The sequence below is a fragment of the Lepidochelys kempii genome, chromosome 3 (assembly GCF_965140265.1).
Source record: "Lepidochelys kempii isolate rLepKem1 chromosome 3, rLepKem1.hap2, whole genome shotgun sequence".
Taxonomy (NCBI): domain Eukaryota; kingdom Metazoa; phylum Chordata; order Testudines; family Cheloniidae; genus Lepidochelys; species Lepidochelys kempii.
In genome coordinates this window covers 149925591-151079023 of record NC_133258.1, presented here as the reverse complement: position 1 = coordinate 151079023, position 1153433 = coordinate 149925591, and the positions used below count along the sequence as shown (strand labels likewise).

The 1153433-nt window shown below is 42.8% G+C and overlaps 6 protein-coding genes across 11 annotated transcripts; 3 read left to right on the top strand and 3 right to left on the bottom strand.

Moving 5' to 3' along the window:
* Positions 1-113077: 113077 nt before the first annotated feature.
* SAYSD1 (SAYSVFN motif domain containing 1) lies at positions 113078-115416 on the top strand. The gene is made up of 2 exons (XM_073338558.1): positions 113078-113309; positions 113603-115416. The coding sequence occupies exons 1-2, from the start codon at positions 113166-113168 to the stop codon at positions 113936-113938; spliced, it is 480 nt and encodes a 159-aa protein (XP_073194659.1). The 5' UTR covers positions 113078-113165; the 3' UTR covers positions 113939-115416.
* Positions 115417-118448: 3032 nt separating this feature from the next.
* Positions 118449-225704, bottom strand: GLP1R (glucagon like peptide 1 receptor). Of its 3 annotated transcripts, XR_012158195.1 has the most exons (14): positions 225294-225704; positions 175400-175496; positions 173887-173997; positions 155097-155206; positions 149173-149279; positions 145648-145801; positions 143649-143808; positions 135134-135194; positions 131006-131075; positions 130148-130236; positions 126824-126962; positions 125898-125939; positions 121347-121717; positions 118449-120807 (listed from the first exon to the last, which is right to left on the bottom strand). XR_012158195.1 is itself a non-coding variant. In XM_073338557.1 (13 exons), exons 1-13 carry the CDS (start codon positions 225375-225377, stop codon positions 121550-121552), a joined length of 1392 nt encoding a protein of 463 aa, XP_073194658.1. In that variant the 5' UTR covers positions 225378-225704; the 3' UTR covers positions 118449-121549. The 3 variants fall into 3 exon arrangements, 1 of the variants encoding a protein (XP_073194658.1); XM_073338557.1 differs by having other exon boundaries at positions 118449-121717; XR_012158196.1 differs by lacking the exon at positions 118449-120807 and having other exon boundaries at positions 121662-121717; positions 125898-126052.
* A 27060-nt stretch (positions 225705-252764) lies between these two features.
* Positions 252765-830370, bottom strand: DNAH8 (dynein axonemal heavy chain 8). Its single transcript, XM_073338555.1, has 93 exons — positions 829999-830370; positions 807641-808026; positions 798789-798923; positions 792293-792377; positions 791615-791763; positions 777268-777457; positions 776733-776896; positions 759890-760066; positions 744491-744604; positions 736215-736322; positions 734101-734202; positions 722292-722438; positions 717764-717961; positions 706044-706120; positions 705580-705679; positions 700918-701037; positions 699065-699200; positions 693494-693681; positions 686615-686695; positions 671921-672037; positions 660897-661016; positions 652880-653021; positions 643842-643957; positions 633945-634051; positions 631308-631404; positions 626178-626373; positions 620806-621002; positions 599292-599418; positions 587403-587638; positions 583761-583865; positions 583059-583172; positions 580133-580195; positions 573951-574051; positions 564447-564584; positions 556504-556744; positions 542672-542871; positions 541900-542053; positions 541637-541800; positions 538886-538988; positions 538395-538499; positions 537909-538070; positions 526602-526826; positions 511848-512020; positions 491977-492155; positions 482223-482410; positions 465595-465681; positions 465315-465422; positions 456011-456145; positions 455236-455397; positions 440576-440822; positions 431372-431613; positions 431133-431273; positions 428189-428426; positions 426284-426426; positions 414631-414765; positions 405604-405726; positions 403702-403915; positions 391982-392091; positions 381041-381204; positions 368880-369072; positions 365934-366056; positions 363649-363779; positions 363084-363237; positions 362357-362521; positions 361630-361856; positions 361015-361133; positions 357412-357515; positions 351374-351550; positions 348609-348776; positions 343146-343358; positions 340497-340634; positions 339817-339944; positions 333804-333975; positions 330480-330635; positions 327263-327418; positions 323597-323779; positions 323001-323106; positions 312608-312860; positions 312312-312502; positions 308509-308630; positions 304839-304957; positions 300932-301134; positions 299571-299644; positions 298059-298211; positions 297536-297691; positions 279448-279564; positions 277867-277968; positions 277147-277307; positions 269662-269818; positions 264669-264821; positions 264379-264568; positions 253910-254031; positions 252765-253257 (listed from the first exon to the last, which is right to left on the bottom strand). Exons 2-93 carry the CDS (start codon positions 808016-808018, stop codon positions 252970-252972), a joined length of 14142 nt encoding a protein of 4713 aa, XP_073194656.1. The 5' UTR covers positions 808019-808026; positions 829999-830370; the 3' UTR covers positions 252765-252969.
* On the bottom strand, positions 824050-833988 carry LOC140908817 (platelet-activating factor acetylhydrolase-like). The gene is made up of 4 exons (XM_073336691.1): positions 833893-833988; positions 829999-830128; positions 824964-825192; positions 824050-824643 (listed from the first exon to the last, which is right to left on the bottom strand). Exons 1-4 carry the CDS (start codon positions 833986-833988, stop codon positions 824238-824240), a joined length of 861 nt encoding a protein of 286 aa, XP_073192792.1. The 3' UTR covers positions 824050-824237.
* Positions 833989-834186: 198 nt separating this feature from the next.
* On the top strand, positions 834187-850492 carry GLO1 (glyoxalase I). The gene is made up of 6 exons (XM_073338554.1): positions 834187-834473; positions 837661-837743; positions 840131-840271; positions 843016-843083; positions 844339-844428; positions 849020-850492. Exons 1-6 carry the CDS (start codon positions 834393-834395, stop codon positions 849106-849108), a joined length of 552 nt encoding a protein of 183 aa, XP_073194655.1. The 5' UTR covers positions 834187-834392; the 3' UTR covers positions 849109-850492.
* Positions 850493-855239: 4747 nt separating this feature from the next.
* Positions 855240-1151592, top strand: BTBD9 (BTB domain containing 9). 4 transcript variants are annotated; one of them, XM_073338551.1, is made up of 11 exons: positions 855240-855387; positions 875545-875755; positions 877746-878109; positions 883740-884004; positions 886755-886974; positions 888968-889087; positions 1029060-1029169; positions 1058890-1059079; positions 1072125-1072232; positions 1120868-1120946; positions 1145887-1151592. In XM_073338551.1, exons 2-11 carry the CDS (start codon positions 875571-875573, stop codon positions 1146079-1146081), a joined length of 1836 nt encoding a protein of 611 aa, XP_073194652.1. In that variant the 5' UTR covers positions 855240-855387; positions 875545-875570; the 3' UTR covers positions 1146082-1151592. The 4 variants fall into 4 exon arrangements, 3 of the variants coding, with proteins under 3 accessions (XP_073194652.1, XP_073194653.1, XP_073194654.1); XR_012158194.1 differs by lacking the exon at positions 1145887-1151592 and adding an exon at positions 1087686-1088257 and having other exon boundaries at positions 855241-855387; positions 1120868-1120948; XM_073338552.1 differs by lacking the exon at positions 1145887-1151592 and adding an exon at positions 1099805-1099900 and having other exon boundaries at positions 855241-855387; positions 1120868-1120936.
* The last annotated feature ends 1841 nt before the right edge of the window (positions 1151593-1153433 follow it).

Here is a 1153433-nt window from a genome sequence, read left to right as displayed (position 1 = left end):
GAAATTAACAATTCCAGATAAAAAGGGGTAAAAGATAATCCCAGAAGGAAGAGTGGGAGCAGAAAGAGTTCAGAGAGAAACCATCTCCCACAAACAGAACTTGAAAACAAGCTGAGCCACTTCAGGCTGGAAGCCCTTTCTCTGATGTTCACATTTCCAAATTGAGCTATTACTTATGGACAGAATCCTGTTGACATACTGGACTGTGGGTTTACACCTGTTTTATCTTCTGCTGGTGTTAGCTACTCAAATACAATGGTGTCAAGAATGGTATAAGACCCCAGATATGACAATCTTCAAAAACTATTTTATTTTAAAAATATTGATCAGACTAGTTGTCAGATATTATTAGAGATCATCAAAAAACAAAAAGTTGACTGAAAAACTTCCATGAGAAAATGTAGTTTTTGTTGACACTGGCATTTCTACAGGAAAATTTTGATGAAATATTTTAATTTTCTTACTGGAAAAGTCTATAGTTGTTTGGAATAACGGTGTAACTGTGTAAATTCAAAACATTTTTTTTTTAAATTTGAATTGATGTTTTGAAATTAAACACATTTTTGGATAATTTAGAAATGAAATTTCTTTCAGTTTTTGGAAACCAAAACAATATGATGGTTTCAGAGCAGCAGCCGTGTTAGTCTGTATTCGCAAAAAGAAAAGGAGTACTTGTGGCACCTTCGAGACTAACCAATTTATTTGAGCATAAGCTTTCGTGAGCTACAGCTCACTTCATAGGATGCATTCAGTGGAAAATACAGTGGGGAGATTTATATACATAGAGAATATGAAACAATGGGTGTTACCATACACACTGTAACCAGAGTGACCAGGTAAGGTGAGCTATTACCAGCAGGAAAGCGGGGTGGAAGGGGAGGAAGGGGGAAACCTTTTGTAGTGATAATCAAGGTGGGCCATTTCCAGCAGTTGACAAGAACCGCTGAGGAACAGTCGGGGGGAGGGGGGAATAAACATGGGGAAATCGTTTTACTTTGTGTAATGACACATCCACTCCCAGTCTTTATTCAAGCCTAAGTTAATTGTATCCAGTTTGCAAATTAATTCCAATTCAGCAGTCTCTCATTGGAGTCTGTTTCTGAAGTTTTTTTGTTGAAGAATTGCCAATTTTAGGTCTGTAATCGAGTAACCAAAGAGATTGAGGTGTTCTCCAGCCGGTTTTTGAATGTTATCATTCTTGACATCTGATTTGTGTCCATTTATTCTTTTACGTAGAGACTGTCCAGTTTGACCAAAGTACATGGCAGAGGGGCATTGCTGTCACATGATGGTATATATCACATTGGTAGATGTGCAGGTGAACGAGCCTCTGATAGTGTGGCTGATGTGATTAGGCCCTATGATGGTGTCCCCTGAATAGATATGTGGACACAGTTGGCAACGGGCTTTGTTGCAAGGATAGGTTCCTGAGTAAGTGTTTTTGTTGTGTGGTGTGTGGTTGCTTCAGGTTGAGGGGCTGTCTGTAGGCAAGGACTGGCTTGTCTCCCAAGATCTGTGAGAGTGATGGGTCATCCTTCAAGATAGGTTGTAGATCCTTGATGATGCGTTGGAGAGGTTTTAGTTCGGGGCTGAAGGTGATGGCTAGTGGCGTTCTGTTATTTTCTTTGTTGGGCCTTCTGGGTAGGTAACTTCTGGGTACTCTTCTGGCTCTGTCAATCTGTTTCTTCACTTCAGCAGGTGGGTACTGTAGTTGTAAGAATGCTTGATAGAGATCTTGTAGGTGTTTGTCTCTGTCTGAGGGGTTGGAGTAAATGCAGTTGTATCAAAGAGCTTGGCTGTAGTCAAACTGGACTGTTTCTATGTAAAAGAATAAATGGACACAAATCAGATGTCAAGAATTATAACATTAAAAAACCAGTTGGAGAACACTTCAATCTCTTTGGTCACTCGATTACAGACCTAAAGTGGCAATTCTTCAACAAAAAAACTTCAAAAAGAGACTCCAAGGAGAGACTGCTGAATTGGAATTAATTTGCAAACTGGATACAATTAACTTAGGCTTGAATAAAGACTGGAAGTGGATGTGTCATAACACAAAATAAAACTATTTCCCCATGTTTATTTCTCCCCCCCCCCCCCCCCCCGCTCCTCAGACGTTCCTGTTAACTGCTGGAAATGGCCCACCTTGATTATCACTACAAAAGGTTGCCCCCCCCACCCTGCTCTCCTGCTGGTAATAGCTAACCTTACCTGATCACTCTGGTTACAGTCTGTATGGTAACATCCATTGTTTCATGTTCTCTATGTATATAAATCTCCTCACTGTATTTTCCACTGAATGCATCCGATGAAGTGAGCTGTAGTTCACTAAAGCTTATGCTCAAATAAATTTGTTAGTCTCGAAGGTGCCACAAGTCCTCCTTTTCTTTTTGCGAAAAAAATAGGAGTTTTCCATTTTCAGGTTTTGGATTTTTTCGGGGGAGGCAATCTGAAAAGGTAAAACTGAAATCTTTTGATTTCCAAAAATTGAAAAACAAAATTCATTTTGATTTAACGTTCCATTTAAAAATGTTTTAAAATTTCTCACAGAAAACAACTTTTTTACTGAGAAAACTCAAATGGGCATTTTCCCCATAATTGTTCATGGGAGAAAAACATTGATTTTTTTTTCCAGCCAAGTCTACTATTTTTGAGAAATAACAAAGAATCCCCAAACCTATCTCTCATTCTGCCTAAGCCTGAGTGCACTGCAGTACAATGCACTCTGCCTTTAATTGTACTCAATGCATCACCTCTTCTTTCAAAGGAGCACAGGCCTACACTGAAAAAAAGGAGTGCCAATCTACCCTGATCAGAGTCCTTACATGGTCCTATAGGTTCTATGGCTTAAGGCACTTGTTGATTGCATCTCTGTTTACACCTTTCTAGTCAGTTTCTGGGTTTATAAGGAAATATTGTAATTATTTTCTAATGCTTTTCAGATCACAGCTTTTAAAAACTCTTGGGCCTATCTATGGGCCGAGCACTGCCTATACTTATGCTTAAAACTATGCTGGGGTCAGAGAAGCACTTATCCCAACCATACACCCTGTCTGTGGACGGGACAAAAAAATATGTATGGTCAAAAGTGTGGAGGGAATCAATTTGTTCCCCTGGATGCAGGTCTACAGAAAGTCTCATAAAAACTAGAAAGCAGCTACTAAAAAAAAAAAAGCAGAGACCACCTAATGAAAACTTCCTCTTTGCCTTCCTGCATGTGGCTGGCTATGTTTTTACCGCCAGAAATGAATGCTGTATTTCTCAGATTGGATTTAACCTCCACACCCTGTGAGGTAAGATGATAGGGTTTCATTTATAATGCCAAGGATGTTCTTCCCATGCAACCCCCAGACCTGTTGCTTATCTCCTGTATGTTTGCAGTCGGTGGAAAAATGGGGGCGCAGCTCGAGACTCCAGGCACAGACAGCCTCCTCCAATATTTTTCTACTCCTTTCAGGCTGGGACCACTGCCAGCTCCACCTCTGGCACAGCTGGAAAAGAAGGCAAATTTAGTAAGGAAATTGACATGATTTTTCATTTCTGACTAAAATGGGAAATGAATGAAAAACTAGCAATAAGCAATATGCCTTGAGCATTTGTGTGGGAACACTGCTTACTGTGACTAATTTTATGGCCATCTGCTGTTATAAAGTGATGCAGTGGTTGTGGCTTACCCCAAAGCAAATCAGAAGGGTTCACAAGGAGGGCTCTGATAAAACTAAGAAGCAGCGATTTATGAGAGACCTGCTATTCTCTTCCATGATTTCCCAACAGAAAGTGGAAGCCCCATCCTTTGAGTCATAGAACAAACAAACAAAAAAACCCACTTAGACTGGACTAATAAATATACCATGGAGAACAGTTCAGTATTGGCAGGTAGGTGGGATAGATCACAGGCTCTCAAAGCACATACCACACCATGCTTGCTGGTCATGTGATTATGACTCTTCTTTCCTATAGTTGCTTGCCTGCCTGTCTGTAGAAATAAGCAGCTAAGGGTCAAGCCTAGTAGGGAATGTTGTAACCACCAATGGGAAAAGAGACAGGAGGTACTTGAGGAAGCAGAAAGGAGTGAGGAACAGGAAAGTAATTCATGAGATCAAAGACCTGCTTTCCTTTCTTAGGCTGTACTCTGTGGAGCCTTTCCTGATGGGCCACATGAAAGCTTTTCTAGAACCAAGGGGGGGAGGGAGGGGAGGATTGAGAGGGGTCATGTGCATGGAAGGGGGGAGGGCGTGTCTCACATGAAGCTGTTCACAGAAGTAAGCTGTCAGAGAATCTGTGCTATAAGCCCAGCATACAACATCATAGGAGATTTAAAGGAAGCTGATTCCTGAGCTGAGGAAAGGTGGAAATACAGCTAAATAGAGTAACTAAAACAGAAGCAGAGCAGGCGAATCATCAATGGCACCCAGTCCACAGGTAGAACCGGAGCCAGTACGGGGACCTGCCTAGGGACTGACAATTCACACAGTGCTGGCCGAGCTGATGATGGAGGGGTGTGCGATTCAGGAACTGGGACCAGCGGATCCGGCAAATGATGCAACGACTTCTTGCTCTTGTGAGCCTTGGAACACACCCCTCCTGGGTGGCCGGAACTCATGGATGGTGCAGTGTCTTTCTTGGGTATGGAAGAAGACTTACTGCCATAATTGTGCGCATCCTTCCATGGTTCATGGCTAGGCCCCAACATGGGATCTATAGCGCTGGTATCAGCGGAACTGGACTGGGACTCGGTGGTAGGAGGTGCACTCCTGGACTGCTCACGCCGATGTCCAGAGGGGGTCCCTTGGCCAGGATCTGATTGAGGCCTCATGGCAACCTCCATGAGGTGCTTCTTAAGGTGTAGGGCAGGGAAGGAGAGGCAGATACTACACCTGGATGTGATGTGGGCTTCCCCCAAGCAGTACAGACAGCGTTGATGCTAGTCAATGAGTGAAAAAGAGCAAGGACATCAGGGCAGGAAGCGCAGACCTTGAATCTTGTCGTCATAATCCAGTACCCAGACAAGTTCTAGGGGAGGGATGATTGGGGGGGGGAACCACTGAAGTGACATCCCAAAATCCTTAATCCTACAAAGATTACTATGAACACTAAAGCTACCACAAAATCAGTAAAATCCTAATTATGTACAAGAACAAAAACAGTTTTTCTGGAAAGTTTGGAAAGTGTGTCACCAAGGATGAGAGAAAAGCAAAAGCTCTGACTCAGACTATGCAGCAGTGAGAAGGAACTGAAGATGTGGTCAGTCCACCCTACCCTTTATCACCTCTGGTGAAACCATGAAGCAATGCAAGGGCACATTCGTGGCCCTACAGACACTTCGACCTTGAAAAGGTCCAACTCCAGCCACATGGCACATGCACATAACCCTCAGTGGAATACAATAGGGACCATCACTTGAAGAGCTATCAAAATCAGATGGGCCATCAAGGAACATCACAGTATGAAGGATTGGTTAATGGCTATCGCACCTTGGAAATGCTATGTGCAAGGAAGCTCATCCTATGCATTTGGAGGCTTAACAAAGGAAATAAAATAAAGACATCAGGAAAATTTCCCATCCCTTTGCTGGGTGAACTCTCAGGGCCAGAGATTCTAACCTGACGCAAAGATCCCCAAAAGTTACCCCCTGGATCTGCCCTGAAAGACATCTTGAATTGATAGACTAACACATCTGTCATCTTTAGGAATCACAGATGTGTTTGCTTGCTATAACCTGTAAATAACATTTTATTTTTCCGAGTTAATAAACCTTTGTTAGTTTATTACAGGAGTGGCTACACAGGTGTTGTTTTCGTGTGAGATCTAAGATTCAGATTGGTCTGGGGTAAGGGAACGGTGAGACTATTATAGTGATTCAGGAGTTCACATTTGTTACTGGCTTGGGGAAATCTAATTATAGAACATACCATCAGTGTGGGGTGTCTGCCCTGTGGTAGGCACTCATCGTTGTGAGCCATTCCAGGCAGAGTGACACTGCCAATCCCTAAAAATGCCCAGGCATGAGAGACGTTGTTTTCTATCTCAAAATACTTGATCTGTTAGAGATTTTAAAAAGAGGAAAAAACGGATTAAAGCTAAAAATTTGCTTGCCTTTATAAATTGCTGCTTTCCGACACAATATGTGACCTTGTGCATTCATACAATGTATCGTCTTGGAAATGTTTGTGATAAACTTATCTTCCCTTGGCCAAGAGAAGGAGAAGGGGAAAGGGAGGAAAAGGCTCAGAGACTGTCAAAGTTTATTTACTTTAAATGTTCATTCTTTCAAAAACCACAAGACCTAGGACTAAGAGGTCAGTGACCACTTCCAAAAGCTATTACGTGTGGACTTCATGCAGTAATCACCCAGGCTCTTCTTTAAAGAGGGATATTACTGCTGTGAAAGGCCCCTGTCTTTCTCTTTCAGCTCCCATCAATATGTTCCCCTTGCCTGTGCATCCTAATTTCCCTTTCCTCTGCTGTGCTGCATTTATCCTATCCTATAACAATTCCTGTAACCACATAAGTATCAGAGTAGCAGCTGTGTTAGTCTGTATTCGCAAAAAGAAAAGGAGGACTTGTGGCACCTTAGAGACTAACCAATTTATTTGAGCATAAGCTTTCGTGAGCTACAGCTCACAAAATGCATCCAAAGTGATGTATTTCATGAGCTGTAGCTCACGAAAGCTTATGCTCAAATAAATTGGTTAGTCTCTAAGGTGCCACAAGTCCTCCTGTTCTTTTTCTGCATAAGTATGCCGTGCTTGTCCCTATGCAGGGTAGTTGTAGCCATGTTGGTCCCAAGATATAAGAGAAACAGCTTGGTGAGGTACTATCTTTTATTGGACCAACTTCTGTTGATGAGAGAGACGAGCTTTCAAGCCACCCAGAGCTTCTTCAGGTCTCGGAAAGTACTCTGAGCATCACAGCTAAATGCTGTGGACCAGATTGTTTAGCACAAGTAAATAACGCATATTGTGAGGGACCATTCAAGATGGAATGGCCCGTTAGCACCTCTGCAGTCAGAGGACAAAAATAGAGGGTTAGTGGGTTACAGATTTTTGTAACACACACCAATTTTTGTGACCCACTCACAGCCTCTTTTCAAATAAATTGGTTAGTCTCTAAGGTGCCACAAGTACTCCTTTTCTTTCAACAGAAGTTGATCTCCTAAAAGATGCTACCTCACCCATCTTGTCTCTAGTAACTGTCCCTATTATGCAGCCCACCATGGCCACTTGGCATTGCACACTGACAGCAGAGCCCATACTTGGATTCTCCTGTTCTAAAAGCACAGGATCTTACTGCTTGAATCAGAGGCTACTCTCTGTTAGCAATATGCAGCCCATGCCACACAGCTGAACAGTTTTGGGGTTCTCTCCATTAAGGACACCGATGCACGTACATCTTATTTTATCCATTGTGGGTTTGATTCTGGCAGTCTCATGATTAAGAAAAGATAGCATAGACATATTCTGACTTTTTGGACCCTATGTACACCGGGCCAGCAACTGAGTTAAGGGCACATCTAATCATTTGCCAGTGGGTCTGGTGTTACCTGAAATGGCTTTCACAGAAGGGCCTTGCCTATTTTGAGTGAATTTGCTTCTTTTTCAGCCCCACTTGCCCTTGCTCCATCCCCCTGCAGCCCCCGTCTGCCACCAAACCTGAACTCCTCACCACCTCTCTTTCACAGGGCTCCCTCCTCCCACCACCTCAGCCCCAACCTGGTTTAAAGCACAGTTCCCCTTCTGGAGTGTAGATGAGACCTACTTCTATTTTAAGAATCATGCTAAAGCTCAAGAAAGGGGTACATTGAACTACCTTGTATTCAGCTCTGCTGACATAATTGCAGTTGTAGTGTGGATGGGATCTAAATTGGTGTCTTTGTAGCACAAAATAGGCAGCTAAATTGTCACCTGCACAAACAAACCTTTGGCTCCAAATCAGCAATTCAACAAAGGAAAAGAAAATGAACGGAGCAAAATGTGCCTGCTTATTCATTGAAGACAGGATGACCTAGAGAATGAAAACAAAGAGAAGGGATGAGAGTCAGAAGCAGCCAGCGTAACCCAGTCAATTTGCATTGCGAGCTTTTATGCTATGAAATACTGGTGGTAAGATTCTGTACGATGCTTGAAAACCCCACCGATACTTCCCCTCCGTATTGCATTTATTTCTTATACATGCCAATGTAACAGGACCTTTAGGGATCCCTTGGATGGATGTCAGGAATTGTTTGTGGTCTGTGCTACGTAAGACACTAAATTTAATCCTCAGGGTGAAATGAAAACGATATCAAGCCCGCATTCCTGTGCTGAATGTCTCCACTAACCAGACTTCTAATGAAAGGCTGAGTTGTATGCTCTTCATAGAGGATGTACCTTCCTTTTGCAGGGAATCAGCACAGTTAGAGTCCGTTGGAAGGGGGTTCCAGTGGGTTAGCCAGTTATCTCTCATGCTTCATGGCAGAACAGAGTTCAGTATCCCTAAATAAGGAGTTTATAATTCAAATAGTGTCTTATTTATTTAACGAAAACACTTATAACTTCCACAGATTAGGTCAGGTTGCCTGTGACTGGGGAAGAGAGAGGGTGCAGGGTAGACTGGGAACAGGGCAGACTGACTGAGGAGAGGCTACCTGAAGGGAGGGGAGTTCTGGGACAGGAACAGAAAGCAGCAGTAGCATGAAGATAGTGGTTCCTGAGGAGCTTCATATCAGGTTCAGCATGAAGTGGCCAAATAGGAGTGAGCCAGAGGAAGCAGCAGCAGATGGGAAGGGTGGGGAGGAGCCTGGAGAACACCTGTAAAGGAGACGAGGAACAGGAGGAAGTAGCTGGGAAGGGCACAAAAGAAACCCTGAGTAGGGAGAAAGTAAGGCAACTGGGAGCCATTGAGGAAAGGACCCTTATTCCCACCACTACTTCCCAAAACAAAACATCAAATTATCTCCTTCCCTGCAGCCACTTCCTTCTCACCTGCCTTGCCTCTCACTGGTGTGGGGTGGAAACTTTCTTAGGCCAGGTCTAGAGTCTAGGTAGAGTCTGGAAACAAGCAGACTTGGGGTCCAGGAAGTGTAGCACAGGCTCCGCTTCCTCAGACTGAGGTGGTATGGGACTTGGAGGAGTGAGGAGCATGTCAGGCTGTCTCCCTGTGAGTGACCCCTCCCCAACTCACAACCCCTTGCAACCATGGGTTCTCTCTGAGATGGCCCTGACCATGAGGGTGCAACCTTAGCCTTGATTAACTCCAGTGATCTTGGCAGGTTTTTCCAACAGGTAAAATTGTTCTTAAGTATTTCCTAATAGGCAAACTCCATTTTTCTAACTGAAGTTTATTTTAATTACCATTTCCTGACCTTGTTAGAAAGGGGAAATAATTGGTTCCTGTCCTCATTCTTATAATTATATCTTTCAGTTTCTGGCTGCCCAGGGCCTGGAGTGGTCGGGACACCATAACAATAAGGAACTAAAAACAGAACTCATCAAAACAAAGCAGCATGGTTGAATACAGATCCCAGATCAGGAACAAGAAACCCTTCAAGCTCCAACCCTCTGTTCTCCAACATACAATGTGGATGACCCAGCTTCTTAAAAGAAAATAAGATGTCTTGTACCCAGTTCTGACAGATAGCTGTGAGGTCCTGTTGTGTAGCTTTAACGTTCATTAATGTATGTGTAGGCAAATATCAAGTTTGCCCTCAGTATATTTCAGTCTGTCTAAGGCTAGGTCCCCGCTGGTTAAGTGATTGAGGGTTAGTCAGTAAGCAGTTGCATAACTGACTTTAATATAACCATATGGTTGATATAAGCACTCTGCTGTTAGGTCTTTCATCCGCTCTGGTGCTGTATGTGGCTGGGATACGGAACACAACTATCTGGGTGCATTTCCTGAGATTGATAGTGCTACAACTCGCTGTGTTGCTCTCTGTTCTCATTCACAGGGTGTTGTGGGGCAACTTGTCTGCCCAGTCAGGAGATTGAGAGAGAAAATCAACTAGGTACAGGAAATTCATTTCCTGGCAGGACCCAACTGGTGTGGTGGTGTGCTGTTACGTGTCAAAGGTCTGGCTCCTCCTTGCCCCAGTAACCCAGACCAACGGCTGCAGCTTTCAATGGAGGCAATGGGTTTTTTTTGTGCCTTCACAGAGAGATGCCAAGAGATGGTGGAAGGTGTTTCAGAGGCTGCTTTTAGACCAGAGAAGATGGAGGCAGCAGGAGCACAACAATAAGAGATGGGGACCATGAACAGATGGACTGAGCAGAGGCAGGTTCCCATGGCAGATGCTCCCAATGCAGACCACCTCTTCTGAACCAGGAGCACAAGCACACAGTAGCGGGACTGCATTCTGATGGAAACATGGGATGCGCAGCAGTGGGGCCCGAACTTTTGCATATGAAAAGCCACTCTCTTTGGAGCTGTGTAAGGAGCTTGCCCCAGCCCTGGAGCAGCAGAACTTCCAGATGCAAGAGCGGCAGCCACTAACAATCCAGAATTGTGTTGCTACCTCCCTGTGGAAGTTGGCAACCCCAGACTGTTACAGATCTGCCAGTAATCAGTTCAGGGTAGATGAATCCATGGTGCTGGAGGTTTTCAAGGCAATTAATGCTGTGCTTTCCCCTGGGGTGGAAAAAATGGAAATAATCCTGAAATAATTTTGGGGTTTGAACAGATGTGATTCCCAAACTATGTAGCGTGATTGATGGGACTCATATATATCCATCCTATGCTCACCATGTCAAGGAATTAAGTACATTAACAGGAAAGGATACTATTCCTTCATTATGCAGATCCTTGTAGATTACTGCACCATATTCATGGACACCTACATTGGATGCATAAGGATCCATGATCTTCTGGAAGTCTGGACTGTTTCAACAAGGAGACCCTACCATGTGGATTCACCCCCATTGGTTCATGGGCCCAAATAGTCTCTCAAATATGTCCCATTTGAAACTCTATGTCTTGCTCTCTCATCTCACAATCATGGTGGAGATACTCCGCCAGCAACTTCTCCTCAGACACCTTATTCTCCTTCTTTGTTTTTCTACCAACTTCTTATTGCTTCTCCTTCAACTCCATTGGCTTTTCTGATCAGATGGAGCAGTCCTTTTGCACCTCCATTGTTACATCATCTCTGGTCCTCCATGATGTTGAACTCAATTTCTGAAGCCTGTCACTGACACTGAGTGGTCTCCTAGTTGGCCTCCCATCCCTCAGTGAGACTATTTCTGTCTTACTTGGTCCTGAGCGAGGAAAGAAAAGACTGGGCATGTCCTTGACTCCCTATTTCCACACTCCGTGTATACAGCCACAACTAAAAAGTAGCAACTGCTACCTCAGAAGAATGCCATTCTCTTTTCTGGTTCTTTCACGCAACAAACGCCTGCAAGCTGTGAATCTTTCTAAAGGAATTTTCTCAGAAAATTAAATGGGGAGTTGATTTTATTTTTCAAATCTCCCAAAAAACCTCTTTTTGGGAAAGGAGGGTGGGGGGTGGGCACAGGAGAGAGTACCATGTCCTGGCTGACAGAGTGGCAATGGGGATTATATTAAACCTCTTTCAGGCAGCTGCAACCTTACAAGACACCATGCTGCTTCAGATTCCAGAATGGAAAAGGGCCCAGTTATTCCTTAGGGAAAAGACTTTCTCTACATGCAAAGGAAATCTTCCTATTTCTTGTGACAGATAAACTGATAAGTGACTGGACAGGGATTGCAAGTTATAATGGTGGCAGAGGGAGGCTTGTTTTACCAAGGAATCTCAGAGACTGCCTGTAATATTTAGTGAGCCGGGGGGGGAGAGGGAGGAACCTCCAGGAATGGACCAAAAAGCAGATCAGCAATAAACTGACTTCTACGCTAGTGGGAATGTGCCTGAACATGCAGGTATATTTGGATGGTAGTGTGTTCTGGCAAGCTACATTTTGCCTGGACTTAGGTATAGTCAAGAAGCTTTTTACTTTCCTATGAATGTTTTTTCATTAAGAAAATATTATTGCATTCAGCTGCTATAAGATGCTGGTTTGCAGATGGGTTTTAATTCACTTGCACACCATTTTAAGCAGCATTGTCAGGATGGATGGATGGATGGATGGACAAGTGTAATGACAGCATTTGCCCCCAGCTGAAGCAGCAGCTAGGATTAGAGGTAAAACCCACCCAAATATTTTGTAATATCCTTCATAACAACAGAGGTGTCTGTGCCCGTTTTACTTGGCAGAGAGACTACGTCCTCTCCTAGTTCTTCTGTGTGATGCCTTTCCACTCCACTGCGCTCTTCCTGGTCTGGGTCAGGAAAGAGTTCCTGTGATTTGTGGTTGAGATCATCTCTCAACCTAGTGTCATTACCCACCAACCCTTTTAGGGCTGTCTGGTGGGGTGGAGCATGTCTTCTCAGACATCTAAGTTCTAAACATACACCCATCCTGGCTCCACAGCTAAGTCCATGCTGAAATCAGGCTCTATACACGGCATGCTTCTCAGAACACGGTCCAGTTCCTCATGAAATAAACATGTTGTCAGGTAGTCCTGGATTGGCCTTCTGGTACCTCACCTTGAGGTTCTTCTTTGAGGAGTTAAAAGTCAGCGGTTTTGGTTGCTTCAGCCCAGAGCTGTATCAACATTCTGGTCTGATTCTCCTGCCAGGTGACTACACACTGATACCTGGGCATCTGAGTAGGCACCGTTCTGCTGTATTAAACACTGGAGATAAATGAAGCTAAAGGATGGTGAGCAGAGGCCTATGAAGGCAGACCACTTCCAGTCAGGGATCAGACCACAGGTAAATGGCAAAGATAGTATGCAGGAGACGGTGCCCAGGAGGCTTATGGGAAGTAACTGAGGGATCATGAAGTATCTATTCTTGTGACTGGCCGCGGTTGTGTTTTCCCTGCAGATATCTCAGGGCTTAGCAACATCTGGAATAAGCTCACTCAAGGTCTGCCCTGTACCTCAGGGCATGGTGGGTGCCTTGTCATGTGGTACAAATAGAGGCTTGTTGATGTGGGAGAGCGGACCATGTTTAACAGTGGGTTTTCTCCTTAACTCTAGATAAGTCTGCGACAAAGACAAGGCCTAAACGCAACATGCCTAGATTTTTGCAACTTTTCCTGCAACTATGTTTTTCAAACCACTGATAGTTTTGCCTCTCATCTCTTCACAGCAAAACTTTTTTCTTTAATGTGGTGCCAAGAGTTGAATGCCAAGGTCCAGTCAGGGCCTACCTAGTGCAGCCTAATTACCTCATTGTTTTAATACCTCATTATTACTCCTAACTCATTAATAATTCACATTTAACGTTCATAGTCAATGAACAAAAGTTACTATCACAAGGAAAAAGAGAATCCAACCTCCCTTTGTCTAGTAACCTGCTGCAATTCAGTGCATTTATTATTTGTTTTTTGTAGTGCCCACAATTAGCTAGGAACTTCCCAAATAAAAGAGAGAACACAGCACTCCCCTGCCCCCCTTTCCCCTCACCCCAGGAGATTACAGTCTAAAAGACAATGAGACAAACATACAAAAGGTGTTTTCATCAGTATGGTTAGGATTAGAGGGCCAATTCTGCAAGCACACTGAAATCTGCAGGAGTTACATAGAGAGGCTTTGAAGATTTGCGTGAAATGAAGGATAACTGCATGAAAAAAACATTGACAGTTATTTTTTTAGAGGTGGCACCTCCCAGTGTTTTTATTCATAGTGCAAAATCTGATTGTTACATCACAGTGAATGAACCTTTGCAGGAGCGTTGTTTGAAAACATATTCTACTTTTCAGCAGATCAAATGGTTTTTAATAATTCCCTACAGGAATCTGAACAGAATGCATCAAACAACAGATGTCCCTTTAAATTAATGCTCACCCTCTGCTAAGTAGGATCAGGCCCTAGGTTAGTGTCCTACGATCTTATAAATTTTGTCAAAGTAGGTTTGTTCATTCTTATAATACTAGCTAGAGGTTGATGTTGGACTTTAGCTCCTGTAGAAGTTCCTACATGCATTATTCCCTTGAGACATTTGTACTTTAACATGAAACATAAACACACAGCAAAATATAACTACTGCTGGTAAGTGCCAGGATATTCCAACTGTTTTAGAGGCAGACCCAAGCCACTACCTTGAGTCTGAACACCCCAAAATTCTGAGCTGTTCAGAATCCAAATCTGCACCCTGCCGCTTGAGCTGATTTTTAAAGACGACTGAGCAGTAGGAGAGGGTGCCCTCTCCATCAAGTACTGGAGAAAACCTGCCTCAAGAAACTGCTCACTGCTCAGAATTGTCAGTTTCACCTGTCACAATAACTTACTGGAGCTGTGGAGAATTTTCCAACTGGGTGGCAATTTTTGCAGGGTAGGGGAAGGAGAGCTGGCTGGGCTTTCACACAGAATTCAGATCCATCTCCAGACTTCCCCAACATTTATGCTTCTTGACAGGTTTCAGAGGAACAGCCGTGTTAGTCTGTATTCACAAAAAGAAAAGGAGTACTTGTGGCACCTTAGAGACTAACCAATTTATTTGAGCATGAGCTTTCGTGAGCTACAGCTCACTTCATCAGATGTTTACCGTGGAAACATCTGATGAAGTGAGCTGTAGCTCACGAAAGCTCATGCTCAAATAAATTGGTTAGTCTCTAAGGTGCCACAAGTACTCCTTTTCTATTTATGCTTCTGTCATCTTCCTGGGAAGAAGTAATGCCTTCCCCAGAAAAAGTGACCCCTTCCATGTGATTCCATTACTCTGAGAAGCTAACTCACGAGTTTCAATTCTGCAAGTAAAAGTACTCATCTGATCATGAAGAAGAGCTCTGTGTGGCTTAAAAGCTTGTCTCTCTCACCAACAGATGGCCCAATAAAAGCTATTCCCTCACCCACCTTGTCTCGCAGTCTCATATCAAGCATAAACTCTTCACTTGGAACGGTCTGCCCTCCTCTGGAATCCTGTATAACTACAAGAAGCAATGAGGGCAACAGCGCCAATAATTTCGCTTTTCAAAATCATGTGTCAGAGAGACAGAGAGAGCAAGGAGATTTAGAGAGCTGTCCACTATGAGATCACTCTCTTGGGATCCGGAATGACAATCCTGAGAAGAAAGCCTGGTTCAACTGGTGTGATGTCCTCAGAATCCTGGCACTTGTTATAGCCTTCATTTCATTTCCCTGTCGTGGGATGGAACAAGGAAGTTTTTAACTGCTCCTCCCCCAACCCTGCTCAGGTTTCGACAAGAGAAAAATTGTGGGTCTTTTTTGAAATAGTGAGGTCTGATTACAAGCTAGTTAGGAACAGATTATTGCTGGCTGGTGAGACCTAACTGCCAGTCATATTTCATACTGTTTCGTTCCTTTGTCTGCATAATGCAGTCCTACTGGTTAATGTGATGGTAAAACAGAGAGATCTGGGTCAATGACCTGCATGACTCAAGATGTATGTGAGAACAGATCAATAATTGTAGATAGCACTTTCTGTCCTGAAGGATCCCAAAGTGCTTTAACAAACTGTACACTTGGATCACTGCACTCACAGCTGAAATGAAGTGCCTAGAGTGGAATGCAGCTGCTATTTAATAGCCTGCAGCAACAGTACACAGCGGTTTAGAACTGAAAGCAGATATTCTTATCCATGTGAAACCACACGGGTAATTTAAGTTGACAGTAGAATCGCGTGAGTATACATAACAGGGGTTAGGACACTGTTTTTTGTGAAAAGACAGATCCCAGTTCAGATTGAAAGCTCTGTCCATTCCCACCCTACAGCAAAGTTTGGAAGCATTTCTGGATCCTAGCTTTTGGTTTGGGGCCATGTCTACTAGATACAATTCCCAGATATAAGATATGCTGTAAAAAGAAACAGACTATGGCATGGGACAGTTTGTTAGTATAAAATGTTTGCAACAGTGAGAAGCTAATGCCAGTTAATTCCCTAGTTATTTACTGTAATCTCATAATTTAAAAAAGGAACTCATCTGCCTTGGGTGTAACTATGCAGCCTCATATGGTTTCTCTTAAGATGATATTGGAAAGGAAATAAATAAAGTAACAGTTTTTAGAAAACTTATGTAGTTTTCTTCATCCCCTATGTCAGCACAGATAGGTACCATAAAAATGATAGCTAGATAGTGAGTTTACCACCATAAACTGTACAGCTAGTTTAAATATGGTGTGTACCTGCCATTTATCTTCCAGAGGAAGTGTTCATGGGGTAACTGTGGATGAATTTTTTAGGTGGGGTCCTGTATCACTCCTTACCTGCAAGCACACCAGCATGGAGTGATTTAAATCAAAGTGATTAAAATAACCAATTTTAATCATGATTTAAATCATCAAGGAGGAAACCAGGATTTAAATAATGGATTTTAGTATTGTTTTACATTTGTACTTTTTAGTTATTTTCATAAAGAAAGGCTGATTCTCATTGATTGATATAAACTAGTATTTCTTTTTGGTAACCAGGAGGATACACCATAACGATACACATTTATTTAAGCAATTATATAGCCAAACATGCATTTATTCAGATTCTTAATATTTACCTGTTTTATTAGGTTAGAAAATGGGGAATGACGCATTTCTTGTTTGTTAGATGATTTATTTTTGACTTGTGATTTGTGTCAAGCTACATTTGCATGGAAATTGAATTCAATTAAGATGCACAAAAACAGCATTTCAAAATTGTTTTTCATTTGTTACATAAAAGCTACCTAACATGTTGGATACATAAAAAAAAGTTTAGCAAAGCATGTCTTGCATTTAAAATGAACTGCTTTATTAAACAAAAGAAATATTATCTGTAGATATTATAGACTTGAACTGATTGTTTCTGGTCACTATGTCCTTCATGATTTTAGAGCTAGAAGATCTCATCCTCTCACATTCATTTTTATTCATAGATGGGAAGAGGAAAACAAGCTATCCTGTTTGTTCATCTCCCAATTGATTTCTCAACTTTGAATGAACTAGTCATTGAACTGAACTAGTTGAACAAAATGAAATGAAGAAAATATTCTCTCTGCACCTGCAGAAGAGGCTAAGTCTGTCAAAAGCTGGTTTAGCTCTTCAACAAACTCTTCACAATAGATGGACATAAAACAATGCTGTGTTTTCAATGGAATTGAGCAAGGTCATTTTCCAAACTGATAAAGCTCCCTCCTACCATGGGAGTACATTCCCGATTACCTTCCGTCAAGAACAAAAAGCACCAGAGAGCTTTCTGTTCACTAACTGATTATTTGTTTTCTTATAGTTTGAGAACAGGCAAAAGGAGAGAGACTAATGATTTTGGGTCTGAACCAAAGTCTGGCAACTGAATGAACTAGAGAAAGCCATAAAAGGGACAGCTGCTGGGTGCAGCAACTCTGAGTTTGAATAGTCTCTCTCTGCAGAGGCTGTGAGAGATCCCCAGCCAGGAGAGATTAGAGAGAAGGCAGATTATAGCATTCCAGGAGCATGGCAGTGGTGGTTCACTGAGAACTAGTGAAGGGAATGGGATGTAAAAAGACTGTTTGGGGAGAGATTAAGGAAAAGAGGGATTAGGCCATGCTTGGGTCCTGCTAGGGACAGGTTTTCAGGAATAGCTATGGAATGTTGAAAGCCTTCCAGGTCTTGTCTACACTGAGAAATTACATCATGGTAGAACACAACTTTGAGGAGTCACGGTAACTAGCATGATGTTACATTCAGTGTAGACAGGGACCATTGTGTTTCACATCATCTCCCCTGGTCATGGTTAATCCCAGGTAGGGTGACCAGATGTCCCAATTTTATAGGGACAGTCCCAATATTTGGGGCTTTGTCTTATATAGGCGCCTATTACTCCTCACCCCCATCCCGATTTTTTACACTAGCTATCTGGTCACCCTAATCATACCAGCTGACATGATGTTAAACACAACAGTACATGTCATGCTGAGTGCCATGGTGTGTTTAACATCATTGTCGTTATAAGAACTCCTTAAGACTGTGTTCTAGCACAATGCAATTTCCCAGTGTAGACAGGCCCTTAGAGTGGGTGTGGCTCTGGGCATGGGGCAGCAGGACTCAAGCATGGTAATACCTTGTTGAGGGAGCCTAGGGGTTGTGGAAACAGGCAGTAACAGAGAATGGGGAAGGAGGAGGGATGCAGAGAAGGGTAGGAGGACTGTAGGTGTTCTTCACTGATATCTTTGTGTATTTTATAGATACTCCTGGAGAGAAGTGCCTACACAGAACTCACAGGAGCAGGACTAGAAACTAATGCTTTGAGTAAAGCTGGGAACCACAGAGTGAAGTGTGTGCTCATGCTGAGAATAGAAGAGAGCAGGAGATAATCACAGTAAAACTTTGCATAACTAAGCACTTTACAAAAGTGGATGCTGAAACAGAGGCACAGAGGTTAAATGTTTTGCCCAAGGTCAAGCAAGTCAGTGGCAGACCTTGCAATAGAACTTAGATAACATTACCTCTCAAGAAAAGGCAAATTTGTCATCAAACAAAAAAGTACAGGTAATTCAGGAAGACTTTTGCAATCATCTAAGTCAGGGTCCCATGTACTCCATGATTCAGTGGCCATTTGCTGCAGAATTTACCCTTTGCCACTGAACATGCTCCAGAAGTTGAGCTTTCATTTTTTAAAAAATTGTTTCCAGCCTTTATGGTTACAAAGAAAACTTTCCAAATGTCAACTGAGTATAAACTGTCTGCCAACCAGAAAAACAGCAAGCAGGGTGGTGAAAGCTGCCTAATTCATCTCAAAGGGATGTTGACTTTGGAACCTAATAATGACAAAGATTCCATTGTTATTTTTTTTGCAACTGATCACTTTAACAGCAAACTCCAACTAATCCGCTTATCCCACAATCCCAAATTGCCTCCCGTGCCTCCACAAGTGCCAGAAATGCCATTTGTTAACTAGACAGCTGCCAAAGCCTCTAGCTCCACTCTAATAACTTCTGCAATGTGGTTATGTATTTTCAATACAAAACTCTTTAGCAGTCTGTAAATTTTAAAATGTAGGGGCAGTATAAAACCAATTGAATATCAAATTAAATGGCCCAGGCAATATTATACTCATAAAATCAGTTTTAGATTTCAGTAAAGATCTCCAATTTTTTGAACTGATCTGCGGATGGAGTTTCTCATCTATTGCACTGGTATGCTATAGAAATCAGGTACCTTGCTGCAGAAATTAGATTCAGCTTGTGGCAGAGTACACAGGTCCTTGATCTAAATAAGTGCCTGCCGCTGGTTACAATGCAAATGTTTTAGGGCTTGTCTACATGGAGCCATGCAGGAAAGTTAAGATGAATTAACTAAAAGTGTGGAAGTTAAGGCACATAAATTAAATCACATGAAAGTCCTGTGTGGATGCTCTCATTCATAAGTAACATGCCCTTATTTGCTGAAATTTATTCTTCCTCCAGGAAGCACTCATATGCAAATCAGTGGTAAAATATTGAACGTCAATGGCAATTAAATGAAACACAATGTGCTCTTTTTAATCTGATGTTTCCTTCACCACACCCAAGACACATGCAGTGCTGTGTAATGAAAGCATTTTTTTTAAAAGGGGCGGGTGTGGGGGGAGAAAGACAAGCCTCCAAGTAACCACTGTGAATAACAGAGCCAGGTTAAAGATTTACTTGGTGATGAGATTATCCAACAACTTCCTCCCCCCATAAAAAGTAGAAACAATTACAAATATTTCTAAGGGAAGAGGGAAAAAAAACATAGTTGAATGATCCATTTTAGGGGCTCTGCCTCTGACCAAGTGGTTATATCCCTCTGCTTGATGTCACAGTCCCACCCTGCCTACAGTTTCTCCAGGCTTGGCCATCTCTAGTCATTGAAGCAGCAGAACAATGGCCCCTGATAAGACTGTTTATCACTGTGTATCCACCTGACTATAAGAACACCAGAAAGTTGGGGCAACTTTGAGCCAACGTGAGCACAATCCATGACTTTAACAATACAAAGAATTGTGGGAAGGTATATCTAAAAAGCTGCAGGAAGAACAAGGGATCAAGTGGACATGCACAGCATCTCAGGGAGAGGCTAAAGGGGCTGAAGGCGAGCTAGTAGAAGGCCAAGGATAAGAATAAGAGAACCAGGGGTGCCCCAACAACCTGTTTCTTATATGATTAATTGGACTGTGTTCCGAGAACCCATGAGCGCAGAGTCCCATTTCAGTATGGACTCATCTGTGGAGTGTGGGTTAACAACCTGGATGTCTGCAAAGATCCAACCCAGGCTGCCCTGGACAACGAGCAGGGAGAGGGAGAAGGAGAAGAAAGGTGGAAGAGACACTAGTCCCAGAGAAGAGCTTGTCCCCAATTCATAGGAACTGTTCCCCTTGATGACCCGGGCAGAGCACGGTGTGGTGGAGGTTTCCCAAACTGAATAAGCACTGGAAGACAGCAGCTCAGGCTGGTAAGATGGAGGCTGCCATTATTGTTGTTGTTATGAAGGATATTACAAAATATTTGGTTAGGCACTTACCGTACAGCCCTAGGTGCTGGTTCATCTCAGCACCATTACAGCCCTCCCTGCTATCCACCGCTCCCAAGTGATCAGTTCAAAATGGCAGACAAGGGGAGGGGGAAAAAAAAATCAAAGCGGCACTTTACAGCAGCTTTTATTAAAAATCATTAATGAGAAAGGTAACTATAACCCATATTCCAGCCAAAATATAAATTACCATGAAATTATTCTTGAAGGCACTCATTACCATTGCAAGCCAACAGCATGTTAAGACACCTTGCCACTAGCATAGTTTCAAGTGTAGACCTATCTTCACGTGCGTGAGCGATCCCAAGTTAAAATCACAGCGAAGACAAGGCACTTTTATCATGAGGTAAAGTCACCAAGGTCAACTCCAGCCTGACTGCTAACAGGCTAAGCTAGCTAATGTTATGCACAGAGATAGGCCTGAGCCAAAACACTGGTTCCTAACCCCCTTCCCTTTAAAGTTTGAGTTGGATGGGTTAAAATCTGGATATAAACTTTTCACTCGACACCTGTCTCTATGACAGGATTACGAACCCACTCCCCAACCCCCAGATCCAACCCCCCCTGAAACACTGGACTATTTGAAATCCAGATCTGAATTTTGCAATGTGGGTTCTCTTGTGGCATTTCTAAGGCAACTAATCATAGACCTATCTGACAGGCAGCTTGAGTGACTCTCCTCCTCCCCACAACCTCTGGAGTCAAAAACAATTGCCATCAGGAAAAATATAATTTTTACTGATTTTTTGCCCCTAAGCTTTACAAAAAACAAAAATAAAAACAGTTCAGTGTTTTAATGGAAAAAGTTTTTACTTTGGAAAATGAAGCAATGTAAGGACCAAGAAGATGCATGTGAGAGGTTTCCATTTGTTTTACTAGAGATGAGAGGAGCAATATGTGTTTTGCAGGGTAGACTGGTACCTCCCATTCTAATGCACTTTCCCCCTGCCCATTCTGCAACTGCTTTGGAAGAAGAAGTTAGAGCATAACTTCCACTGTAAGCTTAGTAATGCAATGACAATAGATAAATATCATCTATGCCTATACCTTCTTTCCTCTCCTTCCTCAATATAGAATTGCCTCCTTCAACTCACTAAGTACTGTAGAGAAACCTCACTCCCTTCCAAGGAATATATTATTTCCACCCAGATGGAAAGAGTGGTTGTTCTGTGGTGAGGGTGATTCACAGCATGGTGACAGCACAATGTGCCTTTTGATCACTAGTTTAAACAAAGAAAAGCCTGGAAGTGGGTATACGGATATCTCACACTGCAGCGGAGAATGTCTATGGTTAACACAGTGTTATCAGACAGACAAAGTTTTCAACTCACAGATGTAACCAGTTTATGCAGGGTGCAGGCATTTTTGCAGAAGACAGAAAGAATGCAAAGTTCTTGAATGCTTTGACTCTCTCTATCACCTTTCATCTAAGGATGGACAAGTGTTTTACAAATATTCATTAATGAAGCTTCAGAACACCCCTATAAGTAAGCATTATTAGTCCCATTTTAGAGTAAAAGAGACACAGGCAGGTTTCCCAAGGTTACACAGCGCTTCAGTGCCAGACCCAGGAGTAGACCACAGGAGTGACATCCCCCACCACCCGCGCAACCCCCTAATCTAACAACTGGCCAACTCAAAAAAATGAGGCAAATTCATCCCTAGTGTAACTCCAGCGACTTCAGTGGAGTTGTCCAAGGGACTAATTTTGTCAGCCAAAAATATCGCTATCAAGCTTTTAAAACAAAGACCAGATTTGTATCTATTCGGAAGGAAAGCCATTTAAACCTGAAATAAAACTAAAAGATGGAATTGCTGGATCTAGCTTGAAATTAGAGGTGGGTGAAAAACAGTTTTCCAATCCTATGTACATTTTTGTGATATCAAAAAAATGTCCTGTCCTAATTCGGGATGACAAGTCAATCTCAAAAATACTCACACTGAAAATCTGGGGGAAATTAGTAGAGGTCAAATGAAACATTTCATTTCAATAATTTCAAAATGTGTACTTGCAATTTCATTTTTTAAAATAAACTATTTTAGCTTAAATTCAAAACAAAGTTATTTTGAACCAGAAAAATTGATTTTTTTTTATTTTGAAAACTTAGAAACAAAACACTTTGAAACTTTTATGAGTTGAAATATTTGTTGAAACTGATCATTTCCCATGAAAAGTTTTGATTTTGACAAATTGTCTGATGGAAAAACACTTTGCCAAATTCCCAACTGGTTCTATCTGAAATGTGGTTTTACTGTGTAAACATCCACATGGAATGAAGAGCCCTTAGAAAATACTGCTGTAAAGTTCTGCCATAATTAGGGAATGAATGTAGTTTGCTGGACCTGTACCAAATAATTAGGCCAGCCTGAAAACAGAATAGGTAAGAAACTGAAATTGTCTCTTTTAATTGAGTATTCCTAATCTGTTACAAGAAAAGCTTTGAGTCATAAAAAGCTCAAAAAGAGTAAGTGCTCTGTCCTTAGATGACTCTTAAAACTTAAAAGAACAGTTGTATAACAGTGTGAAAAGGTTAAGGAATCCAAAGGCAGGATATGTCAATTCTTCCATGAGAGACAAGGTAGGTGAGATAATATCTGTTATTGCACCAACTGAAGAAGAGCCCTGTGTAAACTCAAAAGCTTGTCTCTCTCAAAAATTTGGTCCAATAAAACATATTATTTCACCCACGTTGTCTTTCTACCATCCTGGAGCCAGCACAGCTACAACAAGACTTCATACAACTCTTCCATGTGTCACCTTTAGCAGATGAGATCCCTCTCCACCATTAAGAACTTGAGAAAGAAACTTGTATTATCTTTTCAAAATATCTAGGAAATTGAAGTCTAATTCACCCAGACTACTATTCCTCTAAGAACTGCAAGTCTGAAAACTCATCTCACAGGAAGTTACACAGAGTTTTCATTCAAAGCGTCTATTTCTGAAGGAGGCTAAATGCTAAGAATGATGGTTGGGCACTGTGAAGAAGTTGGATTATACTTTGCACTGAAGCAATCCAAGCAAGCCCACTGTTGATGAAACACAATGGCTGAGGAAGACTTGGAAAAAAAATGACAAATGCTACTTAGCGGTGGGGATGATTCAACCTTTACAGTAAGAGTGAGTGGTCCAGGAATAGTCTATGCTACTTGTTCGTCACCTTTTGGGACACCAGTGCCAGTTCATGATACTAAGAAAGCCAGTGCCCACCATTCCCTATTTAACTGTCTATGCTTTGTCCTACATCCTCCAACCCTCAGTTTTGTGATCAAACATCACCGAATGGAGGTGGGCAGCAGCTGATTACCACTAAACATCATGAGGGGCCTGACTCATGAGGAGTAGTGCTCAGTCATGAAACTGTGAGTAAGGATGGTAGTGAGGGGTGCCCCAAACCCTGAAATATCCGTCCCCAAACCCTAAAATATTAGTGTAAACATGTATACACTGTACTTGTAGCTCATGGAGTTAATGAGACTATTCCTCTATTGTTCTTCGGTGCAAGTTTTTGTTTTTTATTGGGCAGTTATAGGTTTGGTCCAAAATATTGTGGGATCCCTTCCAGGATCCTGTCCTGTTAGGTGCTTAGTGCCCTCGAGCGCTACTGACTTTAGTGGGAGTTGAGTGCATTCAATAGCTCAGAGAACTGGGTCCCTAAGTGAGTGGTATCTGATTCTGGAATGACTGAAGCACTGGTTTTGTCTCAGATCTGTAAACACTGACTGTTTCTGAGTGATTTCATTGTTGTCTTTTACCAATGTTGCACCAAATGTATTAAAGAGACAGACCAAAACATAATGGAAAAAATGAGCTAATAACGATTCATCACTGCATCCCTAGCATTGAAATGGCAAGGATATTAGGTTAAAATTCAAGCATACAAGTTTCTGGCTGAACAATATGTTCCCAACAAATGCTGCTATGCTATGAGTTATATTTGCATCGCAGCAATATACAGCGGGGATCCAGCATAATACAGATATACATTTCTTTAAAATTAGAGAGATTTGGTACGGTGCCCTATAGGAGTTATAACCCAGGGAGTGGGGAACAAAGATGTTTTATGACCTCAGTCTGTCTTGGGCTACTGCACAGGATCTTCATAACACTCCGCACTATGAACGCTCTGTGGTTCTGTCTCTGCCATGCTCCCTACAGTGGGGTTGTGAGAGGACAGCAACTCAGAGATTAGTAATGTGGGAATGGGTTTGATCAATGTTCTTTAGAGTTTTGCATGCATGGAAAGTAAAATAATAAAATGAGATGTCCTTGGTATATTTTGAGAATAGTCTATGCACAATATGGTAGTATAAATGCTTCTTCCTCATCTGTTCCAATGTCCCTGCTCCCTTTCAGTAATAAACCTATCCTGATTAAACTTTCTTTTCTGAGGGGTTTTAGGTGAGTTCCATTTTTTGTAATCAATGCATTAGTACTGTTTGCAGTTTTGTTGTAGTCATGTAGTCAGAATAGTTGAGAAACAGGGTGGGTGAGGTAATATCTTTTACTGAACCAACTTCTGTTGGTGAAAGAGCAGGGGGGAAAGTAAAATGGAGCTCTTACCGATACGGGGAAGCTCTGGTCTCCCCGGAAGGGGTGGGGCTTTGGGCGGAAGGGGCGGGGCTGGGGGGGTCAGTGTCTCCCAGTCAGTTCATCTGCGCTCCCTGGCCCGCGCCACCTGGGGCTCCAGTGGTGATTTAAAGGGCCTGGCACTCTGCAGCAGCGCCAGCTGGAGCCCTGGGCTCTTTTAAATCATGGCCCTGGGGCAGCTACTTCTTTTGCCCCCCCTCCCCCCTCCAGCCACCGACGGGGGAGAGGCAAAAGGGGCAGCGACGTTAAATCATTGCTGCGGCAACGCTTTAAATTCAGCAGTACGGGCCGGTACCGGCGGCTACCTTTTACCAGTACACTGTACCGACCCATACCGCCTTACTTTCACCCCTGTGAAAGAGACACTTTCAGGCTACACAGAGCTTCTCTCTTTCATCAACTGAAGTTGGTCCAGTAAAAGATATTACCTCCCCCACCTTGTGTTTCTGCATTATCAGTGGCAGTGTACTACATAATTGGATCTTCAAACCAGAATCTGAACAGCTCTGTGAGGCTAAGATATGCAAGATCGCAACTCTCTGTCAGTGTCTCTTCCATTACTGAGTCAATAACTTCTCTATGTGCTCTTACCTTCCCTAGTCTGGGCCCAACTACACAATGTGGTATTCGATGGACCTTAATGACCGATAATCTCATCAACAACTGAGATATTTTCTTTTCAATAATCAGCAATTTTTAGGGTGGGAGATTAATCTTTATCCATTTCAAGCTGGCACTAGTGCCACTGTGGCCAATACGTAGGTCAGAGAGATGCAAATACTTCCCTGAGGTCTCAGTTTTCAGCTCTGGCTCCCCTCTAGCTTTGCATGGGGCTTGTCTACTGAAGTGGCACAAACCCAAGCTGTGCAGTTCAGAGAAAACAGGACAGCTTTGTTAGAGCCTCTTGCAAATAAGAGTGCTAGGAGCTAGAGCTGGTTGCAAAACAGGAGTTTTTTCCACTGAGAATGTCAACAAAAACTTTTTTTAAAAATGATTTTTATCAAAAATTTCCATGGAATATTTCAGCTTTTCATTTAAAAAAAAATAATGAAAACTTCAGTTCAAAATCTGAATGTTTTTTGCTTTGGAGCTGAAATATTTTTGAAAACTCAAAATTTTCCATGGAAACCAGACACTTCTCTTTCACACACTTTTTTTTTTTTTTTGGTTTAATCAAAAACCCAATTTTCCATAAAAATTTTTGACAAGCCCTACCACTATCCCCCTTTAATATAAACAGAGCCAATTCCTCTTCTTGTAGCCATTGTCTTAGGATCCCAATCCTACATAAGACGAATGAGCTCTCATTAGAGATTAATGCCACAATCCCCGTTGAGATCTTGGCCCTGCAAATCCTTGCATGGTACACAGCAGGGTTGTACTCTGGTATAGATGTGAATGGAGATGTGTGGAAACATAAAACTAGAATGCTACTCATAGTCCTCCAACTGCTTAACAGATCTGGCCCAGGTATGCCTGCTCCTTTACTTGCAAGTGCCTAAGGTAAAAATCTGAGGGAGAAGGAAAAAAAATCCCGAACCACTGAAACAGTCTCAGGATTTCTATGACTAAAAACTGCTCCTTGTGTTGATTTTGGCGACTCTTGTTGGTCCTTGCAGATAAAAAGAAAATTCCATCTACTTTGTGTTTACCTGCCCTTCTTGTCAACATTTCTGTGTAATTTTCAGGGCTTTGCAAAGTAGGTAAAGCAAACAAGCATCCCCACTCCAGGCAGTTTCCTGCTCTGTTCCCCTCTGATCCTAGATAGAAAGTGTTTGCAGCAATAGTTCCTCTTTATTGTGGGAAACAAGACAAGCTCCTGACTGAGAGAGAATTTGTCCGATTCCATTACACACCAGAACAAGTTCTCACATAATGCAAAGTGACTTCTTCATATGCAAACTTTATGTCACAGCAGAATTCTTCATAACAAGATGGCTTTACAATCTCCAGCATGCCCACCCTTGAGGATTTAATTGCCTGAATATTATTTCCTGACATTGTGCATGTCTCCATATTTTCACAGGGGCTTTTTCCTCTGTTGAAATAATAGGCTCATTTCGGAAGCAGATTGTAGCTTTTCTCTGCTTTGTAGGAGAACAGTGTGAAATACAGCACGTTTTGGAAACTGGGCAGTAACGTAATATAAATATTGTCTACCATGACTCATACTTCTGGGACCAAGATCCATTTTAGCCCGTCAGGCCCATTGAGGCAGAATCCATTCATGAAACACATTTAGCTTTCATGTGAGTTCATTTCAAACTCCATGAAGGTGGAGGGTCACAGAGCCCAGGCTCCACCCTGAGCCCAAATGCCTGCACCAAAATTTTACAGCCCTGCGAGCCCAAGTCACCTGACACAGGCCTGCCACAGGTGTTTAATTGCAGTGTAGACATACCCTTACAGACCGAAGGCAGCTGGTCATTCCCAGAAAAGACAGATCATGGGTATGCATTCTTTGGGTATCTCTTGGAGATAAAAATGAAAACTATGTAGAGCATTGGAGTGTTACTGACATCATTGTAGGCAATGTGAAGGTGGAAGGAATGCCAGAGGCTTTTCTCTTTGTCGATCCCTTTTAAGTTCTTGGCTGGAAGCGGTGTGTCCTGCCACGACCTTTACTGTCACTAGCTATGGTTTGTGAATATTTTTCTAAGCTTACCTTTAATTTTAACCCCATAGGTTCCCAAAAATCATGCTGGGTGTGTCTCCATCTCTACTGTGATGCGGCAGAATTCACCGTTCTGTGATGTCAAAGCCATCATTAGGCCCCACTGTAGAAAGGAGCCAGTCCATAAGGGTCAGGTAAGAGGCCCTTTTCTTTTTTTACTATATACCCTGGTTTTGAATCTTTTAAATTATTGTTTAATGCCCTTTGGTTGAGTGATGAAGTTCACAAGTTCTGGTCTGACCAGCCTTATTACAGACTTTCCCCATAGCAATGCTGCTACTCTGGAAATAAAAAATCCCCCATAAAAAACTTAAGCTCCATGATCCTTATGCAGGCAAAACTCCCACTGAAGGGGAGGGAAGGGACTGAGGAGGGAAGATTGCAATGAGAGTTTTGCCTCCATGAGGAAACACAGAATAAGGCCCAGAGCAGATCATTGCTCAAATAAACCACAAAGATATTTTTTGCTTGTGGGTTTTTTCATAATATGATGATATGCTAAGTCAGTCATTTCTGTAGAAATTACTCTAGTCCATTCTTCGGGACAGAAATCAGCACTAAGCAGTAAGAAAAGGTGACCCATAATGCTGTGAACAAACATTCTCACAGAAACGGAAGCAGCCAGTTTGAACATAACCCAGGTCAGTAGTGACTGAAAGCACTGACTCTTAACATACGTCTACACAGCCTAGAGCAGCGAGTCTCCCAGCCTAGGTTGACAGACTTGGGCTAGCGGGACTTGTGCTAGTATGATAAAAATAGCTGTGTGGACAGCGCTTTTAAGTTGCAGATCAGGTTCAAGCTTGGGCTCTGAAGCCAAGGGTGGCAGTTGGGTTTCAGAGGCCAACCTCCAGCCCAAGTCCCCACTTCAAAAGCGCTGTCCATGCAGCTATTTTTAGAGTGCTAGCATGAGCCCAAGTCTGTTAGCCCAAGCTGAGGCTCGCTGCCGCCGGCTGTGTACACGTACTCGTAGGCACCCTGTGTGACTGAGTTTGTGGTTTTAATCCAGTCTGCGGTGGACAAATGTCCAAATTACAAAACTGACACGAGTTTGTCCCCTTGCTGGGCATCTCAGCAGAGGATTAAAAAAGAGTCTAAACTCCACTCTCATCCTTTGAACTGATCCCTCTGTGATAAGGCACGTTGTGTCAGAGAGAGAGAGAAGCTTGCACTGCTTGCCCATGGTCTACCTAGTCTCTGGATGACCAGAAGCCTTCACTCTCGACAATGCTTTCAGTCCAGCAGCTTTCACCAGCAGTAAACCACTTAGAAAAGCTATTTTTGAAGTGTTTAAGAATTATTTGCAAATTCAAGGTCAGCTGCTTGAAACAAATTCACATGTGATGGGGTGGGTAGGAGGAGAGCATTAATAAAAAAAAATCAGTGGGTGTCAGATTGTTTCTGGATGCACATGTGTGGGATGCTGGGAAGGTTTGAGAGAGAACCACAAATTGTTTTGTAAATTCTGTGGGGGCAAAAGGAGGAAATGACTATTTTAGAAGTCAAACACATCACTAGCGGGGAAGAGAGAAATTAAATACCCACGCCATGGAGACATTTAGTGGCAAGAGGCAGAAATGGGAAGAGCTGCAAGAAGAAAAGACAACAAATAGTCCAAGAAGAATGGTAGCTGCAGTTGGTGCCCAAGAATATATTTTTGGTGCCCCGTTCATATCAAGAAGGCAGGCTCCCAACCATAGGTCATTTCCCTTCTCTTCCCTTCTCCCTCACAAGAGCAGGGTACATGCTTTCTAAACAGGTAGCCTCTACCTACATCCCATGCTCCCAGCATGTAGTCCGGGGCACAGAATCTTCTGGCCCCGCCTCTTCCAACTCTGGAGAGTAGCTCCAGGAATACATAAATCTTCTATGTTCAGATGGTCCTTATTCCACTGTTGGCAGGGATCTTCTAAGGAACCCCTGCTCTAGCTGGCTGACTTTCTCCTAAAATGCAACTCTTCTCAGTCATACCTCCCACACCCCAGATTAAGGTACATTAGGCATAGGCTGAATGGAGGCTGCCCAAAGTCATTTTGAAGGTGGCTTTTGTTAAAGAGAGCCTTCTGGAATGTCATAGTCGCAGGGCTTGTCTACACTGGCAAGGTTTGTTGCCAAAAACTGGCTTTTGGCGACAAAACAGCGATAGCATACACACTGCAATGTGACTTTTTTCAAAACAAATGCCCAGTTTTGATGACAAAAAACGTCCACCCCTGCAAGAGACTTTTGTCTTTTCCCCTCCCTTTATTGTCAACAAACAGCCCGTGTAGACACCAGAGGTTTTTTTTTATTTTATTGGGCCTCCAGAAAGTATCCCACAATTCTGGTCAGCGGTTCGCACTCCACTACCCTGCAGCGAACCCGCCCCACCCGCTTGCAAGCCCTGGGAATTTTCAATCTCATTTCCTGCTTGCAGGCTTTCCAGAGGAGCTTCCCAGGTGAGCATGGCTGGCTATCGCACCAAATGCGCTCCCGCTTGGACCACCACTGAGTTGTTGGATCTGATCAGTATATAGGGAGGGGGGGTCTGTTCAATTGCAGCTGTGAGTGACCCGTAGGAATCGGGACACATGGGCAAATTTCTCGAGGCTTGTGTGAAAAGGGCTATGCTCGAGACACACAGCAGTGCAGAGCGAAGATAAAGGAGCTGAGGAAGGCGTACGATAAGGCGCGGGAGGCGAACCATTGCTCCGGTGATGCCCCTAACACCTGCCGCTTCTATAAGGAGCTGAATGCTATCCTCGGTGGTGACCCCACCTCCATTGCCCTTTCACAATGCAGCTGAAAGAGGAGGTAACCCAGAGGCTGAAATTGTGGATGAAGAAATTGAGCTAAAAGAGGATGTGGAGCTCCCAGCGGGGTCAGCAGCCAGGAATTTTTCTCCACTCCAGAAGTGCTCAACAGAGAACAGGAAGCAGATGAGAATCCAAGTAAGGTGGTGTGGCTTGTGTAGGGAATCGAAAAGTGGGAGGCAGGTAGTGTTTTCTGTGAGCTGGACATTGCCCTATGTAGCTAATCTGCATGGCCAAGCAGGGTGTTGATGGACATCAAGACCTGCAGGGAATACTCCAGAGAGAGACTCTGGAAAGTTTCCAAGAGGTACTTGTTAGTCCTCTGCCGCAGATTCCAAGGGATTGCAGCCTTGTTAGTTCCCCCATTGTAAGAAACTGTACCATGCCATTTAGCAATCACTGGAGCTGGGACCAAAGCGGCACATAGCTGAGCTGCTTATAGACTGGGGTGAAAGCCACAAGCATTCAGCAGCTGAGCCCTGGTTTTTCTGGTCACCCTCAGCAGCGAGATGTCAGCCAGCAGGTTGGCTGTCTGTGAAAAATTGTGGGACAATTTTAGAATGAGTTCCCTGAAAAGCTGCCCTGCAAGCTGTGAGCTTTTTGTCCGTACGCACAACTGCCTTTCCCCGGCTCCCGAAACTCACCATGACTGGGGTGCTCGTGGAACTGTGTGCCTGCCTAGAGTCTCAGAGAGAAAGTGATTTCTATTAGCAAAATGCCCTTTTTACTAAAATGTTTCAGTCATTTGCTGAAATGTGACAATCCCTCTTCTGTTCAGCACAGACCTTGAGGAACACACCACACACACACCCTGGACCGGCTGCGGCAGATAAGAAAAAAACCTAGGCGCAGCAAAGAAGAGATGTTCCACGAGGTGCTACAGCGCGATGAGAGGCAGACCAGGGAACGGAAAGAGTGCTGGGAACCCGAAAGGCAGGACAGAAAAGAGACTGCTGCTTTTGCTAGGCAAGTGACAGAGCGGATGATAATAGTGATGGAGGATCAGACAGAGATGCTCAAGTCTCTGATACAGCTGCAGACTGAGCAGATCCAAGTTCGAGCACCACTGCAGCAAATGCACAGTTCTTTGCCAACGCCCCCCCTGCCCCCCCGCAAGCCTACACATTCCTTTTCACTCCACAGCACTCCTGAGTTTCCCCATCACTCCACCCCCTCTCACAGCTTGCACAATCATAGCTGGAGCGACACACAATAAATAAAGCCTAAAAGGTATTTAATGGTACAGCGTTTTTATTCTGTGTTCTATAACAGCATATAGCGATCAATTCACTCTCGGGAACAGGCTTCTAAAGCATTGTGTTGCATGGATCTTGGGCCCCGAAATTGTGCATGGATGCATCAGGGAAGCAATTCCAAAGCAGACATGTTACTGCCCCTCATTGTAAAAGTGGTTTCTCAAAGCCACTCTGATGTTAATAGCAGCCCTCTGGGCTCCTCTGACAGCCCTAGCATCTGGCTGTTCAAACTGTGCAACCAAGCGCTCTGCCTCAGTGCTCCACACCTGAGCAAACATTTCACCCAGATTATGCAAAGTGTAGCACTCAGCTATGACCACGGGAATATTTTCCTCGGTAAGATCTAGCCTGCCATTTAAACACCTCCAGCAAGCTTTCAAACGGCCAAAGGCACATTCAACTACCATGCAGCACCTGCTCAGCCTGTTGTTAAAACACTCCTTGCTGCTGTCCAGGTGCCCTGGGTAAGGTTTCATGAGCCAGGGCTGTAAGGGGTAAACCGGGTCTCCCAGGATTACTGTGGGCATTTCCACATCCCCCACTGTGAACTTGTGGCCTGGAAAGGAAGCCCCTGCCTGCAGCTTTCTGTACAGGCCACGGTTCCTGAAGATGCATGCGTCATGCACCTCTCCAGACCAGCCTGCATTGATGTCTGTGAAACAGCCCCGGTGATCCACAAGCACCTGCGACACCATGGAGAAGTATCCCTTCCTACTGATGTATTCAGAGACAAGGTGGTCTGGTGCTAAAATTGGAATGTGCGTGCCATCAATTGCCCCGCCACAGTTAGGGAAACCCATCTCTGCAAATCCATTCACTGTTTCATGCACATTTCCCAGAGTCACCGTCCTATGCAGCAGGATGTGATTTATTGTCCTGCACACTTGGAGTAATAGAGCCCCAACAGTGGACTTTCCTACTGCAAATTGATTTGCGACTGTGACAATCTAGCAGTCTGGATTCGCCAGCTTCCACACAGTGATTGCAACACGCTTCTCTACTGAAAGGGCAGCTCTCAATCTGGTGTCCTTGCACCGCCGGTCGGGGGACAGCTCAGCACATAGCTCCATAAAGGTTGCTTTACGCACCCTGAAGTTCTGGACCTACTGGTCGTCATCCCACACCTGCATGACAATGTGATCCCACCAGTCAGTGCTTGTTTCCCTAGCCCAAAAGCGACGCTCTACCATATGCAGCTGCTCTGTGAATGCACAAAGCACTGATAAGTTGCTGCCGTCCATATCCCACTCGGGTACCTGTGATTCATCCTCCGCTAACTTTGTGAGTAACTGTGCTGCCATGAGCGATGTCCTCACGACAGGGAGAGAAGTGCGGGATCCATCCTCTCTCACTGCAGATGCTGGCACGCACTACAAAAGAATGACAGCTGGAAAAATGGTGCGAAAGGAAGCCAGAGACCTTTGGAGGGGTGGGACACAAAGCAGTGCATGACGGTACATTTTGCACATCCCAGAATGCGCTGCGCTCCATTTCCTCATTCCCACAACACCCAGCGACTGATGGTGTCACCAGGCACTATGGGATACATACCCACAGTCCATTGCTCTCACTGTCGACAAAGGTGCCCCAAATGTGGACACGATCTGTCGACAGAGGGAGAAAATGTAGACATACTTTGGCGACTTTGCTTTTGTCAATTTTTCCTTGGCGACATTAGTTTCATCGAAAAAAGCTTGCCAGTGTAGACAAGCCCATAGAGTTAAAGGCCAGAAGGGACCACCAGATCATCTAGTTAGGTGGTTCTCAGCCAGGGGTACATGTACCCCTGAGGGTACGCAAAAGTCTTCCAGGGTGTACTTCAAATCATCTAGATATTTGCCTAGTTTTACATCCGGCTATATAAAAGGCAATAGCAAAGTCAGTAGAAACTAAAATGTCATACAGACAATGACTTGTTTATACTCAGGCCCGCCAACAGGAGGAGGTCAAAAGGGGCAATTACCCAGGGGCCCGGGCAATTTAAAAGGGCCTGGGGCCCCTGACCATTGCCACAGTAGCGGTGGCCGGGAGCCCTGGGCCCTTTTAAATTGCTCGGGTGGGCTGCAGGGCTCCTAGGCGTGCATGATTGCTCCAGGCCTTGTGCTTTGCAGGGCCCCAGGGGCCCGCACGATCAACCAGTGCTGTCAGTCCCAGAAGTGACGAATTTGTCACTTCTGCCCCCACCCCCTAGGGATGGCCCTGGGGCCTGGAACTGCTGTCCGCAGGCCTGTTTATACTGCTCTATATACGGTACACTGAAATTTAAGTACAATATTTATATTCCAGTTGATTTATTTTATAATTATAACATAAAAATGAGAAAGTAAGCAATTTTTCAATTATAGTGTGCTGTGACACTTTTGGATTTTTATGCCCGATTTTGTAAGCAAATAGTTTTTAAGTGAAGTGAAACTTGCAGGTACGCAAGACAAATCAGACTCCTGAAAGGGGTACAGTAGTCTAGAAAGTTGAGAGCCACTGATCTAGTCTGATATCCTGTATATCACAGGCCACTAACTCCACCTTCACACAAAACCCAACAACTGGAATTAGACCAAACTAGTAAATTTGGAATGGGGGGGTCTCAGCAGAGGCGACGGACGCTTTCTAAAAGTGTGGGGGGTCATGAGACCCTGCCCCCTTCATGGCCTTGCCCCTCCTCTTCCCCCGAAGCACCCACCCCTAGACGAAGCCAGAGCTGGGTTGGGGAGCCCAGGCCCCTTCACCTGCCCAGAGTGGGGGGCCCCCCCGAGAGAAGCCCCCAACCTGTGTCCCTGCCCCTGGGCCCCCTGCACTGGACAGGTGAAGGGTTGGTGGCTCCCCACACGGCTCTTACCCTGACCTGGCTCCAGCTTCTGGCTTGGCCTGGGGGACGAAAAGCCACAGCTGGGCCATGGTAACAGCTGCTCAGGCAGCTGTAAGGAGCCAGGGACCCTCCACCTGCCCTGGGCAGGGGACCCGGCAGGTGGGGACACAGATCAGGTGCTGCTCTCGCCCCCCCCCCAGGCATGTGGAGGGTCTACAGCTCCCCATAGCTGCCCAGGCTCCCTGCGCTGCTCTTACCCAGGTCAGGCTCCAGCTTCCAACCAGGCCAGGGCGCGGGGCTCAGGGGAAGAGGAGGGACAGGAGGCTGGGCCCATGGCAAAAAGTGGACAGGCCATTAGGCCAGGCCCATCTTCTCCAGCATGAGAGCACAGTCACTGTGCAACTATCCCTTGTTTTGGAAAGTGAGTGCAAGTTTGTGGTGGCAGAAACTAAGTTCCTGTTTGTGGTGAAACAGCTTTTAATAACTGTTCTCGAGTCAATGCCAAATTGCACATTATGTGGCTATTGGGTGGTTACAATCTGTCTCTTGCCATGTTACTTACAGTAAATAGAGTCAGGTGCCATGTTCTTATGATGCTCTATATCAATTACTGTTACTGAGGCTGCACATTAACTGTTTCCATGCTCAGGCCCTATTTGGGCACAGTACTTATCACACCAGGGCCAATTCACGTGTCTCTCAGGCCTGAGCCAGTGAGCTCGGCCCTGCGCCGGGCGCCCTCAACTCCAAGCCCTTACTGAGTGCACTTATCTGGAGAGAACCAGCCTGCCCTTGACATTCCAGGCAGTTGAATGGCCAGTCCACAGAGCTGTTTGTAAAACTGCTGTCAAAACCCATGCCCACACCAGTGGCAATGAAGGGGCAAAATACTAATCAAAGGGATCAATCTTGTGGGTTGTTGAGCACCTCCCTGAGAGATGCTGAGTGCCTTCAACTCCCTCTTAAATTAAGGGGAGCTAAAAATCCTCAGTGCCTCTCAGCATCAGGCCCAAAGAGTTTAAATTTATCCAAGAACAAACAATGACTGTCTTATGATATCAAACCCTTGTTTACTTTTGCTGCCTTTGCTGAGAACATTGAGTGGGAGTGATTCTGTTTGCTGGTGCATAGGTTTATTCTGCTTGTATTTGTGCTACAGTGTAACACCAAAAGCATCCACTGTCAGTTTTTAAAAAGGAAAGGAGGACTTGTGGCACCTTAGAGACTAACAAATGTATTTGAGCATAAGCTTTCGTGAGCTACAGCTCACTTCATCAGATGCATTCAGTGGAAAATACAGTGGGGAGATTTATATACATAGAGAACATGAAACAATGGGTGTTACCATACACACTGTAAGGAGAGTGATCACTTAAGGTGAGCTATTACCAGCAGGAGAGCTGGAGGACCTTTTGTAGTGATAATCAAGGTGGGCCATTTCCAGCAGTTGACAAGAACGTCTGAGGAACAGTAGGGGGGAAATAAACATGGGGAAATAGTTTTACTTTGTGTAATGACACATCCACTCCCAGTCTCTATTCAAGCCTAAGTTAATTGTATCCAGTTTGCAAATTAATTCCAATTCAGCAGTCTCTCGTTGGAGTCTTTTTTTGAAGTTTTTTTGTTGAAGTAATATTGTTAATCTATCCAACTATACTCTTAGCCCAGCAGAAGAATCTGTCCTCTCTCGGGGCCTCTCCTTCTGTCCCTCCACCCCCACAAACATGATACAGTTCTGTGGTGACTTAGAATGCTACTTTCAACGCCTTCGACTCAAGGAATATTTCCAACACACCTCTGAACAACATGCTAACCCACAGAGACCTTCCTACCAACACTACAAAAAGAAGGATTCTTGGTGGACTCCTCCTGAAGGTCGAAACAACAAACTGGACTTCTAAATAGAGTGCTTCCGCTGATGGGCACGGGCTGAAATTGTGGAAAAGCAGCATCACTTGCCCCATAACCTCAGCCGTGCAGAACACAATGCCATCCACAGCCTCAGAAACAACTCTGACATCACAATCAAAAAGGCTGACAAAAGAGGTGCTGTCGTCGTCATGAATAGGTCGGAATATGAACAAGAGGCTGCTAGGCAGCTCTCCAACACCACTTTCTACAAGCCATTACCCTCTGATCCCACTGAGGGTTACCGAAAGAAACTACACCATTTGCTCAAGAAACTCCCTGAAAAAGCACAAGAACAAATCCGCACAGACACACCCCTGGAACCCCGACCTGGGGTATTCTATCTACTACCCAAGATCCATAAACCTGGAAATCCTGGACGCCCCATCATCTCAGGCATTGGCACCCTGACAGCAGGATTGTCTGGCTATGTAGACTCCCTCCTCAGGCCCTATGCTACCAGCACTCCCAGCTATCTTCGAGACACCACTGACTTCCTGAGGAAACTACAATCCATCGGTGATCTTCCTGAAAACACCATCCTAGCCACTATGGATGTAGAAGCCCTCTACACCAACATTCCATACAAAGATGGACTACAAGCTGTCAGGAACAGTATCCCCGATAATGTCACAGCAAACCTGGTGGCTGAACTTTGTGACTTTGTCCTCACCCAAAACTATTTCACATTTGGGGACAATGTATACCTTCAAATCAGCGGCACTGCTGTGGGTACCCGCATGGCCCCACAGTATGCCAACATTTTTATGGCTGACTTAGAACAACGCTTCCTCAGCTCTTGTCCCCTAATGCCCCTACTCTACTTGCGCTACATTGATGACATCTTCATGATCTGGACCCATGGAAAAGAAGCCCTTGAGGAATTCCACCAAGATTTCAACAATTTCCATCCTACCATCAACCTCAGGCTGGACCAGTCCACACAAGAGATCCACTTTCTGGACACTACGGTGCTAATAAGCAATGGTCACATAAACACCACCCTATACCGGAAACCTACTGACCGCTATTCCTACCTACATGCTTTCAGCTTTCATCCAGACCACACCACACGATCCACTGTCTACAGCCAAGCTCTACGATCCAGCTGCATTTGCTCCAACCCCTCAGACAGAGACAAACACCGACAAGATCTCTATCAAGCATTCTTATAACTACAATACCCACCTGCTGAAGTGAAGAAACAGATTGTCAGAGCCAGAAGAGTACTCAGAAGTCACCTACTACAGGACAGGCCCAACAAAGAAAATAACAGAACGCCACTAGCCATCACCTTCAGTCCCCAACTAAAACCTCTCCAACGCATCATCAAGGATCTACAACCTATCCTGAAGGACGACCCATCACTCTCACAAATCTTGGGAGACAGGCCAGTCCTTGCTTACAAAGACAGCCCCCCAACCTGAAGCAAATGCTCACCAGCAACCACACACCACACAACAGAACCACTAACCCAGGAACCTATCCTTGCAACAAAGCCCGTTGCCAACTGTGTCCACATATCTATTGAGGGGACACCATCATAGGGCCTAATCACATTAGCCACACTATCAGAGGCTCGTTCACCTGCACATCTACCAATGTGATATATGCCATCATGTGCCAGCAATACCCCTCTGCCATGTACATTGGTCAAACTGAACAGTCTGTACATAAAAGACTAAATGGACACAAATCAGATGTCAAGAATTATAACATTCTAAAACCAGTTGGAGAACACTTCAATCTCACTGGTCACTCGATTACAGACCTAAAAGTGGCAATTCTTCAACAAAAAAACTTCAAAACCAGACTCCAAGGAGAGACTGCTGAATTGGAATTAATTTGCAAACTGGATACAATTAACTTCAGCTTGAATAGAGACTGGGAGTGGATGGGTCATTACACAAAGTAAAACTATTTCCCTATGTTTATCCCCCATCCCCCCCCCCCCCCACAACTGTTCCTCAGATGTTCTTGTCAACTGCTGGAAATGGCCCACCTTGATTATCACTACAAAAGGTCCCCCGCCCCCCCCGCCCTGCTCTCCTGCTGGTAATAGCTCACCTTGAGTGATCACTCTCCTTACAGTGTGTATGGTAACACCCATTGTTTCATGTTCTCTATGTATATAAATCTCCCCACTGTATTTTCCACTGAATGCATCCAATGAAGTGAGCTGTAGCTCACCAAAGCTTATGCTCAAATAAATTTGTAAGTCTCGAAGGTGCCACAAGTACTCCTTTTCTTTTTGCAAATACAGACTAACATGGCTGCTACTCTGAAACCTGTCAGATTGCTTTAAACAGCAGCTATTTTCTGTGTTTCAGGGGACTCATTGCAAAATCTTCCTAGGATGCCAGTCCCTGCACAGTCTTTCATCAATCCTATTTGTTTGGATGGCATTGATTCACTAGATCAGACTCCAAGAGTAAGTCTTGATGCCGATGTGCACAGCTTTCTTTTAGATGGGATCTTAAGGAACAAGCAGTGGTTTATGGTTTTGGGATATGTAAGATTATACCCCTGGACCTGCAGAGATTGATTGTAAAACTGCCCACTTGGCTATCAAGAGAGTATTTTGATTTACTGGTAACACATTATATTTTAAAGACACATATAATTCCTTGTAAAATGCGACTGCAGCATTCTAAAGTCCTGTCTCAAAACATAGCAGCTTACAGTAGTGACAGTAGTGTGATAACTGCAGAATACTGTAGTATTTCCTTTTATAAGGGATGTTTTATGCCTAAATTTAATCTATCCTCCACCTCATTTCCTCAAGTGTTTGCAGAACATAATCTCCTAGTCAGTAAGAGACCAGAAGAGACAAGAGTTTCAAGATCCTTATAGCCCTTCAGTTATTCTGCTAGCAAATTGCCATCATTCCTTTTCAGGTCTCCTCTTTCTGAGACACTCTTATCATCAGCTCTTGATCTAACAATGCCATGTCCATGCCTTGACTACTATACAGTCTGACATGCTTGTTGCCATTGGAAGTTTTGCTATAAATCAACACCTGAAAATACTTAAATTTTGTTTTATATCCTACTACAGTCCAAGCTGCCTTCATGGTCTAGTAAAAGTTACTAAGGTTTCATGGAGTCCATCAGGCTAACGTGATTATTAGTGCCTGTATGTCCATTAAAGCAAAAAACTATATTGGTTACACACACAATGTGATGGCAGTTTTTTGTTTTTTTTTCTTAGAGCCATTGCATGTCATTTGTTAAGCATGCAGGCACTAGTATCAATGACAGGCCAGTTCAGCTCTGCAGTTGTTAAAACAGTGAGAGGAAGTTCAAATTAATTAGCACAATATCCTTATGAATTTCCTCTTGATTTAATAATTAAGCTGTGGTTCTCAAGAAGGAAATGGAGAATGCACTGAATCTGATTTTATAAATGATGTAGTTTGGCTCCACAGTGGCAGTTCTTTCAACCACAGTGAATTCCCAGAGGAGATGAAAGTTTTAAAATAATAATAAAAACAACAAAGAGGAAGGATCCTGCATTTTGATTTTTTTGACCAGCCTCCAGAAGTTACCAGTAGATTTAAACCAGATGATGTTGGTAAAACCAATCAGGCAGTTGGCACTATGCATAGTAATTTGCACTGAACATTATATAAATGAGCTTGGACAAATTTGTAGCCTCTCCTAGAAATGTGTAGAAAAATGTACCACAAAGCACCCAGTGTGGAATCCTGTGAGTGTTCAGAGAAATATGCTTCCTTGTCTTCCCTTTCCTTTCCCCACAGGACCATTGCACTCTTAGATAGAAAGAGCCCACGCACCCGACCAAGGTTTAGTTTTGCACTATGGCTTAGTAAACGTGCCTGTGGAGGAAAGGGGAGAAATAAGCTAGAACTTCCAGTTGTTTTTTCCTCCTCCCTTCCCCACATCCTTTCATGTTTGAATCAGCTTGGGACATTGTACAGCTCCTCTCCCACAAAATGAAAACAACTTTGTGATGTATCCACCTGTCTGCTACTGTATGGGGAAGGCTAGTTAGATGAAATCTTATGAGTTGGACTTGCATTTCATTAATGTTTTCCTTCTAGGGATCTCAAAGCACTTTACCAGCAATGAGGAGTTAAGCCTCTCTATTGAGAAACAGAGGCACAGAGTGGGGAAATTACTTGCAAACGCACAATAGAATCCTAGAAATGTAGGACTAGATGTAATCTTAATAGGTCATCTAGTCCAGTCCCCTGCACTGAGGCAGGACTAAATGTTATCTAGACCAGTGCTTCTCAAGCTGTCTGATGTGGGGGACTGGCAATTTTTTTTTCCTCAATGTGCACACAGACTGGCAGCCGATGGCTCGCGGACCGGCACTAGTCCGTGGACCACCACTTTGAGTAGCGCTGATCTAGACCATCCCTGACAGGTGGTTGTCTAACATGTTCCTAAAAGCCTGGATTAATGGAGATTCCATAACCTCCCTAGGTAATTTGTTCCCGTGTTTAACTACTCTGCCAGGAAGCTTTCCTCATGTCTAACCTAAACCACTCATGCTGCAATTTTAGCCCACTACTTCTTGTCCTGTCGTCCGTGGATAAGGAGAACAGTTTATCCTCCTCTTTATAACAACCTTTTACATTCCTGAAGACTATTATGTCTCCACTCGGTCTTCTCTACTCCAGACTAAACAAACTCATGTTTTTCAATCTTTCCTCGTAGTTCATGTTTTCTAGACCTTTAATCATTTTTGTTGCTCGCCTCTGGAGTTGCTCCAGTTTGTCCATATCCTGCCCTAAGTGTGCTGTCCAGAACTGGACACAATACTCCAGGTGAGACCTTATCAATCCTGAGTAGAGTAAAAGAACTACTTTTCCTGTCTTGCTTACAGCATTTCTGCTAATACATCCCAGAATGATGTTTGCTTTTTTTTTGCAACAGCTATTACATTTTTGACTTGTATTTTTTTTAAGTTTGTGATCCACATTAAGCTCCTGACACCAGATCCTTTTCTAGGCAGTCATTTCCCATTTTGTATTTACTCAATGAATTATTCCTTCTTAAGAGTAATACTTTTTTCATTTGTCCATTTTGAATTTCATCCTACTTATTTCAGGCAATTTCTCCAGTTTGTCTCCAGTTTGTCAAGATAATTTTGAATTCTAATCCTGGCCTCCAAAGCACTTGCAACCCTTTCCAGCTTGGTATCATCTGCAAACTTTATAAGTGTCCTTTCTATGCCATTATCCAAATCATTTATGAAGATATTGAATAGAACTGGACCCAGGATAGATCTTTGCAGGACTGCACTTGATATGCTCTTCCCGGTTGACTGAGAACCATTGATAACTACTGTCAGTATGGTTTTCTAACCAGTTACGCACCCACCTTATACTAGGTTCATCTAAGCCAGGAGTCAGCAACCTATGGCACGCGTGCCAAAGACGGCATGCGAGCAGATTTTTAATGGCATGCTGCTACCTGCCGGCCCCCAGCCGCCGGCCCCGCTCAGCCTGCTGCCAAACCTAGGCCGGCTGTTGGCTGAGCTGGGCCGGCGGCTGGGACCCCGGTAGGCAGCAGCATGCCATTAAAAATCCTGCCCACCCCGCCCACTCTTCTCCACTCCCCGCCCCTCCCGTCGGGGCAGGGTGAAGAAGCTTGGTCCTGCCGGCTGCTGCTGCAGGGCAGACAAGCTCCCCCCTCCCCCGCCTCTTCCCTCAGCATGCTGGGTTCCTGCCCCCTCCTCCTCTCCCTCCCTGCCACTGATCAGCTGATGGCCCTTGCGAGGGAGGGGGAGAAGCAGAGCTTGAGCATGCTCGCTGCTCCGGGGAGAAGGTGGAGAAGAGGTGGGGACAGGGCCTTGGGGAAGGGGGGGTGTGGAATCAGGGCATATCCCCTCCAGCCCCACCCACTGAGCCGCTCTGGGCAGGGGGCTGGGAGCACCCCCAGGACCCTAGTCCACATCCCCAGCCCTCTGCCCTGATCCCTGCACCCCCCTCACACACACCCAGCCTCCTGCCCTGACCCCTGCACCCATCCCATGACCTCAGCCCTGACTCCAGCACCACCCACACATGCCCCCAGCCCTCTGCCCTGACTCCAGTACCCCCACACATACGCAGCCCCCCACACCCTATGCCCTGACTCTTGCACCCCCCACATTCCCACCTGCACCCCTTGCACCAAATGGGAGCTGCCCTTGTAAGCACTCCACACCCAAACCCCAACCCTGAGCCCCCTCCCTCATTCCAGTTTTGGGCCCCACACTACAAGAAGGATGTGGATAAATTGGAGAGAGTCCACCGAAGGGCAACAAAAATGATTAGGGGTCTAGAACACATGACTTATGAGGAGAGGCTGAGGGAGCTGGGATTGTTTAGCCTGCAGAAGAGAAGAATGAGGGGGGATTTGATAGCTGCTTTCAACTACCTGAAAGGGGGTTCCAAAGAGGATGGCTCTAGACTGTTCTCAATGGTAGCAGATGACAGAACGAGGAGTAATGGTCTCAAGTTGCAGTGGGGGAGGTTTAGATTGGATATTAGGAAAAACTTTTTCACTAAGAGGGTGGTGAAACACTGGAATGCGTTACCTAGGGAGGTGGTAGAATCTCCTTCCTTAGAGGTTTTTAAGGTCAGGCTTGACAAAGCCCTGGCTGGGATGATTTAACTGGGAATTGGTCCTGCTTCGAGCAGGGGGTTGGACTAGATGACCTTCTGGGGTCCCTTCCAACCCTGATATTCTATGATTCTATGATTCTAGCTCCTGACCAGACCCTACACCCCAACCCCCAGCCTGCTCCTTCACCCCCAGCCCTATGCTCAGTGCACTCCCACCCTCAGCTCAGTGCAGAGAAAGAGAGGAAGGGAATAGGCTAGAACCAGGGAGAAGGTAGGTACCCACTCTATGTAGGTAGGTACCCAGTCTACTCTAACCCGCTGCCGGTCTGGGGTTCTGGCTGCCAGCCCCTTGCCAGCCAGGGTCCTGGCCACAGGTCCCACTCAGCCTGCTGCCGGCCTAGGTGAACAGACCCCCAGGCTGGCAGCGGGCTCAGTGGGCTGGCGGCATAAGATCAGCATTTTATTTTAATTTGAAATGAAGCTGCTTAAACATTTTGAAAACCTTGTTTCCTTTACATACGACAATAGTTTAGTTATATAATATATAGACGTATAGAGAGAGACCTTCTAAAAAACGTTAAAATGTATTACTGGCACGCAAAACCTTAAAGTAGAGTGAATCAATGAAGACTCGGCACACCGCTTCTGAAAGGTTGCCGACCCCTGATCTAAGCTATATTTCCCTAGTTTATGAGCAGGTCATGTGAGATAGTATTAAAAGCCTGACCAAAATATCACATCTACTACTTCCCCCTATCCACAAGGAGTGTTAGCCTGTCAAACCAAACCTGGGTTGGTTTTTGACATGATTTGTTCTTGACTGTTACTTATCACTTTATTTTCTTCTTGATGCTTACAGATTGATTGTTTGATTCATTATCTTTCCAGGTACAGAAATTAAGCTGACTGGTCTATAATTCCCTGGATTGTCCATATTCCCCATTTTTATAGATAAGTACTATATTTGACCTTTTCCTGTCCTCTGGGATCTCTCCCATCCTCCACTAGTTCTCACAGATAATCACTAATGGCTCAGAGACCTCTTCAGCCAGTTCCTTAAGTAGTCTAGGATGTACTTCATTAGGCCCTGCTGAATCGTTCTATTCCTATTTTAGCCTCAAGGTATGTCTTCACTAGCAACCTTAAAGCACTGCTGTGGCAGGGCGTTAACATGGCTGTGTAGACGCGGCACCAGCGCTGGGGGAGAGCTCTCCCAGTGCTGTAAAAGAAACAAAACAAAACAAAAAAAACCACTTCTCCCCTCGGGGAGGTGCTACCAGCGCTGGTGCACGCTGTCAACTGCCACGTTACAGCGTTGAAACTTGCGGTGCTCAGGGGTGTGGTGTGTGGGTTTTTTTTTTTAAAACATATCCCTGAGCGAGAAAGTTGCAGCGCTGTAAAGTGGCAGTGAAACAAGATCTTAGATTGTACCCCATTGATGTTCACTATCTTAGTTGTCCGATCACTGCTAACCTTTTTGGTGAAAACTGAAGCAAAAGAGGCATTTAACACTTCTGCCACTGCTGCATTTTCTGTTTGTCTTTCCCTCCTCATTGAGTAAAGGGTCTACCCTGTCCTTGGTTTTCCTCTTGCTTCTAATGAATTTGTCAAGTTTTTTTATTTATTTTTTTTTAATTTTTTACATCCCAAACTAGTTCAATCTCATTTTGTGCCTTGGCTTTTCTAATTTTATCCCTACATGCTTATGTTGGTTTTTACATTCTTCATTAGTAATCTGACCTCATTTCCACATTTTGTGTTATTCTTTTTTGAGTTTCAGATCATTTGAGATCTCTTGAATAAGCCAGGGTGGCCTCTTACTATGATACATAGGAAAGATAAGAATTTGAATAGTTTGTGCATGTTTTCTTAGTACTGTATCTTTTAAAAAACTGCCAACTTTTCTGGACTCCTCCCCAACCCACCCCCCCTTAGACTTGTCTCCCATGGCATCTTACTTACCAGTTGTCTGAGTTTGCTGAAGTCTGCCTTCTTGAAGTCCATTGTCTTTATTCTGCTATTCTCCCTCCTACTGTTCCTTAGAATTGTGAATTCTTATTTCATGATCACTTTCACCCAAACTGCCTTCCACCTTCAAGTTCTCAACCAGTTCATCCCTATTTGTCAGAATTAAATCTAAAACAGCATCTCCCCTAGTTGCTTTATCCACCTTCTGTAATAAAAAGTTGATTTAAATGTATTCCATAAACTTGTTGGATAATCTATGCCTTGTTGTATTATTTAAATCCTTTCTAAAAACTCACTTCTTCCCTATGCCCCCCAAGCAGTGAGTTCATAACAACAAATAAAATAGTTGTGTCTCCTCTGTGTTTGTATGCTTGAATGGAAGATTTTGGGGGCAGGTATTGTTTTGGTCTTTGCGTTTTGAACACCGTTCCGCACACCGCTGGTGCTAAACAAAACATAAGGCCAACATCCTCCTTTCAGAACCACAGAGTGGATCTCAACTCCAGTGTTCTGTCTCCCACACGTGTACTTTTATCTGAGGCCATGGCTAAAGTAGGAAAATATGCTATGTTTTAAAATCTACTGGCTCACAACTCACACAATATTATAGCTGACTTTGCACCTAATGTCAATAGGATAAATTGTGTTTTAAAAGAGTCAGCTGGTCTTGATCAACCCCCCTGGGTGCATAATCTTGTGTAAATCATGCTGGTTACAATGTGTTTGCTAACACATCTTAAAGCACAATGTCTTTTCATAGTCTAGAGATTGCCTAAAAGGCATGTACGGAAACCAGAATTTACAGCTGGGATCTTCCATGTAGATCCTAACTTGGCGAGGAAAGAGGAAACTAATATTGTACAATACACTTTAAAAATCCTTAGTCAGGGCTTTGCCGAGTGTTTTTATTTTTAAACCAGGCTTCTAAAAGTCCTGTGTCTGCCGACATTGGTGGCACTCTATCTGCATACACTCTATCTGCCTTGAATTTGTCCATAAAAACAGAACAAATACTGATTTGTAGGCCCATGTGCAGGGGTTTACATGAATGGTCTGCTTTGCTTGTAATTTTTGTAGCACATTTTTAGAAGCAAGTGTGAGAATGTCTTCCTCACATTCCTGTTCATTCAAACCCATTTCTTCAGGGTTTGAAAATACTCCTTTTCTTTTTGCGAATACAGACTAACACGGCTGCTACTCTGAAACCTGTTAGAGCAATGTTCACAAGAAATGGCTGTCATAGTCTTTACTATAGCAATGGACTAAATCACACACCTACATAAATTGGAGCTGTTCCAGTAAAGTCAATGGAAATACTTCAGATTAACACTGGTGTGACATTTGTTCCTTTGCTTATATATAATGTAGTTTTTTCCTTTTAGATGCGTACATGGGGCAGTTATGGAAATCAATAGGTGTTTTGTCACAAGTGACATGGTGTGGCTTTTCCATCACCTGTGACAACACATCACAATTATTAAAAAAACAAAAATGATGAAATGCAAATAATTGATCTGTAAAGCCAGCTCCTCAGCTGCTACAATTTAGCTTCGCTTCATGGAGCTGATTTGCACCAACTGAAGATCTGGCTCAATGAGTCTATTAACTTTATGCAAAGGCATCCATAAATTTAGCATAACTGAACAACCAAGGATTGGAATAAAGGGGCATTGAGCTCTCTGGGGGAAGGTACAGGTCACCAACCTCATTATAACATGCTGCAATAAGCTTCCGAAACAGAAACTGCTCAGGAGGATATGTTTTCCAAGACTTTAATCATCAGACCAAAGGCAGGGATAATGGACAGTGATGCTGAATTCTTCCACTGAAGAATCATAGAATCATAGAATATCAGGGTTGGAAGGGACCCCAGAAGGTCATCTAGTCCAACCCCCTGCTCGAAGCAGGACCAATTCCCAGTTAAATCATCCCAGCCAGGGCTTTGTCAAGCCTGACCTTAAAAACCTCTAAGGAAGGAGATTCTACCACCTCCCTAGGTAACGCATTCCAGTGTTTCACCACCCTCTTAGTGAAAAAGTTTTTCCTAATATCCAATCTAAACCTCCCCCACTGCAACTTGAGACCATTACTCCTCGTTCTGTCATCTGCTACCATTGAGAACAGTCTAGAGCCATCCTCTTTGGAACCCCCTTTCAGGTAGTTGAAAGCAGCTATCAAATCCCCCCTCATTCTTCTCTTCTGCAGGCTAAACAATCCCAGCTCCCTCAGCCTCTCCTCATAACTCATGTGTTCCAGTCCCCTAATCATTTTTGTTGCCCTTCGCTGGACTCTCTCCAATTTATCCACATCCTTCTTGAAGTGTGGGGCCCAAAACTGGACACAGTACTCCAGATGAGGCCTCACCAATGTCGAATAGAGGGGAACGATCACGTCCCTCGATCTGCTCGCTATGCCCCTACTTATACATCCCAAAATGCCATTGGCCTTCTTGGCAACAAGGGCACACTGCTGACTCATATCCAGCTTCTCGTCCACTGTCACCCCTAGGTCCTTTTCCGCAGAACTGCTGCCTAGCCATTCGGTCCCTAGTCTGTAGCTGTACATTGGGTTCTTCCGTCCTAAGTGCAGGACCCTGCACTTATCCTTATTGAACCTCATCAGATTTCTTTTGGCCCAATCCTCCAATTTGTCTAGGTCTTTCTGTATCCTATCCCTCCCCTCCAGCGTATCTACCACTCCTCCCAGTTTAGTATCATCCGCAAATTTGCTGAGAGTGCAATCCACACCATCCTCCAGATCATTTATGAAGATATTGAACAAAACCGGCCCCAGGACCGACCCTTGGGGTACTCCACTTGATACCGGCTGCCAACTAGATATGGAGCCATTGATCACTACCCGTTGAGCCCGACAATCTAGCCAGCTTTCTACCCACCTTGTAGTGCATTCATCCAGCCCATACTTCCTTAACTTGCTGACAAGAATACTGTGGGAGACCATGTCAAAAGCTTTGCTAAAGTCAAGAAACAGTACATCCACTGCTTTCCCTTCATCCACAGAACCAGTAATCTCATCATAAAAGGCGATTAGATTAGTCAGGCATGACCTTCCCTTGGTGAATCCATGCTGGCTGTTCCTGATCACTTTCCTCTCATGCAAGTGCTTCAGGATTGATTCTTTGAGGACCTGCTCCATGATTTTTCCAGGGACTGAAGTGAGGCTGACTGGCCTGTAGTTCCCAGGATCCTCCTTCTTCCCTTTTTTAAAGATTGGCACTACATTAGCCTTTTTCCAGTCATCCGGGACTTCCCCGGTTCGCCACGAGTTTTCAAAGATAATGGCCAATGGCTCTGCAATCACAGCCGCCAATTCCTTCAGCACTCTCGGATGCAACTCGTCCGGCCCCATGGACTTGTGCACGTCCAGCTTTTCTAAATAGTCCCTAACCACCTCTATCTCCACAGAGGGCTGGCCATCTCTTCCCCATTTTGTGATGCCCAGCGCAGCAGTCTGGGAGCTGACCTTGTTAGTGAAAATAGAGGCAAAAAAAGCATTGAGTACATTAGCTTTTTCCACATCCTCTGTCACTAGGTTGCCTCCCTCATTCAGTAAGGGGCCCACACATTCCTTGGCTTTCTTCTTGTTGCCAACATACCTGAAGAAACCCTTCTTGTTACTCTTAACATCTCTGGCTAGCTGCAGCTCCAGGTGCGATTTGGCCCTCCTGATAACATTCCTACATGCCCGAGCAATATTTTTATACTCTTCCCTGGTCATATGTCCAACCTTCCACTTCTTGTAAGCTTCTTTTTTATGTTTAAGATCCGCTAGGATTTCACCATTAAGCCAAGCTGGTCGCCTGCCATATTTACTATTCTTTCGACTCATCGGGATGGTTTGTCCCTGTAACCTCAACAGGGATTCCTTGAAATACAGCCAGCTCTCCTGGACTCCTTTCCCCTTCAAGTTAGTCCCCCAGGGGATCCTGGCCATCCGTTCCCTGAGGGAGTCGAAGTCTGCTTTCCTGAAGTCCAGGAAATCATGAATCATGAAGTGGGTACTCAGGTTCATGATCACAAACAAATAAACCAAGGGCCAGTGTGGGATTGTTCCCTCTAGTGCTTTTCCAAGCAGTTTTTTAAAACTGTTTAATGAAAAATTACCTTACCACTCCATGAGTCTAATGCAAGAGATTGCCCTCTGGAGACTAGCCAGAGTGAAGGCACTTTGGTGAAGCCACAAGCTGACTTTTGCTCTCCTGGATTTAGACTCCAATATTACTCTGTGTTAGGAAGGCCAGGTTAGAAATGACCCACAAGGGAATGTTTCTACCATTTTTCTTAAAACCCTAATTGGACAAAATCAGTCATGATGCGCTTTGTAGATTCACTTCTGTTTTCACAGTGACCGTTCTTATCTCCAAATATTTGAAGGTTCTGTTTAGAATGATCTTCAAAAGCTGAAGTGCTACCCTTACTTCTGGAAATCAGGATAACACAACATAAGCCTTTTGGATTTTTAGTCAAACAATCTCCAAATGTTTTAGTATTTGCTCAGCAGTAATGGTTTGTGTATTTCCTTGTGACCGTGGAGTTTGAGGGCCGTTCCACATAGAAATTGTGTGTGTGTGTGTGTGTGTTTTGGTTTTGCCCTCCTTTTATAAAAGATGCTTTTGATACTGTGGTTAGAGAAAAGAAACACCTTTGAGGACTCCTGGGTTCTACTCGTGGCTCTGCTTCTGGTTTCCTGCAAATCACCTAAACTTTTGCTGCCTCAGCTTCCAGTCCTTTCAAATGGGGATCATGAATGACCTGACAGGGAGGAGGGATTGACTTGAAGTGTTTTCAGCTCTCTGAATGAAAGATGCTCCTGAAATGCCTAGTATTCATAGTCTGTTCATGGCTTGTTAGAAAACACAGTCTGCTCTTTTACCGAAATAAATACATAAAATTAAACATAAGCACCTTCACTACAGCAAGATAGACTACCCTGTACTAAGTGTGTGCTTCCAGCTTGCCATCATCTTTGACACTGTATGTAGCTTTAAGTCATAGACAGTTTTGCTCTTTAAGATATTGTTTCCTGTAGGTTTAGTGGAATAGCTTACCTACTAACTGGCATGCATTTGATGAAGTGGGCTTTAGCCCACGAAAGCTTATGCTCAAATAAATTTGTTAGTCTAAGGTGCCACAAGTACTCCTTGTTTTTTCTACTAACTGAAATTATCTGTGTGTGACATGGAGATGCTGAATGTGTGGGAATAAGTAACATCCCTATTTTTGAATAGCCAAAGGGCTCTTGGTGAGAAAATAATAATTTGAAGGCACATTTACAAAACATCGTTTGATACGACAGGAACAAAATGTCAGGAATACCACCCCCTTTCACCCAGCAGTAGTAAACATTCCACCAGCATATTTTCCATTGGGACTAACCACATCATAATTGGGTGAGATGCTTTGGGTTTGGTCCAGTGTGTGTGCTGCTTTGACGAAGTCTTAAGTATCAGATAATGTTTATGATGGGATAAAAGATGGCCCTTTCCTGGACATTTCAGTGAAGATGGGATGACAAAACCAAAAGAATGCATGGAAAGGTTTTAATGTGTCACCTGTGAATATTGCACCTGATTCTCAGTGACTCCATTGCTGTTATTGGAGCAGCGCAAGCCACTTGGAGAGGCGTTTCAGAGTAGCAGCCGTGTTAGTCTGTATTCGCAAAAAGAAAAGGAGGACTAGTGGCACCTTAGAGACTAACCAATTTATTTGAGCATAAGCTTTCATGAGCTACAGCTCACTTCATCGGATGCATTCAGTGGAAAATACAGTGAGGAGATTTATATACACACAGAACATGAAAAAATGGGTGTTATCATACACACTGTAAGGAGAGTGATCACTTAAGATGAGCTATTACCAGCAGGAGAGCGGGGGCGGAGGGGGAAGAAAACCTTTTGTAGTGATAATCAAGATGGGCCATTTCCAGCAGTTAACAGGAACGTCTGAGGAGCAGTGGTGGTGTTGGGGAAATAAACATGGGGAAATAGTTTTACTTTGTGTAATGACCCATCCACTCCCAGTCTCTATTCAAGCCTAAGTTAATTGTATCCAGTTTGCAAATTAATTCCAATTCAGCAGTCTCTCGTTGGAGTCTGTTTTTGAAGTCTTTTTGTTGTAATATTGTGACCTTTCAGTCTGTAATTGAGTGACCAGAGAGATTGAAGTGTTCTCCGACTGGTTTATGAATGTTATAATTCTTGACGTCTGTTTTGTGTCTATTTATTCTTTCATGTAGAGACTGTCCAGTTTGACTAATGTACATGGCAGAGGGGCATTGCTGGCACATGATGGCATATATCACATTGGTAGATGTGCAGGTGAACGAGCCTCTGGTAGTGTGGCTGATGTGATTAGGCCCTATGATGGTGTCCCCTGAATAGATATGTGGACACAGTTGCCAACGGGCTTTGTTGCAAGGATAGGTTCCTGGGTTAGTGGTTCTGTTGCATGGTGTGTGGTTGCTGGTAAGTATTTGCTTCAGGTTGGGGGGCTGTCTGTAGGCAAGGACTGGCCTGTCTCCCAAGATCTGTGAGAGTGATGGGTCATCCTCCAGGATAGGTTGTAGATCCTTGATGATGAGTTGGAGAGGTTTTAGTTGGGGGCTGAAGTTGATGGCTAGTGGTGTTCTGTTATCTTTGTTGGGCCTGTCCTGTAGTAGGTGACTTCTTTTTGGAGAGGAGTGTGGAGCTGGGCAAGCCCCATTTGCATTCCCTGTATTCTGGGGCCAGGCAGAGGCCTATCTGTGCCCCAGTAAAAGTTAAAACTGCTCTAACTTAGGCAGTGTCTACACTGCCACTTTCAGCGATAAAACTTTTGTCCATGGGTGTGAAAAATATACCACCCCACAAGTGACAAAAGTTTTAGCACTGAAAAGCACCAATACGGACCATGGTTTATCACCGGGAGCACCATCGCTACCTCAGAGTGGGTGGTTTTTTTTGTTTGTTTTTTTAAATTGCTGGGAGAGCTCTCCCCCAGTGACAAAGCATGTCTACACTACCCATGTCCCAGCGCAGCCATGCTGTAATTTGGGCAGTTTAGACATACCCTTACATTCTGTGTCCAACAGCCCTATAATCCTGAGAAGCAGAGAGTAACTATAGTGTAGAGCTCTATTGCCCCACCCTCGATCTGTCCTTTGAACTGAAGGCTGGGAGTGGGACCAACAGGGTCTAGGCCTTAGGCCAGTTCTACACCATCTGGGAGGCCTTTTGTGGAGAAGGTATTCTGAGGGGGTTTGTTCTTCCCACTTCAAGGCCCCTTATGGTGCCTGCATGGCATAAAGGGACATTAATATAACAGAGAATTAATCCCTTTATCTTCAGCACCAAATCTACCACACAGGAAGCAGCTAAGTCATGTAGGATTGTCTTAAAAGAAAATGAAATGGATTATTTCTGTTTTTCTATATAGAAACTCCAGAGGAAAAATCCATTGATAGCCACCCCCTCAGAAAACCAAGATTAGAGTCCACACAAAGTTTGCTTTATGGTCACAGTTATTCTCACTCTCTAAACAGGAAAGTTATCAGCCCCCACAAACTGCTCCACAGAGAGCTTCTAACCAGGTAATTAAGAACGAAAATGCTGCTTTCAAGGTTTTGTCATGTATCACTCCCTGTTTGTTTTTATTGTGCAAGCTCGGTTCGTGCAATGATAAATTGTTTGCTCTATGGCCTTGCTGTGGTACATGGAAAACTTTCCATGACTGAATTGCTCTAGAACAGAAATAGCCAGGCATTTTCCAAACAGCTTTGTGAAAACCCATTGTGGATACTGACGAAAAGGGGATTGTTCAGAGGCTCAATGTCCCGGCTCCCATATGTCTTAGCTATTTTGCACAACTTCAGATTTTTTTAAAATATGTAACAGATCAAGGGGTATATTTTCTAATACAGTGTAATACTGTTATACTAGGAGAATGGCCTTTTGAAACTAAATATTCTTTTGCTTCTTCTGAATAACCTGCTGTATTGAAGTAACCATGTCTTCCCCCACTTTCTTTTCAGAAAACAAACTTACCTGGGCTGAGGGCAGCTGGCTGATACACAGATCTGTGTATCAGAGCTTATCATAGGGTCTGAGGTCCAGAATTTTAGATATTTGGGCACTGCTGCTCTCAGCATTGCAAACCCTAACTGATTTAGGAACCTGAATCTTATTTTCAAATGTGATTTAGGCACTTAAGATCCTAAATACCATTGACAGTTGATGGGATTTAAGCTCTTAAATCCCTAACACCCTTTTGCAAGTGAGATTTAGGTCTTAAATCAGCTTGGCTTTCAATGCTGAGAGCAGCAATGCCTAAATATCTTTTAAAAGCTAGACTTTAGAGCTTATTAGTTTTAGAAAATGCAGTATTTAAATTGATAATCCTCCTTTAAAGTGTATCCACTAGGCAGAATTATCTCAAATATGCAAGGTGGGTCATGATGCCCACATTTTCCTCTTCCCCATGAACATTCCTGCCAGAGGAGAGGAAATGTGTTGAGAACAAGAATGGGCTTATGGTTAAGCCACTGGACTGGGACTTGAGAGGTTGGGGTTCCTTTCCTAGCTCTGACACAAACTTTGTCTATGACCTACCCTCTTTGTGCCTCATTTCCCTGGCTGTACAAGTGGGATAATGATGCTTCCTTCCTCTGACCCTTTTGTCTTGCCTATTTACACTGTAAGCTCTTGGAGAGGGGGGAAATTGCTCTTCCTGTGTCTATGTACAGTACCTGACATACCAAGGTCTTGATACGAGAGGAACACTTTGTACAGAGCATTTAAGTTTATAAGGAAAGAAAGTAAACTTCTGGATCCTGACTCTGTCTGCACTTCAAGGGTCTCATACAAACTGATTTGCTACTCTGACAGGATCCAGATAAGAACTACAAGACTTCAGGTGAAGGGAGAAAGAGTAGTTTGTTGGAAAAGGATCAGGAATAGGAGAGTGACAGGATGCTAAGGTCTGGCAGGTGAGTCAGCACTCTGATCACTGTAGCCTCAATTGGTTTCCCCACTAACAGCTGATTGAATAACTAGCTAATCAGGAGGAGAGGTTGGGGAGGTAAGCAACTAATTAGCCCTCAGCTGGCCCATCTGAGAAGAAGCCAGGAAGGAAATGTTAGAGGGAGGAGGACAGGGCTAACTGAGCCTGGAATAAAGGTGCTCCCTAGAGAGAGGGAGGCCTCCTCTCCTCCTAGGGCCCTAACAAGAAGGGCTGAAAGAAGCAGAAATTAAAACTGAGGTTGCACAGTACTGGTGTTGAAGGATGGGTTTAGAATAAAATACAGCCTGCCCACAAGACAAAAATGGGTCATAGCAGTTTCTGGAGCATCAGAGGACAGGAGCAGAACATGGCCCCATCAAAAGGAGTAAGGAGGACTTCTCAGCTGCCCAGCTTTGGGTACTTAAATCCCATCCAAACTGACAAACTTTCAGGGTCTCTTAGCACTAGCTTCACCATTATGATATCAAAATTTAGAAGAATTAAAAAGAGACTCAGCAGATGGAGGTCTGTGGGGAACACAAACTGGCTCTAATGCTGTGGAGTGATGAGCACCATTAACTCCAGTGAGATCACACAGTTAAGGTTTAAAAGGACAGTGAGTGGCAGCAATACCATCCTGCTTTCGAATGTTCCCCTCTGTTCTTCAGACAGCCGGGATTGCCCCTAAAGTTAAATGCTCCAGTGCCTTTTGTCTTCCACATAAACGGTTGGGTTTTTTTTGTTTTTTTTTTGAGTGAGGGTAATTACTGCACATTTCCTCCTTTGGGTCATGTTGAAATTTCTCCAGTAGTATTCCTGCCTGTTTAATAATTATCCATGATTTTGCAGATTGATTGAGCTGGAACATTAAATCCTACAGGAAATATGGTTTTGCGCGATCTTTGGAGGCTTTTCTAGGAGTCTGAGCTATTCAAGGTTGAATGTGACTTTTTTTTCTAATGTAGATATAGTGTCAATGATTTCCAGAAAATTTCTAATCTCAGAAGCTGAGCTTTAGTCAGAAACAGAATTTTAGGAGGACTAGATGGTTCAGACTTTGGTAATGAGATAAGAAGCTGTAGACCTATAAGGATCTGGTTTGAATCTGGTGGTGGAATTCAATATCTGCAGTAGGTAGATGACAGTATCACAAAACCATCCTCATAACTGGTCCCCTTGTTGGTAAGCTCAGCAGAGAGGACAAGACTTGGACAGATGATGCCTTGGAGGCTAAACTTTCCCTTTCAAGTAACTCCTCCAATGCCAGGTTGAGGTGCATTGGCAGGAGAAAGTGTCTGAGAAGCTCATGTTTGCCCATTCTGCAGTACATCTCCCCCATACCTGTTTTCTTGCATGCTGTTCACCCATCGCACCAAAAAAATCCAAAGACTTCTCCTCAGCCTCCTCCTGGCATTGGCCAGAGTGGCCATCTATAAGTCCAGGAGGAAGAAGCTAAATGTGTTTTTTTTTTGTTTTTTTTACAGTGATGGGGCCTGTGGCAGTGTATGCACACCCTGTCCCAAAAAGGGGGTGCAGGGAGTATGTGGACACCGCTATTAAGTCTGCTTGTCTATCACCAACCTCACTACCCCAAGGTCTAAGGACCAGAGCAAAGGTAATAGCAGCGGGGCCTAGCGGCCAGAGTCAACAGAGCAGCCCTTTGCAGAGCGGCAGTGGGGCCTAATGGCCAGAACCCAAGGGGTCACCAGCAAAGGGGTCAGGGCACTGGCAGTCCAGGCAGGGGGGCCCAGGCCCACCCAACTCCTCCAGTCCACGACCCAGAGCCCTAGCAGTGGCAGAGTGGTCCACTACTGGCTCAGTGGGGAATCCCACCAAAACACACTGAGCTTACCTGGGTAGGAGATACCACGCCATTACCCTCCCTGGGTTACTTCCTACCACTGTCTCGTGTGGCAGTCCATGCGGCTTTGGGGTCTCCAGGCTCCACCGCACAGGTCACTTCCTAAGGCTCCATTGGTCACAGGGGTCCAAGCGTGTCCTTGGGTCCTCTGGTCTCTGCAGACAGGGTCCTCAGTGGGAGCTCCCCATACAGGTCCTTCCCTCCAAAATCTAGCCCCAAATGAGCTGGGCTTCCTCCCTTTGAACTGCTGCATCATCTGGAGCATGCCCAGTCTGCCCTAGGGAGCAGGACTTCTACTGTCCATAATGTGGGTTTAACCCTGTCCTGGCTAGTGTGGGGTATGCACACCCCGTCACAGGACCTTTTTCCCATCACTTGTTTGTTTGTGCACACATGAGGGCAGTTCCTCTGTGCTGCATCCACTATCTCTTTCAACCCCTTCTCATAGTAGTGAGTGTTGTCTGAGGTTCTTTGCTCAGTGCTCCTTTCTGGTTCCCTCACTTTGGTCCTGTGACCTGCAGTTATCCCTGCTCTTCTCTTTTGTCCCCTGTACTCTGTTAATGTCTGGGTTCTGTGGCCCTTCCCTCACCAATCTCAGTCATGAAATAGACTGGCACCGTTCACCAGCACTTCACAGACATGCACAAAGAAAAACATCTGTACTCTGAAAAGTGTAAAGAACATATTCAATGCAGTAATAATATAGCTCTGCCTTTGATTGTTCCCAGCATTAGAGCTGGATGGAAGTGGGCTACAGTCTCTGATGCTGATCTTTCATGAAGTGATGCCATTAGTATGGTTGTTTTCACTGCTAATGAACATGCCAGTTTTGATTTCTAGAAATCCCATCTTGATATCAAATCCATGGAAAGACGGGCTTTCTCATCAGAAAAACCTTGAGCCAACTATCTTGGGCAGTTTCATTTCAGTGCAAACTTCTTTAGCAATGCAGAGCTTTTGAACTGGCAACTCAAAAATATTTTGTTATGATTGTTTCAAGATTTACCAGCTGTGACATTACGACCCCTTGTTTTATAGCAGTGATGTCACTTCATTGGATAAAAACAACTCTCACATCTTCCCACAAAAATGTAGTTGTATAAAAAAATCATGTAATAAAATTAATACATCATTAATAAAGTGCTAGAATTCTGGGACCATGGCTCTGAACTCAGAGCCAGCCCAAACCTTCCTGATGTCATGTAATTTATTATTTGGTTCAGGTTTTGTGCACCTCTCATCAGACTCTGCAAAGTCTGTCTCCCACCTCTGTCAGCAGTCACAATGTTAGAACTGCAGTATGTTGCCATTCATAAGTGTCCTTACGCTTCCGAATGGGCTGGCAGACTCTCCAAGGCAGAGGGGCTGGGGGAGGAGGTGGGAGCCTCTGATTAAGGAATGAGAGAGGGCCACACTAGATTGACTCCAGATCAGAGTCCTGTTCCCAGGAAACAATTTCTTAAGTGAGGAGAAAGCCCCACTCTCAGTTCATGAACAGCTGATGCAATTAAATAAGGGGGGACCGGGGGTGGAGTAGTTCCTAGTACTTAATTGATCTGGGAGTATTAATAAGCCTTCTAGAGCAGTGCTACTCAAAGTGGTGGTCCGTGGACCGGTGCTGGTCCGTGAGCCATCGGCTGCTGGTCTGTGCACACATTGGAAAAAAAAATTGCTGGTCCCCCACATCAGATAGCTTGAGAAGCAGTGCTCTAGACTGTTGTGCAGGCATGTGTCTATATTGCAGGCACCAGGCTTTTTGTTTGGGCTCCGCTTCTTTCTTAAAAATAAATAAATACTTTGTGCTCATGCAAGTGAGACTGAGAACTAGGAGATATGCTGAACACTTCCATGCCGCTGTGACAGAACATCCATATCCTTACCTACACACTGGTGTTCCCTTGCCCTCCATACACACCCTAGTCAATTATGGGCCTACATACAGCTTTGCTGATGCACCTCAATCATGATGTGCAGGAAGCCATATTGTACCAGGCCTGGACTGCCCTTATTTCTGACCTGGGGAGAATACCTGGTGTTTTGCAAAGGGCTTTGTGGAAAGGCCTACTGGACGGCAAAATTCCTTGCCACCTTTTCCAGATAAGGAAAGAAAATAAGCAGCTATCTTAGAAATTTGAATTCCATGGAGGGCTATTAAGAACAAATGTTTGTTAAAAGTAGATATAAACCCAAATCCTTCCAACGTGGATTCTTAGTGTCTCAAACTTCTGAATATTTATCTGGGTTTTAAGTACCATTTTGAGTGAAAAGGGAGGAAAAAATCATTGTAAATTTGTTCCTCTGCATTAGAACAAAGAAAGAGTGAAGTTCTGCTTTGTTACACTGGTACAAATCTGGACTTACTCCGTTGAAGTTGAAAGGAGTTACCCAAGATTTCCATTGTACTGTCACTGTGGTCTGAATCTGTTTTCACTGGCACGTGCTGCTTTTAGGCTGGATCCTTACAACCAGAAGAGAGGCACATGATAGACAAGCCCCTGAACTGTGAGTTTTCTCTAGCAGTGGGTACGCCTTAAGATGATGGTACAGAAAGACTAGAAGCAGTAGTTTAACCTTTCCTCGCAGTGTTGGGTAACTTGGGTTAAATGAAAGAATGGAGCCAGCCAGGAAAAAGGGTCTAGTGGCAAAATAAGTCAATGAAGCCAAAGGCACAGGGAGAGGAAATTATCTCTCTGTCAAGACGCAAGATGTTAACAGTAAATTGCAAAGGAAATATACAAATGAAGTTAAACTTAGATTTCTGTTCTGAATGCCCCCTCTAACCTGACTGCAAGGGGCATTCACAATAAAAATACCTTAAAGGTTTGTCATAAATATAAAGGGAAGGGTAACCACCTTTAAATCCCTCCTGGCCAGAGGCAAAACCCTTTCACCTGTAAAGATAACCTTGCTGGCACCTGACCAAAATGACCAATGAGGAGACAAGTTACTTTCAAAGCTGGGGGGAACAAAGGGTCTGTCTGGCTGTGTGATGCTTTTGCTGGGAACAGATCAGGAATGCAGCTCAGAACTCCTGTAAAAAGTTAGTAAGTAATCTAGCTAGAAATGCGTTAGATTTCTTTTGTTTAATGGCTGGTAAAATAGCTGTGCTGAATGGAATGTATATTCCTGTTTTTGTGTGTAACTAAACGTTTTGTCGAGAGGGATTCTCTATGTTTTGAATCTGATTACCCTGTAAGGTATTTACCATCCTGATTTTTACAGAGGTGATTCTTTTACCTTTTCTTTAATTAAAATTCTTCTTTTAAGAACCTAATTGCTTTTTCATTGTTCTTAAGATCCAAGGGTTTGAGTCTGTGTTCACCTGTACAAATTGATGAGGATTTTTATCAAGCCTTCCCCAGGAAAGGGGGTGTAGGGCTTGGGGGGATATTTTGGGGGAAGACATCTCCAAGTGGGCTCTTTCCCTGTTCTTTGTTTAACACGCTTGGTGTTGGCAGCATAGGGTTCAAGGACAAGGCAAAGTTTCTACCTTGAAGAAGTTTTTAACCTAAGCTGGTAAGAATAAGCTTAGGGGGTCTTTCATGCAGGTCCCCACATCTGTACCCTAGAGTTCAGTGGGGAAGGAACCTTGACAGGTTAGTTTAAAAAAATAATAAAAAATTCCCCCCTCTGACTATCTCTTGAAGCTTGCTGGTTCTGTCTTCTGACTTTATCTAATGCATACCATTAGGAGAAGTCCATTAAAATACATCATTCAATGACTTTAAATTCTGGGATTTCAAGAGAATCCCTTACTTTTTTCTACACCCAATTAATTGTTTTTCTGCACCTTGTGCGGTCAGCTATATCTGTGCAAAACAAACCATTCTGATCTGGTAGCTCCTTATACCAACTTTCCCCTGTGCCTGTATAGTCATTTACACTAATGCAGAGTGCATACAATAATGAACTAGACCCTCTATGTGCAACTGAGAGCCATGCTACCAGAACCTTGTGCTGACTGAGTCCACACTCTGTGCAAATGAAGAGGAGGAAAACAGTATCAGGAAAAATACAAGGAGGACCCTTGGTGGGGGTGAGTAGCAAAGCAGGGTAAACATTTTGGCTGAGACAGGAAGTTAGAGATGGAAGGGAAGAAGTGAAGGAGTTGGTGGTGGGGGAAGGGTGAAAAGTTTTGAGATACAGGACATTTTTTAAGTAATCAGGGTTTTTAGAGGATGCTAATGATTAAGTGTCTAATTTAATATTAAAGTTATTTTCTCTGTCCTTCTCCTCTATGGAGAGAATTGCCTCAAATTCACCAAGATGCTCATAACATTCCTCTCCCCATAGCATCTGGGAATTTGCAGCCCCCAAAACCACATATTATTTAAGAATTGTCCCTGAAAATATTTTCTTAATGGGACCCCTGTGTGTAATCGAAAGTGCAGGGTAGTCATTCTCTTATGACTTCACATGAACATGGCAGCATTTTTGATACCTACAGGAGAGGTTGAACGTTAATCTCTGTAAGAGGCTGTAGGGGTGAGGTGGGGTCAGTTACTTTAAAGGACTTCTTTTCCTTGGACAAGTTGAATAAATATGCATCCAGGATCTCATCCTGAGAGATGCTGAATACCTGCAGCTCCCACTCAAGTCAACCAGGATTAGGTACTGGGTACTACACAGCATGAGACCCTCCATTTGGAAAGTCATGAATTGTATATTTTGAAGAAAAAATGTAGCTTCTGAACTATTTTAAAGACAGTGGAAAACTACCAGCTTACACCAGAACAATACTGCAGCTCCAAGCAGGTGCCGGGTTGGGTGGGGGTGAGGGAAATGAAAGTTTAACCTTGAATGAAATTATAACTAAGGATGTTGTTGATATTCGGCAGCAAAACTGATGTTTTTAATGCAGTTAAAAACAGATGGTCAGGAAGCTTTCTCCTTTGGAAAAGTTTTGCTTGGAGCTATTATTTTCTTTTGCATACAAGGGGAGTAACCTTCCCCCCCCCCCAACCCAAAGATGAGAAAGTCACAAGAAATATTTTGAGACATTTTATAGTGGGCTTAATTGTTAGAGCTGCAGTCATGGGGTCACACGCTCCAGGGCTGTTACAATTAACCTCTTCTCTACTGCCAGAATACACATGAATCTTGACAGCGAGGTTTTACAATAATGGCCACAATTGGGTTGCATGCGCCCCTTTATGCTACTGCAGTGACTGGATACCAGCCAGATCATCACAACAGGGAATATCTCCAGAGTAAGGGGGTTGCCTGTAGAATAGCTGTATGCCATCTTGGTTGTGCCAAGACAAGCCCAGAGGAGGGAAGGGTGACATTGAAGGAGGGAGGTATAATAGTTAATGCTAACAAACATTGTGGAAGGGACATTAAACCTCATATTTCAGGGCTTAACCCAATCTCTATTCGAGATCAGGATGAGACTTAATGTGAGGAGCAGATTAACCCACAGCTGCCTACTGCAGATTTCTTACACCTTCCTCTGACCATGGAGCACTGGCTACTGTCCGAGACAGGATACTAGACTAGATGGACCTTAGATCTGATCCGATATGGCATTCAGTATGGCAGTTCCTGTGCTCTACTAAGTGGGGACTGTTCAGTTTGGAAGAGAGATGACTGGAGGGGGGGGGAGATGATAGAGGTCTATAAAATCATGAATAGTGTTGAAAAAATAACCCATTATTTACCCATTCACATAACAAAAGGACCAGGGTCACCAAATGAAGGTTTAAAAACAAACATAAGGAAGTACTTCTTCACACAATGCAGGGTCAACCTGTGGAACTCATTGCCAGGGGGTGATGTGAAGGCCAAAAATATAACTGGGTTCAAAAAAGAATTAGATAAGTTCATGCAGGAAAGGTCCATCAATGGCTATTAGCCAAGATGGTCAGGGATAGAACTCATGATCTGAGTGTCCCTAAGCCTCTGGTAGCCAAATGATGGGACAAGGGAAGGACCACTTGTTAATTGCCCTGTTCTGTACATTCTCTCTGAATCATCTGGCCCTGCCCGCTGGTGGAAGACAGAGCTAGATGGGCCATTGATCTGACCCAGTATGACCATTCTTATCTAAAAGCACCTGTTGGTCTAACTAGATCACCAAATTGCAAACTTGATTAACTGCATCATAAGAGACAAACTGGGCAAGGAAGGAGCGCAGAAGAGAAATTACTGCATTACAAATTTGTTGTTACTTGCTAATGTGCGCAATCAGACACAATACACTGCTAAATGCCAAGGACTATTTATGCTTTAAAAAAAAAAAGAAAAAAAAAGTCTCTTCCTTTAAGTCAGAGGGCCAAGCTCTGCTTTGGCTCATGCCAGTTTACTCCAAATTCAGACCAGTCTTTATGAGAGCAGAACTTGACCCATAAACGCTGCTGAATTTTGCTTGGTTGATTTTTCAGTGGGATATATCTTGTGGCAGTGGATGAGTATGCGTACATGTCTTGCAGCAAATGCACCTTTTTCACACTCAAACTCTTAGCAAAAAAAGATGCACCATTCTGATAACAGGACAACATCGAAATAACATCCCACTGGCGTTGTTGTGAAAGGGACAATTGACCTAAGCAAGAATTACCCCAACTTCTGTTTATTGATCATCCATTGATTCAATACGCTCAGCAGTCTTGCTAAGTGAAGAAACATTTCTGTGAAGAGGCTAATTTATTTATAGAGTTCTGTGACCTGATTTTTGCTTACTTAATTTAAAACTTTATTAAAGGGGACACACTAATGGAGATAAAACATTAAAGCTCTGAATTCATAATGGAAGTTACCCCCATCAAAACATTTGTTAGGAACATACATCTGAAATCCCTTTTACTGATGGACCAAGATCAGAGAAGACATTCAGGACTCCAGTTTCACTTCAGACTAGGAACTAAGTTTTCTGAAATTTAAAAAAATTGTTTTTCTTTAATATGGAAATAGGTCAAACACTAGAAACACTCTGAAAAGTGGAAAGATTTTTTTTTTACCCATTTTTACTTTAGTTGCCATTTCACACTGCATGCAAACAGAGGACTTCTTCCTACCCCCAAATCCTGCAGTGCCTAGTTGTGGCCATACAACCATCAGCAAGTAGTGTTTTGATGATGATGCACAAAGTACAATCCAGCTTGCTCTCCCACATCTCTTTGAAAAGCAAGGACAGTAAACCAAGTCAGTCGTGCTGCTCTGAAATTGTGCAGGTATATTCAGTTAGGCAAATGGAATTTGTGATTATATTAATGCCTCCCTTGAGTGAAGGTCAAGTTGACTGTTCAGTTCATTGTTTGTTAATCAAGTTTGCAATTTGGTAACCTAGTTAGACCAACAGGTTCTTTTAGATAAGAATGGTTATACTGGGTCAGATCAATGGCCCATCTAGCCCAGTATCCTGTCTTCCACCAGTGGGCAGGGCCAGATGATTCAAAGAGAATGTACAGAACAGGGCAATTAACAAGTGGTCCTTCCCTTGTCCCATCATTTGGCTACCAGAGGCTTAGGGACACTCAGATCATGAGTTCTACCCCTGACCATCTTGGCTAATAGCCATTGATGGACCTTTCCTGCATGAACTTATCTAATTCTTTTTTGAACCCAGTTATATTTTTGGCCTTCACATCACCCCCTGGCAATGAGTTCCACAGGTTGACCCTACATTGTGTGAAGAAGTACTTCCTTATGTTTGTTTTTAAACCTTCATTTGGTGACCCTGGTCCTTTTGTTATGTGAATGGGTAAATAATGGGTTATTTTTTCAACACTATTCATGATTTTATAGACCTCTATCATCTTCCCCCTCCTTCTCCAGTCATCTCTCTTCCAAGCTGAACAGTCCCAAATTTTAAAATCTTTCTTCAGATGGAAGTTATTCCATACCCTTAACCATTTCTGTTGCCCGCCTCTGTATCTTTTCCATTTCTAACATATCTTTTTGCCAGAAGCATCTGTAGTCACTCTTTCCCTCCACCCACCCCCATCTATGTGGAGCCAGCAGAGTATGACGTTTTCCCTCAGACCTTGCACCATCATGCATGCTTTGAGGTTAGACTATTGCAATGCACCCTACATAGGGTTACTCCTTAAATTGATTTGGAAGCTTAGATGGGGGTATCCCACTCTGATCTGCCTATCTATTGGCTTCCAGGTGGAGCTTGAGATGTTGGTTTTGGCACTGGCGTACCTTGGAGACTGTCTCTTTGCAATGCCTTTCTGCCACAGATGCAGTCAGTGAAGGTGCTTGAGCTGGAGCCTCCTGAGTTTAAAACACTAGGCACTTTCTGAAGAGCACTCTGCATGAGGACCCTTTGACTCTAGAGTTCACTTCCCACCTTGGTCTGAAATAGCCATCAACTGCTACCCTGGCATTTAGAGATGGTGAGGGTAGGGAGAGAATAGATTCTGCTACATGATGGAGGACTTCTGTGGTTTGTTGCTTTGATTGGATTGATTATTTTTGTTGGGGTTTGCTGAATGGGAATGTCTTTAATGCTTTAAAAATATATATTTTAATTGGCATTAGGGCCTCTAGGGCAGCAGGGAGAGGCACTTTGTTGTTTTGATTTCTAAATATAAATAACAAATTTTTAACTGCCAGAGCTTGACCTTAATGCTGTATGTCTATCAGTAACTCCATCCACAAAGAGAAATGCCTTTTCTTCCAACCCAAGAAGTCCTAGGGGAGTGAGTCTCCTGTGGAATACATGTCCAGCGCTTGGATCACAACAGACCACAGGGTATTGCAATGTAAAACATTAAGCTTGTAACTGAGTTAAATGTTACATTGACTGATTAATAAAATAATTTTTCCCAAGAATTATTTTTCCTTTGGTAATTACTGTTGGCTGGTAAGAAAAACAACAACAACAACAACACAACAGAGTATGGATACAAAAGACCAATTCTCAGAGGATTTAATGTAATTGTCACATTACAGATGGCTGTGTGTTCTTTCATAGTTAACTCCTTGCTTGGCTGCTTTCTTCAAAGCTGTGTACACTTAAGATGTATTCTTTGATATTTGAATGTAAGGAAATGGAAAAATAAAAATGTAGGAAATTCCCATCAGAGAACTCTGGCATGTGCTTGGAGCACCTTTAAATGTTTTATTGCATGTCACTACCTTAAGATATTGTGTCTACAGTTGGTTCCAAATGATAAGATTGGAGTTGGTATTTTTATTTATTTAATTTATTTATTTTATTTGGGCCCATCTTTACTTCCATCCATGTCAGTGTTTTGAGCCTGAAGGTTGACCCCTGTGCAAGAGCACAGTGGAAGGAGAAGAAGCAAGAAGCCTGCCCTGCACATGCATCCCAGCACAATGGCCAGTCATGGTCCCCGCTCCCTCCTGAGAACAGGGACTGATCCTTGCTAGTGCTCCTGGGGCATGAGCCATTCCAAGGGAGGAAGGAGGGACATAGCCCTAGCCCACTCTCCACTGGCCACACTAGACGGCTCTCCTGTTGAAGCCGTTCCAGTTTGTATACATAATTAAATAGCTGTTGGATCTGGGTCTCGAATGTGGGTCTCCCACAATGACTATTTAATGATTTACAAAGTGGAACAGCTTCAACAGGAGAGATGGAGAGAGCTCCTCCCTAGAATACTCTCTAACCCAGTGGTGAGGCCACTGTCCTGAAATATGGGAAACCCAAGTTCAAATGGCTTCTCCACATCAGGCAGAGAGGGGAAACTGAATTGAGGTCTCCCACATTCCAGGCAAGTGTTCTAACCATTGAGCTAAAAGTAATAAAGGGAAAGTCACTGCCACCCAGAAGAATCCATTCAGAGTCAATTCATGTGACCCAATATGGATTTGTTTCAATTTGCTAGATTATTATTATTTTTTTAAAAAAGAAAACTAGTACTTGTGGCACCTTAGAGACTAACGGATTTATTTGAGCATAAGCTTTCGTGAGCTATGGCTCTGAAACCTGTTATTATTTTTTGTAACTTTTTAGATTTGATTTGGGTCAAACTGATCTTTTTAAAATATTTTTTTTTGGTCAGACCTGCCAGCAAACCAAAAAATCAGTTATTTCTCCAGCTCTGGTCATAACTTCCCTTCATTCAGAATAAATGTAAAAAGGCAATTATCTTAGAATATTGGAAGGCACCTCAGGAGGTCATCTAGTCCAACCGCCTGCTCAAAGCAGGACTAATCCCCAATTTTTGTCCCAGATCCCTAAATGGCCCCCTCAAGGATTGAACTCACAGCCCTGGGTTTAGCAGGCCAATGCTCAAACCACTGAACTATCCCTCCCCCTTTATAGAACAGATAACTGAAACATTAGGAGCCACCACCCAAAACACAGGCCACATGCAAGGCCATTGAGGAATCTTAGCTATGTGGGTGGAGGTTTTGTCTGGGGGCTGAATACAAATGCTGGGGGGGGGGTGGATATTGTTTTATAGTGAGGCAGCACCACAGAAGCATACATAGAAGGAAGCTTAGGGACAGCCAGAGAAGCACTTATAGCATGCTGCTGAGAGACCATTCACAAAGAGAGCTTTTGAGTGGAGTGTTGGCTGGAAAGAGACTTGCAACTGTGAGCAAAGAACCTGTCTCCTGCTGTATGAATCCTACTGTGTTCAGAGAAACAGGACTTTGTGTATATTATTTGTAAATAAACAGGATTGCATCAAAGAAATGCCTGACTCCAACAACAATTTTTCTCTTCCTACTGGAAACAACTTGCAAAATCCTGATGATTGGCTACTTGGGTTGAAAGGGATAACCGGTGCAACACAGACACACTTCACTTGTGAACCAGTTTGCTCTAAGAGGCATTATGCTTCCCAGGGCTCCCTTTCAGGTGGATTGTTCTGCATCATCCCCAAAATAAGGCTGTGGTGAAAAGCCACAACAGAGCCTTTGAGACTGTTGGGTCACTACCTGTCTGTAGGCTGTGGACAATTAGGTATCTGCATTCATTTAAAAGCAATCCTTTGCATCCTATGACACATCACTTTTACTTTGCACTGTCAGGTTCCAGAAACAGGGAGTGTCTGAGGTTTAAGAGTGACACAAAGCTAAAAATTTATTTCCAGCCCTTCTCTGCATTTAGTTTAATGTCTCTGGTATGCTCCTGATTGTTAATCTTTTTGAGGGGTGGAAAAGCTACATGTTTCTCTGGAGAACCTTGTGAGTTGCAGCATATGTTTGAAGTTAAGTGGAGTTGTTTTACAGGAAATTTGCTTCCTGCATTTTATATATTTGCATACTTACCCAACAACGACAAAAAACAAAAATCCAAAAATGAACAGTTCAGTTAATCAAAAAAAGAAAAGGAGTACTTGTGGCACCTTAGAGACTAACAAATTTATCTGAGCATAAGCTTTCGTGAGCTACAGAGCTCACGAAAGCTTATGCTCAGATAAATTTGTTAGTCTCTAAGGTGCCACAAGTACTCCTGTTCTTTTTGCGGATACAGACTAACACGGCTGCTACTCTGAAATCAGTTAATCAAATTATTCATTCCTTACTGGGATACAATACTACAAGTGTGTGTATGAGCTTGGCAACTGGCAGTCGTTAGTCTGCATATTGATATCCTATAAAATGAGTTCTCTCAATCTTTGATCTTGTTGTGCTGGGGGCATTCAAACAATGTCACTGGGTTTTTACCTCTTGTGCTTTCAGGAATTCCTATGACCTTAACATTTTTCTTCCTCCTTGGCTGTTCAGATCTTCTTGTTTGTCACACATTTGTTTCATCTGTGACTTTACATCCCTGGGTATGTCTACACTGAAGAGAAGAAAAGAAAAAAGGAAAAAAAAAAAAAAACCCAAACCAAAAACCGGCAGCAGTCGGTCTTAGAGCCCAGGTCAACTGACTTGGGCTCACAGGGCTTAAACTATGGGGCTTACAAAAGCAGTGTAGACATTGCCACTCAGGTGGGAGCCTGGGCTCTGAAACCAGGTGAGTTGGGTAGGTTTCAGAGTTTAGCCTCTAGGCCAAGTGAGAACATCTACACTGCTATTTTTAGCCCCATAGCCCAATCCATGCAAGCCCAAGTCAGTTGACCTAGGCTCTGAGATGAGCTGCCCTGTTTTTTGTTTTTTTGACCTGTTTTTTGCAGTGTAGATGTACCCTTAGTCAGTCTCATTCAAGTTAGGATCTTTAAGGCAGACACACTCCATTCCACATCTCGCACAACTGTTAAAAATGGAGTGTATGTTGTTTGCCTTGATTCCCCCCCGCCAAGACTCTCTAATCTTTGTCCAGATCCTGAGCTGATATAAATTGGTGCATCTCTGGGCTCTGACTCATTGACTTAAATGGGGTTGTGCCAATTTACACACGGTCTGAATCTGGCCTCTTGTATTTTATTCCTGTACTGAGGTTCATGGCAATGTTCAAGATCACCATGGAGATGGTAGCTAGCTCCTTTGGAGTCTCTTGCTTTCCTTTAATACACTTTGAACAATGATGTTTCTCTTACCCACTGAATCACCCCCCACCTGTCCACCAAAGGTCAGGAAGAGGGAAAACAGCTATCAATCACTGAGCCAAAATGTCAATGCAAAAAGGTTTTTGGTTTAATTTTGGAGCTGGGGTATGTATGAGCCCGTATCTGCCATACTCTCCCGGTGGTTTTCACTGTCCTGTGCAAACAGATGCATGTTCATTTCCAGAAGCTGCTTTGGTGGTCTGATAAATTGGACCACCCCTAGTTTGCATAACTCTTTACTGTAATCAAGACAGCAGTGTTTTGTCATCGACCCTCTTAAGTGTATTGTAGTTAGATGGAATGAGCTCAGTTGCAAACTGACCCAGAAAGTCAGCTGTCCCGCATAATATTTTCCCTAACCGGGGAAAGAGGATCTAATACAAATCCTACTGGTGACACAAATCTCAGAGTTCTGCACTTTTACAGTTCTAGACTGTATCATTGCTGTGCCTGCTGATTGTTGCAATAATTGGAATTGTTCCAACAGTGCTTTTATCTAGGGGATAAAAAAGGTATATTTCCCTCTTCTGTAGTGGGAATAGCCACTTGTTTGCTTGCAGAAATGATTACCTCTTGGCAGTTTTAACTTGTTTGCCTTTTCCCCCTCCCAATTTACATGCAACCACAAGAATCTCTCCTATTGTGAGCCACTAAATGTTAATGTCCCATTACAGAGTGAGTCATGTACTTTTGTAATCCTTAAATCTTGTGAAACAATTTAATCAGGCTGTGTGCTAATCACACATTCAGTGTTGACTTTACAAAGTGGCACAGAATATTGCATACATCTCTGAAGGCCCATAATGGAGCAGAAAAAGCACAACAGGTGCTCAGAAGCACTATCCGATCCCAGATTAGCTGCATATGTGGTGGTTTAGTAGTTTCAGCTAGTTCTTGGATTCAGTGTCTCGCGCACTTCTCTTTGGAGCAAACTCTCCTCTGACTTAATGCTTGTGCAACTCCATCAAAGTCAGTGAGATAGCATTCATATAACTGAGTCTGTGTCTACACTACAGGCGCTACAGTGGTACAGCAGTAGTATGGACACTTAATGCAGCAGTAGAAGAGATTTTTCCTTTGCTGTAGTAAATCCACTCCCTCGAGAGGTGGTAGCTAGGTTGACAGAAGAATTCTTCTGCCAGCCTACCACTGTCTATACTGGGGCTAAGATTGGCTTAATTATGTCTCTCTCTCAGGGTGTGAATTGTTCACATCCATGAACAGTGTAGCTGGGTTAATATATATTTTAGGTGTAGACCAGGTCTGGGAGAATTTGGCCCCATTGTCTGATAGCTTCATGAGTGCAACATGGGTTTCCTCTAGTTCTTTTGTAAAATGTTACCACCCCAAAGCAAAATAAAATAATATTTTATTTCTAGACACCAACCTCACCATGCAAATGCCTGGGGCACTGAACAATATTACAGTAAAGACATTAAAAGGATAAAACATCCCCAAACACAAGACTACCAAAGTGGAAAGTCTCCATTTGGGAAGGCGGCAGCAGCACAAAATGACCACGACCTCCCTTCCACTGGGAAAGTCAGTGCATCTGTCTCTCTTTCTTTATAAGAAAAGTAATACCCAGGGTTTTTTTGCAGTCTCTGTTTAGTAGGAGAAGTCCGTTTGCCCATGGTGAGGAAAAGAAGGTGTGAGAGGATGGTCAGAGAGGGAAAAGCCCAGTATATTGGTAGCTACATTTCCAAAGCTGGCCTACTGTGTCTGGCTCTTGTTGATTAATTTTATTTAGAATGTTCCACAAACCCATTTCTCCATATGTAGAGATGGGAGTCAGGACAGCCATTCACCATCCTGAGTCTACAATGCACTTCCTAGGTTATGTTTGTATTTGGATCTCTGGAACAGCACAAGAAGCTGATTTCTTGATCATTTCTTTTTTCTTTTCTTCAGAAAATGGTTGGCAATTCAGTAGCATTTCCCATTCCCTGTTTACACAGATGATTTACTTCTTAAAAGACTATTTATTTTATTGTTTGGAACATTTAATGAGACACATAATTGTTTATTCAAGTAAAGGTCTGGGGCACTACTTACCAATTTCCATGCTGTACTAAATGAATACAAACAGCTTATTTTCTTTCAGTTATTCCTCTCTCCAACTTTCTGAAAGTCTCTCATCAAATGATACCATGGGAGAAGAACATTCTCTGGATTTCTTAAATATTCGTTGTATCCTAGCATTACACAACCATAATGGCAGAAATTCTTTGAGTAACTGTGATTGACCATCCTTCATAGAAAATAGAAGGAAGGGGCAGAAATAGTTAGTCTACACATTTCCTCTCTAGGTGCTTTTTTTATTCAGCTTTTCAGTTTTACCTAGCAAAACTCAATGATAGTTCATAGAGCTGTAATCATCCACTTATCTACCAATTTATATAATCTTAGTAAGTGATGACCAGTTCCTTTTTCCTATAGAGACAACTGGTTAAAGTACTTGCTTTGGCCTGCTAGTGTGTATGCTCTAGGCTCAGGTAGGAAAATTCATTGCTAACTACTGGGACTTTTTTTTTTTACTTTATTTTTCTCACTTTTGAGCCTATGTATTTTGAACTGTTGTTATGATTACACCCTTGCAAAATTCTATGCACCCATTTACTCCAGATAAAAATTTGTTTGTTTTTTCTTGACAGGCAAGTAAAATAGTCCCTGTCTCAAAGACCTGACACAGGTAATATCTTTTCATTTTGTATTTGTATTGTGCCTAGCACAATGGGGCCTTGATCTGTAGCTGGGGCTCCTCGGTGCTACCACAATACAAATAATAAATAATTTTGTTCACTATCCTTATCCACCTTAATGTGGTGATGTGGTCATGTCAATGTGTGAGTGAATAGATTTGATGCTGGAAAAAGTTGGGAACCATTGGAACAGAACAAGAACGCTCTTGCAGTATAGTAGCTATCTACATTTCAGATCCATGCATATAACGTTAACTCTGGAGCTGAGTTGCATTTCTCTGTCATCTGTGAATTTTACAGATAGGGAGACTAACTTGTTTATGGGAAGATTTTGTTTTTCATACATTTCATCTCAGGTGACAGAATAACCAAGTCCCGCAGTATATAGTTGCATACATTGATGCTACTAATTTGGTTTCTCATGCAAGCTTTAACTACATGGTTCGCATGAAACTAGGCTTTGAAACCCATCGTCCAAAGGGTTGCAAAGCCTTACTATAGGAGCCAAATATTTCCAGCTGTTGTTGTCTTCTATTTATTTCCCACAGCATCTTGGCTTAGGTCTGCTAGTGATCTTTCTTCCTCAATGGCATGAGATATTAGCAGAGTCATTGTTTATGCTGCACAGAAGGATATTCCTCAAGCCTTACATCATTACCAATTTTAAAAGCTTGTTAATCTGATTTATCTTTAAAGAATGGAAACTTTTTTCATGTGGAATAAGGGACAGGCTTTCTGTAGATTGTGATAATGAAGTGAATTGAATACCATGAGGCAATCTCTGTTACAAACTTGGAGATGTTATCCAGTCTTCAGTTGCTTTACAGTGTGAAGAAACAAGAGACATTATTCTATATATTACATATGTTTTAAAGCAACTTTACATCTGTTTCCTCCAGTGCGTCAAGTTGTTTAATGGTGAGAATCTTCAAAAGAAAACAACCCCAAAGAGATCTGATGATAGTGGATGATCAGAGTGGCCACTAAACTACTGAGAGCATTTTGGTGTAATATCTACCCAATCAGTGGTGTGAATAGCTTAAAACAACCCTGGATGTTTTGGGATCAGCTTTTGCTATCTTGAATCTTTGAAAATGGTGCCAATGAAATACATGTAAAAAGCAATCACATAAAGTTTAATTGTATGAGGTTCCTGTAGATCAACCTAAAGTACTTTCTTAAACAGATGCTGTCAGGTTAAAAGCACTCTTCAAAAACGAATTTCTTCTCTACTTCAAACAACTCTTCAAATTAGGTTATTAAAATGGAAGGATTTTTCTACCAGTTATGCTGTTTGTTTACTTTTTTCATATTTTTCCAGTTTGTGTCATGAAAATAGACAAGCCAGTCCAACTTTTGCTTATAATTAGCATTTATATAGCATTTTATAATTAGTTAAATTTTAACAGAGCCACACAAGGTGGATGATATTTTACAGATGGGGAAACTGAAACATGGAGAGGTGATGTGACCTGCTCAAGGCCACATGGTGACCCAGTAGCACAGACAGGATTTAAATATAGAACTTTCTGATTTCCATTCTGATGCTCACTCTAGTTTACAGTCAATTTCAGTTTATGGTTCTCATGCAGTAGCCCACGGTTACTAGGGTTGCCAACTTTGGTTGGATGAATTCCTGGAGATTTCATCACATGACATAACCTTTGATTCCTGGAGACTCCAGGACAATCCTGGAGGGTTGACAACCATAAGGGTTACAGTACTGGAAATATTGCAGGGGGTGTATATTTTTGTTTTTATTTTAAAATTTGTTTCCATTTCTATTTATTTTCTTTTGATCGTGAAAGCAGTTCTATTGGTTCTAGGTTTCATGAAAGCTTATTGTTATGCAACTAAAATGTTAGCCCCAATTTTGTCTGACAGTGAATTTTCTTTAAAGCAGGACTAAGATATTCACTATAAAGGATCAGTCACAGAAGTTAGACTCTTATGGGTGAAAATTTCCACCCCAGGAACTAGGTGTGGAGGGCGTATTCCACTCTTGGATGTCCATCTTCTTATGTGGAAGATCTCTCATGGCATCTCCTACCCCAGAACCTGTGTAGGGTCTCTCAGGGGATCAGTATGCGGAGAAGAGCCAGGGGCAGCAGAACCAGGGGGTTTTATGTCCTTTTCTCCAAGCCTCACAGGGAATCAACCAAAAAAATTAACGCAGCCTTAGGCCTCACTACATGCATCCTTTAATAAGGTCCTGTGTGACTGCCAGAGAGCTAACATGGGTGCTTGGAGCCAGTATGGAGACACGCGGCCTTTGTCCAGATGTCCTGTGCCTCAGAGTGACCACTGGGGATCCACATAGATTTGGGAAGGGTGGGGAAGTCAGACATCATGCATATTCCATGGAGTTGGATGGAGGAAGCTCTATAAAGGAGAAAGTAGTGGCATCTGCCTATAGCTATAGGCAGACTCTACAAGAGTCAGAACAGGATGAGAGTCTCTATTGTAGAACTTTGAAGGCCAAAGTGGAGAAGGACTCCCTGTGAACAACAGTTGAACATGGGTCAGTCGGTCCTAAGAGATAAGCGAGCACCATTCCGAAGAAAAGGTGTTAGTTGATATAAACAGCAGGATGGTGGCCATGGAAGTTGGAATCCACTAAGGAGTGTGTAACAACTCAGCTGCCGAATCAACTAGTCCTGAAAATGGATGGTGCTGGAGTGTCGGGCCCATACCCGGCCGTCGCCGGCAATGAGAGCCGCGGGGGCTGCGCCGCGACGAGTAGGAGGGCCGCTGCAGTGCACCTTGAAGCCTAGGGCGCGGGCCCGGGTGGAGCCGCTGCAGGTGCAGATCTTGGTGGTAGTAGCAAATATTCAAATATTGTATTCTCTGGCAGTGAGAGGTTGTGGCAGGAAAAAGTAGCTCTCCAGGGTAATGTACACGATGAACTGCTGAGAGTGAAAACAAAATACTGCTGCCATTTAAGCTCGCTGGCCTAGAGAGATCTCCAGAGCCTGGATTCCCAGCCTGGTCTTGACCTCTTCAGTGCCTTTGACTATACTACTCCTGACAAATTATACCTGGGACTGTTGTTTCCCTCTCTCCTTCAGCAAACACTGTTTGGCCTACCTGCTCGAGTTGATTAGTTGACTGAAACAGGTTGGTAGGGGAAGAGGATGATTTTAGTTGTGCTCACACACACATCCCTCAACCTAGATGTAGCTGAATGAAATCTAAGCCTCAAAAGTCTTTGAGGAAGTAGTTTGTTTATTTAATTTATTTATATTATTCCGCTATCTTCATTTAAAAGCTATGTATTTTGGTGAAGTAACAGTGCCAACTAGTGGTCAGATAATATATTCACCTTGTGACAAACCTGAGTATTTTGGGGAGAAAGCCAGGCCTTGTTGTTAATAAAAACGTGGGTTAATCATAATGTAAGTCCTATGAAAGCACAGTCAGCTTGATTTTATTTAATTTGTTTATTGATAGGGAAAAGACTTTTGACATTTCTGGGCATTTACAATAAAATATTTTTGATACATTGTTGTGACATGTACAATAAGCCAGTTATTATAAAATTAACAATATTCTTTATTGACTATATATTGTTATATCATTTCCCTTTCCCCTCTTTTCAAAGTATTTAAACAACCATAATTTGATTATATGTATATTTAAACAGTCACAATCACTTTTTAAAATCTTTATTGTGAAGATTACCATTTTCAGGGGAAGATAGAAAGTATGAAAACATAACTGAATTACATCCTCCTCCTTCTTTGATGTCCTCTGTGTATGCCCTTCTCAATTATTGTGCCCATATCAAAGCATTTCAATGACTTCAGGATTTCTATTGTGGTGTTTTCCTGGGCAGTGTACACTATTACTTTTATCCCTTTTGGAGCGTGGAGAGGGTAGGGTGAAGTTTGTCTGGCATTTTTCTCACAAAATATGTTGTCTTTCATTACTGAATAGTCCTCTAACAGTTTTTTCCAGGAGCAAGAGTAAAAAGTGTTGCCTGGGTCCACAGCTTTAGGAGTGCTGTTCGTTTTCCCTCCCTCCCCTCCCCACCCCTATAAAGAGCAAGAATAAAAGTAGCTTCCTTATTCCCAGCTCAGATCTTTTTAATAGACCAATGCCCAATACCCATGGTTTTAAGTCTTGTTCAAGTTCTATCTCTAGTGCTTTTTATTTCTTTTAGGAGGGATTTCCAAAATGTTTCTACCATCCAGCATGAAAGAGGATCTGGATGTGTTGCATTTTATACAAACATCTAGGCGATATGTATTTTCATGATACAGAAATGGAGAAACATACATTCTGTGAACCAGACAGAACAGCTCAGCAATCTTTTGTTGTTTTCATATTTACAGTCTCTACACTATAACTTAATAGCTTTATGCAGTTTGTCTTTTAAAAAGAGAGCCATGAAATTATACACTCTAGACACAATCTTTATTGCTGAAACTTCAAACCCTTGTATAATGTTTTTTAATGCAGGTGGTTTTGTTTCTTTTCTGGAAGCTTGTTTAAGTAAAATAAGCAATCTGTGCAATATAAGCTTATACTTTTCTTTTAATATATTGCTTACATCTGCTTTGTTTTAAGATTTTCCAACCTTCCTTCCACTTATTATAGTGGTATTTGCCCTTACATCTTAATAAGTACTTATTTAGCCCAGGTATGAAAGCACTATTATTTCTTATTTTTGAAATTATTGAGATTGTTTTTTTGGTTGAGTGCCCCGCATATGTCTAATTAATAATTGCAGTTGTAAGTAACATGTGATGTTTCAGAGAGTCCAGAATTGTGGAATATGGGTCTAACATACATTTAACTGCATAATTACATAATTGGGTTTGCCAGTTTCTATTCTCTCTGTATGCACAATGGCTTTTCTCTATTAGTGATCCATTCTAGTACTTGTATGATTTGTGCCATGCTATAGTATCTCTTGAAATCTGGTAGTGCCTATCTCCCATCTCAGCTGGATGTTACAGCCACTCTGTTTTGATTCTTGGTTTCCAATTTGACCATAGGAATCTTTGAATAATTGTTTTAAATTTTTTGAAAGTTGGCGCCTAGGGAGTCATAAGGAAAGGACAGAGAACCTGGGCAGGACATTCATTAAGTACTACTAATTGATGTCAATGGTAATAATGTATTCAGCGTTATTGTTGCTGTGGCAGTCCCAATACAAGATCAAACAGATATGCTAAATTATTTAGCTGAGACAATCTGAGTACCTTCCCCAGATCTGAAGAAGAGCTCTGTGTAGCCCGAAAGTTTGTCTCTCTCGCTAACAGAAGTTGGTCCAATAAAAGATATTACCTCACCCATGTCTTTCTAATGGCAATAATGTCCTCCTGTCTCAGTCATTGTAAATAGCTTTCATTAATGGCTCAATATTTAATTTAAACAGCTCACCCATTACAGGTGATACGTTAATGCCCAAGTACCTAATTTTATTATCCATTACTTTCAGTAGGCATTTATCATCTTATAAGGATCTTTTGGAGCTGAGCCATAGTATCTGATTTCAGAGTAGTTTAGTCTGTACATTGATTCCTGACCAAACTTCAATTATTTCTTGTAATAATGGCCATATTTTATGTATATCTTGTATAAAAAGTGGAAGGTTGTCAACATAAAAGGATACTTTGTTTTCTATTTCCAATACACCTATTCATTGAATGCTTTCAGTGTCTCTGATCTTTTGTGATAATGGTTCAATAATTCAAAACAAGTAACAAAGGTAATATGGGACATGCTTGTCTTGTTGCTCTGCAAAGTGGTATCAGCTCAGTTCTTTGCAACATTTTGCCAGCTACATGCATTAGGATTTCTATAGATTACTTGATCCACTTCTGAATGTGTTCCCCAAAATCTTATTTCTCCAACATTCTGAATAGAAATGGGTGTTCTCCTGAGTCAAGAGCCATTTCTGTATCCATGCTTAGAATGTAGGTCTTGTTATTAGTGCTCCTGGAGTGCTTACCACATTGTAGAAGTTTTCTTATACTACTTAAGGGGTTTCTTCCTTTTATAAAGCCAGTTTGATTTTGATTCATCAATTTAGGCATATTGTCACTAATCTGGATGCCAGTATTTTAGTCAGAACCTTACTATCTATATTTATTAAAGAGAGAGGCCTATAAGATGTTGGAACTGGTAAATCCTTATTTGGTTTAGGTGGCAAACCTACAGCTGCCTGATAAGCTGTCCCATAAGCACTCTGTTGCCTCAAACTGAAGTGCACTCACTAATGAGGGAGTTACCTATGTTTTAAATACTTCACAGAATTCAGAGATGTATCCATCTTGTCCAGGACTGCTCCCTGATTTCAATAATGAAATCGCTATCTCTATTTCTTCTTGTATTGATGGGCCACCTAGTAGCTCTCTGTCATTATGTGTGAGTCTGGACAGTTTAAGATCCTGCAGTACAGTATTCTGTGTTTACATATCAGCTAATTATATATCTTCTGAAAATTATTTAGATAATATCTTGTAAATTCTTTTGTTTGGTTGGTTTTTTTGTGTTTTTGTTGTGGTTTTTTGGGTTGGTTTTTTGGGTAGCCCATAGCTGTTCTGGGTCTTCTATTAGAAATCAGTCTGGTTAGTAATCTGCCCGACTTGTGCCCCCATTTGATTCATAGACTCGAAGGCCAGAAAAGGACCATTATGATCATCTAGCCTGACCTCCCATCTAACACAGGCCATAGAACTTCCCCAAAATAATTCCTAGAGCAGATCTTTTAGAAGAACATTTAATCTTGATTTAAAAATTAATGGAGAATCCATCACAACCCTTGGTACAACCTTCCTTTGGCAAATAGGAGAGCTGGCTGGGTTTTTCTGTTATCAGTGGCTCTAATGCTCTTTTCACATTCTTAATCTCTTGGAGCAGATCTATGTTATTAGTCATGTTGCATTGCTTCTGCAAACCATAAGTTAGTTTCTTTAAGTTTGCCTGTTTTTTGCCTTTGGTTCCTCCCTTGCCCCCCCCAAATAACCATTGTATGAGATAATGTTCCTTTGCTACTGCTTTAAAGGCCTCCCACCTAGTTCCCTGGGATATATCCTATAAGGGATTGTCCTTAATATAATCATCAATATGTTTTTCCATTTTATTCACAAAATATTTGTCTTCTAGCAATATATTACCAAATCTCCAGTTCTCGGTCTTCATCCTGAATTGGACTATATTTTCATGAATATAAGTGCATAGTCAGAGATATGTATTATTTAAATTCCTACATTAAGGATTTTGTGTAGAAGGCTCTTGATTTAAAAATCTGTTTTTGTTGTATTACTGTAGCAACTATTCTATGACATGTTTTGGCAGATTGGGTTAAAAAATGAAGTCCCTCCCAATAGAGTGTAGCAAACCTCCAAATAGCCATCATGTCCTGTTCTGTATTTGCTGATTCCAGTATTCTGAGCTTTTTTTTTTTTTTTTTTAAATAACCTGGAGCTTCTTGCCTCTCTGGTAGACCATCCTACAGCAGATTAAGTGACTTGCCACAGTTACCTATGAGTTCTGGACCTCTGCAATCATTCAAAAAATATTATTGAAGAAAAGGGTATCCTTCTCATTTGGGGCATATGTCATGTAGTATAACAGACTTGTACATCCCTGCAACAAACCAGTAAGCCCTCTAAATCTCTTTTGATCTTTCTACCTTATCCTGCACTTGTTTTCTTATTAGTATACATACACTCCTCTTATGGGAACTGAAAGACGTTCTGTACACATGGGATGCCCACTCCCTTTTAAGTTGGATTTTTGTTTTGTTTTAGGTTTCCTGAAGCATTGCCATTGATACCTTCTCCTTTTTTTTTTAAAGCAGTTTTATTGGGTGGTGTAGTCCCCTAGAGTATGTCTACACCGCTTTCTGGAGTGAACCTCCCAGACTCGTGCTAGCACTCTAAAAACAGCTATAAAGCTATATATACAGTCCTTTGAAGTTGCAGCTTGGGCTGGAACTTTGACTCTCAAGCCTAGAGAGGAGGATGGACTTCAGAGCCTGAGCTCCAGCCTGAGTCACGACTTCAAAGCACTGGCTATACAGCTGTATGCCCGGCTAGCCCACGTCTGTCGACCCAGGCTAGGAGACTTACTCCAAAATGCTATGTTGACACAACCCAGATGTTCCAGGAGCACGAGATTGTTCTTGGTTCTCTTTTTTTTCACCCATTTCTTAGAATATTTAGTATTGTCTTTACCATGTGATATGTTTCACAGCCCCCAGATATTTGAATCTATACAGTATTTGTCAGCTTCCCTACATTTATATTTAATATCTCTAATTATAACATAAAACTTTAAACCATTGTAAACATTCTAATTTTCACTTTCTCCTTATACTTTGTACTATATTTTCTGGTATCCTTTATTAATAGACAGACTTTAACATGTATCATCATGTACCATGATTTGTTGAAAACTATTGTTTAGCAATAGCTTCATAGACTTTAAAAAAATGATTGTTTAAACTTCTGCTGAGGCAGCATTTGTCTTACAACAAATAATCACTGTATTTTCATTCCCCTTCCCTGATAATTAGCTCTCAGCTCTGAGTCTCATCAGTCTAACTACTTCTTGGTTTACTTAGTTTTGGTTCAAGTACTGAAGTCAGGTACGTCTGGGTTTCCCCCAGCTTGTAGAAAAAGTGGCTTGAATTGTCTGATATATTTGTAGCAGTACTGGGAATATTTGTGCAAATCAAAGTATCTCTTTCCTGTGGAGCTGCTTGTGGACTTCTGCAGTTCAGCCCTTCTCCTCTGTACACCTATAAAGCAATCTAACATGAGACTACTTTGGTTGTTCTCCACTTTTATTTCTTTCAACTCTCTGGCTGTGTCAAAAGCATAGTCAATCTCCTGCTGCCACATTGACAGTGCATTCAGGAAGGCAGAGCAGGAAGGAAGTGTGTGTGTAAAACCACTGCCTTTCACTATATCAGTGCTAGCAGCTCTGCTGATTTCTTTGTGAGTCACAGGATTTCAGGAGGGGTTGGAGTCAAGCTCCCAATGATGCGAGAGGCTCCAGCCTTCTGGCAAATTTCAGACCTGCCTGGGAGAGAGACCCCTCTGATTGGCTGCTTTCCCTACTGTCTGGCCTCCTGGGGAAGAGCAGCCAACCAGAGTTACTGCAGCAATCAGGAGCTGACACTATTGTCACAGGAGGGAATGGGGGAAGAGGGAGCAGAAAAAGCCCAGTTACTCAGGGCAGCTGCACGTTTCCTCCCAAGACCAACAGGTATGGCTGTTCTGCTCCTCCCTCGTCCCTGCAACCAGTGTTCCCAACCTTTGGTGATTTTTGACAGTTAGAAAGGCTTCAGCAAGAAAATCTCTGGAATCAGCAACAGGTGACTTTTGGGGGTGAAAATTGTTGCCTCTGCCAAAATTAGGGCAATTTTTAAGGCTTGTCTACACAGCAGCGTGGCAACAAAGCAGCTGTGTGTCAGACCACTCTACGTGCCCCTCCCTAATGTTCAGCTGCTCTGTAACTGCCCCGTATAGACCCTGCTGGTGTGCTGTAAGGGGACCACGTTCACATGACTGTAACAGATTCTTTTACAGCACACCAGCAGGGTCTATAGCGGGCAGATACAGTGCAGCACCATCTTAGAGTGCAGCCAGGTCTGGGCCATGTCTGACAGGATGGAGCAGAGAGCAGAAGTGAGCAGTGTGCGTTGTCTCTGTGGTGATGACGAGAGGTGGGGCGGCAAAGCCGGAAACAGCGAATGAGCTCCAGGAGTACATGGTGGGTATCGCACCCCCCTCCTCTGTGAGATCCTGGACTGGCTTTTTAAGGGGTTTCATCATATGATCTAGGGGTAACCCTTCCTGTGGACCACACCCTGCTGATATGAGGGGGCTCAAACTCCATATGCCATCTGGTGCCTGGCAAGGGATAGTGGGGTGACAGTCGGGCACCCTGTTGAGGGCTGGCATCAGGGAGCAGCCAGAGCTCGCTGTTGGGAGGGGATGTGGGAGCTGCTGAAGTACAAGTGGGGACCCCTACTTGGGGGTGGTGTGGGGCAGGGGGGCCCTGCTGGGGAAGCGGGGAACAAGGGCGGGTATGCTGGGGGTTAAAGAGCATTTGTGGGGGTGCTGCTAGGGAGTGATTTTCGGAAGCGCAAGGACAAGGGACTCCCCTCACCCAGTGCCAGGAGTTGAAAAGAAGCACAGATCAGTTGGCCCCTTTCCCTTCCTCCCACTGCAGCCCCCGGCCGGGGCCTTCACCATGATGAGGCAGACCCTGAGTTTGTCAGTAGCTATGATTTAAATGGCTGCCCTGTCAGGTTACATTTGCCTCCAAACTTACATTTCATAAAAGAAAGATATTTATAAAACCTGAGGCAGATAGAAATATTCCTGTTGTTTTTTATTTTTAAATTTCTAATATCAGTATTTTACTTTACACAAATGAACACCCTCCTGCTGGATAGTGTCTGGAACGCAAAGATTGTGAATGGTTCAAAAAGCCCAAATTTTCACCATATCTGTCATTTGGCTACTTTAGCAGCTATTTTCCTCATGCAATTTGCCAAAACTCCAGCCTTGACATTGGCAACACTGCCTACAATCCCATCCCTGCAGGCTTTGAAAAGAGGGGTGAAGAGCCCCTGAAGCTGCAAGAGCGGAGGTGAGGCTGTGGGAGCAGAACTGATGTGGAGAGTGGGAGAATAGGCAGATATGAGGGTGAGATCTCCTGCAGTGGAGGCCAAAATCACTTTAACAAATTTGGGAGCATTGGCAACGCTAATGGCCACATGCATACACTGTGAGGGACAGGGGGGAGTTCAAACATCAAAAGATAAGATTATTTTTTGTGTTTGGTTCCTTTTTTCTTTTTTTTACTTTCATGAGTTTTCAGCCTTTGGGGTTGGCAATACTGCGATGTATACACCAGTGTTGAGGCAGATGGGCCTCTCAGCCAGCCTGCTTCTGACATTGTACTCATAGTGGGTCGGAGGCTCTTAACAGCTTCTCTGCTCCTGCCCCTCTGCCTTATTCTTACCAGCTTTCTGCTCTTCAGGGATACCGCAACAGAGTCTAGTTGGAGGAGTAGGGTCTAGCTGGGGGCTTCATTGTAAAGCTTGCAGGTGATGAAGGACGGGGAGAGTGGGAGCTCACCAAATCCACTTCCTCACTCTGCCATGACAGTCACGTTGCCAGTCTGCTTGATATATTAGTAAATGCATGGAAAGGCAGCATAGTCTAGTGGATAAGGCACTGGGCTGGAACTCAGAAAATAGGGGTTCTATTCCCAGCTGTGCCACCAATGTGCTATGTGGCCTTAGGCAAGTCCCTTCCTCTCAGTTTCCACTCCCAACTATTGTCTATTTAGACTGTAAATTCTTTGGGGTCGGAACTGACTCTTAATGTGTTATGTACAGGACCTCGCACATGGGGTTTCATCTGGGAACTCTACATGCTACTCTAATACAAATAATAATAAACCTACTGTGGTTCTAGCAATATATTAAAGCTTGAGCCAGCCTAGGCAGATACTTCTGCACAGATGGTTCAATAGCTGTTGGATTGCTCAGGCACCAAGAATTCAAAACATCTCTGGCGTTTTGCAAATATTTTCAGAGATTACATCAGTGATGAGTCCCTGAGGCTGGGAGTTCCAACTGTTGTCCAAGAAAAGCACTTGGATGCACAATGAGTGGAAGCAATCCTGGGGGTAAGGGCAGATTGAAGTAGGATCCTTGGGATCCAGGCCTCAAGGTTAGAGGGGCCCTGGAGTGAGCACTGAGTCAGAGACTGATTATCAGGCAGCAGAGATTGTAGCAGGCTGTTTGGCTGCCAGGGGCTGAATGAGTGGGCTGATTCACATGGAAGGAAGATTGAGGATTTAGGAATGGAAGGATAACAAGGGTAGGGTGACCAGATGTCCCGATTTTATAGGGACAGTCCTGATATTTGGGGCTTTTTCTTATATAGGCTCCTATTACCCCCCACCTCGCCACCGCCTGTCCCGATTTTTCACACTTGCTATCTGGTCATCCTAAACAAGGGTCCCCATAGGTCTGGGGTTACGAGGAGGGAAAATCTCTCCGGGAGTGAAATTTTGAGGAAGGGTCTGAAATTATGGTAGATCCCCAACTCGTTTAGCCTTCCTTTGTCTTCTTGCTTAGTTTCAGACTGTGGGACTTCATGTTGTCATGGGGAGATGCTCAGTCTCCTGCTAGGGGGAGCAATTTGTCTGGTGCTTTGGCTATTTTTCCTAAAAGCTTCAGAAGTAAATGATGAGCACAGAGGGTAATTGAGGTTGTAGTGAGGAAAACAGCTGCCTCCAGTGAAAGGCTAAGTGAAAAATGAGACCTTACTCAATTAGTCTAATCTCCTGAGTTCCTCCCTGGGGATGACAAGATTCTCTTTGGTTTTTGTCTTTATTTGGAACAATGTATGTTTAGAAGCCTACTTTCTTTGGCATATCAAGGAAACAAGGTTTTAAAATTACATTTAAAATCAGTATCTCATTAATGCTAGCAGCAGAGCTTATAAATCATATTTATACTGTAATGAACTAACAGTGAGTGGCTGCCCTCTTTGGGCTAGATTCAGAACTACATAAATGTTAGCCGCTATATTGCAAATAGCGAATGGAGAGTCTCTTTTTGCTTAAGTGTTATAAATTGGGTTTCGGTGTATACGGTTGGTTTGTTTTGAACAGGCGGATCTGAATTCTATTCACCCTGAAGTTCCAAGTGGACATGGTAGGCGCAGAGGGTGAGTTGTCAAGGCCTAGTAGCAACGTGCTATTCATATCTGAGATTATTGATGTTTAGAAAATGAATTTCATTGTCACCCTTTTGTGCTGTTTGTTGGCATTCTGCCTTTCACTTAGCTGGGCAGTATAACTAGTCAGTTCCACTTTCTGGGTCTTCAGGCGTAGCACCAGGTGGCAGTGTTTGTGTTGCATACGCTATGGGAAAACGGTTAAATTTTACAAAGTTGGGTTGCAGTGCTGATCTTCATTAAGAGATCTCTGGTGCCACTGTTTTTTGCTATTTTTTTTCCCAGTAAAAATGGGCCAGAGCTTGCAATGTTTGGATTTGGATCTGGGTCCAAAATTCACCAAAGGTCTGGGGATTTTAGGTCCATAGGTTTAAGTTAATCTCTGCCTCTTCAGGCAGAGATCTGTAAAGGCAAGCTGGAAATCAGCAACGAGATTCAGGAGAGGCTTGGGAGTGGGGAATAACAGGAAAGAACAAGCTTTTTGAAGCCCAGCATCATGGTAAATCCACAACTAGCTCCTCAAACTTCATCAACCCTCCAAGCAATGCATGAGCCCAACCTGCTCCAAGGGCTTGTCCACACTGGGGATTTTTTCACCAGCGTACTACACTAACAAGCTGCAGCAGCGCAACCCCCTAGCATTGATGCCCTGCACTTGTGTAAAAAGTGACTTGTATGGGTAAGTCATACCAGTGCAAGTGACTTATTACACCGCAGCAGTGCATTTACACTCAAGGTTGCACTAGTGTAGCCACAGTGATGCAGTACACTGGTGCAAAAATCCCCTGTGTAAGCAAGCCCTATGTAATGCAAAACAAACTGAGTTCCCTTAAAATATTACTGCTGCTTGTGAACTGAAGAAGTGGCAATTTGGGAGAAAACAAGCAAGACTCTTTGTCAACACAAACTTGACCTTTTACCCATTCCCATAAACAACCCGGGAAAACATCTGGAGTCTTTGGGGAAAAAATGTTCATATACAAAGAAGTTTTGTTCATTCAAAAGGATTCAGAAGTGGGATCCTGTCATTCAAATACCTCTTGCTGCCTTCAGGATAGTTAACAGAGCAGTCTGTAAAAATGTGGCTGACTGAACTGTTCCTCAGTATTGACTAATACACTTAGGACGTTTGGCTAATATCTCACTGGATCTCAGTCATTTTCAGTGATGGAAAGGTATCCCAGAATACATTAAAATATTGCATTATACTCGTGCTTTTCAATCTTTTTTCATTTGTGGACTCTTAAAAAATTTCAAATGCAGGTACAGGCCCCTTTGGAAATCTTAGATATAGTCTATGGACCTCCAGAGGTCTGCAGACTACAGGTTGAAAACCACTGTTCTATGGTAACAACAACCTTTCATGGACTCCTTAGAAATAGTCTACGGACTCCTGGGGGTCCATGGACTACAGGCTAAAAAGCACCTCATTATACCATTTTAGGACACTAGGCATGGAATGATTTCCCCTCACTATCATAATATCCTGCACATAGGGTTGTGCTGCTGAAAGTAGTTTTCCTGAAAACTGTGTCTCAACTGTTTGCAAGCTTTTTGAAACCCCAAATAGAAACCTCCTTACCATTACAGTTCATGTTTTTAGTAGCTTTTCTGTGCCCTGTTTTATAAAAAGCTGGGGCCTGAGTGTTTCCTGTGTTTCTGTGCATGGACAGAACCCAGACCTGGCACATCTGAGCTGTGTGGAAGAGAGGAATACTTACTCTGTAATCCTCTGGAAACTCCTCTAAGAATGCATTGCAGATTTCAAATTCCAAGGGTGCGGGGATGGCTGCTCTCTGAGACATTATTCCTCACCTTCACCCCTGGCCTTAGCTCTGTGGGGGTAATTTACATAAGATCATGTTGACCCATCCAACATTTAATTTTATTGTATCCTATTCTAAGTAAATCCACCTGAGGAGGAAACTGGGGGCAGTGGCTGTTAGGGACCACATGAGAGCATGCCTCCTGAAGCAATTATGAGGTACAGGCTCAGTGTCCCAAGATCCGTAGATAGAGGGCAAAGAAGTGTCTTCACCCTCTCCAATAAAAAGATAAGGTGGAAGCCTCTGAATTGAAGCTCATGGAGTTTCCTGTCCCCTATTCAGGTTTTTCCTGTGCAAGGGAGAATTTGACCCCGACCATTAGCACGTTTCTTTCAAGTAGGACTAAGGCTTTGTACATGTTCTCTGGGATGTTGTCACAATTCTGAAGCACTTTCTGTAATCTCAGTCATGATTTCTTGTTTCTAAATATAAATTCTGGTCACAGTACAGGGTAGATAAGAACATTTCACTCCAGGTTTGTGTACATTCCAATGTTGTTTGTCTTTACTGGATGGGCAAATAATACTTCACCTAAAAATAAGGTTGTTGTATTTTGTTGAGGTGTTTCTTAGTAACTTGACCTAGCATGTGTTTCAAGGAGTCCCAGAAAAGAATATTATAGAAATACAATAACTACTGAGCTCTACAAGAAACCAGAGCAGTCACAGATACTTCGTTATGTGACTCTGTCAGGTCACACTAGGTAGAAACATTTTGGTTTTGTAAAAACAAGATTTTACAAAACCTAAAACTAATAGGAATGTTTGGGTTTTTTTCATTCTAACAAACTTTTATTAAAAAAAAAAATCAATATCCCCTGCAGTATTTGGAACACAAGCATGGCAACATTGGGTTATCTGATGGGGTATATACTCCCATCCTGGCTTTAAAAGGGATTAATGTGGGCTGAGAGGCCAATTAACCCATCTGGTTAAACCTGGAATATGGATCAGCCCCAATTAAAGATGAGTCCCAGCTGGGAGAAGAGCTGTGTGGTTGCTATAAAGGCAGGGAGTCTGGGGCAGAAGGGGTGAGGGAAGAATTTTACAGTTATGCTCTGGGATTAGTATGTGGAGAGACTGGTGTCAAAGAAGAAGCCTAGGGAAAGTTAGCCCTGGAATCCTCTCCTGCGTAGCAAAGTCTGGTAAGAAGCCAGGAGCGTCAGAGAGAAGCCACCAGGGTGGAGAGAGCTCTGGGAGGCATTCAGCTGAGGAATAGAAAGGGATGAAATAGCAAGCCTGAGGGGGGCAGAAAGTGGTTTAAGGTTACCCTTTTGATTTGGGATTTATTAGGGGATTCCCAGAGTGAGCCCCATGTGTCCTAGCCCTGAAAGAAGGGTGAACTTGGAGGGGGCTGTTCACAGGCTTGTTAGAAAGGAGAACAGGAAAGTAGCAGCAAGGAGTCTGGTGGAGTGAACCTTGACTGCTTATCCTGCAGTTGCTAGTCTGGAATTCAATGCAGAGGGTGGGCCTGGGTTCCCCTAACACCCACTGGTAAGGTGGCATGAAGACCCTGAGAAGGGGATAAAGTCCATGAGGTCAGAATTGGGGTGAAAGATATTTTGTATGGACATCAAATTATTGGTTGGACTTTCTGTTACCCTCGAAGGGCCAAGTCATACCACCATGGGATTGGATGGACTGTCCGCAGGAGGTGCAAGAGAGAGGGGCTGCTAGGCTGTGCCCAGCTATGAGGTAGCATGCCAGTCATGAGTCCACCCTTCTATACATGAGAACTTGCAAGTGAAACTGAGTAAAGTCTGAACAGAAACACAATCAACTAGAGAATAGCAAAACAAGAAAATGCAAAAGTAAAGCTTGAGGAGAGAGCACGGTATATGTCTCTCCTGAGAGTCTAGTCTAAACTGAAAAGAAAATAGCAGCCTGTCACCGATACACAGGATTAACTTGCCTCTGACAGCCTTTCTGGGGGGCACCCCTTTTAGTCATAGGTCTGAGGCCTGCACTTTTTTGCAAGGGGGAGTCTATGCTCGCTACTCTGAGACTGGACTTCTGGCTTCAACACTCCTGTTTGTTTCTCACCATGGCTCCCTCAGTGAGTACAAAAGAGCTTGAATCCCTGTTGGAGACTTTACCTCTTTAGAAACAATGCAATCAGCCGATGTTTGCTGTGATAGAGAACAGTCTTTGTAAAGTCGACAGCATTTATGTTAGTCAACTGGAATACAGTATGTAGGTTTCTCTGCTTAGAATGGAAAAAGAAAGCTTACATGTCTGCACATACTGGCAAAACAACCTGCCTCTTTTGCCCCAAAATGTCTAGGATTGAAAAGTCTGCTCACGCTTCAGTTCTTTACTTCAAGTAGCGGTCACTCTGGTTTCACACATTCCGTCTCTCTTGGCTGGCAGTCATTAGTGACCAGTCCTTAGTCTTAGAATCATAGAATATCAGGGTTGGAAGGGACCTCAGGAGGTCATCTAGTCCAACCCCCTGCTCAAAGCAGGACCAATCCCCAATTAAATCATCCCAGCCAGGGCTTTGTCAAGCCTGACCTTAAAAACTTTTAAGGAAGGAGATTCTACCACCTCCCTAGGTAACACATTCCAGTGTTTCACCACCCTCCTAGTGAAAAAGTTTTTCCTAATATCCAACCTAAACCTCCCCCACTGCAACTTGAGACCATTACTCCTTGTCCTGTCCTCTTCTACCACTGAGAATAGTCTAGAACCATCCTCTCTGGAACCACTTCTCAGGTAGTTGAAAGCAGCTATCAAATCCCCCCTCATTCTTCTCTTCTGCAGACTAAACAATCCCAGTTCCCTCAGCCTCTCCTCATAAGTCATGTGTTGCAGACCCCTAATCATTTTTGTTGCCCTTCGCTGGACTCTCTCCAATTTATCCACATCCTTCTTGTAGTGTGGGGCCCAAAACTGGACACAGTACTCCAGATGAGGCCTCACCAATGTTGAATAGAGGGGGACGATCACGTCCCTCGATCTGCTCGCTATGCCCCTACTTATACATCCCAAAATGCCATTGGCCTTCTTGGCAACAAGGGCACACTGCTGACTCATATCCAGCTTCTTGTCCACTGTCACCCCTAGGTCCTTTTCTGCAGAACTGCTGCTTAGCCATTCGGTCCCTAGTCTGTAGCTGTGCATTGGGTTCTTCCGTCCTAAGTGCAGGACCCTGCACTTATCCTTATTGAACCTCATCAGATTTCTTTTGGCCCAATCCTCCAATTTGTCCAGGTCCCTCTGTATCCTATCCCTGCCCTCCAGCATATCTACCACTCCTCCCAATTTAGTATCATCCGCAAATTTGCTGAGAGTGCAATCCACACCATCCTCCAGATCATTTATGAAGATATTGAACAAAACTGGCCCCAGGACTAACCCCTGGGGCACTCCGCTTGATACCGGCTGCCAACTAGACATGGAGCCATTGATCACTACCCGTTGAGCCTGACAATCTAGCCAACTTTCTACCCACCTTACAGTGCATTCATCCAGCCCATATTTCTTTAACTTGCTGACAAGAATACTGTGGGAGACAGTGTCAAAAGCTTTGCTAAAGTAAAGAAACAATACATCCACTGCTTTCCCTTCATCCACAGAACCAGTAATCTCATCATAGAAGGCGATTAGATTAGTCAGGCATGACCTTCCCTTGGTGAATCCATGCTGGCTGTTCCTGATCACTTTCCTCTCATGTAAGTGCTTCAGGATTGATTCTTTGAGGACCTGCTCCATGATTTTTCCAGGGACTGAGGTGAGGCTGACTGGCCTGTAGTTCCCAGGATCCTCCTTCTTCCCTTTTTTAAAGATTGGCACTACATTAGCCTTTTTCCAGTCATCCGGGACTTCCCCGGTTCGCCACGAGTTTTCAAAGATAATGGCCAATGGCTCTGCAATCACAGCCGCCAATTTCTTTAGCACTCTCGGATGCAACTCGTCCGGCCCCATGGACTTGTGCACGTCCAGCTTTTCTAAATAGTCCCTAACCACCTCTTTCTCCACAGAGGGCTGGCCATCTATTCCCCATGTTGTGATGCCCAGCGCAGCAGTCTGGGAGCTGACCTTGTTCGTGAAGACAGAGGCAAAAAAAGCATTGAGTACATTAGCTTTTTCCACATCCTCTGTCACTAGGTTGCCTCCCTCATTCAGTAAGGGGCCCACACTTTCCTTGGCTTTCTTCTTGTTGCCAACATACCTCAAGAAACCCTTCTTGTTACTCTTGACATCTCTTGCTAGCTGCAGCTCCAGGTGTGATTTGGCCCTCCTGATATCATTCCTATATGCCCGAGCAATATTTTTATACTCTTCCCTGGTCATATGTCCAACCTTCCACTTCTTGTAAGCTTCTTTTTTATGTTTAAGATCCGCTAGGATTTCACCATTAAGCCAAGCTGGTTGCCTGCCATATTTACTATTCTTTCGACTCATCGGGATGGTTTGTCCCTGTAACCTCAACAGGGATTCTTTGAAATACAGCCAGCTCTCCTGGACTCCTTTCCCCTTCATGTTAGTCCCCCAGGGGATCCTGGCCATCCGTTCCCTGAGGAAGTCGAAGTCTGCTTTCCTGAAGTCCAGGGTCTGTATCCTGCTGCTTACCTTTCTTCCCTGCGTCAGGATCCTGAACTCAACCAACTCATGGTCACTGCCTCCCAGATTCCCATCCACTTTTGCTTCCCCTACTAATTCTTCCCGGTTTGTGAGCAGCAGTCAAGAAAAGCTCCCATTGTCTCTTCAGGCATAGTCTTCCATTGTCTCTTCAAGGTACCTCCATGTACATGTTCTTGATAGGCATGTCTGAGGTTGGTATGAACTATCTGACCAAAACCCCTCTTATTTCCCTGTCCCAGGAAATACATTAAACCCTTCAATTAGGAGCAATGGAAGCTCCCTGAAAGTGGGGGGCCAGTGGTGGCCGAACCATGTCCCTGTCCCCCCATGCCACCCCTTCTCCCTGAGGCCCTGCTCTCACACCACCTCTCCTCTCCTCCTCCGCTTGCCCTTACGGCCGGTAAAAAGTGATGGGGCCATACCCCTCTAGCCCCTGTTCCAGCACCCTTTCCTTCAATCCCAGTAGGTAACAATACAAAAGTTAGTGGGTGAAACTGAGTCATGCCTATTATTCATAAAAATAATACAGATTTTCCCCATGTTCTTCAGATGGAAGGTCTGATGCAGAGACAGGCTGAGGATCTCAAAGCACTTTACAAACTAATCTTTCACATTTCTAAAGTGTTCCGAGTGTCTCACATTGAGGTGTTGCCAGATTCAGGATCCAGAACCCCTGATTCCAGTCCTTGTCACTAGACAATTTGCTTTTTTAAAACAAAATGTTGTCATTCATGTAAAAATGCAGGTAAGATTTTAATTATGTGCTCTAAAGTAAAATATTGAATGTCTCAGTATATCTCTGAATATCTAGTGTTGCACTAAAGATCAGAATGTTGGTAAGGGAGACAAGATCAGATATTCAAGATAGCAGTGCGCAAAATTCTCAAACCACCACCCCCTAAATCTTCCTAGTAAAAATCTCATTGATTTCAATGCAAGCAGGATTTGATTTCACAAGAAAATAAGTATTTTGGAATTTTCAATAATCTGAATAAATAGAAAAGCCCATGTCACTAAAATAATAAGTGTCCTTAATCTAATTATAGTTAAAATTAGGTTCAGGCAAAGTCCTCACAATAGAAATACAAAGAGCTAATGCTTCCACAAAGTACTATGGAAAATGAATGTAAAGCTGCCAAATTCTGCCTTCAAATACACAAACATTACTCTGATTTTTGAGAATAGGTTTCAGGCCTTATTGTGTGCAACACATTGTGCAACTGGAATGAATGGAAAACATTGAAAAGGTAAATTACATGGAGCTCAAGATGTTTACTATCAAGATGGAAATGTTGGGCAAGCAAAAAAATGACCAATTACCTTGGGGGTGGGATGGGGGTTGAGCAGGGAGTTAACACAAAGATACAGTAAAATATATGAACAACAGGAACTGGATCAAAGCACAAAGTTAGAGAAGAGTGTGGGGTGGAGGGGGGGGGAAGGGGAGGCATTGAGGTAGGAGGGGGCAGAGAACAATCAGCAAAGCCATGAGCAAAAATGATGGAAAGGCAACAAAACACATGAAGACAAACGATTTTACAATTATGCTGGAACAAAAGGTCTGTGGGAGACTGCTAGAGCCAAGGGGAAAAGAGAGGAAGTTGGTCATGGAAGAAGCAGATAATGCTGGGAAACTGAAAAATTTCTTTGCCTCAAAACTCACTAGGAAGAGTAGGGGAAACTTGCCAGAATCAAAAAGACATTTTCCTAGGACAGAAAATGAATTACTAAAACTAAGGGTCCTACACACAGCAGGTGAAAAAGACATCAGAGCAACTAGTGAGAGAGAATTCCCATAGAACATGGCCTGCATCCCACAGGCCTAAAAGAGATGGCAAATGAAGAAACCAAGAGAAGTGATCTATAACTTCATACATGGGGGAGCAGAGGGCACCACCTGGCTCAACTGTTGTCCTCTCCTGTTTTGTGCTAAACCCTTAAAGGCCTTTTAATCAATGTTAGATCCTTCTGTTTCCTCTCCTCATTTGTTTAGAAAGCTTGCTTGGTTCTGCTCAGTTAATTGAGCAGGCTCTGCGGATCGCGAATTCTACACTCAGAGCCAGCCTCTATTCTTCCAAATCCTTTTTTAGCCAAAAGCTTCAGGTGTCAGCTGATCAAGGTTGCATTGCATTTATAAGGACAACCTTGCAATTACAAACCTGTACTCCTGCCCTGCGTAGTGGGAAAGGGCAGACAGCATTAATTAGTGACAAGAACAAGGGACAGCTGGAGGTACAGACCTGTCAGTTGCAGATTTATCATGAGGGAGAGGGATGCAGTCCTGGAGAATGCATGTGAATTTATTGCTGCTGAAGAAAAGGTACTGGATTTTGGTAGCCCTGGAGAATAAAATCCTCTATTTAACACAGAACAGGTACAGTACAGGCAATAACAAAGCAATCTCCCCTCCCTGCACCCTCCCCCAGCTACACCGCTCCACCTATATGCCTCAGCCCTGATTTGGAGAGATCACCTTTAGGAACACAGAACATAAGACTGGCAGGGGCTTCCTGGGGCGTCCTGTCATATGATCACTCAGTGCTCAGGGAGCATGCGAGAGATCTGGTTTATCCTGTGTCCTGTTCCAGCTTGCTGTGCATAATAACAAGAGCTTCACAGCGCCCTGCCCAGACTCTGTCTGGGCAGCTCAGCCTTTAAAGGCAAAGTCCCCAATACCACATCTTCCCTTCCAAGCCAAACGTTAATAACAAAAACACTTACAACCCCATATTCATATAGCACATAATTACAAACACTTTTATAACCAGCCCAATCACTAAATTCAATAACATTCTATGAGCCTTTGAGGTGCCCTGAGCTATCGTTTGGACCTGGAGGGCTCCCCTGGAACCTCAGCACTACTGCTGTCAGGACGCAGCGAGTCCACTTGTTTTTGTGGTTCCATGTCCCTCCATTACCTCAACCTGCTGTAGTGGTTGCTTGTCTGAGACCCTCTCAGGCAAAACAGCAGACTCAGTGCTCCTTATCTCCTTCCCTTCTGTGATTTGGAGAAGATGTCACCTATTCCTCCATAGTATGACTCTGTCTGGGGTGAGAGCCTCATATGGCCGCAGGGCAACCTCTTGTGACACCACTGCTGTTAACAACCATTTTTTCCCATCAGAGAGGTACACAGCATCATTTTCATGAAGTGGTGGCAGCTCCTGGGACCCCAAATTATGTTTTTTTTTATTTTGCTTTATCTGTCCCTTTATACACCTGTGAGTCCCCAATGACGTGTGTGGATTTCTTTGAGCTGTGTGACAGAGCTGTGATTATGATCTGAGGAGATTTGTGGTTTACGCCCTCTGATGTGTGTGAGCAAAGGGAAAAGCTGCATGTGTACCTTCAGGATCCAGTACGCATCATTTCAATGCGGAATTGTGTACGTTGTACAATTAGCAGGGCATAGGATTTATTACAAAGGATGTTGTCAATAGCAAGCAGTCTAGTCATTTATTGTCTGCATGCACTCCAGGTAAAGTGAGTGTGTTCTGTGTCAGGAACTGAGTAGTGGAGGCAGTGGTTAGCTCTGCTTGGTGGAGGTATGTTTGCAAGATCTGTGGATTACTCTGAGGTATGAGACAGGGCTGTGACTGTGATCTGAGGAGATCTATGTTTTGCACTTCACGTGTGACAGAACAGAAGAGATGCACATGTACTGTCAGGATGCAGTAAGCATAATTTCTAAATGCAGAATTGTGTAGGCTATGTTGGTAGCAGGGCACAGAGCTTTTATTACAAAGGTTGTTGTCAGCAGTGAGGTGGAATATGAGAGGATTCTAATCCTCTAATGATGGTTAAGTGAAAATGTAGGGCTGAGATGGTATCCTTTAAATAAGTGCAAAGGGGTTGTAAAGGCTGTGAAGTGGTTCTTAAATTGTACACGTGGTATTCTTTCTGGGGAGTTGGCTAAGTGGGTCAGGGAGTATACGTCAGGATCTGGAACCTCCTGAATCTTATAGTGCCAAGGGCCAATGTGATTATGTGCACACTGAGACAATGTTTGAAGAGGGCAGAGGGAAGGTGGCATGGGCAATCTTTCCCCGCCTTTTTCTCCTTTAATAATGTTAGATGGAATCCTATGGGCAAGAGGGAATGGGATGTAAAAGGAGGTGGAGAGCTTGTGCATTTCAGCAACTATGGGATTGGCAGAGTGAAGGTGTGTGTGTTTGAGACATATTGGGGCATTGCTGAAAGAGGGCAGAGGTACAGTTGCATGAGCCTTTACACAGAAGTTGTGATACAAACTTAACTACAGTGGTGCAGTCCCTGCCCCAAAGAGCACACAACCAAGTGAATTGGTGGATGGGAGCAGGGTTTGTGCATGAGCTGGGGTGCACTGGTAGAGCTGTGAGGTACAGGAAGGTGGGAGTTCAGGGGGCTTGGGGTGCACACTGGTAGAGCTGTGGTGTGCAGGAAGGTTGGCATGCACGGGCAGAACTGGGAGGTGCAGGGGATTGGTGTGCACAGGCAGAGCTGGATGTGCAAAGCCTCCCACCCCTTCCATTCATCCCCACAATCCCTCTCTCCTTGCTACATTCCCAAACCCCTCCTCTCAGGAAACATTCAGATGACTAAATTTTTTCTCCCCAAAACTTTGATTACATTTATAATCCCCCCCACCCCCATAAAATTGCCACCCATGACTCTCAAATTTTAACAACTTCCAACAATTTATGTCCAAAACTCCTTTTACTTTAGATGGGAGTTTGTGATAACTTGATGGTGGTGAACTCACCCGTCTATCTAATTCATCCAGTCTTTGGTACCTCTCAGGTTAATAGTTTGGGGTGGAGACCTGTAACTCAGGAACCCCCTTGGTCAAATGACCGAAAATGTAGATCACTAATGCTATCCCATAAGGCATGCTAAATTTCAAAGAAATCCAATTAACCATTTAGATTTAAAAGCATATAAAATGGTGAAATGGAAACTTTTTGGCCATTTTTCTGTATCAGCATATAAACACTGTAAAATTTACATTTTCTTAAATACCATTCTCAATGTGGGTCCCCCAAAGATTTATTTGGTGCCATGGACTATCTTGGGTAAAACTTGACAGACTGAGACCATTTTGACCCATGTCACATCAATAGTTCGACCTCTAGCTCTTTGCAGAAATAAAATAAAATGAAATCTAGAAACTCTTTGGAAAAAAAATTAATTTTTTCTGGGCTTATATCTTTCCAACCGCTGCATCAAGCCACCCCAAATTGGGTCACTAACCTTACCCTGCACCCTTCTGAGGCACATCGAATTTCAAAGGAAGCCAACTAAGCATGTCAATTTTAGAGGACTTAGAAAGGTCAGCCTTTAAACAGAAGCCATGTTGCAACCTTAACTATACCAGCCCTGCTGAGCTCCTATATTTTGCATCAGCCATCTCCCCAAAAATGTCTCCCTTATTGGTAGTGGAAAATGTTCTCTTTTTACATATTAATTTCTTTTGGGCCTATACATAAAGGAAGCATTCCACCCACACATACAATGTCCAATGAGTGTACTGTGCTGGTTCTTCCACTTCTATTCCCAGACCAATGAACCTATCCAGCACCTCTTTTAGCCATTGCCTTAACAGGAGGGAAACTTTCCTAGGGGCATGGTTCGGAGACAGTTGGGCTTTTCAGCTCTATTCTATACTCTGACAAGAGCTTCTCTATCCCCCAGAAGATGTCCTCAAAAGCTTCCTCAATTGTTTTAGTCCCCTGCCCCTTCAAAGAGTGCACCCTCTTGATGAGACCAAAGGGTGACATGCTTTTCACCCAATAATGGGTGCTTTTTTCCCCTGGCACTATCACAGATTGTCTTTTGGTTGGTTATGTCTTCATCTTCTGCAACACCTTCCAGACAATACAACCTGTTTCCTTCTATTCAACAACTGGCCCTCCAGAAAGACCATAACCTTGTTTTGAACACCCAAAGGAAACCCCCCTTCAAACTGACGGTGATCACCTCCCTCCTCCACCTCTCCCTCAAAATTTCTTTTCTAATTGCCATCACTTCAGCAAGGTAAATGTAGGAGCTGGGAGCACTTATGGTGGACCCACAACATACACTTTCTACAAAGACAAGGCTATAATATGTACCTATCCTCATTTTTTCTCAAAGGTCTCCTTGGAACATAACATTAACAACAAAATTCACCTACCAGTTTTTTACCCAAAACATCCATGCCTCCAGAGAAGAATCAAGCCTTCATCCTTTGGATGTCAGGAGGGCCCTTGCCTTCTACCTGGACAGGACTAAACCATTCCATGCCTCTCCTAGACTATTTGTATCAATCACACATAGGATGAAGGGCCAACTGATTTTCACACAAAGGCTGTCCCATGTGGGTTTTGGGTTGTAACAGGACTTGTTACAAGAATGCAGGGATACACCCCCGTCAAGGAGTGACAGCACATTCTACTAGAGCTCAGACCACAAGATGTTCCCATAGCAGAGATCTGTAGGTTTGCTACTTAGTTTTCAATCCCTACCTTTGCCAAATGCTATGCCATCTTACCTGCTTCCAGAGATTTTATTGCCTTTGGTAATGTAATCCTTCGAACTGTCCAGGTCTTACTTCCTCAGCACCCACCTCTTCATTGAGTTACTGCTCGGGGGGTCTCCTACAGTGGAGCATCCATCGGGATGTATACTCAAAGGAGATATTACTTACTACTTTGCTGTGCAGTTAGGCTTCATGGTCAAGAGGAAACTGAGTGGCGGCGGGCTTCCACCTTCCTATATGCCCTTGTTCAGAACATTGAGGTGCTGTTCTGTGCAGGCCCGCGAATGCTACTTTGCAATCTCTAGTCAAAAGCACATAGGTCCATGCACATCCTACAGTGGAGCAGCCTCGGGAAAAAAACATTCTGAAGAACTCACCTTACTGTAAGGTAAGTAACCTCTCCACCTGGTTAAGTTGGAGCACGTCTTTTAGAAAGACATCAAGTTTTGATTTAAAGACTTCAAGTGAGAGAGGACCCACTACCTCCATAGGTAAGTTGTTCCAAAAGTTATGCTTGCTGTTAAAAATTGTGTACCTTATTTCTAGTCTGAATTCATCTATCTTCAGTCTCCAGTTACTTGGTCTCTGTGTTGAGATTGCTAACAAGGGGACATGCTAGTTCCTGTTGGGCTGGTGGCTAGATGGTCAAACAGCCATCAGATTGTAGCAACTGAAGAAGGCTAGAGTCAAACCAGCATGTCAGAGGTTAAAAGCTCCATACCCTATTACCTGTCTTCCCAGGGAGAACGTGTATATAACAAATGACACTAGTTTTGAAGAGGTGACCAGAGAAGACTCACTTTTATTAGACATCAGGAAGCCTTTTGACATAGCACCATATAAATGTATTAGAGGTTAATTACATCATGCTTTTGATGGTGAAATCTTAAAATGGAGAAAGAGCTGGGTTAATAACCAAAGTGCGAGGGAGCAGTGATGAATGACTACAGATCCTATAGCAGGGAAGTGGGACTGCTACAGAGACTGGTGTTTGAGAGTGTCTTCTTTACATTATTTATCTGGGGAAAGGCACATGCAGCAAAATGTACCTATTTGCAGAAGGGGCATAAAGAACCAGAGATTTTTTTTTGCATAGGCCAGATAAAATGGGTTTGTTCAAAAAGTAAATATGTGAAGAAAGCCTGGAATGCCTGATGTTCAAGAGAGGCCTGTTTGTGGTTATACACTGGAGAATTGTTCAAGAATTACTTGAAAATACTACCCCTGATAAGGTCAGCGAAAGTGTGTGATTTCTGCCTTGCCTGTAAGGCAAACGTTCAAATGGCCTCTGGGAGGGAAGGTGTCATTTGGATTGCCGTATCTGGTGGCTTAGGACAGTTTCTGAATGTTTTGCTTTTGAACCAACCATATTTTGTTCTTAACAATTACCCCCCACGGCCACCCCTTTCACCCTCCGATAAACTATAAGGGCCAAATTCAGAGATGGGTTATATGGGGTGTAAGTTGCAAATTGGTAAGATGGTCTAAAAAAGTCCAACTTGATGATGTAATTTACACACTAAGGGGCTGAAGCATGGGTGTGAATTACACCAACCTATTTGTAACCTAGCAGCTTGGCATACTACCACTTCTATTGAGCTTTAATAGTAGCTGGGATTTTACTATGCCCCAGGTGGTATTGGAGGTGGCAGGGAGGGTTAGGTACGTGGATCAGGTTTGTGGATCCATGTAGCGGTGGATCAACTAGGAACTCCTTAGCACTGCCCTTGCCATGCCACCAAACCAGATATGCCAAACCCGTGAAAAAAAATGCAGAAATTGAGCTTGTTTTTGGCTTAATTGGCTTGTGAGTTGCTTGTTGTAGCTTGCTGTTGCTGCTTTTTTTTTTTTTTTTTTTTTTTTGATTGGCTCCCGGCAAGGAGGGGGGGCAAACGGGCAAGCAGGGCCAAGGCGGGAGAGAGTCAAGGGTGCACAGTGGGTCCACCACAGTCCCAGACTGCATGCTGGGGGGATCTAAGGGATTGGCTTGTTTTGGCCTCGTTTTGAAATGTGATTAGCTTGATTTTTAGCTTATTGTGAAAGTCGGGGTGCTTATTTACTGCGTGAAAGTTGACAACTGTGCACCAAACTCCTCGGAATCCCCCTGCACTGCCTGCCCATGCTGCACAGTTGAATCATGGCCATTTTGATGAGGCAAGAGCTCTTTAGAGGTTTTGTTCCTGTCTGCAGGTTCAGCCTAGTCACTTGTCCAATTCAGAGAAAGATCTTCATACTCACAAGGACTAGAAACTAACTATTTTAAAATGAAAGCTTAAATTCTGCAGAAACCGTGGGGCCTCTAGAGCAACATGAACTGGCTCAGTCCTGCTCTTTTTGTTAACCTTTTCCAAAATGCCTCATAGGACTGATTTTACCCTTTGTGAGGCCAGAGGCCCCCGAAAACACTGGGGCCTGTTACAGGAACAGCCCCTTTCAGTACATCTAACAATGTACCTAGGGAACTGGACTGATAGGGGAGAAAGGGGCTAAAAGAGCAGTATGAAAGGATCTCCTAGTGGATTTTAAGACGTCTCTAGTTACAAAAGACACTTTTCGTTGTCCCTGCCATGGTCTTTGAACTACTCCTTTCCCAAGGAAGAAGTCCCCTTCTTGGCAGAAATTTGGAAGTTCTTAAGATGCACAACTTCTGCTGTAACTTTCTCTTGTGTAAACTTTTCCCAGCAAAAGGAGCATTTGACCCTGGTAGACCTAAACAATCACTTTTACATTCCAAAAACACTTCATTGTTCCATCCTTTGAAAATTTGTAAAAGGACTTTGGCCTGGATGCTTCCTTGGCATTGGTGCGCAGTGCACCAGCTTCGATCCAGGAGGTGCCAAGGAAGGACTCTGAGGTAAGAGACCCTCAGCTCTGGCACCAAAGACCACAGCATGGGAGCAGTCACGGCACTGATCAGTCTCCTGTGCCAAGGAAGAAGCACAGGAAGACGGACGGGGGCGCTCCCTGTCCCAAACAGCGGAATGAGAGCTGCCCAAGGGAGGGTCACCTCTGCAGTACCACACCTCCCCTCCTGCTCAACAGCCAGCACTGTTGACTCCGGACTCACAGGAGGGGCCGTTGAGTCTGGTACCACCAGAGGAGATCCAGGTGGAGTATTTAGACCTTCCTTCACACCTGAGACTTACGAGGTGGCCCAGGACCTGATAACTCTGACAGGTCTGCACTCTCCCGATCACAGTGACAGTGCACTGGCCGAGGATCCAGGCAACACAGAGGCCATCTATGCAGTCCAGGGGAAAGCCAGCTATGACTCGGCACTGATCTCCATCTCCCCAGCACTGACTGGCACAGCGCTGCCATTGTCTCCACGCGCAGACTCCTCGGAGTCTGAATCCGAGATGGATTCCCATGTGTCTCAGAGAACTGGCACTGTAGCTGCTGACACTCAGACTGTGGGGATGATGCAGACCTTTCCCCCGGTGCCATGCCCAGCATAATGGCCGGTACCAGCCCAGATGCCGGCACAGTGGCCCTTCTGGACCCAGTGGGCTTACCATTAGTCCCAGGGGTCTGTCTCGGGATGCTCCTTCTTGGTCGCCTCCGAGAGAAGGACTGCGTCCAGGGCCAGGGATCTCTTTTGAGCATCAGCCACTGGTACCGCCGCTAGCGTCACCGTCGGTACCATGCCTGCCACTGACAGCAGGACCGGCATGGCATCTGGCACAGGTGCTATGATCAGTCCCACCTTCAACTCCTGAGGCAGGTCGCTCAGAACCTTGGGATACAGATGGAAGAGGTCACCGAGGTGTCAGACCCAATGGTGGACATTTTATCCCCGGCAGGACCCACCAGGTTGGCTCCAGACTCGTTGGTGGGTGTAGCTGTCAGAGGGAGAGGCAAGGGCAGCAAGGGCCTACCCCTCAAGCTAAGGATGTGAAGAAGCTGGACCTCTTCAGGAGGAAGATGTACTCCAACGGAGAGCTCCGGCTTCAAATTGGAAACCAGCAGGTAATCCTTAGCTGATATAACTTTAAATCATGGGGTGCAATATCCACATTTTCAGACCTTGTCCTGCCAGACTCTAAGCCGGAATTCTCAGCTCTCATGGATGAGGGCAAGACAGTCGCCAGGACATCACTGCAAATGGTGTTAGACTCTGTGGACTCTGCAATGCGAGCTATGTCTTCAGGCATCGCAATGTGCCGTTGCTCATGGCTGCAGGCCAGGTCGTCCCCGGGGAGGTTCAACAGACTATCCAGGATCTCCCGTTCGAGGGCACCACATTATTTTCTGAGAAAACTGACTTGAGACTCCACAGTTTGACAGACCCTTGAGCCACTCTGAGATCGCTGGAGCTGCACACTCCTGCCACCCAGCATAGACAATTTAGGCCTCAGCCCACATCCCGACCATATCAGGGGCAGTCTGGACAGGACCAGAACTGCAGACGACCCAGAAATCAAAACAGCCATCGCCAACCCCAACCCCCGAACAACCGGTGATTTGCGTCGTCCAGGCAACCACCAGGCCCTAGGCAAACCTTTTGAGGATGTGCCCAAGGGCATTATACCAACCTATCAACTGGATCCTTCTTTCCCCTTTTCAGCACATCTATCCCATTTCTACTGGGCGTGGTCTCAAATCACCTCAAAGCGTTGGGTCCTCCTCATGGTAGAAATGGGATATTCCCTTTCATTCTCTTTGCACCCCCTCCTTCCATCCCCTTTCTCGGTCCCTCTTCAGGGACCTTTTTCACATCTAATCCAGGAGGTACAAATCCTCCTATCAACAGGGGCTGGGGAGGAGGTTCCATTGGAGCTCAGGGGAAAGGGGTTTTACTCCCAGTATTTCCTAATACTGAAAGCAAAAGGGGGCCTCAGACCCATCTTGGACCTGTGCAATCTCAACATGTTCATGAAGAAACTAAAGTTTCATATGGTCTCTTTGGCCACTATTAACCCTTCTCTGGATCCAGGAGATTGGTATGCCACCCTCGACTTGAAGGACGCATATTTCCACATTTCCATATTCCTGCCCCACAGGCGCTTCCTAAGGTTTGTAGTTGGGGGCACCCACTACCAATTTACAGTGCTGCCGTTCGGCCTATCATCAGCACCTCAGGTGTTCACCAAATGTATGTCGCTCATGGCCGACATTCTGCAGAAAAGGCAGGTTCGGGTATTCCCATACCTAGACGACTAGCTAGTCAAGGGCCGCTTCAGGACACAAGTGGATTAACAGGTCACCCTCATAAGATCCACTGTAGATGCATTGGGCCTTCTCCTAAACATTCAAAAATCAACCCTCACCCCTACTACAGAGAATAGAGTTCATAGGGGTGGTGCTAGACTCGAGACAGGCCAGAGCGTTCCTACCTCAGTCCCGCTTCCCGGCCGTTCACGACATCATACAGGACTTCGGATGAACCTATAACCACGGTATGGAGTTGCTTGAAACCCCTAGGACACGTGGCATCTTGCATGTATGTAGTGCAACACGCAAGGCTCAGACTCAGACCTCTCCAGACTTGGTTAGCATCTGTGTATCGGCCAAGCAGGCACAGCCTAGACAAGGTAGTTACCCTTCTACTGGGGGTTCTCAAGTCTCTTCAGTGGTGGCTCAACCCGCACTTGATGTGTTCAGGGATCGCATTTTCCAAACCCCACCCCTCACTATGTCTGACCACCCATGCCTTGGCCATGGAGTGGGGGATGCACTTCAGAGAGCACAGAACTCAGGGCCTCTGGTCTCCAGAAGAACTGATGTCACATCAACATCAGGGAGCTCAGGGCAGTCCTGCTCACATGTCAGACTTTTTGGCCTTTTCTGGAGGGTATAAGTCCAGACAGACAATACAACAGCAATGTTTTATATCAACAGATGTCAGGGAGCCTTCAAGCTCTGGGAGTTCTGCATAGCACACTAGATACTCTTGGAAGCATCCTATTGTCCTGGGTCTCAGAACCAGCTAGCAGACTTTCTCATCAGGTCTTTTCACGATCATGAGTGGTCTATTCGCCCAGACATAAGCAATATCTTCCAATGCTGTGGCGTTCCCCAGATCAATCTGTTCGCCACAAGGGGCAACAGGAAATGCCTGCAATTCTGCTCCTTCCTGAACCACAGCCTGGGCTTATTTGCAGATGTGTTTCTTCTTCCATGAAAGGACAACCTCTTCTACACATTCCCTCCTATTCCGCTGGTTCACAAGGTCCTCCTCAAGATCCGGTGCAACAGAACCTCTGTGATCCTGGTGGCACCAGCCTGGCCACATCAGCACTGGTATACCATGCTACTGGAGATGTCAGCGGATACTCCAATCACTCTACAATTTAGTTCCAGACCTCATCACTCAACATCACAGCCATCTTCAACATCCCAATCTCTAATCTCTCCACCTCACGGCTTGGAAGCTGCGTGGTTAAACCCACTAGAGCTCTCATGCGCAGACCCCATTAGGGAGGTTCTTTTGGGTAGCAGAAAACCATCAACCACAGCTACTTACCTGGCCAAGTGAAAAAGATTTGTTATTTGGTGCTCGCAGAGCCGTATCCCTCCAACACAATCATCCATTCCCTTTATCTTGGGAGGGGGATCAGGGCTCCTAAACTTGGAACAGCAGGGCTTGTCTCACGCCTCGATAAAGGTTCACTTGGCTGCCATCTCAGCTTTTCACCCAGGAGAACATGGCCACTCCATCTTCACTAACGAAATGGTGCGACAGTTCCTCAAAGGGTTGGACAGACTGTATCCTCAGAGCCGGTGGCCCACCCTAGCTTGGGACCTTAACCTGGTAGTCTCGGCTGACGGGGACCCCCGTCCAAGCTCCTAGCGACATGCTCACTCTCTCCATCTCTCTCTCTCCCCTATAAGGTGGCTTTCTTGGTTGCAGTAATGTCAGGCAGGAGGGTGTCCAACCTCAAGGCCCTCACATCCGACCCTCCATATACCAGCTTTTACAAGAACAAGGTGCAACTGAAATCTCAACTGGCATTCCACCCAAAGGTGGTCTCACATTTCCATGCCAAGCAAGACCTATTCCCTTCAGTCTTTCCCAAAGCCTCATGTCAATAGCTGCGAGCAGAGACTCCACTCCCTGGCCGTGCGGCATGCACTGGCTTTTTATATTGAATGAACTAAACCATTCTGCAAGTTGAACCAGCTGTTTGTTTCGGTGGCAGACAGGATGAAAGGCGCCCCGGTGTCCACGCAAAGGATATCATCATGGATCACGTCCTGTACCCAGGCAAGTTACAACCTGGCAAAGGTCCCTGTCCCCGTTCTGACTACACACTCCACCAGAGCTCAGGCATCCTCAGCAGCCTTCCTGGCCCACATCCCGATCCAGGAGATATATAGAGCGGCAATATGGTCCTTGGTTCACACCTTCACTTCCTATTACGCCATCACTCAGCACGCCAGGGATGATGCAGTGTTTGGCAGGGCTGTGCTTCAGTCAGTGATTCTATGAACTCTGACCCTACCTCCTAGGTAAGGCTTGGGAGTCACCTAATTGGAATCTGTATGAGCAAGCCCTCGAAGAAGAAAAAACGGTTACCTACTTTCTCATAACTGTTGTTCTTAGAGATGTGTTGCTCATATCCATTCCAAACCCACCTTCTCCTCTGTCGGAGTATCCCACAAGGAGGAACTGGAGGGCCTTATGTGGCACCATGAAGATGCAACTCCAGGGGCCTCCCAGCCGACCCGACAGGTGCTGCTAGGGCAGGGGTAGGCAAACCTTTTGGTCTGAGGGCCACAGCGGGGAATAGAAATTGTATGGTGGGCCATGAATGCTCATAAAACTGCAGTTGGGGTGTGGGATGGGGTGAGGGCTCTGGTTGGGGGTGCAGGTCCTGGGGTGGGGCTGGGGATGAGGAGTTCCAGGCTGGGATTCAGGGGTTTGGAGAGCAGGAGGGAGATCAGGGCTGGGGCAGGGTGTTGGGGCAGGGGGAGAGGCTCAGGGGTGCAGGCTCCGACCAGCACTTACCTCAAGCAGCTCTCAGAAGCAGTGACATGTCCCTTCTACGGCTCCTACACAGAGGCACAGCCAGGAGGCTCTACATGCTGCCCCATCCACAGGCACCGCCCCTGTAGCTCCCATTGGAGTGCTGGAGGGGGCCATTGGAGCGTGTAGGAGCCGGAGCAGGGCCATGCTGCAGTTTCTGGGAGTCTTGTGGCGTGGCCCCAACCCAGCACCCCAGCCGGGTGCTGCCCTGGCAGGAGTGGGGCCGAGCTGCATGGTACAGCCCCTGACCCCGCTCCCCAGCAGGAGATCGCAGGCCGGCTTAAAATGGCTCCGGCCCACGTGCCATAATTTGCCCACCCCTGTACTAGGGAAAAACCTTCCGGCAACTGTGCACGCGGTGTGCACACACCTAATTGGAATGAATATGAGCAACACATCTTGAAGGTAAGCAACTTTTTTTTTTCTCGGTCTGGTGAACAGGCTCTGAAATTCTGTGAGATACTCTTAACCAGACTTTCCTTGCCAATAATACTCCACCACTGCCACTTTGTGGACATACATATTGTAGCATCTGAGAGATCTGTATTTTGTTGTACATAGGTGGGATGTTAGAACTAAATGGCAGGAAAACCATCTACAGAGGTTTACTTTAAAAGAGTTTCTTTTCTGTATAAGACTTTACACAGCTGCTGCTGACTTGGCTAGGAGGAGGCTCAGCTTGGCCCTGATCTTGTTCTTTTTACTATTGCCATACTCAGGGCTGGATTAACTTTTTGTGGGCCTGGTGCCAAACATATTTGTGGGCCCCCCTGGGGAATGAAGGGCCCAGGGCCAAGAGCACAGCAGGTAGGGTAGATGTGATTTGAATCTCTCGTCAGGAAGACTCTATTTAATCATGGTTTTCTACATAAAAGTGCAATCTTGTTGGTTATTATAACCTTAATACATATTCTTCAACTCAGAGATAGATGTAGGTTTCATTTTTAGAAGGTACACGCTATACATTTTTTAAAGGTGATTTATTTTGAAAACTTTTCAGATGAGTTTTACAGCTATATCAGAAAATGAATGATTGTTTGGTTATTTCATTTACCAAAGATAATTAAAGCAGATATTTATGAAGTCATTGGGAGGTGAACTATCTCCAGTTTAACAGGTTAATCATTAATATTTGGATGATTTTCTTGCCAGGCTGTATTAGGAGGAGAACATCACCAGACAGACATTTAAATTGTTTTATTTAACTAAAACAACAACGTTAAGTATTCTGGATTTTTTTCTTCAACAGCAAACATAATATTTTAACAAAAAAGCATATAGCCCTCGCTTCTCACATTTATCTCCAGACTTCTTCTCCTTGTCCAGATCTGTTCTGCCCCCAACAATCTTCTATTCATTGAACTTTCTGAAACTTTTCACTTTTAGAGAGAGAGATAGTCAATCCCCTATGTACACAAATTTGCATAGGGACAATAGAGTTGAGGTCTGTTATTTCTCTATATATTATTTATTTATTGAAATATTTTTGCTGTTAACAAGCATGTTACCTCTGGAGACACAAATCCACAGTTTGAGAACTGCAAAACTAAGCATCTCTGATAGTATCTTCTAGACTGAGCACTGAGTCCCATTGGGTAGATAGAAAGATTAACCTAAATCTATACAGAAGCCTGTGGAACCCCATACGATTGAGCCCCTAATCCATGAACTATTGGAACTCATTTACAAAACTTTTCTTAAACATTACATGAATATATTGCCTTCCCCCCCCACCTGCCTAAGGCTCTGGGAAGGAGTTTGGGTGGGGGAGGAGGTCTGGGGTAGGGGATTGGGGTTCAGGCTCTGGGAAGGAGTTTGGGTGCAGAAGGGGTGAGAGGTTAGGCTCTGGGAGGGAGTTTGGGTCAGGGAGGGAGTCAGGGGGTGCAGGCTGTGGGATGGAGTTTAGGTGCTGGGTGCAGGCTCTGGGCTGGGGGAGGCAGTGTGGGTGCAGGCTCTGGGAGGGAGAAAGGGAGAGGGGTGCAGGCTCTGGGAGGGAATTTGGGGCAGGAGGGGGTGTGTGGGGAGGGGGATGCAGGCTCTAAGAGAGATTGGGGGGAGGGGGTTGGGGTGCAGGCTCTGCGAGAGGGTCGGGGTGTGTGGCTCCTACCTGAGGCTCCAAGGTGGGGAGGGCCAAGCCGGGCTGCATCCACATGCTGCCGCCGCATGGACCACCCCCACAGCTGCCCATTGGCTGCAGGAACACTCAGGGCGGGGGCAGTGTATGGAGGCACTGCCCTGCCCCGCCCTGAGGCTGCAGGGAGGGGTCGGCAGACACGTGGCGTGAGCAGGCCATTGTAAATTGCCTGGGGGACGCGCGTGGTGGGGAGCGTCCAGGGGCGGCAGGCGGGGCCAAAGGAGAGACCCTGCCCAAAATTGCTGGAGCCCCGTGGGCCACATTGGGAAGGTTCTTGGGCCACAGATGGCCCACGGGCCAGGAGTTTGAGACCTCTGTTCTAATCTAATAAAAAGGAACCAATATTCACTCTGTGTCTTTAAAAGTTAATTCTCCAATGTTAGAATTTTAGGAGGAAAAATTAATCTAAATTACAAGTTTAACAAAACAAGTGTCTCTTCAGTCCATTTACTAATCAGCGCTAAATAACATATGCAAAAACCTCTGTAAGGAATTAGACAAGTCCAAGTCTACCCACTCCATTCCATTTAATACACATTCTCAAAAACTAAAGCTACTGCAGCCTTTTCTCCCTCAGCTCCATAGAACTAATGAAGTCAGATCATTACATTAATAATCCTTTGCCTGAATTAATGGCACTTAGCTAGTCCGTATGAGTGGATGTTAATGTCATGAAAGAGAAAGTTCCTATCAATTAATGAGAGGAATACATCTGTACTCAAGAGAATTAATGGAATTTGATCATCAATATTATTTCAGAATAGTATGGCATGCACAAAAATGGATAGAATGGACACTTTGTGAGGCTGAAAGGGCTTTGGAGCAGCATTTCCATTAAAATTTGACTTCTATTGGACAAAAGCTCTGATTAAGGCTTTATTATTGAAGAAATGGGTTGTGGTGTGGTGGTCCTGTTTGAGTGATGTGCCAATTTCAGAAAGATCACATCTAATATGTGCCCAGGGGGGTTGAATGTTTCTCCATCCCTTTAGGTCAGCTAAATTAGGATACAAATTTTTTAAGAAGAGGTTTTTCTGGTGAAATTTCTATTGCGTCCTGCTTCCAGTCATCTCAAAATACCTCAAGAATAGCCTTTCAACTCATTTTCTAGCCCTTCTGCTTCCAGAAGGAACTAAAAAATGCAGACTTGTGAAAATGAAAAAATAAATGACTCTTGTGCAATCACTTAAAGATTAATTTTACATTTTGGACACAAATTGGAGTAGATTTTTATTTTGTCAATCTTTACATCACAGAATTTATTCCTGCTGTTTTGCAGATTGTATATGATGTCCAAAGCCACGCATGGTGCTAGTTTTAGAAGTTCCTGAAGAGGGAAAATGAAGCAAAATGCAGCCAGTTTCCCACCTGTTCTAATGACCTATGTGACTCTGATTTTGTAAAGATTATTTTACATCATAGGTATGAAGATGTTCACACTTGGTTAGGGGCATAGGTATCCTGCAGAATTTCTGAGCGTTAAAAATGTCTGAAGAATAAGAGAGTCTCCTCTATTTCACTTGTTTTTTGCCTGGACAAAAATAAATCAGTAACTGTGCTGCTTTGCATTTATAGGACACAGCAGTCATGGTTTGGCACAAAGCTAAGTAAAATCCAAATTCTTACAATGATCTGCTGTTTCTGAATGCAGATGGACTGTCATATATTATTGTAGCTGTCACGCTGTCTGCAGTGTCTCACCAGGAAACAGGGCAGACACCCCCAACTGGTGGTATAATTTATAATTAGATTTCACCATGCCAGTAACAAATTTGCACTCCTGGATCACTATACTAGTTTTACCATAAAGTCCCCTTAGACTCTCTGCCCATCCTGCATTAGTCCATTAGTACTCTGGATCTCACACCAAAGACAATGCTGGCAGCCAATTCTCTAGTAAACTAAAGGTTTATTAACCAAGAAAAAGAAATTAGAGTTATTGGGAGGTTAAAGCAGGTACGTTAACAGATAAGTCAAGGTTTGTAAGTCCAAAATGGCAGCAGAGATTTAGTAATCTGCCAGTTTCCCCAAAGTCTTCTCCGGGCTACCCAGAATAACTTTGGGATCTCTGTTTTCTTGTTCAGTTATTCTGTCCTGTTAGAATCCAAACAGTCCAGAGCCAAAGGAGCTCTTTGAATCAGTACTTCTAGCTTCTTTTCACAGACAACAAGCTGACAAGTGTCTGTACTTACACAATGGTCAATTGCTTTGCATTTAGCACTCCTCTTCATTTCCATTTGATGAGTTATGTAATCACAGGGATATACATAATGACTACCATTACATTATAATAGGAATAGATAAGTGAAAACAACACAAGTAATGTTCCATTAGTTTTCATGAAGTTCTGACACCTGAATACACTCTTACATTAACACACGCTATTAATTACCAGGCATGCATAATGTAAATATAATGTAATAGTAAACAACAGGCTAGAGATAGTGAAAACAATACAATTAACGTCTCCTTTGAGCTGTTGTTAACACACAAGTGAATTGGCCTGAACATATACTAATACATTTAACTCCTTTGATAGTCACATATAAATGAATTGGCCTATAGCGATGGCCTGAGCTGATCTGTCCATGTGACAGTTGCTATTAAGAATGACATGCCAAAGATATAAGAAAGGAACAGGAGCCAAGAAACTAAGTTAAAAACAGATCCTTTGATTGCAGCAAGAATAAGAGATTCACATTGAACTAAATCAGACATAGCCTGATCATATCTTGCCATGCTTGCGTGTGTGTGTGTGTGTGTGTGTGTATAGCATAAGCATACTTTGAAAATGATATTAAGCAACTATTCTTAAGTCTCTTAAAGGAGTAGCCTTTTAAAAATGCTTAGTTTACTTTGAACAGCTAATCAGATTATGTTTATAAACATGTTGGACTTTAAATGGAAACTGACAAAGCTCCCAGCAACAATGCTCCAGCTTCTGGCAAGTCTACATATCAGCTTCTTGCTTTAAATGAACCTGCCTGAGGATCCAGTGTTAGGGCTTGTTGGGCTGCACAGGCCATATGGTCATTATAACTGTGGATAGACGTGGCCCAGGTTGTTTTGCCATGGGGACTATTTTTAAGCAGTTGTTGGACACATTGAAGAGCTACTTAGGGATGGTCACGTAGCGTGGGTGGACACTCGTACGGATTGAATTAAGTCTGTGTGTTTGTAATATACAGTTAAGAATGAAGTTACAATTGCACAAAAGTTAAGACATTCAAAGTTAAGGTTCTCATAGCACCCTTACCTCTGTCTTTAACAGTCAGAAAAGTGAGTTGCCTCATATCAACAGAACACAGCATAACAAATATACTATATAGACTTTGAGAAGAATTTGACAGGAAGGATTATAAATTCAATACCAAACTCGTAAGTCATATGTACAGATATAATTAATCTTTACTATGTGTCTTTCTCATACTAACCACTTACTGCTGATGTACGTGTGGACTCATCTCTTTAAGTGCTTGTGGTTTTGTCCGAACGTCAGTGCTTCAAGTGTGCTCTATTTGATATGTTCATCAGCACCAGAAGGGCATTTTATCCCGCATACTAGATACATCAGGCAGCAAACCAATGTCCTATGCATGCTTTTTTAAAACATTTGGAATGTTATTTCCAGACCACGTTTATTTAAACAAGGGAAACATTTTGATTCATCATGGCACAGGTGTGACGCTTAAAGTTTAAAATAAAATTGATCTGTAATTGAGTGTAAAATATGCAGCTGAGAACTGTCTTAGTTGAGAAATAAAAAATGTTCCCACCCTAAAATAACTCAAAAACAGCACCAGGGATTTGTATTTAATTTTCCAAACACTGAGCATGAGAAATTTCAGCCCTCCCCACCCCCGCCCCAGGTCATTTCTGAAAGAGCTATAAGGAACTGGAAATTACAGAATAGCATGGAAGTGATATCTCATTGGTAACCAGAGCATTACTGCCAAAGCGATAATAAACCCACAGCCACCTACTATAAGCTAGTTTGTATTTCAGAGGTGTAATGACAGCAGCAGAAAGTTGAAATAATGACTGACCCAGCTTTCCATGCTGTTAAGTTGTATTTAAAAAAAAAAAAAAGGCTAGCTCGATTTTACTAGGTCTAAAAAGTCAGTTTGTAGACAGTGCTAATTGGTCTTGTAATCCCATAGGCTTCCGTCAATTAAAATAGTTTTGCTGCCATTTATGCGTAACCTGTATGCATGGGCAGTGCGTGACTCTTGCATTTGAGGAGGCTGGGCCTGATGGCCTGAAGCTCCCTAGAAGTAGGGGCGGCCACCAGGGCCCAGACTGTGGTCCTGCCCCCTGCTCTGCCCTGAGGCCTGCCCCCGCTTTGCCTCCTCCCCATGAGGCCCTGCTCACACTCCATCTTAGGCCCCACTCCCGCTTGCCCCCCCACACACCTGCCGCCTCTCTGCTCCCTCCCCCGATTGGCCCCCCCCACCCACCATCCACACCTCTCTGTCTCTCAAGGGGCAAAGAGGTGGGAGCAGGGGGCCATGGAGTTAATTGGCGAAGAAGCACGGGTGGGTGGGGGGTATAAGGGAATAGGTGGAGTGAGTGCAGGGCCTCGGGGGGGGAAGAGGCAGACAGGGGTGGGAAGAGGAGCAGTGTGGGCAGGGCTACCGGGGAAGAGCGGGCTGCAGGAGCGGGGTTTTGGAGCGAAACTTGGGCAAGGCCACAGGCGCCTTTTCGGCAGTGGTGCTCCAAAGGTGGCAGGCTAGTGGTGTGCCTCCAAAGGGAGGTGCGCTGCATCCTGTTTGTGGAGGCTTAGCCTCCCCTGGCCTATACCTGCTGCCCATGCCTACACGCTGCTTTCTATCTTAAAAGCTGTGTTTCAAACTCTGTTTTTGAAGTATTTAAAGGGCCTCTCTTTAATACCTATTACTACAAGTGTTGTTTTCAGTTGTTCCAGTATCCACTGGATAGAGGAAGCTGCTATTAAATTAACATCTATATCTTACTGTCTTTCTCTCTCCCTTTGCTGTGATCACTTCCAGGCATTTAAGGGGCACTTCTCATTAGATTGGTGGTTTCCAAACTTTTTTTTGTTAAGCCCCTTTGGAAATTCATGTCCCCTGCATGCCCCCGCTCTTTCTAAGGAGGCCTGGGCTGGAAGGATGCAGTATCTGTGGGAGCACTGGGAGGAAGGTACGCACTATGAGGAAGTCGAAGAAGCCTTCCGTTCCCTACTGGAGCAGGAGAGGAGCAGAAGGCTGCATCCCATGAGCATCTGCCCTCTTCCAAGACGAAGTCCAGTTGAACTGGGCTTGGTTTTTTTGTTTGTTTAAAGCTGCTTTAATATTTTGAGGCGAAGGATTGTTTTATTTGGAGGTCGCTTACTTGGGTGGGTTTTTTTTTTGTTATAGGTGTCTTGAACACAAAGTTATAGTTTAAAAATGGCTGTAGGAGTATTTTTAGTGATTGACGGGAGGGTCAATGTACATGCGCATCTTTAGCATTTTAGAATCCTTCTATCCCTACTCTGTCAATTAAGAAAACACACCAAAATTTGTGAACTTTCTGGCCTGCCCACTGGACATAGCCTATGCTCCAATTTTTTGTCCCATACCAGGCTATGCTTCAACAGTTCAGCATTGGAATGTATCACAGTGAGGCAATAGAAACCACTGAGGATGGAGAGAGCGAGGATGATCTTTTTAACAATGTAAGTACACGCAATTATTTTAATATTTTTATGGGTAACAATGTATGCAGCAAAACTAGAACTACTAAAAGAAAATGGCATTTGTATAAACATCCCCACTCCCCTCCCCCTGAAATGAAGTTTGTAAGGTTAGTCCTTACAAAAAGAAAGGCTTTGGCTAACCTCCCCTATGCCTTGTCTCATACCATAAAGCCCGGGGTCTATCAGTGAAAGGCAACAACTGTAAAACCCATCAAAGGAATGAGCCTAATCCATGGCGCTCGCCCTCTGGCAAACAGCTTAGTTCAACTCAAACCCTGATCAGAGCTGCAGGTGCCCCGTCCCCCTTGCAAACGTGTGGGGCTGAGTGCCAGCCAGGCCCCTGCAGAAGAAGGGGATGGGCCCCACCTCTGCTCACATCCATCCGCCTCCCCTCGGGAGGGTCCTTCATCTGCGCCACCCCTGTGCATCAGGGCACTTGGGCCCTGCCAGTCTGTGGCTGGGCCTTAAATCGGCCTCGATTGAGGCAACAGCCCTTGGCCCTGGCCCCCAGTGAGTGAGCCTGGCTCCCCCTCGGGTGCTGGGTTCCGCCCCCTAGCGTGAATGAGCTGGAGAAGAGGAATCCTAGCTCCGCCCCTTACGGCTGGGGGCGGGGCGGCTCCTCCCCCGAGCGCTCAGTGACGTAGGGGCCCTGTGGGCGAAGGGGCCGGTTGCGTCAGGACGTGCAGCCGCGGCGCGGGCCGGGCCGGGGCCGTTGGTCTCCATGGAGCGGAGGCTGGCGCAGTTCCGAGCCGCGCGCCGCGCCCCCCAACCCACAGCGGCCCCGGCAAAGGCGGTGGCGGCTCCAGCTAGCGAGCAGCGAGCAGGGCCGGAGGCCGCCCTCGGCCCGCGGGACCGCCCCGCCCAGGTGAGTGGGGGGAGGGGGTTCGGGCCCAGCCTTGCCCGGCCCCGCGCCCAGCCTTGCCCGGCCCCGCGCCGCCCTTCGCGGGGTGGCGCCGGGACCCCAGCGCTGCTGCCGGTACCACGTGCCGTGGCTCGTGCTCCTGGGGACCTCCAGCGGGGTGACCCTTGACCCCCGTACCCGCCGCCGGTCCGAGGCGGGCGGTGTCTGGGAGGCCGGCGGGGGCGGGGTTCCGGAGGAGCGGGGCAGCCCGGCGCAGGGCCCCTCCCCCACACACCCCGCCTGCTCTTGCCCCTCAGGAAGCGGCGCGCAGGCCGGGACCCCCGCGGGACGTGGCTGCTGGAGCCGCCGCCCCGTGGGGCGCCCGGGCGCTCCTGGCCCACACGGCGCTGCTGAAGTTCCTGCTGTGGCTGGTGCTGCTGGGGCTGGCCGCGGAGCTGCAGTTCGGGCTGCCCTGCTTCGTCCTGTCGCTGTTCTACTGGCTCTACGCCGGCACGCGCGGCCCCGGCGAGAGGCGGCCGGGGGAGAGAAGCGCCTATTCCGTCTTCAACCCGGGCTGCCAGGCCATCCAGGGCACGCTCACCGCGGAGCAGCTGGAGCGAGAGTTACACTACGGACCCGCGGCCGGGAGGTAGCGGCTGGCGCCAGGGACCTGGGGGCGCAGCCTGCCTCGCAGTAGCTGTGGGCGCGCCTCCCGCTCCGGGAGCTGGCGCTGCCTCAGGCTGCTTTGCCTGCGCTTCCCCTGTCCTGCCCCTGCTCGCTGCCCTGCCTTAGGCGCACTCCTCAAGCCAGGTGTGAACTGTATCCTCCTGGCACTTCAAAACCAACAGTTCTTCATGGACTGAGCGCATTCGAGTCTATGGGACAGTGCAGGGAACATGGACTATAATCCAGTTACTTCTGTGTTGTGGGGAAAGCTGAAGATCAAGAGGAAGCTGCAGGCATGTCGTATGGGCACCTGGCTGCAACAGCAAAGCAAATTCCCCAGGAAAAATGCTGAGTGGTATATATATATTGGGGAAAAATTCCAGATTACAGGACTGCAGAGTCCCCAGGGCCCTGATTGTAATGAATAGGGCATTTTACACCTCTGAGCTACATTCAGTTTATGGTTTCAAGGTTCTTTCTGCCAAAACCAAATCTGTTTTTTAAATTAAATTTGAAATTTGGGAACGCAGTTTTGCAGCAAGGGGTAAGTTTAGCTGCTGGAGAATCTTATTTAGCTCTAGTGAGGCTTTTAATAGTATGATTAATAACTGTTTTTCCTCGCCCTTATCACTGTAATTGCATTTCGGCAGGCTGCTAGTCCTGCCATTTATAAAGAGATGATTGTGATAAATGAGGCAGAGAACTGGAGATGGTGAGGGAAAGTCAGCTGACTTGGAATCCATAATTTTCTCATAATATTCCTAATTATGCAGATTAAGGAATAAACTCTTCAACAGAAGAGGTATTGAGCCCAGCACCCCACTGGTCCAGTAAACTCCTTTATAATGCTGCATGGAGGATGGGTTATAGTCTGCACTCAGCCAAGTTAAGTTTACAGCCTGTAATGTAAGGTTTGATTTTCCATCTTCTTACTTAATCCTTATGGGAATGTGATTTATTGTAAAATAATTATCCTGCTTTAGAATCCTGTCCAAGAGTTATTCCAGTTTCAAGGTAAAATGTAGGCTTCAGGAGATGAAAAATAATCATTAGAGCTTCAAACTCTGCCAAGACTGCCTACTTAATGAGCAGTGATCTCTTTATAGTTATTGAGCTGTTCACAGCTGTAGATAGGTGAGCTCTAATACAGGAAAAAATACAGTGCTATTTTGTCCTGGTTATTGAATATGTATAATTAACTCCTATTCCAAGAAACCATTTTGGTTTCTGGCTGGACAGACAACTTTTATCATCATTGGGTATTCAACTTGAATTGTTGGAGGTTCTTGCCTCTGGCAGATGCTATACTTTAAACTGTGAGAGGTTTCTCTAGTACAAGTCTCCATGGAAGGGTTTACTCCGCTAACCTGTGCCATGGCTTTTCAATACTGACTAATGTTAGTAGGTTTTCCTCAAATGTATTGTATCATGATGGGATCATACCCATAAAAAAAAATCAAATGTTTTTAGTGTGATTGTAATTTATTCCCTTTGTGTAATGATGATATATAAATGACACTTTGCAGTCCAAGTTACCAGCATGAAGTGGGAAGGGAATAGATAGAGGAGAAGTGCTTCAGATAGTGAGATGCTCTTACTGACTTAATCAAAGTGAAAGGACAATATTAGTAAGGATATCAATCATACTTGATCTACTGAGGATCTTTATGCAGCTCTCCAGCTACTGCTTAGCCTTCTAGCTTCAGATGGTTTGCTTTGATAATTAAAGACTGAGGTACCACTAAAATTTCATGCAAATCTAATCAGTCTCTTAGAAAGAATTAAACACATACCCAGTAAAACATCTTTTCTGATTTGGACAGTCATCTGTTCAAAACACTAATTTAGATGCCCAGTCTGATTCTAGTGGGGGTCCTACTGTTCACCAGGTATTCTAAGGGAGTAGCTGTTGCTATGAGGGTGATCAAGAAAGTTGCTAACACTACAGAAGTAGAAGATGGTTTTTAGGCAGACTGCTTGAGGACAAACTCTCCGTTTCTTTGAGTGAATCATAACTTGTCACTTAAGTCTCCTTGAAAATATTCCACCAAGAACTGTAAAAAGTAGCCAGAAGAAACAAACCACACCAGTAACAACAGATTTATGTGTCAAGGGAATTACATTCCAAGGAGAAATAAGGAAACTACACATCCATTTAATGGGTACAGGGGGCATATATGGTCTACATATACATCTTCTATAGCTGCCTGTTTGTTTTTACATGCAAAGAAATCACATTCAAATACATATTAACATTTAAACATTCATGAAAGAGTACATACTCTTTGTAGCAGCAAAAATAGGCAAAGTTTTCACTCACTAAAATTACTATGTGTGCATTTAAAGTCTGGCTCCAAACACTTTGAAATAAATTATCACAGTGAGTGAGCATATTGCTACAAGGCACAAAAATACACATTCACAAATGCAGGTTAAAAAGATACTGCAAATTCTGAAGCATAGTTAGCAGTCAGACAGCAAAAGGATTTATTGAAGATGCTGATCAAATGTGTGAAAACTGTCTTCTAGGCCCTGTGTGAAAAATGTTTATTTTTTCCAAAGGCAGGATTGAATAAATTAGCCTAAATATTTTGACATAGTGGGTCACTGAGAACCAGGATTTTTTTTATCGTAATTTGTTTTACCAGCAGCTTCTCACAAAACTAACTTCATGTATCTGACCGCAGTGATTTTTTTTTTCTCTGAAAGATGATCTGCACAAGAGGTGAAGGATAGAGAACTTGTATTTTTCTTTACTACTTTATGGCAAATAAGAGGATGCTTGAAAGTTTCCTCCAAAATTAATTTTTCTTGTTTGTGTTTTACCATAAAAGTATTAGGCATGCTTTCTGGTATTCCTGGGGTTTTTGGAGTGCTCCCTTTAATGGCAACAGGAAGAGAAGTGTCTGTGATACTTTCAACCCTTAATTGATGAAGCACATTTCTTCCAACTGTCTGTCATCCTTTTGCGCTAAACACAAATCTCTGCATGCTTGTAATCACTTTCACCCATCTCTTGACCCTTTCCAGTTTTGCTATGTATTTTTCAAGGCAGCTGACCAGCTCTTGAATTAGATCATGGTATTATAACATTTTTTACTACAATTGTTCTACCTACTCTGTAAATGTCCCAACTTTTTTTTTTTAAATGGCTTCTGTACAATGTGCTCAAGTCTTCATTGAGCTGTCCATAATAATAGCCAAGTTTTATCATGAGACATAACAAGTTAAATTAGAACCCAGCCATGGCTGAGGGTAGGTAAATTATCCCTTTGACAAATGCAAGATACTGCACAGCTGATCATGAATTTTACCTATTGTGATGCTGCCCATTCACTGGTATCCTACAGCTTTGGCCTTCATGTCAATCTGTTCCTGTTTATCGAAGCACTTAAGCAAGCACTTTGTTGAACCAGAGCCTTTGTTAGGTCTCTAAGGTTCCTCACAGGGCTTTTAGAGTGGGTGATGAAAATAAGGCACGGTGGGCCTTCCATATGAGGAGAGATTCAAAACTAAACAATCCCCCACTTTTCAGAGAATTAAAATAAGAGGGGACATGACAGAGGTATACAGTAAGTAGAGTGGGTGCTTCCATTTACCCTTTCAATACAAGAGCAGTAACACAGAAAAGCAACAAATTTAAAACGGATAGTGAATAATTAATTTCTGACACTGATGCTCACAAGATACTATTGAGCTTTTATAGGAATAACCAATTACATTGGATAAGATTTTAAAAAAAGGTTTATATATCCTATTACCACATGATGTAAGCTAATAACTATACCTTTGTGAATCTAGCCCTTCCTAATTTCTTTCACATAGGTAAGTGCCTAAATGGGAGACTTAGGTGCCTAAGGCCCAGTTTTGGTTCCAGTGCAAGCCACCAAACACTGGCATACCTTCATTAGGTGCCTAAGGAACTTCTAACATGTACATACCAAAAGGTTCAGCCTCAGGGTGGGTATACTGCTGCTTCCTTCTAGGTGTCCAGATGCCTAACTCCCCAGCTAAGCACCAGAACAATTTACAAACCAAGGCAGGCAAATATCTGGCCAAATTAGTCACATGCAGGGCCTGATTCAGTACATGTGCCAGAAGCTGCCTACCAGATCAGGTCCCATTCAGAATCTGAACAGGAAGAGCAGCCAAACTTATAACTTTTAGCCCAGTGGTTAGCATACTAACCCACCACAGAAGAGACCTCCACTTCCTTGAACTACTCCCACCTCAGGAAAAAGTCCAAGCAAATATATGGGACTTCCAGCGTGTCCTGAGCTCAACAGACTCTGGTTTGCAGACAAGCAGAGGGAGAGAGAAAGCAGAGTCTAAGGGCTAGATTCACAAAGGACATAGGTGTCTAACTGCTACTTTAGGTCCCAATGGTATTCACAAACCAGCTGCTATCTAAACTTGTAAGTGCCTAAATTCCCATAGTACCTACATTTCTACCAGTGAGCATATGCAACCCCCCCCCCCCCCCCCCCAAAATCATGACACAGCTGAGCTGCTTGACACTCTGGCTCATGCCTAATTCTGGTGGGATTCTCAAATTAGGTGCATGCCTACCAGTTGTTCAGGCCTTGCATAAAAAAGAGTCAACAGTTCAAAGCATTGTTGTGGCTGCCAGGCATATTTGTGTGTCATTATACAAAACAGACCAATGGACAAGGAGGTGGGAGACCCAGCTCTGAATCCCTGTTCTGCCTGATTGATTTGAAGCAAGGACTTGAATGCAGGTCTGCAATATTGTAGGTACGTGTCCTAACCACAAGGCTGTTGGATATCCTGGGATAGGTCTCTCTCAATCTCTCCTGCTGAAGCTGTTCCATTTCATTTTATTAATTAAATATTTATTGGAACAGAGTCTTAAAGCAGACTCTCCTATATGCCAGGAACATGGCTTAACCAACCACCAACCTACAAATTCATTCTCTCACTTTTTCTTCCTCTCTGGCTCAATGAATATTTGAGTATTTATACACAGTGGAACCTCTTCAACCAGAGAGACAGAGGGTATGTCTACCCTAAAAACTTAAGTCAACCTATATTAGGTCGACTTACAACCACCTCAGTAATTACTGCAGTGGTGCACACTGCAAATCCTCACCAGGAGCATTTTCATCGGCCTAAGAGGGCCAGTGCAGGGAGCTGAAAGCCTGGTCTCTCAGCTCCGCTGGCAGCTTCTTGCTGGGAGCCCAGCTACCCCACATGCTCCCAGGCTACTAATGGGCTGTGGGAGACCTAGAGTTGATTTCCCCCACCTGATGTGGAGTAGAGATTTGAATTTGAGTCTCCCACCCTGAGTACCCGAACCACTGAACTTGTCTTGTTGAAGCTGTTCCACTTTTTAAATAAATAGTCATTGAACCAAAGAGAAAATGACTCTGTAGCCCAGTGGCTAAGGCACTCTCCTGGGAAGTTGGAGACTCAGTTCCACAATTAGGCAGAGTGGACTTGAACCTGGGTCTCTAGCATCCTAGGAGCTCTAACCACTGCAATAAAGACTATGGGGGGCTGGTTCTATTACTATTACTACTTTTCCCCTTGTGACTCTAGCTCAAAGATTGAGAAGGCCCTGCAGGACATTTACACCAGATAGGTATTAGGTTGAGTACCTTGGCTGAACTCCACTAGGAGTAAACAACATGAGAAGAGAGGCAGGCCTCTAAGGTAACTAGGAGTCAAAGTTTTGGTCTTAACCAATACAACCAAAGCTTATTTACACCCAAAGAGACAGAGAAATACCAATCAGAGTGGTATGTAGGGAGAGGAAGAGTATTTTGCGAGTAGTACAGTGTGAAATAAGTCATTAGACTATTTGAATCCTATAAACAGTAGGCCTGATCCTTTGGTCCTTACACAAAGTTCTCAGACTTCACTGGGCAGTTTGCCTGAATAAGGACCACAGGAGTAAGTCCTTTCACATTAAGGGCAGGTCTACACTACAAACTTGCATTGGTGGAGCTGCATCAGTGCTGTAGCACTTCTGCTGAAGATGCTCTAAGCCGATGGGAGAGACGTCTCCTGTCAGCTTAGTTACTCCACCTCTGTAAGAGGCAGTAGCTATGTCAGCAGGAGAAGATCTGCTGCTGACATAGTGGTCTACATAGGAGGGGTGGGGGGTTAAGGTTGTTATAATAAATACGTTGTTCAGAGGTTTGATATGCCTGAGCAAGGTAGTTATACTGAAGTGTGTAGTGTAGCTCTAGCCCAAGCAACTGGGGCAAGGGGTATATAGCTTCTCTTAATCTTCTTATGTAGGCTCTGCCCTTCACAGTGCTGAGCACACTCAGCTCCTGTAGATTTCAGCAGGAGTTGAGAGCAATTAGCACTTTGAGTGGTCCTCTGGACTGGATTCACTCATTTTTAGAAAAAACTTTTGAGTTTACATAAATATTTCCTTTCATCTTGCAACATTGTAAATGGTGACATTTTAAAGGCTCATTAAGAGTATACATTTAAATAGCTCCAGCACAGAAGAGAAAGTACAGCAGGGAGCTGTCCTCAGTGCTAAAAGTGTAGTTACCAAATAAACTCAAAGAACAATATTTTAGTTCCTGGCATCATGAGAAAAGAGCCTTGAAGATACATCATGCCAAAAGAAAACAAACAAGGCAAGAGACAAGGAAATTGAGAGAGTACACGAGCGAACTCCAAGAATTCTGTTATTTCAAAGTGAAGAAAATTTTGCAAGATGTGTAATGGCCACAGTATAACTTTTGCATGTTTGTACATCCAAGAAACGGAGCATACCATCCACAGAAAACATCCACGGTCAGCCACTTACTCTGAGGTGCAACTCATTACTTCCATCCATATTAATATTTGTGCAGCCAACTGACAGTGCAGAGTGCTGTGTAAAAGATTAATGTTCATGTGTTACACTATCAGCGTTAACCCAAAGAACCCATACTCATTAACGGGAGGATAGGCCCCTGATATACAAAGAACATACTTCTCCAAATGAAGCTTAAAAAAAAATAATCAGTAGTGTGCACATTACTGTTTCTAGTTATAGGCTTTATGAATGCCCCATATTTGCCCCTTCGCATCAAGCAGTGAAGCAGACCTCCAACCTTGATTTAGGGATGCTCTTTCCATTTAACTGTTGTGGCCCAGTGACTGTGCCACAAAGAAATATGTTCAAACTCCACTAATGTCTCTTTCTAAAAATAGTGAATATCAGCCTCACCTTTCCCAGTAAAAGTACAAACATGGTTTATTGTCAATAGTCATGTTCTGTATTCTTGTAATTTAATCAGTGGATCTCAGCTCGCCCACCTACAATAATAAGCCATTGACCCTGTGGTTTGTGACTGGATCAATGCACTGCTTAAGTTTTGGACACCTGGAGGCCTCGTGTATTAACAGGAACAAACTCTTAAAACTTACTTTAGACATGCTCAATTTATCTTCTGATGTGTTGATTACATTAGCAGACTGCTTTCCTTAGAAAGCCTTGTCCAGCTGCCTCCAGCAACGAGCAATAGAAGGTTAAGTCTCTGGGTCCAGCAAACATTTTTAAGCTGCGTGCCTGGGTATTTGAGGGTCTTCAGGTGCCTCCTACAGTTCAGTTTGGGCAATCTGTAGCAATCCTAGCTGAATGTGGCTTGGCAAGTGGCAGCATAGACACTGCTGCCCACTGTGCCGCCACTGCTGAGGCTGTTGGCTGGACATTTCAGTGGTTTCATACTGCTGTCTCTCTGGACATAAAAGTGTTCCAGTCTCCAGCGTTCCCAGCTTTTCCGAAACTCTGTCTGAACCTTACACAAGCAAAGGAGGAAACAAAGGCATTTAATAAGGAAATAATCAAGTCTTGAAATAATCCCATTTTGGGACAGGAAAAAATATAACGTATCACACTGAAGGACACTGGCAAGGTTTTAAGGCTCCCTTATTATTGCTTCAAATAGTCTCCCTAATTACCTTATTGGTCCATCACACCATTATTTCATAGGCAAAATAATGACAGCACTTACTCTTATCTCTATAAATAAACCTGTTTATGCTACGCAGCCAGCACCAGCAAGCCTAGTCTATATTACCTTGCTCCAAGCAGTGCTCATCTGCAGTTCTGAAACTGTTCTAAATATGGTCTGGCCCTGTCCTTACTTGCAGTTAGTTTTTAGCACCAATTCAGCAGCAACTGTTGCACATACCCATTGTCAGCAATGAATACACTTTCCTAATGCAAACACAGCCAAAGTGTCCACAGTCTTGTCTACCCTTACAGCGCCGCGGTAGCGCTTAATGAAGACTACCTATGCTGATGGGAGAGCGTCTTGCTTGGTGTAGGTACCGCACCTCCCTGAGAGGCAGTAGCTATGTCAAAGGGAGAAGTCCATTGTCGACACAGGGAGTTTGGTAGGTATAACAATGTGGATTTTCCACACCCCTGAGCAATGTAGTTATACTGACATAAGTTTGTATTGTAAACCAGGAGCTAACTTGGAGCTAACTCCATCCTTGTTTTATGACTGCAAACACTTAAAGATCTGAGGCTACATTCATCCCTGTGTAATTCCATTGATTTAAGTGGTATTACATCTTGGATGAATTTGGACCTTTGGATTTTCAACATGTTCATTCCACAAGGCAAAGAAATAGCAACTATTTACTTCAGCAAACAGCAGGCTCAAGAATTGCATCATAAAGGATAAATTCAATAGAAACCCTAATCTGAGTTTTGCGCTTCCAATAGGTTCTTGACAACAATAGTGAGTTAAAGAAAAATGCCAGTGATGAAAAATACCTTGACCGTGTCCTTCCAAACAGCATTACACCAGATATTGAAGGACATTATACAGTACCTTTGATTATGCACTGCAGTTAAGCATAAAAATCTATCTGCATAAAATAAACCATTGTGCCTAGTACCTTCATACATCAGTTAATTGTCATATCTTAAATAGAAGCATGGGACCAGAATATGGCACATCCAGATGTGGAAGCTTAGCATGCATGAAACCCGCCATCCCATGTCCACTGTAATGGACTAGTTTTGACTAGTGTGTCTGAATGAGTCATGTTGTCCTCTAGTGCCTGGGCCACAGAGAGGATAAGAAACCTACTAGAGGGGTTAGTTAAAAAAGAGTTGTTCTCTGAGGTACCAATTGCACGTTAACTGAGTTTTTGGAACAAAAAGGCAATGGTTCTGCTTCCAAATTCCTCAAAATAAAGCAGAGACACTGTTTAAGGAAAACTGATGGGGGTCTCAGAGACTTTAAGGTCAGAAGGGATCATTATGATCTTCTAGTCTGACCTCCTGCACAAGGCAGGCCACAGAATCTCACCCACCCACTCCTGTAAGAAACCTCTGACCTATGTCTGAGCTATTGAAGTCCTCAACTCGTGGTTTAAAGACTTCAAGGTGCAGAGAATCCTCCAGCAAGTGGCCCATGTCCCAAGCTGCAGAGGAAGGCAAAAAAACCCCAGGGCCTCTGCCAATCTGCCCTGAAGGAAAATTCCTTCCTGACCCCAAATATGGCGATTAGCTAAACTTTGAGCATGTGGGCAAGACTCACCAGCCAGACACCCAGGAAAGAATTCTCTGTTGTAACTCAGATCTCACCCTATCTAGTGTCCCATCACAGGCCATTGAGCATATTTACTGCTAATTGTCAAAGATCAATTAATTGCCAAAATTAGGCTATCCCATCATATCATCCCCTCCATAAATTTATCAAGCTTAGTTTTGAAGCCAGATGTGTCTTTTGCCTTCACTGCTCCCCTTGGAAGGCTATTTCAGAACTTTACTCCTCTGATGGTTAGAAACCTTCATCTAATTTCAAGTCTAAACTTCCTGATGGCCAGTTTATTTCCATTATATAACAAATGGAAGAAAGGGGAAGTTGATAGTAATGAATAATAAATCAGAAGCTAGGAATTGTAGAAAATCGCTAAGGAAAGCAAAGAAACACAAGGAGAAATCTACGGTCAGCATTGTTAAAAACATCCTTCTTATAGTCCTTAAATATATTAGGAACAAAAAGAATCCTAACAATGATATTGGTCCATTACTAGATGAAAATGATGCAGAAAAGTATCAACAATGATAGAAGTGTTCAATAAATATTTCTGTTCTGTATTTGAGGGGAAAAACACAATGTGATCATACCATATAACACTGTTTCAATTTCACTAGTAGCTCAGGAGGATGTTAAACAGCAGCTACTAAAGTTAGATATTTAAAAATCAGCAGGTGTAGATAACTACATCCAAGAGTTTTAAAAGAGCTGTCCGAGGAGCATGCTGGACCATTAATGCTGACTTTCAATAAGTTTTGGAACACTGGGTTCCAGAAGACTGGAAGAAAGCTCATGTACCAATATTTAAAAAGGGTAAACAGGACGCTCCAGATAATTATAGGCCTGTCGGACTGACATTGATCCTGGGCAAGATAACGGGACCGCTGATATGAGACTCAATTAATAAAAAATTAAAGGACAGTGATACAATTAATGCCAAGCAACATGGGGTTATGGAAAAGAGATCACATCAAACAGTACCTGTAATGTTATCAAAAAATATATGATTGATAAAAGTAACAGTGTCACTGTAATATATCAAGACTTCTGTAAAGTGTATGACTTGGTGCCACAAGACATTTTGATTAAAAAACTAGAATGATATAAAGTTAACAAGCCACATATTAAATGGATTAAAAATAGGCTAACTGATAAGTTTCAAAATGTCATTGTAAAAGGTGAATGACCATTGAATAGTTGTATTTCTAGGGGATCCTGCAGGAATTTGTTCTTGGCCCTACGCTATTTAACATTTTTCTCAATAATGTTGAGGAAAACAAAATCATCACTGCTAAAGTTTGCAGATGACACAAAAATTGGGAAAGCTGCAAATAATGAAGAGGACAGGTCACAGACGCAGAGCAATCTGGATTGCTTGGTGAGCTGGGTGCAAGCAAACAATGTGCATTTTAATATGTCTAAATGTAAAACTACACATCTAGGAACAAAGAATGTAGATCATACTTACAGGATGGGAGACACTATCCAGGGAAGCAGTGACTGAAAAAGATTTGGGGGTCATGGCAGATAATCAGCTGACCATGAGCTCCCCAGTGTGACATTGGTCAAACGGGCTAATGTGATCCTTGAATGCGTAAAAAGGAATCTCAAGTAGGTGTAGACAGATTATATTTGGCACTGGTGCAACCACTGCTGGAATCCTGCATTCAGTTCTGGTGTCCACAACTTCAAGAAAGATACTGATGAATTCCGAGAAGAGCCACAAGAATGATTAAAGTATTAGAAAATGTTATCCATAGTTATAGATTCAAAGAGCTCAATCTATGTAGCTTAACAAAGAGAAGGTTTAGGGGTGACTTGATTAGAGTCTTTAAGTAACTACATGGGAAACAAATATTTAACAATGGGCTCTTCAACTGAGCAGAGACAAGTACAACACAGTCGAATGGCTGGCAGTTGAAGCTAGACAAATTCAGATTGGAAATAAGGCATACATTTTTAACAGTGACAGAAATTAACCACTGGAACAATTTACCAATGGTCGTGGTGGATTCACCATCACTGACAATTTTTAAACCAAGACTGGATGTTTTTTTAAAAGATCTGCTCTGGGAATTGTTTTAGGGGAAGTTCTATGGCCTGTGTTATACAGGGGTTCAGACTAGATGATCACAGTGGTCCCTTTTGGCCTTGGAATCTATGAAAAGGTTGAATCAAAGAAACTCGCAGGACTCTGCCTGCCGCTAACCCTGAATTATGCAGCCTGAATCCTTTCCCATAGTCTGTGTGATGAGAAATCACCCTCTAATTTCCTCCAGTGGGTCATTACTGTATGCAGGAACCCTAGAACAAACCTGAACTGACTGATACAATTAATAGTTCGAGACCATTTTCGATTTCTTTTTCTGCAGTGGATGGTGATATGGCAAGCTGGAGCTGCTTTGGTGTCTCTTACCTCGTTGTTGATGAAGCAGTAGAGAATTGCCACCATGAGTCCCTGAAATCCACCAAGACAACAGAACAACAGTCAGAAAAACAGCCCACAGAAATGCTCCAAGTTTTGCTAGTCAAACCTGCAGGGGGAGGAGAATCTCATTCCAACATGGAATGCTCCATAGTTAGAGGAAGAAACAGAAAAGTGGATGAGAGTTTATTCCTCTCTGCTGAGAAAAATCTTGATGACATGACCCCAAACAGCTCCCACAGGACAAAAACGTTTTTAGGTTCCGCCAACCCTTGCGCCTTAAAACTCTCCCCTTTCCCTGACCTATAATTACTCCATACATCAGCAATTCATGGGGACATTGAAATGCAGGCTGAAAAGCCTGTTGGAAGTTTATAAGAATAATGGTCACCCACCACAAATGGGGAAATTCCTATAAAAGAGGTCATGTGAGACAACAGCTGAAAAAGAATCATTACAGAATCCCCCATATCCTTTCTATCCATACTCCTTAACTACCTCCCCACATGCACAGTTATAGTCCTACAGATGTGCCTTTCAAGGGTCAGATTTCCAAAAAAGCATCGTAGAAGCCATATAATTTGCCCTGGGTGACACCATTATAGTTTCCCAGGAGACCATGGACAACTTTTATTTTTAGGTTTTGCACATAAAACAGAAATTAACATGCAGATACAAGGGCCAGATCACTGCTGGAGATCTAGGAAGCACTAAAAAGGAGAGAGTGTGGCATGCCAGGACCAGGACTGGCCACCTGATTTTAGCACTCTGGCTACCCTACTTTTCCTAGGTTCATAATCCTCTAACATCAAGAGCTGAATTAGGAAAGAAATTTAGGGTACCTGCCATGAAAGAAACTGGTTTCCAGCAGCATTTAACATACAAACTGGGCTGAATGTGTGTTTCCTGGGTGTTACCTGGAAGGAGTTGAAGGACAGTTCACAAAAGAGCTTCACAAAGCGTAGCGTTCCTCTGGCATGCTCATCAGTAACAAAGGCAAAGATGACCTCATGGGTCCCCAGCAGCGGGATCAGAGTCAATGTAGACTTGGCCAATCTAAAGTAATAAAGAAAGGGAAGTCATAGCAGGCAGTATAGCGGCTACTGATTTAGCACAGAAATCTGGAAGTTAGGACTCCTTAGTCTGTTTCTGACTCACGGAGTCATCGGGTGACCTCAGGCAAGTTATTTTACCACAGTGTGTCTGGAGTTTCCCCCATGGACAGCAGGGGGATGATGTTTCCACACGACAATATGGGGTTGTGAGGATTAATTCAATAATGTTTGCAAAGCACATTCAGATTGCTGGCTCAAAGGCACTGTAGGCATGCAGAATACTATAAATTCTATATACTATAAATTACTGTATAAAGTAATATACTATAGTATAGTATATTTATAGAATAGTAAATATACTATAAATTACTGTATAAAGAGGAGTGCTGACTGTACAGCGCTTCGAGATCATTGGACTGAAAGCGCCAGCAAAGGCCAAAGGATTATTGAGTATTCCTTAGCACTTACATAGCACATTACATCTTCAAAGCACTATAACTGTAAGTCACTGAGCTTTGTCAAATGAGAGACGTGAACGTAAAGTAAAAGGGAATGATTGCTGATGTTTTCAAGGCAAGCTCCAAAGACCAGGGACCTGGGTAGTGAGGGCAAAACCCAGTGCAAGAGCAATGAGCAGAGATATGAATACACAGGAGGAGAAGAATGCTTCCCAAAACAAAGGTTCTTAACACTGATGAGAGGAGTAAGGCACTGAGCAACACAACCTGGTAATGAAAGATGCCAGATCCCTAAGATGGGAATTCCTAGGCTGCCTGGGGCCAGAGAACCTGCTAACATGTTATCAGCATCTCGTGAGGAGTTGTCATTTGCAGACAAGATACAAGTTGTTCCTCCAGTAAATGGGAAGCAGAGGCTCCAATGGAGTCTCAAGGCTCTCAAAGTCTACTGAATGCAGGCTCTTGATTAGCTTGGCACCCTAGATGCTGTGTTTCAAAGTGATATGCAAGCAGAGAGATGGAGAACCAAAGCAGCTATTTACATCAGTGTGCACTTACAGGCAAGTGGGAGATGCAGGATCACCAATGGACCTAGGCAGGGGATTCTATGGAGTGGCTGAGAGGGTGGTTTAAAAAGGAAATCTAGCAGCCACACTTGCCTTGCAATTAGTGCTCTCCACTGCCACCTGAGGAAGCCAGGGTCAGCCTCTTGCTTCCTCATATAGCAGAAGCTCAACTTGCTCTGGGGACACTCATGGGGGAAAGGGAGAGGCACCTCGTGTGGCTGTGCAGAGCCCCTCTGGTTGGCATATCAACAGTGCTAATGGGTTCAGAAAGGAGTCCCAACATGGCTCTACTCAGAAGGTCTTGCAAAAGTGGGAGAAATACCCTTGTGGGGAATAAAGGGCCAGTCTCCCAAGATAAAATTCTCTGAGGCAGGCAAGAAGTTTCCCAACAACCTCAACTCCTCCACACAGGAAAAGGGATTTGGTGCCATCAAGATCTCCATCAACAAGAGAGAAAGTACTGAGAGGGATAAGGAGAACCTATCCTGCCTGACACCAGCACAGATCGGCTCAATTGCTTTCCAAATACTCTTGAATCTAATCCAGTGCATTTCTAGGGCACCTAGCATTGGTGTATTTAACTACCAAACAACAGCTATAAAGAACACAGCAAAAGCTCGAGACCTTTCGAACTGCATCAATGCCTTTCACTCCCTCCCCACCTCCTCAGGAAACATCAGAAAGGAGAAGTTACCACTAACTTCTTGGAGAAGAGTGGAGAGGAATCCCTGGCCTCCAGTTTTGTTCTCATCACAGGAGCCAGCCTGATCTTTCTAGGCTCTTGGAGTGAAGATGGAACTTTTCAGGGCTCCCACCTAACAACTGTCAATGCCCTTCGAGCTGCAGGGATAGGCTACAGGACTTCAGTATTTCTGGGTGAAAAGGAGAGGATCTTTTGCCAGGCAAGTCTTCTCCTGTTAGAGTGAAACTCTGCTTATAGTGAAGCTTTTTGGGGTGTGTTGCCACAAAACCAACCACCACTCAGAGAGGGCTCCACTGTATCAAAGTTCAAGATTCATAAACCTCCCTATCATGAGGGTCACAGAGGTTGTGATAGCGAGAGATAAAGTGGACCCACGTCCATCTTATCTCTCTCAACCCTCCAAAAGGAGCCCCCTTCTCCCATGCTGAGCACCAAATACCCATTAGACAGCCATTATTTCATGTGCAAAGACAGGCAGAGATTAGCGATTGCTATGGTGAATTTGTTATAACAGACAGAACAAAATGTGATTAACAATGGCAAGGTTTTAATGTTCCCTTGGTCCTAGACTTAGCTACCCATCATATCAACATTTAGAGAGTCCTCTGTAAGTGGAGGTGAGGGTCTTACGTTAAGGTGTCTGTGACATACCAGAGCAAATCCAGACTAGTGGGTCCTTGTTTTGGGCCCTTGAATCAAGGCATCATACTGTTCCACCAAAACATGACGACAGTGGGTCACAGGGTATTGTGATGACCCAAGCTGTCATGCACCAATGCAGTGTCACAATATGCACAGCATTAGGTGGGACAACTTTGTGTGTCGACCAAGATTCATCTGGGGGAAGGATCTTAAAGCCCCAAAGACAGAGAAATCAAGGGATGAAGAATATGCCCATGAATGTTGGTGGTGTGAACAGCTGTCTAGGTGAGCCACGAACAGTCCACATGCAACGAAGTCTGCAAGGTAAAAATTAAATTCATGCAGTAAGCCTCACATACTGTACCAGACAAAGAGTCACACAAATATGCTCAGAAAACTTAGGACACATAGGTCATGATAAGAGAGCACAGTAACTAGTGGAGATGGGAAGTAAGAGCAGTGATGGAAACAAGGACAACAGTGTTTTTCTCCCTGTTTCTTAAAAATAATTGCCTAATGGATTTTTTGTTTCAGTGCTCATGGTAAATTCTGGATTGACAGCCCCAGAAGACCAAGACCTCCATTTAATCCATAGAACAGGTACAACAAAGGCATTGATAGGGCAGGTTTACCATAAGCTCTGTACCCACCAGCGGGCTTCATCTGTGGTCAGTTGTTCTGGACTATCATAGTTATGTGCAATGCCTCCTACATACCACCCAGTGCCTGAAATCTTTAATCTCCTATGGCACGCCACTCCTGCTTGTGTCTCCCTTTTCAAAGGACACAGCAAGTGCTAGCTCACCAAATAACTTACCTGCATTTTGTATCAGTTTTGCACATCAGATTTGCTTGCAGCTTGGAAATGATGATGCATATAACTCTGATAAAGATCAGGAAATTCACCTGGAGAAAAGAAAGAAGTAGCTGATATAATCATCAGGAAGTATATTTGCAAGACAAAACATATGGATGAACATATATTGTGTCAAGGTGTCTATAGACAGGGCCCTGTGTATTCCACGTTTCTGCAGCTGCAGAATTTGCTATGGAATTCAGCTCTTGCCACAGAATCATGCTCCAGAATCTGTTTCTAGCTTTTATGATTGGATAGTTCACCTTTAATAGGTAAATTGAGCATAAATCAAAGAGGTGATGCCTGCCTGAGTCTGCAGACAACTGGAATCAGGAGTTCTGAGTAGTATAAATGGTCCTATTCATCCCAATTGGTGCCCTGTGGTCTCCACAATTCTGTGACTCAGGAATCTAGCATTTTTTTAAAATACAATGGAATTTGTCATTTTGCTGTAGCCAGGTGTCTGGCATTGTTTTTTCTGCCAGAAACAGAATTGATTTCACATGATCATGTTTCTGAACTCAAGTGAGGACCAGGAACTCCCCAGTTTTCCTATAGGACAGTGGCCATCACCATTACATCTTTCATACGGACTCTCACATTCTGTCTCTACCATTAATTCATCCACCATGCAATCTCTTGGCTTTGGCTCCCAAACTCTCCTTGTAGTTTTCTCCCCATTATTACATGTGAAGAGCAGAGCTGCTGTATGATAGCTTTGTTAAGCAAAAGTATATTCTCCAGCATTGACTGCTCTGGTCTCTCCATCTGTCTCATTACATGTATGCTGAATCCCTGTATCTGCTCCTGGTCACTCACCCCAATGGCGATTAGAATGGGCAGTCTGATGATCAGCCAGTAATTCATGTTTTGGTTTCTGGTCCAGCAACTGGGGAGGCAGCAGAGAGGTGAAACACAAAACAAAAAGCTAAGACTATGCATGAAGTCTCTCCTCTCTCATCACGCGTCTCAGCAATGCAGATGATGAGAACTAGATACCAGAAAAGCACATCATGCTGACATGGAAACAGATGCTGCTACTTGTGGTTTTTAGAAACATTTGAATGCCTCATTCTAAATTACAGCACCCAACTGGATGCTGTTAGCCTGTCTCTCTTGCAATCTGATGACTAATCCCCCTACATAATTTTCTGTCATTGTGAAGATTTACAGAATTGAATCAACGGTCCAAATATGACATCTGGCTGAGCAAGAATTCGTTAAAAAAAAAAATCAAATATTTTGCCCACATGGTAGCTACCCTAATCTTTCTATTCAACTTTTTTTATTAAATCTTATAAGTGCCGAAGTCAAATCTTGTTACTTGGCTGTTTATGAATATCCTATAGAACAGCGTTTCTCAAACTGGGATCCACAGGCTCTGCTGATCAACTCCTCTCCCTCCCTCAACTCCTTCTCCTCCTCCTTCTATCTCCCAGAGGCTACTGAAGCCAAACAGAGATTTTAGGCACTAAAAGTCCAATGGCACAGCGGGGCTAAGGCAGGCTTCCTGCCTGCTCTGGCTCTGCGTGGCTCCCAGAAGAGACCGGCACATCCCTGCAGCCCTTTGGGGGGGGGGGTGTCTCTGTGCACTGCCTGCACCCCAAGTGCCAACTCCACAGCTCCCATTGGCCAGGAATAGCAGCCAATGGGAGCTGCAGGAGCGGTGCCTGTGGGCAGGGGCAGTGTGCGGAAACCCCTTGAACACCCCCGCATAGGAACCGCTGCCAGATAGATGTGCTGGTGGCTTTCGGAAGCTGCCCAAGGTAAGCGCCACCCAGCCAGAACCCACACCCCAACCCCCGGCCCAGAGCTCACACCCAAACTCCCTCCTAGAGCCCGTACCGCACATCCCATCCCTTACCCAAACTCCCTCCCAGAGCCCACATCCTGTCCCTAACCCAACCCCCTGCCCCAGGCTGGTGAAAGTGAGGGTGGGTGAGAGAAAGTGACGGAGGGAGGGGGGATGGAGTGAGGGTGGGGCCTTGGCGGAAGGGATGGAGTGGGGGCGGGGCCTGGGGCTGAGCATAGGTGGGGGGCTTGGGGGTTCCTGAAAAAATTTAAATAAAAATGTGGGCCTTCGGGTTGCTAAAGTTTGAGAATTGCTGCTATAGAAGGGAACTGCATTGCGTTGGTCAGATTCCCAGCCTCTCTCTCACTTCCCCCCCACTCAGTGTTAAGATTAAGCATCTATATTTTAAAAGCACCTGTTCACTCACTCCAACCTGGGCTATTTAACGGAGATCAGGAAAAAGGGCATATCCAGTTCTTTCAATATATATGTAGGTTTCAGTCCCAAAGAAATTTTAAAGAAAAAGTTATGAGCAAGTAGCATGCAGGATTCCTAACATTTGCATAAACTGGAATTAATAACTTTATTAATCTCCTATCAAACCATTCAACATTATTCAAAGGCACCAGTTCTTATCAAACCCAACAGATGAAAATACGGTGTTAACAGGAGAACCACTTCACTGGCATGAGTGACTGGGAACCAACTTCATGTAGCCTTTAAAATTAATTTTATGTGGATACTTCTGAGACATGACTAGAAGCAGTTTTAATTTCTCTGAGTAACTGCAGTAGAAACAGAGACATTTTTTAAAGTTCCTAGTGATGACAATGCAATTAGTGTACCAGCACAATTAAAGTGTCCAAAAAATAAAACTGACGTCGGTACGTGATTTCTTGTCTATTTGTACTTTCTGGAGTTGTTACAGTAATAGAAACATCACCATCTATTGTGACCTGGATCTATTCACTGGCAACTGAGTATGCTCACTGCCTCTCAGACCACGTTTAGCAATTCTCAGCATTCGGTCCCTAGTGGGGAAGTTATCCAACTAACCAAATACCGCTGTAAAAACTCTGCTTTTTCATCCCAAGTTTGTATTCCTTTAAAAAAAAATCATCTTCAGTGCACTTCTGTCTTGGTTTGGTGCAACTGAACAGTCTGATTTTAAAAAAAAAGCTGCAAACCAGTCCCTGCATTTTGCATCTGCAATTAACTGATAGTGCAGACGTGAGTGTGGGGGATGAATGTTAGTACCAGACTTGTGGGTGCATTCCTATAACTAAGAAACAATCTGTCTTCACTTCCACCCATATATAATTGGACCAACAAAAATGGAGAGATAGATTTTAAAAAACAGGGGAGCTGAAAAGGTCTTCTTGTAATACATCAATTCTTTTTAATGAATGGCAGTTTTTAGGGGAACTTCACAGTTGAAGCCACAATTGTGGCAATCCTGGTCAGGCAGGAAGGAGACAGTTTGCAAGTAGACAACCTGTCCTTGCAGGCTACAATCCTTGATTCTGAGTGGTTACATTCTCAGGATTGCCTAGAACATTGAGCCATTGTAGCCCTGACCTTATTTATTTCTAGTTATGCCTCATAACTGGGGAGATAGTTGAGTCACAAATGAAATTTACAGCCTTCTGCACATCCACAGCGGCAGCACTATGGCAAATGGCATGAAAGATATCCCTAGATGCACTAACAAATGCCATCCCGAGGCCCGAGGCATAGAAATCTTGCCCTTCAGAGAGGAAACTGCACAAGGTGATTTATTACAGTATTTTACAAATATTTATACAAGATTTAGAAAACCTAATAAGATGCAAAATTGCCCCTTTTAGGGTCTGCTGAAGGCAGCAAGAAACAGTTTTCTTTAATAGAAATCATAAGTCAGCTCTGAGCATTGCATAATGCAGAAGGCTGAGGGAGAGCATTTTGAATACATTTTCCACACCAACGGAAAGATAGGCCTGTGGAGCGCTGACTGTTCAAGTTCTTTAAAGCTATAGTGATCATCTGGACAAAACTTGCAACAGATAAGCCAAGGTCTTACTTATTACAGAATATAGTTGAGACAGACCTGGACAGAACAGTCAGAAAACCCTAGGATTATTTTAGCCTGGAAAGAAGAAGACTTGAGCAAACCATTTTGTATTATGAAAGACACAAATAAAAACTGATTCCCGATATCCCATCCTTTGATTACTCTGTCAAGGGGAGAGTTGATACAATGTTGGGCCCAACTACAGTGAATTTTCACACCATATTGGTACCTCGCTAGCTAAGGACTGTGTTTAAACAGGGTTTTCTAGGAAGGTGCCAGCAGGGTGTGTACGCTGAGTGGCAACAGGGCCCAATGGGTGGTAAACAGAATAAAAAATAAATAACGTAGAATTGTTTATCAGTGCAAAGGATGTTGGCCATGCATTACATTATTTCCATGCTCCCAGCCAGTCCCTATTAGAGGAAAGCTGCTACTAGCCTGTTGCTAGAAATAATCTTTGGTAAGATTAAATGATGCCACTGATTTTTCAAATCAGCCACTATGGTGAAAGTTAACAGAAAACAAGTATTTCAAGTTCTACAGCATTTCCTTATGCAATGCAGTCAACCTGTGCAATCCTCTGCAATGCAAGGACAGCCAGACAGAGAACATGGCTGTATTTTATAAAGGACTGAATAATGGAAGCTAAGAAAAGAATGGATAATCAGATCTCTGCTGCAAGGCATAAGACGATCACAACAAGGGTCAGGAAGGAATAACACAAACAGAGAACATTGTGGGAGGTTTTTGTCTTCCTCTGAAGAATCCTGGAGAGGCTACTGCCAGAGGCAGACTATCAAAGATAGTCTGATAAGGTATGACAACCTCTACAACGGATATGGTAGCTGCTGAAAAAGAGATACAAATGTACCTCTCTTTGACCTGCAGAGGAACAGATAAACTTAGACATATGGAAAATTCTGACCAGGAATGAGCTTGTGTGCCTTTCAGAAATGTTATGCAAGAGCATCATACACAACACAAGCAACTACATAGGATTTCAGCACATCAGCCATTGCCAAAGCAATCAAACCGAACAAAAGTGACCCCCCAACACACACGCACCACAAATGAAATATCAGCTAGATATTAGAACTGAACCAACCCCTCATCTTCATAAAGGTACTTGACAATTCCCCAGGGGATAACAAACAGCATTGGTACACCTGAGAAGAGAGGAGACAAGATAGATACTGACAATCAGAAACAAGGAAAAGCAAGAAGGACTAAAACATCATACGACTACGAGCAACATAGCCAGCCAGTGACAGGGTTGCAGCTCCCATCCAGTGTACCTACCAAACACGGTTCCAGGTCAACAATGCTGCTAAGTTACCATCCTTTAGTGGCCTATATAAAATGAGTTACGGGGATCAGTCTAGTTCCAAGTGGATAGGTGTTCATGTGACAAAAAACACCTCCAAAACTGGCACTAATTGAACCTCTTGTTGGCAGCTTTCATTGAATGGGCCATGGAGACCGAATTCGGGAGCTCCCGCTAGGTCACAGTGAGGGAGGAGTGGGAGGTGTTGTGTTGGGGAAGCTTGCAGTTCTGTTGTTATTCAGACTCAAGTCCATCAATCCAACATCCTTCACTTGCATTACGTTCGCCCACATTTAAATCTACACTTAAAAAGTGCATCTGTCAACTGATAGTGCTGGAAATGTCCAGAAACAATGCAAAGGGGGGAATGTTTCATTAGACAGAGCGAGATGAAACACTGTCCCAAGAACAAACAAGGTGTCACATTTCCATAATTTCTCTGTGAATCTGTCCCTCCCTGCACACCCTTTCAGGTTCTTTACCCACATTAGTGCCAAGTAAGATGGTGTACAATCCATGGAGTGTATTTAAAGGGATGTGTGTGGGGGGTGTGTGTGAAAGTAATAAAAGTGTTATGATCTGCAGTGGTCTGGAAATCTCAAAACAGTATCTGCAATGTGAATTATGCTGTAATAACTTTCAGTTGTGTTGTACTGTATTCTTTCACAGCCACCTAGGAGAGCAGGCTGTTACAAAGAGACAAAGGGTCAGTTATCCTCCCTCGTCAGTAAGGACAGAATGAGAAGTAACAGGCAGCAACAGCAAGGAAACTTTCTGAAGCGTTTTATAACTAATCATAAGGACAATGGAGTGAGCCGGTCAGGGGGAGGTTGCCAAATCACCATCACTGGAGGTATTCAATCCTCGGATCGCGCAGCCATCTATCAGAATGGGCTAGTGAGAACTGTCTATGTGGCCCCACAGTTTGGGCTACAGAGCACCTCCCAGACAACTGGGGGGTGAATTACAGTGTGCACTGAAGTGTTGTCCTGTAACTTCCCTTTATGGATGCTGCGGGCACAAACTCAAGATACCTGGTTTGCATTAACGTAGTCCTCTTCAAACAGGACTGCATTAATGTAAGCTAGGTACCTGTTCGTTTGCACGCACAGCATTCACATCGGGGAGTTACAGTGATGCACCCTAGTGTACGATGCAATTAACACTCACACCGTCCGAACTGCAGGGCCAGGTAGACAAGCTCCCAGTTGTGCTAGGACGCCTAGGAAGTGTCTTAGGCGACCCACTGCAGATCACTTTCAATCCCAAATGAGTCTTTGATTCATGGAAGCTATTAAATTAGACTGAATTTTTCCCTTCTTGACTTTGCAGGGAATTAAGGCTGGATTAAAAGTCACCCTAATATGAAATTTACAAGATGAAACATGAACACGATATATTTCAGGAAAGGAACAGATGTTTAGAGAGATAAGTGCTATGATTTGTGGAGATCTCCATAGCCTGGATACATCAGCAATCTCTCCATATTTAATTGCATTACTTGATTTTTTGATTCAGTGAGATTCAAATTATTAGTGATATATTTTAAAAGGGCCAAACTAGACAAAGCCTGTCATTACTGAACAACTTCAGTATTCTGATTAGAAAGTACTAAATGAATTAAGGGTAACATGGTGACTGGCATCTCCTCCTCCCAGTTGCTATCCAGTGCCTGCGCTGCTACATCAGTCACGTCTCATGTCACTGCACTTTAATCCAAGGCCCTGAGATTTGACAGCATTGTGGAAATTTATGAGTTTTAATTGATATAGTCTGTACTGCATGAATATACATGCAGCACCGACCAAACTTCAAAAGTTCTGTTCCAGGAGGTGCTAGGCTCAGTATATAATCTGGGACAGACTCTCAGGGTAGCAGGGCTATGAGGGATAGAGTCCCTTGTTCCAACGTCCTGGTCAGGAATCTAGTCAGGATATGTCCCCACGACATTACTTAATCCACATAAATCCTGTTTACAATGGACTGTATAATCTGAAGTAATGTCTCTCTTGTGATTTATAGCACAAAAAAACAGCAATGTCTCCAGCATCTCCTAAAGGATTTAGTTTTCAAAGATCACAAAGGCTTTATCTGGTCAAGAGTTTGTGATCCTGGTCTTGATTGCTAATTAACCTGAGTTAATTTACATGATTGTGAATGTTAGTCTAGACACACCCCAAGCATGCGTGGTTTGCTCTAAGACTCAGTCTAGGGTAACTTTTGTGTACTGTACCAAGAGAGCATGTTCATAGGAGGGAACCATAACTTCACATGATTTAGAAACCTCTACCCAATGGAGAGGTTTTCCTTGTCAAACAAACCCATAATGTATTTTGGTGTATGTACAGTGGTTTGGCTAGACTAAGAAAAGATGTCAAAGTGAGTTCAGGGTTTGGTAATGTATTAACACAGGGAACATATCTTTTTCTCCCTCTCCTCCCCCCCCCCATATCCATTGGGATCAGGGATCTAAAAATTGCAGATCTTTAATTCTATCCACACATTTCTAAGATTATATGCATCACAGTACGCCATGACAGCAAATCAACATTTACCAACCATCTATTCTCAATTCAGAGGAAAAACTATGGTATCTCTAATGTTATGACTTTTTAAGTGGCAGCCACAGGATAAGATGACAGCAAATTATATTAAAATGGAGACAACAAGGTCAATGGTATCTTTTATTAGATTCATGGTTACACTTTACATTGACATCTGCATTGCTACAGACAAAAGTTTTTCTCCCAAAATAGACCTCATAATTTAACCACATTTGACACAGTTAATTTTTCTTTCTGAACTGTTTCCATCAATTTGGTGCTCATGAAACAGGGGTTTATAGCATGGGGTTGAGTATTATTGTTATTTATTTATATTACCAGGTAGCCTAGGAACCCCAGTAATAGATCAGGTACCATTGTGCTAAGCGCTTTAAGCTATGAAAGTTTCTTACGCACACTTCCACCAATCCACTTTCAGCCTGACGTTCCCACCCACCCCAGCTATTCTATTCCTGGGCTCCACACACAGTTCTGCCATAGCACCTCATCCCTGGCCATCCCTGGTCAGTGTAGGCATGCCCTTAATCTAAAACAAAGGCCCTTCTGATACAAAAGTTTCCAATTACTCTGGGTAGAGAAAAAACAACCACCAGTGGCTGAGAGTTTCAAACTCAACCAGGGGATTTAGACACACACAACTTCAATGTGCCTCAATCCCCATATCTGTTTGGAAAGTCTGAAGCAACAAGAGGAATGGTCCAAAACGCAGCAGCTTGCAACAGCGGTATGTACCGCAGGGCTTGCGGCCACTAGTGTAGAATGCTGCAGTATTTTTAGTAAGGCTCTTGATATCCCTGGTTCTAACAAAGACTTTTACTTGAAGAAGCAAGTTAAAAATGAAATGGCTAATGGAACGAACACATCTAATTGCTACACCGAGTCTATACAAGACTTTGAAAGAAAGTGTTCTTCCTGGATCTTCCTTGCAATCTGGCTTTAGACACTGATAGCTTCATTCCATTCCTACAGCTCTTTCTTCCTTGGAGGAGGTTTGGGCTGTCAGTTTTTCTGGTTGGCAGCTTCCCGCTGTGAGCACAGCTGGGTGTAAAATTGCTGTAGGAGCTCAGAGAATCGGTCTGGCTTTTTATTAATATATTCCTGTTAGTCTTGAGTGCGGCTCATTGCCCAGTTGTGTCATTCTCCCTGCACACTGCAATTGTGGGATGTTGCTCAAACATCATTTTCCTCCTCTTCAGGATGTAAAAAGTTCCCTGTTCCCGTAGCTGCTGGTGGGCGTATGGATGGGTTGAAGTGTAATCTGCTGTTCTCAGAGACTAGACTATTTTATACAGTGCTGATGCAGTTAGCTGGGGTGAGTTGGGTTCAGTGCCTGCTCTCTCAGACTCGGACTAAAGCAACAATGCCTTGCTGCCTTAAATGCTGTAACTAGGAATAATCTATGTATTTTAAGAAACAAAAACCACCAATGTCTTATCACCATGACCACTTTACATGTGGTGTTCCTTTCCCCCTGCATTCCATGTCTGTTTTGTCTCTTGAGGAGCAAGAGTGCTTTGGGGCTCTAACATCTGTGGAGCATTCAGCTCATTGTGGGCAGTATAAGAAATAAATAGCGACAACATTCTCTTTTCCACTGCAAATGAGCCCACTCCTTCTGAGTCAATATTCTGCTTAGCTACTCTAGACTGAAGGGAGTAACTCATCTACCTGCCCTGCCATTTGCCCAATATGGCCTCTTTTGTTGTTGCCACTGTTTCTGTTCTGGATACAGTATAATTTTCCTAGCAGCTTTGCAAATGCTGGCAACAAGGGAAGATGTGGGCTTTGGTTTACATAGCATGCACAATACATTACATGCGTGCCTGTGTGAAATCACAAAACCTTTTGCACAACTCAGAATGTAAGTCCGTTGGGGTCAGGACTGTCTTTTGTTTTGTGTTTGTACAGCACCATGTTCTGGTCCATGACTGGGGCTCCTTGGTGCTAAGGTAACCCGGATAATAATAATTCTTCGAAACAAGCAAAAATATAACACTGCCCTCTCCACATATTCCACTTTCCCCAATATTTTCTACAAGGATGTAGCCAGAAAAAAATGGAGATTCCTGACCAAAAAATCCAGGGATGCTTGTGGAATCCTGTGAATATAAAACTGATGTTCACATAAATGACTCCTGATTTGTGAAACGGGGTGAAATTTTGCCCTACATTAATTTACTTACATCATTCAGGAAAGGTTTTTACATTTTTTCCAGTTTTGCTACATGGGTATTTCTTTTATAAAAATAAACTGAACAGAATTTTTAAAAATCAATTATTTATTTCTACTGCAAAAGAAAAATAAACTCAAATGTGCATTGATGTGAATGGAGTACATCCTAATAAATAGAAATAGTAACAATAATAATCCATCTACATAATAGTCAATTATTAATCTTTAGCTAAAATGTACCTGGAAAATTCTTTTAAAATATTTTGTAACTTAGCATTTTACTCCGTTATATGTTAATGTTGCCAAGAGACAACAGAGAAACACCCCAATGAGACCGCTTTCCAAATGGGGTGAAAAAAAAAAAGCAGTTTCACCCCCCCAGGTTTTGAACAGAAACTAAACGAACATGGTAGTTTTGATTTAACAACCACCTCTTTATATTATCACCCAGAAATTGCATGGGTTTCAAATCATCCTCGCTGACTCATGTCAGTACATCTCTGGGAACAACGTGTGTGTGTTAGCTGCTGCTGCCCACCTTACGACAAATTTTAACAAAGCTCAGCATTTAGGCCTAAAATCTGGGGCAGATTCACTACAACCATTTACACTAGCTGAGGATTGGCCCCTAAATTGCCAGTCAAATTTATCTTCATATGCGTGAGGATGAATTTGGCCTAGCCTATTTAGCTCTTACTTGTTCTGTGACTTCATGCACAGCACCTGCCAAGCACAACAACTACAGCAGGGCAAATGCTGCAAAAACGAGCATTTGCAAACATTCAGGGGAACGAAACCAGCAAGCTGGATACAGTGGTTGCTCATAAACACTCCAATGGTTCTGTTCCTGTGGATGTCTGGGAGAAGCTCAAACCCATATACATGTGATCACACATAGAAAAATTAGTGTTATCCAACCAGGAAGCAGAAACAATACCGTGAGGCTTCTGTGACCAATCAAATGGCTCAATTATAACAAAAGAAAAGGGAGAAGTAGTTAATAAACAAATATTCATAACAAACCGAAATTTGATGTAAAAACATTTATTGAACAATAGCAAGTGGTGAACAAATTAGTGGAAGTCAAATCAATTATTCAGCCAGCTCTGGTAAAAACCAGTTTTATCAGGTGTGATTCATCATATGCAATGGGCACTGTACTGCTAGATAATGGCAACCTTTGAGATCTTTGTCCTTGAGGCCTTTGCCTGTCCATGACCCATGTCCATAACTTCCCATTGTTAGATGAATGACATGAGGGACTAGCAACTGAACACGTCACTTCTGTGTTTTGTTTTTTTTTCAATCCACTAATTCCTTTCTGTCGCTAGGGTGGTGATCTTTTAACAACTGAAACTATTTCAAGCTACAGAACTCTTTCACCTAGAACAGGAGCATCTTGTTTCATTGGAGCAAACATGAACATTACATTGAGAAAAATTCAGAAGACCTTCTGAGCATTCATGGCATAAAGAGATCTGAACCAGGGTTACATATTCACGAAAAAAGAATAATGAGCAAGACAGAGAGACAGGAAGAAAAGCTATTCTTACTTCATTTTGCCAGTAGTTACATTCACAATCATTAAGTCTGATGTAGGAATGAGTTATGAACACTTTTGAGGGCACTTCCCAGGATAGGAGTCGTAGAGGCTGCTGTATTTGAGAATGAAGGTGCATTGGCAGTGTTTTGTGCAAGTACTCAGGGTTGGAATAGTAAGGGACTTCGCAGGTCAGGAGTCAACAGTACTGGCAGGAAGTGTGGATGATGCCTAGACATTGCATGCCAGACTCTGGCATTGCCAGTCATTTTCACAAACTCAAAAATTAAATAAATTGACAGTAGTAAAACTTGAAAGATGAGGGAGAACAAACAGGACTGTGTCATTTTTCTTCATCATTTTCATCTTTTGTTCTTACCAGAGGCTGAACTTTTTCGGACAAAATACCACCCCTCTCCACTATTTCTTATACAGGAATTTTGGCATTTTGCGGAATATAATTTTGTTTTTATTTCTGTTCTGTTTTGCTCCCTGGTGAGTTGGATGCCTTATAAGTTTTATGAGGGGCAGGACTGCTCATAGGATTTGAGCTATGTATGATTTTAATAATGATTACACAGCATGTAGCTGCTGTTGCTATGCACACTAAGATGATAGAGAAAGGGTTACAGCAGCACTTTTTTGGCTAGCACATTCCAGCAGAGATTTGTTATTCCTCATATTTATTTATTCCCATTAACACATCAGAACTTTTTCACCATTCATATCTCACTACGTATTCAATACAGGTGAGTTAGTAATTTGCAATGGATCATTTATATGAATTTTACCAGTAAACATATTTGCTAGCATATTCACAGAAGGCAAATGCAGAAAATGGGGAAGAACAGTGTCTTTCAACAGCAGTTGTGGGAGCAAGCAACCTAATTAGTTTTCAGATGGAGCTTGATAAATTTATGAACAGGAGTACATGATGGGGCTGCTTGTGATAGCAGAGGACTGGACTGGACTCAGTAACCCAGGAGATCCCTTCCAGTTCTTTGTTCCTATGTAATACAATCAAAGCTGTTGATAAATTGGAGACGATTCACAGAAGAGCCACAAGAATGGTTAAAGGATTAGAAAACATGCCTTACCAGTGCCAGACAAAAGGAGCTCAATCTATTTAGTTTAACAAAAAGAAGCTTAGTTGGAGAGAGAAAGATTCAGAGCTTTAGCATTTCTACTACAGACAGCTCGGACTCAAGGGACTGAAACTTATCCAACCCATCACAACCCCTAATCTCTCACGCACATGCACAATAGTCACTGAACATTCCATCGCTCTCCAGAAGATAACCAATTGTTCTGCCCATACGGTAGAGCTGACCTATCATTACCTTCATTTAGCAGCCCCAGTAATATTCCACATAGCTCATGCAATCAAAATCTATAACCCTGCGTTGTACGTACAAGGAAATACACTCATTTGCACCCAGGAGTGGCTAGCATTTCCTCCTGTAGGTGCTGCTGTTTTCAGATGACAAACAGCTGTTATGTAAAGTGAGATGCTTGATATGAGGGCTATTCTTGGATTGCCCTGTTCCATTTTATTACACTTATATAGCGCAAAGGTCTTTCACATCAAGCAACTAACATACAGTGGTAAAGCACTGTGTGCCCGTCATCCAGTTTACAGAAGTTTGTGGGTGTTAGTATATTTTGCAGGGTCTCGGTGAGTTTATGGAGTTATACAGATGTCCCATGGAGCCTAATGTATGCATTTACGAGATTTATACATAGTCATTGTTTTCAGCTAAAGGCTCTCATATAAGAAACTAAAATAGCATAATATCTATAAAGGATTTTAAAAGCATTGGGTCAGATATTAAGAACAGAAAAGGAACGGGAAGCAGGACTTGAATTCAACAGTTACAGAAGAGAATATGCTTAAACAGACAGCTTTTCCTATTTCACCTGTCCCAAAGTATGAGATAGGATAGTCACCACAGTGACTGTGCAGGCAAATGCACTCAGCAACCTGTAAATAATATGAGAAAAAACATGAGACTGACTTACCCCAGCCAATGCAGAGATAAAGCCGAAAAATTCTCTGTTCAGAAAAGACCGACAGGACCAGCAGTGTGTACAGGTACATGCCTTCCACCAACAGCCAGTAGTAGTTTGCAGCCACACAATACTGCATCATCACAAAAACCAGGCGGCAGCTGAGTGACTCCTGAGAGAGCAGAAAATACAGGTCAGTGAATGTAGCAGAGGTGGTGAAAAAGGGAGACAAAAAAAAAAACACCCCACAGAAGTTCTAGTAACACAAACAGAAGAACAGGATTAACTGTACGCCCCTCTTACCAGTCAAAAAATATCTCGACTAAACAGATCACACCTAACCATTGGGATAACAAAGGATCGGCTACTGTACTTCAAAAACACAGCAGAGAACTGTATAAAAGAACATTTTCCCTTGTTTCTTTACACATCTACTGCTCTGTATATTCCCCCGTGTACACCTTAAGTGGTAGTTTGCCTGTACAGTATAGGAGGAGAAGGTAAGAGAAGAGAAGAGTAGCTACAAGATCGTCTCCAGTTACTGAAATCAGCCAATGAAAAATTTCAGGTCCACAGATACTGTATTCTACAGATAAGAACTCCACTACTCCAGAACACACAGTTGATGCCACAATGCTGCCAATTCTTCGAAGGCAAGTGATGTGTGATACCAGAGCAGTATTGCCCTGATGCATCATATCTAACTGCAAAACCCTCCTGGCCATTTCTCTGAATTTTACAAGCAATCAGGAATCTAAACAAATACAATTAACTAATTCATTTGCCCATCAAATCATGAAACAAATCTGAATTACACAGCACCGTTTACACACTATGCAGAAGTACTCAGCCCTCCCTGCTTGACAGAAGGGACTGACTGACAATCCAGGAGGTCATTGCCAATCCTCACATTTATGATTTTATATCAGCTTGTTGATGCACCCTGAAGTCTGCATGTTACAAGAAACTGATCATCATGTGGGATGCACCCATCTGATCCCAACAGGTGATCCCCTTTCAGTGGAAGGTGAAAAATGCCTAAGGTTCCTATCACAGTGCTCAAAGACAGATTAAAAAGCCTTCCTGATTTTTACATTTTCCAGTGACTTTAACCCCCTGCATATCACATAGAATCACAGCAGATAAGTATCTACTCCCATTTAAAATTTCCAAATCACTGTCTCCCACAACTTGGTTACATTTTACATACCAGCACTCAAGGGGGGAGAGAAAGCAGTTCTCTGGTTTCACCATCGTCACAGAATATTTGCATACTTTCTATATTCAGACTAAAGACTAAGTGACATGTTACTGTAGAGCTCCTTTCAGATTTGGACTTGCATTCAAATCAAATCACCATAGTTAGCAGGACTATAAAGTACGCCAAGAATGACCAGCTCACTGGATCACCTGACTGGCTGGACAATGTCACCTGTTGCAGTGGAACATCTGTCAGAATATTTTGTTGTCATGACTGGAAATGGCGAGTGTGTAGTGAGGGGGAGAGGTATTAAGCATTTACCAACATGCAGGGGGAAAAAAAACCCTTCTCTTGATGTTTTCTTTGCCCCATGGGGACAAACCTCCAGTAGGACAAGAAACACAATGGGGTAGCAGGTTTCAGGGTAGCAGCCGTGTTAGTCTATATCCACAAAAAGAAAAGGAGTATTTGTGGCACCTGAGAGACTAACATTTATTTGAGCGTAAGCTTTCGTGAGCTACAGCTCACTTCATCGAATGTAGCTCACGAAAGCTTACGCTCAAATAAATTTGTTAGTCTCTCAGGTGCCACAAGTACTCCTTTTCTTTTAAATGGGGTAGCAGTTATTCATAGGTAACAAAACTGGGATTGCATGACTAGAACTGTATAAAGTGTGCCAAGGGATTCAAAGGAAAACCCTGTGGAAGTGAAGAAAATATTTTGGACAAACCCCAGTAGAAAGTGAAACTGCAGAGTTTCATGCAGCTGATGGACCACTGACCTCAGAAGCAGCATGACTCCTGCCCCTACCTGGTAGGAGATGAGTCCTTCCCACTGGTGCTCAGGCGTAGCTGTTTTGTACATCCACTTCACCACAGAGTCCTTAATGAAGACAGATACAGCACGTAGGATAAAAGAAGTGAAGAGATTCAGGTGAATGTAATTCCTAGTGCAGTGCAGATGCCTGTAAGAAAAAAGCAAAGCTTGAGTCAGTGAGTGCGTGTAGGCTGCAATGATACCACGAGTATCAATGAGAGTGAAATTGATAGATTCTTTTCAAAATCAGTGGATACCCATTCAGATGAGTCACTGGAAACTCATTACTTGCGAATGGCTGTGGGGATCTGAAACTCTCTGTAAGAAATATTCATCTTTAGGCAGAAACCTGACCTGGAAAATTTCCGCCCAAAAAGTTCATATTTCAGAAAAATAATTGGAGTGTGTGAAAAATAGGGAGTTATAATGAAACATGATTTACAACCTTAATTACAGTGATCACAGCTGAGGGATCTAAAGGACTGGACTTTTTACATAATGCTCCGTCTAAACTATTTAAGTGATCCTTCAGCAAAGAAAACAAGAGTGCAACAGGAATACTTTGGAAGGGTTCATGTGCTGGTGCGCAGCACAGCAGCAGACTATGTTAAAGTATCAGTCGCCGTGAAGGGAAATTACCATACATATTAATTATCACTTAAACAACAACAAGAGAGGACTACATTCATCAACAGCATCCTGAGACGATCGCAAACATCTTCCATGAGTCTAAAAGAAACATGATTTTCACCTTTGTGATGATGATAAAAAACAATGACGAAAGATCATCATCTTCGTGAATTTCAATAGCCAGCTGCACAGACAACAAAATTGCTACCTGTCAAAATGTGTTTTGGGCGGGCAAAGCAAACGGGAGTTGTGTGACTGAAACTCGGCAATGAAGTGCTGTCAATATTTTACCGAAGTTCTCCCACTAATATTTCCTCCCTCAGCTTGTGACAAACTCCACATGTAAGCAGAAGCACACGTGCTGCGGAGGGGAGAGATGGGGGAAAATCTATTAATTTGTTTTTCCATTTAAACAGACACATTCTCACAGCTAGGATCAAGAAAGTAGGCAGTGCCACTTGGAAAATTCATATTAAACTACGCTCTGCTGCAAGTGATTATTTTTTATTTCTGAAAAAAATATACTGAGCATATTACAGAGAAACAGTTGTACCTATATTTTAAAGTCCTAACTTTTCAGCCCTGCAACGTTGGCTTAGGAAATAGATTTGCCCTGAAATTTTCTAGATTTATTCAGAAGGCAAAGAAGAATATTTCTGCGAAGTCTGAAGAAGATTCATTAAGCCACTTTTGAGTTACAGGTCATTTCACAATTTAACCATGTTTAACTTTGGTCACCCTCTATCTCAAAACTAGCTTGTTGCTACCCCTGCAAACTTTCCATATTCTTAAATCTGCCTGAAAATTCATACACCAGAAAACAGTTTGTAAGTAAATACAGTTACTGATTATCTCCACCGTGGATAGTTTAGGTGCCCAATACCGCTCCCATTGATTTCAATGGGAGGTATGGGGACTATCCTGTTTCCACTGTTGAATACAGAAGGTTTCTACCACTGACTTCAGTGGGAGCAGGACTGGGCACTACTTGTTTATGAGCATGTTGCCCTCTGTTGGCTGGTTGCACCTTAGAATTAATATAAAGGATAATCTATAGCTAACAGAGATGTTCCTTTAGCTCAAGGTGGAAAATCTGTTTTGGAACTAGGTTTCTACTCCCAGCTCTGCAAGCATGCAAGGTTGCTATGGATAATTAGAAGCGGAGGCTGCAGTCAGAGTCCAACTACAATGCAGTTGTTAACTACAAGGAAAAAGAAAAATCATGCTTCCAAATGTTTAGGGTTAAGTCCTTCTGACAACTAGAATTTGTCCTGATAATTATGAACAAGTCAAACATTTTTTAAAATTAAAGGACTTTAAAATGGCTCCTTTTTGATGTTTTTGTGAAACCTCTAACATTGATGCTATTCAATTTTTCATTTTCTTATGTTACAGTGCTCAGGTTTTATAAATTAGGCAAAAGGCAAATACATTTGTCACTTAACACCTTAACTGTTTTTTTGATACTAAAGTTATTTGTTCTTGGATTGACAGCCGAACACGGTGCTCAGCTGCAGGGATTTGAACTGTGGTTGGGAGTTTTGGACATCTTCCTCCAGGAAGTTTTTGAAAACACCTGCCATTTTGTCTCAATCTGCGCCATTTCCACAGCAAAATAAATTGCTCCTCAGGAGTATTTTTATGAATTCTGGGGAGAAGTCATCTCTAGCAGGGGTGATTTAGTGGTAGCCAGAGAGCAGTGACTCTGAATCCCTAATCTGTACTAATGCCTAAACATGTGAATCATCATAATACTCCCATGGCATTGACTGAGGCAGATCTTGTCTTTCTGGGTTTCCCACAAATTTCAACTCAGCGGTAGTCATTGTAAGTCTTCTTTGGCATGCAAAGAGTAGTCACTGGTCCCATGTTTCTCAGCTGGAAAAAGATAGAATACAATAGACCAGGATCACATCTCTGCATTTCCTGCACTTTCTAGATGTCATTCTGAATGCCCCCCTATTTGCACCTGCTGTGCTCAGAATCCCCAAAATTCAGACAAACCAAGCTAGAATCAATTAAATTGTAGCAGGCATGTATGGTGCATTTATGCAGAGATGTATGATCTAGATCAGGCTGCCAGCATTTTTTGATCAAACCTAAGCAATCTAACGTATGTTCCAGGGTCCTTTCAATGGCTTCTCAGTCGCCAGACTCTGTTAATTTCTATGCCCTTCCACAGAATTTGATGGAGTCATACCTAGAAGGAACTAATAGAGAGAGCTGACTGGAGGATGGCAATTCTGTTCATGGCATTGTTAGCAGGTTTTTTTTGTTTGTTTGTTTGTTTTTTTTGGGGGGGGGGAGGGTTGTTCCACAGTAGAACAAAAATCTTTCAAATATTTTGGCAAAAATGGAATTGCTTTAAAGTATCTATCTTCAGATCAAAACCTTGAGGTGTTCATGTGGGGAGGCTGATCTGGCAGGTTCGAGTCCCTGATTCTGATCTCATTTTGATCTGGGATGAGAAACTCCTCTTCTCTGAATCAGGCAGAACAGGGACTTGAACATGGGTTTCCTACCTCCTATGCCAATGCCCTCACCACCCTAGCGTATGACAGAGTCAGTCTGTCCTCTCCCTGCCTTCCAATGAAAATTTTGTCAAACCAATACGCCTCCACAAAGCATTTCAGCTTCACTGAAACGGCATAATTTGACAAATTTTCATTTTGTCAAAAATATTTCAACTAGCGCTCCTAGTAGTTTAGAATCTAAATATGTTTGGGAGAGATAAGGTGTAAGAAGGGAGCAGGAAAGGGTGAGATGATAAAAGGAGTAGAACGGGGAGATGGTAGACGGGAGAAGCTGAATGTTTCAAAGTCTGATGCTATTTAGACTGGGAGAACAGCATGGCTGCTTCCACTCTGCTTTGAACTGCACCAGGATTACCTGAATCCAAGAAGGATGGCAGTCGCTATTACCAGGGCAGAGAATGAAAGAGCATATCCAATGGTGTAGATGACCGACACGTAGAGGAGTTGTTCCTCTGGTGCGTCCTGACAGCATAGAAGGAAAGAAAAGACAGCACTCATTGGACCTGTTTCTCTCCTCCCATCTCCCCATCACCTTCCCGCCAACCCTACTTTGATGAAACCTACTATTTTTCCACCCCTTTATTAGGTGCTCAGAGGCCCACATTACAAATCAGAATCTTCCACTTTTCACATTCCTCAAGACAAACAAAAATCCCACCCCAACTTCCCATTCAAATACAAGGGCTTTGAAGCAAGTCCAGAAAGTCAATAAAATGGGGCTATTGCAGAACAAGGCTGAAGGGAGTGGAGAAAGGAGTGAATTCCAAATGCAAGGAATACTGTCCTTCCTATCTAGATTGCCATACAGACAGACACATCAACACATTAGTTCTGCAACAGCAGATAAAATTTCTGAAGCCAGCATTTTCAACCGGGGATGCCTAAAGCTATATTCCTTAATGCCATATTTAGTGGCTCCTTTCATACCCAAGTTTGAAAATTTTGGTACATATCTTGGGGAGAAAAGATTTTTGTAGAACATACAATAGATAAGAGATAGGCCTGAATCATGATGTTTGGGTTGTGGGGCAGGATTTAGATCCTGCATTCTGATTCTGGCTCACCTCTAATCACAAACCTATTTCCAAGACTCATCCATTTTATTTTTCCACTTTGGATTGATGACACTACAATTACTGAGCAATGTGCACTGTGCGATACCAAAGACGACACTCTCCCAGCTTCAGAAATAGGTAAAACCATTCACAGGCACACAGCACAGCATGTGAGGATTCAGACTGAGCGCAGAGGCCATCGCTGACAGGTTTTGTGGAATAATAGTGTTTTAAAAGGAAGGATTTGAAGACTGCTTAGTCCAGGAGGAGAGACTGTCAGGGTCACAGCCTGGCACAACTTCTGAGACTCAACAGTTTGAAACATCAACGCAGCCCAAACTGGTGTTTAATGTTTAAAGGACATGATGCCTTCTCTCTCATCTTGGAGGATGTTACATTAAAACAAACCTTAGAGTGATGGCAAAACACTATTTCCTTGTGATCTTTGTGCAGAGCCTCCCTCAGACATTCCTAGCGGGTTTGTGTTTGGGGGATGCCCACAACACGACACAGTGATTTTTACTCAAACTAAACCCCCTGTAGTTGGATACATGTTGTGATAATTGGGCCTAAAAATTTAACCTAATTGTGAGCTCAACTGTAAAAAGTACATAAAAGTTCATAAGATGTCACAATAACCTATAACACCACGTACAGATGGGAAAAGGTATCAAAGGGAGACAGAAGGATTGAATTAGTCCAAACAAAAGAAGCATACCAATATAACTCAAGGATTGTGTTAAGATCATACCTGGTAAACAAGAAAAGCATGGAACCAAAAATCTGAACCAAAACTCATGTTTCAGAAACTATGCCTAACTCGTGGACAAAATAATGAGGGGATAGGCTATTCCACCCACCATTCCCTTGGTGGGGTCCTTAAGAAAGAGACTTTGGGAAGAAAAATGAGCTACTGGAGTGAGCTTCACCATCACCGTCACCACCTCCTGGGACCCCATGCCTTCATCCTCCTGATCCTGAGAGAGATCCTGACCAGACTGGGTTTCAGAGAAAGACTCAGATGACACTGCCACCCTTACCAGCTCCAGCAGAGTCCCAAACACCATCTGATATGAAATAGGATCGGACTTTAACATAAGACCATAAGAAAGGCCATATTGGGTCAGACCAAAGGTCTATCTAGCCCAGTATTGGCCAATGTCAGATGCTTCAGAGGGAATGAACAGAACAGGTAATCATCAAATAATCCATCCCTTGTCACCCATTCCCAGCTTCTGGCAAAACTGAGGCTAGGGACACCATCCCTGCCCATCCTGGCTAAAAGTCACTGGTTGACCTATCCTCCATGAACTTGTATCTAGTTCTTTTTTGAACCCTGTTACAGTCTTGGCCTTCACAACATTCTCTGCCAAGAAGTTCCACAGGTTGACCGTGCATTGTGTGAAGAAATACTTCTTTTTGTTTGTTTAAATCTGCTGCCTATTAATTACATTTGGTAACCACTAGTTTGTGTGTTATGAGAAGGAGTAAATAACACTTCCTTATCTACTTTCTCCACACCAGTCATGATTTTATAGCCCTCTATCATATCCCCCTTAGTTGCCTCCTTTCCAAGCTGAAAAGTCCCAGTCTGTTTAAGCTCTCCTCATATGGAAGCTGTTCCATACCCCTAATCATTTTTGTTGCCCTTTTCTGAACCTTTTCCAGTTCCATTATATCTTTTTTTGAGATGGGGTGACCACATCTGCACATAGTATTCAAGATGTGGGCGTACCATGGATTTATACAGAGACACTATGATATTTTCTGTCTTGTTATCTATCCCTTTCTTAAGGATTCCCAACAACAGCAGCAGCAGCAGCTCCAGCCCATCTCAACTAACTTCTTCTCTTTTCCCCAGAAGGACTGTTATTACAATCTCTGATACCCTCTAAGAGTGTCAAACAAGAGGGTTTTTCCTTCTAAACACTCTCCAGCTACAGAGAAAGGGAACAAGGGATGTTGTTAAAATAAAAGTCTTACTTAATACGTTACATTTCAAATGCCTTAATTGCTTTTCCTTCTTCTCTTTATCTCCAATAAGAGGTAAAAATGATTTTTAATTATGTGTTTGCCAGGGTATTAAGCAGACTGAGGTCTCTGCAAACCAAACCCACGCCTTCTTTAAACACAGTTTAATGTTGGACATTGACTGGGTTAACACCTTTAGCCCATATATTCCATCTACATTAATACAAATGCATAAACATATCTGAAAAGCAAGCAATTAGGAGTTCTGCATCTGCTAAAGTGGAAAATAGAAAGAAACATGGCAAGCAATTTCCATATCAGGAGGTGACACAGTGTATTTAGGGTTTAACATAATTGCCCCCCGAAGCACTGTATTTTATGGAAATGAGATATGTATCAAATGGCCAAGTGCTGCCAAAAGGCATTTGTCTGCTTAGCAGCTCTCAACATATAGTTAAGGAAGAAGCCTTAAACTGCAAGTGGAATAAAAAATGACCAGGCATGCAGTCTGTGTTAGGCTAAAGCTCTCTTGATGCCACAGAGCTTTGAAGGAGTGGGACAAGGGGTGGGGCTGCAAGTTAGGGGATTGCTTACATTTCCTAAACTTTCCTTCAGATATGTTGAATTTCTCTTCTTCCCTTTCACAGCCCTTTCCAATTTACAATCTTCCTGCTCCCTATGAAGGGTTGTGGCATCGCAGAACAGGGAATTCTAGGAGAACAGGAACCCCTGACAGTTTTGGGCATCTCCTATATCTGAATCGTTTGTCCGTGTCTATACTAGAGCACGGAGCTCCTTGAGACAGGGACTGTGCACTCAATAAATAGGTCAGAGGCAAAGGGCTAGTCCTATAGCATGTTGAGAGCTCTTAACTTCTCCCAAGGTCTAGTGCATTACAGCCAGGAAGTGAAATTGACCAGTCTAACTTTGCTGACCAAGTTCAGCTAAAGTAGACAAAGAGCATAAATCATAGAAATGTAGGACTGGAAGGGACCTCAATAGTTCATCGAGTCCAGTCCCCTGCATTGAGGCAGGAACAAGTATTATCAGACCATCCCAGACAGTTGTTTGTCTAATTTGTTCTTAAAAACCATGGAGATTCCACAACCTCCCTAGGCAATTTGTTAACTAACTTTACAGAAGAAGTTTTTCCTAATGTCAATCCTAAATCTCAATTTAAGCCCATTACTTCTTGTCCTGTCCTCAGTGGCTAAGGAGAAAAATTTATCACTTTCCTCTCTATAACAACCTTTTACATGCTTGAAGAGTGTTATGTCCCCCCTCAGTCTTCCCTTCTCCAGACTAAACAAACAAGGTTTTTTCAATCTTTCCTCGTAGGTCATGTTTTCTAGACCTTTACTCATTTTTGTTGCTCTCTTCTGGACTTTCTCCAATTTGTCCACATCTTTCCTGACATGTGGCACCCAGAACTGGACACAATACTCCAGTGGAGGCCTTATCAGTGCCGAATAAAGGTGGAAGAATTACTTCTCAGGTCTTGCTTACAATATTCCTGCTAATACATCCCAGAATGATGCATGGTTTTTTTGCAACAGTATTACATTGTTGACTCATATTTAGTTTGTGAGCCACTATAACTCCCAACTCCTTTTGTGCAGTACTCCTTTCTAGGCAGTCATTTCCCATTTTGTATTTGTAAAACTGATTATTCCTTCCTAAGTGTAATACTTTGCACTTGTCCTTATTGAATTTCATCCTGTTTAATTCAGACATTTTCTCCAGTTTGCCAGGGTCATTCTGAATTCTAATCCTGTCCTCCAAAGTGCTTGGAACCCCTTCCAGCTTGGTACCATCTGCCAACTTTATAAGAGCACTCTCTATCTATGCTGTTATCCAAATCATTTATGAAGATGTTGAATAGAAGGAGACCTAAGACAGATCCCTGCAAGAACCACTCAATATGCTCTTCTGCCTCGATTGTGGCTCACTGATAACTACTCTCTGAGTACAGTTTTCCAGCTAGTTGTTCACCAACCTTATAGTGGTTCATCTAAGCTAGGATTCTCTAGTTTGTTTACGAGATGGTCATGTGAGACAGTATCAAAGGCTTACTAAAGTTGAGATATATCACATCTACTGCTTCCCTCCTATTCACAAGGCTTGATACCCTGTCAGAGAAGGATATTAGGTTGATTTGACATGATTTGTTCTTGAGAAATCCATGTTGATTGTTATTTCTTTATTTTCTTCTAGGTGCTTAACAGATTGATTATTTGCTCCATTACCATTCTGGGTACCAAAGTTAAACTGACCAGTTTATAATTTCCTGGGTTGTCCTTATTCCCTTTTTTTAATAGACAGATACTAGATTTGCCCTTTTCTAGTCCCCTGGGATCTCTCCCATCCTCCACAAGTTCTCAAAGATAACAGCTAATGGCTCAGAGATCTCTTCAGCCAGTTCCTTAAGTAGTCTAGCATGTACTTCATCAGGCCCTACCAGCTTGAAGACATCTAACTTATCTAAGTAATTCTTCACTTGTTCACTTCCTATTTTAGCCTCAGATCCTACCCCATTTACACTGATCATAATCATAGAATCATAGAATATCAGGGTTGGAAGGGACCTCAGGAGGTCATCTAGTCCAACCCCCTGCTCAAAGCAGGACCAATCCCCAACTAAATCATCCCAGCCAGGGCTTTGTCAAGCCTGACCTTAAAAACTTATAAGGAAGGAGATTCCACCACCTCCCTGATGTTGCTATATTTGTCATCCAATCATTGCTAACTTTTTTAGTGAAAACAAAGGCATTTGGCCATTGCTATGTTTTCTGTTCTCTTTCTTTCCTTATTAAATAATGGGCCTACCCTGTCCTTGGTCTTCCTCTTGCTTCTCATATATTTGTAAAATGTTTTCTTCTTACTCTTTATATCCCTAGCTAGTTTAATCTATTTTTTTGCCTTGGTCTTTCTAATATTGTCCCTACATGCTTGTGTTGTTGTTTTTTATATTCATCCTTGGACCTAGTTTCCATTTTTTGAATGACTCTCTTTTTAGTTTCAGGTCACTGAAGGTCTCCTGGTTAAGCTAAGGTGGCCTCTTACCATACTTCTTAACTTTCCTATGCATTGGTATCATTTGCTTTTTGTGCCCTTAATAACGTCTCTTCAAAAAAATACGAATGCTCACTGGGGCCAGTTAGAGAGATCAGGTTGAAAAGGCTGATTTCAGTAGGAATAATATTTAAGTGTTGACTTATTACAGTTTTTTATAGGCAAAACCTCTTCCCCTTACCCCATCTGATGCCTCACATTCAGAAATGTTCTTCCATGGCAGGGTGGAATTCTCCTTCAGCAGCCAAGTGCCCTCAGGAGTGCAGAAACGGTAAACTTGTCCATGGAGCACTGCCAACGACAAGGAGGGAAAGAACACAGACTTACAGGGGAGAAGAACAGAACAACTGCGAAGCTTAGCATAACCTCTCCCCTCATCTGTCACCTTATTACAGCTGTTCTTCACCTTGCTCCTTTCCTGTAACAAACACTTCAGTTCATTCATTCTCACAGCCAACTGTGTATGGCTTCCAAGAACAACATTACAAAAAGTACTCCAAAGAGCACTCCAACTGTTCAGCAGCAGCAGCAGCAACCCACAGAGTTTGTGGCTGAAAACAAACCTCTGTTTGGTGAGAAAACTGCATGTATTTTGTTAGGAGAAGAAATGGATCTAAACTGAATGCCCAGATTCAAACACCCCAGAACTTTAGGAAAGTTTGATCCTGAACTTTGTGACTTAAGCTCATCTGTAGGAGGTATGCATATGTGCAGGTTCCTGCCAAAGTCTCCCTGTAAGCTGAGCCATTACAAAAGGCAAAGTTGCCTTACCAGGAATGTAAGCAAATACCCATATTTGCTCAGGAGATGGAGGAACACAAAGACCACATATACCCTCCTCTCTTTGCCTATACTAGTCCCAAAATTAGTAAGAGTGGTAACAGGGAACACTCAAGAAGGGTATACAAAGATGAGCACACAAAAATGTGTATGCTTAGACAAACCTCTGCTCTAAAAATTGAGCACAAATCTCTCTAAGCTTCCCACACATTTTTTACTCACAGAAAGAGAGTAAAACCAACAACAAATCAAGAGCCCTTTAGAGGCTGTTAGAAGTCTAGTGCTATGAAAAGGGAAAAGATTAAAAGGCATAAAATAAAACAGAACTATACTGAACCAGCAAAATAAAAGTAGGCAGAGTGGGGAGCTTTCAGATACATTGTAGTACAGGGAACTTTGTGCTGGTAAAAGTCTTATCCATGTATTTAGAATATACTTTCTCATTATGGTATGCAAACATGCTGGAGACTCAACACTTATCCACAAAACAGGTACAGCAGCAGTTCAAACTGCTTCCCAAACACTGTAGCTTGCTAACATGCCTCAGCCTCAATCTAAACCACCTCTTGGTTGAGAAGGTACCATAGTTAGATCACCATGGCCAATTCAGCTCCTGCCCTTTGCTGAGACAGCAGTGTGACATGGACACGTACCCACTAGAAACTGACCTGAGAGCATTAATTCATTTTACATAAGTCATCAAAAAGTCTTTTTATTACAGCTTTCACTATCAATTTGATCCGGATTGAACCTATATCCTGTTGCTAATATACCGAGCCAACCAGTTTCCTGCTTACTACAAATTTGAGCAGATCGAAACTCTAAATTTCTGTTCTGTGGGAAATTCTGACATTTAAAAAAAGAAAGTTAAGTTCCAAATTGGAAAATAAAGTCAACATTTTCTGTAAAACAAAATTAACAAAAACAAATAATTTGGGGTTAATCAAAGTGTTCTGATAAAACCAAAATGTTTCAGTTTTCAATTTGATTTTAAAATTAGGTTTTAAAAATTTAAACTTATAATACAAAATAATATAATTAGTGATTGCACTGTAACTACTAATTGCCTTGGTAACTGGTATTGTAATAAGTATTGTAATTGGAAATTGGTATTCTAATTGGCATTTGGTATTATAACTGGTGTTAGGATATAGATATTCAGGCCTGTCTGTAAAGGCCTAGCCTCCTAAGAACTTAGGTGTATTCTTATCACTTAGCAAGTTATAGAGGTATAAAAGAAAAAATCAAAATCACTGTCTGCCGGTGTAAGGTCCTTCTCTTACTGTGACAGTCTGAGGCCCTGTTCTTAGGCTAAGGCCTCTGGCTAAGCAGCAGAGACAGCCATAAGCTGGGAAGCAAACGGTCACATCTTTACATTCCAAACTAGTCACATTGAAATAAGGTGCTATTCGGCTGTTAGAAATACACTCCTGATAACGCCTATCACCTCCAGAGAAAGAGAAGTGCCTAGAAAATGTAAAAGGAAACTTAGTTTGATAGCATCCGGTCTGGCAAGAACTCATTTATCAATAGCTGGGATGTGAAATCCTCATTTCTGTATTGTTCTATCATTGTAGTCCCCATTTCCCATTGTTTGTCTGTATAATTTCTGTCTGGTTCTGTGATTGTTTCTGTCTGCTGTTGTCATAAATATAAAGGGAAGGGTAAACCCCTTTGAAATCCCTCCTGGCCAGGGGAAAGCTCCTCTCACCTGTAAAGGGTTAAGAAGCTAAAGGTAACCTCGCTGGCACCTGACCAAAATGACCAATGAGGAGACAAGATACTTTCAAAAGCTGGGAGGAGGGAGAGAAACAAAGGGTCTGTGTCTGTCTTGGCCAGGGACAGAACAGGAATGGAGTCTTAGAACTTTTAGTAAGTAATCTAGCTAGGTATGTGTTAGATTATGATTTCTTTAAATGGCTGAGAAAAGAATTGTGCTGAATAGAATAACTATTTCTGTCTGTGTATCTTTTTTGTAACTTAAGGTTTTGCCTAGAGGGGTTCTCTATGTTTTTGAATCTAATTACCCTGTAAGATATCTACCATCCTGATTACAGGGGGGATTTCTTTATTTCTATTTACTTCTATTTTTTATTAAAAGTCTTCTTGTAAAACACTGAATGCTTTTTCATTGTTCTCAGATCCAAGGGTTTGGGTCTGTGGTCACCTATGCAAATTGGTGAGGCTTTTTATCCAACATTTCCCAGGAAAGGGGGGGTGCAAGTGTTGGGAGGATTGTTCATTGTTCTTAAGATCCAAGGGTCTGGATCTGTAGTCACCTAAGCAAATTGGTGAGGCTTTTTACCAAACCTTGTCCAGGAAGTGGGGTGCAAGGTTTTGGGAAGTATTTTGGGGGGAAGGACGCGTCCAAACAGCTCTTCCCCAGTAACCAGTATTAGTTTGGTGGTGGTAGCGGCCAGTCCAAGGATAACGGGGGTAATATTTTGTACCTTGGGGAAGTTTTGACCTAAGCTGGTAAAGATAAGCTTAGGAGGTTTTTCATGCAGGTCCCCACATCTGTACCCTAGAGTTCAGAGTGGGGGAGGAACCTTGACAGCTGTATAATTAATTTTGCTGGGTGTAAACTAATTAAGGCGGTGGGATATAATTGGTTAAATAATCATGTTACAATATGTTAGGATTGGTTAGTTAAATTTCAGTAAAATGATTGGTTAAGGTATAGCTAAGCAGAACTCAAGTTTTACTATATAGTCTACAGTCAATCAGGAAGTGTGTGGGTGGGGAAATTGGAATCATGTTTTGCTAAGGGGGGGGAAATGGGAACAGGGACACAGTTAAGGCTCTGTAGTCTCATAGCTGGGAAGGGGGACACTAAGGAAGGAAACCGGAATCATGCTTGGTGGAAGTTCACCCCAATAAATATTGAATTGTTTGCACCTTTTGGACTTCGGGTATTGTGGCTCTCTGTTCATGCGAGAAGGACCAGGGAAGTGAGTGGGTGAAGGAATAAGCCCCCTAACAACTGGTAGTGAAATTGGTAACTGGTTTGCTTGTTGGTAATTGGTGTTCCATAATAGGTAATTGGTTTAGTACTTTGTTTTTAGTATTATAGTTATATTATTCTATAAAATTATAAGCTAGTAGAGAATTTTCTTCAGTTAGTGTGTCTCTCTCTCTCTGTGTCTACAAAAGAAAGAAAGAGAGGAGGCCTGTGCATATAATATATTTCATATTCATTAACCACTTTATTTGAATGCTTCATCATTCACTCCTTTTATTTATAACCTGTGAAAACTGTAGGGGATGTTGCTGCATTGCCAGAGATTGCTTGTTAGGTGAACAGTAGTGAACATAAAGGGTTAATTTTTCTCAAGATTTAGTGGATGACACATTAGGCAGCTGAATTGCTGCAGAGAACATTAATGTTAGAGCCACTAAATCTACTCCAGAAGTCAGAATAATGGCGGAAATAAAGGAAAGCTTTGAAATCTACCCAGAATGCGTTAGTAACCTTGGACTGAAATGAAAGGCCAGCTTAGCAGTTCACCTTTAAGATGCTACAAGTTCATCTTTAAAATATTACAAAACAAAATGCAGCAATAAGCCAATCTGGACCATACGACCCTTCATACTTCAGCTGCAGTGTGTCTACCTCACTGGCTTATTGTAAAACTCTCTACCCAAACCATTTACAAGATGAGGAGTTAAAATGTGGGGTGACCAAGATGCATCCACAGGCCAAAGGAGGCTAAGGAGTCCAACAAAGAAGCCCAGGTGCCTCTTGTTTTTAATACCACATGCTGGGGGATGCAGAGTCTATGAAACCAAGTCTGTAATGATCAGCCTTGACCCAAAGCAAAATATACTATCTTTTAAAAAAAGCTAGATCTAAATGACAGTCCCTTATTGCTTCTTCAGGATCCAGTTTTTTTGTACTATAATTAATTATATAGAATTTAAGATCAATAAGGGTATGTCTACATTGCAGCCGGGAACACACTAAAAAAATAGCAGTATGGACATTTGTGGCACTGGTGGTGGCATGGGCTAGTTGCCTGCATCCAAGCTCATGCACACCTCTGAACCCAACCTCAGGAGGCTACCTTGGTGGGCCACTCATACCACAACGTACACGCTCACGTTGGCATACTAGCTCAAGCAGAGCTCATGTGAATCTGCCTACCCAGGTTGAGGAATCACACTTCTGAACTGCAGAGTAGGCCTTTCATTATTTAAACCCCCATTAAGAATGTAACATTCTAGAATTACCCAGTTTCATTAATTCCCAATGTTCTGGAAAAGGTAACAGTTTTCTCTTGAAGGCAGCAGTGACTCTGTAGTGAATGAATACCAACAGAATGATTTGCTGCCACAGATTGATGTGTTCCCTGATCAAGTGACTTGACCTTCAATGGGGAAGGCAATGCATTTTAATGGAGGCATTTCTCCTCCTCCTCTGAAGAGCTCATCTCAGCTCATTCCTAGCTGAGTTTATCATTCAATGTAGCCTGAGCACATAGCTCGCTGGATTATGCGGTCAGTTCTTTGCTGGGGAAGTTAATGTTTAAATGTCTCACTCCCAGACTTGGTTTTCTTTACAACAAACATGTACTAAGTCCAGGAATCTTACGTTTGGCTTTGAAGTACAAACTGCAGCTGGCAGCATGAAACCCATGAGCAGTCTCAACTTGTTGGGGAAGGGGGGGTTCCAGCTTTTCCTGCAAACCTATTTACCCAGCTATATATTTACGGTAGGTTCATCACCACAGTATCCTAAATTATATTCTTAGCTCCTGCACCAGGGATATTTAAAACTGGGCTGAACAGATGCAGAGGAACAATCTTCCACTGGTCAACAGAGGTGCAACTGATCATATAACCAATCAGGAATTTCCCCATCACGTATTTCTGGCTTTAAATATCCAGTAAGCATTTGTTTTCCCCTGAATCTTGTATTCTATTTACAATACACAGACAGAATAAAGTTCTGCTCCGAAGGGGAGGGTGACAGGCAGAAAGGAATCGTGCTGCATAATCAAGAGGAGGTTGCTGTGGATAAAAGATAGCAGTGCCGCCTCCACAGTTCCGTGGAGCTCCATGCTGGAACATTCTCTGTTCTATGTAAGCTTCTAACTGTACTAACCCTGTTCCCCATAAATGGCACATCAAACTCCCTTTATGTCAGGATGCAGTTTTGGTTCCTCAGTGGATCTTGTATTTTATATGTGCAGACAATATTTATTATTATACTCAAACTACATTAAGAACATTAAAGGTAGAAAGTCAAGCACTTCAAAATTAGGAAATGCCAGCATTAAGATTGCCAATGCAAAGTTTTAATTCAGCCCCCTTGTCCATATATCATCATCATACAATTTTTAATTACACGATCATTCACTATTTTTCCACAAGGCCCTCCCTGCCTCATTCAGTGCCCAGGATGATTAGTGCTCACAAAATAGGTCGCTATTCCATATTTCTTTTATCCTTACAACTCAGTGTGTGGCTCTAGGCCTTATTTAACCACCCCATACAACCTCTGCACTGAACACAGAATTAGTAATTACCTCATGGACTTGTTTATGGTGCTCTCATTTAGTATCTTAGTTCTATACAAAGACCAATGCATTAACCTTCACAATACCCCAGTGAAGTGAGGTTGCATCATCTTCACCCCCATTCAGTTACCCAGAAAATGAACAGTCACCTGTGAACATTTTGGCTGAAGTGACTTGCCAGCATCACCTAGGAACTCTGTGGTAGAGACAGTTCTCCACTGCAGCATTCAACTGCCTAAACCATGAGATTGTCCTCTCTCTTACAGCACTCCCCTGCCTCATTCATTAGTCACCTTCCAACTTCTGCAGTAAGCAAAGTAGGGTCCTACAAACAGTCTCCTTCACTACACAACCCTGATTTAATTCCCAGAATACCATCCATCATGCGCGCTGAAGCAGGCAGAGGTCTCATGGTCTGTCACAGGATCAGCAAAAAGCACATCTGACGACAGGACAAATACCCCTTTCCAAATTTCAACTCCATCCTCTAAAGCAGGGAGATGCTAAAGCTTCTGACCAAAAAGTTTGTACAGATTTTTATTTATTTATTTTTTTAAAATAGGGGCAAAACACCATTTTCCTTAATCTCAATATGGGAAGAAGCAGAAGCTTTTTGGCTAAAACTTACAAAAAATAATTCAGTTTTATGCAGCTTCTCAGCATGGAAAATTTCAGCTCAAACAGTTAAAGTTTGGCAAAGTTAGAAACAATTGAATATCGGATCTTCGGAAGCATCAAGCAACTTTAACTGTAGGTATTGCTACCTTGGCTGACTACAGTTATGGACAGGTACTAACACATCCATTACAAACTTAATTTCCAACCCAACTTTACTACACTCAAACCTATCTCACTGAAGTTTTCCATCCTATATCCTAATCCTAAGATTCGATTCTCCTAAAAGATTCTATAGTCAGTGTATCCCACATTCTCTGCCTTTCCTCTCATGTGTTCTTCACTGTCTGTAGGTAACTAGTCTCTTTATGGGTTTGAGAGCTCCTCTTCTCCTGCTGAGGTTAAAATCCTCTCTTTAAACATCAAAATCCACAGCTAATTGACTGCTCATGTGTATAAACTTGGAAGGGCCCTTTGTCACCCATCCACAATGAGGGTGAGGACAATCTCACAGGAGTGTCTCCATTTGTATTCACTTGACAGCGATTGTTGCCCCACTTCACTAAGCTCTAGGGACAGTCATCAAGCAGGTTTTGTGTATGCAAGTCAGTTTTTCCTGTAGGATCAATTATGCTGATTGAGCACTTGCTCCTGTTCTTCCCTAACTCACCTCTTGTTATTTTGATGGTCAGAAAGCAGACTAAATTAGCTCCAGAAAGGGAAAATGAGGCTGGCAACAAGCCAACACCACGGTCATTATCTTCATGGAAGGAGCCATAAAACTGGGTTCTCATAAACATGCCACCCATAAGGACAAACAAACAAAATTTTTCTTTTTCAAACAAAATTTAAGGTGATGAATACAAATTCTATAAGTCAACATTTGGAGCGTGTTTGAGGATGAGTTTTTATTTGCCGTAATTCCAGAATAAGCGACAGGATCTCTTGGAGGGTGGGAGGTGGAGGATTTGGCTATCACAGAAAACTCTCAGGGGGAAGTGCACAGCAACAAATTAGAGGGAAAGGGTAACAATGCAGATAAACAAGAGAGTCTGTGTGTGAGATTAAAGGAAAACTGCAGCCATTTTGCACAGCCTAGCACTTTTAAAGTTAAAACTGTTTGTGAAACTGTTTTGAAATGAAAGGGGGATGGATTTTTAAAATATATATATTTTATAAAATAAAACTATTACTAGGATGTCCTAGACTGTCCATACATATAAGTCTGTGTACATCTTTCTATGAAAAGTGAAATTTGGTCTCAGAAAATCTTTGTATTTTTCAATAAATATTATATACTAATATGTAAGGGATCCAAAAATTAAGATGAACAACACAATAAATAAAAAAGGCAAAGAGTTCCAAACTCATTCAATCCTGGCAATCTATATTCACAGGGGGTCTGATTCTGCTCTTACATGTATGTAACTCTGCCTGATTTCAATGGCAGTACTTCTGATTTACACCAAAGAGATCAGAATTAGAATGTGTGTGTCTCTGTCTGTCTGACTCAGAGGAAGACAAACTCTTAGAATTCAATAGTGTAAACTGAAACACTGCTGATAAATACTAAATTTACCTAAATTAAAAAAAAATCCAGTCTTTGGGGCTTGGAATGTGAATCTTCCAACTAGCTGGTAACTTTCAGATAATAGCCTTAGTCCCTTTTCAGCAAAACACTTGCTATACAAGATTAATGCTTAATTCAGAACTTTAGTTACTAAGTAATGACTGGATTAACATTCTCTTTCATCAATACTTAGCAAGAGCATACTTTGTTTCTATTAAAAGATGTAAAGTCCCCTGTAATGAGATGCTATATATTTCTTCACCTGAGACTTCTAATGAAAAAACACCTCGGTGGGGAGCTGTACTTCTATATAATATAATAACTATAATATATTTCTATTTATTTTAACTGGAAAGGCCACTTTGACCAAAAATAAATTAAATAAATAAATAAATCCTGGATAACAACACAGTCCTACCAAGTATATAAGTATTGACATTTCAACATCTCCCCATGCCCTACACACACCAAGCTGGGACAGTTGCCCTGAGCTTGACACATATATACCTCCATTGTGTATCTCCTAATGAAATTTCTGACTGTTTATTCCAACAGTCCATATTTTTGTCCTTGAAACAAGAGTGGCATATGTTCTAGAGTTTACCATTTTATAAACAGATGTAGGCTGATAAAGTCAGAGGTAAACTTCCTGTCAGTGAGTGAGTTTTCATATTATTTGCAAAGTGAATTTGTTGATTAGATTGAGACAACTTTTAGTCCAGGGAAGGAAATTTAAAATTTGAATTGCTTTAATGGGGTTGGCAAATGCAAATTAACATCTCTTCTGGGGAGATAATCTGGCCCCGTTCAAGATCAAGTTAACATTTGAAAGCCTACTACAAACTTTTAATTTTGGTGTAAGAGGGAAAGAAAGTGTAGTGAACCCTCTTGCCAACTTTTACTTTATACCATATTTTAAATGAAACTCCTTTTAGAGGATGTTTATGTAATAAAGAAGGAGATCTTACTGCTGTGGAGGCCTAAACCAAAGAAACTTCTGGGGGAATTACCCTGCTCCTTTCAATCCCACAATTTGGAATCTGTTAGAACATTTTTATGCAGTAGAAACCTAACAGGGACTGTGTGAGAGTTCTGTTTTTATGGCATCATCTTGACTCAGAGGTCCCCAAGCTGTGGTGCGCCCCACCTGGGGGGGGGGGGAACAGAGGAACATTCAGGGGGGTGAGGCCAGCCCCCATGGCAGGTGGGAAGGGAGTACCACCCAGCCCTGCTATGCCCCCACCCTAGCCTGGGTGCCTGATTCCCAGCCCGGACCGCGGCTCAGCTCCATGCCCTAGGTCCTGAGCATGGCTGTGGCTGGGCTCCCAGCTCACGGGGGGAGGGGGAGGGCATGGATAGATTCTATTACTGGGGGCGGGGCGGGGGACCACTGTCTTGACTGGTTACAAGGCCACTGGGCAGCCCACTGAATTAAGTGAAAGTTATCCAGGATCATAGTGGATTAGGAGGCCAGCTGAATCAGACAGCAGGTACCTCAGCTAGGGATGGATCCTGAACCAAAACCCTGGACACAAAACATCCACAAACTTCAGATGAGTTTGGCGCCAGATCTGAATTTTGTGAGCTGGTGTCATCTCTATTTATAGCTACTAAATGTGGGTATCAGTAGCAACCAAAGATCTTGGATATGGTGTTTCATTATAATCTACTTAATGCTTATGTTTCAAATAATGTAATTTAAATCAACAGACGCACACCCCCCACAGCCACTAACTTCCGAGCTACCTGAAACAATAAGAAGAGAGGGAACATATTAGCTGTCATAGGGTACTGAGCTATGGCTATGCTCCACCAGGCTGCAGCTAACCTTTATATGCCCCAGTATACATAAAAACAACTGATGTGGTTACTGTGCACATACGTCGTGTTTGGAACCACTATCTCTGGAAGATTTTCTATTTAAGAGGATTTAGTGCCATTAAACAATAAAATATCAGAACCCCAAAGGACATAAGTGTAAAATGAATTGTAGTAGCTGCTCCAAGCTTTCCAGGTCCACACAGAATTATTGGCAACTGGCCTTAAATTTTAAAAAAGTAACAATACTGAGATGCATAGCCAGTGACAGTAACTGGATGCTTTCTCTCAAAGGGGCACTGCTATTTTCCTTTAATATTGCTAACTGATGGTACATTGAGGTACATGGGTGCAATTGAGGGCAACTATTTAAATACATTGACTTCAGTGCATACAAAAAGTCACAATATCTTCAGCCATATTTTATGGTTACCAGATTTCCACAGGGTTACTTGTACGTAACTGAGTGCAAAACGTCACTCTGTAGTTTTACTAGTGAGCAAATCTCAAAAGCTTTGGCTCAGGCAGAAAGGCAGAAGTTCCTCTGAAGCCTTTGTGTTCACAAAAGACCTGATCCAAAGCCTACTGGAGTCACTGAAAGCCTTTACTTTGGCTTCTCTGGGCTTTAGAGTTGGCCTAAAAGTAGGCTGGAAACTTCATGGGAACAGGTCCTCTAGAACATCTGTCAGGACTAAGGAAAACCACGACAGAACTGTTTCACATTTGTCCAACATTTCCAACACAGCCCTGTCTGAGACCAGGAGATACAGAGACTACTATGGAAATAAAAAACAGAAACATGTACCTCAGTGTCCTCAGACTTTGAAGATTAAGTTTTGAGCACCAGTTCAGGTTAGGCTTTATTTTATCTGAAGTGGCTCGCTAAGCACTGTGTTACTGGGCTCCTGAAAAGACGAACAGGTCATGTTCACGAGCACTGAAAATGAATGACAGGAGGGAGAAAGGATAGTCCAGCAGTTAGGATGTTAGGCTGGGACTTGAGATACCTAGATTCAATTTCCTGCTCTGCTATAGACTTTGTGTGACCTTGGCTTCTCTGTGCCTCAGTTCCTCATGTGTAAGATGGGGATAATAGTATTTCCCTGGGGCACAGCGGTATTGTGAGGATAACTCCCTTAGAGATCACGAGGTGCTCAGCTGCTGTGGTGATGAAGCACATATAAGTACTTAAGGCAGAGAGGCAATGGAAATGGTTCTGGGTTATCAAAGCAACTAAACAGTTAGGTAGAAGGACTTCAATATGGTGTCAGGTTCCCCAATCTGAACTTTATGCAGCAGGAATATAAAAGGCCTGCTTCATGTGAATCAGATGCACATTTGCTACACAGCCTCAACAGGAAAAAATAATTTTCACATCATCTTTAAAGTATTTTGACTGAAATGCTGCAATCAGCAAATGCTCCCCATAGCAGAATGCCCTGAGACTTGCCCACAAGAAGAACAGAAAACAGGTAAGTACCCTCCAAAGTACGTCTTGCGGTCATTGCCAGATGCAGTCCTGGAAACATTATCTAAACAACTGCAGTACACACACAGTGCCAGCTTGTGCTGAAGTACCAGGGGACGCAAATGTTTGGTACCTCATATAATGAAGACGGGAATAAGGTAGTACTTTAGTGACTGGTACGCTGGCCTGCTCATCCCTACTGTGATGCTGAGCCTCTCTGCTGGGATGTGGTGCACAGCAGCTGCTCACCTCCCACTCAACATGCAGTGAAGAATGAACTGCTCTAAACCACAGTGTCTAGCTAAGGTACTTGTGTCATACATATAAAGCGAAGGGTAAACCCCTTTAAAATCACACCTAGCCAAAGGAAAAACCCTTTCACCTGTAAAGGGTTAAGAAGCTAGGATAACCTCGCTGGCACCTGACCACAATGACCAATGAGGAGACAAGATACTTTCAAAGCTGGAGGGGGGGAAGAAACAAAAAGGGTCTGGGTCTGTCTGTGTGATGCTTTTGCCGGGGACAGAACAGGAATGGAGTCTTAGAACTTAGTAAGTAATCTAGCTAGATATGCATTAGATTCTGTTTGTTTAAATGGCTGAGAAAATAAGCTGTGCTGAATGGAATGGATATTCCTGTCTTTATGTCTTTTTGTAACTTAAGGTTTTGCCTAGAGGGATTCTCTATGTTTTGAATCTAATTACCCTGTAAGGTATTTACCATCCTGATTTTACAGAGGTGATTCTTTTTACTTTTTCTTCTATTAATATTCTTCTTTTAAGAAACCGATATTTTTTTCATTGTTCTTAAAATTCAAGGGTTTCAGCCTGTGTTCACCTATGCAAATTGGTGAGGATTTTTATCAAACCTTCACCAGGAAGGGGGGTGCAAGGTTTTGGTGAGGATTTTGGGGGGAAAGACGTTTCCAAACGGGCTCTTTCCTAATAAAAAAATACCGGTTAGATGTTTGGTGGTGGCAGCGAAAGTCCAAGAGCAAAAGGTAAAATAGTTTGTACCTTGGGGAAGTTTTAACCTAAGCTCGTAAAAGTAAACTTAGGAGGTTTTCATGCAAGTCCCCACATCTGTACCCCAGCATTCAGAGTGGGGAAGGAACCTTGACAACTTGTATGGCTTCCGTCACCACATCTGACCCCCTCACAATCTAATGCATTTAATCCTCACAAGCCTCCTGGGAGGTAGGGCAGCACTACCATCCCCATGTTACCAATAGGAAACAGGTATAGAAACACTACAGCCCAGATTCACAAAGGTACTTAGGCATCTAAGTTCCAGTTTTAGGCTCCACTGTGATCCAGTATGCCCCTGCTCACCTGCTAACTTTAGGCACCTACAGGCTTACTCACCTGGCACCTAAATTCCAGCTGTAAAAATTCCCTAGGTGCCTAAGTTTCTGCCTCTGAGTATGCACATGTGCATGGCTGCTTCACTCTAGGCATCCAGACACTTATCTCCCACCTAAGCTCAAGAGCTATGCGCAAACCAGGGGAAGATAGGCAGGCAAATGCCTACATTTCCTGGGGGAACTAGTCTGGTAAGTGAACCCTGAGCACCTACTGAGTCAGGGCCATTCAGAATGCAGCCTGAGACAGAGGAGGTGGTGGTAGTTCCCTCCTTGTTACTTGTAGCCCAGTGGTTAGATCACTCAGGTAGGATGTGGGAGATCTAAGTTCAGTTCCCCTTCTGCCTGAAAGGGAGAAAGGACTCAAAGAGGAGAAGCCCACACCTCTCAGGAGAGTGCCCTAATCAACTGAGCTATGGGATACTCTGACACAGGGTCCCTCAAACTGTCTCGTTTAAGTTGTTCCACTGTGTGTCAATAATTAAACAGTTCCTGGAGCAGAGGAATTGGACCCTGGGTCTCCCACCTCCTAGGTGGGTACCCTAACGACCAAGCTATAGAGTCATTTGCATGCTGTCTGGTCCAGTGACTAATTATTTATCCAAAGTAGAGCAGCTTCAACGAGAGAGACTGAGGGAGCACCACATAGAATCCGAACTGGAAGGCACCTCAAGAGGTCATCTAGTCCAGTCCCCTGCACCCGTGGCAGGACTAATTATCTAGACCATTCATGACAGGTGTTTGTCTAACCTGCTCTTAAAAATCTCCAATGATGGAGATTCCACAACCTCCCTAGGCAATTTATTCTAGTGCTTAACCACCCTGACAGTTAGGAAGTTTTTCCTAATACCTAACCTAAACCTCCCACCTCAGAGTATCCCATAGTTCAGTGATTGAAGTGCTCTCGTTACAGGTGTGGGAGACCCTTGTTCAAACCCTTTCTCCCACTTCTGCAGACAGTGGGGAATTGAACCTGGATTCACCACCGTCCCAGGTGAGTGTGCCAAGCACTGGGCTAACAGTCACAAGGCAAGCATCAATAACCCCCTCCCATTTAGTGTGGCATGACACAGGTGCCTCACTCCTTCTCCCAAGAAACTAGATACCTAAGCCACCTGACTCCAGGAGAGAGGTTTCTGGTTGGGGATTGAAAGCAAAGATAGATGCCAAACCCTGAGAGGTCCAGGGCTTGGGACATACCCCTCTTGTTGGCATCTTCTATTGGCTAGCTTAGGTGACTTCCTGCCTCGCATGCTGGCTACGGTGGATTGCATTTTCAGGTGCCAATTTCTCCCCATTCATTGTATGGGAACCTCAGGCTTTGCAGATTACAGTACTGTACCAGTGATCTTCTAGGCACTGCAACACTGGGTGTCACAACACTTAAGTCCCTTTGTGGATCCAAGCCTGCATGACTTGCTTAAAGTCACACAGGAAGTCTGTAGTTGAATACAGACTAGAGCCCAGATCTCCCAAGTCCCTGACTAGCACTAAACCCTAAGGGCTAGTGCTTCCTCTGGTCTCAGGACCATGAGTGACAAACCCCCTGCTATTGGTTACAGCAGATTCAACCAGGACCTTAGCTGATCAACAGACATGTCAGCCCAGACAGCTTGGGGCGGGGAACCGCTCGTCTAAGTCTGGCAGAGGACAAAAAGCTGATATGAAGTATGACTTAGCACTTCTCAGATTCATGTCATTGTTATTTAATTCACTGGAACTGGGTTTCTAGTTCTCTTCAGCTCCTTCAAAAGTTCCTGACTTGATGCCTAAATATGAATTTAAGTGCTTCATTTTAAGCACATGGATTTGAAAATGCAGGCGTTTGCCTCCCCTCAAAGATAGGGGGAGTAAGAGAAAATTCTCCTGTTTACTCTAGAATAGGAGAGTAGCCTGTTCGGACCCTCCCTGGTCAGGGCACTAAAGCATAGGCTACCAGTTTGATGCAGGCAGAGTTTCAGAAGCTACCACACACTGTGGGACACAGTTATACCTCCCTGAGAAAAGTTGGTGGCTGCAGACAGAGAGAAGGGGAGACTGCTGACAGCATCAGGGATTGGACTAATGGCTAAGTGGATGAAAAAACAATCATTTTCAGCTTCCTGTCCTGCTAGTCACCCTGCGGAGCTACATGTGTCAGCAAAGCCATGAGTCAGGCTGGTGCTAAGACTGATAGCCCATCAGAATAGAGTGAGGGAGAATGAGACCTGTGAATGAGAAAGACAAAGTAGCTGCTCAAATACAAAGCTGGCCAAGTCTGCCGTATGAACAAGAAGAGTTCCTGCATTACAAAATCTCTCACTGCAAGCACTCACAGTATGGGCTCTTTTTCCAGCCCTCTAATCCAACTGGCACCAGTTCAGGCTTGTTAATGTAACTGGCTAAATGGAATCTGATTACCTTTTAACACAAAATGATCATATTAAGCAATTACTTGGGGGAAGAAAAAAACCACCACACACACATCATCTATCCCAAGCCCTAATGTGATAACTATCCAGGCCAAACAGTACAACAGGTTTTTTCCATTTACTTTGCTTTCTATGTTCTACCCCCAGCAGGAGCGGCGGGTCACACTCTCCACAGCATCTGCAATGGCTACAGCCTCACTGCACAAATTGGGAACACAGGAATTGCTACACCAGATCAGTGGCCAATAGCAGATGTTGAGAGGAAGATGCAGAAAATCCTGCAGTTGACTGACCTGTTGACAAGAGAAGTTACTTCATAAGGGGCGGTCGACACTGAAAAGTTACATCGGCATTGCTATATCTCACAGGGTGTGAAAAAAATCACACGCTAAAGACTTAATTAAGCTGACTTAACCTACAGCGTAGACAGGGCTAGGTCAAAGGAAGAATTCTTCCATCCTAGCTACTACCTCTCAGGGAGGTGGATTAACTACAGCGACAGAAGAGCCCCTTCTGTCCTTGTAGTGAGTGCCTACACTGAAGTACCACAGCTGTGACACTGTAGCATTTTAAGTGTAGGCATATCCTAACCTCTATCAATGGGATGACCCCCAGGCAGGAAGTCAAGCATATTCTTAAGGCCGGGTCTACACTAAAAAATTAGGTCAACCCAGGTATGTTACTCAGGGGTGTGAAAATCCACACTCCGGAGCAATGTACTTAAGCTGGACTTTACCCCCAGTGCAGACAGTGCTAGGTTGATGGAAGAATTCTGTTGACCGAGCTACCACCTCTTGGGAAGGTGGATCAACTATAGCAATGGGAAAACGCCTCCCATCACTGTAGTGAGTGTCTACACTGAAGTACTTCAGGGGCACAGCTGCAACGCTACAGCTGTGCCACGGCAGCATTTCTAGTGAAGACATAGCTTAAGAGTCACACTTCTCAAGCTACGTTTAACTGTTGCACTTCCCACTCAGTAACATCAGACCTCACCAAAGAGGCTTTCGAGATACTTCCTGAACAAAGCCTCATTCGTAACTTTGTCTCCCTTTTCAGCATGTGTAGAATAGAAAATTAGGGGTCCACACCCAGCAGTGTCAGAGCCTATTTTGGATTTATGGGAATGCATTGCTATGTAAGAACACACAAACAAACAATGTGAGTGTGGTTATAGAAGGGAACTGGAGGCTCAATTCATTGCTGTGCTCCATCTTTTGAAAGATTTTTCCTCCAGGGAAAAGACAGTGTAAGGTCGCAACTCATCTAGTCTGGCAGCATTTTATACCCACTTGGCAGTGGTGTAAATGACTCCACAAGGTGCAGTGCAGTGATGAGTCAGGCCACGGAAATTCAGACTCCTGGGTTACATTTCCAGCTCTCACAGTAACTTTGTGTGTTATCTTCAGCAAATCACTTCATTTCTTTGTTCCCTTCCTTCCCCCAACTCCCTTATGTCAAATAGGGACAATATAGGGTCTAACCAGCAATGAAGAGGAAAGGAGATTGTGAGGCTTAATTTGTGTCTAAACTGCTTTTGCAATCCTCCTGGCAAATACTCTATAGAAGTCCAAAGCATTGCTATTATTTTCACTCAAATACTCTGCTTTCAGGGCAATTCATTTTACTTATTTGCAAAAGTATATGAAAGATATTGCACATTCTGATAACTTAGTACCCCACAGTATTGCGTTAAATTCTGACTCTCTCTTGCAGTGATGGTTTCAAGTGTTGTTAGCAGTCAAATGACTGCACGTAGAGTCTTAAAGACTGAAAATAAATGGGTTTGCTGGAGGGAAGGAGTTTAATCCTATAAGTAGGTTATTAGATATCCAAAAAGATTAGAGTTATTGGAAAGAGTTCTGGAGCATCTGATGGGCTTTTAGGTCAAGTAATTGGAAGGTAAAATACATTTGTGCATTAGTAAGAGAAAATCTTTAAATAGCTTGAAAGATTTAATATCTTTATTAATGATCTGGAGGGGATAAACAAAGAATATTAATTCACAGATGATATCAAGTTGACAATTGCTACCAACAGCAGAGAAATAATACAAAAGTGAAATATAGACTGAGTGTAACAAAAATGTTATTCACCTTGGACAAATGCAAAACATACATCTTGGAAAAAATTATCTCCAACATGGGTATTTAGTGTGAGCAAGGTACTGGTAAAGGAGTAATGTGAAAAGTGTAAGGGTCATTCCAGACAGCAAGGGAAAAAGGAGTGAGCAGCTGTGACAATATACCTCTACTGTAATAATCTTGGTATAAGGTATGCCTTTTAAGGTATCATCTGAAAACTCAATTTGCTGATCAGTATTGTCCTGTAAAATAGGTGTGGCAACATTGTATGTGAAGTTCTAAGATTCACCTTTATGGTGTTAACAACACATGTTTCAAACTCCACAGTCCGGCCCAAACAGAAGCTGGCAAACAGGTCTGTCCTAAACAAAGGAATGTGTGCTCTGCTTAATTTGCATTTAAGCAGTAAACACTGTCATCATCAAGCAGGAAGGGAACACAAACGAAGTTCAAACAGGTGGAAAAAAAAACAGCAGGGAATATCCTTCTACATAGACTGCGACTCCTTGTTCTCAGCTAGAAATGTTTTTCTACAAGGGGAACAGACACTATAAAAAGGAAGGGCGAACACTCCTAGGGATCCTCCCTCCCCCTTCCTATCACATTCATCGCACCTGAAGAGACAAAGGAAGGTGTTGGACTCTGGGAGAGGGGTCCTGACAAAGAATTTGGTCAATAACACTGCTGAAAGCATGTGGTGAGAAAACTTTGCTTTGACTCTAAATGTAGTGTGTTAAATTAGGCACCAGTAAGCGTTCTCTTTATTTTTCTTATAACCGTTTCTGACATTTATACCTCTTTACTTGTACTAATTAACTACAAAGAAATTTTAAAACTTGTTTTAATCAAATAGAGTACGTTCAAGCTGAAATATCTGGGTAACTCCCTTTGGGGTAACCACATATTATACCCTTATAGGAATAACGGATATAACATATTCATACTGTCCAGAAGAGGGGTGGGGAGATGTGATCAGATTCCATTCCATTTGCCTGAACAGCCCAGAGTTGCAAATTATTTTCGTTGCCATGTAGTGGGTTGCTGTGGCATACCGGGGTACAATCCAGAGTAATGAGTAGCTGTGTTACCCCTGCCCTGTAAGCTGGGGTGCCCTTTACAATGCCTTGCTCCTCACAAACAGCCTCCAGCATATAAGTCACTCTTATCTGTGTGTGTGCTGCAGGCGGCCAGTCATACCTTGGTTCTTAGCAGCCATAAAAGTTATCACAGGGTGATCACAACACAGTCCCAGTGCCATGCAATGGCTGCGTAAGTTTAAACAGGCTGCTGAGAGGCAAACATCTCACATTTGGGGTTGGATTTGCCCAGAAAGGATAGACTCTTACCTGTGCTGGCCCAAGGAAGATACCAAGGGCAGCTTACATTCACATAGGACCCAGGTAGCCCATCAGGCCAGCAGGCATAGTCATCCAATGTCCTGCTGCAGAACTTGCCTTCTGCAGAGAGATGGAGAATGGGATCAAGCATTGCCCTTGAACCATGATGACTGTGAAGAGCAACCATTGGAAAACAGGAGGAATGAAGGTGAAGCAACTGCACCACATAACTGTAAAAGGTTGTGTTTTATTTTAGGAAGGGGAAAAAATACCATTTATCCTCACCCCTTATAAGAATAAAGGAAAGGGACTGAACCTGCCAGGCTGCTCTCTCACTGACTGAATAAATGGGCAGGATGATTGCAGAGATGACATTGCAAAGATCTTACGCCATGATGCCACAATACCTGCAGCCAGAGGCTTCCATCCTGCCCTGGTGCCAGGTATCCTCATCTCTCTGCCTTTGTGTAGCCCAGTCGCTCATGTTGGTTCTCAGCAGCTCATTCTTGTTATGAATGCTGTAGATAATCTTTCCCTGAGAACTGGTTGCTGTCATGACATTGTAAATTCTAAATACATTGATACATTGCTAATATACCCACACAATGACCATAAACGTGCTAATGCTACAGCTTCACATTTATTAAACCGTCAGTCTTGGAGGGCGTCATTCTATGCATAATAGCACAAAAGGAGATTAATGTCTCCCTCCCACTACTGCTATCAATATACACTCCATTGTAGCAATACAACTAACAAGAGGCAGCTATGGGGAAACAAACAACATTTTTAAAAACAGTGTTTTATAAAAGTAATTTGAGACCTGCGTGGTCCGTTTCAGAGCTTTACTGTAGCACAGAGGCACTCTAGGAGGTCCCAGGCTGTGTTCAATTGTGGGCTGCATTGTCAGCAAGTCTCAGCAATTTGCCAAGCATAACTCTGAACAGATTGCAGCTGGCCTTATCCTCAACAGAAGATTTCAGACTATAGAGACCATGAACTGCATTCTCATTTACACTAAGGCCGCTTTACACCACTCTGACAGATAAAGGGCCCTTAAAATGGGTGTAAATTAAAAGGGACCGAATGTATATGGACTTATATGTTGAATACAGGACTCTCCTTGAAGATCCCTGTAGAACACTCCTTGCTAGGACCTATAGTCTCCCTCGGGCTGCTCCTCCACATTAAAGGCTACAGGGCACATTGCAGAACTCCATGGGTGGCATTCATCCTGCAGGCTGCACTGACGATACCACCTGCCTTAGAACCAAAGATGAACCATAGCACTGGAAGATACTTTGGGCCATAGAGATGAATGATTTTATAGCTGATCCATTCCATGTAATCTCCTCTCCCACTGCCTGCATGGAAAGCGGTTATCCCAGGAAGCAGCCCAACACAAGCAGTGAGCTGGAGAGAATGGAAATGGAGTTATGGAGAGGGAGGACTTTCAAGCCCATAAGAGTTCCTTGCCACAGTTAGCAGAAGTAGATATCCCATTCCTGCCGAGCAGGCTTACCTGCCACAAGAGGGGGCGTCTCATAGAGATACTTCAGGCACTGGAGCTGATATACTTTCCACCTCTGCATCACTTCAGCGAGGGACCCATATGCGCTCTGCAAGAGAAAGGTCTCAGGTACTTTAAGAGCCAAACCAGCTGCTTCACAGACACCCTCGATAAATAAAAACGCAGGGTAGATCTAACTGGGCTACAGCTGCAAGTACTAGAACAGCCCTGTCAAGACCGCCTATAAAGAGGAAGAAGGAAATACAGAGTTTCATGATCATAAAGAGCATATGTTGCATGCTTGTTTCCGGACAACCAAGGACGTGGCCAATGCAAAACACACCTGTCTGACATGGTATGGAGATTTTCCATGAAAAGGTCATGGTCACGAGTGATGCTCATTATCTGATTCATTACCTCCAAACAAACCTTTTCAATGAGCTGGGACATCAGTGAGCTTCCTTGGAAAAGGACTTCTAGCCAACAGCAACTTCTGTGATCCCAAAATTGAGGCCAAGAAAACCGAGCGCATTCAGCTGGCACGGTCCAAGTGTTCCTCCAAAGCAGGGATTAAACTTTCCCCTTGTTAACTGCCTCTTGTGGGTGGCAGCTGCTCCAACATCTAGCACACTTCTCTTGGGGGGAGGGGGGTGAGAAGGCAAGGATCTGCCTCTGCACATTGCACAGACACTTACTGCCAGCTACTCAGAGTTTCAGGAAGAGAAAAGTTTCTACATCTGGTCACTGATGATTAATGTGACCATAGTGAAGCCAAGTGAATTAAGTAGTAGGCATCCTAGGTGGCTCCGACAGGCCCATCTTGTTGCCTGCATTTTCCCTTGTGGTCTTTTAAAAACATCAAACTAGCAAAAGCTGAATTATGAACATAAGAATTACCATCCTATAAGTGATCAATGGTCCATCTAGCCGAGCATCCTGTCTCAGAATGGCCCAGCATGGATGCTTCAGAAGGCATAAAACCAGCAGCATGAACCTAATTGTGCAATACTCTAACATGCGGTGGGGGAAAAAGTCATCTAACCCCAGCTGTTGATGTTTATGCTTTGAAGCATGAAGATTAAATAACCCTTGTAATTTTATCCTAGCTGCTTTAGCTGCCCCTTTTGTTGTTTTTTATCCCTTCATATACCTAAATCCTTTTTGTGGGGGTGGGGAGAAGCCAAGGGCCTACAAAGTATCATTTTAAACTGGCAAAACAAATAAAATAAAAAATGAAGCCGTTTTTAATTATACAAGAGTTTAAAGAAAACTGGGCTGGATTCTTTCCATTACAACGTGACTCAACTGAAGCCCATTCAATTGCCGTGCATTTTACACGAATGTAAGCATGAACAGAATTAGACCCTATATTTCTTGAACACGGAGCTTTAAGGGTCCCCCTGCCAGCACTGTACTCTTTCCAATAATTTGAAACATTTAAAATGTTTGTGAAGAAAAATTTGCACATCAAGCCTCTGCCTTGAGCAACTAACCCACCCAAAATAGGGGTCACTAATGGGAGCACATCACAACCATGCTCAGATATACAAGCATGACAATATTGCTCTCACAAACATGAGCTATGTGAGGGCCTGCGGACCTTATTGGCCAACGCATGCTTCCAGGTGCTCCTCTGCTCTTGACTAACATATTAGTAAGGTTTGTGAAGATCAGAGCTCATGACAAAAACCAGCAAAATGCTGATCAGGCTGAGCTTCTGATGACGAGCAAATGAGTTACTCTCCTGTGACAAATGTCCCAGAAGCCCAAATGAGCAGCAAGTAACACTATCATCTTCATGTTCATTCATAAAGATGCTCTCAGGAGGCCTAATGAGGAGTGGGACTGACTTGCCTAAACACAACATGGACATTTATTAAGTGCCTGTATTTAAGTGTAGATTTTAATAGCAGTTACAGTCTTTGTCTAGTTGATACAAAGCACTCTGGTCTGCATCTTGCTAACTAGGGCTGCATTGCCAGTCAGATTTCACCCATAGTCCTGACTGAAGGACTAGAACTCAAACATATTTTATACAGGTGTCTATAAACACACAGAAGCCTGTAGGGAGCTTACATGCTCCTGATGTCTGGAAAAAAAATCAAACCACTTATTTGGGTGCCTAAAGTAAAAAAAAAATCTAGCCTTCTCCTTTATTAGGTTAGAAAGTCATTCACAAGCCAACGCTCATTTTCTTCAATTGGATTAATTGTTCCTGAATATTCACCATATAACCTGCTGAACGAGTCATTTTCAGACTATAGGTTGTTTACAGGTTGTTCATTGTAACCAGTCACTATTCTTCCTGTATGCTTGGCCACTTAAGTCACACGGTATTGTTTTATTTCTTTCCAACTGCATGGGAAACGTTTTAGAAACAGTAAAAAAAGTAGCACGTCCAGGATAAGCTTTTGGACAATAATCCTTTGCCCTAAATTTGGATTCACAAATATTTTCATGGAATATTTAGTAAACATGACCCCCCACAAATCACAGCAAACCAAATTCACCCCTTTATACTGTACTGAAAAACATGTGTAAGTCATTTTTTAATTAAAACCTAGCTGTAGTCAATTATATAAACCCAAGATTATTCACATTAAGGTCATTAGATTTTCCAGAATACACTAGTTTAAAAAAAAAAATTTTGGAAAAGAAAAAAAGGTGTCTTTTTTCCTGACCAGATTTAAATAGCCATATAGGAATAACTGCCTTTAATAATGACTGGGAAAACTGAAATCTCTGTCCACTTGTTTAATCAGAAGTAGATGTTCTATCTGCAATGATTTCTCATCCTGTGCTAAGGCAACTGTAATACAATTATTAGCAAACTATTATTAGGAAAATAATCAGACATGTTCTCTTTAGTGAAGAAGACTCATTTGAGGGATTACTTTTACCACCAATATCCTGCTGCAAAAAAAAAAAAAACCAAAAAAACCCCCATAATCGATTGTACAGTATCTTTATTGCTCTATGCACTCAGCAGTTTATAATCTGATTAATCTGAATACCATTTCTTGTTGCTCAGGTGAATACCAAATTAGTCATCGGATGTACACTTTATACATTCCACCTACCCTTTTACGAAGGGATTTAATACCAGGTGAACAATAATCAATGATTTATATAGCACGATAGATGGGCAATGTAATTAATTACTCAAACTACAGACACTAAGTTAGTGAATAGATTACTACTATTTGTATAGCGTCCGTGTGCTAGACACTTTATACACAGGTAAACATGACAAGGCCCCTGCTCCCAAGGGCTTACACCTAAATGGACGATCCATAGGCAGGAGGCGGCGTTGCGGAAGGCAACAAGTAACTCAAACAAATAGTGTAGTTAAGCACGTTTTGTAAGTATCATGATTTTCATCACTAGTTTGTTGCCATCTTGCAATGATTATTTTCAGTTCTTTGCTAAGTACTGAGCAGTGAGAGGAGACGCACTAAAAGGTAAATAGCCTCCCTGCAGGAGAGATGTGTACTAAGGAAAGACGGAGGCATGGCAGATTAGGTTGAGGTGGTGGGATTTCAAGGCATACGAGGGGCTGCATGAGGCACAAGTGGGAGAAGCACAAAAGGAGGCAAGCAGAGATGCAGCTTGGGTGGCCTGAAATGGATTCAGGAGAATTAAGAAGAGACAAGTGCAGTGAGCCATTCATTGTAGTAATATAATTAAGTGCAATTAATCTCTGGTGATAAATTATCCCATTCAGAAAGTCTCAGGAAAGACTTCTTTAGAAATCAGCGACACCTTCATATGAAATCTTTACCATGATCTCACACTATCTTAGCAGTTTTCACTGCACAAAAAAGCACTTATTTTCCTATATCCTGGAGGCTACTCCTGTAATACCAGGTAATTTAATCTATTTGACCCCAACGCAATCCTTGCTCCACAAGTGCTGTTCCATGGCACGAGAGCCTGAAACTGCAAGGTGCTCAACCACCTCATTTCTCATGGAGGTCAGTGGAAGCGGAGGCTGCTCAGAACTTCACAGAACTCACGTGGCAAGTTCTCTCCCAGTCTCTGATACAGCTTGGAAAAATGTGGCTGTTTCTCAGAACCCTATTGAGCTACCTCCCTTGTCCATGCATTCCCCTACCCCAGCCTTATGTGTGAAAACAAAAGGTCTCCTTCTACATTGGCCTCAGCTTGCCCAATCCATTCAGCTGTGTCCCATTCCAGAATATGTAATGTCCCCAGTTTATCACCAAAGACTCAATTGCTATAACATGATCCAATGGCTGGAAGCTGAAACTAGATACACTTGGACTGGAAATAAAGTGTACAATTTTAACAATGTAATTAGCCATAGGAACAACTTACCAAGGATCCTTGTGGATTCTCCATCACTGACAATTTTAAAATCAAGATTGGATGTTTTTCCAAAAGATCTGCTCTAGGAATTATTGTGAGTAGGTTCTATGGCCTGTTTTATGTAGGAAGTCAGACTAAATTATCACACTGGTCCCTTATGATCTGGAAATCTAATCAACTGTGATGACAAAGACTAGGATCTAGGAACTGCCAAATTCTAATCCCAACTCCCAAAGTGACTCCCCAGATGACTCTGGCAAGTAACTTCACTTTCCTGCCTCAGTTTCTCCGTGACACAGGTACAATATCGTACTTACGTCACCGTGGGGTTGTGTAGATCCATATAGGATTATGCTCCTACAGTTCTTTGTAGATGTGAAGTGCTAATAATAAATCAGTAGTAATATGACTACCCTTCCAGGAAAATTGGTTCCCAGCAATGCCTAATTTCCAGGCTATTTTGCTCTGGATCAGAATCCCAGGCTTGGGGAGACTGAGGATCTTATCTGAAAGCCTTTTAGAGATTGGCCTATTACTAGTTAGGTTTTGAAAAGAGGCAAAGAATGACGGGCCAGAATAAAGAGTCTAATGAAAGGGTCACTAAACTAAGTGTCTGCATTAGAGAAGCTTCCACTCCCCGGGATGGGCAATTTGATTCCATGAACAACAGATATAGGCTTGAATTTACAACACTGAGCTTTGTCCTCTGATCATAGCCCTAAAGGAGCAGAGTACAGCACTGAAACCTCAGAAAGTCCTCTGTAAACACCTTGTATCCACAAGGGGTGAGAATCTCCTCTCTCTGGGGAGGGCAGTTGCCAGGTTTCATTTTAGTTCTCAAGTTTAAGTGAATTTGGTGGTGACAGTCCCTCAAGCCACAGACCAGGCTCAGACACATCAGCATTAGCGCAAACTTCCCTCAAAGTGCTCCTCATCCAACAATATGCCTCAGCCCAGACGTAGACATTGCTTCTTTGAGCATGGAAGTGATTCATCCTCTGGTTCTTTTCTGTCTATGGCTTCTCAGATAACGGTCACAGTAAGTGTCCATCTTGTGGGGGAATTTTGTTGTGTCTGTCTGCCCAGGACATGGATTGACATCCCTCCTCACTCCAACTCATTTCACACAGAGCACCAAACAACCTCCAGCCAGTAACAGCTTTTAGTCACTACTGGGATATAATGGATTGAATCCAGTGGTTTGAAAGCAAGAGTGTCAGCATGCCATTATTAGTTCCCCGAGTCAGCCTCTGACTCAGTTCTCAGTTTCTCTCTAATGTGGTGTTGTCCCATATAGACCTGAAGATTATTATTTTTCTCTCAAGATTTTTAAAATTTATCTGAAAGAGAAATCAAGGTGGCAGTGGTGTTTTCTGAAGACACTGTAGTGACAGCATAGGTAAGGCTGACCTCCAATTTCAGTAATAAGGCAGATTTTGCCTCCACATCTTTACCTTTCATGAAAAGGTACCCAGAATCCCTGAGAATTGGTTAGGGTGCTCCTCTGCCAGGGTATAATAGGTCTTGAAAGTCTGAGAAAAACCAAAAGAGGCAATGACATGGAAGAAACATAAAATCTTCAGAGATGAAGTCTGCAGATACAAAAATTGGGGGAGTAGTAAATAATGAAGAGGACAGGTCACTGATTCAGAGAGATCTAGATCACTTGGTAAACTGCGTCACGCAAACAATATGCATTTTAATATAGCTAAATGTAAATGTATTCATCTAGAAACAATTTAACTTAACAAAGAGAAGGTTAAGTGGTGACTTGATTAGTGTCTATAAGTATCTACACGGGGAACAAATATTTAATAATGGGCTCTTCAATCTAGTAGAGAAAGGTACAACACAATCCAATTGCTGAAAGTTGAAGCTAGATAAATTCAGATTGGAAATCTGGTGTAAACTGTGAACAGTGACAGAAATAAACCATTGGACCAATCTACCAAGGGTCGCGGTGGATTCTCCATCACTGAATTTTTAAAATCAAGATCGGATGTTTTTCCAGGAATTATTTTTGGGGAAGTTCTATGGCTTGTGCCATACCAGAGGATCACAATGATCTCTTCTGGCCTGGGAATCTATGAATTTCTGGAAGTGGTATTGGGGAGGGCAATACTTTGACCACTTTGCTCTCATTCATGGGACTTGTTATATGCCAAATTTCACATTCCTTTTGCAGATGGAAGGTGGATCACAGGGTGCCCTATAGACACAGATAATAAATCCACTATGGGACACTCCATTGATAAAGTGCAGTCCTGTAGCTCTTATTTTGTGTGTTGAAGAGATGTTTTGTCGGAGGACTACGTTGTCTCTTCATTTCGGGTGATGATACAGGGCAGAGTCAAGGGCATTTGTGAGACTGTGGATTTCCATGTTTTCATATGCTTTTAAAGCATATTTTCATTTTAGAAAACAGTTTTCCACAGTTTATTATTTCCCCTTCTTCCCCAAGTTTGACTTTCCTTCAGTTTTTTTTTCCACTTGGAGTTATGATTGCCCAATTTCAATTTTCACTCCAATTTATCGTGGTCTTCTTGATTTAGGCAAGCCGCAGTGCCCCTCTGAGATGAAGTAATTATTACTACCCTGCCTTGGCAACTGCTTCACTGATCAAATGAGCTCGCCTTAATTATGCCTCCCAACTCATATTTTACAAGTTACTCGGTTGGCAGCTGGGTCATTCTGGACAAACCCCTCGGAAATGGCAAACACTGAATCAGAGCAGCCCTTCATTCAGAGAAAAAAGTCTTTACTGCCAGCTTTCAAGAATGTTTTACACAACGTTTCTGGTTCGTTAGTAACCAAGAAAAAATTACTCAACAGTCTGGAGAGCTAAATTTCCCCCCCCCCCCCCCAACGTTCTCCCTTTTTAAGTTTCCTCCCTTCTCTCGTTGGGAGCAGTAACTGATGAACACATGGAGGGAAAGCACTGCAGGAGTTACTGAGAGATTTCTGCAGCAGCTTCCTGCACACACCTGCCATTTGGCCTCTCTCTGAGCAGCAGCAGCTGCTCACCATTTCTCCAGTATTTAGTCTTTTATTCCCTCCCCTAGCACACTGGGCCTCCATGAGGTATCCTTTGCCATGGGATCTATCTCCTGGTCCCAGATTAGTTGGTGGATCAGGGACAACACATCTGGAACGCTAAGACTCTCAACAAAACAAAAACCAAACCAACCAACGTTCAGTTTCAGTTTTCAGCATCATTCTTATTTTTCCTGAACCAGTTTGCTGGGCCATAGCGGGAATGGCACATTAGTAAAGCATTATCTTATTAACTGCACTTTCAGTTTCAGCAGTGTCTAGAATTAGGAGAGATGCTCTAGCAATCGATGCATGGAATGCTTCTCCTCTGGTAGGTCAGATGCTGTAAAAAGGCTTTCCTCTCCTATGTGGCTTTGTACTGGGGAAGTGGCATTTTCTATTACACCTGTCCTCAGTGACAGATAGGGATGAGATGGAGAAGAATTACCAGCAGTCTTTACTCCTGCTCCTTGAAATGTCCTCCAGCATTTAGGTTGGGATGGAGCTCTGCCCACTGGTCATTGTGGGAACCAATAGTCAATATGCTTCCAGCTCAAGTGGACACAGATTTAGTTTGACAGCCATTTTATCAAATGTTCTTTTCATTACAGCTTCTTTCATCTGTTCTGACAAATGTTCCTGCGCAGGACTTACTGCCTGGGTCAGTTACAAATCCAGCATGAGAAAACTATGCTCCTAAGCAAAGGCACAAAGAAAAACCCCCTTCCTTGGGGGACTCTGGTGACAAAAAGGCTCAGTTTAAAAAAATAAAATAAATAAAAATGCAGCCACAGCTACAAAAGAACTCCAAATCAGGAAGTAGCCCCATGATTCTAGCAGAGTGCTGGACAATTCTGTGGCACTCTTCTCAAAAGGGGGAGAGACCAAGATGATACAGACTCTGTATAAAAATAAGTTAGATTATACTGCCATGTGCAGCTCAGTAATGCTATCCACAGACAAGGTTTATGGAGTACTTTACCAGCACTATGACAGGTTTCAGAGTAGCAGCCGTGTTAGTCGGTATTCGCAAAAAGAACAGGAGTACTTGTGGCACCTGAGAGACTAACAAACTAAGGTGTCACAAGTACACCTTTTCTTTTTACCAGCACTGTAATTCTTATTTTAAATGAGTTGCATAGTTTTGCTGGCCCAAGGCAGTACAGCTAGCAAAACTGTGGAAGAAGATGGGGAGAAATCAGACCTCTACTCCAATTCACTTGACAGGGCTGTCAGAGGTTAGGAGAGCTGTAATTTAAGTCTCTCTCACACAAACACACCAGAGGGAGGTGAACCCAGCCCTCTATCAGAAGAAGGGGTGTTATAACATGGAATCTTTCAAGGGGTGAGGAAGGGAAGAGGGAGAAAGGGAAAAGATTGATGAACCTCGTATAGTCAGAGGTGCTGTGAAGTGCAGAGATCTGTGACGTAGAGGTCAGCAGCTTCACGTGATACAGAGAAGGAAGGATTCACCTAATCAAGTAGGATTTTTGTTTCTTTTTGCTGTGGTTTAAAAATGCGGTGAGTCAAATTAACCCCGGATGACTTCCATGGACATACACCAGGGAAATATCTAACCCAATACCTACTGAACCAGGTATATTTAAAGCACCTCACTCATGGACATAGAAAAGCTCTATGCTGATTAGTTCATTTGTAAAGTGACACAGGCGAGTAGGCCGGCCACCAGGGAATAGGCAAAACAAGAACAGATAAGGAATATAAAATGATGTGCTGCAGACCAACCCCTGTAGTTATGAAACTGGGACATCGGGTGTGGGGCAGGGAAGATTCCTTGAAGATATTTAAGATTCAAGAATAAAAGAGCATCTCCTTTAGGAGACAACATGCATCTCAGTTCCAAGAACTGACACCTTGAGGCCACGCAGCAGATGCCTAAGGTGATTTAACAGAACAAGGGCCCTCAATTTATTAGGGGTCTCAAACAGTCTAACAAACCATTAGTTAGCTAAGTCTCACAAACACCATTGTAAGATAAGCAATATCCCCATTTAGACAGACAGAGGAAGTGATTTGCCCAAGACTGTAGCAGCAGAACCAGGAACAGAAACCAGGTCTCAGCCTTTTACTGGTATTTCTAGACAGTTATATCCCTAGTGATAAAAGATTAAAAAAAAGCCACAAAACAAAAACACACCCACATCAAAACCTTAACACCCCTCCACCATCCTAAATAGACACCACCACATTTGTCTTAAAAACAAGAGTGAATCTTCAGAGCTGAGTCACCAGTTTTGATAGGAACACTTTATTCAACCCTTTGTTGCTGTATGCTCAGATACACTGATATGAACTTAGTCTCCAATATAAACAAGTGATTTGAGACAGTAAAATAATAATCACAAAGCTATTCAAGAAATCGGATACATAATTTCATGGCTCCTGCATTTCCTAATCATAACTGAATTCAAGAGAAGAATGCGATTACCTCTATAGTTTTTAGAGTTCCAACTCAGGGAAACTAGTTACTTCTGTTTTAATTAACCAATAGCAGTGTAACTCGTTAGCAGCTCATTGTCACCATATTCAAGGTCCACTGTCCAGCTATCTGCTGTATTGACCTTTTCCTTGGGACAAGATGGCTGATGTTAATATGGTGGGTCCTGCGCTTTTCTTGGCAGGGGGGCTAAGACACCACCCCTTGCCCGTGGGCCACCGAGGTCCCCGCTAGTGGCCCCGGAAGGTGGTAGAGGAGGAAAGCGGGGGAGGGGTCTGGGTTTGCTCCTCACTCTGAGCCCCAGACCCTCTCAACCCCTGTGGGTTCTTACCTTCTTCCCCCTTGGGTGGGGTACCAGCTGGGGCAGGGTCTCCCTTACTTCAATTCTCTGATCTTTCAAGTCTCACAGCACGCCTCCAAGCTCCAGTCTTCTCTCCTTCCTCCTGACTGCCTGAAGCATGGGGTTTTATTAGATTCCTGACAGGGCCTTAATTGAAATACAGGTGCTCCAATTAACCAGTAGCCACCCTCCCTAGTCTACAGGGAACCAAGCCTTAAATAGCCCTGGGTTTATATATTTCCCCTCTAGCACTCTACCACTACTCCCTGGCCCTCCTGTATCACACCCTGTTAACCATCCCTCTCCCAAGACTGTCTATATGCAGTGGCTTTGTAAATTTTCAGCCAAGAACATAATTACAAGACAGACTTGTTTCAGAGTAGAATTGAGACTTGAGCCCACAGGACCAGAACTCTCCAAACTACACTCATCTCAAACTCTTGGTTCTATTAATGAGAAGTATCCCCTTGGATGTTTCCACTGTACTTCTCCTCAATGTAAAAACAGTGCAGGCTAGCCCTTACAGTATATAGTGACATGAGTTTACTGTACCTGCAAGCAAGGCAGAACAGCATCGCAGACTCTTGGCCAGGCTTTGCATATGCTGGAGCACGTACACTAGATTTCACATGTTTGGATGCATGCAGCGTTTACAATTTACAGGCAAGCACATTTGTGTTGGAAATGGCCCAGCCTGATGATCACTTTAGATAAGCTATTACCAGCAGGACAGTGGGGTGGGAGGAGGTATTGTTTCATATTCTCTGTGTATATATAAAGTCTGCTGCAGTTTCCACGGTATGCATCCGATGAAGTGAGCTGTAGCTCACGAAAGCTCATGCTCAAATAAATTGGTTAGTCTCTAAGGTGCCACAAGTACTCCTTTTCACATTACACTATGCAACACGCAACCCACACGGCTACATTTTCTACACCCCAAAGACTTGTTGTGTCAAAATTAGGACAGCAGCAAATTCAATCAGGATTAAAAACAAAAAGAGCCCTCTATGTCAGTTTGCTTCACAGCTTCTACACAGTCCCTCCAGCCTGCAACACCCTCTTAGCCTTGGTCTACACTCGAAGTGGAGGTCGAATTTAGCAGCATTAAATCGATTTAACCCTGCACCAGTCCACACGACGAAGCCCTTTTTTTCCAATTTAAAATTGATTTCCTTACTCCACCCCCGACAAGGGGAATTAGTGCTGAAATCGGCCTTGCCGGGTCGAATTTGGGGTACTGTGGACACAATTAGACTGTATTGGCCTCCAGGAGCTATGCCAGAGTGCTCCATTGTGTCTGCTCTGGACAGCGCTCTCAACTCAGATGCACTGGCCAGGTAGACAGGAAAAGGCCCGCAAACTTTTGAATAGCAATTTCCTGTTTGGCCAGCGTGGCAAGCTGCAGGTGAGTGCAGAGCTCATCAGCAGAGGTGACCATGATGGAGTCCCAGAATCGCAAAACAGCTCCAGCATGGACCAAACGGGAGGTACAGGATATGATGGCTGTATGGGGAGAGGAATCTGTGCTATCAGAACTCCGTTCCAGTTTCTGAAATGCCAAAATATTTGTCAAAATCTCCCAGGGCATGAAGGACAGAGGCCATAACGGGGACCCAAAGCAGTGCCGTGTGAAACTTAAGGAGCTGAGGCAAGCCTACCAGAAAGGCAAACAGCCGCTCCGGGTCAGAGCCCCAAACATGCTGCTTCTATGATGAGCTGCATGCCATTTTAGGGGGTTCAGCCACCACTACCCCAGCCGTGTTGTTTGACTCCTTCAATGGAGATGGAGGCAACACAGAAGCAGGTTTTGGGAATGAGGAAGATGATGAAGTTGTAGATAGCTCACAGCAAGCAAGTAGAAAAACCGCTTCTCCCGACAGCCAGGAACTGTTTCTCACCCTGGACCTGGAGCCAGTACCCCCCAAACCCACCCAAGGCTGCCTCCCGGACCCACCAGGTGGAGAAGGGTCCTCTGGTGAGTGTACCTTTTAAAATACTATACATGGTTTAAAAGCAAACATGTTTAATGATTAATTTGCCCTGGCATTTGCAGCTCTCCTGGATGTACTCCCAAAGCCTTTGCAAAAGGTTTCTGGGGAGGGCAGCCTTATTCCATCCACCATGGTAGGACACTTTACCACTCCAGGCCAGTAACACATACTCGGGAATCACTATAGAACAAAGCATTGCAGTGTATGTTTGCTGGCGTTCAATCATCATCCATTCTTCATCTCTCTGTGTTATCCTCAGAAGAGTAAGATATCATTCATGGTCACCTGGTTGAAATAGGGTGCTTTTCTTCAGGGGACATTCAGAGGTGCCCATTCCTGCTGGGCTGTTTGCCTGTGGCTGAACAGAAATGTTCCCCGCTGTTAGCCAAGGGGAGGGGGGAGGCAAAATGCGACCTTGTAAGGAAAGCACATGTGCTAGGTATGTAACGTTAACAGCAAGGTTTACTGTGAAAGAGTGTACCCATTGTTCTATAAAAATGTGTCTTTTTAAATACCACTGTCCCTTTTTTTTTTTCCCCCTCCACCAGCTGCATGTGTTTCAAGGATCACAGGATCTTCTCCTTCCCAGAGGCTAGTGAAGATTAGAAGGTGAAAAAACACACTCACGATGAAATGTTCTCCGAGCTCATGCTGTCCTCCCACACTGACAGAGCACAGACAAATGCGTGGAGGCAGACAATATCAGAGTGCAGGAAAGCACAAAATGACCGGGAGGAGAGGTGGCAGGCTGAAGAGAGGGCTGAAGCTGAAAGGTGGCGGCAGCGTGATGAGAGGAGGCAGGATTCAATGCTGAGGCTGCTGGAGGATCAAACTAATATGCTCCAGCGTATGGTTGAGCTGCAGGAAAGGCAGCTGGAGCACAGACCGCCGCTACAGCCCGTGTAACCAACCGCCCTCCTCCCCAAGTTCGATAGCCTCCTCACCAAGACGCCCAAGAACACAGTGGAGGGGCCTCCGGCCACCTAGCCACTCCACCCCAGAGGATTGCCCAAGCAACAGAAGGCTGGCATTCAATAAGTTTTGAAGTGCAGTGTGGCCTTGTCCTTCCCTCCTCCCCCACCCCTCCTGGCACTTCTCTCCTCCACCACCCCTCCCGGGCTACCTTGGCAGTTATCCCCCTATCTGTGTGACGAATGCATAAAAAATGTATGAATGTGAAGCAACAATGACTATTGCCTCTGCAAGCGGTGATCGAAGGGAGGAGGGGAGGGTGGTTGGCTTACAGGGAAGTAGAGTGAACCAAGGGGTGGGGGGTTTCCATCAAGGAGAAACAAAACAGAACTGTCACACCGTAGCCTGGCCAGTCATGAAACTGGTTTTCAAAGCTTCTCTGATGCGCACAGCGCCCTCCTGTGCTCTTCTAACCGCCCTGGTGTCTGGCTGCACGTAACCAGCGGCCATGCGATTTGCCTCAACCTCCCACCCCGCCATAAACGTCTCCCCCTTACTCTCACAGATATTGTGGAGCACACAGCAAGCAGTAATAACAGTGGGAATATTGGTTTCGCTGAGGTCTAACTGAGTCAGTAAACTGCGCCAGCGCGCCTTTAAACGTCCAAATGCACATTCTACCACCATCCTGCACTTGCTCAGCCTGTAGTTGAACAGCTCCTGACTACTGTCCAGGCTGCCTGCATATGGCTTCATGAGCCATGGCATTAAGGGGTAGGCTGGGTCCCCAAGGATAACGATAGGCATTTCAACATCCCCAACAATTATTTTCTGGTCTGGGAATAACGTCCCTTCCTGCAGCTTTTGAAACAGACCAGAGTTCCTGAAGATGCGAGTGTCATGTACCTTTCCCGGCCATCCCACGTTGATGTTGGTGAAATGTCCCTTGTGATCCACCAGTGTTTGCAGCACTACTGAAAAGTGCCCCTTGCGGTTTATGTACTCGCCGGCTTGGTGCTCCAGTGCCAAGATAGGGATATGGGTTCCATCTATGGCCCCACCACAGTTAGGGAATCCAATTGCAGCAAAGCCATCCACTATGACCTGCACATTTCCCAGGGTAACTACCCTTGATATCAGCAGATCTTTGATTGTGTTGGCTACTTGGATCACAGCAGCCCCCACAGTAGATTTGCCCACTCCAAATTGATTCCCAACTGACCGGTAGCTGTCTGGCATTGCAAGCTTCCACAGGGCTAATGCCACTCACTTCTCAACTGTGAGGGCTGCTCTCATCTTGGTATTCATGCGCTTCAGGGCAGGGGAAAAGAAGTTCCATGGAAGTGCCCTTACGCATGCGAAAGTTTTGCGGCCACTGGGAATCGTCCCAGACCTGCAACACTATGCGGTCCCACCAGTCTGTGCTTGTTTCCCAGGCCCAGAATCAGTGTTCCATTGCATGAACCTGCCCCATTAGCACCATGCTGCCCGCATTCCCAGGGCCCGTGCTTTGAGAGAAGTCTGTGTCCATGTCCTCATCACTCTTGTCACAGCGCAGATGTCGCCTACTCGCGCAGTTTCACTTTGCCAGGTTCTGGTGCTGCATATACTGCTGGATAATGTGTGTGGTTTTTAATGTGCTCTTAACTGCCAAAGTGATCTGAGCGGGCTCCATGCTTGCCGTGGTATGGCGCCCGCACGGAAAAAAGGCGTGGAACCATTGTCTGCCGTTGCTCTGACGGAGGGAGGGGCGACTGACAACATGGCTTACAGGGTTGGCTTACAGGGACTTAAAATCAACAAAGGGGGTGGCTTTACATCAAGGAGAAACAAAAACAGCTGTCACACAGAATGGCCCCCTCAAGGATTGAACTCAAAACCCTGGGTTTAGCAGGCCAATGCTCAACCCACTAAGCTATCCCTCCCTCTGGTATTTCAGGCAGGACTGAATCTCCATTAAAGTTTTCAAGGTGCCCGAGAGACCTCAACAAAACAATTGTCAGCCGTTGAGTTCACCGGGGGGGGGGGGGGGGGGGAGCAAATGAATACAAAATAAATCTAGTCTATTTCTTGTTTTGATCCACTCCATCTATCTTTTACATCTTTGGCTGGCAGCAGACGGTGCAGTAGGACTGCAAGCCATCCTCATCTCCTGCCTGCTCACCGTAAGATAGTACAATAGGACTGCCTGCAGGGTTAAAGAGAATGACCTGGTCGAGTCACTCCTAATTTAGTCCCTGCACCCATGTCTGCCCAGGTGCTCCTGACCGACCTTACCGTGGAAGCCAGGAGCACTTCGGACACAATGAGGATGGTTTTCAGGCCTATTGCACCGTCTGCTGCCACAAGGCAATGGATTGCTGCTGCTGTGTAGCAATGCAGTACCGCGCCTGCCAGCACCCAGGAGACATACAGTGACAGTGAACTGAGCAGGCTCCATGCTTGCCGTGGTATGGCATCTGCACAGGTAACTCAGGAAAAAAGGCGCAAAACGATTGTCTGCTGTTGTTTTCACAGCGGGAGGGAGGGAGGGCCTGACGACATGCACCCAGAACCACCTGGGACAATGTTTTTTACCCCATCCGGCATTGGGATCTCAACCCAGAATTCCAATGGGCAGTGGAGACTGTGGGATAGCTACCCACAGTGCAACACTCCAGAAGTCAACGTTCGCCTCAGTACTGTGGAAGCACTCCGCTGAGTTAATGCACTGAAAGCATTTTGTGTGGGGACACAATCGACTATATAAAACCGATTTCTAAAAAACCGACTTCTATAAATTTGACCAAATTTCATAGTGTAGACATACCCTTAGAGCACCTCTCGCTGCATGAAGTGGCTTAGAGGAAGGATAGACAAGTCAGAATGGACCCACAGGCTTTCCTCACCCTAGGACTTTACGTGCAGCAAGTGTTGGGCAGCAGCATCACAACGGGGACCACTTGGGCTTTTAGGACTTGTCAGAATTCCTATCTCAAGGCATTTTACAAACAGAAGCCTCACAATACCTTTTTGTCAGATAGGAATAATATTTATCTATTTCATAGAGGGCTAAATTAAGGCCCAGAAACATTAAGGGAATTGCCAAAGGTCACACAGTAAGTGGCAGAAAGGGGAATGGAATCTGGGAATTCTGACTCCCAAACCGCTATTTTGTGTGTGTTCCTTAAGAGATAAATGCAACATCAATTCCCTGAAGTCACATGTATATATAGAGCTTAAAGAATATTTAAAATACTCGGTTTCAAATGATAAGCCTTAAAATAAAACTTTTCTATCAAGATCGCTTCTCTTGGAATCTGTTTTTGATCTGTAGTCTAGTTCAAAAATAGGAATCTAGATATCGTTCTGTTTCAATATTCAGATAGTTTCCTAAGTTATAGAGTTGATTAGTTGGGATTTACAACCAAACAGCCAGCCACCTTTTTAGAATGCATCTAAGAATTTAAGGATGGATTATTTTTGTATTAGTTTGACAGTTTAATTAAATTTGACTATTTAATTGGATGATTTAACTCCAATCTAATATTGAGACTCACCTGTTTGTTTTGATCTTGATTAGATTCCCATTTGACAAGGCTTTATTTTTAGTTGAATATTAATTTAACTTTGGTAATATATTATTTTCTTAAAAATACCCCATAAAATCAAATTAAGAAGAGTTTTGTTGACGTTTAGTGAAGTAATGTTTTTTTCAAATAATCAATGTGGGTCTAGAGCCTCTGAGGGCCTGGGGTGGAGGATACCATCTGCTCAACCTAAAAGCCTGACTAGCTGCCCCTAATGGGTATGTCTACACAAAAAAACCAACCAACCAACCACCCCCGCAGCACCAAATAGCAGAGCCCAGGTCAACTGATTCAGGCTCACAGAGCTAAACATAGCAGTGTAGACATTCAGGCTCAGGCTAGAGCCAGGACTCCATAACCCTTCCTCCTCGCCAGGCTCAAAAGCCTAGACTCCACCCCAAGCCCAAAATGTCTACAAACACTATTTTTAACCCTGCAGCCTGAGCCACAAGCCAATTGACACTGCAGGTTTTTCTGTGCAGTGTGGTCATATGCAATAAGTCTATAGTTCTCATATCATCGATCCTAGCTACAAATGCCTGAGTTAACATGTTCTGCAACAAGTGCCTCTCAACTCTTTCATTTCGAGGTGTAAATCCAGCAAAAAGGTACACCCCAGTTGTCAGTATACTGTATGAAAGTTAGCTGGCTACCCCGCAAACCCAACTCCCAAAAATCTCTTGTGTGATGTTACCCCAGTGACCAATCACCACAATTGCACCATAGACATGCATATACAATAGACAGACATTACTGCCTATTTCTGTCCTGTCAGGTAATCCTGGCAATCAATGCACAAGTTGCATCATCACTCAATGATAATGTCTACTGAGACACTGCAGATTGATTCCTGCAAAGTAGAGTCCAGAACCCTTGCCATGCTCCTATGTCCTCCTGCCTCTCTTAGTAATCACACAACTGAGGAAACTGCAATACAAAGTCGGATCAAGGGGAAAAGTGTCCCTTTATTAAGGAACAGTGCAAGGTTAAATCTGATTAGGCAACTACTGAGTGAAGCATGTGGATATTGTGCAGGGATTGAGTGCAAGTTATCCAATTCTGACACTTTAAAAGGATATTAAACTTCTGTAGTTACTGATGGAATAGAATCTTGTCACAGTAAGATATGAATACATCATCCTGCTTCTTTCCAAATACAGAACAGAAATATTAAAATACTTTTTCCTTTTCTGTATCACCATTGATAATTTTGCCATCAATTGTCTTCATTTCTTAACTGCCAATTAGTACTCATTACTATCAACCTCCTGTAGCCAGACAGTCAGCCCCCCCCACCCCCCAGACCAGCATTGCTGGAAACACAGGAGGAAGCAGGAACAGGGCACTTAACATATATTCCAGCACAGCCTTTGAAGCTGTGAAAGCACAGGTGTGCTGCTACAATGTGCCTCTGGGAACAGATACAACGATTAAGCTCACAGCAGGCAGAGGCCCTGTGACAGACATGGCTGTTAGCCCCTCCTAAATAGCGTGATGCACACACACCAACATCCTAGTTGGGAAAATATTTACCCTGATAAAAGAAATGTCCAGTAGTCGACACTTATTGTTTCTCTCCTTTGCAAGTGTAAACTACTCTTGCGAAAGCTGGCGTCACCCCGACAGACCAGCCTCAATTTGGCATAAGAAAGGAGAAAGAGAATAAAGGAGTACAGAGGTATAAGTAGGGGACCTACAGCACCATGATTTTTGAGTGCTTTTCACTATCTATCTGCTGGTCAGATAAGTGACAGCCTCCCAAGGCTTCTGCAGCTAAGAGGGTCCCTATGCCTTGTCCCTTATTCGTCTTTCCGCGGAATTGAGTGACCGATCCTGGCTTGGCACCGCTGGAATCGAGAGATGCAAGGAGGGTAAGAAGCACCCACACCTGATCTCCTATCTTTAGTGTACACATATTTTGAAATAGAGCTCTATACTTTGTTTTCTTTCTTTGGGATTGTGGCTTCAGTTTTGTAACTTGTTTGTGTGTGTAACATCTCTACATTTAAATAAGTAGGCACTAGCAATTTTGTAACCACATGATTAGAATCTAGCTTAATAAATTTTGGTAACCATTTATGCATAAGCCTGACTTGTTTTCTCTGGTTTACTGTAAAGCAGCCAACACAATTAAAGAACCTCAGCCGTTTTGGCTCTAAAGCCTGGCCATTAGGTGAGAGTACTAAGAACCTAGCGTTGAGTTGTGCCGCCTCCACGGGGCAAACTCTTGGGGCACCTGTCAGTCAATCCTGGCTGCCCGCTGCGAAGGAGCTCTGAGCTCTAGCAGTTAAAGTCACGGGTGTGGAGAGGCTCTTAGTGCTGCCATTGGGGCACCTGTCAGTCAGTATTGACTGCCCGCTGCGAAGGAGCTCTGAGCTCTAGCAGTTAAAGTCACGGGTGGTTAGGACCTTGGGGCATCCGTCAGCCTAGCCCGGGCTGCCCGCCGCGAAGGGACAGTGCGTCCTAGCGGTTAAAGTCACGGATGGTATAAACGGGCATAGCTGGCACCTCACCAAACATCCTTGGCCGTCGGCTAACACCTCCCCATCTTTCCACTGTTGTATCAATGTTTCTCAGCCAGTGGTACACATACCCCTGGGGTATGCAGGGGTGTTAAATGGGTACATCATCAACTCATCTAGAAATTTGTCTGGTTTTACAACAGCTTACATAAAAAAGCACTAGCTAAAAAAGTACAGACTAAAATGTCATACAGACAGTGACTTGTTTATACCGCTCTATATACTACACACTAAAATGTAAGTACAAGATCTATATTCCAATTGATTTATTTTATAATTATACGGTAAAATGAGAAAGTAAGCAATTTTTCTACTAATAGTGTGCTGCAACACTTTTGTAATTTTATGTCTGATTTTGTAAGCAAATAGTTTTTAAAGTGAGGTGTAACTTGGGGGGTACGCAAGACAAATCAGACTCCTGAGAGCCAACATGTTATATATTGGGTTTGTAAAATTATTTTAGTTGCTACTTTCACTTCCCTACTTAATCTGAAAATCCTTTTTTAAAATTTAATATATGTATGTATGTATTGTGACAGAGTCAGGCCAGATGGCTACAGGAGAGTGATAGAAGGCAGATATATTAGCCCCAGGTTAAGTAGGTCCCTTTTCCCTGGGTAAGGTAACAGAGAAGGTTCCAGAACAATCAGGATCCTTCTGGAGACAATTAAGACTGACAGGCGGATTAGAACACCTGCAGCCAATCAAGAAGCTGCTAGAATCAATTAAGGCAGGCTAATCAGGGCACCTGGGTTTAAAAAGGAGCTCACTTCAGTTTGTGGTGTGCATGTGAGGAGCTGGGAGCAAGAGGCACTAGGAGCTGAGAGCGAGAATGCATACTGTTGGAGGACTGAGGAGTACAAGCATCATCAGACACCAGGAGGAAGGTCCTATGGTGAGGATAAAGAAGGTGTTGGGAGGAGGCCATGGGGAAGTAGCCCAGGGAGTTGTAGCTGTTGCACAGCTGTTCCAGGACGCACTCTAAACAGCTGCATTTCACAGGGCCCTGGGCTGGAACCCAGAGTAGAGGGTGGGCCCAGGTTCCCCGCAAACCTCCCAACTCCTTGTCAGACACAGGAGGAGTTGACCTGGAGTGTGGGTTCATGAAAACGGTCAAACTGAGGGCTGCTGTGAAGCTCCAAGACACGCAAATCCGCCAATAAGTGCAAGACCCACCAAGGCAGAGGAGGAACTTTGTCACAATATAAAAATAAAAAAAATGAAAGTGCATTTTCTGTTTTTAACCTAAGAAGCCTTCTTATGAGATTGCTTTATTAGATGCCCCAGAATTCTGCATTCTTATAACAGTGCCCAATTATTGACAGTTTTATATTAAATTTTTTCCTCCCATTCAATTTCACTAATTTTCTTCCTTCAGTTTTACATCATCAGCTCACGGCTTGTGTTTCCTTCAGTATATTCAGTACTTTCTATTATGTGAATAAAGGAAATTCTATAAAGGACACTGTTGTGATACTGGCCCTACATATGATCTCTGAGTCCAGACCTCTAAAAACTTTCATGGATTAGGTGATCTTCTCAGCAAGTTATATGACAAGTCCTCATAGTTAGGGGTGTCCTGTTCAGCGGTAGACAGTAGGCAATCTAGAACGTAAAGCACTTTTCCACCTTTGGGCACATTTTGGCTGTCCCGATGCGGGTGGAGAGGAGTCTCCGCTTGTAACAGCTGCAATATAGACTTGGAGAAATTCTTTGCACTTTCCTCTGCCTCAGCCCAGGTTTTCCCATCATTGATGTTCTAGTCCCTATCCCCCTCTTTTCACCTGGAGAATACATGACAATCAGCCCCTCTTGCCCACAGAAAAATGGCAGGTTCTGTTTCATACTTTTAGAGCTATTGCTGATTTAATCAGAAAGTTCTATTTGGTATTCCTGCTAGCCAGCACAGCAAGGCACTTCTGGGACTTAATTTGCCAAATTACCAAACATGTTTTATTCACCCTGACAACAGCAGAGGCCATTAGCTCTATTCACACAAAAGCATTAACACTGAGAAACTAGTTCCATCATCGGGCTGGAAGTCTGCCAGGACTTCTATCACTCATTCACTGTGTGACCCTTAGAAAGTTACATCCCTCTGCCTCATTTCCTCCATACATACCTGTGACACTGTGAATAATATTTAGCATGTGTTATGAGTATTTCATCATACTTTATGAGTGCTATAGACATACAACATATATTATTTTGAGAGAGAGAACTTTTTCCATAAGCATCATATACAGAAACACGGGCCACTTGTTCTAGTCCTAAACAGACACTCTCCAACTCTGGCCTCAAGACTGATCCCTACTGTGCTGTCCGGGAGATGTCCTTGCAATATGATTGCAAGAGATTTTGGTTGCTTTATTTTAATTTATTTACTTGGACAGCTTCTCTCTTCCTCTCATTATTCAGTCTCACTGAGCCCAAACTTTTGCTTTCAGCCTGAGAGGTAGCCAGGAATATTCCCAGACTTATTTGTAATGCTTGATCTCTTTAACACTTGAAGGAAAAATCCCAAGCATTTCATCCTAGGAAGGCTTTAATAATAGCTTATATGAATTAATATTTAGAGATGAAACCATTTGGTTATCTGGACCAACCCACACCAATTTGGGGCAATTCAGATACAGACGTCCTGAACTTAATGGACCAATCCTAATTCCACTAAGAATGAAACACACGTAGTAATAGAGAGAGAGAGAGAGAGAGAATGGGCGGGGCCGGGGGGGGGGGGGGAGAGACTGACCAAAACCACCCAACCTACTATTTGCAAAGGAGCCGATATTTCCAAGGAAACACACAAAGGCCCCTGCATGGAATCCTCCTTCACACCCTGAACGTTCCTTATAGCATTTGGATAACATTACAGGAGACCTCAAGCACAGGAGACAAACATGTGATCAAGAGCCTCAGAGTCTACAGCCCAGTTCACAATGTACAATGGAAGCAACAGGTGGGAGAAAAGGCAAGATGTGCTTCCAACCCCTGAACGGAAAAGCCCCTCTTCAGATCATCCTGGTAGAATATCAGCAGTAACAGAGCATAACGACGATCATTTATTAAATGAACAAAAAATGTCACCACAACAATAAGGTCGCATAGTTAAGACCTGGAAGTGAAAAGATGCTGAGTTAACGCCGCTGTTGGAATCTTCCACATCACGGATATGGTTCATTATTAACAAAAACTATTACAGTCGGGCCTAGAGGCCCTGAGATCAGGACCTCATTGTGCAAGCATGAGCCAGGGACCTCTTGGTGCCAACTGGCAAAGGGCACAGGGATCATTTGGGTTTGGTCTCTACATTGTGTTACCCATGGCTGGTGGAGTTGGGGAGCGGACTTGTGGCAGGCAGAGACAAAGCTTCCTTGTGTCAGGGCAGGCGGTAGCAAGATCTCTCAACCCTGATACCATCACAGTTAGGCACTGTACAAACTCGTAGTAAGCATCAGTCCCTACCCTAAAATCTTATATCTAAGTTACATATGTGTGGGAACAGGACTTTTTTTTATGCACGAAATGTAATGTTTCTGAAGTGTTTTTCATTCCAAATAGCAACAAAAAAAAATCAGAAATATGAAGTTTCCCACAGAATTGGAGTCTTTCAAAATATTCCAGGCAGGGAGCTGGCCTGCTGATGGGGAAGCTCAGGCAGCCTGCCTAGTGGCTGGCTGAAAGTTTCAATTTTTAACGGAATAAAAGACTTTCTATTCTGGTAACTAAGCATTTTCAAACAGAGAACTAACTCCCTTTAATAAAAGGGGGAAAAAGGAAGAGCCTGGGAGCTACAGACCAGTCAGCCTGACTTTGATAGCTGGGAAGTTACTAGAGCAATGTATAAAATATTCGATTTGCAAATACCTGGAGGATGAAGGGGTGATCTCTCCTGGACAGCATGGATTTACTAAGAACAAATCCTGCCAAACCAGCTTGATATCATTCTTTGACAAGGTAACTGGTCTGTGTCTTGGGGAAATGCGATGGACATAATATACCTGGACTTTAGCAAGGCTTTTGACAGTTCCACATAACATTTTAATAAGTAACCTGGAGAAATACAAGCTCAGTAGAACTACCATTAAGTGGATACATAATTAGTTAAACAACTGCAAAGAAAGAGTGACTATTAATGGAATGATGTCAGATTGGAACGAGGCCTCAAGAGGGGTTCCACAGCCATCTGTTCTGAGTCAATGTTATTTAACATCTTTATTAATTACCTAGATGTGGGAATAGAGAGCATACTGATCAAATCTGCAAGTGATACAAAGCTGGGCATGTGGGGGAAATTGCAAATACTTTGGGGGATAGAACTAAAATTCAAAGGGATCTTGATAAATTGGAAAACTAGGCTATAGACAACAAAACAAAATTCACCAAAGACAAATGTAAGGTGCTACACCTAGGGAAGAAAAAACCAAATGCACAAATACAGAAGGGGGGATAACTAGCTTGGCAGCAGCACTGCTGAGAAGGATTTGGGAACTGTGGTGGATCACAACCTCAACATAAGTTAACAAGATGCTGTTGCAAAAAGAGAAGCAAATGCAATTTGGTTTCATACGCCTTGGGGAATTCTGTGTCTCTGCACATGCGCAGAATTAATGTTCCCCCCAGAAAAATTACTTCTGATGGGGAAACAAAGGGAAGCCCACAAGAGCAGGGGTCACATGCCCCTCCCCGGCAACGCAGGCAGATTGCTTCGGGCACCTGGAGCAGCCAGTAGAGACATACATCACCACTGGGATAGGGTGGGAGGGGCTGAGCAGTCAAGAGACTCTCTTGCTCACTATTGCAGCATGACTGGTATGGAGAGGCAGGGTTTTGGGGTGTTTCTGAGGAGGTAGGCGGGTGGCATAGCAGAATGTAGCAGCCAGCCTGCCTTAGTGAATTGTTTCCATTCTCTTTGTGAATTCTCCCAGGACTATAAGACAGGTGTAAAAGTTAAGGTTCCTTTATGTTGCCAGAGTAGTGTAAAGCAGTGGTTTTCAAACTTTTTTTTTCTAGCGACCCAGTTGAAGAAAATTGTTGATGCCCGCAACCCAATGGAGCTGGGGATGAGGGGTTTGGGAGGGGCTCAGGGATGGGGCAGAGGGTTGGGGGGCAGGGGCAAGGGCTGCGGGGTTTGGGATGCATGGGGGGGGTCAGGGATCTGGGCTGAGAGTGCTGGCTCTGGGGTGGGGCCAGCGATGAGGGGTTTGGGGTGCAGGAAGGGGCTCTGGGTTTGCAGGGCCTCAGGGCTGGGGATTGGGGCACAGGCTTACCTTGGGTGGCTCTTGGTCAGCAGCATAGTGGGGGTGCTAAGGCAGGCTTCCCGTCTGTCCTAGCATGACAGACTGCGCTGTGCCCCAGAAGTGACAAGCAGCAGGTACAGCTCCTAGGTGGAGGCACGCGGAAGCGGCTCCACATGGTTCTCGCCCACAGGCACCAGCCCCCCAGCTCCATTGGCCAGGAACTGGCCAATGGGAATGCAGAGCTGGTGCTTGGGGTGGGGACAGCGCATGGAGCCCCGTGGCCCCCCCACCTAGAAGCCAGACCTGCTGCTGGCTGCTTCCGGAGCACCACATCATGTCAGAACAGGTAGGGACTAGCCCGCCTTAGCTGGGCAGCATCGCCGACGGGACTTTTAACAGCCTGGTCAGCTGTGCTGACCAGAGCTGCCGTGACCCAGTGCCTTACATTCCATGGCCCAGTACTGGTCACGACCCGCAGTTTGAAAATCACTGGTGTAAAGGACAGTATGACCATATAAATTCTTATGGTACTTTAGTGATTAGAACTGGCCTAAATTTTTGGACTGAAAAAAATTCCTATCAAAATGTGCTCCATAAACTGTTTGGTATTAACCTTTCTGGAGATGGTCAATAGCCAATATAAATTGTGAGTTTTATTCTTCAGTCCTCACTTGCTCTTCAGTTGCCTATGATGTAACACTGAGCATATGGCTGCATATATTTGTTGACTATTAACCAGAAATAAAAGGGTCAAACCTGCATCTTGGTGGGGGGGGTTAGACTACATGACCCTTGCGGCCCCTTCTAAGCCCAGGCTTCTGTGACTCTGTTCACAGATTCCAAGGCCAGAAGGAACTATTATGATCCTCACGTCTGACCTCCTGTATAGCACAGGCCACAGAACTTACCCAAAGTAATTCCCAGAGCTGAGCTTTTAGGAAAACATCCAATCTTGATTTAAAAATAGTCAGTGATGGAGACTCCATCACAACCCTTGGTAAATTGTGCCAATGGTTAGTTACCCACATTGTCAAAAATTTACACCTTATTTTCAGTCTGGAAGTTTTTGGAAAGTTTATGACCAGCTGTACCCTAAATAAATAAGGCAGAAAAAGGATGGGAGGAGAAAAAACAGGAATCACAGAAAGGTAAAGTGGCTTGCCCAAGATCACACAGTAATGCTTTCCAATCCTGGTTGAATGGATAGATTTCCAGTTTGCACCATAAAACATACAGTATGCACCATGCAGCTGATTTAATGCTATAGTTGGAACCCAAGCATTTCATTTCCTACCAATATGTACTTGACAGTGTTCAGACACTGAACAGGGTTTGTAGCAGCAACTTTCAGATCTTCTCAGAACCCAGTAGGCAGCAGTTTGTCCAATCAGGACTAAAACGTTTTCCTCTGTGGTGATCCCAGTTCACTGAGCAGGCACACAATCTCAACAGTGTAACAAAAACTACTGTTGTGTTCACTTTCCAACAGCTGCTTTTCCTCCAAAAATTTCAGCAAGGAGCAGGGGGAGAGAAGAGCTAAGTCAGGATGTAGTTGTAAAGCGTACACAAAGGCCACCTATTATTCCTCTCATTATTTATATTACCTAAAGCCCAGGGTCCCTACTCCAGGACCAAAATCCCACAGTGCAAGGCACCTAATAGCATCACTAAGGAAATGACCATCTTGCCTGGGTGCAGCTTGAGCAAGTACTAGATCACATTCTCTTCTTACAGGTCAGAATTCCCAAGTACTTTTCCCAGCTCGGCCAAGGACTAGTAGATATATCATTTAGCCATAAAGTTAGTATGATATCTATGTACCTACCTCAGAGGGCTGGAGGCTCATTCTCTATAAAGTGCTTTTAGATGCTCCAATTTTTCTTTTTTAAACCAAGTATTACACAAAGCAATCCAGACAGAATAGGAGATCCTAGAGTAAAGAGGACTGGAAGGAATGCTTCTGGGCTAGATCACAAGCTGTCGCATGCTTACATTGTTCCAGACAGATTGAAAATGATAGCTAGAAGGGTTCTCAACAAATTTTTTGGTGGCCCAGAGGTGGTACAGGGTGTCACACCCAGGAGCAACAAGGAGGGCGGGGCTGCTGCTTCCCCCCTCCCTCCCAATCACTGCCCAGAAGGCTGTTGTGTCCACACAAAAAGCCCCTGGTGGCCACATTTGAGAAACACTGAGCTAAACCAGGTTTCAGAGGAACAGCCGTGTTAGTCTGTATTCGCAAAAAGAAAAGGAGGACTTGTGGCACCTTAGAGACTAACCAATTTATTTGAGCATGAGCTTTCGTGAGCTACAGCTCACTTCATCAGATGTTCATCATCTGTACATCAGATGTTCATCAGCTAAACCAGTGGTTCTCAAACTGGGGGGTCGGGACCCCTCAGGGGGTCATGAGCTGTCAGTCTCCACCTCAAACCCTGCTATGCCTCCAGCATTTATAATGGTGTTTAACATATTTAAAAGTGTTTTTAATTTTGGGAGGGAGGGGGAAGAAGAGGACGCACTCAGAGGTTTGCTGGGTGAAAGTGATCACCAATACAAAAGTTTGAGAACCACTGAGCTAGACACTATAGTGCAGAGAAGAGAGCCACCACATGAGAGAAGATGCAGAACTCTTCAACAAAATCCACAGCCAAGGGATAAAACAGGAAAAGGACAGGTGAAGACAACAGTACAGGATTTACATTCTGAACTAAAAAGTGCCTAGCAATTAGTTGTTTCCTTGTTTAGAGGTTTGCACTAAAAAAGTGCCACTGAATGCTGTATGGGATAGTGAAATATGCAGAGCTGCTTCCCAAGGATGGATTTGGAGGTCTGTTGACTCACTAGTTGCTTGGCTTTACAGTGTCTGGTGTTGTGAGCAGGGTCAGAAAACAAGCCAGGGGCTCTTTCTGCTGTGACTCAGCAAGGGGGCCCAGTGCTCTCTGCTTTCCTCGCTCTAGCTATCAGGTGTTTCTAAGGCACCTGTCACCTTGGTAGCTGAGCACTGAACAGTTATATAATGTGCATAACACCACCATTGTAAAGGTGCTATCCTGTCTTCAGTGCACCATAATTTCCACATTTTCTCTCACACACACACACTCTATTTTGGTCCTCTGTCCCCACAATCCCTCCCCTTATTTTTCTCTCCAGCATTAAAAACAGAAAACAACATACTCCCTCACCCAACCAGGGAAGGAGCAGTGATAATGTCACCTTGAGTGTGTGCATATGTTTTAAGTGTCTAACACACACCCTCTAACATGAGGAAACAGCTATTGCTAAAACATTGTTAATTTTGGCCAGGTTAGGCAAAGGTCATGGAACAGCATATTACTCTCCGGATCCCATTGTACCGGGAAGTTCAGGCAGAGCAAGGATGGATCTTGAGCCTCTCCTTTCAAGTTTTTTGCCATTATAGGATTGCTGTTACAGTGGTGTTCTCATGAGACCCAGCCCCTTGCGAACTGGGGCATTAGATGGAGACTTGGCATGCGCACAAATCCTCCAGTCATGCTCTGCTTCCTTCCTCTCTCTTACCATCTCCTCCTCCTGAAAAGGCATTCCCATCTGCTCAGTTGAGGGCAGTGATGGAATAGGGATGAAACCAGTTAGATAGAAGCTGCTGGAAACAGGAGAGATTTTCAAATTGTCTTATAAGGAAACAGCCCTGATGGCCCCAGTGTTACTGAGGAGCCACTTAGATGGAACCCTAGGCAGTTGCTTCTTTGGTTATCCCACCTCTCTTACTAAACATCTGAACCATGTATAAAAGAGTTACAGGTCTTCATCCATCTTCCTACTCAGAAGGTCTGGGAAGAGCTTTAGCAGCCGTCTCTTAGAATGCTCTATTACATTCTTTCCCCTCCTCTCAGAGGGCAGAAGCTGGGCTCAGGACTCTTCTGTAATCAGGCCCAGCAGCCAGCCAGGAGCTCTCCCCCCCAGTCCCTGCCAGTGCTGAGCAGTCCATGGTGCTACAGTTTCCTTTGGCCAGCCAGGAGCACCACCTGCAGTCCTCTGACTCTGGTCTGCACTGCTGCTCCTTTTATACTAGCCTGCAACCCTCTGATTGGCTGGTTCCTTCACAGTCTCTTTAGGCAGCTTGGAGGTCTTAGGTCCACTACTCCTTTCCTGGGATAAGTGTGGCAGAACCCTGAGTCCTCCAGCAAAGGGCCTCTGGGCCTAGCTCAGCCAGTCATAGTGACTAAAAGGTCAGGATATACTTTAATGTCTAGAGTTACATATTTCCATCCCCTTCCTTATAAGTATATGCTACAATACTTCAGTAATTGTCCCAAACAACTTACCAGTGTCTGACACATGGCCAGAAAGGGTTAAGCATCCTGCATAAGTGACCTAAATTCAAACTTTAGAGACATATTGGTAGAGGTTTGTGTTTGTGTGTGTTGTTTATATATAACGTGTTAGAGATGGACAATGTAATCAAACAGTTCCTGTCTCTGCTGTATTCTGTTACTTCAGAGACCAAAAGGAGATTTTAACATTTAAATGAACTGTAAATTTAGTGATATCACTGTACTGATTTCTCTTTGAAGTATACAGCAGATCACCTGCAAATGGTGGAAAACAGGCAAAAGCCTCATGTTAATCTGTGTAGCTAATTACTGATGATGCTTAAGAAATAGGTCTACTTCAAAGTCTAGATGATTACCTATTGTTCACCTAAGGACTTTGTGCTGTCAAGACAAGGCCTGGAACTGTATAAAGGTTGCTTGGGTCCTGATCCTTTTTATCTCAGATCTGCTTGATGCAGGGGAAGCTTGAGTCATAAGACAGATCTCCAGTCCCATCTGGATCACCTTGGATATGAACATTGGACTATAACATATGAACTAATTCTGAAATAACTTTGCAACTACGAAACTCACCAGCTCTACTATGAAACTGATCTCAGAACTGTACACGTCTGTATGTATATTGATTTTTTAACCAATACACTTTTTTTTTTAAATAAATTTTAGTTTAGTTAATAAGAATTGGCTGTAAGCAGGTATTTGGTAAAATCTGGAATATTCATTAAATTGGGAGGTAATTTGTCCAATCCTTTGGGATTGGTAGAACTTTCATATTTGACTTGGCTGTCTGGGAGGGAGCCCAAAGACTGGGTTGCTTTTAAGGGAACTGTGTTTTGGCTTCTGTATAACCAATAAGGTATTATAGAAACTGTTTTGTGGCTAACTGGGTAGATCTAAGTATTGGAGTAACCACCAGCTTTGGGGATTGTCTGCTCCATTCTTTGCAGTTTGACCTAACTGAGTAACCCAACTGGGCCTCCCACTCCCAGACCCTGGTCACAGTGTCATTGCAGAGTCCAAGGTTATTTACGCTCAGAACATTGCAGCATTTGCTGTGAGTGTGATCAGCCAAGTTAGGGTTTGGGGGTTGTGTGCGTAAATGAAAATCTTGTTTTTCAGGACAGCAAACAGTACAATTCTCAGGCTACATTTACAATTTGATTAATTTAAACTAATCTGATTGAAATTAAATAAAGCAATATGTGGTATAGCAAGAGAGGCAGCTTCAGTTCCAGATTGGAACATAATGCAAGGAATGAGTATACCCCCTGACACTATGCTACCTGAGCAGAACAGCATGAAGCAATCAAAACCACACTGAAACATGCCAGAGCCAGGCACAACTGCCACCATAACGATCATGTAACAGAAAATTGCACTTCATTGTATAGGGCATCGTTGCCAGCAGGAGGCCAGATTCTCCAGAGAACTATCACCCTTTAGGGTATGTCAGTGTCTACAGTGCAGAGTTAGCCTGGGCTCATACTCAGGTGTTGCCCCTTACTCCCCCCATCCAAAAAAATCCCTCTCAACCCAGGCTAGCTGGCACAGTAGGGAAACAGGTTAGAGCCCAGGTTCCAGTTACTAGCCTGAATGACACTCACCCACTTTGCAGTGTGGACACAGGCTAAATCACTCAGCGTGGATAGCCCTCCATTCCCTTCCCACATTTCCTCCCTCCAGCCAACACATGCCCAGAAGACGGACAAGTTCTCCCACAATTCTGTGGGAAAGAATTAGAGCAGTTCATCTTACTGCAGCACTAAGAACTACGAGGTATGCCCCCAGAAGTCCCAGTGACATACACAGGCAAGTGCAGCACCAGCGAGACAGGAATTCTGGTACGGCTTTGCAGCGTGGTAGCTCGCACCCAGGCACCAAGCAGCCAGGCTCACTCTGCAGTGGAGTCCTTTATGAAGTGGACCAACTCCTTCCGGGACACATCCAGTACAATAACCACACCACAGGCCCCCCGGCTCAGCCAACAGCAGCTCCAGCAAGCGAGCTTCCTCCTGGCTTAGCTGCACTTCTCGGTCCTCAGCCATAAGCCACATTCTGTACGTCTCATGTAGCAGAGCAATGTAATTGCATTAACAGACCTCAACATTGCAATGCCTAAATCAGTTTGGGACGTGTTTGGAAGTGAAAGTCTTGTGACAGTACAGAGGCAGCAAAGAACAGGGAGGTCTAGACTCAAGTGGGAAAACTAAGAGGCAGATTGTGTATGAGTGTGGGATAAATAGTAGCAATGAAATGTAATCAATAGCAAGGAGATAGGAGTCAATTTATAGCAGAGAGAAGTGAACAGGCAAAAAAAAAAAATCAATCAATGGTCAATTGCAGTAAGACTGTAGTCAAATGGCAATAAGTAGCTAATGGATCTTTCCTTTCCCACATGTGCAACTTACAGTTTCTCTATCCGCCATTATTTAGCTCTGTACTCACTACACTGTTCTGAACTAAACTTGTGTTACACTGTGCAACCACTATCCCTAACCAAAAAGAAAAAGGAATATTTGTGGCACCTTAGAGACTAACCAATTTATTTGAGCCTTCATGTAAGTGACAGATTAAACTTTGGGGGAGTAGCTCACAAGGCCATCCTAGTAAGCTCTATTTGAATGAAAAGTCTGTATTAGGTGTTTGTTGCTGCTCTATACTTCAAAATGTAACATCTTTAAAAACTTCCATGGAGACAAAACACACACACTAATAAGGAGTTGCATCAGGACTTACCAAACTTCAGCTAGATGGAAAGAAAATAACCAGGCGAGTAACCCCAGAGAATGGAGAATTGATAAGCATCAGCTTGCCTTTACCACAGAGAATACCTGCAGCACAAGAATTGGTCTTTCAAAGCAATACCTTTATGGGTTGCTCCATTTTCATCAAGCTATTCAATACTGGACATTTTCCTCACAGAGTTGGGTGGAGGTTTCTTTTTTCTTTTGCTAGTGAGGCAAAAACCAGGGAGATTCAGACCAAGACACCCGGGGGCACATTTGAAAGTGGGGTCACCTAATTTCCTTGTTCAGGGTATGTGAAAGCAAAGCTTTCCAAACCGAGGTACGTGAAATACAGAGCAAGGCAACCCAACCAGTGTGCATTCAAAAAAAAAAAAAAAAAGTACCAAACCCATATTCTATAAGTTTATTTTCATCTGTTAAAAATTCATGATATTCTTTATATCCTGTCCTGTATATTTACATCAGGGATGGCTACAGTGCAGCTACGAACCAAATGTAGCTCAGAGTTTTATAGTGCAGTCTGCATTTGCCCTCACTTACACCTAGATGTACAACCTACGGTTTCTGACACATGTGCTGAGCAGAGGCTATTCCAATCAAGATGGAGTATCACATCAGGACCTATCCTCATCTCAGGCTGAAAATCCGTATTTAAAATGAGGGTAGCTGCAATCTACTCCATTGCATGCAAATTAAGTGTGACCTCTGGCTTGTGGCAAGAAGCACCCTCAGTACTTGACTGGGCAAAGTTTGTGTGTTCTTATACGGTCACTGAAGACATTAGAAGTGGGATATGCAGAGAGCATCTGGAATGCAAGTCTTGAGGTTAGACCTTTCCCTGGGCAGCAGAGTTAGGGTTCAGCTGCTGAATTTAACACTATTCAGCATCACTCACTAACAGGTAATGCAGGATGTCTCCGAGATGCAGTTTTTGTTAGCTTTTGACTGGGTTAGTTTTCCTAGCAATAATGAACTCACATAGGAAAATGATTTAAAAATAAAAATTAAAAAAAACACCACTATCACCTGTGGGTGAACACTTTTGACAAATTTCAGAGTAACAGCCGTGTTAGTCTGTATTCGCAAAAAGAAAAGGAGTACTTGTGGCACCTTAGAGACTAAGGAATTTATTTGACCATAAGCTTTCGTGAGCTATAGAAGTGAGCTATAGCTCACAAAAGCTTATGGTCAAATAAATTGGTTAGTCTCTAAGGTGCCACAAGTACTCCTTTTCTTTTGACAAAGTGATCGCTCTATATCTGACCTACTAGTCCACATCCTCAAAGAAAACCTGCACAAACACTTTCAAAAGATGAGCCTGGGAGCGTAAATTCACAACTTTGCTAGATACTAAAAGTCACAGTCTTAAGCCATAAATCCAGTGTCTCTATTACAGACATCTGTAACCCACTAACCCTCTTTTTGCCCTAAACTACTGGGGTGTTAACAGGCCACTTCACCTTGAATGGTCCCTTATACCAAGTAGTTAGCACATATTCTATCTGTTCAATCTTGTATGTCTACGCAGCAAAGAAAATCCTACAACTGGCCCATGCCAGTCGACTTGGGATCGCAGGGCTGTTTCATTGCAGTGTAGACTTCTGGTCTCAGGCTGGAGCCCAATCTCTCAGACCCTCCCACCACACACGGTCCTAGAGCTTGGAGCCCAGAAGCCCACACAGCAATGAAATAGCCCTGTAGCCCGAGCCCCACAAACCCGAGTCGGCTGGCATGGGCCAGCTATGTGTTTTTCCTTTGCTGCATAGACATACCCTTAGTACCTTTCCCAGGTAGGAAGAAGAGCTCTGTATAGCTTGAAAGCATGTTTCTCTCAACAGATTTTAGTCCAACAGATTTTGGTTCAATAAAAGATATTACCTCATCCACCTTTTCCCTCTAGCAACAAGGTATTTGCCACTGTGTAAAGTTACCTGCATTAAGCCTAAGACTAATGGAACTAATACCTTGCCTCAAGATACCACGCATGGAGACAACCTATTAATAAAGTTTCCATACCCCCATCTCTATTAAACCATTATATGTTTATAAACACTGAACACAAAGATGGAATACTTTAATTCATTGGGTTGGCAACCTAGGACATTGCAGAAGGAAACATTCCCTTTTCCAAGGACTGCCCTGAGCAATAAACAAATAAAGATGCCGTGATGTCAGAGATAACAGCTCCTACTGAATAGCCAGCTATTTGGAGGACATAACATCAACACAGCAAATTAAAGCTTCATTTAGCTAATCTGGCTCACAGGAACAGGACGTGATACAGGACCATTTAAAACTTAATCAGCCATCAGTAACCAACCCTTATACTTGTCCTGTAACTCAGACTCAGTTTGCTTAGCCAAACTATACAGCAGCTGAACCGATAGCTTCTTCCCAGAGCAGGAGGTTTCAATCCATCAAAACTTCATTTCCACCGTCATTCAGAAAGAACCCTTTCCCCAAAATACATACCTCCTATATAAAGGAGGGAAATATCCATGTAATCCATTGCAGAAGGTACATTTATCACCTGTACTTTGCCCACTAGTTCATCTCAAACAGGACTACTTCTAACATGTCCAACTTCTGAACAGCTTTAAGAACCTGCCAATTTACATACAAAGCATTTGCTACTTCTTTCACTCATTACACAGATCCAAGTAGCAGGATGGGAAATACAGGTCTGATCCTGTGACAGATTTAGAGTACAATAACTTGCTACTCATTAGGACTAGAAATGGGAGATAGATATCAACAGAACAGGGCAATTTCAAGATCTCGTACAGGAAACACTGCACTTGCTTCTAATGCTTGTAGGACCCAAGATATCAGGAGTTTCTTTTTAAAAAGTCACAATAGAAAAACTATTTCAGGCAATTTCAGAAATTTCTAAAACATTAAGTTATAATTGCTCTTTGAGGCCTACACAAATTGAATTTGTGGTTCTTAAGCACCTGGCCTCACGGCACAAATATGCTGTTGGTAATTTTTTGTAAATTCTCCAAAACATCACTAAAATATAGTTTCTGTAAAAAAGTGAGATAAAGAATACGTTAAGGTTCAGCATAAAGGTTTCAGTTAACTCTCTTTCAGGATGCCATGCATTAACTCATATGTGGATTTGTCATTTGTAAGTAACAGTACCATCAGATTTATACTGACTAAAAACGTTATATAAATACTTTAATGTGAAAGAATGTTTAACTCCCAAGAAAGTGCCTGGTTCCATGGAGGAACATCAACCAGGAACTGGCTCTTTAGATATAGATAAGTAAGAAACAGGACATGAGAGTATCAAAGACCTTGAAACACTGAATTAAATAACTGATTTTAATAGCATTTTGTATCTGTACTTGTAGTTATTTTCCTAAAGAAAGGCGGATTCTCTGTGGTTGGTAACCATTAAAAACTATTGGTTTGTAACTAAAATAGCCTTTACACTAAACTTTAGCTTCTTTTCGCTAGCTAGGAGGAAACACTATAATCATATTCAGTTATTTGGACAATTATATAGCTTTGCTTACATTTATTCAGATTCTTAATTTTTAAATTTTTGTACTGTGTTGGAAAATGATAATTGATGCATTTCTTATTTGCTAGATTAAATTGTGATTTGTCTCAAGCTGGATTTGTATATTCAAATTCAATTACATATTCACAAAACACATTTAAAATTACAATTAATAAAAATTAAAATACCTTAAATGTGCTGGACACAAGAAAAAAGTATGTTTATCAAAACATATTTTGCATTTAAAACTAACTGATTTATTAAACAAAACTAGTATTATCTGTAATTCGTTAATTGATTGGATGGTTTCTGGTCACCATGTCCTTCAAGATTGAGAATTAGTGTACCTCATCCTCTCACGCCTAGTTTTTACCATAGATTGGAAGAGGATAACAAGTTTTCCTGCTTTTTCAACTCTTAATTGGTTTCTTATTTTGAATGATCCAGCCATTGAACTGAACTACCTGAATAAACTGAAATGAAGAAAATATACCCTGTACCTGCATAATTCTCTACCGATACCAAAAGCTGATTAAGCACCTGGAACCAGCGTTTGTTGAAGTGATAAATCAGTGACTTCCATCAGTTCAGTGGTCTGACTTTCTTTATTACTTGGCAGCAAACATACACTGCTTAATGTTATTTTTGTATTTGAAGGGATTTTAATAGTAAATGTAGTCCTTTATATAAGGTTGATTTTTAAAAAATAAACTTGTATTTAAATTTTAACCAAAAAAGTCAAATTTAAAATTAAAAAATACATTTTTAAAATGATTAATTTTTATCCACCCTGCCTGGTTCACCCTAGCTTTTTTCTTCAAAACTGCCCCACTGCCAACATGTAGCTCTACTGATGGTAGTAACTAGGGGAGCACTGTTGTAGACCAGTCCACAATAATTAAGGCACTGGTTACCAGTGTACACTAGCACTAGTGAGGCTGCAGTGTGGGAGTTGAAGAAAATTGCTAGTGTAGAGTGATTCTGGCCAAGGGGGAGACAGGGTTGGTCAAGGCTCTTGCTGGGAGCAAGTCTTGCACTTTGTTCCTGCTCCTGAAAACCCTCCCCCATCTCCAGCCCATGCACTCCAACTCCCTTTTACTGGTTTTTGACCAGCTCATCCATCCATCCATCCAGGAACCAGCAGCAGGCAGGAGTGTGTCTTGCAATCAGAGAAGTTTACTTATCCACACAGAGAAGGGAAGACTCCTTATCCAGTTCTCGGGGAGGGAAGGTAAATGTGAATGTGACAGAACTCAGGAACTCATGCAAGTGTACAACTGGGATTTTTGCATCAAGTGTTGCCCAAATCAAATCCCAATGCAACTTTTAAATAGCTTCATTAAAAGCTGCATCTCTACCAGTGGAATGTCAAGATTTAGAGAGGGGATGTTCATAAAACCTACCTGCAACTAGAAACCTACACTGCAGTTAAAGCAGAGATGGATGGTGCTCACTGGGTTAGCAAGCTGTTGGATCATAGTTTAAATGGTGGTCTTGGGGGGGGGGGAGGGATGAGTGGCAAGCACTAACCACTTTTGCACCCACTATCAGTCTCTTCATGGAGCCATACTGGTGCTGAGCAAGTGCTGCTCAGTCCTCCAAACCAGACATCAGGCTTAGAAATCCCAGGAGCTGCAGAACAACAGGTATCATGTGCAGAGTTTTGACTTACTAAGGCAATGTGGAGCTTGATACTAACGCAGTATGCCTGTCTGTTTCAGCATAAGGAGCCTCAGGAATAAGAGCAGAGAAGAGAACAAGATCTGTAACCTTTCACTTGAACTATACTGTGTGTTTACATGCATCTCTCCAGGAGTTTACAAACACATTTAAATGTTACAAATACAGATGCCAGGATGGGTTGAAGCACAGAATCACTGACTGAAAAGGACGACGGAAAGGATTAATGTTAGTGCCACAGTTTCCCCTTCTGCTTCCTCAAGACATTTGCTTAATATTCTCACTTCATTTATTTGATCTATCCCTGCCCAGAACCGAGAGCATCTGTCAAATATATACAAATGGAAACTAGTGTCCAGGTCCGAGACCCACCCAGTCTACCACCCATCCCTAAAAAAGCCTGGTTTTGCAGTATAGCCCTCCTGCCCTGTTCCCAGCCCCACACCCCCGATCTGGGCTCTAGTGAATCTACAGGTAAGTGTGTGCCAGAATCAAAGACACTTCCCTGAAGATGCCCTGCCCCTAAAGGACCATTGGCTTCACCTGGTTTTACCTGGGGAGAGAAGGTGGTCTTTGAAGGACTCAGGACACAAACTATTTGTGACTTTATGAATCTGTAATCTGCTCAGACAGCAATGATCTGCAGGTGATGCAGGATTGTACGTGATAGCAAAGTGGCCACTCACAGCAGAAGCTCAGTACCAGCTCCTTACTGTTTCACTACATTCAATGCCACAGAAAAAAAGTAAACAGGTCTCAAGAATAAGATGGCGAGAAAGCGTTTAGGGTAGTGGACAGGCTTCCTCTCTGTTCTCCACTGTACTATCCCCCTTGTTCCCTCCTCTCTCATCTTGCCATTTAGCTGATCCCCCTCCTAACAAAACCCCAACCAAGAAGAGCTTAAAAAATAAACAAAGACACTGCCATGATGATTGCACCATCAAATTGCTCAGTCTCCCTATCCTGGGTCTATCTTGTCTATTTACATTGTAAGCTCTTTGGGACTGGCACTGCCTACTACTCTGTGTCTGTACAATGTCTAGCTCTCAGACACCCCTTTTCAGTCAGTCCTTAGGCACTACCAAAATAAAATAACTGAGTAATGGGATGGAGTTAAAGAGAACATTTCCACTGAATATCAATCAGGAAAGATTCATGGCAGATATCAATCAGGAAAGATTCATGGCAGCAAGATCTTAGGTAATGGAACTGTCTGCCAAGGAAAATTGTGAAAGCCACACAGTTGTGGACATTTAGAACTGGACACAACATGAGGAAGTTTACAACAGAAAATATCCTGCATTGCCCTTGGGTCAGAGCAGATGGAACCCAATAGGGCTTAAGTTTTTAACATGCATGTTTTGACAGACAATGTTACTAACCTTAAAATTGAAGGGCAACCAAGAGGAAACCAGTGATACCTGGTTTCCCACACCAACCCCATTTCTTTCCAGCCCAATGAGAATTTGTTCTGACTCATTCTGCAGGAACCACACATTTCACTTTGCCTCTCTACCATCTATGTCCTGCTCACAAGCTCAGTCTTGCCCTGTGGCATTACGAGTTCTCTCATTTCTCGGAGTATTGCAGTTATGCACTAAATTCCCTCATCCTGTACTACATGCTAGCAGCAGCCAAATACTGTATCAGGATGTAGGAGGACTAGAGAGGAAAACTGAAGTTCAGTTGCTACTACAGATTACAGAGAAAAGTTACACATGTACACATGTGTAATACACGTGTGTGTGTTTACATACAGCCTTTCATTAGGGGGAAAGCCTTAAATAATGGCCAGGACAATCCAATTGCTGGGGTGGCGAGAGAGTTGTTTGCACAGAGCCTTCAGTTTCTGCTTTGAAGAAAAGCCCCACACTTAGTTTGAGTAGCTGCAGTAAATGCATACATCTTCCATCCCAAAGCAGCTTCCTTACTTCTAGTCTTCTCCACTCTTCCCTACCATGAATGCTCACAATCTCATCTTCATTTCCTCTTCCGCCCATCCAACCTCTTACCAACTGTATCCCTTATGTTCCTACTGCTAACATGCCCTCGTTCTGTTGTTGGATCATATTAAAGAAGTTCTGTATTAAAATCACAAATGAGTTTGATTCCCCAGAGTTTAAATTCCAGGGTATTACTAATTAAGAGGTCTCTTGGTTTTTGGTACTGTTTCTCTCCCTCTATGTGTGAAACTTGCAAGCTGCTAATTGTGTTAGTACATTCTAAGACAGAGTCTGTTCTCAAAGCAATTCACAGAGAGAGAGACTCAAAGCAATACTCTAACAACAGAAACAGCACCCAGAGACTCCCTGCCCTTTTGTTGTATTAACCATTGTGATTAAAATAGAGATAGAGGATGTATGTGGATGGATGCTTGGTGTGGATAATAACTGAATGATCAGGGAGGTGCCAGCCTAAGAATCCAGTGTCCATCGGCTGAAGAAGGTGTCAAGTGGAAATAATCAGAGGATCCCCCCCGGTGGGCAGACTGGAATCCACCCAACAGCCTCAAGAATGGGAGAACCAAAGAACAAGATAACATCTTGGAGCCGTCAGGAATGTGCTATCTGCTGATTGATTCAGCAACAGCATGATGAAGCAATTCCCATAGACTGGCATAGGAAGAAATTCCTATAAAAATAGACTCTAAAAAGTGAGAACTTTGGGGTCTGATTCTGCAAACCAACTTCCAGGAGCATCAGATGAGCATCTGACAAGGCCCTGCTCCCTCCTCATGTCCAGGCCACCTGGCCAGTGACTTGGCATGAGCAACTCTAAGGCTGGTAACTATGATAACAACCTTGCAGAACCTGTGTGTGTGTTTGTATGAATGAATGTGAGAATAAATATGAGATTGAATGGAATGTTATAGCTATAACTAACTGCTTACTATGATTCTTTCTGTATTCACAATAAATGTGGTATTTTGCCTTTTTCCCTTTAATAAGATCCTGCTGGTTTTTATTTTATTGGTACAACATTTTGGTGGAGAATTGCGAAAGGGGGAATATTGGTAAAAAACCTCAGTTATTGTAAATATTGGTGTGCACACCGCCAGCTCTAGTGAGCTAGGCATTTCTATTAGGTTAACCAGACCTGCTGGCCTCCGAGAAGGTAGCAGGGGACCTGCTGGCCTCCGAGAAGGTAGCAGGGGACCTGCTGGCCTCCGAGAAGGTAGCAGGGGACCTGCTGGCCTCCGAGAAGGTAGCAGGGGACCTGCTGGCCTCCGAGAAGGTAGCAGGGGACCTGCTGGCCTCCGAGAAGGTAGCAGGGGACCTGCTGGCCTCCGAGAAGGTAGCAGGGGACCTGCTGGCCTCCGAGAAGGTAGCAGGGGACCTGCTGGCCTCCGAGAAGGTAGCAGGGGACCTGCTGGCCTCCGAGAAGGTAGCAGGGGACCTGCTGGCCTCCGAGAAGGTAGCAGGGGACCTGCTGGCCTCCGAGAAGGTAGCAGGGGACCTGCTGGCCTCCGAGAAGGTAGCAGGGGACCTGCTGGCCTCCGAGAAGGTAGCAGGGGACCTGCTGGCCTCCGAGAAGGTAGCAGGGGACCTGCTGGCCTCCGAGAAGGTAGCAGGGGACCTGCTGGCCTCCGAGAAGGTAGCAGGGGACCTGCTGGCCTCCGAGAAGGTAGCAGGGGACCTGCTGGCCTCCGAGAAGGTAGCAGGGGACCTGCTGGCCTCCGAGAAGGTAGCAGGGGACCTGCTGGCCTCCGAGAAGGTAGCAGGGGACCTGCTGGCCTCCGAGAAGGTAGCAGGGGACCTGCTGGCCTCCGAGAAGGTAGCAGGGGACCTGCTGGCCTCCGAGAAGGTAGCAGGGGACCTGCTGGCCTCCGAGAAGGTAGCAGGGGACCTGCTGGCCTCCGAGAAGGTAGCAGGGGACCTGCTGGCCTCCGAGAAGGTAGCAGGGGACCTGCTGGCCTCCGAGAAGGTAGCAGGGGACCTGCTGGCCTCCGAGAAGGTAGCAGGGGACCTGCTGGCCTCCGAGAAGGTAGCAGGGGACCTGCTGGCCTCCGAGAAGGTAGCAGGGGACCTGCTGGCCTCCGAGAAGGTAGCAGGGGACCTGCTGGCCTCCGAGAAGGTAGCAGGGGACCTGCTGGCCTCCGAGAAGGTAGCAGGGGACCTGCTGGCCTCCGAGAAGGTAGCAGGGGACCTGCTGGCCTCCGAGAAGGTAGCAGGGGACCTGCTGGCCTCCGAGAAGGTAGCAGGGGACCTGCTGGCCTCCGAGAAGGTAGCAGGGGACCTGCTGGCCTCCGAGAAGGTAGCAGGGGACCTGCTGGCCTCCGAGAAGGTAGCAGGGGACCTGCTGGCCTCCGAGAAGGTAGCAGGGGACCTGCTGGCCTCCGAGAAGGTAGCAGGGGACCTGCTGGCCTCCGAGAAGGTAGCAGGGGACCTGCTGGCCTCCGAGAAGGTAGCAGGGGACCTGCTGGCCTCCGAGAAGGTAGCAGGGGACCTGCTGGCCTCCGAGAAGGTAGCAGGGGACCTGCTGGCCTCCGAGAAGGTAGCAGGGGACCTGCTGGCCTCCGAGAAGGTAGCAGGGGACCTGCTGGCCTCCGAGAAGGTAGCAGGGGACCTGCTGGCCTCCGAGAAGGTAGCAGGGGACCTGCTGGCCTCCGAGAAGGTAGCAGGGGACCTGCTGGCCTCCGAGAAGGTAGCAGGGGACCTGCTGGCCTCCGAGAAGGTAGCAGGGGACCTGCTGGCCTCCGAGAAGGTAGCAGGGGACCTGCTGGCCTCCGAGAAGGTAGCAGGGGACCTGCTGGCCTCCGAGAAGGTAGCAGGGGACCTGCTGGCCTCCGAGAAGGTAGCAGGGGACCTGCTGGCCTCCGAGAAGGTAGCAGGGGACCTGCTGGCCTCCGAGAAGGTAGCAGGGGACCTGCTGGCCTCCGAGAAGGTAGCAGGGGACCTGCTGGCCTCCGAGAAGGTAGCAGGGGACCTGCTGGCCTCCGAGAAGGTAGCAGGGGACCTGCTGGCCTCCGAGAAGGTAGCAGGGGACCTGCTGGCCTCCGAGAAGGTAGCAGGGGACCTGCTGGCCTCCGAGAAGGTAGCAGGGGACCTGCTGGCCTCCGAGAAGGTAGCAGGGGACCTGCTGGCCTCCGAGAAGGTAGCAGGGGACCTGCTGGCCTCCGAGAAGGTAGCAGGGGACCTGCTGGCCTCCGAGAAGGTAGCAGGGGACCTGCTGGCCTCCGAGAAGGTAGCAGGGGACCTGCTGGCCTCCGAGAAGGTAGCAGGGGACCTGCTGGCCTCCGAGAAGGTAGCAGGGGACCTGCTGGCCTCCGAGAAGGTAGCAGGGGACCTGCTGGCCTCCGAGAAGGTAGCAGGGGACCTGCTGGCCTCCGAGAAGGTAGTAGGGAAAACAGATTAAACCAGACCTGCTGGCCTCCAAGAAGGTAGCAGGGGACCTGCTGGCCTCCGAGAAGGTAGCAGGGGACCTGCTGGCCTCCGAGAAGGTAGCAGGGGACCTGCTGGCCTCCGAGAAGGTAGCAGGAAAAACAGATTAAACCAGACCTGCTGGCCTCCGAGAAGGTAGCAGGGGACCTGCTGGCCTCCGAGAAGGTAGTAGGGAAAACAGATTAAACCAGACCTGCTGGCCTCCAAGAAGGTAGCAGGGGACCTGCTGGCCTCCGAGAAGGTAGTAGGGAAAACAGATTAAACCAGACCTGCTGGCCTCCGAGAAGGTAGCAGGGGACCTGCTGGCCTCCGAGAAGGTAGCAGGGAAGAACAGGCTAACCGGACCTGCTGGCCTCCGAGAAGGTAGCAGGGAAGAACAGGTTAACCGGACCTGCTGGCCTCCGAGAAGGTAGCAGGGAAGAACAGGTTAACCGGACCTGCTGGCCTCCGAGAAGGTAGCAGGGGAAAAACGCATAGATTAAGCTATGATTTCAGAATCTAGGCTGTGTCACTTGCTAAGTAATACCAGCAGTGACAAAGAGATTGAAATATCCATGTTAAGATGTTTAAAAGAAAACAGGGTAAGCCAGTACTAGAGGGAGGAATGGAGTCAGAAGGAACTCCAACCTCACCTTTTGTTAAAGAAATTACACCTTTTAAACAAATCCTTCAAAAATTTGGGCACAGTCCTTGGACTAAACAAGCCCTAGCTGATGTCTGCACTATTTCGGACCTAGAGGATAGATTGGCTCAGTATATCCTCATATACAAACCTTCTAGTGCTGCCAAAAGAGATGCAGCAGCAATTTGGTTGTTGTGGGAGGCATGTAAGGATTCTTCTCTCCGCTTGTCTTCATGTAAAGAGGAAAAGGCACAAATGGAAAAGGGAGCAGACAATTGGAAGGTGCTGGCTACAAATATCCAAAGCCAGCTGAAAATAGTGAAAGAGGCACTCCAGGAATACAAAAAGAGTGAAAAAGTTAACTCTGCAGAGGCTGGAGGGAGGCAGGTAAAGGGGGAGAAGGTCCTATGTACGGCACCCCCAGGCATAATTACAAAGAGAAAAGAGAGTAAAAAAAAAAAAAAAAAGTTAACTCTGCAGAGGCTGGAGGGAATTAAGCAGTTAAACTTTGTATTTCACCCAAACAACTTTTAACCGAAAATGTTAAAAAGGAAAAGTGTTAGAGCATTCTTGGTTTCTTTGCAGCCATTCTGAAAGAAAAATGGGCCCTTTTCCAAAGGAATGTCTGTAAATTAGCCAGGCAAAAATAAACTGATTAAAATCATTTGACTGGACAATTTAGTCAAATTTGCTAAAAGAACATAAGAGGGTTCTATTGGAACTTAACTGCGTCAAATGTATAAAGGGAATGTAAGATGTAAAAAACAGAGCAGTGTGGAAGGGATGTTGAAGGAAAAGAAAATGTGTATGTATCTGTCTGTGTGTGTGTAAATATGTAAAGTTCTAAGGACCAGTTAGTTTTGTTTTTGTTAATGCCACTAAAAATCCATTTGACTCTTTAATTCAAAGTTGCAAAACTGACAGACCTTTTTGCTAGACACAGGTAATTAGTGTTGTTTGGCTTTGGGATTTGGCATTTAACCCTTAAAAGGTAACTCAATGCTTTACAAAATTTAAAATGTTTTTAAGTTGTGGCTGCAGCAGGGCAGTCAAAATCAGGAGAATATATAAAAAAAAATTTGGATTCTTTTTGTTTGTTTTTTGTTTGTTTTTGTAACAAAATAGCAGATGAGAGTTGTAGTAAAAAAAAAATAAAAAAAGACAGTGCCTCTCTGAAGCAACAGCAGGGGTGAGGTGCACAAAACAAAAAGAAGCAATGTTAGAAACACTGAGTCTTAAAATGGCTCTGAGTAATCAGACTGTCACTTTGATAAAGGTACATGAAAACTCTGTAAGCAAAAAAAAGAAATAGTGACACCTTATGTAAAAATGGATCTGGATAATGTTATAGAAGTTAAACTATGGAAGAAATGTGCATTTGCCCCAGAACATGTGCAGGGTATATTGTAGAAGGGGCAAAAGAAATGCAAACATACCATGCTACTTAATTAAAATGCTATTAGGGCTCCAAAGGGAGCCACAATAGGTTGGGTTTTCTTTTTCAGATTGCTGTGTGTTTTGGAAGCAGAAGTTAAAAGTAATCAAAACTCTGGTGAAAGTTGATTGTGTCCCTTTTAAGATAGAGTCTCTGAGCTGCTGATGGCTTTAAATCCAAAAGCAGGAAGTTTCTGTGAAAATGCAAATTACCTAAATGATAAAGGAAGGAAAGAACTAGCAGCACAAAGGAGCTGCAGATAAAGGACATACCTGGTCAGCAAACAAATTGTCTAAGTAAAAGGCATGGGATAACAAGATAATTTTAATACATTTAATGATAATAAGTATCCCTGTAACAACGTATAGTGTGTATGATTTTTGGAAAAATCCTTTAAGGTCGTATGGTAATGATGCTTCTCAGTTATTACCTGTAAATACAACTTAAAGCTTAACACAGCAGGAAAAACATTATAAACTTGGTCTGCTGTATAAGAAGGAAAACTCAGGGATTTAATGACTAAACAGTGGGATAATTTCCCCATAACCCTTAAAAGATAAAAGCCTTTGAAACCTGGCCTGCCTATAGAACAAAAACAGGAAAATATGGGGGCAATTTCTCTGTTTTGCCTGCAATCAGCAAGGGTATTTGTAAAAGAAATATTTTAAGCAATAATCTGCCACCCCAAAAGGGGTAGAAACATGTTCTTTTTGTCTTTCAGAAAATCAGGAAAAGCTGCCAGCTGAAAAGCAACCCAATACCATGAATCTACTGTCACAATAGAAATTGTGTTCTGTGTTCTATGTTTTGTCTTGTGTTTTGTGTTGTTGCTCGCACTGTTGTGTGTTTAAAAAAAAAAATACTGAAGACCTGCAGGAACTTAAAAATAAATTAAGCTTTCTGTCCCAGCTACAGGACAGCCTGATACAAAAACAAGTACATGCCAATGCAGACTTGGTCCAAATTGGTCTGGGTAACCTAAAAGGCCAATGGAATCTTTAGTAATGGCTTAATACTACCACATGGCTTATCCATAAGAAAAAAAAATATTAGAAATAGGAAACTACACAGCCATAACTATGGGATGCACTGAAATGCAGATACTTGCACTAGCTACTTTGGAACACAAAATGTTCTGGGTCCTATTGGGAAATATTAAGGGTTTGATGCATTTGTTAAAAAAGAAAGAGATCATTGTTTGACACTTATCAATATGAATGGATGCAATATGTTTCCACTATTGTAAACCAGACTTGTTAATGGGAGAAATTGTTGTCAAAATTGCACACCAACAGTCCCTGGAGGCAAAGGTATTGAAGGTTAACCCACTCCCCATATTACACATGGGATCCTTTTGGCTACCCTGGACCTTGAGCCAGTGAGCTGGGGAGGGAGGGAAGCTATTGGACACTAGAGGTTGTACCGAATGGACTCCTCAAAAGTGGGTGTGCCTCACCTTGCCTGTTGCCCCAGAACCTTGTAGTAAAGATACATCACTAGGATCATGTATGTGGCATGAATTGGAATCACAAACTCAAATTGCCTCACAGTACTTTCTCTTGAATAGGCTACATAGAAAGTGACACTGATGATTATAAATCTTAGTGTCAAAAGGGGGATTATGTTGGATCATATTAAAGAAGTTCTGTATTAAAATCACAAATGAGTTTGATTCCCCAGAGTTTAAATTCCAGGGTATTACTAATTAAGAGCTCTCTTGGTTTTTGGTACTGTTTCTCTCCCTCTATGTGTGAAACTTGCAAGCTGCTAATTGTGTTAGTACATTCTAAGACAGAGTCTGTTCTCAAAGCAATTCACAAGAGAGACTCAAAGCAATACTCTAACAACAGAAACAGCACCCAGAGACTCCCTGCCCTTTTGTTGTATTAACAATTGTGATTAAAATAGAGATAGAGGATGTATGTGGATGGATGCTTGGTGTGGATAATAACTGAATGATCAGGGAGGTGCCAGCCTAAGAATCCAGTGTCCATCGGCTGAAGAAGGTGTCAAGTGGAAATAACCAGAGGACCCCCCTGGAGGGCAGACTGGAATCCACCCAACAGCCTCAAGAATGGGAGAACCAAAGAACAAGATAACATCTTGGAGCCGTCAGGAATGTGCTATCTGCTGATTGATTCAGCAACAGCATGATGAAGCAATTCCCATAGACTGGCATAGGAAGAAATTCCTATAAAAATAGACTCTAAAAAGTGAGAACTTTGGGGTCTGATTCTGCAAACCAACTTCCAGGAGCATCAGATGAGCATCTGACAAGGCCCTGCTCCCTCCTCATGTCCAGGCCACCTGGCCAGTGACTTGGCATGAGCAACTCTAAGGCTGGTAACTATGATAACAACCTTGCAGAACGTGTGTGTGTGTGTGTGTGTGTGTGTGTGTGTGTGTGTGTGTGTATGAATGAATGTGAGAATAAATATGAGATTGAATGGAATGTTATAGCTATAACTAACTGCTTACTATGATTCTTTCTGTATTCACAATAAATGTGGTATTTTGCCTTTTTCCCTTTAATAAGATCCTGCTAGTTTTTATTTTATTGGTACAACACTGTCACCTGAATTACTGAAGCCTTCTTCTCCCCAGCCTCTTCTCCCCGCTCTGTTGTCCCTTCAACATGCTGCAGTAATTTATTCGGTTCATCACTTCAATAATATCACCCCCTATTTCCTGCTCTCTTGTCCCACCACTTGCCTCATTTTATTCTGCATTTTATTAATTCCTCATCCATACTTTCAGAGTTCCGCATATCGCAGGTCCTGCCTACACCGGGTCTACCACAGTACCGAGCTCCAGAGCCCGCCCCAACTACTGTTCAGAGCTGTTCCACGGAACAGAGATTAACATGATCGTCATTTTCACAGCTGCACATAGGGTTCTAAACATCAGCAGCAAAACCAAACAGAACTTCACCCACTTCACTTTGCTGTTGCCAGAAGACGAGCTAGAGTAATTTGACTGGAGACTCAGGAAGACAGCATTGCATCAGGTCAATTGTCAGGTCTCTAACATAATGGCTACACTTTCTTTTCTAAAGAAAAATATTTGAGATATGTATCAATCACAGGCCCAGTGCCACAGCCACCCCTCACCATTAGGGAGAGAGCTTCCTACTTGCATTTTCCAAACCCTCCAGTATCTCAAGCAGTCTCATTCTCCACCACATCCCTCTGTAAAACTCACTTATTTCAGGACCTTCCACCACTAACAATCCAGCCCTGCTCTCATGCATCACCTGCTAATGGTTTAATTTAGCTCATATCACAACATAAACATATATTTAATCCAGGAGTAGGGTGGAATAAAGAGTTACCCTGGGACTAACAAGATTTTAACTTGGTCATTTTACTTCTCTGTTACATCTCTTTCACCCCATTTAGATTGCAAGCTTGTCAGGACCTGGATCTTCTTTTTCTTTATCTGTAAAATACAACATTGGGACTGTGCAAATAAGGTAATAATATAACTTGTTCCTATCCTGTGTTCCGATCCTGCCTTTTTACAATCTGAACAGGAGCTATTTTTCAATTATGTCACAATAGGAGTACTATATTATGGCTATAAAGATGGATTAAGGATTTATCTACACGCAACCTAGAACTGAAACAATTAAATCAGTTGCAATTCATACCTCTAGTTATTTTGGTGCGAATTTGTGTTTGGGCACTTGTATATCAGATTAAGAGTGACCTATTACAATATAATTAGACTTGACAGAATTTGATTTCTTTTATAATTTCAATGGATAATATCAATGCTTATGTTTAAGCATTTTTATCTATTTACATTTTCACGGTTAAAAATTTTTTGTGCAGCCAGACAATAGTGCGATGGATGATAACATTTAAAATAATGGATGATAACATTTAAAAAGTTAAAGTTTTATAACCGTTACAACACAAATTTATGTATTTTGGCATGTGACACTGGCAAAGTAAATAGCCTTAAAATCAAACTAATAACTTCTCAAGCTACATTTTTTAATTTCTTATCTGTACATTTTAATAATTAAATATACTTTCATCAGTCTGTGTGCGTGGCGAAGTTGATATTTACTGAAGCTTACTGGTAAAAATCTTAGAGATAAGGTGGGTGAGGTAATATCTTTTATTGGAAAAATTTGTGCTGGTGAGAGAGATAAGCTTCCTTCAGGTCTGGGAAACTAAGGGTTTGTCTACACTACACAGCTTTTAGCGACATGGCCGCGTCATTAAAAGTCAGGCAGTGTAAAAGTGGTTTGTCGGCACTTTTTCAGACAAAATACTTCCACCTCCTATGAGTGGGGTTTGCGTTGTCAATAGGAGAGCACTCCTGCCGACAACGAGCCATTTACACTGCCCCCTTGCCACAGCAAAACTTGTGTCTTTTTTTTGGGGGGGGGGCGCTTTTTTAAGCACCTGTGAACAACAAAAGTTGTGTTGTTCAATTGGCAGTGTAGATAAAGTCTAAGGGCTTGTCTACACTGGAAATTAACAGCGCTGCAACCTTCTCGCTCAAGGGTGTGAAAAAACACCCTCCTGAGCACAGCAAGTTGCAGCGCTGTAAAGCGCCAGGGTAAACAGTGCCCCAGCACTGGGAGCTACACCCCTCGTTGAGGTGGAGTTTTTTTATTTTTTTAGAAGAGCGCTGGGAGACCTCTCTCCCAGCGCTGCGCCCGGACCACACAAGGCACGCTAAACCGCTTCCACAGCGGCGCTTTAGCATTGCCAGCGTAGACTAGCCCTACTATCCTGGGACCAACATATCTAGAACACCACAGATAATAAAAATCTTATCCTTCCAAGCCTAAATATAATTTAAATCAATTTTGTTACCTACTTAAATTACATTGAAATACGGCTGGCATTCTTAATCTGAAATAAGAGTGTCCTCAGGGAGACTAGCACCAAAATAACTAGAGGTGTGAATTACAATTTATTTAATTGTTTCAACTCCAATTTGCAAGACAAGCCCCAAGAGACCGCTAAAAGTTTTCCTCCACTGGATAAAAAGGCAGAATACTCCACACTCACCTTCCCTTCCACCTCCCAGTCATTCCTTCGTAGCCAGGCTTAGGTCTGTGGACACTGAGCCCAGGCACATCGCAATGCACGCAGTCACAAGGAAGAATGTACAAAACTTGATGGAAAGCTAGCTCTGGAAAAACCAAGGGAGTGGTGAATAAGTCAGAACTGAGCTAAGAAGCAGAGGGGTCGGGTTTCCTTGCCATCCAATGGCTGAAGGAAACGATGTGGCTTCTTCTCTTGAATCAAGGGGCACCAAGCAGCTGGGACAGGGTTGGATTTAGGGGCAGGCGACCATCTGGGATACTAGGCTCAGGGTGCTGTTTTTGTTGCTAGCGACAAAAGGGAAATTTATCTTATATGACAGGGCTAAAACATGCATGTAAAGCATGCATCAAAGTCATGAATGCAATAAAAATAAGGTATTCAAAAGTTTAACAAATGGGGGGGGGGCGGCACCATTTGGTCTAGGGCCAGCCCTGGGCGGGGGATGCAGGGAAGGACCCTTGACTCCTTGTGTACACTCAGGCAGCTTAGCAAAGGGATGGGACTGAAAGCAGAGCCCCCCCGTTCCCGCTGACGCACCACATCCCCCCAGCAAGTGGCCGCTCTGAGGCGGGGGCCACAAAAGGAACAGGGAAGAAACTGTAACTACGCGACCCCCCCACGAGCTGGGTCCCCGAATACCCCGGGGGGCAGGGGGCGGCCGAGAGCCCCTGCAGCCCCCGCCCTGCAGCTAACCCCGCGCCCCCTGCCCCAGCCGGTGGGGGCGCCTGGCCCGGACGGACGCGGACGGACCCACCTGTCTCATGGGGACCGACTGCCCCGCGGCCAAGCACAGCACGAAAGCGAAGGCGAAAGGAGCCGGCGCCGAGGAGAGGCTCATGTCCCGCAGCACCCAGCCGGGCCGGGCTGAGGAGAGACTGGGGGTGGAGGGAGGACCGCGGCAGCACCCGCTCCCTTGCAGGGGGCCGCCGGGGAGCAGGCGACCGGGGCGCCGCGCCTGCAGAGGGAGCCCACCCGGCGAGGGGCGCAGGGGCCGGCCGGGCTCCGCAGGAGGCGCGGCAGAGTTGGACTGAACTTCAGCGGCTGCTGGAGCGAGAGCGCGGGGAGCCTTTGCTGGCGCGAGCCCAGGGGAGGGAGGGAGCTCGCGCCTCGGCGCAGGCTGCGGAGCGGGGCTTGCCCCAGCCCACACGCACCCAGCGGCGCGCTCCTCAGCGGGCGAGAGCGGCGCGCGGCTGCCGGGCGGCGACTCCGCTGAATGAAGGGGCGGGGCGCACTGGGCTGTGACCGCGAGTCCATCCAATAGTCTGCGGAGGCCGAAACGAGGCGCTTGGTTGTAGTCGCCTGGGCTCCGCAGCGCGAAGCCGGAGCGTGGAGTTCGTGGGTGGAGCGTAGTAAAGCCGGGCGGGTCGTTTCGTTAACCAGGGGGAATCGTTTGACTGTAAACCATCAGCATAAATTATTACTGTTTCCCCTTCACCTTGTAAGAGCAAAGCTCCTCCCTCTGTTCAGAAACTCCGCCCTCGCCTTGGCTGGGTTGGGCGCCTTCTTTTGTCGGTCATCACATTATAGCTGTGTTAGGTCTGAATTTTTTACAGTATATGTGATTACTGGTTTATTATCTGCACCACTGGAGTTATACTTCTATCCTGACCTAGGGTTCTGATCCTACAAAGTCTCAGGCACAGACTAAACTTTAAGTACATGAGTAGTCCCAGTGTATGTCTTTGCAGACTTGAGAGTTTCCTTACCTAGCAGAAGGGTGGTGTAACTTTCCTGCCCATTCTGTTTGAATGTTTGTCATTACCTCTTCAGTTTGCATTGACTGAGAAGACAGAAAAACCCTGTGCTGTAACTGTTGTTCTTTGAGATGTCCTACACACATCCATTCCCCTTCAGGTGGCTCCCAAGCAGTTTGACAAGGTGGAGGGTTTCAGAGTCTACCTGCACAAGGACTGCAAGACAGATCTCCCAAATCTGGCATAATCTCTTGAGGCTTGGGAGCAGGGTCAGCTCCAGGCACCAGCTTTCCAAGCAGGTGCTTGGGGCGGCACTGAGAATGGGGCGGCAGCCTGTGTCCCCCCCGTGGCAATTCGGCGGCAGCTCCGCCGCTCTTCTGGGCCAGCGACAATTCGGCGGCGACAGCTTGGGGCGACAAAATTGGTAGAGCCGCCCCTGCTTGGGAGATAGCACATTGTTAGTGAAAAGATGTACCAATGACCAGGTTACAGCCCTGAAAACATCACCTAACCCAGAATGCTTGTGCTCTTGTAAAATGTTCTGAAACTCTCAGTTTGAGGAAACCTTAGCAGTCTCATAGCATAAGAAGATACAGGATGTAATCCAGAAGGATATTCTCTGAAAAGACAGGGCCACACTTGGCCATGAGGAGGGGCATAAGGGTAGCTCACCCCATTTACAGTATGTCTTATAATCATCCTGAATTGAAAATGACAATTTGACCCTGTTGCAGAGAGGATGAAGAAGAGAAGGGGATAGGGGAAGCTGGGGCCCAGCATGCGGATCCCCTTGGCAGCAGCTACGGCTCCCCTGTTAAGCAGGTGAGTGCAATGAGGCTCAGTCAGCTGGGCCTGGATCCGGCCATAAGAGCTCTGGAATTCGATCGGCATCCCTCCTTTCCTCAGGGGTAACTTAGCCAAGCAAGGTACCAGGGAAACATGGGAAGCTGGTGACATGCCCCACATGGGTTCCAGAATGTCCACTGATAAGGTACTGGATCCTAGTTAAAAATATCCTATGGGCCCTTGTCTCTAGACTTGCTCCTGATAGAGCGTCAGTACCAAGATCTAGATCTCCACGAGGGGGACAGTGAATTATGAGACTTCCTATAACAGGACTGGGTTGTGTATGATCCCAACTCTGACTCCAAAGAAGAGTAGGAATAGTCAGAGGGCTATGGAGGTGCAGTGCCAGGCTATGTAGAACGGATTGGCAATTGAGATCTGCAATCAGATGTGGTGGGTACAGGGAGAAGCATCAGAGGCTTATCCAGGGAGAGTACCAAACAGTTAGGTTGCAGCTACACATAGGTCTTGCTCGTTGTTGGTACTGACATTTGCTGCACCAAAGCCAGAGTCGAGTGGTACAGCAGCAAAGATGTAGACAGTACTGGAGTTTTTGAAGAAGTAGCTGGAACTGATAACTCAACCTCCTGTAAAATCAGGGAGTCTGGGACTAAAAGGCAAAATAAGTCTTTAGCTGCTGCCAGGGCCGGATTAACTTTTTGTGGGCCCAGCGCCAAACATATTTGTGGGCCCCCATTGGGGAAATAGGGCATGTGATGGGGGGTGGTCCACAGAGCGAGGGGCTGGTTGGGGGCAATGAGGCGAGCACAGAAGGAGTGGCCCCACTCAGCCCAGCACAAGGGCACTGTTTACAAACTCACAACTGCTAGACACATACTGGCCCGCCCAGCCCTGCACGGCCAGCATGCCCCTTCCACACTGCCCCCCTGCCTAGTGCTCTGCCCGTATGCCCAGCACCCCCTCACCCAGAGACTTCCCCCACAGATCCCTATGCCCAATGCCCCAGGACCTGCTATGAATCATAGAATCATAGAATATCAGAGTTGGAAGGGACCTCAGGAGATCATCTAGTCCAACCCCCTGCTCAAAGCAGGACCAATCCCCAACTAAATCATCCCAGCCAGGGCTTTGTCAAGCCTGACCTTAAAAACTTCTAAGGAAGGTGTCATAAATATAAAGGGAAGGGTAAACCCTTTTAAAATCCCTCCTGGCCACAGGAAAAATCCTCTCACCTGTAAAGGGTTAAGAAGCTAAAGGTAACCTCGCTGGCACCTGACCAAAATGACCAATGAGGAGACAAGATACTTTCAAAAGCTGGGAGGAGGGAGAGAAACAAAGGGTCTGTGTCTGTCTGTATGCTGCTTTTGCTGGGGATAGACTAGGAATGGATCTTAGAACTTTAGTAAGTAATCTAGCTAGGTATGTGTTAAATTATGATTTCTTTAAATGGCTGAGAAAATAGCTGTGCTGAATAGAATGACTATTCCTGTCTGTGTGTCTTTTTTGTAACTTAAGGTTTTGCCTAGAGGGATTCTCTATGTTTTGAATCTAATTACCCTGTAAGGTATCTACCATCCTGATTTTACAGAGGTGATTTCTTTACTTCTATTAAAAGTCTTCTTCTAAGAAAACTGAATGCTTTTTCTTTGTTCTCAGATCCAAGGGTTTGGGTCTGTGCTCACCTATGCAAATTGGTGAGGATTTTTACCAAACCTTCCCCAGGAAGTGGGGTGCAAGGGTTGGGAGGATTTTTGGGGGGAAAGACGTGTTCAAACTACGTTTCCCAGTAAACCCAGTTAGAGTTTGGTGGTGGCAGTGGAGATCCAGGGACAAAGGATAAAATTAATTTGTACCTTGGGGAAGTTTTAACCTAAGCTGGGGAAAGTAAGCTTAGGAGGTTTTCATGCAGGTCCCCACATCTGTACCTAGAGCTCAGGGTGGGGGAGGAACCTTGACATGAAGGAGATTCCACCACCTCCGTAGGTAACACATTCCAGTGTTTCACCACCCTCCTAGTGAAAATTTTTTTCCTGATATCCAACCTAAACCTCCCCCACTGCAACTTGAGACCATTACTCCTTGTTCTGTCATCAGCTACCACCGAGAACAGTCAAGAGCCATCCTCTTTGGAACCCCCTGTCAGGTAGTTGAAAGCAGCTATCAAATCCCCCCTCATTCTTCTCTTCTGCAGACTAAACAATCTCAGTTCCCTCAGCCTCTCCTCATAAGTCATGTGTTCCAGACCCCTAATCATTTTTGTTGCCCTCCGCTGGACTCTTTCCAATTTTTCCACATCCTTCTTGTAGTGTGGGGCCCAAAACTGGACACAGTACTCCAGATGAGGCCTCACCAGTGTCAAATAGAGGGGAAGGATCACGTCCCTTGATCTGCTGGCAATGCCCTGACATATACATCCCAAAATGCCATTGGCCTTCTTGGCAACAAGGGCACGCTGTTGACTCGTATCCAGCTTCTCGTTCACTGTAACCCCTAGGTCCTTTTCTTCAGAACTGCTGCCTAGCCATTCGGTCCCTAGTCTGTAGCGGTGCATGGGATTCTTCCATCCTAAGTGCAGGACTCTGCACTTATCCTTGTTGAACCTCATCAGATTTCTTTTGGCCCAATCCTCTAATTTGTCTAGGGCCCTCTGTATCCTATCCCTACCCTCCAGCGTATCTACCTCTCCTCTCAGTTTAGTGTCATCTGCAAACTTGCTGAGGGTGCAATCCACACCATCCTCCAGATCATTTATGAAGATATTGAACAAAACCAGCCCAAGGACCGACCCTTGGGGCACTCCACTTGATACCGACTGCCAACTAGACCGGGAGCCATTGATCACTACCCGTTGAGCCCAACAATCTAGCCAACTTTCTACCCACCTTATAGTCCATTCATCCAGCCCATACTTCTTTAACTTGCTGGCAAGAATACTGTGGGAGACCGTGTCAAAAGCTTTGCTAAAGTCAAGGAACAACACGTCCACCGCTTTCCCCTCATCCACAGAGCCAGTTATCTCGTCATAGAAGGCAATTAGATTAGTCAGGCATGACTTGCCCTTGGTGAATCCATGCTGACTGTTCCTGATCACTTTCCTCTCCTCTGAGTGCTTCAGAATGGATTCCTTGAGGACCTGCTCCATGATTTTTCTAGGGACTGAGCTGAGGCTGACTGGCCTGTAAGTTCCCAGGATCCTCCTTCTCCCCTTTTTTAAAGATGGGCACTCCATTAGCCTTTTTCCAGTCATCCGGGACCTCCCCCGATCGTCATGAGTTTCCAAAGATAATGGCCGATGGCTCTGCAATCACAACTCCTTTAGCAATCTTGGATGCAGCGCATCCAGCCCCAGGGACTTGTGCTCGTCCAGCTTTTCTAAATAGTCCCGAACCACTTCTTTCTCCACAGAGGTCACCTCCCCGCCATGGTGTGCTGCCCAGTGCAGTAGTCTGGGCGCTGACCTTGTTCGTGAAGACAGAGGCAAAAAAGGCATTGAGTACATTAGCTTTTTCCACATTCTCTGTCACTAGGTTGCCCCCCTCATTCAGTAAGGGGCCCACACTTTCCTTGACTTTCTTCTTGTTGCTAACATACCTGAAGAAACCTTTCTTGTTACTCTTAACATCTCTTGCTAGCTGCAACTCCAGGTGTGATTTGGCCTTCCTGATTTCACTCCTGCATGCCCAAGCAATATTTTTATACTCATCCCTGGTCATTTGTCCAATCTTCCACTTCTTGAAAGCTTCTTTTTTGTGTTTAAGATCAGCAAGGATTTCACTGTTAAGCCAAACTGGTCGCCTGCCATATTTGCTATTCTTTCTACACATCGGGATGGTTTGTCCCTGTAACCTCAATAAGGATTCTTTAAAATACAGCCAGCTCTCCTGGACTCCTTTCCCCCTCATGTTATTCTCCCAGGGGATCCTGCCCATCAGTTCCCTGAGGGAGTCAAAGTCTGCTTTTCTGAAGTCCAGGGTCCGTATTCTGCTGCTCTCCTTTCTTCCCTGTGTCAGGATCCTGAACTCGACCATCTCATGGTCACTGCCTCCCAGGTACCCATCCACTTTAGCTTCCCCTACTAATTCTTCCCGAGTTGTGAGCAGCAGGTCAAGAAGAGCTCTGCCCCTAGTTGGTTCCTCCAGCACTTGCACCAGCAAATTGTCCCCTACACTTTCCAAAAACTTCCTGGATTGCCTGTGCACCGCTGTATTGCTCTCCCAGCAGATATCAGGATGATTGAAGTCTCCCATAAGAACCAGGGCCTGCGATCTAGTAACTTCCGTGAGTTGCCGGAAGAAAGCCTCGTCCACCTCATCCCCCTGGTCCAGTGGTCTATAGCAGACTCCCACCACGACATCACCCTTGTTGCTCACACTTCTAAACTTAATCCAGAGACACTCAGGTTTTTCTACAGTTTCATACATGAGCTCTGAGCAGTCATACTGCTCCCTTACATACAGTGCAACTCCCCCACCTTTTCTGCCCTGCCTGTCCTTCCTGAACAGTTTATATCCATCCATGACAGTACTCCAGTCATGTGAGTTATCCCACCAAGTCTCTGTTATTCCAGTCACATCATAATTCCTTGACTGTGCCAGGACTTCCAGTTCTCCCTGCTTGTTTCCCAGGCTTCTTGCATTTGTGTATAGGCACTTGAGATAACTCGCTGATCGTCCCTCTTTCTCAGTTTGAGGCAGGAGCCCTGCCCTCTCACGCACTCCTGCTCGTGCTTCCTCCTGGTATCCTACTTCCCCACTTACCTCAGGGCTTTGGTCTCCTTCCCCCGGTGAACCTAGTTTAAAGTCCTCCTCACTAGGTTGGCCAGCCTGCTTGCAAAGATGATCTTCCCTCTCTTCATTAGGTGGAGCCCATCTCTGCCTAGCACTCCTCCTCCTTGGAACACCATCCCATGGTCAAAGAATCCAAAGCCTTCTCTCTGACACCACCTGCGTAGCCATTAGTTGACTTCCACAATTCGACGGTCTCTACCCAGGCCTCTATGCCCAGCACCCTCTGCCCAAAGACCTTTCCCACTGACCCCCCCCACCACCACAACTGCACAGCACTCTGCACACCATACCCCCTGCCCAGCTCCCACACCCAAAGATCCCCTACTGTCCAGGACCCCCTTCACAGTCCCACCATCACAGCTGTACAGCGCCCCATATTCCTGAGGGAATTCTGCATCAAATTCTGTGCATAATATTTTAAAATTCTGCTTTTTTTTTTTTTTTACAATAAATAAATGTGGGTGGTGCACAGTGGGGAGCACAGGCCATTGCAGTGGGAGAATACCCTGAAGCCTCCCCTGCCCCCGGGACAGGGACTTGGCAGTGAGGCTGAACCTGACCCTGATACAGCACAAGGGCCATGCCTGCCACAGAAACACCCTGGGGCCCTGCTCCTTTTGTGTCAGGCACACCAGATGTGGGCAGGGTGGCTCAGCCTGGCAGCAGGATCCAAGTGCAGAGGGACTCAGTGTGGGGGGATCCAGATGGGGGTAAGATGGTTCGGTGTGGGGCAGTCTAGGTGCGGGCAGCTCAGTGGGGGATGTGGATGCACAGGGAGGTTCCAGGTGAAGGGGCAATGGGAGTCTACAGTGGTGCCAAGTGAAAGTGGTTGGAGCTCGGGGGTTGGGGGGAGGGTGTCTGGGTGCAGGAGAGGTGGGGTTCATTTGGGTGGGGGTCCAGGTGTAGGTGGTTGGGGCTCAGTGGGGAAGGTATCTGGGGGGGCTCATCAGGGTGGTATAGATGCAGAGGAATTGGGGCTTGTCAGGGTGAGGGTTTGATAGCCCTGCTTAAGAGGGGAGCCCCAGCTGCTGCCAAGGGAATCCGCATGCTGGGCCCCCACTTCTCCTATCCCCTTCTCTTCCCCATCCCATCGTAGGTGATGACTTTTGGTTTTGCCAGTGGGTGGTTAAGGCACAGGCCTGGGGGCCAGGTGTTCTGGGTTTGGTTCTCTGTCACAGACTCACTGCTTAGCTTTGGGAAAGTCACTTAACCTCTGGATCCCAGCCCTAGATCCCACCTGCCAAACGGGGCTAATGCTGACCCTGCCTCTTCGGCTAAATCCATTCATGGCTGTGTCATGATGGGAGAAATGAATATACCAAGGTTGGTAGATTTGGGCTGAATTTCTCCACAGCCTGAGAATGAGAGCCAGCTCCACACAGGGGGAAACAGGAGAGAGAGGGGCTTAGGCCAGTTCTGCACAGAGGGGGGTCAGGGCTTCAGCTCTGCAGCTTTTGCCACTAGGACAGCTGGGGGCTTCAGCGCCGCAGCTCCTGCTGGGGTCAGGGCTTCTCCTCCTCCCTTCCCCCCCGCCCCCCCCAGCACAGCTTCTGCTGGGGTTGGGGCTTCTCCTCCCCCTAAACCGCCGCTGTACCCACCAGCCCTAGGCTAGCTGGGCTCCCTTGGGACACCTGATGGCTGCTGTGGCCGGAGTGGAGCCTGAAACCCTACAGGTGGACACCATGGCCATCAGCCCAAGAGGTGCGGGGCAGTTCCAGTGAGCAGGGGCGGGGCTGGGGCGGAGCAGGGGCGGGGGCCAGGGATCAGGCTGGCCGGGGCCCCTCCTGACTCTGGGACTGGTGCCATGGTGCCACTGGCACCATGGTAAACCCAATATTGGCTGCTGCATATGCTTCCAGCATTGTTGGTATCAAGAGCGCCACATGCCACATGTTGGAGTGATGATGTCCTAGACAGCCCTGGCAAAGGAGTCAGTCTCAACTGTACTGAGGACAGTGCTGGAGAGAACTACTCTATCTGAGCAGCCAAGGCAGTACGTGCTACTGGGGAGCGCCTAGCTAGAGTTGGGCCCCTTACTCTTGCACATGACTTACTCATGGAAGGATCCCCTGGGGATCAAGGCTTGTTGACAAGGAAGATCTCTTTGACTTCAAAGCAAGTAGATGATTTGTTTTTTCTCTCTCTTGTGCAGTACTGTGGAGGAAGAATGATGCCTCCTTTCTGAATCCTTCATACATGGGGAAACAGCAATGTCCACAGACATGCTCCCTCATGGAGCAGAGCCCATGGGTCTGCACACTGAGCATCTAGGTCCGAGGGATGCCACAAGGTAGCTTCCAGCCGTATATGATGAAGATTCACCTCTCTAAATTTTTTGGTCCTAGTCTTGAACCCCCTGCAAACTGGACACTTCTCTCAAATGTGCCCTCACCCAAACACTTCAAACAATGGAAGTGAAGGTCATTGACTGGCATAGACTTATTACAACCAGAACAGTGTATAAAGCCCAGGGACTTAGGTATGCCCCGGTATCGAAGGTCGATGATGCTAAGTACAAGTCCAACAATCAAAACAAAAAATTATAAAAAGTGAGTACTGCTATCCAAACTAACACTAAAACAACTAATCTAACTATTTACTACATTTTATAAAGTTTATCTAAGAGAAGAAAAGACAGATTGAGCGAGTAGGCACACAGGTTCCAACTATTGTCCATGGGCGGTGAGAACAAACTGAGGGAGACGCAGGGCAGCTCCACCTCTTTAGACTATTGGCTAACAGGATGAGTGTGTGGAGGGTGCATGTGCCACCCCAACAGGTACCAATTTGGGAAAAAGATCTCTGGTTTTGTGCTCTGAGCGTACACATACCTGAAGTGGACATAGGTGCAACCTCTTGAAGAAGCAGAAACCATTATTGACTCAGCCAAGTTTGGTGTGATTAGATACAGTATTTAAAAGAAAAGGAATAGAGCATTCAAAAACGAATAGAATTCACAAGGAAACGCTAAATATTGTTTGCATAATGGAGCCCAGATTCTTCTCAGTGCTACAGCAATATAAACATAGATAAATTAATAAATTATAAATAACAAAACAATTGCTGTTGTATATACACATTTAAAATAAATCAAAATATCCATCAAAAGATCACTTTGGAATAATCCAGTTTTCCAGCTATACAATTTCTGATGTGGTAAATGTGGTACTGGTTGTTCTTGGAGATGTATGTGGCATGTACTTGGGAAAAAAAATCTTTTCATCAGCTAGGAAAAAAGGAATCTCTACAATTAAATTCATTTTCAAATAAAGTATGTGTTGCTGGAGAAACAGTAAATTTATTTCCATTTGTCAGCATTTAGACTATGTAAATTAGTTATTTGAAAGAGAAAGGAATTTTATGAGTATTTATTGTTGGATAATGGATATCCTTTAGGAAAATATGGAGAAAATAGGAAAGTGATGTGGAAGATGGTGTGAGGAAAGATGACATGTTTTGACTCACCATAGCTAAAAGGATTATTTATAACATTAAACACTAACAGCTACATTTTATTATGTTCGTCGAGTAACCCTTATCCAATTTCAGAATACTGCACAAATCCAGTTATCTTAAATCACCATGGTACAACAGAGGGTGTTTTCCTACAAATGGTAAGGAACCTGTCCAATAATAAACATCTTTTGGGAGGCAGTGATGAAAGACATCTCTAAAGGGGTGGGAGTAGATGTTTCTGTTAGAGCTTCACTGCATTTATTGTTGGATTTATTGATGTTAGAAATTTAACTTAATCTCTCACATCAGAATTATTGTAAGGGGAAGAAGAATAACTTTATTGAGGAGATCCAAATGAAGCATTAGAGATGATGCATTGTGCTGTGCTGGGAAAAATGATACAGAAGATTGATCAAAATATCCAAATGAATGATGAGGTGGCCCTTTCCTAGTTTTATTTGAGAAATATGATCTAATAATTGAAGTCTTTTGGGCAGATGCAATATTTTCCCTCTTGAGTGGAATATTGAGTTAGTTCAAAATTCTTAAGATTTATGATGGGAGGAGGGTATCGCTTCAGTTTTGCACTGACAATAGATATGTTAATGTCTTCTGTTAAGAAACAACTGGAAAGCAGTTGTAGGTGTTTGTATTGGAAAAGTGGCATGTAATGTAAAATCTCTAACATTTAAATTAGAACAGAGTAAAACTCAAGACAGCTATCCTTTGTAAGGAAAGCAGTTCTTAATCTGGTGGTTTGGTCTTGCCTATATATATGCCTGAGGGATATAAACTTTGCTGATCCTTCTGAGATCAGATCTTGGATCAGTATCTGGAATCCAGTTCAGACCTGTGTTAATTAGCAAATCCTCATTTGCATTCAGTAACAAAACTGAACACCCAGTTGGCTGTAAAACCGCTGCAGAAACGTGCTCAAATGTCTGGAGCCCTTTGACTCAGACTGCACCTCCACGACTGTGATGGTCAACAACAGTTCTTTCATCTTCACAGAATCCACCTTAAAGTTCCACAGGGCTCAGGCCTGTCTCCTATCTCAGATTTATAGTCCATTAAAAACTCAGGGATGTGCTGTGGAGAGATGGCTTGTCACATGGTGCTAGTTCCTATTACTTTTACATGCAGGCAATTGCTGTAATTGCTATGAGGATGTGGCATCATGAATAAGAGGGGAGATAGTACACGCAGTTATGAATGGGCAAGTTGATGGTCCATAACATGAAAAAGTTTGAGAATCCGTGCCCTCTCTTATTCAATGTTTACATGAAACCATTGAGGAAGTCGGTGACAAAACACAGGCTGAAATGTCATCTGTGCCTATTCTACATTGCCTCTATGTCAGACTGTAAGCTGGTGCACTGATTTCCTAGCCAATGAAATAAAAGAGTCAGGCAGCCTTCAATTAGTTGTGGTCCCTTCTTCCCAGGGTCATCTTTCTGAGAACTTATAAAGAATTCAAAGAGAACAAAAACCAGCAGAAACAAAACACAAATACCAATTGCAACCAGCCGTTTTCCCATACAGACCTGTGGCCAAGGCTTCAGCTCACCTAGCTGCCTCCCAGGCAGCCCTTTATATTTCCCTGCTCCCTCCAGTATGCCAGGTTTAATTGGTTGCTTCCTTCACTCTTTAGGGTCTGCACTATCAAGTGTCCTCATACCCTGTCACACAGACATAAATACCACTTGGCAAAATTAGCACTTGGATGAAGAGTAGTTGGCTAAATCTGAATCCGATCACCACGAGAGCAGTGTTGGTAGAAAGAGGGAAAAGCTTACATGAACTCACCTCCTCTACAACATCAACCTCTGCCCACAGACTCACATTTCACACTTCTGGGTCATGTTGGTCTCCTCATTGCTACTGGATGCTCAGATAGCCATAGCTATAAGAAAACCTCCCCGTTTCACATAGGCGCTGACTTCCCCTTTGCCCGGTGGGTGCTCGACCCCACCTCTGGTCCCGCCCCTTCCCACCCCTGCACTACCCTCACCCCCCCTCCATTCCACCCCTTCCCCAAAATCCCTGCCCCCATTCCACCCCCTTCCCCCAAGTCTCCACCCCTGCCCCACCTCTTCTCCACCTCCTCCCCGCTCCTCCCCCTTCCCGCCCGGAAAGTCCAAAGTGCTGCCAAACAGCTGTTTGGTGATGGCTGCACAGGAAGCACTGGGAGGTAGGTGGAGGAGCGGGGAGGAGGCATGCTCGGGGAAGGAGGAGGCGAGGAGGGGGCGGGGGGAGCTTGGCTGCTAGTGGGTGCGAAGCACCTGCTAATTTTTCCCCATGAGTGCTCCAGCCACGGAGCACCCATGGACTCGGCACTTTGTTTCATCTGTGACTAGCCGGAAGAGTGTGCCCCATCATTTCAAAGACAGATCTGGACATCAGGCTTGATTACTGTAACTCATTATAATTTTGAATAAAACTACACATCTTGAGAAAGCTGTATCTGGTACAAAGCACAGCTGCCCATCTGCTAAGTAACACCAGTTGCCATGAAAGTATCACCTCAATGCTCTACTCTGCAATGGCTTCTCATTGAATACAAAGTCCAATTCAAGGTCTTAGTCCTGATATTCAAAGATCTGCACAGGAACAGCTTTTGCTGTCTGAGAAATTGCCTCAGCATCCACAACAACTATGTGTCATGAGAATAATATAGCTGATGACTAGTAGAGGGAAGCTCTTGAATATGAGACAGTGCTTTCACAGGATCTAGAACTTCCACATGATCTAAAGCTCAACACCACTTGAAATAAGAGGCAGCACGAACCGCACATTCACAAACAAATGAAACATTAATTTTTCCAAGTTACCTTTTGCAGACGGTACAAAATTACTCAAGATAGTTAAGTCCAGAGCAGACTGTGAAGAGTTACAAAGGGATCCCACTAAACTGGGTGACTGGGAAGCAAAATGGCAGGTGAAATTCACTGTTGATAAATGCAAAGTAATGCACATTGGAAAACATAATCCCAATATTACATACAAAAATATGGGGTCTAAAATAGGTGTTACCACTCAAGAAAGAGCTCTTGGAGTCACTGTGGATAGTTCTCTGAAAACATCTGCTCAGTGTGCAGCAGCAGTCAAAAAAGCTAACAGACTGTTAGGAACCATTACAAAAGAGATAGAAAATAAGGCAGAAAATATCATAATACAACTATATAAAATCTATGATATGCCCACACCTTGAATACTGCGTGCAGTTCTGGTCACCCCATCTCAGAAAAAATATATTAGAATTGGAAAAGGTACAGAGTATGGCAACCATATGGAACAACTTCTGTATGAGGAGAGCTTAAAAAGATTGGGACTGTTCAGCTTGGAAAAGAGACAACTAGGAGGGGATGTGACAGCGGTCTATAAAATCAGGACTGGTGTGGAGGAAGTGAATAGGGAAGTGCTATTTACTCCTGCACATAACACAAGAACCAAGGGTCACCCAATGAAATTACTAGGCAACACGTTGAAAACAAAAGAAAGTACTTCTTCACACAATGCACAATCAGCCTGTGGAACTCATTGTTAGGGGATGATGTGAAGGCCAAAACTATAACGGGGTTCAGAAAAGAATTAGATAAGTTCATGAAGGATAGGTCCATCAATCACTATTAGCCAAGAGGGTCAGGGACATAACCTCATGCTCTGGGTGTCCCTAGCCTCTGATAGCCAGAAACTGGGAGTGGATGACATGGGATGGATCACTTGATAAATTGCCCTGTTCTGTTCCTTCCCTCTGAAGCACCTGGCATTGGCCACTGTTGGAAGACAGGATACTAAGCTAGATCTGACCCAATATGGCCATTCTTATGAAATTCTTGAATATAAGAGAGACTGTGCTTTCACAAAAAGAAAAGGAGTACTTGTGGCACCTTAGAGACTAACCAATTTATTTGAACATAAGCTTTCGTGAGCTACAGCTCACTTCATCGGATGCATTCCTTTTCTTTTTGCGAATACAGACTAACACGACTGCTACTCTGAAACCTGTGCTTTCACAGAATCTAGAGCTTTCGCAGGCTCTAAAGCTCAACACCAGTTGAAATAAGAGTGAGCACTAACCTCAGTGCATTCACAAACAAGCGGAAAATTTTTTATCCAACTTACTTTTTCCACAGGAAGTTCTCCACATTCACCCCAAAAAGCTCCTAAAAAAAGGAAAGTGCTGTTTGTTAGGGAACCTGCATTACTGTGGCATTACTATGACCTTAGCTGGATGGCAGACATTTCCCCAAATAACATACTAATTATCCTTCTTTGTTTCCATTAGGAATCAAGTATATTATGCTCCTGAGTGGCATGTAAAGTATCTACAACCAAAAAGGAGCAAGAATGACATTGTCTTTGCTATTGTAACTACCTTCTCATTTACTGTATGTTTGTATGGGGCCTCACACAAAGAGGTCCCAACCTAGTCAGTTCCTCTAGGTCAGTGGCTCTCAACCTTTCCAGACTACTGTACCCCTTTCAGGAGTCTGATTTGTCTTGTGTATCCCCAAGTTTTATTGCAGTTAAAAACAACTTGCTTACAAAACCAAACTTAAAAATACAAAAGTGTCCCAGCACACTATTCCTGAAAATTGTCTACTTTCTCATTTTTACCATGTCATTATAAAATCAATTGGAATATAAATATTATACTTACATTTCAGTGTATTGTATATAGAACAGTATACACAAGTCATTGTATGACATTATGTTGGATCATATTAAAGAAGTTCTGTATTAAAATCACAAATGAGTTTGATTCCCCAGAGTTTAAATTCCAGGGTATTACTAATTAAGAGGTCTCTTGGTTTTTGGTACTGTTTCTCTCCCTCTATGTGTGAAACTTGCAAGCTGCTAATTGTGTTAGTACATTCTAAGACAGAGTCTGTTCTCAAAGCAATTCACAAGAGAGAGAGACTCAAAGCAATACTCTGTAACAGAAACAGCACCCAGAGACTCCCCACCCTTTTGTTGTATTAACCATTGTGATTAAAATAGAGATAGAGGATGTATGTGGATGGATGCTTGGTGTGGATAATAACTGAATGATCAGGGAGGTGCCAGCCTAAGAATCCAGTGTCCATCGGCTGAAGAAGGCGTCAATTGGAAATAACCAGAGGACCCCCCCCTGGAGGGCAGACTGGAATCCACCCAACAGCCTCAAGGATGGGAGAACCAAAGAACAAGATAACATCTTGGAGCCGTCAGGAATGTGCTATCTGCTGATTGATTCAGCAACAGCATGATGAAACAATTCCCATAGACTGGCATAGGAAGAAATTCCTATAAAAATAGACTCTAAAAAGTGAGAACTTTGGGGTCTGATTCTGCAAACCAACTTCCAGGAGCATCAGATGAGCATCTGACAAGGCCCTGCTCCCTCCTCATGTCCAGGCCACCTGGCCAGTGGCTTGGCATGAGCAACTCTAAGGCTGGTAACTATGATAACAACCTTGCAGAACCTGTGTGTGTATGTTTGTATGAATGAATGTGTGAATAAATATGAGATTGAATGGAATGTTATAACTATAACTAACTGCTTACTATGATTCTTTCTGTATTCACAATAAATGTGGTATTTTGCCTTTTTCCCTTTAATAAGATCCTGCTGGTTTTTATTTTATTGGTACAACAATTTTCATTTGTACTGTCTGCGCTAGTGCTTTTTATGTAGCCTGTTGTAAAACTAGGCAAATATATAGATGAGCTGATGTACCCCCAGGAGGACCTCCGCATACTCCCAGTGGTACGCGTACCCCTGGTTGAGAACCACTGTGTTACCACAGTACAAATGGATAATCAAACTCTTAAACTACATCCCTTCCCGCACCCTCACCTCCACCCCCACCGCAACCCGACAATCCATACTTCTGAGGTTGCCGAGTGCAAAGCTGCAGGCCATCTAGATCCAAAGGATTTAATTTGGGGGTGAGGGAGTTGCTGTCCCAAGCAGTGGCTCTAAAAGTGTAGCCCAGGTGCTTTAAATAGTGTTAGCTGTTTGGAGCTTTCAGATGGAGCTGCTTTCATATTGATACTAAGAAAAATCTCATGCTCTGTAATTGGCATCTGTGGCAGCATCATATGATTGTGAATTTCAGCTCAATTCAGTCCTTGCAGAGACAACTAGAACTACATGCAGAGCATGGGCAGTGGGTATAATAGGCCATGGAAGGCCTTTCCCTCCCTGGCTCTGCCGCTGACCCACCACACGACACTTGGGGCGCGGTGGCCCCGGTCCTTCCCCAAGACCCCACTGTCTCCTCCACCCCCCCCCCGGCCCCTGCTGCTCACCGTGTCCTTCCTACTCGAGTCGGAGGAGAAGGAGGGACGTGGAGTGCCAGCAGCCAGTGGACTGAGCAGACTTGGCTGGGGGCTGGGGCTGGCGGCTCGGTGGACGGGGAGGGTGTCTTCAGGGGCAGGAGGAGCTGGCACTAGGGGGCTGGCGGCCCAGCCCAGCAGACACTCAGATGCCTGGGGGACTGGTGGCTTGGCCTGGCACTGGGGGAGGCCACCACTTGGGGAGGCTGGCGGCTTGGCCTTGTCCAGTGCTGGAGGAGAACGGCAGTTCGGCCCGGCGCTGGGGGAGGCTGGCAGCTCGGCCTGGCCTGGGGCTGGGGGAGGCCAGCAGTTTGACCTGACTCTGGCAGGGAGGCAGTGGTCGGAGAGGGGCTGGAGGGGCAGAGGCCAGCAGCAGCGGATCGGCCTGATATGGCTGCGGTGGGTGGGCTGGGGCTCCTCTGGTCATAGAATCATAGAATAACAGAGTTGGAAGGGCCATCTAGTCCAACCCCCTGCCCAGAGCAGGACCAATCCCAACTAAATCATCCCAGACAGGGCTTTGTCAAGCCTGACCTTAAAAACTTCTAAGGAAGGGGATTCCACCACCTCCCTAGGTAACGCATTCCAGTGTTTCACCACCCTCCTAGTGAAAATTTTTTTCCTAATATCCAACCTAAACCTCCCCCACTGCAACTTGAGACCATTACTCCTTGTCCTGTCATCTGCTATCACTGAGAATAGTCTAGATCCATCCTCTTTGGATCCACCTTTCAGGTAGTTAAAAGCAGCTATCAAATCCCCCCCTCATTCTTCTCTTCCTTAGACTAAACAATCCTAGTTCCCTCAGCCTCTCCTCATAAGTCATGTGTTCCAGACCCCTAATCATTTTTGTTGCCCTTCACTGGACTCTCTCCAACTTCTCCATATCCTTCTTGTAGTGTGGGGCCCAAAACTGGACACAGTACTCCAGATTAGGCCTCACCAATGTCGAATAGAGGGGAACGATCATGTCCCTCGATCTGCTGGCAATGCCCCTACTTATACACCCCAAAATGCCATTGGCCTTCTTGGCAACAAGGGCACACTGTTGACTCATATCCAGCTTCTCGTCCACTGTCACCTCTAGGTCCTTCTCTGCAGAACTGCTGCCTAGCCATTCGGTCCCTAGTCTGTAGCGGTGCATGGGATTCTTCCATCCTAAGTGCAGGACTCTGCACTTATCCTTGTTGAACCTCATCAAATTTCTTTTGGCCCAATCCTCCAATTTGTCTAGGTCCCTCTGTATCCTATCCCTACCCTCCAGCATATCTACCACTCCTCCCAGTTTAGTATCATCTGCAAACTTGCTGAGGGTGCAATCCACACCATCCTCCAGATCATTTATGAAGATATTGAACAAAACCAGCCCCAGGACCGACCCTTGGGGCACTCCACTAGATACTGGTTGCCAACTAGACATGGAGCCATTGATCACTACCCGTTGAGCTTTCTACCCACCTTGTAGTGCATCCATCCATTGCAGGGCCCCCTCAGAGTCAGGGCTTCTTCTTTTACAGGGTGGGGGGGCGGGGCCTTGGACAGAAGGGGTAGGGCCATCAGGCTAGCCTCCCCAAAGCAGGGGTTCACCCGCTGCCCATGATGCCCAGTTCTCTCAAAGATCCCTAAATGCCATTACACCTCATATGGGAGCCATGGCCTATGATTGGGGCACATTACTGAAGCTATTCAAATCATTTAGAGAACTGAAATATATATTTACGAACTGAAGCAGAAGGATTTTACTGTTGAATCATCATTACTGGGTTTGGGTTTTGGGGAGACTGTCTGGTTCTTACTGATATTTTGTTAAGTGAGACAAGTTCAGCAGAGCCAAATCTTTATGCACATCTGCATGAGAAATGTAGCTCATAGCAATACTATACAATAAGTGTCCCATAGAATGAGTAAACTTCAATTTTTATTATTACAAGTCCATTGGTCTTTAGGTTCTGGTGCGACTGTTTTCTTTGGGCCATGGAGTGCTCCAGGGGATGTTGTTACAGTTTTCCACAGTTGAAGAGGTTTCCACTTTGGAAACCAAATGGTCTGAATTTCAGCTTCAAACGTTGGATTTTTGGGGACTGTGACTTAGCTAGCAACTTATTATTTTGGGTATCTATTATTTATATAGCATTCATGACATTTGGAGACAAAAACATTGGAGATAAAAATGTTTATGTTTTTAAAATCCAGCTGCAATAAACACATAAGGATTATAATAAACCCTCTAAGCAATGATTCCTGTCTCCTATGTCACTCCTAAGTTCCTGACCCTGCCTCACACAATGGTAATATCTCAAATGGCAAAGGAAGGAGCAAACCCTTAAAGTAACTGGACAATTGTGAAATGCATTAGGGTGGGGGTGGGGGAAATTTCTTTCTGATCCTGGTCATGATAGCATTATACCCTGAAGCATGAAATCTCATTACTCCTTATCTTAATATTCCTAACTATCAATAGAATGAATAGTTATAAAGTTATCCAGCCACTTCGTGGAGATTATCATCCTTGGATGAAATGTTCTTATATCTGTTGCTACACACTGTAGCAGTGCAGGAGCTGAAATCGTCCTGTTTTTTTTTTTTTATAATCTGGAGCACACAAACCTTGTTGCAGACTTTAGAATGAATGAGCATGATTAGTTGATAATTTGCAGCTCAAGTTCTAGAAGACTGGCAATATGTTAAGTATTCTATATGTCAAAGGAATGAATGAATGGTACTCATGCAAGATGGATGGTTTAGAATTTCAAATGCCAACTGTCAGACAATATGGGTTGTACTCTTTTGGCCATGCATTTCTTGATGACAGAAAAGAAATGACTATAAAGGTTTTATATTACACTTTTGTAAATTATATAATGAATGTGAATGGCTGTGTCTGGTGTTGTAGCCTGTGGACATTGGGAAACTTATTCTGTGCAATGGCAATATAGAGGACAAGATTTAGCTCAAAGGAAATACTTAATTTCAACATGAAGCTCATATTTCCTTATCTTAGAAACAAGAAAATTGTTAAAAATCATTTTTAGTCATCTTACTTTGAAAAATGCATTCACTCCTATCCTGGAGGGTTTGGACGCTAAAGATAATCTGGATATCGAACGACAGCCACTGTTATGTTTAGACATATTTATGGAAACTTATTAAAAGTTGTGGACAAACATAGAAGAAAACAGGAAACAACGTGCTTTCACCACAGTTTGAAAAAATTCTTAACATAATTGTCCTTTTTGTTAATACCATCTCGTCTGTTTCAGCATAAATGAGCGTTCTCTTCCTTATGGAATTTGGAGGCAGTCTAGTGTTGGTGCTGTGAGGCTCCAGGACTTAAGCCCTGTCCCTCACTGCAGGCCAGCCACAATAGTGCATCCAAACCTATAAAACACTCCAATACCTGGTTATCTGCTGTGACCAGGGTCCTAGTGAGGAGCCGGCTATGGCGACTCAATTAGGGTGAACTGCAAAGAATGGGTCAGGCAATCCCCATAAAGCTGGTGGATATCCCAATACTTAGATTTACCAAGACAGCATAAAACAGCTTCTTTATTACCTTACTCGTTACTCAGAAGTCCAAACAACACAGTTCCCTTAAAGTGATCCAGTCTCAGGCTTCCATCCAGGTATCCACATCAAATATGATGAAAATTTCTGTAAATCTTATTTCATCATATAAAACAAAAGGTTCTGCCAATTCCAAAGGATCGGACACATTACTTCCCAGGTTACTGAATGTTTCAGATGTTACCCAAATACACACTACAGCCAATTCTTATTAATTAAACTAAAATTTATTAAAAAACAAGAGAGAGAGAGTATGGTTAAAAGATAAATATACATACAGACATGAGTTCAATTCATTGAGGTGCAGATTCATAGCATAGATGGTGAGCTTTGTAGTTGCAAAGAGTTATTTCAGAAATAGTTCATAGGTTATAGTCCAATATCCGAATATCATATTCAGGCCATATCAGCATAAATAGGACCTTAGTCTTGCGACTCAAACTTCCCCGGATGAAGCCTAAGCAGATCTGAGATGACAGAAGCAGGACCCAAGGGTCTTTTTATACAGTGTTCTAGCATCCACTTGACCACACGGTCCTGGTTAAACAATAGGCTTTTGATGTAACCTTTTGCTTTCTAAACACCATCAGTAATTAGTTACACAAATTAACATAGGGTAATTTATCCATTAGGCAGTCTATTACAAACTTCAAAGAGACATATAGAGAATGACATTATTTTATCCAAGATTCATCCAAATGTTAATATTCCCTTTTGATCTCTGAATCAATAGTTATAATGACAGACAAGAACTGTCTGTTTATGGGTAGCATCTAAGATACACACAATTAGTATTCGCAAAAAGAAAAGGAGTACTTGTGGCACCTTAGAGACTAACCAATTTATTTGAGCATGAGCTTTCGTGAGCTACAGCTCACTTCATCGGATGCATACTGTGGAAACTGCAGAAGACATGATATACACAGAGACCATGAAACAATACCTCCTCCCACCCCACTCTCCTGCTGGTAATAGCTTATCTAAAGTGATCATCAAGTTGGGCCATTTCCAGCACAAATCCAGGTTTTCTCACCCTCCGTGCCCCCCCCCCCGCCGCCCCACAAACTCACTCTCCTGCTGGTAATAGCCCATCCAAAGTGACCACTCTCTTTAAAATGTGTATGATAATCAAGGTGGGCCATTTCCAGCACAAATCCAGGTTTTCTCACCCTCCCACCCCCCTCCAAAAACCACACACACAAACTCACTCTCCTGCTGGTAATAGCCCATCCAAAGTGACCACTCTCCTCACAATGTGTATGAAAATCAAGGTGGGCCATTTCCAGAACAAATACAGGTTTTCTCACCCCCCCACCCCCTTTTTTTCAAAAAAACACACACACAAAAACTCACTCTCCTGCTGGTAATAGCTTATCCAAAGCGACCACTCTCCCTACAATGTGCATGATAATCAAGGTGGGCCATTTCCAGCACAAATCCAGGTTTTCTCACCCCCACCCCCACCCCAAACTCACTCTCCTGCTGGCAATAGCTCATCCAAACTGACCACTCTCATTACAATGTGCATGATAATCAAGGTGGGCCATTTCCAGCATAAATCCAAGTTTAACCAGAACGTCGGGGGGGGGGGGGGAGAAAAAAACAAGGGGAAATAGGCTACCTTGCATAATGACTTAGCCACTCCCAGTCTCTATTTAAGCCTAAATTAATAGTATCCAATTTTCAAATGAATTCCAATTCAGCAGTTTCTCGCTGGAGTCTGGATTTGAAGTCTTTTTGTTGTAAGATAGCAACCTTCATGTCTGTGATTGCGTGACCAGAGAGACTGAAGTGTTCTCTGACTGGTTTATGAATGTTATAATTCTTGACATCTGATTTGTGTCCATTTATTCTTTTACATAGAGACTGTCCAGTTTGACCAATGTACATGGCAGAGGGGCATTGCTGGCACATGATGGCATATATCACATTGGTGGATGTGCAGGTGAACAAGCCTCTGATAGTGGGGCTGATGTTATTAGGACCTTTGATGGTGTTCCCTGAATAGATATGTGGGCACAGTTGGCAACGGGCTTTGTTGCAAGGATAGGTTCCTGGGTTAGTGGTTCTGTTGTGTGGTATGTGGTTGTTGGTGAGTATTTGCTTCAGGTTGGGGGGCTGTCTGTAGGCAAGGACTGGCCTGTCTCCCAAGATTTGTGAGAGTGTTGGGTCATCCTTCAGGATAGGTTGTAGATCCTTAATAATGCGTTGGAGGGGTTTTAGTTGGGGGCTGAAGGTGACGGCTAGTGGTGTTCTGTTATTTTCTTTGTTAGGCCTGTCCTGTAGTAGGTGACTTCTGGGAACTCTTCTGGCTCTATCAATCTGTTTCTTCACTTCCGCAGGTGGGTATCGTAGTTGTAAGAATGCTTGATAGAGATCTTGTAGGTGTTTGTCTCTGTCTGAGGGGTTGGAGCAAATGCGGTTGTATCGCAGAGCTTGGCTGTAGATGATGGATTGTGTGTTGTGGTCAGGGTGAAAGCTGGAGGCATGTAGGTAGGAATAGCAGTCAGTAGATTTCCGGTATAGGGTGGTGTTTATGTGACCATCATTTATTAGCACTCTAGCGTCCAGGAAGTGGATCTCTTGTGTGGACTGGACCAGGCTGAGGTTGATGGTGGGATGGAAATTGTTGAAATCATGGTGGAATTCCTCAAGGGCTTCTTTTCCATGGGTCCAGATGATGAAGATGTCATCAATATAGTGCAAGTAGAGTAGGGGCGTTAGGGGACGAGAGCTGAGGAAGCGTTGTTCTAAGTCAGCCATAAAAATGTTGGCATACTGTGGGGCCATGCGGGTACCCATAGCAGTGCCGCTGATCTGAAGGTATACATTGTCCCCAAATGTAAAATAGTTATGGGTAAGGACAAAGTCACAAAGTTCAGCCACCAGGTTAGCCGTGACATTATCGGGGATAGTGTTCTTGATGGCTTATAGTCCATCTTTGTGTGGAATGTTGGTGTAGAGGGCTTCTACATCCATAGTGGCTAAGATGGTGTTATCAGGAAGATCACCGATGGATTGTAGTTTCCTCAGGAAGTCAGTGGTGTCTCGAAGGTAGCTGGGAGTGCTGGTAGCGTAGGGCCTGAGGAGGGAGTCTACATAGCCAGACAATCCTGCTGTCAGGTTGCCAATGCCTGAGATGATGGGGCGCCCAGGATTGATGGAAATGGCCCACCTTGATTATCATGCACATGGTAGGGAGAGTGGTCACCTTGGATGAGCTATTACCAGCAGGAGAGTGAGTTTGTGTGTGTATGGGGGTGGGGGGGTGAGAAAACCTGGATTTGTGCTGGAAATGGCCCATCTTGATTATCATGCACATTGTAGGGAGAGTGGTTGCTTTGGATAAGCTATTACCAGCAAGAGTGAGTTTTTGTGTGTGTGTTTTTTTGAAAAAAAGGGGGTGGGGGGTGAGAAAACCTGTATTTGTGCTGGAAATGGCCCACCTTGATTTTCATACACATTGTGAGGAGAGTGGTCACTTTGGATGGGCTATTACCAGCAGGAGAGTGAGTTTGTGTGTGTGGTTTTTGGAGGGGGGTGGGAGGGTGAGAAAACCTGGATTTGTGCTGGAAATGGCCCACCTTGATTATCATACACATTTTAAAGAGAGTGGTCACTTTGGATGGGCTATTACCAGCAGGAGAGTGAGTTTGTGGGGCGGGGGGGGGCACGGAGGGTGAGAAAACCTGGATTTGTGCTGGAAATGGCCCAACTTGATGATCACTTTAGATAAGCTATTACCAGCAGGAGAGTGGGGTGGGAGGAGGTATTGTTTCATGGTCTCTGTGTATATCATGTCTTCTGCAGTTTCCACAGTATGCATCCGATGAAGTGAGCTGTAGCTCACGAAAGCTCATGCTCAAATAAATTGGTTAGTCTCTAAGGTGCCACAAGTACTCCTTTTCTTTTTGCGAATACAGACTAACAGGGCTGTTACTCTGAAACCTGACAATTAGTATTACTTCTAACAATATAGGTTTGCATTTCAAAGTTCTAGCCTAGTTAGCATGAGTGGCCCTAATTATCATTCGCATACCTTTCTAACATGACTTTAAAGGTGGGCTTTGGGTCATTCAGCCTGCAAGTTGTTTAACCCTTTCTAGCCATGCATTACATCTATTTAAAAAAAAACACCTTAAAATTATATAAGTAAAATTTATGGGAACTATGGGTGAAAACTCCCATTGACCTCAATGGGGCCAGGATTTCATAGAATCATAGAAATGTTGGACTGGAAGGGACCTCAGTAGGTCATCTAGTCCAGTCCCTTGCACTGAGGCAGAACTAAGTATTATCTAGATCACCCCTGACAGTTGGTCGTCTAACCTATACTTAAAAATCTCCAATGATGGAGGTTCCACAACCTCCCTAGATAATTTGTTCCCGTGCTTAACTACCCTTGCAGTTAGGAAATTTTTCCTAATGTCTTACCTAAATCTCCCTTGCTGCGATTTCAGTCCATGACTTCTTGTCCTGTGCTCAGTGGTTAAGGAGAACAATTTATCATCCTATTCTTCATAACAACCTTCTACTTGCAGTCATGTTATCATGTCCCTCCTCAGTCATCTTTTCTTCAGACTAAACAAACCTGTTTTTTTCAATCTTTTCTCATAGGTCATGTTTTCTAGACCTTTAATAATTTCTGTTGCTCTCCTCTGGACTTTCTCCAATTTGTCCACACCTTTCCCTAAGTGTGGTGCCCAGAACGGGACACAATACTCCAATTGAGACCTTATAAGCGCTGAGTAGAGTGGAAGAATTACTTCTTGTGTCTTGCTTGCAACACTCCTACTAATACAGCCCAGAATGATGTTTGCTTTCTTTGCAACAGCATTACACACTTGACTCATATTTAGTTTGTGATCCACTATAACTCTCAGATCCTTTGCAGCAGTACTCCTTCATAGGCAGCCACTTCCCATTTTGTATTTGTGCAATTGATTATTCCTTCCTAAGTGTAGTATTTTGTATTTGTCCTTATTGAATTTCATCCTATTTATTTCAGACCATTTCTCCAGTTTGTCAAGATCATTGTGAATTCTGATCCTGTCTTCCAAAGCACTTGCAACCCCTCCCAGTTTAGTATTATCTGCAAACTTTATAAGTATACTTTCTATGCCATTATCCAAACCATTTATTAACATATTGAACAGAACTGGACCCAAGACAGATCCCTGTGGGAGCCCACTCAATATGCCCTTCCAGCTTGATTGTGAGCCATTGATAAGTACTTTCTGAACATGCTTTTCCAGCCAGTTGTACACCCACTTTACAGTAGGTTCACCTAGGCTACAGACATGGGTGGAGACAGAGTGCTTTGAATCAGCCTTGTCTTCACAGATAGCAACCATTAAATTGAAGTGCTTCTTTGATGCCCCTAAGTAAGACATGGACCTCAAGCAGGAGGTGATGATGCAAAAATGTCTTTGTGCTGAGACAAAGTTAAGGATCATTCAAACCTGTATTGCTATACGGATCAGAAACATGGATCCCTCTTACAGGGAGAGTTGGAGTGGCTAGAGGCATTCCACCGGTGCTGTCAGCAACAAATTCTAAGCAGAAAGTGGTTTCACTTTGTGCAAAATTTCAGTCTCGCAGAGATCTGACATTCCTTCAGTCGTTCATTATACTCAAAAGTGGTGTTACATGCTCTTTGGCCATGTTGCTAAAATAGAGAAGAACACCCTAACATACTGTGTTCTCAAACTCTACATTGATGTTCAAAGGGGTGCATGCCCTGAATTTACCTGGCACCACTCTCCCGGGAACCCCAGAGATTCATGGATTTGCAGGATTGAGCCAGATCTGGGAACTTCACTGCTTGATGCCTGGTGCAATTACATCAACTGTGGTCACTGTGGCTGGTACAACAGTCCTCAGTAGACTGTGTGTGTTTGATGACAGTTTGATGTCCAGACACGCTGCCAGTTGTGGAGAGGCAGAGAACCTGACAGTACCGAGAGAAAGTCCCTGTGCAAGAGAAAACACCTAGCAAACAGCCCTTCAGGGTGGGAAGGCAAAGAAGAAATTATTTAAAACCTGATTTTTATATTACTAGCTGAATAAAATCACATAACAGCCCCTTAAGAAGGGATTGCTTGCTTTTGCCTTTTTAGACCTAGAATTTATGGAGTTTTGCAAATTTTACCCCCCAACAGGCTGTGTAGGGTCGTCTCCTTGGGAATTCTGGTTCCTTTGGTTGAGCTTTCCCAGCAGACAAGGTCCCAACATGCCAGTTGAACTCAAAGCCTTGTGTTGTGACAAAGCAAAGGTGGCTGACTAGCAGCAGTCAGTGCATAGCTCATCCTCAGAAGCTTCTGAAAAGCTGCCTTAAAAATATAGCATGTCTTGGATTTGGTTCAATGTTTGTAGGACTACATTGCTACTGCAGGGGTGGGGCATAGGAAGCCTACAAAAGAGGGTCTATACTAGAGGGCAGAGAAGATTAGAGCCTCAGTTTTCTGGCGATTCCTCAGCTGACTGGAGGGAGAGAGGAGCCAGAAGCTGAAATGAGATTGCCATTGTCAACCCCCCCAAAAAATTAATACGATAAAACAAACTGGTCCAGAGAAACTGAACTGCCAGAATGTTCCACTACTGCAGGCAGAACTTTTGGTGGCTTGCTATGAGAAGTGGGACTTAGTCCTAGAGCCCCCAGCAATGGCACCTGATTGCCCCTGAATTCCATAGGGAAGAGATAATAGCACATTTGTGGAAGATGAATGAAGAAGCTGTGCAAGCCAAAATAAAGTCTTACGGGCAAGCACAAATCTGCTTGGGTTATTAAATGGGTTGGTTAGATTGGACATCTTGATGGTCTTTTTACTCTCAGTGTTAACTGCACTCATGTATGTACACCAGGCAGCGGAGGGAACACTGTGATCTGCACTCCAAGCATTCTGGTCTATGCACCAGCAAAGTGTTAAACTGGGATGGAGGAAGGGAGGTAACAGTAGTTGTACATAATTTGGCCCAGTATTTCAGTTACAGTAGCACTGACAGTAAACCAATCTGCACTCTACTCTGATTCTTCAGGTTTGTTTCTACACATATCAGGACTCCTTTTTTCTTAATACATATATCAGCTAAACTGAATACAGGACATATTGCTCACTGTCCAATGGCCCAAAGGGAAATGCATGAGGATCGCTTACAAACACTCAGAGTGCAGTTTTGCTACATCTACATTGTTTAGCACTGAGCAATGAACCATGAAACATCCCTGCAGAAAGTATGGGTCAAGTTCTCTCTACATTAGACAGAAGAGTTTTATGTTTAATATTCAAATTTATGATTTGCTGTCTAGTGTTGCTTTTAAAACTTGTATCTGGAGTAAAATAAAGCTTCATTTTGTAATGTTTTCTATTGCAGTCTGTTTTCTTCTAATCTCACTGAAACCTGATCTGAATAACAGGAAGCAGAAATAATGAGAAAACAACTGTATGTTTTTCTTTTTAATAACATCTTCCACTAATTTTATTATTTAAAACGATCTTTACTTTGCTTTTAAGTATTGTTATGCAAACTCTCAAATGTTACAGTTACTGAGATACTTGACTTTAAAAACATCACCAGTGAAATAATAATTTCCATCACCAGTTCAATTACTTCTTTAGACTTAGGGAGAAAAGAATCATTCTTAGAATTTGCATTTAAATTATTCATTTAAAAGATTTAATATAATGGGCAAATGGGCAAACTATTAAACCATTAGAAAAAAGGCAGCTTAGGATAGGTATAACGGTTACATGTGCCAAAGTCTATAAAGTTTCTGTCATAGTCTGAAGGACAGGGTTTACTTGATATCACACAGGAGTGCCACTCCTCTCAGTATCCAGTGATCTGGAGATACGGTTGTCCTCAAATAGATCACAGTGATGTAGGTCAGATCCGTCCTCCTGGGTTTCTTGTAAATAGGACAAACATAGAGTTTGGGATCCTTGGGACCAGTTGTGTTAACAGCAAATATGTGCACCACAGGGAGTATTGTGAAGAGAATCTTTGGTGTAGGTTCAGTGAGTTTACTATTACGTCTGTCCCAGCCTGCTCCATCCAAGTACAGTCCGTAAATATAAACCCCTTCCTGTGTGGAGAGTGAGCAGATATGTTATGCATATATGTTATCTGGTTTAACTTACAGAACGAATAATTAATTTAAACCTGTCAAAATAAGCCTGTGTATTATAGTTAGAAGGATCTGCAATAAGAAAAAAGGGAATTTATAATTTAACATTAAATAACTTGAAAAACCTTCAGAGAATAATGTGATTGAAATGAGTGGAGATTAGTTAGTTGAGTAAGTGAGTTCACCAAATAGAAGATACTACCTAACATTCATTCTGAAGTACTTTACATAAATGATAAAAATATATGCCATAATTATTCCATGGCTGAAGAATAGATACACTTTGATAGGTGCACCTTTGTCCCATTTTTTAGCAAATAGCACAGATGTTTTCAATTTCAGTTCAACACCGAATACAAGAGATAGTTAGTGTAGCTTAGTGTGAATATTTGAATATTTCTTTAATAAAACTTATATTTATAAGCTGCAAAAGAGAAAGTAAGAATCCTCACATTTTCTGTGATTTGTCTTTAACTTGTAAAATGGATAAATACTGTGAGGCGAGTACAGTGTCAACTTTTCTTCTAGCCATTTGAAATGCCTTAAGTATGAAAAAATATAGATTAAATACAGAATTGAATACAAAAATATCTTCATATGTCATACATACAGCAGGGGATGTTGTGATTTCTTCTTTAGATTGCTTTAAAACTTCATTATGTATTGTAACTGTATCTAATGCCCAGCCTTTATGTGCTCGAGTTGCTTCTTGTCTCATTGCTGTCAGGAATCCTGAAAAGTCAAGCCACAGGATTTAGTGTAACTCATCTGAGCAAAAGAACTGACAAAAAGGTGGATGGGGTCCACCTAGTGGACACTCCTCAGGCTACTGGATTGGACCCAAACGTGGCACATCTGCTCTTGGCTTGCTGGGGCTAGGCAGAATTTAGGCACTGGCTCTGGGCCTTTAGGGACACACATCAGGTACAGACCCTATGTTTGACACCCCTCTTGGCAGTGAGGCTCTGCCTAGGTCTTGAAACTAGTGCCAGTTCTCTCAAGCCTCCGCAGTAGCTGTTGCATGCTCACAAAGTTCCACCAAAGCTATGGACCCTTTGGTTCACTATTTCCCTCTTTGGGGATTATTGGACAGAATGAGCAAATAACATACAGATTCTAAAAAGGAATTTCTAAACACACACAATTTACTCTTAGACAGCACAAGAGCTATACAGATCTATGGAAAAACAACCTGGATTCCTGGAGGTGTTGACAGATGGCACACAGTTAAGGGCAATCATAGGTCTCATATTCAAATGACAGCATCTTTGGACAGCTTGGATACTTTAAATCCTTGGCACCTCAGGCTGAAAGGAAATGAAAAAGGAGCCTGATCTCCTTGTGGATTTTGTATGCTTGATGTAAGTCTTCAGTGCTTTTTTGATATTTAGGGTGCACCACTGCTTTTTGGCTGGGTGCTGTTTCTGTGGGCAGAATGAAGGAAGTCTTAGGGTCAAAAGGATGGGTGGTTACAACTTTCAACAGCAGTGGTAGGTCCCACTTAGGGAAGATCAGTCTGACCAATGGTCTGTCCAGTCTGATTGCTCTGAGAAATCTGGATACCTGAGGATTCTACCAAGAAGCCCAAGGATCCTGCAAAGAGTATAATACTTAGGGCTAATACCTGGTGTGCTACGGTGCTGGCTGAAGGCCTTTATCTGCACCTTCCTGAAGAAAGCCAGAGTGGCCAGAATTCCAGGATCCCTTGGATCAGTGTTGTTCTCTTGGCACCACAGACTGAACTTGGTCCATAGGTTTTTAGCATGGAAATTCTCCTCGATGAGAGCAGAGTCCTGATCACTTTGAAAGATAGGCCAAGTGCAACTAACACTTTCCTTTCAATAGCAGGACAATCTGGGACTGAATGCAGGACGGGCCTTGGAAAAAACATGTCTGATATTATCATCTAACTGTGGTTCCATCTTGAATTCTATCAGATAAGAGAACCAGGGTCTCCTTGGCCAGTATGAAGCTAGCACTATCACCCTTGCTTTTTCTCACCTTGTATTTTGGATCATCTTCCCTACGAGAGGGAAGGGCAGGAAGGCATATAGCAGGCCTTGCAGCCATCTGTGCAACAAAGCTTTTGTCCCCATGGACTAAGGGTTTGTTTCCCAGGTGAAGACTTCTGGCCATTTTGCATTCTTGCATTTGGCAAAGAAGGTTGATAGGGGAGACCGAAAGTCTGCGAGATGAAAGTAAAGACTTCCTGGTTCAGGCATTACTCCAAGTAGTTGATTTTGCATCTGCTGAGCCATCTGCCTTTTGTTTCTGCTCTCTCTTTGTGTGTCTCACCTTTAAGGAAGGGAGAGTCTCGTTTACCCATTCCATTGTCTCCACTATTTCTGCATGTAGAGCTATGCTCCTTGTTCCCCCTTGGTTGTTTAGGTATGCAACCATGGACATGTTGTCTGGTTGGACCAAGATGGGATTGCCCTGTAGGCAGCTTTGGAATCTTAGCAGAGCTAGTTTGACAGCTGTGACCTCCAAGAACTTGATGCTGTGGTTCCTTTCCTGGAGCTCCAGATACTCAATATTGTTCTGGGTCCCAGAAGTGCTCCCTATTCCTTCAGACTGGTGTGTGGTTGTGACAACCTGCAGACCTGGAAGGCATATGGGACATTCTGTGGAACTGTCCATCATCTTAGGGGATCCAGCATCAGGTTGGGAACCAGCACCTGGTGTTGCATTCACTCCGGGGAATGGTCCCTGTGATGAGCTATATAAACCCTACACTGGAATAGAAAGGGTAAAGGAGCAGTTTGGGCCCATGTGGCTCCACCCTGCCACACCTGCAGAGTTGGTCCAGTTGGAGGGGGAGCTTAAAAGACAGCCAGATAGCTCAGAAGGGGGCAGACAGGATAGGTCCTACCTTGGGAATTCCTGAGAAAGGGCCCAGCTGAAGCCCAGCTGCAGGAGTGAAGTCTACAGGCAACAGCTACCCCAGCCCCTAGGGGAGGACCAGCCATTCCCTAAGCCCTACGGAACCCTTCACTCCATTGTCTGGTGAATCATTTGTGAGGCTTTCTGACCCCAACCTGGACTCGGTGGGTAAGCTGCAGGAAGTGACCAAAGGAGGCAGTTCTGAAGCACTCCTGGGTGTTCGATATCACTGCCTTTCATAGGGCTCCTGGGTTGGAGCCTAGTTGGGAGGGATGGCCTGAACTCCCCTATCAATTCATTTCCTGCAAAGGGCCCCTGAGCTAAGGGGGATAGAGACATTGTAAGCTCTGAGACAGGGTGTGCAGCCCCCAGAACCCTGTATGTAGGCTGAAGGCTCTTTTGTTGGGGATGTTGGACTTACGTATTTTGTTGGACTGTTACCCCACCATCACCAGAAGGGGGCAGACTCAACTTGTGACCTGGCCAGAGGGCTGAGTTACTGTCTACTGGAAAGGAGACCACCACTGTGCCAGAGCCACCACCTGCAGAGGACTCTAGAGATGGAGGAGAATCATGATCCAGCCACCTAATCATGATTTGGTACCACAGGGTGTGCAGCTCCTCAGAGTCCCACACTCTCAGAAGAAAGGCCGGGACACACTCTGTTAGGATATAGATATTCAGACCTGTCTGTAAAGGCCTATACTCTAAGAATTTAGGTGTATTCTTATCACTTGCCTAGTTATAGAGGTATAAAAGAAAGAATCAAAATCACTGTCTGCCAGTGCAAGGTCCTTCTCTTATTGTGACAGTCTGAGGCCCTGTGCTTAGGCTAAGGCCTTTGGCTAAGCAACAGAGGCAACCATAAGCTGGGAAGCGACCGGTCACATCCTCACATTCCAAACTAGTCACACTGAAATAAAGTGCTATTGGGCTGTTAGGAATACAGTCCTGTCCTGATAATGCCTATCGCCTCCAGAGAAAGGGAAGTGCCTAGAAAATGTAAAAGGAAACTTAGTTTCCTGTCTGGCAAGAACTCACTTATCAATAGCTGGGATGTGAAATCCTCATTTCTTCGTTGTTCTATCACTGTAGCCCCCATTTCCCTATTGTTTGTCTGTATAATCTCTGGTTCTGTGATTGTTTCTGTCTGCTGTATAATTAATTTTGCTGGGTATAAACTAATTAGGGTGGTGGGATATAATTGGTTAAATAATCATGTTACAATATGTTAGGATTGGTTAGTTAAATTTCAGTAAAATGATTGGTTAAGGTATAGCTAAGCAGGACTCACATTTTACTATATAGTCTGCAGTCAATCAGGAAGTATGTGTGTGTGGGGGGGGAATGGAAACAGGGAATGGGAGTGGGGGGGAAATGGGAACAGGGAATGGGGGTGGGGAAATTGGAATCATGTTTAGCTAAGGGCAGGAATGGGAACAGGGACACAGGTAAGGCTCTGTGGTGTCAGAGCTGGGAAGGGGGACACCAAGGAAGGAAACTGGAATCATGCTTGCTGGAAGTTCACCCCAATAAACATCTAATTGTTTGCACCGTTGGACTTCGGGTATTGTTGCTCTCTGTTCATGCGAGAAGGACCAGGGAAGGAAGTGGGTGAAGGAATAAGCTCCCTAACACACTTGATATGTGATCTTACCCATGTGGAGACTCATATGTATGAGACCAGAAGGCCTAATGTCTAAAGATATTGAGCTATGTTTGGCTTCATTCACTTGTCCAGCATTGATATTAGATCCTGGATCTTCTGGAATCAGTCTAGTGATGGGTAGATCTTTGTCACCAAAATGTCTGTCTCCATTCCCAGGTGAATTACATTTCTCAGGTGAATCAGGGAGCTTTTCCTTGTGTTACTGCAAAGCCATGCACATGGAGGAGATTCAGAATCTGGGTTGTGGCAGTGTGTGCCTTACTGTGACTACTACCAGACACCTAAGACTCTGGGTGGAGAGGGGAGAATAGAAAATTTATCTTAGTTTCCTTGGAAGCTTCTGCTCCAGATTCCCCCCTCCTGTCCCACCAGGGTACTTAGTCCCTTCTTGGATACCCTGGGTGTTGGTAGCAACCAATGGACTGCTGTGATGGCTTTGACAATGAGAGAGTTGAAGCCTCTCTGTCGTCTCAGCTATTAATTTCTTGAATGTTTCCATCAATAACTCCTCAGCTGTAAGTCTGGATGCACTATCACGAGTGTATCATGACATCCTAATAGCTACCAAGTTAGCTGCCCTGAGTTCCTAAAAGGATGGCAGTGTTGTCAAAGGTTACTAAGAATGGAAGAACAGGGAAAAGTTTGGAAGGAAAGATGAAAACTTTTAGCCATGTTTGGTTTATACTACCAGTGAGACAGCTACATGGAGATGTCATAGAGGCAGGTTGAAATGCAGCCAGAATAAAGGAAGAAAAGGTCAACAGTCCAGAAAAATAGATTTGTGAATCACTGGCTTAGAGTTAGCAGTCAAACCTGTGAGAATGGATAAGATTACCCAGGCAGAAGAAAAGGTTACTCACCTTGCACAGTAACTGTGGTTCTTTGAGATATGTGTCCCTATGGGTGCTCCGCTCCAGGTGTATTTGCACCCCCTGTGCCTCAGATTGGAGATTTTAGGGAGCAGTATCCATTTGGCTTGCACATGTGCTCTCCCAGTCTCATGCCCTTCATCAGGGCTAGATAGCACTGTGCAGGCAATCCACCCTGAGTTCCTTCTCTATCACAGAGCTCATTGGTAATAACTCTGAAGCAGACGGGAGGAGGATGGGTAGTGGAGCACACACAGGGGACACACATTATCTGCAAAACCAGAGTTAATGCACAAGGTGAGTAACCTTTTCTTCTTCTTCGAGTAGTGTGTCTATGGGTGCTCCACTCTAGGTGACTGCAGCAGTGCCCCTAATAGAGGGTGGGGCTTCAGAGTCAAGTCTAGGATTGAGGATAAAACAGTGGAGCCAAATATGGCATCGGATGCTGAGTCGTGGGTGACTGCATAATGTTCAGCAAATGTATGAGCAGAAGTCCAAGTCACTGCTCTGCATATTTCTGCGACTGGAATGTCCTTGAGGAAGGCTAAGGAAGTGGAGAGAGATCTCGTGGAGAGAGTTCAAACTCTAGAGGGAGGTTGAAGGTTGTGAGTGAAACAGCAATGGGTAATGCAGTCCGATATCCATCTAGAGAGTCTTTGTTGAGCCCTGGTCTACACTGGGGGTGGGTGGAATCGATCTAAGTTACGCAACTTCAGCTACGTTAATAATGTAGCTGAAGTTGACGTACTTAGATCGACTTACCATGGTGTCTTCACCCCGGTGAGTCGACTGCAGCAGCTCCCCCATCGAGTCAGCCTGCGCCTCTCGTGGCGGTGGAGTACAGGAGTCGACAGGAGAGCGCTCGGGGATCGATTTATCGCATCAAGACTAGACACGATAAATCGACCCCCCGCTGGATCGATTGCTGCCCGCCAATCCAGCGGGTAGTGTAGACATACCCTTAGAGATGAGGATCCCTTTGATCTGTCTGCAATGGAGAGAAATAGTCTGGGAGATTTCCTGAAGGGTTTACTCCTAGCCAAATAGAAGGCTAATGCTCTCCTGCCATCAAGTGTATGTAAAGCCACCTCCCTTTTGTCCCGGTGCGGTTTCAGAGAAAAGTCTGAAAGGTGGATATGCTGATGTATATGGAAGTCTGAAGATATTTTTGGTAGGAACCTGGGGTGCAGTCGTAATGTAACCTTGTCTTTGCTATTAGAGCACCTATTTCTCCCACTCTCTGAGCAGACGTAATGGACACTAGGAATGCAGTTTTCGTCGAGAGGTGTAGAAGAGAGCAGGTGGCCAGGAGTTCAGAGGGAGGCCTCATAAGACACCTGAGGAAAAGGCTGAGGTCCCATGCCAGAGTAGGGCACCAGATTTGTGGGAAGAGGTTGCTCATATCCTTGAGAAACCTTCTTGTTATAGCATGGGCCAAAACAGAATAACCATCTATCTTATGATGGAAGGTTGTGATGGCTGTGAGAGGCACTTTTATGGAGATTAGCAATAATCCTGACCCTTTTAGTTCTAGGATTTACTCTAACACAAGCAGTAGTGGAGAGGATGTAGGAGTAATGTGTCTTGACTCACACCAGAGTTGGAATCTCTTCCACTTTTGAATATACGTGTGATGAGTAGTTTGTTTCCTGCTATGTAGCAGCACCATTTTTAAATCCTCAGAACAGGTCATTTCCTACCTTTGGAACTATCGAGGAGCCACACCTGGAGTCGGAGAAACTGTAGATGGGGTGCTGGATCCGACCAGCATCCTGAGAAAGGAGATGAGGAACAGGCTGGAGAGTGATTGGTAGGCAAGTCGCCAGTTGAGTAAGGTATGGAAACCATGTTTGTCTTGAACACATGTGAGCTATAAGTATAACCCTGACTCTTTCTTTTCTTGTCTTGAGAAGGACCTTGGATTTTAGAGGAATTGGTGGAAAGGCATAGAAGAGACCTGTGTTCCAGTGTAGGAGAAAGGCATCTCAAAGAGAGTGATAACTCAGGCCAGCCCTGAAGCAGAACTGGGAGCACTTCTTGTTTCTGGCTTCAGCGAGTAAGTCTATCTTTGGGACTCTCCAACGTAGAACTATGCTGTGAAGAATGATAGAGTATATTTCCCATTCATGATCCTGGGAAATTTCCTACTGAAAGCATCTGCTGTAGTGTTCTCTATGTCCAGGAGGTAAGCTGCTGAGATGTTGCTGTGGTAGCAGATATACCAATTCCAGAGTTTCACTGCCTCAGCCCAAAGGGAAGGTGATCTTACTCCTCCCTGGTGGTTTATGTAAAACATATGAGATGTTGTTTGCCATAATCTTTATATGTTGACCCTGATCAGTGGTAGGAAATGTCTACAGGCATTCCTGACTGCTCTGAGTTCCAGTAAATGATATGTAGTGTGGATTCAAGTGGGGACCACTTGCCTTAAATAGCATGGGTGTCCAGGTGGGCTCCCTATCCCAATAGGGATGTATCTTTTGTCAATATTAACATTGGGGTTGGCTGAGTGAAGGGAACACCTGCGCAGACATTGTGAGGGTCTTTCCACCAGTCGAGGGAGGTGTTGACTGACAAGGGCATCGATAAAAGTTTAAGCTGTGTGTGCTTGTACGTACACTGTTCTGAGCCATCCTTGAAGGCAGTGCATGTGGAGTCTTATGTGACTTATTAAAAAGGTGACCACTTCCACGTGTCCCAGCAGTTGAAGACAGTTTCTGGCTGAGGTCTGGTCTGATCTGTTGAGATTAAGTTGGCTAAGGTACTGAATCTGTGTGAGGTAAGGAAAGCTTTGGCCTCTACTACATCTAGGTAGGCCCCTATGGATAAATGGAGTTAATGTGGACTTTTGGATGTTTAATTGTAGTCCCAGTTGGAGAAATAGGTCCATAGTCTTTTGTGTGACCCTCAAATCATCATCAAAGGAGTGTGCTTTGAGCAGGCAATCAGCTAAATATAGGAATATCGTAATTACTTGTTTGCAAACGTGTACCAGTGCCACAGAAAAGACCTTTGAGAACACTCTGGGTGCAGATGATGGACAGAATGGGCGCACCTTGTTGTGAAAGTGGTCTTGTCCCAGAGTGACACTTAGAAACCTTCTGTGGGATGAGTGGATTGTGATATCAAAGTAAGCATCTTATAGGTCAAGGGCCAAGAACTAGACCCCCTGGCCTAGAGACGGGATTATTGCTGCCAAAGTAACCATCTTAAAGCATTGTATCTGAAGGGCTAACCCCGAATTAATATGTATGTAAGATCTTAACCACAGTCTCTGTTAAGAACTTTTCATATAGGCCCAAATACCACAGCTTGGTCAGAGGCCTGGGGCCTAGCTAACAATGAACAATATATGGCTAAAGAAAACCTGGGTGAACAGGAGGCAACCTTGCTTTGTTTCAACTAGATAAGCAGAGTCAGCATAACACCAGATGGTGAGCAGTAATTGCGTGTCCTTATCATGAGTTACAGGCACACAATGCACTGAGAGGAGCCTCAAAGTCTACTCCCCGGTGCAGGAAGGAGATACAGACAAACTCCCCAAATGCCAACCAGAGTTCAGGGAGAGGCCTAACATGTCAGTATGAAATATGACATCCTCCCTTCCACAGATGTATCCTCCCTTACAGATGCCACTTCTAGTTCTCAGAAACAAAATGGTGAACCCTAAGATAATATCTATTGCCTGTGCTTTTCACTGTCTTTTTGCTTTAAACCCCCAGGAATGTACCTGTTGGCCAACCAGAAGAACTACCTCATTCCGATAGACCCCAAAAATCAGGATTTAACCTACACATTGCAATAGGAAAAGTTTGAGGGAAAACACCTGTGTATTAGCAACATGTTAACCTGAGCTATGGGCAGAGTCATTATGTAATCTTTTAGACTATTGGTTTATTGTGCTAATCTTGTCTGGCTGCTAGAACCTATCCAGGGGCTCGGGAACTCCCACCCCATCTCTTCTCTCCGCCCATAAGCACCCTATATAATCTATTGTAATCAATTGTTTAGCAGTGTCTCGCTGAGCCTGATAAGCAAAGTGACACTCTGCCAGTGCTGTGCGTAATAAACCCTTGTGCTTGACTCTGTACAGTGTCCATTTCTGTTCCTTCAGATGACGATGAGGATGGGATGCAAGTTTGTGAACTGATTGGGAGCCAGAGACTGACATCCAAAGAGAGGTTAGTATGTTGAATTTACCACCTCATTAGGCTAGGGATAGAAGTCTCTCATCCCTTTTAGACACATTTTGCTCCTGCTTTTTAAAATTTAAGTGAAAAGGAACCTAGACACATGTAATCCAAGCATAGGGGTTAAAAAGGGGTACCAGTTGGGAAGGGAGACGAGTATCAGAGGGTTATATACTGTTTAACTAAGGGCTGTGTTATGGAGCACTTGGACAAACCACCAGCAAGCGAACAGCCATGAGTTAAGCCCAGAACTGGCTGGGTACGTGAGCGGTAGGCAGTGTGAACTGGTGGTCCCACTTCCTCGTTGCACATAACATTGCACGTCCTGACAGAGCACCCTCCATCAGGCATGTGACGTATGTACCCTCGAACAGTACGAGTCTCCAACAAGGCCAGCAATTGTGTGTAAATTGAGACCGCGGTGTTCAAGGGGGGAGAAGGGGAGAAGGGACGTACATCCCCTGGGAGGAGGCAATTGAGGCAGCTGGGATCTCTGTGCCATCTGGGATTTACTATAGCTCCTTTTTTTGTGCAAGTGTGTAAACTTCCAGCGAGTGCAAAGTGGCTCTGGAATTTTTTTAGTGTATGGAGGGATTCATCTGCCTCTTCTGCAGATAATCTGGATGCTTTGAAAGGAAGGTCCTCCACAGTGGACTGGACCTCCCTTGGAAAGCCAGAAAGGTAAAGCTGGGAAGCCCCTGCAGCACCGCTGCTGTTGAGATGGAGCAGGCAGCTGTGTCAGTGGCATCTAGTGAAGCTTGCAACAATGTCCTCGCGAGAAGTTGACCAATAGAGGACAGGATATCAAGATGTATGAAGTGGTTGAAGGTGCCAATAGTGGTTGAAGGTGCCTTGACTGAGAAGTCAAGAAAAGATTTGTCCCTGGTGGAATATTTACATAATAGGTTTTCATTACTACTGTTTATTTATGTAATATTGCAAATGTATGTGGCACTTTACAAATCAGAGAGTAAAATATATTATCTGACTCAAAGAGTTTACATTGTAAGAGTGGTAGCTTAGAATGAAAGAGAGAGGGTTCCACCTCCTACCTATAATGAACCAATCTGATCTAGATTAACAAAACAAGCCAACAAATAACATCTCTCTACGATGTACAAAACTGGTTCCCTTACAATGTACTCATATCTGTTTTTGCTACTGTGCAGTTGCTAAATTACCTGTTGCGGCAGAATGCAACTCTCCAGTACTTGTAACTTGCAATTTAAAATTAGATGAAACGTTACAAGTCATAAGGAAACCAGGAAATAAAAATATATTTTCTTTGGAAGCTATGTTATCAATTTTTGTTACATTAGGTCCATAACCCAGACTCCTGAATTGAAGAAAACAACTACTCATTATTTCATCTACCACATTCAATTACATATGTAGTGAAATGCATCAAACTGTGATTAAACATAATACACTGTACTATAAACATGAGCAAAATCCTGACAGTACGCACCTTGTGGATTAAAGAACCCAGTCATCCAAAACACATTTGGTCTCCCTTCAAATATCCAGGTATGGAACTGAGTATTTCTTTCCAGGAGTTCAGTAAACCAGAATCCAAGTGTTGAAGAATCCCAAGATACCCTTTTCCACAGTTGAGGAATTCGAGCATCATACATATTATCAAGTGCATCTCTCAAATTCTGAAAAAGTGAAAATAATAATAAATGAATTACCTGTAACAGCTGAAATGTGTTAGTTATAAAATGAGTACTTTTTTATGAGAAAGACGCATGTACTCACCTCACTCATAATAATGGTTCCTTCTATGGCTAACTTAAGATCATTCAGACTGTTTCGGAGTATTGTAATAACCTTTTGCATTCGGTCAATTTCTTGACGAAGAAAAATATTCATAGAATTAAGGTGTCCCATCTTTATTAAACGGGCTTTCACCTAAAATATAGGAAGTGTAGAGAAAACAAGTCAATTACATTTTGAAGTTTTGCAAGTATTGTTGTATATGGTAGTTTAATGCTTTTTTAGTACTGAGAAAAATAAATGAGAGGCCTGTGATTTGGGATTGTGGAAACACAACCCAGTGGGATTTTTAGAAGGAGGAAGGGGGACGCAAGGGAAGTCAGTAAATATTCTTATTGACTCCATCTTTTTCTAAGAGATTCAGATTCTGACAAGAAATAATCAAGGATCTTGTAACAGCTCCTTAGATGGCTGAGTTATCATCAAGATATGGTTTCTTAGATCTGCAAAGCAGGAAGTTAGGCAAAAAGGCCCTGGTGAAATTTGAGGAAGGGGAACATTTGTGACAGTGAAAGTAAGCAAAGACAGTGAAGCACATGGGTTCATACAGTCCAATAGCTGAAGCCATGACTGAAGAGAAGGTTACTCACCTTGTGCAGTAACTGAGGTTCTTCAAGATGGCTGTCCCTGTGGGTGCTCCACTTTAGCTGGCTTGACATCCTGTGCTTGTAATTGGAGATTTGTGGTAACAGTGCCATGCTGGATATAACCTTAGGTTTGGATTGACCCGTGACTAGACAGTCATCCAGGTAATGGTAGACCTGTACTCCTAGTCTCCTGAGGAATGCCGATACTACAGCCATACGTTTTGTGAACACTCGAGTGCTGCTGACAGGCTGAATGGAAGCATCAAGAACTGGTAATGCCAGTGTTTCACTATGAATATGAAGAACTTTCTTTGCCCATGGTATATTGATACTTGAAAGTATGCATCTCTTAAATCAAGGGTGGCATATCAGTCAACAGGATCCAGAGAGGAAATAAGGGATGCCAGGGTGACCATGCAAAACTTTATCTTTTTGAGATAGTTGTTGAGCCAAGACAGGTCTAAAATAGATCTGAGGGATCCCTTGGCTTTCAGGATTAGGAAATAATGGAAGTAGCAACCCTTCCCTCTTAAATTCTGTGGAAACTCCTCTATGTCTTCAACCTGAAGGAGAGTTTGAACCTTCTGGACCTGAAATTCTTTGTGTGAGGTGTCCCTGAAGAGGGACTGGGAAGGAGGGATAGAAATAAACTGGAAGATCTATCCCACTTCCACAGTGCTTAACCCCCAACATATGGGACCAAGCACTGAGGAAATGGGAAAGGTGGTTTACAGACAAAAGAAGAATGGGGTCTGGCATCCTGGGAACTGGTACAGCATCTCTGAGTGTTCCATCAAAATGCCTGCTTGGAACAAACTGGATGTCTAGGAGGGGCAGGCATTGATGCAGAAGTAGAAGGAGGAGGTAGTCTATGCCTATAACCTCTACTCTTCTTTTTCTGCAGATCCTGTTGGACAGCTGGAGCAGAATACTGAAGGGGTTGCTGAGACCTGAATTGCTTCCTGGAAGGGACTGGGATGTGCACCCAAGGGACTTTAATATTGCCCTCAAAGCCTTTATCCCATGGAGCTTAGCATCAGTCTGCTCCAAAAGGAGCAAGGATCCCTCCAAGTGATGGTCCTGCCCAGTCTGTTGGACCTCCGGCAGGAGCCCAGAGGACTGTAACCAGGAGCTCCTATGCATGGCCACTGAGAAAGCCATAAGCCTGGCTGCTGAGCCAACCACATCCACAGAAGCTTATAGTGAGGCCCTTTCCGCTGACTTTCCCTCATCCACTAGTGAGGAGAACTCCTGCCTAGCATCCTCTCGGGGCTTGTTTTTAAATTTTAGCATGGAGTTCCATATGTTAGAGTCATACCAGCCCAAAAGTGCATGATGGTTTGCAATCCTGAGCTGGAACCCCACAACAGAACAAACTTTCCTATCAAACATGCCTAACTTTTTTGAATCTTTTGATTTTAGGGTTGTGCCCAGATGCCCCAGGCTTTTTCTCTCTCATTGGTAGCAGATACTACCGGGGGAAAGAGGGAAAGGTGTACAGGGATGAGAGTAAAGGAACTCATAACTTTGAGCAGGTGCATAATACTTGTGCTCGGCCCTTTTTGAAGTTGGGGAAAGGGATGCAGGAGTCTGCCATAGACCTTAACTGAGTCCATAATGGTCTCATTGAAAGGCATGGCCACTCTTTAAGGACCTGCAGTGGCTAAAATATCAACCAGGAAATTAGAGGATTCTTTTACTTCTTCCGCCTGTATGTATATCCTTAAGGAAACCCTCTAACAATTCCTGGTGCACCTTATAGTCATGTGGGGGAGGCAACATGTTCCCCCCAACCCCACCCCGAGACTGCTTCTTTAAGGGAAGAGGAGGAGGAGGCCAGCACTGCCTGTGGATGCCCTTTCTCCCTTTCTTGATCTTCACGGTCCTGTTGAGCTGGCTCTTGCTGTCCAGTACTTGGCTCAGTACCAAAGTCAGGGACAGTTGCTACCTGGTGGGTAGGTGTGCACGCCATTCCAATGCCACTAAATAGGAGTTCTTGGAATAGGATCTGGAAATAGGCTCAAAGCCCCCTGAATTCCAAAAGGCCACTGGATAGGGCATAGGCACCCAATGACCTCCTGGCCAACCGCTTGATGGTACTCCTTTGACCAGATCCCTTGAAGGGTAGAAACTTCTGGAGGAGGGGTAGTGAGAGTGGCTCTGAGAACAGGAAATGTAGGACCTGACCTCTGACTTGGAAGACAATGATTCTCTTTCTGCTGGCCCTGGAGGCACCATTCCAGATGGTGCTGGTGACTGGTAGAGAGGCCTGCAGAGAAGGCGGGCGTTACAGATTTTCCCTTTGATGGTACCGAAGAATGAGCCATCAGGAGTACGTAAGGCTGGCATGGTTCTGAGTGCTGTAGTGATTCTGCTGGTTCTCCTGTGTGCACTGGCACTAATAGTGTCGACTCTTGTACTGCCAGCAATACAGGCACGAACAGAGCCAGGAGGTTCCTGGCAGCCTCAAACACTTCCAGCATGGTCAGTACCGAGACAGTGTCAGTATGGTGTGATGCCACAGAGGTGGAAGGAGCTCCTTCTGGTTCCAGACTCAATGGAACGTGCCTAGGCACTGGAGTCAATGGTGCCATCTTCGATGGTACCAAAGCAGAGGAGTGCTTTACCACCACAATCTACTCCTGTCCCCGTGCCTAGCTTCAGTGTCAGGGATCTCCCCCTTTTGTCAGTCTGCTTTTTATGCCTCTTATTAGGCACTGGGGATGGTGAGCAGTGCTGGGACTCAAACATGATAGGAGGCACTTGGTGCCGAATCTGACCAACCTGGCTCAAATGGGGGGCTCAAGGCAACCTCCATGAGTAGAAACTTTAACCTGGCTTCACAGTCTCTCTTTGTGTGCGGCTTAAAGTCCCTACAAGTTTGGCAACACTACCCCAGTAGGAGTTTCCTTGAGGCACTTCAAGCAACTTGAGTGCAGGTCACTCCTGGACATAGCCTTAATGCAGGGCTTAAAGCCTGGTAACTAAGGCATCCCTCGGCTCCAGGAACCAACCGAAATCCTCAGATGGGGTAAAAACTGAACTAACTAAACAAACACTAAACTATTTACAATAAAATACAGGAGAACACAGTCCACTGAGAGCACTTGCAAAAACAAGAAGAGCAGTTCCAGTGACTGTCACAGGTGATCTGAAGGAACTGAGAAGGTTCGGGATTGGTTGGGCCCTTTACATCAGCACCAGCAGCATGCAGCAGCAGAGGGCAGGGGTGGCAGGTTTGTAGAAATTCTGGTGGTGCTCAGAACCCGCCCCCCCAAAACTCCGCCCCCCACCTGCCTAAGGCTCTGGGAGGGAGTTTGGGTGGGGGAGGAGGTCTGGGGTGCAGGCCCTGGGCTGGGGCATGGGATTGGGGTGCAGGACGGGTGAGAGTTTGGGTGCTTGGTGAAGGCTCTGGGAATGCAGGAGGGAGTTTGGGTGCAGGCTATGGGAGGGAGTTTGGGTGCAGGCTCTGGGAGGGAGTGCGGAGGGCTGGGGTGCAGGATCTGGGAAGGAGTTGGGGGCAGGAGAGGGTGTGTGGTAAGGAGGTGAGGGTGCAGGCTCTGGGATGGAGTTTGAGTGGGGGAGGAGGTCTGGGATGCAGGCCCTGGGCTGAGGCAGGGGTTTGGGGTGAAGGACGGGTGAGAGGTTGGTCTCTGGGATGGAGTTTTGGTGGGGGAGGGGTCTGGGGTGCAGGCTCTGGGATGGAGTTTAGGTGCTGGGTGCAGGCTCTGGTGGTGTAGGAGGGGGTGGGGGGTCTAGACTCTGGGATGGAGTCTGGGTGTAGGCTCTGGGCTTGGGCAAGGGGTGGGGGTGTAGGAGAGGGTGAGGGGTGCAGGCTCTGGGACAGAGTTTGGGTGCAGAGGTGGGAGGGTGCGACACTTACCTGGGGCTCCTAGGCAGGGCGAGCTGGGAGTCTCCATGTGCTGCTACCCCCAGGCACCGCCTCCGCAGCTTCCTATTGGCTTCAGGGGTACTTGGGGGCGGGGCACAGACCCACCCCATCCAGGGGCTGCAGGGCGGGGCCAGTAGCCACGTGGTGCGAGCAGGCAGGACACCGCTCAGATCTGCTGCGCTGCTGGTGGTGAGTGAGGGCCCCGGGCTGTTTTAAATGGCCCAGGGGACACGTGGGGCAGAAGACGGGGCTGAGGGAGAGACCTGGCCTCAGACATTGCTGGAGCCGGGCCCCGGGTCAGGAATATTTCTGGTGCCCAGGCACCACGGGCCCATAAAACTCGCCGCCCATGGCAGAGGGCACTTGAACCACTCAGACAGGTACCACTAAGAGAAAAATTTCCAGTGACGATGTGCAGGGCATGTGCACACCCAAGAATGGAATGCACATGTGCAATCACTCGAAGAAGAAATAAAAAAAAAACAGACTAGTTTACCTCATGGGGTATATAATCAGGAGGCAGTTTGCCCAGCATATCTTCAGCTAATCGGAATACAATGGCTTCACGAGTTTCTCCAGCTCCACCTCCACTTTCCTTAGGTTGAATATTAGTGATGGTGTTAAGAACACTGGCTGCGGTGTTACTCTGATATCTGAGAGGAATATTAAATCATTAAGAATATTTCATAAATTACATAGCTTCTTTACAGCTAAACTTTATGCTTTGTAGAATCATAGAAGTAGAAAATGGAAAACACCTATTAGGTTATCAACTAGATTGTGAACTCCTCAGGGTAGAGATTGTTTTCCAGTGCTGAGCATACTGAGCATGCAGTAGGGTAGGGGACCTTTGTGTGACCTCAGATTTCTACGTAAGGAATAGGAGGAACAGCAGGTTCCACAGGGATATTATTCCACTCTGTTAACAAGAGGGTAAGGAGAGAGCAAAGCCTTGAATCTTTTCCCTCAATGTGCTGGCTTGAAGAAGGGAAGGATTTGTGGCCAAGAATTACTGTCCTTGAGCTGTGTTATAAATATAAAGGGAAGGGTAACCACCTTTTTGTATACAGTGCTATAAAATCCCTCCTGGCCAGAGGCAAATCCTTTTACCTGTAAAGGGTTAAGAAGCTAAGAAAACCTCGCTGGCACCTGACCCAAAATGACCAATAAGGGGACAAGATACTTTTAAATTTGGGGGGGAAGGCTTTTGTTTGTGTAATACCTTTGCCGGGAACAGATTAGGGATGCAAGCCCTTCAACTCCTGTAAAGTTAATAAGTAATCTAGCTAAAAAATGTATTAGGTTTTCTTTGTTTTGGCTTGTAAATTCGCTGTGCTGGGGGGAATGTGTATTCCTGTTTTTGTGTCTTTTTGTAACTTAAGGTTTTGCCTAGAGAAATGTTTTAAATCTGACTGCCTGTGAGATTATCTTCCATTCTAATTTTACAGAGTGTTTATTTTATCTTTGTTTTGTTCTTCTAATAAAGTTCTGTTTTTTAAAAAATCTGATTGGGTTCTTAGGGTCCTAAGAAGCGCAAGCTGGTCTGTGCTCAACTTGTTTATTCTCAAGCCTCCCCAGGAAAGGGAGTGTAAGGGCTTGGGGGGATAGCTGGGGGAAGAGGAACTCCAAGTGGTCCTTTTCCCTGCAGCATACCTTGTGCCTTGGAAAAGTTTTTAACCTAAGCTGGTAAAAATAAGTTTAGGGGGTCTTTCATGCAGGTCCCCACATCTGTACCCCAGAGTTCAGAGTGGGGAAGGAACCTTAACAGGCTGCTTCTTGGGGAGTGAGGTGGGGAAGAGCTATGCATACTGTTCCCATTACACAAGGCTAGATGTAAAGGCCCTTATTAAATAGTAAATCCATTCTTTTACAAGGCACTACAGGATTGATGGTAAAAATTTCTGGATTTACAACACTGGCGATTAAAATCCCTTATCTACAGAATAGATACAGCATGTGCAGTGCTAGTGTAAGGTTATGCTTTGAGACAATATAAAGAAGTGAATAAATATATGCTATATTTGATCCAAAAAGAAGGTAGTCAATGCCAGCCCTACAACACCAGTACAGTCACAGAAGTACTTTTGTTATACTGCTACGTAGTCATAAGGATGTACAAGAGAGAGTCTGAATAAAACCAGTTTATTACCAAGAGAAGTCTGTCCTGGTGTTGCAGGGCTGCCATTGCCTATCCTCCAAGTCAAATACACATGAACTTGTACACTGACTCGGAGCATAACTTTACATGTCAGTTTTGCCTATCCACTTTCAGATGACACCCATCTCCATCCACTAGTTTGTCTCATATATAGTTATATAAGAAATAAAACTAAAGATTGTGCTGAAAGATGGATGTATGTGAACTCTCAAAGCAGCTAAGCTTTTTTAGAAATTATAACATTGGAGAAAATAGCTATAGCAGTTCAGCATAAACAGTTTGTGAATAAAATTTAAAAAGTCTATAAATGAGAAAAACTAGGAGAATTACTTGTTATTCTGTTTTTCTGAAGATATCATTTAGACAGAAATACTTACTTTTGTGTCTTAGATTCTTAGTGCAAGTTTTTAAAGAATTCTGACTCCTAAGAGTAGTGGTACAAGGTTAGCGTATGAGTCAGGACGTCATATGTCATTCCTAACAGGTTATAAGTACCACTATCCCAACATTGCAGTCAGTTCCTTTACATGCATGGAAGATGAAGCTCTGATGATGTCAATTCAAAAAATATTTTAAAAATATAATACATTGCAAATATAAAAATTAAAAAAATATAAAAATATGTCCCGTCCCCAAATCAAAACAAAAGGAGAGGTTACTCACATTGTGCAGAAACTGGAATTATTAGAGACATGTCCCCCACAGGTGCTGCACTTCAGGTGTGTATGTGCTCCCATGCACCATTGATCGACAGCTCCATGCGTCTTTGATCGAAGATTTTTTGTAGTGGTGCCTGTTTGGCCTGCGCATGCGCCTTAAAACATCCTCATGCACTGTACTGAGGCTATATAGGGCTGCACTGGTGACCCAACCTCAGTTCCTTCTCTACTGCAAAATCCTGCAGAGGAAACTCTGAAGCAGAGGGGAAGGAAGGCCAGTAGTGCAGCATACACAGGGAAACACATCCCGTAGAACTCCAGTTACTGAACAATCTTTCCTTCTTCAAATAAGGTATGGCTGCTTCACTTTAGATGACTCCCAAGCAGTATCCACACAGGGAGGAGGAAGCTGAAAGGCAGAGTCTAACACTGATGACAGAACTGCATTGCCAACTGCCGCCTCTGATCTAGAGGCATGAATCAAAGCATAATGCTTGGAAAAAATATGCATTGGAGTCCAGGTTGCAGCTCTGAAAATTTCAGCAACTGGAGCATCTTGAATAATGCCATAAAAGTAGATTGAGACCAATGAGATAACACTCTAGAAGGAGGTTGAATGTTGACAGAGTCATAACATGAAATAATATACCCAGAGATCCACCACAAAGGTCTTTGGGTGGAGACAGTGGATGCTTTGGATCTGTTCACAACTGAAACAGTTTGAGACACTTTTGGAACGGGTTGGTTCTGTACAGATAAGAGGCTAATGCCTTTCTAATATCCAAGGTATGGAGGGCATTTCCCTGCTTAGTCTCATGTGGTTTCAGGAAAAAACTAGGAGATGACAGTTTAGTTAACATGAAATTCAGAAGACACTTTAAGTAGAAACTTAGGATGTGGTTGTAATGTGATCTTTTCTTTGAAGAATTTTGTAAAAAGGGGGATCTGTCATTAAAGCCCCCATTTCTCTGATCCACCAGGCAGAAGTGATGGCCACCAAGAAAGCTGTTTTCCTGGATAGGTGCAGCAACAAACATGTAGCTAATGGTTTGAAAGGATGTTTCTTCAGGCAATTAAGGACAAGTTTTAAGTCCAATATTGGAGTAAGCTTTCTAATCTGTGGAAAAAGATTCATCAGCCTCAGCCCGCATCCCAAGAAGGATGAATTTGATGTTATAATGATGGTAGGAGGAGCCTGAACAAAAGGGACTCCCATACAAACCTTGGAGAGGTCCTTCCACCAACTGCGTGACTCCAGAACCCAACAAGGACACCTGTTTGTCCAGACTGTGTTTGTTCTGTACACAACCTGTCCTGAGCCATCCCTGGAAGCACTGAAGGTATAAATTGTATGTTGGGTTATGAAGGTACAAGCTGCCATATGACCGAATAGTTGAAGACAAATTCTTGTCAAGGTTTGAGAACTTATCTGATTCTTTGAAATGAGATTTTTTTTTAAGGATATGAACCTGTCCGTAGCAAGGTAATGCCTGATTGTCACAGCATCCAGAGAAGCTCCTGTGAAATACTGCTGTCAAACTTAACTTTTTAACATTGAGTTGGAGGCCTAAACTGTGAAACAGAGACCAGGTCATTTGTACTGCCAATAGGACCTCTTGGTAAGACTGATCCCTGAGAAACCAATCATAGAGATAAAGGAAGACAATCATGAGTTGACGTAGGTAGGCAGCAACAACCACCATGATCTTTGAGAGTACCTTTGGTGCAGAGCAGAGACCAAAACAAAGCACATGACACTTGAAGTGATCATGGTTAACCGTAAAATGAAGATGCCTCTTGTGAGAGGTATGAATTTTGACATGAAAATACACCTCCTGAAGGTCAAGAGTCAAAAACCAATCCCTGGAAAGTAGGGAGGGAATTATAGCTGCAAGGGTCATCATCCTGAATTTCTGCTGTTTCATGCTGTTGTTTAGATGTCTGAGTTCTAATACTGGTCTCCATCTCCAGTCTTTTTGAGGACCAGAAAGTACTTGGAATAGAAACCCTGATCCCTCTGCTGAACTGAAACTGGTTCTATGACCAGTAAATGTGGAAAAAAGCAACCGATTGTGCGAAGGGTCCCTAAAAAGGGATGGGGTGGGGGAGAATGGCAGTGACAAGGACGGAATAACCAGATGTTATGACCTCCAAAACATGTTTGTCAGATTGTATTCTCTCCCATGGAGGTTGGAAATAGGAACGATAGTATCCAAAGGAAGGAAGGAGGGAGGATAGTGCAGCAGTAGATTCCTATGGAGTGGATGGTTCGGGCTCTCAATCAAGCCATCAAAACTAGTGGACCTAACAGGCTCTAGTAAAACCTAATTCACAGGGAGCACCACATGTGCAGAGCTAAAGTATGTAAAATGTCCAGGAGCTTATGATGAGAGTCCTGGATCTCTTCTAGAGGGACTTGAAGTGTATCTGTGATACATTTCATCAGCTCCTGGGATTGTCTAAAGTCATCTGCTATGGAAGGTGGTGATGGCACTACAGACTCACCTGGTAATGACAAGGAAATACTTGGGTGAGGTATTACTTCCCTGTCACCCCTTGCCTCCTGCTTCTCAAAGATCTCCTCCACTGGCTCTTGTTGGCGAACTGGGAATGAGGGCTCAGAGGAATGGGTCTGCCTATGCATCCTGTGAGAGTGACTTGGCACTCTTAGGAATTTTGGTGGTGCATAGGGCTCCCAATAAGACCACTAGGGTGGCCCATAAGGCAAGGGAGGAGGCATCCACTGTTGGTCACCCCAGGTAGATGGGAGACAATGTCATCTGTCCTCCATTCTCTCAGAATAGGTAGGAGAATGCTGTCTTGCCTAACAGACAGGAGAACCCTGAATTAAGATCTATAAATCAGAAGATTCATTGTCATCAAATTCCGGGTGTGGGTGGGTGGGTGATAACTGTTCACCCTGAATGGTCGACATCAGGGTAGAAGGAGGTTGACCCAGAAGATCTTGATGCGGAAAGGTAGAAGCAGTACATAATGGAAATTCTGGCTGATCTGACACAACAAAATCATTTGAATATCTAAACTCCTGCAGTACCAATTCATGTCCCATGGAAGTTGGTGAGGAATGGATCTTATACCTGGCCAGCACATGGGTGTCTCCCAAACACCAGCAACACCAAGATTGTCCATCACTAATCAGGACAGCCTCCTAGTAGGAAAGGACCATATTGCTGTTGTACAGTTGCTGCAATGGAGACATCCCTAGGACATGCAGTATTAGTGACAGCCTTGCCTCTGATTGCGTAAGCCTTAAACTGGCCATTCCCTATTTCATGCTGGCCAGGTTATAATAATTGGAGATGCATTTTGACATCTATTTTAACATCTCCCATTGTTTCTTATGACACCGATTTGCTGGGCAGTGCTGGGACTGCCCAACAAATCGGTGTCATAAGAAACAAAAAATTGGGTGGACTTTCTAAAGACTCTAATCTGCCCCAAAGAGAGCCCCAAGGACCTTTTTATTATGAAGAAGGGGATGCTGGCATAGAACGAATGCAGGCCAAGTAATAAACTCATTAAGATGCAACTCCAACTTCACCTTGAAGAAAAATATCAGATTGGTCCACAGCATCACCTTATCCATCTTTATATACCAAATTTTACAAGGTAAGTCACCAGAGGCTGATGCTCACTCACTCTGCTAGTTGGAGTCTCTAAGAAAAAGATGCACCAAGAGGAGGATAAAAACCAGTGCTGGGGAGAAGTGAAAGATTCCAGAACAGAGCTATACGCAGCTTAGGTCTCTCTAGGAATCCCTCTAGCAGCACCAGAGTCAATGCTCATTTTCTGAGTGAGTTCTCTTTAACTCCCCCCTTACAAATCCAAAGTAGTTCTCCCCAGGACTTATTTCAGCTCTGGATTGGAGTAAATCACAACTCATCTTGGTGGACCATTTATCCAGTTGTAGGGGGTCTGAATGCATTGGAGCAGGAATGAAAGAGGAAGATAGCTGCTTCTCTTCCAGCTCCTTTCCTTCTATAGATGTACCTGGATCAGTGGACTCTAAGGTGGTGTGCCATTCTCCTAGGATTCCTGTGATATTGGCACTGTGATATACTGTGGTGATGGGACCATATAAAAATCACAATAGTGCATATTTGTGCCTTCAGTGACTGCACAAAATGGCTAAGAATCTGCACCTTAAAACGGAGGATAAAGAAATGTGCAAAACCATGCCCTGAACAAAAATTCTAGACAATATTGGGTTCATAGAACTAGATCACATTTGAATACCAGGTGTTTAACACTTCTTAAAAAATGAAAATGAAACATTTGAGCAGTTTATAACAGCCCTAGAAACAATGAGTATGAATATCTTGCAAATGACATAATTCATGACAGAATTATAGGAACTGCAAGGAAAAATGATGATTCATTATATCTTGTTAGAGATCATATGATATTAGTTGAAGAAAATAAAAATCAAGATGTTGCATATATTGTTTGTGAATCAAAAAGGGAATAAGTGAAAGACAAAAATTAAAACGGAGTGGGTACTAAGTGATGCCAAAAAGCCACTTTTAAATAATGGAATTATGGAAATATACAAGAGAGATGGCAACAAAGGTTACTGTTACATCAAAAGGCATACTGTAAAGAAAGTGTCACCCAAAGAATTATTTGGCAAAAATGTGTATAGGAGCAAAAAAGGTGTATGAATTGGAAGCATGGAGCAGCAGAATGCAAACATTACCAACTTTTTATTATTGAATTGCATGGTATCTGTAAGTGAATGCACATATTAATATAAACATGAATAATTTTACAATACACAGGTTGGCTAATGTTAGCAGAATTCAAAAAAGACTTCTATGACTTTACTTTCATTGTTTTTGAAAGGAAGTGATTGCTTTAAAAGAATAGGTAAAATTGTTATTAGAGATAAGCCATAAAGCTGCTAGACTGCTCTCAGTCTATATGTACATTACCACAGGGGGTATTTTGAAAAAGATGTTTTTAAATTGAAAACTGTGGCTTTCAAAGAGTCCATAAAAGCTTCCTTAGGCAGTGGACTCCACGCAAGCCCAAGAGTTTCCCTGCAAAATGTATGCTTTTACTCAAATATATTTGATAGGGCTCTGACTGTTTTCAAAAATTAAAAGAAAAATCCTCAGCGTCATAATGTTTGAGACCCACTTACGTGATGTTAGCATTTGGGTGAAGACCAAAGACTTCTGGGCTATCCATGGCAGGGAGGGTCTGAATGTACTCCTGATACTGATCCAGAGTTTTGCATACTGGGATTTTATATCCAGTGTAGAAACAAAATGTGCTCTCAAACATCTTTTCACTGAACCACACCTGTGCAAAATAAAGAAAAGACACACTTAGAGAAATCAAAACTTTGGATAACTTTGCCATTTCATACAGGGATTTCACCTTGCATTTATTTTCTTCAGTCTTCTTGAGAAGTTAGAATTATAGTTGGGCTAAACCCAGTCATTTTACTCTAAAACAAAAATAAGGCTGTGTCATTACAAAGTGATTCCTTCAAAAGTTGAGTTCAAGTTGGGTAAATTATTTTTCTTTATTAAAAAGTGTGCATGCTCCTATTTTAAGAGGGCTATTCAAGGAGGAGGATCTCATGGGCTAGGAAGGATAATTTGTATACTTTACCCACAAGGCAAGGCTTTTACAAAGTAGAGTGTTGAAGAGATAAAAACCCACCAGAAACAAGAGTTCTGACACTCTAGATGATTCTCTTCATATAATGTAATTGCAATATTGACTTAAATATTCACTTCATGAAATCTAACTGCAAAAATCACAAATCACATTATATATTTTAGTAAAAATGAATATTGATACTGTTGCCAGATTTTCTTTATAATGACAAAACTGTATTTTCAAGCTCTCTTACTCTTGCAAAACAATTAAGAAGACGCTTATCATAATCATCAGTGACCCGACCTCCATATTGCACTTCTCCAATCATGTATCGTACTGTGCTCCATGATATACCCTAGATACAAATAAAATAAAATACTGTAGTTACAATCAATATCCATCTATGGCAGTGGTGTCCAACCAGTAGGTTTGGGGGACCCTGGTAGTCCTTGAGGCTCTAAATTGTGACCCTCAAGAATGACTGTGTTTAGAAGATAAAATTTAATCACAAATTTCAAATATATTCCCTGAACCATGTCCTATAATTTTTAAACTCAAGTATTAGAATTGGTCCTGTCATGACATGGAGGCTTTGCCTCCCCAAAAACCTCCCACCACCTCCTTTGTAGTCCTAAAAGCAGATATGGTGTGGTTTGGAAGCCCTTTGAACAGCTGTGGTCTCTTCCTCCTTTCTCAGCCACTCTCCCACTGGCCTCCTGATGCATTGCAGAAGATGGCTGTTCCACTACCTGCTTCTGTGCACTACACCTTGGGAGCCTAAGGAGAACAGGATAGAAGTTTGACTTGTCAGAACCTAAGGGAATGTTCAGCAAAGGATGGTTTCCCTCACTGACACAGCCATCCACAGCACCCCAGGAGAGGGCAAAATAGGAGAAGATGAGAAACAATAACCAATTATAGCTCCTGGATTCTCTGCCCCAATCCCATCACAGATTTGAGCAGTCTGAGGATTGCTCTTATTTGTACTGGCTCTCTGTAGTCCCCAAGAGACTATATACAAATTGGGGATAATCAGAGTTCAGTGTGCTCTAACTATTCCCCCTTTCTATCCAAGAGACTGTGGAGAGGGAGGTGTAGGAAACAAACATGCTCTATGCATGCGAGAGACTCCTCTGTGCTAGAGAAAATCCCTGCAGGGGATTTGTGGATGATTTCACTGCCTAAGCATCACAAAAGGAGCAGAGCATGGTAGAGATTCTACCCTGAACTGTTGCCCTTGCTCTCTTTGAAACAATAAGGTAGGCCTTACGGATGAAAAAGTTGGATACTATGAATCAAAGGAAATATTAGAAATACTCAGTTGATGAAGTCTTAAATGGCATTTTTAATTTTATTATGAACAAACTGAACCAATTTGACTGAAATGCAAGTAACTATAGACATGTAGTTTATCTGCATAGTTTCTTTATGTTCTGTAATATAATATACTTAAAAACAGAAATCAACATTAACCAGTAATTGTTCAAAGGCAGTCATATTTTAAATAGAATGCTGAAATTGCAAGATCAAATTCTGAAGTCTCTAACCAGAACTCATATTGTAGTCCATGGGAATATGGGCTGAGTAAGAACTGCAGAATTTGACCTATAGTGACTGATGAGAAAATACTTAATGCTTTTTCAATTAATTTTAATTTTTTTTTTTGCTACAGTTTTCATGTGGATAATAGTGTCCGTACTAGACTGACTGTGCTTCAGAATTGACATTTTGGTCACTATTCGTATGACTGAAAGAGTAAGTATTTTTCACAATATAAACAGAACTATATGAATTAGAAGCAATTATAGATACTGTTCACATAAATATGACTCACTTTCTTGATGTCACATTCATCTAAGTGATTCTGTATAAACTGAACACTGGCTGTAAAGTCAGCAGAGTTGAATTCATAGGGAATATTCCAACCCAAAGGGCCAAACTTGCGTCGTTCCTTAAGAATACCATTGAAAACAAATAGTCAGTCTGTTTTCTTTAAATTTACTCACTGTGTTGTTTCATTATTATTTCTGATTAAATTAAACTGGAATTAAAGATTATAGTCAATAAATGACCCAGTCCAAATACCCCATTATGCATTCCTTTGTGGCATTAATAATTAAAAATGGGTTTCAGGTGCAGCATATTGGAACAACATGTGAAGGAAAAACAACAAAAACATTTATCACTACCCATCCCAATCATCTTAATAGCCCTGGGTTTTAAAATCTCCTATGTCTCTATTGCTAGATCAGGATGATAGAGTTTGTTATGTTAAGTACTATACTTGGCCTAATTTTCAGACATGATGAGCACTTGCAGTTCCCACTGACTTCAATAGACTCAGCACATCTGCCAATCAGGATATAATCTTTCTTTTTTTCTATATATGGTCTATTTGCTAAAGGTAGTTTTAATTTTTCAGTTTCATATTATGAAGTTGCAGTGGGGGAGGTTTAGATTGGATATTAGGAAAAACTTTTTCACTAAGAGGGTGGTGAAACACTGGAATGCGTTACCTAGGGAGGTGGTAGAATCTCCTTCCTTAGAGGTTTTTAAGGTCAGGCTTGACAAAGCCCTGGCTGGGATGATTTAACTGGGAATTGGTCCTGCTTTGAGCAGGGGGTTGGACTAGATGACCTTCTGGGGTCCCTTCCAACCCTGATATTCTATGATTCTATGATTCTATGACACTGAGTTGCTCAAGTGCACTTAGCTTGTCCCTTTTGCCTTAATTCCTTCTCTGATGCCTTTCAAAGTTCTTACCACTTTTACACATGGTATGGCTACCCGTCTACCTCCCTTATGTTATCTCAGATCCTTCATTATTAATGTTTCAGGTTAACATTGTATGCTTCTTTGTAAATGTAAGTGTAAATCTACCCGTAAAAAGAAAAATAGTTATCTCTAAAATATGGAGAAGTAATCCTTAGAATGAAGGCATTATAAAACACTGAACAGCCTCACATCCCTCACAACCACATTTTAAACTCCTCATGTGGTGTAGGCCTGTGATTTGCTGACAATCTTCTTATATGGCTCCTAGGAATCTCAGATATGTATTAGTCTGTTATTTTTATTCCTTTGTGTGAACATGTACATTTGTGCCCTCCTTGTAAATGGCTGTTGCATGCTATTTTGCTCCTTCTAAAAACTGTCAAAAATGTAGAAGCAAAGAAATACAACAAGATAAAGACGGAGCTGTGGAATACTGTACTTACATTTTTTAAAATCAGAGATAGCACATTTATTAGGCATCTCAAACAACATAACTTCCCAGTTAGCAACAGTAAATGGGTAAAACCCTGGCCACACTGAAGTTAATGGACAAAACTCCTATTGACTTCAACATGCCAGTCACCTAATACGTTGAAGTGTGGTTATGGTCAGAAAAAAACTATGTAAAAATTGGTACCTTACTTATCAGATCTGCTGCCTATGTGTACTGAGAGTTATATATATTGACCTAACTGGAATTTTCTCTACCTTGAAATGGATTTCTGAGAGACCACTAATCCATGGCTTCTCTTCTCTCTACAGGTGACTGACAGACAAGCTGGACTACAAGTTGTCAAGAACAGTATCCCTGATGAGGCCATGGCACACTTGGTGGCTGAGCTTCATGACTTTGTCCTCACCCACAACTATTTTAGATTTGGGGACAACTTATCCTTCAAGTCAATGGCACCGCTATGGGTACCCGCATGGCCCCACAGTATGCCAACATCTTTATGGCGGACTTAGAGCAACGCTTCCTCAGCTCTTGCCCCCTAGCACCCCTCCTCTACTTACGCTACATTGATGACATCTTCATCATATGGACCCACGGGAAGGAGGCGCTTGAAGAATTCCACCTGGATTTCAACAATTTCCACCCCACCATCAACCTCAGCCTGGACCAGTCCACACAAGAGATCCACTTCCTGGACACTACAGTGCAAATAAGTGATGGTCACATAAACACCACCCTATACCGGAAACCTACTGACCACTATACTTACTTACATGCCTCCAGCTTCTATCCAGGAAACATCACATGATCCATTGTCTAGAGCCAAGCCGTAAGATACAACCGAATTTGCTCCAATCCCTCAGACAGAGACAAACACCTACAAGATCTTTATCAAGCATTCTTAAAACTACAATACCCACGTAGGGAAGTGAGGAAACAGACTGACAGAGCAAGACGGGTACCCAGAAATCACCTACTACAGGACAGGTCCCACAAGGAAAATAACAGAACACCACTGGCCATCATGTACAGCCCCCAGCTAAAATCTCTCAAGCACATCATCAACGATCTACAACCTATCCTGGAAAACGATCCCTCACTCTCACAGACCTTAGGAGACAGGCCAGTCCTCGCTTACAGACAGCCCCCACAACCTGAAGCAAATACTCACCAGCAACTACACACCATACCACAGAAACACTAACCCAGGAACCAATCCCTGTAGCAAACCTCATTGTCTACTCTGTCCCCATATCTACTCTAGTGATACCATCAGAGGACCCAACCACATCAGCCACATCATCAGAGGCTCATTCACCCGCATGTCCACTAATGTTATATATGCCATCGTGTGCCAGCAATGCCCCTCTGCCATGTACATTGGCCAAGCCGGACAGTCCCCACGTAAAAGAATAAATGGACACAAATCGGACATCAGGAATGGTAACACACAAAAGCCAGTGGGAGAACACTTCAATCTTCCTGGACATTCTATAACAGATTTGAAAGTAGCTGTACTTGAACAAAAAAACTTCAGAAACAGGACTTCAAAGAGAAACAGCAGAACTAAAATTCATTTGCAAATTTAACACCATTGCAAATGTAATACCATTAATTTGGGCTTGAATAGGGACTGGGAGTGGCTGGCTCATTACAGAAGCAGCTTTGTCTCTCCTAGAATTGACACTTCCTCATCTATTGTTGGGAGTGGACTACATCTACCCTGATCAAATTGATCCTGTCAACACTGGTTCTCCACTTGTGAGGTAACTCCCTTCTCTTCATGTGTCAGTATATTTATGTCTACATCTGTAACTTTCACTCCATGCATCTGAAGAAGTGAGGTTTTTATCCATGAAAGCTTATGCTCAAATATATCTGTTAGTCTTTAAGGTGCCACAGGACTCCTTGTTGTTTTTGACAGACAAATGACATCAGTAAAATGAATTAGATGAAAATGTTGTTAGTGCACACTGGAACCAAAAGCAATTTGCCTAGAATTAACACACTAGTGGAACTGGTTAAAATAATAGTAATCAGGTAAGTGTATGGATTACTAGTGGTAGTGAAAAAATCACTTTTTGGCAGCAAGTTGCTGTAGAGTTCATGGGCTTTGCTTAGGTCAATAGGGTCAAGAAGACCACAAGAAAGCTTCTCCACAACCATGCAGCTTTGCCTTTTCTCTTCATACTTTTCACAGCATTCTGAGAATGAGGGGGGAAAGAAGGGAAGGCACAGAGAACTCTGCAATTCCAAGGAACAGACTGTGTCTATTCCTAGTAGATCCCTGTTACTGTAGAAGAGAAGTAATTTGCAGCTGTGGCTTGTGTTAAATAAGCCTATTACTCCACATATCATGCAAATCAGATGAAATATTTCTGGGCTAATGCTACATTCCCTAGGATGCACACTGGAGTGGCTGAGCCAACCTACTATGATTTTGAATTTCCCAAAATTCAAATATGGATTGTGCTGGGAACTAAGCATTTCTTTTCCTGTTCATTTCAAGATGGGTACCATCTTTCTGAGTATGGCTATGTTCTCAGTCCCTCATTAATTATTGAGATAAGACCTCACCTCAGAACTGTCCGAACAGACAAAACTGGATTCTGAAAAATCTGTCTTGAAATGTAAACATGCCAAGTAAACAGCTTCCATTTCCAATATGCTAATATAAAGGTCTTTTTTATTCCCTGACTTTGTCTTGCACAGACCCGTGGCTTAACAATCCTCTGAAACCTTTTCTGATACAAATTCACATAACTCTCCTGTGTAATGAGGTAAGATCCCAAATAGACTAGAATCTTTGATGGTTCTAAAACACTCTTTTGAAGATTCATGATAAACCCCAATAATTCATTTGTAACCACAATCTGAACTTTTGGAAGAGATTTATCATTTATCAGCCAATCGTCTAAATATAGAAAAACATGAACATCCCAGGGCAGACACTATTGCAATCAGAATCTTTGAGGAAATTTTTGAGGCCATACCAAGGCTGAAAGGGAGGACAGTGTACTGAAAATTTTGGTTGTTGATCTTAAATGTTGGATACTTCTGACAAATGTAGCAGTACTTATATGGAGATATGAGTATCGCACAACTGTGGATACTAAAACTTTTCTTTGCTGCACAGCTTCTATTATACACTAAAGAAATTCCTTCTTGAATTTGCTATGCTCCAAAAGCCAGTTAAGCCATTTGAGAGTCAAGATTTCTGTGAAGTCTTCTGAATGCTTGGGCACTTAAAAACAACAGCAGAGAAAGTGCTTTCATTCAGCTCATCTGAAGGGAAAGGAAGAAAGGCATAGATATCTTGTAGATGATAAATATATTAGCATCACTCTTTATAACATTTCCTGAGAAGTGAGGCATATTCTATATAGTAACAGTTAGAATGACAGAATCCATTTGTCTAATGGTATGTTTTTCCACTCTGAAAAAAAAGGATAATTCTGTCCCCAAAAGAATGAATGGGTTCAGAGAGCAGCAGGAAATCAGTGTGGATTTACTAGGATGAGGACCTTCCAAAAGCCTTCTGACCTCTGTCCCGCTGATATTTATATATAGTTCCCTGAGCTGCAAATGTTAGATGTATAATGTTGGTATGATTGTCTGAAGAAACTCACTGGTTCTGAACAGAAGTGTTGAATTTGGGACTTTCTTTACTTTGCTGACAAAAAGACTCCAGTTAGAAAGAAAACCTCTTACTGCTTTATCTAAGTCATTATCAAAAAGTCCAACTCCCCAAAAACGCAAGGAAGAGAACCTTTTCTTTATTCTGAAACTTGACAATCCATTGGGAAAGCCAGAGAATTATGTGAGCCACCACTTCACTGGACACAAACGGTGGGTCTGATTCAACTCCATTAAAATAAATTAAAAGACTCCAGCTGATTGGAATGGGAGTTGTTGGATCAGGCCGCTTACAAATTTTGAAATATCCACAGTATTTGTAACATCAGCTACAAAGTCATTCGTTAAAATGGCATGAATTTATTTATTTATGTATTTATTTAAATTTTCTCCTGCATGGTCAGTGCCTTCTCAACCAAATGACAAAGAAGCTTTAGAGATGTTCTGGATTCTCTACCCCCTAAATGAAACACCTTGTTATTATTATAATACTATTATTATTTGTATTATCATAATAACTCGGGATTCTAATCAAGGATCAGGGCCTCACTGTACCAAGCACTATACAGACATGTAATAAAGAAGACAGTCCCTGCCCCAGAGAGCTCACAATCTAAATAACAGAGAAGATGCAACAGGAGGTCAAAACAAATAGATTGGGGAATGGTGGGAGGATGCAATAAGAAAATGAACAGAATTGAGCAGAAAACCAGAAGTTACAGCTCATCAACTGTCCAATCATGGCTCTTTCCATCCTTCTGTCACTAGTTTTCTTACAACATTTAGAGGGAGACTAGCCTCTGTGGCCTGAGGGCCTTGTTGAGGCAGCCTACCAATACCAGATCTAAGAAGGCAAAAAAAAAAAAAAAAAAAAAAAAGCAAGCAGGGACACTGTCAGATGGCTGAGAGTAGCATGCGGAAGCAATAGCTGAATCTAGAGCAGTGCTACTCAAAGTGGTGGTCCGCAGATCAATGCTGGTCCGTGAGCCATCGGCTGCCGGTCTTCTCTTACATTGGAAAAAAAAAATGCCGGTCCCCCACATCAGATAGCTTGAGAAGCACTGATCTAGAGGACACACACAGTGGCTGTGGAAGAGGAAGCAACTGACACAGTGGGTTTGTAGGGAGACAGCATATTTGTGATAAAAAGAAAGTTTATCTACCTTATTAGACCTTGCTGCTGGCTGGGTCTTTGGCTGGAAGTCTAACCCTGCACATTTCAGACACACATGGAAAAAATGGTCACTAATTGTTCTGTAACTGTTCAAGATGTGTTGCACATGCAGAAAAGGACCTGGGGATTACAGTGGACGAGAAGCTGGATATGAGTCAGCAGTGTGCCCTCGTTGCCAAGAAGGCCAATAGTATATTGGGCTGTATTAGTAGGAGCATTGCCAGCAGATAGAGGGAAGTGATTATTCCCCTCTATTTGGCACTGGTGAGGCCACACCTGGAGTACTGTGTCCAGTTTTGGTCCCCCCACTGCAGAATGGATGTGGACAAAAATTATTAGGGGCCTCGGGCACATGACTTACGAGGTGAGGCTGAGGGAACTGGGGTTATTTAGTCTGCAGAAGAGAAGAGTGAGTAGGGATTTGATAGCAGTCTTCAACTACCTGAAGGGGGTTCAAAGAGGATGGAGCTAGGCTTTTCTCAGTGGTGGCAGATGATAGAACAAGAAGCAATGGTCTCAAGTTGCAGTGGGGGAGGTCATTTGTGCATCCCTTGAACAGGCCTCTTTCATGTCCCTCAACCAATCTGGAACCTCTGCTGGACACCAAGGGTGAAAACTCCTCAAGAATGGAAAGCGATGCCTCCTATCTTGGGACTGAGACACATATCAGCAATCTCTGATTCTGAAAATGAGCCTGAGTCATCTAATGTGTGGGATGGGTGGTATGTGTGGTCATGTTTGGTGCTGAAGACTGCTGTTGAGACTCTAGAGATGACAGTATCAAGGGGAGCACAGTGGGTTTGCCTCTGGATGGCACTGGGCAAGGCGGTGCAGGGATATCCAAAGGTGGCTATGGTACCAGAAGCTGGCCTCTACCTGCATGTAGATATGATGCAGACTGAGTGTTTGTTGGTACCAGGTGAGATGTATCCTTTACTGCTGGAGATGCTGATACTCTGAGGCACCCATATGCCTCTGGGGTTATTGGTACTGAGAGGTCCCCTGTATGCTGCTGTTGCATTAAAGACGTTGATACTGCAGAATGGGTTGATCTGCTAGCAGCAGTCAGTCTCAATCGAAGAGGCACACATGCTAGAATTGATGATCCTGCCTGAGATCCAGTGGCACCCAGGAATGGCTCTTCTCTGAAGATACTCTACCCTGCTTCCCAGACTGTTTACTGGTTGACAGTACTAGGGACCTTGATATCTTAGAGGATGAGTCCTTCAAAGTACCCTGCTATTTCTTTTTGGTACCAGGGAAAGAGAGTGGCAATGCCTGGAGGGGTACTTCTGTATGAAGCAGAAGTGGACAGTGCCTGCCTCGAGCAGGAAAGCTATGATGGTGGACCCAGGGCAGCCTCCTGGAGAAGGTGACATAGCCTCAGCTCCCTAGCCTTTTTAGGCCAGGGCTTACAGATTTGGCATCAGTCTTGGACATGACCCTCGCCAAGGCACTTTAGACACTGAGAATGAGGTCACTCACCAGCATGGATTTCCTGCAGCCAGTGCAAGGCTAAAGCTAGGAAACCAAGGCATTCCCTGGTACAAGGCATTGGCACCCAGAACAAGTGGGAACTGAATTATGAAAAACAAACCACCAAAACTGAAACTTACACTAAGCTATGAACAAGTCCCAAACTATATACAAGAAGAACAATGTTACCAAAAGGGAGAACAGTAGCAAAAGCAAGCTACCATGTTCTGACCTCCGACCACGGCTGGTAAGAAGGAACTGAGTGGGTTGGGGCGGTTCTGGCCGTTTACACATTGCACAGCAACATGAGGCACCACCTTGACAGGTACTGCTAAGGGAAAAATTTCCAATTCTGGTACACTGGGCATGCAAACACCTGAAGTGGAATGTACATGTGCAATCACTCAGAAGAACTTCTGTTTCTTGTAGCTGATCAGGGAAGACAGAGCTGTCAGTAAATGTCTTCATATTTTTTCTCTGATTTTTCAGGGATGGTTTCCAGACATTTTGGGGGAACAGGGAGAGGTAGGCGCTCCTAAAAAGAACTATACATCAATATCTGCTTCTCACTGAAGCATTATGGAAACTAGTTCCAGGGTGCATTAAATAACACAGACCCCCTGTAGCAGGAGACTTTTCTTTCTTGTTCATGTGTCTGCCTGTAAATTCAAGTGTGGAGTGAAAAGGAGGCCTTAGTATTGATTGCTAGCTACACACGACAAATACATTTTTATCTCACTTTAATCCCATTTACACAGCAAAGTCAAAGTAGCTATGGGAGAGTCAGCTGAATTCTTTTATGGCTTGCACACACATTCATAACATTGTTGACTAACCATCAGAGGACCCAACCACATCAGCCATACTGTCAGGGACTCATTCACCTGCACATCTACTAATGTGATATATGCCATCATGTGCCAGCAATGCCCCTCTGCCATGTGCATTGGCCAAACCAGACAGTCTCTACGTAAAAGAATAAATGGACACAAATCGGACATCAGGAATGGTAACATACAAAAGCCAGAGGGGGAGAACACTTCAATTTCCCTGGACATTCTATAACAGATTTAAAAGAACAAAAAACCTTCAAAAACAGACTTCAAAAAGAAACTGAAGAACTAACGTTCATTTGCAAATTTAACACCATTAATTTGGGCTTGAATAGGGACTGGGAGTGGCTGGCTCACTACAGAAGCAACTTTCCCTCTCGTGGCATTGACACCTCTCATCAATTATTGGGAGTGGACTACATCCACCCTGATTGAATTGGCCCTGTAACTCCCTTCTCTTCATGTGTCAGTATAATAATGCCTGCATCTGTAATTTTCACTCCATGCATCTGAAGTGGGTTTTTTACCCATGAAAGCTTATGCCCAAATAAATCTATTAGTCTTTAAGGTGCCACCGGACTCCTCATTGTTATTGTTAACTAAGTTACAGCTATGGAATCTCTCTCACTGATGATGTTGTATAACCAAAAAGACAATGGCCTGACATTCAATCCTCGGGGTGAATCTGCTGTTCTGCAGGTTAGAAACACCATCTTTTTATATGTAATCTAAACAACTTTAATATGAAAACTGTTGAAAGACAATGAACATGTCAAAAAAGCTAATGTTGATAAACTTCATACCACCATTATTACAGAGTCACTTTCAAAGTACAACCTTATTTTAAAAGTTCATCATGAGAGTAAGTGTTAACTATACATAGGACTAAATTCTAAAATAGCTATATCTGTATAGAATATTAAAACAACATCTAAATGTTCATTCAATTGCAGTTGCACATGCTTTCAATTTTCAACTGACATCACATAATAGCTGTGAAAAAATAAATAATTATCAGTCATTGTATTTACTAGAGTCTATTTATGCTTTCAGTACTACAGTAAAATAGCATTCGAGCAGAGAGCAGTATGTCTTCAATGACCAGAAAATAATAAGGACAAAAGAGCTGCCCATCAGGACCAGCCTTAAGGGTGGGTGACAGGGGCGACTTTCCAGGGAACTGTGGTCGGGGTGTGTGTGTGCTGTGATCAACCCCCCAACTCCAAACACAGCCAGCCCAAGGCCCCTTTAACTCCCGAGTGCTGGGCTCAGAGCCAGGGAGGGATAGGGCTGGGGGAACCCCAGCCAGAGGCTCCTATTGTGCACTGGGCTATAGCTGCTAGTCCCAGCTGGGCTGGGGGGGGACAGGACTTCCTCTTCCCCTGCATGGGCTGCACCTCGGGGAACCTCCCCTGGCTGCAGGAAGCTCTGCACCCCCCGCCCTGCTTCCTGCCCCCATTGCAAATGCAGGGGGAGGAGTCACTGCCGGGGGAGCTTCCCCCAATCCACCCAACCTCCGTGCACCTGGACTCAAAGAAATGGCGCCAAAATACAAGTTCGCCCAGGGCACCCTTTTCCCTAAGGCCGGCCCTGCTTCCCATTGTAGTCAGTATAAAAGAACTAGTCCTAGGGGATTAGACTGAAAAGGCAATTTGTTAAGATACATCAGACTTTCACCTTCATGTCACTAATACGAATTTCTCCTTAGATCACTTGTGACCAAAAGAAGTTAGCCTAAGTAACAAACTGGTAGTCTCAGATTAGTTTATAGTGGACAGATATTCACCCAGCAAAAAATTATGGCCTACATTGTCAACAAGAATGCTGATTTTTGTCAATCTCAGATAGGAAATTATGGATTTTGTCACACTCCTAGAGATGGTCCCTCTGAGGTCAGGGCTGAGATACGCTGCAAAGTGATTTGCATTCTCTGAATGAAGGTATAAATTACACCAATTTAAACTAATTCTTGCTTCCCTTGGACTTAGATTCACCTCTAAATGTGACTACAGTGATGTTTAGAATAGAAAATTATGTCATAACCTCAGAGGCAAAGTTCCAGGTTCCAAAACCATTAACTCCCAAAAAGTGTAAATGAATGAGGATGGGGCAGAGAAGAAAATTTCAGCAATGATAGCAAAGAGAGAGGACAATTCCAGGGTTACAAATCACAAGATTTCAGATTAAGAAGAGTATTGGTTTTGAGTAGAGCCTAAACAGAGCCCAGTAAGCAGTTTCTCCTTCTAACAGTTTAGTTTAGAGCTTAAAGGGAAATAAGACATTTCTGTTCTGCTAGCAATTTCTCTCTGAATTCATTACTCATGAACTAATGCACCCCACCTGTGGAATTCAAAGGTGGCCCAATATTGTGCAGGAGGCCCAGGACTACGCTCTGCTCTTCTGCTCAGGCCACCAGAAGAGTTCTTCCATAGCTATAGAAACACTCCAGCAACCAATTATTAGCATTAAAACAACTTGATATAATGTATTAAATTACCCTTATGATAATTTCTCCCTTTAGAGAAAGATTTCAATTTATAGACATGTTATTTACAAGACTACCACAGTGGGCTGAATTTGAAGAGAGGCTGCTAACAGAAAGAAAATAATCAGCTAAGGAATTTCTAATTCTGTTGCACAGCTTCTCTCCTCATTCATTACTCAGGGGAGGTAGCGAGCAGTGAATCCCAGAAGTAGGGAGGGAAAGTATAAGCGGAATTTAATTATTATAGTAGAATAATATGCAGCAATGGAAGTTTCTCCCATATAAAACAAGAGCTTTATAAACTAAGAGACAATGTGGGAACCAACCCAGTAGCATTTTCCTACCAAAGGATACCATTGCAGAGGAATGGAAACTTACTTTGCAAGTCTTCCTCAGATGAGGCCTTTTTCCCCTAGTGCTTCTAAGGACTTCTGTGAATAGTTTCCCAGATGCCTGGCATGCCAACTGGTGCCAAGTTTTTACATCTTGCCTGCAGCAACCTTGAGGCCCTAAGACCTTGCCATTTTGGAATGAGATGAACAGCATACAATTATCATATGTACTCCATATGCTTGAGATATATCTTTAGAGCTCTAGGAATGCCCATTTATGCCACAACCTTCCAAGGGTTAGAAAGAAATGATGGGAGAACTATTTCCTAGGAATTGCAGAAAGAGGAACTTATCTTGAACTGAAAGATTTCTGGAGCTACAAGAATAACCTTTTCCACATGACAAAGGCAGTGTTGATGGTTGTACGGACATAGGAACTAATTCCAAAACTTGCCGTTCAGAAGTCATGGCAACCAGAAAGGCCAGCCATAGGGTTTTCTAATTGGTCAATGTGATTAAATTTAACACATGACACTCATATGGAGGATCCAATTTGCCTGACTACAAAATGTTGCTATGGTTGGTACCCACGTTTCTACAGTGCTTGGTTACAGGATTCCAGCCAAACCTCCTGCAGAAACTCTAGTGTAGCTGAGATTACCAGACCTTTGGGATTATTATAATATTTGTATCACAATAGTATCTAGAGGTCAGGTCCCCATTGTGCTGGGCACAGCACAAAGAGGCATTCTCTGTCCCAAAGACCTTTCTGTTTCCGCTCACACCAGAAATGTAAATTTGACCATATCCGTAAATGAATATCCTGGCTGAGTTCTGTCTGGATACCAAACTGTATCAGAGGTTAGTGGAGAATCCATGCTGTTAACTGTAGGTGTTCCCGGTCTGATGTATGAGTCCATGCTCCTAGAGGTCTGGTGTTTTCTGCAGATAATGTGGCGTCCTTGGCTATCTAGCAAGTACTAAAGGCCGTCTGGGCCAGTGAAGGACTAAGAGTAGAATCACAAACTCTCCCTTTTACTCTCTTCTGTGTCCTTTCGGTGAGTTGTCTTAAAAAGGCTGTAAATTCTTCTGTACCCAGGAAATTATTTCTACTGCCATGAGAAGCTTTGACCCCTGGTTACACCCTGGTTTCAGAAGGGTTATAAACACTCATGCCTCTGCAAGTACCATAATTGCTCACTATGTGGTTTCTTGTACTTTCCACTGATGCAGATAGTACTAGTTACCGTCATAGACAGGATACTGGACTCAGTGGACCATTGGTCCAAACCCAAATGGCCACATTTGCGGATTTTCCTTTCTCCCTCTGCTCCCTTAAGATACACTCTGACAGAGGTATTGAAATGAACTGAAAGGATGTGTACAATGAGATTCTGGAAATTTGTCTACCAGGGAAGCTTTCTTTCACAGTGAGTATGCAAGGTTCTAGATTTCAGAGGGGTAGACTCCTCGTTGTTTTTTCAAGGATCCAGAGTCAAAGTTGGATTTTTTTTAATTTACCTACCTAAAAAGAGGCATTGGATGTTATCCAAGAATGACGCACAATTTTGCATTGCATCAAGTTCATGGTTCTAGGTCCTCAAAAGTAATTTCAGCAGGTGCATTTTGAGAAATCCACTTGGAGCAGATGAAGCTGAAGCATGGCACCAGCAATCCTAGCCACTGGAAATAATTGGCTAGTGATGACCTCTCAGGAAATGATTGATGCAATGAAGGTTTTGATCTTTGCAAATCTTCATCATTATGGTAAAATTACAGCCAGATCCATGTTTGTTTTGGCATCTGGGTGAATAATCCTTCATATTGAACTCAAAAACTCTTGATTTTGAAGAACCAGTGGCTATGAATCCTTTTCAGCAGCTGTTCATTTATGAAGAAGTCTGTTTCTCTGGACAGTGTACTGATTGGCATGTTATCTATGCATGAGTGTAGATCTGTAGCATGAAACCAGTGCTTTGCTGTGATGATCACCAGCCACTTAAGTTTCTTGGTGCAAAGAGTGGATCAGAAGGCAGACTCTTACACAGCGATAGGGTGCTCTTCTACACAAATGTTCTTTGTCTTTATCATGCTGAGGATTTGTTTTGGTTTGGAGGAAAATATACCGGTGTTTCTTTGGAAGCATCTGCTCCAGATTTTTCCCTCTGCCAGGTTAACAGTCCCTTCTTGAATACCCTGGGTGTTGGTAGCAACCAATGGATTGCTGTGCTAGCTTTGACAGTGAGGGCTGAGGCCTCTCTGCAATCATAGCTAGTAATTCTCTAATGTTTCTCCCAATAGCTGCTCACCTGCAAGTGTGAGTAGGACAAAATATACGTTTAAGATGAGTGATGTCTATTCACAGGTGTAACATGGCTTACTTGTAGCCACCAAGTTGGAATCCATTGCTCATCACAAATCACATTAAGGGTTTGACCAGGACAGAACATGAGACATGTCACTACAAGCAAGGATCATACCTCTCTCGACAATGAGGCACTTGTTTGCCACAAAGTAAGTTTTCTTTACTAAATATATGAAACAAAACACTTTCATCTGAAAGGCTAAAGTTGAGGCTTTAAAACTGCTGTGCAGTTTGTCATCAGTCCTATGGTCTATGGCGTGTTTTGGAACGAAGTCCCTTTCTGAAAGTGTGACTATGTCTTTCATTGGTGGAGCTACTGCTGCATGAACCTTACACTCCCAACATTTATAACTTTTGTTTTAGTTTAACATTTGGATTAATCAGGTGCCCTCACTTGGAGTCTATGATGCCCTCAGAGGAAGCATCAACAGGAAATCATGTATCTGATAACGCTTGATGGGGAATTCTTTGCAAGCCATTGACATCCTGTACTGGAAAAGTCCTGTCGGTTTAATTTTTTTTATTCATATGTGTGTGGTATTTCTTCCCCTGGCTGTTTACAGGGGATGAAGTAATATACTATTCATCCTGGCACGAGGACTACACATTCAGAGGAGGGGTACTGGTACACATACCCTGATTGTGGAAGTATCTTCGTAGATATCCCCAGGAGCCTGAAAGGTTGCCTGCCTACTCCCACAGGCTGGTTAGCACACAAATAAGTACAGTAAGAGCAATCTAGTACCACTCAGGGCTTTACTCAGTAAATAAGGATTATTTTGAACATGGAAAGGGATTTCTCACTTACCTCCCTGTAATCCCACGATGATGCTCCTTCATGGGGAGTGAAATCATCATGTGCCTCTGTTTTGGTCACAGACTGCGTGAAGTGCTCCTAAGGCTTTAATGTGGAGCCAGCCTATGATATACAGGAGGAGTGGAGACAGAGACCCTTTCTCATCTTTCAGAGTTTGAGCCCCTTTCCCTGGCAGAGGGTTTATGGATGATGATCAGAAGGCACAACTCTCATTCTGCTGCTGCCTCAAATCTGAGTTCTCTCCCTAGCAGAGTGAGGGTCCTCAAATTGAAAGCCAGACAGGCCAAATTTCCAGTCACCTGCAGCTTGAAGCAGACTTGCACAGGAAGAACGGGCTTCTTTGCATGCCCAGACATATTGTGGGGGGCTGGGGGTGGGGCAGGAACTATGACACACAGCACTGAGAGAGAGATTCTGGAGAATAGACCCAGCTAATACTGCCTCAGGGAATGGAGGCAGTAAAGGAGAAGGGATCAAACCCCTGAATTTCACTGCCTTGCGATGGACACACTTGCTTTAGCCTTTTCGGGCATCTCTGGGATTTGCAGGCCTTTACCCTTCAGTATCATGAAAATCCCCTGATTCATACTGGGAGGAAGGGGAGAAGTGTAGGATCCTTGCTTCTTTCCCCAGGGACCTGAGGACCCACGCCAGTATCTGTGATGATGAGGATGGAGTCTCTGGATCCTTTTAGGATCTGCCTGTCCCTCCAACCCAAGTCTGTTGTGGGATTTAGCTTCCTCCTCATCCTTTAGACTCCATCCCAAAAGCTCAGAAGCTGCTGATAGGGCTTTTCTGTATTGGAGTGAGGGTTTTTCCTCAGGGCAGGGTGAGGACTTGACATGCTGGTCAGAATGTGAACCCCCATGCCCTGGCAGGGCAAAGGTCAGCTCACAGGCAACAGTCAGGATATAATTCACCCTCTGTAGAACCTGTAATTGCTGCCTCACTTACGGAACACTGCTTTAAATCAGGTGTTTGCAGGACAGTTCTGCCATGCCTGAGTGGGGGCAGGGGATTCTACCTGGGAGATGTTGCTGTGGCAGATCCAGGTGGTTGAAAGCACCAAGCTGCTAGTTACCTGATCCAGGGGAGGAAGAGGAGGAAGATTATAAACCACAACTGCACAAAAACGAATACAAGTAAAGATTTAAAAACAAAATGGTTGGGAAAAACTGAATCACCCACTTGTTCTACCACTGGAGGTAGAAAGTCTGGTGGCCTGATCTGAAAGGTGGAGCTTCATCTTGGTGCCTCTCGCAGCAGCACTGGACTGCTTTTGAATTCCACAGGTTAGGGGCATTAGCCTGAGAGTAATGAATGAGGAGAGAAGCTATGCAACAGAAAAAGCTATTACCAGCAGGACAGTGGGGTGGGAGTAGGTATTGTTTCATATTCTCTGTGTATATATAAAGCCTGCTGCAGTTTCCACGATATGCATCTGAGGAAGTGAGCTGTAGCTCACGAAAGCTTATGCTCTAATAAATTGGTTAGTCTCTAAGGTGCCACAAGTACTCCTTTTCTTTTTGCAAATACAGACTAACACGGCTGTTACTCTGAAACAGAAAAAGAGAGGCTTAAAACTGGAGGACTAAGATACTTGCTCTATGCTTCCATGTGAAAGAGCAAAATATTGAGGAGAAAGAACATTGAAAGGTTGATCCTTATTTGCAATGTCTGACAGTTCTTTTTGCCTACTTGCTTCCTAATAGGTGGAGATATAATGTCTGTCAGGATACCTTCTGTTTTAAGATGCAGAAGAGGAAACGTGCACCAGAAAAGTCAAAACACCAAACTGAACTTGTGGGGGTGGGGGTTTGACAATCTATTTAAAAATATAGCTGCATTTTTCAGCATAACTAGTTACATAATTAAGCAGTCAAGTTTAAGTTATGCTTTTGTTTACTGAGTTATGATTTATTTAAGATGACTAATGCTTTTTCTGAATGTCTTAGAAATCACATAATTTGGTGATAGACTTTCATTTGAAATAATCCTATTTATTGAAAAAACTGACAGGCAAGAAGAAGGCATTTTCTTTTATCCTGATATTGTATATATGTGACTTTCGAGGTTTCACTTTTGAAAACTTATTTTTAATATTAACAATTAAAGGAGTTTTGTGGAGAAAATGTTCACATTTTAATCTAATTAACATTTGTGTTGAAGCTCACAAAAAGGGTTTCCATAGTTGTTTACAATTCTACTTTCAGTAAATCTAGAATGAGTCCATTGACTAGAGTCACTCCAGATTTATGCAGAGTAACTTAGAGCAAAATTTGCCCTGTGTTTTAGGTTGCAAGGACAGGTATGTGAATTAAGGATTGAAAGAACAGTTAGATACCACTGAAACTGTGAAATATGCAAATAACCTCAATGAACAATTGGGGTTGCAAACAATTTTCCTTCTATTCTTCTTAAGTCAGATATTATTTACTATGAGGAAATAAGGCAGTATTAACCCATAATAGTTTAAGAATGAGTATACTGGTTCTTTGTAAATTTTCCTGAATTACTGAGTACAGTATACTTATCTATGGAACCGTTGTGGGATCAGCGGATAGTGAGTTTAAACACAGACCAGTGCCTATATAAATATGGTGACTGACACTCTTTAAATACCTCATCTGGATGGATGAATAGCTACAGTATTACCAAAAAGTTCCCGCTCCACTGGCTGAATAGGCCTGGGATACTCCAGCACTACAGGTACAGTATCTCCATGAGGCAGCATGCAGCATAGCTTGCTCACTCAGCGTTCCTATGAGCTGGAAGAGGAGTGAGGAGCAAATACGTGCATAAACCTGCCTCCCTGATTGGGACCTTTAAAAACTGCGTCCATGTGCCACAGCAAGAATATCAGCAGCTTAGCTGTGTTCTACACTACAAACTTATATTGGTATAACTATGTCGTTCAGGGGTGTGGAAAATCCACACCCCAAAGGATGCAGTTATACCAACAGAACTCCCAGTGTAGACAGCACTATGTCCACGGGAGGGCTTCTCCCTTCAACAAAGCTACCGCCTATCAGGGTGGTGGAGTACCTACACCAATGGGAGGAAGGCACAGTCTTCACTAAACGGTAGAGAGGTGCAGCTGCACCAGAGCAGCTCCACCGCTGCAGCACTGTAAGTGTAGATGAGCCTTCAAAAGAGACCTTAAGGTTTAATTCATGTTTATAAAGTTCTTTGAGATCTGTGGATAAAAGGATCTATACTCAGAAAGTGAAAAACGTTAGAATATAAATCTCACAACTACTATATCTTTAAATTACACAACATGGGCCGAGTCCTGCTCACACTGAAGTCAATGGAGGAAAATGTCTATTGACATTAATAAAAGCAAACAAGGTTTTAAATTCTCAGAATATAAAATATGCCTGCATCTTAAGAGACTAAATCAGTAAGGTACATCTGAAAAGGAGTCCCCAGTCCTGCAAAATGGATGCACATGGAACATGAAATAAGAGACTTTCATATTACAATAAAGATACAAATATCTACTTTTTATCAGGAACCCCAGTGAAAAAGACTCCACTTAACATGAAGTTGAATGCAAAACCTATATGAAATACCTGGACAGTGGAATGTAGGAAAGCTACAGTGTAAAGCAGAGGTTTCCACATAGGCATATTGCTGACATCTAGCAGGTCTTGATTAATTCCTGAAAACGTTCTTTTCAAACCTGCACGTACACCCTGGGGAGGTTCATTTGTGAACTTTATAGAAATCTGTCATGTAAAAATGGTGAAACAATTAGATTTACTTTCTTAAAATAAAACAAGGGTCTATCTAAAATGTTGCAACTTGTAAAGTTATGAGTCATAGAATCAAGACATGTGTAGCTGAGTTCAGCTGATCAGAAACTACACAAAATGAATGTATATTGGAACCAGTAATTTAAAGTCCTAGGATGTACAGTATTTTCAAAATGTTAACATGTGACTTTTGAGAATGCTTCAGATTTTGCAACATAACTTCCATTCCAGTGCCATATTTTTAGCTTCGAATTTTGTTTGACTAATTATTTCATTTTCATATACCTAATTTAGATAAATTCACTTAATGATATTAGGTCTAACTAAGTATTGAACAAACCTGTAGCAGTGTAATTGGGAACTTGTCATGTGGCTCAGTGGTTATCCAAACTCGAAAGGTCTCATCAGGAATCTCAGCAGTAATAACTGTTTCCAGTAGTTCATCCATGAAATCCAGGCCTAGGTGACAGTTCTGAAGTAACACCCAGCCCCCCTGTATAAAAATAATTTATGAAATAATTTTTAGTCAGTAAACCATCTTGTGATTTTTAAAAAAAGAAAAAACACCATGTTTACGTTAGAATCAGATTTGGTCACATACATCTAATTACTCTGAGTTTGTAGAGGTTTGGTATGTTTTTTGGCAACACAGTATCATTCCATTTGGATATTGACATAGATGTAACAGCTAGCAAAAATAAATTTGAAGTTATTTTCATATGCTATAGTTCAGACAGAAAACAAAATAACTGGACACAATGTAAAAGTAAAGTAGCAGTGCCATCAAGTGGCAAAAGTAAATAACAGAAAGCCAAACCCGGCATTCCTTAACCCAGAGAAACTTCTATTGACTCAACTGCATTATCAGTTCAAAAAGTCTCCAAAGAGTGAAAATATTCCAGTTGAAACCCAACACACACATCTTTTTTTCTTTTTAATTATCTGTAAGTTAAAGAGTCTAACGTTACTGTAGAGAGGATGAGGAAAGATTAAACATTTTCACTGATAACCTAAATTAATCTCCAGTAAGAACATTTGGATGAAATTCAGCCTTGTGCAGAAGGTTGCCCAAATCCTATGGATCCCTTAAGTACCACAAAAGCTGTATTTCAAGGGTTGGCAACCTACACAGGAATGAATTTCTTCTATTTGTGAATTAAAATAATCAGTCTTTTCAGCCTCAACTGTGTTATTTGTTAAGAAGAAAAAGAAGCCTAATACAAATATCTGAGATTATTAAATTAATTCCAGTGACCTACATGGGTTTTATTGTAATTTATAATGTTACAGTTGCTATTTTGTGTTAGTTCATTTACATACAAATGAACATTTGATGAATAAATTTAATTAAAATATTTATCACCATTTCATATATTTTGGCCAACTGAAATACAGTGAAAATAATTAAATATATTTCTTTTCTTTTAAGAAGTCTCTACTAGTTTGGGAGGAAGATGCTTAATTAAACTCTGTCACTCTTCTAAATTATTATTATTATTTGTATTACTGTAGCATCTAGTACCCCAAGTCATGGACCAGGACTTCACTGTGCTAGGCACTATACAAACACACACACAAAAGATGGTCCCTTCCCTAGATAAAACTGGTTTGATTTTCAGAAGTTTTCTATTGCTATTGCTGATTTTCTGTGTCTAGTGCTGCACTGCGTTTTCAGCATTGGATATAAATACACTAAACTGATGTGGGACTTTTAAATATTTCTGACCGTGAGATGAGCATGTAAAACCCAGAGTCAATTTTACACAGAAACTGTAGGATACAAGGGTACGGGTATAAAGGGCATGAAAAAGCAACACAGAACCTTAACTGGCATTTCAGTGTTCTTTCATACCTGCTGCATTGACATCTGAGTTAGCTTGCGTGCATGAACTTCTTGTCCCTGACCCATAGAGATAGTCCTACATTCTACAACAGATGGAACACCATGTTGTTAATTAATGTATAGATGTTAGCTTCTTCAGCTAAGAACAAGTGAAATTAAAATTACTAGTTCAAAATGATATTGGGAAAAACTCCTGAAAAATGGAATGGAGCACTATTTTAACATACAAATATATACATTTTATTCCTGTTTATTCAGTTTGTATGCCTTCAATATTTAATTATTTCTCAATATGAGCGTAATTTTTTATAAATATTAAAAGTCTAATGAAGCACTTGAAACTGTATATTTAACAGACATACTATGTATTTATAATGGAATAAATATGGCTCATATTACTGTTGTCAATGGGAATTTGAACACAATAGTTTCTCCTAATGACATGCAAAGCAAGATTTTCAAGAAGTTTAGATGTGCAACTAGCAACCAGATTTGCAGGCAAAATTACAACTGTCCACACAAATCAAGTAACTGCACATTCTAATGTGACTAATTAGCATAAATGTATTTAACCACTTGTCCATGCAACTACTCAATTTGTATGTACAATATCACACATATTGTAGACACAATATATACACAAAAGTCTAGAATTTTTTTAAAGTACCTTTTTGTTACAGAAATAATTTCATGAAAATAAAAAAAATGGCAGATTATCTTGCTATCTGCAGCAAGAAATATTTAGAATTGTACAATCAAGAGACAGCACTCTCAGCTGTGCAAAACTCAAGGGCTTGTCTACATGCAATGTTACTGCGCAGCAAGCCAAGGTGTGAATCTACAGAGCACTAGCTTGCCACACAGTAATGCCCTGTGTAGAAACTGCTATTGCACACTAAAAGTTCTGTATAGCGTGCTTGGATATATTGCTGTTTGAAATGATGGGACATCAAAGTGCACTACAGAACTTCTAGTGCACTACAGCCGTGTCCACACAGGATGTTACTGCATTGCAAGCTAATGCAATGTACATTCACACCCTGGTTTGCTGCGCAGTAACATCCTGCGTAGACAAGCCATAAGACAGAGTAGGTATCTATCATAAATACTTACAATTATAGAATGAATAATGTCATGGATTGGAAGGAAGATAACTAATAAGCAATGTAAACATTGAGAACATATTACTGAAGAATGATCTTCAGCACTGCAGTATTTATTTAAACTATTGATTACTTTCTTTCTCCATCTCTAGGAGAAAGTTCAGGGACAACTAATGGTAAGGCAGGTTTAACAAAGCAGTTTTCTAGAATAAAATCCCCGAAGTTATATTTCCTTTTTATGATGAGAATGAATAACTATGTTCATACCCAGTTTAAGTTTCCTTGCCAAGGCATCAATCTGAATAGTTGGGTCAGACCCCATAGACAAGAAACAGATAAGGGGTGTTCGTGTATCACTTTCTTCCCAAGTCTTCTCTAAATTTAAAATGACTGGTTCTGTATATTTCTCTTCCAGCGAATCAGCAATATACTTTCTGGCTTGGGAAAGGGTGCGATCTGGGCACCAAGACCTGGGAATACACATATGTAGTGAGCTACAAATTCAGTATCTCTTTCCTTTATTTTATTTCATTTCAAGGTTATGGAGGGAAATTTGAGACTGTGAGATTATATAGGAGACAAAACATGTTAAGGAAACATTGACAGTAAAATAACTTAAAATATTCTATTCCAAAATACTTTGAACTAGTTCTTTTTAATAGACCTTAAAAATGGTTAAGTTTTCAAACTCAGCGACAGAGGAGTCATTAGTAAAAAAAATTTTTTTAACACCCCCCCCCCATTAAACTTGCATTTACAAGTTCCTCAATGTCGAAGTGGAACAAGAAATGTGATATACTAGAGAGCACTGCTCCATTCATAGTAAACAGACTAGATATACTGAAGCCATGTTACTACACGCTGTATCAGTTGGATTGGTTCAGTTGTGAAACTAAAGCTGTGTCAAGAACTCGCTAATAATGAGAAACGCAACTTTAATTGTGTAGAGACTCATACTACATAATATATAATACTCCTGAATGTATACGTTTTTATACAGGGCACAGCTGGCAGTGCTGCTTACACTTACGGTTGTCCACTTTCCATTCTAAGACCCTGTTTTCAGTTGCTCATAACTTTGCATGCTTTAACTGTATGGACTGAAATTTTCCATTCTGGGTAACTGTCTCAGGCTGATTTTTTTTTTTTTTTTGAAAGTTTCAGCAAAAGCAGTTCAGCCATGTCCAAGAACACAATTAGGGGAAAATAAGTTGTTTTGCTCATATTAAAACAAATCTTAAAACTGTTTAACTGAGAAACTGAAGTGCCTGCATGCTTTGACATTTAGTAGAGCAGCTTCTATTTGTGTCAGAGGGGTGCTTTTTACTGTTCTCACAAAAAAAGCATCCTAATCTGGCCAAGTTACAGTAGATCTCAGAGTTATGAACACCAGAGTTACAAATTGACCGGTGAACCACACACCTCATTTGAAACCAGAAATATGGAGTCAGGCAGCAGCAGAGACGAAAAACAAAAAAAGCAAATACAGTGCAGTACTGTGTTAAACGTAAACTACTAAAAAAATAAAGGGAATGTTCAAAAAAAGATTTGACAAGGTAAGGATACATTCTGTGCTTTTTTCATTTAAATTAAGATGGTTAAAAGCAGCAATTTTCTTCTGCATAGTAAAGTTTCAAAGCTGTATTAAGTCAATGTTCAGTTGTAAACTTTTGAAAGAACAACCATAATGTTTTGTTCAGAGTTACGAACACTTCAGAGTTACGAACAACCTCCATTCCCGATGTGTTCATAACTCTGAGGTTCTACTGTATAAGCCTTTGAAAAAAGTTTGCATATGCTCAATAGGGATTTGTTAGAGTTTGTTGCCTAAGCAACTTTAATTTGGCCCCTTGTGCACATGCATTATGATACAATCTTCAATTAGATTGTCACATACTATTTTTCCATAGCACCCCTGCCTCCTTCACTGCACAGGATGGACCGTCTCTGGGGGTGAATAGAGGTTGTGTCATTAATGCTGTTGTTTATAAGATACCTGCCCCAGCTGCTGCAAAAGTTGGAAGGCATGTATTGAATGAGACAGTGGATTGTATGTAGAGAAAGGCTGGATTCATTGTTAAAGCACCTGAATACTGCCCCAGAGAAATGGATACTATCCCTCCCTTAGCCACAGAGCTCCGATGTACTACAAGACAAGTCACTTAATCCAAACTTTTCACAGGTGGTCAGTAAATGTTAGTTCATTTTCTGGGTGCCCAACTTGAGCACAAGTGCTGAACACTCCCAGCTATAACTGATGCCAATGGGAATATGGTGCTTTGAACAAATAAAATAGTACATAAAACTTAACAGAGTTGCTCACTTTCAGAGTAACAGCCGTGTTAGTCTGTAGTCGCAAAAAGAAAAGGAGTATGCATCCGATAAAGTGAGCTGTAGCTCATGAAAGCTTATGCTCAAGTAAATTGGTCAATCTCTAAGGTGCCACAAGTACTCCTTTTCTTTTTTCAGAGTTGCTCACTGAATCCTTCTTTTATTACCACTGTACCTTTCATTTTTTGAGTTGAGCTGCAATCTTTCTTTCTTAATAGGATAGATACAAATTAATTATTTTAGAAAAAACAGATTTAAAAAAATTAAATCTTTTTTTAATTTAAATTAAATATGGTTTTATTTTTAAAAACTAAACCTACTTAAAATTAAATATGAAACTGACAAACTATATTAAGGCCTAAGCTTATTCTAATATATTAAAATAATTTAAATTAAATTAAGAATAATATTAAGCAGTACATATTTGCTGCCCAGTTTTAAAGCACCTGGAACCAGTTTGCTGAAGTGCTAAACCCAGCTTTTGTCAATAATAGCCTCTTCTGCAGGTGCAGAGAGTATTTTTTTCATTCAGTTTATTCAGCTAATTCCGTTCAATAATTAGTTCATTCAAAGTTACAAAACCAATTTGGAGTTGAAAAAACTCAGGAAAGCTTATTTTCCTCTTTCAATCTATTAATCACACTAGATGTGAGAGGCTGAGATCTACTGTCCTTCTAAAATCTTGAAGGACATGATGATCAGAAACAATCAGTTCAATTAATTAACTACTGATAATTCTTCCTTTGTTTAATAAATCAATTAATTTTAAATGTAAAACATGTTTTGATAAATGTTTAGATAAAGTTTTTTCTTGTGTATCCAGTACTTTTAAGGTAGTTTTATAAACTAAAAACAATTAAAATGCTGTTTTGGTGCATTAATTGAATTTAAATTTCCATCCAAATAGCTCTTGACACAATACACATAAAATTATTTTGTAAATACAAACTACATCATTCACCATTAAACATTCACCATAAACATTAAGATCCTAATTGCTTAAATAGATGTCTATACATAAATTGTATCCCCTTGGTTACCAAAGGACTAAAATTTAATGTAAAGGCTGTGTTTATTTGAATATAATACGTTCTAATACTTACCAACTAATGAGATCAACCTTTCTTTAGAAAAATAACTAAAAAGTACAAATACAAAACACGATTAAAATCGATTATTTATATCAAGATTTCCTGCTTTCTGATTTAAATCATGATTAAAATTGGTGATTTTTATTTAAAGCAATCCACCCTATTTTTTAGGTTTATGTTTTGTATCGGCAGTTTTAATTAATCAGTGTAGTCAGATAATGGTATTTTTAATAACCCCATCTCTTTTTAAAATCAAAAAACCCTTCATTTTTGAAAATTAGTTATTTTGAAAACAAAAAATAAAAATAAAAATTATGATCATTTTCACAAAAATAAAAAAAAATCATTTTGAAAATATATACAATGAAAATTATTTTAACATTTTCAATAATTTTTTTGGGGGGGGGTTCCATAAGCTGTATTCTCCAGCTCTAGAGTTCTCTTCCTATTGCTGTTTAGCATGGTGATCCTTCCTTAATATTGAAGGTAAAGTTGAAGAAAGGTATTTTCTGGAAAACTATAAACTATATACTAGTAGATGATTCCAAACAAAGAGTTTCCTTTTTCAGTGAGTGGCTGTAAAGTCAGTGAATCTTAATAGTTAAATATTACTGCATACCATATATAGAAACATTATACAGTGCATATTCTATTAACTACAGCACAATGATACACTTCAATATTTTCTGCAATGGTTTTAAGAAACTTATCTCAGTAATGAACAGTGCTCCAAAATCTATGATGATTCTCACCTGATAAGCAAAAGTTTGCGACAGGTATCTAGTGAGTCATTGTATCCATCAGGAATAACTTCTTCTTCAGGAGCATCTTTATCAAACCAACTTTTCCACCCCTTCTCATTACGGGATATCTAAATTTATTACATGAGTAAACACATAAATAAACTTTGCCGATAAGAAAATGTACACAGTAATTTTAGAAAGTTATGTTTTAATAATATCCTTCATATTATTATGCTAAGTAGAATATATGTCACATATATGTCTGTAGTACTTCTGGAGATATATGTATTGTGATATTAAGATGTTGGTGACAGATCTGTTTGAGCTTACCCTGGCTGACCATCCACCAAACTGCTGTGAGGGGAATACAAGCCTCTGGGTCCCTGGATCACTAGATATTTTAAACCTACAAGGCATGAATGGAATCCAGCCACTACCCCTATCTTGGGGACCCTAGACACATTCTTGGGGGCACAGACCCTTTATCTATCACCCAAAGGTGAGAACTGGAATCTGCTGTTCAGCTGCCAAGCCCCTGGATGCAATGGTGACCCTTCGGACTCTCCCATATTTTAAAGACACCCTCTCACAGAACTCCATCTCAAGGTGTGAATTTTCTTGTTTACTGTTTAACTCTCTCACGAGACTTTTGTAGTAACTGTGAAGCGGATAACACATACATATTTTGCACAGGATTTTAACATAATTTCTCTTTTGAACACAAGAGAATACAGAACATTTAGAAAACAATGAACATCTTAACTGCAGTGCCCCTTGGGAGAGCATCTTGGCTTAGGAAGGAAGGCAAAGTCCCTGCCATATGTAGGCCCTTACATGCTGCAGTGCTTCTCTCTCCTCTTGAGTTAGAGACAAAAGGGCCAAAACCTCTAATGCTCCCTGTTCTTGTGTATTTCCCTAGTTTATGTGCCTCTTTCTAACACCTGGCTTCTTTTATTCTGTCTTTTGGTAACTTTCTACTGCTCTCCTCTTCCCCTCTCCCTTCAGACAAGGAGGAAGTATCTTTTCCATTTGGATGCAGTTACTCTTTCAAATAACTACTGTGGTCAAAGCACAATTATTTAAAGTTAAATACTTTCCTATCATTCTCAGTGTGAGGAAGACATGCTTTTCAGGCAGGTAAGGCATAGTGGATACACATACAGAGAGAGAGAGGCAGTCATGATCAGCAGTTTTGATAGTAACTCATGATAACTTCATAATGTCAACCAGAATTCATAAATTGTATAGACAGATTCCCAAATCGTATACTGTAATATTAATGCATTGCAGGGCTAGGAAGGATCACTGTGATAATCTAATATTAAGATATTAGAAATAAAATATTGTGATATTAAGATATAGTCTTCAAATAATTTGTTTTAGAATAGATTACTACCCAAACAGAGAATTATATTCTATGTAGGAAGCTAGGAAGTTCATCTGTTCAGCAGGCTGATTCTACGCTACAAGCATGAAGGAAGAAGAGTATTATAATTGATATGTCTCTCTTAATAATAAAATACTAAGAGATAATAGCTAAAACTGTCACATGTGCCACTATGGGCCAAATGGTCAAAGATGCCCAAGTCAAAAATAACAGCTGATGCTAACCTACAGCCAGCATATTATGCAGCTTTTGAAATGCCAACTGAGAATAAGTCTGACCAGTGAGTGATCAAACCTCTCCTAAAATATCTGTCAAGAGATATAAAGGCTAGAGTAAGACCACGATGATGGTCGCTATATAAAAACCTAAAAAACAGAGACAGAATTGGGATCTGAATGGAGTGACTAAATGTACGTCTATACTGCACGCTTCTTTTGGCAGTGTGTTGTGTACATTTGGACATAGCAGTGTAACCAGTGAGGCACAACTTAGGCAAGTAGAGTAAAGCATGCCTGAAGGGTGTGGGAATGTACACAAGTACATACCCTACAGGGCTCTCTACTCAGCTATGTACTTGCGTACATTCCCACAGCCTTCAGGCGTGTCTTTACTCTAATCATCTAAGCCATGCCTCCCTGTCTACACTGCTATTTTTAGCAGAGTAGTGTCCTGCTCCTTCCTTCCTGCTGGAGTCTTTACCGGTAAAAGGAAAAGTTTCTGGCAGCAAGGAAAGACTCTGGCAGGCGGGGAGACAGCAGGGAAAAGCGTGGGCAGCTCCCCACTGCTGGAGCCTTCCTCCACTGCAGGAAAAGACTCAAGCAGCAAGAGACAGCGGGGAAAAGCTCCACCAGCTGCCCACTGCGAGAGCCCTGTTCCACCACAGGGAAAGACAGCAGTAGAGGGGAATGGGTCTGGTGAGGGTGAGGGGAAATCCCCACTGCATCCCTGCTCCCAGAGACTTTTCTCAATGTAGTGAAAGGCTCCAGCAGCAGGGGTCTGATGAAGTCTTTCACAGACACGTGCATACAGCTTGCTTTTCACTGCATCATGTAACTACGTGTACACTACATACCACTGACACTGGTGTGTAGTGTAGACATAGCCTGAGAGGTGAAGTCTTCTACAGCAAAGCTTCTAAGATCAATGCAAGGAAAACAAGAGGCATGCTGAGACTTGTATATATACTGTATATGAAGAAAGGTCTGGCTGGCTCACTAGGCATTGGACAGTCTCAAACTTCAGAAGTACTGTATCTCCATGAGGCAGGGGGAGCACAGCTTGCTCACTCATAACTCATACAGACTAAAGGAGGAGTGAGGAGCAAATGTGCATAACTCTTGTCCATATGGGGGCCCCTCCCAATCTGGCATTGCCTGGAACCAGAAGTTTAACAACAGCTCAGAAATAGCTCTGTGTGTATGTAACTGCCATGTAAGCCAGAGAAATGCAGATCTTATAACCAAATAATTGAACTCTGAATTAATCTCTCTCTGTTTGTAATACTAAATATTACATGGTTGTTTCTCAGTCACATCTAGAAGTAGTAGTAGTGGGGAAAAGAATAGGGTCCCTGCTTCCCCAAATTTTGAACTATAGGGCTGGACATCCCCACTAATGGTACCAGACACCATCCTGCCTCAGCATGACATTCTGGGCATGAAGTAAGCCTTCCAGGCACAGCAGGTACTTTCCCAGAAACAGATGGGAGCAGTAGCAGCAGGACAGGGAAAGGTCCCCATCTCCACCTCAGATCTTCACAGCCCAAAGACATCAGCAAAGGTAGCAGACTATTTTCTAAAATTTGAATTCTCCACGTTTCCTGTTTGCCCCAACCACCTTCCACATCTCCCTTATAATCCCTTCACTGCTAGATTCATACTTCTTGCCTTCATGCGCCTCTGCCTTCCTCCTCCTCCTCTCCTTCTTCTTTCCTCCGACATTCATCCTTTATATCCCTCCTTCCATTACTTCCTTTACCCCCAATCCCTTCTCACTCCAACTTTACACCCCATATACAAAAATATTAAAAATAAGTAAAAATAAATGAATATTTTTGAAAAGGGAAAGACAGAATCAATGTGCCCATCACTATTCATATCACTTTGCTTCTATGTTGTGCCCCCTTTCCCCAGCCTTCTTCTATTTTTGTCTTTTTAGAAGATAAGTTCTTCAGGGTAGTGATCATGTCTTAGGGGTCTATACAGCATCTAGGATAATGGGACCCCAATCCTGACTGGGACCTTTGGGTATTAATACAATAAAGATAAATAATTGTAACAACACCACCACCACCTGATTCATAATTTCTGCAAATTGTGGAAGTTTGCTCAGTTCCACCAGATTCAGCCATGTCATGTCAAGAATCCACCGGAATGGTTTGGGAGGGCAAGCTTTCAGATCCAGCGCTGCACCTCCTGGAACAGAATATTGTTGTGATGAAATACACATGAATCATGCTTGATATTTCTGTTCTATTGTGCTGAAATATGCTTTGGAACTCAGAGAATTATTATTGCAGTGCAGGAGGAAAAAAGGGATGGAGAGTTTTTCTGCTCACATCTCTCCTGCTTCTTTTTAGATTGGAAGAGGAGGATATCATCTAAGATTTCTAAATGTTTTAAATGTGAGCAGCTATGTTCACTCCTCCAAGATGTTCACTTGCAGATTAAATTTCTATATCTCACTTTCTGAATGCAGGGATCCCTTTAATATATTCACCAGTTCAGTTTGAAAGTATATGTTGGTAACGTAGTATGAAATTATTTATTTTGGAAGCTCATGCCCTTAAATCTGAGAACTTCCTGCTAAGTCCTAAAGAAAGTATGTATTGTTACTGATGAGCAATCAAAAATGTTATCCCTGTTCAACCTCTTGAACAAGAATATATAGTGGTTGCACTTAAGAAGTTATCTCTGTTTTGAGATATCACCTATGTTAAGAAAGGGAACTGCTCTTTGAAACAAGTAGTATCTTTCAAATTAAAGAAATTTTTCAAGAGTGACTATTATATACTCACTACAATATAATGTAGCTATTACCACAACCAGAGCAGAACAGTAAGTGTACACAGCCAGAGCTGACACCAGCTGTAAAGACAATTGACTTAGTTTTAAATATTAATTTTGTATAATTAACTTGAAATATTTGTTCATATATAGGACATATTCTTAGATCCATGTCACAATCCTTCAGATCTAGAATTTACCATCAGTTTTCTTAATTTTTTACAAGGGGTACCCTGCACCTTGCTGTTTTGAATATTTATTTTATTACAAAATGATTTATTGCACTAACATTATTTTAGTGCACAGGAAATTCTTTGAATAATTAAAATTCCCTTTTATCTATGATGATGCAGTGTAGATTTTGCATTTACTTGTAAGAAGAGAAATATTCCTTTATGAAGAATTTCTCTCAAGACAGTCCTTTTTGTGACTACTATAGAAGTAAAGATAAAATGGAATCTTATAATGTCAAAAACAATCCTTCACCAGCAGTGGTTACATGTTCAAAGTACAAACATTAACCAACTAATCCATCAGAGTTTACAGGAAAGCCAGGGAAGGAGGAAGAAACTTGCAAAGGTAGAAGAAAGACTATCCTGAAGAGCCTAATCCTGCATGAAGATCAACATAAGGCCCAGATAAGGAGGGTTTATTATTTCCTGGCTATTTGACATGTAACTGAAGGAAAAGTGGTACAACCCAATTGTTACAGACTGGGAGAGGGATCAGGATACAGAATATAATTTCTTACCATGATTTCCTTTTTGTTAGCAGCTTCTTCCTTGATTTTCCATAAATGTGCAATGCTTTTTCTCTGTAGATTTTGAAGGTATTCCACTGTTGTTGCTCAGGGGCTCAAAAACTACCTCTATCCCCCACTTTAGGCCACGAGAATGGGAAAATTTATGATTACTTATCTGCAAATTTTCCTTTCCTTGAAGGGATACGTCTGTGGCTATAGGGGGCAGAATCAAAGCTGACTGAACAGCTGATGAGGGACTAGACCCCACCTTCTGGAGACCTCCACACCTTAGTTTTGAGATGCTTCCAAAGCTAGCCCCTCTGGACCGTGAAACACAAAATGAATCTCTTGTCCTGCATCAGCACCTTGCAAAAATAAGTTTAACAGATCTCCCTTTTTCAGGAAAGTGCTGGATCTGTGGACTGATCTCTTCGAAAAAGCAAAACTTCTCAGATAAGCAACCACAAATGCTCCCATTCTCTCACAGAGCTAGGTCCACCAAGCCTCAGTGTGAGATTTTGTCAGCAGAGAAATGACCAAATTGTCTGTCAGAGAAAGGATTCCTTTACTCTAAGGAATCACCACAGCGTGCAAGACTCACTTGCCAAAGGCTGCAGTGGCTGATGACTATCTATCTTGTAGAACTTGGTAAATGTATGCAGGGATGATCAAGTTGAAGCTTTACAGATTCATCTGTAAGGGGCCTGCCATTTCTCAGTCCATGATATAACCACTGTTCGTACTGAATGAGCTCTGGAGGATTGAGTTCTTTTACTCTATACACCTCAGCAATGCATCAATGTGTCCAGCGAGAGACTGATGATTTAGATGCATTATTACATCTTTGTTTTGGCTGAAATACAACCAGCAAAGCTGCTGTTTTTCTTATGTTCTCTTTTGTTTTCAGATAACACTTTAAGGCCCACCTTACATCCAGTAAATGCCATAGCTGCTTCTTTGGGTGTGAAGGATGCGGACAAAAAGAAGGCAATGAGAACTCTTGTGATTGATGAAAAATTAAATTTATGTTTGGAATAAAGATGGGATCCATTCTCAAAACTACTTTATCTTTGTGAAAATGCAGCAGGATGGAACAACTAACAAAGCGCTCAACTCTGACACTTTTCGTGGTGAAGCGATAGCGATCAAAAAGATAATTTTGATAGTCTAGCAATACAGTGAAACTGATTTTACAGGTTCAAAGGGCACCTGCATTAAGGCATCAAGCGCAATGCTCAAATCCCAAGATGGAACTATATGCAACTTAGGAGGATGCAATAGTTTGTCCTTCTGGTGGGAAATGGAAGATTTTCTGGATACACTCAAAATTGCAAACAGTGCAGAAACATGTACTTTTAAGATATTAGTCTGCAAACTGAGGTCAAAACCATCTTGTAAAAACATGAGGTACTTTGGCTATATGATGCTGAGTGTCTCTACAACAGGCTTTGAATTTAGACCAGATCCTTGAGTAAGCCCCATTTGTTGATTTTAATCCTACATGCTAACATAGTTTCAATGAGATCAACAGAGTAACCCTTTGGTTCTAGAAACTTTCTCCCAAATCCCAAACTGATAGATTTAACTTGCTTGGATCCTGGTGAAGAACTGGACCCTGGGATAACAAATCTGGCCTTGGATTCAGGAACAATGGTGGCTCCACTGACATATTCACAAAATCAAGAAATGAAGGTGTCCTGGGCCAGTGTGGGACCACCAAGATCACATCAGCTTCCTCCTTTCTGATTTTCTGTATTACCCTGGCAATGAGAGGCACTGGGGAAAAGCATAAAGGAAGCCCTTTGGCGACTAAGCCACAGGGCATCTATGCCTAGGACTCCTGGTCTCTTCAAAAATGGTCTTAAAATTATAGTACCTCTTAGACTTTGCTTGATGCTTGCATGATTACTATGCCACTGTAGAGGAAAGCCTCAATGCTTTGGCAATTTCCTATATGAGAAGAGGGGCAGAGGAGCCAGAGGTAAAATGAGATTGCTACTCCTTGAGAAACAAATAAAAACTATACAAGCTGGTTAGGAAGAGCTGAACTACCATCTTGTTCCAGAGACATAACTTCCGATAGCCTAAAACAGAAGATAGAGCTTAATCTTGGAGTTGCTCACAACAACCAGGGACCACCTCAAATATCACAGGGAACAGGCAAAGCCCAGTTGTGAAGAATCATGGTAGAAGCTGTGCACCTAAGAGCACACTTTGAAATAATGTAAATCAGAAGATAAAAACAAAGTTTACTTTCTACTATTTATAAGTTTAAAAAGCCCAATAACTCACCAAAGGAAATTCAAATTATTATTATTTTAAATACAACACCTTTTTTAATGTTTTACCTTTAATAAGTGCTTGGAACTCTTTGGCTTTGACCTGCCCTCTCTGAAGATCAATTTTTAGTGTCAGAAGAAGGGTAAAAAGAAATTTGTGGTCTTCATAAAGGCCTCTGACAGAATATGTAAATGTTTCAAATGTAAGATACTCAATAATATTTGAGATTCTTTTCTGCGGCAAAGGAGACTTTTCAGATCTAAAGCAGGAAAACAAAATACAAAGCAATAATGTAGTTAATATAAATGTTAACTGGAATGGAAAGAGAAAAATTTCAAAGATAGAGAAATTTATATATTCTTACCTGGCCATGGACTGATCAAATAACTTTAGGAACTGAGCCAGTGAAGTCTGGTACATGTTATTGACCATGCTCATTTCTGTGATAAGAAAATAAAGAATGCTTCCTCGAGTAGCAGCAGGTCGATATTCCTCTTGTGCAGTGTTAATCTTCACTTGAGTTTCTGCTGCCACATATAACTTTTCAGATACTTCAGCAGCTGTTTGCTTAGTTATTCGCAGTACACCAATCAAAGATTCATCATCTACTAAAGAACCTAAAAGGGCAAATATGAAATATATTTAGAATAGATTTTAGATTTTTCTATATGTAGAACTCAAAAATGAAAATTACAGAAGTTATTTACTTAAACTGAAATGATTTATTGAGTTTCACAACTTTTAAAAAATGCAGGTCGAGCAAAACAAATACAAACGTCAAAATACCTAGTTTTGTATTTAGTATGTTAGAGAACTGCACTGATGCTGATGCTGAAGATTTGACTGTACTCATGCAAGCTACAACTGTGCAGTGTGTCTGCTTTCACATGCATACAGTTTACTACATCTACACACAGCACTCGTTGAAAGAATTTCAGGTTCTCTGGATTGGTTGCACTGAAAAAAATCAATGAGACTTAGTCTCCTAAATTAGTTAGGCACTTTTAAAATGTTGCCCCTTATTCTGCAGTCCCTAGAGCAGATAAATTCAGAGTAATATTTAATTAAGGCCTTGTCTACACTGGAAAACTTTTTTGAAAGTTTTTCTCACTATAATTATACAGGTATTACTAAACCAAAAGAGTAGGTCCATGCTGGTTTGTATAAAGTGACTTAAGCTACATCCCTTGTGAGTTATAGCACAAAGTGCTCCTTTTTTCAGAAATATCCACACAGCACTCTGGGTAGATATTCCAGGATGCAGTATTACATAGCAACAGGGACTCCAAGCGTTGCTGTCACGGAGGCGGGGAACCCAGCGCACCAGAGCTCTGCCTGGGATGGAGTCCGAAGGGGCAACCAGCGAGCCATAATAAGCAGTACTCAAAAACAGCTCATGAATATATAATTAGGGACTTTCCAAAAAGGTCATGCAGGGCAGACAAAACTGGCCTGAAGCTGGTTATAGCCGGTTTTCCATGTCCTACAGTGACCTGGCGGCCCCGAGAAAGCAGAAGTTCCCTAACTAGGCTGTAACAAAGTCTTCCGCAGTCCCTTACACTCCTCCCCTCGCTTTCTCGAGCAACATCAGGGACCATGAGGACACGGTGCGGTGGGGAGACCGTGCACAGCAGTGGGAAACTAGACTACGGCCACAAATACAGCAAAAATACAAGCCAAGGAGGCATATAAGGCCAAGGAGGAGACCTTGGACAAGATGGGCGGCCCAACCCCGTAAAGTGGAGAGCCAGGACCAAAGCCAGGCGTCCCCTTGCTGCTGGCGGATGCCCTCCACCAGCTGCCAGAGGCGTTGTAAATCGGCTTCAGTGGAAGGCCCTGTGTCCGTTACATTAAAGCAGCACATGCCAGGAAACTCCTGGCATGGATGGCCGTGTTGGAGCAGTAAATAATCAACAGCTAGCCTGTTCTGCAGCATTCCCTGACGTACCTCTCCCAACTCGTGTGAAAGGAGTGCGAGGTCAGGTTGATGGCTTTCGCAACCGTACAAGCAAGGTGTTCCACCGCATGATAATTATGCGCCACCAACCCAGGAATGACAACCAATGAAAAAGCAAGAGCCGCAGCCTCGGCCTCGGAAAATAACCTTACATCAGCTTTACACGTGAAGTCAAGGGGGATGGCATCTCTCCTGTGGCGGGCAGGGAACTGTGAGGGGTGTGGAAAGATGAGGGGGGCCACTCGGCCAAGAGCACAGGGGCCCCCTGAACTATTGGCTGGGATGTAGGTATAAGCGATCTTGCCACATAAGAGAAACCATCCTGTTGGCAGTTTCATATGCTCATATGCAAATGAAACATTAGTACGTTCATTACAAATCAAATCCATATTCGTATGCTCTGCTGCAACATGCCTGGCATTCACAAAGGACATACAAGAGGAGGCAAAAGTGACATTGGCAAGGCGAAAAGAATACATGGACGTGTCTAAATCATATTGGGCTGGACCCAAGGCATACAAATCCGTATAAGTAATAGTCTTATTCATTGTCTTAAGTAAGGAGTAGTGCTGCACAAGGGCCGGTGCGGTACAGACGCCAATGAAACAGGTCTCCATCAAGGCTCCCATGGCATATATACGCAGTAGACAAAACGATGTCGCGTTCACAGCACTTTGGGCTAGTACCAACCAGGCGTTCATGGCTGAGGTGGCAGCTCCTCCAGCTGTGTTACTCATAACAAGCGCTGCGACAAGCGGGAGAGCTAGACCATGCAGAGATGGTCTTCTCCCTCTGGGAGTATGTACACCCATCCTTCCCCAGTGGTGAAGACGACGGCGGCTTGTGGTTCACGTTGCGGTAACGTCCACCACATGCTAGTTAGCATGTGCCACTCGGCCTCGCTCAGGACACTGGTTTCCAGACCGATGGGAGGTAAAGGAACAAGTTTACACAGGGCCTCCCCTCACTCCCAGTGCACTGGTTCTGTTACCACGTTGGCGCACGAGAGGGCGCCTAACCAGCAGTCCGAACTCAACCAATACGGGGGATAGAATCTCATGCCGGAAACCAACGGGTGTAAGGAAAACCAGACATGGTGGCTCACATTGTAACTGCGCTTGGGCGGGCCAAGGGCTCACCTCTTGTCCAGCCTGCAGGGTATAGGGGTGTGGTGCATATAGGGTTATGAGGCCCGGCGTTGGGTCAATCACACCCCGTGCCTGTATCAAATTTACCCGTAGGAGGGTAGGTATGGTAGGGGGAAAAACCAGCCGCTGGAAGGGTGTCTGGCTACCTAGTGAGCAATTGTTCAGTAGCCAGACAGCCTGTTCCAGCACCCCAGACCATCCGCAGAATGTATGGGTGGGGGCAAGGTGACGGATCTGGTCCTTCAAGAGCCCTTTCAGGCGTTCGATAAGGCCACTCGCTGTCGGCGTGTAGGGCAGATGGTAGTGCCAATCCACTGCTGCGTCTGCAGCCCAGGTTCGCACTGCCTGGGCCGTGAAGTGGGTTCCTTGGTCACTCTGCAGAGTGCGTGGAGACCTGTAGCGGGAGCACAATTGCTGCAGCGCAGCTAACGTGGTGGCTGCGGCAGCGGTTGCACTAGGATACACAAATAAAAGGCAAGTATATATATCGACAGCTGTGAAGGCATACTGCTGGCGTCACTCTTGAGGCAAGGGGCCGATATAGTCCACTTGCCAATCCTGACAGGGGCCAGTAACTAGATAAATTTTACCGGCTGGTCCCAAAAGGGCGATGGGCGCCAAGCGGGAGCAGACCGGACAACTGGCATGGACAGTTCGACACGCCGCCAGGGGTAGGGAGACGCCTTGGCGGAGGGCTGTAATTTGCGTTGCTCGGGCTCCTCGGTGGCCTCCCTCCACATGGTACCATTCCGCTAGCTGCAAGGCCTCTCCTCGGGCCATATCGTCAGCCACCGCATTCCAGTGGGCCTCGGAGGTTTTCGCCTTAGTGTGGGTGTCCACATGTCGCACAGCCAGAGGGGCCTGTCGGGTGTAGCGTAGCAGTTGCTGCCAAAGCGGAGCTCCCCATAGGAGCTGGCCTGCGACTTCCCAACCCTTCGCCTCCCATGCAGTTATCCAGGTCTGGAGACCCTTATACGGTACCCAGCTGTCTGTATATAGGTAAACCCATGGTGGGGCGCCCTCAATCGCAAGGGTGGCGGCCCGCAGTTTGGCCCACTGGCTGGAGCCGGCCATTCCCCAAGCCATCGCAACTATATCTGCATAGGGGGTATAGGCTATGGCCCACCACTGCCGGGTTCCCTGAGCTGTATAGGAGGCTGATCCGTCCGTAAACCATACATATTCCTGCTCTCGGTGGACACGTGGTCCACCGGGGGGGACCTCCCCTACTGGGGAGGAGGGCACGGGGTCTTCCACTGGGGGCAGCTCATCAGTGCGGGAGGGTACATGCTCAAAAGTGACAGCCCCCAATAACAGGGCATGTGGGGTGGAGAGGGAGGGCCAGCCCAGCAGCATGCACTGTTGCAAGTAATGCTTCTGCTTAAAGTGGGTTGTGAGCTGTGCAACCCCTGTCTGCATTTGGGCCGGCTCTGCCCATACCCAGTGCCCCAGAGGAATGGGCATGCGCATAATGACCAGTGTGGGGCCTGTTATGCGCTCGGTATCTTGCAACGCCCAGACCACTGCCAGGATCTGCTTTTCCAGGGAGGTGTATCTGGGTTCAGTCCCCCTCAATGTACAGGACCAGAACCCGATAGGTTCCTTTTGCTGGGCCCCTACCTGCTGCCATAACCCCCACGAAACCACGTCTGCCACCGTGGTGACCTCGAGCTCAAAGGGGACCCCAGGCTGCGGAGTGTGGAGCCGAGCATGAGCGTGCAGGGTCAAAAGGCACTTTGATGGCTCTGCTTCCATTGCCAGGGCGCCGCCTTTTGTACCACGGCCTGCTAGGGCTGCATAAGGAAGGCTAAATGGGAAATGAAGGCACGCCAGAACCCAAGTAGACCAAGGAAGGCTTGCAACTCTTTCTTTGTCTGGGGTGGGGGATAACGCTGCACCGTTTGTTGTACTTTCCGGGGAATTTGCCGCTCTGGCCCCGCCCACATGATACCCAGATAGACTACCGTCTGCGTGGGGCCCTGGATTTTATGCGGGTTCAGAGTCCATCCGCGCGCCTCCAGGCCCGTAACGACTGCGTGCAACGTATCCGCCCCCAGTTCACGGGAGGGGCCAGATACCATCACATCATCAATGTAATGATAACACCGGGTCACGTCTGGCAGCCCTAGGTGGGCAAGGTCTGCACTCACCAACTGATGGCAAATCGTTGGGGAGTGCTTCCAGCCCTGCGGCAAAACACAGAAGGTGTACTGACGAGCCTGCCACGAGAACACAAACTGTTCCTGACTGTCAGGAGCAATGAAGATGGAGAAAAAGGCATTAGCGAGGTCTATGATGGCATGCCAGGGCAGGGCAGCTGCCGTGATACGCTCTATTAAGGTCACCATGTCCGGCACGACAGCCATCAGCAGAGGGGTGACCTTATTCAACTCGCGATAGTCAACTGTCATACGCCAAGTCCCATCTGGTTTCCACACTGGCCACGGGGAACTATTGTATGGGCTTAAGATGGGCCGGATAATCTTGGCTTCTAACAGCGCACTAATCGTCTGGGTAATCTCCTCCTCCCCTCCAGGGAGGCGATACTGTCGTTTTGATACTACAGCTGTGGGGGGAGGCAACACCACGGGCTCCCAATGGGGGGCGCCCTGTAGGATCATCAACACCCGTACCTCCCGGACCCAAGTCGCGCTTACATACTGGGGATGTCCAAACGCGAAGAGGCCGTACTGGTTATCCACAGAACAACCCCACAGGACGTCGATGCCCAGTATGTGTTCTCCAATAGCAGCTGCCAGAACCATGGCCTGGATCGGAGGAGCCTTCCCCAGGGTAAGGGTGACAATAACCTCATATGCCGGGGTCTCCGCTCCTCCGAGGCCTTTTACGACAGTGGCTCGGCCCTGGGTCTGCGTGGAGTGCAAGATGGTGACTTCCGCACCCGTATATATCAATGCCAGAACGTGTTGGATTCCGTTCCAGGCAGAGCTCCAGTGCACTGGGTTCCCCGCCTCCATGACAGCAACACTTGGAGTCCCCGTTGCGGGTGTGTCACTTACCTTCATTAAAGCCAATAACTCACTGCTTTGCTGCATGTAGGCCTCGTTCTTTCAGAGCACTCCTGATAGGCCTGCGGCCTAGCACGGAACAGTCACTTTCATGAAAAGTTGCACAGAGCTTACCCCAGAGCTTCAGTGTTGGACCAACAACATGCAAGTTCCCCAAAATATGAAGAAGCATGTGGCCATCATCCTACCAGATCTTGCAGTTCATCAACAGAAAGGGGTATTCCTCCACATAAGCCCTAGAAATTTATCACCCTAGCAAGTTCACTAACATTAATGTGCGTAGTCTGGAAAGGTCAATAATGCTGGGATTTGGGGAAATTCACTTATGCATCTGAGGAAGTGAGCTGTAGCTCACGAAAGCTCATGCTCTAATAAATTGGTTAGTCTCTAAGGTGCCACAAGTCCTCCTTTTCTTTTTGCGAATACAGACTAACACGGCTGTTACTCTGAAACTTATGTTTTATGTAATGAAAAATGGAACTTTTGCTCCCAAACCACTATGGACATTACTGGGGTGGTTCCAGCTGTTGTTCTGGGAGGCCAAGCTTACCCTCTGCTTCTCTGACTTATGAAGCCTTTTATGGGACACTTGTATAAGAGAAAGGAGCTGTTCAACTATACCTGGAGTAGCAGCATAACGACTACAGAGCATGCATTTGGAAGAATAGAAGGAAGGTGGAATCTCATGACAAGGCTGAAGACCCCTGAGAGATACCTGTCTTGTGTTAAAGGTGCTTGTTGTAGTAATATCTACCAGACATGGTGATGTGCAGCCAGTGCCCAGAAGAAAGTTTCTAAATCCACCTCAGTAGATGCTAATGTGACAGATTATTTTAATGTAGCACTTAATACTTACTGGATGAGGTTCTCTCTGCAGTACTGTCAACCTGGCTCGCCAGCTAGGTCTCTAGTGGTGTCTGCAGTTGAGTCTCTGACTGGCTGTAAGGAGCGTTGAAGAGATTGTAGCTGTCCAGGGGAATATCCTCCTGGCTGGGATCCATGGTTGCCTGTGTGGTTTCCAAAGGTGACTGCTTCATTGTGGACCAAACTGTCCAACATTTACCAGCAGTTTGTTGTGGCCTCTTGGGTAAAAATCTGTTCTATTCTATTCTAGTTCTTATATTGCACTTATCATTGTAGTAGCTGAATGCCTTCCACTGGTGCAGTGAGCAATGTGGCATGCACACACACACACACACACAAAACTATCTATGTATACTAGAGAAGGCAGGGAAAAAGAAATGGCTCCTGAGAAAGTTCTCATCTCCTGAACAGACAAGGTTTAACCTTATCGTAGAAAGTTCCATTGTGTCAGAGAAATGAAGTTGTCAACCAGAATGTTCATCCCAGAGCTTAAGGCAATCTTTTATATAACCTGGGCTCAGGCCATGCAGCACCTTGAAGATAAGACCCAAGACCTTGAATTTGATTCAATATTCTGCGGAAGCATTTCACAGTATATAAGTGTACTAGGAGCATTACAGAGGTATGATTTTGTAATTCTGCCCTAGCTCCTTGTCTTTGATGCATCCTGGGAATACTCCGCCTATATTTGCTCTGCTAAACACCTGTAGCTCTTTGTATTCCAGTGACTATTGGAAAGACTGAACTCGGTCCTTATCTGTCTCCAGAGGTCACAGCAGGATCTCCTAATATAAGCACACACAAGCATGATGGCTATAATGGGCTTTGGGGTCTGTGAACTTGTCACAAGCTGGATTTGCAAAGAGATGCACTTAGGTGAGTGCTGGTATTTAAAGAGTGGGGACATCCAGTCAAGTGGACCCCAAGCAGTAGAGAGTGCACAGGTAACCTAATAGACCAATCAAAATGAGAAGCAATCACAGAAGCATAGAAATGTAAGGGTGGAATGGACTTCAAGAGCTCCTGTGCTGAGGCAGGATCAACCTGTTCTTAAAAACGTCCAATGAGAGGACTCCACAATCTCCTTTGGTAACCTATTCAGTACTTACCTATCTTTATAGCTACAATATTTTTCTGAGTATCTAATCTAAATCTCCATTGCTGCAGACTAAACCAACTACTTCTTGTCCTACCTTCATTGGACACGGAGCACAATTGATCATTGTCCTCTATAACAGCTCTTAACATATCTGAAGATTGTTATCAGGTCCCTCCTCAGTCTTCTTTTCTCAAAACTAAACATGCCTAGTTTATTTAAACCTTGCCTCATAAGTCAGCTTTTCTAAGCCCTTTATAATTTTGTTGCTCTCCTTTGCACACTCTCTCTCTCTCCAATTTGTCCACATCTTTCTTAAAGTGTGATGCCCAGGCTTGGACATAGTATTCCTGCTGAGGTTTTACCAGTAATGAGTACAGTAGATCAATTATCTCCCACATCTTACAAACATTCCTGTTAATACATTCTAGAATGATATCAGCCTTTTCCACAACTGCATCACATTGTTGGTTCATATTTAATTTGTGATTCAATATAACTCACAACTCCTGTTCAGTATTACTACTGCCCTGCCAGTTATTCCAGTTATATGTATTTATGCATTTGATTTTTTTCTTCCTAGGTGTAGTACTTTGTACTAGTCTTTACTGAATTTCATCTGATTGATTTCAGACCAATTCTCCAATTTATCAAGGTCCTTTTGAATTCTAATCCTGTCTTCTAAAGATCTTGCAACCCACCCACCTTGATGTCATCTGCCAATTTTATAAGTATAGTCTCCACTGTTATCCAAGCCACCAATGAAAGTATTGTAGGGACAGACCCTACATATGTCTTCCCAGTTTGATAGTGAATCACTGATAACTATTCTCAGAGTAGGTTCTTCAAGAAGTTGTGCACCCATCTTACAGTAATTTCATTTAGACCATATTTTCCTATTTTGTTTATGACAATGTAACGTGAGATTGTGTCAAAAGCCTTACCAAAAATCAAAATATATTATGTTTACTGCTCTCCTTCTATTCATTAGGCAGTAACTATCAAAGCAAGTTATGTTGGCTTGGCCTGATTTGTTCTTGGCAAACCCATTTTGGACATAAGTTACCACTCTATCCTCTTGATGCTTACGAACTGATTCTTCAATAATTTGTTCCAGGATCTTTCCAAGTATTGAAGTTAGGCTGACTGGTCTGTAATTCCCCAGGTCCTCAAAGCAGTGTGGAAGGGCAGTAGAAGGATTACCTGCAGTGCCACAGCTGTTAGGAAATGGTGATGTACCTATATGAAGTTTTCAGTACTATGTCTCATTTAGAACTAGAATCAACTTGCTTCCATGAAGATTAATTATAGTGGGATAAGACACAAGATAATGCAAAATATCATTTGTGTTTGGATGCAAGGCAGTTTATGCAAATAATAATCTGAAGATATACTTAAAAAATCCTTTCCCCTATAGACAAGGGCTCAATGTCCTTTTCTCTTTGTTCTCTTTTTCAGATATCAGGAGAGTGGGACATGCTGCTGGCAACTCCCAGGAGAGTCAATCCACTAAGATACATGTGCATAGTGAGTCTAAAAAATGATTTTGGCTTTTATATCCAACCAGGACAGGTATTTTAAAGAAATTTTAAAAAGCTGCTCCATAATCCTGTGTTTTTATTGCACAATGGACTGGTATAAATGTGCCTAGTTGCACTAACTCCAGAGCTACACCAGTTTCAGCAGCTGAGTACCTAGCTGAAGTAGTTTTGTCTCTCTTCCTGCTATAACTGCACTGTAGGTGTTAAACCCCCACTTCTCCAGCAATGTAAAGGGACCTTAAAAGGCATGCAAGTGATTATACCCCATTTAAGATGCCTTTAGATTACGAGAGCAATATAAAGTGACTTCTTCCTTCAATAGAGGCAGTGACATACTAGCTAAACAGTTTTTTCCTTTATGGAAGAGCTATCTTCCCTCAAAAGAGACACCTATAATAAGCACCACACACACTCCTGATGTTCCTACCAAGTCACCACTAAGACTTAATTGTATTCTTCATCTACATACAATACTGAAGCACAACAGATAAGGAGTCAGGGTTCTGATATGGTGATCCTCATTTAGCTGTAACACTCCTTCAGACTTAAAGAGAACAGGTCCTGCAATAGGACAAAAAGGGAAACTAGTCCCCATGTATGGTACACAGAGCCAAAAGAGTTTCCACAGCCTCATTAATTTATTTGGGTGAGGAGGATCTCCCTGGAGTGGAGATACAGATGTTCCAGGGCCTCTGGGGCAGGATTCAACACCGAAACTATTCCACAGCATCAACACCAGCTTCAATGGCAGATCTTTGGATTTCTCCTTCTCTGACCTCCCTCATATTCCCTTTCACCAAACCATACCTCTATGAAACTTTACTCTGTGCAAGATGGTAAAGATCCCCTGTGTGACTTCACCAGATCCGGCTTCTCCCCAGTGGAACTATACCAGTTCATGCCCATACATATATAGACAAGCATGTCTAGAGGGTTCATATCAAATGCTAGACTAGTCACCTTCTTCCACTTTCCTTAGATGAGCTTTTGATAAAAGGTAAGTGTGGTTTAATATACTCCTTCTTGCTTTGTTTATGGTTCACATAAAGGCCCTTCCATATTGACACTGATTAGTTTTACTTTCCCCACAAAAATCCCTGTTTTTATTCATTAATATATAACCTTTAGTTGCGCTTAGTTTATAGAGAAGATTGTCTTCCAATTCTTTCATCTTCCGCTTATTAAAAGTTACATCTTCCATGAGTTTAATTCGCTCTCCCTCCAACTCCTAGTGTCAGAAATCAAGAAAATGATACAACTGTTTATTGACTATACCACTGCATCATATTTAAAAAGCACTTGTCCATACTGCAGCATACTAGAGCTTATATTTTATTTCAGTTATTTTATATTTTCCCCATTTAAATAAATGTTATTTCTATAACGTTTTTTATTTCTTTGTTTGAGTAGCATGCTTTTCCTGTGTTTATCCAGATTCAATTATCTTAATAAATGCCAAATTGCAGTATACAATTTCTAATGCTGATACTAGCACATTGACAGGCCTCTTTTCCACAAGTTCTCACTCTTAAGAGAAAATTCACAACTGTGTATTTCTGTTTAGAAGTTTCCTTTCTGAAACTTACTAAAACATTAAAAAAGATTGACAGTTTGCCCTTCTCTACTTGCATTTTTCATCCCATATATTAAAGTTAGCTAAACAAGTACCACTATTGCACAATTAGTATTGCAGTTCTTTGTTCATCTTGCTAGCTTACCTGTTTCTCAGTAAGAATTACTCTTTTCAGTAATTGATTCTCAAGTCCCTTCATTGTAACAGTGAAATCAATAACTGATGTTTTAGCATTGATCTCAGGTGTGAAAGCAGGATTGGGTAGTTTTGTAGTAATATACAGTTTAAATGTAGTCATCACCTCTACCTCCTTATCACCAACTTTCACCTGAAGAAAAAGTTCACAAGTGTCAAGTGACAGCAGATGAGTTTGATTTTAACCAGTAAAGCTAATTGACTGACTGTGTACAAACCATGGAAACATTTACATCATTGAAATAACAAAGATTGCAATTAGTATATTTTAGAGTAGTAGCCATGTTAGTCTATATCAGCAAAAACAACAAGGACTACTTGTGGCACCTTAGAGACTAACAAATGTATTTAGGCATAAGCTTTCGTGGGGTAAAACCCACTTCATCAGATGCATGGAGCGGAACATGCAGTAGGAAGATATATATACACAGTACGTGAAAAGATGGGAGTTGCCTTACCAGTGGGTGGTCAGTTCTAATGAGACAATTCAATTAAAGTGGGCTATTATCAACAGGAGGAAAATCACTTTTGGAGTGCTAATCAGGATGGCCCATTTCAAACAGTTGACAAGAAGGTGTGAGTAACAGTAGGGGAAAATTAGTCTGGGGAAATTAGTTTTTAGTTTTTGTAGTGACCCTTGCACTCCCAGTCTTTATTCAGGCCTAATTTGATGGTGTCCAGTTTGCAAATTAATTCCAGTTCTGCAGTTTCTCATTGGAGTCTGTTTTTGAAGGGTTTTTTTTTTTTTTTGAAGAATTGCCACTTTAAGTCTGTTGTTGAGTGTCCAGGGAGGTTGAAGTGTTCTCCCCCTGGTTTTTGAATGTTATAATTCTTGATGACTGATTTGTGTCCATTTATTCTTTTGCATAGAGACTGTCAGGTTTGGCCAATGTACATGGCAGAGGGGCATTGCTGGCACATGATGGCATATATCACATTGGTAGATGTGCAGGTGAACGAGCCTCTAATAGTGTGGCTGACGTGGTTAGGTCCTATGATGGTGTCCCTTGAATAGATATGTGGACACAGTTGGCAGCAGGGCTTGTTGTAGGGATAGGTTCCTGGGTTAGTGTTTTTGTTGTGTGGTAGTTGCTGGTGAGTATTTGCTTCAGGTTGGGGGGCTGTCTGTAAGTGAGGACTGGCCTGTCACCCAAGGTCCGTGAGAGTGAGGGATCGTCCTTCAGGATAGGTCATAGATCCTTGATGATGCGCTAGAGAGGTTTTAGTTGGGGGCTGAAGGTGATGGCTAGTGGCGTTCTGTTATTTTCTTTGTTGGGCCTGTCCTGTAATAGGTGACTTCTGGGTACCCTTCTGGTTCTGTCAATCTGTTTCTTCACTTCACCAGGTGGGTACTGTAGTTTTAAGAACGCTTGATAGAGATCCTGTAGGTGTTTGTCTCTGTCTGAGGGATCGGAGCAAATGCGGTTGTATCTTAGAGCTTGGCTGTAGACAACGGATCATGTGATGTGTTCTGGATGAAAGCTGGAGGCATGTATAGAGGTCAGTAGGTTTCTGGTGTAGGATGGTGTTTATGTGACCACAGCTTATTTGCACTGTAATGTCCAGGAAGTGGATCTCTTGTGTGGACTGGTCCAGGCTGAGGTTGATGGTGGGGTAGAAACTGTTGAAATCCGGGTGGAATTCCTCAAGGGCTTCTTTCCCATGGGTCCAGATGATGAAGATGTCATCAATGTAGCGCAAGTAGAGTATGGGCATTAGGGGACGAGAGCTGAGGAAGCGTTGTTCTAAGTCATTTCCAAAATTCCCTAAAAACTGCATGTGTGTGTACAAGTGCAAGGAAGTTTAAGCAGTGGGTATGAGCTCCCTTGTCATGCACACATAGGCTTACCTGGGCTACTTCAAAAACACTAACCCTGGGGAGAGTGGGTTAGTGAGGAGGTATCTCCACCTCACCACTATTGCCTACCCTGCTCTGGCAACTCAATCAAAATAGCAGCAAAGAATGTTTAAACAGTTTTATAGGAGACAATTCTCATTACCACCAATAATTTGGACTACAGCCTCTGTCAAGTAGTCTTTAGCTTCCAACGTAATTATACATACTTACATTGAAAATTAATAAAGATAAAAATACCCCAAAGACAAATTGTTTTGGTCATTTAAGATTAAACAGGATACAATTATTTTAGTTGGGGATTCTTCCATTTTTTCTCCTTTTATAGTTTATAAAGGTAATTTTCTTGGTCTAGAGAAAGTCGCAGTGGTGGGGAGAACTGCAGAGGAAAAATGGTAGCTATAATGTATGCTAGAACAAAGTAGATGGACACTTCCCTCATTTCCATTAGGAAATCAAAATGGTCTCTCTGTGCTGTTATATAACTAAATTAAGGGGAAAAGAACTGCACGAGTCATTTGAGCACAAGAATAAAAAGACACAAGAGGAGGACAGATATTTCTTATTACTAGTAAAGCACACTCCAAAAAGTTAAAGGTCATGCATCGTTATGATCACCCCACTGATGAAGATAGTTAGATGTCATTTCTTCTGAAGCCTGTTGTCATAAATATAGAGGAAAGAATAGCATAAAATCCCTCCTTGGCAGCTGTACTGAAGGACCAATGAGGAAACAAGATACTTTCAAATCTGGGGGTGGGAGAAGGATTTGTTTGTTGTTCTCTTTGTTTGTTCCCTCTCTGGACAGGGAGAAGCCAGGCAGGTACAACATTTCCTGAAAATATACCTGCAATATTCCATCTAAAATTACAGAAATTGTAAGTAGGGCAAGGAAATGAGTTAGGTTATCTTTTGTTTTAGCTGTGAATTTTCCTATGCTACAGAGGTAGTTTTATTCCTGTTTTTGTAACTGTGAAGCTGAGCCAGAGGGGAATCCTCTGAGTTTTAAATCTTTTTATTTACTCCGTAAAGTTACCTTCCATCCTGATTTTGCAGGTGTGATCCTTTTATTTTTTTCCTTATAAATAAAGTTATTCTTTTAAGAGCCTGATTGGGTTCAGTGTCCTGAAGACAAAGGGTCTGGTCTGTGCCCCCGTTGCTAAGGCAATTGGTTGGTATATTGTTCTCAAGTCTCCCCAGGAAAGGGCGTGAAGAGGCTTGGGGGGATAGGGATTCCAAGTGACCCTTTCCTGAATTTTTGTGTAAATTATTTGGTGGTGGCAGCAATACCATCCAAGGACAAGGAAAGGAATTTGTGCCTTGGGGAAGTTTTAACCTAAGCTGGTAGAATATAAGTTTAGGGGGTCTTTCATGTGGGTCCCAGAGTTCAGAGTGGGGAGGAACCCTGACACCTGTTAATTCTATTCTTAGTGGAGGCTAGTTGGGCATCACTTAAAAATCAATAGAAAGCACACCCATTCAATAGGATTAATGCAACTCACTGCTGACTTGGAAGCCTCAGGAGTGACCTCTAATTAAACTCAGATTCCTCATACACCATCATGTTACTTTGCTACTAGATCAACATGTCATCTCAAACATCACATTTTATTATTTAAGTTTGCTGTTTTTAATGAATTTTTATTACCCCATAGAAAATAAAATATGTTCCATTTAGTAAAGCTTTAGAAAGCTAAATAAAGAACTATATTATTCAACACAAAATAAACACTATTATAATTCTTCTGTTAGGTAACTAACCTTGAAAGAGGTTCCTGATTTAATGAAATTCTTTTCTAATATATTATCCAGTGCTGGATCCAACTCTTCACTTATATCCTCAATCACTAGTGATCTTCCCAATGAAAGGCTGTCCTCTAAGTGCGTGCGGAAATACTTGTGGTTCAAAGTTGTCACCTTTGAAAGGAAACAGTTCATTATTATAAATACAGAATTATGTGTTCAAAGTTCTTTTCGAAAACCACAGGATTTACTAGCAAAATTGCTTTGCTTGCTTTTGCATTTAAAAGACAGCAACATGTTCATTTGGCTTAGTGTAGCAATCAGTCTTCTTGTGGTAAAAATATTTTGTCATGTATACAGTGAAATGTATTAATACAACTTTGAATTAATGAAGATGATTCAAGAGATTGGTTGTAATGGGATATGGAGCTTTTCACTACTAGGTTTCAGAGTAACAGCAGTGTTAGTCTGTATTCGCAAAAAGAAAAGGAGTACTTGTGGCACCTTAGAGACTAACCAATTTATTTGAGCATCAGCTTTCGTGAGCTACAGCTCACTTCATCAGATGCATGCTGTGGAAAGTACAGAAGATCTTTTTATACACACAAACCATGAAAAAATGGGTGTTAACCTTCTGTAGTGGTATTCTCTCCCCCCACCCCACTCTCCTACTGGTAATAGCTTATCTAAAGTGATCACTCTCCTTACAATGTGTATGATAATCAAGGTGGGCCATTTCCAGCACAAATCCAGGGTTTAACAAGAACGTCTGAGGGGGGAGGGTAGGAAAAAACAAGGGGAAATAGGTTACCTTGCATAAGGACTTAGCCACTCCCAGTCTCTATTAAAGCCTAAGTTAACAGAATCCAATTTGCAAATGAATTCCAATTCAACAGTCTCTCGCTGGAGTCTGGTTTTGAAGTTTTTCTGTTGTAATATCGCAACATAGCTATTCAGGGGACACCATCACAGGGCCTAATAACATCAGCCACACTATCAGAGGCTCGTTCACCTGCACATCCACCACTGTGATATATGCCATCATGTGCCAGCAATGCCCCTTTGCCATGTACATTGGTCAAACTGGACAGTCTCTACGTAAAAGAATAAATGGACACAAATCAGATGTCAAGAATTATAACATTCATAAACCAGTCAGAGAACACTTCAATTTCTCTGGTCACGCGATTACAGACATGAAAGTTGCGATATTACAACAGAAAAACTTCAAAACCAGACTCCACCGAGAGACTGTTGAATTGGAATTCATTTGCAAATTGGATACTATTAACTTAGGCTTGAATAGAGACTGGGAGTGGCTAAGTCATTATGCAAGGTAACCTATTTCCCCTTGTTTTTTCCTACCCCTCTCCGCCCCCCAACGTTCTTGTTAAACCCTGGATTTGTGCTGGAAATGGCTCACCTTGATCATCATACACATTGTAAGGAGAGTGATCACTTTAGATATGCTATTACCAGCAGGAGAGTGGGGTGGGGGGAGAGAAAACCTTTTGTAGTGGTAAACACCCATTTTTTCATGCTTTGTGTGTATAAAAAGATCTTCTGTACTTTCCATAGCATGCATCCGATGAAGTGAGCTGTAGCTCACGAAAGCTTAGCTCAAATAAATTTGTTAGTCTCTAAGGTGCCACAAGTACTCCTTTTCTTTTCACTACTAGGTCACCAATATAAGTCTGATGCAGATAATTGAAGAATTAAGTTGTTACCATGTTTCACCCAACCATTTGTTTGTTTTCAACTCTGCTACAGCGTCACTATTCTGTGCCCCCTTACTAGGTTCTCTGCTTTAGCCCTTAAGTGTGGCAACAATAAGGAAACTCAATAAACTGTAAGAGTTGGCAACACTAGCTTAAGCCTTTTAAAAACACTGGCTTCCCTACCCAAGCTACTTCAGCTTACTTTGCTTAGCTATTGTTTCATATTAAGCTTTGATATCATTGTGATCAACATTACTTTTCATGTTTTTTGATAAACTGACATCTTAGCTTGAGGACTTACATTTTAATAACTTTGGGCTACCTAGGTCCTTGGCCTGTGTGCCTGGTCCTCATCACCTTGACCTCAACTTACTCCAACCACATCAGCTCTAATTATGAGTTCCTTCTCTGGCTCCAAATCTCTTTCTGCATCAGTTTTAAACATTTTGTCTACACTTTCAAGGCTCTGCACAATTCTACCTCTGCCCATATCTCTTCAAAGGCTGCCTACCTTGCTTCTGTTCAGACTCTATCCTCTGCCAATACTGCTTCTCTCACACTCCTTTGTTACCCCTTTCACCATGCTGCCCCCTCAACATAGAATTACCTCTCTGATCTTGTATACCATACTAACTCCTTATTAAAAAAACCCAAAAGGGTTTATTTAAAAAAAGGAATCAACATGGTGTTGGTAGTGTGCTTTCCCAGTAATCCTGTAAATTAATCTGTGTATCCCTTTCTCTCTCCCCTTTTCTGTTATTAGTTTTTTCCCCCATTACTCTGTCTATATTTGTCTGCATAATGTCTAGCATAGTACTATTTAAATAAAATCAACAAACTAAAAATCATGCACTTCTTTCTCTTTTGATTGTTTTCCTTTCAGAGATATTCTGAAAAGAGTAAAGAGACCAAAAATATGTCCAGATAGGTATATTTGAAAGAAGGAAGCTTACCCATCATTGTTCTGTAAAGATGTGCATCCTTATAGACTACTACTCTCCCTCCCTCCTACCCAGACAGCTAAGACTTCTGTGATTTGCTCTTTTTACTTTCTCTTTAATTTCCGGATTCTTCTGCAATTATTTCCAACTCCTGTTTTAAAATGAACCAGCTTAACTAAATACTTACTGTAAGCAGCCTGGACACATCAGCAGGAGCAGCATGTACCAGAACTTTGAGCACAGGGAGCACCCACTGGGGCTTTGTGAAATAAAGGGTGGGAATCTACCAGAATAGATATTTTTGTGGGCAACTAATCTTTTACCTAGTAAACAGGGAGATATTCAGTCTGTATATTTAGAAGCTTAGTTATTTTATCCTGCATTGACTGTGTTAGTATTTATTCAATATTCTATATTGTAGTTCTCAGAAGCCCCATCAGAAATTGACTGTTCTATGTTATGTACATACGAACATATGTGGAGATACACATCCTGCCCCAAAGAGCTTACAGTTTAAGATGACAAGGGTAGAGGGAGAATGATACAATTATATTTATTTAAAACTTTATTACTTACTTGTAATTCGTTACCCTTTTCTTTCTGTTTAATCCAGGTTTTTCCTTGAGTTTGTGGGTCTATCAAAAGTGGGTATCTGGTTGCCTTAGTAACAATTATACCATTCTGAATTGAGAGTTCATCTCCTGGCAGCCCTTGCAGATTCCATTCACTAATCTGGGTAAAGGAAAATAATCAACATAACGTAATTAATTCTGAAACTTTGGGCCAAATGTACAAATATGGGGATAATGGGTTAGCCTAGAGATATCATATAGTGCTGACAAAAATATTTCAATGTGCAAACCAGCATCAGCTGGTTGGGAAACTTTGCACTTTAACTACCATTTTTCACATTTTATTATGCTCTTTAAATGTAAAAAAATTGGGTTTTCAAGGCACAATGGACATGACATTTTCACAGGGAATCCTTTGCATCCATTCTTTGAGGATCTCACGTGATATTGCTTTATCTGTGGCCAACAGTAATGGACATGGGTCACTTTGAAGCCCAACAGTAATGGATTCCCAACATGGGCAGAGACAATCACACTACTATAAACAATAATTTCTCCTCTACCCTAAGGACTGGGCTCTTACACAGTTTTTCTCCCCAAACACCTTTTTAGCTAATTTTTAAACTGTATTTTTCTGCAACAAGATTACAAACCGAATTAAGTGAAAATAATTTATAATTAGAAAAACATTATACAAATTTGACTTGCACAAACTGACTACAACTATGCAACCTCTTTCTTATGAAATTATGTTTGCACCTGTAATGAAAATTCTAGTATAATAGAACCTCAGAGTTACGAACACCAAAGTTACGAACTGACCAGTCAACTGCACACCTCATTTGGAACCAGAAATACACAATCAAGCAGCAGCAGAGACAAAACAAACAAACAAAAAACCAAATACAGTAAACTACGGTGTTAAATGTAAACTAATAAAAAATAAAGGGAAAACACAGGGCTGGATTTACACCTTACAAGCCCCTAGGCACAGCATCTTCAGTGTTCCCGCTGCCTACAGCTGACCTTCATGTTTTCTTTAAAAATTGAAACTTTTAATCCACTTTTTACTTTTAGGCACCCCTAGAACGCCAGCACCCTAGGCATGTGCCTACTGTGCCTAATTGGAAATCTGGCCCTGGGAAAGCAGAAATTTTCTTTGCATAGTAAAGTTTAAAAGCAGTATTAAGTCAATGTTTAGTTGCAAACTTTTGAAAGAATGACCATAACGTTTTGTTCATAGTTACGAACATTTCAGAGTTATGAACAACCTCCATTCTCGAGGTGTTTGTAACTCTGAGGTTCCACTGTAAATAAAAAATGACAGGGTGTTGACTTTCATTACTTGACATTTCAGCACAATATACTTATTTTTTGTACTATTTGGTCACAGACATGTTATCACCAGTATTAAATATAGATTTGGGATCAGAAATCCACAGCCAGACAATGTGGTCATGACCAAAAGTTACCAATAAAACAATACTGTAAGTACAATGATACTGTGAAACATTCACATCAGGATGATATGGGACTGTGGCAAAGTTGATACTCCAACATATCCACTGCTGGTTAGCTGTGGCATTGCAACAACTTTTGCTTCAGTTTTTCCTCACTGTCCTTAAGCCTATTCAAGCCACAGAAGTGTTGTAGCCCTCTGGTTAGAACACTTTATAGAGTCCTGCCTCTTTTAGGGCCTCAACGTCCTTTCCCAGAGTACTAAAAAATGTACAAAAAACAAGCCTTCAGCCAAGCGAGCACCATCTCATCAGGCATGAATCTGCTGAGGTAGACTGTCCTTCTGTGCTTTAACCCTGCCCAAAATCCAGGGGCTGGCTCACTCTTCTCCTTACTCATGGGTTCAGGAGACCCCAATTAGGCTTCTCTAGCTGTGAGCTGGAGGCCTCCCTGGTGTTCTCCCCTTTCTCCTTCTCAACCTTCCTTCAGGCTGCTTCTCAGAGAAAGAAGGAACTGCCCACCCTCTCTTTTCTGGGTTTACTCCTCCCAACTGGGCTCACCCAGCTCTTGATGGAAACAAGCTCTGATCTCCCCCAGCTGGGCTTTATTTCTAATTAGTCCTGGCCCACCTTCCAAATGTGAGAAGGCAGGCTAGTCTCTCAGGCTGTCATCATTCCAGGCTGCCCTGGCATGCCCATTTGCAGGCAGGCATATGTTGCAGATCAGCCCTTACTTGATTTTTCTTTCACCCACGGTACCAACAAGTCTAAATGGAATGTTAGACTCTAAAGAGCACATTCTTGTGGAGCATCTCATTTATTAACAGAAAAGCCAATGCAACCCACAAACAAAACTTTCACCCCAACATTTCACCTGGGTGACTGGGTCATTATTAATTCATCTGTTCCCCAAATGAGTCAAGTGTTTGTCTCTACACAGGCTCCTTCCCAGGGGTTTTCTCCATTCCAGTCTTTGCCCCTGGTGTTAGGCTTCTTGCCTCTTCTGGAATAAGAGCCTTCTCTGGATTCAGGGGATGTCCATCCACTTCTCCAGGAACAGCAGGTGATCCTTAGCAGGCTGGGTTTCTGGCCAGTGTCTGGAAGACCACTGGCTCAGACAAGGCCCTCTTGGATGGCCACTGACTCCAGCCCCCATCTAGTAAGCTCTCCTTCCTAGGACCACCTCTTTCAGGCTCTCCATTGTGATAGGTTCCCCAAAGAGCTCATCCTCTAGACTTCCTGTTCAGGCCTCTCCTAGGAGCTCCTCTCCACAGGATCTTCCGATCTCACCTTTGGGGTTCCCTCTAATTGAGCTTGGGTAACCTTTATTAGGTCCAGCCTAGATGCTAGTTTACTAATCAGACACCTGGGGCAGTCAATTACTCCCAGGTAAGGCAGTCACATGCAGGGCCTTCATAAGGCAGTCACATGCAGACTAGGCCCTAACTCCCCATAAAAGGCAGCTGCCCCCATGACCCAGACACACTTTCAAGGCATGGGTGGAGGAAACATCCCATCACAGCACCCATACCCAACTTGTCAGTAATGTCTATCACTTCTAGTTGTCTACTATATAGGTCTGTCTAATTTATCCGTCTATACCTTACTCAGTACTGTGATATATGGGAGGAACCAACCAGTAACAACTTTGTCAAGCTGTACCATATTGATGAGCAATAACAGAGAAACAAGCATCAGTGATTACACTTCTGTCCTAACTACACTTTCTCCAACATTAAGAATTATTTGTACCAATACTGGACATAAAAATTCCAAAGAAAAATGTTAAGCTGTGTGTCCATTTGCATGCAAGGTTTGAGAATAATCTTATTTTTATAGTAGTAAATAAATCAACAGTGTATAAAGCTTACTGTTGGTTGATCCACCAACATTGAAATGAGGTTCAAGTTTTCAGTAAAAGGGATTTTCCGGACTTTCAGCTCTACTTCCCATAAATCTTTAAGCAAAAGGTTCCTGAAGATCTGATTAAAAGGGCCACAGTATGAAAGGAAACCTGTGCAGAGTAAAACATCTCCCACAAGTCTAGAAAAGGGATAAAATCACAATTATGAGATAATGTACCATTTGTATACCATGCAGTTAAACCATGACATTTTGAAATGTGTATATCAAAAACAGTTACTTACCAGAAATTTGTTCTTTGAGAACTGCCTCTGTGCATTCACACTTTTGGGACATAGTTCCCTTGGCATTGAGCTGAGGAACTGCTTTGAAAATACATGTCCATTGGAGGGTGCATAAACAGTCTTGCATGAGAGTGGCATCATCATTCTACACTATATGTGAGTTCATTCCCTGATCATCTCAGTTCCTTCAAACTTGAGCACAGAATTCTGATGTATTAATAAACTCTGAGGCAGAAAAGAAGGCATGTGGGTAATGTGAATGCACAGAGGGGACTCTCAAAGATCAACAGTTACTAGTGGGTAAAGTCTTTTTCAGTCATATTTCTGGCTGAAGTTATAGCAATAATGAATACCATCGTAAAAGATAAATAATATAAAGAACTCTCAGCCAAAGATTCAAAAGGTGGCACCTAAACCAAACTAAGATCCCAAGGAGGGATGGGATTTCTCAAAGGGGGATACATATTAGATAGCCCTTTCATAGACTTCTTATCTGTATTATGCACAAACAGCATTTTGCATTAACTAAAAAGTGGCAAGCAGAGATAGCTTCCAAATTAACTTTCAAAGGTGAGTTACATAACTCCTCAATTTCTAGGTGTATCAAATATTCTAAAATACAGGGTATAGAACTGAAACAGGAGAATCAGATTTTCCCCTTTTGCAAGCCATAAATCTGGTCCATTTCAAATGGTACCACCTGGTAGTCAGCTTTCTAGAATTAAGCAGTACATTCTGCACCAACGAGGTAGCTTCTCAAACTGAAGGGCATAGTCATTTTCTATAATTTCTAGGACCCACTGTCCAAGGTAAAAACCTTAATTTGGCTGATAAATGAGCTAGCTTGTCTTGAAGCAGACAAAGGAAAGGGCCTTGCTGATTGGTTCTTGACTCTCAATTCTCACATCATATCTGAGGCCTGGTGTGCAATGAAGATGACAGGGAGGCATCAGATTGCTTAGATTTAGACCTCAATTTAAAAGATCTCTTTTTATGCAGGCTCTGGAATGACATAGCCTGCTGGGGCTGTTATTGACTCCTCTGAATTGACAATAAATAAGCCAAAGGAGATTGTGGATAATACTGTCTCTGATAACAGAAAGGGGTAGAAGATCTCCTCCCAGTAAAAGTAATCAAGCCCAAAAAGCAGGCCAACAATCTTGTCTTCTCCAGCTTGTCCAGCAGCAACTCATCTGTCTTTTCACTGAAAAGACCATCCCCTTTGAAGAGATTTTCCACTTTAATTCTAGAATCCAGAGCCAAAGAAGAGGAACGAAGCAGAGCATGTCTCCTCAGAGTAACTGCAGAAGCCAGTGTTCTAGCAAAGAATCTGAGGTGTCAAACAAACTACAGAGAGAGTTCTTTGCCACATTTTGATCCTCCACTGGAACTGCATTTGCCAAATTCTGTTTGTCATCTGGCAATCCTGTACGAATGGTGCCATCTTTTCCCACAGGTGGAACTGATAGCCAGCCATAATAACTTGGTAATTTGCCACCCTAATACCAAGAGAGGAAGAAGAGAACCACCTTTCTACCTATGTAATCAATCTTCCCCGCTCTGTCTGCAGGGGAAGAATGTGCCTGTCCAGATCTTGACCTGCTGCTCGCACCAATCCCTACCAGTGAATTGGTGCAGGGTGTCTATGAACATATGAAAACCCCTCAGAGAGTATCTGAAATAATTTGTCTGCCTTCTTGGCTGTAGGCTGATAAGACTGTTTCATCCACTCCTGCCTCTTAGCAGGCTGGATAAAACATTGGTAAGGACATCATATTTTTGGAAGTAGCCCCAAAGAATGTCAAACACCTAATGAGATGTCTCCTCCAGGCACTGAATGCAAATCCAAAGTGGATACCATATGGTCCACTAAATCATGAAACGGCAGAGTGTTCCCAGAACAGGAGGAAGCAGAAGCCACTCCCACATGCTCATCTGGTGACAAATCAGGATTATAGTCTCCATCAGCATACTCCTGTACGAAAAAAGAGGCGCTATCTTCTCATCCTCTTCTTCAGACAGAATACCAGGCACCACTATCTGAGATGCAGATGCAGCTGGTGGAATCGGATCTAGGAGTTCTCCATCACTGGATCCTTTACAGATGAAACATCACCTCTCCATCCGTACAGAAGACATATGAAAAATTCCAGTGGTGACCCCTAATAAGATCATGGATTCCAGGATTGCCAGTCTTCCCAGCAACTGGGATTTGGGAACAAACCTGCAGGTGCAGGATCAAAAGAAGTGCTGAACCAGGAGGAAACAGATCTTTTTATTCTATCTAGATACAGATCTGGCCTCAGATCCACAACGGAATGCACAAGAGACAACAGACCCAGGGGGAGGGCAGAAACAAACAGAGAAAACTCTTCTTGGAGAATGGATAGGAGTCTTAGGACGAGGTACAGGCAAACCAGGAGAAAGGCAAACTATCTCTTCTGATCTTCTTTTCTCAGGCAAAGGAGATGCCAAACTCAGAACTGGCAAAGCTTATCTCTTTATCAGGACTCTCGGATTCTCACTCAGATCCAAGGAACACCCAGAAGCTGAACAGTGCACCCAGAAGCTGAACAGTGCACTTTTACTAAAGTAAAAGTCTTCTTCAGAACTAGAAGATGGACCCAGAACCAGAGCAAGGATTATGGCCAGAGCCAAAGACTTTGGATGGCACAGGATCCAATTAAATATCCAAATCCATCTTATTGACTCCTGAAACTGAGACCAGAACCAACCTTGTTTTTGTGACTGTAGAGGTTCTGTCAGAATTGGATGTAACTGATAAATCTGACTTGTGGGATCTGGCACTGCTAACAGTGGTTGTCTTTTCCCTAGACAACTTCTCCTTTGGTACTGAGACAGCCAGAGATGACAATGTGGCCCTTGGTTCCAACAAAGGCGGCTTCAAAGGCCTGACTGCTGGAGCAGTGGGAACTGCAGCTGGACCCGACAAAGGTTCTGATTTCCTGGAACCCTTAAACTGCTTTGACTTACTGAAGAAGTCACAGGAGCTGAAACTGGTGTCCTAGACCTTGGATCCAATGACTGCCCAGATCCAAAGGGTTTAGCTTCAAGAACTTCCTTAAGGAGAAGCACCTGTAATCTCTTCTGCCTGTCCTAGGGAGCTTTGGGTATAAAAGTCCAGCAGATGGAACACCCAGAAAAGAGTGGTCCTCTCCCAAGCACTTGAGTCACCTAATGTGGACATCAGATGTCAGGAAGACAGCAGGGTATGAAGCATATCTCTGGAATCCCAGCTTCTTCTTCTCTGGTTCTTCCATAACCTGGAACTGATCTAACAACCTGAACTCATTACTGAAGTACAACCCTATGATTGAAGGAAAAAACACGGACCTGAATGGACCAGAGCGCTTCACTTCCATCTAGGCAAGCACTTGGAAGGAATTGAGGTGGTAAAGGGTGCTTCATCCCCTTATCTAGCCTTATGTTCAGAAGTGCTGAGGGGAGAGTGGGGTATGAGAACACTGTAATGGACAACACATGAAAAAGGTTCTACCATTAGGCACCATTAGACTGTGCAATACCCATAAGTGGGAATATGAAGATGTGACTACATCTTTCACGGTTGGAGCTACTGCTGCACCAATCTGAGACTCCCATAACTCATGAAATCTCTTTATATTTAACATTTGATTTTAATCAAAAGTCCTCATTTAATTTGTACGATGTCCTCAAAGGAGGTGTCTATGGGAAACCATGTATCTAATAAAGTTTGAAGGTGAAATCAGAATGGCATGAAACAAATAAAAATTAAAAATATAAAAACAAAATGGTTGGGAGAAAAAGAACTGTCAATGTGTTCTTCTGTGAGAGGCAGGAAATCTCGTGGTTTAATGTTGGGGCCACCAGCAACAATACTGGACCACCTCTGAATTCCACAGATGGGAGGCACTACACATTAGTGATGAACAAGGAAAGAAGCTGTACAGCAGCATACTTCAAAACTTTTAGCCGAGAGCCTCTTCCCAATGCATAATAGGCATTTTTCAAGCCCATCTACAGCAAGGAACACAGCTGCACAAAAGGAACACTTCTTATATCCTATTTTCAGAGATGAAACCACCACTTTAAGGTAAGGTCTAATGAGACCCCAAAACAGCAAAGATCAACAAACAGCTGAAAAACTCTAAAATTTACTCTAAGACTGAGTGTATACTGTACATAAATATCTGAACTAGTTGTGAACTATTTACAATTGTTTTATGTAAAATAACATGAGAGAGAAAGGAAGGATAATGTCATGAACAAGACTTAGATTTTCATTACTCAATCGAATGATCATATCAAATAAATGGGATAAGCCTATTGCTACTCATTAACAGTTTTAATCCTGTGTAGTTAGTTGATTACATTTTTTATTTCCATAAGAAATAATTTTCTCCATAGATTCATAACCTTTGGATACCTGTGCCTGCTGGTGTACTGACCAGAAAGACAGTGAGAATTTTAATTTCAATAAGGTTCTAGCGTGCACTCTATTAGCCTCTTCCAATTATAAGCAAGTCTCCACCACATTTATTTTAAATCTAAGCTTTCCGAATGTACCTATTGCCGTTATATCTTGGTATCCTATACATAAATTACATCCTGAAAAACTACTTTAACAGTACATTAAGGTTGCAAAATCAGAACTCAAAAGTTAGGACATGCCAGAATTAAGGTTGCCTAAGCAGACAACATTATGATACAATATTTAATTGCATGGTCACGCACTATTTCAGTCCACTAAACTTCCAGCCTCCCTGGGCTGTTTGGTTCACAGACTGCCAAGCTGCCTTGCTCCCAGGCTTCCCTACACTGAGGCTCTCTGGGCAGCCCCCTGTCTAAAGCAGTGGTTCTCAACCAGGGGTACGTAGACCTCTGGGGATACACAGAGGCTTTCCAGCGGGTACATCAATTCATCTAGATATTTGCCTAGTTTTACAACAGGGTAGATATAAAGCACTAGAACAGTCAGTGCAACCTACAATTTCATATGGATAATGACTTGTTTATACTGCTCTATGTACTATACACTGAAATGTAGTACAATATTTATATTCCAGATGACTTATTTTATAACTATATGGTAAAAATGAGAAAGTAAGCAATTTTTCAGTAATAGTGTGCTGTGACACTTTTGTATTTTTATGTCTGATTTTGTAAGCAAGTAGTTTTTAAGTGAGGTGTAATTTGGGGGTATGCTAGACAAATCAGATTTATGAAAGGGGTCCAGTAGTCTGGAAAGGTTGAGAGATACTGGTCTAGAGCCCAGGAGTTTCCCTTGTCACCACTCACAGGTTTCCCTCCTCCATTCCCCCCTACACACTCCTATCATCAACGTGGGGGGGTTTCCTTCCACCCCCATCCTCTTCCATCATTAACCTAGGAGTTTCCCTCCCACCCCCTTGTCAGCCCAAAGGTTTTTCTTCTTTCTTCCTCCCATCTTATGACATAGGAGGAAAGAGCAGCAATGTGGGACAGGGAGACTGAGATGGGCTGTGGCATTAGTACATTCCTGAATCAGAATATTCCCTTTCGTGGGACATTCCAAGGCCTGAGATTTTGCTCTAATTCAGAATGAAAACACTCAGACACCTGGAATTTCCATGCAATATACAGCGTATAACTAACAAAGTTTGTGCAGTGTAAATTACCTATGGAAGGGTATTTTATTGCCAAATAGTGTCTTTGTATTTTATAGACATCTTGCTCTTTTGTTGAACAGATACTATACCTGTTAATCTGCGTTTTAAACTCCTTACTTTGCTGAGTCCATCTAACTTTCTCTCCACTCAATCCATCTATAAGTGCAGAGGCTGCTTGCATCTTTCTCCTGCACACATCTGCATCATTCAACAGGTCCTAAAATTGGACAAGTTTTCCAGTCTCATTAAATATTCAAATTCTATTATTCAAAGACCTTTACTATATTTACAAAATTTATAAACTATTTTTTCTCAAGAATACTTACCCTATGCATGGAGAGATCAACCAAAAAAAAAAAGGAAAACTGAAGAAGTCGAGATCTGAGTCCCCTACTGGATCTTCAGAAGGCACTAGACCCTGAATGAACATGCAGCTTTTATTGGTTCCTGGTCCCAGTGTTTCACACAAGTGGCTTTTAAAATAAACAGGTTTCCTAGCTAAGTTTTAAAACCTTCAGAATTAAACTAAGATAAGCAAAATGCTGTTGCATTAAAAATCACCTTTCTATAAAGGGCAAGTAGTTCCTGAGCCATTGCATCATAAAGAAGAGGGGTTAAATGAAGCTCATTTGTAGTAATTACACATTATTCTCCAATTTATCTTTCATTGTATTCTGAAAAGATTGAACCAGTAAACACAAACTATATAACGCTTTAAAGTTTCAGTGTGCAAACCATTTTTTATATTCATACAATATTTTTATCTCACCATTTTCTCCTTCATTGCTGCATCAAATTTTGCCTGTACTTTATCCAGTTCAGCTTGTTTCTCATCTAATAATGCCTGAGCCGTGGCTAACTCTTCATTAGCTACTTTCAAACGTCCTTCTTGTTTTGCTAAATTAGACTAAGAATAAAGCATGGTTAGACAATAATGGCATACAACAGAAAATCTGTTATTTCAAATCTACTCCATTGTTAGTCAACCGGGACAGGAATACAAATCTGTGCACAATATCATTATTAAATAAACACCATGAAATATGTATTTTAAATTATTTCCTTTTCCAAACAATGTCACTTAAATCCATATTTTTAAATCTCTACTTATGATATTTGTATTAGCATAATAATGTAAGAAATTGGCTTCCTGCTCCAGGGTGCCAATTTTAAAATAATATTCTGGTCTGGGAAGATGTCAGATGCCTCACTGAGCAAGACAGAGGCATGTTGAAAAGAGCACTACAATCAGACTCCTGGAAAAGAGAACATCCCTGGGGCTTTGTTGTTCAGCTCTGTTTTACTTTATTTTTATAATTCATGTTTTCTGCAATGGCAGCTAATCATGAGTTTAGGAGATTTGTCAAGGATAACCTAACATTCTTGAGAATCATAGCCGTAGGCCAATAAGCCACTCAATTGTGGCCAAGTAGATATTTTTACTAATGACAGGGAAACTTTTTAGTCATTTTTCTTTAGATTATCAGCCTGCAATATACTGTTGCTCTTCCCGGATGTGATATTTCTATCAATGACTGCAAGATTACTGCTGAAGTTTTGAAATCACTGTGCAGTTATCCCTCCATATTAGATTCTAAAGAATTTTTAGAAAAGAAGACCTGTAAGCTGGTAAGCTATCTCACTGGCGCAGAAAGGAACCAGTCTCACACCCAAGTCCATTTCAGGTCCTTGCCTCAGGGGACAATTGATTTTTCAAACACAAAACTCAAGAGTAACATCAAAATAAAGTAACTCCTCTGATCAACGAGGGCTGCGGCACCAGAAGCTTTTCCCTTGCCTATCTCAACCCCTGGAAAAAAGAACACTCTTTCCTTAAATTCCCTGCTGATATATATGACATTCTTTCCCCCATTTTGCCTGATTACAATTATTGTCTTAAGAAGAAAAGGAGTACTTGTGGCACCTTAGAGACTAACAAATTTATCTGAGCATAAGCATAAGCTGTAGCTCACGAAAGGTTATGCTCAAATAAATTTGTTAGTCTCTAAGGTGCCATAAGTACTCCTTTTCTTTTTGCGAATACAGACTAACATGGCTGCTACTCTGAAACCTGTAGTTATTGTCTTGTGTCTCTAGCTTTAAAGTATTCCTCTTGTGGGTTTCTGGCTTTAGTATTATAGCTGGAGCACAGTAAAAACAGGCAACTTTAATTTAATTTACTGAGATGGTGCTTAATACTAAAGCTTTTGGAGCAGAAGCGCTTGATACTGTGTGCCACTGGTTACAGCAATGAAAGAAACTTCTAGGGAGCAGACTGACTGGAGGCCTGGATTGGATCAAGATTACTAATGATTTTGCTCTGTAAGCTAGACCAAACATTATGCCATGCGGGAAGTCAAACGAAAACCCTATTGTTCAAAAGAGATGGAACTGATTCAGCAAACTGATGCTAAATATCAAGGCCATTGATCAAGGAAAGGATCATGCTAAAGTAGCATATTAGTTCAGGATTGTCACTGACAAGGGCTCTGTAGTCTCTGCCAAAAATGTGATATGAATCAAATTACTTCTTTTCCTTTTTTCAGATGTTTTTGAAGATGATCTGGGATCCATGATTAAAACAAGAAAAAGCAAAATCGCTCACACAAATGTCATGCCTAAAGTCACTTTTATAAAGAAGATTTTGAAATTTCTTTCTCAATGCCCTCAAAGCCAAAAGAAAACCACCACTATGGGAGTGTCATGGCATCCCAAACATAAATTGTGTTCTTTGTCAGGGAAATTTTGCATGCATAAAATGCACCTTTCAAATCCTGATTTCTTATCACTTTTAATTATAATGGTCTAAAGACAAATAGGTCTGAAGAAATTAAGATTTCTAAAATAACAAAATTGGCTACTCACTACTAAATTCAGTTAAATTAAATTAAGAAATAAACAAGAAAAAGCCTTCCTCCTATTTTGAAGGAAACATGGAGAAAAGAAACAATTTCTTTTGAAAATCCAGCAGTCCCAAGATTCATAGGGTATGTCTACACAGCAAAGCAAAACCTGCAGCTGGCCTGTGCCAGCTGACTCAGGCTCATGGGGCTCAGGCTGCAGGGCTGTTTCATTGCTGTGTAGACATCCCGGGCTCATGCTGGAGCCTGCGCTCTAGGACCCTGTGGGATATTAGAGTTTTTAACATTTCAGAGACCTCCCTGGCATGTAGCAGATACAATTTCATGCGGGAGGTTAAGATTACTCTGGGTCTTTGATGGAGGGAGAGTGAAAATCCATTTATTCAACACATGACTATTTTCAGCCAATTTAGAAGGTTTTTTTCTTATTCATAACAACTCTTGATATGCCATTTTTAATGGACCAACCCTGATAGTATATTTCTGCTACAAAATAAAACAGTATATGTATTTAAATTCACTAATTGCAAGTATCAAAACCAAAGATTATATTTTACCTTAAGAGGTAACACTTCTCTGTTAATTCCATAAAATGTTGCCATGGCTAGTGTCCAAGACAGGAGTCCTGCCACATTACCACAGACCTTTTTACCATTCTCAAAAGTATAGTCCTCCATGTTAAAATAAGGCTGTAGTAATTCTACTGTTTCTTCATTGATACTATCCTTAGCAAATTGTTGGAGACTCTGCAGGAATGGACCACTCATAAGCTGCAAAAACAAAACAAAAATCAGCTTTAGTAACTATTTGATATTCTACATTGAAAAGTTCAATCTTTCATGATTGAGTAATGTTTGGAAAATGACCCTAAAGTACAGAAGGAGCAATCTGTTGCACTTAATATGAAGAGGAGAAACTTTATTGTACTAACTCCTCCTACATTTTTATTTAACTAGTCTTTCAACTGTTTTAAAATTAAGAGAGGTTACTTTCCAGTAACTGTTCCTCAAGAGTCACCTCTGTGCAATCCAGCTTGTGGGACAGTGGCCCCTGGTGATGAGCTCAAACTGCTCTCTTCAAAGACATGGCTTTTGGGGGGTACATGAGTGATCCCTCATGGTAGTGAGCGATTGGTACCCCCATCTATTTAAGTAAGTGCAGTGCCTCAATCATCTCAACTCCTTCTCTTGAGCCACTGAGATTTGTCTATATGAAGAACTCCAAGGTACAGGAGACAGTGGGTGCAAAGTGTGAATGCACAGAAGTAATTCTTGAAGAAATTAAGGTTATTCACCTATAACCAGAGTTCTTTAAGATGACCTCTGCACATTCACACTCTGGGAATGTACTGGCGGTGCAGCTTGGACAATAGAACCTTTTCATAGTAGTGCCTGTTGGACAGCTGGAGCACAAGAGCAGTCATCTACTCCTTGTTCCTGAACAAAATAAGTAGTTTTTAGATGGAGCTTGATAAGGTTATGAACATGATTATATGATATGATTGACTGTGAAAGCTTGGGGCTGGCTCAATGACTCAGAAGGTCCCTTCCAGTCCTACATTTCTATGGATGTTCTGAGAGAGAGGCTATAAAAGGAGAAGTGCCCTGGCCCTCTCCTTTCCTTCCATCACCTCCTCAGATCTACAGTTACAAACAGGACTCTAAGAAAGAAGGCAAGGAGGGCAGGGTGTGTCAATGTTCAGAATCCATTTTGAAGAACTCTGATTAATGGTGAGTAACAGTCATTTCTTCCTCAATGCCTCTGCACATTACCACTCTTGGAATAGTGTGATAAGCAGTACTCCGGTCTCCAGATAGTGGGACCCTGAGTCTAGTTAAGCAACTACTGTAACAGTGCCTTACTAAACTGAGAGCGAATCTGGATGTCAGACTTAGGGAGTAGTGTTTTGTAAAAGCAAGAACTGAGCTTTGTTTCTAACTTTCCTCTATACAAAACCTAACCCACTTAGACAGACACTGTGATGTAACTGATTGTCCTTTATTATTATCCCAATAAGAGATAAAGCATCTTGATGATTTCCTAAATTCCAGGCACCAATTTAAAAAGAAAGCTAAAGCTCTCTTGGCATCTAAGGGTGTAACTTTGTCTCACTCGAATGAGACTGAAGTCTGTGAAAAATGCTGACAAATTAATGGATTGGTTGAGATGGAATTCTGTTACCACCTTGGGAATAAATGTAGGGTGTGGGCATAGGACCACCTTATCTATGTGGAAGACTGTAGACGGTGGGTCATTCATAAGAGCTTGTTTGCTCTTACAAAAGATGTAATGGCCACAATTAAAGCTTTCTTCACTGAAAGGTGAAATAAGGAACATTCTCCCAATGTTTTGAAAGGAATTTCATGATCTTAGTAAGTACAAGGTTGAGATCCCATGTTGCTTGGTTCTTCAACTGGAGGGTAACATTCATTAGCACCTTCATGAATCTCTTAACTCTGTCATGGGTGAATATAGTCTTGTTATCAGTACATGGAGCACAGAAGTAGTTGCTAAGTGCACCTTTACAAGTGATAAGAAAATGGCCCACCTTGATTATCATACACATTTTAAAGAGAGTGGTCACTTTGGATGGGCTATTACCAGCAGGAGAGTGAGTTTGTGGGGGGTGGGGGGGGCGGAGGGTGAGAAAACCTGGATTTGTGCTGGAAATGGCCCAACTTGATGATCACTTTAGATAAGCTATTACCAGCAAGAGAGTGGGGTGGGAGGAGGTATTGTTTCATGGTCTGTGTGTATATATAATGTCTTCTGCAGTTTCCACAGTATGCATCCGATGAAGTGAGCTGTAGCTCACGAAAGCTCATGCTCAAATAAATTGGTTAGTCTCTAAGGTGCCACAAGTACTCCTTTGCTTTTTGCGAATACAGACTAACACGGCTGTTACTCTGAAACCTGTCATTTTACAAGTGATACAGACAGTCCTATGGATTTTAAATAAAGCAGATACTCCAACATAGAATGGATGGAAACTAATGCTGGGTCTATGTTACCTGGGACCAACATAGCTACAACAACACTGCATACATATTATTTGCTCAGACAGAAAAGTTTTTCCATTTAAGGTCATAGCATCTGTGGGTTGACTGTTTCTGGCATTTAGAAGGATATTTCCAGGTCTGTCAGATCCCTATGGCTCATATTGTCACCTGAAGATATTGTGGGTCTGGGTGGGAAATCTGACCATTCTTCTGGATCTGTGGTTATGGGGAGAGACAGGTTCCTTGTAATAGTTGTAGAAGGTCTGGAAACCACAGCCTTACCATTGTGGAGTCTCTGCTTTGGGTGGGAGCTAAGTCACTATACACCTGTCTAATTCAAAGCCCCATGCCCTGACAATGCGAGGATCAGCATCTTATGGTAACAGGACATAGGTCTTGGTATCAAATCTCACACCTTGGAAGAGCAAGGGTTGGTGGCTTCTGGCTGTACCAGAGAAACCAGATGGTTAGAGCCTCAATGCTCTGCAATTCCTCACCTTGGGAGAGGAACAGAAGAGCTAGTTGCCAAAATGAAGTCACTACTGCATGAAAACTAATACAATTTAAAGTATTAAACTGAATTATCAATTTAAAGTATTAAAATGATCATGAGAATCTGAATTTCGAATTTGGTCAACTGCCAGAGGCAGAAAATTCTGGTGGACTGAGATGAAGGATGGAGCTTAGTCCAGGAACCTCTATCAACAACACTGTACCACCTTTGAATTCCACAGGTGGGTGGCATTACTCATGAGTGAGAAATGAGGAGCGATGCTGTGCAGTAGAATGGGGACATTTAAACAAGGCTCAGGAGAAGTTGCCAGAAGTGGTACCTGCCTTGAGAGAACAGGGAGCAGAAACCTGGGCTCCTAATGATGACCAAATCACGAGCTGGGCAGAAGGGAATGAACTCAGTAGCTAAAGCCCAAGACAACGGGGAACTAGTGCTCCCAGTCTGGTGCCACTGTCATGGACTTTGCTATAAGAGACCACTATGCCTGCCTTAAAAGGGAAGGGAGCTTCTTGTCAGCCTTGAGAGAGAACAAGGATGAGTTGGACGCATCACAATTTTAGCATCATGAGTCTACCACTGAAAGAATCTGGGCACAGCTATTAGAATTCCAAATTATCTTGATAAATTAGGGAATTGGTCTGAAATAAATAGGATGAAATTCAATAAAAACAACTACAAAATATTACACTTAGGAAGGAAAAATCAAACAACTGGTTAGGCAGCAGTAGTGCAGAAAAGGATTTGGGAATTATAGTTGATCACAAAATGAATATGAGTCAACAGTGTGATGCAGTGTGAGCCAAATATCATTCTAGGATTTATAAGCAGGAGTGTCATATGTAAGACATGAGAGGTAACTGTTCTGCTCTACTCAGCACTGGTGAGGACTCATCTGGAATAGCGTGTCCAGTTTTGTGCATGAACAAATTGAAGAGAGTCCAAAGGAGATCAACAAAAGTGATAAGAAGTTTGGAAAACTTGAGGAAAAACATGTTTAGTCTAGAGAAGAAAAGGCTGAGCCAGGACATAATAACAGTCTTCAAATATGTAAAAGGTTGCTATAAGGAGATGGTGATCAATTGTTCTCCATGTACACTGAGGGTAAGTTTACAGCAAGGGAGGTTCAGGTTAGATATTAGGAAAAACGTTCTAACTATAAGGATAGTTAAGCACTGCAACAGGTTAAGAGGACGTGGAATTCCCATCTTTGGAAGTTTTTAAGAACAGGTTAGACAAACACCTTTCAGGGATGGTTTAAGTATACTTAATCCTGCCTCAGCATGGGGAGGATGGACTAGATGAACTTTTGAGGTCCCTTCCAGCCCTACAGTTCTATGATTCTATTATCTATGTTACTGTTTGCTCATAAAAATGGTTGACCTCTTCAGGAGGCACCAAGGCAGAAGATAAACCGAAGAAAGCATAGAAGTCAGTCTGAGAAGGAGTGCAGCTGGACAAGGAGACAGTATCTTTGAAGCTGATGACTAGTCATTTTGTCTAGCATGTTCAAACAGCTATGAAAAAACCTATTGGTCCAATGTATTCAATAAGTAGGAGCAGAGTTCAGATCTCTCAGCTCCCAGTTCCATGACTCAACCATAAGGTCAACTATACTATCCATTCCCTCCCCCATGCTTTGTGATGTTTAGTTCTTCCAGTAAACCTAATCTTCATCTGGTATGCATAGCTCCATGGAAGTCAATAGAGCTACACTGGTTTACACCAGTTTAAACTCCTCTCTGTTCTCTTTTCATTCCTATTTTATATTGTAAGCCTTCCAGGGCAAGGGTATTGGCCAACATTTTCAAATGTAGGTACCTTAGACCTGGTCTACACAAAGTTTTTTTACTGATCTGACTATGTCAGTTAGGTTTTTATTTATTTTTTTAACCAAAATAGTTATACCGATAAAACCCATAATGTGGACGCAGTTATACTAACATAAAGGTTTCTTATATTGGTATAGCTTCTTTCCATGTGGGAATAAACTTTACCAGTATACACATTTATACCAGTATAACTGCATTCACACTAGGGGGGCTGTATCTGTTTAACTATACCTGAACATCTAAAGCAGTTCAACTTTTGTCTGTAGACAAGCCCTAAATAAAAATACCCTGATTTTCAGAGGTGCGAAGCACCTAGAGTTCCCAATAAAATTAACTAACTGGTTCAATGTCAGACAAAATTAGAGCTACAGAAATACTACATTTCCTCACTTATTCTTTCTTGCAGTTTTACTCTGAAGGATTGAACAAAGCCCTTTATGTGTCTGTTCATCAAAACTTTAATCAACACACTTGCCACTAAGGACATAGCAAAATTTGTGTTATCAAGCAGAATTTGTTTGCATATTTATGCTGCTCTAAAAGCTTATATTTGTGTTCATGTTTTAAGGATGTATGTCCCTATTTTGAATAAAGATTTAGCACCATAAAACATTGATATTCATTTTTTTTATTGTTTTAGAAAATGTTCAAGACTTGCTGCCTGGACATTCTACTTACTTTTAGTGACTCTCCCCAGGATGGTTTGCAGCAAGCCTTTTCTGGATCCTGTGTCACTGCGTCTATTTTCTTTTGGAACAGTAACAAACAGCAATCCATAATTCTCATGATTAGATGAGGGGGTTTCGCAAGTTTCCGAACCGTAGCAATATCCACTGGTTTGATAGTCTATATCGGGGGGGGGGGGGAAAGTGGACTTATTGCTTAGTACCATTTCATAGATTTTTTCATTCAATATCATATTAATTATTATTATTATTCCAATTTTCATTTTTGTGCTTGAGGGAAGTTTGATTTATGAACATACAGTATATATGAGTTATTGGGATTACTTTACTAAACTTTATAGTTCTATGCCCCGAAGCTGATTTAAAGAAATATATACTAAACACCTATCTGTTTTCTCCATCCCCCTGTGAAAATCAAAATTAAATACAAATAATACAGGCATTATGGAATTAAGCTGTTATATTTAACAGTGATGAAAAATGAATTGTAAATTGGTGTAACTTAAAGTGTAATGTTCCCGGCAGAAGAATATAGAAAGGCAAGAAAATGGCTTGCGTGGGCATTTGGTAAATGGAGTCATTGAGAAGGCATTAAAGTCCTGTATTGCTGCTCTTTGGCTTTCTATTAGTGTCACTTTGAGACCACTGCTTAGATAGATTTCTCATTTGAATAAATATTTATCTGTAAATGAAGTGATGTGATTAGACAAATATTGTGTCAACATATCAAAACCAGCAGCCTAATTTGTGCCAACAAAATATATGCATGCTGCTATTTGCAAAGCAAAGAGGTAATTACATCTACAAAATGGAATTTTCAAGATGCATGCAAGAGTTTTGAAAGTCTGGCCCTTCCTATCACCAATGTGGACTTCAATGTTTCTGAGTGGATAATGCTTGATTTCTCTTGCTTGTGATTGACTGAACCCTTCTCTTGGTATAACTATTAGTAACTGGAGCAGGAGATGGATTGAATCAATAAGACATACTGATGCTTTTATCTCTCTACGCCACTTCCTCCTTTCTCCATGATTCTCTGCTTGACAACTGTTCAGAGTACAGCAGAACAAATCAATTAAGATCTGAAATGCAGTAATGCTTCGTCATTTGTTAACTTCTCTTCTTATGATCCCTCTGACCTACTTTGTTCCTTTCTCTTTAGTTCCAGAAAAATATACATAAAATCCATTAATGGGAGAGGGAGCATCCATCCTTCAGACTCCACTTTTGCTAAGGAAATATGGAAAGATGTCAGTGATCTAACAAGATAATGAAAAGCCATTATTCTCACACTAAGAGAATACTTTCCAAGTCAGACTGGAAGGCATTCTAGATTCTACTGACACCTTTAAAAAAATGGTTACTAACCTTCCATAACTGCTGTTCTTTGAGATGTGTTGCACATGTCTATTGCACTCTTGGTGTGTGTGTGTGTGCCCCCACAGAATTGTGGGCAATTTTTCCATCAGCAGTAGCCATCGGAGCAGCTTGAGTGCCCTCTGTTGCCATGCATTACAGCATGACAGTATAAAGGGCCCAGCCACTCCCGAGTTCCCTCAGTTCCTTCTTGCTGGACAACTTTGATGCAGAGGAGGGCAGGTCATGTAATGGACATGTGCAACATATCTTGAACAACAACAATGGAAGGTTACTAACCATTTTTCTTCACTGATTGATTGCACATGTGCATTTCACACTCAGTGACTCACATGTCATAAAGTAAGAGGAAGGATCGGAGATCATGTACACACAGACTGGAGTACAACTCATCCAAATTTAGCACTGTCTCTAGAGTAATGAGTGATGGCGTAATGTGATGAGAAGGTGTGAATAGAAGACCAGGTTGCTGCTATACAAATTTCGTGGACTGGGACATGAGCAAGAAACACCACAGAGGCTGTTTGCTATTTTGTGTAATGTGCTGTCACACTGCTGCCAGATCATAACATATACGAATGCAGAAAGTTATCCAAGACTAAATTCTTTGTGTTGAGACCTGGTGACCCTTCACCTTGTCCACAATGGCCATGAATAATTGGCTTGACAAACAGAACTGGTTAGTCCTGTCCATGTAGAATGCCAAAGGTCTCCTAATATCTTTGGTGTGCAGGCATTGTTCCTCCCTATTGGTGTGTGGTTTTGGGTAAAAAGTAGGTAAGTAAATTGACTAGTTAATATGAAAATTAGACACCACATTAGAGAAAAATCTTGGATGACTGGGAAAGTATACTTTATTCTTAAAGAAGGTTGTATAAGATGGTTTGGATGTCAGAATACACAGCTTGGCCACCCTTCTGGCTGAAGTGATAGCTACTAGGAAAGCCACCTTCAGAGTTAGTTGCAGGGAGGAACATGTTGCTAGAGGCTCAAAGGGTGAGCTGTCCCAATGGATACCACTGAGGGAAAAAATTCTGACTGCGTGGGGCATGCGCACATCAAGAGTGCAATGCACATGTGCAATCACTCAAAGAACTTTTGGGAAGATTTACATCTAAGCCTTTATACTTGTTAACTGACTAGATGGAAGCAGGACCTGAAGGGATATTTATTTCTCTCTCTTAAAGCAGAGATATGGATGCACTTGGAAGTAAAATATGGACTCCACAACTGTTAACAAAAGGCTTGCGTACTAAAACTGACAAGCTCAAATGATGGCTATGAACATGCGGTGAACCCTTGTCTGGCTGGTATTAGCTATTCTTTAATCATAGAAGACAACACCTGGTAGACTGATGAAAACCTACAAACTTTACTCACATTCAATGCAGCTTCTGCTTCTTCTAATGCTGGTCTAGCTGCCTCCAGTTTGGTCTCTGCTACCACTTTCTCTGAATCAATTTCATCTACAATCTTTTGTGCTTTGTCCTTCACACCTTGGACTTCATTTTTTACTTTAGCTGATGCCTCAGCACTTACTGTAACTTCTGCCAGCACCTAGCATTAACAATAAATATATAAACAAATAAAATGTAAAAATATGCAAATATGAGAACAAATGAATACATTTGCAAATATAATGAAATCAGAATACAAAAGGGCTGTTTCTTGGTTAATATTAGCTACACACGGTACATATATAATTTTACTATGGAATGTAAAGTAGCAAAATTTCATGGGTAGAGGTGACGAAATTGATATTCCCCTGTAATATCTGAGTGGGATCTTCCACCAATTTAATGATAAGAGGATTTCTCAAGGGACCTGCCCTCTCATGTCAATGTGCTGTTTGTTTGGAAGGTAGATGGATTTCAACCACCCTTGCATGTAGTGAAGGTGATGTCTGGTATGCTGTGTTACATATGTGCAAGAGGCCATGTAATGTTTTAGACACATTCTTACCAGAGTTTGAGGACAGTTTTATAATTCATAACAAGATCTGTCACAACTTTGAAACTATCTTGAGGTAGGTATGTTCTTGCTGTAGTAATGTAGTAGAATCTAGAACTGCCTGTATGAATTCTATCCTCTGGGTTGGCACTAATGATGATTTTTGTTGTTGATGATGGTGAAAAGCTGACAGAACTAATTAAATGAATCTTTCATCTGCTGAGGTGAACTCTCTCAAATGAGCCAATCACCAAGGTAAGGATAAACTTGTATTCCTTGTCTTAGATTAGCCACCATGACTGCATTTGGTAAAGGTTCTTGGTACTGTGGACAAATCAAACAATAGGACTCTCTATTGAAAAGGGGAGGTCCTCACTTGAAACCTCAAGTATTTCCTGTATGCCAGGTGGATAGTTATATGAAAATACACATTCTGCAGTTGAGAAATATGAACCAGTCCTGTGGACCTAGGTATGGGATTATAGGGACCAGGGTTACCATTCTGAATTTGAATCAACAAATAAAGGCACTGAGCCATCTCAAGTCCAGAATTGGGCACCATCATCCTTTTTTTCTTGGATATTAGAAAATAATGGGAATAATACTAACACTACACATATACTATACACTAATACTAACAAATATACAACTAGATAGATTAAATTGCAAAATACACAAGAGAACACTGCTAGAAGTTCTGTCTCATAACCATTGTTGGTAAAAAATGGAACTGAGCAACAGTTGGCCCTGCTCCGCCCTCTATGCATAGAGCCCTGAAAATATGTGGATATCCGTTTTATATCCGCAGACTATGTTTGCGGATTGATGCGGATCCTAATTTTGTATCTGTGCAGGGCTCTATCTATGCATTAGAAGTGGGGGGAGGAGGGAGCTGCACAAGGACACAGAAGGCACTACCCCAGCAGACATTGCTGACCAAAAGATTCTAATCTCAAACGCCTGGGGTGCATGCACACCCGAAGTGGAATTTTCTGCCAAACTGCTTTTAGAGGCAGGAGTATGCACATTTCTATGTCCAGGTATCAGCCACTGGTCCACAAAAGCCAGCTTGTCACTAAAACTTCCAGAGAAAGTTTCCAATGCTGGAAATATAATTAAGAAATTATGATAATAATAATAATAATAATAACATGAAATATAATTAAGAAAAACACACAAAGGAGGATTGTTCTGAATTGGCAGAGGGTCATTCCAATTAACAGGTAAGATAAACTTGATCTACTTTCATAGAATGGCCCTTCTTACAATCTGGAGAGAATTACTGGGAAATGGCAAGCAGGAAAATAACAGAGAGAGGGTACACAGTAAAAAACAGTCACACCAAGTGACAAGCCATATAACAGCCACCATCTGAGAATCATAGAAAAGTGAGGCTGGAATGGATCTCAAGAGATCATCTAGTCCAACTTCCTCTGCTGAGGCAGGACCAAGTAAACCAAGACGATCCCTGACAGATATTTGTCTAGCCTGTTCTTAACCCCCACCTCCCAATGATGAGGACTTCACAATCTCCCTTGGAAGCCTATTCCAGAGTTTAACTATCCTCATCTTCATACAGAGACTTTCAACTGATCTGCCTCGCACATCCTTCTGGACCTCAGAACAGGTGTATATATTTGTGACGTTGCAGTCCATGTGCTTTATGGAAATATGCTTATGAATATGACATAACTGGAATATGCTTTACACTAAATATCCCTTGTATGGTGTCATTAGAAAGCTTGTAATCTAATAAGTGTGTTCATCCTATTTGTTTGCATGTATTATTTCTAGATCTGGAGTTAGGAAAATAAGATATAAACTTGTATCACTGATGTAAACATATTAAGTGGAGGCCATTAAGGGTGCTCCAGAAACAATCAGCTCTAAATGGCCTTAGTTACTTGAAAGCCTTCCTGTGTATGTGTGGCCAGTACATGGGGAATGGAAACTAGGGGTCTTACAGTGACATGTGACCATGTCACTTTATAATGAAATCCATCTTAAATCTGGTACTTTTTCATTTAGAAGGAGGGGTGGGGACCCACAGAGACAAAAGATTCCTGCCTTGTGCCAAAGCTATAAAATGGGTTGGAGCAGGACAAAAGGGCCAGCCAATCATGAGAAAACCCCTGCTTACCACCTGAGATGTCTGCTGGAACTAACAAGGACTATACCGGGGAAAGGACTGGGCCCAGACTAGGGAGGAGTCTAGTCTGTGAAAGAAGCTTATTGGAACTTCTCTGAGGGTGAGATATTACCTGTAATCAGTTTCTTAATGTATTAGACCTAGATTTGCGTGTTTTTGCTTTATTTTGCTTGGCGACTTACTTTGTTCTGTCTGTTATTACTTTAAATCCTGCTTTTTATACTTAATAACATCACTTTTGTTTATTAGTAAACCCATAGTAAGTTATTAATACCTGGGGAAGCAAACACCTGTGCATATCTCTCTATCAGTGTTATCGAGGGCAGACAATTTATGAATTTACCCTGTATAAGCTTTATACAGGGTAAAATGGATTAATTTGGGATTTGGATATGTAGCAGATCGCTGACTCACCGGCATAGTGCCTCCTGCTGGTCATCTGGGAATTAGCTCAATTCCACCACCTGGAGCACCCCCTGCTGGCCAGTGACTTGCCTGCTGCAGGCCCCCTCTTTCCCTCCCAGACCCTGGTGCCCTTTACCTTGGGGTTCTGCTCAAAGCAGTACCCCCACACCATGGATCTCCCCTCCCAGGGGAACCCCCATCCCTCTATACCCACCTTGCCTCAGGGGTTACTGCCAGTCATCATCTAGACACTTTCCCTGGGGCAGACTTCAGTTTTTAATGGACACTCATCATTGGCAAGGGGGTTGGACCAGGTGCCTCTGCCTATCCCCGGGCTGCACTTCTGCACCTCTTTAGGCTTTTACAAAGGCCTCAGCCTGGGGAGTTGCCAGGCTGGAGCTGCTTTTGCCCTTCTCTAGCACTGCTCTGCTTCAGGTACCCTTGTACTCCCAGGCAGCTAGGCCCTTCCCACTCCAAAGCTGGAGTGAGACTGACCCAGCACCTCCCTTAGCCCTTATATCAGGGCCCACTGTGCCCTGATTGAGCTAGCTACACTTGAGGCCAGCTACTCAGTCAGCCTCTTTCAGCTGCTCTTAATCACTTGTCTAACTGGGTCCCAGCCACAGCCCTCTCCAAGGGCTGCTTTTAACCCCTGCTCTTCTGAGGTGGGGCAGCTGCACCTTCTATACCAATTGTAGAATACTTGGTCAGTCACTTTGCTGTGAGACTAAATATATATATATAAATAGTAAATGAAACAATGAATTCACACTACTGTGGCTCTTTTGTGAATGTTGTTGCTGATTTTGCTACTGAACCATTGAGGTCTGATGATCACTGCTGTAAATCTTATCCTCAGTCTTGAACAAATTTTTTTGGGGATAATGGAGTTGGATTTGGGGTTTTGTTTTTGTTTTTTGACATAATCCAGACAGAATATGTCTGCATCCAAAGGAGGCATTTGATTATGTCACATCAACTCTGGCATGTTTAGCGCTTGAGGAGAGGGACAGATATTGCAGCAGAGTGAGGTCTTGAGGAAGCTTCTCTCTTTTTCTCTCATGTTCCACTTCCCTCTCATGCCAAATAAAGTTCAGTCTGTCCCAAAAGTCGCTCCACTTTTGCAGATGTTTCACAAAACTGTCATAGGGACTCAGTAGTTCTTTGCTTGGCCTTAACCAGACTCTATCTACAAATCTCACAAGCTCTGGGTCTTCCCCAGGAAGAGAATCAGACTATACAATGAAATGCAATGTGTTGTAGTCATGCTGGTCCCAGGATATTAGAGAGAAAAGGTGTCAAGTAATATCTTTTATTCAGTTCAATAAAAGATTTTACCTCACCCATCATGTCTCTCTAAGGAAATGAAAGGCATACTGACCTTGTGTTTTTCTTCAGGCAGCTGTTCCAGGGATCTAATCCCAAGTGTAGAAATTGTACTTGGACATTATTGTGTGCTATTATCTTAATTACTTCTATAATACTTATATATGCAAATCACTTTATAGACAAATAAAAAATGAAGTCCTGGGCTCAAAGAGCTTTGTTTTGTTTTCTGTTTGGTGTTTTTTTTATTTATACACACATATGCCTCATCCCCACCCCCCAGACACATGCATGGTTAGTTCTGTGGCTAGGAGACAGTGAAGAAAATAAGGCAAGGAGTAAAGAAAGATGACTGCAGAGAGGTAAAAATGGGGCTAATTTGATAAACAGAAGACCATACTGCAGAAGAGTAGTTCTTGTATCCTAGATAGTCCAACCTTCTGGATTCTCTGTCTCCAGACACTGATCAGAAATAGTTCCTTTTTCTGACTTATCTAAGACTGCCAATTCCACAAGTATCCCTTGGTTTGTGGGAGAAATATTTTGCCATTACATTTAAACTCCAAAATGTCAAACAGTCTGTACAATTTTTTTCCTGAACTGCAAACTCCACAAATCTTATAATTATCTGGTGGTTAAATGGAAGCAATGGAAGCATACTGTTGTCTTGTGAGGTGGAGGAAGAGGGCCTAGGCTTTGGAAACAGCCTTAGAATCATCAACATATTCCTCTTCTCCTTCCTCTTTAACGTCAGTTTCCAAGAGACCATCACCAAGGCTGATAAGTAGTGTAGAGTGTCCTTGAGAAGAGAAGATGCTACATCTGCTATTACGCCAGAATAATTTGATTCCCTATAGAAACACTTTCATTAAAGTCAAATCAGGCTCCTCTGTGGTCTCTTTGCTGAGCATCATTTTTAAAATTATGCTTACATGCACAACCCACTGGACCAGCATTGTGCAAGATCACAGGGACTCTTTACTTTGTTGTTGCAAAACAAGAACCACTCAAACTTTTATTTTTCTTTCTGGACCTCCTATATTAAAGCTGAGACAAACCACACAATGAAACAGAATTGACTAACACTAAAAAGGTCCAGCTATTGAATATTAACAAATTATCTTAATTTAATACATATAACTTAACTAAAAATTAACTATGAATAACTCTCAAACCAAGCTCTATTACAACAAAGAGCACTGAAACAAGCAATGAGACCTGCTGCTTACAGAGGAAAGAAACTAGGGAAAGCCAGGCCCGGCATTTATATAGTTTTTCCACCATCTCCCTCCCCAGTGGGTTCCACCAGGGCAGCTTTAGTCTCCGTTGGGGCTCCTCAGGAGCCTCACTGGCAGGGCTACTGTGGAGCCTGTGCTGAAGCAGCATACACAGCTGCCCTTGCCACATCTCCTCCTTGCACAGGAGCAGGCTGTTTTGGGTTACATCCATTTCCTGCAAGTTCCTTGACAAAGAGGATGTTGTGGACCTTTTACACTACTACAGTTCTCCCACACTATTTTTTTTTTTGCCACCAGTGGACATTAAAGTGAATCTAGATCACAAATATGTTTAGCAAATAAGTACGTACTTTATCTGCCTTTACAGAAGCCAAAGCCAATTCCTTTTCTTTCACTGCCAATTCCAGAGAGAGTTTGGCAACAGATTCACTGGCTTCCATCAGCTTGGCGAGACCTATCAAATATAAGATAATCATGGCAGTTCAGAAAGGTGGAGAATAATGCTATATTTTTGATAATTTCTAACTCTTCTCCAATCTGCCCCCTCACAACCACCCTCCAATTACTCCCCTCTCTCATTCACCTGCCCACTAGCTCACAGTCTCCTACCCTGGGCTTCTCATCCAATCTTAGTCTCCTTCCCCTTCACTCTTCTCAGGGTCCTTGTCCTAATGCCCTCTCTTCTCCTCCCCCATCTCCTAGTCCATGTATTCTTGCCCAGCCAATTTCAACCCCAGGTCCCAGTTTCTTGCACCCTGCCAGACTCCACTTCAAGTCTCTTCTCCGCACTAGGGCCTTTTTCTCAATCTGCTCCTCCCACCTTTCCCCAGTCTGGCTCTTGTCCCCACTTCATTCAAGTTGGGCACCTTCCTCCTCTACGTTGTCTAGATGCCAATGGGGTGACATTGAGAGAACAGAAGAGACACTCTCCCTGCTGTCAGTTCCAATGCCCAGCCTCAGCAGCCATGAGCTGCAATTGCAGGGAAAGTCCTGCTCACCCCCAGTAGCCCAGGGATGGCAAATGCACACTTCAGTTACATGCAGGAGCTGAGATAGGTTGGAGCATGTTAGTGCAACTGGAATCTTCAGAGATTTTAGCAGCAAAGCTCTAATAAATTCCTATTAAACATACGCAAACTATGTTTTTTCAAAGTGTTATAATTTGACCCAATTTGGGACACTTTTCATGGGAACAGCAAAGGGCACATCCCTGATACAAATGTAACTCCACATGCTGAATTTCAAATCCCTACTCCAAAGCATGGGGGACTAGATCTTCTCAATGAAATAGTTGTAAGAATTTTTTTAATATGGCAAAATAATTTATTTTTTCTAATCTCATTCTTGCAAACAGTGGACCCATTTTGACTATAACTTTTCAAAAAGTTCAATCTGAGTGTCACAGGGCAAGTGCACTCTGTCCCTCCTTTGGGGTGGAGGAAGGGGCATTATAGCCTCGCGGCTGACTCTACCAGACCACCCTTTGCCTCAGGACGGTATGGCCTAGTGGCTAGAGTCGATATGACTGCCCTTCCTCACAGGGCTGCATGGCCTAATGGCCAGAATCAATACAGCTGCTGTTCCCTGCAGAGGTAGATGTTCTAATGGCCAGAGTCAATATGGCTGCCCTTCTACACAGTGCTGCAAGGCCTAGTGACCAGAGTCCTTACAGCTGCCCTCTCTTGCAGGCTGGATGGCCTAATGGCCAGAATCAATATGGCTGCCCTCTCCTGCAGGGCTGGATGGCCAAATGGCCATATTCAGTATGGCTGCCCTCTCTCACCGGGCTGGATGGCCTAATGGTCGGGGGTGGGGGAGGCGTGTGGCCGGGGTAGAGTCCCTGTCAGAGGTGAGTGTACTCAAAACTGGGTCTGCGGGGATCCAACCGAAACACGCTGACTTAGTTCCTGGTCATCATAGAATATCAGGGTTGGAAGGGACCTCAGGAGGTCATCTAGTCCAACCCCCTGCTCAAAGCAAGACCAATCCCCAACTAAATCATCCCAGCCAGGGCTTTGTCAAGCCTGACCTTAAAAACCTCTAAGGAAGAAGATTCCACCACCTCCCCAGGTAACGCATTCCAGTGCTTCACCACCCTCCTAGCGAAAAAGTTTTTCCTAATATCCAACCTAAACCTCCCCCACTGCAATTTGAGACATTACTCCTTGTTCTGTCATCTGCTACCACTGAAAACAGTCTAGATCCATCCTCTTTGGAACCCCCTTTCAGGTAGTTGAAAGCAGCTATCAAATCCCCCCTCATTCTTCTCTTCCACAGACTAAACAATCCCAATTCCCTCAGCCTCTCCTCATAAGTCATGTGTTCCAGTCCCCTAATAATTTTTGTTGCCCTCTGCTGGACTCTTTCCAATTTTTCCACATTCTTCTTGTAGTGTGGGGCCCAAAACTGGACATAGTACTCCAGATGAGGCCTCACCAATGTCAAATAGAGGGGAATGATCAAGTTCCTTGATCTGCTGGCAATGTCCCTACTTATAGAGCCCAAAATGCCATTAGCCTTCTTGGCAACAAGGGCACACTGTTGATTCATATCCAGCTTCTGGTCCACTGTAACCCCTAAGTCCCTTTCTGCAGAACTGCTGCCTAGCCATTCGGTCCCTAGTCTATAGCGGTGCATGGGATTCTTCTGTCCTATGTGCAGGACTCTGCACTTGTCCTTGTTGAACCTCATCAAATTTCTTTTGGCCCAATCCTCTAATTTGTCCAAGTCCTACAATTTGTCTAATTTGTCTAGGTCTTACAACTGGATCAATGACTACTCCCCCTAGTCTACTTCCTACCCTGTCTTCTAGTGGTATGGTCCATGTGTCTCCTGGGTCTCCAGCCTGTGGAGCTTCTGACCGTTCCAATGCCTCCTGGGTGTCCACGGGTAGCTGGGTATCTACCCAGGTCTCAGCAGGCTTAGGCCCCCTGGTCTGGGGCTCCAGCAGCTCCTGGGTGGGAGGTTGCAATGTGTCTCCTCTCTCCTCACCAATCCCTCCTGACTGAGCTGGGTTACCTCCTTTTATACTGGCTCTCAAAGTGGAGCATGTTCAGCAGGGGCGAGGGGAGTGGCTTTCTTTGCCCACAGTATGGGGTTAACCCCTCTTGTACAGTGCAGGGCATGTGCACCCCGTCACACTGAGGCAGACACCCAGCATGGAAAATTTCTGCCCAAACAGTTAAAGTATGGCAAAATTATAAGAAACTAAAAACACAGTCTTATAATGGGAAGTGTCTGGCGACCTTAATAATAGGCAGCACTGCCAATTCTGCCTACAGTAATCATAGAATCATAGGGTCGAAGGGACCTCAAGGGTCATCTAGTCTAACCTCCAATTGAATGAACTTATGGCTTTTCTTTTTTCTTTTTTAAAATACTACAAGCACTAGGTTCAGGCATAAAAAGCATGTAACCTCCCTCACACTTCTGCCTGTCTCAACCACTTCTCCAGCCACGTTCAACACTGTACTAGGGTAGGAGGCAAACTGACAGTTTATGCCGAATTCTCACTGCTAATGCAGAAACTTCAGAGAAAGGATTGGAGTGGTTTTGAGCTGCCTCTTCGACCCTCAAGCCAATCAGTCAGGTGTTCTTTCTAGACATTTTCAACTTCCCTTTTCTGTTATAAAAGCTAATTTGGGAATATTAAATATTTATGTTTAATAGAGGGAATGCTCATATAGATGATTAAACTAGTTTTAATGCTGTATTTGTACCACTCTTATCATACCAAGGGACTTGGCCAATTGACGTTACTACCACATACAGTACTCTGAAGTAACCATCATTTGAATTATAAGGTTTAACATACACATTTCAGGTTTGGGCTATTTGACTGTGATACAAAAAGGGAGTGATCCTAAATGATCTGTGAATGAGAAGCCCAACCATAAAACAGAGGTCATCTGGGACCATATCTAAGATTTATTTTTATTCCCTATACATCTTACCTATTTGCATGCGTTCAGCTTGTTCATTAATGTTTCCTAGCTTTTCAGAATAAACATCTTTGTAACCATTTATGAAAGAGAGATAAGATTTGGGTGTAACATGAGCTCTTCGTCGATATCTGAAAGGCAGAAATTTAAGAAAATTATAATTTAATATATAACTTTCACATAGTATTCATTGGAGATCTAAATAGCCGCACTAGTGTCCAGGTCTTCAGTTTCAACTGAATTATTTTTTAAAACACAGACAGCAAATATTATATGGAAAGAGAAGCATTTCATGCAGTCAAAATGCAGCATCCCTTCACAACGATAATACTTAATGTCACCTTTTATGTGCAATTACATCTGTCCTTATCCACACAAGCTATATTAAAATTTCTTGTACCATTTTTTATTCTTATCCTACAATGGGAATAGGGTAATGAAGTTGCCACATACTTGTGATTATTATGGATGGCTTTTGAATTTATCAAATACCAACTTCACTTCTGTATTAATAAACTGTAAAAGACAACTATTTCTTCATATATTACAATGCCATAAACATTATTCCATAAATAGTAATAATATTTTTTGTGGTTGCTCAATTTTTAAATTTGTACAAAATGTTACCTTTGGAAATAGTTCTCACAGTTCTCAGAAACTATATCATGAAAGAGGCCCATAGTTTCTACTACTTGTGCTTTAACTTCAGAAGAACAAACAATATTAAATTCTGAAAGGAAGTAACTGGCTACAGCAACAAGGGCTTCTTTAGGCCACCGATTGAACCAGTCCATAGTGCAGCCTGATATCAGACCAGGAAATTTCAAAGAACGTGCGCGGAACTTCTCACCAACCTAACAAAAGTAACAGTTTTAAAACAATGCTTAATATAGTGTGTGTGATACCATATCTGATTTTATCCAAAACATTAACATGTACATAAAATTTAAGCATTTTTTTCTCATTCTGTTTTACCATTATAACATCATGCATAGCTTTTACCCTGTATCTGCATCCTATTCTTTTTTATTATCTTGATATCCTCAATAAAATTAATAAAACATTAGAAAAAAACTCATATTAAAGATGAATGCTACTTAGTGTTTTAAAACTTCAGTTAGTTGTACATTAATTTCAATTAAAAGCTTGACATCCACTCACACCTGCTTTGAGGGCTCTTGTTTTTCCAGCAACAAACAAGGACTTCAGTAAAACCTAAAATACTGAAAAACTGCATTCACTGCTTGATATATGCCCTGACTCTTCAAATTATAAACCTTGAATGATCACATCATGTTTTATATGGGAATGTACCCACAGAAATAAACAAGATAGTTACAAAAAGAAAACTCACTGGAGAAAAGCAGAGAACAGCATGCAAATTCTTCTTTGACCGTGATATAAAATACTCATAAAGATTATCAAATGTAGGAGGAAATCGAGGCAGCTCTTTTTTCATCACAGATATTAATCCTTGTGTAATTTCATCCAGCTCATCCCGAGCAAATAAATTGGAAATCTTTGTACAAAACCAAAATGCATAAGAAAAGAAATTGCATTAATTTAACTGAATGATAATATATTTTATAATTGTAATCTATCTTTCCATCTATCTGTCTCTACACACACAGAAACAATTTAGATGAACTAAGGGCCAAATTCTTCCCTGATTTACACCCTGAGCAACTTCATTAAAGACAATGGATGTTAGGGAAAAATAAAGCCCTAAACTAGCAAGGACACCCTTCGGTAATGGTGGCCTTTTAAATACCCTCTTCACTTATTTTCTCCCTAATGCTTACATAATCTGTCCAAATCAATTTCACATTGGAGCATGGCTGCATGAGGAAATACTGTACTTTTATGAGCATCAAAAGGTATTCTTGCAAGAGTACTGACGTAAATCCAGAAATTTATATTGAGATTCGGTTGGGGCCCCAAATGTCCCAAATTTGAGATATTTGGGATTTAAATCCTTTCTAGCCCCATTAATTATTACAAAAATCAATGGCAATCAGGTGTTAAGAGCAAATATTGAAATTTTTTACTGCTAAAGTATACTGCCATTTTGAGGATCTAACCTCTCCTGAAGATAGCAGATTGTTAAGATATTCCAGAAATGCTTCATCTTTTATTTCATTATCAGTGAAAATGAAAGTGATGCCTTTTCCTTCTGCACCCGCTACTCTATATAGAAGTTTCAGATCATCTGTCAGATTGGAAACATTATAGGATCTATGAGGAAAAAGAGAAATTACAAATTTGCTTAATACACAATACAGAATCTTAGCAATTTTTCAAATTATATTTAATATATAATTTGTAGAACAAATCATGACTATAATATCCACACACTTCAGCGAGGGGAAGATCCATCTCCCCGTGAAATAAACTGAAAGACTCAGGATCAATTCAGGAAAGCATTTAAGCACGTGCTTCAGAGCTTTGATGGGTAGTTATGATTTGCTGAATTAGGGTCCTAGTGAGTAGCCACTGATGCATAAATGAATCAGAGTGTAACAATTTTTTTGTTTACTGTTTTTAAAGACAGTGTTTAAAATAAAGATTAAAATACTTACATTTCCTCAAAAACATCAGGTTCTAGTTTTGGAGAGACAAATAACACAATATTTTTTCATTTCTTACCTGGTTAAAGTTATCTGAAATATTCTGTATCCAGCTATAAAAGAGGCCAATCTTGAAAGACTCTGTTTTCCAGAACCACCAACTCCTACAAGTAAAGCATTTCCACATGCAGTCCGAATTATTCGTGAAATCTATACAGAAAAAATACAAGTAATCTGTGCTGTGTTTAGCTAGTTATAAAAGATTAGCAGAGTTATATATCTGTTTTACTCCAAATATTATCTGGGAGAGTACTTTTGAAGACCTTTCCCATAGAGAAAAATAAGGCCCCTTCTTCCAAATAAAGCAATAGTATCTGAAGAGATTCATGTGACTTAAGTGAAAGGGCTGCATTTTAAGAACATAGCTTCTAATTTATGAGTTGCATGTGGGATTTAAAATAAATATGTTTAGGATTTCTGTTTAATTGTAGATTTAAGATTGAAATTTTCCAAGCTTAATCTCCTAATGAGTGGGACTTTAAAAGACAACACCACAAAAGACACTTTTAATTAGCAGAAGAGTGAAAAAACCCACACATCTACACTTATAGAAATGTTTGCAATTTTTTTTCTAAAAACATCTCTTGATTAAAAGGTAGAGAAATGAAAATAGAGTATGGAAATATCTTTCACTGAAAAGAAGAGCCTTTCAGTGCTCTGGTGAAAACTCGCTTTCCTTTGACCAAGTTATGAGCTTTCAAGAATTACAGTCTGTCCATATAGGTGTGCGGTAATTCTCCAAAAAGGGCCATATTTTGGAGTTTAAAGTACCCACCCTACACACACCGACATTATATATAATTTAAAATCTTATATTATGTACATTTAGATGAGGTATAATGTGGAACTGCCAAAAGATATCATAAGCCAGTAGGTGAGGTGAAACAAGGATACCCAACATGAAAAGGTGTCATTTTTTTGCACAGTTCCAGAAACACTGCAGCATGACCATGACTATAGTTTGTACTGTTTAAGTTAATTTCAATACCTTAATGCGGTGTTTAACAAAAAGCTAACAAATGACAATGTATTAAAAGATGATTATTAGTTTTGCATGGGCAAATACTTTTTCCCCAGAAATAATGAAATTGTTTAGCATGTGGCAAAAATGGTAAATATCGAAATTTTGCAATATACTAACATAAAATATTTTCACATCACATATTCTTAATTGTCAAAGTATCTCACAAGTGATTATAATAGTTTTCTATATTTTCAATTGAAATTTGCCCAACAGATCAGGCTCACACTTAAGGTTGTGTACCAGTAGCAGTAGATTGCATCTACATAGGTTGTACTGCATAGTGGGTTGAAATAAATGTCCATGTATTCCTAATGTAATGCTTCTCCATTTGTAAGCTTTTGTACATAATATGTAGCATCTAGTCTGCATGATAAAAGGTTTTAATTTGTGACTCTATCCTAAGGGCTTATCTACATAGGGAAATAGCCCAGAATAGGTATTGTAGAATAATTATTTCACAATAACTATTCCATACTAGCTCCCCATGTGGACACTCTTATTCCACACTAAAGGTACATCTATGCTGCACTCTGCTTTTGGTGGTATGTAGAGTACATACACTATCCACACCCCTAGCATGGGAACAGTGTTGATGGTGAGGCACTGCTTAGGTCAGTAGAGTAAGGACATGCCTGAATCCTGTGGGTATATACCAGCGTATGTACCCTACTCATCAAAGCAGTGCCTCCCTCATCTGCACTGCTATTTTTAGCAATGTAGTGTCCCCCTGCCTCCCTGTTGCTGGAGTCTTTCCCTAAAGCAGAGAAGGGCTCCAACACCAGGAAAAGTTCTGGCAACTCCCTGCAGCATCAACCTTTCCCTTCCACAGGAAAAGACTCCTGCAGTGCAGAGCTGCCAGTAGCTTTCCAGGCAGTGGGAAGAGGTTTTGGAGGTGGGAGGCAGTGGGAAAGGCTCTGGCCAGTGGAGATATTGCCCAAGAGTGCCTTTTTGCAGTTTAGCTTTATCCAAAATGGCACTCTTAGTACTATAGTGTACACATGGGCAGTTAGTATGGAACAGCTATTGTGGTTTAAATTCACCCTCTAGCTTATTTCACAATAGCTTTCCCATATAGACAAGCCCTAAGACTGCCATTTTTGCTGTTTGCAAACAATGAAACCATAACTCACTGTTATTGTATAATACATCTGCCTTCAGTGCTTCCTTCCCCTACCTGACAATTCCAAATTCAAATGGTCAGTTTAGTTCTACTATTCATGTAACTCATGAGGTCCAGTCACCTAAATTAAATGTATTATTAAATGCTGTATAAACAAAACCTTAACAAGATGTGTCATTGCATCTTTAAAAAACACCAAATCAAGAAATGATCCCCTAACGGCTTCATTGTATTGCCTCTGGTACATTTGCAATTTTTCACACAGAAATTCAAAGCTTGGGATCTGAAAGAGAGAGAAAAAAGCAAGAAAAATAACAATATTTATAGATAGTCCTAGCATATTAGTGTAACTACAGAGGTAAAAACACTTATCTGAATAAAATTATGTAGACAAACTTTTTGGCAAACTCCTTCACTGAATTACTTCCCAGTTACCTGAGATCAATGCATCTGCTGCATCCATAGACTCTCTCTTTTAGAATTGTGTCTCATAATATAATCAGGAACTGTTAACAGCATTTAGAACTAAAATAGGCTTGCAGGCTCTGACATGGCACATAAACTGCATCTTTACAAGGAATCCTGCGGTCGGTTCCTGGTTTTTTCACTTGTTCTTATATCTAGAACACTGGTATTCTTATTAGTTCCTTCAGGATTTATTTGCTTGTGGCTTATTTATATTGGGACAGATTCTCAGCTGTGCTGAATTTACACTTTGCACTATTGAGGAAAGTAAGACGAAAAGGTGGCTCAAAGCCACGTTTTCAGCTCCCCTGATTCTTGGACAGTTGTGGATTGAAACAGTTCTGCAAGTAATTTAAAACATCTTAGGGGCTCAATTTGCTGAGTCACAGAGTTGAAGAAGACTAACCCGTCTTTGTGGAGGAGTCTCTGGAGTGGTCTCAGCTGGTGTAGAGGAATGCAGAGACCAACAACTCATCTAAACTCTCAACCCCCTGTTCTGGCAGACTGATGGCTAGAAAAAATGGCAAACATGAGCTTGAAACAATCATGGCAGTATTCCCCTTTCATGGCTTCTGAGAAGGTCTCATTACAGATGAAACAACTCTGAACCTTTGGCTTGTTCCATTTGACCTGCTCCACCATGATGGGGGAGGGAGAATACATGGAGAAAAATAACTTGTTGGGGGGATCTTCTTTGAAGAACAAAGCCCAAAAATGTTGTCCCCTAAAGGAGAACAGAGAGTAGGGGAAATAATTTTCTTGTTGCTGCCCCAATATTAGCATTAAAAGTTAGGATTGCAAAGGATACGGAGAATGCTGAAAGATCACTGGCACAGAAGTGGTCCACCAGTTTCAGGAAGATAGGTACAACCAAAATGTCTCACACTACAGAAGGGTTAGGAATCAGACATTTGCTAGAAATTCAATCTAAAATTTCTTTGCTTAATTTCACCTATAATTCCTAATTATATCTCCTTGTATGAGTCAAAAGAATCCACCTCCTTCTTTGGGGTTTACACACTTCAAATACTTATGCACAACTATATTGTCTCCGTCTGTTGGCCAAAGTAACCATATGCAAATGTATTTTTTTAAAATCTTTCCTCATAAATCAATCCCTACATTTATAGTGCTCTTTTCTGCATTGATTCAATTTTTTCAACAACTTAATGATAATTAGATTGCCAAAACAGAACACAGTATTTTAGGTGCAGTTCCAACAGCCATACATGGAAAGGGACAAATGCCTCCTCTGCTTTGAGATGTGAGGTTTCTTTATATACTGCAAAAAATTATGTTGGCATCTCACAAGTAAATTTGCAGTCTACTGTCAACCCAAGTCTCTTTCATCATTACTGTTTTTCAAGAATCTCCCCCCACGGATCTGTGTATTGGATTATTTTCCCCAGATGTAGTATGTTTGCATTTTTCCAGAATGGATCTTATTTTATTACTTCTTTAAATGGGCAAAACCATCACCTAAGTGTAATATCACAGTTTCAGCCCATAATTATGTTGAAAATTTATTTGTGCATACAATACATGGTCAACCCTCAGGCCTGCCTGTAATTTTCCTTTCACTTAGGTGTATGATTGGTTTTACACTCTTAAATGCCACTTAATCAAAAAGTTTTAGGGCCCAATTGGTATACAATTGCCTATTTTACATGTACATTCAGGCACATTATTTTGAAAACACAGCCTTGCGTGAAAATATTTCCCATAGAAGTTCAAACTGACTTACATTGTCTAATGGAAGCTACCACAAAAAGTTGCTAAGTCAATTTTTTCTAGCAGGGGAAAAAATGCCAGCTAGAAAATTTGCTGCCAAACACAGATAAACTATACTAATAATTAAAATGTACTTAAAACCAACAAAGAAAAGTTACATTTGAACTATAACACATTAAAAAAGCATCAGACACAAGTAGCTCCAAGTCATGGGCAGATGGGGAAAAAAAAGTAAAACTGAGGTGGAAAGGAGGCTGAGCATCCTTTTATTTAGAAGGTCTTGCAGTGACTGCTTCAAGGCTTGAGAAGGTACCTTTCACTTCGCGCTTCAACACCAACCTCCTGTTTGACCTTGACAATGACTTTCTTTACAAATGAAGTAAAACACGCGGCCACTGCTGCTCTTCCTGAATTAACATTATCTTGTATGTCATGAAAGAAGAATCTCAAATTGTTTGTACCAACCCCAAAAGAAAATAGTGATTTTAGATCCTCTATTTATCCTTCAGGATTTAAAATTTCACTGATATTCTTCAGTGCTATCTTAAAGGGCATGCTGCGGGCTGCACAGGAGCACACAATCCTGTTGGTTCTTAAAACTGTTTCACTAATTCTGTGTAGCCGAAATATGTCATTAAGACTGGAGAACAGTGGAGTGAAGTGGAAGAGAATGAACAGCCTATATTTATATCAGGTGGATTGTTTACCACATTTTAAATTGCTTTTTAAAGATGTAGATTTACATGATTAACTGTAAACTAATTTGACCAACCTAATAATGTATTCCCTAAACCAAAATTTGTGCATTTATTTGATAAAACTTTCAATATGATCCCAACAATATAGTACATTTAATAAGTAAAAAAAAAACCCCTTGAATGCCTAATTTTTAAGGTGTAAAATAAAATACCATTTCATAAACTTTTGGTGCTTCAAATACAAAATCTTCAGGTTCATCACCAGTTGGTTCAGGCATATCCTGTAAAAAATCTACAAAATATGGTTCAGCCTGGAGAATTGATGCTAATCCTGGATCCACATGTTCCTCAATTGCTTTAGTAGTGGCTTTATCAAACCAAGCTACATCTTCATCATTAACAAATCTACAAGACATAGATTAATACAATTTAAAAGAATGGAAAAACTTTTTAGCTAAAAAGGAATGAAAATAGTTAAACACTGAAATGACTCAAGTAAAACTTTAGCAAAACACAAATTAGATAATGATAGCCACTGAAATTTAAGTGCCACTATGTTTTACAAGTACAGTAGTCATATCTCTATAATACAGAATAATTTAGCTTTCTGACTTTCATCCAGTTAGGACAGAACATTTAATTTATCAGTTAAATAAGGGGAAATGATTCACTGATAGCTGTGCTTAATCAAAGCCCTACCTTTTCTACCCTCTTAGTTTGGGATTCAGTACATCTAAAGTCATGATGCCACCTCTCAGACAGCAAGGAAACAAAAAAATAGTGAAAAGAAGAGGGGATATACCTGTGTAGGCTGATTTCACAACTTGTTCCTTCAGACTGCTCTTACACCAAAATCCACAAATAGCAGAGGAAAGGCAAACAAAGAAGAAAGAATAGAGAGGAGAGGAAGGGAGGAATGCAGGATGGGAGAAAACAGAGAACACTGATACAGTTACTGATGAGGAATTTTACCTAGTTAAACCTTCTCCTTTGATTCTATCCTGCATATGGATTCAAACAAGCTAACAGAATTAGCAAGCAGTTACTTTAGTAGAGGGAGTGTGATTTCTTAAGAAACAGCTAGGAACACTCTGCTCAGTGGTGGTAGATAAGAGTGTGAGAGGTTCTAGAAAAGGGAAAAGTGGGCAGCTAAGAACAACTCTGAATCACAGATATTTAAATGTGCTGATATTCACAGCCTTCTTTTCTCCTCCTTCTCAGAGATGAAATATTGGGGGGTGGAAAGAACAGGGCAACCCCAAATCAGACAGCTGTGAGCAAAGCTCTGTGCTTTTGGACGAGGAGGCAAAAATATTGAAGAATTGAGGGGTGGAGTCAGCCTGTATATAACCCCTAAATCTCATTATTAGTCTACTAGCATTCTGACAGATGGCACCATAACACTAGCTGTGTTGAACCCAAAGCAGGGTAGGAGAAGACAATACATGAACATTATATAAATACATTCATCTTTCATGTCCCTTTATGTACTTTGGTATTGTCCAATCAATGCAGAATGTGAACATATTCAGTAAACTGATATCACATAAATTGCATGCCAAACGTAAAGTCTTTCGCTTTATAGCTGGCTCTCTCTAAAAGGGTTTTATTTTGAAGCTTCATGGCATTTATGAATGGATATGGTCCTGACTTCAAATTCAAATTGAGTGTCATCTTTCTTCTTCCATTAAACAAGGCACTAATGTCTGTACAAATATATACTTTTGTTTCTCATAATGTGCAGCGGTAAGCATAATTTAGGGCACAAAGAAATCTATGAACAGATAATGTACTCTACAATTGATTTATGTTGAGTAGTCTTTCTCATACTATGGGGGCAATGAGAGTGTCTGGCTGGAGCAGGAAACTCTTGTCTTACTTCCATTTATGTAAGCAGTGTCAGGATGAGCTCCACCCTGATATCTGGTGGTGAGGTATGGCAAGTTGTGGAAAACAACTTCAGGGGCCCATCTCATTTGCATAGGCACACCCACCCCACCTAGCATGAGGCCATAGCTGCCCAAATGGTCACTTTGGCTGCTGTGGGATCCCCAGTGTCTCTGTTATTGGGGCAGGAAGAATAAATTGTTCTTACCCTGATTATGGGAACTGTGCTTGGAACTGTACTCGACCTTTTGTTATGATGGAGGGACTCACTATCAACTAAGTAGCACTCGCTAGGCAAGGGTCATGGGTTCCAAAACTCTGTGAAGGGAGAGAGGCTTGAGACAGGTATTAGTACCTGGTGGTGTGGGCCCCTTTGTGAGGGCGTGAAACATCAATTGCACCTCTGTCTCTCTCCACTGTGGAATGTCAGAGCTAATTTTGGGTCTATTAAGAGTCTTGCTACAGGTACTGTGCTGTATTCACTTTGGCCTTATGGTGCACCAGCACTATGGCTCCCACTACTATGAGCTGAAATCACTGAGCACTGTGTCAAGTAGTGGGGAGCTGGAAGATCTAGAGTGCAGTGGTGCTGTTCATGGATAGGCTGGCGGAGAGTTTGTGAGATGGTGGAGCAGAGCTGTGCAGAGCGGAGCCGTTCGTGAGACGGTGGAGCGGTTCGTGAGACGGCGGGGCGGAGCGGAGCTGGGCAGGGTGGAGCGGAGCTGTGCAGAGCGGAGCCGTTCGTGAGACAGCGGAGTGGAGCTGTGTGGAGCGGAGCTGTGCGGAGCGGAGCTGTGCAGAGCGGAGCCGTTTGTGAGACGGCGGAGTGGAGCTGTGCGGAGCGGAGCTGTGCAGAGCGGAGCCGTTCGTGAGAGAGCAGAGCGGAACAGAGCCGTTCGTGGAGGAGCGGAGCCCTGTGGGGCAGTCAGCTTCAGGTTACGTAAGGTGCCCCTTACCTCTTCCCCCCCCCACACACAGGCACATTTTTAGCCAGACTGGAGAGTAACACTCTGCAGATGAACTTTTGAACTCTGAGGCTGGACTTTTTGGACTTTGGGTGATTTGTGGATTGCTGGACTCAAGAGACATTTGGGTTCTGGGACTCAAGAACCCGAGGGAAAGGATGTGGCCCAATTTGCTGGGGTGGGTCTTTGCTCATGGTTTAGTTAATGAACACTAGTTGTGGTGTTTCCCCAATTTAACGCTGATGTCGTTTACCTCATGTTATTAAAGATTCTCTGCTACACCGAGACTCTGTGCTTGCGAGAGGGGAAGTATTGCCTCTTTGAGGTGCCCAGGGGGTGTGTAAGATTTTCCCAGATCACTGGGTGGGGGCTCAAGCCAGTTTTGCATTTGCTTTGATGAGAGGGAACCCCTGCGTACTGAACTGAACCCGGCCCTTGCTGCTATCAACTTGGCCTGGCAGAAGGGTTACATTTATAATCCTGAGATTAAGAAAATTAAGAAAATGCAAATTGCTGCATAGAATTTTAGATTTCCTCTATGAACTCCCTCAACTCTGCTGGAATCTTGTGCATCCAGAGGGGCGATAGGAACTAAGCAGGTTTTTCCACTAAGTGATTCCTCCTACCCCCTAAGAGCTACTGTGGCACCAGCACTGAGCTCAGGGAAACTGTCTGCCTTCCTCCACCCAGAGTTCTCCCTTGCTGACATTCAGACAGTGTGGAGCTCCCTAGGGAGAAGGGAGAGGCAGCAGCCAATGGATTCAGGACATTTCTGGCAGAGACAGAGACTCATGGTGAAGCATGCTTGCTATATAAGGGGCTTTAGATAGAAACTATTAGAGGGATCAGTTCAAGTGAGAACAGGTTCAGAAAATGGGATGGGAGAAGAGATGGGTGTCAGAAGGACAGCCTGGTGCGTGGACTCAAGAGGGACCAGGGGAGAGAAAGGGGACAGGCTCTGTGAATAGGGACACAAGGAAAACAGGCTGAGGGAATGGGGGAAAGAGAGGCTCAATGTGTAACTTTTAACTTTTTGTGTGTGTTTTAGCTATCATTTGCTGCAGTCTACATGCCAATGTATATTTAGCCTGTTTTTGCTTCATCCATATTACCAGAATCCTGTCGTCAGTATTTTGGAAAGCTCCAGCTTTTATAACTTTATTGCCTTCCTTATACCAGAAGATTATTGGAATATAAAAATTAGAGCCTGCCTCCACTTGACTACCAGAGGCAAGCATTGTGAAGGAAAGGTTACTCACCTTGTGCAGTAACTGGCATTCTTCAAGATGTGCATTCCTGTGGGTGCTCCACATCAGATACCCTGCGCCTTTGATCAGAGATTTTTGGTAGCAATGCCCATTTGACCCACACTTGTACCCTACATATCCTCGTGTCCCATACTGAGGCTATATAGGGCTGTGCAGGCAAACCACCCTCAGTTCCTTCTCTACTGCAAAGTCCCACAGAGGAAACCCTGAAACAGAGAGGAAGAAAGGTGGATAGTAGAGCACTCACAGTGACACAAATCTTGAAGAACTCCAGTTACTGCACAAGATGAGTAATCTCCTTCTTTGAGTAGTGTCCCTGTGGGTGTTCTACTTCAGGCGACTCCATGGCAGTAACCCCTTACGGAGGTGGGAATTTTGGAACAGAGGTTATCACAAAAGTAAGAACTGTGTTGCATACTGAAGCATGTGATCTTGCAGGTGAACCAAAGCATAATGGGTGAAAAATGTATGCACTGAGGATCATGCTGCAGACCTGCAGATTTCAGCAACTGAATGTCCTTAAGTAGGGAAATGCTGTAGACTGTGCTCTAGTAGAATGCACAATCACTTGTAGAGGAGGTGCAACCTCAGCCAAACCATAATAGGCAATAAACGCATCCAGAAATCCAGTGAGAAAATGAAGTCAGAGGCTCCCTTAGACCTATCTGTAATACAAATAAAGAGTCTAGGAGACTTCCTGAATGCCCTAGTGCTGTCCAAGTAAAAGGATAATGACTTCTTAACATGTAATGCATGAAAGACAGATTCCTGTGTAGACTGATGCAGCTCAAGAAAGAAAACAGAAAGGTGAATAGTTTGGTTAATGGCCACTAAAATCCATCTTCAGAGACAGATGTAGCAACAGGCACATAGTTATAGGCCCTAAATTAACCTTGATGGCACTCATAGAAAGGCCTGATGTTTTCAGTTCCAGCAGCTAATCCAAGACAGTGTAAAAATGACGACAGGTGAAAGATGAAGCCGGTTATACCAGAGATGATATAGTCTCCATTTCTGAAGGTAAGTGTGTCTTGTAGATTCCTTTCTGCTACTTAAAAGTACATTTTGTACTCCTGATGAACAGGCTGCCATTAATCCCAAGAACCACTGAGGAACCATGCTTGTACTTGCAGAATGTTCAGACTGGGGTGAAGCATCTGACCTGCATCCTAAGACAACAGCCGAGGTTTGGTAGGGGAGCTGCCACAGAGGGTGAGGGGTGAGTATGATGAGGTAAGGAAACCAAACTCGTCTTGGTCAAGTTGGTGCAATCAAAATTACTTTGGGTTGGTCCAGTCGGATCTTGATGAAGATCTTTAAAAGCAAAGGAATTGGAGGATATGCATAAAAAAGACTTTTTGTAATGAGGAAAGCATCTGCTAGAAACTGGGGATTGAGTTCCCTCTGGAATAGAATTTCCTGCACTTTGTGTTGGCTGCTGGGGCAAAAAGGTCAACCTCTGGAAATCTCCACAAAAGAAATATTTTGTTGAGGACTTGAATCCAACTCCCATATGTAATTTAGGGACATATTTCTGCTGAGGTCATCTGCCATGATGTTTTGAATACCTGGGAGGTAAGATGCTGAGATGACTATCTGGTTGGTTATGAACCAGCTCCAAAGTTTTATCCCTTCAGAGCAGAGTGGGGCGGGGGGTGGGAACACGCTCCACCCTGACGATTAATATAATACACACAAGCTATGTTGTCTGTCATGATCTTGATGGATTTGTTTTTTACAAGGGAAAGAAAGTGGTCTCAAGCATTTCTGACTACTATTAACTCCTACAGATCGATGTGCAGCATTGTTCCTATTGTGACTACTTGCCTTGGACTGTGTGAGGATCCAAGTGAGCCCCCCCATCCCAAAAGGAAAGTGTCTGATATAACACGATGGTAGGGGGATTCTGGCTGAACAGGACTCCTACACAAATCTTGGAAGGATTCTTCCATCAGGTGAGTGACTGTAGGACCTGGCTGGGTATAGATACCTGCTTGTATAGACTGTGTTTGTTCATACACAAACTGTCCTGACCACCCCTGGAGACACTGAAGGTGCAACCTGGTGTTTTGTGTCACAAAAATGCAAGCTGCCATGTGTCTCAGCAGTTGCAGACATGCCCTTGCTGGAACTTGAGTATGGAGTTACACTTTTTGAATAAGATCCTTTAGAGCAAGGAACCTGTCAGGAGGGAGATATGCTCTGCCTGTTATTGAATCCTGAAATGCTCCTGTAAAGAGTATTTTCTGCATAGGGGGTCAAGATTGATTACTTGAGATTCATCTGCAGGCCTAGCCTTCGAAATAGTGAAGTTGTTGTTAGAACTGCCAACCACACCTCCTGATAAGACCAACCTCTGAGGAGCCACTTGCCCAGGTAGAGAAAGACAGTTATTCCTACATGAGAATATAGGCAGCTACAACAGCCATTATTTTTGAGAACACCCCTGGGGCAGAAGGCAGACCAAAGGGTCAGACCAAGTATTGGTAATGATTGTGATTGAATGTGAAACAAATAAATCTTTTCTGAGAGAGATTAATTTCTACGTGGAAGTAGGCATCTTTGAGGTTGAGGGTCACAGACCAGGCCCCAGATTTGGGGAGGTAATTATAGCTGCTAGGGACACCATTCTGAATTTCAGATATCTGACATGTTTGTTCAGTTGTCTGAGATATCATAGTGGCCTCTGCCACTCTTTTTCTTGGGTATCACTAAATATCTTGAGTGGTATCCTTGTCCTCCGTCTTGAAGTGGAACTGGTTCTATGGCCCCTAGACTTAGGAGCATTGAGATATCCTGTGACAGCAAATGATTCTGAGAGGGGTCCCTAAAGAGGGATGGGGGTGGGAGGGCAGGATGGATGTAAATTGGTTAGTATAAACTGATGCAATGGCTTCCAAAACCCATTTGTCTGATATTATAGCCTCCCATGCCCAAACTGAAAAAGGGGAGTTGTGTCATGCAGCCAAGAAACCTTAATTATTGGGAGGTTTGGACTCTTGACCAAACCATCCTAACTGGAGTTTGGACAATATTGATGGCTGAGATGATGCAGCCAAGGTAGTTGCAGGCTGCTTTTTAGAAAATCTTGACCTCTTAGCTGGTAGTTCTGGTGGCCTATGGAAGGCAGAAAATTGTGCCAATTTTCTCTTATTTGCAGGTGTTGCCCCAGAGTCCTTCATGGTATGAAGCAAATCGTCCAGGAAATCTGTGAAGAGCTTGTGACCCTCAACAGGTAAATCTTCCACCGTGGATTGCACTTCCAATGGAAAACCACACAACTGAAGCCAGGAAACTTGTCTCATTGCTCTTGTGGTGAAAATATATCTAGCTGCAGTGTCTGCCACATCAAGTGAAGCCTGCAAAGATGTTTTTGCCAAGAGCTGACCTTCCTTTATTATGGCACTAAACTGTTCTTGGTGTTTCTGTGGCAAATGGTCAATAAAAATATTAAACTCATAGTTCAGGTAGTCATATTTTGACATCAGTGCCTGATGATTAGCTATCCTGAACTGTAATGGCACTTATGCTCTTATGGGGTGACTTTTTGGGTATGTTGCCTGCCTAATTCACATGACCAGAGAATTTGGTGCTGGGTGAGAAAACAAAAACTCAGAATGCCTGGCCAGGATGTAGTATTTTTTTAATCAGCTTGCTTGCATGTAGTGGGGACTGTTGCTGCAGTTTGCCTGATGGTCTTGGCTCGGTCAAGATGGGCTTCATTAACTGGCAGTGCCACTCAAGCTGAAGCAGAAGCATGCAATATGTCAGGCAGCTTGTGATGGGAATCTTGGACTTCTTTGAAGGGAATTTGCAGGGTCTCAACAACCTGCTTCATCAAGTACTGGAACTGGCAAAAGTCATCAGCTATTGATGGCGGTAGTGGCATTACTGCCTCATCAGCTAATGAAGAAGGATATATTTGTAAGGGGGATAACCTCTGTATTCACTCCTGCCTCTTGCTCCTCAGAGGTCTCCTCTGCTGACTCACAGTGCAGGAGGGGATGGATGATACCGGGTAACGAGGCCTTCTTTATTCCTTATAGGAGTTAATTGGGGCCCTGAGAAATTACTGGCAGTACATTGCCCATGGATTCCAGTACAGCCAATGAGGAGACCATAAGGCATGGGGGGAGGTATCAAGAGTTGGTCATCTCAAGTGTTAATAGGCAGGGATCTGATATTCTGCCTTTCTTGCATCTGCATCAGGGAATAATGTCTCCCAGAGTAAACTGGAGAGCCTTGAACAGAAAGTTTTGAGTCTGAGCTGGACTACTCCTCCACATATTGTACAGGAGGTGAAAATCCCTCTTCCTGGATACTAGAAGCTGGAAAAGAGACAGGTCTCACAAAACAGGAGTGATTGGTGACCAAGCAAGCCTTAGGATCAAGAGGTGTCTGGAAGTTTCAAGGAGGAGATATTCAGGCTCATTAGGTACCCTAAGGTCGTTCAGATATGGGAACTCCTGTGGTACTAGCACAACTGAACTTGCTATGTACACCAATGATGTTCCCAATGCTGTTGTCTGGGGCATTGGTGTCGGTACCAAGGGGACTGTGGATTCCATTGAAGCTGCTCTCTTGGTGACAGTCGTCTTCAGTACTGAGCCCTTTACCGTTGAGGTATGGGACTTAGTTGAAGTCCTAAAGTGTTTCATAGTACCCAAAGTGCATAGAGCCTCACTAGCACCTCTCTCAGGGCCTGAGGTCTCCAGTGACTGAGTTTTCTTTGAGGAGGAACTCTCTGTTCTGCACCTCTTATCCCCCTTCTTAGACTTGGAGCAGGAAGCTCTCAGTACTGCTGGTGCAGTTATCGGCCTGACTCATGGAAAGTATCAGAGACCAGAACGTTGCTGCTCTCTTTACCTTGAAAAGTCTTGGTGACCATGACCTTGACTTCAACGGGGCACTGACAGAAGAGGAGGGTCCCTGTAGAGGGGGGTTCTCTGCACCTGAAGCTGGTCTTAGGGCTTGCTACGTTATTAAGAGCCTGTATGTTATTTCCCTGTTCTTATGGGATCTTCCCTTTAAAGAAGTGCATATCTTGAACTTGCTGAGTAGATGAGCGTCTCCAAAAAAACATATGCACTGGGAATGCTCATCACAGCTTCTGCACAAGAGAGCCACCTTTTAAATCCCAGGGAGCTTGGCATCCCAGACAGAAGAAAATTTGTTTGAACCCCTCAAAGGGGAAAAACAAAAAATGTATATAATTTTTTTGGGGAAATAAGAAAAAGCTAAATTAACCATTCCAATAACTATAAGGTACTAAACCTACTACTAATAAAGAACTACTACTAATATAAAGAGTAAACAGGCACACACTAAACTCTGTCTCTGGCCGAAGGCAGATGAGATGGAACTGAGGGCCATTCACCCTCACAGCCCTATATAGCCTAGCTACAGGCTAATAGGACATGTAGGGAGCATGCACAGGTCAAATAGGCATTGGTACCAAAAATCTCTGATCAAAGGCTCAGGGCTCATGTGCACCTGAAATGGAGAACCCACAGGTACACTACTTGAAGAAGAATCTTGTTTTTTGTACATCAGAAACTCTTACACTGACTCAGGCTAAGTGTGTGTGAGAGAGAAAGAAATAGATTTTTTATACTTTTGGCTTTGCCAGAGTGGAAGTAGATATGTAGCAGTGTGTGAAATCTATTGTGCTGAACAGTAATGTTTATATACCCAACACTTTAGCATAGATAAATTCATCTTATGAAGATATGATCTGAAAATATGGCTGATAAATGTACAAAAGAAGATACAGGGCATGTACCATTTCAAGACCTCTGAGTTTAGGACTAATTAGAAAGAAAGACAAGACAGAGTTTATTCTTTATTACACACTGTTTCCTGTTGTGTCTGTAGCAAAACATTACTACTTTCACTTTGTAATATATACATGAAGAAATACAACATATATACAACTGTTTATAAAAAGTTAACATTTATTCATAGTTACTAACCTACGGTATTTGAAATATGAAAGAATTTCCCTCGGGAATTAGAATAGGAAACAACTACATTATCTGAAAAGGAGTACTTACAGCACCACAGGTACTCCTTTTCTTTTTGCGGATACAGACTAACATGGCTGCTACTCTGAAACCTGCATTATCTGAGATCTCAGTAGTAATTGTGGGTAAATGTTGATTTTTAATTGTGATCACTATACTCTAGCTCAGGGGTGGGCAAACATTTTGGCCTGAGGGCCACATCAGGGTTGCAAAACTGTATGGAGGGCCAGGTAGGGAAGGCTGTGCCTCCCCAAACAGCCTGACCCCCACCCCCCTGCTTCTTGTCCCCTGACTGCCCCCTCCCAGGACCTCTCGCCCCTAACCACCTGCCCAGGACCCCACCCCCTATCCAACCCCCACTGCTCCCTGTCCCCTGACTGCACCAACCCCTATCCACGCCCCCACCCCCTGACAGGCCCCCCAGGACTCCCACACGTCCCCTGACTGCCTCCCCGAACCTCCACCCCATCCAACTGCTCCCTATCCTCTGACTGCCCCCTGGGACCCCCTGCCCCTAACTGCCCCCGGGACCTCCAGCCCCTTATCCAACCCCCCCACTCCCCGTCCCCTTACCATGCCGCTCAGAGAAGCAGGAGCTCTTAGCCCCACCGCTGCGTTCCCCAGCAGGAGCAGTGGGCCAGAGCACTGGCAGCGTAGCGACCTGAGGCTGCGGGGGAGGAGGGACAGCAGGGGAGGGGCTGGGGGCTAGCCTCCCCGTCCAGGAGCTCAAGGGCCAGGCAGGACGGTCCCACGGGCCGGATGTGGCACGTGGGCTGTAGTTTGCCCACCTCTGCTCTAGCTACAATTTTACTATGATTCCTGAGTGTAGGCACATAGGAGTGCATGGCTGTCCCTCACTGTCAATCTCTGAGGGAGGCCACGCTTCTTTGCTGTCACGCACCTGGAATGGCAGTCTGTACAAGGGGGAAATTAGCTGTCTCTAGGGCTCCAACCCACAGGCAGGGCAGAGCAGTGAACAGTCCAAGGCCCAGGCCCTTAGGCAGGGGTGAGCACCAAACACAGTCTAGGACTCAGGCAGTAAACTGACACGGGCCTCCAAGGGTGGGGTGGCAGAGGGTAGGGGGAGACAGGCCCACCCGACTCCACCATGTCCCAGCCCAGGGCCCTAACAGTGGAAGAGTGGGGATCAACCTGCAACACACTGAGCTTGTATCAGGCCAGCACTCTACCAGAGGGTTGTCTAGTTTCCCTGGGCTACTTCCTACTCTCCCCAGGTATGGTACTTCAGTGTGGTGAGTGTCTGGTGTCTCCTCAGGGTACACCGCCAGTGGCAACCCCAACAGTTCCTCAGTGTTGGCTGGGTCTGGCAGCTTTGGTAGCTTGTGCGAGTCCTCAGGGTAACTGAAGTCTTCTGCATCAGCAGTGGGAAGAATGCATCCGTCTCCTCTGGCTGCTGCTTCCCAGCTGAGCTATAGGGCCTGCCTTTTACTCTTCCTGTTCCTGTCCCACACCTCTGCTTCCGGCGTGATGAGTGTGGCCTTCCTGGTTCCACTCACCAGGGGGCATCTGGCCGTCCCTCACTGTCAATCGCTGAGGGTGGCCACACATCTTTGTTATACTGAGCTAATGCTCCTATTCTTGAAAATAGTGCCATGGGACCTTTAATAACTAGACCTCTGTTTTATGAATCATTTGAACATGCCCAGGGGGAAAGGGGCCATTGGTTTATTACAGGGCAGTCAAACTCATTCTGTGGAGAGGACTAAATTACATTTTAAATTATGATCTGTGGGCCAGTGTACAAATGTAGGTCATCATACTACCTTCTTTTCACACCAGCCCTCTCTTTGATGTCAAGGAGAGGTCTGCACTGAGATCCAAGTTAGAATATGCTCTTTGGTGTTATTCAATCCAATTACTGACCTAGCCCATTTAGACCTAAGTTGATATTTGTTGGGATAAAAGCACAAGGCAGGATGGTTGCAGAAAAATAAAACATCTTTAAACTTGGCCCTATATTGCTGATTTTCATCCCTGAAGAAAGAGCAAGAGTATATGACCATAAATATAATGGTCTCCCAATACTACTAAATATTGTAAAATATATAAAATTACAGAATTATTAAATCAACACCAAAGACATACTCTAACATGGATCTCTGTGCAGAGCTCTCCTTGACATCAGATGGAGAGCTTCTGCAAAAAGAATTAATGGTCTCCCAATAGTACGAAATATTATAATACATACAAAATTATAGAATTATTGTACCTGTCAGTAATGACTCTATTGCACTCATTTTTAAAAAGTGCCATAAGGGTAGTGACATCCTCACATTCTTCTGCTTTGATAGTTAACATTCCTTGCCAAATTCTGGAAAGGTCTCGAAGATTGAAGATATAATGAAACTTGGATGGTGTGGGCAGCATCTTTACCTAAAGCCAAAAATATAGTTATTGTTCAAACTCAAAGACATCTAAAAGGAAAGAAGAGTAATACACACTGAAAATAATAATGATACTTGCTTTCATATATCGCAATCTGGGCCTCCTCCTTCTCCCAGTGAAATCAGTGGCAAAAATCTCAGTGGGAGCAGGATTGAGCCCTGTATGTAAAATGTCAACACTTAGAACATGTAACCAAAAGTTCATATATTTTTTGGTTTTCATTAAATAAAACTGATAACTTACAAAAGACATCTCAATCCAACTTCTAAAATATATTGATTAATGTCTTGGTTGTGAATAGTCCTCGCAGATACAGAGCTATCAGGATGACTTGATGCCAAACACTCCAGTTCCAAAGGCAAACAGATTCCTGGCAGAGGGGACAACTGAGCTTCTCCTTGACTGTTCACATGGATCATCACTGTCATAGAGTCTGCCATACTGTCAGTCCTTGTATCATCAGAAGAAATGCTGGGCAGACCAAACAAATCATTCTGAGTTCTGACACCTTTATGCAAAGGCATTCTTCAAAGGTCCATAGTTCCTCATATTTGATGATGATCCAGGTAACCTCTCCACCCAAAGGTAGATATTCCCTTCATCAAGAGGCTAAGATTGCTGATGATGAAGGCACTTCAATTCTAGAATCAGGCACCATCTCCCTTTTTTCTTTGTGAAAACAGCGTGAGTAAAAACCCCACCCATTGAACTGCAAATGAACATGTTCCACTGCTCTGAGAGGTAGAAGTCTGTCCACCCTTTGGAGTAGGTCTCTTGTGAGAGAGGTCTCTCAAGAAGGACAGAGAAGTGGAGTGAAGGTAGGGAATCTGAAATGATAAAGAATACCCCAATCTGAAAATCTCTACGACCCAATCGTCTGAGATGATGGGGTCCCAGACTCCCTGAAAATAACAAAGGCAGTCTCCAAAAGGGGGCAAAAAAGAATATAGATCTTCCAGATGTTCTACAGAATGGCTCTTGACCACAGTATCAAAATTGCTGTTTCAAAGTGGATGCAGGGTTTGTAGCAGAAAACACAGAGGCAGAAGGTCTCTATCTCTGAAATCTTTGTCTCTTCCTTGGTGGCTCTGAGACTCTCTGCTGAGTGTATTAATATGCAGAGGGACTCTGTGGAATAACTCTGAGGCCTGGCTTGCTTTCTCTTAGGCACTGGCATGTAGACTCCCAGTGATTGAGACTAGCCCATGAATGTTTCAGGATCCATGATCCTAAGTCTGTGCGTAAAATAACAGGCCCTAGACTCCCTCACAGACCAACAGAGGTAATATGAGTGAGACCTTGGTGAGTGGACAGGGGACACCTCACTGCTGTGTTCAGAGACTGAAGAAAAGGAATATTCCTCCTCCAGGGATGGAGGAGGACTAAAGAGTGATCTCGTCAGTGGTGAAGAAGTGCTGGGTACCATGGCAGTCGCTGGTCCATAGGAGGAACCTTTACTACAGGGCACAATATAGTTGGCTCTGTTAGGTCAGTTGGTACCACAAATGACTTCAGTGCCGAGAAGGTCAGAATTGAGAGGAGTGGAAAAGAGATAATCAGCACAGTGTCATGGTTGCCGAAGGTCATCAATACAGAGTGAATTGACATCAGTACCACAGAACTGGTACCAGGCACAGCCTAGAACTTATCCTGAAATAGTACTGTCAGTCAGCTACCAGTCTTCATCAGGGTGTCAGTGGGACACATTCCAGGCCATGAACCAGCCTTAGAGGGAGTGAGGTGAAGTGAGCTATTTTTCCCCCCACTAAGACCCAGAAAAGGCAACTTGCACTTATGTTCTACAGAGGAACAGTGCTCCTTCCTACGACGATCAGAAGATTTTGCCAAGGAGGACTTGGCAGTCTTGCTAGTCTCTGAAGCCAAGGTTTTCTTAGAAGAAAAGGCCTGGGAACTAGGGGTTGAGTCAGAACTAGCAGGAGCATTCCTACACAAAGGCTGTTCAGGCCCAGGGAGTTATTTTCTCTGAGGTAGGCCTAAAAAAAAAAGTCCAAAAGAAAAAGTCTAAGGCGAGCCTTTCTCGTTTTCTGCATTCTTTTTGAGAAAAAACAGCAGATAGAGCATATGTCCTTCCCCACAGCAAAAAAGGCATCTTGAGTGACAGTTGTTTCGTGGCATAAATGCCTCACAAGATGGGCGATTCTTGAACCCAGGGGGCCTTGGTTGAGTCACAAGGGCTAAATCCCAATACCAGGAAAAATTTCCCTAAAACTATGAAGAAACATATAGGGTTTTTTCTTTCTTTTGTTAAAACCAATGTGTATACCTACACTATTTACACTAACTAACTGACAAACACTACCCTAATTATATTAAGACCTAATTTACAGAACTAAGTATTACAGAAAAATTTTCTGGGTTACGCAGTCTGCAAGAGAAACAGACATTGCTAAGGGTTCTATCTCACAGCCATGGGCAGTAAGAAGAAACAGAATAATGGTTGGGCACAGAGTAATTGGTGGGGGTGTTTACTCGGGGTGCAAGCATGGCCCCAAGCATTTCTGGCCAAAAGGATCTGATCTTACATACATGGAGCACATGCACCAGAGGTGGAATACATATGGACAATCACTCGAAGAACAACCTGAGTTCTGTTCTTGGATGTCAGAGAGGAGTGTAGTCTAGTGGTTAGAACAGTAGCTATAGACTACATAGAGAAACACAGAGGTTTGACAGTTTCTTTCTGAGAACCAGTGTAGTGTCGGCCATATAAGCAAGCTGGTATCTATGCCCAGCTCTACTATAAATTACTTTGTGCATCCTTTTAGTTAAATGTGTCAAATGGAGTAGTTGATATTTGACCTCCTCTTAAGGTATAGGTATGCTCAATAATCAAGGCTGTGAAGTGCACAGAAATATAAACAATAGTGAGCAGAACAGGTAAGATTTGAACTCGTGGTCTCCTGGCTCTCAACACACTGCATGTTTAATTCAGCTAAAGTATATTTTGAGGGGGATTGTTCACTTCACCTTTTCCCCCATACAAGGAACCTGATTCAGTTGAAATACACTACACTGAAGAGCACCCTCGTCCCAGGAATGCATCATTGTACTGGAGTCATTAAGGGTCGATATGGATTTGCTGAGCCCTTCTAAACACTTAGCTCCCTTCCATTCCCTCTCCATTCTGCTGTGTCTCTTTTCCTACCTCAAACATCCCCACACTCTCATATCCTCACACACCTTAGAGAAAGTAGGGGGAGATCTCTTTCTCAATTTCATGAACCCCTAAACTTGCTGTATTAAAACTGCAGGAAATCCCATACACAAAAACTTTGTTTAAAAGGTTTAAGGTTGGTTAAGTGTGACTTCCTGTGATGGGGCGCCTCCACTCCTATCCTCTTTGCTTCAGACTACTCAGAGACCTTCCATTTTGTAGATACCCCCACGCAGTTTATTTATAGTGGTTCACGCCACCACCTTTACATACTAGGGCAGCTGTGGTATTTATGTTATCCAGTTTCACTACCCCTTCTCCTGAAAGGGTGGAGGGAGGGGTTAAATGTATCTCCACCTAAAGAACGCCTTTTTCTTATGCATTGCTAACCTCTTCCTTCCTTCTTTCTTTTCTGTTGTCCACCCACCTTTTGGTCTTCCTTCCTGTGCTCTTTTATCCAGTCTCCTTGTTAATGGAGTAGATAGCTCGTTAACTTCTCAACCCCAATCTGATCAGATAATCACAAATTAATCTCCCACATCAGCCCTATCTGGGGCTTAACTGATTAAACAGTGACCAAAGTGCTGATTCAGTTGCTGGTTCCCAGCACTCTATCACACACCTCTGCACCTTGCCTGTTAGAAAGGTGTTTCATTCCCTTCGCTCTCCTCACTTTACTGGAGGCACTGTTTGGCTTCAATCTTTCTTTGCTCCCAGGATAGTCACCTAGAGTCCCCTTGTAAGGGGTGTGCATTCTCCACCCACAGAAATCACATTTGGTGGATGGAAATTGCCCTCATAACTCCATTTCAGCCCACAGGTCCTTGCACTGGGGGCAACCTGGGGGGCCAGGTTTTTCGTTCTCGCCCCTTTTATTTTGTGGAGGGGTCTGCTTGTGCTACTGTTCCTCCTGGCTACCTGTGGTCACTTGTTCTCCCAACAACTCCATACTGCTCTTGGGGTCCCTTCCTTTGTCATTCTAAAGCAGAAAATCTGAAACTGCTTGACCACTATTAACAAATTTGGGGTTATTTTCATTCCCTGAAACCATTTCCTTGTTTTTCTTTTTTCCTTCTCCCTTAATTTCCCTTTCTTTATTCTCTCTCTAGCATGTGTTCTTCTGGATAATATTTTCCAACCCTTCTAAATTTAACAGCTCTTCTCCCTTTCCTGTGAATTTCACTCCTTCCCCCTGGGATGCCCCTTTTGCTCACCTAGTGGGAAGGGGTTCCAGCCAGTGCCTTACACAAGGGGGTGGTGCAACCCATCTACTCCCCCCAAGCCACTTCCATTTAAATTCCAGTGAACATCCAGGGGCATCTGTGCCATAGGTTAGAGTTTCTTATCCCGATGTATACATTCGGGTGTCACTCTTGCTCTAGGAAATATCCAGTGGGGTTTCACCAGCTCTCATCTGATTAATGAACAGGCTGAGATGGCAGTGTCTACCAGATCCCTTTGATACCTCCTCCCCAATATTACAGAAATGGTAAGTAATTTCCTTCTTTTTCCCTTCTTCGGAGTCCTGGCTCAAACCCAGAATTTTGTAAACCCACAGTCCAAGTATGGGCAGTCTCTTTTTATATGTCCCTGATGCCCATGTGGTAACACGCAAGAACCTGAGACTCCATCAGTGTTCCCCTGGGCTCCTTCTTCTTGGCAGCCTTTCCAAATGTAATTTCTCCAGTCTTCCTCCCTAGATCCATCCTCTTAACCTGCCACCCCCTCACCCCCTGGTAGCAAAGTCCACATCTACAAACTGTCGTATTAGTTTAATTGTTGCATGTAGGGTAATGGGTTGATGCTGATAGACTCATACCCAGATATTCTCTGGGAGAGGAGGACTGTTCAAGAATGACAACATTCATAATATTGCCCACACCTTGACTGTCTGGCCTCAGTGAACAAGTGTCTCAGTCTGTCAATTTTTGGGCAAATGCCTGGGACCTTAACCCCCAGTCTATTTTGCAGCTGGACATTTTTGCCTGTACTTTTCTGTCGAAAGTCCCACCCAGTCTAGGATGGCTGCCTTAACAACTTCATAATCCCTTGCTTGCTTGCCACTGAGAGCCATATAGGTGACCTGAGCCTCCCCTGTTAATTAGAGCGCTAGCTGTAGGACCCAGGTTCCCTTGTCCCTACATCTGCATCTACAGCCACACTCTCGAAAGTAACTAAAAATGCATTGGGGTTATTCACAGGGCCAATCCTGCTGAGGTCCACCCTCCACCCCGATTACCGCTCCCCGTCACAGGGCTCAAACCATTTTGTAATAGTTGTTGCTGTACCTGGGCTCACTCCCTTATAAATTCCTGAAGACTTTTTTGTTGCTCAGCTTAGGTGAGAAAGAATATTCTCTCCACGTGATGGGACTGCTGGAAGGTCTGGAAAACCTTCTGCATTTCCTTCTGCTGTTCAACCAGCCACTGCAATGCCTCCTCCATCTCCCAGCCTGCTGAACCTTTACACCAGCTTCCCCATCAGACTCTCTGTTTGTCCAGATAAAGGCTGGATCCCAGACAAGCTCCCACCTGTGATAGAATTCCTCCACTCCCATCCTCTTTGCTTCACACAAATGGCTCAGAAATCTTCCCTTTTGTAGGTACCACCAAGCAATTTATTTATCGTGGTTCACACCACCACCTTTATATACCAGGGCAGTCATGGTATTTACAATGCTATCCAGCTTCATTACCCCTTCTCCTAAAAAGGGAGTAAAGGTGTCTCTGCCCAGAGAACTCCCTTTTGTCAGTCAGTCCCTCCCTCCCTGCCACCACCCACCTCCTTCTGCTTCCTCCCACCCAACCTCTTGGGCTTCCTTCCTGTGCTCTTTTATCCGGCCTCCTTGTTAAAGGGCTAAGTAGCCCATTAGCATCCCAGTCCCAATCCAATCTGGTAATCAGTAACTTCTCTCATTAATTAGGCCCTTGCTGGGGCCTAACTGGTTAACCAGTGACCAGAGTGCTGGTTCAGCTGCTGATTCCCAGCACTCTGTCATATTTCCTGTCACAAGGCAAAGCTTTTTAAAAAAAAAAGAAAAGAAAAAGAAAAAAGAAATACCAAATTATGAGACACCTCTTACCTGTACCACAATGCCTACACAGCACAGTTCCACATTAAGAAAAAATAAGACAATAAAAAACAAACTCGACATTGTCATAAGGAACTTCCTTCTGCCTCCAGCTGCTAAGGGACACACTGCACAGAACACATTAATCTCCCTCACAATATAATGCAAAACCTTAATCACAACTCATGCTGCCCCCACAAATACATGACCCACTACACACTTAACTTGTGCACATATGTGGATACTGAATATTTGCTAAAGTTGCTGAGGATGTAATTAAGGTTGTGTGCTATATTGTGAGAGAGATTAACATGCTATCTGAAGGGCTTCCTTATCATTTGGCTTGGAGGCAGAAGAAAGTTCCTTGTGATACTGCCTGTTACTCAGTGGAAACTGTGTCCCATAACTTGCTGTTGTCTTGCTTTTTAGTATTAGAGTTGGGTGGAATGTTGTCAGATCTAATCACCGAATCCCTCTTAAATTACTCTTTTGTTTACAGAATTTACATTTGTACTACCAAGGTCAGAAATAGGCCCAAAGATTCATTGACTGCCAAGGTGGCATGTTCATGGTTCTGTTTCTCCTGAAAGGTTTGTTAATATAAAACACATTTACAAAAAGGCAACTGCATTCCTTATAAGGCTTCAGATGTCTGAAACCCAATCAGCTCCAACAGGAGAAAAATAGAAATCTGAACTCACATCTTGGCAGGTGAGAAAGAGGGAAAGATTTTCAAACATACACAAAATCTATTAAAGATTTAGGAATAATATTATTATTATTTATTATTAAAAGTATTTCTAATGAGTTCAGATGCATATTTCCAGTTCACACTGTCATGTATTTGAAAAACTCTGTGTACAAGCATATGAGAGTAGAATCTGGCCCACAAAGAAAATGGAAATGACTTAGCGATGAAGGTATATCATAATCAGGGCACAGATTCGACCTCTATCACATATTGACCCCTCTTTCATGGTGCCTTCTTATCTTTCAGAATTATAGAATTACAGAAATGTAGGGCTAGAAGGGATCTCAAGAGGTCATCTAGTCCATTCCCCAGCACTGACATATACTTGCACCATCCCTCACAGACGTTTATCTAGCCTATTCTTAAAAACCCCCAATGATGGGAATTTCCACAATCTCCCTAGATAATCTGTTCCAGTGAAAAACGTTTTTTTCCCTAACATTTAACCTAAATCATTCTTGCTGCTTACTATACCAATTCTTCTTGGCCTACCCTCAGTGGACATGGAGAACAATTGATCACCATCCTCTTTATAATAATCTTTTATATTTAAAGACAGCTATCCAGTCCCCCTTCAGCATTTTCTTCTCTAACTAAACATGACCAATTCTTTCAACTTTTCCACATAAATCATGTTTTCCAACTTTTTGTCATTTTTGTTGCTCTCCTATGGCCTCGCTCCAGTTTGTACACATCTTTCTTAAAGTGTGGTGCCCAAAACTGGACATAATGCTCCAGCTGAAGCCTCACCAGTGCCAACTAGATTGGCACAATTATATCCCGTGTCTTACAACAGTTGTTAATGGGTTCCCACCACAGTCAGGAAGAGGGTAAAAAGCTCCTCTAGGCACAGTCAATCCCAACCTGGCATACATGTGAAACCTGCCAAACCTAGAGATGGGATGATCCAAGTTTAGTAAAGGGTCGCATTCAGAGAGCAGGGGCTGCTTACTGGGAGAATGGCTGAAGAACGTCTGCAAGCTGGATCTTCTGGAGAAGCAGAAGGACATACTTTACTCTAAAAGAAAAGGAGTACTTGTGGCACCTTAGAGACTAACCAATTTATTTGAGCATGAGCTTTCGTGAGCTACAGCTCACTTCATCGGATGCATACTGTGGAAACTGCAGAACCTTAGCTCATGCTCAAATAAATTGGTTAGCTCTGCAGTTTCCACAGTATGCATCCGATGAAGTGAGCTGTAGCTCACGAAAGCTCATGCTCAAATAAATTGGTTAGTCTCTAAGGTGCCACAAGTACTCCTTTTCTTTTTGCGAATACAGACTAACACGGCTGTTACTCTGAAACCATACTTTACTCTGTTTTTCCTTTTTGTTTAGAAACCAAGTTGCTCAGCCTGCTTCTTCAGACACAATGAGGTTCGGAGCCCAGACAGCAGAGAAGGAAGTCTGTGATGAGAGAGGCTCCTTTCCTCACACCACAGGAGTGCCCTAGAGGTCATCCCAGAATGACATTTACCTTTTTCACAGAAGTATCACATTGTTGAGTCATATTCAATTTGTGACTCTTTGTGGGGGATAGAGTGACAATGTGTGTCACTATAACACCCAAATCTTTTTCTGCGGTACCACTGCCTACCCAGTTATTGCCCATTTTGTATTTGAGATTTCCTCCATAAATGTAGTACTTTTCACTTGTCCCTATTGAATTTCATCTTATTTATTTCAGACGAATTCTCTAATTTGTCAAAATCATTTTAAATTCTAATCCTGCTCTACAAATAGCTTGTAATCCCTCCCAGATTGGTGTCATCTGCAAAATTTATAAATGTAATCTCCACTCCATTATCCAAGTCATTAATCAAAATGTTGAACAGAACTATATCCAGGACAGACCCCTGTGTGACCCTGTTTGATATGTCCTCCCAGTTTAATTTAATCTATACCATATTAATGGTATTTATATGCTTATGAGAATGTCAGATCAGAATGGGAATGTGTCAAAAGCCGTACTAAGGTCAAGGTATGTCATGTCTACTACTTTGCCCTTACCCACTAGTCTGGTTACACTGTCAAGAATGAAATTAGGTTGGTTTGGCATGATTTTTCTTGTTGGCCATTAATTATCACCTTATTATTCTCTAGATGGTTACAAGTGGATTGTTTAATAATTTTTTCAATACCCTTCCAGGTATTGAAGTTAAGATGACTGGTCTATAATTCCACTGGTCCTCTATTTTCACCCTTTTAAGACAGGTATTATGTTTGCCATCCTTCAGTCCTTTGGAACCTCACTTGTCTGAGTTCTAAAGATAATCGTGAAGTATTTCAGAGATATAATAAGGTGAATTTCAACAGGCCCTGCCAACTTGAATATATCTATTTTATCTAAATATTCTTTAACCTATTCTTTCCCTATTCTGGCTTGTGTTCCTTCCCCCTTGTTAATATTAATTACGTTAAGCATCTGATCACAATTAGCTTTTATAGTGAAGACTGAAGCAAAAAAGGTATTCAAGATGTCAGCCTTCTTTGTGTCATCTATTATTTGCTCTCCATCCCCATTAAGTAATGGACCTACACTTTTCTTCATCTTTCTGTTACTTCTAATGTATTTATAGAACCTCTTCTTATTGCATTTTATGTCCCTTCTCAGTTGTAACTTATATTGTGCCTTAGCCTTTCTGATTCTGTCCCTGCATGCTTGTGCCACTCTTTTATGCTCATCCTTAGCAATTTGTCCTTGCTCCCACTTTTTGTAGGATTCCTTTTTAATTTTCAGGTTATTAAAGAGCTCCTGAGGGAGCCATATTGGTCTCTTACTAGAACTAAGCTTTAATTTAAAAAAAAGTAAGTTTCTAGATCTTTTGGTTGCTGAGAGTGTCTTGAAAATGTGAACAGGGTATAACTGATGCAATGATGTATACTTGCTTTTGCAGAATCTGAAATAACTTTTAGAGGTGTGAACTACCCCATTTATTTCAATGGGTGCTAACTCAGATGCTCAATATAAGAATGTTTACTTTCTCTTTGATAAGCAGTGAAAGTCAGTACTTTTGGCCTGACCTACACAAATTTTGTACCAGTATCACGATTTTAGTTAGGGATAACTTAATTTTTTTTAACCAAAATAGCTATACCAGTGTAAAATACCTTTATATTGATATAACTGTGTCCACACTAGCAGTGTTGTACAGCTTTAACTATGCCAATATAGTGAAAATGGTACAACTTTTGTGTGTGGAGAAGCCCCAAGAAAAAAGAGGAAGGATAAAATTATAAAGAGCTGCATAATCTATTGTGAGTAACAGCTCATTGGTGCCATGAGTGAGTGGACTTGGGGAGTAACACCACTTTCCCCCACCACTTTGCCCTAACCCAAAGAGCCTAGCACAGTCTAGTGGAGCATCTGAGACCCCTCTAAGAGGAGCCATGGTCATGAAGCCCAGTGGAGCATATGAGTTTCACCAAGGGAAAGCCCAGTACGAAGAGCCCAGCAGAGCAAGCAGATCCCATTTTGGGAAAGCCAAGCCCAAAGGGCCCAGCAAGCATTCTTGATCACATTTGGAACATTTGCGTAATCTACTCTGAGTGGCATCTCATGTGGGTTGATCTTATTTTTGAGCATAGTTTGGAAGAGCATCACCCACATTTTCTCACCTCATTAACCGCTGATCACAGTGGGTAACGACTGTGGGTAGTTTTATGAAACATATGTTTTTAAAATTTTGAAATAAGCACCTAACTTATGGTAATAGGCACCCTGTTAATAAATAGTGAATACAACTCCATTATTTCCTGTATTCTGTACCTTAGTCCATTGCCACAATATTCTGCCTGCTGGAACTAATTTCTTTATCATGTCACATATTTCAGGATTGAATTTTCTGCATGGATGAAAGTATCCACAGCCAATTATTCCTGAAAAATAAGATGCAATATACAAGTTCACAATGATTGTAAGATATAATTCATTCTTTCCTAAGAAAGAAAGGTTATTTACCTTACAGTCGCCATGGTTCATTGAGATACATTGTCTACATAGATTACACTTCTGGTCTGGTGCACAGGCCCCCCATTCATGTGAGATTGGATTTTTTTGGCCAGCAGTGTCTATTGGGGCTGTGGCTGTGCTCTAGATGGCCTTGCAAATACACCCTAGAAGGACATAAAGGGTGGAATGGACCTTACCATCTTTCAGTTCCTTTACCATTACAGAATTCAAGTGATATAGGACTCTGAAGTAGCAGAGAAGGAAGGTGTGTCAGAGAATCAATGGGAACAATACATCTAAAAGAACTGCAGTTACTGTTAGGTAAGTAATCATTTTTTCTTCTTTGAGTGATTGTCAACATGGATTCCACTTCTAGTGACTAGCAAGCAAGGACCTCATAATCAGAAAGTGAGTGCTAGGAGTCCTATTTTAATAATGGTTGCAAGACAGGTCTGCCTAAGAGGACGTCAAATCTTGAGGTCTCAGCTAAGGAATAGTGCTGGATAGAAGTGTGCACTGATTCTCATGTAGCTGCCCTGAACATTTCTGAAATTGATATGCTTCCCAAAGAAGCCGCAGAAGTTGCCTGAGCCCTGGTGGAGTGGGCTCTAGGCTAATTTTGCTAACTCATAGCACGATCTAATACAGTTAGATATCATTTAGATAGTCTTTGGGTGGATATTGTCTGACCTTTCATCCTATCAGCAAATTCTACAAACAGCATGGGAGAGTTCCTGAAGGTCCTGTTCTGTCAAGATCACATGAAAGAGCCCTAACCCCATCAAGGGTGTGAACTTTGGCGTCCCCTTGTTTAAGTGAGGCCTGGAAAGAAAACTGGACAGTGAATCATCTGATTCAGATGAAAATCTAAAACAACCTTTGGTTAAAATTTAGGGTTAAGCTTCAGGGTCACTTTGTCTTCAAGGAGCACCATGTCAAGTGGACCATCCATGAGGACCTGAATCTCCCCTACCCTTTGAGCTGATGTTATAGCTACAAAAGGCCCTTTTCATGGATAGACAGTATAGACAGCAAATTGTTCTGCTGAGACTGCATTAAGGTCCCCTGAAGGAGAGGGCCCCTGGACTGCGGAAAATGTACGAATAAGATCCTTGAGAAATCTAAGCAATTATAGGGTGATAAAATATGGTGGAGGACAGTGACTGGGTATTGTTGCTAAATATATACGTATGGAGCTGATGGATAGCCCTAAATGCTTTAGTGATAGCAGACAGCCCAGAATAGTAGGTACGGGGCTTCTAAGGGAGGTAAGTGGCATTATAGAGCCAAAGAGAGAATCTCTTCCATTTGGCTGAATAGGTCAGTCTAGCTGAGTCCTTTCTGCTGTGTATCAGTATCATGGATATCAGCAGGAGCAGCTTCTTTTGACAGTAATTGATCAGCCCATATCTATGTTGTCAGATGCAGTGATGCTGGGTTTGGGTGAAGGATCTGACCTTTGTTCTGGAAGATCAGATCATATCAAGTAAGACAGGTAATGTTATCAGAGGGTGAGTTGACAGGTTAATTAGCTGTCTGGACCAAGCTGGGGCTAGCACAATCACTACTGCTGAGTCCTGCTGAGTACCCTAAGTATTAACAGGGATGGTAGATAAGAAATTGGTGGATAAACAGAGACCATGAGACAAGCAAAGCATCCAACAGGAAGCCTGGATTCAGGTCTTCCTTTGAACAGCATGTTTGGCATTTCTTGTTCCAATCTGAAGCAAACAGGTCAACTGTCAGGTATCCCCACCTGCAAAGCTGCTCAGTAGGATGGTGTCTTTGACAGTCCATTTGCAGTCATTTGCAAATTGCCTGCTGAGCTGGTCCATTATGACATTCTGCAAGCCTGGTAGTTGCAGAGCTACTTGTGTGATTCGGTGACGAATGCACTAGTTCCAGAGATGAACAACTTCTTGGCAAAGTGTGTATGTGTGGGTGGGTGTGGGGGGGAGGAAGGAAGGAATGTGCTCTTCCCTGTCTGTTGACATAAAACATTGTTTTGTGTTGTCTGTCATTATCTGGACTTTTAGTCAATGTACCATGGGAAGAAATGTTGTGCACACTAGACAAATAGCTCTAAGTTACAGAAATTTTATTTGAAGGTGAGTATCTGCAGGAGTCCAGAACTCTTGTGTCTGTGAGGAGTCTAGGTGAACTTCCCACCCAAGTATGGAGGCAGCTGTGACCAGTTTCTTGGTAGGGAGGGAGGAGAAAACAGTACTCCTTGCATACCTGGAAAGGGTCCTTCCACCAGTTTAATGATACAAGACTTTTTGAGGAACCTGAACCCTCATGTGCATGTGATGTCTATTGGGTAGATACACAGATTTCAACCACCCTTGCATGGAATGTAGGTGATGTCTAGCATGCTGTATAATGTACGCTTAAGAGGCCACATGAACCAGGTGTCTAAGGCATACACTTACAGACATTTGTGGGTAAGCCTACAGCTGGCTGATGAGATCTAGTATGGTCTTGAGTCTTCCCTATGGCAGATAAACTCAGCTGATGTGGAATCCACCAGCACTACCTCAATCAACTCTCTTTTCTGGGTCAACAGCAATAATGACCTTTTTTTGTTTTTCCTGAGACCCAGTGTGGTGAAAAGATGTAGGATTTTGTGAATGGAACATTCACTTCCTTGAACACGGCAATCATGGAGGTCTGGGTATATCTGACTCCCTTAGGTCCTTATATAGGCCACCATGACTGCCATGCACTTGGCAAATTCTCTGGTATGTACAGCTGAAAGACCAAAGGGCAGAAGTCAATACTGGTGGTGGGAAGTTCCCACTTAGAATCTCAAGTATTTTCTGTGTGCTGAGTGAATGGATAGGTGAAAGTATGTTTCTTAGAAACTGAGAACCACAAACCAGTCTAAGAAATCTAAGGATACTGAGCCTAGGGTTACCCTCCTGAATTAAAAATGGTAGATGAACTTGCTGATAAACCTCAAATCAAGGATTGGATACCAGCTCCCCTTCTTCTTCAGGATAAGAAAGTAATGTGAGTAAAATACTTTCCCTCTGAACTGCAGAGGCAGGTCTTCCAGTGTGATGAGATTTAGAAGGGAGATGTTTCTTACTTTAATAATATCTCATGAGAGGGCCCTCAAAGAGGCTAGGAAAGGGGGGAAGGAGATAGGAAGAGACTGAAATTGAATAGAATCCCCACACTGATCACCCCTAAAACACAACTGTCTAAGGTAATTCAATTCCAGGCTTTCTAAAAATTCAAAAGCTGGTGTCAAAAAAATAGAGGGAAGGGTATAGATACTCAAAAGTCTCCGCATGGCTCTTGAAGTTGGCATCAAACTTACTGCTTTGAGGTGGACATGGGATGTGCAGCTGCAGAGGAAGAGACAGAGGGCCTTCTATTTCTTCCCCAATGGCTTTGATGATTTTAGTGGTTTGTAATAATAGGTCTTTATCTAGAGTAACTTTGTGACCTGGCTGCTTTCTACGGGCTGGCATGTAAACTGCCAGGAACTGAGAGTGGCTCTCAAATCACGCAGAGAGTGCAGGTCTTCATTGGTTCTAGCGTTGGACTGGTAACAACTTTTTAATAGGAAGTCCTCACTTATCTCAAGCTCCTTTGGTATGCCTGAAAATTGTAACCATGAAATCTTGAACATGGCGATGGATGTAGCCATTGATTGTACTACAGTGGCCAACATATCTAATGCTATGTAGTGATGTATGAGTCACCAATTGTCCCTCAGTTACAAAGATTTCAGTTTCTCCCTATTTTATTGAGGGAGTTTTTAAATAAATTCTGATAGTTTGTCCCTATTAAGACAATCAAACTTTTCTAGGAGCTCATGGTAATTTGCAATATGAATTTGCAGATTTGATGAGTATTTTTTCTTGCTAAATACATTTTTTTTCAAATCATTATCTTTTGGAGTTGTTTTTGGGCATCCCTGCTGTCATGACCTTTCTTGCATTGATGCTACTATCACAGATCAAGAAAAAAACAGTTACTCACCTCTCGTAACTGTTGTTCTTCGAGATGTGTTGTTCATGTCCATTCCAGTCAGGTGTGTGCATGCGCATGTGCCTGTTGGCTGGAATATTTTTCCCTTAGCAGCATCTATTCGGTCGGCCTGGGCACCCCCTAGAGTTGCGCCCTCATGGTGCCTAATATATAGCCTTGCCGACCTGCCAACTCTTCGGTTCCTTCTTCATAGCTACTCCAACAGAGGGGTAGGAGGGTGGGTATTGGAATGGACATGAACAACACATCTCGAAGAACAACAGTTACGAGAGGTGAGTAACCGTTTTTTCTTCTTCGAGTGCTTGTTCATGTCGATTCCAATCAGGTGACTCCCAAGCAAATTCAGGAGGTGGGGTCAGAGCTGTCCACTGATTGGAGTACTGCTCTACCAAAGGCCACATCATTTCTGGCCTGTCTAGCAATCGCATAATGCACAGCGAAAGTGTGTATTGATGACCAAGTCACCTGCCCTGTAGATTTCCTGGGTGGGGACTTGAACCAGGAAAGCTGTTGATGAAGCTTGCTCTCTTTTAGAGTGCACCGTTATTGGGGGCGCTGGGATACTTGCTAGATTGTAGCACTCAGTAATGCAGGTCACAATCCATGATGAAATGCGCTGTGTCAAAACAGGCTGACCTTTCATCCTGTCCGCTACTGTGACAAAGAGCTGTACCGACTTCCTGAATGGTTTTGTCCTCTTGATGTAAAAGGCCAGCATTCTGCGGACGTCGAGAGTGTGGAGCTTCTGCTCCCTGCTACTTGCATGAGGTTTGGGGTAGAAAACTGGGAGGAAAATGTCCTGGTTTATGTGGAACTGCGACACAACCTTCGGGAGGAAAGCCAGATGGGGGTCTGAGCTGAATCTTGTCCTTAAAAAATATGGTGTAGGGCGGCTCCAATGTTAGAGCCCTGAGCTCAGACACCCTCTGGGCTGAAGTTATCACCACCAGGAACGCGACCTTGTAGGAAAGGTAGAGCAGGGAGCATGTTGCTAGAGGCTCAAAGGGGTGCCCCATGAGCCCAGAGAGGACCAAGTTGAGGTCCCAAGCAGGAACCGGTTGGCGGACAGGTGGGTACAACCTGTCGAGGCCCTTCAGGAAGCGGGTGACCAGGGGGTTAGCTAAAACTGAGCGGCCCTGTACCCCCAGATGGAAAGCCGAGATGGCAGCCAGGTGCACTCTTATAGAAGACAAGGAGAGACCTTCTTGCTTCAAGTGGAAAAGATAATCCAAAATCTGGGGCACTGGGGCTAACGCTGAGCTGACCAGACTGAAAATATCTTCCACTTGGCCAGGTATGTGGAATTGTCCTGGCGGTTCTGCTGCTGGAACCTTTGAGGAGGTTGTGCCAGGGTTGACGACGGGACCAGAGGCAAAGGCGTTGGGACTGTAGGCGCCAGGGGCAGATGCGTAGTGGAAGGCGGTACAAAAGTGGTGGAGGCCACTGAAGATGCCACTGACTGAGGGCCCTGGGTTCCTCCCTGGCTCAGGTGATAAGACCAGGGGGTCCAGAAGGGCCACTGAGGCGGATTCTACCACTGCGGAGGCCACGCATGATGTTCCCTTCTGTCTCTGCCCGACCTCTCTCTACGGCTTCTGCTCCTACTCGAGCGATAGGAGTTGGGCTCTGACTCTGAGGTCTCAGACACAAGACCACGGCGGAGCTGATCTTTGATGCCTCAAACGTCAAGAACTCGGGGAGCAGGAAGGCTCTCTGTCGGAGCGAGTAGGCACCGATGGACAAGGCGAAGGTGTGCGCCTCGACATCATAGCTGGCTTCCCTTTAGAGTGCACCAGAGGACGCGGCTCCGTCAGCACTGAGGGTTCCTCCTTGGCAGGCGAGAATGGTGCTGTTAGGTGGAGGAGGTCTCGAGCAGCCTGGTAGGCTTCCGGCATGGACAGGAGCTGCAGCTGCTGCGTAGGTACCAGTGATCGAGGTGGGGCCAGACTTGACTGCTGCAGCTTGGCAGCAGTCGACACGGCCCCGGAAGGAGATGTCGAGGAGTGGCCCACCTGGGGTCACACATCTCGAGGCTTAGCTGGAGGAGAATGGTTGCTGGCTTTTTCTTCTTTTGAGGCACCGGCAAGTGGGAGCAGAAAGGCCCCATGACGGGTCCTGTGAGGAACCATGGTGGTGCTGGGTGTCCGTGGAGGAGTCCTTCCTTGGTGCTGAACTCGCCGACAGCACCAGGGCACTCTGCGTCAGGGACGACACTGTAGGGGTCAGGTCTTTCCAGCCCGGGTCGGAGTGGGGGCATAGGACTGCCTCCATGAGGATCACCTTCAGCTGCTGTTCCCTTTCTTTAAGTGTTCTCGGGCAGAACTTGTAGCAGACCTTACAACGATCTTTCTGATGGGTCTCCCGCAGGCACCGAAGACACGACGAGTGCAGGTCACTTTTCGGCATGTGCTTGGCGCAGGCCATGCAGTTCTTGAAGCCCGGGGACCGCAACACGCCACGGCGCTGGGGCCGGAGTGGGGGAAAACCCCCAACAACACTATACTACACTAAACTATTAACAGGAACACTACTGATAACTAACTATATACAATGGAAGAGAGAGGAAACTTGCTGAGCAAGAGCCAAGGGAAGTTCTAGCCACCATCACTGGCGGCAAGAAGGAACTGAAGGGGTGGAGGGTTGGCAGGGCTATATATTAGGTGCCATGAGGGCGTGACTCCAGGGGGCTCCCAGGCCAACCCGACAGATGCTGCTAAGGGAAAAATCTTCCGGCCAATGTGCATATGCACATGCACACACCTGACTGGAATCGACATGAACAAGCACTCGAAGAAGAACTGGTGCACATAAAAATATTCATACCAAACTTAAGGGACTTGATGAGCCCGTCTGCCTTTGTAGAGATAGGTGTCACAGATGACAGGGTCTGCCATATATTTCTTATTGCTTCTAATAGCCCCTCATTAATTCACATGGGTAATATTTGGGGCATAGAAAAGCGTAGAAGGTCTAGACGCTTATGTGATTTCCCTTGCACTACCTCCACAGGCATTTCTAATGTATCTGCCATTTGATGCAAAAGTTCCTGAAACATTTTGAAAACACCAAGTTGAATGGAAGAAGGGGACATTACTGCCTCGTCTAGTGAGGAAGAGGGGATGGCTACTGATATCAGGTATTGCTCCATTTGCAGGTGTTCTTTCTCACTTTTTTGGTCTTTCTGATATACAGTGAGAGTCTGTGCCACCTGTTCCTCTTAAGCAACTGTATGAATTTTGAAAGGAGGAGAGATTTAACCCTAGAGAGAGCTGTAGAGGTAGAACTCTTCACTGGTTGCATCCCTCCAGAGGCCCAATAGGGCCAAGATTGCACATTATAGGGGTGAGGGACTTGGGGCCATGGGGTGAATCCCAGGGTAGGTGTTCTTTCCTAGAGTCCATAGGTCTCTATGCTGACAGTGACAGCTCCTAGATTCCAATCAGACTAGCATGGTAATATGAATGGGAATGAGGAGAGTGGTGGGGGATACCTCCCTACTACAATTCAGAAGGGGAGGAAGAGTAAGAGCACTCCTTCTCTGATGGTGGGGCAACCCTAACCAGAGTCCTGGAGTAAGCTTGAATCTCTCCCACCACCAGAACTGGAGAGGTGACCAGTATCGTAATAGTTCTGGTTACTTGTGCCATATAGGACACTCTCACAGGTGGGGATAATAATAGTGACTCAGGTTGTCCAGTCACTGTAAGATCACTGGGTACCAAAAAAAAGTCAATGCTCAGAAAGTTGGTGCTGAAAACATCTGTACCACAGCAGTAAGTACCAGAATCATGGCACTGTGTGTTCATACCAAGAGATTGGTAACAGCTAAGTGCAGACCTCTTCCTGAGACACTACCATACATGTTTGGTGACTGGGTTTTATCAGGGTATCAGAGGGACCTGATTTGGGCCATGAAACACCATTTGGCTGAGTAGCCCAAGGAGATCTCTGGCTCCTTTTACTGGATCCCAGGAAAGGTGACCTAGGCCTGTGCTCACTCTGGGAATGATGTTCCATCCTACCCTTTTCAGATGACTGGGTGAAGGAGAACATAGCTGTGCTGCCAGTCTCAGTGAATGACTGTTTCTTTGATTGAGCCAAGGAGCCTGGAGTTGAGCTGCAATTCACAGAAGTACTAGCCAAGGAAGCCTGTTCAGGCCCAGTAGGCTCTTTTTTCTCTGATTCTGAGGAGGATCTCATTGAGCACTCCAGAAGAAAAAGTATATGATAGGCCTCTCTCACCTTCTACGTTCTCTTGGAGAAGGAGAAACAGAGTGAGCATCTATCAGGGATATGCCCCTCTCCAAGATAAAAATGGCACTTCAAGTCCCATCATTAAGCTAAATAACCGCATCATAGGAGGGAAAATTTTTGAACTTCAGGGACTTCATTTCAATCATAGTGGCTAAATTCCAGTACCAAGGAAGTTCCTAGCCCTCATAAAAAGCTTTTTTATATATGTATGTATAGCAAACAGGTATAGAAAAGAAAACAATTACACTAATTGCACTAATATCACTATTTACTTATATCTATGTATCGATTGATAGATAGATATACACAAAATCAGTAAAGTCTCAGAGTGCAGAGGAGTGGAATTGTAGGAGTTCCATCTCACAGCCATGTGTGGTAAGAGGGAACTAAGGGAAAGTTGGGTCCATTCCACACTTTATGCGCTCAGGTCGGGGGGGGGGATGCAAGAGCACTCAGAGCACAAGTGCAGCCCCGACGGACACTGCTGTCCAAAAGAATCTGATGTTAGAAGCATGGGGTGCATGCACACACGAAGTGACATTCATGTGGATAATCACTTGAAGAAGAAAAAATAGGTACAAACACAGCAATTAGTCGTGCAAATATTTCTATACATGCCTAACATTAGGCACATGAGTAGTCCTGTTGACCTAAATGGGACTAATCACAAGCTTACAATTATGCCCACAAGTATGTATGTATTATTTACCTTATTTTTAATTCATATATGCAACAGGAAAACCTTAAGTTTCTTTCAAGTGATAATGAACATAAAGGTTGTCATAAAGAAAGAGGAAGATAAGTGATGTTAAGGAGACAGAGTTAATGTTAAAAATAAGATAATATAGGAGCCCACCAAATAAAAGCACAGCAGAAGATAGCAGAGCTGAGGGAGCTGAACTTGCAGGAGTAACTTCCCTGAAGGGTAAAATTTTCCAGAGCCAAGGAAAAAATGGAACTCAGTGTCTCTTTTGTCCTGGCTACTTTCTTTGCCCTAGTGAGCAGTCTTTGTAGTATACATTTTGCTTTGTTGAGCACAGAAATAGAATGACTGTAATACCCCAATAAAGTGTCTAGCAATAGCCTTGCTAACATCACTGGTCCTGATTCTTGGATCCAACTGAACTAAGTTTGGCCCATGACCCACAGAGTAGGAGTGTAGTGTGCAAAGCTGGCTTTATACTACCTTTGCAGCACCCCAGCTCTGGGGCCCATTCAATCCTAACTTAATCAGTGCAACTTCAGGACTGTTCTAACCTATGCCCATTTATCTATGGCCTCAATGGGCTGTTCAAGCAGCCAAAACCAGCTGAAGTATAGAAACACTCCAGCTGCAAACCCTCTACCCCCAGCCATGCCCCTATGCTGGAGGTAGCACAGTGTTGAAGTGCAGAGCCAATGCACCTGCATTCAGAGAGTCCCCCTAGGCTGGAGGATTTCCCAAGTAGCCTGTTAAGCTGGCCTTATGTTCCCTTTGCATCCTAAGAAAAGTTGGGTCTACTGTTTTTTTTTCTACTATTCATGTGAATTAGTAGGGATTTATGGGGGCAGAAGGAAAGATGAAAATCATGACTGTTTGCAAGTCTATTTTCAATAAACAGATTTTGAAAAGTATAATATAGAATCCTTCTTGTTAACATGCAATTTTCATTTTTGTAATTCTAAATTCTATTCTGAGATCTGAAATTTATTCTGTATCCTACCCAAACAAATTCCACAAATGACACAACCAGATCATACCTGCCAAATCCAGACAGCTATGAAAAGGGACGCTTGGTGAGAATAATAGGTACAGAACCTCTAACTCAGCTGAAGACATTTGACTGGGAGAGAAATTGGAAAGGAAAAGAGTGGAAAAAGGACAGATAATTTGCTAAAAGACAAAGGCATTGCTCAACTTAAAAATGATATGCTCAGATGTAAATAGAATTATGAGTTAGTGAATTAAAAACTTTAACAATTAAAATCCTGGGTTCAAATTTAATTATTTAGATTAACTTAAAAGGCTGTTTACCTGCAAAGTCCTGAGTTCAGGGTTCTCTATTTTTTAATTATTTATTTTTTCAATGAGACTAATTGCAAAGTAAGGTGTGACTCAAAATAAGCATAAATGGCAGAATCTAGCCCATAATAAATAGTTTAAAACAGTGGCTCTCATCCTTTCCAGACTACTGTATCCCTTTCAGGAGTCTGATTTGTCTTGCATACCCCCAAGTTTCACCCCACTTAAAAACTACTTGCTTACAAAAATCAGACATAAAAATACAAAAGTGTCACAGCACACTAAGACTGAGAAATGGCGTACTTACTCATTTTTACCATATAACTGTAAAATAAATTGATTGGATTATAAATATTGTACTTACATTTCAGTGTATAGTATATAGAGAAGTATAAACAAGTTGTCTGTATGAAATTTTAGTTTCTTTGCTATTGCTTTTTACATAGCCTATTGTAAACTAGGCAAATATCAAGATGAGTTGACATACACCCTGGAAGACCTCTGTGTACCCTCAGCGGTATGTGTACCCCTGGTTGAGAACCACTGGTTTAAAAAACCAAAGAGTAAATTGCATCTCGAATCCTCCTGCATAGGTGGCTGCGTGGAACACCAGCAAGAACTTAATTCCTTGTGATGCTCCTCGCACAGGGGGTAATCCATCCAGTGCACTGGGAGCTAAGATGCCTGTTGTGAACAGCACCAGTGCAGGGAGCTATGCTCCTTACATGGCTTTTGATGTTAGCAATATCATCAACTATTTTAGAGGAAATTATATTGGTCATGTATTGTGAGGTCAGAGAGGAAAGCATTAATTAACTGTTAACTTTTCTTAACATATGTTTGTTCGTAATTCAGAAGCCTACACATATATTTTGTTAGGGTGGAACTCACCTAATTTCAGAGGGCCTACACCAGGTCTTCACCAGGGACTTAAGAAGTGAACTGGAGCTTGAATGGGCCCTTTCCAATATGACAAATTTCACTCTAACTGATTTGGGAACGGAAAACTTTTAAAAAGATTTATTGTGTATTTAAAATTAGAAGTAGTATTTAATTCACCTTTAAGTCACAAATCAAATGAATCTGACTGTCTCATTCTAATGCAAGGCCCAATTCTCCTCCCACTTGCACAATTTTATACTAATACAACTCCAATTACTTCATTGGAGTTACTCCTGATCTAAATTCATGTAAGAGGACAATCAGGACACAAGTTTATAAATTTTACATGTATTAGTCTACAGTAAAATAAATCAAAATAACTAAAAAATATGAATACCAAAAATTTTGTCTATGGATGCATTCGATGGTAGTGTGCAATTAAACACAGTAAACTGCCTTTTTAAACGCTGTGGGATATCATTACGGCCTCCTCCAGGGTGTATCATAGCTGCTACTAACTGTACATCAACAATTGTAGTGAAGTCTCCAGGTTTATCTAAACTGTACATTCCTTCCATTTCCATCATCTGACGAACTATTTCATTGGTTACCTACAAGATTATAAAACAAATATTAATTACCATTTCAAAAGAAGAAAATGGAAATATGCTCATCTTCTAATTTTCTTTCTTCTTGCAATCTCTCCTCTACTCCTCAGAGAAATTTGTTTTTATCTTAGTCTAGATACAGACCACAGCACCTCCTACATGGCAAACCACCAGAAATTTTTTTTCAGAGCTTTAAGATATTACTAAATGTAATAAAAACACTGTCTTACTCACTTTGACCAAATAAAGAAGTATTATCTTGTGGTTAAGGCACTGAACTGGTACTCAGAGAAGATGATGAAGTGAGCTGTAGCTCACGAAAGCTCATGCTCAAATAAATTGGTTAGTCTCTAAGGTTCCACAAGTACTCCTTTTCTTTTTGCGAATACAGACTAACACGGTTGTTACTCTGAAACCTGTCAGAGAAGATGGGTTCAGTTCCTAACTCTGCAGCAGACTTCTGTGTGGCCTTGGGCAAATCACTTAATTTCTCAATGGCTCAGTTTCTCATTTTGAAAAATGGGGAAAATACTGCTATTTGCTTTCTCCCAACCTTTCTCTATCTTGTCTATTTAGATTATAAGCTTTTTGGGAAAAGACAGCTTCTAAATATATGAATGTACTGTGCTTAGCAAGTGGATCCAGTCTTGTCTGGAGACCTAAGCTCTACCATAATACAAACAATAAGGTTAAAATTAGCTACATATACTGCCCATGAAATATCTTCATGCTAATATTTATATCAGTTGGTCTTCCCATTTGTTGGGATGTTCTGGTGAAAAGATTAATAGAAGGAAATTATTAGATGAGTATATTTAGTATTCCCCAGCATAATTTCTCCATTAATCATTGATGAGGAAATGTATCCATCCAATAGGTTACTGGTGACCTTGGGAAGTGAGTGTGTCCTAAATCCCCTCAGGAGCTGAGTTTCCTAACACCTATATGTTTCCACAAGGCAATATCTTACGTATCTGGTTATGGAAACTTCCATGACTTCTTTCCTTTGCTTTTAGGGTGCCAAGAGACATACTAGGCTGTGGGTCTTTCTTATGTGTGTGTTCAAGGAAAACAGATTAATTGTGCTCTTTGCACATCTGTGTCATGCCATCTGTTTTCTGTGGTGTGAACTGGCTTTGGATAAGCACAGTAGAATGAGGAGAGTACAATATCTAGGGAAAAGTGGAATGGAATATTCTTATTTTAAATAACTCTAGGAGCAATACTAAGAACTACTTTGTCTGTGTACAAGATACCATATGGCTTTCCCACAAATAATACAGAACTTTTTTGCAGAAATGTATGGTTTACTAAAACTGACTGGTCCTGTCAATTTAATGTCAGGCTGAACATTTGAATAACATGCTGTTTTGGGGATTATACTGCTTTCATTAGAGCTTTTAAAAATATGACAAAGTTAAGGATAATATATGAAATATGACTCCTAAGTCCAAGATATATCTTCAGAATATCTATTCTACTCCCTGATGTTTATTTAATAATTACACCATAATCATATGACTTTTCTATGATTTACAGTTTAATAAAAACACTGCATTGTAAAAAGGAGTCAAATGTTTACTGTATATGAGAAAAAATCTGACTTATAAAATCTGAGATTCAAATATTTTTGTTAAATACTACAAAATATATTTTAGTCATATCTTCTTATATGAAGTTTTCTTCTATACCTGATCTCCCCATTCATTAATTATTGGCATATTAATGTCATCAATAAACACGGTCATTCTTCTCCCGCCTGGTGGTCCATAAGTACTTCCCATGCGTTTGTCCACATAACTCTCTATTGTCCTCTGAAGAAAAAAGAAAAAGTTTGAATTTAGTATCTACAATACCAGCATATTTTTTAAACATTTTATATTTATATTTGGAAAGGGTTTTTTTAAAATGTACTGCGTGTTGCCTGAGATAATGGAAAATTTCTTATCTGAGAATTTTCTTTTTGTCAGCAGTTTCTTGTCTCATTCTTCGCAAATAGGCTGTCTCTCTCCCTCATGGAACTCAAAGGTAGTCTGGAATTATTCCTGGAAGATTCAGGACTAAAACCCCATTACCTCATGCCACCAGAAGAATTTTTCCAAAGACGTAAAAAGACTCCTAACAACTGATTATTAGCATTAAGATGATAATCTCAAATTATATTAATGAACCTTAAGGTGTGTTGAGGTCTCCCTTTAGAGAAAAAAACAATTAGTTTTGAATTGTATTTTGGTCATTTAACAAACTACTAGGGTGGTAGATTGAGGAGAGGAATTGCTAACAAAAAGAAAATGATCAACTAAGACATTTTCAGTTCTGGTGCACAGCTTCTCCTCTCAAAATTCACTAATGGGCAATAAAGAGTAAGGAATCACTAAAGCAAGATGAGAAAGAATAAACTAGAATTTCAATTATAAATTACAGTGGAATAATAAGCCAAAGAGGAGGTTACTCACCTTGTGCAGTAACTGATGTTTTTTAAGATGAGTGTCCCTGTGGGTGCTCCACTCCACTCCCTGTGCCTTCGCTCTGAGAGTTTTACAGCAGTGCCCATACGGGCCGCGCATGCACAGTGTCTGCCCAATGTGCTGCTGGTGCCTCAATAGTGTGTGTGCATCCTGGACTCCTCAGTTCCTTCTCTACAACAGAGCCTACTCCAAACTCCGAAGTAGAGGGGAGGAGGGTGGGTAGTGGAGCACACACAGGGACACTCATCTCGAAGAACACCAGTTACTGCACAAGGCGAGTAACCTCCTCTTCTTCTTTGAGAGATGTCCCTGTGGGTGTTCCACTCCAGGTGACTTAAAGGCAGCATTTCTGAGGATGGTAGGGACTTGGGATCTGGTAAAAAAGCCATTGACAGCACAGCTCATCCCACCTGAGTGTCCATCAGGGGTCCCTGTGTGAGAGCGTAATTTTTGGCAAAGGTGTGCTCTGAAGCCCAAGTGGCAGCCTTGCAGAAAAGGGCAACAAAAATTATTAGGGATATGGAGTGACTTCCATATGAGGAGAGATGAATAAGCCTGGGACTTTTCAGCTTGGAAAAAAGACGACTAAGGAGGGATATGGTCTATAAAATCATGACTGGTGTGGAGAAAGTAAATAAGGAAGTGTCAGCTACTCCTTCTCATAACACAAGAACTAGGGATCATCAAATGAAATTAATAGGCAGCAGGTTTAAAACAAACAAAAGGAAGTATTTTTTCACACAACACATAGTCAACCTGTGGAACTCCTTGCCAGAGGATGTTGTGAAGGCCAAGACTATAACAGGGTTAAAAAAAGAACTAGATAAATTCATGGGGGATAGGTCCATCAATGGCTATTAGCCAGGATGGTCAGGGATGGTGTCCCTAGCCTCTGTTTGCCAGAAGCTGGGAATAGGAGACAGGGGATGGATAACTTGATGATTACCTGTTCTGTTCATTTCCTCTGGGGCACCTGACATTGGCCACTGTTGGAAGACAGGATACTGGGTTAGATGGGCCTTTGGTCTGACCCATTATGGCCATTCTTATGTTCTTATGTCTGCAAGTGGGATGTTATGCAGAAATGCTATAGAGGATGACACAGATCTAGTAGAGTGTGCCTTGACTGAAGTTGGAGGTTGTATGTGCTTTAATTGGTAGCATAGGTGGATGTAGTCTGATATCCAGTTAGATATTCTTTGGGTGGATATTGATTTGCCCTTAGTGTGTTCTGATATTGAGATAAAAAGTTTAGGGGAAGCTCTCAACCGCTTACTTCTATCCAGATAAAAAGATAACACCCTGCAAACATCAAGGGTGTGCATTGCAGCTTCACAAGGATTCACATGCAGTTTAGGAAAGAAGGTTGGTAGATGAATAGGTTCGTTGAGGTGGAAGGACGAATGCACCGTAGGGAGAAATTTAGGATGAGTTCAAAGCGTGACTTTATCTTTCAAAAAGATAGTGTACAGAGGTTCAGCCATGAGTGCTCCAAGTTCTCCCATGGATGTAATTGCCATTAAAAATGCAGCTTTCATGGATAGGTGCAGTAGGGAGCAGGTTGCTAGTGGTGCAAAAGGTTTGTGCATCAGGGCTTTGAGGACCAAGTGTAAGTCCCCTGGCTGAGTGGGTGGTCTAATGTCCAGATACAGGGTTTGGATGTCCTTGAGGTATCTCTTTGTGATAGGGTGGGCAAAGATCACTGTGTCATCGATTTTTTGGTGAAACACTGTGATTGCTGCTAGATGTATTTTTATTGAGCTAAAGGAAAACCCGGATAATTTAAGTTCTAGAAGACAGTCCAGTATAAGTAAGAGAGGGGCAGAAGCAGGAGAGGTGTGCCTGGTGGAACACCACGTGGTGAACCTAGTCCATTTATGAAGATAGGTAGTATGTGTAGATTGTGTCCTGCTGTGTAACAGCACCGTTCGGACTTGTTGGGAACAATCTTGTTGGGTTCAGTAGAGAACCATTGAGGAGCCATGCCTTGAGGTTGAGCATCGCTATATTGGGCTGGTGTAATTAGCCCCTGCGTTGAGATAATAGGTCCGGAAGGGGAGGGAGCGAGATCAGGGCACAAGCGGACATTGTGTTAGAAATGGGTACCATGCCTGTCTGGACCACGTAGGAGCTATTAGGATGACCGTGGTCCTGTCTGTTCATATCTTCTGTATCACCCTGTGGTATTGGTGGGAATGCATTCAACAAGTTGTCGGTCCATGTGATCATGAACGCGTCCCCCATGGAGTCCTTTCCCAGACCCACTCTGCAGCAGAATCTGGGGCATTTTGTGATGGTCGCAGTTGCAAATAGATCCAGTTGAGGATAACCCAACTGTGGGAGATGCCGTGTAAGATAGTACTGTTTATCTCCCATTCGTGGTCTAGGGGAAAAGATTGACTGAGCTTGTCTGCTGTGGTGTTCTGCTACCCGGACAGGTATGAGGCTGAGATATGTATGTTGTGTTGGAGGCACCAATTCCAAAGTTTCCTAGCCTTTGTGCATAGTGAATGGGATCGAGCTCCCCCTTGTCTGTTTATGTAAAATGTACATGCGATGTTGTCGGTCATCACCTGATTCTTTGTTTCTTGAGGAGTGGGAGAAAGTAGAGACAGGCATTTTGGACAACTCAGAGCTCTAGAAGATTTATATGTAGCATGGTTTTTGTAGAGGACCATAGGCTCTGAGTCGTGTGATGTCCCATGTGTGCCCCCCACCCAGTGAGGGAGGCGTCTGTCATGATTATAAGTGAGGGAGAATCCTGCGAGAACAGGACCCCGGAGCACATGTTGTGTGGTAGAGTCCACCATATTAGTGAATACTTGACCTTTGGCGGCATAGTTAGTAGTCTGTTTAGTCTGTGCACGTTTGGTTTGCAGATGGTGGCCAACCAACCTTGTAGGCACTGCATGTACAGGCGTGCGTTCTTGACAACAAAAGTACATGCAGCCATGTGGTCTAGAAGTTGCAGGCAGTCAGCGGCTGTCACCCATGGGCTGATCCTCAACTGGCCAACAAGATTCTTTATGGTGTAGAGTCTGACAGTAGAGATGCGAACCCCATTATCAAGTCTAGGTGTGTGCCTATGAATTCCAGTTGTTGGGTTGGATGTAGTTGTTTATATTCATTTGCAGATCAAGATTCTGGAAGCAGTCAATAGTCATCTGCATGAATAGGATGGCTTTTTCGTAGGTGTGTGACTTCAGCAGGCAATCATCCAGGTACAGAAAGATTATTATCCCTTTTTTTCCTGAGATGTGCCGTTACCACCGCAAGAACCTTTGAGAAGACCTGGGGTGCTTTGAGAGGCCAAAGGGTAAAACCTTGTACTGGTAATGGTCTGAGCCCAGGGCAAATCTGAGAAAGCATCTGCGGACAGGGTGCATAGTGATGTGAAAATAAGGGTCTTGCATGTCGAGGGCTGAAAACCAATCTCCCAGCTCCAGCACTGGAATTATTGCTGTTAGGGCAACCATCTTGAATTGTTGCTTCTTGACGAACATGTTTAGTCGCCTGAGGCCAAGAATGGGTCGCCAGCTCCCACTTTTGTTTTGTATCAAAAATAGTGGGAGTAAAACCCCTTCCCTCTGTGCTGAGCTGGCATTGTCTCCACAGCACCTAATTGCAGAAAATGTTGAACCTCTTGTCAGAGGTCGTGAGAGGGGTCCCTGAAGAGGGATAGGGGTGGGTGGGGGGTATGGACAGGAAGGGGATTGTATAGCCAGAGCGGATGACTTCTAGGGCCCATCCGTCTGCAGTGATAGCTACCCAGTTGGCACAGAATGGGAGCAGAGAGTGCCCAAAGGGGTGGATGGTTTATATGAGTGCTAGAGTAGGTGGGAGGTCTTTGTAGCGGGGTGGTCACCCACTCCTGCCTTAAAAGGCTTAAAACAGCCCGGGGAGAGGACTGTGGCAGAGAAGGAAAAGCGGGGCTGACTGGGGAGCGTACGAAGGTACCTGAGGTGAAGCAGGGCTGGGGAAGGCCAGAGGAGCTGGGAGGCTCCAGACTGGAAAAGCCCCAGGCTGCAGGCCTGGCAGACGACCTAAGACAGGGTACTGGGGTTGCAACAGTGCAGCCCAAGGATAGGCGGAGGCAGCAGGTCCAAACCCACCCTGCCTATGATGACTGGCTTATACAGACTGCCGTCAGCCCCAGGGAAAGGGGGCTAGATGGTGACTGGCAGTAGCCCATAGGCTGAGGCAAGATGGGGATAGAGGTTGGGGGGTTCCCCGAGGAGGGTAGACCCAGATCTGTGGGGTATTGCCTGGAGGGGAAACACCCCAGGTAAAAGGGCACCGGAGTCTGGGAGGGACACGGAGGCCAGCGACGGCAAGACACCGGCAGAGGGTGCTCCAGAGCTGGTAAAAAGGGCTATTTCCCAGAGAGCCAGCAGCAGGAACACAGGGGTGAGTCATTGCCCCGTGACAGTCTTCTATACCCTCGACCAAGGCTTCAAATCTGCTTATTAGGAGGAGGAGGTTGAGACGCTGCTGGTGTTGGGGGGTCGTGCCATTGAGATCTATTTCTCTGGCGTTGGTGCTGCTGATGGCCTTTGATGTTGTTGTGTGTGTGCCGGATATTGTGAGTGTTAATAAGGCTGATATCTGTATTGTCTCCTTCTTGTGGCAGGTGTGTGGATGCCCCGACACCTCAGTGTAGCACGTGAGTCTTTCATGGTGTGCAGCACTTCATTAGTTTTGGCTGCAAACAGCTTCTCGCCATTGAAAGGGAGATCTTCTGTGGCGTTCTGTATCTCCCGTGGGAATGAGGATGAGCTCAACCATAAGGTTCGATGCATGACCACTGACTTAGCGGTGGAGCTTGTGGCTGTATCAGCAGTAATCAAATGTGGCCTGGAGAGCCGTACGAGATATCATCTGCCCCTCAGAGACCACAGCTTTGAATTGTTGTTGTTTTTCTTCAGGAATGTCATTAATAATTCCATGACTTTTCCATAGTTCCTGTGCTCATACTTGGCTAATACAGTCGCATAGACTGCACTCTAACTTGTAACATGGAAAACGAGTAAACTTTGTGGCCGAATAAGTCCATCCTCTTACTGTCCTTATCTGATGCAGTGGACCAAAAATGTTGCTGTTTGTTTCATTGATTGGTCACTTCAACTACCAGTGAGTTGGGTGCTGGGTGTGTAAAAAGGAATTTGAATCCTTTAGAAGGGACATAGTATTTACGGTCAGCTCTCTTGCACATTGGGGGTATCATGGCTGGGGTCTGCCATATGGCCTTGGTGGGTTCCAGGATAGCCCCATTGATTGGCAATGCAATCTTGGAAGAAGCAAAGGTTTATAAAATGTCGGTTTGCTTGTGTTAAGTCTCTGGCACCTTCCCAAGAGCGATTTTTAGCTTGTTAGTGACTCTTTTAAATAAATCTTGGAAATGTGTAAAATCATCTGCCGTTGTTGGTGGCAGCGGCATAATAGCCTCGTCTGGTGACCAAGATGAATTGTTATTGGGTAGAGAGGTGTTGGGTGCGACATCTTCTCCCTGTAGAAATGTAAGTTCCTCCTGTACAGCCATAGCAGTGTGTGAAGGTGGAGGAGAAGATTGAGCATCCTCCTTGTGTGGGCTGGGATGACTTCTGTAATGTCTTCTGTAAGAACCCCAGGGACTCCAATAGGGCATCATTGTCCCAGGAAGAATGAGCAGGACTGCTGAGCTCCGTCTCAGGCCGGGACGGTAGAGAGGGAACTGAGTCTGGCCTGCGCATGCGCTATTGAGGCACCGACAGCGTGCGAGGCAGGCACCACTCGTGCGCGGCCCGTACAGGCACTGCTGTAAAACTCTCTGAGCGAAGGCACAGGGATGCACCTTGACCTGGAGTGAAGCATCCACAGCAACATCTCTTGAAGAAGAAATACAATTACGCCTCTATAAAGCAAAGGCTTTTTAAATTAGGGAATTATTTGGGAACCCATGTAGCGTCTTCTTCCCAAAGGATGTCTATGCAGAGGAATGGAAACTTACTTCGCAGAGTTTGATATATGCATTTTCTGAAGATAATGATGCCACTCTACACATTTACCCTGAGGCTCACACATTTTTATTTCCAGCGCATTAGACTAGGGGGTGCCTGGATTCCCTTTGGAACATTTCCCAGATGTCTAGTAAGCCAAATGACACAGGATTTTAGCATCTTGCTTGCAGCAACTTTGAGGCCCAAAGGCCCTGCCATTTTGGACTGAATAAGAAACAGGTTATGATCAGCATGTGTACTCTGTATGCTTGAGATATATCTTTAGAGCTCTACAAACTTTCAGTTATGCCCCAGTCTTTCCAAAAGATGCTTGGGAATTGGATAAAATGACAGGAGAACTATTTTCCAAGAAGCATAGCAAGAAGAATTTACTTTGAGCCAAAAGGATTTTTAGATGCATAAGGATAAACTTTTCCTCATTAGAAGTGCAACATGAGTTTTTATTTAGATAGAAGTATTAATTCTGAAACCTGCCTTTTGGAGGGGATGTCAGCTAGAAAAAGAGGCCACAGTCTTGTCTAATCTGGCCATTCTGATGAATCTTGACACCTGTGAATATTCAATTGAGAAGTCCAATGTGCCTGGACACAGAATGCTGCTAATCTTGGTATATGTACCACTTAGGGATTTTCCCAGAAAGGAGGAAGAGCAGTAAGGAGACCCTTCACCTCTTTGAGATTCTGCACCCCTGGCTGAGTGAGGGTCCTTGAGACTGAGAACCAGTTAGGCATAATTCCTATTATACTGCTGCCTGAAATCTGAGCCACTTTTTCTGGCAAAGCAGGGGTCCATGAGCTGAGAACCTGAGGCAGGACTTCCCAGAAATAACAGCCTTCTCTACATACCCAGACAGACTGCAGGGCCACAGAGCCTGATACAGAGTACCGTGAAAGTATCCTATATGCATTCCTTCAGTATGGGAAAGTAAAGAAGAAAAGATCTAAACCCTGACTTTTATACCATTTTCTCATTAAAGTTATGAGTTAGGTCTTTAAAAGAGAGTGCTTAATTTTGGCTTTTCTGGGACCAGAGCCCATGGAGTTTGCAAGACTGACCCCTGGAGCAGGCTGTTTGGCATCCCCTTCCATTCAAGAACCCTTCGAAGGGGAATCCTTGCTCCTATTTGAGGCTTTCCACCATGGTGTCACTGCTTTGAGCACGGAGACAGCAGCACCAGCTAACTAATTCAGCTCTGGCAGTTGCCCTGGCAGTGCAGGTGTCAGTGGCTTGCCTAGCATTTGCCCTCTTGAGCACCTAAAATGCTCCCTGCAGTACCTGTTGAACTTGATTTTATGCTTCCATAGTTTATCAGCAGCTATGGTTGGGAACAAAGGGAGTCTGCTAGAGCAGTGCTGCACCAGAGGACCCAGAAGATTTGAGTCTCAATGCTCTAATGATTCCTCAACTGAGGAAAAGGAGAGAAGAGCTAGAGGCTGAAGTTAGATCATTACTGTAAAAAAATTAATGAAATATAAAGTTAGAAAACAAAGTGGTTGGGAGAAACAAAACCATTAAGTTTTTCTATAGGATTTTCTAGTGGTCTGTGGGTCTTAGTCCTGGAGCCCCTAGTGAAAACAGCAAATGGTTTCAGAGTTCCACAGCAAAGAAGCACAGCCCATTCATGAAGAATGAAGAAACCTGTGCAGCAGAATTATCAATTTACTGTAAAAGTGATTTGGTGTGGAATTGTCCAAAGTGCCTAAGGGCTTGTCTACAGTACTGTGCAGGGTCACTCTAAGATACGCAACTTCGGCTACATGAATAGTGTAGCTGAAGTCAACATACTTAGATCTACTTACCACGGTGTCTTCACTGCGGTAAGTCGACAGCTGACACTCTCCTGTTGACTCCACTTGCGCTCCTCGTTCTGGTGGAGTACCGGAGTCAACGGGAGAGCACTCAATGGTCGATTTATCGCGTCTATACTAGACACGATAAATCGAACCCCGCTGGATAGACTGCTGCCCGCCGATGCAGCAAGTACTGTAGACAAGCCCTAAGTGATTTAGGAGAACAAGACCCATTGACTTTCATAGATTCCAAGGACAGAAGGGACCGTTGTGATCATGTAGTCTGACCTCCTATGTAACACAGGCCAAGAAACTTCCCCAAAATAATTCCTACAGCATAAGTCATTCCTAAATCATTTAGGAGCGTCTGAAAATCCTAGCCTTTATCATCAGAACTTTGAAGTACATTTTAAATATTTATACAAAAAAAATACACTAGTACTGTGTAAGATCTATGATCTTACCTGAAACATAAATGGTTCTGTGGCAGAGGAAAAGTTTAAACTTTTTGACAAATGTTCTTCAGGATCATATTTTTTCAAATAACCTTTAATCATTACAGTCTTTGCAGTTCCCTGTTCTCCTGTGAGCAAAACTGCCTGTAATAAAAATTTTAGAAAGACAGATATTATAAAACTGCTAATTAAATGACTTACTGTATAGAAAATTATTTTAAAGCAAAGGATATTTAAAAACAATAAACTTCGGTATTGATTTATTACTGTAATTAAGCTGGCGGCCTGTCTGTGCTACTGTATGAATTGACAAACTATTAGGTTTCTGTCCCTTCTGGTTTCCCTGACACAAATTAACTACTGAAGTTCGGCTGTTAGAGGGAAGGAATGAAGGGAAAAGGGTACTGGAGAAAGTTTTACAAATGTTATCCAGTAGTCTCAGTTTATCCCATTTTTCTGATACGATCATTGCCAAAGTCTCCTTAAAATGGGCAGTTCAACCTCCAAGAAATGGCTGTGGGGAGGACAGCACTGGATTAGTCAAAGCAGTCAGGGCCAGCCTTGGGGAAAATGGCACCCTGGGCAAACTTATATGTTGACACCTCTAGCCCCCATGGGTGCCCCCATGGCTCCCTACCCTCCATCTCCGCTGTCCTCCAAAAGTTCCTCAGGTGCCCTACCCCACACAACACCTCTGGCCCTGCTGCCTCCTCCCAGTGCTTAATTTATATTGAAAGAGTTGCAGGAGCTCAGCCCCAGCACAAATTAAGCACTGCCTGGGCAGCCACCCACCTCTGAAGGCAACGCCACCACCAGCAGCAGCGTAGCAGTAAGGGTAGCATGGTATATGATGTATTGCCACTCTTATTTCTACACTGTTGCTGCGGCTTGTGATGCCTGGTGCTCAGCCTGCAGTTCAAGGCAGGCTCTGTGCTGTCACATGAGGGCTGCATCTTGCCAGAACCCATGGCCATCCTGCAGCCCTCTGGGAACTCTTGGCTCACCAGGAGCACCATTTCAGATTTGGTGGGGGGCACAACTTTAACCTGAAAACTAGACTTTTTTGCAGATAATAATTTAGAAATTAGCTGACAGGAGCACTGCATCTAAGTCCTATATAAAGAAAGAAAACATATATCGAAACACCAATTAAAGCCCTATATTAAGTTTATATGTAAGTTTAGAACAAGCAAGAGATAATACAGCAAAATATTCCCAATCCCAAACCTTGAGGTATCAATTCTGGAGCTTTAACATAGATATCAGAAACACAAGTTTGATACTTTGTACACTATATTTAGGAGAAATAAATAAAATCTGCTTAATTTCAGTAACAATCTGTGTTACTCCCACTTTATTTTAGTCAATTGTTTTTCACTCCACTAAAAATGTATTTACTTAATTTTAACATATGCATTTAAGGTTTTATTTTCTCTTTTATTAAGAACAGGAATTTATTTATCTAATTATTTTGGCATTTATGTTTATTGATCACAATCATGTGTGTGACTCACTAACATTTGACTCCATCATTAATATTAGTATCAGACTTGGAATCACATTTATTTTTGTACGAATATTAAGTTATTTTACAGATATAACTAAAAATAATATTTTAAAATAAGCGTCCTTCATCTGCACAGTGTCTAAAATTATGTGTTTAGCTAATATTTTTTAAACTGGCATTGCTAAGGTGAGTACAAGCAAAATTTACATTCTAAAAGGATACTATTATTTGATTGTACCGCTTTAAGTAATGAATGACAAAGTACAATATGGCAATAAAAGTAATAATGATAATTACTACAGCAAGTACAGGTAAGGCATTTTAGAACTCACTACTCAAAGAATTAAATTTATGCATAAGCAAGAAATAAAATTATGAAATACACAGACCAGTCAAAACACTAAAATATCAATACTGTAATCCTTAATGAACTTTGAAAGAATAAAATTACAGAGATTATAAATCCCTTGTGCATTTCAACAGGAAGTACCAAGAAGTAACAACAACAACAACGTCTGTGTGTGTGTGAGGGACAGTGCGTGTGTGTTGAGGGAGTGTGACGTTATTGACTTGAACTGGGACCATATAGAACATTGTTGCAACCAAGGTCCTGAAGTGGCACCAAATCTTGTATAAAGGGGGTCAAATAAGGTATCTAAGACAGGTTATGGTTTGCTGGTTAGGATTATGCTATCTGTTTGCATGTATCATTTTTGTATTTAAAGATATAAGTATTGGCTCTATACTGTCTGTATTCCAAACTTATGCTATGATTCTGGGTGACACCCCAGACAAGTTGGTGTCAGCTCTGCCTAGCCTGCTTGATGGCCCATTAAGGACCATCAGCTATACATGTGACCACTGAGAGAAGGCAGACATGCCTTGTGACTCAGCAAGATATGCAGGGACCTGCCTATGGACAGACCTCTTAGATTTTTCCAGGCCATGTGATGGACAGCTTGTCTTTGGAACAAAGAAAGAAAGACCACATGGCAAGAGAATATAAAAAGCTGCTGCAGCTCCTCCATCTTGTCTTCAATCCCACTTCTTATCTCTTGAGGAACTTTGCTACACTGAAGCTTTGAACGAAGGACTGAATGACCCATCCCAGCTATGGATGTACTCCAGAGACTTGATTTGAACCTGCAGTTTATTCTATCACTGCTGCAAGTCTGAACCAAGAACTTTGTCATTACTGTATGTAATTGATTCCATTTAACCAATTCTAGCTCTCATCTATATTTTTTTCCTTTTATGAATAAACCTTTAGATGGTAGACTCCAAAGGATTGGCAACAGCGTGATTTGTGGGTAAGATCTGATTTGTATATTGACCTAGGTCTGGGGCTTGGTCCTTTGGGATCAAGAGAACCTTTTTTCTTTTACTGGGGTATTGGTTTTCATAACCATTTGTCCCCATAACGATTGGCACTGGTGGGGATACTGGGAAACTGGAGTGTCTAAGGGAATTGCTTGTGTGACTTGTGGTTAGCTCGTGGGGTAAAATCAAAGTCTTCTCTGTTTGGCTGGTTTGGTTTGGTTTGCCTTGGTGTGCACAGAAGCCCCAGCCTTGGGCTGTAACTGCCCTGCTTTAAGCAATTTGTCCTGAATTGGCACTCGCAGTCGGGGTCCACCAGAACCAGCCTCGTTACAGGGAGTGTGTGTGTATGTGTGTGTGTGACACAGAGAGTGTGTTGGGGGGAGTGTGTGTGTGTGTGTGAGAGAGTATGTTGGAGAAGCGTGTGTGTGAGAATGTGTGTTGGGGGAGTGTGTGTGCACGTGTGTGTGTGAGAGTGTATGTGTGTGTTAGGGGGAGTGTGTGTGAGAGAAAGTGTGTACATTGGGGCAGGAGTGTGTGTGTGTGTGTTGGGGGGAATGTGAGTGTATCTGAGTGTGTCAGTGCACTGTCTCTTTAAGCAGAACATTCAGGAGCCTCAACAGCAGTGGTGACAGCACCCACTGCCAACCCCGAGGCAACAGCACAGACATGCTCCTCCTGACCCCCACCACAGCTCAGCAGAGACCAAGTACATGGGTGGGGACAGAGGGACACCCCAACATCAGTGCCTCCACCCCTGGCTTTGCACAGCAAATAGGAGGCAAGCTCCAGGTCTCGAGTAGCTTGGCCAGGGGCAGCTCCATGGGCTTCAGAGAAGCTATCTGGCTGGTCCAGCTGACCCTCCACCCCCTGCAGCTCGGTCCATCTGCCCTCTCCAGACACTGATAAGAAACAATAACCTTAATGTTAGCTAGTGAACTATGTCCAGTAGGGCTCATCAGGCCCATAAACTTGTAGACATAAAAATAAATGTTGTCCCTTGGCTATGACTACTGAACTCATAGCAGGGATGTAAAATTGTGGGAGCTGCTGCTAGAAGAAAGGAAATTATTGTACAATAAATTTTCCATTCTGAAGCCCAACATTTCCCACAAGTCTGTTGTGTGTGGGATATAGCAAACAGTGAAATGTAAGTACAGAGGAACCAAAAAAACAGACTGAGATAAAGAATTCTCCACCTGAAAGTAAATGCCTGAAGAACAAGTTATTTTTTGATCACAGTATACAGCTCCTTCCTTCAGAAGAATGCCCCTGCAGAGAATATTAAATCCACCTTATAAGGTTTAATAAAGGTTTTGATAGAAGCCATCTTGCTGCCATGAAAATTTCCTTAGTTGAAGCACATGCTCTTTCTGTTCATGATGTGGCTAGAAATTTAGTACAATAGGCTCTGATTCCTTCAGGAATATGTTTCACATTATTTGAATGAGCCAGAGATAGCGTGGATGCCTGAAGACCTTGGCACTTCTGGTGAAAAGGAACAAACAAGAAGCACAATCTTCTTCTTAAGCTGGTGCACTTGAGGTAGATCTTCAGTGCTCTACATACATTCAGATTATGCCATTGCTCTACAGTAGCATACTGTGGATTTGGACAGAATAGTGGGCAAATAACTGCTGGTCATGCCTGGACAGAGGAATTCACTTTTGGTAAGAAAGATTCTGTAGTCCTTAGAACCTGCATATACAGAGCTGCTAACTCCATAAGCCATCTAATGGATGTGCCAAGAGACAGGTTTTGACAGATAAATAGAGTGGTGTAACTCTTAACAGTTCAAAGTAATAGGTGATTACGGTTTTTTGCACCAGTGATAGATCCCACTTAAGAAAGACTGACTAGACCTTTGGCCAGACTAACCTGGTTGCTCTGAGAAATCTTGAGATTTGAAGATTTTCAGATAAGGAACCAGAGGACTCTGAATATAAGACACTGCTGTGGCTGACACCTGACATGCTCTGGTGCTGGGCCAAAGTCCCTTGTCTATACCATACTGAAGAAAATCAGGAATTGCTAGAATTCCAGGGATTGTTGAGGTTTCTGATTTTGTTTAGTTTTTGACAACATAAGATCAACCTTGACCAACCAGAGTAGTAGGACTTAAGCGCTGAAGTTTGTCTGAAGGCCAATAGAGTCCCAGTCACTTTGGAGGATAACCGCAGTATAATTATTGCTTCCCTCCCAATAGCCATGCTGCCAGTTGGAAATGGCCTGGATTTGGATGGAGAATGGGACCTTGGTGAAGGATGTCCAGTCTCACTGGCAGATGCACTGGAGATTCCAGTGCCAAGTCTACTAGATTAGAAAAACACGGTCTCCTCAGCTAGTGTGGAGCCAGAACTATCACCTTTGCTTGCTTTTGCCTTATCTTCTCAATCACTTTCCCTAGAAGTGGAAGAGGTGGAAATGTGTAGAGCAAGTCCTTTGGCCACCTGTGTACATCTGTGCTTAGTGACTTGATAACTGTTTTTCTGCTCAAGTATTGTGCCAGCTTTCTGCTCTTCCAACTTGTAAATAGAATGAGTGCCAGGAGGCTGAATTTCTGTGAGATCAGATTGAAGACTTCCTAATTTAAATACCATTCTGAGTTGTTGACTAAGCATGTGCTAAACTAGTCTGCATTCAGATTTCCTTCATGTGTATTGCTCTTATGGTAGCCAGGTTCCCCTCTGCCCATTCTATTATCTCCCTCACTTCCAAGTGCAGGACTGAGCTCTGAGTTCCTCCTTGGTCGTTGATGTATGCCATTGTCATGATATTTTCTGACTGGAGCAGAATGTGATCCTCCCGAAGGTGGCTTTGGAACCTCTGGAGGACTTTCTTTATCACTTTGAAGTTGAAGAAGTGGATGCTCTTGTTCCTGTCTCTGGAGGTCCACGTGCTCTGCATTCTGTTGTGTTGAATAACTTACAAAGTGTTGTGGTATATTCTCCATCAGTGGCAATTTTTAAATCAAGATTGGATGTTTTTTGAAAAGATATGCCCTAGTTCAAACAGGAATTATTCTGAAGACATCCTATGGCCTCTGTTATGCAAGAGGTCAGATTAGATGATTACAGTGTTCCTTCTGACATTAAAATCTATAAATCCTGTGGGAGGCTTCCACCTTTCTAACTGTTGTGTCCTTGTGAAAATTCCCTTCCAATGGGATTAGAATATTCTTCATAAATGATACCAATGTAGCATCTACATTGGATAGTTCTGTGATGTCATTTGTTGTCTCTTGCATTTTATAAAATCCAAATGCATGTCTAATTATATGCTTATTTTCTCAGCCATTTAAAGAATTGTCTCTCTCAAGCACAGACAAGTGGTCATCCAGTCATCCATCTCAAGCAATTCTGTGTGGAACCACTCACCAGAACACATGCAAGATTGGGTGCTGATTCCAAACCAGGTACTCAAATCTCTGAGTTTGACAATCCCAGGGAATATCCACAGGGGTCTTTCTATCTGCCCTCCAGATCATGAAGTACATACAACAGATGCCAACCTGCTGTGCTAGGGGGCATATCTGGGACACAACACAACAGCGGAACAACTAGCACCAGACCCATTGCCAGCACTGAACCCAGTACTTGCAACCCCAACACCAGAGGGCCCCACTGAACCTGAACCGGCAGCAGCCCATAACCCAACACAAGAGCCTCAGCCGGAGCCTGAACCCCAACATAGTGCACCAGCGGAGAGCGGTTCACAGTCAACGGAAACAGCCCCATCCCCTACATTGCTTCCAGAGGGACTAAGCCTCGGTCCACAATCCAATGAGGAACTGATGTCTCCAGCATCAAGGGAACAGTTCCAGACCGAACAGGAAGCAGATGAAAGCATCCAGAGAGCTTGGATGGTGGCACGGAGCAACCCACCGCCTCTCAGCTCTTCTAATCGATCCAGGTTTGTTGTAGAAAGAGGACTTTTATACAAGGAAACTCTTTCTGGTGGACACCAGGAAGACTGGCATCCTCAGAGACAGTTGGTAATTCCAACTAAGTACCGGGCCAAGCTCTTGAGCTTAGCCCATGATCATCCTAGTGGCCATGCTGCGGTGAACAGGACCAAACACCATTTGGAGAGGTCACTCCACTGGGAGGGAATGGGCAAGGATGTTTCTACCTATGTCCGGTATTGTGAGGTATGCCAAAGAGTGGGAAAACCCCAAGACCAGGTCAAAGCCCCTCTCCAGCCACTCCCCATCATTGAAGTTCCATTTCAGTGAGTAGCTGTGGATATTCTGGGTCCTTTTCCAAAAAAGACACCAGGGCTAAAAGTGTGTGCCAGGCACTAGCAGACATTTTTGCCAGGGTAGGTTGGCCCTCCAACATCCTCACAGATGCAGGAACTAATTTCCTGGCAGGAACTATGGAAAGCCTTTGGGAAGCTCATGGGGTGAATCACTTGGTTGCCACCCCTTACCATCATCAAACAAATGGCCTGGTGGAGAAATTTAATGGGACTTTGGGAGCCATGATACGTAAATTCGTATATGAGCACTCCTTATGATTGAGACCTAGTGTTGCAGCAGTTGCTCTTTGCCTACAGAGCTGTACCACACCCCAGTTTAGGGTTTTCCCCATTTGAACTTGTATATGGCCGTGAGGTTAAGGGGCCATTACAGTTGGTGAAGCAGCAATGGGAGGGATTTACACCTTCTCCAGGAACTAACATTCTGGACTTTGTAACCAACCTACAAAACACCCTCCGAACCTCTCTAGCCCTTGCTAAAGAAAACCTACAGGATGCTCAAAAAGAACAAAAAGCCTGTTATGATAAACATGCCAGAGAGCGTTCCTTCAAAGTAGGGGACCAGGTCATGGTCTTAAAGGTGCTCCAGGCCCATAAAATGAAAGCGTCATGGGAAGGGCCATTCACGGTCCAAGAGCGCCTGGGAGCTGTTAATTATCTCATAGCATTCCCCACCTCCAACCGAAAGCCTAAGGTGTACCATATTAATTCTCTAAAGCCCTTTTATTCCAGAGAATTCAAGGTTTGTCAGTTTACAGCCCAGGGAGGAGATGACCCTGAGTGGCCTGAAGGTGTCTACTACGAAGGGAAAAGTGCTGGTGGCGTGGAAGAGGTGAACCTCTCCATGACCCTTGGGTGTATACAGTGACAGCAGATCAAGGAGCTGTGCATTAGCTACGTGCTGACATTCTCAGCCACTCCAGGACTGACTGAATGGGCATACCACTCCATTGACACAGGCAATGCTCACCCAATTAAAGTCCAACCTTACTGGGTGTCTCCTCAAGCTAAAACTGCTATAGAATGGGAGATCCAGGATACGCTGGGTGTAATCCGCCCCTCTGGAAGTGCATGGGCATCTCCAGTGGTTCTAGTTCCCAAACCAGATGGGGAGATACGTTTTTGCATGTACTACCGTAAGCTAAATGCTGTAACTTGCCCAGACAACTATCCAATGCCACGCACAGATGAACTATTAGAGAAACTGGGACGGGCCCAGTTCATCTCTACCTTGGACTTAACCAAGGGGTACTGGCAGGTACCGCTAGATAAATCCGCCAAGGAAAGGTCAGCCTTCACCACACATGTCGGGCTGTATGAATTTAATGTACTCCCTTTCGGGCTACGGAATGCACCCGCCACCTTCCAAAGACTTGTAGATGGTCTCCTAGCGGGATTAGGAGAATATGCAGTCGCCTACCTTGACGATGTGGCCATATTTTCGGATTCCTGGGCAGAACACGTGGAACATCTACAAAAAGTCTTCGAGCGCATAAGGGAGGCAGGACTAACTGTTAAGGCTAAGAAGTGTCAAATAGGCCTAAACAGAGTGAGTTACCTTGGACACCAGGTCGGTCAAGGAACTATCAACCCCCTACAGGCCAAAGTGGATGCTATCCAAAAGTGGCTTGTCCCAAAGTCAAAGAAACAGGTTCAATCCTTCTTAGGCTTGGCTGGTTATTACAGACGATTTGTACCGCAATACAGCCAAATTGCCGCCCCACTGACAGACCTAACCAAAAAGAAACAGCCAAATGCCGTTCAGTGGACTGAAGAGTGTCAGAAGGCCTTTAACCAGCTTAAAGAGACACTCATGTCTGACCCTGTACTAAGGGCCCCAGACTTTGACAAACCGTTCCTAGTAACAACAGATGCGTCCGAGCATGGTGTGGGAGCAGTTTTAATGCAAAAGGACCAGATCAAGAATTCCACCCTGAGGTGTTTCTCAGCAAGAAGCTGTCTGAGAGGGAAAGCAACTGCTCAGTCAGTGAAAAAGAATGTTACGCTGTTATCTTCGCTCTGAAAAAGCTACGCCCATATGTTTGGGGATGGCATTTCCACCTGCAAACCGACCACGCTGCGTTACAGTGGCTTCATACCGCCATGGAAAATAAGAAAAAACTTATTTGGTGGAGTTTAGCTCTCCAAGATTTTGATTTCGACATCCAACACATCTCAGGAGCTTCTAACAAAATGGCTGATGCACTCTCCCGTGAAAGTTTCCCAGAATCAACTGGTTAAATTCGTCCTTGAGATGTGGAAAATATTGTTAGTCTTTATATACTTGGTAGTATTTTTAGAGGTGCATGTGTCTTATTAACTCTGTTTTTTCCTAGAGCTCCAGGAAGAAATCACAGCCAGCGTTTCACCCTATCTGTGATTTGGGGAGGCGTGTCATAAATATAAAGGGAAGGGTAAACACCTTTAAAATCCCTCCTGGCCAGAGGAAAAACCCTTTCACCTGTAAAGGGTTAAGAAGCTAGGATAACCTCGCTGGCACCTGGCCAAAATGACCAATGAGGAGACAAGATACTTTCAAAAGCTGGAGGGGGGGAGAAACAAAGGCTCTTTCTGTCTGTGTGATGCTTTTGCCTGGGACAGAACAGGAATGGAGTCTTAGAACTTAGTAAGTAATCTAGCTAGATATGCGTTAGATTCTGTTTTCTTTAAATGGCTGAGAAAATAAGTCTGTACTGAAAGGAATGTAGATTCCTGTTTTTGTGTCTTTTTGTAACTTAAGGTTTTGCCTAGAGGCATTCTCTATGTTTTTAATCTAATTACCCTGTAAGGTATTTACCATCCTGATTTTACAGAGGTGATTCTTTTTACTTTTTCTTCTATTAAAATTCTTCTTTTAAGAATCTGATTGTTCTTTCATTGTTCTTAAGATTCAAGGGTTTGGGTCTGTGTTCACCTATGCAAATTGGTGAGGATTTTTTATCAAACCTTCCCCAGGAAAGGGGGTGCAGGATTTTGGCCACCTGTGTGTGTGGAAGGATTTTGGGGGGAAAGACATTTCCAAACAGGCTCTTTCCCAGTTATATACAGGTTAGACGTTTGGTGGTGGCAGCAATAAAGTCCAAGGGCAAAAGGTAAAATAGTTTGTACCTTGGGGAAGTTTTAACCTAAGCTGGTAAAAGTAAGCTTAGGAGGTTTTCATGCAGGTCCCCACATCTGTACCCTACAGTTCAGAGTGGGGAAGGAACCTTGACAGCTCTCTTCCAGGTGTGACACCTCCTCTTGCGGTCTCTCCTCTCATTGTCCTCTCTGTCACTATGTGGCCCCTTTCTCACTCCAGGAGCTGCAACCCTCCGGGCAGGTTACCATGGCGTTTCCCCTTCCAAGATGTAGAATCTCACTGTCCAGGCACTGCCACTCTGTCAGTGGCTGGTAGGAGTACACAGGCCCACACACTTCTCCAGGTTCCAACCCAGAGACCCTACAACATGCAGCCAAGGTCTGCTCAGTCCCCAGCTTTGCTGCTCTCTCCCTGGCTGCTTCCTATCTACCTCCCACAGGCTTTCTTCTCCATCTTTCTCTCTCCTGGGAACACTCTATCCTCAGGGCCATGCTCCCAGGGTTCTAACTCTTTCCCTAGGTTCCCTCCTTTCCTCTCTAATGCACAGACAATGACTGCAGATTTCCACACTGCCCCCATTTCTGTTGCCAGCTTCCTGGCTTTATATTAGCCCAGCCCACACCTGTTTAGATGAGCTTCATCTTCCAATTAGGGGTTGCTTTTCTGCCCTAAGCCACTCATGTGTGGCATATTATCCTAACTGGCCCTTTCTCAGCTTCCTTAACCCTTACAGGGCTGATGTGGAGTGAACAACCCATCACAGTGGCATTGGATCAATGCCTGGTTTATCTTTTTGTTATGAACTGCATGTACTATTATTGCAAACCCTCAGAGTGTACGATAAGTGCATTTTACACATTGAAATTAAATAAACCATATTACTACTCCAAATATTTATTTATTTCTAGGTGTAGTTCAAGGTATTGATTTTGCTCTTGAAAGTTTTTTCTGGTTTAGATTGTTACTAAATGAGAAGCATTCTCTTCCTTTGTACTTTCATGACAGTTGGGATCAGCTATTGCTTTCCCATTGAAAGAACTTCATATAACCAAAGGTGGTGGTAAGGTGTTTTCAGCAGATGTCCCTTGACTCTGAAATCCACCTTCCCAATTCATCTAAGAGAGCACTAGTCTGTTGATACTGAGAAACTGATGGTAAAATCTCCTTTAGCCTTTTTCCTGAGAGGAAAAAATGGCAGGGATTATTTGGATTATATTTAACATTTTTTTTTGTGTGTGTATGACTAATTCTATTGATCTTTTACATAATGAGCTTTATTTTAAGTGTTTTATGTGGACGAAGAGACGCTTGTGAGTGGCAAATTTGTAGATAATGAAAATAATGTAAATACAATTAAATAAATGTACAACCTGACCAAATCTGAGTAGAGACAGAGAATATAAAGACGGATTATCACATCCCTGTTTTATGACAGGAAGCCTCTTTATGTTACGCCATATATATTAGCTTTGCAATTAAATAAGAAATAGTGTACTTACTTTGTGTTGCTTAGCAATTGTTTCTACCAAAAACTGAGTTCTGACATTGTCTACATTTGGAACCAGAATAGATGCATAATCTGGGATACTTTCTGTTGGATAAACGTATTCCTGAACTCTTTTATTCCAATGTTGCCAGTCACCTAAAGAGAGCAACAAATGGAGAATATAGTACCTAATAATACTCTGTCTGCATTTAGTAGCTCCACTAGTCAAAATATTGTGTTTTCTCCCCTCTGCAGTAGACCCAAAGACAGCTCAGCAGCAGGTAGTTCAGTAGCAGAAGGAGCTGTCTGAGGAGTGAAGTTGTCAGACTCAAAGAGAAGCCTTTAACTTCTGTGCCTCCTACCAAGAGAATAAGGAAATGCAGGGTATGTAGGAAGGCTTCAAATTTATTCCATGTCTCTGCCACAAACCAAAAGGAGATGGTGAGCTAACCAACTCTTTCTTGGTGCAGCAACTTGAAGCTATGATTGGAGAAAGGAATAACTTTTAAAATGCTACATTTTTAAATGTGTTCCCTACACTGTTGGAATGGGAGTTTGCAGCTGGGGTTGGCTAGCTTCTTGGTTCTTTGATATTTCTATTTGTTGCCAATAGACAGAGCCTCACATCGCCCAACTGGTCTAAGATCTGATAAAATATTTTCTGGTTGAGGAATCATTCCAACAGATCTACTGTTTGTCTACTTAACCAATTGGACCTCATGTTCAGGTTTCCTTTTGTATTTTTATGAAGGTGTTAATGGCTGCCATCAAGAGGATCTTTCAGCTAGAAGGTCACAACCCCCCTTAAAAGCTGATGGGTGTGATAACCACCCTCCTTCAGGCTCAATGGATGGAGCAATTATATGCCCCTTTACTAGAGGTGGATTAAGATTTATTGGGGCCCTATGCACAAAGAACATTTGGGCCCTCCACATCCCCCCTGTCATGGGGCCCCACCCTCTCTGCCTCCCCTTTCCACCATGGCCCTGCCTCCTGGCCTGTCCAAAAGCTGGGTGGTGGTAAGGAGCTGCCCAGGAAGCCCAGCACACTTTCAGAAGCCCTGCGCCATCCACCTGCCATGAGTGGTGCGCCATAGGGAGCATTTGTCCCTCACATGGTCCTCACAAAAGCAAATCAAGCCGCTTTAATGCCTTTCTGTAACAGGGAAAACAGCCCTATGCGTTCCACACTGCTGGAAATACCTGGTGGATTTACCTACTAAATACTATGACCAATTAACCTAACTATACTACACTAAATACTATCTATAACTATGTATGCTACAGGAATTTTGAAATGCTAGTTAATCAAAGCAAATGCTATGGGTGGGCTTCAACTCTTGCCATGGGGGTGAAGGAATTGAGAGGGAGTGGGTGGACATACCCCTTTTATACTCTCATCTCAGTGCATGAGGAAGTGGCATATGCATTGCCTAGTAGTACTACTAGCAAAAGTCTTTGACTCGAATGCATTGGGTGCACATACACCTACAGTGGAATGTATATGTGCACAATAAGTCAAAGGAGAACCAATACTGTTTATTTTAGAAAAAATGTAAAAGATAAAGTAAAATTAATCTAACAGAAATAACATGCTCAAAAATTACCTATGCTGTAGACTAATTAAGGTACCTCAATAGAAAGAATCCATGAAAACTAAATTAAAAACAAGAGGTATAAAAAATTATTACTAATCCAGAAAAGACCTCAACTCCTCCCCACTGTATACCTCCACATACATAACTTGCATTCAGATTCCATAAGATTAGTGTTCCAATAGGGTCTTAGCAAGAAAGGAAAGCTCTGACCATGTGACCAAATAATATGTAATTATAGAGTACTTTTATATTTTGAACCAACCTTATTTATTTGAAAATGTCATTAATTATCAAAAAGAATGTCAATGTGTTTTCTCTTACCATAATCAGTAACATGAAACTCATACATTGTTTGATTGGTGTTTTTAGGGATTTCTGGCAAATCTAATTTGCTATCATTTGCTCGAATGAAGGCTTCCAGTTTATCCCTGCTATCCAACTCCAGAAGAGCACCTAAACTCCACATTAATCCAAAAGCAAACAATTTATGAAGATGTGCTGGAGATGAAATACCGCCTTCTTCCTTTGAGGGAATCAAACCCTCCAAAAGATTAATAGACTGGAAATATACAAAAAACAGCATTAAGAAAATATGACAGTCAATTTTTAGCTTCATATATATTCAGACATTAAAAACTCATTTTGAAAACCAGTCAAGGTTGCTAAAGGACAATGTCAAACTCAAAATTATAACAAGGAAATACAGAGTAAAGCTATATATATAACCATGGGTAAAATTTTCAAAGGAACCTAAGTGACTTAGGAGCCCAAGTCTCATTTTCAAAAGTGACTGTCTCCCTGTAAATCAATCAGCTAGATTTTTAAAGGTATTTATGGGGATTAAATTCACAAAGAAATCTTGTCACCTAACTTTTAGGTGACTAGAGAAACACTGGGATTCACAAAGCTTGTGTCAAGGTTCCTCCCCCACTCTGAACTCTAGGGTACAGATGTGGGGACCTGCATGAAAACCTCCTAAGCTTACTTTTAGCAGCTTGGGTTAAAACTTCCCCAGGGTACAAATTAATTTTATCCTTTGTCCTTGGAATAACCACTGCCACCACCAAACTCTAACTGGGTTTACTGGGAAACATAGTTTGGACACGCCTTTCCCCCCAAAATCCTCCCAACCCTTGCACCCCACTTCCTGGGAAAGGTTTGGTAAAAATCCTCACCAATTTGCATAGGTGACCACAGACCCAAACCCTTGGATCTGAGAACAATGAAAAAGCATTCAGTTTTCTTACAAGAAGACTTTTAATAGACATAGAAGTAAATAGGAGTAAAGGAATCACCCCTGTAAAATCAGGATGGTAGATATCTTACAGGGTAATTAGATTCAAAACATAGAGAATCCCTCTAGGCAAAACCTTAAGTTACAAAAAAGACACATAGACAGAAATAGTTATTCTATTCAGCACAATTCTTTTCTCAGCCATTTAAAGAAATCATAATCTAACGCATACCTAGCTAGATTACTTACTAAAAGTTCTAAGACTCCATTCCTGGTCTATCCCCGGCAAAAGCAGCATACAGACAGACACACAGACCCTTTGTTTCTCTCCCTCCTCCCAGCTTTTGAAAGTATCTTGTCTCCTCATTGGTCATTTTGGTCAGGTGCCAGCGAGGTTACCTTTAGCTTCTTAACCCTTTACAGGTGAGAGGATTTTTCCTCTGGCCAGGAGGGATTTTAAAGGGGTTTACCCTTCCCTTTATATTTATGACAGCTTGAGTTTGGCACCTAGGCTCCCTATACAATGTATGAGGAGAGACAGGCATCTCCGAATAGGATTCACAAAAGCCAGCATGCTATGCAGCTCCACGCCTAAGACAGGGTGTGCTAAGCCTCACCCTTCTCTTGGAGATGGGTACCTAAGGTCAGGCTGCAGAAAGGCACCTCCTCTGCTTGGGATGCTCAGCAGTAAACCCTGTTCTGGCTTTAGGCACCTACCCCATTTCAGCAAGAAGCCCAGGCAGATGGCGAGGAGGAGGTGGTAGTGATGCCCATCTAATAACTTTTAACCCAGTGATTAGAGTACTCAGCGGGGATGTGAGAGATCCTTTGTCCAAGTCCCCCCTCTACCTGAGGGGCAGAAGAGAATTAAACTAGGATCTGCTTCATTTGAGGTGAGTGCCCTAACTATTGTGCTATAGGATATTCTGATATAGGGCTCCCCCATTCTTTTCTGTTGAAGCTGTTCCACTGTGGATACATAATAAAAGAATTATTGGCCCATACAACCTATCCTGAAAAACAATCCCTCACTCTCACAGATCTTGGGAGACAGAGCACTCCGCACTGACAGACACCCCCCCAACCTGAAGCAAATACTCACCAGCAACCACACACCACACAACAAAAACACGAACCCAGGAACCTATCCTTGCAACAAAGCCCGATGCCAACTATGTCCACATATTTATTCAAGTGACACCATCATAGGACCTAATCACATTAATTACGCCATCAGGGGCTCATTCACCTGCACGTCTACCAATGTGATATATGCCATCAAGTGCCAGCAATGCCCCTCTGCCATGTACATTGGCCAAACCAGACAGTCTCTACACAAAAGAATAAACGGACACAAATCTGACATCAGGAACCATAACATTCAAAAACCGGTAGGAGAACACTTCAACCTCTCTGGCCACTCAGTAACAGACTTAAAGGTGACAATTTTGCAACAGAAAAGCTTCAAAAACAGACTCCATCGAGAAACTGCTGAGCTTGAATTAATATGCCAACTAGATACCATTAACTTGGGTTTGAATAGAGAATGGGAGTGGCTGGGTCATTACACATATTGAATCTATTTCCTTAAGTTAAGTATCCTCACACCTTCTTGTCAACTGTCTAAATGGGCCATCTTGAGTATCTCTACAAAATTTTTTTTCTCCTGCTGACAATCGCTCATCTTAATTAATTAGCCTCTTACTCCAGCTTTTCATATTCTCTGTATGTGTATATATATATATCTTCTTACTATATGTTCCATTCTTTGCATCCAATGAAGTGGGCTGTATCCCACGAAAGCTTATGCTCAAATAAATGTGTTAGTCTCTAAGGTGCCACAAGTACTCCTGGCCCATCATTATCATCTAGCCATTTTGTGTAAGCTCACTATATGTTCCATTCTTTGCATCCGATGAAGTGAGCTGTAGCTCACGAAAGCTCATGCTCAAATAAATTGGTTAGTCTCTAAGGTGCCACAAGTACTCCTTTTCTTTTTGAAAATAATTTAGATGGCAATATCTGTTCTACCTGCATAATGTAGTTACATTCTAAAAGCTCCATTTTTGGATTAAGGTTTAGTTTCATGTATGTATATGCTGCTTCAAAGATTCTGTCATATAAATTCTGTAAAATATCAGCTTCTTGAGGTGTACGTTTCTTTAGCCATGCCTGCAAAATAAAATAAAAAAACATAAAATTTGTCTACATACAAAGTACAACAAAATAAAATTAATAAGTAATACCCTTCCCCTCCGTCTTAACCTTACTTGTAAAATTGGTCTCCAGTTGAGGGCTGAAGAACTGATGTAGACCATGCCCATTCTAGAAACTGTTGCAGGAGAGGCATTCTCAATGTTGTGAACCTCAAATAACAGTTTACACGTAGGAGACATAGGAATTCTATCACCATTAGCTAGAGTCAGAGTCTTGTTATCATCCAAAACAGAATTTAGATTCTCAATCCAAATTGCATCCACAGGACCATCTAAAATCAGAAAGATATTCTCACCTGGAAACAATCAAAACAGAAATAATTCACATTTTTACATCAAAATGGGAACAAAATATATTCAAAGGAGGATATTTTAAATAGCTAAGCTATATGTATAAAAGGAGTTACTTACCTATAGTAAAGTTATTTACCTATACAGTAACTGGAATTCTTTGTGATGTGCTGTCCATATGCATATTCCACTTATGATGTGCAGGCACTGTTGATCAGTCTTTTGGCCAGCAGTACCTGTTATGGCCACACATATATGCCGAGGGTCCTCATGCCCCACACCAAGGGCATAAAAGAACAGAATGGGTCAATCACCACACAGTTTCCTTTCTGCTGCAGAATCCTAGTGATACAGAACTCCAAGGTAAAGGGAATAGAAGGCAGGTCATGGAATATCGATATGGTCATCACAACTTGAAAAACTCCAGTTACCCAGGTAAGTAACTTTCCTTTCTTTTCTGAGTGATTGTCCATATGCATATTCTACTTATGGTGAGGCTCAGAGTCTTAGGAGAATAGGGATTGTAACAGTCTTACCAAATGCAGCATCTGATCTGGAGGTTTCAGTGATTGCATAATGCATCGTAAATGTATGAATAAAACCTCAGGTGACTGCTTTACGTATGTGCATACTCAAAATATTCCTCACAGATGCTGCTGAGACTGCCTGAGGGCTGGTGGAGTGAGTTCTGAGAGAAGCAGGAGGTTCCACTTTGGCCACTTCAAAACAGGTTCTCACACAGTGAGATAGGTAAATTTCTTACTTAGTCATTTTATTTCTACTCGCAATGTCTGCCACAATTGTGATACATACGGGCTAGTCTCCTCCTGTCTACATTTTCCAGAGGCAATTCAAAGCTGTAGCACAGCTAATGCCAGCCATGCCCCTTCTCCAGCCTGCTGCCAGATGATTCGTTCCAAAGCTGTGTAAAACCGACAGACTATGATTAGTAACATTAATTTCAATGAGAACTATGTACAGTAAGCTATGGACTAAAGCAAAACTATCAAAATTAAATACTGTCCCTAGGAAGCCAGGCAGGGAGGGTAGAATTGGGAAAGAAAATTAGGAAATTTACCATTCTGCAGCCCAACATCTCCCATAATTTTGATATGTATGAGAAGTAGCGAGCAGTGAAAAGAAGTAGGGAGGGATAAGAAAAACGGAATGAGACAGGAAAGACCCCCAGAGTTAATTGCCTAAAATGGCAATGCTATTACTAGACCACTACCTGCAGCATCCTCCTGCCAAAGGAGGCCTCTGCAGAGGACAAAATGTCCACTGTACAGTGTGTAATAAAGATATAAACCAACAACCATGTTGCTGCCCCGCAGGTCTTTGTGGTGGAAGCATAAGCTCTTTCTTCCCACAAAGTGTCCACGGATCTTGTGAAGTGTGCCTTGATGCTGTCTGGAACAAGAGCATCTGACACATTCTATGACTCTATGGTGCATGGCTTGATCCATTTAGCTACCAATAGCTTAGATAACCTGAGCCCTTGGCACTTCAGATGAAAGTGGCCAAACAAGAAGATCAATATTCTGATCACTTAGGTGCACTTGATATAGATCTTTAGTGCTCTTCAAACTTCTAAAGTGTGCCACAGCTTTTCTGTCAGGTGCTATGGCTTTGGACAGAATGAAGGGAGGACGACTCCTGTGAGGCATGGAAAGGTGAATTCATCTTAGGCAAGGACAATTCTGGGATTTTTAGCATCACCTTGTCATCATGGAACACACAGTGGGATTCCTGCATGGATAAAACTGCCAGTTCAGAAACTCATCTAGCAGGTGTGAGGGCGACCAGTAAACAGTTTTTGATGGATAGGTAGAATGGAGATATTGATGTCAGAGGCTTAAAATGGTGTGTGGTTAGGGCTTTTAACAGCAATGGTAGGTCCCACCTAGGAAAGATAGATCTAACCACAGGTTTAGTTAGTCTGACTGGTCTGAGACATCTGGATACCTCAAGGTTCTCTGTCAAGGAACCAGAAGGATCCTGCAAATAGGATACTACTGGTGCTATGAAGCTGGGCTGAATATCCTGGTCTATGCCTTCCCTGAAGAAAGTCCAAAAAAAAAAGTGGAATAGCAGGATCCTTAGCAATTTTGTTGTGTTCTTGATTCCATTAGTTAACTTAGTCCAGATGGAGGAGTAGGCCTCACGTTGACCTTTGGTATGACTGTGAGTTTCAGGGAGAAGAGTACTAGTGGAGGTACACACAGAAGCATATCCAGATGATGCTTGATGGTAACATACCATAACCAGCCCTGCATACACCAAAGATGTAGTCTGTGTGTGCTCTTACAACTTGCATATCTGCTTATTCGTTTACCTTTCCCAGAGGTTTCACATTCTTCTCTGTTCACATCCTGGAAGGATAAATGCAGCAGGACAGCTATCTCAGGTGAGGATTTAGAATGCTGGTACTTGCTTTTAGGCTTGTCCTTTACAACTTACTCAGGATTATGCAACATTTTTGCACCAGGTTTCAAACATTTCTGGAGGGAAAAAACTTTTGCTTCATATTTTTTATTGGTCTGCTCAGAGCCTGAATCTGAGAGCTCCCCTTCCTCAGTGGAGGAGGAAGTGTTTGAGTCAGAAGACTCTTAGGTTATTTTATTTTGGCCATATAGGGTCAGACCAATGATCCATCTTGCCCAGTATCCTGTCTTTCAACAGTAGCCATTGCCAGGTGCTTCAGAGGGAATGAACAGAACCGGCAATCATCGAGTGATCCATTCTGTATCCTCCAGTCCCAGTTTCTGGCATTCAGGGGCTAGGGATACCCAGAGCATGGGGTTGCATCCCTGATCAGCTTGACTAATAGCCATTGATGGACCTATCCTCCAGAAACTTATCTAATTCTTTTATGAACCCCGTTATAGTTTTGGCCTTTATAGCATCACCTGGCAATGAGTTCTTCAGGTTGACTATGCATTGTATGAAGAAGTACTTCTTTTTGTTTGTTGTAAACTGCTGCCTATTAATTTAATTGGTTGACCCCTAGTTCTTGTGTTATGTGAAAGAGTAAATGACAGTTTCTTATTCACTTTCTCCACACAATTCATGATTTTATAGACCTCTATCATATCCCCTCTTAGTCATCTTTTTTCCAAACTGAAAAGTCCCAGTGTTTTTCATCTCTCCTCATATGGAATCTGTTCCAGACCCTTAATCATTTTATTGCCCTTCTCTGTATCTTTTTAAATTCTAATATATCTTTTTTGAGATGGGGTGACTAGAACTGCATGCAGTATTCAAGGTGTAGTCATACCATAGATTTATATAGTGGTATTATGATATTTTCTGTATTATTATCTATCCCTTTCCTAATGATTCCTAATATTCTGTTAGCTTTTCTGACTGCCATTGCACACTCAGTGGATGTTTTCAGCGAACTATACACAATGACTCCAGGATCTCCTTCTTGAGTGGTAACAGATCATTTAGACCCATCATTTTGTATTTATAGTTGGGATTACATTTTCCAATGTGCATTACATTGCATTTATCAACACTGAATTTCATCTGCCATTTTGTTGCCCAATCACCCATTTTTGTGAGATTCCTTTGTAACTCTTTGCAGTCAGGTTTGGACTTCACTATCTTGAGTAATTTTGTATCATCTGCAAATTTTGCTACCTCACTGTTTACCCCTCTTTCCAGATCATTTATGAGTATGTTGAACAGCACTAGTCCCAGTACAGATACCTGGGGGACACCACTATTTATCACTTTCCATTCTGAAAACTATTTACTTCTGCCCTTTTTGTCCTGTCTTTAAACCAGTTACTTATCCATGAGAGGACCTTCCCTCTTATCCTATGACTGCTTACTTTGCTTAAGAGCCTCTGGTGAGGGACCTTGTCAAAGGCTTTCTGCAACTACAAGTCCACTGTATCCACTGGATCACCCTTGTCCACATGCTTGTTGACCCCCTTAGAGAATTCTAATAGTTTGGTGAGGAATGATTTCTCTTTACAAAAGCTGTGTTGACTCTTCCTCAACACATCATGTTGATGCATGTGTCTGATAATTCTGTTTTTTACTATAGTTTCAACTAATTTGCCTGGTACTGAAATTAGGCTCACTGGTCTGTAATTGCCAGGATCACCTCTTGCGATTTTTTCAAAAATTGGTGTCACATTATCTATCTGCCAGTCATATAGTACATAAACTGACAATCTGCAGTCCCAAACTGTAAACTGGCCAACTAATAAGATTTTTGACTAAAGAAATCTCATCACTTTGGCTCCCAGTCTTTCGGCGTGGTTTTGAATTGTTGCCTGGAATTCTCATTTGAGCTGTCATCACCAGGGAACCATGCACCAGGTAGGAATAAAAGAGTTCATCTCTCTTAGAGGGAATGTGATATGTGTCTGATTTTCAGAACACTGAAGCTGCTGAAGTGGGAATCTGCCAAAGAATTTTTGCAGGGTCTATAATGGCCTCATGAAACAGAGATGGTCCATCCCCTTTGAGGGTAGTAGAACCCTCAGAGAACCCCTGTTCCATTGTATGACAGGAATATGGATGTATATGAGGGCCTATGAAATGGCAGAATCAGATCCTGGGAGAGAGGAAGTGGTCCTGGAGGAACAATTAGTGTATGGGAAAAATCCTGTGCTTCTGCTCCTTTTAGGTTCTGGGACCAGGATTCTTGTTTTGCAGGGTGCAGCAAGTCTCTCCTCTCTCCCAGCCAACAGGACAAGCCCTGGAAAGGAGGGCAGCATACTAATCAGAGATGGCTCCCTGTTACAACTTATTAATTGGAAACAGCAGACAAGGATTGGATAACATCAATGAGTTATGAGTAGGCTCCTGAACCTCTTCCAAATGGATTTTAACTAGTCTTGAAAACTCTTGAAATCATCTATCTGTAGCATAATGGGAGAAAGCACAGCCTCATCCAAGGAAGACAACATCATTATGGTAGGTCCCAATAAGTCAGCAGAAAGGATTGGCAACTCCATAGTAGGATCTCAGATTGAGAAGCCTGTTCCTGCAAAATGGGTAGATCCTCCAGTGCCAGGTATATTGTTATTAATGTAAAGCACATTAATTAGGATAAACAGTGGTACTGGAGCAAGTGATGAAGGCTGCAGTACTGGAGCAGCAGAAGTAGATAGCACCAGAGTTGGAGTTACAGTAGTTGGTAACAAGCTCGGAGAGAAGGAAACATGAGATGACACTGTACTAGACACTGTTTTCGCCTGGTATTTCAGTGCTGAGGCCACATGGGGCAGCAAAATCTCTCTTGAGTGGAACAGTGCATTTGAAGCCACTTTCTTTTCTGAGGAGAGCCTGATTGGAGAGCTGCCTCTCATATTTTCCCCATGCCCCTTCTTCACAGCAGGAACACTATCAGTCTTTCTCAGATTCTGGGCTAAAGAAGCAGCTGATGGGATTTCAGATGTTGTAGACCTCTTATTCCCTGGAGCACTCCTATAACTTACCAGGTCATAAATAGAAGGGTCAAAGGACCCCAGCTCTGAAGATGGTTTCATGGATCTGCCCATTAAAAATATTTGTAGGTGAGCCTCCCTAGATTTTCAGTTCTTATGAGTAAAGGACCTACAAATTGTACAGTTGCCAGGAATGTGCAATTCTCCCAAACAAAATAAGCACTTTGGAGTCATAGAATGATAGAATATCAGGGTTGGAAGGGACCTCAGGAGGTCATCTAGTCCAACCCCCTGCTCAAAGCAGGACCAATCCCCAATTAAATCATCCCAGCCAGGGCTTTGTCAAGCCTGACCTTAAAAACTTCTAAGGAAGGAGATTCTACCACCTCCCTAGGTAACACATTCCAGTGTTTCACCACCCTCCTAGTGAAAAAGTTTTTCCTAATATCCAACCTAAACCTCCCCCACTGCAATTGAGACCATTACTCCTTGTCCTGTCATCTTCTACCACTGAGAATCATCTAGAACCATCCTCTTTGGAACCACCTCTCAGGTAGTTGAAAGCAGCTATCAAATCCCCCCTCATTCTTCTCTTCTGCAGTCTAAACAATCCCAGTTCCCTCAGCCTCTCCTCATAAGTCATGTGTTCCAGACCCCTAATCATTTTTTTGCCCTTCGCTGGACTCTCTCCAATTTATCCACATCCTTCTTGTAGTGTGGGGCCCAAAACTGGACACAGTACTCCAGATGAGGCCTCACCAATGTCGAATAGAGGGGAACGATCACGTCCCTCAATCTGCTGGCTATGCCCCTACTTATACATCCCAAAATGCCATTGGCCTTCTTGGCAACAAGGGCACACTGTTGACTCATATCCAGCTTCTCAATGTTCATCATTCATGAGCATTACTTAAAACTGAGAGACTTAAAAGAGGCCATCTCAGTATCAAGAGTAAAGATAATTTCCTTAAAAAATAACCCAAGCTAAATACAAATAACGTACGAAATGGGCAACAAGCTAACTACTACTGATTATAACATGTATATACAAAGACAGAGAAAAGGGGATAGGAGTTCACTGAAGTAACAGACTGACAGGTTTAAGAGTAGCAGCCATGTTAGTCTGTATCCGTAAAAAGAAAAGGAGTACTTGTGGCACCTTAGAGACTAACAAATTTATTAGAGCATAAGCTTTCGTGAGCTACAGCTCACTTCATCGGATGCATACTGATGAAGTGAGCTGTAGCTCACGAAAGCTTATGCTCTAATAAATTTGTTAGTCTGTAAGGTGCCACAAGTACTCCTTTTCTTGTAACAGACTGAGCAGCTCTGTCTCGAAGCCAGGAGGTGGTAAGAGTAACTGAATAATGGTTGGCCTGCTCTGACCTTTCATGTTCTCAGTGTGGAGCATCAAGAAACTTGGAGTGGATGTTCAGCCACAAGGAGCACTCATGGCCATAAAGACTCCAATGTCAGATGTATGAGATGCATGCACACCATAAGTGGAATATGCATATGGAAAATCAGTAAAAGGAGAACTCTTGTCTTCCAGTAGCATTGACTCGACAAAGCCCCACTGTAGGAGTTGAATACCTATCCAGGGAACCAATTTTGAAGCAGTAGCTGGCCATTGGGGGATAGATGCATGTCTTCTAACCCCACATCACAAAGGCAATTATAAATAACCCAGACTTTTTAAACTGTTCCTCTCTGCCTCTTGAAGCCCAATGGAGTTGGGCTCCGAAGTTAAAGGGAAGGAAAAGCAAGGGTCAGTGTGGCTCACCAGAGGAATACAATCAGCAAACAAGAGTTACTGTAAGTAAGAAACCTTGTTCTCTTCTGGCATTGCCTCCACAGTTCCATTGTAGCAGACTGGATGGCACTGAACTCCCTGAACTTGGCTGAGAAGCACCGCTACTGTAAATCAACAGCGATTTAAACACTTTTCTCCCAAAACCAAGTATCTGCCTTCATATAATATCCTATATAGTTCTAAAGGCCAAAATTTTCAAACTTGGGTGCCTAAAATGGGGAAACTATCTACATTTAAGCAGCTAAATAAAAGTGGCCTGGTTTTTACAGGTGCGGATTACTCACCGCTTCCACTTCAGTCAACAAGAGCTGTGGGTGAACAGCAACTCTAAAAAAATCGGACCACTTTTATTTAGGTGAATATATATGGATGTAGGTGCCTAATTTTAGGCACCCAAGCTTGAAAATGTTGGCCTGTAATTCTGTTTATGATATTACCATTGTGGAAGTAGATAAAGCGAATTTGGATGCAGGCCTCTGGAAAGAACAGGAGTCAGGCTAACTCTAGCTTTAATAATGCAAGATGTGTAGAAGCGGGGATAGTGTGAAGCAACTGGAAAAGAACTGTGAAAGAGGCTGTTGTGACCTTGTATTAGATAAGAACAGAATGTAGACTATATGAGAAAAATAAGATATCATGAAGGAATATGTATAAACAATATGCAGCTGTTGCTTATTATTGTCTGTAATAAAGGTATAAATACTTGCTCTAATTGTTTATCTTTAGAGAGACCTGCCTAGGTGGGGGAAACCCTGTGCACTCTATCCCTCTGTGCAATTGCTTGAGATAATAAAGTGTATCTGACTTGCTGCACCCAACCTAAGAGTGAGAACTGTGTTTTTCTCAGACACCGTTAATTCCAAATTTTAAAACAAAAGTTGCAGAAACTAAGATTCCCTTCCTCCATCAAAAATATTTCATAGTTTCAATTAGAGATCAAAAAACATATTATTAGGAATAGAAATTTTGCAACCATATATTCTATCAAAGTAATTAACATTAAAATAGAAAATACGTTATTTTAAAGCCACTAAAAACTAATCCATACAAATCTTGATTATAATTTTACAAAAGCAAAGCATAATTCATATTAACAGTGCTGAACTGGAAAGTTGGAGTGACTGGGCCTCTGAAGCCCTCTGTAGCTCCATTGTCATGACCCTATTCACTCATTCCTATGTCAACAGGGCTGCAAAGGGTTCCCTGTGCAGCTGCAGGAGCTATTCAGCAACAGAGTGGCCTCTCTTGCAGCCGGTGGGCTCATCCCCTGCGTCCTCGCACTGCCAGCTGGAGGCCCCTGCTCTATTATCCCAACCTCCACATGTCCTCTGCAGCATGGATCTCATGCTGGGAGACAAGGAAGGGATTTGGATAATGCAGAGGTTCGGATAATAGGGTTTCGGATAAATAGGAATATGCAGTATATAAAAAGCAGAGTTCCTGGGAGTGAGTTGGGAATGAACAGAGCTGCAGTCACTTTTCCAGTCTCCAGATAGGTTTGGTAACTATAGCCTTCCTTTCTGTGTTGTGCTGTATTAATATTTATCAAAGATTATTAATCAAAGATTGATTCAGCCTGATTATTTGACCTCTTATTAATAACAGACCTGAACTCAAATCCCTCATCATAACTATATTTCTTCATTCAAGAGAGAGTATGTTACCACATTTGCAAATATTAGATACTTTTTCAGCACAGCATGGATGAGATATTTTGATCATATCACATACAATATATTTGCATACCCTTTTTAGCTTTTAGTGTTTTCCTCCACAGTGTAGAAAAGATTCCATCTGTCCAGTCATTAGTTGCAGTATCGAGTTTGCCAAACATTTGAGGAGCAGTAATAGCTTTTGGGTTCATACGCATTTCTCTATGAGGACGCCCACACTCTGTCATTGCCTTCATCAGCATAGTTATAACTGTTGTTTTTCCAGATCCACTGGGTCCAAGTATCATCAGCCCATGGCGTACTTTATAAGTTTCATATAACTAATAAGAAAAAAGTGAATAATTTTGAAAAATTCATTCTTATTTTAAAAGGCTTATCTATTCAAGGGATACTATCATAGGACCCAATCACATCAGCCACACCATCAGAGGCTCGTTCACCTGCACATCTACCAATGTGATATATGCCATCATGTGCCAGCAATGCCCTTCTGCCATGTACATTGGCCAAACCGGACAGTCACTACGCAAAAGAATAAATGTACACAAATCAGACGTCAAGAATTATAACATTCAAAAACCAGTCGGAGAACACTTCAACTTCCGTGGACACTGAATTACAGACCTAAAAGTTGCTGTTCTTCAACAAAAAAACTTCAAAAACAGACTCCAACGAGAAACTGCAGAACTGGAATTAATTTGCAAACTAGACACCATTAAATTAGGCTTGAATAAAGACTGGGAGTGGATGAGTCATTACACATGGGGAAACTATTTCCCCATGCTAATTTTTCCCCTACTGTTACTCATACCTTCTTGTCAATTGTTTAAAATGGGCCATCCTGATTATCACTACAAAAGTTTTTTTTTCTCCTACTGATAACAGCCTGCCTTAATTGATTAGTCTCATTAGAGTTGGTATGGCAACCTCCATTTTTTCATGTTCTCTGTATATATATCTTCCTACTGTATTTTCCACTGCATGCATCTGATAAAGTGGGTTTTAGCGCACGAAAGTTTATGCCCAAATAAATGTGCCACAAGTACTCCTTGTTCTTTTTGCTGACACAGACTAATACGGCTACCACTCTGAAACCTGTCAAATACATTCGTAATTGCTACTCTTTGTGTAATGCTACTGACTAACCTGTAGCTCCTAAACTGATGAAAACCAAATGTGTTTATTGTGAAACATAGTTTCTTGAGGGGAGTCCTGTCTGACATCTTCAGAGCAGCTCAAAAATAACTTTACTATAACATATTTTTAAAAGAAATTTAATGCTATTCACAGAGAAAAATGAATGTGAATACAAACAAGGTATAGCAAGAGAATAGTTAACCACTGCAGTTCTAAATAATGTAAATGTGTAAAGTACACATAAACAAAGAATACCTCCAGTTTTGTATCCTGATGATCACAGGAATTTCTGTTATCACAGGGAGATTTCAATGGCAAAAACAGTTGGATTTAACCAAAACGCCTCCCGCTCCCCCCCAAGATTTGGATATACCACATGATGGTAATACTAGCCCTTATATCATCAATATTAACTGAATACTTGTTTACCTTTTGATATTCTGTGTGGGGTAACATTCATTGCTTGAGACTTAGTTTTAGCCCTAATCTTTTTAAGACAGGACAATGTGTCATCCATCTTGGTACTAAAATAAGACTCTTTTAAAGACCTAGCCAAAATCCTGGCCTGAACTTCAGAGCCAAAGGTCAAACTAAACAGCCAGTAAAGATATTTTATCATAGCCATAGTCACATTGTAAATACTGAATCTGAGACACCATAAACTGCCTGGGACTCAAGTCCTTTTGCCTGTTTCCTTAAGAGGCTACCTAAAAATCTCAAGAAGGAGACTTTTTCTGTGAGGTAGTCTCAGTCATAGCTACCCATAGGAGCCGGGAAAGGGAAAATTACTTATTCTATAATTTACTTTCTAGTGGCAGCATCTCCCACAATTCATTATGAATAGGCTATCCCTTTTCCCTGTGGAATTTGGCAGTGGTACAATTTTGCTCCCAAGGCCTCTTGGAGAGTTATTCCCAAACTGTAGAGATACTCATATAGCTGTCAGTTAAGAACATTATTAACCGTAAAATTGAACTAACTTTTACCTATATACATAACTCATACTCCAAAAAAAGAATCAATTACTTAATCATGGGGGATGTTACCACTAGAGAGGAAATTATTGGGTAAGAAAATTTCCACTCTAGCACATAGTATCCCCCACAATCTGTGACAAATAAAAAGCAGTGAGCAGTGAATTATGTGAATTGGGAAGGAAAGAAACAGTTTGGATATCCAGAGCACTTGGCACATTGGATAAAAGAAGGCAAAGAAGAAGCCCAATCTTCTTGTCAAGATGATGTGCTTAAGATAGATCTTTAGTGGTCTAAGAACACCAGATTATGCCATAGCTTTTCGGTACAATGCTGTGGCTTTAGACAAAATAAGAGAAGGTCATCCTGACCTCCTGAGAGGCATGGAAAGATGCATTCACTTTTGGCAAGAAAGTCTTTACCCCCTTGTCATAGTACACATAATGAGATTCCTGCATGGATAAAGCTGCCGACTCCTAAACTCATCTAGGAAGCATGATAGCAACTAATAAACAGTTGTAGGTTCCATTTAGAAAAGACTGGTCTGACTGCAGGTATAGCCAGTCTTATTGACTTGAGAAATCTTGAGATTTGACGATCCTCTGCCAAGGAACCAGAGGACCCTGCATATAAAGATGCTACTTGTGGCCAACACCAGTCAAAGGTGCTGGGCTGGAGCTCCTTGTTCACACCATCATAAAGATAATCCAGAATAGCTTGAATACCAGAATTTTTGTTGTTTTCTTGGCACCCTGAGCTAAACCTAGACCAGATATAGGAGTACGCCTTTAGCATCAAAAATAATCTGGAAGACAGTACAGTCCCAATTATTTTGGCTATCAACACTTACCTCTCAATAGCCATGCTGTTAGTTGGAGATGGTTTGAGTTTGGATGGAAGATAGTACCTTGCTAATGGATGTCCAGTCTCACTGACTGATACAGTGGGGATTCCATTGCCAGGTCTACCAGATCTGAGTAACATGATCTCCTCAGCCAGTGTGGAGACAAACCCTTACCTTCTTCTCATCTTATTTCCTGAATCACCTTCTCTAGAAGTATAAGAAGTGGAAATGTATAAAGCAAGCCCTGTTAGAGAGACCCTCTGTCCCCAGTGATCTGGGATCTGCTTGTCCAGTGAAATACTTTGGCAGCTTTCTGTTCTTGTGACTGGCAAACAGGTTGACCACTAGAAGGCCATAATTCTGTGAGATCAGGTTGAAGAATTCCTGATTCAGACACCATTCTGAATTGTTGACAGCATGTTTGCTGAGCCAGTCTGACTTCTGGTTCAGTTCTCCTTTGATGTGTATTGCCTTATGGAAGAGGGATTCTTCTCTGCACAGTCCATCTTATCTCAATTGCTTCTACACCCCAAGTAGAGCTCTGAGTTCCCCCTTGATTGATGAGGTATACCACAGTGGTAGAGTTGTCTGACTGGGTCAAAATGTCCTGGGCCTTTATGGTAGCTCTGGAACCTTCATATGGCTAGCCTGACAGCTCTGTGCTCCTAGAGTTTGATGGTCTGATTCCTTTCAATGGAGCTTCAATTGCCTTGTGCTATTCTGTGTCTCAGGTGTGCTCCTTTCCCCACTAGCCTAGCACCTGTTTTGAGTACCTGTGGTTGTCAAAGGCACAGGGGGAGACCCTTGCAGGCATTCTCTGGGATTCACCACTAGTTGAGGGAGTTCAGTACCATGCTTGGGACCAGCACCTGATACTGCATACGTTTCAATGACTGGATCCTTACTTTTAGGATAAAAGCCTGGAGACACCGGATATGGGACCTTGCTCATGGGGTGAATCCTATGCACAAAACCAGAAGGCCTAGTAGTTGGAGACACTAAGCTATGGATGACCTTGTGTTCCTTACCAACATAGATATCAGATTCTAGATTTTCTGGAATCTGTCCTTTGGCAGCTCATTATCTCTCTCAGCCATTTGTGTGTGGTCAATACAGACCATTCTCCTGAGAAGCTGCAAATTCTACCTCCTAGATTCAGATCTGGGCAGAAGCACATTTACTCTTTTTCATAATAAACCCTAGGCAGTGGTGGTACCACTTCTGGCTTTGCTTTCTGATCTGCGATTCCAGGGTTTTCCCCAGTGAAATTAGAGCCTGCTGTCTTTCCTCTGATACTTTTGTGAAGAGGGTGGACAAAAGGAATATTTCTCTGTGTTAGTGAGCTTGTAGACTCTCCTTGATATGCTACATGGGGTGTGGAGGCACTGCTTCAGTTTGGCACTGTCTGCCATCATCTTACACAACTTTTCCCCAAACAGGAGAGAGCCTCTTGTGACACTACTCTATGTCAGCAACTTGTGCCAGTACTGATATACTCACTATACCTAACACGCTTGTCATGATATATTCCCAAAAGGTGGCATGTAATATATCATTGTAAAACTAATAGCTCACTGATTGTTACTATTCTTGCATGATGTATGTTGGAGGTGTGTACAAAGAGTTATGGATGTGCATTAGAATTATGTTCAGCAAGCAATACATAAATCCAGTCTGCCCTAGAAAATGGAATGTGTATTTGCTTGGCTGACCAGCTTGCTGTCAGGCAGAGAAAAAGAAGGCACATTTACAGAAATGATAAACAGAGCCCTCAATCTAGCAAGTGAGGGAGATTAGCCTTTTGCGGGGATCTGAACCGCAAATTATAAGAAATTGAATCCACTGATCATATACAATATTACTGTATTATAAAAATGTATCAAGTAAGGTTTTTGTGAAATCTAATGACACATTTGCGATTAATATTACTGTAAAAATGTATTAATCATATGTGAGGAATAAAGTCTGTGATCAAACAAAGGGAGAAACAGGTTTCCTCCCAGACAGGAGGGAAGGCAGCTATCTATCTGTCTGTCTCCACTTAAATTAAGCAAGGTGTGATCAAAAACATTGGAAGCTTCATTTACATACAAATCAACAGGGGAATGGGAAGTCTACAGGAAGGGAAGAATAGCATGAGGTCATGAGTCTGGGGACAAATCAGCGAGTTTGGGAAGATATAAGGAGAGAGAAGAGAAGGTTACTCACCTTACAGTAACTGAGGTTCTTCGAGATGTGTGTCCCTGTGGGTGCTCCACTCCAGGTAACGGTGCGTCCCGGCGCCGTTGATAGGAGATCTTCGGTAGCGGTGCCTGGTCAGGACACATGTGCTTAGCTGCTGTCTCGCGGTCTCTTTAGAGTCTCACACCCCCCTCGATTCCTTCTCTACTGTGGAGATGTCAGAATAGTACTCCAAAGAAGAGGGGAAGAGGGTGGGGAGTGGAGCACCCACAGGGACACACATCTTGAAGAACCTCAGTTACTGCAAGATGAGTAACCTTGTCTTCTTCTTCAAGTGGTGTCCCTGTGGGTGCTCCACTCCAGGTGAACGTGAAGCAGTACCCACTATGGCTGGTGGGACTTTGGAGTTGTGGCAGTGACCTTGTAGACAGTATTGTGTGGCCTACGATGGTGTCTGCCATGGTATCCTGTGTGATAGCATAATGTTTGGCAAATGTGTGGTCAGATGTCCATGTGGCCACCTTGCAGATATCAGTAATAGGTACGTCATGGAGGAAGGCAACGGATGTTGACATCGCCCGAGTAGAATGAGTTCTGATGCCCTCACATGGTTGGGCATTCTGAGTTCGGTAACTGAATCTGATGCAGTCAGAGATCCACTTGGAAAGTTGTTGCTTAGAGATAGCCGCACCCTTCTATCTCTCGGTAGTGGAGACAAATAGCCAAGGGGATTTACAAAACGGTTTAGTCCTGTCTAGATAAAAGGCGATTGCCCGTATGACATCGAGGGTATGTAGAGAAGCTTTGTGCGGAGTCTTATGAGGTTTGGGCTAGAATGCAGGTAAGTATATCGGTTGGTTAAGGTGGAAGGTGGACACCGCCTTAGGGAGAAATTTAGGGTGGGGTCGCAAGGTAACTTTATCTTTAGAGAAGGTTGCGTAGGGAGGGTAGGCCATCAGGGTGCTTATTTCCCCTACTCTCCTTGCTGATGTTATGGCAACCAAGAAAGCTACCTTCAAAGACATGTGGAGAAGGGATGAGGTAGCTAAGGACTCGAAGGGAGGTTTCATAAGACCGTGAAGAACTAGGTTGAGATTCCAGGCGGCTGCCGATGGATGAATCTCAGGGTAGAGATTTTGCAGGCCCGTGAGAAAGCGTTTTATTGTGGGGTGGGCAAAGAGTGACTATCCGTCCAGCAAATCATGGAAGGTGGTGAGGGCCACGAGATGTACTCTGATGGAGCTGAGCGAGAGACTGTCCTGTTTTAGTTTCAAAAGGTAGTCTAGGATTTAGGGAGGGTCACGATGTGGGGCGTCAAGCGTTTATGGGAGCACCACACGGAGAAGCATTTCCACTTTTTCAAGTAAGTTTTATGAGTGGAGTCTCTTCTACTGTGCAGGAGGACATTCCGGACTTGCTCAGAACAGTCTAGTTTGGAACCATGAAGGAACCACGCTGTCAGGTGGAGTTTCTGGAGCTGCGGATGAAGAAGCCAGCCGTTGTCCTGAGAAAGCAGATCTGGTCTGTTGGGGAGAGACCATGGAGGATGGATGGACATGCGTAGCATGTAAGGATACCATGTCTGTCTTGGCCAAGCTGGGGCAATAAGTATGACCTAGGCCTTGTCATCTCTGAATTTGCATAGAACCCTGTGTATCAGAGGAATCGATGGAAAGGTATACATGAAGGAGTTGTTCCACGGGATGAGGAACAGGTCTCCTAGGGATGCAGTCCAGAGTCCCGCTCTGGAGCAAAATAGGTGGCATTTGCAATTCTGGGTTGTGGCAAAGAGGTCTATCGATGGGGTGCCCCAGTGGGAGAAGAGCTGTCATAGTATCATGGGATGTAATTCCCATTTGTGTTCCTCAGAGAAGTATCTGCTGAGTGTGTTGGCAGTTGTTTTGTGACATCAGGGTATGTATGAAGTGGTAATTTCTATGTGGTGTTGTATGCACCAATTCCATAACCAGATGGCCTCCATGCACAGGGAGTTCGATCGTGCTCCCCAGTCTGTTGATGTAAAACATACATACTATATTGTCTGTAAGGACCCAGATAGATTTGTTCTTTATGAGGGGGAGAAAGTGAAGGCAGGTGTGTCTGACTGCTCTGAGCTCAAGGAGATTTATGTGCAGATGCGTCTGACAGGGACCAGAGGCCCTGTGCCGTGTGTCCCCCCAGGTGCACTCCCCATCCGATCAGGGAAGCATCCGTGGTGAGCATGAGTGCTGGGGAGTGCTGCTGGAAGGGAATGCCCATGCAGAGGTTCTCTGGTCTTGTCCACCATCGTAGGGAAGCTAGTACATTTGTTGGAGGAGTTAGCATCATGCAGAAGCTGTGTCTGCTGGGTTTGAAGTTGGAGTTGAGCCAACCCTGAAGACATCTCATGTGCAGCCTGGTGTACTTGACCACGAAGGTGGTGGCTGCCATGTGGCCAAGAAGCTGGAGGCAAATTCTTGCCTGTATCCTGGGACGAACGGACAGTGTGAGTATGAGATGTGTAATAGCAAGGAATCTGTTGTGTGGGAGTGAGGCTCTGGTTCAAATTGAGTCCAGGTGAGCTCCGATGAAATCGATCTGCTCTGTGGGTGTCAGGGTGGATTTTTGAAAGTTTATTTGCAGACCTAAGCTGTGGAAGAGGGAGATGGCGAAACAGGTAGCTCGTAATGTCTCATCGTATGAGCTGCCTTTGATGAGGCTATCGTCTAGGTAGGGGAAAAGCATGGTTCCGTGTCTGTGGAGGTGGGCCACAACTACAGCTAGGGTCTTGGAGAATACTCTCGGTGCTGTGGAGAGTCCGAAAGGGAGTACCCTGTTTTGAAAATGGTTGTGTCCGAGTGTGAATTGCAGGAAGTGTCTGTGTGCTGGATGAATGGATATGTGAAAATAGGCATCCTGTAGGTTGAGGGCTGTGAACCAATCCCCTTGTTCCAGCGTGGGTATTATTGTGCCCAGTTGTGACCATCTTGAATTTCTGTACACGTATGAATATGTTCAGTCTCCATCCCCCACTCTTCTTTTGGGTCAGAAAGTAGTGGGAGTAGAACACTTTTCCTCGATGTTGTGTCAGCACAGGTTCCATTGCACCTAGCTATAGAAGAGAACCACTTCTGCGTGAAGTAGGTGCTCGTGAGAGGGGTCCCTGAAGAGGGATAGGGAAGGGGGAAGGGTAGGAGGGTAGGATATAAAAGGGATGGAATAACTGGACTGAACTATTTCCAGGACCCAATGGTCCTGTGTGATCTGCTGCCAGGCATGGCGGAAAACCTGGAGGCAGTGGCCAAATGGGCAAATAGGTGGTGGAGTCAAGGGGTGGTTGCACAGACCCTCAACCAACACTTCATAATTGTTGTTTGTTTCCCGATGGGTGGGAGGTAGCTGGTTGGACCTGGTTTTGTCTGCACCAAGGAGGTCTAGCGCAATTCCTGGCTATATTGTATGGTCTGGGCTGGGGCTGGTGATGTTGTGTGCGTGGACTCTGATAAGGTTGATACCATTGTCTCCTGGGAAGTGATAGGTAGATGCCCAGGGTGCGCAGGGTTGCTCTAGAGTCTTTCATAGTGTGAAGGACTTCATCCATTTTTTTGGACCTCATCTAAAGGGATGTCCTGGTTGAGTGCCTCCCTCTTGAAAAGTTCCTGGAATTGCTTAAAGTTGTCCACATTCTGTGGCATGAGGTATGAGGGCTCCGTCTGGAGCTAATGGAGAGTTAGGAGTTGGTGAATCAGGGTATGGTTCATAGCCCACCTCTTCGGGGGGGGGGTGCAGGCGCTCTAGAAGTAGACGGAGCTGGAGATAGGGGCGCAGAAAAAGCTTGTGGTCTGGTGGAAGAATCATGAGGACGAGTGGCAGCAGGAGCCAGCCAAGGGTATCACTGAGGACAAAGCATGGGATAAGAGAAGTGAGGTCCTGCCCACAGGGGAGCAAAGTAGGGAAACTGAAGCTGGTGCTTGTGAGCCATGACCTGAGGTGTAAATGGTTCCGGTGGAGGAGGAGATGCAGACGGGGAGAACTCCACCTGCTGCTGCATATCGGGATTGCTGTCAGTGAAGGTAGCCGGGTCAGGTAGGGAGAGCAGCTGGTCAAAGAGTGAGCACGGTGTGTCAAGGAACGGAGAGTCAGGCTCAGGGGCCACTGAGATGTCCTGATTTAAGAATTGCTGCTGCTCCCTGGGCTGTGATCTTGCTGAGCGTGATATGTGCTCAGAAGCCCGTACTGACTTCTGTTTTGCTTTCACCAGTGCCGCAGGCTGTTTGTAGGCACCCTGCGGGAGGTCCACTCCAGCTGCTGGAATGGTAGGCAGGCTCAGTGCCGACGTTCTTGTCAGCACTGGGTCTATTTTCAGTGCTGAGGAGACCGGTGCCAAGGAGACCTTCCTGCTAAGGGAATTTGGGTCCCTGACACTGCACTCCACGGGAGCTGTGGCTGAAGTGCTGGGACAGTCAGAGGCGCCTGCCTTCAGCGCTGTCAGCACTGAGGGTAAGGATCTCGCAGAAGATCCTTTACCCTTTTGAAAGTCTCTGGATGGAGACAGTTGGGCTTCCTGCCTCTTTGCTTGAGAGGGTGAAGCTGCTCTCCCAATCGGTTCAGACCTGGCCGGGGAGCATGAGGGAGAGGGTTTGTTATTGCCCATCTCCACAGGTAGCTGTAGGGATTTCTCCATCAGGAGCATTTTCAGCAACAGGTCCCTGTCACGACGAGCCCTGGTTTTCAGGCTGGTACAATGGACACACTTGGCAGGGACGTGTGTCTCGCCGAGGCACTTCACACAGCGTGAATGTCTGTCAGACCGTGGTATAGACTCTTGACAGGAGGCACATTTTTTAAATCCTTAAGACCCTGGTATTATTGCACTAGGAATGCCAGGGGAGTGTGTCTGAATGAGAGATGAACTTGGGGAAAAAAGGGTTTTTTTGTTTTTGTTTTTTTTCAAATAGGTAACTGTTCAAAGGAAGGGAAATAACTGTGATGTTTCTAACTAACTATTTCTATGTCTTTGTACTTTTTGTTTCCTTCAGTGACCAGGGAAGAGGTTCAGCACTGCCCTGAGTCCTGTCTTCAGCTGAGGACAGTTGAGAAGGAACTGAGGGCGGTGCGGGACGCGTGCGCTCAGGCAGACCCTAACGAGACCGCGAGACAGAAGCTGAGCGCGTGCGTCCCGACCAGGCACTACTACCGAAGATCTCCGATCAGTGGCACAAGGACACACCGTCACCTGGAGTGGAGCACCCACAGGGACAGCACTCGAAGAAGTGCTGAATTGCACACACAAGAAGAAGAAATCATCCTGGAATCCATCACTGAACAGACACAAGGGGTCAGAGTTCTTGAAAACTGAGAAAGATGGATTCTTCAGCTGCAGGGATGAGGTCTCTGAGAACTGAATATAGGTGAGAAACCAGATAAGGCAAAGATCTTTCACTTAGAAAGACAAGGAAAACCAGCACATTATACTTCTGTGTAAGTACCTGACTAAGAGAAAGTCAGACATTGCTAGAAAGAAAAAAGAGACTGGTAAGAAATATACCTAGAACCAAGCTGCAGCTTGTTGAGTAAAGTGTTAGGCACTAGAAAGTGTATTTTACTTTTGTTTGCTTGTGACCATTTTGTCTTTATCTCTTGTACTCCCTTAAAGCCCCATCTCTTTTTGTTAATAAACTTTTTTTTAACTTTGATCTAAAACAACGCAGTGCTGTATTTGAATTGAAGTAATTATTAACTCCACTTAAAGTGATAAACTGCTTTTGTTTCTTTAAAAGGATGAATAGAACTTATTACTCCTCTGAAAGTTCCAGGAAAGGGCTGGACATTTCAGGGCAGACAATTTGGGGGAAATTTGGGACTAGGGGTGTGATGTGGTCAATTGACTAGCAGTAACAAAGGCTGGTGGAGACCAGACTTTGGTTGTGGTGTAACAAGCAGGTTGCTGGAGTCAGCTTTGCTGAACCAGGCTTGCTTAACATACAGACACTTAGGCCTGGGATACACTGGGGGCGGGGAAGGGGTTTCGAACTAAGATACGCAACTTCCGCTATGCTATTCGCGTAGCTGAAGTCGAAGTATCTTAATTCGAGTTACCTGGCCGTCCTCACGGAGGTAAGTCGATCACGGCGGCTCCCCTGTTGACTCCGCTTACTCCTCCTGCCGAGGTGGAGTACAGTCATCGATTCGGGGATCAATTTATCGCATCTAGACGAGACGCAATAAATCGATCCTTGATAAATCGATCACTACCTGCCAAGCTGGCGGGTAGTGAAGACATACCCTCAGTGTATGCTTGTGTGCTGGCTGTGAGCATCCAGGCAAGGAACTACAGCAGCAGATCATTTTAAGGAACTCGGAGTTATGGGACAAGCAGTGACACAACATCTCATTTGTCTGAATTGCACCCCAAAACATGACACCTTTGAATTTGGATGAGCACAGGATGTGAGTGTCATGGGGGTCTGCAGTCTGGAGGTGTAGCCAAATGAGGTTGCTGGCTTCTGAGCTGGAAGTTGTGGCCCTGACTGAGAATCTCATTGCATCCACTGAGGCATTTACTACAAAGGCTGTTGCTAGGGATATTTTCTTCAGGGTAGGCTAGAAGTCAGGATGGCCCTTGTCTTTCATTGATTTAAGGTCATCCGGCTTGAATTCTGTGGTTCTCGCAAAGCAGCTAATGGCCAGGGATGCTCTAATGGTGGCTGAGGAAGCCTCAGAGTGGCTCTCACTTTTTTGGCAGTTATTTCTTTGGGAAAAAATCCCGCTTTGGATGGGATTATCGTATCTTTTGCTAAAGATGTCACTACAGTATTGACCTTTGGTTTATTCTGTGATGGCTTGTTTGAGCTCTTACATTTCATAGTATCTAAGTGTTTATCCCACTAGGTGTTTCTCATTCCTCACTGATTATGCCCACAAAGGCGGGGTGCAGCAAGATGGCTATATCATGCAGAGATTTGGAAGGCAGGTATTTACCCTTAGTCCTGTCATCATGTGCCTAAATGGCAGATACAACCTTCTGTACATAATCTCAAATTTATCAGGGAGAAAAAAAACCTTGCAGCTTTTTTCTATGGCCTGCTCAGAGCTAGAATCTTAGAGTACTCCTTCCTCAGCAGAGGAGATGGCTCCAGAGTCAGAGGATAAATACCATCTAGATTTGTCCCTCCCCCACTTTTTAAATTCTTTTTGGGGATTTTTGGACTTTTTCACCTACTTTGCAGGAGTTGTCACTTGGCTGCGACTGCATAGGATCTCTCTTTATTTAGTGTCTTGATCTTTCTGGATATATCTCCAACTGTGTCCTCCCCCTCAGGGTCCCACTTCCCTGTCTGGGGAAGGGAATCTCATTACTTGAGTCCCCAGATTTGTACTGGGAAGCAGGGGAGCTCTGTAGGAACCCTGCTTTTTCCCCCAGGGAGCTGTGTACTTTGGTGGGAGGGTGGACATGGTGCCCCCTAAGGTTATTTTTCTTCCAGCTCACCTCTGCCCTGGGACATACCCCCTGAGCTGGCCAGATGGTGTCCTCCTCATCCTTGGATTGTCTCTGTGACATGCTCTGTATTTCCTGATTAGGTTTTTCTGCACTGGAGTTGTGGCTCCTTGTGGGAAGGCAACAAATCCGACTCTAAGACCCTGCTCTGGCATTGTGAGAGTTGGCCGGCTGTGATCAGGCAGAGTATAATTCACCCTCTGAAGAGCCCATAATTCCTGCCTCACACATGGAACATTGTTTTGATTTAGCCTGGTGTTTCCAGGAGAGCTATGCCATGCCAGGGTGGGAGACGGGGGGAGGCAAGGAGTCCAGTACAGAGGTCCTGAAGTAATGCATCTGAGTGGCTGATACCACCAGACTGCTATTTATATGATCCAGGAGAGGAGGAGGAGAAACGGAAATTTAATGGTTGCACACAACTACTCCAAAAAATATATATTAAAGTCAAAGCTGGCATAGGAATAGTTGGGAGCAAAGCAAACTATCACTCATGGGCAACATGTGACCTGCCATTGTCGTATGCTATCCCCCGGTCCCGCTGCTTCTGCCAGAGGCCCCACCACCCCTCTGCCTCCTTCCTCGCCCCTTCAGCTCCCCTCCCTGCTCCCCATGGCTACTGGCCCTGCCGCCCCAGCCCCGGGCTGCCCTGCCCAAGCACCCCCAGCCCCACAAGCACAGGGCAGGAAGCCCCAGCGCCTCCAGCCTCCCCCACCCCCAAGCACAGTGCTCCACGGCCCCAGCCCCCCGAGCACAGGGCACTGCAGCCCCAGCCCTTCCCAGCCCCCCCGAGCACAGGGCACCGCGGCCCCAGCCCTGGACACTGAGGTCCCAGTGCTGGGTGGCCCGAGCACCTGGCTGGCAGCCCCAGCACCCTGAGCCCTGGGCACCACGGCCCCAGTGCCCCCAGCATCCCCGAGCACAGGGCAGACAGCCCAGGCACCTCCAACCCCCCCCCCACGAGTGCCAGGTGCCATGGACCCAGCCCCCAAGCCAAGCACAGGGCATCACAGCCCCAGCCCCCACAGGCACAGACCAGGCACAGCTCCAACACCTCCAGTCCCCCCAAGCACTGGAGCACCCAGGCACCTCAGCTCCAGCCTCAGCACCCCTAGTTCCCCTGAGCAAAGGGTGGGCAGCCCCAGCACCCCCATCCCCCACCCTCCCCCCGATCACTGGGCACCTCAGCCCCAGCCCCCAGAGCGCCGGCTGCTGTGGCCCCAGCCCCCCAGAGGAGTGGGATCTGCGGCCCCAGTGCAGGGCAGCCTGAGAGCCAGGCAGCACAGCTCCAGCGCCCCCAGCCTCAGAGTGCCGGGCAGTGCAGCCCCAGTGCCTGGGGGCCCCCCAGCACTGGGCAGCCCCAGCCACCCCAAGTCCCGGCTCCCAGCCATCTGCCTTTGTCCCATCCCCAGCCTCAGCATGTTTCCGGGAAGAGGAGCAGCCTGTCTGGGCTGGGGCCAAGGGAGAAGCAGCAAGCAGGAGGGGGCCTCAGGGCAGAGTGTGGGCAGGGCTGTTTGGGGAACCTTAGCCTCCCCCAGCCTACGATATGCACTGCCCATGATATCACTGAATTGTTGTGGAGGCAGAAGATCTAGATATAAACCAAAGAAGGGGGAGTGATCAGCTGGGGCTGTGTTACAGTGTTGAACTGATCCTGGAAACAGGAGACAGGAGGGGAATAGACCCATATATCTGAGAAGTGCTGGAGATGCTGGGCTGCAGAAAAGGATTTCTTACTTATCTCTGTATAAACCAATTATGGTATAACTAGATTGAAATGGAGCCCTTCTGTGGCTCTGTTGTGAGTATATACTCCTTGTGCTCAACTGTTCAGTTAATGAAAACGGGTCAATGACCCTTCTCACCTCTGAGACACAGATCCCTATTCCCTGACAGATTGAGAACCCACAGGCTCAGAATCAGAAAGGCACAATTTAATCCTAGAGCCCTCAGAAAGAACTATGGACTACTTCCAAATTCCACAAGGAAGAGGCATATCCCATTCATTATGAACTGAGGAGAATGCGATGTGCAAAAATAGATTATTCACATACAGAATTCAAGAGCATCTATTACGATCTATAGCTTGTCTGAAGGCTTTGAGAGATAAGATGCTCTACCTGAATAAGCTTAAGATTCCAAGGTGGATGATTAATCAATCCTGTCTCTTCAACCTGGTTGGATACTGCAGCCTGTAGTTCAGCATATGTACTACTGTCCAACTGTAGCCCAGGGAAGAGGTCATTGATGAGACTAAGAAATAAGGGCTCATCTTCATCTACCTGAAAAATGAAAAAATGAAAAAAATTTAAAGCACAACTAGGCATAGTAAAGTTTTCTTTTCTCATAAGTCAAAATGAATCATTATGTTACAATAATGAGCATTAAACAATTTAGTAGCTGATTTCAAAATAACATGCTGATTATGCCCCTAAATTCAGGCTACCAAAAAAGAAGGAACATCATTTAAGCAGATGCACACCAACTTTTGAGTATGCCTAATTATGTATATTTTAGATGTGTACCCATGTACACAAGTATGCATCATTGAGCAGGCTTACTATAAAGAGCAATCTAGTTAAGTGAGCACTCAAGTTAATCTGTTCATTTATACCACGTTCATCACCTCGTGCACACTTAATTTAGTAAGGAAAACAACATACTGCCCATGCACAGCACAGTAGTGTTTTGTTTATGATCTCAAGCATTTTAAGCATTGTTTTCAAATTTGATAAGCACATTCTGCTCATTGAGCTACTTGCCAGTCTGAATTTTAAAAATGAAGTTTAGGAGTGTTTGAGATTTTTTAAAAAACCATATAAAAACTGTCAACTGTGAAAAAAGGCAGGACATTCACCCATACACTACTGAAATCTTAAACTGACAGATTCTCACCAGTTTAGAGAGGTTCATATCCCTTAGTCCTCTCATAACAGTACTCAATTCACTGTCATCTGGTCTGGCCCTCTTTTGAGCTCCAAGAGTCCTTAATACGGAAAGGATATTCCTCAGCCCAAAGTCATAATGAACCTAAAAAGGGGGAAAAATAGCTTACATACCAATAATTGGAAGTCTCCAGATTTATTTCCTCAATAGATCTATACTCAGTTTTGTGCTAAGCCATTCAGGCCTGGGCCTATTAAAAAAATTAGTCAAACTAGTGTTATCTGACTCAATCAATGCACAATGACTATAGCATGAGTCTACTCTCACCGAAATTAGTGTAAATGAAGAATGATTTCATTTAAATAATTAAAAAAAGAGAATTAGGCCTTCTCAGCAAAGTTCTCTTCTGGTGTAAATTGGTGCCGCTTCAATGATTTCACCAGTGTTCATAATCTCTAAGGCTAGGCTATGGTACTTACACTGTAGCCCTGCCTAGTGGGCAGGACAGAACCATGCCATTCAGGAGGAGCACCAGTGAGATTATACTTCAGATTGCTCCCTCTGATGCACTTATCTCTCCCCAAAGTCTAGTATAGGGGAGTATTGTACTCAAAGAGTAGTTATCAGTGGTTTGCTGTCAAATTGGAAGGGTATGCCTAGTGGGGTCCTGCAGGGTCATTCCTGGGTCTGGTTCTATTAAATGAGGTTACTCAACCTGTGAAGTAACTGAGGTTCTTCGAGATGTGTCCGCCTCTGGGTGCTCCAGTTGTAGGTGCGGCAGTACCCCCTGCATCTGGGACTGGAGATCTTCATCAGCCATGCACATCGGACAACACATGAACACCTCCCCTCTCTTGCGCAGTGCATGTGACGTATATATAGCGGTGTATGTCCAATAGCCTCCAGTTCCTTCTCTGCCACAGAGAGTATGCTTTTTTTGGCTATGAAGCAGATGGAAAGAGAGCGGGTAGTGGAGCACCTATAGGGGGACACATCTCAAAGAACCTCAGTTACTGCACAGAGTGAGTAACCTTCTCTTCTTCTTTGAGTAATGCCTCTATGAGTGCTCCACTTGTAGGTGACTAGAAAGCAGTGTCCCTAATTGGAAGACTGGGGCTTTGGAGTGACATTTACTGTCAATGATAGGACAGCATGTCCTAGATTAAACTTGATAAGTTTATGGAGGAGATGGTATGATGGGATAACATGTTTTTGGCAATTAATTGATCTTCAACTATTCATGGTAAATAGGCACAATGGCCTGTGATGGGATGTTGGATAGGGTGGGATACGAGTTACTACAGAGAATTCTTTCCTGGCAATATAAGTAGGGACATTGCCAGCAGATCTATCGTTCTCCTCTATTCGACACTGGTGAGGCCTCATCTGGAGTACTGTGTCCAGTTTTGGGCCCCATACTACAAGAAGGATGAGGATAAACTGGAAAGCGTCCAGCGGAGGGGAACAAAAATGATTAGGGGACTGGAACACATGACTTATGAGGAGAGGCTGAGGGAACTGGGATTGTTTAGTCTACAGAAGAGAAGAATGAGGGGGGATTTGATAGCTGCTTTCAACTACCTGAAAGGGGGTTCCAAAGAGGATGGCTCTAGACTGTTCTCAGTGGTAACAGATGACAGAACAAGGAGTAATGGTCTCAAGTTGCAGTGCGGGAGATTTAGGTTGGATATTAGGAAAATCTTTTTCACTAGGAGGGTGGTGAAACACTGGAATGTGTTACCTAGGGAGGTGGTAGAATCTCCTTCTTTAGAAGTTTTTAAGGTCAGGCTTGACAAAGCCCTGGCTAGGATGATTTAATTGGGGATTGGTCCTGCTTTGAGCAGGGGGTTGGACTAGATGACCTCCTGAGGTCCCTTCCAACCCTGATATTCTATGTTTCTATGATTGGAAAAAGTCAAATACAGTGCCCATCTTTAAAAAAGGGAAGAAGGAGAACCCAGGGAACTACAGTGCCCAAGGCTAATGTAGTGCCCATCTTTAAAAAAGGGAAGAAGGATGATCCTGAGAACTACAGGCCAGTCAGCCTCACCTCAGTCCCTGGAAAAATCATGGAGCAGGTCCTCAAGGAAACCATTTTGAAGGAACTGGAGGAGAGGAAAGTGATCAGGAACAGTCAGCATGGATTCACCAAGGGCAAGTCATGCCTGACTAATCTAATTGCCTTCTATGATGAGATAACTGGTTCTGTGGATGAAGGGAAAGCAGTGGACGTATTGTTCCTTGACTTTAGCAAAGCTTTTGACACCATCTCCCACAGTATTCTTGCCAGCAAGTTAAAGTAGTATGGGCTGGATGAATGGACTATAAGGTGCATAGAAAGCTGGCTAGATTGTCGGGCTCAACGGGTAGTGATTAATGGCTCCATGTCTAGTTGGCAGCCGGTATCAAGTGGAGTGCCCCAAGGGTTGGTCCTCGGGCCGGTTTTGTTCAATATCTTCATAAATGATCTGGAGGATGGTGTGGATTGCACTCTCAGCAAGTTTGCAGATGACACTAAACTGGGAGGAGAGGTAGATATGCTGGAGGGTAGGGATAGGATACATAGGGACCTAGACAAATTGGAGGATTGGGCCAAAAGAACTCTGATGATGTTCAACAAGGACAAGTGCAGAGTCCTGCACTTAGGACGGAAGAATCCAATGCACCACTACAGACTAGAGACCGAATGGCTCGGCAGCAGTTCTGCAGAAAAGGATCTAGGGGTTACAGTTGATGAGAAGCTGGATATGAGTCAACAGTGTGCCCTTGTTGCCAAGAAGGCCAATGGCATTTTGGGATGTATAAGTAGGGGCATTGCCAGCAGATCGAGGGCATTGCCAGCAGTAGGAAAAGTAGAGGCAGGTATCTGGCTGGTGAATCTTGCCCACATGCTCAGGGTTCAGCTGATTGCCATATTTGGGGTCGGGAAGGAATTTTCCTCCAGGGCAGATTGGAAGAAGCCCCGGAGGTTTTTCGCCTTCCTCTGTAGCATGGGGCACGGGTCACTTGTTGGAAGATTCTCTGCACTTTTAAGTTTTTAAACCATGATTTGAGGACTTCAATAGCTCAGACATAGGTGAGAGGTTTATTGCAGGAGTGGGTGGGTAAGATTCTGTGCCCTGCGTTGTGCGGGAGGTTGGACTAGATGATCTTAATGGTCCCTTCTGACCTTAATATCTATGAGTCTATGAGGAGTGTCCATGGTGGCATCATGTGTACTAGCTTAGTGATGGGCAAAAAATGTCTGTTGATGTCCATGTGGTCACTTTGCAAATTTTAGCAATAGAGACATTATTGAGAAATGCTATCAAGGTGGATAATGAATGTGTGGAATGTGCTCTGACTGTGGTAGGAGGTTGTCTATTGTGGAGTTCGTAAGATAAATATAAACACTGCCAAATCCACTTTGAAAGGTGTTGTTTAGGTATGGCTGTGTTTCTAGATCTTTTGGTGGTGGTGTGACAGATTTCTGTTACCAATCTGCCTGAGGCGTCAGGTGATCAGGTTGAAGCCGCAGGATTGTTTGGGAGGAGATGATGGAACACACCAAGTGTCTAAGTTATGAAGCTTTATTAAGAAAATAATAAAATAACAGCAGAGAGCGATGGGTGCTCCCCACATAACTCAGAGTAAGGAAGAAAGCGTTAGTGCCCCTAGCCCTAACCCACTTTCATACTCACACCCACAGTAGCCGAGGCTGGCCAGGCCTGGATGTAACAGAAGAAGAAGAGGGGGAGGGGTGCACAGGAGTTCTGTTGTGTGTGCACAGGTCATCCAGGGTGCGCTGCCAAACTCCAATTTGCTTTAGCTCAAGGGAGGGTTTTAAACCTTAGGGTTCTTTGCGGGCATCTGGGTCTGGGACTTCTGCCCCCCCGTGCTCTTTGTACTGGTCTGAGCCGGCCTTTTGTGGCTTCTTTGGTTTTCCCCAAACATTCTGGCTTTAGGGATGCTACATCAGTTGTTTTCCCCCTCGTTGGCCTTCACTGTCTCACTCGGTTTTCCAGCTGCTGCAGGTTTATGCAGTTGAATCTTCTTTTTTTGCGGCTGGTCTGAGTTGGAATCCAGGTCCGTCCCGTCTTTCTTGGCAGGCCACCGAGTGTCAGTTGTGTGCTGTGGCCTTGAGCTGGAGCCAGCATCTTATCTTTGGACCGAGCTAGCTGAAGTGTTGAGTTAACCCGTTCTCTGCTCTCTTTCTCCTTCACCCTTTGGACTCTTGCAGCCTGCAAAAGAATCTTCCACTCCCCATGCACACCTTTCACCCTTCCCAGAATACTTTGCAATGCCTACAACAGCATTAGCAACATACAGTGCTGATCTGCCTTCCCAGGGAACCTTCTGATTGGGGGGGACATGGGGGTGTGACAGTGGAGAGGAATAACTGCGATGATTTTCAGAAAGGTTTAGTCCTGTCCAGGTAAAACGCTAATGCTTGTCTCACATTGGAATGTGTAGAGCTGCCTCTTGCTGGTTACTGTGAGGCTTTGGGAAGAATCAAGGAAGGTGTATTGTTTGGTTGAGATGGAAAGGTGTGGGCATAGCGTAACTTTATCCTTGTAGAAGGGTATGTATAGTGGATATGCCATAAGGATCGCAATTTCACCAACTTGTCGGGCAGAAGTGATGGCAACAAGGAAGGCCATTTTCGTTATAGATGCATGTAAGAACAGGTTGCTGTTGGTCAAACAGGGGTCTAGTCGGAGGAAGTAGGATGAGGATGAGGTCCCAGGCAGGGTTTGGGTCTCGTACGTGCGGATAAAGATTTTGAAGACCCTTTGGAAAGCGTTTTTTGAGCAGATGTGTGAAGACAGAATGACTGTCTATGTGGCAGTGAAAAGTAGTTATTACTATCAAGTGTACACAAATGGAGCTGATAGATAACCCTGATTGTTTAAGGTGTAGCATATATAGCCCAGAATAAGTGGTAGCAGAACGTGTGCTGCATCGACTTGGAAGGGGGCGCACCAGCATTGAAATCTAGTCCATTTGTAAGTGTGTCTAGTCATTTCACACCTACTATTCAAAAATATCTGTTTGACTGTGTCTGAACAGGTTATTTCTGAATCCTAGAACCACAGATGAGCCAGGCTTTGAGATGGAGCATCTGTGGATTGCGATGGAAGATGCATCCTGAGAAAGAGAGATCAGTTGGTATACCATCATGTGGAGGAGGTAAGTATACCAGAATTGTCATGGCCATGTTGGAGCTATAAGCATGACATGAGCTTGGCGCTCCTGTATCTTGCAAAGTATTCAGAATAGGAGGGGAAGGGGGAGAGGCATAAAGAAGTGGTGCATCCCACATTATGAGGAATGCGTCTCCCATAGATCAGTGTCCCAGTCCCACTCTGAAACAGAATTGAGGGCAGCAGGCATTGTGCTGTGTGGCAAAGAGGTCTATGGTGGGGTATTCCTATCAGTTAAAGATGTGCTGAAGTGCTTGCATGTCCAGTTCCCACCTGTTTTCATGGGAGAACTTCATGCTCAATGTGTCTGCAGTGGTGTTCTGGTGTCCAGAGAGGTACACTGTTGAAATGGTGATGATGTGTTTGATACACCTGTTCCATAGTTTGAATGCCTCCAAGCATGAAGAGTGGGACCTCACTCTGCCCTGCCTGTTGATGTAATACATTCAGGCAAGATTGTCCATCATGACTCTGATGATAGGGTTTGAGCAGAGAGAGGAAATGTCAGCAGGCATTGTGTAATTCTAGGAGACTGATGTGTAGGGCAGATTCAGTTAACAAACATTGGCCCGGCACTATGTGATCATGGAGATGTGCTCCCCAACCGATTAGAGAGGCATTGGTTGTTAGGATCATGATCAGTGTTGGTTGGAGGAAAGGAACTCTGACACAGATGTTGTTGGGCTGTGCCCACCAAAGCAGTGAGTACTTGACTCTCATCGGCATGGATAAGAGCTTGTGGAGGCTGTGTTTGTGGGGGAGATATACTGTACAGAGCCATGCCTGAAGATATCACATGTGTAGTTTTGCATGTATGACCACGAAAGTGGCTGCTGTCATGTGGCTTAAAAGTTGGAGGCATGTTCTGGCAGAGATCTGGGGGCAGACTTGTATGTTGGATACCAGGTGTATTATAGCCAAGAATCTGTGAGGTGGTAGGAAGGCTCTGGCTTGTATGGCATCCAACTGTGCACTGATGAATTCTTGTTGTTGTACCAGCATTAAAAGTGGATTTTTCTCGGTTCACAAGGAGGCCTAGCTTTGTGAACAGATCTATTGTTATGCGGACAGCTCAGAGAACATCAGTCTCGGATGGGGCCTTGAGGAGACAGTCGTTCAAGTATGGAAAGATGAGAACTCCTTGTTTCCTTAGGTAGGCAGCAACTACACCTCAAGGATCTTGCAGAGCACCTGAGATGCCATGGACAGTCCAAAAGGCAGTACCTTATACTGGTAGTGGTTGTCACCCATGATGAATCAGAGAAATCGCCTGTGGGCAGGGTGTATTGTAGTATGAAAGTATGCATCTTTGAGGTCAAGGGCCGAAAACCAGTCCCCTCTTCCAGTGCTGGGATAATACTGGAGAGGGTAACCATCTTGAAGTGTTGCAGTTTGACAAACTTCTTTAGATTGCAAAGGTCCAGGATTGGTGGCCAGCTGCCAGATTTCTTCTGGATCTGGAAACAGTGGTAGCAGAAACCCTGTCCCATGTGCTGAGAAGGAACCAGTTCTATGGCTCTCAGTTGCTTACGATGGTTTATTTCTCCCTATAGAATGGAATCATGAAAGGGGTCCCTGAAGAAGGACATGGAGAGGGGGTCACAGGGCAGGATGGATAGGAAGGGGATGGAGTATCCTTCTCTGATTATCTCTCGAACCCACCTGTCTAAGGTGATTAGTCTCCAAGATGGGAAAAACAGAGCTAGTCAGTCGCCAAATGGTTGGACTGCCAAAGATGGTGGGAATGACTGAAATAAGGGGAGGCTTCTTTGGTCCTTGATCACTCCTTTAAAATTGTTACTTCATTGAGGGGTGAGAGAGGTAGCCCCTCGAGGAGTGGGCTGCCTACGTTTGGTAGCTGGCCTTTGTCTTGGGCACTGACTGTCATAGTGTTATTGAGGGATGTACTGCTGTGGTCAGGATTGTGGGGGGAGATGATATTTACCCAGGCATCTCTTCAGCACAGGTGGGTAAATGCCAAGAGATTGGAGTGTAGAGAATCGTCTACTGTGGTTTGCACCTCTTTAGGAAAGTCTCTTTAGGAAAATGATGCTTGCCTCATGACCACAGCAGTCGTGATGGACTGGGCAGCAATGTCTGCAGAGTCTAACAAGGCTTATAGGCCTATTCGGGCTTGAAGGTGTCCTTCCTATATAAAAGACTGGAATTGCTTTTTCTTAGCCTTCGGCAGGTCATGGCAGAATTCCTCCAGTTTAGAGTAATTTAAGTAATTACACTTGGCCATGAGAGCTTTGTAGCTGGAGATTCTAAATTGGAGCATTGCTGATGAATATGCTGTGTGTCCAAATAAGTCTAGGTGTTTCCAATCTGTTTGGATGACTAGCACAGGATTGGTATTGATGGCCTCTCTCTTGTACTGCATTGGCCACCAAAGAATTTGGGCTGGAGTGCAAGAATAGGTTTCAGAGTAACAGCCGTGTTAGTCTGTATTTGCAAAAAGAAAAGGAGTACTTGTGGCACCTTAGAGACTAACCAATTTATTTGAGCCTAAGCTCTGCCATGTACATTGGTCAAACTGGACAGTCTCTACGTAAAAGAAGAAATGGACACAAATCAGATGTCAAGAATTACAACATTCATAAACCAGTCGGAGAACACTTCAATCTCTCTGGTCACGCGATTACAGACATGAAAGTTGCGATATTACAACAAAAAAACTTCAAAACCAGACTCCAGCGAGAGGCTGTTGAATTGGAATTCATTTGCAAATTGGATACAATTAACTTAGGCTTGAATAGAGACTGGGAGTGGCTAAGTCATTATGCAAGGTAACCTATTTCCCCTTGTTTTTTCCTACCCTCCCCCAAGACATTCTTGTTAAACCCTGGATTTGTGCTGGAAATGGCCCACCTTGATTATCATACACATTGTAAGGAGAGTGATCACTTTAGATAAGCTATTACCAGCAGGAGAGTGGGGTGGGGGGAGAGAAAACCTTTTGTAGTGGTAAACACCCATTTTTTCATGCTTTGTGTGTATAAAAAGATCTTCTGTACTTTCCACAGTATGCATCCAATGAAGTGAGCTGTAGCTCACGAAAGCTTATGCTCAAATAAATTGGTTAGTCTCTAAGGTGCCACAAGTACTCCTTTTCTTAGTGCAAGAATAGAAATTCCACATCCTTCGCCAGAACATAATATTTTTTGTCACTGTGTTTTCAGGTCAGAGAGATGGATGCTGGGGTCTGCCACAGCAGCTTCATAGGGCTGAAAACAGCCTCCTTGATCAGTAGTATGGAGCCATCCAGGCCATGTGAAAATTTAATGGCTGGAAACCCTCTTGGCTATTCTCTCTGGACATATGCATTGCAATCTGTTTGGTGCATGTGCATGAGTGTTTAGCATGGGCTAATCGAGACAGGCTAAGTGCAGGGGACTGGACTAGATGACCTATCGAGGTTCCGTCCTGTCCTGTGATGACAGTCATGGTTGGAGCCACATGTTTGTGCAAAACAAATTGGTAGAATATGGGCACTCTATGAAATGCTATTTTTGGGGAGGGCTTTATTTTGGGAACACATTGCTCAATTGATCCCAAAGTTAGATCACTAACCCTATCCCATGCCACATAAGGCAGAGCTCATTTCAACACAATATGAGTAAGCATGCAGATTTCAGGGCACTTAAAAGCTTTGTCCTTTAAACAGGACGTACTAGACAACCCCAAACATAGCAGAACTGGTGCACCACTATAATACTTATTTAATGCCTAGCACATGGGGTCCAACCTAGTTGAGGCATTTAAGTGTTACTGTAATAAAGATATTAACCTAAAATACTAATAATTTCTTGTTGGTTCACGCACAGATCCAGCATCAAATCCATGTGTGTGAATCTGTGCAGGAGACTTAAGGAGAGTGAAGAACCCAAATTATTACAAATTATTACTGATAAACAATTATTACAAAATATGTATAAATCTGTTTAAAGGGGAGAAAAATAAGATTGCTCTTTGCTCAAAGGTTCTATACACTTTATAAAGAGATTTTTTGTTTGAAATATATTTCAACTTTAAAAGAAACATAACATTTATATTCCAATAGAGATGTGCTCAGATCAAAACCTAAAGGAAAAATCGTATTGTAAATACTGTAAGACTAGGAAACACACCTGCTTAGTGAGCTGCTCCTCGCAAAGTTTGTAAAGAACGAAGAATTTTTGAGCTAAGACCACATTATCAATAAACCCACAGCTTGCAAGCTTAACTCTCATAATTATCTGAAATATAACATAGCATTAAGAATTTGATTAATTTTTCTGAAATTTTTGGAAGGAAAGGAAAAAAGGGAAAATGGGCTAATTTTTTTTAAATATGCACATATTTTTTAAAAATGTATCTCAAATAAACTTAAAATATTTTGTTTCTCTTTAGCCAAGTAATTAGTTTTACCTGTCTATCTGGAACCATCATGGACACAGTTCTAAATTGAATTTTTAGATTTTCTGGTAGCTCCTGACGGCCGGCATACCCAGGATTCTATACATGAAACATATATTGTACAATATTCTTACTTACAGTATCTACAATAAATGTTTTTAGTGTTCAGAACAGTTACTTAAGGAATGTTAATGATGACTTAAATATTTAAGACCTGATTCTGATCCAGATTACTGTAGATTATGGTGAGATCAGAATCAGTTAGTTTATTGTTTAATTATTAAAGATCATGAAAGAAATTTTGACCAACAGCTACAATTGTAAAAGCATTGCTATAGTTATGGTTGAAAATGCATTTTCATTACAAACCAGTTTTCAAATGCATACGATTTTATGGAATAAAATATATATTGGGCAAAACTTTTTCTTCATTAGCCTTACTCCAGAATATTTTAGTTAAATTTAATAAAAACCTATCCAATATTTGAGTTCTATAAATTTGCAAAGGTGCTTTTTTCCTAATGTAAGAAAATATTCATTTTTTCCATTTAGATAATTGAAAAATGGATATTTAAGTTGCCAAAAACACAAATGCCTTTACTTGTTTGGAGAAATTTAATTTTCAAAAAGAGAAGTTGAAAGCATGAGAAATTTATGTGTTGTATTTATTTTTCTACTGTTCAGAAGGTACAGTACTATATTGTGGCGCTCCAAATATATGCAATAAAGCAACTTTTGAATTACTAGACATTAATCTAAATTCAGGCTGTCAAATGATTAAAAAATAATCAAAATTAATCACGAGATTAAAAAAATAGTCATGATTAATTGTCATTTTAATTGCACTGTTAAACAATACTAGAATACCAATTTAAATTTACTCTAAATATTTTGGATCTTTTTCTACATTTTCAACTATGTTGTTTTCAATTGCAACACAGAATACAAAGTATACAGTGCTCACTTTATATTATTATTTTTTATTACAAATATTTGCACTGTAAAAAAGATAAAAATATAGTATTTTTCAATTCACCTCGTAAAAGTACTGTATTGCAATCTCTTTATCATTAAAGTGCAATTTACAAATGTAAAATTATTTTTTTAGGGCTGTCAATTGCATTTAATGCAAGCGATTAACACAAAACAAACTAATGGTTTTTTAAACTATCATTAATCATACACCTCTGTTTTCACCCTCTTCACTTACTGTACTTCATTGCTTGGTGGATACTTGCACAGTTTTATTATGTTCTCATGGTTTGGAGTGATTAAATATCAGAAAAAGTTAATGGAGCAAAGCAGCAAAAGTTCAGGTCTTTTGAATGGGAAGTTTAGTTTAAAAAAACTTCCAGATGGTTCTCTGGATAAAAAGATGGTTATCTGTAGTTTTTGCGAGGCTGAGTTCCAATACCATTGAAATACTTCAAGTCTGCAGTACTACCTATGCGCTAAACATGCTTTTGCCTCTAGTTCTTCTGCTACGGATAACCCACTGACAGCAAATGAATCTCACCAGCTGCAACAGAGTACACTTAGAGTTTCAGGATCACTACAAGCTCATGGATCCAACTAAGTGCAACAGCTTAACCAATGCTATTAGAAAGTGTATAGCTATGGACTGCAGACCACTCAACATTGTAAACACAGAGGGCTAAGGGATGTTATTCAAACTGCACCTGCCAGTTAGTCATACACCTTGTGCTCCCGAGGAACCATTACATCAGAAATACATGACCTATATCACAACATGATTATGAAGTTGGAGCTTCTGAAAAATGCACTAGTGGTTGCTTTGACTGATGATCACTGGACGTCCTTGAGCAATGACAGCTATCTTGGAGTCACGGTACACCTGACTGATGCTGCATGGAAACTGCAGTCATTTGCTTTAACAGTAACTCATAAAACTGCAATTAATCACAACTTTTAAAAATCTAATTAACTTGTTTTGCATTAATCGCTGGCATTTACTGTGATTAATTGACAGCCCTAATATAAATAAATATACTGAGCTTATCTCAGTCTGATCTCATATAATACTGCTATGGAAAACCTAAGAGTGCCTGTACCTTGATTAAATAAGCTGAAGCATCAGAAGTAGGGCTGTCAAGTGATTAAAAAATACAAAGCGTACAGTGCTCACTTTATATTTATTTTTTATTATAAATATTTACACTTTAAAAAGAAAAATAGTATTTTTCAATTCACTTAATACAAGTACTGTAGTGCAATCTCTTTATCATAAAAACAGCAAGGAGTCCTTGTGTCATAAAAGTTGAACTTACAAATGTAGAATTATGTACAAAAAATAACTGCATTCAAAAATAAAACAATGTAAAACTTTAGAGCCTACAGACCACTCAGTCCTACAGCTTGTTCAGCCAATTGCTCAGACAAACAAGTTTGTTTCCATTGCTGGAGATAATGCTGCCCACTTCTTGTTTATAATGTCATCTGAAAGTGAGAACAGGCGTTTGCATGGCACTGTTATAGCTGGCGTTGCAAGATATTTATGTGCCAGATGCACTAAAGATTCAGATGCCCCTTCATGCTTTGGCCACCATTCCAGAGGACATGTGTCCATGCTGATGATGGGTTCTACTAGATAATGATCAAAATCAGTGCAGACCAACTCATGTTCATTTTCATCATCTGAGTCAGATGCCATTACCAGAAGGTTGATTTTCTTTTTTGGTGGTTCGGGTTCTGTAGTTTCTGCATCGTAGCATTGCTCTTTTAAGACTTCTGAAAGCATGTTCCACACCCCGGCCCAATCAGGTTTTGGAAGGCACTTCGGATTCTTAAATCTTGGGTTGAGTGCTGTAGCTATCTTTAGAAATCTCACATTGGTACCTTCTTTGCGTTTTGGCAAATCTGCAGTAAAAGTGTTCTTAAAATGAACAACATATGCTGGGTCGTCATTCAAGACTGCTATAACATGAAATATATGGCAGAATGCAGGTAAAACACAGAGCAGGAGACATACAATTCTCCCCAAAGGAGTCACACATTTAATTAATATATTATTTTTTTAATGGGCGTCATCAGCATGGAAGCATGTCCTCTGGAATGGTGGCCAAAGCATGAAGGGGCATATAAATGTTTAGCATGTCTGGCATGTAAATACCTTGCAATGCCAGCTACAAAAGTGCCAGGTGAATGTCTGTTCTCACTTTCAGGTGACATTGTAAATAAGAAGTGGGTAACATTATCTCCTGTAAATAGAAACAAACTTGTTTCTCTTAGCAATTGACTGAACAAGGAGTAGGACTGAGTTGACTTGTAGGCTCTGAAGTTTTATATTGTTTTGTTTTTGAGTGCAGTTATGTAACAAAAAAAAAATCACATTTGTAAGTTGTGCTTTCACAATAAAGAGATTGCACTATGGTACTTAGATGAGGTGAACTGAAAAATACTATTTCTGTTATTTTTACAGTGCAAATATTTGTAATAAAAATAACACAGACTCTGTGTTCTATATTTAATTGAAATCAATATTATTGAAAATGTGGAAAAACATCCAAAATATTTAATACATTTCAATTGGTAGTCTCTTGTTTAACTGTTAGATTAAAACTGTGGTTAATCAATAGCCCTAATCAGAAGCAATGCCTTAAGAAAGGAATGGATCTAGATCCTACATCTTCCTCTTCGGTTTGAAATACTTTTAAGGGTGCTGAAATATTTTGGGTAGTTGTTGCAAGAACCTCTGGTGTCAAAATACCACAAGAATGTATGTTGTCACAGAATTTTGCCTGAGAACTTGAAAGAGAAAAAACTGGTAACTACCTTTCTGTAACTGTTGATCTTCAAGATGCGTTGCACACGTCCATTCCACCACATATTGTTGGAGATTTTTCCTTTACCAGTCCCTGTCAGGGCAACTTGAGCTCCTTCTGGTACCTTGTACCACTGCAGGCATAAAGGGCTACGCTGCCCCCGTCCCTTCTCAGTTGTTAGTACCAAAAACACTCCGATAGAGAGGGGAAGTGGGTGGGTTGTGGCATGGACATATGCAACACATCTCAAAGAACATTTACAGAAAGGTAGGTAAAAACGGTTTCTAACCTTTTCTGTAACTGTTGTTCTTCAAAATGTGTTGCTCATGTCCATTCCAAAGTAAGTGTGTGCACACGTGTGCACCGTCGCCAGAAGTTTTTCCTTCAGTGATATCCGTCGGGTCAGCTCCTGTGACCCTGGAGTGGCACCCGCTGATCCTCCATCCCTTCAGTTCCTTAGTGCCAGCAACTCTGACAGAGGGGTAGGTGGGGGGGTTTTGGAATGGACATGAGCAACACATCTTGAAGAACAGTTACACAAAAGGTAACAATTTTTTCTTCTTAGAGTGGTTGCTCATGTACACTCCAATGTAGGTGACTCCCAAGCAGTTACATTTGAGGAGGGCTTGGAGTTCATTTACATGCTGATTGGATTACTGCTCTGCCAAAGCCCGCATCATCTCTGGCTTGCTGAGTGATAGCATAATGTGTCACGAACGTGTGTACCAATGACCATATCGCTGCCCTACAGATGTCCTGTTTCGGGACCTGTGCCACAAACGTGGCTGATGACGCTTGTACCCTTGTAGAGTGTGCCATCAGTTTAGGAGCTGGGCCCCCACCAACTCATAGCAAGTATGGATTTCACAATCAGATTCTCTGTGTTGAGACTGGGTTGCCTTTAATTCTCTCTGCGATGACCACAAACTGTTCCATGGTCTTCCTAAAGGGCTCGGTCCTCTCTAAATAGAAGGCGAGTGCCCATCAAATGTCCCATGAATGGAGCACTGTTTCTCCCTGCTAGCATGGGCCTTTGGGTAGAAGACTGGAAGGAATATATCTCGATGGCTATGGAATTGAGAGACCACTTTTAGCAGAAAGGACAGGTGGGGTCGTAGCTGCACCTTGTCCTTGAAAAAGACTGTGTATGATGGCTCAGAGGTGAATGCCCGAATCTCCAAGACCCTTCTACCTGAGGTGATAGCCACCAAGAATGCCACCTTCCATGACAGATAAAGTAATGAGCAGTGTTAGGGGGCTTATTCCTTCACCCACTTACTTCCCTGGTCCTTCTCACATGAACAGAGAGCAACAATACCCGAAGTCCAAAGGTGCAAACAATTCAATGTTTATTGGGGTGAACTTCCAGCAAGCATGATTCCAGTTTCCTTCCTTAGTGTCCCCCTTCCCAGCTCTGACACCACAGAGCCTTATACCAGTGTCCCTGTTCCCATTCCTGCCCTTAGCCAAACATGATTCCAATTTCCTTACCCCCATTCCCTGTTCCCATTTCCCCCACCCACACACCCACCCCCACTCCCTGATTGATGGCAGACTATATAGTAAAACTTGAGTTCTGCTTAGCTATACCTTAACCAACCATTTTCCTGAAATTTAACTAACCAATCCTAACATATTGTAACATGATTATGTAACCAATTATATCCCACCATCTTAATTAGTTTACACCCAGCAAAATTAATTATACAGCAGACAGGAACAATCACAGAACCAGACAGAGATTATACAGACAAACAATAGCAAAGTGGGAACTATAATGACAAAACAATACAGAAGTGAGGATTTCACATCCCAGCTATTGATAAGTGAGTTCTTGCCAGACAGGATGCTATCAAACTAAGTTTCCTTTTACATTGTCTAGGCACTTCCCTTTCTATGGAGGTGATAAGCACTATCAGGACAGGATTGTATTCCTAACAGCCCAATAGCACCTTCTTTCAATGTGGCTAGTTTGGAATGTGAGGATGTGACGATCGCTTCCCAGTTTATGGCTGCCTGTTGCTTAGCCAAAGGCCTTAGCCTACGAACAGGGCCTCAGCCTGTCACAGTAAGAGAAGGCCCTTACACCGGCAGACAGTGATTTTGATTCTTTCTTTCTTTTATATCTCTATAACTAGCCAAGTGAAAAGAATACACCTAAATTCTTAGAGTATAGGCCCTTACAGGCAGACCTCAATATCTATATCCTAACAAGCAGGATTGCCAGTGGCTCGAACGGGGGGCCTGTCAGTCTGTTGTGTTGTGTTGTCCATGAGGATCGCTGCCTGGTTTCCCACTAACAAATTCTGAGAGCCAGGCAGGCTAGGTGCACCACCCTTAGCTCCCTCACACTGATGTGCAAAGCCAGCTCTTCTTGTGACCAAAGGCCTTGGTCCTGAGGCTCCCCAGATGGGTTTCCTATCCCACATTCGAAGCGTCCATGACTAGGGACAGCATGGGAGCAGGTCTTGAGATGGGAACAACCGCACACACGTTCTCTGGGTCCTGCAACATCGAAGCGTTGAAATTATCGATGGGGGAAGGGAGACCACCCTGTCCAGATGATGGTGGCCTGATGTGTATACTGATACTAGCCATAACTGGAGCGGCATTAGCTTCAGCCTTGTGTGCTGCACCACATAAGTGCATGACGCCATGTGACCCAGCAGCTTCAAGGACGTCCTTACTGTACTAATGGGGTGTTCTGCCACTTCTTCTATAAGCATCCCTATTGCTTGAAAGTGTCTCTCCAGAAGAAAGGCCCTGGCTCAGGTGGAGTCTAGGACCGTGCCAATTAATTCTATTCTTTGGGTTGGTGAAAATATCGATTTCTACTTGTTTATCAATAGCCCCAAGTCTTGAAAGGTTAACTGTATCAGTTCTACATGAGTTTCGACTTGGTTCCTGGACTGGCCTCTAATCAGCCACTCAGCCAGGTAGGGGTATACTTGCACCCAACTCCTCAGGAAGACCACCATAACTGACATGCACTTGGTGCTGCTGATAAGCCAAAGGGTAGCACTGAACTGATAACGGTTTTGGTCCACCACAAACTGTAGATATTCCTGTGTCCTCAGAATATCACAGTGTGAAAATGTGTGCTTTAGGTTGAGGGTGGCAAACCAGTCCCCTGGATACAAAGAGGGGATAAATCGAGGCCAATGAGACCATGTTCAATGTAAGCTTTTACTTGAAGCTCTTGAGGTTACACAGATCCAAAATGGATCTTAGGTCACTGTTGGTCTTTGGGATCAGGAAATAATGGGAATAAAACCTCTGCTCCTTAGCTCTGGAGGAACCTCCTCCACTGCTCCTGCCCTTAGAAATGACTGCACCTCCTGGGCCAGAAATCTCATGGGAGAAGGATCCCTGAAGAGGATGGGTGGAAAGGAGGGGAACAACTGAACTTTAGGATATATCCCACTTCTACTGTGCACAACACCCAATGGTCAGTGGTAATGCGGGACCGTGCCCGGTCCACAAATGAAGGGAAGATATGATCCAGGTAACGTCCTGGTACGCCATCCCCAGGTGTACCCTCAAAAGGCCATTTGCCCAAAGAAGAGGGAGCCTCCTTCAAATGGTAGGTCCTGGATGGTTTTCTGGACCTCATATGGAAGTCCCAAGGCCTGTAACCAGGAGCATTGTTTCATCACCAACGTCAAGGCCATGACTCAGGCAGCCACATCTGCCCCATCCAGAGCCACCTTGAGGGATCCCTTGGTTACTGCTTTCCCCTCCTCCAATAAAGCTGCAAACTCACCCCTCAATTCTAGAGGCAGGAGCTCCTTGAACTTTTCCAAGGCAGACACAGAATTAAACCCATAGCAGCCTGCCATAAATATAAATGGAAGGATAACCACCTTTCTGTATACAGTGCTATAAATTCCCTCCTGGCCAGAGGCAAAATCCTTTCACCTGTATAGGGTTAAGAAGCTAAGGTAACCTCGCTGGCACTTGACCCAAAATGGCCAACGAGGGGACAAGATTCTTTCAAATCTGGAGGCGGGGGGAACAAAGGGTTTGGGCTGTCTGTGTGATGCTTTTGCCGGGAACAGATCAGGAATGTAAGCCTTACAACTCCTTTAAAGTTAGTAAGTAATCTAGCTAGAAAATGCGTTAGATTTTCTTTTGTTTAATGGCTTGTAAATAAGCTATGCTGGAGGGAATGTATATTTCTCTTTTTGTGTCTTTTTGTAACTTAAGGTTTTGCCTAGAGGGATTCTCTATGTTTTGAATCTGATTACCCTGTAAGGTATTTACCATCCTGATTTTACAGAGGTGATTCTTTTACCTTTTCTTTAATTAAAATTCTTCTTTTAAGAACCTGATTGATTTTTCATTGTTCTTAAGATCCAACGGTTTGGGTCTGTGTTCACCTGTACCAATTTGTGAGGATTATTATCAAGCCTTCCCCAGGAAAGGGGGTGTAGGGCTTGAGGGGGATATTTTGGGGGAAGACGTCTCCAGGTGGTCTCTTTCCCTGTTCTTTGTTTAAAACGCTTGGCGGTGGTGGCACACTGTTCAAGGACAAGGCAAAGTTTGTACCTTGGGGAAGATTTTAACCTAAGCTGGTAAGAATAAGCTTAGGGGGTCTTTCATGCATGTCCCCACATCTGTACCCTGAAGTTCGGAGTGGGGAAGGAACCTTGACACAGCCTAAGAGGGCCTGATGGTTGGCTATCCTCAGCTGGAGGCCCCCCATGAAATAGACTTTCCTTCCAAATAAATCCAATTTTTTTACATCCTTGGCTTTTGGGGATGGCCCCTGCTGTCCCTGCTTCTCTTTTTCATTCGCCACAGAGACAATCAAGGAGCCCAGTGGCAGGTGAGTATATAGGAACTCAACCCTTTTGAGGAACGAAATACTGCCTCTCTGTTCTCTTACTTGTATCAACATAAGGGTTTACCAAAGATTCTTTATCAGCTCCAGAATAGCCCCATTCAGGAGTAAGGCAACTCACGACGGCCCTGAGGGTGCCAATATGTCCACAAGGGAGTGAGCAGCCTCAGCGACTTCTGCCTGAATGCCCAAGTTTTGGGCCATCCTGTGTAGAAGCTCCTGATGTGCCCTACAGTCATCCTCGGTGGGCACCACAGCAGCCCCCACTAGTGCCTCATCTTGGGAGGAGGATGATGAAGCCGGTACAGGGACCAGACCTGGAACCGTCTCTTCTGTAGATGGGTCCCGTGAAGGTGTATCACCACCAGCCTCTGCACTGACCTCGGCACCGGGAACTGCTGATCCGAGGGGGACTGTGGGGGAGCTCACCCTTTAAAAGTCGCCAAGTATGCGTGTTCTGAATGGGGCCCTTGGAGCTGTTGGAATGCCCACGGGTTCCAAATTGGCCACGGCATAGGTATTTGCCATTGAGTTGGTGGCTATGGTGTTGATGTCAACCTCTTAAACCATGTCTAACACTCGGTGTCTGTAGCCCAACTATGTTTATTCCCCCTTGAGGCACAGGATTCAGGAAAGTCTGATTCTGATTCAGGAAAGTCATTCCTGGGTGACCACGGTGGTGCGGTGCCAGTCAGCACCAACGAGCAGAGGTGTGGGGGCAATGAGCAGTGCGGTGCCGAAGTGGGTCGGTGCTGGGAAGTAGAACAGTGTCGCAGGGTAGAGCACTGCTGCGACATAGACCAATGTCGTGAAGTGTATCGGTTCCACGAGGTGGAGTGGTGCCATTTGGGGAAGAGCTGTGCCATTGCATCATAGCCGGCTTGCCCTTGGTACGCACTTGCTTTGGTGCCATAGCCTCTCTCGGTGCTGGGGTTGCTGTTGATTGTTCATGCTGCACTGGAGATGGTGGCATCGGGAAGAAGAGTAAGTCCCTCACTGCGTGGAATGCCTTTGGTGTTGATGGTAAAGCCAGAGCTGAGTTTCCCCAGTGGCTCTCCCTCAGCGGGGAAAGCATTTGCATTGGACTCAATGATGCCCTTCCTGGCACTGGAGTCAACGAAATATTGCACTCTACTGCTGCATCATAGTGGCCTGGTGCGGGTTACACCCTCTCTGAGCACCTATGGCCCTCAGGCCTTCGGGTCAGCAAGTGCCCATGGTTCATCTTATGCTGTTTCTTCTTCAGCACCAGCAATGGTGAGCGGTGCTGAGGAGTTGGTGCAGGGATCATCTTCTTGTGCACTGGTGGAGAATAACAGGGCCAGCAGTACTTTTCAGTGTCCTTCCTTGGTGCAGAGGAGGAAAAGCAAAGTTGTGACAAGGGACGCCAGGGCGCTCCTAACCAACCCTGAGGCGGTCAGTGCCAATTCCCCTTGTGGCTCTGTATGGGGATGAAGTGCCACTTCAATCAGAAGGAACTTTAACCTGTTGTCCCTCTCCTTCTTGGTCCTATGTGTAAAGTTCTTACAGATGCAGCACCTCTCTTGAATGTGTCTCTCCGAGGCACTTTAGGCAACTGTCATGTGGGTCACTCCCCGGCACCAGTTTGTGGCACGGAGCACATGGCTTAAAGCCTTGGGATAGAGGCATGTCCTGGAGCCGGAGCAGGTGAGCCCCGTGTGCGGGGAACTAAACCTATACTAACTCAGTTAACTACTGTTCTAACTACCAACTAATGTAATAACTATATACAATTTTCTATTTACAAAAGTCCACTGAAGGAAGCACTTGCATGACCAAGAGACCAGTAATGTTCCAGCGACTGTCATGGGCGGTTAAAAGGAATTGAAGGGGGAGATGGTCTGCAGGCCCCTATATACCATGCCATGAGGGTGCCACTCCAGGGGGTGCAGGAGCTGACCCGATGGACACCACTGAGGGAAAAACTTCTGGCGACGGTGCACGTGCATGTGTACACCTACATTGGAATGGACATGAGTAAGCACTCAAAGAAGAACCGTTTTTCCTTCTTTGAGTGATCGGAAGTGTCCATTCCACTGTAGGTGACCCACAAGCAATTTGAACTACCGGAACATGGACTGAAGGACAACTTGGCCTAATCTGGCATTGTCCCTTGATTGATGAGAGATGGCATAGTCAGAGGCAAACATAGAGAGCAATGCTTTTTTTGCCTCTGTTTTCACTAACAAGGTCAGCTCCCAGACTGCTGCGCTGGGCATCACAAAATGGGGAAGAGATGGCCAGCCCTCTGTGGAGATAGAGGTGGTTAGGGACTATTTAGAAAAGCTGGACGTGCACAAGTCCATGGGGCCGGACGAGTTGCATCCGAGAGTGCTGAAGGAATTGGCGGCTGTGATTGCAGAGCCATTGGCCATTATCTTTGAAAACTCGTGGCGAACCGGGGAAGTCCCGGATGACTGGAAAAAGGCTAATGTAGTGCCAATCTTTAAAAAAGGGAAGAAGGAGGATCCTGGGAACTACAGGCCAGTCAGCCTCACTTCAGTCCCTGGAAAAATCATGGAGCAGGTCCTCAAAGAATCAATCCTGAAGCACTTGCATGAGAGGAAAGTGATCAGGAACAGCCAGCATGGATTCACCAAGGGAAGGTCATGCCTGACTAATCTAATCGCCTTTTATGATGAGATTACTGGTTCTGTGGATGAAGGGAAAGCAGTGGATGTACTGTTTCTTGACTTTAGCAAAGCTTTTGACATGGTCTCCCACAGTATTCTTGTCAGCAAGTTAAGGAAGTATGGGCTGGATGAATGCACTACAAGGTGGGTAGAAAGCTGGCTAGATTGTCGGGCTCAACGGGTAGTGATCAATGGCTCCATATCTAGTTGGCAGCCGGTATCAAGTGGAGTACCCCAAGGGTCGGTCCTGGGGCCGGTTTTGTTCAATATCTTCATAAATGATCTGGAGGATGGTGTGGATTGCACTCTCAGCAAATTTGCGGATGATACTAAACTGGGAGGAGTGGTAGATACGCTGGAGGGGAGGGATAGGATACAGAAAGACCTAGACAAATTGGAGGATTGGGCCAAAAGAAATCTGATGAGGTTCAATAAGGATAAGTGCAGGGTCCTGCACTTAGGACGGAAGAACCCAATGTACAGCTACAGACTAGGGACCGAATGGCTAGGCAGCAGTTCTGCGGAAAAGGACCTAGGGGTGACAGTGGACGAGAAGCTGGATATGAGTCAGCAGTGTGCCCTTGTTGCCAAGAAGGCCAATGGCATTTTGGGATGTATAAGTAGGGGCATAGCGAGCAGATCGAGGGACGTGATCGTTCCCCTCTATTCGACATTGGTGAGGCCTCATCTGGAGTACTGTGTCCAGTTTTGGGCCCCACACTTCAAGAAGGATGTGGATAAATTGGAGAGAGTCCAGCGAAGGGCAACAAAAATGATTAGGGGACTGGAACACATGAGTTATGAGGAGAGGCTGAGGGAGCTGGGATTGTTTAGCCTGCAGAAGAGAAGAATGAGGGGGGATTTGATAGCTGCTTTCAACTACCTGAAAGGGGGTTCCAAAGAGGATGGCTCTAGACTGTTCTCAATGGTAGCAGATGACAGAACGAGGAGTAATGGTCTCAAGTTGCAGGGGGGGAGGTTTAGATTGGATATTAGGAAAAACTTTTTCACTAAGAGGGTGGTGAAACACTGGAATGCGTTACCTAGGGAGGTGGTAGAATCTCCTTCCTTAGAGGTTTTTAAGGTCAGGCTTGACAAAGCCCTGGCTGGGATGATTTAACTGGGAATTGGTCCTGCTTTGAGCAGGGGGTTGGACTAGATGACCTTCTGGGGTCCCTTCCAACCCTGATATTCTATGATTCTATGACCAGGTAACTGCATTACTAATATCCAGAATGGGAATCTTAGCCAGAATGGCTGCAGAAGTTGCTCTCAACCTGTTTGAGTGCACCATCACTCTATTTGGAGGTGTAACATCGGCCAATTAGTAACATAAATTAATGAAGCTGGAAATCCAGGTAGAGATCCTCTGGGTGGAGACCATTTGGCCTGTTACTCTATCTGAAATGGTTACAAAGAGTTGAGATAAATGGCCTAGAACAGTCCAGGTAAAAACCCAATGCTCTTCTAATACCTAGAGCAACGGTTTTCAAACTTTTTGAGCTGAGCCCCCCCATTTAAGTTACAATTTTTGGTTGTGCCCCCACCCGGAGCCAAGACAAAAATAGACACAATACCTGTCCCTTCCCCCTCGGGTTTTCAGGGTGGGGGAAGACACAGGCCAAAGCCTCTGGGGGCAGAGCCAGCACTGGGCACGAAGGCTGCTGGGAGCAGAAATCGGCACAGCTGCAGCAGATATTGACACTGACCCACAGGCTGTGTGGCCTACTAAGATGAGTCAGGTGGTGGAGGTGGTGCTCCCTCCCTGAATCCCGCCACACAGTACTCCCAATCAGACCTCAGAGATCAAGGAACTTAATTCCTCTCTAGACTCCTGCTGTAACCAGTCAGTAAAGTCTGATACCTTGTGCCTGTTGAAGAAATCATACTTGGAAAGGAGTGCCTGGTAGTTGGCAATTCTAAGCTAGAGCCTGACAGGTGAGTAGTTTTTCCTTTCAAAGAGATCCATTCACTTGAGTTCCCTTTTCTTAGGTATTGCCTTGCTTGCTCTTGGGCAGTGGTAACGACAAGAGATCTAGGTGTGGATTAGTATAAAAATACTGAAATCCTGATGATGGTGTCTGGTACCTGTTCTCTTCCTTTTTCAAAGGCAGTGGAATAGATGGGGGTTCTTCAACAAGAGCTCTGTTGTCTCTAACCGTCCTTCATTGATTAGCATAGCCAGTGTTGCTGGCATTGAGAAGTGCATGGTAGCTAACAATTTGAGAGATTTGTCGTGCACCACATCAAATGTTTTTTCTGATGTCACAGCCCTTCATCAAAGGAGGTCTTGAAATGCCCTGCAGCCATCAGGAAGTGATGGAGTAGATGGGACCACAGCCTCATGAGGTGATGATGATGAAATGGCAACAAGGGTGAGTTCAGTAGGCAGATGGAATTCCTCATCAGAAATTTGTAATAGCTAAGTATTCGCAACTGACATCTGGGATTGTTGTTGCTGAACCCTAAGGGGAGGCAGATCTAGCCCTGGAAAGGACAGAGGAGGTGGGTTTTCATGTTGAAGACCCTGTGGTGCCCAGTATGGCCATGCATGGGAGCCAGAAGTGAAATGAATGAGGGACTCTGGTGTAGGATACCAAAGAAGATGTCCATCTTATATCTCCTGTGTCTACTAGGGTAGCCTCGTGCTCTGGAATCTCTATGAGATGCATTAAGATCTTGGGGAATATGTGAGAGACCTCTCTCCCACAACTGCAGTCTGAAGCAGATGTGGAAAAGTACTAATTCTCTACCAGTGGAGGATCTGATTTGGTAGGAGCTCCAGGGCCTGATGAAGAATGCTTGTCAGTACCAAGGATTGTATCTGGTACCAAAGACAATAGTGGTGACTCAGAAAGGGTGGATACTGCTAGATTCACCCACTACTGTGAATTTCAGTGTCAAGACAGCTGGTACTGTGAACAACATTTTGAGGATGACAGCACTGGGTGGAAGTTGCTGACAATGATGATAACAATATAGCTGGTACTTCTAGAGTGAGCTCCGATGTCAGTATTGAGAGCTGTGAAGCTTGTGCCAGAGACAATGGCTAATATTGAAGTACAGCAACTAGAGTCTTTATGAGTGTCTGAATGATTGAATTTACGCCTTCTACTACCCTTGACTAAGGAGGAACGAGGCAAACTCTGCCTCTTTTATTAGAGACCTTGTGCTTTAGAAGAAGTATTCCGTGTCCTACCACTAACACTCAGTGATGAATACTTAACAACAGGAGCAGCCAAGGAGTGTGTTTCATGGGAGCAGGAGTCCAGAAGCTGGCTGCAGGGCATTTCAGGAAGACTGCTCAGATATGGGTTTATCCTGCATATCTGGATCAGAGGCAGGCCTCATAAAACTTTTTTCTCAAAAAGTCTAATGGACAACTTATATGACCATCACTGAGGGATACAGTTGCCTCACATGAGAGGCATTATTTGAGGTTTTGCTCATCCATAAAGGCTGAATCCTGGTAGCAGGTAACCAGAAAAAATTTACCTGTAACAGCTCACAAAAGCTTATGCTCAAATAAATTTGTGAGTCTCTAAGGTGCCACAAGTACTCCTTTTCTTTTTGCGAATACAGACTAACATGGCTGCTACTCTGAAACCAATAAACCTATAGTAATCCTAAACTACTAAAACTATTCTAAAGTGTTAATTATATACAATGAATTTGTTTTAGATACAGTAACTCCTCACTTAATGTTGTAGTTATGTTCCTGAAAAATGCGACTTTAAGCGAAACAATGTTAAGCGAATCCAATTTCCCCATATATGGGGGGGGTTAGGTTCCAGGAAAAAAATTTTTTGCCAGACAAAAGACCACACACACACACACACACACACACACACACACACACACACACACAAAGTATAAGTTTTAAACAAACAATTTAATACTGTACACAGCAATGATGATTGTGAAGCTTGGTTGAGGTGATGAAGTCAGAGGGTGGGATATTTCCCAAGGGATGCCTTACTGCTAAATGATGAACTAGCAATTGGCTGAGCCCTCAAGGGCTAACTCGTTGTTAATGTAGCCTCACACTCTAGAAGGCAGCAGGAATGGAGAGAGAGAGAGAGAGAGAGAGAGATGCGGATTTTCCTTTTAAGTACGCTGACCCACTCTTAAGAACACTGCCTTGTTAAGTTAATCAGCAAGCTGAGACCACAGCTGCTGCCAGGAAGCTCCCTCCACCCTGAGTCCTGTTGCATAACCCCCTGCTCTACGGAGATGGGGTAAGCGGGGTGCAGGAGCAAGGAGGAGGGGGACACCCTGACATTAGCGCACACACACCCACCCCGCACAGCAAGCAGGAGGCTCGGGGAGCAGCTCCAAGGCAGAGGGCAGGAGCAGCACTTGGCAGTGGGAGGAGGGTTAGCTGAACTGCTGGCAATTGATAGCCTGCTGGGTGGCTGCTGCACAGGGAACTTAGGGAAGCGGGGAGCTGATAGGGAGGCTGCCGGTCCACCCTGGTTCCAAGCCCCCACCAGCTAGCTGCAACGGGCTGCTCTTTCTGCAAGCAGTGGACAAAGCAGGCGGCTGCCAAACAAGTTATAAGGGAGCATTGCACTACTTTAAACGAGCATGTTCCCTACTTGATCAGCAATGTAACAACGAAACAACGTTAACCAGGACGACTTTAAGTGAGGAGTTACTGTATGCATGTGCACAAGACAAAGAAACACTGGCTTACAGTTCCATCTTGCAGCCATGGGAGGTAAAAGATAGCTGAGGGTTGTTTGGCCCCACTCTGACCTTTATGCCCTCAGCTGTGTGTGTATGTGTGTGTGTGTGTGTGTGTGTGAGGAGAAGAAAGGGTCATGAGGACACTCAAAACACATGCACAGCCCAACAGACATTGCTGGCCCAACGAACTATTCCAATCTTGAGTGCTTCGGGATGTATGCATGCCAAAAGCAGAATATATATGGAGAAGCACGTCAAGAATATTTTATTGCATTCTATTAAAAATTAAGACACCCCATCCCCCCACACACACACACAAGATCTGTGGCAATCTTTTTAGAGGACTAGCCATCACTATCATGAAATAAGGAACAAAACTATTACTACATTAATAGGTAATTCACATTCATGATTCATTATACGGAAGGAAGCAGCATTCATTTACGCAAAAATATCTGGGCTTTGTTTTGAAAAAAAGTTCAAACAACATTTTCAGGAGATAGTGTGGTGGTAAGTAATTGTATACTTATTGTTTGCAAAATCAGTACTATGTACATACCACAATGTAATTAACAATATGCATTGTTTTCAAGTTACTATGTTATTAACTTGTATAATTTGTCTTCTCTTATCAAGGATTACCAAATTACACTCTTCCATTCGTATATTTACCATTGTAAGAAAAATTCCGAACTCTGGATTTAAATCTACAATATCTCCATCAGAAAATATGAACTGCTTTTTCCTTTCTTTCCTTGCTGTTAAAATAATATAAATTTGTTGTGCTGCAACTGATAAAACAGGTAATTCAATTCTGTTAAATTCATCGAAGCATCCCCAGGAACCTGACTGCGCAAGACCTACAATGGAAAAGGAAAATGTGGCTGATGACGGTTTCTGGAAATGATTCCCCCACAAGCCTAAGCTATTTGGTCGGCACCTCTCTTCCTGCAAATATTGCAGGCAGTTCTTTCAGTATACAAACTTCTTAACAGTGAAACGCAATCAGAATAATTGTTTTTAATTCTTCAGGGAATTGCCAGGTCTTGGATACAGGTTTTCCTACAGTTGGACCCATAATTCAGTATAAAGATTAGTTTCTTAATTTAAAAAAAAATGAGATTTGGGTTCTTTTTATCTGCCTTCTATTTTTTGAGTCTTCAGTGTGCACTTGGGTCACACTTTCAAGCTTTCCTCTGCAACCATGAAGTCTAGAAACTTTTACTACTTTTTTTTTAAGTTAAAGCTAAGATTCTCATGTAATCACTTGTCTCCAGTATCTGGGACTTTAAATAGAACACAATCGCAAGACTCAGGATAAAATTGTGAGAATAAAAAAGTGGACCGTGTAATCAGGATTATTGGTATGTAATCTATCTTTCTAAAATCACTCAGTCACACTTTCTGCATCTTTTTTCTGATCAGAACTTCAGAAACTGAACAGTACATTTTTACAGCTACATGGCTTCCCTCTTCCTCAGTATCTACTAGTATTCCTGTCCTCTTACTTTCCCTTTCTGTAAGCACCGCTCCCAAATTTCAGACTTTCACCATGAATAACTTCATATAGATTTGTAAATGAAATTTTTTAAATTGTATGTTATCTATTTATGGGTTTTATATGTCTGCCTATTACTGCAATATCTAAGTACCTTCCATATTAAATTAATACCAATATTGAAATTCCTAGTGGACTTCTTGGAGTCTGACTCTTCTTTTGGGGGTAAAATCTCTACTTTGGCTATGACATTTTCATTTTATTTTTTTATTTATCTGTTTGTTTCAGGGTGTTGGGTGTTTTTTTTCTGTGGGCAGAGTGTTTGGGTAGATGAGGGTGTCAATGTTGTGAATGTCATTCTTGCTACAGTAGATATGGTTTTGGAAGAGGAAAATTGTGCAGTATTTCCTAAAGCTGGCAACACTTTAGATTCACCTAATCTCCTGTGGAAATTCATTCCATACCCAGATCCCCTCAGCCAAGAATGTTTTCTCTCCAGCTCTCACACACTTCCTCCTGGCCTTTGCTATTGTAATTTTAAAAAAAATTACTAATCTCTCTCTCTACAATATTCACGGAGTTCCAAAAAGACAGTATCTTGACACTTTTCCATTAAACGACAAGACTCTAACATCCTAATTATGAAGCTTTCAAAACAAAATTATTATAGGCAGGGCTGGTAGCACCACCTATTATTAATGTTGCAGACACTGTAAAGGCCCAGTTGTCAGTTGCTTACAACTTTGCCACACCTTAATTTGTTTGGGCTGAAATTTTCCAGGCTGGGTGTTTGCGTGTCTGACTATTTAAGAAGATTTCAGCCATTTCCAAGAATAAGGTTAAAGGAAAAGAAACGATTACTCACCTTTTCATAAGTGTTGTTCTTTGAGATGTGTTCCATATGTTCATTACACTGTACATATGTACAGGGATGTGCAGGAGAGTTTTCCTTAGCAGTACCTGCAGGGCGGCCAACCCTGTGCCCCGGCATCCCACATCCTCCGAGTTGAAGGGATAAAGGGTGGAGCCGACTAGCCCATCCTTCAGTTCCTTTATACCAGAATCTTAGAAATTAGATTCCAAAGCATTGGGGAAGGAAGGTGGGTTGGGTAATGAATATATGGAACACATCTCAAAGAACAATAGTCACAAAAAGGTAACTCTTCTCTTCAAGTGATTGTATATGTCTGTTACACTGTAGGGGACTCCTAAACCATTTTCAATGGAGTGGGGACTAGGAGTATAATTGGAAGAGGGGTTGCAGGACCACTTTGCCCACATTCACATCTTCCCTTGATGCCTCAATAATTATACAGTATCTAGCTAATATGTGGTCTGAGGACTATGTCGCTGCTCTGCAGATGTCCACGATATGGATCTTTCCCCACAAACACTGAGGAGGTGGTGCATGCTCTAGATGAATGCTCTAATACAGAGGTCCCCAAACTGGGGGGCACTGCCCTCCCCAGAGGGTGCCAATGAATGTTCGGGGAGCTCAGCTGGGTCCCGGGCCAGCACCCATGGAGGGCAGGAGAGCCACCCAGCTCTGCTCCTGGCCCCTGCCACTGGCCCCGGCTGCTGACTCCACAGCCGGGGCCCTGGCCCTCAGCCAAGACTCCGCTCCTGTCCCCAGCTGTGGACCAAGCCTTGGCCCCCTTACCCATGTTCACATCCCCCCCCTCCCAGCCCCAGCTTGGGGGAGGTGGGAGAAGGGGCACAGACTGGAATGGGGGGGCACAGGTAAAAAGTTTGGGGATGATTGCTCTAACAGCTTCTTAAGAGCACAGTACCCTTGACAGTGTAGCACATGACAACATAGCTGGTGATCCATTTGGTGACAAGATGGCTTCTCATTCATTCTGCACAAAGTAAAAAAAGTTTAGAAAAGACCTGGAAGATCTTTGGTTTATTCAAGTAATAAGCCAAGGCTCGGTGAACATCCGAAGTGTGGTGCTTCTGTTCATCTTTGTGAGCATGTGAAAGATGACAGATAAGTACACTGACTGATTGAGATGGAAATCAGATGCTACTTTGGAAAGAAACTTAGTGTGTGAGCTAAGCTGCACCTTGTCCTTGTATAAATGGAGGATTCGTTGTCAGGGTACACTGTTCCCCTACTGTCTTTGCAGTGGAGATGGCTATTAAAAAGGCCGCCTTTGCTGAGAGGTGTAACAACAAGCAGGAGGTTAAAGGCTCAAACAGAGGTCCCATAAGAATTGACAGTACTAAATTCAAGACCCACAGTGGAGTAGGATCTCTGATGGTGGGAGCAACTTCTCTAGAGCTTTTAGGAAGCTGGTAGTCATAGGGTTAGAGATACAGTCCTGCCCTCAATTTCAGCATTTTATGCCTGTATTGCGGCCAGATGTACCTTGATGGAGAGGACTGCCAGACCTTTAAGGTGTAACAAATAATCCAAAATCTTTTGAATTGTAGATTGTGTAGGAGACACACCATGACTAGCTGCCCAGTTAGAAGAAACTTCCAATTACTAAGGCAAGTAGATCTCTTGGGTGGTTTCCTACTATTGAGCAGGACGTTCTAAACTGGTACTGAGCAGTGCACCTCCTCTGGGTTTAATTGCTGAGGAAGTAGGCCATGAGCTACAGCGACTGAGGATTCAGGTGCAACACCTGCCCATGATTCTAGGATATCAGATTTTTTTATTAGAAGTAGGTTCTTGAAGGGATGGCTTGTGTAGATTGGAGTACCACAATGTCCTTGGCCAATCTGGAACAATGAGGATAATTTTGCCTTGTTCTTGCTTTAGCTTGACAATAACCATGGGGATTAGAGGCACTGGTGTCTACATGTACAGCAGATCCTTGTCCAGTGGGAAGAGGAATGCATCTGAGATGGACTTGGGACTGTGACCTATACTTGAACAGAATCAGGAACACTTTCGGTTCTGGAGAGTTGCAAACAAATCTACTGTAGAAACAACCCCTACTTGAAAAATTGATCTTAGAGTAGCCAGCTGGAGAGACCATTTGTGATCCAAGTTGAATGACTTGTTCAGGCAGTCTGCTAGGGCATTCTGGACTCCTGGCAGGTGAGATGGTTTGAGAGTTAGCAATGTAGAAACCCATATCCATACGTAGAAACCCACAGCTTGATTGCCTCTTGAGACAAGTTGCCTGATATGGCACCCTCCTGTTTGTACACATAAAAACACTACTGTGGTATTGTCAGAGAGCACCAGGATGATTGATTTGATTCTGTCCTGTATGCGTGGAAGAAACTAACACACTCTGGATATTGCACGTAACTCAAGAACATTTATGTGTAATTGGACCTCATGAGAGACCACAAGCCATGACCCTTCAGATCACCCAAATGCACTCCCCACCTCGTGGTAGAAGCATCCATCATCTGATCATAGAGGGGAGAGTTGGTGAGAACAGGACTCCCCTACATGCCAGGATTCATCCACCAACCCCTTGCCTGGAATAAACACTAGCTTGTCCAGATAGTGCATATGAGGGCAGTAACTGATCTGAGCTGTGTGTGCAAGCCTCTGAGATGCAGTCTGGAATAGGGGAGGGAGAGGTCACAAGTCCATGCTACCATAGGTCCCAGGAGCCTGAGATAGTTCCTCACTGAGATTTGGGGACTGCTTCTGAATGGCACACAGGGGTCTCAAAGAAGAAACAACCTGGGTTGGAGCTGAAATCCCCAGAACTGTCCCAATAAATTCTATATCTCTGGAGAGCTTGAGGATCAATGTCTCTTGTTCACTTCCAGCCCTAGGTATTGGAATAGAGAGAGCATCCAATAGATACTTCCTTCCACTTGTTGACAGGAACAACTCCATAGCAACCAGTCATCCAGGTACGGATACCTTTGGACATCCCAATAGTGGAGACAAGCTGCTATCACCATGAATCTAGTGAAAGCTCTCAATGCAAATGATAGGCCAAAGGGTAGAACTGTGAACTGGAAGTGATCTCTTTCTATCATGCACCTTAGGAATATTCTGTGGCCTGGGTAGACTGCCACAAGGAAATATGCATCTCACAAATCAAAGTCAGCATACCAATCACTTGGCTCTGATGAAGGGATAATAGGTACAAGGAAAACCACAAGAAACCTCAGGTTCTTGATGCATTTGTTCAAGTTCTGAAGGTCTAGAATTGGCCTGAGACTTGTTTTGTTTTGGTTATAGGAAGTAGTGGGAGTAGAAACTCTTGTCCTGGTACTGAGGGGTCAATTCCTTTGTAGCTCCCAAGGAATAAAGAGTTTGCACTTGTCTTAGTACAGAGTTGGTTATAGGTCCCTGAAAAGGGACAGGGAAGGGGGGCCAAAGAGGGGAAAGAAAGAAACTTCAGGGTATATCCACTTTCCATTGTTCTTAGCAGCCACTTGTTTGAGGTGATGGACTGCTACGCACATAGGAAGTAGGAGAAACAGAGATCTGATCTGACAAGTAGGCTATCCTTGACAGAGGAGTCAAACAAGTTCCTTTGAAGCCTGCAGCTGTCTGGATGAAAATGACCACAGAGGTAGATGGAGTAGGCCTCCTTATAAGTTGTCTGTGTTTGTACCTGGACTGGTCCAGGTGTCTGGGTGGGTAATACTGCTGTTTCAGCTGAAACTGATACCGAAACATAGTGCTTTCCCAGGCTGGCATATAAAGACCAGTGACTTTCGCACAGCCCCGGAGACTTTCAGTATGTATACTTCCTCATCAGTCTTAAAGAAAAATAAAGCACAGCTTTCGAAGAGGAGGTCTTCAAGAGTCTGCTGCACCTCTACAGGAATCCCCAACAACTGAAGCCACAACAAATGGTGCATGACTATGGCTGTCACCATGACCCTTGCAGCTAAGTCTGAAGCATCAAGGAAAGTCTGAAGAGCAGCCTGGAAGATCAAACGACCCTCCATCAGAAGGAACTGAAACTTGTTCCTACAGTCCTCAGGTTGCTTGTTCAGGAATTTGAACATAGCAGCCAAATTTGAATAGTTGTATCAGGATAAGAGAGTCTGATGGGTAGCCATATGCAGATGTACCCCTGCAACTGAATAATACCTTTTTAAAAAAATAATTTTTGTTTGTCCTTTTCTTTGAGGGAAGCTTTTGCTCTACCTTTGTTGTGGTCTTTCATTTACTACCTACCATTACCAGAGAGCCTGACATGGAGGAGTTGATAGAAGTGTCCGTATGTCTGGGACAGAACTTGGCATTTATGTTCTATGCACTTTGCCACAAGCATGACTGATGAAGGGGTTTGCAATAGGGATTTAATGAGCTGCATTATAGTCTTACTTACAGGAAGGGCATCTTTCCATGATATAGCTGGGTGTAAAATTCCCATGAGATTATGAGGATTCTGCTCCATGAGCTCCATCTGGATACCAACCGATGTAGTATCCATCCTTTTCAGGAGCTTTGGGTAGAGCTTAATGTCATCTGGTACCAGAGAAGACACTTCAACACCAGAGCCTTATCCAGTGACAAGGATGAGATATTCAAAGAAGGCAGGGTAGAAAACTCCAGAGGCTGATCTTGCACCACAAATATAGATGGCAAGTCTGAAGCAGGTTGTGGAAAGTCCCGCTCTTGGGTGTATGGCAGCTGCTTTGTACTGATCGAAAGCGACTTCTCTCTACCAGGTGGGAAACCCTCCCTTCTTGGCGATTTGTTTCTGTAGAGTAATGAGGAAGCAGACCTTGTCACTGGAGGCATTCTTCAAGGCACCCATTAGGGCCAATAATGGGGCTGATATGGTATCAGACTCCAGTTGTGCCTAGACCAAGCACTCTAGTCTTTCAACCTGCTCTGGGCAGGATGTTTGTGAGAGCAGGAACAAGGCCTGGAGGATGCCCTGAACTCCCTGAAGTGGGAGACATAGGAACCCACTTCACACTCCAAGAAGGGTCAGAATGCTCCAAAGGCAAAGGCAGTATGGTATCAGCAGGTGTCATCAGAGATCAGGACAGTGAAATATGATAGGACTGAGATACCAGTGGCAACATCAGGGGCTTCCAAGCTATTGGTACCGTGCACTGAGGAAAAGCACAACCTGCAGTCTGGGTGAAGGAGACTGAGGAAGACTGTATCTGACCTGTGGTCACAGTTGCTGTAACAGACCCCAATGTCAGTGCTGATGTCTGCACTGCATGTGACAGTCCTGACAAGGTGCCGTTAGTTTGGATGAGCAGTGAAGTGTTACCAAGAGGAAGAGCAGATTTTTTGCAGCTATATAGGCCTCTGGCATGGTCAGTACCAATAATGTCCACTGCACCATCCAACAGCAGCGATGGTGGATCCACTGTTGCCACTGATGAAGTAGCCAGTCTTGATCATCCTGGAATGGGTACAGAAGTCAAAGGCCATGCTCTATGAGAGCCAGTATGGGGTAGTACCAGGGAGTGGCAAGCCAAAAGGTGTGGCTAATCTCTGGGCAGAAAAATCTCACACTGAGGACTCTGAGAAAGTTGAAGCAGTCTTCTTTTTCGGATTTGGAGATCAAGAGTGGTCCAATCATTTACGCTTTTTAGAGAACTGCCCTAGCAAAGAGGATAAAATGGTTATTTACCTGTATTACAACTATTGTTCTTTGAGATGTGGTTCATTTATGTATTCCACACAGGAATGTGTGCACCCCCAGCAAGCTGGAGTCAGAGAGCTTTCTGTTAGAGCACCCACCAAGGTGGCACAGGCACCCTGCACCTCCTCATGGCCCCTTCTAAGGCTATATAAGTGTGGTGCCACCCCAAACTTCCCCTCTCCCCTTATACCCTCAGTTCTTTTACATTGGAAATGTGTCTGAAGACTCCAGTGCAGAGGGGAGATAGGGTAGGTGGTGGAATACACATGTGAACCATAATTTGAAGTACTACTACAATAGGGCTAAATAATCATGTTTTCTTCTTAGAGTGGTTGATGGATGAAGCTTCAGAAAATACACAAACAATGGGACAGAGGAGCTGAGCAGATGCATATGAAGGTAGACATCTTCCAGTCAAGGGTCAAAGTATGGGTAGATGGCACACAGGACTAAATGCTCAGGGGGCTAGTGGGACTCAGGGGGCTAGTGGGAAGGGATTGGAAGATTAACATGTACAGATACTTCGGATTGGCTGTGACTGCATGTTTTCACTGCAGTTATCTCAGGTCACCAATAACTGGGATAAGCTAACTTGTGATCATGTAATTAAAGATTATAATGCATACTCAAGGAGCTGAACACAGGCAATTCTGGCATTTCTTAGCTTTGATTTCTTGACTTTGCAACCCTGATAATGTTCTTTTAACTTTGTGTGTAATACATCTATTATTGAAAAAGACTAAATGAGTATTTACCTCAGGAAAGCATATTTGTATGGCTAGGCATTACTATTTAAAATGACTAAGAAAGTGAAAATGAGAATACAAGCAAAAGGTTGATTCTATAGCCTGACAGAGCAGTCACCCAGGATATGGGACACCCAGGATCCAATCCCTCTGCTCCAATGATTCATATATTATTTACCCACAATGCAACAGCTTCAACAGGAGAGATCGAAGGACTCCCTATATTAGACTTATAGCCCAATGGTTAGAGCAGTCACCTGACAGGCAGCAGATCCTGGTTCAAATCCCTGGTTCAAGAGGGGACTTGAACCAGGGCTTTCCCACCTCCCAAGTGAGCACCCTAACCACTGCGCTAAAAGTTATGAGAGAGGTCCTACCCCTCCAGCTATTTTGTGTAAGCTCATCTACTGGGGCCTGATCCAGTAGGCAGGCTCTGAACCAGATGCGGGCAAACTGCGGCCCATGGGCCACAACCAGGCCACAGGACACTCCTGCTTGGCCCCTGAGCTCCTGGCCTGGGAGGCTCGTCCCTAGCCCCCCCCCCCCATTGTTCCCCCTCCCCCTCAGCCTCAGCTTACTGCACTGCCGGCACAATGCTCTGGGAGGCCGGGCAGCACAGTTGCAGAGCCGCAGCCTGACCCGGTGCTCCGGCTGGCGCGGCTGTAGTGCTGCCAGCCACCGGTGCTCCAGGAAGCACAGTAAGGGGGCAGGGAGTGGGGGGGTTGGATAAAGGGCAGGGGAATTGGGGGTGGTGGTCAGGGAGTGGAGGTGTGGATAAGGGTCGGGATGGTCAGAGGTCAGGGAATAGGGGTGTTGGATGGGGCAGAGGTCCTGGGGGGGCAGTCAGGAAGGAGGGGGGGTTAGATGGGGTGGCAGGGGGCAGTCAAGGGCAGGAGTTCCGGGGGCGGTCAGGGGACAGAGAGAAGGTGTGGTTGGATGGGGCAGGGGTCCCGGAGGGTAAGTCAGGAATGAGAGGGGGGGTTGGATGGGGCGGCAGGGGGCAGTCAGAGGTGGAGGATCTGGGGGTGTTCAGGGGACAGGTAGCAGGGGGTGGTGGATGGGGTAGGAGTCCCAGGGGGGCCGTCGGGGACAGGGGTGGTGGACGGGGCAGGAGAACTGGGGGACCCGTCAGGGGGCAAGAAGTGGGGTGGGGGGTTTGGATAGGAGGCCGGGGCCGGGCCACGCCTTGCTGTTTTGGGGAGACACAGCCTCCCCTAACCAGCCCTCCATACAATTTTGGAAACCTGATGTGGCCCTCAGGCCAAAAAGTTTGCCTGCCTCTGCTCTGAACACATCTATCGGATCTGGCCCCTCAGAAGAGTTAGGCTGCTGAATGCCCATCTTCCCCTGGTTTGTGAATCACTCCAGGGCTTAGGCAGGAGGTAGGATTTGGATGCCCACAGGGAGGCAGCAAAGCCTATGCTCAGAGGCAGTCACAGGTTAGTAGTGAACTTCTACCCATTTTCAAGTGATTTAGGCTCTTAGGAGCAAGTAGAACTCCTAAGTGCCTAAGGCACTATTGAAAATGGGGGTTAAGTGCTTGTAAAATTTTATCCTATTTGACTATTATAATTTAATAAAAAAGTAATTTGTTCTTTGTTTCTCAGTACATGCAACATGGAAAATCTTACCTTTGAAAATCCTACCCAAGCCTCTGAAGTCCATTTGATCAGAACAGTTAAATACTACTACATATTTTCCCAGAGCCTTTCCCATGTCTTTTGTAGTTTCTGTTTTACCAGTTCCAGCTGGTCCTGCTGGAGCTCCTCCCATGTTCATTCCCAAAGCCTGAGCTAAGGTTATATAGCATCTGTAAATGTTAATTCAAATGTATAATTAACTATAGATGAAAGTGAGAAATAAAACCTACATGCATATAACAAAGAAATAAGTATGGGCTATAACCCTCACATTGAATTGTACCTTACTCTGAGAGCAGTCCCAATAATAACAGTAGTACTACCCACATGATAAGGTACTACTCTACATGAGTGAGAGTGGCAGAATATAGCCTTTAAATGTTAATGTCATAAATAAATCTTAACCTGATTCACCTACAGACTATAGGTATTAGATGGGGTACAATGTATGCTACCTAAAAAAGAAGCAGTAAACAACCTGCAGTATCACAATAAAGAATGTTCATTATCAATTATCATAGCAGATAGTTTTTGAAGAGCAGATTCTGCCATGGTTGTTCATGTTAAGCAGTACCTCACAGGTATATAGTCCCATTAGGCTAGATTGACTTGACTAAATGCCCATGCAGAGGAGAAAAAGGGATTAAGAACCACCTCCAAAGCAGATGGGTGAGGAATGGAAAGTCTTGGCTCAGCTCCGTCAATATGCCAGTCAGCATATCTGAGCCAGCACAGTTCAGGGGGTGTTGTAATTTGTGGCTAGTACAGGACAACAGTAAATTATTATCCTCCTACCCTTCCCCCACTTCCAGGAAAAGGGGGAGCAGGGAGGGAATTGAGCCTCAGAGATATTTCTCTGAGCCACACTGCCTCCTGGGACAACTGCAGTTAAAGACACAATCCAACCTTTTTTAAATAAAAAGCTAACTTGTGACTTTGCTTTGCTTGGCCAAGTTACACTTCACGGGGAGTAAGGAGGCCACCCAACCCCACTGCTTGATTTACCCAGACTTGGGTCTGTTGTAGAGCACAACCCCTGTTCTCTGGATATTCCTCTCAGTGAGACAATGGATGGGAAAGTGTGGAGAGAGACAGAGTGAACAAAGCCTTAGGTCAGAACAGGTATCCATACACAAGAAATAAATAAGATGCACCTTTTCAAGGGCTGCAGTAATTTACACAGAGGCCAGGGAATGACTGTGCCTCTCTGAATCACAATTCCTTTGTAAAACTACTCCTATGGAGGAGCAGTTAGGTATAAATCACCCTTGCTCAGGGCCAAGACTAAAAATTTAATCTAAATCCAAGTGAGCAGGATTCCATGAACTCTCTAGGGTTGAGATAAAGAAAATATAGGACATTTGAACAATTAAGGGACAAAAGTAGGTTACTGGCGTGTTAGTCCATGAGCCAGACAACTTTTTGGTACCACCTGGGTGGGCAAATTCCCACTTTAAAAAATATTCTTGCATACATATTACATAAATATGTGGTGGACCTTTCTGCATGGTATTTTAAAGGTGGAGGTATGCCTGTTTCCACAGTAACAGTACTACTAAGCAGAAACACTGGGTGAACAATGGGTATAGGCAATATTTTGACTAAAAATGAATTCATCTTCATCCAATTTTGGGTAATTACTTTTTTTACATTACAATAATGAATACTATGAAAAATTGTCTTATTTGCATAATCATTAACATGGCAACTACCAAATACCTAATAACGGAGGTCATGCTTCACATGAAAAATTATTTGATTCTGCACAGATTTCTCGACTTAAAATCAATTTTTGGTAGTTTTTGTATAAAATAAGGTACTGTTTGCTTCAGATTTGACTGTGATGCTATTGTGATTACTGAATGAACAATTTAATCTGATTCAGAGGTTCCCAAAAAAGCATTCACAAACTGAGTAAAAGGTCTAAAAACATGTGTCTGATATGTGATGTGGAGGCTCCTTTCACAGGACTGACCAAACCAAGAGACCTGGAATCATGAAAGAATCTTTTAAGAGACAGAGATCCAAAAATGTGCCACCATTATGCACTATAAAGACACCAATGAAGCAACACACATTTTATCACCTAAACTGCAGAAAGATCTTTATACACAAGAAAACTCTGCAACAGCATGAAAAAGAGGCAAAACCTGTAGTTAAGAAATTGGTCATGAATCATGCAAATCAATAAGGGGAATGGGAGCATCATCCACCAGAGCATACAAAAAAGTCTGTATATTTTATGACAAAGGTATCCATTTATGTGAAAGGGACCAAGTCCTGAGAGTCACCGTGGCGAGCAGTAGATCTCAGGTCAAACAGGAATGTACAGAAGAGAAGAGAAGAGAAGAGAAGAGAAGAGAAGAGAAAGATATTGGTTGTTACATCAAGGGAGATGGTAGCAGCAGAAGCATACGATCACAGATCTTGTTAGAGCCTACATAAGACCATCAGAAAAGCAGAAGTTTTGTCAAGGTGAAGATGATGACAGTGTATACTTTATGAAAGAAAAAACATATGATAGTGAGAATAACTGAATAGCCTAATTTGTTTTCAAAGCCTCATATTGTATTAGTGGTGAACATGCCAGAGAAATTGGTGGCCAATATGAACTCTCTAGGTATTGAAAAAAAAATCAAGTCTCAAACATTTGGAGAACACTGGAAGCAGAATTCAGTCATAGCCTGGAGATATCAGATAATGGCAAACTTATGGTGATACCAGAAAATTTATCTAAGGCAATGTTAGTCAATGAGAATCTAAGAATGGCCTCTGAACTGGATTCACTTTTGACAGAAGACTAGGATCAGGTTTCGAAGCAATGTGCCATGATCATGCAGTTAAATGTGAAGGAATCCAAGATTGATTAACCATGGAACTAGACTGTTCTCAGTGGTAGCTGATGACAGACAAGGAGTAATGGTCTCAAGTTGCAGTGGGGGAGGTTTAGGTTGGATATTAGGAAAAACTTTTTCACTAGGAGAGTGGTGAAACACTGGAATGCGTTACCTAGAGAGGTGGTGGAATCTCCTTCCTTAGATATTTTTAAGGTCAGGATTGACACAGCCCTGGCTGGGATGATTTAGTTGGGGATGGGTCCTGCTTTGAGCAGGGGGTTGGACTAGATGACCTCCTGAGGTCCCTTCCAACCCTGATATTCTATGATTCTATTCTATGATTCTATGGCATCTACAGCCAGAGAGGCTTGATAATTATTACGCACCAATGCCAAAAATCTCTCATGGACTTCCTGCAGGTGTTAACAGGGGACACAAAAGAGAGTACAAAGATTCATACAGTCTATTTTCCCCAACATTATATATATGACATTAGTGGAAGTTTGCAGAACCCTGCAAAGCACTTCACTACTCATGGTAACAGGATATCCCCCACAAGCAATATGGAGTTGTTTCAGGCACTCAACCAAATAGATCATGGATATCTTATAGTCAGCTGGAGGAAATGGACACTCACCTCTGTCTGCAGAAGCTGGTTAATGAGGAGGAATCAGGTTTGTCAATACCATCCAACATTCTGCCCTGCATCTCTACAACTTTGGCATATGATAACAGCAACAGACTTGATTAGACACACTCAGTGATTCAGGGACATCAAAGATTAAATGTTATTGCAGTGTAGCCTCAGATATGAACTACTGGACAAGCCAAGATGCCTCCATATGCAGAGAAAGTCAAAAACAACAGCATCACTCCTCCACCACTACTGCTTACTCTTTATAATGCTGGTAACTGAGTTGGCCCTTCTGGATGGAACCAGTGGAGGTACACTATGAAGGGGCCATTCACAATGCTCATGTTAAGAATGAAGTATGGTCTCTGCTCAGGCAAACAGATGTAAATAACCAATCAGCTCCTGGATTGACTTCAGTATCCAAGCATGCAACAAGGTCAGTATGACTCAGGACAAGGTTGGATATTTGCCAGTCATGAATGCACCACTGACTAAAAAATCTTTTAGATGTCCACAGACTAAAAACTCCTTAATTAGACTCTGAAAATACTGGGAAAAAATCAATTTATATTTTACGAAGTGTGTGTCTTTGACGAGGCATTGTATGCAGAGATAGTGTGGAAGAATGAGAAAAAAATGATAAAATTCCAATCTATAATTATCAGAATGGGAGCATTTCATAAAATATGCAATATGATGTCAATCACTGGGAAAAGATTCCAATGATTTAGGAGTCCAGTATTACTGCTGAAAGTTCCATTGGGATGTACTGGAAGGACCCAAGCACCACTCAGCTGTTAGACTACTCAAATCAGTGTAGGAGGCCCTGATGAGATTAGTCAGGAAGGGCATTTATACCTGGATGGAGGACCACCACTTGATTGATTTACAAATCCTTAATGACACAATCTGGATGGAGAAGCTATATGGCAACATAAACCAGTTGAATGATATCCTCAACCATTCATCCTGTGTTTGGATTTCAGCTTTTTAACACATACCTGAACCATTTGAGTAATGAAAACAGCGACTTATCAACATTCTGGATGAGTTAAACTGATATGGTTGTTGTGGTTCCTGGCCTTTTTCTCAAGCATCCAGAGAAGGTGACTGGGTTTCTTCACCTAACCATGATCGGAGTCATGATACCTTAGTGGTTTGGCTGATGACAAGCAGAATTAAACAAGATATCTGCTAGTGTTCTTCATACAAATGGCATGGTTGGAGATAGAACATCCTGAGGTGTGTGATCATTTCAAAATCGGAAGCTTCTCTGTACAGATGGAGTAATGAAACCCTTTGGAAAAATTCCTGTAGATCAGGCCATTCAGGAGACTGTCAATAAGGACACACAGATAACAGATGGGACCAAAGAATTAAGTCCTCAGTCTGGGGCAGTGAACAGGTATTACCTAACTGTGGAGTGCAGAGATACCTATTTTTAGAAAACTAAGGCAAACAGTACAGGTCCAGACACCTGGCATATCTCATGCAGATCTTGAGCCACCCAGGTTAGAGAGAGATGAAAATGACGTCAGTCACTGACAGATACACTGGAGAAGACCTGGGTCAATCCCTTTGTAGAACTAAATTAATTAGTCCGTCTCTTCACTTGTTCTGTAGCTCCTGAAGATGTTAGCAAGGATCTGTGTGACAGGGCTCACTCGCTCTGCACTGGATGCTGAAGGGTTAACTCTACATTGTGGGCTGAGGAAACCATGCCCACTTCACTCTATTAGGCATGCTCCAGGTGCAGTGGTATAAAAGAGAGCAGCTCACCTCAGTTGGGGCTGACTGCTGGGGAGGAAGGACGTATTTTGCTGGCTCCTGCCAAGGATCAGCTGATGCCCAAGGCCGTGGGAGCCCAAGACACCGCAACCCAGGCAGACACCAAGGTACCTATGGAGACTTCACTGCATCCAGAGTCACCAGGGACAGCACAGACAGAGAATCTGGCAATAACAGAGATGCCCAGACCAGGATAGTGGGAACTATGGTAGGAAGCAGCCAAGCGGAATTTGATAGGTGCAGGGGCAGCCCATCCATATAGGTGAACTAGGTGGTCACCTATGGTGCCAAGTTAAATGGGGCACCAAATTTGAGCGAAAAAATAAAAAAAAAATTAAAAAGGTGAAAAAAAATACAAATAAAATAACGAAGATTTCATTATTTCAATTCCTGTGTGCATACAGAGGAAATATGAATTATAATTCATTTCTCTACATTTGAGAATTTATTAATATGTCAAATCTTTTATTTACTGCAAAAGTAAATAATATTTTACCGAATTTTTTTTTCAATTTGTGATGTAGGGTCAAGATGACCCACTCTGCAATTTTGATTAGCAATAACTCAGCCACAATGAAACACATCTGCCAGTGGCAAGAGCTGCAACGCCAGTGACACCTAACTCGAATATACATCAAGGTTGCATAGCTGGAAATTCATGTAGAACGGAGATATTGCGAGTTGATACATGTCAAACAGTCATTTTAACACATGTCACAGGTAGATGGTTAAGAATTGAGCGAATACTGTAGAAAATTGTGTTTCTTGGTGCCAAAGAATAAAGAATAACATCTTTCAGCATTATATATCCAAAATGTGAGTGAGTATCTTTAAGTGTTCTTAAACCTTAGCGTTATTATCGGACTGTATAATTATGAATTTTTCTTTGTTATAACTGGTTCACATGTAATAAATAAGGTCCATAAAAGAAAAGTAACAGCGTTAACGCTTAATAGACTATGAAAGTGATGTCATCACACTCCAAGCGGGTAACCGTGAGGAAGTGGATTTCTTTCCAAACAACTGGTGTCAAGTTATAATGTAGAAAAAGGTCATTTTGTTTCTGTGTAAATGCTGTAGCTAACTGTTTTAATAGGTAAGTGAGTGTATGTTACTACTCATTGAACCTTTAAGCAGTGAAAAGACGTGTTGGGATGGCTGCACTGTGGTTTAAATTGCCAACCACATGGTGGGTGTGTCAGCCATCCTTAACGCTATAATGCTTGCAGTCAGGAGCACAGTACATAACAATATTCAAATGCCCCATGGCAGAAACAGGAAAAAGAAAACCCTCAGAAGCTGAGTATTGTAATGAAAGGCTGAGAAGGAAAAGGACCAAGCAAAACAGCAGGGATCCTTCCTGAAATATCTTCTCTTTAATCCAAATAAAAAAGGAAGCAGTTCACAGCATCCAGATGAAGGAATTTCACTTTGAGATGAGGGTAGCTCACATCCACAAAAAGGAGTTTGGAAATTCAACATGATAGAAACTTACTTCTAGATGAAGGCAGCTCAGAGCATCAGACTGATATGGAAGTGGAGAAAATTTATTCACCTTCAGAGACACATGAAGAAATTGAAGTAAATGAAGTAGAAGGAAGAAAGGATGAGGAAGCTACGAACAAGTTACAGTATGGGGACCCAGCTTCCTGGCCCAGATGTGATGACAGTGTGCAGCAAATTCTCGTGGAAATGGACCCGAACAAGTTCATGAATTTCCCTTCCCTGAGGATGGAAATAAAAGAAAATTCTCTGCTCAGCATTACAAGAGGAAACTCATTAATGGGGAAGAAATTCATCAAAACTGGTTATAATATTCAGTGTCGAAGGACTCTGTGTTTTGCTTTTGCTGCAAGTTGTTTAGAAATCAAACAATTGGTATATCACTTACTGAAAATGGTTCGAAGAACTGGAAAAACATATCTTCAATTCTCTCTTCACATGAAAGAAGTACAGAACATTTGGAATCTTTTCAAAATTGGAAAGAACTTGAATTACAATTGAAAAAAGAAAAAACTATCAATCAAAATTTACATGTGATCAAGGAAAAAGAAGAATATTGGCAACAAATATTAGAGTGTCTGATTGCTGTAGTGAGAGTTCTTGATGTGCAAAATTTAGCATTCCGCGGCTGTGGTAGAAATGAAAAATTATACACTCCAGGTAATGGAAAATTTTTAAAATTTGTTGAATACCTAGCTTTGTTTGATCCAGTCATGAAGGAGCATCTATGTAAAATAACTGATCATGGAACACAGGTTCATTACTTAGGAAAAAATATGCAGAATGAACTGATTCAAATCCTAGGAAATGCCATTAAAAAGAAAATTGTAGAAGCTGCCCATTCTGCAAAATACCTTTCAATAATATTGGACTGTACACCAGATGTGAGTCATGTTGAACAAATAGCGATGATCATTCATTTTCTTGATTTGGAAACTCTGCAGATGAAGATAATGTTGAAGTGCTCATAAAGGAACATTTTTGGGGTTTCATACCACTGAAGGAGACGACTGGAGCATTTATGACTAAAATTATTCTACAAGACCTTGAAACGACATCATTATCTATTGAAAACGTACATGGCCAAGGCTATGATAATGGAAGTAATATGAAGAGTAAAGACAATGGTGTGCAAAGGAGAATGATGGAAATCAATCCTAGGGCCTTTTTTGTTTCTTGCAGTGCGCATTCTCTGAATTTGGTTGTCAATGATGCTGCTAGATGCTGTCTGGAGGCAAGCAGTTTCTTTGACCTGGTGCAACACGTTTATATGTTTTTCTCAGGCTCAACATGCCATTGGGAGATTCTGACTCGCCATGTGAATTCTCTAACTGTGAAACCACTTGATCAGACAAGATGGGAGAGTCACATTGATGCTTTGTAGCCTCTTCGCTATGAACTTGGAAACATTTATGATGTCCTAACTGAAATTTCTGATCATACTACCAAAACAAAGGTTCAAAGTGAATTTCTACTTTGCAGTCTTTGATACTGCTATTCACTTGTTTGATGAAAAACAGATGCAGCAGACAGAGTTAGTGTTTGGCTTTCTATATGATATCCACAGCTTGCAAAAGAAACAGCAAAACAGATAAGAGAATTTTGTATAAAACTGGAGTCGGCATTGACTCATGAAAATTCAAAAGACATTGATGCTACAGATGTGTAGTGAGCTTCAGGCTTTTTCAAGATGACTTAAGGAACATTCCACTCCTGAAGAAGTACTGAAGTTTGTTTGTGAAAATAAACCCATAGACAGCTTTCAAAACATTTTTATAGCTCTACACATTCTTTTAACTTTGCCGGTTTCCGTAGCTAGTGGGGAACGTAGCTTCTCAAAGTTAAAATTGATAAAAACATATCTGAGTTCAACAATGGTGCAAGAGAGACTTGTTGGACTTGCCACAATGTCAATAGAACATGAAATAGTTGGAAAACTGGATCTAAAAGAACTAGCGACTGAATTTTCAAAACTTAAAGCAAGAAAAGCCATGTTTTAAGAGCACAGAGTGTTTTTTATTTGGAGTGTTTTGTAAATACAGGTTAAAGTTCATTGAAGAGTTTTCTTATTTCTTTCTATATTGGATGTGGTGGTAATGGCAGTTAAAGCAGGATAGCGTAATGGATGATTTTGGATTTGTAGTAATAAAAATTATAATTAACATTTTAATGCATTTTTATTTGAAATCACACTGAACTATCATCTAGCTGTTGTGTACAAATCTATTCTGAAAATGTCGTGTCTCTATTTTATCTGATCTCAGAAACATTGGCTGGACAGACGGATGGACAAACCGAATAATTAACCCTCTGTTTAAAAAAAAAAACGGTTAAAAACACTGAAAGGAAAAAAAGGGGAAAATATTTCCCAGTTTACTAAAAACCTCAGCCTAAATCTGCCCTTGGGTTTGGGGGTGGGGGGTGCCGATTGCATGGTTCACCTAAGGCACCAGTTGCTGGCAGCTAGTCTAGGGCTGCCCCTGGATAGGGGCCTGATTAGTGAACTGGAATTTTTGAGTCAGTGTGTTTTGGTTGGAAACCCCTCCTCCCCCTCCGACTCAGTGGCATGCACCCCTGCCATGACCAGGGCCCTGGGCTGGGGTCCGGCGGAGAGGGAGGGTCCAGACCGCCCTACCCAGGCCACCCCTACCCCTTTCCTGTGCGTGGTGGCCCCCATCTTGGCTGACCCTAGCCTCTAGGCCTTACTGCCCTGCTGACAAGGGTGAATTTACTGACTGGCCACTAGGCCTTATTGCCCCTGTCTCCCTGGGGCAAATCTACTGACTGTAGCTGCTAGGCCTTACTGCCCCGCTAGGAGGGTCAGCACTATAGACTGATAACTGGACCTTACTGCCTGCTAAGAGGGGAGAACCTACTGACTTTGGCCATTGGGCCACACTGCCCAGCTATTAGGGTGAGTATATTGACTTTGGTTTAGGAGGCTGTGTGGGACACACTTGCCCCGCACTTGACGGGTTTTCCCCCCAACCCTGTCACAATCTCTTACATGCAAAGGAGAAAAAAGAAGGTGCATATATAGCATTCAGACATAACAGACTAGAAACTGTGCAGCCAACCCAGAACTCCTGTGATAGGCTGCCAAAGCAAAAACAAAAGACATTCAGTGATAAAGAAATCCAGGAAAACAAAAGTCTCAAATAAGGAGATTATATTAAAGGTGGATCACATATCCCACATGCATCAAATAGGAATCTGGACATAAGGGAAGTACTGCAGCACCCCTTAGGACCACTGCCCCAGGCTCTCACCATCTTTGATGGCACCATGAGGAAGACAAATAAAGCAGCCCTGACAAGGAATCTTGAGGAAAAGAGTTGGCATAATCCCTAGCCCATCTGCTTACACCATAGATGGAATGTCTTATACACAAAATAAATATTAAGAACAAAACATATGGTGATCTGTCAGAGAATGTGTCAGCCTTGAAGACTACAACTGACAGTGACAGGATAGATGTGATCTCCAATATGTTCAGTTACAACTTTTAGTGGGGTGGTTTAGTCAGCCAGTAGATTTAGTGGTCTGGGCTGCCAACCTCAGTCTCTCCCTCAGTTCAATATGACTTGGGCCCTTTGGTTGAGGTCCCTGCTGGACCAGCCTCTTTACCTGTAACCCCTTGCCCTGCCCTTCTGGAGGCCAGGTATAAGGGGTCCCAGCCCAGGGCCCTAAAAGTGTTGAAGCTTGGGATGGCCTGAGATCAGCCCCTCAAAATTTGGCCCATTGGCCACGTCCTACCACACCTTGTGTCTCAGTTTGGCATATGGTTGCAGTCCTTGCCTCAAACCCCCACCATCTAGGACTGATGACTGCAGCCCTCTGTTGCCCTTGCCTCGCATTCTACCTCCTTCTTGGGTAGTGTCAAGGGGTGGGGAGGAAGACTCATAGCTGAACCCCCACAGTAGCGGTTTCTTCTCCTGCTGCTGCAGAGTAGTGCTCCTTCAGGAAACGGCTTCTGTATTTTCTCTCCCCCACCCCCTATCCCTGGCTGCCAGAGCTCTCTTTATACTGGTCTTTTCCTCAGGAGCATGCTCAGCAGTACCTGAGGGGATGAGCTTTCCTAGCCCAGTCCTGCTCCGGTCCTTCTCCTGTCTCAATCTTAGTGTGGAGTGTGTAAACCCTACCACACATCTCCATTAAAAATTCAGAGATGGAAAATAAAAGAGCAGACCCTGAAGTTCTATTGAAGAATATTGGATCTTCTGGCCTGATACAAACACTGGAGGTGTTTTCCTGAATGTTCTACCAGCAAGACTTCTTTCATCAAATTCTTATGTGATGAATGGAAAAAGCCTTATTTCCTGGAAAAAACAGGTGAGATAATGTATATGACATACCAGGAGTACTGTATAACAAGCTTACCAAACTTTCTGGACTTGTCCTCTTCACAAAAATCACACACACGGATAATGTTACATGCAAAGCATGCATCAAAGAACCATGAAATCAGTTATTACTGTATCTGAGGACACTGATGTGCCAATTCTTACCCTTGCTTTCTTCAGAAACATTGGCAAAAATCTATGCCAGATCTGACATAAAAAATCAAATAAGGTACATAGATGTAACCAAACTTGGCATCACATCACTAAGAAAATAAGTCTGCTCAGCCCTGTTGGGAATGCATGCATTCACTGGTATGATTCTGTTAGCACATTTGCAAGATGTGGGAAAGATATTGGTGTAAAGTTAAATCACCAGAAAAGAGTACATTTACTGAGCACTGGCAGAGTTAGGGTAACAGAGGTCTTATCTAAAGACCTTTCAACACCATCTTCAGGAATTCACCTGTACAATGTATGTTGCTAAGTCAAATATCACAGAGCTAAATGAGCTAAGATACCAGAACTGCTAAGAAGGGAGATGTTGAATATGGCCTGCTTCCTCTGTGCAAAGACTGCCTCTACCTGAATGTTTTGTGCCAGTTATGAGGCTGCTGTCTAGTGTAGGAGCCTGGAGTAGTATCCAGTCATAACCAGCCATACCATGGGGCATGGCTGGGTCATAGAATCATAGAATATCAGGGTTGGAAGGGACCTCAGGAGGTCATCCAGTCCAACCCCCTCCTCAAAGCAGGACTAATCCCCAACTAAATCATCCCAGCCAGGGCTCTGTCAAGCCTGACTTTAAAAACCTCTAAGGAAGGAGATTCCACCACCTCCCTAGGTAACCCATTCGAGTGCTTCACCACCCTCCTACTGAAAAAGTTTTTCCTAATATTCAACCTAAACAGCCCTTACTGCAACTTGAGACCATTACTCCTTGTTCTGTCATCTGCTACCACTGAGAACAGTCTAGATTCATCCTCTTTGGAACCCCCTTTCAGGCAGTTGAAAGCAGCTATCGAATCCCCCCTCATTCTTCTCTTCCACAGACTAAATAACCCCAGTCCCCACAGCGTCTCCTCATAAGTCATGTGTTCCAGCCCCCAATCATTTTTGTTGCCCTCTGCTGGACTCTTTCCAATTTTTCCACATCCTTCTTGTAGTGTGGGGCCCAAAACTAGACACAGTACTCCAGATGGGGCCTCATCAATGCCGAATAGAGGGGAATGATCGCGGCGCTCGATCTGCTGGCAATGCTCCTACTTATACAACCCAAAATGCTGTTAGCCTTCTTGGCAACACAGGCACACTGTTGACTCATATCCAGCTTCTCATCCACTGTAACCCCTAAGTTCTTTTCTGCAGAACTGCTGCCCAGCCACTCGGTCCCTAGTCTGTAGCGGTTCATTGGATTCTTCCATCCTAAGTGCAAGACTCTGCACTTGTCCTTGTTGAACCTCATCAGATTTCTTTTGGCCCAATCCTCCAATTTGTCTAGGTCCCTCTGTATCCATATCCTATCCCTACCCTCCAGCGTATCTACCACTCCTCCCAGTTTAGTGTCATCTGCAAACTTGCTGAGGGTGCAATCCACGCCATCCTCCAGATCATTAATGAAGATATTGAACAAAACTGGCCTGAGGACCGACCCTTGGGGCACTCCGCTTGATACCGACTGCCAACTAGACATGGAGCCATTGATCACTACCTGTTGAGCCCGATGATCTGGCCAGCTTTCTATCCACCTTATAGTCCACTCATCCAGCCCATACTTCTTTAACTTGCTGGCAAGAATACTGTGGGAGACCATATCCAAAGCTTTGCTAAAGTCAAGGAATAACACGTCCACTGCTTTCCCCCCATCCACAGAGCCAGTTATCTCGTCACAGAAGGCAATTAGGTTATAAAGGCATGACTTGCCCTTGGTGAATCCATGCTGACTGTTCTTGATCACTTTCCTCTCCTCTAAGTGCTTCAAAATTGATTCCTTGAGGACCTGCTCCATGATTTTTCCAGGGACTGAGGAGAGGCTGACTGGCCTGTAGTTCCCCGGATCCTCATTCTTCCCTTTTTTAAAGATGGGCACTACACATTAGCCTTTTCCCAGTCATCCAGGACCTCCCCTGATCGCTATCAGTTTTCAAAGATAATGGCCAATGGCTCTGCAATCACATCCACCAACTCCTTTAGCACCTTCGGATGCAGTGCATCCAGCCCCATGGACTTGTGCTCGTCCAGCTTTTTTAAATAGTTTGGAACCACTTCTTTCTCCACAGAGGGCTGGTCACCTCCTCCCCAAGCTGTGCTGCCCAGTGCAATAGTCTGGGAGCTGACCTTGTTCGTGAAGACAGAGGCAAAAAAAGAATTTAATACATTAGCTTTTTCCACATCCTCTGTCACTAGGTTGCCTCCTGCATTCAGTAAGGGGCCCACACTTTCCTTGACCTTCTTCTGGTTGCTAAAATACCTGAAGAAACCCTTCTTGTTACTCTTAACATCCCTTGCTAGCTGCAACTCGAAGTGTGATTTGGCCTTCCTGATGTCATTCCTGCATGCCTGAGCAATATTTTTATATTCCTCCCTGGTCATTTGTCCAATCTTCCACTTCTTGTAAGCTTCTTTTTTGTTTTTAAGATCAGCAAGGATTTCACTGTTAAGCCAAGCTGGTCGCCTGCCATATTTACTATTCTTTCTACACATCAGGATGGTTTGTTCCTGCAACCTCAATAAGGATTCTTTATAATATAGCCAGCTCTCCTTTCCCCCTCATGTTATTCTCCTAGGGGATCCTGCCCATCAATTCCCTGAGGGAGTCAAAGTCTGCTTTTCTGAAGTCCAGGGTCTGTATTGTGCTGTTCTCCTTTCTTCCTTGTGTCAGGATCCTGAACTCAACAATCTCATGGTCACTGTCTCATGTAGAAGGGTGAGCTGACAACAGAATGGATGAAAGGCTGGCCTGCCCCTGAGGTAGTCTTGCAGCTGAGAGCTTGTAAATGCATCATAGAATGCAAATTACCTGATTGCCAGTGCCTTACACATGGACTCAAATGCTCTCTAGCACATATTTTGCAAATGTGTGATAACATGGATGTGACACTATGGAGGACAGTTCAGATAACGAAGATGAGGATACAAATGGAGAGGACATTCTAGTCAGCTGCTGAATACTGGATTGTTAGTGGGTTAACCTTTCATATTATTATGGGCTTGATACATCATTCAATATAGTTATGGCAGAACATACAATAATATTAGTAGCATTGAGAAAGCATCAACAACACGGAAAGATACATTTCTGTTAATTTTGTAGTATTTAGATGGGGGAGTGGAATTAATTACATGTTTTGTATATAAAGAGTTGAAATTAATGTCTTCAACATGATACCAAAATGCTCCTTTTTGCTTACTACTGAACAATGTGTTGAATAATATAATCAAGTTTGTTTCCTTTCACTTAAGTCATTACATAACAAATCTGCTTATTAGGAATTTTTTCAAAAATTGATAGCTAACCAGAAAAACAAATAAAACCTCTAAATGGGCTCAGTTCTACCACTAAGTTATTCTTCAGAAAGATCCAGCATAAATCTGTTGACACAAAGCTGTTTAAAATTCAGGAAGAGATTTTTTCCCCACCCAAATTGGCACCAATGTGCAATTTTCTTATTGTTTAGTTCATAATTATGTACCTGGAGTTCCAGGAGAATACTTGACTGCAATTTCACACTCTTGGGAGCGGTACCATCAGAACCACTTATCAGGAAGGGGCTGTGCAGATGCCCTCTCACAGATTTGGATGTTCAAAGTAAGATTACATAATGGACCTAAGCACTAACAGGCCTCAGTTTTTCCAACAATTTGAAACATGTCTTTCATGCCTGATTTCAAGTCACAGGAGCAGGAAAATCAGTTAATTGAAGATATGGCAAGGGATAATGGAATACCAAGAGCTAGAAAACTCTGTGACTAAGGGAAGTGACTTCAATGCTTGTACACGAATGCAAGGAGTCTGGGAAATAAAATGGAGGAACTGGAACAACTAGTGCAGTAGGTCAAACCGGATATTATAGAAACATGGTAGAATAGCACTCAGATGGATGCACAACTGGTTGGAAAAGCATACTCAGAATCGTTATCGATGGTACAGAGTCAAGTGGAAAGGCCACATCAAATGGGGTCCTACAGGGATCTGTCCTGGGTCTGGTTCTATTTGGTATCTTCATATATGATTTGAATACTGGCATAGAGAGTCCACTTATAAAGTTTGCAGATACCAAGTGGGGAGGAATTGAAAGCACTTTGGAAGACAGGATTAGAATTCAGAATGATGATTGACAAACCAGAGAAACCAATTAAAATAAATAGGATTAAATTCAAAAAGGACAAATGCAAAATACTACACTTAGGAAGGATCAACAGCACGAATACAAAATGGCAAATGACTGCCTAGGACAGAGTACTGTAGCAAAGGATCTGGGCATAGGTGACAACCCCAGCATCCCCGGCTCCACCCCTGCCCCTCCCCTATTTCAACCCCTTCCCCAAAGTCCCTGCCCCAACTCCGCCCCCTCCCTGTCCATATTGGACTCCTTCCCCAAATCCCCGCCCTGTCCCCACCTCTTCTTCACCTCCTCCCCTGAGCACGCTGCATTCCCACTCCTCCCCTCTCCCTCCCACAGATTGTTACGCTGCGAAACAGCTGTTTTGCAGCAGCAAGCACTGGGAGGAGAAGCGGGGACGCAGCACACTCAGGGGAGGAGGCGGAGGCGAGCTGGGGTAGGGAGAGGAGCGGGGAGCTTGGCTGCCAATGGGTGCAGAGCACCCACTAATTTTTCCCCGTGGGTGCTCCAGCCCTGGAGCACCCACAGAGTTGGCACCTATGGATCTGGGGGTCATAGTGGATCACAAACTAAACGAGTCAACTGTACATAAAAGATTGTTATCAAGAAGAGGGTGAAAAATTGTTCTCCGTATCCACCAAGGACAGAACAAGAAATAATGGGCTTAAATTGCAGTAAGAGATTTAGGTTAGACAACAGGAAAAACTTCCTTCTGTAATGGTAGTTAAGCACTGGAACAAAATTACCTAGGGAGGTTGTGGAATCTCTGTCATTGGAGGTTTTTAAGAACAGGTAGACAAGTCGGGGATGGTCCAGATAATACTTGTGCAAGGGACTGGACTAAATGACCTAACTGTGGTCCTTTCCAGGCCTACATTTATGATTCTTAGAAAAAATCAGTAACTAGTCTTCAGCTGTAGTGAGGGGTTTATATCAATTCATATTGGTTTACATTTTCAAGGTAATCTTCACAAGCAAAAGAGCTGGAAACTGTAACTTAATGAAAAGATGTATTTTTCCTTTAGATTTTTATGTCCCATACCCTGTGAAGGAGTGATCAACTCCCATCAGGCACATCCCTGGGTGGCAGCTAGGGGAACATCCCTGCATATGCCAGACAATTGCAAAGATCCTAATAAGGAGTCTCAGAACAACTGGAGGCATCTCTCAGCAGGATGTGTTGGGTCTCTGGTGGAGTGGCTCCTTCCATGAAATACCACACTGGTCCTATGAAAAGGACATCAAGGTGATTAAAGATCACCTTAAAATAAGTCTTGCTGGGGCAGATGAGCTCACTAACCTAGGGAGGCAGCTCAGCTAGAAGAAGGGGAAGGTGATCCATAAAGCTTGTCCAATAGATATGCTCATGTGAACTAATGTCCAGGTCAAGTGTACCTCAGAGTGAGCTCTGCAGGTGATGTACAAAAGCCTTACCTGACTTGTAACCTGGACTAGGGCTACTAAATTTAAAGAAGTGAGTAAGCTGAGCTATGCAAGTTGGACCATGGAAATGCTAACTGGAAGAAGTTTGGAGCTATGTGAGGTCTTAGAGAAGAGTAAATCTGACATGTGAACAAGAGACTAAATGGAGAGATTGTAAAGTTCAGATGCTGGAGGAGGGTTACAAAAATCTACTATTCAGTGAGTTCAACCTCCTGAAATGGTGTTGGAGTTATTTTGGATGAAACTATGCAGAGGCATGTGATAGACGTTACCAGAATGACCGATGAGTGTTAAACTGTGGTGAGAAGAAGTGACTATCCACACAGTAAATGGGTATGCACCACAGTTAGGAGATGATCAAAAGGTAAGAGGAGTTTTTCAATGAATTGTTGTGCTTTATTGGAAACATACCACACATACCACCCAAAGGTCAGGCTTGAAAAAGCCCTGGCTGGGATGATTTAGTTGGAGATTGGTCCTGCCTTGAGCAGGGGATTGGACTAGATTTGTGCCAAGAAGAAGTACAATTGATGCCATAATTGCTGTATGAATCCTCATGGAGTAGCACAGAGAAAAGAAACAGCAACTGGGCATGGTCTTTGTGGATTTGGAGAAGGCATACAATTGTGTACCAAAAGAACTAGCTTGCTGAATGTCCATCTTATTGAGGATATGTATAATGGTGACTACTGTAGTCAAAACCAAATGGAGCTACAGCAGAGAATTTCTAGTCGATATTGGCCTGCCCCAGGGGTTAGCATTGTGGTTTTTTGTCTGTAGTTGTCTTCAAAGGAAACCACCATGGACTATGCTGTTCGTTGATAAGGACATAAGAATGGCCATACTGGGTCAGACCAAAGGTCCATCCAGCCCAGTATCCTGTCTACCGACAGTGGCCAATGCCAGAGAGAGTGAACCTAACAGGTAATGATCATGTGATCTCTCTCCTGCCGTCCATCTCCACCCTCTGACAAAAAGAGGCTAGGGACACCATTCCTTACCCATCCTGGCTAATAGCCATTAATGGACTTAACCTCCATGAATTTATCCAGTTCTCTTTTAAACCCTGTTATAGCCCTAGCCTTCACAACCTCCTCAGGCAAGGAGTTCCACAGGTTGACTGTTTGCTGAGTGAAGAAGAACTTCCTTTTATTTGTTTTAAACCTGCTACCTATTATTTCATTTGGTGGTCCCTAGTTCTTACATTATGGGAACAAGTAAATAACTTTTCCTTATTCACTTTCTCCAAACCACTCGTGATTTTATATATCTCTATCATATCCCCCCTTAGTCTCCTTTTTTTCCAAGCTGAAAAGTCCTGCCTCTTTAATCTCTCCTCATATGGGACCTGTTCCAAACCCCTAATCATTTTAGTTTTCCTTTTCTGAACCTTTTCTCATGCCAGCATATCTTTTTTGAGATGAGGGGACCACATCTGTACGCAGTATTCAAGATGTGGGCGTACCATGGATTTATAAAAGGACAATAAGATATTCTCTGTCTTATTCTCTATCCCTTTTTTAACGATTCCTAACATCCCATTTGGTTTTTTGTCTACCGCTGTATACTGTGTGGACGTCTTCAGAGAACTATCCACGATGACTCCAAGATCTTTCTCCTGATTAGTTGTAGCTAAATTAGCCCCCATCATATTGTACGTATAGTTGGGGTTATTTTTTCCAATGTGCATTACTTTACATTTATCCGCATTAAATTTCATTTGCCATTTTGTTGCCCAATCACTTAGATCTTTTTGAAGTTCTTCACAGTCTGCTTTGGTCTTAACTATCTTGATGACTTAGTGATGTGCACAGAAGATTGCTAGACCCTGCAAATCAAATTTGAACAGTGGCAACAGAGTTTTCAGTAGAGAGGATTTAGAGTGAGTATTGGTAAGACTGAGGCTATGATAGCTTAGGCAGGAGGACCCACAATAAAAGGATATTACAGGCAGAGAGCTTAGAAAAGTGAAAGAACTGAAATACCTAGGATCAGTGGTTGGTAACAGTGGTGTCCTCCTAAGTGATGCCTAGCATTGTTTCAAAGCCACAGTATAAATGGTGGGAGTTGACCCCAGTTCTCTGTAATAAAGAGATGTCCATGAAGGTAAAACTGTAATTCAACCCACTCTAATGTATGGAACAGAGACGTGGCCAGCCACAAGAAAAGGAATCACCCACCACAGAAATTAAGATGTTGAGATGGTCAAATGGTTCAATGTTCTGTGATAAAAAATGAAATGAGGTTGGGAGGTGCCTAATGCAGATTGTCCCAATTGAAGACAGGTGAGTGAGCTGAGAATACATTGGTATAGACATATCCAGTGAAGACCCAAAAGTTACATTGGTAGGAGGATCCTTGCAATGATCATGGATGGAAGATCACCAAGGAGGAGGCCAAAGACTCAGTACATGGACCAGATATCAATGGACCTTAGAGAGAGACCAGTTTTCATGACAGGCAGGTGCACAATCATGAGTATTGGAAGAAAGCTACAAAAATTGCTGACCGTGAATAGGGAAGTAACAAGAAGGAAGAAGAGATTTCTAGGTCCCCCACATCAAATTGTTGAGCCAAGTCTAGGAGTCTCTTGGGCCTCAAATACCAATTCTACCATCAAGTTATCATTATATAATATAATACTTCCTAAATGATAACATATTATACTAATATAAACACATTTCTGCTGTTAATTAAATCATTGTTGAGAAGAGTGAAGACATCATATTTCTGTAGGAGTTATAAAGTATGTAGATTAGGGAGAGTCTATTTTATTAAACGAAAAAGAGGTGTGGATGCCTATTTAAACACACAGGTAGACATTCATTACATGTTCTGGAACACAATGTACAATTTTACATTTACAGCAGTCCAGAGTATGACTCTGTGGAGATATTATATAAAAGAAGCCACTCTGCATGTTAAACATTTTTTGGGCTTCTCCCCCAACCTCAAGAAAAACATTGTTTCTCACCTATCAGTCAGAGGAGTTATAACCAGACGATCAGTGCATCCCAGAAATTCATTTTGGTAAATAAAATCAACATTTGTAATGGATACCCAAACTTGATCCACATCTTCCTTAAAATAAAATCGACTCTGCTTTAGCCATTCAAAATCAGTTACTGACTTGATATGCATTTTTACCTTAAACAAAACGAAAAATAAGCCATAAATTACAGATGCACAGTATCCCAGTATTATGTCTTATATAACGAGTAACTGCATTAGAATAATAAAGATAGAACATTTCACTATACTTGCATGATCACCTGTTTCAAGCTTTGGTAGGAGTAAAACTGAAAACATTTCTGCACTGCATAAAGAATTTATTTTTAAAGTTTATAATTCAGAAAATGTTCTGATAATTTGAATCCATATACGAAACCTATTATTCACGTACAGTAAAGCTCCCACTGCTTTAACAGGAACACACAAAGCAAGACGATGAGGGACAAACAAAATACTGATATCGTAAATCAGCAGCTGATGTGTATAACTGGCTTAAAAAATTGTCATTAGCTCTGTGCATGTCCATTCCCCTTGCATTGTTTCAGAACAGTCTGAAGGCCAAGCTGCAACTGTCATAAGGGCCAAAATACAGCAGGAGGTCAGTGTGACACAGGGATGTTTTGGCCTACACCTCTTTTCTCCAGAGATGCTTTTTTCCTTCCTCTTGCTATGTGCACAGTAATAACAGTAAGGACATATGTACACTGCAATCCAAAGTGTGGTTGCAGAACGCTTAGGCACACTTACACAGTAGCTTTACCAAATGGCATTGGAACAATTTTTATAGTGGGGGTGCTGAAAGCCATTGAACAAAACTGTAAACCCTGTATATGATGGAAACCACTTCAAGCCACGGGGTGCTGCTGCACCCAGCATCCCTGACTTTACTTGGGCTAGCATGGATAAAAATAGTAGTGTAGACGCAGCAGTATGAGCTTCAGTAGCTGCAACCACACTTTGGATTGCAGTGCAGATACACCCTAAATGGTATAAGAGCCCCTATGTCAGCTTCATGCCACTGCAGAATCCCCTCAGTAAGTGGGCCTGTTAAAATGGGTTTACAAATCGTTCATGCCAGAGGAGCAGCATACTTCAGGCTAGCCCACACAGGTACAGAGGACTTACAACATATTGTTATGCTGGTGGTGGGGAGGGTTGGACAAAACCTCACCGAAGTTGGTAGGTGTAACTGCTGCCTTTCATTCATTTTAAATGAAACAATGAAATTCCGAAATTTGAGTAGAAGCTGAACCATGTGGCCCAAAGCTATTTGCTGGTGACCGATATAGCAAACACAGGGGCTGCTGTTTTGATTGGGTGAGCTCTGTGCATCTGTGTGTGAGAGGAACAGCAGAAACAGAGAGAAGGACACAGAACAAAGAAGCCCCAGACACAGCCAGAGAAGTCCTGATAAAGTGACACTGAGGAACAAACGCTAAGAGACTTCTTGGGTAAAGTCCTGGCTGAAAAAGGCACGGAAATATGAGCAAAGAAACTATCTCCTGTATGATATCTGCTATGTTCATGGAAACAGGACTTTGTATATTCTTTATAAATTAACAGGATTGCATCAAAATACCTTCTACATTAATTTCTCCTCCTAATGGAAACTGACTAGATCATGAAAATTAGCTAAATGCTTGGGTAAAAAAGGGGTAACAATCTTACTAAGCAAGTTTATTCAAGTCTTAGAAGAGAGTCTACTTATAAATGGAATCCTCCAAAATTAACATTCTTAGTAGTGCTATAATATATACATAGGTAAACCACAATTATTGAAGACTGATTATCTCAATTTTGGATTATCCAACATTTGTTTCTTCATCACAAATATTTATTTCATAAACTGAAATGGTTATCTAAAGTTTTCAGATATCATGTGAGACATTTGGATAATCAAGGTTTATTTTGTGTATACACAGGTGGAGTACAAACAGATACCTATGGTTAAGGTTGTGATTTTAAACTTTTTCTTGTAAATATTACAAGAATATACAAATTGCCTAAATATTCTAGTCCAAAATATCATTTTGTGAAAACAGAAAAATTAAACCTCAGTCAATGTTCCAATAATTTGAAAAAAAACAACAACAAATAGTGCAGGCATTTATGGGTATAAAAAAAGAATGTAAAACCCCACAAGGCAAAAAAACCCAACTTTTGCCATTATAACAAAATTGAATGACAGTTCTAGGTTCTCAGCAGAAGGGATCAAAAACTTTACATTTGGCATAGCATAGAGATAGTTAAAATGTGTGGGTTTTTTATGGTCTCAGACATAAGAATTTAAAAAACATCTCTACTGCAACATTAGCCTGGATACAAGACTGATACAATTTTTTAAAATAATTGTATACCAATATTCTATTGACACTGACCTTTGTGTGTATAAATACTTTGTTTCACACAGCAGATAGATGCATACTGAATGAAATAATGCTCAAATTTCAACTTTCTAACCCCACTCATTTGGTGCTAGCCCTGTTTAAAAATTGGCATTTTTCCTTCAAATAGATTTATTTCCACTATCCTCCTCAAAAAATGAGTATCTAGAATATGTGTATATGTGTTTTTGTATACCATGTGTGTGTGGGCTTACTTTCATATTTCTATGCTTTTGTGTATTTGCATTCAGGAGCCATGCATCATTTTGGTAGCCTTATCTGTTTTGAACCAACATTTTGTGTGAATTTCCTTGTTTTTTAAACGGACACTGTTCCCCACAAGCCATGGGGTCCTCTGCTTCCCATCTCTGCTAACCCCCAAGTCCATTGGCTCCTGTGGCCCCTGGATTTCCAACCCACTGTGTTCCCAGTACTCCCTCTCCTCAGCCTCCTGTTTTCCCTGCACAGCACATGGTCCTCATTCAGCCTTGTCCCTATCCCCATGGGCCCCACTGCTCTATGTGTAGCAGGAGTGCTGGAGATCTGAAAAACAATGGATGGGGAGCCACAAAACATGCAACGTAGGAACCCATGAGACTGGCAGTGCCAGAGAGTAGAGCACAAGTGATGAATGCTCTCTGCTGTCCCCCAGCCACACACCACTTCTCTCTCATTAAGAAGGAAATTACTTACCTTAAGTAACCAGAGTTCTTTGAGATGTGTTGTTTACATGTGTTCTACTACTGGTGTGCATACACCTCATGCACTGGAGATCAGAACACTTTAACCAGCAGTGTCTGTTGGTCGCACCTGCTTCCTGATGTCCTCGAGCCTCTCCCTCCACAAGGGAACAGAGCAACAAACCAATCATCAGGTCCTGTGCAATTATCAAGTCCAGGCTATTGGACTCAGCAGATGTGGGGAAAGGATGGTAGGTCTTCGAACACAAACAACACATCTCAAAGAACTCCATTTACTAACCGTATTTTTTTCTTCAAGTGCTTGTTTACACATGTTCTACTTCTGGTGACTCTCCAGCAGAATGTAATAGATAGACTCGCAGTACCCTCCTCTAAATAAACAAAGACTGCAACACAGCACTCCCAAATTGGGCATCTGAATGAGATGCCTAAACGAGAGAGTAATGGCTAGTGAAGATATGTATTCTACTTCAAGTAGCAGCCCTACATATACTAGCTATGGGCATTCCCCTAAAACAGACTGCAGAAGAGGCCTGTGCTCTGGCAGAATGTGACATAACATGATCTGGGAGTTCTAAACTGGCCACCACATGACTTTATAGACTGTGACATCCAATTCAAGATTTTCTGATTTGAGGCTGCCTAACCTTGGATCTCTTCATAGTTAATAGCCTAGGGACTGCCTGAATTTTTATTTTATTTATTTATTTTTGGCTAGCACAAAACCAATCATAGAAATGCAGGGCTGGAAGGGACCCGGAAGTCATCAAGTCCAGCCCCCTGTGTTGTGGCAGGACCAAGTAAATCTAGACCCTCCCTGACAGGTATTTGTTCAATCTGCTTAAAAACCTCCAATGCTGAGGATTCCTTGGAAGCCTATTCCAGAGCTTAACTATCCTTATAATGAGAAACTATTTCCTAATATCTAACCTTGCTACAGACTATGGCCATTACTTCTTTCCCTACCGGTGGACATGGAGTACAATTGCTCACAATTCCCTTTATAACAGCCCTTAACTTATTTGACAACTGTTATCTGGTTCCCTCTGCCCCCCCTCAGTCTTCCTTTCACAAAGCTAAACAAATGTCCGGTTTTTTTAACCTTTCTTCATAATTCAGGTTTTCTAGGCCTTTTCTCATTTTTGTTCTCCTTTGGACTCTCTCCAATTTGTCCACATCTTTCCTAAAGAGTGATGCCCAGAATTGGACACAGTATTCCAGCTGAGGCCTCACCAGTGCCAAGTAGAGTGGGACAATTACCTCCCATGTCTTACATAGGACACTCCTGTTAATACACCCCAGAATATTAGCCTTTTTCACAACTGCAGCATATTGTTCACTCATTCAGAGCTCAGAGAACATTCAGAGTTTGTAACACAGCCTCAACCTTGGTTGTATGAGTCTTTGGGGGGAAAAGCTATGTGAATGGACTGATTTAAATGAAAATCATACCCTGAATTTCTTCTGAAAGTAATTTATGGTCACACTAACTTTATCGCTGTGAAAAATTGTATATGAAGGGTTCACATGAGCTTCAAATCATAAACCGTGCATGCCAATGTAATTGCAATGAGGACTGCTGTCTTCATAGACAACTGGAGTAATGGGCATGAGGCTAATGGCTCCAATGGAGGTCCCAACAAATTGGTAAGTACCACATTAAGATTCCAATATGGAGAAAGTGGTCTTATCAGAGGGGGAAAATAAACTTTCAGAAGACCTTTCACAAACATTTTAACATAAAAAAACAATAAAAAACAAAAACAAAACATTGTGGTCTTTATAACATGGCTGGCTGCATCCTGAGCACCCTGTAGACATCAGAGATTGCTCTGCAGCACCCTGCCTCAATTTCTTCTTCAGGGCCACTTAAGAAAGCCACACAGTCTCCCTCATCCAATCACAGCCCTTCTTGGGGTCTGTTTTTTGTTAACAAAGTTCCAAAAACAAAAAAAATTCCACCCAGCCTTAAGTTAGGCACTGCCCCTCTTCCCAAGGGTACTGTCCATTATTGCTCTCTGAGCATCTAGAGAAGATGCAAAGACCTGGACTGCCTGCCTTCTCCTAAAGGAAGAACAAAACGAACTTTCAGCTGCGTTTTCTTATTCAATCACAGCTCCCTTTCTTGGAACCACTGCAGGAGTCTCTCTCTCTCTCGCTCTCTCTCACCCCCTGAAGCTTCACTTCACAGTTCCCCTTCTAACTCTGCCCTCACTGAAACTCCCTTTGACTCTTTATAATATAGGTATAGACCCACCCTTTCAATTAGCTCATCTGGAAGCACCTACTCTAGTACAAGGGAGCTGGATCTATTTTCAACACAGGGGCCAGCCACCCTGTGACCATCTTGAATTGGTGGATGATGTGCAGAGATAGCACCCATGTAAGTATTTAATGAACTAAGCGACAAACCAGAGGTTACGAAAAATAGATGTGCAAGCATATGAGGGATTGGTGTCTCATGGAGAAAGATTATGTTGGCAAACCCAAAAGCAAAAACACTTCCATTTTGCAGTATAAGTTGTCCTTGTAGATGGTGAGTCTACCACCAGCCACACTGCAAAGCCAGAGAGTTTGGGGAGGAAGGGGAAGGATCATTGGGTATTGTGTTCGGTGGGGAGAAATAAGTGGTGCTGGTGATGTGGGGAAGGCAGGCTGGACTGCATGGAGTCCTGTCTTCCATAGCTATACCTAAGCCACTGGCTCCATGGTTAAAGGTTTTTCCTTCACCTGGTTCTTGCCCACCCCTCAACCCTCTTTGGTTCCTATGCCTCCCCGCTATCTATTCCTCTCTGACCCACCAGCTGTTGTGACCCTTAGCTTTCTGATCACCAGTGTCCTTGGTTCTTCATATCACTCAGTCCACTGTCAACTCTCTTCCTTGCTTCTGAGGGCTACCTGTCAGTCTCTCCAGACTTATGGGCCCTCTTGTTTTGTAGGGCAGGGAACACCAAGAGCAGGGGTCCAGTAGCCCAGCCTGCTTTTCCACCTCACCCAATTTCTCTTCTTCCTCCTTTCCCCTACCACAATCTTGTTTTTTCTCCTTATCCCCTCAAAACTTCCACTAGCCTTATAAAGACAAAGTAGCAATCCCACTCGAATACGTTTCCCATAGTTCATCAAAGAAGAGATCCTCTTCTGGCAAACCAACATACATAAGACTGGGACTGCCACTGACTGCCCTCGTCAGGCCAGTAGCAGCCTTATGGGAGTAGGAAGTACAGGAACTCTGATGGAAGGGGTAGAAGCAAAGTAGCCCTTTCTGTCTCCCTCCTTCCATCCCCTGGTTCCTCCACTCCTCCAGTTTCTATTCCCTCTCGGCTCACCAGCTCCTGAGATCCTGGTTCACTTGCCCAATCTCTTCCCAGCACTCTCAGCCCTATTGCTCCCTTAGTTGTTTCCATCTCCATAAGCCCAAGAACTCTGCTGTTTCATTGGCAGAATACTGCAGAAAGCTGAGAAGCCCTCAGAAGCCAATGAGCAAGAGAGTCATTGAATTGGGGAGAGGAAGAAGTAGCCCATGAGCGATGGAGTGTTGTGGAGCGACTATACCTACCGCCAAGTCTGTCTGAACCCCCTCCCAAAGCAACATTTCTCTTTTTCCCCCTCCCCACCCAAATCCCCTTGAGGGCTCCCACCAGCTTCATAAGGAATGTAAAGCTGCAGTCCTAGTCTGACAAACATCTTGGTTTGCAGTGGGTTAGCCATGTTGGTCCCAGGATATCAGAGAGACAAGGTAGGTGAGGTAAGACCTTTTATTGGACCAACTTCTGTTGGTGGAAGGTACAAGCCTTCAAGCTAGACAGAGCTCTGCTTCAGTTCTGGGGAAGAAAACGAATGGTCTGATTAGTATTTAGCTCAGACACTCCACTTCCTTCTCCAAACTTGAAGAAGACTCTGTGTAGCTCAAAAGCTTGTACCTTCCACCAAAAGAAGTTGGTCCACTAAAAAGTCTTAACTTACTTACCTTGTCTCTCTCAAACTTCCTTTGGTTCATTAAATAAGAATTCCCCCTGTGATGAATCAAGGGAAGCTGGTCAGAAATACAAACTGAACTATTCTTTTACCATCACCACACACCCATCCAATCCCCCTTCCCAGCTCAGATTTTCCATCACAAACAAAAGGTGAGTGTGTCAGAACCCAATTCCAAAAAGGAACATTCTAAACATGCTTTTGCCAAAATTTCTAAATCTTTTAGAGAAAAATAAGATGAGGAAGTTACTCACCTTGTGCAGTAACGATGGTTCTTCGAGATGTGTGTTCCTATGGGTGCTCCACTTTAGGTGTCTGTGTACCCCTGCACCTCTAATCGGAGTTTTTGGTAGCAGTGTCCTGTTGAGCCCACACATGTGCTCTCCCTCCCTCGTGGTCTGCCTCGAGGCTATTTAGCACTGCACAGGCGAACCCCCCTCACTTCCTTCTCTACCACAGAGCCCTACAGAGAACTCTGAAGTAGGGGGGAGGAGGGCAGGTTGTGGAGCACAAATAGGGACAAACATCTCAAAGAAACATCAATACTGCACAATGTGAGTAACTTCCTCTTCTTCTTTGAGTAGTGTCCCTATGGGTGCTCCACTTTAGCTGACTCTGGAGCAGTACCCACCACTGGAAGCTGGGACTTCGGAGCGGAGTCTTTTACTACAGAGAGTACTGTGGAGTCGAAGATGGTGTCAGCGGCCAAATCTTCAGTGATCGCATAATGTTCTGCGAAAGTATGGACAGAGGCCCCAATCATTGCTCTATAGATTGGGGAGATAGGGGTATCCGTATGGAATGCGATTGAGGTAAGAACTGATCTTATGGAGTGCATATGGACAGAAGCAAGTTGCACACTTGCTAAGTGATTAATGCAACTAGAGACCCATTTGGATAGTCTTTGAGGAGATATCACAGAGTTTTTGGATCTTTCTGTGGATGAAAGGAAGAGTTTAGGGGATTTCCTGAAGTCCTTAGTCCTGTCCAAGTAGAATGCTAATGTCCTTCTAATATCTAGCATATGCACAATTGTCTCCCAGTTGTCACAATGTGGTTTTGAGAAAAAACAGGGAGATGGATCTGTTGATTCATATGGAAAGTGCAGAAAAAGTAGGGAGAAACTTGGGATATGGGCTTAGAGTTACTTTGTCTTTAAAAAAAAAAAAGGGCCATGAATGACGGGTGTGCCATCGGGGCCGCTATTTCTCCTATGTGCCTAGCTGAGGTGATGGCAATTAGAAATGTTGTCGTCATGGACAGGTGTAAGAGAGAACAAGTTGCCCTGGACTTGGAGGGAGGTCTAGTCCAAGCCCTGAGAACTAGATTAAAGTCCCAGGCTGGAGCAGGTGGTGTTACATGGGGGAAGAGAGTCCCAGTGCCCTTAAAGAATCTATGCATTAGTGGTTGACCAAACTCCAAGTGGAAGCCATTTTCGCCATGAGATTTACCTTAAAGGAGCTGAGTGAGAGTTTAAAATGTGCAAAATCAGAGGGAGGAAAGATGAGTTTGGGTCTGTGCATTTGGAATCGTACAAACTTGGAATCGTTTCCATATTGTAGATAGGTATGTGGAGTGGTCAACTTGTGATTGTTTTGCAACACGTGTTTCAGCTTGTCAGAGGATTCTGCTTCTAAGCCTTGGAACAAAGAAAGATCCAAGCCTGGAGACGGAGGACCCATGGGTTGGGATGAAGGGTCAGCCCATTGTTTTGAGAGAGCGGGTGGGGAATGGGCTGATGTCAGAGGAACAGGAGGGCATATTGCCATCTGCATCAGGTAAGGGAGCCAGACTTGTCATAGTCAAGAGGGGCAATCATAATAACTCTCGCTTTGTTTCACTGAATTTTCAACAGAATCTTGCATAGAGTAGGAAACTGGGAAAAGACATACAAGTGGGCCCTGTCTGCTGGGAAGATGAGGGCAACTGCAAGTGAATGTTTCCCCAAACAGACCTTGGAGCAGTAACAAGGACCTTTCTTGTTCCGATAAGTAGCAAAGAGATCCATAGGCCGGGTTCCCCAAAGGGTGGCTATATCTTGAAGCACCTCTGAATTCAGTATACACTCACTGTCGTGAGAAAATTCCAACTGAAACTGTTGGTTGTCCCATTCTGTATCCCTTGTAGACAGACAGCTGAGATGAGCACACTGTGATAGGTGCATCAATTCCAAAGTCTGAATGCTGTCTTGTAGAGGGAGGGAGATCTGGCAGCTCCTTGGCAGTTTATACAAAACATACAGGTCATTTCTGTGGAAGACCATTTGTCCTGAATCTTGTTGTGTAGGTGAGCTCCCCAGAATATTAGGGAGACATGTCCCATGGTGGTGAATGTGGGTAGTGAGAGGAGCGCTCTCGCTCATACTGCATCAGGTTGGTGCTGATGAAGTCCAGTCACTGTACTGGGGTTAGTATGCCACTACAATGAAGTGAACCTTGGAGAATACCCTGTGTGGAGCAGTCTGTACCGATAATGATCCTGCCCCAAAGGTAAGCAGTAGGAAATCTGTACGATGGTTGTATTGAGATATGGAAGTTGGCACCCTGTAGGTTCAGGGCTAGAAATCAATCTCTTTACTCTAGAGCTGGTCCTAACTGCTGAGAAGTAAGGTAAGGTGGCTTTTGAGTGGCATGATAGGTGTATAAATGGCAGCTGATGCTGTAAGGTACCATTATTCAGGCCCCCGACCAGCTCATCAAAGTGCTTATAAGAGGCAGTTTGAGAGGTCATGGACTGGGGTGCAGACTGTTCTCACTTTTGAGCCCTGGACCTCTTACACTATGGTTCATAACAGCACTGAGATGATGAGTATTGAGAAGATTGTGATCTGTGGTGTGGTTGAGAGGTATATCTTCTCTTCTGTTCCACAGTGTAGATTCCTAAGGAGTATTGTGCGGTCCAAGAATCCTCCAGGATGTGGAGAGAAAATCTGTCTTCTCCGCAAAGAGTTTGGCCCTCCAAACTGGAAGTCTCTAGCTCTTTGGGCAATTTAGAGAGGTGGAGCGAACAAAAAACAAACAAACCCACAACCTACCTCAGTACCACTGTCATGGAGACCGGGCAGACAGCTGTAATAGCTACATCCAATGGTGTCTCTAGGACCAGTCTGGCTATTAACTGACCTTCGCTAAGAATGGTCTGAATCTGTTCTTTTTGTGTTTCCAGTAATGTTTCAGAAACATCCTGGGTTTCCCAACATTAAAAAAATTGTTTTGGCCATAACAGTTTGGTAATTTATTACTCTAAACAGTAATGTTGTTGATGAATACGCCATCTTGCGAAGCCTGATCATATGGAGTTGACTTGGCATTATGTTGCTTGCTTCATGCATTAACCACATCCACTATGATGGAATTGGGTTGCGAATGTTGAAAACAAAGTCTGCCTCTTTGGGTAGAGATATAGGGTTGTTTTTGTTTACACTCCGTTGCTGGTTGGTGCGATGGAGGCTGGTTCTGCCAGATGACTTTGGTAGGATCTAGAAAGAGCTCATTAATTGGGAGGACAGTTCTAGATGAGAAGGTAGTGTGCAGAATTTCCACCAACTTGTGATGTGTATCTGCCACCTCCTGTAAGGGAATCTGCTTCTTGTCTACCACCCTCTTGGTAAGATCCAGAAAGTTCTTAAATCTTCACCTAGTGATGAGGGGTGGGCAGCACAGTCTCATCTGGGAGAGATGAGGAGAAGTGTGCTGAAAAGGTAGCTTCCTCTTCATTCGCCCCCCCCTTCTTTCCTGTTCTGAAAAAGCTTTCTCCTGTCCTGGCTCAGGTGCTCTCCTGCCCTGGCTCAGGTGCCAGGCTGTAGCAAACCATCTGGTGGACTCTCCCTGAGAGACACCGGAGACAGTCGCGCCATGTGTGTGTATGTATCGCTGAAGAGTCACAATATGGCCTTGGGAGGGAGAGGCAGGAAGGCGGGCATGGGCGGCTGGCATGATGGAATTGGGGATGACCCTTGTAGTGTGGTGGTGGGCCACCATGAGGGGCCAGGGAATGATCTCCTGGCCAGTGTCAGATTCGTCAGTGTGTAAGGGTGCCACTGAATGGGGTATTGGCAGTATACAGCCCAGTGCTACGAGCGATTCTGGGTGCCGGGATGTGCTTGATATTGGGGTCCTGCTACCAACTAATGAGGATTGTGGTTCTTCCCCAATCATCAGGTCTCCAGGGTACCAGAGCCCATGCAGAACCATGGGTTCATTTGGTACCACAGAGGAGGGTCCGTGGTACATTGTCAGTACCAATAGTTGGGCAGAGCACTACCTAAATGAGAGTTTGCCCAGTACAAAAAGTTTGTTGGTGCCACTTTCTTAGAGATGGTTTAGTAATTGTCTCTCCCTGGGTACTGAGGCCACAGGTCTCCAGAGTATCAGAGCACCTGTGTTAGCATGGGCTCAGGTGGAACCACAGTGTCTGTAGTCAGTATCAATGGTTGGGAAGGTGCAGAACACTTCCTAGATGGGAGTTTTGTTGCATCAGGTACAAAAGGGTTTCTCTATGCCGCTCTTTTACAGATGTTACGGTAACTGTCCCCTCTCCTTAGGGGATGGTACAGTTGCCTCAGAGCATGAGGGGTGGAAGCCTCTGGTGTCTCCATGCGGAAGCAGAGCTGACAGCAGGGCTTCTCTGTGTCTCTCTTTTAGAGATGGTAAGGTAACTATCCCCTCAGACAGAGACAAACACCTACAACATCTCTATCAGGTTTCAGAGTAACAGCCGTGTTAGTCTGTATTCGCAAAAAGAAAAGGAGGACTTGTGGCACCTTAGAGACTAACCAATTTATTAGAGCATAAGCTTTCGTGAGCTACAGCTCACTTCCTCAGATGCATATCGTGGAAACTGCAGCAGGCTTTATATATACACAGAGAATATGAAACAATACCTATTCCCACCCCAAGGGACAGTGGGGTGGGAATAGGTATTGTTTCATATTCTCTGTGTATATATAAAGCCTGCTGCAGTTTCCACGATATGCATCTGAGGAAGTGAGCTGTAGCTCACGAAAGCTTATGCTCTAATAAATTGGTTAGTCTCTAAGGTGCCACAAGTCCTCCTTTTCTTTTTGCGAACATCTCTATCAAGCGTTCTTACAACCACAATGCTGAAGTGAAGAAACAGATTGACAGAGTCAGAAGAGTACCCAGAAGGCACCTACTACAGGACAGGCCCAACAAAGAAAATAACAGAACGCCACTAGCCATCACCTTCAGCCTCCAAGTAAAACCTCTCCAACGCATCATCAAGGATCTACAACCTATCCTGAAGGACAACCCATCACTCTCACAGATCTTGGGAGACTGGCCAGTCCTTGCTTACAGACAGCCCCCCAACCTGAAGCAAATACTCACCAGCAACCACACAACAGAACCACTAACCCAGGAACCTATCCTTGCAACAAAGCCAGTTGCCAACTGTGTCCACATATCTATTCAGGGGACACCATCATAGGGCCTAATCACATCAGCCACACTATCAGAGGCTCGTTCACCTGCACATCTACCAATGTGATATATGCCATCACATGTCACCAATGCCCCTCTGCCATGTACGTTGGTCAAACTGGACATTCTCTACGTAAAAGAATAAATGGACACAAATCAGACCTCAAGAATTATAACATTCAAAAACCTGTCGGAGAACACTTCAATCTCTTTGGTCACTCGATTACAGACCTAAAAGTGGCAATTCTTCAACAAAAAAACTTCAAAAACAGACTCCATCGAGAGACTGCTGAATTGGAATTAATTTGCAAACTGGATACAATTAACTTAGGCTTGAATAGAGACTGGGAGTGGATGGGTCATTACACAAAGTAAAACTATTTCCCCATGTTTATTCCCCCCACCCCCCATTCCTCAGACGTTCTTGTCAACTGCTGGAAATGGCCCACCTTGATTATCACTACAAAAGGTTTTTTCCTGTCCCCGCTCTCCTGCTGGTAATAGCTCACCTTATCTGATCACTCTCCTTACAGTGTGTATGGTAACACCCATTGTTTCATGTTCTCTGTGTATATAAATCTCCCCACTGTATTTTCCACTGAATGCATCCATGAAGTGAGCTGTAGCTCACAAAAGCTTATGCTCAAATAAATTTGTTAGTCTCTAAGGTGCCACAAGTCCTCCTTTTCTTTTTATCCCCTCTAGGTGCAGTAGTTGCCCAGAGTACAGCTCAGAGCAGCACAGCGCAGAAAGCCCCTTCTCAGGTTTCAGCTTCCAGAGCTTAGGTGCAGAACTGTGCGGCAGCTGAGCTCACAGCAGAAAGCCCTCGTGTGGAAGGGGAGCGGCGGCTGAGCTCACAGCAGGAAGCTCTGTGCCAAACCAGAGTGGCAGCTGAGCTCACAGCAAGAGGTTCCTCTACTGGTATTGTCCTATTGAGGTGGCCGCTCTGGGGAGTCCCACTGTCTGGCCAGCTACTCGGGTATCAGTGCCAAGATTGCCGCACTGGGGAACACCCCTCTGGCTGGCCAGTTGCTCGGGGATCAGTGCGGAGATGGCCGCACTGGGGAACACCCCCCTGGCTGGCCAGTTGCTCGGAGGAGCCTTTCTAGGGGGAGTCTGCTGGTGGCTTCCCTCCCCTCCTCCCCCTTCACCACTCGATCCCTTTTGAAGTGAAGGCTCCAGGGATGATCCGGGGTCAACACCCACCGGAGTCCCCTCCCTCCTCTATAGGGAGGAATTTTTACTTCAGCTCCCAGCTCCTGTGAGGCTGCAGTTTTTGGTGTTGCAGGTAAAGCACTTCTGTGAGGGTCTCCCAGGCACAGTGAGTGTCTGGCCATTACAGGAAATTACTCCTGGCAGGAGAGGCACGGCTTGGAGCAGAGAGAGCCAGGCAAGCCCCTGGGCAGGGGGTTGTCATCCTCTAGCAGGGAGGAATATGCAGAACATAGTCTTTACTTTTTTTTTTTTATCTGAAAAAGAAAATAATTATGAGTCTACTAGATGCCTGGGGAGGAGGGAATGCCCCCAGAGAGGAAAGGAAAGTGAAGTTCTTTTTCTTTTCCTCTTTTTAAACCAAAGGAATAAAATAAAATAAAATAAAATAAAATAAAATAAAATAAAATAAAATAAAATAGACACTAGCCTGAGTACTTTTAGGGAGAACAAATGTAACAAAACAAACACTACTTATGCTAATGACACAGATAAGGAAGGGACAACTGCTCATTCAGTCAGAGGCCAAAGGCAGTAGAGAAGGAAGTGAGGGGGGTTTCACCCAGGCAGTGCTAAATAGCCTCGAGGCAGGAGGGAGAGCACATGCCCGGGCTCAATGGGACATTGCTACCAAAAAACTCCGATTAGAGGTGCAGGGGCACACAGACACCTAAAGTGGAGCTTAGGGACACAACATTAGGGACACTACTCGAAGAAGAATCAAATAGTTTAGAAAGAATAAAAATTTGGAGACTAAATTCAATCATTAGAATGAGTGTAAAACAGATGGATTTTAGTCCTGTATTAAGCAAAAGTCTCACCACAAGCAAAAATCTAAATACAATCTTAACTCTAGAGAGAATAATGATGTTACCATATTAACACACACACAAATGCAGTTTGGGATTCTGCAGATAAAAGCACTATGTAGTCATTATAAGCACTAGGTATCATTGTGACAGAAACTATATTTGGCTTTCAGAAATTAAAATCTGTACTTTACCAAGTCATCAAAAATATCTCTCTGATGCACATGAATGGTAACCAGGGTTTCAAATTTCACTCTGTCGAAGCTGGAAAGATCATGTGTTGTCTGGCTGATAAGTGTATTTAGTATATCCAGAAATTTCTGATTGGTTACTGGCATGATTTTCCTGTCATCTTTTGCATTGTGTAGGGCTTCTTCTGAATCATGTGTCCACAACATCTGAATTCCCAGTAACCCTACCTATAAAATATAACAAGTAAACTGACACATTAATTAACATTTATTGTAAACCAAGATTTATAAGACTTTGGTACCTTACTTTCTAAGTATATCTTAGGGTAACTTACTGGAGGGATTCAAAGTGATTTCTCACTAAGGATTTCCCTGTTTCAATAGAAAGACAAATAGAGGGTTTCCAGGGTGCACTTTTCTATCAAATCATATTTCACAAACATTCAAGGAAACCCAGAAATAAATGTATACATTATTTTACCATAATCTCAGTCACATAGTGAGGTACACAGATATATTTGACATGATTCTCAGTTACATTTAAGGCCCTTTTATGCTGCTCTGGCTGCATAAGCATAAATTGGCTTTAAAATGGGTAGAAATGGTACTGTGAAATTATCTCATAGGCAGTGCAGATCTAGTGTAAGGATTTGACACCAGACCTGCTCCCAGCCCCTAGTGGAGGGGATGGATTGGGGAGATGTTTGGGTGCATGGCTCAAGTGTACAGCGCTACAATTATTTTCTCTTCCCTAGGACCATAAGAATCCATAGGAAACAATATAAATTACAGCCTCAGGGCTGCTCTAACTTACAACAAAGGCCCTTGCACAGCCTCAGGATACAAAGGAATTATATGATTTAAAACCACCTTTAATTCATATCCCAAGTATAAGCAAAATGGAGGTTAGTTACCTGTAACCAGGATTCTTTGAGACGGACTCTGCATATTCACATGCTTGAGATATGCCAATCACTGCAGCTTCTGGTCGCAGGGCCCATTAAAGCACCCAGCCTTTTCTCTTCTCCTCAGCATTTGAGTATGTTTCAGGGCAAGGCTATTGAAGGGGATGTGGTACTGTCACAGGGTGCATCGCTCACTTTCTTCTGGTACTCTGGTGATTAACTCAAGTCCAACGCTCCTCCCCGCCCCGCATCCATGGTTCACACACTATCACTCCACCTCTGCTGTCCACCTGCAGTCCCCCTCACAGCCCCAGAAACCACAGGAGCTAATTAGGGCTCCACAGAAGAGGGGAAGGTGGATGGGGAGCAGAATATGCAGAGTCCATTTCAAAGAACTCTGGTTACAGGTAAGTAATTGCCATTTTTTCTTCCAAGTGTCTTCTGTATATTCCCACACTTGAGATAGTTTGGCGAGCAATATTCTTTAATGGATGGAGGGACTAAGGGCCCTAATTAAAAAATGACTGAAGTACTGCTCTCCCAAAATAAGCATCAAATCCCAAATCTATAGTGTAATGTTTAGTAAAAGTATGACTCAATCTCCAAGTTGCAGCCCTATAAATTTCAACAAGCAGGACATGTCTAAGACATGCTAAAGTGGCAGCCATTGCTCTGGTAGAGTGTGGTTTAATTCTATCAGGGGGAGAACTTGAAGTTTTATAATGCTTCTCTATACATTGTCAGACCTATGTAGACAATGACTGAGCAGAAATAGCCCAGCCCTTACAATTTTCAGCAAAAGAAATTAACACTTGAGGAGGGATTCTGAAGTCCTTTTTCCTATTCAAGTAGTAGGACAATGCCCTTTTAGCATGCAAACTATGTAATCTAGTTTATGAGCATGTGGTCTAGGAAATTAAAAACAGGTTGGCAGGTCATCTCCCAGTTGAAACACAGTGTTGTCCTTCAACACCCCACCCTAAGGGTTTCCAGTCATCCCCTTTAGCACAGGAATTTGAGGGGCTGGGCCCCTGAACAGTCAAAGCCTTTGCCAGCTGGCCTCTCACCCTAGGTGAAGGCTCTTTTGATAACGTCCTTTTGGAGTGGGTAAGGTAAGCCAGGTTCACCCTCTTCACTGGGCTCTGGTCCAGGGTCCAATGTTGGGCAGCTCCAACTGGTACAGTGAGATGTGAAGCAGCTCCAGGTCCTCCAGGACCACTTCCTACCCCAACTTCCTTTGGCTTCCCAAAGCAAATCATTTCAGTTTAGTCTCTGACCCACAAGCTCAGTCACCGGCCTCTCCTTTGTATGTTTGTAAAGGTCTGTGGTGGTAGGTCTCAAGCAATGAGCTCCTGGGCAGTACTTTCCCCTAAGAATGGCCATCTGCTCGCTTCTGCTGCCCCTCTTTGAGCTTCCCTCCTCTCTGTCTTTTATAAGACCCAAGCTGGCTTTGAGAAGTCAACCATCCAAATAAGGTGTCATGAGGTGACCAGACCCCATAGTGTCCCAGCTGCTAAATGAAGAGTTGCCTCCTTAGCTTGGAAGGACTGGTGGCCCTGCAACAGATAGTGAGATAAAAAGGCTCTAGGTCAGGAGGGAGCCATGGCTCCCAGGGAATCTGAGAAACCATTGAGAACAGGATCCTTCAGCAACAGATTGTCGAGAAGCTGCCTAGGTAGCTGGACCTCCAGATGAAGAGGATCATAGAGCATGAGTTGCAAAATAGCGTACAATAGAGGTGTAGTAGGAAGCAGGAAGGATAGGGAGTAGTTCCAACTACTTCATATAGGGTTCATGTATTGGAACCAAGAGGAGTGGGCCTGGGTTCCCCTACTAATCCCAGCAGAGGGATTACTGAGTTTTCAGAGGGAAAACTGAGTTAGACTTGCCCAAACTGTACTATAAATGTACTATAGAAACTCTATGCATAGAAATTTCATGCTGAATAATGAGAGTATAGCAGTAGGAATATACTACTGACCACCTGACCAGGATGGTGATTGTGAATGCTCAGGGCGATTAGAGATGCTACAAAAGCAGAAAACCAAGTAATAATGGGGGATTTCAACTATTCCCATATTGACTGGGTATATGTCACCTCAATACAGGATACAGAGGTAGATTTCTAGACACCATTAATAACAGCTTCTTAGAGCAACTAGTCCTGGAACCCACAAGGAGAGAGGCAATTCTTGATTTAGTCCTAAGTGGAGCACAGGATCTGGTCCAAGAGGTGAATATAACTGAACTGCTTGGTAATAGCAACTATAACATAATTCAATTTAACATCTTTCTAGGAGGGAAAATATCAAAGAAACCCACCGCAGTAGCATTTAATTTCAAAAAGGGAAACTTCACAACAATAAGGAAGCTAGTTAAACAGATATTAAAAGGAACAATCAAAAGAGTGAAATGCCTGCAAACTTTTAAAAACCACCATAACAGAGGCTCTAACTAGATGCATAACAGAATCAAACAAAATTAGTAAGTGGACCAAAAAAAATACCGCCATGGATAAACAACAGAGTAAAGGTGGCAGATAGAGACAAAAACGTGTCCTGTAAAAATTGGAAGTCAAATGCTATTAAGGAAAATAGAAAGGAGCATAAACTCAGGAAAGTCAAATATAATTAGGCACGCTAAAAAAGAATATGAAGAGCAACTAGCAAAAGACACAAAAACAATAAGCACTCAAAGAAGACAAGGCTACTGCGGAGAAACTAAATGAATTCTTTGCCTTAGTCTTCACTACAGATGATGTGAGGGAGATTCCCTCATCTGACACATTCTTTTTAGGTGACAAATTTGAGGAACTGTCCCAGACTGAGGTGTCAATAGAGAAGCTTTTGGAACAAACTGATAAATTAAACAGTAATCAGAAGTCACCAGGATCAGATGGCATTCAACTAGAAGTTCTGAAGGAACTCATATATGAAACTGTAGAACTGCTAACCGTGATATGTAATCTAGCACTTAAATCAGCCTCTCTACCAGATTATTGGAGGATCGCTAATATAATGCTGATATTTAAAAATACACTCCAGAGGTGATCCTGGCAATTAAAGACTGGTAATTCTAAATTAAATACCAGGCAAATTGTTTTAAACTACAGTAAGGAACAGAACTATCAGACACACAGATGAACACAGTATGTTGGGGAAGAGTCAACACAGCTTTTGTAAAGGAAAACCATGCCTCACCAATCCATTAGAATTCTTTGAGGGTGTCAACAAGCCTGTGGACAAAGGTGATCTAGCTGATGTAGTGTACTTGGGCTTTCAAAAAGCATTCAGCAAGGTCCCCTCAGCAAAGGCTTTTCAGCAAAGTAAACAGTCATGAGATAAGAGGGAAAGTCCTCTCCTGGATCAGTAACTGTTTAAAAGACAGGAAACAAAGGGTAGGAATAAATCATCCATTTTCATAATGGAAAGAGGTAAATAGAGGGGTCCCCGAAAGATCTGTACTTTTCAACATATTCATAAACAACCTGGAAAAGAGGGTGAAAAGGAGGTCATAACATTTGCAGATGATACAAAATTACTCAAGATAGTTAAGTCCAAAGTTGACTGAGAAGAGTTACAAAAGGATCTTATAAAACTGGGTGACTGGGCAACAAAACAGCAGATGAAATTCTATGTTGATAAGTGCAAAATAATGCACATGGGAACAATAATCCCAATTATACATACAAAATGGTGGATCTAAATTAGCTGTTACCACTCATGAAAGAGATCTTGGAATCATCTTAGATGGTTCACTGAAAACACCTGCTCAGTGTGCAGAGACAGTCAAAATAGCTAACAGAATGCTAGGAATCATTAGGAAAGGGATAGAAGATAAGACAGGAAATTTCATAATGCCACTATATAAATCCATGGTATGCCCACACCTTGAATACTGTGTGCAGTTCTGGTTCCCCCAACCCAAAAAAGGTATATTAGAATTGGAAAAGGTACAGAAAAGGGCAAAGAAAATGTTCAGGGGTACAGAACAGCTTCCTAGGAGGAGAGATGAAAAAGATTGGGACTGTTCAGCTTCATAAAAAGAGACAACTTAGTGGAGGGATTGTGATAAAGGTCTATAAAATCATGGATGCTGTGGAGAAAGTGAGTAAAAGTGTTATTTACCCCTTTGCATAACACATGAACCAATGAAATCAATAGGCAGCAGTTTAAAAACAAATATAAGGAAGTACTTCTTCACACAACGAACAGTCAATCTGCAGAACTTGTTGACAGGGGATGTTGTGAAGGCTAAAATGATAACTGGGTTCAAAAAAGAATTATATAAATTCATGGTGGCTAGATCCATCAATGGGTATTAACCAAGATGGTCAGGGATGTAACCCCCTGTTCAGTTGTCTCTAAACCTATGACTGCCAGAAGCAGGGATTGGACGACAGGGATCACTTGATAATTGCCCTGCTCTGTTCATTTTTTCTGAAGCATCTGGCTCTGACCACTGTTGAAAGACAGGATACTGGGTTAGATGGACCACTGGTATAACCCAGTATGGCCATTCTTATGTTCACACCCCACCAAGATGGGGTGCCAGTCAACGAAAGCAGTTCCAGACACAGGGTTAGGCGAAAATACCATGCCTTCCTAAATGGGCTGCTAATGCAGACAGACACTTCATAAAGATCCTGTGTCCCATGGAAAGACCAAATGGTAGAACCTTGTACTGAAAATTGTTTTGATTGAGTGTAAACCAAAGATACTTGTGATGTGATGATATTATAGAAATATACTTCCTTCAGACTGATGGTTGCAAAACCAAACTAGAGTCGAAAGGGAAGGGATAATAGATACTAGAGTTAACATTCCGACCTGGAATTTCCTGCTATGTGTCTAATTTCCTTGAATCTAACATCAGTCAAAGTCCTCCATCTTTCTTTGATATCAGAAGATAGCAGGAATAAAAACCATGGCTTCTGAACTCTCTCAGGAATTCCTCTATTGTCCTGCTTGTATTAGAACATGGATTTTTGCTCTTAACACCCCTTTTTGAGAGGGGTCCCTGAATGGAGAAGTAGGGGTGGAGGGTTGGAAAGAGGAAAGTTGTCAAACTGAATGCTATAACCTTCCTTTATTATCTCTAAAATCCAGTTGTCCATAGAAAAGAGACAGATGGTCTTCAAAGGGTTAGGAAGCAGGTAAATCACAGATTGATTTGCACCTCTCAATCCTTATGTCAGATCTGTGAGCTAACATTTGACAAAGATTACATTAGTCTTCATCCAAGGTTTGAAGGATCTCTTTCTCTGTTTAGATTGTGAAGAAGACTGTTATCAGGGCCCCCTACTCTTTTCTCAAGACTAAATATGTGTTTCCCATATGCACATTTCATTAATGGATGCTGTGAAGGGATCTACAGACCCTACACAAAACACAGGCAGGAAAGGATTAAGAACCTTCCCTGCCAGCAGACTGCCAAACTACACCCCAGCTCAGCTGTGAGAAATGCCAATTATGGAGAGACACCCACAGCTGCATGACTAATGATGGCAAGCCCAACTACAAAGAGGGAGAAACAGTAAGAAAAGGAGCAGAAGAACTAGGGATTGCTAAGGAGTAACGGTTTTCTACCAGCCACCCAAAGAAGTTTCCACCTGTCTGCCTCTGAGAGACTAGTAACCCCTTTGGGGGGGGAAAGGGGTAAATGAAGATAAAAGCTCAGATAATCAAGAGCCTTTTAAAGACTCTTTTTTATGTTTATAGACTCTGCCTTTTTCTTGCTAATTTGATTTGAACAATTGTTGGCCAGGTTAAGAAGTGATATAGACAGCATGAAGTGGAACTTCTGCACAAGGCTGGTTTCATCACAGCTGACAAGTGTCCTTGCACTTCATGCACTCAAATTTGGAGTATTTTGGCCAGCAGTATCCATATGTCATTAAGATGTAGTGATCACCCTATGATAACTTCACTTTATTTTTTTCCCCTTTTCCCTACCCTCTCCAGGGATCACCTCCTTGTAGTGGTGGAGAGGCTTGTGTGCCTCAATGACCCCGAGAACAAGATCCAACAAAAAATTATTTCATACAAACAGATGGAGAAAGCTGCTTCATGTAGCTAGGGTGAGATTTTGTTTGAAAATATCTGTCCCTGTAATGTCCATGTCACAACATTAACATAAGGAGTGAGAGAATTCATGACAAGAGATAAGATCACTAGCTCCAATATGAAGTATGTAAGTATAAAGGCATAGTTTTGAATAATCTATTTTACACATAATCTATTTTACATATATAAAACCATTGTTTTATTAAATTGTTGTGTCATTAAGATGTAGCGATCACCCTATTATAACCGCACTTTATTTTTTTCCCCTTTTCCCTACCCTCTCCATGGATCACCACCTTGTAGTGGTGGAGAGGCTTGTGTGTCTCAATGACCCCGAGAACAATGCTGCCTGGAGTCATGTACTCCCTCAGGGTCACCCATGGCAGAACAGTCAAGGGTGAGGTTCCAGACAGAGTGTGATCCAAGAAGTCCCTAGCAGCAGAGCAGACGGAGGATAAATGCACAATGGAGATGAAACTGTTGTGTAATGTTACAACAGCTGTGAAGGTGGATGAAGGCTGCAGCAGATAGAGGATCTCCAATCGTCATGGTGTCCATGCCATTGGTTTCAGGTCCTCTATCTGTCAAGGATAGTGTGGTGATAGTTGTGCACCAGTCTCACCACTTTAAAAGAAGTCCCACACAGGCATCTTCCAGTTTTGGGGAAAACAACATTTGCACAAGTCAAAAGTCCAGTGGCGATAGGCAAGTGATGATGGGAACAGGACAGTGAAATCCAGAAGTTCCTAGTCACAGACCCACACACAGGAGGTGGGTGTGTGATACAGTCATCTTGCTCGAGGATTGAGGCAGGTCAAGCATCTCGGCAGCTGCATCCATGACTGAGAAGTCCTTTTTAAGATCCACTCTGCTCACCCCACATGGGGAGGAGGTTAGAAAAGGTACCCTAAAAATTGTCTTGCCTTTGTTTTTCCTGGCTGAACAGCTGCATCCAGCAGGATTACCACCTCAACAGTTGAAAATGAAAGAAACTTTTCAACTTTGGAACTTGGAATGTACATACCCTGATGGACAACTCAAACAGTGACCGACCAGAGTGACGTACAGGCATTATTGCTTGTGAATTGAGTCGGTTTAACATCAGTATTGCTGCTTTGTCCGAAACTAGAAGAGCTGATGAAGGACAGGTGAGGGAGGAAAAAGGAGGCTATACTTACTTCTGGAAGGGAAAATCTGTAGATGAACCCCGATTTCATAGAGTGGGTTTTGCTATAAAGAACAAGCTTGAAAGGTGCCTCTCTGAGGTAACAGCTGGCATCAATGAGCAGTTTATGACAGGTTTCAGAGTAGCAGCCGTGTTAGTCTGTATTCGCAAAAAGAAAAGGAGTACTTGTGGCACCTTAGAGACAAACAAATTTATTTGAGCATAAGCTTTCGTGAGCTACAGCTCACTTCATCAAATGCATGGAGCTGTAGCTCACGAAAGCTTATGCTCAAATAAATTTGTTAGTCTCTAAGGTGCCACAAGTACTCCTTTTCTTTTTGAGCACTTTATGACACTCTGAGGCTCACCAAAAATCAACAGGCAACTATTGTGAGCACCTATGCACCAACACTGGATGCCGATGAGAATGTAAAGGAAGATTTTTATTCTCAGTTGGAAACTATTTTATGAGAGACCCCTACAGAAGACAAGATCATCCTTCTGGGGGATTTCAGTGCACATATTGGACGAGAGTCAGACCTGTGGAAAGGAACAATCAGGAAAGAAGGAGTTGGCAAAAACAATTCAAATGGAATTCTACTCCTGACCAAGTGTGCTGAACATGAATTTATTATTATGAAAACTCTTTTCCGACAAAAGGAAAAGTTCAAAACATCTTGGAGACACCCATGGTCAAAGCGCTGGCATCTCCTCGAGAGTTCGTGCCCGAGATTGTAGTGGCGTACTTCTCACAAGAACAATGACAAGTGCTGATGACTGTTGCACTGATCATCGCCTTATTCGATCCACAATGAAAATTAAGATTGCTCCCAAATGGATGCTGCAAAAGAAGCAGGTCAGGCGCAAGTTGAAGGTTCAAGATTGAAGGACCCTATTAAGCATGACCACTTCCAAGCAGTCTTAGAAGAAAAGCTCCCATCAGAGTTTCCAGAAGAAATTGAGGAACATTGGATCCAGTTGAAAGCAGTAATCATTAATGCCTGTGAGGAAACCACAGGCTACCAAACCAGAAAATATTAGAACTGGTTTGACGAGAATGATACTGAAATTGAGCAACTCATCAACGAGAAGAAAATGACATTTCGCACTTGGCAGAACAACATAAATTGTAATATAAAAAGAGAAGCCCATGCCAAGGTTAGGGCAGAAATACAATGTAAAACTAAAGAACAAATGGTGGACTGAGAAAGCGCAAGAACTCCAACATCTCATGGACATCCACAATACATGTGGTTTCTTTAGTGCCACGAAAGCTGTTTATGGGCCAATTTGTCATGGTATGAATCCTCTTCGCTCTAAAGATGGAACCACACTTCTGAAGGACAATGAAGCCATCAATGCTCGCTGGAAAAAACATTTTGAAGATCTCCTTAACCGTAATTCTATGGTTACAGATGAAGTCTTTGAGCAAATCCTGCAATGACCATTTCGGGATGAGCTCGGAGACCCTCCCAATTTATATGAGGTACACAATTTCACCAAGCAGATGAAGAACGACAAGGCAGCGGGTCTAGATGGGATCCCTGCTGAAATCTTTAAAAATGGTGGACCAGAGCTAATTTGGCAGCTTTATCTGCTTATCCTTAAAATCTGGATAAAGGAGGAGATTGTCTCCTTCTTCAAGAAAGGGGATAAAGTGGATTATGGAAATTATTGTGGTATCTCCCTCCTAGTCTTTGCAGGCAAAGTTCTGGCGCAGATCCTTGCAACCTGCCTTCTGCCCCTATCAGAAGAAATCTTACTGGAGTCACAGAGTGGTTTCCGACCATACTGTGGAACTGTGAATATGTGCTTCACAGCACGGCAGCTGCAAGAAAAGTGTCAGGAGCAAAACTGACCACTATATATGACTTTTATTGATCTAACTAAAGCCTTTCATTCAGTGAATCGTTGTGCCCTCTGGACTGTACTTTCTAAGATTGGATGTCCTGATAAATACATTGATTTCCTAAAATTGCTTCATGATAACATGAAAGTGACTATTCTGAGCAGCACTGGCTCCCAGAGTGAACCTTTCAAAGTACAAACAGGAGTCAAACGGGGCTGTATCATTGCTCCAACCATGTTTGTGGTTTTTACTGCTGTCATTCTTTAACTAATTTCTGGGAAGTTTACAGCTGGTGTTGAAATCATTTACAGAATGGAGGGAAACCTGTTCAGGCTTAGCAGGCTGAAAGCGAAGAGTAAGATTTCCACAACATCTATTGTAGAACTTCAGTATGCTGATGACAACGCAATCTTTGCCCACTCTGAGGAAGATCTTCAAACTATCTTGAATGTGTTTGCCGATGCTTATGTATGTCTTGGTTTCACTCTTAATATCAAGAAGACTAAAGTGCTCCATCAGCCTTCTCCAAATGAGGTATTACATGCCCCATCTATCAAAATCAATGGGGTAGCACTGGAGAACGTTGATCATTTCCTCTATCTTGGAAATCATCTTTCATCCAAGGCAGATATTGATCCAGAAATTCAACATCACCTGAGCTGTGCCACTGTAGCTTTTTCTCGTTTACGCCACAGGGTTTTTGAAGATCACAACATTCGAACAGACACCAAGCTCCTTATTTATCAAGCCATTATTCTCCCAGCACTGTTGTATGGGTCCAAAACTTGGAAAACCTATAGACACCACTTGAAAGTCCTTGAGAGGCACCATCAACACTGCCTTCATAAGATTCTGAAGATCAAATGGGAAGACAGGTGCACCAATATTAGTCTTCTGGAAGTAGCAAAGACCACCAGTATCGAGGCAATGATCATCCATCAGCAATTCCCCTGGACTGGTCACATTGTCCGGAATCCATATCATTGCCTCCCAAAACAGGTTATGTTCTCTCAGCTGAAAAAAGGGTATCGTTTTGGCTTTATTAGCCACCTGAGGACCCATAACTCCCATGGAAGATGATCATACCCGGTAACGAGTGATCGCCCATCATCATCATCATCATCATCATCTCAACTTTTTGAGAGTATAAACTTTTGAGGTCAGGGACTATGTTTGTATCACACCAAGCACATTTTGAGGACTACCTGAAACAAACAGATAAAATTGCCAACCACAAATTGTACAACCTCTGCTTTTCTCAGAAGGCTGCTTCTAATCTATACATATATGCATACATAGACATATACATTCCCCCCCTGTTCTTACCTGTGCTGGGAAGTGATAAAGGAAGTTAAGCAGCTGGTATCCTGGGTCACTAATTTGATAATATGCTGCCCTAATTACACAGTGTAATGAAGACTGTTGCATGCGCAACAGATCTAGCAACCAAAGTTCTACAGGTCCTTTTGCATTCACTGGAGTGTCCAACTGAAAAATTTAATAGAAGTGAAATGTACACAATTATATGTAGCTACCAAATCCCTATTATTTATTATTGTGTTATAAATGTTATATAGTTATTGTTTTGATTTTAAATATCAATAAACATGTTACCAAATATGTAGAATTTATTCTGATCTTTTTTTAAAGAAATCATGTAATTAACTATTAATTCATAATTAACTTAGTTTAACCATCTACTTCTGTGCATTCAGCAAAAGAATGGCTTCTCATATAATAAGGTTACTGAAAAAAATAAACAATGAAACATTTAAAATTAATGATAAATTGAGAAGAAATTAGCAGTATTACTGGAATTTTCTCTCCTTCTCTTGATATGACTGCCATTATGCGATCATAATCCTTTGGGTGAAACTCCACTTCATTTATATTGTCAGATACGGCAGGCATATGTGGCTAGAAGGATAATTTAGAAAGTAATTCAATGTAAACATTTAATATTAACAGACATATAAGAAAAATAACTATTGACTTGATCCTGCAAGGAAGTTCACAAATGGAGTTTTATACTGCACAGATTATGTAGCAGGATCATGTCATTATGCACTAAATGTAGAATTTTAAGTTACTTTCTGTGCGTTTGTTTTACAGTAAAATTTACAGTAAAATCTAAAGTCTGAGAAGCAGCTGAAAATCTTGCTCTGAATGAGGTTTTCAAGAAGAATTTGTTACATTTACAGTTTACTTTGCCTTTGCTTTTTGCATATTTTATTTATTTAAATATTTCTTTCAAAGCTTTTTTTGGTAGCATACTAACTTTATAATAGTCACTCAAGACTTACCTGAATGGTGTGTGAATCACTTGCTTGTCCAAGAATTTCAAGAAGGGCAGGATCAGAGATAAAGAAGAATCTGGGAAACAGTAGCCTTTTCTTCTCTAAATATCTTAAATATTGTGCAAGATTTTAATTACAAAATGTATTCTACATGAAATTGTGAATCAGACTGTGAAATATTACATCATTTAAAAAAACCCACCATTTTCTTCATCCTTCCTAAACCTATCAGTCTAACACTCAATTTAGAAAAAGATTTAAACAAATGCTTGAGTATACCTCTATTCAGGATAGCACTTTAAGCATATGCTTAATTTAAAGCTCATAGTTAAGTGCTGTCCTGAATAGGGCAGCTTTCACAAATCAGGGCTTAAAATATCAAAAGCCATAGCTCACTGCCACAATACTATGTGCCAGGGTGAACTGTTTTAAAGCAAAGTAATTTAAATCACCAATTATAATCATGATTTAAATTGGCTATTAGGAAATATTGATTTAAATTATTTATTTTAATCCTGTTTTGCATTTTTACTTTTTAGTTATTTTCCTAAAGAAAGGATTATTCTTATTGGTTGGCAACCATTAAAACATGTTGATATGCAACTAAATACAGCCTTTGCACTAAATTGGTGCTTTTTTTTTGCTAACCAGGAGGATATTATATTTTATACACTTATTTAGCAATTATAGAGTTTAACATACATTTATTCAGATTCTTAATATTTACAGTTTTTATTATGTTAGAAAATGGCAAATGACACATTTGTTATTTACTAGATTAATTTTTTACTCATGATTTGTGTCAAGCTGTGTTTGGATGCAAACTGAAGTTCCATTAATTTTTTAAAAAGCAGCATTTAAAATTGTTTTTATCAGTTGAATAAAACTACCTTAAATGTGCTAGATAGATTAGAAACCAGTAAGTTATCAAAACTTGTTTTGTTTTTTAAATTGATTTATTAAACAAAGGAAGTATTATCTGTAGTAAGTGAATTGAACTGATTCCTTCGGGTCAGCTGGTCATTCAAGACTTTAGAACTAGTAGATCTCATACTCTCACACTTCCATGCACAGTCCAGAAGAGAAAAACAAGTTTTCCTGCTTTTTCAACACCCAATCAGTTTCTCATCTTTGAACTAGTCATTGAACTGAACTAGTTGAAAAAAACTGAAATAAAGAAAATATTCTCTCTGTGCCTACAGAAGAAGCTGCTTCTTTCAAAAGCTGGTTTGACACTTCAACAAACTCTGTTTGCAGGTGCTTTGTCAGTGATTTCCATTAGTTCAGTGGTCTGATTTTCTTTAAAATTTCAGCAGCTAACCCATACTGCTTGAATATTATTTTTTATTTAATGTAAATGCTTTTACTATAATCTATTAAGTTTAGATCTTGATTTAGGTTGACAATTTCAAATTTAATTTTAAATGGGTTTTTTAGAAAGAAAAATGTGTTTCCATTAAAAATAAGATTTAAATTTTTTCATAATTGAATTTTTTCCACCCTGCTCTGTGCTAATGCCTAGAAAGAAAGATGCTTACCAATAACTGTAGTTCTTTGAGTAAATTCTGTTGTACAGATTCTTGTTCTTGGGCACAACTGGACCATCAGGGTATGTCTACACTGCAGTTAAACACCTGCTGCTGGCCTGGGTCAGCTGATTCGGGCTAGTGGGCTCAGGCTGTAAAACTGTGGTGTAGATATTCAGGCTCAGGCTGGAGCCCAGGCTCTGGGACTTTCACCTCTCAAGGGGTCCCAGAGCTTGGGCTACAGCCCTAACCCAAATGTCTACACCACAATTTTACAGCCCCACAGCCCAAGCCATGAGACCCTGTGTCAGCTGACACGGGCCAGTCATTGGTGTTTAATTACTGTGTAGACATACTCTCTGTGTTGAAGTCAGAAACATATGGAAAGTTGTGGCTATGTCCACACTTGGAACTAGGGGTGTGATTCCCATCCGACTTTGCAGATGTGTAGACATCCTAGAAGTAGGTTTCATCAAGTCAGCATGTTAAAAATAGTAGTGCAGCTGTGGTAGAATGGGTGGCAGAGAGCAGTGGCAGAGGCTAGCCACAAGTATGTACCTACCGCGTCCAGGCAGATGTGCACTTAGAGTGGCTATTCCATGTCACCGCTCACTGCTGCCTGTGATAAAGTGGCTAGGCTATTTTTAGTGGGCTACCTCGATGACATCTAGAGCAAGGATGTCTACGCAAGTTGGAAATGTCGCCTTCAACTCCAAATATAGACATACCCCATGACTGCTGGGATCACACACATGCCTTTCTGGCAACAAAGAATACTTATAACAGGATCACAGGCCCAGTGCAGCAAATCATTTAAACTGAATTCAGGACTTCAAGAGCTAATGTCCTGTGTTCATTTAGTTCCTTACATCAGAATCTATGTATGATACTTCAAAGAAGTGGGAAGGCAGTTTGGGTGTCTAAACCTATCTGAATATCTATACTTACTGTAGTAACACTTTCTCCTTTGAATGTTATTAGTACAGATTCCTATTCTTGGGAGATTATCTAGCCACCCAATTGCTGAAGGAGTTTTGAATACAAATAATAAAATGAAGATTGCAATACTGCTCTTCTAGAGACAGACTACAGTATATTAATGTGTGTGACAACCTTATAAAAATAACTTCTACTTTTAACACTTTTAGCTCTTTGATTTGTAATTAAAATAAAACATTACTGACTTTATATAACTGTATAACGTAATCATGTATTCAAAAAAATTTCTTACCCTGTAAGTGATTTCTGACACACCTCCAACTGTTCATGTAAATGAGGCAGAAGCTGTCCCATAGTCTCATCTCCAACACAACAGTTAACAACATTAGGATTCTCGTGAGCTCGTTGCATTATTTTTATCCATGATTTGTCAATGTTCTGAAAACGTTTTGCTTCCTAAGCATAATTTAAATCAACACGGTAACACATTCTTTTGTAAACTGGTATTTAGTTAAGTTTTTACAATATAAATATGAGTAAGTATTATAGATTTACCTGAGGTAATTGCTTTGCAATATCTCCCCCAACAAAAACAGCTTCAAGATAAACCCATAGGTTTTGAACCACCAACCACTCTTCAATGATATCACTGGAGGTGCTCAGTTTGTACACCCAGTTCTGAATATCTTTTTTAAATGGTATATTATATCTAAAACCAGGGATGAAAAATAAGAATAACTTTAAATTAAAGTATAAAGAAAAATATTTATAGAGGGAGTGAAACAAAATATGGATAAATTAGAGAACAAAAATGATCTTTTAAAAACTTGAATAAACAAATTTAATTTTATTCAAATGTATCAAGAGAATAGATTGCTATATGTTTGTGAGCTGAAAGAAGTTATCTGTAGTAACATTATTAATGTACCAACATCTACACAATACAGTAACATTTCATCCACGTTTATTGCTGATTAAGTGTCAATCTAATAACATGTATCAGAGGGGTAGCCGCGTTAGTCTGGATCTGTAAAAGTGGCAAAGAGTCCTGTGGCACCTTATAGACTAACAGACGTATTGGAGCATAAGCTTTCGTGGGTGAATACCCACTTCTGGAGCATAAGCTTTCGTGGGTGAATACCCACTTCGTCGGACAAAGTGGGTATTCACCCACGAAAGTTTATGCTCCAATATGTCTGTTAGTCTAAAAGGTGTCATAGGACTCTTTGCCACTTCGAATAACATGGTTGAAAATTTAATTATGGTGTGTTTATTATCAACATTTACAAAAATTAGCAAATCCACAAAAAATTCACTTAAGAATTACCTGTTACTAAGTAAAGAGCCCAAGATCATTAAACTGTCCTCCATAAGTGTAATAATTTCTGCTGATTCAGCTCCCTTTAACAGTAGCTCTCCTCTTGCTTTAAATGGTGAAAAACTCAAATTCTGGCCTCCCCAACTTTCAATTATTTGAGACAATTTAGCTTCAATATCCTTTTCCTTTATAGCAGATATACAGATATCCTGCAAAGTAAAAAAAAAACCAGTTTTTAAATCTTCAGTATCCAGATGTGAAACCTTTCCTAACACAGTAAAAGCTGTGTTATCTGAAAAGGAGGGTGGGGTGGGGAGGGAGAGAGACAAGATGCATCAATGCCCAAAGCCCCTGCAATGGCAGGGAAATGATTAAATGAGATATACACAGATAATCCTAGCAAATGATTCACACCCATATGCTGCACAGGAAGTTGAACCCCATCCACAAAGTTACTAAAAATCTCACCTCTGGGAACATTCCTTCTTAGCCCTACATATGGTGATCAGTTAGACCCTGAGCAGGTGAGCATGAACTAGACAAGCCAAGCATTTGAAATAGAGAATGCTCAGTGCCACCTCAGAGCCCTGGCACATGCTGCCCAGTGTTTCAGCTCCAGCCATGGACATCACTGCCACTTCAGAGGAAGGAGATTAAAAGAATAAATTGGGGAGAATCCCTTCCAGACACCTGCTGGTTGTTGGTGGAAAGCCTGAAGCAAGAGCTTAACGAACATACAATATAAATGGGAATTGAGCCCCAAGGCTACTGAGTCCTGCCCCCTACCATCACAAGCAACCCTGTCATACAATCACACTCTAAATCTGCCCAGCTCTCTCTTGAAATTAATTAGGTTGTTTTCCCCCACAACTCCCAGAACCTCACCCTTCCAATGGTTAGAAACTTTCTAATTTCCAGCCTGAATATGTTCATGGCCAGTTTATATCCATTTGTTTTGTACCAACATCATTCTTTAGCTTAAATAGCTCTTCACTGTCCCTGGTATTTAACACTTTAATGTATTTATAGAGAGAAATGAATCACATCCCCTCTCAGTGTTCTTTTTGCTAGACTAAACAAGCCAAGTTCTTCCAGTTTCTTCTCATAAAATAGATCATCCATTCCCCAGTCATCCTCATAGCTTTTCTCTGTACCTGTTCCAGTTTGAATTCATCTTTCTTGAACATGGGTGACCAGAATTGTACACAGTATTCCAAACAAGAACTTACCTTACCAGTGCCCTGTGCCTTTTTTCACAGCCACATCTCATTAATAGCTCACAGTCATCCTCTGATCACCCACACAGACAGATCTCTGTCCTCCTCTATAGCTTCCAACTGATGGGCACTTAGATTGTAGCAGAAATTCCTATTAGATTCTAAGTGCATGACCTTGCACTTTGTACTATTGAATTTCATCCCATTTCTGTGACTCCAGTCTCCAAGATTATCCAGATCTTCCTGTATAATGCTCCAATTCTCTTCTGTATTGATAATATCTCCCAACTTTTTGTCCTTGGCAAATTTCATTAGCACATTCCTACTCTGTGTGCCAAGGTCATTAATAAAAAGATTGAATAAGAATGGTCTCAAGACCAATCCCTGAGAAACTACACTAGTAATCTCCTTACAGTCTGATAATTCACTTACAGCATAACCCATTGCTTTCTCCCCCTTATCAAATTCCTTATCCACCTTACAGTGCTGTATTAATCCACATCTTCCCTAATTTAACTATTAATTTTCCATGAGGTACCATGTGAAATACTTTACTGAAATTCAAATATATTAGATTCACTACACTTCCCATATCTAAAAAATCAATTATTTTCCAAAGAAAGAAATCAGGTTATTCTGAAATGATATACCTTTCGTAAATCTCTGTTGCACTACATCCCTTTTACCAATTACCTCCATAAGTTTAATTTTTATTTCCTTCACTGTTTGTTCTAAAGCCTTGCATGCTACTGAGGTCAGAATAAGAGATCTGTAATTGTCCAGATCACCTTTTTTCCCTTTTCTTAAATATAGATAAAATGATAGCTAATCTCAGTCATATTGTACTACCACTGAAAACACAGATGTATTAGCAAAAAGAAAAGGAGTACTTGTGGCACCTTAGAGACGAACCAATTTATTTGAGCATAAGCTTTCGTGAGCTACAGCTCACTTCATCAGATGCATACTGTGGAAAGTGTAGAAGATCTTTTTATATACACACAAAGCATGAAAAAATACCTCCTCCCACCCCACTCTCCTGCTGGTAATAGCCTTTCTAAAGTGATCACTCTCCTTACAATGTGTATGATAATCAAGTCGGGCCATTTCCAGCACAAATCCAGGTTTTCTCACACCCAGAATCACAGTCGATGAATCTGGTTTTGATTATCCTTCCATTTAAATTTAAAATGAAGGAACTCATGATCACTTGATCTAAGGGCTATTTTCTACAACCAGCTCTTCTATGATGTCCTCTCTATTTTCCAAAACCAAGTCTAAAATTGCATCACCTCTTGTTGGTTTGGTTACAGTTTGATGAAGAAAATTGTCTTCTATCACATACAGGAATAACTGAGCCCTATCAGTATTAGTAACATTTATTCTCCAATCTATACTCAGGAAGTTAAAGTCTTCCATTACAAATCAATTCCCAATAGTAATAATATTAAAGAGATCTCTATCCATATCTAAGTCTGACCCTGGGGGCTACAGCAGACCTCTAACACTATCCCAACAAAACCTCTTTTACAATCCTTCTCCAAAGTGATTTTGAGCCAAACAGATCCAGTTTTGTCCATACTATCACTTCTTGTTTCTTTACACTTTACCACTTTGTCAATGTACAATGCTGTCCCACCACCTTTATCATTATCGCTAATCTCTCCTACATAGCACATACCTGTCAATACCTATATTCCAGTCATGAGTGCTATTCCACCATGCTTCTGTAATCCTACTTAGGGCTGTTGATTAATCACAGTTAACTCAAGGAATTAACTCAAAAAATTAATTGCAATTAAAAAAATTTAATCACAGTTTTAATCGCACTGTTAAACAATAGAAAACCAATGAAAATGTATTAAATATTTTTGGATGCTTTCTACATTTTCAAATATATTGATTTTAATTACAACACAGAATACAAATATTTGCACTGTAAAAATGATAAAAGAATCAGTATTTTTCAGTTCACCTCACACGAGTACTCTAGTGCAATCTCTTTTTCATAAAAGTATAACTTATAAATGTAGACTTTTTTTGTTACATAACTGCACTCAAAAAACAAACAATGCAAAATTTAAAGCCTACAAGTTCACCCAGTCCTTCTTCTCACTCAGCCAATCACTAAGACAAACAACTTTGTTTACATTTGCAGGAGATAATGATGCAGACACAGGTAAGTAACCGTTTTCATGTTCTCTCCACAGGTACTAATGCGGAGAGTGGACTAGATGATACATCTGAGGGAAGGGAACAGAAGAAGACTCCGCCGATTGGAAGGCATGAGATGCACTGTCCTAGGGTTGGGGGTTCCATGACCACCGCTCCCAAGAGAAGGAGGTGGGTGGTGGTGGTCGGGGACTCTCTCCTCAGGGGGACTGAGTCATCTATCTGCCACCCCGACCGGGAAAACCGAGAAGTCTGCTGCTTGCCAGGAGCTAGGATTCACGATGTGACAGAGAGACTGCTGAGACTCATCAAGCCCTTGGATCGCTACCCCTTCCTGCTTCTCCAAGTGGGCACCAATGATACTGCCAAGAATGACCTTGAGTGGATCACTGCAGACTACGTGGCTCTGGGAAGAAGGATAAAGGAGCTTGAGGTGCAAGTGGTGTTCTCATCCATCCTCCCCGTGGAAGGAAAAGGCCTGGGTAGAAACCGTCGAATCGTGGAAGTCAATGGATGGCTACGCAGGTGGTGTCGGAGAGAAGGCTTTTGATTCTTTGACCATGGGATGGTGTTCCAAGAAGGAGGAGTGCTAGGCAGAGACGGCCTCCACCCAATGAAGAGAGGGAAGAGCATCTTCGCAAACAGGCTGGCTAACCTAGTGAGGAGGACTTTAAACTAGGTTCACCGGGGGAAGGAGACCAAAGCCCTGAGGTAAGTGGGGAAGTAGGATACCAGGAGGAAGCATGAGCAGGAGCGCGAGAGAGAGCAGGGCTCCTGCCTCAAACTGAGAAAGAGGGACGATCAGCGAGTTATCTCAAGTGCCTATACACAAATGCAAGAAGCCTGGGAAACAAGCAGGGAGAACTGGAAATCCTGGCACAGTCAAGGAATTATGATGTGATTGGAAAAACAGAGACTTGGTGGGATAACTCACATGACTGGAGTACTGTCATGGATGGATATAAATTGTTCAGGAGGGACAGGCAGGGCAGAAAAGGTGGGGGAGTGCATTGTATGTAAGGGAGCAGTATGACTGCTCAGAGCTCAAGTATGAAACTGTAGAAAAACCTGAGTGTCTCTGGATTAAGTTTAGAAGTGTGAGCAACAGGGGTGATGTCGTGGTGGGAGTCTGCTATAGACCACCAGACCAGGGGGATGAGGTGGACGAGGCTTTCTTCCGGCAACTCATGGAAGTTACTAGATCGCAGGCCCTGGTTCTCATGGGAGACTTCAATCACCCTGATATCTGCTGGGAGAGCAATACAGCGGTGCACAGACAATCCAGGAAGTTTTTGGAAAGTGTAGGAGACAATTTCGTGGTGCAAGTAATGGAGGAACCAACTAGGGGCAGAGCTCTTCTTGACCTGCTGCTCACAAATCGGGAAGAATTAGTAGGGGAAGCTAAAGTGGATGGGAATCTGGGAGGCAGTGACCATGAGATGGTCAAGTTCAGGATCCTGACACAGGGAAGAAAGGAGAGCAGCAGAATACGGACCCTGGAATTCAGAAAAGCAGACTTTGACTCCCTCAGGGAACTGATGGGCAGGATCCCCTGGGAGAATAACATGAGGGGGAAAGGAGTCCAGGAGAGCTGGCTGTATTTTAAAGAATCCTTATTGAGGTTACAGGGACAAACCATCCCGATGTGTAGAAAGAATAGCAAATATGGCAGGCGACCAGTTTGGCTTAACAGTGAAATCCTTGCTGATCTTAAACACAAAAAAGAAGCTTTCAAGAAGTGGAAGATTGGACAAATGACCAGGGATGAGTATAAAAATATTGCTCGGGCATGCAGGAGTGAAATCAGGAAGGCCAAATCACACCTGGAGTTGCAGCTAGCAAGAGATGTTGGGAGTAACAAGAAGGGTTTCTTCAGGTATGTTAGCAACAAGAAGAAAGTCAAGGAAAGTGTGGGCCCCTTACTGAATGAGGGAGGCAACCTAGTGACAGAGGATGTGGAAACAGCTAATGTACTCAATGCTTTTTTTGCCTCTGTCTTCACGAACAAGGTCAGCTCCCAGACTACGGCACTGGGCAGCACACAGCGTGGGGAGGAAGTGACCAGCCCTCTGTGGAGAAAGAAGTGGTTCGGGACTATTTAGAAAAGCTGGACGAGCACAAGTCCCTGGGGCCGGATGCGCTGCATCCGAGAGTGCTAAAGGAGTTGGCGGATGTGATTGCAGAGCCATTGGCCATTATCTTTGAAAACTCATGACGATCGGGGGAAGTCCCGGACGACTGGAAAAAGGCTAACGTAATGCCCATCTTTAAAAAAGGGAAGGAGGAGGATCCTGGGAACTACAGGCCAGTCAGCCTCACCTCAGTCCCTGGAAAAATCATGGAGCAGGTCCTCAAGGAATAATTTCTGAAGCACTTAGAGGAGAGGGAAGTGATCAGGAATAGTCAGCATGGATTCACCAACGGCAAGTCATGCCTGACTAATCTAATTGCCTTCTATGATGAGATAACTGGCTCTGTGGATGAGGGGAAAGCAGTGGACGTGTTGTTCCTTGACTTTAGCAAAGCTTTTGACACTGTCTCCCACAGTATTCTTGCCAACAAGTTAAAGAAGTATGGGCTGGATAAATGGACTATAAGGTGGATAGAAAGTTGGCTAGATTGTCAGGCTCAACGGGTAGTGATCAATGGCTCCATGTCTAGTTGGCAGCCGGTATCAAGTGGAGTGCCCCAAGGGTTGGTCCTCGGGCCAGTTTTCTTCAATATCTTCATAAATGATCTGGGGGATGGTGTGGATTGCACCCTCAGCAAGTCTGCAGATGACACTAAACTGGGAGGAGATGTAGATACGGTGGCAGGTAGGGATAGGATACAGAGGGACCTAGACAAATTAGAGGATTGGGCCAAAAGAAATCTGATGAGGTTCAACAAGGACAAGTGCAGAGTCCTGCACTTAGGACGGAAGAATCCCATGCACCGCTACAGACTAGGGACCGAATGGCTCGGCAGCAGTTCTCCAGAAAAGGACCTAGGGGTTACAGTGGACGAGAAGCTGGATATGAGTTAACAGTGTGCCCTTGTTGCCAAGAAGGCCAATGGCATTTTGAGATGTATAAGTAGGGGCATTGCCAACAGATCGAGCGACGTGATCGTTCCCCTCTATTCGACATTGGTGAGGCCTCATCTGGAGTACTGTGTCCAGTTTTGGGCCCCACACTACAAGAAGGATGTGGAAAAATTGGAGAGAGTCCAGCAGAGAGCAACACAAATGATTAGGGGACTGGAACACATGATTTATGAGGAGAGGCTGAGGGAACTGGGATTGTTTAGTCTGCGGAAGAGAAGAATGAGGGGGGATTTGATAGCTGCTTTCAACTACCTGAAAGGGGGTTCCAAAGAGGTTCTGTTCTCAGTGGTAGCTGATGACAGAACAAGGAATAATGGTCTCAAGTTGCAGTGGGGGAGGTTTAGGTTGGATATTAGGAAAAACTTTTTCACTACGAGGGTGGTGAAACACTGGAATGTGTTACCTAGGGAGGTGGTGGAATCTCCTTCCTTAGAAGTTTTTAAGGTCAGGCTTGACAAAGCCCTGGCTGGGATGATTTAGTTGGGGATTGGTCCTGCTTTGAGGAGGGGGTTGGACTGGATGACCTCCTGAGATCCCTTCCAACCCTGATATTCTATGATTCTATGCCCACTTCTTATTTACAATGTCACCTGAAAGTGAGAACAGGCATTCGCATGGCACTTTTGTAGCCAGCATTTCAAGGTATCTACATGCCAGGTATGCTAAACATTCATATGCCCCTTCATGTTTCGGCTAGCATTCCAGAGGACATGGCTCCTTTTGGAGCTCTTATAGGATTTTAATTAAGTACCATGTTTTGTTTGCATTTCTTTTACCCCTTCTCCAATATACACTGCACACGTCCTGAGAAAATGCACATTCCTTCCATAGTTTAACCTCCATAACATTATATTAGCCATATTAATTTTACACAAGGTGTAACCGCCTCCCCCGTGCCCACAGAGTTTTCATAGACTCACACTAAAGCGACAGTCCACGGTATGCATCCGATGAAGTGAGCTGTAGCTCACGAAAGCTCATGCTCAAATAAATTGGTTAGTGTCTAAGGTGCCACAAGTACTCCTTTTCTTTTTGCGAATACAGACTAACACGGCTGTTACTCTGAGTCCGATCCCTAAGACCCACCCCAAGGCTCAGTGTTCCCATCATTGTTCCCCTTTTTCCAGTGCACACATACAAAATTTTCTTTTGAATAACATCCCTTGCACAGCGATTACTTTTTTCTACACAACTGTACCCCGTTTATACTTCCATCTTGTACAACTAGAGACAGCCAGGGGCAGCCAAGTTAAGTTTTAATAGAAACCCCTTACATTCCTTTCGTAATTTTGATTACATTACCCAATAGTTAAATAATTTTGAACAGATTTTTTTTTGCCTGCTGCCTGCAGCAGTCCCTTAAAGACCATTTCTGTGGGAAAAGGGCCCATTTTCTCTCAGAATAGCTGTAAAGGCTTCTGGGGACAGAAGCATAGTGAGTGGTGGTAGTAGCCACTCTACCTGACCCATTTGTATAATTTAATTACCAAGCTTCCATCCATCTGTGACTGCACAGAGTTGCACATACAGTTACATTTATATAACTGGATTTTATTATTAAACCAAAAACTTCCTTTTTGTAACACCACAACTGTTACCCTTTTAATATTTTTACAATAGTTACCTTTTACCATTTTTACAACTTTCAAATGTTTACTTTTCTCCAAACCCTGTATTATCAATTTTTGTAAAAGGTATTTGTAACTTTTCACTTACTTCTTTAAATCACTTACTCCTACATTTAGTTCTTTAAGGTAGTGCAATTTGTTTGTAACAACTTAGCCACCAAGTACAATTTTTGCCACACAGCTACCTTAACCTGTGCTGTCTTTACCTTGAGACTGTTCAAAAAGGCAGTAAAACATTTGTCTCTATGGATGCCCATGGATCTTTTACTCCAAAAAATTTCAGAGGAATACAGCAGACCTCTGTCATACTTTGTTCAAAAAACCAAAAACATTTTACATAAGTATTCAAAGTACCCTCCATTAAAACTTTAGAAAAACAAAAGTGTGGAAAGGCAGGGGGAGAGGAGGAGGAAGAGGTGGAAAGAAACCAATTAACCCTGTGAGGTCAGTTTAAAGTACAGGCTACTAGCAGCAAATTAAGTAAACTGAGAGAAGAAAGAAAAGAATATAGTTAGCTTTGAGCCAAGAGTAGGCTCCCTGGGTTGAAACAGTTGGGAACCCTTACCCCCAGGTTCTTATTCTGGTGCTGGGAGAAGAGTGGGGGTTGTTACCTACTCCTGAAAACCCTGCCATTTTTCACTTGGAAATCTTCCCCCCTTCCCCCCACTCCACTCTCCCAGGAGTTATGGTGTAATGGGAGGAAAAAGTGTACATGGATGACCAGGTTACTGCTTTGCAAATGTCCAGGATAGGAATCTGTGCTAGGAATGCCATTGAGGACACTTGCAATCTTACGGAGTTGTCCGTCAGTTTGTCTGGCAGCCTGTCAGATCATAACATGCGGATACAAGAAGTTATCCAAGATTAAATTTTCTGCCTGGAGATTGGAAGACTTTTCATTCTGTCCCCTCAGGCCACAGACAGTTGAGTGGACTGTTTGGCCCTGTCTATGTAGAACACCAGTGCTCGTCTAACATCCAATGTGTGTAGCCACTGCTTGTCTGTATTTGCAGGTGGCTTTGGGTAAAAAAAAGTAAGTACATTGATATGAAAATTTGAAACTTAGAGAGAAACCTCGGATGAGGGTGTAAATACACTGCATCTTTAAAGAAGACTGTGTACAATGGTTCAGATGTGAGGGTGCACAGTTCAGAGATCCTTCTGGTAGAAGTAACAGCAATTAGGAAAACCATATTCCACGAAAGGTGTAGAAAGGAGCACATTGCTCGAGGCTCAGAATGGTGGTCCCATAAGTTTAGACAAAATTAAGTTCAAGTCCCAAGGAAAAATGTGCTTCTTTAGTTGAGGGTACAATCTTTCCAGGCCTTCAAGGAATGTAATTTGTCATGTCATTAGAAAAAAAAAAAAGAGTTATCCACGTCAGGGTGAAAAGCTGATACTGCTGACAGGTGAACCTTGAAGTAGGAAGTCAGTGAGCCTTGCTGTTTCAGGTACATCAGATAATCAAGCATTTGTTGGATGGACAAATGCATTGGTGAGACTCTGGTTTGACAAGCCCAGAGAGACAACGGCTTCCATTTTGACAGATAGGTGGCCCTTGTGGAGGGCTTTCTGCTACCTAGTAAGATTTGGCAAACTTGCTCCAAACAAGCCTGCTCTTTGGGATTTCCTGGAGCTTCCAGGCTGTTAAAAGAAGGGATCACAGGTTTGGGTGGAGCAGCCAGCCATGATCCTGAGACATCAAATCCAAATGCAACAGGAGTGAGATTGGAGTCACCACTGAGAGGTCCAGTAGAATGGAGAACCAGTTGGTGGAGCCATGCTGAGGATATTAACAAAACATAGACGTTGGCCCACTTGATCTTTAGTAGGATCTCTGTGTAGGAGTGGGATTGGGGGACAAGCATAATAAAAAGCATTTCCCATCCAGGGTAGCAGGAAAGCATCTGTGATGGAATCTGCACTGTAGCCTTGTAGGGAGCAGAATTGGTGACATTTTCTGTTGTACTTGTTTGCAAATAGGTCTATTTGGGGAGTCCTCCACTGCTGGAAAATGCATATGGCTACATCCAAGCAAAGGGACTACTGGTAACTGGAGAAAGACCTGAGCAGGCAATCTGCTAGCTCATTCTGTACCCCTGGAAGGTAACGGGCCTCAAGGTTCAGTGAATGGGCTATGCAAAATTCCCATAGGTAAATGCTTCCTGACTGTGAGGCCTGAGTAGTGGGCAGTGACACCTACTGGTCAGAGCTGGAGTCAACAGTCAGGAATCTGCTGGGTCAGGATACCAGGAGGACAGGAGCCAGAGACAGACTGGAGATCAGAAGCACAAGACAGTAATCACAGTCAAGCCAATCAGGATATCAGGAGGACAGAGGCAGGTGACAAATCAGAGGTCAGAACCACAAGTCAGAGGTCCAGAGTCAAGCCACGTCAGGAAGCTGGGAAGTCAAGCTTGAGGAGCAGGAGCAGGAGGCACAAGATACACAGTCCAGAGCAGGGTGGATCTCAGTTGTTTGAACAGCTTCCTGTTCCTGTTGCTGGATTAAGTAAGGCCAAAGGGCCAATCAGCTGCTCCAGGACTGTGCCAATGGGACATCAGGGGTAGAGGCTCAAACTGAGGCTGGGCTTCATGGGTCCTGGGTAAGCAGTTGTTAGCAGGCAGCCCAGTAGAGGGGTGTTGCGAGACTGTGCCTGTGGACCAGGTTTGAGGCCTGTAGGTCATGACACTAACACAGGAGAGACGACTGAGGCCTGGTCTATACTGCCGATTAAATTGATATATGTTACATCATTCAGGGGTCTCAAAAAATCACCCCCTCAGAGCAATGTAGCTTACATCAACCTAACATGCAGGAAGGCCCTGGCAGCCACAGTTGCCTCCCGTGTGATTGGTTCTGAGATAGTGTTGGTATGGTGAGGTGCCACAGGTGTGACAGGAGCTCCTTCTGGCTCTGGAGTTGATGGAACCTGCCTACGGACCAGAATCAACGATGCTGTCTTCTGTGGTACTGAAGCAGAGGAGTGCTTAGACTGAGGGCATGTCTACAGTGTAAACTTAAGTCAACCTATGCTAGGTCAATTTACAGCCACTGCAATAATTACTACAGTGGTTCATGTCCACACTGCCCTTCTTCTGTTGGTGGTGTGTGTCCTCACCAGAAACTCTTCCGCTGACTTAAGAGGAGCAGTGTGGGGAGCTGAGAGCCAGGGCTCTCAGCTCTGTGCACAGCTCCCCTCCGATCGCCCATCTCCCCACTCCCCGCCAGCAACAGGGCAGCTGACTGGACAATGGGCGCAGATCTCCCCTCCGGAAGCCTGGCTCCCCCCACCCTAGGCTCAGATCTCCCCACCAGGAGCCTGGCTGCCCTTCCCCACCCCGAGGTTTTAGTTCCCCACTCCCCACTGTGAGCACAGCAGCAGACTTTGGGTGTGGAGCTCACCATTAGGCGCAGCTGTGCTCCCAGTGGGGAATGGGGAGCCCAGGGGGGCAGCCAGGCTCCTGGAGGGGAGCAGGGAGCTGAGAGCCCAAGCAGCAGCCTGGATGGGAGCGGGGAGCTAGGAACCTATTTTTAAGAATCTTCAATTACTTTGAATAAATAAGCACAAATTTTCAAGGGGAAAAAAAGATTTCTACTTTTGAAAGCATCTGAAATGCACCAACTTAGCCAACTAATAAAAAACCTGCAATATTTCTTCTGTTTTTCTTTGCTTGTTTTTCATTTGTTTATGATGTGTATACAGACCAAGAGAAGTAGAGATTTTTCTGAATTGGGTACTACATTCAATGTTGATTTTTAGACCTTTGACATCAAGAGTATGCCAAAAGAGTGGAAGGTTTTTGTTTCATTTTTTGTTTTGTTTTTAAAGGTTTTTTTTATAGGGGGCAAAAGTGATGGGGAAAATAATTTTTTGTAACTGGGTTTATTTTGGGAATAAAGAATTAACTCTCAGTACATCTTTGTCCTCATGAAGAGGTGAACAGCCGCTGTCCCCCAATAAGACCTTAACTTCTGAAAACGCTATTTACTGAAATGACTGAAAGGAGATAAGCCTTTTAAAAAGTCTAAGGGCACTTCTGAAAAGGGATCAAAGGGATGCTTCATCTGGATTTTTAATACAAGATTTTAATCCCAAGTGGGAATTCTCCTCATTGGTGTAGAGATTAGAAGTGAGGCAGCTCCAAGAATTCTTATGTCCGGAAGAGAGGAACATCCTGCACCCACTTGCATTTCTAGTGAGCTGGAAATGTTTATTATCTGGATTTTAAAGTCTGAGGATTTTGGCTCATATTAAGACTTACTATAAAAATTAAAAAAAAAACATAGAAAGAAATAAAAGCTTTGCCCTTGTCTTGACTGGATCCTTATATGTTAATAACTTAGCTCTCTCTCTATACATATACAGCCTTACATATAGACCAGGCCCTGGGTATACTTTCTCAAGGCTAAAGATATGATAAAAGCATCTGAATAACCTATATTAATTATTACCTCTCAGATCTCATGTAGCTAGATTTAATTTCTCAAGACCCAGCAGTATGTTGGTGCAAGTGACCATCATTCTGATCCCAGAGCCCTGACAGATGTGACTGGAGATCGAATGACTTTGCACCCTGTGGCCACCAGCTTCTGAATCCTGTTCTCTGACAGAAATAAACATATGTGGAGGTTGACACCTGATTATTCCCAGAAGTAATATTGACCCATGTGGTGTCATTCTGCTCTTGGTGATGATAAATACATGTTGCTTCAGAACAGAATCTGAGCTGTGGGACCGCAGCTTTGTGAGCCTTTTCCAGGAATGGTGCTCTGAGCAGGCAATCTCAACGTTGGTATACATGAACCCTTTTTGCCAGAGGAAAACAGTGTTAACTAGCACTTTGGAAGACACCCTTAGAGGGGCAGACAGACCAAAGGAAAAGCAGCACACTAATAACATTGTTATTGAAAAAGATCTGAGGATTTTACTGGATCACAAACTGAATAGGAGTCGACAATGTGATGCATTTGTGCAAAAAGCAAATGTCATTCTATGGTGCATTACCAAGGGCATCATATAAGAGATAAGCGTTAATTATTCCACTCTACTTGGCATTGGTCAGGCCTCAGATGGATTAATATGTCAAATTTTAAGCACCACACTTTAAGAAAGAGGAGGACAAACTGGAGAGAGTCCAAAGGAGAGCAACAAAAATGATAAAAGGTACATGAAAGGTTTAAAAACCTGGGTACACTTAGTCTTGAAAAAAGAAGACTGAGGGGGGACCCGATAACAGTCTTCAAATATGTTAAGGGCTGTTGTAAAGAGGATGGTGATCAATTGTTCTCAATGTCCACTGAAAGTAGGTCAAGAAGTAATGGGTATAATCTGCAGCAAGGGATATTTAGGTTAGACATTAGGAAAAACTTTCTAACTACAAGGATAGTTAAGTACTGAAATAGCTTATCAAGGGAGGTTGTGGAATCCCAGTCATTGGAGGTTTCTAAGAACACGTCAGACAAACACCTGTCAGAGATGATCTAGGTATACTTGGACCTGCTTCAGCACAGAGGGGATTGGACTAGATGACCTTTGAGGTCCCTTCCAGCCCTACATTTCTATGATTCTATAATGGACAACAACTATTTAACATACCATGCATTGTTTCAGAATAGTGTTTTATTTCATAATCAAAAAGTCCTTAAATGCATCATAAATATAACTTTTATACAATTAATATTTTGTTCTTTCCTGAAAATATAAATTGAAGGATCAAAAGCAATGTATGCACTTACCTCAATATCATCCTTATGTTTAAGAAGTGGTGCTTCCATGATGTTTCGAAGACAAAAAGAATCTGATTCCACATCAAATTGATGTCCTGTTGTTTCAGCAATGCGATTCCAATGTCTCTCCTTCATTGCTTTATTAGTCATCATTTCCAACAGTGGACATGACTCACTAAAATCATCTATTCTTTTCTTGAGGTCTAAAAATGCTTGCCAGTTTTTAAGTCCTTTGGGAAGTTTGCGGCACCTTTAATTCAGTAAATAATAATAATTGATACATTTGTACACTTCTTATATTGTTGATTTAATATTTTATCAAAAAGGACCTTGAAATATTTTAATGTATATTTGAAAAAAATAGGCGATTTAAAACAGACACCATTGTTTCACCAAAATTATTTTCTCAGTAACAATGGCTGAACAATTAGTCTGTTGACTTATATCAATTTCATTTAAATAGTGTACCAGTAATATCAGTGTCTATCTTTCCTGCAAAAATCATTGTAAGCACTGTTCTAAAAAGCATAATGTTATCCCTTCAATCCCACTCTCACACAGGTGGTGGATTAAACAGAACTCCAAGAAAGTAATCTTCTAATGCAAGTGCAAGATTTATTATCTGATAATTTTCTCTTAGCCATTTCTACCCTCATTCATTACTAATGGGTTAATTTGAAATTTGGAGAGAGATCAATATAATTGCTGAATGCTTCAGAACTAAACCTAATCCTTCAATTCAGGTAATCAGTAATATTCTTCCAAAGATGTAGAAACATTTCAGCAACTTCATTAGTAGCATTAAGACATACTTGGTATATTACAGCTAATTGTCAAGCAAATATGTCTGTCTAATTCTCCCTTTAGAGAAAAGAGGATTGCAGACATGACACACCCCTGACGTACTCCTGTTTTGACTTCAAAACTGAGCTCACTGTGTTCAAGACTACATGTAAAATTGAAATAGAAGCTTTTGATGACATTGATTATACGGAAAGGAATTCCATATGCACACAGAATGCACCATAGGCTGGTCCTGTGAATGCTATCAAAAGCCTTCTCAAAGTCTATGAAATTTACGTAGAGTTGCCATTGCCATTCTAAGCACTGTTCTATTATGTTTCGTAGAGTGAAGATCTAGTATGTGCAACCATGCCCTTTCGGAAAACCAGCTTGCTCTTTTCTAAGAATACTATCAACTGCCTCAGATATACGCTGGACTATGATCTTACACAGTACTTTGCTTGGCACAGATAAAAGTGTGATATCACGCCAGTTATTACAATCACTGAGAGTTCCTTTCTTTGGTATCTTCGCTATAACCCCATTGGTCCATTCATCTGGCACTTTTTCCCTTTCCCAGACTGATGTAAATAGAGGGGCCAGGATAGATGCTGCTAATTTAGGATTTACCTTGAACATTTCTGCATTCAAGTTATCCTTGCCAGGAGCTTTCCCATTTTTTAAGGATTTGATGGCTTGAATGATCTCTTCCTTAGTTGAGGTGTCTATGTTAATATCATGATCTTCTTCTGCCTCCTGGATGTTTGTTTCCTCTTTAGGTGGCTCCCTGTTCAGCAATTCTTTGAAATGCTCTGTCCAGCGCATTTCTTGTTCTTTTTCGGTTGTTAGTAGGTGTCCTTGTCTGTTCCTGATGAGAGTATTTGTTGGTGTCTGGCGTTTACCACTGAAAAGCCGCATCATTTTGTAGACAGCTCCTTGCTCACCACGAGCAGCTGCTTGTGTTGCCAGATTATCAATATAATGCCGTTTGTCCGCTCTCACATGGCATTTGACCTCCTGATGTGTCTTGCTATCCTTTAGCTTCTGGGATTTTGTGTCTAAAACTTTTTTCTTCAGGGCTCATCTGGTTTCTATGGCATTGCATGTGCTGTGTGTAATCCACTCCTTCCTTCTCTTCTGCCTGTAACCTAGACAGGCTTTACTGCTCTGTTTATAAATTGCTGTTACTTTGTCCCACTTCTTGTTAATCTCCTCATCTGCATTCCCCTCCTCTTCATCAAGGTCTGCAAGTGCTTGAAACCTGTTAGTTAACTGCAGAACGAAGGCTTTCTGTATTTCAAGGGACTTTAGCTTGTCAATATCATAACGTCTATGTCCCTTGTTTGGTGGACCCACACTTCTCAGTTTTAGCTTGATGGAGGCTGTCACAAGGTGGTGGTCGCTGCCAACATCTGCACCCCTTCTCACTTTCACATCTGTCAGTGAGCGTCGCCATTTGCCATTGATCATGATATGATCAATCTGGTTCTTACCTCTGCCATTTGGAGAACACCATGTGAGCTTGTGGATTTCACAATGTTCAAACAGGGTTCCGCTGATGACTAGTCATTCATGTTACAGAAATCAACAACACTTTCTCTGTTTTCATTCATGGTGCCACACCGATGTCTTCCCATTGGTCTGTCATTGTTTGTGTTGTCCTTACCGACCTTGGCATTCAGGTCTCCCATGACGATAGTTAGGTCATGGCATGGTAGTCACTCTAACTTCGCTTATAGTGTAAGGTAGAATTTGTCCTTTACTTCTTTATCACTGTCATTTGTCGGAGCATAGCACTGAATCAGAGTGATATTATGTTTCCCTTTCAGTCTGGCCCTCATAAGTCTGCTGCTGATGGCTTTCCATTCAAGCAGGGAATGCTTCACTCCCTTCTTCAAAAGGATGGCAACACCCTCATGGTGTTCTCCATCATCCTGTTCAGAAAACAGCAAAGTTTCTCCCAAGGCTGTTGTTAATCTTCCTGATCCTGTCCATCTGCTCTCGCTGACACCCAGGATGTATAAGCTGTAGCATCTCATCTCTGCTGTGACCTGAGCTAGCTTCCCTGTTTCGTACATTGTCCGTACGTTCCAAAAAACAAGTTTGGTTTTTGTCTTGGGGTTGAGCACTTCATTCTTCATGCCAGTGGCTTCCTTTCGGCTTTCAGCACTGGCAGTCATACGGGTCATTGACTCCTGAACAAGCAATTTAACACTACAATCATCATTGCTGAGTATGAAGCTTGGCTGAGATGGTGGAGTCAGACAGTGGAAGAGGGTGGATTGTCCAGCTGCTCCTCTTGCTGAACTTTCTGAACTCGAAAAAACAAATCTAGAGTTTGTTGTTTTGCTTTCCTTTTTTTTTTCTTGGTAAATTTCTTTATAGCAAGTCATTAGGTGACCAACTACCCTAATCACTTTGGAGCTGCATTCCCTGTCAGGATCGTCATCACTCAACCCTCAGCCCGCCCACTCCACCCCTTCCCCCAAGCCTCTACCCTTGACCCTCCTCTTCTCCCCCCCCCACCTGCTCCCCCTTTAATTTTCACTCTGCGTCGTCGCTCCTCCCCCCTCTCTCCCCTCCCTTCTGAATGCAGCAAGCCAGCTGATTGCCACCGCAGGAGGGAAGGGGGTGGCAAGCCGAGTCCTCGCTCCTCCTCCCTCCCTCCTGCCCAGGGCAATCAGCTGGCTTGCAGTGTTTAGGAGGCAGGAGGGAAGAATGAGGACTCGGCACGCAGGCTCCCACTCCCTTCCCCACCACCTCCTGCCCAGGGCAATCAGCTGGTTTGTGGTGTTCAGGAGACAGGGGAGGGTGGGGGAGTCTGCGCGCCGAGTCCTTGCTCCTCTCCCTTCCCTCCTGCCTCCTAAACACCGCAAGCCAGCTGACTGCTACGGGCAGGAGGCGGGGGGAAGAGGGGGATGGCGCTGATCCGTGGGGTCTGCCGGAGGGCGGGAGGCGCTGTGGGGTGTTGGGGCGGCATAGGGAGCCTTCCAGTTGTGGAGAAAGCAGGCAGCCAAACAAGGTAATAATGGAGCATTGCACAACTTTAAATGAGCATGTTCCCTAATTGATCAGCAATGTAACAACAAAACAATGTTAACTGGGATGACTTTAAGTGAGGAGTTACTGTACAGCCAGCTGTCCTGGACTCCTTTCCCACTCATATTAGCCTCCCAGGGGATGCTGCCCATCAGTTCGCCGAAGGAGTCAAAGTCTGCTTTTCTGAAGTCCAGGGTCCACATTCTGCTGCTCTCCCTTCCTCCTTTTGTTAGGATCCTGACCTCGACTTCTCTTGATCACTGCTGCCCAGGTTGCCACCCACTTCTACTACCAATTCTTCCCTGTTTGTGAGCAGCAGATCAAGAGGAGTATGACCCGTAGTTGGCTCCTCCAGCACTTGCACCAGGAAGTTGTGCCGAACACTCTCCAAAAACTTTCTGGGTGGTCTGTGCAATGCTGTACTGCTCTCCATTCCTGGTCCCTTCTTACGGAATCTGGTAAAGCGTATCCACCTTTCTTACAATTGGCTGTCAAGAAGATGGGGTATTCCATTTTGATTTTGCTGATTGCCATAAACCATTCAAAAGGGGCAGAGAAACCTTGTTTGAAGAAGTATTTTCAATTATGTCAAAAACAGAGTACAAAGTTTCCTCCAATGAAACTGAAGGCAATTTCAACATAGAAACCATTCTGCTGATTAATTCTTGGAATTTAATGGCATCCTCAGATGGTGAAGCAGCTTAGGCAATTCAAATGTTTTTGTCTGGAGAGGATATGCCCATAAAGTCCTGGTTGTGCAAAATATTTGTCTGTACAGGAACCTCAACTTCCTCTTCCTCATCATATAAAACATCTTGAATTAGAATAGGGGACTTGTCTCATTTTCAGATCCATTAGTGTAGGATCCAAACATCTCTGATCAGAATATTCCTTCAAGTCTGTGTGTCTTGAATTTGTGTAACTTAGATCTGAATGCTGTAGACCCGCAAAAACCTCTCTGGTTTGATGCTGAACCAGAGGCATGACTTTGGAAGAAGGTTGTATGGAAGGCCCAGAGCTGACCAATAAAGCTAAGGAATCCAGGAAGGTACTTGCCAGTCCTGCAAATTTGTCCAGTCCAGTAGTATGTGAGAGTCAGGGGGTAGATGTGCTTGTAATAGTCTGTGTCTAACAAAGGTCCTGTCATTGAAGTCAGTTCTTCCTCTGAATATGGATCTGAGCCTGTTCTTAACATTGTATTCTTAACATTGACACAGGAGATATCGTTCTTCTAGGAGAGCCAAGGTGTCCTGGGAGGTGGAGGCAACATAACCAAGGAGTCATCTAAGTTCCTCTTCTTCTCAGAAAGAGTGTGTGGAGACAGATCATTATCCAAGTCTTTCTTTGCTATAGAAATATCAACTGTACCCGAGGAGTACAGTTCTTCAGACACCTGTAGGGACCCTACATTAGATGCTATCAGTGCTGGTATAACATCTGGGCTGCAGATTTCCTTAGAACAGTCCAATGAAAGTGCTCAGTGTTCTTAGAATCCCCTTCCTTGTGTCTCAGATCTGAATGTTCATGATCTGAGGGAATCAATGAATCTCTGGAAAGGTGTTCTGACCTGGCTTTTTTCTTCCTCAGAACTGAGGGCCCTAGTTCCATAGAATTTTCAAGCATAAGTCATTTATCTTCCAAACCTGATTTCCTTGACTCTGGTACCTTCTTTGCAGCCAGGTCAGAGGACTTTGGAACTGGAGCTCATTGCCAAGACTGACGGTTTAAATAAATCTGTTAGTCTTTAAGGTGCCACTGGACTCCTTGTGGTTTAACCACAAAAGACTTTGTGGAACTTGAAGGACTTGGAGCCAAACCAGGCCTCTTGCTTTTATTATCTGAAACCTTAGACACCTCAGATCTGGAGGTTTTAACTGATAAGGAGAGCTTGGAATCTGTTTTACCTGTCCTTCCTAGCTCATGGTGTGAAAGTACATACATCAAGCAACAACAAGGAGAATGTCCTGCTCCTAAGCGAGCAAGCATGGGCATCTGACTCTGGAAAAACTGCCAGACATAATCCACATCTTTTAAAACCATGCTTCTTGATCTTTGGATCTGCAATAACAAACAGTAACTAATACTAACACTAAGTGCTAACTATCTAACTATTAAAAATAATAAACATGGCACCTATTGAATCCAAAGAAGGCTCACATCCATCCAGGCAGCAGTTAAAAGGAACTGAGGTGGGACTGGTAACCACTGCTATGCCCCCTTTTACAGCCATGCCCTCAAAACATGATCAGATGCTGAGGGCGGGGGCGGAGAAGGGCACATAAACAATCAGGCACTACTAATAGAAGCCTGCACCATTCAACCACACCAGTCGGTGCATATCTACAGAGTGGGAATATGCAGAGGACACTTGAAGAAGAAAACCCATTTCTTCACCTTACCCCTGAGGATCATAAGAATCCTGATTCATCATGGGAGGAAAAGGGCTTTGTAGAAGGCCTGCTTTTTTCCTTAGGGAACTAAGTACCCACTTCAATACTGGGGTGGAGTAGAGATACGACTTTGAATCCTTTCAGGAGGTTTTGTACTCCAGCCCAGTTCTGATGCTGGACTTACCCTCTGGGTTAGACAGATAACATCCTTCTCCTCCCTCTTCCCAAAATATTCAGAACCTCCAGGCTTTTCTATATTGGAGTCACAGCTCCTGAGAGAACATGATGTCCTGACATATCTGTTCAACTCTGAGCCTTGTGCCCTGGCTATGCAAGGTTTGGCTAGCTATGAACAGGTAGGCTATAATTTGCCCTCTCTAGTGCCAGTACATGCTGCCTCACATAGGGAACACCACTTAGATTTAGCCCAACATTTGTGGGAGAGCACTGCCTGTGAGGAGGGCGGGCAGAGGAATCCCAGAAAGGAGGCACAGCAGTGACAGATCTAGGTGACTGAAACCATCACACTATCAAATACCCAATCCAAGGGAGAAAGAGAACATGGAAGAAAGATTATAAATTACTGCTGCACAACAACAAATACAAATTAAAGTTATAAAACAAAGTGCACAGGAGAAACTGAACCACCAATTTATTATGCTACCAGAGGCTGGACATCTGGTAGCTTGAGCTGAAGGATGAGGCGTTGTCCTGGAGCCTCCAGGAACAACTTTGGATTGCCTACAAATTCCACAGGTGGGGGGCATTAACCCATTAGTGGTGACAGAGGAAAGAAGCTATGCTGAACAAAAAAAAAATCTATTCTGTCCAATAAACCTAGCCCCCATCTTCCATGCTATATATTTCCTCACATAATACTGAAGCTAATTTCTAAAGCACTAAGAATAAAATAAATTTAAAAAATTAGAAAACTTTTTTGTGAGCAAACTATAACTCATTAGACTTCAAAGTATCAAAATATTTTAAATTTTTCAAGAATACTGGAGTAGTACACCTACTAATTATATAACAGGAATGCCTACTGTAAAAGGTGTTCAGTTTCTCAAGTTATTTTAGGTTGCCTATATATTTTAAGAATAGTATACAATGTTTCAAGAGATTCTCAAATTTTAATCTTATAGTCAATACTGTAAGCCGGTGAGCTAGCTCACTAGTCCAGGTAGGATCAAAGTAACACCTGAGTCTATTGTAGGTCCTTGTCTCTGGGCACAGTTTTTTGATTAAACAGAAAACTTGGGCAAAATACCCCAATATATAGTTCACCCAAGATTGTTTACTGTTCCCAGTGGCTTTTCCCTCACCTCTCTCGGTCTCTCCCCATCCTTGCCCTGAGCCAGGGATTTCTGCAGCAGCTTTTCTACTCCCTACAGTTCACTCCCTAAGCCATCTGTCTAGAAATCACCTAATAACTTGGTTCTTTCCCCTACTGTTTTCCAGCACAAAGCTCCTGTTGGTCTTTATAAAGAACAGGTAATCTTCCAGTTGTCACCTGAACCTAGCCCCACAACCTCAGCAAAGAGGCACCTGATTAGTAACAGTTGGGGCTGGGACTCATATCCCCTCAAAGGAGCCAGTCACCCTTTGACAAACACTATTAACAAATTTTCCAAATTTATCTATATATCAAGATGCTTTAAAGATACTAAGTTATTTGTAATGCAATTATCATTATTTATATTCAAATTTAACCTGTTAAAAAGTTCATATTAGGAGAAATACCTGTTTTGAAAGTCCAAAAGTTCAGCATTAATTTTTTCAATATCTACATCTGTCCAAAGTATCTCATAATACCCACTGATATTGTTCATTACAGTATCATATAATCCATATAATTTCTGAAGCAAGCCAAGCTCCTTCCTACAAGATAAAAATCATATCAACCATTAGAATCAGCTACTGAAAGACAGTGTAATAAATTCTGTTCATTTATTATGAGTACAGAAGAATAACTAAAATCTTTTTAGAATGCAAGCCTTTGGGGATAGAAAGCTGTGTCTATGTACTCTAGCGAAGAGAACAATAACAGCAATCAAGTAATAAAACAATGTGAAGTACTAGTATGAATAGCCCAATAATCAAGTTGTTTGATATTAATAACAATATTGCAAAAGTTTCAGGTAGACTAATTCGGGGCTTGCTATGTGGGGGGATGTTGGGGGACAAACCAGACTGATTTGACGCGCATTAGTTCACATGCAACAGGCAAGCCGCACTTTAATAGCATGCACACAAGTCAGCTGTGCCCTCTTTCAATTGGTATCATTGCATTCACATGGTAGCAGCTTGCTGTGTACTAAACACATGGCATTCTCTGAGGATATCTTATGGTCCTTTGCTTCGCCGCTCAGCAGTGTGCATTCTGGGATTTTTCCTTGCTATGCATTGTGGGATGCATAGCAGAAGCCCAGTAGGTTCACATTTATAAAAATCAAGTGCTTCATTTCTGGGTATGCTAGCACCATTTTCAAATTGCTGTTGGCCAGTATGGATCCAACAATGCTCCACAAGACTATGTTGGCAACTATAAATATGCAAAAGCTGCTTTGGCTGTATTTCAGCTTTTGAAGCTGGATAACTTTGATTTTCGACTTGCCCAGTGCACCACCAAGCATGATGTGGCATCAACAGAAGCTTGAGCTTCCACAGCAGCACAGGAAGCCAAATGACAATGAGGAAGAAGAGGATAATGCTGAGCAACTGCTACTCCAGGAGCTGTTCCTGGAGCAGCCTCACACCATGCAGCACTGTTTCTGGGTTCAGGGAATCATCATCAATTGGTGGGAATGGATCAGTCTGCAGACCTGGGATGACTAACAGTGGCAAGAGAATTTCAGGATAGTGAAGGCAACCCTTTTTAGATATGTGCTGAACTAGCACCAGAACTGTAGCAGCACTGTACCAACATGAGATGTCCCTTACCTGCGGAAGAGTGGGTTGCCACTGCCATATAGAAGTTTGCCATCCCTGAATGCTACCAGTCTGTAGTCAACCAAATAGACATAGGAAAGCGAACTGTTGGGGCCATTGTCACAAAGGCGTGTGATGCAATACATAAGGTACCATTGCACTGGTTTACAAACCATGACAATGATCAAGAGATTATTGATGACTTTGCCTATATAGGGTTCTCAAGGTGTAGTAAGGCAATTGATGGCCTTACATGTGCCTATTATTTGCCACACACACACACCAAGGCTCAGAATTAATAAACAGAAATGTATGGGTATTTCTCCATAGTGTTCCAAGGGCTGGTTGACCACCATAGCAGGTTTACAAACATAATTTCAAGATGGTCTGGAAGGATGCATGATGCTAGGATCTTTTGAAACTCAGTACTATTTTTAAATTAATGGAGAAAGGGCAATTTGCTCCCTGTGGACATTAATGGTGTGGAGATTGCTCTGGTTATCCTGGAAGACCCATCTTATCCTCTGCTGCCCTGGTTAATGAAGCCATTCAAAGGCCACTTGTGTAATGGAATGATAAGCTGTATTATACTGTTGGGCCACTAGGTGGCATTGTGGCAACATACCTTATTTGAGCCATACAGGCAGAACATTAAAGGCTCTTGTATCTGGTGTGAATCTTGCTCAGAAGACAGTTCTGTAGTCAGTCTATTTCTGGTTGAGGAGCATGACATGGTGTCAGAAGTAAACAAGTACCCAAGGAGAACAAAAAAGAGGAAAAAAGCAACAAAGGTTGCAAACAGAAGGGAAAAAAAGCAACAAAGGTGTCCACTAAGATATTCTGTACACCCAGCAGGCTACTGATATAATGATGCTGTGCCGAATGCATCAATTCTACAATTTCATTGCCTCTGCAGAAAGGGATGGTGATCTCACTCCTCCCTGGTGCTTATGTAGAACATTCATGCTATGTTGTCTGTCATGACCTTTATATGTTCGTCATTGATCAAAAATGGTAGGAAATGTGCACAAGCATTCCTGACCAGTCTGAGCTCCAATAGGTGGATACGGAGCATTGATTCTATGCGGGACCATTTGCCCTGAATTGTGTGACTGTCTAGATGAGCTTCCAAGCCCAGTAAAGATGTGTCTGTTATCAGTTTCAATGTTGGAGGTGGCTGTGTGAAGGGGACCCCTATGCAGACATTCTGAGGATCTTTCCACCACTCGAGAGAGTCTTTGACTGTTGACAGTAGTTTGTTTATTCAATGTGTCTCTGTTTGGTGTGTATACCGTTTTGAGCTATGCTTGAAGGCAATGCATGTGAAGTGTCATGTGACTTATCACAAGTGTGCCTGCCACCATGTGCCCAAGTAGTTGAAGGCAATTTCTGGCCGAGATCTGGGAGTTGGTCTGAATGGTATCTATTAAGACAGTTAGAGTGTTGAATCTGTGTAGTGGGAGGAAGGCTTTGGCCTTCACCGCATCGAGATAGGCTCCTATGAATTCCAGATGGTGTCCAGGAGTCAAAGTCAATTTTTGAGTGTTCAGCTGTAGTCCCCATTGTGTGAATACATTTATAGTCTTTTGCATGGCCACTGGGTGTCATCAAAGGATCATGCCTTGAGTAGGTAGTCATCTAGATACAGGTACATCATGTTTCCTGATTTGTGAAGGTGGGCCGCTACCACAGATAGGACCTTCAAGAACACGCTGGGTGCAGGTGACAGGCTGAATGGAAGTACTCTGTAATGAAAATGGTCTTGACCAAAAGTGTACCTGAGGAACCTTCTGTTGAATCACAATGTGAAAATAAGCATCTTTGTAGGTCAAGGACTGAGAAGCAGTCTCCCTGGTCTAGAGATGGAATTATTGCTGGTAGTGTAACCATCTTTGTGCCTTTCCATATTTGTTTAGTGCTCTCAGATTGAGAATGGACCTCCATCCTCTGTTTTTTCCCCAATATTGGGAAGTATTTGTAATAGAAACCCTTCCATCTGTGTTCATTTGGAACTGGTTCTATAGCACCAAGGTTTAGGAGATGATTTATTTCCTGACATAATAGGCTCTCATGAGGAGGGTCCCTGAAGAGGGTGGGGAGGGAGGATGGGTAGGAGGGAGGGAGACAAAATGGATTGAATAACCATTGGAGATGATCTCCAGTACCCATTTGTCTGATGTTATCTTTTCCCAGTTTTGTTGAAAAAGAACAAGGCAGTGTCCAAAGGGATGTAGATGGTTCGAGTTTTGCAGCAATTGATGATGGCAGTGGTTCTTTGGGACCTCAATCAAAGTATCAAAACTGATGTTTCAACATTGAGGGCTGTACACTTGAAGTTTGGGGAACCATCGGCTTTCATTTCTGCACCTGTTGTCTTCTGCTGGGGTTTGTATTGTCTCTGAGGTGGAGGAAACTGGGCTGGTCAGGATCTTTGTGATGTCTGTGACTTACTGTATTGTCTTTTTTGTGCCGCTGTGTAGCTCCCCAAAGAGCATAATGTGGCTCTTCAGTCCTTCAGTGTGTGTAGTGAGGCATCTGTCTTTTCTGCAAAGAGTTTGGATTCTTTGAATGGAAGGTCCTCCACGGTCATTTGGACTTCTCTTGGGAGAATGGAAAGGTGAAACCAGGAAGCTCTCCTCATCACTACTGCCATTGATATGGAGCAGGCAGCTGTGTCTCCAGCGTCTAATGTAGTCTGTAGTGCTGTCCTTGCCAGAAACTGGCTCTTGGCAATGATGGCTTGGAATTGTTCTCTTTGATCATTTGGGAGATGTTTAATAAAGGCATTAAGTTTTCCATAATTGATATAATATTTCACCATAGAGCCTGGTAATTAGCAATCCGAAATGGTAGGGTTGCTGATGAATATGACTTCCTGCCAAATAAGGCCAGTCATTATCAGTTCTTGTAGTAGGGTGTTGATTTAGCATGGTGCTGTTTGCCATGTGTGTTTACAGTATATACAATAAGGGAATTTGGGGGTGGTTGGGAAAATAAAAAGTCCACAATCACTGAGGGGACATAATATTTTTGTCTGCCCTTTTACATGTGGGAGTTATCATGGCCAGAGTTTGCCAGATGACCTTGGCTGGGTCTAGTTGAGCCTTGTTGATCAGGAATGCAATACGTGCTGGTGAGGATGTGTGGAGGATGTCCATCATCTTGTTTTGCAACTCCTTTACTTCTTCAAGGCAGATCTGAAGTGTCTCTGCCACTCTCCTAGTGAGGTCTAAAAATTGTTCAAAGTTATGTGCCGTAGATGGTGGAGGAGGCATCACAGCTTCACCTGGAGTGGATGATGAAATGTTTATTGCTCGAGTAATTTCTTGATCAAGCCTTGCCTCTTGCTTCTCAAAGGTCTCCTCTTGGGGATCAGGGAGTCTACAAATGGAAGCTGAGGAAGATCATCTTACTCTAATCCTATGGGAGACACTTGAGGTCCTAGAGGACTGGTGTCTATAGGCTACCCATGAGTCCCAGTACAGCCACTGGAATGGTGTGAAGGGCCTGGGTGATGGTACACAAAAATATCCATACCAAATGGGTGGGCCTTGTCAGTCCTGTCATGGTTCTAGGTGACTGGTCCCTTAGCATTGCCCTGGGAAACTTTGCACTTAGACCGAAGATAAGTTATCATTGTCCTCTTCCTTTTCACTTGATAGAGGCTGGTGGTGAGTGTCCTAGTACCACAGGGAATTCCAGAGACCGAGATGTGGTCAGTACTGCACCGCACCACCGATACCAAGCAGCAGGGATTCGAGTTTCTCTGAAACCAAGAGGTGCTTGGAGAAACGAAATTCCTGTGGTACTGCCATGGTAATTGGTACCAACAAAGTTTGTCTAGAATGGCCAATGAGTATCAAGGAGTCAGTGGTAGCTGTAGTCTTTTGTCTGATGATCAGCCAGAAGAGGTCTCTGATTGAAGTGATCAGTACCACGGCTTTCCTTGCCTCCAGAGGTGCCGTTTTAGAAGAGGTATTCTGGTCTCTACCACTTCTCTTGTCAGATGGTACTGATGCTACTGAGCTGTGCCCCTCTGGTTTTTAGGCTTAGTGCTGGTACTGGTAGTTGAGGAGCCTAATGTCTCATGGGTACTGCGCTGCAGCTCTGTTGGTACCAAGGTCACTGATTTTGCCAGGGATCTCTTTCTCCTGGTCAATTCTTCAATCTGAGAATAGCTCTCTTTTCTGAGCTTTTGTGAGAGGAATCAGTAGATTTCCTCTTTGATGCCACCAGAGTATGATGTGCCATGGACGTTGATGGTTGCATCGGGGATTGTTGCTCTGGGGGAGTCCAAGGACTAGGGTCAGTGGCTGCTCTCAGAGAACTCTCCATCATCAGGAGCCTCAGCTTCAGTTCACAGCTCTTTCTTGTCCTTGCCTTCAATTTTTGACAGAAGGTACACTTCTCTGGTATATGAGCCTCTCCTAAGTATATATTTTGGAAATGATAAGAATGTAGAAACTTTAAGGAGTTGTAATGGAATGCTGAACTGTACTATACTGTTCAGCCACTAGGAGATACTGTGCATAAAAACCAGCTAACTACCTTTTGTAACTGTTGTTCTTCAAGATGTGTTGCTCATGTCAATTCCATTCTAGGTGTGTGTGTGTGTGTGTTCTCACATGCGCGGCCGTCAGAGATTTTTGCCTTAGTGGTACTCATAGGGTCAGCTGTGGTGCTCTCTAGAGTGCCGCAATCATGCTGTGGTATATCAGGCACAGTCGGCCCATGCCCTTTCAGTTCCTTCTTGCTGACAACTATGACAGAGGGGCAGCAGGGTGGGTAATGGAGTGGACACGAGCAACACATCTCAAAGAACAACAGTTACAAAAGGCAGATAACTGTTTTTTCTTCTTTGAGTGTTTGCTCATGTCGATTCCATTCTAGGTGACTCACAAGCAGTATCAATGGAGGTGGTCTTGGAGTTCACCGTCATGCAGCTTGCAGCACTGCTCTGCCAAAGCCAGCGTCATCTCATGCCTGCTGGATCAGTGCGTAGTGCAATGCAAACGTATGAACAGACGACCAGGTGGCGGCCCGACAAACTCTTGGATCAGAACCTGAGCAAGGAAGGCTGCAGAGGATGCCTGCACTCTAGCGGTAAGAAGAAACTGAGAGGGCATGGGCTGGCAGCACCTGATATACTGCAGCATGAGTTCACCAGGCAGGACAGATGTGGGGAGGAAAAAGGAACATAGGTAGATAGGTCATGGTGTAGGCTTCAAAATGGTCGATAATCAGGGCTTTAACATGAGACAGGTCAGTTTTTTGGCATGAGCAGTTTCTATTTTGAAAACATGTATTGGTGGGGGGCAGGAGGAGGCCAAATGTATGGGATGAAGAAGGGAGTTGAGGAGGGGGCTGGAGACTCAGAAAGGCTCCTAGTTCATATCTGCCTAAAATGGCTGTGGCCATTAGGCTTCCGGAACAGAAGGTAGCATGGCAGTATAGCATAATAATAATAATAATAATAATACATTTTAAAAACAGTTAGATACATGACAAGTTTTCCTCAATAGGATGTGCCTCCTCAACCCTGGCCTGTTTTTCAGGCTAGAAACTGGCTAGGAATCACGCTCAGTTCCTGCAGGGCAGGAATCAGGGTCACTTTCTACCTGGCAACAAAGTTCTGACTCCTGAACACATCTTGGCTTGCTGGGGACAGCTTTTCAGGAGGCTCCTCATGTTCATCCTCCAATGACTCTTGCTGCTCATCCTTGGAGTGGGGCAGGAAAGGGGGAGGTAAGTTTCAGTAGTGGTGTAATGCAGGGGTCGGCAACCTTCGGCATGCGGCCCATCAGGGTAATCCGCTGGCGGGCCGCAAGACATTTTGTTTACATTGACCACCCGCAGGAACAGCCCCACGCAGCTCCCAGTGGCCGCGGTTCGCCGTTCCCGGCCAATGGGAGCTGCGGGAAGCGGTGGTCAGCACATAATGTCGCATGGCCCACCAGCAAATTACCCTGATGTGCTGCCTGCCGGAGATTGCCGACTTCTGGTGTAATGGATCAAAATTGTGTCCAGCTCCTCAAAAATAGACAGATCACATTTCCACTGCTGGACTTTTCCTGGTATCCTTGGTTTTAATGTACATTCTCCTGGGCTGTTTGGTCTTTATTCTGCATTGGTGGGTGATCTGGTTCTGGTGCCTTGCAGACATCTGCTTAGCAATGTACATAAAATCTTCTTTATTCCAGTGCCTGGCCACAAGAGCTTCCTGCATTGATGCTTCTTCCCAGATTGTGGATAAGATCGAGCGTCTCAGTATAGCTCCAGGCAGCTGCTCAAGTAATGTTGTAAGGCAATCTGACAGCAATGCAGATACTTTTGAATTAAGGAGCAAATGGGGACATCCAGCCAACTTGACACCAGAGCAGTGGAGGGCACACAGGTATATGGACAAATCAGTGATGGTCACCCACAAAGCAGCATGGGATAGCAATTGGAGGACGGCCAAAGTAGTGCGCAGCTGCAGTGCATGAACATAAACAATAGACTGAACTAACACAATTCTTATCAAACTTAGTTCACTTTGAAAGAGGACTCCAGAGTTTGATAAATGCAGTTAGTGCATCACAATGAATGGTGTTTGTGCATGAAAGTGTTTTCAAACCATATTAGCTCAACTCAACCCAGTTTAACCCCCCTGTGTAGACAAGCCTGTATTGCCCACATTTTAGTTTTTATTTGAAGATGCCTTTTTATTTGAAGATGCATTTCCCTCCTGAAATGGTTTAAGTTGGAGGAAATGCTTAACTGGTTTGTACAGAAAGGCCAGATAAATGAACTTCTGACCAAAAAGCTGTGGAATATGAGAGGCAGGGGGATGCCCAAGACTATCAAATTATAGAATAATGCTTGAATAGGTATAGCAGAAATGGATTTAGCAGGGGACAATGGGTTTGACATGAGTTTGCAAGATTATATTAATAAAATTTCTAATTAATTTTGGGATGCCTTTGTATAGGCATTGTATCATGGACCAGAATGATTGTTGCTTTTTATATAGCTGAGGTTGGACAACCGTTAGAATACTGTATATAGTTCTGGCTGTCTCAATACCAGAAAGTTTTCAATAAATTGGATGGAATTCATAGAATATTAACAAAAATTATTAAAAAGCTGGAGGACTGAAATATTTATATTTAGTATTTAAATGATATCATACCAATACATTTATCTAGGTAGAGTAACCCAAATAAAAACAAAATACCTTGCTCTCATATTATTCCAGTATAAAGGAATGAGTAAATAGAAGACAATACAATACAATATTGTACAAATATCAAATAGGCAAACACAGAGAGAAATGAGTGAGTTCATACTCACTATATATATACTCACTCATTATATACTATAATTAGAATTCTATGAAAGGCCAACTTTTTAGAACAATTATATGAATAAGGGTAAACTTTTAAAATTTCTGGACCTGATCTTTCAAAGGAGCTATGCTGATTCACACTTGCTGAGGATCTGATCCTCTGTATTTTGATACAGGATCAAAGTTAAAGTTGTTTCGATGTTAAATGGTCTGTGTATATGTACTGAGTGTTAAAAATAGTGGCAGAATTGTTTGCCTAACTTTAGTTTTCAGTTGCTATGGTTTTTAATACTTTGGGGTTTTCCAGATACGTTTAACGGTGTATCTTTTCTTCAATTGCACAATCCTACCTGCAAGTTAACAAAGATTCTGTGTTCTAATCTCCCTTTGTGGATTGTTTTGCTTTTTTTAATTTAGCCTACAGCTGCAAAAACCTCTGTGAGCCATCCAGAGGAAGCTTGAATACTGTTCAACTGTTTCTGAGACAGGCATGCAAATTTTTTTCCTGGAGTACATGTAATACTTATATCATTTCCCCAGTTACACCAATTCCCCAAACCCTCAGATTGTCTCCATCTCTGAATCCCCAGCTAGTCCCTGCTGCTTGGCTCCAGATGCTGGTCATTCCTCACTCCCCAACTGAAACACCACTTCCTGGCTCCAGTCAGTACCACTTTAGAGCCCAATTGCAGTTTTTACTTCCAGCCAGTCCCACTTCATGGACAGAGCACCCAGTCAGCCATGACTCTGCAGTTCCAACTCCATTCTAATTCCAGACCACAGCTGGTCTTCACCTTCCTTCCTATACCTCAGTTTTTTCTCCTCCCTCTGCTAAGAGTTGCAGGCACCCTGCTCTTTTATACCACATAAGGTCTGCCAGAAATGATGGGATAAGTACATATTCTTTTGTACAAATGCCCTTTTTCAATTCACTACAGCATTTCTAAAGTACTTAACATATTCTTGAAGATAGCTCTATTTTCCATTACCTGATTTTATGTAAAACTTCATAGTCTGTGACAGGTAATCCAAACAGCTGTTCACCAGATGAATAAGTGACAAATTTCCGCCAGAGTTCATCAAAATTGGCCTGATCAAATTAAAATTTAAAAATGCAAACAGGATATACATTTGGTAACTAAGAGATCCTCTAATTATCATAAACTGCTGTCCAATTATAAAGCTATCTTAAGTCTGCAGTATGTATACAAAGAAATATCTAATAACATCTTTTGGTCTCCAAAGGACATACATTTGATTTTAAATCCTGTTCAATTTCTACCTACAGTGGGGAATGTTTTTTCTAGTGTCAACAAGGAATGCCACAATAGCAGCAGATTACAATTGAACAGATTTTTTTAAAACACTGTCTCATTTAATATTACATATGCTCCAGCTAAACAGAGAAAATGTGCACAACAAAGATCTGAAGGAATATTTTATAAAAAAGGATGCGCACTTAAAGCCACATTATATTATCCAGTCAGGAGAAATTAAACATTGTATTAGCTGGTGTGGACACAACTAGAAAAAACCATTAAATAGAGACAGAATTATATAACTTGTCAAGCAAAGAGTACTGCCAGAAGATTGGTAAAAAGCAAATATAGAATCAATTTTAAAAAAGGAAGGATAAGTGATTCTGACAATTACCATTCCACAAGTATAGAGAATTGAAAAATATTTGTATTACTTTTTATAACTAACATACGCCTTTCAGTTTATCTGGGTGATATTACCGTGCCTGAATGCGTAGTTAGATCAAGAGGGGCTGTAGAGAAGGAAAGTAGAAAAGGATAACCCATAGCCTAGATAAGAAGCATCCCCTCACACACAATAGTTACGTTTATAGCCATGAAGAGGGACTTCTCAGCTCCAACCCTGGCAATGTGACTGTTTGCCAAAGCTGAGAATCTGAACATCAAAACATTGGTCTATTAAAAGACATGCCCTACAGAGAAGGAGGGGTGGGGGGAGTTTTCAGCAGCTGCAGGTTGACCCAGATACACGGACTGGGAGTGAGGGATCTGCAGCAGACAAACTGTAATTTGGTCCTCAAGAGAAGAGCGGACACTGAGGCAAACCCATGTCCACCTAGGGGCTTGAAGGGAATGCCAAGCACAGGTAACACAGTATACACAGAGATCTGTTATTTTAAATTTTTTTCTCTGAGTGATGTGAATCTTTTAGCAAATAAACCATACTTTTTTTGAAGAAACTGCTTCTGTCTCACTGCATATTGTTGCTTTTCACAGGCTCCTGAAGGAAAACTCTTGCAAAGTGCCAGGGATTGCTAATAAATAACACAGTTGGCAATAGAGTCAGGTATCAGGTTTTCAGCTGGAACTCCCGGTCGAAAAGGGAACCTGGCAGCGTCCAGACAGCTGTGCTCTAAGTCCGGTTACTTGTAGTAACCGGCCTCTTCCACTGAGGGGGCAGGAAGAGCAGCAGCTGTGGCTGGAGCCACGAGGAGCTGCTCTCTGCTCCCAGACCTGCTGAGGATCCAGCAGTGTCTGGAGAGACGCGAGTGCCGTGACCTGGCTGGGTCACTTGATGGTGAGCTGGATTCCGGGACTCCAACAAGCGGAGCAAGAAAGGGGGGGTACTCAGAGCAGGGATGGGGGACAACAGCCCAGGCACCTGCAAGAGGGGTGGAGAGGGCGGCAACAGCCCAGGCAACAGGTGTTCCAGAAGAGGTGGGGCAGGGAGAGGGGCGACAGCATGCAGGGCAGCAAGGGGGCGAGCAACAGGTGGGGAGGGGCAGCGGTAGCAGGCGGGCAATATACAGGGCAAGGAGGGGGGAACAGGCAAAGCTGCACATGGGGCAAGGAGGCAGCAGAGAGCCTGGGCTGCCCAGCCGCTCTCTGCAGTTGGATTGCTTTGCTGACCCGGCAAGAAAGTCCCGTGGCTCATGGGCCCTGCCCCCTGTCACCATATTCCAGCTCACGAGCCACACCGAAAAAGTGGCCTTGACTCATTTATAGCTCCACAAAGGCCAAGCACACTTGGCTCCTAAAGCTGGCTGAGCCCCGTACAGGGCCTGTGCTCACCAGGCTGCTTTGTGTCCACACTTAGCGTCCCAGGGACCAAGCCACCAGGCAGGGGAAAGCTCCCTGAAAGGCAGACCCCAGCCCAAGGATGGCATGTAAGCATCTGTAGGGAATTGATTTCCTGGGGAGCAGGATTGCAGTCTAGGAGCAGGATACTTTGGAAGGGCATAGGTCACACACGTGCTGGAAAGGGAGTTTGGGCCAGTGGTTACAGCAGAGGGACTGAGAGATAGGACTCCTGGGTTCTAATCCCAGCTCTGTTACAGACTTGCTGGGTGACCCTGAGCAAATCATGTGCTGCTCCGTGCCTCAGTTTCCCCTTCCATAAGAGGATGGCAATATCCACTTCCATTTACAGTGTACTTTGAGATCCCTGGCAGTGAAGCACTAGATCTGTGCTAAGCATTACTGTGACGAGTGGCTGGATCATGGCTCAGAGCCCACTTGCTCCACGCAATTTTCCAGTAAGGTTCTCAGAAGTCTGGGTGGAGCTCTGAGGGTCCCCAGGGAACTGGGAAATGAATAGGAGGGCTTAGTCCCATTGCTAGTGAGGCAAAAATTCCCATTGTTATTGCCTCCTAAACCAACCCCATCCAAGGCAGCCTCAGTGGAGAGGCCACCATGAAGGGGCCCCCCAGGCATTTTATACACTGGGAGTGACCATCCAAGATAGGGATGGCGTCCCTGCATGTAGTGCACCGCTTAAATCCTGGGGAGCCAGGCATATTAGCATCAGCTGGAGGATGACACGAACAAGAGGGAACTTTTTTTTTTTTTAGGGATGAACTTATCAAGTAACTAGAGTGCTAAACTAAGGGAAAAGAGTATGTAGAATGAGTAAGAGAAAAAGTTTTTAACGAGTCTGCTGAGCTCTGAATCCAGCCAGGGACGGTAGAGAAGGAACAGAGGAGATCGGCCGTGAATGCACACTATTAAGACAAGACTGGAATGTAAGGCAGGCTCTGCGCATGCGCAACCGGTATGGGTGCTGTAAAAATCTCCAAACGACGGCGCAGGGGCGCACTGACACCTGCAGTGGAGCACCCACAGGGACATCTCTCAAAGAAGAACTATCAGTTGCATACATACAAAATGGGAAATGATGGCCTAGGAAGGAGTAATGCGGAAAGGGATCTGGGGGTCATAGTGTATCACAAGCTAAATATGAGTCAACAGTGTAACGCTGTTGCAAAAAAAGCAAACATCATTCTGGGATGTATTAGCAGGAGTATTGTAAGCAAGACATGAGAAGTAATTCTTCTGCTCTACTCCACAGTGATTAGGCCTCAGCTGGAGTATTGTGGCACCACATTTCAGGAAGGATGTGGACAAATTGAAGAAAGTCCAGAGAAGAGCAACAAAAATGAATAGAGGTCTAGAAAACATGACCTATGAGGGAAGATTGAAAAAACTGGGTTTGTTTAGTCTGGAGAAGAGAAGACAGAGGGGATGTGATAACAGTTTTCAAGTACATAAAAGGTTGTTACAAGGAAGAGGGAGAAAAGTTGTTCTTCTTAACCTCTGAGGATAGGACAAGAAGCAATGGGCTTAAATTGCAGCCAGGGCAGTTTAGGTTGGACATTAGGAAAAAATTCCAAACTGTCAGAGTGGTTAAGCACTGGAATAAATTGCCTAGGGAGATTCTGGAATCTCCATCATTGGGGATTTTTAAGAGCAGGTTGGACAAACACCTGTCAGGGATGGTCTAGATAATACTTAGTCCTGCCTTGAGTGCACGGCACTGGACTAGATGACCTTGAGGTCCCTTCCAGTTCTATGATTCTATGCTCTACCTTGGGTTTTGTGAGGGGCAAGGCCAGATGGCTATAGAAAAGTAGTGGGAGATAGATATATTAGTTCCAGGCTAAACAAATCCCTGGTACCAGGATAAGTGAAATGGCAGCTGCTCCAGGTCAATTAAGACACCTGGGGCCAATTAAGAACTTTCCAGAAGGCAGGGAGAAGGCTAGGTTGATTGGAACACCTGAAGCCAATCAGGGGCTGGCTGAAACTAGTTAAAGCCTCTCAGTTAGTCAGGTGGGTGTGCATGTCAGGAGCTGTGGGAGGAAGTTGTGCTGTTGGAGAGGCTGAGTAGTACACACCATATCAGGCACAAGGAAGGAGGCCCTGAGGTAAGGGTGAAGTGGAGCTTGAGGAAGTGAGGGCTGCTGTGGGGAAAGTAGCCCAGGGAATTGTACATGTTATGTTTCTAAAAGGTCAGCTACCATAACTGATACTATTAGGGTCCTGGGCTAGAGCCCGGAGTAGAGGGTGGGCCCGGGCTCCCCCCCCAAACCTTTGCCCCCTGATTAATCACTGAGACTGGGAGACAACAGAGACCGTGCAAAGAAGGATAACTTCTCCTCACCTCCCTCGCTGGCTTATGATGAAAATGGCTTAGTAGACTGTGGCCCTTGTCTCTAGAGAGAGAAGGGTTATGTGCAGGGTCACAGTGAGCCTCTGAGGCTAGCGAAATCTGCCAGGAAACGCGGGACCCACGGAGGCAAGGACAGAGCTTTGTCACAGTTTATGCAAATGGTATTGCACAGATCAGATCAAATCAAACAATAAAATCTCACCTTCATTTTCCTGTGTACTATGTTACCAGGCTCTAATTTAATTATAAGTCAATGGGGGATATTAAGTGAAATCAGGAAAAGCTCAATACAATTGTACATTGAAAGAGAAAGAATGTTAAAAGGCTGAGTATGCACTAACTATGCTCCTTTCCTGAGCCAGAGTCTGACCGCTGTGCCCCAATTTGGCAGGCGGGCAGGCTCTGCATCAGCTCCTCCCAGCCCGGCTCTGCAGGCAGCAGGTGAGTCCCAGAAGACGGGGGAATGAGCAGGGTGTGTGTGTGTGGAAAGCGAGCGATGGGGGAGAAGAAGAGTGAGTGGGGGCGGGGCCTCAGGAGAAAAGGTGGGGCAAGGGTTCAGTTTTCAGCTTCTAGATAGTTGGCAACCCTAGCTGGCAACCAGGGTGTTGTAAGCTGGAGGCCAGTCAGAGAGTGGTTGCTTAGCAGGATCCCTCCTCAAAGAGAAGTTGATGAATGGGCCTACCACTTGAAAGGGATAAATCAAGGGACTTATAAAGGGTCTCACAAAGGACAGCCTGTCTACTGATTATCACAATAACTATAACTTATTTCCTTAGAAAAATAATTGAATCAATATTATGGCAAAAAAGTTAAATATTTAGCATATAACCAATGAACAACAAACTTGGCCAAACAAAAATCACTCAACCTATAGTAAGTACGATACCATCACTGTGATATTTGAGCCTTGATTGCATTATTTGACAGCACAACAAATGTAGACAGAAGAAGTAAGAGTGGCCAACATAATACACTTGAATTTTACAAAAGCATTAAATATAGTGGGCCTCTACCTTGTAGAGTCATTTGTATCTGTGCAGACTGAACATAAAGCATTACTCTTCCAATCTGGAAGCACATTATGTGCAATTTGCATTCACTCTTCACAGACACAAATGACTATACAAAATACAGGGCAGTGGAGTAGCAGGTACAGTTTCTCAAAATATTAGTTTCAAAATTACCATAATTCAAGCAGACATGGATAGGAACACTGTTGCATAAACCAAAAATTGGTTTTAGGAAACTATCAAACTCAGCAGCAAGTGTCTAATGAGGAAAAAAAGATTAAAGGGAGCTAGAGGTGTTGGTTTTGAAGAAAAGACATACGGCCATTTGACTGTGACTAACAGAATGAAGCAAAGGTACATACCAACTGTGTATCTTTGCTGCAGAAATCCATCCCTAAAATCCCCTGAGAATTTCTGTTTCTAATGCAGAAAATGTCTGTAGAAAACACACTGAACAAATTAAGTTCTTCTTCTTGTTGTTATTATTTGCATCACAGCAGTGTTTCAAGGTCCCAGTTGAACATAGGGCCCACAGTGCTAGGTGCTGTATAATCACACAGTAAGAGACAATCCCTGCTCTGAAGAGTTTATGATCTAAGTAATTTACAGTGTAATGCTCAAGCTTATCCATCAATTCCCGTGTTCCATAGATAGTAATGGATCTTTTTCTAAACTCACTTTGATTCACAACTATGACTCTCAATTTAACATTTCAAAAATTACTTTTTTCTTACCTGGAATATTTGTAACCTGTTGCTAGCTTCTTGTGGGGGTGTATTTGGAACCATGGGTCCTTCCTAAAGCAAACAAATTGTTAACAAAGTGAATATTAACTCTTCAAGTGTGTTAAGGCAAATTGTATATTTACAAACCATCAGCATGTACAAAATTGTTTAAATAGTCAAGGGATATATGTAAGGGGTATATGAATCACTGAAGTGTGTCCATAAATCCCACTAATGCCAAAAGAATTACAGAAGTGTATCAAAGGAAAAATATTTTAGATAAAATAGAAATTTCTGTAGTCTAATCAAATTTAGTATTAGTAGATAATATACTTTCAGGTTTTACATATTTTCATCCTGTCAAAAATAAAGCGAGAATGCCCAAAAAGTGACTTGAGGCAACTCTTTACTTTTATCAAAGGTACAATCAAAGTTACAGAATACCCAATCTGCCATGTATTGCTTTTCTTTTCACAGAGCTTACTTTCACTGGTATTTATAGAACTGCACATAATTTCTTGTTAAGTATAACTTGAGGTGTTAGGAGTGGAAGGGAGGAAGATAGAAAGATTAACATACCAGTAACTGTATTTCAAGTATATTGACTCTGTAGATCTGCATTATGGGATGCAAACCCATTGTGCCACAGAGCTTGGAATCACAAAAAAAAGCAGTGCCCATTAGGGCTGTGAAAGCATCCCCCATGACTGTTAAAGCAAAGAAACAAAGGGCTCTAGTGACACAACATCCTTCATTTTTTCCACTACTTAAATCCCACTTTTCTGAAGTTTGCAAGGAGAACAAAGAAGGCAATATATTCAAAGAGCTAGAATTATATTTCTCCTTTGAGACCCATCCATGAGACTGACGGTAAAATTTTCAAAAGCCCTTGCATGAAATCAGTGGGACATAGGCCCCTAAACAGAAATGTGTGAATAACTGACTTTTCCATTGTTGGTCATATCAAAAAACAAAACAAAAAATTGCTTCAGGTTGACGCAAATGAACATTTTTTTTTTTTACATTTTTCAGTGTACCAAAGTAGTAAAAAAAAATTGTTTCACCACAAGCAAAACATTTTGTTTGATCCAAAATGAAATATTTCATTCTGTTTTTAAGTTTTTCTAACCTTTTTAAAACAAAATTGAAGTAAATTTCTAAACAAAGGTAGTTTTGTTTCAAAAAATCATAACGTTTAATTCAGAACATTTCAAAAGAAATTGTTTTGATTTTTTCCAAATTTTATTTTCCTGACCAAAACAATTCAGCAAATTCAACAAAAATTCACAAAGCATTTTCATTGCCATGATCTGCATTTTTCATCTCAGAAAATGTTACTGCGATCTATTCCTAAGGCACTTAGGTGCTTTTGAAAATGTTACCGTCAGTAATATGAGAAAAAATGAGCTGATCATTAAGATCAATCATTTATAAAAGGTTTAGCGCCTGATCTTTAGTTAGTGAAAATCAGGGTAGCTTCACAAATGAAGCATAATTGCAGTCTCCACTGAACTTGCTAAAGGAGTCAGAAGCATCAGAAAATGCTTGGAGAGAATGCTGAGAAAATACCCTTAGCGATCGTTTCATGTTATCTGGAAGATGCTCCATCAAGACGTATCTAACTGTGCTCTGACTGAATAACGGGTATGCTAAGGAGGATTACCAGAACTGGGAAACCAATTAGTCTATGTTTGTCTGGGAGAGGGCTTGGAGGCTGGAAAATTCCTAAACAACAGAATTAAGAAGCCAGATGTTAATGCTAGGATTTATATACCCAGGAGAACTCACAGATTACACTCAGGAAGCTTGAGGCAAGGAGCAGAAGTGAACTGAGCATGCTTTCATAGAACAGAGAACTTTTTTGAGTATGGGACCAGCCAACATCAAAGGAAGCTGACCTGGAAGAGAGACAGAGGGACTCCAGGATTCGGAGGGGAAGCCATGAACTGCAGGAAGGGGATTCTGAACACCCTAGAAACTCTGACCTAAACCCAGATCATGCTCCCGAGTGGTAATGAAAATGAAGTGAGGAAATGCGTGTAGGGATTTATTATTTATGACTGGATCTGTATAGCTTTTCTGCTATCTAAAGCAAGGAGTAATTGTGTTTAGAAACCTTTGTTTGTGTTATATGCTTCACCTATCACATGTCCCTAAAGAGTTAAATTATAAGCCCAGAATGCCCATAAGGTTGGAGTTCTGGGAGATGGTGTGGTTAAACTACTGGGGAATCTGTGGGAGAGGAAAGGAGACACAACAGTAATCCTGGGGCAGAGGCTAGCTGGGCTGCAAAGATACATTTCCAAGAGGGGATAACAGAGAGTCTATGCACAGGAAGTGTGCCATTGAGACCAAGGAAAGAGGCAGTGCTGCAGCATGTTCAGACCAAGGGAAGCTTAAAGTACACGGGGCCCAGGGATGTGGGACCCAAACCCAGCAGCCGGGTGGGTGTCCAGGAACAAGAGCTGTCTGAAAATGCATATAGGCCTTTTTTATTTTATATCTTTGGGTGAAAGAATAAATAAAACTTTATTTTGAATAAATTGTTTTTGAGTCATATTAATCAGCTTGTTGGTCACAGGCTCCCAGAGAAAAGTCTTACAGGTGCTAAACTCAGTTTGGTCTGTCAGATAGACATGATTGAGAAATAGCAGGGCTGCAGCACAGAGATGAAGATTAGGAGTGGTAAAACTGCATGGTTCAACCCTCGAGAGAGATTAATGAAGGCGGGTTTATCATCTGAGGGGTACACTTAAGAAGGACTAAAAGGGATCTGAAGCACAGCTGACCTAGTAACTATGACAGAAGGTCTGTTGGGTTACCATGCCCTCAGGAACTCAGAGACAACTCAGCAGATCAAAATTTTGGCACCCAACTGCTGCAAGCCATATATTCCGAGGAACTGAACCACAAGCCCAACAGATAACTTAATTACCGTGTCATATGATGTGTCAAAGTTTGCCACATCTTCACGAAAAATTTCAACGGACTCTAACAGATTACTCTTAAATTTTGGCTGAACTTGAACCAACTCATCTTGAACACTGACCTAAAATATAAATGAATGTCCATTTATTAATAAATTATTGAAATAAAGTTATTTCTTTAAAAATAGTAATAAAGAAAGGGATGTCAATTCTATATAATCAAGTTGATTTGTTACATTAAAAAAACTACAGAAGCATTGGACAAAAAATAGCTTTTTATTCAGACAGCTAAATATAAAAACAATGTTTAAAAAAAATCCAAACAAAAAATCCAAACACCTTCAAGGCATTATTCTCTTACAAGATGCTGTAACTTCCTCATCTTTAGAAAATTCAGAGTGGTCAAAACAAACTAAACTTAACTAACTAGCTACACAACAAAACCTGGACATCGTTCATATTCAGAGATTTTTTTTAAAAAGCATTAGGGAAGAACAAAACAAAAGGATAGGATTCAGCTGCATTCTGACACTATGAAATGTGGGAAGTAACTTACTTCTCTCACTATCATTGTAAGAGGTGACCAATTCCTACATTGGCTACTCCTGGAGTAGTACAGTTTATGTATTAATCCCTTACTCTCATATAAGCCTAATGACTCATATTATCTTCTAATAAATAGTAGCAAAAGGACAGTTTCAGATACTTACAGCTTTGGTCTGTAATTTGTTAAAAGAATATCTAAGTGTATCAACTCCTTCTGATTCCTCTTTTGTCACCTCAACTTCAAATCTATTTAAAATACTATAGGCTTCCTATAAAAGAAGAAAAAATAATTTATTTGCAGGAATACAAAGTTTGTAAAATATACTTTAAAAGAATACAGCCAACTTAGTTTAGGCCCAAAATATACGTTTTGTTGGGTTTTTTTAAAAAAAGGGGTTTGGATGAAGAAGAGCCAGTCTCTGAGCACAACAGATACAGCTAATCTTGTAATGAGCAGAGCTATATGAAATATTAGAGGCAAATTTAGAAACACTAGACATTGTCTGTGTTAATGTTCACAGAACCACCTAAAATGTATTATTATATAACATGTTTTTCATGCTAACTACATTTTTTTCAAAGTAGATTATTAATTGTATACTATCTTGTATACTATCTATATTTTTTCAAAGTAGATTATTAATTGTATACTAAAAATTATAACCAACTAAAACAAATGGCTGAGTGAAGCATGTAAGTCATTTGCCTGCTGTTGTGTACTTGTAGCGTGTATTCACTACAGCTTACGACTGCCTGTGAATACATAGTTCTTTCTTTCCTGCAACCCTCTATGCTCGGAAACCTCTTCCTATCTCAGCCCAAGCCTACGCCATCTCTTCTTCTAAGTATTCCCTTAACCCACACTTCAGTAAGGCTTATGAAAACTAGTCCTCCCCTCAACAAAGCATTAATTAAATCAATGAGGGCGTAAGGGGGACAAAAATCAAACAAAAACATGGAACTAACAAGTAACTTGCTAATTATCATTACTCTATATCCTGGTTTTTATCACATTCCTGGTTTATATGTTTTCCACTTAGGGCACAATCCTGAAAATATTTATATTTAAAAGTGATGTACTCATGTCAGTAATCCCACTGACATGAGTGGAACTCAAATGTTAGGAAACTCTATAGCAGTGGTTCTCAAAGTTTTATATTGGTGACCCCTTTCACATAGCAAGCCTCTGAGTGCGACCCCCACTATAGATTTAAAACACTTTTTTTATATTTAGCACTATTATAAATGCTGGAGACGAAGCGGGGGGTGGGTGGAGGCTGACAGCTCGCGACCCCTCGTGTAATAATCTCGCAACCCCCTGAGGGCTCTTGACCCCCAGTTTGAGAACCACTGCTCTATAGTATATACTGTAAACACTTTGGGTCAGGACCTTATCCTTACACCCCTCTCTAAGTACGTAGGATACATATGGAGCTATTAAAATAAAATAAAATAAATATTCATCAGATTCAGTAACATTTTCCCTACACATCTATAACAACATGAATTGGCTATACTAGAAGATATGTTGAACACTGCTGCTACTATCAGAATTTATTATTGTACTAGAATCCCAAGAACTGGTAGACTGGATGTTGGTGCATGGTAGATTCCCACTAAGGAACAAGATGGCTTATACTTTCCTAAAACTACTGCTGTTGGTGAAGATACTGTTCCATGTCTCCACTTGTGCACATACTTCTCTTGTCTAAACTCTACCTATTCTTTTAATCTTGCTGTTGGTGGTATTTACAGCTTCTATTAGTGCTGCTAGCTTAAATTCATCAGGGAGCTGTGTGGATGAGACAACTTTTCTCACAGTAGATACGTTTTGGGCTGCTATAATAACAGAAATTCCATATCTGAAATAGATTAGAACTCATGGATAATGGATCATTAGAAAAGAATGTAAGAATCTTGGCCCACCAGGATGACACGAAGGACCATGAATGACTCAGTGATAAATGAGGGAGGGGGGAGCTTCCTTTTATGGACACCCAGCCAGCCAGTTAGCTATAAAACCCCTCTTGGTGCTCTTCTCTACTTGCTTTACCTGTAAAGGGTTAACAAGCCCACAGGTAAAAGGAAAGGAGTGGGCACCTGAACAAAAGAGCCAATGGGAGGGTTAGAACTTTTTAAAATGGGGAAAAAACTTCCCTTTGTCTGTGTGTTGTGGTTCTCTGGAAAAGAGGGGAACAGGGAGCAGTTATGCTGTGAGAAGCTTAAGGCCAGATATGGAAATCATCAAATCATATCTAGAACTACTTATTTAACAATGCAGATATGTAAGTAGATCAGGAATGTTTAGAAAGACACAATTAGGTTTATTTATGTTTTTTTCTTATTGGCTTGTAGACTCCTCTGTGCTAACCCCAAATGCTTTTTGTTTTGCTTGTAACCTTTAAGCTGGACCTCAGGAAGGTTATTCTTGATGTTTAATTTTTGTAAGTGGGTTTTTTAAATCTAGCAAAAGCCTAAGTGCCAAATGTATTTTCTTTCTTTTTGTTTTTTAATACAATTTACCTTTTTTAAGAACAGGATTGGATTTTTGGTGTCCTAAGAAGTTTGTGCATATGTTGTTTAATTAGCTGGGGGCAACAGCTAATTTCCTCTGTTTTCTTTCTCAGCTCTTCCCCGGAGCGGGGGTGAAAGGGCTTGAGGGTACCCCACAGGAAGGAATTCCCAAGTGCTCCATCAAGAATAACCTTCCCGAGGTTGCATTTGGGGGCAGCATATACCCATCCACGGTCAGAGAAAAGCTATAACCTTGGGAGGTTAATGCAGCCTGAAGTGGCCAGTATTAATTTTTTAGAATCCTTGCGGAACCCCACCTTCTGCACTCAAAGTGCCAGATTGGGGACTCAACCTTGACAGACTCGTATACCTAATTTGAAAAACAGACACAGCGTTTGTCTAAATTAGGAAAAACGGGGCTTGTCTAAATTAGGGAAATTTGCACCAGTGTAACTGCATCACTATGGTTACATTGGTACAAACCTCAAGTGTAGACACACTGTACTGGTGCAATACTAGGTTTTCACTGTGAACACAATATGCAATTATGCTAATGCAAATTTCCCTAATATAGAAAATTCTTATTACTCTTATTCTTTAATGTCAGTGACATCCAACATAGAGAACTACTGACATCAAAGAAAGCAATGAAAGAAAGATTCAGTCTATTTTATCTGACAAAATTACAACACCAGGTACACCACCAGGTGCACATTGAACTTTGTTACATTGGCATGTGCTTTTCCTGACTATGCCTTTGCCTTTATATTTGTTCTTTTTGTACTTTTATAATCATTTGAAATATTTAACCACTATCTTTCTGGTATCATGGTAGTATAACCAGTCTTCAGAATGGAGAATGTTAGCGTTTAGTCTTTTCCCTCCTTCCACAAAAGATGGACAAATTAAAAAAAAAAGAAATTAAAAGAACTGGGAAAACTAAAAGAACTTACACTAGAAAAATTATGCATATTCCTCTGACAATGTACTGTGACTTACTAAATGAAAAGTGGCTCTGTGCAGGGAATCTGGAAGGCAGAAAGATAAGATTGCAGAAGGCTCTATCTATGCATACAAAAAAGGGTAGGACTAGGATGGTGAGTATCAAGAACAACAGAAGTGTTGCGGCAGGGAGCTAAAAGGGAAGAAATAAGTATTTTGTTTCCCACCCCTCAAAGTGGAGACTGAAGGAACATATACTCATCATTAGGGTTCTCCAAGTTTATTTAAAAATCCCAAATTTTAAATAAATTATTTTATTTCAAAACAAAAAAAATTAAGAACTGTCTTACTTCAATAGGTCCTAAGGTCATATCCATTTGTATTTCATTATCACGTATGCTAGACAAAGCTTCCATTGCAAATCTGACATCATCTAAGTCACGAATAGGTCGAGATAATTTCTTCAAATATTCAGTTATAAATGATATCATGTCTGTCATTTTCTTCTTATATTCCTCATTTAAGTAACGACAGAGTAGCATCTTCCATGCTTTGGCTTCAATTGACAAAGCGAGTTTCAATGGTCCTGGTTTAAAAAACCCCAACACTTAATTGCATCTAAATTTTAATGCTCTGAAGACAACTACACTACTTATACAAAACAATCATGTGTATATCTTTAAAATAGAATTATAGTCAGAAAAATTACTATGTAAAGTGAATTGAATTACTTAATTCTATTGTTTCATAATCATTTAAAAGTTATTTCACTTAATCTCTGGTTGCTTTATAAATTTTATCAGCTTTAAAGCATCTTTATAAGTTTATCTCACTAAAAGAACAAATGTATAAGACAACTAACAGAAGGAGAAAATTATTCACTTATACTGCATCATTTCAAATTCACAGACAAGATCCTCTTTTCATGTAAAATTAGTATAGCTTAATTAAAGTCAATGGAGCTAAACTGATTTACATCATCTGAGAATTTGGCATCTTGGGCCTGTACTCCTTTATATGACTGCATCTGGAATATGCCACAACTAAAATTTTGAATTGTTATATCATATCATAAGCAGATAATACACACACACCCAAAAGAGAAGCAGAGGAGCCAACGACTCTTTCTATTACTGGTTATTTTTGGAACAATAAGAATTTCAACAAACAACATTTCTGAACTCTAGTGATAGAACATAAGTAATTGCTAATCTAATATAATCATTATGTTCATAAAACAAGAATTGCACATAAATTACTTCTTCTATTATGTTTGCCAAAATGTTTTAATACAAGCACTAAACAACTGAAAAAGCATGTTGATGATCATAGATAAAACTTCTAGAAAGAGGCTTACATTTTTGAACCAAGGATGCTGAATGTTCTTATGGTCCATACATATTGCAGGTTTTTCTTAATCCTACCAAGCTATTAACTTCCATAATATCTTGTGACAACGAGTTCCTCAGGCTCATTGTGCAACAAATATTTTCTTTTATGAGTTCATATTTGCTATCTTTCTATTTAACTGAATATCCCTTATTCAAAAAGATGAATTGAAGTGCCCAATCTACCTTCTCTATTCCAACCATTCATTATATCTTTCTCCTGTCCTTTCTTGTTCATTTTCTCTTTAAAATAAACAGACCCAATTTTTCAATTTCTCTGTATATGGAAGTTTTTTTCCAGGTCTCTAATTCATTATTTTTGCCCAATCATTCACTTCCTCTATTTCTGCTATATTATATACATATATATGTGTGTATGGTGTAGTGTATTTATAGCCGTGTCGGTCCCAGGACCTTAGAGTGACAAGGTAGCTCACTGTACCTTGAATTGTCCTTAGAATATGAGCTAACTACTTATGCTAAACAATCTGTTCCCTCTTGTATTTAGTTGTGATGCTCGAAGTACCTTTCCTAAACCTGAAGAAGAGCACTGTGTAGCTGGAAAGCTTGTCTCTCTCACAGAAGTTGATCTAATAAAAGATATTACCTTATCCACCTCATATATTAAGTAGAGTAACTAGAACTCAAGACCATATTTCAGGTGAGGCCTACCACTGACTTATATATACACACCATTGTAAAGTTTTCAGTATTATTTTCCATCCCATTCTTCATGCATGCTGATATTTTATTAGGTTCCTTTTACTGCTGCTGATTATATAAGCAGAAGGAGTCATTAAGCTGTCCAAAATGTCCAGGTCTTTTTCCTGAACAGTTACACTTAATTTAGAACCGAGCAAAGAATGCATGTAGTTCAAATTATTTCTCTCATTTTATGAATTAGCTCACCCTTTTTAACAGCAAATTTCACCTGTGCCATCAGAAGTTCCGCACATTCTTGTTCAGACTTCATAAACGTAAATAATTTTCTGTTGTCTGCAAACTTTGCCACCTCACTGCTCACCTGTTTCCCAGATTAATAAATATATTTAAAAACATCAGTGCCAATATGGAACCTTGTGGCACCCCACAGAGAATCTTTTGCCATGATGAAAATCGACCATTTATTCCTATTCTTTGTTTTCTTTCTCTTAGCCAGTTTCTGATCCATGGCAGAAATTTGCCTCTCACCCTATGAACTCGAGTTAAGTCCTGAAAAGACTACCTGATTTTTAAGCAAGGTTCTTTCCCTACTGAAGAAAGAAACCTTTAAGCAAGGTTCTTTCCCTACTGCCTTCAGGTTTCCATCTTATTGCTTTTCTGGTGATGGAATCAGTTTCCATCCAAAGCACATGGCCAATCCATCTCCCAACGGCTCCTGGCAATGATGTTGCTCATAGGTCTTGGTCTGAGATTGTTCTGGGCCAAAAGATACAGAGAATTTTTCTGAGGCAGTTTGTATGAAATAAAGACAGTTTGGACATGTCATACTTTGTTATTCCCCAGCATTCTGCACTATAAAATAGTGCTGAAAGCATGCAGCTCTGATAAATCTTGAGTTTGATTTTGGTGTGTTGTTGATGATTGCCAGACTATATTTAAGCTCCTGAAGGTGTTCCAGGCTTTATTGATTCTGTTCCGGATGTCCTGGCTTGTTCTACTGTCCTGGCTGATGGTTCTGCACAAGTATGTGAATATTTCTACCTGGGTGAAAACGTGATCCTCTATCCATACTGGTGATGGTGATAGTGCATGACATTTGTCTTATTGCAGTTGATTCCCAGCCCGATTTGCTTGCTGAATGTATTGAGTCAGGTTTTTTTTTGCTTGTTTATGGTGTTGGGTATGTGATAGGAGAGCGAGATCATCTGTGAAGTCCAGGTCTTCAAGGGACGAGAAGAATTGAAAGTTAATAATTCCATTCTTAGTTTGATCTTTACTGAACAGGTTCAGCTTCTTTAAGTCCAGAACAGACTGTATTTTAACTTTTTTCTTGGGCATACAAAAAAAAAACAGAATAAATGCCTGAAAACTAGTGCTGAGACATTTTCTATGGCTACAACGTACAAGTGACATACCATTAGGACTTTCATTGTTTCTCCATTAACTGGGTTGGTCAGTATATGTGAGGAGATGACATTTATTAGTTACAGCAGAGAGAATTAATGACTATCCTTAATGATTTCCAAGATGCTGGTTGGATTTTGCCCCTTGGAAAATATTATCTGATCTTTTTGAAAATTAAAAGCAGCGTGACTGTTAGAGTTGCATCTTCTGCCTTCTCCGATACATATTCTTCAGGCGTTACCTCTGGACTTCGACTTCTGTCTTCTGGTTTGTGCATCCTAATATCTCTAAAATAATATTTGTCTGCAATGGTGTAAAAATCTCAGCTTTTCTTGCTTGTCCATTTAACTGGACTGTGGAACAGCTCTCTAACCAAGGGTTCTCTAAATATCTCTTCCTTAAATTTACATATGCCACAACCACAGTGCTGGCTGAATCATGTCCAGAAATTTCAGGATTTTAGTCAGCAAATCATTTAAGCAGATTGTCTTCAATGTGACTACTCACATGCTTAAAATTAAGCATATGCTTAACTGATTTTGTGAATCCAGACCTTAGTGACAAAAGGGCACAGCAAACTGCTTCTTGTTCCTGTTGGGTGATGTGTCCAAAACATGCTTTCAGTGTTGCTCCCCCATCTTTCAGACTGACATCTATGATAGTACTCCTGAAAAAGCAGAGTCATAGGTTGCAGAGAATTCTTTAATTTAAATATTACACCAACAATTTAAGCAATGGAATCAGATTCAACTTCTGATTCAGACAATTCCTAAACCTTGTGTCTTCCCCATGGCTCTCTAACCTACTTCTAGACTACTTCCACTTCTGTGTTGACAACACAGACGAGATCTCCAGCTTCAAAGTTATGTTCTCTAAGCTCTGTGTACTTGATCAGCATTTTGTTTCATTTTCTCTTTATACATTTGATGTTTACGCATGTTGTGCATAGTTATGCTTCTGTGAATACGCTGATCTGGTTACCCCAGCATTGAAAAGAAAAATATGAAGAGAAAAGGGATGAGCAAAAGGGTGGAAACTGATCCCACTAAGACCTTAAAATATGGAGAAGTATCAAGGAAAACAGTCTCAGTTAAGCAACCAGCTCAAATAAACATTAGCCCTAGAAATTAAAGAACTGCTAATATATTAAAGCTTTGAAGTTTTCCCACAAAACAGAATACTGTATGGGATAATTATCTTCTCAATCCTTTTCTGATTCAGATGAACTTCCCCCCATGAGACTGCTGAAGAGGGATCCCAAATGAGAAATTTTGGAAAGGGCTCAGTAAATTCTAAGTTTATCATGAATACCATACAGAAGAGATAAAGAATTACTTGATATACTGCATCCTAAGTGGTTGTGGCCGTTGAACCTTTCACCAGATAGTTATCTAAATATGGGATTACTTGAGCCTTGGTTTTATCGCTGCCACCATGTAACAGGGTAGCTTGCCCCATAGGCAGAGATCCTGGGGCTAAGCCAACCCTGATGACAGGTTAAGCCCCATCTGAGTAGGATCAGGAAACTCCCTACAAAGGGCAGCAGGTTGCTGCAGAATGCTGGGGGATGTCCAGGAACAGAGGCTTGAGAAGCTATAGCTGGCTGGAACAGACACGGCTTCAGGGAGCAAGATTAGCACATGCAGAGACTTTGAACTGTGCCCAGCTCTGGGAAAGAGGACTAGGAATCCACCAGTTAAGGGGAGAGAGACATTGAACTGGGGTCGAGACCTGCCCAGCCAGCATATACTTAAAGAGTGAATAAATTGGACCCCAGGTGGGGAATATTTTAATTTCCTTTGGACTGTCTTGAATTTGTTTAAGGTACCAGGTGAAGGAGACAACATGGGCAAAGCACTGCAGAAAGACCTCTGATCATAAGGGGTGCTTGGGTAGCAGCCAGCTGCATGACACATAATCAGAACATTTTCAAGGCTGAACAGAAAAAAGGAATACTATTAGTATTCTTTACAGAGGGCAAATTCAAGATTCTTCTGGTGAGCTTTGAAAATAAGAATGTATGAATACTTTCTTCAAGGGTCTACTGAAGTAAAACCTTGCCAGGTTTCATGACAAATTACTACCAAAGAGGAAGTTACACACCTTGTGCAGTAACAAGGGTTCTTTGCGATGTGTATCCCTGTGGGTGTGCTATTTCAGGTGTTGGTGCATCCCTGCATCATAGATCGGAGATTTTCTGTAGCAGTGCTCAGTTGGGGCGCATGTACACAGTAGTCATCTCGCAGTGCCGTTGGCGCCTCATCTAGTGCACGCACAACCCAACCCTTTCATTTCCTTCTCTACCACTGAGCTCAATTAGTGAACTCTGAAGTAGAGGAGAGGAGTGTGGGTAGTGAAGCACCCACAGGGACAGACATCTGAAGAACCCTCGTTACTGCACAAGGTGAGTAACTTCCTCTTCTGATTCAAAGTAGCGTCCCTGTGGGTACTCTGCTTCTGGTGACTCTAGAGCAGTGCCCCACTGTGGACAGAAGGGGCTTCAGATTCGCATGAGTTGTTGCAGAGAGCACAGTAAGGCCTAATATAGTGTCTGACATAGAACACTGGGTGATGTCATAGTGTTTTGCAAAGGTGTGCTTAGAGGCCCAGGTGGTAGCCCTGCATGTCTATCAGAGGGACATTATTCAGGAAGGCTATAGACGTAGCTATGGAATGTGTGGAGTGCGATGGGATCCCTTGTGGGGGTTCCTTGTTATGCAGCCAATAGCAAAGTTGGATACATGTAGAGATCCACTTAAACAGTTTCTGGGTTAATATTGTGCATCCTTTGGAGTGTTCTGTTGTGGAAATAAACAGCCTTGGAGATTTTTGGAAGGGCTTGGTTCTGTCTAAGTAAAACGCTATGGCTCACTGACATTGAGCATAAGTAGGATGACCTCTTGTCAGTTCCCGCGTGGTTTTGGGTAAAACGTGGGAAGGTGTATGAGTTGGTTTATGTGAAAGGATGTTGATATTTTAGGCAAAAATTTTGGATGTGGTCACAATGTGACCTTGTCTTTAGCGAACACGGTGTAAGGGGGCTCAGCCATCAGTGCCCCAATCTTGCTGATTCATCTGGCTGAGGTGATCGCAACCAAGAACGCAACTTTCATCGACATATGAGGAGTGAAAGATTCAAAACGGGCTCTGGTGAGGCATTTAAGTACAAGGTTCAAGTCCCATGGGGGTGTAGGTTGTCGGACTTCCAGGTAAATGTTTTGTATACAAATGAGGAAGCATTTAGTGATTGGGTGTGCAAAGACTGATGTTCCATCCAACTTATGGTGAAAGGCTGAGATGGCCGCTAGGTGTACTTTAATTGAGCTTATAGATAAGCCCAATTCTTTAAGTTCCAATATGTAGTCCATTACAATCGGGAGAGGTGCCGTGACTGCAGTTAACTGTTTTTGTTGGTGCCATAGTGAGAATCTCTTCCATTTTTGGAAGTAAGTATTGCAAGTAGTGGATCTCTTACTGTTTAATAACACATTTCACTCTTTCCAAGCAGGCTAATTCATCGTGTTGAAACCATGTGGGAGCCATGCTCTGAGGTGAAGTTTCTCTGGATTTGGTTGGTGAGTCCGGCCTTTGTTCTGTAAGAGGAAATCCACCTGCAAGGGAAGAGCTCATGGAGCGCACACTGCCAAGCACATCAGGTTAGGGAACCAAGTCTGTCTGGGCCACATTGGAGCAATCAGTATGACATGGGCCCTGTTGGTCCATACTTTGTGAATGACTTGCGAGATTAGAGGTATCGGTGGGAATGCATACATGAGTGCTGCATCCCATTTGATGACGAAGTCATCCCCTAGTGACTAGAGTGCTATAAAGGGGGCACTTGTGGTTTGTTCCTGATGCAAACAGGTCTACAGATGAAAAGCCCCAGTTCTGGAATATCATTGGTTGACACTGTCATGTATTTCCCATTCGTGTTCCTGGAGAAATGTCTGCTTAGCATGTCCGCTGTCATATTTTGGCACCCAGGGAGGTAAGATGCTGAGATGGTTATGTTGTTGTGTATGCACCAATTCCATAGTTTCATGGCTTCAGTGCATAATGAATTGGAGCAAGCTCCTCCTTGGTGATTGATATAGAACACACATGTCAGTCAGTATCCGGATTGACTCATTCCATATGATTGGAAGAAATGTTTGCATGCACTGTGTACCACCAGGAGCTCTAGGAGATTGATGTGAAGTTGGGCTTCCATTGGTGACCACCTGTCTTGTACAGTGTGCTGGTCCAGGTGAGCACCCCAGCCTACCAATGATGCATCCATCATAATTATTAGTGATGGTGGATCCTGTTGGAAAGGGATCCCTGTGCAGACGTTTTCTGGTTTCGTCCATCACTTTAGGGATATGACTCTTGATGGTATCATTACTCTTTTGTTTAGATTGTATTTGATGAGGATTTATACTGACTTCAGCCAGCCCTATAGGCAATGCATATGCAATCTCACATGTCTTACCACAAATGTTGTGGCCGCATGTGACCTAATAGTTCTAGGCAGGGTTCTGGCAGACATTTGAGGGCTGGTGTCTGTTGTGATGAAGTTGTTTAGTGTTAGAATCTGGAGCTGAGTAACGATGCTCTAGCCTGTGTGGAATCGAGATAGGTCCCAAATGAATTCCAGTTGTTGCACCAGGGTCAGGGTTGATTTTTGTACATTTATTTGCAACTGCAGAGTCTGGAACAAAGTGATGGTATTCTGCACCATGTTTGTCTTTTCTTCCTGAGTCATACCTTTCAGTAGTCAGTCGTCAAGGTACGGGAAGATCATTACCCGCAGTTTTCGCAAATGGATTGCCACTACTGCAAGGATTTTGGAAAAAAAAACTGTGGAGCAGTGGAGAGGCAAAAGGGTAGCACTCTGTCCTGGTAATGATTGGTTCCCACTGTGAATCATAGAAATTGCCTATGCGCAAGATGTATGGTAATATGAAAATAAGCATCTTGGAAGTCGAGGGCTGAAAGCCAATCCTCTCTGTTAACCGCTGGTATAATCACGGCCAGTGTGACCATTTTCAAACCATGGATTCACACAAATTTGTTGAGCTTCCGAAGGTCCAAGATGGGTCTCCATCCACCATTTTTCTTTTTGGTGAGAAAATAATGGGAGTAAAAGCCCTTCTCTCTGTATTGCATGGGATCTTGCTCCACAGCATACAGTTGTAGAAGATGGTTCATTTCTTGTTGTAAGAGGTGCTCATGAGAAGGGTTCCTGAAGAGGGATGGGGAAGAGGGTAAGGTAGGAGGATGGGAGAGAAAGTGGATGGTGTAGCCTGATCTTATGATCTCCAATATCCATTGATCTGTTGTTAATGCTTCCGAAGCAGGGTAGAATGGGTGCAGGTGGTGGCCAAAAGGGTGGGAGGAAGTAATTGATAGCATCATGTTGCGGGGGAGGTTGTTCAGGCCCTTGACCAAAACTTCAAAACTGTTATTTGGTTGTGTAGTCGAAGACTGATTTTGAGGGGTCCTGCATCTCTGCAGGCATTATTTGTTCCTGTTAGGTTCGAACTGCCGTTTTTGTGGGCTGTGGAATTAGGTGTCCCTGTCCTTTTGGTACGGTTGGTACTGACACCTTCTGGTAAGTGGCGTGTATATACCTAAAATATGCAAGGACCCGTGAGTCCTTCACTGAGTGAAGGGTGTCGTCCATTTTTGTGGAAAGAACTTTCTCCCTATTGAAGAGTAGATCCTCAACCTTCAGTTGGAACTCTTTCGGGATACCTGAGGACTGCAGCCATTAGGCCCTGCACATTACTACAGCCATGGCCATCATTCTCACAGCTGTATCCGCTAAGTCCATAGAGGCCTGTAGGACTTTTCAGGCAATTAGCTGTCCCTCCGTCGTTATAGCTTTGAACTGTGGTCATTTTTCTTCTGGTAAGTCCTCAATAAATTCTTGCAGCTTACCATAATTGTTAAAGATATATTTGACTAGGAGGGCTGAGTAATTGGAAACCTGGAATGGTAGTATAGCTGACGAGTATATGTTTTGGCTAAAAAGGTCTAAACGGTTATGTTCTTTGTCCTGGGGAGTGGATCAATATTGGGGTTGTTTGCCACAGTGGTTGGCGACTTCCTTAACTAGGGAATTAGGTTGCGGATGTGAAAAAAGGAAGTCCATCCCTTTAGCTGGGACAAAGTATTTTCTGTCTGCTCTTTTGCTGGTAGGCAGTATTGTCGCAGGCTGTCAAGGTTCCTTCCCCACTCTGAACTCTAGGGTACAGATGTGCGGACCTGCATGAAAACCTCTTAAGCTTACTTTTACCAGCTTAGGTTAAAACTTCCCCAAGGTACAAAATTATTTTACTCTTGGATTTCCACTGCCAGCACCAAACTTTATCTGGGTTTACTGGGAAAATGTAGTTTGGACACGTCTTTCCCCCCAAAATCCTCCCAACCCTTGCACCCCACTTCCTGGGGAAAGTTTGGTAAAAATCCTCCCCAATTTGCATAGGTGACCACAGACCCAAACTCTTGGATCTTAGAACAATGAAAAAGTATTCAGTTTCCTTACAAGAAGACTTTTAATAGAAGTAAAGAAATCACCTCTGTAAAATCAGGATGGTAGATACCTTACAGGGTAATTAGTTTCAAAACATAGAGAATCCCTTTAGGAAAAACCTTAAATTACAAAAAAGACACACAGACAGGAATAGTCATTCTATTCAGCACAGCTCTTTTCTCAGCCATTTAAAGAAATCATAATCTAACACATACCTAGCTAAATTACATACTAAAAGTTCTAAGACTCCATTCCTGTTCTGTCCCCGGCAAAAGCAGCATACAGACAGACACAGACCCTTTGTTTTTCTCCCTCCTCCCAGCTTTTGAAAGTATCTTGTCTCCTCATTGGTCATTTTGGTCAGGTGCCAGCAAGGTTACCTTTAGCTTCTTAACCCTTTACAGGTGAGAGGATTTTTCCTCTGGCCAGGAGGGATTTTAAAGGGGTTTACCCTTCCCTTTATATTTATGACACAGGCCTCTGCCAAATGTTCTCCACCGGTAGCATTATTGCATCATTTATTGGTAGTGCTATTTTAGATTATGCAGATGTGTGTAGGATTTGCAGCAGTTTGTGGTGGATTTCTTGCATCTCCTTCAGTCGTATGTCTTGGCTGATGGCTACTCTTTTAAAGAGCTCCTGGAATTGTTTCAGCGTGGTTGGAGACAGTGGCATTACTGCTTCATCGGGGAAAGAGGATGAGTTTTGGATAGGTGAAATGCTGTCTTGGTCTGTGTCTTCTTCCCTCTCTTCTGCTAAGCCCTCTGGTGCCTCCGATGTCTCCTGGCTTGGGGATGGTGGAGGTGATCGGATTTCACCCTGGTTGGAGTCAGCGGTCTGGTGTAGTGAGCCCTATACACCACTCATGAGTCCCGGGGGGGTGGGGGCACTGCATAGGACAGGGCATTGATGGACAGATCCAGGGTTGCCCATACCATTGCTGCATTTCATGACTCTGCTGGGTCTTAGTTTTCATGGCTTTCCATAGAGGTCCATGTTCCATGGGAGAGGAGTGTTCGGAGGCGAAGGGGTTCCCATGAAAATCACCATCATCATTACTGGAGATGGGTGGGGGAGCAGGTAACGGGGTATCTGCTCCAATATTCAGCCTGGAGATCCATCAGTGCTGAGCATGGATGATTGTGGCACTGAAGAGACAGCAATGTCTCTGTGGTGCAGAAACTGTTGCGGAGCTGCCTGTTTCGGTGTCAACGGTGCCACTGTTGTAGATTTGGTCAGTGCTGTGCAGATTTACATGTAGCCTTCATCAGGACAGTCGGTGCCATTCTCAGTCTGTCAGTCAGTGCCGATGACTCCGTCGCTGCTGGCAGCATTGCCAATGGTACTGTGTCAAACACTGGGGTGGTTGGTGCCATAGAAGAGAAGGTGGGTCTGTGCCTCAACTCTTTATCGGTGTGGCGGGGTTCAGCAGGGGTCCATGAAGGGACAGTGCCAGAGGTGCCTGGAGCCTCAAAGATGCTAACTCTAGCTGAGCTCAGCACAGAGGACGGCAACCTCACTGGGGACCTCTTCTTTTATTGCGTGTCCCTGTGAGGGGAGGTCGCAGATCACTTCCTAGAAACTTAGGAAGACTGAGCACTTTCTTTTGCAGAGGTTTTACTTGGGGAGCCATCTGCTGATGTTGGGTTTGGTCCCATATCAGTAGGCTGAAGGGACTTTTCCATTAGGATCATTTTGAGGTGAAGGTCTCTGTTGCATCATGCCCTGGCTTTCAAGTTACTATAATGGGCACATTTTTGAGGGATATGTGTCTCCCCCAAACATCGGACACATATAGAGTGGCCATTGGAGACTGGCATTGCATCACAGCAGGAGTCACATCTTTTCAAGCCTAGAGAACCAGGTATCATGACAAGAGTTCGCCTTGCTTTTTTTGGTATTGCTACTCTTACTTCTGCACTACCTTAAGAGCTGGATGGCTGGAGAGCGGTGGCTGTTGGCTAGGCACCCAGCTCTGAAGGTGGAGCCCTGCCAGCAGCAGCACAGAAGTAATGGTAACAATACTACAATCCCTCCTTGAGGACCTCCCCCACCCCTAACTACTTTTTGGGTCAGGACCCCTTCAATTATAACACTGTGAAATTTCAGATTTAAATAGCTGAAATCATGAAATTTATGATTTTTAAAATCCTATGACTGTGAAATTGACCAAAATGGACCATGAATTTGTCAGGGCCCTAAATATAAATATTATATTAATTTATTATATCATATTATGTACAAAGAAAAAAGAGAAATGTTCATACCTGTATGTAATTCAACTGGACCCACAATAATAGTAGGTTTTAAATCCTCAATCTCTTGTTCAAAAGTAGCATAATGAAGAATTTCTGCTCTGATTTCAGTCAGAGAGGGACTGCTAGCCAGAAATTGCTGTGGGTAGTTTAAACTCTCAGTTAATAAATGGTCTTTTTTATCTCATCAGTGAAACAACTTTAATATTATATATCACATTTTTAATGTGTCAAAGTTGTTAACCTAAAAGGCCAAATTTTGAAATTTCTGCTGTAATGGGGTGTTCACCCCACATTAGCCCTGAAGGGGTTAAGGTGGTCAAGGAGGGGACACTTAACCTCTACAGTTGCACCTGACAGGAGACTCAGGGAATTATAATTACTAATTGCAGATGACATCCAGCTGAGGGAGATGATGGAAAATGATTAGAGGAGATTTGTAATAGAAGGAGGATGCAGGGAGAGAGTCTGAAGTCATTCTCCAGGAGCAGAGGTGGGGAGGAGGAAACCCAATGTGGAAAATAAGCCCTGGGATCTAAGCCTTGGAAGAAGGGTCAACCCCAGAGAAGTTGTGAGGAAAGAAACCCTAAGAAAGCAGGATAGAAAGAAGCCCAGGGAAACATCTGCCAAGATGGGGATTGTATCGACTTTGGCAGCTGTTTCCCTGGGCTTCTTCCTACCCTACCTTCTCAGGCTTTCCTTCTCCACCCCTTTGGGTAAACCCCCATCCCTCAGGGTCAGAATCCCAGAGTTTCTGCTCCCCCATGAGATTTCTTCTTCTCTCCTCACTAGGCAAAGAAAGTGATTGCAGACTTCCACATTGAAGCTCTCTTCTGCTCTCACTTCCTGGCTTTATACAAGCCTCACCTACTCCTGCTCAGATGGGCTATATCTTCAATTAGTGCTTGTCAGTTAAGCCTAAGTGTCCCTCCAGGTGGAGTTTTCTAGTTTAATTGGCCCCTATTGGGCCCCTTTACTTCTTTAGGACTGGTAAGGGATAAACACCCCATCATAACCACACCATGAAAGAGCTGCATCAAATATATGTGTACTTCCCACAACTGTATGGACAAATTGAGTAATTCCATGCACAAGTATCAGTATGTACATGCACCTATAGGATTTTGCCCCACAATTGTCTATGTGTTTGGTTTTATCATTATACGGGCCTTTGAAAATTTGGCCCTCAGTACACTAAAATAGCGAATTATATATTCATTGTTGTTGTGGATGTATTATCTAATATTTCTTCTTAGACTACAAAACGTAAAGATGTAATTTTTGATGTGCAGCTGGACATATAATTACTGTTTTGTTAAAAAAAGGAAAAAAAACAAGGTGAGGCTATAAAATAACTCAGTGTTAGCCATTGTACACCACACTGTTATGTCACATTTGAGCAAAAAATTCTGCTTGAAAGGTTTTACTTTTAGAGTCCTGAGGACAACCATACTCCAACTCTTCTCTTGAAGTGGCCCCAACTCCTTCCCACTGCTGAGTGTCCCACTTTTCCCTCCCCTGTCTCAACTGAGTATCAAGTAATGAAAGCTCCTCTCTCCACTCCCAGTCTCTTATCTGAGTATAGACCAACTTTAGGCTCCATGCCAGCCTCTCTTTCTCAATACACTCTCCATATGTCTGACACCTCTCTTTCGCAGGTTCCTTGCATGAGAATGCATACAGAACAGGCAGTGAGGGGAAGCTGGACATATTGAGAAGACAAGCTGCATGAACCGGGAATGGTTCCCAGCAGGATTGATATGAAGCAAGTTAGGATTGTCTCTGAGCAACAGTCCCAACTGTGCTCAATGTGCCACTGAAAGAAACCCAAACTCATTGTATTTCCTAGTAATAGTTCCCTTCAATCTATTCTAGGAAACTGGACAGTCTTAATTATAATTAATAACTTAAAACTGAAAAGTGTCATAAGGATAAATGTTCTGCAGCAAAGAAAAAGAATGTATCAGTTTTATTTAAAGGGAATATAAATTTAACTGCACTTCCATTCTGCTTCCATTCTGTTTTCAGTTTTCAAATCAGAATAGTCAATCACAAGTAACAGAGGTGCTGTCTTTTGAATAACAGTTTATTTAATCATAATTGGAGTTTTTTGAGAGTGTTGTCTTTGTACAGTCACAGTTGTGGGATGTGTCCTTGGATGCTGCAGGACTTCTGAACCTTCTAAAAGAGCAGTGTCCATTGAGTGCTACATGAACTCTCTCTCACATTACCAAATATCCAGGGCTGAAGTTATATATAAGAGATGCAGTCCCCAACTATCTCATTTCCTTCTGCTAAATCTCAGAGTTCAAATCTCACCTAAGAACTGTCAGGAAGATGGGGATATGGGTTGGTAGTGTGAATATGCAGAGGCAACACTCTCAGAGAACTCCAGTTACTAGTGTAAACTAAAATTTTCTTCTGCATAGCGCCCTCTGCATGTGCCCACTACTTGTGAGAGTTTAGCTAGCAGTACAAACCACAAGAAGAGGTGGGTGGAGAAGTACTAGTTGAATGGAGACTAAAAACTCACCTCCCAAAACAAACATCTATCATGGGAACTAAAGGTATGTTCTACACTGTGATTAAAAATCCATTGCACTGTGTTTCAGAGCCCAGGTCAGCTGACTTGGGCTCACAGGGCTCAGGCTGCACAGCTATAAAACTGCAGTGTAGACCCAAGGTCCCCCAAGTATGGGGCACGCCTCCCTAGGGGGACATGGACCAACGTCCAGAGGGGCACAGAGGGGCCGGACCAGCCCCTGTGGGGGTGGGAGAGAGTGCCACCCAGCCCCATGCCAGCCCCCAGCCTCAGCTGCTGGCCACAGCTCCATTCCTGGCCCAGGTCCAAGGCGGGGGACAAAGCTGGGAGTGGAGCCACACCTGCCTGCAGGCCTGCTACCAGCCCCCACAGCAGCCCAGCTGCAGCTCCACTCCTGTGCCCACTTCCAGCCTCTGGCCACAGCAGTGCTCCTGGCTCCAGATCCACTTCCCAGCTGGGGCCCAGCCTCAGTTCCCTGCATCCCCATTCCCCTGGAGCCACGGCCCCACTCCCGGCCCAACTTTGGGGTGGGCATAGACGGGGTAAGGGGGGACATGACCCTCAAAAGTTTGGGGACTGCTGGTGTAGACGTTTGGGCTGAGACAGAAGGCCTGGCTCTGAGACTCTGCCCTTGCGAGGTCTCAGAGCCCAGACTCCAGCCCAAGCCTGAACATCTACACTGCAATTTTATAGAGCCACAGCCCAAGCCTCTCAAGCCCAAGTCAGCTGACCTGGGCCAGCTGTGGTCATGATATGGGTCTTTTATTGCAGTGCAGACATACCCTAAGTCAAGACAGTGGTGTAGAAGCATGTATTAAACTCAAAATAGCAGCCCTACCTATTTTTAGTAGAGATGTTACAAAGGCAGGCCATGGAATCTTCCTTAGCCTTAGTGGAGTGAGCTCTGAGTCCGTGAAAGGAAGATTAGTCAGCCTGCACTACGCTCAAATCTTTTGGCAGATACAGTTGCTAGGAGAAAAGCTTTGTTTAGAGACATGTGACACAGAGAGATCTCTCTCAAGGGCTCAAATTATCCCTCTTCATCCTCGTGAGGATTCGACTGAGATCCCAGATCAAAATAGGGACTTTAAATGGAGGAAAGATTGATCAGTTCTTTGAAGAAATTCTATCAACGATGACCCTTACAGCATCAGCCCACAGGGAAACAGTACACAGAAATTGCTGAGAAAAGCACATGAATTCATGATATGGAAAGACTTAACAATTTAAGGTAAAGCATATATTCTAGGATTGAAAAATCAGAGTCAGAATATTTTGTATTTTTGAAAGTAGCATTTTAATATAGATGATTTTCCACACAGAAGTATAAGCTGTATATTAGCAGAACAAGCAAGGCAGATGAAGTTAGACTCCCATGGTCTTAGTAGTTAAATTAAGAGATTTGAGATTGAAATGTTGAATTAGACTAAGTCAACTGGAGATACAAGGAGATATAGCCATTTCTCAAGACAGCTTTTGGAGTTCTGTGAACACTGAATGTCTGGCCCAACCTGGTGCAATCAAAGGGTATGTCTACACAAGCTGCAGCAGTGAGCCTCCAAGTGCTAAAAACAGGTGTGTAGATATTGCAGTTTAGGTTCTGAAGGTTAGAGGGGGCCTTCAGAGCACAAGCTCCAGCCCATGTCACAAATTAAAAGCTCTGTCTACACAACTATTTTTTGCATTGTAGCACAACCCTCATGAGTCTGTTAATATGCCAGCTTGCTGTTGACTTCCAAGATCAACGCTGCAGGCTGCCACAGCCTGTGAAGATGTATCCAAAAGGACTCTGGCTTTATTTTGTTTTGTTTTCCCAATTACTTGAATAATCAAGGCTTTGTTGCAACTTTAAAGGAAAATTACTGAGAGAAAATGTATGTCCATCATGCCCTCGATCATATTCTTGAACATTTCACATAAATATTGATGACAAACAAATCTGTTTCTGGGTGACTGCATTTCTGTGAGATCCAGTACACTATTAACTGTTTTAGTAACTGGTTTCAGAGTAACAGCCCGTGTTAGTCTGTATTCGCAAAAAGAAAAGGAGTACTTGTGGCACCTTAGAGACTAACCAATTTATTTAAGCATAAGCTTTCGTGAGCTACAGCTCACTTCATCGGATGCATACTGTGGAAAATACAGAAGATGTTTTTATATACACAGACCATGAAAAAATGGTTCTCTCCCCCCACCCCACTCTCCTGCTGGTAATAGCTTATCTAAAGTGATCACTCTCCTTTATAATGTGTATGATAATCAAGGTGGGCCATTTCCAGCACAAATCCAGGTTTTCTCCCTCCACGCCCCCCAATTTGTGCTGGAAATGGCCCACCTTGATTATCATACACATTGTAAGGAGAGTGATCACTTTAGATAAGCTATTACCAACAGGAGAGTAGGTTTTGGGGGGGTGGGGGAAAACCTGGATTTGTGCTGGAAATGGCCCACCTTGATTATCATACACATTGTAAGGAGACTGATTACTTTAGATAAGCTATTACCAGCAGGAGATTGGGGTGTGGGGAGAGAACCATTTTTTCATGGTCTGTGTGTATAAAAACATCTTCTGTATTTTCCACAGTATGCATCCGATGAAGTGAGCTGTAGCTCACGAAAGCTTATGCTCAAATAAATTGGTTAGTCTCTAAAGTGCCACAAGTACTCCTTTTGTTTTAGAACTGTTTGAGTTAATTTGGCTGAGCACAACCCTGCTTCTTCTCAAGGACATCATCCTTGACAGTGAGTTGTAGAAATTCCTTACTTGGTGCACAGGCACTTTTGGGGTCTGTCAAGGTTCCTCCCCAACTCTGAACTCTAGGGTACAGATGTGGGGACCTGCATGAAAAACCTCCTAAGCTTATCTTTACCAGCTTAGGTCAAAACTTCCCCAAGGTACAAAATATTCCACCCTTTGTCCTTGGATTGGCCGCTACCACCACCAAACTAATACTGGTTACTGGGGAAGAGCCGTTTGGACGCGTCTTTCCCCCCAAAATACTTCCCAAAACCTTGCACCCCATTTCCTGGACAAGGTTTGGTAAAAAGCCTCACCAATTTGCCTAGGTGACTACAGACCCAGACCCTTGGATCTTAAGAACAATGAACAATCCTCCCAACACTTGCACCCCCCCTTTCCTGGGAAATGTTGGATAAAAAGCCTCACCAATTTGCATAGGTGACCACAGACCCAAACCCTTGGATCTGAGAACAATGAAAAAGCATTCAGTTTTCTTACAAGAAGACTTTTAATAAAAATAGAAGTAAATAGAAATAAAGAAATCCCCCCTGTAAAATCAGGATGGTAGATATCTTACAGGGTAATTAGATTCAAAAACATAGAGAACCCCTCTAGGCAAAACCTTAAGTTACAAAAAAGATACACAGACAGAAATAGTTAGTCTATTCAGCACAATTCTTTTCTCAGCATTTAAAGAAATCATAATCTAACACATACCTAGCTAGATTACTTACTAAAAGTTCTAAGACTCCATTCCTGGTCTATCCCCAGCAGAAACCAGCATATAGACAGACACGCAGACCCTTTGTTTCTCTCCCTCCTCCCAGCTTTTGAAAGTATCTTGTCTCCTCATTGGTCATTTTGGTCAGGTGCCAGCGAGGTTACCTTTAGCTTCTTAACCCTTTACAGGTGAGAGGAGCTTTCCCCTGGCCAGGAGGGATTTCAAAGGGGTTTACCCTTCCGTTTATATTTATGACAGGGTCATACAGTGTCTGACGTGTCCTTGTGTCCTGTACCATGGGTACAAAAGGACACAAGGATGGAGCTGTCCCAACTGCCCCCCAATCCCTTTGCTAAGACAGAACCCGTGTTACAGGATTTCACAATAGAGAGAAAAGATGGCTGGTCATAGGAGATATATATTGACAACACATCTAAGAATGACACTTACTGTACGGAAAGTAACCATTTCTTCTTCAAGTGCTTGTCCACATATAGTCTGCTCTTGGTGTCTCATAAGCAGTGACCTGATGCAAGGAGATGGGTGCTTGGAATCTACTTAAAGATTGTAGTACCACTCTGCCAAAAGAAGCATCAGACCTTGATGATTCTATCATGGAATTTTTGTTGTTGTTGATTTTCAGGCCTAACTCAACAAAGTGTCAGAAAATTTGATGAATGGAATTTCTCCAATTGTTGATGTTACTTCCCTCGGACCAGGGTTACTGTTACGCCTCATTTCTGAAGTGAGCCACTAACACTGATAAGCATTTGGAGATGCTCAGTGCTGTCAATAGTCTAAAGTGTAGAACCCTGAATTGGTAGTGAGGCTCTCCTTCTTGAAACCTTTGGCATTTTCCATGAGAGGTGTGACTGGAGATATAGAAGTATGCATCTTGCAAAGCAAGAGTTAGAATCCAGTCCTGTAGATCTAGCAATGGAATTATGGAGTCTATAGTTACCACTTTGAAGTTGAAGTGGCAAAAGAAGGCATTGAGACACCTCAAATCCAGGATATGATGCTATCCCCTTTTTCTTTCGTATTAGAAAATAATTGGAATAATAACCCTTCCCCCTGTACTGAAATGGAAATTCCTCTCTTGCTCCTAGATCAAGAAGGCATTGCACTTATTGAAGTGAGAAGAATGCCTGAATCACAGCAGGGAAAGGGGGTGAGTGGTAGGCAGTGTACACAACTACCCCACCAAGATTATTTCTAGAACTCAGCAGTCTGATGTTATAAGGCTTCATGCTCCTTCAAAATAATAAAGGCAATCCCCAAATGGGAGGAAGAAATGGTAAAGATCTTGTGGACTGATTGTTGGACAACCGTCGACCAACACACCAAAAGGATTGCTTTGAAGTGGTCACAGCATGATAGGTGGCTGATGTAGATGTCAGAGGTCTCCTGTTTTGGAAGCACTGCCTCTTGGAGGTTTATAGAGCCACTGATGGTAAAAGGCATTCAAGAATGTTCTCTGCCTAGAATATGACTGTAATCATCCCTGCTTCCTTTTAGGAGCTAATGTATATGTTTTGTGACAGGGCAAAGCCAGATGGTTATAGTAAAGTAGTGGGGAACAGGTATGTTAGCCCCAGGCTAAACAAATCCCTGGTACCATGGTAACCAAATGGCAGTTGCTCCAGGTTAATCAAGACACCTGGGGCCAATTAAGATCCTTCTAGAAAGCAGTGGAGATAGTTAGGTTGATTGAGACACCTGAAGCCAGTCAAGGGCTGGCTGGAACTAGTTAAAAGCCTCCCAATTAGTCAGTGAGGCGCACGTGTCAGGAGCTGTAGGAGGAAGCCACTCTGTTGGAGGAACTAAGCAGTACAAATCCATATCAGGCGCAAGGACGGAGGCCCTAAGGTAACGGTGAAGGAGATATTGAGTGAGGGCTGCAGTGGGGAAGTGGCCCAGGGAATTGTACAAGTCCTATTTCCAAAAAGTCAGCTACCATAGCTGCTACTATTAGGGTCCCTGGGCTGGAGCCCAGAGTAGAGGGCGGGCCCGGGCTCCTCCCTCCCCTCCCCGATTAATCACTGAGACTGGGAGACAATAGAGACTGTGTGAGGGAGGGTTGCTTCTCCTCACCTCCCTTGCTGGCTTATGATGAAAATGGCTCAGTAAGCTATGACCCTGGCCTCTAGAGAGAGAAGGGCTACATGGAGGGTCACAGTGAGCCTCTGAGGCTAGTGAAATCCGCCAGGAAACGTGGGACCCCCAGAGACAAGGACAGAGCTTTGTCACTGTTTCTAGAAGGGTCCTTTGACAAATGCAGAATGTCATCCATCTTTCTGCTTACGAGTTTAGAACTCTCAAAAGGGATGTCTTAAATTCTCATCTTCTCCTCCGTTGGGATGCCTGAATACTGAGGCCAAGATACTCTCCTCATGGTGATCAAGGTTGCCATGGACTGAGTCACAGTGGTAGAGGTGTCTAATGAAGCCTAGAGAGTCATCTTAGCTATAGGCTGCCCTTCAGTAATCAAAGATTTGAATACTCCTGCTTTGTAAAGTACTTTAAGATCTACTGATTAAAAGTGCTATATAAGAGGTAGATATTGTTATTATTGAGGAAGTCTGTTAATGAAGTCTGAGAACTTATGCCAATTTCAGTAATCATACCTCTCTTACAGTGCTTGATAGTTAGCAATTCTTAATTTCAGAGTGGCTGTGAATAGTTCTTTCTCACAAAAAAAATCCAGCTGTTTGGGCTCCTTGTTCAATGGTGTCATTTTTGGATGTTGTTTGTTCCTCTCCTGTGCTGCTGCAACCACCATGGAACCAAGTATATGTGCGCAGACAGGTATACAAGTCCAGTGGACAACACCTGGTACCTCTTCTCCTCTTTCTCAGAGGTTGGTGCAACACTTGCAAAGTTTGCCAGATGTTTTTTGTCATTAAGAGCAAGCAGTAGCTGACCAGGCATGGAAATATGCAGTATTTCAAAGAGACTGTGGGAGCTCTTTTCTAGTACGTCCACAGGTGTTTCCAGAGACTCCTCAATATGACTGTTTAAGTCCTCAAAGGTCTTAGTCATCCAACTGGATTGGTGTGCATGAAACCACGGCTTCGTCTGGGACAATGATGAGATGACAGCTGGCGTAGTGTATTCCTCCACAGAAGGAAGTTCCTCCTCAGAAATTTTCTCTGTATGCTCAGTCGGATGTATGGGGCTTCGTCCAGCGTGGCACAGCACGTCGCACGAATGGACTCGGGCCACCTCAGCTGCTCAGCCAGCATTGCCTGGGGGTGGAAGAAATATGGATTGCTAGCCATTCCACAGGCTGCCAGCTGGGCTGGAGGCATGGCCTCAGGGGGAAGACAGAGGAGAAGCGGGGCAGGGGGGACATGAGGAGCAGGGCAGTGGGGGCAAAGTTCTCGCCATTCCTGCGGGGCCCCCAAATTGGCTGGGGCCCTTGGGCACAGGCCCATGCGATAATCCACCACTGTCCATAGTCAGGGCTACATCTGTTTATGGAGCTAGCAGCTGATCCGGAGCTCATTAGGGCACTTCTGGCCTCAGACTTTCATGTTTGGTCAGGTCTGATGAGAGCCACATAGCCCTCTGAGAGAGAAATAATTTGAGACAAGCCTCTCTTTACCTTTTTGAAAAAAACTTGCAAATGAAGAATTTATTGGGGATATGCTCCTCTCCGAGGCAAAAGAGGAATCTTATGTGATTCTCCTGTGAACATTATAGTCTCACCACAGAAGGGGAAGCATTGAACACAGGAGACATTGGTTCAGTCATTCCTACATCCTGGTACCAGAGAAATATATTTCCTCTCAAACCAAAACAATTAAAAAACAAAAATAGTAAGGAGTAAATCTGTGGGACTACAGGCAAAACTACACTAATGATATGAATAAATAAACTGTCATGGTTCCTCCCCCACTCTGAACTCTAGGGTACAGATGTGGGGACCTGCATGAAAACCTCCTAAGCTTATTTTCACCAGCTTAGGTTAAAACTTCCCCAAGGTACAAATTAATTTTATCCCTTGTCCCTGGATCTACACTGCCACCACCAAACTCTAACTGGGTTTACTGAGAAACGTAGTTTGGACACATCTTTCCCCCCAAAATCCTCCCAACCCTTGCACCCCACTTCCTCCCCAATTTGCATAGGTGACCACAGACCCAAACCCTTGGATCTGAGAACAATGAAAAAGCATTCAGTTTTCTTACAAGACGACTTTTAATAGAAGTAAAGAAATCACCTCTGTAAAATCAGGATGGTAGATACCTTACAGGGTAATAAGATTCAAAACATAGAGAATCCCTCTAGGCAAAACCTTAAGTTACAAAAAAAGACACACAGACAGGAATAGTCATTCTATTCAGCACAGTTCCTTTCTCAGCCATTTAAAGAAATCATAATCTAACACATACCTAGCTAGATTACTTACTAAAAGTTCTAAGACTCCATTCCTGGTCTATCCCCGGCAAAAGCAGCATAACGACAGATACAGACCCCTTTGTTTCTCTCCCTCCTCCCAGCTTTTGAAAGTATCTTGTCTCCTCATTGGTCATTTTGGTCAGGTGCCAGCGAGGTTACCTTTAGCTTGTTAACCCTTTACAGGTGAGAGGATTTTTCCTCTGGCCAGGAGGGATTTTAAAGGGGTTTACCCTTCCCTTTATATTTATGACATAAACTATTAGTATTTAAAATTAAATACACAACAACTGATTTAGTGTGTGCATGAAGACAAAAGAGACTGCTGGGATTCCATCTCATAGCCATGGATGGTAAAAAGGATCTGAGGGGCAGCTGGGCCCACTCTTCCCTTTACAACCTCAATACAATGCATAAGGTCATATGCAAGATCAAAAAGATTTTGCTCCCAAGTGTACGCAGCTCATGTGCACCACAAATGGAATATATATGTACAACCAACTTGAAGAAGACCCAGAGGATTTCTGATGTAATTGTCAAGCTCACAGACATTCCACAATGGCTCTGAAGTTCTGAACTAGCAAGTGTTGAAGTGGCCTCATCCAAAGTTGAGCAAAGGATGTTTCATGGAGGCCATGAGACCCAGCAACTGAAGGCAAAATTTCACTGTCTGACATGAGTTCTGCTTCAACACAGAGTACATATGGTCTGAGAGGTTCAAAATCCTTTTACTTCAGAAGGAAGGTGTTGGCCTGAATCTAGCCCAGAATGGCTCTAATTAAAGAGATCCTGGGATGGGACCGTTGAGAATTTTTTCAATGTATGAGGAGATTCACAGATTGAAATAGGTTGCAAGTTCCTTCTGCTGAGGCTTTTAAGACTTTTCAAAATGGCTGAATTCATTACTCATCTAAGCTAGGGACTGCTATAAAGAGCACAATGATCAACCGTTCCCTATGTCCACTGAAGGTAGGACAAGAAGTAATGGGTAAAATCTGCAGAAAGGGAGATTTAGTTAGCTATTAGGAAAAGCTTTCTCACTATAAGGATAGTAAAGCACTGGAATATGCTTCCACGGAAGGTTGTGGAATCCCCATAATAGAAAGTTTTTAAGAACAGGTTAGACATACACCTGTCGGGGATGGTCTAGGTATACTTGGTTCAGCCTCACATACAGGGTCCCTCTCAAGGTGCCTTCCAGCCCTACATTTCTATGACTCTATAAAATCTGAGGTACTGACAGTGGAATGGCCTGACTGCAATACGAAAGTAAACATTTTTCAAACTGAAAATCCCAAATCAATCTTACAAGGAAAGTAAAAGGATTATGAAAGACAAAGTGAGTATCTGAAACTTAAAACTCTTGATGTATTTGTTTAACTTTCCAAAGTCCATGATTAGGGTGAAGACCATTATCCTTTCGCAAAAAGAGTACCTTGAATAGATTTTTCCCCCTCTGTACTCCTCTGCAATGTTTTCTACAGATACTATCTTCAGGAGGGGAGAGACTTGATCTCAACATTTTCTCATTAGAGGGATCCCTTAAAAGAGATATCTTGGGAGAAAGCAGGGAGTGGAACTAGATTGAGTAGCCACACATCATGGTTTCTAGGACCCAAAATCCTTTAATTCCATGTCCTGATACAAGAAACTGTGATAGACGATCACCATAAGAAGGTCAGGAGCAATGGCTGATTTGAGGGTCTCAAACATCCTGTCAAATCTGTAGCCTTACAGACAAACACTCAGGCTGAAAGGAGAATAAACCAGATAACTGAAAACCAATAAGGCATTTGACTTGGTACCATGTGTCATTTTGATTAAAAAACTAGAATGATATAAAATATGGCACACTTTGAATGGATTAAAAAGTGGCTAATTGACAGAAATATGTGTCCTTCATGTCGAGAGCTGTGAACCACACTCCCTTCTGAAAGGAGGGGATTATAGAGGCCAGAGTAATCATCCTGAATTTCAGCTTTCGGATAAAGATGTTCAACTGCTGAAGGTCCAAGAGGGGTCTCCACCCTCTGTCTTTTTGGGGGATTAGAAAATATGGGGAATAGAACCTCTCCTCTGGTATTGAAGTGGGACACTCTCTGTCACACCCGACATTACAGGGATTCCACTTCCTGTGAAGAATGAGTTGGTGAGAGGGGTCCCTGAAGTGGCATTGGGAAGCTGGTTTGTGTGGTGGGAAAGAAAGAAACTCTATAGAGTATCCCTCATGGATAATCTCCAGAAACCAAGTGTCCATGGTGATCTTGTTCCAACTGTGGGCAATAAAGTAAGATGGTCTCGAAAGATGACCAGAGAAGTAGGTGGCATCAGTGGTGGTACGTGGGTCTTGATGTGCATGCCAAAAAAAGGGCCTCTGGTCTGTTGCTGGGAGTGTTTGGAGAGTGTAGCAGTGGAGGGAGCTAAGAAATGGGACCGCTAAATCCTTTGTCATGTACGAGGAGGTTCAGGTAGACACTGGTAGTACAGGGTATGCAAATGGGGGTATTCGTGGTCTAAAGGTCTGTTTCTAGTGTTTTCTCCTGTGGGCTGCAGTGTAAATCCCCAGGGATTGCAGGGTGGATCTTGAGTCCTTGACAGAGTGTAGAGACTCATCTGTCTTTTCATTTAAAAAGTTGGACTCATCAAAGGCGAGGTCTTGTATAGTATTTTGGGCCTCTCTTGGGATGACTGGAACCACAAGTCCCTTCACATGATCCTTTGGCCAAAGATCTGGATGTTGTATCTGTAGCATCTACCACAGCCTGGAGAGCCACCTTTGCTACCAATTTCCCCTTGTCCAGAGATGATAGAAACTGGGCTCAGTCTTCCATGGGCAGTTTGTCTTTAAATTCTGCAACATTCTGTAGGTGTTAAAATTGTATTTTGCTAATAAAGTGTGGTAATTAGCTATATGAAATTGGAGGCCTCTGAAGGAGAATACCTTCCTACCCAGGAGGTGCAGTCTCTTTGACCCTTTATTTGGCAGGGTAGATTTTTGGTAATGTGGCCAAGCTCTCTCCATAGCTGCCTGTACCACCAACAACTTAGGTGCAGATGGGAAAACAAGAAGTCAGCACTCTTGGCCAGCACAAAATAGCATCTTTTGGTTCTTTTTGGCATAGGAGCACGACATCCTGGTGTGTACCAGATGCTCTGGCCGGTTCTAATATGGCCTCATTGATTGGAAGGGCCTCCTGGTTGGTCCCTGTGGTTATAAAATGTCCAGGAATCAATGTTGAGGGTCCTGAGCCTCCTCTAGCAGGATATGTAGATCATTAGTGACCCTTTGCAACAATTCCTGATATTGCCAGTGGTTATCCAGTGGAGAGGATGATGAAGGAGTGGTTGCAGAGTCCAGAGACTATAAGGAAGCCCCCATCAGAACCAGCAGTACCAGTGGAACCAGGTCTGGTTCTTCCTCCTCACACATTGACGGAACCAGCTGATGAGAGGGGGAGAAGCGGTATGACTCCTGAGAAGTTCCTACCAGGGAGCCCCAATAAGGCCAGAAGGAAGAATCCATAGGTCATGGTGGACCCCCCCGCAGGAACCAATACCAAGTGTCCCGGGGTGGGGGTTCATAACTGGAGGGATAATAATGCCTTGGCTGTCTGTCAGGACTCTTCAGCCTTTGCAGAGATACTAGTGCAGCTATCTTCTCCAGTCCTCCAATTCTGAGGACAGTTGCATTGGTAGCAATGGTACCGCTGGTACTGAGGAGTTCCTGCCCAATGGATCGAAAACAGGCCTCTCCTGAGACAACAGCAACCGTTCTTCCTCCGAGGTAAGGACGTCTCTCAGGAGGGCAGGGCCCAAAAGGAGTGGAGACTGCAGGTAAGGAAGGAAGATATCCTCCAGCATTACAAAGGTCTCTGTATGGCCCAGAGTCCAAGGAGTTCCAATACAAATGCCTAAAGGGCCCAGTTCATGGGACAGAGCCAGGCGGACTTTGGAATGATGAGATGATACCTGCACTCGTAGATAGGACTGGAAAGTATTTGTCTTTCTGCCCCGGTCACCGTCAGTCACTGTTGAATCCCTCTTTTCCCACTCCTTACCCTGCAGCCTGAGGGTCTCAGCAGAGCTGCTTCTGAGGGTTCCATACACAATGTCTCACCCAACCTGGACCAGTTCGGGGAGGAAACACATTTCTCCTGGACAATCCGATGCAGGGTTCTGTCCTTATGCTCATGCAAGTGTCTCTGACTCTCTTGGGGAGTCCTGTGTGATGAGCCCTTGGTTTGTTAAGGGCTCTGCTCCAATGCTTGTGCTTGAAGAGGCACTGCTGGTCAGCTGAAGCAGATGTACAGGGGGTCTCTCAGGCCTGTGTCAGAGCAGGGCCTCATAGCTTCTTCCATCAGAGACTTTCAGTCACAGCTCTCAGGCATCTTTAGCTCTGGGCAAGAAGGATTTACAGATATTGCACTTCACAAAGATATGTGCCTCACTTAGAGAGTATAGGCACCTGTGATGCTCGTCGCTGATGGAGAAGGAGTGAGGGCAGGAGACACAGTTCTTGAATCCCAGGACCCTGGGCATACTCTCAGGACCAGGAAAGATTTCACCTCAACTGGGGAGAGGGGAAGGGGAGTTTTCTATTCTATATTAAACTATACACTAACTAAAATTCCTAAGGTAAGATATAAACTATTTACAATTAAATTTTACAGATTCTGCAATAACGAAGGATGACATGATTCCAACTCAGGCCATCCAGCTGTAAGAAAGAACTAGAGAAGCATTGACCCCCCACTGCCTCTTATACCCTCAGTTGGGAGCACAAGGAGAGTCACTGTGCATATGCAGATCGAAAGACACTGCTATGAAGAAGTTCCAGGCTTGGGCACACAGTGCGCACACTTACCCACACATACAATACACACAGGGACAGTAACTCAAAGAAGAAGTTGAAGCCAGAGAAAGTCAAACTGGAAATAAAGGAAATAGAAAAGTTTTAACACTTAAGTTAATTAACCACTGGAACAACTTGCCATGGGTTGTAGTGGATTATCTATCACTGACAATTTTTAAATTAAGTTTGCACGTTTCTTCTAAAAGATGTGCTCTAGTTCAAACAGGAATTAATTCAGGGAAGTCCGATGGCCTGTATTATTCAGGAGGTCAGATCATAGTGGTCCTTTATGACCTTGTATTCTGTAAATCTAGGAATCCCAGAACATCAAGTAAAAGATGGGTCTTCTCCTGAAGAGACACACTAAAATCATTCTGCCACCCTAGATGACATCTAGTGAAATTGGTTTTGGTCATCAAATGGAAAAACTGAGAATATAGCTACATCCTCATCTAGGGATGTTGACAAATTAATGTCAGTCAATTATCTGGGACAGGATCAGCACCCACATCTTCCTAATCAGATTTGTCCTCACAGTCAGAATGTTTTCCAAGGGAAGTGACCCACAGTCATTGGGTACTGGATACTCCATTAACAAGAGGACACTATTAGGATGGGTGAAACCAAAGTGAATATCAAAGCACACTTCTGCTCCCAATCCCGCTCAAAGCAAAGGAGGTTCAGCACTGAGTCTCTTTAAAGTGAAGCAGTCAATTTACTATAAAACATAAGCTTTCTTGCTTTCTGAACAAGTCTCAGAGCAATGATCATACTTCCTCTTCAACACCAAGGAAGAAGTAATTAATACTGAATTCAGCTCATCTCTACTGCCTCTGGATTTCTTCAATCCTGAAGACTTTTTGGAGTTAGTCTTCAAAATAGTCTTGTTGCTCTAAATTAACCCTAACTCTAAACATACAGGCTTTTTAACGGTAGGTAGCTTCATTAAAACTTTCTCTAAGAGAAGGAGTTTAAGCCTTGACTAACTGGTCCTAATGAGTACCAATATGGAATAACCTTAACTCAAATACTAGGAATGTTAATCCATGATCAACATCTTGCTCCATCATGATAATCACCATTTAAAGACAGAAATATTGCTAAGATAAGGCATTTGATTTAGTGCCACATAATATTCTGATTAAAAACATAGCACCGTACAATTTCTGTTAAGCACATATGTGGTGGGATATAAAATCTCCATCCTGGCCACTTCTGTGGACTCAATCAGCCCAACCCAACTATGCTGCAATAAGTGTCAGGCTTGTGGGGAGAACCCAGATCGGTTGGGAGGTGGATGAGAGGGAGACCAGACCTCCTGCTCTCACTCTGTGAGAGATGCCTGGGTATGGTCAAGAATTGCTTGAAGGACTGCTGCTTGTGAGATCCTCCTGAGGGAAGGTATGACTCATATGGAATTATAATTTTGATTTAAGACTAGTGACTTGCATGCTATTGCTGAGTACAGCTGGTGCAGACGGTACCCACCAGAAGGGCATGACAGTCAAATAAAATAGTTTTGTCTTGTACATCTGCCCAAGGACCCAGCAGCGCTTTGTCACCAGCTCAGGGGTGATCCTGTCACAAAATATTAAATGGATTAAGAACTGGCTAGCTGACAGATCTCAAAAAGTAGTTGTCAATGGCAAATAATCATGGAGTTTGGGTTTTTCTAGTGAAGTTCCACAGGAATTGCTACTAGGTCCATTGCTATTCAATATTTTCAACAATCTGGAAGTAATATAAAATCACTGCTGATAAAATTTGCAGGTAACACAAAGATTGGTGGAATTGGTAAATAATAAAAAGGACAGGGCAGTCATATAGTTAGGGCCCTACCAATTTCACGGCTGTGAAAAACATGTCTCAGACTGTGATATAAGCCCTTCCCTGTGAAATCTGATCTCCCGCCATGCTGCTGGGAGCGCCCAGCCAAGGGCTCCTAGCTGCAAGTCCCCGCTGGGCTGTGGAGGGGCAGGACTTATCCTTCTGTGGCATGGCCTCTCTCAGGGGGAGATCAGACCCACCCCATAGTGCCTCCCCCTGCTGCTGTTGCTGGAAGGAAACCCCTGTGCAGTGATTTTCTGGTCTTGTACACCCATGTAGGGAAGCTAGAACATTGGGAGGAGGAGTTAGCAGCATCCCTAAGGTGTCTCTGTTGGGTTTGAAATTGGAATTGTACCAGCCCTGAAGATATCTCATGTGTAGCCTGGCATACTGGACCACGAAGGTGGTGGCTGCCATGTGACCAAGGAGCTGTGGACTGATTCTTGCCTGTGTCTTGGGACGAATAGAGAGCGTGTGTATGAGCTGCATGATAGCGAGGAATCTGTGATACGGGAGTGAGGCTCTGCTCTGGATTGAGTCGAGATGAGCTCCAATGAACTCAATCTGTTGTGTAGGTGTCAGGGTGGATTTTTGGATATTTATTCGGTGGCCTTGGCTGTGAAAGAGGGAGATGGCGAAACGGGTAGCTTGAAGTGTCTCGCCATAGCAGTTGCCCTTGATGAGATAACCGTCCAGGTAGGGGAAAAGTGTGACTCCATGTTTGTGGAGGTGAGCCATGACCACGGCTAGAGTTTTGGAAAAGACTCTCGGCGCTGTGGAGAGGCCAAAAGGAAGAACTCTGTATTGAAAATGGTCATGACCGATCGTGAATCATAGGAAGCATCTGTGAGCTGGATGAATTGATATATGAAAATAAGCGTCCTGTAGGTCGAGGGCTGTGAACCAGTCCCCTTGATCCAGTGCAGGAATTACTGTGTCCAGTGTGACCATCTTGAATTTTTGTATCCTCAAAATTTGTTCAGTTGGCATAGATCTAGTATAGGCCTTCATCCCCGGTCTTTTTCTGGTCACGAAGTAATGGGAGTAGAACCCTTTCCCTCGATGTTGCGTTGGCACAGGTTCCACTGCGCCTAGCTGGAGAAGATGAACCACTTCTACATGACGTAGGTGCTAGTGAGAGGGGTCCCTGAAGAGGGACGGGGAAGGGGGAAGAGTAGGAGGATAGGATATGAATGGGATAGAGTAACTGGACTGAACTATTTCGAGGACCCAGCGATCCTGTGTAATATGCTGCCAGGCATGTTGGAAACTCTGGAAGCGGTGGCCAAATGGGCAAGTAGGCTGTGGAATCAAGGGGTGGTCGTGCAGACCCTCGACCAACATTTCAAAATTGTTGTTTATTCCCGGATGGGTGGGAGGTGGTTGCTTGAGCTTGATTTTGTCTGCGCTTAGGGGGCTAGAGCAATTCCTATTTACATCATATGGTTTGGGTATTGTTGTGTGTGTGGTCTTTGGTAAGGTTGGTATCGTCGTCTCCTGGGAAGAGATGGGTGAATACTCAGGCTGTGCAGTGTTGCTCTAGAATCTTTCATAGCGTGAAGTAGTTCATTGTTTTTTTTGGAAAACAGTTTGTCTTTATCAAAGGGGAGGTCCTGCACTTTGGTCTGCAGATCTTTAGGGATGCCAGATGTAGAAAGCCATGAAGATCTGTGCATAACCACAGCAGTTGCAGTAGTACGGACTACTGTGTCCGCCGTGTCTAAAGAGGCTTGTAGGGCCATTCTGGAAATCAATTGGTCCTCGCTCAGAATTGATTTAAAGTCCGCTCTCCTATCCTCTGGAATGTAGGAGGCAAATTCAAAAAATTTATTGTAGTTATCAAAGTCGTAGCTGGCGAGGAGTGCAGAGTAGTTTGCAATCCTGAATTGTAGAGTGGAGGACTTGTAAACCTGTGATCCAAGACGTCAAGGCGTTTAAGGTCCTTGTCTTGCAGGATGGGCGGATATTGTGGCTGTTTCGCCCTTTGTGTGACTGTATCTATGACGAGACAGTTCGGTTGTGGGTGAGAAAATAGGAAGTCAGCATCCTTAGCAGGAACACAGTATTTAAGTTCAGCCTTTCTGCAGCTAGGTAATAATGAAGCTGGAGTTTGCCAGAGAGTGTCAGCTGGTTCCAGGAGTGCTTCATTTATAGGGAGTGCGATCTTTGAGGGTGCAGAGGGTTGAAGGATTCTGAGGAGTTTTCATCAAGAAGAAACAAACAGAACTGTCACACAGTAGCCTGCTCAGCCATGAAACTGATTTTCAAAGCTTCTCTGATGCACAGCGTGCCCTGCTGTGCTCTTCTAACTGTCCTGGTGTCTGGCTGCGTGTAGTCAGCAGCCAGGCGATTTGCTTCAACTTCCCACCCCGCCATAAATGTCTCCCCCTTACTCTCACAGGTATTGTGGAGCGCACAGCAAGCAGTAATAACAATGGGAATATTGGCTTCGCTGAGGTCTACCTGAGTCAGTAAACTGCACCAGCGTGCCTTTAAACATCCAAATGCATATTCAACCACCGTTCTGCACTTGCTCAGCCTATAGTTGAACAGCTCCTGACTACTGTCCAGGCTCCGTGTATGGCTTCATAAGCCATGGGAGCAAGGGGTCGGCTGGGTCCCCAAGGATGATTATAGGCATTTCAACATCCCCAACAGTTATTTTCTGGTCTGGGAATAAAGTCCCTTCCTGCAGCTTTTGAAACAGACCAGAGTTCCTGAAGATGCGAGCGTCATGTACCTTTCCCGGCCATCCCACGTTGATGTTGGTGAAACATCCCTTGTGATCCACCAGTGCTTGCAGCACTATTGAAAAGTACCCCTTTCAGTTTATGTACTGGCTGCCTTGGTGGTCCGGTCCCAAGATAGGGATATGCATTCCATCTATCACCCCACCACAGTTAGGGAATCCTGTAGCAGCAAAGCCATCCACTGTGACCTGCACATTTCCCACAGTCACTACTCTTGCTAGCAGCAGCTCAGTGATTGTGTTGGCTACTTGGATCACAGCAGCCCCCACAATAGATTTGCCCAGTCCAAATTGATTCCCGTCTGACTGGTAGCTGTCTGGCATTGCAAGCTTCCAGAGGGCTATCGCCACTCACTTGTGAACTGTGAGGGCTGCTCTCATCTTGGTATTATTGTGCTTCAGAGCAGGGGAAAGCAAGTCACAAAGTTCCATGAAAGTGCCCTTATGCATGCGAAAGTTTTGCAGCCACTGGGAATCATCCCAGACCTGCAACACTATGTGGTCCCACCAGTCTGTGCTTGTTTCACAGGCCCAGAATAGGCGTTCCACAGCATGAACCTGCCCCATTGCCATCAGGATGGCCAAATTGCCGGAGGTGGAGTGGGGGCGGGGCCTGGAGGTAGGGAGGGGAATCGAGCACTCACAGGGAAGAGGGGAAGTTGCCGCCTATGGCTGGAACCCAAGCTTTGGGACCCTGCAAAGGGGGAGGGTCCCAGAGCCTAGGCTCCAGCCTGAGCCTGAACGTCTATTCCGCAATTTTACAACTCTGCAGCCCAAACCTTGTGAGCCTGAGTCAGCTGACACAAGCCAGTCGTGGGTGGGTTTAATCACAGTGTAAATATACCCTAATTCACCTCACTTGTGGGGTGCTCCTGCTTAGGAAAAATACAGTATATATAGTTTACTCCTGTTGCTGAAGGTCATAGTGATTTCTTTCAGCTGTTATTCAATTTATTTCCACATCCTTTTCCTCCAATCTTCTTCAGTTGTCTTCTTATTTTAGAAGATGAAGAGACTTATAGAGAAGTGGTTCTCAACCTTTCCAGACTACTATATCCCTTTCAGGAGTCTGATTTGTCTTGTGTACCCCAAGTTTCACCTCACTTAAAAACTACTTGCTTACAAAATCAGACATAAAATTACAAAAGTGTCAAAAAACATTATTACTGAAAAATTGTTTACTTTCTCATTTTTGCCATATAATTATAAAATAAACCAACTGGAATACAAATATTTTACTTACATTTCAGTGTGATATTAAGCCTGTTTTTCACTTGTGAGCCTTGTCATTCGGCGGCCGGATAGCAGTGGTATGGTATTGCCCCCCTTATTTCTGCGCTGCTGCGGACAGCGGCACTGCCTTCAGAACTGGGCAACCAGAAAGCAATGGTTGCTGGCTGGGGCGTTCAAGTTGTTTGTGGCAAGGGAGCACTATTATTTTAATCCTGCTTCCTTTCCACCCCATAATACCCACTTCAACCCGCTCCCGCCTTGTTTGTTGAATTTTTATCCTGCTCCTGGTATTATGGCAGTGGGTCCGGTGGTACCTGTGGGATCCCTGTCCCACTGCATGGCTCTAGAGCCTGTTGTAAAACTAGGCAAAAATCTCAATGAGTTGACATGCCCCCTCGAAGACCTTTGTGTACCCCTGTTATAGATGATACTCCTCTAGAAATGCTCATCAATAAATTTACCTGAACTTTAGCATCTCTGTCTTCTGTCCACAGAACCTTATATTTCTGAAAGTCTTGCAGTGCTTCACTAGCTGCTTTTCTTACAGAATTTACAGACGAGGAGAGGAGCACAACTAATTTAGAAATATCTTTGTGTTCTGCAACACCTGGATAAAAATTTCTTAGCTTTCTTACAGGAATGCTGTCATCGAGTACTTCTGTAAAATAAACAATTTACATAAAAGTTAACAAACCATTAAAATCCCCCTTCAGATTTCCAAAAACATAAAACTAGAATCATCTCCCAATATACTTTTAACAAAACAGAAGACAAAAGAGTTAAACCAAAAATTGTGGAAGTGTCAAAACCTGTAACCTGTACTTCATTACTGTTTGGGTTGTTGCATCCCATTCCCCTCTCCTCTATCTATATATTGCCCATTTGCATTTTAAATTTTCAGGGACTCTGTCTTCATTCTTCTTGTAGAGTGGACACCTAGCACAGTTTTGATGTTACTTTATGTAAAGTGATATTTATTAGGTTTGTTAAAACCATACATTTCAAATATTTAACCATACAAGTTCTCTCAAACAGTATGAGGTATTTTATCTCTTATATGTTACACCCTTGTTATTCCATGAAAGACTCTTTTCTAAGCAGACATCCAATTGAGTCAAAATATGCAGTTTAAGGATCCGTAAATGTCACTTGTCGCCCAAGAGAAACATTTTAACTTCAATTTCTACATGTGAGAGGTTAGTACATATAAGTCCATTAGGGATGTCAAATGATTTTAAAAAAGAATTACAATTAATTGTGAGATTAAAAAAATAGTAGTGATTAATTGCAGTTTTAATTGCACTGAAACAATAATAGAATACCAATTTAAATTTATTATAAATATTTTGGATGTTTTTCTACCTTTTCAAATATATTGATTTCAGAATACATGTACAGTGCTCACTTTATGTTATTTTTATTATAAATATTTGCACTATAAAAAAGATAAAGAAAAGAACAGTATTTTTCAATTCACTTCATACAAGTACTGTAGTGCAATCTCTTTATCATGAAAGTGCAATTTACAAATGTAGGGCTTTTTTACATAACCTTAGTCAAAAAACAAAACAATGTAAAATTTAGAGCCTGCAAGTCGAAGCATGAAGGGGCATATGAATGTTTAGCATGTCTGGCACATAAATACCTTGCAACGCCCGCTACAACAGTGCCATGCGAATGCATGTTCTCACTTTCAGGTGACATTATAATTAAGAAGCGGGCAGCATTATCTCCCATAGATGTAAACAAACTTGTTTGTCTTAGCAATTGGCTAAATAAAGGGGAGGACTGAATGGACATGTAGGCTCTAACGTTTTACATTGTTTTGTATTTGAGTGCAATTATGTAAAAAATAATAATTCTACATTTGTAAGATATTTCATGATAAAAAAAGAGATTACACTACAGTACAAATATTTGTAATCAAAAACAATAAGATAAAGTGAGCACTATACACTTTTGTATTCTGTATTATAATTGAAATCAATATATTTGAAAATGTCAAAAAAGTCCAAAAATATTTATAATAAATTTAAATTGGCATTTTATTATTATTTAAGAGTACAATTAAAAATGTGATTAATCACAACTATTTTTTAATCTAGTTAATTTGTTTTGTGTTAATCACATGGATTAACTCCGATTAATCTGCAGCCCTAATTTACATACAATTCAACACATTTTTAAAAGTGTGATTCCCAGTATTTTTGTTGACAATTATTTTTATGCTATTTTCTCACATTTTCTTTAAAAGAGTCAAAAATATTTTCAGAAAGTAATCAGGGCTGGCCTTAGGGAAAATAGCACCCTGGGCAAACTTGTATTTTGCCGCCTCTGGCCCCAGCTGCCTTCCCAGGCTCCCTACCCCATCCCCATCGCCCCTGCCCCCACTGCCTCTCCCCCCACCCCTCACTGCCCCAAACTCCCTTCTATGACCTCACACTTCAGGCCCACCCTGCTTCTTGCCTCTTAACCACAGCACCGCCCCTGCCCACATTGCCCACACTTAGGGCCGGTCTTGCCTTGCAGTGATTCACATCTGGATGCCATGGTGATGGGCATCATAGGAAACCCCACAGAAGTCATTTTGACTCCCCCAGCAAGTGTTATAGGAATTCCCTCATTTGGTCATTGAGCAAGACAGCCAAGACAATATAGTAGGCAGTCTTCCGCATTCTCACAGAGTGAGTGGGCTCTGGGGCAGAGTCGTATCTCTCCTGCACTTCCCAAACTCTCCCACTCAACACAGCATCCAGCTCCTCTGCCAGAGCCCCAGAGGGTTGGCAGCCCAAGGGGAGGCGCAGTCACAAAAGGGCACCAGAAGGCTGGTGTTGGCAGAGTAGCATGGTGACCTGAGAGTCCCAGAAAGGGTGGAGGGAACTGGAGCTGCACAGATGGAATCACAATGTTGTGGTGACATGGGGGCTCCAGAAGGGCAGATCTCTCCCCACCCCAATACTGAGCATCCACAATATTGAAGTGCCCCTCCTCAGCCCCAGGGAAGGTGGCTTATTGTGGGAGGGAGAGGTTAAAATGCTCCAGTCCACTGACGGTAGCTAGGGTGGATGGTGATGGCGGAAGGTTGGCTCCTGAAATATCCCCAACCACCTGCACTAATACCTCCCTTTGGGATGAGTAAGAAAAAGGGGGAGTCCATGACAGCTGGGGAGCATGGGGAACTGTGAGGTCAGAGTGTGGCATTCAGGAGGGGAACCTTGAAGATGTGAGGGACCCCCTGAAAACTGGGGAGAATGGGGTGAGGAGGGGCTGAGAACTGGGAGGCGGGGATTGGTGGGGCAGAAGAAGGTGCCTCCTGGGAGATGTGTGGGCATGGAGGGGTGCTGGGAGCTAGGGGCACAGGGAGGGGTACCTCGGGCTCTTGGGGCACGGGGGAGAGCCCTGGGAGCTGGGAGGGCTGGGACCATCGAGGCACAGGGAAGGCCCCTGGAAGCTGGGGGGGGGCTGGGAGCTGGGGGCACATGGAGGTGTCCCCTGGGAGCTGAGGGGGGCTAGGAGCTGGGAGCACAGGGAAGGGGCCCTCAGGAGATGGAAGGGCTTGTAGATGGGGGCATAGAGAGGGGGTCCCCTGGGAGCTGTGGGGGGCTGGAACCTGGGACACGGAATCAGGACCCCCTAAGACTTACTGATCTCTCTGCCCTGCAGTTTTAATTCCCAGTCTCTTCCCTTTCCATCTCAACCTGGAAGAGGCTGGCAACTTCCAGCTCCCATTGGCTGGCCGAGACACCCCACTCACCTTCCATTGGACTGGGACAATCTGGGGGAAGGACGCGGGGAAGAGCCTGGCTCGCAGTCACAGAGTGTGGAGGCACGACTTGGAGCCAGGCTGGGAAACCACATGGAGCAGTGAGCAGGTGACCTTCGCTCAAGAGCAGGGAAGTGTACGCAACGCTCCTGCGATGCCAGGCTGCACCCCACAGGCAGCAAGGGGAAGCCCAAGCCCCTGGCCTATGCACCACGGTGCCCCCTGACTACAGAGCCCTGGGTGGGTGCCCACATTGCCCTGCCCTAAGGCCAGCCCTGCCAGTAATGCTCTATGCATCTCTACATTCTCTCATATCATAGCATATTAATTGAACTCTAAAAATTCTGTGCAACATATGCTCCTCGTGATTTAAATGACAATCTAGTCACCTATCTTAGTTACTTATATGGCCACCATCACCTCAGCATCCAAGCATCCTACAATCTTTAATGTATTTATCCTTACTACACTCCTGTGAGTTACAGAAGTACTGCTGTCCTGAATTTACAGATGCAGAATTGAAGCACAGACAGAAAGCTTGTGGTGGAGCAGGTTACTGAACCCCGGTCTCATAAATCCTACCCAGTGCCCTAACCACTCTAGCATCCTTCCTCTCTCTTAATAATGCTGGTTGTCATAAATATAAAGGGAAGGGTAAACCCCTTTGAAATCCCTCCTGGCCAGGGGAAAGCTCCTCTCACCTGTAAAGGGTTAAGAAGCTAAAGGTAACCTCGCTGGCACCTGACCAAAATGACCAATGAGGAGACAAGATACTTTCAAAAGCTGGGAGGAGGGAGAGAAACAAAGGGTCTGTGTCTGTCTGTAGTCGTCTTGGCCAGGGACAGAACAGGAATGGAGTCTTAGAACTTTTAGTAAGTAATCTAGCTAGGTATGTGTTAGATTATGATTTCTTTAAATGGCTGAGAAAAGAATTGTGCTGAATAGAATAACTATTTCTGTCTGTGTATCTTTTTTGTAACTTAAGGTTTTGCCTAGAGGGGTTCTCTATGTTTTTGAATCTAATTACCCTGTAAGACATCTACCATCCTGATTTTACAGGGGGGATTTCTTTATTTCTATTTACTTCTATTTTTATTAAAAGTCTTCTTGTAAGAAAACTGAATGCTTTTTCATTGTTCTCAGATCCAAGGGTTTGGGTCTGTGGTCACCTATGCAAATTGGTGAGGCTTTTTATCCAACATTTCCCAGGAAAGGGGGGGTGCAAGTGTTGGGAGGATTGTTCATTGTTCTTAAGATCCAAGGGTCTGGATCTGTAGTCACCTAGGCAAATTGGTGAGGCTTTTTACCAAACCTTGTCCAGGAAATGGGGTGCAAGGTTTTGGGAAGTATTTTGGGGGGAAGGACGCGTCCAAACAGCTCTTCCCCAGTAACCAGTATTAGTTTGGTGGTGGTAGCGGCCAGTCCAAGGACAACGGGTGGAATATTTTGTACCTTGGGGAAGTTTTGACCTAAGCTGGTAAAGATAAGCTTAGGAGGTTTTTCATGCAGGTCACCACATCTGTACCCTAGAGTTCAGAGTGGGGGAGGAACCTTGACACTGGTAATAGAACAATTCTGCATATGTCCACTTTAGGAATACAGATAATAATGAAATCTTTCAATTGTAATGTTAGTGAATCCTGAATCCTAACAACAGCACTGCCTCTCTTTCCCATGTTAACGACCCAGTGAATGAAATTTGCATAACTCTTTATTTTATCCAATAACATGATGTACTACATTCTTCAGTAGTAAGAAAGTAGGAGCAGTACATAAAGGTACCACTAACGAGTTTATGTTACTTGAAGTTAAAGGGGAAACCTATACTGTGACAATATTTACATAATGCAGTAGTTTATCTGATTATTATGTAGTTTACTACTACTTTCATGAGTATGAAATACGCACTTCTGTTAAATACAACTGACTAAATTAAAGTAAAAATAGCTAAGATAATCCAAAAGAATACACACTAGGTCCCTTTCAAACCAAATGAGAATAATCATGAAATATTCAGAAGCAAAGACATTTTATTAGAAGAAAAAAGTTAAAGTAAGCAAAAAACCTTACTTTCTTCTTTTTTGGCTGTTTTCCCTGCTACCACACTGGGTGATGAGGAGACAACAGGTACATTTCTGTTCAGTAATATACTAGATTTTTGTAAGTGTTGCTGTCCCCAGTGTGCGACTCCACGACTTACTTCCAGTGTTAATTGGATCATGCGATTGATGGCTTGCTGTATATCATCTAAACTAGGAACCATTACCTGCACAAAATATAAAAAATGTTGTTTAAATAAATGCACCATAACCTAATTTTCCAAGGGCTACATTGAGCCTTTCGTTATAGTCCTTGCTAAGGGTGCTGCATAGCTGTGCCACCCCAGTAGGAGTTCAAAATAATTGTGACTCAGAAGCACCCCTCTGAATCACAATTGTCCAGAGCTCTGTTTTACTCAGGGATGGATATGTGCGACATTGCCCCATTGCCAGCCACAGAATATTACCTTTCTTGTGTCCAACTACTCAATGCCATTGCTTGTGCTGACCCTTCCCCCCAAAATTAAAGGATTGCACCTCCTGCCCAGGAATATTTCTGAAGTTGGGTGCCGTCTCCAGCTAACTATTCTGTCTGAGGAAGCTCATCCCCCCAACCAGTGTGAGATCTGTCAGACCTTAACACCTATGGATTGCAAGGATTGACAGGCTAGGCTTCAGATCCTTCTAATTCAGGAGAAGCCATAAGAGAAGCTGAATTATCCAAGGTTCCTGACTGGAATCCTTGAAGGAGCTGACAAAGACAGATACAGGTTCAAAAACCTTCACTTCTGGATTTGCAAAGCTGACCTCAACTTCCTCAGCACCATTACCAGGACCAAGAATGCCTTAAATATAAAGAAAAGGTGTACCTTTTCTTTTTGCGAATACAGACTAACACGGCTGCTACTCTGAAACCTATAAATATAAAGGGAAGGGTAACCACCTTTCTGTATATAGTGCTATAAAATCCCTCCTGGCCAGAGGCAAAATCCTTTCACCTGTAAAGGGTTAAGAAGCTAAGGTAACCTCGCTGGCACCTGACCCAAAATGACCAATGAGGAAACAAGATACTTTCAAATCTGAAGGGGGAAAAAAGTTTTGGTCTGTCTGAGTGATATCTTTGCCGGGAACAGATCAAGGATGCAAGCCTTCCAACTCCTGTAAAGTCAGTAAGTAATCTAGCTAGAAAATGCGTTAGATTTTCTTTTGTTTTTTGACTTGTAAAATTCGCTGTGTTGGAGGGAATGTGTATTCCTGTTTTTGTGTCTTTTTGTAATTTAAGGTTTTGCCTAGAGGGATTCTCTATGTTTTGAATCTGATTACCCTGTAAAGTATTTACCATCCTGATTTTACAGAGGTGATTCTTTTATCTTTTCTTTAAATAAAATTCTTCTTTTAAGAACCTGATTGATTTTTCATTGTTCTTAAGATCCAACTGTTTGGGTCTGTGTTCACCTGTACCAATTGGTGAGGATATCATTATCAAGCCTTCCCCAGGAGAGGAGGTGTAGGGCGTGGGGGGATATTTTGGGGAAGACTTCTCTAAGTAGTCTCTTTCCCTGTTCTTTGTTTAAATCACTTGGTGGTGGCAGCATATTGTTCAAGGACAAGGCAAAGTTTGTACCTTGGGGAAGTTTTTAACCTAAGCTGGTAAGAATAAGCTTAGGGGATCTTTCATGCGGGTCCCCACATCTGTACCTTAGAGTTCAGAGTGGGGAAGGAACCTTGACAAAGACCATTTCTGAAAATGTCCTGTAGTGTCACAATGCAATAATCATATGATTATGATTTAGGCATATTCATGTTTTTGGTCACAGATTAGATTAAATTTATTTTTAAAGACGCAGATTTTTCTCCTCCTCCTCCCCTCCCCACCATAGTGTCACTATGAGGCAGAGTTAAGGTAGTCTGGGTGCCCTAAATGTGCATTTCCATATCTGGGTATGTTTGCATTTCTTTTAAATTTAATATTTATTAAATTTGTTGGATTCATAAAGAGGTTACTTAAATTGCAGTAAATAACCTTCATTTACTAATACCTGGAGTTCTTCACAATTACTCTGCACATTCACACTTACGGGTTATGTGCTGTCCACTGCAGGGTAATGGTAGAACTGTCTGCAAGCAGCACCCATTAGAGCACACATATGCCCCCTCCTGTCTCTCTCCTCAGTGTACCTTAACGTTCTGAGGGTGAGTCTATATAGGGGCTCTGCAATGTTTTCTGCCTCAGTTCATTCCACTGCCAACATAGAGAAACCATTATATAACTCTAAGAAAGAGGGGAAGGTGGGAGGGAAGGGTGAATATGCAGAGTCATCTAGAAGAATATTAGTTACAAGTAAGTAACCTTCATTTCTTCTTTGAGTGGCTCCACATATTCCCACTTGTGAGTAGTATGGCAAGCAGTGCTGAAAACTCAGGATGTAGAAAGAGTCCTAATTAAATAAAGTTTGAAGCATCATCAAATCTAAATCTGCTCTTGAAGGCAAATCCAAAGCATAATATTTATTAAAGATATGGACTGACTTCCAAGGAGCAGATTTACAGATTTCTTCAATAGGAACATGTTTAAGGCAAGCAAAAGACACTGTCACTGCCCTAGTACAATGAAACCTTACAATAGTGCCACAGGGACTACTGCTCACTCATAGCATTAAATGATACATTGTTTAACACTCCTGGAAAAAGTCTGGGCAGAAATACTAAGAATCATAAAGGTCATAGTGTAAGAAACAAATAACCAAAATGACTTCCTAAAACTGGTAGTTCTATTGAAATAATATGCTAAAACTACCAGTGGTCTTATATTTATCGGTAATCTGAGTGAGCTTCCCATCCTTGAATGGAGGCATCTGTCACTAGATTCTTGGTAGACAGAAGCCAGGAGAAGTGAACCCCTTTTCCACTTGATGTGGGTCTTTCTACCAGTCTAATAAGAAGATAACTTCATTTGCAAAGGTCACATGCATGTCCATGTGATTCTGGGAAAATACACTGATTTTTAACTACCCCTGTATGGAACATAGGTGAAGTCTAGCAAACTGTGTCATGTATGTTCAGAAGACCATGTGTCCCAGAAGCCTGAGGCACATCCTTATTGATGTTTTGGTGAGCCTGTAATTGGGTAATGAAGTCCACTATAGTCTGGAATCTTTACCATGGGAAATACACTTTTGCTGAATTTGAATCCAGCAGCATCCCTATGTATTCTATGATAAGGGTTATAGTGAATGGGGGCCTTGTTTATTCTGAACCCCAGTGAGAACAGACTGAAGAATGTTTGAACTGTGCTACTTGATTAGGTGATTTCTCTCTGATCAACCAGTCATTGAGACATGGGTAAATTTGTGTGCTGCGCCTTCTTAAATGTGTTGCCACCACTGCAAGGCCCTTAGTGAACCTGCACTGGTAGTAAGTCTTTCCTACTAGGAATCACATGTACTTCCTGTGAGCCAGCTGTATAGACAGACACAAGTCAGAATCTTGGAATCAACGGACACTGCTGGCCAAAAGAATCTGAACTCAGGTGCATTGGGCGCATGCACACCAACAGTGAAATATATATAGCCAAGCACTTGAAGAAGGTGGTCAAGATTTAAAACATGGGTACTTAGCTTCTGCCATGAGGCTGAAAGGTCTTGGTGTTGAGAAGGTCCTGGCCCTAACTAAAACCTAATAAAAATGTGTGGGTTTTGGCTATATAAAAGTAAAACAATAAGCATAACTAGTAATAAAGACCTAACTACAACACAAAACACTGAATCTATAATAAAGGATTGTGGGGAAGCAGGTGGACATATCCTAAGTTCCGTCTCAGCTGCCATGGGTGATAAAAAAAAAAGAAGTGAGGGACAATATGTAGGGTGCAGGTGCAACTCCAGTGGACGCCGCTGATCAAAAAAACCACAATCTCATGTTCATGGAGCACACATGCACCTTGAAGTAAGATCCATGTGCAAAAAAAAAAAAAAAAATCTCAAAGAACAACATTTGGTTTGGGGATAATTACAACATCCCTGTAATGTATTTAACTCCATCTCAACACAGTTTTGTCAGAAAATGTAAATTTTTGGTTTTAATTACAGTTTTCATATATTAACACTACATAAGAAATTCAAAGAATACTACCATGTGACATTTCTAGAGATTTTAAGATAAGTAGTATCAATCTCAAATCACGTTTTAAATATATAATTTTCATGGCTAGATTCACCAGTATGCTCCAGCTGCTTTATGCCACTCTAGAGTAGCATAAAACAGCCTGAACATATTTGTCCAGTTATGCAGGATTTAAAGCCACTTTCTTTAGCCAGATCACTGCAAAGCAGCTAGAGAGTATACCCCTTCCCTCCTTTACTCCAAATTTCCCCTACCTGTTGCACCTCCTTAAACTTCCCTATATATTCATACTCCAGTCTCCACCTTCCTCATGAATCTCTAAAAAAACCCACATGCAGACACCCTAGTTTGCAACTCCCATCTACCTTCCCTGTTAAATAGATCTGGTGAAATGGATTACTTTTGAAAATAAGTATTTAATATTAATGGCAATTTTTGGCATTAATTTTCATAACAAAGTTTATCTGTCAGCACAGGCTGGTGCATAAAAACTTCAGAGAAACCTACAAAGAATTTCTCTTTTTCCAAATGATCACCATTTTCCATTGTTCGTAATACAAGTGAGGTGATATGCCTTTAAAGATGGTGGCCATGACAAAAACACCACAACAACAAAAACTATCAACACAATCACATAACCACACCAAGGGCTAAAGTCATAAAACAGCCAAAGAGTCAATATAAAAAAGAACCAATCTAACATTTCAAAAACTAAAAATAAGGGAGAAATTAACAGCCAACTACAATAATCAAAAAGAACAGAAATGAACAAATAGGAAATATAGTTGCTGACAAATACTACAACACTCTATAAATGGTCCTGATGCCTGCAGCTAGCCACTGTAAGAGGGAACTGAGGATGTCGGGGTGTGAACACATTTTACCAAAGGGACACCTGCCTTGCCCCAGCAGTCACTGTTCTTTTAGATGGTTTCAAGGTCAGCACAGGTATCACACATCTCACAAGTGGGGATATGGAAATGTAATTCTTAGATAACATCTTCTTACTTTGCTAAATATAATATCACATAGTGCTTACCACATTAGGAATAGCAAGATGCACTTCAGCTTTTAGGAAAGAAACAACCTCTTCAGATTTGCTTGCCTGAGCAAAAAAAGCTGTTCGTCCAAAGGTGCTGGTGCCGAAAATAAAATTGAAATACATTATATATACTTCACCATAAAACTTTTTAATTATCATGCCATCATCATTTGAGTTACTATAAAAGGAAATTACTTCCCTTGAAATTTGGCATCTCTGAAATCACTTTGGAGAATTCTCACCCCAGGATCTGTAACACAGGACAGACAGAATGCCCCTAGTTCTAAAAGTTTTTAATGTCTAAGGGTAGTGGTAGCAGCCAAGAGCACCACCATCCCCACCAAAGATAGCCACATGTCACCCTGGACCTAGACACTGCCCTCAGAGCCTTCCAGTCAGTACTTGTTTAAGTGTGACAGAAGGCTCTCCAAAAATAATGAAATCTGCTCACCAAGCATTTCAATCAGGTCCTTCAATAGGGTGGAAAGTGAAATTTCCAGGATGATAAACCATTACAAAATGATCAACACATGATTAAAACATACCCCCAAAGACAAAAAAAAGTGAAAACAAGTTGCAAGAATCAGGACATGTTAAAACAGACAGTTTACAAATCCTAAAATGCAGTGGCTAGGTGAGTGAGAATTCTGCAAAATGATATATTTAGTGAACCAGAAAAACTACTAAGTAATTTCCTTCTCTCAAGATTCCAACTGTGCAGGATATCTGTGCTGAAATTCTGGCTCCACTGAAGTGAAAGCCAAAACTCCTATTGACTGCAATGGGGCCAGGATTTCACTTTGCAGACAAAAGTATGAATCATGTCCCCCATTCCTTCCCCCCCCCCGAAATTGATAAAGCTGCAATAAGCACAATGATAGAACACCTCTTAAACGTCCAACACAAGAAACTAGATACATTAAAGTCTGTAGAAGGAGACAGTAATTAGAAAGAAAAAAATATATTGAAAGGAAATTGGTCAAATAAGAAAAAGCGCATCCTGAAAATTTTTATTTTCTTGGCAGTGGTGGTAGGGCTATAGCGAGAATTTGGACTTCCCTACCTTGGAAATAAATCTTGGGTATGGGAAACCTGAAACTTGAAGCCAAACCCAAGCAACAATGCTTTGTAAAAATGTGAAGAGTAGCTGCTTTATATATATCTACAATGGGAAGATCTCTGAAGGTAGGCAGTGGCCAGATGTTATGTGTAGGAGTTGGATTACACAGCCTCGTCAGAGAATTTCCAAAATCCATTTGTCTGAGGTTCAACTCCATGCCATCATGAAAAAAATCATGATTCCTCAAGAAGAAATGGAAGGGAAATTAAAATCCAGAAGTTTAGAAAATTCAAGAGTGTCCTTAGATTTGCATCTTGGAGGAAGATTCAGAAATTGAACCATATAAAGACTTTTTTTTTCTAATGTCTAGACCTTTATCTTCTAGTAAACGACTGTCTCATTGAGGAAACTGTGTACCAAACCATAGCCTACTATTACTGTTGTCCCTTACGTTGAAAATGGAAAAGGGTCTTCCATAGGAAGATTGGTAGACAGACCAAGATTGATCAGGAATCCTTTAATTTCTAGAGTGCTGTGTCTTTTCACTGAACAACTCCAGTCCTTCCAAAGGGATATTTCCCACATTTTGCTGCATGAAGTGGGGAAGGACCAATCTCCTAAGCAAGGACAGTTTCCCCAAAGTGTCTGCTCTGATTACAGAACTGGCCCAAATCTCTGTGGATAGTTGACGCCATGTCTAGGGGGCATCTGAGATAACTCTAGTCTTGGAATCCTAGACTTTACTCCAAGGATTGCATCTGCAATCCAAGAACACACTGCAAGTGTTCTCCTTTCTCCTTTGCCCTGAGTATGAGCAAAAGGAGTGACTCTGCGTAGAGGAAAACTTTTATTCTCTTTTTGGTTTGTTGGCTGAGAGAGGAAGCAACTTTTTGGGTTGGGGCATTGTAAGCTACAATTGTTTCACCATCTTTTCTCAGAAAAGTAGGGATTCTTTGAACTTGGAAGCACAAAATATTTGCTTAGAGTGTTTGTTCGCTATCTGTGGATGAAATCAGATCTAGCACTTGGCTTCAGAGTTTGAGTTCACTATTCTAAAGTCAAAGCACATGGCATTCACAGATACATCTGCTATCAAAACTGTCACCAGGATGACCTTCTTTAGGATTGAAGGAAAATCTTGGTTGAAGGATTGAAGGAAAAAGCCTTTGTTAATCGGTTTATCCATTGTTAGAATGTGAGCTATGTAAAGCAAGGTTAATTCTTTCTCCAATTTCCGGAAACCACCTAGTGTATTGGGAGTGCCACTAGAAAAAATGAACAAAAAATAATGAATTTGAAACATGTTACACTGCCAAAACCCTTTATTTTGTCTATTGAAAACAGGAAGGTATATTAAAAGGCAGAAGGCTTTGGTTCATGAAAAAAGGATGTGTAGCATCTGTTGGTACTAGAAAAAAAGAATTACAATCAATGAACATAAATGCATTTTCCCCTTAGTCTTTCGTATAAATTCTTGGTAACAAAGATAAAGAAACCAAATGGATTTTCATAATACTACCTCAGTATTACTCTCTAAGCTGTTTTACTGAAGTACTACTTCACTTGCAACTTACTTTGAAACAAACATTCTTTTTTTAAGAGTATCCAAAGATAGCCGGGTGGCTTTCAACAGACTGTCTAATAACTGATGACTGAAATATGCAACTATCTCTTTACATTCCTGCAACAAATAAAAATATTTAGATCCTTTATTCATATAATCCAAAGGTTAAAAGAAATGTAAAAGAAGTAAATTGGAGAAGGTAAAATAAAGGAGAGAAAATTATTCTAAGTCACTCAATGAAGTAATATTTTTTTTAAAAAATTCTCATTTTAATGATAATAATTAATTTTTAAATTTTATAAATTAAACAATTAATAATTGTACCTGCATTTTTAATTTCGTCTGCAATGCCTATACCACAAGAAATGTTACCTCAGCCAGAAATGGGACATTTCGGTCCCCCCTTACACCAGCTGAGAATCAATGACTAATTATGGGGAATTATGGTCAGGATTTTAGTTTAACTAGCCAACACCCAACAAGATCCTCAAAAGTTCTGGACCAACACTGCTTATTGAAAGAAATGTGGTTCAATATCATTTTATTTAAAAATTTAAACAAAAGAAAAATCAACAAAACAATCAAAGCTAAGCTGTTAATAGTAATATTAAACTAAAAATGGAACATTACAACAATTAAATCAAAATCAAATCAATAAATTAGATTCAGTATTGGATTGGAATTTAACCATCAAATTAATTAAATGAAATGAATATCAAAATCAATGCTTATAAATTCTAAAGAGGATTCTAAAAAGGTGGTTGAATATTTGGTTATAAATCCCAACTAAAGATTTTTACACTAAAGTCTATCAGATCTTTGGTTTAAACAGGTCAAGAGTTTAATACTGAAAGCAAATGGTTTAATGCGGGGTGGTCAACCTGAGCCTGATAAGGAGCCAGGATTTAACAATGTACACTGCCAAAGAGCCACAGTAATACATCAGCAGCCCCTGCATCAGCTCCCCCACCCTGCTCCCAGTGCCTCCCACCCTTCTGCAGCCCGGCCGATCAGAGCCTCCTGTTCCCTCCCCACACCTCCCGATCAGCTGTTTTGTTGCGTTCAGGAGGCTCTGGGGGAGAGGGGGAAGAGCAAGGGCACTACAGGCCATTATGGGGGAGGGGTGTGGGAAGGGGTGGAGTTGGGGCAGGGCCCATGGCAGAGCCGGGGTTGAGCAGTGAGCACCGTCCGGCACACAGCAAAGTTGGTGCCTGTAGCTCCAGCCCCGGAGTTGGTGCCTATACAAGGAGCTACATATTAACTTCTGAAGAGCTTCATGTGACTCCGGAGCCACAGGCTGGCCACCCCTGGTTTAATGTCTAAACCACAACCTGAGAAGCCAATTATAATGCTTCCTTCCTAGAATTCTGTTCTTATGTGGTGGCTAACCTTTTCCTCCTTCTCCACAACAGAGATATTATAATACAGATTTTTAATGAAATACTCTTGAAAAGCAGAAGGTTGGGCAACTCTTATTTACCAGAAATTACAGATAATTTAAAGTCTATCATCAAGACTTTTAAAGATAAAACTATTCATATAGTCTATGAGACAATATTTAGGGCTGTTTAAACTTGGGGATCTTTCCTTTTATGGTGCCTTCCCCTTGTGGTCTTTATGAGTGCTCAGACATACATGCATGTACAGGCCTGCTGACGGGGGGTTGGGGTTAGGGGGAAGGGGGAAAGGGGCAATTGCCCAGGGGCCTGGACGATTCAAAAGGGCCCGGGAGCCCTGGGCCCTTTTAAATTGCCCTGGCGGGCTGCACAGCTCCTAGGCATGCAATGAGTGGTATCAGCAGTAGCGAAGGCAGCCAAGTGGCATGTGGAAGCCCTGGCCTTGCTGGAAGAGTGCCCACTGACTGTTCCGCCCTGGGGACCAGAATTGCTGTCGGCGGGCCTGTGCATGTACATACTACACTTTCACATCCTAAAATTAAAGAATATAAAATGGCTGGGCTGTTTCTTAACTAATAAAAATAGAAAAAGGAAAATTAAGATACTTAAGATAATAGGGGGTTGCAACCTCTTCTGTTCTCTCAGTCTTCTGGTCTCTCATAGAGGAAGAGCTAGAACTGCAGTCAAGAAGCCAGACAGTAATGTTCTGCTGGCACAGTGCTTCTCACTAGCAGACTTTCTTCAGCTGCAGGAAGATTGGTCAAAGGCTGGCATAGCCTGTGTGTTGATGTTGTGACTTCCTCTCCTCAAGATCTCGGAGATTCTGGAACATCAGTCTCCTCTCATGTGACTTACTGACCGAAAAGGCTGGACTTCTCAGCCTAATCCTTGATTCTTATGACTTGCAAACTTTGCTTATGCCACCTTGCAGCACCTCCCTCCAAGATATTTGAACTAATCTGGTGCAAGGCTATCTTGGAGCCATGCAAGCTGGTCTAATCTGATTCAAATTAGGTCATCTTTAGATTTGGAAAAGTCCTGATTAAATCAGCAATTTAAAAATATTTGGTATTTTGAATACCATAGAGACTGATGTCTGTGAACACCTAAAAATATCAAAAATACAGATTCATGAGACCACTTTTGAGAAAACTGGCATTGTTTTATCTGAATGAAAGACCTGAGATGACATTGGGTCACAAGATTGCAGAATGTTCATCATAAAAGTCCTACAAAAATAGCTAACTGAAAAAGAAATCTAGCAACAACCAGTCACTCAGCATTCATCCATCAGCAAGATTTAAAGTAAGTTTGAATAAACTTATTATCAGTTATTAGTTTCAACACCTCCAGTTCCTTCTCAAAAACAAGGGATTTACAGTAATTTTTCTATTTGGGAATTGGTCTATAAGTCAAAGAGCTTGAAGTCCAGAATCATCTGGATAAAAAAATCATCTGATAAAATGAATCACCAGAATCATCTGATAAAAAAAAGTTACTTTAAAGTCCATGAAGACAAAACCACTTAAAACAAAATAAAAATAAGATTCCACTCTTGATGTAGATGCACCCAACGTGTGTGAGATTCGATTATTTTGAGATAGCAGTGTACTTTGGGCCATTCCTGCACTCTGGCAGCCCTTGTGACCAGCTGAGGATATAAAGGGCAGGGTGGTCTCAACTGCCTATCAGTTAGAATAAGAATTAGAACTCAAAGAACCAGAGTTACTGTGATATAAATAATAGAATAGAATAGAATAAGAATAGAATAAGAATAGAATAGAATAGATATAAATAGAATAAATAATAGAATAGAATAGAATAAGAATAAGAATAGAATAAGAATAAGAACTCAAAGAACCAGAGTTACTGTGATATAAATAATTGTACTTTCTTCTAGAGTGATTATCCGCACTATTTTTGGTGACTAGCAAGCAGTACACCGCTCTTGGACATGTCTAAGAGGGGTCCTACTGAAATATCAATTGAAGGACCACTCTACCAAAGCTTGCGTCTGATCTAGAGGCCTGTACCAAGGCATAGTGAATGGTCTAAGTATGGACTGATTTCTAAATTACCGCTCTACAAACCTCAGTCAAGGGAACATTGGTCAAAGACTGGCAGAGGCTGCCTGAACACAGGTTGAATAAGACCTTATGTGACCAGGTAAATCTTGCTTCACTAATCCATAGCAAGAATGTATAAAGTCCAAAACCAATTTGGATAGTCTCTGTGAAAAACTTGGTTGTCCCCCTTCCATTTTGCAAATACAACAAATAGTCTTGGTGAGGTCTAACTAACCTAATCTTGGCCATGGAAAAGGACAATGTTCTAAACACATCTAGTGTATGAAGTTTTACTCTGGTCGTGTAAGAATGAGATCTGTGGGGAAAAAAAGGCTGGTAGATTAATAGATTGATTAATGTGAAAGTCTGAGACACCTTAGGCAGGAATTTAGGATGAGACCTCAGGGTGATCTTATCCTTGTGAAAGACTGTATGGAGGATTCTGCCAGGAGGGCCTGAATTTCCCCTTTTCTCCTGGCCCATGCTATGGCCAACAGGAAAGATGTCTTCATGGAAAGGTGATAGTATCAGAAGGGAGCCATTGGCTTGAAGGGAGGAACCATTAAGCAAGTTGGCACTACACTGAGATCCCAGGGAGCAAGGGGTTCTCTGACTGGTGGAAAGGCATAAGTCAGTCCCTTAAGAAATCTCAGTACAGTAGACTGAGAGAACAATGTGTGTCCCTCCAGCAGGGAGATGACCCTTAATCAATCTAAGAGACATTCCCGACTGTTTCAGTGAGGAGTAAACAGTTCAATATATTTGGGACCATTGTTTGCAGAAGTGTAGGTGCTGCTGTTCAGACTACACAGAGAAAGGTCTTATTTGAATTAGTAAATTTGTCTTATGGAAGGCTTCCAACTCTGAAGCAAGAAGTTTAGGATTGCCATTGAGCAATTCCTTTCAGCAGAGGTCAGTCAGTCAGGACCCAGGCTGTAACATATAGAGTCTGGGTCTGAATGGAGGACCTGACAGTAGACCTGAAACAGTAAGTCAAGCAAGGCCAGTTAAGTGATGGGCTTCTAAATCAAAAGCCTCATCAAGTCTGAGTACTAGAGCTGCCTGGCCCAAGATGAGGCTATCAGATTGACAGTCTGAGTCTTATCCAAGCTTCCACAAGACTTTGGAGATCATGGATATTGTTAGAAAAATATACATGAGGTCTGCAGTCCAAGGGAAGAGGAAGGCATCTGTGAGGGATCCTGGGCTCTTACCTCCTCTGGAGCAAAACCTCTGGCATCTGTTGTTGTGGCATGTCATGTATAGAACTATCGCCTGGTATTCCCTTCTGTGGAACGAACTTTGGACAACAAAATTTGAGGGATCATTCAGGGTTTTCTGAGAGGTCTCTGCTGAGCCAATCTATCATAGTGTTCTGAAGACCCAGAAGATGGAAAGCTGTCAGGGTGATATGAGGCCGAATACTTCAAGTTCACAGAAGAAAGGTTTCTTTACACTGCGGGGCAAAACCAGGCTCCTCCTTGCCTATTCATGTAATGCACGGCCATCTTATTGTCTGTAGGCACTGCTTTGGTAAGTCTCCATAGGAGGGGCAGCCAAAGAGCTCTGAGTTCTAGCATACTGATGAGAAGGGAAGTCTTGGGCATCAGCCATTTCCACTGAACCTGAAGTTGGTGTACGCATTCATGATTAGGGTCTTCGATGGAAGGGATGAGAAGAACAGAACATCTGTGCATACCTGATCCAGTTGTGTCCACTAGTCCTTGTTGACCTCAAGACCTAGGGTAACAAAGAGGTTCTGAGAGCCTTTTGAATGGAGCCAGTGAACTACTGCAGGGATGTGCCCCATATCAGCCAGTTGTGTAGGTAAAATAATCTGGATTCCTTGCCTTCTTAGCTGGGCTTCAATCATGGAGAACTTTGGTAAGCACCCTTGGAATGGTGGACAGGCTAAAGGGTAGGACTTTGTATTTGTACTCAGATATCTCTACCATAAACTCTAGAAATGTTCTGTGTGCCAGAATTATTGAGCTGTGAAAACAGGCATCTTGCAAGATGAGAGCCCTGAACCAGTCCAAAGGATCCAAGGAGGGGATAACAGAGGCTAAGGCAACCATCCTGAATTTGAAACTATGAATAAAGAGATTAAGACATCAAAGGTCTAGGATGCGTCTAAATCCCCCTTTCTTCTTTGGGGTTAAGAATCTGGAAGTAAAAGTCTTTCCAGCTGAATTCTTGAGGTACCACCTCTATTGCACCCAGCTGTAGTAAGGAGTTGACTTCTTGTTGCAAAAGTGTCCCTGAAGAGAGATTGGGACAGGGAGGAAAGAAGGACATGGCCTCAGTCTGAAACTTGATGGGATACCGCTTGTTCACAAATCTTGAAGACCCACTGGCCAAAGGTAATCTCAACCTAAGATTACTTGAAATAAAACAAGCAGTTGCCAAACTGAGTAGAAGGAGACATATCCATAGATGCTCCAGCTGTGCTCTCGAGAATCACATCAGTACTGTTTCTGGGCACTTGCCCTTGTTGTGGGGCTGCCGAGGGGCAGAACAACGAGTGCCTTTAGTGGAATCATTGTCTCTTCCTCAGTGGCTCTGAAAGATGTTCTTGAAACTGTTGAGGCCTGTATCTGAATGAGAACTGAGGCCACTGTTGTTGCTATTGCTTGTGATTCTGAGCTGGAACATGGAAATCCAGTAAACAAAGGGTCATGCAGGAATTTTTCAGATAACATAATTCTTAATTAATTATATTGTTGAGAAGATCATTCCACTGAAATGCTAAGTCCTTTATAGTCACTTGGACTTCACAAGGGATGCCAGAAATCTGGAACCAGGATGACTGCCTCATTGTCACAGCCATAGCTGTGGTCCTTGTCACCATATCTGAGACATCGATCACTGTCCGGAGTGTTGTTCTGCTGTTGAGTTGACCCTCAGTCATAGTTGATCTTACTTGCTCTTGATATTCCTTAGGGAACATGTCCATTGGGGTGGGAGTCTGTCCCACAGCAGGAAGTCATATTTTGCAAGTGCTTGATAATTAATTATTCTAAGTTGAAGCCTCATGAGAAGTAGACTTTACACAGAAGTCAAAGTCAGAGACAGTACCAATCTGGTAAACCGTGGTACCGAAGTTGGTGCCGAGGAAGCATTTTTATTGTCTCTCTGTGTAGAAACTAGTACTGGTACCATTGGTGGACTGTGTGTAGAGGTTGCAGAACTGGATGGAACCAGAATGGCTGAAGGCAGATCTTAAGTTATATTCTTGTGCCATTGGAAAATTTGGGATAGGCCAAGCAGGCCAGTTGTCACTTGAAAGTGCTGTGGGGGCGGTGGCACCAAAAGGACCAGTGCTGGAGTCATGTCTATTGGTACTGGACTCAACTGCCATCCCTGTAACAGTGTCGGAGTCGATGGTATAGTACTGGTATGGTTCCACCTTGGAACCAAGGAGACATGGGATGAAGGCCGGGTTCTGCCCTATGCACCAGAGGAATTTTAGCAGTGTTCAATAATCTCTCTTTTAGGTAGAATGAAAGTCTCTTGGATTTCGCATCGCTCCTGTCTAGTTTATGGGAGCTCTTTCATGGAGGACCTGTAGAGGAGGATTGATCCCTTCTCTTCTGTGGAGAGGAGTCTGAGTCAGAGGCCTGTCTGAGACTTGTTACCATTCAGAAGCCAGTTGTGAGGCTGAATGACCTGCCATATGCCTCAGTGCCAAAGAAGATCATACTACCTGCTCCTTGAGGTGCTGTTTGAGGCACACGTTTCTAGAGATTTGTGTTCTTCATTTAAAGGAGCAACAAATACCGCACTTCTCTCTGATATGCCCCTCACCAAGGCATAAGAGACAGAGCATGTCTGGATCACTGTTTGGGATAGCCACCCCACACAATGGGCAATGTTTGAAGACAGTGATGGAATGCCACCAGGCACTATCTTCTTCTAAAAAACAAAAGTTACCAAACTATCACTAACTACATGCACTACTATAAACTATTACTAAACTAGAAAAACTAACAATACTAGCTGTCAAGGTTCCTTCCCCACTTTGAACTCTAGGGTACAAATGTGGGGACCTGCATGAAAACCTCCTAAGCTTACTTTTACCAGCTTAGGTTAAAACTTCCCCAAGGTACAAATTATTTTGCCCTTTGCCCTTGGTTTTCCACTGCCACCACCAAACGTTTCTCTGGGTTCCTGAGAAAGCGTTGTTTGGAAACGTCTTTCCCCAAAAAAATCCTCCCAACCCTTGCACCCTACTTCTTGGGGAAGGTTTGGTAAATATCCTCACCAATTTGCAAGCCCTTGGATCTTAGAACAATGAAAAAAAGCATTCAGTTCTTGAAAAGAAACATTTTAATAGAAGAAACAGTAAAAAGAAAAGGATCACCTCTGTAAGATCAGGATGGTAAATACCTTACAGGGTAATTAGATTCAAAACAGAGAATCCCTCTAGGCAAAACCTTAGGTTACAAAAAGACACACAGACAGGAATATTCATTCTATTCAGCACAACTTATTTTCTCAGCCATTTAAAGAAATCATAATCTAACGCATATCAAGCTAGATTACTTACTAAATTCTAAGACTCCATTCCTGTTCTGTCCCTGACAAAAGCCTAACCCAGACAGACACAGACCCTTTGATGTTCTCCCTCTTCCCAGCTTTTGAAAGTATCTTGTCTCCTCATTGGTCATTTTGGTCAGGTGCCAGTGAGGTTATCCTAGCTTCTTAACCCTTTACAGGTGAAAGGGTTTTTTCCTCTGGCCAGGAGGGATTTAAAGGTGGTTAGCCTTCCCTTTATATTTATGACAGTAGCAGATTTAGAAAGAGAATTTCTCACTGCATAGTAACCATGAGGTAAACCGCATGGGGAGTGACTCAGGCCACTTGAAGTGAGAAAGAACTGAGAGGGGTCAAAGCAGTGCTGTGCTTAAATAGCCTTGGAAAGGACCACCAGGAAGTACACAGTGCATGCACCACACTGACGCATATTACTATAGAAAACTCTCCAGCTCTGGGGCATGCACTTATTTGAGTGGAATAAGTGTGAACCGTCAAAGAAGAATAGCCCATATGTACCACAAAAGTGGGAGATGCTGAGCTACAGAAAGCATTAATATTAGGAATTCCCTTGGTCTCCTGAAAGCCTTCCAAAATAGCCTCTCCCTTCCAGAACTGCTGCTAGGCCAGAGCTAGAAGGAGAGAAATAGTCCTCCCCTGCTACACCCCCACAGAAAGATCCCACCCACCCTGCTTGGAAGAGGGCACACAGATAAATCCCTGAGAAAACTCAGTTTGCCTTGATAAGAACAGGCTCTAAATGGGGTATGTCTAACCAGCACACTAAGCCCGGGCTCTGACTCAGTTTTGAGCCTAAGCCCCCCTTCCATTCACACACAAATCATTCTGACTCTGGTCAGCAAGCACTCACAACCCAGGTACTAGGACTCTGCAGGGCAGCGGGGAGTCAGAAACTCAGTCTTGCTGTGATTCAAATCCAAGCACTGTCACTTTGCAGTCTGGACACAGGTCAAGCAGCAGACCTGAGTCAGAAGGTCTCCATAGCACAGTATGGACACATTAGCACAGCTCTTAGACCTGTGTCCAGCACCTGAAAACACAGTCTACAAAGTAGTCTGGATGCTCATATGCAAGCTTGGAAACACCAAATCCACATGTCAAAGACCTGGGCTTAATGCGCAGTGTAGACATACCCAATATGATTGCAGTAAGTAAGATGCCATCAAGAGGAGCCAGCATTCATTTTGGGGATAAAAATCACAAGAATCTTGTGTCGATCTCTGAAGAAAGGAACAAAGGCAGGAAAGTCTAACAGTACTGGACTAAAGAAGTTCATAGAAAAATATCATTCAATCCACAGGACCCATGAGCGCCATGCACCTGTACACAACCCAGTCACCATTCACCACAACACATTACCACTCACCTGCACCCAGCAGCTGTAACTCCTGGAACTATCATTAGCATTTAAGTTAGCACTTAAGCTTCAACTCCCTTCACAGTGGGAGATGAAAAAGAAGGTGGGTGCCTTTCTGCACTGTCTGCCAGAAAAATATAGGGGTGGACTTTCTGAAATGAAGGAGGCAGTGGGGAAATGAAGAGGAGGATGGGTAGTTGGTTGTACTGTGAGGAAGAGGAGAATGTGTGTTTGCCTGCACTAGAGGAAGCCTGTCTGTTATGGCCTCTTATTATAGCACAACATCTTGTGCTGTTGCCCAACCAGTACATCTCTGGCTCCCTTACTTACTGAAAAACTGATTAATGAAAGCCATGCTGCAGCATATAATACATTCTTTGAAAGATAAGACATTTTTAACCTTATGAACTACATTCAGAAGTTGTGTGGTGGCTTCAGTTACTCAGTTACTAAAAATTAGGCATTTTCTATTCAGTTCTAAAAACTTTTGTTATGAAATTCATACATTTTCTCTTTTTATAATGAAGTACCTTTCTAAACTCATCTTCTTTCTCATTGTCCTCAGCATCCTCACTAAGAATACCTGAAGAACCATCAGTATCTCCCTCCTCTCCATCACCCCCAAATGCCACATGTTTCCCTTTTACTGTAAATAAAAAACAATTAGAAGACAATAAAACTAAAATAGACTAGAGTTATAACAAATATTAAATTATTTAACTGTATTTCTTGTAACTTGAAGATTATATTCTGCTTTAGAGCATGCTGGAGTCAATGGAAATCATTCCATTCACTTTAATGGGAGTTGGAACAGGTGTTTGATTTTCTCTTCACACCTATGGCACATGGTGCTTTGTTAGCTTAAGGGCAACATATACATATATGTACACACATACATACACACTGGTCTGCCATCACACTGAAGTGAGGTGATGTCCATTTGCTAAATTACAGAGCAATTTCATAAATTTCTGATTGCCTCACTGCCCTTGGCCTTCTAAACTTCTTCCTTAGGGCTTATTTTAATATTCCAAATCCCATCAAACAACTACCATTTTTAAAAGATTAACCTGCCACCAAAATATTTCCTCCTTCTTCACTAAAATGTGCCCCTTGTTGAAATGAAATACAGAAGGACATCGATTTTACGGCCAGAAGGGACCACTGTGATCATCTACTCTGACCTCCTGCATAACAAAGACTAAAGGCACCTTTTATTTTTGCAATACATGCAGGTATAGTCAACTACAGAAACCATGACCTTCACCCCAAACCGTACTTCTACCTGTCCATCAACAAGCCCACCTATAGGCTTCCCCCTGAACCGATCCAAATCCTTCTGCTGGAAACAGGGGAAGACCAGGCTCCTTGTCATGTGATTCTTAATACCCACTTAACAACTTGAGAAGGGACTATGGATATTATTCTCTTAAAGTTGGAGGGGGAAAAAAAGTTATCAGGGAATTGAATCCCCAGTGATTTCTGACTGGAGATGGCCTTGACACTCCTCCCTAACTTGAGGAGAACTGTTATGTCCTTGTGGCAGTTTCATGGGAGGAGTATCAGCTGGTGTTGGAAGACACAAAGATCTCCACAAATCTCCAGATTCTGAGCTAAGCCAAGCAAGGGTCCCAGCGATGCCAGGGTCCGTAGGCTGAGAACAATTCATAGAATCATAGAATATCAGGGTTGGAAGGGACCCCTGAAGGTCATCTAGTCCAACCCCCTGCTCGAAGCAGGACCAATTCCCAGTTAAATCATCCCAGCCAGGGCTTTGTCAAGCCTGACCTTAAAAACCTCTAAGGAAGGAGATTCTACCACCTCCCTAGGTAACGCATTCCAGTGTTTCACCACCCTCTTAGTGAAAAAGTTTTTCCTAATATCCAATCTAAACCTCCCCCACTGCAACTTGAGACCATTACTCCTCGTTCTGTCATCTGCTACCATTGAGAACAGTCTAGAGCCATCCTCTTTGGAACCCCCTTTCAGGTAGTTGAAAGCGCTATCAAATCCCCCCTCATTCTTCTCTTCTGCAGGCTAAACAATCCCAGCTCCCTCAGCCTCTCCTCATAACTCATGTGTTCTAGACCCCTAATCATTTTTGTTGCCCTTCGCTGGACTTTCTCCAATTTATCCACATCCTTCTTGTAGTGTGGGGCCCAAAACTGGACACAGTACTCCAGATGAGGCCTCACCAATGTCGAATAGAGGGGAACGATCACGTCCCTCAATCTGCTCGCTATGCCCCTACTTATACATCCCAAAATGCCATTGGCCTTCTTGGCAACAAGGGCACACTGCTGACTCATATCCAGCTTCTCGTCCACTGTCACCCCTAGGTCCTTTTCCGCAGAACTGCTGCCTAGCCATTCGGTCCCTAGTCTGTAGCGGTGCATTGGATTCTTCCGTCCTAAGTGCAGGACCCTGCACTTATCCTTATTGAACCTCATCAGATTTCTTTTGGCCCAATCCTCCAATTTGTCTAGGTCCTTCTGTATCCTATCCCTCCCCTCCAGCGTATCTACCACTCCTCCCAGTTTAGTATCATCCGCAAATTTGCTGAGAGTGCAATCCACACCATCCTCCAGATCATTTATGAAGATATTGAACAAAACCGGCCCCAGGACCGACCCTTGGGGCACTCCACTTGATACCGGCTGCCAACTAGACATGGAGCCATTGATCACTACCCGTTGAGCCCGACAATCTAGCCAGCTTTCTACCCACCTTATAGTGCATTCATCCAGCCCATACTTCCTTAACTTGCTGACAAGAATACTGTGGGAGACCGTGTCAAAAGCTTTGCTAAAGTCAAGAAACAATACATCCACTGCTTTCCCTTCATCCACAGAACCAGTAATCTCATCATAAAAGGCGATTAGATTAGTCAGGCATGACCTTCCCTTGGTGAATCCATGCTGGCTGTTCCTGATCACTTTCCTCTCATGCAAGTGCTTCAGGATTGATTCTTTGAGGACCTGCTCCATGATTTTTCCAGGGACTGAGGTGAGGCTGACTGGCCTGTAGTTCCCAGGATCCTCCTTCTTCCCTTTTTTAAAGATTGGCACTACATTAGCCTTTTTCCAGTCATCCGGGATTTCCCCGGTTCGCCACGAGTTTTCAAAGATAATGGCCAATGGCTCTGCAATCACAGCCGCCAATTCCTTCAGCACTCTCGGATGCAACTCGTCCGGCCCCATGGACTTGTGCATGTCCAGCTTTTCTAAATAGTCCCTAACCACCTCTATCTCCACAGAGGGCTGGCCATCTCTTCCCCATTTTGTGATGCCCAGCGCAGCAGTCTGGGAGCTGACCTTGTTCGTGAAGACAGAGGCAAAAAAAGCATTGAGTACATTAGCTTTTTCTACATCCTCTGTCACTAGGTTGCCTCCCTCATTCAGTAAGGGGCCCACACTTTCCTTGGCTTTCTTCTTGTTGCCAACATACCTGAAAAAACCCTTCTTGTTACTCTTGACATCTCTCGCTAGCTGCAGCTCCAGGTGCGATTTGGCCCTCCTGATTTCATTCCTACATGCCCGAGCAATATTTTTATACTCTTCCCTGGTCATATGTCCAACCTTCCACTTCTTCTAAGCTTCTTTTTTATGTTTAAGATCCGCTAGGATTTCACCATTAAGCCAAGCTGGTCGCCTGCCATATTTACTATTCTTTCGACTCATCGGGATGGTTTGTCCCTGTAACCTCAACAGGGATTCCTTGAAATACAGCCAGCTCTCCTGGAATCCTTTCCCCTTCAAGTTAGTCTCCCAGGGGATCCTGGCCATCCGTTCCCTGAGGGAGTCGAAGTCTGCTTTCCTGAAGTCCAGGGTCCGTATCCTGCTGCTTACCTTTCTTCCCTGCGTCAGGATCCTGAACTCAACCAACTCATGGTCACTGCCTCCCAGATTCCCATCCACTTTTGCTTTCCCCACTAATTCTACCCGGTTTGTGAGCAGCAGGTCAAGAAAAGCGCCCCCCCCCCAGTTGGCTCCTCTAGCACTTGCGCCAGGAAATTGTCCCCTACGCTTTCCAAAAACTTCCTGGATTGTCTATGCACCGCTGTATTGCTCTCCCAGCAGATATCAGGAAAATTAAAGTCACCCATGAGAATCAGGGCATGCGATCTCGTAGCTTCCGTGAGCTGCCAGAAGAAAGCCTCATCTACCTCATCCCCCTGGTCCGGTGGTCTATAGCAGACTCCCACCACTACATCACTCTTGTTGCACACACTTCTAAACTTAATCCAGAGACACTCAGGTTTTTCTACAGTTTCATACTTGAGCTCTAAGCAGTCATACTGCTCCCTTACATACAGTGCTACTCCCCCACCTTTTCTGCCCTGCCTGTCCTTCCTGAACAGCTTATAACCATCCATGACAGTACTCCAGTCATGTGAGTTATCTCACCAAGTCTCTGTTATTCCAGTCACGTCATAGTTCCTTGACATCACCAGGACCTCCAGTTCTCCCTGCTTGTTTCCAAGGCTTTGTGCATTCGTATATAAGCACTTGAAATAACCTGTTGATCACCCCTCATTCCCAGTATGAGGCAGGAGCCCTCCCCTCACAGACATTCCTGCCTGTGCTTCCTCCCGGTATCCCACTTACCTCAGGGCTTTGGTCTCCTTCCCCCGGTGAACCTAGTTTAAAGCCCTCCTCACTAGGTTAGCCAGCCTGCTGGCAAAGATGCTCTTCCCTCTCTTTGTAAGATGGAGCCCGTCTCTGCCCAGCACTCCTCCTTCATGGAACACCATCCCATGGTCAAAGAATCCAAAGCCTTCTCTCCGACACCACCTGCGTAGCCATTCGTTGACTTCCACGATTCGACGGTCCCTACCCAAGCCTTTTCCTTCCACGGGGAGGATGGACGAGAACACCACTTGCGCCTCAAACTCCTTTATCCTTCTTCCCAGAGCCACGTAGTCCGCAGTGATCCGCTCAAGGTCATTCTTGGCAGTATCATTGGTGCCCACGTGGAGAAGCAGGAAGGGGTAGCGATCCGAGGGCTTGATGAGTCTCGGCAGTCTCTCCGTCACATCGCGAATCTTAGCCCCTGGCAAGCAGCAGACTTCTCGGTTTTCCCGGTCAGGGCGGCAGATAGATGACTCAGTCCCCCGGAGGAGAGAGTCCCCGACCACCACCACCCGCCTTCTCCTCTTGGGAGTGGTGGTCGTGGAACCCCCAACCTCAGGACATCGCATCTCATGGCTTCCAACCAGCGGAGTCTCCTTCTGCTTTCTCGCCCCAGACATATCATCTGGTCCACTCTCCGCAATGGTACCTGCAGAGAGAACATGAAAGCGGTTAGTTACCTGTGTCTGTGTTACTGGAACCTGGACATTCCGCTTACCTCTTCTGGAGGTCACATGTTGCCAAGCTTCTTCACTGGCCTCTTGGCTCCTCTGTGCAACCTGCTCTATATCTTTAGAGCTTTGTGCCCCTAGAAGCCTATCCTGAGTTTTGTCCAGAAAATCCTCAGTTTCTCGTATGCAACGCAGGGTCGTTATCTGTTGTGACAGAGCTCCCCTGCTGGAGCTCCTGAGTTCATCTCCTCACAGATAGAGCACCTTATCATTTTTTGCTTCCAGGCAAGGTGATGAAAATGGAAGAAAGGTACTCCACTTTGTTCAAGTAAAGAACCTTTTTTAAACAATTGCCTCAAGAAAAGGCAAAAGGCAAAGAGAGTGATGCTGCATACTACTTCTAGAGTTTGGCTTTAAAAGCTGGGAAATGGAAAGGAAAGGAAGGAGACCTCATTTACTGGTCTGGAAGTGGATAATCGTGTGGCCAAGTCCCAGAGCCTTCATAGAGAAGTTTGATCTACTTCCAGGATACGCTGCAACAGAGATATAACATGGATATGTCTCAAACTGGGAAAGAAGTTAGAATGCAGAAAGCCCAAATATGTGTCCTAATACGAAGAAGGAAGGCAGACCAGCCCATCTTAGACCTCAGAACATTTAATTCCTTCGTCATGAAGTTCAGATTCCACACGGTGACCCTTGCATCCATAATTCCTTCGCTATCCACCCTAGATTGGTTCAGCACTCTTGACCTCAAATATGCATATATTCATACATTGATCATACCTCCACATCGCAAATACCTCTGTTTCCTGGAAGGGGAAGATCGCTAACAGTACAGGATCCTCCTCTATGACCTTTCTACTGCTCGTCAGGTATCAAGATGCCTCTCAGTCATGGCAGAGCATTTAAGATTGCAAGATTCACATATAGCTCTGTGTGGATGACTCACTCGCTAATAGCTTCATTTCATAGAATCATAGGACTGGAGAAGACCTCAAGAGGTTGTCTAGTACAGTCCCCTGTACTCATGGCAGGACTAAGTATTATCTAGACCAGTAGTTCTCAAAGCCGGTCCGCCGCTTGTTCAGAGAAAGCCCCTGGCGGGCCGGACCGGTTTGTTTACCTGCCACGTCCACAGATTCGGCTGATCGCGGCTCCCACTGGCCACGGTTCGCTGCTCCAGGCCAATGGGGGCTACGGAAAGGGCAACCAGCACATCCCTTGGCCCGCGCCGCTTCCCACAGCCCCCATTGGCCTGGAGCAGCGAACTGCAGCCAGTGGGAGCCGCGATCGGCCGAACCTGCAGACGCAGCAGGTGAACAAACCGGCCCAGCCGCCAGGGGCTTTCCCTGAACAAGCGGTGGACCGGCTTTGAGAACCACTGATCTAGACCATCCTTGACATCCTTTGTCTAACCTGCTCTTAAAAATCTCCAATGATGGAGATTCCACAACTTCCCTAGGCAATTTATTCCAGCGCTTAACCACCCTCACAGTTAGGAAGTTTTTCCTAATGTCCAACCTAAACCTCCCTTGCTGCAATTTAAGACCAATGCTTCTTGTCCTATCCTCAGCGGTTAAGAACAACAATTTTTCTCCCTCCTCCTTGTAACAACCTTTTACATACTTGAAAACTGTAATCTGTCCCCTCTCAGTCCTCTCTTTTCCAGATTAAACAAACCCAGGTTTTTCAATCTTCTCTCAGAGGTCATGTTTTCTAGACCTTTAATCATTTTTGTTGCTCTTCTCTGGACTTTCTCCAATTTGTCCACATCTTTCCTGAAATGTGGTGCCCAGAACTGGACACAATACTCCAGTTGAGGCCTAACCAGTGCAGAGTAGAGTGGAAGAATTCCTTCTCGGGTCTTGCTTACAACATTCCTGCTTATACATCCCAGAATGAGGTTTGCTTTTTTTGCAACAGTGTTGCATTGTTGACTCATATTTAGCTTATGATCCACTATGACCTCCCAGATCCCTTTCTGCAGTACTCCTTCCTAGGCAGTCATTTCCCATTTTGTATGTGTGCAACTGATTGTTTCTTCCTAAATTGAAAGAATCCCTGACCATCAACATGGACTGTGCTTTAATTCTTTTTGAGAAACCAGATCTCAGAATAGGTTGGAAGAAGTCACATCTCTTCCTACACAGCAGATCCATTTCATTGAAGCAATTTTAGATTCCCAAATTGGAAGAGCCTTCCCTCCAGAAGAAAATTTCCTAAAGATTCAGTCTGCCAATGAACCTCCAAGAGACTCAAACCAGATAGATATGTTCCTCTTCAGACTGATGGGCCTCAGGGCTTCAGCAACATTTGTAACTCTATACACTCACTTCAGAATGAGATTATTACAGCATTGGCTAGCAAGAAATTAGCAGCCAAGTCATTTGCATAAAGTTGTCTCTTCCAAAAGAAATGCTATTTTCATTTAAATGGTGGATACAGAGAAGCAACATTCTGAGGAGCATGTCATTCAATCCTCCACTCCATCAGCTACTATCACTTCATATGTATTCAACTTAGGATGGGGTGGTCAGTTCAGCAAACACAGTCATTGGAACCACTTTGAGAAATATCTACATAGCATGGTGGGGCAAAGGGCAGTCTAACAAAGTCTCAAATCTTTTCTACCTCACCTACAAGACTTAGTAATTGAAGTAGTAAGTGACAACGCAGTAGCTATGTTCTGTATAAACAAACAGGGAGGAGCTCATTCTTTACAGTTCTGCAAGGAGGCTATTATATAATAGGACTGGTGCATTCATCACAGCATTTACGCATAGCATTCCATCTAGAACAGAGGTGGGCAAACTATGGCCCCCGGGCCACATCCAGCCCGTGGGACCCTCCTGCCCAGCCCCTGAGCTCCTGGCCCAGGAGGCTAGCCCCCAGCCCCTCCCCTGTTGTTCCCCCTTCCCCATAGCCTCAGCTCACTGCACCGCCAGCACAATGCTCTGGGCGGTGGGGCTGTGAGCTCTTGCCAGGCAGTGCAGCTGCAGAGTGGTCGCATGGCTGGCTCCAGCCAGGCGGCACGGCTACCTGTCCTGGTGCTCTGGGCAGCACGGCTGTAGCACCACCAGTCACCCGTGCTCCAGGCAGCGTGGTAAGGGGGCAGGGAGCAGGGGGTGTTGGATAGAGGGCAGGGCAGTTCGGAGGGGTGGTCAGGGGCAGGGGGGTGGATAGTGGTTGGGGCAGTCAGAGGGTGGGGAACAGGGGGTTGAATGGGGGCAGGGGTCCCAGCGGGGCAGTCGGGGGGGGGGGGTTGGATGGGATGGGGGGGCAGTCAGGGGCAGGGGTTCCGGGGGCAGTCAGGGGACAGGAAGCAAGGAGGGTGGATGGGGTAAGGGTCCCAGGGGGGCCATCAGGGGACAGGGAACGGGGAGGGGGGTTGGATGGGGTAGAAGTCCTGGGGGGGGGCTGTCAGGGGGCAAGAAGCAGGGAGGGGTCAGATGGGGGCAGGGGCCAGGCCATGCCTGGCTGTTTCAGGAGGCACAGCCTCCCCTAAGCGGCCTTCCATACAATTTCAGAAACCCAACGTGGCCCTCAGGCCAAAAAGTTTGCGCGCCCCTGATCTAGAAGGAAAAGACAATATTTGGCAGATCATCTCAACAAGGATGGGGAAGAAATATAAGAATGGTCCCTGAAAAAAGACAAAAAAAAATTGCTGTCTAAGGCACCCAGAAATAGATCTTTTCACAAAAAAATAATGCAAAATGCCCAAGGTTCTGCTCTGTGATTCAATGCTACTTACCATTAATGATGAATGAGGAAAGAAGCTGTGTAGACAGAAAATTATCAAGTAAGAAATATCTTATTCTGTTAGCAGCTTCTCTCTTCATTCAACCCACCCTGGTAGTTCAGTAAATAATCAGAATACAAACTGATTTTTTTCTCAAAAGGAAGATTTAGACATATAATTGTTTTAACATTAATTAATATATCAAGTTGTTGTCTTAATGATAATAATAGGTTGCTGGAGTATTTCCAGTTTTGAAAGGACTTGTATGGCAGTCTGAACTGAAAGGTGGGGCTTAGTCCTGGAGTCCGAGCAAAAATGTTGGACTGCATCTGAATTCAATAGGTGGGGGACATTAACTCATTAGTGAGGAATGCGAAGAGAAGCCATGCAACAGAAGAAGGGGTTGAAGGCAGAGGTCTAAAATAACCCTCTTTTCTGGAAAGAAATTCTACTGTCAGATACTCTCTTTTCTCAAAAACTTAGAGTAGAAATTGCTTAACATAAGTACACATACTAATAAGTACCTGGCAATGAATACTTTTTTAAAGTTTTCTTAGAATCTTTAATTTCATAAATCGTCTCAAATATAGATATCAGCTCCTGGACAGCATCTTCTATGTGCATACTTTTGTGGTTCAATATTTCAGCCCATTCTTTGGTGTAAGTCTGTTAAAATATACACAGTCAGTTACCTTAATACAGATTGTTACTTGGACATATGTTTAGTACACTGAATATGAATTTAATAAGGGTAAAGGAACACACAAAATTAATGATCTTGCTCTCAGATCATCTTTTCTAAAAGGTGCTATTGCAATAGGAAAATATTTTAAAAGTGTATTTACTGCTAATGAATGTTAGCCAACTGAAAGCCTCAGAGATTGGAGAGTTTTTTCTTTTTTTACAAAACAAGAATGTATGTATAGCAGTGCAAGCTTCTCTTCATTGACTGTCATGTGCCTTAACCCTGATCTGCAGGGATCCTCCCTAGGGTTTGAGGGGGAAATCAAGTGATTGGATGGAGAAATGTAATCCTCATATTTACCAGAGCATGTTCTGTTTGAAATATGAAATACTTTATTAAATTTGGATAACAAAACAACTTAATTCCATCATAAAATACTAACTATATGCTAGAACTAAAAGTTACTTGTAATATATGCACCTTTTAATGTAAGGATTTCTACTAAATATAGGTTGGGACTTTTAAAAGAACTTAATTTGGGCTCCTGATTCCTGTAAGCTCCTTGGAAAAAAAAATCACACCTTAAACAGTATTTCATGTGCTGTTATTAATCTCAAAATAAATAAATAAATACATTACTGATCCCTGAACTGAATGTATCACACAATCCTTTACATTAATGTTAATGCACACAGACATTTTTTTCTGTGTAGGTACTTGCAGGCAGTGACAAAGTCACCTCTTGACCTTCTTTTTATAAACTAAATAAATTGTGCTCCTTAAACATCTAATTGAAATGCAGTGCTCCCCAAAGCATTAGGCATACCTGCCTAAAGATATCCAAACAAGGCCTCTTATGCATTCTCCAGAGTTTCACTTTTCAGTTTTTTTAATCTCTAGCTTTTATGGTTGCAGACAAAACCTTAAAAACAAGATCTTGAGTGTAAAGGAAGCAACAATGTGTGCCTGAATTTACAGAGAGCCTGGAATAATAGTTCTGAGGCATGAAATGCCCTATTGCTTTTAATGAATGCTAACTTAGGTGCCAGTGATGACATTTTAAGTATCAACATTGTTTACTATTTCACTGCTCAAAGCATGTAAGAAAAGAGAGGATGCATCATATTACAAAGACTTAAAATATGGCTATGTCATTAAAGCCATGTCAGGGCTGAAAGGGGTTGTGATTGGTTTAATTTTCTCAGCTTTCTAAAGTTTAGAGAACACTGATGTAAAGATTTTTTTTCCAGCTCTCAAATCTTTCCTGTGGCTCATCTCTGAACCCTCTCAGGTGTAATCAGTCTCCACAGTAGCAAGCAAAAAGGTGGTTCATCTAATATATATGGACAACTCATCTTGAAGAACCACAGTAACTGTAAGGTAAGTAACAGTTTCTTCTTTGAGTGCTTGCCCAATATATATATTTCATTGATGGTGAGTCACAAGTAGCAACCTAATCCTCCTAAACATGTAAGACGGCCAGGCCAAAACAAGTTTCAGATTGCAATATTTCTACTATGGCTGTGTAAATATATGTATTGAATGCAAAGTAGTCATCCTACATATTTCTGCTAAGGGCATACTTCTCAAAGAAATTGTATTAATGTATGTGGATTATAGGGACTCAGAATTAAAGGTGTTAACATGACTCTCTTACTGTCCAATATTAAACAGTGCTAAACAAGTTTCGGGGTTTGATATACCAAGACCTCAGCCTGCTTAGTACCATGGCAAACATATTTAAAAATATAGGGGAAAAAAGGAAAAAGTTAAAGCATTTGAAATGTAAAGTATTAAGTAAGGCTTTCATTTTAACAGTATCTCTTTATTCCCATTCCCTTCAGCTATAAAGAGTCTTTAGAAGGAAAAAAATATCTTATTTAACAGTCTCTTAGATTATATTAATGATGGTCATAGGTGTCCTTTGGGAAGGAAAGAGACGTTAGTTCAGATGGGCTGCAGCTGTTGTCATTGCTGTTGTTGTTGAAGTCTGATCCTGTTTTCTAGAAGACAAAACAAGACAAATACACACTAGAGGGAAGAGAAAAGAACAGCAAAGATAGAAAATGCAGCTACTATTTCTGGTGTTGACTCTTACTTGTAACCTTACTCCTGCAGAAACAGGCATGGCACATGATCTTATTAGCCACTCAAACATGGCAAACTTGTTCCAGTATTGAGGTGTTTAGGTCATTGCTTTTAGCTGTGTTTCTCTAGTCAGAAGCTTACAGGAGTGTTGCAAAATATAAGGTCCTGGCTGGCTAAGACAGACTCTTATTAGACAGAAGGCAAAAGGAGAAGGATAGGAAAGAGAAGATATAAGGTGTGGGGAAAGGACACACTGGGAGCAGACTGTGAGTTACAAAGTCTCACATGCCAAGTGTTGTTCAGAATTTAGTCAACATTAGTGAAGATGGCAATGTCATCTGGTTCCCCCTCTTTCTGGCCCAGTTTGGTCAGAATCAGAATGATAAAGGCACGACAATGTTAAGATGGTTCCAAAAGACGGGTGGGGGGTGGCAGATATAATGATAAAGATCACTCTTTCCCCATCCAGTGTAAGGCCCCATAGATCTAGGACCCAGGCTTATAGAGCTACAAGGCAGTTAACATCTCCAAGCTACTAACCAGCAGCAGCTGTACCCAATCTGTGTGCTACATCCCATGACTTGCTGTGGACAGAGATCATGGGAAGTTCCACTTCAAAGGTTTGGTGGGGAGCAGCCCCATGGCCCCTGATTGGCTCCCTGCCCTATATAAACCCAAGGGGCATTCCAGGAAGCATCCAGACAACAGAATGGAGCTTCTGTAGCTGCAATGACAGTTCCTATTCTATGTTCTTGAATTACTAGCTTAACATCAGCTTGTTTTAGGCTTCGCTTCAAGACTCAGACCCTGAAACCTGACTTCGACTCTGATGCTTGGTATAGACCCTGGTCTGGAACTGTGTATGGACCCCTCGGCTACTCCTAGCCTCAGGTTTGCCCCTGCTTTGACCCTTAGCCCTAACTGCCCTTATTGGGATTCTAACAGACAGCACTGTGGAGCCAGCTTTTCCCCCAAAGTCTCTTCCTGAGGATCCCAAACAGGTAGTAGATGGAACAGCCTATCCCCTCATTATTCTGTTCACAAGTGAAACCTAGTTTCCAACACACCAATTTTGATCCACTGATTACTGGTCTCACCTTTCTCTATAATTCTACTCTAAAGGACTCTACTGTAATTCAAGGACTGTGTTAAGATCTTTCCTGGTAAACAAGGGCTTGGCTAGCTGGTTCTTGCTCACATGCTCAGAGTCTAACTGAGCACCATGTGTGTGGTCAGGAAGGAATTTTCCTCCAGGTCAGATTTGCAGTGACCTGGGAGCGTGGGGGGTTGCCTCTCTCTGCAGCATGTGGGTGCAGGTCACCAGCCAGGATTATCTGGGTATCTCACTTAATCTCCCTGCCACTGCAAGCGCCGTGGGCACTGGTGCACCTCAGTACCTCCTATTATCTGCCTATGGCACGTAATAGTCTAGTCTCCTGTGGGTTGTATTACTTTGGTCTCATTTCAGTTGTTGAGATTAATACACAGGTATTAATACACAGGTGGCCTGTGATATACATAAGGTCAGACTAGATGATCTAATGGTCCCTTCTGCCCTTAAAGTATAAGGATATGCCCACACTGAAAACAAACAAACAAACAAAAAATTAGTGGATGTGAGTCTCAGTGCCTGGTCAACTGACTTGGGCTCACCGGGCTCATGCTACAGGGCTAAAAATAGCAATGTAGACATTCAGGCTCAGGTTAGAGCCCAGTCTCTAAGATCCATCTGCTCGCCAAAGACTAAATCTCCTAAATCATGGAATTTCTCCTGGGGCGGGTAAGTGTTTGCTGCTGTTGCATCCAGGACTGCTCCTATGAAATGTATTTTTTGAATGGGGACTAGAATCAATTTTCCTGGTTGATCCTTACTCCCAGGGAGACAAAAAAATTAAGCATCTGTTAAATGATGTTGACCACCCGTTGAGGAGCCAGTCACCAAGGTATGGATAAACTGACTTCTCACTTTCTTAGGTAGTCTGCTACTACAGGCATTTGTTGAATACTCTCATTACTATGCGTAATCCAAAAGTTTGTACTGGTAATGGGAATTGCTGACTTGAAACCTCAGATATCTTTTCTGTGGGCAGGATGGAAGTAGTACTATGAAAATATAAATCTTGAATATAGAGAACAGAGTACCAGTCCTGTGGATCCAGGGAAAGAATTATTGAAGCCTGAGTTACCTGGACTTGAGTCTGTGGATGAAGCCATTAAGCTGTCTCAAATCCAGAATTGGACACCAGACCCCCTATTTCTTTGGTATCAGAAAACAGGATTAAAACCATTCCCCTCTAAATTCTGATGGAACTACTTCTACTGCACCAAGAGCTAGAAGCTATCATACTTCCTGATATAGGATTCTTTTGTAGAGAGGCTCTCAAAAAGGGGAAAGAGGAGTGGGAGGTGAGAAAGGTGTGAAACTGAATGGAATATCCCAGTTCTGTTATCTCCAAAACCCAACCGTCTGTCGTTATGGTAATCCAAACCCCATGAAAATGAAAAAGGCAGTTCCCAAAAGGTAGGGAAATAACAGGTAGGTCTACTCAAAGTTGCACAGAACTCCTGAGTGACAAGTCAAATTTCCTGCCTTGAGGACATAGCTGGATGTGCAGATGACACAGAGAATGCTGATGGGTTTTCTCCTCTAGAACCTCTGAAGCTTTCTTGGAAAGCTAGAAGATTTGTGTTGCAGGTAATAAGATTCACTTGGATAAGAGTGGTGTCAAGCTGGCTTCCTCTTTGAAGCAGGAATATATACTCCCAATGATCTCAGACTTGCACAGGAGTCCTTCAAAGAATGTAAGGCCTCATCAGTCTTGGAACTGAATAAATTACATCTCTCAAAAGGCAAGTATCAAGGTTCCCTCCCCACTCTGAACTCTAGGGTACAGATGTGGGGACCTGCATGAAAACCCCCTAAGCTTATTTTTACCAACTTAGGTTAAAACTTCCCCAAGGTACAAACTATTTTACCTTTTGCCCTTGGACTTTATCTCTGCCACCACCAAGCGTCTAACAGATATATAACCGGGAAAGAGCCCGCTTGGAAATGTCTTTCCCCCCAAAATTCTCCCCAAACCCTACACCCCCTTTCCTGGGGAAGGCTTGATAAAAATCCTCACCAATTTGCATAGGTGAACACAGACCCAAACCCTTGGATCTTAAGAACAATGAAAAAGCAATCAGGTTCTTAAAAGAAGAATTTTAATAGAAGAAAAAGTAAAAGAATCACCTCTGTAAAATCAGGATGGTAAATACCTTACAGGGTAAGTAGATTCAAAACATAAAGAATCCCTCTAGGCAAAACCTTAAGTTACAAAAAGACACAAAAACAGGAATATCCATTCCATTCAGCACAGCCTATTTTCTCAGCCATTTAAACAAACAGAATCTAATGCATATCTAGAGAGATTACTTACTAAATTCTAAGACTCCATTCCTTTCTGTTCCCGGCAAAAGCATCACACAGACAGAGAGAGCCTTTGTTTCTCCCCCCGCTCCAGCTTTTGAAAGTATCTTGTCTCCTCATTGGTCATTTTGGTCAGGTGCCAGCGAGGTTATCCTAGCTTCTTAACCCTTTACAGGTGAAAGGGTTTTCCCTCCAGCCAGGAGGGATTTTAAAGATGTTTACCCTTCCCTTTATATTTATGACAGCAGGTCTTCCACCATAACCTGTATCTCCTAAGAATGCAGGAAGCTTGGAGCCAAATGATTGTACCATGGAGATCAACACGGCTATATCCAACACATCAAGAGCTGCCTGAAGGGAAGGATGTACTACTAGTTGACTTTCTGAAATTAAATATTCTTTCCTGCAGTCCTGTGGGACTTTAACAGTGAATTTGGAGATATTGTCATAGTTAAAAGTGTCATATTTGCCCAATAATGCCTGCTAATTGGCAATTCTCATTTGCAGGTTTGGCTGAAAATTTAGTACTGAAGGCATCAGTACCATGTGCTTCAGTTCCACACGACTGGTACCTGGCAATTTTTTACACTCTGAGGAGACCAGTACGAAGGTTCAGTGTCCAAAGCTTGAGTGAGTTGCAAAGGGACCCTTTCTGGGCCTCGTGATATCCTTCTCCAAGGCCAAAGCGGGAGCTCTGTTTTTTTGAGAGTCTTGTGAGAGAGACTTAAGGGAAGAGATCTAGCTGTCAGAATTTTTCTTTATTCCCATGCACCGCGAGTCATTACCAATTGAGGAGGAAGCTTATTTTAATGACTTCCTGTCACTTCATCAGTGCAGTCCTTTGATGTGGAGCACTTTAGACAATTGCTCCAGATTTTCAGCCCCAGTGACTCCAGGGCTTGAGGATGGATGAATTGATTTCTCAATCAAAAACATCTTCTGGTGTGCTCCTCTAGCTTTTGGTGTTCTCTTTGAGAAAGACTTACAAATTGAGCACCTGTCAATGTGGCCTTCTCCTAGACATGGAAGGCACTTAGTGTGCCTATCCTTGAAAGGCATTAATGCCTCACAGAAAGGGGCTATTCTTAAATTTTCATGGGGCTGAGGTATCTATAGGTAAAATATAATTATTTTCAACTGCCTTTACTCTGTCCAGGATGGAATGAGGATGTTGCCATATCTCTTTCACCAACCTGTCCAGAACAGGGTTCAAAGGCACTGCAAATATATTCAGTGGAGGAACTACTTGACAGTGAATAAAGAAAAGCCAGTGACTCCAGTGATCCATTCTAGAAACTGAAGCCAGATATGCTTGTTGTCCTCTTACCATAAGGATATTTTCTGATCTATGAATACTTAGTGTCTTTTGTATTTTAAAAAAAAATCAGTTTTAATCATTCCAATTTGAGTGTGTCTCAATCTCAAGCAGGCCTGAAGAATGATACACCAATGTGGAGATAAGAGAGAGCCTTTACTGCCAGAGCTCATGCCAACACCAACTACACAGAAACCATCATTACAAGTAGCAGCAACACCAACTTTTTCACAGGCACCAAAATCTGAAGCATGGGTTTGCCATAAAGAAGGAATGGCAACATGAGGTTTAATGCAGTGAACTTCCAGTTAACAACTCAGGATTCTGCAGATCTAGCAAGGAAATAATCTGTACTGCTAAAATGCCTGAGCTGTAACTGCCTCATGCTACCATTTCTTCTATTATCTGCCTTCTTTTCTTCTCACATCTAACTACAGAACAGTAAAGAAAAAAAAGTAGAAGTAAAATTAGAATTGAGAACTGATAGGGGCTTTGTACTTTAAGAACAAGTAAAAAGACTAAAGGGAAAGTGATAAGTCTGGTTTTTTAAAACTTGATTGAAAGACTTTGCCCCTCTTTGTGTCTCAATAACTGAAATAATATTTAATGTAAGGATTCTACTGTAAGGTGGAGAAGACCAGACATATGACAAAAATAATTAAGTTGACAAAGCTAGTAGCTGTAGACCTCAATAAAAAATAGGTTTATGCATGCCATATACTAGTGATAGTTAAATAAATTCAAATTCTATGCAATATTGTAATCTCAGTAGATCAAAGACATAGACCAAGGACTATAACTATAAAAGAATATATTTACCTTTGCAAAACGGGCAAAGTTATTCAAAATGAAATATTTTAATCAGAAAGAAAATACAAGTATGGTTAAGACTTATTAAAAATAACAATATTCATTATTTTGTGTTGCTCCAGAGAGGGAAAATCCCTCTTCTAGATTAAAAAAAAGTATTATTTAATCATTATTTTCGAATGTACTCAAAACACAAGGATTCACAATCTTAGAATGTAAAATGATGTATACCTCATTACGTGCCAGCATATCCTCCATTTTGATAGGACCATCCTCTGGCAGGACAATTAAAACAGTATTTGATATGTCTTTCATTATTAAATCAATCTGCATTTCACATAAGTCATTAACCTAAAGAAAAGCAAAATGTAATTAACACTACATTTATACCTCTGAAGTGTTATGCACCATTATTATTTATATCATGCCATCAGTATACCCTGGGTTTTACAGACAAATACTGTCAGTTCCTTGCCCCCCCGAATCTACAATGTAAGGGCTGAGCCTACAAGGGGCTGAGTGCTCAGAAATGCTGAACTCCCTCTACTCCCATTGACTTTAATAAGAGCCAAATTAATACACAGCTTCTCTCAGGAGGTACTCAGCATCTTGCAGAATCAGGCATTAAATAAGACAATACAGCAAGGGATAATAATAAACTAAGGGTAAGAGAAGTATGGACAGCTACAACCCTGAAAGATAAACCTATCCTGGACAGTGTGAGGTTTGTGCTCCCTATCACAGTAACCAAAACAGCAATATCTACCTGAGTCTGCAGATAACCTGAAATAATAGTTCTGAAACATATGAACTCTCCCACAGATCTCAAGGAGGTTTTACTCTGAGACCCACTATTCTGGGAGGCCTGGCAAAACCACACCAAAGATTGATGTGTAGCAAGAGAAGAATACAATGGGCACAGACCACAGACCCAAACGGATACTTACTCCAACAGATGGGGTGTATTTGTGGGTGGGGTGCTGACATGCCTAATTCTCTAGGGGGCTGAGGGAAAAGTGCTCCTGGTGCTCCTGAGAAATGCTTTGAGGTCCACACATAGTGGGCTGATTGTCTGCTGAGGTTGCTGGCCAGGTCATTGCCCAGATAAGAGCTATAGCTGTCATCTACTGTTTCTAAAATCTTGAGGCTTCAAGGCAGAGAGGAGCTGACTATGCCCTCCTTTGCTATGTGACATGATATATGATAGTGGTGTTGTCTCTCAAGATTTGTGAAGAGAGAGGCCCAACATTTGATTTAAAAATACCTTCTAAATTAGACAGATTTCATGGAGCTCCGGGACATTTTTACAGAGGGATTCTTGGGAGTAGAGGTTTTCTGCAGCTCTATGTCTTTAAGAGTCCCAGATGAGCATCCCACATTACCCACATTACAGCTGACGGGGACCATGAAGGGTGATGGAAGACATCATGGAGTGGAATTGGATGGTGTAATCTTGTTTGCTTATTGAGAATCTGGTTGTGGTAATCCCTCTCAATGCAGCAAGGAAATAAAGAAAGGTACTTGTCAAAAAAGTAAGGCAGTCCACAGGAGATTCCTTATTAGCCCGTGTCTTAACAGAAACAGAAGAAGTGACCACAGAACTAAAAGTTAATGGTAGCTTAGGTACAAGTGATCATTACTTGATCACATGTGCAAGCAGAATAAAGTCCAGAACAATAATACATATACTTCGTATTATAATAAGGCTAATTTTATAAAGCTGTAAACAAATATAAACCAAATCACTTGGGAGAAAGAATTTAATCAGAAGAATAGGAATGATAATTGGGCATCAATTAAGAACACTTTACTAGATGCCCAAAAAGCCACAGTCCTACAACTGAGGAAGAAGGCTACTCTCATTAAAAAATCAATCTGGTTTAGAAGGGAAGTGAAGGCAGCCATATACAGAGATAGATATATTTGGAAGAAAGGGGAAGTTGATAGTAATTAATATAAATCACAGGTCAGGAATTACAGACAATTGATAAGGGAAGAAGAGGGACACAAGGAGAACTCTGTGGACAACAGAGTTAAGGACAAGGAGTTTTTAAAGGAATAGACTATAGAGTTATAACAAATTAAAAGTTCCTGACAATAGTATTGGTCCATTTCTGGATGGAAATGGTAGCAGTATCACTAACAACGCAGAAAAGGCAGAAGTGTTCATTAAATATTTCTGTTCTCTATTTGAGTAAACAGATGATATAATCTCATCAAATGATTATACTAACACTTTGTTCATTTCAGTAGTATCTCTGGAGAATGTTGAGCAGAAACTACTTAACTTAGACATTTTTAAATCAGCAGGGTCAGACAACTTGCAAGAGTTTTTAAAGAGCTGGCCAAGGTGCATGCTGGATTGTTAATGTTGATTTTCAATAAGTCTTAGAGCATTGGGGAAGTTCCAGAAGACTGAAAGAAAGCTACTGTTGTGTCAATTCTTAAAAAGGGTAAATGAGATGACCTAGGTAATTATACGCCATCTTAGCCAGATGTCGATCCTAGGCAAGATAATGGAGCTGCTGATATGGGACTTCATTAATAAAGAATTAAACAAGGCTAATGTAGTTAATTCAAATCAACATGCATTTGTGGAAAATAGATGTCACCAAACTAACTTGAATATCTTGATGAGATTACAAGTTTGATTGATAAAGATAAAAGTGTTGACATAATATACTTAGACTTCTGCAAGGCATCTGACTTGGTGATGCACAAAATTTTGATTAAAAAACTAGAATGATATAAAATTAACCTGGCACACATTAAATTGACTAAAAATTGACTAGCTGATAGGTCTCAAAATATAACTGTAAATGGGGAATCATCATCGAGCACGAATGTTTCTCATGGGGTCCCAAAGGGATTGGCCTTACGCTATTTAAAATTTTTATCAATGACCTGGAAGAAAACATATCATCAATGATAAAGTTTGCAAATGACACAAAAATTGAAGGAATGGTAAATAATGAAGAGGACAGGACACTGATTCAGTGTGATACAGACTGCTTAGTAAACTGAGCACAAGCAAACAATATGCATTTTAATATGGTTAAATGTAAATATATACATCTAGGAACAAAGCATTTGGGCCATACTTACAGGACTGGGGATTCTATCCTCAGAGGCAGTGACTCTGAAAAAGATTTGGGGACCACAGTCCCCTCTGGCCTTAAACTCTATGAATCTATGAATACTGTAGATGACTCCAGGACAAGATTGCAGTTCCTTGCACTTTGCACATCTGCCAGAAAGAGGAAGTCTTCCTTCAGGTCCAGAAGCGATACCAAAGATCTAATAAACCATCTAAGAAGCTGCAATACTCCAGGAAGAGACTTTCTTTATCATCTGAATCAGCATCTGCTGCATCAGGAAGGAAGCAGCTAGTTTGATGATCAGGTCAAGAATCATGGACCAGATCTTTCATAGAGTCATAGATTCCAAGATCTGAAGGGACCATTGTGATCATCTTGTCTAACTTGATGTATAACACAGGCCACGGAACTTCCCTAAATAATTCCGAGGGCATATCTTTTAGAAAAATATCCAATCTTGATCTACATGTTGTCAGTGATGGAGAATCCACCACAACCACTGATAAATTGTTGCAATGATTAATTACACATACTGTCAAAAATTATGCCTAATTTTGAGTCTGAATTTGTCTAGCTTCAACTTCCATCCATTTAATCATGTTATACCTTTCTCTACTAGATTGAAGAGCCCATTATTAAATTTGTTCACCATGTAGATACTATGGCCTCACAATTCCACTGTAGTCAAGCAATCTTCCTGATGGTATTCTACCCAAAACCACATGCGAACAGAGAGGAACAGCCCTTTCACTCTTTGGATGTTAGATGGGCCCTACCTTTCTATATACAAAGGACCAAACCATTCCGCAGATCTAGTCAGCTGTTCATAGCGATAGCATAGAGAATAAAGCATCTCCCCATCTTCACACAGAGAATCTCATCTTGGATTACTTCATGCATCTGAGCACGTTATAAACTCACAAACATCTTGCCTACAGCTAATCTGACAGCTCATTCGGCAAGATCTCAGGCCTCCTCCGCCGCCTTCCTAGTGCAAGTCCCTTTTTAGACATCTTCGGAGCAGCAACCTTGTTGTCGGTACACATGCAGTCTTGCAGTCAGCCTGTCCTTGAACACCAAACCCATCTCCTATACACCTACCTTGGAATGGACATGTGCAATCACTCGAAGAAGAAAAACAGATACTAACCTTTCCATAACTGTTGTTCTTCAAGATGTGTTGCACATATCCATTCCAAAACCCAGCCTCCGTCCCCTTTTATCAAAGGCAGTCAGTAAGAAGAAACTGAAGGGAAGTGGGGTTGGCAGAGCCCTTTATGCTGGCACCTTGAACACACGGCACAAGAGGGCCTTTGAGCAGACACAATGGATACCACTAGGAGAAAAATTCTGGCAACTGTGCTTGGAGCGCACACACATCTACATTGGAATGCACATGTGCAATACAACTCAAAGAACAAGAGCTATGAAAAGGTTAATAACCGTTTTTCCCCTAAATTCATGCTGGGTTCCCTTTCCCTTTTAATAAAACTTCTCTTTTGCTATACACAGACTCAGTCCTTGTGAGCAGGGAAATATTGCTTATCAGAGGAACCTAGGGGTGGTGGTAAGTTTTCCCAAATTACTGGGTAGGGGCTCAAGCCAGTTCTGTTTTATATTGTTAAGAGGAAATCCTAGATCAGGGATCGGCAACCTTGTGGGCTGGGCCAGTTTGTCTACCTGCCACGTCTGCAGGTTCAGCCGATCACAGTTCCCAGTGGCCGCGGTTCGCCGCTCCAGGCCCATGGGGGCTGCAGGAAGCGGCGGCCAGCACATCCCTCGGCTCGTGCCACTTCCCGCAGCCCCCATTGGCCTGGAGCAGTGAACTGCGGCCAGTGGGAGCTGCAATCAGACGAACCTGCGGACACAGCAGGTAAACAAACCAGCCCGCCGGGACCTTACCCTGGAGGGCGGCAGGCCAAAGGTTGCCGATCCCTGCCCTAGATATTGAACCTGCCCCTTGTTGCTGCCAACTCCACCTGACAGAACGGTTACACTGCTATAGGTGTATGTATTTGGGAACCAAATGTGTAACTGATAAGGAATGCCCATAAATTTTCTGTAATTGATTAACTTAATAAATGACAAAATAGACAAGGCACATGTGGTATAGCAGGTGTGTTCTATAATCAATGTGTCAGCAAAACAATTAGGTATGGATTGATGTCTAAGCATTAAGACCTAATTGTGGTCACAGATGTGATAGTAGTGATAAATTAGTTACAAATATCATTGACTTATTGATTCAAAACAAGATGGAGCATGAGAAAGGATTTTTCTTTGTTTTGAACAGTATGCAACCAGGAACGCAACCCGGAGGCTCAGTGCATCATTACAACTGTCACCATGGCCCTAGCTGCAGAGTCCACCATTTCCAGGGAAGCTTGCAGTGCTGAACAAGAGCCAAGGCATCCCTCAGCCATGAGCAACAGACAGCTTGATGACAAAGTGGGAGATTGGACTGTGCTGTGTGTTAAGCAGAGTGGTAATCTGGGGTGGAACTGATCAGCTGGAGTGTTCTGTTTCTTTGGAAGCAGTGGATCTATGAATAATTTGAATGTCCAGTGGAACAGGGGCTGGACCCGCTTAGGAGAAGTTCAGAGGGCTCAGCAGTTGTAATCTGACCGTCACTAACATGTAGAGAAACAGCAGTGGGAAGTGCTTGTGTTAACCGTGGCCAGTGGAGTTGGAAAGATGACCTCCTGGCAGGCACAGACAAGGTTTTCTCATGCTAAGGGGGAGTGGTATGAATTGCCATGCAACTCTGGGTACCCCAGGAAACATCACAGATACCCGTATCCTAAACTTCAAGGAACCGAATGCCAACTTCTGTTTCTGCTTTTGAGGCCGGGACTCTGATTCTCTGGGCCTAAAAAGGACAGTCCCAGAGAAAGGGATCTTCTGAGGCCTCTTTTAGCTGATACATCCAAAGGAACACTTCGGGAAGGAGTCTTCGAAGACCTTCCCTCAGATGACTGAAGGGGCTCTGTCAAGGTTCCTTCCCCACTCTGAACTCTAGGGTACAGATGTGCGGACCTGCATGAAAACCTCCTAAGCTTACTTTTACCAGCTTAGGTTAAAACTTCCCCAAGGTACAAAATTATTTTACCCTTTGCCCTTGGTTTTCCACTGCCACCACCAAACTTTATCTGGGTTTACTGGGAAAACGTAGTTTGGACACGTCTTTCCCCCAAAAATCCTCCCAACCCTTGCACCCAACTTCCTGGGGAAGGTTTGGTAAAAATCCTCACCAATTTGCATAGGTGACCACAGACCCAAACCCTTGGATCTTAGAACAATGAAAAAGCATTCAGTTTTCTTACAAGAAGACTTTTAATAGAAGTAAAGGAATCACCTCTGTAAAATCAGGATGGTAGATATCTTACAGGGTAATTAGATTCAAAACATAGAGAATCCCTCTAGGCAAAACCTTAAGTTACAAAAAAGACACACAGACAGGAATAGTCATTCTATTCAGCACAGCTCTTTTCTCAGCCATTTAAAGAAATCATAATCTAACACATACCTAGCTAGATTACTTACTAAAAATTCTAAGACTCCATTCCTGTTCTGTCCCTGGCAAAAGCAGCATACAGACAGACACAGACCCTTTGTTTTTCTCCCTCCTCCCAGCTTTTGAAAGTATCTTGTCTCCTCATTGGTCATTTTGGTCAGGTGCCAGCGAGGTTACCTTTAGCTTCTTAACCCTTTACAGATGAGAGCATTTTTCCTCTGACCAGGAGGGATTTTAAAGGGGTTTACCCTTCCCTTTATATTTATGACAGGCTCTGACATTGATCTAAGGGCAGCCTCCATCTGGATATATTAGAGGCACTCCTCCCTCAGCTTCTTAGTTCTAGTCTTGAAGCTGCAACAGAGAGAGCACCTGTAACCTGGCCCTCACCCAAACACTTGCAGCAGTATGAATGAGGGTCACTAACAGGGAGAGGCTTTCTGCAGCCGATGAAAGTTTGAACTCTAGGGACTTTGGCATAGGTTTCTCAGTTCCAGGCAGGGTCTAGAGACCCACAATATTGGAAAAATCCCAAAAGAAAGGCCATATAAAAATAGAACTATAAAATGAATAAAGAAAAAAATAAAAGTCCAAAGACTTTTTAGCAGCACTAGGTAGATCAAGTATTTGTTCACAAGGAACACAAATGCTCTGACCACAGATGGAAAGAAGGAACTGAAAGAGGGACTCAGCCCTTTATATTCTCACTTGCAGCACAAGGAGCTTGGCAATGAGCAGTGCTGCCCTTATAGGTACCATCAGAGAAAACTCCCCAGCACTGGTCCTCAAGACACACAATCACCTACAGTGTAATGGACATATGCAAGCAATCAAAGAACACCCCAATTTAATGATGGTTCCCCAATATCAGCTACTTTCTAAGAGCTGTCAGTTAGCCAGTTCTTGATCTATTTAATGTGTGCTTTACTGATATTGTATAGTGCTAAATTTTAATAAGAATGTTGTGCAGTACTAAGTCAAATTCCTTACACAAGTCTAAGTATATTACATCTATGCACTTACTTTTATCAACCAAACTTGTAATCTCATCCAAAAAATGAAATCAGGATTATTTGACAAGACTTATTTTCCATATAATTATGTTGACTGGCAATAATTCTATTCCTATCCTTTAATTCTTTATCAATTTAAACCACCTCAGCTTTTTGATTTTTTTGTCCAGGACTGATGTCAGGCTACTATGAAGAGTCAGTCTTTAAACTGAAGAGTTCATGACCTTCACAAGGCAAGCCTTCCAAAGCTGAGATCTGTATTTCTCTGAGCAAGCCCAATGGACAGTTTTGCAGAAGGTCATTGAAACTCTGCAGCACTGCGGGGGAGCATCCCACAAGATTAAATACACAGAGATCAACCCAGACCACTGCTTTCTCTGTACACGTGGAGGGGGCAGTTGAGTCAAAAGTGCCCTATTACATAAAAAAACTGTTACTTACCTGTATGATAACTGCTGTTCTTTGAGATGTTAATGCAGATATGTATTACACTCTGCATGTGGTGCCAATCTCAGTACCACTGGTGATCCCCAGGAAGTCTCAACAACTTTTGAGAGAGATACTGAGAAGGCGGGGGAGAGGAGGAAGAGGTCTCCGAGCCCAAACCTGAGGAACCTTCAGAGTAGTCCATAGGCAATGAAGGAGCCACCCATCCAACAAACATCCAGCCTTATCCAAAGTCCTGCTCACAGGATGCATCAGTACTGACAACAGTAAAGCAGTTGGTGCTTTAACCACTAACACAGGCCTCATACTCACACTCAGTACTGAAGCAGACATTGGTGCCAAAGTCGAAGCTGGCACCGAACCCATAGATGCAGTGTGCTGGGATCATCATTAGCACGGAAGATAGTAGCTGTGTTGACAAGTCCCTCAGTACCGAAAAGGCAGGCGACCTCAACTCTGCACCCTGAATTGGAAGAGGCGCAAAAGAAGATTCCAATAATAACGGCAGGTCTGCAACCAATCCAGACAGCACCAAGGACACTAAAGAAGCCTCCACAGCTGAACATTCCTCAGTTAGTGGAGGATCAGGAACAGCCAGGCAAAGAAAGTCCATTGCTGCCTGATACACCACTGGTGTGGAAACAGTCAGTGCTGACACTGAAATTGTTGGTACTGGACTCAGAGGAAGCCCCATGGATGGTACCTGAGTCAATGGTAGAGTCCAGTTGCTCTCATCTCGGCACTGGAGAGCAAATAGCCCTGCTCTATCGTGCATCCGGGATGAATCACAATGTAGATCTGCACTCCTCTTGGAAGGGGAGGAGGAATCTCTCTGAGTTCTGGAATAGCCCCAGTCCATTTTGTGATAAATTTTTCTAGGAGGACCAGAGGAAGAACTGTCTCTTTTTTTCTGTGGGGGAGAAGAATATGAATTTGGCCTAACAGCAGCCTGTGCCAGCTCAGATGCCCTCTGAGGGGCCTGACAATCTGTGAAGGTCCCCAGTGCTGAAAAGGGCCTCATGGTCTGTTCCTGAGGGTGCTGCTTCAAATAAAAGTCTCTGTCCACCTGCATTCTCTTTTTGAATGACTTGCAGATGAAGGACCTTTCTTTAATGGGCCCTTCCCGAAGGCACAATAAACACTGAGTGTGCGGTTCTCATTATTAGAGCTAACTACCCCACATGATGGGCAGTGTTCAAATGCTGGCGAGGGCATCACACCAGGCAAAATCCTATCCAACCATTTTTAATAAAACTAAACCTATAGGCACCACTAAACTAACTACAATTAACAACTACACCTCTACCCCGATATAACGTGGTCCTTGGGAGCCAAAAAATCTTACCGTGTTAGGTGAAACCACGTTATATTGAACTTGCTTTGGCCTCGAGAATTTCCTTTATTAATAGTCACTTCCCGACCTCTGACTGACCCCTCAGAACCCCCGACCCATCCAACACTCCCCCACACTCCCTGACCCCTCTCAACACCCCCGCCCCCTGACAGGCCCCCAGGGACTCCCACGCTCTATTCAATGCCCCTGTTCCCTGTCCTCTGACCACCCCCTGAGACCCTCTGCCCCTTATCCAACCCCTCGGCCCTAGCCCGGCGCCGCTCAGAGCAGCGTGTCGGAGCCAGACATGCTGATCTGCCGGAGCACACAGCCCCGCCCCCCAAAGCACTGCTTTACCACGTTATATCCAAATTCGTGTTATATCGGGTCGCGTTATATCGGGCTAGAGGTGTATATACAAAAAAACTCTGTGAAACAGCATAAGGTAAGAAGCACACTGAGCATTCCAACTCTAGCCCTGGGCAGTGAGAAGGAACAGAGGAGGGTTGGGGCAGTGCTGCTCTTAAATAGCCAGAGGAGGAGCTAGGTGGCCAGAAGACATGAGTGTCACCCCTACAAGTATTGTTAAGCAAAATTCTCTGGCTTCTGTGCACTGGGCATACACACACCTGAGTGGAATACACATCTGCAACTACTTGAAGAACTGATAGTGTCATGTGATTTTGCACACTCTCCCACTTGAACTGACTTCTTTTCTATAATGGAAGGCCAATGAACAGAGTTGTTGGAGAGGGGGAAGCTTCAATAGCTGCTGGAATACAACTGGGACATTCAGGCTTCCCAAGTTGTTCTTAATGGCTTAGACCAAAAGTTGGAATTCCTGAACCTTAGGCAAAGTTATCAAAGCAATTCTCAGCATGGAGAAAAAGGATTTGGAGAAGAAAGGATTCCAGAAGGAGAGCTGAAGATACTTCTCATTCACCAATGGAGGCAATGACTGGGGGTCATGCAGTAGTGGCCACGTTCAGCAGGAGGAACCTAGAAAAGGCTGGGGAGGATTATGCAGTTGCCTCGGTAGACAGGCACGGTTACCCCAGTAGTGGTCTGAGAAATAAGAAATACTTACCTTGCTCTTCAGACCAGAAGGGGAGGGCACTGACAAAAATTAGAGACCCTTTCTGACAAGAAATCAGAGTGCTAGTCACAAACAATGGTGAGACCTAATACAAACTCAACTTGAAGAAAAGAGGTTAAAATCTAGGGTTTAAAGGTGGTAGCAAGGGTGTAAATATGGAGAAACTACCAGGGCCTTATCATTCTTCCAAAAGAAATGCATGTGAACAACAATATTTGCTTTAAAAAAACAGAGACATATTTCAATGTTGCAAAACGTTATCACTAAAAGTTATTAAGAATTTAATGTTAATCTTAACTAAGGCCTGGTCTACACTGGAGGGAAGGGGGGGGCCCGACCTAAGTTGCGCGACTTCCACTACGTGAATAACATAGCTGAAGTCAACATACTTAGATCTACTTACCACGTTGTCTTCACTGCGGTATGTCGGTGGCTGAGGCTCTCCCATCGACTCTGCCTGCACCTCTCGCCCTGGTGGAGTACCGGAGTTGACGGGAGAGCGGTCAGCGGTTAATTTATCACGTCTAGACTAGACATGATAAATCGACCCCTGCTGGATGGATCGCTGCCCATCGATCCAGTGGTAATGTAGACAAGCCTTAAGAAGTTTCTTACATGTGAATAGAAGTCAAATCATTAATTGAGTTTAAAGCACAAGTTATTTTTTGCTGTGAAATACTCTAAAATCAAATGAAAGTGTATTTGAAATTTCTTCAAAAAATGTCATTTTAATTAATTTGGCAAATATGCATACCTTTTTCAAAAGCTGCTTAAACATATTCATAACTTCATCAACTTCTTGAAAAAAACTGTCCAATGTCAGAGATGACCAAGTTAATATAGTAAGTCCTTGTCTCAACACAGATTCTACCTAAACAAACAAACAAAACAAAACAAAAATGATGATAACTAAATATAGAAAAAAAATAAATGTTAGGAATATAACATACAAACAGGACTGATGATTATAAAAATGAACAATGGTCCTGTGCTCATTACTGAAAGAAACAGATTCTGTTAGTTTGCATCTATGTTTTGTTTCTGCAGTTTTCCTTGAAGTGATTTACTCGATGTTTATTTAGGTTTTTATGTGTACCACAGCCATATTCACCACTATGCTGACAATTCTCAAATGTACCTGCCAACCACTGACCTCTCTCTTCCTGTCCAGTCTCAAATCTCTTGCTGGTCCTCTAACATTTCCTCATGGATGTTATTTCCTTTAACTAAAACAAAACATGAACTGTCCACGTTTTCTCCTAAACCCTGTTCTTTGCTGCACTTCTCCATCACTGTGATCAGATTGACATCACATCTCTGGAACTCATATGAATCAGTATTTTTGACTCTTCCCTTTCCTTTTTTCATCACATCCACTTTCTCACTAAATCTTGTTGTTGCACTCCCTATACTATTTCTAAAATCCTCGCTTTCCTTACCAGCCATATCCTTATTTTTTGCCTAAAGTAACCTCAGACTTTCATATCAATCAGGTCATTCAGCTGTCAGTTTTCATTCTAAATTTCATCTGATTAGGGAAGATGCTGCTCTTCACACCTGGGATGTCAGGAGAGTGTTCGATTTCTATTTGGAAAGGACTAAAGCCTTGAGGGCTGTTTGTCTCTTTCATGGCCAGAATTAAAGTGGCCCCTGTTTTGACCCAAAGGCTCTCCTGAAATGGGTTTGCAGTTGTATCCCCTCTTACCACAACACTGCTAATGTTCAGCCCCCTCCTATGGTTATAGCTAAGGCTATGTTTTATTCACAGGTATTTTTAGTAAAAAAGTCATGGACAGGACACGGGTCTTAAACAAAAATTCACAGGCCCATGACCTGTCCATGACTTTTGCTAAAAATATCCGCCGTGACTAAAACTTGGGTCGTGGGTGCTCTGGGGGGGCAATCTGGGGGCACCGCGGGTGCTGGGGGAGGTGACCCGGGACCCCCGCTGGTACTGGGGTAGGGAGGATTGAAGGGGCTGGCAGGGGCTTTCTACCCGGCTCCATGTCCCTGAAGCTTCTAGGCGGCAGAGGCAAGAGCCAGGACAGGAGCTCTTCCGCTGCTCCCGCCACAAGTGCTGCTTGCCGCAGCTCCCATTGGCCAGGAAATGCAGCCAATGGGAGCTGTGAGGGTGGGGTCTGTAGGCACCAGCAGAATGCAGCGCGGAGACCCGCCCCCCCTCCTCGAAGCTGCAGGCCCCCCCCGACAGGTAAGCACACCCCCCGAATCCCTGCTTCTAGCCCCCTCCCACACACCCAAACTTCTGCTGCTGGCCCAGGGCCTGCCCAAGCCGGACAGCCCCTGCACCAGCACTAGCCGCTGCAGAAGTCACAGAGGTCATGGAAAGTCACAGAATCCGTGACTTCCATGATGTCCATGACAGACTTGCAGCCTTAGTTATAGCGCTGTAGCGGGGCAGTCACCCTGCTCTGATTTACAAGGAGTTAAAAGCCAGCCCTTGGAGAGGACTCAGAGCCAATCAGAGAAGGCTGGGAGGCAGTCAATCACGGTCAGGCTGGGCCCTATAAAAGGGCTGCACGGCCGGAAGGCAGTCAGTCTTTCTCCAACCTTGGAGAGAGATGGACCTGGTTGCCTGAAAGAGGAAAAGGGTTCCTTGGACAGTGTAGTGCTGGGGAAGGACAGGAGGAGCTGTGGGAGCTCCAGCCTGGCAAACCCCCAGGCAGAGGCCTTGCTGTCAGGGCCGGAAGAGGTATTAGGGCTGTGGGGAGGCAGCCAGAGGAGGAACAGGCAACAGGTTCAACCTCCTTGCTGATGATGAGTGGCCACTTCAGACTGCGGTTTGCTCCTGAAGTAAGGGGCTAGATGAAGACTGGCAGTGGGTCACTGAGGCGAGGTGGGCGTAGGGGAGGATCCCTTAGTGTTGGGGTACTGCCGCGGGGCAGTACCTGAGAAGGGGCATCGCAGGCCAGGAGGGACGTGGGGCCTGAGATATAGTGGGTGAAGATTCATAATGGAAAGACAAATAGCGACAGCAGGAGAGATGCCGGCCAGAAGGAGACGCTCCAAGGCTAGGATGAGCTAATTCCTGGAAGCACCATGGCGATGACAGCATGACCTGTTACAAGTGCATTCTACTAAATCACAATCTACTTCCATAGCCCTGATGACACTGCGAGACATCCACTGAAGAAATATGCAAAGCTATCACGTGGGGTTTGGTCCATACCTTCTTAAAATATTATGCTGTAGTACATGCCTCTAGAGCAGTCACCCCCTTTGGTACTGCAGTTCTACAAGCAGTCTTAGACAGGACTCAAAAGCACCCACTTTCTTTGGGGAGTATTACTTCAAAGTGGAGCGCCCATGAAGACATTATTCACAGAATGAGAATTTAATTATCCTGTACAGTAACTGGAGTTCTTTGAGACGTTAGTCCCACATAAGGTGTTCCACTATCCATCCTCCTTCCCTTCTACTCTGGAGTCTTTGTCTTGATGGACTTCACAGTAGAGAAGGAACTGATTCATCCAACACAGCCCTATACACCCTTGGTATAAGGCACAAGTATAGCTAGGGTGCATGTTGGACCAAACAGGCACTGCTACCAAAAGTCTCTGATCAATGGTGCACAGGGTGCACTTTTACCAGAAGTGGAGCACCTGTAGGGACATTACTCAAAAAAGAACAAGAATTTCTGCTATATGCTGGGATGCTAATCGGTTTGAGGAGAAAGACCTGGATGTATTAGTCGATCACAGGATGACTATGAACCACCAATGTGATGTGGTTGTGAAAAAGACAAATGCAATCCTGGGATATATGAGATGAGATATTTCCAATGAAATAGTAAAGTATTAATGTCATTGTACAAGGCACTAATAAGTCCTCATCTGGAATATTTTGTACAATGTGGTCACCCATATTCAAGAAAGATGAATTCAATCTGGAATAGGTTCAGAGGAGGGCTTCTAGGGTGATCAGGAGAGTGGAGAGACCTATCTTATCATAGGAGACTGAAAGAGCTTGGCTTGTTTAGTCTAGCAAAATGAAGGCAGTGAGGAGATAAAGAAGTTACTCACCTTGTGCAGTAACAATGGTTCTTCGAGATGTGTGCCCCTATGGGTGCTCCAACGTAGGTGTGTCTGTGTCCCTGCGCTGCTGATCACAGACACTTTGGTAGCAGTGTCTATTGGGCCCGCACATGCGCTGTCTTTCCTTGTGCTGCGCCACAACGCTAGTTGGTGCACACAGGCTAACTGTCCTCAGTTCCTTCCCTATCGCAGGGTCATAACAAGAACTCCAAAGCAGAGGGGAAGAGGGCAGGTTGTAGAGTACTCATAGGGACACACATCTCAAAGAAGAAGAAGTTACTCACCTTGTGCAGTAATAATGGTTCTTTGAGATGCGTGTCCCTGTGGGTGCTCCACTTTAGGCGTCGGTGCATTCCTGCACCGGAGATCAGAGATTTTAGGTAGCAGTGCTCGGTCCGAGAGTGCACATGCAGTAGCTGTCTCGCAGTGTCATTGGCGCCTCTTGCAGTGCACGCATGACCTGACCCCCTCAGTTCCTTCTCTACTGCGAAGTCTGATAGCAAAAACTCTGAAGTAGAGGGAAGGAGGGTGGGTAATGGAGCACACACAGGGACACACATCTTGAAGAACCATTGTTACTGCACAAGGTGAGTAACTTCTTCTTCAAGTAGTATCCCTGTGGATACTCCACTTTAGGTGTCTGTAGAGCAGTGCCCTACTGTGGATAGTAGGGGCTTTGGAGTTATGTGTGTAGTGGTCAAGAGCACGGTAAGGCCAATTATGGTATCTGACATAGCACTTCGGGGATTGCATCATGTTTAGCAAAGGTGTGCTTGGATGCCCAGGTGGCAACTCTACATATCTCTATTAAGGGGACATTCTTAAGGAAGGTTATTGAGGTAGCATATCACATGTAGAATGAGATCTGAAGCCTGAGGGAGGTTCTTTATTGTGTAGTTGGTAACAGGTTTGAATACAGGTGGAGATCCATTTAGATAGTCTCTGGGTCGATACAACACGACCCTTAGATCGTTCTGTTGTGGAGATAAACGGTCTTGGTGATTTACAGAATGGTTTGGTTCTGTCTAAATAGAGCGCTATGGCTCGCCTGACATCAAGTGTGTGCAGGTCAGCCTCTTGTGAATCCCTGTGTGGTTTAAGGTAAAACGTGGGTAAGCGTATAGTTTGGTTTACGTGGAAGGATGTAGCTATTGTCGGCAAAAAAATTTGGGTGTGGTCATAGCATGATTTTCTCCTTAGTTGTAGGGAGGTTCAGCCATCAGTGCCCATATTTCATTCACCCTTCTGGCTGATGTGATGGCCACCAGAAACATGACCTTCATTGACATATGTAGGAGAGAGCAGGTCGCTAATGGGTCAAAGAGTGGTCTGGTCAGGCATTTGAGTACATGATTCAAGTCCCACGGTGGTGTAGGTTGTTAAACTTCCTGATACATGTTCTGTATACCCACTAGGAAATGTCTCATGATTGGGTGAGCAAAGACTGATGCCCCCCTACCTTATTGTGAAAAGCCATAATGGCCACTAGATGTACTTTGATTGAGTTTATGGTTAAGCCCAATTGTTTCAGTTCTAGTATATAGTCTAATATAGTCGGTAGAGGTGCCATGACTGCATGTCTTTTTTTGTTGGCACCGTATCGAGAATCTCTTCCTCTTCTGGAGGTAAGTATTTCTATTGGTAGATTGTCTTCTGTTTAGCAATACTTTTTTTGAACAGTCTAGTTCTCCATGTTGAAACCACGTAGGACCCATGCTTTGAGGTGGAGCTTCTCTGGATTCGGATGGAGTGTTCGGCCCTTGTTCTCTGACAGAAGTTCCGTCCACAAGGGAAGCATTTGTGGAGCACACACTGCCAGGCGCGACATGTAAGGGAACCTAGTCTGTCTGGGCCAGGTGGGGACAATCAGGATGATGTGTGCTCCGTTGGTCCATATCTTGTGAATGGCTCGCAAGATTAGGGGTATCGGTGGGAATGCATACAGTTTGTTGCTGATGCAAATAGATCTATTGATGGGTAGCCCCATTTCTGAAATATCATTTTGAGGATACTGTCACGTATTTCCCATTCGTGTTCCTCTGAGAAGTGTCTGCTTAGTGTGCCCACTGTTGTATTCTGGCATCCCGGTAGGTAAGATGCCGTGATGTTTATGTTGTTGCAGATACAACAACTCCACAATTTCAGGGCTTCTGTGCCTAGAGTGCAAGAGCGAGCTCCTCCTTGTCGATTGATATAAAACATGCATGCAATGTTGTTGGTTAGTATGCAAATTGATTTGTTTTGTATGACTGGCAGGAAATGACGGCATGAGTTGTGTACTGCTCAGAGCTCTAGGAGGTTGATGTGAAGTGGTCACTGACCACTTGCCTGTGTGATGTGGTGGTCCAAATGAGAGCCCCAACCTATCAGGGACATGTCCGTTGTGATAGAGAGTGATGGAGGGTCCTGTTGAAAGGGGATCCCTGTGAAGACATTTTCTGATTTCATCCATCAGTGTAGTGACATGATGGCCTTGTTTTCTGGGCATATACACAGTGCTCAGCCAGCCCTGAAGACAGCGCATATGGAATCTTGCATGCCTTTAGACGAACGTTGTGACTACCATATGCCCCAGGAGCTGAAGGCAAGTCCTCACTGAGGTTTGTGGACTGGTGGTGATCATGGAAATGTGTGTGTTCATTGTCATAAACCTGTGGTTTGGTAGTATTGCTTTGGCTTGTACGCAGTTGAGGTAGGTTCCAATGAACTCCAGGTGTTGTGTCGGGGTTAGAGTTGATTTCTTTGTTAGAGAGTTCTTATCTGCAACCCTCATTTGTGGAATAGCTCTATGGTTGTTTGTACCATGTGTGTCGCCTCTTCCCGGGTCATACCTTTCAGTAGGCAGTCATCTAAATACGGGAAGATCATCACTCCTCTGCGACTTAAGTGTGCCGCTACTACCACGAGTGTTTTTGAAAAAACTCAAGGGGCAGTGGAGACACCAAAGGGTAGGACTCAGTATTGGTAGTGGTTGGATCCTAGCATGAATTGTCTGTGGGCCGGTTGTATGGTGATATGAAAATATGTGTCTTGAAGATCGAGGGTTGAAAATCAGTCCCTGCAGTCTGGTGCTGGTATTATTGTGACCATTTTGAACCTGTGGTTGCATATTAATTTATTTAGCTTCCTAAGATCTAAGATGGGTCTACATCCACCGCTTTTCTTTTTGGTGAGGAAATAATTTGAGTACAAACCCTTCCCTTTGTTTTGATTTGGAACTCGTTTCACAACACCCAGGTGTAGGAGGTGGTCCACTTCCTGTTGTAGGAGGTGCTTGTGAGAGGGGTCCCTGAAGAGGGATGGAGAGGAAGGAGATGGCATAACCAGATCTTATGATCTCCATTGGTCCGTTGTTATAGCTGCCCAAGCGTGGCAGAATGGGCATAAGCGGTGGCCAAAAGTTTGGGTAGGAGCGCTATAGTTTGGGGGAGGTCATTCAGACCTTCAACCAAGACTTCAAAATTGATACTTGGTTGTCAATGGTAGAGAAGATGAGGCCTGATGTTACAGGGCTCTATGACTTTGAGGGCATTGTTTATTCCGGCTGTGGTCAAAATGCCACTGGTTGTTGGTGGTGGAAAGATGTGTTTCTTGTTTTTTGATATGGTGTGTATCAGCATCATTTATTAGGTGGGGTGTATATGCCTAAGGTACATAATGTGGCCCCAGAGTCTTTCATTGTATGTATGATCTCATCTGTTTTAGAGGAAAAGAGTCTTTCACCTAAAGTGGAGCACCCACAGGGATGCTACTTGAAGAAGAACCATTGTTACTGCACAAGGTGAGTAACTACTTCTTCTTCTCCTTCTTTGAGTAGTGTGTCTATGGGTGCTCCACTGTAGGTAACTTCTGAGCAGCATCCCTTTTGGAGGGTGGGGACTTCAGAGTTGGGTCAATTACAAATGACAGTACTGTGGAGCTGAAGATAGCATTGGTGGTGGAGTCCCCAGTGATTGCGCAGTGTTCTGCAAAAGTGTGGGCTGATGCCCATGCACCACTCTGCAGATCTCTGAGATAGGGACAACCTTGAAAAAAGCGACAGATGAGGAGACTGATCTTGTGGAGTTTGTATGGATCAAATCTGGAGGGGTCAATTTGCAAATGTCATAGCACTGTCTGATCCAATTCAAGACTCACTTAGAGAGTCTTTGGGCTGATATTGGTGAGCCCTTGGATCTATCCGCCACAGAGAGGAAAAATCTAGGGGATTTTCTGAAGGCCTTTGTCTTATCAAGGAAGAAGGCCAGGGTTCTCCTAACATCTAGGGTATGTAGTATAGCCTTCCTATTGTCTTGGTGAAGCTTGGAGTAGAAGACTGGAAGGTGAATTGACTGTTTCATTAGAAATGGGGAGGTTACCTTAGGGATGAATTTTGGATGCAGCCTGAGTGTAACCTTGTTTGGAAAGAATACTGCATAAGAAGGATGCCCCATCAGAGCTGCTATCTCCCCTATTCTTCTTGCCAAGGTGATTGGTATCAGGAAGGCTGTTTTTACTTGTAGGTATGCTAATGAACAGGTGGCCATGGATTCAAAGGGGGTTCTAATCCACCCTTTCAGAACCAAGTTTAGGTCCCACATGGAGGTAGGAAGTCGAGGTGAGGAAAAAGGATTATTATACCCTTAAGGAACCCTTTTGTGGTTGGATGTAACAGCACCGTGTATCCCTCTGAGTTGGTGAAAGGCTGTGATAGCTGCTAGATGGACCCTAAGAGTGTTTAGGGATAATCCCAATTTTTATAAAGCACAGGGCATATTCCAGAATACGTGGAAGAATTATTGATGTTGGAGAGATTTATTGGGATGTAGACCAAATCTGAAACCTGGACAATTTCTGCAGGTAAAGTATGTTGTGTGGATAACTTTCTACTGTGTAATAGGACCTCTTCTACTTCCTTTGAGCATAAATTTTCTAGTGCTGGAACCATGCAGGAACCATGCTTTGAGGCAGAGCATCCCTAAATTGGGATGTAGGGTACGCCTATCAGCCTGTGAAAGGAGTTGCGGAAGAGTCGAAAGAGAGATCGTCAGGCATGTCGCAAGCTGTGTCGGATAAGGGTACTTGGCCAAGTAGGAGCGATCAGATGACGTGAGCTCCATCCCTTTTTATTTTTAGCAGAGCCTTCAGCAAAGGAGGAAACAGATGAAAGATGTAAAAAAGGTCTTTGTCCCAGGGGAGAAGAGCATCACCCAGATAGCACTGGAACAGTAGCACAGACACTTCTTGTTCTGGTAAGTGATGAACAGGCCTATGGACAGTGTTCCCCATCATGTGAACAGAGTGTGGAGTACTGACAGGTGAATCTCCCACTGATGGTCATGCAGGAATTTGCGACTGAGGTTGTCTACTGTAGAGTTCTGCATGCCAGGGAGGTAAGCTGCTGACAAAATGACGTTGTGAGAGATGCACCAATTCCATAGCCTCATTGCTTCCACACACATGGAGGGCGGCTTCCTATGCCCCAGCGTTTGATGTAGTACATGTAGGCTATGTTGTCTGTTAGGATCTTTGTATGTGATGCTGCTATCAGCAGGAAGAAATGGGCATAGCCATTCCTGGCCACCCTCAGTTCAAGGAGATCCATGCGTAGAGATATCTCTGTAAGTGACCATTTGCCTTAGTAGTGAGGCTGTTTAAGTGCATGATCCACCTTATGAGTGATGCGTCAGTAGTAAGGAGCAACAATGGTGACGTGCACAAGAAGGGTATCCCTTTGCACATAGTGGCTGGGTCCTTCCACCAGCCTAAGGATGCATCCGATGAAGTGAGCTGTAGCTCACGAAAGCTTATGCTCAAATAAATTGGTTAGTCTCTAAGGTGCCATTAGTACTCTTTTTCTTTTTGCAAATACAGACTAACACGGCTGCTACTCTGAAACCTCTAAGGAGTTGTTGATCCTGGTAGATAGTGACAGAGGTTTCTCCACCCTGTCCCTGTTCAGTCTAAACTGAACTGAACCATAGTTGGAGGTATCACATGTGGAGTCTGGCATATGGTATCACGGTCGTGCCCACCACCATATGCCCCAACAGTTGGAGACAGCAGCGTCTATCTGGTATTTGCGGACTATGCTGAGCTGTGTCTATGAGTGAGATCAGGGATAGGAACATGTGTTGAGGTAGGAAGGCTTTGGCCTGTAGAATATCCAGGTCAGCCCCTATAAATTCCAGGTGTGGCACTGGCGTGACGGTTGACTTCTAGGTGTTGATCTGAAAGCCCAGTTCTGTACACAAGTGCATTGTGGTGTTGATGGCTCGATGAGCCTCTTGGAGCGATTGAGCTCTGAGGAGACAATCATCCAGGTATGGGTAGATCATTATCCTTTGCAAGTGTAAATGAAAGGCTATCGCTGAGAGAACACTTGAAAATACTCTCGGGGCCGATGAGAGTCTGAAGGGGAGGTCTCTGTATTGGTAATAGTCATGTCCCAGAGAGACTATGAGAAATCATCTGTGATTCAGTAGTATTGAAATGTGAAAGTAGGCATCCTGTAGGTCAAGAGCTGAAAACCATTCTCCCTGTTCCAGTGATGGAATAATTGTCAATAATGTAACCATCTTGAACTTCCGAGCTTCGATAAACGTGTTGAGAGCTCTGAGGTCCAGTATGGGTCCCCAATCTCCCTTTCTTTTGAGTATTTGGAAGTAATGAGAGAAGAACCCTTTGCCTCAGATGTTGAGGTACTGGCTCTATAGCTCCTAATTGGAGCAATCTCCTTTCATAATAGACTCTTGTGAGAAGGGTCCCTAAAGAGGGATGAGAAAGGGTGTTGTGGAGGGGGTAGAGAGGTGAAGTGCACGGAGTATCCGGATTGGACGATCTCTAAGACCCATTTATATGACATTATGCACTCCCCGGCACTGCAGAATATTGGCCAAATGGCTGCATAATCATAGTCATTTGTGGGAGTTGTCTTGCGGCACCTTGACCTGCCCATCAAAAGTGGTGCTTAGAGGCAGGGGGCTTCGTCAAAGATTGTGGACTGGGCAGTTTGCATTTTGGGAATTTTCCCTTTTTTCCATTGTGGCTCATAATGGCACTGTGATGGGAATTGAGTCATATATGGCCTATGATGGGATTGGGGGAGCTAAAGCGTCTCTTTTGCCCCAGTGTACAGATTCCCAGTAACCAAAGAGTGGCCCTGGAATCCCTCAAGTTATGAAGGGAGGCATCAGTCTTCTCTGTAAGGAGCTTCACACCCTCAAAGGGGAGATCTTCTACTGTGGTCTGCACCTTCTTTAGGAATGCTGGCAAGTGGAGCCATGACACCCGTATCATCACCACAGCAGTGGAGATGGATCTGGCTGCCGTGTTGGTGGCATCGAGGGCCGACTGTAGTGATGTTTTTGCTACTAGTTGTCCCTCCTGAATGATGGCCTTGAAGGATTCCCAGTGACTCTCTGGCAGCTTAACAATAAAGTTATTCAGCTTACTGTAATTCATGTAATTGTATTTTACCATGAGCGCCCGATAGTTGGCAACACGGAATTGTAAGGTGGCCAAGGAATACGCCTTCCTGCCAAAGAGATCAAGTCACTTCCAATTTTTGAGGTATGGCATTGAACTGGAATGGTGTTCTTGGCCACAGAAATTCATGGCATCCATCACAATGTTGTTGGGTGGCAGGTGGGAGAAAAGGAACTCTGATTCCTTTGCGGGGACATATTTCTTGCCTGCATTCTTGTACATCGAGATTACCAATGCCGAGGTTAGACCCATTTTAGCTGGGACTAAGATGGCTTCATTAATTGGGAGGCAATCTTCAGGGAGTATGACAAGTAGAGGATATCAATGAGCTGGTAGTGCATCTGCTACTCTTTTCGCCAGCTCCTGAAACAGACAGAAGTCATCTGCCATTGATGGTGGTGAAGGCATGACCACTTTGTTCAGGAAAGAGGAGGATATGCGCTTCGGTGTTATGTCTTCCTCTGTGTCAGCTTCTTGTTCCTCCATTTCTTGAGGCTTTGAGACCCTAGATGCTGTGGCTGAAGGAGCATGCCAGGAAGCTTGTCGGGTGATGCTTGATGCTTGCGAGGCTGGCTGTCAGGGTGCCATCCAAGGGTACCAGTATGGCCATTGTGGTGGTATAGGATCTGATGGAGATGTCAGTGGGTGGCCATACCAAGATGGTGGTGGTGCCATCTGCAAGTACATTCTTGGACCCTGTTGATAGTGGTTCTCATATGGAGCTTCGGAGGAGTACTGTGAGATCTCCTCTGGCTCACTGTCCAACCCCTCACTAGACAATGGAGGGGCATGGCATGGTTGTGGGGATATCCCCCGTGCCTGGCAAAGACTCAGTGCCATGATGTCGGTATGGAGGAGCGAAGACTCGGATGCCTCTAGCATGCAGAGGTCTCCGGTACTGGTGGAATTCCATCAGACCAATCATCCCGGTGTCATTGCCAGAGGGGAGAGGAAACCATCACTGGTCTCTCTGGTGCTGGTGGACTCCTGTTGCTGACAGTACTGAGGTCGACTCGCATACCGGGAACATCTTTCTAGGATGTTTGCCCTTATCTTTTGGTGATGACGATTTGGTGCCCATGCCCAAAGGGTCCATTGGTTAGATATTGACGGTTACCATGAGGCGAGGGTGCCATGTGGCCTCAATGTCAGCAGTGCTGAGTATATTGAGCGAGATGGCGATTGCTTGCGGCTACCCCTAGGCTTGCTGAGGGGACTTCTGACTCTTTTTTGGACTTGTGAGAAGAGTCCCAGTCCGCTTCCTTGATTCACTGCCCTTCAAGGTTGAAGGTTGTGGGGGAGACTCACGACTGCCGGGAGGTTGAGATTGAAGAGCTGCCTCCATGAAGATAATTTTTGGCACAGTTCTCTGTTCTTGAGGGATTTCCGTTGGAGCTGCTGGCAGAGGGAACAATTTTGTTGGACATGGCCCTTGCCAAGGCAGCAGATGCACTGAGGGTGCTTGTCAGCGACCGGGATCACCTCGCTGCAAGTGCAGCACTTCTTGAAGCCCGGGGAGCTGGGGCATACCCTTGGTCAGGGGGTCCCCCAACACCAAGGGTTGATAAAAGAACAAAGTCCTTTCTTTTTCTCTCTCTCTCTTTTTTTTTAAGGCACGGCTAATGGAAAAACAAAGAAAATAAAGAAAAGAGGCTTTAAGGGAAACTAAAAATTAGCAACTGTAAAGGAGTTAATGATCCGCGAATGGACAGCTAAAGTTCTGTCTCTAGCCAAAGGTGGTTGAGAAGGAGAGACAGTGCATGCTTGGGTCCAACAGACACTGCTAGTTCTCCAATCATCAGTGCAGGGAATCAGACATAACTACAGTGGAGCACCCACTGAGCCACTACTCGAAGAAGAAATAGCTGCTCTCTACGAAAACATGGGTGGGGGGGCGGATAAACATCAGGGATGGAGAAAAGCTATTTAAGCTAAAGGCCAATGTTATCACAAGAACAAATGGCTATAAATTGGTCATGAATAAATTTAGGCTGATAATTAGAATAAGGTTCCTAATAATTAGAGGAGTGAACTTCTGGAACAGCCTCCCAATAGGAGTAGTGGGGGCAAACAATCTAACTAATTTTAAGATGGAGCTTGATCAGTTTATGAACTGTATTAATAGGACAGGGTCACCTGCAATGTTCCCGCTAATTTTTTCCTTTCATGTGAGGAATGAATTTTGTTAGGTGCACCAATATCAAGTTAATGTGCGGATGTGTGCCACCGGTAGAAACAAAAAAAAACCTAGATATAATATATATTTTTAAAAGTTACCATAGGGATAATTACTCCAATCAGGACAGGTTAAGCATTTTAGAACTCAATAAGCATAAGAGAGAAATAAAATTATGAAATGGTGGTCCTGCTTTGAGCAGGGGGTTGGACTAGATGACCTTCTGGGGTCCCTTCCAACCCTGATATTCTATGATTCTATGATTCTATGAAATGCATAGACTAGTCAAAAAGCTAAAATAACAGCACTTTGAAAGAATAAAATTACAGAGAATATATGTACATTGCAGGAAGTACCAAGAAGTAACAAAACACAAGTATGGGCTGAGAGGTGAGTGTGTCAGAGACTGTGTGTGCGTGTGTGCGTGTGTGTGTGTGTGTGTGAGAGAGAGACTGTGTGTGTATATGCTGGCTGCTGGGGAAGTCTGAGATCTGGTGAGTGCCTTAAAGAGACAGTGTATGAAGGCTCAGACTGCAGCAACTGCCAACAGCTCTCCAGCTCCTGAGCCCTGCCCCACCCCCAACCCTGGCTCCGTGGGGGTACATAGGTGTGGGGAGAGGGACAAACAAACAAACAAACAATCTGTGTGTGTGTGTGCGCGCATGCGCTGACTGCTGGGGAAGTCTATGACTAGGGCCCTACCAAATTCACGGTCCATTTTGGTCAATTCAGTGTCATAGGATTTTAAAAATCATAAATTTAATGATTTCAACTATTTAAATCTGAAATTTCACAGTGTTGTAACTGTAGGGGTCCTGACCCAAAAAAGGAGTTGTGGGGAGGTCGCAAGGTTCTTGTAGGGGGGTTGCGATACTGCTACCCTTACTTCTGCGCAGCTGCTGAAAAGCTGGAAAGCTGGAGAGTGGTGGCTGCTGGCCAGGAGCCCAGCTCTGAGGGCAAAGCTGCCACCAGCAGCTGCAAAGAAGTAAGGATGGCATGGTATGGTATTGCCATCCTTATTTCTGCGCTGCTGCCTGCAGAGCTGGGCCCCCAGTCAACAGCCGCCGCTCTCTGTCTGCCCAGCTCTGAAGGCAGTGCAGAAGTAAAGATGGTAATACCATAACCCCCCCCTAAAATAACTTTGTGACCCCCTTGCAACTCCCTTTTGGGTCAGGATCCGTAATTTGAGAAATGCTAGTCTTCCCAGTGAAATCTGTATAGTATAATGTAAAAGCACACAAGGCAGAGGGCAGGAGCAATGTGGCTGCAGATCTGGGAGAGGGGCACTTGAACACATGCCACAGTACATGCCTCTGCTAATCAAGTGTGTGTCACTTGATTCACTCCTGGGCGGCTGCGCAACCAGGCAGCTTAGAGGGAACACATCTCACCTGCAATATAAGGGGACTGGACTCAACGTCCTAGGAGGTCCCTTCCAGGCCTATGTTCCTATACTAAACACATACACTGCTTTGGCAATCTAAACAAGCCTCAAAGTGGGAGTAAGCAATCTTTATACTGGTATAAAGTGGCCTGACTGTAAATGAGAATCTGGCGCACTGTGTTATTCACTTGCTAAATCACAACATTACATAATCTGCGATGGGTCTCCCAGGCATTAGTGAGAATCAGTAAGATTATACTGTGCAGAACTGTTTAACTTGGAATCTTAATGTTAAGAAAATTACAAACAATTCTAAAGCTACACTAACTTACAGTATATTCAAATAAAAATATATTTAGCATTACCAACCTTTCTCATTTTTGGTGCCATCAAATTTACGAACGCTGTTGGTATTTCCTGACACAAATCTTCGTAACATTGGAGAAGATTCTGTTAATATTAAAACATGACAATTTCATTAGCAATATTTTTTAAAATATTTTTCTTTATTGAAGATTTTCATAGAAGCAAACCAGTAGAAATAAAAAACAAATCATTATAATGGACATAAGAAAACAGGACAATGGTACAGAACATATTCCCCCAGAATGTTTCTAAATGCAAAATTTGACATGAACACTTACAATATTTATCTATTTGTTATCATCAATGAAAAACAGCAAGATTGTGTTTTCCTGTGTGAGTGCAAAAGAGAAAGAAAGAAGAAAAAGGATACTTCCCACCTCACATCTCCAGTCCCTATGCACATGTCCCAGTCAAAATACCAGTCCTTGTGCTTAGGAAGCACAAAACACCAGTCCTTGCTCAAGACTAGTACCAGAAGTGGCAGTAGCCTCCCCATAGGAAGCAGAGAGAGGCAGGGCCATGCCCTCTCCGACACTGAACTAGAGGCCCTAGTTCTTACATATAGTAAAGTTAAAACTCACTTCCTGCTATCAATCCAATTTTCAGCACCCTCCCATCCTGTCCCCATCTTCAACAAAAAACAAACAATCATGAAATTTCACACACTACATCTCATCCCAAAGGTAGAAGTTTTCTGGCAAATTTGAAACAAATCTCATAAGAAGTTAGGGGTTTCCCAATATTTAGTTTTCAGAGGTTTTCCTATTGCATTTTTGGCTCACGATATCTCTAAAACAGATTTACATAAAAATTCCAAACTGCTTCTCCAAAACTCCCTAACAAGTAGAAATGCCTTTGAAAAAGTAAACAAAAAGATTGCAGAGATATTTAAATATCACTAGAATATAAAACACACATATATACACTTAAAAACCCCACTAAAAGAATAGGCAGTTGTATTTTATGAAGGTGTATATACTTGTATCTTTTAAAGAATATATATAGTAATGCATGCATCTGTTTATCGCATGTTTTGCAAAGCATGCATTGCACATATGGGAGGACTGTCAGGTAGGAAACCACTTGTAGTGCTGTCAGATCCAGTCTAGAAGGAGATAAAAAGGGGAAAAATTACACGGGGAATTAGCATGTCTACATGGAAAACAAGAAGAAGGAAGTAAATATGCAGAGATGGGCAGTTGTCTGGGATAGAACAGGGTTCATTTCTGGGAAGCTAGCAAGATCCACCAGTGGCCATGCATACCTGAAAGGTCCAGTGAAGTCTATGCATGGTTTGTCAGGTCTGTAGGAGTCCCTAAAAGGCCTGCAAGGCATTCTGACACTACACAACCTTAAACATATTTAAGGAAATTCCCAAGCAAAAATATTAATTAACCTTGAGTACTGGTTTAAAGAACCAATTTTTTTTCAGCAAAAAAAAATTAAACATTTCAGTTTTCTAAAAGCAACCCACAAATATTAGGAAACTCAGAAATTCCTAAGTAAAGTTCTACTGAACAAAAAAACCTGTAACAAGCAAGGACCTGAAAACAACCTGAAATTTAGGTCAACTTTATTTATCTATCACACAGGTTAAGATTAAGATATTAGGATCTGATTCAGCATTATGTTACTTCAGTTTTAAATCAGTGCAACTCCATTCTGGATTGTTTTTTAATGGAGTTCGACTGACTTAACTCTGTTGTAATGCAGTACCAAATCAGTAAAAACTAGCCTGGGATATCTGGCCCCAGTATAAAGATGATCCTCTGATGCTGCACAGCCAGAATACAGACTCCAGCATTACTCCCCTCCTGTCTATTAGCAGCACAGGGGGCATGGCCAATAAAAAGGGAGAGGAAGAATGATTTTATGGTTAAGGCACTGGACTGAATTTGGGAGAACTCCATAATGTAAATCAGAACTCTTAACATTAAATGTTATACAGAGGCTTGGAAGGATTAGATTTTTATCAGTAAGTGTTGAGTTCAAAATATGCATATGAACTGACAAAAAAATCTCCATTGATAGTAATTAAAATTTACAGATACATACGAAGTAAGAAAAATGCTGCTTGAGAGCTTAGAGTTTGATGTAAAGATATTTATTTTGTACATTTTTATGTTTTGTAGACAATTTGTATTTCAAAGGATACAAAGGTTTAACTTTTTGAATTTTAACATCTTCTATCATTAAATAATTGTCTGTCTTGTACGGTTATCTGACACCCCTCCCATAATTTCCCACAACTGTGAAAATTTAAATAGAAAAAAATGCTTAAAAAGAAGAAGTTACTCAGCTTGTACAGTAACAACAGTTCTTTAAGATGTATGTCCCTATAGGTGCTCCACTGTAGGTGTGTCTGCGACCTGTGCTTCTGATCAGAGATCTTTGGTAGCAGTGTCCATTTGCCCCACACATGCATTCTCTCCTCCTTGTGTTCTGTCTCAAGGCTAACTAGCACTGCATGGGCAAACCATCCTCAGTCTCTTCTCGACCGCGGAGCCCTCACATTAAGAACTCTGAAGTAGAGGATAGGAGCATGGGTCATGGAGCACCAATAGATAGAGCCTTATGAATGAGAATGTGGATGGAATCGCAGAATCAAAACAACAATACAGAATCCAGTCACAGCCCCAGGGCTGGAGGAGGCTCTGCTGCCCTGCCCGTGGCCCCAGAACCGGAGGAGCTGTCTACCGTCCGTGGCCCCAGGGCCAGAGGAGCGCTCTGTTACCCCACTGCAGCCCCAAGAAACTCTCTGTCCCGCCCCAATGTAGCCCCAGGGCTGGAGGAGTGCTCTGTAACCCCACCACAGCCCCGCGGCCAGAGGAGTGCTATAACCACCCTGGCCATGGCCCTGGAGCAGCTCTCTGCCCCATCTGAAGCCCCTAGGAGCTCTCTGTGGTCCCCTCACCCCCATTCCCCCCTCCCAACGTGGCCCCATGGCCGGAGGAGTGCTCTGCCACCCCATCGCAGCCCTGGGGCCAAAGGAGCTCTCTTCCCCCTGCCCCCGCAGCCCTAGGGCCGAGGAGTTCTCTGTTGTTCCACCATGGCCCCATGGTCATGACCCCGGGGATGAAGGAGGGCTCTGCCCTGCCCACAACCCCAGGAGAGCTCTCTGTTCTGGCCATGGCCGTGGGACTGAGGTGCTCTCTGGCCTGGCCACAACCACTGGTGCAAGTTGCTATCTGCCCCAGCCTTGGCCACAGGAGCCCTCTGCCATAGCCACAGCCGGGGCTGGAGGAACTCTCTGCGCCAGCCACAGCCCTGCGGGAACTCTCTTCCATGGATTCGGCCATGGGGGCAGAGGAGCAATCTGTCCCAGTCACTGCCACAGGGCCAGAGAAGTGCTCTGCCACCCTGGCCACAAGTACAGTTTATGTACTCTTTGGCTAGGTGGCCTGGCGACAGGGAGATGCATGCCATCTACTGCCTCACTGCAGCTAAGAGAAAAGGAGTACTTGTGGCACCTTAGAGACTATCCGATGAAGTGAACTGTAGCTCACGAAAGCTCATGCTCAAATAAATTTGTTAGTCTCTAAGGTGCCACAAGTACTCCTTTTCTTTTTGCGAATACAGACTAACACGGCTGCTACTCTGAAACCTGTCATACTGCAGCTAAGAGAACTCCATTGCGGCAAAACCATCCACTATGTACTGCACATTATCCAGAGTCACTACCCTTCTTAGCAAAAGTCGATTAATGGCCCTGCATACTTGCATTACAACAGTTCCGACACTGGATTCACCAACTCTAGATTGATTCCCCACTGACTGGTAGCAGTTTGGCATTGCACACTTCCAAAGAGCAATCACCACTCACTTCTCCACTGTCAGAGCAAGTCTCTTTTTAGTATTGCTCTGCTTCAGGGCTGGGGAAAGCTCTTCACAAAGCTCCTAGAAAGTGGCCTTCTGCATTCAAAAGTTCTACAGCCACTGCTCATTATCCCATACCTGCAGAATGATGCGATTCCATCAGTCAGTGCTTGTTTCCCAGAACCAGAAATGGCACTCCACCATGTTCAGCTGCTGTACAACTACCAGCAGCAACTGGAAATTGTTTAATTCTATGGCTTGCAGCAGGACTGCTTGAATTACATTGCAATGTTTCACTCAGTGGTTCCTGTCTCAGCTCTGGAAATACTGCAGGATAAGGTGTGAGGTATTTGTAATGCTCACCACAAGAGTGCACAGCTGAGTGCGGACCATGCTTCTCGGGCTATGGCATATGCATGGCTAAGCCAGGCTTTTGTAAAAAAGCATGAGAAAGTATGTGTTGTTTACCATTGATATCAGGGTAGGGAGAGAGGGAGGGAGGAAGGAAACTGCATCATGGAAGGCTGAAGCCATATTCCCATTCCCCCCTGCGACAATATTTTGGTACCATGAGGCGTTGCAAACCCTTCCTAAAACCACCTGCAGCTAGTTATACTGTGGCATAGCTACTCATGGTGCACTGCTCTGTGCATTGATGCAAGCACTGCTAGTGAGAACACACCCCATTGACACAATGGGCGTGGTGTGGACATACATAACCAACTTAATTACTGTGGCAGCTGGATCTCAATTTACATTAAGTCAACTTAACTTTGTAGCATAGACATGCCTTGTGAGTGTGCATCTGATGTTAGGAAGGCTACTGGGAAGGAAGCGCAACACTTAAATCCTGGTCTTTTTATCTTCGATTGGCCATTGAAGTATTTTCCACATAGGCATTTCCTGGTATTGGTTCCTATCTAAAATCTTAACTATGTAACTATATACAGGCTAACTAAATCTAGATGTGTTAAAAACTTGGCATTTAGTTCGTCTAAGAAGGATCTGGACCAATGATCCAGAGAGCTTGCTAAACAGTCACTGACAGCAGTTGGAACAAACTGAAGCAGGTGAAGCACCACACATACGTCTTTTTTAGCCTTGCCTGTAGAACTTTTAGGAACAGAGAAGTGAGGAGAAAGGCGCGCAAGTGCTCCAACGGGCACTGCTAGCTACGTTTCTGACATTAAAGCAGCACCAGTCAGTGCATCCCATGAATGGGATTATGTAGAGGCCACTAGAAGAAGTGAATGTACAATAATTTTACTTCACTGAACAAGTCATGTGCAGTAGTCATAAAATTATTACATCTCAGTATTTTCAGGTTATTACATAGCATCACCATATCCATCACAATGAGGACGTACACAAAACAAAACAAAAAAAGGTATGGAGAAGATTGACTGACCATTTCTATTTTCATAGATCTTAAGGTCAGAAGGGACTCTGATCTCTTGCATACAAGAGACCATTACGTTTCACCTAGTTACCCCAAAACTGAGCCCAATAAATTGTGTTTGACTAAGGGATAGCTTCCAAAAAGGCATCCAGTCATAATTTGATGACATTAAGAGATGGAGAACCCTCCACTTCTCTTGGTAGTTTGTTCCAGTGATTAATCAACCTCATGGTTAGAAATGTGTGCCTAATTTTTAATGTTAATTTATCTGGTGTCATCTTCCAGCCACTGGTTCTTGTTACCTCTCCTTCTGCTCGATTAAAGAGCCCTTTAGTACCCAGTATTTTCCTCCCATAAAGGAGCTTGGACACTGTAATTAAGTCACCTCTCAATCCTCTTTTTGATAAATTAAACAGATTGAACTCCATAAGACTTTCACTCGAAGGCATTTTCTCCAGCCTATGTATCATTTCTCATAATCTCAGGAACAGAAGGATATTCAATTAAATTGATAGGCTGCACATTTAAAATTAATAAAATGAGATACTTTTTCACAGTACTTAATTAGCTAGTGGAACTCACTGCCATAAGATATCATGGAGGCAAAAAAATTAGCAAGATTAAAAGAAGGTTATTCATTTATATGGATAATCAGAACACCCATAATTAAAATAGTAAGGATTAAAAACAAAAGAAGATTTTTTAGAAGGGTTATACACACACACTTGCTTCAGGGCATAAGGAAAACTCTAACCAAAGTCACGAAGAAACTTTCTCTATTGGCAAGGTTCTTTGAACCTTCTCTGAAGCATCCATTACTAGATACCATTGGAAATAGCCTTCTGAACCACGGGTCTTATCCAGAATGGCAATTCCTATATTAAGTAAAATCAGCTATCTGGCATCCTCTCCTACTTCTCCACAGTCTTTTATCCTATGAAAAAGCTCTCTATTATCTCTTCCCTTTTTCCCTATCCTCACCTTAATTCAGGCCTAAAATCTAGATGTCTTAATGCTGAAACTTGAATGGACTGTTTCCCTGTCTGCAGGCATTCCTCACTGTGTTCTTCATATGCTACTGTACAAATGATTATAAAGCTTTCCAGATTGTATTGCATAATCCACAGTACAGTAGTGCTCTGATAATTCAAAGAAAGATGACACAGCCTAGTGCACTATGGACCAACACTGAGAAAGTTCGGCCCAAGATCAGAATTAAGGTAAGAAAGATCAGGGAGCTGCAACCAAAATAGAGGAGAGGGAGAAAGAGGCTCTGGAAAATTGCAATGAATGAAGATAAATACCCCCTCCTACTCATGTGTCCCACCAAATCCATTCTCTCTATATTAAATTATATGCTCCCCAATCTTACCACTCACACAAGCAGACAAAACCTTCCAAATACCAAATTTCCCCTTAACACAAAAACACCTCAGTTGTCAAACTGTCTTATTCACCAACCTTTTTCCTGAAAATTGGTGATAAGCCAAAGAAAGATTTCCCATTTTCTATTTTAAAAAAAATCTGGCTCCTCTTAATTAACATTACTGATATAGAGTCAGGACTCAAAATGTGGTATTAAAAGACCAGTATGCAGAGTATGGCACTATAATCTAGACAATAATAGTTATTTCTTTTAAAAAGAAATGGTGGTTTTTTTAACTTACCTCCAGATACAATTTGTTTGTCTTCAGAATATTTTCCATTTTTACTACCCTCTTTGCTTGCTCTGGTACTTCCAGACCCATCTTTATCATACACTTAGTCTCTCGGACAATCTCTAGAATTTTGGGATCAAAATTAACAAGCAACTTCCCAGTTTCAGGATGACGTACCAGTAGTGTAGCTTGTAATGCTGCAAGTAAATTAAAGTATATTTTAAAATAAATATTCATAACAAACTATCTGTTGTTTCTATTGTATAATGAGTCCTTATTAGACTTGAGAAAATGTGAATGATTGGGCATGAAGCAGTTATGGGCTCAATCCTGCAAGGACTTGAGCACCTTCAGGAGTTGCTCAATATCTTGCAGGAACAAGTCCAAGAAGAAGATAATACTGAGATAGGAAGATTAAGGAAAAACAAAGCCAAATAAAACCCAAAATGTAAGGATAGAAAAATCCATTCCTGCAATCAGACCACACATGTGGGCACTTTTTTCCATGAGGAGTTCTGTGGGCTCCATGCGAGCACAAAATTCTACTTGCTTGGATCCATTTTCAGAGTTAAAGCCCAGTGGTTTGTTCTATTTTCTGTCTCTGATAGCAACCTATATGATCAAAGTTGATGATAGTGTGAACTTCAGTCCAGCAGACAAAGGTATAACAAGAACCAATGACTGGAAGTTGAAGCTAAATAAATTCAGACTAGAAATATGGCACAACATTTTAACAGTGAGGTAATTAAACACTGGAACAGCCTACACCGGAAATGTTTAAATCAAGATTGGATGTTTTTCTAAAATATATGCTCTAGTTCAAGCACAGCTATTGGACTGGAAGCAGAAATTAATATAGAGAAGCGCTATTGTTTGCGCTATGCAGGAGATCAGGCTAGACCAGCGGTTCTCAAATTGTTGGTCAGGACCCCAAAGCGGGTCATGACCCTGTTTTAATGGGATCACCAGGGTTGGCATTAGACTTGCTGAGGGCCAAAGCTGAAGCCTGAGCCCCACTGCCCAGATCCGAAGCCAAAAACGAGCCCCACCACCGAGGGTCAAAGCCCAAGGGCTTCAGCCCTGGGTGGCAGGGATCAGGTTACAAGCCCCCTGCCTGAAGCTGAAGCCCTTGGGCTTCAGCTTTGCTCATGCCCAGGATGGTGGGGCTCGGGCGTTGGCTTTCCCCCACCTGGGGCGGTGGGGCTTGGGACTGCAGGGCTCAGGACGGCTCAGGCTTCAGTCCCCCATTCTGGGGTCGTGTAGTAATTTTTGTTGTCAGAAGGAAATCATGCTGCAATGAAGATTGAGAACACTTGGGCTAGATGATCACAATGATCCTTCCTGGGCTTAAAATATATGACTATGAATCAGGACACCTCAACATGGTTTAGAGGCATTTAAAGTATGTTGAGGTGCCCTGATTCATAGTCATATATTTAAGCCCAGTTAATTGTTGCTTTCATGTTGCACCATATCTATAATATGATTGTAAGCTTTTTCAGAGCAGGATCCATTTGGTTAAGCATGTGCTTAAGTCTTTGTAAGATCGGGGCCTTCCATTGTAATCTCTTCAGAGATGACTGGTTTGTTTTATGGTGCCTAACACACTTTTGGAAACTCGGTAAACAAACAAATTAATAATAATGTTTTAATTGCTAAAAAGTCATGTTATCTTATATCTGGAAGATTTTCTTTTACATATTACTACTTTAGCTAGTTGTACTATAATTCCTATTCAATATAACCTACATAACTAAAAATGTAATGTAATACTAAGATAATTATGCTCAGGGCTGGCCCACAACATTTTGGCACCTGAGGCGGGGAACTCAAATGATGCCCCCATGCCCCCTTGCTTGGGCCAAAACTTTGAAACGTTTCAATTCTGCCTTTTTCCTGTTCTACTCCTCTCATGGTATGCTCTGCTACCTACCCCAATAAAGGAGAACTAACAACTTAAAATGCCTTGTTCAAAAATTTGAAGTAACACTTAACTTTCACATGTGTCTGAAGAAGTGGGTATTCACCCATGAAAGCTTATGCTCCAATACATCTGTTAGTCTATAAGGTGCCACGGGACGCTTTGCCACTTAACTTTCAAACGCATGAACAGCAAATATAACTTTTCTTGTCTGCATAGTAAACACTGGCATTTTTATCTGTTTGAATAATCAAAGTGGTGCTTTCCGTGCCTTCTTGGTTGCAAAGATTTGAACTGCTTCCTGCTGAAGGTCCACAGTCTGGGCCAGCTCATGCTCTGTTGAGATGGTTGCAAGGCCGACCAACCTCTCCTGTGTCATTGTGGAGCGTAGATGTGTTTTTATTAAATTCAGCTTGGAGAAGCTGCGTTCTCCACTGGCAACTGATACAGGAAGTGTTAGAAGTATGCCCAGAGCAACAAAACCGTTTGGAAAGAGGGTGATCATCTTATTTGTGCACATATATTCCAGAACAGCCTTTGAAGTTGATCCTGCTGAAATGTATCTTGAAAGGGCTTTCAGTTCATCACCTAAATCACTTGCATCAATATCGTGCACGTCATCATGTGTCAACAATGTCTCTAGTGCCCAGCATTGCTGGTGAGGTCTTCTTCAGGTATAGTGAGGAGTTTTGGAATATTATACAACATCTCAAATATACTGCTGTGTTCCTTGCACTGCATGAAATGTTCTTTAACTGACTATATTGCACAATGTAGCACCTGGTTAAAAAATTCAACTTTGAATTGTTGTTTGGGGTCTCTTATGGAATTATTCCGTGTCTCATAATCAAAATGTCTTCTTCTTCGGTGACTCTTGTATTCTTGAATGCGTGGGAAAATAGCTTCAGTGTGAAGTTCCTCTGCCAACTTCTGTGCACTCTTCAAAACATTTTGAAATCCCTCATCTGACCGGTAAGACTGTAGGTATGACTTTGCTCTGTCCAGTTGTTCCATTGCTCCAGATATATCAAGGTCAACGCCTTGGAGTCTCTTGCTTACAACATTTATTTCAAACAGTATGTCATGCCACAACACTAAGCCACACAGAAATTTGAAGTTATATATGTTTCTGGTGATTCCATTTCCCGCTGCCACTGTTCCCCCACGAACAGTTCCTGTCATAGCATTATCCTCCATAATGGCAACTATGGCAACATCTGTCTTCTCAATTTGGTGTTTGATAGGCTTTGTTGCCTCCACTCGACTTTCCCATCGTGTGGCACTCCGTGGTTTCAGTGTCAGAGAGGATGTTCCCAGATGTTGCTTCAAAATTTGACATTGATGAGTTGATGCAGAGAAAAATACATAGATGCTTTGAATTACATTAAAAAATTCAGCAGCCTCACTGGAAGTTGATGCTGCATTATTGACCACCAAGTTCCGTGAATGAGAACTGTGTGGGACAAAAAAAGCTCGAGGGTTTAACTCTTGGATCCGTGTCTGCACTCCTTTGTTCTTTCCTCTCATGTTGGCTCCATTATCGTAGCTCTGACCTCTCATGTCAGCTATCGCAATTCCCATATCTTCCAGCTTTTTAGGAAGCTCACTTGTCATACCAGCTTCTGTAGTATCATCAATGTCAATAAATTCTAGAAAATGCTCTCTGACAGTCACCATTGCCAGGACATTTTCACTAGGTTCTCTTGTTGTTACAAAACACACCATTAAAGTCATTTGTTCCGTATCCCTGATGTCAGGTGTGCAGTCCACAAGAACAGAGTAATATCTTGCTGACTTCGGATCTAACACAATCTTCTGCTTGACTTTTGTTGCCAGTAACTGTATGATCTCATTTTGAATTGTTTTTCCAAGGTAGTGTGTGGGTGGTGACTCTTCTTAGATGCTCCTGGAATACAGCATCAAACTCAGTCATCAGCTCCACAATTTTAATGAAGTTTCCTTTGTTTGGCACATACAGCTGATCTGAAGTGCCACACAGTGCTAGGTTTTGGGTAGCAAGCATTCTCACCATAGCAATGAGCCTTTTCAGAACATTTTGCCAGTAAAGAGACTCTGATGCAATCTTCTCTTGAGGCGGATCATCTATGGTGGCCTTTAACCTTAGTCTCATCTCAAGCTCTTTCCACCTATGGAATGCTCTCTGGTGATTTGCTACCTTCTCATGGCATGCCAGATTTCTAACCAGATTTTTCCAGTCCTTTGTTCCTGTAGAACCCAATGTGGCTGGAACATTAGACTGGAAGAGTTGGCAACAAAAACAGTATGCAGCATTCTGGGGTTCTGAGTACATAAGCCATGGCCTCTCCACTTTGTCACCATTGGGGATTTCACGCCAGTAATGTGTTGAATGGAAATGTCTATTTTCATTGTCTTTGGGGAACATGAAGTTTTTCACTTGCTGTGGCCAAGGCAGTACAAGGAAGTCCCTCAGGCTACTGCTCAAATGGGTCCACAGTCCTGGATCATCTAGACTTAAGGAACTAAACTCAGCAGCAGCTGTTTCTTGCGCCTCCACCACACTCTTCTCTGATCTACACACTTTTCTTCAGGAGTGTGTGTGGTTACATCCATTTGAGATGGAGATATGGATGCTGCAGTAGCTGCCAGGTCACCTGCACTCTGACTAACTGGAAGATGAGGCATCTCCTCACCACTCACATCCTCACTGGGGCCGGAAGGCTCACCATTAACATTTGTGTCTATGTATCTCAGGAGAGCTCCTTCCTGTTTAGCTAGAAAAGCTTCCTTTGCTTTCTTTCTTTTTCTGACTGCTGCCCCAGAGAGGCATTTTCTTCTTTCACTTATGACTGCTGTTCTGTGCCAGCTATAGTGGCTCTCAACACTCAGTTGAAGGGGACAAATAAGCAGGCTGGTAGCAGGGGCTGAGTGAGGGAAGAGATCAGTGTCTTAAGGGCCTAACTGGCTCCTACTACTTCGGTTGACTGCCTGTTCTCCTCAAGTGGGTTCAGGGAAGCAGCAGGAAACAGGAAGCTCCTTGAGAAGCTGGTGTTAATCAGTCCAGGCTCCTGGGGATGCTAGAGAAGTGCATAAGAGGTTCCTCCTCCTCTCTCTCCCTGCCTGCTGCTTTCTGTTATTCCCTCTCGCCTTTTCTCCTGCCTGCCTATTATGTCTCTTGTGCCCTCCTTCCTCCAACACAGCACTCCATCATCTCTGTGCATCTAGAGCAGAGAGAATACATATGCACCAGCAGCAGACATAATTTTCTACACTCTGGGTCCTAGTGGTGCCCCCCCCCAACAGTCTGGCACCTGAGGCGGCTGCCTCAGTTCGCCTCCTGGTAAGGCCAGCCCTGATTATGCTTTACAAATAAATCAATCATTGGCCTCACCCTGCAAGTAGTTCTGTATTGTAAACCTCTTCACCCACACAGTGGTCCACTGAAGTCATTCGGAGGCAGGGGTCTGTGCTATCATGTATACTTGCAGGAGCAAGACTATCATTTGCACATTTTAAAGGCTAAAATACTAAAAACATATTTAAGTTGATTTTCTATAAATCTAGCAGTTGTCAACAACATATAAGAACAAACTGCAATAAAACATTATAACAGGCAGAACAAGGCTGATGTGAAAAACTTACACACATTTATTAGAAGTCTTACATACCTAACTACTCACCATATTGTAGCTGTGAAATTTCCTTCACCCAAGCCATGTGATAAAGTACCTCAAATTCCACCAATACATAGGAAATTTTATTGAATAATCGAACCACTGCTTTACCTTCTGGACTTGTCAAGATATCTGAATGTTTCTATTAAAACATTACAAATTAAAATTATAAACATATCAAACAGCAGTTTAACTTGATGTCAAATGAAAATTGTTTAAAATGATTTACTATGAATTTTTGAAGCTTTAAATCTCAAATTAAATTTATATTTAAAGCATGCTATCAAGTAGAGTATGATCCAAATGTATGGCCTGCTGAAATCAATAGGAGATTGACCTAAGTAATAATTAAAAAAAACCTCTGCATTTTTAAAGACTACATTAAAAAGTGACAACTTTATTGTGCAAAGAACTTATAACTTCTGTTGAAATGGATACTCGGCACTACTCAGGATTTGGATTAATCTGAATAAAGGAGATTTTTGAGGCTAAACACACACAAATTTCACTTTTATTATTTCTTTAAATAATTACATGAAAAGCAATTAAATTTTTCAAATTGTAAATAATTTGGATTACAAAAAATGTCACATACAAAGTTATTAAGCAAATATCAAGGTGCTATGTTTTTTTAATTTGATTGAGAACTTTCATTATATTATTTGAAAACCAAACAGGATAGCACCTTGCTAGATGATGGGCAGAGCATAAGTCCTTCCTTACTGACTGGTCTCATCCTGCCTCATAGGTGCTATTGATTGGAATGATGAAATATATCTTCAAATAATACTTCATTCAAAGACCTGAAAACATTTACTCGGTTCTCTGAAAACAGCTGCTCACTGTGTAGCAGCAGTCGAAAGGTTAACAGAATGTTAGGAACCATTATGAAAGGAATAGATAAGACGACGTATCATAATTCCATTATATAAATCCATGGTACACCCGCACCTTGAATACTACATGCAGTTCTGGTCACTGCACCTCAACAAAATATATTAGAATTGGGAAAAGGACAGAGAAGAGAAAAAAAAATTGGGGATATGGAACAGCTTCCATATGAGAAGAAATAAAAAAGACTGTGACTGCACACTTGGAAAAGAGACAACTAAGAGGGAATATTAGAGGTCTATAAAATCATAAGTGGTGTGGAGAAAGTGAATGAGGAAGAGTTATTCACATAACACAAGAACCACTGGCTACATGGAGGGTCACCCAATGAAGTTAATAGACAGCAAGTACTTCTTCACACAATGCATGGTCAACCTGTGGAACTCGTTGCTAGGGGATGTTGTGAAGACCAAAAGTATAACTGGGTTCAATAAAGAATTAGACAAGTTCCTGAAGGATAGGTCCATCAATGGCTATTAGCCAAGATGGTCAGGGGTGTAACCCAGTGCTCTGGCTGCCCCTTTGCCTCTGACTGCCAGAAGCTGGGGCTGGATGAGAGGAGATGGATCACTCAATTGCCCTGCTCTGCTCATTCCCTGTGAAGCATCTGGTACCAGCAACTGTCAGAAGACAGGATATTAGGCTAGGTGGACCATTGGTCTGTCCCAGTATGGCGATTCTTCCGTTCTTATGACTGCATTTCCAATAATTCAATGCCTGCTACCACGATGCTGGAGCACTTGTTTAATACTGAGTCAAATACTACCACTTCCTGAATCCCCAGAAGTGCTTCTTGTGGAACCAGTGTTTTCCTAGCAATTTTACATCCAAATACTGATGTTGCTTCACACATGAGAAGTGACAAGTTCAGAGTCAAAGGTGGTCTTGTCACTGGATCACAAGTAAACCAAGTATGGATTGTTTATGAAATATATAATTTTTTCTCACATCAGTAATGATCAACTTACATAGAAAAAGTTGATTGGTTCACTTATCCGCCGGAAAAGCTGCCTCACCCACAGTATCTTTCCTGCTACAGGGGGCATGTTTCGGGCAAGAGGAGGGTCATCTTTTTGAGCCTGGTAAAGCTAAAATAAATTCACTATTAGTAAATGCAAGGCTATAAAATTGTTGAAAAATTAAAATGGTTTTCTCTAATATTTCAGATTAATATCTCTTCCCTAACCAAAATGTAGGGAGATGATGGAGCTTCCAGCAATGCTTTCTTCACTAAAATAATAATATATTTGGAACAGATATAGCTTCTGCATGGAATTAAATGCCCAAATTGTTAAGAGAAATGGCTGGGGGCCTTCCTCCATGGGTTCGCTGGAGTTATACCCAGTGGGACCCCTCGTGCTGGTCAAACTCATGAAGATGGGGCCTGAAGATGATCCAGAGGCCTTTCTTGAAACTTTTGAATGGGTGGCAAGAGCAGCACACTGGCCACTGTAGCAATAGGCAGACTTACTGGCCCCACACTTGACCAGGACAACAGAAGCTGCCTATCATGGACTAGACCCAATGCCCAAGTCAAAGCATCCATTTTAGACTCATTGGATATCCCAGAAACGTTCCACCAGCAATTTCATGAAGAACGATATTTCTCAGGGGCCCAGAAACTGCAGGACTTGTGCCAGCAGTGGCTAAAACCCAAGACAAGGACAGGGTTTCTACTGGCTGAAATGATTTTGCTTGAACAATTTACTCAGTTACACCCAGGCGGTGGAAAAAGGACTGAGACTTACGGCACTGGCCCAAGACAGTAGCCAAAGCAATCCAATTAATGGAGAGGTATAAGGTGGCTGGGACAGATCATAGAATCATAGAACCATAGAATATCAGGGTTGGAAGGGACCCCTGAAGGTCATCTAGTCCAACCCCCTGCTCGAAGCAGGACCAATTCCCAGTTAAATCATCCCAGCCAGGGCTTTGTCAAGCCTGACCTTAAAATCCTCTAAGGAAGGAGATTCTACCACCTCCCTAGGTAACGCATTCCAGTGTTTCACCACCCTCTTAGTGAAAAAGTTTTTCCTAATATCCAATCTAAACCTCCCCCACTGCAACTTGAGACCATTACTCCTCGTTCTGTCAGCAGCACGAGGAGTAATGCAGCAACATCTATGGAGGAACCCTTGTAATGAAGGAATCGGCTCCAGGTAATGGGAAACCTGGCAGGACTGGGGGTGTCAATGGCCTGAAGAAGAGCTCCTCCTGGGTTCTCCCTCACAAGGGTTCAAGAGGTCCACTTCACGTCAACAAGCCAGGTGAGACCAAATATATTACCACCCTAGATCTTACAAAGGGATACTGGCAAATTCCACTAACTCTAGAGTCTCGAGAAAAAACAGCCTTCCCCTCCACACACACAGCCTACATCAGTTTCAGACCATGCTGTTTTGGCTACATGGGGCCCCACCAATGTTCCAGTGTCTAACGGACCAGGTCCTCTGGCCACACAATAGTTATGTCGATGGCCTACCTCAATGATGTTGCTTTCTATAGCCAGAATTAGGAGGACACTGTGAAGCAGGTAGCTGCTGTACTCCAGTCCCTCAAGGAGAACCCCACAAAATGCTGTATAGGCATAGACAAAACTACTTACCTGGTATATACATTGTATCTGGCCATTCCACAATTTCTTATAGACAAGGCACAGGCCTTGAAGCCCTGCCTTGTTGCCACCTCAAGGAAGTAGGAGTGTCAGGCCCTGGGGGTCTTGAAGCCGGGGCCGCAGTGGCCCTGTGAATCTTCATGCTCCAATCCTCCACCCAGCAGCTCACAGACAGCAGCTGGGACTGGGATTCATGGAGCCCAACTGGGACACTAGCCCCAGCCCTACATTCTGATTAGAAGAGCTCTAATGCTTCTGAATTTAAGCGAGAAGAGGAAACAGGAAGTTGTACACTGGGCTTCACCCTGCCATGGACTGCTGGTCTAGTGTTTATCTGCTACTGCTTTCTGATCCTGACTTCTAGTATCCTGACTTGGCCTGACTCTTGGTAACTGCCTTCTAGCTCCTGCCCTCCAGCTGGTCCCTTGATTCTGATCTCCTGGCATTCCACCCAACCTGATTGCTGGTAATTGACTTCTGGTCCCTGGACCCATGCCTGACACTAACCCCTAGTTCAGGCTGCCCAGACCCCAGCCCTGATAACCAGGTTTTGGGGCTGGCAGGATCCTATCGCTGGTTTGTGCCAGGGATATCATCTCATCTATTGCAGCCTCTCTCATCAATCTGTTCAACGACAGCAGCCTGAGAAAGATCTCCTGGATGGAAACCTGTGAGAAGGCCTTTCAGACCCTAAAGGATCACCTCTGTGGGGAGCTTGCTTTCTACAACCCACACTTCACCAAGGAATTCCTCCTACAAATTGATGCCTCAGAGGTTGAGTTGGGGACTGGTCTGTGGCACCATGTACACAAATCTTTAATCTCACTTTGAAAAGGGATTTAGGCACTTAGGCATCTTAATCCCATTGACTGTTGATGGGATTTTGGCTCATAAATGCCTAAATCCCTTTTGAAAGTGAGATTTAGGCTACTAAATCAGATAGGCTTTGCAATTCTGAGCACAGCACACTTACATACCTTTAAAAATCTGGGCCTAAATCTAGAACACTACAATGCCTCAAATTTATCTGAGCCCCTTCTGGAGGCTGATCTCTGGGAGAATATTCAGATGATGCATGTCCACTATGCTGGGAGTCAAAGAAAGAATATCATACCCCTGACTCTAGAAATGGAGCAGTAGGGAAAGAGTTAGTTTAAGGTTTACCCAAATTTGCAGACAGTACTAGGGAAGAGAACAGTACTGATAGAGGCATCGTGTCTCACCTTGGTACAAAATGCAATCTCCCTGAGAGTAAAAGGGATTCAGTCTCATTATAAACCCTCATTTCCAGGTACCACGTACCAAACCAGTACCAGAGTCGGGAGTGTTAGTATCTGTTAGTAAATATTAACTCTTTTAGTTCTTTTCTTTCTGTATATTTGATTCATGTATATATCCACTATTCTCTGGAATCTTTATGATATTAACAAAGAGTATGTTGAATTCTAAGGCCCAGAACACTGGTCCTTGACTAAAAAGTAATCCTATTCAGGACTTCTGTGTGTTAGGCTGCATCTAATAATCCATGGCATCTCCATGTCTATAGAACTGTAGATAGTCTTGTTACTGTACATGTTTCCTATTAGAGAATCAACAGGGAAGAATAATTATGAGGGAAGAAAACCCCCCTGAAAGATATTATCTTAAAGTCCTCTCAGCTGTAAATAATTATGCCTTCACACAAAAATCAGGTAAATTGAGAATGTATAGAAATTATACCAGAATATATGTTTATTTTGGCAAAAAGGTTTTCGTTGTTTAAAAACCCTATATAATGACATTTGTGTTAGAATTTAGTTGAGGGATGAAACTGCGGATCTCTCCGGTTGCAGTGAAGAAGAGACACAGATCCAGTTCTTTATTACATCAAAGGGTGGTAATGTATCTGTTCTTTGTGTATTCTGTATAGTGCTGCACTAATCTCTGATTAGTAATCTTTGATTAAATAATTCCAGTTGAGCCTGTTATTTGACAATCTTGAGTCATCATTAACTCAGACACAGAACAGTACCAGTAGAAAGCATACACTGACCAAATGGGCACTGATAACAAAAATCTCCTGTGCCCTCTGTACACACCACTTCCCATATTTCTGGTTGTAGGTAGTACTACGCATGCAGTCCATGCTCTCTTTTGTGCCAAAGCAGAGAAGGAGGGAAGTCTTAATCCCTGCATGGCTACATTACAGATAAATAAAATCTGGCCCTACTTGATCATATTCTATGTTTTCTAGGCTTGTACAAACTAAGGATGGACTTCCCTACCCCCAATTCTCTACTGGGAAGCTCTTTTTGATTCATAAATAGTTTGCCTTAAAACAATCAAATTGCTAACCAGTGACACTAATTTAATAATTATAACCAGTCTGTGTAGTAGATAGTAGTTTACTCAATTAGACACCTACAGCCCGATGCTCATTTGCACTACTTTAGTCATGTAAAGGGGCCAGATGTAAATATAAAGTGGGATGTAAATATAATTAAAGTCCTTCCTCACTGTCAGAAGTGGGTATTCACCCACGAAAGCCTATGCTCCAATACGTCTGTTAATCTATAAAGTGACACAGGGCTCTTTACAGAACAGTATAAAGCAGCCTTGTGTAAATGATCATTCGATTTATAAACATCACGTTATACCTAGGCAAAATATGTTTGACATCTAACGTGATCTTGTATTTTAATAGCTGATGTGTAAAATCAAGGTATGTTTATTGATAAATGATTATATATTTTCATTTTGCCAACCTAAGTAATAATAGTATAATGTTTTGGTTTGTTTTAAATTGCAAAATTTTCATGAGGGAGCATTCCCCTAGATGTGCCTAGAAAGGAAAAGTGTGCCCACATTTAGACAGGATGTTCTCTTCGGTAGGATGCAGGAAGAAGTATAATAAATCAAGACTAATAAAATGGCTAAAAAATAAACTAGGAACTCTTTAGATTAGAATATATTTAAATATTGGAGATTTTATACTTACACACTATTTCAAATATCTAATTACACAAAAAAGAATTACCTTTTTAGTAGCTTCAAGTTCTGCTACATAATGCTGGAGAATAAGACCAACAGTATGTGCTATTTCCTGCTTAAGACATGGCATATTCAGCTTCTGAAACCTATATTAGATTATAATCAAATATTATTTAAAGGAAAAACACTTTAATTTACTGTGTTTCTGCAGATCTAATAATCTAGGCTGAAACTCTGGGATATATAAAGTTATATGAGCAATGTGCAAAAACTAGAGTGTGACCAAAAAAAATTGCCCAAAGGATAAGTCCTAGCCAAACCTGTCTGAGATTACCATTAAACTAAGAAACAGAGGAATGGTTAAAATATGCTAGAAAACCCGTGTTCATCCATGGGCTTTCAAAGTTTGCACAGTCCATAAAGACACAAATGCATTGTAGTAGACTAGGTCATTCATTTTTAAATTAACATTACTACTTAAAAATATTTTGTAAGCATAATTGCCATTACCTTTGAAGTAGCTGAACTGAATGCTGTGAAGACAAAATTCTTCCAAAACAAGTATTCATAAATGTCTGTATCTGCACCTAAGACAAATATGAATATTTCCAGCTGAATATTTCCAGCTACATTTTATGGATGTGACTAATTACTAATAATTTACATATTTCTGTATTAATTTACTATGGCTTTCCTACATGTTTAATAAGAGTATTTTACAATAAATGTACCTTCTTAATGTAATAAAAAAGCACAGAAAGACCACTATGACAATCTAGAAAGAGAAAATAAGGAAGATCATGACAAGAAATCATTGCTGTTTCTATGTAGTTTCAAATCATATATATTTGCACGTTCAACATATAAATAATTTTCTCTGAATATTTTCTCTGAGTATTTATTGATAGCAGAAATTGTAACAACAGATACTCCAAAGGTGAGTGATTAATAAAATAGTTCTCAACTCCTGTATCCATGCTCCTAACGTGTGACTGGAAGTGCAACATAGGGTCTTCTGGACCCCAGATCCTGAAGACTGCTAAGACTCAAGGGCTACAAAGCCAAGTTTATTAGCAATAACAGCAAAATGAGACATAACCCTTACATCCAAACTGAGTTCCCTTATTAAGCCCATTACTGCAGTACCTATAAGTCTTACATACACCAAAACTCTGGTAAACTTTATTATATATCCTGGGGAGGGTATCCAACCTGTCCTGATCTTAAAGAGATGGCACCCTATCAATGAAGGTAATTCTCCTAGCTAGAATTCTAAAGCCATTAAACCCTCCTAAGGAGGGGCAGAGCAACACCACTTGCTGTGATAAGCAATAAACCTCTCCAAGTGCTGTGATCACTCAGCCAACAACATGCAGGGATATACCCACCTAAATTGCATGAATGCTCTCTAAGCCACTCATAAACTATACAGAGAGAGACACCAGCAAATCCCCCAACCCCCAAGCCTTGTACCCCAGAAATATAACATTTTACGCAGCTCAAGACTTTCTCTTGAACAATGCAAGCTCATTAATTACTTCACCCCTTCATCAAAAGATAGTGAACATGACCAGCCTTCGTAATCTGAGCAGATTCCCCAAGCACTTTAAATAAACTCAATGGTAAGGATAAAACATTAAAATAAGCTTATTAACAACAGAAAGATAGATTTTAAGTGATTATGAGTGCTAGGCATAAAGGACAGAGATGGTTACATGAGAAATAAAAAATAAAAAAAGTTTAGAATTTAGATTGCTATATCAGACTAAGCAAGATTTGAATCAAGCAGTTTTTCTGCGTTCTAAGCAATTCACAGTTATTAATACACAGGCTGAATTCCCTGCTCAGTCTGGGACCAAACTCCACAGTTCAAAGTCATTTTCTTCCCAGCGGTTTTGTTGCCTTCAGAATAGATGTGGGAGGGGAGAGGTCCTGGCTAATGTTACAGACTCCAATTTATACCCCCCAATCCATGCGCATGGAAAGATACTGTCTCAAACATGGAGTCAGAGGTCGTATGTGCTATGTGCCCTGCCGAGACACTGGACCTCCATTGTCTATGTGCTTCAGAAGGGATCCAGTGGGAGAGTAGATTTTCCTTAATGGGCCATCAACCCCTGGCTGGTTAGTCCTAATGTAAATGTGTCTTGGGGATGTTAGTTGCTCCTTTGTTGCCACCAAAAAGGCCAGCTATGGGCATGTGACAGAGAGACTGCCGAGACTCATCAAGCCCTCAGATCGCTACCCCTTCCTGCTTCTCCACGTGGGCACCAATGATCCTGCAAAGAATGACCTTGAGCAGATCACTGCAGACTATGTGGCTCTGGGAAGAAGGATAAAGGATTTTGAGGCACAAGTGGTGTTCTCGTCAATCCTCCCCGTAGAAGGAAAAGGCCTGGGTAGAGACCGTCGAATTGTGGAAGTCAACTAATGGCTACGCAGGTGGTGTCGGAGAGAAGGCTTTGGATTCTTTGACCATGGGATGGTGTTCCAAGGAGTGCTAGGCAGAGACGGGCTCCACCTAACAAAGAGAGGGAAGAGCATCTTCGCAAGCAGGTTGGCTAACCTAGTGAGGAGGGCTTTAAACTAGGTTTGCCAGCGGAAGGCGACCAAAGCCCTGAGGTAAGTGGGGATGTGGGATACCAGGAGGAAGCACGAGCAGGAGAGCGCGAAAGGGGATGGCTCCTGCTTCATACTAAGAAAGCAGGACAAACAGCAGGTTATCTCAAGTGCCTAAAATGCAAGAAGCCTGGGAAACAAGCAGGGTGAACTGGAAGTCCTGGCACAGTCAAGGAATTATGATGTGATTGGAATAACAGAGACTTGGTGGGATAACTCACATGACTGGAGTACTGTCATGGATGGATATAAACTGTTCAGGAGGGACAGGCAGGGCAGAAAAGGTGGGGGAGTTGCACTGTATGTAAGGGAGCAGTACGACTGCTCAGAGCTCCGGTATGAAACTGCAGAAAAACCTGAGTGTCTCTGGATTAAGTTTAGAAGCGTGGGCAACAAGGGTGATGTCATGGTGGGAGTCTGCCATAGACCACCGGACCAGGGGGATGAGGTGGACGAGGCTTTCTTCCGGCCACTAACAGAAGTTACTAGATCACAGGCCCTGGTTCTTATGGGAGACTTCAATCACCCTGATATCTGCTGAAACAGCAATGCAGCGGTGCACAGACAATCCAGGAAGTTTTTGGAAAGTGCAGGGGACAATTTCCTGGTGCAAGTGCTGGAGGAACCAACTGGGGCAGAGCTCTTCTGGACCTGCTGCTCACAAGCCGGGAAGAATTAGAAGGGGAAGCAAAAGTGGATGGGAATCTGGGAGGCAGTGACCATGAGATGGTCAAGTTCAGGATCCTGACACAGGGAAGAAAGGAGAGCAGCAGAATATGGACCCTGGAATTCAGAAAAGCAGACTGACTCCCTCAGGGAACTGATGGGCAGGATCCCCTGGGAGAATAACATGAGGGGGAAAGGAGTTCAGGAGAGCTGGCTGTATTTTAAAAAATCCTTATTGAGGTTACAACCATCCCGATGTGTAGAAAGAATAGCAAATATGGCAGGTGAAAAGCTTGGCTTAACAGTGAAATTCTTGCTGATCTTAAACACAAAAAAGAAGCTTACAAAGAGTGGAAGATTGGACAAATGACAAGGGAAGAGTATAAAAATATTGCTCGGGCATGCAGGAGTGAAATCAGGAAGGCCAAATCACACCTGGAGTTGCAGCTAGCAAGAGATGTTAAGAGTAACAAGAAGGGTTTCTTCAGGTGCCCCTTACTGAATGAGGGAGGCAACCTAGTGACAGAGTGGAAAAAGCTAATGTACTCAATGCTTTTTTTGCCTCTGTCTTCACGAACAAGGTGAGCGCCCAGACTGCTGCACTGGGCAGCACAGCATGGGGAGGAGGTGGAGAAAGAAGTGGTTTGTGACTATTTAGAAAAGCTGGACTAGCAGTAGTCCATGGGGCTGGATGCGCTGCATCCGAGAGTGAAAAAGGAGTTGGCGGATGTGATTGCAGAGCCATTGGCCATTATCTTTGAAACTCATGGCAATCAGGGGAGGTCCCGGACGACTGGAAAAAGGCTAATGTAGTGCCCATCTTTAAAAAAGGGAAGGAGGAGGATCCTGGGAACTACAGGCCAGTCAGCCTCACCTCAGTCCCTAGAAAAATCATGGAGCAGGTCCTCAAGGAATCAATTCTGAAGCACTTAGAGGAGAGGAAAGTGATCAGGAATAGCCAGCATGGATTCACCAAGGGCAAGTCATGCCTGACTAATCTAATTGCCTTCTATGACGAGATAACTGGTTCTGTGGATGAGGGGAAAGCAGTAGACATGTTGTTCCTTGACTTTAGCAAAGCTTTTGACACCATCTCCCACAGTATTCTTGCCAAAAAGTTAAAGAAGTATGGGCTGGATGAATGGACTATAAGGTGGATAGAAAGCTGGCTAGATTGTTGGGCTCAACGGGTAGTGATCAATGGCTCCATGTCTAGTGGCAGTGGAGTGGATCAAGTGGAGTGCCCCAAGGGTCGGTCCTGGGGCCGGTTTTGTTCAATATCTTCATTAATGATCTGGAGGATGGTGTGGATTGCACTCTCAGCAAGTTCGCAGATGACACTAAACTGGGAGGAGAGGTAGATAACCTGGAGGGTAGGGATAGGATACAGAGGGACCTAGACAAATTGGAGGATTGGGCCAAAATAAATCTGATGAGGTTCAACAAGGACTAGTGCAGAGTCCTGCACTTAGGACGGAAGAATCCCATGCACCGCTACAGACTAAGGACCGACTGGCTAAGTGGCAGTTCTTGAGAAAAGGACCTGGGAATTACAGTGGATGAGAAGCTGGATATGAATCAACAGTGTGCCCTTGTTAACAAGAAGGCTATTGGCATACTGGGCTGCATTAGTAGGAGCATTGCCAGCAGATCAAGGGAAGTGATTATTCCCCTCTATTCAGCACTAGTGAGGCTACATCTGGAGTATTGCGTCCAGTTTTGGGCACCACACTACAGAAGGGATGTGGACAAATTGTAGAGAGTCCAGCAGAGGGCAACAAAAATGATTAGGGGGCTGGGGCACATGACTTATGAGCAGAGGCTGAGGGAACTTGGCTTATTTAGTCTGTGGGGAAAAAGGAGTGTGGGGGGGGGATTTGATAGCAGCCTTCAACTAACTTAAGGGGGGTTCCAAAGGGGATGCAGCTAGGCTGTTCTCAGTGGTAGCAGATGACAGAACAAGGAGTAATGGTTTCAAGTTACAGTGGGAGAGGTCTAGGCTGGTTATTAGGAAACACTATTTCACTAGGAGGGTGGTGAAGCACTGGAATGGGTTACCTAGGGAGGTGGTGGAATTTCCATCCTTAAAGGTTTTTAAGGCCTGGCCTGAAAAAAGCCCTGGCTGGGATGATTTAGTTGGGGTTAGTCCTGCTTTGATCAGGGGTTTGGACTAGATGACCTCCTGAGGTCTCTTCCAACTCTAATCGTCTATGATTCTATGTGTGATTTAGGAAAACAGTTAGGCAGAAGTCTATTAAGGTGGAAATCAGAAACCATCCGACTTAGGAGTTTTAGTTGTGGTCTCTTTACAAACTATACTGCTAAATGAACCGTGATGGAACTCATAGAAATGCCTGAAATTTTCAGTTCCAACAAGTAATCCAAGATTGTGGAAAGAGACAACTGGATAGGAGAAAATATGGCACTGGTTACACCAACAATTATCTTCTCCATTTCTGAAAGTAAATATGTCTTGTACTTTTCCACAGCTAAAAGGAATCTACAATTTGTACTTCCATTGAACCGGCAGCTTCTAGTCCCAAGAACCTTTGCGAAACCATGCTTATCTTGCAGAATGTTCAGACTGGGGTGAAGCATCTGACCTGCCTCCTGAGACAACAGTCAAGGCTTGATTGGGAGCCACCATGAAGGGCAAAAGGTGAGTCTGATGTGGTGAGGAAACCAAACTTGTCTTGGCTGTGTTGCTGCAATCAAAATTACCTTGGCTTGGTCCTGTCCGATCTTGATATGAACCTTTAAGAGCAATGGAGTTGGAGGATATGCATAAAAAAGACCTTTTGTCAATGCAATGAAGAAAGCATCTCCCAGAGCCTGGGGATCGAGTCCCCCTCTGGAACAGAATTTCCTCCACTTTATGCCATGGCAAAAAGGTTGACCTCTGGAAATCCCCAAGCTAGGAGTAGGTTATTGAAGACTCAGGAGTCCAACTCACATTTGTAATTTAGAGGGAAGTGTCTGCTGAGGTTGTTTGCCAAGGTGTTTTGTATACCCAAGAGGTAAGCAGTTGAGATGACTATCTGATTGGCTTTGCACCAATTCCCAGTTCTAAAGATTCATCTGCTTTGGTGCAGAGTGAGGGGGGATGTGCTCTGCCCTGACAATTGATATAATATATGCAAACTATGTTGTCTGTCAGGATCTTGATGGCCTTGTTTTTGAGTAGGGAAAGAAAATGAAGCCAAGTATTCTGATCACTCTTAACTCCAATAGATTGATGTTCCTGTTGTGACCATTTGCCCTCGACTGTATGAGGATCTAAAAAACCTGCTCCCCAGCCCAAGTGGGAAGTGTCTGATGTTAACATGACCAAAGGGGGATTCTGGTTGAACTGGAATCCTCCACAAACCTCGGACAGATTACTTCACCAGGTGACTGCATTACTCAGGTGACTGCTTTACTCATTACTCATACAGATACCCATTTGTGCAGATTGTGTTTGTTAGTTACATAAACTGTCCTAAGCCACCCCTGGAAACTTTGAAGGTGCAACCTGCCATTTTATGCCACAAAAACGGAAGTGCCATGCATCCCAGCAGTTACAGACATGTTCTTAACTGGAACTTGAGGACGGAGCTGTACTCTTTGCATAAAGTCCTTTAGAGCCAGAAGGAGGTAAGCTCTACCTATTATCAATATCAGAAATGCTTCTATAAACAGAATTTACTGTGTAGGGGGTAAGATCAAATTCTCGAGATTTACCTGCAGGCCTAGACTTTGACATAGAGAAGTTGTTGGTTGAACTACCTCCTGATATAACCAGCCCCTGGGGAGTGAGTCATCAAGGTAGGGAAAGATAGTTATTCCTAGACAACGGAGGTAGGAGCTACGACCACCATGATTTTTGAGAACACCTTTGGGACTGAAGACAGGCTGAAGGGTAGGACCTGATAGTGGTAATGATTGTGATTGAATGTGAAACAAAGAAATCTTTTGTGAGAAAGATGAATTGCTATGTGGATATAGGTTTCAGAGTGGTAGCCGTGTTAGTCTGTATCAGCAAAAACAACAAGGAGTCCTTGTGGCACCTTAGAGACTAACAAATTTATTTGGAGTCTGTACATCCACATCAGCCACAGCATTGGGGCTCGTTCATCTGCACCTCTACCAATGTGATATATGCCATCATGTGCCAGCAATGCCCCTCTGCCATGTACATTGGTCAAACCGGACTGCCTCTAAGTAAAAGAATAAATAGACACAAATCAGACATCAAGAATCATAACATTCAAAAACCAGTAGGAGAACACTTTAATCTCCCTGGACACTCAAACTTAAAAGTGGCAATTCTTCAACGAAGCGGACTCCAATGAGAAACTGCAGAACTGGAATTAATTTGCAAACACCATCAAATTAGGCCTGAATAAAGACTGGGAGTGGATGGGTCACTACAAAAAGTAATTTTCCCTTTCTGTTGATACTCACACCTTCTTCTCAACTGTTGGAAATGGGTGACGTCCACCTTGATTGAATTGGCCTTGTTAGCACTACAAAAAAGTAATTTTCCCCATTTGATATTCACCCATTCTTGTCAATTGTTGAGAATAGGCCACTTCCATCTTATTTGAATTAGCCTCGTTAGCACTGACCCCACACTCGGTAAGGCAACTCCCATCTTTCCATGTGCTGTAATATTTTTACTGCTTTCTGTATTTTTCACTCCATGCATCTGATGAAGTGGGTTTTAGCCCACAAAAGCTTATGCCCAAATAAATTTGTTAGTCTCTAAGTGCCACAAGGACTGCTTGTTGTTTATGTGGATATACGCACTTTTGATATTGAGGATCGCAAACCAGTCTCTGGATTCAGGGAGGGAATTATAGCTGCTAGGGACACTACCCTGAAATTTAGATGTCTGACATGCTTCTTCGATTGTCTGAAATCTAATATCAGCTTCCAATCCCTGTTTTTCTTGAGTATCAGAAAGCATCTTGAATAGAATCCTTTTCCCCTGTGTTGAAGTGGGACTGGTGTTATGCCTCTTAGACTTAGGAGTGATGAAATCTCCTGTGTCAGCAAATGAATCTGAGAGGGATCCCCAAGGCGGGACAGAGAAGGGGGTTGGAAGGGCAGGATGGAGGTAAACTGGACAATACAACCCAAACTAATGGCCTCCAACGTCCATCTGTCTGATATTATAGCCTCCCATACTTGATGAAAGAGAGAGTGTTAGTGCTCACATTGAGGAAGGGGGGGTTGTGCATTGCAGCAGAGAAAACCTGATCATTGGGTGGTCTGAATCATCAGAACTGGTGCTTGGACAATGTTAAAGGCTGGAATGACAATCTAGGTAGTTGACAGCTTTTTCTTTGAAAATTTCAGCCTCTTAGCTGGTGGTTCCAGTGGCCTGCGGAAGGTGGAAGAGTGAGTAGGGTAGGATCTTTGTGCCCAATGAGACCTGCTAAACTTATTATTTGCAGGGGTGTATATCCATAAAGATTTAAGTGTTGCCATGGAGCCCTTTAGGGTATTAAGCGAGTCGTTTGTGGAATCTGCAAAAAGCTTCTGGCCATCGAATAGTAAATTTTACAGGGATACCAGACAATGGAAAGAAGGAAGCTCATCTCCTCCCTACTCTGTTGTAAACAGACCTGGTTGCAGTATCATGTGAAGGCTGCAGTGAAGTTTTTTCCAAGAGCTGACCCTCCTTTATTATGACACAGAACTGTTCTGGATGTTCCTGTAGCAAATGGTCAATAAATGCATTAAACTTCTCATAGTTCAGGTAGTCATATTTTGACATCAGCACCTAGTGATTACCTTTCCTCAACTGTAATGTTGCCAACGAGTAGCTCTTACAACCAAAAACGTCTCGAGGTTTCTGATCCTTATAAGGGATGGCTTTTTGGGTATGTTGCCTGCCCCTTTCATTGACTGGGGCGACAACAAAATAATTTGATGCTGGGTGAGAGAATCAAGGCCAGGATTTTTTATCAGCTTGCTTGCACGTATGTGGAGGACATAGGTGGGGTTTACCAGATGGAATAAGCTAGCTCAAGGAGGGATTCAGTAATTTGCAGTGCAACCAGTGCTGAGGAAGAGCTGTGCACTATGTCCAGGAGCTTGCGATGGAAAACCCAGATTTCCTTCAGGGGAATGGGTCATTCTTTCATGGGTCAGCGACCCACTGCATCAGATCCTGTAAATGTTTAAAAGTCATTAGTTAACAATGGCAGAGGTGGTTTTACTGCCTCATCAGGTGACGACAAAGAGATGTTTGTAAGGCGGGTAACCTCCTTGTCCACCCTTGCCTCTTTCTCCTCAAAGGTCTTCTTGGACTCTTAAAGTGGAGTGAAGAGATAAATAGTACTGGGGAATGAAGTCTTCTGTGTTCCCTATAGGATTGAGTTGAGGTCTCTCATAATTACTGGCAGTACATTGCCCATAAATCCCAGTAAGGCATGTGGGGAGATATCCAATGTTGGTCATACCAAGTATTAGCAGACAGGGGTCTGGTGTCCTGTCTTTGTTGCAGCCACATTAGGGAACAACAACATCTCCTGGAATAAATTGGAGAGTCTTGAACAGGAAGTTCAGACACTGAGTCGAAATGCTCCTCCACATATTGAATCAGAGGTAATAACCCCTCCTCATGGATAGTAGAAGATGGAGAAGAGGTAGGTCTCACAAAAACATGAGCAGTCAACGACCCTCTTGACCTCAATCCTGAGAGGAGTACTCAGGTCACAAGGACTGGAGATTCAAGCTCATTTGGTATCCTGAGGTCTTTCAGGTACTGGAATTCCTGCAGTACCCAGGAGCACAAAAGAACTTGCTAAAAGCACTGATGATGTTACAGAAGCCATTGTGTGAGGTGCTGATGTTGGTACCAACTGGGTAAAAGATTCCACTGAATCCGTTCTCTTGGTCATAGCAGCCTTTCATACTAAGCCCTTTACCACTGAGGTATGGGACTTAGTTGAAGTCTAAATGTGCTTCACAGTACCCAAAGTGCTCAGAGCCTCACTAGCAATCCTCTCAGGGCCTGAGGTCTCTGGTGACCAGATCTTATTTGATGAGGAAGAGAAAGTTCCTCACCCTGTGCAGTAACTGAGATTCTTCAAGATGGGTGAAGACAGTGGGTGCTCTACTTCAGGTGAATGTGCATCCCTGCGTCTTTGATTGAAGAATTTCAGCAGCAGTGCTCATTTGGGTCGTGCATGTGCTGTCCCCGTCTTGTGCTGTTGTCGGCACCTACCTTGCGTATGTGTCCAGACCCCCCTCCCCAGTTCCTTCTCTACTGTAGAGTCCAGAAATTGAACTCCAAAGTAGAGGGGAGGTAGGGAGGTAGTGGAGCACCTACAGGGACACTCATTTCAAGGAACCTCAGTTACTGCACAGGGTGAGTAACCCTCTCTTCTTCTTTGAAGAGAGTGTCCCTGTGGGTGCTCCACTTCAGGTGACTGTTGAGCAGTCTCTCTCATTGGACAGAAGGAGCTTCAGCATTGCTTGTGTAAGCGATGATAACACTGTAAGACCTAGCAATGTGTCCAATCTTAAACCCTTGTTTATTGTGGAATGTTTTGTGAACGTGTATGGACATGATTTATCTGAGGCACAATAATCCCCAGGGTCCTTTGTGTAGCTCAAGAAGCCCTTCCTGGGTCTTGAAGCTAGAGACTGATCAGAAGTAGTCATAGTTTGGGGCATCTTATGAGAAGGTCCTGGTGAAGGGGAGTGCCTCCTCTTCTCACAGTGGGAAATAGAGAAAGCTGTGGGAGCACTCCTCTCTGGTATAAAGTCAAATCTCAGAACTTGTGAGGGGCCAGCATTAGAAGATGCATGGGGGGACTGCATGAATAGATATGCTGCCCGGGATGTTTGTGTTCTTTTAAAAAAAAAAACAGCTAATGCTGCATTTTTCTCTGATGTGTCCCTCATCCTGACATAACAGTCAGCGAGTATGTGGGTTGTTTGTTGGCATTGCCACCTGGCTGGAGGGGCAATGTTTAAAGCATGACGACTTTTGTCTTTTAAAGCCAGTACCAAGCATCTCAGGCCTTGAAAAACCAAGATAGGGACAAAAATGCAAAATGACACAAAACTACTTACTAACTATCCTAATCTAACTACCATTTACCAAATAGAAGATGTGAAAAAGCTCATGGGAAAAACCATAAGCAAAGTCCATGGGGACCTCCAACTCTTAGCCATGGAAGATGAGAAGGAACTGAGGGAAGGTCAGGGCAGCTCCATCCTTTAAACCCACAGCTGAAAACACAGGTAATCACAGGGTACTATTAGTGAAAGCTCTCTAACTCAAGTGCACGTAATGTTCACATACCTAAGTAGAACAGACATGTGCAATCACTTGAAGAAGAACCTCTCTTTTCTGGCAAGAGATCAACCCAGAAAGAGATCCAACTCTTGCCCATCAGTGGGTGTCAATAATAAAGAATGTTTACAACACCCACATATTTATCTTTATCACAATGTTTGAAATATTTACCTATAGTTAGAATGCTTCCTCAGATACCTTGGTAAATTTAACTACCACAGGGGATGAATGTGCCGTTTCAATGGTGTCCACTGTACACAGTATATAGCAAAACTTACATTTGTGAAACGTTTTCCCAAAGTGAGAACATAACTCCTATAATATTAATGGGAGCTATGAGTACACGAGATCTGGAAAACAGACACCTATATCATTGACAAAACTGTAGGCAAGTATATTCCTGCAGTTAATAATCTGTAAATAACCATAAGAAAGGCAAGAAATTTAAGGATCAGTTAAATATAAAAGCCTTTGCACAAGTTGTGAAATTTGTTATTATTTTCCTAACAAACTCTACCATTCACCAAATAAAGCCAAATCATACAGTCCTTTTTCAGTCAAAGCTCCCACTGAAGTCCAAGGGGTTCTGAATATGTAAAAATCATGAGATTATGGCCTTGAATAAGTTACAGATAACAATGTTACTTACCTCTAAACTTTCAATTTTTGTCATGAAGTCTCCAAAATCTACATCAAATTCAGTTTTTCGTGGGTCAAGAATATCATATTGTTTCTTTTGAACGCTCTGGTAGATATTTTTGAACTTTATTGCCATAATATCTATCCCTTCAATTGTAGACATACTAAGTGCAGAAAATGTTTGTACTATAGTAATCATCTCTGTAATCTGAAATAAAAAAATATTTTTCACACTCAGATCAAATTATGAATTTATTTCAATTCATTTAGTTTGCTTGTGGTGCTTCTTGTTGACAAAGGAATAATTACATCCTGGGCTAAACAGACTAGACTGAGATCAATGGCCAGTCTGCTCTGATTGGTTATTTCACTCAGAATTCCTCATCTAAATACTCACAACAAAACACTGCTCCCTCAACTTCTTACCCCAACCCTCACCATCACTCAACCTAATCTAAATCGTTTCAATATTTTTGCTCTGTTTTTCTTGGAGGAAGAAAATCTTGAGGAAGGTTTATCTGTAGTTAACTTTTACATTAAATTACATTTAATATCTGAGTGATAGGGTGGGGAATGGCTCAAAAGCTGAAGCATCAATGTTTAAGATATACAAACAGGAATTTCCAAGCGCAACAGACAGACCACAAGAACTAGTATATGCACTGTATGATTACCAAGGAAAAACACAATGCCTGAGGGCTCTGCTCACTGTTTTGATCTCTGCTGCCCTGCAGGCATGAGTCCCTCCCCTTTCTGGGAAGCATCTGCAAGCTCAGCTGTCAGATCATTTATGTGGAATGCTCCTGTTCTGCCCTGCACTAGGAACACAGGGGAAGACAGGCTGCTGCTGCAGGGAGTGGGGGGGGGGGGGGGGGAGGGGAGGGGATGGACTGCTGTGCTGCTTTGACATTCCTCAGCATGGAGAGCTCACAGACCTGTGCAGGATGCCGCTCCTGCTTCCGACAGCTGAGGAGGTTGTGGGAGAACTCTTAGAGAAATCACAGAGCCATAGGCAGGCAGAGCAGGCTGCTTCCGGAGAGACTGCTGTGCTGAGCAGAGCTGGGGGCTGATGGGGGGAATTCCCCCACCCTCTGTCTCAGGATAGGTTGGACAGCCTGCTGTCTCCCCCGCCCACACACACACACACCACTCTCCTCTCCCTCCCCCACCCCTGCCCACTTCAGTTGAAAAGTGTCTGACAATCTATTAGGGTGCCATGGAACGATGGGATTGAGAAACCTGCATCATGTGACACTGTACCTGCCCCACGAGGCATTGCAAACCCTTCCTAAAGCACCCTGCGGACAGTTGCATAGTGGGATAGATACCACAGCGCATGGCTATCAATGCAAGAGCTGCTAGTGTGGATGCACTCTGCCCACACAAGGAGCATAGTGTAGACATGCAACAGTGGTTTTAACTAAAGTGACATAACTTTTGCCAACAAAACTTTGTAGGGTAGACAACTTTTCTTTGTTTTTGGGATAGGCTTCAGTTTTTAGTCTCCAGTCATACTCAGACATTGGGTCAGGGTAGAGAAACATTTTCCACAGAGGTACATATGTCTTAAGTAATAGGAGACACTATTTTAATAATAGGAGACAACTCTTTTATTTAGGTGTTCTATTTCCCACATCCCTCTTCCTGTTTCTTGTACCTATGGCCTTGGGTTACACATCTATTGCACTACATCCGTTTATGGAAAGAAAGAAAGAAAGAAAGAAAGAAAGAAAGAAAGAAAGAAAGAAAGAAGTCCAAGTTACTCACTTTGCTAGGCTTCCCATGGAATCCTTTGTTCTCTGATTTATTTTTTAGATTGGACTGTCCTCACGGCAGAGACTAGTAATAATTTTGTATCTTGCTCATCACTAAGCACATTGTTGGTGCTTTAAAAACAGTACTAACAAAAAGGCTTTGTGACCCTTTAAGTGAAAAGTTTTGAAGAAGTGCTCTAGAATCATAGTGCCAATCTCTGCATTTTACAAGATGCTCTAAGGACAGGTATGCCCCAATGATGTCTACCCCCTTTGCACAGAAGAATAGAAATATGTCCTCCTTGGTTGCAAGAGGCTTAGATCCAACCACTGCCTAGCTTTTCAACATATTGGGAGCATCTGGGTCTGGAGTCTTTATTGGTTTAATCAGAGGATCTCAGCTGACATTTGCAGGTAGCAATGATGGTGGAATTATAGGGTTAGAAGGGACTGCAAGGCTCAGTATAACCCCCAAATAAGCTGAGGAAGAGTTCACCAACTGATTATCTTATAGAGATAGCCCATTCACCAGATTTTCCAGCTCACTTGCCTTGCTTTCAAGACAAACAGAATATCAATTGATCTGAGAGTAAGGATCTCTTTGATCCACCTCGGGTTACTTCATGGCCCTTTGTCAAGGTTCCTTCCCCACTCTGAACTCTAGGGTACAGATGTGAGGACCTGCATGAAAACCTCCTAAGCTTACTTTTACCAGCTTAGGTTAAAACTTCCCCAAGGTACAAACTATTTGTTACCCTCTGCCCTTGGACTTCCACTGCCACCACCAAACTTTATCTGGGTTCCTGAGAAAACATAGTTTGGACACGTCTTTCCCCCCAAAAACCTCCCAACCCTTGCACCCCACTTCCTGAGGAAGGTTTGGTAAAAATCCTCACCAATTTGCATAGGTGACCACAGACCCAAACCCTTGGATCTTAGAACAATGAAAAAGTATTCAGTTTCCTTACAAGAAGACTTTTAATAGAAGTAATCATCTCTGTAAAATCAGGATGATAAATACCTTACAGGGTAATTAGATTCAAGACATAGAGAATCCCTCTAGGCAAAACCTTAAGTTACAAAAAAGACACACAGACAGGAATAGTCATTCTATTCAGCACAGCTATTTTTTCAGCCATTTAAAGGAATCATAAACTAACACATACCTAGCTAGATTACTTACTAAGTTCTAAGACTCCATTCCTGTTCTGTCCCTGGCAAAAGCATCATCCAGACAGACACAGACCCTTTATTTTTCTCCCTCCTCCCAGCTTTTGAAAGTATCTTGTCTCCTCATTGGTCATTTTGGTCAGGTGCCAACGAGGTTACCTTTAGCTTCTTAACCCTTTACAGGTGAGAGGATCTTTCCTCTGGCCAGGAGGGATTTTAAAGGGATTTACCCTTCCCTTTATATTTATGACACCCTTGGACCCAGGATATGAAAGTCTCCAGCCTGAGTTTCTTAGGGAATTCTTTAAATGCTTCTTTCTGATTTTGTTCTGTGCAAGTGGGATCAATTTGGAGGAACTGATCCTAAACTGATTTTGTAAATGCACTGATTAATGCTGAAGACTCATGCACAAGAGTTTGCCAGAGGGCGCTGAAGACAAAAGGCTGTCAAGAGTTATCAGGCCACCTGCATGGAGCTAATCCACCATCCTCTCTTTCCACGTTCAAATCCCTCCTAAAATGTCACTTCTACAAAACCCATAGGAAGAGAATAACAAAAAACAAACAAAAACAAACCACACCAGCAACCAACAACTCTAAAACAATCCTCCCTTTGGGTTTCCTACTCTTTACTTCTCCATTTTTTATTTTTTACAGTTTGTTCCAAAGCCCATTAAATTAACAGGACTCTTTCCATTCACTTTAATGGGGTGTGGATAGATTATTAACTCTTTAGGATACATAATTATCTTAATTTTTTGTCGTGTACAACACAAATAATGCTATGGGAGCTTAATAAATAAACAAATTAATAATAAAAACATCATGTTTTGAAAATTTGAAGTACAATGTGTGTGTGGTGGGTCTCTTTCTTTTTATAATCTTTGGGGGGGGAAAGCCTTATGTATTTTGGCAAAAATGTAAATCTATTATTTTTTTTCCTCTGCCCATCTAACTTAGGCTTTGTCTACACTGGAACTTCATCGGCAAAACTTTTGTCATTCAGGGGTGTTGGGAAAAAAAAAATAAACCACACACCCTGAACGACAAAAGTTTTACTGACGAAAAGCACCGATGTGAACAGCACTTTGTCGGCAGGAGTGCTCTCCTGCCCACAAAGTCATTGCTGCTTGAGCGGGGTGGAAGTTTGTCGGCAGGAGAGCTTTTTCCTGCCAACAAACAGCAGATACACTGCGCTCCTTTTAGCAACGTGGCTGTAGTGGCACAGCCATGTCGCTAAAAGCTGCATAGTGTAGACAAAGCTTAGGTTCAGATTAATTGATTTTTCTGAACCCTTTTAAAAAACTGAATTTTAGGCTGAGACCAAGCATAGAAAGCCAAACACGGAATTTTTTAACAAGCTATGAGCAAATGAAAAAAGTGAGTTGCAACTCTTAACTACAGCTTTCGTTATTTGTGAAAGTCATAATAATTTGATGGTCTAAGAAATCAAGAGAAATGCCGTATTTATCCAAAAACATCAACCACATTTTAAAGAAAAAAAATCTTTCATATTGAATTAAGAATACAGTACACTAAGCAATTCTTTAGTCAATCTACAAAAATTCTCATTAAAGACATGCACAATTACCTTTTTTTTAAAATGTTACTTACTTTTTCTAGCCTTTTACAAAAAGCTTCGAATTTGCCAAAAATATACATCTCTGATACTTCAAATGTCTTTTCCCCTAGAGCTTCCAAAATCTGTTTCCTTGTTTTATGAAAGCATTTTTGATATTCTTTAAATAAAAAAATGCAGTCCTAAAAAAGTTGAGAAACAAATGCAATAACTATCAGATGGAAAGAAACATGCAATATTTCTTATGTACAAAAAAAATCTGTTGTTTCTGTTGGCTGTTCTGTATTTTAGAAAATGGTATTTTTTGTAATTAGTCCACATTATCATTTTGATACTGAAACAGAATTTTGCAACCAGACTTGTGACCTATTCCTTGTGTCCTGCACTAACATGGAGAAATTTTTCTTATTTAGCACTTACTATTCTCATTTCAAAAAGAAGAAAGTGATGAGGAGAAAATGTGAAAAACCAAACTAATAATGTTAGATGGATGACCAATAAGGATTTCCTGTATTTATCTTACTTTATGATTAAGAATAATTGACTCAAAACTATTGCTGCAGGGAGCTAATCTTTACCAAATGCCATATCAGTGTTACCCTTGAACATCTCAGATCCTTCAGATTTCTTTTCTTACATTTGCTAGATGTGTCTTGTCTTAGGTCTGATCCAGCAAAAATTTAAGCACACTTAACTTTCCACACTGAATAGTTCTACTGACTTCTCCCTCCCTCTTGCTGAAGTATTAAGTATTATTCAAATATTATTATTACCCCTAAAATTAAGCATGTGCGTAAGCCTTTGCAGGATCAAGGCCCTAGATTGTAAGCCCTTCAGAGCAGAGGCTTTTACCATGTGTTGTATAGCACCTAACAAAAGGGGGTGCTAAGGATGGCTGGGGGGCCTCTGAGACCTACTGACCTAATAATAATTAGCAAAAATACTTCAACAAGAGAGGAACAAGACAAGAAGTTGTATGGGAAAGGAGAAAGATGAGACGATTCTGACACACAGTGGCTGTATCAAGAAGCCAAAACAGAAAACAGTACTTCCTATAACCATACTATTAGCACAGCATGGTTAAAACTAGCTATGCCAATATGAGCATTTCCAGTTTAAAATGTAGAGGAAAAAGGTTGACGGCAATTAGGCAGCAGCTCTTTCAAATATTATACCTAACGTAAAAAACCCTGTCTTGGCTGTCCAGGAGTAGAATTCCACAGAAAAGCCATGTAAGTACATGTTGAACTGCAAGCACATGTTTAAGTGGTTTGTTGAATTGAGACCTTAATTAATGCACCAGTTCAGTGGATGTAAAAAAAACAAACCAGTCTTCAATCAAAATGTTCAAGCTTTTATTCTCTAGAATGTTTTATAATAGATACTTTATGTTAAATCAACACAAACCCTTAAAGCACTCTGTTGGTCATCTCAACCCAATTTAAAGAAGGAAAAACAAACTTATCAGTAGCCCTTGTTTAGGGTCATAAGTGACAGCAGTCAAATCATAGTCTAAAGCCATGTCTACGCTAGCGAGCTTAGAGCAACACAGCTGTACCAATGCAGCTGTGCCACTGTAAGATCACTTGTGTAGCTGCTCTATGTTGGCAGGAGAGAGAGCTCTCCCATCTACATAATAAAACCACCTCCATGAGCGGTGGTAGCTATATTAGCAGGAGAAGCTCTCCCACCTACATAGCGCGGTCCACACCAGCATGTCTCTCAGTGTAACTTATTTCAGAGTATCAGCCCTGTTAGTCTGTATCCGCAAAAAGAAAAGGAGTACTTGTGGCACCTTAGCTCATGAAAGCTTATGCTCAAATAAATTTGTTAGTCTCTAAGGTGCCACAAGTACTCCTTTTCTTTTAGTGTAACTTATGTTGCTCAAGAGGGTGGGGTTTTTTTTGTTTGTTTGTTTTTAAACACATCCCTGAATGACATAAGTTATACTGACAAAAGTGGTAGTGTAGACATGGCCAAAGTCCCATGTATTCCGGAATTCAATGGAATTTGTTATGGAAGTCATGCTTTCTGCAAAAAGCTGCTCCAGGATCTCAGCTTTCATTTTAAAAAATTGTGTTTCTAGGCTTTGTGGTCCCAAAGAAACGCTTGAAAATGTGATCCAAATGTAAATCGAAGTACTGATGTCTTCCTGAGTTGTCATACTGCCTGAAAACATAGCTCAGAATGTCTGAAATGCACCATTAAATTAAAGTGTTCTTAATGCTGAAACCTAAAAAATAACAATCTGCAGTATACTGAAAATGGGGGAGGCAATGTAAAATAAATGGAAATTTAATATTAAAATAAATAACCTAGGAGCTACTTTAATTTTATTATTCATTTTCATATTTAATTCTCTAAAATATCATCAATTTTTAAAATTGTTCTTAAGAAGCTGCAGAATTTTCATCAGAGTGCTACAGAATATAGGATCTAGCTGCAGAATCTAGGCCAAGCTTGCAAGTCATGGGGCCTTCAACACAGCCATTCTGAATTTGTTTTCAATTTAGCTTATGTGAGGCACGATATCGTGTTTAAGTCCAGATATTACCACTATGTTTCCTACATCCACCAATGTTATCAATCAAAACATACAGTCCGTGATTTGAAGAAATAACTTTATTTCCCATAGTTCCATTATCCTCCAAGTGCTTACAGATGGAAAAATATTTGTGCTTTATTTTCAATCCATTATATGTTTACCAATCAGTAATTTCCAGAATCCCTCTTTCCCAACTCTTCCGTCCTTTTTTAAAAATATATAATAAGACCTTTGTGGAAGGGGAGGTTCCCCCAGTCCTTTGGTACATGACAGATCCCTCATTTTCAATACATCCCTGGTTTCCCATTATTTTATTTTAAAAAAAAAAAACTATACAACTAGTTATTAAGAGACAGATTGCAAGCCATCTTAACACATGTTGACAGCAAAACAGATATTTAAACAGGAAGTGGAAATGGTTGGTGCTCCCAGAAGAAAAGATTGCTTCGTCTCTGCCTGAGGTTTGCATTCTGCTTGAAAAGACTCTCCAATAAGACTTTTTGATTTCTTGTCTTTGTTTATAAGGTCCAAAAGAAGCCTGCCCAGGTGTGGCAGTAGACTTTTTTAGTGAAAACAATGTGAGGGAAGCCTGGTCCATATCCTTAGAAAGAAGCCACAGCATTAAAGGATGTTAAACATGAAGGCTGGAGCCTTTAAAGAGACAATATTATAATTTTCCTTTGTGAAATTTTTTCTTTATTATCAAGACTGACACGACAGCTTTGTCCCAGATTTGTACACTTAGAATTACAAAATTTGTGGCTGGAGGAAACATAGCAAAATATTCGGGTTTCAGTAAAGCATTTGATGTTTCTTACAAAAGGTCACTCACAAAACTAATCTAAAAACTGACCTGCACATGATCGTTGTCATGTGAAAGAAACAGATACGTACCTCTACTATAATCACTGTTCTTCAAGATGTGTTGGGCATACATACATTCCACTGTAGGTGTATGTGTGTGCCCAAAATACTTGAGTCAGAGACTTTTATAAGCAGTACTGTCGGGGCACTGCATGCACCTACGATATCCTTGTGTATGCAGCCAAGGGCATTAAAGAAAACCCTCCTGAGTTCCTTTGCATCAGAAATATGAAAACACTTCCAAACTAGAAGAGAAGGAGGGAGGGTCATGGAATGTATGGGCTTGTCTTCTCTACTGGGAGATCAACACTGCTGCAATTGATGCAGTGGGTGTTAATTTAGTGGGTCTAGTGAAGACCTGCTAACTCGACAGTAGAGTGCTCTCCGGTCAATTCCAGTACTCCAGCTCCCTGAGAAGGGTAAGGTAAGTGGACTGGAGAGCGTCTCCTATTGATGCAGAGCAGTGAAGACACCGGGGTAAGTCGACCTAAGCTATGTTGTCTCCAGTTATGTTATTCACATAGCTGGAGTAGAGTAACTTCGGTTGACTTACCCCAGTAGTGAAGACAAGCTCAATGTGTGCACAAACCTATGGTGAAGAGCAGCAGCTACTGTAGAGGTAAGTAACTGGTTTTTAGTTCTTTGAATGATTGTGTACATGTACATTTCACTGTGGGTTTCTTTACAGGCAGTGGGACTTCGGACCTACTTGAACTGGGAATGAAGTACAGACTTACCAAAGTCTACATCCATTCACAATGCCGGAGTTGATGGCATAGTCTGGAGAAGGTATGTATTGATTACCATGTAGCCACTTTACAGATATCCACAATCAGTACATTATTTAGGAAGGCTGTTGTGGTAACCTGAGCCCTTGTAGAGTGAGTAGTTATCTTTGTTGGAGAAGTTACTTTTGTGAATTTGTAACGGGATCTTATGCAAGAAGATATCTGAGCTGAGATTGCTTTCCCCTTCACTCTTTTTGTGTAGGGCACAAACAGTCTAGGAGACACTCTAAATGACTTGCCTCAAGGCGGCTTCCCCCGTTCCCGGCAGGGAACGATGGGGGAGAAGCTCCAGGGGGTTTCCCCCCCACTCCCAGCAGGGAACAGGAAGCAGAGGGGAGCACAGCCCGCTGGGAACCTGGGAACCTATAGGGCAGCCAGGTTCCTGGCAGGAAGCTGCCAGCAGAGCTGAGAGACTGGGCTCCTGGTGAGGACATGCACCATCAACCCAGGGAGGGTAGTGTGGACATGAACCACTGCAGTAATTACTGTGGTGGCTGTAAGTTGACCTAATATAGGTCAACTTAGGCTTGAAGTTGAGACACACACCCTCAGCTCCCAAAATGGAACTAGATCTCTGACAGGACAGTATACACAAACAAGCTCTTTAAGACATCTCACTACCTCCAGGTGTGACAAAAAACTTACAAGCCTTTAATGGAAGGGTGAATGGCCAAGATGGTGGCTAAATTAACTCTAATGGAGCTAATTGAAAAGTCTTGTATATATACAAGATGTCCTGAATTTCGGCTCCAGTGGGACAAAGATGATGAGAAGCAGCCCAGATAGAAAAATCTCTTCCACTTAGCTAAGTAGATAGATCTCATAGAATCCTTTCTGTTAATAAGAATGGTTTGGATCTCCTGAGAACAAGATTTTTCCAAGGAGTCCAACCATATCTCATCCAGGCCCAGAAATGCACATTCTGTAGGTCTGGATGTAGTTTCTGATCTTGATTCAGAGACAAACATCCTTCAACAAATGGCAGTGTTATTGGTGATTGGATTGTGAGCTCTTGATGATCTATGTAGCGATGCTGCCCTAGCCAAGCCAGAGCTATCAGTGTTAATGTAGCGTGGTCTTATTTTAGTTTCCTTATCCTTTGATTCCAAGGATGAACCAGTGGAAAGGCACAGAGAAGATCGGTTGATCAAGGAAGAAGGAAGATATCTGCTACTGAGTCTGGACTCCAACCACCCTGAAACACACCTCTAACACTTTTTGTTTAGGTTTGTTGCAAAGAGATCTACAGTGGGTGGTCCCCATTTCTAGAACATGATGGCCAATATGTTTATCTTCAAGGATGACTCTTGGTGATAAATGACATTTCTGCTTAAGGAATACACTGTAGTGTTTCTCATCCCAGCAGATGGAAGGCTTCAGTGTAATGTTCTGAACACAAAACTTCAGAGATGAATCGATTCTTCACATAAGTGACCCAACCTGGCTCTGCCTTGCCTGATCAGGTAAAACATGGCAGTGGTGTTGTCCATAAGTACCTGAGTTGTGTGCCTTTTGATTATGGCTAGGAACACTTGCTTGCATTAAATGTATCCCCTAACTCTATGATTTGTATATGTTGTGAAACTCCCCTGGGTGGACACCCCAGGCCTTGGTGGAGGCATCAGAACCAGCAATGACAATTGGCACAGAAGGGAAGAAGGGAACTTCCACACAGCTGTTTTTGGGGTCCATTCACCAGTCTAGGGATAAAAGCACTCATACAAGTACATATATCAGCATGTCCAGAGAGTGTCTGCTCAGCTGTGGAATGGAGCCAGGACTCCATGTACCTGAGGTGAAGTCTGACATGCTAAATTGCATATGTGTATGATGCCATGAGACCTAGAAGTCATGGGCAGGATTATACCATTGTCCTGAGATTGGCTTTGAAGTTCTTGAAAAGTTGACAATGGCCAGAAACCTGTCTTGAAATAAGTAAGCAGTCACTGTAGTAGCATCCGATGAAGTGAGCTGTAGCTCACGAAAGCTCATGCTCAAATAAATTGGTTAGTCTCTAAGGTGCCACAAGTACTCCTTTTCTTTTTGTAGTAGTATCGAAGATGGCTTTTACAAATTCAGTCTTTTGGACTGGGATTAAAGTTGACTTTTCTGCATTTATTCTCAGTTCCAGATGAGCAAACAGGAACTGGATTTGAATAATGCTGCTCACTACTTGCTCTTTTGACTGACCTCAAATCAGCCAGTCATCCAGCTAAGGAAAAACCTGGATATCAGAACACCAGCCTATTCTGGGAATGAGCAAGTAGTGGGAATAAAACCCTTTCCCCCCTTGTTGTAGAGATGCTTTCAATATGGTTCCCATACAGAGGAGAGACTGCACTTTCTGAAGCAGTCTTGTGAAAAGGGTCCCTGGGAAGGTTAGTGGAGGAAGGATTGGAACCGTATGACATATCCTTCTTAAGCAGTGCTCAGAACCATTTGTCTGATGTTATGGAGGTGCAGGCACTGAGGAAGAGAGACAAATGCTAATTTTTAACCTACAAAGTGGTGACCTTAAAGGTATATTACTGCCTTGAAATCAGCTTCAGGCACAAGATTCTGGCTGATGCATCTTTACCAATGGTTCTCAAAGGGAATTAGTATGAAGATACTGTCATGGTGTGGGACTCACCCGTGCGGTGCCTCCTGCTGGTCTCTCAGGTAATTAGCTTTTCCAACCTCCGGAGCGCCCTCTGCAGGCCGGTGTCCTGCTTGCCACTGCCCCAGTGTCCCTCCCGGACCCCAGTGCCCACATCTGAGCCTGCTTCCCCCAATCAGCCTGGGAACTGTTTGCTCCCAGCCACAGCCCTCTCCTGGGCTGTTTTAAGCCGTTTAAGGCCGGAGCGGGTGACCACCCCACTACAGATACATAGTGACTGGTCAATTGTCATTGATATGCCCATCAAATTGACTGCTTTAAAGAAGCTGACATCTGGTTAGAAGATCCTGCAGCTGCTTGCACCTCGAAGGCTTACTGCATCTCCTACAAGGGTACACATGTCTAAACAGATAAATTGAGATTTACAGTGTCCCTTTTTAGAGGCAGAGAGTAGACTTCCAAAGAACATAATGTAGCCCTAGAGTCTTTTGGAGTAAGCAAAGCATAGCAGTTTTTTCTTCAAAAACAATTTAGACCTTTGAAAAGCAGATCTTCACCTGTGTTTTGAAATTCTCTAGGAATCCCTGAGGCCTGAAGCCAGGAGGAATGGCTTATAGATATGTCTGTGGCCATAGATTTAAAAGCCATGACTGCTGAGTCAATGTGGTTAAGTGACCCATAGCTATGATGGCAAGAAATTGCTCCTTAAGTTCCTCAGGCAATTTATCACCAAATTTTGAGATAGAGTTCCAATTAATAAACATATTTGCCAGAAGAGCCTACTACTTCCATTTCCTAACTGGCTGTTGTATAGGATTTCGTGCCATACAGGTTTAACTTAATTAATTCTTTATCTTTTGGTTACATTTTGTCTGTGACTGTTTTGGTATGTTCATTCACAGCCATTAGCGCAGGAGAATACAAGGAAGGATGCGTGATAAAACAATAACCCTCTTGGGAGGGCACTTAGTAGCAACTGTCAGCCCTTTTTGATACCAGCAGGAGGGAGGCCAGGTTCTGCCATAAAGTCTTAGCAGAATTGAGAAGAGTTTCATTGATCAGAAGAGCCACACATTCTGGAGCCAAAGTTTCAAATATTTTCAGGAGTTTATGAGGGTTATCTTAAACAACCTTGGCCCATTCACATTATGGGTATGTCACCACTTCATCAAATCCTGAAAAGTTTAAAAATCCACTAGGTGGCAAGGATGTTTCTGATGTAATCACCTCATCTGGTGAGGATGATGAGATAAGAGGAAGTTAGACAGTGGTGTCATCCTGTCTCTCGCCTCTTCCAAGATCTCTAAGCGGGACACCTGCTCAGAAGCCAGGGGAGGTGCTTCCTATGTAGCAGAAGATGGAACAGAGCAGTGATTTGGATATGGATCAAGAGGCAGACACCAAGCTTATATCTTGAGCGGCATCCCGTGGCCCAATAGGGTCAGGACGGGAAGTTATAGGGAACCACAGACCAAGGTGATGAGCACCAGACAGAGAAGTCTCCAGATGAATCTCAGTCTTGTCTGAAGGCACATGGGAGAAGTGGCCAAGTATCATGTCCTTGCAGTACATTTATATGAGGATTGAGCAGGAGAGTAGCAAGATCTAAATGACATAACAGGTGAAGCTGGCCAGCTGCTGCTGGAGTTAGATGAAGACATATTACAGTTCTCTGGAAATTTTGGAGCAATAGCAGTTTGAGTAAAGGGAGGTAGAAATATGTGGTACCAGAGATGTAGACAGAAATGTTGTCAGCACTGTCATCAGTATTAGAGCCAATGTAGCAAGTACTGATGCAGAAGTAGTTACCAGTACCAATGACTGTTGAGGAGCATGCAATGGTGGCAGATCCATAAAAGGTATAGTGAGACTATGTTAGCTGACATGACTGCGACCAGTACTGACTGCAGTGGCAAGTCTGGTACTGAGAGACATATTAAGTCCTTAGCAACTAAGAAAGCTTGAAGCATTGTAGGTATGGAGATAGAATGAAGTGCCCCCAAGTCCAAGTAGATGGTATTGGTGCTGAAGTATACAACACTGATCTCGACAGTTCTGAAGAATTAAATAGCGGAGTTGACATTATCATGTGAGATGAAGAAGGTGTCAGTATCGAAAGCACCAGAGACATTAGTGCCAGATCTGACAGTGCCACCTCTAACAGTACCAGAGGTCATCGTTGTTCTTATGTTCCACCCAAGTCAGTACCAGAGAACGTATAGTTCCTTCCGATGTCTCACCTTTGAGAGCTGAAAAGGAAAACTTCTTTGGTCTCGAGTCTGACTCGGAGGAAATAGCAAGCATCTTTGGTTTCAAGGAAGCATTGTGGACAAAGATAACCATCTCTTTCCCCCATTCTCTCCCTTATATGCAGAAGAGGTAGCCAAAAGGTCATTCTTTACAGGGTGGCAGAGATTTCAGCTCTCACAAACAAAGTCATCAAATTCTGAGGAGGGGCACATCGCCTTCTCTAACAGGTACGCCATAAGATGAATCTCTCTCATACTTCGTACTCGACAGAAAAGACTTACAATTGGAGCACTTATCTTTAACATGTTCCTCTCCTTAACAAAACAAGCAACTTGATGCCCATCAGTTGCAGGCATTACTTTACAGTTTGAAACCTGAAGATCTCTGCATTGTAAACAGAGAGACTCCAGGAGCAACACTCAGAAGGAAAAATGAAAATAATAATAATATAATATAATTAATTAACACTAAACTAATACTAACTATTAACAGTATCTACAACTATATACAATTTCAATATGTAAAGCTGGCTAGAAATGACAAAGCTCAAAAAGCAGTGGAGATCTCCAGTACTTGCCATGGGCAGTAAGAAAGAATGAGAGGGAGTCAGTGTGGCCTTGCCCTTTATGCCCTCTGATGCATCACAAGGACATCCAGGTGTGACGGGGTTGGGACTCGCCACTGCAGCACGTCCTGCTGCTCAGTCAGGGAATTAGCTCAGTTCATGCAGAGCGCCCTCTGCCAGTGGTGTCCCGTCCGTCTCCCGCCCTTGGTTGGTGTCTCGACCCACGTTGCTCCCAGCTTGCGGCGTCTTCTTCAGGACACTGCCCTTTGGCAGTGCCCACTGCTCCGGTCTCACCCCCTTCCGGGGGTTTGGTGTTATCAGCAGTCCTTCTCTTCGCCCCAGCCACAATGGCCAACCACACCCCAAAGTCTAACCCCTTTTGGCAGGGGTCTGGTGCAGTCCGTGATGGGCACTCCTAACAGCCAGGTGGAAGTGCAAGGGGGGGAGACCCAGGCCCGCTCTCTACTCTGGGTCCCAACCCAGGGACCCTTTGGTGGCAGCCTTCCTGCCTGCCTTCCTTCTCTCTCTTTGTCCGTCTCTCTCCCTGGGCCGTTTCCCCCTCGGCCCCTTTGCACTGGCTAGACCCTTTTTCTCAGGGCCCACGGCCCAGCAGATACCGGGCGGGAGTTCCCTTCTGCTACCCCCACCTGCCCAGCGCTGCGCTGCGCTGTCCCTGGTGCTAGTCTCCTCACACAGGAGACAGACCTTCACCCTCTGAAGGCCTGGGAGAGACTGCCTGCTCCCTTCCTGGGCAGCCTTTATATAGGTACTAGACTAGCCCCGATTGGCTGGCTGTAATACTGGCCCTGATTGGCTCCCTAACAGGCCCTCCCTGATTGGCTGCCACCTTGCGCAGCCGCTCTGGCCTGTTGTAGCCCAATCTGGCATGGGGGTGGGGCACTGCCCCACCACACCAGACCACATCCACTACCCCAAAGGTACTACTAGAAAAAGTCTCTGACTAAAGTGCATTGAGTACACATACACCTAAAATGGAATGTATACGTGTACAGCAACTCAAAGGAGAGTAAAACCGAGCTGAAGAATTAGGATTATTTAGAGTAATGATAAAGAGCAATGCAAATTGAAGTGGACTGGAGTACTATTAGGTCCCACCTCATTAAATACTCATCATTGATCATGAAAAGGGGATCAACAGAAGATAAAGGGAAATTCTGGTCTTAACCTGCAAACTGGTTTTCTACAAAGGATAAACTTACATTATTACCATGAAGCAGGGAGCCCAACCTTCTGACAGGTTGTTAAATTTTTGGTGCCCTACACAGTCCCTCCACATATATGCACACTCCCTCTCTCAACCTTTAAATTCTTTGACTCCTCCCTTTCCTTCTCTCCTCACCGGGTTCTCACCAAATCCTTTTGCTTCTCCCACTAGCGTTTCCAAAATCTCTCCCTAGTCTGACAAAACTCTGGTTCATGCTATATAGTTTTCTCATCAAAACCATTGACCATCTCCTCTCCAATCTACCCAACATTCATCAGCAAAAATAACCTTACTCTCCTGCTGCTCTTACCATGTAATTCACTTTCTAATGTGCTTTCACTGGCTCCTTGTCTCTTTCTACATAAAATCGGAACTCCTCATCATTTTTAAAACTCTCCCTTTACCTACATCTCATTATCACCTATCAGCCCAGCACTCTGACCATTCTTGCTTCATTTCTCCATTAGTACACTGCTGTCACTCTTGCCTTTGTGCCTTATCTCATACTGCTCCTGATTCCTGGAATAACATTCCTCCTCCTGTATACCATCCTGTCCCTCTAAATCCTCTTGATTGACATGGCTCTGATAGTTACACATTCTGTGCTACTCCCAACTTCTATTTAAAAATATCAGAATTTACATGATTAGCTCCCTATGCTGTAATTACTTATTTTTACTTGTTTTAAATATCATCCTTTTTCCTTTTTCTGTTGCTTTTATGTTCTTTGACTGATTACCTTAGATTGAACACTCTAAATAGTGGGACTGTCTCTCTTTTAAATCCTATAGTGTTATATGTTTACTTTTAACAGTAATAAATCAGCTTTGAATAATTTATTTAATATGAAATCTGGAAAACTTTATATTACAAAGCAATGCATACTTTTCTAATAAAAATGATGGACTTCAGTGCAGTCCTACAAGCCGGTGCTTACTAGGTAAAATAAGAACCCACATCAGAATGTGATCTAAACCAGTGAAAACAACAAAATACCACTATACAAACCTGAATTTTTTTAATTACTACAGGTGTATCCTGGTCCCATACACGAGATAAACCACCATCAGTAATATATGCCTTACATGCTGTAACCATTTGATTTGTAACCTAGTACATATAAATGAAAAACAAACTTTGTTAATGATCTCCAAAATTTTGTTTTTATTACACCTTGAAAAAAACAAATTATATACCTGCAATTGGAACTTTTCCATCACATTTACGTTAAATATCCTAACATATGTGACTTAAGTACAGTACAGTATTTTAGATACTTCTAGACACAGATATTTGAACAAGTCTCAGGCATAAAAGGAAAAGATGTTTGCTCATAATTCTGCTTCTCAAAAGATCACTCTAACAGGATTCTCACTCCTGGATCTTAGTTTCCCACCATGAGACAAGCAGAACTACCAGAGTTCTGAGAATTTTTACTCATGTGGTAGCTGTGTAGTATGTAAGCCAGGACCCCCACTAGAAGTCATGCATCATTCTTACAGGTGTGTTTTATCTATCTACACACACCATACCCACATCCACCCGTATGTGTAAAATATATAGATACTCACAGAATGTCACTAGCAGAAACTCAAGAATAGAAGACACCATGTTTGTTGTATGTTTTAAACATACATACACAGAGGCTATCCAGTGTTCCAACTAGAAATGGCTCCATCCGTGGCTGCAGGGCACATCCATGAGTGAAGGGCAATGTCCTGAGAAAACAAATGTGGTGTCTTCTCTACTTGAGTTTTAGCTAGTTTGACGGGGTAAGGCCAGATGGCTATAGAAAAGTAGTGGGAGACAGATATATTAGTCCCAGGCTAAATGAATCCTTGTTACCAGGGTAGGAAAATGGCAGTTGCTCCAGGTCAATTAAGACACCTGGGACCAATTAAGATCCTTCCAGAAAGCAGGGGAGATAGCTAGGTTGATTGGGACACCTGAAGCCAACCAGGGGCTGGCTGAAACTAGTTAAAAGCCTCCCAGTTAGTCAGGTGGAGGTGTGTGTGTCAGGAGCTGTAGGAGGAAGCCGGGCTGCTGGAGAAACGGAGCAGTACAAACCCTATCAGGCACAAGGAAGGTAAGGGTGATGCAGATATTGAAGAAGTGAAGGCTGCTGTGGGGAAGTGGCCCAGGGAATCATACTCATCCTGTTTCTAAAAAGTCAGATACCAAGAGCTGCTACTATCAGGACCCTGGGCTGGAGCCCAGAGTAGAGGGCGGGTCTGGGCTCCCACCTCCCCTCCCCGACTAATCACTGAGACTGGGAGACAACAGAGACTTTGCGAGGGAAGGTGGCTTCTCCTCACCTCCCTTGCTTGCTAATGATGAAAATGGCTCTGTAGGCTGTGACCCCTGCCTCTAGAGGGAGAAGGGCTACATAGAGGGTCACAGTGAGCCTCTGAGGCTAGCTTAATCTGCCAGGAAACGTGGGACCCACTGAGACAAGGTCGGAGCTTTGCCACACTAGTAAAACTCAGAAGTTCTAGATGGGGTATTCTAGGCCACTACCTGTTTAGAGAGACTAGAAGCCAGGGCTCTGGGTCTCCACAAAGAAAGAGTTTAAGAAAAGTTTTGGAATAACCCTGTGAAAGAACCTGGGAAGAGCCCTGGAGAGGCTGGGTAATGTAACCTGACAAGGGGGTATCATTTGGCCAGACATAGACAAGTTCTGAGAGAGAAGTTAGAGGACAGTAGCAAACCTATAGGATAAGAAGTAGACAGCATTCATGCTTGGACCTGCCACCTGTTTTGTCCATCATGAAGCACTACAGTTCCTTCTCTTTTTGCATGTTAAATAGTATTTGTGGAGCAAGGGACTACTAAATATAAAGATGACATAATCTAGACCTTTGTGAGTCTATATAAAATATTATAAGAAATAAATTGCAGTTGCAATGCCTGATGTTTTCTTTATGCCTGATTTGTTTTATAGCATGACAACAGAAGTGTTATATATTTAGTAGTGGGCATCACAGCTTTATAAAATCCTTACCACTTTTCACCAAGATATCCTGCTGATTGAAGTAAAACAAGAATTTCTGCAATGTCATATTCAGAGCTGTTTGCTTTCATCATGGTTTATATAAATGAAGCCTTGATATTAATGTGCTTACCTTTATAAACAATGATGTCATTCTCTCTGAAGTATTGTAATACCTTGAAACACTGTGAATCATTCTTATAGCATTAATCAAATTTTGTATTCCATGTGCCATAGACACCTAAAATAAAGAAATTTTTAAAAAAATTATGTGAGCTTCTCTCCCCTTACCAAGTTTCCTATTCACAACTTCTAAATTACACTTTTCTTCACGTCTATCAGTCTTAAAAAACTTGTCACATCTTGCACAGAAGTCAGCGTTTGGTACTGCAGGCACTGCATGCTGAATAATCAGAGAGGGCAGTGCAGAACGGGGAAGAAAACTGGCAGCATGTGACCTCCAGAAGAAGAAAGAGGAGATCCCATATACCCCCAATGCAGATAGAGGTAAGAAACCATTTTCAGGCTCTCTGCACAGGTACTACGATGGAGAATGGTTTGGAAGAGTCATCTGAGGGAAGGGATCAGAAGGAGACCCCATCAACTAGAAGGCATGGGATGCATTGTCCTAGGGATGGGGGTTCCATGACCACCACTCCCAAAAGGAGGAGATGCGTGGTTGTGGTCGGGGACTCCCTCCTGAGGGGGATAGAGTCATCTGCCATTCAGACCGGGAAACTCAAGAAGTGTGGTGCTTGCCTGGAGCTAGAATTCAGAATGTGAAGGGCTGTCTGCTGAAACTGATCAAGCCCTGGGACTGTTACCCCTTCTTACTACTCCACATGGGCACCAATAATACTAACAAGAATGACCTTAAGTGGGTCACTGCACACTATGTGGCTTGGGGAAGAAGGATAAAGGAGTTTGAGACGTAAGTCATGCACTCATCCATCCTCCCTGTTGAAGGAAAAGGCCCAGGTGTTATGTTTATAAGCAGCACCAGGACCTTTTTTCAGGGGAAAAGGCAATATGCCGCATCTATTGGAGCTACAATTAGCATATATGTTCAATCACACACACACACACACTATCCCGCCAGTCAATGTTATAGTTACCAGTCCAGAGTCAGGAGCAACCTAGGGGCCAGCTAGGTTGATCACAGGTAGGGAGGAGCCGGGTTCTGTCGGTCGCGACACGATGCTCTGGGGAAGTCTTGGCAGGACCAACCCAAAGTTTAATGGCAAAGCACCCTATTTATATAGTGATCTTCCTTCATTGGGACCAATGAGTTTTGCACTGTCATGCTGTAATCAATTGCCGTTTGACGAGTGCTTGTTTTCTTAAATTGTTCTTCTTATTCTTTATCTTGTTCTTTCATCAGTCTCTCAGGGAGTTATCCCATGCTGGTTTTGATCATAGCTATCTTGTCCCCACTGATAGGTGCCTGCCTTCTCTTTTAGAGTCATCAATCTGCCCTCCTCTGACATCTCAATGGGGTGTGTTGCAATCTCCTGGTGCCTTTACATCTGTCCTTGATTCCTCCCTAGAACATCTGGTCCAGTGATGGCCTTCACACCTATCTTCTAACACACACATTCCTCATTCACACACAAAACAGGATTGATTTACACAGAACATTTGAACAGGAACATCAAATTGCAATGCAGGAGAAAACAATCATTGCATTCTTTCACTTATTTCAAAATGCTAATTTTTAAACTTATAACAGAGTGGTGACCCTAAAGGTCTATTACTGCCTTGAAATCAACTTCAGACACAAGATTCTGGCTGATGCATCTTTACCAATGGCACAGTAGGCCATTCCTTTCTGATTTCAGACAGGGTGGCTGGCAGAATATGGTCAAATCAATACATTTAATACATGCTACATTATTATTCTTTATCCTTCATTCTAATTTATACAAAACACAAACATAAAATCCTTCTACTACACAGGTAGGAACCATCGAATAGTGGAAGTAAATGCATGGTTATGCAGGTGGTGTCAGAGAAAGGGCTTTGGATTCTTTGACCATGGGATGTTGTTCCAGGAAGAAGGACTGCTAGGAAGAGAGGGGATCCACCCAGCAAAGAGAGGGAAGAGCATCTTCGCAGGCAGTCTTGCTAACCTAGTGAGGAGGGCTTTAAACTAAGTTCACCAGGGGATGGAGACCTAAGCCCTGAGGTAAGTGGGGAAGTTGGATACTGGAAGGAAACACAAAGAGGAGGGTGCAACAGGGGAGACCTCCTGATTCATACTGAGAAAGCAGGGCAATCAGCTAGTTATCTTAGGTTTTTATCTTAACTGGTTTTTGAATGTTACAGTTCTTGATATCTAATTTGTGTCCATTTATTCTTTTGCGTAGAGACTATCCGGATACATGGCAGAGGGGCATTGCTGGCACATGATGGCATATATCACATCAGTGGATGTGCAGGTGAACGAGCCCCTGATAGTGCGACTTATGGGGTTAGGTCCTATGATGGTGTCCCTTGAATAGATATACAGACAGAGTTGGCAACAGGGTTTGTTGCAGGGATTGGTTCCTGGGTTAGTGTTTTTGTTGTGTGGTGTGTAGTTGCTGGTGAGTATTTGCTTCAGGCTGTGGGACTGTCTGTAAGCGAGGACTGACCTGTCTCCCAAGGTCTGTGAGAGTGAGAGATTGTCTTTCAGGATAGGTTGTAGATCCTTGATGATGCACTGGAGAGATTTTATTTGTGGACTATAGGTGACGGCTAATGACGTTCTGTTACTTTCTTTGTTGGGCCTGTCCTTTAGTAGGTGACTTCTGGGTACCCTTCTGGCTCTGTTAATCTGTTTCTTCACTTCACCAGGTAGGTATTGTAGTTTTAAGAATGCTTGATAGAGATCCTGTAGGTGTTTGTCTCTGTCTGAGGGATTGAAGCAAATGAGGTTGGATCTTAGAGCTCAATCGATTGTGTGACGTGCTCTGGATGAAAGCTGGAGGCATGTTGGTAAGTAATTTTCCCTCTGTTGATATTCACCACTTCTTGTCAACTGTTGAGAATAGGCCACTTCCACCTTGATTAAATTGGTCTTGTTAGCACTGACCCCCAACTTGGTAAGGCAACTCCCATCTTTTCACGAGCTGTTATATACTGCTTACTCTATTTTTCACTCCATGCATCTGATGAAGTGGATTTTAGCCCACAAAAGCTTATGCCCAAATAAATTTGTTAGTCCCTAAGGTGCCACAAGGACTCCTCATTGTTTTTGCTGATACAGACTAACATGGCTTCCATTCTGAAATCTACTCTACAACAGCGTAATGCGGTATACAAAACACCACACTAGGCAATTTAGGGTTAATGAGCTAATGTGGAAGCAGGTGGCTCCACCCCACCACACCTATGAGAGATGTCGGACCTGGAGGAAACAGCTCAAAAGGGGAAATCCCAGCACATTTGGTGGCAGACCAAGGAGGAAAGCTGAGGAAACCTCCAGGCCTCAGCTCCTGGAGAGAAGGCTGACAAGGTAGGGGCTCCTCTGATGGCTGCTGCCCACTAGCCTCTCCTTGAAAGAAGAGAGGGTCTGATCCTGATTCATTTTTTGAGGTGACTATTCCTCTATATTTGCCTGTGAACTTAGTTGGGGACTGCAGCTCAACAAGAGCTCTCTGAAGGAAAAGAATCTTACCACAGTCATGGGATAATTCATTTGTGTTAATTCCCCTTCTTCAGTTCACTGACAACACTGGAAGGGGTGGACTATCTGGGGCTCAGCCCTCTGGCTGAACCCCTTCTGAGTGGACCTGGCATGGGAAAACACCCAGCCATCACAGATCAGAGGCCTGAGTGAGTGCTGCGGCTAAGTCTAGGGCCTACGTGGCACCCTGGGGAAGAAACCCCGGTGACAATCTAAATCTCATGTTCACATGTACCTGTGAATTTGAAGGCAAGATACTTGGCACTACTTGGTGATTCCCTGTGGAGCAGAAGGAAGATTGCTCACTGTTAATCCTGTTTGCGGCAGTCCTCTTTTGTCCCATTCAATACAGCAACAGCCTTTAATAGTAACACTATGGCTCCACCAAACAGGAGGCAAAGATATCATAGATAGTATATAAGCCCCAATCCACCCACTTCCTCTCAGTGAAAACTTAAAAAGAAGGAAAACTGTAAGTTACTTAAAAGAACAGGGAGGAAGGAGGGATATCACATGAGAGAACAGAGATAAACAGGATTAAGAGTGAGTAACTTTCCCTGGTTGTGCCTCCTTTTCCCATTCTCCCTGGTAACAGTCTTTATGGACATACATTTTTACCCCAAAGGATGGCTTGACTACTTGGCTTGGAAAACCAAACAGTCAAACTGAGTCTACAGCAACAGACAAAGCAAGTTGACGGCTTTGCAAATATAAAAGACAGATATTTTAAAGTTCCATGCCAAGATATTGTCATACCCTGAGACTATTAGCACTTATGACATGATGAGGTTTCATTACTAGGTCATATAAGAACAAAAAGTGAACTATCGTGAACTAATCAACTGTTGAAGACCTATGTTGCTATCACATGACCTTGAAGACAGGGAGCAGTAAGCTCCATTTTTCTGAAATCCTCCATGAAGTATTCTTTGCATAAGCTAAACCACTCTGATGTAAACAAGGTGAGGCTCTACCCAGATGCAGAGGGAAGATAAGGAGAAGTCCAACAGTATGGGTCCAGGTGTTCACCACTATCTATTTACATATGCTACTTCAGCTAGGGTGATAAACAAGACTACGGGGTGCTGGAAGACCAGTATTTTTTAAGACTACACATCTGAAAGGATCATCTGTCTCTGGGTCTAACACCAAGAAAAGTTATGTTTTTTTGTATTAGAAGATGGGGACCAAAATGAGAGTATCATTTTGATACAATCAGATGAGTAGGAAAAGAAGCTCAGGACCATAGTAACCAAAGTGGAGCAGCACCATTACATAACTGGTTTATGAAAGACTAAGGGAGAGAAAGGAAATATTTCAAGAAAGAATGCCACAGAAGAAGGAGGAATCTTTGAAGAAAATAAAGGTGAAAACAACCCTTCAGGATAAGGTTCACTCAGTCCATGAGCTGTAAAATCAACCTGATTGGAGAGGAAGAAACTGGAAAGGACCCTGCCAGGAAAAGCAGAGTCCTTACCACACTCTAGAAAAGAGCATACATACTCTGGATTAATGCCCAAATTCACCCCTCTTCCTAAATGTCTTCTTTTGTCACTTGAAATAAAAATAATACCAAACAAAGCTCAATTTAAACCTTCTCCTCCAGGCTAAATTGTTTCTAACAATTTCACAATAGAGCCTCTAATCCCAGACCTAGTTACCTCACCCAAGGAGACAATCCCACCTTCTTTACATCCTGGGTAGAGTCAACAAACTGCACATCACAATGAGTCAGCAGGAATTTATGAACACTTGCATTCCTCTTACACCTGGCTACAGAAGATAAGAGAGTTTGATAAAACTTGAAAAAGAAAGACCTTGCTATCTATGTTCCTAAATGCATTATTTCCTTATGCTGTCTGTCTCCCAATTGATTAGGTATCCATGATTCATAGCATAGTGATTGATTTTGTCCCTGAGCTAAATGAGAGTAGACACTGAAAGACCTGGGTAACGTTAACAGATGGGGATATGATGGCAGGTGTGTATCTTTTAGGTCCACTGAACAGAGGATATGGGATAACCTGAAGTGTGGACCTGGGAGTTTCTATCTCAAATCATGACTGGCAGATCTCTTTTGAAGTAGAGGACAAGAATGGGATAGAAACCCCTGCATCCGGCTTGTGTATGAGTATATTAGGGAGTACAGGAGGAAAAATTCCTACTTCTCAGAATGGGAGAATCTGGGCAGATACCTCCTTGGCCAAAAGAAACTAGAATGTTCTGGGCCCAAGGGACAAACAGTTGGACAAAACCCCCTCTAATAGTGGCATGGAAGAAATTGAATTTTATACATGGACTGACCAGCTTCCATGCCTGCTGTCTGAGGAAGAGGGAAACCTGACATCACAAAGTGTATGAGAAAGAAGACTGGTTAGGATGCGAGCCTGCAACTTTGGACACGCAGGTTCAGTTCCCTACTCTGCCAAAAACTTCCTGTGTTACTTCAGACAAGCCAGTTTCCAATCTGTACAATACAGATATTCCCCTACCTCACCGAAGTATTATGAGGTGCTCAAATATGACAATAATGGGGGCTGTACAAATACCTTAGCTGACATATCCTGCCAACTAGAACAAAAAGGAATAAAGGCAGAGAGGCAAAGCTGTGAATTTCAATAAAATTGCTTGGGTGTGAGAATCTTATTCATTGCCCGACTAACTGATGGGACTGAATCAAACATGATGAATATATTTCTTTAGTAGCAGGCTTGTGGATCTTCTAGAATCACTTGCTATTTCTTTTGTCTGTGTTAATTGAAATGAGTGTTTCAGGCACAGAGGTTGTTTCTTCTTCTAAACACAGAACTGTGTTAGCTGCCTGTAAAGAGTTACTATGAGAAACAAGATTAACTAATCTGCAAAAGTAGAAAGAAATCTGGAATTCAATGGGAACAAAAAAGGTACTTTTCAAATTATATTCTTCCGATGATTACATTGTATGTGCTCACATATGAATTCTCCACCTCCCTCTTAAATTATACCATCTTGGACCATTTTCTGCCCCTATCTTGCTACTCTTAGGCAGCCTTGCAACATTTGTTAACAAATGAACAGATATTTCATGTGTGATGTTGCACGCCATAATGCTTTATGGGAATAGGCTTATGAATGTATATATGACAAAACTGGAATATGTTTTATGCTACATATGCCATGTAACATATCTCTGTAAAGATTATGATCTACTGAATATATACATTCTATTTGTATGCATGTATCATTTTTGTATTTGAAGTTATGAATATTGGCTGTGTACTTGTTTGATTTTAAGTAGCCTTAGTAAGGCATTTGGTCAGCTTCTTTAGAAAGGAAATTTGCAAGTTAAGTGCCCAATCAAGAAACACTTAATGGACAATAGATCGTGGAAGTCTTCAATCCACATAAGAAGTCTACCTGAGGATGTTCAAAGTAGCATGTGAACAATGGCTGCCACGTGTAAAGTTCTGAGCCATGCATGGACATGTGACTTGCCCATGTGACTCCAAAACTCCACCTTGGAGCTGAATTCTGGATAGGAGAGAGAAGGGGGTCTCCACACACAAGAGAGTCTAGTTAAGCTCCTTGGAAGCCCCTCCATTTTGTCTTCAGCTGGCTCAAGAGATAGCCTCTCCACCCCCAAAGGATACCCGAAAGAAACTGGAACAAAGGACAGTAACCACGGGGTTGTGAGTGATTGCTGGGCCTAGAATAGAGGGAGGTTAGTCTGTAAAAGAAGCTTACTGGAACATCTCTGAGGGTGAGATTTCATCTGAAATCACTTTCTTACTGTATTAGGTTTACACTTGCGTGTTTTATTTTATTTTACTTGGTAATTCACTTTGTTCTGTCTGTTATTACTTGGAACCACTTAAATCCTACCTTTTGTATTTAATAAAATCACATTTTACTTATTATTTAACCCAGATTATGTATTAATACCGGGTCGGGGCGGGGTGGGGGGGACAGCTGTGCATATCTCTCTATCAGTGTTATGGAGGGCGAACAATTTATGAGTTTATCCTGTATAAGCTTTATACAGGGTAAAACAGATTTATTTGGGGTTTGGACCCTACTGGGAGCTGGGCATCTAAGTGTTAGAGACAGGAACACTCCTTAAGCTGTTTTCAGTGGGGGACGTGGTTCAGACCTGGGTCTGGGTTTGTAACAGGTTAGTGTGTCTGGCTCAAATTGGCAAGGAAAACAGGTTGGAAGTAGTCTCAGCACATCAGTCAGCAGTTCCCAAGGGGTTTTCTATGATCCAACCCATCACATCATGTATTAGAGAAACTGTGGTTTCTTGGATACAATTGTATGGTTATTGTTGGCACATGCTGAATTTTTAATGAAAACCACTAAATTTAATTATATGATCTTTGTAGTGTACATAAATGTATTTTTTTCTCTTTTAGCTCCTTAAAACGTATATACTATTCCAAGAAAGACAAAATGGACATTCACAATTGTTAATAAAATACAAATTTAAAAAATGTTTGGACCCTATAAGAATTTAGACTTAATTTCTATGCAAAAAGGTACAGTAATTAATATTTCATTGCATCTAATCCAATATATTAATGGTTTAAAAATAACAAGTTACACAAAAATTTAGAAAAAATACATTTTCTGAAGTAGAACATCCCACAAAGAAGATTACTTCTATCCTAAAGTTTACTATCTACTACTTTCTATCCTAAAGTTTTTCTATGCATTCTACATGACTATTTAAACTGTGTACTGAGAATCACAAAAGGTATACTTACAAGATCATAGTTATAAAGCGGTTGACATACTTTTTCAAGTGTGTATAAATATCTCACATTATCTTTTGATTCATTTGCAGTATCTGTGATTCTGGCATCCAACTCTCGCCACATCTAGAGGGAAAAATACTACAAAAACTTCATACATATCAATGTATTATTGCCAATGTATAGATGTGCAGAATGTACACATTTGTAAAAAATGGTTATTTACCTTTCCATAACTGTTGTTCTTCAAGATGTATTGCACACGTCCATGCCACTGTAGGTGGGTGTGTGTGCCCTGTGCACAGAAGTTGGAGTTTTTTTTCCCTCAGCAGTACCTGTTGGAGTGGCTCGAGTGCCCTCTGTTGCTGTGCACTATTGCGTGCTGATAGAAGAGAGTGGAGCCACTCCTGTCCTCCTCAGTTCCTTTGTATCAGACAGACTCCAGAACAGAGGTCAGGTTGGGTAGGTCATGAAAAGGACACTTGCAACACATCTCAAAGAACAACCATTACAGAAAGGTAGGTAATTGTTTTTTCTTCTTCAAGTGATTGCACATGTCAATTCCACTGTAAGTGACTCAGAAGCAAACACACAGGGAGTTGAGTTCAGAATCTATCTTAACAGTTATTGCAAGACATCCCATCTGAAACTGACATTGTCTCTGGACCGATGGGAATTGGCATAATGAGGGGTCCTATAATGGTAGCCAGCCAGTCAGTCAGCAGCACAGACAGCTGCAGCAGCACAGGAGCCAGCAATCAGAGCTGTAAATGGGGGAGTTTCAGTGGGAGTTTGTAAGGGGAGTTTGGGGGGAAGAATAAGAGCCAGGAAAAGGAACAGACAGGCTAGTGAAGAGAGTGTGTGGTGTTCTGGCAGTTTTTTCGTGCTCGTTGGGGGTTTGTTTTGCTGTGGGTGGTGGTGTTTTGGTTTGGTTTGTGTTTCCCCGACTAATAGGACTTAGGTGAGAAGGTTATGACAGACACAGAGGCAGTAGTGGGAGTGACCCAAGTAGTGGAAGACACAATGAAGGTGACTGGATGTAGAAGCTGTGGCATGTACATGATCCTGGAGGGGGTACCTCCACTCCTCGTCTGCATGAAGTGCCGCCTGATAGAGTTGGCGGAAGAGAAGATCCGAGGACTGGAGATGCAAGTGGAGACTCTGGTTGAGTTTATAAGGGGGTTCAAGCAGATGATGGACCAAAGACATGAGGAGGCTGAAGGGAAAAGATCAGACTTTCAGATGGAAGCAGGACTGAAGAACTCTGAGGGGATACTGCTGGGTGAGGAAGGTGGACAGTGGAAGCATGTGACTAAGAGAACCAGCCAGAGGAAAAGACAGGCCAGTGAAGGAGAAATAGAGCTCAGGAACAGGTCTGCAGAGTTGGAAAATGAATAAGGGGCACAGCAGGTGGTCACTGAAGGTGAGAGGCCAAGGAAGAAGAGTAGAGCAGATAGTCCTACTGAAAGAGGGCAAGAGTCAATGGAGATAACCACACCAAATATGAGCCCCAGGAGGATACAGGATGGGTTGCAGAGGATTGCAAGGGACAATAGAAATCGAGAGGACTTGCGGCCAGATGGAACAGAAGATAGACTGGAGAATCGCACCATCGCCAGGAAAAGGCAGGTCTACGTGATTGGGGACTCATTACTGAGAATAGACAGGCCTGTAACAAGAGCTGATCCAGAGAACAGAAGGATGTGCTGTCTGCCAGGTGCTAAGATATGGGATATGGACCTGAGGCTGAAGAGGATCCTAACAGGAGCGGGAAAGAATCCATTGTTTGTCCTTCATGTGGGAACAAATGATACGGCTAGATTCTTGCTGGAATGTATCAAGGGAGACTATGCCAGGCTGGGGAAGATGCTTAAGGAAATCGAGGGTCAGGTTATCTTCAGTGGGATAGTGCCTGTTCCTAAAGGTGTGACAAGATTATGATGCTCAACAGATGGCTCAGGCAGTGGTGCTATAAAGAGGGCACTGGGATGTATATGGCCACTGGGAAGCGTTCATGGACAGAGGACTGTTCTCTCGGGACGGACTTCACCTGAGTAGGAAGGGAAACAGACTTCTAGGATAGAGGATGGCACAACTGATCAAGAGAACTATAAACTAGGAATTCAGGGGAGATGGTTGGGAGATGTCCAGGTAATCTCCACGCCAGATTCTCTTTGAGAGGGAAGAAAAGAAAGTAAGAAAGGATACAGCTGTGGGTTGGAGAATGAACATAAGGCAGAAAGGCAGTGTACATATCAATCTAATAGGTAATATTGGCAGTAGAATGTCTGTGCCCAATCGGGTAAAGAATGTGAGCAAAGCCAAACAACAAAAATTAAGATGCTTGTACACTAATGCGAGGAGCCTAGGTAACAAAATGGAGGAACTAGAGCTACTGGTGCAGGAAGTGACACCAGATATTATAGGGATAACAGAAACATGGTGGAATAGTAGTCATGACTGGGTACGGGTATTGAAGGGTATGTGCTGTTTAGGAAAGACAGAAATAAAGGCAAAGGTGGTGGAGTAGCATTTTATGTCAATGATGAGGTAGACTTTAAAGAAATAAGAAGTGATGGAATGGATAAGACACAGTCTGTCTGGGCAAAAATCACATTGGGGAAGAAAGCTACTAGAGCCTCCCCTGGGATAGTGCTTGGGGTCTGCTATAGACCACCGGGATCCAATTTGGATATGGATAGAGACCTCTTTAATGTTTTTAAAGAAGTAAATAGTAATGGGAATTGTGTGATCATGGGAGACTTTAACTTCCCAGATACAGACTGGAGAACAAGTGCTAGTAATAATAATAGGGCTCAGATTTTCCTGGATACAATAGCTGATGTATTCCTTCATCAAGTAGTTGCTGAACCGACAAGACGGGATGCCATTTTAGATTTGGTTTTCATGAGCAGTGAGGATGAGCTTGGTTCGAGCGATTATGAGCTAATTCAGTTCAAACTAAATGGAAGGATAAACAAAAATAGATCTGTGACTAGGGTTTTTTATTTCAAAAAGGCTAACTTTAAAAAATTAAGGAAATTAGGTAGGGAAGTGGATTGGACTGAAAGACTTGTGGATCTAAAGGTGGAGGAGGCCTGGAATTACTTCAAGTCAAAGTTACAGAAACTATCAGAAGCCTGTATCCCAAGAAAGAGGAAAAAATTCATAGGCAGGAGTTGTAGACCAAGCTGGATGAGCAAGTATCTCAAAGAAGTGATTAAGAAAAAGCAGAAAGCCTACAAGGAGTGGAAGATGGGAGGGATTAGCAAGGAAAGCTACCTTACTGAGGTCAGAACACGTAGGGATAAAATGAGAAAGGCCAAAAGCCATGTAGAGTTGCACACTGCAAAGAGAATCAAAAGCAATAGTAAAAGGTTCTATAGCCGTATAAATAAGAAGAAAACAAAGAAAGAAGAAGTGAGACTGCTTAACACTGAGGATGGAGTGGAGGTTAAGGATAATCTGGGCATGGCCCAATATTTAAACAAATATTTTGCCTCAGTCTTTAAGGAGGCTAATGAGGAGCTTGGGGATAATGGTAGGATGAGAAATGGGAATGAGGATATGGAGGTAGATATTACCACATCTGAGGTAGAAGCCAAACTCGAACAGCTTAATGGGACTAAATCGGGGGGGCCTGGATAATCTTCATCCAAGAATATTAAAGGAATGGGCACATGAAATTGCAAGCCCATTAGTAAGAATTTTTAATCGATCTGTAAATTCAGGGGTTGTACTGTATGACTGGAGAATTGCTAACATAGTTCCTATTTTTAAGAAAGGTAAAAAAAACAATCTGGATAACTACAGGCCTGTTAGTTTGACATCTGTAGTATGCAAGGTCTTGGAAAAAAATTTGAAGGAGAAAGTAGTTTAGGACATTGAGGTCAATGGTAATTGGGACATAATACAACATGGCTTTGCAAAAGGTAGATCGTGTCAATTCAACCTGATTGCCTTCTTTGAGAAGGTAACAGATTTTTTAGACAAAGGGAACGCAGTGGATCTAATTTACCTTGATTTCAGTAAGGCATTTGATACAGTTCCACATGGAGAATTATTAGCTAAATTGGAAAAGATGGGGATCAATATGAAAACTGAAAGGTGGATAAGGAACTGGTTAAAGGGGAGACTACAGCAGGTCACACTGAAAGGTGAACTGTCAGGCTGGAAGGAGGTTACTAGTGGAGTTCCTCAGGGATCGGTTTTGGGACCAGTCTTATTTAATCTTTTTATTACTGACCTTGGCACAAAAAGTTGGAATGTGCTAATAAAGTTTGCAGATGACACAAAGCTGGGAGGTATTGCCAATACAGAGAAGGACTGGGATATCATACAGGAAGATCTGGATGACCTTGTAAACTGGAGTAATAGTAATAGGATGAAATTTAATAGTGAAAAGTGCAAGGTCATGCATTTAGGGATTAATAACAAGAATTTATGTTTAAATTGGGTACGCATAACTTGGAAGTAACAGAGGAGGAGAAGGACCTCGAAGTATTGGTTGATCACAGGATGACTATGAGCCGCCAATGTGCTATGGCCGTGAAAAAAGCTAATGCGGTCTTGGGATGCATCAGGCGAGGTATTTCCAGTAGAGATAAGGAGGTATTAGTACCGTTATACAAGGCACTGGTGAGACCTCATCTGGAATATTGGGTGCAGTTCTGGTCTCCCATGTTTAAGAAGGATGAATTCAAACTGGAACAGGTACAGAGAAGGGCTACTAGGATGATCCGAGGAATGGAAAACCTGTCTTATGAAAGGAGACTCAAAGAGCTTGGTTTGTTTAGCCTAACTAAAAGAAGGCTGAGAGGAGATATGATTGCTATCTATAAATATATCAGAGGGATAAATACCACGGAGGGAGAAGAATTATTTAAACTCAGTACCAATGTGGACACAAGAACAAATGGATATAAACTGGCCATCAGGAAGTTTAGACTTGAAATTAGATGAAGGTTTCTAACCATCAGAGGAGTGAAGCTCTGGAACAGCCTTCCAAGGGAAGCAGTGGGGGCAAAAGACATATCTGGTTTCAAGACAAAACTCGATAAGTTTATGGAGGAGATGATATGATGGGATAGCCTAATTTTGGCAATTAACTGATCTGCGACTATTAGTGGTAGATATGCCTGTGGCCTGTGATGGGACGATAGATGGGGTGGGATCTGAGTTACTACAGAGAATTCTTTCCTGGGTGTCTGGCTGGTGAGTCTTGCCTACATGCTCAGGGTTTAGCTGATCACCATATTTGGGATCGGGAAGGAATTTTCCCCCAGGGCAGATTGGCAGAGGCCCTGGGGGTTTTTCGCCTTCCTCTGCAGCGTGGGGCACAGGTCACTTGTTGGAGGATTCTCTGCACCTTGAAGTCTTTAAACCATGATTTGAGGACTTCATTAGCTCAGACATAAGTTAGAGGTTTGTTACAGGAGTTGGTGGGTGAGATTCCGTGGCCTGCCTTGTGCAGGAGGTCAGACTAGACGATCATAATGGTTCCTTCTGACCTTAAAGTCTATGATTCTATGGAAGTGTGGAGTGATGACCATGCACAAGAGATCCAGGGTGAGATTGTCTGAATGGAAACTGGAGGGCCCCTACCTCTCTCTGCAACTGCTAAAAAGAATTGTGTAGAGGATCTGTAGAGATTTAGCATGCTCCAGGTAGAAACTTAAAGCCCTTCTTACATCCAAGAAGTGAAGCTTTTCCTCATCTCTAAGTGTATGGCGTTTCAGAAAAATGTGGATACATAGATTGCTTGTTTAACACAAAAATTAGAGACTACTTTTGTAAGAAATGTCAGGTGAAGGCAGAGATAAACTTTATTTTTATGGAAAACTGTATATGGGGGGTTCTGACACCTGACCTCTCAACTAACCCACCCTTCTGGCTGAGGTAATTGCCACCAGAAATGCCACCTTCACAGAGGAGAAAGTAAGTTACAAGGGGTTTGAAGGGAGGTACCATCAATTCTGTTAGGACTAAAATCAGATCCCAAGGGGGGATGGGGTCTCGTATTTGAGGGTACAATTTGGCCATATACTTTAGGAATCAGGTGATGCTGGCCTTGGAGAAAAGGGATCTATTATCCACCCAGACGTGAAAGGCTGAAATAGCTGCCAGATGCACCCAGATTGAGTTAATAGCCAAACTTTTTTTTAGACCTGGAAGATAGTCCAGTACGAGGTGCAGGGTGCTTACTCTGGAGATTCATCTTTCCTACGAGACCAAATGGAGAAGCACTTCCACTTAGTGAAGTCAGTGTTTCTAGCTTAGAGTTTTCTGTTATTCAGAAGCACTTTTTGCACATTCTTCAAGCAGAACTTTTCAAAGGGTATCAGCCATGAAGCATCCACAGTGTTAGAGACCTTGGAGGTTGGGATGAAGCAGATGCCCCTGGTCACAGGAGATTATGTCTGGATCTAATGGGAGAGACAGAGGCTCAATCGACAAGGTTAGTAGGATCAAATACAAGTGGTGAGGAGGCCACACTAGTACTATAAGGATGTAGCTAGCATGGTCTCATTTTATTTTGAATAAGACTCTGGGCAGTAAAGGAATCAGAGAGAAGGCTTGCAGGAGGTAATTCTTCCAGGACACGAGAAAAACATCTGTCAGTGAGCCTGGGCTAAGCCCTCCCCAGGAACAGAACTGATGGCATTTTCTTTTTGAAAACCGTTTTTGAAAACACTTGGGTGGATTATACAAAAATCTCAGAAATGGACTGCTTCCTGGAAGAGTTGATTTAACTGTGTTCCTCCTTGTCTGTTTATGGAAAACATGGTCACTGAATTATGTGTCAGAATTGATCAATTTTTTCCCCACTATGTGGGAAAGGAAGGCCGAGCAGGCTAGACATAGCACTTTTAGCTTCCTGACATTTATGTGAGAATCTAGATACCTACATGACCAAAGACCTTGCATCTGTAGGGACCCCATATGAGCTCCCCAATCCAGAAAAGACACATCTGTGACCACCAGGAGGGTTTTCAGGATTTGTCTTGATTTTCTAGGAAACCCAGAGTACAGAATGTGGACAGGACAGTGGATAGACTACACAGGACTTGAGCCTTAGACCAATCTCTGATCCACCAGTCCTCCAAGTACAGAAACACATGGACACCTAATTTTCGAAGACAGGCTGCCACCACCACCGCCATGCACTTTGTGAACATCATAGGAGCAGCTGGCAGACTGAACAGGAGCACTGTGAACTGATAATGGCAACCATTCACCACTTAGGGAAACAGGAAGCAGCTGGAATAGAAGCCTGTTCCTCTGAGTGTTACCTAGCAGCTCTGTGTTCTTGGGGAACCAGGGTACAGTACCCAGCCTGTCTGACTCACGAAAGGACCCACCCCGCCCGCCTCTGCTTGAACCAAAACCAATCAGAAAAAAGACTTACAAAAAGCTATGAAAAGGCAGTGGGAGACACACCTAAACCCTTGGGATAAGGATGACAGAATTAAGGAAACTCCCCTAACCTCAATTGCATTGCACACCAAGCTCAGTAGTTATCAGACCAATTCTAGTAATAAATCCTTTATTGGTAATCAAAATAGTGAAGCTCCCTAATTGCATTGTGAGCTCCCTCCAAGGAACACCGCCCAAAACCAGGAATGATCAGCTCCCATGTCTAGCCTGAACAAAACAACTTTGGTATACTTCATTGTTTACACATAAACAAATCTAGTGTTTTCCCTTGAACCATTGTTGTTTCTCCGCAAAAAACACTATTCATGCTCAAGTAAGTGTTCTGATGCCTGGATCCAAAATCTGAATCAGTTCCATTGCGACTTCATCTTCTCCTGACTGATTATGCTGGGGGCTCTGCCTGTCTCCAGCACTCCAGACCCTCAGCTACCTCCACCTCTCTCTAAGTATAGCCTTCTGCCCTGATTTGTGTGATCAGCTTGGAGGTTCTGTTCGACCCAGCCTACTGAGTCCAGGGACATCTAAGGGGTCAGTTTGGAAGTGCTGATTAACCTGGTCCTCTCAGACGCGCTCTGTTAATGTGTGTGAGTCTGATTCTGGGGCTGGAAGAACCTAGCCCTGGGGAACCTAGGTCCTCCAGGATAGCTCCATTGGGAGGGAACTTGCAGCAGGGAGAAGTAGAGCTCCATATGAGAACACAAATGATACAAGAAGTACATTGATAAACATACAGAACGCCCCTCCTCCCTGAAGAGTAACCCTAATAAATGAGCATACCCCAAAGTAACAGGCAAAGCTGGTAACATGAGGCACAGTGGAACATCTATGGCCTCTGCCTGAAGAAAAAATTGGATCTCCCATTGCACGGCAATCTCATGAGAGTGGTTCCTGAAGAGGACACAGGGAAGGGGGGCGTGGAGAAATAAACTGGATGGCATATCCCCATTCCACCATGCTTATGATCCACTGATCTGATGTTATGTAGGACCGAGCACTTAGGAAGTGGGATAAGTGAATGGTAAATAAAAGATGGAGAACAGAAGAAACTAAAGTAGGTGGTACACTATCCTCAGCTATCCCTTCAAAATGTATTTTTGGAAGTGAGGGTTGGATGGGATGAGCCCACTGATGCCGAAGAGGATGGCAGTGAAGGGAGACTCCTATAACCCCTGCCCTTTTCCCTTGGTAGATCTTGGAATTGAGAAGCTAAATTTTGGTGTCTGAATGGCTGCTGTGTACGAAATTGCTTTCTTTTCATTGCTGAATGTTTAGATTCCAAGCAATTTGAGTTTCTCTCTGGAATCTATGAGACTATGAATCCTGTCATCCCTCTTCTCTGAAACAAAGAGAAGGGCTTTCAAAAGGGAGGTCTTGGACAGTCTGTTGGACCTCTTAGGGTAACCCAGAAAACTGTAACCATAAACACCTTCTCATACAAACGGCTGATACCATGGTTCAAGCAGCTAAATCTGTGCTATCCAAACTGTTTTGAAGGGCAGTCCTGGTGACCAACTTACCCTCTTCAGTCTTACTGAAAACTCTTGTCTACAGTCCTCTGGTAACTTGTTGTAGAATTTTTTAATGCTCTCTGTGACAAACTTCCTCCTCTGCCTTGGTGGGTCCTGCGCTTATTGGAGGATTTGCTTGCCTCAGAGGTTCACGGCAGCCCTCAGTTTGGCCACTTTTGCTAGTGGCTCAAACCTGCCACTCACTCAGCTAACCTCATCATTGGCCAGCCTGGGAAAAAGGAAGGAGAACAATCCCCGCAGACTCTGCTGATCCACCATGTGGGTCGGGGAACAGCCCAGAGACCTTCCCTTCTGGTGGAACCCAGGGTCCAGGTCAACTCCTCCTGTGTCTGATCAGGAGTTGGGAGGTTTGGGGGGAACCCGGGCCCGCCCTCTACTCTGGTTTCCAGCCCAAGGCCCTGTGGACTGCAGCTGTCTAGAGTGTCTCCTGGAACAGCTGCGTGATAGCTACAAGTCCCTGGGCTACTTCCCCATGGCCTCCTCCCTTCTTTATCCTCATCACAGGATCCTCCTCCTGGTGTCTGATAATATGCTTGTACTCCTCAGTCCTCCAGCAGTACACCATCTCACTCTCAGCTCCTAGTGCCTCTTGCTCCCAGCTCCTCATACACATGCCAGAAACTGAAGTGAGGTCCTTTTTAACTCAGGTGTCCTGATTAGCCAGCCTGCCCTAATTGATTCTAGCAGCTTCTTAATTGGCTCCAGGTGTCCTAATTAGCCTGCCTGAATTTGTTCCAGCAAGTTCCTTCTTGTTCTGGAACTCTCCCTGTTACCTTACCCAGGGAAAATGGACCTGCTTAATCTGGGACTAATATATCTGCCTTCTAACACTCTCCTGTAGCCATCTGGCCTGACCCTGTCACATCTCCCAAAGGGTGAAGTGATATCTACTCAGGCGTGTCTGCTAGTTTGCAATCCTGAGTTACCCACTTTCTGAAGAAAAAAGCTTCCAAGCAAACATATCCAGCCTAATAGGTTCATAGACTTTAAGGCCAGAAGGGACCATCATGATCATCCAGTCACACCTCCTGCACATCGCAGGCCACAGAACCTCACCCAGCTACTCCTGTAATAGACCAATAACTTTTGGTTGAGTTACTGAAGTCCTCAAACCACGATTTAAAGACTTCAAGTTACAGAGAATCCATCATTTACTCTAATTTAAGCCAGTAAGTGACCCGTGCTCCATGCTGCAGAGAAAGGCAAAAAACCCCACAGTGCCTCTGCCAATGTGACCTGCATTACATTGGCATTCATGGCTGCATCACATTGGCAGCTCATAGTCATCCTAAGATCAACCAATTCACCGAGGTCTTTCTCCTTCTCTGTCACTTCCAAATAATAAGTCCCCAGGTTATTGTTGTTAGTCCCTAAGTGCATGGCCCCCGATTTGTTTGAATTTGGCTTCCATCACAGATATGTTAATTTCTACTCTCATATCCTTGTTTCCATTAGCCCTCCTGCCACTAATCCTAAGATCCTCATTATCCTTATTAAAAACTGAGGCAAAGTATTTGTTTAGGTATTGGGCCATGCCTGAATTATCTTTGATCTCCACTCCATCCTCAGTGCCTGGGGGGTCACTTTTTCTATTCTTTTCCTTTATATAGCTAAAAACACCTTTTACTATTGGTTTTAATTTCCTTTACAAGGTCCAACTATGCTTGGCTTTTGGCAGTTCTCACTTTTTCCTTACACTTTCTGACATCCAAGAGGTAGCTTTCTTTGCTGATCCAACCCACCTTCCATTCCTTATAGGCTATCAGCTTTCTCTTAATAACTTGTTTTAGATGCTTGTTCATCCAGTTTGGTTTGCAACCCTTCCCTATGCATTTTTCCTCTTGCTTGGGATGCAGGATCAAGATAGTTTCTGCAACTTGACAAAGTAATTCCAAGCCTCCTCATATTCAGATCCTTGAACTCTTCAGTCCAGTCCACTTCCCTAACTAATTCCCTTAAATTATTTAAAGTTTAGAGTCCTTGATTTCAAAAGGGCAGAGACAGAACTCTTTTTATTTATCCTTCCATTTAGTTTAAACTGAATTAATTCATGATCACTCGAAACACGGTTGCCCTCTACAACCAATTATTCTATGAGATGCTCACGACTTATCAATACTAAATCTAAAATGGCATCAACTCTTGTTGATTCGGTGACTATTTGGTGAAGAAATCTGTCAGCTACCACATCCAGGAATATCTGGGCCCAACCATTAGTAGTAGTACTTGTCTTCCAATCTATATCTGGGAAATTTAAGTCTCCCATAATCACACAATTCCTGGTAGTACTTATTTCATCAAAAATATTAAAGAGATCACTATCCATAGCCAAATTGGAACATGGGGGGTCTGTATCATATCCCAAACACTATTCTAGAAGAGCCTCTGTTACCTTTCTTCCCCAAAGTGATTTTGGTCCAAACAGATTCCATTTTATCCATTCCATCACTTCTAATTTATTTACACTCTACTTCATCATTAATATACAATGCTACTCCTCTACCGTTGCCTTGATTTCTATCTTTCCTGAACAGCACATACCCTTCAATACTTGTAGTTCAGTTATGACTACTATTCTGCCATGTTTGTGTTATCCCTCTAATATCTGGTTTCACTTCCTGCACCAATAGCTTTAATTGCTCCACTTTGTTACCCAGGCTCCTTGCATTAGTATACAGACATCTTGCTTGTTTCTGCTTGGCTTCACCCAGATTCTTGCCCAACTAGGTACAGCCATTTTACCGCCAGTGTCACCTATCTGGCTCTTTGTATCATTGGTATTGGCACTATTTTTCATCTTGATTTCCATTCTCCTACCCTTTGTTGTTCCTTTCTCCATTGCTGTCTCCTCTTTTACTTGATTTTCCTTCCACTCAATGTTAGAATAAGGTGTGACAATTACACAAGCATCTCCAACTTTTCTCTCCCAAATTCCTAGTTAAAAGCTCTTTTAATTAGTTGCGCCAACCTCCATTCCAGAAGTCTATTTCCTTCTCTACTCAGGTGGATTCCGTCAGATGAAAACAGTCCTCTGACCATGAATGCCTCCCATTGGCCAAACATTCCAAAACCCTCCTTACAGCACCATTGCCTGAGCCATCTGTTGATCATCATAATCTTCTCACCTTCACTCTCCTCCTTTAGGGACAGGTAGAGTTCCACCGAAGATCACCAGAGCCTCCATTTCTGTAAGCATCTTCCCCAGCCAGGAATAGTCTCCTTGATGCATTCCAGCAAGAATATAGCACTATCATTTGTTCCCACGTGAAGGACAATCAGTGGATTCTTTCCTGCTTCTGCTAGAGAGCCTCTTCAGACTCAGATCCACATACTCCATCTTAGCTCCTGGCAGTACATCCTCTGGTAGTTCTCTGGATCAGCTATGGTGACAAGCATGTCTGTTCTTCTTATAGGGAGTTCCCAGTCATGTAGACCTGCACCTTGCTGTTGTTGGTACAATTCTCCAGCCTTTATCCTTCTGTTCTTTCTGGTTGCAAGTCCTCTTGTCTTTTGTTTTCACTTGCAATCTTCTGTGAGTTATCCTCTAACATCCTGGGGTTCTGAACTCTGGCTACCTCGATTTACTCTTCTCTTCTTCCTGTAGGACAAGCTGCTCTTCTTCCTTGTCCTCGCACCTTCTGTTACTGCCCGCTTAGCCCCTTAATTTTCCAACTCAGCAAACCTGTTCCTCAGCTCTATTTCTCCTTCACTAGCTGGTCTTTTCCTCTGCCTTCTTCTTGCAGTCACAAGCTTCCACTGGCCACTTTCCTCATCCAGCATGCTACCTTCACAGTTCTCCAGTCCAGGTTGCATCTGCAAAATTTGAGTTTTCCCTTCAGCCTCCTCTCTCCTTCCCTCCATTATCTGTTCAAATCCCCTTCAAAACTCAACCATCATTTCTACCTGCACCTCCAAACCTCAGATCGTCTCTTCCATCAGATCTATCAGGCAGCACTTCATACAAAGCATCTTTCAGATATCCAGTCCAGGATAATGTACATCCCGCCATTTCCACATCCAGCCATCTTCATCGTCTCTTCCATTTCTTGGGTCACTACCACTGCTGCCTCTGTAGCCATCACAGCCTTCCCTCCTAAGCTCCCATTAAGGAAAAACAAACCAACCACACATACACAAAACAAAAACAGAACACCACACACTGTTTCTCCACACACACACACCCCCGCAAACTCCTCTTACAAACTCCCACTTAAACTCCCCTGTTTTCAGGTCTGTTTGCTGGCATCTGTGCCTCCTCCCTGAGTCTTTGCTTTTTGGTATGGAAGCTTGTTATCCCTGTCTTTTCCACTCATTGGCAGCTGCCATCACAAAAGAACCCGGAGGGGGATGGATGATAGTAAAAATGTTCATAACTTTTAGAAGGGACAAAGTACTTCCTCTTGGCTCATTTTGCTGGGGGCGGGGGGCAGGAAGGAGGGTGTCTGCCAAAGAGCCTTCACTGGTTCCATGATGGCTTCATTAGTTGATAGAGCCTCCCTAGCCAGGATTGCCAACACCAGGATGTCTACCAACTTGTGAGAGCTCTCAGACAACTCTTCTGCCTGAAAATCAAGTACAGAGGCCTTTTTTTTAAACCTCAGTGGGCTCTGTAGTCCTCCAGTGAGTAACTTCATGGCTCTGTAGCCTCATCTGGTTATGAAGACAGACATTCAACTGATATCTGAGGTAGTGGCTGAGGCTGCCCAAGTGAGTTCTGGCTGCTCAGTACTAGTCTTTGTACCAGAGAAGGGTGATCTTGGTGCCTGGAACCGGTCTCAGCACCATATACCAGGGAATGGTTCTCTTGATGTCTCTGGTTCACCCTCCATGACTGCACCCAAGAAGGTTGAAAGGAGGACATGGCTGGAGGGGGAATGCCCCAGTGGTCACCAAAAGGGCCACTGATGGTTAAGTTGGGGACCATTGCTGGAGTGCTGCACAGCCCATGCTCCCAACAAATCTGATGGGGGGATGTGCCATCTCCCAGACATAATAGGGAGGACCTCATCTCTGGGTCAGAGGAGGAGGATCCCTCTAACAGAAGAGGGACCAATCCCAATGGGACTGGTGAGAGATAGCCCAAGCCCAGGGATGGGGGTAGCAGGGATATCACAGGAGGCTTCCCTATCAACAAAACAGGCTTCTGAGGAGGTTTGGATCACAGTACTACAGGATCTCGGAGCGGTGAGGTATGAGCCTCAGGCATCAGCACCGACTGCAAGCTTTCCACTGCCGGTGATACCAGTACCAAGAGGCTAAGCAAGTCTCTTGCAGTTGCACATGCCTCTGATGTTGTTGGGATTGGCACCATCTCTTGGCTCTACAAATGTCCTTCAGGGGACAGACTCAACAGACCTGGAACGAGCTCTGGAGGCTGCAATCCCCCATGAGAGATGATGAGTGTTCTAGGGATTGCCTCTCTCCCAAATGCTTTGTGGAGTGTCTGCCTCTGTCTTACTTCGATACTGATGAAGAAGCAGAATCTGAGGAAGGTTTGAGTCTTTTCTTCAGTATCAGGCAATGGGACCAAAGAGCCAGAGAGATCACCAGTGGTGCACCCCGTAAAAAAGTAGATGTAGTTGGTGTGCTTTGCCCATGTGATGACACCAATGGGGGGTCAAAATACTGCTTCCATAAGCAAACACTTAAGTCTCGCCACCCCATCTTTTTCTGATCAAGGCTTGAAACCTTTATAAATGTGACATTTGTCACTGATGTGAGATTCTCTGAAACATTTCAGGCAGGTTGGATACAAGTTGTTGACTGGCATAGGCTTTGTGCAGGTCTGGCAGGACTTAAACCCCAGGAAGTGAGACATCATTCCGGTATTGGTCCCAGTACCGAAAGAGAGAGAAAAAAGGTCAAAAGAGACAAAAATGGACACCTAGCCCTAAAACTACGTAAAATTGACTAAAACAACTAACTTACAAATATATGCAAAGAAGAATGAGGGAAGTTCTTGACTTAATCAAGTCTGGAATTGTTCCAACAACTGTCACTGGCAGTAGGAAGGAACTGAGGGGGAGGAAGGCAACTCCACTCTCTTATACCAGCATACAGTGGCACGCAGCGACAGCAGGCACTCAAGCCACCCCAATGGGTACCGTTGAAGGGGGAAAATCTCTGACTTCTGTGCACAGGGAGCACACACATCTATAGTAGATTTGACACGTGCAATCACTCAAACTTAATGATATTCAGAAAAAACAATGTCAAGGCAGGCCCTGAAATTATCTTGAGTTAGCTTTAGTAATTGTAATTTATTTCTACATTGCCTAATAGCCCATGCTATTTCTCTCCATATACTATGAACTGTACCTCCTCCCCTATATTTTCCTCTTTCTTCTCCCACTTCTCCTCTCAAAGACCCATGAGGTAAAATAAATATTGCAAATCTAGCTCAAAGCAACCAAAGGAGTTTTTAAAGGAACAAAATAAGAATTACCTTTAATAGTTTGGAATGTCCAACATTTAGAACATTTATGACAGCTTTGCAACTTGGTCCTTTGATCTGCTCAATAATAAAATTGAATTTAGCAGACATACGTTTCCAGTGTTCTAGTTCAGTCAATGGTCCTGAATCGTCGGCTTCTTTTCTCATCTGCTCACTCTCAATAAGAACCTGCAATCAATAAAATAACTTTAAATATTGTGACGGGGCAAGGCCAGATGGCTGTAGAAAAGTAGTGGGAGATAGATATATTAGCCCCAGGCTAAACAAATCCCTGGTACCAGGATAAGTAAATGGCAGCTGCTCCAGGTCAATTAAGACACCTGGGGCCAATTAAGATCTTTCCAGAAGGCAGAGAAGACAGCTAAGTTGACTGGGACACCTGAAGCCAATTAGGGGCTGGCTGAAACTAGTTAAAAGCCTCCCAGTTAGTCAGTTGGGTGTGTGTGTCAGGAGCTGTAGGAGGAAGCTGCCCTGTTGGAGGAATTGAGCAGTACAAACCATTTCAGACGCAAGGAAGGAGGCCCTGAGGTAATGGCCCAGGGAAATGTGCACGTCCTATTTCCAAAAAGTCAGCTACCATAGTTCCTACTATTAGGGTCCCTGGGCTGGAGCCCAGAGTAGAGGGCGGGCCCTGGCTCCCCCCTTCCCTCCCTGATTAATCACTGAGACTGGAAGACAACAGAGGCTGTGCGAGGGAGGGTTGCGTCTCCTCACCTCCCTTGCTGGTTTATGATGAAAATGGCTCAGTAGGCTGTGACCCTTGCCTTTAGAGAGAGAAGGGCTATGTGGAGGGTCACAGTGAACCTCTGTGGCTAGTAAAATCTGCCAGGAAACGTGGGACCCAAGGATACAAGGACAGAGCTTTGTCACAATATAAAACAAAGTTTGTATCTCTAGTTTAGATATTTCTTACTCTATGTAAAGAAATGTTGCTTATCCTACAATAACTATGTTTTTTCAAGATATATTGTCCCCACAGATTCCACTCTTGGTGTGTATGCACCCCATGAACATGAGAATGGATTGTTTGGAATGGCAGCTTCCTCTGGAGGTTCTCCCACACCCTAAGCACCCTCCTGCTTCCTGTAGTAGAGAGTGTAAAGGGCAGGGAAGGTCACAACCCACTCTTAGTTCATTTGCTAATTAGAATCCCTCGGAAGGAGAACTTAAATCAGCCAGGACAGAGAGCTGGACATAGAATCACAGAAATATAGTTCTGGAAGAGACCTTGAGAAGTCCTCAAATCCAGTCGCCGGCACTGAGGCAGGACCACGTACACCTAGAGCACCTGTGACAAGTGTTTATCTAACCTGTTCTTAAAAGCCTCCAACAATGGGTGTTCCAGAACCTCCCTTGAAAGCCTGTGCTTGCTTATTCTTATAATTGTAAAGTTTTCTAACACATAAACTAAATCTCCCTTGATGCAGAGTAAACCCATTATTTCTTGTTCTACCTTCAGTGGACATGAAGAATAACTGATCACTATCGTCTTTTACAACAGTACTCAACATATTTGAAGACTGTTATCAGGTCCCTCCTCAGCCTTCTTTTCTCAAGATTAAACAGGCCCAGTTTTTTTAACCTTTTCTCATAGGTAGGCTTGGCAGGCTTCAATTTAAATCAACAGATGTCGGTAAACTTCAATTTTAGCTGAAACACTGAAATCGATGAAAAAAACAGCCATAGGTAACAGAAGGCACAAGTGCAGCCTCCCCCCATACTTGTACTTGCAGGGATCATGTGTCACTGGCCTTGTAGCAGCTCAGAGAGCCCTCTGCAGCATTGTTGTCAAGGGAAGGAGAGAGTGAGGTTGTGACAGCAGAGCTGCAGAGGGCTCCTTGGTCAGCCACAGATCTGGTGACACTGGATACCTGCAGGAGCAAGATGAAATGGAAGGCTGAACAATATTATAAGCACTGAGTATAACATACCTTATTTAAGCTAACCTCAGCCACACCTGGCACTACATTAAAGATCTTATCATGGACACATCTATGTTGTATGACCCTGGTAAGGAAGCTCTGTAGCCAGCCCATATCTGGTACAAAAGCTTGACCTGCAGTACTGTGTACAAGGTATACATGAAATGCTATCAGAAGTAAAGTAGTGCAAGAGGAGAACAGAAACAGAAGGAACAAATCAACACAGATTGCAGACAGAAGGAAAGAAAAGCAACAAAGTTTGCATGATCTCATCAACATGCCACTCTTCAGTGCCCCTCAGAACTTCTGTTTTGACAAAACCTTCAGAATAGACAGACTGAAAGCAATATTTTGCAAGATTTCACATTGCAAACAAACTCCACAAGGAAACTGGACATATAGCGAGGTATGCTCTTTAATTTTTGCTATGGGGAAGCAGGCAGAGCATATCTTTAAATCATTCACCTTTACTGAAGACTGTGATAAAGATGACTATAAAAGAGTTTGGGCAATGTTTGACACATACTTTATACCGCCGAGAAATAAAGTTTATGAAAGAGCATGCTTTCACCAGAGAATTCAAGAACCAGGCAAAAATGTTGAATGTTTTATAAGAATTCTGTATGCACTGGCTGAAAACTGTCATTCTGTGAATGCAATACACGTAAATATCAGAGATAGGCTGATTATTGGGTTATCAGACAAAAGCCTTTCACAGCAGCTACAATTAAAAACAGGCCCTACACACAGAAAACAGAAAAGCAGTCTGAGCTAGTAAAACAGAAAACCAAGGGCAACTTCTCAAACTTGAAAAATCTGAAACTAACTTATATGATGGGACAAGGCCAGATGGCTATAGTAAAGTAATGGGAGAGAGAGATATTAGCCACAGGCTAAACAAATCCCTGGTACCAGGACAAGCAAATGGCAACTGCTCCAGGTTAATTAAGACACCTGGGGCCAATTAAGATCTTTCCAGAAGGCAGGGAGGACAGCTAGGCTGTTTGGGACACCTGAAGCCAATCAGGTGGGTGCGCGTGTCAGGAGCTGTAGGAGAAAGTCGAGCTGTTGGAGAGACTGAGCAGTACAAACCATATCAGGCATAAGGAAGGAGGCCCTGAGGTAAGGGTGAAGTGGATCTTGAGGAAGTGGGGGCTGCTGTGGGGAAGTGGTCCAGGAAATTGTATGCGTCCTGTTTCTAAAAAGTCAGCTACCATAGCTGATACTATTAGGGTCCCTGGGCTGGAGCCCGGAGTAGAGGGTGGGCCTGGGTTCCTCTTTTGCCCCCCAATTAATCACTGAGACTGGTAGACAACAGAGACTGTGCAAGGGAGGATAGCTTCTCCTCACCTCACCCCACCTTGTTGGCTTATGATGAAAATGGCTCAGTAGGCTGTGACCCTTGCCTCTAGAGAGAGAAGGGCTACGTGGAGGGTCACAGTGAGACTCTGAGGCTTGTGAAATCCGCCAGGAAACGCAGGACCCACGGAGTCAAGGACAGAGCTTTGTCACACTTAGAAGCTGTAGATGCTAAGAGTAATTACCAAAAGACTCCTGAGACTAAGAGGGGCAGATTTCAGGCAAACTGCAAAAAGCATTTTAGACTAATTACACAAGAAGTAGAAAATTTCACAGCTCAAGATGTGTGTCCAACTAAAGTAAAATATGGAAAACATGCATAGAATATATAATTTTTGCAGCTTATTACAATCAAGAACCATTGTTTCTGTAATCTATCACCCATGATGACACAGAACCTGTCTGGAGAGTGAACTGAAAAGACTATTTGACTTTAAAACTGACTCAGGAGCAGATGTGACCATCATCTCAGAAGGGACTTACAATCACTTTCAATGCCTCCCAGAGCTGAAATCATGACTCAGCCTTGATTAGCCCTGGAGATATTCTGAACTGCACAAGCCAGTTCATCACACAAACAATTTACAAAGACAAAAAGCTATGTATTCAGAGCATATGTGATCAAAAGATCAAAGACCAACAACCTACCCAGCTGCATCATGGCAGCTATGATGGGCCTAGTGAGAAAGGTGGAAGAATTCAATGGAACATTTGGTGATAGTGAACTTTTGAAAGGAGACTCAGTACAAATAACCGTAAAAGGCAATGCTAAATCATACAGTGTACATACACCACAGGATTCTCATTACTTCATAAAGTGGAAACTGAGTTAAAGAGAATGGAATGGATTGGCATAACTGAGAAAATCTGAGCCAGCACCCTGGTGTGCCCCAACAGTACCAGTTACAGAGAAAAATGGAAAAATACAAATCTGTGTGGATCTTAAAAGACTAAATGAAAAAGTTGTGACTGAAAAATGCATCCTCCCAACACTGCATGACTTTCTTCTCAAAGTGAAAGGAGCTACAGTATTCTCCAAACAGTCGGCTGTGGCATAGCTGGTGTACTGTTGCAATAACATGTGTAAGCAGTGTCAGGATGAGCTCCACCCTGACATCTGGTGGTGAGGTGTGGCAAGTTGTGGAAAAGAACTTCAGGGGCCGATCTCATTTGCATAGGCACACCCACCACGCCTAGAATGAGACCATAGCTGCCCAAATGGTCACTTTGGCTGCTGTGGGATCCCCAGTGTCTCTGTTATTGGGGCAGGAAGAATAAATTGTTATTACCCTGATTATGGGAACTGTGCTTGGAACTGTACATGGCCTTTTGTTATGATGGAGGGATTCACCATCAACTAAGTAGCACTCGCTAGGCAAGGGTCATGGGTTCCAAAACTGTGTGAATGGAGAGAGGCTGGGGACAAGTAGTAATACTTGGTGGCATGGGCCCCTTGGTGAGGGCCTTACATGCTAATTGCACTTCCTCCTCTCTCCACTGTGGAATATCAGAGCTAATTTTGATTTCATTAGAAGTCTAGTTATAGGCTGCTGAGCTCACTTTGGGCTGACAATGCACCAGCACTGGGGCTCCCCTACTACAAGCTGAATTCACCTAAGAGCTGAAATCACTGAGTGTTGTGTTAAGTAGTGGGGGAGCCTGAAGATATATTGTGGAGCAGTTTGCGGGATGGCTGGTGAAGCAGTTCGACACGGAGCAGTGTGTGGATGGCAGGAGCTGCTTGTGGGCCGTGGAGCTGAGCGAAGGAGTTCGTGGGGCGGCTGGCGGAGCGGAGCGCAGCTGAGCGAAGGAGTTCGTGGGGCGGCTGCCGGAGCGGAGCGCAGCTGAGCGAAGGAGTTCGTGGGGCGGCTGCCGGAGCGGAGCGCCACTATGGAGCTATGGGGCGGTCAGCTTCAGATCATGTAAGGTGCCTCTTACCCCCGTCCCATTTCCACCCAGGTTGGGAGGTAAAGCTCTGCAGATAAACTTTCGAACTCTGGGGCTGCCCTGACCAGGGACAGAGACTTTTGGGGCATTGGACTTTTGGGACTTTGGGTGATTTGGGGTTGCTGGACTCAAGAACCAAAGGGAAAAGGCCATGCCCCAATTTGCCTGGGGTGGGTTTTTTTTTTTGCTCATGGGTTGTGTTATGAATCCTGTTGGTGGTGTTTCCCCAACATAATGCCACATTGTTTCTCTCTGTTATTAAAAGGCTTTTGCTACACTCGGACTATGTGCTTGCGAGAGGGGAAGTATTGCCTCTTGGAGGCGCCCAGCGGGGTTGGTATATATTTGTCCCAGGTCACTGGGTGGGGGCTCGAGCCGGTTTGCATTGTGTTATTGGAATGGAACCCCTAGATATTGAACCCGGCCCTTGTTGCTGCCAACTCTGACGGGCAGAAGGGTTACACATGGATCTGTGTAGAAGGCAGTTGCATTTTGCTCTTGCACACTCGCACAAGCAGACAAACTATATGCATAGATTGAAAAGGAGTGTGTGGCAACTGTATAGGTATGTCAAAACTTCTACAGATGTCTGTGTGGATTGGATGCTTTTACACTGATAACAGACCATAAATCACTTACAACCTTCATCAGTGGAAAAGACCTGGATCAAACACCTCTAAGATGCCAATGTCTACTGATAAAGTTAATGTAATTTAACCCAATTGCTAAATACATTCCTGGTGGAAAATGTGGTAGTAGCAAAAAGACTGTCACGGACCCCAGCATCACACTCAACTACCCGTGAACTTGAAAATTACATACAGGCCTATGTGGATGCTGTGGATGCATAAAGACCAGTGTCAGAAAATAGACTATACCAGTTACAATAAGCAACATTGACAGAAATAGTTTCAAGAAGTTCTAAGTTACATTAGGGGTGGGTGGCCTAAGTATCTAATGGAAATTAAGGAAGTGACAAGAGTCCTTTGCAGTATGTGGACAAATGAGCCAAGTGGACTTGTGATGAAAGGTGACTGCATCTTATTTCCAAATGAAATGAGAGGAAAAATCCTAAACCTCATCCAAGAAGGACATCAAGGACTAACTAAATGCTGTGAACTGACTAACCAATCAATGTAGTCACAAGGAATCAGCAGTGAAGGTGATGAGAAATTCTGTTTTCATGGATAGATGTATGTAGGAGCACGTTGCCATGGGTCCAAACAGAGAGCTGGTGAGACGGCACAAAACTAGTCCGGGATCCCAAGGTGGGGTGGGGTCTCGGATTTGAGGGTAAAGGTTTTGAGGGCCCTTAAGGAATCTTTTTGTTAATGGTTGGATAAATATGGAATGAACTTCTATCTTGGGATGGAATGCAGTAATGGCAGCCAGATGTACACGAACGGAGCTTGTGAACAGTCCTAATCTTTTAAGTTCTAGAATATAGTCTAGAATGAATGGTTCGTTGCTGGGACATGGTTGGTATCGCACCAAGTCCAGAATCTTTTCCATTTATGTAGATAAGTATAGCAAGTTGTAGCACGTCTTCTATTTAAAAGAATCTCCTTTACCTCTTCCGAACAGGTCAGCTCTGGATCCTGAAACCATGAAGGAGCCATGCCTTCAGGTGGAAAAGTTCTCAGTTCACATGGAGGATTTGGCCTGCATCCTGCGAGAGGAGGTGTGAAGTCAACTGCAGGGTGATTGGTGGACAGACCATCATGTGCATGAGGTAAAGATACCATATCTGTCCTGGCCAGGATGGGACTATGAGAATGACTCTGGCTTGTTCCATCTGTATCTTGTGAAGTACTATGAGCAGTAGGGGAAAGGGTGGAAAGGTGTAGAGTAAGGGTGCAGCCCATGTATGAGGAAGGTGTCTCCCAGAGATCAGTGACCCAAACCCACTCTTGAGCAGAATTGTGAAGGCGAAGAGATCAGCCGCTTGGGAATCCCCAGTGGTTGAATATGTATTGTACGGTTCTTGTGTCTAACTCCCACTCATAGACTTGTGAGGATCTCCTGCTTAATGAATCTGCCATGGTGTTCTGGTGTCCGAGTAGGTATGCTGCAGAGAGAGAGGAATGGAATACCCTTTGTTGACAATTTCCAGAACCCACTTGTCCATGGTGATTTGTCACCATGATGAGTATAAGTGGGTCAAGGAGTAGACAAATTGATGGGTTATTGGAGATGGTTGCAGCACCTGGACCAGGGGAAGGCATCTTGGGGCCTCAACCAAATTTTCAAAATTGTTGTTTGGAGCTGGATGGGGGGAGGGGCACAGTCCATTGCACTGGTGTGTGTCTCTGTGTGGGAGGAGGTCTCTGTCACCTGCATTGTGTCATACTACTACTGAGGGGTGAAATGTGGAGGTTGAGACCTTGGGGTATGTTGATATCTTCCTGTCTTCTCTGGTGCTGGTGCATGTATACCAAGTGAATGCAGCATTACTCTAGAATCTTTTAAAGAATGCAGGGACTCATCCATGCACTCAGCGAAGAGTTTAGATCCTTCAAAGGGCAGATCTTTCACAGTGGTCTGCACCTCTCTGGTGAAGCCATGAGGCTCATCTAATCATCAGAGTGGGCCACCACATCCGTGGTGTCCAGAGAGGCTTGCAGCGCCATGTGGACCAGAAGTTGTCCTTCCATCACCAGTGCCTGGAGCTGCTCTTTTTTGTCCTCTGGAAGGTGTTGGCTAAATTCCTGAAACTTGGAATAGTTGATGTGATTATATTTGGCTAGCAGTGCCTCATAATTAGCAATATAGAACTGGAGAGTTGCTGAGGAGTGTGCTTTGCGACCAAAGAAATCTAGCTTCTTCCAGTCCCTGTCATAGGGATAGTCCTAGAATGGTGTTGTCGCCCCTTCTTTTGCACCACATTGACAATGAAGAAGTTTGGAGTAGGGTGGGAAAAGAGAAATTCCATGTCCTTAGTGGGGACATAGTGCTTCTTTTCTGCTGGCTTGCAGATGGGTGGTATTCATGTTGGCATCTGCCAGATCACGGTGGCAGGGTCCAACAAGGCGTTGTTGATCGGGAGTGTGAATTCTGCCAATGTACAAGCATGCAAGATGTTGAGCAACTTGTGCTGTTGCTCTCTGACTTCCTCCAGGGGGATCTGGAGGCAATTCACAATCCTGCAGAACAGTTCTTGGAACTTTTTAAAGTCATTTGCTGATGTTGGTGGTGGTGGCATGATGGCCTCATCAGGAGAAGTGGGCTGGTGGTATAAACTGTTCCTCTAGTAATTCTGGTTGAGGGCCAGGCAATCTAGAGACTGATGAGGATGGAGAGTGTATATGTCCCTGTCTCTGCTCGTGGGAGGTTGGGAAAGTGTGCCTTATACGCGGCCCAAGGGTCCCAATAGGGCCAATGTGGGGGAAGTGGCATATGGGTTTGCATCCATGGGGGGTCCCTACCAGAAACCTGGTTCACTTCTGGTCTCTGGGAATGGGTATCAAGGATGAAAAGATTATTCTTTGTGTGGCTGCCCTTGATATGATGGTGGGGTACGAGGTGCAATGGAGTACTCCACCTCTTCCTCCTTGCTAGAAATGGTTGTGTGGTCCTTGGTGGTGAAGGACAACGGTGTTGTGTCTCCAGGGAAGAGGTATGAGCCATGGGGAGCTTGGTACAGAGGAGCAGTGACTCTGGAGTGTCAGGGACAATCTGGTTTCTTGGGTATAGAAACTTCTATGGTACCAGTAGGAGCATCATCAGTACCAGTGGTTGTGCAGAGATTGAGGACATTGCTGGTGCCAAGAAGAGCAAACAGTAGATGGTGCCGGGGGTTGCATTGGTGCTGAGGGCTTGGTTGGTACTGAAGACCTGGCTGGTGCGGAGGGCTTGGCCACTGCAAACGGCTTGGTCAGTGCTGATTATTTGGTCAGTGTCAAGGCACTCAAAGTCATTTCAGTTGAGGCAGTCAGTGCTGATTTGAAAATCTTTGAACAGTCCTTCTTGTTCCCAAGTGACAGTGTTACTATATGTGGTCCTGCACATTTAGGGCTCTTGGACCTCTCCCTAGCGCCAGTAGCAGAGATGCGTGGGTGGTCGTAAGAGCTAAGTCTCGCCCTGGAAGATATCAAGGCTACCAACCTCACAAGGGATGCCTTTCTTTGAGGTGGCTCCCTGATGGGTGAGTTCAGGGCCCCTTTCTTCTCATCTGGGCGGGAGAACATATATTTTCTGATAGTGGTGTGCGGCATGTAGGGGTCAGCCAATGACTGTGCCAATGGTGACTACTGCGCAGGAGAGGTATTGAGACCAGGGTCTAAGGCTGGTCGCAGTGAACTCCGCATTCATAAAAATTTTAGTCTCAGTTCACGGTCCTTTCTGGACAGCGCTTTCAATTTGAGGCAGTGGGGGCACTTTTGTGATACATGCCCCTCACCCCAAGCAACATACACACCATGAGTGACTGACTGTTGCTTATGGGGATGGCCTCACAACATGAGAAGTACCTCTTAAACCCGGGGGATCTCGGCATAGCCCCCCGAGAAGGGAGAACTTTTTGGAAGGGCATAGAAATAAGGAAACCTACACTAATCTAAAGAATAATGGAGAGGAAAGAGCAAAGGGAAAAAATGAAAGGGGGGAAAAAGAAAAATAAGGGAAACAGCTAATAACTACGAAGTTATAATGGAAACACTACTATTACTAAAAGTACTATAGAGGTATGAAGGGCTCTTCTCAGGATTCCGTCCAAGACCAAGGGTGGTTGAGAAGGAACTGAGAGTGCTTGGACTGCACAGTGCTACATAGACACCACTCATGGCGTCAGATGGGGAGGAGTGCATGTGCGGCCCAACAGGCATTGCTACCAAAGATCTCCGATCCCAGGCACAGGGACGCTACTGCACCTACAGCAGAGTACAAATTAGAACTTCCCCACCTCATGCTGTTAGACTGATTTTGGAAATCAGGTGGAGGTCCTGCAAGATGCTGGTGGGCATTTCGGCAGCAGTTTCTGAACTGCCAAAGGCATCTCTTGGAGGGGGATGCTGACATGCCAGCTGTGACACAGTTGAAACTGCTCTTGCCTGTTGTTTTAGCTGCAGATTCCCCCTACATAAACCAGTGCTTCTAGAGCAGGGTTACAAGCACAGACTTATGTGATCTCATTATCATCCAGACCTGGTACGACCAACAGTGGGTATAGAACTTTCACATTAAGAAGCAGACGTTCCTGGAGGTTTGTGATCAGCTTACATCAACCATCCTGCACCAAAACACTCACCTTCATGGAGGGAGTCCATGCTGGTCCAGAAGCAGGTCACTATAGCCATCTAGAAGCTGGCTACCCCAGACTGCTACATGTCTGTGGCTAACCAGTTTGAAGTTAGCAAATCAACTGTGGGGATTGTTATGGCAGAGGTTTGTGAGTTGATCAGGATTATGATATATCCAAAGGTGGGGAGCTTCACAAATGGTCCTGAAATAATTGCTGGCTTTGAGAGATTGGGCTTTCCAAACAGCTCCAGAGCCACTAATAGGACTATAGTTTGGCCTCTACAAGAACTGCATGAGTATATAAACCACAAAGGGTTCTACTCCATTGTTATGCAAGCCCTTGTCAACCACAGAGCAGAATCATGGACACTAACATGAGATGCACTTGCAAGGTGCTCTACAGATCAGGATTTTATGTTTAAAGACAAGCTAGGACATTATTTCCACTGAATGGCATTGTTATAAATGGGGTTACTGTCCCGACTGTTATTCTAAGGGACCCCACTTATCTCCTGTTGCCATAGCTTATGAAACTGTATCCTGATTTCAGAAGAGCTGGCAAAGAATGTTCAATTACACACTCAGTAGCTGTAGGATGGTGGTGAAATGTGCATTTGGCAGATTGAAATTCCATAGGTGCTGCCTTTAAAACCATTTGGATGCTAGTGTTGCCAGTGCAGTCTGCACAATGTCTGCAAGTACAAAGGGGAATCTTTTAATTTGAACTGGTACATGCAGCCAGTTAGAGCACCTCTCATGACTGGTGCTAGATCCATAAGCACAATAGAAATCAGGGTTGTTTTGTGCTCCTACATAGTGGATTTGCATGGTCCAATGCATGAGGGGGAATGAAATGGTATTTGAGGTTGTGCTGCGGATGGGTGTATGGCAGCTGTGGGATTTTTTTTCAGTATATTGGTATTACGTATTATGAATTTTGTAAACACTTTCATGAAATGTATGGAGATATGTATTTTATGAACACTGGCAATGTATTGCAACTCAAAGTTTACGGATTGCTGTGATGAAGCTTTGTAAATTTTTATGATGAAATTTATTGAGACTGTACATGTGATGTCACTCATTACGATTTGTGCCACTTTTAAATTACACATAATAAAACTTGCTATTGTAGCCTTGTGTGCTTTATTTTATAGAGATATTTACATATCACTGTAAGAACCAGAAAGGCAGATTGACTACTAACAAAACATACAAACAACAAGCAAACAGTGCCAAAACAGTGAAAGGTGCATGTTCTGAAATGACATGTCCAGCTATTCCTGGGTCTCCCCTGCCCCCTGGTCTCCTTGGCCTTTCTGGTGAGTTTTGCATGTGTGAATTGCAATTGGACTGGATGAATTCACAGGGTACATTTCATACATAATGTAATGTGTAAATGTATATAAAAGGAAGAGGTTTTCTATGTAATGTTGGATGTGTGGCACATTTTACACCCACCCATGCTTGGGTCTGATCAAATGAGCATAGGTTTGCGATATGTCAAATAAAGGAACCTGAGTGATGAAATCTGGAGTCTGAGTTTTTTGGATCCTAGAGAACTGGATGAAGTGTTCTCCAAGAAGTGGACAAGATTTCTGGATAAGACTACTGAAAAAGGTCTCAGAAGGAATCCCAATAGTGAGGAACTAGTAAAAATGTTATAACTGCTTAACCTTTTCCTTTCTGTGGTGTTCATATTGAACCCTACATGGTGTCAGAGAGAAGGGAGTACTAGTGAATGTCATAGGTTCTTCCCTGACCAGAAGCACACTAAAACCACGGCTTGTATTAATACTTCATAGGGCCATAAGCCATAAATCATTCACATCCATATATTAATAAAAACGAACATGGTGACAGAAACTTACCAGGCTCTTCCTCTGATGCCTGTTCTGAAGTTAGCTGCTTCCCAGCTGTAGCTGTCCCAGCAGCATAGCTTCACTGGTTATCAGCCTCAGCATCAGGGTCACTTCTTGCCCTTCCTCCAGTGACTAGCTCTTCTCCAGCAGTGCCTGTGACCAAGGGCAGGGGGGCTATAAGAGTGCCATCTCTGCTCAGCAGATTGTCATGCACCACTGTGAGCTCCGTGCTCACTACAGTTCCCAGAACCCAGCTGAATTCCTCATAAAAGAGGTAGGAAGACAGGGAGTTCTCAGAAGTGCCATTAGCATCCTTAACTTTGCAGCAGTCTACATTCAGATGCTTCATTCACTTTCTGCATTGTTCTGCTATCCAGTCGATCCTCAACATCTCCAGATACTTGGATATAGCTTTGAAGACACGATCCTTTCTTATGTTCTTGCTGAAATCAAATGTCTTGCTCAACTTGCACCAGAGGTTAACCAGAAACAAGCTGTGTCCCTCTGGCCACCTAGTAGCATGCTTCATGCAGGACTTAATCTTTGTGCTGGTCATAGCTAATATATGTCAGGGTTGACTATGTTTCCAATTGAGCAGTCCATGTGGAAATGAAGAGTTAAAGACCAAGCAGCTATATCTGAATCAAGAAATTGCTTCCAGTTCCTGGGAAGCAAGTTGGAAGTTTTGGGCTGGAAGGGCTGGAAAGCACACCTAAGGGGATTATGGGATAGTGATGACAGACTCTCCAGACCCGAATCTGCCAACCCGGACTTGAGCTGCATCCATGCTGCAAAATGCCTGGGCTTTGACCCACATCACAGAAGAACTTGGTCTCTGACCAACCCCCCTAGCAGGGTCGAAGGGCCCAAGTCCAGAGGGGTTACTGGCCCAAGTCAGGCTGATTCAGGATGACCAGATAGCCAGTGTGAAAAATCGGGATACTTTTTTTTTGGGGGGGTGGGGAGAGGGGGATAGTTGCCTATATAAGACAAGGCCCCTAATATTGGGACAGTCCCAATAATATCAGAACATCTGGTCATCCTAGACTGATTTCTTTGTGGATGGAAGGGGGGCTAGGGCTTAAACTTGGCCTGGGCTTAGTGTGCTGTGTAAACATACCCACAAATTTTGCCCCTACGTGCTTGCACTGATCTCTTGTACTCCTCCTTAGCAATCTGTCTGTTTCCACTTTTGGTAGGACGCCTTCTTGATTTTCAGGTCATTAAAGAGCTCCAGATAGAGTCATATTGGCTTCTTACTATTCTCCCTCTCTTTCCTTCATATCAGGATATTATGCCTTTAATATTGTCTCTTTGAGAAACTGTCAGGACTCCTGAACTCCTTTTTCCCTAGATTTTCTTAACATGGACCAATGTTGGTAAGGCTGTAAGCAAATTCCTCAACTCTAAAATAGCCCGCCTCCTTGGTTATCCAGTCTACCTTCTTAAATAAGAAGTTGTCCCAAATACATTCTAAAAACTTACTGGATATTTTGGGTCTTGCCGTATTATTTTTATTACAGATGCCTGGGTAGTTAAAGTCCCTTAAAACACAGGTCTCGTGTTTTGGACATTTCTGTTCTTTGTCCTACAAACGTCTCCTCCTCCTGATTTGCTGGTCAACAGTAGACCCCTACCATGACATCACCCTGTTTTCCCCCCTTTTATCTTCACGCAGATTTTTAACTGGTCTGCCTCCCACGCCCTTCAGGACCTAAGAACAAGTGTATATATTCTTGATGTATAATGCAATATCGCCTCTTTTTTTGCTATCTGTCCGTTCTGAACAAGCTATACTTCTCTATACCAATATTCAAGGCATGAGATTTAACCCACCAAGTCTCAGCAATACCAGTTAAGTCATAATTTAGCTTGTCTACCTATACTTCAAGTTCTCCATCTCTATTCCCCATAGTCCTTGCATCTGCATACAGACATCTAGTTGTTAACAGATTCCCCCAGTTTTCCCTCTTGCTGTTCCCATGACTATCATAATTTTCCATTCCCCCTCAAACATCTAGCCCTCTGTTAAGTTCTCCTTTTTATACCTACCTGTAGACTTTCATCACCTGCCCCTGTGAAGCTAGTTTAAAGCCCTCTTTACCAGGTTGGCTTGTCAGTGTGAGAAGAGGCTCTTCCCCTTCTTAGTCAAGAGGACCCCATCTCTTCCCAGCAGTCCTCCTTCCTGGAACAGCATCCCATAAGAATATGGCCATATTGAGTCAGACCAATGGTCCATCTAACCCAGTAACCTGTCTTCCAACAGTGGCCAATGCCAGATGCTTCAAAGGGAATGAACAAACCAGGCCAATGATCAAGTGATGATTCTTGTTCCTTGAACAGCATCCTGATGATCCAGAAATCCAAAGCCATAACATCAACCCCATCTGCACAGCCATGCATTCATCTCCAGGACTTGGTATGGGTATCAACCTTAAGACCTCTCAATGCCCAAATCTTAGGAGAGGCTTTCTGTCCCTGTTCCCCGCAAGGGAGTCGTTACCGGCTCTGCTCATTAGAGTGATATTCCCTGTGGCTACACTCCAGTACCATCTCCAGTGTGGCTGATGCAGAAGACTTCCATGAGGCAGAACAGGAGCTCAGGATGGTATCACGGCTAATTGGAGTCCTGATCATGTGCAGCAGACCCAGTGTCAGTATTTTCTCTGAGGATCTTCCCAGTCAAAGGACATTTGCATCAAGCATTCCAGTAGGAACAGCTTCACCTTCACCCCTTGGCCTTCTGGGTCCTCCTTGAAAAGGACTTACAGATAGAACAGTGTGCCAGAACAAGTCCCTTGCCATGGCACACCAAGTATGGCCTCATTGACTGGGATGGCAGCATCACAAGACAGCCAGATCTTGAAGCCCAGTAACTTAGGATCTACCATTTGAGCTATACACAGGTGGGTAGCCCCCTGTTCAGTGGGAGTATGAGCATGGGGCATGGAGAGGTAGAAACCTCTCATAGAGGGAGGTATGTGCCAAGGAAAGACCCAGAACAGAGTAGAAAACCTACCTCTACTTCTAACTAAGATTACAACCAACAAACAAACAAAAACCAGTCAAACAGCAAAGAAAATCTAACTACTAAAACTTTAAACTTGAAAAACTTTCTAATTCCTCGCAAAGAAAGGAATGTGGATACTGTGGGTTTCATCTAGTAGCTAGAAGCAGTAAAAGGGAACTCAGCATGGTTTGCAGCCACTCTGCCTTTTATACCCTCTGCTGTAGGAAGCAGGATGGCAAATGGGCACAGGCACAACTCCAACAGACACTTCTATTCAAAAAATTTGATCTTGCACACATGGGTCACATGTTCATCAAGAGTGAATCCATGTGGACAATCACTTGAAGATTAAGCATTATTTATACAGATACTCTAATTCCAAAGTTAAAATTGAAACACTAAAATCTCTTTTTGTATGCATTTGGTTTCTCATAATGGAGACATCTACCAGCTGGCATGAATCACAAACATCGCCAGGTTGAAGATTATATTTCACACTAATGATTACTTTAGAGGCCGGATCAGGCATTCCACAGAGCGCCAAGGCAAACATTCCAAAAATACAAACACTAAAAAAAACACCACACACACTGCTAATGGCATACAGACAGGCCTGATCCAGGAAAGCATCCCTATTCAGGACAGCACCTAATCGTATGTTTGATGTGAAGTCAATGGGACTTAAACAAGTGCTTAAGTGCTGTCCTAAATTAGAATGGACGAAAGCACGTGTTTATGTGGTTTCCTGAATCAGGGACTATGAGTTTTGAAAATAACTGATCATTTATTTTTATTTTAAGAGAAAACAATGAGGAAGAGATTGTTTTAATTAGTAATACTTTTTTGAAAGGTTCCTCTCATCTGGTGGATTTAGGCATTCATGTACCAAGGACATTTGCAAGCACTGCAGCTTGATGATGCTGCAATACCTGTTTCACCTGCAGTAAGCTGCCAACTGATAACGGTTAAGTAGATAGCTGATATGGACTTCAGGGGGAAGACCTTCAGCTGGTATCATAAAAGAGCTCCACTGAAGTCAACAGAGCAATGACAATATATAACAGCAGAGGATGTGCCCTCTGATATGTATCTTATGTTATCAATATCTTATATAAATAGAGATCTGTTCCTTGATATTTCTCATTTATAAAAATATTAGTAAGATGCGATAAATATCAGGGGACAGATCCTTAGGGTGTAAATTATCAAAGCTACATCCACTTCCACTACTAGTATCAGACAGATAGATATTAAAAGATTTGAAGCCATCCGACTGTAGACATAGCTGGCCTATGTTAACATACGTCCTCCTTGCTGTTTCTCTTTTCCTACTGTCCCCTCCTTTCTACTGGTTTGTTACACTCACTGTTGAGAAATTCTTGTTTCTAATTAGATTGTGACAAAGATAGCAAGTGCTTGTATAGCACTTAGTACAAATGGACTCCAGACACCTCCTTAATTCTATACCAGGGGATATAAATGTTAAATCAACTTACTTGTTCAATCTGTTTATACCATATCATAAGCACTTCCTCTAGTTGATGAACTGTATCAGAATTAGCAGCTGCTGCTGTCACTTCCTCAAAGGACTGAAGTTTAGAAAAGTCAATGTGATCCATCTTTTTTAACTCAACAGTTCCCTCTATGCTTACTCTAGCACCTAAAATAAAGTAATTAAAATACAGAACATACTCCAGCAGTTGTTTCTACCAAGGTGAACCACTTCACTTTGGGAATATAAGCCAATAATTAGCCTTGCAATATAATAGCCATTTTACTGGCTCACACACAAAAGACCATGCTTTTCTGAAATCTAATTAGACCCCTACATTAAAAATTTTATATCACTAAAACTGAAGTTTGTCAAGTATGTAATAAATACAAATATATTTGTTTTTTATACTTGAGGTTTTTATCTTTTTATTCTTCCTTGTAGAAGTAAAGAAATGTTTTCCCATGTTTATAACAACTCTACTGTTTTTAAAAAGTAATTTTTAAGCGGACTGATTGTTTACTCAATCTGATTCTTACCGTCTAAAAATGAAAGATATCTATTAATGGTTTCTATGAAACTCTGTTTTTCAATTGTTCCCTGTGTGGTTTGACTTAAGGCACCCCAATTATTTGTTGCAAGGATAGCTGGTAGAAAAATATTTGCTAGCACGTTCCTAGTACCACGTAAGAGTCCTTCCGTTGCATCCAGTACACAAAAATATATGTCCTGTAAATGTAACAACAGAATGATTATTAGCAATGCAATCAATTATACTGAAAACATGACCACATTTTTAGAACATACAAATCTTCCATATAGATCCATTATATTTCTGAGTACAAAAAGAAATGTTTACTCACCCTGTGCATAAACTGTGGTTCTTTGAGATGTGTCCCCCTATGGGTGCTCCACTCTAGATTTACTATCGCTCCCTGCATCTTTGCTCAGAGATTTCTCTTAGCCATGCCTGTTCAGCCCATATATTCATGCTAGTCAGCCTCATTCCCCATGCTGTTGTTATATAGCACTGCACAGTTCAACCACCCTCAGTTCCTCCTCAACCACGAAGAATCATAACAGAGACCTCTGAAGCAGAGGGCAGGTATAGTGGAGCAACTGTAGGGACACACATGTTTAAGAACCACAGTTACTGCACAGACTTAGTAAAAAATGGTTACTAACCTTCTTGTAACCGTTGTTCTTCGAGATGTGCTGTTCATGTCCATTCCAACCAGGTGTGTGCACACGCACATGCACAGTAGCCGGAAGATTTTTCCCCTAGCAGAATCCATGGGTCGGCCTGGGCACCTGCTGGAGTTGTCCCTTCATGGCACCCAATAAAGGGCCCTCTCAACCCACCACCCCCTCAGTTCATTCTTTCCAGCAACTTTGAAAGAGGTGTAGGAGGGTGGGTATTGGAATGGACACGAACAACACATCTCGAAGAACAACAGTTACGAGAAGGCGAGTAACTGTTTTTTCTTCTTCAAGTGCTTGTTCATGTCAGTTCCAATCAGATGACTCCCAAGCCCAAGTTCAGGAGGCGGGGTCGGAGTTGTCCACTGATTGGCGCACTGCTTGTCTGAAGGCCACATCATTTCTGGCCTGCTGGGTAATCGCATAGTGTGTGGAGAAAGTATGAATGGAGGACCATGAATGGGAACCTGAGCCAGGAATGCTGTTGATGAAGCCTGTGCCCTAATGGAATGCACAGTGATTAGAGGTGCAGGAACCCCAGCCAGGTTGTAGCACTCACGAATACAGAAGGTGTTCCATGACAAAATGCGTTGTGATGACACAGGCAGACCTTTCTTTCTGTCCGCCACTGCTATGACTAATTGGACCAATTTTCTGAACAGTTTCGTTCTCTCAATGTAGAAGGCTAGCACCTTACGGACATCCAGTGAGTGAAGTCTCTGCTCTCTGCCCCTGGAATGCAGCTCAGGGTAGAATACCGAGAGAAAGATGTCCTGGTTGATGTGAAACTGTGATACAACCTTTGGTAGGAAAGCAGGATGAGGTCTGAGGTGAACCTTGTCCTTATAGAACACGGTGTAAGGGGGGCTGTAATGTGAGGGCCTTAAGTTCAGACATGCTCCTGGCCGAGGTTATCGCTACCAGGAACGCAACCTCGTAAGAGAGGTAGAGCAGGGAGCATGACGCCAAGGGTTCAAAGGGTGGTCCCATGAGTCTAGAAAGGACCAGGTTGTGGTCCCAAGCCGGGACAGGCTGCCAGACATGAGGGTATAGCCTGTCGAGACCTTTTAGAAGTCGGCTGACTATCAGGTTAGCGAAGACAGAGCAGCCCTTCACACCCAGGCGGAAGGCCAAGACGGCAGCCAAGTGAACCCTTATTGATGATATTGAAAGCCCTTGCTGCTTCAGATGGAGGAGGTAGTCCAGAATAAGCGGCACTGAGGCTAGCGTCAGGAACAAATGGCACTGTGCCGACCAGATTGAAAAGCTCTTCCACTTGGCAAGGTAGGTAGTTCTTGTAGAGGGTTTCCAGCTGCCAAGGAGGGACTTGTCTAACCTGGTCTGAACAGGAAAGCTCCACCGGGTTCAACCACAGAGCTTCTATTCTGTGAGGTGCAGCAACCCGAGGTTCAGATGTTGGAGATGATCCTGTGTCAGAAGCTCCAGGAAGAGCGGCAGGGTGACTGGAGCTTCCACGGATATGTCTAGGAGAGATGTGTACCAGTGCTGGCAGGGCCAGGCTGGAGCTATCAATATGACCTGAGCTTGTTCCCTCTGGATCTTGAGTACCTTGTGAATGAGCAGGATGCGTGGAAAGGAGTACAGGAGACTACCTCCCCGTGAGAGGAGCACTGCATCTGCTGGAGCCCGGGCTCTGATTTTGGAAGGAGTAGAACTGCTGGCACTTCCTGTTGCGGTGCATGGCGAATAGGTCTATCTGGGGAAATCCCCTCCTCTGGAACAATGAATTTGTGATGTCCGAGTGAAGGGACCACTTGTGGCTGTGAAAGGACCTGCTGAGGTGGTCCACCAGCTTGTTCTGTACTCTGGGGAGGTACAACACTTGTAGGCATATTGAATGTTCTACACAGACTTTCCACAGCATGAAGTTTTCCTGGCATAGGGGAGAGGAGTGTGCCCTCCCCATTTGTTGATATAGAATATTGCCATGGTGTTGTCTGTCATAACTGATACACATTGTCCCGTTAAGTATGCCTAGAAAGTCTGGCAAGCCAGGTGCACGTCTCTCAGCTTTCTGATGTTGATGTGGAGAGCCAGATCTGCCTGAGACCAGAGACCCTTTGTCCTGCGGTCTCCCAGATGTGCTCCTCAGCCCAAGTCTGATGTGTCCATCACTAGCGAAAGAGACGGCTGTGAACTGGCGAAGGGGACCCCGATCACACCTCCTCAGGGTCGAGCCACCACAGGACGGAGTCGAGGACTAGGCAAGGCAGGGTCACGATTCTGTCCAAGTTGTCCCAGGCTGGTCGATACAGCAATGCTAACAATGACTGGAGCGGTCAGAGCCTGAGTCTGGCATGCTGCACCACGTAGGTACAGGCAGCTATGTATCCCAGAAGCTTCAGGCAGCTTATTGCTGTGGTGGTGGGAAACTGTCTGAGACCTCGAATGATACCGGCCAGGGTCTGGAACTTCGCTTCCGGCAGGTATGCCCTGGCTTGGGTCGAGTCCAGTACTGCCCCATAAACTCTATCCTCTGAACGGGGGACAGAGTCAATTTTGCTTTGTTTAGAAGGAGACCCGGGTTGTCGAAGGTGGCCCTGATGAAATTGACTTGAGTTTCCACTTGGGTCCTGGAGTGGCCTTTGATCAGCCAGTTGTTGAGGTACGAAAACACCTATACCTGGTGCCTGCACAGAAACGCAGCAACAACTGCCATGCACTTGGTGAAGACTTGAAGTGCTGCTGACAGGCCGAACAGAAGGACTGTAAATTGGTAGTGTGTATTGTTCACCACAAACCTGAAGGACTTCCTGCGGGGCTAAGTGACTGCAATATGAAAGCAAGCATCCTTCAAGTCGAGGGCAGCATACCAGTCTGCTGGATCCAGTGAGGGGCTGATGGAGGCCAACAAGATCATGCAAAACTTGAGTTTCTTCACAAACTTGTTGAGTTCTCCCAGGTCCAGGATGGGCCTGAGGCTGCCTTTGTCTTTCGGTATTAGGAAGTACCGGGAATAAAAATCCTTACACCTGTGCTCCAGAGGAACCTCCTCCACTACCCCTAGAGACAAGAGTGACTGCACCTCCTGGATAAGGAGTTGCTCTTGAGACGGGTCCCTGAAGAGGGACAGGGAAGGGGGGTGAAAGGGTGGGATATCACAGAATTGGATGGAGTATTCCCTCTCTACCACGTGGAGCACCCAGCAGTCTGAGGTGACACAGGACCATGCACAGTAGAAAGGGGATAATCGGGATGAGAGGAAAGGCAAGGTGGATCCACTCTTTGGTGTGGTACACAGTCCTCGACCGTGCCTTCAGAAGGCTTGGTTGTCCCGAGCCCTGGCCAAAGGGTTGATGTGGCCTTCTCCTGCCGGTCCTGTTTCTCCTCTGGACCTGACCTGGTGGTTCTGGTGACCGAACCACTGAGAAGGCTGAGGACAGAAGTGTCTCTGCTGCGTTGACGGTGTATAGAGGCTCAGGACCTGAGGGTGGCTCTGGAGTCCTTTAGGCTGTTTAGCCTCTTGTCCATTTTCTCAAAAAAAAAAAAAAAGTGTTTCACGCTCAAAAGGCAGGTCTTGTATGGTCTGCTGGACCTCATAGAGGAGACCAGAAACCTGGAGCCATGAACCCTTTCTCATAGTTACTCCTGTGGCCATAACCCTGGTGGCAGCATCTGCCCTGTCAAGTGCAGCCTGCAGGGATGCCTTGGAGATCAGTCTCCCCTTCTCGACCAAAGCTGAAAATTCTGCACAGGAGTCCGAGGGGAGCAACTCCATGAATTTAGCCATCGCCGAGCAGGTATTGTAGGAGTACCTGCTGACGATGGCCTGCTGATTAGATATTCGGAGTTGTAGTCTCCCCGTTGAGTACACCTTTCGAGCGAATAGGTGTAGTTTTTTAGCATCCCTATTCTTGGGGGAAGGGCCCTGAAAACCTCGCCTCTTCCACTGGTTAGCAGCTTCCACCACCAGAGAGTGAGGATGGGGGTATTCATAACTCCTGGAGGGCACAAAGTGCCAGTGTTCGTTATGCTTGGCAGTGGGTGGCAGCAAGGCTGGGGTCTGCCACAGCGTCTTAGTCATATCTGTAATTGTCTTTATAAATGGTAAGGTGATACAGGAAGGGCCAGAGGGGGCCAGGATGTCAACCATAGGGTGTGCATTATCTACCACTTCCTCCACCTTAATGTCCAGACCCTGCATGACCTGGCACCAGCAACTGCTGCAACACCTTGGAGTCTTCCAGAGCTGGGGCTATGGAAGTGCCCGCCAGTGCCTCATCTAGTGAAGAGGAGGAGGACGCCACCCACCAGAGGAGGTGGTTGCTCTCTACCATCCCCACCCGAGGGATCTCATGACCCAGGGGGGACCTTGGTCGGTTGGCCCAGTCCCAGTGGCGTGAAGGGATCGGGTATTGGTGTTGACATTGGGTCTCATGCCTGTGCCTGTGTAGATGCCTGGTGTAGTATCTGCACTGGGGTCTTCATCAATGCCGTCGCAGCCAGCGTCGTTGGTGCCAAAGGCCCAGCCGGCACCGTAGCAGCAGTCTGAGCCACTGACGCCTCTGGTGCCAAAGGTATTGTCGAGGGCGGCATTGCTGTCAATGCCGATGTCGGTGACAGTGCTGCCGCCAACAGTGTTGACGCCTGAGGTAACTGCTCAGTCGCTGGTCATGGCGGAACAAATGTTGCGGACACCACTGATGCAGCTCCCGAGCAGGATCCTTGGCTCCAACCCTACCCTTGATAGAAAGCCCACAGAGTCCAAAAGGGCCACGGAGCCATGTTCTGCCATTCTGAGGGCCACTGCATCAGGCAGGATCCCCTCCAGTGCCTTGAGTTGGACCTTCTGCTCCTGCTATAGTCAGAGCAGTACGAGTCCAACTCCACTTCTGATGTTTCAGCATAGGAGGACCAGGGCGTTGCTGCACCTCTCGATACAGAGCATCGGGAGCCTGGGAACTGACTGCGCTCCCTGGATGGAGGCACTGGTGTCTGGGGGTGCACAGGTGATGGGGTTTGGCATGACATCATCGCTGGCTTTCCCTTTGACTGAACGGGGTGCCAGGATGGAGGCTGCAGTGCCAGCACATCCTCCTGCCTCGGGGATAAGAACGACGCCATGAGTCTCATCAGGTCCTGTACTGCCTCAAAAGCCTCCGGGGTGGACAGGAGTGGCACGTGCTCCAAGGGGTTCGGCAACTGCGATGGGCCCGGACTCAACTGCCTCATTTAGGCAGGAGTTGATGTAGCCCCTTCTGAGCCTCGGAACTGTGGCCCGACTGAGGTGCAACTGTTGGCTGGTCTGAGAGGCATCTGACTCTTTCTATCTTCTTCTTCTGTGCCGGCAATTGGGACCAGTGTCAAAGGCTGGAGTGCCCCCGAGAGACTCCATGATGTCGCCGAGTCTCCTTGGCAGTGTCTTTCTTCAATGCCAGATCTCTTGAAGACAGTGCTGGAGTGATCCACACTGAAGACGACGTACTGGGAGTGGGATCCCCGGCACTTAGGTCTGACTGAGGTTGTAGAACTGCCTCCCTGAGGATTTTAAGCCACTGCTTTAAGAGTTATTGATCAGAATTCCCAACAGATCTTGCAGCGGTCTTTTTGGTGACCCTTGCCCAGACACTGTAAACAGGAGGTGTGGGGGTCACTTTTAGGCATGCGCTTCGTGCAGTCCTGGAAAGTCTTGAAGCCTGGGGATTGCGGCATGCCCCGGTGACAAATAAGCGGGCGAGAAAAGTGGGGTGGAACCCCTCATAACTGAAACTTTTAAGTGAACTAATTACGCTATACTAACTGTAGTGGGGTGGTCACCCGCTCCAGCCTTAAACGGCTTAAAGCAGCCCAGGAAAGGGCTGCGGCTGGGAGCAAGCAATTCCCAGGCTGATGGGGGAAGCAGGCTCAGATGTGGCCACGCCCCAATCAGGGCTTAGCTGGCCCTTATAAGAGGGCAGTGGGCCAGGAGCAGAGAGTCTCCTCTAGCAGTGGAGGGAGATGGGCCTGGCTGCTCGGGAGCTTGACAAGGTACCTGGAGTGGAGCAGGGCAGGGGAAGGCCAGAGGAGCTAGGAGGCTCCAGACTGGAAAAGCCCCAGGTTGTAGGCCTGGCAGATGGCCTAAGACAGGGTACTGGGGTTGCAACAGGGCAGCCCACGGGTAGGCAGAGGCAGCAGGTCCAAACCCCCCTTGCCTGAGATGATTGGCTTATATATTGCAGTCCACCCCAGTGAGCGGGGGCTCAACGGTGACTGGCAGTAGCCAAAGAGTGAGGTGAGGTGGGGATAGTGGGTGGGGGTTCCCCAGGGAGGGGAGACCCAGAGATCTGTGGGGGTACTGCCAGGGGGCAGCACCCTGGGTAAAAGGGGCACCGGGGTTCAGGAGGGACACTGGGGCAGTGGCAAGCAGGACACCAGCCTGCAGAGGGTGCTCCGGAGGCTGGAAGAGCTAATTCCCTGAGAGACCAGTAGGAGGCACCACAGGGGTTTGTCCTGCACCTTGACACCAACCAACTACAACTATCTACAGCGAAAACCAAAAGTACTGCTAAGCCACTTGCTTAAGCAAGAGCAAGGGGAAGTTCCAGCTACTGTCACTGGTGGTAAGAAGGCGTGACTCCAGGGGGCGCCCAGGCCAACCCCACAAATGCTGCTAGGGGAAAAATCGTCCAGCTACTGTGCATGTGCACACACCTGATTGGAACTGACATGAACAAGCACTCAAAGAAGAACCATTTCTTCTTCAAGGAGTGTCCCTATAGGTGCTCCACATTAGGTGACTACCAAGCAGTTCACTAGTTTAAGGTGTGTGTGGTGGGGGGTGCTTCAGAGTTGAGTCTAGTACTAAAGAAAGCACAGCCGAGCTGAACACTCTTATCAGAAGCAAAGTCTTGAGTTATTCAGTAGTGTTCAGAGAATGTATGTATAGATGCCCTTACATATTTCAATAATGGGCATGTTTTTGAGAAATGCTGTAGAGGTGGAAATGGACCTCAGAGTAAATACATAGGTTCAAAGGTATTTAATATTACAAGACCCATAGCAAGAATTAATGCAGATGGATATCCTCTTGGAAAGACTTTGATTAGAGATTACAGACACTTTTAATCTACCAGCAAGCAAGACAAACAATTTCAGGATCTTTCTATCCAGATAGAAGGCCAGGGCTCTTCTGATGTCAAGGGTGTACAACTGTGCTTCTTGATTATTGAGGGGAAGGTTAGGGTGGAAGGACGGCAGGTGAATGGGTTGGTTAATATGGAACTGGAAGAAATTTTAGGTATAAACATTTTGGATGGGATCACAGCGTGACCTTCTCCTTAAAAAATACTGTGAAAGAGGGGCATGCCTCTACTTAGCCATCACTTGGAGATCAGGAATGTCGTTTTCATTGATAAACAGAGCAGTGAGCAGGCAGCCATCTGTTCAAATTGTGGTCTTATGCGGCATTTAGTTACCAGATTAAGGTTCCAAACAGTAGTAGGGCGCTTGACTGGCAGATCAAGATTCCTCAGGGAACTCGGAAATTTCTGTCATTGGGTGGGCAAAAATGGAATAACCCTCTATTGGAGAATGGAAAGCCCTGATGGCTGCTTGATGGATCTGACGGAGTTCAGCGAGAGTCCAGAACTTTTTAGTATTAGGATATAGTCCAGTATATCTGGAAGTGAAGAGGTCATCGGTGAAATATATCTGAGGTCACACCAAAAGAGAAATCTTGTCCATTTTTGGGAGTATGTGCAGCGAACAGACACTTTCCACCTGTGTAATAGTACTTTTTTTACTTCCTCTGATCAGGTGGTCTCTAATCCCATGAACCATCAACCAACCATGCTTTGAGACAAAACACTGCGAAACTGGAGTGAAGGATCTTCCTGCCTTCCTGGGAGAGGAGATGAGGAGCGGCATGAAGAGTGATCGCGGAGCAAACGGCCAATTATATTAAGTAAGGAATACATGTTTGTCTGGGCCAGGTCAGAACTATTAAGATGACTCTGACTTTGTCTCTTTTTATTTTGAGGAGAACATTGGCTATTAGAGGAGTCTGCAGGAATGCATACAGGAGATCCAACAACCAATGAAGGTGAATAGCATCCCTCAAGGATCAGTGACCCAGGCTGCCTCTCAAGCAAAACTGGGTACATTTCTTGCTTAACTCTGTGGTGAACAAATCTGAGGGGTGCTCCATTGATGGAATATATGGTGTAATAACCTAGGGTCTATTTCTCTCTCATGGTCTTGGAAAAAGTGCCTGCCAAGTGTATCCACAGTCACATTTTGAACCTCCAGGAGATAGGCTGCTGTGGTGATGACCTGGATGCATATGCACCAATTTTAAAACTTGACATCCTTTGCGCAGACAGGGGGAGGGATCTTGCTCCTCCTTGCCAATTAATATAAAACATGCATAATATGTTGTCCATCATGATCTGTATGTGTTTGCCCCTGATTAGTGGTAAAGATTGGAGACAGGCGTATCTGACTGCTCTGAATTCCAGGACATTGATATGTATCGTGGTCTCTTGCGACATCCACTTGCTCAGGGCTGTGAAAGCATCTAGATGGACTCCCCACTCTAGCACAGAGGCATCTGTCATTATGATGACCACTGGGAGAGGATGTGAAAATGGGACAACTGCAATAGTCTTTCCAGCAGTTGAGGGATTGTTTTACTGAGGTGGGTATGGAAAGAAGCACATTTTAACTGTCTGTTTGGTGAATAAACAGCCTGAGCCGCCTCTAAAGGGAGTTCTTGACTGGAGTTTGGGAACTGAGTTGCATTATACTGGCTATGTTGGAAAGGGCCACAAACCTGTGCAGAGGAAAATAGGCCCTTGCTGTTAATTAATTTAGATGAGCCCCTATGAATTCTAAGTTTTGTACAGGGGTCAAAGTGAATTTTTGAATGTTGAATTGTAGGGCCAATTTGAGGAAGAGATCTATGGCTTTGGAAGTTGCCTATGACGTTCAGGTAAGGGAATACTAAAATACATTTCCTGCAGTGCTGTGCTGCTACTACTGACATGACTTTCAAAAAGACCCTCAGGGCAGATGACAGGCCAAAGCGGAGCACCCGGTACTGAAAGTGGTCCTGACTGACAGTGAAACATAGGAATCATTTGTGGGATGGATGGATCACTATGTGGAAATATGTATCCCAAACGTCGAGGGCTGAGAACCAATCCCCTTGCTCTAGTGATGGAATTAGTAGCCTCAAATCTAGGATGAGTCTCCAACTGCCATTCTTTGTTGGTACCAGAAAATACCCAGAATAAAATCACTTTCATCTGTGTTGCATGAGAATTGGTTCTATAGCCCCCAAGCATAGGAGAGAATCTATTTCTTGACGAAGCAAGCTCTTGTGAGAGCAGTCCCTAAAGAGCGATGAGATAGGGGGTTTGTTGGTGGAAGCATAGTAAAGTAGATGGTATTCCCTGTGGAAATCTCCAAAACCCACTTCTCTGTAGTGATTAACTCCCCAGCCCACCTAAAGCAGTAAAGATGGTTATCAAACAGAAGAAGACAGGTGAATTGGTGCAGCTGGTAAGGAGAAGGATGGTAATTCAGGCCCTCAACTAGCCTGTCAAAATTGCTGCTTGAAAGTGGAAAGAGAGGTGGATGGTTTCCTTCTCTGGAATCTGTCTCTTTTGATGCGGTTCATATGGCATCTGGAAGCTCAGGAATTAAGCAATATGGGATCTCTGAGCCATATGGGACTTGCTGAGCTTCCTCTTGTAGGCAGGTGTTTTGATACCAAGCAAATGCCAGGTAGCTCTAGAGTCATTTCACATTCACAATGTTTCAACTGTGCTGTCCACAAACAATTTAGACCTATCAAAAGGGAGATCCTCCACCATATTCTGGACTTCTTTTGGAAACCTGGAGAGCTGGAGCCAGGAAGCCCTTCTCATTACTACCAATATAGCAATCAAACAGGCAGCAGTATCAGCGGCATCAAGGGAGGCTTGTAGAGATGTTCCGGCAAGTAGCTGTCCCTCCACAATGACTGTCTGGAATTGCTCTCTATGTTCTGCCCGTAGGTGGTCAACAAAACAGTTCAGTTTGATGTAATTTACATTATTGTATTTTGCCATTAGTGCCTGGTAATTGGCAATTCTAAATTATAAGGAGGTTGACGAATAAGATTTCCTCCCAAGTAGGTCTAGATGCTTATGGTCTTTTTCATGGGGTGTGGTTTTGGTGTGGTGTTGCATTCCATGTTCGTTAACTGTGTTGACTACCAAGGAATTTGGGGAGGATGAGAAAATAAAAATTCTGAGTCTTTTGCAGGAACATAATACTACTTATCTGCTTTCTTCATGTAGCAGGCATAGTAGATGGAGCATGCCAGATGATATTCACTGTGTCCAGAAGGGCATCATTGACCAGCAAAGCTAACTATGCAGGCAGATGAGAATGAATGAAGGATATTAAGCAGCTTATGAATCAGACTTTCCTTTTCCACAAACTCTCTGGAATAGTGGAGCACCTGGAGAAATTTCAGGTGAAACCATCAATTTCAGGCACATTTCAGGTGTTCTCAATGTCTTTGATATGGAAAGCACGTCGGAGCTGAGCAGCAAGGAATCGGAAGTCTCTGATACAGCCAGGTCCCAGGGGAAACAGAATGCCTGCAATGCAAAGCATGCTGTGAGTACAGAGTCGGTGGTCTGCACCGAGGTGTTGGTGGCTGAGGCCACTGACAGTACTGTGGGTCTCAGATGAGCCAAGGAAAGTGCAGTCGGAGCCCAAGCAGGCTTCTCTGGTACTGAGGAAGCAAAGGATGCACTTTTTTTGCCGTCTTGGTCTGCTAACGATACCGATGATCTCTCCAGGCCCATGGCTTTGCCATCTTTCAGTCTAGCAATGCCCTGGGTACCTGAGAAACCAGCAGCTTCTTGGGTACTGTAGCAGAGCGACCACTCACCGGTGCAGTGCCTCCTGCTGGTTGTCTTAGGAATTAGCTCTTTCAGCACTCAGACCGCCCTCTGCTGGCCGGTGTCTTGCCTCAGGCCCTGGGTCCCTCCCAGACCCCAGTGCCCTTTACCTCAGGGTTCTTCCCCTGCTATACTCCCACACTCTGGGTCTCCCGTCCCAGGGGAACCCCCAATCCTCTATCCCCACCTTGCCTCAGTGGCTACTGCCAGTCATCATCTAGCCCCCTTTCACTGGGGCAGACTGCAGTATGTAATGGCCACTCATCATTGGCAAGGGGTTCCTGTTGAGATGCTGCCTTTGCCTATCCCTGGGCTGCCTCTTTACAGCCCCAGTACCTTTTGTAGGCCTTCACCAAGACCTGCAGCCTGGGAGTTCACCAGCCTGGAGCTCCCCAGCTCCCTTTGCCCTTCCCCAGCACTGCTCCACTTCGGATACCTTGCTCTCAGGCAGCTAGCTCTTCCCACTCCAGGCCTAGAGTGAGACTGCTCCAGCTCCTGGCCCCCAGCCCTCTTATAAGGGCTGGCTGGGCCCAGATTGAGCTGGCCACAGCTGTGGCTGCTTCCCCAATCAGCCTAGCTTGGCTGCTTTCAATCCCTGTTCTCCAAGAGTGGGGCAGTTGCCACACTACAGGCACCTAACTGGAGAGTGGATGGTGCTGAAGTGGCTGAAGACACCGACAACCTCAGCTTTTTAGAGGTACATTTTCCACCTGGTGATCCCAGAACATGGTCCTTGGAGGACTTATGACAGGGGCCTTGCAGCTTCCTCTTATATGCCCTAGAGGAGTGCAGCTCAGATATAGTGGAGGCTGTAGATATGCTTGGAGAGTGGCATATGGCATGGTCCCTTAGCTGGGGTCAGAATCTGGGTGTAAAGAGCTGTCCATCAGCAGCAACCAAAGTTTTACCTACCTGTTTTTTTCTGGCTCTGGATTTCAGCACAAGACAGAAGTTATACTTCTGTACAATGTGCAATTCCCCAAGGCAACAGACACAGCAGGAGTTCCTGTTGTTTACTGGGATTGCCTCCTGGCACGACAGACAGCATTTGAAACCAGGAGAACCAGGAATAACCTCCCAGTAGGCAAGAACTACCTTATCTACTAATATCTATCTAAATTATATATGAGAATTTTATTTATTTTTAACTAGGCAGCTAAAGCTACTGCTGCTTATTAATTACACTAATACTAAGAACTACAACTAATAAAATAATAAATGAGAACAAAGTTGAGGACATCTCAACAGGAACAATTGCCAGAGCTCCGTCTCAGGCTGAAGCAGTTGAGAAAGAACTGAGTGCAGTTCCCCCACACTGTGCTGTATAACAATGGCATGAGGCATAAAGTTGACTGGCATGCATGTGCAGGCCAAGTGGACACTGCTATAAGAAATCTCCAATCAAAGGTGCAGGGCACGCTAGCACACCTAGACTGGAGCACCCATAGGGAAACTACTTGCAGAACTTTAGTTAAGAAAAGTTGAGAATATTTATAAAATAAAAACACAATGAGAATACTACTAATGTTACTGAACTTTCTCTCCAACAAAATAGGGTAGTCAAGAAGCCATTATCTAGTGATTCAACATATCTGAAAACACTTAATTTAAAGGTTGTAGATTATATTCATGCAATTTCTCTGTCATTCAGAAGATTAGGGAAATGCTACAATATGTGTTGAAGATATATCATTTAAGACACCGTGTCTGAGAATAATAAATTACATTTACTTAGTGCCATTGACTAGCTTTGAACATCTCATCTGTACCCTGACACTAATCTGTCTGAACTACGTCTACTTTTATCATTGTAATTTTTGAAGCAGTTTCAAGCTACCAATTTTTAGAAGAACTTCCCATAAATTTCCTTTTCCCCTCATGAACTCAAAATATGGAATTCCCCCCAAAAACAGTTGGGTCCAAAACTGAGACTACTAACCATGTTAAGATTATGTATTTTATACATCACCGGTGCATTATTCCTTTTGATATCTGGGAATCTAAACTTACTAACAGTATAAATATTATCACTTTATGAACAAAATTATTACTATTTATTACTCATGTAACTCCATAGTGTGTATAGTAGTACACTACAACAGAGCAATGACAGATTTCCTGTCCTAAGAATTTGAAATCACAACAGATTTGTATAGATAGATAAAGTATAGGCCTGATTTTCATTTATAGTAAGGCTCCTTAATAGAGCCAGAGCCAGGCCATAAATGGGCCTTAATGTAAATGAAAATCAGGGCCATATATCACTAAAATCACTGTAAAACAGAAACATGCATTCTACATGAATTACTAAGGGCAAGATTGTGTTTGGTACCTTCATAATTGTGTAAAGCATGCAATGGGCTACACAAACTGTTGAGCCTTTAAGTTCAGAGATTTCAGTGATCCCACTAACATGGCTAATAGCTTAAACCTCTTCAAGAAAAGCAGAGGGGGCAAAGAGATGGTCAGCACAGGGGGAAGAACAATGCTGCCCCCCTTTACGATGTTTCATTTGCTGTTCTCACCTGAACTCTGAAAGACATAGTACATTCCTGAGGCACAATGCCACTTTGAAGCTTCATTTGGAGCACTGTAACTGTGCAATGCCCCCCAACAACAGGATGGTAAAACAGGTATGTGCTTCAGTTTAGCACTCAGGAAAATTTATATGAAAGACTAAAATTATAATGTGGCAATAACATGAACCTTTGCAAAACATTAACAATTTCTTAACTTTTTAATTTTTATTTTGAGTAAAACTAATATAAGCAACAGGAAAAAATGAGAATACCTCATGTATACTTTTTGCATTTAGAGGGATGTCATTCCTATAACGAACAAAAAATAAACAGAGTCCTTTGAATTTGTCTGGTGCAGTGTCTAAATATAATCTCATAATTTTAGTTCCTTTTACAACTCCTGGAATTGTTCGACCACATTCTGAAAATAAATTTAAGCACATTACTATTTTAAAATGTATGTATATCATAAAATGTTTAAAACTATTACAGTGAAATACAATAGTTGCAACTCAGTATTTTATTTATTTTTTTCCCTTTTGTGCATGTCAGGCACAACCCAGATAGTTTCCTTAATAGCGCTTGTGTATGAACATAATTTGTTAAAAGGAACTGTGAAATTACATCATTAAATAGTTTTTTTTTTCTATGGCGAAAACTAATAATGTTCATGAACAATTTATGAAGCTATTAGTAACTAAATACAAACTTCAATCCTCTGCAAATATATCACAATCCTCATTGTCAAAAACAATTGAACTGTTTTTGACTGATCGTTTCCAAAACAATTCAGGCTGAGGCAGATACACAATATTAAACATTTGTGCTGAAATGTTCAAGTTGGGCAAAGTTATAAACTGCAAATAGGGATTTATAATGGACTACCTGAACAACAGGCAGTGCAATAAGCCCCACCTATAACAATATTGTTAAAAATTAATAGCATGTACCTACTCCTGGTGCTTCTCCTTCTTGATATAAGAATTTCAAAGTTCTACTTCCATCTTTGGCAAAAAAATTATCAAATGCCTGTAACTGTTAAATCAAAAAGTAAGTTACTGTAAATCAAATGCTGTCAAATTACTACATTTTTATTTGTCTTAAAAGAACATATAGCGTTTAATTGGAGATCTGTTCAAAGTTTTGGTGATATGATAAATACTTTATCCAACACTGGCAGGGAGATGAACTAGGTAACCTAATAGATTTTTTTTTTTTAGTCCCTAAACTTCAATTGCTGGTATTTTCACAGGAATTATGCCATAGTATCATCTTCAAGAACTAATTTATTTCACTTATTGAATGACTTGCAAAGCACTAATCACCACAGCAACTATTCAATAATACACACAAATAGTAGACAAGACGGAGAAAAAATGGTTACCTACCTTTCCTAATCGTTGTTCTTTGAGATGTGTTGCTCATGTCCATTCCATTCTAGGTGTGCATGCACCCACATGTGCGGCCATCAGAGATTTTTGCCTTAGCAGTACCCATAGGGCTGGCTGTGGTGTCCTCTGCAGAGCCACGCTCATACCGCTGTATATCAGGCGCCGCTGGCCCTATGCCCTCTGTTTCTTCTTGCCGACAACATTGACGGAAGGGCAGGAGGGCAAGCAACGGAATGGACATGAGCAACACATCTCGAAGAACAATATTTACAAAAGGTAGGTAACCATTTTTTCTTCGAGCGCTTGCTCATGTCGATTCCATTCTAGGTGACTCACAAGCAGAATCAACGGAGGTGGGCTCGGAGTTCACAGTATTGCAGATTGCAGCACTGCTCTGCCAAAGCCAGCATTGTCTTGAGCCTGCTGGGTCAGCGTGTACTGCAACGTGAATGTGTGGACGGACGACCAAATTGTGGCCCAACAGATCTCTTGGATTGGCACCTGTACCAGGAAAGCTGCTGCTGACGCCTGCGCCCTAGTCGCATGAGCCATTATGATCGCCAGCGGGAGCACCTTTGCCAGCTCATAGCAGTAGAGGATGCAGGCCATGATCCAAGACAAGATTCTCTGTGCTGACACTGGGCAATCTTTCATCCTGTCAGTGACAGTCAGTGACATGAGTGCCCTGATCTCGGATACCCTACAGTCCAAAGTTATGGCGACCAAGAAGTAGACCTTCCAGGAGAGAAGCCAGAGGGAGCAGGAAGCCAAGGGTTCGAAGGGGGGACCCATGAGCCTCGATAGCACAAGATTCAGTTCCCAAAGGGGGACCAGGTCTCGGATATGCAGGTAAAGGCACTCCAAACCTTTCAGGAAGCACGCCATCATGGGATGGGCAAAGACCGACCAGCCTTGAAATGGAGGGTAGAACGCCGAAATGGCCACCAGGTGTACCTTGATCAAAGATAGCGATAGACCCTGGTGCCTAAGGTGCAGTAAATAGTCCAGGGTGTCCTTGCAGCGGGGCTTCTTCCACATGAATGTGTTGGTCAAAGGCCCAACACATGAACCGCTTCCACTTTGCCATATATGTAGCCCTGGTGGACAGTTTTCTGCTGCCCATCAGGACCTGTTAGACACCAGCAGAGCACTCCCATTTGTCCATACTCAGACACACAAGCAGTCAAGTGCAGTGATGCCAGGTTCGGGTGCAGCAGATTGCCATGGTTCTGGAACAGCAGATCTGGCTGAAGAGGTAGCTGCAACAGGGTGGCTGCCAAGAGACCCAGCAGCATGCCAAACCAGTGTTGACAAGGCTACACTGGGGCTATGAGGATAACCTTGCTTCACCTTCTGTCTTGCTTCACCTTCCACAGTACCTTGCGGATCAACGTTACCAGTGGGAAGGCATACATCAGTGCTCCTGACCATGGAATCAGGAAGGCGTCCAACAGGGAGCCCTTGTCCCTGTCCCACAGAGAACAGAACATGTGACACTTTCTTTTCTGCCTGGACACAAACAGGTCCACGTGGAGAGTCCCCCACCTGCCGAAGATTAGGCTGACCACCTCCGGATGAAGGGACCATTCGTGTCAAGACTACAAGGTCTTGCTGAGGTGAACCGCCAGGAAGTTCCTGGTTGTAGGCAAGTGGGCAGCCACCAGATGAATGGCATGCCACACACAAAAGTCTAAGAGGCTGAGTGCCTCCCAACACAGGGCCGAAGACCTGGTGCCGCCCTACCTGTTGATATAATACATAGGAGCTGTATTGTCCATCAAAACCTACACCACACTGCCCTTCAGGTGGGGCAAGAATGCCTGGCAGGCCAGGAGAACCACTCTGAGCTCCCTGACATTGATATGAAGGGTCAGATTGCATCTGAGATCAGGGTAAGCAACGGAGACAGGGTCACGAAGGGAGCTCCCTGCAGCACCGATTTTGGATTCAGACACAAATCCAAGGACAAGAGGATGTGGCTCAGCACCATGACCACTTGGTCCAGGGTCCATGACCACTCTGCTGGGGATAGAGACTGAGGCCAGCCACGCCTGCAGTGGCCATAGATGAACTCGGGCATGGTTGACCACGTACATGCAGGCAGCCATGTGGCCCATTAGTCACAGGCACGTGTGGGCTGTGGTGTGTGGATGGCTCTTTATGTGGGCAATCAAGTCTGACATGGCGTGGAAGCACGCTTCTGGAAGGAAGGACATGACTCAGGTGGAGTCAAGAACCATTCCGATAAACTCTGTGTTAGACTGGCATTAACATGGACTTTTCTATGTTTATTAACAGACCTAGATCATTGCAGATGGACCACACCAGACTGAGGCTGTGTTACACCTGCTCCGGAGAGCTGCCCTTGATGAACCAATCGTTGAGATACGGGAAGATCTGGACCCCCCAACATCTCAGGTAAGCTGCTACCGGCGCCACATATTTTGTGAACAACTTGGCAGCCAAGTACAGGCCAAAGGGTAGCACTGTGAACTGGAAGTGACACCCAGCCACTATGAAACGCAGGAAGCGCCTATGGCCCGGGAATATGGAGACATGAAAGTAAACATCCTTTAAGTCGAGATCGGCATGCCAGTCTCCCAGATCCAGGGAAGGAATGATGCAGGCCAGGGAGACCATGCGGAATGTCAACTTCTTGAGAGACTTGTTGAAGCCATGCAGGTCCTGGATGGGTCTGAGGCCTCCTCTGGCATTTGGGATTAGGAAGCAGCGGGAGTAGAATCCTCCTCCTTCCATGTCCTGAGGAACCTCCTCCACAGCTCCCAAGCCCAGGAGCTTCTCTATTTCCTGAACAAGGAGCTGCTCATGAGAAGGGTCCCTGAAGAGGGAAGGGAAAATGGGGGGGAGGGCAGGAAGAAGGGGTGGTAAAGAACTGCAGGATATAGCCCAAGCTACTATATCCAGGACCCAGCAGTCCAACATAACCCGTGACCAGGCCGAGCAGAAGGGGGAGAGGCAGTTGAGGAAAAGATGGGTAGGATCCAGTCGACTGACTAGGGCATCTGTAAAGGGGCTAGGCCGGGGCTCAACCCTCTGCGGGGCGGCGGAGAGCCACACTGGCTTGCTACACACAGTTGACTTTGGGGAATTTTTCCGGCCACTGGAGTCTCCCTCAACAGCCCTTGTGGTAACTGGAATGAGCACTGTAGGACCAGGCCCTGAGTCAAGGAGGGGAAACAAATAGTCAGTAGCTCAGGCCCTCAAGCAGGGGCTGAGCAAATAGTTCAGTGGTAACAAGTCCAGGCCCTGGGTCAGGGCGGGGCAACGAAGAGTCAATAGCTCAGGCCCTCAGGCAGGGCTGAGCAACTCAGCATGTGTGAATTAGCCCAGGCCTCCAAGGACCTGGAAGAGGGGGAGACTGCCACCCACAAGTTGGGTGGCAGGGGGGAGGCAGGCCCACCCACTCCACTGCGTCCCAGCCCAGGACCCTAGCAGCGGCGAATGACCCACTGCTGGGTCAGTGAGGATCCTGACCACAACACACTGACATGGGTTCTGGCAGAATTATAGCCAGACTAGGGTCGGCTGTCTGCGGGCTGCTTCCTAACTCCCCTCCTTCTGGTACCTGGGTCACGGCGGTGTTCTCTGGGGGGTCCAGCACCATGGGTTCCTCGGGGTAATGGGCAGGCAGCAGGTCCGGTAACTCCCCTGGATAGTGGGCGCAGGGCAGGTCCGGTAACTCCCCTGGATAGTGGGCGCAGGGCAGGTCCGGTAACTCCCCTGGATAGTGGGCGCAGGGCAGGTCCGGTAACTCCCCTGGATAGCGGGCGCAGGGCAGGTCAGGCCAGTCTTGCCATGGACCTGGGGCTGCGGGGTTTTCCCAGTCACAGGCTAAGCTGGCTGCGGCTGGTCCTCGAGTGAGCTCTGAGGGCCCACCTTTATACTTCCGGGTCGTGCCTTTCTACTTCCAGGTCGCCTCCTGTCCCTCTGAGGGGTGGGCTCAGAGCTTCCTGGGTCCGCCCACTCTGGTGTCTGGAGGGACTCAACCCTCTCCGGAGTGGCGGGGAGCCACACCACCTTGCTACAGCATTGCTCTCAGGCACACCCTCAAAATGATTGCTTCTGGCCCCCTGGGTGTTTGGTGGCCCCAGGATGGGCTGGAAATCGGGAGGAAGAAGGGTGACAATGATCAAAACTGGTATCCCCTCTTCTTGCAGATCCCTGACAAGGTTATAAGGTTCTTGGTGGCGGCGGTGAGGCCGAAAGGGTTTTCTGGCTGATTGCAGTGTGTGCATGCCCAATGAGCGAAGGGTAGCCCTACTGTCCTTCAACCGTGCAGCCTGGCATCTGTCTGATCCGAGAACAGACCAACTCCATCAAAAGGGAGGTCCTGGACTGAGGCCTGCATCTCCTGGGAGAGGCCCGCTGCCTGGAGCCAGGAGCTGGATCACATGATCACCACTGTTGCGACCACCCTTGCCATTGAGTCTGTATGTCCCATGCCGTCTGCAGGGAACATCTCACCACCGCAGTACCCTCCTCCACCAGAGTGCCAAACTCTTGGGCCAAACTCAAGGGACGGATTCCTGGAACTTGTTGAGACTGTCCCAGAGATTAAAATTGTACTGGCCCCCAGGGCCTGTTGGTTCACCACCCAAAATTGCAGGCTAGCGACTGAATAAATTTTTCTCCCAAATAAATTGAGTTTCTTAGCCTCTTTGTTTTTCGGAGTTGAGGAGGTAAGAACCTGCTTGTCTTTTTCATTGGCCACAGAATCAACCAGCAAGCCCGGGGGCAGGTGGGTATAAAGGTATTCAAAACCTTTGGCTGGCACAAAGTACTTTTTCTCAGCCCATTTCAAGGTGGGTGGGATGAAGGAGGGGTCTGCCAAAAGGTCGTGGCTATCTTGAGGACCTCCTCATGTACAGGCAGGGTGACCAAGGCGGGCGTAAAGGCCGAGAGGACGAAGAGGATGTCCTCCTGCTCTGCCATCTTCTGTACCTCAAGCCCCAACTTCTCGGCCACACACCAGAGAAGGGTTTGATGTTCCATAAAGTCATCCGGCCAGTTAGCTCTGGAAGGTCCCGTGATCACCTCGTCTGGGGATGACAAGGAAAACTGGACCACCATTGGGGGTGCTAGGGTTTCGACCACCATTGGAGAAAGAGGTTTTGCAGCCAGCACAGGTTCCTCCACTCCGACCTCAGAACAGGCTTCCGGTACTGGGCCCAGTGCTGGTGGGGTCACTGCCCAATGCTCCATCATGGTGACCAAGGAGTGCTGCGAAGGAGGCATTGTCACAACTGGTACACCTCACGTGCTTCTATAAGGCCACTGCACTGGCCACTGGACGTGTTGCCATTGCGGTGCCGCAGATGAGGGAGCAGGCTCCAGCGCCCAATCACACCAGTAAGTGTTGGCGATGGGCTAAACTGGCCCTCCATACCGGAGGAACCACCTTCTGGTGACCCGGGAGGAGCCATCAATGCCTGTTTTTGTTTCCTGGTCATGGCTACCAGTGACTGTTGCCTAGGCATAACTGACTGGTAACTGTAGCGTGGAGAGCGGTACCAATGCGACCAGTGCTGGGGAGACCAGTACTGGGATGGGGAACGTTCCCACTGTGCCAGTGATTGGGACTGATGCCTAGAGGATGACCGTTGAGATAGTGAGCGGTGCCGGTAATAGTAAGGGGAGCATCAATCCCATGCCGGAGAGTAGCGCCGAGGGGATCTGGTGAACTATATACAACAGCCTTAAGGCACGAAGTTCAGAATGGTAGAAACTACTAGTTCTTGCTAAGCAAGAAAGGAACGTCAACTGACCACCATGGGAGGTAAGAAGGAACTGAGAGGGCCTAGGGCCTGCAGTAACTGACATACCTTGGCATGAGCACAGCACTCCAGAGGGTGCCACAGCTGGCCCTACAGGTACCACTAAGGTAAAAATCTCAGACAGCTGCACACACGGGTGTGTGCATACCTAGAATGGAATCAACATGAGCAAGCACTCGAAGAAAAAAAAGTTACTTATAAATTAGGTAACAACATATAACTACAATAACAAACAAACAAAATGTTTAAATCAGACTTACTGAAGGGCCATCCAAGATCATATCTTCCACAGTTGTTGCATCTAAACCAAGTTTGTCCCCTAGGACTTCAAATATGTATCTATATGAAGCACCTATTTTCATTTTTCGACCTTCTCTTGCATCTCTATATCGTGCCTAAAACATAAAAAAAAAGTTTAAAAAAACTAAAAACTGCAGTGTTTGCAAAATTATTTGTTAACCTGACCCATAACATGAAACTAATATTATAGTTTGCTGTTTATGTGAAACTCCCCTAATTACTCCTTAAAAATAAACTATATTTTCATAGGTTAAAAGAAGGGGACGTTACTCAGCTTGTGCAGCAACTCGAGTCAGTGGTGCTAGAATAGGGGGGGGGGTGGGCAGAGGGCCATGGCTCTCCCACTTTTTGAAAGTGGACAGGCTTGGCCCACGCACTTTTTGGCAGGGGCCCACCCCTCTTCTTCCCTGAGGCCTCCCCCCGACCCTGGACAGGCCAGCAGCTGGAGCTGGACCAGGGAGCCTGGACAGCTGTGAGTCGCCATGCCGCGGACCCTCCACCTGCCCAGGTTGAGGGGGTTGAGAGCAGCCCCCGGCCCATGTCCCTCGGACATCCTTCCCAGGGCAGGAGGGTCCGCGGCTCCCACAGCTGCCCACGCGCCACATGTGGCTCTTACCTGGACCCAGCTCCAGCTTGGGGGCTGCAGCCCAGCCATGGTAAGAGCCTTGCAGGTAGCTGTGGGGAGCCACAGACCCTCCTGCCCTGGGTGGGAGGCCTGTGGGGAGGGGAAAAGACAGGGGTTGCTCGCGACCCATCCACCCCAGGCAGGTGGAGGGTCCAGGGCTCCTGGCCCACTCCGGCTTCTGGTTTGGTCAGGGGCGAGGCCTTGGCAGAAGAGGAGGTGTGGGGGACCCTGGCTTTGCCTTCCCCCCCATATTTTGGGGCAGGTTCTGCCGCCCTTGATTGGAGTTCTCCAAGATGTGTGTCCCTCTGGGTGCTCCACTTCAGGTGTATGTGTGCCCCCATGTGCCTTTGAGCAGGGATTTTCAGTAGCAGTACCTGTTTGGCCCACAGGTATGTTCTACATATCCTCAAGTCCTGTACCAAGGATACTGAATGCTATGCAGGCAAATACCCCTTCTCTACCACAAAGTCCCATAGAGGAATCCCAGGAAAGAGGGCAGATGGTGGAGAACCCACAGGAATACAAATCTTGAAGAATTCAAGTTAATGCACAAAGTGAGTAACCTCTACTCCTTTTTCCAATAGGGTCCCTATGTGTGCTCCACTTCAGGTGACTTCTGAGCAGTATCCCCCAGGATGGAAGGAGCTTAGATGCAGAGTCTAATACTGAATACAGAACTGCACTGCCAGCTGCAGCATCTGATCTAGAGACATTACCCAAAGCATAGTGATTGGAGAAAGTATGTACTGTAGTCCAGGTTGCAGCTCTGCAAATTTTAGCAACTGGAACATCCTTGAATAATGTCATAGAAGTAGACTGAGACCTTGTGGCTAACACTCTAGGGGGCTGAATGTTTGCAGATTCATAACATGAGACAATACACCCAGAAATCCACCTTAAGACTCTTTGGGAGGAGACTGTGGATCCTTTGCATCTGTCTGCAAATGAAAAAAAACAACCTGGGAGACTTTCAGAATGGTTTGGTTCTGTCCATATAGAAGGATAATACCCTTCTGACATTTAAGGTATGGAATGCAGCTTCCTGCCTAGTCTGATATGATTTCAGGAAAACAGCTGAGAGATGAATAATCTGATTAATATGCAATTCAGAAGACACTTTAGGTTGAAATTTAGGATGTGGATGTAACAAGACTTTGTCCTTTCAAAAGACTGTAAAGGGGGGAATCCATCATTAAAGTCAGCAGGCCTCAAACCATCCGAGCCGAAGTGATGGCCACCAAGAAAGCTGTTTTAAGAAGAACATAAGAATGGCCTAAAAGGTCCATCGAGCCCAGTATCCTGTCTTCCAACAGTGGCCAATGCCAGGTGCCCCAGAGGGAATCAACAGGTAATCATCAAGTGATCAATTCCCTGTCGCTCATTCCTAGCTTCTGGTAAACAGAGGCTAGGGACACAATCCCCGCCCATCCTGGCTAATAGCCATTAATGGACCTATTCTCCATGAATTTACATAGCTCTTTTTTGAACCCTGTTATAGTTTTGGCCTTCACAACATCTCCTGGCAAAGAGTTCCACAGGTTGACTGTGCGTTGTGTGAAGAAATACTTCCTTTTATTTTAAACCTGCTGCCTATTAATCTTATTTGGTGACCCCGAGTTCTTGTGTAAATAAACTTCCTTATTTACTTTCTCCACACCAGTCATAATTTTATATACCTCTATCATATCCCCCCTTAGTCATCTCTTTTCCAAGTTGAAAACTCCCAGTCTTATTAATCTCTCCTCCATATCCCTAATCATTTTTGTTGCCCTTTTCTGAACCTTTTCCAATTCCAATATATCATTTTTGAGCTGGGGCGACCACATCTGCATGCAGTATTCAAGATAGGGCATACCATGGATTTATATAGCAGCAATATGATATTTTCTGCTTTATTATCTATCCCTTTCTTAATGATTCCCAACATTCTGTTCGCTTTTCTGACTGCTGCTGTACACTGAGTGGATGTTTTCAGAGAACTATCCACGATGACTCCAAGATCTCTTTCTTAAGTGGTAACACCTAATTTAGACCCCAAGTAACTATTGCAGCCAAAGAAACAGTCACTTCTGGTTTTTGTTGTAAGGGGTAGACTTCATATGGTATTGTCTACTATGCTCATTAACTGAATCCATGACAAAGATGGTCGTAGTAGGCTCTAATAAAGCCTCATTCACAGGAAAAGCCACATGTGCAGATGCTGAAGTATGTAAAACGTCCAGGGGCTTATGAGGAGAGTCCTGGAGCTTCTCTAAAGGAATTTGAAGCATATCTGTGATGTACTTCAACAGCTCCAGAAATTGTCTAAATTCATCTGCCATGAAAGCTGGTGAAGGCGTAACAACCTGGTAATGGATGACAAGGAAATGTTTATGTGAGCTGTTACCTCCTTGTCAGCCCTTGCGGGTGGTTCAGTGGTGGGTCTAGGGGCGGGTGGGATCTGGATGCACAGGGGCTCATTGGGGGATTCTGGGTGCAGGGGGAATGGGACTCTGCAGAGGGTGAAGGAGAAGATGGTTGGATCTTGGCAGGGAGCGGTCTGGGTGTGGGGGAGCATTGGGCTCACAGGGGTCTGAGTGCAGGGGGCTCAGCAGAGGGCTCCAGGTGCTGGGGGAGTAGGCCTTGGTGGTGTGGGGCTCAGTGGGATGGGGGTCCAGATACAGAGGGCTCAGTGGGGTGTTCTAGGTGCAGAGGGTTGAGGCTCAGCAAGGGAGTCTGGGTGTGTGAGGGGTCTGGATGCAGAGGATTGGGCTCATCAGGGGGGATTTGGAGTGGGGTCCAGATTCACGGGGTTTGGGCAGACAGAGGGGGCAACTCCCCAAACAGTGACCCCTCCGTCTACTGCTGGGGAGCAATGGGGGCAGGATGTGGGGATAGGGAGGTGCAGAGCTTCCTGCAGTCGGAGGAGGTTCCTGGAAGTGGGTCTGACCTGGCCCTGGGAGCAGCCTGTGCAGTGGAAGGGGATGTGCTGTCCTCATCCCTCCCACAGCTCAGTGCAACTATCTGTTGGAGCCCACCACATGGTGGGAGCCACCAGCCAGGTTGTTCCCAGCCTTGCCCCTCCCTGGATGCATCTCCCCCAGCTGCGCCTGACGCCTGAACCAGATGCCATATCCCTGGACCACAGCCCAGGAGGGGCATGTGATTCAATTTACCTGTGGGGAAAGAGTAAAATCTGTGGGGGATATTAATTCTGCAGTTGCACAGTGGTGCAGAATTCCTCCACGAGTATCCTGTGGAGGCCAGCATCAGTACCAAATCACAGATCTGTCCAAAAAATGTCAGTGCTGTGGACACTGAATGTTTTGAATGAGTACATCCGAAGTCAGACTCAGGTGGTACTGATGTAGCAGTATGGGATACCAGCGTTGGTATCAAAGGTATAGAAAAGTCGGATAGTTCAGACTTCTTCGAAGTGAAATGTCTACCAGAATGGACATGACCACCTGATGCCAGCAAAGTCTTTGGTACTGAATTCAATTTAGTGGAAGAGTGACTCTTATAGGAAGCCTTCGACAGTCTCACAGTACCAGAACCACCTAGACTAGCACTCAGTAGCACTCCTACTAGGACCTGAGGTCTCCAGAACATTCTTTTGAGTCGGTGACCAAGACTTCTTAATAAGAGACCAACCACTCCTGCTCCTCTTGTCATTACCCACAGTCTTACTCTTGGTTCCACTGTATCCCTCAATGTTTTTGGTGACTGAGACCCAGAGACAGATGGGGTGCCTGAAGCTGAAGGCTTTCGGTGACCAGGACCCACACATAGGGCACTAAGTGTGCTCAGAGGCCAGTCCACAGTGGGGTTCTCAGAACCTGAGTTGGAGACTGGACTTATGGTTTGTTTCACCATTAACAGATTTAAATGTTATGGTCCCAGTTTTTACAAGATCTTCTCTTGAAGGAGGAAATCTTACACTTGGTTGGTATATGGGTGTCCACCACTGACCAGGATAGCTTTCCAGTAGGAAAGACAGTGCTTAAAACCTGGGGATCCCAGCATAACCCAGAAGCATCAAAGTCCAGAATTCTTCAGGCAGGGAAACAAACAAACCCGCAAAGTAAATACTATAACTAAATTGAGCTAAGAAAACAACTAAGAAAACTATGTTTAGCTAACTGTCTATATCTAAATGAAGCGGATACGCTCGACTTCCCAACTCAGGCCAAAGGCATTTGAGAAGGAATTAAGGGTAGTTCACCCATGCAGCTCTATATATCCTTGGTTCAGGGCCTGAGGATGTGTAAAGTGTATGCATGGGCCCAAATGGGAACCACAGAAAATCTCCAATCAAAGGCACACGGGGATCCATGCGCACCTGAAGTGGAGTACCTACAGTGACACTACTTGGAGAACAAAATAAAAATAACCATTGAAATATACAAGTCAACTCTGAGGGAATGTCAAGGATAAGCAAACACAGAATATCTGTATACAGGATCCAAGAAGGGAAAGAGCAAAACCAAACCAACAAAAAAAAAAAATCATGTCCCCTTTAAGAAGGCCTCCAAACCAACCCCAGCTTGCAGAGTTCCTAGTTTTCTTATTGTTGCAAGAGGCAGGCTGGCTTTCTCCCTTTTCTTTAGGCACCATGTCAGTGAAGGAGCAGCTTAACCAAATTCCTAAGGCCCTTACCTCAGAACAACCAAACTTAGGACTTATCTACACAGTGAGTTAATGCGCTGTACGGGGGGTGTGATTTCTAAAGCTCACTAACGTGTTCCCTATTTATTAGTTCTTGTAGACCCTGCTGGTGTGCACTCAAGGTTCCCTACTGCACTTTAACATACTATTGTTTCAAACAGTACTAAATTAAAGGGTACTAGCAGGATCTATTCAGGATCTAATCAGACCAATTAATGCACAACACGTTAGTGTGGTTTAGAAATCACACTCCTGTAAAGCACATTATCCTATTCTGTAAACCAGTCCTCAGTCAAAAAACAAGTCTCTGAATGTCTAGGTCAAGCTAGTGTCCTGGTGCCTGAGTGAGCCCACAACCTGTAGCTACCACCATTGCTTCTTGTCCCCCCTCCCTTACTCAGCTTCCTTTTCCTTTTTATATAGCCCAGCTCCAAGAGGAGGCAGGATGCTCCTTGAATGCACCCAGGCTGATTTGTCTGTAAGAGCCAGACTGTCCCTTAAAGCGGTGTTTCCCAATTGGTGTGCCACGGCACATCGGTGTGCTATCAAGCATGAACATGTGTGCCACAGAATTTTGGAAAAGTCACTTGTGTGGAGAAGAGTTTTTTTTATTTTAATTAGTGTCATAACCAAATTGCGTTTTGTGCTGTTCCTCTTCAGTGTACATGTGAGACAGACATTACACACACTACGCTCAAATGACCTTGCTGTTCACATGGTATTATGTGGTAGCTGTGTTTTCTTATCAACCATTAAGTTACAATAGTGAATTTTGAATTGAAGACTCAAAAATGGACAAATATTTGAGGAAAAGAGATTCTGGCACCTCCACATCTACTTTCAGTGATGAAGCTGACATGAACATAAGAAAGTCAAAGTGGTGAACCAGTGCTATTGTGAGAGTTATTTGCAATTTGGATTTTCATTTATAGGTGAACCATCTTACTCTTTTTGACTATGTCTTATGTGTGGGGAGAAACTCTCAAACCATGCTGTGGTGCCAAGTAAGTAAAATCGACACCTTACTAGCAAACATCTGTCCCCTGCCAACAAAGGCAAATATTTTTTTGAGCATTTGAAGGATCAAAATGAAAAACAAGTGCATCTGATGAAACATTGTGTAATAGTTTCTGATAAACCACTGAAACCAAGCTACTTGGTCGCTGAGTTTGTAGCAAAGATGAAAAAGTTGCATAGAGTCGCAGAAACATTAATTTCACCAGCATGCAAAGAAATGGTGAGAACAATGTTAGGTGAAAATGCAGTCAATGAAATTGCAAAAGTTTCCCTTTCAGATAATATGATAAGTCACTGCATTGATGACATTAGCTGACATTGAGACTGTGGTCTGATAAAAAAAATAAAATCAAGCAGAAAATCTGCACTGCATCTTGATGAATCAACAGATATCAGAAGTCATACTCAACTCTTGGCTAATGTCAGGTATTGATGGAAATTATATAAAAGAATTTTTTTTATTTTGTAGACAACTGCCACATCACACGATGTGGGAGGAAATCTTCAGAGTGTCAGTGGCCTACCTTGAGGAGGGAGAATTACACTGGAAAAACTGTCTTAGTGTTTGGCACAGACGGGACTGCCTCCATGATTGGCAAGGTGAAGGATTTTGTAAGCAAGGTCAAAGAACAAAACAAACATGGCCAGAAGAACTTTCCTAAGTGTTAGACGGAGCAGTAAAGATTGTGAACTTAATAAAATTACGGTCCTGGTTGGGGCTGTGGTGGCAGATGTCGCTGGGCACTAGCTGTGTTGTCTCCTGCCACCATTCCTAGCGAGGCAGGCCATCATGAGACTGGACTTTCCTTCCTAGATGCTGTGGCCTCCAGGAACATCTCAGTGATTTCCACAGACACTGCTACAGATGGCAGCTGGAAGCACTGGACCCAGGCTTGCACCACATCTGGGAGGATGTTCAAATATTGGTTCATTAATTCCCCCACAGACTTGGGTCTCTGGAACCAGCCACCAAGAGGCCAGATACTAGAATCATTGGGCCACAAAACATGGGAATGCTTTTGTGGAAAATGCCTCAGCCCCAGTATCTCCACTGACATACCTCTGGGGAAAGGTTGAACCAATCCATTATAGCCATCTTTAGTGCAGTATAAGACCCTGCTTAATCCTCACTCAGCATGCAGTAGGCTACCTGTGCCTCCTGGTGATGTACGGGTACAGCTGTACCACTTAGGTATTTCTCTCGCAGAACCTCTGGGGTATCAACCCATTCAACAATGGTCAAATAGGCTTCTAGGTTACCATCACCATCTCTCAGCTTGGTCAGGGTGAGGCTCAGATGTATGCTACAGCTAGTTTCTGCAGACCGGGGGGTGAGCAGTCTAGCCATGTCTGACTGAAACTGGTGGTTCCACTCCTGATTGGCATGTACCATATCCTGTTGTTATTTCTGGGTGGCTATCTGCATCTCCTATTGAGCCACCAGCCATGCTTCCTGAAATTGGTGTTTCCTCTCTGCTACCTGTGCTTCCTTTAGGTGCTGCTGGGCAGCCACCTGTGCTTCCTGGAACTAGCGGTTTCTGTTGCTCTGTTTGTTGTTGTTGCAGGAATAATTGGAGATTCCCATTCATGACCCTTCTAAGAGGAAGGGGGCTCCCAAGAGATCCTGTCATCTAGGCTACATGTAGAAGATCCAAGACGGTGAAGGCCAAAACCAAACTAATAACAACAACAAAAATAATCACATCCCCTTTTAAGAAAGCCTCCAAGCCAACCCCAGAAGTAGAGTCCCCAGTTCTCTCTTATTATTCTAGGAAGCAGGCAGGATTTCTCCTTTTTCTTTAGGTATCAGGCCAAAGAAGGAGGAGTTTAACGAAGTTCTTAAGTCCTCAGAACATAAAGTCAGAGCAACCAACTTACAATCAGAAAACCAAAATCTCTAGGGCCCCCATCATAGTGCCCTAGTGCTGAGGGGGACTGCAACCTATAATTCAGTGTGGCTTCTGATTCCATCTCCCTTCCTTTTCCTGTTTATTTTGCCCAGCCCCAAGAGTGATGGAGGATATTCCTTCGCTGCAGCCCGGCTGTCTTGGCTGTAAGCTACAGAGCGTCCCTTAAATGGACAGTATACTCCACAACTACCTCCCGGAATATTTTACTATATGTGTGTTATATTTTGACTAGTACACTCCTTCCATAATTCACTACTTCAATTATTGTTGTCCCAATACAAAAAAAGAAAGATCACTTACCAGTAACTTCAGTGGGATTACTAACAGTACATAAAGTTAAACACATGCATAAATATTTGCAGGACCAAAGTCAAATATAGCTTGACTGCAACTATATATCTGTATATGTTATTTGTGAATGTTTTTTGCACTTTTTTATTCATTACTTTAAAATTAAAAAAGAAAATATTACAAAAAACTATTTCAAGAAAAAGTCAGCCACATTCTAATAGGCAGATATTCCTAACAAAAATTGATATAATAAATTGAGAAAAGAAACAGAACATTGAGAGAGAAAACTACATTGTTATAGTTGTAATAGTTGATACTAAACCTGTTTTTCTTTTAAAGTTTCTTGTAGGGATTGAACTCCACTAGTACTCCGACGAAATTTAGACATCCTGCGGTTACCCAGAGAAGGGCTAAACGACTCTAGGGGAGGACGGAGAGATGCCACTTGTCGAACAGGGCCAGGCCCAGCTTCCTCTGGCGGAGCGGGGTCGGGCGCAGCTTCCTCTGGCGGAGCAGAGCCGGGCCCAGCTTCCTCTGGCGGAGCGGGGCCGGGCCCAGCTTCCTCTGGCGGAGCGGGGCCGGGCCCAGCTTCCTCTGGCGGAGCGGGGCCGGGCCCAGCTTCCTCTGGCGGAGCGGGGCCGGGCCCAGCTTCCTCTCTAGTGTCTGGGCTTTCCATCTGATCCCCTGGCACCTCCTCCATCTTGAAGCCTGCAATTTACAAACAATTCACTTATTGTAACAATGCTTTAGAAACGCCTTTAATTATATCCTCAAGTGAGAGTAGGAAAAAAAGGTAGTAGACCTCTAAACTCATTTACCAAATACACAATCCTAATATTTCTGTCAAGTTCTCTCAAAGTTGTTAAAGAAAACATATTATGGAACTTATATAAATTTCTTTAACACAAACATTACATGAATCTGATTATTGACAATTTTAAAAAGTATTTTCCAATTATTTATATTTATTTTTCAGTAATGTTTTACCATATATTTTAAACAATTTGGAATTGATTAAAATATAATATTATAGCCTTTTATTCTACCCAATATCAAATTACCTGTAAATATCAGGGTGAATAAAATCAATCATTTTTTAAAAAAATTAAAGAAGCTTTTTAAAATTTATATTGGTTACTTTAATTTGTAAATTAAAGGCACCTTTGCTGCTTAAGATCCATCTGCAACATCAAGAAGCAGAACAGGATCCCCGGCACTTAAATCCTTGAGAGGTGCCAAACCCCTGGCATCAAGAATACACTCATCAGTGCTCAGCTTTGCTGGGTCAGGACGTTTGGTCTGCATGGAGACTTTCCCATATACCAAAAGCAGTGTTCTATAGCCAACTGAGCATGGTAACCCACTCTAAAGGTCAATCAATCCTCAGATACAAAGACAACTGAAGGCCAACCTCAAAGCAAAGGCACCAACTTTCGTTGGCGCCGGTGGGTTCTCATGTCCCCCTGCCCTCCGCCCCACCTTCAGGCCCGCCCCGACTCCCCCCCCCCCCCGACCCTATTCAACCCCTCCACAAATCCCTGCCCCCGCCTCTTCCCCAAGTGTGCAGTGTTCCTCCTCCTCCTCCCAGTGCTTGCCACGTTAAACACCTGTTTCGCAGCGCAAGCGCTGGGAGGGAGGAGAAGCAGGACGCGGCGGCACACTCAGGGGAGGAGGCAGAGACAGAGTGGAAGCAGAGGTGAGCTGGGGAGGCAGGGTGGAGAGCTGCCGGTGGGTGCAGAGCACCCACCAATTTTTTCCCTTGGGTGCTCCAGCCCCAGAGCATCGACAGAGTCAGCACCTATGCCTCAAAGTATGCAACATAGACATTAAAACCTGGTTAACAAGTTGCTCTGGACAGATCCATATGGAGAGGTCTGTAATATGAGGCCATGTCCACTTTTGAGGAGTAGTGTGTAAGGTCTTTGCAGAAGAAGAGAGCATGTGTTAAGGTCTGTCAGTAAGACTACACTTGCAAGACATGTAACTGCATCTGCAAATCCAGGACTGGATGAGCTTCCCATGTGAGAAGCCATAAAAACAAATAAATCTAAAACTTAAGTTAATACTGGCTGAATACTCATCCATGAAAGCAACGGGATCCATCAGTTTATAACACACACACACGGGCCGACCACATCAAAGACTCCCATTGACTTCAATCGGCTTTTGGACCAGGCCCTAAAGGCCTCCGCTCACAAACATTTATGCATGTCAGTAACTTTACGCAAGAGTAGCTCCACTGTAGTCAATAGGAGTACTCACATACATAAGTGCTTGCAAGATCAGGGCATAGCTAGGAATAAGTTGCTTTTTATATAAATTTTTGCAGAAAAATGTTTAATTTTTACAATTTTATTATACAAGGTTATAGTACTAGATATTTAGTGTGAAAATGGACAGTGTCTCCTGATTGCAACAAGGATCTCATCTGGAAATATTTTGAAGAAACTCTTTAGTGCTGGCAATGTTAAGAAAGAATTACATGCATGATGTAAAAAGTGCAACAAAGATGTGGTGGCAAGTCTCAAATAACATTCTGAAAATTGTGCTGCTGATACTAAGGATGAAATTGAAGATGCTGTTTCAGTCAGTCATTTTGAATATTCTGGATCTTTTAGTAAGAAATGCTAAACTTTTCACTGAATTTGGAAAAATATTTAACCTTAATTGTTCGTAAATGCTATTTCCTTTCATTTTTGAGTTACAATGAAAATCAGAGCAGTTTATCGATTTCATTTGAATTTGTCTATTTTTAAATGCTTGTGAAAATCAGAAGTTTGTCATTAATGATATATCAAATATTGCAGAGTGGCTGGGTTTCATAATTTATGTAGAGATGTCCAGAGAATATTGATTGACAGCCCTTTTACACCAATTTGGGTGCTAAGCTTTGAACTTGACAGTTACATTCATTCTGTCTTGTGAAGTAAAGAATTTAATATATTCATTTGAGCTGTATGGCTCTATTCTAATTTGTGGGGTTGTTGTAGTATTTCTTGTTATACTGATTGCATTTTTAATTCATGGGTAGAGATGCTCAGACTATAAAATAAGTACCTTTTGCACTTTAATATCTCGAATAAAAAAAGTTAAATTAATTTGAGCTAGTATAGTTGGACAAATGAAGTAAAGTAACAAGCAAGCAAGTTGGCTTACTGTAATTAAAATTTATTTTTGTCATTTTTCAAATTCCTTCATATATGTTAAAGGTCTTGACTCTAGGACAGATGATATGAAATCACTGAATATTTAAACACTATTGTTTTAATTTTATAAATATGATATGTATCTTTATGGGCTTGTTAGTAGTGATTGCATTCCTGCTTAAATGGATAAAATAAAGAATGTTTTCTACAGAAACTACTGAAAATGCGGGATAATGAATGCAAATCTCCAGTACTGAAACAATACAGTAAAAATGACTCAACCTACCCTAACCTTTTGATTCTTTCTTGGTGAACCAAAGTCCCACTATGCCTTGTGTTTATAATTCTTTGTATTTAAGATTAACCTAAAATGAACTTTAGCTAACCCTAATGATTTGTGTTAAACTAGTGTTCACAAAAATGTCTGTAATCAGTAGGACTGTACTTAATTATCCACTTTGTTTTTTACTCTGACTTAACTGACCTAGTCCAAATGCCCAGAAAGGGACCAGTTGCAACTGATATGGGGCAGGTGTTTTCTGTAATTAATAATAAATAAAATAATAATAATAATAATTTAAAAAAAACTATCAAAAGGTGCTTTTAGCATATCAATTAAGTAAAGCAGATATCATTAAAAAAAGCTTCACAGGGCAATAGGTCATTTTTTATCTCTTTTCTGTAAACACACATAGCATATAAAGGAATGCCTGTTATAGATGTATGCTGTAATGGACAAAATGGTGTAATTGATAAGGGATACTCATAACTACACTGTAACTGATCAAATTAAGTAATTGACCAAATGGACAAGAAATATTTGATAAAGCAGACGTATTCTGTAATCAGTGTAACAGGAAACACTGATTGATGTCTAAGTCATTAAAAGCTAAATATGGTTACAGATGTCATTCATTTATTAATAAATTGGTTAGTCTCTAAGGTGCCACTAGTACTCCTTTTCTTTTTGCGAATACAGACTAACACGGCTGTTACTCTGAAACCTGTCATTAATTTATTGATTAGCACCAGCAGAAAATATTCAAAATAAACTAATGTCAGCAAAACCACCCTACAAAAAGAACACGAGAAAGGGTTTTCTGTGTTCTAAACTAGTATATAAAGAGCTTGGGAAGTTAGGAGTGAACTGAAATAAGCTCCCATCACTTCTCCAATTACAGACAGTAGGTAACATGTTTTCCTTTCTGTATAGCACTGTATTAACTACTAATAAAACTTAAACTGAGTTAGTTATTTGACATCATGCCTTATTATATTCAAACATACAACAGAAGTTTCACCCCCTTAGGAAAAAGCACACATATTGATTGGTTTTACCTGTTTCAAAGGCCTTAGCAGAAAAGGAACTTCAAATTTTATAAAAATAACAGCCCTGATCCAGGGAGAGACACCATCCAGAACTGACAGGCACGAGACTGTGATCAACAAAAACAAGCTCTGTGGGAGGACTTCAAGTATTTTAGCCCTACCAGGATCTCCATGTTGAAGATGGGTGAACACCTGGTAAGCTAAGGATGCATATAAACTGTTTGCTTTCATAAAGCAAAGTATTATTGATTTTTTTTAAAAAGTGGTTCTGAAAAAAAACAGACTGATCACTGGATAACCCTGTCATTACCCTGAGAGATCAGAACTGCAGGCAAAATCATAACGAATTGCAGGGATCTGAAAACTAAGGCCCTGGTCTGAGACAGGTGATGGCTGGAGGCCTAAGACCTAGTGGTGTGTACTGGAGGAGACCAGGAGGATCAGAGTTGCAGCTAATTTGAGGACTGTGACAACCTCATTGATGACTTAGGCACCTATCTTGCAAACAACTTATGCTTCTACTTAAATTTAAGCATGTGAGTAGTCCCACTGACTGCACTGGGTCTACTCTTGTGCTCAACATGAAGCATGTGCACATTTACTGAAAGATTGCTGGATTCAGTATATGATGAGATTAAACAGCATGTGCACTATTCCTGGAGAAGAAAACTCTTACTGAGTCTTGATTGGTGGAGCAATATCCACAATGTTCCATTTATCATGGAAATCATGTGAAATCAAAATATACGGTTGTGTAGCAAGGGGGCATTGCCTTCCTCCCTGACAGACCGGGAGAGAACCGTGACTGCCCTCTGGTGGGCAGAACTGGCAAACCCATGGCCGCTCCACCGGAAGCACAGGGGCAGAGCAGGAACAGGAACTATAAAAGGCCGGCCCTCTAGCTCAGTTGGTGCAGAGTAGCAGCATGTCTTTCCCCTGCTGCTGGAGCCTTGACTTGATAGAAGCTACTACAGAGACCTGGAAGGATGGATGGAGCTGCCGGACGCCAGGGATACCAAGGAGCTGTTTGGGCTGCTGCTCGTTGTTTACTCAAGCAAGACCAACAACAACCCCAGGTACCTGGACTGAGTGTAGGAAGGAGCCTAGGGAAGCCAAATAGGGTTTGGCTGTGTGACTGATTGCAAGCAGCCAGTGTGTTGCAGTTTGATTTTTCCCACTGACCCAGTGGCGGACCACTGTTAGGGCACTGGGCTGGGATGTAGTGGAGCGGGAGGGCCTGTGTCCTCCTGTCATCTCACTGTCAGGGGTGGCAGCATCCCCACTTTGTAGTCAGGAGGCCTGCATTGGTCTGGACCCTGCCTGAACTAGGATGGCAAATGCATCTGATGAAGTGAGCTGTAACTCACGAAAGCTTATGCTCAAATAAATTGGTTAGTCTCTAAGGTGCCACAAGTACTCCTTTTCTAGATGGTTTGCTGAGTCTCACACCAGAGAGCTAATCTCCCCACTGTTGCTCTGCTGGACTGAAGGCCAGAGCCCCTTTCCTGAACTGAGTGCTGCCCTTCCCTGATTGAGGGCTGGGGGAATAGGCTCTCTATTGCTCTGCATGACTCACCATAGGTCAGAGCCCCTACGGGATTACTGCCCTGACTGAGGACCTGAGCAGAGAGACTCGTTGCTGGTCTCCCAGACCACAAGCCAGAGCCATTAACTGTGTGTTGCCTCGCCCTGATTGAGGGCTCTGGGCCTATAGACTTATCGCTGCTCAGTGTGACTGCACACCTGGGACACTAACTGTGAGCTAATTTTCCCCTGAACCGAAGCACTCCGGAAGTGTTGTAGCAAAGGGCGTGTGGTCTCCCACCGTGACCATCTTACAGGTTGTATGTTTGGAATAAACATTTTTGACACACAAATGCTATGTCTTCACTGATCAGTGTTTGACAGAAGTAGCGATAAAACCTATAACTGTGAATAAAAATTCAAATGACACATGGACAACTTAGTTACAAAGCTACAAATGTGACAGAGGAAGAAAAAATCTCATAAATCAGAATAACGAGGCAAATCTGAAACTCATTACATATGTTGCAGTATTCATGTATCTTTCACTCAAATAAGATACTCCAGGAATAATGGAAAACTGTAAAATACTTCAGTTTATAACCACTTTGCCTCATTTTCACCTAAGACAGGAGGTTCAACACTTAATCTTCCATAAGATATACAATAACCCAACCTATCCTAATGACAACTAGTAAAGCGGTTTGTGACAAAACATATATTACTATCACTGCCAAAGTAGTAAATATAAGACAACTGAAGATGTACTGACTATATTTAAGTCTAGTCACATTGTTTTGGACAAACAAATAGAAATTACTGACACTTGAAAAAAATATCAGGAAACACTGCATAAAGAGGTACATAGGACAGGGTAAATAACGTAATTTAAAAAAACTGATTTAAATCAAGCAAGTTAAATCAGTTAAGGCCTTGTTAAACTAAATTTGAATGTGTGCACCACTGCAAATTTAGATTAAAACATATAACTAAATTATAAATGCTATTTTTTAAAAACACTCTACTACTGGTAGGATATTTTATTTCAATTTTACAAAACTGCTATAGGCAAAAAATAATATTGAAATTAAGGACCTGATCCTGCACACATTTAAGCAGGACCATGACTTTATAGTAGTCAAATTAAGCATGTGCATAGGAGTTTGCAGCATCAGAGAATAAAACTTTTTTTTTTTTTATTAAAACAACAAGAAGACCGGTGGCACCATAAAGACTAACAGATTTATTTGGGCATAAGCTTTCATGGCGGGAAAAACCCCACTTCAGATGCATGGAGTGAAAATTACAGATGCAGGCATTATTATACTGACACATGAAGAGAAGGGAGTTACCTCACAAGTGTAGAACCAGTATTGAGAGGGGCAATTCAATCAGGGTGGATGTAGTCCCCTCCCAATAATTGATGAGGAGGTGTCAATTCCAGGAGAAGGAAAGTTGCTTTTGTAGTGAGCCAGCCACACGCAGACCCCTGAAAAAGTTTTCAGTCCATATGCTCCATGAACTGTTTACTACTGACCTTTCTAGAGATGGTCAGTAGCTAATATAAACTGGGAGTTTGATTCTCCAGCTCTCACTTAATCTTCAGTTGCCTGTGATGCCATACTGACCATATGGCTTCATTTTTAGTTGACTAATCACTAGAAATAAAGGCTCAAACTTAATTACATTACTATTAGACAAAGAGGTTTGGGGATTGCCTCCAATGCTCCTCACTCCTATTCTCCGTCCAGCTCAGCATTCACCTGAATCCTTGTCTGATTCACCGTTTACCATCAAAGAACAGCAGAGATCATTCTGAGGCACTTTTGCTGATAGCTTAACTTTATTGACCTTTAGAGTGGTACAAGTCCCCTTTTTGGTCAAGTATGCGCTTGATTTTAAATCAATCAGTACATTTATTGTTGGTTGGTTAAAGAGTACAAGGATGGAAGCTGTTACCACAAAATATGCCAGCTAGTGGGTCCCCAGGGGGCCATGTTCAACTCGCAATGGCAAGAGTGTAGCATGCTCTGACTGTGCTCCTTTCCCCAGCCCTCCTTGTTTCCTATACAGGGATTGGCATAGGACAGTCAGGACTCTTTCATACCAAGGGAATCCTCAGCTAAGAAGGTCTATGTGCTTTCTTGCTTTGCTCCTGTGCCAGAGTGGCATAATGGGGTTAGATTACAGCTCAGGATCTATTTTACTTACCCATTTAAAAAAAAAGACTTTGAGGGAAAATAAAATATGTATCAAGCAGTCAATAAACTGTCAGGACAGTCAGAACCAAGCAGTTCCCAAAGTAGCCAAATAGGTAAAGATGAAGTGACCAAAGGGATATTCATTCTTTTGCACAACCTGTACAGCCTTCACATCATGCATTACAAATGGCTGCACCAGCTTCTCATACTCAAGAATCCCTATAAAACTGCATGTGGATGGGAACAATTTATTTTGCACATCCTGCAATGTTGTTCTCAATCATGACTGATGGTAAGCAATTGTGGATCATTGTGCATCCAAAAAAAAAAAAAAATTAAGGGAGAGAGGCAGAAACAAGCATCAGAAGACCATTACAAGTACACTGGAAAAACAAAACCCAGGCGAAGCAAAAACACGTGAAGGTGAATGGAAATACAAAAAAATGTTCTTATACTGAAATATAAGTAGCAGCTTAGAAGAGCTATAGCGATAGGGTCTCTTCACTTGCTATAAGATCTTGAATATACAGCTCTGTTAACTTTTTTTTTTTAAGTGATTATGGTCAGTTTTCTCTTTAATAATACACACTACACCAGTTGTTTTCAAACTGTGGGTTGCGACCCAGTACTGTGTCACGGAATGTAAGGCACTGGGTCAGGGTGGCTCTAGTCAGCACCACTAAACCAGGCTGTTAAAAGTCCCAGCGGCAGTGCTGCCCAGCTGAGGCAGGCAAGTCACTATCTGTTCTGACACCACGCTGCGCCCCACAAGCAGCCAGCAGCAGGTCCGGCTCCTAGGCAGGGGGAAGTACTGGGTCACGGGCATCAACAATTTTCTTCAACTGGGTCACCAGAAAAGAAGTTTGAAAACCACTGCTCTACACTATAACTTGCACTTTCATGTGATATTTTAGTTGATTGATTTGATGATGCATTTTTGTTATTGAGTGTGCCTCTCCTTAGAGGCATAAACCAAATATGTTATTTACATATATGATTTACTATACTTTAAATCTAAATTAAAATCTAGAAATTCGGAACTAAATATAATATGAATAAATCTTAGATTAACAATATTACATGGGTAGTAAACATTTGTCCTCATTCAAGACTTATCTAACTGCTTCTACGTTCAGATTTGTACAGCATGGGTGAAGACACTAGCAGGTGCCAACATCCCCCTGTCAAAGACTGACCATCCACTTGTGAGAGAATTTCTTGACAGCAGGATCTGGAATGGGGTGTGCGATTCCTGGACACAACTGACTGAGACATACATACCTGAAGTGTACCTGAAAGAAAACTGAAGCTTAAAGACAAGAAAATTGCTGTTATTTTTTAATGTTGTGGTGACGAGGCGAGATCAGTTCTGAATGTACTGCTTGCACCATTAGAACCTGATTGCAGTTGACTTGTTTACTTTTTTTTGGTGGACACAGTGTTTTTTAGGTGATGATAATCACTCAACTGTTTCACAGGCTGTAGTCAAAGCTGTAAATGAGTACCAGATTGATCATGAAAATGTAGTAATTGATACTGACAATACTACTTACATGAAAAAGGCATTTGATTCTATGTTTTTTCTTAGATAATACTGTTTCTGAATTCTGGGCATATCCTCTGTTTGACATATTGTTGAAGGTATTGGTGAAGCATTTAGAAACATTTATAGAACACGTTTTTGAAGCACTTTACAACTCGGGTAGTACAAAAGTGAGGTAGCTCCATTTCATGAACCAGAAACTACAAGAATCTCCAGCTGGAAAAGCATCCAGGCCTCCTAGCCCACACACAGGAACAGCTCATTCCATGCTGTTCGATATCAATCTAAGAACTTTCAATTCTACAAAAGTTTTTAATGAAGAGTGCAACACCAGCTCTCCAGTTTCAGCATTTTCTGAATAGTTCACACAGAATGACGCAGCTAAGTATGCATTGTTGAAAGTACACATCACTTTTCTAGCAGAGATATGTGAACAAAGTCTCAGTTTAAATCTGACATTCGAGAGCAGGAAGCCTTGCAGTGTTAACACATTTGACCTTCTGGAAGAACTACAGATATTTCAGTTCACATCTAGAGCTCCCTTTCTTCAGAAAGCACCTCAGAGTTCTTCAAATTTTGAGAGGCAGAAAACTTATCTCCTGTTGGAAAAACTTGCCTGTCTAGATCTCTTTAGAGGCTATCAGTCTTCTGAAAAAATTGACAAATATTTCTCATTTGGACAAGAAGATCTGAATTTTCTGAGACATGTAGATTTGATTCTCATCGTGTTTAAAAATAGCAGGATATAAACAATACCTGGCATTTTCTGAGGTACCTGAACAGGAGCTAAAACTGTAGAGGGGAAAAAATTGTGCCTGAAGCTATTTAAAGTGCAGCTATTTTTGTAGCCCTCAGGTGTTTTGGCTTTCAGTGAAAGACAGAATTCCAAACTGCATAAATGCAGTCACATAAATGCTGGCCTCGAATTGCATAAATGCTGTCTCAGACTCTGCAGATGCAGAGTTTTTCACTGTACAATTTGATCCGTTCTGCTAAAGGAAATCACTAAGTGAGGAAAAACTTAAAGGCTTTGTTTTCTGTACTATAATTTAAATTAGAATACTGGATTGTACTGAAATGCAGGACCATGATTAGCAAAAATGACTTGTGTAAAAGTGTAAGCAATTTCAAATGACATTCTATTTTATTTTTATTGTGCTGCTTGGTGTTCTGGAATGTAATTTAAATGAAAATCCAGAATTAGGGGTAGGGTATTGGTTACCAAGTAGTTGTAACTTTTTTGTGTGTTACTTTTTTCTGTATTGTAGTTTAAATACATGACCAAAACAACTGGAAACCAGCATGATTATATTGTGGTGTTTTGACAAAATATGCAGAATTTTTAGTTTTTTGATGCACAAATCTCCCAGACGTATCACATTATGACATTCCTCTCTGGCGTTATCTGAACCGGTGATCTGCTAGGCTTCTCCAATCCTTACTCTGGAAGCCAGCCTTACCCTGCTCTGCTGTGAGAACCCCCAGTCCTGGGCTGTTCACGCACAGCTGCTAGCATGTAAGCTGCTCCCAGCTACTTGCAAGCGAATGACACTAGCCAATATCTCCAGTCCCAAACACAACCCTGGGAACCTCCATTTTGCAGTGTCCAGTTATGCCCACTAGATGCTGCAAGCTTATATAAGTTAGTCAATTTAACAAAGAAATTGATATGTACCAGGCTTGTTCTCCCAAGGGGAGTCTCTAACACACTGCAAACCAAATGCACTGCTTCAGGTAGAATGAATGAACAGATTTATTAACTATAAAGGTAGATTTAAATGATTATAACTCAAAGTATAACAAGTCAGATTTGGTCAAATGCAATAAAAGCAAACCCCATTCTAAGCTGATCTTAACACTTTCAATGTCCTTAAAAACTCAGATGCTTCTCACCACAGGCTGGCTTTTCAGTCAGGCTCTCCCATTTGATCAGCGTTTCAGTCACTTGGTGGTTGTGGTGTATGCAGATGGAGGTGGAAGAGAGAGAGCATGGCAAAATGTCTCTCCCTTTTATCATGTCCTTTCTTTCTTCTTGGCTTTGTGCATGCGCCCTGCCCCCCTTCAGAGTCAGGTGAGCATTACCTCATTGCAGTCCCAAACTGCCCAAAGAAAGGAGGTAACTCCCTCAAGGGTCTAAGATTCTTCTGTTGCTGCCTAAGCCAGTATCCATTGTTCCTGTGAGGCTGGGCTGGGTTTGTCCCATCCATGCCCTGATGAGGGGTGAACTGCCTGTCTGTTCTTGGAGAGTTTTTGCATGAGCTTGCTTTAAGCCATGAGGATATATTTTCAGCCTCATAACTATATACATGAAATTATAACCTATAACATTACTGTAACAATTACTATAACAACTATGCTCAGTGCATTATAAGCCTTCCAAAGACACCCAACATGACAAACTTTGCATTGGATACCACACAATCATTTTATACAGATGAACATGGGGGTGTAGGGTGTTCCTACGAGGTACAGAGCATCACACATACATTTAACTCAATGCACATGAGTAGTCCTGTTGACTCCAATGAGATTACTCATGCATGAAGTTGTGTATGTTTGTAGAATTGAGATCTAAATCTGAACCACTGAACTGATGGAAATACTGGCCAATCGTGTACATAGTTGACATAAGCAATAAAACAGCTTTTTTTCCTTCTGTAATATCTACTGCAGGTACAGAGAATCTTTTCTAAACTTGTACTAGTCATTCTAATTTAAGAAAATGACTACGTGTAAACAACTAGTCTTATTTTGCTAATCAACGCACAAAAACAAGTGCAGATGAAGATACAGTTTAGAAACTTTCTCAGTTTAGTTCACTGAAACTTATTCAACCTTTACCTACTGTATATTTTTATTATATAGCACTTAAACAAGTTTGATTTCAATGTACAGATTTCATTTTGTTTTTTCAGCAGTGCAGAAGAATACTGTGGAGAATGAAGAGCCAGCAACCTATATTAACATGAGTGAGACTCAGTCATAGTTTATGGGATAAAAACTACTAGTCACTAAAAAAAAAAAAAAAAAAAATTGATACAGTTGTTGTATAACATAAATGCAGGAAAGCAAAAACATTTAACACAAGTTGGTTTCAGTTTTGCAGATTAATTCTATCTTACATATACTATAATTTGATTTAAAAGTTAATTTCCAGTAAATCAGAAATACAACATTCCCCAATTTTTACTGAAACAATTAAGCCTCCGAATAAATACATTTTTGGACCCCACTCTTGCCAACACTTATGCAAATGCTTAACTTATAAGCACACAAGTAGTCTCATCTGACTTTTGTAACAACCAGGCAGACTAGAACCCAGAAACACAGGAATTGTGAGTTGCTGACCTTTTTTGTTAGAACCACTAAACGCATTGGCTAGCTTTCCATGGGGGAACCCTATGAATCTAGGCTCTGCAGGACGTAATTCCCAGCAAGGGCTGAAGGGCCGCCCTTCACAGCTCACTAATTGGCTGATGCTAGTATTTAAACCATCAGGAGTTGTCCAATGATTAGGGCACTAGCTTATGACTTGGAAGACAAGCATTCAATTCTCTGGTCCACCACAGACTTTCTGTGTGATCTTGTTTCAGAGTAGCAGCCGTGTTAGTCTGTATCCGCAAAAAGAAAAGGAGTACTTGTGGAACCTTAGAGACTAACAAATTTATTTGAGCATAAGCTTTCATGAGCTACAGCTCACTTCATCGGATGCATACAGTGGAAAATACAGTGGGGAGATTTTATATACACAGAGAACATGAAACAATGGGTGTTACCATACACACTATAATGAGAGTGATCACTTAAGATGAGCTATTACCAGCAGGAGAGCACCAGGGTGGGAAGGAACTTTTTGTAGTGATAATCAAGGTGGGCCATTTCCAGCAGTTGACAAGAATGTGTGAGGAACAGTAGGGGGGAAATAAACAAGGGGAAATAGTTTTACTTTGTGTAATGACACATCCACTCCCAGTCTTTATTCAACCTATCCTGAAGGATGACCCATAACTCTCACAGATCTTGGGAGACAGGCCAGTCCTTGTTTACAGACAGCCCCCCAACCTGAAGCAAATACTCACCAGCAACCACACACCACACAACAAAAAACACTAACCCAGGAACCTATCCTGGCAACAAAGCCCATTGCCAACTGTGTCCACATATCTATTCAGGGGACACCATCACAGGGCCTAATCACATCAGCCACACTATCAGAGGCTCGTTCACCTGCGCATCTACCAATGTGATATATGCCATCATGTGCCAGCAATGCCCCTCTGCCATGTACATTGGCCAAACTGGACAGTCTCTACGTAAAAGAATGGACACAAATCAGATGTCAAGAATTAGAACATTCAAAAACTAGTTGGAGAACACTTCAATCTCTTTGGTCACTCGATTACAGACCTAAAAGTGGAAATTCTTCAATAAAAAAACTTCAAAAACAGACTCCAACAAGAGACTGCTGAATGGGAATTAATTTGCAAACTGGATACAATTAATTTAGGCTTGAATAGAGACTGGGAGTGGATGGGTCATTACACAAAGAAACTATTTCCCCTTGTTTATTTCCCCCCCTACTGTTCCTCACATGTTCTTGTCAACTGCTGGAAATGGCCCACCTTGATTATCACTACAAAAGGTTCCTTCCCTATCGTGCTCTCCTGCTGGTAACAGCTCATCTTAAGTGATCACTCTCGTTACAGTGTGTATGGTAACACCCATTGTTTCATGTTCTCTATGTATATAAAATCTCCCCACTGTATTTTCCACTGAATGCATCTGATGAAGTGAGCTGTAGCTCACGAAAGCTTATGCTCAAATAAATTGGTTAGTCTCTAAGGTGCCACAAGTACTCCTTTTCTTTTTGTGTGATCTTGGTCACTTAGGCCCGGATCCTCAAGTGTACTTAGGCACCTAACTCCCACTGATCAATAGGAGTTAGGCACCTAAATACCTTAGCCTCTCTGTTTCCCATCTGTAAAAGCAGGGGTGTGGGGGGTGGAGGGTGAGAAAACCTGGATTTGTGCTGGAAATGGCCCAACTTGATGATCACTTTAGATAAGCTATTACCAGCAGGACAGTGGGGTGGGAGGAGGTATTGTTTCATGATCTCTGTGTGTATATAATGTCTGCTGCAGTTTCCACGGTATGCATCCAATGAAGTGAGCTGTAGCTCACGAAAGCTCATGCTCAAATAAATTGGTTAGTCTCTAAGGTGCCACAAGTACTCCTTTTCTTTTTGCGAATACAGACTAACACGGCTGTTACTCTGAAACCAGGAAAATACTATTACCCCTGTGACAGGATGGATCACAGAAACCCCGTGGGGGTTGCCACCTGATGTTCCAAGACTACTTCTGCTCCTGCTTTTCTGCCCTGTCAGCTTAGGACTTCAGTGCCCTGCCTGGTTTGAGCCAGACCCGCTAGCCTGCTGCAAACCCAGATCCAGATCTGAACCACGTCCCATAACAGCTGTAAGCTTAATTGAAAGCAACTTAGGAAGTGTTCCTGTCCTTGACACTCAGATGCCCAACTCCCAGTGGGGTCCAAACCCTAAATAAATCCGTTTTACCCTGTATAAAGCTTTATACAGGGTAAACTCATGAATTGTTCGCCCTCTATAACATTGATGGATATGCACAGCTGTCGTCCCCCCCAAGTATTAATACATACTCTGGGTTAATTAAGTAAAATCATAGAATATCAGGGTTGGAAGGGACCTCAGGAGGTCACCTAGTCCAACCTCCTGCTCAAAGCAGGACCAATCCCCAATTTTTGCCCCAGATCCCGAAATGGCCCCCTCAAGGATTGAACTCAAAACCCTGGGTTTAGCAGGCCAATACTCAAACCACTGAGCTATCCCTCCCTGATTTCTTTTTCTTTGCATGTAAAGAAGCATCCCTAAATGTAATAGTGCATGTCACAATATGTTGAGATGGCATTTGTACAAAGCAGGAAAATGTATATAAAGACAAAATAATTACTCTTAAAAATGAAGACTACATTGCCTTGAGAGTTCAATTTTCTCTCCAGTATCAGCCTCATCCCCAACTGATGTTTACAAAGCAGGCAAAAGCTGCATAGAGAAGGTGCAAAATCCCATTGACTTTTACGGGACTTGCGCTTCCTGTGTCACTTAGGTGCTTTGGAAAATCCAACCCAAGTGCTCTATGTGCTTTGTAATCTTGACAAGAAATTTTACTAGTCTTCCATTGTCTGTCATGGAGGGAAAACATTTCAGCTAATTTGTATGCAGTTTTAGTTTCCTAGAGAATGGCAGGAATGCTTAAGCTTGTACACTGTGGCTTCTAAAAAACAGAATCAGTTATTAACTACTAAAAATACCGTATGTGGCACCTATAATCCAAACTGGTTTGAATTTTGGGAGGCAGGACTGTGATTTAAGTCCCTAGATCCTAATCTGTCCTTGCAATTTTGGTCCTGGATCAAATCCAAAACTAGAAGGAGCCTTCTTTCAGTTTGCAGTTAAGATGGAACTGAAACTTCACAAGAAAAGCCAAACTTCCAGAAATCTTACAGGAACCCTCCCAAGAACAACTGCTCTCAGGAGGCTTCCAGTGGTGCTGGTGGAAATGGATTTTACAAAATATCTCCATTTGGGATCAGAATCTTAAGAAACTGAATCAGGGCTTCCCGTTTGATATTCTTGAAGTTAGGCTAACTCCATTCTAGTAATTTTTTTTTTTCCAGTACTTATGTAGCACTCTACAGCTGGAGGGCTCAAAGCATCTGATACGCTGGTTAGGTATTCTCTCCATTTAAGAATGGAGATGCTGAAGAGCAGAGAGGTTAAACATTTTGCCCAAACTCTTGCCAGAATGAAAGTCGCCTGATGTAAACACTAGGCAACACTGTTTCTTTCCTAATTTAGAGCCAGACATCTATCTAATAAATGATTTAGTATTTAATTGGTAGAAAGAAAAAGTTTATTACAGTATTTTAAATAATAAGTTTATAGGCTGTTATGAATTTAAACCCCTGCAACTCTTATCAGTGTGCAATAAGACTGCCTCGCAGTCACCTGTCTTGATAAGTAAGAAAAAAAATATGCTGTAGCTGTGGGAAGTAGCTGGCCACCAGTACTATACTTCTAAGTAAGATCTTGTTGAAGACTTAAGAAGTGCTTTAGTATGCACGGTATTATCAGTTTCTTCATTCTAGTGATTCAGGCCGAGTTGAGGGTAGATCAATGTTGATTCCGGGAATGACATTATGACCGTCACCATCTACGAGAGCGTCCCACTGATCAAAACCTTTCTCCAGACCTAAATGTTTCTGCAAGAAGGCCAATGAAGTTTTGTTGCTTATATCTATAGCTATATTTGGGTCTATTTCTCCCTTTAATTTGAAAATCTTTCCAACAAAGGTACCAACCAGGAAGGTAAAATCTGGAAAACTCTGATGTACTGATCCCTTGATAGCGATCATTTTTCTTTCTGTGCCAGTGGAGTAAAGTTTCTTCATCTTTAGAACATTTGAAGCCCACTGGAATTTTTCTGAGTTGATAAACAATGGCTGGTGGACCTTGGCATAAACTTCATCACCTAGAGCAGTGGTTCTCAAAGCTGGTCCGCTGCTTGTTCAGGGAAAGCCCCTGGCGCACCAGACAGGTTTGTTTACCTGCCACGTCCGCAGGTTTGGCTGATCGCGGCTCCCACCGGCTCCAGTTCACCGCTCCAAGCCAATGGGGGCTGCGGGAATTGGTGCGGGTAAGGGACGTGCTGGCCACCCTTCCCGCAGCCCCCATTGGCCTGGAGCGGTGAACCGCGGCCAGTGGGAGCCGCGATCAGCTGAACCTGCGGACACGGTAGGTAAACAAACCGGTCCGGCGTGCCGGGGCTTTCCCTGAACAAGTGGCGGACCGGCTTTGAGAACCACTGATCTAGAGGAAGCATCCATGCATCCAGGCCAATGCCACACTTGAATCTAGCTTCTTTGCTAAGAGCCTCAATGGCTGTGGCAGCACCAAAAGAGTGTCCCATCACAGCTATTCTGTCACTATCAATAGAACCCTTTAAGACAGTCCAATCAAAGTTTAAAGGTAGAACATTCACTACATGTTTTCCAGAAATAATATCAAGAATAAGGTCAAGAGCTTTGATACACTCTAAGTGGTACCAAGTAGTAACAGACAGAAAAAAGTGAATTACCAAGCAAAATAAAATAAAACATGCAAGTCTATGTCTAATCAAACTGAATACAGATAAAAACCTCACCAGTTCCAGTAAGCTTCCCTTTACAGACTAATCTCCTTCTAGTCTGGGTCCAGCAATCACTCACACCCCCTGTAGTTACTGTCCTTTGTTCCAGTTTCTTTCGGGTATCTTTGAGGGTGGAGAGGCCCTTTCTTTAGCCAGCTGAAGACAAAATGGAAGGGTCTCCCAGGGGTTTAAATAGACTTTCTCTTAGGGTGGAGACCCCCCTCCTCTCTCCTATGTGAAGTCCAGCTACAAAATGGAGTTTTAGAGTCACCTGGGCAAGTCACATGTCTATGCATGACTGAGCTCCTTACCAGCCAAGCCACATTCCTGGGAAACCCCAGATGTGGATTGGTGTCTCCAAGTTCATTGTTGGCTTAAGGGCTTCTTGGTTGGACACTTATTGAGAATAGTCTTCTCAGGAAGCTGACCAACTGCTTCACTAAAACCTACTCAGAATCAAACAAGTATGCAGCTAATATTCATAACTTTGAATACAAAAATAATACATGCACACAAATAGGATTAATAGATTCAGTAGATCATACCCTTTACAGAGATACGTTACATGGCATATGTAGCATAAAACACATTCTAGTTATGTCATATATACATTCATAAGTATATTTCCATAAAGCCTTATGGGAGGCACCATCACAACCCCCAGCTCACAAGGGTGTTGAGGGATAGATGTGACAAACATTGCAATTCCCCACAATATCTTTGAATAAATTTATTGTATTAAGTTTCTTTGGCAAGAACTGTATTAAAGGCAAAAACTATGTGTTATTGTGGGCCAGGACTGTATGTCCCCTCTTTCTAGAAAGGAGATGTGATGTGAACCCTGGGAAGTGTTATAAGCTTCAAGGTACTAAACTGAAAATGTGCCAGATGAGAATGGACTTTTTGCTCAAACAGTAACCAGTGGTTTGCCTGGAGAATCTCTGGAGCAGTGGTTCCCAAACTGGGGTTCGCAAAGCCCTAGGGGTTCACAGAACATTACAGGGGGTTCGCCAGAAAAATTTCACTAATGGTGGCCAGAGGACCCCAGGCATTGGAGGCAGCAGGTGGGACCCAATTGCAGGGCAGACAGCCCGAGCCCCAGAGAGAGTGGGGCTGGGCAGTTGAGGCTGACAGCCTGAGCCCTGCCCCCATCAGTGGGGGAGCTGGCAGCCTGAACCCCAGGGAGAGCGGGCCTGGGCAGTTGGGGCTCGCACCCCGAGCTCCAGCAGTCAGCAGGACCTGCAGCCCAAGCTCAACGGGGTCCAGCAGCAGGAGCCCCACAGAGTGTGAAGTGCAGAGGAAATTTAAACTTAAATCCCTGGAAATATTCATTTTTAGGAGGAGGTTCATGAGGTTTCACAATTTAGTGAAAGGGTTTCGCCGGCTGTTAAAGTTTGGGAAACACTGCTCTAGAGGGACATGAATACTGCAAATTCCTTACCTCAGGTTATGCAAAAACCCAGCCTTCTGAAGCTATGCCCTGAGGAAAGGATCACTGTCTGCTAATTACCTGTTCCCAGAGTTTCAAAATCAAAGGCCCAAGCTGTACAAAGGAATGACTTATCTGTTCCTCGGGGGGGGTAGACTAGTTCTGAGCTGCAGTTGACCATAGAAAGAATGCTTGGTGAGGTTTGAAGGACTGGCTCCTCCCAAAGCCCATGTTGGAGCTGGGGGGCAGTGATGATCTCTGGTAAGTTTTATGAGCATCTTTGTACGTTTTTTATTGTTTAATGTATTTTCTCTGTGATGCTTTTATCTTAAGAACAAATGTGCTTGCTTACGAAGAGCTGTGTGGTAACTTGTGACTGTTGGCAATTACAGCTGTTTGTAGCCTTAGCAAACCAAGGCACAGACACCGGCCTATTTAGGCAGTCTGGCTTGCTGAGGATATCAGTGTAAACAGGGAAGTATGCAGCCTGGAAAAACCCCACTCAGGAAGAGGAGAGCTACAGGTCTCTATGCAAGAGAGGTAACGGCTGGAGCCTAAAGTGGTTGACCTGGAGGGACAACAGAAGGGGAATACAGGTGCAGCTGTGACAAAATAACGATTGTGATGCATTTAAATACTGTAGTGATGGGGGCTTTAGACAGTAGAAAAAACTTCTGAAGAATGCCATTGTACAGAGAGTAATTTGAAAATAAAGATCTTGACACAGCAGTCCTTGAGAGGTTCTATGGAATCTAACATACAATCACCTCCTCCGGAACCAAAGCTGTTTTTCTTTCTTGAAAGAAAAATCCTGAGATGGGAACATTTAAAAAAAAAATCCTGATGCAGAAAAATCAGAAGGGAGAAGTCCTAACCCCATGATTATAGTTCAGCTCCTTGCCCCACACCCAATCTTTATCCTTATGTTTCAGATAATGTATCCATTTCAATCTTTCCCCCGTCTAAGGATGGGAGTACACCTCATCTGTATCTGAGGGGAATGGATCAGTGATCTTTCTCGGTGTAAGGCTGGTCGTTGGATAAGAGTTAAATCTTTCTCACCTGAACCTGCCACTCGAATGGACTGGCTAGTTTATTTCTCTCTCTATCCCCTCCCCATGAAGCTGAAGATCTCAGATAGTGTCTTCCCTAGTGCCCAGATGTGTAGGAGGGGGTTAGTCTCCCTCATCAGTCCCCTTGGAACCAAAGGATCAGTCACTCTCTCACTGGGGTCCAGAACTGTTTGGTCTCTTATACACACGCTCTCACTTTCTTCCCCATCCCACTCCCAAGAGCCGAAGTATCTATCTACCTCCTCCACCCCTTATATTAGGGAGGAGGAGCGGCAGTCTCTCTCTGACTTGGGCAAGGACTGGAGGGTAACCTCATTTGATCTCTTTTCTCCTATAGATGGGAGAGAGATTGATGGATCTCTCCCCACCCCCAACAGGGTGCAGGGGAGATGGTCACTCCTCTTCATTGCTTTCCTGAGCTAGGAGGAAGGAGCACAGAGCCACATTTTTGTCTCTCTTCCTGCAACTGTCTCACTGTCTGTCCCTAATGCCAGGGTCATCACTATCCCTCTTTCTCTTTGAGGCTAGGGTTGAGATTGGTCAGTCTGTCTACACCCTAGAATCCGGAAGGTAGATCTATCTCCCCTTATTCCTGAAGGGGAGTATTTATATCTCTTTCACTACAGGGTCAAGGGTGTGCTCACTACATACAGGGTCTAAGTGGAAGTAGGGGTGCTGGAACTGGAGGTGCTGGGGATGGAACACCTCCTGGCTTGAAGTAATAATAGCAACCCGATGCACGGCTTCCATCATTTACAGGATGCACAGTTTGTACAATGACTTTCAGCACCCCCCCTAAAAAAATTGTTCCAGCACCCCTGAATGGAAATTTTTACTTCCTCTCCACTGAGGGTGGGTGTCAGTATATGCCCTGCCTATGCTGCCTGGAGCAAGGGATAGGTGCAATCATGCTCTTCCTTCTTCAGAGGTTAGAGTCAGTCTCTTTCTTAGGGATCACAGGATGGCCTCTTCCCTAGGGAGTAGGAGGTCAGGATTTCTTTTCCATGACAGTGGGGAGTCTGACTCCAATCCTGAACTTTGTTTCTTCCTTTTATGCTATAATGCCAGGTCTTTCCACCCACGAATTGCAACACCCAGGACATGCACAGTCTTGCAGCATCTGGCACAGGGATGTGTCAGAGGAGGGAGGAAGAGATATAGCATCAGTTCTCTTGATATTCTGGGCTGCCAAGCAGTTACTTGGGGGTCTGTTGCAGCCTGAATATCAAATAGACCAGACCTGGTATATGTAAGTGGCCAAACCAACCACTAGCAGACTCCAAAACCCTGAAGTGCTAATATGGCAAAAAAAGCCACCTTTGCCGTCTCTTACTGAGGTTGGAGTCAGGCTCTTCATCTCCCCCTCCCCACTTTCAGGGGCTGGAAGGCATCAGTCTCTCTTTTCTTCCACCTCCAGTGGTGGCTGGGGTAATTGTACGACTCTCAGTTGCTCTCTTTCTCTAGGGCTGTTTCGGTAAGTCTCTCTCTCCTTCTAGATTCAAGGCGTTAGTGCGCCTCCCTCCCCACAGGGCTGGGGAAGTTGGTGAAATCTTGGCCAACTGACCTCAGTGGCAAAACCCTGACGACTTCAATGGAGACAGGATTTCATCCACTCCCTCCCTACCTTAAAACTAGAGGGAGTGCCGGCCCCTCTATTGCTACGGAGACGAATGCGTTGGTTTCTCTCCTCCCCGCCCCTTGGAGGCCCCCTCCCGTCAATGGGGGAGTCTGGGTCTCCCTTTTCCCTCATCCCTGCAGCTCGGTTGGGCTCTCTTTAGTTTTCCCCACCTTCTGAGGGGAGCGGAAGCGCTCTCCGCCTTCCCCGGGGAAAACGGTTGGCTTTGCTGTCTAGCCCAAATATTAGAAGCGGGCGGGCGCCTCAGCCTCGTCCACCACGCCCAGACCAGACTCTGTGTTTGAGTGTGATGCGTACAGAAAACGGCGTCTCTTGCGGCCTCCGGCTGTCGGTCTCACACTCTCCCTCCTGGGCCGGGCACTGAGGGTGGCCGGTTTCTGGAGGGAGGGTATGTCTGGCTCTTAACTTTCTCTCCTTTTGCTTTCAGGAGGTGTCCGGTCTCTTGCGCCTCCTTCTGGAGGAGCAGGTGGGTGACGGCCTCTCCTCCCCCACCGCAGGCCACCCCCTTCACTGACCTGGCTCGGCCCTGTACCGAGCAGCTTGCCGGACCTCTCGAGAGAAACGGGACACTCACCTGCACAGCCAAGCGCCGACGGTTTCCCTCCCAAGACGAGAGAGAAATGAGTTCCGTCGGATCCCTCCACCTTCCGAAACCCGAAGATGCCGCCGCTGCTCCCAGGCTCGAGCGCCGGGACTAGACAGCGCTGCGGAAGGGTACATGGAAGGGGGTGGGGAGGTCGCAACCGCTGACCAGACCGTTATGGAGAGACTCGTTGGCGCGCGACCCAGCCAAGCAGTCTTCGCGCGGCCCGGCCCCAACGTGGGGGGTGGGAGCCACGCTGCAGGCGCGTGCGGCTGCTCTGCTGTCTCTGATGCCACCCCGCTTGGCGATCCACAGCGCCCTAACTTGTCGCACTAGGGCCTGGTACCTGGTCTCTGAACAGCTCATTTTCTGCCACTGACCCCTTCCCACAACTCCGCCCCAGCCAGGTCACTGTCCGTCCCCCTAACTTGCTCCCTAACCATGGCCCCTGTAGCCTTAGAAGCCCTCTCTTCCCATGAGGAAAACTCCTGCTGTGCCTGTAGGTGCTCCACTGTCTCAGGGTTAGATCCCCTGTTGCATGTGACCAGGGCCAGGTTTCATTAGCCAACCGATTTTCTGACTTGTTCTGTTGTCAAGTTGAATGATCCCTCTTTAATTAACCACCAGAAATGTGCACATTTGATGGACCAAATTCTGCCCAAGGGGTAAATGCTCAGGTGCAACTTTCACAGCCATTGCAAAGGCAGCATTACTGCTTTCCTGTATTGTGACCTACTATACTCCACAGTCTCTCCCTGTTTAGTAAAAAGAAAAGGAGTACTTGTGGCACCTTAGAGACTAACCAATTTATTAGAGCATAAGCTTTCGTGAGCTACAGCTCACTTCCTCAGATGCATATCGTGGAAACTGCAGCAGACTTTATATATACACAGAGAATATGAAACAATACCTCCTCCCACCCCTGTTTAGTGTTTCTGCCCACAGAGGGAATAGGGCATGTGGTATGAGCTATATCCCCAGGCAAAATCATACACAACATGCTTCTTCTTTAGATCCCACTCACAGCTCTTGTATAGAGAGGTTTGCAGAGATCCTTTCCCTAACTTTTGGAAGGAAGCAGAATCAGGGCAGTAAGCTTTAATCATATAGTTCCTCTGCCTGCAATTTTTTAGTGCAGCACCCTCACATTCCTGGTATCCTTTAATTATGTAGGGTCCATCCTCTCCACATGCCCTCTAAGGCCTGGTCTGGCCCAAAAACAATAATTTAAAATAAGAATATTTATGGACTACCTCCTACCCAAAGATCAGAAAGTGATGTACGAATATCAAAGGTAACAGTGCTTAATAAATAAATCAAAAATATTCTAACTATAGCCATACATTTTGTCCCAAGCCTGAAGTCAAACAGTGGTCCCTAAACAACATTAAAGGACCGTTGTCAACTTGAAATCAATTTTAAAATATTAGTCAAAAGTACTTTCAAGTACTATGCTTGCTCATGAGTCCCCAGTCAGTTTTTGTGGATTTAAAATCACTTTTTCCTATTTTAATCATATTTTTCTTTCCTTGACTGCTATATGAAGCAAAGGAAACTAACTAGGGCTTCACACCTGCAATAAAATCTGTGCAAGCAGCACCATATAGTGAACTAGGGATCTTTCAGCTCATGCCCACATTATCCACATGGGGCGAGTTATAGTACAGCACTTTGGTGCACACTGCTATTCATACACTGCAGTGCGTGGCAGTATAGACATGCCCAGTTTCTGAAGTGGTGGCAGCCACATTAAGGCTGTCCCCTATGCAAGTATACTAGACAGTAGAGACAAAGTTCCTGCTGCTCTTGCCTCTTTCTGGCACACCTGCACAGAATGACCTCTGTCTAGCACACCCACTAAAGCCTGTCAGAGAAACAGGGCAACTATCTAAAGCAAAGTAGGGAAATATGGTACCCATCTAATACACAACATGGAATGCTTGGGATACCTTAACAGTACTTTCCAATTTTTGTATCTGTTTGTTTTTTAAATTTTGCCTCAACTTGACATTTCCTAGGTTTCAAATTTTTTAATACAGTTTCATTTTATTTTTCCTCTTTAATTTATATATATTTGCAACCTGTATCATAACAAATTATTTTGTCTTTCAATTTTGCTCTTATGGCCTTATTTTTTTTTAATTCACTTATCAGTTTTGAATAATATTCTTTGCATTGCCAATAATTAGGAAAGGCAAGGAAGCAGGGCCATTCCTCCCACTTATTTAATAACAAGATAAGACAGATGAACTATACTCTGCAACCCCAGTCCAGCAAATGCTTACACACATGCTTAACTTTACTACCCTGAATAGTCCCATATAAGTCAGAGGAATTTTTCATGATAGTAAAGTTAAGCTCATGCATGAGTGTTTGCAGGTTTGGGGCCTACATTCATATGCAGGACGAAATGAGGATATTTTTAAGTGATATTCAAACTTTGTGTTATATAAAGATTGTAATTTTTCTTCATGCTCTGCATATATTCTGTAACACTCATACAGTAAAAGGATTGTACCACTGGATGGTAGCTTTCTTGTGACTTGGAAACTAATGCAATAAAAATATACATACATTACAAATTTACACTCTGTGAGCTTTAATTGTTCTGTTACAATATTTTGCAGGAAGATATATGGTAATCTGTTTTTTGGTTTGTTTGTTTGTTTGTTTGTTAAGGGAGCAACATTTCTAATTTCAACTGATTTTCAGTATGCCTTTGTTCTACCTGCTAGTGCAATATTTGGCTTTCCTTTTGTTCTCTATCAGTTTGAGAAAAAAAGTTGTGGTTGTTTCTCTCTACTTTCTCTTCACTTCATTAATATTTAACTTCTCCCAAATCCACAATCTATGGCAAGACAAAACTAGCAGTTCCCATAGGTTAAATATTATTCATAGAGTTCTAAAATGCAACCTACTTTGTCCTATTTTTAACCATTTTCAGATTCCATGAAATATCCTTTTCAGATATGTGATGACATTTTGACTCAATATGATGACATTTTAGAACAACAATTTATGTTGCATCTTGATATGCTGATAAATCATGATTCCTCAAGTTTATTATTTAATGAGAAACAAGTTTGTTGTGTTGGACAACTAACAACAGTGGTAACTCCAGTCACAAATTCTAGGCTAGACTATGTTCCATCATGCTGGAATCTATTATTTCCAAATCAAATGTTTATTGTCATAACAAGCTACTATATACAGGCACTGACATGTAGGGTGACCAGATGTCCCGATTTTATAGGGACAGTCCTGATATTTGGGGCTTTTTCTGATATAGGCTCCTGTTACTCCCCACCCCCGTCCCGATTTTTCACACTCGCTATCTGGGCAGCCAACTGATGTGTGAAAAGAAATCTGAGAGTTGCCTTTCAGAGACAGATAGAACACACAAAACACTTTCCTGGAAAAGGGTCTTGCATTATTGCTTGGAATTTTGAATCATGTGTCACTTTTGTAGTATTGTCCAATTCTTATTTGGTGGTAGGTCACTAAATAGCATAATGCTTCATATGCTCTCTTTCTTCCCCGAGTTGCTTTAGATACTTCTTGCTTTTTAGACTGCGAGGTGCTTGAGTGGCATTCAGTGGCCACATTGATGGTATTGGTCCTGCTGAAGCATTTAACAGGGAGGACCACATGAAAATTGCTGTCTTTCTCCCTGAATTAAATATAGATTGATTTCTTCCTTATTAGATAGACAATCATTTATAGTATCCAGGGCTCAGCACCACCATGTTGTGCGATACACTTGACAAAATTACAATACTTAGTGACGGACATTGGAGGGAGTTATATCATTCAGTCATTAAATTTTTTGAAAAATTACCATGGACTTCAAAATTTTTATCACGGACACGTTGCTAACCCCGATACTATCTGACAGTTTGAGGACATATCTTTCTCACGCTCCTTGGTATTTTGGACAGTGACAAATGTCTTGATTTCTGCCATATCTTTCTCTTCTGCCATAAAGGTTGTGCAGCTCTTCCACATATGTATTGTGCAATATATAAATAGACTCCATTCAGTGTAGCATTGCATATCCCGGTTCGGTTTTAGCTACACGACTACGAAGCACTGAAAGGTGGGACTTGCTGTTTTGTTTAAGTGGACTGATTCAGGTGGTTTAATCGCAAATTAAACATTGCATGCTGGGAATTGTAGTAAGAGAGAGTCAGAGACAACCCTGATGGAAATATTACATCATCCTGACGTGCCTAATTTGCAATGATTGCAGTGACTGGCTGGGACGCTCCTCTGTTTCTTACTCTGGTAGAGGCTGCTGATGAGAAAACGCCCCGTGCGTTGTGTTTGTAGTAACAGATACGTTTCTTAATCGCCCCGAGTCCTTGCTCAGCAATTCTAATTCCAACATGTCGGAACAGCCGGAGCTCAGCGGCCTCAGCGACAAAGCAGCCTACCACGTCTGCTCCAACCCGGATCCCAGTACCAGGGTAAGCGGGGGACTGGGGGAGGAAGCTGCTGATGAAAGAGGCAATCTGGGGAGATAGGGGATTAGGAAGAACGTGGTAACGAGGAAGGTGAAGTGATAGGGGGAGTGGGGAACGTGCAGTGAGCGAGACACGGAGTCTGGCCTCTGAGACGCTCAAGGGAGCAGCGGGAGAGTGCAGATTCCTGTGGCGCCCTTACCTAATGGGGCAAGGGGAGGATCTCCTTATGCAGCCCCAATGGTGGTTTCCCCTCTCACCTGGATTTCTCTGTAGTTGAGTAACTAAGTCTGCATACAGTTGGACGGCGTCTCCCGCACACTGTTAGAGGGACTCTTCGATCCTTGATACCCACTGCGTTTAACAAGGCTGGTGTAAACTTTTCTCGGGGGCTGGATCGGAGCCATTTGACAGAAAAATCTATCCGATTTTACTTTTTTTTTTTTTTACTTTTTTTTTCTTTCTCTTTTTAGACGTGGGTCCCTGTCACTTTTCTTATCTCAAGGACAGTGCGGAAAGGATCGGCTTCCCATTTTAAAGCTTATAATTGCAGCCAGTAATAATGATAAATCAGTTCTGATAGCAAAGCAACAGGATCAGATGTAGAAAGGCTCAAATATTCTTAGTGTGCTGCATTTGAATCACGGGGGGGCGGGGGGACCTTGAGTAAAAGTTAGGACAAACTCCTTTTTAGATCTTTGTTGCAGTTTAGCACAGTACTTCACAGGATCTTTTATTCTGAAAAGGGATTGGCTGGAGAAAACTCCATAGACTAGTTTTACATGATTGCCTTGTTTTGGAGGGGACTATGCAATAATATTTGAACCATTCTTGATATGGAATTTTATCTTGTAAATTATTTGTTAGGGCTAGACTCCCAAGGACTGTTTCCATTTTACATCAAAAAGTGAATTCTTATGGCCACAAAATAACTGAAATTTCCTTGTGGCCTGATGACAATACATTTAAAATAAAGCATTGGCAAATTAGAAGAAATTGAGAGGAAAAAAAAAGAAGCAATCTACTCAGTAGCATTAAGAGGCAAGAACGGAGTCCGAGGGAGACAGAAAAATGCTGGATCTGGGTATTGTTATGTTATCCAGACATTAAAGCTCATGCTTCAGAGCTTTGAGTGGTCATCTGCAGAGATCAGGAAGGATTTTTGATCCCCTTTGCCACCTTTCCCTGAAGCATCAGAGATTGGTCCCAGTTGGAGAGACAACGGGATAGAATGTACCAGGCCACTGAAGTGGTACAGAGAATCACAAGATTTGGGGTCAGGAGGAAATTTTCTCCCAGGTCAGATTGGCAGGTACTTGGTTTGGGGTTCCACCCCCTCCCCCTTCCTCTGTAGAATGGGTCATGGTTCATCTGGTGGGATCATCTGAGCATATCTCACCTAATAAATTCTGTGCTATTGCAAGGGCTTTAGGCACTGGTGGTACCTTAGCCTCTCTTGTTCTATGTCTGGGGCATGCAACAGTTAAATCTCTTGTGGACTGAAATGCTTTGGTCTAACTGAAGTCTTAGGGCGGGGGTAGGCAAACTTTTTGGCCCGAGGGCCACACCTGGGTGGGAAAATGGCATGCAGGACCATGAATGTAGGGCTGGGGCAGGAGTTTGGGGTGTGGGAGGTGGTGCAGTGTACAGGAAGAGGCTCAGGGCAAGGGATTTGGGTGGAGGAGTTGTGCAGGGTGTACAAGGGGGCTCAGGTCAGGGGGTAGGGGTGTGGCAGGGGGCTCAGGGCAGGGGGTTGGGGTGCGGCAGGGGGTTCACGGCAGGGGGCTGTGGTGCAGGAGGCGTTTGGGGTGTGGGCTCCAGGGTGGCAGTTGCGTGCACCGGGGCCAGGGTAGGCTCCCTGCCTGTCTGCCCGCCCTGGCTACGTGCTGCTCCTGGAAGCAGCTGGCACCATGTCCCTGCAGCCCCTGGGGAAAGCGGGGTTGGGGGAGGGTAGAGGGTTCCGCGCACTGCCCTCACCTGTGGGTACCTGCCCGTAAGCTCCCATTGGCTGCGGTTCCCCTTTCCCAGCCAATGGGGGGGCGGTGCCTATAGGCAAGGGCAGGAGGCGGTGCCTATAGGCGAGGGCAGCGCACGGAGCCCTCTGCCCCTTTCCTCTCTCCCCTCTTCCCCCCTGCTCCTGGAGGGATGTGGTGCCTTCCGGTGGTGCCACAGGGGTGGCAATCCTGCGGGCCAGATCCAGAGCCCTGACGGCTGGATCCGGCCTGCAGGCCATAGTTTGCCCATCCCTGTTTTAGAGCATAATATAGGATTATCGGGGTGAAATTTAATGGCCTGTGATATAAAGGTGGTCATACTAGATGATCTGATGGTCCCTTCTGTCCTTATGTTCTGTTTAAAGAGGTATACATCTAGAGGTGTAGTTTGAGCCCCCCAAGAGTGGTTCAAATGGAGTAACTATGTGTAAAGGGATGGAAACAAAGATAAAGTATGTTAGCTTTTTTTGGTTTTTAATTTAAGTAACAAAATACCAAAGCATTTATCATTGGTGAGGGAAAACAATTACTTCGCAGGTTTCAGAGTAACAGCCATGTTAGTCGGTATACGCCAGAAGAAGAGGAGTACTAGTGGCACCTTAGAGACTAACCAATTTATTTGAGCATAAGCTTTCGTGAGCTACAGCTCACTTCATCGGATGCATACTGTGGAAAGTGTAGAAGATCTTTTTATACACACAAAGCATGAAAAAATACCTCTCCCCACCCCACTCTCCTGCTGGAGTGGTGCTGGTGCAGGAGAGTGAGGTGGGGGGAGGTATTTTTTCATGCTTTGTGTGTATAAAAAGATCTTCTACACTTTCCACAGTATGCATCCGATGAAGTGAGCTGTAGCTCACGAAAGCTTATGCTCAAATAAATTGGTTAGTCTCTAAGGTGCCACAAGTACTCCTTTTCTTTTTGCAATTACTTTGCGCAGTACTGTAAATTTGCAAAGCACTTTACAGACTAATATCTTTTATCAATAATTATGTAGGCCCTGTAGGTGTTTGCAGGGTCAGGGCAATAGACTTATAGACATACCATGTATGTATTTATGTTTATAACTTTTTGGTCCTACTGATCTTAACAATATCCTTCTAAATTATTGATTCAAAATAAAAGCCCAACTTCATGTATCTGTATTGGCATCTTAATGTGCTTTCCTGAGTAGCATAACTACTATAATTTTTCTCTAGGATTTTCTGTTGCAGCAGACAATGTTACGAATAAAAGATCCTAAGAAGTCACTGGATTTTTATACAAGAGTTCTTGGAATGACGTGAGTAAAAATTGCATGAGATAAGGTTTGTCTTAAATATATTTTAATGATCCATTCATCTGAAAAGCAAACGTTGGCATTTAAGTCTGATGATTCAGCCTGGTTCATGTTAATCAGCTAGTGCCCAATTTGGTGACTCACTTGACTTAATCTTCGTGATTGAGGATTTCTATAGTACTCTTACATTTTAAATTAAAAAAGGTGAAATCAAAATAGTTTTAAATCAAATGTTATACTGGGAAAATTATCAGCTTTTTGTTGCTAGTTTTGCTAATTGCCAAAGTTGTTTGCTTATATATAGGCTTGGAAGGATTAGATTTTTGTTGGTAAATGTCAATTTCATGTATGCTCACAAACTGAGGAAAAAATATTTCCGTCTATGTTAATCGAAATTTAGATGAGCAAAGTAAGAAAAATTCTGCTTGGAAACTTTTATTAGAGTTTGATTTAAGGATTTGTTTTTGTTTGTATATTTTATTTTATTGTATATTAACAGGTGATGTTAACTATTTGTTTTAATGGTTAAAACAAATAGTTAAAACAGATTTAACTTTTTTGAATCTCAGCATCAACTATCATTAATTATTATATGACTCTGTCATTTTGTGATTCTGCCCCATTAGTTCCCACAACTCTGAACATTTAAATCTATAAATATGCGGTGGGCCCGGAACTTTAAAACAAACCTTCATATTATCCACCAAAATTATTTTTACAAAATAAAAATTGAATTCTGCTAAGTCTGCTTATATAAAAGCTTACAGGCTTTCTCCTCTCTGATGCTGCAGTTAAATAATCATACAGAAATTGTGATATTGCAGTAATTTTCTTAGTAATAAAATTCTGTCCTAAGCACGATACTCTGACTTAATTGAAGGATAAACAAGAAGCTGAAGTCTTAGGACTATTAAAAGATTTCTAGGGTTGCTCTGTCTGCCCTAGCTTTCTAGTGTTCTCGGCTCTTAGGTGTTTGCCCCAGAAGGTGGTAGGCATCCCAGCCCACTCATGTGGGGAATGTTGCTGGGAGGCTAGTGCCCTGCAGTGGCATTTTGTTTGTGCTTAAAATTCATTTCAAACATCAAGCACAGCAGAAGGGCCCTGAAACAAAGTTCTGGCAGATCTGAAACATTCTGACCTATGAAAAAGCACCATCTAAAGTTAATAAGGAAAATATTTTCCAAATATTTTCACGAGTGAAAGGTTCAAGAAGCAGTGGGTTTAATCAGAAATGAGAAGTGAATGAATATCTCTGACTGAGCTATTTCATATAAACTGTATTTGTTACTTAGTGAGAAGTGATTGAAACAGAGTATATATTAGTCTGAGTGACCTATGTCTCCTTGGAGGAGATTTAGTGTTGGCTGAAAAAGATTGAATCACAGACGTGAACAGGCATACTGAGTCAGGTATTTCCTATACTGCTTTTTTTGTATTGTATGAAAAGTGAGACATTAAAACATCTTTATTGCTGGAAGGCAAATAAAATTGATTATGGATTCTCGGAGTACAAACCTTGATTTATTTTCTTGAAGCTAATGGATTTTCACAGGAAATGCCATACCAGATTAGACTAGTAGTCTATACCTAGTACAGTATTCTGTGTCTGACAATAGCTAATACCAAATACCTCAGAGGACTGTGCATGAATATCTGTAACTGCCAATAAAGAAACAAAGCTTCCTTTATGGGCAGGCTTTCCTAACCCAAGGCATCTAGCAGCTGGCTTGTTCCATGAAATATGAAGGTTCTGTATCCTGTTGTTTTTCTATCTTTCTATCCTGTCTAATGTAAGTGTGAACGTTCTCATCCATCTAAATGTATGTTATTGTTGGGTGTGGGGTTTTTTTCTTTTTTTTTTAATTCTGCTATGCACTGGCCTCAGTGATATCTTGTGGCAATGAGTTCAACAGATTAATTGTATTGAGTTTTAAAAAATAAATACTCTTACTAGTTTATTGCCTGTTAAGTCTTCGGTGAAAAAAATAAATAAGGAAGATGGACATAAGCACCCTTATGGAAACTCTCATGCACAAGGCATTGAATACCAGTCTCAGACTTGAGATTTTTATTCTAGTGTACCTACAGTTACTAGTTTTCAGAGGTTCATAAGTTTTTTTTTTAATTGATTTCCAAACATGTTCATGAATATAGCTCTCAAGAATATTTCCATGACATACATTTGAAAACTGAACCACCTTTGTGGGGCTGTGGGAGGGCAGGGAAGAGAATAGTCATAATTCTCTAAAGGGAGAAAGTGGGTGGTGTTTTGTTTGTTTGTTTGTTTGTTTGTTGTGGTATTTTTTTTTGTAGTTGACTTGCAGTCTAGTTGCAACTTTAAAAATGCCATCAATTATGACTCTCTTGTTTTTAAAATTGTTGCCTTTTAGATTGCTCCAAAAATGTGACTTTCCCACTATGAGATTTTCACTTTATTTTTTGGCTTATGAAGATAAAAATGATATCCCAAAAGATACAAAAGAGAGAACAGCTTGGACTTTCTCTAGAAAGGCTACACTTGAACTAACACAGTAAGTGTTAACTCCAGCTTTTTACAGTTCACTTCTGCTTATATTTAATGGATATTAGTTACAACTGTGTGCTTTGCACTAGGTTATATTATTGTATTTTGTTTTATCTGATCATGGTTGTGTACAATTAACGTAATGTGGAAAAATACTTCCTCTTTTATATCATCATAAAAGTATGGCTTGGATGCTGGAAATGACAAGTAGATGGATGCTGGATACCTGAACAAGTAGAACTGTGCTTTTTCTCAATATTCACTAGCCCCAACATAGCATAAAGGAGGGGGAAACTGCTTCCTGAGGAAAACGTTAATTAAGGGAGAGCAGTGAAAAGGAAGATGAAGGGGTCCAGTGTACTAGAAAAGGAATTTTAGAGAACAGCTATGAGGCGGTTGTGGTGTACTGGACTGAGGATACAGTTGGGAGTCCAATCTGGATTCTATCCCCAGCACTGCTATTAACTCACTGTGTGACCTTAGAAAAGTCTATTTAAGTTTTCACTGTATAGAGTACTTTGAGACTGATGGATTAAAAGTGGTATAGAAGAGGGACGTAAAATTATTTTGTCTTTGTTTTTTGAGTGCATGTGGCTCTTTTAATGTCACTTTATCATGTAATACTACAGCGATGGGAGAAATTTGCTTGAAGTCTCAATTGTTACACAGAATGACTATTTTGTCAGTGTGCCACCATGTGTTTTGACATGGAAATAAAATGTATCCTAAATGTTTTGACAGCTGGTAATGATAGGTGCTATGATAATTTATGTAGAGACATAGAGAACCTCCCAAATAGACCAGAACACAAACTTAATAAAACAAATTTGTACTCCCCCGTTGTGCTATTTCAGGTCCCTCTTCCCTCCACACCCAGTGAATAGCTGAGAGCTGACCCCTGCAACACCCCCTCTTCCTAATCTATATGAGGTTAGAGCCCCATCCCAACCCTTCCAGAGTTGAGCCTGAATCCTTGAGAGGAGCAGAATCCAGACACAGCTAGAGCCACAGCAGTAGTGGGGAAGCAAGCTTGGCTCAGTCTGCCTGCCTCCTAGTGTAGGGAATACACCTTCAAAGTCCCAGAACTGTTACTGCCAACCTATGACATCATTAACAATTTGCAAACATGTGCTAGGGAAGGGATTTTATTCTGGGAGAGTGGATTGTAATGACTCTGGAAAAGTGGCTGAGGGTAGCCTATGGTTGAATGGTGGAGAGAGGGCAGGGCAAAGGGATTTAATATATTTAAGTGTTCTTGGCAGGAGTGTTGTCTAATAACAATGAAAGATGGGAAATTCAGTAATAGGAAGCAGTCAGGAATTCAGTTTCAATGAGCCAGAAGAAATAGAATGAAAATTAGTGAAAGGTTAACACTTATAAAACATCCTACAGCTTATATTTGTATTAAGCCACAAGATTTGCAAATGAGAGCTGAATAATTGTATGACCTCTTATATTATTGTTACTCCATTTCCATCTGTTGAATTGCCTATTATGACTGTTTAGCTCTTTGGTACAGGATCTGTTTCTTAATGTGTGTTTGGTCAGACTTTAATATAATGGGGCCCCAACTCTGATTGGAGTCTTCAGGCACAACCATAATTAAATTAATATAATACTATTTGATATGAGTGTAGTGGTCCAGAGACATCTACACAGAACACGTCACAGGACACCACCAGTACCAGGTTGAGTAACCATGAATGCCAACCAGGGAAATAACCCCTTCCTTCCCTGATGAATCAAGGGATGTACCCCACCCATGTACTTATTCTCTACACCAGTACTGATTTGGACTCTTAATACATTCCATGGGTGGCGTACCCCAGCCCATTTATCCACTGACGCTTTTAAAAACTCCCACACCCCAATCTGGATTTATGTGATATGTTTGTACCTCATGAACCTTGTAACCGATACTTGCAATCCCCCATAACCCAAGCCCGACCCCAGATGTACAGTACCTTCCCCCTTAACTTGTGTAAATTTGATTTTAAACATTAACTTTAATAAAATTTTTAGTTCGTATGTGTGAGTCCATATGTTGCACAAACTCCAAAAAAATTATCTTAGGGTATGTCTTCACTAGCAATGCTGAAGTGCTGCCGTGGCAGCGCTTTAACATGGCTGTGTAGTCGGGGCATCAGCACTGGGAGAGAGCTCTGGTTTTTGTTTTCTGTTTTTTTGTTTTTGTTTTTTTTTAAACTAAATGAAAAAAAAAAACACCCCACCTCCATGAGGGGAATAGTGCTGGGAGCACAGCTCCCAAGGCTGGTGCACTGTCTATACTGCCACTTTACAGCGCTGAAACTTGCAGTGCTGAGGAGGTGTTTTTTCACACCCCTGTACGAGAAAGTTGCGGCAGTGTAAAGTGGCTTGTAGATGAGGCAAAAGAGAACATTTTAAATTATCACAATGAGAACATGGAAATATAAGTTATCCTTCTGCAAACAATGTTCAAATTCCAAACACGGGGAAATTGCATTCAGAGTTCCATCTATAGATGCATTTTGAATTAATCCATTTCTGTAGTATCTAAATGCTGTAACTTTGGGAGAATGTTCTGATAGGCATTATTCTATGAATGAGGACAGCTGTCCCTGAACTGTAGGGATCTAGACTATAATGTATTCTTGGCTGTGGGTAATGCCATATATTTCTAAATATTCTTTGATTCTTCTCAGAATTTTTTTTTAAACAGCATGCTGCTCTTCCTTTTATATTAATTATGTTTTTCCCTTTCTCTCATAGTAATTGGGGCACTGAAAATGATGAGAATCAGTCTTACCACAATGGCAATTCAGATCCTCGGGGTTTTGGTATGTTTTAGAGAAAGTTACGCACTGCAGTCATTTTTCTTCTTTTCAGAGTCTGATTGTCTCTAAGTCGTTAGACCATTGAATTGAGAAAATGTTCATATGTAAAATAGAGCCATAAGTTAAGTGTACAGGTTATTGGAACAGTTCTACTACTTTGTTATGATAACTGTACACTAATAACATTTTTATTGTACAGTTATGTGGATGAAGTGACTTAGCATTGTGGATTAGTTTAAGTAAAAAGTACTCATTTTGGAAACTTGAAGAGATTTTGAAATCTGGACTTTTACCTCTGTTTTTCCGATATACAGACCCTTGAAAATTAGGAATAAGAACTTGTGGGTAAATATATTGTCTTAAGAATAATAAGCCACAGTTGTAGTTTGTACATACACTTGCTTTAAGAGTCAATTTTATCATTGTTTCTGATAGACATTTTAACATTAAGATTTTAGTAAAAGATAGTAAAAATAATATTTTATCTCTGGTTGCTCCCAGTGTTGAGACTTAGCTAAAGAACATGAACTTGGATCTTGGTTGGAACTTTGTGTGTAATTAGAAGAACATTCAATTTTTTAAAATATAAGATTGAGTTTCGCTCAGATATATGGGTGAGAGCAAAATTTGGCCCTGACGTGCAGAGGAATTCTGTGACTGGATATTCTGAATGTCTGAAAGGTCACTGATACGATTTATCAAATACATTTTTTAGACTCGACTATTTAATTTGATATTTGGAGTTTCTGAACTGATCCCTGAACCTGGGAACAAGTGATTAGTGTACTTGCCTTTATAAACACAATATTAGTGTTTAAATTCTTACCCTATTTTGTAAATACAGAAAACTTCCTGATACTTGGACTTACTGTTTTTTATGAACACTTTTGCCTTTACCTTTCAATTTCATTTTTCTTCAACTCTGATTCTATTGTGTATATCACTGTGTCACTAGAGTATTCTGCAAAACGTTTTAACTTTTGAGACCCTATGAAACAGCTAGGTTACTGGGAGAAGATAAAAATGCCAAAAATGATAGTACCCTTAATAGATTTTTTTTTTCCAGAAACTAAAACAGGGCTTTCCTTGAGTAAATTATTTTAACACATTTAGATGCATTTTAGATGAGCTAACTTGGAAGCTCTTTGCATAGGGTAAAGTGCTTGTCATATTTTGGTACTGTAACAACAATCCATTTGTTGTAATTTTTGCTCATTTATGCACTGTGTATTCTGCCTCTGCTTACTCTGTTGCACAGGTCACATTGGAATTGCAGTCCCTGATGTAGCTGCAGCTTGTAAGAGGTTTGAAGAGCTGGGAGTGAAATTTGTGAAGAGACCAGATGATGGTAAGTCTTCACCAAGTCATCTTATCAATATGATTTGATTCTTAATGATTTTTTTTCCCTAGTAAACTGTGACTTCATCTTTCTTTCATGTATTATTAGGGGAGGAGGCTAGGTGATATAGGTTTTTAATAGCTGCTGTGACTTCTTGAATTCATTCATCATCCTCAGGTTTTGCTAGAGCCAATCAAAGTTTCTCTCTTTTATACACTAGGAAAAACTTATATTTGGCCAGCCCCAGAGTAACTTCTGGAAATCTGGTCAGCTATCTATGGCTAAAGTTTGTGCACTTTTGTTGCTACTTCAATTGACCATGTTGTGTTATCTCTTCTATTCCATATAGAATTTCATATGGCAGCAATCCTATGATTGGGGAACGTTTGTCCTATGTGCCAAATTCACATGTAACATCTGTGTTGTTTCATTTTAACATCCTAAAAGCCTAACGAAATAATCTATCCATCAAAATTGGGAAGGTTCCGCAACTTGTCATACATTGCAACCCTAACAGTCCCCTCTTAATTGTCTTTTCTTCCAAAGGATACAAATGTGCTATCTCTGTCCTCTTTTTAAATAAAAAACTTCACTCGTTGTATCATTCTGGTTACTTTCTGCTGTATCAATTCTAGATAATTAGGGCCTTACCAAATTCATGGTCCATTTTGATCAATTTCACGGTCATAGGATTTTTATAATAGTCAATTTCATGGTTTTAGGTGTTTACATCTGAAATTTCATGGTGGTGTAACCGTGAGGGTTCCACCCACAAGGGGGTCATAAAGTTGTTGTAGGGGGGTTGCGAGATTTCCACAGTCACTTCTGTGTTGCCTTCCGAGCTGGGCTCGGAAGACAGCAGCCCTGGCGCTTCCTGCAGCCAGGGGAGGTACCTGGAGTTGGGTCTGATCTTCCTCCAACAGCAGCCTTGCAGGGGAAGTGGATTGTAATGACTCTGGAAGAGAGTCTCTGCAGAGGCAGGGCAGCTCACACTGCCTGCGTCCCCCCTCCCTGGCTCCCAGAGCTGCCTGGCTGCGCCTCCACAGAAAGGAGGGCAAGGGAGAGCCGCAGGCAGCAGCTCAGCCCTGGCCCCTGGGCAGAGAGAGAGAGAGAGAAAGCAGCAGCAGTCTGTCTGTCTGTCTCTCTTTCTCACACACACATATATAATATCTGGGGGGTTGTGGGGACAGACAAATGGAGTCTGGGTGGGGGAAGGAGCAGCAATGGGCACCCCGGGGCTGGCACTGAGTACAGAGGGGACTTCCTGGATGGGCGAAAGCAACACCCTCTGCCTCCCCCCCGGCAGAGCAGACCCGGGCTGCAGCTGGCTCCCTCCATGACTCCTCCCCCACCCCACAGAGACCCACACAACCCTGAGACCCCCCCTTTGTACCTCCAGAGACAGCTCTCCTGCTCCCGAGCTCCCTACAATCTCCCCTTTTGCACCACCCCCCCCCCCGCAAGCCCATTGGCTGGGAGGCTCCCAGCCTATTGGCCATAGTGGCCAATGGGAGCTGTGCCTGAGTTGCAGAGGCAGACCTGCCTGGCCGCACCTCCGAGGGGAAGCCGCAGGTGAGCAAGCCCTGGAGGGGAAGCCGCAGGTGAGCAAGCCCCGGTTGGTTGTCGTCATCACAGGCACAACAATTCTCTGTTTGAGAATTTAACTTCACTGAGGCAAGTAATTCAATCTGCTCTTCCTTTCCAGACATTTGTGGCTTTTCCTGTAAGAAAACTTACAATTTCGTTGCAAAGAAGTCCATTTATAGTTTTTTCACTTGAAGTATATTTTCTTGTTTATAACCTCATTTATTTTGTTAACTCAGTTTCATCGGCAATTTTAAAAGACACTTGAATTGTAGTCACTGTTTTTTTGGGGGTTTTTTTTCCCTCCATTGGTCTAAAAACACATGGAAGATGTGCAGATTTTTATTTCTGTGGGCCAAACCACCCTATGTGGAAATGTCTACACAGCCGACGTTAATGCTCTCCCAGCGCTGTAATAAAACCACCTCCACGAGGGGAATAGCTACCAGTGCTGGGAGCACAGCTCTCAACACTGTAGCAGTGTCTACACTGCCACTTTTCAGCACTTTACAGTTATTTCACACCCCTGAGCGAAGAAAGTTTCTGCGCTATAAGTGGCAGTGTAGACAAGGCTTAAATGTCTGAGCTAGAAAAGCTCTGCAAGAGTAAGGATCCCCTCAGGAAATTGTCCTCAAGTTATTCGTTCTTCTGGGCATTCCATTCTATTGTTCCCTCCTATAGTGATATTTATCAGTGTTTCCACCCACAGGGGAGATCCAGAAGACCTGGATCAACCCAGCAGTGACTCTGTCTCTACCCTTGTTCTGTCCGCTCCCTCTATCAGCCCCTTTGGCCTCCCTAGGATTCCCCCTACCATTAATCTCTCTGGGTCTTCTTTCTCTGGAGCTTGTCATAAAGTTAAGCCTGTCACTCCAGGTTCTTATCTCTGTAATGTATTTATATATTTATTAAGTGTTAATTAATGCACTATGGGAGTCCCCCTATTCCCCCTTCAGCCCTCTGTATAAATTGATCCCCTTCTTCCCATAGGGTTTTCTGCAGCCCTAGGGCAGCAATAACCCCTGTGCCTTTGCAATAAGGTGAGGGTAGGAGACCATGGGTTCCCTATTTATGTGATTTGCAAGAAGTAGTATTATTACTCAGGGTACCACATGTGTTTAAATGATGTAAGTGCCTTGTAAAATCCTAAAGCAAGCTCATTTTCATTTCTCATGTAGTAATCTCATACTGTATACACACATTTTTTCATTAATTATGAGTTGAATTTATTATTTATTAGCTAGCTAGGTTACTGTATTTTTTCAGTGTGGAAAATTATGTGTGCTATTTTATGGGTTGAATGATTGAATGACATAACTCTCCCCACCCCCAATGTCTGTCACTAAATCCGGTAATTTTGTCAAGTGTTCGTCGTGCAACGTGGTGGTGCCTACCTCTGCTTATTGGTGTAACCAAAACTGCAGACAGAACCAAATTGGATTACCTGTATTCCTCTTTCTGTTATGTTTTTTCTTTTCTTTTTACTGCTGTTAAATCCTCTGAAAACTTGTTTTTATCCATTACTAACCTAAGCAGTCTTCTAGTTATTGTGGTATAGAATAGGACTATTGAGGGGTATTTTTTTCCCCTTTGAATTGTATAATCTTTTATATTTCATGCAGTGGAGAGAGTGTTAAAATATTCCTCTGGGGTCTATATTGAGAGAAAATCTCATTGCATAATCGGCTTTAAAAAAAAATCTGGCAGGGAACCAAGAAAAATCTGTATTATCAAACCTATTCCTGTATGAAGGGACCTCACAGCTTCAAGACAGAACTCACTTTCCCTGTCTTCTATTAGTTGCTCCTGTCAGTAACTGCCTTTCATGAAAACTTTGTCATGATAGCATCTTTCCAACAGGAGAAGAAAATGGCTCTCCTTTTGGAGCACTGATTCCTACCTGAATTGGAGTGTAACATCACAGAGCACGCTATTGTCTCTGTGATACCCCCACTTTCTGTTCACCATAGGAAGAAATAGACCCTCTCTACCTGTGCTAGAGATCTTCTGAAATCACACATAGTGATATAACTGAAGCCCTATGGTTCTTTCGCTGGAACTAGCATTGGTATGTGTGACCCTAGTGCAGAGGCTGGGAATCAACTTTTTAAATACCCTGATGGATAGTATAAGAGCAAGAGTTTGAAAGGAGACCTCATATAACCTTTTTTCTAGTTCGTCAATTTCTCTGTCAAAGCAAATGGCAATTAAACGTCTTTGCTGATAAACTTAAATTTAAAAAAAATCATGAAGTACATAACATGCTGGCAGTATTTACCTGAAGCGTCCCGCCTTGTTAGCAGGTGTTGGTGCTGCTAGGAAAGGTTTAAGTGGGTGCTGTTCACTTTGAGATAGGTGACTCAATACCATCACCTGGGCAGAAAGAAAGTGGAGAAGGGAGAATCTAGATGTGAGTTGAATAGTCCTCAGGGAGGAACCCTAGGATCAGCCATGCCTGGGAAAAAGGCGTGAGCTGAATTTTGGCTTTAACAAACAAAAGCACAAAAATACAACAGCCACCAGGAAGAGCTAGTGTTTGGACTTTACATTCATTGTTTGTATAGGAGGTTGGAAAAGGCCTCTGATGACATAGCAGTGAAGCAAAAAGCAATTTTAAAATGGCAATTTTATAACATTGGTTCCAACTTTTGCAGTTAAGCTGAACTACAACATGACAGGGTTATAGTGTCACTTCAGTTATGTCAAGTATGATATGATAATGAGCAAACTTGCACAAATACTATCTGTCCCATAGTTTTAAAGCACAAGTTAATCATATAAACTGCTTCCCTGACTGTCTTTAAAAGTCTGAACTGGATCCTCGGGGTTGGTGATGAAATATGATCTAGAACACATTATTTTAACTGCCTGCTCTGTCTGCCACGCAAAGACACGAGGCAATCTTGAAACCATAAATCTGTGTCATTCTTGTCAGTGTAAAATATGCATCTTAATCTTTAAAGACTAGTAAGATTGTTCTTAACTATATCTAAAAATATGTATCTTTTTATTGTAGGTAAAATGAAAGGACTTGCATTTATTCAGGATCCTGATGGCTACTGGATTGAAATTTTGAATCCTAACCACATGGTGACCCTCATCTAGTTTTAAAGTAACATACTATACAATAGGTACAAGCCTTCTCCAGGAGGCTGAAAACATATAACATACTCTACTATTCATGAGACATATACTTGACTGACAGAAATTAACATCACCCACAAATAGTTCTTTACCAATCCTGTTAAAACCTCATCTTGCTTGAATTCCCCCTTGTATTCTTCTTTTGTTTTCTTTTTTGTGATGCCACTGCTTCCTGTTTCTAATTAGAATATAATACCATCTGTGTTCTGAAAATGCACTCATGCACATTCACCATTTATGCAAAAATTAGTATATTCTCCCCTTCGGGGCTGATTGAGTTAGTGAAATTTTGGCTGCACAATATAGCTATGTTTGAACCAGCCTGAGAACTGGTATATTGGGGGTGGGATATGTGAGTAGGAAGATTGCTGTTTCTTACGTCGTGTAGGTCTACCACCTGTGACAGGTTTTTTGTTTGTTAAACTTGGAGAGGGGATAAAACACTTTAAACTAGTCTTTTGGGCCACATCTTGCTTACACTGAAGTCTGTGGCAAAATTCCTTTGAACTTCAATGGAAGCAGGATTGGGACCTTTGTGTGTACATTTAGTTATGTCAGTAAGCAGTAGACTTTCAGGTGCAACTTGTAGGTACTCAAGCTGCTTGAGACTAGAAACTTAATGGCAGTGCCACATCGAGGCCAACGGAGAGAGTTCAGTCTGTGTTGCATTTGAGCAGCTCTGACTGTTGACTGCAAGTAGGCAGAGGAAGTTTGCAGACTTATCACGTGATCTCAAGAGTGGGCATCTTAAGAGCATAGAATCTGAACATCTATTCTAAAAATCAAGGGCTATGCAGCAATTAGCTTACAACTAAGGAGTAGCTGAAAATGCCATGATTCCCTGTTCAGTGGCTGAGAGCTGGCAGATATACTTATCTGTGATTGTGTGTGATGCCTGGGGTGCTGCTAAATATAGTGTATTTAAAACATCTTTTATATCAAGCTACAATTTGATATAGGAGTTTAACTAAAATCCTAGTAGTTTGTGAAACCATGACTCTCTGCTGTTATGACAACTTTTTATTTGCCTTTTAAAAAATAGTGGTTGCAGTTACACTGAAGTTGTAAATAACAGGAAAACGCTTTAAGTTTATAAATCTTACATGGAGCCAGTTTCATGTTAAAGTGTTTCAGTAGCACTGAAATACTCACTTTACCGTCCCATTCCTCTGCCTGCCCAAAACCCATAACAAAACCATCTTGGTATTTAGTGCGTTCTATAAGCACTTAATAATTCCTGTTGGGACTGAACAGCCCTGAGTGATGTGACTGTTAAATTGGATAGCCCTGTGGCCTCAGATAAAAATATTTATTTCCAAATAAAGTGTCTGCAAAACTTTCAAAATCCCTCTCTACAATTCTCTGCTACTATGGTAACTATGGGCTGTATAAGAGATAAGCAGAGATGTGTGGTGACTTTCTACTGTGGGAGACAGTAAGAAGAGCCAAAAATGAAATGGTGACTTTAAGAAATATAACATTGTATATTACTTTTACTTTTCTGGGTCTAGAAGTTTTAATAGAAAATTATTGTCCAGGGACTGGTGGGGAACAGAGGAAAGAAGCTACACTTCATCTTGTTAGAACATGAACAAGCCCTGTTGGTGCAAAAATAAATAATTTAAAATAAAAAAAGTACAGCATGTCCTTGAGACAGCAGATCTGGAAGAACTTATTCTATTACAAATTGCTATGTGACTCCTAACATAGATGTGCCCAGTTTTTAATAGCTTGGAATAATTTTTACCCATTCCAAGATGGTAGGTAATAAATTTAATGCAGCAAAATATCCTTTATTAAAGCCACTGTACCTATGCCTACCTTTTCAATCTCAACAATATTCACAAAAATAAATGCAGGTTAACTTTTAGATCCTTATACCAGGAAACAATTCAATGGCCACGAAGTTCACGTTTAAAGCAAATCCTCTAGATTAATTTTGAGAGATGCAGAAAGGGCAATCTGAGAGAACTCTTAAAAACAGTCATTAGGGCTCAAGCATCTTAGGCAACCTCATCTTATGTCATACGCTTATTACTCTGATATAGGGAACAAGTATTTAGGATTTGGAAAGACAATCCTACTACCCCTCCCCTGTGCTAATTGAAACTCCCTTCTTTATTTTTTACAGCACCCATCATTGTGCTAACTACTTTACACACTTAAAGATATCACTGATTTGAAGAGCTCACAAAATAACTTTAGAAGTGGGCTGATGCATTTTGGGAAGAGAGTGTTCAATAAACAATTGAAATGGGATGTAGCCAAAAAGGATAAGGGTTACAGCAATAAGAGGAAGCATTGGTCATTTTGGGCATAAATACGTTTTGGTGGTTGTCATGTTTTCCTGTAGTTGTTGCCTCACATTTTGTAGGCATCACCGAAGGTTTTTAGGAGGAATTTGAAATGATGGGAGTGTCTTGACAGAGTAGACCTGAGTGTGTAACAAGCATAGGAAACAACATGGAAACAGTTTTGAGAAAAGCAGAAGAATGGGGCTTCGAGATAGGGTGTAACACAATAAGGATAGGTTTCAGAGTAGCAGCCGTGTTAGTCTGTATTCGCAAAAAGAAAAGGAGTACTTGTGGCACCTTAATACTCCTTTTCTTTTTACAATAAGGACAGAAGTCAAAAGCTGCTAAGTCCCATTAACTTTCAATAAGACTTAGCTTGTAAGTGACTGAATCATTTTTGAAAATAGGAGTTAGGTGCTTTTGAAACATATACACCCTAAAGTCAAATTAAGTTCAGTCCTTTTTTTGAACAGAACAAGCATGATCTGGTCACACTATCAGTGGTTTTGCATACTCATGTTCCTGGGTGTGTCTACGCTGTAACCAAAAGTATGATTGCAGCTGGTGTATGCATACTCACACTAGCTTTAATATAGGTAGCATGGTTAAAAATAGCAATGAAGATGTGGCAGCATGGACCCCAGGGCAGGTTGCAAGCGTGAGCATGTATTCAGGGCTCCAGGGAGGCTTGTGCAGCCCCTGGTGAAGCCTGCACCACCACATCTTTGCTGCTATTTTTAGCCACTCTAGCTAGATTAAAGCTAGCACAGGAATGCCTATGCAAGCTGTTGTCACACATCTGATTACAAAGTAGAGAGAGCCTGTCACACTGCTACTATGATGAGAACACGGCTCTAAATGAGTCTTGAGTAAAATAACAGAAGTAGGAGTGCTAACTGTGGCTTCTTCCTCCTGCATTTCCAAGATCTCCAGGCTTGCCATGGTGCATTAGGACAGTGCTTCTCAAGCTATCTGATGTGGGGGACCGGCAATCTTTTTTTTCCAATGTGCGCACAGACTGGCAGCCAATGGCTCACACACTGGCACCGGTCCACGGACCACCACTTTGAGTAGCACTGCATTAGGAGATTATTTAGTCCACTAGTTGCACCAGTGATGGGAGTGGAGTTTTCTACAGTGAACTAATTTACATAGTTTTTGTGGTACTAAAGAAAGAAATCCGAAGTGAAAGTCAAAGGAAAGCCTAACCAAGGTCAAAATGACAAATCTTGTTAATATTTCAAAATTAGATGCTTATGAGCACAGTTTACATTGTAGGTGCACTGTTCCTCTTTAGTATTACATCAGGGATGACTCCATTACATATCAAAGTATATGTGTGACTGGAAATGTGAATGAGTAATTTTGTATGGAGTCCTGTAATCAAGCGACTGAACAATATCTTATTCCACAAATGGGATGAGTGACAGTTTCTTGCTCTGCTTTGTTGAGTGTTTAACGACATGAGGGGTTGAATGAGCGGAGGTGGGAGATAAGTGGGTTTAGAGACAGTTAAAAATCATATTAACTAACATGCATTTAGTCAATTGTTTCTGTGCAAATGCATGGGAAGACGCTGTGGTTTGGGCTTCTTGGTGACTAATATGTGTAAATGAAAATATAACTAAAATAGTAGTTGAGGTGACTGATGGCAAGATCGCACTCTTGAATATTTGAGAAAGGAGAGAGAGCTTTCATCTCTGCTTCATGGAAAGAAGCAAAGTCTAACTGTTGTTGATTTGTCGTATACCACCTCAGCTACTGAAGATTAACAGGGACTCATTTAAACCTTTAGGGAATAATTATTAAAACTGAAATGTTGACATGACAAACTAACAAAAGCCAATAAAAAACATGTATTCGCTAAAAAACAAGGAGTACTTGTGGCACCTTAGGAGACTAACAAATTTGTTTGGGAATAAACTTTTGTGGCCTAAACCCACTTCATAAGATGCATGTAGTGAAAAATACAGTAGGAAGATATATATATATATATATACACAGAGAACATGAAAAAATGGGGATTGTCATACCAACTCTAACGAGAGTAATTAATTAAGGTGGCAGGTTTCAGAGTGGTAGCCCTGTTAGTCTGTATCAGCAAAAAGAACAAGGAGTATTTGTGGTACCTTAGAGACTAACAAATTTATTTGAGCATAAGCTTTCATGGGCTAAAACCCACTTCATCGGATGCATGCAGCAGAAAATACAGTAGGAAGATATATATATATACACACACACACACACAGAACATGAAAAATGGGAGTTGCCATACCCACTATAACAAGAGTGATCAGTTAAGGTGAGCTATTATCAGCAGGATAATAATTGTTGGGAAAAAAAACAACCACCAAACCTTTTGCAGTGATAATCAAGATGGCCCATTTCCAACAGTTGACAAGAAGGTGTGAGTAACAGTAGGGGAAAAAATAAGCACGGGGAAATAGTTTTACTTAGTGTAATGACCCTTCAATCTCTCTGGTCACACGATTAGACCTAAAAAGGGCAATACTACTGCAAAAAACTTCAAAAACAGACTCCAAGGAGAAACTGCTGAATTGGAATTAATTTGCAAAGTGGATACAATTAATTTGGGCTTGAATAAAGACTGGGAGTGGATGGGTCATTGCACAAAGTAAAACTATTTCCCCATGTTTATTTATTCCCCCTACTGTTACTCACACCTTCTTGTCAACTGTTGGAAATGGGCCATCTTGATTATCACTACTAAAGGTTTTTATTTTTTCTTCCTGCTGATAATAGCCCACCTTAACTCATCACTCTTGTTATAGTGTGTATGGCAACCCCCATTTTTTCATGTTCTCTGTGTGTGTATATATGTACAAAAATGATTAGGGAGGGCAACAAAAATGATTAGGGGTCTAGAACACATGACTTATGAGGAGAGGCTGAGGGAGCTGGGATTGTTTAGCCTGCAGAAGAGAAGAATGAGGGGGGATTTGATAGCTGCTTTCAACTACCTGAAAGGGGGTTCCAAAGAGGATGGCTCTAGACTGTTCTCAATGGTAGCAGATGACAGAACGAGGAGTAATGGTCTCAAGTTGCAGTGGGGGAGGTTTAGATTGGATATTAGGAAAAACTTTTTCACTAAGAGGGTGGTGAAACACTGGAATGCGTTACCTAGGGAGGTGGTAGAATCTCCTTCCTTAGAGGTTTTTAAGGTCAGGCTTGACAAAGCCCTGGCTGGGATGATTTAACTGGGAATTGGTCCTGCTTCGAGCAGGGGATTGGACTAGATGACCTTCTGGGGTCCCTTCCAACCCTGATATTCTATGATCTTCCTACTGTATTTCCCACTGAATGCGTCTGATGAAGTGGGCTGTAGCCCAGGAAAGCTTATGCGCTAATAAATTTGTTAGTCTCTAAGGTACCCTAAGTACAGCTTGTTCTAATTAACCTGGGCTATTAGCAGCAGGAGGAAAAAAAAAACTTTAGTAGTGATAATCAGGGTGGCCCATTTCAAACAGTTGACAAGAAGGTGTGAGTAACAGTAAAGGGAAAATTACCATCAGGAAATAATTTTTACACAAACTAAAAACTCTTTGGGGGGAGGGGGCTGAGGAGAAGGCCCCACCCATCTCCACGATCTCACTCGTTTCCGCTGCCCCTGGGTTGGGTACCAGAGAGGGAAAGTGCTCAGCGACTCCGGGCTCAATGAGGCAGGTCGTTACTGACCCCAGCGGGGCGCCGGGGCTGATGGGAACGAGCCCGCAGCGCTGGCACACAGCTCCCAAGCCTAGGGCGTCCCGAGGCCGTAGCTATAGAGCCAGTCACGCCGGCTCCCTTGTTGCTATGTACGTCAGCACGTAGGGGCACGTCTGTCGTTGCTAGGGGAGCTCAACGTGCAGGGGGGATGACGTAGTGACGCCGCGGTGCCGAGCCGAGGAAGGGGAGGGTGCAACTGCTGCTACCACCGCTCCGGCCGGTGAGTCCTGGGGGGTTGTTGTTGGCCCGGCGCAGCATCGCCCGGGGTTGTCCTCTGTCCCCACCCACCAAGGGGGCGCGCAGCCCCGGCAAGGGGTGGTGGCGGGGCGCGCACCCCTCGCCGCGTGTGAGCGGGGGGCGGGCCCCTCCGCCCCCTGAGGGCTTCTGTGCGTCCTCTGGGGATTTCGCGGTCCCGGCCTGGGCGCCTGCTCTCCTGTGTGTCAAGGGTTGCACGCCGCGGTCGGTGTTTAGGCTGTTCCGTCCCGACCGGCCCTTGGCCGAGCCGCTGCCTCCCCTCCGGCCGCGGCTGGCACCCGCCCGCCGCCATGTCAGGGCCAGCGAATACGACCCCGGCACAGCGCTGTGAGGGGATAATTCGTGGTCCCCGGCACTGGGGAGCACAAACGGGGGCCCGCTGTAGAAACCCTGTTATTGTGCGAGGGAGGGAGTGCACCTGAAATGGCCTGTAGTGGGGAGCAGGAAAGGGGCGCGGGGGAAGCAACGTCCATAGTGTGACAGGTTTCAGTGGTAGCCGTGTTAGTCTGTATCAGCAAAAAAACCGAGGAGTCCTTGTGGCACTTCAGAGACTAGCACTTGTTTTAGTGCCCTGGCAGTGCCAGTCTAGTTAAAGTTGCATTATGACTTCTGCTTGACCTCTCCAAATACCCTAAAATCGATGGATTTAGTTGGATTTCTTTGGAGTTGAGTGTGCCTGAGGAGAGTGCAGGGTAGCGCTAGTGACTCCAATTTTGGGGGTCAGTTGAGGTAGCAGTTGTGACGACAGAAGCCTAGAAAAAAGTAGCTGTTTTTGAGAGTCTCTAGATGGCTTTTTTTTTTTTTTGGCTTGGAGCTAAAGATCAAACTATTGATGTGATGCAGCTCAAAATGGTCCCAATCTGAGTTTTTCTTAAGTTGGTACATGGTATCTACTAAGTCTGTGGGGAACCCAAATTGAGGAAAGTTTTTAAGATGGGGTTTGGTTTTGTTTTTTTACAGCATGCACGCACCAGTACAGAAAAATGGCACCATTTACAAGCTTTGAGTCTTACAGCATGTACAGTGCTCTGAAATCCAAAGGGTTACTCATATTTCTTTCAGTGTAGCAGCCGAGTTAGTCTGTATTCGCAAAAAGAAAAGGAGTACTTGTGGCACCTTAGGACTAACAAATTTATTTGAGCATAAACTTTCGTGAGTGAGCTGTAGCTCACGAAAGCTTATGCTCAAATAAATTTGTGAGTCTCTAAGGTGCCACAAGTACTCCTTTTCACATTTCTTTGAAATTTGATGTGCCTCATGAGGGTGCAAAGTAGCATTAGTAATCCAAATTTGGGATCATTTGAGCAAGGGTTACGATGTTACAACCTCCCTCCCCCCAAAAAAGATTTCTGTTGCCTTGTACTGCTAAATTGATAGGTACTAATGACTGAATGAATCACTGACCTCTTTGAGACTGGCTGTGAACTAATCCTTCAATTAACATAACTAAGGATAACTTCCCTTGCTTAATAACTTAATGTTGTAGCTGTGTAGGTCCTAGGATATTAGAGAGACAAGGTGGGTGAGCTAATATCTTTGATTGGACCAACTTCTTCTGTTGGTGAGAGAGACAAGCTTTCGAGCTCTTCCTCAGACTTCTGTGTAAAGTTTGTCTCACCAACAGAAGTTGAGCAAATCAAAGATATTAGTTCACCCACCTTGTCTAATAACAGGATAAGTTAATCATAAGTCCCCATGTAAGATAAAAGGAGTGAATGGGTTAAGTGATTGAAGGTTGGTGTAACTTGTGAGTGGGATAATTGTGGTGGCAATTCCATTTTTTGGGGGGGTATAATCAAAGTCTTTAGGAGGAAAAAATTAGCACGAATGCTTCCTGGGAGTGGTATTAGGGGATGGAGGAGTGAGGGAATAGATGGAGAGAGGTTTGGATCTTTAGCAAATGGATGGGGATAAATAGTGTGGTGAGTAGTAGAAGAGGGGTGAGGGAGGCTTGGGGATTATGGGTTTTGGAGGGGTGGGACACTGGGAAGGGGGACATGGGGGTGAGTGCCAGCAGGATTGGTGTAGAATAGAGGCTGGGGTACCTGTCAGCACCATATTCTCCCCTTGTGTGTGTGTTCCCATATCTGGAGACCTCTTGCCCCTCTCTGTGGGTCTGAGCTACCCTCCCTACCCCCTCATATAAGCAGGGGTATAGGGGGGCTTGCTCCTCTTGGGGTGACTGAGCCCCTTTCTTTGCTGTCTGTGTATGCCAAGATCCGCAGGGCCCATGCACATATACAGAGGTTGGACACCCCCCTCCCTACCCTGCTCCATGTGAGCCAGTTTTGGGGGATGGGGGCAGCTTGACCTTTTGGGAGAGTTCGATCTCCTTCCTGTCCCCATATGAGCCAGGATATAGGGAAGTCCTTGCTTTTTGTGTTGGGAGCTGAGAATGGGCATACTTAATGCATATCACAGGCTCTGAAACACTTAGGAGGGACATGGAAACAACCACTGGGATAAATGAAGTGGTTCTCATGTCTGAGACTATGGCTACACTATGCAGCTTTTAGCAACACGGCTGTGCTGCTACAGTCATGCTGCTAAAAGGTGAGCAATGTAGCTGCTGTTTGTTGGCAGGAGGGAGCTCACCTGCATACAGAAAAATTCCACCCCAATGAGCAGCAGCAGCAGCTTTCGACAACGTACTGTTCACATCGGTGCTTTTCATCTGTAAAACTTTTGTCGTTCAGGGGTGTTAAAAAACCACACACACACCGCCCCTCCCCCCCCGAATGACAAAAAGTTTTGCCGATGAAGTTCCAGTGTAGACCAAGCCTGAATTATTAGTTCAGGTTGTATTCATCTCCATGGCATGTTCTTATTCACGCTTTTCAGAGCCTTATATGCTGCAGATGGATGTGTAGAGGAGCCCTTTCCCCCTATCTGTCCTGTTTAAAGGACAATGCTTTAAAATCCACATGTTTTCATGTTTTTTTTTTTTTAATTTGCTGGGCCTTGTGGGAATGCAGAGTAGGATTAGTGACCCAAATTGGAGGTCATTTGAGCCAAGGTTTCTGGAGATATAATCCCCGAATAAAATAGCTGTTTGTGGGGGTTTTTTAATTTCCAGGGTGGTTTTTTTGGTGTATGTGGAGAACTAGAGATCCAGCTGTTGCTGTGATGTGGGTCAAAATGGTCTCAGTCAGTTTTTACCTTTGGTAATGCATGGCCCCTACTAAGTTTTTGGTGGCTCAAATAGTGAATAGTATTTAAGAACAATTTCAACAGTTGGTGAAGAGCATGTATGTTTCAGCTTCTTTTACAACCCATTCACTCTTACGCACAGGATTCCATCTAATACTGTTAAAGGATATAAAGGGAGTGGAAGGTTGCCCATGCCACCTTCCCTTTACCCTCTTCAAGCAGTGCCTCAGTATGCACATAGACACAAGTAACGTTAGCCCTTGGCACTAGAAAGGCTTGTCTTCACATACAGCACTACAGCTGCGTGGCTGCAGCACTTTGGTTAATCCCCTCCTCCCTGAGAGGTGGGAGCTATGTTGACAGCAGAAGCTATCCCGTTGACATAGCACTGTACACACGGAGTTAGGTCAGTATAACCATGTTGCTCAGGGATGTAGATTTTTCACACCCCTGAGTGGTGTAGTTATACCAGTATAGGTATGTAGTGTTGACCTGGCTTAAGATTCAGGAGGTTCCAGATCCAGACCTCACACAGGCACTTAACCAACTCTGCAGAAAGAGTACCACCCATGTACAATTTAAGAACCACTTCACAGCCTTTTGCAACCTCCTTACACTTATTCATAGGATACCTTCTCAACCTACACTTTCACTGTACCATCATTATAACATTAAAATCCTTTCATATTCCACCTCACTGCTGACAATAATCCTTGTAATAAAAGCCCTATACCTTGCTACTTACATAACCTACATAATTCTGTATTGAAATAATGCATAATGGATCCCAAAGGTGCACATGCAGCTCTTCTCTTTGCTCATATACACTGAAGTGTGCCAAACAGAGATCTCTTCAGAGCATAATCACAGGTCTGTCTCACACCTCAAGATAATCCACACCTGTCCTTATTATCACAAACACACCTTTACCAACAGGACCTAACTACTGCTTTCACTCTTTAGTGAAGGTACACATAATGTCTGACACACTGATTGTACCTGGAGTATATGCAAATAATTCCCATTGGCTACTGCCATTTCCAAGGGACCAGGGAGGATATGGCATGGGCAACCTTTTTTTTCCTTTCTTTTTCTTATACTTTTATGTCCTTTAAAAGCGTTAGATGGAATCCTGTGGGGGAGAGTGAATTGGTTGTAAGAAGAGGTGAAGAGCTTGTACATTTCAGCAACTATGGTACTGGCAGAGCAAAGGTATGGGTCTTAATAAGACCTACTGGGGCACTGCTCCAAGAAGGGAGGGTTAAGGTTCCATGGGCAGCCTTAACTGTGCATTTCCTTGGTTTCAGACATTTGAGTTTTGCTCAACTGAGCATTCCCTCAGGGGGACAACATAAGAATGGCCATAATGGGTCAGACCCATGCTCCAGCTAGTCTAATATCCGGTTTTCCGACAGTAGCCAATGCCAGGTGATTCAGAGAGAATAAACAGAACAGGCAGTCTTTGAGTGGTCCATCCCCTGTTGTCCACTCCTGGCTTCTGGCAAACCACGGCTAGGGACACTCAGAGCATGGTGTTGCATCCCTGCTCATCCTGGCTAATAGCCATTGATGGACCTCTCCTCCAGGAATTTCTCTCTTTTTTTTTTTCTCAAAAAGAAGAGGCATACTTGTGGCACCTTAGAGACTAACAAATTTATTTGAGCATAAGCTTTCGTGAGCTACAGCTCACTTCATTGGATGCATACAGTAGAAAATACACGAAAGCTTATGCTCACATAAATTTTAATCTCTGTAATGCATCTGATGAAGAGAGCTGTAGCTCATGAAAGCTTATGCTCAAATAAATTTGTTAGTCTCTAAGGTGCCACAAGTACTCCTTTTCTTTTTGCGAATACAGACTAACACGGCTGCTACTCTGAAACCTCTCTTTTTTTTTTTTTAACCTTGTTATAGTTTTGGCCTTCGCAGCATCTCCTGGCAAAGAGTTCCACATGTTGATTGTGCATTGTGTAAAGAAAGTACTTCCTTTCATTTGTTTTAAACCAGCTGATTATTAATTTCATTTGGTGTCCCCAAGTTGTCATGTTATGTGAAGGAGTAAATAACACTTCCTTAATCACTTTCTCCACACCAGTCAAGATTTTATAGACCTCGATCGTATCTCCCCTTACTTGTCTTGTTTCCAAGTCCCAGTCTTTTTAAGCTCTCCTCATATTGTGCTGTTCCATACCCCTAATCATTTTTGTTGCCCTACTATGTACCTTTTCCGATTCCAATGTATTTTTTTAAAAAATAGGGCGATCAGGTCTGCTTGCAGTATTCAAGATGGGGTTGTACCATGGATTTATATAGAGGTATTATGGTATTTTCTGTCTTATTATCTATCCCTTTCCTAATGGTTCCTAACATTGTTAGCTTTTTTGACTGCTGCTGCATTCTGAGTGGATGTTTTCAGAGAACTAGCCACAATGACTCCAAGAGCTCTTTCTTGAGCGGAACAGTGAATTTACATGCCATCATTTTGTATGTATAGTTGGGATTATGTTTTCCAATGTGCATTATTTTGCATTTATCAACATACCACCGTGCAACCTCAACTTCATGTTAATGTAGTTTTTTGCCTTTGAATTGTATAAATATAATTACTATAGTGTCTAAAGGTTATGGAACTCAAGGGAGACTTGAGTTCAATTCTTGGCACTTAACCTCTGTGTCTCAGTTGTCCAACTTCTGCTTACATGTTGCATTCCTTTCTCCCGCACTTTGTTTAGAATGCAAACTCTTTAGAATTGCTGCTTACTGTGATTCAGTACAGTGCCTAGCACAGTGGAGCCCTAACATTGGTTGGACTCTCTTAAGTGCTTCTGGAATATAAATAACAACGTGTATATGTAATGTTAACAGGTGCTTTCAGGGTCTAAGTATCTATTACCACTGTACATTGTGGAATAGCTGCTACTCAGAAAAAGCTGCTCTGGACTTATCTATGTGGGAAAGTTAGTGCAGAGTAAAGTAAGCTGTAAATTTAGTGCAGAATAACTAGTGCGCATTAACTCCCCATGTGGACACTTGGGCCTTGTCTACACTACACAGTTTTGTCAGCAAAAGGCAGCTTAGTGGGGAGAGAATAGTGAGCGAATCCCTTTTTTTCTTTTAATTTCCCCCTCCCACAAGAAGGGAGTAGGGGGCAAGGCAAACAAAAACATTTTTTTTTAAATTGTAACACTGTTACATTAATTTTCAGAAATCAGGAGATTTCAGAATGTCTTAACTTCTGTGATGTACATACTATATGGATTACTTTGATTTACTACTTGTCATTAGCTAGAGCCAGTTACATCCTCAGTTATGCGCGCACAGCTCCAATTGACCTTAATGGTAATTGCAGGGATGTATCAGGATAAAATTATATGCTGTACATGCAGAATGGAGAGACATAATCTGATCTGTTTTTACTGCTTGTTGATTAAAATTATAATTATACTGTGGCGGGTTGGGACCCCCCCGCCCCCGCCCCTTTCAGTGCCCCCCTGATGTACTGGGGTTTCATTGAACCTGCCTGCTCCGCTAGCCTGGGCTCCCTCTCCCTGTTTTGCTGAATCAGGCTCTTCGGCTTCTGACAGCACACACATGCTCAGGTAGGGACGCACCAGCTGTAGAAACTCACAGGGTCTGCAAGCAGCTCTCTATGGGAAGATTCAGCTAGGAAATTGCTCAGCACTCAAGTGCAGCTCCCCTCTGGAAAGTACACCCAAAATAATATTGTCTTGCGCTGTATAGAAAGATCTACCCAGTGCAAGCTCATAAAAATTCTCCCTCTCCCTCAATATGGAGAGAGAGAGATGCAGAGCTTCTTTCTCCCTCTCCCCCCCGATATGAATTGCACAAACTGGGTTATGTTATAAACAAGAAATAAGTTTATTAACTACAAAAGATAAATTTTAAGTGATGATAAGGCATAGCAAACATAACAAAGCAGATTACTGAGCAAATAAAACAAAACATGCAAACTAAGCTTCATATACTCAAGAAACAGGTAACAAAATTTAATTTCTCACCCTAAATGTTGTTTTAGTCAAGTTGCAGAGTTTCTGTAGCTTAGAGTTCCAGTGATTTCTCTTTACAGACTAGACTCCTGTCTTAGTTTGGACTCAGCCCTTGCCTTTCCCACAGCTCAGTTCCTTTGTCTCTTCAGGTACTTTTAGAAGTCTTTCTTCTTTGGGCAGGAGGGCATGGAGAAGAGGCCTGTTTGCCTTACTCCCCAGCCTTAAATAGAATTTACATAAGGCAGGAAGCCTTTGTTTCCAGTGGAAAAATACCAGTAGTGTCCAAGGTGGTTCCTTGTACCAGGTGACATCACCTGACCTTGCAGTGTCAAAGCAACCATGAAACCAGGTTTATTTGTGTAACCCTTCTGCCCATCAGAGTTGGCAGCAACAAGGGCTGGGTTCAGTATCTAGGGGTTCCATTCCAATAACACAATGCAAAACCGGCTCGAGTCCCCACCCAGTGACCTGGGACAAATATATACCACCCCCGCTGGGCGCCTCCAAGAGGCAATACTTCCCCTCTCGCAAGCACAGAGTCTGAGTGTAGCAAAAAGCCTTTTAATAACAGAGAGAAACAATGTGGCATTATGTTGGGGAAACACCACCAACAGGATTCATAACACAACCTATGAGCAAAAAACCCACCCCAAGCAAATTGGGGCGTGTCCTTTCCCTTTGGTTCTTGAGTCCAGCAACCCAAAATCACCCAAAGTCCCACAACCTAAAAGTTTCTGTCCCTGGTCAGGGCAGCCCCAGAGTTTGAAAGTTTATCTGCAGAGTTTTACCTCACAACCTCGGTGGAGATGGAGGAGGTTAAGGGGTACCTTATACGGTCCAAAGCTTATTGCCCCACCTCTCCATGGGGCTTCGCTCTGCCAGCTGCCCCCATGAGCTGCTCCAGGCATCCGACAAACTGCTCCGCTCCACCAGCCGCTCTGCTTGCCAGCCGTCCCGCAAACTGCTCCCCAATATATCTTCAGGCTCCCCCACTACTTAACACAACACTCAATGAGTTCAGCTGTTAGTAAGTTTAGCTCTCTTGTGATTTCAGCTTGTAGTAGGGGAGCCTCAGTGCTGGTGCACTATTAGCCCAAAGTGAATTTGGCTCAGCAGTCTAACAAGACTCCTAATGGAATCAAAATTAGCTCTGATATTCCACAGTGGTGAGAGGAGGAAGTGCATTTAGCATGTAAGGCCCTCACCAGGGGCCCATACCACCAAGTATTAATACCTGTCCCCAGCCTTTCTCTATTCACTGGGTTTTGGATCCCATGACCCTTGCCTAGCGAGTGCTGCTTAGGTGATGGTGAGTCCCTGCATCATAACAAAAGGCCAAGTACAGTTCCACTGTCCTTGATTCACATAATCAGGATAATAACAGTTTATTCCTGCCCCTATAACAGAGAAACTGGGGCTCCTACAGCAGCCAAAGTGACCATCTAGGCAGGGTGGGTGTGCCTATGCAAATGAGATCAGCCCCTGAAGTTCTTTTCCACAACCTACCATGACTTGCCACCAGATGTCAGGGTAGAGCTCATCCTGACTCTGCTTACATTTGCAATGTCCACAGGAAGGAACTTCCAGAAGATGGGACATCCACATCTTCAAAGCTTTTTTTCTAATGACCTATCAAGGCCGATTGCTTACTGTCTGGTTGGCGTCTCCAAGTATAACCATAGTTGTAATTGTTACATAGTCAATATTCCTAACTCCAGATACAGAAATGATACATGCATACAAATTGGATAATCACATTCAGTAAATCATAACCTTTCCAATGATAATTTTATGTGAGCCATCTTGCATAAAATATCTTAGTTTTGCCATATTTATATCATAAGCATATTTCTAAAAATAATATGGAGTGTCACATCACGTATACCAACACAATATTTTTGTTTATATTCCTAATCCAGGGTTGTGAGTTCAATCCTTGAGGGGGCCATTTAGGGGGTTCTGGGGCAAAATTGGGGATTGGTCCTGCTTTGAGAGGGGGGTTGGACTAGATGACCTCCTGAGGTCCCTTCCAACTCTGATATTCTATGAATCTATAATAAGGTTTTCATATAGACTGCAGATGATACCAAAGATATCATAGATTCATAGATATTTAGGTCAGAAGGGACCATTATGTTCATCTAGTCTGAACTCCTGCACAACGCAGGCCACAGAATTTCACCCACCACTCCTGCAAAAAACATCTCACCTATGTCTGTGCTATTGAAGTCCTCAAATTGTGGTTTAAAGACTTCAAGGAGCAGAGAATCCTCCAGCAAGTGACCTGTGCCCTATGCTACAGAGGAAGGCAAAAAACCTCCAGGGCCTCTTCCAATCTGCCCTGGAGGAAAATTCCTTCCTGATCCCAAATATGGCGATCAGCTAAACTCTGAGCATATGGGCAAGATTCATCAGCCAGATACTACAGAAAATTCTTTCCTGGGTAACTCGGATCCCACCCAATCTAATATCCCATCACAGGCCATTGGGCCTGTTTACCATGAATATTTAATTACCAAAACCATGTTATCCCATCATACTGATTAGGAGTTGAAAAAGCCGGACAATTTGTCTTCCTCTTCCAATATATAATTAAAATGTGCTGTAAGATGATATCTACTAATTCTAAAATATTGAGGCATATGGTAACCAGAAACAATCAGGTCAGTTTATTTTCTTATATATTCAGACATTTAAAGTAGTTTTATTTAACTAATAAAACTTATTTTTTGCCCATTTTAATTGAATTCCAATTTCAATCGAAATGCAACTTGACACATCACAAGTAAAAAATAAAAGGTAGGATTCACTATTTGCAAACATCATAAAACATGTAAAAATTAAGAACCTGAATAAATGTGTGTTAAGCTATATAACTGCATAAATATGTATAGCTATAGTATGTTGTCCTGGTGAGCAAAAATATATCAGTTTTAGTGGAAAAGGTATATTTAGATGCAAATCAACATGTTTTAACGGTTACTGTGACCCTAGAAACTCTGGATGCCAACTGGCAGAGGGCACTGGTGTGTATAGGGGTATAGGATCCTCTGGGTTCAACGAAAGAAAGTGTAAGGATTAAGACATTAAAGCATGTCTCACACAGGTCCTCATAGCCATTGTGAGATGTATGTTTGGAAAATATGTTCAGAACTATGTGTTTTATACTAAAAGTTATGTTCTCTAGATCTGTAGTTAAAAACAGGTCACTGAAAGGTAGTGTGTCTTGAAACAAACTCCTCCAGACAGAGGGGTGGGAGACACACATCTCCTGTGGGGACCATTGTGTATTGTATGTCATACAATAGGATTGTATTAGCATTCTAAACCAAATGCTAATGAGGAGCTGGTGGAAACTTCAGAAGAAAAGTAACAGAAAAAGTAAACAGCGGGGAGGGGGGAGGAGGAGGATGGTACCTTTTGTGACGTAAACATCAAAGATCTGTTGTGGTATATTTGGGGGTGAAAAAATAGACCCTGGTATCCTTCACCGAGGAAGTAAACTGGCAGTAAGTTTGCTTCATGAAAAGGGGACCTCGGCAAGGCTTGGTTGAAAGTGCTGGAGAGAGCTTTGGGTGAGAAAAAGTTCTGTAGACAGTTTCCTTAGGTTTAGACACGACGATAACTTGTTATGCATCTGATGAAGTGAGCTGTAGCTCAGGAAAGCTTATGCTCAAATAAATTGGTTAGTCTCTAAGGTGCCACAAGTACTCCTTTTCTTTTTGCGAATACAGACTAACATGGCTGCTACTCTGAAACCTGATAACTTGTTAGTTTAGTCTTTAGAATGCATGCTATGATGTTTTATTATGTAATCATTTGTTCCCATCTCTCACACTGGTTTTGATCTGAATCTCTGTTCTTTCTTAAAGAAATACGCTTTTGGTTTATAATTGGATTCAAGTGTTGTGTGTGATGTAGGAGCAGTGGTCTAAGGTAAAACAGGTAAACTGTGGTACACTGTAACTTTGGGATGAGATGATCTGGGATTTCTCTCAGTATCCAGTGATCAGGGGCTGGACACCACAAGGGTACACTTTGAAGGAACTTGGAGGCTGAGGTAAATCTATTGTCAACCTGCCAGGCAAAGACAGAGCTGGTGTAGCCCAGAGAAGAGTGAGTGGCTGACAGACTAATTGTATTAGGCAGCCAATACCCAGCTAACATAGGCAAGACTCCCTAGCACTGGAGGTAGTTGGTTACAAAGTGACTTACCGCCTTGAATACCCCAAGAAGCATCACAGTTACCAACCATTAAATTAGATCAGAACTAATGATTTAAATCAAGGATTCCTGCTTGCTGATTTAAATAATGATTAATATAAAGCTGATTTTTAAAAAGGTTCCAGAGGTGATACTGGCACTTACAGATTGGTAAACCTAACTTCAGTAGCAGGAAAACTGGTAAACAGAATTATCAGATGCGTGGATGAGCATGAGTTGTTGGAAAAGATTCAACTTGACTTTTGTAAAGGGCAATCATGCCTCGACACCCTCAAAGAATTCTAATAGATTGGTAACAAATGTGGCCAAGGGTGACCCAGTGGGTACAGCGTACTTTGAGTTTCAGAAAGCCTTTGAACAAGGTCCTTTACCGAATCGGGCTCTTAAGCAAAGTAAGCAGTCATGGGATAAATAGGGGAAGGTCTTCTCATGGATCATTAACTGGTTAAGAGACAGGAAATAAAGGGAAGGAATAAATGGTGAGTTTTCAGAATGGAGAGGGGTAAATAACAGGGTCCCCCAGGGATTTGTAGTGGGATCTTTGCTGTTCAATGTTCATAAATGATCTGGGAAAAGGACTAAACAGTGAGGTAGCAAAATTTGCCGATGATAACTTCTTGAGTAATTTTGTAAGTCCAAAGCAGAAGAGTGAAGAGTTACTAAGGGATCTCACAAGACTGGGTGACTGGGCAACAAAATAGCAGATGAATTTCAATGTTGATACATGCAAAGTAATGCGTATTGGAAAACATAATCCCAAATACACATACAAAGTGATGGGGTCTAAATTGGCTATTACCACTCAAGAAAGAGATCTTGGAGTAATTCTGGTTAATTCTCTGAAAACATCCGCTCAGTGTGCAGCAGCAGTCAATAAAGCTAAAAGGATCAGGAAAGGGATAGATGATAAGACCGTAAACATCATAATGCCATTATATAAATCCATGCCCACACCTTGAAGACTGCATGCAATTCTGGTTGCCCCATCCCAAAGATATATTAGAATTGGAAAAGATACATAGAAGGGCAACAAAAATGATTAGGGGTATGGAATGGCTTCTGTATGAGGAGAGATGAAAAAGACGGAGACTGTTCAGCTTGGAAAAGAGACGACTAACGGGGGGTGGTGGAGAGAGGAGAGAATATGAGGTCTATGAAAATTGTGAATGCTGTGGAGAAAGGGAATAAGGAAGTGTTCTTTAGCCCTTTATATAACAGAAGAATCAGAGGTCACCCAATGAAATTAATAGGCAGCAGGTACTTGTTGCCAGGGAGTACTGTGAAGCCCAAAATATAACTTGATTCAAAAGAGAACTAGATAAGTTCATGGAGGATAGGTCCATCAATGGATATTAGACAAGATGATCAGGGATGCACCCCTATGTTCTGGAGGTCCCTCCGCCTCTTGAATGGCAGATGCTGGGAGTGGATGACAGAATGGATCACTTGATGATTGTCCTGTTCTATTAATTCTCTTTGAAGTATCTGGCATTGGCCATTGTAGGAAGAGAGGATACTGGGCTAAATGGACCATTGGTCTAACCCAGTACAATCATTCTTATGTTCTTAGTTTCCAAACCAATTCTGAATATCAAATTAAAGGTGTGCTGACCAATACAGCTTGTTCCTGAAACTGCCTGGGGTACTCTTGTAGCTGTTGTGCAAGTGGTGAGATTGCAAAATTGCATACATGAGTCATCCTTGGTAGTAACATCTCCTAGGACTGTTAATTTTGATGGCTGTAATGCAAAGCTGAATCATTTTGAGAAAAATCTTAAGAGTTGTAAGGTGGCCTGTATATCACCTTGATCTCTAGATTAATTTGATACTAGGGTGTATTCAAATTCATTTTCAGGGGTGAGTCACCTCCTACGCTGCAGCTTAACATTAAAAAGTATGGGCACATATTGTCCCTGTCCCTGCCTGGATTTATATCTAATGGAGTAACCAGCCGGGCAGAGATCAGCCATATAGCATCATTGGCAACTTCCTGCAGTGTGTCTGCAATGCAGGCATGATCAGGCAGTGCCATTTATGATTAAATAATGATGGTATTTGGCCTTATTCCAAACAGATTATGCACTGAATGTGACCAGAACCTCCATTTCAAACCAGCTTTAGTATCCTACAGTGCCCTAGTCAAGGTTGAAAGGTAAATTCTAAACCCCCAACACTTGATCTATATCAAGTTATCAGTCATCTCAATCCTTTGTTGCTACAGAATTTGAAAAACTCCCACACCAGTAACCAATCCATTTCTTGGAACGCTAAGTCTTCAGCAATCAGCATAGTTGTAGTCCATACTCTTGACTAGCACAACATTGTTCCTTTTAGAGGGCAAATCACATCTATTGTCTAAATGGCGAAGCCTCCCAGAAATACTCCCCAAACCAGATTCTACCTATCATCCTGTACACCAGTGATAATCAGAGTTCAGTGGTTCAGGAGCCAAATTAGCGGTCAGCATTACCCAAAAGAGCCACAGTAGTGTGAATTCATTGTTGCATTTACTATAGTACTATATATTCATATTTAAACCGTATGATGGGAAATATTTAGTTTGTTTACATATATAAAATTCTCACAGCAAAATGATCAAGTGTTATTATTTTATCAACTGCAATTGGTTAATAACATAGTAAAAGCGTCCTGATTGGTTAATAACTTAGATTGGATAATTAAATCTCATAGGGTTTTAATATGTGCAGGAGACACATTAAAGGGCCACTTGCAGATTGTGAGCCTTAGTCTGAGTACTGCGGCTACACATTGATTCTTGCAGGAATACAAACTGCCACTTGCTAATCCAGAGGTTTTTTACCTGTTTTGACTTGAGGTGAAGGCTATTCATCTTTAACCCACTCAGTTACCAGGGTAGGCAGCATCTACAGATGTTGGAAATAAAGTTAGTGGAGAGCCAGATGAATCTTTTCTGTCAACTTGATTTCAAACACACCTAGAAAAATTAACCCATTGTGTGTGTTTGGTCACATCCCTCCACACACTGATCTCAAAAGGAAAGGAGGATGTAACAGAGTGTAGGGCAGATACATGGAAGTAAATAGATGGGGGGGAGGGGGGAAAGCGAATATCCTGCTACACCATAAACTGCCATGTATGAATCTCCCAGCTTCCCATGAGGATGAGAAAGTAGCAGGAAGATCTATGCCAGTTCTGGTGAGACTCATCTGGCTCTACTCTTAAGAGTCATAATTCAAGTGAAAAGCAGGGACTCCTAAAATGTAGGATGTGGAAATCCTGATGGGGATATAGATTCTAGATCTGCCACTAGGTGATACGTTATAATTAGGGCTGTCAAGCGATCAAAAAAATTAATTGTGATTAATCATGTCATTAAAAAAATTAATCACACGATTATTCGCACTGTTAAACAATAATAGAATACCATTTATTTATATATTTTTGGATGTTTTGTACATTTTCAAATATATTTCAATTACAACACAGAACACAGAGTACGGGGCTCACTTTATATTTATTTTTTATTACAAATATATGTGCTGTAAAAAAAAAACCAAAATAGTATTTTTCAAGTCACCTTATACAAGTACTGTAATGCAATCTTTTTATCGTGAAAGTTGAATTTACACATGTAGAATAATGTACAAAAAATAACTGCATTAAAAAATAAAACAATGTAAACCTTTAGAGCCTACAGGTCCACTCAGTCCTACTTCTCGTTCAGCCAGTCACTCAGACAAACAAGTTTGTTTACATTTGTGGGAGATAATGCTTACCACTTCTAGTTTACAATGTCACCTGAAAGCGAGAACAGGTGTTTGCATGACATTGTTGTAGCCGGCATTGCAAGATATTTACATGCCAGATGCGCTAAAGATTCATATCTCCCTTTATGCTTTAACCATCATTCCAGAGGACATGCATCCATGCAGATGATGGATTCTGCTCAATAACAATCCAAAGTAGAGCAGACCGATACATGTTCACTTTCATCATCTGAGTCAGATGCCACCAGCAGAAGGTTGATTTTCTTTTTTGTGGTTCAGGTTCTGTAGTTTCCGCATGGGCGTGTTGCTCTTGAAGACTTCTGAAAGCATTCTCCACATTCGTCCCGCTCAGATTTTGGAAGGCACTTCAGATTCTTGACCTTTGGGTCGAGTCCTGCAGCTATCTTTAGAAATCTCACATTGGTACCTTCTTTGCATTTAGTCAAATCTGTAGTGAAAGTTTTCTTAAAATGAACAACATGTGCTGGGTCATCATCAGAGACTACTGTAACATGAAATATATGGCAGAATGCAGGTAAAACAGCAGGAGACATACTATTCTCCACCCCACCCCCCAAGGAGCTCAGTCAAAATTTAATTAACACATTATTTTTTTAACGAGCGACATCAGCATGGAAGCCCATCCTCTGGACTGGTACTGAAGCATGAAGCGGCACATGAATGTTTAGCATATCTGGCATGTAAATACCTTGCAATGCTGGCAACAAAAGTGCCACGTGAATGCCTGTTCTCACTTTCAGGTTTCAGAGTAGTTAGTCTGTATCCGTAAAAAGAAAAGGAGTACTTGTGGCACCTTAGGGACTAAGAATTTATTAGAGTATAAGCTTTCAAAGTGAGCTGTAGCTCATGAAAGCTTATGCTCTAATAAATTTGTTAGTCTCTAAGGTGCCACAAGTACTCCTTTTCTTTTCTCACTTTCAGGTGACATTGTAAATAAGCAGCCGGCAGCATTATCTCCCATAAATGTAAACAATCTTGTTTGTCTTAATGATTGGCTGAACAAGAAGTAGGAGTATGTGGCCTCCTAGGCTCTAAAGTTTTACATTGTTTTTCTGAGTGCAGTTATGTAACCAAAAAAAAAAATCTACATTTGTAAGTTGCACTTTCACAATAAAGAGATTGAACTACAGTACTTGTATGAGCTGAATTGAAAAATACTATTGAAAAAAACTGTTGAATTGGAATTCATTTGCAAATTGGATACAATTAACTTAGGCTTGAACAGAGACTGGGAGTGGCTAAGTCATTATGCAAGGTAACCTATTTCCCCTTGTTTTTTCCTACCACCCCCTTCCCCCCCTCCCCCCAGACGTTCTTATTAAATCCTGGATTTGTGCTGGAAATGGCCCACCTTGATTATCATACACATTGTAAGGAGAGTGATCGCTTTAGATAAGCTATTACCAGCAGGAGAGTGGGGTGGGGGGAGGTATTTTTTCATGCTTTGTGTGTATAAAAAGATCTTCTACACTTTCCACAATATGCATCCGATGAAGTGAGCTGTAGCTCACGAAAGCTTATGCTCAAATAAATTGGTTAGTCTCTAAGGTGCCACAAGTCCTCCTTTTCTTTTTGCGAATACAGACTAACACGACTGTTACTCTGAAAACTATTTCTTTTGTTTATCATTTGTACAATGCAAGTATTTGTAATAAAAATAATATAAAGTGAGTGCACTGTACACTTTGTCTTCTGTGTTGAAATTTAAATCAATATATTTGAAAATGTAGAAAAACATCCAAAATATTTAATACATTTGAATTGGTATTCTATTGTTTAATAGTGCGATTAAAACTGCGATTAATTGTGATTACTTTTTTTGAGTTAATTGCGCGAGTTAACTGGGATTAATCGACAGCCCCAGTTATAATTTATAGATTTTTATTTGTTCTTTTGGTAAAAAGGTATTACATGATAAAATGCGTCTGGTTTTTCCTAAAGACTAATTTGTCTACAAATTTTCAGCAGCTAAAGGTATGTTAATTGATACTATGGTAAAGTCTACTATATAGAGAGCTTTGTTTTTGGGGGTGTTTGATTTATTATTCTTGAAAGTACCATAGCCTCTTTGATGTATCATGGAGGGGACCTATAGGATCACAAATTTAAGTAAAGGCTCAGAGTCCCAGATTCATAATTTTCATAAGTGGAAGCGATTTGTTTGGCATCAGTGGAGTTGTTTCTGCTTATACTTGCAGTGAGTTTGACCAAGAACACTCACCTAATGTAAGTAATAGGCAGAATGGGAGACCTGGATTCTGTTCCCCACGCTACTCTGACCTGTTGTGTGTCCTTGGGTCAGTCACCTCTTCTATCTTCTGCTTTTTTCTCTCTCACCCTTTCTGTCTTGTCTAAATTTAAGCTTTTGGGGGTAGGGATTCTCTTTTTTTGTACAGTATCTACCACAGTGAGGCTATGTTCTCAGAGCTTCTTGATGGTATTGAAATAGAAATACTCTATTTAAACTCAGTTGTATTTTTCGCTCTGCACACTTACTAGAATGTGAACATAAAACATATATAGCTAGGAGAATGCATTCAGTTTGTGACACTTCATACTATTTTATTACAGAAATGAATATGTGCAGTATGTGAATTTAATTACTTCTGTTTTCATGGAGGATTGCACACTGTGACAAAGTTCCTGAGTTACCTTGGTGGGTCTTGTGCTTATTGGCGGATTTGCTCACCTTGGAGCTTCACGGCAGCCCTCAGCTTGGCCGTTTTTCTGAATTCATGGTCCAGGTCGACGACTGCTGTGTCTGACCAGGAGTTGGGAGGATTTGGGGGGAACCCGGGCCTGCCCTCTACTCCGGGTTCCAGCCCAGGGCCCTGTGGAATGCAGCTGTCTAGAGTGCCTCATGGAACAACTGTGCGACAGCTACAGCTCCCTGGGCTGCTTCCCCATGGCCTCCTCCCGACACCTTTATCCTCACCATAGGACCTTCCTCCTGATGTCTGATAATGCTTGTACACCTCAGTTCTCCAACAGTCCGCATTCTCACTCTCCGCTCCTAGTGCTCCTTGCTCCCAGCTCCTCACATGCACACCACAAACTGAAGTGAGCTCCTTTTTAAAACTCAGGTGCCCTGATTAGCCTGCCTTAATTGATTCTAGCAGCTTCTTGATTGGCTGCAGGTGTTCTAATCAGCTTGTCCTAATTGTGTCCAGAAGGTTCCTGATTGTTCTGGAACCTTCCCTGTTACCTTACCAAGTGAAAATGGACCTACTTAGCCTGGGGCTAATATATCTGTCTTCTGTTACTCTCCTATAGCCATCTGGCCTGACCCTGTCACACACACATACCCAATTTAACGTTTTAAATAAAGCTGGTTACTAGAACACAAAAAGTGTCTGAAAATATTTTTGAAGTGTAAAATCTGCATCACTAATGTCAAACCGTTGAACTGACTTTCTCTTAAGTGAACTGCAATGTAAGAATAAATATTAAACCCCAATATTTTACATTGCATGTCCTCACAAGCTGGACTGCACAGAAATAAACTTTAATTTCTAAAATTCCCTTTTCCTTTCTGTGAAATCATTTTGGTACTTCCTGGTTCACAGAAGGTATCCCAGAATACATCATTCTGTGTTATCACAAATATCGCAGCTTGTGTTTATTTGCAATGAGAACTCTGGTATTTGTGTTGCCCCTTTCTTGGATACGTTCAGTGAACAGGGCGATTCTAAGAGAGTATCAAAGAGGAAAAATAACTTAGTCAAAAATTTCTGAACTGAATGCTTCCTGAAGCCTGATGGTTGAGGACGCTCAACGCACAAATCTGAGCTTAATTCCATTTCTGGGTTTGCTCTGCATTTTACTTTTAAACTCTGAAAAAATGATTGAGAATATTTATAACAAATGTACTCCCCCAGGTTTTTTGTGGAAATTACAGGAGACTAACAATTGAGGCTTAGAATGGAATGGCCATCACCGACTTAATTTATGGTATAATATTGAAATTTCGTATAATAATGTTGTTACAGTCAAGGACATATCACCCTTTATGGCTGTCTGCACGTTTTGTTTAAGCTTGTGGATTTCCAGAGGTAAAGCATATGGCTAGAGAATCAAGTGGGGTAGGTTTCTGGTCTGTTAGGTAAGAAGAAAATATTCAAAGGTATATTTTCTGTGTAAATGTAGACAACATGTTATTTCTCTCCCCAAGTGACAGTTGAAGTGTAAGGAATGCTATTTCAAATTATACACCACATGGGTACACACACAAAGTGAAATGAATAGTTAAACCATATGCCTTGTAAATGCCATTTCTCTGCTCAAGAGATCTTTTAGACTCTGCAATTGAAGAGCAGAAGGTCTTTTTTCTCATAAGGCCTCTTCAGTCTGAAAATATACTTGGTGGAGATGGCTTCCCGGTGGATTCCTCTAAGACTTTCAAGGATTTACTAGAATCTCTGCCTGAACAATCTTCATATGTTAGTAATTAAGAATCACTAATTATTTCAGTTCTCGTTAATCTGGATCCAGGCAGAATATGTCATGAACACCCATAATCTGGCTAATTACTGATGAAAACACTTTAGCATAGATTTCAGTATTTAGACTAAGCCTGTTTACTCAGATGATGATTTCTCTATCCTTGGTCAGTCAACTAATTTTAATTTATACAGAGTTTTGTCTTTTGTGAATCATTTAGTAGTGCAGAAGTTTTACAGCCCATTCAGTTACTTTGATTTGATTGATGGGATCTTGTTGATTTAGAACAGATGCATTGGCAGAATAAAAGTAGGGTGGAGATATCTGAAATCAAACTGAAATATAATTTTTGAAGCACGCTGGGTGGGTTCCTATTGTAACTGATTTAACAGAAACCTCACTAAATTGTTATCCCTTGTAATTGTCTAAATTCCATCTACATTAGCTTTTTTGTAATTGTAACTTGTTCTTGGAGTTAGTTTCAGTACCCAGTTTTAAAAATGCTTATGGTTCTTTTCTTTCTTCCTGTAGGCTGCCAATACCATCACTTCATCAAGATGAGTAATAGTCACCCACTCCGTCCTTACACAGCTGTGGGGGAAATTGACCATGTTCACATTTTGTCAGAGAATGTTGGTGCTCTGATGAATGGGGAGGAGTATAGTGATGTTACCTTTATTGTAGAAAAGAAACGTTTTCCTGCACATAGAGTGATTCTGGCTGCCAGATGCCATTATTTCAGGTGATGTATTGCTTCTTGTCAGGCTTAAAGGAAACTTTGTGTATGAAATATACATTAGGAAGTTCAGAGAAATACTTCCATAATCCACTATTTACTGAACATGACCTTTCTTGTGTGAGTGCTTCCCAGTGCATCAAAGCATTGTGGCCAACTGTAAAAAGCTGGAAAATGCCATGAGATCATAATGTTTTAGACTTTTATTAAATTGGGCTCTCAATTTACAGATTAAAAAGAAATAAACTTCAGAACACAAATGGGATGATGTAAATATGATGATGGTTTCCTCTGTAAAGTAAAAGTGTAAATACAGGTAACATGCTTGTATCATAGAATCATAGGACTGGAGGGGAGCTTGAGAGGTCATCTAGTCCAGTCCCCTGCACTCATGGCAGGACTAAGTATTATCTAGACCATCCCTGACCGGTATTTGTCTAACCTGCTCTTAAACTCCAATGATGGTGGTTCCACAACCTCCCTAGGCAATTCATTCCAATGCTTAACCACCCTGACAGGTAGGAAGTTTTTTCTAATGTCCAATCTAAAGCTCCCTTGCTGCAATTTAAGCCCAATGCTTCTTGTCCTATCCTCAGAGGTTAAGAAGAACAATTTTTCTCCTTCCTCCTTGTAACAACCTTTTATGTACTTGAAAACTGTTATCATGTCCCCTCTCAGTCTTCTCTTTTCCAGACTAAATAAACCCAATTTTTTTCAATCTTCCCTCATAGGTCATGTTTTCTAGATCTTTAATAATTTTTGTTCTTCTCTGGACTTTCTCCAATTTGTCCACATCTTTCCTGAAATGTGGTGCCCAGAACTGGACACAGTACTCCAGTTGAGGCCTAATCAGCACGGAGTAGAGAGGAAGAATTACTTCTCATGTCTTGTTCACAACGCTTCCGCTAATACATCCCATAAATATGTCCGCTTTTTTTTTGCAAAAGTGTTACACTGTTGACTGATATTTAGCTTGTGGTCCACTGACCCCCAGATCCCTTTCCTTCCTAGGCAGTCATTTCCCATTTTGTATACAACTTATTTATTAAAAATGTTTAGTTTTAGCCTTTCTTGCTGAAATTGCTCATTTAAAAGAGTCTATCTGCTGCAATATGAACTAGGAAAATATTGTATGTTTAAAAATTGCGTTGAAACTCATGTCTCATTTTAACACAGCAGATCTACTTACCATTCTTAAAATGTACCAAGTAAAATTTCAAGATAATTCTTCTCTTATATGAATGCCAGAGATGCTAGTGATTAAACTAAGACGTATGTGTACAGAATGCACAAATTACCTATCATCTAGAGAAAACACGTTGCAAATTTTTTGATTCTTCTCAAGTCTCATCATCTCGGCCTCCAATGTTGTCCTATGCCATAGTTAGTGGATAGAGCAATGAAATGGGGATTGATACTCCTGGGTTCTGTTGTCAGTTCTGCTATTCTTTCATAGTAAGAGCATTAGCAAGTCATTTCACCTGTCTGTACTTCTGCTTCCTCAACTTTCAGTGGGGCTGTGCAGGTGTCACTAAGGACATAATTTTTTTCTGAAAACTCTTTAGTGCTGGTCGTGATGTGTGAGTAGGAAAGAACCTAACTTAACTGTCAGATCCCAGGGTGAATTTTCAGAGCTGAAATTAAAAAAACAAACAAAATCCACCTCACATCCCATTCTTTTTACCTGTAAACTGACTAAACTTGATGTAGAATAATTGAGATAATGATGAAGAGACTCCCACAGTGCTATTCCTACGTAGACACTATCAGAGTAGAGCTGAATTTTAAGCTGTCTGCACAGCTTCCGTTTCATATTTTCAAGACCATTCTTTTTCATTTTATGTGGTCTCTTCTGAGGAGCCATTGCAAATATACCTTCATTTATTTTTTCACCTGGCATTTGGATGCTTGCTTTATTTACTTTACTGTTTAAATATATATAATAAGGCACTTATTGTGAGGGTGCAAGTTTCTCACATTTTCTTTCTGTCTCTAGAGCATTATTATATGGTGGAATGAGAGAATCTCAGCCTGAAGCAGAAATCCCTCTTCAGGATACCACTGCAGAAGCATTTACAATGCTGCTGAAATATATCTACACAGGCCGTGCTACATTAAGAGATGAGAAGGAAGAGGTACTCCTGGATTTCCTGAGCCTGGCTCACAAATATGGATTCCCAGAATTGGAGGATTCCACCTCTGAATATCTTTGCACCATACTTAATATTCAGAACGTTTGTATGACCTTTGATGTTGCCAGTCTCTACTCACTCCCTAAACTGACTTGTATGTGCTGTATGTTTATGGATAGAAATGCTCAAGAGGTGCTCTCCAGCGAAGGCTTTCTGTCACTTTCTAAGGTGCGTCTTTGTAAGTTCTTTCAGGCATGTTGGTTGTGGTCTACAAAAAACACTATGATAAAATGCTAATCGTGGTCTGAAATGAAGAAAAGAGAAGCATAGGCCAAGTAATAAGAGACTTTAATAGTAAGGTCAATTAGCAGTGAAATTGCATTGCTGGAGTTACTCAAGTCAAGATGAGATGAATAAGTAATATTTTGTAGAATTCTATAAACATAAACATTGTGGTAATAAAGAGACCCTAAAGATCATTCCTAAATGTAATATCTATTGAGCTAGTCAATTGTGACCAATTATAAAACTTAAACGTGACTCTTAACAGGACATTGTCAAGGGTAGGAGGAAAATATTTACCTTCTTTTCTTCTGTATGTTTTCTTACATATTTGTAAAGTCTGCACTGTCCTTTAAACAGTGTAGTCTGGCGTTTGAAATCTGGACAAAGTGTACGCAGTAAAAGTTTGGAGGAGGGAGTTGCAAAGATGGCATAAAACTCAGTTTATGTTCATTTTCCTGATTCTAGGGCTCCTACACTCAGGATCATTCTCCAAGCATAAGTTGGAGCAGCCTTTGGGCTGCTGCAGTTTACATCAGCTGTTCAATGTCCCAACAGGCTGAAACCACAATTTTGGATTATTGCAGTGTAGTTATGTCCCTTCCTCTGGTCACACCCCCTACATTGTACTAGATGTAGTATATGAATGTGCGTAGGAATTTCTGTGGTGGCTCTGTGCCACTGGAGTTCTCCCATGCACTAGAACAGGGTTGGGCAAACGTTTTGGCCCGAGGGCCACATCGGGTTTGCGAAACTGTATGGAGGGCCGGGTAGGAAAGGCTGTGCCTCCCCAAACAGCCTGACCCCCACCCCCTCCCACTTCCTGCCCCCTCAGAACCCTTGACCCATCCAACCGCCCCCCCCCCCCCCCCGCTCCTTGTCCCCGACCGCCTCCTCCCAGGACTCCCCACCCCCTATCCGACTCCCCACCCCCTATCCGACTCCCCGACCGGCCCCCCAAGGACTCCCACGCTTATCCAACCGCTCCCTGGCCCCTGACTGCCCCCCTCAGAATCCCTGACCCATCCAACCCCCCCGCTCCTTGTCCCATAACCGCCCCCCCCCCCGGACCTCACTCTTATCCAACGCCCTCCCTGTCCCCTGACTGCCCCGACCCCTATCCACACCCCCGACCCCTGTCAGGCCCCCCGGGCCTCCCACACCTATCCAACCTCCCCTGTTCCCCGTTCCCTGACTGCCCCCCCCCAAACCTCCGCCCCATCCAACCTCCCCCTGCTCTCTGACAGCCCCCCGGGACCCCCTGCCCCTTTATCCAACCCCCCCGCTCCCTTACCATGCCTCTGAGAGCACCAGGACTGCCAGCCGTGCCGCCCAGCTGGAGCCAGTTCCGCTGCCCGTGCAGCAGCATGGCTGCGGGAAGGGGAGGCAGCAAGGGAGGGGCAGGGGGCTAGCCTCCCCAGCCGGGAGCTCAAGGGCCGGTCAGGACGGTTCAGTGGGCCGGATGTGGCCCGCGGGCCGTAGTTTGCCCACCTCTGCACTAGATTTCAGAGTAGCAGCCGTGTTAGTCTATATCCACGAAAAGAACAGGAGTACTTGTGGCACCTTAGAGACTAACAAATTTATCTGAGCATAAGCTTTCGTTGGGTACAGCCCACTTCATCCGATTTATACAGTGGAAAATACAGTAGGACAATTTTATATACACAGAGAACATGAAACAATGGGTGTTACCATGCACACTATAATGAGAGTGATCAGTTAAGGTGAGCTATTACCAGCAGGTGAAAAAAAAAAACATTTTTAATGATAATCAAGATGGGCCATTTCCAGCAGTTGCCAAGAACGTGTGAGGAACAGTACAGGGGGGGGAAATAAACATGGAGAAATAATTTTACTTTTGTAATGACACAACCACTCCCAGTCTTTATTCAAGCCTAATTTAATGGTATCCAGTTTGCAAATTAATTCCAATTCAGCAGTCTCTCTTTGGAGTCTGTTTTTGAAGTTTTGTTGTTGTAATATTGTGACTTTTAGGTCTGTAATTGAGTGACCAGAGAGATTGAAGTGTTCCCTGACAGGTTTTTGAATGTTATAATTCTTGACGTCTGATTTGTGTCCATTTATTCTTTTACATAGAGACTGTCCGGTTTGGCCAATGTACGTGGCGGAGGGGCATTGCTGGCACACGATGGCATATATCACATTGGTAGATGTGCAGTTGAAGGAGCCTCTGATAGTGTGGCTGATGTGATTAGGCCCTATGATGGTGTCCCTTGAATAGATATGTGGACACAGTTGGCAACGGGCTTAGTTGCAAGGATAGGTTCCTGGGTTAGTGTTTTTCGTGGGTGGTTGCTGGTAAGTATTTGCTTCAGGTTGGGGGGCTGTCTGTAAGCAAGGACTGGCCTGTCTCCCAAGATCTGTGTGAGTGATGGGTCGTCCTTCAGGATAGGTTGTAGATGCTTGATGATGCGCTGGAGAGGTTTTAGTTGGGGGCTGAGGGTGATGGCTAGTGGCGTTCTGTTATTTTCTTTGTTGTGCCTGTCCTGTAGGAGGTGACTTCTGGGTACTCTTCTGGCTCTGTCAATCTGTTTCTTCACTTCAGCAGCTGGGTATTGTAGTTGTAAGAATGCTTGATAGAGATCTTGTAGGTGTTTGTCTCTGTCTGAGCGGTTGGAGCAAATGCGGTTGTATCTTAGAGCTTGGCTGTAGACAATGGATTGTGTGGTGTGGTCTGGATGAAAGCTGGAGGCATGTAGGTAAGTGTAGCGGTCAGTAGGTTTCCGGTATAGGGTGGTGGTTGTGACCATCGCTTATCAGCACCGTAGTGTTCAGGAAGTAGACCTGTTGTGTGGACTGGTCCAGGCTGAGGTTGATGGTGGGATGGACATTGTTGAAATCATGGTGGAATTCCTCAAGGGCTTCTTTTCCATGGGTCCAGATGATGATGTCATCAATGTAGCACAAGTAGAGTAGAGGCATTAGGGGACGAGAGCTGAGGAAGCATTGTTTTAAGTCAGCCTTAAAAGTGTTGGCACACTGTGGGGCCATGTGGGTACCCATAGCAGTGCTGCTAATATATACATTTTCCCAAATGTGAAATAGGTATGGGTGAGGACAAAGTCACAAAGGTCAGCCACCAGGTTTGCTGTGACATTATCGGGGATACTGTTCCTGTTGGCTTGTAGTCCATCTTTTTATGGAATGTTGGTGTAGAGGGATTCTACATCCATAGTAGTTAGGATAGTGTTCTCAGGAAGATCACTTATGGATTGTAGTTTCCTCAGAAAGTCAGTGGTGGTTCGAAGATAGCTAGGAGTGCTGGTAGCATAGGGCCTGAGGAGGGAGTCTACATAGCCAGACAATCCTGCTGTCAGGGTGCCAATGCCTGAGATGACAGAGCGTCCAGTATTTCCACATTTATGGATCTTGGGTAGCAGATGGAATACCCCTGCTCGGGGCTCTAGGGGTGTGTCTAGGCAGCTCTCCAACACCACATTCTACAAGCAATTACCCTCTGATCCCACTGAGGGTTACCAAAAGAAACTACACCATCTGCTCAAGAAACTCCCTGAAAAAGCACAAGAGCAAATCCGCACAGACACCCCCCTAGAATCCCGAGCAGGCACTCTGATAGCAGGATTGTCTGGCTATGTAGACTCCCTCCTCAGGCTCCACACTGCCAACACTCCTAGCTATCTTTGAGACACCACTGACTTCCTGAGGAAACTACAATCCTGCTGGTAATAGCTCACCTTAACTGATCACTCTCAGGTTTAAGCATTGGCCTGCTAAACCCAGGGTTGTGAGTTCAATCCTTGAGGGGGCCATTTAGGGATCTGGGGCAAAAATTGGGGATTGGCCCTGCTTTGAGCAGGGGGTTGGACTAGATGACCTCCTGAGGTCCCTTCCAACCCTGATATTCTATGATTCTATGATTACAGTGTGCATGGAATACCCATTGTTTCATATTCTCTGTGTATATAAAATCGTCCTGTATTTTCCACTGCATGCATCCGATGAAGTGGGCTGTAGCCCACGAAACCTTATGCTCAAATAAATTTGTTAGTCTCTAAGGTGTCACAAGTACTCCTGTTCTGTCTGCACTAGAGTGAGCCTTCTGGGCTGGATACATTGATGTTACAATGCCAAGTGGCTACACTGCACCAGAGGATTTAGTCCTAGATGTCTTTTCTTCTACAGTAAATGCTCCCATATTGTTTCATCTGCCTCAAAACTCAGTACCAGTAACCCAGCACTCAAACCAGCATACATGTGAAGTAGCAGAATTTTTTTGTAAGAATGCAAGTTTCAGTTTCAAGCTTTCAATGCGTGGTTATAAAGGGATATTAAAATGTGTATGAAAAATATTTCAAGTGCCTTTTACTTTAAAAAATACACTGACTTTTTTGGCAGGTTTAATGAGAACATTTATTCTATGAATAGGGACCAGAGACCTTACTTGGTATCTGGTTACAAAGGAGACTATAATTGCTTCCGCTCCCTTTTGACACTTAAGTCCTCACTGTTAACTGCTTGATGCCAGATATTATATGTCAACTAAGAATGCACTGGGGATAATATCAGTGTAGAATGGAACAAATCAGCAGACTCCATTGACCAGGAAACATGCTACCTCCTTTCAGTAACTGGAGTTTGTGGCATAACCAGTGCTGCAGGAGGACTTCCTTGTTCTAAGGCTCATTCCTACTTATACTGTCTGCAAAGTGAAAATGCAAAAAGTTGTTCAGTTCTGGTAGGTTTCATTTTGCAATAGATGCGTGTTTGTGCTTCTGTCCAGGAGATAGTTTCGTGAATCTTTTCTGCAGTTACCAGCTTGGCCCCAAAAGAGAAAAGAGGAGGGAAAGAGCTTGGAGTGGGTGATACAAAACCTGCATCTAATTTTCACGCCAGTGATCATATAGCTAAGTTCAGAGGTGTGCTACCAAAATTTTACTTTAGCAGCCCACTATACTGCCAAATCTAAAAATCACCTTTATTTACTCCTTGACCCATCGGAACCGAGAATTTAAAGATACCATTAATTTGAGTGGCTTGAGACACTTACACACTCTAAGCCTAGTTCTGGTGGTGGTGGTTCAATCATAACCTATTATGTAAGTAGAAAACCTAAAATTCTTGCATAAGTGATTAAAATAAGTCAAAGCAAGTAAGCTATAACTGAGTACAATACTCAAAATAAAAACTGAAAGGCCAGGGAGGCTGGTCAGTAAGAGTATCATAGTGAGCCAGTAGTGTTTTCGTCTCTGACCAAGAAGGTTAGGATTCAAGTATAAGGACTTAGGCTTATACTTTGATCTGACAGTGCAGGGCATTCACTCCTTTGGGAATGTTGCTCTGTTAGAGGTGCCATCTGCTAGATAGGCATTAAACCAACATCCTGACCAAAATTCCTTTTCTCAGTAAAATACTTTTTAATGCCCTGGCTACATGTAAGCTATTTAATGGCAGTTAATGGCTATGGTGTTTGTCTACAAAGTCACTGTCCCACTAGTATAATCAAGTTTTGAAAACTTTTATAGCTTTACTCGTTAAAGATCTGTTAATTTTTGTTATGTTTTAGACATGAATTTTCTTGGATGTTCTCTACTTAGGCTGCTCTTCTAAATGTTGTGCTGAGGGATTCATTTGCAGCACCTGAGAAGGATATTTTCCAGGCTTTGATGAACTGGTGTAAACATAACCCCAAGGAGAATCATGTTGAAATCATGCAGGCAGTACGCTTACCCCTGATGAGTCTGACAGAGCTACTAAATGTTGTAAGACCTTCTGGATTGCTGTCGCCTGATGCCATTCTGGATGCCATTAAAGTCCGTTCTGAAAGTCGGGACATGGACCTCAACTACAGGGGCATGCTAAGTGAGCATCAGTATTTTTTTAAACTTGTTGAGGATGGACTTTCAAAATGCAACTGTTCTATGGCGAGGGCCCTGCCAAATCCACAGCCATGAAAAAATGTGTCATGGACCGTGAAATCTGGCTTCCTCCTGTGAAATCAGGTCTTTTGTGTGTTTTTACCCTACACTATATAGATTTCATGGGAGAGACCAGTGTTTCTGAAATTGGGGGTCCTCACTTCTGCACTGCTGCTGGCAGTGGCTTTCCCTTAAGGGCTGGGCTGCCACCCAGCAGCCTTTGCTCTCCAGCTGCCCAGCACTGAAGGCAGCACCACCGCCAGCAGTCGTGCAGAGGTAAGGATAGAAGTACTGTAACCCCCCCCCAATAACTTTGCAATTCCACCCCCTCCCCGGCCCCCGCAACTCTTTTTTGGGTCAGGACCCCTACAATTGTAACACTGTGAAATTTCAGATTTAAATAGCTGAAATCATGAAATTTACTATTTTTTAAATCCTATGACCGTGAAATTGACCAAAATGGACTGTGAATTTGGTAGGGCCCTATGTATGGATTTATAATTTACCAGTAGAAATGGGTGGTATATTACTAATTGGAAAATGCCTATACAATTAAAATGCCTAAACCAACACCTTGGGAATGCTTGGGAATATCTGAAATTGCTTTAAGTGAGAGTGAATTTTTTATCTGACCTGGAGGCAGAAAGAGCAATGAAAAATATAACTGGAATAGTTTCCTAACTTTCATTTGCTCTTTTTCTGAAGAATTGCAATGGCAGTGATGACAAACATTAAATGGAAATCAGGAAAATATGTTAACTCCACATAGCCTAGATATTGCTTCAGCATGTAAATTACAGCAGAGTGCATTTTTATCAAAATGCTTAATTTTTCCTCAAGAAAAACCGTTTGCAGAACCTTATATCTAAAAATTAATCAAACTTTAATGCAGACATCTGTCAGATTTTTATTGCCAATTTTGTAATAAAAATAATAGTTTTGCTGTTTAGTTTCAAAATATTCTGTATCTGATTTTTTCTTTTCCCCTTTACATTGTTTGCGCACGTAATGTGTAAAATGAAAATCAGTCCCTGCACCAGAGAGCTTACATTTTAGGTATGAAAAGAGAGGAAAGCATTTCACTTGTGTTTGCTGTAATAGGAACCTGTCTCCACCATTGTACTAGATTATTTGTATCATTTGTGAATTAGGTTTTAACCTTTTACAGTTGGCAAATATTTTATTAAAACATTTGTGTGCTATAAAGTAATGCTTACATAGCACAGAATATTTACCCTGCAATTGAGAATAATGTTGAATACTCTTAGAGAATATTCTGTATTGTGATCTCTTAAATCATGCAGGGATGAGCTTTCCATCATGAGAAACTGCTTTTTTTAGCAGCTGTCCCTTCAGATTTTTCACTTTGGAAACTACAGGCCTTACTGATCCTCTGCATTCATGTTGATAGCATTTGATAGCAGGCACCGAAGCACATGATTTCTCACCCTGTCAATAATGTAGCTATTTTAAGAATTGGATTCCTGTAGCTTTTCCTTAAGTACTAAGTTCAAATTAAACTGTAAACTATCATCAGAAAACTATTCACTTCAAAGTATTAAATAATGCATCATGAAATGTGTATGGTTAGCCCACTTAATTATTACTACTTTCAGAGAATAGGCAGATTTCCAGGAACTTCACAAACAGTTCAGGATAGAAAGACAACGGTTGTAACAGATCCATGTACATTCTCTCAAAGGAGAGGCTGCCTTGTTCTACACAAGCCTTCCTCCTGTCAATAAATACCTATGTTTCAGCCTTATGATCTGAGACACCATGTACTCAATAGCAAGCTGGACCTAAATTTTTCAGTAAGCTCCATGGATTCTGCAGCAGCTTCATTTAAATCTTAACAAGTTAGAACAATTAAATATGAACTTAAGTAATACTGGAAACAGTAGCCTGTTATACTAAGTTCAGTTTATTTTTATGCTGTCCACTCATGTTTAGTCTTCAATATGCTTGTAAATATTTGTATTGACAATAAGTCTATTGTACAAAATTAGAGTGGGGTGGGTCCAGCTGGAGGTTGTGACAGGTGGATAAAAGACAGGTGGGACTTTTGGCATTTGTGGAAGCAACGGAGGCTGTTTGTAATTATGGGGGCAGCATCTTAGCTGGGTGTTTCTGCTAACATGTTCGTCAATGAAATGTTTAAAATGTCAATGATAACTTACGTTATCTAGGTTTTAGACCTAACACCACATTGAAATGAATGGGAAAATGTACACCCTAAAGCTATTGTCAGCCTGTCTATAGAATCAGGAAGACAACACAGTATTTTGCATTCAGGTCATATTTTCAGCATTTTCTTTGCAATTATGAGGGATAGAAACATGTTAAAGAAACAATACTTTATCTCAACACTTTTCAACCATATATCTCAGTATTTTACAAATGAAGTTAAGGATCATTATCTCCAACTGTGTTGATAAGACTAGATTTTGTGGCACAATTCTGTGGCAAAGGTTGGATTTTGCTGCTTTGGCAGACAAGGGGCCCAAGTTGTAGGCCCTGCCTGATTCAAAGACCATTGAGCCAATAAATTCCCATTAACTTCATTGGCCTTTGGATTAGGTGCTCACAGCCCTGAAGCAACCTGAAGGGTTATGTAGCCACCAAATCATCTCTGCTAATTTGTTTGTGCTGTAAAATCATAACTGGTAAGCAACTCTTTCTTTCCCCTTTTAGTACCAGGTGAGAACATTGCAACTATGAAATATGGAGCCCAGGTTGTAAAAGGAGAGCTGAAGTCTGCTTTGCTAGATGGGGACACACAGAATTACGACTTGGATCATGGTTTTTCCCGGCACCCGATTGATGATGACTGCCGTTCTGGCATTGAAATTAAACTAGGTCAGCCATCGATAGTCAACCACATACGAATACTACTCTGGGACAGAGATAGCCGGTATGTGACAAGTCACCCTGATTTAAGAGAAATTAAAACTGATTATACCCGACCTGCCTCAATGATAAAATACTGAATTATTAACTTTTATTAAGTGCCTATAAATTGCACAGTTTCAGTAGCATATCATGGTTGGGATAGCGTTGACAACTTGAATTTAAATGTTAATGTTTAACATTCGAATAGGCTTATGAGGTTTTTTTGCTTCATACTTGTTACTTATGTAACAAGTCACGTTCACTTTGCAGTATTAAAATGCATAATATTTTAGTCATCCACATGCTTTAAATATATAAAACTCCTTCTTTTACTAATAGCTGCTTAAATTATTGAAATCATTTTAAACAAGTGATTCATTTCTCTCCATTTATGCTGTCTACCTTTCTCATTTGCACTTAGATAATGACACTGGGCTGGTCAATTTCACTTTCTGGTTCTCCTGCAGTGACATGATATTTTTGTGTTTCAGTTCACAATACTGCAAGAGAATTTTAAAATGAATACTTTTGGTTAAAATAATATCATTTTAATGAAAAACCTTTCTGTTTGTGTTAGGTTTGTGACAGTAACCTATGTGTAATAAAATTGCCCAGATTGGTAATTACCAAGTTATGAATATAGTTCTTAGGGACCTGTTTAAGGAGACGTGTGAAATTTGAATGATCACTGCCCACTTAACTAATATAACTACCCTACCTCATATTTTATTCTTGCTATTTCGTGTTCTTAAAGAATCAAATTGCACACAAGTTTAACAGTTGGGTGACACTGTAACTTTGGAAATTCCAAGCCTTATTTTCTATTAGCAAAAATATATCAATTTAATATTAGCTATCAGGAAGGGTTTTTTTTTTTAAATTTTATTAATAGTTCTCTAGATCATACAGCTGTTTGCAAATATCTTTATTCTGTTACGCAAGAGGAAAGTTTTCATGCCTTTTGTTTTTCACAGAGTATTACATTTAATATACAACAATGATGAACTTTTCTACATTGAAATGATTCTGTCAACCTAGTGTTGTCTGCATAGGGACTTAGGTCAACTTAACTACATTGCTCAGGTGTGTGGATTTTTGACACCCTGAGCGATGTAGTTGGTTCAATATTATTTTCTAGCGTAGACCATCCTTGTGTTAAACTATTCCCAGATCTTTAACAATATATAGTCAGTAAATTGTCACCCTGCCACTGGATTTTTGTAACCAACTTTCATTATTTTAGAATAAAAAATATTAACATTACTAATTCTTTAAAATAAACTCACTTATAATCTCAAGTGCAGTTATTATTCTTTCAGAATAACATATACTGATTTTTTTAGAAGTGATCTGTTAGTTTAAAAGCTAAACTTTTATTGTTGAGCAAAAGTTCCATCAACTCAGAACTACTGGAATTTGTGTTTTTTTTTCTTTCTCCCTTGGAAACACCGAAAGTCAACAGATTTAAAGCTTCTAAAGAAATACTTTTTAGTCAATGCATAAATGACCAATTGTAACAAGATATGAACCAGCTAAGTAAAAAAACAGTAGAATTCAAAAAAAGCTTAGATAAATTACATGGAAAGAGAAGCAACTGTACCTAACTAGGTCAAGACTGATAAAGAAAATCAATGAAAAAGATGTCATGACGCAAAATAAACTTCCATTTTCCAGTTAAGGGTTTCAGGCTGACATTTATGATCTGCTAAATTTTCTCTGATATCTTGTTAATATTTCAGTAGAAGTAATTGCAGTGCTGGTTTTAAATTTAGCTCATCTTATTACTGGGAATTCTGAATTTGGCCATTTTATGTAGTTCTGAAAATATCTTTTAACATATGATTACAGTAAAATTTATTTTTAAAGCAATTTGTAATGCAGCCTCCTCACAGAAGTCTGAATATGGGTTCCTTTTGTGAAAATATATTTTTACATAGACACCAACGTCCAGAAAGCAGGTTATTTCACGAGTATTGACTGCTTCTATTCTAATGATTATTTCTGGCAATCCACAGGTCTTATTCCTACTATATTGAGGTGTCCATGGATGAGCTAGACTGGATCCGTGTGATCGATCATTCTAAATACCTCTGTCGGTCCTGGCAGAAGCTGTATTTTCCTGCCCGTGTCTGCAGGTTAGTTTATATGCATAATACTATATGCGTATCTTTTCAATTCGTAGGCACCTAAATAAGTGGCTTGATTTTCACAGGTGTTGAGCACCCACATCTGATAGTAATTTCAATGAAAGTTGTGGATGTCACTTATCTACAAATATCAGACTAGGTCTGTAGATGCATAAATATGAATTTAGTTGCTGAACTTTAGGGAACCATGTTTGAAAACGTTGGTGCTCTTCTCTCTCTCTAAATATATTTACAGCACAGTTGAACAATAGTTTGCGTATTCTTTTCTCTTCCTCTAGTTATAGTCCAATGAGGTAAGACTCTTAGTATTTTTTCATTCAATAAAAGTAGCACTCAGCAGCTGTGATTTGCTGAGAAATTTGAAATGCTTTAAAATGTTCATGATATACACTGTAAATCTTTTTAATAAATGATCTCTTTTGTATATAAAAATGCAAAGTAAAGTAGTGGAACCATACGGCAAACTAAACAATGATAGCCCAAAAAGGGCCTGTCCCTTCTTGTAGGGCTCTTATGCTTCGGCAAGTAGATTCTTTCCCCCCCCCTCCAGGAGACAGCCCTTAGTGGTGAGATGTCCCTGATAATGGAGGGAAAGAGGTCACTGGGCACAGGGGAACCTCATTAAAAAATTCTCGCCCTCCTTTTCCCTACTGCAAGTAGAGCTTTTCTGCAGGAGAGAGGCCATTGTGTTAGGAGCTGTACAAATACCTACAAAGACATGGTCCCTCAGTCAAAGAGTTTACAACCTCTAAAAAAGATGGTCCAGTGGCTAGGTGCTAGTCTGGGACCTTGGAGACCTCTGTTCAGTTCTCTACTCTGCACAGATTTCTTGAATGAATTTTAGGGAAGTAACTTAGTCTCTTTTTGACTCATTTTATTGTATTATGGAGATAATAGCGCTTCCCTACCTCACAGAGGTGTTGAAGATAATTTTTTTAAATTATGTGGCATCTTGATACTGATGGAGCCATATCATACTTTGCTAAAAGAGAGATTAAAAAGTGATGGAGGAAAGGGATTCAACATACAGGTACGTTTCTTCTTTGAGTGATTGTCCTCACAGATTCCACATGTGGTGCACATGTGCCTCAGTTGCATCAGTGATGCATTTAGACAGGGCCTGAAAAGAGCACTGCTCCCTGGACCAAGGCAAGCACCAATTTATTTTTTCCCCTTTTCCAGACAGAACAGAAAGCATCTTCTAAGACTCACTCCTCCAGAAGTCTTAATGTGAAGTCCTGTACTAATGCCCCAGTAGTGATGGTCTCTTCTCGTTCCATGGAGCGTGCTTGGCTCTCAGCCTTCAAGACGCCTGTTTTCACATTTCAATACATTTGGCTCAGAGAAAGCACCTGAGGTTCCTGGTTGGAACATCATACTCTCAATAGAGTCCTACCCTTTGGTCTTTCCATAGCCCCACAGGTAATCACCAACATGTTAGATATGTGGCTGCCCATCTGAGAAGACAAGAAATCCAAGTGTACCCCCTCCTGGTGACTGGCTGATATGGGGGAAATCCCCTACCATCCCATCTCCCAACAAGTGACCGATTCACTTCAGAAGACACTAAACCTCTTTGTTGATTAGGACTTCAGGTCAGCAAAGAAAAATCCACACTGACCACAATTCAGACCGTGGAGTTATCAGGACACTCTTAGATTCCAAGTAGGCAAGAGTGTACCTCCCTTAACCCAAGTTTCAGATTATGTTCTAATAATAAACTTCAGACTCATTGATAACATTACTGAGGACTGGACTCATACTTCTGGGGACACATGTCAGCATGTTGATATGTCATACAGTATGCTGGACTTCACCTTTCGCCCTTTCAAGATTGAGGTTGAGATCAACGTAACTACTAGATAGGCACAGCGTGGATCAGGTGGTCACAGCTCCTCAGGAAGCCCTATTCTCATTGGATTGGTGGATGTATCCAACCCAGGTGTGCAGTTGTGTACGCTTTTCAGTGCTTTAACTAACAAAGACTCTAGAAACAGATATTTGTGCTCATATGGGGAGCCTATCTTAACCCCTTGAAGATCCAAGTGAAGTGGTCTGCCCACGAGGCTTTCCTATATACAAACATTCTGGAATTCAGTCTATCTGACTGGCGTGTAGCGATTTCCTGCCCCTCATCTGTTAGACAATACAAGTGTTTAGGGACACCACCACAGTGATGCACTATATCAGTAGGCAAGGGGGAACCAGATCCTCTCCTCTGTGCCAGGAAGCTACAGATCTCTGGGACTGGTTCATTCATCATCACATTACTCCAGCAGCTCTACATCACACTAGCAGGCCATCTTAACAGAGACTTATCCAAAAAGCATAAATGGTCCCTCAAGACCGTGGTCTTCCTAAACATCTGTTTCAGATTGGGATTCCTACAGGTGGACAACTGTCCAGGGTTCTGCTCCAAGTGAGGGATGAGTCTGGGCTTCCTCTCAGACACCTTTCGCATTTTTGTCTACTCCTGGTTTGATGTACACCTTTCCATCAATACCCAGAGTCATGAGGAACCTCAAGCAGGCTGCGGGTCAGATCATTGTGATAGTTCCAGCATGGGCCAGATAGTTTTGGTATTTGGACCACATGAACTTGTCAATATGCAGATCCTACTGGATTTTATCCTGCAGAATAATGGCTGAATCCTGCACCTGGACCTGAAAGTCTGGGTGCTGGCTGGCGGACATTAACAAAAAGAGCTCTTCTTCCAGATGTTGTTTCCACATTATATGTGTGTGTGCCGATGTTTCTGTGATTGGAGACTTTTTTTCAGCAGTGCATGTGGGTCAATCTCACATCCTAGACTCCCTCACGCTGTGAACTGAGCATATATAGGGAGGGGTGGACCTGCCACCATTCCAGTTCCTTCTCAATCACCTGTGGATTGAAACGGAGCATTGCAGTGTTTGCTGACTTTCTAGCTACACACTACTTTTCTGTGTGTTTTTTTTCTTTTAGTATCATTCCCTTTTCCAGCAATTTTGTCGTCTTTTCCCAGTGCGAGTTTGTGCCTTCTTTAATTTTTCAGCCCTGGTTTGGGCTCTTCCTATCTATTGGCCCCTTTTTCGACTGTAACTTCCTTTCTGGAGGTTATGCCCCAAACCCCAGAATTCATACCTGTTATAGGTCCTTCCCCCTCTCCCATTGGCATTCTGGCTGCCTCGGAGAGTTCCACATCCCATCAAAGTGCAAGGCCTCTCTGGATTTAAGAGCAGATCTCAGAAACTGACGGAGGACAACTTAAGCTTCTCCTTACTGGACTTCTGGGGTCCCACATGTCCTCTGCCATGCAGAGTATCCCAGTGACCTCCTCATCTTTGGCTTCAGCTCTGGTGAGCAAAGACCTAAGATCAACCTCTGAGACCTCCAAACCGTCTTAAAAAAAAAAGGAGGTGGGGGGCGCTCAGTCCCCTGATGAGAACTGTAAGCACAGGGAAAAGTTGCCTCAGAGATAAAGATGTAAGGAAATCTTGCATCCTGCTCTGTGTACTGTTGTGGCTTTAGTTTCCTTTGTTACCAAGAGCCAGGAACTGCCAAAAAGGTCTGCTACCATTCTGCATACCGAGAAGTCTCTCGGTAGGCAGTCCCGTTCAGCACAGTTCTCAGGACCTTCAGAGCCCTCCAGTCACAAGGACTCAGAAGAAATTTTCAGGCCCCAGACTGTTTCCCCTTGGAGCCCTCCAGTCACATGGACTGTTTGTCCAATCTTCCCCACCCTTTGAGGGCTGTAAGCATAAATTGCATGTGGGAAGATGTTCTTGTCAGTATTGATATACGCAACATATCAATCAGAACTCCTGCTCCTGCCCATGAAAGCTCAGTCACTGGTATCAATTCAGATGCCACTGCCTACCCAACTGCCAGTACTCATTCGACCACTGGTACCAATTTGACTGCTGGTTCCAACACCTTGAGCTCCTCCAATGGATGCAGTGGAGGACATGTCTTCAGAATCCAGCATCTTTATCCATGATTTCCTTCTCTTTCCAACCTGCATCCCCAGCTATGAGCCCTGAGGAGGACATTCCAGGAACCAGTCATTGTCAACCCTGGCAGGCAGTATTGGGGTCCTGCTCCATTCCCTTATGTCCCACCAAACTGGACTTGATAGAATCCTTAGGCCTCTCTATGGTGACCAGTTCTATGGGGTGTCTTTTTGTAAGTGGGCCCATCAAGATGAGTCTCTTCTCCAGGCAGCCTCCATTATCAAGAAAACTTCAAGGAGAAATAGCAGCCAAGAGCTAATGAGGAAGTATCTCCTTCCAGCAAATCCTAGTCTTCTCTACATGAAGCTATCAGACCCTCTCTATGATCCTATGCAATTGAATTTAAAGTTTTTCAGGACTTGATGAATAGTGTAGCCAAGACCTTATAGGTTCCCTTGGAGGAAATACAGGCGCTCCAATGCTCCCAAGTGGATATCCTCCCCACCACATCTCGAGGCAAACTAGCACTGCCTGTCAATGATGCTGTCCTATAATCAGCCCATAACATTTAGCAGATTCCTGTCACCATTGCACCCCTGTGTATGAAGGCTAATTAAAAAAAGAAAAATTCCAGCCAAGGGCTCCAAATACCCTTTTTCTCACCCTACTCCCAACTCCTTGGTGGTGACTAGTCAACATGACATTCACTTGAAGAGAATGGTTTCTTCCCTGCTGATCAGAGTCCTACTTCTATGGGATTCTTATCAATGAAGGAACAGAATGCGTGGTTTGGGCAGGGTGAACACTTTATGCTCTCAGCTCTGGAGTGCAAGATGGCATTCAGGATGCAGGCATGGTTCTAATGAACAATGATTTTCAAAAGAATCTGATCTTGCACGCACAGGATGCGTGAACTCCAAGAGTGGAATCTCTGTGGACGACACATCACAAACCACAGTTCCTGTAAGGCACATAACTGTTCTCTTTGTTTTGTTTGATGTATATGTAAAGGGAGAAGAAAAGGATAACTTAAGCTAAATATCAGGGTAAAATTCATGACATTCTCTTGGAAGTCCAGTTGTTTGAGACCTTTTAAAAACAGATTGGACGCTATACTAGTAAATGTACTGTATGAAGGGAGCAATCCTGTGTTGGCAGGCAAAGGGAGCAGATTATTCCTTTACTGTGTAATTTCAGCACTTCTATGATGATATGACAGATAAGACCTTGCTCATCTTTTTTTCTCATTTTAAATTCTGTTTTTAAACCAATTCTCCATACACCCAGAGCAATGCAGTAAACAAACATGGACAATAAATCCTCAGCTATAAATAAGTTCTTTGGCATCTGAATGAGGTGTGGCCAACAGTGTTCTTCACTACAGACTCAAAATATGGACAGAGAACCTCTTTTGACCAAATAAGGTTACTGTCTAAGTCTGAGTATATTCTCGTTTCACAGCACATGATACTCATTTTTGTTAATAAGAATTATGCATGTCTGGCAAAAGGCAGATGTACTGCTTTAAGTAGACTGCGTGGTTTATCCATCAAAGAAGCTGCCTCTGTCAACAGGTGGATAAGAATAATTGGTTTTGTATAAAGGTATGAAAGAACTTTCTTTCAAAGCAAAACTGTGATGTAATAGAGTAGAACTTTGCTAATTAGCACACACTCTCCAGCTGTTGTATACAAAACAACAATCTCTCCACACTGCTCAATAATGATTTAATAGCCAGCACACTTTTAGTGAGGCCTTATATAAAGATTTTGTTAATTTAAAAAATTCTACATTTCCTTTTATGATATAATTAATATTTAAAGCTAAACTTCAGTTGTCTGATGAACTAAGTACATTTTGTGATGAAGTATCTTAGTTTTTTTGTTTATTCACTTGCTATTTAGCAAGATCCAGTAACATAGTGGGTCTCCTAGTCATTGGTGAGGTTATGCTGTTCAAAATATATTGTAATCTCTGCATCTAATTGTAAACAATAAATAATTTTTAAAGCTTAACACTATTTATATTACATGTTCATAATTAAACATCAGTGATAACTTTCTAAAGAAAACATAGAGAACAAAAACCAAAAAATCCCATCACAATTTGGAAGCTTGTCAGACACAGTCCTCTAAACATATTAGGTCAAAGAACAATCTGAGAAACAGCTAGATAGTTTACCAGCATAGGAACTGGGTAATTATCATAAACAGGGTTGGTATATAAATGTCCAGCTTATAAAGCAGATAAAACACTACTGTAAAAGTGTTTTTTTTTCTAATTTAGAAATATATAGAATCAGATGAAATAAAACTTCATCTGAAACATTCCACAAGTACTCCTTTTATTATTTATCCTCTATCAGATACTTTTTTTGTTAAATTGTTCAGATATTTGCATCATATTCAAAGAAAATATAATTTTCCCATTTGGCATTCTCCCACAATTTAGTAGGGAACACCATAGAGGCAGTGATACTGAGAGAAACTCAGATCTTAAAAGCATAATTTCTTCCTCCTCTGAATTTGTCACTCTTGCTATAAGTACATGGGTCTTCCCCCCCTTAGGTATTTCAGGTTTCCAAAATGCACCCATGACTATTCTTGTATGATGCAGATGAAAAAGGTTTGAAAAAGTACAGTAGAGTAATAAAACCTGGAAATGTAGTTTTGAGAGGTGTTCGGGAAGGATCATAAGTCTCTTCTGGGAGCAGAGTATTTTATCCCCCTCTCCTCTGATGTCCTTTTGGGGGGCGGGGGGAGGTTTGAACCAGAAAGCAGCAGTTACTTCAGAAACGTTAAAATGAAAGGAGGAACTCAGTTCTTAAATAAGTAGCTGACGTAGCACTGAGTGCAGTTTATTCTTCTTCCCTTTCTCACTGGTTGGCTACAGTTTAAAATGGAAGCCTAGTAAGAGACCAAATCATTCATCAAGTAGGGAGGTGCCATTTTGACTGTCTCATTTAGGATAAGCAACAGGAAATACAGCTTGCTGTTTGAATGCATAAGAAAACAAGAAACTCAAGCTTGGTGCAAGCTGACTTTTTATAAAAAATAATTATTTGATTTTTAAACCGTTATTTAAAACTTCAAAGGGTGTTTTTATATGTTACCCTCATAAAATTCAAGATTACACACACTCTCTAGGGTACCCACCTTTACCCTTCCGTGGGCTCAAGGTGTAAACCTTTTAGTCTAGGCACCCCTACCCTTTCCCAGTTCCTAGGGCTCCAGGTACAAGGCATCTAGCTTTACCCTAAATTTGTTGCCCGCACACTCTAGGACAGCCCATCTCTACCTAGTTCCTGGAGCTCAAGGCTTCCACCTCTACCTAATTCCTAGGACTTAAGGCGTAACCCAGTTGATTTAGGCATCCCCACCCTTTCCCAGTTACTAGGGCTCCAGGGGAAAGAGGCCTAACTTTACCCCTCTGTGGGCTACAGGTAAACACCAATTCCCTATGGACTCAGAACAAACACCCATTCCCTGTGGACTCAGGGCCTCAGGGCTTAATCTTTTGGAGGTTGACGGGGTCTTTTACCAGTGAAAGAGCCTTACATAGTAATATCCGACTTAACCTCTATTTATTAACAATCACCAAAACAGAATGCACACGCTAAGCATACAATGCTCACCACTCCGAATAAGGCAGACAAACTTTTCCTGCTGGCCGGTCAGGATTAGGTCATCTGGAGGACTCCAGCTTCTGCATGGTGTGAGATCTGGCAGCTCTGATCTTGGGGCTGTGTTCTGGAGTTGATTCCCAGAAACTTTCTTTTGGACTCCAGTTTATAGAGTGAAATTTGAGTCTTGCTTAGCAGTATCTTAACCAATCATTTTACTAAAATATTACTAAATTTTCTAACCAATACTAACATAGTGTAAAACAATTTTTTAAACAATCATACCCTACCAACATGGTTGATTTACACCTACCAAAATTAGTTATGCAATAGACAGAAACAATCAAAGAACTAGACAGCGACCATACAGATAAACAACAGAGAAGTAGGGACCATAAAGGCAAAATAATAGAAGTACAGATTTAACAATCACAAATGTTAAGTGATTTCTTGCCAGACAGAATGCTAGAATTCTATCAAACAAAGTTTTCTTTAAGCATCTTAAGATCTGTTTCTTTATCTGGTGATGGTGGGTACTAGTAGGACAGGACTGCCTTCTTTAACAGCCTGATATTACATTGTTTTAGTGTAATTTAGATGGAATGTGAGGATGTGACTTTCTGCTTCTTGACTATTGGCTGCTGCTCTCCTAATATGGCTGCAGACAAAGGCCTTACAATATGGCTACAGGAAAAGGCCTTATCCTTACTTATATGGAAGGTGGAGTTGAAAAAAGTATATGTCTTTCCTGTGCACTCCAATGGTGAGCCACATTTTCTGATCTCTTAACGCATACTTTCAACATGGGATCCAGTCTGACGTTGTATTGGTAAAATAAACACTCCTGGGCACTAGGATGATTTATATTTTTGGAAATGTTTAAAAACTGACATGTTCAGAAACTGTGTTGGAAATTCATTTCTTAATATGCAGTATATTTAGAGCTAGATTATGTCCTTGTTTTTCACAGCCAAGCAAGGGAGGAAGGCTCTTCCCTCTGCTCAGCAAGTAAGACTTACCCAGAATGTGAGTATGAGTCTGGTACAGAATACAGCCCCTGCTGTCTAGATATTCCCCTTTTCAAGCAAGTGAACAGGAAAGAGTTTAAAAGAGTCAGGGGGAATGCTCTGCTCCTCCCTGTTGAATAGTTAGAGTAGTTTCCTGCAGAGGGGAGCACCTGTGAGGTCAGTTAGTAAGAACTGCAGTAATTTATTCTGCCCCTGCCCACGCTGTTCTAGAGTAAACCATACTCTGAGTAGCAGTTGGTTCCCAGGGCTTTTTTTTTTTTCCTGGGGACAACTAATGAAATAACAGGGACAGGAGTAGGGCCAAAGGGTCAAACGAAGGGAACCTGACAGGGACACCTAGGCAGCACACTGCTCCCAACTGAGAGTGGAACCTAAACACTCAGTCTGTTCCTTAATTAAGTATTTATCTAAAGGCCTGCAGTTTTTCTTTAATGCAGTCTGCTTCTGCTGGATGTTCCTGATGCATTAAATGGTGGTACCTAAAAATTTCAGTACTTAGACTCTGTATTCTTTTGCGCTAAAGTGGAAAAAAAAATCAATATCAGGCCCCAACAGAACGGATTAAAGTTCAATTGCACAAGGTCTCCAATAATTACTCTTTTATTCATACAGTCTTGAAATGGGTTTAAAAAAGAGAATTTGGAGCAAGACTCTTCACAACACTATTACCTAAGAATGCTTTGTGATGGATAGAGAAGAGCCCAAGCACTGGGGTTATGTGTTCATTGGGTGCAGTTATTATGGTTTTACTCTCAAAAAATATATAAATAAAAAAAATTGAACAACACAGATACGATGCTTGATGATGAAGGACATTATGTTTGTATCTAATACACCAGATAAATTGTTAAAATGCAGCTTATAAAGAAACTATTAACCTTGTAATACTGGCCAGGTTAGTTGTCTGTCTGAGTTATCTGTCATATAAATATCAGTCATGCAAAGTGAGAGCTCTTCAAGAAGAGACTACCAAATACCCGAGTTTTAAGAAAATATACAGTCTTTCATTATGCGTAAATGTTGTTTGAATAAATTCTCCAGTTCTCCACATAACTGCATTTTTCTTCATTCTGTGCTCACTTTTCATCATCTTCAGTTTGCATCTGTTCACTCATGAATTGTCAGTATCAATACCAGCTTCATATGAGCTTATTTAGAAAAGCATGCTGTGTTGAATGTGTGTTCCATCCCCCAAATTCTGGTTAGGTTAATTTTTAAATGTACAATTTTTCACAAAAAACATAGACTAATTCAGTCAGCCTTCATCAGTCATTCATTACATTACTTATAATGTATTGTAGCCTCTATTACAGCCTGAAATTGTTTTTGTATAGCACTTTAAAATATCCAAATTAACTTGTGAACTAAGGGTGCTGTTGTACTTCATGCGTAATACCTCTCAGTTGGCAGTGCACTGAGGTGTCCAAACTGGTTGGTTATACTTTGACATCTTAGTAACTTAATATGGCCAGTGATACTTTTATGATTCAACACTAACTACTTATGTTTTCCCTCAAGCATGTATGGTAGGTGTTTTTCTAGGTCTGTAAGAATTTTGCTTGTCCTGACGAAAAGCTTGATTATATACTAAAAATAAAACTATGGTGAACAAACCCTCTAGTGTGACTTTTTTTGAAATTACAATGAGAAACTTGCTTATGCTTTTGCAAACAGAGACGTTATGTTTTACTCTTGCTTTATGGGATATGATCACCATCTTAGATGTTTACGTTCATTTAATGTGAAGGGAAGGTCATCATAGTCTCTTTTAGTAGGGGAAGCTTTGTGTGTGTGTATGTATATATATATATATAATATATGTGTGACAGTCTATACTGTTTTGTTCACCGCTTTCGCAAGACTATGATAAATTTTGTACAAAGTATGCCTTGTGAAGTATCATTTGAAAAGTCATAAACTGCTGAATATCATTATACTGTTGAAATATGTATAACCTACTCCTTTCCTTCCTGGGTTACTTGGGAGCAAGCAACGCTCACCTGTGTGCCTGGATGCCTGATATTGTTGGCAGTAAAGGAGATCCTGAGTATCCCAGTGATGATATTGGATAGGTGGGAATCCTCTATCCACCCCTCTGCTGCAGTCCTTTTACTTGTTAAGGACATTAAAATGAGCGGTGCTTCCATCTGGCTGGGCCTGTACACTCTCACTGGCAAGCCTTTGGAGACTCCAGGAATAAACCTAAACTAATCTGTGCAATGGGTCTAACTCTAAAATACCAATTATAAACAATATATACCCAGTATACACTTAAATTAGAGTTAACACACATTTACTTAATAATTTGAGGAAACGTGGGATAGTAGACTGAGATTAAATGTCGCTACTAATTTAGATCAGCTGGGGCAGTTGGATAAATCAATTAATAAACATATTTAACTTGCATTTACAGTGTCACCATTTACCCACCTCTGAGTGTACACTCCCCTGGATTTCAGAGTTCTAAATGCTTGCATGGGTGTGCTTGAAGATTGTGAAGCTGGGGTCAGCATTCTATTGGTCCAGTAAATAAGTCCAGCCAAGGCAACAAGGGGCAGAACAATTCTAATTTGGAATCATTCCAAGCTGCCCAACCCCTCTGAAGATTGGAGTTGTTTTAAGCAGATGTCAGCAACCCTGATTCTGGTTAGATGACAAGACCTCTTTCCCTCTTCTGAGACTCAGATAACTCCTTAAAGTCTCTTTTCTGCAAGTACTTTCCCAGACAAAGGTGGTGGTTACCCATATTGCTTTCACTCAGCTCTGGGTACAGCAACTGTCTCTGCCCTGGCTCCAGTGAAGCCCATCCACAGCCTCTGAGGCTCCCTGCTTGATCAAAGCCCTAGCAGACTCTAAGCAGCAGCTTCTGGCTTTCTAGCAGCAGTTTAGCAGCAGCTTCTGGTTTGGACAGAGCTCCATAGAGCAATCTCGGCTCCTCTCCAAAATGGAGCCCATCACATGCTCTCCCTGCATTCCCTAGTAAAGGAAGTCTCTCTCTGTCTTCCCCAAGGCAACATGGGAGTTGTAGTCCTGAAGGCTGGATTGCAGCATTAAGGATCTTCCCAAGTGAAACACTCCCAGTTAAGTTTAGAGGCCCCCCAGTAAACGATGCCTACATATGTGTAGCGATGCTATATGTGAAGTTATGAGATTCTACTGTATGATTGTTACTGAAATATGCTGTAATTCTGGATAACACCCACAAACCAGTTTTTCAGAGGCAAAGACACACTGGCCCCAACCAGGTGTTAATGGGCTATCACTTGCTTAAGTGGCCGTTCTCCAGCAAGGGGACGGTGTGAATAAGAAATTTACATTTCATCACAGGGACAGTGTGACATCACCAGGGTACAAGATGAACTTTTGAGCAACGGGCAGTTCACAGTTTCTAGTACACAAGCTGGATCCTTTCCCAACTTGAGACCAATCTCACCAGTTCAAAGGCTTTCAAGCAATCTTGTTTCAGTACAGACGGTGGAGGAGAGAGGTGGTTAGAGACCCTTCTCTCCCCTACTTTTATACTCTGAGCCTTTTACTGGAAAAGTCTCTACTGGGTCATGGGAGTCGGGCAGTTCCATGGCGTATGTGAGTTGCCAAGTTTCCTTCATATGAATTGCAAATTCTTGCTTGCGCCTTCTGTTTACGTGTTAGTTGAGGTATCTCTGGGGATGATGTGTAAGTCCTTTGTTTATAGTTCCTTTGTTATTTCTAAGGAGCTAGTCTGTGGGTGTTTCCCAGACTCTCAGCATGTTCCAGTAACAAATATATAGCAAAATTTCATAACTTTATATGCAATAATACACACATTTTAACAGGACATTGCTGATTAGCAAAGTATGACTTTTCAAATGATACTTCACAAGGCATACTTTTGTTCAAAACATAATCGTATTACAATGGTAAATATGTGGGTACAGGGCGTTACATGGGGCACAGTGTGTCACAGATAGCTTAAATCTCACGTCCACAAGAAACTGCTTGTTGCCTGCACCCCAGCTGGTGGTAATCCTCAAAGAAGGGAGAGTAACATAAGAATGAGAGACCGTGGTTTCCAACTCACCTCTCTCTCCCTTCATTTCTGCTGATGACCTTAATGACTCTCAAAGAACTAAAGTAAAGGGGAAGGGTTCCAGGCTGAAAGAGACCCAACCTGTGACATTTACTGCAGAGTATGGTGAGGAAAACGTTTTGCTCTTAAGTTCACTTAGCTTGTTAGGTTAGGTATTAGCTTGCGTTTTACTTGTTAATTTCTTTTGTAACCAATCCTGACTTTTATGCATTATTACTTGTAATCACTTAAAATCTATCTTTCTGTAGTTCTTGTTTTATCTTAACCAGGGTGTTTGGTCTAAAGTATGTGGGAAAGTGTATTTGGGATAACAAGGATTGTGCATTATCATTTTCCCTTGATGAAATGATGAACTTCCTATGAGCTTGTACAATTCAGAAGGGTACTGAGCAGTACAAGATGCACATTTCTGGGAGGACAATGCTAGGACTAAGAATTTACTCCCTGTATGTAATTCATGAGTGACTGGTCAGAGTGCTCAGTGTTTTGCTGAGAGTGAATTTGCATTCTAAAGGCTTTGTAAACAGGCCAGGGGTGGGTGTTCTGACAGCAAAGTAGTGTAAAGGCACCACCGGCTAGAGAATTAAGGGTACGCAGCTATTCAACTATCCAGATTGTGCACTGGGGAAATGTCACCATATACAAAGCTTTCTTTGTTTACTATCATTGAGTTTTTCTCATTTTGCCATAATTATATTTTTTCTGACCCCTTAACTGCTACTTGTTCAATCCCCTTCACTTAGGTGGTATAGATGTACCATTTACTGTGCAGAAAAGCAAATAAGAATGGAAATACACTATAGGGATATTTGTTTTAAATAATCTATCTCCTTCTCCCTGAGAACAAGCAATCTCTGTCTCCATTTCATAATAATACTTTGCACTTACATCGCCATTTTCATCTACGGATCTGTGAGGTCTTTACAAAGACAGGGAAATGAAAAACAGGTTAAGTGACTTGTTCACAGTTATACAACAGAGTCAATGGTAGAGTTAGGAATAGAACCCAGATATCCTGTTTCACAGTTCCCTCTACTAACAGTTAAAGAATGCAGAAATCCCTGGGCATGAAGACTTGTGCAGTGGGTATCTTTTTTGTAATCCATTCTTTCTGCTTGAGAAATTAATGTTTCTATTATCTCCTTCATATCTCTCCTCAAAATTCTTATTACACACCTTATTACTAATTCAGTACCCTAAACAATGCTGCTATTCACATAAAAAAGAGGAATTCTGTTTTGGTTCTATTGGAAGCTCCTTGGGGCAGGGTCCTTGTCTGCTCCATGTTCTTGGCAGTGCTCAGTTCATATCTCATCTTGAAAAATTGTTACAACATTCACAGAGAGGATCTATATTGAGGGTATTCTTATTGGCTTGTGAGGCCAATAAGCCAAACACAGGACCAGGAGCAATGACTTTCTTCCAAAAATGTAGGGCCTTCTCACATTCAGTAGTTATGGAAGCAATGATGCCGTCAGGGCCAGCACCTGTGATTCTGACCCAGTGTTCTTCCTGGGTGGAAAAAGGGAGTAGAGGTTACCTGTAACCCCTACAAAGAAACTGTCAACTTATCCTTTAAAGAAAACCTGCTATCCATGCTGCAATGTGCAGTGGTTGACTAGTATTAAAAAAACTATTATTAGATGCCAGAGACCTTACAAATTACTACACATGGCCTAATATCTTTTTCTAAGTAAGCTAATTGTAAAGCTAGCAAAAAAGTATCCAGTGCCACGTGTCAGTAGCCAGTATTCTGGATCCTTCTCAGTAAGGCTTTAGGTCAGGATAAAATACAAGGTAAGTATTTGTTGTTTTGGTGGATAATCATCTCCTAGTTATAGATATGGGAAATAATACAAAATACAGACAGAACACTAATGTACTTTCACTTTCTTCTATAATCCCGTATATGGTGGTCCAAAATTTTTTGGGAATTGGAGTTTGGATAGATGATTTGATTAAAACAGAGCAACTCACTTCACCTTTTAAGATATTGCATTTTCTTCAATCCATCTCTATTTTTATGTTTTGTAAGCAAGTTTTTTTAGTTTGTTCTGTCACACAGGTTTGCAAGAAATTTGGTTGGGGTTTAGATTTTTAAAAGAAAACTATAAGACAGTGACAAATGTATTGAGAGTAATGTCCCAAAATAATTCAGAGCAAAATGTAGCCACATGGTGTCACTATCGTATACCTTTTCTTTCACTTGTAGTTTGCTTTTTACTGTTTTTGATCAGAAACCTTTGAAATGTGTATATGTAGTAGTGTATTTAAACTATTGTATGTATATGGTTCTTCCTTGCTAGACTTCAGAGCCTTCTAAAATCATTCTGTTTTTGTCCTCTTGCTTTGGAAATTAGAAAGGGCTGAGACAGAAGATTAGGGCAACATGAAATCCTCAGAAGTATTTATCAGACCCTTCTCTTAACATAATACAATACTATCTTGGGGGTTTTAATAAAGTTTACACTGGAAAAAAAAAGGTGGAAAAAAGTAATTGTCCTAGTGGACAAACCTACAGTATAGAAAATAGTGTAGTTTTTGTAGAAATTCTGGACTCTGCAAAAACGTTTGTGTTAAGTAGAAAGATGTCTCCCTGCTCCTCCCTCCTCCCCATCATGTTGCTATTTTATTGCCTTATTCATATAATAGTCATTTTTGTATTGAGCATTTTCCTGATTTTTTTTTTAAACATGGCTTAACAGATCATAAATTGAAAGTAAATATTCTTTCTTTATTTCTATATAGGTATTGTCCTATAACTAAAGCCCTTATTAAACAAAAGCTGAAGGATGGCATGCAGACAGTTGTGGAAAATAATGTAATTGCAGAAAATAGTTTTAAATGTGCTTTTCTTGTTTCATATTTTGACAACTTATTTAGATTTTGATCTCTTTTAATATTGCTATTTTTCTTTTGAAATGTCAGATGGTTTGGAGATGTCATATGATTAAGTACTTCTTGATTTATTTTTCTTATTAAGGTACTTAGCTTCTATGGCAATGGGTGCAATGCAAATGACCTGACAAAATATTGAATTTTAAAATATTGAAATTTAAAAAATTAGAATCTATCCATCCACTGACCGGAAATTCCATTCCTTTCCTTATTATGAGACAAATGGGCCAACAAGAACTAAGAATTTTTTGTCTCATGCCTCCACAGCTTATTCCCCAATAATCATTTTATGCCCCAGCCTTGCAACAGATGAGTTAAGTGGAAGACCATGTTCTATCTCCCCCTGGCCTTGAAAAGAAAGATGAGAGAACAAAATAGAAAGGGATGCAAATACTTATGTAGCAACGCAGATAACTGTTGGGATGCCAGGTAATTGTTCCTTATCTACTGTGCAGATCCTCCAGTGAAAAGCTGTGGCTTTTATGAATGGACCAGAAAGGAAGTGTAACCCCCCCCTTGCCCTCCCCCCCATGCTTTCTGTTCTTGGACAAACAACCTCAGAGAAGGTTCTGAAACTACTGCAGTGAAGTGCAGTCATTTTTCCTTCTACTTATGGGAGCCAGTGCAAAGCAATTATCATTCAAGAAGCTATGTTTCACTTTCATTCTTATCTCTAGGGCTCTCGTACTCTTTAAGTATAGCAAACATAATTTTAGTACAATGATCCTAGTGGATAATCAGAGTGGTGATAATTTATATACAGGCATTAAGAAAATGGTTCAAATTAAGTATATTTTGAGGGATGCTAATAATTCCACAGGACTAGAGAACCTTTTATAAGCATTTAAAAACAAACCTGGAATTTGGGGAGGAAGGCAGTGACTACAAAATGATATAGCACTAGTAACATTCAGCAAGTGATTTGTTTCTGTAGAAAGTGGTGTTTACTTGAAAAATATATGCAGCACTCCAAAAGAGATTTGATTTAATTTATAGTACCTCTCTAGAAGATTTGTGATCTGATTGAAAAACATGGGAATGGAGTTTCAGGCAAGGAGCGCTCTCTAAGACCTCAAAACAGCCCAAAGGGATTTTAAAAGCTTTATGATAAAGGCTTGTCATTAATGTCCATAGGACTTTTGCTGCCCAAGTTAATTCAGTAGCAATAAGAATAAGTCCCCCGATATCAGCTGGCTAACTGCCTTCGTCTCCCAGTTGCCTTAGTCTTTCCAGCCACTGGAATCCTGTACTTTTCTTCAAAGGCTTATCAAAGTTGTCTTTCTTCCACTGACTCACCTTGGAGCCTTGGACAGGTGGCAGTACATCTTTGACTCAGTATCCGCATCTGTGAAATGGGAATTACTTGTTAAACATGGATGTTTTGAAGACTAATTCATGTTTTGTTCAGTGCTTTGGATGTGTTGACTACTATGTAAGTACTTTATTATTTTTCATCCTGCCATCTCAGCATTAAGAAAGCAAAAACTAGTTTGAAAAACAAAGGTGATGACTAAGGCTACAGTTTAGTCATGGGTATTTTTAGTAAAAGTAATGGACAAGTCATGGTCAATAAACAAATATTGCCCGGGGGGGCACTGATTGGGGGGGCGAGACCAATGGCACCAGCTGCCACGGACCACTGAGCAGCAGCAGCTCAGACCACCCTGGGACTGCTGCTCGGTGGTCCCCTGGGCCAGCCACACTGTCCGCTGCTTGAGCAGTCCCGGGGCCAGCTGCCAGGGCTGCCTGAGCAGCGGTCGGTGCAGCTGGCTGTGGGGCCCTGCTCCAGTAGTGGCTGTCCCCAGGGCCACCTGAGCAGCTGGCCCAGGAGCTAGCTGCTTGGGCAGCCCTGAGGTCACCCACACTGGCCACTGCAGAAGTTTGGAGGTCTTGGAAAGTCACAGAATCATGACTTCTGTGACCTCGATGACAGACGCAGAGCCCTAGTGATGACATAGCCTCAGTCCTCAAGCTGGTACAGTGACTCCCTGCAAATACCCACAAGCTCAAGCAAGTTACAGCCTTGACTAGGAAAGTATTCACTGATTACAAAATCTTTGTTCATCTGACTTCTTGTGTACATTTGATATTTGGCTTGGTCTTTCAATTTCTGCTCCAAATGAGTTGCTTCTACCTCACTGGTATCAAAAGAAGATTTCTCTGAAGCCTGTGATCATAATTAATAAAACAATCACCAAGAACTTTCTTCAGGATTTCTTTGTCAGGTCCCTTATCAACCAACATCATAACTTATGCTGATACTTTAGAAGAGGGAGCTCTTACTGACGCATGGTCAGCTCGGGGGAGGAACAAAAACCAATTTGCATATTGATCATCAAAAGCTCTAGTCAATGTGCCAGGCTGTACGCTTTCTGAAAATTTTAATCTTTCAATGTGAAAATAAGATTGTCTGTAAATAGATTTGCTGGTGTGAAAATACTTGACTTCCATTGGCCAAGGTATCATATTAAAACCAGCAGAGTTCTTGGTGGGTCTTATCTAGGAAAGAAATAGAGTTGGACTATTTTCTGTTATGTCTGATTATGTTTCAGGTTATACTGTAATGAGTTATAATTATTCTTATAAATGATGTAGTCCATACATATTTTGCATGATGAAAAGCTGTGAGTTTCATTTCTAATGTTCATAGGAATTGTGAGCATTCATTGGGAATCTTCAAAATGTAGCATCTGTTAGACCATTTGAACCGAAAAAGAAATGTGATATGGACCAAAATGATCAGTTTTTGTATAGTAACCTCTAGTTACCCAATGAATTAATTTACATATTGTAGATATTAAGAATTCTACAGTATGTCACAGGTTTTGATGTTTCTGTTAAAATTTAATTATTTTACAGGAAAAATTTTATAAAGGAAATCTATTTTGCTGGATTCATAAGTATTCTAGTTTACTTCAGTTGGCTGATCAGCGAGGGCCATCTGTTGAATTTGTTTAATGTCAGTGTCTAAAGCAAACATGCTTTTCCTTATTTCTAAACAGATGATGGGTATGGTTTGTTGTTTATCTAAAACTATACCACAGTTAAAAATCACACTTGAAGTGCAAAGCAGATAACGATTCCATTTCTGGATTGTTATGAATATTCAAATCTTACGTGCAAAAACAGAGGCATACATTGATGTGGATTTGCTCTTCAGTTTCAGGATCCAGGTTTTTTAAAGCCAGCTGTCAACTAACGTTGGGCCAGAGTCATCTTTGGTGTAATTCAGTTGACATTAACGATATAATTACTAGGAGTAAATTTGGCCCATTGTGTTTAAACTTGGTTCCCTGTTGGGAAGGGTCAGGGCACATTCTGTGTATAAACATATATTCCTTTCTTTGTTTTTAAGGTAGAACCAATATGGTGAATAGGAGTGTCACATTAAATGCATTGTAACACACAACAAAACTTTTTCCTCCCAAGAAACTTCAACTTGACTGTTTGTTTTCCCCTTGAATAGAAAATCAGCTGCATTTTAAAATCATATTATAGTGGTTTAAGTTGGAAAAGTGCTATCTACAGGATTATGAGTTTATAATCTTGCTACAGATTTTGAAGCAGAACTTTCTAAGGATTTCATTAGTGTCATTTGTGTGAAGTCTAATCCTGATTTGACAAACTACAATTGCTCTTAATTTCTCTGTTCAGATTAGGTAGTGCTGTCTGGTTTAGCACAGTATCAAGTCACTTTCTTTCATGTCCGCTTGTAGAATAGTGTAGTGGTTAGACTCAGTGGTTCTCAAACTTCGTATTGCTGACCCCTTTCAGACAGCAAGGCTCTCAGTGTGACATCCCTTCTAAATTAAAAATGGTGAGAAGGGAGGGTTAATTTAAATTTTATTAATAAATTAATAAAAATTAAATTTTATTTAATTTAAAATGTATTTAATTTGTGACCCCCATGTAACCACCTTGCTGCCCCCTGAGGAGTCATGATCCCCCTGTTTGAGAACCCCTGGGTTAGAGGGCTATCTCCACTTTATACAAGACCATATGACTGTCTAAGGTTGCTTTACTGAGAGGATATAAAAAACTCTTTGCTGCAATTCCCTCTCACTGGCTCTATTGCCATATCCTCCTTGCAGCTCCCTAAATTACTGCCACAACTTTCTCCTCCACTCCTAGTCCTGGCAGAACGTATGCTGAGCATGTAATTGAAGTTTGGCTCACTCTTTCTTGTCTCAGACTAAACCAAGGATAGCCGACTGAACTAATCAGTCCACCTGGCCTGCAAACTGAACTGAATGTCTCTGCACTCCAGATGCAGAAGGAGGATTCATCTTTTGTTGTGAAGATGGGGGTGAGGGAATACGTGTGTGCGTGTTCCCTGGGGCGAGGACAACGAGTGTGAGTGGAATGATGGAGAGGAAGAAAAAGGAGGTGGGATTGAGGGGCAAGACGATAAAGAAGAATGGTGAAATTTACGGGGAGAAGAGAAATGGAAAGAACACTGAAAAAGTCAGAGAAAGGAGCAGGTTCGAAAGATAGAGAAATAAAAATGAAAAAAACAATAAGACTTGCCTTTCTATAGTGTTTAGGAAATGGGGAAAAAAGGGATGAAAAATTTATGGGGTATACAGCTAACGGAAGAAAACTAGTGTGGGAAAGGAAAACGGAAGAAAAGGAAGAACATAAAGGAAACATAGGAAGTCGTTAAAAAAAAAAAAGCTCTGCATAATCATGAGGGCCAGGTGTGGTGTATTTTCTGGGACTTAAAACATAAAGAAATTAGTTTTGAAAATGCCATTTCTTACCACAGAAGTAAATATTTTTTTAAGTAACACATGGCAAATACTTTAACAAAAATAATCAGTTATAATGAGGATTTGCGCAAGTGCCTCTCCGAGGCTAGCTTAAAACATACCCTTTCAGTTACAGAAAAATGCTAAAAGGAATAGAATATTAAAGATGGGGGTGGGTCAGTTGAGGGGGCTAACGCGATGAAATTTTCCTTGCACAATTTATCATTTTCCCATACTACCACTGGAAACAACTTGTTTGGTACTTTCAGTATCCTGCTAGGGAGTGGAAAGATTATCTTTGGTTAAATCACTGGATTCAGACTTAAGAAATCTGGGTTCAGTTTCTGTTTGCCACGCTTCCTGTGTGACCTTTGTCATTTAATCTTTGTGTCTGTTTCTCCATCTGTAAAGTGAGGATAATAATTTCTTACTTCATAAAGATGTTGTGAGGGTAAATTCATTCTTTTATTTTTATAAGGCACTTCATTATTATGGAAGTTTTATGGAATATTATTATTAACACTTAAACCAGTGACTTTAACAAATTTTCACTGTACACTATTCTTAATTGTTCACATGAGAGAATAACTGTACATACTATCAAGGGCAGCAGAGCCTGCCCAAAAGTGTGGGGGAGGTCAGGGGTCATGGCTCCCCACCCCTCCTGTCTGCCTGAGGCCCCGCCCAAGGCCCCATCCCCAGCCAAGGTGGAAGGTGCAGCGGGCTGGGAGTCACAGAACCTCCACCTGCCCAGGGTGGGGGACCAAGAACAGCCCTCAGCCCATGTCCTGCCCCCCGGACCCTTTGCCCAGGGTAGGAGGATCTGTGACTCCCCACCACTGTTCTTGGCTCTTACCCCAACCTGGCTTCAGCTGGGTGCTGCAGCCCAGCCATGGTAAGAGCTATGTCGCGGACCTTCCACCTACCCAGAATGGGGTGGGGGGGGTCAAGAGCAGTCCCTGGCCTGTGTTCCCCACGGTGTAGCTCCCCACGGCTGTCCGTGCAGCTCTTACCATGGCTGGGCTGCAGCCCCCCAGTCGGAACCGGGTCCAGGTAAAAGCTGCACGCGGGCAGAATTGGGGAGCCGCGGATCGTCCTGTCCTGGGCAGGGTCAGGGCCCACAGGGCTGGGACATGGGCCGGGGGCTGCTCACCACCCCCCGACCCCAGGCATGTGGAAGGTCTGCAGTGTGGTGACCCACAGCTGCCCGGGCTCCAGCTGCCGGCCTGGCCAGGAGGGCTGGGCCTTCGTGGGGGAAGGGTACGAGGCTCCTGCTGAAAAGGTGACAGGGCTCTGTCCCTGCCCATTTTGACACCCCTGCATACAGTAAGTGCATTAAATATTGATTTTAAAATCTGTATTACACTCTTTTCATACAGAGCTTCAGTGTGGATTTAAGTTTGAAAGATCCCACAAATCTCATCATTCCACCTCCTTCCATAGTTGTATACACTCAAATTGTGGCCTACTTTTGCATTTGAAAGCCTTTAGAACTGATAAGAATAGAACCCACCCGCATTCCCAGCTGGCTGTATTCAGTTATGCTGTGAAATTGACTTGGCTCTTTCTCTTGGCAGATGTTAATTTATTGATTTATTTTCACACCCTCTTCTGTAGTGTGGGGAACATACAAAAGCTGAACTGGTGTCAGAGGTTTTGCAGCTTACTGTACTGTGTGTTTCTGTGGTAAGAAAAGCAGTGCATAATCAAGAGGGAAGTGTGTGGTGTATTTTCTGGGACTTAAAACATAAAGAAATTATTTTTGAAATCTCCATTCTCACCTCAAAGTAAATATTTTTCTAAGCAGCACATGGCAAATACTTCATCAAAAAGAATCAGTTATTACTTACATTGTGCCTCTCCTACTGTGGGTAACCAGACTTTTTGTGTCTGGGCTGCTGGGAATGGGTCTGGAGCAGAACTGGGGGTACAGTGGATCTGGATGGCACTCTCTCCCCGCCTCCCATGGGGCTGGCCTGGACCCACTGTGCCCCTCTAGGGGGCAGGCCCATAGTTTGGGGACCACTGTATTATACCCATTTTACAAATTGGAAACTGAGGTACAAAGACTTAATAATAATAATAATTAATAATAATGATTTACCCAAGATCACACCAGGAAAACTGTGGCTCATGGTGAGTTGAATTCAGGTCTTTTGAATCTGTCTCGTGCCCTAACCATTGAACAATCCTTCCTCTTCATCTGACATGTCCTCTCACAGGCGTAGAATTCCCATGGTGTAGCTTGCAGAATTTTATGCAATTCATGTTTTCTGTGGAACAAAAGAACGTTGTGAAGCCTGTGTTCTGAGTTGCTATATTCTATTCTTTGTTCTAAATCAGTGGTTCTCAACCAGGGGTCTGTGTACCCCTAGGGATACATAGAGGTCTCTTGGGGGTACATTAGCTTGTCTAGAAACTTGCCTGGTTTTACAACATCGGACCACTGGGTTCTTCACATGGTAGAAGTGGGATATTTTCTCCAATTCTGCTCCTCCCCTCCCTTCCACCCTGCCTTCCCCGTCCCTCTTCAGGGACCCTTCTCACGTGCAACTCCTTATCAGGAGGTGCAGTCACTCCTCACCATAGGGGCAGTGGAAGAGGTTCCTTGGGAGCGAAGGGTCAAGGGATTCTACTCCCACTGTTTTCCAATCCCCAAGATAAAGGGAGTTTTCACACCCATTTTAGACCTGCAAGGATTCAACCAGAACATGGTAAAGTTGAAGTTCTGCATGGTCTCCCTGATCTCTTTTATCCTGTCCTTGGATCCGGGAGACTGGTACGCCGCCCTCAACATGAAAGACAAGTACTTTCACATAGCCATTCGGCCTGCGCACAGATGATTTCTGCGGTTTGTACTTGACCACAAACACTATCAGTTTATGGTCCTCCCTTTCGGTCTGTCAACAGCCCCCTGAGTGTTCACCAAGTGCATGTTGGTTGTAGCAACCTTCTTCTGGAGGAGGCAGATGCAGGTATACTCTTAACTAGACGACTGGCTGCTCAGGGGGCATACCAGGGAGCAGGTGGAATCTCAGGTCCACTTAGTCAGATCCACTTTCGAGAGTTTGGGACTCCTTCTCAACATGAACAAGTCAACCTTATCACCGACCCAAAGAACAGAATTCATCAGAGTGGTGCTGGACTCGGTACAGGCAAGGGCATTCCTGATGGAGACCCGATTCCAAACCATGACAGACATTATCCAAAGCCTCAGGCGGTACCCGACCACTACTGCAAAGGGATGCCTGAATCTCCTTGGCCACATGGCAGGTTGCGCTTACATGGTCCAGCATGCCAGACTGAGGCTCAGGCCCCTTAAAGCATGGCTCACGTCTGTATACTGCCTGGGACGCGACAGCCTGGACTTGGTAGTGATGGTGCCAGGACACATACTCAAGCCCCTACATTGGTGGCTCAACCCTCAGATGGAATGTGAAGGTGTTCCTTTCAGCAGCCCACGGCCCTCCTTGTCCCTAGTAATGGACTCATCAGCTCTGGGTTGTGGGGTGCATCTGGGAGATCTCTGAACACAAGGCCTGTGGTTGCAGGATGAGCTCTCCCTCCATATCAATATCAGGGAGCTCAGAGCAGTGCGACTAGCATGCCAAACTTTCCAGTCCCAGCTGCAAGGCCAGTGCATGGCAGTGATGACGGACAACACAACTGCTATGTTTTACATCAACAAGCAGGGTGGAGCCTGTTCCTCCCCCCATCGGAGTTCTGCGTAGACCACCCCATTCACCTGGAGGTGTCCTATCTCCCAGGAATGCAGAACGAACTAGTGGATCACCTCAGCAGATCGTTTTGCAACCACGAGTGGTCCATCCATCTGGATGTCCTTCATTCCATCTTCCAAAAGTGGGGGTTTCCTCAGGTCGATCTTTTTGCTACCTGGAGCAACATAAAGTGCCCAATGTTCTGCTCCTTTCAGAAACACAGCCCGGGTTCAGTCATGGATGTGTTCCTGCTACCCTGGTGAGACTGCCTCATGTATGCCTTCCCACAGTACCACTCGTGCACAAGGTGTTTCTCAAGATCCAGCAGGGGCAAAGCAGAGGTAATTCTGCTGGCCCCAGCATGGCCCCGTCAACATTGGAACATCACGCTTCTGGACCTGTCAGTGGACACCCCGATCGTGTTACCACTCTACCCCAATCTGATCACTCAGGACCACAGTTGCCTTCACCATTCAGACTTCCAGTCCGTCCATCTCACGGCCTGGAAGCTTCATAGTTAAACCCCATGGAGCTCCTGTGCTCAGAACCAGTAAGGGAGGTTCTACTTGGCAGCAGGAAACCATCCACCAGGGCCACTTATCTAGCCAAATGGAAGAGGTTCACTCACTGGTGTGCCCAGCAACACACACCTCCACTCCAGGCATCTATACCACTCATCCTGGAGTACCTTCTGCACCTCAACCAACAAAGCCTGGCAGCGTCATCCACACCTCACGGCCATCTCGGCCTTCCATTCAGGAGTGTCTGGGTATTCTCTATTTGCTAATCCTTTGATAGGACATTTTCTTAAGGTCCTGAAATGGCTATATCCACAGGTTAGACTGCCTGTTCCTGCATGGGACTTTAACCTGGTCCTCTCCAGACTAATGTGGCCCCCATTCGAACCATTGGTGACTTGCTCCCTTCTCTATCCATTGTGGAACGTAGCCTTCCTGGTGGCCATCAATCAGCTAGGAGGGTGTCAGAGTTAAAGGCCTTTACCTCCAATCCTCTATACATGGTCTTCCACAAGGACAAGGTGCAACTAACACCCCACCCAGCCTTTCTTCCTAAGGTAGTGTCACAATTGCATACTAGCCAAGACATTTTTCTACCCATCTTTTATTCTAAGCCTCAACAGTACCTAAGAGCAGAGGCTACGCTCATTGGATGTTCATTGGGCGCTAGCATTGTATATCAAGCTCATAAAGCCGTTCAGGAAGTCGAACCAACTATTCGTGGCATTGGCAGACCAGATGAAAGGTCTACCAATCTCAGCCCTGGCTATTAAGGCACATTCCACAAGGACACAAGCCTCAGCAGCAGTGTTTCTGGCCCAAGTACCAATACAAGAGATGTGCAGGACAGCAACATGTTCATCAATACATACGTTTACCTCGCACTATGCGATCACCCAACACTCCAGAGATGGTGCAGCGTTCGGTAGAGCGGTGCTCCAATCAACTATTCCTTAAATCCCCACTTCCGGGGTGGAGCTTGGGAGTCACCTGATTGGAATCGAGGTGAAGAAGAAATGGTTATTCACCTTCTCATAACTGTTGTTCTTCGAGAGGTGGTGTTCACGTCCATTCCATACCCACGCTCCTTCCCCTCTGTCTGAATAGCCGGCAAGAAGGAACTGAAGGGGGGTCAGGTCGGCAGGACCATATATAGAGCGCCATGAAGGTGCCACTCGGTGGGGGGCTCCACAGTCTTGAACCCATGTCTATCAAGTTCTAGACTAGGGTGCTAACCCCTAGCGCAAATGTTCTCTGTCAAAACTTAACAGTCAAAAGTAAGGATATTTTAAAAATCAGGAGGTTATAGAAGCCATTCTGGTATATGATGAATCACAAAGTATACATACCCCTAAACAAATGGAAAGCCACACAGAATGTTGGGAGATTTTCTCTAAACTCTTTTCAGGTAATAAAGATTAGGCACTGTCGAGACTGAGGTGCTGTAACAAAGTGATTAAATTAAAGAGCAACAGGCCACAAGGTCTGGATGGTACATCCAAGAGTTGTGAAGAAACTTAAGGTGGCTAGTAGCTGAGCTACTAGCAAAAATATATAATCTTTCATTAAAATCAACTACTATTCCAGAGGACTGGAGTCTCACGAAAGTTGTACCTGTCTTTTGAAAGCTCATGAGGAGTGATTCTGAGAAAAAGAAACCAGAGAACCTTATTTCAATATGAGGAAAATGTGCTGAAGCAATAGAACTATAAAATATCATAGAATCCCATTTATCTGACCCTCCCTTAACTCTGCATTTACTGAACAACCAGGATTCCAGTGCCAGAGCAGGTGATCTCTCCTGTGGCTGCTGGATGGCGCTGCAGCATTGCATTTTCCTATTCTCCGGTTTATCTGGAGTTTTGATTATCTGATCTGGCCCTGTTCCTATTAGACCAGATAAATGGGTTTCTGCTATACTTAAGTAAGCATGCTTAAATAAGCAAACTGGAGAAATGGTCTGAAGTAAATAGGATGAAATTCAATAAGGACAAATGCAAAGTACTCCCTTTTAGGAAGAAACAATCAGTTGCACACATACAAAATGGGAAATGACTGCCTAAGAAGGACTACTGCAGAAAGAGATCTGAAGGTCATAGTGGACCACAAGCTACATATGAGTCAATAGTGTAATGCTATTGCAAAAAAAAAAAACAACCCATCATTCTGGGATGTATTAGCAGGAGTGTTGTAAGCAAGACATGAGAAGTAATTCTTCCGCTTTACTATTCGCTGATTAGACTTCTACTGGAGTACTGTGTCCAGTTCTGGGCACCGCATTTCAGGAAGGATGTGGGAAAATTGGAGAGAGTCCAGAGAAGAGCGACAAAACCGATTAAAGGTCTAGAAAACATGACCTATGAGGGAAGATTGAAAAAATTGTGTTTGTTTAGTCTGGAAAAGAGAAGACTGAGAGGGGACATGATAACAGTTTTCAAGTACATAAATAGTTATTACAAGGAGGAGGAAGAAAAGATCGTTCTTCTTAACCTCTGAGGATAGGACAAGAAGCAATAGACTTAAATTGCAGCAAAGGAGGTTTAGGTTGGACATTAGGGAAAAGTTTCCTACCTGTCGGTGGTTAAGCACTGGAATAAATTGCCTAGGGAGGTTGTGGAGTCTCCAGCATGGGAGATTTTTAACGCAGGTTAGACAAACACCTGTCAGGAATGGTCTAGATAATACTTAGTCCTACCATGAGTGGAGGGAACTAAACTAGATGACCTCTCAAGGTCCCTTCCTGTTCTGTGATTCTATATGAATAGGCAAATTAAAATAATTTATATAAAGGAAAATTGTGCTTCTCTAGGATAGTACTATTTGAGCATGGCAACAATATACTTGATAAACAATACCTGGCTGACTTAATTTGGACTTTCAAAAAGTCTTTGATAAAAATCATCTACAAAGGTAAACTAAAATAATGGGGTGAGAGATAAAGTACAGTCATGGATTACAGACAGACAGAGCAGGAATAAATGGTCATCTTTCAACATGGCAAAAGGTTAACAGTGAAATGCTCGGCAGGATTGGTGTTTTAATATATTTATTAATGACTTGGAAAAGGGGGTGAATGCTGAGGTGGCAAAATTGGCCAACAAACAAAATTGAAGCTAGTTAAGACTCGAGAAGGCAGTGAGGAACTTCAGAGGGACCTAGCATAACTAAGTGAATAGGTAGAACGATGGCAGATGAAATTCAGTGGTGATATGCAACATAATGCACACTGGAAAGACTAACTTGAACTTCTCATATACTTTACTGGGTTCTGAGGATTTGTTGCCACATGGAGTTATTCAGGAACAGGTATTCCTGAATATCTCTGCCTGTTAGCACTCTTATTCTAGAACAGCGGGGCCTTGATCCTGTTTAGTTTAATCTACACAGGAACAAAGCCTTTTTTTTTTTCCAGCATAAGAGTGTCTACACGCAGTGTTGTTCAGGAATAGTGGTACATGAATAGCTCCATATGTAGACAGGCAGTAAATTAGGTGTAACCATGCAAGAAAAAGATCTGATAGATACTGTAACAGGGCGGTGGCCCTTGAGGGCATGTGAACATCTCAGTGTGCCTGTTTTGGCCTTGCTCTCTTTTAAAACTTGGAGCTGTAGTTGCAGGGCACTTGAGTAGGATCCAGCGTGATCCATAGGAAACCAAGTATCAGGCTCTTTGCTTCTGGGGCAGTGGCAACAGATAGGCTTGGGATCACAGAGTCTTAGTATGGAAGTCTCCATGTTAGCCACAATGGATTAATACAGGGAGAGAACATGTCTTTTTTCCTCACATTTAATGGAAGCTGGAAAAGCCTGAGATGATTAATAGATTCATAGATATTTAGGTCAGAAGGGACCATTATGATCATCTAGCATTTTGAGTTTGTGCTCTTGTTTTGGGCTTTTGTTTGAAAATAAGACTAGCCCTGAAGAAAGGGTCTTGAACTAGATGCAATGCTCTTCTGTTTTTTGTGAGGTTTGTCATGATGTTTGTTTTTTTTCTTAAAACACTGACTTCTGGAATACTATTACTGCATGATTTCAGCTTTCATAAAATGGATGTATATATGATTCTAGCCCTTGTGGTTGTAGATAAAAGCTTGAATATGTGACCCAAGTCTGTAATAAAAATTCAAAACTAAAGGCAAATATAAAGAACACAAATTTGTTATTTATGATAATCTGATTTTAAGCCATTCTCCACTCTATTTGGGGGGGCCTAAAACATTATTTTTTGAATGCTTGGGATTGCGAATGCTGGAGAGGTTGTTGGGAGCTTTATTCTACTTTCCCAGCCAGTGAGCTGCTGCCTGCTTGCTTCCGTGTACAAAATAATGAAAGACATGGAGAAGATAAATCAGTGCTCCAGTTGCCATGTCTCAGAATATGAGTTCAAGACAACATTCAGCTAACTAAATGGCAATAAGATTAACTGATTTTTAAAAATATATTGCATAATAACCTGTGGAATTCAGGGCCACAGATATAATTGAGGATATAAGATGCTAATAATTCAGAAAAGTTTTTGACTTTAATGCAGTTGTGGATGTTATTATTTATATAAGGTAGAGGTAAATAAACATTTTTTAAAAGGAGGAATCTAAACCATCATGTTTCAAGGATGTAAGCTACCACTGACTAAGACATTAGGAAGAAAGTTTGTTTATAGGTAGGTTATTCTAGAACTGTCAACAAGTGGGTTCTTGCACCTTCCTTTGAAACATCTGGCACCTGCCACTGCTAAAAACAGGATACTGGACTAAATAGAACCACTGGTCTGATCTTCTAAGGCTGTTCCTTTGTTCTTAGGTTTCAGAGTAGCAGCCGTGTTAGTCTGTATTCGCAAAAAGAAAAGGAGTACTTGTGGCATCTTAGAGACTAACCAATTTATTTGAGCATAAGCTTTCGTGAGCTACAGCTCCTATGTTCTTAGTTAACCAATATTTCCACTAGGTGGCAATGTGGGTCACTGGTCTCTTATTTTACTGCAGATCATGAAAGATTTTTTTACTAGTCATTGGCATTAAAATCACTGTTTCATTCAAGAGGCATGTTTTTTAAAAAAGACAAAAACAAAACCCTGAAATATTCAATTTGTACATTGGAATTTTATCATGTTGTAAGATGGAGAGGTTAATTAACTTATGAACTCTTTATTGACATAAGATTTAGAGTATATTTTCCCTTTAAAATAGTTAATCGGTTAGATGGAAGACCTGTACAATGCTGCCTTAATATATTCAATTTGCTATAATGTAAATATCTTTATTCCTATTCTGTGTGTGCTTATAGAAACTCAATTAAAAACATAGCTCTCACAAATTGATTCTAATGTTGAAACATTTCTTAAATGATACATACAAAAAGCAACTGCACGACCATTTTTAAAACCCAGTGTTTTTTTATGTGCTGCCCTAAAGAGATCTTTTCGTAGCTACTTAGAAGCAAGATATATAGTGTCTGTGTAGACCTGATGACATTTTTCTTCTGGCACTAATGGTGCTCTATAAACTGAAGAATTGCTTTGGCTACTGAAGTTTCCTGAAGTTACTGGACTTAGGTGGTCATGTGACCTTCAAGAGACTGGAAGCCTTAGCACAACTCTTACCATGTTTAAGTTTAAAAAACAGGATTTGGGAGTATTTCTTTGGATAAATTCAGTGCACTGTTTATAAAGGTAGATGCTCTGGAGTTCTTTACAGAGCTGTGATTTATTGATTTTTATTTTTTCTACAACCTCAGTCTGTTAAGATTATCCATATATCCTCTTACATTGCGTAACAATGTCTTTAAAAACCTGAGCTGTACATTTTGTATGCTTTTTTAATTAGCAAGGGAGACAGTAGATCACTTAAAAATTAATGGAATATTCTGAAGTTCGTTATTATTTTTCTTTCAAATCCTGTGTATTTATTATCCTTTCATCTGAAGACTGGGAAAGCTTTTTCTTGGTTATTTGTAACCAGTCATGTGGAGAGCTTTATCATGGATAAAAGAAATCTGCAGGAACTTTTGACAGCATATTTGAGGATTTCTCTGCAGACTCAGAGGAATTTTTGCAGCATTTCATTCTCCAAATCTTCAGGATTTTTGTACATGGGGGAAGTTATTTTAGCTTCCTAATCAACTTGGTCCTATTTTTATATGCTCAGATAACCAAAAATAAAACAAAACTTTGCTTTAAATGGAGTTAAGATTCAAAGTATGTATGAGTAACATACAGGTAAAAAAAATCACAGGGGTGTTTTAATTATCCCAAAACAAGTGTTACAAATTGTAGAAATTCAGAGTTACTGTTGAAATTTTACATATCCAAACATGTTAAGGTGTGGCAATGTAGTATTAAGGCACCCAGACAAACTTAGCTATGCTCTGTGGTGCCAGGCAATAACTAATTATACTTTCGTGTGTATTAGTATGTTTGTTACCAGGTAAAACTAATTTTTAAAGACCTGTTTGAATTTTTTTTAATAACCTTATTCCCCTTGTAGTATCATTAGAAGAACAAATCTGTTGGGCAGCTGAGTGTGTGGGCATTATAGTGTTGGCGGGGGAGGGATTATAAACTGACCTTTTTTTGCATGTTAATTTAGTGTAATGTCAATGTGGGGACTTCCTTGATGTCTTTCCCCCCACTATATTGATAAAAATGCACTTGAGTATTCTTAATTTGTCAGTGCACACTAGGGAACTTTTAGGTGACACCAGCAGGGTCTACACAAGCCAGTGAGTGTTGAACACATTGGTGCACTTTAGAATTCATGCTCCTCTAGTGCGCATTGCTATACCATGTAGACAAGCCCTAAGTTTACCATGGGGGTGGGAGGTTGTATATATGTGTACACAAAAGCACCACTTTCTGTTCAGATTTCATTTTTCTTATAAAGATCAGAAAAAAGGATTTATAATATATTTTGGTAAAATCTGATTAGAAAACCGCAATAGAAACAACCGCCTTCCTCTGTAGCATGGGGCACGGGTCACTTGCTGGAGGATTCTCTGCTCCTTGAAGTCTGTAAACTACTATTTGAGGACTTCAATAGCACAGATATAGGTGTGAGGTTTTTTGCAGGAGTGGTGGGTGAAATTCTGTGGCCTGCGTTGTGCAGGAGGTCAGACTAGATGATCATAATGGTCCCTTCTGACCTAAATATCTATGAATCTATAATAGAGTGAAGGACGAGAAGAAATTATTGCATAACAGGCTGTAAAGGGAGATGTTTTCCAACACCATACTTCATTCCACCTTCACAGATAAGCGTGTGAATGAAGGGGGAACAAATTGTTGCAATACAGCAAATTTATACTATTTTTGGAGTGAAAATGAATGAAATTTAAATAATTCTCTCTTGTCTGAAACTAAAAACTATAAATATATTTTATCCCTTACTCTGGATTGACATACTGTAGATTAGTAATAAGAGAACATTGTATCATCAACAGTAGGCAAAAACATATTCATGAGTTCTGAATTACAGTCAAGAATGGGAGTGCACAAAACTTTCATGTAATTTTTCAGGGAAAAGTCAAGTATTAATCATTTTCACAAAAACTACTGTTTTACTGCTAAAAAAAAACCCCTTATTTTTCCAGACTTCTTAAACCACGTTATCCCATTGTACAATGGGAAATTACATAACAAGACATTTCTAGTTGCCTTATAAGTCCTTCTGGGTCATCTGAGCAGTACAAAGGTATTAGAGTGTGTTTGGAACCCTTTGGCTTGGGATTCCTCCAACATGGGGATTCCACAATGGGTAAAGAGCCAACTCCTATATAATCCTTCCCACAGCCCTCTGGTGCAGGAAATTTGTCATGGCAAGGAGGTTTGGGCTCAGCAGCATGCCTGGAGGACAATACACTTCAGCAATCCACAGCTGGTGAACAGTTCCTTGGAACCTGGCAGAGAATCAGGGAGCTGTAAATGACAGCGGCTGCATCATCCTGTCACAATGTAGAATGTATGAGTTAGGCTCCTGATATTTATTGTAATTATATTTTTTCCCTTTACCTTAAGGGGTCTTTGTGTGCTAAACTCTGCCAGCTACATGATTTTCATATCCACTGTACAGTGGCAGACAGGACTGAGTGGAGCTACCTTTGATGGTGATTTAGGGGACAATTTTCAGGTGTTTGGGCTCTTCAGTCTCTGTATTAGGCATATAGAGACCAGGTAGAAAGAAACCATCTTCTAGACAGGTCATTAATATTTCCCAGTTCTAGTTGTTTTGCTTTTAGAGCCCAAGGCATTAACGGTCAAGGACCATAATCAGCAGTTCATATTATTTGGAGCAAGGCTGGGTAACCTTGTTAACAGTTATCCATGATTTACACATCATCCTGAGTATTGTATTATTAGAAATTTAGAAGGCTCCTTTTTTAGCCATCTTCCCTCAGTTGGGTGGTTTGTTCACCATGAGAAGAAAGAAGGCTAGAGAACTGAGGGTGCTCACTTGAATTTGCATTTGATATCATATGTGGTGCTCCACCCAAAACTGTAGTCCATGTGTTTTAACCTCTGTCGGGTTTCAAAGGGCAAATTTGGGATCACTACCATCACCCATCTACCTCTGCAGATTGATGTCCTACATTTCCTGGATAAAGTCAGTCTAACTTAGACTGGGTTGGCAGAGCTATTTCTAGAGGAAGAAAATGCAATACTGGCCTTTGTCAGAGTTTTGTTCACTGAGGTTCTGATAATGCTCTATATCCATCACCCACCTATTAAAATTTCAAATCAGCACCTGTTTGCTTTCTTCCATGTTGCCCTTCATGCTTGAGAAGAACTACCTGTAATCATCTGCAGAGCTATCTAATTATCCTCTTTCAAATCCCTCCTTAAAATACTTTTGCCATGATGCCTACAAAAAACTTGACAATGGTTAAGTTGCTGACACGCTAATAGCACTGCCTATTATGCTGACCTGTACTGCCTCATTGTTTCCTTGCCCCCCCAACCCCTCTCTGTGTCATCTGTTGTCTTTGTCTTCTACTTAGATTGTAAGCTCTTTGAGGCAGGGGCCATCTTTGTTTGTTTGTACAGTACCTAGCACAATGAGGTCCCAGTCTATGACTGAGCCTTCTAGGCACTGTGGTAATACATGAGCTGAAAACCGGAGAAGTTTGGGGGAGGGTATATGTGGGGTTTCTGTTTTGGGTGCTGTTTTTTTGTTTCTGTTTTTTCCTTCTTGATGGGAGGTTAGAAGGGAAGAGTGCGACAGCTACAGAGGCAGAAGTGGTAGTGACCCAAAGAATGGAAGAGACAGTGAAGGTGACTGGATGTGGAAGGCCTGGGATGTACATTATTCTGGAGAGGGTAACTGAAAGGTGCTTCATTTGCAGGTGCTGCCTGATGGATCTGATGGACAAGAAGATCCGCGGTTTGGAAATGCAGCTAGAAACTATGGTTAGGTTTCGAAGGGGATTTGAGCAGATGACGGAGGAAAGAAGAGAAGAGGCTAAAGGGAAACCCCAACACTTGCAGATGCGTGCTGGACCAGATAACTGTGAGGGTAGACCTCTTGATGAGGAAATGGGCCAGTGGAAGCATGTGACTATGAGATCAGGGCAGAGGAAAAGACCAGTTAGGGAAGGAGAAATAGAGCTGAAAAACAGGTTTGCTGAGTTTGAAAATGAAGGGGAAAGGCAGGCAGTAACAGAAGATGAGTGAGCCAGGAAGATGAGAAGAGTAGCTAGTCCTACAAGAAAAGGGGAAGACACATGGAGATAGTCAGAGATTGGAGCTGCAGGAAGATAGAAGATGACTCACAGAAGATTGCAAGTGAGAAGAAAAGGCAAGAAGACTTTCAATTAGAAAAAAACAGAAGCGGGAAGGCCGGAGAATGACACCACTATTAAGAAGAGGCAGGTTTCCGTGACTAGGGGCTCCCTAGTAAGAAGAACAGACATGCCTGTCACTAGAGCTGATCTGGAGTATGGAATAGTGTGTTGTCTGTTTGGGGACTAAAATATGGGATGTGGACCTGAGACTGAAGAAGATCCTAATGGGAGCAGGAAAGAATCCTCTGATTGTCCTTTATGTGAGAACAAATGTTAATGTTATATTCTTGCCTAAACACATCAAGGAAGACTGTTAGGCTGGGGAAGATGCTTTAAGAAATAGAGATTCAGGTGAACTTCAGTATGATTCTTTCTGTTCCTAGAGAAGGAGAGAGAAGGTGAGACAAGATTATGATGGACAAGAGATGGCTCAGGCAATGGTGCTGTAAGGAGGGCTTTGGAATGTTGGTCGAACATTGCATGGGAGGCAGTCACAGATAGAGGAGTGTTCTCATGGGACGGACTCCACCTGAGTAGGAAGGGAAATAAACTTCTGGAATGGAGGTTGGCACAACTGATTAGAAGATGCAGCGATGGAGAAAGGAACAACAGAGGGTAGGAGAATGAACAAGAGGAAAGATGTTGTCAGTACAGCTGTTACTGACAGTCAGGTAGGCGATGCTGATAGTAAAATGACTGTACCTAATCGAGTGAAGAATCTGGGTGAAGCCAAGCAGAAACAATTAAGATGTCTGTACACCAGTGTAAGGAGTCTGGATAACAAAGTAGAGGAACTAGAATTACTAGGGCAAGAAGTAAAAACAGACATTATAGGGATAACGAAAAATGGTGGCATGGTAGTCATGACTGGAATACAGCTATTGAAGGGTATGTACTGTTCACGAAAGACAGAAATAAAGGTATAGGTGGTGGAGTAGCATTGTATATTAATGACAAGGTAGAGTATAAAGAAATTAAAATTGATGGGGTGGCTAAAATGGAATCTGTTTGGGTCAGAATCACTTTGGGGAAGAAGGGTAACAGAGGCTCCACTGGGATAGTCCTTGGGGTCTTCTGCAGAACCCCAGGATCCCATTTGGATATGGATAGAGATTTCTTTAATATTTTAATGCAGTGGTCCCCAACCTTTCTGTGGGAATTGCATATTCCTATTCCCAGAAGACTGTAGTGGGCACCAGACAGCCTGCCGCCAAGATGCGGCAGCGGCAAGAAGCGTCACCACTGAAATGCTGCCGAGAAACGGCAACGCTTCTCGGCGGCATTTCGGTGGGCGGTTCTTCGGCAGGCATATTCCGTAGTGGCATTTTGGCGGCGCGGTGTCCTGCAGGCACACACGACTGCCTCAGAGGGTGCCATTGTGCCCATAGGCACTGTGTTGGGGACCTCTGTTTTAATGCAATAAATTCTACCTGGAGTTATGTGATTGTGGAAGACTTTAATTTACCAGATATAGATTGTAGGGCAAATGCTACTAATGGTTTTAGGGCCCAGATATTTCTGGATGTGACAGCTGACAGATTTTTTTCACCAAATAGTCACTGAATCAACAAGAGGTGAAGGCACTTTAGATTTAGTATTGGTAAGTAGCGAGAACCTCATAGAAGAACTGGTTGAAGAGGACAACTCTTGGTTTGAGTGATCATGAGTTAATTCAGTTTAAACTAAATGGAAGGATAAACAAAAATAGGTCTGCAACTAGGGTTCTTGATTTCAAAAGGGAAAATTTAAAAAAATTAAAGGAATTAGTTAAGGAAGTGGACTGGTCAGACGACCTCTTTAATGTCATACCCTCCTCCACCCTGGCCTGAGTCACGTTACCCGTCCACCCAGGGGTCCTAAAAATTGCTAAGTCTGTGTGGCAGATCCCCTCTTCCATTCTGCTACCTACAAGAAGGTGGAAAAGAAGTACTATGTGCCGGCAAATGGATTTGAGTACCTGTATACCCACCCTCCAGCAGGATCCTTGCTTGTGTCCACTGTCAACGAAAGGGCCAGGTGAGCAGCACGCTGCAAAATAAAGATGCCAAGAGGCTCGACTTGTTTGGCAGGAAAATGTATTTGACAGCGAGCCTGCAAGCTCAGATGTCTAGCCATCAGGTCCAGTTAGGCAGGTACAACTTCAACCTGTGGGACTCCATCAGCAAGTTCAAGGAAGCCTTCCTCAGGACTGAGCCCAGTAGTTTGCCACCTTGGTGGAAGAGGGTAAAGCAGTGGTAACAGGCACCCTCCAGATGGCCTGGGACGCTACGGACTCAGTGCCCAGGGTGGTCACCTCTGCTGTGGTCATGAGGCACAGCTCCTAATTACAGTCCTCTGCGCTGTCCCAGGAGATGCAGATTACCCTTCAAGACCTCCCGTTTGAGTAAGCAGGGCTCTTTATGGAGCTGACCGATGCACAGCTCCATTGCCTTAAAGACTCCCATGCCACGCTCCGTTCATTGGGCCTACACACCCCTAAGCAGGCTAAAAAGCCATTCCATCCCCCTCAGCCTCTGTCAAGGTCCTGGGGTGTCCCCTGGTCCAGCTCCTACAGGAAGGAGGACAGAGACAAAGGATTTAAACGGCGTCACCCTTCATCTTCCTGTTCCTCTGCCCAGCCTGGTTCTTGGAGGGTGCTCCCGAGGATGGTGCCCCAGTCACTTCCCAGGATCCATCCATCCACCCCGTCCCCCCGGCTCTTTCCTCAACTGCCTTGTTCCCCTCTGGTCGTGGCTGACCTTGGACCTTTGGGTTCTTGACATAATATCTGCAAGCTACACCCTACAGTTCGTGATCAACCCTCCCTCTCACCCCCTTCCCCCATCCCTCTTCAGGGACCCTTCTCGTGAGCCACTACTCATTCAAGAGTTCAAGAACCTCCTATGCCTGCGGTAGAGGAGATCCCTCCAGATTTGAAGGGGAGAGGGTTCTACTCCTACTATTTCCTAGTCCCAAAAGCAAAAGGGGGCCTCAGACCCATTCCCGACCTGTGCCACCTCAACAAGTCTCTACAAAAGTTGAAGTTTTGCATGGTCTCTCTGGCCTCCATTATTCCTTCCCTGGATCCGGGAGACTTGTACACCACCCTCATCTTAAATGACACATATTTCCATTTTCCCAGGGCACAAGCGTTTCCTCTATTTTATGTTGGGCCACCACCATTTCCAATTCATGGCTCTGCCGTTTGGTGTTTACGAAGTGCATATCACTAGTGGCTGCTTACCTGCGGCGCTAAGAAGTGCAAATTTATCTGCACCTTGATGACTGGTTAATAAAGGGCTGATCCCGGGATTGTGCGGTGGCATCTCGATCTGGTTTGCTCCACCTGTCGCGACCTGAGCCTATTGATAAATGAGACAAAGTCAACCTTAATTCAAGTGCAATGCATAGAGTTTATTGGACGGTCCTTGACTCAACTCAGGCTAGAGCCTTCCTCTCCAAGGCTCGGTTCCAAGCCATGGCAGACCTGATCTTGTGCATGCAAGCCCACCCTCTCACCACTGCTTTCACGTGCCTGCAATTGTTGGGCCACATGGCAGCCTGCTCTTATGTGGTTCGGCACACGCGGGTCCGCCTCAAGCCCCTGCAGGCGTGGCTGGTGTTGGTCTATGTCCCCAACAGTCACAGCATGGACACTCTGGTCAGGGTCCTGGGCCAAGTACTATTGTCACTCACATGGTGGTAGAATCCTGCATGTTGTTGGAGGGAGTTCCCGTTCCGGCTTTGTCCCCGTCGGTGATCCCTCGGACCTGGGTGGGGAGCTCACCTGGGCAGTCTCAGCACACAAGGTCGTTGGTCAAGTCTGTTTGCTCCCTACACATCAACTTCAGGGAGCTCAGGGCAGTTCGCCTGGCCTGCCAAGCCTTTCTACCTCTCATGAAAAGCAGGGTGGTCCAGGTCCTGATGGACAATACAGCGGCTATATTCTATATCAACAAGAAAGGTAGAGCCAGATCGCCTGCCCTTTGCCAGGAAGCCCTCAGGCTCTGGGACTTCAGTGTATAACACGACATCCATCTCATAGCCTCACACCTCCCCAAGGACCAGGAATGCTTTGACGGATCGCCTCAGCAGGTCTTTCTCGTCTCTCCATGAGTGGTCCCTCCATCCAGAAGTGGTCAGCATCATCTTCCAGAGGTGGGGGACTCCCCAGGTGGACCTGTTCGCGTCCAGGCAGAACAGGAAATGCCACGTTTTCTGCTCAATTCTGGGTATTGACGGAGGCTCCCTGTTGGATGCTTTTCTGCTCCCATGGTCGGGGACACATTCCCCCAGTGCCGCTAATTCAGAGTCCTCATGAAGATCAAGCAGGATAGGGTGAAGGTGATCCTCATCCTCCTTGGCCGCGCTAGCACTGGTTCGGCATGCTGCTGGAACTCTTGGTGGCTGTTCCATTATAGCAACCGCTTAGGCCAGAGCTGCTGTCCCAAAACCATGGGAGTCTTCTGCACCCGAACCTGGTGGCACTGCATCTGACGGCTTCCTGCTGCATGGTTAAATGTGGAGGAGCAGGAGTGGTTGGCCACTGTCCAGCAGGTCCTGTTGGGCAGTAGAAAGTCCTCCACCTGAGCAACCTACCTGGCCGAATGGAAGCGGTTTCCTTGTTGGACTTTGGACAAAGGCTTTCAGCCCAAGTGGGCCTCGTTGCTGTTAATTCTGGACTACCTTCTGCATTTCAAGCTCCGAGGCCTGTCCCTTTCATCTATCAAGGTCCACTTGGACATTATCTCAGCCTTGCACCCCGCCGCTTGAGGGTAGGTCAGTTTTCACCCAGGACATGACTGCCAGGTTCCTCAAAGGCCCTGAGCGCCTCTACCCTCACATCAGGGACCCTGTTTCTCCATGGGAACTGAATCTTGTGCTGTTACAGCCTACCTTTGAACCTCTGGCTTTCTGCTCTCTCCTGGAAGATCGTGTTCCTCGTTGCAATAACATCCGCCTGTCGGGTCTCTGAGATTAGGGTGCTTACCTCAGAACCACCCTGTACTGTCTTTTACAAAGCCAATGTCCAGCTGTGGCCACAGCTTTCCTGCCCAAGGTGGTCTTACAGTTTCATACAGGCCAGGACATTTACTTACCTGTTTTTTTTCCAAAGCCACGTAAGTCGGAGAAGGAGCGTAAGTTGCATTCCCTCGGCATCAGGAGGGCACTAGCATTCTACATTGAAAGGACCAAGCCATTCTGGAAGTCGACGCAATTGTTCATTGCGGTGGCCGACAGGATGAAAGGGTGTCCAGTGTCCACTCAAAGAATTTCTTCTTGGATCAATTTGCCTGTTTTTGCTGCTGCTACAATCAGGCAAAGGTGCCCCCTCTGGCGATTGTCACTGCTCACTCAACCATGGCACAAAACTCTTCAGCAGCTTTCCTAGCCCAGGTGCCAATCTAGGACATCTGTAGGGCAGCTACCTGGTCATTCATCCACATGTCCCATTACGTACTTACCCAACAGGCCCAGTACGATGCTGACTTTGGTAGAGCTGTGCTGCAAGCTGCTAGGCTGTGAACTCTGAGCCCACTTCCAGAGAAACTGCTTGTGAGTCACCTAGCATGGAATCGACATGAGCAAGCACTCAAAGAAAAAATGGTTACCTACATTTTTGTAACTGTTGTTCTTCGAGATGTGTTGCTCATGTCCATTCCATTACCCGCCCTTCTACCCATCTGTCGGAGTTGCTGGCAAGAAGGAACTGAGAGGGCGTAGGGTCAGCGGCACCTAGTATCAGCGCATGAGCATGGCACTCAATGGGGTGCCATAACCGACCCTATGGATACCCCTAAGGCAAAAATCATCAATGACTGTGCATGTGGACGTGCACACACCTAGAATGGAATGGACATAAGCAACACATCTTGAAGAACAATAGTTACGAAAAGGTATGTAACTGTTTTTATCCCCATTTTGCAGATGGGAAAAATGGAGGTACAAAGATACTAACTTGCCTGAGACTAAGACAAAGCAAGTCAAAACAAGGAGACTCTCACTTCTAGTACTCAAATGAACAAAGGCTAAAAAACCATCTAATAAATAGAAGAGTGGCAAGTATGGGTTGCTATACTGTGTAAGTAGGAAATAAAGGTGAAGCAAGACCGAAAAAAGGGAATGAAGATGTGGAAGTAGAGAACTGACAAATGTTAGATGGTTTTGTTTCTGTAGCATGTAAGGAACAAACAGTTAAGAAATCTGGTGTCGGATGTTCTGCAGAAGGTAATCCTCTAGCCCATGTTGAGACAGAATATTTTGAGTCTCTGCCTTTGGTCTATGATACCTTTTGTTAATCCCAAATTAATCCGAAGTCTAGCATAATTTGGCTGTTCATGGAATAACAGGAATGATTGATGAACCTGCAAAGATATAGTTTCTTCTTTTTGAACTGTTAGTCCATGGAGGTTATAGTCTTTATGACTGGAAACTTGACGAAAGCATATTGCAGTGAGAGAGTTAATAGTCAGCTAAAAAGAAGTGGGATAGTGGTAATAATGCAAGGGGAGGAGTGAGAAATTAAATGGTATCTTTTTAGAAGTCTGCCTTATTGCTGTCTGCATTGCTCCTCTGGGATTTTTCTACTGAGTGCTAGAAAATCAGCAAGCACTTCTAGGTTTTTCAAGATGAAATTACTGCCATAAATTTTTATTTTTCTCTTGGTGTAAAAACTTAATTTAGGTGGGGAGGGTTTATTACCAATGTTTTCTTGGCAAGGCTAAGTTCAATTAATTTCATATGACATGCTCCAGGGTTCTCTCGCTCTAATTTTTTCTTTCCTTCCCGTCCCCCTTCCCCCCCCCACTCCACTATGTAGAAAGTACAATTTGTTATTGGTTTGCCTTTGGCTCTGGAGACCTCATTAAGGACTCAGGAAAGGGTTTCTATCTCTTTTCTTTGACACCTTTCTGTTTTCTGCTGAACTTGGGCCATTTGCATTGTCACATGGAAAGGAGTATAGGGGCTAGGAGTATAAAAGCTGTTGTGTTTATACCACTTGCTTATTGATTAGAAATGAATATAGCAAATAAAAAAATTGCTACTCTTTCAGTGTTATACAAAAATATACATTACAGAGTCCCATCATGCCTGTATTCCCATTTTAGAGCTGTTTAGACATGAGAACTGATGTAGTTTTTGTTGTTCTGACAGTTCATATGTAACATATCCATTTGTTTGAAAGTAGGGAAAAGATGTGTGAGTAAATATAATATTATGTTGACTTCTGAGACATCACATGCTATTTCAAGTTCTTGTTCCTATTAAAATACTTTAAGAGCATCTCTGCAAGCAGAAGTAATCTATGGAATTCTTTAGACTACACAATAATACAGGATGTATATAATGGGACTACAGAAGAGTCATAAGACTTGTTACGGTTTGTAAAGTGTGTAGGTATACAGTGAATTTCTGCAGCAAAAGGGAATGTGTATGTGATAATTTATTATACTTGCTAATAAAATTAAAATGAATAAAGGCACGATTGAGCTCTTAAAGGCATAATCTTGCATTTGTGACTGCCTATAAATGTCTCAAGAGGAGATTTGGGAGCCATTGTGCTGCAAGTACACTGAAAAAATGTTTCCTGGAACTGTAGGGAGCTTCACTAGCTGATGAGGTGGGAAGCAGTAGGGTTAGCCCTCCTGCCCTCTCTCTTTTTCATTCACTTCAATCCCTGTTGGTGGTAGCATCATGTAGTTAGCACCCTGCCAAATTCTCGGCCATGAAAAACACATCACGGACTGTGAAATCCAGTCTTCCACCATGAAATCTGGAGGTTTTTTGTGTGATTTTACCATTAGCTATAGAGGTTTCATGGGTGAGACCAGCATTTCTCAAATTAGGGGTCCTGACCCAAAAGGGAGTTGCACAGGGGTCACAAAGTTATTTTAGGGGGAATCATGGTATTGCCACCCTTGCTTCTGTACTGTCTTCAGAGTTGGGTGGCTGGAGAGCAGCAGCTGTTGGCCAGGTGCCCAGCTCTGAAGGCAGCGCCCTGCCAGCAGCAGTACAGAAGTAAGGGTGGCAATACAATACCATGCCACCCTTACTTCTGCGCTGCTGCTTTCAGAGCTGGATAGCAGGAGAGTGGTGGCTGCTAACTCAGGGCCCAGCGCTGCAGGCAGCAGCGCAGAAGTAAGGGTGGCAATACCATGCTATGCCATCCTTAGTTCTTGCGCTGCTGTGGGCAGCGGCTCTGCCTTCAGAGCTGGGCCCCGGCCAGTAGCTGCCGCTCTCCAACTGCCCAGCTCTGATGACAGTGCTGCCGCCTGCAGCAGCACAGAAGGGTAGCAGTACTGCAACCCCCCCCTGCAATAATCTTTCAACCACCCCACAACTCCTTTTTGGGTCAGGACCCCTACAATTACAACACCATGGTATTTCAAATTTAAATGCCTGAAATCATGAAATTTGCTATTTTAAAAATCCTGTGACTGTGGTGAAATTCACCAAAATGGACCATGAATTTTGTAGGGCCCTACATATAGTCCTTGTAATCCTGAGTGCAAGGACCGTGTCGGTCCCTGACCTTTCATCATGATGCAAGGAGACAGGAGGCTGCACCTGCACAGGGCCAAGCATACGCTTACTCTAACTAAGGTGTTTTGGAAGATAAATGGAATGAAAAAGTTATTTATTCCATTTATAAAACTACTGTAGAATATCAGTTTATGTGAAATATAAATGGTTACTTCTCTCATGGATAAGCAGACAAATGGAGTTAAATGCGCTGTGCATTGACTTGTTGCTGGCCCATGTAGTGTGGTACAGTCCAGTAATGAGGTTTAAATTTTAAATATTCCAAAGGCAACATATTGTGTTTTACCTGCAGTTGCTCTCAACTTTTTCAGACTACTGTACCCTTTTCAGGAGTCTGATTTGTCTTGTGTACCCCCAAGTTTCACCTCACTTAAAAACTACTTGCTTACAAAATCAGGCATAAAATTACAAAAGTGTCAGAGCACATTAATACTGAAAAATTGCTTGCTTTCTAATTTTTACCATATGATTATAAAATAAATAAATTGGAATATAAATATTGTACTTACATTTCAGTGTATACTATATAGAGCAGTAGAAACAAGTCATTGTATGAAATTTTAGTTTGTACTGACTTTGCTAGTGCTTTTTATGTAGCCTGTTGTAAAATGAGGCAAATATCTAGATGAGTTGAGCTGATGTACCCCTGGAAGACCTCTGCGTACCTCCAGGGTATGTGTACCCCTGGTTGAGAACCACTGTTTTACAGAAAAGACCATAGAATTAAAATATCCCAAGATTTTGACATAATTGATTCTGATTCTTTTTCTTAATTTTTTTCCCTCCTCTCCCCTCCCCATAGTTTCTGGCAAGAGAGAGTGATTTTTATGGTGAATGCAGAATAGTCTATATGTGTGAGCATTATGTACAGTGAGAGCAAAAAGAATGTATAAGGCTTTTCAACATATTCTCAGGAAGACTAAACAAAGGCTCTTTAGAAGTGAAATGAACAATTTGTTTTACCCATTGCAGTGTGTTAATCTAAAACACTTCCCAAAAAATCTACTTAACAAAATTAAGAAAAAATTGAGAATGTTGAGAATTTAATTAATCAGGTACCACACATATACTGACCCTTAAAAAATATCTATTTTGATAATGCAAGTTATAAAGATAGGATTTGTTAAAAAGCTATGGATAGAGATTTCATGCAAACTTCATCCCAGTGTTTACACAGTTAATATCTGTATTAGAAAGGATAAAGGACCAAGTAATAAAGATGAATGTTAAGTCTGTTTGAAAAGTGAGGCTTCAGACTGGAAAGAAGACGCATAAATTGCATGTTAAGACCATTTGAAAGTACAATAAAATACAAAATCATAATGGTTAATAAGGAGGGAAAAAGATGTTGAAAAAGTTTCAGTTTAGAAGAGATCCGTTACCTTGAGAAATTCAATATTTCAGCATAATATGTGTAAAATAATTGCTAATAAAGATAGGTACATTACACAGCCCACTATTTTTCCAGAAAGGATTGTCAGATGCTTAGTTTTTATTTTGTCAAAAGAATATATTCCTAAACATTGTGATAATCAAAAGGTGGACGGTGATAGTAACAATTTAGAATTGCTGAGTTGTTGAATCTGTAGTGCTTTCAAATCTTCTGATATTAAAGTGTGTGTGTGGGGGGGGATTCGAGGATATTTTCAACTGACAAAATTAAGATCAAATGTTGAAATTATCATAATCAAAAAACCTTAATCTCAAAATAGTTTCCAGCAAATTTTGCCAGTCTCCTGAACATTAAAATATGTTCAATACAACTTGTTGCTTTGACCTTCAGTTGGGTGCATGCTGTAGCCAACATTTGTTTAAGGATTAAAATGCACCTCCAGAAACGTAGTGAGCTCTGATTTTACATAATAATCTTGAATGCTGTGCACAAGATAGTTGTTCAGCATCCTAGATGTCCATTAGCAACTGATATAATCCATTGTCTGCTGTCAGTTTATTGTTTAGTCTATTTATTTTGTTATATGAGGAATGAGAACTTTGAAGCAGAGGTGAATCCACATTCTCCACTATGGAAATAGAAGGAAGCATAAAATCATAGAATAATACAATCATAGGAATGAAGGGCTAGAACGGACCTTGAGAGGTTATCGAGTCCACCCCCTGCACTGATGCAGGACTACATATATTTAGGCCTTCTAACTTGTTCTTAAAAACCTCAAATGACAGAGATTACACAATCTCCCATGGAGCCTATTCCAGAGCTTATCTATCTTTATAGCTAGGAAGTTTTTCCTAGTATCTAACCTACATCTTCTTTGCTGCAGATTAAGCCCATTACTTCTTGTCCTAACATCGGTGGACATCGAGAACAATCGATCACCATGTTCTTTATAACCTCCTTTAACGTATTTTGAAGACTGTTATTAGGTCCCCACCTCCGTCTTTTCTCGAGACTGAACATGTCCAGTTTTTTTAAAACTTATGCATAGATCAGGTTTTCTAAACCTTTTATTATTTTTGTTGCTTTCTTCTCTCTTCAGTTTAGCCACACCTTCCCTAAAGTGTGGTCCCCAGAATTGGACACAGTACTCCAGCTGAGGCCTTACCAGTGCCTAGTAGAGTGGGACCATTACCTCCCATGTTGTACATATGACAATCCTGTTAATACACCCCAGCATGATACTAGCCTTTCTTGCAGCTGGATCACATTGTTGACTCATATTCAGTTTGTGATCAATTATAATTCACAGATGCTTTTCAGCAGCACTCCCACCTAGCTAGTTATTCCCCATTTTGTAGTTGTGCATTTGATTTTGCCTTCCTAAGTGAATTACTTTGAATTTTCTGTTACTGAATTTCATTTTGTTGATTTCAGACCAGTTCTCCAATTTGTCAAGATCATTTTGAATTCTAATCCTGTCCTCCAAAGTGCTTGCAACTCCTCCCAGCTTGGTGTCACCTGCAAACTTTATAAGCATGCTCTCCATTCCATTATTCAGATCATTAATGAAAATGTTGAATAGTATTGGATCCAGCGCAGACCCCTGCAGGATCCCAATAGGTGAGTCCCCCAAGTTTGACAATGAACTGTTGATATCTACACTTTGAGTACAGTGTTTCAACTGGTATGCACCCACCTTACAGTAATTGAATAGGTGGAGATGAGGCAGGGAACATGGGAAGAGGGCCAGTAACAAGAGGCGGTGTTGGTAAAAGCAGCAGTAAGTGGGCAGAATCCAATCATGGTGTGGATTTTGAGGGAACCCTTCTGCCAGGATGGAGAGGGCTCTATGGTGACAGGTTGAGAACAAATTTCATTACTGGTCCCTGGTCTTCAGAGGTTTAAGAAGCAACATCTCATCCCTCTCTGTGGTTCCCAGGTCATTTATCCTATGGAGAGCATTAGGAGAAGACTCTGTGCAGTTCCCTGGGAATTTTGTCCTCTTCCATGGATTTTCCTGCACAATTGTATGCTCTAGTCTTAAAATTCTAGTTTAAGATAACCTATCTTCATGTCAATCTGTGGCATGACCTTGTAGTTGTATCTTTATATGTAGAATTTTAGACAGATAAGGATATGCATTAGGTCGCATTTCCGTAGTGTGTCCTCTAATGTGGCCTATAATTATGCACCTTGTTATAAAGATAAGTGAAAAGTAATGCTGGATTGCACAAGATGTGTAATTATTTTCCCGGTATGTAAGTTTAAGGTGTAATAGTCCAGTTAGCATCACCATACTACAAATATACCATTTTCCAGGATTAAGTTATGAAACTACCATATCAACCCTGCAAAAAAGAGAATGAAATAACTTTTTTCTTATTGTTTGTTGTCATAATGGTATTTCAAGAGAATAAATTCACACATTCACTTTCAGTAAATAATTTCTGAAAAGGATAATATGTCCACAGAATATATGTCTTGTTGTTGATGTCTTATTGGAAAGGTTTTCTTCATCAGCCTTCATAGCTCAGATTTATATTTTTTGGGTTTTCTTGTTGTACCATGAACTTTATGGACAGTACAGCTTAATATATATGATTTGGCTCGAAAGAGAAATCCACCCCCTTAAAAACAAAATAAATACCACCACCACCACACTGGTAGATAAGCTTACAATGTCTGGTATTCTATTTTTTTTAAATTACGTTTTTAAAGTGAGTGTACTGTGTGATTTAATTACACTAGAAGAAATTATTTAAATGGCTGGAAATTTTAAAGTGTGGTTTAAAGCACCTTTGCAGAATTGTCATGAAAATGTATCAACCCAGGTATAAAATCTACTTCCCCCCTCTTACACTGTGATAATAAAAAAACCTAATATTTTGCTTTCCCATCAGAAAAGTTGCTTCTTTCAGCCAAGTATAATTTTGCGGTGTTGGGCTAAAATTATATCATAAATGAAAACTTTTGACCATAAACTTTAAGCAAATTAACAGGTTTGGGCCATTATTTAATGAGTTAGCACAGAATATAATAGACTGGTGATGTGTGTTCTGTTTTGTGTAGGTATATTAAACTTATTTTCAAGAGCATTAGAATTAAAGACTGAAAGGAACAAGACTTAATTTATTTCATAATTGTGCCACTGAGGTTTGGTCTTGCGTTTAAAAACTGTATGTGGGGTTTTATCTGTATGGCCCTCATCTTTAATGGAAAAGCTTCATGACAGAGATGAGGCGCACCAATTGAAAATCTACCTTTTAAAAAAAAAAAAAAAAAGGCAAGGCTTTATTTGAAGATAGATAGATACCTCTATTGGACTCTTGCAGAAATCAGAAAATGTACTTATTTTTCTTGCAGTGTTATATCTCTCATTTCCCAAATGAGGCAAACAATTTTTGTGTATCATGTGTACAGCAACAATAGCATGATTTTTAATAAAGAAAAATGATGATCTTTAAAACAAATTGAATTTGTTTTATAATTAAACTTCTTTCCATAGCTCAAAGCATTTTCAAGCAGATTAATGGAAATAACTATTTTTTTATATACACACGGAATATGATGTATCACAGTATTCTTGCCAGCAAGTTAAAGAAGTATGGGCTGAATGAATAGACTATAAGGTGGATAGAAAGCTGACTAGATTGTCGGGCTCAATTGGGCTAGATTGTCGGGTAGTGATCAATGGCTCCATGTCTAGTTGGCAGCCGGTATCAAGTGGAGTGCCCCAAGGGCTGGCCCTGGGGCCAGTTTTGTTCAATATCTTCATTAATGATCTGGAGGATGGTGTGGATTGCACCCTCAGCAAGTTTGCAGATGACACTAAACTGGGAGGAGAGGTAGATAACCTGGAGGGTAGGGATAGGATACAGAGGGGCCTAGACAAATTGGAGGATTGGGCCAAAATAAATCTGATGAGGTTCAACAAGGACAAGTGCAGAGTTCTGCATTTAGGACGGAAGAATCCCATGCACCGCTACAGACTAGGGACCGACTGGCTAAGTGGCAGTTCTTGAAAAAAGGACCTGGGGATTACAGTGGATGAGAAGCTGGATATGAGTCACCAGTGTGCCATTGTTGCCAAGAAGGCCAATGGCATTTTGGGCTGTATAAGTAGGGGCATTGCCAGCAGATCGAGGGATATGATTGTTCCCCTCTATTCAACATTGGTGAGGCCTCATCTGGAGTACTGTGTCCAGTTTTGGGCCCCACACTACAAGAAGGATGTGGAAAAATTGGAAAGAGTCCAGCGGAGGACAACAAAAATGATTGGGGGACTGGAACACGAGACTTATGAGGGGAGGCTGAGGGAACTGGGGTTGTTTAGTCTGTGGAAGAGAAGAATGAAGGGGGATTTGATAGCTGCTTTCAATACCTGAAAGGGGGTCCCAAAGAGGATGGATCTAGACTGTTCTCCTTGGTAGCAGATGACAGAACGAGGAGTAATGGTCTCAAGTTGCAGTGGGGGAGGTTTAGGTTGGATATTAAGAAAAACTTTTTCACTAGGAGGGTGGTGAAGCACTGGAATGCATTACCTAGGGAGGTGGTGGAATCTCCTTCCTTTGAAGTTTTTAATATCAGGCTTGACAAAGCCCTGGCTGGGATGTTTTAGTTGGGGATTGGTCCTGCTTCGAGCAGGGGGTTGGTCTAGGTGACCTCTTGAGATCCCTTCCAACCCTGATATTCTATGATCCTATAATCACATTACAAGGCTGAAGTTGGTTACCTATTTGTGTCCAATTCCTTATTCATAGTCTGTAACCTTTTGTAACCTCATTCATAGTGCTGAGTGTGTGCATCAGAAGGAAACAGACCAGTTCATAATCATGGCTGTCTTCAAGTGGTTCAGTGAGGTTCCTATACATGTGCTTTTTGCTTGATGAAGAAAAGGAATGTGAACTCTAATAACACAAATTCTTTCTGCTCTGCCATTTATGCTGGGTTTGAAAGGGAAGATGTACTCGCCCTGGTAGAAAATAGCAAAAATGGTTTAAAATATATTTAAAAAATTTAGTAAACCTTCACCGAGAAAAACAAAAGCTGATGTTGAGAATTCGGTATTGAAATGGTCAGAAAAGGTGCATTGCAGGGAGGGTATCTTCCTGTCTGTTTGAAAAGCACCGAACACATTTTGGGTACTACTTCAATAGAAATAATACAATATTTTCAGTCTGAACGTGAACAAATTATTCATTTTACTTCAGAGATCTTAGTTATCTTGAATACCTTTGGCCACTAGAGTGTGCTATGCAACTGCAAACTTCTTCTCACTCAAGAACAGAAATTCTCTCTTCATTCCATGTTCTCACTAAGCAGATAAAGGATTCATATTCTTGTAATGCCAAATCAGTTCATACATAACATGCAGCCTTTAACTGTGGAAACTTATTTGAATGACAGTAATGGCTTCATTGCAAGTTACTTAAATGTTTAATGTTGTATAATTTACTGAAATGTGTATAATCCTTTATTTAACTAGATCAAAATAATACACTGTTAACATTGTTTTTAGCATTAATTAATGTGGTTAATTAAACTTAAAACAGTATAGCCAATCTCAGTGGTTTTAGTTCTGTGATCATTCTTAATGAGAGGTTATTTGGGTAAAAAGTTTGAAGTTAAACATGTTTTGAAGATTTTTTTTAAATAAACTTTCTGATTGAATAAATTATTCTCTTCCTTCCCCCTTCCCTTTTCCAAGGCCTTTCTATATTGCTAACTAATTCTGTTTCAGTGGACTGTCAGCTGCCATTTCAGGAAGAGGTTGATTAACTGCAGATTCCCTTCCTCCCTTCTTGCTAAATTTTAGTTTTGCAAAGCAGAATTGTAGACATTTTTGATCTATGTGCTCCTTCTGTGGAACAGAAGCAAATGCTATGTTGACTGAAATATCAAAATTAGTGTAACTACCAAATAAGGGGAATAAAGTGTTGCTTTCTCCAACAATGGTGGTTCTTTATTTGTCCTCTTCAGTCACAAAATGTGTAACTTTAGCATTAGAGCTTAGAGACCTCATCAGCGCTGCTGCTGTATATGTTACAGATTCCAGATAATATAAGGTGTACAAATGCAGTTTACTGTGTAGTTTTCAAATGTCTGAACTTACCCTGTGAAATAAAACAAGTGATAGAGAAGCCAACTAAGACCATTGTATTGGTATTTGAAATGCAGTAAGTTAATGTTGTTTCAGCACTTCCTATTACAATATCCTGTTTTCAGGAGATCATAACTATAGTATTAAAAATTTCATTTTTGACAGATGTCATATTTGTATATGAGTCTTTAGCCAATAGGAATGTTGCATCCTTAAGATGCTTATTTGTGTGGAACCATTAATTATAATGTGGCAGTGTGGATTTGATTTAAATCAAATTGATTTAAATCATGATTTAAATCACTGGTCAGGAAGACTTGATTTAATCATGGATTTCTACATAAAAGTGCATTCTTGTTGGTTGTTGTTAACCTTAATACATATTCTTCACAACTCAGAGATAGATGTAGGTTTCATTTTTAGAAGGTACACACTGTACATTTTTAAAGTGATTTATTTTGAAAACTTTTCAGATTAGTTTAACAGCTATATCAGAAAATGAATGTTTAGTTATTTCATTTACCAAAGGTAATTGAAGCAGATATTTATGAAGTCATTGGGAGGTGAACTATCTCCTATTCAACGGGTTAATCATTAATATTTGGAGGATTTTCTTGCCATGCTGTATTAGGAGGGGAACATCACCAGACAGACATTTAAATTGTTTTATTTAACTAAAACAACAATGTTACGTATTCTGGATTTTTTTCTTTAACAGCAAACATATAATATTTTAACAAAACAAGCATATGAATTTTTGAATTTAGTTAAACATTCAAGTTTTTTAAAATCAGGTTTGTTTTTGTTAAAATTGTTTTAAACTAAAGTAGTTAAATGAAATATTAAAAAAAAAATTAGACAGACTGTGTCAGCCAGGTCAACATGAGAAACTTAAAATATTGGCTTCTGCAGCTAACTCAGTCGTCTTCACCTTCATTTTTCCTGTTTCTTCATAATCTGGAAAAGAAACAAGCTTTCCTGCTTTTTCAGGTCCCAAATGAGTTCTCAGTTTGGAATGAATTAGTCCAAAGGAAGAAAATATTCTTTCTACACCGGCAGAAGAAGCTACTGCTGTTAAAAGTGAGATTATCACTTCAACAGTCTCTGAATTCAAGTGCTTAAGTGACTTCCACCAGTTCACTAGTGTGACTTTCTTTAAAACATCATCAGCAAACATATATTTCTTGAATGGTTCATCCTTGGCTCTGAAGTTTATTAGGGTTGGCATTATGGAGGTATGATTGCTGGATGTCCATGTCATAGCCAACTCCTCTTCTTCAGCAGTTCAGGTTTGAGCCTGGTGCCAAATATTGAGAATATTTGCAAGAAAATGAGCTGGGGATAGCGCTTGTCCCATTTGTTTTTTTAATGCTTGTAATTTAACTCTGTCATTGCATATTTCTCTTTTTAAGATCTATCTCAGTTCCTTCCAAATTTCAACAGTGTCAGCAATTAAATAGCTATTTTCCTACATTTTGCTCAAGGCTACAGAAATAGGCTTCAGGGTACTTAGCATGTGTTCGTTTCTTTTAAGCCCAATATTGAGAGCTCTGGTTGAGACAGTGCCATCTATTTTTTCACGATTTTGTTCACAAACTGTCATCACATTAGGCCAGTTCTTGATATAGTGCTCAAAACAGTCCACTACTGAGTTCATCACACATCTGGTGGGAGAGTTAGCTTGGTCCCTCCCACTTTTTTCAGAGCAGCTGCTGCAAAGTGGTTGTTTTGGAAGTATTTTGCAATTTCAACAACATTAGCCTTTATTTCTGGAACACTGAAGTCTTTGGCTAGGAGGTGCATCAAATGAGAAGTGCAAACATATGTTATTAGCTTGGGACTCTCTTCTAAATTTCTTCATCTTGGATACATTTGTAGTATTGTCTGTGACCAAGCTCATACTAGACATTTGAATTTTTTTTCACAGTTTGTTATAGCTTTTACTGCTACTTTTTGTAAGTATTATGCTGTATGTGCATTTCCTGATGTATCAATTGTTTCTGTAAGGAAGACATTCCCTTCTTCTGTTGTCACACAAGCACATACAACAGGATCATTGTGGACATTGCTCCACCTATCAAGACTCAGGTTAACAATTTTACCCTCTAGACCTTTTGCACACTGCTCAATTTCTCTTTCATATACTTTATCCAGCAATTTGCCTGTGACATCTGCTCTGCTGGGTGGACTGTATCCTGGTCTTAATGACTGAACCATGTTAATGAAGTGTGGTTCTCAATCATACAGAAAGGAGAGTTTGTTGCATCAACAAACCAGGCAATTTTTTCATCAATTATCTCTTTTTGTAATCTGCTGGTTCTTATCACAAACTTATCTATTGTTGTTTCTGGATAATGATTTTTTTTTCTTTTTGCTACAGGTAATATACTGTGGCTATGTGACATACATGGTGTGACTGAAACACTATCATTGGCAGGTTTTTCAGAGTAGCAGCCATGTTAGTCTGTATCTGCAAAAAGAACAGGAGTACTTGTGGCACCTTAGAGACTAACAAATTTATTAGAGCATAAGCTTTCGTGGGCTACAGCCCACTTGATCGGATGCATAGAATGGAACATGTAGTAAGATAATAACTCTGAAACTATAGAAAATGATGGTGATCTTGAAGGTGGATAGCCTTCAGAATCCTGTATGTTGAGGATGGATTCTTCTAAACAAAATAAGTCAATGCAGTTATTTAATTATAATGACCATACTGCCAATTTAGTATTACTCATGGCATTCACTGACACTCAGTATTACTTTAAAGGTGAAATTGTAAAAGGAAGATCTGCCTATTTCAGCTATTTATTTTTTTATCACAACTGCATCTAAAATGATAGTACCATAGAGTAACAACTATATTTTTGGCTCAAACATGAGAATTCAAGAATACTCCAGAAGGAAGAAAGGCAGTCCTTAAGAAAGACGTATGAAATAAAAAAAGTTTACCAGCCTGAAGATCCTGCATATTCAGACATGTTCCTTTCATCATCTTCAAAGCAGCTTCCTCCTGAGAAGGAACACTTCTCAGGATTGTTTCATTCTGGCAAGTAGGCCTTGCATTTCTTTGTTGCACTGTTTGCATTTTGCATGCATGCCTGTCTTACCCACAAGTAGAGGAACTTCATTAAAATATTCTCAAACTGGGTCTCTTTTATGGCCTGCTGCCATTATAGGTTTTCCCTTCTAGTGAGAGAATGGTATGGTAGATCTCAAATCAAAGAAGGCTACACTCAAAAAGACCTCAAGACATCTGGAATATGGTGCTCAAACAATTTCACTTTTGTTTCTGCTACCTGTCCCTCCCTTCTCACATTTATCTCCAGACTTTTACTCCTTGTCCAGATCTATTCCGCCCCCAGCAATCTTCTATTCATTGAACTTTTTGAAACTTTGCATTTTTAGAGAGAGGTAAGGTATTGACTCTGTGTACACAAATTTGTAGAGGGACAATAGAGTTGAAGTCTGTTATTTCTCACCTCTATATATAATTTTTTATAAACGTTTTTGCTGTTAACAAACATGTTATCTCTAGAGACATAAATCCACAGTTTGAGAACTGCAAAACTAAGCATCTCTGATGGTACCATGTAGACTGAGCACTGAGTCCCATTGGATAGATAAAAAGATTAACCTAAATAATCTATACAGAAGCCTCTGGAACCCCGTAAGATTGGGTCCCTAATCTAATAGCTATTGGAACTCATTTACAAAACTTTTCTTAAACATTACATGAATATATTGTCTCATACTATAGAATTAAAATTTATAATCCCTATTCCATGATGAGATATCTTTGAGCTATAATGTATCTTAATTAAAACTATCTTTAGATAGGGTTTTTTCTCAAAACGCATTTTATCAAAAAAATCGGATTATTTATTTATTTATTTATTTATTTTTAAAAGTCATTGATTTTTATCCACGCTGTAATGTTGGCTAACTGCATGCTCTCCTTCATGGAGGTAAAAATAATGCTTTTTTTCTTCTTTTTGTAAGTTTAAAGAAATTACTTGCAGTAACTTGCCCCCCAACATAAATCTTCTTAAAGGTCTAAGTGCATATGCTCTTTCCTCTGCAATCCTCTAGCCTCTCCAGGTGAATCTTTGATCGCCAAATTACATATTAATTTCCAAATGCAGTTTTTTAATCTGTGCTCTATGGCTTTATTATCCCATTTGCTGAAACCTTTGGTATGACCTCACCCATTCCGGTAAATGTCTTTCCTCTCCCTATCAGAATTCTCAGGGATCCTCCTTTGCCCTACTCTCAAGATCGCAAATGGTAACCATCATCTGTTTTTCAAGTTCTCCTTTACTGAACTCCCTTTGGAGCCAATCAGTGTCACTCTTTAATTTACTGCAGGGGGTCATTGTTGAGCAATGAAGGTGTAGTCTCCCCACCCATCAAGGAGTTCAGGGCACTGCAGCACGACCTTTTGTGTTTCTTTCCCCTTATATTAAAAGACTGCTAAGTAGAATAGAGAGGAAAATAATAAAAGCAAAGATAAGAGTGAAACTTGTCATATGTCCTCCCATATGTAGGCACTATGGAACATCACTGTAATGGTTCTCTTAAAGCAACACATTGCGATTAGGTATCAGGAGGATGTATGATGTATTTCTTCTTTAACTGTAAATTTCCTTGCTTTTACTATCTTCTGTCAGAAGTGCAAGGTTCCTTTTAATGTGGTTTTTGGTGTGTGATAATAGATAAGTTTGTTCTGTTTAAGAGATGCAGTGTTAGCAGTGTTTGACCGATAAGATTAAATTAAGCGGTAAATTAGGATGTAACATTTCCTAAAGTCATTTTATGTTTTAATCAGGACTGAAATGATATAGGATACACAGCTACTGAAGTGGTAACAAGAAAGGAAAACTAAAAGGTGGTGGTAGTTTTTGGTAAGGGATAATATTATGTTTAAGTATTGTTTCTATGTTTAATTATTCATCATGAAAAACCAAAGCTGTGCTTGAACGTACAAGCATTCAAGCCCCCCTGAATGTATACATTAAAAAAATTACAAGGCAATCATCAATTGTATCTTCACATGCTGTTTCTTACATAATACAATACAACATCATGTATGTTTTCTTCCGCTTCAAGTACATATCTGTAATATTTTGTAATGTCTGTCTGTTTTCATTATTTAATTATATTCTATTTGTTATTATAATACTATAGTATGTTTATTGACATAGTCATTTTACATAAGTTCCCTTATCTATCTGGTATTATAATAGTTCAGTCAGCATTCATCTATTTACTATGTGCTTTCTTTTCAACCAGCAGTGCCCCTGCAATATTCCAATTCAGGGGATAAGGAAGTTAACTTTCAAGTTAGTTTAGCTCTGAACTAGCCTATGTAAGCCACCAAGTTTTCACTGCTGTTTTGTTTTGTTGTCTATCATGTTGTATAAGTTTAGTCCAGCATTTCCCAAAGTGTGGGATGCAACCTTTTGGGGGGCAAGAGGAAATGCAGAAGATCTATAAATTAATATGAGTAGGCCTTCAATGCACAAAGGGATTGTAGGGAGAATGACTGATATAATTTCCTTTGAGTGGGGCTTCACTCCCAAACTTTTGGGTAATGAAATTTACTTTGTACTACTTATTACGTAGGCACTGAGCACAACTCCAGGTTTAAGATTGAGCTCTAATTTGCACTTAAAGCAGTGATACGATCTCTTATTTGTATGAAAAATACTGTATTCCTCCCCATACTTACAGCACTTACACTGGGTACAGATTGAATTGTCTGAGATTTTACAAGTAAATTTGTTAGTCCCGAAGTAAAAATTTAGTTATAATTGTCTAAGTAATTTAGCATCTGTCAGTCTTTCCTTTGGTCCAAACCATCTTAAAATAATAAGGCAGAGTCTTAAAATTTTCCATATAGTTAATGTTAATTGAAATTGTACACATAGGCTATATTTGAAAAAATTAGGTTGTAATTAAACTAAGTTATTAATGATTGTTGTATATAATTGCTTTGGTTATATAGGCTACAGACTGGTTCAGGTAACTCTTAAATGGGACCATTGTGACATCAGAGGTAATTCAACTAATTGCCACCCTTTCAGTACAATTTATTTGTGTGCAACATTTCTATTGGTTGTAATGAATCAGTCATATGAGGAGAGTGGACATGTTTCAAGACTACTGACTGGTAGTTTATTTGGCCCAACTGGCTCTGCTGTTTAAAGATTCTGTGTCCACATACTAGTTTGACTATCAGTGCTTGGAAGGCTCTCTGTGGCCCTACTGCCTTGGCTCCACTGTGCATTGAGATGGCAGTGGTGGGGGAACTGGGGCAGATGTGCAGGGGAAACCCATAAAGAACAAACATATTGGAGATGGGGTTTTCTCTTCACATTGTGCTAATTAACGTAGCCATCTATATCTATAAGTAAATTAATATTAAGGGCCACATTTGCCAGATGCTTCAACTACCTTCCACAGCACTGGCAATGCAAAGCAGCTATAAATCCAGTTTATCTGGCTCGGACACTCTGGCAACACTGCAGTGCTTCATTGAATCTGCTGTTTAAAGCTTGAAAAAAATATTTAAGGGTGATACTACATATCATCCTATTACTAGAAATATTGCATGGTAACATTCTCTTTCAGTTTCTTGTTTGGTGTTCATGTAAGATAGTTTTTAAAAAATAATTAAAAATAAGGAAATTCCCACTATTGATATAGGAATATCATAAGAGCTAAAATATGGGGGCTTAGGGATCTGGGCCATAAACATTATTATACCTTATTCCAATGGTTTTCAACCTGCAGCCCACAGGCAACATGTGGCTTAATTAGCACACAGCTGCAACCCAGCTGTATGCTAAAGGGTGGCAGGGTCCAGGGCCGGGACTGCCACACAGCAGGGCCCAGGGTCAGGGCTGCTGCCAGCCCCCCACAGCAGGGTCAGGGTCGGAGCTGCCACACACCCTGCACAGCAGGGTTGGAGTTGGGACTGTCACCTGGCCCCACACACCAAGGTCCGGGGTCAAGGACAGGGCAGCCACCCAGCTCCATACAGCAGCAATCAGGGTTGGCTGCAGGATCGGGTTTGGGCTGCCATCCGGCCCTGCACAGCAAGATCCAGAGTCGGGGCTGCTGCCCGGTCCCCACACAGTGAGCGTTTGGGGTCAGGTCTGGCATTGGGGTCAGGTCGGGGCTTCCGCCTGGCCTCTCACAATGGGTTCCGGGGTCCCTGCCGCCTGGCCCCGCCACCGGGGCTCTGTTCCTGGCCCCACTCTGTGGAGGAGGTCTCTGGGCTGGGGGCACTGGACATAGTGGTGTGAGGGGAGGTTTTGGGAGGAAGGGTGCTGTGATTCTCAACCTGCAGCCCGGGTAACACATTGTGGGCTGCATATGTGGCTTACAATGATTAATAGGTTGAGAACTACTGCTTTAATCATAATTGCATAGTTATTGCATGACATTAATACAGGACAAAGTTTAATGTTGTGTGGGTGCCTTAATTCTGCATTTTTGTTAAGTATAGCCTTCATTCTGAATTTGCAGTGCTTGATTTTGAATTACTAGAACATACCTGTAATGTATTTAAGCCTTAAGTTACTGATATAAACTTTCAACCTTAACATATTTTTTCTCTATGGGAGTAAGAAGTACTTTCATGCCATAAAGAAAAGGAGTACTTGTGGCACCTTAGAGACTAACAAATTTATTTGAGCATAAGCTTTCATGAGCTACAGCTCATTTCGTCGGATGCATTCAGTGGAAAATACAGTGGGGAGATTTATATACATAGAGAACATGAAACAATGGGTGTTACCATACACACTGTAACAAGAGAGTGATCACTTAAGGTGAGCTATTACCAGCAGGAGAGTGGGGCGGGGGGGGACCTTTTGTAGTGATAATCAAGGTGGGCCATTTCCAACAGTTGACAAGAACGTCTGAGGAACAGTGTGGGGTGGAGGGGGGGAATAAACATGGGGAAATTGTTTTACTTTGTGTAATGACCCATCCACTCCCAGTCTCTATTCAAGCCTAAATTAATTGTATCCAGTTTGCAAATTAATTCCAATTCAGCAGTCTCTCGTTGGAGTCTTTTTTTGAAGTTTTTTTGTTGAACAATTGCAACTTTTAGGTCTGTAATTGAGTGACCAAAGAGATTGAAGTGTTCTCCGACTGGTTTTTGAATGTTATAATTCTTGACGTCTGTTTTGTGTCCATTTATTCTTTTATGTAGAGACTGTCCAGTTTGACGAATGTACATGGCAGAGGGGCATTGCTGGCACATGACGACATATATCACCTTAGTAGATGTGCAGGTGAACAAGCCTCTGATAGTGTGGCTGATGTGATTAGGCCCTATGATGGTGTCCCCTGAATAGATATGTGGACACAGTTGGCAATGGGCTTAGTTGCAAGGATAGGTTCCTGGGTTAGTGTTTTTGTTGTGTGGTGTGTGGTTGCTGGTGAGTATTTGCTTCAGGTTGGGGGGCTGTCTGTAAGCAAGGACTGGCCTGTCTCCTAAGATCTGTGAGAGTGATGGGTCGTCCTTCAGGATAGGTTGTAGATCCTTGATGGTGCGTTGGAGAGGTTTTAGTTGGGGGCTGAAGGTGATGGCTAGTGGTGTTCTGTTATTTTCTTTGTTGGGCCTGTCCTGTAGTAGGAGACTTCTGGGTACTCTTCTGGCTCTGTCAATCTGTTCCTTCACTTCAGCAGGTGGCAATGCCCCTCTGCCATGTACATTGGTCAAACTGGACAGTCTCTACATAAAAGAATAAATGGACACAAATCAGACATCAAGAATTATAACATTCAAAAACCAGTTGGAGAACACTTCTATCTCTTTGGTCATAGAATCATAGAATATCAGGGTTGGAAGGGACCTCAGGAGATCATCTAGTCCAACCCCCTGCTCAAAGCAGGACCAATCCCCAATTTTTGCCCCAGATCCCTAAATGGCCCCCTCAAGGATTGAACTCACAACCCTGGGTTTAGCAGGCCAATGCTCAAACCACTGAGCTATCCCTCCCCCCCAGGTCACTCGATTACAGACCTAAAAGTTGCAATTCTTCAACACAAAAACTTCAAAAACAAACTCCAGCGAGAGACTGCTGAATTGGAATTAATTTGCAAACTGGATACAATTAACTCTAGGCTTGAATAGAGACTGGGAGTGGATGGGTCATTACACAAAGTAAAATGATTTCCCCATGTTTATTCCCCTCCTCCACGCCCCACTGTTCCTCAGACATTCTTGTCAACTGTTGGAAATCTTGTGTCTTGACATATCAAAGTTCTATGACAAGTTTTCTTATTGTAGAAATGAGAAGAGATTTTTAAATGCTGGTAAGAGTTGTTGGTAGACAATGAATTTATTTCAAAGTGAATTACGGCTGAAAAGAATTCCTAAATTTTGTTTACATAAGGTTTTGTAAACAGGTAGCTGAAGACATCTTGCCAGTCATGAACTTTAAAACAGATCAAAGCTAGATCAAGGAAAATAAACAGGACCACTAGTAATGGAAGTGTTTACTGAAGAAGAAATGATATCTAAAGTTGATTATATAGAACGACAGTATGTTGCACTGTCACCCAGGAGATCTGGGTTCAACTTCATGGCTACCATTTTCCAGGCTACTATATATCAAATATGGTGTGAAAACGACTTACACCCTGTCCCTCCTGCTCTGTAGAGAGGTATTGACAACAGTTTCAAAGCTGTCTTAGAGAAAAAGTTTCATGATGAAGGGACTGAGTTAAAGGGTAGCCTAAAGAAAAGGGGGCCTTTGAATGTACAAGTGTCCAATAGCTCTCGCCAACAGATAACTGTGTGCGTGGAGTCTGCCATAAAATTAAAAATGTAAGTTTTTCTCTCAACATTATACTGGCTGCCTTGCATGAAAAAATATGCTTGCAGTTAAAAGCAGCCCTTGACATAAAGGACTGTTCGAGCATCATCCCAGCATGCACATTGAAATTAATGTTCCACAGTAGCTGGAGGTTTGTGTATAAGGTATATCAAAATCAGAGGTTATTTTAACTGCCTCCATTATATATTATATGAGAAACCTTATCAGGAAGAACACCGGTAAAGGGCTTTATAATTCTTTAATCTCTCTTTAACCTAGAGACATTGCCATTGTTGTGATTTTCCACCTTTCGCATAGACACATAGACTTCAAGCCCAGAAGGCAACCATCATGAATATCTAGTATGACCTTCTGCACTTTGCAGGCTGCAAAACCTTACCTACCCACTACTGTAATAGATTCATAAACTCTGGATGAGTTATTGAAGCCCTCAAATGATGATTTAAAGACTACCAGTTACAGAGAATCTACCATTTACACTGGTTTAAACCTGCAAATGACCCATGACCCATGCTGCAGAGGAAGGTGAAAATCTCCCAGGGTCTCTGCCAATCTGACCCAGGGGGAAATTCCTTCCCAGCCTCCCATACGGCAGTGAGTTGGACCCTGAGCATTTCGGCAAGATCCAACAGCCAGACATCTGGGAAAGAATTGTTTGTGGTAACTCAGAGCATTCTCCATCTAGTGTCCCATCACTGACCACTGCAGAAATATTCACTACTAGCAGCTGGGGATTGGCCACATCTGTCTGTGACATTCCCCTCTGTGTTATATGGACCAGTGATCTGCTAGGTCACTCCAATCCTTGACTCTGAGAGCCAGCCTTACCCTGCTCTGCTGTGAGAACCCCACTCCTGGGCTGTTCATGCACAGCCTCTGGCATGTAAATTGCTCCCAGCTACTTGCAAGCGAATGACACTAGCCAATATCTGCGGTCCCAGACACAGCCCTAGGAACCTCCATCTTGCAGTGTCCAGTTATGCCCGCTGGACACTGTAAGCTTATATGAGTTCGTCAGTTTAACAAAGAAATTGATATGTACCAGGCTTGTTATCCCAAGGAGAGTCTCTGTTACGCTTCAAACCAAATACACTGCTTCAGGTAGAATAAAGGAACAGATTTATTAATTATAAAGATAGATTTTAAGTGATTATAACTCAAAGCATAACAAGTGAGATTTGGTCAAATGAAATAAAAGCAAAACACATTCTAAGCTGTCTTAACACTTTCAGTGCCCTTACAAACTTAAATGCTTCTCACCACAGGCTGGCTGGTTGCTCTTCAGCCAGGTTCTCTCCCCTTTAATCAGTGCTTTGGTCACGTGGTGGTGGTGATGTCTGTAGATCATAGAATCATAGAATCATAGAATATCAGGGTTGGAAGGGACCCCAGAAGGTCATCTAGTCCAACCCCCTGCTCAAAGCAGGACCAATTCCCAGTTAAATCATCCCAGCCAGGGCTTTGTCAAGCCTGACCTTAAAAACCTCTAAGGAAGGAGATTCTACCACCTCCCTAGGTAACGCATTCCAGTGTTTCACCACCCTCTTAGTGAAAAAGTTTTTCCTAATATCCAATCTAAACCTCCCCCACTGCAACTTGAGACCATTACTCCTCGTTCTGTCATCTGCTACCATTGAGAACAGTCTAGAGCCATCCTCTTTGGAACCCCCTTTCAGGTAGTTGAAAGCAGCTATCAAATCCCCCCTCATTCTTCTCTTCTGCAGGCTAAACAATCCCAGCTCCCTCAGCCTCTCCTCATAACTCATGTGTTCCAGTCCCCTAATCATTTTTGTTGCCCTTCGCTGGACTCTCTCCAATTTATCCACATCCTTCTTGAAGTGTGGGGCCCAAAACTGGACACAGTACTCCAGATGAGGCCTCACCAATGTCGAATAGAGGGGAACGATCACGTCCCTCGATCTGCTCGCTATGCCCCTACTTATACATCCCAAAATGCCATTGGCCTTCTTGGCAACAAGGGCACACTGCTGACTCATATCCAGCTTCTCGTCCACTGTCACCCCTAGGTCCTTTTCCGCAGAACTGCTGCCTAGCCATTCGGTCCCTAGTCCGTAGCTGTGCATTGGGTTCTTCCGTCCTAAGTGCAGGACCCTGCACTTATCCTTATTGAACCTCATCAGATTCCTTTTGGCCCAATCTTCCAATTGGTCTAGGTCCTTCTGTATCCTATCCCTCCCCTCCAGCGTATCTACCACTCCTCCCAGTTTAGTATCATCTGCAAATTTGCTGAGAGTGCAATCCACACCATCCTCCAGATCATTTATGAAGATATTGAATAAAACCGGCCCCAGGACCGACCCTTGGGGCACTCCACTTGATACCGGCTGCCAACTAGACATGGAGCCATTGATCACTACCCGTTGAGCCCGACAATCTAGCCAGCTTTCTACCCACCTTATAGTGCATTCATCCAGCCCATACTTCCTTAACTTGGTGACAAGAATACTATGGGAGACCGTGTCAAAAGCTTTGCTAAAGTCAAGAAAAGTCAAGATGTAGGTGGAAGAGAGAGAGAGCATGGAAAATGTCTCTCCCTTTTTTCATGTCCTTTCTTTCCTCTTGGCTTTGCCTCCCCTCCTTCAGAGTCAGGTGAGCATTAACTCATCGCAGTTCCAAACTGACCAAAGGAAAGGGAGGTGACTCACTGGAGAGTCTAACAGTTTCTTTTGTTGGTGCCTAGGCCAACATCTTTTGTTTTGCTGGGCTAGGTTTGTCCCATACCTGCCCTGATGAGATGTGAACTACCTCTCTGCTCTTGGAGAATTTTTGCCTGGGCTTATTTTAAGCCATGAGGATATGTTTTCGGCTTCATAACTACATACATTAAATTATCACGTATAGCATTACTGTAACAATTACTATAACATCACTATAATAACCATGCTCAGTGCATCATGAGCCTTCCAAAGACACCCAACATGACAAACTTTGCATTGGATACCACACAATCATTTTATAAAGATGAACATAGGGGTGTAAGGTGTTCCCCCGAGGTACAGAGCGTCACACTGTCCAATCATACCACCTCTCTCTCCATAAACTTATCAAGCTCACTCTTGAAGCCAGTTAGGTTTTTTGCCCCCAGTACTCCCCTTGGAAGGCTGTTCCAGAACCTCACTCCTCTCATGGTTAGAGACCTTCATCTACTTTCAAGCCTAAACTTGCTGGTGGCCAGTTTATATCAATTTGTTCTTGTGCCAACACCAGCCTTAACTAAAATAAGTCCTCTCCCTCCCTAGTGTTTATCCCTCTGATGTATTTATGGGCAACAATCTTCTCTCCCTATAACCTTCTTTTGGTTAGGCTAAACAAGCCAAACTCTTTGTCTCCTCTCATAAGGGAGGTTTTCCATTCTTCTGATCATCCTATAGCCATTCTCTGCACCTGTACCAGTTTGAATTCATTATTCTTAAACATAGGAGACCAGAATTGCATACAGTATTCCAAATGAGGTCTCACCAGTGCCTTGTATAATGGTACTAACATTTCCCTGTCTCTACTGGATATATCTTGCCTGTTGCATCCTAGGGTTTCATTAGCCTTTTTCACATCCATGCCACATTGGCGGCTGCTCTCTTGCTGCTGTCTACCCCCTTCCCCACTGAGTCTACCTGAGTATTCATGACATGATTCACATATACTCTCTAGTCTTCTCTATTAGGATGAACTCCCAGGTCCATTCACTGTACTGTATGACTTTTCTAGTTTCATATCTGACTAACTGGTGACTAATGTTGTGCTTTTCCATGCTGAAAATGTCTTCAGATTGCAGTCCTGCCTCCTCCCTACAAGACACAACCAAATTAATTTAGCTTCTTTGGGTTCTTTTTGTCTAGAGAATAAGCAGTCACCTTTAGCTGTTGAAGCACTTGACCAATGACTCTTTTTCTCATGATATATGAATTATATGTCTCAAGGGGTGTGGGGCTGTGTGTGAGGTGAGTGTATGTCCAGCATCTACTTTTCCCTACTTTTAATTAAAGGTATACAGTCAACTAAAAAAAAATCACATTTCCATCTGAAAACTTTGCACCTACCTGTTGTTACAAATAAACCTTATGAAGTGAAATAGATGTGAACATTTTTATTTTTTCTTTCATCACTTTTGTTTACTTTGTATGTTTGCTATTCCTTTGTGAATATCCACTTTCACCATTTTGTAGATGATGCACATCTTTCCCCAGGTCCTGTTTCACTGGAAGCAGGAGCAGCAGAGTTGAAACTAAACAAGCAGCACAGATAGTTGTGTGCAGAGATAAAAGGGAAGGGAGAGAAGGTGGGCCTTAAATATGTTGTTTTGTGTTTCTCTTTTACCTGCCCAAAGAGCCTTCTAAACAGGTGTAGAGAAAAACCGTTAACTTAAAATGCATATGCGTGCGCACACACATACTCTCTCTCTCTCTCTCTCTCTCTCTCTCTGTCCAGGTATGCTATCTATTTAAAATGTCAATTTTTTTATATAACCATTTTTTAAAAACTCAGATTAACTGTCCTTTTTTAATGATAGCAAGCTTTTCTCCAATGGATGACAACCCCATTACATTTTTATTTTCTAACTTCTCTCCCTCATTGTGATATAGAGGCTGTATATAAGTTCATATGAAGAACTTGACTTGCTGATGCTTCTGAAGGTGTGGGGTATTTTTTGTCCAGTTACACTGGAAAAGCTAGCCCAGAGTTTCAATAGCAACATAAAATTTGGGATGATATATGTGGAGCCTTGTTATCAAAGGAAATGGAAATTCCTCTAATTCACTTTTCTGTAAAACCCTCTGTTAAAGAGGCTGGTGGAGTACCTCTACTTTCTCTTCATCCTTTCACTTCCCCCCCTTGCTCAGAACTTCATAATGATGGAGCTGATGAGAGAAATGAGTCTCTAGAACCATCTCCTGAAGCCGCCATAGTCTTGTTGCCACTATTTCCTCTCCTGACTTTGGGATTGAGTGGGAGTGATTGTAATTGTTGTTCAACCCAAAACATTAGAGCAGCAGAGGAACAACATCTTCCTCAAGATTGGTTGGCATTTCCTCAGGGAGGCGCATTCCATAGCCTAAGAATAGTGCTTTGCTACACTGACTGCCAAGGATATGCCATGAGCAGTGTAACTGTTCTTTAAGGGTCTGAAAAGTTGTCAGAGCTTGATTTGACCTCCTGTTTTGTCCTTAATGCCACATCTTTTAGAAACACTTCTGCTTGTCCACAAAGTAGCTTCTCAGAATCAATTAGAGAAAAATGTTATTAAAAAGGCTGGAAGAAGAATTAAAGTACAGTAATAACATTTTCATATTAGTTGCCATATTGGCATTGATACAAAAAAATCTGTTAGAAAAACTGTTTGCTCTTTTCCCATGTGTCCACACTGAATAACTGCAGAGTTGGGTATGCTGTCCTTTTTCTAAAAGCTGTCATATGCTTTAATAACGGGCTTGACACTTATTATCTTTTTTAATGCAAAGAGGAAATTGTCAGAGTTTGCAGCAGTAAAATGGCTCCTTTGTTATTTTCATTATTTTCAGCATAAAGGCTTCCTTTGCGCCCCCCCCCCCCCCACACACACACACACCTCCCCTCGGGCCAGTCTCTTGATAAGATTGGAGTTTACTCTGTAAAGATGTTGGCAAGACATGAAATGCAAGTAATGTGGACAGTATCAGGGCAAACAGGATTTAAATAACGTACTAATTGCTGTTCTTTTATTTTAATATAAAGGAGCAAAACCATCTGATCAAAGCCTAGCTTAACTCTTTAGAGTGCAGTGTAACTATTTGTAGGCAATTTTATTCTAGTAAAATTTTTCTTTATTGTCTTAAAAGTGGTGGTGGGTTACTGTCTGTTTCACAGGAACCTCATAGTTGCTTCCCCACAACAATTGTTCGTCTAGTTAGATATCCTGTCTTTGGCAGTGACCTATAGAATGCCCATCAGAAGAAAGCATAAACTTCATGCATTGTTCCTCATTTTGCAATAATCTATGGGGAGAATTTCTTCTTGACTCCAGTTGGTGTTTAGTGTATGTTCCCAAGTATGAATAGCCCTTTGATTTCTATCCCATCTACTCTCATGGCTGACTATTATTTCCATGAACATTTTTACTAAGATTTTTTTTTAAATAATCTTATTTGCCTTAATAACCTGCAGAAGTTTATTTAAAGTAGTTGATTTTTAAAAATTGTGATTCCGTATTTAAATCAGATTATTTTTATAAATCTATTTTTTTTTAATTTAAATCAGATTTTTATTTTCATGTTATTTCTCTGCTTGCCATTTTATGGTCTCAAACTGATTATATGGATGTTTTGTCTTTATTTCTTTAATTAGTTTTTAATTGTTCATAGAATTTCAGATTTTATGTAGGGTTTTTTTACTACTAAGAATTTTTGCACATAAAATGTTAATTTTTGCTGAAAAAACACAAATCCAGGCCCTCTTTAGCATCCTTATTATGAGAAAAACACAAACTCTTAACATAAAATTTGATAAGCATATAGCCCAGCCTGCATTTGCAAACACCACAACCCAACACCTTCCTATGTATTAAAATCCCAGAAGTGAAGAAATGTGTGATGCTTTCACCAGGCTATACACCAGCATCAGGGTATGCAGTTTCAAGACAATAGAATATATGCTCCTGAGTCACATAGGTACCCTTGAAAATCCCACTCTTAGGTGCCTAAAAATGGACTGAAGGGCCTAATTTTCAGCTTCTATTTTTTAAAGTGTTGTTCTGTTTAAAAATGTTCACAGTAATTTTGTTCATGTATTGAAAGTCTAATGTTTCATTGTTAACATTAAAGCATTTTTGTTTTGAGGTGCCAAATTTTATGCCACTGAGAGAAGTGTTTTGTTTTTAAATAAAAATACAGTTTTAGCCCCTGATATTGCAAACATTTATATACATATGTAATCCCATTGAACTCAATGGGAGTATTCATAGGAATAAAGTTAAATACCTGTTTAAGTGTTTGCAGGATCAGGACCTTAATTGTCAATTTTTTTTATCTTTAGCAGTTTTGTAAAATTCAGATAAAATACCCTACCAGTAGCAACACCTAAAAAACAAAAATAAAAAAAACCCCAAGATTAATACTTTAGTTTTTGGTAATTTTGAATCTAAATCTGTAATAACACAAAGTTTTGTAAATCAGTTTTGTTTGTTTTGTACCATTTCCTCTAAAAACAAAGAGTGACCTTACTGAAGTTACAAAGGAAGCATCTCTTACTGTATGATCTTTCTCATTCATTTATTTATTTAGATTTAGAGAGAGAACAACAAGGATCCTACTCAAGGCTCTAGGCATCCCTGCCCTAAATTAGAAAAAGAAGCTGCCCTCAGAACACACAATTCTGATTTCTCTCAAAAGTCCATCTTTGCAGCAGCCCATGTAAATAGGATTTCGGTGTACACTGCATGGTCAATAGACTTGTGCTATTTCATACGGTGGGGAAGCCTATTCCAGAGCTGATGACCCCTCATATATGTAATACAATAATATAGACATATCAGAAATGTACATACACGATCCAGGATTTCATTCATGAGGTTATTTCTCCCATCCATTTGTGTAAGACCTTTTAGGCTAACCAGAATGATGTGGACACACGTGTTTTAGCTCTTGCATTCAAAGACCTGTGTTATAAGTGGGGCTGGTAGCACCATCTGATATTAAGGTTGCCCAACACTTCCAATTATAAGGTCTTGTTTTCAGTTGCTTATAACTTTGAAAATTAACCATTTGGGGTAAAATATTCCATATTAGGTGTCTGCTTCAGGCTAAATATTTGGAGAATTTCTGCCAAAATGGTTCAGTCATTTCTGAGAACAAGTTTAGGAAAAAATATGTTTTCCTCATGTTTCCTCATATCTATCCTGGTAATCTTTGTTTGAGAAGCTCTAGAGTTCCTATGCTTTGGAGCAGAGACTTGCAATTTGGTAGAGGGGTGGCCTTTGTGTCAGCGATCTGCTTTTTGTTCTTCTCATACAAATCTGCCCAAGCTTGACCAAATTATAAACCTTTGAAAAAGCACAGTCCACCCATACTTAGTAGAGACTTGCTAGAACTTTACAGCTAAATTCACTGAAGATTCTGTCTACACTAGGCATGTTCCAGCCCAAGGCTGAGCAGGACTTTCCATGAAATTGCAGCTGTGGGTTGCTACTGCCCATGCTGGATCTGGGTGTCTGAACTGAAAGCAGGGGGCTCAGACAGTGAGACAAACATAGGAAAAAGCTGCCTGATTTGAATTTAGAGGTAACAAGAGCCAGATCTGCTGGGGGTCTGGGAAGGTCAGGAGAAGGAGTCTATGAGGCACAGGGGAAAACAGAGACTGGATGTTAAGGATGTGGGGACACTGGGTCCTAGGGTGGAGGAGGCTGGGACTGGCTGGGCAAGGAGACTGGGTGGCCGAGAGGGAAACTGAGTGCAGGAGATTGGAAGCCAGTAGGTTGGAGGGAGGCTGAGATCAGATGGGGGAAGAAGGTAAGTGGGGAGGGACACAGGTTTGATGAGGAGCTAGTTACTAGGTGGAGAACTGGAACTGGCTATGCAAAGAGACTGGGACAAGAGCCAGGGTCAAGTAGGGAGACACTGAGACAGAACAAAGAGCATGGAGAGGTAGACTAGGAGCAAGTGTGGATGAGGAATGTGGGCAGCTGGAGGTCAGAATGACTGGGAAAAATGAATCAGATCAAGAGCCAGGGCTGGGAGGAACTGGAACTAGAAGTGATTTAGACTGGGGATAAGGAATGAGGGGCTGGGGGGTAACTAGCAGTGGTCAGGTAAGGAAATTGGGGGCAAGGAGATGTGAGGGGTTACAAGGAAACTGTGAATGGCTTGACAAGGAGACTGGAACTGAGAGTGGGGGCCAGGTTGGGATGGGAGTCCAAAGGGGTGAAACAAGGACTTGATGGGATTGGACTGAGAAGCCTGAGGGGTGGAGACGGGGACTGGCTAGATGAAGAAAGTAAGACTGGGACAAGGAGCCAGGATGGGAAAGAGAACTAAGGGAATGTCTACACTATGAAATTAGGTCAATTTTATAGAAGTCAATTTTTAGAAACCATTTTTATACAGTTGATTGCATATGTCCACACTTCACGCATTAAGTCGGTGGAGTGCATCCTCACTACAGTGGCTAGCATCAACTTACAGAGCGGTGCACTGTGGGTAGCTATCCCACAGTTCCCGCAGTCTCCGCTGCCCATTGGAATTCTTGGTTGCCTGATGGGGCAAAAACATTGTAGCGGGTGGTTTTGGGTACATGTCATCAGGCCCCCCTCCCTCCCTCTGTGAAAGCAACGTAAGACAATCGTTTCGTGCCTCTTTTCCTGGCGTTCAGATGCTATACCATGGCAAGCATGGAGCCCGCTCAGCTCACTGTCACCGTACGTCTCCAGGGTGCTGCTGGCAGATGTGGTACTGCATTGCTACACAGCAGCAGCTCCTTGCCTTCATGGCAGATGATGCAGTAGGACTGATAGCTGTCGTATGTCTCCTGGGTGCTCCTGGCAGACCTCAGTGAGGTTGATCAGGGGCACCTGGACAGACATGGCTAGTCTCCTCTTAGAGCACCGAATGGGAGCCAGAGACTCAAGGTCATTCTCTTCTTTAAGTTTCATCATATGGAGATTCAGTCCTGCCTGGAATATCATGTGAGCTGGAGGCTTCTGCCTCAGGCTGCTCTCCCAGTCGGCAGCACCGCACAGTCGCACCTACCCAATCCTACCCCTTGCTCCCATGGCTCATGAAGCCTGGATAGTAGTAAGGAGCAGTTCAGCTGGGGGGAGGGATAGCTCAGTGGTTTGAGCATTGGCCTGCTAAACCCAGGTTTGTGAGTTCAATCCTTGAGGGGGGCCATTTAGGGATCTGGGGCAAAAATTGGGGATTGGTCCTGCTTTGAGCAGGGGGTTGGACTAGATGACCTCCTGAGGTCCCTTCCAGCCCTGATATTCTATGATTCTGTGAACTATAGGCTGAGCAAGTGCAAAATGGTGGTAGAATGTGCCTTTGGATGTTTAAAAGCTTGCTGGTGCTGTTTGCTGACTAGGTCAGACCTCAACGCAACCAACATTCCCATAGTTATTGCTACTTGCTGTGTGCTCCATAATATCTGTGAGAGTAAGGGGGAGACATTTGTGGTGGGGTGGGAGGTTGAGGCAAATTGCCTGGCAACTGATTTTGAGCAGCCAGACACCAGGGTGATGAGAAGAGCACAGCAAGGCACGCCGCGCATCAGAGAGGCTTTGAAAACCAGTTTCATAACTGGCCAGGCTTCGGTATGACAGTTGTGTGTATTTCTCCTTGATGCAAACCTGCTCCCTTTGTTGATTTCAATTCCCTGTAAGCCAACCACTCTCCCCCCTTCAAAGTAAAGTATCTATTTGTTTTGAAATCATGCATTCTTTCTTTATTAATTTTTTAAAAAATGAAATAACGGACAAGGTAGCTCGGGTGGGGTGGGGGAGGAGGGAAGGACAAGGCCACATTGCCTATTGTAGCCACAACGAAAATGAAACTGTTTGAAATGACAGCCTTTTGTTGCTTGGGCCATCCTCTGGAGTAGAGTGGCTGGGTGCCCAGAGCCTTCCCACCCCTGCGTTCTTGGGCGTCTGGGTGAGGAGGCTATGGAACATGGGGAGGAGGGTAGACGGTTATACAGTGGACGCAGCGGGGGTCTGTGCTCTTGTTGGCTTTCCTGCAGCTCCAACAGACTCTTCGTCATGTCCGTTTGCTCCCCCATTAGCCTCAGCATCATGTCCTGCCTCTGCTCTTCACACTCACTTAATTCTTTCCTGGTCTCTGCCACTGAATGCCTCCATGCATTAAGCTGTGCCCTATCAGTGTGGGAAGACTGCATGAGGTTGGAAAACATGTCATCGCGAGTGCGTTTTTTTCACCTTCTAATCTGCGATAACCTCAGGGACGGAGATGATAGGGAGAGCATAGAAACGTTCTACGATTCTGGGGGGACTGCATGGTCACCTGTGCTGCTGAGTTCACCACGCTGACCAAACAGGAAATGAAATTCAAAAGTTCCCAGGGCTTTTCCTGTTTACCTGGTTAGTGCATCAGAGTTCAAAGCGCTGTCCAGAGCAGTCAGAATGGAGCACTCTGGGATAGCTCCTGGAGGCCAATACTGTCGATTTGCGTCCGCACTACCCCAAATTCAACCCAGCAAAGTCGATTTTAGCACTACTCACCTTGTCAGGGAGGAGTACAGAAGTTGATTTTAAGAGCGCTTTAAGTCGACGGAACAGGGTAGGTTGTGTGGACGCATTCATTTTAAAATCGACCTAACGCGGCTAAATTCGACCTAACCCCATAGAGCAGGCCTAAGGGTATGTCTACACTACGAAATTAGGTCGAATTTATAGAAGTCGGTTTTTTTGAAATCGGTTTTATATATTCGAGTGTGTGTGTCCCCACAGAAAATGCTCTAAGTGCATTAAGTGCATTAACTCGGCGGAGCGCTTCCACAGTACCGAGGCAAGCGTCGACTTCCGGAGCGTTGCACTGTGGGTAGCTATCCCACAGTTCCCGCAGTCTCCGCTGCCCATTGGAATTCTGGGTTGATATCCCAATGCCTGATGGGGCTAAAACATTGTCGCGGGTGGTTCTGGGTACATATCGTCAGGCCCCCGTTCCCACCCTCCCTCCCCCCGTGAAAGCAAGGGCAGACAATCATTTTGCGCCTTTTTTCCTGAGTTACCTGTGCAGACGCCATACCACGGCAAGCATGGAGCCCGCTCAGGTAACCGTCACCCTATGTCTCCTGGATGCTGGCAGACGCGGTACGGCATTGCTACACAGTAGCAGCAACCCCTTGCCTTGTGGCAGCAGACGGTACAGTACGACTGGTAGCCGTCATCGTCATGTCTGAGGTGCTCCTGGTCGCCTCTGTGAGGTCGATCAGGAGAGCCTGGGCAGACATGGGCGCAGGGACTAAATTTGGAGTGACTTGACCAGGTCATTCTCTTTAGTCCTGCAGTCAGTCCTATTGAACCGTCTTATGGTGAGCGGGCAGGCGATACGGACTGCTAGCAGTCGTACTGTACCATCTTCTGCCGAGCAGCCATGAGATGTGGATGGCATGCAGTCCTTCTGCACCGTCTGCTGCCAGCCAAAGATGTAAAAGATAGATGGAGTGGATCAAAACAAGAAATAGACCAGATTTGCTTCCCCCCCTCCCCTGTCTAGGGGACTCATTCTTCTAGATCACACTGCAGTCACTTACAGAGAAGGTGCAGCGAGGTAAATCTAGCCATGTATCAATCAGAGGCCAGGCTAACCTCCTTGTTCCAATAACAACGATAACTTAGGTGCACCATTTCTTATTGGAACCCTCCGTGAAGTCCTGCCTGAAATACTCCTTGATGTAAAGCCACCCCCTTTGTTGATTTTAGCTCCCTGAAGCCAACCCTGTAAGCGCCCCTCCCAGCGTCAGAGCAATGGCAAACAATCGGGCATCTGAGAGTGCTGTCCAGAGCACTCACAATGGAGCACTCTGATGGGGCTAAAACATTGTCGCGGGTGGTTCTGGGTACGTGTCGTCAGGCCCCCGTTCCCTCCCTCCCTCCGTGAAAGCAAGGGCAGACAATCGTTTCGCGCCTTTTTTCATGAGTTACCTGTGCAGACACCATACCACGGCAAGCATGGAGCCAGCTCAGGTAACCGTCACCCTATGTCTCCTGGGTGCTGGCAGACGCAGTACGGCTTTGCTGCACAGTAGCAGCAACCCATTGCCTTCTGGCAGCAGACGGTGCAATACGATTGGTAGTCGTCCTCGTCGTGTCCGAGGTGCTCCTGGCCACGTCGGCTGGGAGCGCCTGGGCAGACATGGGCGCAGGGACTAAATTTGGAGTGACTTGACCAGGTCATTCTCTTTAGTCCTGCAGTCCTATTGAACCGTCTTATGGTGAGCGGGCAGGCGATACGGACTGCTAGCAGTCGTACTGTACCATCTTCTGCCAGGCAGGCAAGAGATGAAGATGGCTAGCAGTCGTACTGTACCATCTTCTGCCAAGCAGCCATGAGATGTGGATGGCATGCAGTCCTTCTGCACCGTCTGCTGCCAGCCAAAGATGTAAAAGATAGATGGAGTGGGTCAGAACAAGAAATAGACCAGATTTGTTTTGTACTCATTTTCCTCCTCCCCTGTCTAGATCACACTGCAGTCACTCACAGAGAAGGCGCAACGAGGTAAATCTAGCCATGTATCAATCAGAGGCCAGGCTAACCTCCTTGTTCCAATAACAACGATAACTTGTTAAATGGTAACTTGTTAAATGGTTTAACTTGTTAAATGATAACTTGATAAATGGTGCACCATTTCTTATTGGAACCCTCCGTGCAGTCCTGCCTGAAATACTCCTTGATGTACAGGCACACCCTTTGTTGATTTTAGCTCCCTGAAGCCAACCCTGTAAGCCGTGTCGTCAGTCGCCCCTCCCTCCGTCAGAGCAACAGCAGACAGTCGTTCCGCGCCTTTTTTCTGTGCGGACGCCATACCAAGGCAAGCATGGAGGCCGCTGAGCTCATTTTGGCAATTAGGAGCACATCAACCACCACACGCATTATCCAGCAGTATATGCAGCACCAGAACATGGCAACGCGATACCGGGCGAGGAGGCGACGTCAGCGCGGTCCCGTGAGTGATCAGGACATGGACACAGATTTCTCTGAAAGCATGGGCCCTGACAATGCATGCATCATGGTGCTAATGGGGCAGGTTCATGCTATGGAACGCCGATTCTGGGCTCGGGAAACAAGCACAGACTGGTGGGACCGCATAGTGTTGCAGGTCTGGGACGATTCCCAGTGGCTGCGAAACTTTCGCATGCGTAAGGGCACTTTCATGGAACTTTGTGACTTGCTTTCCCCTGCCCTGAAGCGCATGAATACCAGGATGAGAGCAGCCCTCACAGTTGAGAAGCGAGTGGCGATAGCCCTGTGGAAGCTTGCAACGCCAGACAGCTACCGGTCAGTTGGGAATCAATTTGGAGTGGGCAAATCTACTGTGGGGGCTGCTGTTATGCAAGTAGCTCACGCAATCAAAGATCTGCTGATATCAAGGGTAGTGACCCTGGGAAATGTGCAGGTCATAGTGGATGGCTTTGCTGCAATGGGATTCCCTAACTGTGGTGGGGCTATAGACGGAACCCATATCCCTATCTTGGCACTGGAGCACCAAGCCGCCGAGTACATAAACCGCAAGGGGTACTTTTCGATAGTGCTGCAAGCTCTGGTGGATCACAAGGGACGTTTCACCAACATCAACGTGGGATGGCCGGGAAAGGTGCATGACGCTCGCATCTTCAGGAACTCTGGTCTGTTTCAAAAGCTGCAGGAAGGGACTTTATTCCCAGACCAGAAAATAACTGTTGGGGATGTTGAAATGCCTATATGTATCCTTGGGGACCCAGCCTACCCCTTAATGCCATGGCTCATGAAGCCGTACACAGGCAGCCTGGACAGTAGTCAGGAGCTGTTCAACTACAGGCTGAGCAAGTGCAGAATGGTGGTAGAATGTGCATTTGGACGTTTAAAGGCGCGCTGGCGCAGTTTACTGACTCGCTTAGACCTCAGCGAAACCAATATTCCCACTGTTATTACTGCTTGCTGTGTGCTCCACAATATCTGTGAGAGTAAGGGGGAGACGTTTATGGCGGGGTGGGAGGCTGAGGCAAATCGCCTAGCTGCTGGTTACGCGCAGCCAGACACCAGGGCGGTTAGAAGAGCACAGGAGGGCGCGGTACGCATCAGAGAAGCTTTGAAAACCAGTTTCATGACTGGCCAGGCTACGGTGTGAAAGTTCTGTTTGTTTCTCCTTGATGAAACCCCCCGCCCCTTGGTTCACTCTACTTCCCTGTAAGCTAACCACCCTCCCCTCCTCCCTTTAATCACCGCTTGCAGAGGCAATAAAGTCATTGCTGCTTCACAGTCATGCATTCGTTATTCATTCATCACACAAATAGGGAGATGACTACCAAGGTATCCCAGGAGGGGTGGTGGAGGAGGGAAGGAAAATGCCACACAGCACTTTAAGCACAGCACTTTAAAAGTTTACAACTTTAAAATTTATTGAATGACAGCCTTCTTTTTTTTGGGCAATCCTCTGTGGTGGAGTGGCTGGTTGGCCGGAGGCCCCCCCACCGCGTTCTTGGGCGTCTGGGTGTGGAGGCTATGGAACTTGGGGAGGAGGGCGGTTGGTTACAGAGGGGCAGCAGTGGCAGTCTGTGCTCCAGCTGCCTTTGCTGCAGCTCAACCATACACTGGAGCATTCTGGTTTGGTCCTGCAGCAGCCTCAGCATTGAATCCTGCCTCCTCTCATCACGCTGCCGCCACATTTGAGCTTCAGCCCTGTCTTCAGCCCGCCACTTACTCTCTTCAGCCCGCCACTTACTCTCTTCAGCTCTCCACCTCTCCTCCCGGTCATTTTGTGCTTTCCTGCACTCTGACATTATTTGCCTCCACGCATTCGTCTGTGCTCTGTCAGTGTGGGAGGACAGCATGAGCTCGGAGAACATTTCATCGCGAGTGCGTTTTTTTTTCTTTCTAAGCTTCACTAGCCTCTGGGAAGGAGAAGATCCTGTGATCATTGAAACACATGCAGCTGGTGGAGAAAAAAAAAGGGACAGCGGTATTTAAAAAGACACATTTTATAAAACAGTCGCTACACTCTTTCAGGGTAAACCTTGCTGTTAACATTACATACATAGCACATGTGCTTTCGTTACAAGGTCGCATTTTGCCTCCTCCCACCGCGTGACTACCCCCTCAACCTTCCCCCCTCCCTGTGGCTAACAGCGGGGAACATTTCTGTTCAGCCACAGGCAAACAGCCCAGCAGGAATGGGCACCTCTGAGTGTCCCTGAAGAAAAGCGCTCTATTTCAACCAGGTGACCATGAATTATATCTCACTCTCCTGAGGATAACACAGAGAGAGAAAGAACGGATTTTGGTTGAATGCCAGCAAACATACACTGCAATGCTTTGTTCTACAGTGATTCCCGAGTACGTGTTACTGGCCTGGAGTGGTAAAGTGTCCTACCATGAAGGACGAAATAAGGCTGCCCTCCCCAGAAACCTTTTGCAAAGGCTTTAGGACTACATCTAGGAGAACTGCAAATGCCAGGGCAAAGTAATCCTTTCACATGCTTGCTTTTAAACCATGTATAGCATTTTAAAAGGTACACTCACCAGAGGTCCCTTCTCCGCCTGCTGGGTCCAGGAGGCAGCCTTGGGTGGGTTCGGGGGGTACTGGCTCCAGGTCTAGGGTGAGAAACAGTTCCTGGCTGTCGGGAAAACCGGTTTCTCCGCTTGCTTGCTGTGAGCTATCTACAACCTCCTCATCATCATCATCTTCTTCGTCCCCAAAACCTGCTTCCGTATTGCCTCCATCTCCATTGAAGGAGTCAAACAACACGGCTGGGGTAGTGGTGGCTGAACCCCCTAAAATGGCATGCAGCTCATCATAGAAGCGGCATGTTTGGGGCTCTGACCCAGAGCGGCTGTTTGCCTCTCTGGTTTTCTGGTAGGCTTGCCTCAGCTCCTTCAGTTTCACGCGGCACTGCTTCGGGTCCCTGTTATGGCCTCTGTCCTTCATGCCCTGGGAGATTTTCACAAAGGTTTTGGCATTTCGAAAACTGGAACGGAGTTCTGATAGCACGGATTCCTCTCCCCAAACAGTGATCAGATCCCGTACCTCCCGTTCGGTCCATGCTGGAGCTCTTTTGCGATTCTGGGACTCCATCATGGTCACCTGTGCTGATGAGCTCTGCATGGTCACCTGCAGCTTGCCACGCTGGCCAAACAGGAAATGAGATTCAAAAGTTTGCGGTTCTTTTCCTGTCTACCTGGCCAGTGCATCTGAGTTGAGAGTGCTGTCCAGAGCGGTCAGAATGGAGCACTCTGGGATAGCTCCCGGAGGCCAATACCATCGAATTGTGTCCACAGGACCCCAAATTCGAGCCGGGAACGTCGATTTAAGCGCTAATCCACTTGTCAGGGGTGGAGTAAGGAAATCGATTTTAAGAGCCCTTTAAGTCGAAATAAAGGGCTTCACTGTGTGGACGGGTGCAGGTTTAAATCGATTTAACGTTGCTAAATTCGACCTAAAGTCCTAGTGTAGACCAGGGCTAAGACTGGGATAAGGACAGGGTGGAGTGGATTGGGCAGAAGAGGTCATGCTTAATGGGAATGGCAGATGTGGCTTTTCCCTTCGGAGGTTGGAATGAAACCCAAGATCCCAGAGTCTCACAATTCCTCTGCTCTCGGCAAATATCTGTGAAACTCCACTGGCATTCCCAGTCCCATCTGCCTCTAGATCTGGTCCACATAAATGATGATAACCTACTGCTGCTATCAGTTAATCCGTTAGTTCAAGCAGTGGAGTGCTGTGCAATGGATTTAAAGGTTCCAGTCCTGCTGATGACCCATGTGGGTGTCAATATGATGCCACATCATGGAATTTGATTTTTTTCAGTTAGGATTTTTTTTAAATGTAGGAAATTACGAACACATAAACAGTATTAAAAGAAAATTAGTAAAGTCAGAAAAAGTCAGAAGTTGGAAAATGTCAGAATGAAGGTTGCTTGTGCAACCATAATTTGACTGTTTTGCTCATATATATTATGACACAGACATGATCTCATACTATGCATGATACTTGAGAAATTTAAGCTTCCTTGCATAAAGTGTTCAACATAGGTAACCCATGAGGCCTACAACCTCAGGTACAAACCTCAAGGAGGCACCGGAGAACACACATTTTGATATGAATTCATTTTACATTTAATATACTAGACCTTTTCTCTTGTTCATAGTTGCTTTTAAAGATAGTTCAGTGCTAAAAAGTATGCTGATGCCAGAGTGAAGTTGAGAATTTAAATACACAAAAATTAGGAAATTTGTAAGTTATGGCTCCCACAATACTGTTAACTCAGCCACATTATAGTTCTATGCAGAATAAAGTAGTACCCAATTAGATTGATACTATATGCAATGGGATGAGTTATGATTACTGTGGGGACCATACATTAAAAGTTCCAGACTTCATTATGTTTAAACTTTCAACCTTAACATTTTATTAACATAGGGTTTTTTTTATTTTAAATCTATAATACAGAAATTTGAAGTCTTAAAACTGACATCCACACAGCTGGTTTCCAGTTAAACATTTATAACAATGAAAGATAAATCTGTTCTGTAATATTCTTGCAAGTTTCAATAGTACTAAAATGCCATAGAAATAATGAATTTTTCTTGTTGACACAAAGCTTAAAAAGAAAATAATTTTAATTGAACAGACTGTAGAAAATATTTTCTAATTTATTGCCTTGTTTATTGCATGTTAAAGAAGAAGCAGTGAATCATATAATTAAATGTGACTGTAATACTTCTCTGCTGTGGATTTCAAATTGTTACCCACTGGCATTTTAGTTAGTCTTTTTGAGGCAGGAGCTTTTCAGAAGAGCTACCATTCAGAGAAAAGGAAATAAATGAGGGAGAATCATTTTAGCACAGTTTGATGCTAATATTGGCTTGACTTTGACCCTATATTAGTAGAATTATTTATCCAGAATCACCCATAGCTCCATCCTGTTCTTTGATGAATTTTTCTGTGTAATATTGAAAGTGCACAAACTAAAACAGGAACTACTGTCTTCTGTGCTCTAGACAGAAGAGTAAGACACTAGGTCTCTTCCAATCTTTCTGTGTGGCCAGCTTTAAAGAATAGGAAGTGTAGCTACAAACTGTTTTCAACTATTTTGAGCATTAATTCCTTTTCTGTGCATTTTGAAGTTGTTTTTACTTCTGAAAGAGTAAGAAATGGGAAGGGTCTGTTCTGGACTTTAAACATGGTGAGTGGTAGTACTTGGTCGAGCTTGCGAGGTTTACGCTCAACTTGATGGCATTTCTCTGGGTGTAATGCCATAACTTCAGAATGCTGTATCCTAACAATTCAAAACTTTCAGGGATCATTCTAGATCTCAATGGGCAGAACCATATTGATTTTGGGAAAAGCCAAGAGAGGGGAAAAATGAGAACGCATGAAGCCCATGGCATCTGGTTAGCAGAGCTATCTGCTTCAGCTATCTTGGGGAGATGGGGGGTGGGGGGGAACTGAGGTGCACCCAGCCCTGGCATGCATGAGGGAAAGAATGATGGAGCTCTGATGGAGGGCATTCAGAGCCCATGATGGAGAGGAGAATGGGTTACCCTGGTATGGGGGAAAGTCAGGGCTGGATTAACCTTTTGTGGGCCTGGCACCAAACATATTTGTGGACCCCCATTGTCAAGGGGCCTGCTGGAGGCAATGGGACATGGCACCGGGGGGAGCAGAGGCGGTTCCCAGAGCAAGGGGCCAGCCAGGGACAATAGGGCACAAGGGGGGAGGAATTGTGAGGGGGGTCTATATGGAGGTGAGGACTGGGGGGCGGGTCTCGTGTGGGGCTAGGGGTGGTGGGTCTCTGTGGGGCTGTGCTGGGGAGCTGTTTGGAGGGGGTGGGGGCTGGGGGCAGTGGTTCTCTGTGGGGCTGGGCTGGGGGGGGTCCAGGGAGTGGTGTGTGGGGAGAAGGGGTGGGGGGACCAGTCTCGCTCGCTCTCTGAGGGGCTGGGCTGGGGGCAGTGGGTCTCTGTGGGGCTAGGCTTGTGGGGGTTCTGGGATGGTTGGGCTGGGGGGCCCCGGGAAGCTGTGTGTGGAGAAGTCCGGGGTGGGGGGCTCTCTCTCTCTCTCTATGGGGTCAGCCGAGGCCCTGTCTGTGATGGAAGCAGTTGGGGGTCGGACCCACGGCCAAGACGCTGGGGCTGGAGATGTCTCTTTATGGGCCCCTTCCAAATGTGGGGGCCCGCCCGGCGTGTTGGCACCATGGTAAACCTGGTAACATGGAAAGTGTGGCACACACAGACTCTGGCATGTGGGGGAATGAGGGCATCACAGAGAACCCCCTCATATGGGGGAATAGGAGCGCTCATATGGGGAACATGGGAAATTAGGGCACACAGAGTCCCTGGCATAAGGGGGTGAATGGGGACCAGGGAAATGGGGAGGCACACAGAGCACCTGGAATGTGTGGGGGGAGGGGCAGGGTTGTAGGGACTTCCTAAAACAGAAGCAGATGGGGTGGTGGCTCACAGGGAGCTTATGGAGGAGAATGGAGTGATGACGGAACACCTGGTTTGTGATAGGAGCTTTGCCTACAGTAGCAACAAAGTGTGTGACTCCCTAGTGGACCCAATTCTGCCACATTAGTCACCCTTGCTGCAGAATAAGAGGGTTTGAAGTATAAGGGTAGCAGAAACATGCCTTCTAGAAGCATTAAAGCAGTGATGTCTGAAGTTTTCTCAACCAAGGGCATCATTGATATTTGCCAAGATTGCAGTTAATTTGTATAAAACAGCAGATTACTTTTATACGGCTGTTGAGGCAATAGAGACTGCAGGTCCCTACTTGCAGTGCAGCCTAAAATGGAGATTACGTTGCTATGACTTTAGTCTTTATTGTTTAGATTTCAACATGAATGATGAAGGAATATGAGTAGCATTTTGGAATTCCAGTGGCCACATTTTGGCCAACTTTTCTGTACAGAGATAATCAAAGGAGAGCCCATGGCTATTGGATAATATCAAGATAAGTGTTTATATTGTGGCTTGCAGCAAGGTTCTTCTCTTTGTTATTTGTCATGCATAAAGTACAACCACCAGTTTGGTTTTGGTAATCCAGCTAAAGACTCCTTGTAGACTCTCCTGGTAGCAAGTATGCAGAGGCAATGCATTGTTGGGGGGTGGGGTAGGAGCAGGGGACACACAGTTCTCATAATTAGTGTTAGTTCTCTCTGGCATTAAGAAGAACAGATGTTATATGCAGGTAGTGTATACAAGTTTACACTTGCAGCAAATGGTATAGCAAAGGAAATTCTGAGAGGAAGGGCTATTTCCACTTTACGAGGAGCTGTTACCACAAAGATCAAAGAAGAAATGCTTCTCTTACGGAATTTCTTTGTGAGCAGTGTGAGGAAGTGATAGATTTTCTTTAACACCTATTGCATACCTTGTTACTCATACTCATGAATAATAACTCTTTGCTTCAATTTTAGGATTATGATATTAAGAGGTCAGAAATAGATGAAATATCTTAAAAATAAAAAAAGCAAAGATCATAATTCAGTGAGCTGGGTGATCCCTCCCTCTGTTACACACTACCATATTATTTCTGCTTTCTGTGTACATTTTCTTACAGAGAAGTGAGTATAAGCCATATAATGAGGCAGATTTTCTTAGGATCAACAATAATCTGCAGATTCACTGAATACTAGTGACAAAGATACTGGAACAAATTATTAAACAATCAATTTGAAAGCACCTTGAAGATAATAGGGTTATAAGGAATAGCCAATATGGATTTATCAAGAACAAATATTACCTAACCAACTTAATTTCTTTTGTGACAGGGTTACTGGCCTAGTATATAGGGGAGAAGCGCTAGATGTGATGCATCTTGATTTTTAGTAAGGCTTTTGACACAGTTCCACATGACATGCTCATCAGTGAACTAGAGAAATGTGGTCTAGATGAAATTGCTATAAGGTGAGTGCACAATCAGTTGAAAAGCCATACACAAAGAATAGGTTTCAGAGTAACAGCCGTGTTAGTCTGTATTCGCAAAAAGAAAAGGAGTACTTGGGGCACCTTAGAGACTAACCAATTTATATGAGCATAAGATCATGAGCTACAGCTCACTTCATCGGATGCATACTGTGGAAAGTGTAGAAGATCTTTTTATATACACACAAAGCATGAAAAAATACCTCCTCCCACCCCACTCTCCTGCTGGTAATAGCTTATCTAAAGTGATCACTCTCCTTACAATGTGTATGATAATCAAGGTGGGCCATTTCCAGCACAAATTCAGGGTTTAACAAGAACGTCGGGGGGGTAGGAAAAAACAAGGGGAACATTGTAAGGAGAGTGATCACTTTAGATAAGCTATTACCAGCAGGAGAGTGGGGTGGGAGGAGGTATTTTTTCATGCTTTGTTTGTATATAAAAAGATCTTCTACACTTTCCACAGTATGCATCCGATGAAGTGAGCTTAGCTCACGAAAGCTTATGCTCAAATAAATTGGTTAGTCGCTAAGGTGCCACAAGTACTCCTTTTCTTTTTACACAAAGAATAGTTATCAATGTTTCGCTGTCAAACTGGGGGGACATATCTAGTCGGGTCTCACAAGGGTCAGTCCTGGGTCTGGTACTATTCAATACTTGTATTAATGACTTGGATAATGGAGTGGAGTGTATGCTTTTAAAATTTGTAGATGATACCAAGCTGGGAAGAGTTGCAAGCATTTTGGAGGGCAGGACTAGAATTCAAAATGACCGTGACAAATTAGAGAATTGGTGTGAATTCAACAAAATGAAATTAATTGGAGACATGTGCAGCATAGTTCACTTAGGAAGGAAAAATCAAATGCACAACTGCAAAACGAGGAATGACTGGCTAGCTGGTAGTACTGCCAAAAAGGATATGGGGGTTATAGTGGATCACAAATTGTACATGAGCCAACAATGCGATGCAGCTGCGACAAAGGCAAATATCCTTCTGGGGTATATTAACAGGAGTGTCATATGTAAGACATGGGTGGTACTTGTCTCACTCTACTGAGCACTGGTAAGGCCTCAGCGCTAGTCTTTGTCCAATTCTGGGCACCTCTCTTAAGAAAGATGTGGACAAATTGGGGAGAGTCCAGAGGAGAGTAACAAAAATGATAAAAGGTTTAGAAAACCTGACCTATGTGGTAAAGTTAAAAAAACAGACATGTTTCGTCTTGAGAAAAGAAGACGGGGGTGGGGGATAGGACCTAGTACAGCTTTCCAAATATGTTAATGGCTGTTATAAAGAGGATGGCAATCGATTGTTCTCCATGTTCACTGAAGATAGGACAAGAAGTAATTGGCTTAATCTGCAGCAAGGGAGATTTAGGACAGATATTAGGGAAAACTTTCTAAGTATGAGGATAGCTAAATTCTGGAATAGACTCCTAGGAAGGTTGTGGAATCCCCACCAGTTCTTAAAAACAAGTTGGACAAACCCCTGTCAGGGATGGTCTGGGTTTACTGGATCCTGCCACAGTGCAGAGGGGTGGACTTGATGACTTCTGGATGTCCCTTCCAGTCCTACATTTCTATGATTCCATGATAACAAACTATATTTTTAAAAAATATGGAATTTCTCCACAGACTTTCCAATTAACCTCACATCATTCTGGTGGTACATAGGATTTTATGAAATATCCTGATGAATATGAATGCTGCATTGAAATTAGATTTTTTTAAATGTATATCCTTCAGAAAATAAACCAGTTTAGTTTAACATTTAGAAATTCTTTTTTCTTTTTCTTATTTTAACATGTAAATCTCAAGTAAGTATTTAATCTGTTGTTTAGTGTGCAAACTCTACCAAAGTTTCATGGCTATAACTGTAAATCAGTATAGCAGCAATGTGGATGCATCCTTTGTTTGTCTTATGCATCCCTATGTTGCTTTTAGCCTTTCATAAAAGGCTTGATTCTGTGAAGAGCTGAGCACTTTCTGAAAGGTACTGAGTCTCCCTTCACCCAATGTAGTCAATACTGTTTGAGGGTGGTCCAGCAACTTCTATTATGTCAGCAGCACCTCGCAGAATTGAGGGGTTTATGTAAGGGCAAAATAATATACACAAAAAAAGGTGATCGTTTTTGGGGGGTGGAAATCTCTTGTGAAATACAATTAAAAATGCTTAAAGATATGTGCTACAATGAAGCTACAAATAAATTTCTTTTGGGACATAACACTAAGAAGGATCAAAGATCAGCTTCACGTAGTATTTTTTATACTATAAATTTATAGTATAATTCAGAAGTATTTGGAAAAAAGCAGTGCAATCCCGCTTTCTTTTTGTCCCTCCCTGGAAAGAACAGTTAAAAAGGAAACTCTTAACAAAGTACTGTGTTTCTGGAACTCAGTAAATGGGACCTATTGCTAAAAGTTGTGTGATGAACTTTGTATTAACACTTCGGTTTATCTCTGTCTAGGCATCAGTAGTAAGGTGATATTTTGATGGACATTACAAAGAGACCTTTAAGATAGGTACAGACCAGAGAAATTAATTGGTGATCTATCTTTTAGCACATCAAAGCCATAGACTTTATTCCAGATTAAAAAGGTAATATTACTAGTAAACCCCAATACTGGGTAGGCTATTAATGAATTTGTTCAGTTTCCCTGTTTGGTGCAGGGGAAGAAGAAATGACCAGTAGAGGATGTATTAATTGGGTATTGTTTCCAAGTTATTTGCTAGGTAATTTTATTCATTTTAGCACTGACATCGAACTCTCATAAAGTTCTTTTCAGAATCTCATGTAGGGAGTGGACTTATTATATCATTTAATTCAATAGTCTGGAGTTGGTTGGTGTCTCTAATAGTTCCTTAAAATGTCAATGCATCTCTAGAGATTTTCCTTTTTAAACTTTTTGTCAAGCAGATTATTTGAAAGTGTTTCTCTAAGGTATTAATTTGTTACTTAATGTTTTTTATTTTATAAAATGTTACAGTTGGTGTATTATTCAGGCCCCTTCAGTTGATGTTATATATGAAAAGGAGTGAAGTTTGACTATGAAATGTGTAGAGAATGCTTAGTGGTAAAATGTGTTCAGGCGTGTCATGTTGAGATTTCTCTTGAGAAATTCATGTGTGTGTTCAGAGAGAAAAAAAGTGGCATGTGTTGTTGAATTATTATCTCATTTCCCCATAAAACAAAATGACTGAAGGAAAGGTGGAAGGTGGTGGGGAGGGATTGTGTACTACTGACAGGTTCATTGCAGGTTCTTTTCTAATAATTTACATAAAATCCTTCATGAGTTTTTGTTGCTTTAAATCAAAGGAAAAAGGAGTCTGAGGTAGCTGCATCATTGACAAGCAGGGTCCTTCTAAGTTTTCCAGAATTTCAGGAAGATTGAGTGTCTCTACATTTGATGACTTCAGTCTCGACCGTCTCTCTCACTTTAGCTCCGTCAGCTGGCTTGTCAACTAGTAAACTCTGATAAGAGGAAAGAGTTCATCATTTCAGCAAGAAACAGCTAGCTGGGAATAAAAAATAATAAAAAAGGCCAGCTGAGAAGTTTCTCAAGGCCATCTGAGAAGTAAGAACCAGCTGTTTCGCATCTGCAAAAGTGTACTTTGATCTGATGCTAGTGTGCCATAATTAACCTCCTCCATCATGCTAGAGCTAAGTATTCATCACTAAAATATTTCCTTATATGGTGAATGATCTATGTATCTAGAAAAATGATCAGGTATCAGGGTGACCAGCAGATTCATCATATTCAAGAATCTTCATTGTTCATCTGAAACATATCTTTATTTATCTAATCTAGTGATGGGTGCCCATCGTCACTTTAGCATCTAAGCCCCAATATAATGCATGTGTTGCTGTGAACTGCTATATTTCATTTATACAGAGATATGTAGGAATTCCATGTCTGACTCAATGCCCTGTTTTCTCTTGGCCTGATTTAAGTCCCAAGTTCTCATTAGTGAACATAGCTTTTTTTCCCCCCTTTTCCTCTAGTAGTGATATCATTGTAGCATTTTCTTGCTGCCTGGCTGGCTGGTACAAGCAAAGTTTTAGTCTAGTAAATTAATGGTTGCCTGAAAAGGTTGGGAACCATTGTCATAAAAGATGTTGAAGTCTATGCTTGGTCTAATTTGTTACAGTGAACAAAATGTGCAAATTGATCCTTGTAAACAGATCAGGAGTCAATAAGAGAAAAGAGAGACAGTTTCTTTCTGTTTGCTTGCTCAGTTTCATTATCAGTGACTGTGTAAACCTTGAAGGTGCTAATTGTATGTGTGTCCTGTGCTTAGAATTCACTTCCACAGTAAATGGTCTAGATAGGAGCAGCTAACTCCATGCGAATAATTCTGTAAATTTAAGTAATTTGAGTTCTGTAGAAGATTATATGAAACAAATATAGAATATGGTAACCTTAAAATTCAGGGCTGTTGAACTAAAGTTATGTGAAGCCCAGCGGAGCTTCAGTATGCTTTGTTCTGGGCTTTATGTGCTGTACTTCTTTCTTGGCTTTTGCAGTTGGCAGAACTGCATTATACCCTCAGTAGAATTGGAATACTAAGAATCTCAGCTCAATGTGAGATTTTTGCAGAATGATGCCCCTCTGAGGAGGGAGGGTGGTAGTGTTTCTCCCTTTCCCAGCATTGTTTTGCATGGTGTTTTTTCCTTCATCCTGTTACTAAGGCCCCTCAGAAAAGATGCCCAGCTCTCCGAGATGGTGCCAGAGTGGAGTTGTATTGTAAGTAATCTGTACTGAAAGTTGTCCTTGAATTTTTCATTCCTTGCTCCCCCAGCACTGTACTAACTTGTTCCCGTCTGTTACATCATTTGTTTATTCTTCCTCTGATGCCTTTTCACTGGCATAAGGATACCATTGGACTTTCAATCAGCTCAGACACGATTTCAGAATATAACTTTTAAGTTGTTTCCTCCCTGGTTGGAACTATTTGTTTCTGATGCCTTTTGGTGCTAGTTATAGTTTTGATTGAGAAGTCCGTTGAGCCTAGTCTTGGCTCTTTGATCCAGTTACTAGTAGCTGAGCTGAAGCAACACGTTATATAGACTGGCTCAAGTTCTACACCATGAATTAATGAGATGTATTTCGCTGACTTGTTTATCAGCAGAACTCTTTCTGTGGCATCACTTTGGTGCAGTTTATTGATTGGCTAAAAATATTGATTGTCTTCTGCCTAAGACATTTGGTTTACAGTGTTTAATCTTGTTCTTTCCACTTACTATTATAAGAATAATTGGCTGAAGTTCCTAGCAGTGACCACTCTTGAGTCAGTTATTTTAAAACTCTGTCAATGGTAACTTAATTTTTGTAATTTACTTTTTAAAACCAGAGTTTTTTGGATTATCAGGTTTAGCTTGATAATAAAGTAGGTGATGAACAGTTTTGTCTGCATGTTTTAATTTGTTTTAGTTTTGAGTAGTGCACTGCATCCTGATGGAACCTAAAAGATATTCTTCTCTTATTCTCATTTGAAATCCACACCCTACATCAGTGTGTGTTTCACCAACAATCCTTCCCTCTGAAGAGGACTAGACAGACTACCCTTCAAAGCCTTTCAAAATTACTCCTCAGTCATATTTTTGGCGATGCTGATGTAAAGATTTACCTTTTCCCAAGGGCTAAACACCATGCCTCTATGGCAGTCTTGGTCTTCAGTACAAGAAAAACAAACCCAGATATACTTCATTATGGTATAGGACACGGCTGTTAGGCCATCAGATTAAACAGATATTTTTATGTTTAAACATTTTTTCTACAGCTTTGATTTTTTTAAATAGCATTTTATTGTGTTGGGTTCCTAGAAATTTATGTATAGATTCATGCACCAGACAGAGAAGATGGAGAGAACACGAAATAACAGGATTACAGAGCGAGTGAAACCCTTTTTAGATAAGAGAAGCATTGACTACTCCTCCTGTTGGAAGGAATTAATTCAGTGAAACATTGATATTTCTTTTACTGTGACTATTGCTATCAATATACAATGTGTAATTTGAAGATAAGACTTACTAATGAGTACTTAGTCATTTTCTAAGGAATGTAAGAAAAGATGAGATCTTAGTCTGTGAAATTTTTTATATATTGCTATTTGTGACGTATGTTATTACCAGTAAGCGTACAGTATGTCATGTCTGAAGTTCTAGACATTAGAGTTTCATTTTACACACTGAAGAGTGTTTGGTTAAATGTGTGAACAATTAGGTGTACTTTTATTGTTTCTCTTAAAATCTTACATATTTGGTGGTTTGGGTCTCTCTTACACTTGCGGTGGTTTTGGGTCAAGAATCTCGCATATGGGTTTTTTTTATTAACTTATGGATTCTTGGGTGCAAATGTCAAAGAGCCAGCCGAGCACCTCTTCTGGCCACTCACCAGACTGTTGTGAGGGGATTCCCTCTGCTGGATCCTGTGTGTTTTAACCCCCTGCGTCTGAATGGAGCCGACTCACTCCCACTGTCTTTAGGGCCTCGGGGCACACTCTTGGAGTGCAGAACCTCTATCTGGTACCCCCCTGCAGAGAGCTGTGACCACACAGCTCCATACCCAGTTCTAGCACTTGTGCTGAGTCCTCAGGTTCCCTTCTTCCCTTCCCCTCCCCCCCCCCAACTTAAACACATGCTTTCCCAGAATTCCAGCCATGGGGTGTTCTGGGTCTACAGTCTACTTCTTCAAGGAGCACATGAATAATGTAACACATGAAATGCACAGGCACTTCACACAAAATTCTACAACGGTATTTCTCTTGCTTTAATAGCACAAGAAATACACAGTTCTCTTCAAAAATATTAAACCCTACACACATTATCCCTGGCTCAGTTTCCTCACCACTGCACCACATTCTTTGGTGTGGTATCAGAGTCATTTGGAGCCATCCAGGATCCTTCAGCTGCAGTGCATGACTTTTATGAAACATGGAGCCTTCTCTAGCCCAGCTCACTTTCTCTGACCTTGACTGGTCCATCCCCTTCTCTCCTGCCTAATGTTTTTTGTGTGTCCCTGAGCCTTTCCCTTGTGAGCCCTCTTTAAACCCCTCCATTGTCACCACTGTCTGTCCTATTTCTGGTAACTTTCCACTTACTCCTTTTCCTCTTCCTGCAGACAAGTGGGAAATCTCCCAGTTCCAGCAAATATCCTTAGCATATCTACTGGCAGGTCAAAGTGTTCATTAAAGTTAAATATCTCCATTGTCCCTAGTCTGGTGAATACATGCTAGGTCCTGTCAGTCCATGGTGGATTCACACAGAAGGCATTACATGACACAGCAGTTTTCACAGCAATAACTTCATAATAGCAACTAGAATTCATAAATCATACACAAATCATCACCACAAATAACTTTATAATTCTAACGTGGAATTATCTTATTTATCATAGTAACAAAAAGTGTTCTGCTCAAAAAAGTAATTATTCAGTAATTACACTTTAAGCTTCCTAAAAGTATTTGATTTACTTCGTGAATATGTTCAGACATAAAATTAAGCTATCAGCCTGCTCAGTATAAAATAATTGGCCTGATCCTATGTGAAAACTGACAAATGGTTACAACTCGAAGTTCAGGTTGCACTCTAATTACTCCTCTTATGTTCCTGCTTATTTGTTTCTTCCCACATTATAGGCTATCCACACACATTACAGTTTCTTAAAAATTATTATAGCCCAGGGTTGGGCAAACTTTTTGGCCCGAGGGCCACATCGGGGTTGCGCAACTATATGGAAGGCTGGGTAGGAAAGGCTGTGCCTCCCCAAACAGCCTGGCTGCTGCTCCCCTCAGAACCCCCGACCCATAGAACCCCCGACCCATCCAACCCCCCCTGCTCCTTGTCCCCTGACTGCTCCCCAGGACCCTCTGCCCCAACCAACCCCCTGGGACCCCACCCCCATTCAACCCCCTACCTGCTCCCTGTCCCCTGACTGCCCCGACCCCTATCCACCCTCCTCCCGCCCTCTGACAGCCCCCCCCCCAGGACTCCCTTGCCTATCCAACCCCCCCTGTTCCCCATCCCCTGACTGCCCCCTCCCAGAACCTCCACCCCATCCAACCGCCCCCTGTCCCCTGACTGCCCCCCCGGGACCCTCTGCCCTTTATCCAACCCCCCCACTCCCTTACCGTGCCGCTCAGAGTAGCAGGAGCTTGCAGCCCCGCCACCCAGCCGGAGCCAGCCACGCCACCACGCTGCCCAGCAGGAGCAGCAGGTCAGAGCGCTGGCGACGCAGCAAGGTGAGGCTGCGGGGGAGGGGGAGCAGCAGGGGAGGGGCTGTGGGCTAGCCTCCCTGGCCGGCAACTCAAGGGCCGAGCAGGACGGTCCTGCAGGCCGGATGTTGCCCATGGGCCGTAGTTTGCCTACCTTTTTTATAGCCTTTGCTTTGCAGATATAGATAACCTATGTACAAAAAAATACAGTACAATATTTCTTTGCAAAAGTTGCATAATAAATCTTGTGTATCTATTAAAGCAATATTAAAGATTGTTACGTTAGAAATGACAATGAAAAAGAGTTTCTTGCTACTGTAATTTCCTTTTCTCTGTGTCTGCTATTGCTTAGAAATGTTGATGGACATTCTGCAGACACAGAGCATATGGCATGTTCATGCTTAACTCTAACTTTAAATAGAAAAATTAAGTTGACTTCATTCAAATGCAGACTTTGTGTGTATATACTTTAATTTCTGTGATATTCTGTTATTTTTATCAGTATTTTAGGGATTTGGAGGACGATCCTATGTTTTAAGACATGACGATTTAGAGTCAGACTATCTTTGCATTGAAATAAGTTAATGAATAGAGAACATACACACTATGCATCCATAAATCGTATGCAGCCTTTTTAATACCTGACATTTGGATTTTTTTCTCTTTCTACATATACAGTAACTCCTTGCTTAATGTTGTAGTTATGTTCCTGAAAAATGTGACTTTAAGTGAAACAGTGTTAAGCGAATCCAATTTCTCCATAAGAATTAATGTAAATGGGGGGGGTTAGGTTCCAGGGAATTTTTTTTTTACCAGACAAAAGACTATATAATATACACTCTCACAGAGAGAGAGTATAAGTTTTAAACAAACAATTTAATACTGGTACACAACGATGATGATTGTGAAGCTTGGTTGGCCACCACCTCAACTAAGGATATAACCAAGAGGATATTTCCCAGGGGATACCTTACTGCTAAATGAAGAACTAGCAACTGGCTGAGCCCTCAAGGGTTAACTCGTTTTTAATGTAGCCTCACACTCTACAAGGGAGAACGAACGGAGGGAGGGGAGACGATATGGCAGACACACACACACCCCCTGTGTGTGAGAGAGAGATGTGCATTGCTCCTTTAAGTACACTGACCCCACTCTAACTACACTGCCGTTTTAAGTTAATCAGCAAGCTGAGAAGGCAGCTACTGCCAGGAAGCTCCCTCCATCCTGAGCTCTGTTGTGTGTCCCCCCCTGCTCTATTGAAGATGGGGTAAGCAGGGTGCAGGAAGGGGGGAGGGAGACACCCTGACATTAACCCCCCTTACTCCCCCCCCACACACACACACAGCACAGCAAGCAGGAGGCTCCGGGGAGCAGCTCCAAGGCAGAGGGCAGGAGCAGCACATGGTAGTGAGGGGGAGGGACAACTGAACTGCTGGCAATTGATAGCCTGCTGGGTGGCTGCTGCACAGGGAACTTAAGGGAATGGGGAGCTGATAGGGTGGCTGTTGGTCCACCCTGGTTCCAAGCCCCCACCAGCTAGCTGCAACGGGCTGCTCTTCCTGCAAGCAGTGGACAAAGCAGGCAGCTGCCAAACGACACTATAAGGGAGCATTGCACAACTTTAAACAAGCATGTTCCCTAATTGATCAGCAACGTAACAACGAAACAACGTTAACCAGGACAATTTTAAGTGAGGAGTTACTATGTTTGAAAATGCATTATTGGTAGGGATCCATGTCTGTCATGGATTCCATGACTTTCTGCAACCTCCGTGACCTTTGCAGCAGCCAGTGTGGCTGAGCCCATGGCCCCCATGTAGTTGGCCCCAGGAACAGCTGCTCAGGCAGCGCCAGGAACAGCCACATTGGCCACTGCTGGAGCGGCTCTTCAGCCAGACATTCGGACAGCCCCACACCCAGATGGACTGGCCGCTGCTGGAGCTGCCCCAGGGCCAGCTGCTACTCGGGCAGCCCCAGGCAGCTGGCCCTGGGATGGCAGAAACAATGGCAAGTGGGCAACATGGGGGCGGCTGGAGCAGCTGCTGCTTGGTGGGCCCCAGCAGCTGGTGCTGCTGGCCTCCTAGACCCTGCCCAGAGCAGCTGCCCCCTGAGGGCACCTCCAAGTAGCAGCCTCCCGGAGCAGCAGCTCGCGCTGGGACCCACCCCCCACCCCCCAAGCAGTCACCCTCCAGCTAAGATTTAGTCAAGGGTATTTATAGTACAAGTCATGGACAGGTCACAGGCCGTGAATTTTTGTTTATTGCCCTTGACCTGTCCTTGACTTTTATTAGAAATACCTATGACTAAATCGTAGCCTTTATTACTGGAAATCATCCCATTCTCTTTCCCAGATGTTACATATGTGTTAACATGAAATGAGTACAGCTATATGTTTGTATGTTTTGGATGTACTTTAATGTAAGAGTCAATTTGCTGGTACTCAATAGTTGTAGTGCATTCTGGTTTTAAATGTGTTTTTACGTGGCATCAATAAAAGTGAAGCCTCCCACGATTCTTGGTTGTAAAGCATAGAAAAAGGAATGATTGCTTATACTGGCACAGCCCAAGGATTTGGGTTCATTCCTTACAGTTGGGCCCCTGAATTTTGAAATTGCAGTGAGAAGAACATGGGGGTATTTGCATGAGGCAAATGAACACAACAAAGTATCTTTGCCTCTTTTTTTCCCACCCAACCCTTGGCTTTTCCAAGGGGAACAGTTTCCCCAGACCATAATTGGTTTGGTTTCTTTTACAATGAATCAAGGTTACATAGCTAAATGGTTTCATTCTGGGTACTGCATGTTTGATATTACTTCACCACCACTAATTTCCTCTCTTTTTTAATAACCCCCTTTAAGTATTATTATTACAAGCTTTTTATAATGTGCCATACAACACCATTGTGCAAAGTGTGAAATGACTATTTGAAATACAGTACAGCATTCTATAGCCCTAAAATGAAGTCTGTAGGCAGAAAACATGAACTCTGTCATGAATGGTGGATAAACTTTACAAATATATTTTCATGTAGGCCAACAGGTCATCTGTAGAGTTTTCCAGAGCTTTCAGTTAACCTACATCATTGCTGAATATGATTGTAATTGACTGTTCTGTGTAGTCCATGCCAGTGTGGTGGACTTTCAGGATTGGTCTGTTTTTGCTTATTTCTGTTTTTCAAATGATTAGGTAACTGCTCACAGGCAGAAATTTTTTCTTGGTATTTATAGCTGAGTGCTCTGTGTCTTTTTGTGGGGAGGAATATTTCCCTGGAAAGCATATTTTGAAGGCAGTATGTAGTTTTCAGTTAAGGTACTCTCCCCTTCATCCACCTCCTCCTTCAGTTTTTCATTTGGGTTGCACTTGAATTTTTTGACACAAACCAGTCTTGCACATTGAGGTCAGGGTCTCAGGTTGATCTAGAATAGATCTGTCCTTTGCTCTGACCTCTGGCTCATACAGCCAGGTTTTACTACCACAGGTTGAAGAAGATTCTCACTGAAACGTCTCCTTTACAATAGTAAGTGCTTCAAGTCACTCCTAAAAAGAAACATAGTCCACAGTGATACTTTATGTGTTCTTCTTGGTATCTGTTCTATACCTGTTTGTGCCTTCTAGATTGTAATCTTCAGGGCATAGCCATTCTCATTTGTTTTGAAATGTGTATACTTTTACTATTGTCAATCTCTGATCCTAAATAATACTAATTTACATGTTTAGCATTTACTTGAACAAAGAGGGATTTCATGATTTACTTGCAGCTGATATTAAATTATTTTTCTAGATAGTATAATATAAAATTTAAAAATTACAAATTCTGAATAAATTCCATAAGTATCTTACTATTAAGTAACAAAGAACTGTTGATGGTAGAGATGGGAGGGGCATGGGAGAGGGAATGTGTAAGCCACCAGTTTCTTGCAAGCAAAAATAGTAATTAAAAAATACATAGTGATAGAGCTGGGTCCCAGGAAATTAAACAGCATCTGGTCTAATATTTAGATATAATAGCAACTAGTTTGGACCATAAAAAATAAATAGATATCATATCTTACAGTAGAATGTCTACAGAGCTTTTTGGTGTGAGGTTGATATTTGATAATTTCTGGTAACAGCATGCTGAAGAATAATCACTGTCAGTAGACATTGTGTCCTGCATCTCTTCTTCCTCAAAACCTATTCTGATGCTCCTCTTTTCTACACCCTCTCAGCTTCACATCACAAGTTGGAAATGACCCATTAAGTCATCTGGCCCATTCCTGGGAGACTGAATCAGGATTGGTTCCTACAATATTTTCTCTAGTGGAGTTTCAAATAACTCTATTTATAGGACTTTCGTGACTATCCTAGTACAGTGTTATAGATTTTACCATTAGTAACTCTTTTGTGAATTAATATATTCATTTCTTTCATTTCATTCCATTAGTCTTGATTCTACCTCAGTGGAAACCACTAAGGAGTTCCTCCTTGGTGTTTATACCCTACAAGATGCTTGTTGATTGTTTTTATATTCTTCCTTAAAAATCTGGATAAACTAACCCGTTTCAAAGTGGGCAGTAATGTAGTGCTAACAGTCATAGTGTGAAGTACTGACAAATACTGAAAACTCCAGGAAATTGGGCTTTTTAGATTTTAATTTATTTAATGAAAAATATCCCTAAACAAGTGCTGGCATTTTTGCACAGTGAAATGTGTCCTAATTATGACAGTGACCTTCCTCCGTACTAAACTCTGGCCTGAATTACAGCTGCAATTCTTTAATAAAAAATAAATAACCAACTGCTAAATGAAAAATGCAGGCTCCAGATGGAAGATTTCTTGACCAAGCTCCATTTTTGTTATGATATGCAGAAGATGGGGTCTCTGAGTAAGGCTGTTGTCCTTTCAGAAGTTTTGTATGTGCTAATGGATTGAGGAGAGTTACTACAACAGTTACTCAAGGGTTAAAATAAATAATCAGGCCCTATAATTGATTTTCACCATTGAAACTTCCTATATTTAGTATTTTTTAATATGTTTATTATGTTAGGGGGCTTATTCCTTTACCCACTTACTTCCCTGGTCCTTCTCGCATGAACAGAGAGCAACAATACCCGAAGTCCAAAGGTGCAAACAATTCCATGTTTATTGGGGTGAACTTCCAGCAAGCATGATTCCAGTTTCCTTCCTTAGTATCCTCCTTCCCAGCTCTGACACCACAGAGCCTTACACCTGTGTCCCTGTTCCCATTCCTGCCCTTAGCCAAACATTATTCCAATTTCCTTACCCCCATTCCCTGTTCTCATCTCTCCCACCCACACCCACTCACTTCCTCATTGACTACAGATTATATAGTAAAACTTGAGTTCTGCTTAGCTATACCTTAACCAATCATTTTCCTGAAATTTAACTAACCAATCCTAACATTATGTAACCAATTATATCCCACCACCTTAATTAGTTTACACCCAGCAAAATTAATTATACAGCAGACAGGAACAATCACAGAACCAGACAGAGATTATACAGACAAACAATAGCAAAGTGGGAACTATAATGACAAGACAATACAGAAGTGAGGATTTCACATCCCAGCTATTGATAAGTGAGTTCTTGCCAGACAGGATGCTATCAAACTAAGTTTCCTTTTACATTTTCTAGGCACTTCCCTCTCTCTGGAGGTGATAGGAATGCAATCCTGTCCTGATAGTGCCTAACAGCCCAATAGCACCTTATTTCAATGTGACTAGTTTGGAATGTGAGGATGTGACTGTTCGCTTCCTAGCTTATGGCTGCCTCTGCTGCTTAGCCAAAGGCCTTAGCCTACGAACAGGGCCTCAAACTGTCACGGTAAGAGAAGGCCCTTACACCAGCAGACAATGATTTTGATTCTTTCTTTTATACCTCTAGAACTAGCCAAGTGATAAGAATACACCTAAATTCTTAAAGTACAGGCCTTTGCAGACGGGCCTGAATATCTATATCCTAACACATTATTTTTCATTTTAGTCTTCTGCTGTGAGGTTTATTGAAGTGGGAGCAAGTACTAACACTTTGTAGAATCAGTTCAGATCTCCATCTCCAGCAATTTCATTTTACTTTGTAATTAATAGATGTGATAGTAAATGGCTATAAATAGAAAATAAAAGAGAAAATATCATTAAACTGAAATAATAATGAAATAATGGTTCCTATATTCATGTCTATTATGTAGAAAACAAAAATATGGATATGTACTCCTGTTTGCTGTACTCCGTGACTCCTGTGTGTTCAGTTCATGCTGAAATAATTATCAGTATTAATTTGTTCTTTTCTTCTCTTGAGAGACAATAACCATATTTGGGGGATATGGCCATTTATAAAGAGCTACAACTGAAGTAATTATGCCACCAGGTTCTGCTGCTCCACTTGCTCTCATTTTGCCCCCTTTCTTAAGTCTTCTGTTGACTGAGAAGATTCCCAAGTCTTCTCCACTTGGACTTAGTTGTTAAACCTCTTTACTAGAGCTGGTTGAAATTTTTAGCACAGAATGATTTATTGAAACATGGCTTCTTTAAAAAAATGAAAATTTTAATGAAAATGGTCATAATCAAAATTTTCTGTTTCACAAAGCTGTCAGTAACATATTCATATCTGCATTAAAATTTTATCAATCATTTTCTAAATTGTTATTGAAATTTTTAATGTACTAAAAATGAATTTTCTTAGTGAAAACCAGGTTTTTGTTAAATGTTATATTTTGTAAAATATAAAAACAGATATTAAAAAATAATGAAAAACAGAAAAAGAATAAATTCAAACCCAGTGGAACAGAAACAACTACTAAAATTTTCCACAAAATTGTTTTTCTACCAGCTCTGCCCCATACCTCTTCATTCCCTGATCTCATGTGGTGATGAATGAAGATCAGGTGACCTTTTATTTATTTACTTTTAAGATCTATCAGTTTTCTATAGTACTGTTTACTATGGACCTAGAGGTATTGTTGATCTGCATATGAATTTGTAGATGGCGTCAAGAGCGGTTCCATTCCTTTTATGAGAACCCACGGGCAATTGTTCATTTGCCCTGGGTGGCGTATCATTCAGGTTGCCGTTCTGTTACTCCTCCCTCAACATGTATAGTAGTACCTCAAAGATGTGTACACCAGAGTTACAGACTTGCTGGTCAACTGGACATGCTGTGGAACCAGAAGCCCTGAATCAGGCAGCAGTGCAGACATGCACACAAAAAAAGCAGCAATTACTGTACTGGCCCGAGGCTCAGGTCTTAAGGCTGCAGCCACAGAGTGTGAGTGAGGGGTGAGGGGCTTCTGACCCTTGTGAGCACCAAGACTCAGGGCTTCAGGCTGGGGGGAGTGCTGGGCCTTGGGGCTGCAGCCCCATGGCTCCAGTCCCGGTTTCAGCCTTGTGGGGGCGTCTGGTCTCGGAGCTTCAGCCCCATGGCTCTGTTCCTGGCTTCAGCCCCGCATGGGGTGCTGGGGCTCAGGGCTTTCGCTACAAGGGAAGCCCTAGTTTCAGCCCCAGCACTCCCCCCATAGCTAAAGTCCCGAGCCCTGACACCCCCACGAGGCTGAAACTGGGAGCAGAGCCACGGCCCTGAAGCCCCAGGCCGCAGCACTTTCCCCAGGTCTAAAGCACTGAGTCCCCCAGTGCTCCTGTGGGCCAAACACCCCGAGCCCCCTGCCTGGAGCCCTGACACTCTGTGGGTCAGAAGCCCCGACTCCCTCCCACCCGGAGCCCTGACCGCCCCCTTCCCCTGGCTGCAGCCCCAACCCCCCGTGTGGCTGAAGTCCGTAACCTCCTCTTCAGAGTTACAGAACATTTTAGAGTTACGGATAACCTCCATTCCCAAGGTATCTATAACTCTGAGGTTCTACTGTATATGGGGCCACTAGTAGGGTCAGTGAGGAAATATGGGTAGCATTGTCACCAGTATATGAATTAAATTAAATTCTGTATCATTGGATCTGGTTGGTCCAGTTCTCTTGCTTACCAAGTGCCAAACCATTTCCTCTGGGATAATGCCTGGCTGGCTGACATTTAGTGCAGACAATGCAGAGCTAATGAAGTTGAAATGCAACATAAGGAAAATTTTTTGCACAATGCATAATTAACCTGTAGAATGCATTGCCATTAAATATTGTAGTCCAAAAATGTAGTTGTTAAAAAGAGACCTTTATATAGATGCATAGGGAGAACATCCACAATTTCATTAGACGGATTAAACATTTAACATGGATATGCCATAAATCCTCATGCTATGGGCACAAGTCCATTACTAACTGATGTAGTTAAGAGAATTATTCCTGTAGGCTGCTAATTATTCTCTAATTATCCCCTGAAAAATTTCTTGAACCTTCTTCTGAAGCATTGGCTGCTGGCCGATGTTAGAGATCTGCTTCCCAAGATCCATAAACCTGGGAATCCTGGACGCCCCGTCATCTCAGGCATTGGCACCCTGACAGCAGGATTGTCTGGCTATGTGGACTCTCTCCTCAGGCCCTATGCTACCAGCACTCCCAGCTGTCTTCGAGACACCACTGACTTCCTGAGGAAACTACAATCCATCGGTGATCTTCCTGAAAACACCCTCCTGGTCACTATGGATGTAGAAGCCTTCTATACCAACATTCACACAAAGATGGACTACAAGCCGTCAGGAACAGCATCCCCGATAATGTCACGGCAAACCCGGTGGCTGACCTTTGTGACTTTGTCCTCACCCACAACTATTTCACATTTGGGGACAATATATACCTTCAAATCAGCGGCACTGCTATGGGTACCCGCATGGCCCCACAGTATGCCAACATTTTTATGGCTGACTTAGAACAACGCTTCCTTAGCTCTCGTCCCCTAACGCCCGTACTCTACTTGCGCTACACTGATGACATCTTCATCATCTGGACCCATGGAAAAGAAGCCCTTGAGGAATTCCATCATGATTTCAACAATTTCCATCCCACCATCAACCTCATCCTAGACCAATCCACACAAGTGGTCCATTTCCTGGACACTACTGTGCTAATAAGTGATGGTCACATAAACACCACCCTATACCAGAAACCTACTGACCGCTATACTTACCTCCATGCCTCCAGCTTCCACCCAGGACACACCACACGATCCATTGTCTACAGCCAAGCTCTAAGATACAGCCGCATTTGCTCCAATCCCTCAGACAGAGACAAACACCTACAAGACCTCTATCAAACATTCTTAAAACTACAGTACCCACCTGCTGAAGTGAAAAAACAGATTGACAGAGCCAGAAGAGTACCCAGAAGTCACCTACTACAGGACAGGCCCAACAAAGAAAATAACAGAACGCCACTAGCTGTCACCTTCAGCCCCCAACTAAAACCTCTCTAGCGCATCATCAAAGATTTACAACCTATCCTGAAAAATGATCCCTCACTCTTACAGATCTTGGGAGGCATTCCTCGCTTACAGACAGACCCCCAACCTGAAGCAAATACTCACCAGAAACCACACAAGAAAAACACTAACCCAGGAACCTATCCTTGCAACAAAGCCTGATGCCAACTCTGTCCACATATTTATTCAAGTGACACCATCATAGGACCTAATCACATTAGCCATGCCATCAGGGGCTTGTTCACCTGCACATCTACCAATGTGATATATGCTATCATGTGCCAGCAATGCCCCTCTGCCATGTACATTGGCCAAACTGGACAGTCTCTACGCAAAAGAATAAATGGACAGAAATCTGACATCAGGAATCGTAACATTCAAATACCAGTAGGAGAACACTTCAGCCTCTCTGGCCACTCAGTAAAAGATTTAAGGGTGGCAATTTTGCAACAGAAAAGCTTCAGAAACAGACTCCATCGAGAAACTGCTGAGCTTGAATTAATATGCAAACTAGATACCATTAATTTGGGTTTGAATAGAGACTGGGAGTGGCTGGGTCATTACACATATTGACTCTGTCTCCTTAAGTTAAGTATCCTCACACCTTCTTGTCAACTGTCTAAAGAGACCATCTTGATTATCACTACAAAAGTTTTTTTCTTCTGCTGATAATAGCTCATCTTAACTAATTAGCCTCTCACAGTTTGTATGGTAACTTCCAACTTATCTGTATGTGTGTATATATCTATATATCTATCTTACTATATGTTCCATTCTGTGCATCTGATGAAGTGGGCTGTAGCCCACAAAAGTTTATGCTCTAATAAATGTGTTAGTCTTTAAGGTGCCACAAGTACTCCTGTTCTTTTTGTTAGAGATGGGATACTCAACTTGATGGACCATTGCTGTGGTATGTTGTGAACAACTCCTAAATTCTTGACTGTAAAATTAAATTGGTTAGCCAGTTGTGTCATAGATACTAAACTCAGCATAGCTGACTGGTCCTCCCCATACTGGGAGGGCACCAGCTAAAGGGGAGGACACATGACTTCCCCAACCCGGGTCCCCTGTGCTCTTCCCACCTCCACCCCACCCCATGTTATCTGCGGGGGCCGGGAGGGGCAGGAGCCAATGTTCGGCTGCTCTCCCTGGCAACCAGGCCCAGGAGGGGCGTGGGACAGAGCTGTTCCCAGTAGTTGCTCTGTGCAGCATAGCCAGCTGCTTGGGAGAGAGCCTGGCTGGAGAGGGGCAGCAGTAGCAGCCTGCTTTCTGCCCAGGCTTGACTTCCAGGGACAGGGGCTGAGCATTTTGGGAGGGTGGGGAGCCTCTGGCTTGCTCAGCCGCTATGCCAGGAAGCCGAGCCTGGGTGGGGGGCAGCCTGCCGTGGCCAGTGCTCTCCCAGGCAGCTGCTGCTCTGCACTGGGCAGCATCCTAGCATGGCCAGAAGAGGCTCTGGACCGCCCCTTCGGCTCCAGCTCTGATCCTGCCCCTTCCGTTCCTTGCCCAGGCCAGCAGCTGGGGGGGGAGGGAGGGGAAGCACTTGACCCTGCTTGCCCCCCTCCCGACACGTCACCTCTGCTAAAGTGAATGGCAGTAGTTCTGTCTGTCCTTGTATTTAGAAAACATAACTTACTCTCTGTTCAAACAAGAAATATTGAGAGTTAGTTGGAGCAGTCAGTTCTCTTTTTATGCTTAGAAATCTGTCACATTCATTGCACTGTTATGTTTCAGCCATCCACATGAGTCACAGTGGGATGAATTAAACTTATTTAAACATAGTGTTATGTCATAGGTTCACTCATAGGTTTAAAAGCCCAAAACAAAAGAACATACATCTCATTAAAAATAAGTGATTGGGGACAGAACTAAAGTAGGTAGCATCAGTCAGGCTGGCCCATTATGTGAAAGACTATACAGACGAAGAATTTATTGTATTTAGATGTATACTGTAGAAGAGTGTTGTGGGTTTGTTTTTGGTTTTGTTTGGGTTGGGTGTGTTTTTTTTTTTTTTATGGTATTGGATTTAATGTAGTGTTTGTGCACAAATACGCTTAGACTTAGAGATAAGCAATTTGCCATTTTGGGCTTGCATGTGGAAAGGATCAGTGATGTAATACCAAGCAAGCATTACAAAAAGTGAAAGGAAATCATTGCACACAGGTTAATATGTGAAAATTCATCTTTTTCTAATTTTTCCATTTTAGGACAATTCCCCTCATCCCCTTTCTTCTCTCTCATTTTCTTTCTGTAAAGTGGATATGTCCTTGGAGAGATCTCAAAGGCACATTTCATAATGTTTGGTGCATTATGAGGATGTGTTAGGAAAAAACAAGGAAGATCAAAATAGTAATAAAGAAACATGGCTGCGTATGGGTACCAGCTTTGTGCTTGTTTCCAGCTATCACCTGCCTACTCCCAGAAATCAGTCAGATGTTCAGCATTCAGAGTGCTTGGAGGCTTTAAAACTGTAAAAAGCTTGATTTCATTATGAACTTTCAGTAATTTTAGCAAGGGCCTGTTGTTCTCTCTTGTGTTTTGCTTCTATTGCAGAAAAGAGAACTTTACAGACACATGAGATGTAAACCATTGTTGTGTTTGTCAGAGATTAAAATTCAGGGAGGAGAGTTATTTACCCAGTAAATCTAGTTATAGGCTAAACAGTTGGGACAGAAGTTTGACAACATACTTTCACCTCCAGGATCCCCAAAATTAATAGAGTTATGTGGGTAGCATTCCAGAGACAGACAATGGAATATAGCCATTAACACTATAAGCAAAAATATTTTTGTTACCCTACATGGTTTGTGTCTCGTCTCTCTCTCTCTTGTTTTTTTATTTATAATTTTTTCTTTTCAGTGTCTGTTTCTTCCCATTCTATCCTACAGATTCCCACTTGACCTGGGGATGGGGTAGAGTGTGACGAACAGGTGTCAGGGAGTCGTGACCACCCTGTCCTTCCTATTTGCTAAATTGGAAGACTGTTGTGTATATATTCTGGCTAAATAAGGCAGGAGTTCTGGTGTGGAAAGGGAGAAAAAATTGAGAACCATTGCCTTATTCCATTTTCATTCTTTTGGTTTTATTTACTCATTCCCCCTCCTCTTTCTATATTCCCCAGTCTAGTCACTGTCGATTTCTTTCACTGGAAATTTTTTATAATCCACAGCAGCATTCCTTTCCTGTGGTGGTCTTACTCCATTTTTCCTTGTTATCTGTTGTCTATTCTGACCTTTATTTTCCCTGTACTCTCTTCTCCTTTCCTTACTCCACTTTTTGTTTCCTTAGTTTTCTTTCTTCCTGATTCCTTTACTTCCTGTTGTACAATCTTATGCTTAGTCTCCTTGTTTTCCCCTCCTCGTGGTCTTGCTGGTATGAATATGAATTGAGAACTGCATGAAATGCATATGCATGGCACTTTAGGGAACACAGGAAAGGGACAAAACACTCTGCAGACCTTAAAGTTTGATATAGAGAAGACAAAGCATGGGACAACAGCTTAAGTAAAAGCGTGTGGAGAGCTTTAAACGGTGAAGATCCTAGTGTAGGTAAAATCTGTGGAAGAAATGTGCTTTTAAAGAGTGACTTGACAAATTAGAGAGCATTTAGCAGATAAAATGCCGGGAACTCTTCTAAGCATGGGGCCAGAATAAATGAAGCCATGGAGCTGGGAGTAGAAGAACAACAACGGAGTGGTGATGAGAGATAATTGGAGATGAGTATTAGGGAGCAAGTAGTAGTGTAAGGAATATGAAAGCAGAGGTGTAGCTAGAAGTGAGATTGTGAAGAGCCTTGCAGGTGAGAATTGGGTGCTTGAATTTGATCAGCTAAGGCAGTGTTTTTCAACCTTTTTGTGCTGGTGACCCCCTTTGGACTTAAAAAAAATTGTGGACCCCTCCGCCCCTCCCCTCCACACTAAGACTTGAAAAAACTGAGACCCCATACCTTTATTATCATTAAGTAAATTATGGGTAATATTCAGGGCCAGCCTTAGGGGTGGCAGGCAGGGCAATTGCCCGGGGCCCCATGCCACAGGCGTCCCTGCAAACCTAAGTTACATGCTTCAGCCCCAGGCACTGGGAGGAGCTTGGGCTTGGGCTTCAGCCCAGGGCAGTGGGAGCCCTTGGTTGTGGGGCCTGGGGCAGTTGCCCTGCTGCTTGCCACCCCTAATTTGCATCCTTCACTTGCAGCACCCCTAAACCCGTCCTTTGCCCCCCCACCCCCAGGGGCTCACGACCCTCTTCACTCCGGGGAAGCACTGAGGTAAGGAATAGTGAGGCCAGTGATGAGTTTGGGGGTTAGTGGAGGAATATTCTCTCTTGCCTTTCCCCATGTGGTTCTCTCCCTGATTAAACTGAATTCTTCACTATAGAGAAGATTTCAGATTAGGTGCCCTGCTCCAAAAAATCCTGTTTTAGGACAATTAACTGATAGGGACATATTCTGAGTGCTACATTGAGCTTAAATTTGGACTTTGTTAAAGGATATAGAATTTGGACTTCTCTTTAAAAAAATATGTGAAAGGGGGCAGGCTGCAAAGATAGAGTTGGGATACCCCAAATATTCTTTACTTTAGTGACATGTTAAAATCATTCTGTGTCAGAAGTGATGAATAGTTTTTCTGGGTTCTGAGCAGGTTCCTGATCGATTGGCTGCTAGTTAATGAGGGAGAAGCTGGGTAAAAAAAGATGAAGTCCAGCTGCATGTGCAAGAGCTCACTTGCCTTTTCTCTTTGCTTCATTTTCTCTCTAATGAAACAGCCAATTGGTTTAGAGAGATCAATGCTGACCTGTTAGGATCAGACGCTGTTCTGGCAATTAAATTCAGCAGTGCAAAGATTTATTTATTTATTTATTTATGGAAGGCCAGAGACTTTGAATTGAATCAGAACAACATTGATGTTGAAGGTAGGGTTAAAAAAAAGTGTAGTTGAAAAGAACCAATCATTATCATGTTCTTTGTTCATGAGATCAGGAATCAGAAGATCTTTACTATTTTTCCTTAGATTTGAAAATCACTGGGTCCTGCTTCTATGACAAAGATTTTCCATGTATTGTTGTATACTGTACGTACTTGGAGGAGTTGAGTCTGCTTTAAATTTTAACACTAGCTTTTTTCAGAACATTTTTTTTCCAAGTAATCAATCTCAGTGTACACCAGGGGTGGGCAAACTTTTTGGCCCGAGGGCCACATCTGGGTGGGGAAATTGCATGCATGTTCATTCATGTAGGGCTGGGGCAGGGGGCTGGGGTGTAGGAGGGAGTGCGGGATGTGGGAGGGGGTGCGGTGTGCGGTGTGCAGGAAGGGGCTCAGGGCAGGGGGTTGGGGTGCAGGGAGGAGTGCGGGAGGGGGCTTAGGGCAGGGTTTTGGGGTGCAGGAGGGGTATGGCAGGGGGCTCAAGGCAAGGGGTTGGGCTGCAAAATGCAGGAGGGGTTCAGGGTGTGGCAGGAGCCTCGGGCAGGGGGTTGGGGTGCAGGAGGGGTGCGGGCTCCAGCCCAGTGCCGCTTATCTTGAGTGGCTTCGGGGTGGCAGCAGCGCGCAGTGGGGCTAAGGCAGGCTCCCTGCCTGCCCTGGCCCTGTGTTTGCCCACCCCAGTGTACACTATTAAAGTCTTACTCACTGTCCAGCTGCACCACACCATTCATTGTTAGGCATCTAACTGAAAAAAAATCCTAGTAAACAATCCTTAAATTGGCTCACTGTGATATGTTCAGATGTGAGTTTTCGCTTCAGATGTGAGTGGGAGTGAAGGAAGACAAAGAGCTTGAGTATCTGGAAACTTTTCTGTTAGTTTTGATGCTCTTTTTAAATGAAGGGATCCTTCTCCTCTGGGATTTCAGTCTAGGCAAAACATATTTTTGGGGAAGATGGAGTTAACTTATGTGAAACTCAAGGTGATTGATTACTTTGTCTTCTGGTACATCATCTACGCTTTCAGAATTTATTGAACTTAGACATTAGCTAGCAATAACATTTATATCACAATATCAAATGAAAGGATGTGCCATTTATGCCTTCCTGTGTGTTTGGAAGAAACTAATACATCTGTACTGTGATAAAATTCATGCATTCTGAATCCACCAATTTGTATTTTTTCAGAAACTACGGAGAAACCTACATGTAATCCATATTTCTAACTATCTTAACTATATTTCTTATGTGTCTCTGACTGTAATATCTGACCAACAATATAAAATTTTGTATTTCACAACTAGGATGTCGTCAGATGATTTAATGTCATTGGAGATACTGGAGAAAATTATAGTCTTGTTCCCTCCAGGACCTCAGAGCTATGCAGTAGGATTTTTTTTTTTGTACGTGTCCAATGTCCTTTAGCGTACATGTGGTCTTTAGAAAGATTAAGACCCCAATGTCATTTTTTTAATGACGTTTTTAATTTGGTTAGGGATATGGAACAGCTTCCATATGAGGAGCAATTAAAAAGATTAGGACTTTTCAGCTTTCAAAAGAGGCAACTAAGAGGGGATATGATAGAGGTCTATAAAATCTTGACTGATGTGGAGAAAGTGAATAAGGAAGTGTTATTTACAGCTTCGCATAACACAAGAATCATAGGTCACCCAATGAAATTAATAGGCAGCAGGTTTAAAACAAATGAAAGGAAGTACTTCTTCACATAATGCACAGTCAACCTGTGGAATTCATTGCAGGGGGTGTTGTGAAGGCCAAAACTATAACAGGGTTCAAAAAACAACTAGATAAGTTCATGGAGGATAGGTCCATCAATGGCTATTAACCAAGATGGTCAGGGATGCAACCCCATGTTCTGAGTGTCTCTACCCTCTGTTTTCCAGAGTCTGGGAGTGGATGACAGGGACTGGATCACTCGATTGCCTGTTCTGTTCATTCCTTCTGAAGCATCTGTCATTGGCCACTCTCAGAAGACAGGCTACTGGGCTAGCTGGACCATTGGTCTGACTCAGCGTGGCCGTTCTTATGTTTTGATTTTTCATGGAAACTGCATAGTTGAGTGGTGTGCTAATATTACCACTCCCATTTGAACTCCTTAGGTTTGGAACTGTAGTTCACACATGCCATCTTGGATTTTAGACTGTTGGTTTTTTGTTGTTGTTTTTTACAAGTCCTTGTGACTGGTTTTTAAAGCCACAGGAGCTTTTTATTTTAGATTGAAAAAGTCCTCTTTGAGCATAATCAAGCTTTTCCAGAATGAAAAGGAAAATATTAAACCAATTCTATTGCCCAGTGAAACTAATCTCCAGTGGTGTGATTTAAACAAAAATAAACACAACTCAGGAACATTTTGTGAAATATGACTAGAAATATATCTGGTGATTCTGAGGACCTTACTGTTAGCATGAGAGCAAAGTCTGAGTGGTTTATGAGGATACTTGTCTGTGGGCTACTGTAGGGAGCCAGGGTGGCTTCCCTCCAAACCAGAGGGTAAAGAGCCACTCTCTCAGCCTGAGTGGGCGGGGCCAGACCAAGCTTACTCCGACCCCCGGAAGGGGAGGGGATGGAACAGGAAGTACAAAGGGCGGGGGGCCTTAACCCAGTCAGGGCAGCATCAGAGCCCTGGGCTGGAGCGCAGTGGAGTTGGGTGGGCCTGGGTTCCCCTACCCCGGCCAACCCGCCTCGGGTAGCAGAATCCCGACAATGCCACTGACTCTTGCTGGTGCTCCCCCTGCCTGAGGGATGCGCTACAGACTCTTGCCGGCACTCCCCCTGCCTGTGGGGTGTGCCACTGACTCTTGCCCGCGCTCCCCCGGCGCGTCCGCTAATTCCCTAGTGACAGAAAGGTGTGACCAAGGCCTGCCAGTGAGGCAGTAGCTCCTCACCACCCCCCAGTGGCTCGGTGGACCAATTGAAACCTGTCACAGCTAGACTATAGTTAATCTACATTCTCGAAGGGAGAAGAATTTAAGAAGCCTTCTTCCTGCTCTTGTGCACCCTGTGCAACAGTGAGCCACAGTTGTAGTCTAGTCTGTAATGTACTATTGTTTCTCTCTCTGCTTATATATGTTTAATCTTCTGTAAATGTTCTGTTTTAAGGTAGAATAGCAAATGTGATTCCTTTTATAAGGACATTTTTGTATTATAATATCTGAATTTGCTATTTAGAAGGTGGAGTTCTAACTGTGATAAAATGTCCTGAATGACATCATTTTAAGATGTAATATCACACTAACCTCCAAGGCTGTACACAATATTTATAAGTCTGTACAGTTACCCAAGTATTGTGGGAAGAGGGATTATTTTAATGTTAGTTCTCAGACCATATCTGACATACAGTAAGAACATTGGATCATTTGCATTAATTGTGAACTAATGATGTGGCTGTCATGCTGTCTGGAGTGGCTCAGAAGTGTGAGTACCAACCTCAGGACAGACTATTAAGAAGCAGAGCAAAAACTCCAAACTGGTTATGAGTGTTACTTACATTTCCCCAACCAAGTATCAAGTGTGAACTCCTCAAGCACTATAACAGCCTTGGCATGGAGTCACAGACTGTCCCCTTGGGTACTCTATTCTATCTTGCCACCCAGGTGAGCTTGCCTTTGTGATAGATGGTCCCTTTACACCAAAAATCTCAATAATATTCGGGTTACTCCCAGTCACTTACTCCAGGTCAGTTGCACCTTAGATCCTATACCAAAGACAACACATGTAGCCAATCCTGTGATACATTAACTAAAGATTTATTAACTAAGAAAAATAAATAAGAGTTATTTACAAGTGTAACGCAGGTAAACACATAATACAAATGACAGGTTTCAGAGTGGTAGCCTTGTTAGTCTGTATCAGCAAAAACGACGAGAAGTCCTTGAGGAACCTTAGAGACTAACAGATTTATTTGGGCATAAGCTTTCATGGGCTAAAACCCACTTCATCAAATGCATGTAGTGAAAAATACAATAAGCAGAATATATAGCACACACACACATATATATATATATATATAGCCTTCTGGCTCTGTCAGTCTGTTTCTTCACTTCACCAGGTGGGTATTATAGTTTTAAGAACGCTTGATAGAGATCCTGTAGGTGTTTGTCTCTGTCTGAGGGATTGGAGCAAATGCGGTTGTAACTTAGAACTTGGCTGTAGACAATGGATTGTGTGATGTTGTCTGGATGAAAGCTGGAGGCATGTAGGGAAGTATAGCGGTAAGTAGGTTTCTGGTATAGGGTGGTGTTTATGTGACCATCGCTTATTTGTACTGTAGTGTCCAGGAAGTGGATCTCTTGTGTGGACTGGTCCAGGCTGAGGTTGGTGGTGGGATGGAAATTGTTGAAACCCTGGTGGAATTCCTCAAGGGCCTCCTTCCTATGGGTCCAGGTGACAAAGATGTCATCAATGTAACGCAAGTAGAGTAGGGGCATTAGGGGATGAGAGCTGAGGAAGCGTGGTTCTAAGTCAGCCATAAGGTTTCAAAAGATAATAGAAGCTGCTGTAATATGCAAGCTCTGTATGTCCTCTAGGGCTACCTCAGGCTAAGCAGCAGGGGAATCCCTTGTTTGTGCTTAGAAATCTTGCCCTCCTGAAGTCCAAGCAGCACAGAGATCCAGTTTCCTCCTGTCAGGGATTTTTATTCCTTTCCCCAGAGTTCAAGCTGATGGTATGAGTTCACTTGTATGTCTCCCCTTCATCGATGTGGGGAGAGAGCAACTAGCAAAGTCTTTGTACTTTGATGTTTCACAGTGGCTCATTTGGTTTCAGTGGACCTTCTTGGTGGGCAGGACCTAAACCTTCTGTAGGAAGCCAGCATTTTACATTTGATGACCTGTTTGATGACTCACACAATTAGAGTTTTACAATGCAAAAACCCAATATAACCTTATAACATGGGGTACAGATGTTATAAGTGAGATTACTACATGCAGCATCCTACTAGCATTTCATCACGGCTAAACACTGAACACATTCTTATAAACTTAACATCTATTTTAACAATGCTAACACAAAGGTGAGCCAGACGGGTCTACAGCTATGTATTGGTCAGTGTTCAGTTGAAACCTAGGGGCCTTGGCAGGCACCTGGTCTGCCGGCATCACAGTAACAGTGATTCATTCTAACATAGAGAAGAATGATATAAAACAGATTTCCCGTGGCAGATGAAAAGCCAAACATTGCATATTTAATTGGCTACATTAAAGGGAATAAAATTTATTCTTTCTGCTTTCATAGTGAGGAATTTGAGGGTGGTCTTCTTGTACTACTTAAATCTGTTCTAAATACAAGAGAAAATGGGTACAAAATATGTTTAGAAGCCTTTCCGGTATTAATCTATATAATTTTAATAGGAGACAGACAATTTAGTCAGGCATGAACTCTTCCTCAGTTGAGAGCAGTTCAGACTGCACCTCCAACATCAGTAAGAGTGGTATATTCCCAGGCCAAAGAAAACATTAATTTACCAGTCTCAGCCTTTGCTTAAGCAAGTTCCATCTATAGTTCAAACCTTTTACTAAAATACAAAACAGGAATTTCACTCTCTAGAAAGGACACCAGGATGCATCATAAAATAAAACGTATGTAATCCCTTTTAAAATGTATTTTTTATGACGACGCTTTAATATTTCAAAAGTCAGGAAAGTTTTACTCTGAATTCCATTTTAAATATTTCTCATGCCTTTGGGATTAGTATTTATGAGAATCTGCATCATTTCAAGGTTGAAGTTTTAGGGGTAGAATAGGCATTTTCATATAAAAAGACTATATAAGCTTTGAGCAATAGTGTAGATGCAGTTACAGTGTTCTCCAGTTATAGTGGACCAAAACACATGCCCCTTCTATATGGAATTCCGTATATTTTTCCTTTTCTATTTATATATGGGCACTATGAATGCAGTGAAAAGATGGCAGAAAACTGGAACAGTAGGTGCAGAAATCAAAGTGTCAACATAGGGTTTTCCCTGTTACAAATTATCATTCTATAGCTATAGATTTTTCTAAGTAATAAGAAAAATATTTAAAGTGCTTCTCAGATAAACATTACTGTTAACGTCTGGTCCAGGTATTGTACAAATTATACTCTGTTTCTGGTTCAGGAAAACAACTGTTTTTATTATGTTATAAGGAATAAAAGAAGTATAGGAATGCCCCTTCAATGTCTACATATGTGATTTACCCGCAGCACGTGGGTTCCAACCAAATAAAATGTGAAATGTTAGGTGATTGTGGTAATGGAGGTACCAAAGGAGGTAAACAGTTCTGCTGAAAGGCTTTTTTTCACAAAATTCTGTAAACATATGAAAATTTAAAGCCAAACATGTTAACAAAATGTCACTTTTTGCAAAGAAGGACTGTAAAATCAGATCTCATTTGAAATAGGGGAAAATATTTTTTCCATGATTGACTTTTGAACATTGAGATTATATTTCATTTAAAACACAAGCCTTTTTGAATGTTTATCAGAAAGGATGTCTGAGAAAGGGACAAGTACATAAACTCAAGATGATATGGACCATAAGTATTTTAAAATAAAAGCTATGCTCCTAGGCACTGAGAAATTTGGAATGCTGTGGACATCCATTACACCAAATTGTTTACTCTGCTTGTTTCACTCTTTCCTCCCCACCTCTATCTATTTAGATAGTAAGCCCTTTGGGGCAGGGACTGTCTACCCCCTTTGTGATTGTACAGTAACTAGTGAAAGGGGGGCACATTCTTGGTTGACCCTTAGGCACTACCATAACAAACATGATTAGTAACAAAGCTTAGTCTTGGTGGGATTTTCCTTTTTCTGATACTTCAGATTCTTTGTATTCTATTTCCTTGTTTTGAATTTTGAAGACCGGTACCTTCTCTGATATTTTAATAGATAACGTGTCTATTACAGTCACTAGTTCTTTAGTTACTTACATGCAGCAGAATGGATAATGCTTTTTCCCAAAGAGCTTCTTACGTACAGATATACCCCATTAAATCAGATTTTATTTAAACATTTTCATTTAGTAGTTGCTGTATAAAGTGATAATTGAAATAATTACAGAAGATAGAAATCATGCTTTGGATAAATGATTGTTACTATTCCAGTTATACAGAAGTATTGGTGTTGAAATTTGTCCAGATCCAGCTACGCAAGTAATTCTTGATTCTCCTTGAAAAATCAAGTACTGTTGAATTCACAGGCAGAGTAGATAATTTTACAATGACATATGCCCTTCAGATATGGATCAATCTTTTAGAATCTTTGCTTTAGACCAGATTTAAAATGTTTCCATCAACAATTCAGATAGAAGAATATAAATTTTCTAGAGACAATAAAAGGAATTTATGTTCAGGATCCTCTTCTACAGGAAAAGCTAGATCAAGAAAGGGCTATAAGGTTATACCTTTTAAATTGGATGAGATCACAGCCATTTTACACTTTGAAAACTCCTAACCACATTTTAATTCATCAGCAAAGAGAAACTCCAGCATCATCACTTATGAAGAATTCGTAACTTGGAAAAGAATGATTGTTCACTACTAGATAGAATTTCTAGTGAAGACATAATAGAACAGTTTGTGAAGGGCCATGGGTTTGCCGAAAACATAAAAAATGAATTTATATTTGACAGCAATCTTTATCTTTTTAAATATTTTATTGAATTCTTCATAACAAGGAACTGTTCATTGAGGCAGAAGATACAAAATGTGGAACCTAGGAGTTCAAAGTACTAGAAGTTAAATACAGTAGAAGGGTAGTAAAAATATTATGCATTACAATGCTTTTTGTTTGTGTATAGTTTAATATGCTAGATTGCAACTGAGTCTCTCTACAAACATCTTGAAAACTAAAGGGAATAGGAAGATGTTAATGAGACATTTTAAAGAGGTAAATTGGTTCATTTGGGCCAGAGGATTGTGTGGCATCTCCAAACACATGTGACTGTACAACTGAGAGTGACCCTAATGTGAAACATTATGGGGAGGTGATAGAGGGAGACAAAATTAGAAGCATGGATGAAAGGAATTGGGAAGTGAGAGAGCTGATGGATATAATCTCAGAGGGATTTGGTGGAGATTGAGAGAGTTCTATGATTAGGTAATTGAGGAGGAGGTGGGTACAGTAGAATCATACAGTTGTGAACACTAGACTGGTTTGGTTTCATAGCAAGAATGAAACTGCTGAATTTGGAGGCAATGGGTCTAGTAAATGTTATAGTGAAGGTACACAAGTAAAACATTAACTTCAGACTGACCTCAAAATTTAATATAAGGTGGTGATGTGAGATAATTCATTCTGACCATATCATCTATGCTTGATACTTGATAACTTTGCTTGATCGTTACTTTACACTTGACATTCTGGGAGGAGAGGGTGGAGATCATAGGAGATAAGTGACCAGCCAAGGGTAGAGGAACTGGACATGGGTTCAGAGGAGTAGAGTAGACCAAGTCAGAGTTCAGAAAATGAAAACTGAAATTTTGAGCTGGCACTGAGATAGATAGGAAGCCAAAGAAGCTGATGGAGCAAGAGAAGGGCTGTGGTCCCACTTTCTGAAGTAAAAGAATAATCTGATCACAACTTTATAACCCCTCTGAAATGTATCCAGTGTTATTCTGTAATTGTTAGCTATTCAAAATATGGCAATAAATAATATTGAGTATCTCTGCACTCAGATAGGAGGGATTTTTTCATTAGGCTGAGAATAATGTTCCAATGGAAAAGATAGTGGTAGTCTCATAATAGTCTTCTTGTCATAACTGACATCAATTACCACTGGGAATAAAACATTAAACAACAATGAATAGCTGCCCGCTGAAATGTGTCTTCTGATAATTAATATGCACGAATACAAGGCACAGAACTCTTCTACTTCAGTTTATCTATATATTGAAATAAACCAGTACCAAGTTCAAACTTAAAATTTGTGGACTCACTATAATGAATAGGATGGTTATAAAAAAGTAATACAGAAGATTCAGAAAAATAGACATGACATGTTAATGAAGGTGAAGTCCACAGACTCTAAATTTGCACAGATTTGTGATAAGTCTTTTAGGCTATGTCTGCACTGGCGCACATACTCAAGTGTTGGACCATGCACATGCTCGTGCGTGCTCCCCACATTATGTTGTGCTGGACACAGCTCTAATGCTGTGCTCATGTGTATACTTGTGTCCATACTGCTGCTGCTGCTATGTGACATTAGCGCTGCCATTTCAGGCATGGTATCCCAGGGTTCTTTGTGGATAGTGAGACACTCTATTTGTACCTATGACATTGCACACATTAAAGACAATTGTAACAGTGCATCTCCACTAGATTATCATGTTAGGGTTGGGTTTGTGCTGTGGAGGGTGGTGTCCGAGTAAGGATGTGGTCATTATGCAGTGTTTTTGTTTTTACTATGTGCTTGTTTACAAATCCCTCTTTCTTGACAGTATGCATCCAGACAAAATTCCAGCTATGATTTCCAAATAAAGAGCTGAGACAAATTACTGCTTTTGTGTTAAACAGGGTTTGGTTTGATTTTTTTTCTATTTAAGATTGTCCCGCTCAGGAATTTACCGAAAGTATTCTTTCAGTATTAGATGTCATTGCCTGTCTGAAGGGAATCTTGCCATTTCTGTTTTTACTCGCTTAAACAAAGTAGTCATATCATAACAAACTTATATTTAATGCGTTTGAGGATATAGATTTCCAGAGTCATAAATGTTGCAGGTATTGAGTGATTAAACACTGTTAATTTAATCATTCCTCTTTTGCTTGAAATTACTACTTTCTTAGCCAAACATCTGAAAAAGTTATTGCCAAAATTTGTTTGATTGCTTGGAACTCTTTGTGATGGGTGTCACAGTTAAGGGAACTACACCTGTTTTTCCCCCCTGTGGTCTAGCAAGGGCACCCACTTTTAGGATCCAAGCTCCTTAGCCATCACCTCTCTTGGATAGAGACACACGTCTCTCTCCCTGCTGACTGGGATTTTTCCAAACTGCACAGTTCACTGCCTGCACTGTGAATACCCCAGCAAGTCGAGCCACATAAGCAGCACTGTTTTGCTTTCTCCTCAGAGGCTATAAATAGTGTAATTGCCCACAATTATAAGGTACCACACAGCTTTTCTCAAACAAGAACATTTATTCTTAAAGTGAAAGCAATACAGGAGAAAACATACTAAAACAATAAAAGAACCTATACACATGCTAATAAACTTATCAGAAATCACCCAACCCCCAACAAGTGCTCTGGTAGGAATCAGTTCTTCAAACCCTACGCAGGAGTTTTCTGTGCTTATGAGTTCATAACGCCTTTTGCTCAGAACAGGCACACTCATGAATCTGAGAGTCACTCCTTTATACAGTTTGTGCCTCTGATCTTGTCCTCATATAACAAGTGATCAGCAGAGAAAGGTCCCCACCTCAGGGTGAAGCTTTAAAAGGTTGAGTTCTTGCAGAACCAGAGGGGTTACAATTGCATACAGCTCCCACTAGACATTTCTGGAAAACCCACTTGACTTTAAAAGTTTATTCTTGTCTGGTAAATTGTTTCAAGTAATCCTTTGAAGCTCATAACTAGGGCACCTCCAAATTCACGGCCATGAAAAACACGTCACGGACTGTGAAATCTAGTCCTGCCCGTGAAATCTGGTCTTTTGAGTGATTTTTTACCCTATACTATACAGACTTCATGGGGGAGACCAGCATTTCTAAAATTGGGGGTCCTGACCCAAAAGGGAGTTGCGGGGGGGGCCACAAGATTAATTTAGGGGATCGTGGTATTGCCACCTATACTTCTGCGCTGCCTTCAGAGCTGGACAGCTAGAGAGCAGTGGCTGTTGTCTGGGTGCCCAGCTCTGAAGGCAGCGCTCCGCCAACAGCAGCACAGAACTAAGGGTGGCAATACCATACCAGGCCACCCTTACTTCTGCATTGCTGCCTTCAGAGCTGGGCAGCCGGAGAGTGGCGGCTGCTGACTGAGGGCCCAGCTCTGCAGACAGCAGCGCAGAAGTAAGGGTGGTAATACCATACCATGCCATCCTTACATCTGTGCTGCTGCTGGCAGTGGCTCTGCCTTCAGAGCTGGGCTCCTGGCCAGCAGTCGCTGCTCCCCGGCTGCCCACCTCTGAAGGCAGGGCCACCACCAGCAGCAGTGCAGAAGTAAGGGTAGCAGTACCACAACCCCCCCTCTCCCCCCAATAACCTTGCACCAACCCCACAACTCCTTTTTGGGTCAGGACCCCTACAATTACAACACTGTGAAATTTCAGATTTAAATAGCTGAAACCATGAAATTTAAGATTTTTAAAATCCTATGACCATGAAATTGACCAAAATGGACCATGAATTTGATAGTGCCCTACTCAACGTTTCCCAGTATTTACATTACTCAGGTCTTCTCCCCCACACAACATGTTACATACAATTCCACAGTAATACATAAACATTTGCATTTTTAATAAAATGAATTCCAAAGATACTTAAAATAAACCTTACTGAATTAAATGTAATTCAATAAGGTTTTTTCAGGATATTGCACAAAATTGCCATATCTTTCACAATGGATATATAATTTTTGTCTGGAATTAATTGTTTATGCTGTCTGAGGAAGGAAATGATTACTGTGTATTTTCAGTTATCATGAAACAGAAGTATTTCATTGCAGTCGTCATAATCATCCTTAAAGTTGTATGTATATTTCTGTACAGGCAGGTAGTGGCTCTTTATTAATGTTCTCTTTGATTTTACATAGGGTTCTGCCACTGTGTAGCTAGACTGTTGAAATATGCAGTACTAAAGAAATCATTCAAGGTGGACCTCTTTATATTATTGACACAAATATGCAGTTTGATTCCTTTTATCTGGGCTTGGTACTCTAGTAATATTTTATTTTTAAAGGTTCACACATTGATTGTGCACTCCACTGCAACATATTTTGTAAAATTTTGTTAATGCTATGGCATATCATGTCAGGCTATGGTAACCTAAAGGTAGGGTGACCAGATGTCCTGATTTTATAGGGACAGTCCCGACGTTTGGGGATTTTTCTTATATAGGTGCCTATTACCCCCCACGCTCTGTCCCAATTTTTTATACTTGCGATCTGGTCACCCTACCCAAAGGCATTGTGTAAGCCAGTGCTTCCTTAACTGTAAGTCAAGGAGCCATAAGTATTTGGAGAAAAAACTGTTAATCAATATGCTGTTTTCGGGGTCCCCCCCCAAAATTAAGAGACTATTAAATGAGGCTTAAAAGTCTTCTGTGTCTTATGCTGCTGCTGGGGCCAGGAGACTGTGCTCTCCACTCCTGCAGAGGCTCCCTGCTAGAAGGAGCTTTAAGCACAAAGTCTGTTGGCTGAAAGCCTCCTGCTGGTGCAGAGGGCAAAGAGAGCCTCTCAGTGCCGGTAGCAACAGTGGCAGCACTAGCAGTTAGGACAGGGGTGGGCAAACTATGGCCCCAGGGCCGCATCCGGCCATTCAGGTGTTTTCATCCGGCCCTCAAGCTCCTGCCGGGGACTGAGGTCGGGGGCTTGCTCCGCAAGGTCCCAGAAGCAGCAGCACATCCCCTCTCCGGCTCCTATGTGTAGGGGCTGCCAGGGCCTCCTCACGCTGCCCCTGCCCCAAGCACCTCCCTCCAGCTCCCATTGGTCAGCCAATGGGGCCAATGGGACCTGCAGGGGCAGCACCCGCGGCCAGGGCAGCGTGTAGAGCTGCTGGGCTGTGCCTCTGTGTAGGAGCCAGAGGGGGGACATGCTGCTGCTTCTGGGAGCTGCTTGAGGTAAGTTCCACCCGGAGCCTGCACCCCGACCCTCTCCTGCACCCAAACCCCTTGTCCCAGCCCTGATCCCCTTTCCGCCCTCCGAACCCCTCAGCCCCACCCTCCTGCACCCCCCCGCCAGAGCCCTCACCCCCTCCTGCACCTAACCCCCAATTTCATGAGCATTTATGGCTCACCATACAATTTCTATACCCAGATGTGGCCCTTCATCCAAAACGTTTGACCGCCCCCGAGTTAGGAGAAGGGGTCTGAGGAAGAGACCAGTGTGTCTTATCTTTATAACGGAATGATTTTTACCAAATGCTAAGTCTGTATGTAGCAAACGTTCAGCTGAAGAGGATGATGATTGTAATAAAGTTAACCAGACAAGGATACAAAGTAGACAAAATAATTATAACTACATTATGTTTGGATTTTCATGTTTTGATATTACTACAGAAATTCCAAAGCCACAATGTGTCATTTGTTTTCAGGTGTTAGTAAATTAAAATGTGAAGCCGGGGAATCTGCAGAGACAATTAGAAATTGAGCACCCAGAATTCATAAACAAAAGCCACAATTTTTTCCTTCAGAAACCAGAAGAATTATAACAGCAAAAAAAAAAAAAAAAAAAAAAAGTCATACCTAGAGAACTAGCTGTTCCTCAAAAAGCCTTAGAAGCATTTTAGGTTGTGGACATGTGAATTCCAAAATGCAGGTAAGCACACACCATTGGTAAGACCCCTCTACTTCTAACAGCAGTGAATGTATAGAATTATGATTGGGGAAACAAGTAACCATGGTACTGAAAACCATTCCTATGTCAAATAATACCATCTGTTAATGCACAGGTGACCTTCAGACAACATCCAGGACCAGGTGAGAGACAAGTTAGGAAAAGTCAATATTTTGTAGCGAAGCTTGATGAGTCCAGAGATGTAGCCTACATAGCTCAGTTTCTGTGTTATGTGAGATTTTTCAAAGAAGGTACAATAGTTGAAGAACTCTTATTTTGCAAAGAAATCCCAACCCAAACAACTAGTGAGGAAATAACCAAATCCTTGATAGCTTCATGATAGATGAAGGTCTAAACTGGGCTACATGTGTGGGCTGTGCACTGATGGGGCAGGAGACATGACCAGAAAGAGCAGTGAGGTTGCATCACAAGTAAGAAAATGGCACCAGCAGCAATTTGGGCACACTATATGACTATTTGCTAATTTTTGGCATTAAAGAAGTTGCAATCTGAAGTGCATGAGGCCCTCTCCATAGTTATTAAAATTGTTAGTTTTATAAATTCTCAGGCAGTGAAAATACATTGTTTTAGCATGTTGTACAATCAGATAGGCTCTGACCAAACTCAGCTTCCGTTTCTCAGTGAAGTCAGGCAAAAGTTATCTAGTAGGAAAGTGTTACAATGCATCCTGTATTGTATGATGAAATCAGAATTTATTCCTGGAGGAAGCAGATCTTACAGATTACATGTGTAATGTGGAGTTCTTGAGTATGTTAATTTACCTGGTGGATACGCTTAGAAAACTGAATGTGCTGAATGTAAAATTTCAAGGTAGGAATACAAATATACTAGATATGAAAGAGAGAATCGGGGGATTAATGAAGAAGCTTTGGCTTTGGAGGTGCCACATTGAAAAGGGAATTACCGAGATATTTCCAGTGTAATCAGCCTCTTTAAAAGAACAGAGTGAAAATGATAGAAATGCTGTTAAAGACCAAATATTAATTCATTTGTCTGGATTGTATTCCTATTTTGATTACTATTTTTTCTGGAGTGGAACAGGATTTTCCAGGTACCAATTGGATTAAAAACCCGTTCTTGGCAAAGAGTTGACTCTATTCCAAGTTTGATCACATGCTGAAGACCAAGTTTTCAAATCTAACAAGCCAGGAATTCTGGATTTCTGTTAAAGAAAAATACAAAGAACTCTGTGATGACACTATGAAAGTGCTGCTTCCATTTATCTCTGTGTCTTGGTTTTCAGTAATGATTTTGTGAACTGTAAACACAGACATCGTTTAAACTTGGGAAGCAACTTGCATGTGGTGCTATCAGAGATTCAACCAAACATTGCGCAATTATGCAGTTTGAAACAGGCCCATTCTTCTCACTAAAATCTTCAACTGTGTCTGAACATGCCAAAAAATCCTTATTTTCAAATGATAATTTAAAAAACCCGAATACATTGGGTTATATAATTTAATAAAGTGTATGTAGTTGTATAAAGTTGCAAAACCATCCAAACTCTGGTGTTCTGAACTCCTGAATCTAATGTTGTGAGTTGGTAAAAAAAAAAACAAAAAACACAACCCAGCATTTGGTTTTGGGGAGCCACCAAGTTTCAAAATAGCTGTTAGGGAGCCACAGTACTAAAATGTTTGGGAACCATTGGTGTAAGTGACAAATTACTGCATTTGCCCCAAAGGAGTCACATTCTTTTCTGGTGACATGGGTGATAATTTGTGACACTCTTTAAGTCAGCCTCTTTTACAGGGAACAAAGTTATATTGTAACTTCCGTGAAATGTCAGACTTCCCGATTTTCCAGTGGAAATGAGTGCTGTACAGGGACACTATCAAACAGAAATTCTGTGGTTTAATGCCTAGAGACAGTGAAAGGGGAATTGTTCATTCGGCTCCCTTTTCTAAGTGCCTTTGGTAACAGATGGGCTTATAGGGGTTGAGTTGCATGCATTATCAGAGTTAGTAAAAGCTTTTTGGTAAATGTTTGAGGGAGGCTACGTTAATGTGGCGTTACATGTGAAATTTTAATTTATTTCACTGATGCTTTATTGCACCTATGGGTAAAGATGCTCAGTCTTGCTTCACCTGAGTTGTGGCCAACAACAGATTTGTACCAAATAGAAGTGTGTGATTAGTTTAAAAAATAAGAGATGCCAACCAAGGACACAGACAAGGGCAAACTGACTTCCAAAAGTAGGTATTCCATTAATTTTCATAATTTTGATAAAAACCTAACAGCTTCTGCTCTTCTCATTCATAGTACATGTTTTTAACGGACTGAAACTGTCTGGCTAATTCTCAATACCAATTTATTTAGATAATGACTGGGTGATGTTAATATACATTTGAAGTGGGACAAACTGAGTGTAATTATTCTGCAGGTGAACAAATCATAGAAAGATTAGAAAATTAAGAAATTTATTTATTTCCTATTACAGACAAAACAGGAGTGTTCTGGTCAAAAATTCTTTCTCCCTTTTTTTCAGTGATTAATAGTCCTTTTGGTTTCTCCCTTCCTTCACAATTAAGTGAATATTGATGACATATTAAAAACATTTTCTTAGAATATTTGGCCATGTGAAGTTGGTATAACATTGGTGTGGCTTGTAGAGAGAGCAGATGATCTTTTGCTTAAGGCACTGCTCTAGGACTCAGGAGATCTGGGTTTAATTCCTAGTTCTTGCATAGATTTCCTTGAGGAACAGAGATATTAGGTAAATTGCCCTATGTGGAAAACCAGGATGATACTAACTTTTCCCCCACCCCTTGGTGGTTTTGTCTATTTAGATCAGTAGCTCATTGGGACAGGGGTTGTTTGTTGCAATGTATACAACACCTACCACAATATGGGGTTCCAATCTCAGTCTGGCATCTAGGTGCAACTGTAATACAAACAGATTATGATAATAGGTGCTTCCTGAACTTGAGTCGGCTACCTCTGTGCTTGCATGTTTCACTGCTACATGTTGTTAAAATGGTTTTAATGCTAGAATATTTTAGAGTTGTAGAGACACAGAGTTGAATTTTAGCAAAAGAAAATTATCTCATGTACAATACACAAAACACTAAACTATTTTAGCCTGGTGAGTAACCCCTCAATGAAAGAATATCCATTGTAATCCACTAAGTTGGTGAGGCAGTGCCAATTGTTCCCTTTGTGTATTCATCAACTTAGTTTTTTTTGCTGACCCTTCATTCAGTCAGCAAGAGAAATGTGATGAGCTGTAGATGATAAACATGATTTTGTTCTACAGATAAAAGGAATTGCAGCAGAGAAAGAGAGATATTTGAGTTGAGAGAAATAAATAGCAAGGACAAGGGTCTTTTATGTTAAGTAATTGTTATTCCTGAATATGTGCTCTGAAGAATACTTTAATACACGTAAATATGTACGTGTGTATTTTATATATATATATACACACGCACACGTGTGTGTGTGTGTGTGTTCACATATGTGATCGTGTGTAATAATACACACACGAACACACACAACTTGTTTTCCAGGAGTTGGATTTTGGAAGGGTTTTATATAGCTCTTCACAAACTCTTAAGATGCAGCCATCTTTCTGGTTGGGAAGAAGATGCAGCCATCTTTCTGCTCTTGCTGTGGTAACTGGAAATGTTTGATGCAGATTAATATAGACCTACTGTTCATGTGAATTTAGTGCGCTCTTTTGCCATGCCACCTTTATTATTTCCAGTAAAATACAATTTGATTTAAAAATAACTGGTCATATGACACTTTCAAGGTTGAATCCAATGCACTGTCTGAATCTGATGAATAACCCCCTAAATAATGTATTCCTTTTGTCATTTGTGCGCTGCTTTTTTCAGACCCGCAGTAATTAGCAGCTAGTTCTTGAGTGTACTGGGAAAGTAATACAGACTACAAAACACTTACTGATTAACTGGAATAGAAACTATAGACAGGTAGCCAATGATTTTACAAATTGCTATAATGCCAAATTTCTTTCATAAGGCACAGAAGTTCAAAGCTCTAGAAGAATTAATTGATATTTTCTTTTATATATTTTTAAGGACTTCTGGAAGTTTAAAGATAGGTTGGCTTATCTGAAAAGGATGCTTTTTATAGCCTATAATGACTTTTGCCTCCATTTTATACAGTGTGTAATGTATACTTCCATATATATTTGAGTCCTCTGTTAATCCTTTTCTAAACTACTTGTATTTAAAAAAAACAAAAGTCAGATTTACCAAATTTGGTTAATCTGGTTAGTATGTTGTTTTTTTTAATGGATCGTTTTGTGTTTTAAAAACCCAAAACCTTCAGCGAGAGTTTGACCTGTAAGCAGCAAGTTCTGCAAAGGGGAAAGCAAGATCAGCCTTTCCAGACACTGTAGCTCGTTAAGTGTGAAATTATTTGTCTGTATTAAATTCATTTTAAAAAGCTTTAATATATCTGTACAAGATTTATGATCATTTACAGCAAAAGTTCACAAAATCAAAGCAATAATCTATTGAGAAAAATCTTAGATGACTATCTTCCCTGTAAACTTCCAGAGATCTTTACCATTGTTACCATAAATGGCCATACAAAATGTCTAGACTTTGGTTTGTTTATTAACTACAAACTGGGATAAGATACTCTCTTAGAACTTCTAAGAAAAGATTACTCTGTAGTTAAAAACATATCAGAGATGAAAATTTAAAACTGCATGTAGAATGAAAGGCTATTTTGAGACAATGAAATCTTTGTATTATGACTCTGCTTTTTATTTTTTTATTTCTATTTATTTTTTTTATTCATTCATTTACTCCCCTCATGGAAAAGTAGGCCAACCTTGCTCTATCAATGAGTTCATCTCAGGCAATTTAGAAGCAAGAAACACTTCAGTCAGACTCTCCTAAAAATTCTTCTTACAGGGTAATCCGCATAATAGCTGGTGGAAACATACCATAAGCACTTGCATTATAGACATCTTCTGTGAATGAAAATGTCACAATATTGGCTTGTAAATAAGTCTTTTAAGGCAGGACATAGTCTTCAGCACAGTTGTTTTGGTCTAAGAAATCTCAATGTTGGGTTTATGCTCCCTGGTCTCATCCAGGAAACACAGGATGTATTTGACACACTTCTGGGACAAAATTTCTCGTCACATCCTGCTTGTGTCAATAAGGCTGGTAACTGCAGTGCTGTGGACTGAAGAGGTTCCTTAGTGGCTCCATGTTGCTGTCAGCTTTCATCTGCAAATGTGAAAAAATCTTTGTTGAAGGAGAGCTGTACAAAACTACATATTTCTTCCATGAAGCTGCTAATATCCAATCTGATAACAATAAAAGAAGCCAGTTTATAAAAAAAAATCATAAATTCATTCTCTCAAGATGTTAGTTATCAAATTTCATGCTCTTTCTGTTTTTTAAGTTTTCAAAAATCATAATCCGCCCCACCATCAGAACAGGTCCACCATTAAATGAATGAAACCCCTCCATGTGTTGACTTAATAGATATAACCTCCATGCTTCAGAGTATAAGACAGCCGCAGACTGACCAGCATTGGAAAGAACTTCCCCTACGACCTGGTTACTCCAAAATTGCCCTTAACAGTGTTTTTTTACTTTTTTCTGCTGCTCATGTTTCTGGCCTGTGTCTGAGACCTCTTGTTTCACCATTGGTCTGATCCAATAACAAATGTTATGTCCCTGTGATTTTATTATTTATTTATTCGGGTAGCTCCCAAAGGGCCCATTCAAGATTGGTTAATGATTGTGCTGGGTGCTGCACAAACACATAGGTAGATACAGTTCTTGTCCTAATTCAAACTAAGGCCCTAGTCTTAAAATCAGATCCATGCACGTAGACCTTTGTGCTCATGCAGAGTCCTGTTGACTTCAATGATGGGTCTCTCTACAGGCATAGGAATTTACCCAAGTAAATTCAGTTACAGCACTGGGGCTTTTAAAAAAAAAATTACTAAGAGATAGTGGCCATCAAGCAGGGTACTTACTGGCAGTTATTGGAGGAGTTGAAAACTTTAGTTCAATCTCTTAAAAATAGCTATACGAAATAGAAACAAACAATAAAGAGTTAAACTACACAGTATCACAGAGATGGTGTATGGCAACCAATAGGAAACGAGGACTTTGGCGGTTTTAATATTTGTATTACACTTTTATAAATAACTTGGGTAAAATAAGGCTGAGGTAAAAAGATAAAAGCAAAACCAAAATAAATTATATATAGCTAATTTCGTGTGTGTCTATGTTTGTAAACAAGCACTCAGTTACTGTTTTTGTTTTCTTAGCATACACAGTTTTAGGGAGGGATTATGAAAATACAGAGCCCTGGACATGAGTGCTTTATAAAATGAGAAAATAAGTAAGCAATGTACTTTATGAACAGTAATATAACTCATACAAGTTCAAAAAAGAGACAAGGTGGGTGAGCTAATATCTTTTAGAGGAGCAACTTATGTTGGTGAGAGAGACAAGCTTTTGAGCCACACAGAGCTCTTCTTTAGTTCGCTCCCACCAACAGATGTTGGTCCAATAAAACAGTGTTTCCCAAACTTGGGACGCCACTTGTTCAGGGAAAGCCTGTGGCGGGCCCGGCCGGTTTGTTTACCTGCCACGTCCGCAAGTTCAGCTGATTGCGGCTCCCACTGGTCGCTGTTCACTGTATCTGGCCAATGGGGGCTGCGGGAAGCAGCGGCAAGTACGTCCCTCAGCCCGCGCTGCTTCACGCAGCCCCCATTGGCCGGGCACAGCGAACTGCAGCCAGTGGGAGCCACGATCAGCCGAACTTGCGGATGTGGCAGGAAAACAAACTGGCCCGGCCCGCCAAGGGCTTTCCCTGAACAAGCGACGTCCCAAGTTTGGGAAACACTGCAATAAAAGATATTACCTCATCCACCTTGTATATCCTGAGACCAACACAGCTACAAGTACGCTGCATACAATAAATTAATGACATTTTAAAAAGTTTATAGAGATCAGGGTATAGGTTGTATTTAGTGGAAATTCAGATTATTCTATCAAAGAGCATGGACTTCATTTTCAACTGTCTATTCTAAATTCTGGGATTTGTAAATTTAAAGTGTGACTTCATAGCATGTGTTTGGCTGAACCTTTGCCCCATCTCCCCCCCCCCCCCAAGTCCATGGTAAGACTTTGACCCATCTTTAGTTGGTACAGTTGATAACTGTAGTCACTTAACAGTATGGTACAGTTTCCTGAGATTTTATTGCCTGTTTAATATAATTTATAATAATCTGAGTCTTTTTGCAGTCATGATACGGGCTAGTGTGAAGTGACACCTAACTTTATAGAACCTAATACCAATTTCATCATTAAGATGTATTCAAAACTGGGCTTAAAATAGGATACAATCTCTTGGGTGGGTTTTTTGGAGGGAGTGGGAGGGGAATTTGATTTTTTTAGGAAGGGTTGGGGTTTTTTCGGTTGGTTGGTTCCTCTCCCTGCACCCCTCTCCCTTCCAACACTAGCTGGCCAATCAGTATGAAATTTCACACAGTGTTACTTTTTGTACCCTTTGAATTTTTTGTAGGTTTAATTTAATTACTTTCATAATTTTAATGGGATTTTTTTAAAATTGGGCTCTGGCTGAAATATGTCCTTGGCAATCCAACCTTTCGTTTTTACTGATATCTTAAAAAAAAAAGTCTAATTAGAAAAAATTTAGTGGAGAGGTGTTTCCTCAGTAGATATGGTGCAACATGTAGGGGGGTTTTAATGTCTGAATTTTGGGTCATTTAAGCCATTATTTGTCGTAACTGAAAATTTATGTGCCAGCTGTTACCAGCAGAGAAATTTTATGTGCTCTGTGCCATGCACATAAACTTGTTATGCATCAATTTTATTTGTAGTGTGTATACGCTTTGTGTGCATGAACTTTGTGCTGGTGCACACATAAAACCTTCTATCTTATATGTATCTTCTCGATGCATTTGTGTTAGATTTCATCCTGTTATGGAGATTTTATATGTAGGATTAGTGCTGAACCAGTGCTGAACCAGAACTATGATTCAAATACAGATTTGATTCAAATACAGATCTTATTAGCCACTTTTACAAGATTTCTGCACCCAAATGGTAAAAGTCACATGAGATCAGCTGATGTTACAGGACTTCTGCTTCTTTGGTCCACATCCAAAGGTTATTAGGAGAACAGGTCCATTCCATTTTGGGATCTTACCTGAAACTAAAATGCCAGAGACAGGTTCAGATCTGAGGATTTGAATGTCAATGCATACGCTCTCACACACAATTTGGAAGTTCAGTTTTGAGCAAATTGCATGATTTGGGCTTATCTCTTGTATTTGGCAGGTTTATTCTTTTCTATTTAGAAAATTAATCTAAAGTTAGAAATGAAGAATTCTTTTAAAAATTGTATTTCCCTGCAAGCTCATCATTCTGACTTGGAAATGGAAAACTATGTCATGCCACTCTCTGTCCCTTAGTTATGCTTCTGTCTGTGCAGATGCTCAGTTGTTTAAATATCTCCAGAACCATGTCAGTTGCACAGTGTGTGGTGACAGTTAAATGCAGTGTGTAGCTTCTTGTGCAACTACACACTGTATGTATCTGTCACACAACTGCATCAATGTTTTCATTCCCTTAACTGATCCAGGCAACAGCAGCAATATGAAGGGTTGGGGTAAACAGTGTAGTGAATCTACTAGGAGGAATGCATAGGTTAATGAAACCACCTATTAGACTGCTGCTTGTATCTGAACAGCTGTTTCGATGAAAATATATTTGGTCCTGTGCAACGTTTACAGGTTTAGATATGTTTTGCCTGCAAGTGTTAAATGGTTGAGTTTTGTGTAAGCATTTTATGTGGTTCGCTGCCATTATGAGCTATTTCATATCTGTGTAGCAGGGATTTCCAGTCAGGTAAAATGGACTTGGTGTATTTTTTAAGATTTTCTGTTCCAAGTGTATTGTTTTCACATTTGTTCCTGCTTCATACCTTTTTAAGGTATGATGTTCCCATTTTGCACGTTGTTTAAGGCTAGTAAGCCTTTTTCCCCCTTATATACTTTTATCTTTTTGCCATGAGTCTGTTGGTTCAGCTGTGTGAGTTTGAAGGATTGTGCATGTGACAGAGTTGCCAAGAAAAAGAAGTGTAGATGATTGTGAATGACACTGTTTCCTTTTCTAGTGAGAAACAAACACACAATGACCTTTTAATGCCCTTGTCTGTTGGGCTGTACATGATATAAGCTGAAGAGCACCTCTGAAGCAGGAGCTTTGTAAGATAAGAAAGGTAATGATCAGAATGTGAATGCTACTTGTTCCTAAATAGTTATAAGGGATAAGAGCTAGGTAGTCCTGGTAGTGGCATTCTTCCATAAATTGTCCCATGCATGGAAAATGAAACCCGAAATTGACTTGGACCTGTTTTTTATATGTATCAAATTTATTTTTCTTTGGCATTAACCCACTTTGTCAAAGGCAAACAAAACTTTATCTGCTCTCAGTGCACTAGCCAGTAAGTTAGAAAGGGATACTGATGCAAGATATTCCTCCACTTTTTAGATTGTCGTCTTGTTCACTGTTTTTAGGGGATTAGAATTTATGCCTAAGCAATACTCGCGTTTGTCTCCATTTTATTGCTGCTGTTACTACTCTAAGGATTAAAGGGGATCTACAATAGGTACATTTTTGTGCCTTAGCACACATTTTCCAAGTACTGTTCTGAGGCAGCTGACTGAAGTGTGGCATTAGAAGTCCTCCAGGGTATCTGCAGCTAAATTAATCTATAGTGTACTCAGCAGCAGCTGTTATGGGAATGAAATGGGTCAACTGTACAAATGAAAGCAGCAGAAGTAAGATGCAGTGCAGTTGTTTAGGAAAATATCAGAAGCATTTGTATCTGCAATAAAGTGTGCAAGTCATGATAGTTGCATGTGCAGTTTTTGGGTGAGAGGTAAAAGTTGAGGGGATTGTCCTCCTACCACTGATGTGTATATCGGTTCATGTAGTCCATTCAGTTGTTTATGGATACATATTCTACCACGTGGCCAGAAGACCACTTTAATTGTTCTGTGCAATTAAAATAAAACCTTATTTATTGTATTCACATTAACATGAAACAAATGTTTTATTAAAATAAGGAAAGTTTTAACAGCAGACCTCCATGGCGTTGCTGTCATAGCAATTGGTGGAAAAAATGGAACATGACCAACTAGGAGTAGAGGAGTCTGAAAAAAATACAAGCAAAACCTTTATAATTTATAGGCAGCTAGAAGTATCCATTATTCTCAAACAGGATCAAACCGCAAAATTAAATGTTTTGTCAAATGGCAAAGATTTAGTTGTTCAGTACAGTTCCCTTCACTACAGAAACATCTTTTAAATGCCAAAGTGATACAGGTTTCCTTTTATAAGGAAGTATTTTTTCTTTGTATTTGGGGTGGGATGGGGGTGGGAGTGTTAGTTGACAGGAGAACTAATACAGTCCTTGAACTGTGGTTCTTTTCCCCTTGAACCACAAGAAGATTTATAGAAAGTATGTTCTGTATGTAAATGCTGCATTTCTGACAGGAAGGTGAACAATTTCTAATTTCATTGGGAAAACTGCCTGTAGTGTTTTTAGTGTCTGTACTCCTCGTTTGTGTCTGTCATTGCTCTGAAAGAGAGAGACATCATTCAAATTCAGTTTGGCCTCAGGTTTTTGGCTGCACACTCCATTCTTTACCATTCCTGTCTCATAGACCAAATCAGTTATGCCCAAGTTTACATGACTCTCGAGTACACAAGCACATAGTGTAAGGATTCTCATTTGAATCAGACCTTTTAAAGGAACATATGATTCAGGATGCACAAGTTAGTCTACGCAAGGATCTTGTGTACAAAGAGAGAGAGAAAATTTTAACCAGTGATACACATCAAGCATGGGGAATGGCAGAAAAATGAGTTTGCATGGATACAGGTGATAATTAATACACCTATTAACTTATGTTGATTTAAGCAGGATAAAAGATACCTGTCCCAGACTTCTGGCACCATGCCATCAATTAAAAATATAGTGTTTCTTATAGTTCAAAACTCTACAACAAATGCAAACATGTATCTGATAAGCTGGGGGAAGGCTACCTCGTTTAAAGTTGAACCTATTTTTTGTTCTGAATACTTAAGTTGGTGAAAGTGTAATTAATTTAAAAAAATGCAAATACTGAACTTTTTACATTTTACTTTTAGTCTTCAAAATAGGTAAGATTGTTTCAAACATATTTTGAACAGTAAAAAAAAGATTTAATGTATTCCCACATGGATAGATTTGTTGTCAATAGCACAGAATGGATACAGAAAAGGGATTAGTTATTGGTCCCCAACATTCCCACCCCTGCTTATTTGTCACCTATTGTTTCCAAGTTCCATGCAGAAAACAACCAAAATAAACAGAAAAGAAAATCAATGAAATACCGAAAGTTAAGCAAAAATAAACTTTGTTTCCAAGACAGTGTATTTGAATGTTAGGTCGTATATCTTATATGTATATCACATACAAAAAAACTACATTAAAAGAAACTTTAAAGGTTTTAAAATCAAGTTCTCAAAAATTAATAAATGCCAGAATTAAAGTTGCCTGTGCAACCTTAATTGGGCCCTTTTGAGAGTATGCGTTTTGATACTATCTATAATTATATGATCACATACTTGTTTTCCCCTACAGAACGTCTAGCTTCCTTCAGTGCACAGGATGGACCATGCTCACCTAGTGGGTAGTCGACATTCAGTATTTCTTTCTATGCACGTCATTCAATGTGTTGCCCCTGACCTTATTTTACCACTCACCATCTGATCCTTCCACTGAATGCAACATTATTTTCTTCATGGACTTTTCTATGATGTTCCCAACATAGTATCTAAGTACTGCACAAACATTAATGAATTTATCTTCATAACACACTTATAAGGTAGAGAGGGTATTTTATCCCTGTTTTACAGAATAAGGGGAACAGGGGCACATTGAGATTAAAGCTAAAATAGTCAAAAGTGACCACTAATTTTGAGTGCCCAACTTGAGGCAGACACTTAGGGCCTGATTTTTCAGAGTACTTAGCATTTTTATAGCCCCTTATATTTTCAAAGCATAGTACTAATCAACTTTAGTTGCAGTTGTGAGCACTCAGCATTTCTGCAAATTTGCCTCCAGATGTCTCAAGGTGAGCACCCAGAAAATGAAGGATACAGAACTATAGGACACCAGTAAAAAAAAAAAATGATGTAAACAATTTGCCCAGCATCACAAAGGAATTTGTGGCAGAAGCAAGGATAGATTCCAGTTCTCCAGGATGGCATTCCAGTTCCTTAACCACAAGACCCAAACTTTCTATTCCTAAAGTTCCTTGCCCCATTAACCACACGCTTTCCAATTTACAGACAACAGCTTCCTTCACAACACAACCCTGATTTCATTCTCGGAGCAACATCCATTCTGTGCACTAAATGAAGCAGGAATTCTGTGAAAAAATGATATATGATCACATAATTAATTAAAGACTGTATCCTAAATGCATATGCACAAGGGCGCGGTACGAGGGCATTTAAGTTGTATAGGCAACCTTAATTCTTCTATTTCTTAACCTGAATGCTTGACTTTGCAAACCTATTAATATTCTTATAACGTGAAATTATACAAAGAAAACACATAGATTCAAACAACAAGTTTGACCCATCCTCTGAAATTCTAGGGTGGGGAGCCATATTGACCCCAGCATAGATTATCAGCCCAGTTGGAGCCTTTAGATCTACAATACTGACCTCTGCCACTTGAGCTATTTGAGTATTTGGTAGCAGGTTGCCACCCTCTGTGTGGAGCAGCCACTAGTGGTAGATAAGAGACACGATTTCCCGGTGGCTTTCACAGCTATGTGCTGAGAGCAGGGGATTGTTGAGACTTGGAAATTCGCAATTCAGTTCCAGATCCTAGAGGGGAGTGTTTGTTCTAGCAGTTATAGATTGTTCTGCCCCTGTTCCCCAAGCCTGTCTCTGATTGCTTACAAGCACCAAAGACTAATTAGCGGGAGCTGGTCTGGCTTTTAGGTTGACCAGCTGGCATTCACCCCAGGCCCTTACATTTCTTTCATCAAGCAACATAGGAAATTAACTCAGTATCTCTTTTATAACTTTTATTAAAACACACAAAAATAAAATCAAGAGCTTTTTTTATTGATGTTGTGGCTGCTTCTCCACAAGGTGGCTAGCCTTAGAGGTTCAAGAAGGTCAGTCTTCCCTCACATGGCTCACTGATCCAGTAGGTGAAGTTTCTTGGCCTTACCCTTGATCCTTATAGTTTGCACACTTCATTGACTGTGCCATCAGGGCTGGATTTACCCCTTATGCAACCCTAGGCACAGCATCTTCAGGTCGCCCCCTGCCTACAGCTGACCTTTGTGTTGTACACAGTTAGAGAGGTAAGGTGCCGCTAGAATGTGGACGCCCCTATCTGTGACCTCCCAAAAATATGAAAATTCCAGATACATGAGACCAGTTTTGAAGAAGCTAGTATGGACTTATCGAGTGAAAGGTCTTAAGATAATGTTATGTTGCCAGTTTATGAAAAGTTCAATATTAAAATCCTATAAAAATAGCTAATTGGAAAAAACCCTGATACATCCAATCACTCGATATTCATTCATCAATTAAATTAAAAATAAGTTCAAACTTATGATCAGTGTCATCACCTCCAGTTTCTTATTCTTGGAAACAAAGCAATTACAGTAACCTTTCTATCTTATCTTCTGACATCTACATCTTGATAAAGTTACTTTAAAGCTTATCAAGATGAAACTATCATATGAAATATAAAATTTAAAAATTATATATTGGGTCTCCATCCTTTTAAGCTATTCTTCTCACACCCCTCTGCTATTACACCTTCTTCCATCCCAGCTCCTGTCCCTATCCCCCACTTGAAGCTTTACTGCTTGAGCTAAAGGACCAAAACCACCACTGTGTTAGCGTGGGTTACAAGTGCATTTTTTCAAGTCCTATAGAAAAAGAACTGTGACATTCTGTCATCATAACTTATGTTGTCAGTACCATATGACTTAACTTCAGTTCTGATGATGTATGTCAGGAGCAATCCAAATGTGACAAATGATCAAAATGTGAAACCGCTGTATTTTCTTGCCGTGCATCATAATTTACTGATGATAATGTTTTTAACTATAAAATGTGATCTAAATAGATTTTAGAGAATTTAATTTTCCTTCTTAAAATGGAAATCTTTGTGAAACCTTAACTATGGTTGCATTACCACACTATCATTGATGTATTTCTGAACCATCTCTCCAGTGTTTAGGCAATTGTTTACAATTACTTATATGAAAGCAAATTTCTTCAGTGTAACTGGTTGAAAAGTGTTCATAAGAGGCTTTTAAGCCTATCTGTTTATTGAATATAGCTGTGTATTGTTGGTATTTATCATTCAGACATAGTTATTTTGTCCATTACCAAGATGTACCAGACATTCTGAATCCATTCTGCTTTGCTTGGAGGGAGATCATGTTTCCAGTGTCAGGCAATGACATTTTTTTGCCATTTGGATCAAATGAAACATAGACTTTAATTTATACCCCTCAGGTGAAAATATGATTTTAAAAATCAGGGTGCTAGAGTAAATTGTTAAAGCTGTGCATTTAATGATTTTATATCTAGAATAAATTCTTACCACATGAAAGAATGCAAGATTAAGGCAGGAAATAGTGCTGCTTTTTAACCTAATGAGAAACCCGAGGGGAAAAAATACAGGATTTATTGGGAGGAAGGCTGGGTTCTTATATTATTAATTCCTTATTGTAGTAATACCACAGTAAGTACCTTTTGTGATAATAGTATTTAAATAATCTAACTATGAAGATTAACATAGAAATATATAGTTATTAGCTGATGGAATAGGTTTTATTATAGATGATCACTAGTGTGAAATACTTTTAGCTATTATTCAAGATAAGATATGTTCTTTGGTGTGTAATTATAACATATGTTCCTATCCCTTGTCAAATGAGAACACTGCAAACCATTTATTTTGTGTTCTATAGAATATTCTTGGGTCATATTAAAGCTGCTGCTGTTATCTCAAACTCTTCAAAGTTGGTGGCATGATACTGTATGAGGTTCTCTTGCTTACTTAGTTGATATTTTTAAATAAAGAGTAAGAAATTTCTCTGTTTTTCCCTTTCTTTGCCAGGTTTGACTAATGGCATTGCTTGATAAATATTATATAGCACGAAATTAAAACAGAATAAGGATTTTCATGTTTATGTGAAGCAGTATCTCATGTCAATGTAATCTTTTTCTCTTATTTTAGTTTAGTTTATTTCCTTTCCCAGATTTCTTAAAACAGAGGAGCAGAATCTGTGGTTTCTGATTATCCCAATTAGTAATGCTCTGTTGATGAGCCTAGAGAGGATTCTGTACAAGCCTCATTTCTTGCCTATTGCCACATTCTTCCCACAGACAGAGTTGGATGTAGCTGCAACATACCAATCTCCATTTGGCGTAGGGACAAGAATTTCAAGGTCACTCCCTGGACCTAGATCTTCAGCTTGGTAGTGTGCTGCATTACTCCCCCTCCACGAGCTAAATGTAAAATGTGACACTTTTGAATTGCATTTTAGTAGGTACAGTTATTTTCACTTCAGGATTGCAGGTTATAAGATGACATTGCTGAGACTATGTGTTTGATTAAATAGTGCACTGCAACCACATTGAAGCCCTAATACTGCTGAACTCTAAGTTGAGTGCTCAGTGAATACAGAACACTTAAATTATTATAGGCAGTCATTTTCATGAGTAATTGTCCTAATATTTATTTCCTGTGTAAAGGGGTGTGTCAGTGTTTGTGAATTGGGAGAGAAACTGATTTGCAAGATTGTACAAAAAAACATGCACCTGTAATTCCCCAGAGAGAGGCTCAAGCTAATATGCAGAAATGTAACACAACTCCCAGAGCTAAACATTCCTCCAGACTACAGGGAAGCTTACTACTGAGTGCAGAGCAGGGCAGGCACACTTTTAGTTCCATGTTGACTTTGATGATAACATTTGCATTAGGACTTGCATGTTGGGCTCACAAAGAGATGCCTGTAGTCTAGGCCTCCCAGTGCTTAGATCAGGGGGTCTTAAGCTTTTCCAGTATCTGTACGAGTGCCCACTGCTTTCCATTCACTTTGTGTACAATCTCAACTGTAATGAAGTATGAGCTGCTCCAAACCACAGTCTTCATCCTAGATAAGCAAAGCTACATTTTATGTTCGAGCTTAAACTAATGAATGGAGGAGGCAGGGACTGAAGTTACAAAATGGCACACCATAGACAGAGGCTTTCTGTTAAGGGAGGGAAGGGGCAGCCACTAATATGGCTGCGAGAAGTATAAGTACATGTGTCTTTGGATGATTGACCTGTGATTTAGATACTCCAACTTTCACTTTGTTGTGCCCCTCATAATTTAAACTAGCTTGAAAGTTCAAGTACTGTCCACTCTTTCTTTTTTTGTCTACTCTGAACTGTATTCTTTTCCTGCCCTAATCTTCATGTGTGCACCGAACCTAGTTATTGTGTAGAATTAGTTAAAGAAGAGGAAGATAAAGATGTAATTCTGGATAGCTAGATAAGGATTTATGCCCTTAGCATTCATTTGCATCAGAGGTGGTCAGTTTGTTGCATGTGTATCTTCCCTATCCCTATTTAAGTTTTAATTATCTTCCATCTGGCTAAGCTCTTGCAGAGGACCTTAGAGATACTGAGGAACATCCATTCTATTTTTCCAGCAGTATCTCTCTACAGACTTAATAAAGTCAGTTATCTGCAGTGCCCTTATTATCAGCTTAAATCTCAGCCTCCTATGTATTTGAGAAATGACATTGAAAGGGGAAGAGAAACAAGTGAAACCTCCAGCTTTCATTCAAAAATAATTGTCTAGAAAGCGTGGTATCTGTTGTCATTGTTCCTATGCCATGACATAGAACAGAAAGCTTTGAAAATATTCATTCTTTTTACTGTAAATTGTATAATAAGAATAAATGTAGACCATTTTATTGATTGCTGTGAGTTACCTATGGGTTTATTTCAGGGGTAAATGGATAATGAGACTTAGGTTTTGATGAAGGCTTGGGATCTGGCATGAATTTTGCATCTCAGGTGCTGAGCTGTATAGGCTGGCTATATTTCAGTGGGGATGCTATTGATCTTTTATGGAGATGATGTTTTTCATATAGCACCTCCTGCTGGACAAGTTACAAAATATTCTTTCCATTTGGTCAGTTCGACTGGTGAAGGATTAATGATGTATTTATCTATTTTTACGGAGGAAGTTATTTTAAAATACGTCATTTTGTGAATTTTACATTTTAATTTCCTGAGATTACAGTGAATTTTAAAGGTGAATAATTAAACATGGACCAATATAGGTATTATATTCACAACGTAGGTGAGTGTAGTAGTATGAATATGCATTTAAGGTAATATACTTTAATATCTTTCATTTATATATCTCTCTACATTTTGAAGTATTTTCAAGAGCTTTCCAAATTTTGTATAATATATTGTACGTATTCTGGAGGCACTGGCTGTGACTCCATAGTTAAGGTTGACTTCTGTTTTGCATTTAAGGCTGGGATTCAGCTTCTTTATGTATTAAAAAAACTGTGTGTGTGTGTGTATATATATATATATATATATATGAGACACTGTTTTTTTCATACATAAAGAAACACTATTTCATACTGAAATAACTTTCCAAACTTTCCACTTAGTTAAAATTAATTGAAATCCTGTGCGTAGGCTATATTTGAAGAAATTTAGTTGTAATTAAGCCATGTTATTGTTGATTTTTTTATCTAAAAGCTTTTAAGTAAGCTACAGAAAGGGTAAGGTGAACTGCTTAAGTAGCTTTTAAGTGTGATCTTTGTGACATTAGAGGTAGCTCAACCAATCACCACCCTTCATCTTCAGCTAATTTGCACACAGCAGTTCTCTTGGTTGTAATCAGTAAGTGATCTGAGGGAGACAGAACAGATGAGAAGAGTTCTCGCTTGTCCAACTGTCATTGCTCTTTAAAGATTCCTTCACCGTATGGTAACTTGGGCATCAGTGCTGGGAGGTTCCCCAGGGCCCAGCTAGTTTGGGTCCACTGGCAGCACAAATGAGCCAGGAGAACAGGGAGACATTACCCCTTAAAGCACAGAGACATTAGACCCTACGGATGAGGAACCGAGCAACCTTCTTTTCACACAGCATCAGTGTATGTAATACTGCTCTCTCAAACATTTAGTCAGTTGCAAATTAAGGGCCAGATTCACCAGTAGATTTCAGTAGCTTTGTGTCTCTCTAGAGATACGAAGCAGCTGTAAACCCAGCTTAATTAGTTTCTTAGAGACTAACCAATTTATTTGAGCATAAGCTTTCGTGAGCTACAGCTCGCTTCATCGGATGCATCCGATGAAGTGAGCTGTAGCTCACGAAAGCTTATGCTCAAATAAATTGGTTAGTCTCTAAGGTGCCACAAGTACTCCTTTTCTTTTTGCGAATACAGACTAACACGGCTGTTACTCTGGAACCTTAATTAGTTTGGTTGCTTTGCAGTGCTCTGGTATACCAATGAATTTGCCCTTTGAAAGTTAAAATTAAATTAAATTAAAATTAGGATTCAAACTGACAACCTGCAGGTGAAAGGCTAGGTAGCTCATTAGTAAGGCCCTTCATTTTGGATATTTATGGTATTTTTTTTCAAAATTTCCTGGGAATGTATTAGTGTTTATTCTAAATTTTAAAAACAGAGAAAGTAAGTAATCTAAAACAAAGGGCAATGGGCAGAGAAGGGTTGCCTGGGGCAGGGGTTACTGATGTGATTGTGGTCTCAGTTGCCAGAAATGGGCTCCCTGCTCTTCTCGCTCCCTCACTACACAGAGGAAGCAGAGTGGTTTGTGCTAAAGGGCCAGAAGCATTGACCATCCTGTCACAGATTCCAGGGTCCTATCTTCAGCTCCCCATTCACAGAGTCCCTGCTGGCTTCCTGCACAGAGTAGGTTAACTGCCAGTTGATGGCTGCTGCACCTGCACCACTGGAGAGCGAGATGGGCAGGGAGCCTGGTGGTCCTGGCAGTAGAGACCACCCACAAGGAGCCCATCTGCTTCCTCTGCCAGACAGCACCCACTCCTGACCCCAGCCCTTCCGCGTGGCCCTGGGAAGTAGACAGGGTTGTGCCGAAGGGCTGGGGTCAGCCTCAGTCTATGGGTGGGGGATCAGTACTCATGGAGTGCAGCCTTCCGTTACCCTCCTAACCCTGGCCCTTCAGCATAGCCCTGTGTGTTTCTTCCACAGAACATTTATGGGTCCCAAAAAAGCCAAAATTTGGGTGAAAATCAGTAAAACCCAAATACTGGCTTTTTCAAAACCCGGAATTTTTTTTGAGAAAATCAGTAAATACCAACAGCGAAGAGCTTTGTTCATTAGCAATGCCCTGAGATACTCAGTCCCCCATAAGTTCTGATGTTACACTTCAGATAATAATGCTTGCCTTCTGAAAGATAGGTTTATTGTAAGTTCTGAATTTTTTGGAGTTTGCAGAGGCAGGTTCTTCCCCTCTCTAGACTCACCAGCAAAATATCTTGCCCCTTGGTCTCAATCTGAAAGACTCTACAGAAGAGTACCACGCCCTATCCTTAAAGGGAAAGATACAAACACCAGAAATACAACAATACAACACCCAAATTCACTTCTAAATACGTTTAGCAATATAAAATCATGCCAGCAGTTACTCCAGGGTTGTTTCACTAACTTTTATACATATATGTATATGTTTTTTTCACCTCCACATGGGTCATAAGCAGGGTTTGACAACCTTCAGATTCACAGCACTGACCTCTCCTACTATACTTTAGGAGTAACTGGTGGAGGAAAAGAGCATTCTGTTGTTCTCTATGGGGACCAGCCTATACAGGGAGACAACATACACTTTGCAAGTATTTTTGAGACTACAGTAAAATTCTGTGCAACAGTATTTTGGTTTCTGGCTCTGGCTCTGGGAGCAGTGTGATATGAGAGTTGTCGTCAGCAAAGTCAAATGTAACAATACCTCTGGGTAATCTGAAAGGACCAGACCTGGGACTGCTAGATGTAAAAGCGTGAACTTCTATCGCTTAAGCTAAAGAACTAGAAGATCTTCTGAAATGCTGTGAGGCAAAGTGTATAATATTTGGCTCTGTTATATTCTATTCCCAGCTGTGTGTGTACTCTCAGGTATCTATCTGTGAAATGGGTGAGTGATAGTTCCCCCCAACATACTGGCATGAAGCCTTGATTCATTATAAGGGTTGTGAAGGGTTCAGAAATATTAACAGCAGTCAGTGAAAGAACTTGGACTAGAACTTTGGTCTCTAGGCATGCAGTATAGTATACCTTCCCTGTATGAAGGAGTTTCTTTCCCTCAAAAATCACATGACTGAATTTTTTGTCATTACAGGACTGCCAGCAGCAAGAGCCAAAGTTGTGGTATTCACAAGAGTTAACATTACATGTTCTGCATCATGTGTAGCGCAGGTAGAGGCTTACAGCTCCCTGTTGGAGAAAGTTCATAAATTCAGTATGATTTAGCATGTCACATAAGTTGGCCAAAAAGTGTATTTAGTAATAAATTTTAAGTAAGTCAACACTTCGAAACAGTCAGCAGATAAAATAAATAAATGTATTTGCTGACTGCCTAAAGATAGACTAAAATTCTGTCTGCAACATAAAATCACATTAGGAGATTTATTTTAAAAGTTGATCTTTCAAATGTTTTCAGCTTACATAGTTTAGCCACCTTTGTGGATGTAGTAAAAATTTCGTAAACCACTTCTTTAAAAGCATTTTAAAGAATTCCGCTCTGCCTACACTAATGAAAAATACGTATTAGTTGAAACATTTATCAACAGCAGTTTTTAAGAATTGTGCCTGTAACACAATCATTTTGGTATGTAGATGGGACCTAAATAAAACTAGAAGGGAAAATAGCCCTAAGTACAAAAAGCTTTCTTAGTTAAGGGCTAAAAAAAAAATCATCATTTACTTTACCTAGTTAACTTGGAGTGATGATGAACGTGAGACAAGCTTACTGTATTAGCGAACAGCCATTAGGTTAGAACTAAAATTACATTAGATAAATGAAAGGTTATTTTACACAGCAGAGGGAAAGATATTGCTAACGTCTTACAGCTTCTACTTTCTCTTAATTGAAATCTGTTCATTTAATATGCACCTTCCTTCAGTGTGGATAATTCATAATTGGAGAAATGCTATCTATTCAAGTCATTTTCCTGGTTGTTTTTTAAGATCCACCAAGACAGCGTATAGTATCCCATTTGGGATTTTCCAGAACTCATAATAATGACTTCAACTGTTCATTAACCTCTGAACTGTCAGATCCCTTTGGAAAATGAGGGGAGCAGATTGATTCAAGGTTAATACTTGTTTGTAGAAGGTGAAGCCTCCAAGGTAATGCAGAGGGTGAATAGGCCACTTTGTTCAACAGCCACTGCCTGTGACTTTGCGTTAGCGTTCAGAAGTGCAAGCTATATAACCAAGAGTGAAACCCAGAAGCCTGACTGTTCAAATAACTTTTCTGGAATTAATAAAAGGTATTGCAAGAAAGAAGTTGGTGTCTGATGTATCAAGAGTTAATTTAGCAATTTGGAATTAGAAGCAGCATTATAATAAAAGAGAATTTATGGCTTCTGTAGGGAAGCAACATTGATTTATTGAGTTTATTTTTAGTGTATGAAATCTTTCATTGTGGTGGAAAGTTGTCAATTAGCCTCTATAGCCATTAGTAGAATCAGGCAGCTATTTTTAGTTCTCAAATGTTGTTGTATTATGGACAAACAGTTGATGTTTGAGCTGGATGATGTCTTGTTTTGATTTTCTTGATAAATCTAATCCAAATCCTGTAAAATTCTGATACATTTCACAGCTCTTAAATTTGCTGTAACTCTTCTAAGCTCTGTTGGAGCCAGAATTTCTGAGTAGGTGCAATATCTGTAGTCAAATCCATAATCTTCTTAACAATTCTCCGGTTCTTGTGGCTGGGCAAAATACTTTGATAAGGCAAGAGCACTGACAGCGTCCTAATGAATCATTGGTAACTTGGGAAGTGGGTCTTCATTGTCTTTAACTTGTTTTTTCTCTCTTCTCTTAGGTACATCCGAATAGTTGGCACCCACAACACAGTGAACAAAGTTTTCCATATTGTGGCATTTGAATGCATGTTTACCAACAAAACCTTCACTCTTGAGAAAGGTCTTATAGGTAAGAAATACAACTGTTTTTTAATTCTATAGTTATCTCTACTATATGTAAATTACTAAAGACACTTTTTTTCTCAGTCATTTCAGGTTCATTGCCTGAACTCATCTTGTCTTTGCAACCCTAGGGTTCCACTCATACCAGTAGAAGCAAAGCCCATTTGTTTGTAAGAACATTCCTGTGTCTGCTTCCATTGTAGGTTGGCTACATGACTTTAAAGATGTGTCTGCACTACAGAGCCTATGGTGTCATAGCAATGCCTGCATAGCCACCTTGTGTAGGCACAGCATACATTGACAGAAGGAATTTTTCTGCGAATGTAGGAATATGACCTCCGTAAAGAACATTGTGCTTACAGAAGCACTTTTCTGGCTGCGTCTACACTGGGGCTTTTTGTTGCCATAATTGTCAGTCAGGGGTGTGTTTTTTTCATATCTCTGCCCAGAATAGCTATGCTCCCTCAAGCTTTGAGTAGAGGCCAAGTCTAAAAGACTTACTGTGACTGTCTGCTGGGATTCTCAGCATTGTGAGTTACTGTGTTGTGATGGGTTGGATCACAGAAACCCTCTAAATGATGTGCCGAGACTACCTCTGAGCCCGTTTTCTCTGGCAGCTTGGGGCTTCAGAACCTTGCCTTGTTTGAGCCAGGCACATTAGCTTGCTACAAACACAGCCCCAGGTCTGAGCCACATTACCTAAAAGCTGCAGGCTTAACTGAAAACAGCTTAAGAAGTGTTCCTGTCTCCAACACTCAGATGCCCAGCTCCCAATGGGGTCCAAACCCCAAATAAATCCGTTTTACCCTGAATAAAGCTTATACAGGATAAACTCATAAATTGTTCGCCCTCCATAACACTAAAAAGAAAAGGAGTACTTGTGGCACCTTAGAGACTAACCAATTTATTTGAGCATGAGCTTCCGTGCTCAAATAAATTGGTTAGTCTCTAAGGTGCCACAAGTACTCCTTTTCTTTTTGCGAATACAGACTAACACGGCTGTTACTCTGAAACACGGCTGTTACCTCCATACACTGATAGAGATATGCACAGCTGTTTGCCGCCGCCCCCCCATCCCCCGCCCCCCGTATTAATACATACTCTGGGTTAATTAATAAGTAAAAAATGATTTTATTAAATACAAAAAGTAGGATTAAAGTGGTTCCAAGTAATGACAGATAGAACAAAGCGAATTACCAAGCAAAATAAAATAAAACACGCAAGTCTAAACCTAATACAGTAAGAAAGTAATTACAGATGAAATCTCACCCTCAGAGATGTTCCAATAAGTTTCTTTTACAGACTAGCCTCCTTCTAGTCTGGGTCCAGCAATCACTCACACCCCTGTGGTTACTGTCCTTTGTTCCAGTTTCTTTCAGGTATCCTTTGGGGGTGGAGAGGCTACCTCTTGAGCCAGCTGAAGACAAAATGGAGGGATCTCCCAGGGGCTTAACTAGATTTTCTTTTGTGATGCAGACCCCCTCCTCTCTCCTATCCAGAATTCAGCTCCAAGATGGAGTTTTGGAGTCACATGGGCGAGTCATATGTCTATGCATGATTGAGTTCGTTACCAGCTAGGCCACATTCCTGGGAAAACTCACATGTGGATTGGCATCTCCAAGTTCATTGTTAGCTTAAGTGTTTCTTGATTGGGCACTTACTGAGAATAGATTTTTCTCAGGAAGCTGACCAACTGCTTCACTGAGGCTACTTAAAATTAAACAAGTACATAGCCAATATTGATAACTTTGAATACAAAAATGATACATGCATACAAATAGAATGAATATATTCAGTAGATCATAACCTTTATAGAGATATGTTACATGGCATATGTAGCATAAAACATATTCCAGTTATGTCATATATACATTCATAAGCATATTCCCATAAAGCATTATGGGGTTCAACATCTCATATGTTATCCCTCTCAAGCCTCAGAAAATGAGAGTTGTGCTACAGCTAAGCTGTGTGACAACTCCTTGACACACCAGCTTGTCTGTCTTGTCAGCAAATTCTTCAGGACTCTGCCAGTTGAAACCTTACCTTGCAGGTAACAAACAGTGAGCCCCAAATTCTGAGTTCTTCAGAGATGTCTCTCTGCAGTGTCCATTCCTCTCACTGAACACTTACTGAAGTTAATTTTGTTGATCCTTTAAAGAGGTAATATTCTGTAGCTCATTCATTTTACTGGGGTTTGACAAATGCTCCTATTTCAATCACAGCACTGATTTGCTTTATAGTAAAATAAAACAAGTTTATTTTAACAAAGGGACATAAGATTAAGGGATACTTAATGTAAGGGAAAAGAGAGAAAGTTATAAGGAAACAAAAGAAAAATACTCTTCTACCACTAAACTTAATTTCAGCAAGTTACAATCTTTGCCTAAGCAGGTTTCTCACCTAAACTCAGTTCCCAGAGACGTCAAGCCCCTTGGCTGAAGGATTCAACATTCTGTGATTTCAGGAACCCTGGCCCCTTTAATACCCCAAGTGATGGGTACCACAATGGCTTTCTGTTTCTGCTTATACCTTCCAAAGTTCATTGACCCTGTTACAAGAGACAGCTACCTGCTATTCTTCCCTTCCTGTTGACTTCCTATCCCCCTGCAGGTTCATATGTAAATAGGGGTTCCATTGTTTTGATTCCATAATGCTTAATTTACACTGGAGACAGGTAAATATCTACCTTCCCTCCTGTCTGGGAGAAAACCTGTTTCTCCCTGTGTTTGGTCACAGACTTTAAAGCATAATATCAGCTAGTATCCATAATTCCTCATACAGTGTTAACGCATACATTTCACAATATTATTCACTGTGTGTCACAGGCTTTCATAAAAGATCTTACTCAATACACTTGTATAATACAGTAATATTGTATACAATCAGTTGATTCAATTACTTATCAGTTGCGTTTCAAAAGCCCTGTCTTTATAACTCAATAAACCTTTGAAATTTATTCTTCTGAGGTGTATCTCTAGATGAAGTTTCTCTCTCCTGATGTGATATAGATGCCTTGCTGCCTTCTCCCATGCTTGTTAGCTTGATAGCTTTGTTTACTTTATATGTAAATATACTTTCACTGTGTCTGGCTGATGACAAGGCTAGACAGACAAGCAGATACTCGTTCCTTTGGTTAAAGGACAAATTGTGCTTATGCATCGCTTGCCAAACACATTTTAGGAACGTAATTCTAGCACATATTTATAACTCTTTGTACACACCCCATACATACATCATGCAGGAATATTAATGCTTAGTGAGTTTAGTTTTCCAGTGATATATCACATGCCATCTTCTGGGTATATATCATGATAACACTATGTTAAGTGTAGTGAGTAAGTCAGACCTGACACACAGTAATGAATCACCAGTAGGCCTCTGTGTCACACTTACTATGCTTAATTACTAGAGTAACTGTTAGAAAATAGTCTTTTATAAAGATTATTTGAGACTTCCTGTAGCTGCTGTGTGACAACATTTGAAGAATCGTCTTGTATGCTCCATACCAGACAAGAAGCACTGCTTCTTGTAGTATATTTCAGTGCCTCTTAGGATAGTAAGATTCAGAATTCAGAGGAGGCCTTTCAGGATTCACAGAATTTTTAAATTTTATGCATGCAGCAGTGAAGGTGAAGGAAAAATAGTTTTAAAAAAGGGGGGAAAAATTCTTTCCTAAATTTCTTTTGTGAGATTTGACTGTGAAGAGCTAGTCTCTGAGTCTTCCAGTCCTCTATTTGGCCATGTACTGTGGAGAAACAAGGTAATTTCACAGTCACTCTTCAGCATCTCATAAGATTTACCACAAAATCTCTTTTAAAATCTCCTTTTAGGCTTGTAAGTATGTGAGAAGGCAGCCCCTGCCTGTGGAGACCTCTTGCGGCAGGCTGCAGCAGAACAAGTATGGCTGTCTCAGTTTCCCCTTGGTCTAGCCATAATAAGAGCACAGTTCCTCTCACTGTCCAATTCAGAGTCCCACCTGTGGGCACGTTTTATTCACATATACATGCAATAATCTATAGAATCCTCGTGCTAAAACCGTTCTGTCAATACCCACAGTAAAACATAGAAATGTATTACAATTTTCCATTCCCATTTTCAGGGAGATTACTTCTAGATCATCCACCTCTGAGTCCACCAGCACTCAGTTCCCAGTTCTTTTCTGCTCTTGTTCCAGAGCTCCAGTCTCCTGGCCATCCACCTGAGAGTGACCAGTTTCATGACACTTCTGCCCAAACGCAATCCAACGACTGAACCCTTTTCAGCCTCCTATCACTGGCTCTCCAGCTCAGGAAGGTCAGCAGGCTAACCTTTCCACTTGCCTCCTAGCCAGTTCCTCCCTATTTCCAAGTAATACCTGCAGAAATTTCCTGTCTCTCCCAGGCAGCTATCCCTTGCTCCTCCCAGGTAGCTCTTACCTGCTATTCTCTATGTATTTCTCAGGCAGTTCTTTCCTACACCTTTCCTTGCTTCTGCCAGGCAGTTCTCCCCTTCCTCTTCCTGTCTTCCGTCTCCTCAGGCCCATGTGCCTTGACTTAATTAAACCCAATTGAGTAACAGCTAATCAGTCACAGGTGCACTGGACACCCACTCTTTCTTAAAGGGGCCAGTCACAAAAATATATGAAAGGTCAAGTTAAGTCTTTCTAAATTTTATTTGACATGGTTCAAGAGTGTGCAGGGCTCCTCATAATACAGATAAAAAGACCTTATCTGTGCCCTAAGGAGTTCACAAAATAATCTCATATCTGATGTCAGCAAGGTACTGTATCCAGGCAGTGTAGGAAGGAATTGCATTTAAAGAAAAAGTGCAATATCAATAAGAGTATGCAGTTACTCAACAGAGAATAGTACCCAGCATGTTGGAGTAAATACTTTTAAAATATATACGGTCTTAGCTAATTTAAGGTGCAGAAATCTTGTGCTCACTCATATAAAGCCATATTATTACTGTGTGCAAATCAGTAATAGATACATGTGTATTATAGTATTAGTAGAGCTGGGATTTTAAGAATTACTTAGGGTGCTGTTTTGGGTTTTTTAATCTATAGTTTAGGGCACATGTAACACTGTTTTCAACTTGTGAGGTGAGAGCTGTAATATTTAAAGGCTACTTTGTCAGACCAACAAATAAGGGGGTCAAGGTGTGTGGGTATACACGTGAGCTTAAATCCTAATTCACTTGTCTTTCAGATAATATCTCTCTGACGCTTGGTTTGGTTTTAGCAGAGTTCTGGTGTGACATGTTGCTGCTTTCTTTGTCTGTTTTAGCAGTTGCATGTCAATGGGTGCCTGATAAAAGCAGTTGCATTTCAGTTTAAATATAGTGGTGGAGACTCTTGGTTTTGCTCAATCTCCATTGCTAAAGGTTGTAAAGACTTAAATATCTTTTTTATAGCAACATTAAATGGTAAGTTACCCTGTTAAAGTTACAGTTAGATTTTAGCAAAGAATAACAGTATGTCGAAAGCATGCCGTTATCTGTGATACAATTAGCATATAAATGACAGAATTCTGCCAGGAAATTATTTGAATTCTAGCCTGATGATAACAGGAATAACTAGCCTGATCTTTATTGACTTTGTTTTCCATGTTACTGTTATAAGACAAAACTGAAAGTGCAATAAATTGAAGTGTAAATGTTTATATTGACCATAGGAAGCCTGAGATTTGTTCTAATGTTTTGCAAATTTCCATGGAATCTCTTAGGGTTGTTGAAATGCATTATATTACAAAACATTGAAAAATGTTAAAGTTTCAATCAGAAATATTTAAATCATATTTGCATACTCTTTCTTCTAAGCTTTATTGGAACAGTGGGGACATGCTCTCACTGTCTAACTTAAGTTGTGTGTTTTGGTAGAGCTGGGTGACTTAATGCAATTTGATGGTTTTTATTTGTGCATCTTATTAATAATTAAGTTTAACACAGAGCTCAAGATGGCTAGATTTTCAGTAAGATCTCAGTCAGAAGGCTCTGCAGATGATACATCTCTCCTGCATCCATTGGGACAGGCTTAGACTCCTGCTCCTTTATGCTTTCCCAATCATGTGTCCTCTGCTTCTCATTACAGAAATCATGGGCCAGATTTTATGAAGTTTTTGGATTGTGCCTTCCAGTCCTTTGAAATGAAGCAGAGGAAGAGGAAACTACACCGTTTCCTTTGCCCCTGCAGCTGCCCCACTCCCCTTCTGTCTGGGTAACAGCCCATGGATTATGTCATCGCAGATTTAAAAGCCCACCTCTGGTCCTGTCTATGATCTCCCAGGCTCAGAAGGGTCTGGGGCCCCAGGCTCAGAGATTGCCTACTGGATCAGGCCCCATTCAATATCTGGCCAGAGGAGGAAGTGGTGTTTCCCACTGTATAACTGTTAGCCCAGTGGTCAGAGCACTCACCTGGGATGTGGGAAACCCAGATTCAATTCCCCCTCTGCTTGAGGTAAGGGGAAACAGTTTTTGAACAGGGTCTCCCACATGGCTCAGGAGAATGCTCTGAACATTGAGCTATGAGATATTCTGATATGGGTCTTTCTCAGTCTTTCCTGTTGAAGCTGTTCCACTTTTGATAAATAAAGAATGATTGGAGCAGAGGGACTGGACTTTGGGTCTTGCACCTTGCAGGTAGCTGTTCTAATCACAAGGCTAGAGAGCCAGTCTCTCTCTCTCTCTCTCTCTTTCTCTCAATAACTGTTTAGGCATTTATCCACAGTGCAACAGCTTTCACAGACTGAGAAACACCCTCATCAAATTATCCCATAGGTCAGTGGTTAGAGCTAGAGCCCTGCACGGATACAAAAATGTGGATCCACATCCGCCAGTAGCAACTCGTGATCCAACCTGCGATCCGCTAGCCGTCTTTTACCTGTATCCGCACCTGCAGAAGCAAGCCATCTCACAAGGGCTAGTGACCGCGGGGGGAGAGGGGAGCGAGTGTGGGGGTAGGGTCTTGCAGGAAGAGGCAGCACGAGGGTGAGGACTGGAGGTAAGGGGAAGCGCGGGGGCAGGGTCTTGAGGGGAAGGGGCAGCATGGGGGGAGGCAACTGGGGGGAAGGGGCGTCTCATCCTGTGCTGCTCCCAGGGGCTTGCGAGCGACAGCACACGGCAGCAGCAGTACGTGTTGCATCACAGTGGAGCGGAGGGGTAGGGTGCTGGGGCCCCACGTGTTCCAATCCCCATGGCCGGGTGTGGGCCTTGTTGCCCAGGAGCTGGAAGACTGGGCCCAGGACTGGGAGCACGGCCAGGGTGGGGACACTGGTGTTGTCTGAGGAGCCCGAACTGCTGGCCAGGAAGTGGCATGGTGAGTGGATGTTGGGCAGCCCCGACTCCAACCTGCCTCCCGGCCACTGGCCCCGAGTGCTCCCCAGGCTGCTCAAGCCGGATGCCGTGGGCCAGGTGCCATTGGTGAGTAGAGCCTTGCATGGTTTTATCTGCATCCGATCCACTATCTGCAAAAATGGTCCGCAGATATCCGCGGATTTGCAGGGCTCTAGTTAGAGCACTCTCTTGAGAGATATGAGATGCCTGTTCAAATCCTTTGGCCTCCTCTCGTCCTATCAAGCCCAAGGGGTGGAAATTCAATCTGATTCTCCCACTTTTCAGCGGAGTGCTCTAACCACTGGCCTAGAAGTTACAAGGAGGTCGCTGCTGCTGCCTCCAGTGTTTTGTGTGAAGTTAGGCATGTGCCTAACTCATTCTCACAAGAAACAGCTTAGGCGCCTAAGCTGCCAGACTTCAGAGGAGGGGTTCCTAGTTGTGGATCACTAGCGAGATAGGCATCATCCTGGAGCTAGGTGCCTAACTCTGTGAGAGGGGGAGGGGCTGAGGACACATCTCTCTTGTCAGCATCTCCCATTGGCTATTTTAGGCATCTCTCCACCTAGCGTGCTGGCTTACGTGCATTACATTCTTCGGCACTCATCTCTCCCTGTTCATTGTATAAAAGCCTGGGCATCTGACTCAGGGTTTTTAAATTTGTGTGTTCCAATGATTTTCTAGTCACCTAAAAGTTACGTGCCCTGATGCTCAGCATTGTAACGCCTAAGTCCCTGTGTGGATCCAGGCCTTTGTGATGCCGGTGGGAGAGCTGGCACAGGATTTAGCTCTTTCTGTGCTGCTTAATGAAGATCTCTCAGTGCCTCCCACTTGTCTAAGTGATATTGCAGTGTTCAAGTAACTCAGAGTGTGAAGGACCCCACAAGAACTATTCTCTGAGAACTGTGTGAGGGCACTAAGGCTAAAAGTGGATAGTTTAGAAAAGAATTTGGTTACATATAGCACCTTGCATTCTCAAATATCTTACAGAAGCAATGTGTTATGGCTTGTCTAGGGGGGCACAGAGGAACATTTCGGGGAGGGGGGTTTACAGCTGGGGCCTGGTCAGGGACAGAGTGCCACCCAGCTCCACTCCTGGCTCAGCCCCAGCTGCCAGCTCGACGCCCGGGGCCCCAGCTGCCGACCTTGGCTCCACTCCCCCGTTACCCCCAACTATGGCCCCAGCCTCAGACCCCATAACTCTGTCTGCGTCCCCTTCCCCCCTGCCAGCCCCACTTCTGGCTCCGGCCCCGGCTCTGGGGGCAGGGGAGAAGAGCAGATAGGGGTAATGGGAGCGTGAGGTAAAAAGTTTGGGAACCACTGGTCTAGACAAACAGTTCATGCATGGCAATCTGGGGTGTAAATATACAGTGCATTAGCCTGCCGTTCACTAATTGTCTGTGTGGACCCTGCCACCATGTTAGGTTTCCTAGTGCACACTGACCTAGTGCGCACTGACGTGCACAAGTCCATGGGGCCGGACGAGTTGCATCCAAGAGTGCTAAAGGAACTGACGGCTGTGATTGCAGAGCCATTGGCCATTATCTTTGAAAACTCATGGCAAACGGGGGAAGTCCCGGATGACTGGAAAAAGGCTAATATAGTGCCAATCTTTAAAAAAGGGAAGGAGGAGGATCCTGGGAACTACAGGCCAGTCAGCCTCACTTCAGTCCCCGGAAAAATCATGGAGCAGGTCCTCAAAGAATCAATCCTGAAGCACTTACATGAGAGGAAAGTGATCAGGAACAGTCAGCATGGATTCACCAAGGGAAGGTCATGCCTGACTAATCTAATCGCCTTCTATGATGAGATTACTGGATCTGTGGATGAAGGGAAAGCAGTGGATGTATTGTTTCTTGACTTTAGCAAAGCTTTTGACATGGTCTCCCACAGTATTCTTGTCAACAAGTTAAAGAAGTACGGGCTGGATGAATGCACTATAAGATGGGTAGAAAGTTGGCTAGATTGTCGGGCTCAACGGGTAGTGATCAATGGCTCCATGTCTAGTTGGCAGCCGGTGTCAAGTGGAGTGCCCCAGGGGTCGGTCCTGGGGCCGGTTTTGTTCAATATCTTCATAAATGATCTGGAGGATGGTGTGGATTGCACTCTCAGCAAATTTGCGGATGATACTAAACTGGGAGGAGTGGTAGATATGCTGGAGGGGAGGGATAGGATACAGAGGGACCTAGACAAATTGGAGGATTGGGCCAAAAGAAATCTGATGAGGTTCAATAAGGATAAGTGCAGGGTCCTGCACTTAGGACGGAAGAACCCAATGTACAGCTACAAACTAGGGACCGAATGGCTAGGCAGCAGTTCTGCGGAAAAGGACCTAGGGGTGACAGTGGACGAGAAGCTGGATATGAGTCAACAGTGTGCCCTTGTTGCCAAGAAGGCCAATGGCATTTTGGGATGTATAAGTAGAGGCATAGCGAGCAGATCGAGGGACGTGATCGTCCCCCTCTATTCGACATTGGTGAGGCCTCATCTGGAGTACTGTGTCCAGTTTTGGGCCCCACACTACAAGAAGGATGTGGATAAATTGGAAAGAGTCCAGCGAAGGGCAACAAAAATGATTAGGGGTCTGGAACACATGACTTATGAGGAAAGGCTGAGGGAACTGGGATTGTTTAGTCTGCAGAAGAGAAGAATGAGGGGGGATTTGATAGCTGCTTTCAACTACCTGAGAGGTGGTTCCAGAGAGGATGGTTCTAGACTATTCTCAGTGGTAGAAGAGGACAGAACAAGGAGTAATGGTCTCAAGTTGCAGTGGGGGAGGTTTAGGTTGGCTATTAGGAAAAACTTTTTCACTAGGAAGGTGGTGAAACACTGGAATGCGTTGCCTAGGGAGGTGGTGGAATCTCCTTCTTTAGAAGTTTTTCAGGTCAGGCTTGACAAAGCCCTGGCTGGTATGATTTAATTGGGGATTGGTCCTACTTTTGAGCAGGGGGTTGGACTAGATGACCTCCTGAGATCCCTTCCAACCCTGATATTCTATGATTCTATGACCTCCTGTTTCAATATGGGAGTAGCTCAAAGTGCACTAGGGAACTTTTAGGGCATGATAGCAGTGTCCACATGGACAATTAGTGTGCGGCAGGCTAGTGCACTGTGGATTTACACCCCATCTTGCTGTGCACTGTTTATTTAGACTAGCTCTTAGATACAGTTACTTCATTGACTGTGTAGACAGTGTGGCAGCCATTAAATACTACAAGAGATTACAATGCAGTCATTATAAGAGCCTGTTTTACTGAGAAAATGCATGTTGGCTAGTCCATCAGGGGGACACAGCCATTTTAGGAAGAGCTGTGTGATCTTTAACAACTTCCTGGAGAATTGCCAGGAATGGTACAAAAGGGACCTCTTATTTAAAGCATCAATCAAAGGAATAACAAAAAATTGGGTCACTGAGAGATGCTTTTTGGGGGTTCTCATGCAACTGCATATAGTCTATGTTATTTAATCTCTTTATTAGACTTATTCAATTGGATCAGGTAGCTTTCCATACAGGGAGGGACATTTGTCAGACATATTATTTTCAAGTGTGTAGTGTCTACATAATGGCCATCGCTGTAAAGTGGAGATTAGGAGCCTGGCAAACAAGTAATAAAAGTGAAGTGTAATTTCATATAGTAGATTGATAATAGCAATTTTATGTCACTGTATTTTACATACAACATTTTCATGTCAAAACCATTAGCTCCCAACGTGTGACATTTAAAAGTTAATGTGAGAAGAGAGATGTAAAACAGGTACTGTAATCAATATCCAAAAAGCTCTAATGGCAGTTGTCTAGCAGTTTTAAGGGAAAGCTAGATGGAATTGCTCTTTCTAGCACTGCTTGTTTTAGTGCCAATTTATAATTCATTGTCCTGATAAACAAGATAAGTGATATAAATGAATGAGATCTTGTGAAATTGTTCCCCAATGCAGATGTTTGGGCTGAGGTTTAATTTTCCTTATGGCATGTTGTTAGTCTGTAAATGCATACGATTGTTAAACAGCCCTACATACATCCTTATAGTATTGACATAAATATTTTGCTTAACAAGAACATAAAATTTAAAAAAGAGACACGGTGATTGCTGTCATGAATTTCACCATCAAAAATTTTGAACAGCGTTAAGTCTGAGACTTTATTTATAAATGTAAAGCAAAATATACCAGTGTCTTAGCAAATGACAGAACTACTAGTTTGGATGCAGAGTCAGGACCCTGCGATGTGATGACCTTGCTAGCGTTCTCTAACTACCCCGTGACAAGGGCCTACTACAAAAGGTCAGGAGCTTCCTTATACATTTGTTGTCTTTTCTTGTCTTGGAGCTTCCTTTTGCCCTTCTCTGCTTTGAAGTGAAGAGAATTTGATCACCTAAACTCAGTCCAAGGAGACAGTAGTCAGTGTTATAATATCCCTGCTGTACTAGACACATAGACTTTAAGGCCAGAAGGGACCATCATGATCATCTAGTCTGACTTCCTGCACACTGCAGGTCACAGAACCTCACCCACCCACTCCTGTAACAGACCCCTAACCTCTGGCTGAGTTACTGAAATCCTCAAATCTGGCACTATTGGCATCTTCTGCTTAGGGAATGTCAAGGACTATGCAAGCATGGGGGTAGGAGCAACCTCTCACCTCACCTTGAGGTCTGGTCCAGATCATTGGGAGTACAATCTGAAAAGCCTATATTATATGTTGTACTTATCTCTGGCTTTTCAGGCCTGTCTCAATTTATCAGCCTATCTTTCTACTTCTACATAACATAACAGGGGAAAACAGTGAATAATGGGTAAAGAGTAGGAGATGGATATAAAAGATAGAATGCCCTTGGTTACCCTCTGGGGAATGCTTTTCAAAACTTATGAATCATTGTGAACCCTCATTTGCAGACCATCCTGTACCTTATGAGAAATTGTTTTAAAGAAAAAAGGAAGGAAAGAAAGAAATGGAATAAATAATCATTCACTTGTCTTTTGCTCAATGGCAGTTATTTAAAAAATCATTTAAGCATATAGCAAAGGGAAAATAGCCAAATCAATTTCCTAGTAATGCAGTTCGGCTTTGTGAAATATTACTCTCTCTCCCCCATGATGAAGCAGTGAGAGGTGCTGTTTTCTTGTCCAGTTTAATGTCAAATCTACACAAAGCTGTCGTATCTTGTTCTTGCTCCCCTTTTTAAAGGTTAGCTTTTTTTCAAAGTTGAACAGGTTTTCCCAGCAACATCTGTCAGCTTTGCACTAAGCATACCCTTAGGAAATTATGAAAATTTTAAGATTATCTAAATACTGCTGGGAATTTTTTTCCCTCTACAGTAAAAAAACAGCCACATGCCTAGTTTTATTTACTGCTGCCCATTTCTCTGTAGATCTAAAGATCTGTTCCACTGGTTTAGGTTTTCTTTCTTCCCTGTTTCCAATGCTGCGGCAAACAATGCTCATTTCCTAAGTTTTTCTGAAGCAATTGCTGTTTCTGAAAGCAGGCTGCAGGAAGGCCTCATGTTTAATGAAAGAGCTCTATAGCCACTATGGTGTTAGTGAAAAGTCTGTTTCATTCTAATTACTTGAATGATCTTGATCTGATTTGTTGGGTCAGAAACAGCAAGCCCCAGCAGATATTGACCAGAAAAAGCAGACTTCTCTTTTGTTGTTCTAAACCAGCCAACTGCATGCAACACTAGCAAGTGTTACTAGTTTTTCTCAGGTCAGTAGAAACCTTATTGATTCTAACTTCCTCCCTCTTTTCTTCCAGGTAGCAAATTCTACTACGTAGGAGTGTATGGGAAAATTTACATTCCCATGTAATACCCAGGGTGCTGACTGGCTTGTCTAACTACTAGTCATGGTAAACATAAAAATTGCCATCTACAGCAGATAATTTGTCAGACCTTGGGTTTTCAATATTTAAAGGTAGGAAGGACTGTTGGCAATCTAAAAAGTCAACATTATTTACTGGCTTAAGCACAAGACTGAGAGCCAGGATCTCCTGAATTCTAATCCCAATTCTGCCATTTACTCACTGAGTAACATTAGAGAAATATCTTAATCTTTCCGTGTCTTTTCTCATGTGAAATGGGGCAAATAACACATACCTATCTCAAACGGTGTTGAGGATTTATGTTACATACATGCTAAGTATTAATAAACACTGCTAATATAATAATTAGCACTTAATACGGATCTCAAAGAGCTCTATGTAGGTGGTTAAATATCATTTTACAGATGAGGAAACAGGCTCAAAGAAGTAAGTGTCTTGCCCATGGTCACACAGTGAATCACTGGCACATTGAGGGTTTAAAATCCAGGTCTCCTGACACAGAGTATGGTCTTCTGTCCACAAAATGAAACTGCCTTTTATTAAGTGCAATGTAAGGTTTTGGGGTGATATTTGTTAAGGAATAAATGGGAATTAAGCATCTAACTCCCACTGAAATTCAATGGGAATCAGATACTTGGCCCTAAACTTCCATTTGTGCCTTTTGGACATCTCCCTCTTTATCGATACTCTAGAGGAAACTAGGTTTCAGTAATAATGGATACTTCTGAAGAAAGGTTGTGTCTTATAATAGTCTCATTGAGCTCTTAATTGGTGTGATCTAGTTTACACAGATATAAATTCAGACTTAAAGGCCAGACGGGACCATCATGATCATCTAGTCCAACCTCCTGGACATTATATGTCACAGAACTTTACCCACCCACTCCTATAATAGACCCCCTAACCTCTGTCTGAGTTATTGAAGCCCTCAGATCATGATTTAAAGACTTCCAGTTTCGGAGAATCCACCATTGACTCTAGTTTAAACCTGCCAAGTGACCCAGGCCACAGAGGAAGGTGAAAACCGCCCAGAGTCTTTGCCAATCTGACCTGGGGGAAAATTCCTTCCAGACCCCAAATATGGCCGTCAGTTGGACCCTGAGAATTTCGGCAAGGCCCAACAGCCATTCACCAGGGAAAGACTTCTTTGTAGTAACTCAGAACCCTCCACATGTAGTGTCCCAGCACCAGCCATTGGGAATATTTGCTACTAGCAGTCACAGCTCAGCTACATGCCGTTCTAGGCAGTCTCATAATCCCATCTCCTCCACGAAGTTATCAAACTCAGTCTTGAAGTAAAGTTAGGTTTTTTGTTTCCACTGCTTCCCTTGGAAGGCTGTTCCAGAACCTCACTCCTCTGATGGGTAGAAACCTTTATCTAATTTCAAGCCTAAACTTGTTCATGGCCAGTTTAAATCCATTTGTTCTTGTGTCAACATAGTCCCTTAATGTAAATAACTCCTCTTCCTCCCTGGTATTTATCCCTCTGATGTATTTTTAGAGAACAATCATATCTCCCCTCAGCCTTTGTTTAGGCTAAACAACCAAGCTCTTTGAGTCTCTTCTCATAAGGTTGGTTCTCCATTCCTCTGCTCATCCTAGTAGCCCTTCTCTGCACCTGCTCCAGTTTGAATTCATCTTTCTTAAACATGGGAGAGCAGAATTGCCCACAATATTCCAGATGAGGTCTCACCAGTGCCTTATATAATAGTACTAACACTTCCCTGTATCTACAGGAAGTACCTCACCTGATGCATTTTAGGATTGAATTAGCCTTTTTTCTTGGCTGCATCATATTGGCGAAACAGTCACCCTGTGATCAACCAATACACCCAAGTCTGTCTTGTCATCGGTCGCTTCCAACTGATAAGTCCCCAGCTTATAGAAAAAAATTGTTGTTAGTCCCTAAGTGCACCTGCCGCTTTGCACTATTAAATTTCATCCAGTTTCTGTTACTCCAGTTTTCAAGGTCATCAAGATCAAGAAATTCCGATCCTCCTCCATATCAGCAGTACCTCCCAACTTTGTGTCATCTACACATTTTATTAGCACACTGCCACTTTTTGTGCCAAATTCATTAATGAACATGTTGAATAAGATTGGTCCCAAGACTGATCCCTGAGGAACTCCACTAGTAACCTGCCTCCAGCCTGACAGTTTATCATTCAGTATGACACTTTGTAGTCTCCCCTTTACAAAGTTCCTTATCCGCCTTTCAATTCTCATATCAATCCCCATCTTCTCCAAGTTAACTAATAATTTCCCATATGAAACTGTATCAAATGCCTTACTTAGATCCAGGTAGATTAGGTCTACTGCATTTCCTTTGTCTAAACAATCAGTTATCTTCTCAGAGAAAGAGATCAGGTTGGTCTGGCATGATCTACCTCTTATAAAACCATGTTTTATTTTATCCCTGTCAGGGTTCCTTCCCCACTCTGACCTCTGGGGTACAGATGTGGGGACCCACATGCAAGACCCCCTAAGCTTATTTTTACCAGCTTAGGTTAAAAACTTTCCCAAGGCATAAATTCCACCTTGTCCTTGAACACTATGCTGCCACCACCAAGTGATTAAGACAAAGAATCAGGGAAAGGACCACTTGGAGTCCTATTCCCCCAAAATATTCCCCCAAGCCCTACACCCCCTTTCCTGGGGAAGTCTTGAGAATAATATCCTCACCAATTGGTACAGGTGAACACAGACCCACCCTTGGATCTTAAGAACAATGAAAAATCAAGCAGGTTCTTAAAAGAAGAATTTATTTAAAAAAAATAAAAGAATCACCTCTGTAAAATCAGGATGGAAGACAACTTTACAGGGTAACAAAAAGATTCAAAACACAGAGGATTTCTCCTCCAGGCAAAACTTTAAAGTTATAAAAACAGAGATAAACCTCCCTCTTAGCACAGGGACAATTCACAAGTTAAAACAAAAGATACTCTAACGCATTTCCTTGCTATTACTTACTATTTCTGTAATATTAGATGTATCATTTCAGTCGGAGCTGGTTTCTTGCTTTCTTACTTGCTTGGTTTCTCCCTTTGTCTCTGGGGAGAACACACACAGAGCACCAAACAAAGCTCCCCCTCCCCGATTTGAAAGTATCTTCTTTCCCCATTGGTCCTTCTGGTCAGGTGCCAACCAGGTTGTCTGAGTTTCTTAACCCTTTACAGGTAAGGAGGGATTTTATGCTACCCTTAGCTGTATATTTATGACAATCCCAATTACGATTGACCTCTATGTCCTAAACTACTTTCTCTTGCAAAATTTGTTCCAAGACCTTGCATACAACTGAGGTCAAACTAACAGGCCTATAGTTTCCCAGAGCACTATTTTACCGTTCTTAAAAATAGGCACTCTATTAGCAATTCTCCAGTATGACCCCTGAGTTTATTAATTCATTAAAAATTCTTGCTCTTGGGCTTGCAATTTCATATACCAGTTCCTATAATATTAATGGACAGAGATTATCTGGGCCCCCAATCTGGTCCCATTATGCTGTTTGAGTTTGATTTCCACTTTAGCTATGGTAATTTTTACTTCCGTATCCACATTTCCATTAGCCACCCTGCCACTATCTCTAAACTCCTCATTACAGTTATTAAAAACTGAGGCAAAGTATTTGTTTAGTTTTTGGGTCACGCCTAAATTATCTTTAATCACCCATTCTCCGTGCTTAGTGGGCCCATTTCTCCTTCCTTGTTTTCTTTTTATTTATATAGCTATAGAGCCTTTTACTATTTGTTTTAATTTCCTTTACAAGGTCCAACTCTGCCTGATTTTGGCAGTTCTCACTTTTTCTGTACACTTTCTGACTTCCAAGGGGGTAGCTTTCCTTACTGATCCATCCTATTTTCCTTCTTTGTAGGCCTTCTTTTCATAACCTGTTTGAGCTGCTTGCTCATCCAGTTTGGTCTGTAACTCTTTCCTCTGAATTTTTTCCCCCTTGCTTGGGATGCAGGCCTCAGATAGTTTCTGCAACTTTGACTTGAAGTAATTCCAAGCTTCCTCTATATTCAGATCCATGAGTTCTTCAGTCTAGTCCAGTTCAATAATTCCCTTAATTTTTTTAAGTCTGCTCTTTTGGCAGACCTATTTTTGTTTATTCTTTCATTTATTTGTAAGTGAATTAGCTCATGATCACTTTAGCAAACATTGTCCCCTACAGCCAGCTCTTCTATGAGGTCCCCACTACTAACTGGTAACAAATCTAAAATGGCATCATCACTTGTTGATTTGATAACTGTTTGGTGAAGAAATCTGTCAGCTGTCACATCCAGGAAAATCTGGGCCCTACCATTATTAGTAGCACATGTCCTCCAATCTATATCTGGGAAATGAAAGTCTCCCGTAATCACACAATTCCCAGTAGTATTTATTTCATTAAAAGCATCTGAGGTCTCCATCCATATCCAGATTGGATCCTGGGGGGGAGTCTGTGGCATACCTCAAGCACTTTCCTGGGGGAGCCTCTGGTAGCTTTCTTCCTCAAAGTGATTTTGAATCTGTTTTATCCATTCCATCACTTCTCATTTCTTTACAGTCTGCTTCGTCATTAATATACAATGCTACTCCACCACCTTTACCTGTATTTCTGTCTTTCCTGAACAGTACCTAGCCGTCAATACTTGTACTCCAGTCATGACGACTATTCCACCATGTTTCTGTTATCCCTGTAACATCTGGTTTCACTTCCTGCATCAGTAGTTCTAGTTCCTCCCTTCTGTTACCCAAGTTCCTGGCTGCTTCTCTCTTGGGACTAATACACCATCTATCTCTGCTCACACTGGCACTGCACAATGGAGACTGGCATAGTTGAGGACCACACTGTACTGAACTTTGCTCTAAGCAAGTGTAATCTAAATGATGGTTGCAACATTTGTTCCCTCTTGAGTACACTTTCATGTGTGGTTGCAAGGTATGTTTCAAGTGTGCTTTAGGGACCACATCAAATTTCTCTTAGGAACAATTTGATTGACACTAAAGTGATTTTTCAATTAATTCAGAAGCAGCCATAATTTGGGTGTTTACATTCCTGGACTGAAAGAAGAAGCAGACTAGAATGGCATATCACACTTCAGTAGGGGTACGGCTGGGTACAATGTGGACAGCACCCTGGCCTCTTTTGCATCAGCTATTACTGAGAAGTAAGTTTGTGTGTGGTGGAGAAAATAGAGACTCCACCCTTTAAAAGAATGTGATCATTGCTGTTCCTGAGCACCTTCTCCCAGTGTCCTGGATATATTCCATCTGCCACAACAGCTTTTAAGCAGAATTCCTCCAGGGACTGCTGCGTGTCGTCTCCCCCAACCAGAGCCTGTTGTGCTGGGTGAGGTACAAACATATCCTCCAGTGCCTGCCTGAAGGAGCTTATGATCTTAATAGGGACCAGATGTAACAACAGATGGGTGTAAAATCCTGTTTGTGGGAGTCAGGAAAGATGGGAGTGACAGCAACAGGAACACATGTTTTCATACAGTAGTTAAATGTACAGTCTGGATACCTAATGTTATTTATTTTTTAATAAAATGAACAAGAGATGTTCATTTAATCTCCACCCAAAATAGTGGTAAAAATCCCTATGTTTGCCAAGTGGAAAAAGATTAAAGTAACATAATAGGAAAGAGCAAAACTGGTTACAGCAGTTAGCAACCCTAATTTCCTTTCTTTTTCTTTGCCCTCAGCATTAAGTGTTTACATGTGTAGTTTGCCAGTGAGGAAACTTTAACCTACTGCCGAATAGAGAGAAAATATAATTTTGCCACTGATATGAGGGAAGGTAAATGGGCAGTCTGACAGGCAACGGAAGGAGAAAGAATGGTCACTTCACATTTAAAAAAAAGCAACACTTTCCTCTAGTGTGATTGGATGTTGATTGTTGTCCTTCCAATCTGTGGAGAAATAAAGTCATACAGTTCTTTTAACTGAAATAATAGATCTGCAATGGGTTGAAATGTATTCAGGTACTGTCTCTGAGAAACCCCTGCTAGCATTTGTGTACCTTCCTGACTGCAAATCAGCAGCACAATTCTGTGGAATCTGAGTGATCCATTCTATTAACTGAACTTTTTAGCCTCAAACCCTGATTGTTGAGTTGAAAGGAAAGCCTAGATTTCATCAGAAACATGTCCAACAGATAAAGTCTGCAGTATCTTAAAGTGAGTTCTCTTAGGAAAATAGATTATATAAAAATGGTACCTTCTTACATGTATCTGCTTTCTCTGGGTATGAGTCATATCTACTTATTTTATTAACTACATTATGTTTTTATTACTCCTGTTAGCCCTGAGAGCCAATACAAAAATCAGGTGAATTCTATCTGTTTCTTCTCGTTCATCAACATTGCTAATTACCAATTGCTTACACCCATGCTAGCCAGTTGAAGGCAATAAAGACGTACTGGTTTCACTGAGGGTAGAATTTGGCCTTAACAGACTTTATTACTGGTGGTGATGCCTGAGATGGAAAGAACCCAGCTTTAGTCTCATCTGTGGAAGTCACTGAGGTATAAATATGGAAATCCACAGTGTTACTTTTGCAAAGTCACTTTTCAGAGTAGAACTGTAACCTTAGGGACCAGTTTTTCCTACAGAAAACACTGAGTGTTAAAAATAGTTTTTTAAGAAAAGAATACCTCCAAATAAAAAAGAAGGGAAAATATACATATCTGACTGACATTTTTCTCTACCACTTTCTCTCGGAAGTGGAAGGTAGTTAAATAACATGTCAGTCTTATTTTTAAACATAGTTGGTATAGGTGGCCCCCAGCTCATGTCCTGGAAATAACACTGCCCTTAAATGTACTGGCAAGCTGTTGACCACTCCATGCTGCAACATAAGAGTGGGGAACAGTAAAATCATTTTTAGATAAGTATTTTCTTGCTGTTACCACTGCCAGAGTCATTTTTTACTTTGTTTGCTTACTGAATGCTCACACTTTGTTAACATGCATTCTTTGCATTCCATAACAGCAAATTAAATTTGTCTGAGCAAAATTGCTATGTGCACAGAAGGCGAAAAAAGTAATTCCCATCCATGTAGTCATTCCTCTTTTGCTTTTTCTTGCAGCTTGGGTTACTGTAATAGTTGGATAGCTGAAGCATAGAAAAAGAAACACAGAAATAGATAGAAACTAGACTGTTGTTTTTGGCAGTGCATTTTTGTAAACAAAATGACACAAATTGAGGCAGAAATTCCAGGGGGGAAAAGGAAGAGAGCCAGAAGACTGAAAATACTGCACAGAGCAGAGTCCCATCCAGATGGTGTTTTTAATAAATTTATCAGGCGGGTATGAAAGATGATAATGAACATTCAAAATGGGGAGTGGCAGACTCCCCTTGGGAGCAAAAACAGTATGGCACCTTCTGTGTGTTGCAGTTAGAGTCACTGTTTAATTTACCACTATAAAAAGGACCACAGTATTGCATTCGGTGTGTAGTGAGACAGGTTTCTGGGCAATTATTGGGAAGTTCAGCTTGGCAAGGTAATAGTTTTTTAGGAGTGAGGAGGTTGTGGAGTAGTTCAAAAATCATTCAGTGTAACAGAGGGAGGGTAGGGCTTGGTGTGTGCAAGTAAAATTTTGAATAGAGTTGAGGTGTGCAATGCTAAATTAATGTCTTGCACAGTTCACAAAACGTCTAGGAATGGGATATAAAGCCTCAAACCACAAACTGAAAGCATTATCGTTACACTGGCATTGCCCCACTACCCCTTTTCTAACCTAAAGGTCAGTAGTTTTCCCCCTTAAACTGAAAGCAGCAGTCTATATGTTTTCTTAATTCCAAGGAAGTCTTTCCTCTGTCTGCAAGGCAAGGAGGGGAAAGAAGAGCCAAAGAACTTTCTTTTTTGGTGCCAGCACTTGCAGTTTTTACTGTCGGGGGAAGGACAATTTCATGTCTTAGAATCATAGAAGATGAGGGTTTTCCTGCTTTGAGCAGGGGGTTCTCCTGCTTTGAGCAGGGGGTTGGACTAGATGACCTTCTGGGGTCCCTTCCAACCCTGATATTCTATGATTCTATGGAAGAGACCTCAGGAGGTCATCTAGTCCAATCCCCTGCTCAAAGCAGGACCAACACCAACTAAATCATCTCAGCCAAGGCTTTGTCATGTCTATCCACAGTAACACATTTTGAGTCCTTCCTATTGAAACATTTCCAATGTTTGCCACAATTTTATTTATTTTACTTATAAATCAGAAATTTGGTGAATAACTGTTTTCAGGCATTAAGGACCAGATGGTTTTTTGGATATCATGTATGGTCACTTGGTAGCTTTTGATATGGCACATGATGAGATGGTACTTGGTAGCTTTCTGTCATGGACCATTGGGTTAGTGCAGTGCTTTTCTGGCATAGGGATTGATTTTGTCTCGGCAGCATATGGTAGGTTGTCTCAGCAATAAAAAAAGTCATATTCCCACTCCTTTTTATGAAAACCATGAGCGGTATAGTAAAAATGGTATTCTAGGGATGCTCTTCATTTAAAATTGATCTCAATGATTTTTTAGAGCTGAAGAGTTTCATGAGTAGTTCTCAAGTTTCACATGACTGTGTTTCAACCATTTTCAAACAATGCAGTACTTTAAAAGAACATTATAGAAGCAGCAGTTGCAACTCTATAATTGTGTATGTTCTGACATGGTCTTAAAATAGCATAAATTTCTGTTTTTACCTCCTTCTAGTGGTCTTTCCATGTGAAATTTCAGTGTTAGTTTATTGTGCCCTCAGAATTTTCTGTGTAGTTCTTCTTTGGTTTCTTTTCACACATTTTTAATATGAAGTGTTTGAAATTGGTCTCCAAGAGAAATTTATTTTTGACCATTTAGCCTTTTAGTCAACGGATTTCTTGGGGGGTAGGGGGGACACAAGCCCCCCCCCCCCACTATTAGCTACACAAAATTGGTAAAGTAATGAATTTTGAGTAGATCTAGTGCAGAGGGTAGTTTCAGAAAATAAATATTTAGCATAAAGGACAATATTTTGCCATTACTCTTCATCACTGAAAGTTTGTCCTTCATCAGGGGCTGGCACATAAAATTTTCTATTTCAGATAAATTAATCATAGAATCATAGAAGATTAGGGTTGGAAGAGACCTCAGGAGGTCATCTAGTCCAAGCCCCTGCTCAAAGCAGGACCAACCCCAACTAAATCATCCCAGCCAGGGCTTTGTCAAGCCAGGCCTTAAAAACCTCTAAGGATGGGGAGATTCCACCACCTCCCTAGGTAACCCATTCCAGTGCTTCACCATCCTCCTAGTGAAATAGTGTTTCCTAATAACCAGCCTAGACCTCTCCCACTGTAACTTGAGACCATTGCTCCTTGTTCTGTCATCTGCTACCACTGAGAACAGCCTAGCTGCATCCTCTTTGGAACCTCCCTTCAGTTAGTTGAAGGCTGCTATCAAATCGCCCCCACCCCCACTCCTTTTTCCCCGCAGACTAAATAAGCCAAGTTCCCTCAGCCTCTCCTCATAAATCATGTGCCCCAGCCCCTTAATCATTTTCGTTGCCCTCTGCTGGACTCTCTCCAATTTGTCCACATCCTTTCTGTAGTGGGGTGCCCAAAACTGGACACAATACTCCAGATGTAGCCTCACTAGTGCCGAATAGAGGGGAATAATCACCTACCTCGATCTGTTCGCAGTGCTCCTACTAATGAAGCCCAATATGCTGTTAGCCTTCTTGGCAACAAGGGCACACTGTTGACTCATATCCAGCTTCTCGTCCACTGAAATCTCCAGGTCCTTTTCTCAAGAACTGTCGCTTAGCCAGTCGGTCCCCAGCCTGTAGCAATGTATGGGATTCTTCGGTCGTAAGTACAGGACTCTGCATTTGTCCTTGTTGAACCTCATCAGATTTATTTTGGCCCAATCCTCCAATTTTTCTAGGTCACTCAGGACCCTATCCCTACCCTCCAGCATATCTTCCTCTCCCTCCAGTTTAGTATCATGTGCGAACTTGCTGAGGGTGCAATTCATCCCATCATCCAGATCATTAATGAAGATGTTGAACAAAACCAGCCCCAGGACCAACTCCTGGGGCACTCCACTTGATACCGGCTGCCAACTATACATGGAGCCATTGATCACTACCCGTTGAGCCCAACAATCTAGCCAGCTTTCTATCCACCTTATAGTCCATTCATCCAATCCATACTTTTTTAACTTGTTGGCAAGAATACTGTGGGAGACCGTATCAAAAGCTTTGCTAAAGTTAAGATATATCATGTCCACCGCTTTCCCCATATCCACAGAGCGAGTATCTCACCATAGAAGGCAGTCAGGTTGGTCAGGCATGACTTGCCCTTGGTGAATCCATGTTGACTGTTCCTGATCACCTTCCTTGCCTCCAAGGGTTTCAAAATGGATTCCTTGAGGACCTGCTCCATGATTTTTCCAGGGACTGAGGTGAGGCTGCCTGGTCTGTAGTTCCTTGGATTCTCCTTCTTCCCTTTTTTAAAGATGGGCACTATATTTGCTTTTTTCCAGTTGTCCGGGACCTCCCCTGATTGCCACAAGTTTTCAAAGATAATGGCCAATGGCTCTGCAATCACATCAGCCAACTCCCTCAGCACCCTCAGATGCATTAGATCTGGACCCATGGACTTGTGCATGTCCAGCTTTTCTAAAGTCCCTAACTTGTTCTTTCACCTCCTCCCCATACTGCACTGCCCAGTCCAGCAGTCTGGGAGCTGGCCTTGTCTTTGAAGACCAAGGCAAAAAAAGCATTGAGTACTTCAGCTTTTTCCACATCATCTGTCACTAGTTTACCTCCCCCATTCAGTAAGGGTCTCACACTTTCCCTGACCTTCTTGTTGCTAAAATACCTGTAGAAACCCTTCTTGTTATCCTTCACATCCCTTGCTAGTTGCAACTTCAGTTTTGGTTTGGCCTTCCTGATGACATCTCAGCATGCTTGAGCAATATTTTTATACTCCTTCCTAGTCATCTGTCCAAGTTTCCACTTCTTGTAAGCTTCCTTTTTGTGTTTAAGCTCACTGAAGATTTTTCTGTTAAGCCAAGCTGGTCGCCTGCCATATTTGCTATTCTTTCTGCATATTCTGTTGATTTGTTCTTGCGTCATCAATAGGGCTTCTTTAAAATACAGGCAGCTACCCTGGACTACTTTCCGCCTCAAATTAGCCTCCCAGGGGATCCTGCCCATCAGTTCCCTGAGGAAGTCAAAGTCTGCTTTTCTGAAGTCCTGGGTCCGTATTCTGCTGCTTTTCTTTCTTCTTTTTGTCAGGATCCTGAACTCGACCATCTCATGGTCACTGCTGCCCAGGTTGCCACTCACTTCTACTTCCCCTATCAATTCTTACCTGTTTGTGAGCAGCAGGTCAAGAGGAGCATGGCCCCTAGTTGGTTCCTCCAGCACTTGCACCAGGAAGTTGTCCCCAACACTCTCCAAAAACTTCCTGGATTGTCTCTGCACTGCTTATTGCTCTCCCAGCAGATGTCAGGGTGATTGAAGTCCCCCATGAGAACCAGGGCCTGCGATCTGGAAACTTCTGTAAGTTGTCCGAAGAAAGCCTCGTTTACATCATCCTCCTGGTCTGGTGGTCTATCGTAGATGCCCACCACAACATCACACTTGTTGGTCTCGCCTCTAAACTTAACCCATAGACTCTGAACAGGCTTTTCTCCATTTTCATACTGGAGCTCTGAGCAATCATACTGCTCTCTTACATACAGTGCAACTCCTCCTCCTTTTCTCTCCCACCTGTTCTTCCTGAACAGTTTACACCCATCCATGACAGTGCTCCAGTCATGTGAGTTACCCCACCAAGTCTCTGTTATTCCAATCACAGTTCCTTGATCGTGCGAGGACTTCCAATTCTTCCTGCTTGTTTCCCAGGCTTCTTGTGTCAAGCATCTAAGATAACTAGTCGATTGCCCTACTTTCTCAGTATGAATCAGGAGCCTCCCCTGTTGCACCCTCCTCCTTGTGTTTCCTCCTGGTGTCCCACTTCCCCACTTACCTCTGGGCTTAAGTCACCGTCACCATACACACTGTAACGAGAGTGATCACTTAAGGTGAGCTATTACCAGCAGGAGGGCGGGGGGGCGGAGAAACCTTTTGTAGTGATAATCAAGGTGAGCCATTTCCAGCAGTTGACAACTTGGCCCATCTTGATTATCACTACAAAAGGTCCGTCCCCCTCGCGCTCTCCTGCTGGTAATAGCTCACCTTAAGTGATCACTCTCAATACAATGTGTATGGTAACACCCATTGTTTCATGTTCTCTATGTATATAAATCTTCCCACTGTATTTTCCACTGAATGCATCCGATGAAGTGAGCTGTAGCTCACGAAAGCTCATGCCCAAATAAATTTGTTAGTCTCTAAGGTGCCACAAGTACTCCTTTTCTTTTTGCGAATACAGACTAACAAGGCTGTTACTCTGAAACCAGTTATAGGGACAAGGGATGTAGAAGGACAGAATTAGAAGACAGTAAATTGAATCCCCCTTCCAGGAGCCAACAGGGAGGATTGCGTTAATGCATTTAAACTTGGCTTTTGAGCCTGAAATGATCCCACACTCACTGGGGGTGGGTACTTCTCGCTACAGGCTATGTCTTCTCTGCAGAGTTTTTACTTCGGTTTTGCACTGATCCCTCCCCTCCTGTCCACACACCACACCTTCTCAGCCAAGTTTGGTGGTGTTTTCAATCTGGGTTTGCTGGCTCATCTGAGGCTATCAGTTAAAGCCCAAGTGAGGCAACATGCCCACCTTGCAGAGAGGATGCAGGCTAAATCAGCTGAGAGCTGATAGTCATCCACTGCCTTCCCTTAATTCCCCTCATGTGCCCAGAAAAACAGACAAGGCTCCCACAATTCACTGAGAAAGTATCATAGGGCGGCTGAGCTTGCAGCAGTGCAAAGTAACATGGGATACGCCTCCCAAATATCCTAGCAATATACAAGTGTGTACACAGCACCAGTGAGGACAAGTAACTCAGTTGTGGCTTTGTAGTGTGGGTATTTAGGACCAGGTGCTGACCACCAGCGTTAACACTCCAGTGAAGACATAGTCCTCAACTCAAAAAGAGGAAACAAACAAAAAATGTGATTTAAAATAAATAAATATACATCTACCAGTTTAATCCAGTCTCATGAGTTTTGGGGGATCTGTTTCATGGTGTTAAATGCTTGCATTTGGCAATACTTGGGGTTGCCCTTCCTCATATCTCCAACCACAATCCACACTTGCCACTTTGGCCTCGCCAGATCCTGTTCATTTTTAAGCAGTTGCTACACACATAATATACCTCACAAAACCAAAAAAGCAAGGAAATGAAAAGATAGCCAACCTCTACTCCTCCGCCCAAAGCTCACATCTTAGTACCACCACAGCTAAAATATGCTACCGATCACAAGCCACAATCTTAACTCTGTCTCCTTAGGGACACCAACCTTCCAGTACCCCCTATACAAAACACCCACAATTAATAATATTTGGAACTGATACTTGAGGGAAAGGAGCATGCTGGAGGGAAAGTTGAGGGGAGTACCTGGCTGAGGTGGGAGGGGGTAATTTGGAAAAGGTGGCACTGAACAGGTGGCATTCCTAGTGGGGCAGAGTTAAGGTTGTGGTGTTACAATAGTTACACTAGTGGTCCAATTCTAAAGGATCTTTTTCATTTGCTCATAACTTTAGTTTTTACTCTTTGGGTTGAAATTTTGCACATTTGTTCTTAGTTCTAGTGTGAGGAATTGGGAATAGGTTGGGTTGAATTTTTGTTTTGAAGGCCTGAGCAAAAATGGTTCAACTGTTTTCAGTACTGAAGAAGTACTGTACACTTTTGCCATTATGAAACATTTCACCCTTCTCCCCCTTTTTTTTAGGTATAGTACTTCAGCCTGCGCTGGTAAAAAAAAAAAAAAAAAAAAAAAGGAACTTGAATGGGACATTAGGTCATGATGTGCCTTTTAGAGGTCTGAGAAAAGTCAGTTTTGCTTTGCTTTAGTTGTAAGAGTTAACAAAGTTTATTTTGTGTATGTCCACATCCTTTCTATTATTTATTATTGGCACTGCACATACACATGTATGTAAACAGATTAGAAAATTTTCAGGCAGTACATGATCTCTGAACAATTGCTTATGCACAGGAATATGTAAGAAAGTCAGGTGGAGATATTTTATTTTAAATGTGTATGTACATATGGAATACGATTTGTGAGGGTACTTGTGGAATGAGGCAGGGATGTGAAGAAGCCCAGCATTTTTCCATACAGTGGAACAGTCTTCAGTATGTTGCCCCCTAAGGTGACCCCTTTTCACATACAAAAATCTCTAGTTTGAGTTAAGTGATGCTTTAAACTTGAGCTAGCTGGCCTCTCAGAAAGTATGGGTTAAAGCTGAGAGCTGCTGACAATTGCTCTGTTCTGCTAATCTAAACACACTGTGCAATTTGAGTGCTGTTTTATAGTGTGACCACTCTCAGTTGAGCTAGATTAACTCAAGAGGAGTTATCTCAAGTGTTGATAAGTTGAGCTAACACTACAGTGAAGACAGGACTAATATATGAAGATGAATATGGAAAGAGGCATTCGTCATGCTGTATAATAAGTGAAAATGCTTATGAAGGGATGCAGGATTATATGGACTCACAGTACATGTTAGATTGAGTGTAGCAAAACAGGGAAAGGGTTATTTGTGTGCAGTAAATAAGGCAAGGCACCACCTATTCATATAGTGAGGCTATATATATATAAAATAAAAAACTGAACAGCTGCTTTATTCACTGCGTAATATCTCATCTGCATACTAAAGGAGGCAATGGCCCTGTCAAAAATAATATATTATCATATAATTAAACTGTGTATCATAATACATACATGCAAATGGTTACGGTTCAGCAAACAACTTTAATTTTTGCATTTCCAAACTTGAGAGCTTCATTTTGCAATCCAGGCATTCCTTTAGCATTGTTTTTTGCATTTGCAGTGGTGTTAGATAAAAATATGAAAGGTTTAGCTAAAGAAAGAAGGAATATCTTAAGACTCCTGTGTCGACTGTTAAGAAGGTGCTGGACTTGAATAGTATATCTTTAATGAAGGGATTTCTGCCATCTTTATAAATGTAAAAGTGTATGTATTTGTCTCTTTACTGTCAAGATGAAGTTTGAAAACTTGACAGCAGCTTTTAGGCCAAATGAATTATAGAAAGGAACTAGTTAAGAGAGCACTATACCCGCTTAACCGTTGCTTAAGGTAAATACTGGGGAATTCAAGAAATAAGAGCTTTTTGTGAAAGCACTTTGTAGAACACAGTGTAGAGAAAAGCACCCGTGCACACACAAGCCCACCCCATCCTGTCAACATGCTCCGAGAGGAGTTAAAAGCCTTCACGTTATTATTGTTTTGATCTTTGGGGAAATTGCTTAAATGGCCTCTACCCATAAATAAACTATTACTGTAATGAGCTGTGTTTGCTCTGGAAAGGTGGGGAAGCTGTTTCAGAAGGATGAAACAGATTGGAGTCCACTGAGCATGCAGTCCTAAACAGAATAGAATGAGTAGGAAAAGAACCAGTCCATGCAAAGGAACAATCTCTAAGAAGATGTCTTTCCTGAATCAGAGGAAAATGCCCCTAATACTCAAACATTGTTTTATTCTGACACAAATGAGTTTGTAAGCTTCCTAAACCTCTAAAAACATTACAGAAAATATTTGAATTCCAGCTTTTAGTTTGTTATAGAATTGCAGTCTAACCTTGATTATCTGAAACTCTCTGTTGTCATCTCAGTCATCCATTCATTACAATGAAGGTTTCCTCAATTTTTTGAACTTATTCACAGTTGCTGTGACATTCAAATAATTGCAGTTCTACTACATAAGAGATAGGTATTTTATTAATAATTATAATTATTGTATTAGCTGGGCCCCATATTCTCCAGTAAACTCTTTTATTTTTTGATAGCAGTGGTGCAGTGGCATTTTTGCAGTCACATATAAATGGACACATGATCCAAAATGAGTTTTGGATAAAAGTCCGTGTAAAAAAGAAAACAAAAATCTCATAATACTGCAACACTACCCCCAGGAGGGAAAATAGCATCTACTCTCTTTTCCTCCACTCTCATTAAGTTAAGGTCCATATGGTCTCTTTTTTCCTCTCCTTGCCAAGAGACATAACTTCTGTGCAGGATTTTATTTTTGCCCCTACCTGCCTCTGCTTGATTAGTTGGGGAATGCTCCTGTTATTGGCATTCCATTCACGCTGCCTGAGCCTGGGCATGCTTGTCTAGCGGAAACTATCAACAGGGTCCTTTCACACCAACAGGAAAGGAAGCAGAATGTTAATGTCCCAACTATGATGTCCCAAATGTTAGTTATCCCCGAATGTTAGTTATCAATTCTTATTTTGTCACACGACTACGCTGGAATCAGTGCTGTAAAAATTTTACTGCTTGGGTTCAGAGATCACACGTGTTTTTAATTTATGCTATGAAACAGATCCATAGCTCCCTGTGTTAGCGATAATTCTATGCTTATTTTTTATTCTTCACCAGAAATAAAAATTGTTAACACTGGATAACTCATTTGCTGTCCATTTGATCACGTTTGCTCTCATTGTGTTTTAATTTACAGTTCCCGCTGAAAATGTTGCAACAATTGCAGATTGTGCCAGTGTGATTGAGGGTGTAAGTCGAAGTCGCAATGCCTTGTTGAATGGAGATACAAAGAATTATGACTGGGATTCCGGGTACACGTGTCATCAGCTAGGCAGTGGTGCTATTGTGGTACAGCTAGCACAGCCATTCATGATTGGATCAATACGGTAAGGGGATTCTTCTTCTCTAAAGACCCAGTAGCAATGAGGCTTCAGCAGCCTTACAGATAAAATTGCTTTCTTGTAAATCAACTCTGAAATGTGAAACATTTCCTGGTCAGTAATTGTATCATTGGGGATATTTTAGTATTTATCTATTTGTTTTTTATTTTTGTTCCAATGTAACATAGTATGTTTAATTTCTCAACATCTATCAAATTCTATGTCAAAATACAGTAATATAATATCAGAACAAAAGTAAAAGTTACATGATGTCAAATGAAACGGAGTACTTGTGGCACCTTAGAGACTAACCAATTTATTTGAGCATAAGCTTTCGTGAGCTGAAAGCTCACGAAAGCTTATGCTCAAATAAATTGGTTAGTCTCTAAGGTGCCACAAGTCCTCCTTTTCTTTTTGCGAATACAGACTAACACGGCTGTTACTCTGAAACCTGTCAATGATGTCAAATGACTGCCTTGTACATCTGTATGGATAGCACCAAAATACAAAAGTAAGATTTAAAAAAAGTTATAAAAAGCAGAAAAAAAGTCTACTGTATTAAAACAGAAAATTAGTTTCAGCATTAACTATGGAGCAGCTAGATGCTCTGTAATACACATGTTATTAGATAAAAATGATAGCAGCAACTGAAGAAAGGAGAGAGTCATCTTTAAATTATATGCCCACTCTTAGGGTATGTCTTCACTGCAGAGTTAGGATGGATTCTGGCACCCTAGGCTAGAGAGCCTGAACTCAAGCTCAAGCCACAATGTCCGTACTGCTATTTTTAGCACGCTAGCTCAAGCCCCACTAGCCTGACTCTGTCTACACAGGGTGGGAGACTTACTATTACCTACAGTGTAGATTTACCCGATTGAGCTGATTGTTTTCACACGAAGGGATTGTCTACATGTGAAAGTTAATTTGGATTAAGATAGGGTGGGAATTTAAAGTGCAATAGGTTTCAGAGTCACAGCCGTGTTAGTCTGTATTCGCACTTTAGATAAGCTATTACCAGCAGGAGAGTGGGATGGGAGGAGGTATTTTTTCATGCTTTATGTGTATATAAAAAGATCTTCTACACTTTCCACAGTATGCATCCGATGAAGTGAGCTGTAGCTCACGAAAGCTTATGCTCAGATAAATTGGTTAATCTCTAAGGTGCCACAAGTACTCCTTTTCTTTTTGTAGATCAGCTATTGCTAACCTCTGAGGGTGCCAAGATTTCCAGCTTCATCCACAAGCACTGTAAATTTAGAAACCTCTCTTATAAAATGTCATATAAGACACAAATGCAGTTCCTGACAACATACAAGAACACTACCTGATTTTCTTAGGGCTTGTCTATATATTGAATTATTCCAAATACCTATTCTGGGATAGTTCCATGTGCATACACTCTTATTCCAGAATAAGAGAGCCTTGGTCTAGTTCAGCATAATCCACTTCGAAAGTAGAATAAGAGACAGGAACAAGGCACTCTTATTCCAAAATAATGGAGTTATTCAGGAATAATTATTGCACTTTAGAAAAAGAGTGCCTTGTTCCTGTTTCTTATTCTACTTTCAAAGTGGATTATGCTGAACTAGACCAAGGCTCTAGATTTGTGCTGGAAATGGCCCACCGTGATTATCATACACATTGTAAGGAGAGTGGTCACTTTAGATAAGCTATTATCAGCAGGAGAGTGGGGTGGGAGGAGGTATTTTTTCATGCTCTATGTGTATAAAAAGATCTTCTACACTTTCCACAGTATGCATCTGATGAAGTGAGCTGTAGCTCACGAAAGCTTATGCTCAGATAAATTGGTTAGTCTCTAAGGTGCCACAAGTACTCCTTTTCTTTTTGCAAATACAGACAAACACGGCTGTTACTCTGAAACCTGATCTACAAAGTCAGGCATGTATTGCTAGAAACTAGATCTGTGCCCTCTCCCTGTTAAGACAGGTACCTGACTGATTAGCCAGTGAGATTGAAACTCCTTGCAACAATTGATTCTTTTTTTCTGTCTCTTTTAATTAAAACAAAATTTAAGACTTTGATCCAACCTGAAGGAAAATATCAGTAAAAGCACAAGGAAAAGGTCTGAGACTTAAGGATTTTCTCTTGTGTCCTGTCCTCCTCTTATTCACATTATACACTAACTGTCTGTACATTTGCATTTTTTAGAAGTGGAGCTATTTTTGGATGAGTGCAGAATTGGTGAACCACTTAGTTTAGTACTCCTGCAGCTTATAAATTTCAGGGAATATTTATTGTCCTCCTGATAAACTTGTGTCTGTTACAAGTTGAAACTACAAAACTATTATGTCTATTATAAAACTGAAGTTAGCTGTGTAGGGGTTAGACACCCTGACAGATTCTTAACCATAACATTAGCAATTATGATAATACTGCTATAGAAATTGCACTGAATTTGAGTCCAGAGATGTTGCTGGTGAACGTTCAATGAGCAATGATATTACGGTCAGTACCTTTGTACAGTGAACAGTTCACACTCTTCAGTTTGGGCTTTTAGATCCTCAACCAACTATCACAGCTTACATAGAAAAAGGAAAAATACAGTACTCAGAATGTCTTAGAAGTTGGTGATTGAGAAGTAATTACATCATTTTCATACCAATTAAAAAACATTAAAATTTAAGAATAAAAGATCTGCAGAGGCCTGACAACATAAAAGATTAGGGGACTAATCACTAATTTATATACTTTCTAAGTTTATAGTTCCTTTGCCTATCATCTTTCAATTGGCTAATCATTATATCCTTTTCAATATTTTCAGGTTAGTGCAAGAAATTGACTATTTTCTGTAATTAAGCTCTGTGCCACCCTCTATTGTCTTCCAGCAGAACCAATTTTAATAATTCTCATTATTAAACAGTTTTAGATGAATGGTAGCTTTTGGGGCCAGAAAATGATGGTTATATAATTGGTTTGTGTAATTGCGTAAATTAAAATATAAAGTATATTATTCCATATTATAAAATTATTAGTCAGTTGTAATGAGAGTGAACTGTGAAAACATGGGATCAGTTTCCCAACTCGGACTCTGCCAGCTTTTTGCTGCTGCAACAGAACAAACCAGATGGAAAGCTACTCTAAAGGGGCATCCAGGGATTCCTCTGAGAGAGGCGAACCCTCGAGTAGTGTAGCGTTAAAGAGGTAGTGCTACACCACCTATATCCCCTCCCATCTTCCCGCCCCCTTTAAAAGACAAAAGAAACCACACTGCCTCCTTATAGACCAAACTAAAACCAGATACATATGGGTTTAGCTTATGTAAAGGCATTTGCTACTGCAGGAAGATTCACCAGCCCTAACAGCAGCCTCCAGTGAAATGTCCATTCAGTCACCCTGGACAGCAGCATTTATTTCACAGTTCATAAACCTTTTAACCTCTTGATGAATGTTCAGCATTAAACCTAACATCAGACTTTTTAAAACAAGTGCGAAAAAAATTACTGTCTCCCAAAGTAATGCAAGGCAACCACAGACAAATGTTCAGTCTCAAATGCTGAAGAAGCAAAATACTGCCTTAGTCACTAGTGAAGGTGTCTTGTCCCTAAATACTATAACTATAAACATAGACTGTGGAGGGCCTTCTTTTGTTACCATTCTTCTACATCAGCATTACACTATTGCTGTCCGTTCTCATATTGTTTAGCTGCTATTGCTGTCTAGTAGCTTCCCTTAGTGTGAAACCTAAAAGGTCAAAGGTGCTGCTATTATCAGGAGTCCCCGAAAGAGAAACCAGAATTAAGCTGAATTTAGTACAGAGATTCAGTCAGTTAAGCTTCCCCTTCATTTAAACCTGCATTTTTTTGAGAAAGATGGAGGATCCTCCACAATCTTTGTCTATTCTTCTTTAGCTATCTCCCTCAAGGCACTTTGAGTGATCCCATTTTTTCAGCTGGGAGAGGAGGATCCTTCCAAAGTTCAGCAGCACTTCTCTTAGGTAGGCTATAGAGAGTCAATATAGAGTGAATTGCTCCTCCCTTCAGAAGCTGAATTTGTTACTAGACCAATGGGCTGGGCCCTAAACTATTGATTAGGAATGAAAATATGTTTTGAGTTTCATAAGCATTACTATATTCAGATTATGTGGTAAATCCAAAGAGATCAAGAACATTGATTCTTTAAAAAGGATAGTAGATGTTTGTAGTCTACAGAAACTGGAAGGAATTCCATTAAAGTCATATTTCAGGGTTAGAAAGTATTACTATGGCAACTAAATTCATGGCAACTATGGCAACTACTATGGCAAATTACTATGGCAACTAAATTCAACGGAAGGGCTGTTGAAACTTATCTGCATTGGAAATGCAGAAGGTTAAACAGTTTAGGAACCTGTTTTGTGCTTGTGATTTACTGCAGATTTAATTTATTTGTCTCCTTCAAATGATTGTTTATAAACTGAGAAGCACTTTACTCCCAGATGTAAACATTTAGCAAGAAATTCTAATGAATATTACAAGCTTAGAAATATTTTCATAGTAAGCAGCCATTGCAACAAAGGACCTGTAAACATTTTGAATTTTTTTTAAAGAAGAAAATGAGTTTATTTGTATCTTTTAGATTTTGGATAGGAAAATACAAAATTATCATTTATGAAGTTTATCTAAGAAAAAGTTAAGGCTCACACGTGGCAGATAATATAGTTGAAGCAGGTAGCTGATGCAGAACATAAAACGTCCCTTTTAGCCAGTTTCTCATACTCTGTTTTCTACTTGGACTAAAAATGTCTTTCACATTTTCCCCTCTGGTTGGTCCTTATCAGTAACAAAAAAAAAAAAGTTATCCCATGAGGAGCAGAAATGTGGTAAATTGTGTATTTAACATGGCAAACGCAATGCAAGTGCCTTCCTATTTAGCTGCTAAAATTGTTTTTAGTAATGAAAGTGCTGCAGTATCAAAATCAGCTGAGTAGCTGTAACTCTCTTGTAACAATCCTTGAATTGGAGATTTTAATGATATTATAGTTCCGTATTTGGCTGATAACCCTATAGATTTTTTTCTACAGTTTCCCAAAGGGGAAGAAAAGACAATCCACAAGTACATAATTTGTAACAGTGTATATGGTATTTGCCTGCATCTTAATTTCTTCCTCATGTTAAAATAAATAGGCTTATTTTATACCTCTGTAAACATATATTAACTACTTGTCCCTCTTTAATAATAGTAATAGGCACATATATGGTGCTTTTCATCTTCAAAGTACCTTCTGACATTAAAGGTTCTTGAATTAATTTGTTAATATTTTCTCTGTATTTCATCATCCCAGACACGTATTCTATTTCCAATTATCCCATGCAATTTTTGCTAATTATCACTTTCTTCCCTTACTGCTAATCTTCTCTGCTTTCCTGATCCTGCAGTGAAGTCGTAAGTCTAAATAAGGATGACACTAGCACAAAACAAGTGTGCAGGGTTATGGCTCCTCTACAGGATCCAGCAAAGCGACTGGTTGGCTGCAGGAAAACCTATTCAAACACAAATAAATGTAGTAACAGAAAGGGAGATTACAGAAACTGTAGGTAATTTAAGTGTCTTTCCATGAAAATATTCTGTTTATTAAAGCTTGCTCATTACATTTTTCTTTAAGAGTGTTGTTACCTTGTGCTTGAATATTTTCTGAACTACACCTAGTTTTCTAGCAAACTGCACATACTGTATGGACATATTACAATCTGGTATCTGTGTGTCATGAACTGCCTTTAAGGTATTCAAGAAGGGGATATGTTCTTGTGAGGTGCGTTATTATTAAGTATTTTCTCAGCTCCCAGTTATTTACCACACTCAGAACATACTGTTCAGGGAACAAAAATCCCTCCCCAGAAAGCTGACAGATTGGAAGTGTAGGACCACAGAATTATGGGGCTGCTCATGATCTTGAGAGGTCACCTAATCCAGCCCCCTGCACTGAGGTAGAACCACGTATATCTAGACCATCCCTGACAGGTGTTTGTCTAACCCAGAGGTGGGCAAACTACAGCCCACAGGCCACATCTGGCCCGTGGGACCGTCCTGCCTGGCTCCTGGCCTGGGAAGCTAGCCCCCGGCCCCTCCCCTGCTGTCCCTCCTCCCCCACAGCCTCACCTTGCTGCCGGCGCAATGCTCTGGGTAGCGCAGCTGCAGAACCCGGCCTGACCTGTTGCTCTGTGCTGCGTGGCGTGGCTGCTTGTCCTGGTGCAGCCGTGCCGCCAGCCACCAGTGCTCCAGGCCGCACAGTAAGGGGGCAGGGAGCAGGGGTTGGATAGAGGGCAGGGGAGTTCGGGGGGTGGTCAGGGGCATGGATAGGGGTCGGGATGGTCAGAGGGTGGGGAACAGGGGGGTTGAATGGAGGCAGGGGTCCTGGAGGGGGGCACTCAGGAAGGAGAGAGGGGCGTTGGATGGGGTGGAGAGGCAGTTGGGGTGAGGTGTCTGGGGACGGTCAGGGAGAAGGGGTGGTTGGATGGGGCAGGGGTCCTGGGGGGGCAATCAGGAAGGAGGAGGCGGTTGGATGGGGCGGCAGGGGGCAGTTAGGGGCAGGGGTTCTGGGAGTGGTCAGGGGACTGGGACAGGGAGCTGTCAGGGAACAGAGGGTGTTGGATGGGGCAGGAGTCCCGGGGGGGTCAGATAGGGGGCAGGGGCCGGGCCATGCCTGGCTGTTTGGGGAGGCACTGGAATGCGTTACCTAGGGAGGTGGTAGAATCTCCTTCCTTAGAAGTTTTTAAGGTCAGGCTTGACAAAGCCCTGGCTGGGATGATTTAATTGGGGATTGGTCCTGCTTTGAGCAGGGGGTTGGACTAGATGACCTCCTGAGGTCCCTTCCAACCCTGATATTCTATGATTCCTCTAACCAGCACTCCATACAATTTCAGAAACCCGATGCGACTCTTAGGCCAAAAAGTTTGCCCGCCCCTGGTCTAACCAGTTCCTAAAAACCTCCCTTGGAAGGCTAGTCCAGTGCTTAACTATCTTTATAGTTGGAAAATTTATGCTAATATCGAACCTAAATCTCGCTTGCTGCAGATTAAGGCCATTATTTGTCCTACCCTTGGTGGACACAGAGAGTAATTGATCACCGTCCCCTTTATAACAGCCCTTAACATATTTGAAGACTGTTATCTGGTCTCCCACCAGTCATCTCCTCTCAAGACTAAACATGCCCAGCTTTTTTTTAATCTGAGCAGCAGCAATGTAAAATACTGACATAAATGCAGTACAAATAATCACAGGGGTAGCATATGACACTTTTAGCTGTTTTGAAAAAAAGTATCGTTGCCTCTTTTGCCCTGTATAGTTAGCCAATATTTGGGGCCTTGCACGCTTGTTCCATTAGGAGGAGAAATTGATGATACAACTCAGTTATTTCTTTGGTGGAATGCTGTTTATTTACTAAGTGTGTACCTCTACAATTGCAATCAGGGAACCCTTTAGTAGGTTTAGTATCAGGCCATAACATAGGACCCATTGCCTTGAGTGGCAGCTTCTACTGTTTCCAGCTATGTCACTACATAAATGGGCTTAATTGCTCTTTTTATGGCTCCTGAGAGAAGGGTGCTTAGCATATATATCAGCTTTAACCAGGTCTGTGATTGTCTGTAGATCAACAGCCTGCTTGGTGGCAGCCATTAACACCTTCCAGCATAACTGTATTTACAATATACATTTCTTGAGCTAGAGGACAAGGCATAGCAGACTCATGCCATTTGCTAAGACACCCAGTAGTGAATGTTGCATATAGCTGCAAGTGAATATCAGGGCTACTGAATGTGATAGGCAACATGGTTACTCTATGCTCAAGGCTAGGAGAGAGGACACTTGGATTCTAGACCAGGCTTTGACCTGGTTTTGCTGCATGGACTAGGACAAATCACTTAATCTGTGTATGCCTCAGTTCCCCCACCTGTAACGTGGAAATATTTACCTGTATTTTAAATGCACTTTATAAAGTGCAGTGTGTTATCAAATTTGTAATTTAAATAAACACTAGTGGTTAAGTGACTAATAGGGGAAGCCTTGGGCTTCTGGGAATGTTAATATAAGAGAAACAAATGTTTAATGCTCCTGCTATTGCAAGGAATGAGCTGCAGGAACCTTCAGTTCACTCAGCATTTCTCTCTCAGCTCACAGGGCAAGATTTACTAATCAAAGCTAATGTAACATTTTATTCTAATATGGGAAGCCCCAGTATCATCATCAGCTTTGCCCATGACTGATGTATTCCTGTTGTGTACGCAGGTCTGCCTTCTGTAGTTAGACATTCTCCTTTCAGCCATCCCAAATTCATCACAGCAAAGTACAGCTCCTCTATAGAAGTTTACCCTAGTAGCTTGCCTGGAATACGTTGGAAGGATTAGTGCATGTGGCATGAAAAGTGGCCCTTGTGCCCAGTGTGCACTGGTGAATATTCATGCAAGTGCCTGGCAGGCTTTTGCTTTTTTTCTCTGAAAAGACAGCTCTTGCCGAATAAATTCCAAACAGGGTGTATTTCTTTTCTCTCTTTGTTCTTAAAAAAAATGTGGAGGCAAAGGCCAAATTCTTATTTTGCATCTTTCACAAATCCCAAAGGAGGAAGTGTCTATTTTTATCATTCATGTTAAATCTCTTTGGGAGTGGCTTAAATTAATACGCTGTTTGTTAATGATAACCCAAAGCCATGTCCTCTTTCAAGTAGTTTAACCTGGGCCAAGTACTGCTGAGATGAGAGCAACTCACAAAAAAAGAGATATGTCCACTTAGTCTTTTGCTCTCAATCCACACCACTTGTGTTTTAATTAGAGCATTTAGCGGTTAGAATAATTATAATTACCACTGTGCTATTGGAAATATTTGAATTTTAAACTCCTGATCAAAACTTTGAAGACCTGGCACAAGGAAACTGCATTGAGTCCCCAATAATGAAAGAAATCCATTGAAAAACGTAATTAGGTACTTTTTTTTTCAGCCTTTATAAAAGAAAACAATTTACATATGTTTTTGCCTTTTTCCCTCTTTATAATCCTTCAGAAGATTTAGCCTACGATTAGAAATTGTTAAATAGATTCAGTATCTGTTGTTTATAAGTACTCATCACATCTAGGATTCTACCCTTACGTTGTCAGACTTTTAACACGGAAGTCTGTCTTGTCTTGAGCTGGCAAACAACCTTAACAGTTGTAGAAAAGCAGGGTGAGTGAGGATCTGAGGAAGCAGAATTTCTCATAGCTGAATCTTTCTTCTGACCAAGTCCTGAAAAGATGCCTCTGGGAATTTGACAGAATCAGCTCTGAATTTTTAATTTGCAGATAGACAGAACTAATGAGAGCTAAAAGGCTTCTTTTGGAAGCCTTTTATTTTAGTGTCTTAAATTATTATTTATTAATAATATTAATGGTCTGGGATTGAGTTGAGAGATTCTGAAGTCTCTTTGTAAAATCTGTTTGTTCAGCCTACCTGAGCCCAAATTTTCTGAGATTGAGAAATAGGAAATATAATGCTAAACCTAAAGTTTTACCAGGTTCTGATTTGCACAGGATCATGGAAGCATGAGGCCTTAGCACTATTCTTGGGTCAGGGATTGGACCCATATATTCCTAGTAAATGAATTCCTAAAGCAAGGCAGGCTTAGCTATGGACAGCATTTTCCCATAAGAAAAAGGGCTCTTTGTTCAGCTCCCAGCTAGGTCATTTTCACCTCTCTACCAGCAGCATTGTTTAACTCTGAAGAGTGGAATAATTTTTAAACAGTAATTTTTGTCACAGCAGAGGTAGCAACTGAAAGCAAGAAAGATTGTCTCACTGGGGAGAGTGAAATTATATGAGACTTAAGCATTCTGGTAAGAGATCCTTAAAGACACACAAGCTTGATAGTTTGCTCCTGGAAAAGTGTTTAAATGTGACCAAGTTTATTTTCTTTTAGAATTTAGCTGGCTCAGTTTGGATGTTTCTTGATATTTTCATTACAGGCAACAATCCTTACCCACTGTAGTTTGAAAAGGGTTTCCTGTGCATAGTTGAGGAAAGAACCCTGACTAGCCCCTTTTGTTAATTGTGCTAACTAGATTCCACAGTTTTCTTTTTACTTGTATGTTTAGCTCTACTTATAGTGATTTAGATGGTCAATGTAGTTCTAGCTGTTTTTGATTGGTTAGTTGTGCTCTGATTATTGTGGTAGGAACAGGTCCCACTAGATTTCATAGCAGACAGCAGGTGCAATCAAAATATACCAAATGTTCATTACAGTTAGGGCTTGTCTGCACTTACACCAGTGCAGCTGTGACACTGTAGTGCTTAGTGAAGACACTATCTGTGCCAACAGGAGAGCTTCTCCCTTCTGTATAGGTACTTCACATCCCAGAGAGGCAGTAGCTACGTTAACAGGAGAAGCGATCTGTCAACATAGCACTGTCTACACCAGGGATTAGGTCAGTATAACTGTGTTGCTCAGGGGTATGGATTTTCCACAGAGTTATACCAACATAAGTTCCTAGTGTGCACCAGCCTTAGTGTTAGCAACATTTGCTGACAAGAATCTGCTAGCCAAATTATCACAAAGGCTGAAATATTTACACTAGTGTATTGCACAAATTTAGGCATACTGCATAAACAATATGGAGCAGGCACTTTCTGTGAGCTTTTAAAGGGCACCCAGTTCAGTGAATAAGCAAAGGACTTCAATCTTTGTAACTCTTAATCTGATAGAGAATTAATCCCTTAAGGAAATGAATAGAAGATAAAAAAAACCACATTCAGCATAATCTAGTTTGCCATAACATGCATAATGCAGGCTTTCTAATTAGAATATTACCATTTAAAAACTTGGTTCACAGACTGAAGAGAGAGCAATTATTTTGAAGAAAGGGAAGTGCAGTTTGTTGAGTTTGTCTACAGTCACTCCTAACTCAAGCAGCAAAGATAAGAGTTTTGAAAACATACTTGCTATTGAGTTTTGTATCAAAACAACAGCAAAGAAAGCAATTAGTTGTAAACCAAACCCCTGCTAATCAATGGTATACAGCCAGCCCAGGCACTTATGTAAGATATAAACAAAATCACATCTATTAATCAATTTTTAAAAATGCTTCACTGCTTCTAAAGAAAAATATGTAATGAGATTCCCTCCCACCACCCCCAAGCCTCAGGCCTGGTCTACACTTAAAATTTAGGTTAACATAGTTACAGTACTTGGGCTGTGAAAAAAAGCACACTCCAAGGGCCATAGCTATGGCGATCTAATCCCCAATGCAGACGCAGGTAGGTCAATGAAAGAATGCTTTCAGCAGCCTCAGTACCTTTGTTTGGGGAGGTGGTGTTCCAACAGCAATGGAAAAACCCTTTCCATTCCTGTAGCCTGCATCTACACTACAGGATTATGCTGACATTGCTATGGCGCCATAGCTATGGTGTACTAGTCCCTGTAGCATAGACTCCACCTCAAGACTTGGGAAAATTTTGTCTGGAATATCAGGGGAAAGAAAACCCTTGGCTCCTTCAAGGATTGCATACACGCCCTCTGCTCCTTCAGGCTTGAAGAGTGAAGGAGGCGGAGCTCTGTGGCTCATTGGTTGGACAAGGGTTCAGCATAGGCCTACTGACTCCCATGCACCCACGGGGAAGGTCTATAAATCTTTCCTCCTGTCTGAGGGTACCATTCTGCAGCGGGGTGGGGGGGCTCCTGCTCCACCCCCTCACCCCCCTTGGCATTATGGTAGGACTGGGCTTGTGGACCTTGTTGTAGACATCATGCTAGTTGCCTTTTTAGTGCTGGAAAAGAATTTATCTCACTGCCAGATTGGGCTGAGATGGGTGTGGTTTCATCTCCCTGTGAACAGCCCAGGGACCTAGTAGGTAGGTTAGATTGTAAAATTATTTTTTTTCATAGGTGCCCAGTGCAGGTAATTGTTGAGCATGGGGTTCAGTTACCTAATAAACCAGACCTAGAAGAGAAATAGGAAGCCACATCTCATAAAGAAGGTGGGAAATGGGGATGGGGCTTCTAATGTTTGGTACAGTGAGGAGACGACCCTCTCTTTCCCACTCCTTTAAACCTCATATTGGGAGGGAAGGGCAGTGGAGTCCCAGAAATGGTTCCGAGACAGGTTAACGGAAGCTGACAACAGCCCTACAGCAGATGAAACAGAGGAGTAGGAGGCATAAATGCAGTACAAATAATCACAGAGGTAGCATATGACACTTTTAGGAGTAGGAGGCTGAAGGCCACCTCCCTCCAGGTGGCACAGGTTACAATGGAAGGATGACCTGCTCTGGACAAGCTATTGCCGTATAGTTCCCAGATGTCTCACTTGATAAAGTTGGAGCTCAGTTAAACCATATTCCTGGTGCCTTGTGTCCTGGACACTGCAGGAAAACCAAGATAAGGTGAAGGGAGCTCCTTAACAATGCATTTAATGTGTTTCCTGAAGGACAGCACACTCATTAGGTAGTATGAGTAGAGGAAGGGGTCCTTCTTAAGACCTGACCTGACCTGAATAGGCCAGTTTTACTTTTTCTTTCTTTGCCAATTTGATCCATAGAGATGAGAAATTCCCATTTCATATGCAGGCCTTGAGTTCTCTGTTAGTGAGTAATCCTTGTGTTTGCACCACAATAAGAGAATATATGCAAGAAGACAGTATTCCACACAATCAGGATCTGCTTTATTTTATTTCTAGCCCTTGAGCTGTGCTTTCTGTACACAGCCACATTATCCAAACAGATCTTCAAGTCAGTGATACACTGGCAGTTCCACCTGGCAATTGAAATAGAGTATATATAGATTAGTAAATAAATTAAAAATAAACTGTATGAATATTGTAGAATGACTAAAGGGAATATATTATAGATTGATTGTTGGCGTTAACGTAAAGTAGTGTGAATAGTTGGGACTCAGAGGAATACCCGAAATAATGTGCGAAAGGAAAAGGGTATCAACAGGGAACACTGATTGTTAGAGGCACATTGTAGACCAAAGAGTTTAGCTAAATAAGGATTAAGGAGAAGATAGAAAAGACTGAAAAAAAAATAATGAGCAGCTTGGTTTAGTGGTAATTTTACTGATCACTTCTATATTCTATTTCTCCCTATCCAGGTTACTTCTCTGGGACTGTGATGATCGGAGCTATAGTTACTACATTGAGGTTTCCACTAATCAGCAGCAATGGACGATGGTGGCTGATCGAACAAAAGTTTCCTGCAAGTGAGTTTAATTTTTTTCCACTTATTTGCCCATGGGAGAAACTAAGCAAACTATTATCCCATTGATCTGTGTGAGATTTACATGATTACGTCTCACTAACACTGGTTGGAATTATACCTATAACTTGCAAATAACTGAGACTAGACCCCAACAAATGTGATTTTGGGGAGTGGAGACTTCAAGTGTAGATGAAGAGACATTCTTTCAAACCAAAACCAACTTTTGTGGATGCTGCCGATCAAGCCAGTTCCACATTTTTCCAGACTGGTTTGGCAATGTAATATTTATTAGCAAACAAAAACAATGTTTAGTTACAGTTAAGGTTGCAGTAGGACACACTCTGTCTACCCAAAACCTGACAAGCAAGGTGTCTTAACCTGGCCCAGCTACCTTTCTGGATGGACACAGTCTATTGTAATGGGTCCCAAATTCTGGGCTCTTAAGTTTCTAAGAGCCCTTTATTCAGGGTAGTGACTGATCACTTTTCTAGCTCTGGGTCTCTCCAGCAAACTCCCACAAACAGACCCTGTGTCTGACAACACTCCCAAGCTCCCACTTGATTAGATGCTTTCCCCCACAATCCCTTCAGGCTGTGGGAGCTCTGATTTCTCAGTTAGCCCTTCAGGTACAGGAAAGCAAGGAACACTGGCCTAGCAAAAGAATTTCTTAACCACTTGCTTCTTAATAAAGTACATGCTGGAGAGTTACAGATCTTTGAAAAACAACAAAATCCTGAGCACACTCCCCAAGCCTGACCTTATGCCCTCCTATGAGTCTGAGGCTTGGTCTGCATCCTTAGGCTTGGTAGCCCTTTCTGCCCTCCTTAGCCCAGTGGTCTTGCCAGTCATTGTGGTCTGGCCTCTGGCTTAGAAAAACACCCTTTTAAAACAGCCTGTGTCCTCCATTTACCCATGTGCTTCTTCCTAGGAAAGTTTCAGGCTCCATGTCCCCTATCAGCTTCTGGGCTGAGAGTCAGGGCCCCTACCCATAGAAAACCCAGTAGGGAATAGTCATTATGTTGTTGACCCTTGATTGTTCTGTCATAGCTTCTCAGACAAAGGTCTCAAGCCCCTGTGTGATAGGTCACTTGGAAGACCAGACAGCCTAGCAGGTATGCCATTGGCCCTCCAGCCCCTTGCATCTCTTTCAGGATAGTATAGATGCCTGGTTCCTGACTCTAAGCTGGAAATCTCCTGGTTTCCACCCACATCTGGGCAACAGACCTTAAAGTGGTGTGGTAGGAGGATCCAGACCCAGGCCCTCCCACTCCACTGGGTCCCAGACCAGGATCCTCCCTGCAGCAAGTCTAAGTCCACTGCCCTGAGCTACTTCCTACCTATATGTCCCTTCAGTTTGGGGCATGGCCTCTAGAACCAGTCAATCAGTTAATAAAGAGACCAAAGGAGCAAGGCTCTGCAGGACCTCAAAGGGAGTGGTGGTTGGAGAAGGCACTGTCTATGAGCCTTACCCGATCTATGTGCCCTCTCAGGCAGTCTTTTGTCTGGCTTCCCAGAGGAGTCATCCTCCTTCCCATCACCATTTGCATGGGCTTCTCAATGCCGATGAAACAGGGTTGTTTTGGACATGTGTGCCTGACAGGACATTGTCCCAGAGAACAGATATGGTGCAGGGATATAGAATTCTGAAGGAAAGGGTGATGTTTCTGTTCTGTTAACATGCAAATGTGGAAGTTCCAAAATTATCCCACTTTTCATTGGAAAGTCGTGACAGCCACGATGCTTTCATCACGTTAATATGAAGTCACTTCCAGTGAATTACAAGAACTCAGAAAAGCCTGAATGATGGGAAATGTTTAATCCATGGTATATTGAGGACTATGTCCCTACTGTTAAGAAACGTCAACGTTGAGTGCATTAAGATGGAAGAGTCCTGTTACTCCTGGACAACTGCCCAGCGCACTCCCTGCACACCAGTTAGTGACATCTGCCAGAAAAATTGTCTACTTACCTAAAAACACAACGTCAAAAATCGAGCTGATGGATGGTGGGATAATTGCAGCATTCAATTAGCAGTATAGAAAAAGGCTACTGAGAGAAATCCTAGTCACAAGGAATATAAGCTATCTGACTTTTTTGACATCCTTCACTCTGAAAGATTTGATATATCTTGCAGCTGACACGTGGTCCGATATTCATTCAGGAAATTTCATAAACATTTGGAACAAGACATTAAGGTCCTCCCTGCCAACTGTCAATCATGATGCAGAAGTGCTCCAACTAGAAAATGACAACAATGAGCAACTTCTGTTGGATGTCCAGACGCTTCATTTGCCAAATGGAGTGGAGAATCCTGAAGCTGTTGTGAATGACTGGCTTCACATGGATGATGAGTGTGCAGTTACCATCATGCTGACAGATGAAGACATCATTAACAACGTGTTTGGGAGGTCAGATGCCTAAGAAAATGAAATCGATGAGGCAGACTAACCAGCATCCCCTGCCCCACTTGCATCTGAGGCAATAACGCAGTTAGAGACTGCTTTTGCATTGATGTAAACACAGGATGTTGAGGCAGTAAAAATCCTGCAACTCCATCAAATGCTGATGTTGGCTTCCATGCAACCGGCTTCCATGCAACCGGTGCAGGAAAGCAAAATTAATTAATTTTTTAGAACTGAGACTTAAATCAACATTTGGCATTCTTATTTTTTGAATTGAAACAAAACTGAAAATTTGTTGATGCACTTTTAAATTTTTCATATTTGACTGGTTTTGAATGTTCCATTTCAATTTGAGATTTGAGTTTTTTTGTGCTGTGTTCTTCAGTGAATTAATACAAATTACTGGATGCATGTCACAAATGGTTATTGTTAGCTTAATTAATTAATAATGATAAAGCCTTTATCCAAGGCAACTTCATTAACTTACTCCAGTAATTTATCATTCATTTTGATTGTTTTTTTTTTTCAGTCTAATGAATCCCTGGCTATAACGAACAAAAGACTTGGATTCCAGTGGGTGTTATAGCAAGGGTGTATTATATTATTAACTACATGTAAATATTTACTTTCAGTTGAAACTTGGCATATCAGTTCTCATTCTGAAAGAGCATTTATATTTAAAAATAAGTAAATCCCTGTAGCAGAGCATGGTGGGGCCCCCTTGGCTTCTGCCTCTGCTAGCTTCACAAAGTCACTCGGAGGCAGGCAGGAAGGAGGGGAGAGCTACCTCCCTGCTTCCATTCCCTGCCTTTTCCCTTTCCTCCTGCTCTCCCCAGTTAGGGCCAGGTTACCTCCAGCCCACTCTAATTTGTTCCCTTAACAAGGAGCGGACATGACAGGCTGAATCTGCAACCCTTTGCCCAGCACTCTGTCACACACCTCCTCCCCTTCTCGAACCGCCAGGTTCACACCTCCATGTCCTCTCCTTCCTCTCCTGGGGGAGGGGGGAGCCCTCTATGGGGAGGTCTTTTCCCCTCTTTCAGGTCAATACCAGGGCTTTCCATGTGGGTTTCCTTCATCCCCCACCCACAGAAACTACATTGTATGGGGGTGGATGGCCCCACAGCTCCACCGTGACCCACAGGTCCTCGCACGATTCACAGCCCCTTGGGTGTTACCCTGTTTTCCCCCCCTTCCTTTCCATCAGGGTTCGGGGTTGGTCCTGGCCCCCTCCTGGACACTCAGGGCTTCCTGTCCCCCACGCTTGTCCAACAGAGCCAGCGTCTCTTCCTTTGGGGGTCTGCTAATAAGTGCCTCCACCGGGTCTTGCTCTCCAGTCAAGGGCCCTAGGGTGGATGTCTTGCCCATAGCTTCCCTCTCCTTCTCGTGCTCTGTTCTCTAGAGGTTTTCTGCTCGGGGGTTTCTAGCCCCTTCTTAGGGGAATCTCTCCTTTTCCCTGTCTTGTGCTTCTCCCTCTGCCCACCTTCCCTTTTGGGAAGGGGTCCCAGTCCATACCCGCTACCATGGGATAGGCTCTTTACTACCCCAACCCGTTGCCACTTAAACCTGCCCCAAACCTCAAGGGGCACCTGGGCCATAGTGTATTGCCTCCTATCCCTGTGGACACATTCTATATCCATCTTCGCCCTGGGAATCTACCAGTGCACCCTCACCAGCTTCCTTTGTACTAGGGAGCAGGCTGAGGCTGAGTCCACCAGCCCTTGCTGGAGTTTCCTCCCCACCATCACTGGAATGGTGGACAGCTTCTGCTCCTTTCCCTGCCCTCCAGTGTTTGCCCAGCCACACAACTCCGCCCATCCACAATTCATGTGCGGGCAGTCCCCCTTCTTGTGTTCCAGTTGTCCGCACTGCAAGCAGACCACCGGTCAGGACCCCAGGAGAGCCCCTCACATGTCCTCCCGTTCATTCTCAGGCCCTTCCCAGGCGGGGTTTCTCTGGGCCTTCTCCTGGTCTCCACATCCCTGCTTGGCCATCCTTCCTTCCTGGGAAAGGATGCCTCCATCTACTCCTCTGTACATTTCACAACTGCCTCGACCATATTCGGTTGGTGCCTCCTCACCCACACCTTTATGTTCTCGGGAAGGCCCTGTAAGAACTGCTCTATGACGAGCTTGTCTGTGATCTCCCCCACAGTCTGGGTGTCCAACCTCAGCCAGCGGGTGGCCCAGTCCATTAACTTTTGGGTGAATGCCCGGGGCCGCAAACCCGCCGTTCACCTCGCTGCCCGGAACTTCTGCTGGTACTTCGCGGACAGCCCCACCCAATCCAGGATGGCTGCCTTCACTACTTCATAATTTCTGGCCTGCCCTTCACTTAGGGCCATGTAGGCTGCTTGGGCTTTGCCAGCTATGTAGGGAGCCAGTTGCCCGGCCCAGGTTGTCCTGTTCCGTCCAGCTCCAGCAGCTAGGAAGGTGTTGGCATCATCTGTCGGGCCCATTTTACATAGTCCTTGGCCTGGCGCCCAAGCACCATCCCCTGCCGTGGGATTCACCACTTTCTGCAGGTGCTGTTGTTGAATGCCAGCCTGCTCCCAAATGAAGTCCTGCAGGCTCTTCTGCTGTTCTGTCTGCCAGGTGAGCAAGGCCTGTCTCTCCAGATGGTGGACTTGTTGAAAACATTGCATTGCCTTCTGCACCTCCTCCTGCTGCTTGACCAGCTATTGCAGAGTCTCCTCCATCTCTGGGCTGCCAAACACTTGCTTTGGCACAGGAGATCCCGGACGAGCCCCCACGTGTAGCAGAGCCTGGTAGGGCCCCCTTTGCTTCTGCCTCTGCTAGGTTCACAAAGTTACTGGGAGAGCCTGGGTTTAGTAATCACTGGTGCACTTTATTCTCAGGCTTGTTTCCACCACCATTTCACCGTGTACAAGTCACTCTTCACCGTCTGCAGGCAGGTGGGAGGGGAGAGCTATCTCCCTGCTTCCATTCCCTGCCTTTTCCCTTTACTCCTGCTGTCCCCAATAAGGGCCAGGTTACCTCCAGCCCACTCTAATTCGTTCCTCTAATGAGGAGTGGGCATGACAGAGGGCTGAATCTGCAACCCTTTGCCCAGCACCCTATCACAATCTCTGTGTGTGTGTGTGTATATATACACACAGAGAGAGAGAGAACACATGCGCAAAATGCAGGGTTTTCTTTGAGTGCTTGCACATGTCCATTTCAGTGTAGGTGTATACATGTGCTCATAATGCTGGCGACCCCACTCTCCCTCAGTTCCTTCTTACCACCTGTGATGGTTTCTGGAACTTCTGGGCAGGGAATTTCTCCTAGTGACTTTTTCCTACCTCTTAGTGTAAAGTTATTGTACTGTAGTAGTTAGTAGTTAATTCTAATAGTTTAATAATTTTTAATAGATAGTTTTGAATGCCTGTGCACTTAGTCAGCAAGGCTGTTCACATTTCGGTGCTGGGGCATGTGTTGGTTGCCAGGCTTCAAGCCCTGCTTCAAGCTTCCTGTGGCAAGTCAGTGCCATTGAGTGACCCGTATTTGAGTTGCCTCAGGTGCTTAGGGAAATCTCACAGAAAAGACCACTGCCAGGTTTGCAGAGACTTCAAACCCTGCACCAAGAAGGACCGGGAAGCGAGGTGAAGGTGCTTCTCATGGAGGCAGCCCTAAGCCTTGCTTTGGAGCCATGCTCAGACTCAGCATCAAGCACCTCAGCTTCGGTGCTGGGTGCTCTTCTCACCAGTTGAGAGTCCGGGCACCATTCTTCTTCTTCGGTGCCTTAGAAGAAACACCAGAAGCACCAGGAGAAGAGCCAATCCCCGGTGCCAAAGACAAGCAGGCAGGGGGACTGGGATAGAGCGAGACTCACGTCAGACCGCTCTTCCTCCCCACCATCGCAGCAGGTACTTTCAGCTTCAGTACCACTGCAAGCTCCGCTGACACTGGCATCTTCCTCACACGGACAATATATTGGCCAGTTCGCGGTACTGTCGACTCCACAGGTATTTGCAGTGGTCATGGACCTACTTTCCCTACTGATATTTGTGTCCCTGGATGTTCAAGACTCAGCAGTGCCAGTACCTGCTGAGCAGCTAGAGAGCCATCTCCTGGACTTTGCCCTATATGGTGATCGCCCTCTAGAGGAAACCCCATTTGGCAGCACCTGCACAGTCTTCTTCATGATGACGATCACTGGCACTGAAGGGAATGGCACCGCCTTTGTCTCCTCACTGCAGTTCATTCTCTTCATCAGAGTCCAAACTGTGGTCTTACTTTCCCTATCATCACAGCCACGTGCACTGCTCCCCGGACCAATCCTATACTACTGTGGTCCCAAGTACAGGGGTGCCGCCAAACACTTGGCCACCAGGTCCATGGGCACCAGTGCCTATGCAATGGCCATTTTGGAACCCATGGGGTTTCCCCGGCCCAGGGCACCTTCTCAAGGCGATCATACTCTGTGGCTTCAGAGAGCAGGGCACCCCCAGAACTGCGTTGAGAGACCCCAACCCAGACTCCAGTACCAAATCCACACCAACCTTCAGGAAGAAGTCCCGCAGGCCTCGGCTGACGCTGAGGAAGTGACAGAGGCTCCTAAGCCGGTCATCGCCTCTTCCTCCTCCTTCCCAGATGAGGCAATGGTGGCAGCAGGGGTCTCCCCGCCGCAAGATGAACCCAAGGCATATCAGGACTTGGTAAAGCTGGGAGCCTCAAACTCGGGTATACAAGCAGAGGTGGTCAAGGAGACAATACACAGACTTCTAGATATGTTGTCAGCGGCAGGTCCCTCTAGTGTTGCTCTACCACTCAACAAGACCATTATGGACCCAGTCAGGGCACTGTGGCAAACCCCTGCCTCCCTCCCTCCTATGGCAAAGCATACAGAGCGCATATACTTTGTACTAGTTAAAGCAGGGGTGGGCAAAGTTTTTGACCAGAGGGCCACATCTGGGAATAGAAATTGTATGGTGGGCCATGAATGCTCACAAAATTGGGGTTGGGTTGTGGTAGGGGGTGCGGACTCCAGGGTGGGGCCAGAAATGAGGAGTTCAGGGTGCGGGAGGGGACTCCAGGCTGGGGTGGGGGTGTAGGGTGCGGGGGAGGGGGGATGAGGGCTCCAGTAGTGGGGGGCGGGCTCTGGGGTGGGGCTGTGGATGAGGAGTTTGGGATGTAGAAGGGTGCTCTGGGCTGGGACCAAAGAGTTCGGAGGGCAGGAGGGGGATCAGGGCTGGGGTAGGGGTTTGGGGGGCGGGGAGGGGGGCGGGCTCTGGAGTGGGGCTAGGGATGAGGAGTTTGGGGTGTAGGGGAATGCTCCGAGCTGGGATCGAGAGGTTCGGCGGGCAGGAGGGGGATCAGGGCTGGGGGAATGGGGTTAGGGCGTGGGGAGAGGCTCAGGGGTGCAGGCTCCAGGCAGCTCTTACTTCAAGCAGCTCCCAGAAGCAGAGGCGTGTCCCTTTTCTGACTCCTATGCACCAACCCTGCAGCTCCTATCTGAAACTTAGCTCTCTTCATCTGGTGGCCTGGAAGCTCCATGACTGAATCATGAGGAGCAAGTCTGTAGAATCCTACTGGGCTGTAGAAAATCCTCCACCAGGGCCACCTACCTTGCAAAATGGAAGTGGTTCTCCATCTGGTCCTACCAACAGAGAATTCAACTATGCAGTCCTCACTACAGCTCATTTTGGAGTACCTTCTGCTTCTGAAACAACAAGGTCTGTCCCTCTCTTCAGTCAAGGTTCACTTAAGGTTCATTTCAGCCTTCCATCCCAAGGTCAACAACCGATCCATTTTTTCGCACAAGATGGTTATCTGTTTTCTTAAAGACCTGGAGAGGATATACCCCCAGGTTAGAGAACCCATTCCTCCCTGGGATCTAAACCTCATCCTGTCAAAACTCACTGGTCCACCGTTTGAGCCACTAGCAACATGCTTGTTGTTACATCTCTCCTGGAAAGTGGCCTTCTTAGTAGCCATCTCTCCGGCCAGAAGGGTTTCAGAGATCTGGGCCCTTACGTTGGAACCCCCATGTATGATCTTCTTCAAAGATAAGATTCAGCTGAATCCACACCTGTCGTTCCTCTCAAAGGTGGTTTCGCAATTCCACTGCAGTCAAGCAATCTTCCTCTGAGTATTCTATCCTAAACTGCATGCGAGCAGAGGGGAACAGTGCCTACACTCTTTGAATGTTAGACAGGCTCTGGCTTTCTGTATATAAACTACCAAACCATTCCACAGATTGACTCAGCTGTTCATAGCATTTGCAGAGAGAAAGAAGGGCCTTCCCATTTCATCCTGGATTACTTCATGCATCTGGGCGTTACAAACTCTTGGCCCCTGCTAATATGACTGCTTATTTCACAAGATCACAGGCCCCCTCGGCCGCTTTCCTAGCGCAAGTTCCTATTCAGGACATCTGCAGATCAGCAACATTCTCAATGCGCTATGCCATCACCCGGCAGGCTAGAAATGACTCCAACTGCAGCCGTGCAGTCTTGCAGTAAGCCTGTCCTTGAACGTCAAGCCCACCTCCTGTACAACTGCTTGTGAGTCACCGACATTGGAATGGACATGTGCAAGCACTTGAAGAGGAAAAAATGGTTATTAAGCTTTCTGTAACTGTTCTTCGAGATATGTTGTACATGTCCATTCCAAAACCCAACCTCCAACCCCTGTTATCGGAGTCAGTTGGTAAGAAGAAACTGAGGAAGAGTGGATTAGCAGGGCCCTTTATACCAGTGTTATGAGCGCACGGCACCAGAGGGCCCCGGACCCAACCTGACAGATACCTCTAGGGGAAAAAATTCTGGCAGCTGTGCTCAGAGCACATATAGACCTACATTGGAATGGACATGTGCAACACATCTCAAAGAATAACAGTTACAGAAAGCTTTATATAATATAACCGTTTTATGTTCATGGTTGTCTGAAATTCTCCAATTACTGTCTTTAGCACAAGTTGTACAGCTAATACTGTTCTCTATTGTGAACCGTAGAAAAATGAGTGATGTCTCTTACAATGCAGCATATGTTGCAATAGCAAAAGAAAATGGGGAGAATTAGGGATGAAATTCAGCTTTAGAGAGACAGACAGACTCGCAGAGTTGGAAAAAAAGTGAATGTTTAAACCAAAACAATTTACTTTGCTAGAGATATTCTGTATCCCTGTTGCTGTTCTTAAAGATGTCCTTGGATAAGAGCTTTTTCCCTTGCAACCTGGCTTGTCTGTCTGCCTAATCCTGTACTGAATTTCTAATCCTTTGTAGACTGTTGTCTTGAAAGTGATTGTGAGGTCCCCAAACTAGCCTGCTGGATTCCCAGCAGGAGGAGTAGAACAAACTATAAAGGTAGCAAACTCAAACTTCAGCAGACTTCTTTGATGATCAGTAAGAATGTCAAAGAAAATAATAAGAAACAAAGGGAAAGTAAATTGAATTTTGTTCAAGTAGCATATACTGTATTTGATAGTCTACCCAAGTGTGAAAATTCCTTTTAAACTCTGAATGTGTTGCCTTTGGTCAGGGTAATGGTATTTTAATGTAGTATTTTGCCTGAATTAGTAATTCAGTGCTCAAAGCCTCCAGTGACAGGCTATTCCTAACCTCTTCTCTCTCACTCAGTCTCAAAAGGCTGAGGATCGAGGAAGAGAAGCCGGGGTGTTGTTATCTTCACAGGGAACGCTTGCTGTCTTTAAATGGGAGCCAATTAATGCACACTGATTGTGTAATTGTCATTTTAAAGATGCTCTATGTAGGCAAATTTTTTCGGCTTTCAAACTAAACCCTGTTTTTCTCTACGCAGTATGACAGTAATGAAAACCAGTCAGGTTCTGGGGTTTTTTTTTGTTTTTTGTTTTTTTTTTTGTTTTTTTAAAGGGCAGACATTTGTGACAAGTTTGCTTGAGTTTGTTAGTTTTGAACAATAGAGACGTGTACTTGTTAGAAGAATTTACTGACAAGAAGTCTAGAATTCATATTAAAAAGAAAAGAAACCAAAGGCCAGAAGGAATCATTCCTTGGGTTAATGATTCTTACTTTTGATAAAATAAGTACCATGATTAAAAAAAAACAAAACAGACTATCACCAAGATTAATATCACCTGAAATGTTGATCTTTGAAGTTCTCTTTTGTATTGTTATTGTGAAATGGATTCTAATCTATGGTACTTATTTTATAGTGCTCGGTTTCCCCGTGGAAAATTCTATCCATGGAATTATTTTGTAGATAAGACCAAACATATGGCTTATGCATATGCAATTCCTAGAAATTTGACACCAATTATCTGTGTGACTATTTCAGTCCAGTTTTATCTTTTTCATAACGGAAAGTACTGTTTCATTATTGCAAAACTAAAGGCACATTGTCGTTATTTACCTTTTTTTCCCACTTGACTTTTGTTTGTCTTCCATACTAGAGTGCTTTGTGGTGGTACATGTTCAAAAGTTTCCAGACCTCTTTATTATTACAACATGTGCATGCTGCTTACCGTAGCTATTCCACTTCCCAAATTCTGAGCTCATCTCCCAGCATTCATTTCCTATGTAGATGCCATTTGTACTGCCACCATTAGGACTGAATCAGTGAATCCCATGTAAAAATCTGTTGGGAGGAGGATACTTCATAAGTCCAATTATTTTTGTAGTTTACATTTTCTAGAGTGGGATTTAAGTATACTTTTCCCAATGAAGTTATCTGTCCATCTCCGGTGTTCCACTTTTCTGTCCTTTCCCCCATATAATAAATCATCATGTGTCAAGAAGTGCAGAAAGGTCAGTGGCTAAAAGCCATAATTTTTAACCATATTTCAAAAAACATGGTTTGGCCTTTTTCAGGTTGTTCAAATATTTAGAAGAAGAAAAAAATACTTATTAGTTACATATCTTTTATTGAAAACTGGATTTTGGATTTAATTTCTAAACAAAAATTGCCAAGCATTTATAATCTATAACTTGGTATGATGAATTCAGTTGTTCTGCAGAGAAAAGGGAGACAAACAGCCCAGATATCCATGTTTCAGAGTCATGTGTTGCATGTGTGTTATGTATTCTCATATATGGCTTATAGTCCAATGGAGCAGGAGAGGAGGAACTGCCCTGGACCTCTGGAGTCAAACATTGTAGGTTTTGAGCATAATTATGTCTTTTTTGCATTGAATTATCCTCACCTCAGTATTGTGTTCTCCAGAATGTGTTGCCCAAGATTCTGAAGATTCACTGTTAGCCTTGTTTGTTGAATGAAAAAAAAAAAATAGCACAAATTATAGCAAGACAGCTGGGAAATTGTCCCAGTGCTTAGCTTACATTCAAGTCTCACTTGACAAGAATAAAAAAGTCTTCTCATTAATCTGTTCATTACACCACTGGCAGTGTTTGTGTTGAAACAAGTCAGATAGGCATAAAGGGGTCACTTTGTTTAATTATTGAACATAAGATCCTTGAACAATAGAGTACTGAACTACTGTTCCTTGTGCTAATGTGTTCACACTGTAAAGGATTCTCAGGGAAGCAAAAGGAAAGAAAATGAGTACCAGCCTCAAGTACCTGGTATATTAAAGGGAGAGGGTATTCTATAATAAGGTTTCACAGATAAAAAATAGACCTGTATTACATTTCAGTATTTAAGGAGGCACTCAGAATTCTGAATATTCTGTGTTTAAAGTTGCATTTGATAGCTTTTATTTTAATCAGTTGTGGTTAATATCTAGCTCTTTTTCTCTGTGTCCTCTAACAGTGACCTAGAGAGGCTACGGAAAAGGTTTTCCAGTCCCTGGTCAGTCTCAGATGCTGTTTTTTTCATTGCCTGCTTTTACCCAATACTCTTGATTGCTGCTGTTCAGCTGCAGAAAACCCACAAGATTTTTGTAAGCGCAGTATAAAAAGGCAGCATAAAGGTGCAAAGTATTGCCGTTAAAAGTAGTGAGGTCCTTGGTTTTATATCTCTTCTGAAAGACAGCACAGTAACCCTAGCACCATGCTGGGGTATTGGTCCAATATTGTCTCAGAGAAAAGAGGGCCCTTGACTGAATCAGAAATACAATTTCCTGCAGGTATTAGATTTTACTCTCACCCAAGCACTGACCTGGGCTTACCCTTACAAGCTTGTAAAATCTGACAAGATCACAGCTGAAAGTGGGCTGGATGCATTTTTTTTTTTAATGTTTCATGACAAGGAATGTGCATGAACTGAAATTCACAGAATTTTTTTTTTTAGAAGGACTCCATTTTGATGACGAAAAGCAAACTTTTAGTTAGTTAATATCCCAGAGGAAAGGAGAACATAACTTATTTACCCAGGACAGCACCACTGAAAAAAGATGCTGGGGTGAGTGCAGCTGTACTGGCTGGGGAAAATGATATTTGTTCCTCCTCTGGACCCACAAGAGTGAAACCCCCAGGGCCCCTCTAACAGCTCAATATTCTGTGGTAATAGTCAACATTGCTTTTACAATATCGAATCAATCCACGGGCCATTATTGTTACTTTTGTTGTTTCAAAAATAACCTTAGCCACATGAATCCGGAAGAACTGAACGAGTTGTAGTCCTGCAACAGGATAAGCAGGATGTTTAGTTTGTAATACTGCAGAATAATTGGTAGTTTTCCACTTGTCTTTGATAAGAAGAGGTTTGTACTTGCTTTCCGTGGTGGTAAATAGATCAGATTTTTATGCATTTTTTCATCTAATATTCTGAATTTTTAAATCTATGTTTTGCAAAGATTGATGAGAAATTGCTAAGTTTAAATATGTCCAGCATGTCTAATGCTTAGTTTTGCATTTAAAAACAAAGTAAAAATATTCAGGGGGAGATGTTTTTAATTAAATCATTTTATACATTCTTAAACTATCTTTAACTTTCTCTAGTGGCTTTGACTTTCTGCCTCTCATGGGGTATGAATCTTGAAGATCAGCTCAACAGCTACTATGATAAAACTGCAAACTCTCAAGTTATTGTTTTTATTTTACTACAAGAGATTATATCTTAAATACAAACTATCTCCCTCTCTCCACAGTTAGCGCCTGCTGAGGGCTTATCTACACTTAAAACACTATAGTGGTGCAGCTGCGCTGCTTCAGTGAAGGCACTACCTACACAGACGGGAAGGGTTCTCCCATTGGTGTAGGTACTCCATCTCCCTGAGAGGCAATAGCTCGGTTGACAGGAGAATTCTTCCATCGACCTAGCACAGTCTACACCGAGGCTTAGGTCAGTTTAACTGCTTCATTCTGGGGTATGGATTTTTCAGACCCCTAAGAGACATAGTTATACTGACCTAATTGTATTGCTCATACACAAATGCATTCTCTGTTCCTCTCCCTCATTCTTCTCTTTTTTGACTTCCTATTAGACATTAGCTCATAAAGCATAATAATGCTTTGGTTTGAGTAGTGAGGAATTTATTTTTCATGTTTTGAATATGCATGGGTTTGTCTCTCTTGCTCTCTTTGGTATCTGTCTGCAGTACTTATAGGTGCATACTCTTTGTGATGATCAGAGTACAGACATCCCAAAGGGAGAACAGAAGGTTTAGGCCCCAAAAATAAGCAGCTGAACTGATTGATTGAATGCTATATTATTGTACTATGGAAGTATATCGAGTAAGGTCTTTTATGAAAGCTTGTAATGTTCTGAACTTCAAGGTCATTTTGAGTTATGTATACCCACTGTGGTTATGAATTTTTGTATTTGTGTATTTAGAGAACTGCGTCCATAATCTTTGGCTCGACTTCATTGCAGGCAGGGCAATGAGTGACCAGACAGGGAGAGGCACTTCGCATGACACATATTTACACAAAACTGCACTCTAGTAACAATCCATCGTACAACCCAGAAAAAGACAACGGTGGGCCATTAAAGTGAATGGGAGGACATTGAGAAATCCTGGCTATCAACTCAAGAGAGAATTTATCCCACTCTGAATAACCTTGAGTCACCATACCTGGAGAGGAAAAAAAGTGGGTGCAGGTGGAGAAATCCTGTTAAAAAGGAGGCTTGAAAGTGAAGTTTTCATCCAGAAACTGAGGGACAGCCTCTAAAGCTTTGTCTACACTGGAACTTCGTCGGCAAAACTTTTGTCATTCGGGAGTGTTAAAAAAAAAAAAAAATACCACACCCCCAAACAACAAAAATTTTACCAATGAAAAACGCTGGTGAGTACATCGCTTTGTCAGCAGGAGCGCTCTCCTGTTGACAAAGCTGCTGCCGCGCGTGGGGGTTGGAAGTTTTTTGTAGGCAGGAGAGCTTGACAAACAGCAGCTATTCTGTGCACCTTTTAGCAGCGTGGCATAAGCAGTACAGCCATGTCACTAAAAGCTGCTTGGTGTAGACAAAGACTTAGTGGGACCCTGCCTGTGAACACTGGATCCTGCCCTATAGCTAGTGGGTACAATGTGGAACTGTTTTAAGGCAATAAGTAACTTGTAATAGAAAAGAGATTTTATCTAATATGAAAGTGGTAAAGCATGAAGTCACGTCTTTGTTTATTTTCTGGGTAACATGTATATGTTTGCTTTCCCTCACTATTTCACCTGAGATCTGTGGTTTTTCTGCTAAATAAACTTTTTGTTTATTTTTATGCGAAACAGGTCTCTGATGTGCAGACTGCATGTTGTGTGTGTATGTGACACAAAATGAATTGATAACTGGGGGACTGGTTTTGCCCTGTCAGGAATGATGAACCAGAGAGGAATGGTCCAAGTATCTGGTAGTTAAGAACTCTGGGAGGATGGATTTAGGAAGACTCGGGACTGGAAGTGCTGTTGGTGTTACCTTGCAAGGAGTAACTAGGCTGGTGGAAGCCAGGGTGAGACCTTGTGCTTGTAAACAGGCTGCTGGTGTCAGGGTGTTGAATTGTGGCCTCATGGCACCAAGGAACTCCAAAGTTACAGGGCAGGCTGTATGAAAAACCGTTCCCAGTCTGGGTGATCTCCAAAATGTCATAGTGGTATAGTCATTATAGGAGTTGCACACCAATATCAGCCTACTGAGGTTCACACTCCAAACACTTGCTAAGCAGACCCCAATGGATTCAAAAATGAAGAAGCAAAGTACGAACTATGGCTTATTATTTTCTTTTGTTTATTTTGGGTTAAGGGAAATGCAACACAGAAGGAGGGAAATGAGTCAGATTCCTTGGACGCAATGGATAAAAAGCAGCTTGGGAGCCAATGTTTGAAATATGGTTTTCCGGAGCAAGACAGATCAGCAGAGGATTTGAGAAGCTTGTTCATCCGGTATTTTGAGCAGCAGCAGGAGGAGGAAGAGGAAGGTGACCCAGGGTTGGGAAACCAGCCAGACATTAACCCCTGCAGGAGACAGCTGTGCAGGTAGAGCTGGCCAAATTGCAGCTCCACAGAGACAGAGGCCTGTGTGTGCAGATGGCAAAGATGACAATCCGAGAGATGATTGCATGAGCTGCAGCACAAAAAAGAAAAGCTGCAGTGGTAGCAGAATATCACCAACGGTGCTTAGAGATGATCGAGGCAGCCAAAGCCAACAATGAGGCAGAGGAGCGGGTTCACCAGTGGTGAATGGAGGCGACCTAGGTAGCCAAGGCCAACTACAAGGGACAGGACAAATGGCAGCGATCAAAATAGAAGAGAGAACATACAAGCAGCAAATGAAGGCACAGGAAATACAGATCTTAGTACTAGAGCAGCAGAAAGGTATTCCCCAGCCCAGTGTTTTCCCCAGGAATTGAAATTGGGGGGGGGGGGGGGGGGGGGGTTCAGATTTACAGGCAGGGGGGTCAGGGCCGATGAGGGGTGAGACCGTGAGGGTGAAGGTGGGCTGTATGGCACCATAGTAAAAACTGAAAAATGCTTCATGATCATTTTATTAGATTTTAAAATCATCACACAAATTAAAATTGGCTACTCAAGCCTTCTATGAAGCTCTACATCTTTCTTGGTTTCTTGTTATAATTTTGCACAACTCTGTTAATTAACTTCTTGAATGCAATGCATTAATCTTTGGTGGCTTCTCGTGTGTCCAGTACTTCCATTCCTTCAGTTAGTATGCTCATTAGTTCATTCATGTGATCAGGCAGAAGGCGACTTCTTTCAGAACACAAAATTCTATTCAATGATGAAAAAGAACGCTCAACTGTAGCTGTTGTGACTGGGAGTAGCAAGAGATGAATTCCTACTTCTTTCAGCCCAGGAAACATAGCATAAAGATCAGGTCAAGCTACTAGTGATGATAAAAAAAGAAGTTGAAGTCAAATCTTCATTCATTCGTCGTATGATATTCCACTCTGTGTTCAAATTCTCTATTCTGTCCTGAGCACATGGCAGCCCCATTGCTGGTAGTGCCTCACTCCACTCAACTGTCGGTGTTTTATAGGACAGGGATCTGTAAAAGCTACGTAGAGGTTGAGTAGAATCTAGAAGTCGCTGTTGTAGATTTTTAAGAATCAAGTCTGTGTACTTTTTCAGTTGTCTTAACAAACACTTCTTGTCCTGTTCACTTAAGAATTCAATATAAATGCCTTCATTAGTCAACTTCTGGACTGAAGTCTTTGCTTCTTCCAGTACTGGTAAAAATGAGAAAGTAAGCAATTTTTCAGTAATAGTATGCTGGGACACTTTTGTATTTTTATGTCTGATTTTGTAAGCAAGTAGTTTTTAAGTGAGGTGAAACTTGAGGAACGTAAGACAAATCAGACTTCTGAAAGGAGTACAGGAGTCAGGAAAGGTAGAGAACCACTGATGCAGGTGATTTGTTTCTGGTGTTAGTCCCTGAAAAAGAGCAGAACTCATGGGAGGATCCTTTGAGGTGATAAAGAGACTAAATTAAGTGCATGTACAGAAACCTACCGTCAGGGCTTACCCCAAACTGCTCACATTAACATACTGAAAATATAATAGGGAGGCTATAGTAAACATGATGTGCTATGCAGATGAGGGCTGCAGAGTATTGCCTCTCTTAGACTTAATGTTTGAGAGTAAGGGGGAGACCCCATTAGAGAGTGTTAATTGAAGTGAAAGGATAACCCAACTAGAAAAGAGAGAAGTCATGAGTGTGTTACAAAGTCAGAAAGGGGTGTTTTCTAACAAATCTAGCCTGACTCACGTGAGAGAACATCAGATTAACACCAGTGAAGCACACCCAGTAACCAGTAGGGCTTACAGGACAACAGGGATGAGGGAAGAGATCAAGGGGGAGATAGATGCACAGCATGCTAGACATGGAAATTGTAGCAGTCTCAGACAGCCCCCCTGGGTTTTCTTCATTATCCTAGTGTCCCACAGAAAGACTGTACAGTAAGGTTTTGTGTGGATTATAGAAAATGTAATGCTGTTACAGTCCCAGATGCTTGTGTGGATGATATGTTAGATACACTTAGCTAAGTATTTAACCGCTGTGGATTTAACCAAGGAATCTTGGCAAGTTCCCTTGGATACTGAGTCACAGAAAAAGTCTGCATTCATTACTGATTTTGGACTTTTGGAGTTTAAGATACTACTCTTTGGATTAACTGATGCAGGGGATACATTCCATAGGCATAATCAGATATTATGTGGGTTCCAGGACTTTGCTATAAACTACATAGATGATATTGCTCTATTTAGCAACACCTGAGAGGAACACAAAACACAAGTAGGGAAAGGTATTGAGAAATCTTGAGGAGGTAGGCATCACAGTGAAGGTGTCAAAATGTATGGTGGGGTCAGCAAAGATCTCTTAACCAGGGTCATTGGGTGAGTGGAGGCCAAATCTACCCAGATCTCGGGAAAGTGGAAGCTATTGTGAATTGGCCCAAAAATAAAAACTGGTTCAATCTTTCATAGATCTATTGTCAAAAATTTGTGAGAGGTTTCACTAACAGCATTGGTCCTATTACAAACCTATGCCAGAATACAAAGGCAGAAAAAGTGGTTTGATTAGACATCTGTCAAAAGGGTTTTGATGCAGTGAAACAAATTTGATCAAAGACACCCATTTTAGCCAGTCCAGATTTGAAGAAAAAGTTTGACTTGTGTTCTGATGCACCCAGCACATATCTTGGAGCTGTATTGATGCAAACTGGGGAGGATAACAAGAAACACCCCTTTGCATTTCTGAGCAAAAAACTGTCTCCCACCGAACAGAATTATTCTGCAATAGAAAAGGAGTGTTATGTCTTTGTGTAAGCTGTAAAACAACTGAGACCCTACGACATAGTCAGGGGTTGGAGAACAAGATAGCCACACTCTGCATTAGCCATTCATTCACATATATATATTCATCTTTGCAACTACTTATCCCTATTGGGTTTGAACAAGGCCAGCTGCTGCCAGAATTGTTGATTTTGTGCTACCTTGTAAGTCTTGTAAATCATGATGATGAGATGAGATGCCATGGTGCTTTCATCACAAGCCATTGCTGTCGTTTATCTGTCTTGTACATGGCCCTCCTGTAGATTTCTTGCCTGCTGTTTTGATGCCTGTGACTTTTTAAAAGTATTATGCCAACATGTAGTTGATCCGTTGAATTTGTATGAGTTGGCCATGTTCTGCTGATAACCTTTTAAAGCAAAATCGTGGATTATAGAGTCAAACTTGTTCCTTCTATTATTTCTTTGTATACGGCTCATTATCTTCCTTTCAGACTTAGTGACTTTTCTCAATCACTGTCCACAGAAGTGAGGATTAAATACTTTCTCTCAAACTCATAATTCAGCAGAGAGTTCTGCTTTGACCGCCTGAATTCAGGTGCTTTTAAAGAACAGCTTTTTTGTTAGTTTTATGAGACTTATGATTTCTCTTCTGTTTTCTTAAATAAGATAAGGAATTTGCATTTATTTCAAACTACTTCACCAATTGTATTTCTTATGCCTTTGATTTTATACAAGATAGACTTGTTTGTAGCTGTGAGATACCAACCATATTATAGGCTTCTCACTATACTGTCCACATCTACATTAGGCAAATTTATATACTCTCCTCTATCTATGCTGTTTCAGGATGTCCACCTTCTTCCTCACTCCATTTTCTTTCTACTTTCTCATTAGGTGTATTGATTTAAATAATCAATTTTAATCTTGTTTTGCATTTGTACTTTTTAGTTATTTTCCAAAAGAAAGATTGATTCTTACTGGTTGATAACCATTAAAACATGTTGATTTGCAACTAAATATAGGCTTTATACTAAATTGGTACTACTTTTTGTGAATCAGAAGGATTCATGACATCTATACACATTTATTTAAGCAATTATATAGCTGAACATATATTCATTCAGATTCTTGATTTTTACATTTTTATATTATATTAGAAAATGGTGAATGATGTATTGCTTATTAGATTTTGTTTACTCATGATTTGTGTCAGGCTGCATTTGGATGGAAATTTAAATTCAATTAAAAATGCACAAAACCAGAATTTTAAACTTTTTTTAATTAAATATGTAAAACTAAATTACACATGTGTGATACATAAGGGGAAAAAGCAAGATTATCAAAACATGATTTGCATTTAAAACTAACTGATTTATTAAACAAAAGAAGTGTTATCAGTAGATAGTGAATTGAACTGATTATTTCTAGTCACCATGTCCTCCAAGATTTTAGAATTAGTAGATTGCATCCTCTCACACCTCATTTTTATTCATAGATGGAAAGAGGAGAACAAGCTTTATTGCCTAGTCCCAATTGGTTTCTCAACTATGAGCTGAAATGAAAAAAATATTCTCTCTGCACTGTAGAAGTAGCTACTATTGTCAAAAGCTGGTTTAGCTCTTCAACAAACTCTAGTTCCAGGTGCTTAGACAATGACTTTCTCCAGCGCAGTAGTTTGACTTTCTTTAAAACTTCAGCAACAAACATGTACTACTTGAATCTTACATATTTATTCAATTTAAATAATTTTAATAGACTGAGGTAAAATTATGCCTTAACATAGATTGTCATAATTTCATATTAAATTTTAAATAGGTTTATTTTTACAAAGAAAATGTGTTTAACTTCAATCTAAAAAATCCTATTTAAATTTATAAAAGCTTTCCCCCACTTAAAAAAAGTCATTGGATTTTATCCAACCTGCTTTCTGATGCTTTACGTCTGAGGGAAGACTTCTCAGCATTTTAGATCATTTCACTTATTCTGTGATATCTTTGATTTATGCAATGGCTGCAATAAGAAATGCAAAGGTGAAAGGCTGAGAGACCAAGATGTTGAGTCATTCAGACCTCAGATACAGAGACCACTAAAATAAATCTCAATATATAATATATATGGTGAAAAATAAATTAGGTTCTTCTTCAGGTGATCGCTCATGTGTATTCCACAATAGGTGTGCGTGCTCTCCATGTGCAGAGGTGCCGGAAGTTTTTCCCCTAGGAGTACCCGTAAGGGGGGAGCGCCCCAGCGACCCCTGGAGTGACGTCTCCATGGTGCGGAATAAGGGGAGCTGCATGCCCTCCCCACCCTCAGTTCCTTCTTGCCACCAGTGAAGGTGTGTCGAAACTATTCTGCTCCAGCTTTTCTGTAGCTCGTCCCCAGAACTGCTTGTTCATTCAGTGTTGGTACCTGTAGTTAGTTAGCTGTTTAGTTAGTTCAGTTAGTTAGAGCACCTGAGCCAGGGCATGCCCCACGCCCCAGGTTTTAAGTCGTGCAACACTTGTAGGCGATCTGTGCCAAGGAGTGACCCGCACGCGAACTGTCTGTGCTGTTTGGGAGAAGCCCATATCAGCGATCGTTGCAAGATATGCAAGTTGTTTAAGCCTCAGACCAAGAGAGAAGGGGACATTAGGCTCCGGGCCATTCTGATGGAGTCGGCGCTGACTCCAACTCCAGCGCGCCACTCCGAGTCGGCACTGGGTACCACGGTATCAGTGCGCAGCGACCTTCCGGCGCCATCGACCAGTTGACACTGTTTCCCATCCATGGGGCATGCCAAGAAGGCTAGAAAGATGCCTTCTTCACAGCAGCACCGAAGTAAACCCAGGACAGAGGCTAGACCCATGTCGGGCAGTCCTCAATCCCCACCGGCCTCTAGGTCTCCGACTCAGGTCGAATGGAGTAGCCTGGCCCATTCTGAGCAGGCCTCCCCAGATGTCCGGATGCCCTCCACGCCTGAGGCCCTGCAGGCTGCCCGGGATGTTATGTCCATGACAGTACCAGGAGCACCGCCAATGTCAGCTCCATGCTCCAGAGGCAAGCTGCTGCTGGGATCTCAGCAGTCACCCCTGGCTCAGTACTGGTCTCGGTCAAGGGAATGTTCCCGACTTCGTTGGCCACCCAGCGACCGTTCAGGGCAAAGTCCACGTGGATTGCCCTCGACTCCCACCAGACTGGTTGGGTTCCGTCTGACCGAGTCTCCCGGCACCACGCCACCTCAAGGAGCGAATACCCACGGGACCGAGGCAGACCTCGCCAGTGGTCCTTGTCTCAGAGGGGTTATTGCAGCCAGTCATGGCATGGATGTTGATGCCATTCCCACTCGGAATCCCGCTCCAAGATCCCGCCAAGGCATCGCCTCCACAGCCCCGGGCGTCTATCGCCGGTGTCCTGCCGTTGCAGGTACACCCGTCAGAGCCAATCGCAGAGCAGCTGTTACCGACAGTACCGGTCCTCCATGTCACGATCATGGTCCCATGGTTGATGTCACTTCCGGCACTGCCGCTCCTCCTGGTCGAGGGACAGTGGCAGGTCGTACGTCAGCGCGGCCTCCATTCGTAGTCGTCCATTGATGGGCTATGCCAGCCAGGCTGAACAACTGGCTCTGCTGGTGCCACAGCAGGTGCAGGGGCACCAGGCCCAGTGGCCGGCCCAATGGTACCAGTGGGCACCGTGACCTCTGACACAGCCCCCGGTGGCCGGAGCTTCAGAAGAACCATCGGCCTCCCTCTCCAGACCTCCGAGGAAGGAGTCGGTGGGACGTACATCCTTGGCACCATGCCTGGAGACCCACCAGGTGGTGGACCCTCTGGTGCCGATGGACACCCAGAGTACCGCACCGGCCTCCTCGGCCTCCCCAGATGAGGCGATTATGGCCCCGCCCTCCTCCTTCCCGCAGGAGGACTTTAGGGCCCACCAAGAACTCTTAAAAAGGGTGGCATCAAGCCTTCATCTCCAGGCAGAGGAGATGGAGGAGCCCTCGGACTCCCTGTTTAATGTGCTGTCCTCTTTGGCACCGGGCAAGGTAGCCTTGCCTCTCCATGAAGGGGTGGCAAAAATTTCAAATGCCCTGTGGCAAACACCAGCCTCGTTGGCCCCCATCTCTAAGAGGGTGGAACGCACCTAGTTTGTACCTGCCAAGGGACACGAGTACTTATACACCCACCTGGCGCCCAACTCCCTTGTGGTTGAGTCAGTCAACCACAGGGAACGGCAGGGCCAGCCAGCCCCAACCCTGAAAAATAAAGACTCATGGAGGCTGGACTCTTTTGGAAGAAAAATTTATTCGTCCTCGCACTTTCAGGTACGAGTAGCAAACCACCAGGCTCTCCTGGGCCGGTATGAGTTCAATCTGTGGGGCTCCCTACCCAAGTTCAAGGACTCACTCCCGGAGCGCAATAAGAAGGAGTTCAAAGCGCTGGTGGAGGAGGGTACAGTGGCTGCCAGGGCAACCCTACAGGCAGCTTTGGATGCAACAGACACGGCTGCGCAGTCCATGACCTCCATGGCGTCCATGACAAGGGACTGGGCTGTCTCTTGGGCTGTCCAGTGAGGCACAGACCTCCATGAAGGATTTCCCATTTGACAGCAAAGCTCTGTTTGTGGAACAAAAGGATACAAGGCTGCATGGCATGAAAGACTCCCGCACGACTCTCCAGACTCTGGGTCTCTGTGTTCCAGCTCTGGCTAAATCTAAGTTAAAGCTGCAACAGACTCCCACTCAGGCCACCCACCTGAAATACAAGGCCTCCTATAAGAAGTCGCGGAACTATAAGAGGCGCCCTCAGAGGCAGTCTCGGCCTGCCCCCCAACCTGGGTCCTCCAAGGGCAAGCAGGCGGGGAAAAAGCGGTTTTGACAGGACACTCGGGGGCACCCTGCCAGTTCTCATCAGGGATACACTCTCAGTAAAATTCCCTTCTCCTATCCGTTGTGTGCTTTCCTCCCAGAGCGGTTGCAGCTGACCTCGGACTGATGGGTCCTCAACACCATCTCCCAGGGCTACACCCTCCAGTGTACTTCTTCCCCGCCCAACCATCCCATGCCCCCGTCCCTCCTGGGGGACCCTTCGCACAAAGCTCTGCTCGAGCAGGAGGTGGGGCCGCTCCTGGGTCTAGGAGCTGTGGAAGTGATACCCAGGGAGTTCAAAGGCAAGGGGTACTACTCCCGCTATTTCCTTATCCCGAAGGCCAAAGGGGGATTCAGGCCTGTTCTGGACCTGTGAGGTCTGAACCAATACATGGTGAAGCTCAAGTTCCGCATGGTCTCCCTGGCCTCCATCATCCCCTCCCTGGATCCCGGGGACTGGTACGCTGCCCTCGATCTGCAGGACGCATACTTCCACATTCATATATTCAAGGGGCACAGACGCTTCCTCCGTTTTGTGGTGGGGCAGGAACACTACCAATTTACGGTCCTCCCATTTGGCCTGTCCACTGCCTCCAGGGTATTTACAAAATGTATGTCGGTGGTAGCGCCCTACCTCAGACGCCAAGGGGGTCCAGATCTTTCCCTCTCTGGACAATTGGCTGGTCAAGGGCAGCTCCCGGCCGCAGGCGAGGGATCATGTGATGCTCCTCCTGTCCACGTATACCGCTTTGGGCCTGTTGGTAAACAACACCAAGTCCACGTTAGTCCCAGTTCAACACATAGTGTTTATCGGGGCGCTCCTGGATGCCTCGTCAGCCAGAGCCTCCCTCCCACCGGACAGGTTCGAGACCCTGAAGGGGCTCATCGACACGGCCACAAGGTTCCTGGTGACAGCAGCCAGAGCGTGCCTCCAGCTCTTGGGTCACATGTCGGAGTGCACGTACGTGGTCTGTCACGCCAGACTCAGGATGAGGCCCCTTCAGCTCTGGTTGGCCTCGGAGTTCTCCCAGGCCAGGGACAGGATGACAAAGTCCTCACCTTACCTGACTCGGAGATTGCCTCCGTACGGTGGTGGTCCGCCCCAAGCAACATGCTCCAAGGGGTCCCATTCAGGGACACGGCCCTGTCACTGGAACTGGTGTTCGATGCCTTGGACCTGGGTTGGGGGGCCCTTGTGGGGAACGTTCAGACCCAAGGTCTGTGGTCAGCTCAGGATCTGACCCTACACATAAATGTCAAGGAACTCAGGGCGGTACGACTGGCGTGAGTGGCCTTCCACTCGTGCGTAGAGTGCAGAGTGGTCAGGGTCTTCACGGACAACACCAGCCTTGATGTTCTATATCAACAGGCAAGGTGGGGCCCGATCCTCTGCCGCGAAGCCCTCAGGCTGTGGGATTTCTGTATAGCTGACGCGATCTGCCTAAAGGCCTTCCATCTACTGGGCGCACGGGCGGATCGCTTGAGCAGGGACTTCTCTCAGCATGAGTGGTCTCTCCACCACAGGCTTCTTTTCAGTGTGGGGGACTCCCCAGGTGTACCTGTTCGCTACTCGGCAGAATCGGCGCTATCCCAGATTCTGCTCCAGGGGGGAACTGGGACAGGGCGCTATCTCTGATGCCTTCCTCCTGTCCTGGTCAGGCCAGTTTCTCTATGCCTTACCCCCATTCCCACTGATCAGCAAGGACCTGGAGAAAGTAAAGATGGACAAGGCCTGGGTCCTCCTGATTGCCCCAGCATGGCCCAGGCAACATTGGTACGGGACCCTCGTGGGCCTGGCGGTTGCTCCACTGTGGCCATTGCCGTTTCGCCTGGACCTGCTCTCCCAGGTCTGGGGCTGCCTCTTCCACCCCAACCTAGCAGCTCTCCACCTCACGGCGTGGCTGCTCAGTGGTTAGGTAGGGAAGAAAGGACGTGCTCAGAAGGAGTTCAACGCGTCCTCCTAGAAAGCAGGCGGCCCTCCATGCGACGCGCCTACTTGGCAAAGTGGTCTCTGTTCTCCAGATGGGCGGATGAGCGGGGCGTTTCCCCAGTGGCCGCCCCAATCCAGCTTATCCTGGACTACCTTCTCCACCTTAGATCCCAGGGCCTGGCACCCTCATCAGTCAAGGTGCACCTGGCGGCCATATCAGCCTTCCATCCGCTGGTGCAGGGTCACACGGTATTCTCCCATGTTATGATTGGCCGGTTCTTCAAGGGTTGGACCGTCTTTTTCTGTATGTTAGGCCCCCGGTCCCGCAGTTGGACTTGAATCTGGTGTTGGGCCATCTCACGGGGGCCCCCGTTTGAGCCGCTAGGCATTTGTTCCTGGTCCCACCTCTCGTGGAAGTTGGCCTTCCTGGTGGCGGGATCATGTCAGCCAGGCGGGTCTTGGAGCTCAGGGCCCTGATCTCTGAGCCTCCATACACGGTTTTTCATAAGGACACGGTCCAGCTCTGCCCACACCCTGCGTTCTTCCCGAAGGTGGTCTCCACCTATCACATGGGTCAAGACATTTTTCTACCAGTCCTCTGCCCCAAGCCCCACGCATTCAGTGAGGAGTGCCGTCTCCACATGCTTGATGTGCGACGGGCGCTGGCTTTCTATCTCGAGCGGATCAAGCCATTCAGAAAGTCCTCGCAACTATTCATCGCCTCGACTGAGCACATGAGAGGTCGGTTGATCTCCACTCAGTGGTTCTCCAACCGGATCACTTCATGCATCCGTACCTGTTATGATTTGGCAAGTATCCCCCTGCCACCGATTGTGAAAGTGCACTTGACTCAAGCGCAAGCCTCGTCGGCTGCCTTCTTGACCCACATCCCCATCCAGGACATTTGTAAGGCTGCCACGTGGTCCTCGGTTCACACGTTCACCTCGCACAATACGATCATCTCCCAAACCAGGGATGTCGCCGGGTTCGGCAGGGCTGTACTCCATCCCGAGAATTTTTGTGAACTCCTACCCAGCTCCAACAGATATAGCTTGGAATCACCTATTGTGGAATAGACATGAACAATCACTTGAAGAAGAAAAGACAGTTACCTTTTCCATAACTGGTGTTCTTCAAGATGTGTTGCTCATGTCTATTCCACATCCCACCCTCCTTCCCCTCTGTTGGAGGAGTTTGGCAAGAAGGAACTGAGGGTGGGGGAAGCACACAGCTCCCCTTATACCATGCCATAGAGGCACCGCTCCAGGGGTTGCTGGGGCACTCCCCCCCATGGGTACTGCTAGGGGGAAAACTTCCGGCACCAGTGCACATGGTGAGCACGCACACCTATTGTGGAATAGACATGAGCAACACAACTCGAAGAACACCAGTTATGGAAAAGGTAACTATCTTTTATTAAAATATGTTCAGTGCAGGCACAGAGCAGAAGAGGTGTCCATTTTCAACAAATATGGAGACCGATTCTCCAATCTTTACTCAGACAAAACGCTCATAGAAGTCTGAAATATTGTATGAGTAGACACTCCAGGGTTAGGACCGTGATTTTTAACCTTTGTCAGTACTGCCATCTTCATACAGGCAAAACTCTTGAATTCTCTGGGAGCTGGACCTGAGTAAAGGACTGTTGGATTTGGCCAAATGAAAGAGCCAAAGCCTTCTATGGAGGAAGTTAGAATCTTGATGCATCCAGGCAACATTTTCCCTTTATCACAAAGAAAATGGCTTATTTAATCTACAAACTGTAATTCTGGGAAAATTTTAGGTATAACAAGAAATCTCAAATTTGAGGGTCTCATTTCCTTTAAAGAGCAATAGGTTCTCAAACATGAGGCTAATAAAGATCGTTCATTGAAAAAGAGCAAAGAGGTTAATCTTTCACTGTATAAAATTATGAGTTTCATACACTAATTGGTCCCTAACAAAAGTGGTATCTAGGAGAGTCTTCCTGAATATTTTTAAAATTATATTTATTCCCTCTAAAAAAGTATGTTTTATGTTATTACTGACCTGAAATAAGTATGGATGTTTATTAATGAACTAACTATTGTCAGTTTTTATGGAAAGATGGCTATTTGACTGCTGTAGTCTTTCATATCAATGTGATTTTATTTTTTAAATATGTTGAAAAGAATTCAGAAATTCTTGGCTGTATCTCAAGTATATAGAATAGTCATACTTTTCTGTTAGCCAAAGAACATGACCCCATATTTGGTGCTCAGATACATATGTGAAGTAACATGGGTATTTTTCCAGAAATAGATGAAGAAAACTTAACACAGAGAGTTGCATCCTGATCACTGCTCTTCTCTCACTAGAACACAGTACTTGCCCATTTTTACCACCTTCCACCTGAAGACCTCAAGTTACTTTACAGTTGTTAAATGACTTAAGCTTCACAGTATCATTGTCAGGTATGTAAATATTATCATCTGCATTTTATAGATGGGCATGCTGAAGTACCCTGAGGTTGTGACATACCCCATTTCTCACAGAAAGTCCGTGATCTTCTCATTCCTAGTTCTGTGCTTTAACCACAGGATTATCTTTGGCTTCTCCTCTTTGCACTTTTTACAGCTTGGTGTCCGCTTCACTCAGTCAAGTGTCTCTGTGACTAAAGGAAAATCAGTACAATGTGAAAACCTGATTTTATTAATTCAGAGGCTGATACGTTAATTACAGGGATATCAAAATGTAAACAGTCCCCTCCAACCAAATCAACTTTTAACTTTTCATATTTATCAAGTATAGTTTGCCAAATTTCTGTCTATGAAACTTCTTCTCCTGAAAGTTTAAATAACCCAGTGTCTGACTGCCCTCTTAACACACAAAAAAAGGGGGTGGGGGTCTCCTCCTTCTGATTATCTTTACTACATATCATAATGAGTAAAACATTTTCCAATTTCAGAATCAAATGTCTCCCTCAGTAACTTCATTTGTAGGTGATGGAGAACAAACTATTACCACGAGTGCTTTTAAATAAATCATAATTATGTATGCAGAAGCCTCAACTAAATTTGGGTACTCAATGACTAATCACAATTGGGAAAGGTTGAAATATGTAATTTGTTTAAATAGACAGTTCCCAGCCTCTCCTCCCCACACGTATTTCTACTTTCTTCTTTTGGGTTACAGTAGTTTTACTACTAAATGTCACCTGAAGAGAATTAAAAGCACTCCTAAATGCAACTTGCACACATCCGTTTAAAGGTATAATTGATGCTTTTACATTTGCAACATGAGCAGATCTTTTGGAAAATATAGCCTACAACCTTTTATCTTCTGTTTTGTTCTTTTGATATTTGTAAATGTTAAGCAATGTAAATTATGAGGCTTTTGAAGTTGAAGTATCCACAGTGAAGATCAAAATGTTAAAAAGGCTTTCAAGGGGTATAATATCTCTTCATACTGGGTTTTTTTTTTTTTTTCATTTCTTGATTTAACCTGTTTTCTCTTTAGATTATTTTAGCAGATGTATCAGCAGCAGCCGTAGTTAAAGTTGCATAAGCATATACATTGTAACTGTAAATTATTAAAATGTAATACTGTAGAGAGAAGAGAATTTTAAGTGTAACTCAATAAAGATACACTGGACCATTATGACAATGAAAGCAAAGTACGCAAGAATGAATGGTATTACAAGATGCTACTCATGTATGTCTTAGGCTGTTGGAAATACTTCAGGAGGATATATGGCTTTATTTGAGTTTTTTGTATAAAAAAGCTTTTCTAGAAAGCTGAGAAACATAATGCTTGACTTGAAAATACTGGTACCAGGGGAGAGTGGGCCAGTTATAGTCAGTTTGCTCTCTAATTAAGTTAGAAAAGTTTCTTTACCGAATAGCTAGTTAACCATGAGTATGCCATGATTCTCTTTGGCATGGTTAGAGTTGCAAATATAACCTTACCTTTGACATTTCTCAACATTTGAGTGCGTAATCATATCAAACAATCTCAGTTATACATATAAAGCTTCCAGAGCTTTGGAAGATGGTGAAAGCGGTCTAATTTCAGCTGAAAATACTGGCTGTTCTGAAACTATATAGAAACACATATGTTTGTCTACTGATTAAATCTGTTTCTGTAATTGGGTAACATTACAATAGCACATTTAATGACAAATATCTCCCCTTTACAGACCCATTAAACATGGGGGACTAGCTTTTCCAAATATTCTATGGTACTCCCAAGCCAGCCAGCTCTAAGCAGAAGTGGAGTGGGAATGCCCTAACCCAGCCAAACACTGGGTCTTCATAGAACAAGAAAATTGTGGCAGTGTAAATATCACTATGCTAGTATGGATTAATAAAAAAAATCATGCCCACACATCATTTACACACATCCTTTAACAAAGGCTACTTTGTAGGTTTGGGATAGAAATAAGATCAGTTCTTTTCCTTTGCCAGTGACACCTACCGCTAATAATCCACATCTTAACCCGTATCACAAACCAGAAAGCTTCAAAGATTGGGAGAATCATGGGCACTCACAGTTGACTAGCTATTCAGTAAAATTTTCCAACTTAATTAGAGAGCAAAACTAGCTACAACTGGCCCATTCTTGCCAATTCCAGTACTTTTGAGTCAGGCATTATATTTCTTAGCTTTCTAGAGAGAGAAATTTCTAAAAAATTTTCTTTTTTATACGGAAAGCTAACTTTAATAGATAGCACAATAAAATAATAAGATTCTGATTCAGTGGTATCTCACACCAGTTAGGTTAAATATATATATAGATGGAATGGGAATGCATGTTGGAGAAATTGTGGTGAAAGAGGAGAATTAATGCATATATAGCGGAAATGTCAAGTCATTAGAGAGTACTGGGATGCAATCTGTAACCAAATATCACAAATTGTTGGATATTTATTACCGAATGATCCTTTGGTAATCTTCTTTGGGCTTGCTAGTGGAAATGGTGACAAGAGGAAATGAAAAATTACTTTCATCTGCTAGTAACCGGTCAACTATTGGTAGCCTCTCATAGGAAAGAGAAAAATAGTACAACTATAGAGGAATGGTTCAAAAAATATGGGAGGTTGTGGTTATAGAAAAAATAATACGCTAACTATGTACTGAGCAAAACAGACATTGATACTTAAATATTTAGTTATTTTTATTCAATACTCAGACATAGTACATTCACCTTAAAAAACACAACACACCTGTCAATTTTTTTGAATAATAATATTTGATAGACATGCCTGCTCTGTTAATATGTGTATATTGAGATTTCACTCAATAAAATCCCTGAAGTGACATATGTGTCATAATGATGCTCACTTTGTAATGTGGTAACACCTCATTAAATAGAAAGATCTGATGACTGTATCCCTATATAATGTTTCTTTAAACAAAAACAACTGTTGTAATGATTGTTTTGTTTTTGATATTTACATGGCAAGAATTTGTAAGCTTGTTAAAAATTCTTAAATAAATAAATAGTTTATATATAATATATATATATACACACACACACCCTTTTAGAATTTGTTTAATTGGTTAAAGTAGATTTTTTTCTGAATTAAAATTTAGATTTTACAAAAACTTAAATCAGAAGCTACTGCAGAAATAAGGAAATATCCTGATGTTTTAATCAGTCCAATATTTGACTGATTCTTATCTAGTTCAAATTCAGCAGAAATGGATATAGCGTTCCCACAATGGTGTCCATTGGAGCTATAGATGTCACATTGTTGCCAGACAGCTTCCCATTTTATAAATATAACCTAAGAATTAGAACTATATGAAAGCAGAAATGACTTGTGCTGACACACAAGAGATCATGGCCAGTAGCATGCACAGTTCATTAGAGAAGGAAAGATTAATGCACTGACTGCCAGATGTACAGCTGATCTGTCGTTAAACAGAGAGATTCTGACTTAGTTGTTAGCAGTCTCTCAGGCTTTTCAAAACATTATATATTCTGTGCAACAAATGCTGGAGTAGGGAAATGATCTATTTTAGAATACTTTGAGCTTATTGTAGTCATCATTTTCTTTTTTTGCTGTATGAGCTCTCACTCTAATTATTTAGATCTTCTTCCATGGTTATGAAAATAAGATGTATGAGATTTTTTTTAAAAACTTTCCCCTCAATATTTAATCCTCTCAATTTTGCTTCTTAATCAGCTAATGAGGGCGAAAGACTCACCCTCCCAGCTGAATGTGTTGCTGCACTCAACCTCTTCTGGTTTACAGTACTGGATTAATTCTTTATCACTCTCAGGATTGCTCATTGCACAGTTCTGGGCCATTAGAGAATAGGCTTATATTTAAAATCAACATTCTGTAGATGTTACTCAGAGGTTTAATGTAGTTAAGACCTTAATGCCTAGTTTGGTAAAGATATTTAAGGATATTGAAGAAATGGTGCAAAGCAGAGAAATTTAATATATGGCCATTTCTGCAGATATTAAAGAATTAAGATGTTGAGAAACTGATATGGCCACCTGGACAGACCACTCCTGTGGAGAAATATGAAATTCATAGAAGTGTACTTTGTGATCTGGAGGTGGAAGGAATTGTACATTTCTTGTAAATTGCATCATGAATACTTCTTTCCCTTTTATATTAGCCTATAGCCAGTCAGGTAGAGCTTTACATATTTTTTGTGGGATACGTAACTCTTTTTGGCATGTACAGCTCGGTATTTTGAAGATGACAATAAATTATGAATACATCTTCTAAGTCTCGTGGGTATTGTGCTAGCCAGATTAGACTCATAGGTCACTTTATGAGCAGGCAGCAATTATGTCTTTCAAAACTAAACTAAAATCAGACTATGGCCCAGGATTTTTCACTGATTTTGTCTTTCAAGATGTAGAATTATTTTCAGTGGCCAGTTTACTTTAAATGTGTTTAAGTGTTGGTATTTTCATTAGTTCTCATTCAGAGACTTTTCTGTCATCTAATACAATTTGCCTTCTGTAAGTTTTTTACTTTCTTAACTTCATTCCATTACTTCTAGTTATACTCCCATATATCATACTAAATAATAGCTCCTCTCTCTTTCAGATATTTGTAGTGGTTACCATGTTCCACTCTTGAGTCATCTCTGGCAGGCTATGCATATTTAAATCTTTCCTCAAAAATCTAACCCTCCAGCTCCACATTTTTGTTGTTCTTCTGTAAGCATTCTCCAATTTGCTAGTATATCTTTATTAACAAGATGTCCAGAGTGAGTGCAATATTCAAAGTGTGCAGTGTGGAGCCATTATATGATGTGATCTCTTTATATGCAACCAACACATGGATTGTAATTGCAACCAAATCATTTTCAAGAGCAAAGAAATGCTTCTGCACAGTAACTTGCTGTGTAGACAAGCCCCTGGTTTTCTTTTGGTATCACTGTTCTTTCCCAGGAAACATATATGTGTGGCATTATTTTTTCCATAGATGTATTATATTGATCATCACTGGTACTGGCATCTCCTCCCAAACTGATGTAATCTGTGAGCTTCCTTAACATGCTATTAAAGTCCACCCCATGATCATCAACAAGGTCAGAGAAAACATGGATCTCTGGGGTACTCCATAAGAAACCTTTTCCATTCTTGAGATTTTGCCATTTACTGTTTGTTTACCTTCTTTTTGCCAGTTTCCAATCCATGTGATAGTGTTTTTCTCCAGGCCAAGTGGAATTAATTTTTAGGAGTAATATATCAGAAATCTGAGTGAATAATTGCTATAGAAAAATGTAGAAAATGAATTTTGTCTCTTCATTTTGTAAATAGTCCATAAACAGATTATGATCTTCAATTCATCATTTTTCAGAAATATTCACTGAATAATTCTGGAGAATAATTCTTGTTCTATAGAGTGTTTATGAAGAATACTCTGTATGGGCTCAATGAACTGAAATGTCAAATTCTAGCTTTTTTAATTGGACACTTAGGCCCAAATACTGAGTTGTGGCCAAAGAGCACTTGGCACAGCTTGAGAGATTTGGACAATGGTGGTTTTAAGCCACCTGTGCGTGCCTCTACTTGGGGAGACGTTTTGGCACTAGGATGCTCCCCGACATAAAATGGGGCAACTTACATCAGCTGTCAGTGGCCCCATGGCATAAATATAAAGGGAAGGGTAAACCCCTTTAAAATCCCTCCTGGCCAGAGGAAAAATCCTCTCACCCGTAAAAGGTTAAGAAGCTAAAGGTAACCTCGCTGGCACCTGACCAAAATGACCAATGAGGAGACAAGATACTTTCAAAAGCTGGGAGGGGGGAGAGAAACAAAGGGTCTGTGTGTCTGTCTATATGCTGCTTTTGCTGGGGATAGAACAGGAATGGAGTCTTAGAACTTTTAGTAAGTAATCTAGCTAGGTATGTGTTAGATTATGATTTCTTTAAATGGCTGAGAAAAGAATTGTGCTGAATAGAATGACTATTTCTGTCTGTGTGTCTTTTTTGTAACTTAAGGTTTTGCCTAGAGGGATTCTCTATGTTTTGAATCTAATTACCCTGTAAGGTATCTACCATCCTGATTTTACAGAGGTGATTTCTTTACTTCTATTTACTTCTATTTCTATTAAAAGTCTTCTTGTAAGAAAACTGAATGCTTTTTCATTGTTCTCAGATCCAAGGGTTTGGGTCTGTGGTCTCCTATGCAAATTAGTGAGGATTTTTACCAAACCTTTCCCAGGAAGTGGGGTGCAAGGGTTGGGAGGATTTTGGGGGGAAAGACGTGTCCAAACTGCGTTTCCCAGTAAATCCAGTTAGAGTTTGGTGGTGGCAGTGGATATTCCAAGGACAAAGGATAAAATTAATTTGTACCTTGGGGAAGTTTTAACCTAAGCTGGTAAAAGTAAGCTTAGGAGGTTTTCATGCAGGTCCCCACATCTGTACCCTAGAGTTCAGAGTCGGGGAGGAACCTTGACACCCCAACAGACCATTTCAACACCCAGAAATCATTTGGGAGTAAGGGGGCCTTGCCCACCACACCCATTACCCTTGTTTACTGAAGACAGAAATTAGAATCCTTTCTTTTTTTGAAGATTAGTACTAGATATGCTTTTCTCCAATTTCTTGGTACTTCCCAGTTTTTTCAGTAGTTTTCAAAACTAATTTCTAGTAGTGTGTAGTAAGTTTATTTGCTAACTTGCTTAATAGCTTAGGATATAGACTACCCAGACTTTTATGGATCTGATTCTCACTGTCAATGAGGTGTAAATGGGGCCTTAGTGTAAATTAATCAGTTCTGTATGTGTTCAAACTTTCTACATATTTCCTAATTGCATTTTATTAATAGCTATTTTATAATGTCTAGTCACTTCCTCATTGTCAATGTTCTTTTCTATATTTTTGTTATGGAAGATTTTTTTTTGATAAGGAAGTTAGTATCTCAGACATTTTTAAATCATTAATTTCTTTGGTTATTCCAATGGTGGCCATCTCTGACTAAAAGCCATTAATTAGATGCTTGACTCATTTATTCTGGATAAATTGGCTTTAAAAAACTTGTTGCTTTTTTTTTTTCCTACTGAGAAAGAGCATCCTGTTTGTTCAGTGTATCTGATTCTGCTGTGCCTCAGACTTTAACTTTACTCCCAAAATTAGAAAACTTGGACCCAGCCCTGGACCCTTGATTTTTCCCTTTTTATACTTCCATATCTTTCCTGCTTTAGTCTGCTTGTTGCCATCTCCTGAATATTACCAGATTTTATCCTTACTCAGTCCTGACAAGAAATCTATATTCATGTCTTAATTACCTCTCATTTCAACTATTGCAATTACCTCATTATGTTTTTTTTTTAAATCCTTACTTTTCCAACTTCAGGAATGCCACAGTGTGGCAGCCAGATTATTCTCTTATTACTCGAAACAAGATATTTTTGCCATCTTCCATCATTGCTGATGGCTCCTTAGCCAAAGCCAATTCAAAACTATACTCTTGGTTTTCATAACTTAGTTGACTTGCTGTACCATACCTCTGTGACTTTCCACTATTGTGGTGGTGTCCTTTCACTTAAGCTACCCTTTCCTCCTACGTGGGACTCACATGATCTATTTTTCTGAACTAGAAAGTTTTCTAGTTTTCCTTTTCTCTATAGCTAGTGATTGACAATCTCCAGTTTGATCAAACATTTGTAATATTCTTACAATAAATTGTGTGTAAAAAGAAAATAAATGGAATTATACATTAGTCCAGGATTTCTTGTTTGTAGTTATAGTAATATTTCTTTATAGAAATTCTTTTTTCAATTGGGGCTTGCTTTGTAGAGGGCACAACTGTCCATCAATTTAATATTCCACCATGCTATGTTTTTTTGCACCTGCCTTACTGTTTAATACAGTCATAGGACCAAATCTAGAGATCATGGATAAGATACTGTAAAGGAGCCTCAGGGACCTATACCACCTTCGGGCCTGTCTCACCACACTGGCGCCTCCTGCTGGCCATTTCGGAATTAGCGCCGGTCAGCGGGTGTGCCCTCCAGTGGTGGTGGCTCTCCCGTCCTCGTCTCCACTTGCAGACCCACTGCAGTTCCAGTCTCACTGCCTCTGCTTTGTATCACAGCCCTCCGGCCATGTCACAATCCGGGTTCCCCTCTTCCGGGGGACTCCTTCTGCAACAGTCTAGCCGCTCCTCACAGTGGCTTGGCAGTCCATAGCCTGGCCACTTCTTCACCGGTGGTGGGGGAGACCAAGGCCCAGGCCCACCCACTACTCTGGGCCTGTAAACAACAGTTTCCCGCTGCCCCTCCTTTCTTTCTCCAGCAATCTGTCTCAATTCTCTGGGCCACTTCCCCACAGCCTGAACACCTTTGGCTCCTGCCTTTGGCTCCTTCACCCTCCTCCCAGGGCCTTGGGCCTGCAAGCCCTAGCAGCCCTGTTCATGGTGCTAGCCACTGCCCTAATTGGCTGTTCCTTGCAGCCCTTCAGGCTGGGTTTTAACCCTATCAGGGCCAGTGCAGGGCAGGCGCCCCATCACATGGCCCTTAAGTATGTACATTACAATAACTTAGACTCATGGACTTATCATGACATCATACTGGAGATTCAAGGAACTTCTATGACCTGTGCTATAAAATAGATCAGACTAAACAATCCCAGTGGACCCTTGTGGCCTTAAAGTCTATGAATATATGAATCTTACTGACTTGTATGTTGCACCTTTAACATATCACATTTCAGTTTGGCTCCCAGCCTCGAGCAGCTCTGGAGATGTCTGCTAAACCTTGTGCAACTATTGCCAACTCTGGTGAACCTAACAAATACTAATAGGCTGCTAAACTAATCTACGTGTTACTGAAACCTATGCACCTGAAACCTGAACACACCATTTCCACTAATACAGCTTCCCATCCCCTTGTCAAGGGCACACTCACAGTTGGTGGAACAGGGGTTGGAGAGTACTGGTGACTGCCTGCCCATATTTGAATGTTTGGAAAAGTACTGAATGGAGTTCCTGCTCTTATATCTTCAAAACTACACTGGACAAAACACTAGAAAATATAATAGAAACAATCCTGCATTGATCCCTGGGACTATGGCCTGGATGGGACCTAAAAAGTCTTTTTATATCATTGGCTTTTTTCATGAATACACTTTTTTCTTTTCTTCTTCCATTTCATGGTTGTATATTTTAAATAATGACATTTTGGCTAAATTTGGATCTGTAAGGCATCTCATGGCCAACCATATCTTGAGAAACTGCTTTTGCTGAGCTGTGGTATTCTGAAAATAAATATTTTTCATCTGAATATAAATAAATACACATACCCCCATAACCAACGCCATTGTAATTGTTACCACAAAATAATAATCCAAACATCAGGCATTCCCTATGAGAGAGGGTTGATTACCCTGTGGTGTAAGGGAAGGCCTACCTAATGTTGCAATTCTTATTTGATTGTAGTGTTTATTTGCTGTGGAGTTGATTGTTGTATAAGATAGTCATTTAGCTATCTAATTAATAGAAACTGTCTGAATGTTCACAAACTAGGTGATAGGTTGCTCTTCACATGCCTGGTGCCGCTAGTGTTTGCAGCTGCCCTTTGTTATAGAAGTGGCCATTAAACCACAGTGACTGTTAGAATCACTTGTACAGACACAAACCAAGTCAAAGGTTAATGTATCTTGTGCTAAAGGTGGCATTTCTGTTCTCTTCCGAAAAGATTTGTCCTAATTAGATTGCTGACATGCAGGATCTAATTTCATTACACCCTTGAAAAATCACAATTTTGCCTTGGCTGACCAAATCATGTGTAGTTTTTATAGCATTGAAAATACCACTTGGCTGGCACAAAATGTTATAACGCATTCACAATATTAAACTATTGATTCATTCCAAGTAAAGTTTGTACCGGAAAAATTAAATACATGAATCATAGAAATCAGAGATGGAGCAGAATTATTAAGTCTTCAGGTTCATCCCTTGGGGGCTGCTGCAGGATTGTTCCCTACAGTATATTTGCTAGAGTTATATTCAGTCAGTACAATTTCCTATGACTCAAGTGACAGGGCTTTCACCCCTTTCTGATGGTAACTACTCCCCAATTTAGTAGATTTCTACCATTAGTAATCCTTCCTGATATTCAGTCTGAATGTGCCTATCTAATTTCACTTAATTGCTTCCCCTATATCACACTAAACAAGCACTCTCCTTTCTTGAATTTCACACTCTTCAAATAGCATATTTATAGACAGTCATTCTGTCTCTCCCACCACCTTAGTTGTACAAGTTTAGCTAATATTTAGTTTTTAATCTTTCTTCATAAATCAATCCCTCCAGCCTCTAAATCATTTTTGTCATCTTCTCTGAACTCCCTCCAATATGTCTATATCTTTTTGGTGTTGAGATGCAGGGAGTTGAATGAGTATTCAAAGTTTAGTCTCACCAGAATCATACGGAGATAACCTATCATCTCCCTGCTCTCTGACATGATGCAAACCAAAAATTGCACTCATTTTTTTGGACAGCCATATTTCATGTCTAAAATAGTTCAAATTTGAATCACTATGAACTTGGGTCAGTGTTTTTGCTGTTCAAATTGCACAAGACTGAATTACAAGCTGAGTGGCCTTGTTTCCAAAGATCAGGTTAATAGCTAATTCGGTGTGGTGAGAATAGTGGAAGAAGAATTTTCTGCCTTAATTATCAATCTCTAGCATGTTTGTATGTTGTTACAGAGAGACAGATAATGATTTACCTTTTTACCAGTTTATTTTCATCTTTGAAGTGATACTACAATTTACTACATTCTTTGGAGTTTGACATGTCAATTAGATGTTATCGACAGTAATAGAGGGCCAGTTCCTGTAAATGTGAAGTTTTTATGGGTAGGCCATGAAATGACACCCCAAAGGAGTATGTGAGAGTAGAGTGATAAATATCATGTTACCCTGCACACCACAAAGGAACTGATTAATAGGGAACATGATTCTATCTCACACACCAAAATGTTATTTATTTAATTTTCTGTCAATCAACTTTTCTGTTCTAGTTATCTGAAAAGTTAAATAATCAAGATTTGGTCACACAGTGGGGGTTGGATGAAAAGTCATAAGCAGCACCCTGTTCATTCGTTGTGTTACTGCATATATTATGATCTTATTAGAGCCCTTCATTACTTTTAATGGTTACATGAACAACCATGGGCTACAGGTACACAAACCATCAAAATAGTGGAAATAAATATATACAACAAAATGTTCAATATGGGATCTGCTTACCCTCCAAAATTGTGCTTGCAAATTTTCTGCCTGCAAGAATTTGTGTGCACCAGGGGTGTGCCAATCAGATGGATACTCACTCTATATGTTTGTGTTTGCAGACACCCAAGTGGGTGTATACGTACGTTTTGTGTGCACAAGTTTTGAGGCAATATTGGAAAATTTGACTCCCAGTGTTTTGTTTAACAAAGTTACATAATCAGGAACCGTAGGTTTTAGGGCCAGATTTTCAAAGGTATTTAGGTGTCTAAAGATGCAGATAAACACCGGACTAGATATTTAAAAGCTCCTAATCAGGTTAAGTACCTAACTCTCATTGGCACTTTTGAAAAATCCCACCAGGCATCTATCAGCATCTTTAGGTGTCTGAATATCTTTGAAAATCTGCTCCCTAGTGACTTGGTTCTGTTTTACTATTGCTCTACTTTGACTATTTTATAAAACATTCTTTGCTGCATTTAAAAAAATATTTTTACTTTACTTTTTTTGACTTTAGCAAAGCTTTTGACACGGTCTCCCATAGTATTCTTGTCAGCAAGTTAAGGAAGTATGGGCTGGATGAATGCACTATAAGGTGGGTAGAAAGCTGGCTAGATTGTCGGGCTCAACGGGTAGTGATCAATGGCTCCATGTCTAGTTGGCAGCCGGTATCAAGTGGAGTGCCCCAAGGGTCGGTCCTGGGGCCGGTTTTATTCAATATCTTCATAAATGATCTGGAGGATGGTGTGGATTGCACTCTCAGCAAATTTGCGGATGATACTAAACTGGGAGGAGTGGTAGATACGCTGGAGGGGAGGGATAGGATACAGAAGGACCTAGACCAATTGGAAGATTGGGCCAAAAGGAATCTGATGAGGTTCAATAAGGATAAGTGCAGGGTCCTGCACTTAGGACGGAAGAACCCAATGCACAGCTACAGACTAGGGACCGAATGGCTAGGCAGCAGTTCTGCGGAAAAGGACCTAGGGGTGACAGTGGACGAGAAGCTGGATATGAGTCAGCAGTGTGCCCTTGTTGCCAAGAAGGCCAATGGCATTTTGGGATGTATAAGTAGGGGCATAGCGAGCAGATCGAGGGACGTGATCGTTCCCCTCTATTCGACATTGGTGAGGCCTCATCTGGAGTACTGTGTCCAGTTTTGGGCCCCACACTTCAAGAAGGATGTGGATAAATTGGAGAGAGTCCAGCGAAGGGCAACAAAAATGATTAGGGGACTGGAACACATGAGTTATGAGGAGAGGCTGAGGGAGCTGGGATTGTTTAGCCTGCAGAAGAGAAGAATGAGGGGGGATTTGATAGCTGCTTTCAATTACCTGAAAGGGGGTTCCAAAGAGGATGGCTCTAGACTGTTCTCAATGGTAGCAGATGACAGAACGAGGAGTAATGGTCTCAAGTTGCAGTGGGGGAGGTTTAGATTGGATATTAGGAAAAACTTTTTCACTAAGAGGGTGGTGAAACACTGGAATGCGTTACCTAGGGAGGTGGTAGAATCTCCTTCCTTAGAGGTTTTTAAGGTCAGGCTTGACAAAGCCCTGGCTGGGATGATTTAACTGGGAATTGGTCCTGCTTTGAGCAGGGGGTTGGACTAGATGACCTTCTGGGGTCCCTTCCAACCCAGATATTCTATGATTCTATGATTCTATGATTTTATTGTAATATTCATTATTTTGTTGTATGTTACACTGAAGTTGTGAAAGGAGAGATTACGTTAAAAAGAGATGTATTTTTTTCATTCGCGGCATTTAAAGATGTCAGGAAGTCAGTATAGACTTCGTTAAATCTCTTTCATAAGTCAGTCTTTTTATTGTAATAAATATGCATTATCAAGTTGGTGTTTTATGACTACAATAAATCACACATTGTAAAACTTTATATCAGTTCATTAAAAGATCCCTTGTTAATAGTTGGGGATGTTTTTGTTTTGTTTTGTTTAATTCATATAGGAGTTATAGCTTCAAATACATGTGCAAATGCTTACAGGATTGCATGTCTTCCACAGGGGAAAAATATTCAGAATAAAAACCTTTTGGGGGATTGTCAGAAGCTTTTCTCCATAAGGAAATGATCACAGTAACTTAATCTTAGAAAGCCCAGTTCATATTGGACAGAATGCCAAAATTAGGTTGTCTGTTTTGTGATTACCCTCTGGTTTTGAAGCCTCAAATGTAAATAATGTAGCACACAACACTTGTATCCTGGGATCCAGTAAGTCTATGTGCAGAAAAGTAAAAATTTGAAGAAGTGTGGGTCCAGTATTGTCAGTTTTTTTAGGCCAGGTCCAGAGTGTATTAACATCTCATCCCACATCATTCTCTACTCCTGGGGGAATTCTGCTTCATGTGCGTAGAATTCATGGCCCCCACAGATTTCTGTGCTTCGCAGAAAAATTACTTCTGACGGGAAAGCAAAGGGAAGCCACAAGAGCAGTCATGTACCGCTTCCCTGGCAGTGCAGGCAGGTCAGTTTGGGCACCCAGAGCAGCTGGTAGAGACATAAATCACCATGGGGGGAGGAGCTGGGCAGTAATACTTGTGTGAGAGAGAGACACTGTCCCTCTCGCTCACTATTGCGGCATGCTCAGCGTGTAGGGGCAGGGCTTGGCAGTGTTTCTGAAGAGGTAGGCGTGGGGCAGGCTCTGTTCCCTCAGGCAGAGCAGAATGTAGGGAATTGTTCCCATTGTCTTTGTGAATTCCCCCAGGAGTATAAAACAGGTGTACAAATTTTAAGTCCCCTTTACATTGCTAGAGTGGTGTAAAGGAGCATTATTGTAAAGGGCAGTATGGCCTTATAAATACTTGTGGTTCTTTAGTGATTAGAGCCTGGTCTAAATTTTTGGACTGAAAAAATATCCTATCAAAATGTGCTCCATGAACTGTTTGTTACTGACCTTTTTGGAGATGCTCAGTAGCCAATATAAATTGTGACTTTGAGTCCCCAGCCCTCACTTGCTCTTCAGTTGCCTATGATCTAACACTGAGCATATAGCTGCATATATTTGTTGACTAATAACTAGAAGTAAAGGGTCAACTAGCAACATTACTATTAGACAGAGGGAGTTGGGGGATTTCTTCCAGTGCTCCCCACTGCCATTCTCCATACATTGTATTGTAGTTTAAATAAATTACCAAAATAATTGAAACCGCCTTGATTATATTGTGTTATATTGACCAAAAATATGCAGAATTTTAAAATATTGTGCACAGAATTTTTAATTTTTTGGCACAGGATTCCCCCAGAAGTAATTTATGTGTGCACAGACAGGAGGCCATTTGAAATTTTTACTCATCCTATTGTCCATTTTTGCCATTAAGTCTCCCTATTACCACAACTCCAGTAGAAGCTACTTGTACATACCTCAGCCACAATCATTGATTCAGTCATCAAATTTTTGAGGCTGGTTCCCTGTGATCCCAGAGACCATCTAGAAGAGCATATGAAACTGCCATCCCCACTACTGCTACCTAGCCTGGGGACTGGCACTTTTGCCTCTGTCCTGCCTCCATGAGAATAAGTAGAATTTGGATTTCAAGTTTAGCACCGTAGATTGCAAATAAGCTGGACCCATGAAAGAACTCTATGTTTGATGTAAATTCAGTTTGTGTTCATTCATGTTTTAAAGGGGAATTTGTGCTAGTGGATATCCGTAGAAATTAGGTGTATTAATGCTGTTGCTTGGGCCCTGTCTGTGTTATGGAAAGGTAGCATAATGCTAGACTTCCTTATAACATGGTAGTATCTTACACAGTTAAAATAGGTTTGGTCTTGCAGTGTAGCAAGAAACAAACCATATTTTAAGTGTTCTTGTGTCATGCTAAACTCTTGGAATTAACCCGGTTGGAGCATAATTCTGAAGTATAGTTCAGTCCTTTCTACACTACAAGAATTAATTGGGTTTTAACCACGTCCAGCACTACTGTGTTGTAAGTAGATCCTGTCATATAGTAGCTCTTCACAGTGTCAGTGGATCCTTAGAAAACCTCAGTAACAGATATGTTTCTCCCTCTTTCTTAACTTGCTTTCTTCTGGAGGGAAACACAAAAAGGGGAAAGGTCATTATTTATGTACAATAAATCATATTAGAAAGACTGCACCTTTTCAGATGACTTACCAGGCAAGAGTTTAAACCAGTGAGAAAAGCCATTACACCTTGTAAGAGGTAAAGTGCCATAATGGAGATACAGGCTATAATTTGTCTGGATAGTAATGCCTCTTCCATTCTTCTTCTCCCACCTGCCCCAGTAAATAAAGAAGTAGGAAGAAACATGAAGATTTTTTTTTCCTGAGTCGATTGTTGGATGTGCAAAGCCATTGAGTTTTCTAGTGACAGCTGTTGCTGTTGGAGAGATGAAAGCACTTGGCCTGAGAGTCTGTTTGTGTGTTTGAGCAGAAAAAGCGATTTTTGTTGCAAAGAGCTTTAAGTGAGACAGACAGAGTAAGAGAATAAGAGAGTGAGAGATAATTATCTAAATTATGTTCGGGCTATTATTGAAGACGAATATAGTTAAAATGTAATTAAATATGACGGGCTCACAGGATGCAAGCTTGGCTTTGGAATGCTAATTATCAATTACTGCATCTCCTTAGGGGAGTCAGGCAGTATGAGAGAGTTGGGGGTGTGTGGCTGAGGTGAGATGTAGAGTATTAAATAAAACACCTTAGGGCTGTAACAAGGCTAATTTCTTTTTAAAAATGGTACCAGGGGAATTCCGCAGACCAAGCAACTTGCACTGCTGCCTTTCAGCTTGAGGACCCTAGTGTAAGTCACTGTATGTTGCTGGTCCCTAGTCTTTTCTTCAAGCTGTAGACCCCAGCTGGAGGTAATGATTATGTCTACTGTTAAAGTGATGACCAGGACTGCCTCAGCTTGAGCAGAAAATCTAAAATGAGTCAACCAGTCAGACACTGTGCGAGAGTAAAAAAAGATCAACACTTCCATAAAGTTTAAAAAACAAGGAGGAAAGAGGAAACACACCACGGTGACGTGCTCAGCAGATTCTTATATCAGTTCTGGAACTGAATCTTGCTGAGTGATTGTACTGTATTAGTAACTTACCTTGGAGGAATCCTTATCCCAGCCCTCCCAGTTATAATTAGCCACACAGTGTTAGAGTCTGTCAGTAGGTTAGGGGAAAAATGGTGGTGGATACTGGGAGGTTGTTTGATAACTATGAAATTTATTCTCTAATGTTGTAAATAAGTGTTGAACGAGCATGGAAATAGGTGTTGTATGTACCAAAAAATAGTAAAGATGCTCTGGACCAACTTTAATAAAAAGTTAAAAACCCTGTCTCCCCTCACATCTCAAATCCTCAAGAAAATCTTCAGATTTGTTGCATCATCTTTCAATATGATTAAAGAAGTGATTGTGGTACTTTTCCAATCACAGCATTGTGGCAGCCAATAAGGATTCTCCTACCTGCCAGTGATGGCAGTGGTTGTGAGGTATCTGCAGGAAGCAGTTGCATAAAATGTCACTGAAAGGATCTTCAGTGGACTTCTACCACTTGTTCAATGCCTTTTAATATCAGTCATATCCCACTGCTGCATGACTGGGTGGATGCGTCTGCCCCATTGTCTCCTCTTCATCTGAGAGATGACAGTCTGTGTTACTTATTCCCATTTTGCGGGGAATCTGTATTGAAGGATGGCACTATTATCTGACCTGTGCTCAGAATTGCTATAAATAGATATATTTCTACTTACATTGTATACTAGGATCCCTGAACTAACTTTTTCCTGGTCCCAGAACTACAAGTGTCCTAACTTGGGAAGCCACAAAGACATAGCCCCTTCCTAATAACTTTTCCTAGCAATTTAAACACCTTCACATAGCATAATTTTAGAATATTTTCCAGATCACTGTGGTGAGAGGCAGATTTAGCCTTTCCATATCACTTTTTCTTCTCTTAGTGTTCAGTCTGTAAAAAGAAATATTTATTTTTCAGTACATGAATTGCATATACCTATATGTGCAAGCACATACATTAATGCAAACTGAAGTGATGGGTTATTACTAGTAAGAGTGCCACAACTCTCCAAAATAAAACAGAAACTCAACTTTGGCAGTTTGCACCTCATACAAAAGCATAAGTGAATACGTAGGACTTGCAATAGGCCCTGAACGTTAATTGACTCAGGCTCTGTCAGACTAATAAGGGAAGCAAACTCAAGAAGCAAAGATACCCCACTGAGAACATACTTGCACTCCCATAGACGTACAAAGATAGGGATAGTCAGTGAAAGAGTCCTATCTGATTTCATGTTCATTTAGTGCAGTGTTTCCCAAACTTGGGACGCCGCTTGTTCAGGGAAAGCCCCTGGCGAGCCGGGCCGGTTTGTTTACCTGCAGCCTCCGCAGGTTTGGCCAATCGCGGCTCCCACTGGCCGCGGTTCGCCGCTCCAGGCCAATGGGGGCTGTAGGAAGGGTGGCCAGCACATCCCGCGCCACTTCCCTCAGCCCCCATTGGCCTGGAGCAGCGAACCGCGGCCAGTGGGAGCCACGCTTGGCCAAACCTGCGGACGCAGCAGGTAAACAAACCGGCCCGGCCCGCCAGGGGCTTTCTCTGAACAAGTGGTGTCCCAAGTTTGGGAAACACTGATTTAGATCATGAAGAGATAGTCAGATCTCTACAATAGGAGGGACCCAAACCCCATAAGGAATACAAATAAACAATACATTATGTGCAGGCCATGAGTGCAGATAGATGTTGTACCTCGGGAGGGGGGGAGGTGACAGATTCATATCTCACGTAAATCATAAATAACTCCACTGAAGTCAATGCAGTAAAACTAGTGTAAATTGGAACAGATTGAGATTGATAGTCTCCTTTAAATTAATACAACCTCATGATAATAAAACTAGTAAAACCTAGACACAGTAATACCATCTTTGTGAAGAAGAGATCGAAAGTTTACTATCAGGATAAAACTCTAGTTCAAGTCAAATGGCCCTGTGAGCAGCAAAGCTGTTATAAGGGACTGGGAGGGTCTGATGTGCTTGTCACTTTTTCTGTTGCTATCTTGTTTCTTCTATGAATAACATTTGAAGTTATTCTGAATAAATTCAGGAAAATGTCTGATTTTTTTTTCTCTTCGGGAAGTTCATCAAATTGTATTAATTACTTTTTTATCATTCAAATCCCTTTGTAACAGTAGTTTTAATTAAGGTTAATTTTGTATCTAGCATTCAGGTTGTATTATTGAAAATAAATTTGAATGCAATTAAGTGTTAATCCAGTATGATGTTTGCAGTGTTGCTGAGCTGAAGAAGAGCTCTGTGTAGCTCGAAAATTTCTTTCACCAACAGAAGTTGGTCCAATAAAAGATACTACCTCACTCACCTTGTCTCTCTGAAATCCAGTATAATGGAAGATTGCTCTTAAACTGAGACCTTCAGATCGTATTTTTCTTTCCTGTTCCTCCTCTTTCACTTTTAGCATGATATGTGAGCTTGAGGGAATGGTGGGAATCAGAGTGCTTTGCGTCTTGTTTATTGGGGTAATGCAGCTCTATTTTATTAGGAGGTAGAGATTTCACAATCCCATGCAAAGTCTGCTACACAACATTACAACCCCCACACTGTTTGCAAATCAAATATTCCTGTTCAAGAAAAGGATTATGATGTAAAAGTCAGACTTCAAGGCAGTAAATTGAGGAAGCAATTTTCTTTTTAAAAATCACAATGCAGGGATGATTTTACGGTATATCATAAAAATTGAAACAAAGTTTCTTTCCTTATGGGAGCTAATTTGTCCTATTGCATGCAATTGTTTCTTTATTAATTGTTGTAAGTAAACCATCTGGAGTACAGGATTAAGAGTGAGGACAAAATATAAATTGACTAAGGTTCCAATTTACACAATTTGCTGCATATAAAACCGTTGACATAATACTAAGGCAACTGTATCTCTCTGAGATTTTGTAATGAGTGGGATCCCTAAAAGTGAGATGAGAGTAACTTGTTTCCATTGACTGCCGCTTCTATTCTAACTCGAGATAGCTCTGATATAGCTAGATCAAAGCTAGTATCGGTATGTGTGAGTGTGCTTCAGTCACACTGCCCAACTGCAGTTTAGACATACCCTATGATTTTCTACCTCTTGCCTTTCTTAATAACTGATATATTTCACTTTGTTATAATGACGAATAAGTACTAAGTTAACATGTTGAATAAGTGGTCTTTTTCTTTCTATAAAATTGCTTTATAGAGTGAGGATTCAGTAAAGGGTCCAAAGAACAATGAACTGACATAAATCTAAATATAAATAATTTTTGATCTTTCATTTGTAATTAGCAATAATCACTGAAAAACATGTGTCTGCAACTATCTGATGTGGAAGAAAGAAATCTAATTATGGACTGCAAATCTTTTAGATAAAAATACTGTGTGATTTTTACGGTTGTGGGTGCCAACATACTGATTAGAAATATGCTGTGTAAACTGCAATAATCATTATACTAATCAAGGATTTATGGGACCAAGGTACCATGGTCATGGATGCACTAAAAATGCACAGACAAATGATTGAAACTTTTAACAACCAAGCAAAGAGTAACTAAGAGTGTATATACACTGCAATTAAAAACCTGGGGCTGACTTGGGTGAAGAGGCTGTTTAACTGTGGTGTAGACATTCGGGCTCAGGCTGATGCCTAGGCTCTAGGATCCTGCGAGGTGGGAGGGTCCCAGAGCTTGGGCTTCAGCCCGAACACCTACATTGCAATTAAACAGCCCCTTAGCCTTAGCCCTGCCTGCTTGTGTCTGCTGGCACAGACCATCCACAGGTGTCTAATTGCAGTGGAGACATACCCTGAAAGACTTGGGTGGTTCCCAGGGCCAGATAAAGGTATAGGTACTAACGACCAATATTAGGGCCCCAGCACCTTGAATCATGTGATCACTTCAGAAGAATGTTTCTAGCCCTTATGGTTGCAGAGAACCTATGCATCTCAGTTTCTTCCCTACCCTCCAAAACAGGAGTGTGTGTGTGGCAGGAAAAGAGTACAGTGAACTCAGTCTTTCCCCACCTAACCAATGTTTACACCCCAGCTCCTGCGCCTCTGAGAGGATAAAGGTGGGGGCCTGCTGTTCCCAGCGGGAGGAGTTGCTCTTGTCACTCCTGGCTGAATGAAGGGGACACCATATTGCTGCCTTTAGAAAGGGAGGGTGGCACTACTGCCATTTGAAGTGGGGAATGAGGCCACAGCACTGGGGGTGAGGCCACAGGATGGATCCATGCAGGAGGTGGGGAGTTCATGTCATCATGTGCCTACAGCTCTGATTTGCCTTAATCCAGCCCTGGTGATTCCTTTGGTCTCTACAGGTAGTTAATGTGAGCATCCATTTCCTCCTGTATATTTCTATTATTGATACTGTCAGAAATTTATTCAAAGGAGCTTTAGAATTTTGACCAATATTTTTTTCTATTACAATTTTTCTTAAAGGTCTTTAACAATAGTTAGAGCTTAACTTCTCTGTATGAATTTTTGCACTGAATTGTGTGTAGAGTACACCTAAGTAGAGTCAAGGCACTTAAAAAATCTAAACTGAACCAAGACTGCTGGAAATTCAGGCTATGAAAAGTGTGTCCCCCTTCTGGTCCCATTAAATGCCAGCCAGTTTTGTCACTTCAATGGATTCTTTCTGTATTTCACTGCAACCTATGGTGACTCTGCCTAATACAGTATGTCCCTCTGCTTTCTTTTGTAGATCTTGGCAAGCAATAACTTTTGACAGACAACCTGCATCCTTCATCAGAATAGTTGGAACTCACAACACAGCTAATGAGGTATGGGACAGTTTTTAAGAGAGGAAAAACTATTATATTCTTGCTGAATATACAGATTTCATTCTATTTCCATAGTAAACTGCTAATGCTGCCTAAAATGTACCTATGTTTATTGCTGCTCTAGCAATCTAGTAATGAAGAGTATTTTGGTCACTTTGTCATTATCTTTCCAGACTGTACAGGTTTCTTTACAGCCAAATGTAAAAACCACTGTAGCACTCTGAGAGGCGGTAGCTAGGTTGACAGAAGAATTCTTCCGTTGACCTAGCAGTATCTACAATGGGGCTTAGGTCATCTTAATTACATCACAACAGTGCGTGAATATTTTCACAGCCCTGAGTGATGAAGTTAAGCCGACCTAATTTTGTAGTGTAGACCAGCCCAAAATGTTTGTCTGGCCTTCATCATGGCATTGTTGAACATTGCTGTAAGTTAGAAGTAATACTTAGCATACAAATGTTTATTTTTAGGAATGATCACACAATTATAAATGCATTGGGGAAGCAATATAGACTCTGATCGCTTGTTTTTTTATTACACAATATTAAGATGCCCTGTAAATAATAATAAAAAGTCTCATTTTCCAGAAGACGATCATGTATAAATAGGATTATTCTACTTATAAATCAGTGAGCCAAGCAATCAGTCAGCAATGACTATGTTGTGTGGTAATCAGGATAGCTGATTTTATTTATTTATTTATTTTTAATTCAGAATATTTAGAAACATCAAGTTGTGCACTAGTTACCCTGCAGTATGTAACCATGTGATCTTTCTGTTGTTACCCTGCTCCTCCCCACTAGTTTGAGACTCTGATTATATATTGTCTCAAATCAGACCCTATTTCTGCAATTATCTTTGGGGTGCCACTCAAAATGTGTAAAGTTAAGTGAGTACATGTGTATGTCTTAGCAGAGTCTTAGATTGTAAGCTGTTTGGGTCAGGAACCATGTTTTCCTGTGTGTTTGCAGAGCCACACAATGTGGTTCTGATTGTGTTCATGGCCCTTTCAGCATTATTGTAATACAGCTATAATTCAGACACTTCCTCTGCCCTCTCTTACAGAGGATTTTTACACTCCCTGGATCAGACTATGGTGAAGGTATTGGTCTTCTCTTCCATTCATGCCACTTCCAACACCTCCTCTTCCCACCCTTTTGCCTTTTTTGAGCAACACTGCATCCGACACTATTCTCCTGTCCCCCTCCATGTTAACTGTCAACTACCATCCACCGAACTCCTCCCCATCAGCCATGCTCTCTGATTTCAACTCTTTGCTCTCTCTTGCTTTCTTTCCTCTCAGTCTCCCACACTCCACATTGATGACTTCAGCTTCCATGTTGACAATCCTGCTGATCCCTTAGCTACACGTTTCCACACCCTCAAGCCCTCATTTGACCTGCAGCCCCGGTTCAATTGTCCCACTCATGAAAATGGCTATTCGTTTTACTTGTTCTTGCCCAAGCACCGCTCTCTTTCTGATCTCCTGTTGCTGAGTTCCCCTTCTCCGATCGTTGTCTGATCTCTTTCAGCATCACCCATCAGTCCCCCTACTCCCCACATCCTGTCACTCAGTCTTTCTGTGACTTCCAGGCCATCAGTGTGGATAACTTCTCACCTGCTCTCAGCCTTCTCTTCCCTTTCTTCCTTTGATGGGGTTTTTGATTCTCTCCATGCTTCACTCTCCTCCACCCTGGACTGTTTTGCCCCTTTCTGCCATCACAAGGTCTCCTCTGTCAACCCCCAGCCCACCCCCAACATCTGCTTCCTGCGCTCACACTGCAGAGCATCTCTGGTGGAAATCCTGTGACTGGTCTGACTTCCTCCCTTGCAAATTAGTTCTCTCCTCCTTCAGTTCTGCCATCTTCCTAGGTAAACAACTTCAATTTAAGTGAATCTCACACCCACAATCTCAGCTGCCTTTTTGCCACCTTTGACTCACTCCTCAAACCCTCCGCTCCTCCTGCCTCCATTTCTCTCTCAGCACAGGATCTTGCTGATTTCTCTCAAGAGAAAATACAATGTGACCTTCCCCCTCCCCTCAGCTTCCCTTCCCTTCCCCAGGACAACTCTCCTCCTCCACTGTCACGGATGCAGAAGTTTATCTGCTCTCCAGCTCCTATCCCTCTATTTGCCCCGTGAATCCATCCCACACATTTCTTGATCACTCTCGTGCCCACTCTCATCCTCTCCCTTAATCTTCTCTTTAACCTCTCACTTTTGTCTGGTTCTTTCCAAGCATGTTTTAATCTCTCCCATCTTAAAAAATAACCAACCTTGACCCCACTTCTATCTCCAACTACCCCTTCCCCTTTCATCTCTAAGCTCATTGCATGTGTTGTCTACAATCACTGTCTGGAGTTCCTTTTCAATTCCATCCTTGATTCTCTCCAGTCTGCCTTCTGCCCATTGCATTCCACTGAAACCGCTCTCACCAAAGTCTCAAATTATCTTTTTCTAGACAAGTCTCAGAATCAGTACTCCATCCTCATCGTCCTTGGCCTGTCAGCTGTCTTCAGCACTAACAATGTGGGGTTCATTAAGTAACAAACCAGTGAATGAGAAAGAAATAAAATTTTAATAAAACAAACTGGAGAGTGTCTCTGATAAACTGCTGCACACAGCCATGTGGTGTTCTCAATCCCCGCCTCCAGAGCACATGTCCAAATTCCTATGTTCATAATATTGTCACTTATGAGGGAAAGTCTCTAAATTATAGTCTTCTACAAACACATCTCTACATCTTTCATCTTAAAGAAAAACAAATTAACTCTTATATACACATATATATACACATATATAAAAAGAGCTAACAATTATCTAATAACACATGCATTAAATTCTCTACCCATGTCGTGCATTTCCATAAACCCAATTTGTCAACTACCTAAAGAGGAGAGGTTACCAGTACATCACTCTGGAGTGTCTTTACCACTCACTTTCCTCAAATACCACTTCTCCAGGCAGGTTAGCAAGTCTCTATGAGTCTTTCAGGAGGCTTAATCTCCACTCTGATCTTCTCAGTATCACTCTTTCATTAGAATCTGAGTTGTTCTCTTGTTCCTTGACAGTTTCTCCTTTGTGTGTTGATAATAAAGGATCAGTCAGATGGGAAATACCAGAGTCCACATGTACTGTCAGTGTGTTGGAACTTTCTAGGTTTACTCACAGATCCCTTATATTACATCGAAATGTGTCCCCTGTTCTGTCTGGACTACATATGACCTTGGATACAGCTGTTCTTTAATGTTACCCATTTGGCCCCAAATATTCCATGTGTGATTCCTCAGGCACACTCTATCACCTGGGATACTGGGTACTTTTGTCAAAATAATATTTCTGCTTCCACTTCTGATTTTCTTTCATCTTCCTTATAGTTTCATTGTTCTGAGATTTCAGCAAGTTATCAGTAATTGGTAAATTAGATTTGATCCTTCTTCCCATTAACAGCTGTACTGGAGAAAAGTCATTCTCCAGGGGTGCACTTTGGTAAACCAGTAAAGCTTTCTACAAATCACCCCTGCTGTCAAAAGTCTTTTTCATAAGGCTCTTTACTGTCCATATAGACCTTTCCACAAATCCATTTGATGGGGTAATTTGGACTTGATGTTCTGTGATGAAAATCACAATCTATTGCAAGTTGCCTAAAATCTGCACTAGAAAATTGTGGTCCATTATCAGTAAAGACTTCATCTGGAATTCCATGTATGGACAAGATACCCTTCACACTGGCTGTCACTTACTCACTATTAGTACTGTGCAGTGTGCAAATTTCTGAATACAGAGAATAATAATCTGTGACTATTAAATGATCCTTTGAGTGCGAGGTAAATAAGTCAGTGCCTACCTTTTCATAAGGCCTTTGTGGAACTGGACGAAGACTCTGTGGCTCTGCTTCTTGGCATGGCTTGTATTTCAAGCATGAAAAGCAGTTTCCTACCATGTTAGCGATGTTGTGATTGATCTGTAGCACCTCTCGTGCTTGTTGTTTACGCTGTCTTCTTCTATCCAAATTAAAATCTCAGTCTATCTCTCTAACATCTGCTCATGGATGTCTAGCCATCAGCTAAAGTACTGCTAAAAGGGATCTGGGGGTCATAGTGGATCACAAGCTAAATATGAGTCAACAGTGTAATGCTGTTGAAAAAAAAAAAAAAAAAGCAAATATCATTCTGGGATGTATTAGCAGGAGTATTGTAAGCAAGACACAAGAAGTAATTCTTCCGCTCTATTCCACGCTGATTAGGCCTCAGCTGGAGTATTGTGTCCAGTTCTAGGCACCACATTTCAGGAAAGATGTGGACAAATTGGAGAAAGTCCAGAGAAGAGCAACACAAATGATTAAAGATCTAGAAAACATGACCTATGAGGGAAGATTGAAAAAAATTGGGTTTGTTTAGTCTGGAGAAGAGAAGACTGAGAGGGGACGTGATAACAGTTTTCAAGTACATAAAAGGTTGTTACAAGGAGGAGGGAGAAAAATTGTTGTTCTTAACCTCTGAGGATAGGCCAAGAAGCAATGGGCTTAAATTGCAGCAAGAGTGGTTTAGATTGGACATTAGGAAAAACTTCCTAACTCTCAGAGCGGTTAAGAACTGGAATAAATTGCCTAGGGAGGTGGTGGAATCTCCATCACTGGGGATAAGAGCAGGTTGGACAAACACCTGTCAGGGATGGTCTAGATAAGACTTATTCCTGCCTTGAGTGCAGGGGACTGGACTAGATGACCTCTCGAGGTCCCTTCCAATTCTATGATTCTAATAAGGTGGAGGACCTCCCTTTTGATAGGTCTGCATTGTTTGTGGACAGCACGATTGAAACTCTGTGAATGTTAAAGGACTCTAGGGCTACCTGACATTCTCTTGGTATCTATACACCTGCCCACAAGAGAAAGCTCAGCAAGTCCCAGATGGCTTGGAGATCCCATCTTGCTTAATGCCTGACCTTCCAGATGTCATATGAACCGCATCAGAAGAGACATCGATTCCAGAAAAGGAAACCATCCACCTCTCAGCCTTCCACCTCTCTCTTTCCACCTTCAAGCAGCAATTTTGACAGGCTAGTTGACGGCCTGAATTACCATCCTTCTCCTTACCAGCTGCACCAATTCACCTGCTTTCCTCCATTTGCTTCAGGTGGGCTGGGGACTTAATCATACAGAGAAGTGGGTTTTGGAGATTATTTCCACAGAGCACACCATCCACTTTACTAAGCTTCCACCAACAAACCCCCTATCCCATCGCTCTTCAGGGACCGTCACAAGAGCTTGCTTCATCGAGAAATAGATTCTGTCCTATGCTTGGGGGCTATAAAACCAGTTCCCATGCAACACAGATGAAAGTGATTTTATTCTGGGTATTTTCTGGTACCAGCAAAGAATGGCAGTTAGAGACTTATCCTAGATTTGAGGCTACTAATTCCATCACTAGAGCAAGGGGATTGGTTCTCAGCCCTTGACCTTTGGGATGCATATTTCCACATAGTGATCCATCCATCCCACAAACGATTCCCATGTTTCACTGTCAGTCAGGACCACTTTCAGTACCAGGTGCTTCGCTTTGGCCTGTCATCTGCCCCGAGGGTCTTTTCGAAAGTCATGTCAGTAGTAGCAGCACAGCACTGCAGGAAATATATTTTAGTATTCCCTTACCTGAACGTCACAGGCAACTTCCAAAGCCATAGATCTCTTCCTCAAATAGGCCCTACAGTTCAACATTCAAAAGTCCACTTTGACCACTCTGCAAAACTTAGAATTCTTAGGGGCTCATCTCAGTTCATTAACAGGAAGAGCCTATTTTTCTCTGCACAGGTTTGTGACCATTTCCAACATAGCCAGTACAATGCAACTCAGTTCCCAAACTCCAGTCAAGAACTGCTTTTAGGCTCAGGCTGTTTATTCACCAAACAAACACAGTTAAAATGTGCTTCTTTCCATACCCACCTGAGTAAAACAATCCCTCAACTGCTGGAAAGATTATCACAATGTGTGCACAGGAGTCCCATTTGCACATCCTCTCCCAGTGGTCATCATAATGACAGATGCCTCTCTACTAGGGTGGGGAATACATCTAGATGCTTGCACATCCCTGGGCAAATGGATGTTGCAAGAGACCACGCTGCACATCAACCTCCTGGAATTCAGAGCAGTCAGGTACGAGTCTCCAATTTTTACCTCTAATCAGGGGCAAACACATAAAGATCATGATAGACAACATATTATGCGTGTTTTATATTAATTGGCAAGGCGGAGCAAGAACCCTCCCTCTGTCTGCGCAAAGGATGTCAAGCTTTGAAATTGGTGCATACGCATCTAGGTCATCATCACAGCAGCCTATCTCCTGGAGGTTCAAAATGTGACTGTGGATGCACTTAGCAGGCACTTTTTCAAAGACCATGAGTGGGAAATAGACCCCAGCTTATTACACCACATATTCCATCAATGCAGCACTCCTCAGATTTGTTTGCCACAGAGTTAAGCAAGAAATGTACCCAGTTTTGCTTGAGAGACAGACTGGGTCACTGATCCTTGAGGGATGTTATTCACCTTCATTGGGTTGTCGGATCTCCTGTATGTATTCCTACAGACTCCTCTAATAGCCAATGTTCTCCTCAAAATAAAAAGAGACAAAGTCAGAGTCATCTTAATAATTCTGACGTGGCCCAGACTAACATGTATTCCTTACTTAATATAATTGGCCGTTTGCTCCGCGATCACTCTTCATGCCCTCCTCATCTCCTTTCCCAGTAAGGCAGGAAGATCCTTCACTCCAGTTTCACAGTGTTTTGTCTCAAAGCATGGTTGGTCGATGGTTCATGGGATTAGAGACCCACCTGATCAGAGGAAGTGTAAAAAAAAAAAAAAAAGTACTATTACACAGGTGGAAAGTGTCTGTTCGCTGCACATACTCTCAAAAATGGACAAGATTTCTCTTTTGGTGTGACCTCAGATATATTCCAACGATGACCTCATCACTGCCAGATATACTGGACTATATCCTAACACTAAAAAGTTCTGTACTCTCACTGAACTCTGTCAGAGACCATCTAGCAGCCATCAGGGCTTTCAACTCTCCAATGGAGGGTTATTCCATTTTTGCCCACCCAATGACAGAGAGATTTCCGAGTTCCCTGAGGAACCTTGATCTGCAAGTCAAGCACCCTACTGTTCTTTGGAACCTTAATCTAATACCTAAATGCCTCACAAGAACCCCCATTTGAACAGATGGCTACCTACTCACTGCTCCATTTGTCAGTGAAAACAACATTCCTGATTTCCAAGTGATGGCTAAGTAGGGGCCCTTATGGCATGCCCCCCTTTCACAGTATTTTTTAAGGACAAGGTCATGCTGCGACCCCATCCAAAATGTTTATACCTAAAATTTCTTCCAGTTCCATACTAACCAACCCATTCTTTCACCTGTCATTCTTCCACCCTATGCCTCCCCTCGATAATCAAGAAGCACAGTTGTACACCCTTGACATCAGAAGAGCCCTGGCCTTCCATCTGGATAGAAAGACCCTGAAATTGTTTGTCTTGCTTGCTGGTAGATTAAAAGTGTCTGTAATCTCTAATCAAAGTCTTTCCAAGATGATATCCTTCTGCATTAATTCTTGCTACGAGTCTTGTAATATTCAAATATCTTTGAACATATGTATTTACTCTACGAGGTCCATTTCCACCTTTACAGCATTCCTCAAAAATGTGCCCATTATTGAAATATGTAAGGGCATCTATACGTACATTTGCTGAACACTACTCAATAAGTCATGACTTTGCTTCTGAGTGTTCAGCTCGGCTGTGCTTTCTTTGGTACTGGAATCAACTCTGAAGCACCCCGCACCACACCCACCTTAGAGTGAACTGCTTGGTAGCCACCTAATGTGGAGCACCCATAGGGACACTCCTTGAAGAAGAAACAGTTCTTTGAGTACTTGTTCATATCAGTTCTGAATCAGGTGTGTGCGTGCGCATGTGCACAGTAGCTGGAATATTTTTCCCCTAGCAACATCCGTGGGGTCAGCCTGGGCACCTCCTGGAGTTGTGCCTTCATGGCACCCAATAAAGGGCCCTCAATTCCTTCTTACCGCCAGTGACGATAGCTGGAACTTCCCCTTGCTCTGCTTCATCAAGCGGCTTAGCAGTACTTTTGGGTTTTGCTGTAGATAGTTCTAGTTGGTTAGGATAGCATAGTTAGTTCACTTATAAATTTCAGTTACGGTGGGTTCCTCCCCTCTCCCCCCGCCCCCCAATTTGTCACCAGGGCATGCCATGATCCCCAGGCTCTAAGACTTGCTATTCACATAGCTCAGATTGCATAGCTTAGATCGACTTTTCCCTTTAGTGTAGACAAGGCCTAAGTCTTTCAGATGTTTTTGGTATAACATTTGTAAGATACAACCTTTCCTATCCATCGACAGAGCTTAAGCTCTCATCCAGGCTCTCATCATCTTGTGTCTCAGTTACTGCAACATTCTGTTTTTTGGACTTGACAGGTGCTATCTTGTAGCACTCATTGCCATTCAGAATGCTGCTGCAAAGATCGTTTTCCTATCCCATCATTGTGACCATCTCACCCTTGTCTTTAAATCCCTTCACTGACTCCCTCTTCTCTGTTGTATCAAACATACGCCGTTTGTCTTCACTTTCAAGGCCCTTCACAGTCCCTCCCCACCCTTCCTGTCATCTCTTATTTAGTACTGTAAGGTTGACTCCTGCCTCCAATCAGTCCATGATGTCAGCCACTATCACTTACTTGTTAAATTTTCAAACAAGCACTTTCAGGCTTTCTGCCATGTTGCCCCTCATGCTTGGGATGAGCTCCCCGTCAACATCTGCAAAGCCACTTCATTATTTTTTTTTAGATTCCTCCTTCCAACTCTCCTTTGCAGTGTTGCCTTCAAAAAAATTGACAATGATTAGGCTGCTGGTGTGCTGAAACCACTGCCTATCATGTTGATCAATATTGTCTTGTTCTCCTGTGCCAATTAGCTGTATCCATCTGTTGTCTCTTGTCCGGTGCTTACATTGTAACCTCTTTGGGTCTTTTTTGTTCTGTGTTTGTACAGTGCCAAGCATGATAGAGTCCTGGTCCGTGACGGGCTCCTGGGGTGATTCAAATAATAATAAGTAATCAGTAAAGTGTATTATGTGACTTTCAGGTGGACTCTCGCAACTGTAGTGGTACTAGAAGTCAAGATTTCTGATTTTATTTACTATATGGGGATGTTTGTCCTAGGCAAGGCAACAGAAGGTATATAGAGTGAAATTTCACAAGTCAAGTCAGTACAAATGGCTGAGGCAATGGTTGCTATCATGCATACCTTTCGGAATCAGCAATCAGCACTGCCAACACTCAGCAGAAGGTTGGAAAGAGAATGAGCAAGAGACTGAAATGGGAAGAAGTACACCCTGGAAACAAAGATCAAAAATATTTTAAACACTAAAAATGTTTTAAAAATTTACATCTTGTTGTGAAGCTCAGTTTTCATTAGTGAGTTCTCTGAAATTTGGAGCCAGAATATCTTCCTGCCTCCCGTGGATTTGTTGAAAGTACACCATGAAAGCTTATTCCATTTCTGCTTTATGTAGACTGTCATATTTACACTCGTCAGTCTCTTTTGGTTGTCATCTCTTTACTAAAGATCACTAATATAAATTTATTCCTATACATATAACATTAGAATTCTGGGGACATTATAAATGTGACACTACATTGGTCTTGGAGACTGCACCTGAAATGGTGATAAAAGTTAGATCAATTCCCTTTCCCTCCAAAATTCATCTGTACTAGCTCCTGTGACTAAGCAATAGATGAGCTACAGATGCAGAATTTACTTTAAAGCTGTGAATCAACTCTGTGATTATGTCCTGGTTTTGGGACTGAGTATCTGTGAAAGAATATTTCATAAGTTTGGATGATCATTTCCAATACCCGTTTCTTGTTTTTATTTCTAACTGATTTCACTTTCACCACTGAATACTTTGTCCAGTTTTACAAAGCTGTTCAATGAAAGGCACAGTATCCTGCCTACAGGGAAAACTGCATCTTAAACCCCTTTTTTCCTCACGGAGTGCACCCTTTAGGTGACAGGCGTGGCTTCTTGCACCTCACTCTGGGAGGAACAGTGCAGTCCAACCACTCTTAGATTGGATTTCTGGTCTGGAATCTCCCTGGTTCCCAATCATGTTCGTGACACAGGTCCAACTTGGTGTTGTACCTGTCAGAGTTTCTCTTCGGGAGCATATGTGATAGTGCACGTTTGTACGTTCACAGAAACAGCACCTAAAACAAGACATTATGTTTTCATTCCTTTTAAGGTACAAAAGCAAGAAAAGCAAAGGCTAAAAACAATAAAAGGCCAACACAAATGGATCTGTCTTACACCTTCAGCTTTCCTTGCCATCTTTTATGAATTCCTCTCAGGCCACCTACCTCTCTTTCTGGCAGGAAAAGCAGCCAATCCTGCAGCAACAGGCTATGTATCAGTGTGCCTCAGTCCATCTGTCAGCTTTCACTGACACAACCTGGGTAACCACTCCTTTCTTTCCTAACATTTGTGAGGTTTAGGATCCCCTCTGATCCTAGGCCCAGCCTTGGAAAGAGTTAACCATTCTAGTTTGGATGGAGCCAGACGGGATATTCTCCAGTTCATCATTCCCCCCATTGTTTCCTCAAGGAGCCTTCTCTTTGCCATTGTTTTGTTCCCTATGGGTTTCATTCTTTACAGACTCCTTTGATTTAATTCCTGACATTTCAGAAGGTTAATATCAAGCAGATAACTCTCATTCTCCACAAACCATAAATGAAGTTTGCAGTAATTTAGGAACATAGGAGCTGCCGTACTGGATCAAACCAGAGATCGGTTTAAGTGGTATCCTGTCACCAACAGTAACCAGTATCAGAAACTTCAGAGGAAGGCCAAGAAAGTGTGCAATAGGCATTTATGAGCTATTCTGCCCATAGGATAAGTTTCATCCTGATCCCCAATAGCTAAAGGTTGGTTAAGACCTGACGCTCAGGGGGCTTTTTAGTGCAATTCTCTGTAGAAATTGGTACTATTTCTAAGGAGCTGTATAGTAGTTTATGTAGAGCACATTGCCTGGGGTGAAAATTCCTTCTGTATGTGCAAATTCATTACACATTCTGGCTCTCCACACTGTAGCTTGTATTATAAAGGTCGGAAAGAGACCGTGGTGCCCATTTAGGTCATTCCCTCTTTTGACACTAAGAACTGTATTCCAAAGTCAACTTTGTTCCAAATAATTATTTTATTTCTGTTAAACTCTACAAGAGCAATATTATGAGAGTTGCACCTATCACTCCACTTGGTTGTTTTGCTATATATTAAGTAACTGCTCAGAAGAATCCCATCTAAATTCCCTATTGCCTGCCTCTTCACTAGTATTAAGATGTGAGCCCTTATGTTGTTTTTTAAATAATAAGATGGCCAGAACATTGCATAGTATTCCAAAGCTAGCCTCAATAGTCTCTTCAATAAAAACCAAAGCAGTTTTCTCTTATTTATATAGTGTTTGATCCCGCTGTTTTATTTTTTGTAAAGCCATATGCAACAGGATCTACAGTCTTATTGTCTACTACCCCACATCTTCAGTGATCATTGAGGTTGTAATCTTTTTTGGTTTTCTCCTGAGTTTCATATCTTAAATGTCTCTGCATTTACTGAAATGCAATGAATTGTCTAAGTCACAGATACAGTATAGTGCGTAAAATCATTCCTCTAACCCAATAGCCTCCTCCATCTACCTTTAACTGTCTCCTTTTGGATATACCTTAATTGTTGGCACTTAATATTAATTTACACTACAGCTCTATTACACTGCTCTGACAGTGTAAAGTGGCCCTAAAGTGGGAGTAAATTATATTTACACGAAGTTTAAGACCACAAATACAATTTACATCCATTTTAGGGCCACTTTATGCTCCCAGACCAATATAAATGGGCCTTAGTGTAAATGAGAATCAGGTCCTTTTTCTTTTATTTTAATCTCTTAGTTCATAAAAGCCGCTAACGTACCGTGTTTTACATATGGTTACAAATCAGGAAAGAAAATGTTAAGCACTCACATTCTGAACTTTTCTTCCTAAACTGGCTCTTTCATGTTGCACTCTATCAGAAACTTTTCTTCAAGACCAAAAAAAATTAGTTTTACTGTTTGCCTTTCCCCCATCAGCTATTTCATTTCTTCAAAACAATATAGTATTTGTTTGACATGATCTTCGTTCTGTGAATGGATGCACACTTCATTAAGTCACACCTTTCCAGGTGTTCTCATATTCTCTCTGATTCACATTTCCATTATTTTTCTCCACTGTGAAGCTTAATATTTCAAATCTATAGTTCCTAGATTATTAGTAGGACTGGTTTAAGGTTTTCAACAGCATGTTGCTGCACATGACACCGTCGGAACTGGCAGTCATACTCCATGTTACTGGAAAACATGTGAAAATGGCAAAATGATTATATTTTATGGTGTTGAAGTGAATGTACAAGACTAATGCAACAAACTAAGGAAGCAGAATGACCTAGTAGAATGAACAAAAGACTGGGAACCGTTAGGGACCAGGATGTAGGCAGTCTTGCCTATTGGCTGGAGCAGGAGTAGTGTCTAGTGGCTTGAGCAGGAGTCAGGCCAGGAATCAAAGCTGAGGGTCAGAGCTGGGTTAGCTGGAGTGAAGCAAGGCTAGGAACAGGGCAGGATCAAGTCTGGGAACAAGCAAGTGTAGGTGCTATAGCTGCTGTGGGCAAATGTTTGAGCAGCCAGCACCCTGCTATTGGTCTTAAGAGTAGGTCTGGTGATCGCCTCAGCCAATCAGGCAGTTTGGCCAATCAGGCAGCTCACTTGGGGCTCAACTGGTTCATTATATGGCCTGAGGGTTAAGCTAGCAGGTAAACAGGCTAGCTGCAGGACCTTATTCCTGACAGTATCCCCTCCTTGAAGGGCGTTTCCCAGGGGTATCAGGGCCAGAACTGTCAGGAAAGGTTTTGTAAAATTCCCGCAAGCAGGCTCAAGGCATGAATATTTTCCACTTGTTCCCAGGATCATTCATCCAGACCATAACCATCCCTGTCCACTAAGTACTGGAGTTTCCTTCTGATGTGTCGGGAGTCAAGGATCTGTCAAACCAAATATTTTTCCTGCCCCTGGACAGTGATAGGTGGGGGTGATGAGGTGGACCAGGGCAGAAATGGGTTCTTGATATAAGGCTTGAGGAAGGAGACATGGAACTCTGTGTGGATCCAGAGGGACTCAGGCAATTGTAACCTGAATGCCACTGGATTGACCTGTTCCAGAATCTTGGACCCAGACACTGGTGGTCTAATTTAGCCAACGGGCGCATTGACCTAAGTTTCCAAGTGGATAGCCAAACCTTGTAGTGTATGGCAAGAGTGGGAGTAGCCTGGCAATCCTGGTTGGCATGGGGTTTAAGCCTCCTTAGCAGATGTCAGGTGTTCCTTCAATTCTTGGTGTATTTGACATAGGTGGGAAGTTAAATCTGCAGCAGCAGGTACAAGAGACTTTGCAGGAATATCTGGGTGAAAACAAAGATGAAACCCATCATTGGCAAAGAAGGGACTTTGTTGGCTGGAGGCATTATCATACACAAATTCAACATAGAGAAGAGGGGAAACCCAGTTGTCTTGATGATAGTTCAAAAGCAGCAAAGGTATTGTTCAAGGATCTGGTTGACCCATTCTGTTTGCTAGTTGGTGTGCAGATGGTATATAGATGAGATGAGGGATTCTATGCCCAGGAGCATTAGACGCTCCTGCCAGAAACTGGAGATTAACTGAGGTCCCTGGTCTTCTTGGCAATCTGTGGTAATGAAAAACTCTTCCTAGGAAAAAGCAAGCCATTTCTGGGGCAATAGGGATGGCACAAAACGGGATGATTTGTGCCATCTTGATGAAAAGATCAACTACAACCAAGATCGTTGTGTACCCCTGAGAGCAAGGCAGCTCCACTATGAAGTCCATGGACATAGTGATCCACAGTGGATATGATGGAGTTGGAGAAGAGCAAGCGGTTTCAAGCATGGGCTCTTGGTTCAGGCACCAAGATTGCAGGGTGTTTTATCACTTTTTGACAGAGGTGTGCAGGCCCAACCATCAGAAAGTCCTTGACACCAAGTTACAGGTCTTGAAGTGGCCAAAGTGACCAAGAAGTGGTGATTCATGGCTTAAAGCCTAAGCTGTCCCCCCAGAACATGAATACAGCCTTTCTGGAAGAGGACATCATCCTGTATTCTAAACTCTGCAACAGGCTGGGTACCGGCATCATCAAGGAATGGGTGGATCTAAGCTGTGAATGGGTCATTGGGCTGCAAGGAATAGAGGAAGACATCAGGTTGCTGTCTGTTGTCCCATTAACAAAATTGGACACCTTAAGAACTGTTGAAGGAGTTCGCCTGCCAGAGTCAAGGTACTCATCCTTGCAGGACAGGTTTTTTGACACTGGATGACAGGTAATTATTAAATTGAGCCAGGCAAACAAGAGGGACCAGCAGACCTCTCATTGGTTAAGGTGCCTGACTGTCCAAAGGTATTCCAGGTTCTTGTGATCTCTGAGGACTTGTACAGGGAACCTGGGCCCTTCTAGAAGACGGTGCCATTCCTCAAAGGCTGCCTTTATGGCTATCAGCTCCTTTTCCCTATATCAAAGTTTCTCTCCATATGAATTAGCTTATGTGACTAGAAGGCATGGGGGTGCAGTCATCTGCTGGCTGGGACAACACTGCATCCAGAGCAAAGTTTGACACTTTGGCCTCTATTGTAAATAGTTTTGTGGGGTCAATATGGGTGCCATAGTGAAGCTCTCTTTTAGTTGCTTGAAGTTGGATTGGGCTTCTAGGGACCAGGTGAACCAGGCTCCCTTACTTAGCAGGACAATCACAGGGTGACTAAACTAGGAAAGCCCTTGATAAATTTCCTGTGAAAACTGGCAAAGCCCACAAATTGCTGTACCCCATGGAAGTCCTTTGGAGAGGCCCAGTTGCCTACGGCCTCTTTAGTCCATGATCTTTAGTCCATGATTATCCCTTTGGGTCAGATGATATACCTGAGGAATTCAATTGTATCTTGGTCAAACTCTCACTTCTCAGGCTTAGCATACAGACAATTTTGAAGGAGTCCCTCTAGGATGTTGCATACGTGATGATTGTAAAAGGCCTGATTTTCTGAAAAGATGAGGAAACAAGCAGGGAGAACTGGAGGTCCTGGTGAAGGCAAGGAATTATGACGTGATTGGAATAACAGAGACTTGGTGGGGTAACTCACATGGCTGGAGTACTGTCATGGATGGTTATAAACTGTTCAGGAAGGACAGGCAGGGCACAAAAGGTGGGGGAGTAGCACTGTATGTAAGGGAGCAGTATGACTGCTCAGAGCTCTGGTATGAAACTGCAGAAAAACCTGAGTGTCTCTGGATTAAGTTTAGAAGTGTGAGCAACAAGAGTGATGTAGTGGTGGGAGTTTGCTATAGGCCACCGGACCAGGGGGATGAGGTGGACGAGGCTTTCTTCCGGCAACTCACAGAAGCTACTAGATCGCATGCCCTGGTTCTCATGGGCGACTTTAATCATCCTGATATCTGCTGGGAGAGTACTACAGCGGTGCACAGACAATCCAGGAAGTTTTTGGAAAATGTAGGGGACAATTTCCTGGTGCAAGTTCTGGAGGAGCCAACTAGGGGGAGAGCTTTTCTTGACCTGCTGCTCACAAACCAGGAAGAATTAGTAGGGGAAGCAAAAGTGGATGGGAATCTGGGAGGCAGTGACCATGAGTTGGTCGAGTTCAGGATCCTGACACAGGGAAAAAAGGTAAGCAGCAGAATACGGACCCTGGACTTAGACTTCGACTCCCTCGGGGACCTGATGGGTAGGATCCCCTGGGGGAATAACATGAGGGGGAAAGGAGTCCAGGAGAGCTGGCTGTATTTCAAAGAATCCCTGTTGAGGTTACAGGGACAAACCGTCCCGATGTGTCTAAAGAATAGTAAATATGGCAGGCGACCAGCTTGGCTTAACAGTGAAATCCTTGCGGATCAGGAGGGCCAAATCACACCTGGAGCTGCAGCTAGCAAGAGATGTTAAGAGTAACAAGAAGGGTTTCTTGAGGTATGTTGGCAACAAGAAGAAAGCCAAGGAACGTGTGAGCCCCTTACTGAATGAGGGATGCAACCTAGTGACAGAGGATGTGGAAAAAGCTAATGTACTCAGTGCTTTTTTTGCCTCTGTCTTCACAAACAAGGTCAGCTCCCAGACTGCTGCGCTGGGCAACACAGCATGGGGAGTAGGTGGCCAGCCCTCTGTGGAGAAAGAAGTGGTTAGGGACTATTTAGAAAAGCTGGACGTGCACAAGTCCATGGGGCCGGATGCGTTGCATCCGAGTGTGCTAAAGGAGTTGGCGGCTGTGATTGCAGAGCCATTGGCCATTATCTTTGAAAACTCATGGCGATCGGGGGAAGTCCCGGACGACTGGAAAAAGGCTAATGTAGTGCCCATCTTTAAAAAAGGGAAGGAGGAGGATCCTGGGAACTACAGGCCAGTCAGCCTCACCTCAGTCCCTGGAAAAATCATGGAGCAGGTCCTCAAGGAATCAATCCTGAAGCACTTACACGAGAGGAAAGTGATCAGGAACAGTCAGAATGGATTCACCAAGGGAAGGTCGTGCCTGACTAATCTAATCGCCTTCTATGATGAGATAACTGGTTCTGTGGATGAAGGGAAAGCAGTGGATGTATTGTTTCTTGACTTTAGCAAAGCTTTTGACACTGTCTCCCACAGTATACTTGTCAGCAAGTTAAAGAAGTATGGGCTGGATGAATGCACTATAAGGTGGGTAGAAAGTTGGCTAGATTGTCGGGCTCAACGGGTAGTGATCAATGGCTCCATGTCTAGATGGCAGCCGGTATCAAGTGGAGTGCCCCAAGGGTCGGTCCTGGGGCCAGTTTTGTTCAATATCTTTATAAATGATCTGGAGGATTGTGTGGATTGTACTCTCAGCAAATTTGCGGATGATACTAATCTAGGAGGAGTGGTAGATACGGTGGCAGGTAGGGATAGGATACAGAGGGACCTAGACAAATTGGAGGATTGGGCCAAAATAAATCTGATGAGGTTCAACAAGGATAAGTGCAGGGTCCTGCACTTAGGACGGAAGAATCCAATGCACCGCTACAGACTAGGGACCGAATGGCTAGGCCACAGTTCTGCGGAAAAGAACCTAGGGGTGACAGTGGATGAGAAGCTGGATATGAGTCAACAGTGTGCCCTTGTTGCCAAGAAGGCCAATGGCATTTTGGGATGTATAAGTAGGGGCATAGCCAGAAGATCGAGGGATGTGATCGTTCCCCTCTATTGGACATTGGTGAGACCTCATCTAGAGTACTGTGTCCAGTTTTGGGCCCCACACTACAAGAAGGATGTGGAAAAATTGGAGAGAGTCCAGCGAAGGGCAACAAAAATGATTAGGGGTCTGGAACACATGACTTATGAGGAAAGGCTGAGGGAACTGGGATTGTTTAGTCTGCAGAAGAGAAGAATGAGGGGGGATTTGATAGCTGCTTTCAACTACCTGAGAGGTGGTTCCAAAGAGGATGGTTCTAGACTATTCTCAGTGGTAGAAGAGGACAGGACAAGGAGTAATGGTCTCAAGTTGCAGTGGGGGAGGTTTAGGTTGGCTATTAGGAAAAACTTTTTCACTAGGAGGGTGGTGAAACACTGGAATGCGTTACCTAGGGAGGTGGTAGAATCTCCTTCCTTAGAAGTTTTTAAGGTCAGGCTTGACAAAGCCCTGGCTGGGATGATTTAATTGGGGGGGATTGGTCCTGCTTTGAGCAGGGGGTTGGACTAGATGACCTCCTGAGGTCCCTTCCAACGCTGATATTCTATGATTAAGATAATACAAAATGGTGTAGCATGTCCCTGAAGATATCATTGATGAAATGCTAAAAGATTGCCAGGGAATTGCACAGGCCAAATGGCATAACTAGCTATTTGAAATGTCTCTACCCGGTATGGAAGGTGGACTTCCACTCGTCAATCTTCCTAACCCGTACCAGGTTATAAACTCCATGGAGGTCTAACTTTGTGAAGACCATGGAAGAGCTAAGTCATTGAAAGAATTCCCTGATAGGGGACAGGAGTTACCAATTCTGTTTGGTAACTTTGTTTAGCTTGCTGTATTCCAAACAGGGCATTAGAGATCCATCCACCTCTTTTACAAAGAAGGTCAGTGCCCCAGCCAGAGATATGGATGGATGAATGAAATCATTTTGAAGGTTCTTTTGAAGGCAGCTTCAAAAAGAGAGTAGGTATAACCAAAAGAGATCTCCACTTCCAGATAAAGATTAATGGAGCAGTCATAAGTGGATGGGGTGGCAAGGTGTACACATTCTTCTTATAAATTCTTGGTATTCAGCAGGTATCACTGAGGTGGCAGGAAGGGGTGCAGAGAGTACAGAGATTCCCTGTGAACTAATGGCCTCAGATTTTCTGAGGAGGCAGAGTGAGCACAGAGATCTTCTGGTCCAGGGCTGAGTATTGGGAGACATGATTGCTGACAATGCAGGGAGCTGAAATGTACTGCATCTGCCCGCCAATGGATATGTGGATTGTGGGTGGCAAGCCAGTGCATGCTGAGGATAATCTGAGAGTGTGGTGCTTGGATGAGCCCAAACTGGAGGATAGTAACCTCCAAGAGGGCAGTCTGGTGGGTAACCAGGCCCTACAAGAGAAGTGTCCCTTCGATACACTCCACCGAGTATGGAGAGCTTTCACACCTGGATGGGCATTGCATGTGCTCATGCAAAGTCCAAGTCCATGAAATTACTGAAGCAGCCAAATCAACCAGCGCTTCTAGGCGGACCTCAGATATGGTGGGGTGTCAAAGTTAGAGGGAGAGTCGGAAATGTGTCAGGTTCTGGTTAGCTGTTGCCAAAGTACTGGCAGACAAATATCAATATCAAGTACTCGGGGGAGGGGAAGAACATCAACCCAGGCATCTTTGTTGGGGCTGAGACATGGAATTTGCTGGGGCAGGACAGCCCAATGCGAAGTGTCCTGGTTCTCTGCAGTACAGGCATAAACCTGCCATTTTGTATGTCTTTTTTTTCTTCAGCCTTGGAAAGGGAGGACTGGGCATGGGCAGTCTGTGGGGACAAAGCCTGTGGTTAGTAAACTGGGGTTAGGAAAACCAATGGGCCACAAGAGGCTGAGCTTCACTCTTGGCAGTGCTCCGTCAGACGGTGATCACTCTTAATGCACAGTTCTATTATACTGTCCAGGCCAAGCAAGGACTCCATCTGTGCCAGGTCATCTTCGTTTTTTTCATGGCAGCCAAGCTGGAAGTGGTAACACTGCAAGCCTCTTTCCATTCTGTGTCTGCTGCCAGGCCCTGAAAATTTGTGGCAAACTTGGCAACCAATCAGCTCCCCTGACGCAATGCTTGAAGCACAGCCTCTGCTGTGCATATGTGATTTGGGTCATCAAAGATTACCACCATGGCTTGCACAAAGTTTTCAAACTGACCCAAGAGAGGGCTAGATTTTTCCATGAGCAGGGGAAGCCCAGGCCAGGGCCTCCTCAGTCAGCAAGCGGATGATAAATTCTACTTTGGCTTGGTCAGTGCTCTTCATTGCAACAGAAACAGAAGCCAGCACAGATTCAGAAATCCACAGAATTTGCTACAGTCACTGTTGAATTTATCTGGCAGTGGAATCTTTGGTTCATGGGGAGCAGGGGACAGAGCTGCAAATTGTGCAGCTTGTGCTTGCAAGGCCACATTCTACACCTGCAGGGCAGCAATCTGAGCCTGCAGCTCCTACACTGCACCCACTATCTGTGATGGGAAAACATTTGTCATGGTGGGATCTAAGCCAGAGAGAACTGAACCCCTTTTCCTCTGATGGGTTCCTCTTGGTGGACTGATCAAACAGTTAGGGACTGGGAAATAGGCAGTAAACACTGGTTGTTGCAGCAAGAGTCAGATCTAGTGGTTGAAGCATGAGTCAGGCCAGGAATTGGAGCTGAGGGTCAGAGCCAGATTACCTGGAGTGAGGCAAGGCTGAGTCCATGGCAGGAGCAGGGCTGGATCTGAGTTTAGAACATGGGAACAAGAAGGCTAAGGAGCGATCACAGCCGTGAGTGGATGCATTAAGCAGCTAGTGCTTTGCTGCTGCTGTGGGTCTTAAGAGCATGTCTGCTGATATCTTCAGGCAGTTGGGTGGTTTGGCCAATCAGGCAGCTCTGTTAGGGCCTAGCTGCACTGGTTAGACTGCCTGGGAGTTAACCTAGCAGGTGAGCAGGCTGGGATTCCTTGTTCCTGAAAGGAGCTGAGAGCTGGTAGATGAAACTCTGGCCCCATGGAAGTCAGTGGTAAAACTGCCATTGATTTCAGTGGGGCTGGGAGTTCATTCCATGTGTTCTAATCCTAGCTTTACCCTTTCCATGTTGTGTGGCTTTGGGCAAGTTACTCTCTTCCTTCCTGTTTTCCTCATCTGTAAAGTGGGTAAATAATACTTACATACCTGTGAGGTAAGTGTGTAAGGATTATTACCTAGTTAGTGCTTATAAAATGTTTTTAAAAAATGTAAAATGCTATGTATTAGTAAGCATTAAGTAAAAAAATGTTGCACAAATACAAAGATATGCAACTTCTTATGAGCTCAAGAATGCTCTAATTTGAATTGCAGCCTGGTACAAGCCAGGCTGCCACCTGTATGTTTTGAGTAAGATGTCTTAAAAGATAAAGAATCTGATTCCTGCTTAATTATAGGTATTGCACAAGCTTCTCTCCAATCTGCCACTACCTTCCCTGTTTCCAAACGATTTGAGATATGTCTGAAGAACATGAATATTTGCCATTTCCTTTGGAGCTTTGGTCTTTATAAGCATGTGACTGTAAAGTTTGTTGTTTTTTTTTTAACTCTTTGGACGTTAGATTTTGTTTTAATTACCTATTTAGCATGATCCTGATTTCCTTCAGCATTGTATCTGCTTCCTCTGGGAAACGTGTGTCTACTTCTGGCTCTCATCTTTTGTGAACGATAAGGCAATTAATTCATTAAATTTTTAGCAGAATTTACTACTTCTGTCAAATTCCCCTAATGCTATCTCTTGGAGGCCCTAATACCTTTTTCACTGACCTTTTGTTCCTGATGTACTTAGAATTGCTCTTCCATTCATTTATCTTAACTTCTTATTAAAAGTTTCTTGTATTCTCTACCTCCATTTTTAATCTCTCCACTAATTTCACTTTGTAATCCTCTTTTGAATTTGACATCGTATATCTCACCGACTTTGTCTCTCTTCCTTTAGTCTTGATTTTATTTTATACCACCATGTTCATTCATGTTAGCATTTTTCTTCTACTCTTACTGTGCTTATCACTAGATGGCAGGCATACATTAATATATTTTTGAAAACTTCCCATTTCTCCTGTGGTCTTTTCTTTTTTTTTATTTGATCCGATTTCACCAGCCTTTTCCCACAGTCTTCCAAAATTTGTTATTCTGTTTTTATCATGTCCTTTTATTACTCAGAAGTCAATGACTGCTCTTCTTAAAGGATTGTATTCTTTTCCCTTTGAAGTCTGATGGCCAAACTCCCATTGACTTCACAGAGAGAAGAATTAGGTCCCTACTTCCTTCCTTTACATAACATGCCACATCTAAGCTGCTGTTATCATAGTGTATATAAATGTGTTACTCAGTTTATTCCCCCTGTTTAATGTGTCCCAGTTTGTTTAGATTATTGATACACAGCAGTATCTCGTTGTTACTGTTCTGTTCTTTTCACAAATCGGTTTTGATTTGTTACATGACTTCCTCATCCTTTTAATCAATCAGATCAGATGCTCTTTGGAAAATTCTTACCATTCACTTCCTGCCTTTATCATATCTATATTCAAGCCATAAATTATTCTGCTCCTTTCATTTTATTCCTTCAGAATATTTTATCTCAGTTACATAGGAAATTAATCTGGGCACATGCTTTGAAATTAATCTGGGCACATGCCGCTTGTGTATCATTCTTTTTCAGATGACCAGATTTATTTGCCCGTAAATAGTAGACTTCTTGATTGAAACAGTGTAATTTTAAACAAAATGGGCTGCTGACAGCCTGTTCTCAATGAGGAGTCCTCAACTCTAGGATGTACTTCCCTACTTGGTCTGTCAGAGCTTGGATTTTATGACTTTTAGAGCATAATCTGTGTTTTTTCCACACTTTTCTCAGGATGGCAGTGGATGGTTGAGTGTTTTTTGTAGTTGGTAGGTGACATTGAACTATTTTGTAAATGTTTTTATTTAATTATTATAAACTCTTCTGTCCATTCCTGTGTTTTTTTCCATTTATTGACAGAATTGAAAGCCATAAATTTCAGATGAAATATTGGGTTTTGGTATATTTCAATACAAAAAGTTTTCATTGGCTTTTTTCCTTGTACTTGTCAGTCTTTCTATTTTTTTATAAATAAGAAAAAAGAACATTTATTCTCCTCAGGTCTTTTTGTCATTGGTTTATTGTGACTGAAAGTTTTGGATGATGTCCCTGATAGACCAGTGCCATGTCTGCTGGAAGAGGCCTCTTGTCCTCAAACAAATGTAGGGGAGTTTGGCTCTCCTTATTTGGATGCCAGAACTTCATCAAATTTCCCAAGAGAAGCACAAGAAATCCTCAGATTAGAGGATAATACTGAGTTCTTGGTTCCTGCTTTTATAAAGAAGCACATGCATCATTGTTTGTTTTTACTTTATCTGTGGTTACATATATAAATCAAATACTGAGTGGAATTGATACATCCAGGACTGTTCTTCTGAATACTCCCCCCTCTTCAGCAGTGTTGCTCTATATATGTTAAAGTGAAACAATAATAAAACACCTCTTGAGTCCACAGTAGTGTCAATGTGGCAGCTTCTGAGGTGAACATTACAGCCTGGTATGAAAAAGAAATGGTAACAATGAAAGGTATAATTTAGGAGACAAGTTTTTCTGATTTTATAGATTGATATCAGCTAATGGTTAGTAATAGCTACTGTATAAAAAGATGTATCACTATATAAATATAAGATGAAATTTTAAATGAGAAACTCTATTTGCATAGGACATTGTGGGAGCATGGAGTGTCTCGATTTCCAGACCTGTGCCCTACCCATTTTGACCATACCACCTTGCTAGGAAAGCAGTGTACTATAAAGATGCATTGATCAGTTATAGTCCATTCCCTTAAATCCTGATACTTGTAATGGAAGCTAGAAAAATGGCAGTGGCTGTTACCTTCAAAACTTTAAAGCCTAGCAAATAATCACAGTCTTTGAGAAATCTATTTAATGAAAGACAGCACAGCAACGCAATTGCAAATGCAGAGATGAGTTTACAAAAGAAGCTAACATTATATATATCACACCTAGAAATGGAGAGAAAATAACAGAGCAGACGACAAAAAAAAATTGCAAGAATTCTGGCACCAAGAAAGACACAAGAAATTATAATAAGAGAGCTACAGAGAACATGACTGTGAATAAAGCTCTCTCGGTTTCATACACGCTGTTGGGTTCTAAATTAGCTAGCAACTCTCAGGAAAAAGATCTAGGGGTTACTGTAGATAGTTCAATGAAGATGTCTGCTCAATGTGCAGTGACAGTGAAAAAGACTAATAGGATTCTAAATTGTATTAAAGACAGGGTAGAAAATAATAGATAATATTATACTGGTCTTGTATAAATCAATGATCTGTCTACACTTTGTGTGCTTTGTTTGGTTTTGGTCATCTGACCTCAAAAAGGATGTTGCTGAACTTAAAAGGCCTAGGAAAGGACAGCTAAGATTTGAAGAGGTTTCAGTGGGTTTATGTGGCTATGAGATGAGATTTAAATGTTTTGGACTGTTTAAGAGGAGAATAAGAAGAAGCATGATAGCATACAAAATAATGAATGGATTAGTAAAAACTAAGCAGGCATCCCTCTTCAGCTAGTGCCATGACAGAAGAACAAGAGGACACTCAATGAAATTGATTGGCAGCAAATTTAAAATTAATAGAAGGAAAGATTTATTTACACAGTTGGTGGTAAACCTGTGCAATTGACTGTCATGGAAAAATCATTGAAGCAAACAGTTTAGTGGCATTTATAAGGACCCACTGAATAGCTACATGAACAGGTGTTCTATAAGCAGCTATACTAACCTAGGAAATATGGTGAAAAATGTTGAAAGGGAAATCTTCCTGTTTTAGGGCCTAAGATAATCACCTGCAGGGTCTGGAAGGAGTTCCCCTATGTACTGCTTGCACAATGATCACATCTTGAAACATCAATTGTTGGCTGCTACTTGAAGCAGAATTCTGCATTTGATGAAGCAATGGTCTCCTTGGACCTGGCAAATCCTGTATTTCTGTGTACTGCAAAATATTGCATCTGCTGAGGTGTTGCTGAATACAGTAGAGGGCAGTCATGAGATAACATCATCTGCATTACAATGTCACTTTAATTCATAGATAATGTGGATGTTCAGCCTTTCTGGAGTTTAATTAAGTCATTTTCATTGTCATTTGATAGCTTTTAGATTATAGATATGCTGCTTTGCAAACTAAAGGATTTTTCCAAATCACCAAAATGTCCTCATATGCCTCAGAACTATCTAACTGAATTCAGGCTCAGCACCTCAAACTAAAGGCTACCAGACATAAAGGCTTATCGGCTAAGGCCTTCTCCCCCTACATGGCTGTTACTCGCATTTGTTTCAACCCTAACAGTTGTGGGTTCTGAACACAGGCTGTTAAGCCCACGATGAAACATTCTAGCTTGGATCAGCCCTTTGGCACTGGCACGTTGCCTGCATGCTTCACTGAAGGTGTTGTTTAGTTCTGTTCACACTTTCGCTACTGTTAATTGTTTTGCTTATCTCTTCATTTTTTTCCCCAGGTGTTTCACTGTGTGCATTTTGAGTGTCCAGCACAAAACAGTGCCCACAAGGAAGAGGGTAACGAGGAAGTGGCAACAGCAGAACTGGGCACTGGCACACAACAGCTTGTTTCTCGCCCAGTTCGAGCCTCAAGCACCAGTTCTCTGCACTCCCTCACTGGATCCACCTCACGTACACATGCTCACCAACCATAAAGGAGAGTGGAAAGGAGCTTTTGCAGTCTCCATGATGCTATACGAAATTATTCACAACCTTCTTGTACAGGCACCTTTTTTCTTGTTCTCTCAGTGAACAAAGGGGACCATGCCTGCCAGCTGGAAATGCTGAAATGGAAAAGGCTTTCCAAGGACACAAAGGGGCTGCTTCACTCTCTTCAATTTGTTCAAATCAGGCTGGTCTCCGGGGGGATAAAATAGATCTTCAATCTATATCAAGTCCCCCATTAACACCCTACCTCTTTAATCTAACCAAGGAAAGGAGAATGGAAGGAAATAAAAGGCAGAGCCAGATTGGAATACAAAAATGGCATATGAACCATAGACTGGAAGGAATATAAATTAAGTATTTGTTACCTGAAGGCACCGATTAGGAAACAGAATGATGATCTTTATTACATCACTAGGGAAAATAGATTGTTTTTATTTTTTTAAATTATTCTTAATCCATAGTCCTTTGTAAATGATAAGCTGTTTTCTAAATCATTTTGACTAGGTGTCCGACTTTTCCCTTATTTTCGGCTGTAGTACATACAGTACAATAGATTAGGGAAGTAACAGGCATGTGTATCACCTGGTATGACAAGGAAAAAACCCTCATGATAAAAACAAATCAATTCATGGATGCTGTATTTAATTCTGACTTTACTTGAATTGTTGAGTTACGAAATTGTCATTTCTTATCTATGTTCCAAGCGGGAAATTCCTAGTCAAGCTTCCAATTTGACAAGTAGATAACTATCTGCTTAATTCAAAGATGACTCTTCAAGTTTTACTTAAATTTCTACAAAAATTATTGTAAATTTGTCAAATGTGGTGTTTGTGTTTAGAAAAGCAGAATTACAGCTGACCACTGGCATGCTGCTGATCAGACTCAGCAATACAAAAATGAGAATTTGCAGTCAAAAATATTTCAAAGAAAATAATAGACTACAGTGTTCAACTAGGGATTTAAAAAGCCGCTTATACACTTTTCTCATAATCTTCATGGAAAAAAATTAATGTAACTATTGTAGTTTGATCTGACTCTTCATTGGTTCTTGCTTTAGTAATTTACATCTCAGTGTTAACTGTCCTACTTGTCCTTTGTAACTTGATCAGATTATCTGCTTTTTTTTCTTAATCTTGAGCATTTTCACATTGTGATCACCAGGATCCTCTAATCTCCAGTCCATGTGACTTAGCAAAAGCTCCACATCTCACTGGGCTTGCCCGTGTGGGAAGAAGAGGTTCTGTTTTTACACACAATATTGATGTCATTGGCAAAAATAATTAGGAAAGACTGATATTTCTTCTGAAGTACATGATCTTTGGAGCATCTACTGTCCAAGTTTATCGACCTGGAATTTTTTTTCTGTTGGTCTAATACACCTTTGCGAGAGCAAAACAAGATGACAAGTCAGAGTTAGTCAAGTCAAATATGATTTTCCTCTGCTTGAACATAATGATATAATGAGTTGTATATCAATCTATCACACTGCTTAACCTGAAAGAATTTCTTTCTGAATACCAGTTGGGCTAAAAGCATGAAGGAACAGATAGCATGGTGGCTACAAAACAGCAGACACTTGACAGAGAAAAAAAGAAATGTTTCTTCTTTCTGATATATTTCCTGTAAAGTTGAATAACTTTGGCAATTTTATCTTTTTTTCTTATCGCCAGACCCATCTTCAGTCTTTCTCATGTTAGCTCCTGTATTCCCTCCCAAACCGTTTGCCCCCATAGCCTGAAATCAAGATGGTTCTTATTGGAGATGCATGGACATTACGTGATACATTTTATTAGGTGTCATGGCTCATAGTGCTTAGTAGCAGTGCTCTGCATGTGGAATATTGCTCATGAGCCATCAGCTACCACTGGCTGCTGATTACCACATTTATTTAGCATAGTGGAATTCAGACTAAGTTTTGGGTACAGAGCTCTTTGATTAACTTCAAGTACAGAGGTAGAAAATTTTAGACTAAACTTTTATTTAAAAAGAAACAAACAAAAATCCCTTGACAATTGTAATCTTTGCTGGACCTATTGAGTAGCATGGAACCTGCCTTGTCTTTCTTGGGTTGAACCTTCAGCATCAGAGTTGACATTGGCAAGAGATTACAAATAAATTAACAACTAATTTCACTATTCTCAGACTGTGAATAAATAAATTACATCATTTTCCAGTTTTGTTAGCTCTAATTGCCACCATTGTAGGGAGTGTTGTAACATAAGAATGAAATAGATCTGTACCAATTGTCCCTGGGTTTAGACTCTCACAGACAAAGTGCAGGGTTTTGAATGTATACTTCCCAGACATGGACAATTATTCTGTAGAATGCTGCTGAGCCAAAAAAAGACTCTTTAGAAGCTATCAGTCTACACCCCTCCTTCTCGCATTCTCTCTGATCTTGCCCTCTGAGGCTTCATAGATCAAAGATATCTATATATTCTAGATTTCTTATTACATCTACTAGCCACCCAGGCCTCTATTCACCCCAGTTTTGGGACATGAAGAATTTGAAAGATTAACCTATAGCAGAGTACATGTGAGAAATTCTCAAAGTGCAGAGCAACAGGATCTGTAGAACTTCAAATATCCAAAAAAAGTATGTCAGCCACAGCTGAGATAAATTACCTCATCCTTCCTCACAAACAAATAGGAATTTTTTAACATTACGATTCCCCATCACATCATGCCACTTTCACACACCTGTTAGTCCCCTCTCTGATAATTATTTGTGCTTTGAACCTATCTCTGAAGTGAGTCATTGTGTCTGTGTTGGCACAGAATTTTCAAACCTTTGCAAGCCAAAATAACCCCACCACTTTCCATTTTGTGGTTTGGATCTTTTAGTCTTGTATAACGAGTAATGTTGGTGGTTTTGGAGTTGTATGTTTTGAGCATCTCATTTTTGCTCAGTCTTTAAAAACCCACAAAATCTATTTATTGCCTGGTATGCTCTTCTGCCATGAACATTCTCTTCCAATATAATGTGCCAGTGGTGAGGCAGGAGGATTAATTTATATTTTGGTATAAATGTCCTCAGCTTTTTCCAGTTCTTTTATAGATTTTCTTCATTGTGGGATTGCTGCTTAATGGAATTCTGGTATTCATGTATGATTTTTGTCAACCCTGCTCTGAGTTTTTAGCTTGTTTCTTGATGGAAAGAACTAAAAGCATAGTTGAGCTGCTTAGATGTACCATTAAAAAGTGTGTCCCTTCAGGATGATGGGATATATACAGGTACTCTGAACTATATAGCATACTATAACTATATATTTTATCTGTGACTGAGATAGAACAGGACTGACCAGATGTTCTCTTGTCTCCTGTCAGACTGTAAGAGTTTTGTTGTTAGATCTCTATGCTAATAGCATTTGTTTATATTCTCACTCTAGAGACATTGTTTCTATTTAGCACTTAAATTGACTTTGACATTAAAAACGATAAACTCCACCCTCAATTTTTCCTTATTCTTTTTCATTTCCTCTGTTTTCTCCCAATGCTAGCTTCAGTTTAGACTAGCATCAAGCTCATGTGGTGCTCAGCAGAGTTACCTTTAAAGTTTCCTTTTTTAATTAAGTGTCTCTTTCTTCCAAATACATTAAAAACACTTTTATTCCCAGAAACGTCTGGCACCAAACCAAACCATATTTTCAGCAAGAGCAGGCCGTATTTGTAAAACTGATTTCTCTGGGAAAATGAGTTTTTGAATTGAGCAAAAATTGCTCGGCTCTGTTTTCCAAACCATTGTCAAACAACCCTACAAACAAGCTCCTGAAAGATCAGTTTAGACTTTCTTTAATTTAAAAAGCAACAAAAATATAATTTTGTCTTTCTCTAGCAAAGGAAACTAGTGTACCACTGAAAGAAGCAAGTATTTTTATTTTTCCATGGAGGGACATTTGATAATGCAGAGGCACAGTTTTCCATTTCATGAGCCTTCGTTTAAGAAGTTCCTTTTGACAATGAAGCAATGTGGTAAAAGGCAAAGAAAATTAAATTTGTTTTCTTCCAGGAATTTGCAGTGTGTACTTTTTATTTTTACGTTATCTTCTGCAAAAGTAACATGTTCAGTTTGAACTATAACAAAACAAGTGAATCCAAGGCTGATGTGAGATGTTTAGCACAGAGGTGAAATTAGCCTTTTTCATGTAGAGGAAACTTGGTGCTTCAGTGCAGTTTGCTTCCTCTGGAGCCCCATTTATTTCTCTTTCTTTAGAAATCAATTCTGCATGTTTGTCCTGACTACAACTCCCACTGGAGTTCAGTGCTTATTAGTGCTGTGGAAAATTCTAATGCAGTTAATGTATCTTCACCTTAATGTATTTTTATTATTATAACATTAAATTAGAGAATTTTCTGTATTGTATCTGCTTTGACAAGTTGGTAGGCTCTTCTGATAGTGGAAGGAGGTGAAAGGTCATAATTAAGGCACTACTTGAATTGTGGGATGATTGTCATATAATTGCGGTTGAGTCGCGGACAAGACATGGGAAATTGCAGAAGAGTAATAATGGGCCTATATTATTTGCAGTAATTTGGAAAATGCGCTCCCTCTGTCAGCCGTGCGTGGGATTGACAGTGGAAGCTCCCAGTGTCAGCCACCTGGCTGATGGACGGGGCTCCTGCTGTCAGCCGTGCACGGGGCTGAGGGCCAGGGCTCCCACTGTCAGCGCCCATCTGATGGACGGGTTCCGCTGTCAGCCCCGCACATGGGTAGGCTCCTGCTGTCAGCTGCCAGGCTGACAAAATTGCGGTGGAAACCTTATATTGCAGAATCCCCAATGTCTGCAATATCACAAGTTAAGTAGGGCCTTAGTCATGATGTTGGTAATTCAATACTGTAGGTAAATGAAACCGATTTTTCAGGGTTTCTTCAACTGATAAAATATGAACTTTTAATAACTACAGATCATTTAACAATATTATGGGATAGCCAGAGTCAGTGCAGAGACTAGAAGGTAAAGTTACTAGAGTTTATTATTGCATTGTTAGATAGAGCTACTAGTTCTGTTGGACCAAAATGTATGCGATGCCCACCCAAGAATATAAAATATGGAATCAGAGACTAGACTAACTCAGTTTTTGAACTTTTCTGGCAAATGGGAATTTTGTAATTATTTTCCTTTTAGGAAGTATTTGTTGTCTTTATATAGGTTTTGCAAGGTGCTCAGATACCATTGGGGTGAGTTTGGAATACGTTTTTAGGAAGTTATAGTAGTGATGGTTGTAGCCATTAGGAAACATCAAAGCCAGTTAAAAACAACAATCTTGTGCATGCATAAAGTCAAATTAGCTGCCATGGTGCAAGGACATATTTTAGAAATATTAATTTACAGGTTCCAGAGTCTAGGGCCTGATTACCCACTGCCTCCCAATTGTGTATCTATTAATGATTTATTCAAGCTACAGTCTTGATCTTGTAAGTTAATTGATTGCCTGCTAATTTGAATTAACTAATAGAATTGTAAAGTGCAGTGGTGGTGTAGCCATGGTAGTCCTGGGACATTAGAGAGAGAAGATGAGTGAGGTAATATCTTTTACTGGACCACTTCTGTTGGTGAAAGAGACAAGTTTTTGAGCTACACAGAGCTCTACCTGAAGAAGAGCTCTGTGTAGCTCAAAAGCTTGTATCTTTCACCACAGAAGCTGGTCCAGTAAAAGATATTACCTCACCCACCTTGCCTAGACAGTTGTAAAAGTTAATCTAGATGCTCCAAAAACCTGTGCTCTAAGATACAAATGCTTATTTCTGGTCCCGATCTCTCAGTGTATTCCAAAGCTTGGGGCAGCTAGACAAAGCATTTAAAGTTTTGTTAGTGAACTTAGGCTAATAGGTAAATTGATGAACTTGAGTTACAACAGAATCAGGTACTCTGGTCTAGATGAGGCCTTGCACCTGTGCAACTGGGTATAAAATGCTACTATTGTAATTTGGTAGCATATTATACCCTTTTTATGGTCACTTAAAAGTGATGTACACAAGGTGTGAAACAGTGGACATTCAAGCCCGGGGTGTTCATGTTGTTCCCAGTTGAGGGATGTTTGTAATTTGGCTGTAAGTAACACACATAAAATAGAGCAAATTGCATATCTCCATCTTCAGGACAATAGTGCGATCTGTAGACACTACAGGTCCCACTTGGCTCCCTTGTATGCTGTGACCTGTTGTCTCCCTGGAGTGAACGTCCATATTAAAAATTAGGGTGTTTGTGGAAGTGTGCAGGCTGTACTTTAGCCAGCTCTCCTACACGTGATTTTTGTGAGTGTCAGTTGGAATCCACAAGCACTCATTAGAAAGCTTTGACTGATATGAGTAGGAATTGTGCCCACATCTCACGGCAAAACTGGGTCCTTTGTTTTAGATTTAAAATGCTTCAGCAGCAGTTTAAACTTTTGAAATTGCCATGTAGCTTATCTTAGACAAAGGGAATCCAAGATGACAACTGTGATATATGGGATTCTCATGGGGGGAAACTGAAAATTCCTGCCATTTTCCCATAGGATGGCTACAATTTACAGCTGATGGAAGTTGAGTTACACATCACTTATGTTTAGTTACTCATGCATTTTATTACTGTAACATATATGAATGGTGGCAGTAACTGAATAACAAACCTTACTCAGAGTAATAATACCCTGCTGGCATAAGTCATTATTAGCGAAATCAGAGAATTATCTCTTCGCCCACCTCCTCACCCCCAGTCTAATAGAATGATAAGTATAACTTTTTTCAGAGCATTGAGCTGTATCCCTTACATAAGAGTGCTGGGAATTGCAGTTCAGACTGCATCAGGTAAACCACTAAAATCCTCATATAGGGAGTAAACAGGAGCCCCCCTCTGTTGCTACAGGCCCTGAGCTGTGGTAGAGGCAATGGAAGTGCTGTGGGACTGCATTGTTGGTGCAATATAAAAACTAACAATGTATCCCCAGAACTTTCACTAGAACTATTTCCTTATTGATCACCTCAGCCCATGCATTATTTGTGTGCAATCCCAATGAATCAAACCCCAGTTAACAGAAGGTAAGCTTGTTTCCCAGGATTTTCAGTGCTGTCTGGTGAGTCATGAAAGCTGGCAGAAAGATCAGCAACACTCTATGGTATGTTTGTGTGAGGATTCTGGGGCATATACAGAACTGACTTAAATATCCTATCAAACAAAATGCTGTTTATCTGAAGGTGTCAAATGTCTCCTGAAACCTTTGGATAAGCAGGGTTGTATTGTACTTATTCAGACCAGTGCCTACACCTTGAGACCGTGCGCCATGTAATCTGACTCAATAACAATTATTGAAGCGTCTCCCTAAACAAACACTAGTAAACTTACACACCTACAAGGAA

Coding starts and splice junctions, on each gene's coding strand:
- GLO1 (XM_073338554.1), top strand. CDS start 834,393: ATGTCGGAACAGCCGGAGCTCAGCGGCCTCAGCGACAAAGCAGCCTAC. Junction 840,272..843,015: donor GCTACACTTGAACTAACACA/GTAAGTGTTAAC, acceptor TTTCTCTCATAG/TAATTGGGGCACTGAAAATG. Junction 843,084..844,338: donor TTCAGATCCTCGGGGTTTTG/GTATGTTTTAGA, acceptor TCTGTTGCACAG/GTCACATTGGAATTGCAGTC.
- GLP1R (XM_073338557.1), bottom strand. CDS start 225,377: ATGAGCCTCTCCTCGGCGCCGGCTCCTTTCGCCTTCGCTTTCGTGCTG. Junction 145,802..149,172: donor GCCATCCTTCTTGGATTCAG/GTAATCCTGGTG, acceptor TTTTTCTTACAG/GCATCTGCACTGCACTAGGA. Junction 130,237..131,005: donor CCATTCTAATCGCCATTGGG/GTGAGTGACCAG, acceptor TCTTTTCTCCAG/GTGAATTTCCTGATCTTTAT.
- SAYSD1 (XM_073338558.1), top strand. CDS start 113,166: ATGGAGCGGAGGCTGGCGCAGTTCCGAGCCGCGCGCCGCGCCCCCCAA. Junction 113,310..113,602: donor CGCGGGACCGCCCCGCCCAG/GTGAGTGGGGGG, acceptor CTTGCCCCTCAG/GAAGCGGCGCGCAGGCCGGG.
- DNAH8 (XM_073338555.1), bottom strand. CDS start 808,018: ATGGAGGAGGTGCCAGGGGATCAGATGGAAAGCCCAGACACTAGAGAG. Junction 744,605..759,889: donor GACATTCCAAACTATTAAAG/GTAATTCTTATT, acceptor TTTTCCCTCTAG/ATGTGGCGAGAGTTGGATGC. Junction 357,516..361,014: donor AGCTGAACGCATGCAAATAG/GTAAGATGTATA, acceptor TATATTTGATAG/GTCTCGCCAAGCTGATGGAA.
- LOC140908817 (XM_073336691.1), bottom strand. CDS start 833,988: ATGGCAGAAGAGAAAGATATGGCAGAAATCAAGACATTTGTCACTGTC. Junction 830,129..833,892: donor TGTCCTCAAACTGTCAGATA/GTATCGGGGTTA, acceptor ACCCTTCCGCAG/CGCTGTCTAGTCCCGGCGCT. Junction 824,644..824,963: donor TGGATGCTTCCTCTAGATCA/GTGGTTCTCAAA, acceptor ACCAGCTTTGAG/AACCACTGCTCTAGGTGATG.
- BTBD9 (XM_073338551.1), top strand. CDS start 875,571: ATGAGTAATAGTCACCCACTCCGTCCTTACACAGCTGTGGGGGAAATT. Junction 1,059,080..1,072,124: donor TTCATGATTGGATCAATACG/GTAAGGGGATTC, acceptor CTCCCTATCCAG/GTTACTTCTCTGGGACTGTG. Junction 1,072,233..1,120,867: donor CGAACAAAAGTTTCCTGCAA/GTGAGTTTAATT, acceptor TTTCTTTTGTAG/ATCTTGGCAAGCAATAACTT.